This window comes from Manis javanica, chromosome 12 (genome assembly GCF_040802235.1).
Source record: "Manis javanica isolate MJ-LG chromosome 12, MJ_LKY, whole genome shotgun sequence".
Lineage (NCBI taxonomy): Eukaryota > Metazoa > Chordata > Mammalia > Pholidota > Manidae > Manis > Manis javanica.
This window is the reverse complement of record NC_133167.1, coordinates 50,051,804-51,205,236: the sequence shown is the minus strand read 5'-3', so window position 1 is coordinate 51,205,236 and position 1,153,433 is coordinate 50,051,804. Positions and strand designations below refer to the sequence as shown.

At 35.5% G+C, this 1,153,433-nt stretch overlaps 1 long non-coding RNA gene across 1 annotated transcript; it reads left to right on the top strand.

The window, feature by feature from the left end:
- Window positions 1-315,337: 315,337 nt before the first annotated feature.
- LOC140844760 (uncharacterized) lies at window positions 315,338-1,048,725 on the top strand. Its single transcript, XR_012123250.1, has 4 exons — window positions 315,338-315,668; window positions 622,077-622,124; window positions 1,046,795-1,046,898; window positions 1,048,562-1,048,725. It is a non-coding gene; the product is annotated as an uncharacterized lncRNA (long non-coding RNA).
- Window positions 1,048,726-1,153,433: the final 104,708 nt, after the last annotated feature.

Genomic DNA, 1,153,433 nt, shown 5'->3' with positions numbered 1-1,153,433 from the left:
ATAGGCAGGGCTGCCCTTTGGCTGACCTGGTGCAATTGTGTGCCCAGTGGTTTGTGAGCTGGTGCTGGTGGCAGGAATGCACGGCAGGCTGCATATAATGGTGAGGGGCCTCAGAGCTGCATAGCCAGCCAGGGGGATGCAGCACCTGAAGCTCCTGAATGTTCTCAATCTGCTGGGTAGCATGTACTTAGACAATTTTTTCCACCTTTCCTTTCTCCTGAGCACCAACCTCTGTGCAATCCTTGCCCCTTTACCAGCCCTCTTGCTGTTAGGAAGTCTCTCAGACTTCCCACCTTTCTTTTGTTCCATAAAGGCCAGTTGTGGATATGTGTTTTCCATAAGCAGCTGGAATCTCAGTCTCTCCAAGTATTCTACCTGTCTTAGCTTTCCAATCCTACTAATCTCCAGATCGCCATGTAATGTAGTTTCAGGCTCCCAGAGCAGATCTCCAGGGTTGGGTGTTCAGCAATCCTAGTCCTCCACCCTCTCCCCACTCTGTGTCTCTTCCTCCCTCCAGTGAGCTGGGGTGGGGGAATGGCTTGGGTCACTCTGGATCACGGCATTGGTACTTTACCCTTTTCCTTGAGTTGTGATGTTTTCTCCAGGTGTAGGCATTCTGCTGCAGCCTTCTTTCCTGTTGCTCTTTCAGGATTAGATGTATTTGCTATATTTTCACATTATATGTGGTTTTGGAAGCAAGTTTCTTCTCACATCTCACACTGCCATCTTTAAGCTTCTCTCCAAGTAATAAATTTTGGAACATTGGCTTTAATAATTATTTTCTGGATATGTGTCTCAAGCAAGGGAAACAGAAGCAAAAATAAACAAATGGGACTACATTAAACTGGAAAGCTTCTAAGGAAACCATTAACAAAATGAAAAGACAACCTTATATGGGAGAATATATTTGCAAATGATATATCTAATAAGGGTCTAATATCCAAAATTTGTAAAGAACTCATACAACTCAACACCCAAAACCAAATAACCCAACTAAAAAGTGGGCAGAGGAACTGAATTTTTCCAAAGAAGACATACAGGTAGCTAACAGATTCATGAAAAGATGCTCAACATCACTAACCATTTGGGAAACACAAATCAAAATGATGAAGAGATATCACCTGACACTAATCAGAATGGCTAATATCCAAAAGACAAGAAATAAGAAGTGTTGGCAAGGATGTGGAGAAAGAGGAATGGAAATTGGACAGCCACTATTGAAAGTAGTATGGAGGTTTCTCAAAAAACTTAAATAGAAATACCATACGACCCAGTAATTCCACTTCTGGGAATCTACTTGAAGAAAACAAAAATCAGTAATTGGAAAATATATATGCACTGTTTATTGCCACATTATTTATAATAGCCAAGATATAGAAGCAACCCAAATGAGTATTACAGATGAATGGTAAAAGTAGTATGTATACTCAATGGGATACTCAGTCATAAAAAGGAATGAAATCTTGCCATTTGAAGCTACATGGACAGACCTAGAGGGTGTTGTGCCAAGTGAAATAAACTAGGCAGAGAAAGACAAATACCATATGATTTCACTTACATGCGCAACTTAAAAAAAAACAAAAGAACAAACAAACAGAAATGGACTCATAACAGAACAGATTCATTGTTTCCACAAGGGAGAAGGGTCAGGGGATAGGAGAAATATCTAAGGGATAAAAAGGTACAGTCTTCCAATTATAAAATACATTTTTCACTGAGATGAAAGTACAACATAGGGAAATAGTAATATTGTAATAGCTTTGTATATTGACAGATGGTCACTGCATTTATTGTGTTGAGCATTAGTAATGTATATAATCGTTGAATCCCTATGTTGTACACCTGAAACAAATATTTTGTATCAATTATATTTCAACAAATTTTTTAAAAGTAGTGGTTAAAGTTATTGGAATCTTGAAATTTGCTTTTTATAGTGGTTAAGAGCATGAATTTTGGGGTAAGACTGTTTTTCCTAACTAACTATATTGGCTTGCACAAGTTATTTAACTTTTTTGTGTGTGCAGCTTTATCTTATATAAATAGCAATAATGATAGTATCTTTTTCATAGGATTGTTAGAATTAAATGAATGAATATGTGTGAATCATTTAGAACAGTGTCTGACATGTACTAAGCACCCATTAAACATTATTATTATTAAGTAGTTAACAAGGTTAGTTAATATGCTTTCTAATTGGTCTCATTTTAATAAATTAATGTGTGATGGATTAAAGATGGCTGCAAGTTTTTGACATGCCTTCCCAGTGGAAGGCAGAATCTAGCTCTTTTTTTTTTTTTAGACCAACATAGTACAGGGGAAGTGATACTATGCCAATTCCAGAACTAACCTGTTAGAGGGCCAGCAACTTCTACCTTGGTCTCTTAAAGTCCTGATCTTTAATGTAAGGAGATTCATTGCCTTTTTGAAGAAATATGGAAAGGGCCGGAATCTACAGAGTAGGAGACAGACTTGCCTAAACCCAACCCCCAACCTTCTAGTTGACCAAGGCACCAGGCATGTGAGTAAGGCTGTCACAGATCCATCAGCACAGCACAGCTGCCAGCTGAATGTCATCAAGAGCCTGGTCTTATCACTTGAAACAGGAGAATACTCAGCCAAAGCTTGTTTGAATTCCTGACTTACAATATTGTGAGATACAATGAAATGGTTGTATTAAGATTTAGGGAGTTATGTTATATAGTAAGTGGAACAAAAGATAAGAACACAAGATACATAAATGTCTTGCCTAAGATTACATAGATCTATGCTGATAGTAATAGGACACAAACCCAGATTCTTCAGAATGCAGTGTTGTGGAATTATAATGTATATTATTTCATATTTAGGTTATTTGATTTTTAAATCATTAAGATGCATTGGAGTTGAGAATTGTTTTAAATGAATCACCTGGGTTCCAATTGCAGCTCTAGAATTAATTACTGTGTAAAAGAATATTGAAAGGAATGTTTTAAAAACAACATAAAATGAAATAAATGAATTCTTTTTGGCCATATAAGGTTACTTAGAATTTTACAATATCCAAAGAGTTTTCTCAACATGAATCATTGCACACATTTGTTAATTGTAAATATTTAAGTATCACCAAAGTTTGTGGAATTCTTCATAAATTTTGTTAGTGCTAGCACTTATCTAGGCCTAGGCATAGGGAAATTCTTGGAACAAAGAGTTATCTCAGGCCCCAGAGACACATATTCATCCTTTGGCTCCAAGTTTCTGCAAACTGGGAGAAACCTCAGGACAATGTGTGTTGGAGTAGGGACACTGACACTGGGAAGGGACTCAGAACTTTTTCTAATGGGTGGGTCAGTGAAATGGGGATTTTCTAGAGTCTTTGGATCACATCTTAAATTACCAAGTTGTTTCTTGGTTAAACAGAAGATATTTTATAAATTTAAGCCATCAATCCCTTGTTTTTTTTCTCATAAATCTTGCAGAAGCAGTTTTGAAGTGTAATTTCAAGAGGAATTTAAATGCATTTTCTATAATTAAAAACAATATTCATGTTCCTAATACTTCAGAAACAGTAAACTCAAACTACAGATGTACCTCCATCTTGTGACTGTCAGAGGTGTCCCAAATGAAAAAGTTTTAGAGTATATTTTGAAAACAAGCTGGAAAATCAGATAAATATCATTGCTATTATTAAAATTTTGGAAAGATTGACGACTTTTTTACATCTCTGTTCCTTTCTGCCTTTTTCTAAACCTTGGTGTTAGTCTTTATTGTACATATTTACTCTTGTTGTAAAAGATAAAAAGTAGTTTTTGAAGAGAATGGACAGGTATAAATAAGTCATTAAAAATTTTTTCTTTTGAGCTGAAATTAAAGGACTATTGATCTTAATGAACTGATATATGGAAACAATGAGTTATGTCACTGAATTAAAAAGGAGATATTAGCAAGGATGGAGATATAATTCAGTCTTTCAAGAAGCTTGGTTGTGGTTTATGTGACCTACAAAAAAAATATAGAGATACCAGGAGCCAAGATGGTGGCATGAGTAGGGCAGTGGAAATCTCCCAAAACCATATATATTTTTGAAAATACAACAAATACAACTATTCTTAAAAGAGAGACCAGAAGATTCAGGACAACAGCCAGGCTACATCTATATCTGCGAGAACCCAGTGCTTCACGAAGGGGGTAATATACAAGCTGTGGCCCCGCAGGACCCAAGCACCATCCCTACCCCAACTCCCTGCTAGGAGGAGAGGAGTTGGAGCGGGGAGGAAGAGGGAGCCCAGGACTGCTAAATCCTCAGCCCTAGTCATTTGCACTGGGAGCATAGACACAGTGCGAGGTGTGCTGGATACTAGGGAAACAGAACAGTAAAACTTGCAAGCAGATTCCCATAGCTGGCGCCCCTGGGACAAAAGAAAAGAAAGTGCTTTTTGAAAGTCTTAAAGGGACAGGAACTCACAGCTGGATGGAAGCATCCCAGCACACTCAGCCCAGCAGCTGGGAATACTGGGGAACTCTGGGCGCCCTAATGACCTGGGTGGCAGCGCAGCTCTGAGGCCCCTCATGGTGATAAACAGCCTCCCACCTGTTCCCCCTCCAGCACAGCCATGCCATAGTGGAGCAGCAACCTGAGGCCAGCCACGCCCACAGCAACCATGCAGAGCTTCCTCCACAGAAGCCCGGGCAAGAATCAGAGACCCGTCTGCGTGCAGCTGCCCAGCACAAGCCGTTAGGGGTCACCATTCTCCAAGGAGAGGAAGGTGAGAAGTAAGTGGGAAGGAACTTTGTTCTCCCAGCAGACACACGTGCCAATTGCTCACAACTACCTCTATCACCATGAAAAGGCAGAAGAATTTTATACAGACCAGAATCACACAGGCATCCTCCCCTGAGAGGGAACCTGGGGAGATAGACTTCACCAATCTTCCTGAAAAAGAATTCAAAACAAAGGTCATAACCATGCTGATGGACTTGCAGAGAAATATGCAAGAGCTAAGGAGGGAGAATACAGAAATAAAACAATCTCTGGAAGGACGTAAAAGCAGAATGGACGAGGTGCAAGAGGCCATTAATGGAATAGAAATCAGAGAACAGAAATGCAGAGAAGCTGAGGCAGAGAGAGATAAAAGGATCTCCAGGAATGAAAGAATATTAAGAGAACTGTGTGACCAATCCAAACGGAACAATATTTGGATTATAGGGGTACCAGAAGAAGAAAGAGAAAAAGGGATGGAAAGTGTATTTGAAGAAATAATTGCTGAAAACATCCCCAAACTTGGGGAGGAAATAGTCGCTCAAACCATGGAAGCACACAGAACTCCCAACACAAGAGACCCAAGGAGGACAACACCAAGACACATAATAATTAAAAAATAATTAAAATGGCAAAGATCAAGGACAAGGACAGAGAATTAAAGGCAGCCAGAGAGAGAAAAAAGGTCACTTACAAAGGAAAACCCATCAGGCTATCATCAGAATTCTCAACAGAAACTTTACAGACCAGAAGAGAATAGCACAATATATTTAATGCAATGAAACAGAAGGGCCTTGAACCAAGAATACTGTATCCAGCATGATTATCATTTAAATATGAGGGAGGGATTAAACAATTCCCAGACAAGCAAAAGTTGAGGGAATTTGCCCCACACAAACCACCTCTACACGGTATTTTAGAGGGACTGCTCTAAATGGAAGCACTACAAAGGCCAAATAGATGTCACCAGAAAAAATAAAATCACAGCAAAGAAAGCAGAACAATCAAGTACTAACTAAAGGCAAAAAATAAAATCAACTACCCACAAAAGCAGTCAAAAGAATAACAAAAGAGTACCAAATAAAACACATAACATATAAAGAGTGGAGGAAGAGGAATAAGAGGGGAGAGAAATAAAGAATGATCAGACTGTGTTTATAATAGCTCCATAAGTGAGTTCAGTTAGACAGTAAGATACTAAAGAAGCTAACCTTGAACCTTTGGTTCAATGCAATGGCAATAAGTACATATCTTTCAATAATCACCCTAAATGTAAATGGACTGAATGCACCAATCAAAAGACACAGAGGAATAGAATGGATAAAAAAGCAAGACCTATCTATATGCTGCTTACAAGAGACTCACCATAAACCCAAAGATATACACAGACTAAAAGTCAAGGGATGGAAAAAGATATTTCACGCAAACAAGGAGAAAAAAGCAGGTGTTGCAGTACTAGTATTAGACAAAATAGACTTCAAAACAAAGAAAGTAACAAGAGATAAAGAAGGACATTATATAATGATAAAGGGGTCAATCCAACAAGAAGATATAACCATTATAAATATATATGCATCCAATACAGGAGCACCAACATATGTAACACAAATACTAACAGAATTAAAGGAGGAAATAGAATGCTATACATTTATATTAGGAGACTTCAACACACCACTCACTCCAAAGGACAGATCCACCAGACAGAAAATAAGTAAGCACACAGAGGCTCATTTGATGATGCCAGCATCACCCTAATACCAAAACCAGGCAAAGACCCCACCAAAAAAATTACAGACCAATATCCCTGATGAAAATAGATGCAAAAATACTCAATAAAATATTAGCAAACCAAATTCAAAAATATATAAAAAGGATCATACACCAAGACAAAGTGGGATTCATCTCAGGGATGCAACAATGGTACAACATTCGGAAATCCATCAACATCATCCATCACATCAACAAAAAGAAAGACAAAAACCACATGATCATCTCCATAGATGCTGAAAAAGCATTCAACAAAATTCAACATCCATTCATGATAAAAACTCTCAACAAAATGGGTATAGAGGGCAAGTACCTCAACATAATAAAGACTATATATGAAAACCCCACAACCAAAAATCTGAACAGCGAGAAACTGAAAGCTTTTCCTCTAAGATTGGGAACAAGACAGGGATGCCCACTTTCCCCACTGTTATTCAACATAGTACCAGAGGTCCTAGCCTTGGCAATTAGGCAAAACAAAGAAATACACGGAATCCAGATTGGTAAAGAAGAAGTCAAACTGTCACTATTTGCAGATGACACGATACTGTACATAAAAACCCTAAAGGCTCCACTCCAAAACTACTAGAACTAATATTGGAATACAGCAAAGTTTCTGGATACAAAATTAATACACAGAAATCTGAGGCTTTCCTATACACTAACAATGAACTAATAGAAAGAGAAATCAGGAAAACAATTCCATTCACAATTGTATCAAAAATAATAAAATACCTAGGAATAAACCTAACCAAGGAAGTGAAATACTTATAATCTGAAAACTACAAGACACTCTTAAGAGAAATTAAAGAGGACACTAACAAATGGAAACTCATCCCATGCTTTTGGCTAGGAAAAATTAATATTGTCAAAATGGCCATCCTGCCCAAAGCAATCTACAGATTCAATGCAATCCCTATCAAATTACCAACAGCATTCTTCAATGAACTGGAACAGATAGTTCTAAAATTCATATGGAAGCACCAAAGACCCTGAGTAGCTAAAACAATTCTGAAAAGGAATAATAATGTGGGCGGGATCTCGCTCCCCAACTTCAAGCTCTACTACAAAGCCACAGTAGTCAAGACAATTTGGTACTGGCAGAAGAACAGAGCCACAGACCACTGGAACAGAATAGGGTCTCCAGACATTAACCCAAACATATATGGTCAATTAATATATGATAAAGGAGCCATGGATATACAATGGGGAAATGACAGCCTCTTCAGCAGCTGGTGTTGGCAAAACTGGACAGCTACTTATAAGAGAATGAAACTGGATCATTGTCTAACCCCATACACAAAAGTAAATTCGAAATGGATCAAAGACCTGAATGTAAGCCAGGAAACCATAAAACTCTCAGAAAAAAACATAGGCAAAAATCTCTTGGACACAAACATGAGCGACTTCTTCATGAATATATCTCCCTGGGCAAGAGAAACAAAAGCAAAAATGAACAAGTGGGACTATATCAAGCTGAAAAGCTTCTGTATAGCAAAGGACACCATCAATAGAACAAAATGGTGTTTTACAGTATGGGAGAATATATTCATAAATGTTAGATCCGATAAAGGGTTGACATCCAAAATATATAAAGAGCTCGTGCACCTCAACAAAGAAAAAGTGAATTATCCAATTAAAAAAATGGGCAGAGGAGCTGAACAGACAGTTCTCCAAAAAAGATATTCAGATGGCCAACAGACACATGAAAAGATGCTCCACATCACTAGTCATCAGAGAAAGGCAAATTAAAACCACAATGAGATATCACCTCACACCAGTAAGGATGGCCACCATCCAAAAGACAAAAAATCAAATGTTGGCAAGGTTGTGGAGAAAGGGGAACTCTCCTACACTGCTGGTGGGAATGTAAATTAGTTCAACCATTGTGGAAAGCAGTGTGGAGGTTCCTCAAAAAACTCAAAACAGAAGTACCATTTGACCCAGGAATCCCACTTCTGGGAATTTACCCTAAGAATACAGCAGCTCAGTTTGAAAGAGACAGATGTATACCCCTATGTTTATCACAGCACTGTTTACATTAGCCGAGAAATGGAAGCAACCTAAGTGTCCATCAGTAGATGAATGGATAAAGAAGATGTGGTACATATACTCCATGGAATATTGTTCAGCCATAAGAAGAAAATAAATCCTACCATTTGCAACAACATGGATGGAGCTAGAGGGTATTGTGCTCAGTGAAATAAGCCAGGCAGAGAAAGACAAGTACCAAATGGTTTTACTCATATGTGGAATATAAGAACAAAGGAAAAACTGAAGGAACAAAACACCAGCAGAATCACAGAACCCAAGAATGGACTAACAGTTACCAAAGGGAAAGGGATTGGGGAGGATGGGTGGGAAGGGTGGGGGAAGAAGAAAGGGAGCCTTACGATTGGCATGTATAATGTGGTGGGGGGGCACGGGGAGTGCTGTGCAACACAGAGAAGACAAGTAAAAATTTTACAGCATCTTACTACACTGATGGACAGTGACTAATGGGGCATGTGGGGGGACTTGTTGAAGTGGGGAGTCTAGTAAACATAATGTTCCTCATGTAGTCGTAGATAAATGATACCAAAAAAAGTGAAAAACAAAGAACATAGAACATACATGTATAATCCCATCAATCAGTCAATATTTGGAAATCTTTATTAAACCAATCAAGCAATATTTATTGAGCTCCTTATATGTTCTAGAGCCTTGGGATTCATCAGAGGAATAAAGGCAGGTTCTCACTCTTGTGAAGCTAATATTCCAGCAGAAAAAAACATCAGCAAATAATCATAGTAAGTAAGTCATAGAGTAAGTTAAAGAGTAATAGGTGCTATGGGGGTAAAATGTTCCGAAATGTTGGAATATTAAGCAGGGCATTCATGGTAAGCCTCACTGAGAAGGTGATATTTGGGCAAAGACTTGAAGGAGATGAGGTTGTTAAAAGTGGAATCTTTGGAAGAATATTCTAGGCCGAGGGAACAGCAAGAACAAAAGCAGGAGTTTGTGTGGTATGTTCAAGGAACAGCAGGTAGGAACCTATCCTTGAGTGAGCAAGGGGAAGAGTAGGAGGAACAGAAATCAGAGGTAATGGTGCCTCAGATCACGTAGGATTTTCTAGAACTTTATAAGGATTTTGGCTTTTTGGGGTAGGCAGAAAAATGGCCTCCAAAGATGTTAGTGTCCTTTTGCCAAGAACCTGTGACTTTGTTACATTACATAGGAAGGAGGACTATGCAGATGTGTTTAAGGGTATGGACCTTAACAGCAGGTACATGAAAAGATGCTCAACATCACTAATCATCAGAGAATGAAAATGAAAACCACAATGAGATTATCATCTCACACCTGTTAAAATAAAGAAAAAGCATTGGTAAAAATGTGGAGAAAAAGGAACCCTTGTGTACTGTTGTTGTAAATGTAAATTCATGCAGCCACTATGGAAACAGTATGGAGACTCCTCAAAAAATTAAATATAGAACCTACCACATGATACAGCAATTCCACTTCTGAGCATTTATCCAAAGACAATTAAAACACTAACTTGAAAAGATATATGCACCCCCATTGTTTATCACATTATTTACAATATTCAAGATATGGAAGCAACCTAAGTGTTCACCAATGGATGACGTGTACACCCAAATACAGTGGAATACTATTCAACTAAAAAAAAGAATGAAATCTTGCCATTTGCTACAAAATGGATGGACCTTGAGGAAATTTGTATGCTAAGTGAAATAAGTCGAAGACAAATACTGTATGAGCTCACTTGTATGTGGAATCTAAAAGAAAAGTCAAGAAAACAAAACCAATCTCATAGACAGAGAGAACAGTGGTGGTGGGTAGGGATGAGGTGGTCAAAATGGGTGAAAGGAGGTCAAAAGTTAGAAAATAAATTAGACATAGGGATGTAATGTACAGCATGGTGACTATAGTTAATAATACTGTACTGAATGTCTTAAGTTGTTAAGAGATTAGATCTTTAAAGTTCTCATCATAAGAAAAAACATTTGTAACTGTGATTGATGTTAACTAGACATATTGTGATCATTTCACATTATATACAAATATCGAATCATTATATTGTATCCCTGTGTCTTGCCTAAGGGTTTTAGCCCTGGGCAAGTTCATTATGGATTCAGTGAGAATGAGAAATGACAACGAAATGTTCTTGGGGTAAAAGAATTTATACTCAGCTCTATTCCCCTGGTGATCAAGCACTAGAATTACATCTGCACCCAGCAGTCTGCAGGTCTTTAATCCACCTCCATTTCTGCCTCCACCCAGAGCCCTGGGCAGAGCTCTTTATAAAGTGACTGAGTCAATAATAGCTCATTGTCTATGGATGTGGAAGCAGTAGCCTAGCAGCAGGCCAATTACATCATTAAGTAGTTTAGAGTCAGGTGAGGATCCTGGCCATAGGAACTTCCATTTTCCCCATAGCCTGAAACTACTGTAATGTTACATTGTCAATTAAACCTCAATTAAGAAAAAAACAACCAACTGATCAAACAAAAGGGTATGGACCTTGAGATGGACTGATCAGGTGGACCCAATCTAATTACATTAGCCAAACTTGGAAGAACTCCTCCCTCCCCTAAGTCAGAGATAGAGCCTCTGGAACTTGAGAAGTCTTATAACTGCAAGAAACTGTCCTCCGCTGATAAGTCCTACAACTGCAAGAAACTGAACTCCAGCAACAGCCTGAATGAGCTCTTTCCTAGAGCCTTCACAAAGGAGCATATCACTGTTGACTTCTTGATTTTGGCCTTGTGAGACTCTAAGTGAACCCATCTGAGCTCACTGGACTTCTGACCTATGGAAACTGTAAGGTAATAAATTTGCATTTGATTTAGCAGTTTAGAAAACAGGAAGTGACTGGGTAATTTTTAGCAGAAAAGTATCAGGGTGTACTTTTTACTAATTATATGAATTTCTATGATCTCTTGACAACACTATTGATTTTTACAATTAATCGTTCACTAAAGGTAATCACTTTTCAACTCTGGAAGTTAAAAGCTGAGTAATTTATATCCTTGATATCACACACTATTTTGACAGTTTGAGAAGCCTTTTACACATTCTGAATTTCAGTATTAATATATCTCTTCCTGGAAGTTCAGATTAATATGATCTGGAAAAATTTAATGAATTTACAGTTATTTCATTCATTTAGAGAAAAAGGGATACCCATTATTGGTAGCAAAGCCAAGCCTGAATTATTTCTGAAGCCAATCTTACTCCTCTACATCCTTTTTAAAATTCTTCTTTCCATAAACCAAGTCCTCTTTAAAACCAAAGTTGCTGATGATTGAGGAATAAAAAGATACTGATTGTTTTTAAGCTCCTTTCAGTATATCTTAAAATTGGATATATTTTCCACAGCATTCCATTTTGGCTGCCTCAAGCAGAAGCAGCACATGAATTTTGTGGATCAGTTCTCATAAATAACTGTTTGTCTTCTAAATTCTTATGCAATAGTAGTAGCTCAATAAAACCTAGCACATTTGAGGCAATGCAATTCAGCTTGGGACCACAGAGCTTCTCCAATAAGCTATGGGTAATAAGTGGTAGCTGTAGGAGGCTATATCAAAGGAAATTCTGAATGTTGACCCTATTCAGTTATAGGGACACTATAATCAAGGACCTATGCCAAAGATACCTATTTATGTCAAACTATTCTGATAAATTAATGCTTTGGTTCTCCTAGCCATTTTTATTATTTTTTAATTCTTTAATTTTTAATTTTAATTTTTATTAAACTATCATTAATATACAATCTTATGTTGGTTTCAAATGTGCATCACAGTGGTTCAAAAGTCCCCATGATCAGCTTATATTGTGATAATGAATTATTGAGCCCTTTTATGCTCCTCTCCCCTCCTCCTCTACCCCCAAACCACCCAACACCTCCCCCTGTAGTAACCATTAGTCACTTTTTAGTGTTTATGAGTCAAAAGCTGTTTTGTTCCTTCTGTTTTGATTTGCTTTTATATTCCACAAATAAGTGAAATTATTTGGTATTTGTCTTTCTCCACCTGGGTTATTTGACTGAGCATAGTACCCTCTAGATCCATCCATGTTGTTGCAAATGGCAAGGTTTTTTTAATGGCTGAATAATATTCCATTGTATACATATGCTACCTCTTCATTATCCATTCATCTATGGATGGACACTTAGGGTGCTTCCATAACTGGGCTATTGCAAATAGTGCAGCGATAAACATAGGGGTGCATATATCTTTTAAAATCAGGGATCTTGTTTTCTTCAGGTAGATTCCCAGGAGTGGAACTCCTGGGTCAAATAGTATTTCTACTTTTAGTTTTTTGAGAAACCTCCATATGGCTTTCCACAGTGGTTGTACCAGTTTTCTGTCCCACCAACAGTGAAGGAGGGTTCCTATTTCTCCACATCCTCTCCAGCATTTCTTGTTTCTTGTCCCTTGGGTAGTGGTCATTCTGAGTGGTGCGAGGTCATCTCATTGTGGCTTTAATTTGCTTTTCCCTGATGATTAGTAATGTGGAGCTTCTTTTCATATGCCTGTTGGCCATTTGTATTTCTTCTTTGGAGAATTGTCTGTTCAGGTCCTCTGCCCATTTTTTAAATGGGTTATTTGTTTTTTGGGTGTTGAGGCATATGAGTCTTTATATATTTTGGATGTTAACCCCTTATCAGGTGAGTTGTTTATGAATATATTCTCCCATACTGTAGGATCCCTTTTTGTTGTGCTTACAGTGTCCTTTGCTATATAGAAGCTTTTTAGTTTGATGTAGTCCCACTTGTTCATTTTTGATATTTGCTTCCCTTTCTTGAGGAGATATGCCCAGGAAAAAGTTGCTCCTGCTCATATTCAAGAGATTTTGACCTATGTTTTCTTTGGAGTTTTATGGTTTCATAGCTTACATTCAGGTCTTTGATCCATTTAAGTTTACTTTTGTGTATGAAGTTAGACAATAATCCAGTTTCATTCTCTTACATCAGCTGTCCAGTTTAGCCAACACCAGTCATTGAAGAGGCTGTCTTTTCTTCATTGAATATTCATGGCTCTTTATCATATATTAATTGACCATATATGAATGGGTTTATATCTGAATCCTCTATTCGGGTCCATTGATCAATGGGTCTATTCTTGTGCCAGTACCAAATTGTTTTGCTTACTGCAGCTTTGTAGTACAGCTTGAAGTCAGGTAGCTTAATCTCCCCAGCTTTGTTCTTCTTATGATTGCTTTGGCTGTTCAAGGTCTTTTGTGGTTCCATATGAATTTTAGAACTAGTTCATTGAGGTGGTTCCATATGAATTTGTTCTAGTTAATTGAAGAATGAATTTGGTATTTTGATAGGGATTGCATTGAATCTGTAAATTGCTTTGGACAGGATGGCCATTTTGACAATATTAATTCTTTCTATCCATGAGCATGGGATAGACTTCCATTTATTTGTGTCTTCTTTAATTTCTCTCATGAGTGTCTTGTAGTTTTCAGGGTATAGGTCTTTCACCTCTTTAGGTTTATTCCCATTTTGTTCTTTTTGATGCAGTTGTAAATAGAGTTGTTTTCCTAATTTCTCTGCTCGTAAATAGGAATGTGACAGATGTCTCTGTATTAATTTTATATCCTGCTACTTTGCTGAATTTAGTTTTTAGTTCTAGTAATTTTGTGTGGATTCTTTAGCATTCTCTATGTACAATATCATGTTATCTGCAAATAGTTACAGTTTAACTTCTTCCTTATCAATTTGGAAGGTTTTTACCTCTTTGTGTTGTCTGATTGTTGTGACTAGGACATCCATACTATGTTGAATACAAGTCGTATGAGTGAGCATCCTTTTCCACTCTCTAAGAGAGGAGAATGGACGAGGGCATTCCTGTTCTTAGAGGAAAAGTTTTCAGCTTTTTGCTATTAAGTATGATGATGACTATGGGTTTGTTATATATGGTCCTTATTATGTTGAGTTATGTACTCTGTACACCCATTTTGTTGAGAGTTTTTATCATGAATGGATGTTGAATTTTGTCAAATGCTTTTTCAGCATATACTGAGATGATCGTGTGGTTTTTATCCTTCCTTTTGTTAATGTGGTGTGTGATAGTGACTGATTTACAAATATGGTACCATTGTTGCATCCCTGGAATAAATCCCACTTGATCATGATGGATGATCTTTTTGTTTTCTTTTTGGATTTGGTTTGCTGGTATTTTGTTGAGGATTTAAACATCTGTATTCATCAGGGATATTGGTCTGTAATTTTCTTTCTTATGTTGTCTTTGTCTGAGTTTGGTGTTAGAATGATGCTGGCTTCAGAGAATGAATTTGGAAGTATTCCCTTCTCTTCTAATTTTTGGAGTACTTTCAGAAGAGGGGTATTAGCTCTTCTCTAAATGTTTGGTAGAATAGGTGATGAAGCCATATGGACCTAATATTTTGTTTTTTGGGAGTGCTTTAATTACCAGTTCAATTTCATTACTGCTAATTGGTCTGTCTAGATTTTCTCTTTCTTCCTGGGTCAACCTTGGAAGGTGTATTTTTTCTAGGAACTTGTCCATTTCTTCTAGGTTGTCCAATTTATTGGCATGTAATTTTTCATAGTTCCTCTAGTAACTCTTTGTATTTCTATGGCATCCATTGTTGTTATTCCTTCTTTATTTCTGATTATGTTTGTCTGTCTACTCTCTTTATTTCTTGATAACTCTGGCTAGGTGTTTATCTATGTTCATTTTTCTCAAAGAGTCAGCTCCTGTTTTCTTTTTTTATTTCTAACATTTTATTCTTCTCCATTTTATTTATTTCTGCTTTTATCTTTATTATATACCTCCTACTGAATTTGAGCTTCATTTATTCTTCTTTTTGTGATTTTAGACTGTTTATTTAGGATTGTTCTTTTTTCTTGAAGGTAAGCCTGTATTCCTACGTACTTTCCTCTTAGAGCTTCCTTTGCTGCCTCCCACAGATTTTGGGCTGTTGTGGCTTTGTTTTCATTTGTCTCCATGTACTGCTTGATTTCTGTTTCAATATGGTCATTGATCCACTCATTATTTAGAAGCATTTTGTTTAGTCTCCATGTGTTTGCAGGTCTTTTTGTTTTCTTTGTGTAATTTATTTCTAGTATCATAGCATTGTGGTCTGAGATGCTGCTTGATACAATTATCGATCTTTTGAATTTATTGAGGTTCTTCATGTGGCCTAGTATGGGGTCTTTTGTGGAGATCATTCCATGTACACTTGAGAAAAATGCATATCATGCTGTTTTTGGGTGGAGTGTGTAGATATCTGTAAAGTCCATTTGATCTAATGTATTGTTCAGTGCCTCTGTTTCCTTCCTTACTTTTTTTTTTCTGGTTGATCTATTGATGTTAGTGGTGTGTTAAAATCTCCTAAAGTGAATGTGTTGCAATCTATTTTCCCCTTTAATTCTGTTAGTATTTTTTTTACATATTTAGGTGCTTCTGTGTTGGGTGCATCGATTTTATAATGGTTATATCTTCTTGTTGAATTGATCTCTTTATCATTATGTAATATCCTTTGTCTCTTGTTACTTTCTTTGTTTTGAAATCACTTTTGTTGTGATATAATTACTGCTAATCCTGTTTTCTTCTATTATTGGCATGGAATATCATTTTCCATCCCTTCACTTTTAGTCTGTGTTATGTTTGTGTCTGAAATGAGTCTCTTGTAGGCAGTATATAGATGGGTGATGTTTCCTTATCTGTTCTGCCTCTCTATGTCTTTTGATTGGTGCATTCAGTCCATTTACATTTAAGGTGATTATTGATAATATGTACTTATTGCCCTTTCATTAACTTTTTTATGGCTGTTTTTTTATAGATCCTCTCTGTTCCTTTCTTCCTCTTATATACTCTTCCCTTGTTATTGATGGTTTTCTTTAGTGTTATAATTGTATTTCTCTCTTTTTTATTAATTAATTTTTCTTGGTCTGTGTATTTATTGTAGGCTTTAGTTTTGTGTTTACCAATGGTTCAAGGATAGCTTCTTTACTATATAATAGTCTATCTCTTAAATTGCTGATTATTTCAAACACAATCTAAGGGTACTTTTTTTTCCTTCTTCCTCCTGTACATTTTTCATATTAGATAACACAATTTACACTTTTTGTGTATCCTTTGACTGATTTTATGTATAGTTGATTTGCTTTTTTTGTTTTTGTTAAAACAAAACAAAGAATCAAAATCTCCTAGCCATTATAGCAAGCACATTAACCCTGTCTTTGGCAATTAAGTGTCATGACTTGATCCCTATCACTTTGCCACTATGCCTATTGAATTCAAGGAGCCGGTTCAATGGCAGCACTTTCCTCTGTCTTACCTGGCCTACATGTAGAGAACAGCCCCCACAAAGTTTAAGGATGCTAGGACTCCGCTCATGGATATATATTGCATAGCCTTGGTGAACAGAGTGTCCTCTGGCCCCACAGTAGGTAAAGTTGGGGTTAGATGAGCAGGTTATATAGGATAAAATCACTCTTGTATTCCAATCTACCTAAGTATTTTCTGGGCACCCCTGATGTTTCTGAGAGCCTTTCTGGGTGTCCATGAGCTAAAAGAACTTTTAAAAAATAAAAATAACATATTTCCTTTTCCTTACATGACTAAACAGTGGAATTTTTCAGAGGTTACATGACCTGTGATGGTAATATCTCTATGATGGTTAATGCAATATGTAATTGTGTATTGTTGTGCTTTAAGTTTGGGGTGGCTGTAAAGGGATCCTGATACTAAAACATGTGAGAATCAATGCCCTACACTATCTCAAGGATATTATCATTTCAACTTCATTTAGAGTAAGTTGCCTTTGATTCATTTCATAGATCAGCAGAGTTGACTGCCTGACCTACAGCTGACTTCAAAAGTAACAGAGAGGCTAGCTGAGACCAACACAACTGCCTAGGTGACTGACAGGTTTATGAGAAATAATAAACGGGCGTTATTTTAATATTCTAAGTTTTGCCATAGTTTTTTTAAGCAGCATTATTGTGACAATTGATATTTGATTCATAGCTCAAGTTTAAATTTAGTTCCCAAAGCTTGTTTACATGGAAACATATATAGACACTAAAAAAAGAGTTGCAAAGACTTTCAGGTAATTAAATCTGAGGTCACACAAATTTTGTGGTGATAGGTCACATTTCTTCCCAAAGACGCATCTCTCCCTCATCCCACCTTTGATGACTTACATCCATTAGACATCCTATTTAGTAATGCTTCTAAAATAATATATGTTTCCCAAGCAGAGACAAATGAAAACAGTTTAGTTTAATGACAAAGCGTGTGGACTCTGGAAGCAGTTCTTTTGCCCACTAGCAATATAATCTTGGGAGATGATATTTGTGTATATCACATGGGACTGTTGAAAGGATTAACTGAATTATTGTAAGGTGCTTATAATATATATATATTATAATTATGTTATTATAATGTGTTTATTAAATAATTATGATATGCCATATATTATATAATATTATATATATATTAAAAGGTGCTTAGAATATATATTACATGTATTGTATATAAAATGCTTAGAATAGTGCATGGTAAGTAGTAAATATTATATAAATAAATGTTAAGCAAGTTATTCTTAGTATTTTTTAGAATAGTGCATGGTAAGCAGTAAATATTATATAAATAAATATTAAGCAAGTTATTCTTAGTATTATTAAGTGCAGACTTCCTATTAGTAAGAAATTACAGAGCTTCAAAAAAATTACTTCATCAAGAGGTTAGCCTTCAAAAACTAATTTTATTAGTGAAGTGGATAGATCTTAATGTGCTTGAAATATTTTATTCCATTTCCAATCACTGCACTCAAAATGCTACTTTGATTTACTTGTTGGTAGAGAGGTGGCAAGTAGGTAGTAGAAAAGTAACAGCACTTATGGATCAGTCCAAGGAGCAAATGTGTGTTCTGTTAAATGTTCTACAGCAAACTTCCCTGAGTGATTTTAGAGCTATCAAAGTTTGAGGTTAGCAATTCTGATACTGTACAAATAAAAAAGGGAACCCTTTTAGGTTTATAAACATCCTTGAAGTTTTAACTTTGGTTCTTTGTTGGGAATAATGCTAATAATGGTAATTACATTACTGTTCAGCTATAAAGCCCTTTGCATACTTCTAACGATAGTGATATTCAAGGCTCCTAAAAGAGTTACCTACATTTATATTAAGCCTGATAGATGCTGCTTTAACCTCTTTTTAAAAAGTCTTTTTTTAAAATCTTTACCCAACACTTTTATTTGTCTAAGCTTGGGGAAAATGACTTTAGCAGAACAACAAACACAGTCTTTTGAAAGAGAAGTTTTTCCAGAGTGGGAAAAAATATTTTTACAGGGATTAAAATATAAAGGGTCAGAAGAAAATATACTGTATAAAAAATTCTCTAAGTATGTATTTCTATATTTGTACTATGGTCCTCTCCAAAAAGCATTTAAAGTACCTTCTAAAAATATACACCATATAAAAGGACGAAAATTATTTAGAGGGAACATCAGTTGAAGAACATAAATAGGAAATTGTTTCTTCCTTTTGTCTATCCTCCATTTTTGGTTTTCCTATTTGAGAAATAGAATAGAAAATTTGCATAGAATAGAAAATCAGGTGTCATGTAAAAGACACACTATAATATTTATTGACTAATTATCTATATCATCTATCTATCTATCTACCTATCTATCTATCTATCTATCTATCTATCTATCTATCTATCTATCTATCTATCTATCTATCTATCTACCTACCTACCTACCTACCTACCTACCTATCTATCATCTGTCATCTATCATTAACTGCCAGTACATTCATTACTCTTTGGGATGAGTTTGAATCAGAGCAGAGTTGGGAAATTCTGTGGTCTCTTTTAATGTAGATTGTATAGAAGTCTTCTTTATAGGGTGAATATTTCTAGTTACAGTGCTCAGTCATGTCTTTCACAAACAAAGTCTCCTTAGGGCAATGTTGGATAGAAACTATATTTGATCTCATATTGTTGAATAATAGATGCAAAGCAAGGTATTTATTTAATTAGAGTTGAGTCAAAAGGTTTTTTTTCAATAATGACTGTGCAAATGGTTTCACAGTAAATATTTTAGAAAATTAAAAAATGAATATTTAAATTGTCTCACAGTTTAGAAATCAAAAGCAAATGACAAATCCGTAGGAAAGAAAATGTTGAAATGGCTGCTTCCTGATCTGTTTAATGTGGCTAGTCCCTGAGTCTCTCTTGGGAAACTTTTGGAGATGGTGAAATTGGGTCTAGCATTCATGGAAAGAAAACACTTAAAGTTGAAGAAAACAAACACAGAAAACCATGCGCAAGTAGACTCTAGCGATAACTACAGTGGCTCAGATACCATAGAGTATTCAGATTTAGGAACTTCCAGTCTGATTTTGGAATTGGGAGGATAAAAGTGTTATTATAGACTGGTGGAGGGCAAAAGGGCCAAGAGCATGTAAGATGGCCCTAAGACAGAGTGAAAGAGGGGGAGCAGAAGCCTTACAAACTAAATGGCACATGTGATTAATAAACCTTAATTTGGAAGTTTGAGAAGAATTTTATTTGGCAGAATTAGTAGACTGTTCTCAAGAAAAACAGTCATCCTGGGGTACAAAACCCTCATCTGAAGAGGCTAGTAAGAGAGTCATAATTTGAAAACATACAGGGACTGTGAAGAAAGTTTAATAATGGCCATGTGTGTGACATTTGGAAGGAAGGACATGTTGAGAGGAACTTTAGGCAATTTTCTGTGTCATGTGATATGCTTTGTAAAACTTACTTGCCCCTTTCAGGAAAACTATGGTAAATACATAATTTTTCAAAGCTCCTACAATACTTTTTTTTTTCTGTTCTTGTTTTTGGTTGATAAGCATAATAGGCTTCATGGAAGCCCATCTTATATTTATGTTATGTATTATCTCCTTTTATCTAGAGTTATCCTATATATTTCTTTTAAAAGGAATATTTCTTCCCTCTAAAAACTTGATGTATGCATCAAGAATTCTCTAGGAGATAGAAAATTATTTCCCCAGATTTGGAGATGAAAATATAAAATATTAATTTATTTAAAAAATGAATAACTTGTATTTTCTACAGACACGTACTGCCTAACATTGTGTGTCTAATTCCTTTTTATGGGTATACTGTTTATCTTATTGAAAGGAAATTATTTTTTACACAAGCCAATTCTTTTTGTAGTTTTCTAGACAACTGGTATCCTAACACTTCTGTCTTTAAAAATTGGTATCTATTTTGTTACTGTCCTATATTACTAGTGTAATAAAATGTTTCACTTAGTTCTCATATCCTCCACAGTCCACAACTATAGGTTGAGCAGTGTTGGAGAAAAGTCCCCTTGTAGAGGTATATGTTAGATCATAAGCTATGGTATATAACAGAGCTCTAAGCAGTCGACTAAAATACTTGAAGTATAAAAGTGGCAAGCAAAAATCTTCATCATTTTTCGTGATTGCAGTAAGGTGCATCTGTAATTTTCACAGGCTACATAAAATCAGTGCCAAAATGAAGATCAATGCTAGTCATAGACCTGAAAATCCAGGACAGTCCTAAGTCTCTAGCTCCCTTTATATAACAAATATTTTATGTCTCCTTTATTATCTTAACATGGAATTCATAGATAATTTAACCAGCCCACACTCATAAATCTGGGAAAATAAATATAGTGCTATTATTGTAATATCAAAAGGAATACAATAAAATAATATATAATAAAAATAAAATAAAATAAAATAAAATAATATGTATTCCAGTATTATGTAAATCCATAAGCACAATTACACTAGAAGACATAGTGATGTCATGAAGAGCTTGCATGTAATAGATGTACATTGAATGCAATAGTTAGTAATGCGATTATATTGTACTGATATGTTGAAGAAGCATTATTAATAATGGTATGAATTTCCAAAATGATGAGCAATTCTTGGTTAATTCTGAATAAAAATATTTTTTCCTTGATTATGTGGTCTTTGTATAAAAGAATGCAAAAAAAACCAAACAAACTTTGCGTTTACATGTAAAATTGAATTAGGTTAGGTTCTAGAGGCCCAAGTAATTATAAACAGGTTTTCGCTTACACAAATCATGTGGGTTGTCATACTTAGTTTGTGTAGACCTAGTCCTCATATTTATCCTGACATTCAAAACCCTTTCAAATATGCCCCCGCCTTGTATTCTAGTTTGTTTTCCACTAGTCCTAACATAAACTTTCTGCTCATAGGCAGTCACTCTGGATATGCCCTGATCGGTTTGCCTCTGAGACTTTGCTTGTAACCTCCTCATTCAGAACATCTATGTTTCCTCAGCATCCAGCCTTCATGTTCTCTTTTAATAGAATCTTTCAAACTATGTTTTACTGAGCACCTGCCATATGCCAGCACTTCATAAAAAACTGCCACTCTCCATAAAACAACCTAGTTATAATTGTTCCCATTTCACAGACAAAAACATTAAGAGTTAGTACAGTTAAGCAGCTTGCCTAGGCTATAGATGTAGTAAGGAGTAGAGTTTGATTCAAATCTAAGACTGTCTGACTCGGAAGGCCATGCTCCTCACAGTGGTGGTTTTCAAATTGGCTCTGCAGGAACCTCTGATGCAGCTGCTTAACCAGCGCTTACCAGATTTTATATGTTTATATACTAGGACTTTTCCGTAAGGTGCATTTTCAATACAGCTTACACATTTTTTAGACCCATTGTATGATTTACATAAGGACAGTTAGGGCACTCAAATGGAAACACATTAGATGATTATTTAACTATTAGACATGGGTTGGCTTCTTGGGAGCTAGGTTATAAGGTCTTTGAGATTGAAAGCAAAGTTAGAAAACCTATCCCTTTCATTAGTAATACTTGAATTTAGTAGGTGTTCACTAAATATCTGATCAAATTAAATAGAAATTAAGACAGAGAAAGACATGCTTTTACTGAGTAGGAACCACTGGTACCAGAAAACTAGATATTGGGAGTATCTGAGGGCAAGGACCATCAGTTATTTTAAATGTTCCTTAGAGCATTTCTAAGCAAAAGGGAACTTAATAAATATAAAGTTTTTGTCATTATATGTTTATCATCAATTGGCTAGATTGGAAAATACATTCCAAAATCCTCTGTGTTCCATACAGAATAAAATAAAGCACAAAATATTATTAGGAAAATTCCACCAATAAGATATAACATAAAAACTACAATGAAATATAAAATTTTGGGATGTTATAGACCCAATATCATTAAGTTTCACCTGCTATACAACTGAAAACTTGTTTGTTCATTAGAAAACATTTATATTACTACCTTACCATTCTACCTAACCTCCAATATATTTGTAGTTTAGCTCAAAAAAATCCATGATCTCACATTACAAAAACACATTTAGTGCAAATCTTAATCGACTTCCTCTTTCATAAAACCACTCTATATGATAATGAGTTTGTCTGTTAAATCTTGAATGAAGAGGAACAACCAATGAGTAAATATTTTTGAACCATTAGATACAATGTTAACTTTCAAGCAAACCTCTCTGGTTCAGCTATGTTTTCATATAATGTTTCAGAGTGTTATTTGACAAGAATAACAGTTCTCTGTAAGGTTGTGTTAACATAAGTTTTAATAAGCATTAAAGTCCTATCACCATTAGCTGTCAAACCTGTGTGTATTAATATGAATTAGTGAGGTTTTCTTCTCCCAAGAGAAAAATAGGTTGTCACAGGTGAAATAATGATGAGCAAAACATAGGCAATGTCAGTTTGATGCAAAGCCTTCAATTTAGTGGAGTGACCTTTCAAAGGGAATGCTTAGGTAATCTTAACATAATCAGTTGGCATAATTTTTTGGGCTTACAGTTTAGATAGCAGTAAAACATATTTATTTATTGATTTGATTTTTAAAAATTGTGCCCTTTGGGAAACCATCTCAGTGCAGAATTAAAACAAAAAGTGTTGACAGCACATCCTGAACAACTAAAATAATCACAGAATGGAAATACTGGTTTGAAAAAATCACCCTTTTATTGACATACTGTTGTGGACAATCAGGTATTTTTAATAGCTCCAAATTACACAGAACAAGTTGAAAGTAGTTGTTGGCATGAAAAGGATAATACCTTAGGGCTATTAAACCAATACATATTCAACTTTAGTAAAACCTAGTTACAAGCTGATCCAAGGTCCGTTATGTAGGATCATGCTGAGGACTCAGATCACATGTTTTATTCTATAAAATAGTAAAGATAAGCCTTCTGCCACTCAGACTGAGCAGTCAGGTTTAGTACCCAAAAGGAAGATATCATATTGGAAGACTCTGCCAGAAGGAAAATGGAAAGCCCATTTCTTCTGGTCCCAGAAAATGTGGGAAAGAGGTAGTCAGACATAGGTGTCTGGCTTTTCTTTTCTGGGCTGGTAAATTTGCAAGAAAGCCCTAAGTAGAGTAGCTTTCTTTCTATTCTCCTTTTGGAATATTGGTATGAGGCTGCCATTTAGCTTGGCTATTGTATGAACATGTGAGGCAATAGTGTGGAAATAATTGATAAAGGTGGCTAGAAAGATGAGTCTGAGGCAGCGTTCCTGGCTCCCATGGCTCAGCTGTGCTGGGAAGGGATCTTCCTGGGTACTTTCCCCAAGTGGTTTGCTGCAGTGGGTAAGGCCAGACAATAGGAGATACCACCAGACTCCCTAAGGAGTCTGTAAAGCAAGCAAGGTCTGGTTGGGGGTTCAGTCACTGAGGGCTGGACAGTGTGCAGGGTGGAGTCTCAGTAGGCCCATGACTGAACAAGGAACACAGATCGTGTAATCCTTAGTCATACAATTTGGCACCCCCCAAGGATCACACCAGCCGTTGCACAGGGGAGACCAGCACGAAGATGGCAGGCTTCAGGGAAGGGATAATCCCTTGAATTCTGTAAACTTCCTATATACCCAGATGCCAGCTTGGGAAGAGAAGGGTGAGAAGATCTCTGATAGGAGCTAAACTTTGAGTTGATTGAATAGTTTGCATTATAGAGACTGTTTAAATTGGACCTGTTAATTGGCAATGTTGAGATGTCTCTATCCTCTCACTTCCTTCAAATGGTTTGGAGTATTAAAAAGAATATGAAAAGATTTACAGAAAATAAAGAAGTCAGACTTTACTCATTTCAGGCATAGTGTAAATTTCAGAAATTTACTAGCGAATCTACTGTACCACTTCCCACTCCTCCTAGCTCTGTCCTCACTCTTCAGCTGATGTCCGGGATTCATTTTTCACTAAGAAAATGGAAGGAATCTGAAGAGAACTTCCACAGGTTTCCTTTACTACATTTTCTCACCTACAAATTTCTGTGACCGAAAACTCTATTTTCACTTTTGGAACTACAGAGGAATTGTCTGATCTTCCATCCAAGGGCAAACACTTTTATTAGGATGCTAATCCTGTCCCTTCTCGCCTACTACAACATGTCTCACTTCTTTTGGGCTATCAGTTCTTTTCTTGCTGTGAATTATTCCATCATAAAGCAAACATGGTGTTCTTTTTGTTCAGTCTCAGTTAGTTTGGGCTGTTGTAACAGATTATCAGAGACTGTGAAGTTTATAAAACATTTACTTCTCACAGTTCTGGAGGCTGGGAAGTCCAAGATCAAGGGACTGGCATGTGGGGAGGGTCTGCTTCCCGTCCTGCAGATGGCCGTCTTGCTACATCCGCATGTGATGGAGAGAAAGTGGGCAGAACAAACTCCCCATATCTCTTCTAATAAGGGCATGGATCCTACCATGAGGGCTCCATGTCCTTTTAATTCACTTACTTTCCTTCAGTCTGCTTTCTTTGTAGCAAAACTTCTCAAAGAATGCCACTTTCTCTCTTCCAGTTCTTTTTGAAACCTAAACTGCAATGTGTTTTCACCCTGCACATTCCACTGAAACTGCTCCTATGGAGGTAATGAATGACTTGCATGTTGCGATTGCCATGTAAATGCCCCGTCTTCATCTGATTTGACAGCATTTGGCACCCTTGGTCACTCTCTTCTCCCTTTCTCTTACCTCGCTGGCTGCCCTTTCTCTGCCCCGTATGTTGGCATCTCCTCTTCTTTCCAACTTCTCAATGTTGGAGGTCCTCAGTGTTTGGTCCTTGAATATTTTCTCTTTTCTATCTATACTCACTCCTTTTGTAGTCACATCCAGTCTCATTATTTTTTAATATCATTCCTATGCTGGTATTTCCTAATTTTTTTATGGAACAGGAAACTGTCTTCTGAACTTTTAACTCTGACAGAAAATTGATTATTCATCAACTCCTTTGGCATCTCTAATGTTCCTCTCAAGCCTAACATGTTCAAATTAAACCTTCTTCTTCCTAGTCGATTACTCCATTATGTGGTTTTTCAGGCCAAAGAGCTTTGAAGTTATCCTTAACTACTCCTCTCCTCTCACAATCTATATCAAACCCACCAGCAAATGCTAGAATCTAGCTCTTTCTCACTACCTTCACAACCACAACCACCACCATTCTGCACTATTTCCACCTTGTCTCCCTAGAGTCTATTCTTAACACAACCAGAGAGATGCTTTTGAGTGTGAGAGCGGTCGTTTTATTCCGTTGCTCAAAACCCTTCAGTAGTATCCTGTGCTCCTCAGAGTAAAAGCTTAAGTTCTTACCCTGGTCCGTAAGCTCCTACCTCATCTTCCTATTCCCGATCCACCACCTCTTCTCATCTTCTACCACTTTCGCCCTTGCTTATTCTGCTCAGCCACACCGGTCTTCTGTTTTGAAAACATACTAGGCAACATGTCTCAGGACCTTTTCTGTTCCTTCTGTCTGGAAATCTTTAACCTTAATATCTGCATGACTGAAACTTTTGCCCTATTTTTTTAAATTCTCAAATGTCACATTCTTAGTGTGGGTCTTTTCTGACTACCCTATTTAAAATTGTAATCTCTACCTACTAATATGGCATTCTCTGTCCTTTTTCCTGGCTTTATTTTTCTCCAAAGCTTTTATCCTATGTAGCTTATTTATTTTATTTTTAATCCGATCCTACTTTATTATTGTATGAATGTGTCTAAGAAGTAGAGGTTGACTGTTGTAATTGGTAAAGAGAGAACATTCAGTTCACAGCTCGACAAGGGCAGGCCTACGTATACTTAACAGGAACTTAGTTTTCTGGGACAGTGTGAAAAAACAGAATTTGTTTCTTGGGCAGTTTATAGAGGAAAATTTCCAGGGGGATCTAAGGGACACTGCTGGTTTATGAGGATGTACAACATAAAGTGAGAGACAATCATGTGGAGACCTCTGCTATCTTCACTCTTCCTAGGTTAATTAAATTTATATTTACTGAAAATTTAAGTTTATTGTCCAATTCTAGGAGAGAATAATCCCAAAGAAGCCTTATCTTCTATTTTATTATTGATACTAAACTCTACCTAGACCAGGATATAGGAGACAGTGAGGACCACGGCTAAGACTTACCGAACCACAGTGGTTCTTGAAAATCAGTGTGGGTAAGAATCATAGCAGATTAAGGGGTGGAGAATCTTGTTAAAAATGCACATTTCCTGGCTCTCCCATAAGGCACTCTGAACCAGAAGATTTGGAGGCCAGGTTAGTAATCTGCAGTCTTGATATGCTGCTCTGGTGACTTTGACACAGGCGATCCACCCACCTTCCTCTGAGAAACACTATCCCATTGATTGCCATTGTACAATGGCATTCCATAGTCAGAGGAAATCCGAACAGAATTGCTAGAAAATTTTATGTTTTGTTAGAACATTGAAGGATTTAGGGATCTAGATGGCATCCTTATTTCTTCTTTCTATTGATGATTGTTATTTTTATGAAAGAATATGAGAAAATTTAATAGCTGGAGATATTGGTGATGTCAGAAATCTGGCTTTCACTTACTGTATCATTGTTCATACAATCAGAATGGTGGAGTCCTAGCAAGGGACTTAGTTTATTTTACAAACACTAAAAAATGTGTTTGACTGGAAACTAACAGCTGACCAAAGTCAATATTTGAGATAAAGAAATTTCCTGAAAAGGCTGAAAAAGTGGACATTATGAGAGCATTATGTAGTGTAAAAGCTGCATAAAAGAGAGTGTGAAATAACAAACTAGGAGGCCTTTCTTTTGTTTGAATTATTTACAACAAGCATGCAATATTTTTGTAAGTAAAATATTTAAACAAATATATAGGTATTGTATATAGGCACAGGCTATGTTTCTGGGTAGCCCTGTCAGAGACATTTCAAATCTGGAGGCTTCCTATCCCATGTAACCAACTATGAGACACTTGTTATGCCAACTAACTAGCTGATTTATCTCAACAGGTTGCTCCATCTCTCTGGACTTCTAGTTGTTCATCTGTGAAATCAGAGAAGTGGATTACAAAATTTATATAAGCTTCCTAGCTTAAAAACCAATCTATGAAATTGAAAATATGCATTTCTTTAAAATTAATTTCCAGCTTAAGACACATAGTATGTTTCTGTTTTCTTGTCAGTCAACTTTTAAAAAATGTAGTGTTCATTAAAATGAGACTATTGGGTATTAAAATTCCAGTTGTATGTTTAAGGAGAATCTATATATCTTATTGAGATGATCTTTTTTTTGTCTGAGGTTGTTAGCTCGTTGATTTTGAATTTTCTATTATGCTTTTGAACACTAATCAATTCTATATATACTCTTTGTATTCCAATAAAATTAAACTAAATGTATGTCACTTCTCATGTAGGAATGAACAAGCAAATAAACAGTATATAGCCACATATTTCAGTAGATTAAACTGAGCTGAAATTACCCCTCATGCTGGCACTGTAATAGGCTATTGATCTCGGATTACAGTTTTCTGTTTCTTTATAATTGAATTTTGTTCCCAAATGAAAGAGCATGCTCATTTTCAGATTGTATTTAGTGAAATAAAAACTGCATCTGGGATCAGTTTTATCATGTGCTCAATAGAGGACTAAGTCTTCCATAGAGTTTAAGCATGGAACACTGTGACTATTCAAAAAAAAAGTGCAGCACCTTTTTGGAAGAGATTTTTTTCCCCAAAGCCAAATTTTAGATCTTAACTGTTTAAAAAATTCTGCATGTTTTAATCTACAAATCAGAATATATGCAAAACTGTAGAATTTCCCTATGAATGACTACCACTGGACATGCTATAATTAAACAAATTAACCCATCTACAGGAACTAAAATAAATTAAGACTAAAGGAAATAAGACGAAGAGTTAAAAAATAAAATTAAAAAAATCTTTAAGTAGAGAACAGTTGTCTGTCAAACTAGAGGTCATTCTTCTAAGGTTAGACCTTACTTCGATATTTTTAATAGCAATAAAATGGAAATTTTAGGATGCTAAGAAAGATCATTTAAGGACATTTGCATTCCCTTTATTCCCTATCAAAAGCAATGTTCCCAGTAATATTCAGATATTGATCACACTGCTTTCAGCCCTCTACCTGCAGGTGAGAAACTTCAATTCTCCAAAAAGTCCCAGGTCCCAACCCTCTTAATTTACTCTTTGGTGATTGCATGCAGTTTAGAAAGGGCCTGATTTTCACTCAGTGGCCTGCACAGGGTATGGGGTTACAACTGAAACAAAGTGGGGCTGTTCTGACCCTTTTTATTACTCTACCTTAGTGGGGAAAGGGAGAGATGAAGTGCTTTTGGTGAAATTCAATTATGAAACAATCTCTCCTGACTTTCATTGTCTAGGCCCCAGGGAACACTTCACTACTTCTGTTGCCCAAAGTACTGGAAACAAAATGCTGGGAAGCTCATGTGTTGTGGTGGAGTTCACATTGGAAAAGACACCGCTTCAGAGATTAAGGAGAATGTGAGCAGAAGAAACACTTATGTGAGAAGGAAGATAAACCACCTTCTCAACTCCTTCCTATCTGATAGCATGAATGCAGTAGATCCCGTGGTGCCTTGTGTCATTTTCTTGCTTCACTTTATGTTCTAATGTGTAGTTCTGGAGGTACCACACGTGAGTTAGGGAAGTATTCTCAACGGTTGCACATGGTTGCAAGAATATCTTGCAATGGTAAATAGTTTTTTTTATTTTTAAATTTGTATGTACTTACATTTAGATATCATATGCATCAAGTAAGGTACCATGTTGGGAACTAGACTGGTTGAAGGTTAGAATTGGAAATGCTTTTATTCTTCTAAAGTATTTCAAAACTACTGACTTTAAATAGTTTTGAGTTAAAAATTGATTCTACTAATAATTGTGCCTTTTAATTTTAGGAAATAGTTTTGAATATTTTAAGAGAAAAATAAACTATTTGAAAATATATGAGGAATAATTTTTCAATTTTTAAACATTTACTTTAATTCACATTTTTGATACAAGTATATGCACATTTGAACACTTTGAAAACAATTATATTTACTTTATAATTCTTTAAATTAGTGGGTATGAGTGTGTCAAGATTGTGATCAAGATGGATAGATTTCAAGTAGTAAAGAGTGGAATCTTACTTTTCAAGTACTCCCTTCGAAAGTGAAACTCAGGAAAGAGGAAAACTGGGGATAAAGGAATAGAAAATTCATGAAGAAGCATTCTGTTTATGTATTTTAAAAGCTAGAAACAAAGCAAAACATTTCTTTTGAACATGATTCACATAAAAATCATAAATAGGACCTTATGCAATTTTATTTAATGATGACCTAATTATTGATCGAAACAAGGAAAATGAGCAAGAAAATTATTCTCATGAAACCCACAATTTCAATAGCCCATGGGAACTCCCTGAAACTTCATACTCATTAGTAAATTTAATTACTGGTCAAAATGATGTGAATGTGTGTTAGGTCTCCATTTGTACTTGTACCCTGGTTACTCACATGATAAGGTTAGATCATTCTTCCTCTTTCATTCTCCCTAAGTTCACTCTTTTCAGGCTTTTGTCCCCACAACCCCCACTGAAATCACAGGGGATGAGGTCACTAATGTCCTGCACCTTCCTAATTTCATGGTGAATGCTCAGTCCTCATCCTGCTTGACTGAGCAGCGGCATATGATACGGTCTGTCAGTCACTTCTTTCCCTTTGATACACATGTGTACTTTCTCCTAGGACAGCATACTTTCTTGTTTTCATCCTGTCTTATTGGTTACTCCTTCTCAGTCTTTTGTTAGTTTCTTTTTTCTCTCAGTCTTCTCAATGCTGGAGCACCCCAGGGCTCAGTCCTAGGCCAGCTCCTCTGTATCTGAGCACATTCCTTAGGTGATCTCATCTATTCTCATGCTTTTAATTACCACTTAGGCTAGCAACTTCCAAATTTATATCTCCTCCCTAGCTTCTCTCCTGAACTTCATGTTCAAATGTTCAATTGCTTAATTGACATGTCTCCTTGGGTGTCTAATAGATACACCATACTTTAAATGTCCAGAATTGAAAGGCTGATACTAACCCCAAAAGTTGCTACCGCCTCTATAGTTCTATCTCAGTTAATGATAACTGTCCTCTGGTTAGGCAGGCCAAGCAACTTGTAGTCAGTTCTTGACATCTCTCATTACCTTATACTTCTCAACTTGTGCATCCCTCAGTAAATCCTGCTAGCTCTATTTCCGAAACATATCAAGAATCCAACTGGCTCTTAATATCTCCATTGCTACTATTCTGGTCCACCCTACTGTCATCTTTCACTGCACTAGTCTCCTAACTAGTCCCCTGTTTCAATGCTTGCTCTCTGCAGAGAGAGATCAAGGGCAATGGGGCAAGACCCCGAAGGCAAGCTAGGCCCCGTCTTCTACTGTGTCTCTTCACTAACCTCATCTCCTCCTTCCTATCACTTACAGTTCCAGCAACCGTGTTCCCTGTGATGTCAAACATCTGAGCGATATTTCCACCTTAGAGCTTTTATACTAGTGGTTCCTGTCAAATGAGAACTTCGATAACCACACAACTAACTCCCCATGCCATCAATCCTGCTTTAACTCATACTGACATATGATATAATTAACTTTTTAAATGTTTATGTTATGTAATGGTTCATGTTTTACATTTTCCTTCTCCCAAAGAGCACAAGTCTTTACCTATTTTGTTTACTGATATATCCCAACTACCTAAAATATCTGGTGAATAGTAAGTGCTCAATATATATTTGTTGATGTATTTCCTCTTTCCTAGAGTCTCACTTTTTAAATACTTCCCTAGATGGCAAGCATCCCCTCTATTCAAAGCACTGAACCTTGAGTCTTGCACAATCAATCTGAGGCTTTTGAAAAATTTATGTGAACTCCATTAACACGGACTTCATCATTCCTTCATTCATCCATTCATTCAACCAATATTTTTTCTTGACTGTTTTTAAATGAAAGGCATTTTGCTTGGTCCTGGGAATACAAGCATAAATGAACATAGCTGTAGTCTAAAAAATTATAGGGTAATAGGAGGAAAAAGTCAACAAACAGTCCATTACAGAACTGGGATAGGTGGGATTAGTTTAGATTGAGACATGTTAATTTAAAGGTGTTTTTGGGATATCCAAGTAGAGATAAATGGGTCTGGAGTTTATGAGACAATTTGGGCAAGACATGTAGATTTGGGGTCATTGTCATATAGGAAGTGAATGAAGTCACTCAGGGAGAACGTACGTGTGGAAAAAGGAGTTTAGGAATCTAATATTGTGAACCCCTGACAGTGAGAGGGAAAGGATATTGTTATAGGGGCTGTTTACAATATTCCTATTTTTTCCCTTCTGGGTATAGGTAAGTACTGCATTTCTCTGGCCTCTGTGAAGTTATGGCCAAACAGCTTGCTTTGGTCAATGGAATATGAGCAGAAGGGATGTGTGTCACTTCTTGGCAGGAGCTTTGTGAGGCAGTATGTGCTAAGTCAGCTGGTTCCCTTTGCCTTGCCTTGATGATTATGAAATGTGTTGAGATGAAGCCTCTGTCGTCCTGTTTCCCTGAGTGATTATCATTCCTGAAGCACTTCAAGACCTGTCCTAGACTTGGGGTGTGAGTCGGAACACATTATTGCTGGGGTATGCCATTGCGTTGTTTGTCACCATGCTCTAGCCTAGTCTGTCCTGGAGATCCGGCGGGGCTTTCAGGGAGATTAAGCAAGAATGGTGAGACAAGGAAGGGTTCAAGATGAAGATGTCAGATGCTATTTTGCAAGATAGAGATTGAAAAATGTTCATTTGATTTGGCATTTAAGAGGTTGTTTGTAATTTTAATAAGTTATACAGGGTGAAAAAGGCACAGTTCCTTTCAAATGGTCAATCCAAGAAAAAAAGCTAACGGTCTGGATTGTAGCAAACGTGAAGCTCTTCCTGCTGCCATTCCCTTGCCTCATGCACTTTGCAAATGTCAGCATTTGGCTTCTGATCCCACTAGCTTCTCCTTTCCCTTTCCCCTGCTCACGTTGAGCTTATGAACCTCTGTGCCTCTTACTCCTTCCTTCCTCCGGCTCCTTCTTCCTGTCTCTCTGTAGGCTCCGTTTAGATTTTATCACATATTCCTCCTTCCTTTCCCAGTACAACTTCTTAAAAGAGAAGCATATAATTTCGATTTGCACTTCTTCACCTCGTCAGCTTCTTGCAGACTGACTTTTGATCTCATCAATCTACTGAAATGGCTCATGCTAAGGAGATATTTCATAAAAACCACATACAATTAAGTTTTTATTTTTACTTTCTGTATAAATCTTTTTAATTTTATATTAGAATGTAGTACATGATTATTTGCTGAGTAGTTCATTTTGTATTATCCAAAGAGAAAGCTGAACCTGTCAGTCAAATTGCATGGAGAAAGAAATAATATACTTCTTTTTTAGCAATAAACAGAAACTTGCACAATAAAAATATTCTTGTGTCATTTGAAATATTACCATTGGTTGGAAGTTTTCCAAGTATGCAAGGTGTTTTCTGTCCTTATTTATTTTTACTAGGGATTTTGATTGCAGGCAACTTATTTTTATTTTGTTTTCCTCCTTTGGCTTACAGTCATAATACCTGAGCACAAATATGATGAAGCCTTGTTCAATTTGAGACCTCCCTATAGTAATGCAATACTATTCTAAAAGTTTCTTATGGGTATTTCCTCATTTAATCCTCAACTTTTTGAGGGGCATTTAATTTCCCCCCTATTTATGGATGAAGAAGCTGAAACTCAAAGAGGAAGATAAATTGTCACATTCACATTGCCACAGGTTATGAGTATGTGTTTGCTAATATCTAGGTTTTCTGACTCCAAATTTATAGCAATTTCTATGCCCCAGCTAGTTGGTTGCAGTACACGTACACAAGGAGCAACATGGACACAGTGATTCTTCAAAGTAAATTTGTTTTGTAAGTTGACATTTTTGTTCAAGCATTACAGGAACATACATTTCCTATAATTTTAGGCTATTTTGATGCCTTATCAAAATGTTATATATTGAATGAGTTTAGCTCTTGAACGAGTGTAGGTTGGTAATAAGGAGCCACTAAACCCTTTAGTAGTATTCTTCCACACCACTCTGTACTGAACAGATAAGGTAACATCATCTTTAACTTAGAGATGGGTATTTACTGTGGCAATGAGAAGAGGTTGAAGTTCAGGTAGAAATGTTGAGAAAAATAATTGGATATGATTTTTATCTTAAATATAGCCACTAGGCTGTTGATTTAAGTTTCAATCTGTCCTAAAATAATCATAACACAAATTCATAGGTGTCCCTGGCTAATTTTTCAGTGTCTATCAAAGTATGAAACACTCCTTTCTCTGTAAGGCTGATATGTATTTGATAAACTAAAATCTAGACTTTCTAGATACCTCTTAAAAATAAAGTAATGGGTATGTGAACACTCAGATTCAAAAATGTTGTTTTGGTTTCCAAATTCAAATTCGTATTAATGAAATCCTTCTCAAACGCAGCCTCCTTGAGAATATGCACAGACTACTGGAAATAGTCAATACAGTAAGATTAAGAAGATTAATTGGCTGACTCAGCAAGAGAAGGAATTCAGGGAATTTGGTTCTGGAAGGGAACTAGAACAAGCAGACAAGGTGAGGAACGACTTCTTGTAATAAATAGGGATTTTTTAGTTTGAGGTATATTTACATTGGGAAAGACTAAATTTTTTTCAGGAGTTAAGAGATGATAAAAAACCTGGAGCTGAAAGGATAGCACATGTGGGAGACAGTGAGGCCACCTACCTTACCCCATTAGAGCAGGTGGACAGATAAAGATTGCAGAGGCTGCTGTAGCTATTGGAATGCTTGTTGAATGCACGAAGGAACTGTTGAAGTTTCTATTCTCCCCCCAGTTTTATTTAGATAATTAACATGTACTGTTGTGTAAGTTTAAGGTGTGCAACGGAATGATATTATGATACATTGATGTATGTGTTGATACATTGATATTGGTACGTTTAAGAAATGTTTATCACAATACACTTAGTTAACATCCATCACCTCACTTAATACAACATTTATTTCTCATAGTGAGAACTTGTAGATCTGCTTCTTAGCAACTTTCAAGTAAACACTACAGTATTGTCAGTTATAGTTATCATGCTGTGCATTACATTGGTATGGCTTGATCCTGGTTTTTGGAGTTTGGAAAGCAGTAACCAGACTCAGGGAGATGGGCTCTCACTAGTTTATAGAATTTTGGATTCCATAGACCAGTAAAGTCCCTAAACAAATTCTTGAGGACTAAGATATAGTTGTCAAAAACTTATTTCACCAAGGAAGGATGTTAAGAGAAAAGCAACAAAAATAAAAAGTGAATTACCTCATACTGTCTCCGCTACTTAATAAAGGAATCAAACTTTAATATTAAATTAGTAGGAAGGCTTTACTCCCACAGTGAAGGCCAGAATGTTAAAGTGAGTAAACTTGGTGTTTTTAAAGACTTACTGAATTGTCCCTATTTCCTCATTTTCTCTTTTATCAGTAAAACTTTGTAACAGTACTTCATGTCTCCTCAGATTGATATCTGAGCTCCACTGAGCTAAAAGAATACCATAATTATTCAGGTATAAGATGATGAGAACCTGGGAAAGGAGAAGAAAGAACAGTGAAGGCAGGAAGTTCATGATGGAAGCATGACATCACATGGTGACAGGTTGAATATAGAAGATAAAGAGAGAGAATGGAAGAATGCCTACAAAAATTAAACTGTGATCTGATATAGTCTTCAATAGTCAGTGTTGCATGTGACATAGCCCTAATTCATCTCATAACACATCTTTTGGGATACCATATCAACTGATTGATGTCTTGCTATCTTCTTTATTAGGACCAGAAACCACAAGTGCAATTTGCCAAATGTATAAAGGTCGTGTTTTTATTAGAGACTGATGAGTGAAAATATTTCTCCATATAAAGCCAAATTGGTCTTGAGTAAGATTTTAAAAGAGGCAAGAAAGTTGACTTTAAAGGAGTTGAGAAAGTTTGCTTAATGAACCACTGTCATATAGTCATATAAGTTTTCATAGATATAAAAAAATAATACCAGGATTCTTAGAACTTATTATTGGTGTTTTTTCCTGACTCTTGAAAATAGCCATTTAGCAATTGTCAGGTTTTTCTATTATAGAGTTTCTGATTCTTTTTCTTTTTCAATGGAATGATGTCATGAATTAGGTAGAGGAATAAGAGTTGTTATATTTGCAGAAAACAGATGATTTGTGAGTACGGAAATTATATTTCAAGGTTACTTACAAGGGTATACTGTGTTTAAGAAAGAAGCTGAATTATTTTCTTTTAAGCAGAGGCTTTATTCAAAAAAAATTAATAGAAAATGTGTTCTTTGCTGAATGTTAACATACAACATTAAGATGTCCTTAATCTATGTTTCTGGACTTCTTTTAAATGTCAAACTCTAGAAAGGCTAACTTGACTCACTCCACAGCTAGGTAATAGCTAGTATTGTCTTTGCTGCAAGGCATTTAAAATGAAATTTTGAGGAATATTGAAAAAAGTTACCCTTTCACTTACTATACAATAACTTGGAATGTGAATATCTGAAAGAAGAAAAATTCAATAAATGACTGTGCAATTGTTCGCTGGAACTCACAACCTAATAATGAGACAAGTTTTGTAGCTTGGATCATAAAGGAAATGAATCATTTGATTTTACCCTTAGTGCTGGTACAGTTTCAGCACCCAGTAAGTCTGCATGCATTTAAATAACTTTAACAATTGTTAAAGTTGCAAGAAACAAATGGCATTTATACAAAAAGGAGCTTGGGTTTAAACTGCTAGTGCTTAAAAATTTCCATAAGAGCAGATCTGAGTTTAGGACAGAATTTAAAGTTTAGTAACAAAGTGATTTCAGTCCTTTAATGCCTTTGTGATAACTATATTCATCATTTAATCATTTTATAAGGAAAGGAATGTTGATTCCTATCAACACTGTGACTGAAAAAAATTTTCTATAAATACTTATGGTCTCAAATAGCTGTTTGATTTACAATTCAGGTATTGAAATGTGATGAAATACTTTCTACTGTATTTGTACTTTCTGGAAAAACTACAAATCATCCTTCAAATAAAATACTTCCTTTTTTGACCTTTCCCAAAGATGTTCCAAAGTAAAAGAAGGCCTTTTTCTTTTGTCTGGTGTCTCTAGACCTTTACTAGTTGTCTCAAAGGTGATTGTTTTCTAAGTTGATCCTAACCTTCCAATTGAGCTCTATCTAGAGATTTAAACATATGGTTAACTTAGAAAACAAATTTCAACTTTCACACTGCTTTACCTAGAATTACTCATTATTAAGAATAAATATCTTAAACTCGATAGGAATGAATAAATAAAATGAATAAACAAGATATCTAAAGGAGGCACCTGAGTGTATATAAAGTTACTTATAAAAATGAAGCTAATAAAATGGGGCAACTAAATCATATAAGTCAACAAAATTTATGTTGAAAAGCCATTGTAAATACCAACTTTAGTTTTCCTAGATTGCCATATGGAACTGCTATTATTTGGAGTTAAAACAAAAATAACCCCATGGGGGGTATTTGACATTTTACTTAAATTCATTGAAACAAAGTTTGTATGTGTTCTGAACCAGCTACACATTTTGAGCACTCCAGGTGCTCATATTTTTTAGCCATTAAACCCTCAGACCACCACCATTATCTGGAAACCCTAGTTTATACCCATCTAATAGATGAGGTAAATACAGTTTAGAGCTTCACATGGTCAAATACTGCTGAGCAGCTTCAGGGCCTAGGGTCTGAGTCACATCACCTTTGAGAGTCACACCTCTGGATTCCTCCTCTGTAGTCCTCCTGTCGCCAAGGGCTATCAGTTTGTTATTTCTCTGGATTGTTCTTCCTTCTCCCTTTCTGGGTTCTCACCACTATGCCTGAGTGACCGTGATAGTATGTTCTCTAAGTTTACTGAATCTCAGGCAGCAGTCTGAGGATTTAAGCTGACTTGTGATGAAATTTCCAAACCAATTAATATAGTTCTGGGTTTCAAAACATGGTTGGTATGCAACAATTCTTTGTATACTGTGGCAGATACCACTATTTGCAGTCATTTATTAGCACTTAAAGGGATAGTTTATAATCTCCAGAATGGTCTTCCTAAATCCACTCTTGTTCCCTCTGTTTTTTTCTCCATTAGACAGCAGCCAGAACTACTATTTTAGAATGTAATTTGGATCATGTCACTTCCTTTCCAACATACTTACAAGCTTTCTACTGCATTTAGAATAAAATCCCAACTCTTACTCAGGACTACAGGATCCTGAATAAACACGTCCCTGCCCACTTCTTTGATCTCTTGTGTACCTCTGTCCCCTCTCGTTACCTTTGCACAGTCATCCCTTTGTACTCTTCCTAATGTTTGACTCCTTAGCTCCTTTGCATACTTCATGGCTCACCTCTCCAGAGAGGTGAGTAACAAAGGGTTTAGTAACAAAGTGATTTCAGTCCTTTAATGCCTTTGTGACAGCTCCCCTGGCAAAATAACAACCCCTTGCCATTTTCTCTGATGGCAGTAAGTTCTTTTCCTTCAGAGTTCTCATTCTAGTTCATGATTCTATATTTATTCATAAGGAAAACATCATGTTTTCCTTATGCACCAAACTGTAAGCTCACTGAAGACAGAGAGTCTGTCTGCTTATGTACACCAATGCGTTTTTCAGCACTTAGCAGAGGCTCATGTACATATTGGGTTCTGAGTAAGTATTTTTGAATATGATTATAGTCTTATGTACTTCAGTGTGTTTTAATGATGTCAGCAGAAATATGAGCCTAAGAAAGATTTGCTGAATACAAATTTGAGATGAGTAAGAGGTGATGAAAACATCTGAAAAATGGTGGGGCTGTGATTATGTCTTTGAGAAGACTGGACTTTATATTTGTACCCAATTACATTTCTGTATAAATTTTAAGTAGGGAAGAAATTGAAAAAAGATATCATCATAGGAAACAAATTATTTTTGCTTATGCAAAGCTCAGTTATGATAGTGAAGGGGATCAGAATATGCCACTTTGTCATAAGGGTTGTTTTAAGCTGAAATTAATTAAGAAGCAGCAAATGCAGAAGAGGTCTTTACCCTCCCCCATCTGCCAAAAAGCAGGACATACATTTCCCTTTGTAAAGATCTTCCCCCTCCTTCTCCTGTACCAGAAGGGGGTAAACTGAAGACAGAAAGTCAGCACTGAGAATGTTCAGCACCCTTATAAAAATAACTATCTTTCATTAGTTTCCCCATATATTTATCTTCACACACTTAGCACTAGTAGAAGTCCTAACTCCTTTTTCTTTGTCTTGTTAAGTCTCTACAAATTAATCTTCCTTTGTTAAAAGGTATATAAGCCCCTGGGTATAAACATCTCTTTGGGTCTTTTTTTTTTTCCTATGAGAGAACTCCATGCACATAAAAAATTAAATATTAATATCAAATATAATTTGTATGACTTTTCATGTGTAATCTGTCTTTTGTCAGTTTAATTCACAGGCCTCAGTTACTAAACCTAAGAGGATAGGGGAAAAGTCTTTTTCCTCCTCGGCAATAGTAAGTCTTAGATGAGCTCCAGCTGTATGAACAATTAAAGTTGTAGCTCTTGCTTCTTGTCACCTCTGGTCTTTTGCTGAGAGCCATAACTTTGCGACTTCTATTTGCATTACACAAAGAACTGCCCAAATATATTTCTTTAATATGCTGCATGGACTCCTTTGCCAGTACCTCCCAGGCTTTCTCTTTTTGCCTCTCCCGTTACCAGACAGGCATAGGCAACTATTTACATTTAAATTAGTAGAAATTGGCTAGTGACCACCCAAGCAGATGGTGTAGGGACTGAACACAGCCATCACTGCAGAAAGTTCTATTGAAGAGTACTGTGCTAGGTTGTTCCTCAAAGACATGAGTTGTAAATAGACTTCATAGCACAGCTATTCAGACTTGAGTTCAGGTTGCTCTATTGCTTTTTTTGCATTGAAATGAAATGTACAGTGACATAGGATTAGTTAATGGAACAATAATCCACATTCACTTGTCATATACTTTTGAAAGATAGTGAAAATGGTAAAACATTAACTGTCTAACATTAAGGAATAGGAGTTATTTGGTATGGATTTAAACAGGGAGGAGATGATATTAAGGTAATATTCAGAAGAAAGGGAAATGAGTTACAGATTTGTCATGTCAGAGTTGAGCTGGTTGATCTTGGTTGGCTAGGCAGGCGTTTATTTCCTTCCATGCCATTCGAGCCTCCCTGGTGAAAGAGATCTCCTTGATGAAATGGGACAGTTGTTCTTCCTGATTTAGAAGTAGTAATGTCCAGGGTCTCCCCAGATAAGAAACATCAGAAGCACAGGCACAGCCCAGCCCCTGTCCCCATTTCACCAATCAGAACAAGCCTAGAGCTGACAGCTGTCAATCAAGGACCTCTGTGCCCTGCCAAAACCACATAAAAGAAGCCTCAGATTGAGTATCCAGGCCTGTCTTATCTAAGGCAGCTCCGCTCTGTTGCTGTGCAGAGTGCATTAAAACTTACTTTGCTTTTTTGACTTGGTTTCTTGTCTCACTATATCTGACTTCCCTTCGACACCTGTCTTGCCAATGGGTCTCAGCCCCAGGCAAGTTTGCTATGGATTCAGTGTGACCAAAGAAAATGACAGTAAAACTTTCTTGGGGTGAAAGGGTTATACCCAACTTTATTTCCAGGTGGCAGGTCAGTCACTAGAATCCCGTTCACTCAGAGTGAGTCTGCATGCAGCAAGCCGGTCTCTGCCTCTGGGCCCCTCTGTCCGCACAGCTGTCCTCTGGGCCTCTCTGCACAGTTGTCCTGCACAGCCATCCTCTGGGCCTCTCTGCACAGTCATCCCGCACAGCTGTCCTCTGGGCCTCAGCGCGGCCACCACTCCAGCCTCTGCTCTGCTCTCCTGCAGCCTTGCAGCCCTGCCACTGTGTTGCGCCCAGAGTACTGGGCGGAGCTCTTTATATAGAGTCAACAGCCATGTATTGCCCACAGGTGTGCAGTGAGCTAGTCAACCAGGGCCAGGTGAGAATCCTGGCCACAGGAACTCTCATTTTATCCACAACACTGAACCAAGTTCTTTCCTTCCTAACACTTATATACTAGGTCTGATAAAAAGTGGTAAGTTGTAAAAAATTGTGATTGGACAAAGGGTATGAGCTGAGGCTGGTAAACTGGGGGGCACTTAGCAAGGCCAAATTCTTCTCCTCATCCTTCCATTTTTGGAGATAAGGATGCTGCCTTCCTCTGGGCACAGGGAGGGTGCCTCTCCCCATCACGTAAGGGTTATGTGACCTGCTTCAGAAGAGAAAGGAGGGCCAGACTGCCCTTTTTTGCACCTGCAGTTTCTCAAATTCCTTCAGTTTAAAATATTCAAAATGCCAAGGCACCATATTTTAGGGTAGTGTGTTCTAAGCTCCATCATGTGCACACTCTAAGGAGAAAGATGAAGATTTAGTACATTTTACAAAACTTCAGTCTGTTATGTACCCCCATATTTAGCCCAAAAGATGTTCTTCTGGAATATGATTTTATTTTAAATGCAGTTTAAGTACAAAACAATCCAAGCCCCCAAATCTGAAAGATCAGTGAAGAAAATATTTCAGAAATAAGGTAAAGGGCAATTACAGTAACACTGGATTGTACAAGCTGATTTGTTTACTTTCAATTTACTGTTTATTACTAATATAAACAGGTTTTCATTGAACTGATACATTTTTCTTGCTGTGAAAATTGTCTGAGTATCTTGTGTTGAAACACATCACAATTTTCCCATTAAATTTAATGGTAACACTTTTGTTTTCCATTTAAAAGCTCTTTACTTAATGGCAGGGTTTTCAAGCACTAATGAAAATCATTAAGCAAGGGATGGTGTACTTGAAAATAACACTTTGATTGGGATACATAATGACCACAAAGTCCTGGAGAAGATCCTGCAGTTTGAGAAGCTATCACCGTAAATGAGAAGTCTTGACAATTTTGTCATTTTTTTCTTCCTAACATTTATTTAGGTTGAATTCTTTTGCCATAAAGCTGTCAAATTTTCCATTCTGCTTTTCATTATCTGCCACTTCTGGGCTCCAACAAGAAGAACAAGTTGACAATATCACCCACCTTTGCTAGCTTAACATTGTTTTGACTCTGATTCACTATTGTTTATGAAATAATTCAGATGGTTGAGCTTCTTCTATTATTCCTCCTTTTTAAATTCACCATAAATCCTTCTTTTCTATGTATTAAATCAGTAACAAATTTTGCCTTGAAGCTATTTTCTTTCTCAAAAATGTTAAAGGATAAAATACATATGAAAAATACTTAGCTATTCTTCAACTCACGTTTTTCTTAACATCTCATTTCTCAAAATAAGAGGGATAATTTAGATACTATAAAACTATGTTAAGTATATATGCATATATATATAACTACATAAATCTAGCTATAACTGTATATATATATATATTTCCTTTCTAAAATTTTCAGGACATATTTCATTATTGCATTTAAAAGAATAGTGTTTCGTGCATCTGATGCATGCAAATATGTCTCTAAATCTGGTTTCTTGATCTAGATTTTGGAGGCTAAAAAACTCAGATGAGCTTTTATTGTGAATGAAAATGAACTGTGCTCTGCTTCTCCAAATGTAACTCTTTTTTATGCAAAGAACTCTTTATTGCTCTGAACTAGTGGTCATTTTATTGTGGTCATTTATTTGTACCTCTAATACAGCATTCAAAGAGAGGAAGACAAAGGGGAAACCAAATGATATCACTCATTTACTCACTTGATGGAGAAAGAAAGTTAAATTGTGAACATCCTGTATCATATTACTATAAATACATTATTTAGGTTCCAAAAGTGTGTCTTCAAATAATTTCATATAATTTACTTCTGATACTAATTTTTATTTTATTATTGGGGCATTTAAAAATGTAAGAGCTTGGACAAGTATTTAGGCTGTGCCTATATGGGCTAACTAAGCAAGGTGCAAAATACTTTTTCTTTTATCTGGACAAATTTATAGCAAACACATTCATTATTAGGGAAAATATTTTTCAACTTTAGCTTTGAGGGAATATGTTGACTGAATTATCTGTCTAGTTTCTATGCTAATTAATTCATTGTCAGTATATGTTCAGAAAATAATATTAACTAGCTGATTAATGCTTTGAAAAGTTCTTAACGTTTCTTAACTTTGTGGGTGTGATTTTTCTAGACTAGCTCTTTTAAGAATTCAAGCTCATTCAACATTAACTGTTAAACCATCATTATTATATAATTAACTCCAGTGCCATTTCAGGCTAAGGAAATCTTTTATTTGGATAAAATATTTATTCAAATTTATGCATGATAAATTAAGTATTTACAATAAAGTATGAAATAAATTATCTAAAGAAATAGAAAATCCTTAGTTGTTTATTAAACACTTAACATGATACAGTCTGACATTTGAAAAACAGAATTATTTTACTTCCATTGCTGTTTCCTTAAAGACATTTCAACTGCCATTATGTATCAAGAAGTTTAGAGTATGAATATCTTCTTTAGGGGTCAAAAAAACCCAGGAGTCTATTGCCTGTCATCTATAGGAGAAGGTCAAAGTGGGAGAAGACATTTGACTTTGAATTAAGACTTATTATGCGTTAGTCATGTGCTTTAGAGAGTAAATCTCACTTAATCTTTTCAACAGCCCTATGTGGTAATTATTATCTCCATTTTATGCAGGAGAAAATTGAAGTTCAGTGTGGTTAATTTGCTCAAGGTCACATGGTTAGTAAATGGTGGAGGCAGCATTTGAACAGTTATGTCTGATACCATGGTTTTTGCACCTGTTATTTTCATTGCTCAATTTTTGAAAAAGGACCTTTAAATTAGCTTTTGACAAAACAATGTCATTTCAGTTTCACATAATAAAGACTTCACTTTTTAAGCACTAATCTAAAACTGCAGCTGGAGCGACTTGCCTAAATTTCCATAGCTACTTGTTTGATCCACCGTATTTCCCCATGATTTCATTAAGTCTTCAGCACAGCCCTGCGAATTAGGCATTATTTCCCTTTTAGAAACCAAGAAATAGGTGGAGAGAGAGAAAGTGGCTTGCTAAGGTATTGTTCAGACAAAAGGCAAATAATTAGGACTCTAGTTATTTTGTGCTTACCTCCAAAAGCTCTACTACATTACAGTGAAGACACTTGGGAGAATTAAACAGATCCTAAGAAATACAAAAACTGAAACAAATTCCAGATAATTTAATGCCATCTTGTTTAACTGTTGAGTAATTAATAATAATAGTAATAATAATAGAAATTAGCATTTACTGAGTTCACTCTACTAAGTACCTTCTGTTGTTCTCTCTCATTTAATCTTTACAACAAATCTAATAATTTCTCTATTTTTGGAAATAAAGAAGTTTAATCAGAGATTAAAAAATTCACCTAAGTTCACACAACTGGAAGTGCTATGTTTTAAATAAAAAACAATGTGACTAAAGTTCTTGCAAGTAACCACAAAAACAGTTCTATCTTTAACCTCTGATATTCATCCTTCTCAATTATCTCCTCGTTATCAAATCATTTCTAATGGTGCCAAGTGGACATGGCCCCTTTAAATCTATGTAATGGCTAGTTTGTATCTATCTCTTTTGAAGGCATTTTCTTTTTTTTTTAAGTTATTTGCATATTTAGTCTTTCTTCCATGCTAGACTCTAAGCTTCCCAAGATCATCCATAGACCTGAGTCAACTAAGAGCCTTTATATTCTTCCACATCAACTTGACGAGAGGCTCCATTTCTTAAGTGCAATTTTGGGACCCACAGAATTCAGCCACAGGGACTTGAAATACACTTTGCACAAGTGAGGATTTTAATAGGGTATGACTGGATTGAAGATGCATACAAAGCTTGACAGGAGGTTAGGGAGATTATTTTAAATACTGTTACTTTTCTCTTACAGTCTCATTAATCAAAAAATCTAAAATAATGAGAGAATTTGATCTTTAACTCTTTTCATTCAGGCAAAGTCAATAAGGCTACCTTTTATAAAAGCCCACTGAGAAAGTTAAACAGAGTTGGATGGCTAACAAAGGACAATCTAAAACCATATTCCACTTTGCAAAGCTGGAAGTAACATTTAATGGCTTTCTATTGTTCATAGGATTGTTAAAAAAAAATCCTTACCAGGACCTCCAAGTTAATGTATTATCTCCTCTTATTTCCTCACTATTTCTCAGTTCTTACAGTGCCCTGTGTACTCTATACCATAAAATTTTGCACATTCTTTTCCCTCTGTCTGAATGCAACATATTTTAAACAAAGTTATGAATTAAAAACTCACATTTTAATCAATTTAAACATTTCCTGAATATCTACTCTATGCAAGGCAATGAGAGAGATTGTGGCACAACAATGTAACTATTGTCTCAGATTAATTAAAATATCTACGGAAAAAATACATAAACATATTAAAAACTAATTAGAGAAAAAATCATTCAGAGAAATACCAGAAGGAATGTCACAAGGCATTTTGGGATTACCTGTCCAATGAATTGTACCATTAGGCATATCATTTAATTGGTAGTCTCAAATTTCTGAACTCTCTCAATAAAGTAAAAGGTCACAAAAGTCTACTACACGGTAATGCATTTTCGGATAAAATATAGTTGATGGAGGGAGGAGCCAAGATGGTGGCATGAGTAGGGCAGTGGAAATTACCTCCCAAAACCATATATATTTTTGAAAATACAACAAATACAACTATTCCTAAAAGAGAGACCAGAAGATACAGTACATCAGTCAGGCTACATCTACATCTTCAAGAACTCAGCATCTCACGAAAGGGTTAAGATACAAGCTGCAACCTGGTGGGATCTGAGTGCTCCCTCCACCCCAGCCCACTGGTGGGAGGAAAGGAGTCGGAGTGGGGAGGGAGTGAGAGCCCAGGACTGCTAAATACTGAGCCCTAGTTATCCACACTGGGAGCACAGACACACAGTGCATGGTGTGCTGGATATTAGTAAAATGAAACAGTAAAACCTGTGAGAGGGTCCCGGCAGCCAGTGCCCCTGGGACAAAAGAAAAGCAAGTGCTTCTTGAAAGTCTTAAAGGGACAGGGGCTTCACAGCTGGACGGAACCGTCCCAGCACACTCGGCCCAGCAGGCTGGGAATCCTGGGGAACTTTGGGTGCCCTAACCGCCTGGGTGGCAGCACAGCTCTGAAGCCCTCCACAGTGGTAAACAGCCTCCCGTCTACTACCCCTTACCCACCACAGCAGGGGAGCAGTCTGAGAGTGGCTGCGCCCACAGCAGCCACCCAGAGCTTCTTCCACACCCGCCCGGGCCAGGCTCAGAGGCCCCGCTGGCACGTGGCAGCCTGGCACAGACAGGAAGTGGGGACAGGGCACAAAGGTTGCCGTTCTCACAGGAGAGCACACCTGGCACACCTACCACTGCCCGTGGGGCTCTGGGCTGCCCCAATGGCTGCCCTGCCTGTGGTGGCTCAGGAAATAAAACCAGAAGCTGCTCCCCATGTGCAGGTAACCGGTACAGGCAGCGGAGAAGGGCAAGGTGACCAGCAAGAAGGAAGGGACATTGTTTTCCCAGCTGCCACATGTGCCAACTGCCTATGACTACCTCACCATGAAAAGGCAGAAGAATTTGATCCAGTCCAGAATTACCCAGACAACCCCTGAGAAGGAGCCTGGGGATATAGATTTAACCAATGTTCCTGAAAAAGAATTCAAAGTAGAGGTCATAACCATGCTGATGGACCTACAGAGAAATATGCAAGAACTAAAGGATCAAGTTAGGAGGGAGAATACAGAAATAAAACAATCTCTGGAAGGACTTAAGAGCAGACTGGATGAGGTGCAAGAGGCCATTAATGGAATAGAAATCAGAGAGCAGGAACACAGAGAAGCTGAAGCAGAGAGAGATAAAAGGATCTCCAGGAATGAAAGAATATTAACAGAACTGTGTGACCAATCCAAATGAAACAATATTCTCATTATAGGGGTACCAGAAGAAGAAGAGACAGAAAAAGGGATAGAAAGTATCTTTGAAGAAACAATTGCTGAAAACTTCCCCAAACAAGGGGAGGAAATAACCTCTCAGACCGCAGAAGGACACAGAACTCCCAACACAAGGGACCCAAGGAGGACAACACAAAGACACATAATAATTAAAATGGCAAAGATCAAAGACAAAGACAGAGTATTATAGGCAGCCAGAGAGAGAAAAAAGGTCACCTACAAAGGAAAACCCACCAGGCTATCATCAGACTTCTCAACAGAAACCTTACAGGCCAGAAGAGAATGGCATGATATATTTAATGCAATGAAACAGAAGGGCCTTGAACCAAGAATACTGCATCCAGCATGATTATCACTCAAATACGAAGGAGGGATTAAACAATTCTCAGACAAGCAAAAGTTGAGGGAATTTGCCTCCCACAAACCACCTCCACAGGATATTTTAAAGGGACTGGTCTAGATGGGAACACTCCTAAGACTAAATAGATGTCACCAGACATCTGGGAGCACAGACACACAGTGACTAAATAGATGTCACCAGAGAAAATAAAATCACACCAAAGAAAGCAGACCAACCAAATACTAACTAAAGGAAACAAACAAAAGGAACTACTCACAAAAGCAGTCAAAGAACACACAAAAGAGTGCAGAATAAAACACCTAACATATAAAGAATGGAGGAGGAGGAATAAGAAGGGAGAGCCATATGTAAGCTGCTTTTAATACCCTCCATTGTGCTCTTCAATGATTGGATCTCCAACTGGAATTCATTCCTGAGTTCTTGAATATTTGTCTGTACCTCCATGAGCATGTTAATGATTTTTATTTTGAAATCCCTTTCAGGAAGACTCATGTGGTCAATGTCATTTAAATCTTTCTCAGGAGTTGTATTAATAATTTTACTTTGAATCAGGTTCCTTTGGCATTTCATATTTGTATATGGTGCCCTCTAGTGCCAGAAGCTCTACTCTCTGGAGCTGCTCAGCCCCTGAAGCAATGTTGGGGGTTGTAGGGTAGTGGTATTTGTGCCTCGGGGGAGGAAAGAGCTGTTTCCTGCTTTCTGGCTGCTATGCCTTTCTCCACTGCCTGAACCACTGTGCCGAGCACATAGGTATAAGCCTCTATGCTTTGTGTTTGTAGCTGCTGTAGACAGATCTTCTCTCTGGCTCACCTAACACCAGGGTGGGGTTTGCCGGATTGTGAGCCAGGTGGGGCTGGCTGGGCAAAAGGCACAGTAGGCTGCCTATCATGGAGGGGGTCCCTGGGGAGCCAGCCAAGGAGCTGGAGCACCTGAAAATCGTGAAAGCTCCCAACCTGCTGGGCAGAGTGAACCCAGACAATTTTGTCTACCAGTCATTTCTCTTGAGCAGTAAGCTCTGTGCAATCCTTGCCCCTTTAGCAGCCCTCTTGCTAAGGGCTTCCTTGTTAGGAAGTCTCTCAGACTGCCTGCCTTTCTTTTGTCCCAGAGCAGGTGGATATGGATCCCTGCTTTCCACACGCAGCTGGAATCTCAGTCTCTGGAGAAATTCTGCCTGTCTTAGCTTTCCAACCCCCTAATCATGAGAGAACCATGCAAGCACTATGAAATGTAAGTTTGTGCTCCCAGAGCAGATCTTCAGAGTTAGGTATTCAGCAGTCCCAGGCCTCCACTCCCTCCCGGCTTCATCTCTCTTCCTCACGCAGGTGAGCTGGGGTGGGGGAAAGGCTTGGGTCCTGCCAGGCCACAGCTTTGGTACATTACACTGTTCCTTGAGGTCTGCTCTTTTCTCTAGGTGTATGCAGTGTGGTACAGTCCTCTTTCCTGTTACTCTTTCAGGATTAGTTGTATTAATTATATTTTTGTATTATATGCAGCTTTAGGAGGAAGCCTCTGTCTCACCTCTCACACCGCCATCTTTAATCCCATTTCTCTTATACTCTATTTATTCAGTCAGTAATTTATTTGTGTCAAGTCAGTACTCAAGAGATTATTATTTTATCCTATAGAGTGTAACTCATCACTATCATTATTTATGTTGTCCAAATTTTCCCATTGCCCATTAGGAGTTGGTTCCAATGTCTTGATATGTCCTCAACCTTTGTGTATGTGTGTGTGTGTGTCTGTGTGTGCGCATAGTTCCTTACTTTCTTGAACTTCATTCTATAAGACATTCCATGCCAATTTTCTGATTTCACTAAACTAGCCCTGGAATCAACCATTTCTTCAAAGAGCCCAGGTTCTTTATGCTGAGGAATAGTATTTAAAAACTAAGATCTGGGCAGTAGGTGTGTGTATTGGTATTGGGGTATCATTGCTTCCACACCCTTTAAATGGACAGAGTTAGGAAACATATGAATATATATGTACACATTTAAGTCTATCTGTCAACTATTTATCTACTTTAAAAAACATGAACTTATGTTGGATGTCTCCAATTCCAGTCTAACACTATTAGATTCATTCTCATTTTCCCTCTTTCCTTATTTTTATCTCTATTCTCTGACTTACAGGAACATGGTCTTCATTATTGATCATAGATTTATATATTTGCTTAATCCTGGAATATATAAAAGTAATTTGGAATTTGCTAACCCTTACTCCTGTTTGAACAAACCTACTAATTAGGAATGATATTTGTATATTGTTTTTGGATTATATAGTGAAATTACTGTTTTCCAAAGTTACTTAAGTTAGTTTTTATCTGTGCCTTTGCTTCCATGTAGTTCTGTTATTCATTTCTAATACAGTTAAGTTCATCTGTTTTTGTCTGTATTCAGTTTTGGGTTTCCCACATACTTGTAGCTTTAATTATTTATTAGTCGGAATATGTGAAACATTTAAAATGATACTAAAAGTCAAATTATACCAAAATATAAACTTAGAGAAATGTCAATCTCTCCATGTATTTTCCACTTCCATTTCACCCCATTTCCATTTATTCCTTGTGGGTAACCAATCCCATTAGATTATCTTTTCCATGTTTTTTTTTTTTTTTTGCACAGATGAGTAGATACATGTATATATTCTTATTTCCCTTACTTTCTTACAAGAAAGTAGCATACTATAATCTTTTGAACTTGGCAATTTTTCTCTGACAACATGTCTTGGAAATCTGTATCAGCATAAAGAAACCTTTCCCATCTTTTTTATAGCTGCATAGTACTCCACTGTGTGGATATTCCAGTTTATTATATTATTTTCCTGTCTATGCACATACAGACTTGCACGGACTGTCCTGTGGGTGGACATTTGCACTTGCATTTCTATTTTTCAATCTTTTTTTTTTTTAAAAAAAATCTAGCCTCCAGTATTTACTTACATTTTTATAATATTACATAAATACATGTAAACATAAATGTTTACCAACATAATATTAGACAGGTTCTTTCCATTCTTGTAGCTTTAACACAACTGTAAAATCCTAAGAAATTTATACATTTAAATATCAAACCATTAAAAACAAATAAAACTCAAATTAGCAGTATTAATTTAATATGCTAGAGGGTAGTGTTTTTCTGAAATGAAATAATACTATACTTAAAAATTTTGGTAATGATGGGTATGGTGTCTTATCTAGTTGATGACTCACTTCTACCACTTTTTTTCCGTGTACTGTGAAATTTTATTCATAGATTAACTCTGTTATTCTGTTTGGCTTCACTTGGCATCCTTTTGGCATTAGATTCACTAGTATCCCTTTCTTTTTGGTCTATAACAACTAAAGCTGTACATTTTCTACTTTGATATGTTTTTTTCACATCAAAATCAAGTCTTATTTTATCAAATACCTTAAATAAATTAAACTCTTATTCTATGAAATTCTCTTTCAATTGTAAATTATCATTACATGATAAAAATTTGACTTTATAACCAGTAAAATAATTCAACATACATACAAAGTGAAAATCAGGATGATTGCTCTAATGTTTGCATGAAGTTATGCCAACTTTATGGCAGCCAAACATGCTTATCAACTCATTAAAGATTAAATATTGCTATTTCTGCTTCAAGAAAGTTGGTGGAAATTTTCCCACTACAGATACCTTGAAATGCTTGAGAAAATATAGTAAAATATTTTTTTAAATGTGCATAGATAAAATTAAAAGACTGTAAAGGAAATCCTCAGGTGCCAGAGCAAATAGGATTATGAGCATTAAAGAGATAGGTATAGACATGGACACTGTGACAGCCTGGAAGACGTACTGGACCAAGTAGCAACTAGAGGATTGGGTTTGGACACTTAACCTAAGGATGTGACAGTAGGCTTTGGCCTCTTGGGAAGGATTGCTGGAGGTGGGACGCACACATAAAGCCCTAACTATTGAACAACAATAGCTATACCTAGATTAATATCTCCAGGTAAAACACAGAAGATCTCAGAATGATAAAAAATGAAATTGAGCTCTAAGTGGGTTGGAAGCAATATACAGTAAACATAAGAACACATGTTAAATGGAAAATGATAGAAAAAGGTTAAGTGCATTTTAACTAGAAGAAAACTCTTATAGGTATATTAATAGATTTAAATTGACATTAAAGGAAAAAGATTTTTTAAGAATAAAGTTGATATCATTTAATCTTAAAAGGAACAACTCACTATGATCTTTTTTATTTATTTATTTATTTATTTTTTTAGGTATCATTGATATACAATCTTATGAAGGTTTCACAAGAAAAACAATGTGGTTACTACATTCACCCTTATTATTGAGTCCCCTACCCCCACCCCATTGGAGTCACTGTCCATCAGTGCAGTAAGATGTCATAGAGTCCCTACTTGTCTTCTCTGAACTCATTATGATCTTGAGCCTGTGATACATATAACACTGTGGCCTTGGGCCTCAGTATATCTATATGCACAAATTTACATATATGCATAATGTTGTATAACATGGCCAAAGTTATAGCTAGTAAATGTTAGAGCAAACTGTAAATTAAATGAGTTTGCAGTTACACTTTCCGCTCATTTAAGCTTGTGTCTGTACACCACTGTGTACGTCTATATAATCTATTTTCACCAGAGTATCTCACTGAGTTGGCTCACTTACGTGTTTGCTAATGGTTGGACATTAGGTTATGTGCAGGTTTTGCTAACATGAGTACTTGACTATGACACACCTATTTAAAAAAAAATTCTTCGGTTTACTCTTTTGGGGATATAGGCTCAGGAGTGAGATTACTAAGTATAAATGTATGACTATTGTAATATCTTACCATTGTTATGGGCTGCAGTTTGTGTCTCCCCACAAATTCACATGTTGAAACATTAACTCCCAAAGAGATAGTATTAGAAGGTGGGGAATTTGGGAGGTAATTGGGATCAGTGGCCTTGTAAGATGAGATGCTGAGGTTTGCTTGCTCTCTCTTTCTGCTCTCCCTGCCATGTGAGGATGCTACTCATGGAAAGGCAACTCTTTGCAAACCAGGAAGAGTAACTTTGTCATACACCAGAGATGGTCCGTGCCTCGGTCTCAGCCTTCCCAGCCTCCAGAGCTGGGAGAAATAAATATTTCTCTGTGGCATTCTGTTAGAGCAGACCGAACTGGCTAAGAGCCATACACTGCCATATTACTCTAAAAAAAGACTGCAATGATTTATAATGGTGCTTTTTAAACAAGTAAAATTTCAGAGCTGTATAGAAATGTACAGATATTTGCGGAAGTCCATAAATAGTTGACTATATGATTCTCTGTAAGAAATCCTAAAATGGTAAAACTGATTTGTATGTATAGGCTATGACATGACTTTTTTCTTAAAAAGTGATATGAACTGGGGGTTCAGTTTTGAGCTCTTCTTTAATTTTCTCACATTTTATTTCTCCTATTGAGCAGGAATTGATAATACATACATATCATATATAATGAAAAATGCCATATATAAATGCAAATAGTTTTTTCTGTGGTGTATCATGGATATAGGACAGCTTGCATTTCAATAGCCACTGGTATTTAAATTGATTTTGCTAATATTATTTATCTTAGAAAATATATATTTCAAACAAATTGCCTAATGAAGCTCTGATTAATGAATGCTAGAAATCTTGAAAACTTTCAAATATGGAAAAATAGGTCAATAAATTCCCTATATCATCACTTAGATTATCAGATTTTGCCATATTTACTTCATTTATCCTTCTACTTTCCTGCTTATTTCTGTGTTAATAATTTGGTTTAAGGGAAATTCCACACAAAATATCAATTCACCTCTATAAAGTTTAGTATTCATTTCTAAAAGAAAAAAGAAAGCTCTGTTTTATTTGCCATTATCAAAATGAAAATTAAACATAATAATTTGGTATTATCTAATACACAGTTATAATTACATTTCTCCAATTTTCAAAGTCTCTTTACACATTTTTTTTTTAAGAATAAGGATTCAAACAAGTCTACACATTGGTAGTTGTTTCCCTTAACTCTCTTTTCATACAAAACAATCTCCTCATTAGCTTTTTTGACTCATTGTAAGTGCCCTGTAGATTGCTTCTATTCTGGATTTGTCTTTTTGCTTGCTTTCTTTTAATGTTACCATGTTCCTCCTTTCCACATATTTCCTGTAAATGAGTGTCCGTCATTTCTGGTGGTGCTAGTCTGATAGTAGCCATTGAAAATGTGCACCATCAACCTGCTAAACCTAATGGCTTCATTCACTGATGAATATTACTTGAACCAATGCTTTCTTTTGGGTTGTAAAATGGTGATAGTCTAATGTTATTTCTTTGACATTTATTAGTGGAATGCTACAAAGAATAGTTTTTCTCTTGTGATTGAATAGAATTTTCATAAATATTTCAATCAATGTAGAAGAAAACAATTTTTTATTTCTATGGATGTGTCTCTGTATGTATATCTTCTGATTCAAAATTTAGACATCTGATGGAATCTTGGAGACTTACTGTGAATTCAACTACACATGAATATTAGAATTCTAATATGCATTGAAAGAGAATCCACTCTTGGCACTTGGTGTAGTGTTTTCCTTTGATTCTGTTTTTAGAACTGTTCTAACTTTCTGCAGACTTATTATTTTTCCTCTCTAAGATGCAAGGTGAAAAGCAATCATCCTTAGCTTATTGTCATAATGCTCATACAAAGGGATATGAAACCTGGATTAATTGGTTAGATTAGCATCTATCATTTTTCCATTTTGCCTACCAGCTGTCTCCATGCAGAGGGAAATATCCAGCATCTTTGCACCAGTGCTCCTAGAGCAGCCCTGCTAACAGATGGTGACTTGAAGGAGTCCTGTGGTTCACCATTAAATGTGGATGTCAAAATTTCTGAGCATGTTGTGAGGAAATTGTTTAATTTTTTCCCACTCTTAGGTGCTAACTCAGTTAAAAGAAAAGAAGTGCTGTAGGTTAGTGTTGAAAGCATATTAGGGAAAGAAGTGTGAAAAATATGCCAGACCTCTGTTCAGAGACCTGATTTTTATGGTCCCAGCAAGGGCTGTTATTCATTCCTGGCAGATCTAATGATAAATTGAAGAAACTCTGCTATTCCCTGGTACACTAATGTCCTTAAAAACAAGAAAATGTTATGTGTGTTTGAAATAGTTCCAAGCTAGTCATGGATAAATGATATTTGAGATATGACAGTATTCTACAGAACTTTTTAGTGCAGCTAAAACTGCTGAAAGTCAAGTGAATGGCTTTTTAAGAAGTTAAATGCTTCCAGATAAATAAAAGGCTTTAAAATGAAAGTGCATGGATATTAATTGAGTTGCTTACTCTTGTGGCAGTTTTCTGCTCTTCCTGATTCACTGGGCTTCAGCCATACTGGCTATTTGCAGTTCCTGGAATACGTCAGGCATTTTCTTGTCTCATGGCCTTTGTACATGCTGTTTCCTTAGTTTGCAATAATTCTTCTCCAAAGCATGGTTTTGTCCCACATTTTATTTAGGTCAAATGTCACCTCTTTAGAGAAACTTTTCCTGGGCATGTCTTGTCACACTCTATTCCTTTGCCCTGTTTTATTGTGCTTCATAGCACTTAAAAGTCTTTACCTGTTTACTGCTGAATGTCTTTTCTATGACAGTGTGAATTCATGAGAAAGTGTGCTTTATTCACAGGACCTAGAAATGTGCCTGGAACCAGCCAGCATGTCCGTGAGTTACAATTGTGTTTTGGTTCTGAGTTACAGAAAATGCAGCCAAGAGGGCCTTTACCTGTAAGGACATGTAGTGATACTTTACATGAAGCATAAATGCTGGCTGTCACAGGGTTGGAATGGGGGTTCAAGAATTTTTCTTTCTCTCTGCACTGAGGTCTTCAGTGTGTTGTTCTTTGGTCCTTACTATTTTTGACTATCAGACGCAAGGTGGCTTCCTCAGTTCCAGGCATAATGTTTATAATCAAGGCTGAAAGAAGAGGAAAAGTGTGGCACTAACAACATTTGTCACCTTCATCAGCCAGCTGGGATGGTTCCACAAACTCCCCAGGTGACTTCTGCTTACATTTCATTGAACAGAACTGTGTCATATAGCCACTCCTAGCTGAAAAGGGAATCTGGAAGGTGAATAATTAAAAATATCCACATGCTATGGCAGAGGAAAGCAAAGGGAAGGGGTCTTGGGAGTGGCCACTGGGGTAGCTAGCTAATAGTATCTGTCCCAGTAGTGAACAAAAATTCATTGAATGAATGAGTGATTAAAATGGCAAGAGTTGCTTTAGCTCAGGAGTGCAGTAAATGGTTCAGATTTCTGTTCACCAATATTAACTTCTATAGGGAGCTTGGATTTTTGACAGTTTATTAGACCTAAGGAGAGTGTAAATACTCAGAATCAAATACAATGAAAAATGATAACAAATGAACTGACATGATAAAAGTGATAAAAGTACATATTATTTATGAAGGACAAAACTTCCTAGGGAAGTCATATAGTCTAGTGAACAAGCGAATGTGCAAACCTAAGTTTGGATTTTAGCTCATCCAGGTAGTTGAATTACTTAATTTCTCTAAACCTAAGTTTTTCATCTTTAAAATGAGGATAAAGAAGTTATCTATTTTATTCATGACTATAAGGCTTCCATTAGAAAATATATGCAAAATAGTATAGTCTAGCACCTAGCACTTTACTGAAAAAGGAAAAAAGTCCAAAATTTACATGTAAAAGTAAAAAAAATAGATACAATTATTCAGATTTACTTTTCAGGATCCTTACGTCTTTAGAAAAATAATACTCTGTCAGTTGTGGTACTTAGCCTTTTTAAATTCTCAACTAAGATCTGAGCATACTTCCAAATTCCTTATATACTTACTTTCCAAATGGCAAAAAATACTTGTGTAGGTTATTGGGCAGTGTTAAGGTAATTCTGCTTAAAAGAACAAATGAGGTGAATAGTTTAAATTATGAAATTTTAGGAGATTAATATAAAACTATAGTCTGTCATTAGTTTTTTGTGGTTCATTAGTTATAGTGTTTAGGAGTTGATGCCTCTTGGGTAAGGACACATTGGATTATTTTCTGCAGGCATGTCTATCTTGATATAGTGCTGACTCTGTTATTCTTGCATCTAATATATTCAAGTTGGCAGAGAAATGAAAGACATAATTCTCATTACATGTGCTAAGCCAGGCAGCAAGGGAAACAAGCCTGACTAAATGCTTGGATTTCACCCAATGGTGCAGCAAACTAATGTTGTTTTTGAAAATGAAAACTGTGTCTGTATTTGTCAGCTGGAAATGTCCAGGGCTTTAGAGAAAGTATGCAATAAATGGAGGACACTGCTCACTAAGTTAACCCCCTTTAATTCAAAGGTACTGAGATGAAGTTCTCTGTGAATAATAAAGGTGTTTGTTGTTAATAACATAGAACACTTTGGTGATTTTATGCTGAAGGACACATTGTATGACATTTTTATTTCAACCTGATTTATTCCTTGGCAGCAGCAGTTAATAAAATTAAATAGATTTTTTTTTAAGTCTCAGAAACTGTTCAAATAGCTCTTGCAGATCAACTGTGTTGTCTAGAATTTAAAAATGGCATTTTTAAGAGTTACAGTAGTCTTTCCTTATTTATTATAAACTTGAACTTGGTCTATTTTTCTGTGATTAATACAATTATTCTACTGTATTTTGGTTAAAATCACTCTTATTTTTAAGCATTAACCTGGCTTTGAAATAGTCACTTCACAATTATACATTTCATTTCTTTCTGTGCTTCAAAGCTTTCTCATCTTATTTCTCACTATCTTGCTTTCCATTCACTAAGCTTGTAAAATGTATGATTATTTATTACAGTATGTGATGGTTCAAATGCCTCTCATTAACAAGTACCTATTAGAAAAGTAGGAGATTTTATGATCTCACAAACTGAAAAATTGATTTCCATAAAAAAATCCTTACATTTCCTTAAAATATGGAACAATGTCACAAATGAATATTATGTGAGAATAATTAAATTGTGCCTACTTAGTCAATACTGTCAATAGGTTTAAGACTCTACCTATTCACTTTTAAATGTTTCTTCAGGCAATTTTCATCTCATATTAATTTAATACGTTTTTACTTCTAATAGACCTGAAACCTCTCTTTTCTAAATAACTTATGTTGGGATTTCATGCATAATTACTGACACAATGAACATTTGTATTTGGATAATGGGAAAAGACAAATATTCTTTGACATCTTTTAAGAGTCCCAAATGTTATGTTTTGTGAAATGTCATAAAGCATTCATGAATTTACCTGACTTGTTGCCCATTGACTCTGGAAGCCTCACAGTAACTACCTTGAACAGATGGTTAAAGTGGCCCGTGGCAGTGCTCTGGCATGTATGGAAAGCCAGGGGCATAATGACAGTGTGTCTGTTCTTCACTCAGGGTCTGTTCTGAGTGGTTGAAGGGATGTACGTGACTGGTTTTGTAGTAGTGTCCCTATCACACTTAGCATTTTAGTCTCCTGTCCCCCTAACTCAGGCTGATATGGAGGTCACAGAAAGGAAGAGGCAAAAGTTATTGTATATGGTAGGAATATGAGTTCTGAGACAAAATATTTTTGGCAGATTTGAAGATTTTGGAGCTGCATTTCAAATTCTCATTTAGGATTTTGAGAAGTATGTACAGGCATAAAATCTCTGGCCATTGTGTGTCCTCAAGAAAAAAGTAAAGCTTAAAAAAATCAGAATGCCAGCAGCCTTCCTGATACTTTTCTTGTTTATAGGTTGTGGCAGCGACTATAAAGCTCAGTCCCATCACTTTCCGTATCTTATTACCTTTGGGAATCTCTCTAGGCCCTGCCTCAGAGACCCAGTCACTACTTTGCCTGTCCTTTGTAGAGACTTTGGTTCAGATTCAGTTCTTTCCTGTTCAGCAACCTAGAATTGTCCTTTATTTCCTGAGCTCACATTCACATGGACTAGATTTCTATTTTTCTGGCAACTCTAGGCTGGGACAAAGACTTGGGCCTTCTCCCTGTCCTCGCAGGCCAATATTAGTAAAAAAATAAGCATACACTGATGAACATAAATTTGAAAATGTATTTATGACATACTTTTCAGGACTAAGAAAAAACTGATTAGTTCGTGTTACTTCAATAACTGGCATTGACACTCTTGAGTATTTTGGCTTTACTGGAGGTTTTGGTATTCCTTATCTTATAGGTCTGAAGAGCTTAAAAAGAAAATTCAACCTGAAAAAAATTTTATCTGCTACTTTAACATCTCTATGTCAATTCTGGATAAAGAGTCTTTTGGAAAATGGCCCACTTGTAGTTTGCCTATATGGGCCAAAGTCCATTAAAATGATACCAGGAGTAACAGGAGGGGCCAAGTTTCCAAGGGCTTGTTGTGCAGTACGAGCGAAAACACAGCCTTGTAAAATGAAACAGATTTATTTAATAATAGGGTGAGCAGGACAATAATAGGAGTCAATGCAAGAGACAAGTGGAGAAGGGGTGGCAACTGAACTAAATAATCAGAAATCAGGATGCCAAATGAAGGTCAGCGATGTTGCTAAATCACAGCTATCAATCCCTGTGGAAGCACACCACACTCCTGGAAAGGAAAAAGCCCTGTTAAGACACCTTCTATAGGGGGCCTCACCTACTTGCTGCATATATACCCTCTGGCCACAAAATAGTGACAGCAATTGTCAGTAGGGGATGATGGCTGTAAGCAGTTTTTTTGTTTTATGACAGCTTTATCAAGATATAATTTACATAACATAAGTTTTACCCTTTTAAAGTGTACAACTCAATGGTTTTTAATATATTGATAGACGTGTGCACAATTTGAGAACATTTTCAATATCCCATTTTGTTATCCCACAGCAGTAAGTCTGTACCCATTTAGCAATCACTCCCCATTTCCTCCCAGCTCCCGGGGGCTAGACAACCACTAGTCTACTTCCTATCTCTATAGATTTGCCTATTCTGGACTTTCCATATAATGAAATCGTACAGGATGCAATTTTCTGGGACTGGCTTCTTTCACTTAATATGATGTTTTCAAGGATCATGCATGTTATAGCATGAATTAGTAGTTCATTGTTTTTTATTGCCAAATAGTATCTATTGTATGGATAGATCACATTTTATTTATCTATTACCAGCAGATGAATTTGGACATAAGTGCTGGACAGAGATGTATTCTTTCTGTAATAAAATAGAAGCAAATTCTTAAAATTGTACTGCAGCTTGTTTAGAAAGTGAAATGATTGAGTAAAAGAGTGGATAATTAGAATATGAGCTGTGAAAGGTCAGTGGCTTTTTTTTTTAGAAAACGAATATCTAATACTTAATTTAAAATTTTCTACAGTGGTGGTATGTTCCCTTCACTGTTACCTCCAAATATCTGTTGAAAGACAATCACTGACAGCTGAATGATATGAGTTGTATTGAGAGCAGGTGGAGGAAGTCAAGGAGATGGGCCATGTCCCTTGTGTAGGTTGACACTAGTGAACAGACTTAAAGGAATCACAGAATACAGTGAAGAGAATGAGAATTCAGAAGCAGAAAATGACTCAGAGGCACCTTGAAGAAAACTAAGCCTCTCAGACTTTATGGAACTCTTAGGGAGGGCACTGGGAATCCCACAGGCTGTGAACAAGAGTTCAGTGATGTTTATTGACATCTTTAGGTGCAAGGAAACTCTAGTTGACATGCCATAATGAATGGATCTCTGCTATGAGACAGGACTAAAATTTAAAAGAAATTTATAAATAAATGGGGCCATTTAAAAAATTGGGGTGTTTTTTCTTTTTCTTTGAGTAAATGATCTTGGTTGGCTTTGAGCATCTGTAGGCCTGGGTTTGGTTTGCGAAGTAGAGGAATAAATGCAAGAACATAGTTAATACTTAACTGTTCATTTTAAAGAATAAGATTTTTGTAGATTTAAAAACTAGTCTATTATCCTTTCAGAATTCTCCAAATTCCTTTATCTTTCCTTTTAGCTTATCAAGGTCTAGGCTTGGTGGGTTGCTCTAGATGGTATTATGCACAAGAAGTCTATGTCTTTCGTCTATCTATCCATTCATCATCTGCCAATCAATTGTCTATCTATCTATCTATCTATCTATCTATCTATCTATCTATCTATCTATCTATCTATCTAATCTATCTATCTGTCTGTCTGTCTGTCTATCTATCTATCTATCTATCTATCTATCTATCTATCTATCTATCTATCTATCATCTATCTATCTATCTATCTATCTATCTATCTATCTATCATCTATCTATCTATCTATTATCCATCTGTCATCTCTATATAGTATCATCATCATCCTTGTACATGTGTTTTTCTTACCAACAGGTAGAAATTTAGACCAGGGTCATTACAGATGAAAATTGCATTTTTTTTGTATATTAGTCTTATAGTGAGACTTAGAGTTTGTGACTCATCTATGTATATTACAACTATTATCTGGTATTAGAATATACCATAGTTCTGGTAATAATCAAATTCTCCTCATTGGGTATTTTGAAACTTTGTGAGGTTATAGCCAAGGAAAACCTGTCCACCCTGGGTGCTTTTTTTTTTTTTTTCACCATTGTATTTTGCTGTTTCATTTACTAATTGTCCCTGGCTGCCTGGAGTCTAAAGAAACAGGTGGCTGGCAGTGCTGGTATACCGGGTATGGAACAGGTGTTCCAGATGAGATAGCTTTCCATTCTGAGACTGGGTCTGCATTTCTGTAATATCTTGAAGCACTCTGAGGATACTGATTAGACTTTTTTTTTAAGGTTGCATCTCTGCCATGTATTATTTTCTACACATCCAGGGTAAATTCTTCCGTTTCACTGTGTTAGTTTTCATTAGGTATCTGTTGTGTTTTGGGTGAATAATAATATTTTTGAAATGGTTTGTATATTGTTTCATATAAATACCTGGTATGGACTCTCCTTTGCAAAAAGTCTCTTTTGAAAGGGATGAGTGACTACACACTTTAGGATCCATTGGTGGCAACTGGAAGGCTAGCTTGGAACTCTCACAATTTTCAAAACAGGGAGATTTTACTGGCATGATATGGTGATTTTTGTATTAGTTTCTATATCTACCATAACAAAGTACCACAGCCTGAGTGACTTAAACAACAGAAATCTATTTTCTCACAGCCCTGGAGGCCAGCTGTCTGAGACAAGTATGTCAGCACAGTCGATTTCCTCTGGACCTCTCTCCATGGCTTGCAGATGACATCCTATCTCCCTTGACTTCACATGGTGTTGCCCTCTGCGTCTCTGTCTAATTACTCTTCACATAAGGAGGCCAATCATAACGCCGTAGGGCCCACCGATGTGCCCTCATTTTAACCTATTTACATCTTTAAAGACCCTATCTCCAAATACAGTCACAATTTGAAGTAGCAGGGCTAGGATTTCAACATGTGAATTTGGGGAAGGCATCATTCAGCCCGTAGCCCTGGTCTTGGCTGAGCTTTGCTTCTTGGGGAACCATCCTTCCTTCCTGTTTGACTCCTCGGACCCGCTGAATTATTTGGAGTTCTCGCGGGCTCGCTCTGGCTCTTCCCCCAGGAGTCACACTAATAATCCCTCCCAAACCAGTCTTAGGTGTTTTTAGTGGAAAGTACTTGGGTCCAGCTGGAGATGAATGCTACAGCCCTCCTCAATGTGTGTCTATTTCAACAGAAAGACATCCACCATTACTGCCTTCTCATATGTGTGATCTGATCCGTGTTGGTTCCCTAAGCCTGGGTTTATTAATATAATTCCTTTCTCTCCATCTTCCAGGATTGTATGAAAACATCAGAATATCAAAGCTGTAGAAGCCATCCTCTCTTGACTCCTTTCTTTTTGTGTGTGTGGGCCGTCTACCTTAATTGTTACTTCAAAGGGAATTTGGGAGGGAGAAGAGGAGTATGTGTGCTCTGTATGCCACACTCAAGCAGAGGTTAACTAGAACATTTTAAACTATTACATTTTTATTTGTGGCTTATATAGAAACATTGTATATGTTGTTTCTTAATCCTCAAGACAGTCTTAAGAGTTAGCTATGACCTGGCCTGATCTCCCTGAGTCTGGGGCCCTTCACTAATAATTAAAGATGGTGATGATGATAGTAATATCACACAGCTTTTAGGATACAAAGAGATCAAGTATATAATCTGAATATATTGTTTGGAACACAGCAGACTCTCTGAAAATATTCGTTAATTTGTCTGGCATTCAGCCTGGCTTTGGCTCCAGGCAACTACCCCACAACATAGTTACCCCATCACAGCAGACAGCAATGCCTAGTCCTAGCCATGCTCTTACCTGAAGTACTTGTGGGTAGAGCTCCCTATGCTTCTGGCTGATTTTCAAGTTACTAATTTGTAAAATTTATCTCCTAAGGATTTACTTGTTTTAAAAAGTTTGAAAAAGTTCTGAGATTGGTTCCTGCAAGATACAGTTAAATAGAGTATGCTCAAGTTTTCCCCTTATACAGGTATATCCTCTCAGTTGATTAAATGTATTGCTGGTGGCCGTTAAGTGTAAAGGGATAACATGCTCTATTTTAGTGTTTTTTCCCTAGGTTAATTAGATGTAATTCATATTGTTTTAATGGGGTCTTGCAAGATTGAGAGTTCTTGGCTCACAGCGCCACAAAATCCTCACAATGCTCTTGTGCCGTTTTTGTTTCATTTGCCTCTTTTGCTTCTTTGTTCCCCTGAACTTCTGATGTGTCTCTTGGGCTTGGATTACAAATCTGAACATACCGCGTGGATTTGGTGCATCAGATCTTTTTATGTGCCCACATCACTGATCTGCTGTGATATGTGATTAGTGTTTCCAGACCGATTCATAATCCTAGGTGAGGGAGAGATATTCTATGTTCCGGGTCGTTGATTTCACAAGAATGGAGAATTAGATGAAAGCACAAAGCATATTATCTGTTAGATTTTAAAACCCTGAGAATTTCAAGGGACACATAATCCATATGTAGCTCATCTGTTTACAACTTTCCTTATCAAAATGTTATGCTGTTAAACTCAGAGGTGCCCAGGATGTCAGTTAAACCTTTTCAAGGTGCCTCATTTAATTGTGTAACAAGAAATCATGTTGCAGCAAGAGTCTTTCTTCAAAGTCCTGTTTTTGTCAACATTTAGTTGTTCTTATCATCCCCAACTAAAGGACTTTAAGACACATTTTCCTATTATTATGAAAATGAGCTAATGCTATTACAGACATAAATAAGAAAAGAGAGAGACTCTCTCTCCACTGTGGTAAGCTGGAAATCTTAAGGGGAAAGGATAAGACTACAGAAAAATAATTTTATTTCTAAAATGAAGAACCTAACTCTTCAATTTGTAGGGATGTAACACTTGCTAAAGTTGGAGGATCTTATTTAATAAGTAGAAACAGTGCTTAAAAAAATTCATGGTTAAATCAACAAGAATTTGCATATTTTATAATTCAGAACTGATTTTCAGTCACATTTGAATGCCCCTCCTTTGTAGCCTCTGATGTTAAATAAGATATGAAAGATATGCTAATTGGGATTGCTTCCAAAAGGATTCTCTTATATCTGTGCATCTTACTGTCAACACAAGTAAGCAATCAGAATTAGAATTCCAGGAAACTAGTGGTTGGATTTCAAATATTATTTACTGTAAGTTTAGACCACTCTTGATACTTACGTATCAAATAATTTTAAAAATCTTTGAAGTGGCATGATAATTTGTGTGAATGAATTAAATGGAACAAAAACTGTTCTACATTGATTGAATAATGGTTAAAAAGATACATACCAACATTTTCAAAATTAAAGATAAAATTCTCAATAGTGTGGGTATCAGATAACTCTTATAAACCTTTGAATTTTGTTGTTTTATCCCCTGGAATAGTTCCTATATGTAATTGTATTCACAGTTTACAAATACGGGTGTGAGAGGTAAATGTTTTCACTTACTGTATGGTCCTACAAAACATATGCTGAAAAATTCCACCAGAAGAGGTGGTGTGATTTCTATGACTTGAGGTCCCTTTTTTAGTCTCATTTTTGGTAAACTCTTAAAGATTTCAAATGGTATAGGGTCCAACACAGAATTCATTTGTCCGACTTCCTTGGTGCATCTGGGCTTTCCAGGTATACATGAGTTTTCATTTCGGCTCTGCTATGTGACGTTGGGCATTAAGCCACCTCTCCGAGCCTGGTGCAGAGGTTCAAAAAGGGTAAAAACTATATGCTTCACATAGCATTTTGAAGATTAAGTACTATCTTCAATGTTATACTTCCTGGATCATGGAAAAGTCTCAATGAGTGGTAGTAGCTACTGCTATTTTCATTGTTGCTGCTGCTAATAATGATGATCACACATTGTCCTGTTCAGAATGATTCCAGTGACATTATTTGTTCTATCGAATGTACTTTGTTACCTTAAAGTCATAGCATTTGGTTGAGAGCAAAGTAGCTTTTTTGTCTTCCTTTACAGAGATTATTTTTTTAGTGATTGTTGATTGTTTTTATTTTTATAGGTAATTTAAAAGAATAACTTCTATGATAGAATCAAAGAGACGTGGTTTGTCATTATGACAAAAAGATTTAGATATAGATTGAAAGGCAATACCATTTTTAAGAGTATCATTTCCATGGCTCTGGGTTGTAACAAAAAGGAATGAGCCCCAGTGTTTCCTGTCAACTTGCATGTGTTCCAAGAAGTTAAGGCCCTTTCTTCCTCTCCTAACCAAAGGACAATTTAAAAGGAAGTGTTAAAGTGAAAATTTTTCTTTTTATAAAAGATAAGGGAAAGAAAAATCAAATAAAAATTGCTGCCAAGGGAGAAAGAGAATTAGAGAACTGTGACAAATCCCTCTGGGGTCTGTATTGTTGGTACAATGACAAGAGGTTACAGAGAACAGAACAATGGGAAATCAGTCATGAGCCGGAAGCTAATCATTTGACTTCTGAACAAAGGACGGAAAGAACTAATATTTTAGAAGGGAAGAAAGCCCAGGGAGCTGGTGCAGAAGTAAGTTCCTTTATCCAAGAACAAAAAGTCAAAGCGAATTAATAGATAATTTACTGGAACCTGACTGGCGTCTGCGAATGACTTACATGATATAAAGAGGTTTCCTTTTCCAGGTAGTTGAAACATTGTTATAAAATATTGCTTTTAAGAAAATATTTGATAATGTATTTTTCAGCCCTCTGAACATATTCTTTAATTTCCTTCACAATTATAAACAGAGGGGCCTCTCTAAGTTCAATGAGTATATAACTGAAGCTAAAGATGTGTTATTTTCGGTACACCCAGAGATTGCCATTTTCCCCCTCAGTTGCATTAATTTTACTAGAGCTGTGTGTGTGTTTTTATTCTCCCATTTTTTATACTGTGTGAGAGGAAATGTAATAAAATCTTTAACTCAGTGCACATAATAAATAAATGGAACTGTTGTTTGAAAAGCTGCACTGCCATTAGCCAACTTGAAATGTTTGCTTTGGTATTTGCTAAAAATCTGGATTCTATGTGTGGAAGATATTTTAGAGGAGTCCAAGCATAATATAGGAACATGTAGATTGAATGGAAAATGATGAATATCTTTAAGTGGGCCCCTAATATACTATGAAACCCCTTTCCTACACAATCATTGAGTGAATTGCTTGCTGAATTTGGAAATCAGCATTGTTTAGCTGCCAGTAGAGTGAGATATTTCAATTACATGAACATTTAAATTAAATATTGGGAAATGGTGGGTAGAGATAAGATTTAAGTATTTTACTAGGAAACTCTAGGAAAAGTCAATGCTGAAAATACCAGATTTAAAAATATCTTTGTTGTTGCTCAAGATGGAGTGCTTATTTCTTTGGTACCTAAATTTATGTTACCAGCTTATGGACTATTTTTCTTCTCTTTTTGGGCTGAAATTAGAGGGCATGCTGGAGCAAGAAGTTTAAGAGGAACCCAGTCCATTTGTGGCTACCTCATGCTATGTCAGACAATAAACATTTGGTTAACTTATTGGGCAAAAGTAACTTACGACTCTTAGTTGAGAAGTTTTCCATTCAACTTTGTAAAAATATTTCACACCAATTCCAAGTAGGCACGACTCAATGTAAATAGAAAAAACGGGGACCTAGGATCGTGGATGGACCCTGGCATCTGATCTTGATGCCACCTCTAACTTATTGTGCAAATGAGAGTATGTCACACAATTTAATGAAGCCTGTTTCTTTGTCTGCAAAGTAGGTTCAATAAAGTGTTTCTTGATATCTTTTTTTTTTTTACTTTCTGATACCATTTTTATTGAGATAAAGTGTACATACAATTTGGTGAGTTACAATAGATGAATACAGCCATGTAAGCATTAACTGAAGCAATGTATGAAACATTTTTGACCACTCCAGGGACTTACATTGTGCTCCTTCTAGTCAATCTTTACTCACCATATGCAAATGATTTTCTGATTATATTGCTATAGGGATATTTTCCCTGTTCTGAGTTTTTTTAAATAAAAGGACTCATGAAGTATATGCTCTCTGTCTCAATAACAACATGATATCTTTCATATTTACTTATGTTTTTGTGCAATACTACATTATTTTTCTATTGCTAAGTGGTAATCCATTGTATAAATGGATCATAATTAATTTGTTCACCTGTTCATGATCATTTAAGTTGTTTCTGCTATTAACATTTGTTTTCAAGTATTTGTATGGACATACGTTTTCATTTTCTTGGTATCTTTTAGTCCTAAAATTCTGTGATTCTGGTTTTCATGTTCAAAATGTTAGAAAGGGACTGTCATAAACAAGTTACAAATAAGGTGCTTTGGAAGTTCAGAAGAAATTGCTTCTAACTTTGAGTTTCATGGAAGACCTCAGAGGTATTAATTTCACATTAGTGGAGATGAAGGAACATGCCTTCAGGTCAGAAGGAACTGCAAAGATATGAAGCAGAAAATGGTTAAACAAGTGGTTAAACTTTTAAAAAGCCTGTCCTTTTTTCTTTTCAAGAGAAGCAGCCTTTAGGAAAAAAAAGAAACACAAGAAAATCTCTCTGTAAAAGGTCTTAAGTAAATGGGAATCAAAGATTGAAATAGAGATTTCTGATAGCCAGAAAATATAAGCTCATCGAAGAAAATTTGTATAACACAAAAATTGTAAGTAAAAAATAAAACTCACATGTAATTCCACTATGCAGAGATAATTATGTTAATATTTTGATAATTTGGTATACTTCCTTCTAATTTTTATTTTATGCATAAATATACATGTATTTGCATAATTATGCTCCCACTGTACACATTATTTCATTACCTGTTTTAGATCTTAACATACCATACAAGATTGCTCCTGCCTGACTCCTTTTTGAGAAAATTTAATTATGTGCCCCTCCATCTGCTTTGTCAGGATGGGCTTTGGCCTTAGTGGTACCCTCATCAGTCTCAGGAGGAAGTGGATGCTAAGGTGTGATCATAATAGACTTATTTATTAAGATACAGTGGATATTTTTTTCTCTAAAGAATTTATTAACTTGGCATCGAATTCTAGGTTCTGGAGGGCAAGGATGAGTTTTTGGTACCACCAGGGCACAGTATTGGACTTGACATGGAGTAAGTGTTCATGTTTGTCAAACTGCACTTTTAGCATAAATGATCCTTTTGGAGGAGGGTCAGATGTAGAATAGCTTTCCTGGGAGGGCTAGAGAAAACTTTGTGCGTTTGGAAATTGCTGATCAAAAGCACCATTTCCCTACTTGATGGTGTTTTCCTATTATAGTGTATGAGTGCATGTGTGTGTGTGTGTGTGTGTGTATGCATGTGCACACATACTAGAGGCATACATCGCTATTTATGCTGAGGAATGGGCAAATAAGACAAATGGACATGTATTTATTTTAATGTGTATCAGTAAAAATATAACTTGTGGTTCCAACTATATTATTGCATGGGAAAAAGCCAAATTGAACTTAAAGAAAAATATTAAGTAAATAATAGGACACAAAGCTTATGAGGATATGGCAAAAAATTGTGAAGGTGGAATCTGAATGACAAATGTTTGTAAGCACATCTCTGCCAGATTTTCTGGATCAGCCAAGGAGAGTGAGAACTTTCTCTAATCTTCTTACTTCCTTCATGTAGGAGGAGGTACTTAGAATCTGTAGATTATTCCAGATTAAAAGAATTCTTTACATTACAGGTTACTCTCTAATTACCATTCAGCAAATCTGAATTTTAAACGTTTTTTTAAAGATTGAAAGATTTTAAATATTTATAAATTACTTTTAAATCTTCTTGGAGTGAATCTCCTCTGAGGACTCAGCCAGTTATTGTCAATATCTTTTCAAGCATCATTTGCTTTTCCCTTGCTTTTATCTGTTAATTATGATACTGTAATTGCATTTGCTTTTCTGTCAGAATTGCCAGGTTTTCTATGGGGAAGCAGTGCTATTCTGGTAGTTTTCAATATTTAGTGATGTATTATAAAGCCATGGGTTCTAATTTGGGCTCTGCATTTAACTAGCTATTGCACTGGATATAGGCAGTCAAATTATTGATAAAATGAAATGGATAATCTCTCTAGGGTTACTTACAGCTATAAAAAAATGCTATGTTCCTGGATTTCTGATATCTGTGTTTAAATGTATTATGAGGTTAAAGTAGTTGTCCTTTAAGGCACTGTGATCTGTGGGACCTCAGTTTGCTCCGTTTCCCCCATTTTGTGAATGTTAGATTGAAATCTCATGAAGATAGAGCACTGGTTTTCTATGTGAGATATTAAACAAGCACACACAGTCATCCTACCCGTTCTGTGCCATGGAAGCTTCATTCTTAAACTCTGATGCAAGTAGCAATCAGCATTTATAATTAATTCAAAAGATTATCATTTCCTAGGGGGAATCTCCCTATCTACACTTTAGAGCTCCTGAATCCAAAATGCTCCTGTGACTCTCTTGGTGTTACTCAGTGAGAATTTTGTGGGCACAAAAGATTATTCAGCAGTTTACTTTTGGCTTAAAAAATTCATAATACCTAGTTCATTGTTAGGTTTCTAATTCTAGCTTACATATTCTATCATTTGGTGTATAAGCTTAGAAAATGTTAACCACATTTAAAGAGCTTTTGATTAATAGTTGCTCTAATTTAGTTAAACATATTCAAGTATTATGAAGTGCCTTTATATATTGAATATACTTTATTTTATTTATACATGTTTCTTTGACCTAATAAACCTTCCCAGACACTTTTTTTTGTAACTCTAATAAATTAAATTTAGAAATATGGTGAACCTAGATGCTTGACGGCTGAACTCAAGGTAATTGCAGTCGAAAGGAATTATAAACCATGACAAAATAATATATTTACATCATAAATAAGCAGGCAACCATACCTTCTCAAAAACAGTGACCCTGAAGCTGGAAAGAAAACGTGTTTATTTGCCACTTTGAAATCACTTTGGACTCAAATTGATGAAGCTTGCAGTCTCTGTTACAGTTCGCAGAAGTGCAAACCAGCATGACTGAGCACAGGAGAGCATGGCAGTTAAGAACACAGACTTACAGGACTGGGTTTGAAGCCAAAGTTTAGCTCTTGCTAGCTGTGTCATTCAGCAGATCATTTTACTGCTCAGATTCTCAGTTTCTTCATGTATGAAAGATGTTTGACGCTTTGTATAAACTTAGTAATATATCAACTTAGAATTATTAGCCTAAATCAATCATTCATTTATGCATTTTAAATTGGAATTATGAGGCTGTCACTGTAATAGTATTAGTATTTTTGAATATTTTATTTTCCTAAACCTTTCCATATGTACTTTTAAATCTTGGAGCTTAAAAGTGAACCTAAGTTATATGGTTACTAACAGTTAGCCATGACCGGACATTTGTGTCTGCTCACTGCTCAGATTCCTGCTGGAGATCTTGCTAGGATGCACTGAGCCACATGTGCAGTCACTAAATCAATGAGTCAGTGACTCAAACAGGATGATCATGTAGCCCATGAGTCTGGATTCAAGTTTAACAGATTGCTTAATTCTTTGGCATGTTCAGAGAGGTCTACAAGCTCTAATCAGGATAGTAACTTGATTGATTTTACATTTCTTTGTCTCCTAAGATATCTTCGTATGTTTCTCTTCTAACTCACTTTTGAACTCAGTGAGATTCTAAGGTATACAATACCTTTTCTGAATAAATTTCAAGTTATGTAAATCTGATGAAAGCTTAGAACCTTCATTTTTCCTATTTTCAGCTTCCCACAGATAATAAAATGACATCTGGTTGATGTTGGATATTTCTCCTGCTTTTGCTTGATTTTCAGTCCCAGTTTAAAAGAACTATGATTGGAAAGGAAAGTCCAGGCCTGAGTTTTGTGGACCCTCCCTGACTTAGTTAAATGGTCTTTAGTATATTCCTGCTCAGGATCAGATATGATTAATGCTGGATTCTGAAATCATTCTAAAGATGTAGAAATCTGGAGAGTTTTAATTTTTCTCTGGGTGTAGTATAGAATTCAGACCAGGTGTAGAATGAATCTTGAGAGTAAGAGAAAATGTGATTGGTTGGGAAAGACTCCAGGCTCATTATACCTCTCCTCCCACTTTAAATTGAGACTATGTAGAACCATATTGTACAATGGAGTTATTGGTCCTACACCAGGGTAGTTAGGCACTCATTAACCCCATTGTTTCTGTAGAACACATTAGTTGAAAAAAAAATAAGAATGTCAAAGTAATAGACAATTTTGTATATTTTCCAGATTCTTCTTGATGCTTAGTAAGTAATAAATAAGATTATAAAGCTGTATTTTGCTCTTAACAGTAATCAGTTGCTATTTATACACTAATATGTTGCTTTTGGGCATTGATGAGGGCCAAGTTTGATTATTTTTTGATGATGACATTGAGTTTTGCTCTTTTTTTAGCATCTTACGTGTGTTTGGAAGATGGTTGGTATGGGCTGGGATCTAGTCTGAGGATGTGGAGGGAATTGACTGACCTGAGAGAGAGAGAGAAGCACCTTTGGTCATATTAGAACCAAGCACTTCCCAGCCAGACTCTGTAAAGCAATTGTCAGTCTATCAGAACACAACTCTTTGTCTATTTTTCTTCTTTCTAACAGTTTTATATTCTTTATTTTACGGTCTTACATTACGTGATTACATTCCTTGACAAGAAGTTATTTTCAGAAGTCAATTTGAAAAATTTGTCCTCTCTAGTTTGGGACTAATTCATACCCCACATCATCATCACTACCTTTAAGAGAAAACATTTTCTGCAAAATACTCATTTCGATGTCTTTGAATTTACATTTATTTCATAAGCATAGAAAAAATAGAATGTCTAAGCTTCAACTGCAATGTACAAATTTGCAAATTTCCTCTTAATGTGGATAGCATTCTGTTCTAAAAGAAGATAAAGCTTCATTTCAAGGGCACTCTCTGGGTGATGGAAATTCTTGGATTCCTCTGTGTTTTGTTGAAACTCATTATGTGCCTGAATGAATAAAGGGACAATGGATGTTTTTATATTCCTCAATGGGTGTCAGTTGTAATCAAGTTCAAGTAGCTAACAAAGCTCAAAATGAATGAACACAAGGGTGTCATCTATCAGTGGCATCTTCATTTTTGAGCTATTGTGCCATTCACAATACAGGCAACAGACACGCTCTGTTGTAAGCAAACACTGAGTATCTCAGTTTAGTTCATTCAGATTATTGTGTATGTGTCATTAGCATAGGAGTGGCCTGGAGGGGAATAAGCTTCTCTGTTCTGTATCTAAAATCAGATCACTGTACTGCTGAGAATACTTTGAAACCAGTGTAGAAAGTCATTTATTATGCAAAGATACAGTCTAAAAGACTGAAAATTCTCAGTCTAGCTGTTAGACAGGAAATGACTGAGGACTGGTTTGCAAAGCTCCCTTGACTAAAGGACTCGTTTTCTTTCCCTGGCCTCTTTAAACAAATCAAGTTCTGCTCAATTTTTTGGTGGACATATTATTATCACTGACATTAATAAGAATCAAAACTTTATACAAATTTTTTCCTAGGAGAGACTCCTAGTTGTAAGAAAATTAACCTGTTCAAATGGATGAAGTGAAGAGGGGGATGGTGTTCACTGAAAAATACTAAGATCTTACAGAATCTGCAAAGAGTAGTAAGTAGAGTTGAGATTCTAAACCTGAGGGTCAAGAACTGAGATTTCTTCCTATGTCTTTCTCTGTGGGTGTTTTGTCCATTGTCCTCTCTCTGAGTCAGCTTCCTGATTCATCTTGCAAAAGGACCTACATGGATATCTCAACATTGACTTTACATAATCTTTTAGCTCAAATGCCTGCAATTGATGGACTCAGACTTCCAGTACCTTGATTCCCAAATCCTTACAGATAAATCTGCACTTGCTGGATTTAGCTCAGGGTTCCATTCCTGACTAATCAGACATGCTAAAGAATTGTGGAGGAAGGTCATACAGACTTGGGTGTGTTAGACTTTCCGAAAGTAGCTGGTGGTGGGAGCAAGCAATGACAAGCATGTCTATTATAGTCTCTATAGTGTGTCTAAATCAATGGTCTTAAAACCTTTTCCACCATGACTTCAAGGAAGAAATACATTTTTTTCCCATTCCATCCCTGCATTCACCTATGTGTTAATCCTTGAAGCAATACTTCCTCTTATTACTTGTGATCTACTCTATTATTTCCTTTTCTCTTTCTTCCTATCTCAAGTCATTTCATTACATAAAAGCATGCTGCTCTTGTCTCACTACACTGATTTCATGCTCAACTAATGCAACTTTAGTTTCAAAAACACTGGTCTGTACTTTTCTTTATGTTGTTTGCCTTTATAACACTTCTTATAATTATAACTGGCTTCCTTGTTATATTGTGTAGTTTCCTTTGTAGGAGAGATCTGCCTTCCTTGTTACACTGTAATTTAAAGCAGAGACTGTGTCTGTCTTGTTTTCTACTGCATGCCCAGCACCTGACAGAGTTCCTGGCACATAGTAGATGCTCAGTTGAGTAAATATTGATGAATGAGTAAATGAAGACCCAAACAGATGGCACTCTTAATGGGCTCACCTGGTTCTTTGCAAGGAGGCAATTCAGATACATATAAAACTGGCTAATCTGGTACAGCCCTGCTGATAGAAAAAGCAGATGGAAAGGCCCAGCAGGAGACTCAGTGAGGCAAGGAGGGCAGGCCAAAGAGGGAGGTTTCCATATAGTCACTGACAGCTGAAATTCTTCCCCCAGGGAAAATGTCCTGTGATGGGGAAGAGTCAGTGTCAGGTCTGAGCTCAGATCTCTGGTTATTCACCCAGCGTTATGCTACCGAACTATAATGCCTTTTTGGTTGGATTTTCAAAATTTCATTTTCATATTTAAAATTTTATCTTTATAGCTCATAATAGAGAAAGGTGGAGAGAGAAAACGGTATCTGGATGGAAGGCATCAGGGTACCTTCTTTTCAAGGAGACAAAGGCATCTGGTTGGGAGATTAAGAGCACAGAGAACTCGATTGCCTCTCTTCTTCCTGGCCTCCTCCTGGCAAATCGCCGAGGCCTGTCTCATCAAGGTTCATTCCATTCACTTCTGTAGTTTATGGTCCTAGTGTCTCTAGCAATTGTTTCAAAACTTTCTTATAAATGGCTATTTCTAATGGTATCACATACTTTCTTTTCCCATTTGCCAAGATTCTAAATCAATGCATTCTCACAATTAAAGTGGTTTTATCTATATATAGACCTACTGAATGATCTGAGGGTACAAAGCTCTATTTATATAAAAAAGTTAGAATTATCAAGATACAATTTAATGTATTATACCTGTGATCTGACATATCAAGTTATTATCCATACATCTTTATAATTCTTTTGGAAGGGAGAATTCATATCTTAGACCAGTTTTTCTAAGTCCTTTCTTATACACTATATGAACTTGTAGGGCACAGTAGAGGGAGATGGGAGTTTCCTTTAGTCATGTATGTATACAACCATTCCAGCTTTAATCAAATATGTAAAGTCAGAAGTCAAAGAGCTGAAAGATCTGTTGACTGAATTGCAGAAAAAACCTTGATGATACATATGCTGAAGTAGTCAGACAGAATACAGAGCTAAATTTGATAAGAAGCTTGTTCTCCACTGGGTATTAATTAAGCTGTGAAAACACTTGTTGACATGTGGAGAAACCACCCAACCTTTTTCCCCTGGCTCACATCTTTGGTTTGGCATTTTTCTAAGTTCAGGGTAATCTTCATATTCTGATGACTCCTAAGAAAGATGACCTTCTTTTCTTAGCTCTAACCATGGTGTGCTTGGCTTGCAACTCAGTTTCAAAAAAATCTTCTGTGTTTTATAGAACCTAATTTCTTGAACAGCATTATTTTCAGTGATTGAAGAAATGAAACAAACAGATAAAGATTGGCTGAACTGTGAAGATTCTGTTCTCAGGATTATCATAGTTAACAAGGCCTTTTATTTTCTAACCTGGAAGGAGATTATTGAATGTTAAAGAAACAGACTCTTCATTCAAAGGCAATAGTCTGATCCAGTTTCTTATTTTAATGGGTCTTTCTGTAGATTATAGGTAACAAAAAGCTGTGGTATTCTGGTATTCTTCATCCTCAACGTACCATTTAGAGCATAGTAATACTAAAACTATAAACTATAGACTTAAAGATAACTAAAATGAGCTAAAATTGTATAAAAACATGGAGTACCCTGTATTCCCATTCTTAAATTTACACTGATTGTGATGGGCTTCATTGTTAGACAAATATGGCTCACTTCTTTTATGTTTCAAACAACAATCATTATGTCTTTTGTGACTTAAAAGTGGTTATAGCACATGATTAGATTTTCTGAAGTACTTGAATAAACTCTAGGAAGATTACAATAAGTAAGTTTTCTCCTTACCCCAAGTTAACCCTGTCTAGTTTGGAATTTTTGTATTAGTATTGCTCTATGTACCAAAGAAAACTTCCTCATTCATTTGTGGTTGGTCTTCTGTTTATGGAAGTGATTGGTTTACAGAGTAGGGCTCTATGAAATGTACATGTACAGCCCTACACATGCACACACATATGCGCACATACACATACCCCTCTTCATTTTTTAAATAAAACATCTGTTTTACTTATCTTCATTTCATATTACTTGAATAAAAAAAAGCAACAACACTTAAATGAATGCAGTTCAAGGATTTTTGGGAACAGTCCTTTGCACTTCAGTTCAAGTCCATTTGGTTCCTTAAAAAGAGTGGCTCTGCACACTTTATGTCAAGTGGGGATTCTTGCTAGGGGTGGAATTCTTGACCTCTTGTATATATCCAATCTCTTCAGAAGCATCATGAAGCAACTTTCATCGGAGATCCTACCAATTTTCCTGGCACTCTGTGGAAGTAGGGTTCTGGTTTCTGCTCTATGAGTAATCCACAAAATACTGCCAATCTATCCTAAGGCCCAACTTGAAAAAATTGCATTGCTATTTGTCATTCAGGATATATTTTAGGTAAAGATATATGTGTATATATGTATACATATGTATATATTCACACATATACACTTCATTATGCTACATTCTTTCTCTCTTTAGGAATGAACTTTCTCTGTATTCAACCTTTTGTTCTTGACAGTCTGTTTAGCTAATGAGTCTCTTTTAATTCATGAAAAAAAGACAAGATGTATGTTTCTGGGAATTACTTATTAATTATACAAAACATACATTAGTTGTAGAAATCATGTAAAAGTAAATCTCTACTACTTTCAAAATATATTTTGATAATACTAGTATATTTTGATAATACTGCTTTAAAACAGCTATTTTTTTTTGAGATATAGACTGAAATGTTTAGAGAAAATGATCTGATGTATGGGATTACTAAACGGGATCATGGGTGAAACAAACTTGGCCAGAAGGTTCATAATATCTTTGTCTCTCTCTATATATGAAATTTTCTAATAAAAAGTAAGATGCATATATATATTTGAAATACATGTACTTCTGCCCTCCACCCCATATTCATAGGGAAACTGGTGGAAATGAGACTCAGATTTCATGAACCCGAAACACTGCCAACCTGTCGTGCAGTAAATGTCTGGGCCCTCGTGCCCTAATTGTCAAACCTGATCACCCAGTGGCACTACAGTGCAGGCATTTATTTCCGGGAGTGTTCAGCCCATGATTCTATTCATTTCCTCATCATTAAATCTCAGTGGTAATTCCACAGGGTGCCTCAAGCTGAGAACCAGGTGAAATTTCCTATGAAAATATATGCAGAAATTCCCAATCATGTCTATCCTAATAAAAGCAAAAGCAACACCTAATTACTTTATTTCCTAAGGAAATAAAGTCATCAACAGGGTTGTAGCCTGACTATCCAACTAGCCTACAGATTCATTGGGGTTATAAATCAAAGCTTGTTTTTAGAGGGGAGGGAGGTGAGGTTTTTCTTTTGTTGTCAGTGAACTCCAGAAGAGTTTTTGTTTTTTTTTAAATCACACTAAACTTTACTCCACCTAATTATTCTTTCTGGAACTTCCCAGACTGACCATGTATAGAAAACTGCACACATTTATAAAATGCAGTTGATGTATATAGTGTGTGCATGTGTGTGTATATATATGTGTTTTTTTGTTTATAAAAATTTTATACTTGAAGACATGTTTACTAAAAACTATTTTATTTACAAAGGTTTAAATTTAGTTTCTCAGGAAGTTTGTTTTATATTTAACATTATTAGGAAACCAGTTTTCCACATAGTACTTTTCTTCTACAATGTCACAGGAACTGGGAGTTGAAAAAAGAAAACTTTCCATAACCTTTCACATCTTGAGTTTTTCATGTGCTTTCTCTCTGTCTGAAACCCTGTTCTCATCTCTTCTTTGCCAGGGCTTGAATTACTCTTCATCCTTGAAGGGCTGGCTCAGCTCCTCACCTGCTTTCCGATGGCCTCATCTGCTTTCCAGATGCTAAAGGCTGCAATGAGGGCCTTGGCACTCAGAGAATGTTTCACTATTATTTTTACCTCATTGTGTTGTTGTGGATGTTTTAGCATTTTTCTCCTCTATTAAGTTATGAACTCCTGGAAGGCAGATATTTAGTAACATTTACAAAATTGTTGGGTGAACTGTGTGTTTAAAAAGCTGTTGAAATAATGGAGAGATTTCAAATAATGAACACAGAAACATAAGAAAATGTCAGACTTGAGGGAAATGTTAAGCAAAAAAATTTACCTTTCCCATAAAGTAATTGCTAAATATCACTTGCTTTTTGAGACAGATTAAAGTACCTTGCAAAGAATCATTGACAAGAACATTTGTCCTCCATTGTCACATCCAGGTGGAAAACTGCATGTAATAGTCTACATTCAATACAAAACTTGGACTCCTTCAAAAGATAAGTTGCTTTTCTTCTTTGCAACAAGATTCATGTTACCTTAGTACTTCATAATAGAATAGAAAGATGACTCAGGTTTACAACATGAAAATATGCTAGGAAAGAAAAAGATTTTACAGATAAACCACGATCCTGCACTAAGCCAAAGCCTCACAAGGTGCTGTTACTGGGTAAAGAGTAATATGCTCCCCGTATTGAATGTGGTACAGTTGATGAGTTCCAGTGGCATCATCAACAAAACTCAAGTTCAAATCATTCACATGAAGTTATAATTGAAATTATCAAGACACGATTTAATGTAAGAAAGGGAACAATCAGAAAATGTTTCAACTATAACATCTATTGAACACGTTAGAAAAAATTAGTAGAGAGTGTATATTATTACTGGGTAGTTTTCAAGAGCCTTCAGAGAGCAAAGCTCCTCACCCACCTAATTTAATAATGAGAAAAGTGTAATACCAGTCTCAGAAAGAGGACTAGTCGCAAGGAGGATATGGGGTAGCTTTGTACATTTTGAATGATAAAATAAGTGGTATTGCTAAAAGCTCTAAGTACGGCTCTATTTTTTTAAGGGTGCTAGAGTAAAGTTTCAGGATAAATAACTATGAAATACAGCTCAAAGGTGGAAAACTAAACAGGTCCCAGAGACCCTTCTTTTTATTAAAGTATATTTAATTTTATTTCATGTTATCCAGCATCGGGATGCCAAAAGGATTTATGAACTTGCTGACTTGAAAAATTCTTTTATCATAGCATGTGAGCCCAGCATGTCTGTCTGTGTGAGCGACCTTTGGATTTACCAATGTCAAAGTTCAGTTAGTATACACTGGAATAGACACTGATAAGAAGTTTATATTTTATCTCAATGTGTCAGTAGCAGGGCAGAGGAGCTGGGAAGATGAGCAACCTAACTCTCTTAATTCTACAATATCAAGTGCTTTCTAGCGGACCCTCAAGGCTTTGAATGGGGTGCACTGACATTTCTCACGTGTGCTGGATGTGGGGTTTTTTTTGATGTTTGGAGGTAACTTTCCATTCTTCCTTACTTTCCTTGAAACCTAGAATGTTTCCAAATACAGCCAGCAGATGGAGCAATTTGCTTTACTTATAACTCCATCCTTTATAAAAAGCCATTAAAGACTTATTGATATACATGTATGTATGCACGCAAATTTAACAGTATGTTTCAAAGCTTTTCACATATTTGGAAACAATATGTTAAACATGATTTATTTCGTTTTAGAAAGGCAACATTCCTCTGTTAGGGATCTAATCCAGACTTGTCTTTAACTAGCTTTGTAGACATTTGTAAAAGGAAGGCAAGAGAGCATTAGTGGAGGCAAGACTACTACACTTCCTTTTCATCAGTTTACTCTTGCAATTCATAATCACATATCCTGCAAGGAAAGACTGAGGTTGGCTTTGATGTGCCCATGAAATTCAGTAATTCTTGGCTATAATTTTGACAGTCCTATAATAACAAACTTTAAAATTCTGATTTGGGTAGCAGACTCCAGCAGAGTTTTCAAGTTGAAATTTAAGGAATCATTTCAACTATTAGACTATTCATCCTACCTCTTGTCAATGATGATGGTTTCCTGTAGGAGATAACTAATAACTTTATAGAATTTGGGATGTAATAGAATAATATTGTCCCATGGAGGTCACACTTACCAACCAAAGGGTAATAACTTTTATTACAAGCCTGAAATGGTCTATAAATGTTTCATTAAATCCTTAAAAATGTGCAGTTATTAATTCTCCACCCTCTTTGTGATTTCTGGCTACCATACTGAGATGGATGTAGTATTCCTCGGAACCTGGAGAAAATGCAATTGTGCACAATTTATCACCGGTTATTTCTTAGTGGGATTATCTGAATACATGTGGATTTTAGTAAGTTTCTTCCCAGAAAATTTCATTATTATTTTAAATGCTTGGCTTTGCATCTAAATTCTGCCCTAATCTTTCCCTCTCCCAACATGTTCATACTGATTTAGCCTGCTTTAGGCAGCAAGTGAAGTGGGGAGGGGAGACATTGCATTTTGTGGCTCTCTCAGTCGATTCAAAAGCATTTATGAAGCATCTGTCTGTGCAGGACACTGGCAGGGTGCTGAGCTGATTGAGTTAAAAAAGACATACACAGTGTCCTTGAGGCAGAGAGGCTGCCAATTGCTGACTCCACAGAGACGTATTTTTATTTCTTCAACATGGGCAAAGTTACTGTGGAGCAGGTTATGTGTATGTCTCAACAGGCAGGGGATGTCCCACCATCACTAGCATTGTAGAAAACAGACAAAGTTCACTTTATCAGACTGCAAGGTAACACAGTTTAAGTATCTGACAAATTAGAATTATTGAATACTTAAAAACAAAATATGGCTTGACTTTCAGGTTAACATTGTGACTAACAAAATATTGCAAAATCGAAGTTCCTTCAGGGCTCAATTAAATGGATAGACAATAGCATTTGAAAAGGTAATAAAACAGATTCTCACACAAAAGGTGCTTAGATTTTGCATCTGAATAACACTCTGCTACCTATCCCCAGGTGCTTCTTTTTCCTTCTTGAACATGTAAAAGGACCTTGGCCTTCTGCTCTGCACTGCTCTTTAGGATCATGACTATGCATAGCATGTCATCTGTATAACACTTGTGCATAAGCACGGAGTGCATGGAGTGTGAGGGTATTTTGGGTTTGACCCATTTACTTGAACAGTTCTATTTTCAGTTCTTCGTTTGCAAGAACAGCAACCCACTCAAATGGTTTAAGAAAAAAAAAAGATCATTTAAAAAGAGGAATCTCATGGACACAAAATGTGGGAATAGTAGTCAGGTCTAATAACCAGTGTCAGAATGCTTCTTATTTCTCTTTTTCTTATATAAATTACTTTTAATAAGTGGTCTGAGGTGAACTTGAAGAGGTCAGCCAAAGCCAGATCACCTAAGGCTTGGAGGATGTGGTAAGGGATAATACTGTGGCCATACATAGCAAGGACGAATCAAATCCTCAATTGAATGAAGCTGATTGGATTCTTTCTCAAAAATTTGACCTGAGACACCCATTAATTTGTGGCTGGCTCTTGAAATACAGATAATAATACTTAATACTTGTCAGGAGCTTCATGTGTGTCAGATATTTAACTAAGCTTTTTTAATATTCTAACTCACTCATCCTCACAACTGTATGACTGGATTGGTGTCGTCCCATTTTACAGATGAAGAAACTGAGGTACTGAAAAGTAAAATAACTTGCACAAACTGACAAAGGATGCAATGGAGCTGGCATTTTAACTGAGGCAGTCTGTCTCTAGAACCGGTTCTCCTAGCCACTATGTGGTTCTGCCTTTAAAGTGTTAGTGTTGGAGTTGGTTCCATGGCAAGCCAAAACTACATGCATGCCAAAGTTACAGGGGTAGGTGGGGTGCCAAAATCATGAGTGAGCAGAATGAGGAAGCATGTGGAGAGGGGCATGGAGCAGTTGCTCATGGCAGAATCCCCACTGCTTAGCCTGAACAAGGCCTAGTATACCACAGGTGCTCTCCAAATATGTGCTGAATAGTGAATGGATGTTTCCGGCAGAGGCTGTGGGTATGATATATCTCCTGAGAAATTTGTGTGTGAAGGGTGGGAATCTCCAAATAACTCACTTTAATCTATTGCTTTTTAAATAAATTAAATTATACACATACTACAGAGTATACTGTCTTTTATAAAAAGGTAAAATCCTACAGGGAAGGATAAATTTCTTTTTGGACCACCTTCCCATCCTTTTGCCCCATTTTCATGACCCAGAGATCACCCAGATTTTACTGATGTATTTACACACATGTATAGAATATATTGGAAATATAAAGCATATTAAAATTTTTACATAGTATCATAGTGTTTCATATTTTCTTTCCTTACTTAATAATGTGTGCTAAATATCTAGCCATACTATTATGATAGACATTCAGATGTTTTCTAAACTTCTGTCATAAATTATGTTGCAATGCAGATCTATGTGCGTACGTGTGTATGTGTACTTCACTCATGCATTTCTGTTGTGCACTGAGAAGTGGAAATGGCTAAGTCATTGGCAACACACATTTACTATTTTAACTGATAACATTTTAATTGATTGCTTTCCATATCCTTACCATTATTAATTAATGAATCTTAATTGTGGTGTGATACATAAGCAGTTGGATCTCAATATTGTTTTAATTTCTAATTCCATGTGAGGTTCATCCTCTTCTCAATATTTTATTAGTCAATGACACTTTTATTGGTCATATGTTTTGCCAGTTTGGTCTATTCTTTTTTTTTATTGATTTATGAAAGTTATGTGTATAGTTTCACAATAATTTTCCAAGGCATTTTTAATATGTACTCAATTTTATTACTTCTGAAACTTCTAAGCATGAAAGGAGTTGAATTGACATCTGAGCTATTACCTAGTCCAATGACTCTAAACTAGGATGGGTGTGTGGAGTAGGAGTGGATTTATCTAAATCACCTATGAGCAGGGAGGTAGGGTGAGTTAGCATCTGGGTGGTTTGATAAACTACTTTCCCACAGGATTGTGATAGGTAACCACCTCCCCGCCACTTCCCAAACACATAACTAGTTGAAGACAAGACCAGCCATCGATGCAAATGCTTCCACTAGTCTTAGTCCAGGCTTTTCCTAATTACACCAGGCTATTTTGATTGGCCCTGAAAGTTCATTTTAATGGAGTTTCCATGATGCTTATGAGATCCAGATAGAAAATATCTTCTTCAGTTCATTTAAACTCTGCTCTCAGAGCTCCCTTGCTTTCTTCTTCACTGAAAAACAAACAAGCAAATTAATGAATAAACAACAACATAAGCTAACAAAAATTAGTCAGAGATAAGAAACTGTTCATTAAAAATTCACTTTCCCCTTTAAGGGCCTTTGCTGCAGCTTCTCAGCTTCCCAGCCAGGGGTTATGCTTCTTAGACCCTCTTGCATCCAGGTGTGGCCATGTAACGAGTTCCGGCTATTGTGAGTGGAAGTGATGTGGACCATTTTTAGGAGGGGTGGATGCTTCCTCACTCTTCTATGTCTCTCCTCCAGCTGTATTCAGGGGACCTAGAAGGCCTTATGCCTGGATGATGGTAGGGCAGAGAGACAGGATACTGTATCCTTGTAGCACCACCTCATGGTGGAAAGCCGGCTGACAAGAAAACCCTGGAGTATTAGTTAAGGTGAAACCATGTTCTATTGTGTTGAGCTACTAAAATGTTGGGACTATTTGTTATAGCAGCTAGGAATACCCTAGCCAATTCACTTATCAATGAATGGGTTAGTTACCAACCACCAATCAAGCTACTATCCTCTTCTCCATGGCTAATCACATAGTCAGTTGTCTTAAGAACAAGCCAATCATCATTAAGGTGCCTCGTACAAAAAAATGCTCAAGTAGAGATGATGTTAACCAACAAAATTCTACCTTCCTGAGTGTTCAAATGTGAGGTATATACAGATTTGACATTTGGCTGCTGGGACAGGAGCAAAAAGAGACACTGAGAGAGAGACCTGAGGTAGAGACAAAGTTATGAACAAGCAGAGATTATAAATGTAGGGAGGTTGGTCAGTGGTGAGAGCAGCAGAACAAAGAGGACTGAGTCATGCAGCATGTGTTCTATTGCCTCTTGCTGCTGAAAGGCAGTGGGATAACTTATGCCTGGAAGTGTGTAGGGACATTTCAGTTTACGAGCTGCATTCCATCCTCTGTGAGGCTCAGTCAAACCCCATCAAGATTTCTGTGTGGTTATTGTTTCCTCTGCTTCCATGTTTCCTCACAATCCCTTTCCTTGAGGTAATCTGTTGGGGTTTCTGTCAACCAAGCTTGCAGTCATACTGTCCTTCTAAGTTTTCATTATTAGAATGTATTTTATTTGTAATATAATTAAACATAAAAATATTAATTAAAGAAGTAGGTATTACCTTTATGATACATTTTGGAAATATGATTGTAAAATTATGTACAGCTAATTATTTTTTGACCTTTAATTCTTTCAACAAACATATTAAGTATTTACTGTTTGCCAGATGGTGTTTGTGAACAGAATAGAACAGAGTGTGAGTCAAGATTCGATTTGAGGCAGTCCATTTCTAAATTTGATTATTCTCCCAATACACTACTTATTTATTATGCCCACACTTGATTTGGGATCATCCACATGCATGTCCATGTTTGCCTTAGGTAGGGTCCTCCGGAAGCAGCACTTCCAGGGTTCACTCCCTGGATGCCCTCCTCGATTCTCTGGGATGTATTAGCCAAGTCCTGTAGCTCATTCACTGAATAATTCCTTTCTTTCCTTAGCAGAGCCATGTGGAGCTTTGACTCTGTTCTTGGTCTTGAGGAATTGGTCTAGGACGGAGAAATGGGTCAGATCTTGAGAAGGGCATGATTGCCTTCTGAAACCCTGCCTCGGCAGAGACCGTCATCTGGGCTCATTGCAGTGGGAACTGGCATCCTCTAACAAGGAGGAATGGGTTTCTCCTGCAGGCCCAGACAGTCCTGGGGGAGACTGAGAGTTCAACGTTACCGAGTGTACCACCTAGATATCCCTATCCTTAAACTCCCTGCAAGGGTCCCACTCCTTCCCTGATCATGTAGATTTGCTGGGGCTGTGAATTCAGTCTTATCTGAAATTCTCTATTCTTAAAACTAGATTCCAGGGCTGGTCTTCAGCGTGGGCAGTCCTGTGACTGTGAAATGGAAGGTTCTCCATGAACACTGCCCTGGGAGCCACCTGGGTTGCACATTTTGCTTTAAGTGGCTAATTCCTGAACAGAGCCTGTCATTTTTTTTTTATTAAGGTATCATTGATACACATGCTTATGGAGTCTTCACATGAAAAACAATGTGGTTATTACATTCACCCTTATTATCGAGTTTCCCTCATACCCCACTGAAGTCACTGTCCATCAGTGTAGTAAGATGCCACAGAGTCGCTATTTGCTTTCTCTGTGCTACACTATCTTCCCCATGACCCCCCCCCCACACCACGTGTATTAATCATAATACCCCTCAATCCCCTTCTCCCTCCCTCCCCTCCCACCCTTCCCCACCCCTCCCCTTTGCTAACCACTAAGTCCCTTCTTGGAGTCTGTGAGTCTGCTGCTGTTTTGTTTCTTCAGTTTTGCTTCATTCTTATACTCCACAAATGAGGGAAATAATTTGGTACTCGCCTGGCTTATTTCATTGAGCATAATACCCTCTAGCTCCATCCACGTTGTTGCAAATGGTAGGATTTATTTTCTTCTTATCAGAGCCTGTCATTTTCTCTCCTCAGTGCATCAACACCACGTAGCAATAACCAAATAAATCCTCAATCCTTATAATTTCTGTTTTCCCCATATCTCACAAATGCCAATGATATCACAGAGGCCATTGCATTCCTTCAACCTGTAATCCTTTCCAAGTCACCCCAGGTGAGATCCTTGGTAACTGCCATGCTGTAGCATGCCAGAAGCCTTCAGTCCTCACTTAACCCAGAGATGGAATCCTTGCTGCCATCTGGCAGGAAAGCGATCCAACTTCAGAATCACATTCCAGCACTGCGTTCTCCTCTTTCTTTTCCCTGCCATTCATTGTGGAGGGCTGTGGAGTAAACAGGTGGTGGGAAACTACAGCCAGCATTTTGAAAGGAAGATAAGAAGTAGGGTGGTGGAAAGAGTCAGGAAGGCGTGGAAGAGAACAAATTAGCTTTGTAGAGAAAAGAAGGTGAAGGCCCAGGAACCTGAGCTGGTGGGTATGATGGGGTGCAAGACTGACTGGGATGCTTCTCCAGATATGGCGGGAGGAAAGGAAAGAAATACACGTTTGCCATGTAATAATGTAAAGAACTGAGCCCTTACTATGTGCTTGGCATGGTTTGAAATGCATGGGCAGAATTAGTTTTCATTAAATAACATCAGAAGACTATTTTTTTAAAGTTTTCTATTAGGTCTTTGACAACATGTAGTGCTATAAAATAGGGGAAAATGGTTTAGGTGTTGAAATGCATCATTTTATTGCTATTACATCTCATTTCCTTCTGTACTTTTCTTAAAAGAATTAGGACTTTTATTTTTATTTTTTTATAGCCAAATATTAGAGAAAACGACTCATTTTATAAAGTTGCTATTGTTTCAATCCTTTCTCTCTATCATTATCCCTTTGTTTTTAATTTAATGGGCAGACCTGAAGATAAAAATTGTCTAGTAGATGGCATGTCGAATATGGAATGTGAATGAAATGCTGTGAACATTTCCTTTCCATGAGATGTCTTGATTTGATGGCCTTGTAGGCAGTGATTTATTGTAGTAGTTTCAGCAGAGATCTCCAAACAGGTGAAGCCTTGCCCTGAGTGAAAGGGCCATGTTAACAAGAAACTATATAGTGTTTTCACCACTGCAAATTAAAGTGGGAAGGGGCAGGCCATAATGTAATGGGACAGGTGCAGTTTGAGAGTTTTTGGAGTGTTCTGCTGTGTTGGAGACAAAGCAGTATCTTGTCATTTCTTACATCCCTATGTAATTCCTTTTAACTAAAATCCATGAGAAACTCTCTGTTATATATTCCACTCCTTTATTTGTTGAATGAACAACTTTATGATCATTGCAATTGAATTACTGTAAGTATGAAAACTTTTCACTAGTAATAGCAAAGCTTATGAGTCAACTGCAAGGGCTTTCCCCTCAGTCTTACCCAGCAATATTATTCAGATGGTCCCGATTTGAAGATGAGGGAAGCTTATAAATTTTCACAGTTTAAGTTGTTTTTCTTTACAAGTGGCAATGGTAGCCATTTTTGGCTTATTGAGAAGAGATAGGTTATAGACAGCAATGCTTGACCATGATATAATTGAATTTCGTATTTCAAGTAACTTTAAACAATCATTTAACAAAATAGAACTAGTGGGGTATACATTCCTCATTAATATTATTAATTGTTTTCAAAATCAGCTCATTTTTCATACTAAAAACTTACCATGTACCATAGCTTAATATAAAGCTGGCCAATTTTAAACCCTGTCTGAGTAGGTTCACTTACTAAATACTTTCTTATAAGGTTGGTTTACCTGCAGCATTGACTCTGGGGATAGCTTTAGAGTAAGGTTGCAGTTTTATTTCCTTTTGTTTAATTAATGGATGAAAAACTTTTGTAAACAATTGTATAAGTGAAGTAATTTAACATGGTTTGGATTTGTGTTCCCAAATCAATTGATTAATAGAAATAGGACATGATTAAGAGAACCAGGGTCTTGTGCTAAAGAAACTTTCTAATCTGCTGCTAGTCATTTTCTTTAAAATAGAAATACCCACTAAAACTAGATACCATAAAGAGAATTTAGCTAACAAAAAAGTTTGTCATTCACTTTAAGACAATCATTTAGAATCAATCAACTGGAATGCTTCTTAAGCTAGACTTACTTAAAATGATCATTCTACTATTTTTTTTTTATTGATTTGATGTTAGAGTACTTAAGGTAGCTTTTGATGAAATAAATGATTGGGTAATGTATTAGTCAATACTCTGGCTGCAAATGGCAAAAACCCAGTTAAAATTGTTTAAGTGGTTCTGGAAATATGGCATCAAGTGAAGACATTGTTGTGAATATCTCCAAATCCTCATGTAAAAATAGACAAAGGATCTAGATAGCAAAACTAAAAACCTAGTGACAATGTTTACCACAAGTCTGGATGATAAGTTATCCCCACAAACACAAAAGACCGTAAGTGAGGACAGATCACCTGACATAAGACTTGGACAGTGTCAACATCTATGTGGGCGGGAGCAGAAGGGTGCAAGAGGGCATCTGGCAGTGAACAGAAGAACAAAAAGCTCCTGGGAATTCACTAGAATGGGCAGCAGGACAATTTGAGAAGAGCAGCTAAAACTGAGAAGGATTTTGTCCAATCCAATCTTGCATGTGAGCAGGCAGTCATGTACGTACTGAAGGATCTTGTATGTAGAACAAGGACGTAGCAGTCTTGCCCCTAGAATCTCTCTTGAAATGAACCTGCAGGATTCTCTTCCAGAATAGGGCTTCACTCTGAGGAGAAACCTCTGGGAATAGAATTAAAACAAGTCAAGCAGGATACAGACAAGTGAGACCAGGAAAGAAAAGTTTAGAAAAAAGTGGAGGAGAGGAACAGAACTGGGAAGTGTGGAAAAGCAGGCCACCATGTTTCTGAGCTCTGCAAAGAAATGTCATAAGAAGGACCTTTGGGAAGTTAGAAAAGCTATCCTGACTCTTTCATCTTTCTAAAGGTTCAGGAAAACTAATTTCACATAACACGAGTGGCCAGAAAGTATCCAGGTCAGATTTCATACAAAGTTATTAGGAGAAAAAGAAAAATGAGCAGAAAAACAGTTCTAAGTACCTTAGAATAATTCACCACAGAATGGAGTAAAACAGTAACCACCTATTTCAAAATATGACTTTGAGAAAAAGAAACAAGACATGAAAGAATAAAGGAATCAGGATTTGAACAATTGAGAAACGTGATGTGGTGATAGGACTCATGTAACAATTAGAAATGAAAGAAACTTTTTGTTTTCATTTTCAGCAATGAAGACTAAACTAGAAGGAACACAAAAGCAAATAAAGACAACAGTTTGAGCCTTAAGGGAAAGGGGGCATAAAGGAGGAAAAATTAAAAATATATAAAAGAAATAAAGACGAGACAAAAGTTCTGGATATTGAAAATGGGGAAAGAAAATCTGACATACAGAAAAAGGAGGCCCTGAAAAATAAAATCAAAGCAAGGGAACAGAATGATTACATAGAACTGTAAATCTAGAAATCTCTTTTGAAAAAAAAAAACAAAACAGATTTGAGATTCTATATTCAAAGAGTGATCCATGTACCTGAGAATATTGACTCCAAATAACCAAGACCAAGACATTGTCCGGTAAAATTAATGGACCTTAAATCAAAAACCAAAATAAAACAAAATTTTTGTGCTTTGAGGCAAAAAGAGCAAATGGCTAATAAAGGAAACAATTAGGTTTTCATAGTATTTTTCAGCAATATTTTTTTTCCCCAGACTAGTACTTGGTTTTATTTTGGGTGGTTTTCACAGGGTTTGTTTTGTAAGCAGGGGAATCCTCTCTACCCCCCAAGTGAAACTGTACAAGATACAATACAGATCAAGGTGGCCCTTTAGGGTTTGAAGTGGAGTGAGGGTCCCACCATCCCACTTGCTTTACCTATTTCAGTGCAGTTCTGGAAGCACTTCTGGGAGACCCTAAGGCTTCAGGGTACTGTCTAAAAAATCACCACACTATGCATAATGACAGGTCAGTTTCCAATACTGGGCACTCTTCTAAGGTGTATTAGCTCATTTAATCTCTAAAAAGCCCTGTGAACTCCTTCTCCAGAAGGGCTGCAGCTTCTTTGCAGAACAGCCTCTTCTACATGTGCTGTCAAACAGCCTCTCCTGGAACCTGGGCTCTTGAGATGAGATCTTACAAGTTGAGTGTAATTTCTTGCACCTGGATGATCCTGTCCTTGAACCCTAGCTCATTTCAATAACCCTTTTCATTGCACATTGTTGTCCTCTTTTCCGAATGGTGTGGCAAAGGCATGGCTCCAGGTTAGGCAGCTTTTTAGCATTGCAGAGCCAACAGATGGCTTTGCTGGTCTCACTGAGAGGCAAACTGGTGGCCTGTCAGTCACATGCAGCCTGCTGATGTATTCTGTTTGGCATGCACAACTGCAGTTACTGTCACAGCAAAGCAAACCATTTAGTCCTCTCAAACAACCATTTGATTATGCTTCTTGGTTCTACAGGTCTCAGGAATTTAGACAAAGCATCAAAAGAATGGCTCATTTCTGCTTCGTGATGTAAGGGATCTCAGGCTGGGAAGGCTGAAGACAGGTTGAGACGAGGTAGGAGTGGGTAGGGATAGGTAGTATGACTCAGTGGCTGGGGCTTGGATCATCTGGATCACCTTCTCTCATGTCTTGTCAGCTGGAATCTCAGCTGGGCTGTCAGCCAGAACACCTATGCACAGTATGGCTTCTCCATATGGGAGAGTTTGGGCTTCCTCACAAGATGGCAGCCAAGTGCCAAGGTCCAGCATCCCAGAAGAACCAGACAGAAACTACATGATCTCTCATGACAGTATTAGCTTCATAGGGCTGCCATAACAAAGGAGAACAAACAGTGTGGCTTAACAGAGATTTATTCTCTCTGTTCTGGAGGCCAGAAGCTCAAAATCAAGGCGTTTGCAGCTTGGTTCCTTCTGAGGATTGTGAGGGAGAATCTTTTTCATGCCTCTCTTAGCTTCTGGAGACCTCAGGCATTCTTTGGCTTATAGATACATCACTCTAATCCCCTGTCTTCACATGACTATCTTCTCCCTGTGTCTTCACGCCATCTTCCCTCTATGAGTATCTGTCTCTGTGTACAAATTTCCCCTTTTTATCAGGATGCCAATTGCATTGGATTAGAACCGACCCTAACAACCTCATCTTAACTTGACCATCTATAAAGACTCTTATTTATTTATTTTTTTTTGAGAGGGCATCTCTCATATTTATTGATCAAATGGTTGTTAACAGTTAACAACAATAAAATTCTGTAAAGGGGACTCAATGCACAATCATTAATCCACCCCAAGTCTAATTCTCATCAGTCTCGAATCTTCTGAAGCACAATGAACAAGTTCTTACATGGTGTACAAATTCTTACATAGTGAATAAGTTCTTACATGGTGAACAGTACAAGGGCAGTCATCACAGAAACTTTCGGTTTTGATCACGCATTATGAACTATAAACAATCAGGTCAAATATGAATATTCGTTTGATTTTTATACTTGATTTATATGTGAATTCCACATTTCTCCCTCATTATTATTATTATTATTATTATTTTTAATAAAATGCTGAAGTGGTAGGTAGATGCAAGATAAAGGTAGAAAACAGTTTAGTGCTGTAAGAAAGCAAATGTAGATGATCAGGTGTGTGCCTGTAGACTATGTGTTAATCCAAGCTAGACAAGGGCAACAAAACATCCACAGATGCAGAAGATTGCTCTCACAACAGGGGGGGTGAGGTTCTAAGCCTCACCTCTGTTGATCCCCAATTTCTCACCTGATGGCCCCCCTGCAACTGTGCCTGTCTTAGGTTGTTCCTCCCTTGAGGAATCTTACCTGTCTCTGGCTAACCAGTCATCTTCCAGGGCCATACAGGGAAATGTAAAGTTGCTAAGTGAGAGAGAAGCCATATTGTTTGAAAAGGTTAGCTTTTTACTTCTTTGCAGATTTATGCCCTGTGGCTTCTATGCCCAGCATTTGTCTTGAGGTATCTTTACCACTTGGAAGAATTATGATACTCGGTAAATTCAATATGAGGCACAAATTCTATTTAAGGGTTGTAATTAGGAAGAAAAAAAGCTATAGAGGTAGCAGACGGAAGAAAACATGGGAAGATTGGTTATTTATTTGACATATCTTCTTGTAGGGTAACTTAAGCATGTATAGGTTTTAAACTACTAATTAAATTGTGCACACACATTAACATAATAGGAATACAGTTACATAACCAAAGCAGACCTACAATTACCAGCCATCTCCAGTGAAATCAAGAAAACCAGTTAGGCACCCCAAGCATTTGTGAAAACTTATCTATGATATGATGGATATTGTCTAACTGAATTTGAATAGTTTGAGAAAAATCAGACAATTTAAAACAACCCATTCCTGGGAACTGTTCACATCCCATATGTTCTTTTAACAGTAGATAGTCTGTAGTCTCAAGATTTTGGAGCGCTGCAACTTGCACTTCTCCTAACTCTTGGTTGAGTTCTAACAGTATAGATCTAGTCAAATTTGTTATTTTACTGTATGCACAGGCCAGCTCAGATATCTCCTTCTTCATTCCAATGGCAATTCCAGGAACCAGTGGGATGAATGCAGCTACAACTGCAACAGTGCCAGGGTCTTTGTTGACGTTTTTTGATGATCATCTTCTGGAATGACCCTTCCAGAGTATGTTGATGTTGGAACTTCTTCTTCATATCGTATCTTAGTTTGTTTTCTGGGTAGCCAAATTAGGCTTTGATCCTCTGTATAAACACAAACAGACCCTTTGTCCACAGTTTGATATGCCCTGTATACCATTGTGAAGAACTTATTAGAGATCACCACACAGGAACTGCATTTTTTTTTTTATGAGAAAGGGGTATTATCAGAAAAATGTACTTTCATAGCTGATCATCTGACACCCTTTAAATGATCAAAATTAAGGATATTTAAAGCATGCATTAATCGGTGATTTGCAGTTAGTTTTATCCTATCAGGGAGTAATCCCCCTTTTCTTTCTTTTTTTTTGTTATCATTAATCTACAATTACATATTTTAATGAGTATTTTTGCATCTACGTTCATCAGGGATATTGGTCTGTAATTTTCTTTTTTGGTGGGGTCTTTGCCTGGTTTTGGTATTTGGGTGATGTTGGCTTCATAGAATGAGTTTGGGAGTATTCCCTCCTCTTCTATTTTTTGGAAAGCTTTAAGGAGAATAGGTATTATGTCTTCTCTGTATGTCTGATAAAATTCTGAAGTAAATCCGTCCGGCCCGGGGGTTTTGTTCTTGGGTAGTTTTTTGATTACTGTTTCAATTTCTTTGCTCGTAACTGGTTTGTTTATCTTTAGTGTTTCTTCTTTGTTCAGTCTTGGAAGGTTGTATTTTTATAGGAAGTTGTCCATTTCTTCTAGGTTTTCCAGCTTGTTGGCATATAGGTTTTCATAGTAGTCTTTAATAATTCTTTGTATTTCTGTGGAGTCTGTCGTGATTTTTCCATTCTCATTTCTGATTCTGTTGATTTGTGTTGATTCTCGTTTTCTCTTAATAAGTTTGGCTAGAGGCTTATCTATTTTGTTTTTTTTTCTCGAAGAACCAGCTCTTGGTTTCGTTGATTTTTGCTATTGTTTTATTCTTCTCAATTTTGTTTATTTCTTCTCTGATCTTTAGTATGTCCCTCCTTCTGCTGACTTTAGGTGTCATTTGTTCTTCTTTTTCCAATTTCGATAATTGTGATGTTAGACTATTTATTTGGGATTGTTCTTCCTTCCTCAAGTGTGCCTGGATTGCTATATACTTTCCTCTTAAGACTGCTTTCGCTGCATCCACAGAAGTTGGGGCTTTGTGTTGTTGTTGTCAGTTGTTTCTATATATTCCTTGATCTCTATTTTAATTTGTTCATTGATCCATTGATTATTTAGGAGCATGTTGTTAAGCCTCCATGTGTTTGTGAGCATTTTTGTTTTCTTTGTAGAATTTATTTCTAGTTTTATACCTTTGTGGTCTGAAAAATTGGTTGGTAGAATTTCAATATTTTAGAATTTACTGAAGCTCTTTTTGTGGGCTAGTATGTGGTCTATTCTGAAGAATGTTCCATGTGTACTTGAGAAGAATGTATATACTGTTGCTTTTGGATGTAGAGTTCTATAGATGTCTATTAGGTCCATCTGTTCTACTGTGTTGTTCAGTGCCTCCATGTCCTTACTTATTTTTGGCCCAGTGGTTCTAACCTTTGGAGTGAGTGGTGTGTTGAAGTCTCCTAAAATGAATGCATTGCAGTCTATTTCCCCCTTTAGTTTTGTTAGTATTTGTTTCACATATGCTGGTGCTCCTGTGTTGGGTGCAGATATATTTAGAATGGTTATATCCTCCTGTTGGGCTGAGCCCTTTATCATTATGTAGTGTCCTTCTTTATCTTTTGTTACTTTCTTTGTTTTGAAGTCTATTTTGTCTGATATTAGTACTGCAACCCCTGCTTTCATCTCGCTGTTGTTTGCCTGAAATATGTTTTTCCATCCCTTGACTTTTAGTCTGTGCATGTCTTTGGGTTTGAGGTGAGTTTCTTGTAAGCAGCATATAGATGGGTCTTGCTTTTTTATCCATTCTATTACTCTGTGTCATTTGATTGGTGCATTAAGTCCATTTACATTTAGGGTGACTATTGAGAGATATGTACTTATTGCCATTGCAGGCTTTAAATTGGTGGTTACCAAAGGTTCAAGGTTTTAGTATCTTACTGCCTAACTTAGCTCACTTATTGAGCTGTTATATACACTGTCTGGAGATTCTTTTCTTCTCTCCCTTCTTATTCCTCCTCCTCCATTCTTCATATGTTGGGTGTTTTGTTCTGTGCTCTTTTTAGGAGTGCTCCCATCTAGAGCAGTCCCTGTAAGATGCCCTGTAGAAGTCGTGATGGATACAGTATCATTGGTTCAAGGCCCTGCTGTTTCATTGCATTAAATATATCATGCCATTGTCTTCTGGCCTGTAGGGTTTCTGTTGAAAAGTCTGATGTTAGCCTGATGGGTTTTCCTTTATAGGTGACCTTTCTCTCTCTAGCTGCCTTTAACACTCTTTCCTTGTCCTTGATCTTTGCCATTTTAATTATTATGTGTCTTGGTGTTGTCCTCCTTGGCTCCTTTCTATTGGGGGTTCTGTGTATTTCTGTGGTCTGTTCGATTATTTCCTCCCCCAGTTTGGGGAAGTTTTCAGCAATTATTTCTTCAAAGACACTTTCTATCCCTTTTCATTTCTCTTCTTCTTCTGGTACCCCTATAATACAGATATTGTTCCTTTTGGATTAGTCACACATTTCTCTTAATATTGTTTCATTCCTGGAGATCCTTTTATCTCTCTCTATGTCAGCTTCTATGCTTTCCTGTTCTCTGTTTCTATTCCTTCAATGGCCTCTTGCATCTTATCCATTCTGCTTAGAAATCCTTCCAGAGTTTGTTTCACTTCTGTAATCTCCTTCCTGGCATCTGTGATCTCTCTCCAGACTTCATCCCATTGCTCCTGCATTTTTCTCTCCATCTCCATCAGCATATTTATTATTTCTATTTTGAATTCTTTTTCAGGGAGACTGGTTAGGTCTGTCTCCTTCTTTGGTGTTGCCTCTGTGATCTTGGTTTGCCTGTAATTTTGCCTTTTCATGGTGATAGAAATAGTTTGCAGAGCTGGATCGAACAACTTCCCTTCTTGTTGGTTTGTGGCCTTCCTCTCCTGGGAGAACAGCAACCTCTAGTGGCTTGTGCTGGGCAGCTGTGCGCAGACAAGGCTTCTGATTCCTGCCCGACTGCTATGGAGTTTATCTCCGCTGTTGCTGTGAGTGTGACCTGGCTTGGGCTGCAACTCCAAAATGGTGGAGCCCCATTGGATGGGTAGCAGCTGGGAGGCTATTTATCTCGGTAAGGGGCCTCTCTGTTCCCTGCTGCCCAGGGGGTTAGAGTGCCCAGAGATCCCCAGATTCCTTACCTCTGGACTAATTGTCCCACCCTGCCCCTTTAAGACTTCCAAAAAGCACTCGTTAAAACAAAACAACAACAACAACAAAAATTAAGTAAATAATTAAAAAAAAAACTGCTCGCTTTTCTTTGTCCTCAGGCGCCGGTCTCAGGCATCCACTCACCGGTCTTGCTGCCCTGTTTCCCTAGTATTGGGGTCCCTGTCCCTTTAAGACTTACAAAAAGCACTTGCCAAAAAAAAAAACAAAACTGGCTGCTCGCTTTTGTTTGTTCTCCGGCACTGGCCTCAGGCACCTGCTCACCGGTCTTGCTGGCCTGTTTCCCTACTATCTAGGACCCCATGCATGCACTGTGTCTGCGCTCTGGTGCGGATGGCTGGGGCTGGGTGTTCAGCAGTCCTGGGCTACCTCTCCCTCCCAGCTCCGACTCCTCTCCTCCCACCGGGAGCTGGGGGGAGGGGCGCTTGGGACCCACCAGGCTGGGGTTTGTATTTTACCCCCTTCGCGAGGTGCTGGGTTCTTGCAGGTGTGGATGTGGTATGGATGTTGTCACGTGTCCTCTGGTCTCTATTTTAGGAGTTGTCTTTGTTATATTTTGATAGATATATGTGGTTTTGGGAGGAGATTTCTGCTGCTCTACTCACGCTGCCATCTTGGCTCCACCCAAGTCAACAATATTTTATGCCAGAGAATGCACAGTAACATATTTACGATGAACAAAAAGTGACTAAGGATTTATATCCAGGGAAACTGACTTTTAAGTATAAAAGGCACCAACTGTTATGAACATATAAGACTCTGAGTTCTTTTATTCCTAGGAACCCTTCTTGAGGAATCTACTGGGTATTTCTACTTCAGAAACTAAAAAGAATAGAGAGACACTGATATAAGGTTGGTCGTGAAGATTAAATATGTGGGTACCTTACAGAACTAGCGCTAAATGGGGGTTAAAAGGAGAGAGTACAGTATGTGCTGGCTGTAAGCTTTCACAATAGAAACAATATACCTGTAAAAATGGGTGGGAGAGTGGGGAGAGCACATACAAAATTTTTTTAGTGATCTTACTGGTATTTTGAGACTGTTGTGTGTGCAATTTTGGGTAAAGTAAATGAGTAATTATAGGATATTCAAAATCTATTACATCCACTGTCTTTGAGAATCAGGAGACTGTGTGGAGGAGAGGGCATGCAGATATAATGCAGAAAAGATTAAGGAAAAACAAAATAAGATGAAACACTGTAGTCCTGACTTTGAATTACAAGTGTTAGTGTGTTCTCATGACTGTGGAGAGAGAGCAAGACAGACCTGATGAGGTCTAGAAACAACGACCAGCTTAGTAGCAATGCATATTCCTAATGCTGAAAATGTGGCCTTGAAATAGCATTTCCCAGAAAAAGAAACCAGGGAGAAACAGCTGCTTTGAATATGAGATGTGAGCTTCAGTAGCTGCTTATGTCATAATAAAAAGAGAAAACCAGGCAATATGTTAACCTGACTGAAATAACAACAATAACAAAATACTTTACATGGATAGTCTTGCTGAAGGCATTGAACTCCAGTCTGATCAGGCCTCTGGATCCAGCTGCCAATTCTGGGAGAGGGAACAGAGGACTGTGCTGAACTGCACCGTGACCGTGCAGTTGGCAAACTGCAGACTGGCAAACCAGACAGGTCAAATACCCGAGTCCTTCACAGATCAATTTTAAATCTAAAAAAAGGGGGATGCAGAGACCTCTAGATTAAAGAGATTATTGACAGTAGATTTTAATGGACAAGAATGAACTACAGTGGCTTAGGAAGAACATTTGGGTAGCAAAATTATAAAGAATCATGAGGAAGTGATTGCTGTAAAAGTCAGGAGAGTGGCTTCTTTTCTGGGGTGGGGGAAGAGGGGTCGAGGTAGGGACAGGGCACATGGAGAGGTTTCTGAGATCACTGATAAATTTTTATTTCTTGACTTGGATGGTGAATCCAAGAGTGTTGTTTTATGTGGCTTTCTGTATCTGCATTTTATTTTATAAAAAGTGGTTAAAATAAAAATACAATAAAATAGAATTTTTTTTTTTTGCCTCATATAACTAAAAATTCCAAGAGTAGACCTCAGGCACAGCTTGACCCAAGAGCTCAGTGGCGCCCCCAGGACGCTGTCTTTCTCACCTTTGCTTAGCTCTTCCCCTGCCTTATTTTTACTTGTGGTCTCTCTCTGTTAAGAATCCCCCTTAACCTGTGGGGCTTCTACTTCCAGTAAAATACTGGGTTTGATAAATTCAGCATGTTCTATATGAACTATATAATGAAAATGTTTGTTCATGATAGTATATACTTAACCAATAGGATTTCTATATATTCAGATGGTCAAAAAATTTCTGTCACAAAACACCCAAATTTTCCCTAAGAGTAAGTGGGTTCCAACATGTAAACACATACATAAACATTTTAATTGAAGGAATTTTTCAAAGTTAAATAATAAATGAGTTGATTAGTTAGTTATATAGGTTATTACACATAATATATAACACATGTGAAAATAATAATAATAATAAATAAAATACTTATTCTTATACAGCACTGTGACATACCAGGCACTGTTCTAAGTGTTTCACTAGGTGCCATTATTATTCCCACTTTATAGGTGGGCAATCTGAGGTATAAAGAGGTTATATGATTGCTCAATTACACACGGGAAGTAGGAGAACCAGGATTTGCATACAGGGAACATAATTCCAGAATCACTTATTTTTTAAACAAAGTAAATATTTCAATATTTGGTAGAGATGCAGTGATAATAGATATTAAATAAGTAAATTATCTATTATTCCAATCCTGAACATTTGCTTCTCAAAATTCCCTTTGTCTTGATTCCTGACAGGAAAGTGCATTTTGATTTGTATTTTTTAAAGCTTGGTTTTGATTTGGGTGTTGAGGTAAAGCCATGAGCAGAAGCAGAAATTCCAATTTGTAAAGATATTTCAAAAAATAATTTCACAAATCCTATCCTGTTCCTATCAACTGTGATACATTCCAAAGGTTAGCTGGTAACATTTAAATGCCAACTTGATATGCAACTATAGATACATATACATATATATGTATATGTGGATATATATATAAAACTATAACTATATATATATGCATACACACACACCCTTTTTTTTAGTAGGAATCAGTATTTGAAATATATATTAAGTACTTAAACATGTATGTCAAATATGTTCTTTGTCAATATATTCTTTTATCTCTATACACCTATAGTCATAGGCATATACAATACCCAGTGAATTAAAGTCTTCACTAGCAGTTAATTTGTTTTGCACTGTATGGACATGTGTGACATTTAAGTAAATCTTGTTAAAAAAAAAAAACCCAGAACATACTAACTTGGGGGATGTGTAATTTAGAACTCTCTTAGTTACATGTGGCAGAAACATAATTCAGCATAAAATAAAAAGATGCTTTTTTGGGGAAAGACTCTGAGGTAAAGTCAGAAAGGAATGGATGATGAAAGAAAGACTAGGATTCCACACGTCTTTAGGGAAAACATGATTTGAAATGTTGGAACTTTTTATTTCCTATCGTGCCAGTTAGCTTACCTGCATCAGTATTTTCCTCTCTGCTAACCAGATTACTTTCACTACTCTGGCTTATAGGGCTCCTGATCCCTCCAAAATTAACATATCAAAGCTTCAGGCACTGCAAAGAATGAAGCAGAATCTCTTAGAAAGGGACTCATTGACCCAGTTTGGTTTAGCTGCAAACTCCTGGATGGACCAACAGTGACAAGGCGGTTCCTGTGGGGACCCTAGGGGTGGTACGTGAGTCTACGTACTGGGAAGAAAGGACAGTTCCTACAAGAAAGTGTTTGGAATGATATTTTCAGAAGAACAGGATGGTGCCAGACAATTAAAAAATTGTGCACTGTAGAAATGGAAAATACACATCAACATTTAACATCAATGTGTACAAAAACACCAGTGACTCTCATATGATTTTACATAAAGTAAAATTCAACATTTTAAGTGTATTATTTGATGAATTTTAATAAATGGATGTGCTTGTGTAACAACCACCACAATGATGACGTAGAATATTTCCAGCACCCTGGAAAGTTCCCTGGTGGCTATTTGCATTGAATGCACTGGCTTACGTCTATAATATTACTTTACTATTCTTTTGATGTTTGAAATCTCTCTAGTGATGCTCCCTTTTTCATTCCTGATATGGGAAATTTGTATCTTCTCTCTTTTTCTTGATAAGTCTGATTTATCAATCTTGATATTTTCAAAGAATCATCTGCAAATTGTAAGTTTCAAAACAATTAAATGCCTCAAAAAACCTTTAAAAACTTTTAAGTTAAAAATATTTCAGAAATGTTAACTTTTGAAATTAAAATTATAATAGAAATATTGAAAGATCTGGATGAAAACATTCATAGTATGATGACTGAAAAGACAGCTCAGTAAGTTTGTAATTTATTATTTTTGTCCTTTGCATCTCTATAAATCAAACACAACACTGTTAGCTTCCAAGTTACTTTTGTACTTACTCAATGTATCTTTAGCCATGTATTTATGAAAAACACACAGAAATGTTCCATAGACTCATCCTATGTATCGGATCAGGTTAACTTTCTGAAATTCTCACATTTTTGCAGCTACCATCACCATAGAAGTGAAACATTTCCTCTTCTTGTTCAAAATGTTGCATTCCTCCCTCTTTAAATTTCAAGACAAGCTTGACTATTCTCTCGAGAAAGCTATGCTGCAAAGAATTCAACATTCTCTTCAAACCTTCAAAAAAATTTTTGAACTCATTTCATCTTTTGGAGATCCACATGTGCACATATGCATGTGTATAAAACTGAAGAGACAAGATTTCCCCACTAGATAGCCCCAGATACGTGGTCTTGGAGAGTTCTTGTAAGAGCCCTTACGAATAATGATATCAAGGTTTCAGGGCTTTGGATTAAGGGCAGATAGAGAGTTAGACTCTCCCTTGTAGTAATGAGGTCCTTGGCATCCAAAGCGGCATTTTAAAGGTGAGTAGAGGGGGTGGAAGGACCACATGTGATTCTGTGTAATAATGTTAATCAGTAACTTCGTTGGGAGGGGGAGCTTTTAAATGAAGAAAGTTCCCTTTCCTCCTCATTATAGGATTAGAGTGTTCTGTCTTTAAAAATTAATGTTTTCCTTTTTAAATATGTGTTTATTTATGTTGTGCTGTGTTTGTGTTATGTCTCTGTGTAACTTGCCTTGGGAGGGAACTGAATAGCAAACCGAATCTGGAGAGCCCGTACAGACGCTGGATTGCTCTAGTGGACTTGGGTTGCCAAAGGTCACCATGAATTATCCTCCTGGAGCCCCAGGATTTCTTAGTGGATTCACTGGAAAAAATGAACCGGAAAGGGAAGCCTGGATCCTAGAATAGATCACCTCCTGCGGGTGTTGGAAGCGCCCTGGAAGACAGAGAGACTATACAACAAGAGAGCAAGATTGAGAACTGAGGACTTGATGAGTGGGACATTTTGTTAGTACTGTGGTCTGCTTTCCATTCAGCCAGGGCTGGAGTCCATGCAGACTGGGTGTAGCTCCCCAGGAGGGGTGTTCAGGAACTTCCAGATGGCAGGAAAGTGAACAGTGGTTTATGGCATAGCAGCTGTCACAGGTGGGTATGTGACTTAGAGGACCACCTTCAAGGTGAACAACTCAGGAGGCCTGTAAGAACATCCTCCTCTCTGGTCAGCCCCTTTCTGGGTGTGGGTCTACGAAGAGCAGGGGGTGGGAAGCTTTACTCTTGAGACACACACACACACACATGAAATTCTTCAAGTCAGAGCCTGTATCTTTTATTTAATATGTAATAAAAATACTGCATGCAGTTCTATATATTCTCAGATACTATAATAAGTACTTGTTTATTAACTGTTCATTATTGTATTTGAGGAGCTGCCTAGGCCTTATCGCTTCAGGACTCCCCGCCTCCCTCCCCGCCTCCATCCCTGCCTCCCTCCCTCCCTTCCATCGGTCATTCCCCTCCTTCTATCTCTCTTTTCCTTCTAACTTTTCTGCTTAGAAGAGTTTTATGTTTATTTAGGGTATCTTTTATAGCATTACCTTTGTATTTCTCTTTTGAATTCTATGTTCCAGTAAAGGATACCATTTTAAAAGTCTTTTTTCAGAGGTTGCAGTTATGTTATTTTCTAATTCATCCCTTGATTCAAGTAAGTAGAACTGCCTGAAAGTAGGCTATTATTTGGCATCTGTCAAAGACATTGAAGGGTCTTAAAATTATGGCCTAGTGAACTCTCTCACTGATAGAACACAAATGTTAACCCCCCTGAAAGAGGGTTTCTACATGTAAATTTGCTTTTTTTTAAAAATTTTGGTATCATTAATCTACAATTACATGAAGAACATTATGTTTACTAGCCATCCCCTTCACCAAGTCCCCCCACAAACCCCATTATAGTCACTGTCCATCAGTGTAGTAAAATGCTGTAGAATCACTACTTGTCTTCTCTGTATTGTACGCCCCTCCCCATGCACCCACCCCCCGCATTATACCTGCTAATTGTAATGCCCCTTTCTTTTTCCCCCGCCCTTATCCCTCCCTTCCCACACATTCTCCCCAGTCCCTTTCCCTTTGGTAACTGTTAGTCCATTCTTCGGTTCTGTGATTCTGCTGCTGTTTTGTTCCTTCAGTTTTTTTCTTTGTTCTTATAGTCCACAGATGAGTGAAATCATTTGATACTTGTCTTTTTCTGCCTGGCTTATTTCACTAAGCATAATACCCTGTAGCTCCATCCATGTTGTTGCAAATGGTAGGATTTGTTTTCTTCCTATGGCTGAATAATATTCCATTGTGTATATGTACCACATCTTCTTTATCCATTCATCTACTGATGGACACTTAGGTTGCTTCCATTTCTTGGATATTGTAAATAGTGCTGTGATAAGCATAGGGGTGCATCTGTCTTTTTCAAACTGGGCTGCTGCATTCTTAGGGTAAATTCCTAGAAGTGGAATTCCTGGGTCAAATGGTATTTCTATTCTGAGCATTTTGAGGAACCTCCATACTGCTTTCCACAATGGTTGAACTAATTTACATTCCCACCAGCAGTGTAGGAGGGTTCCCCTTTCTCCACAACCTTGCCAACATTTGTTGTTTGTCTTTTGGATGGTGGCCATCCTTACTGGTGCGAGATGATATCTCATTGTGGTTTTAATTTGCATTTCTCTGATGACAAGCGGTGTGAAGCGTCTTTTCATGTGTCTATTGGCCATCTGAATTTCTTCTTTAGAGAACTGTCTATTCAGCTCCTCTGCCAATTTTTTCATTGGATTATTTGCTTTTTGTTTGTTGAGGTGTGTGAGCTCTTTATATATTTTGGATGTCAACTCTTTATCGGATCTGTCATTTATGATATATTCTCCTATACTGTAGGATACCTTTTTGTTCTATTGATGGTGTCCTTTGCTGTACAGAAGCTTTTCAGCTTGATATAGTCCCACTTGTCCATTTTTGCTTTTGTTTCCCTTGCCTGGGGAGATATGTTCATGAAGAGGTCGCTCATGTTTATGTCCAAGAGATTTTTGCCTATGTTTTTTTCTAAGAGTTTTATGGTTTCATGACTTACATTCAGGTCTTTGATCCATTTCAAATTTACTTTTGTGTATGGGGTTAGACAGTGATCCAGTTTCATTCTCTTACATGTAGCTGTCCAGTTTTGCCAGCACCATCTGTTGAAGAGACTGTCATTTCCCCATTGGTAAATTTGCTTTTGCATGAAGTTTTATTGAATCTACCCTGCTCAAAATGTCTTGACTTGTAAAACACCATATGAATCTGTTCTCTCTTGTCAAAAAACAGTGTTCTGAACTGAAATTCATTCTATTGTTCATAATCTTATTTGTACCCTGTGTATTAAGAATCATGAACTACAGTATTCATTACTTATATGGTTTGATATTTTTGTGGCGTAAAACCATTTCAAGGTAGAATGTATAAATATTTTAATATTGGACTATAAAAATTTCAGTATGATAATATTTTAATCAATAGTTTCCTTTATAGAAATATATTTATATGGTTGGTGTAGGCACAAAGAAGAGTGCAAAAAATTCTTATCTCAGTGCTGGGTCAGTAACAACAGTGGGGAAGGAGAAGGCAATGGCACAGTATCAAGTCTAGGGCTCTGCAAGTTATGGAAATATCGATCCCTGTTAAAGGGAATTTCAGTCCTGGGGGTTATTACCCAGCAGCAGCAGGTTGGGGAGCCTGCTTGGGTCAGAACCCTGTGTGTGTGATTTCAATACATGGGTGGAGAAAAAGTGTGGGAATGGCCCCTCTGTTGGCTGCAAGCAATGGGGAGTCCAGTCACCTCACTTAGAGAGGAATGAGAGAGAGGGCTCAATAGAAAGGGAATTCCTGTCCTAGAATATGTGTCTCAACTGATAACTAAGTGTTTGAAAAAAAAAATGTCTACTGTTGGAATACTCAACCATCATGCATGCACTCATTCATTCATATCATCTACCCATCCATTTATTTATCTATTTTCTTAATCATTCACTCATCCAAATCCAAGTATATTGTAACTTTTTTACTGTTAACCCAACCCTAGAATGAGTTGTCATATGAGATTCATTATGCTCTTCTGGTTTTTCCCTTTTTGCAGATCTCAGGACTTGATTTCTTTTCATTTTAACATTTAAAAATATATGCCTTTAAAATTATGAAAGAAATAAACATTTAATACCAAATGTAGAATAACTTGAAGAGTATTGAGAAAAAATAGCAAAAAATAATTTACCATAGCTCCACTAGACAAATAAAAAAAAACATTGCTAACATTTTTTTTGGTCTCTCATTTTTTAAAAAGCTGAAAGTTGTAATCATAGTAATTTTATATGGGCACAAATTATAAATAAGTGGTACATCAGCTTTTACCTTAGACTCTGTATTTTTGGAATCCCATGTAAGGGCACATAGCTGATTTAAACAGAAAAATAATTTATTAAAGATATTAGGTAGCTCACATAATATCTGGGAGAGAAAGAGGATCAGATTTGGGCACTGCACAGTTGAAAGTAATGCCCATATCATATTATAGGGCTGTTTCCTTAGAGATTCCATGCTTGCAACCAGGCACAGATGCTCCAAAGTATATTGTTGAACCTCTGTCAGTGCTTCTTCTGAGAACTGGATGTGGCCACTCTCACTCTATTGGAACAGATCCTGTGAGATGCCTATTTCTTTACACTGCATTAGAATTGAAGATTTGCAATAGTGATTCTGAGTGTCATAGACAAATTCTATGCCTTTACCTTGACTGCAGGGGAAACTGGAAAAATAAGGTCCTGGCATGGACTCAGAATATGGCAAACTCTCCAAACATACAAAGAGCTTTTGACTCCAAAAGATACTATTGACCCCAAAGCATTAAAATTGTCAACAAAAGTTTCCCCCAGGTGATATATCAATATATCCTCTTTTCTTTTTTAAAAACTTCAAAGCAAGATCAACAATACTAACAACTAAATACTCCAATCTAACATAATGCAACACACTTTTGAACAAATAAAGCCTTATGTACCCTCTCTCTAAAGGCAAGTCAACATTAAATCTCATTGGTTTTTACATCCAGTTTCATGTTCACTGTCTAGCTTAGAGCATTTCTCCTCGTCAGTCATGATCTGGTCTTGATATCCTATAACATGGATTTAGCTAAAAAGTAAAAACCAATAATATGCCTTAGATTAAAGAGTAGGAAAAAAGGGAAGAAAATGAAAAAATTAAGGCTTTAAATATAACAAAAAAAGAAATTTTGGATGTATGATATAATCCTCATTTCTGCAAATTACAAAGCAGTGGTTGATCTTTTGATGTTTTTCTTCCCCATACATATGATTTTTTAAAACTAGTCACCAGTAGTAACAATACTTATTTGTTTTTCAATATCACCATTAAAGTGTGAGACTAAGTTTTTTTCATCTTCAGAATCTAAAGATTGTTCTGAATCAGTTCTGGCATTTTGTATCCTAGTCATGCACATGAACTTTGCCTTTGAATGTTCTATGACATATTTTAGAAATGTCTCCTCCTTTTAACTGAAGTCCTAATGTGTGACTAACTTCTATATTTGAGAAATAACTTTTATCATACCACTTTATCATGTGCAATTCTTTGAGACAGCGTAGCAACAATTAGGGATCTAAATATAAGTTAAATTAAACCTGTTGTTGTGCTACTAATACAAAAAACTTAACTGAGGGTGATAATCAGAAAACATATATTACATGCATGGGTTAGGACATGTATTGGGATTTATTCCTCCATGATAATAGGTAAATTTCCTTTGAAATTAGATTAGCACATCCATGCCAAGTTTAGATAGTTAAAAAATGTGGAAAGCATGCATTATAACAGAAACTAAATAACTAAGGACTCAGAACTATGAAATTAATGATTATCAGTACATCTCATCTCATCCATCCTTACCTCTACCAAATTTTCTTTTTGGAATAAAAGGGCCAAAAACCCAAGTGTACTTTATTTTTAAAATAAAGTTCTCCCACTCTCCACCCAGGAAATAGGTAATATGACCCATAAGAAAGATTAAAAGTCAAGTGTTTGTGACATGTAGAACTCTATCACTTCACATTTGTGAATCACACCTGCAATGGTTGAACTCAATAAAGTTCAGTGGAGAAGCAGCATAGAGCAGTGGAAAGGTGGGGGCTCCAGAGAGAGAGACCTGCAGTTCCATCCTGGCCCCACTTAATAACTGTATGCCTTTGGGCAAGGTATTTGACAGCCCTAAGCCCCAGTTTCCTTATTTATAAGATGGGGTCACCACATATCACTTGTTGGTGGGTTGCAAACATTATACATTATATGAGGTAACCATGCATGTATATTTGGACTGAACAGTTGTTGAATTACTTTATCCCCTGGTTTCTTATTTCCTCACCTGATGGGTCTTAAAATCTCTATCTACCAAGGCCTGTTGTAGAGACAATAGAGAAATACTGTAGGGTATGGGAATAGTACTTGGCATTAGGAAATGGTAGGTATCATTTAGCATTGTTATATTCCAGATAGCCTTTTGGAAAACGGAAAAAAATGCCACTTTTTTTTTTTGTCTAAACTTGAAGGGTTGATGTTCATTGTATATCAGTGCTGCTACACTGACATCGTCAAAGTTAGCTGGAAAACTTAGCTTCCTGAGAAGGGGCAGAGGAAAATGGAGGTGCTGACAGAGGCAGAGTTCATATTTTACCTGTGGGGATAGAGTGGTGGAATGAGGGAGAGCGAGGCTGGAGAGAGGCATGGAGGACGCACACTGTGGAGACTGACTGGGCAGCGCCGCTTGTTGAGGACAGTAGAGGAGAACAAAGATCTCACTCGAGTGGGCCCTGATGAGATGAGTAACCATCTTAGTTTGGGAGAATAGCTATTGAGACCTTAGAAAGATAATAGGGCCAACTTAATCTAGAGGGATTCTAACCTGGCCCATGGCTTATTCTTTTTCCCAGAAAGTGACAAAGGATTGCAGGATACCTTGCTTGGCTGACTCAGAATTTTTTTCTATTTGCTAGAAGTTGATATTTCTGCTGAACAAACTATCCATGTGCTTTTTTGGGAGTGCTGAGTGTATATTGACAATTTCTGGCTTCCTCTGGGGGCATTTATTATAAAAAAGAGAACATATTCCAATCAAGCAACAATAGATGATCTTTCTAAACTCAATCCTCTCCCTCACCACACCCTTCTCCCAGCTCGAGCACATCCCCTTCGGGAGACATGGGTGGTCCATCTTCTTAGTAGGAGGGATTGCACATTTTATGTCAGGGATCTTTTGAGGGCAGATGATACAAACTCAGTTTGAATTAACTGGGCCAAGAGGTGAATTTACTGGCTCATAAAATTGGAAGAGCAGGTGTAACAGACAATGATCAGAACCTGAAATATGCCACTAACTTTCCCTCAACTTCTGTCTTTGTTTTTTTATAATTGTTGATTTCATTTTTTTTCCACTGCAAAGAAGTGAATGCCAGAAAGGTTCCTCCCCTCATTTTCAGTTTTGGGAGGTACTGTAATTTCTGTCGGCACCAAGTACTGTGTGGCCACGGAGGTGAGGTTAGTTCTCGTTTAGACTGTATGATTCAGGGTGGAAAGACAGCATTGCTCAAAAGGATCATGAAGGAATTTATCATGAAGGAATAGGTGACTGGGTAGTCATTCCCTAGAAGTGGTCCCCGTGTGGTTACTGTGAGCTGGGGAATCTGCCTGCAGAGTCCATGGGTAGTTACCACTTTGTACCTAGTACTCTTTTTTCTAACTTCTCACTCCCTGTACATTTTGCTAGAGATGAGCTTCATCTACAAGGCTCCCTATATGTACTTGCTGGAGCAAGTACTTGTTGAGTACTTATCCTGTGTCTGGCTTTGGGAAGGATCTTCGGATACAAAAACTGGCTCACCATGGTCTTTATCTACAAGAGACACATGCACTTGGGCTTATAACTGAGGAAGTACAGGCATTATACAACCATTACTGCAAGGCTCTGATTAACATTTTAAAACTTAACTATAATTAAACTACTGTAATCATAATTTTAATTTATTAGAATTTTCCTTTCAGTGTTTATCTAATATTCTACAGATCAAATTAGACTCAGCTGTGCTTAGAGCTGTGGAGGCTGAGTGGTTGAATATTCTGCTCCCCCAGAGCCTCAAAAAGCTACATGTACATGTAACAATCTGTGGGCTAGTTGCCCTGGTAACATGTGTGCATTTTTAAGACCCGCAGAAAGATGTGATCTCTAATTAACCTTAAAATTAACAGGCTAACAGCAAAGATTTCATAACAGAGAGGCAAAAAATATTCTGGAAAATGTAAATCTGAGGTGACGCTTGTAAGTTCTCTGAGATGGTAAATTATTATGGGATTTCAAAAGGCCAAGAGACTACAAAGCACCAACATCAGAGCAGTAATTGTATTTTTTCCTCAATTAGATACTCACATCTAAATGCTTTGAAGAAAATTAGAAAAAACAGTTAAAAAATGTATCTAGCCCAACCTATCTTAGAATAAATGTTAGGTACCACATTAAAACGGAATCTGCTGTCAAAGAATTACTGATCACATATTTTGATCTGTCATCTTTTCCTGTCTTAGAGGTTCATGTGATTAAGTTTCCCCAAGCTACTTTATTCCCTAAAGCCAGAATGAATACTTCTTCACTCATGACTTGCCAATCTGAGCTGTAAAATTGGAAAAAACATATTTTTTCCCCCAGCTTTATTGGGATATAATTGACATACATTATATTAACATTAAGGTGTGCAATGTAATGGTTTGATATATGCATATATTATATAGACTGATTCCCACAATAAGGTTAGTTAACATTTGTTTTTTTGTGATGATAAATTTTAAATTCTACTTTCTTAGCAACTTTCTGATATACAACATATTGTTAACTACAGTCACTCTAGAACTTAATCATCTTATAACTGGAAGTTTGTACCCTCTGACAGTCTCCACCCATTTCCTCTATTATTCCCACCCCAACCCTCAATCTGTTTTCTGTTTCTGTGAGATTAGTTTGGTTTTCTTTCAACTTTCAGGTATGAGATCATAAGCATTTGTCTTTCTCTGTCTGACTTACTTCACTTAGCATAATGCTTTCAAGTTCCATCCATGTTGCAAAGGGCAAAATTTCCTTCTTTTTAATGGCAGAATAATACTCCATGGTATGTATGTGTATACATGTGTATACTGTATTTTCTTTAATCATGTATCTATCGATGCATTCTTTAGCTGTTTTCAGATCTTGGCTATCATAAATAATGCTGTAATGAACATGTCCTATATTCATTTCCTTTATCTATTTGCCTAATAAGGAATTTCTGAATCACACAGTAGTTTTATTTTTAATTTTTTGAGGACTCCCCATACTTTTTAACAATTTACATTCCCACCAGCAGTGTACAAGTGTTCCTTTTTCTCCAAATACTTGCTGGCAGTTATTTCTTGTCTTTTTGATGATAGCTATATTACTAAATGTGAGGTGATGTATCTATCATGGTTTTGATTTATAATTCCCTAGTAATCAGTGATGTTGAGCACCTTATATACCTGTTGGCCATTTGGTGATCTTTGGGACAATACCTATTCAGGTTGTCTGCCAATTTTTAAATTAGAATGTTTCTTTGCTATTGAGTTGTATGAGTTCCTTATACATTTTGGATATTAATACCTTATGAAACATATCAGTAGTTTGCACATATTTTCTCCCATTCTGTAGGTTGCCTTCCATTTTGTTGATCATTTCTTTTCCTATGCAGAGATATTAGTTTGATGTAGACACATTTGTTTATTTTTGCTTTTGTTGCTTGTACTTTGGGTACCATATGCACCAAATCATTGCTACGACCAATGTTAAGGAGCTTTTCCCCTATGTTTTCTTTAAAAGTTTTATGATTTCAAGTCTTACATTTAAGTTTTTAATCCATTTTGAGTTAATTTCTGTGGGTAGTGTACTATATTTCATTGTTTTGCATGTAAACATTGACTTTTCCCAGTATCATTTATTAAGAAGACTATTTTTCCCCATTGAGTATTCTTGGTTCCCTCGTTACATATTAGTTGACTGTATATGCATGCATTTAGTTCTGGGTCTTGATTCTGTGCCATTGATCTGTGTCTGTTTTTATGTCAGTACATTACTATTTTGATTGCTATAGCTCTATAATGTTTTGAATTTCTATAGTTTGAAATCAGGAAATGTGATGCCTCCAGCTTTGTTTTTCTTTCTCAGAATTGGTTTGGCTCTTTGGAGTCTTTTGTAGTTCCACATGAATTTTTTTATTGTTTTTCCTATTTTTGTGAAAAATGCTGTTGGAGTTTTGATCAGGATTGCATTGAATGTGTGTATCACTTTGGGAGTAAGGACATTCTAACAATGTTAATTCTTGAAATCCATAACCACAAGATTTCATCCCATTTATTTGTATCTTGTTCTATTTCTTTCACCAATGTCTTATAATTTTCAGATCTTTCACCTTGGTCAAATTCATTTCTATGTATTTTATTGTTTTTGATTATAAATCCCTATTGTAAATAGATTGTTTTATTTCTTTTTCATATAATTCATTGTTAGTATATAGAAACACAACTAACCATTTTATGTTGATTTTTGTATGCTGCAACTTTACTGCATTCATTGATTAGTTCTAACAATTTTTGGGTGGACTCTAGGATTTTTTCTAAGATTTTCTATAAGATCATGCCTGCAGAGACAATTTTACTTTTCCCTTTCTGATTTGGATGCCTTTATATTTCTTTTGATTGACTAATTGTTCTGACTAGAGCTTCCTGTACTGTGCTGTGTAGGAGTGATGCAAGTGGGCACCCTGTCTTGTTCCTGATTTTAGAGGAAAAACTTTCAGCCTTTTACCATTGAGTATGATGTTAGCTGTGGGCTTGTCATATATAGCTTTATTATGTTGAGGTATGTTCCCTCTATATTCAATTTGTTGAGAGTGTTTATCTGAAGGAATGTTGAATTTTTCAAATGCTTGCATTGGCATCTGTGCATTTGAGCAAGCAGTCACCTCTTTCAGACCTCAAAGATTTGCTTTGGCAAGAACAGTTCTTAACCAGTCATCTTAGCTTGGTGTTCTGGATGGGTCAACTAGTAGTGTCCCTGGGAAGGCAGGGTTTGCTTATCAAGGTCTCTATTTGGCAAGGCCATTGCCCATATTCTGAGGTCAGGGGATGTCACTGGGGGGTCTCCGTGTTGAGGGAAGGTTTCTGTGTGGGCTCTCTAATTGGACAAGCTGCTGGCTGTGCTCTGCAGCCAGCTGGGGTCACCAGCTGGTCTTTGCAATTGCCTTTGGTCAGGCAGGGTTGCTAGCTTTGTTACCCGATAGAGTACTGCCACTGGCTGGGCTCAGCTGGGCAGGGCTACGACTTGGGCTCTGCGGTGGCTCTTGCTCAAGTGCAGTCTCAGGTTGTGATCACTGACTAGATGGTGCTACTGGATGGGCTCTCTGTTCAGGAGGGGCCAGACGCAGGTTTTGAGCTTAGTCAAGTCCTCAGACTGTGCTCTGGGGTCAGGCAGGCACACATACTCGGCCCTGAAGCCGGGCAGGGCTGCAGGCTGGGCTGCACTATCCGCGAGACTGCTGGCTGTGCGCTGCTGTCCTGAGAGGTTGCTGGCTGGCTCCGGAGGGGCTTCCGGGGGGTTTCCCGCAGTTGTGTGGGTCTAGGCACAGTGCTTTGTGGTCAGGCGGGGTTGTCTATGCTCCTGGGCTGTACAGGGTCACCGGCTGAGCTTCCTTCCTGGGCAAGTCTGTAGGCGGCTTTCCGCAGTGGGCAAGGACTGGGCTGGGCTCTGCTGCTGGGCTGGGCCGTGGGCTACGTCTGTCGTGGGTGGCGGGGAGGGCGGAGGGGTATGACGCTGGGTTCCCATGGTGCCCAAAGTCATTGTTTAGGCTGCTTGGTTACGTGGAATCAGGGGCTGGACTTAGCAGTTGGGCAGGACTACTGGCTGGATGTCCTGCCTAAGCAGGGCTGGAAAATGGGCTTTTGGCAGCTGGAATTATATGGCCAGGCTTCCTTTTCTCACGGGAATGGACGCCTTTAGTCAGCAGTTAGGTGCAACTTGGTTTCCTGCCTGGGCGGAGCCAGAAAGCGGCTGGACAGCGGGTACAGCTGGTGACTGGAAGCGGGCCGACTGCCCACGGAGCTGTCTGGTCAGACGGGGCCGCTGGGTCCCTGGGAGTGGGATCCCTGCCCGGTTGCACACTGCGGGAGGAATGCCGTCTGCCAACGTCTGGTGCTGGTTGTGGTAAGTTCCATCCCCCATCTGCGTTTTTGCCTGACCCTCAGTGATCCAGTCCAGCAGATTTACCCAGTGATTCCTGTGCAGCGAAGCCCAGCTGGGAAATGCCCCGCAATGCTGGGGGAGCTGTAAATCCACCTGCGGTTCTTTTTCTCCCTGGAGAAAGCATAAACCAGGAGGGCCCTCTGCCTGAGACGCTGTGCCAGCCCTGGGGTGGGCGATGCGGTCAGCAGAGGGAGATCAGCTATCCTACCCTTCTAATGTGGTCCTTCCCCACGTCTGAGGGGCAGGGATGGCCTCAGCCTCACCCCTGGTGCTAGGATTTTCACAGTGGTGGCATGTCTGTGGATAGTTGCTGGTTGGTCTTGGAGGAGGGCTGAAGTCCGAAAGAGCTGTGTCACCATCTTGATGTCACTCTGGAGGAAGCATCCCGATACTCCACCATCTATTGGGCATGTTTTGTGCAGAACAGGAGACTAATTTACAATCAAAAGGGCCATTGGTTATAATACATAGAATTGCTGCAAACAGATTTAAGTACTGTATGCTTTTGTGACCGAATGTAAGAATGAGAATCAGGCACTGAAACCCTCCAGAAAAGAGGGAAGGAAAGCTTTCCTCATAAGGAGATACAGGGGAAGTTACAGAATTGACTACGAAACAGATGCAACAGAGAATGGCTTAGTATACATAAATATTTACGAGGCAGACAAAACATATTCAGACACTTTATTAGAGCAAAGCAAACATTTAAAGTTGAAGTTAGCCACCATGGCATCTCCTTAATTCTTTCCTTGTTTTTTATTGGGCTTTCTTTTCTTCTTGTTTCCAAGTAGCTCAGCTTAAACATCCAGGAAGTAAAATCTCTGAATGGTTTATTCCTATGAAGAGACAAGATTAAGGTAGATTTTTTTATGCTCTCGAATCAGCTGGCCTGTTTAATATGTTGCTAGTACAAAAAATTTATTTAGCCTTCAACAAATTTTTCATGGCTCTCTCATTTCCCCTTCTTCCAAGATGACTTCTGTTTCATGGTGAATGACATCTTGCTTTCACCAATGTCAGAGTAACTTCACCTTATCCACATGATTTTAGGGATCAGAGAAGAGGCCAGATTAAATATTAACCTTCAGCTGTGGTGTTCATGCTGCCACTCAGGCAAATCTGACTTCTCTGGGCTGATGTTTGGCAGCTATTTCTTCCAGCTGTAGGTTTCCTAGAAATTAAGAAATTTATGCTGAGTTAAGGTCTGCTTTGTGTGAAGTTAAATGACAAAACAAACACTGGAAGGCAAGGTATTCTTGTCTGATAACCAAGTGAAGAAAACCTCTATCATAAGCTTGGAAGCTTTTGTTCTTCATTTGTTTGCTTGGTTTTTCTTCTACCTTTCTGTCACTTTGTCTTTTATTTGCTTTTTCATTTTAGGAGTGATATGGAAATGCGAGCAAGTGTTCCTAGCCATAAATCCTACATCCCTGATGGGGTGGTTGGGTTCTTTAAGATTTTCTGACATCTTTGTGGATTGTCTCATAACTATAGGACATTTGTTTTCTCCTCTGTGATACATGGGTTGTGAGGTCACTGTGTCGGCTGTATTGAATAACCTGGGGGTTATTGTGGGTCGTACAAGAGCATGTTGTGACCACTGGGTACAGTATAGCAGCACTGACTCAGATTCCACTGACAGGGAGAATTGCATATTATTATTACATAAACCAATGTAAGTAGAGCTAAGATCATGGTGAGAAGTTAATTATCTTTTAATTCTTCTACTGTAATTCACATGTACTTCCCTGTTAAAAAATAATATTTTTCTTCCTAGCTGTGAAATTGCTTTCTTCTATAGAGCTCAAAGTTTATACTGTATTTATCATCGTTTATCCTGACCTAGCAGTAGTGTTATCTTTAATCACTGGCAGAGCTGGGGATCAGAGCTTTGGCACAGTTTCTGGTTTGAACATATTACTTGGCCTTATTAAGTTAGGTTTTTGCCTAACTTTATTTTTTCCTTTTTAAGTAATATAAAATGGATTTTTTTAAAGAAAAAAGATCTATCTTTTTCTTAGAAGAATGAGATGATAAAAAAATTAAGTATATTTAGTAAGTTGGTGTACTGACAATTCTGAACTTCTGTTAGAACCATATATTCTTTTTTGTAGGCATTTTTTTTTTTTACTTTAAAAGACAGGCATTATTATGTTTCTACTTCTTAGGGATTGAGTGTTGTCACAATATTCTTCAGGCTTTTGAAAGTTTGCTAATGACTTAATCCAGTTGTCTATCCTAAAATTAAGCTAGACTTGAACAAAAGCAATTTGATAGCCTTTAACTAGATGTATTCAAATTTTGTAACAACAGATTCTTGGTTCAGGTTTTGGTTGCTTTTTATGTTCACAGAAATTTCACCTCTTGGTGAAAATCAAAGCCAATAGAATGTTTAACATTTAAAGGATTTTTATACTTCCTCCTATTTAAAGCTTCTTTTCCTATATGGGACAGTAGTTTTTGGAAGTGTTTTTTATGCCTAATATTCGAAGATTAACCAATCCCCTACACACTTCCTGTGATGTGCTGCAAAGGGGTACATGATAAACACAACTTCTAATCCCTTACTGTACTCTTGTTTCCTCTCTTGCCTTCCTTCTCACTTTTTCCTTTCCTCCTTGACCCTGGATTCTTTGCTTATCTGGCAGAAATGCTAGAATTCCTGCTGATAAATCTCAACTAGAGACTCTGTTTCCTGCAGAGGGCAGGAAATGTTGCAGCTCCTCCTTAATTGATAAGAGGTGCAGAGCCCTGCTGAGCAGCTGCAATAAGCAAATCCCTGCTTCAGCAGAAGTGGGTGTTTTTCAGACATTGATCTCCACTTAAGAGTTTGCCTTACTCGTGAGGTGTCAGAAAGGATGACTTGGTACACTGACATGGCAACTGGTCAAGCTGTGGTCATATCCACTGTGGAGTGATCATGCCAAGCTGGAAGGGGACCACTAAGTGCTGATGTTATGGTACTCAGCCATGATTTATGTTGATGATAAGTACAGCTACCTTGCCATAGTGGCCTTTATATGGAGTTGTTTTTGTTATAACTATTATTGTTCAAGAATTGCATTTTCCAATTAATGAAAGTACTTTAGGTACATTATCTATAATAATCATTTTTAATGACAACAAATATGGAAATTAGGCCAGAGCATAAAATTAAGGATATTTGAATAATTACAGTGCAATCAAGTCAAAATTAATGACGTCTATATTTGATGCTGGATTATGTGGAAAACAGCACAAGAATATACGTGCTTTGGAAGTTGAAAGTGCATCAGATTTTGACAGCACAACTGCATAAATTAACAAGTAGTTTGGATGATTTATTTTTCTCCATGTATCTTCAAATTAAAATGATCATTGCAAGGATAAGGTTTGAACTAAACTGGATGAGTAAAGCCTTATTGCAAGTAACTTGTTCTTTCAAAGCATAGTTGTATAATCTTGGTTTGACATAGTGCCTAGGTTGTAGTGAAATTTTATTCTTAATGTTTAAAGGAAGTGTGCTAACCAATAAAATTGACTGGAAGAAAATGTAATGAACTAAATCAATAACTAACAATATAAAATGTATTTGGTTGGAAGGGTTGATAGATATAACAAGTGTAATTTTATGTATCAGAAATATCCTTTTATGCCATTTTAGTGTTGGAATATAGTAATTCAGGGGATTTAGAAGCCTATGTCTTGGTCAGTAATATATATGATGATACAGATGAAATAAAGAGAAGTAGGCTGTGAATATTCTTTCTTGAGGCCACAAACATGAAGTGGGTCAAGGAGATAATTGGAATGAGACCTAGTGGAATCAAAGTCTAGGCTAAGGAAGAACTGCTTAGGTCCACTCCTAGTTTTTTCAGTAAAGTGACCTGTCTTTTCATGTTACTATTTAAAAAAATTACTGGGAATAATTGTGATTTTTCAGATAATGCCTTACCTTCCCAAAGATATCCATACATTAATCCCCAGATCCTTCTTAATATGTTACATTACATGTCATAAAGGACTTTTGTGGATGTAATTAAGGTTACGGGCCTTAAAATAAGGAGTTTATACTGGACTATCTGGGTAAACCTAATGTTATCACACAAGCCCTTTAAAGCAAAAGAGAAGGTAGAAGAGTCAGCTAGAGGGATGTGGCAGAAGAGGTAAACAGGAAATGCTGAAGAAGGTGAAGTTAGATTCCAAGCCTGAGAAAGATTTGATATACTGTCCCTGGCTTTGAGATGCAGGGGTCCCTGTGCAAAGACAGAGGTCTCAAGAGTTAAGGGGGTGTCCAGTGAGGAAATTGGGTACTTCAGTTCTAGAACAGCAAGGACCTGGATTCCGCCAACAACCTGAATGAACTTGGAAGAGGATTTTATCCAGATCCTTCTGATAGGAACTTGGCTTGCCAACATTTTGATTTTGGCTCTGTGAAACAGAGAAATCAGCTGACCCAATCTGAATTGCTTACCTGCAGAACTGTGAGATAGTAAATTTGTGTTGTTTTAAGCTGCTTAATTTGTGGTTGTTAGGGCAGTGATAGAAGCTAATACAGTAACATAAAGTAAAATGTACAAATATAAAATTTACATCTTGATGATTTTTTTTCTCAATATATAGTTCCATGTAACAATCAATCAAGACACAGAATATTTCCAAATTCTTAGCTCCCTCATGCTCCTTCCCTGTCAATATCCTCTTGCCTGCCCTAGAGGTAACCACTGTTTTGAATTTATTACCATAGATTAGTTTTGCTTGTTCTTGAACTTCATGTAAAGGAATCGTGTGTACTCTTGTGTCTGGCTTGTCTCATTCATCATATGTCTGTAAGGTTTTCTGTGTTGTTGTACATAGCAATAATTCTTATTTCAATTGCTATACAGTCATATGCATTTACTAAAATTGCTATTAGTTGTATGAATATAGCCCAGTTTATTTGCTTTTTCTACTACTGATGGATATTTGGATCTTTACTGGTTTTGGGCCATTATGAGAATAAAGTTGCAATGAACATTTTTGTGTCTAATTTTTTGATGGACATAGGTGCTCATTTCTCTTGAATGTAGAGTAAGAAGAGAGTGGAAATGCTGGGTTATATGTTAGTTTTGTCCTTAGTGGATATTGCTAAACAGATCCTGGTTATTATTTTATATCAGTTTTGGACCCTCTCTTTGTATTAATAGAATAAAAGAGAGTCTAAGAACAGATACACATAGATATGGTTACCTAATTTATGATGCACAAATCACTGAAATTCATTGAGAAAAAGGAGGTCTTTTCAGTAAATGAAGCTGAATCAATTGTACATTTATACATGAAAATAATGAAACTTTCTCCCTAGCTCACCCTGTTTACAAATTTTGGTTCAGATTGGATGATATAACTAAATTTAGAAGGAGAAAAAAGAAAAGCTTCTAGATGAGTATATAGAAGAATATATTCATGACCTAGATGTAAGCACACATTTCTTAAACAGGATATAAAAAACAGAATTCATAAAAGAAATAGTTGATAAATCTGAAGTCATTGATATCAAGAACTTCTGTTTATTGAACATAACATTAAGAGAGTGAAAAGGCAAGTTGTAGACTGAGAGAAGATATTGCATAAGACTTGTATCTAGAATATGTAAGTAACTTCTAGAAATCTGTAAGTAAAAAACAAGCAGTTCAATAAAAAGTGGGCAAAGACTTGAATGGCCATTTCACAAAATTAGATATCCACCAGACCAATAAGCACATGGAAGAAAAGTGCTCAATATCACCAGTAAGATGAAAGAGCACAATAAGATATCATTCTACAGTTACCAGAATGGCTAAAATTATGAAAACTGGCAATACTTTTTAAAAAGTATTTTAAAAATAATTTAAAATTGAAGTATGCAATGTTGTATTACTTTCAGGTGAACAATATAGTGATTTGACATTTACATATATTATGAAATGCTCACCATGGTGAGTGTAGTTACCATTTGTCACCAAAGTTATTATAATATTACTGATTATATTCTCTATGCTGTACTTTTCATTCCTGTGATTTATTTATTTTATAACTAAAAGGTTGTACCTCTTTATCCCCTTCACGTATTTTACCCATTTTCCCACCCACCCTTTCCTCTGGCAACAACCAGTTTGTTCTCTGTATTATGAGCCTGCTTCTCTTTTGTTTTGTTTGTTCATTTGTCTTGTTTTATAGATTCCACATGTAAGTGAACTCATATGATGTTTATCTTTGACTTACTTCACTTAGCATAATACCCTCTAGGTGCATTCATGTTATTGCAAGTTACAACAATTCATCTTTTTCATGGCTGAGTTATATTCCATTATATATATATATATATATATATGTATGTATATGTATACACCACATCTTCATCCATTCATCTATCAGTGAACATTTAGGTTGCTTCCATATAGTGACTATTATAAATAATGCTGCAATGAGAATAGGGGTATGTATATTGCTTCAAACTGATGTTTTGTTTTCTTTGGATAAATACTTAGAAGTGGAATTGCTGGATATTATGATATTTCTATTTAAAAATTTTTGAGGAACCACCATATGTTTTCTATAGTGACAGTGCCAACTTACATTACCACCACAAGTGCATGAGGATTTCCTTTTCTCCACATCCTCTCCAAAACTTGCTATTTCTTGTCTTTTTAATACTAGCCATTTTGCCAGGTGTCAGGTGATGTCTCATGGTGGTTTTGATTTGCTTTCCCTTATGATTAATGATGTTGAGCATTTTTTCATGTGTTTGTTGATCATCTCTATGTTTTCTTTGGAAACATGTCTGTTCAAGTCCTCTGCCCATTTTTAAATCAGACAATTTTATTTTGTTGTTGTTTTTGTTGAATTGTATGAGTTCCTTATATATTTTGGATATTAACCCATTATTGGATGTATCATATCATTTGTAAGTATATTCTCCCAGGCTGTCTTTTTATTTTGTCAGTAGTTTCCTTCACTGTGTAAAGATGACAATACTTTTAATAGGCTGTGGAGCAACTATAATTTTCATGTATTGCTGGTGGAAGTTAAATTGGTACATCTAGTTTGGGCAATTAATTGTACAGCAGTATCTATAAAATTTAATCATGTTGATATTTTAAGTAAGTAAAACTATGAGAGGAACTAAAAGTAACCAGGAGTGGAGCTGCGTGAGTTTGTGAACTCTTTCTCTCAGTACTGAAGTGGTGTTTGTGAGGTGTATAAAAAGCCCTTGAAAGGTAAGAAAAGGGATATATTGACTCTGGGTGTCTGGAGAGAAACTGGGACACTGAAAGTTTGTTTCTTCTATTATCAGGGCTACTATTATAAATAAACAAAATGTTTGTGAAGCTGTGCAGCCTCACCTGCCTGACTTTTCTCCTTTGTCCCAAAGCAGGATCCAGAACTAGGAGGTGGTCAACGAGTGCTTTTGTGGGTTGGCTTGGACTATCACCCATGTGGCAGCTTCCACCTCATTTGTTGTTCTGTTCTGCTGCTGAAACCTGGCAGGGTGAAGGGTCTGCATTCTTGTCGAGACTGCTAATACATGATGTTTTTAAATGAAAATATGTAAAGGTTTTCCGCAGCAATTTCACATTTCTCTTACTCTCTAAAATGATCAGTGTAGTTAAATTACTACACAATGAAAACGTTACTGCTTCTAGAGTTAACATTTTCCTTGCAATACCAAGGGTTAGGTGTTTTTACTTTAAAGAAGACATTTACAAAGCCAGTGTTATTTGCATAACCGGACTTTCCTCCCCTCTCTTAACAGGCAGCTCTTTTCTTCCTTAAGACTCTTCTCCATTCTATGTTCACAGAAAAGGTCCACTTTGATGACTACAAGAAAAATCCCAGAGACACGAGGAGGGCTTCTTTAGCTGCCACTGGCACATACACTGCTCTTTCCCATGGCTGTTGATAGATAGCTATATTGCCCAAATTCCTTCTTGCTCATCAGCACTTACTTTTGTCTTGTTATAGAAAACACTTTCAGGGTTTTTAATATTGAAGACCTCTCATTTTTCCATGTCCATTTCTTCTGTGATATGGATGAATATAGGCTCTAATACTTGCCTGTTGTTCTTTATTGGCCAGAGGAAAGTAAACAACTTGATTGTGCTCAGAGCCTGTCTCATGCTTCATTAGGTACCGGGGTAAGCAGACGGCAGCAGCGTTACATGGCTCTGCAGAAACATCTGATTTATTTTTATGAGCAAGTTATAGTATTTAAGACATGAGTACCAAATTCACAAGTGGTGCTGCATACATCATAAAAATGAAGGATGTTTTTAATATGTCATGAAATAACCCATGCATGTAATTCCTTTGAGGGGAAAAAATAAATAGTTGCTTAGAACAAATTGATTTTTAACCATGTTATACAGTTGTCTTTCCAAAATCAATGATTTGGTTGCATTAGAAAAAATTAAAAAGCATGGGAACATCAGCATCTACTCAGAAGAATGTAAGAGTTCAAAATTTCCAGGCTTAAAGTATAATCTTTTCATCTCATTTTTATAGAAAAGCTTCCATTTGAAAGATTATACCTGTTCTCTCAGTAGAGCAAAGTTCTTTTGTTTAGAAGTGTGTATCTTTAGATGATTTCACTGGTGATGAATGAGTACCATCAAATATCCTCTGATAGCAGAAAGGCTGGGTGGGTGAGGTTAGCATTTGTAGATCTGAGATTAAGTACAGGATGCCACTTGGATTTATTAGGCAATAATAATAACTTTGTATTTTCCAATAGTTTAGCATTTACAGATTGCTTTTTCTTAATAAACATGACAGGTAATTTTCAGTTTCTTATTTTTCAGGCAGGAAGACCATATCAGAAGTTAATTTATATAGTTTCTAAGTGGCAGAAAATCAGGGTACAATTCAGTCTTCCTACATGAGGGTCATAGAGTCTAGGTCCTAGTTCTCATCTTGATTTCAGTTATTCATAATTGCTGTTGCAAAAGAGCATGAGGAGAATTATTGCTTGATGACTTGGTATCCTTACAGCATCAAACTCCACACATGAAGGCCCTGAGTTTTCATTTGGGCTTGTTTAGTTCAGGAAGCATTCTACCTTTGACAGTGTGTGGAAGTTGGGGTTCCTATGGCCAGGATACTTATTGAACTTAAACCACCTGATGATGTAAATGGCCTGTTGCTAGGCTACCACTCCCACACCTGTAGGCCATAAGCCAATATTGTGCTATATAGAGAACTCGGCCCAGTGCTCTGTGCAGAGGAAGACATGCTAGTGCTCGACCTACCGAGAGAACAGGCCAGGTAATAAACCCTATCACCCAAAGAATGTTTTGCTGTCAATTTCTTTGCTCACACTGAATCCATAGCTAACTTGCCTGGGGCTGAAACCCATTGGCAAGACAATTGGTGAAAGTCAGAAGGGTTCACGGTTGACCAAGGAAAAAGACAGGCTGCCCTTACGGGAAGGGTGCTTCAGCGGGCTGCCCCTGTGAGTGGGGAAACAGTGGGTTGTCCCCCAATGGGCATATGGTCTGAGGCGGCTTGCCTCCTAGAGGACTGGGCCCCACCCCAGGACTGGAGGCAAATGGAGGTGACACCTGAGGCAGTAGGGGTGACCCTTGGTACAGGAAGCAGATCATTTGAGAAGCAGGGTGCCTGGAAGGCAGTGGGGACTGTGGGTTGGCTGCTTCTCACAGTATTAAAAAGGTCCACAAAAGAGACCCAAGAAATGGCAGCCCGAGAAGGCAAGCTGCAAACTTCTGTGGATGCCCTGAGGAAGGAGATGGCATTGATAGGAGAGGAGGCAGCACGAGAGCGCCGGCAGCAAGGTGCCATTGGAGGTGAGATGGTAGCACTGCCAAGTGTTCTGAAGGAGAAGAGGCCATCAAGGAAAAAGAAAAACGCTTGAGGGAAACACAGGCAGAGGTGGCATGAGAATGTCAGCTGAGAAGCATTGAGGTGAAGGTAAGAGAGCTGCTGAAGACTGAGCTGGCATTGCTGTGAGGCACAGTAAAGGTAAAGGTTGTAGCAGAGGAGGCCCTCAGGGGGGGAGGAGAGAAAGGTGCCATCAGCCCCAGAAATGGAGGAGCTGGGGAAGGGTGAAGGGGTGCTGCTGGAGGCACTGGCTACTCCGGTATCGAAAGCATGCCCAGTGATGGTAAAAAAACAAACACCCAGCAGCTGAAAGTTCCCCAAGGAGAGGAGCAGCCCCCTCCCCAGGTCGTGGAGCACTCTATGGTCCACCCCTATACTCAGGCTGAGCTGGTGGATTTGGGCTCCCAGTTTAGGCAGAAGCTCTTGGAGTCAATATGAGCTTGGCTCCTGTGTCTGTGGGACTTAGGGGTGGATGGAATTGTTCTGTCGGGATCAGAGATGGGAAAGCTGTCTTCCCTGACAGTGCAGCCTGCCTTGAGGCAGTGATTACAAAATGCACATCAGACCCCAGGGAGTCACCCCCTCCTCGATTGACTTATGGCTGCACTTTGTGCTGTGTGGCCCAATCCAGGTGATCTAGTGTCCTCTCCTGTTATATGGCAGAGATATGCTGACCTCCAACAGGTGTTGTGAGAGGTAGGCATAAGAAAGGCCATCTGTAGTCCAGAGAATTATGGCCCAGATGAAGAGATTTTCACTCCTGGACTTGTGGTTGCTTTTCCTACCCATTGTGCAAGCCAGCAGATAACCAAAAGAGGCCTGGAGCGTCTCTTCACTAACTATGGCTGAAAACAGGGAATTGAGAGAGATCAGGGCACCCATTTTATGTGACATACAGTGCAAGAATGGGTGTGACAGCTGGGAATCCAATGGAAGTTTCATGTGCCATACTATCCTACTGCAGCAGGCATGATAGAGAGGCACAATAGCTTATTCATATCCATACTAAAGTCAGATACGAATAGTCCTCGGGGATGGTCAGTCCGCTTATGGACTGTTCTATGGCGATTGAACGAGAGACCCCCAAAAGGGAGCCCTGAGCCCCATGGACAAGTTAACGCATATGGCTGCCTCCCCTATACAACTGCAAGTACAAACCAAGGAAGAATCACTGAAGCAGAAGTTTGGCCACCAGAAAAACATCTTGCAGTCAGCACCAACTGCACTGAATCCCAGAGACTCCATTGAGTGGACGTGGCCTTGGACCTTTCGACACATGGACCAATGATGGCTGGCTCTCCTGGCCCCTCGGGGACAAGGCCTGGAAGCTGGCCTCCTTTGTATCCCTGCAATAAGAGCAGAGTGGCCGCCAAAGGTCACAGTGGTATATCCTGAATGGCCAGAAGGTAAGAGCATCTTACCGGGGAGTTTTGTTTTATCATTATGGCCAGTGCATGCATCTCTAGTAGCACTATATATAGTGCATGCACCTCCAGTAACCCTATATATAGACCCTTCAGTAACCCCCACGGGGAAAGGAGTAAAAGTATGGTATACGAGACCTCTAAGGGACCCCCTTCCTGCTACAGTCCTCCCACAGGACCACTCTCTTGCATGCATCCTACCTGATGGACAAGATTTGCCTATGTTGGTGGCATCAAAACATGTGTCTCATCACCTCTAAAGTCTTTGTGGATTGGGAGCTTCCTCTGGCTTGAAGATTAGTATAATTTTTGTTGTTACATCTAAGTTGTTTTTATTCTCTGCTGCTATTGTGGAATCCGGTTACATTGCTCCAGTTTTGTCACACAGGGACCATTGCAAAAGGTTGAAAGCATGGAGATTGTAAGGCGAGAACCCTGGATGGGTGGAGTGTGGGGAAGTTGGGGTGCCTATGGCTAGGATCCTTACTGAACATAACCACCTGATGACGTAACTGGCCTGTTGCCAGGCTACTGCTTCCACATCTTTAGGCAATAAGCTGTTATTGCGCTATATAGACAGTTTGGCCCAGTGCTCTGCGTGGAGGCAGAGAGGCTAGTGCTACATCTACCACCGTGAGAACAGGCCGGGTAATAAACCCTTTCACCCCAAAGAACGTTTTGCTGTCAATTTCTTTGGTCACATTGAATCCATAGAGAACTTGCCTGGAGCTGAAACCCATTGGCAAGACAATTGACGGATGCCAGCTGGGAATAAAATGGAAGTTTCATGTGCTGTACAATCCTCCCACAGCAGGAGTGATAGAGAGGCCCAATGGCTTGTTCAAATCCAGACTAAAGTCAGATACCAATAGTCTGCAGGGATAGTCAGTCTGCTTATGGACCGTGCTACAGCGATTGAGCGAGAGACCCCTAAAGGGCATCCTGAGCCCCGTAGACATGTTAGCACATATGGCTGCCTCCCCTATACAACTGCAAGTACAAACAAGTAAGAATCACTGAAGCTGAAGTTCGGCCACCAGAATAACCTCTTGCTGCCAGCACCAACTGCATTGAACCCCAGAGGCTCCATTGAGTGGATGTGGCCTTGGACCTATCGACACATGGACCAATGATGGCTGGCTGTCCTGGCCCCTTGGGGACAAGGCCTGGAAGCTGGCCTCCTGTGTATCCCTGGAATAACTTCAGACTGGCCGCCAAAGGTCACAGTGGTATATCCTGAATGGCCAGAAGGTAGGAGCATCTTACTGGGGAGTTTTGTTTTATCATTATGGCCAGTGCATGCACCTCCAGTAGCACTATATATATAGATCGTTCAGTAACCTCCACTGGGAAAAGAGTGAAAGTATGGTATCCTAGACCTGGAAGGGACCCCCTTTCTGCTACAGTCCTAGCACAGGACTACTCTCTTGCATGCATCCTATCTAATGTACAAGATTTGGCTATGTTGGTGGTATTAAAACATATGTCTTATTGCCCCTAAAGTCTTTGTGGATTGGGAACTTTCTCTGGCTTGAGGATTATTATAATTTTTGTTATTTGGAACCTTCTCTGGCTTGAGAATTATTATGATTTTTGTTACTATGTCTAAGTTGTTGTTATCCTCTGTTGCTATTGTGGAATCCGGATACAGTGCTCCAGGTTTCTTGCACAGGGACCATTGCAGAAGATTGAAAGCATGGAGATTGAAAGGCTAGAACCCTGGAGGGGTGGAGTGTGGGTAACTTCGGGTTCCTATGGCCAGGATCCTCGCTGAACATAAACCACCTCATGATGTAAGTGGCCTATTGCCAGGCTACGGCTTCCACACCCTTAGGCAATAAGCTATTATTACACTATATAGAGAGCTCGGCCCAGTGCTCTGCGTGGAGGCAGAGAGGCTAGTGCTCCATCTACCGTGTGAGAACAGGCCGGGTAAAAAACCCTTTCACCCCAAAGAACATTTTGCTGTCAATTTCTTTGGTCACATTGAATCCATAGTGAACTTGCCTTGGGCTGAAACCCTTTGGCAAGGCAGCCCTGCAGAGGATAGTTGTGGAAATGAAGGAAAGGGTGATGTGAGATCTCTTGAAGGTAGATTGAAGCAACTATTGACTGTTTGGATTGAGGAGGTAACAGAGAAGATGTGGGCAAAGGACAATGAAATCCGAGTTTTAAGGGGGAAAAGAAATGAGAAATAAACTACCATCAGCAGAAAAAGAGAAGCTAAATGGAGAAGCCAGTTTTGAGGGGAATATGATAATTTTGTTTGGTTTCATGTGACAGGGTAACATCTAAGTAGAAAACTTCAGAAGGTAAACAAAGACAGCTGATACTCATAACTAGATCATGAGCTAAAGAGACCGATTGGGGAATTATCTGCATAAAAAGTTGTAGTAGAGTTGTAGCAATGGAATTAAACCAAGAACTGGAGCGTAGTGGGAGTGCTTTGGCAAACACCTACCTCTAGGGCGCAGGTTGTCAGTAGGGGTCTTCCAGGCCCCTGTGGATCTGGTATGGCTTGGAAGCAGGAAAATCAGGAAAGTGTGAGGCAAGAATGCAGTTTCCAAAAGAATGAGGTGGCTAATTTTAACAAGAAGGTGAAAATGTTGTATTTTCAAAGTTTTGTGTTGAAAGTATATATTAGGGAGAAATGTAATAATACCTGTAGAATGGGCCCAGGAAACCTATTAAAGCTGTTTATCAATCTTGTAGAAATGTGTGAGTAGGAGATATTTCTAGGGCTTGGTCAGGCGGTTTTTCTGTATTTCCTAAAAAATAAACAATCTCAAGAGAAAGCAACAAAACTTAGCCAAATAAATAACTGTAAATAGATGCAAAAAAATCACTTTTTATTGGTGAAAGTATCAATTTCTCTTTGTTTTGTTTCATTTTCATTTTTTTAGAAGTGTTAAATTTTCACTGTTATTTTTTAAAGTAGAATTCCTAAGAGTGTAAAGGAATTAGATGAATGTGCTTTAATTTCTCTGGGAAGTGTCACCCCAAAGTAAAAACAAATAGATTTTGACAAGCAGACAAGAGATTTATTTTTAGAGAAGGCTGACTTAGTAATTCTAATTTAGATTATTTGAAGCACAGTATCTTTATTTCCTAAGCAAGTTTGCAATAAAGAAAGAGGCTTTAAAATAAGCATAGCGTTTTGTTTTTTTAATTGGTGTAAGTAGAGAGAGGTGTGAATTGTATTACAGCTTTAGATGTGTGGAAAATTTAATAAGAAGTTTAGAGGTTTACTGTGCACTCTTGACATTCCAAGATAACATAATTTTCATTTTCTTTTTATATCTGTTATTAGAACATACTTGGAATTAATTTCTAAACCTTTGCTTGCCTTTGAGCTTCCCCACTGCTTTTTACATGTCTTCATATCTACTGCCAAATGATAGATAAGTATTTTATGCATTAATTATCTTAGACATCATACTGCAAGTCAACAGAAATGAAGTTTATTTTTCTAAATTGTAAATAACATCTTAAATTTTAATGAAGGCTTGTCAAGACTGAAAAAAATATCTTTCAGAAAGCAGTATGGAGGGTCCTCAAAAAACTAAAAATAGAAATACCATTTGACACAGTAATTCCACTTCTAGGAATTTACCAGAAGAAAATAAAATCCCTGATTCAAAAAGATATATGCACCCCTATATTTATTACTGCATTATTTATAGCCAACATATGGAGGCAATCTAAGTGTCCATCAACAGATGAATAGGTAAGGAAGAAGTGGTACATATATACAGTGGAATATTATTCAGCCATAATAAAAAAGAAATCCTTCCATTTGCAATAACATGGATGGACCTAGTGGGTATTTTGCTCAGTGAAATAAGCTAGGTGGGGAAAGACAAATCCGTATGATTTCACTTATTTGTAGAATATGAAAACAAAGCAAAACAGAAGAAACAAAACAGCAGTAGACTCATAGACACTGAGAAGTGACTAGTGGTTACCAAGGAGGAGGGGTTGGGGTGGATAAAGGGGCACAAAAATTCTCAATCATAATATAAGTTGGTCATGGAGATAGTACTACAGCATGGAGAATATAGTCAGTGATGTAACATCTTCCTATACTGACAGATAGTAACCGCACTAGTGGGGGTGAAGATTTAATAATAGGGGTAACTGTTAAACTGTGTGCTATAAATTTGAAAGCAAAATAAGGTTGTATATCAATGAACCTCAGTAAAAGAAAATATGTATCTGTCAAAAAATTTAAAATAATATCTAAAAAGTTTTTAAAGCCCAGATACACTTATCGTATGTCTTTTGAATTTTTCTCATTTATATTAGAATTATTTTTACAGTATTGATTCTTATTTTGGGTGATAAGGTTTAATGAATGTTATTAAGAAAATGAATTTTTTTGGGAATATGTCTGTATTATATATAAACAGATCTACTACAGATTCGAAATCTGGATCCCTACATCTAATGGTAACTTTTTACTTTTATACTACCACCTCCCCAACATTTTTAACATTTAGAAATTTGTGATGTGTCTTATAATTGAAAAAAAACTTAATATAATAATTTTCTTTTTAGTTGGAGAAGTTATTGAATCAATGGTGTCTTTCATAATTGAGAGTGTCTTGCAGTTTGCTTGGCATCCTTTTGGGAATGTAATTGGGCATGAATTTATTAATTACTCATTTTTTTAGGTTCTGCTTTATTTGGCATTAAGAATCTAGGAAATTTCTCCAATAAGTTAAATGATTTTGCTTATAATAACTACTGTACAATTGTTAAGGTATGGACTTTGGAGTCCAACCTGACTCTTTTCCTAAGTCATGCCAATTGAAGTAATAAGGTTTGTATATATAATTGGTATATGGCATGATATTGGCATACAGATACATATATATACACAATTGTATATAATTGACTTTTCCAATTATAAGACACATCAGAATTTTATAATGTTAAAATGGTGGGATGTGACATTTTAAAACTGAAATGAAGAATCACTTAAATAATTATACATATATATGTTTCATTCATTCATTCATTCATTCGTTCATTCCCCTGTATTCCCTTCTGTGTTCTAAACTCCAAGAGGGCTGTTTATCCCTATTCAGCAACTAGCATAGCACCCTTCATGTAGCAGGGTCCAATAGGTATGGGTCTGACTGGACCTTTGTCTTGCTTACTCTTTGTCTTGACACTCAGGTGGACAATTAGTTACCTAAGGACAAGGATAATTCATTCATTTTAAAAATATTCATTGTGTGCCCACTAATCACCATGCAAGATGGTGGCTATACATAACAATGGCAGGAGTTGCTGTCACAATTAAGTGGAACCAATAGTTGAAACATTAAGGGGCAAGTGCTTGTATAGAGGCAAGTATGAAGCAATACAGTAGCAATGAAAAGATGTGACTGACTCCCTAGAAGAGAATAGGAGAATTTCACAGAATGGATAGTTTGGAGCTGGACCTAAATGAATGAGTGATTATTTAATAAAGTCGTACCCAGTCATATTCCCAAAAGAATTGGAAGCAAATTACAAACAACATGTAATACAACAAAGTAACCAGTAAAAGATAAGCAGTATGACTAGAAAATAAAATTCGAATAATAAGATGGAGCCAGAGGGAAACCCTGAGTGCAAAACTACATGCAACAAAGTCCAACACAGTTGTCCATTCTGTTTGATATTATATATATATAAATATATATATATATATTATATACACATTAACAGGGGATTCAGAGAATGGGAGAATGGTAGGACATTTTTTTCAATAATGAGATCAGTGGTTGTATGCAGAATGGATTGAGATTGGGGATTGGGAGCAAGGCTGTTATAGAGAAGAACACCAATTAGGAAGCCCTTGGGATAATCGGTTATGGGCAGTGAGGATCTAAACCAGGGCAGAGGCAGTGGTAGTGCAGTGAGGGAGCAGATTCTGATTCCAGGAAATCAGGACTGTTTATATTTTTTATTTTTCCTCAATGGCCATACTTTCTGTTGTTGTGTTCAATAGATATTGCTATGGGAACCTCTGATCTGCTATTCTGGTAATTTATGCATTGTATTTTGGGCTATAGCTTCAGTGACAATTCACAAAAATCACACAATAGTCAACATTGATTATGGGATGCTGTGATCATCTGTTGGCACTGCTAAGGAGAGGTTAAATTTCTCAAGGGAATGTCAGCTTTGATTTCTGTCAGAAGATCATAGATCTGGTTTTGGGCTCCTTAAAACAGATAAATAGTTTTGCTTAATCTCTGACATTATGAGGGGCATACATACTTCTGGTTTGTAATTGCCGGGAGACCATGGCTTGGTGATAATTGAAATTTACACTTAGAATTTCACTTTCAATAACTTGTTCAGACCTTGGCAGACATCTTGTAAGAGAAAGGAAAGCATAGATGCTGACCATCGGGAGTATACAACAACCAACAGAAAGACTCCAGATCAGGCAATTTGCCACAAAAATTGGTTATTGCACCTCAAGGTGGGACAGGCCTAAGGAGATGCGTCTAGAGTCCAACATAGTATCTTCAGAGGGCAATTTTTCTAATCATCCTTCCCTTTCCTCAGCATTCTTTCTACCTTTGTTCTACCTTATTTTGACACTTTCCTTTATAAATATGAGTGTGCCTATACTGAATTTAACCTGTGAAAAAGTTACATGATGATTAAGTGTTAATGATTTGTTAAGTCATTATTTTGAAATAGCAAAAAAATACCATTATTAAGGAAAAATAGGGTGACACAGTAATTTCATGACAGAAGTGCCTCTGTTTAATGATTTGTAAAAGAAGTAGGAAGCATTTTCTGTGAAAACTGCTAATTATTTTGGTTTTCCATAATGAAAACCTGTGATGTTTAAATGTCTCTGTTCATTAGTTTAGTTTGAGACACTAGTACATTTGTTTGCTTTATGTATTTTCTCATTCTCTGCATCAAATAAGAGTGATATGATCGATGAGTTTAAAGATTTTTTTGGAAATTATGGTAATAATGTCTTGACCATGAGAATCAATGATTTTGTACTTTGGAATGAGAAGGAATATTCCAATCATCCTTTTGGTCTGTTACCTCATTTATCATCAGGTATCTTGGAAGATGGCTCTTTATACTGCTTTGTCAGAAACATCCACAAATCAAATAATTATTGATATACACTTGGTGACATGTCTAGAAATAAATTTAAAGGTTACTAAAGAAATTAACCTTGGTAACAATTGTTCTTGCCACGCTAATGGCTCCTAAGCAATGATGTAACTGTGCATGTCTATGGCAGGCGGCTTGATGACACTGCTGTGCAAACAGAAAAGAGACAAGGGACAAGGTTCTAAGGTCACATACCAGGAATGGTTATGTCCTATCACACTTAAACTTGACAAGTTCAAGAATATTTGGAGCCTGGAGTTTTCTTAAGTTTTCTCAGAATAGGGATTGTGACTTCAGACTCTCCCCACCTCCCTTCACTTTTCTTGCTGCTGACTTAACCTTGCGTACGTGGTGGAGGCATGCGGGAGGGCACACAGCTGGCTCATAAGTATTTTCTACCTGGGGCCCTGCTGCAGATTTACACGTGCTAATCCGTCTCCTGTCTAGAGTCCAAGGCCTCTGTACCTGCCTAGCAAGTTCCTTCTGCCCTCATGGGATGTCTTCTCGCCCCTGACACAGAGGATCAGGTGGGATTCAGCAGGCTGTGCTCCGTGTCACAGAGGGCGGACCCAGATCTGCGGGGAAGATACACTAGCGGGGAGTCCTGCCTCCCAGGGGTCTGGCCTTGTTTCTTAGCTGCTAAGCCACACTGATTTTGACATTTACTCCAGAATTGTAGGGGCAAAGAAAAGACCTCCTGCTTATCAGGTCCTTTCAGAAATGGCAATAAAATATTAGTAATCAAGGAAAAATAAATTTAGATAGTAAATGAGTGATTCCTCTGCTATTAGCTAATAAGTTGAATTAGAATGGTATCTTTTTGGGGCTGTGCTCTGTGCTTTCTCGTAAAAGGCTTGTTTCCTTTACTTCTCTGTGTTTTCCCTTTGCTCTGCTCTCTACTAGGCTGCTCACCTCTGGTGTTTGCTAGATTGCTTGCGATTTTACACATTTGGCATCATCCCAGTTTTAGACCGCCTCCAGGAAGGCCTAAGATTTTTCTAGGTACACTGACAATGTAACTGATCAGGAAGGAAAGTGAATGACTGCAAGTTGTGATTTAGCTAATGCACAGAAAAACGCTTTTAAGTAAGAATTTTATTTATTGGATGAGGCCTTTGCTCTCTCTGCCTTGGAGATGTTTATTTTCCCTCTTCTCATTACATATTTACATAGTGACTATGGATGGTTAATCCAAGTTTGAAACAACACTGTATTCTACCAAGAGGAAAAACTTCCTTTTACAGATTTCAAAATATTAGTGACATTTTTAAGGTATTTTATAAAGACCATTTTTCTCTAGTTTACACTAGCTTTCACTGACTTGCTGTTGAGCACAGCCTGTACGTCTCTCAGATCTGCATTTCTCTGTTGGCCTCATTCTCTGGCACACTCTCTGTATATTGGAAAATGAAGCCCCAGCAGCTCTGGTACATGGCCCTTCAGTATGATCTTAGAGGAACCTAGAGTGTCTTTATAGATAGCTTTTGTCTGAGTTCCGGGGGCATATTTATTGTCCTGGCTTGGCATATGTGCTCCTTCCTGGGGCCAGGTCAGCCTCACCTGAATCATACATACTAAAGAGGATTACTGTGGGAAAAGAGGTTCCCCAATGGAAGAGCATACTAGACGGACAAAGGTCTACTTCAATAAATATGATAATTTAGATAACTGGATGAAGTTATTATGAACTAAGCAAAGTAGGAAAAACTTAAATGTGACTTAGCTTCCAGGCTGAGCGTGATCTTGCCCTAGGTGGTTTTCTATCGCACTGTAATGAAAAGATTGTTGGGGGCTCACAGTTTTATAGGACTCCAAATGGGAACACTTCTTTTATCTAAGGAATATATAAATAGCATTCCTACTTATATTTACTGAGTAGTTTTTTCTTTAAGGCAATGATCTCTAGTATGGAAAAGTAATAGATCAATGTTTTCAAATTTAGATAATACAAAATTACTGTGTCTGATACCTGTTGGCTAGAAAAGCAGACAGATACAAAATGGGAAAATGTGTTTCCACAATTTCCATAGCAAATGAGTATAGCTAGCCTTAATTAGCACTCTAACAGCAGCTAATTAATTGCTAGTTAATAGTTATTTGCATTTATTAATGTTTAAATGAGAGTTTTAATAAGTTCTTATAGATTGTAACTATCCTTGTGGAGTTAAGCAACTCTTACTACACACACACCACTCAGGGTTACTATTTCCTGATTTAATAAGTGAAGGAAGAGAAAGAAACAGCTTTGTTATTCATTTCTCTGGGAGGGAGATGACTGGGACAGGAGGAAGAGTGCGCACAGTGACTGAGCTGCTCTGGGAAGGGCTTGGGGGAGAGAAGGGAGAAAAGCAGCTAAACTTCTTCACCCCTCAACAGTATCTCTGTAACTCCCAGGAGTCATAAGCATGCAATTTGAAAGACACTGAAATAAAAATCAATGATGGGATTCAAACCTCTTTATAACATTACTCACCACTAATTCTATGAAATAGATTACTCATCTGTGTTTTTTCATTTTTGTGTATAAGGGGTGATAATAGAAATATTTTATAGTTGATATGATATAGGTACCCAGTGAACCCTGAGCAGAGCAGATTCCAGCACAAATATCTGCAATTCCTTATAGGTATGTGTCAGTTAGATATACCTATATAGGCAGCTATGAAGAATTACAATTAAATACTTTTATCTGTCAAAATACATACTCAGAACTAGAGTTTATCTATTTAGGCTTATCTTCTTTATATCAAAGTTATCTCTGGTAAAATTTTTACTGAGAGTTTTATAGTTTCCTAGCTTTTGAAAGCATATATACATACATACATACATACATACATAATTTGCCATTAAATATTCTACTTAAAAATTGTGTCTTCTTAGAATGTTAATAATTTAACTAGGTAATTGATTAACATTAAGTTCACAAATATTTCTAGGTTCCTATTGTGAACCAAGCAAGGTGTTGGTCTCTGGGTACACAACAAGGGTACGGGCCCTGTGCCCCTGGACCTTGCAGCTTCATTGGGGAGATGGATAACAGACAATATGCTCAAGTAGATTGATACAGTTTGATGTGAGGAAGTTCAGGGTGCTGTGAAAGCAGTTATACACACCTAAGACATATTATACACACCTAAGACCAAGGAAGACTTCATGGGGGAGGTGATACTAAACCACCAGTGAAGGATGCTTCAAGAAGTGGAAAGTATGGAAGAGAAGGGCAATTGGAAGAGAGAGGTTGAAGCATGGGGAAAGTTTCAGAAAAAGATGAAATGAACTTCAATGACCTGAAAGTGGTTTAATGTATTGGGTGCCCTATCTAGAGACTCCTGATATGGAATAATTATTATACTTAAATTTCCTCCCAGTTACTATCCCCACTGCCTAGTATTTCTTTGTTACTTTTTCCACTTCAAGGTACATAGCTGTATAGTCTGTTCTGTAAACAGAATTCCATCAGTTTGTCCTAGATTCTTACATTATTAAATGTGTAGTAGTACATAAAAGTAAAAAGAAACATTTAGCTCAGCTGTTGGTTTGTGCCTTTCTGCTTTTGTTCACCATGTCTTTGATCTGGATTGCCCTTTCTCTTCTCTTTCACATGGAGTATCTACACATCTTCAAGGACTTGGATAAAATGTTCTGTTTCTTATCAAAATATAATGGCTCCTCCAGGGAAGCTGACTACTGTATCTGGGATATAGTTTTCTCCTATCAGCTGTGACTCTTTATTGCCTCATTTAGCCTGTACATTACTGAGAGTAGGGGCATTTTCATTCCATTTTTGGGTCTTTAAATAATATCTATCACAGCATGGATGTTAGGGGTTCGTGGTACCTCCTACCTCTTTTTTTTTGAATTTGGGTATATTCACATAGGCTTAGTATAATATCTTTTAACATTAAGCTAAACAAATACTTTATTTCAGAGGAATTTCTGGTCAGGAAATTGAAATATAGAAATTTTGAGACAATAGAATTAAACAGATTGATACATTCACTGTTAGAGAATTTTTTACCCTTGTAAAGTTTTAGGCTTTTTCCTCCTATTTTTTGAAAACCGTGTGAGAAAAATGTGTCAGAAAAATGGGAGACTCTTTGGCTTATTATCTTTTGTTGTATATTGTTCCCCATGGTCTTATCTAGTTTTTTTCTGAATGACTCTGTTGAAATTGCTTCAGCAAACTTGCCAGGTAAGAACTTTTCACATACTGATGATAATCTATGAAGAAAAGTTCTTTAGTGCACTTATTTTGTGTGCTGTTCTTCTATTTGTTTACAGAATAAAATACCTTTTTATTATGAAATATTACACTCTCACGGGACAAGTGCAAAATACAGTACAAAGAATTGTTATGAAGCAAGCACCTCTGTTACATGACCTAGGTCAAAAACTGGAATGTCAGTAGCTTTGAAGAAGCTGCTCCTCCCAGATAGTCCCTCTTTCTGAGCTAGAGGATGTCACTTGCTTATTTTTGTGATCAAAATGCCCTTGCTTTTCTTTATTGTTTAACCACCTGTGTATGTATTCATAGACAATATAGTTTTTGAAATTTATATAAAGGGAACTATACTGTATGTAATATTTTTGTGCCTTGTTCTCTATCATGCTTAAGATTCATTGATCTTTTACTTCATTTTGAGAAATATTGTCTTCCATGTGAAACAATTATTAGGATTTTTTGGGATTTTTTCTTATGTATCATGAAGAGGTATTTGTCATTCCTCTTCTCTTTTCTCTTCAAGTTTTGTTCCTCTGTTTGATTGTTTAATGCACAGTTACAGATACTCTCATTTACTTGCTGTGATTGTTTCATTTACAGAGGATTTTTGACTGCTGTTTTTCTAGCTCTTGGATTATCATACTAATTTATAGAGTGCAAAGATTTTGAGCAGAAGGTAAAGGAATAGATGTTGCCCTTTAGAGTGAGTGAATAAGCTTACTAGAGAAGCATATGGTTTGAAGTATGGCATGAAAGGAGCTGACTGATAACAACAAGATTTCAGGAAATAGGGTGTCTGTTTTCAGTTCCAAGAGGAAAATCAACAAAGGAAGAAAAACAGTTGGCATCTTCATGTTTAGTAACCTTTTGGCATTGTGGCTTGAAAAATACCACATTCTGACAAAAGAATTACAAACTTATGACAGTGCTAGAGAAATAAGTAATTTTGATTGAAAGACTTTCTATGTAGAATCCTTTCAGATAAGGAACGTGACTACATCTGGAGCCTAAATATATGTTATGGAAAATGAGGAAAGTAAGAACAGGTTTTTCTTTTCTGTTTTTAACTAGGAAAATTTCTTTTGTTGACAGAAACTTGATTCCACAAATCCATAAATCCACAGATATTTTGCCCTACATGTTTCCTGATGCTGCCTGTGGAGTCCCAGCATAAAGACTTGGCTGGCACTGTTGCTTAATGAAGTCAGTGATAAAAGCAATGTTGGAAAATTAAGGGCAAAAGGAAGCATAAGATACCACTAAAATAAATTTACTGTTAATTAAATTCCAACTCTCTCTTCTTATTGTCTGTTTTTATAAATGGAACCACCACCTACTCAGTCCCTCAAGTCAGAAATGAGCAGTCATCCTAGATTCACCTCCTTTAGTTTACACGCTACCAACTATACCAACTATCAAAATCTGTTGTTTCTTCCTTTTAAGTATTTCTTCGTTAACATACTGCCTCTTTGTTCCCATTGCCACTACCTCACTTTAGGGAGGCATCTCTTATTTATTTGATTGGAATTTTTTTTTGCCTCCTTTTAAAAAAACTTTTATTTTAGACATTTCCAGAGGGAAAATTATTTTTTTAAAAGAATAAATTATAACTGAAAGCAAATATTATATTAGTTTCAAGTTTATGAGTGATTCAATATTTTTATACATTATAAAGTGATCTGGTTACCATCTGTCACTATACAAAGTTATAATATCATTGACTGTATGACTTATATCCTGATGACTTACATATTTTATATCTGACAGTTTATACTTAATCCCCTTCACCTATTTAGCCATCCTCCTTCCCCCCTCCCTTCTGGCAACCACCAGTTTGTTCTCTGTATCTGAGTATCTGAGTCTATTTCTGTTTTGATTTGCTTGTTCATTTGTTTCATTTTTTAATTCCATATATAAGTGAAATCATATGGTATTTGTCTTTCTGTCTGATTTATTTCACTTAGCATAATGCCTTCTAGTCCATCCATGTTGTCATAAATGGTAAGATTTCATTTTTTTTGTTTATGGCTGAGTAATGTTCAATTATATATATATATATGTACCACATCTTTATCTACTCATCTGTTGATGTACACTTAGGTTGCTCCACATCCTGGCTATTGTAAATAAATTTACAGTGAACATAGGGGTGCACATATTGCTTCAAAGTGGTGTTTTGTTTTCTTTGGATAAATTCTCACAGGTGGAATTGCTGGATAGTATGGTAGTTCTTTTTTTTAATTTTTTGAGGAACCTCCATGCTGTTTTCCATAGTGGCTGCATCAATTTACATTCCTACCAATAGAGCACAAGGGTTCCCTTTTCTCCACACCTTCACCAATACTTGTTATTTCTTGCCTTTTTGATAATAGCTATTCTGCCAGGTGTAGGGTCATATTATTGCAGTTTTGATTTGCATTTCCCTGATGACTAGTGATGTTGAAATATTTTCATGCATCTATTGGTCATCTGTCTGTCTTCTTTGGAAAAATGTCTGTTTAGGTCCTCTGTCCATTTATAACTGATTTTTTTGTATGTTTTGTTACTGAGTTGTATGATGTATGTATTAATATATATATTAATCTTTTTATATTTTGGCTATTAACTCCTTTCTGGATTTATCATTGAAGTATCTTTCCCATATAATAGGTTATCTTTTCATTTTGCTGATGGTTTCTTCTGCTGTGCAAAAGCTTTTTAGTTTGATACATTCCCATGTGTTTACTTTTGCTTTAGTTGCCCTTGCCTGAGGAGATATATCCAAAATATATATTGCTTAGACTGATATCAAGGAGCTTATTGCCTATATTTTCTTTTAAGAGTTTTATGGTTTCATGACTTACATTTAAGACTTTAATCCATTTTGAATTTATTTTTGATATAGTGTAAGAAAGCAGTCCTATTTCATTCTTTGCATGTAGATTTCCAGGTTTCCCAACATCATTTATTGAAGAGACTGTCTTTTCCCAGTCTTACCTTTATATGTTCTTGCCTCCTTTGTTGTGGATTGACCATGTAAGTGTGGGTTTCTTTCTGGGTTCTGTATACTGTTCTATTGATCTTTGTGTCTGTTTTTGTGCCAGTACCATACTGTTTTGATTACTATAGGTTTATGGCATACTTTGAAACCTGGGAAGGTGATATCTCCAGTTTTGTTCTTCTTTCTCAAGATATTTTTGGCTATTCAGGGTCTTTTCTGATTCCACACAAATTTTAGGATTCATTGTTATATTCTGTGAGAAGTGCCATTGGTATTTTGATGGGGATCAAATTGACACTGTTGATTACCTTGGGAAGAATGAACATTTTAACAATATAAATTATTCCAAACCATGAGCACAGGATATCTTTCCATTTATTTGTCATCTTCAACTTCTTTCATCTGTGTTATATAGTTTCAGAATACAGGACTTTCACCTCTTTGTTTATTCCTAGGTATTTTATTCTTTTTGATATAATTGTAAATGGAATTGTTTTCTTAATTTCTCTTTGATACTTCATTATTAGTGTATAGAAATACAACATACTTCTATATTAATTTTGTATCCCACGATTTGACTGCATTCATTTATTATATCTAATAGTTTTTCAGTGGAATCTTTAGGCTTTTCCATATATAGTATCATGTCATCTGCAGATAGTGACAGTTTTACTACTTTTCCAGTTTGGATGCTTTTTTTTTCTTGTCTAATTGTTGTGGCTAGGACATCAAATACTATGTTAGCTAAAAGTAGTGAGAAGGAGAATCCTTGTCTTGTTCCTGATCTTAGAGGAAAAACTTTTAGCTTTTCACTGTTGAGTATGATGTTAGCTGTGAGGTTGTTATATATGGCCTTTATTATGTTGATGTACATTCCTTCTATACCACTCTGTTGAAAGTTTTCATGAAGGATGTGTGTTGAATTTTGTCAAATGCTTTTTCTGTATCGAGATGATCACATGATTTTCTAAAATTTTGTTATCATTAATGTACAATTACATGAGCAACATTATGGTTACTAGACTCCCCCCATTATCAAGTCCCCACCACATACTCAATTACAGTCACTGTCCATCAGCTTAGTAAGATGCTATAGAATCACTACTTGTCTTCTCTGTGTTGTACTGCCTTCCCTGTGTTCCCCCTCTACATTATGTGTGCTAATTGTAATGCCCCTTTCCCCCCTTATCGCTCTCTTCCCACCTGTTCTCCACACCTGTCCCACCTGTCCCTTTCCCTTTGATAACTGTTAGTTCATTCTTGGGTTCTGTGAGTCTGCTGCTGCTTTGTTCCTTCAGTTTTTTCTTTGTTCATATACTCCACAGATGAGTGAAATAACTTGGTACTTGTCTTTCTCCACCTGGCTTATTTCACTGAGCATAATACCCTCTAGCTTCATCCATGTTGTTGCAAATGGTAGGATTTGTCTTCTTCTTATGGCTGAATAATATTCTATTGTATATATGTAACACATCTTTTCCATTCATCTACTGATGGACACTTAGGTTGCTTCCATTTCTTGGCTATTATAAATAGTGCTGCGATAAACATAGGGGTGCATATGTCTTTTTCAAACTGGGCTCCTGCATTCTTAGGATAAATTCTTAGGAGTGGAATTCCTGGGTCAAATGGCATTTCTATTTTGAGTTTTTTGAGGAACCTCCATACTGCTTTTCACAATGGTTGAACTAATGTACATTCCCACCAGCAGTGTAGCAGGGTTCCTCTTTCTCCACATCCTCACCATTATTTATTGCTGTTTGTCTTTTGGATGGTGGCCATCCTTACTGGTATGATGTGATATCTCATTGTGGTTTTAATTTGCATTTCTCTGATGATTAGCAATGTGGAACATCTTTTCATGTGCCTGTTGACCATCTGAACTTCTTTGGAGAAGTGTCTGTTCAGCTCCTCTGCCCATCTTTTAATTGGATTATTTGCTTTTTGTTTGTTGAGGTGTGTGAGCTCTTTATATATTTTAGATGTCAATCCTTTATCAGATATGTCATTTATGAATATATTCTCCCATACTTTAGGATGTCTTTTTGTTCTACTGATGGAGTCCTTTGCTGTACAGAAGATTTTCAGCTTGATGTAGTCCCACTTGTTCATTTTTGGTTTTGTTTCTCTTGCCTGGGAGGATATGTTCATGAAGAAGTCACTCATATTTATGTCCAAGAGATTTTTGCCTATGCTTTTTCCGAAGAGTTTTATGGTTTCATGACTTACATTCAGGTCTTTGATCCATTTCAAATTTACTTTTGTATATGGGTTTAGACAATGATCCAGTTTCATTCTCTTACATGTAGCTGTCCAGTTTTGTCAATACCAGCTGTTGAAGAGGCTGTCATTTCCCCATTGTATATCCATGGCTCCTTTATCATATATTAATTGACAATATAATCTTGTGTTAATATATGGACTCTCTGTTCTGTTCCACTGGTCTGTGGGTCTGTTCTTGTGCCAGTACTAAATTGTCTTGATTACTGTGGCTTTGTAGTAGAGCTTGAAGTTGGGAAGCAAGATCCCCCCCTCCTTTATTCTTCCTTATCAGGATTGCTTTGGCTCTTCGGGGTCTTTTGTGGTTTCATATGAATTTTAGAAATATTTGTTCTTGTTCGTTGAAGAATGCTGTTGGTATTTTGATCAGGATTGCATTAAATCTGTAGATTGCTTTAGGCAGGATGGCCATTTTGACAATATTACTTCTTCCTATTACTACTTCTTCCTATTTAGTCTCAGATTTTAGTTTTCCATTTCTCTAATATCCAGTACACCATGCAATGTGTGTCTGTGATCCTGGTGCAGATTAGTAGGGCTGGTAATTTAGCAGGCCTGTGCTTCCACTCTCTCCCCACTCTGATTCTTTTCCTCACATCAGTGAACTGGGTGATGGGAATGCTCATGTTCTGCTGGGTCGTGGCTTTGTATCCTACCCTTTTTGTGAGATGCTGAGTTCTCAGAGATGTAAATGTAGCCTGGCTGTTGTACTGTATCTTCTGGTCCCTCTTTTAGGAATAGTTGTATTTGCTATATTTTCAAAATATATATGGTTTTTGGAGGAAATTTCTGCCACCCTACTCACACCGCCATCTTGAGAAATCCCCCTGATCATATGATTTTATCTTTTTTTGATGTGGTGTGTCATGTTGACTGATTTGCAGGTGTTAAACCATTCTTGTATCCCTGAAATGAATCCCACTTGATCATGGTTTATGATCCTTTTGATGCATTGTTGAATTTCATTTGCTACTATTTTGTTGAGGATTTTTGCATCTGTGCTTTTAGGGATATTGGACTGTAATTTTCTTTATTTTGTAGTGTTTGGTTTTGGTATTACCATAATATTGCCTTTGTAAAATGAGTTTGGAAGTATTCCATTTTGAGTTTTGGAAAAATTTGCAAATATGTATTAACTCTTTTTAAAATGTTTGGTAGAATCTACTGTGAAGACATCTGGACCTAGATTTTCCGGGAGTTTTTGGATTACTTGTTCAGTTTCATTACTAGTAATATGTCTATTTAGATTTTCTACTTATTAAAGCTTCAGTCTTGGAAGATTGTACCTTTCTAAGAATTTACCTGTTTCTTCTAGGTTGCCTTATTTGATTGTATTATCATTGTTTACAGTACTCTCCTATGACTTTTTGTTTACCTGTAGTATTGGTTATAATTTCTCTTTATTTCTGATTTTATTTATTTGGTCTCTGTCTGTTTTTTTTATGAGTCTGACTAAAAGTTTATTGATTTTGCTTATCTTTTCAAAGAACCAGCTGTTAGTTTCATTGATCTTTGATCTTTTCTATTATTTTATTGTCTCTATTGGCACATATTCCTGCTTTATTCTTTATTGTTTCTTTCTTGCCACTAACTTTAAGCTTTGTTCTTTTTGTAATTCCTTTAAATGTTAAGTCATATTGTTCATCTGTGATTTTTATTGTTTCTTGAGGTAGACCTGTATTGGTATGAACTTCCCTCTTTGATCTGCTTTTTGCTGAGTCACAGATTTTGTATCATTTATTTCTATTTTCATTTATCTCAAGGTATTTTTTGATTTCCTCTTTGATTTCTCCATTAATTCACTTATTGTTTAATAGCATGTTATTTAGTCTCCATGTTTTTTTTTTTTCAGTTTTCTTCTTGTAACTGAAAACTTCTTTTCTAGTTTCACTTGTTGTGGTCAGAAAAAATGCTTGATATGTTTCCAGTCTTCTTAAATTTACTGAGACTTGTTTTGTGGCCTAATATGATTTATCACAGAGAATGTTCTATCTGCACTTGAAAAGAAAGTATTCTGCTATTTTTTTGATTGAATGTTCTGCATATATCTATTAAGGCCCTCTGGTTTCATGCGTTAAGACCAATATTTCCTTATTGATTTCCTGTCTGGATGATCTATCCATTGATGTAAGTGGCATATTAAAGTCCCCTAATAATACTGTATTATTGTCTACTTCTCCCTTTATTCTATTAATATTTGCTTTATATATTTAGGTGTTCCTATGTTGGGTGCATAAATGTTTAGACGTTATATTCTTTTATTGGATTGATCGCTTTATCATTATGTAGTGTCCTTCTTTGTCTTTTGTTATACCCCTTATTTTAAAGCCTATTTTGTCTGATAGAAGTATTTGTACCCCAGCTCTCTTATTTCTATTTTCACAAAACATCTTTTCCTATCTCTTCACTTTGAGTCTGTGAATGTCTTTAGGCTTGAAATGAGTCTCTTGTAGGCAGCATATAGAAAGTTCTTTTTTTTTTAAAATTCATTCAGCCACCTGATGTGTTTTGATTGGAGAACTTAAGCCATTTATATTTAAAATAATTATTTAAAGTATGTACTTATTGCCATTTTGTTAATTTTTTCTGGCTGTTTTTGTAGTGCCTCTTTGTTCTTTTTTTCCTCTATTTCTCTCTTCCCTGTGCTTTGGTTGCTTTCTTTTTCTTTTTTTTAATAGTTTTTTCCTTTTGAGTATTTACTGTGAGTTTTTTTTTCTTTTTAGTTACTGTGAGGGTCACATGTAACATTTTATGTACAGTCTTTTAAATTGATAGTAACTTAATTTTGAACATATTCCAAAGATATATATTTTTACTCCCCAGTCTGACATTTCGTATTATTGATGACATATTTATATCTTTTTATTTTATATATCTCTTAACTATTGTATTTTTAATTAATTTTACTACTTTTGTCTACTTGCTTTATAAGTGGTTGACTCATTACCTTTATTATTTATTTACCTTTTCCAGTGAAGTTTTACTTTTTTATATTTTCTTATTATTAATTAGTGCCTTTTCTTTTTATCTTAAAAAGTACCTTTAGCAATTCTTGTAAGGCCAGTTTTGTGGGGATGAACTCCTTTATCTTTTGCTTATTTGGAAAACTTTTAATAACTCCTTCAATTTCAAATGGTGACATTGATGGGTAGAGAATTGTTGGTTGGTAGTTTATTCCTGTCAGCACTTTGACTATGTCATGGCACTTCCTCTTGGTTTACTAAGTTTCAGCAGAAATGTGCTGATAGTTTTATGGGGTTTCTCTTGAACATAATATGTTGTTTTTCTCTTGCTGCTTTTAAGATTCTCTCTTTATCCTTAACTTTTACCATTTTAATTATATTGTGTCTCAATGTGTTTTTCTTTGGGTTCATCTTTTTTGGAACTCTCTGGGCTTATTGGACTTTGATGTCTGTTTCCTTTCTCAGATCAGGGAAGTTTTCAGCCATGATTTCCTCAAGTAAATTTTCTGCTCCTTTCTCTCTTCTCCTTCTGTGACCCTATAACACGAATGTTATTCCACTTGGAATTGCCCCAAAGTTTCCTTAAGGTAGCCTCACTTCTTTCCATTCTTATTACATTTTGCTGCTTTGTCTGTGCTTTCCATTGCTTTGCTTTTCCAGCTTATTGATCTGTGCTTCTATTTCATCCATTCTGCTGTTGAACCCCTCTAGTGTATTTTAAGTTGAATTATAACTTCTTTTTGGTACTTCTTATATTTTCTATCTTTGTTGAACTTCATGCCCTGTTCATCCATTCTTCTGAGATTGGTGAGCATCTTTATGATCATTACTTTGAACTCTTTATCAGATAGGTTGCTTATCTGTTTCATTAAGGTCTTTTTCTGGCAATTTTCCTTGTTCTTTGGTTTGGAACATACTCCTCTGTCTCCTTATTTTGTTTGCCTCTCTGTGTTTGTTTACATGTATTTGGGGACGTGGCTCCCTTCCTCAGTCTGGAAGGAATGGTCTTGTATAGGAGATGTTCCATATACCCCAGAAGTGCAGTTGTTCATCACCACCAGAGCTAGGCATTTTATGAGTGTCCCTTCTGTGGGCTGCATTTGGTCACTGGCTGTGATAGGGTGGGTGGGGCTTGGGGCAGTTGCCTGATTATGGTGTGGGGTGGGCAGAACATGCACTTGGTGTTAGCAGCCTGGAGGGAGGTCATTGAAAATGGTTTTTGTCAGCTCCATCACCAGAAAGTTAGGATGAGACTTCAAAAATGGCTTCTGCAAGCACTTCTATCCCTGGATAAAATCCCTGTAGTTGCCTACCTTTCTGGCAACTGCTTTAAAATTAGTAAGTAGGTCTCCCTAGCTTATGATCTAGGTGCTTTTCTGTCTGTTGCTTTTATGCTTTGACTTAGGGTGAGTGAGTTTGGTGTGAGCCCATTAAGAGTGGGATCTCCATTTGCTATAGTTCTGTGATCCTCCTGGTCTTAATCCCTGTTGAGTCTCAAAACCAGATATTTTGGGGGCTCATCTTTCCAGTGCTGGTTCCCAGGGTCAGGGTATGTGCTATGGGGCACAATTCCTTCACTCCTTGAGGGATTAATCCATAGCTGGGAATCCCTCCTGTTGTGGAGTCACCATGATGTGTGGGATGGGGTGAGGCTGTGTCTTTGCCTCTTCTACCCTTGTTAAGGTGTTTCTTTTGTCTTTTATTGTGGAAAGTCTGTTCATCTAGTTCTCAGGTTCTTTTTAGAGGCAAATCTTCCATATGTAGCTTAGTCCAGGGGAGGAGGTGAGTCGTATCTTTGGGAGGAGGTGCATTCTGGGTTTTCTTACACTGCCATCTTAAACCCTATTTTGGAAAATTCTGGAGCTAATCTTAGCCTGTCACTTCTTTGTTTAGTATTAGTGTTTCTTGTTTAAAGTCCCTCTTCATCATCAGGATAAAGTCCAATTTTGGTCTCCTCAGCTGTACAACGAAGATTCATCTCTTGTCACTTCCTTGTATGTATCTAAGTGTCAGCAGTGTCAAAGGACATTGTGATCTTTCTTGCCTTAGTACCATTGTACATCCTCTTTAAACATCCTTATCCTTTTTTTTCACTTTGCTAACTCTCATTATTTAGGTGTGAAATGATATGACTTTGGTAACCTTCTGTTAACCATTCAAATTGTTTTGGGAGAGTCCCCTTTGCATTCTGCATTTCCTATACTTATGTTCATTAGAGGATCTTCTATCATGTTGTAATTGTGTATTTGTCATGTCTGTCTTTGCAATTTGTCTGTGAGCTTCTTGTGGTCAGTTTGTATGTCCAGTGTTAAGATTCCATATAGCATATAGTAGAAGCTCAATATGTGCATGCTGGAGTCTGGTGACTGCATGAAACAGAAACATCCACAAACATGAGAAACAGCTCTTCCCAACAAGAGAGCTGTGTGCCTTTGGGCCGCTTTAGAGATCAGCTTTGCCTTTTATTGTCTCAATTCACAGAAACTTTACTAATTGTTTTATTATTTTTTTCTTTTTCTAGCCACAGGCTCTCCCCTTCTAGTTTATTTAATTTGCTGAAGTGCATTCCCAGTTCAGATAGTTGTAACTGAAGTCGTTCAGATTCTTAAAGCACTTAGAAATGAACCGTGTTTTATACATAACATGCTTATGCATTGTAATGGGTTTACAATATGGTAATTTAACTTTATTGCAGAAAATACTTTAACGTTATCATTTAAACCACTATCACTTATAATTTCATCATTCCTTAAATAACTATCCAGAGCCATACAACATTTCAAGATTTTCTTTTCATATTTTTCAGTGTTGGGATATTACAAAGGATAAAGCTTATGCTTTGATTTACAGGGGCTAGAAAACAGTCTCTAGAAATTAGTTAAGGAATTTTTTACAAATTTCCCTTTCCTACTCACACAAATGTTTCCCTTCTACTTTATATTTTACTACAATACCACTTTTGTTACATTCTTGCATGTTATTTGTTTTGATTTAGAAAATTATTCTAATTTACTTGAATTGAATTGAAAATTAATTCAAATTAAAGATAAAATGATTGATAAAACTCTATAATATTCTAATTTTCTAAATAATAATTAAAAATTCATTTGTCTAATAATGAAAAAAAATCCTATTATAATCCAAATTTAGATGTATTTGGTTTTCCTAATTGGCTTTTTTCTCAAACTATTAGTAGCAAGCAAAAAGTACATACAGAATACCGTAGAGAGCGCAACTTAAAATTATGTTTTATATTCTATCAAAGACCATGATCTATCTTTGAAAATCTTCTGTTGTGTTGCTTAGCTCTTCTAATATGTTTTGCATCTTGCCTAAGTTAACTTGTTTTAACAACATTAGATGGCACTGCCATCTGGTTGTGAGGTTAAATTCACAGGTGTTTCAGCAAAATGTTTTCTCTTTGGCCATGTTAAGAAAATGTCAGATATATTCTCTGAAATACTTGCAGGAGTATAATTGTTACAAATACAATTGTGGCCCAAATTTGGAATAAATTCAAATTGTGTGCTATATATGGCCAATACTATACTCCTGGATTTTTGGCCCAAATTCTGGCTTCTATGCCATTTTCCTTACCAATCATTTTAGTGCAACTATCCTAGGTGTGCCCTGGACAATATTTTGAATCAGTGACTAAAATGGAAAGTCATTTATTTTCTTTATCTAAGTTGCAGTTCGCATTTCCTACATCAGCTTTAAAACTAATGAAAAATTTCAAAATTTCGACTTCAAGGATAGGGAGGGAGTAGACCACCTGGGATGTAGAATTTAGAGGGACGTATTGCTGCTAGAGAATTAAAAAATAATAAAACTATCTAAAAGTTGGTCACCATGCAATAGCAATTCTAATACTATTGATAAAATTTTTCTGAAGAAATTAGTATTTTATCTGAGTTCTAAATAATTGCTGCAGATATTATTAAGCTTTAGTAATATATATTCAAATTAGCATATTTTGTTACTTATCCTTTAGTTTACATTGTAGTGTACATGGAAACTAATTTGCAGAACTTTTAGTTGTACTGTTGGTCCCTGGCATACACATGCCTTCAGCTATGTGTGTTGAGAATAAGTTATTAATAGTTTGGAATTGTTCAAGCTGCCTCAAATTCAGTTATTTTTTTTAACCCTCCTCACCCTTTCTTATTTTACTTCCTATTTTCTTATTAAAATGTATGCTTAGAAATAATTCTGAAATTCATTCAAATTAAAGATAAAATGATTCATAAAATTTTACAATATACTCAGCAATATTGATATTCTCTCAAGTTACACCAAATGAATGAATATTACTTTGTGGAATGTTAGATGTCATTTAGCTGGGTGAGTAGAGTAAATATTTATAGAAAGGAGCAGGGCCTTCTTGAAACAACCTTGAACTATATTGTATTACATCACTAATATTTCTCTAACTTACTTTTAAGGATTTTTATGATTATGTGGTTTTCTCTAGTCATTGCATGTGTAGAAACCATTTTACCATTTATTTTAAAAAGCCATTAAGTTTTGAGCTTTAGTGCTACTGGCACATGTGCAATCCAGCGAAATCTTGGGACTCAAAGGCTGAGATTATAAGAACCTTACAATGCCCTAATGACTAAAGGTATTTTTTCTGTAGTTAAAAAGGAGGCATTTATAGAATGTTATCAAAGATATCTAAAGCTCCATGAAGAATGATGTTTAAGTACAATATTTCAGGGGAAAATCACCCACTTTCTGCAGATGAACTTTTCAAATTGTGGAAATTCCATTAAACCCCAAAGTATGGTTCATGTGGAGAAAGTCGAAAAGGCATTAAAAGATTGTCTCTATTAGATTCTTCCTCTTCATCTCTCACAGAGTTCAATATTATAGGGAGTCCTTGGAATGGAATTAGGGATCTGTTTATTTTATAATTTACAAGGAAGGAAATGGAGAATTTTAAGATATTTTTTGGTTAGGATTGACAATTATTGTATTATATCACTTTTCAATGCCATAGCCTACTAGGTGACTATGTCATTCCTGGAATTGCATAAAAATGAACAGTCAATGGGAGGATGCTTGAGATGTTAGATTTAAAATAGAGAAACACTGTTAACTAGGAATATTGTTTCCTCTTCATGATTTCCGAGAGTAGTCACAAAAGCTCATTGTATTAATTTGAAATAATGGGCCAATAATGAGAAAAATCAGCCAGAAACTGGAAGCCAAATGACAAAGATCAAGAGCAAATACTTGAGAATAATGGCATCTTTGATAAGTGCATTACATTGGTACCTTTAAATCATGGGAAATCTCCATGGAGAATTAGTGAGTGATGGGCAATAAAGTTTAAACAAAGAACCTTCAAGAAAGAACCTTTCATGGTAGTTGGCAACAGAATACAAGACACCAAAAGCTAAGTCTCTATGTCAGGTCAAAATAATAAAGGTCAAAAATAGAATCAAAAGGACAAGGAATGAAGAGCTCCTTGAAAAACTTGGGAAAAAGACAAATTCTAAAGGCAAGCTATTTGTATTGGAAACTACAGAAATATTGCAAGGTTAGGTTTGAAATGTATTGTGAAACATGTATATCTGGGGTTTTAAAAATATCCTTAGAGAAGTAACTATGAACAGTAAATATCTTTAATTTTAAGGTTAAAGGACAAATTGTTTTATAGTGTTTATCATAAACCTACAGTATTGTTCTGTCAGATTTTATATAATTTTTTACTAAAAACATGTTCTTCAATATTATTTACATATTCTAGAATATTAAGAGCCCAGAGTATTAAATTCTAAGATTGTGATGATGTATTTAAAAAAGTGTCCTAAAACATTTGATCTGCTGGCAGAGAAACATCTTTGTTACAGGAGTATGGTATTTTAGCTCTGAAGTGAATGTTTCTATAATAGAAGTGTGTGAATCTAAAAAGCAATCAGTTTTTATTGATTGGTAAGAATGTTTTATAAATTAAGAACACTAATCTTTTGGGTGTGATCGATGTTACAATATTTTTCCATCAAAAATTTTTGTAACAGTGAGGACTTACGGGTTGCGCTTCTGGGTTGAGTACTTTACTGAGTACCGGGGACTCTGGTTGGTATTGGAACTGCAGCAGTGAATGAGGATCACATTTATTAGTCTCATAGATTCCTTCACTAGCTTCTTTCTTAGAACCATACTTAGAAAGTTCTTCCCTATCTCAACATTTATTAAATATTTACCTATTTTTTCTTCTAGTTCTTGTATGATTTTAATTTTTACTTTTAAATCTTTCACATATTGAGAATTTGTTTTGGTATATGGACCATTGGATTTTTAAGCAATTTTAGTAGCCTATTTCTAAGTGAAATGTTACATATTATATATAAAATGTTTAGAAACATTTAGAATGTTTATAGTGTTTTGTCTTGATTATTTATGAGCAGTATTTATGGCAATATTTCCCACCCTCAACCCTCTTCCTCAGTTTGTGGCAATAAATTGGTGTGGGGTATTTGGGAGAATTAGTAAGTAGGAGATTGGAAAGAATGACTCTGAGCTTAAGTGTACCCCAGTTAAAAAGCCCAGTTAGAAAATATAATTCTCAATACAGAGCTAGAACATCTTTAAAAAGCAGATACTCCTGAAAGGTTTAGCTAATGTAAATGACTTTATTATACATGACACATGAAGACTTAATTGTATTTCATTCCTCATCTTGATTTAGTAATCTAATGTGCAAGTTTATGATGCCCTTTGGTGTGATTAAAGATCTAAATTAAACTTAAGTGTTTATTATTTAATGAGACCAGTGTAACAGCGAATGTAGAGCTCTTTGATGATCTTAGGATTATACAATTAATTGTTGCTTTCTTAAGCCAATTTTTCCCTTTAAAAATGAGAAGTGATAGGGCTCTTCAGGGTATATAAGCCATTGCAATTTTCTGTTTATTATGTAACATCTCACTGATCTGCTTTAATGGTGAGGAGAAAAAGAAGAAAGCACCAAGTCTAAACTAATCAAAATTCAGATTTTAATTAATAGAAAGGGGCATCATAAGACTTAAGACATATCTGATAGACCTTTGACCTTAAACAGGGCACTTAACCTCTCTCAGTTTCTACATGTGTAGGATGGTAATCATATCAGCTCCCTGGACTACCAGTCGTTTGATAAGTTAATAAGATAATGCATATGATGGACTTTGCAAACTCTAAGTTACTGTATGTACATTCTATATTGTTGTTATTAACTTAAATATAAATAATAACCAAAATGAACAGTATGCCTGCTCTATATGTGCTTTAAAGAACAGATGATTTACTTATAGTGACTAAATGCAGTTTAATACAGTGAGTTAGAGATCTGCAAAATCTGGCTTTTTAAACAGGCTAAAAATTTCTCTTTTAATTCTAATCTTTCTAACCTGTCTTTGAACTAAGTCACCAACTTCAGGAGAAGTTTTGTAGGTGACAGTTTGAAATATGAACTCAAGAAAGATTAGCACATGGTATGTCAGTCATTAAATGCACAGCAATTAACATAAAAACTCATTCCTTTCATTAAAAATATGATTTTATTTGCTATCTTTGTTTCCATTCATTTTGTTATTATTGATTTGTGTAAGTGGGATAATGAACAATCTCGAATTTTTCCATTAAGTCACTTTCCCATGAAATTCTGCTTTTATACATATGTTATTCACTAAAATCAGAAAAAAAACAGGCAACTCTCGATCAATTTGAGTAGAGATGGATCCTTTGCAGCTGGTTTCGTTACATGGGACCTGGGTAATCTTAGGCAAGAGAGTTAACTACTTTGTGCCTTAGTTTTTTCATCTTTAAAAAAGAGTCTAGTAATAAGACTTCCTGCACTGGGTTGCTGAGAGAACCAAATAATACATTTAGGACATAAACTAGGAAAGATCAAGACTTCAATAATTTTATTCTTTATTGTTTTATTTTGATTTCCGTAACTATGTTAAAAGTTTAAGGACTTTGTAAATTGCTTTGTCTTTGGTCTGTGTAATTTTGGATGCCTAACAAAAGAATGTGTTAATCTTTAGACAAAATGAATACAAAATTCCAACTTCGGTGTACATCCACGGAAGTTAAAATGGTTTTTAATGAATTATGGATTATTGTTAGTCAAGTAAGTAAATAACTACAATTTCTGCTTATTTATTCAGTTGGGGAAAAGTGGATTTATTAGTTTATTCTTATTTATCCCAGCCCCCTTTCTGCTGGTATGCATCTCAGTCAGTCAATAAGAATAATATTTGCTAATTCATATCCTGTACGTAGTCCACTCCTAGGTGTCAGTATGAGGCAAGGATGAGGCTGTTTGCAGGGATGTGTGTTTGATTCAAAAGAAGAAAAAACACTGTCCCTGAGCTACAAGTAGTGCATAACTTAATTGGAGAGACATGACTTATTTCTAAATTGTATCCTGTAATGCTTTGGTAATTCATAGAAAGCAAAGATGGGTTTGGACTGGACTCGTCAGGATTATGTCTTGGGGGAATTAGCATTTGAACTGTGTCTGCACTGAACTACAGACATGGTGTATTAATCTCCTAGGGCTGCAGTATCAAAGTACCACAAATTGGTTCAGTTCAAACAACAAAAATTAATTCTCTTATAGTTCAGGAGACCAGAAGTCCTAAATGGTGATTTTAGCAGGGTTGGTTCTTCCATGGGGACTTTGAGATAGAATTCGCTCCTTGCCCCTGTCCTAGCTGGTCCAGGCTCCCAGCAATCCTTGCATTCTTCATCTTGCCGCTGTATAACTGAAGTCTCTGCCTCTGTCTTCACATGGCTTTTACCCCTGTGACGTGTGTCACCTTCTCTTCTTACAAGTATGCCAGTCTCCTGGATTTAAGGTACACCCAAAATCAAGTATTCACACATCTTAACTTGATTACATCTACAAAGAACTTATTTCCAAATAGGTCACATTCACAACTAGTAGGGAGGTAAGAACTTGAATATATCTGTTTTTGTGGAGGCTGGGTATACAATTCAACTTACAACACTCAGAGAGAAAAGGGGAGAGCATCCTAGGCCAGAAAGATAGTGTGGGTACAGCCAACATATTTTTGAACTTTGCCTAGTTGTCTCTGTCATTTACTTGAACTTGGCCCCTTTTAGGGTGTTTGGGATAGTAGCAAATCCAAGTGCTTCGAGGGCATCTCTCATATTTATTGATCAAATGGTTGTTAACAACAATAAAATTCTGTATAGGGGGGTCAATGCTAATGTACAATCATTAATCCATCTCAAGCCTAATTCTCATCAGTCTCCAAGTGCTTCTTTTTAAAGAAAAGTACTCAAATTTCATTTTATATATAAATTTCACCATTTAGTTTTGTTTTTTGCTATTACTAGAATATGGTTTATGTGATATTTTTATTATTTTTGAATACTGTAAAATTGTTATATAATTCCTATTTAAGTAGAATAAAAGTAACAACAAAATAAACACAATCCCATTATTTTGCACAGCACTTCTAGGACCAGCCTCTCTTCATAGTTCAACACAGAGTTTTACTGAATTTTCTGGTCTGTACTTACTATTTCTCTATTAGCAGAAGTTTCATGATAAAACAAAACAAATAAACTAAACATTCAAGAAACCTCAAGAGAAAAATCTAGCCTCAGAAATTAAGTTAAGAAAATAGCTAACATTATAAAAACTGCATTGAAACTGACAACCGTATGTGGTCAAAATGAAATTAAGAATACATGAACCCCTTATACTCAGAAATGGAAAATCAATGAGGAAATAGCTTTATTTGATGGAATGTGTCAGATATCCTAGTTATTTCTCCTTATTTCCAATGAAAAATGATACTGTAGAATTGGAGTGTTCGTTTTTTTCTATCCAGATTAGAATTGTAGGATAATCTGTCCACATCCCATTAGAAGGTAGTGTTAACAGTTGGAAACACTGAACACAGAAGGAAACATTGGAGTCACTGTATTTCTTTGCTTAGCTTTTAGTGCATAACAAACACCTACCTCAGAAAATCATATATTTTATGAGTTTTGCCAATCACAGAAATTCATCTGTATTTTCTTTAAGCAGTTTTAACCCTTCTTATACCACTAAAAATTTCCAATTAATGCATTTAAGGTTATGTATGAATGATAATCTAATCAACAAGGAAAATGAAGTTAATAAAGGTTAATAGAACAGCTATTTAGTTTTGCCACTGAAGAATACGATTCTTTGTTACAGAATATGTAGCAAATCATAAAAAATATTAATTATCACATGGCTAAAAGAAAATACACCTGGTCTTCGGTATAGCAAGAGTATATCAGTATGCTAATCAGAATATCTCAACCAAAATGGAGTGTTAAGTTTAGAAAAGAATTCAAAGATAGACTTATTAAACTATATGTTTGGAAAGATAGGATTTAAAAATGAAATCCCCTTTACTTATGGGTGAAAAGATATTATAACTTTGTTTAAAGCAACAAACTAAGTTAATGGAAAATACCTGCACCCTATACTAAGACTAGACATTTTACTAGGTGTAATTGCTTCCCCAGCTTCACTTTATCTTACTCCCATATATCCATAATTTACATGGAAGGCACTTTGAAACACAATCTGCAAAGAATGAGCGTCTCATATGACTCTCGTCTCCCTGTGAAAAATGTAATCATCCATAGCAGAACCACTTCTAGCTACAAATCAGTCATCAGGGCTGGAAGGTCTGAAGCCAAGGACAAGCAGGGTTTTTTTTTAATATTAACCTTCTAAGTTATCATCACTTTTGATTAATATGATATGTGTACATGGAAAAAAATGTGTGGACATATTTAGATAAATAGTGACCTAAACCCAATTACGGTTTGTCTTTCCTACATAAAACCTGGGGGGCATACATTTGATGGCATTTGCAAACCTGGGTTACATCAGATCTCTCTAGTAATAAGAAACTCTTCAGCACAGAATCATTCATCCTTCATAGTCTTTTTAACATGGGCACAGGTTACCTAAACTTTTGTGCTGCTGTTGAATTTTTCAGTTTCAGACAGTATCAAGGTATTTGAAATGCCTACTTCCAGCTTCTTTTTTAAATGACCTTAAGAATACCCCTTCTCCCCGCTAAAAAAAGCTTAACTACTGTGAGAAATTGCTAAAGACAGATAAACAACAAAAAATATAGAGATGATATTAAAGGTGTGTGTGTGTGGGAGAGACAGAGAGAGAGGAAGGAAAGTGAGGGGAGGAAAAGTTGTGATGAAATGTTGGGATATGCACAAAATCTTGAAAATGCATTGATGCTCCACAGCCATCCCCCTGCCCCAAGCCCCTCCTGCCCAGATGCACTACAGGATAGAGGATCTTGATAGGCCTTCTACCTTTTGCCTGGGCTCTGATCATGCTATTATTCATTCTTTCTACCTTTATTTGTTCCCTAAATCACTCTTCTGTGTCCTCTCTTTTCTGTTTTCTCATGTTCAAGTTGTTTTTTACTAGTTGTCCCTATGTTTACTATTTACTCTATGGCTTCTTGAATATGTCAGAGTAAAGCATTAAATAAATCTGGCAAATATCTCTTTGGTACATGCAAAAAAATATAGTGAAACATTCTGGATTATAATTTTATTTCCAAAGTTGACCTTTCTAAATTCAGAGCATATAAAATATTAACACGAACATGTAATTGTTATTTATGTGATATACTTCTTATACTTTTTCTTTGTGCTTTTATTTGTTTTAGACAGATCTCTCACTAATCTTATAAAATGAGACTAGAGTTCTCTTAGTATTTGATAGAGTTTTTTTCCAGAAAAACTTAAATCATGACATCATACTGTGTATTGGCCTCATGGACAAGGAATCAAAAAATGACACAGAAAACAAATGTCAGAGCACTTAGAAGAAAGTCTTTCAGTGGTTTTATCATAGAACACCTGAAATCTTTTTCTTTGCCATACCATGTCTATACTATAAATGATATCTGGCTAATATGGAAACTTCATGGGTATTCAAACTCAATTTTCAATGTTTGCCTTTTTCTGGGTCCTTAGATTCGTATTTTAAATTCATATATTCAGTTGCTTGCTTCACTTCTCTGCCTGGTTATTTAGGAAGATAGCAAACTTCTGTTTAGGGCAAAACCAAACCCTTCTGATTGCCTTCTCCCCGCAATCCATCTACCAATCCTGCTTTTCTTCCAAGCTTCCCTGTGTCAGTAAGTGGCGCCACCAATTACCTACTTGCTTAGACTCCAAATCTGGGAGTTATCGTAGATTCTTCTGACCTCTTCCTTCATATCCATTCTTTAATAATATCTGCGTATTTTACCTCCAGAGTATATCTTAAGTCAGTCTCATTCTCTCCACATGTGCTACTATCCCCCATAATCCAAATTACGACCGTCTCCTGCAATACCCTTCTAAATGGTCTCCCTTCCTCCACCATGGACCCCTTACTATCCATAGTGATACAGCTTTTAAAACATCAATTGTACCATATCCCTTCTCTGTTTAAAATCCTCTAGTAGCTTCTCCTAGCTGCTAGTGTAAAGCCCTAATTCCTTACTCTGGTCTACATATTCTGGAAACTGCCTTTCTCACCAACTACAATTCATACTATTTTACCCCTTACTCACTACTTTTTAATTACAGGGGCTTTTCTGTTTCTTTTTTATGTGCTAATCTGGGTCCTTCCTTAGGACTTTTGCACTAGCTGAACAGGGCCTTCCCTGCAGAAGGCAGCACCCCTCTGTCAAACTTGAGCTTAAATATCACCTCCTCCAAAAAGTTGCCCCTGAACACTTTGAAATTGCTACTTACTCACTAACTGTGTTAACTGTTGCCACAATGCTGTGTGCAAACCACCCCAAATTTCAAGAACTTGTAGCAATCATATTTCTTGCTCATAGGCCTGTGGGTTAGCTGGGGCAGCTCTACTTCAGGTTGCAGGTTGCCTGGGCTTGGCCGCAGGCTTCTGGTCAGATTCACGGTGCTGCACACATCACATCCTCCTGCCCAATGGTTACTTGGGGCTTGCTCGTCTCATGGTGATCACAGGAGTTCAAGAGGCAATCTAAATTGTAGAAGCACATCTGCTAACATTCTGCTGGCCCAAGCAAGTCAAACGACAAAGCACATCAATGGGGCAGTAGGTACATTTCACCCAGTCCATGTGGTTGGTAGGAAGGACAAACTCAGAAACTCTTCACCTCATGTCCCACTGGCTCAGATGTCATCTACTCACACCTAGGCCAATCACTAGCAAAGACAGTAGAGTCACCATTAGACTGATCAACAGCCATTCAGGAGGTGTTGAAGCTTCCCGTGCAGCACAAAGTCCCGGAGAATCACAAACAAAACCCGGGATCTGTTAGAAAGGAGAAACGGGATAAAAAGCTGTCGGTAAATCAATTGCAAGTTAACATCAGCAAATGTATATTAATAGCAGAGCTGTACTGAATAATAGGTGTGGTGGGTAGAATATAATTATGCTTAAGTTGATGCAATTATGTGTACATATAACTCAAATTTTTTTATTAAGGTATCATTGATATACAATCTTGTGAAGCTTTCACATGAGCAACCTTGTGGTTACTACTTTCACCCATATTATTGAGTTTCCCCCACAGTCACTGTCCATATAATTCAAATTTCATTCCAGGGTAAGGGTTAGCCACTCTCACCCAATTCTATTTTGACGTTCCTGAAGTTCTGAGTTACTAGTTAGAAAGCTGAGCTGTAGAAATCCTTTATGACTATAATAGTCCAAACTCTGATTTGAGGAAGAGATAACCAACCTCTGCTCAGAAAGAATTTTTAACAAGGATTAATTCCATCGGGTATGATCACTTTATTTTTTTGTTTAAGAATGATGATCTCTAAGTTTATCAATTAAAAAAGTTATTATTTTTATTTTTAGCTCTAATGTCTCCTTAGGAGAAAACCTGTATTGTAGACCTCCTGCATTTGAATACTGCTCGTGCTAACTACTAGAATGAAGCAGATTCCTTTTCTCCAAATTCCACCTGCTGATATTGTTGATTCTCAAATAGAGCTCATAACTTCACCTATTTCCCATATGATCAGCCACAGTTATACCTTCTTGGCCTATAGTCCATTTCCCCAGGTGAGATTTTTATTTCATGCTTCAGAGACTCACTAGTGTGTAGGGGTTCTTGCCCTCTGTAACCTATCTGATAAGATCTTGCCTTCCTTCAGGTATCTGTGGTCATAATGACTTTATGACAAATACGTTGATTTATAATCATAGATATAACAAGATCACAAATTCAGTCTTCCTAGATTAACAAATTATTGCAGAGCTCTTCATTTGTACAAAGTCTCATTATATTCATTCATTCGTTCAATTAATGAGCCCTTAGAATGATTCACTTTTTATTGATTCACCTATTGGACACACTAACAAGCTAAAGTCAGGTCAAATTGAGATAATCTTTGAAAATGTGAGGTTAAAGTACTAATTAGTGGAATAAGTATTTAGTAGTAACCTTGAAGGAGGAAATTTACTTACTAAGCTTCAAGGTTCCTGAAGAATATTCTTAGAAGTAATTTCAACTACTTCTTTTCTCAAAGGAGATAAATTCAAATTTGGGAAATTATTGTGATTTCTTTGGTTATTTTAAAATCATGCTAATTTGCAGAGATGCTATATATTTAATGATCTTCTTTTTTCCTGAGAGAAAATTTGCCTCTGGTCAGTTTCTGTCACAGTTAATCAGCATTTTTTTGTGCCATTTTCTAATATGTAAACATGGTTTCCCATTAGTGTGCAGGACATAAAACATTGTTAATAAGCAGACAGGCACCAGTAGATCGCAGACCTTATAGGTAAAGTACATTAAAGAAGACTGGTAAGCTTTACAAATTCTGCTGGTATCAATTTTTAAGGAATTCCAGGCCATGCAATCAACATTGCCCCTTTAAAGCCAGTTCACCCATTAAAAAAAATACCCATTTAAAGTAAAATTGAGTTCTAGTTTCAGTCAAATAGGGGTGAGTTCAATTGCTCTTTCTATACCATAGACTTGCTAAGATGATAAAATGAAAAAATAATGTGTTAATTTCCTTACCTCAAATGTGATATACAATTTGTTTTAAAAAATTTTGATTATTGCAGTAGATATGTACTTAAGAGTTTCAATATTGATGTTCAAATGTGGAATCTTTTTCACAGTTGTTTTTCTGTCTTAGGTGTCCCCTATTCCCACTGTGTTCAGTCATTTCCAGTTTAAAGAAGTTTCAATCAATTTGAGAATATTGTTTGTGAGCATCCATTTCAAAGCCCCTTTCCCAGGATTTGGGCAGAGCTCCCACACAGCTGCAGAGTCCAGCTGACCAAAGAAAGACTGGTGTCTGAACTTGTGCCCTTCTCTCCGACCCGGTCACTGTGTCCAGACAGCTGCAGAGCAGCAGGGCTGTGTGTGTGTGTCTGTGTTATGTCTGCTTCCATGAATGACTGATTTCGTCGTGGCAGTTGTTGTTCCCTCTTCTCTTGGATGTTATTGTTCCTCTGCCTAATACCAGCTGCCCGCTGGCTCCCTCTATGCCTCTGGCTTTTAAACATTGGCTCTTTCATCATCATATTTGTTAGCTCTTCTGGGGAATCTGCATTGGCATCCTCTCCAGTATGGGCGATTCTTTCCAGCTGCAGCCATTTCTTGTCCTCTTGGTGTGATACATTGTAACGAGTCTCCTTGCTCCAGTGGGCAGCAGATATAGGGTACTGATGGCATGTTGGCTTATAGGATCTTGATGTATAACAGTCCTTATAGGATGTAAGATAGCTTAAGCCCTGCTTGCTTCATGGATTTTTTTTTTTTAAACTCAGGGAGTACTTAGGCATTTATGTAGGCTCAGCAGGGCAGACTACCTTGGCACACTTCTCTGGCTTCTTAGCTTCACATCTAGACTTTCCCTATATTTTGAGAAAATGACGTCCATTTGCAGGCTGTGGCTCTGTAGCCTGGGCCTGGGGAGGGGGCAAGAAAAACCCACCCCAAAGGGAAGGGAGGTGGGTGTTGGGTAAGTGATTATTGATGACTCACAAACTCTTTGTACAGATGGCGGAGTTGAGAAAGGGGGTAGTGTTTTGCCATAATAATTCTTTGGAATGTTACTGCTTTGAAAATTTTATAGCAGAAGTACTAATCCTGCTTTTTTTTTTTTTGAATTTAGAAGGTGAATTGTGCACTTCATTTTGTTCTCAGCTCTGAACTGTTTCCAGTGCAGTCCCTACTCCAGATGGAGGCCCTGGGGGAGCAGAAGTGTTCTTTATATCTATCTGCTATTCCATTTCATGAATACTTGATTGTTCCATGCCCCTGTACTCTGGTCCATGCCTAATGTAAAGGTCTTGGTCACACTGGACTTTTCTGTCAGCTGCTTACGTCTGATTGAAGCTTCTTTAGAGCAGAGGCTGCTCAGAGGCTGGCACATAGTAGGTGTACAGTAATATTTGTTACATTACTTAATAGAACAGAGGAATGAGTGAGTGAAAGAAACTCTGGAAATGTAAAGCTGGCACCTTCCACTTAATTGCTGCATGTCCATGAGCAACTTTCTAGATAGGATATACTTTACCATTGCTGGCAGAATTTGCTATTTTTTTTCCCCAATGATGGTTTTATGAGTTTGCATCTACATACATCCAGTTGGCATATACTGAATACAAAGCAACTGAGTAGCCAGAAAATAGTTTTCTTTTTTACATAGAAAATGTTTTAACCTCATTTCTCCTTAAAAGTGAATAGTAATGAATGGAGCATAAAGTAATGAATTAAGCTTCTCCCCTGCCAACCTCCTTACATGCCTGGATTAGGATAACTTTATGTTGTAAACAGTGAAATTCAGGAGCGGTTTCCTGATGCTAAGATCTCCTGTTTGAAGGGAGAACCCTTAAAATCCCCTCCCCTGAGGCTGTGGTAGAGCTGTGTCCCATTGAATACTCTCAGCTATGATCTTTTAGTAAGTCTCCTTTTTATAGTTTCATCCCTTGAAAGAGTCATTTATTTTATGCTTCTTCCTCTTGCTTTTGTCTATATTTGTTTTTCTTGTTGAATTTTAGAACTAGTATTAAGTTAAAAAAAATACTGAGCTTAAGACAAAACAGTTAGGTGGTCAATTAGCCCTGACATTTCAGTACTGCTGAAGTGTACACTTTTTCACGGAATTCACAGCATGTCCTCACCTCACTAGCTCAGCTGTTCATTTATGTCAATAAATTCATCGGCTCTGTTTGTTCCTTAGCAGATGCAAATGTTCAGTTATTTGCATAGTTCACAATCAAGTCTGCTTTGAGAAATCCTTGAATTCATATCCATGTTCTCTGTTACATAAAGTTTTCTATGCTATTTCCCTTAAGCTGGAAAATTTTCATGAGCTTTGCTGTTGGTATGTGATGACACACTAGTTTTCTCAAATCTTTGCTTTCAATCTAGATTATTTTTTTCACTCATCACGCAACTAATGTGGGTCAGGTAGAAAACAGAGTGTCTGCCTTCAGAGGCCTTCAACTGGGAAAGACAGAGGCTGACTAAATACCCCTAATTCACTATGAGCAGCACAGTGACAGAGGAGTGGAGAGCTACAGGTTGGATGGATGTGTGCGTGGGTGTCTGCAGGCAAGACAGGACTGGAAAGGCACAGAGGATCAGGGGTATGAGCAAGACAGCAGTTAGTTGAGTCTACACTGAAAAAGGGTTTAGGCTAAAGGGGAAATGAAGCCAGAGTAATATAGATCAGGATAAAAATGATCCAAATAATGGAGTAGAGAATGGATATGGATAATTCAAAATAATGCATATTTCATTTAGTGTATTAGTCTGTTAAGGCTGCCATAACAGAAGCAGCTTAAACAACAGAAGTTTGCTGCCTTGCAGTCCTGGAGGCTGGAAGCCCAAGATCCAGGCGTTGGCAGGTTTGGTTTCCCTGACGCCTTGCTTCCCGGCTCTGTGTGGGTGAGCATCCTGGGTGCCTCTTCCTCTTCTTGCAAGGATACCAGTCCAGTTGAATTAGGGGCCACTCTAATCTTCATCTTAACTTAATCACTTCTTTAAAGGTTCTCTCTCAATACTATCACCTTCTGAGGTACTGGGTTTTCAACATACGGGCTTTAGCACAATTCAGCTCATCATACTTAGAAGAAATATACTAAAGGTGTAACATCTATGAAGTTAGTCTATAATCCTAGAGTAGTGGTTCCCAAATATTAAAATACAAATTGCCAGGTCCTCTCCTCTCCTCACGAGTTTCCGATTCAGTAGGTCTGGGAAAGGGGCTGATAATTTGCATTTCTAACAAGTTCCCAGATATTGCTGATGTTGCTGGTCCTAGGACCACATTCTTGTGGGTAATAAGGTAGGTCAGTAACAGGTAACAGTCAGAGGGCAATAGTATTGCAGTTTAAGCATTTTCAATAGGATTTTTCCTGCTGACAGCCTGGAAGAAGGAAATGGAGATCCCAGGGCTCTGAAATTCTACCAACAACCTGAATGAGCTTGTACGTGGATTCATGACCAGAGACTCTAGAAAGGACTGAAGGCCTTGAGTTTGTCTGTGAGATTCTAAGCAGAGAACCAGTTAAGCCATACTGTACCCTGACCTCTAACCTACAGAAACTGTGAGATAATAAATGGGCATTGTTTTAAGTCTGTGTTATTTTGTTTTGGTGGCAATGGAACAAATGAAGAAAAGACCATAGTTATTCTGTAAAAACCATGTGGACAGATAACTCTCTCAAAATATGTGGTTACTATACACAATAGATTGCCTTACATTTTATCATGTCTTACAGGCAAAATAAAGGTCTAGTAAACTATTTTCCAGATTGTGTTTTGGATAAAAGATGCATAGTATATCTCTTTCTTGAGGAGTCATAATGTGCATTTTCATATAAAGGCTCTGCTAAATCCTGCTGGAATACAAAATATCTGTTGATTTATCTAACTCAATAGTTTTTTTTCAAATTTATTTGACTACTAAATCCTTTAAATACGAGATATTGTGAGCCTTTTACCTAAAAGTCATTAAGAGCACATAAACCTAGTAGTCCAGGGACCATCGATATTGGGACTATTTCATGCTAGGCATGTATGAAATAATCCCAGATTCCATTTCCCTGGGTTCAAGTCCTGGAATGTCTACTGTAAGACATATCATTTTTCTAGTGAATTTAATAAAAAACAAATCCCCACCCCCACTAGATGTTGTACATACCCACAGGCCAGGTAGATAATGTAAGTTAGTCCAGCGGGGTGGTTATAAGAGAATGGAAAGTCATGTGTCTCATGCATACATATGAGTTTTTCTAGAGTAGATATTTTGTGTATTTAAAATATTTTATTATTAACCACAAAAAATTTAAGAAAGTTAAAAAAAGGGATAAATAAAAGCATACAGAGCATTTAAGGGACTGTGGCAAGCTGGACAGCATGATTTACTTAAAGCGGGCAGGCTCTGCTTGGCCCCGACTAAACATTGCTGTGTGATACAGTTTTGTGAGATCAGGATTTTTAAGAAAAGCCTGAAATTCAAAACTTTATGTGAAAATTTCCAACACTTAAAATAAGGTGTTGTCTAAATGAAGACTCTTTTTGCGTCACAGATTTGGCTGGTGAGCTATAGTTTTGATTCTTGCTCCTGAGTCTGTGGCAGGTGCTCACTAGCCATGCGTTCCTCCTGTACCACTACGTGGCGTTTGTGGGGGGTAAGTTACCACAGCATCTGCCTTTCCTGCCCCTGGTAAAAGCCAAGTATGAAGTGCAGTTTTGAGTAAAAAGCAATAAACATTCTTGGTGTGAATGGTTTTTTGAAACCCAGAACCTACAATTAGATTTCAATGAATTCCTGTTGTCATAGAATAAAATGCAAAAATAACAAACATTTAAGCCCTGTTTGACTTTTCTTTATTTTTGATGGTTCTTTTTTTTTTTTTGTATTTAGACTGTATTTTTTTTTTTAAAGGTATCTTTGATACACACTCCTGTTTCATGAGGTCTGCTCTGTTCTCCAGGTGTGTGCAGGTTCTTTCCTGTTGCTCTTTTAGGATTAGTTATATTAACTATATTTTCATATTATATTTGGTTTTGGGAGGAGTTCTTTGTCTCACCTCTCACACCACCATCTTCAATCTTGGATTTTTTATGGTTCTTATGCCCTTCATTCAGACCAAACTGAACTTACTTTCTAGAGAAGGAGTATAACAGAAATTTAGAGCAACGGCTCTGGAATAGACTGACCTGGGTTGAAACCAGGCTTCATGATTACTTGCTGCATGACCTTGAGAAAAATATTTAATCTCTTCAGTCTTTATTTTCTTTACTGGAAAATGGAGATGGTCAATAAGCATTTGGTAAATGTTAGCTCTTATTATCATTTGTAAAATCAGGATAATAACATCACTACTGTGAGGGAAGAATTAGACTAAATGAAGTCCCAGGCACAAATTGTAACCATAGTTCTTATTCTCTGTGCTTTCTCACCTCCCTGTTCTTATGCTAGTCCCTCTGATTTAAGGTTCTTTTCCCAGTCTCTGCATGTTCACTTTCTACCCATTTTCAAATGTCATTTCAAATGCCACCTTCTCCAGAGAGTGGTCATTCACTCATTCAAAAATATTTATTGAGAACTCTCTTCTGAGCGCATATCATTTTATCCTGGCACTTTCACTTTTATTCTCATAATATATTGATTTAAAAAAAAGATGTCAGCTTTTGGAAGGCAGGATATATCTTTTATTCATCTTTTTATCTCCCACCCTGTCTAATGTAAAGTTAGATACATAGTAGGCAATAATTTCTTTTTTCCAAAAAGGAAATAAACCTTTATAGAAATTCTCTTCCTCTGACTAGGAGATCTAATTACAGTGGCACATGCTCTTCTAGCAAAAGACAGGAATTCAAAGCCTTAGAAGGTATTATGCTCATTGGGAAATGATATCTCTAAATTTTTTTCCTATCTATCCACAGAGATTGACATGTCCAGGCAACCTGAATGATTCAGAGGCTGAGAATTTGTACCATCATACTCACTGGATAACTCACTGTAGCACAGGATACTTCCCTGTAAATGTCTTCCTTGTTCAAGAAACCGTACAGTTGCCATTTAAAAAAAATGGCTTTCATATCAGCAATAGAGTAATGTGCTTAAAATTTTATAAGTTACTTAAATTGTTTGCTAAATCCTTGACAAGGTGTAACATAATTTATCTTATGGTTTAGAAAATTTCTTGGTCCTAAGCAGGTGACATTGACACCTCTGCTTCAAATTAGTTACATGAAGTTGAACAAGTCATTTTACCTCTTTAGCTATGATTTCTCATATATGTAAAGGGATAATTCACTACCTTGAGATTGTTGACCAAATTCCTCAATACTGTCTTAGCCTGTAAAGAGCAAACCCTATAACTGGCAGCTCATTTTTACCTTTTCTACTCTTTCCAGAAAAGGATTTAAAAAAAAAACAATTTGGAAAAAGGCTAAGAGTAAGGTAAAGGAAGGGAAAGAAAAGTCATGTCACCATTCAATGGGTAGGAGCCCTGGTCCTGGAGCAGCTGTGGGGTGTCCTGAAGTGGACAGGAGAACAAGAACTTGCATATGTGAGGCTGTGGGTGGTATGTTCATGGTGGAACAAGATATTGGTGCCATGTCTTCTTGCCTTGGAGTTTCAGTAGGAGCCAAAGGCTGAGAGAGCATTTTTGGGGACACTCACATTCTCAAGTGAGGGCCTTGGCAGCCCAGGTGACACTTGTAAAGGGGGTGGTCTGAAGTGGATTTCCTTAGCAGTAATTCATCATGCATCCGTATAGTGCATCCGTGTAAGAGTGTGAGGTTGAAGAGGCTGAGAGACAGGATTTATTGGAGAACGTTAGTGTGTTGGGTTATTTCCCTTCACCAGCCATGTCGCCAGTGAAGGAAATGGGCAGGGGAATGCATCCCTTTTACTTTAAACCTAGTGGGAGGTTTGTCTGCATGTTTCAGGAAGTGAGAGGATCCAAGTTTGATATTTGACTCGTGCCAAAAGGGTCTAGAGGTGAGAAGCTGGAGAGGGCCCTGGCCCTTTCTCAGTGGAGCAGAATGAGGGAGGTGACAGAAGCAAGCTGCGCTTCCACTGATAGCGGGGCAGAGGCGAGATTTCTTGGGGACAAATGTGGTGCCAGGGATGGTGATAGTCAGAGATTTCTTAGAAACTGTCCTTCCCAGGAGGACTGTTGGACAGTATGACCTAAGGAAGAGAAGGTGTAATGGAGGGCTGCAGGCAGCTAGCTGGAGGAGAGATGGGCCTGCGCCACTGGGCATGTCGGCTCGCTGTCTGAGGTCCCCACTGAGCAGGTCTCTGAGGTGCCTGCAGAAGTCTTTCCATTCCCGTCATGAGGAAAAGGGTTAGCTTTGGACATGTGCCATGTGCACGGGCCCCTGTCCCAGGTCTTGGCTGGAGCAGCCGTGTGATGCATCTTTTGCCTTCTTTCCTCTTCTTCCTCGCTGCACTCTGACCCTGGAGGGAGTGGTGTATGGGAAAAGAAGCAAAGTAGGCTTACTACACCCCTTCCTTCCTCACTTGGCCTTCCAAACTGGGGTCTGATGTGACGTTGAGGAGGCGATAAGTTTTAAATTGAGTTTTGATTTTTACACTGGCCTGGACAGACTTACTTGATTTTTATATTGGGCCACATTTTTTAAGATGTCAGACCAAGCTTCCATATATTTAATCGGTAATAGTGACTGGACAAAGTATGGGTCCTATCTGGGAATCCATCCAGAAAGGGAAAATAATGAGTCCATTAAAGCCAGTTTAGTGGGGAGCATGTTGCTCGCATCTTTGAATGAGGGCAGCTCACTCAGTGAAGCGGTTACAAGGGTTTATGAGAAAAGTAAAAATGGAATTAAGAAAAGTTTTGATTATTAACTGAGGTTTTAAAATATGCCTCTCTTCTGAGACTGATTCATATGAGACTGTGGATTTCTTGGAATTATATATATATATATATATATATATAGGATAAGGGAAATAGATTAAATGATCTTTCTTTTCTCTTCCCAAACTGTATTTCCAAGATTTAAAAAACTAATATTGTACTTTAAAGTGAATTTAGGAAAGAAACTGCTAAAAGCTAACTACCTTACCTTGGAATTCAGATATCTTTGGAGTAGTGTTTTAGTATTTATTAGGATTGAATTTAATGCTGGAATTAGATTCCAAAGTTACCATATAAGACACAAGTCTTGCACCCCAGGAATTTTCACTGAAGATTTCTTAAGCTGTTCATAAAGTATACATGGTAGATTTTTAGGAATGAATGACTGCATTTTCCTGGATAGTCCCACCCCTTTATTCATTTGGCAACTCCTATACATCTTTCAAACTGCAAGTCAGTTGCCATCTTCTCTGGAAAGCCTGTGCCATTTCCTGCTGTATTTGGGTCTTAGGCATGTGCTCCCAATACTTCCCTAGGAAGTCTGAACTTCCCTATCATGGCAGTTAGCACCCTCTGCTGTAGCCATCTGTTTACTGGATGTTTAACAACAGAGGAGTATCCCATACCACTGCAAAGAACAATATAAATATAAAATCTCAAGGCATGACTTTTAAGAATGATACCCAACTCTCTTAGCAGCAGAATACAGCTGTGGTTTGGTAGTCCTCTGGTCTGGATTTGAACTAAAGCTACTTAAGAAGATAGGGTTTAGATGGTGAAAAGGAGACTAATATATTTTTAAAAATTGGATGTTGCCAGGTTGGCAGAATTAAGTGTCTTATAGACTGATTTCTTCCTTTATTTCTTTTCTGCTAACGTTGCTTTTGATGACTTACTCTTGGCTGGAGATTTGCCATGGAAAATCAGCTAAGTGTAGTTAATTCAGCTAAAATCTTATGCTTTAATTATTTAAGTAACATTTGTGTGTAATATTGACTCACACAAAAGAATACATAACTTACCTTTAAGTTATGAAACATAATAATGTAACAAACTCTCTTGAACCACCTCCCAACTAATAGCCAACAAATTATTAATAACACTGAAGCTATTGTTCTCACTCTCCTATTTCTCTGCTATCTTTGGCTGCAATAATATCTTCCACTACAAGGCTCTCAAATTCCCCTTCTCTTCTGCCTCTTAGAGACCAATGGGAGACTTAAGATCTCCCAAACTTGCAGGGACTCTTCCTATAGAAGTAATACGAGGTGCCTAATTTAATTTGGACTTTAGATAAACAATGAATACTATTTTAGTATGAAAGTGTGTCAAATATTATTTGGAACATACTTACACTAAAAACGTTTACATACTTTCAATCTGAAATTCAAATTTAACTGGTGTCCTGTGTTTTTATTTGCTAAATTTGCCAACTCTCCCCTTCCCTTTAACCAAAATACTCAAGAAACACCTACTTAAAATGACCTGACCTAAAGGTGCGGGACAGCATACACTACTTTCTAGTTTTTTCTAGTTTTAGAGTCCCTTTACAACTCCTACAAAAGTAGCCTGACAGTATCTACCCATAAATGTAGGAATAGGAGAGAGGGACTACTTTGTTTCCATCTTCTGCCCAAACTGATTGAATCCTACTAAAGTTTAATTCCTTTACCTCTCTTTTATCTGTGTAGATTTCACTTATAGTCATTATCCTTCCCTTGTGCACTCCTCCATTATGTGTCCTCGACACTCCTGGCTTCTTAGGAACCATCTTTGGACAGAAATGTGAGAGTAAACCACGGTGTAGGATACTGGGCCTGTAGAGGACTGGGCATGAGCTGTGAGTATGGAAGCCAATGCCACAATTTTTTCCTAAAACTCTGGTTGCTGATATTGTTCTGGAGGTAGCTCAAAACTCTGTGAAGTTTAGACTTATAAAAATCCATCCTTCAGATTTTTGCAAATCTCTACCATTCCAAGTTATATTAAAATCAATAAATTAAATGTATGGCTAAATTGGAGGTGGGCTGGATTTATAGATTGCTTGCAATACAGAAAGTAGTAAATGAAGTAGCTTATAAAGCAGATCCATCTGTGAAATAAAACTGGTTAATTTGAATCTATGTCTTAAGGTAAAATCAAAAAGTATTTGGGTACTGAAAAAAGTGTCCGGTATAGTGGCTTTATACGGCTCCTTCTTCCTCAGGGGAGGGAAAATAAGTTTGGAAAGTTTGAAATACCCAACTTTAAGTAAATTACCATAATAAAGATGTACACAACACAAAAGCTTTAAAAAAAATTTAGAGGATAGGAAGAACTTGTTCTTAATAGAGTCTCATGGGAGTTGTCTTTCAATTCATAGAAGCAACCTTCTTTTTTATTTCTCAGTATATCCAAATGAAAGATTTCAATAGAATGTCAGGGGACTACATGGAAGGGCTGTTTTGATGTCATTATGCTCTGACATTATCTGGGGAAGTGATTTAAAGTATTTCATTAAATATATGCCTTGATGAGATTACAAATAGTTTAAGAGAGTGATATATTACATTAAAAAATCAATGCAAGGAAATTGAGGTGGAATTATTCTGATAATGCAAGTTATGTTTACTTGGGAAAACAAGTGTTCTTCTCAACAGTGTCATATTTCAGTTTCTAGTAATTGAAGTTATGTAATTAAAAATGATAGCAATATATTTACTTGGAATCAATCAGCCAAATCTTCAGTATTAAAGTCAAGCCAAAAATGGAAATAATTGTCAAGGGGTATTTAGACCAAAAAGCTGTCTGTATTTGAGTTAATTATTCAGATAAAATAAAAGAACCGAAGTCAGTCATCGCTAGATAGTTTTGGAGAAATGGTGTCTGCCCTTTGTAGAACTTCCACAAAAATCAATAGCTCAGTCAGTGTTTGATAAGCTTCAGATAACATCTCAACTTCAGGACCTTAACTAAAGTGTCTGCATTTTAAAAACATTTTTATCATTTGTCTACCAAGTACTAGCAATTGAACTTGGGTCAACTGAAGAGATACAAAAATAAGCCATTTAAGTGATTTCACACTCTCAGAACAAATGGAGTATGTTGTTTTATTATCTCTGGCTCTTACTTGGGCCTTAATGCAGTGGTTTTCCAATGTGAATGTGCCCAAGAATCTCTAGGGTGCCTGTAGACTTCCCCAGGAGATTTTGACTTAGTAGATGGGTGTTAGTGTTATATAATTTTAACTTTCGACAAATACCCTAGGTGATTCTGATGCTTGTGATAGAGACACCATGTTTTGAGCAGCATGACTTATGCTGTTAGTTGTTTGCCACACTTGCCATTCTTTCACAATTCTACTTAAGCCCGAAACAGCCTAAGTCAGACATGACTTGGGCTGAGGGTGTCCAGTGAACACATCACATTCTGTTTCAATCTGTCCCGTTCCATTCGATTCCATTAATTTCAACAGTTATTCATTTAGTAATGGAGTGAGGGTTGGGCTATCCTAGGGGAGAGACTCACACATGAATTAAAAAAATGCACTTGCCATTAAGGGACTTGCAAACCTTGAAATATCTGGGTAATAAGATGAAATGAAGAAAGGAAACTAATTTTATTCTCTCCTGTGTCCCAGGCACTTAGAGCAATGCCTGTCACTTTTGTGTGCTCATTAAATATTTGTTGACTGTTTAATGAATGAATTACAAAGCAAAGTGGAATTAAGTATATAAATATGTAAGCAACATTCTAGAGGTGGGTGGAACAGATCAGGAGGTTAGTTGTGGATTAATTGATGTTTCTAAAATAGTTTCATCCCTATAATTTGCTTCACTCTAAACACCACCCCTCATATCTCTTGTGTTACTAATGGAATATAATAATTGTACCACCTTGGAGAATTTTTAATGAGCATTTTCTGATCTTGGTGTCCAAAATGGAAACTGTAGAAGAATGGGTTGGCAAATTAAAAAAGCAGTGGCCTAATCTCAGATCTACCAGTGAGTAACCACATGGTTAAGTGCCCTAAATTTTCCATTTTGGTGGACTGGAAGGGGTAACATAACCTGTGAAATTCACAGAGATGGCAGATGATTATTGAGAACATAACTAGGGAAATACTTCAACACTTGAGAGAAAAAAATGAGAAAAACAAACCATGAGTTCCTGAGTTACCTTCATTATTCAGTAAGTACACTTTTCTTAAAATAGACCTTTAACAGATTTGTTGCTCAGGTGGCCCCTCAACTCATGTCTTCCAGCTACTCAAGGCTGTCACAGTATGTTACTCCCTCTTTCTGGGGAGTAACTTCTAAATTCCACACTCCCTTTTTTTTCCTCCTACGACCGATTCTGTTGAAGCAATGTTTTTATCTAGGCCAGAGTTAATAAACTAATTATAAGAAAGTTTTAACAAGTAGTTATATTTTTAGTAGGTCATTTTACTTACATGTTTACATTTTCATGAAGACTTTTTGTTCATAGAAATGATTCTAGTAGAAATTTCTGACACTATGGCAGATGAAAGGAATGTAGTTTCACAGGTAGATCTCTTTAGTGCTCTGAAATTATGTAATTTGTTCATTGATTCATTTAAAAAGTATGTGTGAGTAACTGTGTGTTAAGCTTTCCCTTAGGAGCTGGGGATGTAGCTATGAATAAGACAAGATCTGTCTCTTATGGAGCTTACATTCAATAAATAAGGAAGGAAGTAAGCAAAATACCAGCCAGCAGAAAGTACTGTGCAGAATTAATGCAGAGTGGTGTGACAGAGAATGATGGGGGCTTATTTTAGTCTGCGTGTTCACAAAAACCTCTCTGAGAGCTGAGATCTCAACGACAAGGAGAAGCCACCAAATGAACATCCAAATGAAGAGAATCTTGAGAAGAGAACGTTGGCACCACAGGGCTAAGGCAGGAATGTGCTCCATGCGCAGGTCAGGGAAAGGCGAAGTTGACGAGGACAGTGATTTGAGACCAGACTGAAAATGTATTCAGGCCCGTGCTGCACAGGGCTTTGTAAACTGGGTGAGACATTTGGATTTTCTTTTAAGTGCAACGAAAAGCCATTGGGGATTTTTTCAGCAGAGGGATGTGTTTTATTTAAAAAAGGTGACCTGCTGCTGTGGGGAAAATGGCTTGTGGGAGGCCAAGAGATGAAGCTGGGAGACATGGTGGGAGGCAACTGCATTCTCTGGGTGGCTTTAGTAGAATGGGAAGAAGTGGTTGGATTTATTATGTGATTATTTGATGATAGAGTTAACAGAGCTTATTTATGAATTAAGTGTGGGAGTTGTGGAAAAGTGGTAACATACTGTGCCTTCACGTAATACTGTTTCTATCTAGGCACAATTAAGTTAACTTTCGGAGATAATTTAAATTATCTTTGGTGAATTTGGTTGCTCTTTTGTTATTTTTCTACCTGTGCACTATGTTACTCTGTTCTGGTTTGATATAATAAAACACTATGCACTGGGAGGCTCGAACAACAGATGTTTATTTCCTACAATTCTGCGGGCTAGGAAGTCTAGGATGGAGGTGCCAGCTGATTTGGTTCTTGGTGAGAACCCTCTCTCTGGCTTGTAGATGGCTGCCTTCTCTCTTTCTCTCTTCTTATAAAGGTACTAATTCCGTCATGGGAGCCCCACCCTCATTACTTCCTCTAACCCTAATTACATCTCAAGGGCCCTGTCTCTGAATACCGTCACCCTGGGGGTTAGACTTCAACATATGAATTTTGGGAGGATACAGTTCAGTCCATAGCCAGAACCATAAAGATAATCAAAACCGGATATGTCCTAGTCAAATCAGAATTCCTGACCGATTATTCTTAGTAAATTACTAGCAAGATTATACTGGAGCACATGCACAAGATTGTTTTGTTTATTGTTTTATATTGTACATCTTATCTAATGTTATTTCAATGAGATAAATTATCTCTGAGAACTCTCCAATCTGGGAATCAGGATTTCATAACATTTCCATCATCATTAGAAATGTTATTTTTATAGACTATGAACATTCAGATTTAACACCATGAACATTTCAAATAATTGGGGAAAGGGTAGGAAATGGTCACAGGAAACTCTAAGAACTCCATTGTTTCTAAAGCCTGCCTTTGTGGTTTTGCATAACTCTCCCAGAATTCATGATATGCTGCATGAAATAACCCTCACGTCTAAAACCTTTCCTAACCCAAAGTAGTTAGGAGCAATGAAGGTCAGATAAAGACCCTGCAGCCTGATTTCCCCTTGTGGATCTGCCAAATCTTCAGCTGATAATAGATGACTGGGCAGAGGCACAGACTTCTAATGATTTCTGCTCTTCTGCCATCCGGGAGAAAGTTCAGCTGAGATGAGTTAACCAGAGCCCAAAGTCAGAGCGCAGGGATGAAAAAGATGGTCAATAAGAAGGAGCCAAATTTCAACTGGATATATGCAAAATAGTAGTGAGCTGACAAGATTTTTTTTTTAAAAGTTTTTTAGAAGTTTTAAGGAGTTTTGTAGAAACTGCTAATGATGCCATTAGTATTTTTTAAACCAGAAATCTTAACTTCAAACATACAGTATTTATTTATTTATTGAGCTTGATAGTTGAAATCAATATGTTTAGAGAGTAGTCAGAAATTCACATACTAGTCATGAATTGTGAGTGTCCTGCTGCTTCTTGCCTTCAGTAGGCAGCTGTTTTACAGCCATCCCTCTCCCTCTTGCTCCATCAGGCTTGCCATCCTGCTTCTGAGTACTGCACCAACTCTGCCTGCAGTGGCAGGAAATAGTGCAGTGAGTGCAATGCAGAAATGGTTTTTGGGCAATGGTCCAACTTTACATCTGACTTTAAATGGAAGGAGAAAATGGAATTTTCTTGTCCTGGCACCTGGAATTACAGTGTACAAATATGTCATAGAACAGGGTGTGATTGGAAGACTGGCTGGGAAGAAACTGTTCAGAGATCTGGTTGGCAAGTTAGGAGAAAGAAATTAGGTAGCTGGAAATGACTCTGTGGCCTGAAAAACACGAAGGGGAGGAATCAAGATGCAATTCAGGAAAGGAATACAGTAAGATTCTCCGGTTTCTCTTCCCATGCTTCCAGTGAGCAGGGGCTGCATGTGTGACACACTGCCAGAGCAAGGTGGCTGGGATAGGAATGCAGAATGGGTGAGGTAACAGTAGTGGCAAATGTAACTGCATCCCTTGTCTTTAGCATCTCAAGCAAAGCCAGGATTGTGGGGAGGGAGAAAAAAGGGCTTGATCAATTTGTTATGCCAAATACTGATGAATTTATATTTTTTGTGTGTTTCAGTTAATCTTATTAATATTTTTTTTCCAGTGTCAATGGTACTTAAAAATATTTCTATGGGATATGAATACTATTTGGCTTAGTGTAATGGGTACTGCTAGGTACAATTCATGTTAAATGCAGTGTTACCAAAGATTCCATTTGTCTGTGCGTATTCCCTAGGTGACAACATTTGCTTATGACTTCAATTGTTATTTTTTTTTCAGAAAAACCAGAGGCCTTTATTTTTTCAGCTTTATTGAAGTATAATCAATAAATAAATTTGTAATACAGTTCAAGTATACAATATGATGATTTGATATACATAGTGTGAGAGGATTCCCCCAGTGAATTAGCTAATACAATACCTCACATACTTACTTTTTTGTGTGAGAACATTTAAGTTCTACTCTCTTAGCAAATCAGTGATAAAATACAGTGTTATGTATCAGACCCTCAGACCTTATTCATCTTACAACTGAAGTTTGTACCAGCATTTCCCTGTAGCTCCTAACCCTCTAGCCCCTGGTAACCACCATAGTATTTTGTTTCTATGAGTTTGACTTTTCTTTTTAGATTCCACAAAGAAGTAATACAATGCAGTATTTGTCTTTTTCTGGCTTTTTTCAAATGTCCTCCAGTTTCATCCATGTTATTGCAATGAACAGAATTTCCTTCTTTTTCTTTTTTACAGCTGAATAACATTTCGTTGTCTATATATACCACATTTTCTTGATCCATTCATCCATTGCTGGATGCTGAGGTTGTTTCTGTTCCTTGGATATTGTTAAAAGGCTGCAGTGAACAGAAGAGAGATCAGATACCTCATTGAGATCCTGATTTTATTTCATGTAGATGACATACTCATAATTGGGTTTGCTGGATTTTATAGTAGCTCTATTTTTAATTTCTCGAGGAACCTCCGTGCTCTTTCCCATATTGGTTGTGCCAGTTTACATTGGTAAGAATATAAGAGTTCTCTTTTCTCCACGTTCTTGCCAGCATGTTATCTCTTATTTTTTTTTGATGATAGGCATTCTAACAGGTGTGGGATGATCATCCCATTGTAGTTTTAATTTGTATTTCCCTCATGATTAATGATGTTGAGCACCTTTTCAAATACCTGTTGGCCATCTGCATGTCTTCTTTGGAAAATGAATTTAAGGTCCTTTGTCCATTTTTTAATTGGGTTATTTTTATTTTCTTTTGCTATTGAGTTGCATAAGTTCCTTGTATGTTTTGTGTATTAACCCCTTATCAGGTACATGGTTAGCAGACAGTTTGTCTCGTTCAGTCGATTGTCTTTTTATTTCGTCGATGGTTTCCCTTGCTGTGCAGAAGCTTTTTAGTTTGATGTAATTCTGTTTATTTTTTCATCTGTTGCCTTTGCTTTTGGTGTCAAATCTGTAAAATGGCCTTCAAGACCATTGTCAAGGAGCTTATCCTCTATGTTTTATTGTAGGAGTTTAACAATTTCATGTTTTTAATCCATTTTGAGCAGATTTTTGTAAGATAGTCCAGTTTCATTCTTTTGCATGTAGCTGTTCAGTTTACAAGCACCATTTATAGAAGAGACTGTTCTTTCTCCATTGTATATTCTTGGCTCCTATGTTGAAGATTAATTACTGATATTTGTGTGGGATCATTTGTGGGCTCTCTGTTCTGTTTCACTGATCTGTATGTCTATTTTTAGTCACTACTATGCTGTTTTCAGCATACTATTGCTTTGTAAAATAGTTTGAAATCAGTAGTTTGTGATGTCTCTACCTTTGTTCTTTTAAGATTGTCTTGGTTACTTGGAGTCTTATGGTTCACACAACTTTTAAAATTGTTTTTCTGTTTATGTGAAAAGTACTATTGTAATTTTGATCAGGATTGCATCGAATACATATATCACTTTGGGTATTGTGGATATTTTTACTATATTCTTTTGATCCATGAACATGGGATATAGTTCCATTTATTTGTGTCTTCTTCAATTACTTTCATTAGTCTTACAGTTTATAGGATACAAATAAATTTGATAAATTTATTCCTAAGTATTTTATTCTTTTTGATGCTATAGTAAATGGGATTATTTTCTTAATTTCTGTTTCCAATAGTTCATTATTAGTGTATAGAAATGCAACTGATTTTTTACATTGATCTTATTTACTGCAACTTTACTATATTTGTTTATTAGTTTGAACAGTTCCGTGTGTATGTGTGTGTGTAGTCTTTAATGTTTTCTATATGTAATATCATGTCATTTGCAAACAAAGAATTTTACTTCTTCCTTTCAAACTGGGTGCCTTTTATTTGTCTTGCCTAATTGCTCTGGATAGGGCTTTTAGTACTTTATTTAACAAAAGAGGTGAGAGTGGGTACGCCTCTCTTGTTCTTGAGGAAGTTTTTAGCTTTTCACCATGGAGTATGATGTTAGATGTGGGCTTGTAATATATGGCCTTTATTATATTGAGATATGAGATATATACCCACTTTGCTGAGAGTTTTTATAATGAATGAATATTGAATTTTGTCAAATGCTTTTTCTTCATCTATTGAGATAATCATATGACTTTTATCCTTTATTTTGTTAATGTGGTGTACTATATTGATTGATTTGTGGATGTAGAACTATCCTTAAATCCCTGGAACAAATTCCACCGATCATGGGGCATGATCCTTTAAATATATTGTTGAATTCAGTTTTCTAATTTTTGTTGAGAATTTCTGCATCTATGTTCATCAGGGAGTTTGGCCTGTAATTTTGTTTCTTGTAGTGTGCTTGCCTGGCACTCATATGCGAATAATGCTCGCTTTGTAAAATGAGTTTGAAAGAGTTTGAGAAGGATTCATGTTAATTCTTTAAATGTTTGGTAGAATTCACCAGTGAAGCCATCTATTTCTGCAATTTTGTGTGTTGGAAGACTTTTGATTACTGTTTCAATCTCCTAACTAGTAATTAGTCTGTTCAGATTCTCTAATTCTTCATGATTCAGTGTTGGTAGGTTGTATATTTCTAGGAGTTTATCCATTTCTTCTAGGTTATCTAATTTGTTGGCATATTCTTGTTCATAGTAATTTCTTATAATCCTTACTATTTTTGAGTAACAAGTTGTAATGTTTGTTCTTTTTTATTATTTTATTTATTTGAGTCTTTTAAATTAGTTGGTGTAGTTCCAGGCTTGCCAAATTTGTTTACATTTTCAAAAAGCCAGCTCTTGGTACCACTGATATTTTTGCCTTTCTTAGTCTCTATTTCATTTATTTCTGCTGTGATCTTTTATTTCCTTTCTTCTATTAACTCTGGGCTTAGTTTGTCCTTTTTCTAGTTCCTTGAGATAAAAATTTAGGTTATTTGAGATCTTTTTTTTTAATGTAGATGTTTATCACTACAAATTTCCCTCTTAGAATTGCTTTTGCAGTATCATGTAAGTTTTCATACATTGTTTCTATTTTCATTTCTCTCAAGATATATTTGAGACAAATATATTATTTGTAATATATTATTTGTAAATATAATCTTATTTACCTTTGGATTTTTTTTGACCCACTGATTGTTCATGAATATGTTTAATTTGTGAATTTTCTAGTTTTCCTCTTAAATTATTACATCTAGTTTCATTCAGTTGTGGTTGGTAAAAGTGCTTGATAAGATTTCAGTAGTCTTACATTTCTAAAGATTTGTTTGTGACCTAACATATGATCTATCCTGGAGAATGTTCCATGAGCTCTTAAGGAAAGTGTGTACTCTGCTGCTGTTGGAAGGAATGTTCTGTATATGTTTGTTAGGTCCATCTGATGAGATCTATTATTTACTCTAAAGCATCTGTTAGTGATAATCCTAATTCTGGCAGTCAATGTCAGTTTTGACATGAATTTGTAGAACAGTAGCTCCCATCCATCTTATGTCTCTCTTCTGTTTGAAGTCTGGCCCAGTTTAGCAATTCACAGTGGTGACTTTATCTGCTTGGACTGAATAAATCGTTATGGGCACTATGGTGATAGCATTTCAGTTCCGTAGACCTATGTCTGTGGTTCAAACCAAGAAATTGTGGGAACCATTGGGGTCAGGGTTCATACACTGTAATTCAACCTTGTATCTGGTTATCAGTATCTAAATACTCTCTCTTCCTTAAATTCATCGTTAAGCAATAAAAGGCAATGAAAGATGAATAATATCTGAATTTACTATAAGCTGGAACCCATTTATGCAAGTACATATAGTATTTGTGCTATAATAAGTACTCTTTTGTATAATAGTAATAAATATCTTACTTAAAATATTTAAGAAATCCATCCAAGTGATCTGAATGGATAAGGAGCTGATTACATATTAATATTTGAACCTAATATTTTAGCTGCTTGGCCATAAACTAAAACAGTTGCATTTCCACTTTGATGCCCCACAGATGTTTCACAATCACAATGTGTGAAAATGACTTGATCACTGAGTAATGCAGCTTTGTGGATCATCTTAGATTAATATCTCTTACATAAACTTCAGTATCTTGTCTAATAAATCGCTGACTTAAAAAGATTTCTTCTTAATCTTTTCTTTAATGTCCTCTTACCATTTCCCACCTCAGGCACCCAAATTTTCATTTCCACTGGATTAGTTCAATTCTTTCTTGTATTACTTCATTAAGCTTCTATTTAGCCTCCTTGTCTCCAGTGAAATCTTTGTTCCAATGAGATTTGTCTGATAGAATATATTGGCATATATGTTAATTTGTATTAAATTTTGGCATGTTTGATATGAAAGTAAATAAACATGTCATTTTGCATCCTGAACAAATGCATAAGGGGTTGAATAATTTTTAGGGTAAAAGCAAAATATGACTACAATTGAATTTTACATAGTACTTGGACCTACTTTTGTAATTTTAGTTTCACTGTACATTGTTATATAAAGTAGTACACAAATCATATCTCATACTCATGCCTTTTTTTACAATATTGAAAAGATGAGATTTAATAATTAAATGTTACTGTTATTACTAACATCTATTCAAAAAATTTTCATGTAATAAAACTTAAATCTTGAAAATATTTTTGAATTGGGGATTGCCTTTGAAAAATTTTTTTTGAATGAAGTATATAACTTTAAGACAATCATTCAGTAAATATAGAATTGTAAATAGAGTGATCTTTTCACTGTATGTGACTCTCATATGAAAAGATCAGGTAGTGATTTCTGTGTGTCAGTTACCTTCTATGTACCCTTCCAGTTGTTCTATTCTTGACCCATCTCCGTTCTTTTTTTTTTTTTTGCCCTGGGAAGTTATTTGTGTAGACTATAGGCTCCTCTGTCCTCTGGCTTCCATTGGATTTGGCTACTGGGAGACCCATCAGGAGATGGGAAGCAGTGAGAGTGAGGTTAACTGTTACCTCTTTGGGAGGTTTCTTTTGATTGAAGATTACTATTCTTCTCAAAGGTGCCTCTTCTGCATCACTGTCTCTTACTGGGTTCTGATAAATGCTTCTTTCTCTCATCTCTTTGGGTCACAGGGCTGTAAAAATTCTGTGTTGCTAACCCAGTTTCCTTCACTGTATCCCTTATGGTTTCCCTATACTTATCCACATCTTTGTTAAAAAAAAAAGAAAAAGAAAAAGAAAGGTCCTTTGCAAATCATTCTTGAATTATCCTAAATTGAGTGTACTGTCTCTTTTTTGTTAAGACCGGTGGATAAAGTTGAATACTATTCCAGAACCTTCAAGACCAAAGAAATATACTAGCAAATACTTGATTATTTTAGCTCTTAGTGATTGGTTAATCAGAAATCACTTTAGATGGTTGATTAAAATCTCAATAACTTTCATGGTGTCAAAAGGAAAACAATAAACAAGAATGACTAATAGACATCTCAGAAACCACAGGCTTCTGAGACAGAAACAGAAATCTCAACAAAGAGTTAGTTTGCTCCTCTTCATTATAGACCTTTTGAAAAGTTAGACAGGGCCATGGGACTAGTTCTGGCCAGTGAAAAGCAAACCCAGGTGTTTTGCCGTAACAAGCCCATGCTTGATTCTCCAGTCTCTCTCTCTTCTTATGGCAACTGAAGTAGCTTTGTGATTCAGTTGATACAATTGATACACCTACAACACGGTGGAACCTTTATCATCCTGGGTCACTGAGGGACTGTGTGGAGTATTAATCTCTTGCTTACCTGTGCTGAACATGTAGGAAAATGAATCTTTGTTAAGTCACTGAGATTTTTGTGGTTATTATTACCATAGCATAATGTGTCCTATCCTAATATAAGGATCCTAAGAGAACCCTTTCCCCCAAACCTGCTTCTCTCCAAGCTTTTCCACATCAGTAAATGTACCATATCATGTTAATGAAGTAAGACACTTTCACTGATCTCTCTCCTGACCTCATCTCCAGAAACGCAATCCATTGGCAAGTCCTATGCACTTGTACCAAAGTACAATGTACCAAAGTACATTGTTCATCTATTTCTGATGATCTTTCTAATCCTGCACTAGATCAGGGTGCCATAATTGCTCTCCTGGGTTGCTACAGTAATTTTGTAACTGGTTATCTGTCTCTCCTTTTGCCCCATAGTGATCTAATATCCACACAGCAGCCTAAAAGACTTTAAAAAAATATCAGTGGGATATTTTTTTCCTTCTTAAAATCATCTCGTAGTCTCCTATTGTGTTTATAGGAATAACTGGCCAATCTAAAGCAGCACCCCCACTCTGACTAGTCACTGTCTTACCACAGTGCCCACTTTAGTTTGTTCATAGCACAAAGGTATAACTGAAATTGTTTCTAACGTTTACTGTTTATCTTTTGTCTTCTGGCATAATGTAAGTTTCACTAAAGCAGATAGTTTTCCTGTTTGACCCATTTCCATATTCGCAGTACCTAAAAAACAGTAGTTGGTGCAAAGTTGGGACTCAATAAATATTTGTAGAAAGACTGACAAATTATAAAGGAAAATGGTCTATGGCATGTTTATTAAACTTAATTCTCTATTTCTGTTTTCTTTTATTTTGTGTTTGTACTTTTCCTTTTAAATTTATAACTAGAAAATTTAAGTCTACCACAGTCAGACTCTAGGCCTTAGGGAAGATTTCATGCAACATCACATTAGCCAAAAAGAGAATGAATAAGGTGAAAATATTTAGTTGTATTATTTTTCAAGAACATTTGCAAGTGTATAGTTACCACATGAAGCTTTCTTGGGTCAGTTATTGCTGCAAAAATGATAAGTTCCACTACAGTCTGTGAATATCCTTAACATGGCCAGCAACTTGAAATTTATTAAGGATTTTGTTCTATCCAGTCAGCATTGAACTATCTTTGAAAAGTTTTTGAGTACCCACACTATCTTTGAAATATTTTCAGTGGTGCAGAGAGAGTTTTATAGGGTTTTTATTACCACTGTGATGGAATAGAAATCTAGGGTGTGGAAGCCTGCAGCTAGTGCTGGGGTACCATACCCTAAATACTGTGTTTTAGGTTTTCCAAGCATAGTGGCTCACTTTTATCGATGGCATGATTCAGATACTTTCACGGAATCCCACTCATTTGCTAAACAGCTTCTTCTTCTCTTTACTTAGTTAAGAATTTTTCAAGTACCTAACAGGATAGTCTGCTAAACTGTTTAGAGCCTTGTGGAAAATTTGCAGAACATTTTCTTTCATCATTGGTCTCTCAAAATGTATTCTTCCTTGTGTCATCCACACTAGATATAATTAAGGGATTATTCTCATCTTGATTTGTATAAAACTTTTAGGATAAGTTTAAATCACCTGAGAAGAAAATGTTTTCTCTCAAGGTTCTCCATTGAGATGTGAAACATGATTATTTTACTTCCTTATGCCTTAATACAGCAGGAGACGTCTGGCTTTTCTTGTTAAACTTATTTGTCATATATATTAGGTACATTTAAGGATAGATATTGTTTATTGGATCCAATTATGCATGTTCTGTTTCCAGTAAAATATGGAAACAGCTATTTATCTTGAAGAATGAGCCAGTAGGGAAACAAATGCCTTAGATGAAAAAAATGCTACTATTACCCGAAGAACCCACGTTTAGAAGCTCTCCTATAGCTCTTTCAGTTAAATGTCATGTTTTATGTTATGGATTAAAACTGAGGCATGTTCTTCCCATACCCCTAATCAAAAGATAAATAGAGTCATTAGAATTTAGTCACTCACAATAAATAATTTAGTAGCCACTAGGTATAAATGTCTATTAGCTGTTACTGGAATTAGAATGGATACAAAGGATGTAGTCCTTGCCACAGATGCTAACAAATTTAGTAAGAAAGCAGACATATTACACATATGCACATACACACACACTCATATACAATCTATATTATACTTGCATGTATACAAATGCCAAGGAAGTGGCTTAAAGAGATAATAGAGTCACCAAAACATATGTGGCATTTATAGATTATGTATTCTTGAGTCTACATATTTGTCCCTTAAAGTTTGTCCTACCACTCCAAAACGAAAGAAGTCATCCCTAACATTGGATGTAAATTTATTTTACAAATGGAACTTTCAGAAAAAATACTCAATCATTTTTAACACCTTATTTTGGTGAATAACTGTGGACTAATCTTTTTTGATCTCTTTTTTTTCCTATAAAGAAATTAATGATGAATATTTTACAAGGAAAAACAGGATAAATGCAAACATTTTCTTAAAGCCTTTTTTTTGAAAAACTAATATTAAAATTCCATTTACTTAGAACAGTTAAAAAATTTTAAAGTTGTGGAATCTTTTATTTCCATCAACAACCATCATCAAGACTGGTAATAGTTACATAGTAAAAAATTGATCTTGGTGATATTTAGAATGTGGATATTAAGATAGGATTATCATGTTTGATTAAACCATTAAGTTCAGAGTTTCTTATGAGCAATGTCTATTTTTTTATAGGGCTATGACATTATAATTTTTACCTTGGAACAAGAAGGAATGACAAAAAGTGTTTCTAAAACAATTTTTTTACAAATGTAAGTGATAAACTACTTAATCAAAGTATACATTGTAATTTGGAAGTTAAAATAATTTTTGATGAGCTATGAGTAGATCCGGCCACAATGAAGTCCTATGTCACTGAAAGGTCATTAAAATACTTTCTTGACTAGAATTTCTCTACTAAATATAGAAACACATTTTATATAACCTGCTGGTCATCTTCATTTGATTAGCACCTCAGACTCAGTATCTTCAAAATTCTATATGAACCTGCATATAGTAGGTGCTCAAAAATGTTGATTGAATGAATGAATGAATACATCACTCTCAAATCCTATTCTGAATTTCTTATGAGATTGCTTTTCAAGTCTCACAATCTTAATCACCTCCTTTTTTTTCTTGTTGTTAATCAATTTCATTGATCTGTCAGCATTACTTGTGCAGTATCTCTTAACCTCATTTCATTCACTGAACAGATATTTATTGCCACAGACAAGAGCAATATGGAGCTTGTTTTTCGGGAGGAAAACCTGCAGTCTCATATCAGTGCTCTTGGCATCCATTATGTTTCCAGTCCATCTTATTTGATTAATATTAAAAATATGTAATATTTACTACATTTTTTAATGTAATATCTTCAACAACTCCCATGTTACCAGCTAATGTGGAAGTCCTTTAGTTTGCTGTACCATATAGCCTGGCCCACCAGCTGTGCTGATTAACTTTTTTTTTGCACCCTACTTTGCAGACAAACTGGCTTTTTCTCCAGTCCGCCATCATTTTACCATGTGTGTGCCATGTACTCTCTTTTCTCCCTGGAATGATCTGCTCTCTTATGTATGCTTGTCAATATTCTAGCCATCTTTCAAGGCCAATTCTGCTACTGTTTCTTGATTCTTTCAATAGATATATTTTCTCTCTTCTTTAAACGCCCATGGAAATTTATTTGTGCCTCTTTTGTTGCATTTATCAATTTTGATATTATGCTGTAGTTTTGGTGTTTATGCCTTACCAACTTGAGGACATCCTACACATTGCTCCATTCTTCACAGCAGCTATCCTAATACCTTATATGCAACAAGTTGATAAATGATAGACTGATCTGGCTAATTAATTGGGAATGTTGCCTGTATTGTATAGAGTGACCTATGATCTAATCTGAAGTATCCAATCACATCTTGACTATGAAATTTGATTGAGTCATTAAATGTACACAAATGACATCAAAGTTATTTTATAAAAATTATATTGAAATAAGGTAGACATTCTTAGTGAGTCATTAAATTGTGGGCAAGTTACAGATTACTTTGTGGACTAAGGCAATGTATTATACTTTTCAGGCATACTAAGAATTAACTAAGCTAAAATAAACATTATAATTTAATGTCACATAAGAGAATGAAATTGTAATATTTTATTCTGATTGGGAATTCCCTCAATGCCAAATAGCTATTTATCAACCCACCTCCAAATGTACAGAACTCATAATTGCTCAGGCTGAAAGTACCTGCTGGTAGTTTGGTAATTCAAAAGTTTCTCTCAAGTCTGCCCTTTCCTCCTTTCCAGTTTCACTTAATTGTCAATTTCAATCTATTAGATACTATAAATACCTTGACAAAAGACATCTAAGGGGATTATGTTAAGGGATATTGAGTCAGATAATTTCTAAGCTTATCCAGAACTTACATGATTTTGAGGGGTGGGGATAGTGTTGTGTCAGGCTGTGGAAAGAAGATCTGGAACAAGAAAAGTGCTGCAGAAAAATGAACATCTAGGCCGGTCTATCCCTGGGAGCAGTGTAGTGCATGCCATGGGACGCGTCGGTAATTCTGATTGTTTTCTCATAAAACTCCATCAATTCCATCATTTGGTGGACTCTTCCCTGTGGAAACACACGTACAATTTTTATAAGAGATTTTTAAAATATATGATTCACTATGCCTTTATAAACGATTTGGCCTAACATAGCTATCCTGTAAAGTGAGGGAGAGATAACACACTGCATGATAAGATATATTTCTCATTACATCTTCTACGTTTAATAACAATTCATTTCATAGAATGATCCCTTAGTTCTCTTAGAAACAATGCTGAAACTAATGCTTATGTCATTGCCAGAATGCTTTCCTGCCCCTTGAGACTGAATAACTTGTTTCTGTGAATTTGCTTCCACACACTGAGGAAGGGTATGATTCAAGCTAACTCCCCAAGCAGACTTCTGCCCAGATGCACAGTACATGATGCCAAAGCCACGTGGTCATCCCGTGGGTAAGCACATTTGGATCAAAACAATCACATTGTTCTCATTTTTTATTAATTTATTCATTGCCATGTTCCCTTATAAGGCAACCAAAGGGATCATTAAAAAATGAAGCAAATGGATTGAAATCTTAAAGAAGCTGGTCTTTGTACTTATTTCAGGAACATTAAACTGAGTTGGTTAAATGAATGGTGGTTTGAAGAAAGACTTCTCATCTGGGGAAATGACTAGAAGAAGACTTCTGCCCTGGGGGAATCCTTGGGGAATATGAAAGTCTTTGGGGCCAATGTCTTGGCTTCTGCAAGGCGATGGACTGCTCCTGAATTCTCTGGGTTCCTTAGACACTCCCAGGAACTACTCTAATAGAGATGCTTCAGGTATTCAAAGGCTGCGGGTGAAAGTCCGTAATACTTCTGAATGCTGGTCCTAGATGTTTCAAATTGCTCTCTGAATGAGACTGGAGTCATAGACAGTGATTAACATTGTTTATGCTGAAAGATAAAGATAGATCTCATTAAGCTCAAAAGATCTAGGATTGGGAGAAAAATCCATGGAGGGTCACTGATAAAAGACAAGATAAATTTTCAATTCTTGTTGGTTGGCTATGCAAACATTTTAAGGACAAAATTCATAAGTAATTTTGCTTTTGGTGCTTCCTCTGTTTGTAGTGGCTGCCTTGAGTGCCATTTTGAGAAAGGTGTGAGGAGTGCATCGATTAATTAGTGATATTTCCCAAAGGCAAGGGAGAGGGCAAGTGGAATGCATCACATTTAATGACTTAGTATAGGTCTCTTACATGTCCTTCATAACGAAGGCAGAAATATGATTCACAATGGCTTTTTCATTTAATTCCATGAAATACCCAAAGTGAAGTTCTGAAAGGCTATCCAAAAATCTTTGTTCAGCCCATAGCAAATCAGTAAGTTAACAACTGGGAAGAAATAGTGGACATCCTACCTTGTTTATCATTTATACAGCCAAATTGGGGGACCTAAGAAGAGTTTAAATGCTTATTTTTCAAAGTAATGATCTATTCCAAGGCAGCATTTAAAAATCTTTCTACAACATAGAAAGTAGTAATGCATTAGGTAATTTCTAATTTTAAACTCTTAATGTGTATAATCATGAATAAATTATATAGAACATACAGAATACATTTCTCCCTTTATGCCTGTCTCAGACTTGAATTTGTGATAAATACATGTCTCCATCAAGTTGGAGCCATCAAAAGAGACAGTTTAAATGATAGTAAGAAGTTGGAGAGGAGGGGAAAGACTCACTGCGTGGATGAGCACACCAGCTTATAGATAATTACACTCTCAGTAATTTCAAATGTTGTCAAATTGTATTTCTTACATTCAGAGAAAAATGTTGAAATATGAATCTCTGCAAGTGTTTCATTACCAGGTCCAGAGATTCTATAACATTTCCCCATTATCCAGAAATTTTCAGAGAAAGGTATAAATATTTATTTTTATCCTACTTGGCCTCATTTCTTTTCCTACTAATGTACTCTGACTTTTCAAATGTAAACCACCCTACTCATCTCCCAGTCCATGTGGTCAAGGGCTGGGTACTTGACCAAGGCCTAGATATTCACAGAGATCGTTTCAGAGACAGGAACATGACTTCATCTGGACCTCAGAAGAGCAGCCATGGTGCTTCTGCTGTAACTATTGCAAAAGGAACAATCTCATTCTGTTGTGGTTTCTGTATCTAATTTGCTTGTGGTATCTGATGGGAATAGAAGGAAACTCAGGCAAAAGATGAATTGAGAGACGGAGACAGATCCTAATGACATTCTTTGAGTACCTGGCCTGCAAAGTTCTTGGGTCAGGTCTATCCTTGTAGTGATTATGTCTGTGTCAACAAATTCCTTTTTAATGTAAGCCAGCTTGAGGTGGCTTTGTCACTTACAACCAAAAAAAGACTTGGTTAGTAAGTGTCCATAGATCCATAATTCTCTGAAAAGTTGTTACAGAACTCATTTTAAATGTTAGTAATTTAAAGTCATAGGGATCCTAGATTTCCAGGTGTTTTTACTGTCATACTCAGTCATTTGGAGAATATCAAATATTTCTGTGCACATATGACATATTTGTATGTTTAAAATTAGTTCTATCACTTAATATATCTAGATAGATTTTATATATTAAAAATATGGGATTTATAGTGGTATATTTATTTATTTATCTTTTAGTTATGGGCAGCTGAAAACACTGTTGTGCTGGAAGTTGGATTTTGGCACTATAATGGTGATATGCTTAGAGATCCTTTTGTGTCCAAAATCCACCCTACTGATTATCCTCCCCTCGCGCTTTTAAAAAGTGGGAAATAAGCATAAGAAACAATACACTGGCAACCAAAATGCAAGTTTATTGTTATTTATATCACAAATGTCCAATAATCTGAAACTGCAGGGCCCTCTGGTACACTGAGTTGGAGTGCAGGGCTAGAGGCACTCTGTCCACATGTCTGATTTGGTGCATTAAAGCATGTCTGTGAAGGAAAATAAAATAAAATATATAGCTATTCAGAGATGGCCCTTCCATAACTGATGACATGGTTGGAGGAGGAGAGAGAAAAGTTGACTTACAGACGGGTGCCTACAAGGCCCCGTTACCTCAACGACCCGCAAACCATGGCTCTGTGAACGTCTGGGCTCCGACGTATCAACAGTGCTCCACTGCCCTTGGGAGGGGCTGTACTAGCAGGAAACCGGGCAGAATGGGTCTGGTGTACGAACGGGACAGGCACAGGAAGGGACATTTCCCTTTCCTATACAATATAGAGCCAAAAGCACTTTCTACCCTAGATAAAGGAAATTAATTATTTGAAGGGTAAGTTGTTTACAGATCTGTTATATTTTTTAATGGAGTTTGGCTTCTGGCTTTGCTCTAAGAGTAGTTCTTTCCTGATAGCCACTCACTGTGCTGGACTCCCTCCTGTTACTGTTTCCCAGGGAGGCTTGTCTGTCACTGTTAAACATTAATTACTCTCTATGCTTGTGACTATACCACATCAGGTCATTATTTAGCAGCTACTTGTCATTTGACCATTTAGATTTCAAATGCCACCAATACAACAGAGTTGTAGCCAGCTCAACAGAGTTACACACAGGAAGCTCTGGGTTACCACTCATGTTTCATGGTGGTTTGTGATGTCAGTCTATCAATTAACCATCAGAGTTTGCTATTGAGGGTAATCATGAAGCAAGAAAAGAAATATATATGGTATCAGTAGCTTTGGGCTCACATTTTGATGATGAAACTTATGAGTCTCTATTCTCCTTACCCCTGTATGCTACCCAACATTCTCTTGGGAGAAATGAGCATTTTGATAATCATAGTGAAGCTTCTTAAGAATTTCCATCTTAGACCTGTTGGACTGGTTAGCTCATGAAAAAAAATCTGGTACACTAGATTTATAAAGAGTACTGTGTCATATGTCTTGTCACACTTCTGAGAAGTGGAATGCCTTTCCTGAGGCTTGTTATTATAGTTTTGGTTAATTTTGTTTTTATAACCATTGCCTTATTAGGTGGCATAGACTGTGGTGAAAACTGTTCTTGATTTTAATAATAACAAAGACCATTAATTGAATACTTATTATTTATAGGACCTGTACATATATTGTTTCTTTTAATTTTTTTCCTTGATAACTTGTTAGTTATACATTCTTTGACTATCCCTTTAGTGGCCCAAAGATGAGAGATTATAGCAAGCATCCTTGACTTATTATGTCTCATATCAATTATTCATTTTACCACTTCCCTGATAATACTGAAATCTTATGAACTACATTTACCCACTCCCGCACTTATGTAATTGTTGCCATGCATTTTAATTATACATTTACTTTCAATCCAAGAAGATACTATAATTATTGACAAATTAGTTCTCATTTATGTTTATACAAATATTTATCTTTTATCCATTCATTTACACTTTACTCTTCATTTCCTCCAGCATTTTAGTGATAATTTAACTTCTGTATGAAAATAACCTTTTAAGTTTTGTTTTAGAGAATGTCTGATGGATATAAATTCTCTCAGTTTTTATTGATCTCGGTAATGCCTCTATTTCATCCTCATTTCTGGAGGACATTTTCACAGAGAATTAGAGATTGGTGGTTATTTTAGCATTTAGAAAGGTCTTCATTGTCTCTGGATTCTATAATTTCTGTTGAGAAGCTTTCTTTCAGTCTTATTTTCCTCCTTTGGATTTATACCCATTATTTGTTTAATTACTTTAATTATTCTTAAAAATCCTGACATTAGGTGAAAGATTATTCAATTAAAAAATTATATTAATTTTAATGAGTCGCTATAATGTAATCCATATCAACCAAAGATATTCAAATGATTTTAATAGAACAAAGAAATATTTATAAAGTAATAAGCCAAAATTGAAATAAATGCAATAAATGAAGGTTTACAGCACTCACTAAAAGAGAAAGAGAAGACTTGATATGAGGTAGTACTTGGTGAAGGAGTGGTGCAACAGATTCATTCTTTGGAAGGTACATTCTTTCTGCACCATTTTCATCACCGATTTTTCAGCTTTTTTGAGGCTCCTCATTGGCTAACATTCAAATTGAGTTTAATCAGAAATTTAAAGCCACTAAGATGCCTTTAGGGGAGAAACAAAAGCTAAGTATGAGAGGTTTAGAACATAAATACAACACATACGTACAACAGGTTGAAGAACAGTGGGAGAAACTTCTTGTGAAGAATTGTTGAAAATGCTACTTTGCCAACTTCTCACTTGATGTACATTTATTAAAAATTGTATTTGGGGATCATCTAAACATGGGTGAAATTCATATTTATATATGATATTATTTGACTAGAAACTGTTGTGTTGAGTAAGTCAGTGAGTGTGTCTTTGCATGAAATCATATTGAAATATCACTTATAATTATTTAGTATGAATTGTGTTTTCCAAAAAGAGACACTGAAGTTCCTCACCTGATTTGGAAGTAAGGTAATTGTAGACATAATTAATTAAGAAGAGTTCATCCTGGAGTAGGGTGGCCCCTTAATCCAATATGATTGGTATCCTCCTAAGAACAGGGGAAAGAGACACACAGGGAAGGGAGCCACGTGTTGATGGTGACCAGGACTGGAGTGAGGCTTCTTTATCAGCCAAGGAATATTAAGGATGCAGACAAATACCAGAAGCTAGAGGAAGCAAGGAAAGCTCTCGTGCTTGTCTCAGAGAGAACAGAGCCCGGCTGCTGTCTTGATTTCAGACTTACAGACCCAATTGTTTTAAGCCACCTAGTTTGTGGCAATTTACAGCATTTTTGGAAACTAATACTGTGTATTTTTGAGAAAAAAAAGTTACTATACCAATTTTTTCTCTTATTGAAAAGTGATGTAACTTTTCCAGATGTATTTTGTTGAAACTTGTTAACTGAAAAGTTGTTATATATCTTATGAGAGAAACTCTTAAAAGTAGTCAGGCACGTTATGGACTCTGTCTTTGGTTTTCAGTTTTACTATTATATTTCCAAGTACAGTTTTATTTGGATTTATCCTACTTGTGGTTAAATAGGTTTCTTAAATCTGGACTGATGTATCTTTTCATGAGTGGAGAATTCTTGGTCATTATCTTTTCAAATATTTCTTCGTCCTCATTGTTGCTATCCTTGACTTCTGGGTTCTAGCTGCACATAGTGTGAGACCTTGTCCTTATCCCTCATGTGTTTGCAACAATCTTTTCTGGATTTTTCATTTACTTTTCTCTCTCTCTTTCTGTTCAGAAATTGGTCTATTTTCCAGTTTAGCAATCATGTTTTCTGCTATTTTCTAACTTGTGTTAATCCATCTACTGAGTTCTTAGTATCAGATGTATTTTTTTAAATTACTTTTATTTTTTTGAAGAACATTATGTTTACTAGCCTCTCCCCTATACCGAGTCCCCCCAACAAACCCCATTACAGTCACTGTCCATCAGCATAGTAAGATGTTGTAGAATCACTACTTGTCTTCTCTGTTGCACAGCCCTCCCCTTTCCCCCACCCCCACATTATACATGCTAAACATAATACTCCCTTTCTTCTTCCCCGCCCTTATCCCTCCCTACCTTCCCATTCTCCCCAGTCTCTTTCCCTTTGGAAACTGTTAGTCCATTCCTGGGTTCTGAGATTCTGCTGCTGTTTTGTTCCTTCAGTTTTTCTTAGTGTTCTTATACTCCACAGATGAGTGAAATCATTTGGTATTTGTTTTTCTCCACTTGGCTTATTTCACTGAGCATAATACCCTGTAGCTCCATCCATGTGGCAAATGGTAGGATTTGTTTTCTTCTTACAGCTGAATAATATTCCATTGTGTATATGTACCACATCTTCTTTATCCATTCATCTACTGATGGACACTTAGGTTGCTTCCATTTCTTGGCTATTGTAAATAGTGCTGCGATAAACATAGGGGTGCATCTGTCTTTTTCAAACTGGAGTGCTGCATCCTTAGGGTAAATTTCTAGAAGTGGAATTCCTGGGTCAAATGGTAAGTCTATTTTGAGCATTTTGAGGAACCTCCATATTGCTTTCCACAATGGTTGAACTAATTTACATTCCCACTAGCAGTGTAGGAGGGTTCCCCTTTCTCCACAACCTTGCCAACATTTGCTGTTGTTTGTCTTTTGGATGGTGGCCATCCTTACTGGTGTGAGGTGATATCTCATTGTGGTTTTAATTTGCATTTCTCTGATAACTCACGATGTGGAGCATCTTTTCATGTGTCTGTTGGCCATCTGAATTTCTTCTTTGGAGAACTGTCTGTTCAGCTCCTCTGCCCATTTTTAAATGGATTATTTGCTTTTTGTTTGTTGAGGAATGTGAGCTCTTTATATATTTTGGATGTCAAGCCTTTATCAGATCTGTCATTTATGAAAATATTCTCCCATACTGTAGGGTACCTTTTTGTTCTATTGATGGTGTCCTTTGCTGTACAGAAGCTTTTCAGCTTGATATAATCCCACTTGTTCATTTTTGCTTTTGTTTTCCTTGCCCAGGGAGATATGTTCATGAAGAAGTCACTAATGTTCACATCCCAGAGATTTTTGCCTATGTTTTTTTCTAAGAGTTTTATGGTTTCATGACTTACATTCAGGTCTTTGATACATTTTGAATTTACTTTTGTGTATGGTGTTAGACAGTGATCCAGTTTCATTTTCTTACATGTAGCCGTCCAGTTCTGCCAGCACCATCTGTTGAAGAGACTGTCATTTCCCCATTGTATGTCCATGGCTCCTTTATTGAATATTAATTGACCATATATGTTTGGGTTAATGTCTGGAGTCTCTAATCTGTTCCACTGGTCTGTGGCTCTGTTCTTATGCCAGCACCAAATTGTCTTGATTACTATGGCTTTGTAGTAGAGCTTGAAGTTGGAGAGTGAGATCCCTGCCACTTTATTCTTCTTTCTCAGGATTGCTTTGGGTATTCAGGGTCTTTGGTGTTTCCATATGAATTTTTGAACTATTTGTTCCAGTTTGTTGAAGAATGATGTTGTTAATTTGATAGGGATTGCATCAAATCTGTATATTGCTTTGGGCAGGATGGCCATTTTGACGATGTTAATTCTTCCTAGCCAAGAGCATGGGATGAGTTCCCATTTGTTAGTGTCCTCTTTAACTTCTCTTCAGAGTGTCTTATAGTTTTCAGGGTATAGGTCTTTCACTTCTTTGGTTAGGTTTATTCCTAGGTATTTTATTCTTTTTGATGCAATTGTGAATGGAATTGTTTTCCTGATTTCTCTTTCTATTGGCTCATTCTAAGTGTATTGGAAAGCCACAGATTTATGTGTGTTAATTTTGTATCCTGCAACTTTGCTGTATTGCGATATCAGAGTGGAGTCTTTAGGGTTTTTTATGTACAATATCATGCCATCTGCAAATAGTGACAATTTAACTTCTTCTTTACCAATCTGGATTCCTTGTATTTCTTTGTTTTGCCTAATTGCTATGGCTAGGACCTCCAATACTATGTTAAATAACAGTGGGGAGAGTGGGCATCCCCCCTGTCTTCTTCCTGATGTCAGAGGAGAAGCTTTCAGCCTCTCGCTATTCAGTATGATGTTAGTTGTGAGTTTATCATATATGGCCTTTATTATGTTGAGGTATTTGCCCTCTATGCCCATTTTGCTGAGAGTTTTTATCATGAATGGATGTTGAATTTTGTTGAATGCTTTTTCAGCATCTATGGAGATGATCATGTGGTTTTTGTCTTTCTTTTTGTTGATGTGGTGGATGATGTTGATGGATTTTCGAATGTTGTACCATCCTTGCATCCCTGGGATGAATCCCACTTGGTCGTGGTGTATGATCCTTTTGATATATTTTTGAATTCGGTTTGCTCATATTTTATTGAGTATTTTTTTTTTGAGGGGATATCTCATATTTATTGATCAGATGGTTGTTAACAACAATAAAATTCTCTATAGGGGACTCAATACACAATCATTAATCAACCCCAAGCCTAATTCTCAATAGTCTCCAGTCTTCTAAAGCATAACAAACAAGTTCTTACATGGTGAACAAGTTCTTACATAGTGAATAAGTTCTTAGATGGTGAACAGTGCAAGGGCAGTCATATCACAGAAACTTTTGGTTTTGATCACGCATCATGAAATATAAACAATCAGGCCAATATGATTATTCGTTTGATTTTTATACTTGATTTATATGTGAATCCCACATTTCTCCCTTATTATTATTATTATTTTTAATAAAATGCTGAAGAGGTAGGTAGATGCAAGATAAAGGTAGAAAATGTAGTTTAGTGCTGTAAGAGGGCATATGTAGATGATTAGGTGTGTGCCTATAGACTAAGTATTAATCTGAGCTAGACAAGGGCAACAAAACATCCACAGATGCAGAAGATTTCTCTCAAAACGGGGGGGGGGGTAAGGTTCTAAGGTTCATCTCTGTTAATCCCCAATTTCTCACCTGATGGCCTCCCTGCGACTGTGCCTGTCTTAGGTTGTTCCTCCCTTGAGGAATCTTACCCGTCTCTGGCTAACCAGCCACATTCTGGGGCCATACAGGGAAATGTAAAGTTGGTAAGTGAGAGAGAAGCAATATTGTTTGAAAAGGTTAGCTTTTTACTTCTTTGCAGATTTATGCCCTGTGGCTTCTATGCCCAGCATTTGTCTTGAGGTATCTTTACCACTTGGAAGAATTATGATACTCGGTAATTTCGATATGAGGCACAAATTCTACTTAAGGGTTGTAATTAGGAAGGAAGAAGAAAAGCTATAGAAGTAGCAGATGGAAGAAAACATGGGAAGATTGATTATTTCTTTGACATATCTTCTTGTAGTGTAACATAAGCATGTACAGGTTTTAAACTACTAATTAAATTCCATGCACACATTAACATAATAGGAATATAGCTACATAACCAAAGCAGACCTACAATTACCAGCCATATCCAGTGAAATCAAGAAAACCAGTCAGGCACCCTAGGCATTTGTGAAAACTTATCAATGATATGATGGATATTGTCTAACTGAATTTGAAAATTTTGAGAAAAATCGGACAAATTAAAACAATGCATTCCTGGGAACTGTTCACATCCCATATGTTTTTTAACAGTAGATAGTCTATAGTTGCAAGATTTTGGAGCGCTGCAGCTTGCACTTCTCCTAATTCTTGGTTGGGGTCCGACAGTATAGATCCAGTCAAATTTGTTGTTTTACTGTATGGACAGGCCAGCTTAGATATCTCCTTCTTCATTCCAATGGCAAATCCAGGAAACAGTGGGATGAATGCAGCTACAACTGCAACAGCGCCAGGATCTTTGTTGAAGTTTTTTGATGATCATCTTCTGGAATGACTCCTCCAGAGAATGTTGATGTTGGAAGTTCTTCTTCATATCTTATCTTAATTCATTTTCTGGGTAGCCAAATTAGGCTTTGATCCTCTGTATAAACACAAACAAACCCTTTGCCCACACTTTGATATGCCCTTTATACCATTGTGAAGAACTTATTGGAGATCACCACACAGGAACTGCTCTGTTTTTTTTTTTAAGAGAAAGTAATATTATCAGAAAAATGTACTTCCATAGCTGATAATCTGACACCCTTTAAATGATCAAAATTAAGAATATTTAAAGCATGCATTAATTGATGATTTGCAGTTAGTTTTATCCTATCAGGGAGTAATCCCCCTTTTCTTTCTTTTTTTTTGTTATCATTAATCTACAATTACATATTTTAATGAGTATTTTTGCATCTATGTTCATCAGGGATATTGGTCTGTAATTTTCTTTTTTGGTGGGGTCTTTGCCTGGTTTTGGAATTAGGGTGATGTTGGCTTCATAGAATGAGTGTGAGAGTATTCCCTTCCCTTCTATTTTTTGGAAAACTTTAAGGAGAATGTGTATTATATCTTCTCTGTATGTCTGATAAAATTCTGAGGTAAATCCATCTGGCCCAGGGGTTTTTTCTTGGGTAGTTTTTTGATTACCACTTCAATTTCTTTGCTGGTAATTTTTTTGTTTAAATTTTGTGTGTCTTCCTTGGTAAACCTTTTGTGTGACAACAAAAGGTTGTATTTTTCTAGGAAGTTGTCCATTTCTTCTAGGTTTTCCAGCTTCTTAGCATATAGGTTTTCATAGTAGTCTCTAATAATTCTTTGTATTTCTATTGGGTCCATCGTGATGTTTCCTTTCTCATTTCTGATTCTGTTGATTCTCTTTTTCTCTTAATAAGTCTGGCTAGAGGCTTATCTATTTTGTTTATTTTCTCAAGGAACCAGCTCTTTGTCTATTGATTTTTTCTATTGTTTTATTCTTCTCAATTTTGTTTATTTCTTCTCTGATCTTTATTATGTCCCTCCTTTTGCTGACTTTAGGCATCATTTGTTCTTCTTTTTCCAATTTTGATAACTGTGACGTTAGACTATTCATTTGGGTTGTTCTTCCTTCTTTAAATATGCCTGGATTGCTGTATACTTTACTCTTAAGACTGCTTTTGCTGCGTCCCACAGAAGTTGGAGCTTTGTGTTGTTGTTGTCATTTATTTCCATATATTGCTGGATCTCCATTTTAATTTGGTCGTTGATTCATTGACTATTTAGAAGCATGTTGTTAAGCCTCCATGTGTTTGTGAGCCTTTTTTGCTTTCTTGGTACAATTTATTTCTAGTTTTATACCTTTGTGGTCTGAAAAGTTGGTTGGTAGGATTTCAATCTTTTGGAATTTACTGAGGCTCTTTTTGTGGCCTAGTATGTGGACTATTCTGGAGAATGTTCCATGTGCACTTGAGAAGAATGTGTAACCTGTTGCTTTTGGGTGTAGAGTTCTGTAGATGTCTATTAAGTCCATCTTTTCTAGTGTGTTGTTTAGTGCCTCTATGTGCTTACTTATTTTCTGTATGGTGGATCTGTCTTTTGGAGTGAATGGTGTGTTGAAGTCTCCTAAAATGAATGCATTGCAGTCTATTTCCTCCTTTAGTTCTGTTAGTATTTGTTTCACATATGCTGGTGCTCCTGTGTTGGGTGCATATATATTTAGAATGATTATATCCTCTTGTTGGACTGAGCCCTTTAGCATTATGTAATGTCATTCTTTATCTCTTGTTACTTTCTTTGTTTTGAAGTCTATTTTGTCTGATACTAGTACTGTAACTACTGCTTTTTTCTCCCTATTGTTTGCATGAAATATCTTTTTCCATCCTTTGACTTTTAGTTTGTGCATGCCTTTGGGTTTGAGGTGAGTCTCTTGTAAGCACCATATAGATGGGTTTTGTTTTTTTTTTTTATCCATTCAGTGACTCTATGTCTTTTGATTGGTGCATTCAGTCCATTTACATTTAGGGTGATTATCGATAGGTATGTCCTTATTGCCATTTCAGGCTTTAGATTTGAGGTTACGAAAGGTTCCAGGTTACTTTCCTTACTATCTAAGAGTATAACTTAACTCACTTAGTATGCTGTTACAAACACAATCTAAAGGTTCTTTTCTTTTTCTCCTCCTTTTTCTTCCTCCTTCATTCTTTATATATTAGGTATCAGATTCTATACTTTTTCTCTATCCCTTGATTGGCTTTGGGGATAGTCAATTTAATTTTGCATTTGCCTCACAATCAGCTGCTCCACCCTCCCTACCATGATTTTACTACCTCTGGTGACAGATATTCAACCCTAGGAATACTTCCATCTATAGCAATTTCTCCAAAATAGACTGCAGAGATGGTTTGTGGGAGGTAAACTCTCTCAGCTTTTGCTTATCTGGAAATTGTTCATTCCCTCCTTTAAGTTTAAATGATAATCTCACCAGATAAAGTAATCTTGGTTCCAGGCCCTTCTGCTTCATGGCATTAAATACATCATGCCACTCCCTTCTGGCCTGTAAGGTTTCTGCTGAGATGTCTGTTGTTAGTCTGATGGGCTTTCCTTTGTATGTGATCTTATTTCTGCCTCTGGCTGCTTTTAACAGTCTTTCCTTATCCTTGATCTTTCCCATTTTAATTACTATGTGTATTGGTGTTTTCTTCCTTGGGTCCCTTGTGTAGGGGGATCTGTGGATCTCCATGGCCTGAGAGACTATTTCCTTCCCCAGATTGGGGAAGTTTTCAGCAATTACCTCCTCAAAGACACTTTCTATCCCTTTCTCTCTCTCTTCTTCTTCTGGTATCCCTATAATGCGAATATTGTTCCGCTTGGATTGGTCACATAGTTCTCTCAATATTCTTTCATTTTTAGAGATCCTTTTTTCTCTCTGTGCCTCAGCTTTTTTGTATTCCTCTTCTCTAGTTTCTATTTCATTTATTGTCTCCTCCACCATATCCAACCTGCTTTTAATACCCTCCATCGTGTTCATTAATGATTGGATCTCTGACCTGAATTCATTCCTGAGTTCTTGGATGTCTTTCCGTACCTCCATTAGGATGTTGATTATTTTTATTTTGAACTCCCTGTCAGGAAGAGTCACGAGGTCAATATCATTTAAATCTTTCTCAGTAGTTGTATTAACAATTTTACTCTGGACAAGGTTCCTCTGGCGTTTCATGTTTGTATATGGCGCCCTCTAGTGTCCAGAAGCTCTATTCTGGAGCTGCTGAGCCCTTGAAACAATGTCATGGGTGGCAGGGGAGTGGTACTGGGGGTAGGAAAGAGCTATTCCCCGCCTCCTGGCTCCTGTGCCTGTCTCCACTGCCTGAGCCAGTGGGCAGGGTACACAGGTATAAGTTTTTGTCCTAGAGCAGCCGGATATGGATCCCTGCTTTCCACAAGCAGCCAGAATCCCAGTCTCCCCAGGAACTCTGCCTGTATTAACTTTCCAACCCGGTAGTCATGCGAGTATCATGAAAGCACCATGAAATGTAGTTTTGTGCTCCCAGTGCAGATATCTGGAGCTAAGTATTCAGCAGTCCCAGGCCTCCACTCCCTCCCTGCTCCATTTGTTTTCCTCCCACTGGTGAGCAGGAATGGGGGAAGGGCTCTGGTCCCATGGAGCCACAGCTCTGGTTCATTACCCCGTTTGCTGAGGTCTGCTCTTTTCTCCTGGTGTGTGCAGTCTGATGCCGTCCTCTTTGCTGTTTCTCTTTCAGGATTAGTTGTGCCAATTAAATTTTCTAATTGTATCCAGTTTTAGGAGGAAGCTTCTGTCTTTCCTCTCACACCGCCATCTTTAATCAGTTATATCAGATGTATTTTTTATTTCAGAATTTCCATTTGCCTACTTTAAAGATTTCAATTTTTTGGTGAAAGTTTTCATTTAATATAGTTTGTCCATCTTTTCCTCTCTTTCCATGATCCTGTTAAGCATAGTTCTTTGGAAGCTTTTGTCTGCTAAACAAATGTTTGGATCACTTAGTGTCTCTTGTCATTGTCTGTTTTTCTCTTGGTTTTCATTCTCACAGTAATGCCATGCCTGCTGTATTTCATTTAATATTAGACATTATTTACAAAATGTGTGGGTTATCCAGATGATGATGATGTCTTCCACTCGAGTGCCCACTTTTCTTCCTGCTGGATGATAGAGTAGTGGCGAGTGTCAGATCATGTTGATCCAAACGGCAACTGAGTTGTGCTAAGGCTGAGTTGAAGTTATTTGTTTATTTAGTTTAAAGGCTATAGTCTCCCTTTTATTTGCTCATTTCTACAAGTCTTTGAAGTAAGAGCGTGGTGATTCACTGGGCACCCTTTCCCTTGCAGGTCCTTAAATCTGTAGTGTTCAAAGGTTTGGAAGACTGTGGTTAAACACTTTTCTTTTTAGCAGTTTCTGCTTCCAGTCCTATGTGCCTTCAAAATTTGGCAAGTATCTTGAGGGGATGCAGCCCTTTCGAGACCTCTGAAGTCTCCAGTCTTGTCACCGTAACTTTGCGGCACTCTGCCCAAGTCACACCCAGATGCTCAGCCTTTTGCCTGAGCCTGGAATCAGCAAATGCCCGCAGAATAAAAGCAGCTTTAGATCTTTAGCTCCCCTTTCTGAGGCTTCTTTCCTTAGAATTTTAGCTTCTATAATTTGAGCTTTGTGTCCTCATATCTCTGATCATAGACATTGTCCTATCTGATTATTCGGTTTATTTTTTTTGTGTCAACTTGAGTTTGCCACTAACTACTCTAGCCTATCCAAGTTGGAAGTCTTCTTGTTTATGTTTTTAAATAATCTGTTTAAAGCAACATTTTATTTTTATTCATAGAACTAAATCATATATATCTATATATGTATCATAAACATATTTTGCTTTTCACATGCAGAATAGACATTTTGCAAATGAATTATAATTATGACTTGGTTATGATGTCCAGACTGGGAATCTAGAGACCAGATGAACCCACTAGTGGGTCATAAAAGTTACAAAAAGTGTCCAAATGCAAGAAGACCAGATGGGAAAACATCTCAGCATTTTGGTAGGGAAAAGAATTCAGGGTTAGCTGAAGACCTGTGGTGAAAATCAAGGCAGGCTGATGTGGCTGTAGATGGAGATGAGGGGGAACCCTGTTACAAGGCTCAGATCTAGAAGCAGAATTTTATCATCTGGGGTGCTTGAAAAGGAAGGCAGGGACCTAAGCCTTGGGAAATAGAGGTATTGGAAAGTAGGGCAGGGATTTCCATCTGGAAAAAAGTTAAGGGGTTATCCAGAGAGGAAAGACAAAATCCCAGAGCTGATCCAGCCATAGAGAGCTTGACTTGAACCAGTGATTTCCTGAAGTGGAGACCCTTGTTTCTGCTGACTCAATGCCTGATTGGTTTCAGTCTAAGGCAGTGCTGAAATTCTGTCTATAATCCCTTCTTTCCAGTAAGGATGGCCACCATCCAAAAGACAAACAACAACAAATGCTGGCAAGGATGTGGAGAAAGGGGAACCCTCCTACACTGCTGGTGGGAATGTAAATTAGTTCAACCATTGTGGAAAGCAGTATGGAGGTTCCTCAAAATACTAAAAATAGAAATACCATTTGACCCAGGGATTCCACTCCTAGGGATTTATCCTAAGAATGCAGCAGCCCAGTTTGAAAAAGACAGATGCACCCCTATGTTTATCACAGCACTATTTACAATAGCCAAGAAATGGAAGCAACCTAAGTGTCCATCAGTAGATGAATGGATAAAGAAGATGTGGTACATATACACAATGGAATATTATTCAGCCATGGGAAGAAAACAAATCCTACCATTTGCAACAACATGGATGGAGCTAGAGGGTATTATGCTCAGCGAAATAAGCCAGGCAGAAAAAGACAAGTATCAAATGATTTCACTCATCTGTGGAGTATAAGAACAAAGAAAAAAACTGAAGGAACAAAACAGCAGCAGACTCACAGAACCCAAGAATGGACTAACAGTTACCAAAGGGAAAGGGACTGGGGAGGATGGGTGGGAAGGGAGGGATAAGGGGAAAAAAGGGGCATTACTATTAGCACACATAATGTAGGGGGTCGGGGGCATGGGGAGGGCTGTACAACACAGAGAAGACAAGTAGTGACTCTATAGCATCTTACTATGCTGATGGACAGTGACTGTAATGGGGTATGTGGTAGGGACTTGATGATGGGGGGAGTCTAGTAACCATAATGTTGCTTATGTAATTGTAGATTAATGATAACAACAACAACAAAAAGAATCCCTTCCTTTTCCATCCCTGCCCTACTAACAAAGTTATATTTCAAGTTTTTCCTTTTTGGAGCTCTTATTGACCCATCTATTATCAGTTTCCCCTGATTAAATCAACTCCTCCTTTGTTTTGCCATTGAATGTACTTTTGTATAGATTCCATCACACTTTTTCTTTTTCTTTATACAAGTCCTGGTGATTTATTAATGCAGAAGGTGTAATAAAAGCAGAGAGTTAGTTAGATTATTAACAGGCTTTAAACACAAAATATGATAGCTTGATGAATTAATCTCCATGTCTGAGATAGACTTGCCAATGAGCCAGTTTTATCTGTCAGTGAGGAGAGATAAGAAAAGGACGTCGAGAAACAGAGAAGATTTGGTTCAACACAGGCTACCTAAAAGCACCCATTGCTGGGTTTGATCTCTGAGGTGAAAAGTCAAGTGCTTCAAAATGAAACACTATCCTGGCACATCCTCCTCCTTTTAAAAGGAGTATTTATTAACCACATTTGAGGGTAAACATGACGTATTGCTGGGTGCATTTGAAGGCACTGAGTATCTTTAGCCTGGAGAAGACATTGATAGAACTGAGAGCAGCCTTAAAATATCACAGCCTCTCTCCTTTGACAGTAGACTTGTAAGGAGACATGATTAGGACTGTTTGGAAGAATTTACAGAGCAAGACAGTTCATCTTATGACAAATGTAGCAGAGGAGTTATTTAATTATGCAGAACCGTCTGTGGAGATATTAACCATGGCTTTTTGATGTTTAAGCAAATGAAAGTATATTCCCCTTTCCTCTCCCAAAGGAGTCAGAACTTTCTTTGAAATCCTAATTTTCTCATTTGCAAAGAAAAATTAACAGGTCCAGGATTGGGGAAGGAAATAGAGTCAATTATGCAAGAGGGGAAGGGATAGAGACTGTGTGCTTAGGCTTGAAGGGTTGACTTAGAGACGCTTGGCTCCTGGACTACTGGGTAAGGAGAGAGTAGTGTATTTCCCAGAGAACTTGATTTCTGGAGCCTCCATGAATGTGTCGGCTCTGAGATGGCAGGACCTGGGGGATGTGGCTAGTGACAGGCCGTGAAGGACTTGGGGCTAGGTGACTGGGTCTTGGGGAGAATCTGCCATGGTCAGTTGAGCTGCAACCTCGAAAGAACTTGGAGTCCCTGTATGCACTTTACATAGAGTCCTGCTCTGGCAGGGGAGAAGGGATGGCAGCATGTTTGAGAGGTCATGTTGGATTTTCACTTCAGAATGAATGTGTGTGTGTGTATGATCTAGCTCTCTATAGGCATTTGAGCAGGGGTGTTCATGTTTTCTAATGGAATGACTGGTAGTGACTTTCATAACAATCTTGGTGAATTTGTTTTAATTTGATTTTCCTGACTTCAGAAGTGACATTCTTTGTGACCTCATTATTTTGAAACAGTTCATATCTATCTCAAAGGGAACCTTTAAACAATTTTATGGGTCCAAATGTGGAATTGGTTGCCTGAGAAATTACTAAATTTCCTGTTGCTGAATCTAGTTAAATAGAGACTTCCAGAGACATTGTAAGAAAGAATCCTACTTTGGTTGGAAGGTTCAAACATTTTTTAGAATTCTTATTTGTATCGCTAACATCTAGGAAAGTGCTGGGCACATAGCAAGCATGATGTAAATATATGTTGAATAAATGGATGAATGTACAGATGCATTTAAGTGACCCCCACTATGGATATTTGATGAATATATGGATGAACTAAACAGTTATTAGAGTATAATTTATATGGATGTTGTATCAAGCAGGTTGTATATTTCTAGAGAAGATTTAAAGAAATCAGTACTTAAACCTATCCATTTTACTTGCAATAACAGTTCTTACCAATGCTTCAAAACTTAATCTAATTGCTAGTGCACCCACACATAGGAACCTGCTTACTCAGAACTCATTTGGAAGTTGCGGCTCCTCTAGTCTTGCCCTTCATCTCAGCACTAAGTTGCTAACTGCTTGCCTCTTATGTTCATTCCCCACTGCACCATTGTCATCTGGATTAAGTGATTCTTTTTCTCATTCAAATAATTCCATGTGGGCTTTTCATCTTGGAGGATGACCATTGTGCTAGAGCTTGAGATGCAAACATTTCCTCATTTTGTTCTTTATGTGTACTTTAAAAACAAAAACAAAAATCCAGATGTACTAAAAAGATGAACATTTTTCAATCATTGTTCTTTCAGAGGCAATATTCAGGGATGGTTGATCATGCCATTAGAGCAAATTCTTTGACTTCATAGTCCTAGGTGTTCTGACTACTGACAGAGTGTGGTTTGTCTTTCTCTATGCTCTTAGCAGCCTAACTGCTTTAAGGGGTATTCAATTTAGATTGAGCAAGATACCATAGAAAAGACACTGGTCCGGAACTTTTGGCTGGAGTAAGGGAGCTTGTCATTCAGTTTTTACCCTGATGGACCCAAAATTTCACTCTATCTTACACATTCTGTGATTCCACCATATGTTTGATATATTGTGTCTGCAGTTTTAGGCAAATAATTTTAAAATGAACTTGGCACAATATATTTTGAACTAGAAGATAGTTTTTCAACACTTATGGGGAATTATTTTTTACTGAATATATTTAGATTTTGAAAATGTGGTTCAAATTTGTATGTTAGAGGTTGTACATTGCAGCATTGCAATATTGTTTCTTTTTCTAAATTCTATCATGGTTCCTGTTTTGAGTGAACAGCTGTATTTAGAAAAATATTTTCTGCTTGTTTTAACATAAGTGTGTCACCCTTTGAATGTCTCTGGGTAATGTGGAAAATGACATTTGCTCCTGCTTTTTGTTTTTTAACAACTAGTTTCTGGGCTGGTATCATGTGGGTAGAGTCTGTATATATTAATTATAATATATATTAATTATATATATTAATCTGTATATATAATAACTTACAGCCAGAGAAAAAGATAGCTCTGGGTATATTTTTTGGCAAAACATTTTAGAAAAATCCATCTTTTTATCCTATTTTAAAATTACTCCGGCAATGTTCTTGAAAGTTAGTTATGCAAGTTTGATTTAACATTTTCAGCAAAATAAAGTTTAATGTATCTTTAGGCTTTGTTTTCATGTTAGAAAGATCTAATTGTAAGAAAACCTTCCTTCTTTTACATTGAGCTGAAACCTACCTCTCTTGAACATTTTTTTATTCCATTCCGTTTTTTCCCCTCTTTTGAACTTGTATACCTTGCTAGTTTTAAAATTTGAAGCTTTCTATAAATTTAATCTCAACTTCTATGTGACAGTCCAACAATTGTAAGGTCCATAGTATTTCCTTTTCCTACTTTCTTTCTCAAAGCTAAATATCTCCACTCGGTTACCATTTTGGTTACCCTCCGAAGGTGATTTGACCAAGTCTTTTAACTTTTTATTGTGAAATAATGACAGATTCACAGAAAGTTGCAAGGAAATGTATAAGGAGGTCTTGTGCACCCTTCATCCATCCTCCCCCAATATTAATATCTTGTTTAACTGTAGTACAGTAGCAAAGCAGGAAATTGACATTGGTACAAACCATAGAGGTTATTTAGATTTCACCTGTTATATGTGCATGTATGTGTATGTGTGTTTGTATAGTGCTATGCAATTTTATCACATATGTAGCTTTTTATAATCACCACCACAATTAAGGTACCTAACTTAATCTTAATCTTGTGGTGGCATCATCACAAGACTCCTTGTACTATTCCTTTATAGCCACACCTGCCTCCTTTCCCCATCACTGACACCTGGGATAATCTAATCTAATCTCCATTTCTGTATTTTGTTGTTTTATGAATGTTATACAAATGTCCATATCTTTTAAAAACTGACAAAAAATTAAGAACTGTGTCTTAATCTTGATGCTATGTAGGCAGTTCCTAACTGAAAAATATTTGATTTATATGACCTTGTATGAATAGTGGGGAAGCCTGAATGGGGACCCCTATTTTCTTAGGAGGCAATGTATTGTTCTCAGGCTCAGAGTCTAGGAAATGACTCTTTGGCTGACTCTTTTCTCTAGACTAAACCTTTGGTTTTCAATATTTATAAAAACAAATCAAAGAAAACAATGAGGCAGACATTTCAGACTCCAAAGACAAAGACCCCAAAGACACTCTCTGCTTGTGAAATCTTTAAGCACTTCACATGTCTGAGCCTTTCTGAACACCTCTCCTCTTGGAAAGTAGACTGAGCTCTATTTATCCACAGCTGAGTGGCGTCAAATCCAGCAATGTTCTGGACCTTTGAAAACCATTTTTAGAGCAAATAGCATTCAGGTGCTGCCATCAAATTAGAACTCTGTCACTTCATTTAAGGAAAATTATCAGTAATGAATAGAAAGCTGGTAAAGTTTTGGACCAGGATTTCTCTTAGAAACTTTGTAAGTATAGAGTATTCATGATTTTGTTGGTTAAGACTGCATTAACATTCTTTTCAAATTGACTAAATTTTAGACAGGTTTCTTCATGACTATACCCTGACCTCCCTTTTCTTAGAGCATTTCCTTTAGAACACTTGTAATTGTAAATCCTTTGTCTGTCTCTTTCAGAGATAAATCTGCCACTGAGGGATGTCTTTCTCAAGGACACAGAAGCCATGGTATTTGAAATGCTATCAAGGAAGATAGTGCTCCTGTCTCCCAGTCTCTGTGGAAGGGTAGGAGCCTCACTTTGATAAGCACCAGTTAGCAGCCACAGATGGCATAATCAGACTTACCCAGCTCTTCCATAACTTCCTCTAGTGCTTTTCTAGTAGCTCACCACAGAGTTAAGTTTGGTCTTTCTCATCTATGCAGTACTCTTGAATAAAGTCTTCCTTGCCTGTTTAACTCCATCTGGTGCTATTTTTCTTTGACATTGCAATTAAATAAATATTTCTTTCTGAGAGCATCACATAATCTTTTGGCAAGACTAACCTGAGTACAATTGTTAACAGCCATAGTCTGTTATTTCTGTCTTTTTTTCTGGCAAAGAAGAAAATTATTAAATGTATGGTGATATCAGAAAGCCTTAGGCTTATCGAATGGGACAGGGAACTCTCAGAACATACATCCAGGGAGAAGAGATGTAGACACCTGCTTTCTAATATGCAGATAAAATTGATATGTTTACTGGTAGCAGGATCTCTTGATGCTGTTCACCTCTAAGTGACTGACATGGACTCTTGGCATGTCCATTTGGAATCAGGCTTGATTTTCCTGCTGAAATTCTTTATAGTTGTAGCTGATTTGGTCTTAGATGAAATAAAAATTGGATCAAGGTGTGCTTTGGCATGACTAGCACACTTGGGGATCAGACCTACTAGAGGCCTCTTTGCTTGAGGCCTGAGGGTCCTTCTGTGGGAATGTATGCTGAGGGAGGGAGTGGACCCAGTTAACTTTATTCCCTTTGATGTGGCCTCCTTCATTCATCTGATCACTTCTCATCAATCATGTTTTCTACTCCTGCCTGAGTCCAAGCTACCAGCATTTCTACATGGACTATGGAAATGGCTTCCTAACTAGTCTCCATGCTTCTTCCTTTGTGCCCTTAAAGTTTATTTTCTACCTGGCATCCACAGTGATCTTTTAGAAATATCCTTTAAAAATGTCACTCTTCTACTCTCAACTCTGCAATAACTTCTCAACATGTTGCAAATAAAATGCAAAGGAATCTTCAGGGCCTGCAAGGCTTTAGTGCCAGCCCTGAACATCATTGGAGAAATGATGACCCGCCTTGGACATCATTTTAAAACTTGGCCTCCTCCTTATCGCTCTCTAGCTACCATACCTTCTTGCGTTTCCTTGAGACTCCCAAACCCAGACCATTGAGGGCCATCACTGCTGTTCCCTCTGACTGGAATACTTCTCTCTAGGTATTCATCTTGCCTGCACCCCCACTTTTTAAAGTCTCTTTTCAGACTTCACCACCTCAGAAAGATCATCTCTAAAAGTGCATATGGTGATTTTTCTCCCCTTATCCTGCTTTGAGTCTTTCACAGAGCTTCTCCATACCTGAAGTTATAAAGTGTTTATCTGTTTATTATCTCCTTTCCCCACTAGTCTAAATAGATGTCTTTTCATCTAAAGTACCTAGAATGATGCCTGGCATTTAGCAGCAGGCAATACATATCATGTTCCTGTGCTGACCAAATGAATGATTTTAGACTTACAGGCTGATGAGGCCTATGAAAACCTGAGTTACACAAATAGAGTCTAATTGTTCACATCACTGTATCTGATATTCTACTTCAGGTAGATTATGCCATGGATTGCAGCAGTTTATGTGGAATAGACAGAAGCACTAAATCCAATGTATAACACTTTATGGGAAAATTCATTTTGAGTTTCAAATAACTGGCTTATATAAGGCTTTTTGGAACACAATATAAGTTGGCTATAGATTATTCTTCCATAAATGTAGCCTGAGATTTCAGTGGCACATTCTGCTAAATGTTATTGTTAAGATGGTGATTCTAGAGAAATTTTATGTTCCTTGGTAACCACAGAATCCAGTAGGTGAGGAATATTGGAGGTTCTTGACAAGAGGTTAACTAAAAGTTTTCAGGTAATTTGTTCATTTGGAGTAGGACTCTAGCCATCCTTTAAGGATGTGAGGGGGAGGGCTGAATTTTTCTGGCACCTTGGATAAAAAATTGGTAAGGGGTAGGGTGAGTGTCAGTCCTAAGGAATAAGCAGTGCCCTATGTTCATCTGAAAAAGCATGCTCTTTTGGAACAGAATCAGAAAGTACAGTGGAGATAACTTGAACTGGGTGAAAGCTACAACATTATGGTTTTCAGGGGCCCAGGATTTATCTAGGTGCTTTTGGTGCTAAAACTATGGCAATTGTAATTACAGTTTATGAGAGGTTGTGTCTCATAGTCTGTAGTCTTGCCCAGGTCAACAATAGTTGAGGCATTACAGAACAGGTGTGGAGGAAGGAAGTAACCTAGACTGGGTACTCACCGCAGCAGACCGTTGCTGCGCATGCATTGTCCCATTAAAGCTTCTGGCAACCTTAGGAATTGGGTGCTTGTATTATCTCCATTTGATAGATGAGGTGGCTGAGGCTTAAAGTGGATATGCAGCACCATGAAAATACTCAGCTGGAATACTAATCCAGGGCTGTCTGAGTCAGAAGTCAATCCTGTCTTCTGTGGCATTCTGTGATTATAGTTGCAAAGGACTGGGGAATAAACGATCGATGGAATGAACTCTGAGGGCAGCATTTCAGAAAGTTGTCAATATTCTTGTATTTTTCCTGACAGCTTTTAAAGTCATTGTCAGGGATTTAGGGCCAGACTGGAAGAAATAGCAAGATAACAAAAAGGTGCACATTAACTCTAAGGTTTTGCATTTCCTATATGACATTTCTTTGTTTGGCATTTATCCCTCCGTTAGAGCATATGCACTAAAAAGAACAATTGAAATTACTAGTTCTTGGGAATGTTCATATATATGAATTGACAGCCAGTCACTAAAGCATCATCTCTGCTCTGCTGGAGTTTGAAAATTCAATTTGAGATCTTTTTATTCGTTTATTAAATGATGAATAGTGATCGCAGCAAATCCAACACAGCAAAATGAGAGCAAGAAAATGAATGAATGAGTGCTCCATGTATGTCTTATAATAATTAAAAAGTTATGTGTAATCTTCAAACCACAAACTAATTTAGAGTAACTATTTCTGAGGCCAGAGAGGTTTGTGGAAAGTGGGAATGAGGAAATTCTGCTTTGGGGCATAAGGGCATATGGGGGATAGGTTCTCCTGCATTCTTATTATTTCTTTAAGAAACCTGACTTGAGGCTTTTGTCTTAAGGTATGGAGAACTCAGATTCTGAACTTTTCCCTATGCCTAGAATCTTGCATCATTTGCTCTGTTCAAGTCATTTAAGTGTAAAAATGATCTATTTAAAGAGAGGTTTGTCTTTCCGCCTGCACAGACTTCCCATTGGGGTATGCTGTGATTTGCTCACCTCCTGATTCTAGTCCCTTGCAGCAATAGCCTTCCTCAAGAACTCCTGTGTAAGCCTTCCATGAAGCCCGCTGATGATGGAAAATGGGGTGGAAATGTCCACAGTGGTCAGAAGTGCCCAGAACAGCAGAGGTGCTTAAAGAAGTATTTGATTGATTGTTAAACAGCAACAAATCTCTGAGTTCCTTTCGTAGTGCTACCCAATTTATTTCTGTTTGTTAAAGAGAACTGTAATGATGGTAACATACAAATTCATGGCTGTCATTAAATGAAAATTATTTCTAGATATATGTTGATAAGATTTTAGATTTTAAAAATGTTTATGTTTAATTTTGTATTTATAATTGGCATATATGTCCAAATATTACAAAAGGAAATTTTCATGAACTCTGATTTGTAAATGATTTATACAATAACCTAACAAATGTACCACTTACAATAAGTGCTGCAAATAGAGCAGTGACAGGTCAGTAGGATTGCCCAATAGCTTCTATAGTCTGTCTGCATGTTAAGTGTTCAGACTGGCTGGAATTGCCAGCACAGATCTGTGTGTGCACACCTCTGAGCCTGCCTGGGCCAAGTGAGGAAATAGGCAAAGATTATGGTGTTTCCCTTTCACTGTCCAATACCTCCCTACTGCTTTATTCCCTTATTAAACTTGCTCTTATGATACTAAGAGAACTGAAAATTTAAGTGATCCTCTAAGGAGTCTTAATAATACAAGTAGTATGTATGCAGTGAAGAAGGAGCTCTAATGGTGGGAGTCTGTACTCGTGGAGAGAGGGAGGGCCTCCTTTTTTCCCTTCTTCAGTGTGCTTTCCTGTATTCCTAAAAGCAACTCAATCCTTGTGTGATTTGTCAGCAACTAACTTGCCAAAAATCATCAAAATATTTTCTCCATTAATTTTTAAAGAAAGAAACCATAGTTGTTAGCTCTTACATAAATTAACAAGCATTTCCTATCTATCTGGTTGACAATCTATCTTCCTTGTTAAGGGTTAGGTCCCATAGAAATACAATTTGTGTTTATAATCACAAAGAAGGAAAAAAAAGGGTCAATTACTTTTTCTATCAAGCTTACTTTAAATGTATATTTTATATATATATATATATACACACACACACACTATATTATATGTTTGTTAAAAATGTATTTATATATTTTTGTGTATATTTATCATATATAATAAATCTATATCAATATAAATGGTATATAATTTATAATTTATATATAATAAATTAAGTAATTTATTATATTTATTTTATATATTTACATATTTAATTTAATATGTACTATATATTATAAATTTATATATACATATATATACTGTGTTTGTAATACTCTCATCAAAAATTTTATATATATATTTAGGCGCAAAATGCTATGGATACTTAAGAGAAGAAAGCAAATGGTTATCAAAATGGTGAAAAATGTGTAATAGGCAATATGAATATTCCATAAATCCAGTTTTTGAGAAAAGCATTCTTTGGCAAGCAGCTGAACAGTTTTAATGTAAAATTTAATGAAACAGAGGTGACATATTTTAATACAAATTAATTAGATTAGTGAAGTGAAATGAGCTGAGTCAGAACAAATAAAATGAGCTGCATAATATAAGGCATTTTACAGTAGTTCTTAGGCTATCAATTCTGTTACTTTGCAATTTGAATTCTATTTAGATCATCAAGAATCATATAAAACCAGTTCCTGTTTCTTTTGATTGATTATATAAAAATATAACAATGAGTTCTATTTATCTGGAAAATGAACAGACATCACTTTCTTCAATAAAAAGTTTCTCATTTGTAAAATGCCTTTAAATATTTCTTTAACTTTCCTTGCCTGTGTTTGTAAAACAAACTGTTGGCTTTCTGAGGAAGTTCTACTTATTTCATATTAATTAGTTTATTTTACTTTAATACTATACTTATACCTCAACTTATTCTGAAAGCAATTTGTGGTGACTTATAATAAAAATTAAAAATAAAAAGCTGGCATATGTGAATATGATAACCATGGTCAGAAAGAAATAGATATATAGGCAGGCAAACAGGATCTTGCTAAAATGAGACTTTAAAAATGTAGGCCACTAGGCTTATGTAATTTTTGTGGCTGAATTTCAAATTTGACTCTAGATTCCTGGTGGCAAAAAGTGAAACATGATTAGTTATACAACTGTCTTAATTATGAATGAGAACCCTGTTAATTGTATGTGTTAGAGTATTTTAAGTCCTAAGTAATAGAAAACCCAACTCAAGGTAGTGCTCAAGAAACTAAAAATATCCACAGGTGGGTGGCAGCCAGGTCTGATTTAACCAGAACGTGGTCTGATGGGCTGGGATATTCTTGGCATTTTTATCCTTTTTATGTTGATTTCATCTCAGTCTTGTCACAGGATGGTTGCAGCAGTACTAGGCCTCATAACCATACACAGCTGCTTACATAGGGTGTCTTCCCTGCTTTTCTCCAAGACAGGGAAACTTGCCATTTTGTCCAGTAAACATCGCCTTGCATGTCACTGGCATAATCAGTAATCACTAACCTGCAGCCAAAAGAATGTTGTGGGCTGATTGGGGTGTAGGTCTGGTTTCCTGGCAAGGAAACTGGATTGCCATGAACAGCTCCAGGCCTTCCCTGAAATTGTGAGTGTGATCGATTTCCCTTCACAATCATGGTCTAAGGGTGGATACTCCAAGGGTATTAGAAATGAGGAAAGGGAAAGGAGATGCAATCAGCATCATCATCTAAACAAGTTACCCAATGGAAACTGACTTTTTATTATTTAGGAATTTGCTGGATTCATTTATTGATTATGAAAGGCTAACTTAGATTTGCATTCAGAGACAGTTATGATATTTGGCAGATTTTAATGTTAAGTGAAAATAAATCTGAAAGTGATCTCGTAATAACTGTATCTTCTTTGTAGAATCTTCTGAAGATAGCTGAATTCATGAACATTTAATGATGGTAGCTGATGGGGTTGAATATTGCCAATTTAAGCTGTGCAGTTTTGCTCAGCTCTTTTCCTACTTTCCTCTATATTCTCCTATATTTGTCTAAATAGAGGTAAAAATCATTGTCAGTCAAAATAGTTGATTTGGAAAACTTTTCTTAGTACAGAAGAAACCATTATAAATTTTTTTGGGGGGAGAAACAAATTTGAACAAGAGGGTAATTATTGTTAAGACTCTAAGATTTGAATTTAAAGTATGTCCTTAGGTCAAAGTTGCTGTTAATTTGGTGGTTAAGATCTTAGATAATGTTGTGCCTGGCCCTTCTGTTCTGACACACACACACACACACACACACACACACACACACACACACACACACACACACACACACATATTTTATTTTTAAATGTTATATTTCTCTCTAGAGAAGCTATGGGATTTTAAACAATAGGAATGCTGTTGCCTAGAAATGGAGGGAAAAACCAACACTGTAAAAATATTTTAAAATAAAAACAAAGTTTAAGGATGAATTGATGATAATTATTCATTCCTGCTTCTCTGAATTTGACTGTACTATCCCAGTCTTTGAGGACAGCATTGACATTTAGACAACAACTCCTAATTTTCTGGCTCTGCTTTGCTTGGGGATGATTCTTGTCTTTATCGACAGTAAGTCTTGGCAGGTAAATCAATTCCCATAAGTACATTTCAGTCTCCTGGAATGAAGGCAGGTTCAGTGTCCTCTCTGGGACCAGCACCAGCTAGTATTTTATTATCTCTTCCAAATCATGACACTCAGTGAAGTGTGGAACTGATAAAAGATGAATTTACTTTAAGGTCCAAGAGAGAAAACATAACAGAAAATGAGAAGTTTCGTCACAAATGCATCAGTGAAGTTGCCCAGGGAGACTTGGTGATGGTGAAACTATCTCATAGCTACAGAAATTGCAACTCACCTTATTCATGACTGACACTCTAATGGAATCTCAGACTGTCTCAGCATACTCTCTGTACCACTTCATTTTCTCTTTCAGGTGCAAAGCAGTACTTCTGCTGTGACCCATTGTCCCAAACTAAGCAGAGAGTTTCTTTGGCAGAGGCCCAGAGGACAATAGGGAAGTGATCTAGCTGAAATTACATATTGATCTCCTCCTTCAACCGGCATCCTTTCCAGTTCAGTTGCCCTGCTTCTTCCTGAAGGGGATGACTGTGAGTTTTCAAAGCCCACTTACCAAGCTTCTTAGGTGATAGTTTTTCCTCAGACAGTATTCTGATTTAGATTCTGATCTATTTAAATAACTGTTATTTTTACAAAAAGAATACCAATTTTTGAGTGTTGTAAATACAGATGTTCAGTAAAAAAACAATTCCAAAAGTAGGACAAATGAAGTATTTGCTGACATTAAATCTTTAGGAAAATATTTTGCTGCTATGGAGAACTTAAATGTTCTTCCTTCTTACTCTTCTGTTAGTTTACCAAATAGCTGAAAAGTTCTCTTTCTTTACTAATTTTTATTAATTTTTAAATCTCTTGAAGTAGGAAGCAATTTTTATGCTTATTTTCTTTTTTGTTTATAACTTCAGATGCACAGACTTGAATTTACCGTACTTGTTACACTGTGGCACACTTTCATTAGTCCTTGAAAGGTCCTTTCCTGATTGATATAGTAGGTGTTTAATGAATAGTGTTCACCAATGGGCTAAGGTCTTACCACTCAGAAACTTCTCCAAAGTAGAACATGGACAAGAGGACTGAAAACTGATCAGAACTATTTACTGCGCACATTAGAGGTTATTGACAGTTCCTTAGTGGGTTAAACTGGAGTCTGACATGAGAACTATTGTACATTCTTTGTATTTTATTGTGTGTGAATATGAATCTTAAAGAGCATATCATTGAATATGATTTAATATTCATAATATTGTTCTATAGTAAATAAACTAGGTATTATAGATAAATGCATGTCTGGTGAGCTCTAAATCCCTGTTTAGGCAGGATTCAGACATTTGGAATATGTACAATCAGGAAGTGGCACTCTATAGAATTCTATCCTAATAAGGCTCAATTCTGTTTGGATTCTGAAAGTTGAATAGTCACCTACTAAATCTTACTTGGTGGTGTGCTTGAAGTTTCACCATTCACTTGACTGACCAGGCTAGGCAGTCAAAGTTAAAAGGCAGTTATGTGCCACTCTGGGAAGATTTGAGGTTGCCAAGAACAGACAACACGCATACCAGGCTCAAGTTGTGTAGTGGTTGTTTCCTGCAAGATGAGAGAAAGAGCTAGTAAGATGCAGCCCCTAACAATGTAGTATCCCCCCATAGCTAGTGGGTCTGCTCTGCAGCTGGCCAGCACAGGCAGTGTAGCTGCATATACCCCATTTCCTGCTTCAGTGGAAGCACACTGACCCCACCCTTGTGGGATCTGAAATGCACAAAGCAGAGGACCTGCCTGAGGGCATTGGCACATGCACTTAAGCAGAACACATGAGTCTGAAGTGGGGAAGATATTCCTGCAGTTGGTGATAAACCCAAATGGGCTGTGAGGACTCTTATCTCTTAGTAAGAAAGTGTTTTGGGCCTAAAGCCTGTTCTTGAGCGACTGAGCAGGGGTTGAAAGACTGCACATATGAGACTGCATTTCCAGCACTTGATGATAATAATGAAAATGTTTCTGTTGTTAACAGATTCACCATACATACTTTGACAAAATATTCCCTTGGCAGTGTAATTAACTTTTCTAGTATGCAAGTTTCTAGAAGAGTGTTTCTTTTATGTTTTTATCTTTGAAAACTAAGAAATTCATTTTCCATATTGACCCTTGATATGCATATATAACTAAAAAAAAAAGCTTCAGAAACAACACTTTCCATTATTATGTATAATGAACTTTAACAATTTTCTATTTGATCCTATTAAAAAAATTGACCCACTTAACTGATTTCATTAATGAGTCCAAAAAAATAATCTTCTAGGAAATGGACCATACAGAAACAATAAGATTTACAGGAGTATTCAATGTTTTGAAAAACAATGGGTGAGGTCAAAAAAAGCAGCAGGAACAGCAAAGCAGGGTGTAATTTCACTAGTGTGAGTGTTACATAAACCACTCCGTCTTTCCAGGCTATAATAAACATGTGGTTGAATAACTTTTGGAAGGAGCAACTAAAATCTTATGCATGAATGGATATGTAGTTTCTCAGAGTTGGTTTATATAATTTCTGGTAGAGAAAGGATTTATTATTTTAGCAATCCATAGAGGAAATGTTAAAGCTAAGTTAAAATTGTATTTTATATATGTATAATATATATGGGAATATATTTATGAATTACTTTTTATGATAATACATCCTTTTAAAGTTACATTACACATACATGAAGTTGAATATATACACATTTACATACATATTGTTACATAACATATTTTAATCACACATACATACATATAACCCATCAAATATTAGCAATTTGCATTATAATAATCAGGCATTAAACAATTGCACATTTCCTGCATTCTGGGTTCCACCCGGCTTTCCTTCTAATCATCTAAAGGATAAAATGAGAGGCTTTGGGCATGTCGTTTGCTCTGCTCAGGATGTTCCATGCCGTTCTCCTGCTTCTCTTGCTACAGTTTAGTTTTCATACTCTTAAATCTTATCACAGTTGTGATATTCCCAAGTTCATCTTGACTCTCCTAAAACTAAGTCTTGTCCACGCACACTGTGTTCTTGTGACATACCTTCCCTATGATCTTCACAGAATCATGCTCATTTTGACTCACCAATTTTTCTCGAGTGCCCTGTGTAATGCCTGATACATAGTAGGCACTTGAGTATTTGTTGCATGACTAAATGCATTCTAATAATTAAAATACCAATTCATTAAAAAAAAAGAGCTATGTGATTTAGCATTCATAACATGCTTTCTAGATCTCATAACCTTCTCTCTGGATTACAGTTGTTTTTGTACAGGAATGCATATGCTCCTCTTTCATCTTTAGCTATCAGTTTTAATACTGACTTGTATGTGGTAGGTGTTAAATAAATGTTCAATTGGCTTTCTTTAGGCTATATGTAATATTCATGTCATGGGAATATATGTATATATACATATAGTTATAAAATGGGAACTGTGGAGGGGGGATATATTTCTCTCATAACATTAGAGCAAATTTACATCATTATTATAATTGTGTTTGTTGATGTCCATCTCAGAATCAATCTAATGAGAAACAGAAAACTATGTTTCCATGTTAATGTGCTTATGTTACAAAGTGTGTTCAAGAGCACCTGGGGAAAGTCAGTGTAATGAGAAGTATGTGTTCAGTATGTTACTTATAGTTAATGGTTAACCAATACAAAAGCTAAAATTAATGTTATAAATAGTCAACACTGGGAAGAAGAGAAAGGGATAGAGGGAGCAAGTTAAGTGCACTCAGTGCTCATATTTCATAATGAAGGCAGTCAGTAGATATTATCTAAAGTTAGTAAGTCAAGATCTAAAAAGAAAAAAGCTTCCTACTAAGTTTTGAAGAGATAACCATCAAAAGCCCTAGAAACAGATAAAGTTGAGAGATACTATCCTTGTACAATGTGTCTGCAGGAGGGGAGAAATGAGATGAGTGATTACTGATTTTCATTATAGATCTTTAATTCCAACAAGGTAAAAATTAGGAGAAAAAGTTATACAGAATCCTACTTTATGATTCAACTTCCTTAAAGCTATTTTCCTTAAATGCATTTTCTTTGCCTCTGGGTGTTCCTCAATATCTTACTATGAACTGATTATAATGATTTTTTTTTAAAGCTGCTGTTGACTTGGCATGGTAGAAAGTATTCAGGCCTTCACACAAGAACAGTGTTATGGGTGCAAATGTAGATCTCTATGAAATCGACTCTTACGTATTATACTAGAGCTTAGAATTTTTATGCAAGCAGGAAACTTCCCAAACTTTCTTATAAGCAGCAGCATCATGAAACCTATTTAGTAGTTCATGATAGCCCCTCCCAAGGAAATAGCATATATTCTTCATTATTGCTGCTCTGTTTAGACACTAAAACATAGAGAGGGCTTTAAACTTTAAATTGGTTATGTTTGTGAATAGATATTTATAAGAATGCTGACTATTTATTGAAATTGAAAGTTCTGGAAGCTCAGGAGTCTGGGTTAAGAGGAAGGTAGTTCATGTTATCGGTTCCCAGACACTTCAGAGGAGTTAGTGGCCTCTAATTTTTTTTTTAATTAATAGACTCTATTTTTAGAATAGTATTAAGTTCATAGCAAAACCGAATAGAAGTGACTTCTGGTTTCTGGTTCTGCATGTAAGGAGCTTGGGATTTGCCACTCCTTCCTAACAACAAGTAAAAATCTTAATAGACTGAACAATCAACTCCTAGGATCCATTAGAGAGGGGAGAACACAGGATGAACCACTGTTCCAAGATTGGAGAGACAGGCGGGTGAATGCAGGGATCATGGATAAACACAGCAGTGACTCCTAAGGAAATCACCCTGAGGACCTATGCTGGGTAGGAAAATCTGAACTATGAGTGATGAATTGCTGGAAGCTCAGTATGGACAACTCCAAGAGGTAAAAACTCCAGGGGAACCCAGTCATGGGAATGGGGAGGCAGGGACACATTTTTGTGAGTTTTACTGCAAGAAGTTCGACCAAGTTCTCACAGCAAACATTGAAGAAAAACCTTCTCATGCTTCTGGTAGTGGAAGTGGAAAAAGAACCACTTTTTCTGAATTTATTTCCACTCACCTCATCCTCATTTAATTTAGCATTGTAATGCAAACCATTATGCTCAATGTAGGTTGAAAATGTTTAAGGCTGTGAAAACCTGTGCAAGTTTATTATCGTAATTGAATGCTAAAGTACAGTATTAGAGAAATCCATATTATTTTCAATCTTTTTGATGACACATTATACTTTCAGCTGCTAATATGTATGTAAAATTTTTTATTTGTATGAGTATTCAAGGAGAAACCACATTTTATTTGAATATGGAAGTCTAGTGAAACTGTTGACTAAAATTTGTATTTAGCAATATTGAGAAATGAACTTAGAAAACAAAGGAAATATCACACTAAAGACATGGTCCCTAGCAACAAAACTTCTCATGGTGTTGGGTTTTGATGCTTTATTGATATGGCAAATCTTTTCTTTCAATAATTGAAATGGTCTATGGAAGAGTGTAACCACCATTTGTGGGTTTAAGTAATGTTTTGTTTAGGTTATGTTTAAGTAATTATTCAGTTACTGGTTTCATTTAAGCCCCAAATCCTCTTTTCTTATAAAACATTTAGAATGTTCCATGATTGTTATAATAAATTATATAAAGAATGAATGAATTAGGAAGATCTTCTAATTAAACTAATTTCATACAATGATCATCTTTCTGCATGAGGACATTCAATGAATAAATGCTGTGGTTTTAGAGGCTCATTTGTTTTACAGATAGAAGAGAAAGACCTGAGTACAATTAAATTATATTTATTTTTTGCAGGATTCTAGGAAACCTAGAAATATACACCCTGAACTTCAATATTTATAGTATATATACACAAGAAAATCATAGGCTTCAGTTTGATTCTCATTGCTTTGCATATGGTGATAACATAAATGTGGGAAAATAAGGAATAGAAAAAGAAGACAAATGGAAGTGGGTTTATTATTATACATTTTTTCATTGCAAGAATTCTCAGCTAAGTTACCATATAGTGGCAGTGTTTACCAACATTCTCCCTATTAAGAATCCTTTTGTTTTTGCCATATGACAGGTGGTAGTAACACAATAGTTTTATAATACACTCAACAGTCATGTTTTGAAATACTATTAACATTTTGACTGTAAATATATAGATCCTTATGGGCAGGACTGTGTCTTCTTTCTCTTTATCCCCTAGTGTTGTGACATGTTGAGAGTATTCTGTACATGTTTATTGAATGAAGGAATGAGTGAATTAAAATATTTTTTTTCTTCTAGTAATGTAAAATGTTGTATTTAATCTTTCTGAGGTAGTTACCCCATTTATAAATGGACACCTGGATTAGATGGTCTTTAAGGCCCTTTCCAGTGTCAACATTCGGTGTCGCTGTGATTCTTTTATTCATTTGGTTGTGGTAGAAAATGGGGCCTTTTTTCTCCCTCAGTTGTTGTCTTTGCATTGATGGCAGAGAAGTTAGAGAGACTCCTGGGTAATAAGGTCTCTTCAGCCTGGCAGGTTACTTGCTGATCCTAATGGTTGATGACAGCGGTGGGAGGTGGATTTGATAGATGGCAAAGGCTTCTAGCAGCTTCCAGTCTGATTCCATGGTGACTGGATCGCTCAGCATAGCATTCTCAGCACTTTCCTTTTCCCTGCTGAGCTTTCTAGAGGCAGTAGAAAGCTGAATGGCTCTTCAGATAGCCAGCTGTGTCAGGGGACTCACTCTGAGCTACCCACCCAGAGCTGCTTAGAGCTACAGTGGGCTCCCTCCTGCTGTGCCCTGACGTTCAGGGTCACTGGCTTTTTTGTAGAATTGTTAGAGGTTCCAGCTGGCCTGGGACAGTTCCAGTTAATACCTGTTGCCTGGTGTAATTGCTAATGGTGCCTCTTTCATTTTCAAAAGTGACCTGGTTTGGACAGTGAATTACAGGATTAGAGCTTTTTTACTCCTGAAGGGTTTCCTCTGTATTGAGATGTGCTCACTCCTGATGGTGCTGATTAGCAAGTATTGGCCATAGACCCATATTCTGCCTCCGCCTCTTGTGAGGCCTCTCGCACAGAGGCACACTGAGTCTACTCTCTTCCCTGTGTCTTGTAAAGAAAGAGAGTCAACGGAATTCTTCTGGTTAAAAATGTGACCTTCTCCCCACAAGAGCTACTAAAAATAGAGCAAAATAATAGTGATAACAACAATCATGGAGATGCATTTTTTTTTAATTTTTGAAAAAATCTACTAGGTTCCCAATCTGAAAGAGTATCAGTGTGATGTAAGTGAGGGGCATTGTAAGATATTTCAGGTCCTTTTATCTTCCTGAACTGCCTTATTCATGCATGTGGTGCTTCCTTCAGGGCTGTGGCCTCTACAGCGCTCCTGCTCAGGCCTGTCATGCTCAGGGTGCTTCCGGGCTGCAGAGATGAGGAAGAGACTCAAATCTGTTGCAGAAAATTATAGCTGGTAAGTGTATAGTGTGTTTGTAAAGGAAGAGGGGAAGGAACGTGTCAGAAGAAGGGAACAAGCCAAGTGTTGCTGTTTCCCCAGGGATGTGGAATTGGAACTGACATTGAAGGATGGGTGGGATTTCTTCGGGTAGAGGTGGGGGAAATGCTTGGAGCAGGTGCATTGTCTTGTAGTGGCCCTGACCAGTTTTAGAGAGAAGAGAGAAAAGTGAGGGGTAAGATGCTTAGGTCAGAAAGAGGATTTGAGAATCCGAAGGCGAAATAATTAGACCTTCAGGTATACAGCTTTTCATGACATGCACCTTTATTGGACTTTGAATATTATTTCAAACCTTTATTTCTTTAGAAGAGTTTTACCCTAAAGACAGGTATGGATAGAACTGAAAGTAAAAAAGCTGTTTAATGGTTCTCCAAGTAGCTTTGTTACTATCTGTTCTCCTTTCACCCCCTTCTGTTTTAGATCATAAGGGAGCAAGGAGGGAGAGAAAGTATAGCACATGATTTGAGCTGCTGTCTTGCTTGAGTGGCTGTGAGTCTGCAAGCAAACTGTGGGCTTTATTTTGACAGGAGTGAGAGGCATCAGCCTTCGGTACACAGCTCTGGATTTCTGTTTCAGAAAATGAGCCTTCTGCTGGGCAGTCCTTGTAGGCCATGATGGGTATTGGGGTGCGGTGGAACATGTTCCTGAGTTTGCGCAATTGGAGAGGGGTCTGTCGGAGCTCTTTCTGTTCAGTTTAGTATAGCCTGGGGGCGTTAATGCCAGAAGCTTGGACCAGCAATCTTAATAGAGCTGCCCTTCATTCAAGGTAGAGATCTTGTTTTCTCTTTTCTCTGTCTCCTCTCCCAACTGCCTTTTCTGGATTCCTAGGTTATTTTCCTTTGGGCATGCTCTCAGGATGTGATTTCCTTTTGGACTAAAGAGAACTCTTTATGTCCTCTCTGCCCATTCTAGTGGTTTTTACAGACATGAATTTATATCCGCATGCATATTTGGACTGGTGTAAGTCAGCCATTGATTCATTCAGCAAATGTTTATGGAGCTTCTACTTATTTGCCTATCACTGTTCTAAATGCTAGAATGATGCCCTGAACAAAAGAGATTGCCCTCATTGAACTTAGATTCATGGGAGGGAAGGGCAACAAGCAATAAACATAACAAATAAGTAAACTTATATAGCATGTTAGAAGCAGATAAATGCTACAGTGAGAATGTAGACCAGGGTAAGGGCTTGTCTTGCCAATGGGTTTCAGCCCCAGGCAAGTTCACTCTTGATTTGGTGAAAATGAAAGATGACAATGGAACGTTCTTGGGGTGGAGGCGTTCATACCCAGCTTTATTCCCATGGTGGCAGGTAAAGCGTTAGAATCCCGTCCACTCAGAGCAAGTCTGCGTGCAGCAAGCTGGTTTCCAACTCTGGACCTCTCTGCCCCCACAGCCATCTCAGTGTCTGTCCTCAGCACCGCTACCACTCCAGTCTCTGCTCCCCTGCAGCCAGCCATGCAGTAGCCCTGCCATTGTGTCGTCCAGAGCACTGGGCATAGGTCTTTATAGTGAGTCGGTAATACCGTATCACCCACACGTGTGCAGGGGGCCAGCCGACCACGGCCAGGGGAGGATCCTGGCCACAGGAGCTTTCATTTTCTCTACAGGGGGACTAAGGGAGCAGAGGCAAGGGGACAGTTGCAGCTGTCATTAGGCTGAAAGAAGGTGAGAGTACTGGTCAAGCCATTATTTCACACAACGTTCAGGAAAGGGAAGAGCAGGAACAAAGGCTGAAAGCAGGTGCCGCCTGGTGTGTGTAAAGAGCAGCAAGGAGGCCAGGGGGTTGGAGTGAAGTAACGAAAGGGAGAGTGAGAGCAGAGCAATCAGAGAGAGATGCGGCGGGCATTCGGGGCCCTGCAGGCTGCCGCAGGGCCTCCGGCTGTTGTTCTGAGTGAAATGCGAGGCCATTTTAGGATTTGTGGCATCAGAGTGTCATCATCTAGGGCTTACAAGGATCACTTTGGCTTTGTGTTCAGTCTGGACCGTGGGTGGAAAGAAGCAGGCAAGTAAGGGCAGAGCAGGAGGACCTGAGGATGCTCTTGGTGCCACTCCAGGCTGGGGAGAGTGATGGCGTGGATTGAAGGGGTAGCAGAGGAGCCAGACTCACTGGCTATATTCCGAAGCTAAAGCTTTTCTGATGGATTGGATGTGAGATGTGAGAGACAGAGGGGAGTCAGTGATGACTCTAAGGTTTTTGACTTAAACATCTGAAGTATTGGAGTTTCCAAAGCAGTTAAATACTTTCATAATCAGAAAATCTATTAATTCACAATTGGCAAACCTTCCATTAAATCTTTTCCCTATACTACTTCTGAAATGGAGATCGGGTCAGAATAGAAACGGTGTGTGACAGGTGAGGCAAGGTGCCTGGCTTCGTGAATGTCATCCTGATAACCCCCTCCTAGTGCACCCACTAAAAAGTCACACCCCAGTGACAGGGGCCATAAGGTGTTTCTCTTTGAATTTTTGGTATCTACCATAGTGCTTGTCATATATTTTATTTCATCAAGTCTATTGTTACTGATTTTAAGATGAAATACTATTTTATGTACTTCTAAAAAATGCCCCTTATTTAAGTGATTTATTATTACTTTCATTGGAATTATAATATAATTTAACATATTTATTAGAAGTTATTTTGGACTATTTAGATGAGCATTGTTTTTATGCAGCACTGCCATCTTTAGCACTAACATCCTTAGCATGTTAAAGGAAATACTTTTCATATATATATGTAAAAAATGCAGTATGATTCATCTGTTTGTGGTGTCATCCTTTCTTACATTTCAAAAAGCACTTGGTGTTATTTTGCAAGCAAATATGGAATTATAATCATTCTCCCAATCATGATTATGTGCTTCATTAATATTAAATGAATGCCCTGTCCCACACATTCCTTTTCTACATACAAAATAACATTTCATTTCAATGGTGGACCATAGTTCAATTTTTTAAAGATATTTTAAATAACAATTGAACTCTACAAATATAGTATTAACAGTGCATATAACTCAATTTAAAAGATGAAAATATGAAGAATTATGACTGAATTCTGTGCAGACTTTGAAAACTCGATCACAACTTGTCCCCTGGCCAACAGCAATTATAGGATGTCATTCACTGTAAGAAACATTCTGATATCTGAGTTGTTAAAATATAAAAAAATAAACAGCTTAGAATCAATGAAATACAGCAGTAGATATTCAACAAAAGCTTGAAGTGTTACTCCCCACTCTCTGATATCCCACATGTCCCTCTGCCTCTAGCTACATTGCAATTGAACCAATATGTGCCCTGCACCTCCTGTTGCAGTCTTTGATGCACTATTTCTGTTTTCATTTTTTTCTACCCAGCATCCCTTCCTGTACGGACTTATCCCTCCCATCTATGCTCTGTCCCTGTGGTTGGGTGGACTTGATTTTAATTCCCATTCTCCTCAACACAGGACCAGGGGATGACATGCAACTACTCCATCAGGCTGCAGTGATTGGTTCATGGCTGGTCACATGATCTAAGCCAGGCCAGACCTTGACTTTTGTTAGAGCTATTAGGAAACAAGCTTTCTTCTTTGGGATTATGATCGTTTAGGACCTTGAAAGCCTGCAGAGTCTGGTGGCCACCTTGTTATTACAGGAAGATAATTCCTATACAGAGGAAAGAGTTGAAGTGGAGAAAAATTCTCTTGACAACCTCTGGTCACCTCTATCTAGCCATAGTTGAAGCTAGATTTATTTTTGGAGTTTTCAGTTATATGGCCAATATTTTTTTTTCCCTCAGGTAGGCTGAATTCAGTTTCTTTGGTTTAAACTGAAAATGGACTTACTAATACAAAATCATTTTCCCATCTGCTCCTCCCCACCCTCTTTACAGTAGATATTTCCTAGGAAGTGTGAGCTGATAGTCAGTTACCAATTTTATTCCATATAGCTCCAGGCTTGGAAATCTTACACTTACTGATGACTCATTTCTTTCAGAATTATTCCATTAATCTAAATTGATTTTATAGTTAATTGTTGAAACCAGGTGTAAGGATCTTCATGTCCTTTAGGCTGAGTTCTTAGCACACTCTAAGTCATTGAGTGGTCAGCGGTGGCTTCTTGCTCTCAGGTACAGAAAAGATTCCTGCTTTTGCCAGAAGCCCACTCCTCTTCTTCAAAGCCTGAATATGTTTTTGGGCCTCCGCAAAGCTCTGACCTCTTTTGGTTATAAATGCCTCAAACTTTCAGCTTACCTGCACAGCAGGGCCTATGTGCCCCTAAAATTATTTGAAGAATAAAACTTTTCCTGGTTAGATTGTCAACTCCAGTTACTTGCCAAAGTTCTCTTTGGTAACTCAGATATTCCCAGTGCAGAGACTCAAAACTTCCCAACATTTCCTCATTAGACGGTAACACTATGTAAGGCACTGTTGTTTTGTTGGGATAAGGATAAATTTTGGAGCTAGAGAGACCTGAATTTCAAATCCTTGATTTGGCATGTTTAGTTCTGTAGTGCCGGGTGAATTATTTTAACTCCCAAGCCTGAATTTGTAAAATGCAAATAGAAAAATTGTTCTTGATTCAAATAATTGTAATGAGGTTTAAATGTATCTAAATATTGATGTCTTGATAATGGGTCTCAGCCCAGGCAAGTTCACTATGGATTCAGTGTGACCAAAGAAATTGACCGCAAAATGCTTTTTGGGGTGAAAGGGTCTTACAAAACTGCCTTCAGGCCCATCTCTGTCTCTCTTGCTCTAGCAGCAACCACACCGGCCCCCTCTCTCACTTCTTCAGTACAGATAAGCCCTCTGTTGCCCAGGTAATTACCCATTGATATGGAGATGAAAGATGCAAATGCACTAAAGCCTACTTCTTTACTCCTCTGAACGCCTGTTGATATGCAGATGTACCAATGCCAGGCCAGATATTCTGGAAATATTACAATTTTACCCATAATTGATCTGTATCCTGTCTATCTGTCTGTCATATATCTTTCTGAATCTATCATATCTGGCATTTAAAGTCTCATAGATGGTAGCTGTCATTAGAAAACTGTATATCATGTTATTTCTGGTTTAATGTCTGATTTGTGTTTTATATTGAATTTTATATCATAGATATTTGTTAGTATTTCTTTTCAGTTTTTCACATATGCGCAATGACAGAATAATCATACTTAATCTATGCCAACAAACTCTAGATCCTTGAAAAACAAACTATTTTTAATATTGCAAATTCATATATCTTGCCCTAAAATAAAAATAGAGAAAACTCTGAAAGCAGAGTCAGAATAGTAGTAGAATTTATTACCTAAAAGACAGAACTTGGCCAGGTTCTGCTGTCTCTTAAAGGTTCAGTATGTCTCTGCAGAATTATTAGCTGCAGATAAAGTAACCCTGTTTGATTTATATGGCTCCAGCTTAAGAAATCTACAGAAGGAAAGGTCTATACCAGTTCTTTATCTTAGGCACTTCTTTGGCAGCTGCTCTGTGTTCAAAAAGATATGGAATAAGAGGATATAAAAGACTATCCTCTCTATGCTATTTTTATTTGTGCAGGTCCTTCCTCAATATGTAGTGTTATTTGCTGAGTTATATTAATTAGGGATTGAAAAAAACAGTTTTCTTCATACATGAGAAAAGTGCCAGATTTGATTGCCAGGAAGTTTGTGTCCTCTTAATGTACAATAATTAACTAAATTCACCCTCTTTTTTGCCTACTTCTTATACCTATCAGAATTACATAGCCTTAGGAAGAACTGCTATCAAATGTGAAAAGTAAATCCTTGCATTTCTTAATATTATGGGAGAGAAAAAAAGGTGATTAAAGATGTAGACCTATGGTAGGATTACTGAGGAGTACTTATTATAGAGCTTGGTTCTTAACTGTTATGGGTCATAGACCCCTTAGAGGAATTTATGAAAGCTGCTGATGCTCTCCCCATGAAAATGTGAAAATAGACAGCGGGAAAAAATTCTGCTCCTAATATCCAAGATATGAATCCTTTGAACCTCCTCCACATTAAGAAATTTGGTATGATTTCTTAAAATCATAGAATCTTAGACTAATACTGGATGTATGAGTCCATTTAGATCAATCTTCAGTTTAACTTGAGGTATTTCAAACTTGGCACTATGGACATTTGGACTGAATAATTCTTTGTTGTGTGGGATTGCTCCATGTATTATGGGTTGTTGAGCAGTATCGCTTTCCTCTACTCACTAGATGCTGGAATGGGGATTGGGGCAAATATGATAATAAATATTGACCCTTAGGAGACAAAATCAGTTGAGAACCACTAATGTAACTTAAAAATCTCCTCCATTTTGATAGCAAGTGATCATCTGGTCCCTAAGGGCATGTTCATTGACTCCACTCTGACACATCTATTCTGAGTCTGCAGAAAGGAGAACCGGAGATAAGTCCTTGAGGGTAGTTGGTTTATTGATGAGCCTTGGAAGTACAAATGAGAATGGAAAAAATGAGACATAGATAGGGGAAAGCCAATATAGTTTGTATTGATGAGGCAACTGGGGGTCAGTTAAAATGGGGACTCTGTAATGGACAGCACAGAATCTACCTTAGAATTGTTCTACTAAGGGGAGGAAGCTGAGGTATTTATTCTGTCTTTTAGCCCTCATTGATTGAGATAGTTACAGGCAGAATTTTACCCCCAGCAATTCCTAGGTTGCCCTGCAGGTGGGCTGTGCTAGCTCCTTTATGCGGGAGAAAGTCTTCAGGCAGAGTGGCCAAGTAGAGGGAATTTAAAATGGGCAGAATCAATTTGCAGAGGGACTGTCTATGGAGCTCAGAGGGGGCTATGGAAATATGGGACAGGTTATCAATAGCACTGGCACAGAATTCCATTTTTATTCCAATTATTTAATCAATTTTTAAAATTTGATATTTGCTTTCTTATCACTAGAACTTGGTTTTGTATTGCTATGACAACTATGTCTTAGATTGTTATCTAAGACATCTCAGTGTGTGGGCCGAATTCAGTTTACTGTCTATTTTTGTGTGGCCAGTGAGTTAAGAATGTTGTTTTACAATTTTAAATTGTGTAAAAAAATGGAAAGAGTATTTATGACATGTAGAAATTACATGAAATTTAAATTTGAGGGTCTATAAGGTTTTATTGAATATATCTATGTACATTGAATGTACATTGATTTACATACAGGAAGATACATAGTTTCTGTATGTTCTATGGCTGCTTTCCTCTTATAATGGTAAAGCCGAGAGGTTGCAACAGACTACAGGCCTAAAATATCTACTTTCTAGCTGGCATATTACAGAAAAAGTTGGTTCACTTCCGGCCCTACATACGACCAATCCTTTATCTAGAGCAACAATGAATAAATCTATTTCCTCTTGCAAATGACAGTCTGAATACATTTCAAGATATTTCCCATGCTTTTTGATTTTCCAAGATGAGTTTTCCAAATCTTTACGTGTTTATCATACAGCATTATTCAAAGACCATTCATTCTCTTGGTTACTTTCCTCTAGGAGCATTCCATTTAAATCAATGCTTCCCTTAAAAAGAAACATATATAATACGTGGTTTGAATAGTCAGATGAATAGTGGCCGTATACCCTGTGTTGGGTTTTCTATTTTCTAAACACAGTTTGATTCTATTAGGTTTTTGGAAGGCCCGTTACAATGTCAGCTCATAATGAACATTGAACCAACCAAAATACATTCTCACATGAACTGGTGTCCAGTATAGGTGCATTATTTCTTGACATTAAGTGTTCCTCCCTTTTAAATATTAGATTTATTTTCTTTGAAAACTATTAACAACTGTTTTAAGGATCTTATTTGTTGACATTAAATATTTGTTAAAATTTAATATTCAGTGTTGTAAATGAAAATATTTGTGTTTATATGCAGGTGATACTGATTTGGGATCTAATTTTTCCTGGAAAACAATCTTTCTTTTTAACTTTAGCCATTCCATTAGAATTTAGTGATATTTCAACAAGTTTTAATTTTTGTTTACCTAATGATGTTTGACAAATGATGTTGAACATCTTTTCAGGGGTTTACTTACCATCTGTGTATTTTCCTTGGTGGAATCATATGCCTATTTTTAATTTTTTTCTTAGTGAATTTCAAGAGTTCTTTATATGATCTGGATGTAAGTCCTATACTAATATATGATTTGAAATTGTCTTTTTCCAGTCCATAGCTTATCTTTTAATTTTTTTGAATATCTTTCATATAGCAGAAAATATTAATTTGATGAAGTCCAGCTTACCAATTTGCTCTTTTATGAAATGTGTTTTTATTACTATCATTAAGAAATTTTTGCCAAGCCCAGGCAAATAATGCTTTCTCCCGTGTTTCCTTCTATATGTTTTATTGTTTTTTGGTTTTACATTTAGGTCTGTGATGAATTTGAGGTAATTTCTGTAAATAGTGCAAGATATGGATGAAAGTTTATTTTTTTTTCATGTGGATATCCAGTCTTTCCAGCATCATTTATAGAAAATATTATCTTTTCCCACTGAATTGCTCTACATCTTTGTTGAAAATCATGTACAGTTAGTTGCTCATGTACTGGGGGCTCTATTTCTGGACTGTTTCACTGATCTATTTGTCTATGTTTGTGCCAAAACCACACTGTCCTGATTCTGTAGTTTTAAATAAATATTAAAATTAGCTACTATAAATTCTCCAAATTTATTGTTCTGCTGAGTTTTGGCTATTGTAGGTCCTTTGTTCTTCCATATGAATTTTAGAATCAACTTGAAAAGTTCACAAAAACTGCTATGATTTTATTTGCAAATACATTGAATCTATAGGGAGAATAGACACCTTTAAAATATTGGGTCTCTGCTATTGGTATATTGGAATATTTATCCATTTATTTTGGTCTTCTTTAATTTATTTCTCCAATTTTATTTTTCATTATACTGGCCTTGCATATTTTTTTGTCAGATTTATTTATCTCTCTTTTGTTTTTTTTGTGCAGTTATAATTGGGATTGTCTTTTATGTCAGTTTCTGATCTTTTGTTTCTAGTATATAGAAATACAATTGATATGTGCATACTGATGTTGTATCCTCCAACTTTGCTAATTTATTTATTCTATTATTGGAGATGGTGCTTCATTCCTCATACCCAGTTGTCCGGTATGATGAGGTGCTCTAGATGAGCCTGGCTCTCCATCTTTTTGAAAACTTGATTAGTTGAAAGTGGAGTGTAGCTCTGGGCTGGAGGGGGTACCCAGTGGGCAAGTTTACTCTGGATTTGCTGAGACCAAAAAATGACAATGAAATGTTGGGAAGTAAAAGGGTTTACACCAAGCTTTATTCTTGTGATGTCAGGTCATATGCTAGAATCACGTCCACCTCTGGCAAGTCTGCATGTGGCCATCAGGACTCTGTCTCTGCCTCTGCTCCAGCCTCTGCCTCCACTCCAGGCTCTGCCTCCACTCCAGGCTGCTCTGAGCACTGGGTGGAGCTCTTTATATAGCAACAGGGGCAATAATGGCTTATTGCCAACACATGTACAAGCATGTGTTGCACTGTAGGCCACGTATAACATCACTGCACATGCACAGTGGGCGAGTAAATTAGGATCAGGTGAGGATACTGGCCATAGACTTTCCATTTTCCCTACTTGGGGAAGAACTTTTATTTTTAAATCTTCCTGCAGTTAATTTTCCCTGTTGTTCTAGAGCTAAAGCTACAATTCCACACTTGGGAACAGATTGCTTCAGGGTTGTTTTTGTTTGTCTTTAGAAAGAGGAAAAAGCCCCTTTAGTGGGACTTCTGGTTAATCAAAGGTAAAGCTAAGATTCTGTTCTGGAATGGAAAGGTTTAAGACAATGAAGAAGTAAATTACTTTCTATGAATATGTAAAACTTTTCCTTTTTTGAAAAAGTGAATTTATCTTCATCAGATTATTCTAATGACTGTTGTTTGGGCAAGAGACTAGAGATAAGTAGAAACTTATTTTTCTACCCTCTAGTGGTCCCAGTTTGGCCAAGGCAAAGGGTGCTGAATTCTGGAAAGAAAGAGATACTCAAATGCCTTCTTTTGGTGGGTGAATAGGCTTGCCACTACAAGGTGGTATATTGCAAAAGGCCAAGTCTTTGAACTGCAGGGGTAACGATGATCAGATTCATTTTTAAGTTTTCCTTTCTCATTTGCTGTTCCTTTGGGTATATGCAACAATTTGTTAGTTTTCTTTTAAATACTACATTGAACTCCTGTCCGTATTTTGTTGAATTAAAGGAGTTTTCTCTTCCCAGGTATGGCTGGCAGAATTCTAAGATGTTTCCCAAGATTCCTGCTTCCTGGTGTTCATGTCCTGTATGAAGCCTTTCATTTGAGTGTGGGTGGAACCTGTTTATATCGTGGGATATCACTCCCATGATTATGTTATTTCATAAGGCAAAGAGATTCTTCAGTTGTCATGAAGATTTTTAATCAGTTGATTTTGAGTGAATCAATAGGGCGGTTACATGGGCAATGCTGACCTATGTGGGTGGGTGCTTATAAGTAAGCAGTAGACACTTTCCTGGTAGCCTTAATGATGTGAGTTTCATGTTGTGAGAGTAGGGGGCATGTGTCAAGGACCCAAGGGTGCCTCTAGGAGCTGAGAGTGGTCTCTGGACCACAGCTGGCAAGGAAACAAGTATCTCCAACATGTAGCCAAGAATCAGTGGGCTGGCAAGAGGATCTTGATCCTCAAATGAGATGACAGCCCCAGCTGGTGCCTTAGTCACAGCCCTGAGCAGCCCTGAGCAGAGGAATCAGTTGATGTGTACCTGGAATCCTAACCCACAGAAATTGTGAGATAATAAATGATGTTGCATTAAGCCATTCAGTTTGTGGCACTTTGTTAACCAGCAATAGAAAACAAATAAATAGTAGAGAGACAGATGACATGGGAGAGCGGCGGCCTCCAGAAGCAGATGTGAAGCAATAAAGGGTGAGGGGTGGTGATCTGAGGGAGGAAGACAGGCTGAGGGGAGATGCAGCACCTACTGCTGGCTTATTTTGTGTCCTTGGCAACTCATACAGATACTCATGGAGAAAACCCAAGAAGATTTTATATTTCTGGCAATTATATGAGATAGAAAATCACACAAATTTTTTCACTGAAGAAAAGTTTGGTGTCTGAATTTTGGAGAAGTGAATGGTTTCCCTGTCACATTTTATGTGCCTGGCATTATGCTAATTGGTGGAATTTCATTGATGAGCAAGACAGAAATTTCTGTGTCCTCATGGACTTAAAATGTAGTTAGAGAACAGCCCATTAACTGAGCTCTGAAATAGACCATAGGTGTTGTGATGGAGAAAGGGCAAGATGCTACAGGAGTATAGCAATGGTACAGAATCTGAATTTGGGATTCAAAACCCTTCCTGGAAGGGGTGTTACATCAGTGATTCTTATGGAGAAGCTGGGGATGCCAGTTGAACTGGGGTTGGCTGCAGTCTCCTTGACAGACAAAACAGCATGGCCAAAGGCCATGCAGCAAGAGATAGCATTACTTTTGAGGAGCTGAAGATGGTTCAGGATGGTGGGAGCAGAGAACAAGGAGAGGATGGAGTGGCTAGAGGCTGGCAAGATAAGCTGGGCTCAGAACATAGGTGGAGTGCTAAGTCTTATCAAAGCATTTAACTTTCTACTGACAGCAAAGAATTTTAATTGGAGATGGCATAAAGGATCTTGTGACTTAAATCGTTTTGACAGTAGTACAGAGAATAATTTGGAGTAGGGCATCCCTAGAAGTAGAAGGACTAAAAATACTGAGTTCAAAGTGCTTTCAAGGTAAAGATAAGATAAAACAAAATAGAGCTTATCACCATGCCAGTGATTCAGTACTGATTTTTATTTTGAGGTAACTTTTAGAGTGGACAACTCTCAGTTTTAGCTTGTTCAAGAATTTTGGGACTGACTCATACCTTCCCTCATCAGGTCGTGACTGATGCTCTTCCCAGTAGCTTCAAGCACATGTTCTCTTCCTGGTGTGATTGAACAGGTGGTTCTGTGTGTGCTCATAGGTTGCATGTAACTTCTTCAGGAGTCTGGCCCTGATTTTTCTTGTCTTGATATGGAGCTGGAAGTCCAACTACAGTATATTCTGAAATGCACTGCTTTTATTTAGGGCTACCTTATTAGAAACAGATATAAGTGGAGCAGAGTACCACCCTGCTGTGTGAGCAAAGAGCAGTATTCATCCTCTTTCTCATCAAAGACAGACACTGGTGTAGATTTATGCTTATTCTCAAACCTCTGGAACACTTGAATGATTTATATTCTTCAGAGTGGTGTAATTGGAAAACAGATACTGTCCGTTTCCAGTGAATTGTAATATGGATGAAAAATCAGGATTTGTTAGGGAAAACAAATATAATTTTGTTTAGAGAGTTACTATCATAAACATTGCATTAATAGATAAATAGTTCAACCACAAAACAGAAGTTTGGAGTAAAACAGGATTGTCAGAACAGATCTGAAGTGAAAACATGTTTTAGTCTTTAAGAGTAATTGATTGGAGTGATCTGAAAGATTTTGAAGCTGAGTTGTCTTTCTTCAGGAAAGATGGTTGTGGTCAGTTAGTGATGTCTGCCTGGGCTAGATCCCTTCTCAATCAGGCTTCGAGAACTGAATTCTATGCTGTATATTTGGATAAGAGCAGATCTATGCAACTGGGACAAAGTTGAGAGTTGCACGATTTGCATTATTCAAGGCAAAAATTCTATTATTATTCAAATTCATAGATCTTTCATATGTACAACTAAAGAATAATATCTTACTGAACCAAGAAGGTTCCAGTCAAGAGAAACTTACTGGAGTTAGTTACATCAAGATATTGGTGAATCATAACAGTTAAGTGTACAGGACTTGCCTTATACATACATTGATTATGTCATGGTGAATCTCTAATCCTTATAATTTGATCTAGTTAATGTTAAACTAGGAACTCCATATTAAACCAGAATATATATGTTTTAGCTTTACCAGAGAGTCTCAAATTGGGGAAGACAGCAAGAACCATTCTGTAGCAAAGAAATATTCTATATGCCAGTGTGTGGGCTAGGAGTGACCCGTCCTCCCTGTCAGGTCTTTAGCCGTGCTCTTTTCTCTGCTTGGAATGCCCATGAACTTACTTGGTTGTCTCCCCCGCTTCTTCCCTCTTTCCTCTCTCCCTCCTTTCTATCAGAGGAGCAAAGTGAGCTCCTCTGTGACTTTGTGAGCAAAGAGCAGTATTCATCCTCTTTCTCACTGACAGACAGATTCTTTTCCCCTTTCACATTTGTTCAAAAGTGATTTTCTCAGAGAGGCCTTCCCTCACCTTGAAGACTAGATCAGTCCTTCTGCTTACGTTCTCATAACTCTGTTTACTGTTCTTTCATAACACATGTCTAGTTTGTAATTACATAGTTTTGTGATCATTTGTTAGTAGTCCCCCACTAAACTGCAAACCTTGTATGCTCTTACACTGTATACTCAGAGCTCAGGCACATCTGTGTGGCTGGAACAGAGAAGGCCTCAAATATTTGTTGAACGAATGAATTTATAAATAGTAATGCAGTAGGATAAGGGAAAAGAAAGATTGTACCAATGAGGGAGAAGTGTTCACTATGGATTTAAGATCTGAGCTATCTTCAGGGATGAGTGTGAACTCACTGTGGGCAAAAGCAGAGGGGCACTCTGTACGGGAGGAGCTGCGCGTTGGCAGAGACACAGACAGGTCGCAGGGAAGAGGGGGAATGGCTGTGTGGCTGTGGCATAGAGGGCATGGAGAGATGAGGCTGGGGTGGCCCATGGGCCAGTTAATGAAGGCCTTGTCATTCCACTGAAAGAAGTTTTGGCACTGTCTTCCAGAAGGTTATGGGGAATGACTGAAGGATTTTAAGCAGAGCCAATATGGTCACATTTACTTTAGAAATTCATGGAAGGAATAAGACTGGAGTCTGAGACCGCAGTTAGAAAAATATTGCTGTCTTCCAGACCAGAGATGAAAACAGCATTAACTAAAGACATGAAGTGGAACTAGAGAAAGGGAGATAAAATTGAGAAATATTTCATAGGCAGTGTCTCTAGGATGTGGTGGCTGATGCAATGGAAATGGGGAGGTATGTGTGGATAGACAGGCGCCCTTGCTGGTAAAGCCTGGCCTGGCTTCAGCCCTGAGGAGAGTGATGGATGCGTAGGTGTTGGGAAAAGCTGGGCAGCGGAGGGAGAGGACACTGCATTGAGATCGTTTACATTCCATAAATACTCATCACCCCTTTTTCTTTATTTTCATATGCCTTTGAGGCATATAAGAAAGTCATGAAATTTAAGCCAGGAAGGTTTTTAACTGGGAAGAGAGCACTAAACATAAATTCTACTTAGGCCTTTGAATTTTGACCAGGGATTTTCCTTTGTCAGGGAAGAATATTCAATCAGAGAATACTGAATCAGCTGGCATCTCTGGCCGTGGTTTTCTCTGACTATAAATTCTCTGAGAAGAATGAATAAATTACAGAAAATAATTGAGATATGAAGTAAGGGCTAAGTTGCACAAAAGGCTGCGGAGCTATGGTCAGATGGACAGGAAGGATGCGTTTTTGACTTTGGCACATGTATTTATATTAGAGCAGCATGTTGTTCTAAGTGTCAAAACCTTTGGGTGTGATTTATTGTATTTTAAATATCATATGGGGCCTAAACTAGTGCTGAGAGACTCTATGAATGATTGGCTATTGTATTCCCATCCACAGAAGACTTAAATATTATGTCTCCAATTTGAAGTAACAGGTACAACAAATTGACTCAACTTGTCGTTCCGAAATCTGCAGAGAGCCCTACTCCTAGAGAATGTAAAAGTTAAGCAAATTTTGGATCCGACAGGGTAACTGCAATTTCTTTCTTGTGCTACAGGCACAGCATGTACCTTCTAATAGCCTTCCTTCATTTCTGACTCAAATCCTTCAAATTGATATACAAGCATTAATAGGCTTTTAAAGGAGTATCCCCCTTAAAACAAACTCTCTAATGAGTAACAAAGCTGGCTCACTATGTACCAGAAAGCAGATTTCCCAGATACAGGGAAGCCTGAATTTCCCCAGCTCTGCAGGGATAAGGACTATAAAACCTTGCTCTCTCTCTGGGCTTTGTTTGCCACTCCTGGTGTATAAAATCTGGATAATCGTCCTTCCACCATCATCCCTCGTGGGAAGGTTGTGCAGACAGATGTTATCATATCTGAGAAATGTTGTAAAAGAAAATCTCTTCATGAATATAAAGGAATATTGCTGCTGCCTTGGCCCCAAATATTCTAATTTCATACTGTTTGATGCAATACGATTTCAGCACATTTTTTCCCCAGTGGTTAAAAACATCCAGCTAAAGATCTCAACCAAGGGGCACTTGTTCCTGGGATGGCTTTATGAGGGTCCATGTCATGGAAGCCTTGGAGAGGAGGTGGAGGCATGCTGATGTTAGAAGCAGCCAGGAGCTTTCTAGTGAGAAGAATGAGCTGGTGCCTGCCTGAGTATCTGGCACAGAGAGGCAAGAATTTACCCATCTACTACCAGGGCAGATTTGGAGTGATTGTCCATAATGATAAATCCATATACTAGCTGTGCTCAGCTTTGAGCTAAGCCATTTGACTGTTTTAAGCATTCCTGTCTTGAATTTATATCCAAGGAATATCAAACCTTTAGGACAATGACAAATGGAAGTGGACTTTCTTAGGATTAACTGGTGCTGGCCTGCCAGGCGGCTATAAGCACTGTTGTAAAGGCTGGCAATAATTGGTCCTTCTAATGGTAAGTGAAAGCATTTAATTGGATACTGAGATGTGACTGAGATGAAATGTCAAGGGGAAAGTGAGAAATTCAAGGTTGTTGGTCTTCCCAGTCTTATTTTAAAGGAGACATATGCCGGCAAGATCTGTGGTTTAGCATTCTGGATTTGGCATTAAAAGAGGAGTTTCAGTGCTTAATAGTTTTAGCCACAGTCCCAAAACTGTATCACATTTAATTACTTCCTTCTTTTGGCTGGATGAAGAGAAAAACTTTAACAAAAGGAAACTTGCTCTGGGGAACATTAACGTCATAGTTATCTAAGTCTATTGAAATATGAATCATCCAATAAAATCAAGAAGGGAAAATTTAGCATGGTATGTGTTACTTTATAAAGCATATACTAGTAATTATTATTATTTGCATATTTGCCATATGTATAAGATATTTAAAATGTCATTTTCATCTTTAAAATGAGTGGATAAAGTGTTCTAGCATTTTGGTGGGCTGCTTATTGAATTGCTATTGCTAGTCAGTCTCACAACACTTCAAATATCATATATGTCCATTAAGGCCATCTTCACACACACTGCCATGCTTATTTCTATCTAATGGCACATTCACAGGCCCTTTCATTGCAGGGAAGCTGTTGCAGTATGAAAAAGATATGAAACCAGAGTATTTTTTTTTAACTTTAGAAGCAGTGAGAGGTTTTGTTCTTATATCTGTAATACTGCTTAAGTTGGTTGTGGTCAGAGAGAAAACCTTTCCACTTGTACCTGATTTGATAACACCGTTAGTTATATGTGACATTTAGGTATAGAGCAGTGATTCTTGGGTGCTTCAGGGGAAAAAAAGTCTCTAGGTATTCAACGATGGTGTCAGAAATTATTATGTAACTGAAAGGCAAATCATTAATTTTTCTTTCTAGAAATTCAAAGCTCAGGGAGACCACCAAATAGATAAAAACTCCTCGCAACCTTCGAGTGGGTGTTGGAGGTACAGAATGACAATATGTCATACCCTTTCCCTGTCCAGGGAACATTCCCCTAGCATAGCCTGGTGAAAAGACACAGGGCCCCGGGAGGAACAGAGCTGGATTTCTGCATCAGCTCTGTTTTTCATAGCTACTGCCTCAGGTAAATGATTTTGGTTCCTCATCTGTAAAATAAGGCTAGTCTTACCTTTCTCACAAGGTCATTGTTAACATTGATTAAGGTAGCTTTTTATGGATTAAGACAGTTTTAGTATAGACCTGACATATAGCATTTGCTAAATAAATGAGACTCCCCTTCTCCTTCATTTCCCCTGCCAGCTTTAGTATGTAGGGCCCTCCCTCAGTTCAGTTCCCTCCCCCTGCAAAAGTGTGGCTGTCAGTTGCTTGATCATGCACTTTCTTGCAGTTGTTTTTGATCCTGGGCTCAGTGACATTTCTCAGTTAGCCATTTGTTTTTCCTGAGGTTAGCCATTTTTTTCTTTTAGTTTTTCTGAAATTTTCTCTATTATAGACCCCAAATATATTATTTATGTGACTAATTATTACAGTCATTGTAATAGTTAGCATTTTTTCCCCCCTCAAATACCAGACCCAAAGTTTCAGACAGCTTTGTTTTAGGTGTGGCGGACCTCCTGTAACCAAGAGCCAATTACATGGCCGATGAGCAGCATGGAACATGATGGCATAGATCTTTCTCTAAACTAGCTTCTTAGGATGATACTGAGAGTGGTTCATTCATTCACATGAATAGGTTGTATTCCTTGGTCTGGAATAGTTCCAGCCATAACATCAATCAACATTTCAGTTAGGGTCCATTTCTGCAATAGGGGCAAGCTTAGAAGAACTTCTTCCTGTGAATTCTGATGGGTGCACTGTGGTACAAGCTGGTCTCAGCTGTTTGATAGATCAAAATGTAAGACAAAATTATTTCAGAATGATTTTTTTCTGTGAGTAAATATGAATGCAAGGTAATTAGAATATTATTTTAATGTAGTAGAGACACAATTGGTTGCAGATAAAAGCTACTCTAAGTAGTATTGGGAAGAATATTTCTGATAAGGAAAACTGAATGCTGAATCCTGATATCCTGTCTAATTGGATATTATAGCTCTGTAAGCTTCTGGAGAGTTTAAGTTACTTGCTAAATTAACTTTCAGAGGTTAGGATAGGGGATTGATATTCTTGAGATTCCATAAAAAGAAGTTTATATCAATAAGTAATGTTTTGGTCTTTTCCCTTCAACTTCAGCTACCCTTACGCATGCTGGAAGCTAGCAATTCTAAAATAACACATTTTAATGTATGCCAGCAACTATTATCTTTGCCTTGGCAATAAATACCTTCCCAAACGTCTGAACCTTATTTATTGAAAATTCAACAAATGGTATTCTAGAAAGAATTTTCAGGATGCTTTTGTGGGTCACAGCATGAGATTTTGTATTATCACGCAGTACTGTGCAAAGACTTTTTCCTGCAAAGGAAGGAGAAATAATTACTTCATTAGTTACATAAGAGAGTCATAGGTCTTCAGCATAAATTGATTCTGATTCATCAAGGATATTATTAAGCTGTCAAAATCTGTCAATATAGAGTGTGACAACAACATATAAAATTCCATTAAAGGGTCATTAACAGGGTCTTCAAGCTCATGTTTAGCATTTTTCTCTTCCTAATGGAACTTTTTCAAAAGAGAATTTAAGTCAGCTTGTCTCATCAACTTTAATGATGTTAAAAGTTTGCTATTGGAAGGAAGTATTAGTATTTTGAGTTTTCCAGTTCCTATGTCAGCCAAAATGAAGCAACAGCTAAGTACAACCATAGTCATTTTCAAGTATTGACATTTATACCTATTATTTTTTAAATCTGGTAAGCTCTGAAGATGGGTTACAGTTGACGACATACTAGTTTGTATGTAGAGACTTAAACACTCCCTGCCACCAACAGTCATTATTGAATTTTTGCCATTATTTGATAGATTTTTTCTGTTGAAGAAAAGGAAGTATAATTTGTGATGAAAACTTATTTTTTCTTTCATTACGCTGTCAGTTGCTAAGATTGGTGGTATTTGCAAATGACAGTGTCCAACAAGAAAGTCAGTGCAATATTTTTTTCTTTCTATAGAAATATCTGACAACCACAGAAAAAAGAAGTGAGTCATTACCATTTTTCTTACTGCCATAAATGTAACTCAAAATGTCAAATTGATTGAGTCTCAGCATTGTAGATGATGGCAGGTATGATCCAGATAACTTAGTTCTTCATTTAAATGGCAGACGGGCAGAGATTAGAGCTATTTTATCATTTTAATGAACACTAAGAAAAAGTTATCTTTGATGCATAGAATTACAAGTTGCATTCCTTGAAAACACTAAGAATTGGAGCTATTAAAAATCTTTAAGAAACTTTGAATAACAAGATTTCTCATATTCTTAGTGTTTTACAATAGATGATTAAGGTATAGATTAGAAAAAAGATAAATGCCTGATTGCCTGATGAGAATACATTGTGGAAATTTGAGATGGGTCAGTCTACATGGTATAGGCTCAGCCAGAACGTATGTGATAAGATTCTGGGAATTGAGGCCATATTCACCTGGTGAAAGGAAAAAATTGGAATATAATACATATCATTGCCAAATAAGGATGAATTATATGTTTGAGTGCTAAGCCAAATAAAAGAGTGGAAGTTGCACAATAACCTTGAAAATTAGAATGAGCAGAACTGGGAAGGTAAGAGTGCATAGTATAGGAGTAATGATAGGAAGTGGTTAAATCAATTTATAAAATATTATATGGTGACATGGAAAATTTAGGTGTTATTTAATTTTCAATTCAAAGGTTCTTTTTTGGAAATAAAAACAGGACATGATTCCTATTCTGAATGGTATCTAATAAGATATTGATTAACTTATTTAACAAGATTGTACTGGGCCATAGCCACTGATGTTTAATCAGAAGCTGATTGCTGATTATGCCAATTTCATACAGTGGAAGTTTTCAAGAAGGTGCTCACACTCTTTGAAACTTATTTTCACTTTGAGAGAGATAATAATTATTTGCCAGCAGACCGAAAAGAAATAGGGGTACTAAAACAAAAATGTATCTCTTCTCTCAGGAGAAATGAAAGGCCTTTAGCACTGACAGTTTATCATTTGGGGCTAAGGTACCTCATATAAAATTTAATAGGAAGAATTATCAAAACTTTTTCATATCATATTGATTGTTAAGAGAAGGACTTGCCTTGGCTAATTACATGGCTGCAGGGATGATACTAAAAATATTGAACAACTTGTGCAATATGTTCACCAGCCAATCAAAACAATGCCTGCTGTAGACAACCACTATGGTCTCACTGATGCTCCCAGGCTGCAAATCAGCTCTTCAATGGCCGGCCTACTATGTGTTAGAGTATAGTTTAGATCAAACATAGGACCCATCCTAGGCAAGTGAGTATAAATCAAGTGTTAGTTCCCATTAGCTAAAAAGGTTAACATCATGGAACAGCACACCCTTATTGAGGTAACACTATGTTGATTTGCTTATTAGTGACTGAAAACTACTTGAATATATGATAGATATAAGGTAACATGTAAGTCAGTGGCCAGCACAGAGCCTTGTTAATATCACACATTGATCTTCACACAATGAACAGAGGTGTAGGAAAAATGATTGCCTGATTTTGTCAATTAATTTTTCCAAAAATTTAAACATGTAGTAAGTCAAGTAAAAATGAAAATCTACCATGAATTTGTAGCTTCCTGCTCTTAAACTAGTAACCTTGAGAGGATATGGTTCTTTTATTTTTTATCGGTAAAGGGAGAGATAATATTTGATTTGGATAATACTATTTTAAAAAATAAAAAGGGTTTTTCATTATTCGAAATAATATTTTGAGGATTGGAAATAGGAAGCCATTTCAAGGAGAAGAGAAAGATGAAAATAACAATAGACAACATTCATGAAACTAGTGGACTTGAAAGATAATTCTGATTATGGAGAAAAAGTTTGAGTTTCTGTAGTCAGAATTTCAGGAAAATTATTTCTGCAAAGCTTCTGGAATGTATTCTTTTGAACCAATGATTTCATTTGACAAACCTTCTATCTGTTTTGAAGACCATTAATTTTCTTACAGGTTATTATGGTGATTCTTTTGGGGAGCTTTTAATTTCTTTCACTTAATTTCCAGAACTTTTCCAACTCATTACAGATTTGTGTTCATGACCTGTTGTCCAGGTGTAGGTGCACTTTAGGCTGCCTCAGACCCAGTTCCCTCTGGGGACTTGGAGGGATCAAGAGGTTGACAAGAAGTTGGAAGCCTCCTGTATCAGAGGGATGAGACGTTTCGTCTGTGCCTTGAATCACAGTTTATAAAACTTGCAGATGAGCTAGTTCAAAGGTGATCTTTTCAAGGCTTTGTTTTTTCTTCCTTTAGGTTACTCCAATAATGTATGTGTACTCTTTGTACGGTATTTATGCTGTTTTACAGTTTCTGTAAGTATTTCCTCCTCCATTGAGCTCTAATAAAAGGGCACAGGACATCTTTTATTTATTTTTGTCTCTCCGTATCTAGTTTGGTGCTTGGTACAGTGATACCTTGTCACTTTTTTGTTTGTTTGCTTTTTGACCGAAGAACATAAGCTTTGCAGTAGATAGAGTTGTTTTTGCAATTGATAGGAATACTTGTACACTCAAAATTTCACATTTCTGAGTTTTATTGTATGTAATGTTTGTTGGTTGGATAATCAAAATATAACTTTGTCATATTCTAAGGACAGTCTTTCATATTCTTAATTATATGATTTCCTTAATTTCTGTTCATTTCCAAGTTTTTGAACTGGCTTTTCTTTTTGTTTATTCTCTTTAATTTTAAGCTTTATATATATATATATATACATATATTAAGAATATAATTCAATTAACTGTTATTTATTCCCAAGTATACAGAAGTATGTGATGGCTGAATTCTAGGTTTGCTGGAAGTTTTAATTAGTTAAAATTAAATTCACATATAAAATATATGAACATGAAAAGAAATACTGCATGTGGCAGGAAAATAGCATCACACTGAGTTACTGAGAAAGATGAGATTTTTAAACATTTTAAGATTCTCATTGTGTTTGTCAGCTGTATTTAACAAGATCAGTAAGGGATCTGACAATTGGTAAAAGGTCAGAGAAAAGGTTTTGACGTTGTGTTTAAATTCAAAGCGTTGTCAGAAAAGTTGAATAAATTTCTGATAACACTAAGAACTGCCCCGGGGTATCCAGGTAAATGTACACCGAAAGATCAGTTTCAGGAGAAATCAGAGCTATGCCTTGCACTGAGCTGGGAAAATGGACTAGTGAAATCATAAACGGATACTTTGGGTAAAATGCTGTATTGGAGAGTGGAGTATCTATGCCCAAATTGAGTACAAGCCTTGGTTTTTAAGCAGAGGCACAGCAAGGGATTCACCGAAGACACAGGAAGACTTTGGGCTCTGCCACCTGGTGGAGTAGGGAGGGTGCGCTGCAGCGTGAGTGCTGCATCAGCCCAATGGCCAGACCTCTGGCTGCTGTACAGAGAAGCAAACGACAAAACTGTGACCTATAAATGCAGAGTGCCTTCTTTTCCCCATCTTCTGTGAAGAATCTTCCAAACATACATGGGGCTTGCTCTTTGCAAGGAGATATGGCCCCATGGGCTGTTGGCATGTCGTGAGCTAATTTAGGTTTGCTGAACATACTTGGAAATCTCCATAGCTAAACCCCTCATTACTGTGTCAGGGACTTTTTATTTTGTAAGATGGGTACAGTAAGCAGGAAGAATAAAACATTGCTCAGATAGGATTTCTACATGGGAGCTTTTTCAAAGAAGGCTATGAATTATAATACAAAAGGCCATTGGGCTCACTGCATGGTGATCTGGTTCTGAAAGCAAAGCCTTTCTTTAATAGCTAGAGAACAACTAATTCCAAAGATCAAAATACTTGTTATAATAATAAGAAACCCAAATATATGCCTGTGTATGTATGATTTCCCAAAATATTCAGTATATGTTATTTTCTATCATCTCTGTTTTCAAAAACTAAAATGAACTAGTGGGTCAGGGGCTCATGATACCATTACAGCCCATTCTGGGCAACCAGGTAGATTAATTTGAAGTCTTCCCAAATTTTCCTTCACTGTCCTTGCTATCTCTTTTGGGGTAATTCATCAGGTCTCTTTGTTTCTCTAGTGCTTGGAGTTTCTGGCAATATAACAAGATCAACAGCTGACTACAGCAGGGTTTGGCAAACAGGTCTGTGGGCCAGAGCTAACCCCTGGCCTGTTTTTATACTGCTTGCCAACTAAGAATGGTTTTCACACTTTGAAAGGATTATAAAAAAACAACCAAAGAATATTTCACAGAGACCATAGGTGGCTTGAAATACCTAAAACACACTATCTGACCTTTGACAGAGAAATTTGCCAACCCCTCCACTGCAGAATAGCTTGCCATCCCTGCTTTCTCTTACCCTTCCTCTGACCTTCTCTTACTGTTCCTTGTACACATCTTAACCTTTACAGCTGCATCAGACATCCTTAAGTTCCTGCAAAGGCTGCATCCTCCCTCCTTCCCCATGGTTCTGTGTCTTTGTGCATGCTCTTCCCTCTTTCTGGAATGTTCTCCACTTTTCCCTGCATCTTTTGAGGTCTCTGTTTTCAAATTTATCTACTTTATCTTCACTTCTCTGAAAACAACAATGCATATCTAATGGACATTACCTAATAATTAAATAAACCTTATCAAGTAAATAACATCTAGCTAGAGAGAAAATTATAGATACTAGATGGGAAGCCAGTGAGAATCTGTTGTTCCTGTTTTCATTGGTCACGCTGCTGTTGACAGCTGTCTTCTTAATCTGCCAGCTTGTTTACTATCAGCATAATAACACAGTGTTTATGTTTTGATCTTTCTTTTCTCATTTGTGTTTTACTGATACATTTTTTTTGAAGGCACAGAAAAAAGTTAAGTCCAGGATCTTGAAGATTATTGGTCCTATGCTCTAAGCAATGGTGGGGAAGGAATATAACATTTAAAGAGAGAAAAAGCAACTTGCAACAGCAAGTGATTTTGCTGAGAGGATATATGCATCAGATTGTGTGTTTGTAATGGAAAAAATTAGGATCATTGGCCAGTTTAGAGTACTGGGTATTATCAGGATAACATTGTCCATAAGCAGGAACCTGTCAGAATCACCCTTGTAGTATAAAGGGGATTTAGTTCAGTTAGACACAAATATGAATGATAAAAATTTGTTTTCGAATCAGAAGGAAGAAAGTGACAATGAATTTGGTAGCCTATCAGCTATGGGAATTAGAGGTTGTAATGAAACTAAGATAATTGGTATATGTATTGGGCTACAATAAAGATGTGGTAATTTAGCGCTAATCCTGAAAATGATATAATATTATTGTGAAATCCTGTCAAGAGGGGCAAAAGAGAGTATGAAATAAAGTAAACCTAATGCCATATGGTAAACAATAGAAAAAATTCTTACTTAAATGATGGTTTAGAAGTCAAAAAGTAGGCAACCTATTCTTTTCCATCCTTAATTCTTACGTTTGGAACATTCTTGTAATTTTAAGCTGTTCAGAAGCAGTTCTTGTTCATTGTCTGCTTTCCCCCTACCTTTAAGGAATCTGTGATTAAAGCCCCACCTCCATGTTCTCCCATTTCAGAGCTGCCCAGGAGCTGTTCCTCCCTCAGGTTAATGCCTTCAGCTCTTATTCTGATGGGACCTGGATTTCTTTTGTGATCCTCTTCTCCTAGAAAAACCTGTTTCAACCTTTGGCATCAAACTCACTACTCCTGTGGGCAAATAAAATGGTGACGAAGTATCAGATTCTATTTACCTTAATGTCCCTGAAAACCCAGCTGTCTCATTGACCGATTTATTATCCTCAAAGTGGGAAATAATTGGTATTGTCATAATCAGTAAGATTCCCATTTCATTATCATTTAAAGAACATCAAAAGGTATGTATCACACTGTCCTTTTGAAATGTAGGGTCAACAAGTTGTTATGTATCTGGCATGAAGGTAAGACTATATATTTTATTTTACTTAAATGACTTGGGAAACTTTTGGTCTCAGAGAATGAGAAAAAGCCATAATAAGGCTTTGTAAAACACATTTTAGTTAATAGTTTGATTCATACACTCATCAAATTGCTATTACCTGATTCAAAAGGAAAGTATGCCCAGGTTTTCATTTTAAGTCCAGTGGACCATTACTGGGTACAAATCTTATTTACTTTTGCTCTAAGTAATTTAGTGTGTTTTGAAATTTTGGACTTTGCATTTAAATGTGATTCTAAAAGTTCCTGGTGGAACATAAAGAAGGTTCTAACCATTATCAATCACATCTGTCTATCTATATACCTTATGACAGCTACTGCAGTATCAACTAGACTTAGTGAGCAGGAGATGCTGCTCTTCCTTTCACACTCCACCTTCCAGGCATGTATAGATGAAGTAGCCGGCAAGCTCGCCAGCATACAGGCCCATTGCTCTGGTCGGGTGCAGACCGCTCTCTTTAAGCCAACTGACCAAGAGTGGTCACCCTGACTGAAGGCCAGCCAGTCTGGGTGATAACCTTTGCATGGCATTGGCAGGAAGAGGTGAGTTTGGAGCATCAGAGTCTCTCCCAGTACTTTTCATTAGAAAACACGTAAGATCCTTGCAATTAAAAATGAAGGATGAGATGAAAAGGATGCAAATAGGGTAACTACATGGTAGGGTTGGGGTCTTGAAGATTTATGGAAAACTGAAGTTATAATCCAGCACATATTCCTAGAGATAGAACATGGGACAGGTGAACTCTGGGTGCAACTGAAAAGTCTGTTCCCTGAATTGCTTCCAAATCTGACTGCAGTCCCACGCTGATTTCAGTTCATACAGCTTTACAATACTCCTTTCCCACCCATTTTTTTCCCTTTGAGGTAACTTGAGTTCCTTACATTCAAAAGAATTGAGCAGGAACAAATGAAATTCTTGTCATTTAGATCTCCTCCCAGAGTGGATACCCACGCGCTCCGTCTTACTCCACTGCTCTGTGCAGGTAGGCAGTGTGCACTGTGAACAAGGATCTCACAGGTGGCCCTTATCCATTCAGGGAATGTCATGCTCTTGCTTTCTCTTGGACAGCTGGTCCCTGAAGAATTATAGCGCTGTCAAAATTTAAACATGGTCCAGCTCTCCTTAAATGTGCTTAGGTAAGGAATATGTGGTCTCTTTGCATTTAATAGGTGCTCCAACTATTTCTGAAAGTGAATTGCACTCCATGTGTATTTCATACTTGGTTTCCCTTTTGTAAGGGAAGCACTACCAGCTGAATCTGTTTTTACAGTAGTTGAGAGGCAAAGACCCTACTCTGACCCTGCCCTGACTTCTATTCTCCAGGCTTGTATCTTGCTTGCTTGAAAGGTATAAGCCCATACAGCTCAAGAAATCTGGAATGTTTGGGAGAAGGTATTTTCTGCTGAGCCAGCCTCTGAGACATGGCTTGCTGGCTCTTCTTCCCTATCTCCTGACATTCCCTGGCCTTCCCTCAGGGCTGGTGCTGTGATACTGTGACATAATAAAAAAACACATATTTGGCCTTTTTCCTGATTACTGGTGCAGAGCTCCCAAAACCCTTGTAACTTTCTAAGTGATGTGAGTGTCTTTTTATTATTTGCTAATGATCTGAGATAGCTTCATTACTGGGGCTGGTCACGAGGGTGACCAAGGAATATATTTAGAGGGTTGGAATTTTCAGCTCCATCCCATGACCTCTGGGGAAGCAAGAAGGACTAGAGATTGAGTTAATCACCAATGGCCAATGATTTAATCCATCATGGCTAAATAATGGAACCTCCTTAAAAACTCTGAGCCTTGGGTTTGGAGAGATTCTGGATTGGTGAACACATCCACATGCCAGGAAGTCAGCCCACCCCAGTTCCACAGGGATGGAGGCTCCTGTGTTCTTGCCCTACGTGGCTCTTCATCTGATTATTTGTATCCTTTATAATATTCTCCACAATAAATGGGTAAATATAAGTAAGTGTTTCCCTTGAGTTTTGCAAGCCATTCTAGCAAATTTTCAAAACTGTGTAGATGTGTGGGAACCCTTGGCTTTGTAGCTAAGTTGGACATAAGTATGGGTACCCTGGGGGCACATTACCTGCAACTGGCCTCTGAAATGAGGGCAGTCTTGTGGGACTGAGCCCTTAATCTCGTGAAGTTGGACTCTAGGTGGTTAGTGTTAGAATTGAATTAAATTATGGGACACTTACTTGGTGTATGGGAGTTGGAAAATTAGTTGGTGTACGAATCTCTTTCCCCACATTTGATGCCTGAAATGTGAGTAGAGAATCAGTTTTCCTTTAATAGTATATGTTTATAATATACCAGTGATTGTGGCCATATGGTAGACAGTACTGAACTTGAAGAGTAAATCAGGTAGTAATTATATAATGAGCACTTTTATTAAATATAGGAGCTTCATTCAACCTTGTGAACTTCATTTTTCTTACTTAGGGGTACTTCACTTTATAGTTACGTTCATTTCATGGGCAGGGGCACCTGGTAAATATGTATAAAGATATAAATAATGTCGTTAGGTAGTCATTGTACTTTATCTCATTTAATCCTTATGAGAATACTACCAAGTAGGTATTCTTACTTATTTTATGAATGTAAACATTGAGATTTAGATGCATTAAAGGACATTCCCAACATCCGCTAAGAAACAGACTTGAACCCACATCTGACTTATTCTAAGAGCCTATAATCTTTCCAGCTTGCCATAATGGTATTGGAATACAAATGAATTATACTAACATTAGTTTGAAGTGCCTTTAAAACTTCCATTTAGTTTCTTTTTCCTTTTTTTTGTAAAATTGGTAAAAAAACTTAAAAACTCATCTTTACCAACATTTCATTTCTTTAAAAAAAATAAAAAACCCCAGAACTTGGAGTACTGGCCGTGAGTACTGGGAGACTTCTGAGGCTACAACTTATTGTTCCTAATCAGGTGGATTTTGACTGAAAGTAATTGCATATCTATCTATTTAGCTAAGCAAGACCCAGGTAATCAAAACAGCAACAAGAATTCCCATGTTGGACTTCCATGTTACATGCACCAATTCTCAGCACTTTAAATGATTTCTTATCCAAGCAGCGTAAAACCACATGAATCATATGCCCAAGTACTGACTGTACTAGCAGAAGATTTACCCATCCTGGACAATGTGTTTCAGATGAGTTTGCTGGAAATATAAAGAAAAACAATTACAGTAAAGATATTTTAAAACTGAAATGCATTCAATAGTTTACATGCCTAGAATGACACTACTGGGCTTTACATTTATAGTCTAAAAAATATGTTTTACAGAAGTAATGGGTATAATCAATGAATTTAATAAAAAAGAAAGCTTCTGTGAAACAATCTTTTTTGAAAAATATGCATTTTTACATGGCTCAGAATCAACATAATGGTCAGTTTCCTTGGCTGGCTGTAAGTGGGCAGGAAAAAAATGACAGACCAATGCCTTCTACTAACCAAGATTCAGAAAACAGAATTGACCAAAATGTTGAATGACAGATTTATTTATTTTGAATGGGAACCTATTTTTTTGTAGACTCAAAATAATTAAAATTCTGGCAAGTAATTATTGTATTGAGTTTCCTAAAGCATTCACTGGGACCAAATGGACTGAGGCTCAAGGTACCTGATTTTTAGAATTCCTTTTTGGTGTCTGGATACAAGGCTTGAGAAGCTACAACAAGGCTTCCTCTCATAGGTATATTGTGTTATGCTACACAGTATTTCATAAATAATAAATCAATGGGAAGATTTCACATAAAAATCAGCATTTTGGCCTTTTCTTGATAAAAAGTCAGAAGGTGTGGAAGCACAGGGCCTACTGTCCCTTGAAGGACGTGCTTTCCCGTTCTCCTTGCTCCCTTCCTTGTAATGTGTGTGCAAAGTCTCTGCACAGCTGGCTCAACTCAAAGTTACCTGACGAGCTTTGTAGGCATTGGGATTTAAACCCTCACTCTAAGGCCTTCTTTCTGGTAGTTTCTAGAACACATGGCCACATACAACTTTTGTCTTTTGAGACACTTTCTAAATCTTGAGGAAATGGTAGTGATAATGATGATTACTTTTGCCATTGGCTCTATAATTTAGATCTTGCAGACTTTGAAATTATACAGACTTTACAAGGAAAGAGCCAGTGACATGAGGAAGATGAGAGAAAATAGTGATGCTACAGTAGTAAAATTTGGTAGCATTACTTGTGAGAGATTCATGTTTTAAGAAAAATTTGGAACATATGAGGAGATTGTAAAACAACTTCAGTTACATAGGAAATTAGTTGCTGTAAGGTTGGGAATGCAATAGGAAATTCTAATTCTGTCCTATAGCTTTGTTTTCCTTTTCCCATTTCACACCTCCCTTCCCCCACTCCACTCCTGCCAAATGAGTAAAGCCAAAGAAAAACAGAATCCATAGTAATGAGATGCTGAAGTAGAAGTACACCCTACTATATGTAGTGTATTAGAGGTAGGTAAAGAGTGGGGTAGGGTGGTCAGATTTAGCAAATAAAAATACAAGATGCCTACTTAAATTTAAATTTCAGATTAACAACCCATACTTTTATAGTGTGTTTCATACAATACTTAGGGCATATGCTCTGGTCTGACCGTGTCTCCCCCCAAATCCATACATTGAAATCCTAACATCCAATGTGATGGCACCAGGAGGTGGGGCCTTTGGGAGGTGATTAGGTCAGGAGGGCAGAGGCCTCATGAATGACATGAATGCCTTTATAAAAGAGGTAGCAGTCCTGTGAGATAGATACTATTATTATTTCCTTTTTATATAGGTAAGGAGATGAGTACAAAAAGTAATTTGCCCAAGTGGCAAAATGGCAGAGCCCTGGGTTTGGACTTCACTGCTTATTGGGCAAGTGAGGGAGTATTAGGTGCATCACGGTAGTTATTTATTGCATGCTAAGTGCTGTATAAATATGTCATGTAATTTTTACAATAAATCCATGAGGCAGATATTATTGCCATGGATTTTAAAAAAATCTGTATGTTCCTTTTTGGGGTACACATTGTTAGAAGCATGTTATTTACATGCTCCACAGGGTGCCTCTCCCCCTGGCCCCCCACCCCCAATTCTACATTATACTTTATTATTGTTAGTTTACTCATGAGAAAACTGAGGCTTAGAGGGTCCGGTGAAATTGCTTAGGGTCATATGTTTAGTTAATGACAGGACTCCTCAGATGTAACTCCAAGGCCATGTGCTCTTCCTGTACATTCTCTCCCAGGGCAAATAGCTCACCCTCTCAGTCTCAGTTTCTTCATCAGGAAAACAGTGATGCTATCACCTGCCCTGACGAGCTATGGTGGGCATTAGAGATACCTGATATAAAGTTTCCAGTGCAGGGAGTGGCCTGTGGTTATGCACAATAATTGAGAGCTTTTATATGATTAAGTAGGTAACAGGTAAGTGTCCCGACAGAACACAAGTGTCAAGAGAGCCTAGTAGGAGGCACTACACACAAGTCTAGGTAGGCAGTAGGCTTCATGGAAGTCTAGACTACAGCAGGGGCAGTTGGCTCATGGGAGGGCTAGACTGAGAATAGACAAGGGGTGTCCTTCTCTTGCAGAAAATGGAGGCAGGAATCTAGAAAGGACACGCCTGAATTTACTTAATCCAGAATGAATGTAACCTTGAGTGAACTTTCTTGGAAACAATGGAATATACCCCTACAAATCCATTGTTTAAGTGTTTGATTGCTAAATAACTGAAATGATTAAATTTATTATTAGTTAATATATTCTTAACTAATAATATAACCCAATCATTTTTTAAACCAAAAGCCTGAGAACAAAAAGGTCACAGTTTTTTGTTTTTAAAAAAATTTTTTTTATCATGGTCTGTATTTGGGATTGAAATAATTTTAAATTTGTTATTTCACATGCAGTCAGGACTAGATTTTTCTTTTTTTTCATTCAGTGTAATACAGGTTTGACATTAAAAAAATGATGATATGTGACAGCAGCAAGAGTACTTTTGTATGTGGCTATATAACCTGCCAAAGAATTTGCATCAGAGCTTTCTGAAGTACTGAAGTACATTTTCATTCACAATAAAGGCCCTCGAGCCCCTCACTGTCCCACAATAAAGGCTGTCACTCAGTCAGCACCAATTTCATCCACGTGAGCTGGCTGTGATACTGCTGATGCGTGACAAGCTCTTGTTAAATTTACTGTGGGTCAACTACCTAAATCTTTCTTCTCAATGATTCAATCATAAAAGCACAAGGCCTTAAATACCTAGAGAAGTGTGGTGACCAGCATGTTTATAATAAATGTGTTAGGAGCCTGATGAATGGGGTTAGGAGCTGAATTTACCACAGACAACAATAAAAATGAAGCTGTGAAAATTTCTATAAGTTTATTTTGTATATGGGTGTATTATTCCAAAGACATTTGATTTGGTTAGTTACTGGCCCTCTTCTAGATAAAATGGGATGGTTTTAGAGTCTTATTGAAAGGATTCAAATTGTTATTCACTCATTCATTCATTCATTGACTCATCAAACTGACCTTGAGGCAGCTGCTGTGATAAACACTGAAGATACACAAGCAATGGAGACTTAGCCTCTATCCTCCTGGGCCTCACAAGTTATCATTAGGAAAAGAAGTTTCATTGGATAACAAAAATGAGCATTTCTCAGTTTTTGAAATTTCCTTTTTGTTGATCCTAAAATCAATTTCTTTGGCCTTGCTAAAGGCATCCTGGATTGAATGCGGTGTGTTTTGGAAGGCGTGGAAGAGCAGGAAAGCAGGGGCGATACTTGTTCTCTTCTCTATGTTTAGTCTTCCCATATCACATTGTTCCTCCCGCACCCCCACTCTGTCTGAGTTCCCTGATATTTCTTAGACTCAGAAATGGAGACTGTATTTGTGTAAGGATGAGAGCTGTTGGCTCTGAGATTTTCTTCTATTTTCAATAGAAATTGTTGCTCCTCATTCTCTGCATTCTCTACTTTAATTAGGAGTCTCCCTTTATCAGTCCCTAACTATAGGGTCTGAAACAATGCATCTAAAATTAACCTCTTGCCTCCCTGGAACCACAGAATAATTTATAAAAGACATAGAACTATGATCAAGTCTTCCCAACGTGTATGTGGTTGTGCTCTATGGCCCTTACAATTTTTGTACAAGTATATTTTATTTTATATATTACAGAATTGCTATCTAGTTATTACAGAAGATTCTAAAGAAAATAGAGAAGAGAAAAACAGAAAATAAAATTTTACCTGGTACCTCAATGTCCAGATAGAATCACTGTTGGAATTTTGTAGATTGTTCTTCCAGTCATCCTTAAGGCACTTAAACACACAGCCACACACTTTTCCTTTAATCAAAATTGGGATTATGGTAGAAAAAATTTCTATAAGTAGAGTATTGTCAAAAAACCTGAACACTTTTAAACATTAGAAACTATCGCCACATTGCTCTCCTGAATCAGTATAGCAATTTGTACTTCCATCCGCCAGTGCTTTTAAGTGATTGTATAAGTGGCTGTATGTCTGAATTTTCCAAATGGGATGTTATCATTTTTTTAAAAATGTGTCAATTTGCTAGGTAGGATCTTTCAATTTTTACAACTTCTTTATATAATCTTAGGCCTCTGATTGTCCACTGGTCCTCTTTAGCTTGATATTCCTTATCTATGATGCTTATCCTCCTTCTTGCAACTCCTTTCTTTGTCCAAACTTCTTCTGGCTCCTTGAGATGTACTTGTTAGTTTGGTTGTTGGTAGTGATTTTTGTCTGTTGGCTTTGACTTATGCATGTAGTAGATTTCTGTGTCATGTCCTCCTTTTTCTACTAAGAAATAGACTTGCTCATAGGAAGGTCACTATAGCTAGGATAGATGTCTACCCTATCCTTTTATCAATCTATTAAAAAGTCATTATTTAATGCCCCAACTTGGCACAACTTCCAGGAAAGTAAAATCCTTCCCTATAGTCATTCAGTCAATTATCCATGGCTCTTCTTAAAGGAAAAATGCAGTATCATTCTTTGATCAGGAGAACAGGAACCGTTCTAAGTATTTCAGGCAGGGTAGGATTTAGTTGAGATTTACAAGCTTGCACAACCATTAGAAGGATTAGAAGACCAAAGGTCAGTGGCCATATGGAATTTACAGGAAGAACCATGTTTTCTGTGTAGATTATTTGTATTTGAGGATATACTTGATTAGATGAAGGTCATTTCCATAGTGAGTTATCATCTGTTTATCTGTTTGCATTTTAGGTAATGTTTAATTCTTGTTTATGAGTCTTAGAAGTTGTAAGCATTTCTGTAAAAAACGTAGCTGTTTCACCTCTCGTGGCATACTACGGTTGGCCTATCTGCTGCTATTGCTATTTTCTGACAAGCAACAGCTATAATACGGTTCTTGAAGTTGTCTCAGTGTGCCTTTATGCCACTACCCCTGTCCTCCTTGTTTGCTGTCACCCTGATTTAAGTTGCTGAGCCACAGCTTCTTCATATCTGGCTTGAGTCCATTCTTCTCTAATATCCACCCTCTGATGGTGAGCTGCAGTGAGCAAAGCTCAATGCCATGAACTGGCTGTGCTCCAGGCCTCAGCCGATGATAAATCTGCCTTGGCATTTGATGTTAAGTATAGCTCTCAGATGGTGACTATGTTTTTTGAAGCTGCATGCAGCATTTTGATAGGCTGTTATTATAAAACCAGCACTTAAGACTAGAAACAGGAATGAGATGGAATTTTCCATGCACAGAAGCCTGTTAGCAGTGGTTGTCCTTTTCGACACTCATTAATGTAGAGTCTGAAGATTGTTAACAGAATGTGATCCCCAAATCAAAAAAGACAGGCTAGGGCATAGCCACCCTTAGGGAGACTTAAATTTGAGGGCCTTTGCAAGTAGTATTACCTGGACCTTCAGATAGTCTTTGACCTACAATGTTCTTGAAAATAAGGACAGTTGTCTGTTCTGTGAGCCCTCAAGAGAAAATAGTGTTTGATATAGACATAGAGGAAGCAAAGATGCCAATTGACTCCAGCAGTTATCAATATCGTTCACTTCTATTAACTTAAGACCAGTGTTTCCCAAAGTGCTCTTCAAACTTCGAGCCTAAGAGGTACTTCAAAAAAGGTTTCATGGTCAAAGTAATTTGGGAAATGATGTGATTTTTAACCATGTCTTGAGAGTCATAACTGACATTTTAAAACTCATGACAAATCCTGTAGTAATAAAGTTCAATTAATTTTGTCTAACCCAGCGTGCCCCCCACTTTTGTTTGGATTACATTTTTCCTCTGCAGAATTTTTATAAAAGCATGTTAAAAACTGGGATTATTTTCCCTCTGTTTACTTCCTGTGGCCAGTTATTTTATTTTAGATGACTATACCGGAGTGTCTTCAATTTATTCTAAGTCATTGGCTCCTGTGGCTGTCTTGTGCCTGAACTTCAAAATAAATTTATCTCTTGCTGATTTCAAGATTTTCTCCTTGTCTTTGACCTTCAACATTTTTATTATAATGTATTTGTTTGTGGGTCTCTGTGTTTTCCTGCTTAGAGTTCATTGAGCTTCCTGGATGTACTGCATAGGTTATAATTTTTTAATAAATTTAGGAAGTGGTCAGCCATCATTTCTTTAAGTATTGCTTTCTTGTCTTTCTCTCTTCTCATCTGGTACTTCTACTGTGTTGGTGCACTTAGTGATGCCCACATTTCTTTGAGTCTTTGTATACTTTTCTTTGTTCTTTTTCCTGTTCTTCACTTGGTATAATCTCTACTGATCTATCTTTAAGTTCACTAATTTGTTCCTCTGCCAGTTCAAATCTACTATTTGGCCCCTGTAGTGAATTTTTTTTTTATCTCAATGATTATACTTTGCAGAATTCCTTTTTATTCTAATTTCTGTCTCTTTATTGATATTCTCTATTTAATGCAACATTGCTAGCACACCTTCCTTTACATCTTCAGCTATTCTTTCCTTCAGTTCTGTTAACGGCTACTTTGAAATCTTTTTTTTTTCTTTTAAATCTGACTTCCGATCACTCTCATAGGCACCTTCTGTTGCCTGCTTTTTTTCTGGTCTAATACTTTCCATGACATAAATTTTTTTGTTTGAAACCAGATATTTTGGTATATTGTAGCAAATCTGGATACAGCACCCTCTCCCTATCTCTGCTTGTTATTTGTTTATTTGTTTAGTGATTGCCTGGATTATTTTGATGAAGTCTATTTTCCTCCCATTCTTCCCACCACTACACACACACACACACACACAATGTGTGATGTCTCTGATAGGGCACCTCAGGGAGGTACAGCTGTCGTTATGCGAACAGTCACTGGTATGACAGTGGTCCTGGGAGGGCTCTTGTTCACTCTATCTCTAACTATGCTCAGCTAGTGTGGTTAGATTTCAAGAACTGGTGGTTGATTGCTCTATTGTTTGCAGAAATGTTCTGGAGCATAAATCTAGGAGCTCCTTCCCCCACCCCCATCTAATCAAATTATGTCTCCTTTTAAGTTCCTGAGGTCAGTGTTTAATATTTCCCAACCCACGTTTTCTACTGCAAATCAGCCAATTTACAATCTAGGTTGTACTTCATGAGATCCATATATCTCCTCCCTACTCCATCACAACTTCCCCTCTTCTTGAGAGTCCTCTGGGACTTAGGCTTCTCCATATTCTTCGGGAAGGGATAAGAACTGTTCTCTTACAGCCAGGTTCTCCCCTCTGGAAAAGTCTCTTAGTGGGTTGGGGCAAAGGCAAGCTTCTCCCTGAGTGACATCCCTGCTCCGGGAGCTGAGTGCTCAGCAGAGGAGGGTCAGCATCCTAAGGTCCACTTGGCTTGCTCTTCCTGGTGTGGAACCATCACCTCCTGAGCCGGGGAAGGGGCTAGTGGGGTTCCAGTATTGTCAGTACCCCATGCCTAAGGCAGAGCTCCATTCCGTGACTAGGGTTTGGGCAGAAAAAGGAGACCTCACCTCTCAACACCACCACCAGGGGCTGAACCTTAACAACTGGCAGCTGGGGGTTGGAGGAGACACACTGAAGTCTTGCTCCGTCTGGGAAGCCCTTGGACTGGGATCCGGGGGAGCGGGAGCTCGTGTTCTGGGTCGCATCAGTCCAGACTGGAGTCTCCACATTGCTGAACTGGAGAAGGGAGAGAAGGAGTAGTCTTGGTTCAAATACTGAAGATTCTCATCTTTCTACAGAATTTTCACTGATTTTATTGAATTGATATTTTTTATTTTTTGTTTGCACTTAGGACCATTTCCAGAGTCCTTAAATGATTATTTTTAAAAAATAATTTTCATTGATGTCATTGGGGAGCAGGTCAACAAAGCTCCTCCTGTCAACATGCTGGAAGTATATTTCTATAGAATTAAAAATTTTAAATGCATACACAAAGTACAACACATAGGGTTACAAAAGAAATCAATTATATTGAAATATAGTCATTAAAAGATTTGAAAAGTGTGGGTCTAATAACAATTACTATACTTTAAGGTAAGATGCACATAAATAAAGCATGTATTTTGGAATATCAGTAATAACTATACTGTGATATAAAATATCTATAATTGCTACTAGTGACAAAGTCACAAGGACTTGAATACCACTGTGATTTGTTGTCTACACTCATAAATGCAGGAAATGCTAAACTGCAATAACAGGTCAGTGAAAATAAATTTTTTTTCTTTTTCCAATCTGTATTCATTAAACCCCTGAATTTTATCCACAGTCCCCTTGGGAGTCTATGCACCCAGGTAAAGATTGCACATAAGATTTTAGCCCATAACAGAATCTAGAGAAAGCCCATGAATAACCCATGTGCACTGTGACCTAGGAATTGCTCTGATTCTTCTTTAAAATGGCAAAAGAAATAACCTGTAGGAATTTTGCAGTCCTCTGAAGTCTTGCATGAACTTTTCCTGGAAAGTCAGGACCTCTCTCTGTCACCAACCTTGTCACTTTTCTATACCCTCTGACCAGAGTAACCTTGGAAATGATGGCACAATCATGGGCAGGGAATTTTAATGAAAGCTAGTTGATTTCCATCCCTGTAACCAGAAAACTGTTGGTGATTTTGGAAAAATAGTACTGACTCTGGAATAAACAAATTTGGGAGCTTTAAACTGTAAATACCAGCAATACAAACTCAAAGAGATTTAAAGTTAAGAAAAAGAGTTTGAATAATTGCCTACTAAAATTTCAGTCTGTGTAAAAAAACATCTGTGAAAATACAATACTCCTTTTAGAAACTGTAATTTACTTACATAACCCCTTCAAAAAGGAAAATTGTCCAAGTCTTACATGATGGAGAGAAAATTATTCCTTAGTCATTGCTCAGTTCAATCTTTTATTTAATTTGGAGTTTGCTTCTACCCCTAAGTATAACTATTTCTAAGATACGAAGTTGTCTTTAGAATTATTTCCTCCAGGTTTTACGTAACATGCTGTGTGGAAGCTTAATTTATGCTGTTTGTATCACCTAAGCAAATGATCTGTTATTTTTAAGAGGCAGTATTAAATATTTGGAAATATAAAGCTACATAAATTATGAATTACATAAATTATACATCTGTGGTTTTTACTTCTTCCACTATAGTCATCAAATACATCATTAAAAAATTAATATGTAAAGAAATGAAACACGATTCTTAAGCTATCATTGTACCTTAAGGCACTTAGGTTAGATATGAAGGAGGGTTTCTTTTATTTTGTCTGTTTTTTTCATTCAGCATCATGTAATATTAAGGAAGATATCTCCTTCTTTAAAGGTCAAACTTCTCTCCGAGGTGATTGGAGTCTTCCTGTTGTCTGAAGGAGTGGGTTGTCCAGATCACTTCTCAGTGCCTCGCTGGGCCATTTGATCTGAGATCTGTGTTCTGATGTGCATAGGTGGTTTGGTGAGCTGATGTGCAGATGATCTGGCTTGAATCCACCACATTAAAGCATTCTCCTGTTTCAGTATTTTCCTCTCTTATAAAAAAAGGATTCTATTTTTAGAGAGTATGATGGACAATTATTAGTGTTTGCAGAATATTTCACAAAATGAAAACGAATAAGAAAAGAAAGTTTCATACTCACTGTTGAAAATTTTCTATGGTTGTACTGGCATATTATTTTGTTTTTCCCTCTGTTGTGGAGCTTTATTTCTTCAACAGCATTAAAGGTTACCGAAAGAGTAATTCTGGTGATAGGACTGGAGAAATACATCTGTTCTCCTGGGACCAGAACTGCAAGGTGATTAGTGTTCCAGGGACGTATGAAACCAGTGTCATGGTTTGCCTTTGCATGAGAAACCATCTCCTTCTTCAAAACCTGAAAATCCCTACAGAGTAGTGACTAACCTGGCCCACTGGGAGGGCTGTGGAGAGGATGGCATCATACTGAGAAGGAGGGATAATTATGAGGGCGGGCCAGCAAGGTTTTAGAAGACACACTACTTGGGTAGAAAGAGAAACATTAAAAATAAATACAATGTAAGTAGAGTCAAAATATCTCTAGATAAATTGGAGGGTAAAATAATAATGGTCTAATAGCTCAAGACTCTTCTATTGCAGGGGACAATATATTCTGATCCTGGCACCATGATTAGCTCACTGTGTATACCCGCACAGGTGAATCACTTCCCATCGCAAGTTCAGTTGCTGCTGTTGAATTCTGTTCAGAAGGTCATAGCCTACCTAATAGGCATAGGCATATTTTGCTTTCCTTTTGTGGAGTCTCACTCTTAATTGAGAAATCAGGAGAAACACATCGCTTGCTTACAGCTTTCTTTTCTTCATTGCTATCATTGCTCCCAATTAAACTAAACTAAAACCAGAAACATCTTAAAAATTATTTTGCTGTCTTTTCACCTGGATAAGTTAGAATAGAAACATTACCACCTTAAATTATTTTTACCTTACACTAAACTGCTAGACATCAAGATGGACGCCTATCTCCAGACCGTCCAAGAGACAGTCTCTTTATCTATAGCCTCTGTGCCACTTGGCCTTTTTTCTTTTTTCCCCTTTCCTGCTCATCAGAGGTTGCTTAGATTTCTTCACCTTTTCAATCCTTGAGTCCAGATTAAGTTTTCTTGATCTTCCAAGCTTATCTGTAATAAAAAAATATTAATTAAGCTCCCACAAACTCTTTTTGAATGGGTGCTTCATAGCTGAATAGAACACTAGGTGTTTCTGGCACAGTGACGTAACCCTTGGAGAACCTGCGTTCTGCTTTGGGAGGAATGTGTACTGCCTACATGGGATTAGTATTTATTTTGTGTACCAACAATATATACTGTGACTCTTTTACCTGTTCAAAAACCCCACTGGGATAATTAGATAATAAACCACTATGACTGCACAGGGTTAACCCTTTATCTTATCTGATCCTAACCCTTCGCATAGCCTCCAGGAACTTGCCACCATTTTTCCTCAAACAATCTCTAAACATTTTCTTGAAGCTTAGAGTATTTTTATCAAGTGTGTTCTGTGTTAGGCAGTAGTTTACTTGCTGGAAAAACAGTGGTGAACAAGACATGGCATCTGCCTTTAGCTGACTTACAGCCAAGTGTGGAAGAATGAGAAGTAAACAGGATTAAGACAGGGGAATGAATAGTTTGAGGGTTTGTGACATTAGCACAGAATCCTAAGTCCTCCTGCTATGTCAAAAGAATGTTCAGGGTTTTCCTATCCTAAGTAACTTCTACTCAATTCTGCTACTGTTCACCTTGAGCCACGAGACTTTTCTCCTAATTTACAGCTCTTTCTCCTAATTTACAGCTCTTTCTCCTAATTTACAGTTTAATTTAGGATATCTGCCATTCAGGCTTCTTTGTAAAGGTTAAATTTAGGTTCTTTTTCTTAACCTTATTCTTCTTGACTTAATGAAGCCCTTGTCATTGCTGACCACCCCAAATTCATTGCTTGACCAGCTGCCTAATGTGTTTTACATTTGCTTTTGTCTCTGTTCACTCCCAAGATGTGCGTCATCATCTCCAGCTCCAGCGCCTCCCTGAGTGCCATCTTTCACTGTCAACTGTGCGTTATCCCCAGTCTGCCAAACCTTCAATTTATGGAAAGAAATACTAACTCATCATATTGAAACTTTAAAAAACATACCTTTTGACACAACATAATTTCTCTTAAAAAAAGAACACCTTTAATGGTTCCTTGTTGCCTACTGAATTAGATACTTCTCCAGAACTATATTCAAGGCCCTACATGATGTATCCTCAAGCCATATTTCCAGCCTTTTATTTTTCATACTTTTCAACATACAACCTGTCCTGAAGATCAAGTAAAGAGATTATTGTATTTCAAATATTGCCATGTTTTTCTGCTTCCATTTGCTCATTCTTGTTTCTGGGACTTGAATTCTGTCTGCTCCCATATCCTGCTGTTACAGTTCTACTACTCCTTCAAGGCCTTCACATTTTAGACACCTGCTCCATGAAGTTTCACTATACTCCCCAAGGAGATAACAGCTTTCTTTTTTAGAACTCTGTAACATATTATTTTTCCCCATCATCATCTGCTATCATTTTTACATAGGTATAATGTGTTTTCTAATATACTGTGAAATACCTCTGAGGGCTGTACTAGCATATTGCTTTGCACTTATATCTTAAAAAGCATTTGTTGAATTGTACTTACCTTCTCAAATCATCTTTTCTTGCCCATTTCTGATGCTCTTTTCCCATTACTCAGATATATATTTGTCCCAGTCAGTAATTTGAATATAGATAAAGAAGTATGTGCTATAAATTTGAAGATGATGTAAGTTTGCAGTTAGTAGCAACATGTTGAATAACAAAATAAGGCGCCAAAAGTGCAAGCTGAGTTAAAAAGAAAGAAACATTAACTATAACATTGATCTAAAGGAAACCAATGGTCTGACAGATGGGAACTACATTTATTTTATAATGTATACAAATGTCAATCACTGTTGTATACCTAAAGTACTATATATCAAGTTTACTTCAAAAACTTTTTTTTTTAAATTAAGAAATAAACCATTGGCCAAGAAATGGATGGAAGGAATATGGTTGGACAGTAGCTTATGTAAAAAAGAGTATACTTAATGATTTGACTCTGTGCTGAAATATAAATAAGTCAACATTTAACAAGTGGTTGAGTTTGGTCATTTATTAGCGATCAGACATGAGGGGGTTCACTTAATTTCATAAAGTACTTACTTTTTCATTTTTTAAACATTATTGAGCACTAGAACTGTATACTAGATATTTCTGAGTGTTGGATTTACTTCTGTGAGAAAGAGTACCTAGTCTTTGTTCTCACGGACTGATACATTAGTGAAATAATGTATTTGTTGCACATTGTAGTAAAATAGTAATATTCACGTCAAAGGGTTACAATGCAGAAGATTAAATCAGAGAAGAGAATAAAGAAGAGAGGAATGACAAATCATTATGGGAGAGATTTAAAAATATAAATTATACTACAGGTAAAAATGTCTAGTGTGTTGCCTGGATATGTTTTTGATATGTTTTCACTCTTGATGCTATTTCAGTTTCATGGTGATGCATCAGGGTGTGAATTCATTTATTTTGCTTGGCACTAGGAGTGTAGTTTTGATCTGAAGATATGTGTACTTCCTCATATTTGAAAATTTCTTAGTTGTTGCTTCTTCAAAGATTTCTGCTCCTATAGTCACATCGTTTTCTTCTGGAACTCCTCGTGTATATGTTGGAGATTCTCAATCTATCTTCTGTATTTCTCGACTGTTCTCTCTTTAAAAATTCTTTTGTCCCTTTGTGCAATATTCTGAGCAATTTCTTCAGTATTTGAATCTAATACATTGTCTCTCTTCATTAGTGTCTAGACTATTTAGTCTGTTGAATTAAAAATATTGATAGCTCTTTTTCATTTACAAAGTTTCTAATGCATATATTTTTGAGTTTCTAATTTGTGATTTCTATCTGGCTACTATAGTTCCTTTTGCCATTTTTATTTCATAATTCCTTCATTTTTCATGCAGTTTTTTTCTTTAATACATCTCTTTGGAAAACCTAAACATACTTACTTGACAGTTTTTTGCTTTTGTACACCTTAAATATATACAACTAAAAAGCGTTTCCCATACTATCTCATAAAATTAATTTTACTTGAATGAATTTATCATCTGAATTTTGACTTTTTTGATACTAGCTATTTGGATTCTGGAATTTTGCTTGGTAAGATCATTTTATGTGGGAGATTTTTGCATTTGTTTTTTCCTGTCCTCCTCCTTCTGGATCATTCCTCATAGTCTGTTATTTTTTCATTGTTTCCTACCAGCCCTCTGGGGTCCCATACCACATCCAAGTCTTACTGTGGTTCTCAGTGTCACTGTCTAGAAGTAGTAGTACAGATGTAGTCATTAATCCTAGAGACGCTCGGCCTGACTTTGATCGGACTGTGCTCTCCTCTTCCTGCCTCCCTCGGTCTACAGCTTCTTACAAAGCTAGACCTGATATAAGAGCAAGTGGTGGAAATCACAACCCTCTATCTCCTGAGTCAAATAATGATTCTGACTTTGTTGCATCATTTCACTAGGGGAGCATTTAGTCCTTATTATCCTGTAGTAGCAACTCTGAGCCACCAGCACGTGCTTCTGAATCAGGAATAGAGCTGGCCTATGACAACCTGCACCTGTCTTCAGTTTGCTTTTTTGTTTTATAGTCCACAGAGATGTTAAATATTTTTCTAAAATTTTGTCTGTCTTTGAAATTGAATAATTTCTTTCATGTACATTCAGCATGCATGATCAGTTTCAGGATGCTTAGTTAATGTAAAACCAGAATTAAACCAAGGCAGCAGAAGTCCAGTTGTGATGGCAACCACCTTGTAAGCAAACATTGAAAAATATCTACGTCTTATTAGAACATCTACAGCTTGAAATTCTCATGCAACAATTACTGTAAAACTCCAACTGCAGCAAGGTCAACTAGCCTTTACTTTTTCCAACTAGCCCTTCTTCTGGCTTCCTTTTTGGAGCCCTTTGAGTTTTGTTGAGTATTCTTTAAAACAACAATTCATAAAAAAATACTGGGGGAGGGGAATGAAGCAGGAGGAAGAGCACAAGATGATTTATCTCAACTTCACAATGCCTAGAGATGGATCTAGACACTCAGTCTTACTAAAGCATAGAGTTAATCCACATCATATTAGTGATTCATTAGGTGTACTTTCAAAATCTGTCTTGTTCTCATGTAAAGTTTCCCCACCTTTCCATACAAATGGGATAAAATCTCCACTCCTTATCTATTGTCTCTATTTCTAGTTTTTCATAACTATCACAATTCAGTAAACATTTGCTGAATACAGCTTGCAAAGATAGTATATGTTTCATTGTAGGATTGCAAGAATGCAACATACGCATTTTTTTATCATTAATCTACAATTACATGAAGAACATTATATTTACTAGACTTTCCCCTACCCCAAGTCCCCCCTACAAACCCCATTACAGTCACTGTCCATCAGCATAGTAAGATGTTATAGAATCACTACTTGTCTTCTCTGTGTTGCACAGCCCTCCCCTTTCCCCCACCCCCCACATTATACATGCTAATCATAATACCCCCTTTCTTCTTCCCCGCCCTTATCCCTCACTACCTTCCCATTCTCCCCAGTCTCTATCCCTTTGGTAACTGTTAGTCCATTCTTGGGTTCTGTGATTCTGCTGCTGTTTTGTTCCTTCAGTTTTTCCTTTGTTCTTACACTCCACAGATGAGTGAAATCATTTGGTATTTGTCTTTCTCCACTTGGCTTATTTCACTGAGCATAATACCCTCTAGCTCCGTCCATGTTGTTGCAAATTATAAGATTTGTTTTCTTCTTATGGGTGAATAATATTCCATTGTGTATATGTACCACATCTTCTTTATCCATTCATCTACTGATGGACACTTAGGTTGCTTCCATTTCTTGGCTATTATAAATAGTGCTGCGATAAACATAGGGGTGCATCTGTCTTTTTCAAACTGGAGTGCTGCATCCTTAGGGTAAATTCCTAGAAGTGGAATTCCTGAGTCAAATGGTAAGTCTATTTTGAGCATTTTGAGGAACCACCATATTGCTTTCCACAATGGTTGAACTAATTTACATTCCCACCAGCAGTGTAGGAGGGTTCCCCTTTCTCTACAACCTCATCAACATTTGTTGTTGTTTATCTTTTGGATGGTAGCCATCCTTACTGGTGTGAGGTGATATCTCATTGTGGTTTTAATTTGCATTTCTCTGATAACTAGCGATGTGGAGCATCTTTTCATGTGTCTGTTGGCCATCTGAATTTCTTCTTTGGGGAACTGTCTGTTCAGATCCTCTGCCCATTTTTTAATTGGATTATTTGCTTTTTGTTTGTTGAGGTGTGTGAGCTCTTTATATATTTTGGATGTCAAGCCTTTATCGGATCTGTCATTTATGAATATATTCTCCCATACTGTAGGGTACCTTTTTGTTCTATTGATGGTGTCCTTTGCTGTACAGAAGCTTTTCAGCTTGATATAGTCCCACTTGTTCATTTTTGGTTTTGTTTTCCTTGCCTGGGCAGATATGTTCATGAAGAAGTCACTAACGTTTATGTCCAAGAGATTTTTGCCCATGTTTTTTTCTAAGAGTTTTATGGTTTCATAACTTACATTCAGGTCTTTGATCAATTTTGAATTTACCTTTGTGTATGGGGTTAGACAGTGATCCAGTTTCATTCTCTTACATGTAGCTGTCCAGTTTTGCCAGCACCATCTGTTGAATGGACTGTCATTTCCCCATTGTATGTCCATGGCTCCTTTATGGAATATTAATTGACCATATATGTTTGGGTTAATGTCTGTAGTCTCTAATCTGTTCCACTGGTCTGTGGCTCTGTTCTTGTGCCAGTACCAAATTGTCTTGATTACTATGGCTTTGTAGTAGAGCTTGAAGTTGGGGAGTGAGATCCCCCCAACTTTATTATTCTTTTTCAGGATTGCTTTGGTTATTTGGGGTCTTTGGTGTTTCCATATGAATTTTTGAACTATTCCAGTTCGTTGAAGAATGTTGTTGGTAATTTGATAGGGATTCCATCAAGTCTGTATATTGCTTTGGGCAGGATGGCCATTTTGACGATATTAATTCTTCCTAGCCAAGAGCATGGGATGAGTTTCCTCTTGTTAGTGTCCTCTTTAATTTCTCTTAAGAGTATCTTATCATTTTCAGGGTATAGGTCTTTCACTTCTTTGGTTAGATTTATTCCTAGCTATTTTATTCTTTTCCATGCAATTGTGAATGGAATTGTTTTCCTGATTTCTCTTTCTATTGGTTCATTGTTAGTGTATACGAAAGCCACAGATTTATGTATGTTAATTTTGTATCCTGCAACTTTGCTGTATTCCGATATCAGTTCTAGTAGTTTTGAAGTGGAGTCTTTAGGGTTTTTTATGGACAATATCATGTCATCTGCAAATAGTGATAGTTTAACTTCTTCTTTACCAATCTGGATTTCTTGTGTTTCTTTGTTTTGTCTAATTGCCATGGCTAGGACCTCCAGTACTATGTTAAATAACAGTGCGGAGAGTGGGCATCCCTGCCTTGTTCCCGATCTCAGAGGAAAAGCTTTCAGCCTCTCACTGTTCAGTATGATGTTGGCTGTGGGTTTATCATATATGGCCTTTATTATGTTGAGGTACTTGCCCTCTATACCCATTTTGCTGAGAGTTTTTATCATGAATGGACGTTGAATTTTTTCGAATGCTTTTTCGGCATCTATGGAGATGATCATGTGGTTTTTGTCTTTCTCTTTGTTTATGTGGTGGATGATGTTGATGGATTTTCGAATGTTGTACTATCCTTGCACCCCTAGGATGAATCCCACTTGGTTGTGGTGTATGATCCTTTTGATATATTTTTGAATTTGGTTTGCTAATATTTTGTTGAGTATTTTTGCATCTACATTCATCAGGGATATTGGTCTGTAATTTTCTTTTTTGGTGGGGTCTTTGCCTGGTTTTGGAATTAGGGTGATGTTGGCTTCATAGAATGAGTTTGAGATTATTCCCTCCTCTTCTATTTTTTGGAAAACTTTAAGGAGAATGGCTATTATATCTTCTCTGTATGTCTGATAAAATTTCATGGTAAATCCATCTGGCCCAGGGGTTTTTTTCTTGGGTAGTTTTTTGCTTACCACTTCAATTTCTTTGCTGGTAATTGGTTTGTTTAGATTTTGTGTTTCTTCCTTGGTCAGTCTTGGAAGGTTGTATTTTTCTAGGAAGTTGTCCATTTCTTCTAGGTTTTCCAGCTTCTTAGCATACAGGTTTTCATAGTAGTCTCTAATAATTCTTTGTATTTCTGTTGCGTCCGTCTTGATGCTTCCTTTCTCATTTCTGATTCTGTTGATGTGTGTTGATTCTCTTTTTCTCTTAATAAGTTTGGCTAGAGGCTTATATATTTTGTTTATTTTCTCAAAGAACCAGCTCTTGGTTTCACTGATTTTTTCTATTGTTTTATTCTTCTCAATTTTGTTTATTTCTTCTCTGATCTTTATTATGTCCCTCCTTCTGCTGACTTTAGGCCTCATTTGTTCTTCTTTTCCCAATTTTGATAATTGTGATGTTAGACTATTCATTTGGGTTTGTTCTTCCTTCTTTAAATATGCCTGGATTGCTCTATACTTTCCTCTTAAGACTGCTTTTGCTGCGTCCCACAGAAGTTGGAGCTTTGTGTTGTTATTGTCATTTATTTCCATATATTGCTGGATCTCCATTTTAATTTGGTCATTGATTCATTGACTATTTAGAAGCATGTTGTTAAGCCTCAACGTGTTTGTGAGCCTTTTTGCTTTCTTTGTACAATTCATTTCTAGTTTTATACCTTTGTGGTCTGAAAAGTTGGTTGGTATAATTTTAGTCTTTTTTACTTTACTGAGGCTCTTTTTGTGGCCTAGTATGTGGTCTATTCTGGAGAATGTTCCATGTGCACTTGAGAAGAATGTGTATCCTGTTGCTTTTGGGTGTAGAGTTCTATAGATGTCTATTAGGTCCATCTGTTCTAGTGTGTTGTTCAGTGCCTCTGTGTCCTTACTTATTTTCTGTCTGGTGGATCTGTCCTTTGGAGTGAATGGTGTGTTGAAGTCTCCTAATATGAATGCATTGCATTCAATTTCCTCCTTTAGTTCTGTTAGTATTTGTTTCACATATGCTGGTGCTCCTGTGTTGGGTGCATATATATTTAGAATGATTATATCCTCTTGTTGGACTGAGCCCTTTATCATTATGTAATGTCATTCTTTATCTCTTGTTACTTTCTTTGTTTGGAAGTCTAATTTGTCTGATACTAGTATTGCAGCACCTGCTTTTTTCTCCCTATTGTTTGCATGAAATATCTTTTTCCATCCCTTGACTTTTAGTCTGTGCATGTCTTTGGGTTTGAGGTGAATCTCTTGTAAGCAGCATATAGATGTGTCTTGTTTTTTTATCCATTCAGTGACTCTATGTCTTTTGATTGGTGCATTTAGTTCATTTACATTCAGGGTGATTATCGATAGGTATGTACTTATTGCCATTTCAGGCTTTAGATTCGTGATTACCAAAAGTTCCAGGTTACTTTCCTTACTATCTAAGAGTCTGACTTAGCTCACTTAGTATGCTGTTACAAACATAATCTAAAGATTCTTTTCTATTTCTTCTCCTTTTTCTTCCTCCTTCATTCTTTATACATTAGGTATCAAATTCTGTACTTTTTTTTCTATCCCTTGATTGACTTTGGGGATATTCAGTTTAATTTTGTATTTGCCTCACAATTAGCTGCTCCATCCTACCTACCATGGTTTCACTAACCCTGGTGACAGCTATCCAACCCTAGGAACACTTCCATCTATAGCAGTCCCTCCAAAATAGACTGCAGAGATTGTTTGTGGGAGGTAAACTCTCTCAGCTTTTGCTTATCTGGAAATTGTTTACTCCCTCCTTCAAATTCAAATGATAATCTCACCAGATAAAGTTATCTTGGTTCCAGGCCCTTCTCTTCATGGCATTAAATACATCATGCCATGCCCTTCTGGCCTGTAAGGTTTCTGCTGAGAAGTCTGATGTTAGCCTGATGGGCTTTCCTTTGTATGTGATCTTATTTCTGTCTTTGGTTGATTTTAACAGTCTGTCCTTATCCTTGATATTTCCCATTTTAATTACTATGTGTCTTACTGTTGTCTTCCTTGGGTCCCTTGTGTTGGGAGACCTGTTGATCTCCATGGCCTGAGAGACTATTTCCTTCCCCAGATTGGGGAAGTTTTCAGCAATTACCTCCTCAAAGACACTTTCTATCCCTTTCTCTCTCTCTTCTTCTTCTGGTATCCCTATAATGTGAATATTGTTCTGCTTGGATTGGTCACAAAGTTCTCTCAATATTCTTTCATTTTTAGAGATCCTTTTTTCTCTCTGTGCCTCAGCTTCTTTGTATTCCTCTTCTCTAGTTTGTATTTCATTTATTGTCTCCTCCACCGTACCCAACCTGCCTTTAATACCCTCCATCGTGTTCTTCAGTGATTGGATCTCTGACCTGAATTCATTCCTGAGTTCTTGGATGTCTTTCTGTACCTCCATTAGGATGTTGATGATTTTTGTTTTGAACTCCCTTTCAGGAAGAGTCATGAAGTCCATATCATTTAAATTTTTCTCAGGAGTTGTATTAACAATTTTACTCTGGACAAGGTTCCTTTGGCATTTCATGTTTGTATATGGCGCCCTCTAGTGTCCAGAAGCTCTATTTTGGAGCTGCTCAGCCCCTGAAGCAATGTCAGGGGTCGCAGGGGAGCGGTACTCGTGCCTGGGGATAGAAAAGAGCTGTTCCCCACCTCCCGGCTGCTGTGCGTCTCCACTGCCTGAGCCAGTGGGCCGGTCACACAGATATAAGTTTTTGTCCCAGAGCAGCTGGATATGGATCCCTGCTTTCCACAAGCGGCCAGAATCCTAGTCTCCCCATGAACTCTGCCTGTATTAACTTTCCAATGCTGTAGTCATGCAAGTCTCATGAAAGCATCATGAAATGTAGGTTTGTGCTCACAGCACAGATCTCCGGAGCTTGGTAATCAGCAGTCCCAAGCCTTCCACTCCCTCCCTGCTCAGTTTCTCTTCCTCCTGCTGGTGAGCTGCAGTGGGGGAGGGGCTCGGGTACCATGGAGCCACAGCTCTGGTACGTTACCCCGTTCGCTGAGGTCTGCTCTTTTCTCCAGGTGTGTGCCGTCTGGTGCCGTCCTCTTTCCTGTTGCTCTCTCAGGATTAGTTGCACCAATTAAATTTTCTAATTGTATCCAGTTTTAGGAGGAAGCCTTTATCTCTCCTGTCACCTTCCATCTTTAATCTTCTCTGCATTTTTAATTTGTAAACACTAGACATTTATGAAAAAAGTCAGGTAGTTGGAAAAATTACATCTCTGCCATGTCTTACTGGTACTAACCAGACACTGATATTGCATGGTACCATATATTAAATATAATACTCACCCTAATGGCTACTGGTTTTTGGTGTCAAATTCTGTGGACTTATTTATGAAATATCATTTATTGTATTAATCTTTCCCTATCTCTTGCCATTGCATTAAGTTAGTCCTTTGTAATTCTTTTTCTGTACAAATTCAATTACTTTTATCTATTTCCCTACTTTGAGTCTAATGAATCTTTAATGTTTATAAGGTCCTTGATATTTCTGGGAATCTGATGAGAACAATGGAACTTTTTTGTTGAAAATGCACTTAAGTACATACAGTCCATACTGTATACAGACTTTACTGTTGTTCATAAGTCCTGAAAACTGCCATGTGGACTCCTAGAAGTGCTTCTGTTTGTATTTATCACATCTACCTCATTCATCCATTCACTTATCCGTTAAATACTTTTGCATCTACACTAAATTCAGTGCACTTTTGCTAAGCTCTGGAAATACAAAGAAAAATAGAAAATAAGCTCCTCTCTTAAGGAATTCCTTGTCCAGACTAGAGGGAAGAAATTTGTGCAACATATGCCAGAAAGCGTTGCAGGCATTTGTCGACTATAGAGGAGCTATAAAGACAGAAAGTTCTATTTCTGATAAGGGAATATTAAGTAAAATCTTCAATAAACAGACAAACACTTCAAAAGGATGCCTTTTTAATTCTACTCTTACATTAAAATATTACAGTGATGCTCTACCAGTATAAGAAAATAAATTTCTCAACTTGAAATTTAAGATCTTGTCAACCAGACTCTAGTCTACTTTTGTTCTGTCAGTTATCCTCAAAGTCACTTGAGGTAAGTTAAATAATATCATTGGATTTTAGTTTTCTCATGTATGATAATAATGACAATAACATGAATAAGAAGAGTAGCAAAAAAGAACCATACTATGGAAATTGGAAAGTAATAATAATATCAGTAGCAGCTATGTCTGCAGGTATTATACTGAAGTCTTATGTTTATTATCTCTAGTGTCTTCAGGATGACTAAGGATGAGTACTTCATGTAATTATCACCATTTATATGTAAGGAAACTGAGGCCCAGATAGTTAAATAACTTTCTCAGTTTGTATAGGTATTGAAAAGTATAGTTGGGATTCAAATCTCTTCAATTCCAAAGGTAATGGTCAATTAAAGGCTAGGGAAAGCGTAGTACAGTTATAGGAGGAGAGAACTGAGAGGGAGAGAAAGCTTTGGTGCAGTCTTGAGTACATAACCATTAATGTCCTTCTCTTTTTGGTCATTGTCTTTCAGCTTGATTTCTTCACTTCAGCTGGTCTTATCCAGTCATTGATCCAGAACAACCTTAGCTCTGTGCTTTTGTCTATGTCATGTCCTGTCTCTTCCCTCTAGGTTCAATTTCTACTCCTTCTGAAAGGTCCTGGGGAAAGCCCCTGCCTTTTGGAGGTTGTCTACACCACATCTCTTGGGAGTCATCTTTTGCAGCCTTGAGGATCCCTAACACTTCTTTTCTTTTCTTTTCTCTTTTTTATTTTGTATTTTATTTTATTTTTAAATTTTTTATTAAGGTATAATTGATATACACTCTTATGAAGGTTTCACATGAAAAAACAATGTGGTTACTACATTTACCCATATTATCAAGTCCCCACCTATAACCCTATGCAGTCACTGTCCATCAGTGCAGCAAGATGCCACAGATTCACTATGTGCCTTCTCTGTGCTACACTGTTCTCCCCATGGTCCCCCACACCATGTGTACTAAATATAATATCCCTCAATCCCTTCTCCCTCCCTCCCCACCTGCCCTCCCACACCCCTCCCCTTTGGTAACCGCAGTTCATTCTTGGAGTCTCTGAGTCTGCTGCTATTTTGTTCCTTCAGTTTTGCTTCATTGTTATACTCCGCAAATGAGGGAAATCATTTGGCATTTGTTTATCTCCATCTGGCTTATTTCACTGAGCGTAATGTTCTCCAACTCCATCCATGTTTTTGCAAATGGTAGGATTTGTTTGTTTCTTATGGCTGAGTAGTATTCCCTTATATATTTGTACCACATCTTCTTTACCCATTCATCTACTGATGGACACTTAGTTTGCTTCCATATCTTGGCTATTGTAAAAAGTGCTATGATAAACATAGGGGTGCATATGTCTTTTTGAATCTGAGAAGTTGTATTCTTTGGGTAAATTCCAAGGAGTGGGATTCCTGGGTTAAATGGTATTTCTATTTTTAGTTTTTTGAGGAACCTGCATATTGCTTTCCACAATGGTTGAACTACTTACATTCCCACCAGCAGTGTAGGAGGGTTCCCCTTTCTCCTTATCCTCGCCAGCATTTATTGTTCTTAGTCTTTTTAATGCTGGCCATCCTTACTGGTGCGAGGTGATATCTCAATGTGGTTTTAATTTGCATTTCCCTGATGATTAGTGATGTGGAGCATCTTTTCATGTATCTGAATTTCTTTTTTGAAGAACTGTCTCTTCATATCCTCTGCCCATTTGTTAATTGGGTTATTTACTTTTTGGGTATTGAGGCATGTTAGTTCTTTATATATTTTGGATGTTAACCCCTTGTCAGATATGTCATTTACAGATATATTCTCCCATACTGTAGGATGCCTTTTTGTCCTGTTGATGGTGTCCTTTGCCATACAGAAACTTTTTAGTTTGACATAGTCCCATGAGTTCATTTTGCTTTTGTTTCCTTTGCTCGAGGAGATGTGTTCAGGAAGAAGTTGCTCATGCTTGTATTCAGGAGATGTTTGCCTATGTTGTCTTCTAAGAATTTTATGGTTTCATGACTTACATTCAGGTGTTTGATCCATTTCGAGTTCACTTTTGTGTATGGGATTCACTTATTTTTCTGTATCACTTACTTGATGCTAATCTTACCCAGTTCTCTATTGTTGACTTTTAGGCCCATATATTTTTATCACACCCTACAGGTCATACCTCCTTGTAAGCAGGAGCCACAGTTTGAACTCACGATGCCTGCAGCACTGACGTGTAATATCATTCAGTGCATATCTCTTTACTGATTGAGCAGGTTTCATTGTGAAGGATAATTTTAAAGGATGTCTTACTTCAATATGAACAGTACTCTGAAATCATAAATTCGATCATAAGGAAAATAGTTCTGTTTGCACACTGCCTCTTTAGAAATATGGATAATGGGTAGAGTGGTATCAGTTTTATTCTTGTAGCTGGAAGATGGATGACAAGATACAGGTCATGGTTTGTAGAAAATTATGGCATCAGGTAAATGTGATAGATTGATGAAAAGTTTATCATTTTGATCTCTTCTTTTTTTCCTCTTTTTTTTTTTTCCTATCCTGAGAAAAATAAGTTACTATAGCATTTTAAGAGTCCACCCTTACATCCTGATAACATAACAGTAACGTTTTTAACAGTGTGCTATTTACTTGGTGTATGTAACACAGAGGTGTCAGACAGTGGGTAACATTCTTTTTGGAGAAAATGTTATTCCTTATGCAATTTCTTCATATTGCCTTAGTGTGCTTTATGATTTGGAGTAAAAATATATTCAGAGATAAGAAATCAAGATAGTGTTTAAGGACTTTTCCAGTGGAACTTGAAAAAAATTCTTTTGGATGTTGCAGTGTTGCTCTTACAGTTTAGGGTTAACTTTTGTTGCATTATCTGGTTTTTAAAAAACTTTTCTTTCATTTAGATTTTCTGTAGATAAGGAAGACTAGGGAAAAGGAGATTTCAGACAGATGGGCCCTGGTGCCTGGGTCTGAACTTGACAACAGGCTGTGTCCTGCACTGTGGGAGACACTGTTATTGAGTTAACTAAGCTTAAGGTGGATGGTCACGCCCTGTGGATTTTGGGAATCAAAAAATAACATTTGCACTCATGTTTGACAAAAACCAGTTACTTAATCATTTTTACCTTAACCTTAAGTAGTAAAATATGGAACTAGAAAATCTGAATTTATATAATTATTAAGGGCATGATTAGTCAGTGTCTCACAGGGCCGTTTTGCACTGTGCTTGTGAAGTGGTGCACGGTTTTCTTTTGTTTTATGCCTTGTGTTTCAACGGTCAATTCTGTCTTCATATTATTTGCCCTCTCAGACCACATGACACAGTTGTTTACACCTTCTTCCTTGATTTCCTTTCTTCATAAGGTTTCTAGGACTTCACCCTTCTGTGGTTTTTCATCCTGTCACACTGGCCAGTTCTTCCCAGTCTCAGACGCTCTATTTCTCCCTGTCTTCTGATTGTTGGGATACCCCTGCACACTCACTCTCCTCATGATCTCATCCAGTCTCATAGCTCAACCCGGCTATCCAACTCTCCAGATTCCCTGTATCCTGCTCTATATACCAACTACATGCCAACAAATCCTAAATCTATGTCTCCAGCCCAGAGCTCTAGCCTAAACAACAGACACCAGTATCTAATTGCTGAGTTGACTTCACTGCTTGGATGCCTAACAGGCATCTTAAGCTGGACCTGTTAAAAACTCATCTCTTCCAAACCTGATTCAGACAGCCTTCCCTATCTCATTTGATAACATTTTCATCATTCCACTTTGTAAATGAAAATGGTGGACTCACGCTTTACCTCTGCATTTCACTCAAACCGTGCATGTACTACATTAGGAAATTCTGTTGACTGCAATTTCAAAATACATCCAATTTCAATCACTTTTTACCCCCTCTGTTCTACAAGTCTGGTCCAAATCATTATCAGCTCTTGTCTGAAAAACTGCAATAGCATCTTAACTTGTCTCTTTATTTCTACCATTGCCCTTCACATCCTGCCCTCTTCAGAGGTCTAGTCCCCATAGAGGAACCCAGGGATCTTTTTGAAAAGGTCAGATCATGGCCTCCTTGCCCCAAACCCTGCAATAGTTCCCTTTTCTCCTCAAAGAAAGTCAAAGTAATTCAGTGGCTTTAAGGTCCTATGTGATCTTACCCCCTGTGACTTCTCTGATGGTACCCCTAGCTACTCTTTTTGCTTTTATTATTCTACCTTTATTGGTCTCTGCTTTTGTTCTGCAGAATGTTCCAGTTCTTTCCTCTGTCTATAGCACTCTTTCCCTAGGTATACCTCTTCTAACTAGCTTAACTCATTCTAGTCTTTTGCAAAATGACTTTCTCCCAGTGACACCTTCGTTTCCTGACTACCTGGTTTAAAATTGTAAATCCTCTCCTCCCCTCAACCCAGCCATCCAACACTCCAGATTCCCTGTGTCCTGCTCTATTTTTCTTTTTTTTTTAAAACAGCACTTACCACCTTCTAACACACAATTTAATTTACTTTTTTATCATGTTTATTATTTTTTATTATGTCTGTCTGTTGGATTATGTGCCTCATATGTGCAGGACTTTGTCCACTTTTGTTCATTGTGCATCCCAAGAGGCTAGAAGTTTCTGGGACATGGTAGGTACTAATAAATATTTGGATAATGAGAGATGGGTTAATGACTATTGGAGCAACAGTGACCTTACAGTTTTTCTGCTTGCATTGTGGGCCTGATAGGTATTGGAGAGAGCATCCCACCATAGTCCCATTCCTGTTGATGATTTAAAGAGAAAGGCTATGGGGGCTAGTCAGAGTTTCAGTGTTTACCCAGGCCACTTTAGACATCTGACTCTTCTTATTCTTCTTCCTCTGAGCTGGGGGTGGGGAGAATCACTTTTTGTTTCAATCTTCTTTTCTTTCTATCTTCTGGCCATTGGAAAGTTTATTGGGAAAGCAGTAGCCTCATGCCTCCATTGCAAATTTGAAAAACTGCTCAAAACCAAGAATTGTTATCATAGCATCATTGTCTTTCTAACCATGCCTACAACACAAGACTTTAATTTATGGGGATGAAAACAGTGTAAGTATTAACACAGCTACCAGTGCAGTGATAGGCACTACTATCTGATCTGTGGGTTGGGGAAGGTGCTCTGACAGCATATGTTCTAATTTCTGGACTTGGGAATTTGTTGCAATAGGAAATGGCTGATTGCCATCAAAAGCAAGACAAGCTGGGAAAGGTCTCATGTAGCAGTGTAATTCTCATTAGCTACTGCAGTTAGTAATCATAGTGCTGAGTAATATTAAGAATAAAGGAAGCATGCCATGCTGTCCTGATTTCTAAGTATCATAGCATTAGATAAAAGTAGGCTTTTCTTGACATTTCTTCCTTCCATCATTTAATGGCTGTTCATATACTAGCAAAGAGTTAACAAGTAAACTTTTGTTACCCTGTTTTTGAAGGAAACCTTTTCTCTTTCTTTAGAGGAATTTCCATTCAAATTGTGCTTAGATGCTGTAGATAGTTTCCCAAGATAGCTGTTAACAATTCCTCCATTTCCTGTATGTGTGTCGTGCTCTCGCATCAAGAGGTGGAATCTGTCTCCTGCACACCCCTCCCTTGGGGCTGGGTTGGCCTTGTGACTTGCTTTGGCCAAAGAATAATGTGGACAGAAAAGTGAAGCAGTTATGGACCTGGTTTTAAGGGGAGTGGCAGCTTTTGCTTTTGCCCTCTTGGAACATAGCTACCATCATGCAGGGAAATCTAGGCCATCCTCATGGTGGTGAGATGAGCCCTGTGGAGAGGCCCTGGAAGATGAGTCACCAGATGGAGAGCGAGGCCACATGGAGAGCAAACGAGTTGTCCAGTTGGTAATAAAGTCCCAGCCATGTGAGTGGGGTCTTCCTGCCCAGTTCAGTTATCAAATAAATGCGTTTGCATGAGTGATCCTAGCCAACACCACATGAAACAGAGGAGCCATCCATTCTACCTTTAGGATTGTGAAAAATAATGCATTTCTGTTGTTTTGAGCCACTAAGGTTTGGGGTGGTTTGCTATATTGCAGTAGGTAACCCATACAATGGACTTCTGGCAACCAGAAGATTGTGTTTTAACCTTTATTTTTGGACCTTGCTTGGTTATTTGGTGGGTTTACACAAGATTAAAAAAGTAGTTTATTCTGCTTGATAAATACTCATTCTGAGTTACTAGGAGAGTAGTAAGTGATTGCTGGTAAATTGAAAAATGTCAATGCTTCTTAGGGATTTCATGGAGGTGAGGCCACAGGTTCCTACCTTTTCCATCACAACCCTGGATTGCCCTGTGCCCAAAGTTGCCTAGAGAGGGAGATGCTCATGGGTGAAAGGAGGAAGAGAGACTGGGAATATAATTCTAAGAGCAGCTGCAGCTGCTATGCCTATGCATTAAAATGACAGTGGCTCTTGGTTGATTGAAACCTAGATGTAGCAACACCTTATTCACAGTGTGTCAGTGATAGATGTGTAGAAGGGCAGATGTTCACTTGGTAGATTTGGATATAATTTATAAAGTATTTTTTTTTCTCAAAAAGAAATGGTGATATATTTAAGATTTCTGGATGTGTATTTCTGAGCTGTTTCCAAGAATTCTTACCTTTTTATAGACTGATTTCAACTCTGCATTTGAAACCAGATGGTTTATTCTTGAACTGTAAGACTGAATATATTAACCTTTAATGTAAATGCACTTACTCATTGAACAGTTGGTTATGCCTACATTTTTCTGCATGACCTTGGTGATAAAGAACCACTTTTTGATTCCTATTTTTTTAATGCTTACTAGGAATTTTTATTTGAGTTACTGAACGACCTGATTTGGATGCTTTAAAATGTGGAAGTCAGAAACAAATTGGCATTGCTAAGATACTGTGTATCAAAGGATTGCCACCACTCTATAATCTCAAGTTGTAAAGAAGCAGTTTGAGTTATATTCTATGTGGGCTGACAAGTGAGCTTTTTTTGTGAGCTAGAGTTGGTAAAACAAAGACTTATTCAAGCTGGGAAATGCATTCAAGAGTAAACAGCAGTAAATGACAAGAGGCCTGTTTTGTCAGATATATTTTTGACTGTTGTACAGGTTTCTGATTATGGAAGGAAAAAAAGACCTGTTTGAAATTTTGTAATGGTGGATCTTCCCTAATAAGGATAGGTTGGTTTGGCTGCAGAAGGGAAGAGGTAGAAAGCTTTATGTTGAACTAGAAAGCCATCAGTTTCTCCTTATCTCTTAAATGTCATATTCTTAGTTTTTAAAGCTTTTTTTTCATGGTTTTGTAAAATCCTTTAAAGCTTTTACAGAACTACTATTTTCTGGTTCTGGCCTTTTCTGAAAACTATATTTGAACCTACCCAGTTCTGTACAAGATCAGAAATTGTTACTAATGGGTTTTTTTGTTGCATTAAGATATTCAGCCCTATATAAAAATGAACTTGATGCAGTTCAGTGAAATTTAATAAAGCTGTGACCAAATTCTATTAAATGTCAAAACTTAAGTCATTGTTCCTCCCTAAATACTCTCAAAGAAAGAAAATTGAGGCAAACTGATATGCTTTTAATAGGTTAATATTATAGAAGAAAATAAATATGTTGGAATTAAAATGTTTACAGGGAGGTGGGATGAGATGCCTAGAGATTGTTAAATATTAAAGGTGAACATGGAATTAGGTGAAGGGGGAGGCATCTTTACAATTTGATTATTTTGTATTAAAGTAAGCTATAAGTCTAGCCATATAAATCCTGTAGGTTCTTTTTTTCTCATTACTACATTCAAAACCTTTTTAAGAACTCAAGGACATTTACTCCATCTGAAAGTTTTTCTTTTTTTCCATATGCATTAAAAACATTACATTGTTTCTAAAATGGTGTTGCAGTTTTAACCTCAGCAATTTTGCACAGCATAGTTTTCACATTATAGGGCCAGAGTTGAAGAGATTTTCTGACAACTTAATTGATTTGTATTTAGTATTCTTTGGCTTATGTGTTTGGGCTAAAAATAACTGTTTGAGGTGATCTCATTTTAACTACTTAGAGTTCAAGTCCATGTGTGGGTCTTCATCTTTTTTAGGTTTTAGAGAGTTTCTGCTGGTGATTACAGAATTTGGTTCTGATATTAAGTGTTATTATTTTATTGCCTGTCAAAAGCAGATGTAGTAGTTTAAGGGAAAACCATCAATAAAAGTTGCTTGCTTTTGTGATTCGGTTTCATCTATCAGCAAGAAATATTGATGTTTGTGGACAGAAAGTGCTTAGATTTTTCTTCCTGACTGAATGAATATGAGGTGGCATTCATTACTCTAATGAATAAATGACCTAGTGCCTATTGGTGTTATTCATTTGTTTGTGTGAACTTTATTTCTTTCAATATTATATCTGAGATAGTAGTAAACTTGGCATTGCACTCTCTGAAGCCTGCAAAATGTATTCAGTCATTTTGTTTTTAAGATAATATTAGTTATTTAAAATATTAATCCAGTTTTAGTAAAAATTGATTTAAGCTGTACAATAAAACCAGTATTTTCCTTCCTGTTTATGATTTAATTGGGACATTTCAAAATGCACTCTAATCATTAAGCTTTCTTTACTCTTAAATCTAGCAGTAAAGATTTCACCGCCCTCCCCCCCCTTTAAAAGCGATTAGGATTTCAAGCATTAGGTAGGTGCAAATTTTGGGTGACCTTAGAATCTTTCAAATTTCCATTTACTTCACAGATGAATAGGCATAATATGCCTGTGTGGTTTGGGATATACTGATGCATTGTAATAACATGGAAAATTAAGGCCCTCCAATCAATAGTTGCTGTATTTTGGGTAGAAGATTTGATTAAAGAGAAAAACCTATATACAATGGCAGCATAAAATGGCAATAATCTTAAGAAAATGTGAAAGAACTAGATGAGAGAAACTTTGAACAGTTGAATAAGTAAATAGCTTTCTTTGTTCCTGGATAAGGCAACTCTGCATTACTGAGATGTCAGCTCTCTTGTTTGAAGTTGAACATGATCCCTATAGCAATGGCAACAAGTGGTTTGTTTGTTTGTTTGTTATGAGTTAGACAAATTGAAAATAAAACCGATGTGGAAAAGTCATGAGAAAGGAACTGGAAAAGCCCCCAAGAAGAACAGCAGTGAGACGGATATTAAAATGTATATAAATCCTCAATAACTAAACCAGTACTAGTGAAGCATTGTACTGGTACATGATTAGTCTAATGGGAAGAAAAGAAATTCCAGGAAGAGATCCAAGTGCATGCTGACATTTAGTATCTCATAAAGATGGTATCTAAATTTTCTGTGGAAAAGATGGACTTTTAAAATAAATGGTGTTGAGAAAACTGGCCATTTCAAAAATGATAAAATTGGGTCTATGCTTTACATAAAATGCTGGAATAAACTACAAAATTTAAATGTAAGAAAAGAAGGTATTCAAGTACCAGGCAATAACATTAATGAATTCCTTTCTAACTGGTGTGGGAAAGTCTTTCTATTTATGGCTTAAAATTCAGAAGTAATAAAAGACTGATAAAGCTTTCACATGGAAAAAATAAATCATCTGTGAAGTCAAAAGACAAGTGAGCAATTGGGAGAAAAATTTTACAACATATGTATTAGACAAAGTGCTTATTTTCTTAATATAAAGAGAGGTTCATAAAAAGTGAGGGGAAAAAAGGCCAAAACCTAATAGAAAAAAATGGGTAAAAGATATAAACAGTTCACAGAAAAAGGTATCTAATGGCTCTTAAATATGTAGAAATAACAAAAGACTAGCAAAAACATAAGATCTTGACAATATACTTTGTTGATAAGGCTCTGGGCAAACAGGTATTGTCATATATTGTTGGAGTGAGGGAAAAATGTTGCAGTTCCTGTGGAGGGGAATGGTGCAATACTTAATAAAATTAAATATGCATTTACTTATTGCTCAGTTTTTAGAGATTTACTTTGAAGAGACATCTATACAAATATGAAATAAAAATGTACAGGGTTGTTGATTCTGTCACTATTAGTAATAAAATATGGGGATTCATAGAAATGCCTAATTATAAAAACACTGGTTGAATATGGCACACCTAGTGGAATATAACATGGTCATGAAAAAAGTCTATAAATTGAGAGCAAATAATTTCTGCAATTTGTTCTTATGTGAAAAAAATAGGTGCAAAAGAGGATAGACAGATAGATAGGTATGGCTTCTTACATGGTTTCCAATGATTGTTCTTTGTGGTTTTCACACCTTCCTTGAGTGTAGCTGGACTTTATGACTTGCTTTGCGTGGGTGCATTACAGCAAGAGTGATGGGCTATCATTTCTGTGACTAGAGTATGAAATAAAATAAATAATTTTTTTTTTTTTGTGAAATAAAATGAAGTCTTATGGTCGCCCTTGGTGTTACCAGAGGCAAGGTGAACTGTTGAAACTGTAGGGGCCCTATGTCAGCCTGAACAACTCATGCTGTGCTGTGAAGATGCCATACAGACATTCTCGCCCACATCAACAAGATTGCCACAGACCCTCACCCATGACCAAGAAAGAAACAGCCTGGAATGCTCAAAGGAAATAACGCTAAATGGGAGTGTGTTTCTCATGTCCTTGGTAGAAGTCTTTAGGAGAATGGTTAAATACTAATCCTTGTCTCCTCTCGTACATAGATAGTATCAGAATGTACAACATAGTAGGTTCTTTTAAGATATGAACAAGATGTATCCTTGATACATTGCTTTTATACACTGATAAATGTAATCTCTTTTCTGTACCTTGTTGTAAAGTGGTGTGTAAACTGTTCCAAGACAAAGGGCTTTGGGAGTAGTCTGATCAGAATTTTCTGATGGAGTGTCATCCCCAGTCATCCCAGGTCATGGTCCTCAATAAGATTGAAAAATTTTCATCTTTTTTAATGTGACAGTCATGTGGATTTTAGCCAACGTTACAAAAGATAGTGATTTCTGTCCTGCTGGTGTCTTCTTCCTGGACCATCTAATGTGCTTGTTCTGATAGAGAGGGCCACCTGGGCAGCCTCCTGCAGACAGCCAGCAAAGAAGTGAGGCCCTCAATCCTGTAGCTTCTGAGAAACCAAATCATGCCAGCAACTACTGAGGGAGCTAGTGGATCCTGACTCAGGTAACACTGAGATCACTATGGCCTGGCCTGCCACCTTGATGTGGCCCTGTGAGGGACCGTGGGGCTGACACATGAGAGACCCTGAAGCAGAGGACCATCTAGTGAATCTGTGCCTGAATTCCTGACCCACCAAAGCTGTGAGATATGCAATATGTATTTTGCTAAGGTTATATGGCAATAGATAACTAATACAATAGTATGGATCTTTTGTGCAATAAGGAAGAGAAAGTCAAAATATGTATTTACTTTTACAAAAAGGCTCATAGAAAAGATAAATTAGCAGCAAAAAGTCAAGGTCTGAGTATTTGAAAAATTATTGGGATGTGAATTCAAACCTCATCACCCGACTATCTCTGAGAAACTTTAGTAGTCAAGAATATAAGTGCATTTTTTTAGCATTATTACAGCCTTGTCATAATGGGTTTGCATATATATTTACTGGGAATTATTAATTCTAATTCATGATATGTTTCCATTTATGTTTCTGGTGAGATTTTGTGTTTTGACTCTGTTAAGTATTTGTTTCTGGAGATACTCTCAACTGGAAGGGTGACTTGTTTTGTTTTGTAATGACTTGATTTTGATCACTGAAAAATGCTTGAGTTAAAGGGAGTCTCTATTAATATTCAGCTTTTGCTAAAACACATTTATGGTGGAAATTTACAAGTCTTTGAGGTAATTTGGGTGTTTTAGAGAATGATGAAACTACCTCACAAGGAAAGTGAGGTAGGTTTTTCTTTTACTGAAACTCTCAATTAAAAACACATGCACTTTACAAATAAATAACTTATAAAGCTTAAAGTTGTAAGTTTCAGTATTCCTTTCACATGTTTTAACAACTTGCTGTTTCATTCCAATTTTTTGGAAAGAGTTGGCTAGACACGAAGACTGAAAAATGATAGGTCAATGAGGTCATTCTGGGGGAGTCAGAAAAGCTCCTCCCCTTCTTTTAATATCTGAGGGATTTATAGAATCTTTCATGAAGGAAGAATAGCTTTAGCATAAAGTAATAATCTTTTGAAAATCCTTAACATCCTAAAAATATTACTGGATCTATTTTTTTTAAGAAAGAACCATTGCAAGTCCAGGTGAGTTAATTACCACATGGGGAAAAACAGTTTTCTCTGGTTTTATCTTTAGATTATTCAGTCATATCACCCTTTCTATGCACATGAGGGCATCTATTACAAGTATCTTGAAGCTTATGTTCTTATCAGACATAACCTAACTTATTCAAGGTCTCAGCCAACTATAAGAGAATGGATATACATATCCATGTATTTTTAGTTATTTTTTAAAAAAGTAAGAAAGTGACTCCTTCAAAGCAAAGGTGACATGGTGTCACTGGCCCTACTTCATAAAGGTACCATTTTTCACAGCTCATTTGGATCTCTTACTCACAAGGACTTGTTGAAGGCAGTATAAGGGCAGGTTAGAGATGACTTAGAACTTCCCAGCTTCATCAAATGCCTTAGGAAAAAGCACTGTAGAGGGGATCCAAAGCTCAATTAATTTGAGCCCAGGCTATAAAGGAAGGACATTCCAGGGTACAATCGTGAGTATGAAACTTTGGATAAAATAAACTATTTGTTTTAATTCTGGCAAATTGAAATATTGCCTCACTTACCTGTTTTTCTATTGGTCAGATAAAAAATTCCTTTGATGGACTTGTTCTAGGGAAAATGTGATGGAAAAAAAAAGAAGTAGTACTTTGAAAATCACTCACTGGCTCCTCAAACGTGAGGCTGAGTGTATGCTCACTCTAGCTGAGTTAGCTTCTCCAGTGGGACCAACTGAAGCACAACACTCTTTTTTTCATAAGTAGAGGAGAGTCATACTTTGAAAACTGACATGAATTAAAGTTAGAGCTGGGACAGGCTGCTGCCTTTCTGGGGAGTTTGACATTAATGCAAGTTGTTAACTCTGGGACCCTTTTTTTTTTGTAATTGATATTAACAACTCAGACTATAAATATATCAGGGTAAAACGATTGGAAATGTGTAGGGAAATAACTTTCTCCAAACAAGAAGAAATGAAGAGAAACTTCCTAGGATAACATGGACAGTGACTGCTGTGTGTCAGAAGGCCCAAGCCAATGGTGAGCTTTGGTTGGTTGGAAGAGAGAAGGAGGTGAGAATATCATCAAGAAAGAAGGTACGAAATACATCTGAAATTTTGAACAAGCAAATTAAATCTGTGATGGTGTAGGCAGGCAGCACAGATGCAAAACTGTAGCCCTTGGAAATGAAGAAATAGAACATAAGGTTTTTTTGCTACATGTGTGATTAAATCTCATGGTTTTATGAGAGGAAAATTGAGATGCCAGAGAAACAAGTGATAATGTAAAAACTGAAGTGTACTGACTAAGGCAGGGGGTGACAATCCCTGAGGGAGATCAGGTGGTTTCAATAATTTCTACTTGAATCTAACCATGAGGAGAAGTTGGAACTTCCCAGCATTGAAGAGTGTAACTATGAACCTCTTCTTATAATCACATGTAGCCAATATTCTAGTCAATACTGTCTGCTGATTGCTGACTGAAAGAAAAAATCAAACAATTCAACCTTTAATACTTTAAATACTTCTATTCCTTTAAATACTTCTATTCTATTTGGGTACCTGCCAGACACAACAGTTAAGAATTTTGCTTTTACTTATTGATACTCTTCTTTTTATCTCAGGTTTCAACCTCTTTTTCTCTTTTTCGTCCATATGCCTATTTTAGAGCTTAGTTATGTGAAATTTTTGCCAGAAACATTATTTTAAGGGAGTTTCTATTATTGAGTAGCATATGTGTATGTGTGTGAGAATGGTGTTTGCATGTGTATGTATTTTTATATGTAAATATTAAAAATAACCATTAACCAAATCATATAGAGTGCTTGAGAAGTGAAAATTGCAATAGATAATGGAATCTGATACAAACATTAATTGTAATCTTAGGATCTTTGAGAAAATATTTAGTTCTTCCTGTATATATTTTATTAAATGTTTAGGTAAAGAATGGGATGAGAGGCTTTTTTTCCTAAAATTTCAGCTTTATTGAGATGCAACTGATATACAAAATTATAAGGTATTTAAAGTGTATGTTATGGTGATTTAATATATGTACACATTGTGAAAGAATTTCCCCCATCTAGTGAATGAACACATCCATCACCTCACGTTTATTTGGTGTGTGTGAGAACATTTAAGTCCCACTCTCTCAAGCAAATTGCAATTATACAATACCATGTTGTCACCATGTTTTCATTAGATGTGGAGAACTTACTCATCTTATAGCTGAAATCTTGTACCCTTTTACCAGTTTCTCCCTCTTTCCCCCACCTCCCAGCCCTTGGTAACCATTTTTCTACTCTCTGTTCTATAAGTTTGACTTTTTTGTAGATTCCATATATAAATGATACCACATAGTGTTCATCTTGCTCTAACATCTTCCTTAGAATAGTGCCATCAGTTTCATCCATTTTGTCGAAAATGGTAGGATTACCTTTATTCTCATGGTTGAATGATATTCTATTATACATGTACACCACATCTTCTTTATACATTTATCTCTCAAAGACACTTAGGTTGTTTCTGTATCTCGGCTCTAGTGAGTAATGCTGCATTGAACATGGAATTGTAGGACTCTTTAATATAAATCTCTGCACATATGACAGCCAGTTGTTGATTGATATTGTTTCAGTCAAAACCCTGTCTCCTCAACTACCCTCCCCACTGCCTAACACTTGACTCACCCTTGCAAACCTCTACCTTGCCTCCACTATGCTGCTTGAATGGTCCATGGTGTTGGTGGGTAACAAGCTGCAAAAAAGTTGTTAATGATGGGAATACCACACTGTCTTCCATGTTTCTGTGGAATGGACCTCAGTCAGCAGTGGCACATACCCATTTCTGTTGTTACAGGGAACAAAATAGGCAGAACTTAGATTGCATAGTGTTCAGTCCAAAAGACAAAGGTACAGTGAAAAGGTAAGTAATGGCACATAGTTTGTAGAGTACATGGAAGAAATAAACTTCATGAGAATCTGTTGGAAAGTATTAGATATTTAAAGTTCTCTGGCAAGAGCTGAGAAAGTCTGCAAATAGTGTTACTAATTTTTTTCAAGTACATGAACATTTCATCTCTATTGAATCATATAGAACAGAAGAATATGGAACATTCCAGAGCAGAAATCCAGAGCAAACCAAAGCAAGAACAATTATCTTAACCACACTTATTTAAAAGTTTCAGAATTTCCTTTGGAGTAGCATTAGAAAATAATGTTCAGAATCCCAAGGTATACTATGTACAGTGTATTATACATCCTAAACTTAATGTATATTGGAGAAAGCTGTTTTTTGTTCTCATTTCATCATGTTGGTTAGTTACTTCCAACTTTTAAAAATAGTTTTTATAAAGATCTGAGTTAAAGGACACCTTTGGGTATTTTACAGTAAAGATTCTGAAGTCCAGAGTAAACAAAATAGATATATCATTTACCAAGAGTGGCTTAAATGTGGCACGGTAAAGTGTATTCACCTAGCTCTTTCACAACACACCTTCCAGTATTAGCTATTTTGATTTAGAATGTGAGAATTTAGATGGGGTATTGGGTTTTGAAGATTGTGAGTCATCTAATTAGTATAATTAGTGGTGATTTTGTCCAGTCTCAGGCAGAGTAGTGGGGCTACAAAAAAATTAACATGACGACTATTCACTTGGTTGTTAATTAGACCAGTGTTTATTGACTATCTACTATGTGCCAGGTACTGTGCTAGGCTCTTAAATTAGTGACTGAAACACACATGGTTCTTGCCCATGTGGAGTTCTAGAATAATGATGTCCTAGTGGAACTTATTGCGATTATGGGATAGTTTTTCTATGTTGTCCAAACTACAGCCACTAACCACATGTGGCTTTTGAGCACTTGAAACATGACTAGTGTAACTGATGAACTATATTTAAATATTTGATTTTAATTAATTAAAACAGTCATACTAGCTAGTGGTTACTTTTTTGGATAGTACAGCTCTAGGATGTGAGGCAGTCTTATGCCCCCAGATACCTTGTATGTTTCTATTCTTAGGTTAGTATATTTCCAGTGGAACTTTTTTCATTTGGGTGTCCTTAGAGTAGATAGAAATCCTCCTACGGACTCTAATTCTGATTCTATTAGAGCTCTTTCTTTTATATCCTGCCTCTGAATCCATTCTTGTGGAGGAAGTATCACATTAAATGAGTTCAAGTCAATATAAACACAGCATATGTTGTTGCTGTTCTGCTAAAATAAACAGTTGAAGGGATATTTTTCGACAGGTTACTATTCTTGATTTAGCGCTTAGGTTAAGTCAGTGTTTTTAAATGGCTTTGAGAGTCACTGTTTACTTCGTGTGTGTTTTTAAAAAATAAAATACTCACTAATGGGCCATCTTAAAATGTGGGAACATCCTTTTTTGGGTTATTAAGCATATGGAGTGTTTGCATTTTCAGGAAAGAATGAATTAATGGAAAACAAGATTCTTTTATGCACTGGTGCTGCAGTTTTGCAACATAATGTATCATAGGCTGATTACAATTCAGTCTTTCAGCAGGATTAGACATGACCAAAGCTTTTGGATTCAGAATTATTTGGCTTAAATGATTTGAAAATAAGGTTATTGTTTAAGTTATTCTTTCTTCTATTTAGATAATGATGCCAATGGTGTACATCTCTGATTTTATCTAATTCATTTTGCATATATTCACTCAATACATAAAAATCTCAGTTTACCATAGGTGTAAGTTATCAGCAGGATGAACCATTTTACCTTATAAATATTAATATTTAAAGACTTGGTTCTTTTCTCTTTTAGACTTCTTTTGCTGTGGACTAAGCATAAGAGATGACATAAAATTTTTCTCTAATTTTTCTCCAATGAAATATAGTACTGTTAGATTCCTAGTCAACTTTTTTTCAAATCTTAAGAATAGGGATGTATTTTAATTCTTTCAACATAATGGCCTTTAGCCTATGACAGTGATCTTAATTAAGGTCAATAAATATTTATTAATCAAAAATGCAAATAATGATAGGGGCTGCTTATTAGAGAAGACAGAGAATGTCATACAGGTCTCTCTGTTTTCTCTGTCTAAAGCCCTTTCCATCGTCTTTCCTTGATACCCATAAAGTATGACTGATACCCAGGTGTAATGTTTCAACCAAGCAGCACTCTTTTGGAGAAGAAAAAGCTGGAGATTGCAAGGATGAAATGAGAAAGGAGAAAAGCTTTGAAGGAGAATAAGAAGAATTGGAAACAACTTTCTTCTAGTTCAAGTTTTCCTGCTTAGTCTTAATGCTAAAAAATAGTATGATATGAATGAGAGACTCCAACTGAGCTCAATAATTTTTCCCCTAGAATTAGTTACTTGAATGATGTATACTACTCATGATTTAACTGGAATTTTGTCTGCACAAACGTTTTCATAATTCTTAAGTGCACATAAAAAAACCGACACAACTTAAAAAAATTAAAGGATATTTTTCCTGAGTAGGCACATGCACATACATAAGTATATAAATGTGTAATATGTCATTTATATTCATAATGTCATTTATTTATCAACAAATAAAATATGAATCAATGCATATTTATATATTGATATGTAATTTTTCATGAAATTTAGCTGTTGAGATTAAAAAACAACTTGCTTGATTCAGAATATAAAATCCTTTTGAGGACTCAGGTACTTAGAAAAAAATTAGTCTCTCTATGTCTACTGATTTACTACCTAGTGGAATTCTGAGGTCACATTTTAATTTTTCCTTATTTACATAGTTTTATTTATTTTAAGTCACATTATGCTTACCTGATTTATGAATATATAATAATATAAAAATTATTGGGTTCCTATTTAGCCTTTATTCATTTCTGTTTTCTGTATTTTGAATATTTTTTAAGCAAGGGTTTTATGCACCTATTTTAAAATCCTGGAAAAACCAGTCCTTCCAGTAACTCAGATCACAGAACATAGTATAAAAAGTTATAAGAACTCATTTAGACATATATCAAATAACAGTGTTATGCATTTTAAAATCTTACAATTTTATTTGTCAGTTACTTCTAAATAAAACTGAAAAAAGATGTGGATGGTGCTATTTCAATGTAAGGTGGGATATTTAATTATTGTTACTTGATTTGTTTGAATATATTTTGAAAAGCTTGTTTATTGAAAATGTTACTTTGTGCCTTAAGATAAATGGCACTGCAGTGGGGAGAAGAAGACCTCTAGGAATAGAAGACTCAGGTTCATGTCCTGGCTGCCCTTCCTAATATTTCTGTGTCTAGGCAGTCATTTCAAAATTCCTAAGCTTCAGTTCTATCATGTAAATTGGAGATAAAATATCTTCCCTTTCTTCTGCATTGGAAAGATTACATATGAAAATGCATTGAAACATAAAGCATTATCAAATGGCAAGTAATACTGTAACTCAAGGACTTAAATTCTTCAAAACAGTTATTTTAAGGTCAAATATTTTATACATAGTAAGAAAAGATGCCAATTTTTAATTTTTATTTGTGAACTGTCGTGGGTTTAGGATGACCTCAGGTGGAAGAATGAAATTCTTCTTAGGTTACACAGTCTCATCACCATAACCTTCCTCTGCTTTAAAAATAAAAGCAATAATAAGTAGAATTATAACAAAAGATATGTATTAATTATTTTACTAAATGGGAAGCTGAATTATTATCTCCTTAAAGAGAATGCTGCATTATTCAGTAGTAAATTAAGAACTAGTTTACATCACAATGTTTGAGAGCATTCCATCAACCTAAAATGTTCTCTCTTGATAATTTGCAGCCAATCCCTGTTCAAATCCTCAACCCTAGGTATCCACTAATCTGCATTATATCTCTGTGGATTTGCCTTTTATAAAAATTTCATATAAATGGAATCATAGAATAGGCAGTCTTTTTTTGTGTCTGGCTTCTCTCACTAGGTATAGCATTTTCGAGGTTTATTCGCGTTTGGATAAAGTCCATGAGGTTTATACAAGAGTTTGTTCCTTTATACTGCTGGTATTTCACTGTATGGATATACCAGATTGTGTTTATCCACTCATGCATTAATCTACATTTGCATTGTTTCCAGTTTGGGGCTCTAATTAATAACACTGCTCTGAACATTTGGATATAATTTTTTTTGTGGACCTAAATTTTCATTTCTTTTTCGTAGATAGCTAGATGTAGAATTGCTGGGTTGCATGGTAACTATCTGTTTAAATTTAAGAAACTGCCAAATTGTTTTTTAAAGTTGTATTATAATTTTAAATTCTCAACAGAAATGTATGAAGGTCCAGTGTTTTCATATCCACATCCACACTTAGTATCAGTAGTCTTTTGAATTATGGGCACTCTCGTAAGACTGTAAAGGTATCTCATTATGGGTTTAATTTGCATTTCCCTATTGGCTAATAATGTAGAACATCTTTTCATGTGCTTATAAGATATTATATATATTCTTCAGGGAAATGTTTACTAAGATCTTTTGTCCACTTTAAAATGGGTGTATTTTTTTATTGTCGACTTGTGAGAGTTCTTTATATATTCTGGATACAAGTCCTTTATCAGATATATGATGATATATGATTTGCAAATAATTCATTGTAAATTGTGCCTGGCCTTTTCCATTTTCTTCTTTGCTTTCCTTTTGAAGAATTTTATTTCTTCAAAATATGTATGATGTGAGGTTGAGATAAGCTTCTAATGTCAATTCATTGTCCATGAATGTTTGTAGAAAAGACTATCCTTTTCCAATGGTATTGCCTGGCCCCTTTGTCAAATTCGAGTTAACCATAAATGTAAGGGTTTACCTCTGTTTTGTTGGTCTGTGTGCTTATCCTTATGCCAATACCATACTGTCTTGATTACTGTAACATCACAATGTGTTGAAGTCAGGTAATGTGAAGGTAATTCATTTCTTCTTTTCCAAATTATTTCTGTTATTCCAGATCCTTCATATTTTTATACAACTGTAAGGTTTAGATTGGCAAGTTCTACAAAAATGGGATTTTGATATTTATATTGAATCTGTAGATTAATTTGAGGTAAATTACCATGTTAACAATCCATAAACATGATATATCCCTTCATTTACGTAGATTTTCCTTCATTTCTCCTTGAAATGTTTCTAGTTACTTTTGTATAAGCCTTATACTTTTTGTTTTTAATTTTTTATTAAGGTATGATTGATATACACTCTTATGAAGGTTTTACATGAAAAAACAATGTGGTTACTACATTACCCATATTATCAAGTCCCCCCACCCCATACCCCAATGCAGTCACTGTCCATCAGTGCAGCAAGTTGCCACAGATACACTATGTCCCTTCTCTGTGCAACACTGTTCTCCCTGTGACCCCCCACACCATGTGTACTAAACATAATACCCCTCAATCCCCTTCTCCCTCCCCATCTGCCCTCCCACACCCCTCCCCTTTGGTAAACACTAGTTCATTCTTGGAGTCTTTGAATCTGATGCTATTTTGTTCCTTCAGTTTTGCTTCATTGTTATACCCCACAAAAGCGGGAAATCATTTGGCATTTGTCTTTCTCTGCCTGGATAAGCCTTACATTTTTGTTAAATTTATTTCTAAGTATTTAATCTTTTTGATAGTACTGTGAGTGAAATTATCTCTTAATTTCATTTTTATATTGTTTATTTTCTTCTAGTGTATAGAAATACAGTTAACACCTTAATCTTATATTTTATGATATTGCTAAACTTGTTTATTATTTCTAGTAGATTTTTTCTTCTGTAAATTCCTGAGGATATACTACATGGACTATCAGATGATTGGTGAAGAAGCCTAGTTATACTTCTTTCCTTGCAATCTAATGCCTTTTATTTCTTATTTTCTTATTGCACTGACTAGAACCTCTAGTAGAGTACAAAACCGACATGGTAAAAGTTGACATCCTTGTCTTGTCCCTGATTTGAGGAAAGAAAACATTTAGTCTTTTGCCATTAGGCATATATTAGCTGTAAGTTTTTTGTTGATGCCTTCAGAGGTTTAGAAATTTCCCTCCCTAGTTTGTTGGGAAATCTTTCTTTTATATCATAAGTTGTGATTTTTGTCTTTTAGTCTACTGATACAGCATATTGTATTAGTTGGTTTTTGGATATTAAATCAATCTCACATTCTTAGGATAAATATTACTTGGTTATGGAATATAATCCTTTTTATATATGGCCAGAGGCAGTTTACTAATATTTAGCTAAAGAATTTTTAAATCATCATCCAATAAATGAAAGATACTGATTTGTAGTTTTCTTTTGGGACTTCCATTTAGTGTCCTTTTCCTCAAAGTCTATGTTTTCAGAAATTAATGATGTCACAGTATGGAAATATTGTTTGCTTCCTTACTGACCTTATAAGTCTTAGCCCTGTCTTACATTGCTCTACACTATCAGGAAGGCCTCAGTTGTCCCTCAGACTCAAACAAAAGTCTTGGTCCATCACAAAGAAGCACTAAGGAGTGTGCAAAGAATTCAAGAAAGGAGTCGCCCCCAACATTAAACTCCCTGGGGTGCCTGAACCTGCCAGATGCTTGTTGCTAGATAGGGACCTGGGGTTATTTTGAGTTTGGAGTGCAAGGACTAATTCTGTGCCAGATGAGTTAGCAGAGGGAAGCTGCTTAGTTTGGAGATCTCTTAGCCACATCTCTAGGAATACTGTGTGGCTAAATGCCCCTCTCCAGTAGAGCTTGGGGTCATCAGTCTATAAACTCTAGCTTATTTACTTAAAAAAAAAAACCCTAGTCAGATCAGGTATATCCTGCTGGCAGGATTCCTTAGATAAAAGGTAAGTACATGGAAATTTTTAGATAAAAAGTAAGTACATAGGAAAAGTCTTATTTTTTTTCTGGCTATTAAAGTCTGTCAGTATGATAAGAAGTTCTAGCTGAGGTCAAGCCGCCTCAGGGGTCGCTGAGGAAGGGAGGGACTGAGTTACAGATGTTCTTGTAAGCAGATCTTTCCTTCCCATACCCTTTCCATATTATTTTGTTTTTGCTGTGTGTTTTTTTAAGTTATATAAAGTTTATATGTCATAGAAAAACATTTATTTTTTGTAAACTAATCTAAGAACTATTTTTTTTGCAATAAACAGAGGAGTTTAATCCACTTATATTTGCTGTTATTAATAGATACTTAGCTTTATTTATATGGTATTGTTGCACAGTTCCTTTTATGTGTTCTGGCAATTTCTTTTCTTTTTTTCAACTAACAAGTTTCACTATTATACTTTGATCTTATTTTTAATTCTTCCAGAGATTACTGTTAAGGTTATGTCAAATACATTTTAACTTTAAAGTAAATTAAGAACATTGGGTAGGAAACAATATTTTATCACTTCATCTTCTATTAAAAGAAGCTTTTAACGTCACCTTCATTAGAGTGAGGAATACTGAAAAAACATGAAGTTAATTTTCTGAAGAGAACAAGGAAATCTTTGTAGAAGAAGTGGCATACAAGTTGGGCCTTGAACAATTGGTGGAATACAAATAAGTGGAGCTAAAAGGGAAATATGCAACTACTTGGAAATTTTTATCACATATATACAATTACTCATTACATACGTTATTTTATAAGAATAGTTGTCACTGACTATTTTATTATATAAACTTTGATTCAGAACCTGAATATAATAATGAACAAAAATCCTTCCAGCAGTAGCTGGAAATGTAAGTTTTGGTAACAGGTCAAGGTGTTTCTTTCTGGCACAGAGATGTATGTGCACCTCCAGTAGACACCCGGGGACGGGCGCTCCCTCCCCTGCCTCCACAGTGCAGATACTAAAGAACTGCAGTATTTAGAATGTAAAATACAGGACAGATACCAGTTTTGAATAGATAACATTTTGTCTCAGCCAAAGATATCAGTGTTATTATATATCTTCTTTGTAATCTACATTTTTATGATTTAATAAAACATATAAATCTGCTTCTGAAAATATTGGCTTTTTCTATGCTACACAAAATGAAACTGCATTATATGAAGCAAGTCTTAATAAATGGCTGTGGAACTGAGTGAATGCATGGATAAACACAGTTGTCAGCTATGGCCCTGAAGAGGTGAAATGTTTAATTTAGTATGTATACTCACTTTCCATTTCGTTAATAAGAAACTACAGACTGGAGCCATAAGATAACCTTTACTAATGACAGTGACATTGTATACACAAACAACTGAAACCTCTTTACTAGGCTTGTAACGTGTTTTCATTTTACACCCAAATTTGATTTGTCCTGCCAAATTTGCATTGCTCTGCTCATTATTATCAATAGAAGGCTCTTTATTTTTTTACCCATTTCCACTTAGATCATGGACTAAATCATAACTTCTTCAGCCAAAGATTTCATTTTTATTTGTAGAGTAATGATGGTAGTGAAAATTGCTGCCAGTAAATGAGAATTTTGAAGGCTGTAAAGCTGGGGGCCAGACCCTGGGTCATGATAAATTTAGCAAGACCCCGACAGGCTGTTTGGGAAATATCTTATTAGCTTTCCTTGGAGTTACCTTTAGAAATTATTGCATTTGCCAGAAGCCTCTTCCCTTTCATGTTTATCCTATACTCTCCCTCAGGTTCATGGTGAATATTTTTTTAGGCAATGCATATGAAAATATACCATATAAGTGCTTTTTCCTTTTATTATAGCATCATAGCCAGAGGTGGTCTTCTTTTAGAATCAATGCCATTTCACAGATGAGGCCCAGAGCATAGAAGATATTTCACACGCTTGATGGTGGCTAAATTGGGACAGAGCCCAATTCTGCTGACTCCCAGGCCAACCCATCTCCAAATTTAAGGGAACATAGCTAGCCTTTTGCCGCAAACATTATGTTAGTCTTTCAGCCCCTGGGTTCATGATTTGTGGGGGTCATTAGCACCGCTCCACCAACAGCTGGAACAAAATGACGGAGCCCACTGCGCATGTGTCATAAAGAGGTCCGGAGCTCTGCTCCGTTGATGAAAACAGGCACAGTCATCTTCTTTCGCGGTTGGGTTTGAACTTCTACTTGAATCCAACTTTCAGACCAGAGCCAGCTCATTCGGAGCAGGAAGTACAGAAGCATTTTTCATCCTTCTTTCTTCCTATAGACCATCCTTCAATTCCACAGAATGCCTTCTTTAAGGGAAAAACCTGTGTGTGTGTGTGTGTGTGTATAAAATGTGACGAATTGTTAAGCTTAGTTTTTACCTGAGAAATATTTTGATAGACAAAAGCACATATAATGTATGCTCCTTGTTTTCCTAAAAGACAAATGGTAAGCTTTTTTCTGGGTGCACCTTCTCACCTGGAAAATGATTCAAGGGTAAGCATCAAATAGGAGACACACATTAAAAAAAGAAAAATGATGTCTCAAAATTCATTTTTCACACAATTTAAATGATAATTAAAAACACCTTCATCCAAATTGTCGGAAACTGGGGCCCCCCAAAACAAACAGTGAGAAATTGGATTGAACTTACATGTGTCCAAAACTTTCAAGCAGTGAAAATAGATGGTTAATGTGACTTGAGGAGAAAAATTGAATTTTGGACATACCATTCAACAAATTTAAAATGATTATGAGTTTTTGCATTGTTTCATTTTGCTTTCAAAAGAGAAAATGAGGAATGCAATTAATATGCTTTAACTCTGCAGGATAAATATTATTATTTAATGATGTATAAAACAACTCTAACAGCTTCATGCTGGGCATAGAAATGAAAAAAAAAACCAAATTTATGTCTATATAACTGTGCATTTAGGACAGCCAGTTCTTTATTTTGAACACAAGGACTCATTTAACTTTGTTACCTATCAAGTTAACATATTGGGAGGCATTATGCATATCACATAACTCTACATGCCATGCAGAATTAATGTACGACATAAGGACGGAAATCCAAATGTATCCATTTACTGATGGACCATTTCCTTTGCCCACCTCACTAATTCTACTAACGTGAAAGATGTGTCATAATAAATAATGGTGCGGTTGGCACTGCTGATTGAGCACCTGCTATGGCCAAAACACACTCAGAACTCAGTGTGACAGCCTCCAGAATTAAATTATAACTTCTGAGTGAGACACTCAAAGTTTTCACAAATGCAACTCTATTTCCACTCGAATTCCTGCTCTACCCTTCCTGACCCTACCAGTGAAACCATACTTCTTTGTGTTGTGCACAGGCATGTAGGCTTTCGTTCCTTTGAACTTTTCCTCATGTCTCCCTCCATCTGGAATATTCTCACTTTGCAATTGCATGTCTGATTTGTACTTCTCAGGAACATTTTCTCTGCCTTTTTTTCCCTGGTCAAAAATAATCTCTATTTATGTCTTTCTCGTGACATTTATTTTTCATTTGAATTTTAGTTATTTTTGATCATGTTCTAGCTTCTCTATTAGATTAGAAGTTTTGTGAAGACACAGATCATGTGTTAATTAATGTGTTTTCCGTATCATTTTGGAAAGTACCTATTATAGGCTCCCAGTAAATGTCTGCTAACAAATACAAAGTGCTTCACTGGCAAACATGTAAGACTGACCAGCAAACTCTTGATGAATTCCTTCCTCTTTATAATTTGACAACTTTTTGGCCTTGAATGCATCCTTAGCTTGAGTCCTTCCACATCTTGAAAGCTTTCATATCTTTAAAAAAAAAGATTTATAAGTGGAAAAAAGCAGCACTTGTTCAAATGAGCAAAAAGAAATATCTAGACACAATGGAGAGAGTACACCTTTTACAAGGAATGTAGAGTCCATTATATATACACTGGTAAAGTAGGGTTAATATTAACTTGCCACCAGGTACTTTTTGGGATATGTTGCAAGGAAAATAATGTTGGTGTTAAGAACGTTAAGGTGCATTCAAGGCATTTGTTTAGTTTTTTGTAGCAGCTGTGCTTATTATTGTTTTTACCTGATGATCCTTTAGGTCAGAAACAATGCAGTATCAATTAATGCCAGTAGACAGGTAAACTGCTTTAAATAATTAACTCTATATTTTTGAGTTTATTTTTAAACTCAGGGAGGTAAGGCAATGGAGCACTTAAGAAGAGAACTAGTTTATGTAAGTTCAAAGCTAGTTATGACTTTAAACAAGGTAATTAACCTCTCTGATTTTTGCTTCATTGTTTGTAAGATGAGTCCCTGCCTTGGGATGTTGTGTGGTTAAATAAGATAGTGTATGTAAAGTAGATAGTGTCTTTCATTGCACTTAATTTTTATACTCCTTTCTTCACTTTGGTGCCAGGTTACAACTATCATTTATTAGATTGGGTAAATAGCTTCACACTGTAATTTATTATGGAAATTTCCTTTTTCCTTTTTCATAGGTCTTAGGACAAAGAACCTCCTAAAGAACTTTTACTAATCCCAGAAATATGTTATTACATGAGAAATGTAGCAACCTAATTGCCTTGGAGTTTGTGTATTGAAATACCTGACATATATAATTTTTTATTTCTAGTAAACTGTAAGCTTCCTATTCAGGTGCTTAGATGCAGACTACAGACACTGATTAAACACCTTAATTTTTAAAAAGGCTGTTGGGAGACTCACAGTCATTACAGACTCCACCTTGCAAGCACTGCCCTCTCCCCAGGGCCTCTGCTGCCCTCTCACTAGCAGAACTAGAAAATGTATGCTGGTGAGAGGTATTAGGTCAGGACACCGTGGATAGAAAACACAAAACATCCACTGCAATCGCCAACGTTATGTATGATTAATAGGTTATGGCTTTATAATCACCAATGATAAGTTCTAGAGGCACTTATACAATTTTAGATGAGTGAAATATACACTTCCTATTCATATTCTGTGGGCATTAATATAGCCTTTCAACTTTTAGAAATGAGTCAAGATTTTAATAGTGTGAAACAACCCCTTTTAATCTAATCTCAAAGAATTAGGCATGTTCAGGCTTTTTTCCTTTTATAATCTTGACTGAAGTAATTAAAAAAAACTTCAGTCAAGTAACATTTTTGAAATTTCAAATTTCTTTGCTTTTGAGATAAATGTTTCAAAAACTATAATAGGGCATAGAGCAACAAGTAGCCTTCCCATCTCCCGTCTACCAGTAACTGAGTATCACTCCCTATGAGCAGCCCATGCCAAGAATCTCTCATAGATCCTTCCAGAGACCTTGCATATGCAAGCAGACACTGTTCTCTACAAACTGTAGTAATCTATCCATCTTGTTCTGTACTTTCTTTTGCTTTTTTCAGGTACCAGCATGTCTTGTATGTCATTTCTGTCAGTTAAAAAAAAAACACTCCTCATTCTCTTTTGGCTGTGCAGTATTCCACTCTATGGAAGCGTAACTTTTTAAAGTAGTTTACTAATAATGCTGAACATTTGGGTATTTCCAGTTACTGTTATTAAAAGCAATGCTGCAATGAAAAGCCGTGCACACGGGTCTTAGGCACACATATGAGTTGCCTACTTTCTCACAAGTTAAATTGCCAAGCCAGTATGTGTTTGGTTTGATAGCTCCTGCTAAATTGCCTTTCATAGAGGTTATAATAATTTGTACTTTCACCAGAAAGTATGAGAGGACCTTTTTATGCACATCTTTGCCAGCTAGAATATTCCTGAGCTTTGCCTGCCAAAAAGGCCAAAAAAAAAGGGAAAGGTATAATATCTTGATGAATTTTAATTTGTTTTTATCTGTAAGTAAGATTGAGCAAGTTTTTATATGTTCAAGAGTCATTTGTATTTCTTTTCTTTTAGCTTTCTGTATATATAGTTAATTTTCCTTCTGTAAGTTGACCTTTTTCTTTGATTTGTAGACTTTTTATAGTTTAGGGAAATTAAGCTTTATTTGACATATAGGTGACAAATGTTTTTTGCAGTCTGGTCAAGGTCTTCTACTTTTGTTTTAAATGGTATTTGGCAATAGTCTTCAAACTTCACTTTTGGTAAAATCAGTAAAGTGATATTTGCCAAGAAGAATTAAATTTTATTTTTATTTTTGGGTAGTCAAATTTACTAATTTGACACATTATGTCTTCTGACTTTTATACATAATATTACTAGACTTAATAGTAATAATAGACTGCCTTTTTTCCCCTGAGGATATATAAAGGAACTACTATATAAGGCAAATAAATCGAACTATGGTGTGTGCATGAGAAGATGTCTTACCAATATCTGTTCCCTTTTCTCTTTAAAACTCTTCATTCATTCTCCATTTTTTCTTAAGATACAGTATAAGCTCAGGTTTATTTCATGAGCCACATCATTCTTCATGATAATTTCCTCATCTAGCGCACACACACACACACACACACACACACACACACACACACACACACACACACATGCTGCAGTAAACATATAATCCTTTACTGGTCAACAAAATTTATTTTAGTTCTTCAAGTGTCCTGACTATCTCTTGGTCTAACCCTTGACAATGTAAATTCCCTTGCTTAAAATACTTTCTCTGCTTTAGGAATAGGAATTTCTTGTTTATGCAATAAGAATAGAGTCCCTTGGTTCAGTATTCCCACTTACTCTTCTAGTCTTGGCTGACTTGTCATTTTCTCTGGGAAATTCTTTCAGGAAATCCCACCCCCAAGTCAAGGTTAAGTAACCTCCTCATGGCACATTATTCTGCCCTGGGAGGAAATTATGAGGGTAGAATTTTTCCTGAGAGCAGGGATTAGTGATCTTGTTCACTACTTTTTGTAACAATTTTATTGAGATATAATATGGATATTACAATATTAACCAATTCAGTGGATTTAGTATATGTACAGGGTTATCCTGTACATCACCACAATCGATTTTCCTACATTTTCATCACCCCAAAAGGAAATCCAAACCCTTTTCAGTCATGCACGCATTTCCCCCAACTCCCTATGGGCAACCACTAATTTACTTTCTATCTCTATAGATTTTCCTATTCTTGACCTTTTATATGAACTGAATTGTATAAGATATGGACTTTGGTGCCTGGCTTGTTTCACTTAGCATAGTGTCTTTAAGGTCATCCATGTTGTGGCATGTGTTCATATTTCAGTCTTTTTTATGGCCAAATAATATTCCATTGCATGGACATATCACTTTCTTTATACATTTGTTAGTAATGGACCTTTGAGTTGTTTTCCCTGTTTGGCTGCTGTGAATAATGCTGCTATGAACATTCATGTACTAGTTTTGTGATGTGGACATGTTTTTACTGCTTATAGTATATACCTGTAAGTAGAATCGCATGGTCTTATTGTAACTGTTTTTGAAGAACTGCCAGATCATTTTCCAAAGTGACTGCATCATTATATATTCCCACCATTACTGTATGAGGGTTGATTTCTCACAGCTTCATCGATACTTTTTATCTTATTAAACCATCCTAGGAGATAAAAAGTGGGTTCTCTTTGTGATTTTTACTTGCATTTTCCTGATGGTCAATGATATTGACCATTTTACATGTGTTTACAAGCCATTTGTATATCTTCTTTGGAGAAATATTTTTGCTCACTTTTTATTTGGGTTATTTATCTTTTTGTTATTGATTGTAAGTATTCTTAATATATTCTAGGTAGAATCTCTTATTGATATATGATTTTCAAGTATTTTCTTCCATTTTATGGGTTCTCTTTTCACCTTTTTAATAGTATTCTTTGAAGCTCAAATGTTTTTAAATTTATAAATCCAATTTATGCATTTTTTTCTTTTGTTGTTTACAGTTTAGGTGTCTTCTGAAAATCCATTGCCTACTGCAAAGTCATGAAGATTTACCCCTATAATTTTTCTGAGTTTTATAGTCCTAACTTTTATAATCAGGATTTGATCCATATGAAGGGGCCAAGTGGGGTCCAACTTCATTGTATGTGGTTATCCAGTTGTCCTAGTAATGTAACATGCATTGCAAGACAATTCTTTCCCCATTGAACTGTCTTGGCACCCATGTGGAAAATCAATTGACTGTCAATTTGAGGATTTATTTCTAGATTCTCAATTCTATTCTGTTCATCTATATGTCTGCCTTTATGTCAGTACCATACCACTGTCCTGATTACTGTAGCTTTGCAGTATGTTTTAAAATCAGAAGTTTGTGTCCTCTAACTTTGTTCTTTTTCAAGATTTGGTTTTTCTGGGTCCCTTTAATTTCCATATGAATTTTAGAATTGGATTGCTAGTTTCTGCAAAAAAGCCATTTATAATTTTGATAGGAATTGTATAAAAGAGTTACTTGTTATTAGGTTGAGAAAGTTTTCTTGTATGTTACTCTTCCAAAGCTTTCATTATTAAGTGGTATTGGATTTTGTCAAATGCATTTTCTGAGTCTATTTAAATACTCATGTGGATTTTTTCTTTATTCTTTTGATATATTATATTACATTAATTGATTTTTGAATGTTAAATCCACCTTGAATACCAGGTCTTAGTCATAGTTGCTAATATTTTGTTGAGGATTTTTGCATTAATATTCATAAGATATTGGTCTGTAATTTTATTTTCTCATGATGTCTTTGTCAGGGTAATAGTGGCCTCTTGGAATGATTGGGAGGTATTACCTTCACTATACTTTGGAAAAGTTTGTGATTATAAGGTATCAGTTCTTCCTTAAATGTTTTGTAGAATCTACCAATGAAGCCATCTGGGACTGGACTTTTCTTTGTGTGTCACTTTTTTGATTTGTAATTAAACTTCTTTTCATTAGTTTAGTCAAAGTTTCTATTTCGTCTTGAGTCAGTTGAGGTAGTTTGCTTCTTTCTAGGAATTTTTCCATTAAATCTGTGATCTAATTTATTGGCTTCCATTTTGTTCATATGGAGTGGATATTGGTTCAAATGTCATAAACTCTTGTTGCTCTTATTGAGTTTTAGATTTTCTTAAATACATGTTTCTTCATTTTCTCTTTGCCCTTAGAAAAATTTTCAGAAACTTTAAATATTTCTAAAAATACTTTTTCAACAGTTATGCTTTTGCTAGGGAGTAGGTCTGTGAGTCTCCTTAGGCCACCATTCTGGAAGTGGAATTCCCCTTATTTATTATTTTATCCCTAAGGCCTCCCATTGAGTTTTCCAGAAAGTAGGCATCTGACAAGTATTTATTGGCTGGGTTCTCAGTAGATGTTAATTCTTGGGCATGTCATTAAGATAGTGATAACAAGATCTAACCATGTGATCACTTTGTTATTTTTCTCCTTCTTGTGAAGTACTGGGGCTAACTGCCACAGAGGAAATTCAACTTATCTGTTACTGTCTTTCCTGAGAGTTTCAGTCCCGGGCAAGTTCACTATGGATTCAGTGAGACCAAGAAATGACAACAGAACCTTCTTGGAGTAAAAGGGTTTATACCTGTCTTTATTCTCCCAGTGTAGGTTGAGCACTAGAATCATGTGTGCATCCAGCAGTGCAGATCTATAATCCACCTTCACCTCTACCTCCGCCCAGAGCACTGGGAAGAGCTCTTTATATAGTGACTTAGTCAGTAATAGCTCACTGCCTATACATGTGGAAGCATTTGTCTAGCAGTAAGCCAATTTCATAATCAAGTAGTTTAGGGGCAGGTGAGAATCCTGGCCATAGGAATTTCCATTTTTCCCACAATTACCCACTGGAGTTGGCCCTATTCCCTTACCTAGTCTGTTACTCCAATGAGCCTGACAGACCATATATGTGCTGTGACAACCTCCTTTTAAAAAGCAGGCTGAGAAATCTCCTTGTTCCCCTTCTCCTAGGCTCATATCCTCATCTTGGCCATTTAATTTTTAGGTTGTAACACTCTTGTGGAAAGAGCAACAATGGTAAAATGAATCTGAGGAAACACCATTTCTGCCCACAGACTGCAGTAGTCAGGTTATGTTACTGACTTCTTCTCAATGAACTTCCCAGCTGGGATGTAAGATACTGATCACATTATTTTCCTATAGTCTCAGAACTAGTGAAAAATAGACAAAAAGACTAAAATATCAGCTGGATCTATAACTACAGTTGGCCCAGATGCCCCCACTACACACTAGACCAATTAAATCAGAATCTCTGGGGTGAGGCTCAGCCATTCATAGTGGTTAAGCTCTTCAGCTGATTTCAGTGATCAGCCAAAGCTGAGGAAGTGAGTGGTTGAAGGATCAGTTGGTCCCTAACAATATTAGCAGTTAACAACATTCCCAGCTTATTCATTTGTGTGTTAAAATTTTGTAAGCCCTCTGGAACAGTGCTTATTCAACAAGTCACGTGTAAGGATGCCCTGGAGGACTGGTGAAAACAGATGCCTGGGCCTGCTTGCCAGGGCTGCGGATACCTTAGGCCTGTGATGAGCTCATACAATTTGCACTTCTCGCAAGCTCACAGGTGCTGCCATGGCTGCTGGTGTGCAGCCCACATTTTGTAAACTGGTGTTACAGACTCAGGTGTACATTCACTGAGTAATAGGAGTGGGAAGAGAATGCTCACCATCCACAGCTCAGAAGGGGAAGAGGGAGCCATAGGCACTGGCTCTTCTCCCTATCACGCAGTTTGATAAGACATCCTCAGCTTTCTGGGGAAGAGTGAGAGTGGGGGTGCAAAGAAGGTTTGAGGCTCCCTCCTGGATTCTTCTCAGAGAGGTCTCTTCACATGACCAGGTAGGAACCCCTCAAAGGAAGAATGGTCCTCTAATAACCATGGTCTTCCAGGCATGGGCTCTCTCCAAAGTGAGGGAGGTCTCAGGCCTATTGTATTATACCACAGATATGGGATTAAATTTAGAGAGAAAGACGGCAAAAGGCCCAGGGAGAGACAGTTCAGTAGAAATGGATTTAAGAGTGATTCTCAATTGTCTTTTAAGTAGCAGGCTTTCTGTTGCCTCTGGTCTTCACTTCTGTTGAAACTCTAGACATGGCAGTATATATAACTCCCTGTGTCCTGAGAATATCAGAACTTCTTGTCCTCAAAAATGTTCTGAAGTGTGTGTGTATGTACTGTGTGTGCAGGAACTATTAGGAGAAGTTCGGCTCCCCATAGATGTTACAATGTATAGTCAGTTTTGATTAGTAGTGACTCTAATAGAAAAACTGCTTCTGGCAATATTGATATAATGTATAGGAACTTAACTGGTGTAGCCATCTAGTAGATTTTGCTAGTTTAAAGGAAGCAGAACAATTAAGGCATCTTTTCTCAGTCTGAGTCTCCCCCCCTACCCTCACATCATGAGGCTCATTATGTTGAGCCATTGACTTTAATGGAATTTAATGTACAGTGGATAGAACAAGTCCTCTCTTTGCAAGCTGAAAGTGGTTATGAGGTAAGTGCTCATAGAACACCTTCTGGTCACTGAGGCATTTGAGAAATTTTCTAAATTCCCTAAAGATGCTGTCTTGCCAATAGGTTTCAGCCCTGGGCAAGTTTGCTATAGATTCAATGTGACCAAAGAAAATGATACCAAATGTTCTTTGGGGTGAAAGGGTTTATTACTTGGCTTGTTCTCCCAGCAGTAGGTTGAGCACTAGCGTCTTTGCCTCCGCCCAGTGGGCCGAGCTCGCTGTATAGTGCAATGATAGCTTACTGCCTAAAGGTGAGAAGGGGTAGCCCAGCAACAGGCCAGTTACATCACTAGGTGGTTTAAGTTCAGTGAGGATGCTGGCCATAGGAACCCCAACTTCCCCACAGATGCTCACTTATGTGCTTCAATTATTTCAAACCAATGATCCTGAGATTTCAAAAAACACAGGAAAAGAAAATACCTGATGTACATGATTTTCTAAAAAATGTAAAAAGTGCTTTCTGGGTTTTCATTTGAGTACCAGGTCTTAAAACAAGTGTTTCCAATAGTACAAACTCAACTATTTCCCATTAAGCTTTTAATTGTGGGTTTTAGTTAGAACTGTGACTAAAAGCTGACTGAAATAAATGTATTAGCTGTGGTACCGAAAACTGTAGGAATTTAACCCAACAAAGAGGTAAAACTTTAAGGTAGTTAATGAATATGAGGAAGAGCAAATGGAGAAACTTGGTGAGGTGAATAAGAGAATTAAAGAAATTCTCAGATAAGTACAGATGAGAGGTTGAGGCAAAAGGCTAAGAGAAGCAGCCTGGGGGAGTTTGTGACAAACATTTATCAGTAACTAATCACAGACTCTGGAAAAATAACAAGGAAAGTCAAAGAGAAATGCAGGGTGAAGGGGATTGAGAGGGGATGTGGAGTGTGACAAACATATGAGGTTCATCACAGATAACAGGCCATGTCTCAATACAGTATGTTACTGCCTTATTGACAAAAGTAAGCTACAGGGTGGTATGTAAGGTAATAGTTCTCATGATTAGAATATGCAAATGTATACATATGATGTGCTGAAAACTTGAAGCTGGGCTGGTGAACATATTTGTCTTTAATAATTTTAAGAGCTGTCAAAAGGAAGACGAATTGGGTTTGTTCAGAATGCAGTTAGTGCCAAAGGGAGTGAGTGTGAAGGTAAATTCCTTCAGAATTAAAAAGACTCCTAACCTGACATTGCTAAAGTAGCGTCTTTCAGGCAGGCTGGCTGGGGCAAATCCCAACTTTGGTACTTATCTGTTTTGCCATCGTGGTCAATTTAATGTGTTTGGTTTGAAGTTTTTGGATTTAAAAATGGAATAATAATTACCATATAGAGCTGTTGTGTGATTTGAGTGAAATAGCATATGTAAAGTGTCTGACACAGAGTTGCTTGAAAATAATTGGATTTCTCATGACTACCTTGAATGGAGTACATTGAAAATGGACCTCATTTGAATGCATTGCTCTTCCCAGCTCTTCTCATATTTTCCCTTCAGTTCTCATAGAGGTTGGGCTAGATTGAGGCCCCTTGTCCCACAGTAGCTTGAACTTCCTAACTTTAAGCAAAAACTGATTCCTTACAATCATATGTTGGTAGTAAGCTCTGGGAAGAAAGGGACAAGATTTGTCTCCCCAAGTACAGCACCCTTAGGATCTAGCACAGTGCCTGGCATTCACAAGTTCTCAAATTCTACAAAGAATGGATGAATGCTGAATTCCTGTTCATCCCAATTGGGCTTCCCCCACTGTTTCTTCATTGCCTTATGTACCTTGGGCATTCTTAGTCTTTTAGTGCTGAGATTCTTTAAGTGTCTTTGGGACTCCTACTTTCTAAATCAGTGTATCACTAACTGCCTTATAATTTATTCATGTGTATATTTCTTATTTCCCTGCCATCATTCCCACATGTCTATCTGTCTGATTTTGTATCTAGGGGACTTGACATGGCCACCTTGCCTCTTGCTTGCCTCAAGCATCAATTAATTTATCAGAACCTACCTATTCCTCCTGTACCTGCTAACCAGTTTCCTCCTAGGCAGATTTTGTCACAGATTTGCCATGTAGTTTGTAATGATATGCTAATAATATCTCTGGTCCTCTCTGGTCTTTTATGATGAACCCATCTTCTCACTGGATAGTCTTCTCAAGAGTATCGTATTATATTCCAGGAGGAAAATGTTTTAGTTATGGCAGTAGGAATAGAATGTGTTAACTCATCAAATCCAACAAAAACCTTTGGGAAAACAGAAGAAAACACTCTTAAAAACTTCCGTGGTAGCAAGAATATAGGCTCTTTCAAGTGGGGTGAGGGAAGTAAGAACAGCAGTAGGAATTCCACTGAATGGGAAGCATTCGGCTGAGTGTGGCTTTTGTTGATGCCGTTCCCAGATGTTTGGTTAGGGGTTTCTTTATGGTTATGACCGTGAGAAAAGTCACATGCAAAGCAAGGTAACAGTAGCTGAGGGCAGAACCAGTAGTGTTCTAATTAATACTTCCTACTAAGTTGTACTGGAAGTTTTGGGAGATACTAGATCTCAGTCTGATACCTCAAGGGTGTAAACCTGTGAGAGGCCTGTGCACCTGAGCTGCAGGGGCAGTGTGGACAGCTGGTCTCTCCTGATGCGATTTAGCCAGATGAGTCAGATGAGCATGTGTTCACATTGCTTCGTATGTGCTAACAGGTATATTTCTGTGGGAGCAGAAACCCCTGGGTGTAATGAAGCGACTCCACTGTTGCCCTCTAATATTTGCTTATGCCTGTGTACCTTCGCACCCGCCTCCTCAGCCTCTTCTAGTACATAAACCTTATTTCCTATGACTTGGAAGACAGACACTGCCAGGAAACCCACCCTAATTAGCTTCTGGACATTTCGTGCTCTCCCTCCGCAACATGTCATGTCATGCTATTTTGTCTTTGTGATCTGTGTTTGCTAATCTGTCTTTGGGATTCTTGCTTTATGCACGTAATGCCTTTTAATCTTAATTTGACTTATATTCCTCAAGGATGGGGACTTTTCGTTTGATTATCTCTCACGGCATTGAACACAGTGGCTGGATCACCCTTGTTTCTTCTGTAAATGTTGACTTTCTTGGGTTGTACTTGTTAAAAAAGCCACTTTCACCTTTATGGAGTGTACAACTTCTAGTAGATCATTTATGATTTTGGAAAGTAAGTCCTGAACTAATAAACTGTTTTGCTGGCAGGAGTCCTGTGCACTTCCAAGCTAAGAGCCTTGTGTTCCAGGTGAGGAAAGTCAGAACGGGAGAGCTGATGTGCTTGCTCAAGGTCATTGAGAAAAGAAACTTGACCAGGGCATCCTCACACCCGGCCAGGCTCTGTGGCCCCAGAGTACTCTCACTGATGAGGTTCAGGGGCAGCTGCACTGGCTGGCAGTTAGCCTTGCGGGGTGGAATCTGAGAACGTTCCATAGCAAGTGCTGCATGATAATAGAGGAGCTAGAATTTGGCCACTATAGGCTGAAATTAAACTAAGAGGAATATGACATGGCTATTTTAAAGTGTTTAATTTCTTAAAACCCAGTAGATCAAATCAAAGTAATTACAGAGCAATAAAAGGTGAGCTGAAGCCTCAGATGGACCCAAGAAAGAGATAAGGCTAGATTTTTTAGGGCAGACACTTTTCTTCTACAAAACATTTTCTGGTTTTGTTTCCTATTGTCTAGTTTTTATTAAACTGGCTGGGTTGCAAACAAAGCCCTGTTAATATAATGTGGATACAATTTATTCATGAGTACATCTTTCCTTACATAAAGAATACCAGCCTTTTAAGTACCACCAATATCACCTTAACATTTTTAAATCTTATAGTTACATAATAAGCATGTCAGTTATCCTATCATACTGAGAAACTAGAATTTTTTCAATTGATATTTTTTAAGTTTAAATTTTAGTAATTTAGTTTTTTCCCCTTTACACACTGTAAAAATAAAGTGAAGAAAAAAATCAATTGTTAAGAAATTTTGCTGCCAACACTAAATATAATTTTCATATTCTTGATGTAAGAATTACTTTTTCTTAAAAGTCTTTCAAAGTTGGGCTTTATTTCAAATGGAAGTTAGGTCACAGTATGAGTATTACGTTTCATTTATAGGCAGCAGGTTTGAGAAGTGGTGGGAGGATTATTCTTTATCAAGAGTTAATGTACAGAAAAAAAATCAATGTTTTTTAGAGAAGATTACAAAACTTTTCAATCTTCTACTTTTAGAGACTAAAACTATTCAATAAATACAACAAGAAATAGCAATTTCAATTCTGAAAAATGGCTTTTTAATGAAGAAAAATGAAGTGGAAGGAAGAAAAAAAATGTCTTTGGACTGGGGGGAAAAAGAGCTGAAATGCAGCAGAAGTAGAGCGATACGAAGCAGAGAGAAACTGAAAAAGACAGAAACTCAGACATACAGAGGCTGAGATGCATCTTCAGGGAATAAATACAATTCAGCCTGCATAATTTTAATTCTGTAACCTTTTTAGAGTCAAATTTAGGGAGACTACATGTAGATTTCCCATTAATGGTGACATATATTGAGCTCTTATTTTTCCTAAGGTTGCTAATAGTGCTACCTTTGCAGAGTGAACCCTCTTATGATGAAGAAAATCAGCATAGTGCTTATTTTTAATTACTTCTTTTCAGGACCATCTGCCTTCGGAAGGATTTTTAAAATAACCAAAAATACTTTTTTAGTTGTTGGTAGTGAGAGTGTGTGTAAAATATGTACACTGACTTAATGTGACCATTAGCTACATGTTTCACGGATCAGATGATAAGAAGGCAGAGTTCAGGGCTAGTTCTGAAATTTTCTCTAAAATCCGAGGCCTCTCTACCCTAGTTCAGGTCTGAGCTTTTGACTGAGCATGGCGGGTGGTCTCCTGTTTGACTTTGTGCCTTTAGTAAGTCACCTGTCTCAATTTTGATGAATGTGAATGTTTTATCTTTGCTTTTAATGAAGTTGTGGAAACTATAGTCTATTAACATAGATGGCTTTCTTAAGAGATATAAATATTTAAAAGCTATAAATAGTAATGTAGTAATACTTTAGGACTTTAACATTCTCACTGTTGTTCCTTTTTTAAAGTATAAATCTCTTCCTGTTTCCTTTCGTCCTCATTGAAAAATCCAGAAAAAGGTCACCTGCATAACCACCCCTTCCCCTCTCTCTGTATATAATTTATAATATATATATTTACAAATTTGTTAAGTTATACATGAATGTATTATAAATATATAGTATATAAGTAAATATAATCTATCTATATTTATACATATGGATTTTTTCCCACTGAAAAAGCAAATTTGCTGCCAGCAGAGTCTGAGATGATCTTGATCTCTGCTTGAAAGAATAGGAAGTGCATCAATGAGGGATCAGTGAAGAAGTGATGTATTATTTAAGCGGAAGGGATTTAATACAGAGATTTGGTGTTAACAAAGAGTGGGCACTAGATTCCAGGAATGACTCCCACCCAGAATGAAGCAGAACACACTCCCTAGGGGAGCTTCTGTCTTCAACACCCCCACTAACACTGTGATTTCAAGACCCTTTGGGCAGTTATGATTCAGGGGTAGGAAACCAAAGTAGACACTGCAGCTGCTGTAATAGCCTCTAATCCTGTAGGATTGAGAAGGGATACTAGAGAACTAGACAGAAAAACCTAATGTGTCCATGATTTTGCCTCCTAGCAGAAAGAGCTGAAGGGGAAGGTAGAGGACCCTTGTCTCATTTCCACCTTCCAAATTTTATACATTCCAACTAACATTAAGAACAAAGCTTCAAGAGAATATGAAAAGTGTAGTTTCCACATCTTCAGCCAAAGGGGAAAAGAATGGAAATGGGGAACACTAATTCACATTACCTACCACATGAGATGCCATTAAATGGCCTGATGAAGGAGGGCAGGTCAGATACCACTTTTACTCTCTGTCCTTCCCAGTGATACTCTGATGTGTGTGCAGAAACTAAGCTGGAGTTGGTGCATTTCTTTTTTGATTCTTTAAAATAAAGAGACAATTTAAAAAACCAAAAGAATAAAATAAGTTACCATATATTAACCCCGATTTTAAGCACCAAAAACTACTGGATTTCTAATAAAAATTCTGATGAAGGAAGAAAAAATGGGTATTAGATACCAAATTTATTCTTGTAAATCTGATTCATTCTTTTACAAATATTTTTTATTAAAGTATAGTTGATAAACAATATTACATTGGTTTCGAGTATACAACATAATGATTCAACAGTTATATATGTTATTAAATCCTCACTCTAACTATTGTAGTTATTGTCTGCCTACATAGAAAGATGTTATAGAACTTTTGACTATATTCTCTATGAGTCATTCATTCTTAGTGAATGACGTTGTGAATTTTGGAGTAGCCAAGTTTTCTCACAGTCAATCAAAGTCAGTAAAACTCACATGCTAACACGGCTTATTTTCTTTCACTGATAGTCTGTCCAAATGATATTTTTATTGATGGTTATCATGTATGAATACTCTTCAGACTCTTTAATGCAGATGAAATATATTTTTTTTCTCTAGCAAAGCAACTCAAGAGTTTATCTGAAAATGACTTCTTTGATCTACTAGTGAAACTTCTTAATTATTCCTGCTAGAGGAAACCCTGCCTAGAAGAATTGGTATTAACTTTGGAACAAGGGAGCCCTAATGATATTGTGATTTAAAAAACAATAATGTTGAGAGAAGACAACATTGTGGGTGGCATGGAATGAAAATGGAGCTTTGTTCTTAAATTCCAGGAGGGCTACTAATTAGAGCCACTTGTTAGAGAACTTTTTTACTTTTTTTTACTAGAGTACTAATTTTTGATGAGTGATATTATATTTCTGGAGACAGCTTGAAAATGTTTTTTCTTATGGCATAAAAATGTTGCAAGCTAAGTTATGTTAAAAGGACAGTTTTGAAAAGTATTTCGGTGCATTTTTAATCCCCACTCTTGTTTTTTCTTTGCTTCCCAGATATGAATCTCTGAAAAATAATGACTGATTACCTAACTCAGTAGACTGCTTTATGAATCAGAGCATTAAAAAGAAGATAATTCTGATATAAATATCAATCTTTAAGCCATATTTCCAAGCTTCTACCAAATGCATTCTTTAGTTAATATTAAAATAGTTTATTCCATGGCTTCATCTCAAATTACATTCTCTTCAATAATGTACCTAGCTACTGCTTGACCATCTCTTTGCATCTGTCTACTGTAATGGAGATAAGTGGACAATCACTCAAACAGTCAGTGATGTTCTTATTGAAGCATTGGCCCTGTTAGCCTAGCTCCAATGTCCCATTATTGGGGAGAAGGTTCTTATATTGCACTTACCCAAGTTGTGATTTAGTTTTCTTATAATCATTTGCAGTTGTGTTTGAAAGAAGCCATAATGCAATTTTTCTCAATTTTATGAGCTATTTTTAGCACTGCAAAAGCTCTGAGTTCAATTTTTCATTTTATCACTTAGTATAAGATGGGCATCCATGTTTAATCATACCCATAGATTACTTCAATTAATACAAATGTGTTACATTATGTTTAAATAAGTGAATGTCAATATGTTCCACGGTAACAGAAGTAATTGCATATTGATAACAGTCATTATTGTATGTCCTGGTCTCTAGGAGAAAATGCACTTGTATTTTTTAATAAGGTGCAATATTATAGTCTATTCTAAGATGATAGTTTTCTTTTTTATATATACAGACTATAATATTACTCTAATATAGCTAGAAGACCCTATGCATAGATAAGATGCAAAATAAAAACCTGAAAATAACAAGATTTTGTAGCCTTGTGAAACTGGGATGGATGTTATGAGTACCTCAGCAGAGCTAATAGGAAGTTGCCATTATCTGACAGACTTAGAACTTGTGTTCACTCTGCAGCTAAAGAAGATAACAGGAGCTAAGCCATTATCTTGCATTTTTGTAGTGAGATATTTTCAGATTTTGTATGGAGGCTTGTTGTGGTGTGCAAATGAGTCTGGAAAATGCTTCAGGGAAAAACACTGTCCTGTTTTCCAAGTACAACAAAAACATCGTGGATGGATGGGATGAGTATCAGAACACCCACTCACTGTGATCTGATTTTCTTAACAAATGGGTGGGTTGTCATTTAAACCACCATGACACATGACTCCAGGGGCTGCCACTCCAACTGTATCCTATATGATTAATGCCCCATCTCCTTGAGCTGTGTACTCCTGTGTGGCCATCCATGGTAGCTCTGGATGTCGCAGTATTATCTCAGCAACATCCTCAAGGATGAGCAAGGCTGGGAAAACACTTAGTTGAGAAGAGTTTTAGAAAATATCCCAGTATTCATTGTTCAGTGAATGAATGAGTACCCTTTTTTCTTTGCCATAATCTTTTCAGACTCAAGCATCTCATTATAATTGAGAGTACTGCATGCAAATATGATGTCCAGGTTTTAATTTTACCATTTTAATCTCATTTTATATGAAGTTACTTGGAGTGTATATTCCCAGTCATCAGAGAAAGGATTGTGAAAGAAAGGAATTCCTTTTGTATTTTTAGGACAAGAGCCACAACTATTTAGGAAGCCATATCAACATCCTTTACCCAGGTGGGGTTTTCTAGGAATGGAGCTTCCTGGGACCAGCATGGGGTCAGTTTTATCAAAGTAGCCATGTAGGAAAAAAGATGCTGTAAGGGATAAAGTGAAGAGAGATGAGAACATTTAGGCTTGATCCAAGTTCATCATTTCTTTCACCTCCCATTACATTGCTAAGTTTTATTGAGTGCTTGCTGTTTGCTAGTAGTGTTCAAGGTGCTTTACATGGATTAGTTCATCTAATTCTCAGAACAACCCTCCCAGGTAGGTAGTAATAACTCTGTTTTACAGGTGAGAAAAACAATGCACAGTAAGATTAAGTTGCCTAATGTTATATATCTAAGAAGTAGTTGAGGATGGATTAAAACTCAGGGAGTCTGACCCCAGATCCTAGGCTGTTTAATACTCTACTCTACTGCCTCTGGTAGTTGATAACTTTTTCCACCTTGGAGAAAGAATAAGAGGTGAGGTAGAAAGAAAAAAGACTCAAGGTTTTCCTTGAGCTTTGATGTATGGGGAAGCACACTAACATATCACAGGTGTTGCAGAAATGAACATATCTAGGATAGTGTGGTGAATTTGAATTACTGTCTTCAGGAGTACTATTAAATATCTTATGGGCAATATATACTTCCCTGTTTCTTGACTTTGGACTTGACCATATGATGTTCTTCGGCCAATGGAATGTTGGTGGATATGATATGAGGAAAACGTGCAAATGTGCTTGTGTTGTTGAGTTTGTTTTCTTGCACTCCCCACTCATGAGAGGGACTTGCCTTGGGTAGCTAGGGAGTGAGTGCACTTGAATATACGCTGCTACCTAGAGCCAATCCCACTGAGTCACAGTCTATGCAAGCCAAACCCTGGCTGATGAATGTTTACAAATTAAACATTGTATGCCATTGAGGTTTGGTTTGTTAGGCAGTATTATTGAGTAATTCGGTATAATTTATGGCTATTCCTGAGATCTCATTAAATAATAATATTCCTTCTCAAAATTTAACACAAATATCCAACTTTACTGCCCCAAGGTTGCACCAACAAAACATTAACTTTAAAAATATTATCTGTTTAGAAGAGAGTAATCATTAAATAATTGGAGAATGAGTAGGAAATAGGAATGATGAAATAGGCAATCCCTGAGGCTGGAGAAGGCATAACAAATGTATATATAATATTAAACTAGAAATGATTAAAGAACAAATACTGAAAACATAATGAGCTCAAATTGAATGGTCTGCAAATAAGTTGGTGGGAGTAGGTGAAGACTTATTTTCAATTGCTATTTCATTTCCTTTTTTTCTAACTTTGGCTCTACCAGAGTCTACTACCTAGGGAACCTGTGTTTGTATGTCTTTTGACTTTTTATAACCAAGTGTTTGTAAAAATTTAAGATTTGTCTTGAAATTTACTTGGAGAATTCAATGGAGGATTATCTCATTAACAGTTCCTATAATTACATTCATTCCCACAACAATTACTTACCAACTTGTTTGAAAAAGTCACTTAAAGTACAACCTCTTTTTTAACATTTGGCCTTCTTAGGGCTAGTTATATGGCTAGGTATATGCGTTGGTGCTGGTGCTATGGGTGTTGATGGTATCCTTTCTGTGTGTGTGTGTGTGTGTGTGGTGTTCTTTTATACTTAGGCTGGTGGGAAAAGAGAAAAAAAAGCTTCGAAGATTCTTTGGTATGTGAAGTTTGCCAGTGTGGAGGAGAGCTAAGTTGCTCTGTATAAAAATGTGAGTACATTTGATAGGTCAAGCTATCTTTAGTAAGAGAACAAATTAAGTAAGAGTCAGGGTAGCTAAAAACTGAGACACAAGCATATCTAATATTCAATTTAAGTTTCCTTAAATGTGCCTCTCAAAAGTAAAACTTTGTCCTAAACCTTCAGTAGAATTTGCAACTCATGGAAAATGTCACTTCAAGTGACTTTATGGTAGTGGGCTGGAGATGGGGTGGGTAAAATGAAAATTGAGGGAAGGTATGTATCTGAGTCAGTGAAGAGTAGAAAGAAGAGCATATCTGTGAGTGCTGATATGAGTTTGAGATTTAAAGGTCCATGGAAGCACTGTTTGCCTGTGGGGACAGTCCTTCTCAGCTGTGGCTGAATTTACTTGGGCAGCTTTAAAAAAGACACTGATGCCTTTATCCCACCTTCTTCAGATATTCTGATGTATTTAGTTGTGGCTGTGGGAATTAAAAAAAAGAAAAAAAACGCAGGTGATTTTAATTTGCAACAAATTTTGAGCATGACTGTCCTTGTCTGCTGCAAAGTTCTCCACCACAGCTACACAGTAGAATCACCTAGGGAGTAAGTCCTAACTTCAGTAGCCTATCCCCAGAGGTTCTGGTTTAATTACTCTTGGGATGGAGAAAGGTATCAGATACTTTCATAGCTTTCCAGTTAAAACTCAATGTACAACTGGAGTCAGATGGGAACCCCAGAACATTGTAATAGGACTCTGTATGCTAATACTTGGAAAGGGCCCCCCAGTGAGTACAGGATGGTATAGGAGGGGGAGACATTAGGCCCCTTCTGGGAATATACAACATATTCTTCACTCTAGTTAAAGTGCTGGAATTCCCATATCCCCAAACTCAGGTAGCTTAAAGTAATAGGGAAACAGCACAGTACCGGTGCTTCATCTGGATTCGCAGGTGCTGTGTGCCCAGGATTACATTTAGAGTTGAAACTGATTGTGTGAAAATGAGCCTTTAGAAATCCAATAATTTGAGATATTTGGTTGCTAGATTCAACAAATAAAAACACAAGATATTTAATTAAATTAGAATTCAGAGAAATAGCCAATACTTGCTAGTATGGGCATGTTCCATGTAATTGGGGCATACTTCCACTAAATATTTCTTGTTTGTCTGATTCAAATTTAATTCTGTGCCCTGTATTTTATTGGAAATCCTAGGGATAGGGAGCCTGATTTTGTCACTTAAATGTAAGACATAATGGGATCTTAGTCCTAAATAAGAAAAAGTTTAGAAAGCACCTACTGTGTTTTGTGCAGGAGAACATGATAGATAAATCTTGTGGAAGAGCCTAATTTCCTAAGATTTTTTTCTTGGATTTTAGGAGTTTATGATATACTAATTCAGAAACAAGTGAAGGAGCATTTGTGTATAATCACTAAACCTTTCCAAGTGCTCTGACCTGCTGTTTAGCTCAAAATCCCATTTCCAAACTGCATGGTTCCATGTCATAGTGGAAGCACCAGAGAACACCAAAAATCCAAAAAAAATGTTTTTTTTGCAAATAATTTTGGGGTAATTTAAAATTTCATATTTCAAATCCATAATTGTCTTTTCCCCTGAATACACATTTCTTGAAGTAGAAAAAGTCCTTGGTATTCTTTAGAAAGTAAAATAGAATCCTCACTCTCAGATTAGTCCAGTAACTTTCGAGTTACACATTTCTTTTTTAGGACTTTTCATCTCAACTATGTAGAAATTCATAGCATGAATAAAAACATACAATTAGTGAACATAGAGGAGATTAACATATTAAACATTTAGTCCTAGATAGAAAAAACAACCCCCCAAATCCTCTGAAACATTGCAAGATTAGTTCTGAATTCCAACAGGAATATAATTGCAAAATAAATTTAGAGACATTCTTTGATTCTCTTTAGAAAGTAAAATGAAAATAGATAAAAAATAGACTAATAGATGTCAATATTCAGTAATGGTACTCAGGACTAAATGACTATAAGAGAATATAATACTGATCCACAGAAAATCACTTACCATTTCTGATATTTACATACTGATATAACTTTTAATTAGGGCTGTTGAAAATATGAATGAAAGGAAAGAAAAAACCCTGGAATGCATGTAGGATATTTAGAAACCTGGATAGGAAATTGAAGGTCTTAGGGACACAGGTGGTGGTTTAATTTCTTCTAATTGAAGGTCATGACTTTGGAAGATAAAGAAGGAACTGAGAAGTGAACAGCTGGCTCTGTAGATGTGTCAAAGAACAGAATTTAGTTTTCTGGACCGTGATGCATGATACTAAACTAATGCTCCTGGCAAAAGAAAGAGTACATCTAATAAAGAGTGGGAAGAACATGCTTGGCAGAGGATTTGCTGACCAGAACAGGAAGGCATTGATGTATGAGCAGGGCAGAGGAAAAGGACTGTACAGGCTGTTAAATTATACTCTACGGAGGAAAACAGGCTGACTTAGGAAGAGTAAAAATAGTGGAGAGATGATTAGTAAATCAAGAGGATAACAGAAAAGAAGATAAAGGAGTAATAGTTGTGCCTTTATGTTTATAGGCATATTCGCATAGTATGGCTAATGGAACCTTCTAAATAAAATGTAAGTAACATTGGAAGTTTTTCATTAGGACTTAATGGGGATGAGAGCCCTGGCTGGGGAAAACGATTTGATCCTGAAGTTCGAAGTTGTTAACTGTTTCTAGCAAAGATACTGTTCAACATAGAGATACGCGTGGTAGGGCCTAAAGAATTGGCCAGTGAATTCCTCAGTAATAGAGACTGTCTAATTAAGGTCCTATTTTAATACTTTGAAACTTTTCTTGTCCCTTTCATCTTGATAATCTTACTTCCTTGAGGCAGTGCTAAATGGGGATACTTCAAATGTTTAAGATGTTTACATTGAAGAAATACATAATGTTTTATAAAATACCGTAACAGGTATGTTTTAATTTCAGCTAGATTTATATTTTGGTAAATTTGTGCTGAAGTCATTGCATTAAAGTCATTAAATCTTCATACGGATGCCTGACAATAACCACATATTTCTAGAAGGGCATATTTATTGGAAAAACCAACAATCTATTAAATAAACTCTCTGGAAGGCTCTTCTACCAACAGTGGAGTTGCCTTAAGACAACTAATACCTCAAATCCTCCTTTCCTAGGTCTGTGAAACAGGAATAGTAAATTGTACCTATTTATTTCATGAAGTTTTCCAATGATTACATATTCATAAAGTATTTTCCTTAGTACCTGAAGAATGCTATGTCCTCAATAAATGTTTGTCAGAAGTGATTTTTACACAATTATTGAAATCTTGGAATCTTGGATAGAAGCAGAGTGACATTACAGAGTGAAGATAGGAGAGAAACAAGTAAATAGAAAATATTTATAGACTTCTGGGACAGAGTCTTTCCCTCATATCTGCTAATCATCTAGAGAGTGTTTGACACATAGTAGGTAATCAAATGAATGCATAAATACTATTATTCATTCCATATTTACTTCATTTCTTTCATCATCTAACAAGAAAAATAACTGAGCCTTAAAGAAGTCATAGAGGAGGAACATTTTTAAGAAAGAAGTGTAACTATTTACTTGAATAGTTGTGGGCATTTGGGTTTTTTGATACAATAATCTGTGATATACTTAAAGAGGCTAAGGAAGGATGACTCTGGTGGAGAAGCTTATTATTTCATATGGATGTAGAGTAGTATTTTGGCTTACATTAAAAATGAATGAGACCTCAAGATAATCTCTAAGCACTGGCATTCCCTAGTTTGTGATGTCCCTGTGACCTGAGGTGTTGCTGAAGTAGTGGAGTTTCTGTGTGGAAGTAGTGGTAGATGCTGGTAACAAAACCCTTAAGTAGAGCAGGCTACCACCGCTAATGACTTATTTCCCTATTCTGGGCATCCTGGCCATATTGAGATAGGTGGAGAACACAGCTATAATGCTGAAATATTCCAGGAATGATTGTAAATACAATTAAAGGCATCATTGTTTTGTTGATCAGGAGCCTGTCTTTTCAGAGTCTAAGGAGGAATGAGGGGAATTAAATAATTTTTTCAAACCATTCTGGAGCTTAAGATAATCATAGCAGTTAGGGTTCTAGATGCAAGCAATAGGAACTGACCATGGCTAAAAAATGAATTTGGTAAAAGTGTCCTGGGGAGCTCATGAAAACTGTGGGGAGGTGAGAGAAGAAGGGTTGAAATAGGACTGCAGTCAGGACTGTAACTCAGACACTGTCACAGAAACTGTCCAGTGCTTGGACAGTAGTGCTGTGGCAGCCTGACTGGTTATATACACATTGCAGGCCTGGTGAATTGAAACACTAAATGAAATCATAAGACAAATTGAGATTTTCTTTATTTTAGAGCCATAGTAACATCACTAGATTATATAAAATAGCCTCATTTAGAAGTAATTGAATTAAATGGGGGTGATTTTTAAAAATGAAAGCATTATATTGTAACAATGATAACTAGTATAATATTGAAGTAGATACTAAAATAAAAATTGCTTCCCACCTATAATATCACAGTACAGAGGTATCTTCTATTAAAAGTTTGAAGTGTGTCTTCCCATCCATGTAAGATAACATAAATTAACATGTAGGACTGTGAGGTACAAGCTGCTCTATAACCTGATTCTGTACCCAATAGATTATGTACTTTGGTTCATTTCAGTTCATATAGTTCTGATTGTTTTAGACACTCCCCAGGATTTAATTGTTGAAAAAAACTGCAATTTCTTCAAAGAAACTGTAACTGATTGTTTCAATTAGGTTGTTTCTAATTACAATTCTATTTTGTTAAACACTTTCACATACACTTTGGGTACTTGTGTGCTTCTATTGGTTAAGTTTCTGGGAGTAGAACTATTGGGCCAAAGGAGGAGCATATTTAGGAATTTGTGAGTTATTACTAATTGGTTTCATTGAAATTTGGTTTACTTTGCAATCACAGCAACGGAATATTAGAGGGCCAAATTCTCCATAATTTGAATAGATTTAATATTCTTATTAAAAGAATTAAACTATGGCACTAATCATTTACAGTATCCAAGACATGGAAGCAACCAAAGTGTCCATCAATAGATGAATGGATAAAGAAGATTGACACATATACACAATGGAAGGAATATTATTCAGTCATAAAAAGAAAGAAATCCTGCCATTTGCAACAGCATGGATGGACCTAGAGGGTATTATGCTAAATGAAATAAGTCAAGTAGAGAAAGAAAAGTACCATATGAATTTACTTATTTCTGGAATATAAAAACAGAACAAAACAAAATGAACAAAATAGCAACAGACTCATAGACATTGAGAAGTGACTGGTAGTTACCATGGAGGAGAGGTTGCGGTAGGTGGGTGGGGAGTGTGAGGGGAATAAAGGGGCACAAAAATTCTCAGTCATAATGTAGGTTGGCCACATTATGGTTGTGATAGTACATGATGTAGTACATCATGGGGAATATAGCTAGTGGTTCTGTAACATCTTCCAATGTTGACAGATAGTAAGTGCATTAGTGGGGGTGAGGATTTAATAATATAGGTAACTGTTGAACTGCTGTGTTGTGTACTTGAAACCAAAGTAAGATTGTATATCAATGATACTTCAATTAAAAAAGTATGGCACTAACAGGTAGGTGGAAAAAAAGATCAACTTCTCAAAAATACCAAAGGATGAATAATTTGATAATTGTAATTAAATTAGATAAGTGTTTTGCTCTTTAATAATGAAATTTCTGGGTAGGTTTTCTTTCTTAGTGAATTTGAAAGAATACTAAAACAGAATGTTTTCTTCTCAAAAGACAAAAAATGTCTTTTAAAAAATTTAACAGTATTCTGTACAAGTCTGATTTTTTCCTTTGGAAAAAAAAAGTTGGGTTGAAACTTTTGAGTTTAATGAAAGAGTAAAATGTATAAAAGTAAATTACATAAAAAGCATTTAAGAGTTTTACAAATTGTGAGAGAGTAGTTTATGTTATATATAAATAGTTCAGCCATTTCACTGCATTAAACTTGTCAATAGTACTGGGTAAACTGGCTGCTCATGTTGTTTTCTTTGAATAAATGCAAAACTTATGCAAAAATAACTTTCTTGACATTGTGCTGCTGAAATTTAATTTTCATTGATGTACTCATTTATATGTCCCACACAGGGTTAAGCATATGTGCTAATTGCATCTGGTGTTTCATTTGTCTTTCTGTTTTAGCAACAAAAATGAGAACTTGATAAAGAAAAAAGCAACCTGTGCAAGTGGTTACATCCTTGACTTTGAGTTTCATTTTTCTTTTTATCTTAAAAATAAACATTAGAAAGATGACAGGCCATTGGTGTAAACATCTCAGGAAACTTACTTGTTATTGCAGTTTGGTACATCTTTTGGGTCTAATTCCTGAAAAGATAAAAATGACATATTGAACAGAGAGAAAGTTGTTCTTAGGGTCACATAGCTGTGAGAAAGCATGTTTAGTATTTGTTTTAAATATTGTGATGAAAGGGACGATGATCATATTTCTGTTTGGTGTAATTTAAGGCCATAAGGCCATGCTTACATTTGATTGGCTCTCATGGTGCAGTGGAACGAATGTGGATTTGGGCTTCATAGGCATCTGGATTATAATTGTACTTTTTTTGTCACCTACTATCCAAGTGATTTTGGTTAATTTACTGACTTCACTGGGTCTTGTTTCCTCACTTGTACAATGGATTTAATAATACCTGTTGCAAAGGATTGGTGTGTTTGTGTGGGAAACACATGTAACGCATTTCAGATAGTACTTGGGAGGTACTCAGATGTCTATTCCTTCCCTTTAAGTAGCCACTGTGACCCTTAAAAAACCAGTGAATCATAACATTTTCTTGAGCCAATTGGCATTTCTGATCTCTACACTGAAGTAGAGAATTATTATTTCTGAATTACTGTTACAGAAGAATTTTATTTCCTCAGTGAGCTTCAGGAAGGAAATTCAGTGAAGCTTTAGTTCTTGAGTTACTATTTGTTTCTCCACTAGTCATATTTCATGTAAATAATATTCATGTTATTAGTGTAGATGTTGTGCTTTAATATTGTTACTAAAATAAAGGATCTCTTTACCTAAAACCACATCTCATTTTTATGTTCTCGCTACACCAAGGTGTTACTTTAAGCAAAAGGTGACTCAATATTTTTCTTTTATTCATTAACATTAATGATGGCATTAAGGTAGTTTCAACTATTCCCTTGCATGTTATTACAGAATATTTATATTCTTGATTTTATGTTTACATATTGTGAATATTCAACTCTTGCTAAGCACCATCGTCATGTTTATCTGCTGTGTTCCAAGTGTTGCTTGTAAAAGTCATAATTATACGGAGAGGGTCTCCTGCAAACAAACCGGTTCTTCATCACAGACTACCCTTTCTTTATTGCTCTCTTATTGGATCTTTATAGCACCAGTTCCTAGAAGCTGTTCAAAACATTTGTTATTATCCTCTAGAACTTAGCCCCACCTGTGCCCTCCTTACTCACAGAAGGTCATCTTGCTGCTCTGACGACTTTCAAACTGCCTCCATCCTCTCAATCACTCTTGTGCCCTACTTGGTATGTCCTGTGCCTGGTGCAGTGTTCAGTGAATGCTTACCATTGTTGAGTTAATGAAAATTTTCCCAAAGTGTACCTTCAATCATGTCATAATTTCATAAAAAATCTTTGGCTTCCCCTTTCCTACTTAATTATGTCAAAGCTCTTCAGCTTTGTGTTCAAATACCTTTTCTCATGTGTCTAGTGAAATATAAAGCAGAATTTGATGATAGATTCTGAAATTGTTTCCAGACTACTCAAAGTTGTAAAATTGTATCCTGGGTCCCTTGAACAATTATAATACTGTTCCCATTTGTCCTACCCAACTTAAGCCCTGATTAGAAGAAATAATTACCAATAATATGTGTGAGATTTTGTATCTGTAGCATTGTATGTTATTAGATTTCAAGTTTTTTTCCTCTTGTGCCTTATTCTAGTATCATTTTATTAATTTTATATTATTTGTATTTATTCTAATACTGAGGCCAGAGCTCACTTTCTAAGACAGAAAAGGGACTAAGAGATTTTTCTATCAGGAATGAATTTAAAGAATGTCATGGAAGACAAGGCAGAGATCATGTACAACTATGTACCAGCTGTATTCCTTTTCACAATAACTATTTCATTTTTCCAGAAATGCAGTGACTGTTATCCCCTTTTTCTAGAATAGGTCATGAGTCCTTTGGGACTTCAAGTCATTTTCCCATGGTCACACAGCCAATAAGTGACAAAATCAGAATTTGAACTCAGATCTTGCCACCAAATACAAATTTTTCTTCTACTGATGCTGCAAAATAGCTTAGACTTTCATAAATACTACAATCTAATTTGAAGGTCAGGCCCCTCTGATTTTCCCCCTATAATTTGAAGGTGAGTGGCTATTGAGGAGTGTCTCAGAGCTGCTCCCTTCGTTGGGTTTCTCGTGACCAGGGGGATGGCCTCTCCTGACTGTCACACACCCCTCAGCAAGCACACCTGGGGCACAGGGGCCGTCACACTGCTGCACCTGCCTTTGGGGTGGTGATTTCTCAGCTACAACTTTTGAGAAGCAGATCTAGCAGGTTACTCACAGTGCCACAGGCCACCTCTTCTGTTTTCCCCACAGCAGTACTGATGCTGTACTGGAACTATTGTTTCTGGGACAGGTTGCTTTTAAATGCAGTCAGAGATTAAGCAGATGGGCTGGCTCAACCTGCTCTTCTTTGTCTTTACAGCGACCTTACCTTCCCCTCCTCTCACAGTAGCTATGCCTCCAGGGGATTATTACACTTGAACTGTACTTTTGTCTTGATCCTAATTCTTCCTGGAAATTGTTTTACTTCTCTCTTCCTTTTAATCCCTCCTCCTTATCTGTGTCTCTCTTTACATTCCTGCTGACCACGGAAACTCCTAGTTCAACTTGGATGTTTGGCTTTTTTAATGGGTTATCTTTCACATTTTTCAAAACCTTAATAACGTATTACATATAAATATAGTCTAGTATTCACATGCTCCTCTAACCCCACAGCAATCCTTTGACCAGGCCTTTGTCTTGACTTTCAGTCCTTTGATACTGTGCCTCAAACTACAGTTATCTTAGGGAAAAATGACTGCAGAAGGCTGGCTTGCTTGTTCGGTATTCCTTGGGTTACTTTAAAAGTGCAGTTTAACTTGTGGCTAAGATTGATAGAGTTAATAAATGGTAGTATAGTCTTAAGTGATTAAAGCTTAGGGCAGTAGCGTTTCCCATTTGCACATAATGCTGTAGTTAATTTCGGTTCTTCAGGTGAGAACGTGGCTCCCGGTGAAATCCCACCTGCTTGAGACTTTGTAGTTGTGCAGGTCAATGGATGGAGGAGAGGTGTCTGAAGGAGTCCTTTCTTGGTCTTCTGGGAAAGACTGAGAGAAAATCTGCTGAATAAAAATAAAAGTAGGCCACATTAGAGCTGAGAACACTTCCTGAGTGGCTGTCAAGAGATCAGCCAAGTGAAACTTGGTTTATCACTTCTGGGAGCCAGGCACCTGTGAGACAATAAAGCTCTAATTGGGGAAAGCTTCAAGTTGGGTAGCCAGAAGTCATTATATGCATCTACAGTGCATGGAGATTGAGTCATTCCTACATTCGGGCTCTCCATAAACATTGATTGAACTCCCACATGTCAGATATTCTGTTCTGCCCTGAAAATACAAATGTTAGTAAAATACAATTCTCATTCTCAGGAAAAGAGAATTAACATTTTCTGGGAACCAATAATATGGTCAGAACATGATTTCATTTCTTTATGCATATTTAATTCTCCACATAACTGTAAGAAGTGGGTATTAACTTGATTCTATAGCAAAAAAAAATAAATTCTAGATTCAAGATAGTAGAAGGTTAGGATTCTAGCCAAGATCTCTGTAATTTCTGCAATTGGAGTTCTTCCAAAGGGGTGTATGTAAATAGACATTTGAATATTTCATGACAAATAGCCCAAGTTATGAATAAAGTGTAGTGGAGCTAATAGGAAAAGGTGATTTCACAGAACTGGTGGTATTTCAGCTGGGTTTAAAAGGCTGAGAATAAACTGCTTAGGAAAAGAAAGGGGGAAGAACATTCGAAGGAGAGGCGGTGTCCTGGCCAAATGGAGTTTAGTCTTGGCATCCTTTGTAACAGTGTTAGCAGGTGGGCAACCCTGGTAGTGTCCAGGAGTGCCTTGCTTGGCTTCCTCTCACTGAAACAGACCCTATCCTGACTGAACATTTCTTCAGTCTGTGTGTTTATGCCTCGGATACCTAAGACTGGCCGCATAAATTTTGGAGAACCTTGTTCTAAGTTAAGAAATTCAGGAAGGCAACAGCAGAACATGAAAGCAAGCGCGGGAGATAACGACGAAGCCGCCCTGGGTTGCCCTGAGAGCGTCGGCAGGGCTGGGAGGACGCGTCCTGCCGTCTTTGGCGACCCTCAGGGAGCTGTATGAGTTGTAGCTCTAACTTAACTGATGTTATATGTATGGAAAGGACAGTCTATCCACACAGTCTGCTCAATACACATATGTCCAGTACTAAGTTCATGTCTCTTCTTATATATCTGAGGAAAGACTTTGCAGAGAACATAAAGGCTTTAATTTTTACTTTTAATTGTCTCTATCAGAGTGAAGCATTTCATCAATGTAAATACCTAAAAATAATTGACATCAGTTAATATACAATCTAGTTTAAGAAATAAGTCTACAGATGAAGTCCAAACCCCTTTTTAATATCTTCTCTGATCATATTTTCTACTCTAGTACAATTCCAGGGTATTACTATTAATGAATTTTATATTTTGATGTTCCTTTGTGTTTTTAGTACACTTGTATGTGTGTCTAAAAACATAATACATATTTTCGAATTCATTCAACAAGTATGTATTGAACACCTACTATATCTATGGTGTTCTCTGCTTTGGAGAACATGGATGTGAGTGAACATGCATAAATGGAAAAGATCCTCTAATAAAGTAGAAAAAAAACACTTAAAGTATCAACAGAAATTAATACTCAGTAAACTTAAGTATAGTATCTGTATGAGGAACACAAAAATAGGTTTCATAAGATAGATAAAATACATTTTTGGATATGAAGACTTGTCAACAATATTGTAAATCTCCTTAAGTTTATTATAAATTTAAGATAATCCAGATAAAAATGCCAACTCTTTTTCCCCCTGGAACTAGAGGAGATGGTTCTAAATGCATCTACACTAGGAAGAATAGCCATGAGAACACTGAAATAAAAAAGGGCAATGTGTGGTGTGGTTGAGTAGTATTAGATATTAAAACATACCATGAAGCTTTAATTAAAATAAGATCAAATTAATGAAACAGATCAAATGGAAATTTAGTATATGATACTGGTGGTATCTCAAGTCTGAGAAGTAAATATGAAACTCTTCTTAAATGATTCTGAGATACCAAGATAACCACATGGGAAAGGGTGAGTTTAGACTCATACCTAACTTCATATATCAAGCTCAGTTAAAAACTCATGAAGAGTCTGGATTTAAACAGTGAAACCAAACCTTAGAATGAAGAGCTTTCTATGTCTAAAATCTAGAATACACAAAATTAATTAATCTGATTATATTAAAAAATATTCTGTATGGCAGAAAGCATGATAAACAAAAACAGAATCAAATGACAGACTGAATATTTTTGCTAGTTATGTTACAGAAGGCTAATTGTCTATGTATATAAATCAGAAAGAAAAGAATAACCTAATTAAAAAGAATGGACAAAGGACAGGGCAAAATAAATCACAGGAAAGAAAGTACAAATAGCACATGTGCATTTGAAAAGATGTTCAACCTCATTCATAATAAAATGAATAAAAATTAACTGTAGTAATGAACAATTTAACTCTCCAAGTGGGAAAAATAAAGAAGCTCAAAAAATAATTCTAATGGACATGTAATTTCTGGGAGGAGTTTAAAATGATACACCACCTATGGGGGACGATTTGGCAGTATCTAAGAACATCACCAATATTTTAATCCCTAAATCTGACAGTCTTCTAGAAATGTATACTATAGTTATTATGCCTGAATAAGTACAAAATTTCATGTATGTCAGGATATTCATTGTACTTGATACCTGAGTCATTCAGCAAAGAGAACTGGTTGAGTAGACTATGGTACAGCTATGTAGTAGAATAAAAGTATTTTAAAGAAGAATGAGGACATTATGTATTATTTAAAAGGAAAGGATATATTACTAAGCCAAAATACACTGGGCAAAAATCAATGAACAATAGCATGTTGTATGTTAATTCTTGAGTAAAATAATAGGAGGTAAGTACTTGTTAATATGAGGGTAAGACATTTATGAGAACAGTTACCTATAAGGGATGAGAAGGAGGTGGCATAGGGAAGCAAGCCTTCTCTATGTATTTTTCCACATATTTGTAACTGAAATAATATAATGCATTACTTCTTAGATTGCATACAATTGTGAGAAATAATACAGAAAGATTCCTCCATCATCCCATTTATTCTAATGGTAATATTTTACATAACTACAGCTCAGTATCACAACCAGAAAATTGGTATTGACACAATCTATCAGCTTTGTTCAGATTTCACCAGTTTTACATGCACTCATTTGTGTGTGTGTGTTCTTTGTGATTTTATCACATGTGTAGGTTCATATGATCACCACAGTCAAGACACAGAACAGTTTTGCTGCAAAAATCAATTATGCAGCTCCTTTATAATCCCAGATACCTTCATTCCTTGTCTGGTAACTGCTAATTGTTCTCCATCTCTATGATGCTGTCCTTTCAAGAATGCTATATAAGTGGAATTACAGTATTTAATTTTTAAAACTGGCTTTTTGAAAACACAGCAAAGTTCTCTTGAAATTCATCCAAGTTGTTGCATGTATCAATAGCTTATTCTTTCTTATTACTGAGTAATATCCAAAGTATGGATGTACCAAAGTCTAACTATTCTCCTGTTGGAGGACATCTGGATTGTATTTATTTCTTGGCTATCACAAATAAAGCTAACATGAACATTCCTAAACAGATTTTTGTGTGAATTTCAGTTCCCTGGGATAAATGCCAGGAGAGCAACTACTAGGTTAAATGTTAAGTACCATATATATTTAGTTTTGTAAGAAACTCATACTCTTTTATATTTTTATAGAGTGGCTTTACCATTTTGAATTCCCAGTAACAATGTGTGACTGATACAATTTCTCAACATTCTTTCCGTCTCTTGATGTTAATAACTAATTTATTTTTTATTTTAGCTCTGCTGATAAGTATGTAGTGACATCTCATTGTGGTTTTAATTTGCATTAATTAGCCATTTCCCTAATGGCTAATGATGGTTGAAAATATTTTCATGTGCTTATTTACCATTGGTATGTCTTTTTCAGTAAATTATCTCGATGGTTTTTGCTCATTTTCTAATTGGATTTTTTTCTCTGTTGAGTTTTGAGAGTTCTTTATGTATTCTAAATACAAGTCCTATCTTGGGTATGTGGTTGAAAAGTATTCTCTCTCAGTTTGTACCTCTCCATCCTCTTTACAGGATCTTTTGAGAAGGAAAAGTCTTACATTTTGATATGATTCTGTTTATCTATTTTTTTCTTTTATGGATTATATTTCTGGTGTTAAGTCTAACACCAGCTAGCTTCAGGGACTGAAGATTTTTTTGTCCCATCTTTTCCCTTAAAAGTTTCACAGTTTTATAATTTACATTTAAGTCTTTGATCCATTTTGAATTAACTTACATATAAAGGTATGAAGTTAGGTTAAATTTCTTTCTTTTTTTTTTCTTCTAAGCCTATAGATATCCAACTGGTCCTGCACCATTGCTGAAAAGGTTGACCTTCCTCCACTGAGTTATGTCTGTACCTTTGTCAAATATCAGTTCAGTACCTTTATGTGGGTCTATATATATGAACTCTGTTCTGCTTAGTTGATTGATGTGATCATTCCTCTGCCAATACCATACTGTTTTGATTACTGTAGTCATGTAGTGAGCCTTAACTTGCGTGGAATGATGCTTCCCATTTTACTCTTTTTCAAAAAAAAATTTTTTTTAACAATGGTGATGTGGCATTTAAAAAATTTGATATCATTAATATACAATTACATGAGCAACATTGTGGTTACTGAATTCCACCCATTATCTAGTTCCCACCACATACCCCGTTATAGTTGCTGTCCATCAGTATAGTAAGATGCTATAGAGTCACTACTTGTCTTCTCTGTGCTATACTGCCTTCCCCATGTCCCCCCTACATTATGTGTGCTAATCCTAATGCCCCTCATATCCCCTTATCCCTCCCTTCCCACCCATCCTCCCCCAAACCTTTTGGTAACCACTTGTCCGTTCTTGGAGTCTGTGAGTCTGCTGTTATTTTGTTCCTTCATTTTTGCTTTGTTGTTATAGTCTAAAAATGAGGGAAATCATTTGGTATTTGTCTTTCTCCACCTGACTTATTTCACTGAGCATAATACACTCTAGCTCCATCCATGTTGAAAGTGGCAGGATTTGTTTCTTTCTTATGGCTGAATAATATTCCATTGTGTATATGTACCACATCTTCTTTATCCATTCATCTACTGATGGACACTTAGGTTGCTTCCATATCTTAGCTATTGTAAATAGCACTACGATAAACATAGGGGTGCATCTGTCATTTTGAAACTGGGATCCTGCATTCTTAGGGTAAATTCCTAGGAATGGAATTCCTGGGTCAAATGTTATTTCTATTTTTATATTTTTGAGGACCCTCCATACTGCTTTTCACTTATTTACATTCCTACCAGCAGTGTAGGTGTGTTCCCCTTTCTCCACATCCTTGCCAACATTTGTTGTTGTTTGTTTTTTGAATGGTGGCCATCCTACCTGGTGTGAGATGATATCTCATTTTGGTTTTAATTTGCATTTCTCTGATGATTAACAATGTGGAACATCTTTTCATGTCCCTGTTGGCCATCTGAATTTCTTTGGAGAAGTGTCTATTCATATCCTCTGCTCATTTTTTAATTGGATTATTTACTTTTTGTTTGTTGAGGTGCATGAGCTCTTTATATATTTTGGATGTCAACCCCTTATCAGATACGTCATTTATAAATATATTCTCCCATACTGTAGGATGCCTTTATGTTCTACTGATGGTGTCCTTTGCTGTACAGAAGACTTTTAGTTTGATATACTCCCACTTGTTCATTTTTTGCTTTTGTTTCCCTTGGCCATAGAGATATTCTTATGAAGAAGTTGCTCATGTTTATTTTCAAGAGATTTTTGCCTATGTTTTCTTCTAAGAGTTTTATGGTTTCATGAGTTATATTCAGGCCTTTCATCCATTTCAAGTTTACTTTTGTGTATGGAATTAGATAGTAATCCAGTTTAATTCTCTTACATGTATGTGTCCAGTTTTGCCAACACCAGCTGTTGAAGAGGCTGTCATTTCCTCATTGTATATCCATGGCTCCTTTATCATATATTAATTGACCACATATGCTTAGGTTAATATCTGGATTCTCTATTCTGTTCCACAGGTCTATGGGTCTGTTCTTGTGCCATCACCAAATTGTCTTGATTACTGTGACTTTGTAGTAGAGCTTGAAGTTGAGAAGTGAGATCCACCCTGCTTAATTCTTCCTTCTCAGGGTTGCTTTGGCTATTCAGGGTCTTTTGTGGTTCCATGTGAATTTTAGAACTATTTTTTCCAGTTTGTTGAAGAATGCTTTTGGTATTTTGATAGGGATTGGATTGAATCTGTAGATTGCTTTAGGCAGGGTGACCATTTTGACAATATTAATTCTTCTTACTCAAGAGCATGGGATGAATTTCCATTTATTAGTGTCCTCTTTAATATCTCTTAAGAGTGTCTTGTAGTTTTTAGGATATCGGTCTTTCACTTGCTTGGTTAGGTTTATTCCTATGTATTTTATAATTTTTGATGCAATTGTGAATGGAATTGTTTTCCTGATTTCTCTTTCTGGTAGTTAATCATTAGTAAATAGGAATGCAACAGATTTCTGCATATTAATTTTGTATCCTGCAACTTTGCTGAATTTAGATATTAGTTCTAGTAGTTTGGAGTGGATTCTTTAGGGTTTTTAATGTATAATATCATTTCATCTGCAAACAGTGACGGTTGGTATCTTCCTTACCAATCTGGATGCCTTTTATTTCTTTGTGTTGTCTGATTGCCATGGGTAGGACCTCCAATACGACATTGATTAAAAGCAGGGGGAGTGGGCATCCTTGTCTTTTTCCTGATTGTAGAGGAAAAGCTTTGAGCATCTTGCTGTTAAGTATGATGGTGACTGTGGGTTTGTCATATATGGCCTTTATTATGTTGAGGTACTTGCCCTCTATACCCATTTTGTTGAGAGTTTTTATCATGAGTGGATGTTGAATTTTGTTGAGTGCTTTTTCAACATTTGTGGAGAAGATCATGTGGTTTCTGTCCTTCCTTTTGTTTATGTGGTAGATGATGTGGATGGATTTTCAAATCTTGTACCACCCTGCATTGCTTAGATGAATCCCACTTGATCATGGTGTATGATTCTCTTGATGTATTTTTGAATTCAGTTTACTAATATTTTGTTGAGGATTTTTGCATCTATGTTCATCAGGGATATGGGTCTGTAGTTTTCTTTTTTTGTGGTGTCCTTGCCTGGTTTAGGTATTAGAGTAATGCTGGCTTCACAGAATGAGTTTGGGTGTATTCTTCTATTTTTTGGAAAACTTTAAAGAGGGTGGGTATTATGTCTTCTCTGTATGTCTGATAAAATTCAGTACTGAATCTACCTGGTCTGGAGGTTTTTTCTTGGGTAGTTTTTTGATTACCAATTCAATTTCATTGCTGGTAATTGGTCTGTTTAGATTTTCTGTTTCTTCTTGGGTCAGCCTTGGAAGGTTGTGTTTTTCTAGAAAGTTGTCCATTTCTTCTAGGTTATCCAGTTTGTTAGCATATAGTTTTTCATAGTATTCTTTAATACTTCTTTGTATTTCTGTGGTGTCCATAGTGATTTTTCCTTTCTCATTTCTGATTCTGTTTATGTGTGTAGATTCTCTTTTTTTCTTAATAAATTTGGCTACACGTTCATCTATTTTGCTTATTTTCTCAAAGAACCAGTGCTGCGTTTCAGTAATTTTTTCTATTTTTTATTCTTCTCAATTTTATTTATTTCTTCTCTGATATTTACTATATCCATTCTTTAATTGACTTTGGGCCTCATTTATTTTTCTTCTTCCAGTTTCAATAATTGTGACTTTAGACTATTCACTTGGGATTGTCCTTCCTTCTCTAAAAAGGCCTGGATTGCTATATACTTTTCTCTTAGAACTGCCTTTACTGTGTCCCACAGAATTTGGGGTGTTGTGCTGTTGTTTTCATTTGTCTCCATATATTGCTTGATCTCTCTTTTAATTTGGTCATTGATCCATTGATTATTTAGGAGCATGTTGTTAAGCCTCCATGTGTTTGTGAGCCTTTTTGCTTTCTTTATACAATTTATTTCTAGTTTTATACCTTTGTGATCTGAGAAGTTGGTTGGTACAATTTCTATCTTTCTGAATTTACTGTGGCTCTTTTTGTGGTGTAGTATGTGGTCTATTCTGGAAAATGTTCCATGTGCACTGGAGAAGAATGTGTATCCTGCTTCTTTTGGGTGGAATGTTCTATAGATGTCTATTAGGTCCATCTGTTCTAATGTGTTGTTCAGTGCCTCTGTGTCATTACTTATTTTCTGTTTGGTTGATCTGTCCTTTGGAGTGAGTGGTGTGTTGAAGTTTCCTAAAATGATTGCATTGCATTCTATTTCCTCCTTTAATCCTGTTAGTATTTGTTTCACATATGTAGGTGATCTGTGTTGGGTACACAGATACTTATAATGGTTATATCCTCTTGTTGGACTGACCCCTTTATCATTATGTAATGTCTTTGTTTGTCTCTTGTTACTTTGTTTGTTTTGAAGTCTATTTTGTCTGATACAAGTACTGTAACACCTACTTTTTTCTCCCTGTTGTTTGCATGAAATATTTTTCCATCCCTTCACTTTTAGTCTGTGTATGTCTTTGGGTTTGAAGTGAGTCTCTTGTAGGCAGCATATAGATGGTTCTTGCTTTTTTCCATTCTGTAAATCTGTGTCTTTTGATTGGTATATTCAGTCCATTTACATTTAGGGTTATTATTGATAGCTATGTACTTACTGCCATTGCAGGTTTTGGATTCATGATTACCGAAGGTTCAAGGGTAGCTTATTTACTATCTAACTGCCTAACTTAACTCACTTATTACTCTTTTATAAACACAGTCTGATGATTATTTCTCCCCCTTCTTTTTCTTCCTCCTCCACTGTTTATATGTTAGGTGTTTTATTCTGTGGTGTTTGTGTTTCCCTTGACTGACTTTGTGGATAGCTGATTTTATTTTGCATTTAGTTAGTCTTTAGTTGGTCTGCTTCATTTGCTGTGGTTTTATTTTCTCTCATGACAGCTATTTAGCCTTAGGCATACTTCCATCTAGAGGAGTCCCTTTAAAATACACTGTAGAGATGGTGTGTGGGAGATAGGTTCCCTCAACTTTTGCTTATCTGGGAATTGTTTAATCCCTCCTTCAAATTTAAATGATAATATTGCTGGATAGAGTCTTCTTTGTTCAAGGTTCTTCTGTTTTCATTGCATTGAATATGTCATGCCATTCCCTTCTGGCCTGTAATATTTCTGCTGAGATGTCTGATGATAGCCTGATGGGTTTTCCTTTGTAGGTGATCTTTTTTCTCTCTGGCTGCTTTTAATACTCTGTCCTTGTCTTTGGTGTTTACCATTTTAATTATTATATGTATCAGTATTGTCCTCCTTGGGTCCGTTGTTTTGGGACATCTGTGGACTTCCATGCCCTGAGACCTATTTCCTTCTCCAGATTGGTGAAGCATTCAGCAATTATTTCTTCAAAGACACTTTCTATCCCTTTCTCTCTCTCTTCTTCTGGTACTGCTATAATGCAAATATTGTTCCATTTGGATTGGTCACACAATTCTCTTAATATTCTTTCATGCCTAGAGATATGTTTCTCTCTGCCTCTGCTTCTCTAATTTCAATTTCATTAATAGTCTCTTCCACCTCATCTAGTCTGCTCTTAAATCCTTCCATTGGTTGTTTCATTTCTGTTATCTCCCTCCTGAATTCATCCCTTAGCTCTTGAATATTTCTCTGTAGCTCCATCAGCATGCTTATGACTTTTATTTTGAATTCTTTCCCAGGAAGATTGGTGATTTCAGTCTCACATAGCCCTCTTTCTGGTGTTTGAGGGATTTTGGCCTGAATAAGGTTCTGCCTTTTCATGGCAATCAGAGTGGTCGTCAGTGAGTGGGATGTGTGTCAGCTGGGAGAACAAAGTCTCTTCCTGCTTCCCAGTTGTCTTGCCTGTCTTCACTGTCTGTGCCAGTTAACTGCATATTCTCCTTAACTTGTTATTCCCCTGAGCTGTCATGGGTGGGGCAGCCCTCTGGATGGCCTAGGGCACTGGCAGGTATTGCAAGTGAGCAGTGCATGTTCTGCTGTGAGAACAAAGCCCCTTCTTGCCTCCTGGTCTCCACACTCATCTCCTCTGTCTGTGCAGGTCAACCACATGCAGGTTGCAGCCTCTGGATTAATCCCCTAAGCTGCCATCGGCAGGGCGGCCATTGGGATGGCCTAGGCCATTGGCAGGGGTTGCCAACAATGGCGTGTGTTTTGCCAAGAGAACAGAGTCTCTTCATGCCTCCTGGTCTCTGTTCTTCTCTCCGCTGTTTGTGCCAGTCAACTGCGTGCAGCATGCTGCCTCTGGGTCTGGGCTGCTTAGCCGTGCACAGGAAGAAGCCTCTGTGTTAAGCTGTGTGGTTGCTGTAGGTGGTGCTGTTCTCTGACTGGTCTGCAGCAATGGCAGGGACAGCCGGTTTGCTCACAGGTGCCAGCAGGGAGGAAGGATTAGCAGGCTTCTTATCACTGTGACGGGCCTCAGAGCTGCGTTGTCAACCAGGGGGATAGGGCGCCTGCTGGGCTGAGTGTACCAGGATGATATTGTCCACCTGTTAAACGCTTTTTCCTTTAAGACTTTTAAAGTGCCTGCTTTTCTTTTGTCCCAGGGCATCTGGCTGTGGGAACCTGTTTGCAGTCTTTGTCTCATATTTTGCTTTTCTGCTCCTCTAATATTCAGAGCACCATGCAATGTGTGCCTGTGCTCCTGGGGCAGATTGCTAGGGCTGGTTACTTGGCAGTCCTGTGCTTCTGCTCCCTCCCCACTCTGATTCTTTTCCTCCCACCCATGAGCTGGGGTGGGGGGAGAGCTGAGGTCCTGCCAGGTCATGGCTTTGTATCTTACCCTTTTCCATGAGATGTTAGGTTCTCACAGATGTAGCCTGACTGTTGTACTGTATCTTCTGGTCACTCTTTTAGGAATAGTTGTATTTTATGTATTTTCAAAATATATATGGTTTTGGGAGGAGATTTCCGCCACCCTACTCATGCCGCCATCTTCCCTCCTCTTTTCAAAATTTCTGTAGCTAGTTTAGGTCCTGTGGCTTTAGATTTTTTTGTTTGTGTCTACAAAAGTCATGCTGGGTAGTAGTCTAACTTTTTAAAAGCAATTTGTTATTGCTATATTGATACTCTTCTCTTTATTCTATTGCATAAAGCAATAAATGACTATGTTAACAATAACTTAGCAAGAGAGCATTTTATTGTAAATTAGAATATATACAAGAAAAAATAAAGGGAGTAAAACATTCTAATGTTGAAATTGCATTGCAGATATCAAGACAAAGTCATGATTTTTAAAGTTCTGTCCACTGAAACTTGTCCAAAGCAATTTCATCCTAGTAACAACAATCATCCATGGAACCAGGGTTATGTCCTCTAATTATTCCCTTCTTAGAGAAATTGTGGATTTGAAATGTGGGTCAAGGAAAGTACAAGGTGGTGTTGGGACATCTAATTATGCCAGAAATCAAGGGAGGCTTTAAAGACTGATCAAGTTATGTCAAAGTACACAGGAGCCATCTAAGGGGACACCCCAGTGAACAAAACTGTGACAATATGCATGACAGAGAATGATTATTATAATTGTTGGAATTACAGTGATTTTGCAAAAACCACTGAGAGTGAATGGTGAAAGGGATGGAGTGGTGGAGAGATAGAGAGCACCATAGAAATTCATTTTTCACCATTTCGGCTGTAAAACCAAGTTTTACTTTAAAAAATGGAAATAAAAAGGGAAGCTCTAAGCATATTTTTCCTTCTGTTGTGGCACCCGAATTTCAGGCTTAACCAATAGACCCTTTCTATTGTAGGAAATGATTATTTTGTAATCTTTATTAGGATCATTGGTTTACACAAGGATTAGCAATGGTATTAAAAGCACTGATTCCATGGCTGATGGGGAAATGACCATTTGTATGGTATGTGTTGCTGTCAGAATAATGCCTCTCTCAGGCTCCTAAGAAGTTCCCATTATAGTCTCCAGAGCCTGTGAATATATTATCTTACACAGTAAAAGGGACTTTGCAGTTGTGACTAACTTAAAGGGATTTTTAAGAGAAACGCAGTTAGATCAGATCAGAGTAAGAGATGACACAACAGAAGCAGAGATCAGAGCGTTTCAGGTTCATGAGCCAAGGAAGCAAATAGACTTCAGAAACTGGAACAGGCAAGAAATTGATTCTCTCCTGCAGCCTCAGCCCTGCTTGACTCATTATGACCACCTCAGCCCTGCTTGACTCATTATGACCATCTGACTCCAGCAGTAAGATAATAAACTTGTTTTAAGTCATGAAGTTGCCCATAACTTGTTACAGCAAAATGTAAACCATCCATGGAAGGGAGGAAGGTCCACATATTTAAAGTGCACAATCCAAAGTTATACCAACTGCTTTACTTTCTGCAGTTAGACAATGTAGGGATCAAGTTGTCATTATATTGATTCAGTGGTCAGCCTTTTTGTGACTTGAAATTGATCAAGTTTTTTTAATGTCAAGCTAACTAGAGATACAGGGGCTAGTGAAATAGGCTGGACAACACAGACAAATCCAAAAGTATAAAATAACTAGCCCCATCCCTTCAAGTGGGAAATGAAGAAAAGCTAGAGTTGCCATTAACTATATTTGGAAAGATTGAAGAGAGTCAATTTGCAAGAGCAGCTGGGAGATGTTTAGATATGTTAAGTTTGGAATACCAATTGGACATCCACGTGAATAATATGTCAGTAGTTGGATAATACATGAATGAATTCAGGAAAGAGACTCAGGGTACAGGTATGTATCCAGGAGTCATCAGTGTATTTGATAGAATTTAAAGCTGTGTAAAGAGATAAGATCAAGAAGAGAGTGGAAACTGTTGAGAGAAAATGTCTAAGATAGATTACTGTAAGCTCCCAGCACTAACAGGTCTTGAAATAGTCAGTAAACAGAAAAGGGTCTGAGAATTTGTTACTACTACGGGAAGACGGTGGTGTTCAGAAAACCTAATGTAGTAAGTGGCAAGGAGGGAAGTGATCAGTTGTATCAAATTCTTATCAGATGGTATTTGGTACATGTTCTTTTGCAGCAACTTTTTCATTCAACTTTGTATGATTCATTGAGGACATTAGGTTAACTAGTTCATTTTAGTGCTTTAAAATCCATCATTAACTCCATCTATCTTCTCAATTCTTTATGTTCCCAACTATTTACTATTTTAAAAATGCTCTGTGAGTGTCCTTGTGATATATCTCATTTTGGGCATATGTGAGCGTTTCTTTAGAGAGTATGTCTAGGAGTAGAATTGTGAATTTATAGGCTATGCATATTTCAACTTAACTACAATTGCCAAGTGTTTTCCAAAGTGGTAATATGAATTTACATTCCCATAAGTCATATAGGAGAGTTTCTATCCTTCATTGAATATTATCTGACTTTCAATATTTTGCCATATTAATAGATGTGTAATGGAATCTCTGTTTTTCATTTTGAGTTTTTCTTATTAGGGAGGTTGAATATTCTTTTTCAAATTTGGGGTTCCTCTATGCTATGCTGTAACTACTAATATATTTTGTTGACATTTTTATTTGGTTGATTGTCTTTTAGAAATTGATATGTGGGAAGTATTTATCTACCCTGGATATTACTCCTTTGTTGAATATAGGCAAATATTTCCTCCCTAGAATCTAGATCGTAGATACTCTTTTCACTTTTTATAGGAGAAATTTAAGTTTTTGTGTAGTTGAAATATTTAATATTTTCTTAGTTTCTACATTTATAAAATAGAACTAATAGTGTCTGCCTCACATTTTAATGTGATGTTTCAATAAAATAATGCATATAAACTACTTATCATGAGCCAAACACTTAGCACTTATATGCTATGAGCTCAGTAACTTTTATTATTATTATTATGGCATCCTTTATTATGCAAAGAGCTGTTGGGTGAAATAAAAATTAATTCGGAGAATAAAATGACTGTACTTATTTACAATTCTAGGTCTGTCATATACCCATCTCCAGATATCTATAGGCAACTTCTGGGCGCTCTATTCAGTTCAATACCACCCTGGTTTAAATAATATAACATAATCACAAATCTTGATATTTGGTAGTAGAAGTCCTCTCTCACTTTGATTAATTTTTTTTCCTTAAAATTGTCTTGGTAATTTGTGCCATTTGTATTTTCAATATGAGTTTTAAAATAGATATTCACTTCCATTTGGGAGAAAACACCTGGGAATGAAATGGTTTATGTACCAAAGATGGAAATTAATTCAGTTTGATATGCAAATAAATCAGTATCCATTACTATGATTTTGGGTGTGGATTAGGTAGAAATAATGGACATAAAAGACAATAAGGTTGGAGGAAAAACTTCTTATCTTCTCTGAAGTGATTTTAGGTTGCTGTAATGCAATCAGACTCCTCTCGTTGGTAGTCCAGGTATAAACAAACAGATAAACAGTGAAAGTCAAGGAATATACTAATCACACTATTCAAAAGATCTTCAAAACTAATATATGGCTATTATGTCAAACAAATAACTTAAAAATTTAGGCCTACTGATTTTTAGCCTAGTTCCATAGTAGTTAAATCTTAAAAAATATATGAAAGTATTTTAATGAAAGTGTAATAAATTTAATTTCATATATAAAGTGTGTATCACATTGTATGACCCCAACATTAACAATACAAACTGAAGACTCATGCTGAATTTTGATAATTCTTTCAGATTTTGAGGAAATTATCATCTATTCCATTCTTATCATTTGGAGTTTAGAGCATCACATAGGACTTGAATGTAATTAATATGAAAATTTACACCCAATCAACTGAGGTTCATCATTTTTACTTAAATTGTTTTGTGATACATTTCAAAGACTATTAAATATGTTAAAAAATCCTAAATTTCTTTAACTATATTATAGAAACAAACTGATCTTTAAATGGAAAGCAACTCACAATTTCTTTTTCAGCTTTTATAGTTCTGTATTAATCTTTATTTTAAACATAAATTCTCCATTAGGCTTTTTTTAGAAAAACAACTTGATTAAAGTATAATTTGCATACAATGAACCACATATTTAAAGTGCACAATTCAATGAGCTTTGACACATGCATGTACCTGTGTCATCACCACCACCACAGCAAGATAATGTATATTTTCATTATCCCTAAAAGGCTTTGTGTCCTTCTGCAATCTGCTGCTCCCTGCATCCTTGGGCCCAGGTAACCACTGTCTTGAGATGGGCACCAGTATCACTGAGAAGCTCAGTGGTGGCTGTCCTCTTAGGTCAGGTCTGATGGTAGGAAATGCTGTTCTAAAGTTGGGCTCCTTGATGATGACAGGGGTGATAGGATCCCAAAATAACAGCGACATGATGGCAAAACTTAGTCATCTGACTTATGATGGGACAGTTATCATAACGAGCAGTAAAATCTAAATTGCAGGAATCCTTGGGGAAAGAGATGTGCAGCCTATGAGGTAAAATTTATTGCAGAAGAGAAGGCCAAGTTGAAGCCTCCAAACCCACCCCCTCCAGCCAAGGTAGTAAATAAGAAAAAGTATCTCATTCTGTTGGGAAGGTGGGGGAAAAGGTAGAGATTAGTGCCACCACCTTAAAGACTGACAGAACGCATAGTTAATATTCCCTGTCATATCTTCCGCTCACCAGTCTTATCCCTGCAAAACCCAAATGGATCCTAAAAATGCAAGTGTACTCCCATCAACTCAACCAACCAGAAGCTCAGTGACCACTGTGCCCGGTGTGGGAGGTTTGCCATAGGCAGATGGTATGTAGTCATTGCCCTAGTGAACGTTCTCTCTCTAATTCTTCTCAAGGAAGAGGACCAGAAGCAGTTTTTATTCATGGGGGATGGACAATAATTGGCCTTTAAAGTCCTACCTAGGGTCATATTAACTCTTACTGGTCTCTCTGAGAATACAGTCTGAAGAGATTTGGATTTTCTGAACATTCTGTAGAACACCACTTTGGGTAACTATATCAATGACAATGAATTAATTGAACCGGATAATAGCAAATGACAAGTATATTGGAAGCCTTGGGACATGTCTCCCAGAGGGTAAGAAGATAAATCCTTTGGAGATGCAGATGCCTGCCACATCTGTGCAGTTGTTAGGGATCCAGAGGTCTGGATCACGCTGGGATTTCTCTTCAAAAGGAAAGAACAAATGGTTGCATCTTTCACCTCTTCATGGTAAGAAGTAAGCACAATGCCTAGTAGGTGTTTGTATCCTGAATATCTTTAGGAATACTTCATCGATTCATTTATCAAGTGACATTGAGGGCTGTCTTAGAGTTGGGTCTTGACCAGGAAAAGACTCTTACCAGATGTGGTCTGTGATACAAAGAGCCCTGCCATTTGGGCTGGACATGCAATGGACACTATTGCATTAGAGTTTTCTGTGGTGGGAAAAGGTACCATGTGGGGTTTAAGTGAATAGGAGAATCAAAGTCTATGTACCCTTAATGTTTTGAAGATGGCCTTGTCATCTATAGCAGAGAATTAGTCCATGGGCCGTAAAGCCTCTCCTACACTCCATGTGGGTGTAGATGTGGGACCAGTAAGCAGTGCTGATGAAAACCAAACATGCGTATTTTTTCCCTGATATGTTCAGTGAAGTCACAGTGGTAGGTTGAAATCAGCTATGGTGGTAGTATTTACACAAGGAAAACTGGAAAATGCTACAAATCAAGGATTATTTTCTGGAGAACCAGTTTTTAAACATTTACCCACACACCAGTGGACATGGGGGTCTGAGTCACCTGCATTTACAATTTATTTGTCCTTCTGCCCCTGCTCATGCCCAGTCCTCTATTTACCACTTCCCTTTTATGATGGCTTACTCCTGGGTCCAGCTGGCCTCATGTTGTGGTGGATCATGGTAGGCAGCCCTTGGCTGAGTGTCATCTGATGGTCTGTGGTCAAGCACTCAGTTTCCGCCAGGCGCCTTAGCTAGTGCCCATGGTATATGGAGAACTGAGCATAGATAGAGCCAGAAGGAACTTTATAGAAAAAGAGAGCAATGGGAACATAATTATGGATCCATTGGTTCTGTTATATGTCATACCACCCAGAATCTGCTATCCTGATGCAGTGATGGAATGGCTGTGTTAAGGTGCAGCTGAGATGCCAGTTTGAACTCTTGCAAGGATGAGTGCCATACTCTAGGGTGCAACTCCAGGATGCAGTATATTCCATTTTTTATGACCATATTTAGGGTCATGTCCAACAGTCATGATACATGGGCTCCGGTGGGGTGGAAGTGAAGTAGCTTTGCCCTTCCATCATTACCTGTGATGAAGTAGAGGGATTTGTGCCACCCATCATGTGGCCCTAGCCCACGTGGACCTGACAAGCCTGCTACTCAGAGGGGGGATGCTTCTACCAGAGGACACATGGTAAGAGCTTATTAACCTTTATGCTATAGCTGTTCTGTGGTAAATTTAGGCTCCTTATGCAAGAGAACAGGAGCAAGAAAAAGAGTTACCATCTTGATAAGAGCATGATTGCTGGCTAACTAGAGACTATAGGGCTGCTGTTAAACAGTGGGGGCAGGTTAGCACATGTGAAGAAAATGTTCTTTTAGGGTCTCCTCTCTTCATATCTTTAGGTCCAGTTTTGATGATACACTGACAGTTGCAGCAGCCGTGGTCTGAGACAGGCATGATGACCCAGGAGCTCATACTCAACCCAGGAGTTGAGAGTCTGGGTCATCTCACCATAAAGCCTCCTAGACCAGTGGAAGGCTAGCTGAGGGTGAAGGAAGTCTAGAGAGTATAAGAAGGAGAGATAAGTACCTTTTAGAGACCTGAAACCAGCTATAGTGGCAGGGGCTGTATAGTTTATTTAGCTAACCAGAGTATTGGAAGAAGTAACGCTCAACCAGAAACAAGCAAAGATCAGCCCAAACACTGAAGGAGCTATTTCCAGATGGGATGCAGTTACACAAAATAAGGGTTTCTGAGTGTCACCAGAGCTGGACTGTGGTGGATATTATGGATGCCTTTGAGATCCTTCTTCAGGACCGAGACACCTGTTTTCCTAACTTTATGTTAAAGTCTTATAGCTGAGAGACCCTCTGCAGTAATTGTCTTGGCCTAAGAGAGCTGCCTTACTTAAGGTTATGCCCTATCAATGGAGACAGGTGAATAAAATAACAGATTGATGGGTCCAGAGGTCTAGTCCTCTTGACTCAGTTTGGGAAAACTGAAGGCCCCATGGGGTAAACTGAGGCCTTTTTTGAAATTACATTGCAGTCAACTTCTGCCTCTTCCCATTTCTGCTTCCCTCATTTTATTAACTGTGGTGTTTCCTAGAACATTAATATCTTTGAAAATTAGATTGTATATTAATGTTGAATTCTAGATTTTTTTATCACATTTTTTTTATTAACCTATAGCAGAATGATGACTATGTGACCTTGTGTGAGTTATATTAACATTAAAAAAAAGTCTTATTGAGGTGTAAGTTATATAGTGTAAAGTGGTTTTGATGAGTCTTAACATACATCCACACTGTGTAAATACAGCGCAGTTTACGCTTCCAGAGCCCATGAAGACCACCTCATGCCCTGACTCTGTTAATATATCCCCAAAGGTAACTAAGTCTTCTGACCTTGATTGCGATTAATTAGTTTTGTCTGTTTTTGAAAGATTTTGTTTTAGACTTGTTTTGTTAAACATTTTCTGTTAGGTTAATTTATCTTGTTGAATATAGGAGAAGTTCATTATTTATGTAGAGTACTCCACTGTACAAATATACCCTGATTTATTCATCTATTCCAGTATTGATGGATTGATTTACTAATGTGGGTTGTTTCTAACTTTTGGCTGTTATGAGTAAAGCTGCTATGAACATTTTCTTTTTATAGTGTAAAAATAATTTAAAAAATTATAGTTGATATACAATTGGTTTCAGGTGTTCCACATAGTGATGCAACAACTGTAAAATGCAAAATAGTCACCATAAGTGTAGTTACCAACTCCCCCATACAAAGATATTATAATACTATTGACTATATTCCTCATGCTGTACTTTTTATTCCTGTGACTTGTTTATTTTACAACTGGAAGTTTGTACCTTTTTATCCCCTTCTATTTTGCCCATCTATCCACTCCCCTCCCCCATGGCAACCACCACTTCATTCTGTATTTGAGTCTATTCCTTTTTTGTTTGTTGATTGGTTTGTTTTAATTTTTAGGTTCTTCTTTACACACTATAAGTGAAATCATATTGTATTTGCCTTTTTCTGTCAGATGTCTTTCATCTAGCATAATGTTATTGTAAAAAGAAAAGTCTGTATTCTTTGTTTTCTGTGGCCATTAGAGTCTCTGCTTGGTTAACTTAATGGTCCACTAATGATTGGACAGAGATTTCCTTAAATGCATATGGCCAATAAGTCTCTAAGCCTTTGTTGGATATAACTTGACACTGACCTTCTATTTTTTTAAAGAATAGTTTGGCTATTCTAGGCTAGGTCCTTTTCATTTCCATATAAACACATCAGTTTATCAATTTGTTTGTTTGAGATGGTACTGATTCATTAAGTCACTTTGAGCAGAATTTTTATCATAAAAGTAATCAGTCTTCCAATTCATGAACATCTCTCCACTTTTTACATCTCTAATCTCTCTCAGCAATGTTTTCTAGGTATACCTCTTTTGTTAAATTTAAATTTATTCCTAAATAAAATTTTGAAAAATTTCAATTTCTAATTGCTTATTGCTGATGTAAAGAATTACAATAGATTTAAAAATACTGACTTTGAATCTTAAACACTAATTCTAGTAATTTTTTTTTCTAGTAGATTCTTTGGGATTTTCTACATAGACAGTCATCTGAATAGTCCTCGAATAAGGACAAATTTAATCTTTCCTATTTTTTATTTTGCTTATTGAACTAGCTACAGCTTTGAATATATTATTGAATGGAAGTGGTTTCTAATAAGTATGATACTAGTCATAATCTTTTTGTAGATGCTTTTCATCAGATTGAGGAAGTTCCTTTTCAGGCACCTAGAGTTTTTATCATGAACTGGAATCGATTTTTTTCAAGTGCTTTTTTTCTGCATCTATTATGACAAATGTTTTTTTTTCTCCTTTATTCTGTTAATGTGGTAAATTATATTATTTTTCTAATGTCTTGGTTTAACACCCCTTTATTCTTGGGATGTATTTACATGTTGTCACAATTGGTCATCCTTTTCTATGTTGTTTGATAACATTTATAAGTATGATATTAACTTTTTTCAATGTTTATGAGGAATATTCATTGTAATTTTTTGTTGGATATTATCTTAGTTTTTATTAGGATAATGATGGCTTAATAAAACAAACTGAGGAATGTGCTATCTCTATTTTCTCAAAGACTTTATATAAATTGTACTTTGTCCTCACAAGCTTTGTAGAATTCACTAGCGAAAAGTTTTGGCTTCACTGAAAGTCTTCACTGAAGAAAACTTCAACTTCTTTCTGAAGGTTTTTGTAGTGAATATGTTTACAAATTCAGTTTTAAAAAGTATTTATACAGGATTCTTGGAAGATAGTAGAATAGAAGGTCATGGTAATAACCTCCTCTCACATACACACCAAGAAAGCAACTATGTCTAATAGGACTAACTCTAAAAGTGACCTGAAGACTAGCAGAACAGTCTGTATGTAACAAAAAAGGGAAAAGAGGCAGATCCATGATTAACTGGGACCTGATCCCTTCCTCCATCCCAACCTACAAGTGGGAGGAAGTGAGGAATGGAGTGGGGAACCCAGCATACCTGGCCCTGGAGATCTGCTCTGGGAAGACAAGTCCCCATAACATTGGCCTTTGGAAATCAGTGGGGCTCAATGCCAGAGAGAACTGGAGGCCAGGTCTCTGCTCATGGAGGACCAGCATGCTGTGTCAATTACTTTATAACCCAACACAGAAGCAGCAGTTTGAATGGAGATTTATTAAACTTGGGGAGTGTGGTAGAGAGGCAGGGATTGAGAGAGCTCTCTCCAGGTTAGGAAGGGCTGGTGGATTACAACTTTCCAGCCCTTTCTCAGCCAAACTGGCCAGATGTTTGCTGCATCAAGCTCTGAAACTCTTCACCTGCACTGCTTGCTCCACCCTGGCCTTCCCTTGCAGACTTGCCACACCCAGCATGCCCAGCCCAGCATTAGTTGCATCAGCCATTGCGGGTAGTCAGGCTGAGTGCCAGCCCTGCCCACAGTGTACTGGCAACAGTATACAGTTGTTGAGTTGCACCAGTGAGTTGCATATTAAAGCACAATAGAAGCAATTGGCCTTTATTGGTAGCCAGGCTGAGGGCTGGCCTAACCCAGAGCCAACCAACCATGGCTCAGCCACAACTGGTGGGTGCACACAGCCTATATAGGAGACACACCTGGAGTATCTGGCTCCAGTGAACAGAAGGTTTTGTGCTTCTGGGTGCAACAGGATGCTCACTATGTAAAGGCACTACTTTCAAGACCAGGAGACGTAGCTGGTCTATCTAATACATAGAAATAAATATAAGGAACCAGATAAAGTGAGGAGGTAGAGGAATATGTTTCAAAGAAAAAAAAAAGTAAAAAGAAAAAACCCAGAGAAAATGGTAAATGAAATAGATAATTTACCTGATAAAGAATTCAAAGTATTGATTACAAAGATACTCACTGGCCTGGGGGAAAAAAATAGATGACTCAAGGAGGACTTCAACAGAGATAGAAAATATTAAAAAAAACAGGTAGAGCTGGAGAATACTATAACTGAAATGAAAAATGCAATTAAGGGAATGAATACCTGAGGTTGCTGAAGAATGGATCAGTGATCTGGAAAGCCTCTTTGAAGAAATAACTGCTTGAAACTTCCCCAACCTGGTAAAGGAAACAGACATCCAAGTCCTGGAAGTGCGGAGAGCCCCCAACAAGATGAATCCAACGATCCACGCTAATACACATAGTAATTAAAATGGTGAAGATTACAGATAGACAACTTTGAAAGCAGTAATAGAGAGGCAGGCAGTTACTTACAAGGGAAATCATGTAAGGCTATCAGCAAATTTTACATCAGAAACTGGACAGGACATAGGGAGTGGCATGCAATATTCAAAGTGCTGATAGGGAAAAAAATCTACCATTAAGAATACCCTACCCAGTAAGGTTATCCTTTAGAATTGAAGGAGAGGGAAAGAACTTTTCAGATAAACAAAGGCTAAAAGAATTCATCACCAGTAAACCAGTCTTATAAGATATATTGAAGCAACTTCATTAAATAGAAAAATAACTTTTTTCACAAGTGAAAACAAACCTACAGTAAAGGTAGCAGGCCAGTCACTTACAAAGACAGCTTGAAGTTCAAAAGACAAAAATAGTAAAATCAATTATACACAAAAACTAGTCAAGGCATACACAAAATGAAGATTTTGACATCATATATGTAAATGTAAATTGTAACGTACATAAATGTATGCATATATATATAAATGGAAGAGTGACTAATAATAAAGTTGAGCTTTTAGAGTTTCTTAAAACTTAAGTGATCATCAACCTAATATAGGTAGTTCTATATAGAAGATGCTTTGTATGAACCTCAAAGTAACTACAAACCAAAAGTACACAATAGATACACAAAAAATAAAGAGAAAGGAATCCAAGCACAACACTAAAGAAAGCCATAAAATCACAAGGGATGAGAACAGAGAAGAAAAAAGAACAGGGAAAGACTACAAACACAACCAGATAACAATTAAAAAATGGCAAAAGTACATATTTATCAACAGTGACTTTAAATATAAATGAGTTAATTGCTCCAATCAAAAGACATACAGTGGCTGAATGGATAACCAAGACCCATCTATGTGCTGCCTACTCACTTCAGACCTAAAGACACATACAGGCTGAAAGTGGATGGGTAAAGATAGTCCATGAAAATAGAGGTGAAAAAAAAAAAGGCAGAGGAGTAGCATTACATCAGACAAAATAGGCTTAAAAACAGAGAAAGTAACAAGATAAAGAAGGGCATTACATAGTGATGGAGGGATCAGTCAACAAGAGAATATAACAATTATACATATCTATGCACTCAACATAGGATCACCTTAAAATGTAGAGTAAATACAAACAGACCTAAAGGGAGAAATCGATAGTAATATAATTATATTAGGGGATTTTAACACTTATAGGAATGGATAGATAACCTAGATAGAAAATCAGTAAAGAAACAGTGGCGTTGAATGACACATTTCCAGATTGACTTAAGCATATATACAGAACATGCCATACAAAATCAGAATACACATTCTTAAGTGCAAGTGCACATGGAATGTATCTCTAGGATAGATTACATGTTAGGCCACAAAACAAGTCTCAATAAATTTAAGAAGATTGAAATCATATCAAGTTTCTTTTCCAACCACAATAGTATGAAATTAAAAATCAGTTACAAGAAGAAAATGAGAAAAAACAAACACATGGAGGCTAAACAACATGCTACTAAATAATGAATGGATCAATGAACAAATCGAAGGAAATCAAGTTAATACATGGAAACAAATAAAAATAGAAACAATTGTTCAAAATCTGTGGAATACAGCAAAAACAATTCTAAGAGGGAAGTTCATAGTGATAGTGGCCTACCTCAGTAAACAAGAATCTCAGATAAATAAGGTAAACTCACTATTACAGGAAATAGTAAAAGAAGAATAAGTGAAGTCCAAAGTTGCTCTGAGGAATAATATTTAATATTTATTACTATAATAAATATCAGAGCAGAAAAAGAGACAAGAAAAAAGTAGAAAATACCAATGAAACCAAGTTATTCTTTGAAAAGATTAACAAAATTGACAAGCATTCAGGCAGACTTATCTTGAGAAGAGAGGACTCAAAATTAGTAATGGAAGAGGAGATACAACTGACACCACAGAAATACAAAGTATTATAAAAGAATTCAATGAAAAACTGTATGCTAATAAATTGGACGATCTAGATGAAATGTATAAATTTCTTGAAACACAAAATCTTCCAAGACTGACCAAGGAAGAAATAGAAGATCTTAAAAGTCTGATTCTAGTAACAAAATTGAATTAGTAATCAAAAAAAAAAAACCTCCCAACAAACAAAAGTCCAGGAACAGATGGTTTCATGGGTAAGTTCTACAAGATGTTAAACAGCTAATACCCTTCCTTCTTAAAATATTCCAAAAATTAGAAGAGGAGGAAATACTTCCAAACTCATTCTATGAGGTCAACATTAGCTTAATACCAAAACCAAAGATACTACAAAAAGAGAAAATTATAGATCAATATATCTGATTAACATAGATGCAAAACTTTTCAACAAAATATCAGCAAACTGAATTTAAAAAATACATCAGAAGTATCATTCTTCATGACCAAGTGGAAATTTATTCCAGGGATGCAGGGATAGTTCAATATCAGCAAATCAATCAGTGTGATATACCACATTTACAAAAGGAATGATAAAAACCATATGGTCATCTCAACAGATGCTGAAAAAGCATTTGACAAAATCCAACATCCATTCATGATAATAACTCTCAATAAGAGGCTATGGAGGGAACATACCTCAGCATAATAAAGGCCATATGTGACAAACCCACAGCTAACATCATACTCAGTGGTGAAAAGCTGATCTTTCACTTTAAGTTCAGGAACAAGACAAGGATGCCCACTCTTACCACTATTATTCAGTATACTACTATAAGTCCTAGCCATGGAAGTCAGACAATAAAAATAAAGAGCATCCAGATTGCTAAAGAAGAAGTAAAATTGTCACCATTTTCAGATGACAAGATACTATACATAGAAAACCTAAAGACTTCACCAAAAAAACTAGTAGAAATAATAAATGAATTCAGTAAAGTTGCAAGATACAAAATTAATACACTGAAATTTGTTGCATTTCTATATGCTAATAATGAACTCGCAGAAGGAGAAATCAAGGAAATAATCCTATTTACAATTGCATCAAAAAGAATAAAATACCTAGGAATGAATCTAACCAAGGGGGAAAAGACCTGTACTCAGAAAATTGTTAAGACACTCATGAGAGAAATTAAAGAAGACACAAATAAATGGAAAGACATTCCATGCTCATGGATAGGAAGAATTAATATTGTTGAAATGGCCACACTGCCCAAAGCAGTCTACAGATTCAGTGCAATCCTTATGAAAATACCAATGACATTTTTCAGAGAACTAGAGCAAATAACCCTAAAATGTGTATAATCCAAAAATTTGGCCGAATACAAAGTTATAGTGATCAAAACAGGATGGTACTGGCACCAGTATAGTTCAATGGAACAGAATGGAGAGCCCAAAAATAAACCCATGCATTTATGGTTCATTAATGTGTGATAGGAGGCAGGCATATACGGTGGGAAAGGACAGTCACATTATGATGTTGGGAAAACTGGACAGCCATATGCCAAAGAATAAACTGGATCACTGTCTTATACTACATACACACACAAAGAAAGTAGAAATGGATTAAAGACCTTAACGTAAGACCAGAAACCATAAAACTCTCCGAAGAAAACATAGGCAATAAACTGTTGAATATCAGCATTAGTAAGTTTTTTCTGTGTATCTCCCTGTGCAAGGGAAATAAAAGCAAAAAATGTGGGATTACACCAAACTAAAAAGCTTCTGCATAGCAAAGGACACTATCAACAAAACAAAAAGACGACTTACTGTATAGTAGAATATTTTTGCAAATGATATATCTGGTAAGATGTTAATATCAAAGAATATATAAAGAACTCATACAGCTCAACACCAAAAACAGAAATAACCTAATTAAACAATGGGCAGAGGACTAAAAATAGACATTTTTCCAAAGAAGACATACAGACGGCCAGCAGGCATGTGAAAAGATGCTCCACATCACTAATCATGAGAGATCTGTGAATCAAAACCACAATGAGAGACTACCTTATACCAGTTAATGACCACTACCTAGAAGACAAGAAATAACAAGTGGTGAGGATGTGGAGAAAAGGGAGCCCTCATACACATCAGTTGGAATGTAATTGGTATACTGTGGAAAGCAGTATGGAGGTCTCTAAAAAAATGAAAAATAGTAATATATGACCCAGTAATTCCACTTCTGGGAATTTACCTGAAGAAAACAAAGTCATTAATTCAAAAAGATATATGCACTCTCATATTTATTGCTGTATTATTTACAAATTCCAAAATATGGAAGCAACCTAAGGTCCATCAATAGATGAATGGCTAAATAAGATGTACATGTACACAGGGGACTATTACTTAGCCATAAAAATGAATGAAATCTTGCCATTTGCAAGACAGAGATGGACCTAGAGAGTATTATGCTAAGTGAAACTAGTTAGGCAGAGAAAGGCACTGGTTATATGTAGAATTTCAAAAACAAGATAATTTCACTTACATATGGTATATAGAAAAGTAAATGAATAAAAGAGAGATAGACTTATTGACACAGAACAGAGTGGGGCTGGGTGAAATAGGTGAAGGAGATAAAGAGGCACAAATTTCTAATTATAAATCAGTCACCAGCATGAAATTACATCATAGGGAATAAAGTAAATGATATTGTAATGTCTTTGTTGACAGATGGTAACTACTCTTACTGAGGGTGAGCATTTAATAACTGTTTGTACACAGTACAAATTACTGTTTGTACACCTGAAACTAATATAATGTATATCAACTACACATTAATAAAAAGTACTTATAAAGATTTTTAAAAGTTTCATCATGTGTAATTTTTGGTAATTCAGATTAGGCAAGGAATTTTTCCATTTTATATTTTACCTAACTTATTGGCATACATATTACTTATAAGTCTCTTATCTATTTAATGAATTTCCTTTAGAATTTTTTTATATTTCAGGCTTTTACACAATATATTCAGCATTTGTTTATTGTGAATGTTTTTCTTATTTTTGATAATATGTTAACTGGATGTTAATTTTGTGCTGACAAATTTTTCTTCAAGACTTTAAAGATGTTCTACGGTCTTTGGCCTGTGTTTCTACTGAGAAGTGTCAGTCACCATTTGCATGTTATTCTCCTCTGTGTAAAGTGTCATTTTTAGGTGGTTCGATGTATTTGTGTGAGGAATGGTTCAATTCTAGTTTCCTCTTTTCTCTAGGGCAAAGTTGTTTGAGTTTCAGCTCATGGTGCAGAGCAGTCTACCAGAGTTTCCACCCTCAGTGGGCACTAGACAATTTATATCTTCCTAAGCCATCAAGGCTCTCAGAAGCCCTGCTCGACACTGTGTCCAGATAGAAACACCCCAAGAAAATGTAGCCCCAAAATTCAGGCTCACCTTCATGCATTCCTTCCTGTCTTTTCCTGGCTCTTGACCTATTAGTTCTTCACTTCAGTGTTTTAGCTCTTAGCTCTTGGATGCTTAGAGAATATGTATATTTTTAAACTTATAAACTTACATAATGGCCTTCAATGGAATGGTTGGTTCAAATGACATAGTCACCAGTTACTAAAAGTGGAATTCCCACTTGTACTTTGTCATATATTCTCCATTTGAAGATTCAGAAAAGAGATACATGCCCTTTATACAATGCTTTTTCCAGCCTTATATGATAAAACTGTATGCATACATATACATACACATATAAATATATCCACATATATATATATATTTTATGATGTTGAACTCCTATAAAGTATTGAAGGTTTGAAGGACAGAACATGCTGAATTCTCAAAAGCTTTAAAATATTTTTTCTTGATTTTAAAAGTAATTCATACCTATACAAATTTTAAATGGTACAGAAATGAAGTGAAAAGTTCAAGTTCTTCATAATTTGGGTACACTTAGTTATGAAGTGTTTTGTAAGTTGTCTGCTGAACATAATATGATTTTTCATTTTGACAGTGTTATTTAGACATAGTTTAAAAATGCTTGCATCAAAATGGCCAGGTCAATGTAGCTTCATTAGAATGTCCTTTTTTCCTCATGAAATACTCCCCTCTAGTTGATTCACTGTACATTTTAACATATAAAGTGCTCTGAAATATCCTGTAACTGAGAAATCTTGCTTTGCTTAACTCAGTGTGTCCCCAAATGATTTGCTGTCCAAAGTTTTTTTTTTCCACCTAGTACCTGTAATAGCCTATGGGATTAGTATTCTGTGGAAAAGTCTTTGTTTAATACTGAATTTTTACTTTGATTTTCACATGTATGCTGTTAACATCACTCTTAAATGCAATAGTTAAATTAACTTGAGATTTACTAAGAGAGTCAATGAATAAAAAGAATTACAAGCACAATGGCTGATGCTTTACAGTTCCTTCCTGTATTACTTTGCTAGGGCTGCCTTAACAAAGTACCATAAACTGAGTGGCTTAAACAACAGAAATGTGTTGTTTTGTAGTTCCAGAAGCTAGCTGGAAAGCTTGGCTTGCAGAAGCACCACCTGATCTCCCTGCCTTCATCTTTACACAGCATTTGCCCTGTGGGCATGTATCTGTGTCCCAATTCTCCCTTTTAAAAGAGTACCAGTCAAACTGGATTAGGACCCAGTCTAATGACCTTATCGTAACTGAATGATCTGTAATAACCTTTTTCCCAAGTCATATTCTGAGATACTAGAGATAAGGACCTCACTCAGTGTATGAATTTGTGTGTGAGTGTGTGTGTGGGGGGCGAATGCAATTCAATCCATGACAATACTTTTTCTGAGAGAAGAAATGTCCATTATGTAAATTCTTCTAAATCAGTCTTTTATATGTAGGCTCTGTGGGATTAATGGGATTAACACATAAATCAAGTAATATAGGAATCAGATGTACAAATGCATATGACCCGACTGTTTCTCCTACAACTCCTGATGCATGATCAATAACAGAATGAGTAAAGACAAAACAGTTTCCTAAAGCTCCTAACCGCCCTCACCTGGTTTCGGTGTCCTTGACGAGCATCAGGGCTGGACTCAAGGTCAGATAATGATTGTGTGTTGGTCATGTGTTGAACCCCCTACTCAGAATTCTTTGGATGTTTGGGTTCATTTGCTCAATAAATATGAGGATGCCTTTTCGGCATTACTCTTGCGCTGTTACACCTTGAGTCCCCTAGCTAACCCTTTCAGATCTATATCTCATGGCATCTCCTCCCTTATCTGTGGGACAGAGGCAGGGAGGGGACAGACAGACTCACCTTCAGGAAAGTGGGAAATTGAAAAAGATAAGAAGGTTGGCTGCTATTGAGGGTAGAGGCTTTGCTTATTTAGAGGTGGAAGGAAGGCTGTCTACTGGAAGTAAGATTGTGAGGAAACTATAAAAAATGGTGAGGAGGAAATGTTTTCCCAGAAAAGAATGAACACTTACTGGACAACTTTAGGCAGATACTTTATCCCTTAACAATGCTGTGGTTATATATCAAAGAATTTATCAATTCTATATCTGATATGCTATATTATATGCTATCTCAATGTTTCAAAAAATACAACTCCTTTAAACTTTATTTCCTCCAAAGTCAATATTCATTCTATCTATAAATTATTTAGGATTTGTTTGGCCTGGAATAACCTTAAAGAGCTTATGGAGAGTGTCTGTTTAGTAGAACACCTGGCACAAAATGTGTAGAATGCTGCTTTAATATTATACTCTGCAGAGCTTCTAAGTAAAACTTTTGTTACCTGATAAACCAGAAGCATCTGTTATCTTATGAAAGTAGCTCGCAATTAGACAATGCATAAGGTAAGACTCCTACGGTAAGAAGACTACAATTATTTACAGAGCACTTGAGAGCAAGGCTCTCAAACATTTTTATTTCCCTAAATTCCTGGTAGGAGAAATGTGAATGGAGTGTTCAGTATATGCTTATGAAAAGTTCTGAGTGAAGAAAAATGAATTATGATGCTAAACAAATATAGAGCTCATTTCTAGCTACATATAGTATCAGTTTTCTCATGTATTCCAAAGTTTAGGCCTTGATACCAAATAATTCTGGGGTTAAATCCCAATCCTGGCACTTACTAGCTGTGATATGTATAAGTACCTAAAATATTTTGAGCCTTGGTTTCCTTATCTGTGAAAAGGGAATGATTATACCTATATTTGAAGGTAAAAGTGAGAAATAAAACTGCTTCTACTTTAATACTGGCCATTATTATTACATTTCACCTAGATGGAAAGAAATGCTTTATAAGTGGTCTTACTTAAACTAGTCATGCCCTCCTCCCATCCATTCTCTACCCAGGAGCCAGTGCAAACTCTGAAATCCAATGAAAATCTGTTATATACCTCTGCTACTTAAAGTCCTCCAGTGTTCTTCTATTGTGTTAAGAATAAAACCCAAATTTCTTGGAACCAATTAAGATTCTCCACATTCTGGTTCTTTCTCTTCACTAACATGATGGTTAATTTGTTGTAACAACTTGACTGGGACACAGAAGGAATAGATTTAACATTGTTTCTGTGTGTGTCTGTGAGAGTGGTTCCCAATTAAATTGGCATTTGACTGGGTAGGCTGAGGAAAGCCCATTGCCCTCCCTGGTGTGCATGGTCCTCACCCAATCATGTGTGTGAAATGGAGAGAGATTTCCTATCTGTTCTGCTCCTGTGGAGAACCCTAATACAAGTAACAATCCATGCTCCCATCTTATTGAGCAATTGCTGTTCCACAGAAGCCTCATGCTGTCTTTTTATGCAAGGGTGTGTACCATTAGGTATCTACACTGTAACACTACACTGTAAATCCCACTCCTCTGACACCAGAGGAGTGGGCTTTACATATATATGTGTGTCAGTGACAATGTTATACACAGATGTAATAGTAGTATAACTTCATTTGGGTTCCTAAACCTTATTCCAATGTGTGTAAGTACGTGGGAGGAGTTCTTCCCACACATACTAACACCAAGCAATTCTAGAACATCAGCAGGGTGTCTGAGAACTCAATTCTGATGCTATCTGCCCAGACACAGCACCAGATTTCCCAGGTTAAGGGCTTTGTCCTACAGGACTGCCCTCCACCCCCCACTCCAGATGCCTGTCATAAGCCCCAGGCAGGTAATCTGTGCTTCTGACCTACCAGCTACCGATTGGTGGCTCCCACGGCCTCCCCCTTAGGTTTGATTAATTTGTTAAAAAGGCTCACAGAACTCAGGAAAACACTTAAATTGTCCAGTTTAATAAATAATACCTTAAAACAATGCAAGTTAACAGCCAGATGAAGACAGACATGGGGCAAGAACCCAAATAAAGGAGCTCTGTCCTTGTGGAGCTCGGGGCCTGGCTCTGTGGCACATAGAGGCGTTCTGGTTCCCCAGGCTTAGAAGCTCTGCCCTACTGAGAAGCAGGACCTACCTGAGCAGAGAGCAGAGAGTGACAAGCTCCTTTCAGGGGCTTTTGTGAGGGCTTCACTGCACAATCATGGTTGACTAAACTATCAGCCACTGGCTGACCCAGCCTCCAACTCTGCCCTGGTTGCGGGTCCAAAAGTCTCTCATTAACATGACAAAACACCCATTTCACCTTTAAGACCCTGCGGAGTTTTAGGAACTGTGGATAAAGACCAAATATAGCTGGGAGATATATATTTGGTCAGGTGAATGACCACGTAAGGACTTCTCATGACTCATTGTATCACGGTGACCCTTCTGCATCTCCTCTTCCTTATTCCCTCACCCACTGTTTCCTTTTCGCCTTGACTCACTTGATTAAATATTAGTTTTCTTTTAAGTTGGGATTTTTTTCTTTTATACTTGAAAATGCCACTGGGAAAATTTAAGAGCCCCTCCTGACTGGGCTGTGTGTTTCTCTTACATAGGCCCTCTGGCACCCTGGACTTCATTTTATTCTGGTTTTGACTATGTGACATTCAGCTCTCCCATCTTCTTCTCACTTACCTATAAGTCTATATGCTTACATCCCTCATATATTCCCTGATATCTGGTATGTGAAGAATACTTATTTATTGGAAAACAACAAATAAAAATAAGGTGGCATTTGTAAAAATCAGGGTATTGTTTTTGGCATGTAATAGTTGTCAAGGATAAATGTCCATTTATATTTTAGGTTTATAAATTAGAGTCACATTTATAATCACTTTAGAAGAGAGATAATAGAGAGACTGTTCAAATTACTGGATGTTATCTGAACTTTTTATAGTATATGAGTTATTGGAATCTAGCTAGAGGCAAGAAGAACAAAAATGTGACTGTATTTTTAACTTCAATATGTCTAATGATTATAAGTTAAATTTATAAACTGTAATTTCCCAAACTCATTAGATTTTATGGTGATTTTCAATTATGAAACATATTTCACAAGATTTGTGCATACCAATATTAACATTTAATTTCACATGGGTAAAGACAGGGTTTTGTAGTAAAACAGCCTGCTAGCAAGAGTCAGACTTTACTTTGAAGGGCAAGAGACCACAACAGGTACACTGGTCATTTCTAAGGAGGCACACAGAGGAGTCCAATTTAATATGTTTGACTTATTTCCTTTTGTTGATCAGGTGGTAAGCCCTTTAAAAAATTTTTTTTTCCGGATTGTTGTCTTTAGTTTCAGTTATTAGCACAGAGAAAGAAATTATAATTCAGTGTCTGAACAAATGATATTCTCCAGATCTCGGTGAGGTGCACTGCAGCCATTCCTATAGTTATAGTAGTTCCTTTCCAGTAGGGAGACTCATATTTCTGATATGATGCTTTCCTTTCTTAAACACGGGACTCCTAATATTCAATTTTCCAGCACGTAATACAAATTGGTTTCCTTTAAAAAGCATTTGGTCTGTGGAGATTAGATAACCCTATGATGCTAAATTTTCTAAAATATAACTTTTATTACCAGAAAATTATTCTATTTCTTTTGTCCAGAGGTATCATGTCTCAGACAATAGTAATTTTTAGCTCTATCTTGGAAGTATCGTTCACTTTAGAATCACTTGGAGAGCTCTGTAAAAAAAAAAAAAAAAAAAAAAAGAAAGACAAATGTTTGGGTCGCATATCAGACCCATTAAATTGAAATTCCATGGGGTGGGACCGTGGCATGAATTTTTCCTATAAGCTCCCTCAAGTCATTATAAAGTAAAGCCAAGAATGAGTCTCAGTGCCTTAGGGTCTATATGTAGTTAAGAACAGGATCATTTGTCCAAGTTGTAATTTCAAATCTAATGCCCCAGAAGGTTCTGATACTACTGAGTTTTGTTCTTTTTCCCTTTTAAAAGTATGTTTTTCCCCCTGATTTCAAAAAGAGAGCGCAATGTAGAAAAGCACAAGGAAAAAAATAAAAAGCACCTGTAATTGTATTACTTTGATAGGGTATCTGTGTGACCATTATTTAATTTTAAGTTTAAAATGTAAACATTTTCAGGTAAGCGGGATTGCTGTACGTTATATAAATGCAGTCGATGTGCATTGCTGTTTGGATTAAACTGAGCTGGAGGAATTTAGCTCAAGAGATGACCTGGTTTAAACTTCTGCCTTTATTAAAGTAAGATTTTTGTTTTTAATCCAGAATGTGTAACTGAGGCAACAGGTGAAATACTTTCTCAGAGACACATGGGTAGTAAGTACATCAAGCCATTTTCCATGACCCCACCTCTCTGTGGTTTATAGCACAGTGACCTGTGTTTTGAATTGCTGCAGACTTTTTCATCCTTAGGCAATTATCTTGGATTCATACTACCTTTTTATTGGGTAATAACACTATTACTTTAAAATGTATGCAAAACTCTGTTTCTGTCTGAACTTTAGTCGTTGATACTAGCATGCTTCTAATGCTGATTCCTGTTGATTCCTGGTGATTCTAGTCTTTTGATACCCTCCCTTATGAATTGTATTCCTTAGTCTTCAGTCCAGTTTGCAGTCTCTCTATATCCACTGACCCTGAGTAGTAAGTAGTATGGTCACTTGCATCCTCTGAACGCAGCAAACTGCTAACTTTCCTAATCTTGGGCCCTAAATCTGAGTAGTGATCACTCATCAGCCATCCTATGAATATATCATAGGAAAAACTGCCTCCAGTCCTACTGGCAAACACACTGTTTAATTAATGAGAAAGTGTGTTGTATGTCAAGGAAGTGATGGCTTGCAGTGAATGAAATGCTGTAAAGAATTTCAGGCATTCATTCAAATCCATTTTGATTATAACTGAGTAATGAGGTCATGTTCTTTCTTACAAAACAAATGATTCTCTGCTGATAGTAGAGTTCTGGAAGTTGAAATTTAAATAAAACTGGCTTCCAATGTTAGTGACCCTAAATAATGTTTAATTAAACCTAAATTTTGAGTAAATTATTTCCATACTGGTTTAAAAGTTAATGAGATAATAATCACCCAGGAGAGAGCAGCATGGTAGCAGTAGAATAAAACAGCAGCAGTCTGGCTAGCTTGTGTATTTTCTTATTCCAGATCTCATATGTGCTTAATTGACTTAAAACATTACGGTTCAAATGGACTCAAGGTCACTAAATAGGCCTATAATGCGGATAGAATTGAATTACATTTGAAATATTTTAGGCACAAACACTTGAATATAGTTGAAGTAATATGAGAAAAATGCTAATTTCATATCTACTACAGTTGGAAATGCATCTTGGTTCAGTTACTTTAACAGAAAGTCAGGAAACTTGGAAACTTTATTCAGCCAAGTTAATAGCATAATTATTGAAAAGCCAAAGTGTTGATAGTTTTTTTTTACACATATACGATTAGCCAAAAAAATTCTAGAGAAGGTTATTCTGCCATTTTAATAATCACTTTCTGATAATAAGGTGATAAAAATTCATAATGAAAAATGTAGGAAATACAAAACTCAAAAAAACAAAGTCACTTGTGTTACCACTATAATAAAGCATTGGTTATTAACGACTTTCGTCTTTTTTTCCCCAAAGTCCTTAAAATAAAACTGTTTTCATATTCGATATGCTTTTTCGTAATGTGATTTTCTGACTTATTGTAATAGGAAGGATTCAAGGTCTGTATATTTTTAACTGATCTCATGATGCTTTAGCTGGTCTTAGAGATTTATTATGCATACAAAAGCACAATCAAAAAAGAGTGAAAGCTCTAAGTGTCTAATATTAAGGTCTCTGTATAATACCACCTTACTGTGCAAGATAATATAGGAAAACAAAAAGATTTGCAGCGTATATAGCAAGAAGGCAGGATAATATTCTGAGCATATGAAAAGCTTGCAAGCAGTAGAAAAATAGAAACTCTTAAGAAAATAATTTGCAAAAGAAAAACACAAATTAATTACATATGAAAAATATTTGACTACGGTAACAACAGATAAAAATGTAAACAAAAATACGATAGATTTTTTTTTACTTAACAAATTTTCAAACAAACTAACACAATGTTGCTTGGGGAAGTAGAGTAGAATAAGCTTCCTGGAAAGTAAGTTATCTGTGTGTAGCAAGAACCTTAAAAATGTATATATTATTTTACCCAGAAATCACTTTTCTAGAAGTTTGCCTTAGTGTAATAGAGATGTGTACATAGATATTACATGTATGCTATTGCAAAGTTACTTTCAATGGCAAACGTTTGAAAATACCCTAAGTAGATAACAATTGGGAATATGCTGAGTAAACTGTACAGCCATTACATATCATATTACTAGAAGAGTATCTGAGGATTTCAAAATGCTTTTGTACCAAATATCTCCTTTTTTTGAATATATGCTTCTAACCTGAACTAAATAGCCACAAACGGTGCTGTATCGTTGATGGCCATATGAAAAAAATGTACCTCAATCTTTCCTTAATTTTTGTATTTTAACAAATAATTAACTGAGACTAGACCCAAATTTAAGAGCTAAAACATAAAATATAGAAGAAAACAAAGGAAGTCTTGGGCTTAGTAAAGATTTCTCAACTCTTATAAAAAATTAAGCACACAAAACACAAGACACAAAATCAATAAACTATACAAAAAGAACTTTTGTGATTTGAAAGAGATGAAAATGAAAAGGTGAAAGGTGAGTCAAGATTGGGAGAAATTATTTGCAAAATATACATCCAACAAAAGATTTGTGTCTAGAACATAAAGAATCCTTACAACTTAATAGGAGGGAAATTCTCAATCAAAAAATGGATAAAAATTCAAACACTTTACCAAAGAAGACATGTAGGTGGCAAATGTCACGAAAAAATATGCTCAAAATGCCACTACATACCAATAGAATGGTTATAACTAAAAAGAATGATCATACTGCTGGTGATTGGAAATGTAAAATGAAATGAACTCTCTGGAAAACAGATTGGCAGTTTCTTGTAAAAAGGTGCAGAATATCATTTTTGTGGCAACATTGCCATATGTGTATAACCTATGCCAATCATGAGAACGTTAAAGACGCCCAAATCGAGGACATTCTGCAAAGTAACTGGTCAGTGCTCTGCAGAAGTGTCAAGGTCATGAAAGTCAAGACTAAGGACATGTTTCAGACTAGAGACGTCTAAGGAGGAATGACAACTAAACGTAACTGTAGGGTTTCAGATCAGCTCCTAGAACAGGAAAGGTTATTGGTGGAAAAAACTGGTGAAATTCAAATGCAGTCTTATTTTACTTACCATATTCTGCCAATGTTATTTTTTTGTTCTTGATAATTGCACTAAGTTATGTAAGATGTTAACATTAGGGCAGTTGGGTGAGGGATATAAGGAAATTTTTTGCACCCTTTTTGCAACTTTTCCTTAAGTTGAAAATTAAAACTAAGCTTTAAAAAGTGCCATCATTTTACCTGGTTAGAATATAAAATGAAAATAATTTGAACAGACTTTCAATATCAACTTATAACAGTAAACAATAACATTCATAAATTTACTTAGTTTCATAATTTGGTACCAAACATATAAAAATTAGGATAGAAAAGTTAAATGTACACCTACTTTATGGTGGAGCCATTCCACTCACAGATATTTATGTAGGAGAAATGAATGCATCATGCACATGCAAAGAATTGGGCACTAATGTTTATAGCAGCTTTATTTGAATAGCCAAAAGCTGGAAACATGTACAAAAGGAAAAAACTGAAAATGTGTACAATTTAAAGCAGATCAGTTATATCTCAACAACTCTCTATATAAATATCAGTGGCATTTAAAAAGGTCTCTTAAACTGGAGACTCCTGGGACAAGTAGATAAACTAGATTTCCCAGGTTAGGATTTCTTTGTGATTTAAATCCAAAATCTCCAGTGCTAAATCTGAATATGCTTATATGCTATGTATTAGGAAAATCTATGTTGAAAATTTACTTCTTGATTATTTTTTCATACAGGGAGATTTATAATATTTAATCAGTTATTTGAAGGATGCAGTATGTATATTTTTAGTTATATTCAGGTCAGTGTTGAGTATAATTTAAAAGTTTTACCGTGAGGTAAATTAAAAGTTAAGAATTAACTTGAGGTAGTTTAAGAATTAAGTTCCTTTGAGTGACACATTGATACAGAGCATGGAAGCTCCATGCCCTTCCCTATACCTGCTCCTATGTTATATTCTTTTTAAAATAAACTGGTGATCTAGTGAGTGTAAAAAAAAAAAATTCTTTTTAAGAACTAACTGAATAAAAAAGAACATTAGAAAATGAATCCCAAATTTAGAAGTTTCATGCTTCATTTACTCATTTGTATCCCAAATGGTCTTACTCTCAAGTTTCTTGTACTTCTGCTCTAATGATTTAATATAATCTCAATGAACAATTTAGAGCATATTTGGTTGAGATATTCATATACCATTTACTGCTTATAAGTTTAGTAAAAGATCCTTGTCTAGAAAATGTATTTAAAGCTCATGAAGAGTATGGAAATATATTTAGAAAAAGACTGTAAGAACTGAATCTAGTCATCTGGACACTGATGTTTGAACAAATCTTTCCCCTGTGGCACTGTGCAATCCCTACAATTCCCTGGGTCCTCAGATGGCTTGTTTGAGTTCCAGTTTTAAGATCTAGTTTTCATTATACAGAGTTTTTATACTAAATTAACTAAGTGTTGGACTATACTATTATAATGTCTAAAATTTTCCCCCCAAATTTATTCCACTTTCCCATCTATATGTGACCTTCACAATTTGAACTTTTTCAGTAATTCATCACACTCTTCACTTAAGGACAATTTCTTTCTCTTGAAGTTACTCACAAATTCGTGTGGAATTGTGTTTATGAATAAATTTGTTTATTTGCCTCATTTTATATTATCCTTGCATGTCAGTGAATATTTTGTGATCATCCTTTGAGGTTTGACTTAAGCAGTATTAGATTTAAAAAACTATAATAAAATACTCAAATTAACATTGTTACTTAAAAGTAATAACTTGAAAGCTCTGCACTTATTCAGTTGTTGTTACCATTATTCCAAATACTTTCAAACTCCTGTTTTAAAATTGTCTGCAAAGTCATGGTTCACTAAAAATAACTTCTCATTAATAAATCTTGACCCTCTGATGTTTTAAGTTATTGGACTGTAATGAAACAGTTGGGGGTTACACTAATGTAGGTAATTCTGATATTTTTCATTTTATACAAGTTATTGCAAGACTGTATTCTATTACTTTAAAGAGTTTAAAGAGTATTTTAAACAGAAGTATTGTAGAATAAATAAGGTGCTTTCTAAGATAAAGGTTTTGAAGACAAATACTCATTTAGAATAAGTTCTGGAATATCTAATTTAAAAAGTCTTACTCTACAACAATCAGTCCAGATGAAATGATGCATGATGTTACAAGAAATTCAAAAAGGTCATGCATTTTTCCAAATTTGCCTGAGGAATTAGGAGTATTTAAAATAAATGTTCTTTAATGAATGCCTCTAATATTTAAATCTATTTATAGATGCATCTAAATAAGTTAAAAATATATAACACATATATATATATGTATTTATGTGTGTGATTTTATATATATATATAATATATATATATGTATATATATGTATGTATGTATATTTTTCTGTATAGAAATTTTTTCCCAAACTTTCCTCTGAATTATATTTTACATAAATCTTATTAGAACTAGAAGGATTTGGATTTGAAAATCTGGTTTTATTATCTATTGACTATGTGATATTGACCACATTAAACTGTGAGGCTTTGATCTCCATTTGTATTTTGCAAATAAAATTTTCCTTATTTGAAGATTGGATAAGAGAATGGGTGTCCCGTGCCTAGCAGTGCTGACAGGGGAGCTCACATTCTCACCTTGCCCTACTGCTGCTCTTTCCCCGTAATAAAGATGACCATCGTTTGTATTTGGATATTTGAACTCCACGGATCTCTCCTTTTAGTGAAATTGATTTTGCTTTCCAGAACATTTCCCTCCCTTCATTTGAATAGTTGTTTGGCTTGTTTTTGTTGTTTTCTAGCCATTTTCTGCTGAAAATTTTACTAGGCATGTACCTATCTTTTGTTATACAAGTTATAGAAAGAGAAAAAATAACCCCAGTGGTCATATCTTGTAAAAGGATTTATGAAAACTTTTGGAAGAGAAAAGGGGTACAAATGAGTAATAGAAAAAGTTTTCTAAAGGAGAATCATCTAAAGATGAGGATTAGTAGAAGATCAAAAAAGTAATATTAAAATTTTCTTTTACCAATGTGACTTTTTAAAAAAACCATAATCAGCATATAATTTCTACTACATAATGCAGTAGTCTAATTGATCCCTTCAGGTCTCTTATGAATCTACAAACACAGGGGAAATGTAATTTATGTAGGTATTAAAATTAATTCTGACACCAAAATCACGCTGCCTCATTAGTATAGTAACGTCTGTCATGAACCGCCCCAGACCTGCAGAACCAAGTCTGTGATATCTGCTAATGAGCGGTAATGAGTGGTAATGATGGCTGAAGCACAGATCATGTACTGTATGTTAAGGAACATATTTTCTCCCTATTGACTGTCTCAGCTCCAATCCAGTTCTTTGAGCCTCTTTAGCTCAGAAATACATTCTTTTGTATCTACTTATGAGCTAAAGTGAAGTCATGTTAACTTACATAATAAAACGAGAAGTGTTTCATAAAGCTCTTAACCCTTATTTGCACTGGCACCTTCACTGTGTAGGCTTTCCTTTGAAACACATTTTTAAATTCAGTTGCATGTTTTCTAGATATATCCTCATATCACAAATATAACAGCCTTTTGAATTTTCACTGCAATTTTATCTCCAACCTAAATGTTTTGTAACACTGCCTGGACTGCTATTGAAACACTTTTCTAAGTCTTTTTCTTATGTTATAAAGACATGGAATCATTCAGGTAGTAGAGTCATGCTGGGAATAGAACTGAACTTCTGAATTAGATAGTTCCCTTCTTAATTTGTGCATGAAGCTTACTTGAAGAGTATAGTTGATCTTATTTTAGCTCTTCAGTTTAATCACTGATACTAGTAGGTAAATTTCTCTAGAGGACTAATGAAACATTTTCTTAAATTGACAAGAAGTACAATATGTATGTATAACATGAAATGCAGAACAGAAAGTTGTGTTGTAATTTGGATTTTGGACAGTTGGCTGTGATTGATGGGCCACTTTTCCCTTGTGTATCATAACTTCAAAGGCATGATTCAAATTAGGCTTGAAAACAAAATTTATTATTTGGCATAAATAGATGAAACTGAGTTCTAAGAATCATGTAAATAACCATATTTACATGCATTGTACAAAAGTAATTTTGCATCTTGGATTTTTCACTTGATGTTATGCTGTGAGCATGTCAATGTTAAGTATTACTTGAAAAAAATTTGAATTATTATATATTGCTCTATCATACATTCTGAAATTGTTGAATATTCTTCAGGTTTGGAATTTCACATTTTGCAATTATTTTTTCTTATCATTGAATATATGCTAAGAAAATTATCAATATATGAATATTTTTAGGAGCCTATACATAAATTGCTTTCCAGAAAGGTTTATCTGATTTGTATTATTAGTAGTGTGTATTAGTTTATCACTAAACTTTCCAACAATTACTATTGCCTTTTAAAATATAGTTGTAAACTTCCTGAGTAAAAAGTAACCTCATTTTATTTTGTAACTTCTCATTATTTATGTACATCTATATAATATATACTTTATTTATAACTTAAAGTTGAGCTCATAGAAACAGAGAGTAGAATGGTAATTACCAGGGGCTGCGGACTGGGAGAATTGGGGAGGCGTTTTTAAGGGTATGAACTTGCAACTAGATGATGATTAAGTTCTGGAGATATAATGGAGAACACAGTGATTATAGTCAACAGTACTATATTATATACTTCAAAATTTCCAAGAGATAAGAGATTAAATATCACCACACAAAAAAAGGTAGCTATGTGATGTGATAGAGGTGTTAATTAAAGCTAGTGTGGCAGTCATACTGCAGTATATAAATGTATCCAACTAACACGCACCTTAAAACTTATACAGTGTTATATGACAATTATATCTCAGAAAAAGAGCCTGTGGCACATAAAAAATAATTAGCACCTTAAACTTAGATAGTGTTACATGACAATTGTATCTCAAGGAAAAGAGCCTGTGGCACATAAAACATAATTAGCTACAAACTAAAATTAATAAAGCTTTACTAATTTTTAAAATCACCTTAACTACATTCCAAAAGGAGAAATTACTAAAAATATGAGTATTTGAATGACCTAAGTATTGACTAGATCTACAAAATTCCTGCAAAGCCTTATCTTGCCAGAGAATTACTGACCAATCTGGAACTTATATTGGATTCTAGTTCCATAACTCTGCCATGAAGTATTACACGATGAAACCAATTTTATTTTATTATTCAGATCTAAAGTTTTGTAATCTATTAAATTTTATTTTATAATCAGTTTGTGTAGTTTCTCTTTCAAGGGAAAAATGATATGTGAGAAATTCTCAGACATTTTTGTCAAAATGTAGTTTCAGTCTTTCAAAGTTGCTATTTGAATAATGTCATACCATTTCATTTCACATACATGGAAGATGACTATAATCTAGAAGGATCAGAAAGTAGATTGATGACGAGCTGACTTAGAAAAATGCTCCATCTAATTTCCAAGTATTTAGAAAAGAAAGTGTTCTATTTTTTAAACAATTCTTAGATCAGAGAAACTCCTTGTCTATCATACATTGAAAAAATAACTGATTTAAATGGAACAGTGAGTTATGAATATGGATTTCTAAAGGTTATAAAATTTAAAAAATTATTTTTCTAATATAGGAAAAAATGAAATACAGTGGCTCAAATTGATAGATAATATTTTTGCCATAAAAATTTAATGTTAAGATATTGATTAGTGACAAAAATTCTGCACAACAAATCCAGCAAACATTTTATCAAAGACTCCAAACTGCTTGATCTCATCACAACTTTGTACAGTTTGTTCACAAGTTTACATGTTCTATTATGAAATTATAGTGTCAATATTCCAGCAATGTCCAGATAAGTTTTCACAAGGAATGTTATGTATGGGATAGAAGTTAAAACAGAGAGGGCCAGTTTTTAGAGAGAGGTGGGGGAAAAAACCCACGAAAGTAATGTTCGGAGCTCATTTTCTAGAGATGCCATTTGGAACTTACTAACGTTAAACACAAGGAATCATTTTTCCAGAACTAGAGGAAAGTAAATGTCCTAACACACCAGGTGTAAGGGATTTTGAATGGATGTTTTTGTGCTTATACAATACACATTTCTCTATGGGAAAAAATAAGTCATATTTATCAGAATTCACAAAGGTCAATTAATTGTTTTTTCTTTAAAAGAAGCCTTTGTTCAGAAAATGGAATACAATTTATATAGTTGGGATTAGCTTCTTGTATTAGCCAATTTGACAGGCAGTGGTTTGGAGAACCTTAGAATCATTGTTGGGAGAAAAATATCTGTGAATCTCAGCATGCCTTGCTAACAGAGGCACTGATTATATTAGTCCCAGAATATCTTTTCAAGGTTGTTTGTATAGTGAACAGGCAGATGGTATCTCTCACTGGAGCAAAGGAAAGATTTGTTTATAGGAAATAGAGATACATTTCCCTCCAAAGAAAGGTCAGCTATATTTACTGTTCATTACAATAAAGATAATGTTGACCTCTTGAACAAATGAGCAGGCATGCTTACTGCCCATTATAAAAGATTTGTGTTCCCTAAATTCAGTTGTCTTCCTGTAATGCAACTCTCAGCCTGCAGGTGTCACCTGGTGATCTTTCCATCACCCTCACCCTTGGGGCTCAGGGAAATGGCACAAGAACATGATACTCTGGCCACTGCTATTGCTGTGTTTTAATAAAGTCCTTTGCCTCTGACCCTGAAGTTTCATGTCCTCCAGCACCCATGAAACAGGCAAGCATGTTAGCATTCAAGTAAGGTAACTTTTCAGATGTTTGACAGTTTTAGTGACAAGAATCAGGTATTGATAGAGATCATGGCTTTCTGGAAGATAAAGAATGAATGGGATTTGCAGGGTATCCCTAGGTATAGGTAGTGAGCATGTTGAGCAACTTACGGTCAACGAGGTTATATAAATGATCCTTTGGTTTATTATCTGCCAATAAAGAGAAATTGAGGATATGGGTAGAGGCCAAATATCAGGAAATAGGTTCAAAGATAGTTGCTCAAATTATGGTGATGTTATCATATCATCAATATACTATATTATAACACTTGAGACCTGCATCAAATCCAATATTTTTCTAACCAAAGTATAACAGTAAGGTGGGCAGTTCAAATAGCCCTGAGGCAAACCAGTAATGTAAAAGGGACCCTTCCCATGTGACTGCACATACAGCTGACTCTTTTTCTAAAATTGGGATTAAAAGAAGGCATGAACCATAAGAACTAATCCCCTTTGGCTTGTTACACCTTTGTATATATGTAATATGACGTTCCAGAATTAGTGTGGCTATAGATGATACTACTTTGTTCAGACTGTAATAATCTGTGGTAAGTATCCATAAGCCATTTGACTTTTTCACAGGCCACATAGGGCTAAAATACAGAGAATTAATTTGTATCAATACTCCTGTATTTAACATGTCACCAGATAAATATATAATTTGATTTTTCTCACCAGGTATTCCTTATTACTTCAAGTTAGCAAAATGTGTAGGCTCAGGCAATCCCAGAGGCTCCCATTTCGCATGGCCAATTAATACTGGTATAAGGGCAATTTTATGTATCTTCTGTTTAAAATATTAGGTAGGGTAAGGGTTCCCCAATCAGACATAACATCCATTTTAAGAATAAATTCAGGTAATAGAGATACTATTACTTCATAACATTTGTTCAAACAGTCCAGTTGCATCCAAATTTTTTCTTTAATCCCATCCACAGAAATGTTCCTATGCACCCTATCAAACTATTGCTCCTTTAAAAGGTGCTGTGGTTCTTGCTAATTCTCCTCCAAGTGGAGGGACTTCCTTGCCAACCTGAAAGTCAACTTCCAGTCTGCTCCAGTGTATCAAGTGCTGAGATTTGTTCTGGGTGGGCAGAAGTTCCCACCCCCAACAGACCAGTTACAGAAACAAGCATTGACACTGAGTGTGAAAAGAGGGAAATCTGTGGCCATTATAGGCAGAAACCAGGCAAATGGTTAGAATTTCAGCTGGGACTAAACCTGAGGTATGGCATGCAAGGAATCAAGGTAACAGTTGGCTGTCTTATGGTTCAGCAGCCCCTGCTGTCTAATATGCCAGATCCATTCGGAGATAGCAGTAAAAACTGAGTTTTTCACAGTGGGTACTAGCTGCTGTAAGGGATTTTTGGTATTCTTAGATATCCCTGAAAAAGAGAAACTCCCATGGGAAACAAGAGATGTATCATTGACTAGTATTGGGTTCTTAATCATCCTAGGCTGGATTGTTATACTGAGACAAGTGAACAAATGGAAAATGAAAGCTTACCTGAAGAATTATAGATAATTTTTTTAAAGCTGGCCCACCCAATTTAGAAACCTTTCCTAGCCTTTTGGTTAAATGAGGCAAACATTAAGATGTTGTCCTGACAATAGGGCAGCAGATGCCCAATATCCAATGGACTCCTTAAAAAAATTACCACCAGGTGAATTAAACCCAAGTCAGCCTACTGGCGCTAACCTGGGGTTGGAACCTAATGTGTCTGTGGCATCTTGGTCAAAGGATATACAAGCTGAAATAAATGGTGTCAGATATGAGGATCTTGCTGTTTAATGTAGACCACTGAGTGGGTCCAAAATATGGAAGTTCATTTAGTTGAGCTGTGTTTGAGCAGCCTCTCAAAGCTGAAAGTGGGTGCAAAGCCTTGCTTACTGGCACAGAGCTACGGTCTTCCTCTCTGCACCATATTTCCTAGCTCTCTGTCTACTCTGGCCTCAGCTGCTTTAAGAATAGTGGTGATTAGGTGTGAGGCCAATGTCTTGCTGTCTCAAGGGGGAATGAGGGCCACATGCAACCTTGTGAGTGTGTTGGGGAACTTTGCTAGGGGAGGAATTGAACTTTTATCACTGTTAGATACAGGTACCCAAGTCACTAGCCTGATGGGGGAGGAGAGCTCCTGGATTCAAATACTGTGGTTTGGGTAGTTTTCTAGTCAGACAGCAATGCTAACATTACCCTGTGAGCCCTTTGGTATAATTCAGTGCACTGTTTTTGTGATGTCTGCTTCTGAATTAATAGTAGGAACGGACGTGTTATATACTTGCATTTTTTGATTCCCCTCTGAGTCAGAGGGGATCGTCACAAAATAGGAAAGCCACATTGAGGGTAGTACTGTCTTTGAGGTCCTATGACCCTAATACCCTAATGACTCCTTTGAGGTACAAGTGCCTGTGACTGATGATTTTGCCTAGTGGAGCCTATGGCAAAAGAAAGCGGCCTTAACCAGTGGTACGTATTAGGGTTTTAGACTCCTGTCTCTCTGACAGGGCTACCTGGTGAATCTCTGAAAAAAGCAGCTTTTAGATTTCTGTTGAGCTCTTGCTGAAATGTAATGCCTGTGCTGGGATACTTTCTGATTGTCTAGCCTGCTGTTTCCTTTTGGGGTAGGTCAACTTAGATTCACTGACTAACAATATGCCCAAGAAACCTTGACAAATGGAAATAGTGTATTTAAGATTGTTGCTACCCTTGCTGTTTGGTCTGGCACTTGGAAAACTGTAGCCTGGCAGGTTGAAAATGCTCCTTTTCAGGGCCACAAACTGTAGAAACAACTGCTAGTTGCTGATCAAATTGGTTACTTTGATCATACAGATCTTCATGATAAGGGACCTTTGTTTGATTAGATTGGCTAGAATCCAGCTGCTAGTCAAGCCTGTATCACCTAGATTTCCTCTGTTTCCACCTGGATCCATCATCATACTGGACAGGGCCACGCGTACATCATCACAGACTAGGCTCTAATAGAGGACTTTGTTACTGACACCACTGTCGCCAGATTTGTGACTCTTGCCAAAAGTTGACCCATTTATCTCATAGCAATGGGGCCATCATTGCATAGAGCATGGCTTCTGCTGCTTTGGCAGAGTGAGTACATCAGACCTTTGACCTCTCTTTGGGCTTTCAGTGAGGCTTTACTGCTGTAAACCCTTTTTCAGGTTATGGTGTAGCTGTTCAGTCTCCTCAGCTGACTATGTACAGTTGTGGAACTTGAAAATTATCCACATCATATTTTCAGCTTTCTGGACCATTTGCAGAAATCAGCTCTCCTTTTATTGCAAAAGCAACTCAACAGTGTGTTGATAGTCAAGATAATCTGATAGATCTTCCATGTTCTCTGCCATGTACAGGCACCTGGTATTAAGTATTGAACGGCATCAGTTTAACTTTGAGACAAAAGATGTCTCAAAATTAACTCAAAAAGATGTCTCATTCTCACTTCTCCTTGGTTCACACATCTTAGTAATGAACTTTGATTAAATGTGGCTGTTCCAAGAAAAATGTTTTTCCATTTTCACTGATTTCCGTGTTACGGCCAGAACAAAAGTGGTGGCTGTGTGTCTAGACTTACTTTGAAAATTCAGAATTCTGATCTGACTGTATCTGTGTAAGATGGGTTTTTTTTTTTCTATCATTGAAACCCATGGTTGGTACACTTCCTGAAGGTGTGCTAAAAGGGAGGCCTCCAGGATTTAAACTTAATTCTGGTTCAGCCACCTGGATTCTCGGTTGCATAGACATGGTCCTGGGTATTAAGGATGGTGACCACTTGTAGAGCAGTAGCTCACTGAGTCCCTCCACAGTAGCTTGTGCAGACAAAAATGGGTCTCTGTAAGTTTGATAAAAATGCGCTTGCCCCTTTTTGGAGTGATTCTTCTGGATGAATAGCCTAGGTGTATATAAGGGTTTGTAGGAAGGAAGATGAAGTTGTAGCTACTGGCATAGGGCACACTGATTTTGTGAGGGTGAAAGGAGCTTCATGGAGAAATAACTGACTCTTTGTTTATGAGCATCTTGCAGCAAGTATTGCTACAGTAGGAGTAATCCAATTAGAAAGGGTGGTAGAAATTTGTCCTTGACTTTAACTAAGTAATCGAAGATACCATGGTGGCCCTGAAAGATTTCCAGGTTAGCCTCACCTCATGGTCAGAGTTGTCAAGGATGATAGGATTATTCTAGAGGTATATAAGAATCTGTATGATCATTAGTACAGCCTACTGAGCCTGGATTTATACCTTAGGTCAGATGGAAAGGTCAATATAGAAACTGAAGGAGAAAGCCACTTGACTTTGTATAGTATCCCTTGCTGGTTTAGGGAATTTGTTCAGCTGGAATATTGCAGGTCTCACCCTGTTTCTTGGGTCCTATTGCTACATTTAATTAAAGGCTGTATGAGACAACCTTAGTGAATTTGGTCCCAGCATCTGTCAATCAGGTTAGTTAGAATGGCCAACAGAGTAGTGTTTTTGTTGGAAAATTCACTGAAAGCCAACTGTAGAAACCTGGGGTAGATATTTGGGAGACAATTATCCATAGATTTCTCAAACTGATGCACATATCTTTTCAAGGTTGGTTGTATTATGATAGCCTTGGAAGATAAGAGATGTTATTTACTCCGGTTCCTCTGGAGCAGAGGTCATGGTTAGTAAAATCTTCCTGAACCTGTATAGTACAATAAAGACAGTCTACCCTCCAGAGCAAAAGGCAGACATGCTCATTGCCCACCATAAAAGATTTGAATTTGCTGAGGTCAGGTTGCTTCCCAGTACATCTAACTCTTTTGCATTGCCCTAAGGAAACTGCAGCTTGCACAACTGGTGCAACAACCTCAGATACTCTGTTACTGCTCTTGCTGCATCTCTGGCCAAGGAGTTGTATCTTCTGCCAGCATCTATGAAACTGTAGCAGTAGGTTAAGCCTCAGATACTTTACATTTCTTGGCAGTGTTAAGGCAATATATTGATCCTCTTGACTTTCTCAATTTTGTGCATTTTACCACTTCTTACCCTCACTACAAGTAAACATCATCTGGGCAGCTTTTAAAAAACACTATGCTCTTTATCCACCACAGACAATTGAAAATGAGATTCTCCAGGGTAGAGCCTGAGCACTGGTAATTTTTGAAGGCTCCCTAAGTAATGATAATCTATAGTCAAAAATTCATTAAGCCCCTACCTGAGATCTGGATACATAAAGTGTTTACAATATAATTTACTGTCATCTGTACTCCATCACCCATGTTGTCTCAAGCAAAGGTAAAGAATCCATAAATCAACAGCTAAATAATTGTGCATCAGTTTTGTGACTGTGTGTTTCAGTGATGCCTATTGGTTGTCCATAAACTTAGTTCCCTAATACTACCAGCTTTTCCCCACCTGTGACTATACATTTTCTGCTGATGTCAGTTTGGACTATTGTCCCCTGAACTTTTTACAGGCTGGCCATCTTCAACTTGATTTATAACTCTTGTTAATGATAGTGCATCCCATTGCAGGCTGATCTACGGGTCTCAATTTATCAGAATCCTGAAGCTGAGGCACAGACCCAGTCAGGACTACCAATGCTTGTCTTCTACCATTTCAGATGGACTTTTACTCTGGTTCTGAATGACTAGTACTCAAGTATAAAGTGGGCTTTTTTAAACCACTGAGATGCTTATTAAGCAGTAAGAATTGAACAAACATAAATGTTACACCTGTGATTGTTCCATAATGCTTGAAGTGCAAGGAAGTTACTTTTTTTTTTTTAGTTTCAAAAACCACATCAGATAAAGGTTTGGGCTTCTGTGAGCCAAAGTCAAGTTTTTGGAGCAACCGTCTTCCTTTTTTAGATAATTCTAGGAACTCAGGTATTATAGTTCAGAAAAATTAGGGCAAGGCATATGGTCATTAGTCTACTGGGGATATGGCTTTCTTCCACATACACACGACTTGAGCACAGGACCCTTAGTGCTTCTCCTGAGTGTGCCATGCCTGGTAGCCAGACACCACAGGATTCACACAGCCTTCTCACTCATGGTCCTGCCACCTCAGAGACCAGCATATGGTGAGTACAAGTCTCTGCTACATAAGAAAGAATGTCTTACTATTTTGTTTCTTATTTTCTGGGGCATCTAATCATATTTCTCCTATCTACACCAGTCCCTAATTCCTGGAGCTGTGTTCAACCTAGACAGTCCTGCCTAATTCTGTCTCAGGCCTAATTTTTCATAGTCAATGGCCAATTTACTGGGAATGATCATTGAGATATCCTGATTCCAAACTTTTCTTTCTTCAGAGGAAGAGGGAAAATATTCTCAACTGTTGATGAGGAACTTATTACCAAGAAAATAAGCTACAGTTAACTTTTCAGTGAGACCACTGTGCGACACAAAATTTTCGGTAAACCATTCTGCTACTGAATGTGAATCTACACAGCTTTGTTGAGTTGAGTGTGATGAACAGAAGTTCAAAGGAAATCAAACTAGAGATTAACTAAAAACCAAGGGCTCCTGTAAAAACTAACCATAAGAATAGACTGTAGAATAAATATAATACTTGGGAAATAGGCTTATAGTTAACCTAAAAGTATTATCAGTGTATAAAGAACAAAGGATTCAGTACATTAAAAATAAAAGCATGCTGTGAGATGAAAATATGGTTTAAGCATTCAGTGTTAGGTATTCTGAGTAGGTTTTCATAGCAAGGATGGTATCTTGAAGAATCGATGCCCTGCCTTTGCGAAATCATTTAATCCTTCATTCAGATAGTTACATATTGAAACATAGTGGCATTGGAAGATATAGAGTTAGGTCATTATACTAAATTCTGAACAAATTTCAGTCACATTAAAATTGTATGTAGTCTCGTCAGAAACCAGCAGAGGTAGGAAAGTGGTGTTACCATTAGAAAGATACTTGGCTTGTAAAGTAAGCCCTTAGTAACTGCTCCTTGTGTAACAATAAAACTGAGTGCTTATTAAATGTAGAGTACTGTGTTAGATATTGTGGGGAATGCAGAAGTGAATAATACATGAATGCTGCAACTAGGGACTCATATTCTAATGATAAAAACCTATTTCTAAATAAGTAATGTAAGAAAGATTACATAATATAATAGAGGTCCTATAATCAATGTAAAAATTAGACTTGGCAAAGTTTAAAGAAAGAGGTGCGATTAAGAACTTAAAATATGCGTACAGTTTGTAAGTAGTGGTTGTGTGGCTCAAGCGTGGGGAAGAGTGGCCTGGTGAGACAAGGAGTGCATTGATGCATGCTCGATCAGTTAATACAGTTAGGCTTCACTGTCTGAGCTGGTGCTAAGAAGTAGTGGAGGGCCCCGGTTGAGTCATAACTGAGATTCAGACACAGTAAACATGTCCAATAAGGTGCCAGTCCAGTGGATCCCAGATGTCTTCTGGTGGGAATGGATTGCCTTTTCAGGCCTGATTTTCTAGGAAGAAGTTTGTATCCAAGTGCCTGGGGAAGAGGCAAGGGACTGACGGCAGAGCACTGTGGGGAAGGATGGCTGGTGTCTGTTTCCCCAGCTCTGACACTGAAAAAATCAGATTTCATGAGGGAATTCAGCAGAATTAGGGAGGTAAGCAGTGTAGGTACTGAAGTGGCAAACTGTTACAGACAGGGAGAGTCGGGCAGCCTGTGTACTTTTGTATGGAAATTGGAATTGTTGGAGATTGTGAGGGTGCAAGACCTTCACAAGTGGTGCCTGAAGGGGTGGCAGCAGTGGCCCTGTAAGCGCAGTGCTGGGTGGGGAGAGTAGGAGCCCCTGGGACCTGGCACTCAGGGTTTCATGCGAGGCTAGAATGGGGATGCACGGTGTACCTCTCAGAGAGTTAGAGGAGGTGCTTGGTGATCTCTGGGGGCCTAGGTCAGGTACAGTCACTGAATCAGGGAATTTGGTCTCATAAACATACAAAGACCCAAAAAGGCCTGGGGAAATTTAGGTTTTCTGTACTATTTATAGGAGAACAAGAGTGCTTACATTATTATGTTTACTGAAAATCTATCCATCCAACTTACGCTAGTCATGAAGATGGTAATTCTTGGTCCCCTTTTCCTGTCAATTTTAAGGTATGTATCCAGCTGGTAGGGGATCTCCTCTGTCCTTAATGCCTATGCCTCCAATGCCACAGGTGCTTCCTGAACAGTGTTGGCATCTCTTGGGTGCATGGAATGTGCAGAAAAGGCAAATATTCAGAGAGTTACAGAAATCTAGTTTCTTGAGCTTATTTCTGCAAACTAGATTTAGGGCAGGTATTCCAGCTGATGAACTGTTAATAAAACTGTCACTTTTACTGCTTTCTATAGTTATAACCAAGCTAAAAATAGCAAAACCAATCAATCAGGTCTTATTTAAATGGCCAGAAAGAGGTAAAGGAATGAAGAATGTGGCCACAAGATCTAGAAAGGTCAGAGGTCAGCTGCAACAGGCATGCCAGGCTTTTTTTCAGCCTGCACTGAGGGAGAGGATTTCTTTGAGTAGAGCTGTGGGAGATAACTTCTTTCCTGCCACCAGCAAATATTTCTGGGTCTAGAGATCAGACAAAGAAAATGATATTAAATTCCCTCTTTTTCTTTTGATAAGGCACAACAATGTATCACTATGTATTCTGTCACTGTGTTTTACTTTTTCTACTGCCTTATATCTGTGTGAATAATAGGAATATCTTTTATCTGTATGAATAATAGAAATATCTTTAAAAGAATTTTTTTTGACAGCCAAGAATCCCCAACTGTGTAGGAATAAAAATCATGCAAAGAGAAAATATACTTAGTAAATTAAGCAATTGGGCCCTCATATTTAACATTTCTAAAATGTCTTAACTGCCTCTAAAATGTAGAGAAAGACTGACAGGTCATTAACCTCTCACTTGAGGCCCCAATGAGACCTCCCCTCATAGGAACAAAATCTCAGTGGTCCTCTGAGGGCCCAGTATTTAATCAGGAGGAAGTTTTCAGTTGAAGGCCATTTGCTTGCTTCTGCCATGAAAATTGAGAGAGTTGAAAATGAAGAAAGAGGACTTTGTGCCATACATACTCAGGGTTTGGTTGCTTCATCCTAACTAGAGTTCTTACATATACTTCTCACCACAAACTCTCCCTTGCTCACTCACTCTGAAATTCCAAGGTAATAATACATGTGAGGAAAGTGCAACTCTCACATTTAGAAGTCATGAGCTTCTGAGGTGTATGTTAGGGTGAGAACCACTGAGTTAAAGTTACAAGCACTAGATGCAAAGAGGGAGTATGCATTTTACAAAGTGTCCTGGGTATCTGACACGGGTTATGAGCTTGGACTTTGCAGTCAGACCTGTATGAGCAAACCAGCTCTGACACTTACTAGCTATGTGACGCTGGGCAAGATACTTAAACTCTAGAAAGTGTGTTTCCTTTATGTTTAACATGGACATCATAATAGTACTAACCTTTTAAGGGTGTGCTGAGAATGCATATATGGTGCTTAGCACATTGCCTAGAACAAAGTAAGGACCCAAATATTGGTAATTCTTATTGTTACAACTACTGTTATTAATATAAATATCATTACTATAACAAGGAGGGGGAGGGAAGGGGGAGCTTAGCTGAAAGAAAGAATGGTAGAGGGCGCCAGGTTACAATTTTTCCTCTTTGCATTTCACCTCAACCATGAAATATATTTACCTTTTCTTGATCCTCGGTGCTCTCTCATTGTGACCATATTGAAATAGAAAGGTAAGCGTAAATATCATTTATCACTCTACTTTGAATAAAACTTACTTAAGGCATGGAGTTCCTTCTCCCAATCCTGCCCATTAAAAACATCTATACGTGATTATCAAATGAAGGACTTTGTCTCCTGTGCACGGAGTTTCTGACAACATGAAGCAAGCAGAAAACAAATGTTGTCTTGTATTTGAAGTCATACTATGTATAGGATTATTTCTGAAGGATCTGCAACAGTGGCTGTTCTATAATAAATGCTTGAAACATATTTGTGTAAATCTGCTCCAGTTACAGTAGGTTAACAGAAGAAGGAAACTGGTGCGGGGAGGGAGTGTGGTGTCCGGGCAGACCGTTGGCTTCATCTCTTTTTGCCTGTGTCCTTTTTTGGTTACACTTTCTAGATTTGCTGCCCAGGTCCCCCTTCTCTGACTTTTCCAGCTCACCAGGAGGAGGGCGGCTGGGAGGAGTGGGAAGGGAGTCTCCCATGGGAGTTGGTGGGTGTGAGGGGTGCAGAGGGAGCTGCAGCCTGGGGCTCTAGGCCAGGAGTGACCATCTCAAATCCCTGCTCTGAGCAGATGCCTTAGCTGGGGGCCCAAGTGCGGGGGGCCCTGGGGAATCAGGAGTTCCCATGGAAAAGGTAGGATTGTCGTTCATTCTTAGAACTCTTCCTTTTTTCTTCCCCAAGAAAAGTAAAAATCTAGCGCTTATTCTGTTGTTGTTTACCCAAGTTTTTTTTTTTAATTTAAAAATGTAGATGATGCATTCAGCTTTTTTAAATAAAAAAATCACAAAATGTGTTGTAAGTTGAGCCTTGAGTCCTCTGATTTGTAACTTTTAGGCCTTAAATTTTAGAGCAAGGATAGCAGAATGTTTTATAATAAGTTTAAATCTTTCTGTACTCATGATGAAATTGATAAAACAGCACATGGTGTGAAAGAAAACTACACAATTGATGTTAATTAGAACTAAGAAGACACTCAGTGAGTCAGAGACCAAAAATTTGTTTGGTTGCATACAACTGACATTATTCCCCAGGACTCTTTCCCAGCATGATGTTTTAGATCCCTTTCTTGGTTTTATGCAATATGAAACAACTGTTCTCCATAATGTCTATTATAATAAAATGAAGTTTATATACTGATATTACTTAATGTTAAACAACATAATGAAATGCTTATTTTAATCTCTCTGTATAATAAACAATATTTTGTTAGGTATATTTCTTAAGCCACTTCTCAATACTGTTTCTGGATCTGTTACTGATTTTCATAATTCAAATGAGTTCTAAAATTTATTGAAATTAAAGATTATTAAGTTTTTTTATCATACTCAGTAGTCATTGTTTAAAATTGCAAAAAATATCTTTTCTGATATCATTTGGAAATACAATTTATTGAATCATATTTATGTTAAATAAGAGTATCCGATTTTAAATAAACTAAATATTCGAAGTGCATATTATATTTGGGGTTCATAATGTTCAAAGCACTGAATTACAATCTACTAATTTCTCTGAATGGAATTTTTTTTTTATGAAGTAGTTTTAGAAAAGTGGAACAATGTGAGGTAATGTGGTGAGGCAATTTGCTTAACATTTTCAAAGAGAACCATTGTTTGAGCCAAGAGGTAAGCACGCTCTGGGTGCAACTTTAATAATATGACAATTTAACTACCTCTTTTCCATGGTTTCAAACAAAATGATCACATTTGAAAAAGAGTTTACATAATCAGGCTTACTTCTAAAAATGAACTAGCATTCAGGTTAGCAAGTAATATAGCATGTGTATGTTAGGATTAAATATTTTTGTGTAATTAAAATCATTGCCTGTGGAATGAGAAATATCCAGCTTCTTTCCTACTTATGTAAATTTTAGCATTTTTCCCATTAAAATATACATGTTAAAAGGACTTTATTAGGTCTTCCATTTCTAAAGCTTTGTACAAATTCTTGTACCCTGGCTCCACAGTGTTGAATGAATGAAGGAAGGAGTAAATGAGACTTAAGTTTTGTTCGGCAGAGGCAATGGTGGGGCAGTAGATGGAATTCTTTTTTGGCTGCCAGATCTTTAAACAAAGAAAATATGAGAATTGTTTGAACTAATAGGGAGTTGGAAACAATTAGAATGCATTATTTTTCCATTGACTGCTTTGTTAAATTGAAATAAGAGATATTTATAAAAATAAGTTGAAATGCCCATTTTGTTAACTTGGATGTGAGCTGCATCACTCTCTATGGTAAAGCTTTAATAAAGAGTTGTATTATATACATACTCTATCAAATAAATGACACTTGTACTCCCACAATAAGTCAGATGGGAAATGTTAGCAAATCATTTTAGACAAAATTATCTTGAATAAGGATAATTTCCAGTGGATCTTGAAATAAATCATTTTCTTTTGAGTGGGGTGTTCTATTGTTGGTGTGACAAACCTAGTGACTTAAAACAATACATGCTTATTATCTTATGATTCTGGAGGCCAGAAGCTGACAAGGTCTCCATGAGTTGGAAATCAGGGTGTGGGCAGAGCTGCATTCCTTTCTCATTCCTTCCTGGAGGCTCTAGGGGAGACTCTATTTTCTTGTGCTTCCCACCTTGTAGAGATGGCGTACATTCCTTGGCTCGTGGTCCCTTTCCATCTTCAAAGCCAGTAATGTCTGGCGGAGTCTTTCTCACACTGTGGCTGTAAATTAGTCTTTCCCATCTAAGGACCCTTGTGATTACTTTAGGCCTGATTGGATAATCTAGGAAAATGTCTTCATTTTAAGGATAATCAATTAGCAACTTTAATACCATATTCTATATGCAACTATAATTCTCCTTGCCATGTAACGTAACATTCACAGGTTCTGGTGCTGGGATGTGGACATCTTTAGGGGAGCGGTTACTTTGCCTACCACGTGTTAAGTATTCCTAAATATATATCAAATCAGGGGTTGTAAACTTGTGATGCATGGGTAAAATGACTCATAAGTGATTTTTTTGTTTTGTTTTTCTTTGTTTTTTCTCTTGGCGTTGGATTGTAGTGTGTTTTATATTTAAATTAGTTGCCAGCATTAAAAATATAGGCATGGTAAAATCTGTGTTTCTAGATTCTCCAGAAAAAAACTAAGAGAATTGGGCATTTGCAGTTTCACAACTGTCTGAATCATGTTAGCCATGGCTCAGGTTTAATGGCTTTTATACTTTTCATTTTACTCCCAATATATTCATCATCTTCGTCACTCCCAATTACATCTCTATGCCTGAGGCTGGATCTCACTAGTCATTTGCTCTCTTTTATTCAGTCCATTCCTTTTATTTGTATTACTTACCTGGTCCTTGTTAGCATTTGACATTCTGTGTTGAATGAATAAATGTATAAAGAGTACTAAGTCCATTTGTAATAATCATACATTTTACTTTATCACAACAACAGAAGGAATGAAGTACTACAGTATTTTTCTAAATTTCTGTATTTCTATAAATCAGACCTCAGGCCCCACTTATTCCAGTGGCAGGATGTTTAGTTTTATTTGTTATGAGGGCCAAACTTCCAGAGTAGTGCCTTTTGGCAAACTGTAGCCTAGGTAAAAAATATTTATAACACATAAATTCCATAGAGAATTCTTGTGCAGATTATATAAGTAATTCCTATAAATCAATAAGTGGAAGATAAAGACTCTAACTAAAAGTGGGGAAAAGTTTTGCACAGGTACAACAAAAGAAGCTATTCAAATGGCCAGTAAACATCAAATGCTCAGAATTACTATGCAAGAAGAAGACACATTTGAGACCATAAAGAAATACCACTACATACCCACCAAAGTACATAAAATTAAAAAGACTCTCAGTATCATGTTTTAGTTAAGAAATGGAGCATTTACTGTATTGTTGATAGTAGAATTAATTGCTACAACTACTTTGGAAAACTCTTTGATTATATTTACTAAAGCCATGCTTACATCTGCCTATGATCCAACAACTTACACTTTCGTGTATGTCACAGAAACTAGGGCATATGTTCATCAGAAGACACAAATGTTTATAGTGATTTTGTTTATAATAGCCCCCAACTGGAAACAACCTTACATTCCTCAACAGGAGGATGAGTAAATAAATTGTAGAATATTGTGAAATAGAATACTGCCTATTATTATAGAAGAATGATATATTGTTGCAAACAACATGGGTAAATATCACAGACATAATTATGAGTAAAATAAGCCAGACAGAAAAGAGTGCATACTGTTTAATTCATATGAGGTTTCAGAACAGTTTTGAGAACTAATCTATTATGACAAAAGTCTGAATAGTGGGAGAGGCATGAGGGAACATTGCCATGCTGGAAATTTCTGTATTTTGAGTGAGATGATGGTCACATGACTACATACATATATAAATATTTATTGGACTTTATACTTAAAATTTGCATAGGTGTATTAAATCTTGACTAGAAAACTTACCTTCATTTAACCCACTTCCAAACTTATGTGTTTTAATGTTACATGTACTTTAAATGCTAAAGGCCGTTATTATATTTTGCACACATGATGTTCATTTAGATTTGCCCTCACGCTTTTTCAAGTACACTTCCTTAATTTCCAAATTTCCATGTTTTCCTGTTGGTGTACTTTCTTCCACATGAAAAAATCCCTTTACTATATTTTTATTGTAAGTTATATAGTAATGAATATTTTCTGTTTTTATTTGCTAAAATTTATTTTTTTGTGAAGAATATTTTCTTCGGATTTAGTAGTCTTTAGCATCTAGTTTCCTTCAGTATCTCAAAGATGTTTCATTGTCTTCTGGCTTCCATACTTTTTCATAAGAAATTATATATCACTTTTATTATTGCTGATTTGAATGTCTTTTTCACTGATTTCTTTAACCCTTCATATGATTTTCAAAAGCTTTATGGTGCTTTATGTAAGTATGATTTTTGTTACATGTTTCTTGCTTGGGATTGCAGGTCTTCTTGGTTTTGTGCATTGATGATATCCATAAATTTTGGAATTTTTTCAGCTCTTATTTTAAATATTGTTCTACCCCATTCTTTCTGTTTTCTTCATCTGGAATTCCAAACCACATATACCATGCATGCATTTGAGCTGTGTTCAGTATGTGTCTTAACAATTTCTTTCTTTTGTCTATCCTTTGGTTTGAACATTTTGTATAGGCCTCCATTTCACCCATCTTTTCTTCTGCTATAGCTGATCTCTTTATAACTATCCATTGAATTTTTGGTTTCAGATATATTTTTTTAGTACTACATTATCCATTTGCATCTTTTTTAAAAGATTCAAGTTTTCTAGTAAAAATTCTCCATCTTTTCATATTTCTCCATAGTTTCTTTAATAAATTATAGCATTTTAATCTTGATAGGTATAATAAAAGTATCTCCTGTGGATTTCTTCTCTTGTCTGATATTTTTCTCTTAGCTATTTGTCATATGTTTTTCTCTGTTGGCATGGCTAATACTTCTTGGATAAAAAGGATAAAGATCTTTATAGGATGTAAGTGATGTTTTATTCTACCATGATGAGTACTTTTCACTGTTGTGAATGAATAAGGGCTGACCATCTATTGGGTGCTGAGTTAATTTGAAGTTAGGTTGTAGTTTTTAAGACTCAGCCTACCTTTAGTTTTTTACTCATTCATGGGCTTGACCCTATAGGGATTTCTCTTAAGTGCCTTACAAGGCTATGTATGTATCCTCAGTACCAAGAAACTGAGAAATTTTGCTGTTTCAGAGACTTTTGCCTTAGGCCTTCATGTTTTTAAATTGTGACAGTTTGCCAATTTTTGTTTTTAGAGCCTTTAACTGGGGCCTTGTGGTTACACGGACTCCTCCCATTTGTGAGTCTTTTTTGTCTCTATAGCACTGATAGATGGTGGTGATCTGCTTTCTAAGGGTTTTTGACTTATTTTTTTAGCTTTTTCTATTGTGTAGTCTCAGGATGTGGAAAACATGTATTTTGAGAGAAACCAGCCATATGTTTCAGGCCTTCCAATCTTGAATTTTGTCAGTTCCCTGCATAACTGCCAAAATCTTTGCTGGTATCTCTGTCCTCTGGCAGTAGCTCCCTGCTTGTGCCAAGTCCAGATTTACAGCCTCCAGCCCTCACCCAGGAGTGGCAAAAGCTTTCTTTCACAGTAAAAGTAGGTGCAGGGTTTAAGTTTACCTCTGAGAATGTTTCCCTACTCCAGAATTTAATACCTCTAGTTTTTCTTGTTTCTGCAGCTCTGTAATGCCTGTAAGAATATAACATTTATATTTAAATTGACTTTCTGGTTGTTCTCAGTGAGCTCTTTGGCTGCTACAAATGATTCTATCCCACCTTAACCAGTTTTTGAACAAAAGAGTTTGTGCATGGCTCTATGCTATGTACTGTGGTTACAGAGGACTAGAACTTAAGCTTTTCCTCAGCATTTTTAAATGTTTATAATTACAGGGCATGTGCCCCAAAAGATTAACAAAATAGTATATTATGGGATAACTTCTTGATAAATTGGGTAAATGATATAGTTAGGATGCTAAGAGAGTCAAGAAAGGCAGATTATCTTAGAGTTAACTTTAAAGAAAAGGTATCGTGAGATAAAAGCTTTTATTTTGGGAATAACATGGGTCAAAACTGTGGATGAAACAAACATATTCATAGGACTTTTTGAATAAAGCCACTAACTTGGGAGCAACCCAAATGTTTCTCACATATAAGAATTAATAAACAAATTGTTTAAAATTTTTACAATTAAGTTTAATAGAGACTGAATTAGTAACATGAAACAACATACATAATTCTAAAAAATATTGCTAACAAGAAGAGACCAGATACTAAAGAGTACATATAGTATGAATCTGTATATAAGAAGTTTGAGAATAGGCAATACTAATATATGCCTATATGCAGATTATATATAGTGATGTATACAGATATCATGATATATGCAGACATAGTGATATTGTGCCTCTGGAAGGTAGGAATTAAGTGGTTGGGGCCTGAGGGAACTCTCTATGGTAATGGGAATGTTTTCTATTTTGATCAAAGCAGTGGTATTTTGGGTATACACACACACACACATATATATATATGATAAATTGTATGTGTAAAATATGTACATTCACTATGTGCAGATTTTTTCCTAATAAGAAAACTGAATACTAAATATCAATATGGTTCTTAATAATCTATCGATTTGAGAGAAATAGTAAAAGATATGTTTAGATATGTATGATGAGGTTAAGTTGCAGAGATTCTTAAATGCTAGGCAATAAGAATCCACTAAAAATTTGTCAGAAGCAAGAGAAAATCAGAATAATGCTTTTAAAAGTTTAAATCTGCAGGGCCTAGAGAAACCATCTAAAACAAAAATGTATAGCAATAATCAATAGTTGAGATATCTTTTAATGTTATGTTTTCTGAAATTGGCTATAATACTTTAGTGAAATTGTGAAAAGTAGTATTTTAACTCTTCTTTTAGTATATATTTTCCCTAACAGTAGTAGTTAAGAATTTAATAATGTGGCCTTTACCAATAAGAATCAATCCTACTGCTCCTCTCAGGAATGAAAATCATAGAACTTGTGATAAAACTGGGTAAGAAGATTACCAAAACTCTAGGTAAGAAAGGAAACTTTCCAGTTTCCAAAATAAAGGCTTAATTTCTGTAAAGACATATTTTAAAGTGCAGAGGAATTATAATGAGGAACAACAACAAAATAAAAGGTAGGGGTGAGCTCATTGTTCTTTGTTTCTGAATGCTCTGTAGTTCAATTCTGATTGTTTTTTAAATAAGTTGTATTCACTTCAATGAAAAAATATTAGAAAAATGTAATAATATAATTTCCAAGATACTTTCAAAATATAAAGCCTATAAGGAAATTAGAAGAAAAATGGTAATGAGCAACAACAGATGTTTCTTTCTTGGAAGAGTAATGAGAGATAGAAATAGCATTTTTCAGAAAGCATCACAAACTCTTCAGGAATTCAGCACGATATTTTACAAATATGTGTACCTTTAAAACATAAAAAATGAGGGACAAATCCATAAAAACAGTTGCTAGGAGCTATGTATTGGTTCTAATCATATGCACTGATGGACCAGTCACAAGTCATGTTTCTGTATATGAAATTACATCCTTCCTTTGGATCAAAGATTCATTCCTTTGGTGTGAATATCTGTATTTCACTGTGGAAAAGTATGTTTCTCTGGGAGTGGCAACACCTATCCTTTGTAAAACTAGCTTTTCCACACTGAAAATTATAGTAAGAAAGTGCAAAGAACAATTGGTTGAAAAGGAATGGCATGTTGCATAGGATATTTTGCAGTAAAGAAGTACAGTGTGAGTTGCATCAACCTGGAAAATTATATCCTTCTCTTCATATACGATTTCATTGAACCATTCATCAGGGCACTAGATGCATCACAAATTTAGAAGACAGGAGAAAGAGTCTAGGAAAGGTGTGTAGTAAGATGAAGAATAAGATCTCTGGCTATTCTTTTTTGGTGTTAATTTGCACATGCTCAAGAATCTTCTATTTTTTCTCTTGTTATTGACTCCTAATTTCATACACTGTGGTCAGAGAAGATACTTGGTAAGATTTCAGTCTTCTTGAATTTATTAACACTTGTTCTGTGGCCTACTATGTGATCCATCCTAGAAGATTTTCTATGTGCTACTGAGAAGAATGTATAGACTGTTGTATATTCTGTATATGTCTGTTATGTCTATAGTGTTGTTCAAATTCACTGTTTGCTTATTGATTTTCTGCCTTGATGATATTTCTATTGTTGAGAGTGGGGTATTAAAGGCCCCATCTATTATATTACTGTTTGTTTCTCCTTTTAGCTCTGCTAGGTTTTGCTTTATATTTAGAGCTACAATGTTGGGTAAATATTTACAAATGTTGTATAGTCTTGATGTATTGATCCCTTTATCATTATATAATGATCTTTACCTGTTTTTACCATTTTTAGTTGAAAGTCTATTTTGTCTGATGTAAGTATAGTTATCCCTGCTTTTTTTGGTTAACATTTGCTTGAAATGTCTTTTTCCATTCCTTTACTTTTAGTCTATATGTGTTTTTAAGTATAAAGTGAGTTTCTTGTAGACAGCATATTCTTAATCTTATCTTTTTATCCATTCAGCCATTCTATGTATTTTAATTGGGGAATTTAATCCATTTACATTTAAAATAATTATTTATATGTGAGGACTTAGTGTTGCTGGTTTGTTCACTGTTATCTTACTTTGTAGATCCATTGTTCCTTGTTTCTTATCCTGCCGTTCTATGTGTGTGTGTGTCGATATCTTTTGATATCAGTCTGCTTTGACTTCTTTATCATGTTCTTTTGTCTATTACTACAGGATTTTCCACTGTGATCGCATAAACACCTTAGGTTCATAACACCCTATTTTTAAGTGATAACTCAAATACAATTCATAAATTTTGAACATTTACTTTTTCCTCTCACATTTTAGGTTATTCCTGTTATAATTTACGTGTTTTTATATTGTATAACTAACAACAGGTTATTGTATTTATGGCTATTTTTCTATGATTTTTTTTTAACTTTCATATATATTTACTATTACCAGTGAGATTCATGCTACCTTTTTGGTGGTTCTGTGTTAATTAGCACTTCTCTACATCCACTAAAAGAACTCATTTTAGTATATTTGTTAGGCAGATCTTGTAATGAACTCCCTCAGCTTTTGTTTGTTTGAGAAAGTCTTTATTCTTCCTTCATTTGTGAAGGACAACTTCACTGGCTATAGAATTCTTGGTTGACAGTTATTTTCTTTCAATTCTATTCTCTTCTAACCCAAAATATTTCTGTTGAGAAATCCACAAATTGTGGTTCCTTTGTATGTAGTTTCTCTTGCTGCTTTTAGCATTTTATTTGTCTTTGACTTTTGATAATTTAATTATAATGTGTCTTGGTGTAGCCTTATTCAGATTCAGCCTACTTGGACTGCCTTAGGCCTCATAAATCTGGATCTCCATTTCTCACCCCAGGTTCAGGAATTTTTCAGTTATTATTGCTTTAAATATCTGTTCTGTACCTTTCTCTTCTTCTGGAATTCTCATTATGTGAGTAATGTTTCTTTTCATTGTGCTCTCTACCCATAGACTTTCTTTACTCTTGTTCATTCTTTATTATTTTTGCATCTCTGATTGGGTAACTTCCAATGTCCTATCCTCCAGGTCACTGATTTTTCTTCTGCATGGTTGTGTCTGCTTTATCACCTTTAGAAACTCTCTATTGAATCCTTCAGTTATTGTATTTTCAACTCCAGGATTTGTTTCTTTTCTTTCTTTTGATGGTTGCTATGTCCTTGTTGAACTTCTCTTTTTGTTCATGCATTGTTTTCCTAATTTCATTTAGTTGTGCTTTCTTGTAGTTCAGGCCAGTGTACACTGAATTTCTCAGTCAGATGAGGCCATAGTTTTTGTTCCACAGACAGGGGAAACCAGGGTTGTGGACTCTGTTTCAGTGCTACTCTATGTAGTGATGTTGAATGGGCAATTTATTGTGTGCTCTGGTTAGGTTCATTGGTTGGGCAGGATGAAGGCTGTCTCAGTGATAAGTGGGGCTATGAATTAGATTCTGTGCTTAGGAGTAGGGAAAAACAGCTTGAAAGCTGGTAAAGCTCTTTGTTGTCTTAACTCAAGCTGACCTGCATCCCAAGTTCCCTGAACAAAAAGGGCCACTGGCTTGTTCTGAAAACTATTGGCTTTGCCTGCCTGACTCTGGGCTTAAGTATTGCTGAGCTACATGGCTTCCAGGAGTTGTGTCTGCCCTTCTAGTCAGATAGGGCTAGAAGATACCCTCCACAGAATGTGAGGCTATTTCTCCACTTGCTTGCTTTGCAGGAGGTGGGAGGAGCCATTCTGGGTTATATTAGTTTCCCAAACAGGCTCTCTGGTTGGGAGGGGCTGGGCTACCTGCATCCTTGACAATGACTTAATCCTCCTGCCTCTGTGGAATACTCCACACCCTACTGTCTTTGATCAGCTGGAGATAGCTCTGCCCACCCACCTCTCTTGAATGCTGCTGGTCCACAGAGCTTCTAGGAGTTGTCACCAGCCCTTCTGGTGAGGTGGTGCCAGAAAGACACTTTCCGTAACAGGTGGTACTCTGATTCAACTCTTTGCCTGGGTGTGGGCAAGTCAGGCTCTATGCTGGCAAAACTCCTCATTTGAGGATTCCAGTCAGTCAGATCTGAACCCTGATGAGTTCCCTGGTCAGACTGCATCCCCAGCTGGGTCTGCCACCAGTTAGGCAGCTACTAGGGCACTGTAGGTATTGACTTAGTCTACCAAGATCCATGTGGCAGTTGTTTAAAGCCCCTGTGCCCTTCTCCATCAAAGAAAGATGCCCAGTGGCTGGGTTCTGCAGATTCCCCTGAAACCCTTATGGAGCAAGATCAGAGTAGACATTCCCCCAAAGTGACCCCAAATGCTGGAGAGGGGCTGGTTGTTCTGCTACCCTGCTCTCTTTTCCATGGGAAGAACCTGAGGTTCAGGGAGAACAGTCAGCCCGGTACTGCTCTGGCCTGGCGGAGGGACAGTGCGGTCAAGGTGCAGCTGATTCTTTTACCCTTCTAATGTAGTATACCTTGGTCTCTGGTATAGGGGGTGCTTCAGCCTCACCTCCATGTTTTAGCATTCTCTCAGTGGCATCTTTTTCCTGAATAGTTGTTATTTCTTCTTACGAGGGAGAGTGAAGTCAGGAACAACCTATGTTGCCATCTTGGTGATGTTACTCCCCAGGCAGTGTTTTATGAACTTGGCATGTTTAACACTCAGGCTTTCAATTTCAAAATTGCATTATATGGGTCAATTATATGAAGCAAACTATACATTTGAAGCCTGTAAACATAGTTTCTTTCACTCCAATCCTGTGTTGAGAAATAACGTGTATAATATATCTGCATTTTTTTAAATCTAGGACAATATTATTATTTCAATTGTTGGATCCCCAACATTAGCGGATATAGTCTTAAAGTTGTTTTGCCTGTGTATATGTGTGTACTTGCAGAGCTGTGCTTGAATAACGATGCCTCACTGTTCCTTTCTGGAATTTTACTAATGGCCTAGATTTGTAGGTCTTTGCCTATTGCTAATAGTTTTGGTGGAAAACATAAAATTGCCAGCATCAGTGTCTAACCAGAAACAGTGATCCCTTTGGTGTTTTTTTCTAATTTACTGTCATAGTCAAGATTAACTGATACCTTTGTATTGTACTTTACATATTTGTTAATTTTTATTTTTTAGCTGTAAGTCATTTTTTTCTCTTGTGAGTGGGAAATGTAAGTATAAAGGAGTATTCACAAATTTTTTCTGATGACAGAACTAAGCAAAGAAAATGATTGTGTTTTATTAGGTTTTATATTGGTTTTATTAACATTTTACCTTTGCAACACTGTGTGCTCACAAAATTATAATCACAAATGTGCACATGTCTTTGATTATACTGTCTTTATATTTTTAATATATTAAAAAAGAAAAAAAATTAAATCTTAATTTTTGTGTTCTATAATGAAACTTCCAATTTAAGCTCTTCATGCTAATAATTGTAATAATCTGTTTGTAGTTTAAGTTGCTCATATTGTAATGGAAAGCCCACAGTTGTAGTAATATTCTAGGTTATGGGAAATATCTGTAACAAATCCTTTACTTCTGTTGCTTAGATTGTAATAATGGAAAAAGGGGAAGCATTGAACACACCATTTCGTAGTGGGATAGTCCTACTCTTTAACACAGGTGTTTCCATAATTTTGATCAATTAAGAAGATATAGGGTTTAATGGCTCAGAAACTTACACTTTACCTCTCTGATCTTGTGCATTTATGCAAGTAAAATTTGTAGGAGCATAGGTCAATTCCTGGGATTGCTGAGAACTGTTTTCTCAAGTATATATAATGTCTGTTTCTTTTTCTCCTTCTTACTGTTTAAAACATGCATTAAGGACAGTTACATGTTTGTTTTCTCAGGTATCTGATAAAGTAAAAATCTTAGAAATTCCCAATGAGATACATATAAGGAATGATTAACTCCCTGTTCCCATAAGTGTAATGAGTCAGAAAGTATTATTTAGGATATTCTAGTCTTATATACTCATTCTCCAGGACTCATTTTTCTCTTTTAGAAGGATAGAACCAAAATCCATGAAAGTGATATCTTTGATAGTTTGAAATTGTTTCTGATCATGTAATACTCAAATAAAAAATTTTAAGAAATTCATTCATTTATGGTGCTTACATTTTTTTTTTTGCTATATTGGTCATAGTTTATTTGCTTTATAGCTCTAATAAGTTTAAAGCTATTTATTTCTGTGTTATTGTTTTTTCTCCTCAAAGTGCTGAAATTGAATTTTAAGCTTTGTCTCTTAACTTTTGGTAGAATAAAGAATGGGGATATTTAACAGTTTCCATTTCTAGAAATAGTGGGCTACGTCATAAACCAAAGCTCAGGTTGAGAACAAGTAGAAATTGTGGACAAAACATTTTAAGAAATTGAAATTGTCTTGGAAGCATTGAGAACTACTATAGCAGCAAGGATTTGAAGGTCAAAGTTCAGGAGAGAAGGCAAACCAGCCTAACAAGATGAGGTTAGCACTAGTGGCTGCATTCAAGCCAGAGGCATGAGTAGAGTTAGGGGGAATACTTCACAATGAGAAAAGCCTCATTTCTCTGGGAATATTTAATTATTTTTAGTTATTTTTTACAACTAATAATATGGTTTCAGAAAAAGTAAAGGCAAAATTAACTGTACTAGAAGAAATGCACAAAATACATAATTATCACAGGTGATTCTAACATATCTTTCCAGTAACTAAGAGAAGATACAGACAAAAATAAGTACATTGAAGACAGGACCAGCATAGTAAATTCACAGTGCCTGTGTGGAGGCTTCCTAGGAGGTCAAACAGCTCATTGCATTTTCTTGGGAAGCTCTTACCAACTTGAGCGTGTTCTACTTTACATGTGTTTTTTCCCCTTCCTTTCATGTCTCACTACTATTTTTCACTTTTTTTTTTTGCTGCCTTGGGTTTGTGCTGTGCAAGTTTGACACATATTGGCTTTGTTTCATACAGAACTTGGATTAAGAAAACATGTTATACTTTCATAACAATGTTTATTTGAGAAATAACAGGGTTATCTTAGCAAGCAATGATACCCCAGGTACTTAAAGTCTCTCTAAAGTTGATGTAAAACCAGAATATTAACAATAGCAAAGGCAAATGCTGATTGATTGGCAAGAGAATAAAGCCACCAGTATTGTGGACAGTACAGCATTAAAAAAAGAAAATTAGTGTTCCTAACATCACTGCCACACTAAAGGCAAGAGCCACATTCTTATCCCATAAGAATGAGCACAGAAGACATATGTGAAGAGTAATCTGTGCAGTCAAGAGTAATTGAGCCATAAGGAGTATTTAGCAAAAAACTATTTTGGGAAAAATTTAGTAAATCTCCAAAGACATAAGATATCTATTAATTTCAGGGTAAATACCTTATAATGTACCATAATTAAGGGAATTCCTGAAAATTTGAGCCAGATGTTTGATATAAATTTTAAAATGCACTTTTATCCCCCAAACAAAATTCAATAAAGCATTTTCATATAAATTAATTTGAGAGAGAAGATTCTATAGCAGACAAGTGCCTGAAGAGTTAGCATATGGTCTAAAATGTAGCTCTGGGAAAACACTAAATTCTAATCTGCTCTCTTCTTTAGTTGAATATGTGTCTTCTCTAAACAATTTGATCTCTTAATTTGTCAATTTATTTATACCATTGTCTTTAATGAGTGTGTACATTTCTGATGTTCTCTTAAAATACAGATCCAAAATGATGGGTGGGGCACTTGAATAAGTGAAGCTCAAATACTTATCTTTACCCTCAGCTCAGCCTATTCGTGGGGTTACTTTTCCTGTACCACAGAGCATATCTCTCTGGAAAGTCCACTGTCACCTGAAACTCCATATATCCCCAAATACAAGTCATATCCTACTCCTAATGAGTTCCTTCTCCTACAATTTCATGTCCCAATCCTTTCTTCTGGAAAATAAGGGTTATCTTTCCCGGTTTAACTCACAGTGAGGTTCAACTCAAAGTGATTCCCTTCCATTCACCCTGTGTTTAATTCAACAGTGTTACTAAATATTCCCTAAGGATGATCAACATTTTCTCACTTTGTCTCTCTTCACATTGTACCCTTTGCTTGATGCTGCTGCTGTCTGATGACACCCTTGGTAGACACTGAAGTTCTGTTTTACCACTTCTTCCTAATACTTTTCCTGAACCTCTCAAGCAAGAAGGGCTTTTCTATATCCCTATTTTACATTGTTGTTGCTATTACTGGTGAACTAATTTTATTCCTCTGATAGATTGAAAGTTTCTGTAGGTCACTTAGAATATTTGATTTCATCTCTTTTATAGCACACAGCACAATACTTAATAATAAATTTATGAAAATAAATATCTGGATTTTCTCACAAACTAACAAGTGATATAGTAAATTGCACATTTTTATATGTATATGTATTTGAAACTATTTTGCAAATTTAGCAGATTATTCTATTTTAGGGAAGATTTTCTTAGGAAGTGTCCAAGCAATTGTAACTTAAAAATTAAAGTAAGTATTGTCTTAATGCCTAATTCCTTTACTGACCTATCATAAGTGTAATGATGGGAACTTATTTTTGCCCAACTTACAGCTGTCAACTAGAAAGGGACCATATATTACGGTGAAGAAGGATGCTCTTAGTCCTGAGAGCTTGATAATCCTTATTATTAGATAAGGAAAAAGCAGTTTTGATATTTAAAAATACAGTTATGAAAGTTGAGACTAAAAAGTGAATTTTTTTGAGGGTTATAATATATAACATTATTAACTACTCCACTAGAAATTCTCAAAATAAGTAAGAACCTGAAAGGTAAGATTTTTATTACAGTATACCCACCTATTTTATGCATGTTTCTGGGAGCTTGATAGCCATAATTTATTTGTTAATAAACTTATAACTTGCTTTGTTTCAAAACTCTTTTACCATGAAACCACTGTGTGCATCAGATAATCTCTGTGGTAGGGTGAAGTAAGGGCAATGACCTCACCTTCAGCCATATCATTTTAATTCATTTGGTTTTTTACAGCATTGTATCAGCCACTACATAGATTGGCATACAAGACTGGCAAACAAATAATAATGGTGATGATAAATGTTACACTTATAAGATTTATTTTATCATTTCAGTCCATTGTTCTAGTCAGTCTGTTGTTATCTAGACCATTTTGTTATCACAATATTGGCATGAAATATAGTTTATACCATATTCTCTGGAGTTCGACAAATCAGTAAACTTGTGGCAGTATGAGTCATTTGAGCTGCTTTTAATACTCTACTAAGAAAGGCATTATCCCATTTCATCACACTGACAAGCACTAACATTTATGGGTTTTTATTCCAATTTGTTTTTATTTGGTTGAGTTCTATGTTATGTTGAGTGGTATCTAAAGATTATTTCTCCTAAAGATGATGATTGAAACTGGAGATACATTATGATTACAAAGGAATAACAGAAAAAGAAGAGCTATAATATTGAAACTTTCTATGAATCCATTTTGGTTCTGAGAAAAATGTAGACATGCACTTCAATCATAATTCTCACCTCAAGTTTAAACAAGTTGTCATTCTTGTAGAAAAAATAACTTTTTGTGTCTTGGCTACAGTATTCACTATTCAGTATTAAATGTTCAAGAGTAGTTTCTGAAGAAACAGGTATCAATTCACAGAAACATCCGAGAGGTAATCATCGCTTAATGTGTTGATGACTAGATCATCACGCTGAAGTGGGCTTGTATTATCTCAGCTTGCAGATCCAATACTTCAACAAATTTTGGAAGACTTCAAACTACTTTCTTCTGACCACGAGAGTGGAAACTGCTGCTTTTCCTGTCATTACAGCATGAAGTATCATTATATTTTGCTTGAAAATATCCATTCATCCAGATCCATGCTGTGGTATGATGCCTCAGCTCAGGAAGACAATCACAAAACCAGTTAAATGTTGTTTTCCTTCATATCTAGCAATTTTGTGCATGATATATGGGAAATAAATTTATCAGAGCAGCAGAGATCCTTCTTTCTGGTCAGGAAAGATTGGGTTAGGACTTACACACAGTTAAAATCTAGCTTCACATGCATTTCTCATTATCATAAAACAATGTGCAACATTAAAATGTGTTTCCAAACAAATCATTGTCCATTGTTGTGGTTATCTTATAATTACTGCTGTCTTCAAAAGAGGCTTTCTAAATTTGTAATTCTAAGAAAGCTTTTTTTCTTGGTGAAATTTCAAATACAAAGTACTTAATAATGTTTAGAAGATGTTGGTTAGAGATTAAAATTAGCTGAATTACTAACAGTGTACCAGGAAACTCAAAAAGTCTTTTACATAAGATAAAAATATGATTTTTGAACAGGGTTTGGGAAGTGTATGTATGTCACCTTTAGTTCTTTCCCATGTATATTAGACTTCTAATGTCCAAATGAAATGATTCTTTAATATTCTGTATCATTTTCTCTGACCATTCATCTATGACTCTAACTGAATTAAAAAAAGTATTTCCAAGCTTATGCTACCTGGAAGAGACAATAGGCTATTTTAGTCAGTAGTTTCTTTGAAATATATTTTTCTTTACATCTCATGACACACTTTACTTTCTCACTCATCTTTTTTTCTTTGCTTCCAAAACTTAACAAAATTTACAGATTATTGTTCAACATGTTCTGCCACACCTGCTTTTTCAAAAAAATTCACCTTACTGGCTTTTTCCTATAGAGAATAGGCTTTTTCCTATTGTCACAAATAACTCCATTAGTAGTCATTATTATTTGATTTCCTGTCTGTAGATAAAACAAGTACATGAAAGATACAAGAAGAAACAGACAAGGTTTTGGTTTAATACTCTCTTTATAACTCTTCAGAATATCTGCGATTGTTCTGTCTTAGCGTCAGACTTAAAGTTGCATTACTACTAGAGTAGTAGACTGGACTGTTTATCACAGTGTTTTTCATTCTAGATTATCGTATCCAAGTTGTTTCTTGGGTCCTCAAGAAAACCCCCATATTCAGTGATTCTCTAGAATAATTCACAAGACTCACCATGTAGTTGTTTTCATGGCTTAGATTTGTCACAGTGATACATTAAAAATACACAACTGGATCAATAAGAGAAAAAGACAAAGTAAAAAATCTGGATGAATCTGTGTGGGGACTACCTATGCCTTCTTCATCAGGAATTGCCAGAGCACACCCTATCTCTAGCAATGCAAACAGCTGCCATTTGTGTTAAATGTTTCTTCCCAAGGAAGCCCATTTGAGACTCTGGGCCCAGATTTTTATTGGCGATTGGTCAAGTGCCAGCACATACCAAAATACTGGAATCCCAGGAGGAAAGTAGCTTTTCACCATCAATCATAGTTAGAAATGTCAGAAAGGCCAGGTTCCCAGATGTCAGAACAAGGGCCAGACTTGCAAACAGGACCTTGCAAAGATGGCAACCTCAGACCTGCTATGATAACTCCTCTGCACACAGGTGGATGATGTGTATATTGGTCCACAATTTTTCATGATATAAAGATCTTCCTTTATTCTGCCCTGTATGCTTGCTTTCTAGTTCTCTTTATCCCTATGTCTCTGTGTGTTGCTATATTGTTTTCTCCAGGAAAGAAGAAACTGTTTTTTATCTCCAACAATGTTAGGATTGTTAGCTGATGAAGCAAGGGAGACTGCACACCATGGTAACAATTGGATGGTGATTTGGGGGGAAAGTTCAAAGAAACTGCAGATCTTTTGGATTAGATGTTGTCAGGAAGAAGGTGCAATTCAATGGCTGATTCTATTTTACATAAATATATATTTTTCCATAGGAGGCTGAAGGAAAGGAACAGGGTTACAATTAGCACCAGAAAAAGGTAGTCACTCTTAAACAAGGAGAGAAGCGTGCTTAGTGTTTTCTGTGGTTGTACATTGTCTTTGTCTCTCTTCAGGCATAGTGGTTGGGTTGTTCTTGTTTTTGTTTTGTCCCATTGTTGTCTAGGACACTCTTCATCAGATGTTGGCATTTCATGAATTTACTTGTTAGCAGAAAACTTTTTTGGAAATTTATCCTTGTGGTCCTCTTAACAACTACTAGAGCTTTGTGTTCAATGTATTTAATAATAGTTGATTCATCAGTTGCCTGATCCTCACTGTCAAGGATAAACACTATGTCAGCCCCTGTGCCTTTGCATAACCATTCTGGTAGCGTATCTCTTTTTAACATATGAAGGGTGTGAGGTTCAGCCATATATTCTCAAAGGAATGATAAGCGATTTTACTGCTACAGTGTTTAAGGAATCTGAGTATTCATAGCTCTATGTCCATCAACATGAACAACGGAGCAATGTAGTCCACTTTGGTTAGTCAAGTTATACATAAGGAGTGTGGGTGAGTATTCCTCACTACTTTCTCAACTATTTAGAGTTCTTGGGATTGAGGGAGAAATAGATCTTTTATTTGGCTGTGGTTCATCAAATCCATTGAACTCGATCCTCTGTTCAGTATGCACAGGGTTAAGGACAGTGCCTTCTACCTAGCCAGTCCCTAGATGGCCTGCAGGACCCATTCTCCCAGATTTTCTCTTTCTCCTTTCCTCCCTTTCTTTCTATTTCTTCCTCTCCCTCTGTAGCACTACTGCATACTTTACATTTTGCCTTCTGTAGCTCTACCAAGTAACACTATTTTTCCAGGAATTCTCAGTCTTTCTCAGTTTCAGCTGATCATTTGTAATCATGCTTTTACATACTACTGTGTATATTGGTTTTTTTCATGCAACATGCTTTTTGATATTTATGCAGGTTGATTTATGCATTTAGATTTAAGTTTTTTGACACTTGTGCCATAGTAAAGGTATGTTAGCTTCAAGTATATAATCTGAATGTCTTTAATTCTCCTCACTCTAGAGTCACTCTTCTCTTTAATACTAAAATCCAAAATTTTAGTATTAAAATCCTTCTTCCTCAGTACTGCATGTAGTCCTGCCCTCCCCAAAGTTCATCTGAGGATTCCCAGTACTGCTTTCGTTCAACTAATTGTTAACTATCACAAGAACTCTCCAGTTTTCAGTGACTTCTGTAAAAGATATTTATTGATGTACTCCAAGAAAAGAAAAATTACACTTGAGTGAGCCAAATTAGCCCCAATTTTATTTTAACTTGTGTAACAGACTTTCACAAAACTGTTCACATTTTTTTTTCTGAGTTCAGCTGAAAGGAGGAGTCTGTCATTAGAATTAAAAATAACCCTGTCCCCAGAATTCCATAAAGGTTTAGAAAGTTCAAAAGAGTAAACATGTTTAAAGATAATATTGCTGCTGCAGCAAAAAGGCATTGGATAGGTACAAACTATTTTGAAGAGTTCTACTTTACCTGCTTCTATTGTGTCTAAAGAAAAAAGAATTTAGAGATGAAAAATGAAGGTATAAAATATTACACTGAAATTGTAGATCTTAAAATGTATTTATTGGAAACTGCTAGAAAGTAAATGTTCCCACTCTATGACATATTAGATGATCCCTTTTTAATTGTCTTTTACCATTAATCAGACAAGCTGAATGACATGCTTTAATTTGTGCTTTTTGTCATCTTTTCTTGCAGATATTGTGGCATGTTTTGTTGGCCAAAGATGTCATAGGTTTTGTTTTCTCTCAAGGAAGTATTTTCACTTTTGTCATGGGGTTGAGGAAATTTTTTAAAATGAATCTGATCCATGGACAGGTGGTATGCTGAGCTCTAAACAGCTTGACGAATGATTTGGCTCTGCGTAGCCATATCAAATAATGTATCTCAGTTGGCAGTCTCAATGAAACAGAATAAGGCAGTAGGTTTTCCATTATATATGAGTCCTTGTGCCTACTCAGCTTCCAGCTGTGCATGCTAGGCATAAATCCTGCTCTTCTTCCTGTGCCAGTAATTTACCCAGAGCTGCCTATTCAAGGCTGTTTACTTAATTAAATGAGTGCCTACACCACCAAGTGCCATTCCTGTCACTGGGGCCAATGTATGTTTTCTATTTGATGATATACTGTGTCATATGATGCTAAGCAATTTTCTAGGAATAATAATGGAGGAAGGAGGGAGTTATTGTTTAAAACTCTTATGAGGCGAATAGATAGGTTAGTTTTAACAAGTTAGTGAGTTTACATTCACATTTTAGGTTATGTTAACAATATCATTTCACCATGTTTTCTCCAGTAAAACTATGTTTTAGTTAGTATTCTAGATACAAAGTAGTTCTTTTCTTTCTTCCTTCCTTAAAAACAAATAGGGTAAAATCTACTTATTAAAGAAGCAGTTTTATCATTTAAGGGCATTGAGAACTTCTTCATGAGACAGTATTTGTCCTTAAATTTTATCCTGTCAACCACAGAGAGATTTTTTTAAGGAGAAAAGTTTAGTTTTTTTATTACATATTATTAGTTTTTTATTCATGGAGAGATTCCTCTGAGATAATGGAGGATGTATTAGAATGGGAACCAAATGATAGCAGGGAAGAAAAACAGAATCATTTGGAGTGGTATCATGATTTGAGGTACATTTGGAATACAGAAACTGTAGAGTATTTGAGAGGTTTTGAAGTAGAATTCTTAGAACATTATAGCTGATTAAATGAGGAAGAGGGACTGAATAGAGGGAGAGGGAGCAAGATACTAGCAATTATAGTGAGATGCAAAAATGAAGGAGGCAGATAATGAACTTAGTTTGGGACACAGTTTTGAGATAAATAGTAAAGATCAAGGCACAGCGGACAGTTGAATGTACAGTCTTGGAGTCCAGTTAGTGCTGGATATCTGGATTGGGAGTCATGGTAGTTAACATTATGTGGAGTAGATTTGGTGACTGAGAGAATGAAAAGCATTAAAATTCTGAAAAGTTCATATCATAAGGATCTACAGCAATGCTACCCAACTTGACAGTCACAGGCCCCATGTAGCTACAGAGCATTTGAAGTACTATGACCTGAGATGTGTTGTAAGTACAAAATACACATGGGATTGTGAAAATTTAGTACAGAAAAATAGCATAATATCACAATTTTTATATTGATTACATATTTGATAGCATTTTGGATTTATTGGATTAAATAAACTATATTAAAATTAATTTCACTATTTAATACAGCTACTATGCAACTTAAAATTATACATGTGGCTTCTATTTTGTTTCTGTTGGATAATACTTACCTATAGATAATGAAGTCCTAATGCATTCACACAATGGCTCATCATGATGTAGTCTGATACCTCACCGAAGTTCTGTTTCTCTCATGTCTCCTCCATCCAGCCAGGTATGAGCTAGTCCCCTTCCACATCATGTTGTTTCTATCTGTAGACTTTTGCGCATGTTGTTCCCAATTTTGGGAATGCCCAGCTCTTCCTTGAAAATTCCTATACTTTTAGGTTTGCTTTCCAAAGTGAAGAGGGTTAGATTTAGTGTGTGAAAAATACTGTCAGAGATTGTTGAGTGTTAAAGAAACAAAGGGGAGAGAATAACAAAATGAGCCCTCATGTATCCATCACTCCATTCCACTCATTTCAACTCATGCCCAATCTTTTCTCTATGTCCACAACATCCTGCTCAGATCATTTTGAAGGATACCCCAGATAGCATTTAAGTTCATTTATAATTATTTTAGTGTATATTTCTAAAACAATGAGGGCTATTTAAAAAATAATTCCAATATCATAATTCTTTACTATCATTGAATATGAATGATGAAATTTTTCTTAATTTTTTTCAAATTGATTATTCAAATCAAGATCCAAATATCCATATATTACAAATGATGATTTGGCTTTCAGTCTTATAAATGATCTCTTCATATTTTATTTTCTTCATTCAATTTATTTGTGGAAGAAACTGGGTTATTTGACTTACAGAGTTTTCAGTCTGTATTTAATTTTTTTATACCCCCATTGTTGTTCTGTGTATTCCTTTGTCTTCACTAATACCTGTTATTAGTTCTAGAAGTCTGATCAGATTCAGATTCTATTCTTCATATTTAAAGGATATTGCACTGGTGATATGGGCTTCCATTTGTAGGTACATAATATCCGGTGAGTTTTTTCTTTAGTGATGTTAGCAACCACTGATCTTTGTTCACATCCATTAGTTACTTAAGAATAAAAAAATGGAATTTTTAAAATTCTATCATTTATTCAATTTTTAGCAAGGGTGCTTCTATAAAGAAAAATATTTTCTTGTAAACTAATTGATAAACTTTAGGGTTATTTTATACAAGAAAGGAAGGGTAAATGTATGATTCCTTCCCTTTATATTTCACTTTTCAAAATAATGCTTTCTTAGCATTATCTTCTAAGTAATTTCCGAAGTTCACTAGCATTCTCTGGTAGAGACAAAAGAGTTATTATAATTATTATTATTATAACAAAATCATGATAGCAACATAAAATTGTCCCTTCTTGGCCAGTGATAGCCTCTTAAAGTTGACCAAGTCCTTTTTCCTTGTGTTTTGTTGAAGATGTCCCAGGATCATCTTGTTCATTTCATGCTTCAGGCCTGGAACCACTCATTTTTCCCATGGTGCTACGACTCTTGTGGGATGTATTATTTCAAAACTGCAATATCATGGCTAGGGATCCTCATTGTTACTGGGTTGATTGCTGTTCTCTTACCAGTAGACAAAATTAGGAAACACCAATTCAATTTTAATGAGGCGATTTATTGAGTTCTTACTGATAGTTTAAACTCAAATGCAGTGTAACAGGGTTTTAATTTAAATTCATCAATTTTACCATCTGTATCTCTTTTCTTACAGCTAAAACATGCCAGATCTCTATAATATAAAAGAAGTTCTCAGTAATATCAATATAATTGCTCATTTACTTTATTCTCCAATACACTAACAACTATTTCATAATGATAATACTAATATCACCACCAACAATATGATTTCTTAGAAGCCATTTATATATTTTTTGCAGTTGTTTTAAGGGCATATCTTTCTAGGGGTGTTCAGTCAAATTACTGTGTTTTAATGCTACTTGATATTATCTCTGTGTGGTGATACAACCAGCTGGTTTAAGTTAGACTCATTTATTTTATCTTATCATTGCTCTTTAGGAATTTTATAAAAATAAATTTTGTTTAATTTTCTTCTATGATTACATGTTTTCTTTGTTGTGTTCCAAAGTAAAATTCTATAGACTAAGACACATTCAGGGGAATCTTACTCTATGCCCACATTTCCTATTCTACTCACTGTCTTCCTTTATAGATAATCATTAAAAAATATATAGGTCCTATTTTTCTATTGCTTTTTTATGTAAACTACCTGTTCTTTCTATCTTTTCACTGTCCAAATGATCTACCTAGCCATCCATAATCATTTCCTCCTCTTAGGTAAATGGTGGCATTTTACATGCACTTTTTTCTTACTTGCTTTTTTTGGCTCTTAACAATATATCTCTATAATAGTATGTAAAGATCTCTGTCTTCACTTTTAAAAGCTGCAAAGAGCTCTATTTCTTGGTTGTAGCCTAACTTATTAAATCAGTCCCTTGCTGATGGATATTTTGTTATTTTTATTCTTCTGCTATTACAAATATTGCTACAATAAGTAACCTTGAGTATAAATATTTTCATATCTTTGTGCATCTTTGGCATAAATCTCAGGAGAGAAATTGCTGGGTCAAAGAGAAAATGCATCCCAATTTTACTATATAATGCCAAATTTGTTGCATCATCCAGGAATTGTATCATTTTGCATTCTCATTAAAATGGATGTGTGTCCATGTTTCTCCATAGCCACATCAGCAGAATGTGTCGTGCAAATGTGGATCTGTGCAAAACTGATAAGTAAAAAATTGTGTCTTGATGTAGTTTTCATTAATTGAAATATAAATATTTTCATTAAAATATACAGATTTTCAGTGTACCTTTCCATGAGTTTTGGCAAATGTATTTAGGTGTGCAACCCACATTCCTATCAGTATCTAGGATATTATCCTTATCCTACAAAGTTCTCTGTACCCTTTTCCAGTCACAGCTCTGCTCCCAAGAGACAAACATATTCTGATTTTTATCACTATTTATTTTCTAATTTTGTGAACTTCATATGAATGGATTATACAACATGTACTCCCTTGTGTCTGGCTGCTTTGGCTCATCCATGTGGTTGCATGTGAGTGTGTCAGTTTTTATTGCAGAGTAATATTTCCAGCTCTATAATAAGTGAATATATAATTTATATCCCAGTTGTTTGTTATCCTGTTGGCATTTAGTTTTAAAAGTTTTGCTGTCATTAAGAAAGCAGCTATAAATATATTTGACAAGAATTCTTGGTTATGTATTTCTTTTGTGTAAATACCCAGGACTGGAATTGTTTAATAATAATGTACATAAATCTTTAACTTCACCAGAAACTACCTGTTTTCCAAATTATTTCTACCATTTTGCATTTCTATAAGCAAGATATGTGAGAGATCCAGTTGCTTCACATTGTTTTCAATATTTGGTTTTAATCTTTTAATTTTAGCCATCTTAGAAGGTATATATTAATATTTCATTGTGATTTTAATTTGCCTTTCCTTGTTAAATAAATTTTGAGAAACATTCACTATTATATATTCAGATCTGTATGCCTGTTATTTATTTTCCTTATCTTATTGGATTGGCTAACACTTCCATCAAAATGGTGAATGGAGATGGTGATAGTGAACATCTTTGCCTTGTGCCTGTTTTTAGGAGAAATTCTCATGCTCAATATATCATTATTAAATACAATCACAAGAGAAGGATTTTTTATAGATGCCTTTTTTCAGATAGAGATGCTTCTTTTCTGTCATATGCCATGATTAAAAAAATATTTTTTAAAGAAATTTAGTTCATGGGCACTGTTATATAAGATTTTTAAAACACACATCAAGGACTAAAATTATTAAGTGAAAGACTTATGCACTGAAACCTGACCAAGGGCAGAGGAATATGGTGGTGTTGGTGGGGTGAAGGAGATGAATCAATTTGGTTGCATGTGGTCAAATGTGTACTTTAGAAATATCTCTCATTGGCAAAATGTGGAGAAGAGATTGGAGCAGAGTAAGATGGGAGGCAGTTACGAGATCATGAGAAACTGAATTCATGTAACAACAGTGAGAAAAATGAGAGAGATCATATCATATATGCATGTAGGACATTTGTGGTAATGTGATTTCAGGAGGCATAGTAGTATGCTGTGAAACAAAAGTCAGCTGATAAGTTTTCAAGTAATTGACATCACTGTCTCCCAGAATCTAGTCTAAGCTAAAGTGGTCTCACAAACTTATCCATAAGAATCAAATTTTCTAAAGAGAACAAATTAGGAAAAAGCCATATACTAAATACCCTTTTTGGAGGTTCTGATAGTCATGTGGGTCTGCTGTCTCTGTCTGCTTCTAGTTCTAATCCCTTCCATCAAACAAAAGGAGACTTAAAGAGGGATTTGAGTATTTAGATTTTAGATTCTCCTTAAGGAAATAGGGTTTTCATGCTTTATGTATTAGAGGTGAGTACTTGGATCCTCCTAAGTGATTTCAGTTTGCCTAAACTATTTCTTTAAAGATAATAGTTGTCAAAGAGACTTTTGAAGAATGGAGTTTAAGACTTTTTTTTCTTTAAACCTTAGCGTAAGTGAAAATAGGTTTTGCTGGGTACTAAAATGTATTGGCATAAGCTTAGTTCCTGGCAATATGGATGGATTGTAAAATAAGCTGGGGTGTTGAGAATAAATGAAATAATTTATGCAAATTCTCTAGCATAATGGGCACATAGTAGGCATTCCATACATAGTAGTTACAGAACATAGATTCAGAAATCATTAACTTAAAAGGCTATAGTTACAAACATGAATAGGATGAAATTGTTCAGAAAGAGTGTATGAAAAAAAGAGACAAGGATATAAATCTGGGAAAATCTTGCATGTTATAACAGGAAGTAAAGATCTGGTGAAAGAGAGGAGAAAACAATGGTCAAGAAGTTAAAAGTAGAACAAGAATAGAGCTACATCATGCATACCAGTTTTAAGAAGGGAAGAGCAGTCAAGCAGTCAAGCTGGTAATTGCTTTGGAGCAGTAAAAGGTGTGAAGACTTTATCAACAGAAGGTCATTGGTGACCTTCGGAAGCCTGGATTCACCTTGCATTAGTAGAAAAAGATGAAGAAACATTGGAAAATTAAAGTTGAGTTTCCCTAAAGTTTTTATTGAAGATAAATCATATGGAAGGAGTACAATTAGGAGAAACAAAAAATTGGTTCGAAGGGCTACATGCTATTTTGAGAGAAAGAATACCTGCGCAGCCCTTTAAACTCTCTGGCAATAGGTAAGATAATTGGCAACAGGAACTTGGCAGTTTAGTTGCCACAGTCAAACTTTAGGAGACATAAAACTTCCTAATGAAAGGATCTCCTTGCATAAGTCATCACAAATCAAGACAAAATCATAAACCTCTGAGCAGTTCAAGGGCAGAGCACTTTCTTATCTATGTATCAGGAGATTATCACAGGACCTGTCACTTAGTTGATGCTTTAAAAAAAGTCTTAAAATTGAAAATGAATACCAAATGATTTCACTCATATGTGGAGTATAAGAACAAAGAAATCCTGAAGGAACAAAACAACAGCAGAAACAAGAATAGACTGACAGTTACCAAAGGGAAAGGGACTGGGGAGGAGGGGTGGGAGGGAGAGACAAGGGGGTGGAAAAATAAAGGGGGCTTTACGATTGGCATGTATAATGTGGGCAGAGGCACGGGGAGGGCTGTGCAACACAGAGAAGACAAGTAGTGAATTCTACAGCATCTTACTCTGCTGATGGACAGTAACTGTAATGGGGTTTGTGGGGGGTACTTGGTGATGGGGAGAGTCTAGTAAACATAATGTTCCTCATGTAACAGTAGATTAATTATACCAGAAAATAAAAAATTAATTTAAAAAATTTTTAAATGATTTGGTTTGTTTTGAAACTAGAATGAGAACTGTAATTTTATGGCTTACTCAAAATAGAGTAATGTGCCAAATTTGAGTATAGGAAAATAGAAAGTGTTGAGTTCTTACTTTTTAGGAGTAGTAATAGGTGAAAAGTCTTTCTTGGTCAAGGTCATTGGCTGCATCGAGATTTGCCCTTAGGCTCTTTAGTTCTTTATTATGAACTTTGGCTTTTAATAAGTTGTAGGAAAGGAGACAAAGATATAACTATGTGAGCTCAAGCTCAGTGCCTGATAGGGGTACATGTTTAAGCAGATAATAATAAAAAACAAACAAAAAACGTATGCGTGGTCTAAGTCTAGAAGTGAGAAATAAGAGGTGAGACATAAGGATGAATTACCTCAGCAATAAGATGTTAAAAATTTTTGTCTATAGAAATGCAGATATCCTCTTCAAAAAGAGTTTTAGCATCTGATTAGTTCAAGTGTATTTCAAAATTTTAATAATTGCTGAATTTATATTCCCACTGGCAGTGTGAGAATTCCAATTGCTAAACATGCTCACCAACACTTGGTATTGTCAGCTTTTATATTTTTAATTATTCTAATAGAGTATAGTGGTATCATATTGGTGTTCTAATTTACATTTCCCTAATGACCAATGATGTTAAACATCTATTCATGTGCTTATTGACCATCTTTTGTTTACTTATCTCTTTTTTGATGAAGTATCTACTCAAAATTTTGTACATTTTTATAGAATTATTGTTTTTTATCCATTGATAGGTAAATGAATAAAGAAGATGTGGTTCATATAGACAATGGAATACTATGAATATTTAAAAAAGGGTATTATGCTAAGTGAATAAATCAGGCAGAGAAAGAAAAAAATATCATATTATTTCTCTTATGTGTGGAATCTGAAAAACAAAACAAATGAATACACCAAACAAATAAACACACCAGGACAGACTGGTGATTGCCATAGGGGAGGGAGGTAGAGGTGTGGGTGAAATAGGTGACGGGGATAAAGAGGCACAAATATTTAATTACCGACTGTCACAGGGATGAAAGTACAGCATAGGAAATAGTTGGTAATACTGTAATTGTATGTTGACAAATGGCGACTACACTTATTGTGGTGAGCATTTGGTAATGTATATAATTGTCAAATAACTATGCTGTGTATCTGAAACCAATACAATATTGTACATCAGCTACATTTCAATTAAAATATAGTTACTGATAGTGTAAAAAAATTAGAATAATTTGGTTGTGAGAGTTCTTATTTCTGATAGATGTCTTTCATCAGACAGATGGTTTGAAGATATTTTCTCCCAGTCTATGACTTCTTTTTTCATCTCTTAACTAGTTCTTCTGAAGCACTAAAATTTTAAATTTTGATGAAGTTGACTTTACCATTTTGTTATTTTTATGGATCATACTTTTAGTATCGTATCTAAGTTAAATGTATACCTATTATATGATCGAGCCATTCCAGTCCTATGAATTTATCCAAGAAATTTGAAAGTATGTAAGTCCACTTAAAGACTAGTGCATGAATTTAATAGTAACTTTATTTGGAATAACTCAAAACTGTAAGCAACCCATATGTACATTAACCAGTAAGTTGATAAAAACATTACACAATTGAATACTATTAGTCAATAAAAAGGGAATTACTATTTATAGATGCTACAATATGTATGGATCCATTTATTCAAAATTCCAGAAAATGTATGCTAATCTGTAATGGTAAAAGGCAGATCTGTGGCTGCTGGGGACAAAGGGATGGGTGGTAAAGGCATGAGGGATTTTTGAGGATGATAAATATGCTAATTTTCTTTTATTGTGGTGATAGCTTTGTAGGTATATTTTTATCCAAAACTTACAAAACTGTACACTTTAAATATGTACATTTTATTGTATGTCAGTATTTACCTAGCAGAACTCTAAAATAAAATAGTTTACAAAAAAAAAAAAAGAATTCCAATCTGTAATTATCCCTTAGAATCATCAAGGATAATGTAGCTCTTTAAAAAAAGAGTAACATATTTTCTCTGGCCATCCACTTGAAGTACTTTGTATTATCAAAGTGGATGTAATGCATCATTGATAATAAAAGATAAAAAGAGTAACCCATAGTGGGAAAATGTGTTCCTAGTAATGAAAAAACAGAGAGAGAAAGAAAGCACATGCAAGAGAATAAAGAAAGATGAATTGTAACTTAATAATACAAGGAAAAAGAAAATATAATTGCATGGTTAGTCAAAGAAGTAGATATGAATGCTTAAGAACTAATTTATTAAAAATAAGTCAGAATCATAGGTACAGATGATTAAGAAAATACAGGAAAAATACAAATATTTGTGCTATGGAATTTAGTTTTGGAAGGAGTGCACTTAGTATTAGCTTAATATGGGAAGACGTAGAAGCAGAGTGGAGTTGAATGAGAAATGGATCATTAACTATAACAAAGTACTTGTAAAGTGCAGAGACAGATTACTGATGACAACGACAATGTCGCTGGTGATAAATGTAAAAAAGCAATTACATTTCTTTCATTCATTTTTTCAAGTTCTTCCTAATTGCACTTCTTGATGCTGAATTTATAAGGTTTTCTATTTTTTAAAAAAAATTCTGGTGCCTGTCAGGCACCTCATTACTGCACGATGATGATTATTATAATTACAAAAATATCATTAAAAGTTAGAACATAGAGAAGATACTAAATGCAATGATTTTTTTTAGTGTTTATGTGATCTTTAAAAAAGTTTTCAAAGGTTTATTAATAATTTACAACACTTTTGGCTAATGAAATGTACTCATGAAACAGCTCACTTTCAGATATTGATTTAGCTGTCTTAGCAATGTAGAAATATTATAAATTATCAATAAGCTTTAAAATTCTATTGTACTGATTTTATGTAAATTAAGACCTTATAACTAAATATAAATTGAAAATATAAGAAGTTATCAAGTGAAATCTTGTATCTAATGTTGAATTATATATTTTTAACTAATATTTTTCATCTTATAAAAAATACATGATCAATTTACAGATTTTGAAAGAATACAAAAGTACATAAATAAAAAATATTACCTGAAATCCCACTACTTAAAGATAAGTATTGTTAACATATTCACATATTTCTTTTTAGTCTTTTTCCTTACTCATGATGTGTAGGAATACTATATATAAATTATAAACATGTTTATATTAGATTCATTTTATGTATATACATCTGTGCACTATCCTCTTCACTTAATACTATATCAAGTAATAACTCACTTCTCTTAGAAATATAATTGGTACACTTGTCTTGGAAGGCAGTTTCACATATACTTCAAGAGTCTCACTGTATTAGTATTTGTTTATTTATAGGAGTTTTTTCCCTCTAATATGTGATGCTCATAAGTATGCATGAGTTGTTTACCACAGTATTATATGAAACAAATAAAAGCAAAGCAAAACTTAAATAACACTAAGAAGACATTAGCTAATCAGTTGCTTTGTTCACTCAGGAAGCACCATGAGGTTGTGAAAACTCGTTTATAAAAAATAGTTAATACTCTGAGGAAATAGCATAAATAGATTAGTAGTTTGTTAATTGCTTTATACATATATATATATATATCTAATGAAACAAAATAGGACTTAAATATATGCATGGTATGATCTGTTAGCACGTGTGTCTGTATCTGTGTCATCTTGGTCTGGCTTTCAGAACTGAACTTGCATACGGTGGAGTGATGTAGTAAGAGCATGGTTTCCTGAAAGCATTATTACTGCCACACAAAACCTGCTCTACTTACCTTCAGAAACATTACGTGAGAGAGACAAAGTTATAACTGGGTCTCCCTTCTATCACAGTGATTTCTACGTATAGATATTGCATGTGATATTTATTTTCTCTGTTATTTTCTTTATCTTCCAAATGATCTGCATTAACTTTTCATAACCAGAAAAATAAGATTATAAAGCTCTATAGTAAGAATTTCCTCATGTCATTAAAATCATTGAAAAAATGATTTTTATGGTTGTATTACATCCCATTAAATTGCTGTATTGTTTATTTGATAAATTCTCCAGCATTGTTATTTAAATACCTTATTTATAATACAGGAAAAATAACAAACTAATGCTATCAAGATCATGAATGTGGATAGGAATGGTCTTGGATTATTTCATTATTCCTAAATTTTTTGTGAAGGAGCTAACTCTTGTCAGTTGGGAAATACTTATTAGAAAAATTTTAGTGAAGAAAATGCTACAAAAATATTTAGGTATATTTAGGCCCCTGACCATAATGGGTTAGTTAGCTGTACTGAGAATGTATATTATTGGTCATTTGGATAAAAGGTGGTTGAAGAAAGTGCAAATTCAGATACCCTTCGTATGAAGGGTCAGCTCTGTCATCTTTATAATGAGGCTATTTTTCATTGGGTTATTAAAATTCCAGTTTAGCCTTTGGGGAAAAAGAATTCTGATACAGTCAATCTTATGTTTTTTTGGGAGCCTATAGCTAACAGAATTGCTAGCAAGGAAATTTACACTTAAAAAGGTTATACAAATGAACAAAGATTATAGCTGTTTCAAATAGTTTAATTAAATGATTTTCTGATAGCTTTGAAGAACTCAGTGTCATTTTATTGTACTTTTGAATGTTTCACAACTCTATGGTGATGTTATATCAGAAGAAGCTACCATTAGATTACTTTTGTGAAAAGAAGAGCAAATTGCCCTTAAAAAAGTAAATTTAACTTTTTTGTGGGCTATTTTGATGGTTATTTAATAATTTTTAATGAGTTTGTTGATCTCAGTGTCAGTATTTGGAATATAATGGAAACATTTGAATTAACAAGTTTCAATTATAGAAAAAATGGACAATTTCTTTTATGGGTTCTTCTCATGTTTGTAATTGTATCATGCATATTTAGAAATATGATTAATGCTTAATTTCTATCTCCCTGAAAGTAATGATATGTAGATTATATCAGAGATTATAGTTGCTTTTCAATATCCTATTCTTCATTACTAAAGAGCTCAGATTTGGCTGATCATCTTGCCACTCATGTAAAAGATTATACTCATCATTCTCCCTGTAATTAGGTGTGGCCTTGGGGCTTAGAGTTGGCAAATGAAATTTAAGCAGAAATGTGTGTGTGTTCCAAGAAGTCTCTTTAAAGGGCAGGGGGATATCCTCTCTGTAGCTTTCCCATCATTCATCTAGTGAGGATGAAAGTGATGGCTGTAGCTCGAGCAGTCTTGGTTTTGGTGTTGAGAGTGGAATCTGTGTGCAGTAGAGCAAAAACCCAGAGCTTGAATTCGTGCTACCACATCTCACCGCCATATAAATCTTGTTCTCTCTACCTTCAGGATTATTATTTGAGAAATAAACTTTCATATTAAAACTACTAATATTCCAAATCTTTGTTATCAGAAAGAAAATAAATCCTCATTTTACAAAGATCGAAGGTTAGCCTTCCTCTTTGTATATTATGAATGTTTTAGGTATATGTCACTGAATGTCTGTAAAATAGCTTTAAGATATTCCACTATTTATTATAGGCAGAAGAATAAAGATATTATGATTCAACATAAGCCAGATATCTTGAGACACTAAAACTACTGCTTTGTGTCACACGATACGTTCTTAAATGATACGTACTGGGAGAAGCACTGTCTGTGTCTACCCTTTAATCAATAAGAAATTAAGCAGCAATTATCAAATAGCCACTTAGGTGCAGTGCCTGATAAATATATTTGATTTTGTCTCATACTCATTAGGTTGTCCTTGCTTATGAAAGATTTGAGTTCTCTTCAAGTCACTGGTATTCAGATAAATTTTAAAAAGTAACTCCTGGAACAGATGCCATACAGGAACATCACAGCTCTAGTATTTAACATAGTATTACATTATGCTGGCATGTACTTTTTAAAATCTATCCATTTATATAAAAGAGACATCTGAATATGGCCTAAAAATGATAACTTTGTTTTTAAAATATTACCAACTTGTGTATGAAACAGAATGCTTTCTTTATTCTGAGGTTTACTCATACTAAAATGGAACCTATATGAGAATAGCTTTTATCAAAATACCTAACTTAGATTAGTCTTGAGAAAATACACTTCTTTGGAATCATGTAGGTAATGTTCCCACAACTCAAACACAGTGCAACTTTCCCTTCTTTTGTGCTGGACTGTGGTAGACCATTACATCCTTTCGTTCTACTAACAGAACCTCTTTTTCCTTACAAAGCTCTGAACTTTTCGTTACATGGGAAAAGATATTTCCTTTTCACTCAAGTTGGTTTGAACTGACTTCCTGTCACTTGCAACTGGCAGAGTTCTGATTAATAAAGTTTTTTACCATAATTTCTTATTAGACAAGAAATATAAGTGGTGGAAGGTGAGTATACTTTGCTTAGCTTTGATCTCTTAGACATCTTATAGTTGAATCTTCTGAAATGCTTCTGTCGTAGTCTTCTGGGAATCAGTTAGCCTTCAACTTACTTGGCCCTCTGTGAGGTACTGTATGAATGCAAACTGTGGGGCTAAGCTTCTGATTTCATCAAATATTAGTATTCCCTCCAACTAAACCATTTGAAGAAGGTTATTCCATGATAGCTGACTGAATTAGCTGGTTTCATGACTGCCACAGAGTGGTGAGGGACCTATACTGAATGTTGGTTATTTCCATTGGACTGGAATCCCTTTACCCATTTTTTTGGTAAAATATCTAATTTGCTCCTTTTCTCACTGGTTCAGGTGGGGAGGCCAATTCAGTGCTCATTGTCCTGGCCACGGTTGGGAATCTACTTTAGACTTGGCCCATCATAGTATCTCATTGCTCTGGAAGCAACAATTTGTTCAAGGCTGGGCATATTTAACCTTAACTGAACCAATAAGTGTAGTTCTGTGATCATTTCTATGTAGATGAAGGATTAGAAAATACTCTCTTTACTTTGGAATGACTAAGACTAGTATAATTTTGAAGCTCTTTGTAGCTACACCTTGACATCTCACATTTCTTGCTCTCCCTATTAATGTACTACCAGCAAATGGTAAAAGCCTGGCTGTAAGAGAATGAAGCCAACATACATAAAATGGTAGAGAGAAGAGATGAAAAAATGTTGACTGCCTTGTCAACAGGGTCAGCATACATGTGTGCTAAAACGTGTGATTTTTTTAGTTGCTGTGGGTTTGCTTCTATATAAAATACATTTGTAGGTTCAGTACTTGAACAGTTAAATATTGGACCAAAACAAACTTAGCATCAGCATGGGAGTGCATGTGGGTGTATGCATGCGTGAACACATTTTTGCATGTGTTAGTCTAGTAAGAGCTGGATATCTCTCACAAATACATTAGATAGAAAGGAAAGAGTAATCTTTCTAAACTCTATATTCTAAACTTAGTTATGGGAGCTCTTTCCCCTTATTGTAATTTATTAAAAATATTATAGTTTCTGTAAGTAGGTACTGACTTGAATCCCAAGGGTAAAAAAGTTCGAAAATGCTGTAGGCTTGTTGACATGATGATAAGAGCTAAACAAGCCAGAACATTTGCAAAGTGCTATGAATTTGCTAATGTTTCCTTTGCTGGTTAATTTTAAGGTCAAAGGCTTTGGTTATGTTTTAATGAATATTTGAAATGATGTTGGATTTGCAGTGAAAATGGTACATGAGGGAAATAAAATGCTAATACTGATGTCGTTTTTAAACAGGATTATTTTGGAAATTGCATGTAGGAAAATCTAGGTGCAGAGAAAAATAAGTGCTGAGCCAAATCACAGGATAGAAAAGACAAATAACATTATCGTAAGATGCTGCTGATATTTACAGGCACTCAGGGCATCACGTGCTTACCTGGCAGCTTTGAAGGGTTGAATACTCAAGCACATTATATGAGTCAGGGGGAGGAAGGGTCTGTTTGCTGTCTCTTTAGTCATGTGTTAGGGAATGAGTGTGTTTCTTGTCTTCATTCACTGGCCTTCAACTCTGACCTCAGTATGCAAAATTTCCCCCTTTCCTTCCGTACTGTCATTTCTTCCTCTGCCAGGATAAATGGACTATTTTGAAGATGATCTTGATGCTAGCTGGAGGCCACCCTCAGTTCCTAGAGGCCACCAGCAACTCCCCTCCATGTGGCCCCTTCCATAAGCTCTTGGCACATGATTGTTTGCTTCTTCAAGGCAGTCTCTTCCTGCAGTCTGCTAAGATGAAACCCTAAATATTATCATCTAACCAAGAAAGTAATATCTCATCTTGTTTTCCTTGTAGTAGTGTTTGGAAGTAAGTCACAGATTTTACCAATGTTCAAGAAGAGCTTATTTAAGGGTGTTACCTATTGGAATCAGTAAGTCTGATAGAATTACTGGTGTGGTTTCTCTCTCATGATGAGGCTCTGAATGATACAGGTTCTAGCCTTTGCATGTCCCCAGCATTACCTACTAGTTTAGTAGGCACACTCAGGAAGCTAAGCTATTTCTACCACTGAGGACCCTTGGGCCTTGCCCTCCAGGGGAGAGCTGAATATTTTACTGATGGAGTTGGAATTGCAGGAAGACTTAGGATAAAAGCACACTCTGTGCTTCGCGTTTACCTGGTGTGATATAATACTGAACTAATTTCTGATATTGGGCTATGCTTGTGCAGGCCTCCATTCTCTTCTTCTGCCAGAGGACAAGCAGGACCAAGTTATTGGGGTTCTGGAGGGCATCTGCCCTTCCAGTGTGATAAATTAGTTAGCTATTAAACTAAATGTTTCTTGACATTCAAAATGAGAACATTAGGATGGTCCTTTAACATATTTATTTGCCTAGCTGTGAAGGCAGTCAAGGTCTACTGGATTTGTGATGTGTTAAATGAATGTTTAGCTGAGGTACTCAGGTGGTTTTATTGGTAAGGTTAGTAACAAAAATGAAGGTGTGAGGTTATTGGAGGACAACATGACATCCATTAAATTAAATAGCCATTAAATTTTCTGAATGGTGGAGAAGGATTTCTTAAAAGCCAAGTGGGAATGAACCATCCAAAAAGTGAAGTAGCCTGGCACTTATTTTTAAGAAAGTTTTCTTCCTATTGAAAACGTTTTTTTGACACTACTTCTGGATGTGTTTTGCAGCCATTGCAAACAGCCTGTAGATGCTGATGAAAATAAAACAAAGATGAGGGAAAGGGAAATAACTAGGCTATTTCAGATACTAAGAGCTGACATCATCATTTCTTATTTTGTCTACTTGCTTTGGTTTTGCAAAAATGGTATACACCAATCCTGCTTTGCATTTTTCTTTATGTCTACTATACAGACTTTCAAAAGCAAAGTCTTATGAGGTTAATTAAAGAATAAACCAGTGAAATGCAAGTCCTGAAAACACTACTCAGATGTGTTTTGTTTTTGAAGAAAGTGTTCTGTCTTAAGATGGTTACAAGATTATAAGCCATATTCAACAAGAGAGTTGTATTAACTCTTAAGAGAACATGGTTGAATTCTAATCATGTTGGACTATGGGCAAAGCAATGACGTGCTGTTATAAGTGTGGACCTTATCTTAATTTATGAACTCTAAGTCATTGTGAAGCAACTCAGTTTTGGCCTTGGAATATTACATTTTCCCCTACTTTAAAAATATCCCAAACCACCTGTGAATTTCAAAGGAGTATCCATATCAATGTAACTTATACATGTTTGTTCCTCTGACATGCTTTCCACTAATGAGATTATTTCTGAATTGCCAAGAAATGGTGAGTCAGCTTTAAACATACTTTTATTTAAAGAGAGTATGGCTCAGAAAGCAGAATATACATGACATTATTGGAACCAATCAAGAGAAATATAGTAGTTCTTTGGAACAGTAGACCTCCTCCATAGTCTGTGCTTAATACCCCAAGAGGAAATCTGAAGACTTAATCATTTTTGTCCAGGAACATATTATAGAGCTTATTACTGATAATCCTGTGCTGGTAACTTAAATAGGAATTTCTAGTGCTGATGAATCAGTTCAAGTTGAACATTTTAAACCTGGAACTCTTGATATATATGTTGTAGGGTGTCCCAGCTAAGGCACAATAAAGGTCCATTTCCAGACGACAGGGCTTCTATGTTGTTTTATGTTGGCTCTACAGGACCACTGAGAAGAAGAGAAAGTACTAGGATGACATTTGGAATTTGGATGTGTGCAGGCATACTGGGTGGATATGTGGGGTTGGTTAGAGAGTTGATAGAAAACAGATAACTAAGAGATGAGTGAGAAAAGTTTACCACAGAACAAGAAGGAATCTGCGTGGGCTGCAGGGCTCAAATTCATAGTTGTTTGATACTTAACATGGCTGCTGATACTGAAGCCTATACTTACTTAGACATCTTGCTGTCCGGTATGTGTTTTAGCAGGGAAAGGATGGCATGTATGACTTTGAAGAGCGGTCTCTCTAAATTCTGTATCACTTTAGGATCCATGCTACCTTTTGGGTTATCTCATTCAACCCTCCCAATGCCACCACCCAGTTTTGGATAAACAAATAATATATCCTCCTTAATCTCAGGGTCTGCAGGTATATGGAAGGATTGGCAGTTTTCTAGATAGTTCGATTTTAGGGTAGTGTTGGTAGCTCTGCCACTGGGAGAGGAGCTCTGGCTTTAGGAGCTCTCCAGTGGCAAGGGAGGCAGACCGTAGGCTTGGATGGCAAATTAGCAGTCAGTAAGAAGTACTCGCTATAGACACTCCTTTGAAATTCCCTTTGGTTATTTACATAAATACTTGGAAGAGGAAGACTCCGCAAAGAACTGGGCTTCCTATTTGAGTAGAATGGTTGAGAGCATTAGATTTAAGTCTCTGATAATTAATTTTTCTAACTCTAAAATTTAGTTTTACACAAGAAAGATTATTTTTCTTATTGCAAAGACTCAGGCATAACTGTCAGTATAACTTCACTTATATCTAAAGCTTGGTGAAATATGGAGGATCTTAGTTAAAATGCCTAAGAAGAAATCAGTTTAAAAGTCAAAGTCAAGGCAAAATATTAGGAATGTCTCAATTTTTTAATTGTAAAGGATTATCTGATATGGAAAACCTAATATAAAAATGAAAGTAAGTATCTTTGTTTAAAAGACAAAAACAAACAAAAAGTTTGTTCAATACAGTGAGAAAAGAAGAGGCTATTTAATCAATGTTATCTAAAAAAAGGCTGCCAACTAGAAGAAAATTAAAATAGACCCCATCTCCCTGTATATACAAAAATAAATACCAGGTGGAATAAAGATGGAAATGTAAGGGAAAAAAAATATTGCAAAATAAAATTCTAGAGCCCTGAAAGTATAAGGGGGCAAGGAAAATTTCTGAATCAACACTAAAACTCCAGATGCTATGAAAGTCAAGATAATCAAGTAATAATCAAGAATATTAGGAAGAATACCTTTGAATTGTACTAAACATTCCATGATTTGCAGTCTACATAGAATTATAAAAATACTGGAAAGAAAAAACAAACAAACAATGATAACTACAAATAAAAACAAAACAAAACAAAAACATTGACAGATTATACTCTAAACAAAATTAAGGGATAAGAGAAATCTAGAAAAGAGTTGTTTGTAATGTTGATGACAGATGAAGGATTTTTATTTAATATGCAGAAAGCTCTTACAAATTGATAAGAAAACCATAAAAGTTGCAAAGAATACGAATAAGCAAAACAAAGAAGAGCAAGTGTAAATGGCCAAAGAAACTATGAAGTCTCATGTTCTAATAAAATACAGATTAAAATCACCATGAGCTATCATTTGTATCCATCAAACTGATTAGAATTTTAAATATAACTATTATACAGGGATTGTGGGGAATAGGTATTCTCTTATATTGCTGATGGAAATACAAAGTGTTTCCACATATTTGGATGAAAGTTTGGTAACATATATTAAAATTTAAAAATGCGTATGTTCTTCAAACTAATTCTACAACTGGAAATCTACACATAAAAATAAATACACCAAATTTTAAGGTTATTTGCAAAGGTATGTCATTCTAAGAGTGAATTAGAAACAAAATTAGTGCCATCCAGAGGGGAAAGGCTGAACATATATTGAATAACTATACAAGAGAATATTAGGAAGAATACCTTTGAATTGTACTAGCCATTCCATGATTTGTAGTCTACATAGAATTATAAAAGAACTGGGAAGAAAATATGGAAAAATTAGATTTTTAATATGCTTCCCCTTATAGTGAGCAATCATGTGGGGTGGGGTGCTCTTGTAAGGGGAATATTAATAAAATAATGGATATGAATATCCATGTAAATGCATGTGGATATGTATCCATAAAAACATGTACAAAAGAATGAGTACTAACATTTAAGCAAAAGGGGTTGGCTCAGATTGGTGGGAGACAAAATAACTTTTATTTTTATATTTGCAGGTACTGTGAATTATTCAGCATGCTGAGCATGTATTATTTGTATAAACAACTTCATTTTCACTGTGTGAAAAAAGAGAGACATCTGTTCATTTTTGTGAGCAATGTTATCATACTTAATATGGTCATAGAAAGTTAACATATAATACATCAGGAGTAGTTTTTATTTTTTACTACTTATATTACACTTTACTATGATGGTGGTTTGATCTCTGTATTCTAGGGGTATTCCTGCATATTCTGTGGAGAAATGAAATTATAGTTTAAAGTAGAACTGTGAGAAAGTGCTTATTTTAAGTAGCTTTCATATTTATTATTTGTGAAAGTAATTGAAACTTTAACACTGTTTACAGATACTGTGGAAATCAGAAATTATGGGCTTTGAATTCTTTCCCTGGCATTAGTCATAGAAATTTAGATTACAAGTTTATTTAATAGAAAGCCATGTAAAATCCAAAACACCTGGTTTCTAACAACTTTTTTAGTAAAAATAAAAGCATAAGAAAACAAAGATTGGAAGAGATTTACATTCTGTTAACTACAAAAATATGATGTTCAAAGAGCTGGTATCATGAAGGTCTTTAAAAAATAAGCCAGATATATTTGTCTAGGTTCTCTAGAGAAAGGAAGCCAATAGAAGAAAGAGAATATATATATACATACATATGTGTGTGTGTATGCATATATATATATATATATGCATCTATTATAAGGAACTGGCTTACATGATTATGGAGGCAGAGTCCCAGTGTCTGCAGTCAGCAAGCTGGAGATCCAGGAGTGCTGATGGGTAAGTTCCAGCCTGAGTCCTAAGGCTGGAGGAGACCGATGTCCCAGATCAGAGGATCAGAGGCAGGTAGAGTGAGTGACTTCTCCCTTACTGAGTCTTTTTTTCTGTTCAGGTCTCGAACAGATTCAATAAGGCTCATCCACGCTGGGAGGTGCTCTGCTTTACTCAGTCTACTGATTCAAACATTAATTTCATCAAGAAACACCCCCACAGACATACTCAGAATATTTTTTAACCAAATATTGGGGCACACTGTGGCTCAGTCATGTTGACACATACAATTAACTGTCACACAAGGCTTACTCTGGGCTTTGGCTTTAGACTGCTTCTGTTTCAGTCTTGAACCCACTAGTTTACTGTGTGTGATCTTGCATAAATTGCTTGATCTCTTTATTACTCAGTTTACTCATCTGTAAAATGTGAAGGTTAAATGAGAGTTCATGTATTCCTTAGAAAATGGCTTGGCTTTTCTAGGTACATAATATTTTCTAGGCTGTTGTTTATTTTCATTATTGTTACTATGATTGTTATTGTCATTTATAAGATCCTAACCATATGTTTACTGACAGTTAAGCAAAAGAAACAAGGCTTGGGAATGGTAGTCTAATTAGTAAACTTAGAAACTGCATTTTTTTATTAGAAACTGTGTTTCTGTACTTAAGCTATGAAATGTGTTTATCAAACTGAATTTGCTTACAAATATTGTAAAATGAGCTAATTATTTTTGGGTCAATTTACCCCACCACCATGTATAGTGCTGAAAATTTTTCTGGTTAGAACAGTTCAGATCCACTGGGTTTGGCCTTTTCATACAAAATGAGAAAGTGCAAATAAATAAAGCAAACCTCCTTCATATAATATAGGAAAAGAAGCCTGGTTTTCCCACAGTACTAAATTGTGGAAGAGTACAGAATAGGAGATGGAGTCAGAGGAAATTCAATTATTAGGCCAAATTATTGTCACTATAATAAAATACTAAAATGCTAGTAATTTAATATGCTGTTCAATGTTGAGATTGTAAGTGTACCCATGATTTCAATGACAGCTTTAATACTGTAATCAGTAATGAAAGGAGGCTTTAAAATCAGATCATGTGGATTTAAATCTTGGTTTCTTTCAACTGCCAATTAGTGACATTAAGAAAATTATTAACTTCTCTAAACCTTCCTTTTCAAATCTATAAAATGACATTATCATATGTTGTAAGATTTAAATAAACTAATCCATGTAAGTACTTTGAATAGTGGCTGAGTTTGAACTGGAACACAAAGTTTATGGATTCAAATCTATAAAATGCCAGATATGTGCCTCTGTCTCCAAAATGCACCAATATGTTTGAACTGGCACCCAAGTTTATAGATTCAAATCTATAAAATGCCATTATCATATGTTATAAGATTTAAATAAACTAATCCATGTAAGTACTTTGAAACTTTGAATAGTGACTGTAACATGGTAAAGCAGTCAAATGTCCTCTGTTTATCTTTATTAGTAATGTCATTGTCATTATTATTAACTCTAATACCCTATCTTTCAGATATGTGCCTCTGTCTCCAAAATGTATCTACTTTCATGCCCTGTAGGCATTTCAAGTTTGGTGAGTTTGAAAGTAAACATATTCTCACCTCTCCTAATCTTTCCCTCATTTTTTCCCTCTTACCTCAAAAAATGTGCTCCTCCAAACCAGAAACTCATCGCCGAGCCAGAAACCCAGACATCGTCCTATATCCTCTTTCACAATCACCTGCCAGTTGCCAAACGGGAAGACTCTCTCTGCCTTACAGTCTCTGGAGTCTTTTGCCAATCCTTGCCAGAGCCAATGCCTTGAACCCACCTAAAGATCTGATGTTCAGACCTGACTCCAGTCTGAGCCCCGTGAATTCTTCACAATACCTCCAAGGTACTGTCACACTAAATCTAAAATGAACATGAACAGCTAACAGAGTTCAGGATGAGATCCGAACTCTGAACTGACACCTAGTTTTTCATACGGCGTCTCCTCCTGCCAGTGCCTGTAGCGCGGCCACGGGGAGGCCTGGAAGATCTTCGAACTCGCAGTGCTGGTCTCCTCCCTCCCTGCTTGACTACCATCTACTTTTCCTTAAAGCTCAGTTCAAACATTGATCCCTCTAAGAAGCCTTTTTAAATCTTCTGTATGATTTTCAATTTCTCTTCTCTGTGTGTCCATAGTGTCTTGTGTAAACTTTTATCAGAGAACTTGTGGTACAGATCTTAACAGCCAGTTTGAGGACACAGACTGTGACTTTAATGCTCTTGTGTCTGAAACATGGTAAGTAAAACATCTTGCCTAGTATGAAGATAATCAAAACAACTGTGACCTTAAGGTTTTATTCTGAAAGGGGGAGAGAATCAATATCCTGTGTCCCTTTCCCAGCTTCCAGCCTTATGGAGGCTGGTCTCCTATTATTGGTAGAAAAGGGAAGAACACACATTTTGAAAGAATACACTTTAATTTGACCTTGAGCACTACCTAAGAATTTGAGAACTTATGTAGCTTACAGATACCTTAAAAGAAAAGCTTATACAGGAAAATCTCAAAGCATTTTTTTGTGTTCATGAAGGTAGATATTCTGGGTAGCTGGTTCTTTTGTGTATGATATCCATTTACAGTTTTTTGTTTGTGAGTTATAACCTCTAGAAAAGGGACATAGATTGCTCTATTAACACAACTCAGAAATATTTATAGTATTTCCATAAAATGACCTTATTAGACTAGATTGCAGTCATGTATACTTCGTAAGGGAGGAGGAGGTGAGGTCTCTTTTGGACATTTTACTCTGCTATAGATATCGTAACTTATTTGAACTAAAGGATAAATCCAGACCTGGACTGGCACCCAAGTTTATACGTGTTCTCATTATTAATTGATTTGGGAATGTATATTATCAGACTTGACCTCCACAATTCACTTGTAGACTCCCACATCATTTTTTTTTATGCTACTTACCTTTATGAAAATAGTCTCCTAATGGATTGGTTTCTTGGCTTGGAAATAGAGTAACTGTGAGATCTTCTTAACCTAAATAATTGGGGGTCTTTTCACCAAATTATCCTGTCTTTTGCTTAGGACTCCTAGGATAAGATCCTGTAGGATCCTTTCTTTTGTGGTCAAGAGAAGGAATGATGATTAAGGCATAAAACAGCCCAAGTGCTATATTCTTCCTTGGGTTATACATCTCTCTGGCTACTTATCAAGGTCATTTGCAAAGTAATAGTCTCCTCCTCTGAAGGGGATTTTCCTACCTCCCTTCTCATGTCACTAAGTTTGAAATCTGTTCTGGGGTTAGATTAAAACTGGATTTACGTTCAGGTACAAGAACAAAATGTCTTGGTTAATTCTATCTTCCATTATTCCACAAAAGCAGAGTAATATTCATATCATTTGTCAAGTTTGCTGTAAGCTTAGGTTTTATTGGTTAGGTACAGAATATATCTGCAGTTATCCTTCTGGCAATTTTATTGGAAGATGCCTTATATCACTTCAGTGTCTAGTCAAAGTCTGACAATTAAACTGTATTCTAAGCAGAGGGTAAGAGTGTGTGGAGTCATTTGGCAGGAAAACCAAAAGAAAACTAATGAGAGCAAAAACAAAACTGACCTACAATTTATAGGTGAGAATCTGCAGTAAAAGAGAATGCAGGGGAAAAAGCCACATATCTGCAGAGGGCTTCTCAGAAGTGACTCTTAAGGACAAAACTCGGGGACATCAAACACTTTGGGCTGTTACTGCACAAAGCAGGAGCAACCTAATTGCTTTGCCACTGCAAATATTTTGCTAAAGTATTTTATGGAGATTATCAGTTATTAAAATATAATGCTTTGATTTAGTATTAAAAAGTTCTTTCTTTCCTCCTGAATAGATATTTTATCTTAAATTCATTTTCATTTGTTTTCATTGATTTTGGCTTTTTGCACTTTACGTCAACAGCTCAGCAACCTAATTTTAACTTCTCTTCACCTTCCCAAAGCAGACACTTCCTCATGATCTATGTTTATCTGTGGGTTTATTCTCACAGCTCAGTTCCTGTGTTCCTGTTTAAGGTTTTGCATGTTAGGGAATGATGCTTATGTTCACTTTGATTTCTCCTTACAGATAGAGGCAGCTCTGTTGATGGGAGATGCCTGGTTTCTCTACACATTCCTCCCCCTGTAATTCACTCCATCCTAGGAAGGGAAGGTGACTAATTTGACTAATAAAATTAGGAAGAATAAACTAAGCATGCATAGCCCAGCTGTCCTCCTTGTCTTTGGAACAAGGTTCATTTGGGAAGCAGATTTTCTTCTCCAGCAATGGCCTTGCTGCAATGACTGATGTCCAGCATACCATGAGTCTGGGGGAAATGGTATAAATCCTCCCATATCTGGCACTAACAGATCTAGTCATCCTGTGCCAATAATAAAAAAGATAAGGAGAGCAGATTGAGGCCAAGTTTCTTTTCCTCCTCAAATTTTTGAGAACCTGTGTTGCATGCTCTTAAGTGTTCTAATGGATATTAGCATTTAGTGCAGGGACCAGGAGTATGGAGAAATAAAAGTAGAATTTTTTAGTAAAATATAAATATGGTGACTCTTGGCTTGAGGTTTGAGACTTTGGGCTTTGTTGTGGGGACAGGACATTTTGACATTGCTGTTTTATAGAAGCTTCTATTAGGTCCTTGGAGAAAAAGTGTCCATTAACTTTTTTCTGCTGTGGCCTGGACAAAGGTTTTAATCCAGCTGCAGTGACGGCTTGTCCTGCGTGAGTAACTACAGCTTCTGGTTGTGTGGTCTGTGGCTGAGGGGGCTATTTCTATATGGTTGGGGAGAAGTCCACGAAGGCCATGTAGCTCTGGAAGGAGAGTTCCCTGCCCAGAACAAGTTCCCTATGAATTTGGTGAGACAAAATAAAGGCAAGGGCAAGAAGTTGGGAATTAAAGGGGTTTATTCTCACAGCTCAGACTCTCTTCAGTTGTACCAGCGGCTTTCTCAGCTCCTTCTCAGTTCTTGTGGCTCCTGCTCTGAACACCAGGTGCCTGGCTCTCTCCTATACTCCTGGGAACTCCATCCTGCAAGGCACTGTCTCCTCCCCCCTGCCCCTGACACTGGTAGGAACTCAGTGGGTGCGTCCCTGGTGACTGGTGGATGTCTGACCAATTACGTAGTAGGAACAGAGGCGAGGACAGAATGGGTGTTGCTTCTCCACCCCTACCCTGGTTCCTCAGTCCTGTAACTAACTCATCTGCCTGCTCTGCCCATAAACATTCATAAATGTACAAACAGGCTCATATATATATATATGGACAGTAGGTGCCGTTAAGGCGAGGAGGGAATCCTGGTCAGAAATATCCATTTTCCCCACAGCCGTAAGGTTGCTGAGTAACTGGTATAGTTAGAGAAAAGTAAGAGGCTGTGAAAGTAACTCAAGGGGAGACACAGAGGCCTTAGAGATGCAAAGATTAAATTGCAGCCGGCAGACAACCTCAGGGTGAGCACTGCTAAGACTTAACTACACTGCTGCGGCTTTTCTGGAGCAATGATTCAGTGAGGCATTGGTTAACTGAAAAGTATTGTCTCTTATGAAACAACAAAAAACTGAGTTGGGAGTCTGTTACAAGATATTAAAAACGCTATTGGTTAAAACAGTACCATCAGATCTGTATAGGCAACACTTGTTCTGTTGTCCATACTGTACTCAGATCCAGGGAGCTATCTGTATGGCAGCTAAACTGGGGCTAAACTTGGATTCATGTGTTTTGTACATTAAGTATAAAAGTCTCCCTACCTCTGTCCTCCAATCGGTTCTCAAACTGGTATTAGATTAATTGTATATGTGGAGAAATTTTCCTTGGGAGGCAAAATACTTATACTCAAGTCATTGTAAAGCAAGAAGTGGTATAACCAGCTGCTGGGCTCAGACTGAAGGTCAGCTCACGAGAGTGTGAGTCACGAATGTGCAAGCTGACATTCAGGATGGTATTCAAGGCCAGGGACACAGGACTCAGAGGAAAAGGGGTCACAAAATCCTAACTACAGTGCCAAAATCAAGTTCCTCCTTGAGAAACTAAATCCAGTTGAGCTGACAAATCTTAGATTATGAGATTCATATCAAAGAAAATTTTCTTTCAACAGACAAGACTGAATTTCTGTCATGGTTTGCAGTAGCATTAAGAATTCTAGAACCTGACTTCTTCTTCCTTCCTGGTCTTGGGAAAGCAGTCTTTCATTTTAAGAGTGATGTGACCTATAGGATTTGCCAATGCTCCTTAGAGGTTGAGGAATATTCCTCCGTTCAAATTTGTAGAGATTTAAAAAAAATCATGAGTGAATTAAGTGTTTAACCTACAAATTCAATTTCCTCAATAAATACGGGACTGACTATTTAGTTTATCTAATTCTTCATGAGCAAATGTTGGTAGTTTTTTGTGTTTTGTGGATTTTGTCATTTCATAAAATTTGTTAAATGTATTGATAAAAAGTTGTCAAAATATTTTCTTATTATTTTAAAGTTTGTAGAGTTCCTAGTCATGCCATTTCTCTCATTCCTAATATTGGTAGTGTGTTTATTTCTTTTTTTCTCCTGATAAGTGTGGTAAGAGGTTTATTAATTGTATTCACCTTATCAAAGAACTACATTTTGGTTTCCTTGATTCTCTCTGTTTTTCTGTTCTCAACTCAATTGCTTTCTGTTCTTTATTTCTTCCTCTTTGCATATGTTGTGTTCAGTTTGCTATTTTTTAGTTAAGGTAGAAAAAAATTCGTGATTTGAAACTTTTCCATCTTTCCCATGTAATCATTCAATGTTATACATTTTCCACTAAGGACATCTTTAACTGCATCATGCAAATATTGATATATGTCATTTTAATTCAGGTGAAAACTTTCTTATTTCCCTTGTGGTTTCCTATTTGTTCCATGGGGTATTTCAAATTGAATTGCTTAATTTTCAAATAGTTGTGCATTTTTTGAGGCATCCTTCTGTTTTGATTCCTAGTTTAATTCTATTATGACCAGATAATATATTTTATATAAATTAAATTATTTTAAATTTTACAAAACCTTTTTATGATGCAGAGTATTATATATCATGGTGAAAGTAGAGTTTTAAAAGTGTGTTTTCTGTTGGAGCAAGTGTTCTATAAATGTCAATTGGGTCAAATTAGTTAACTATATTGTTCATCTCCTACAGTCTTACTGCTTTTTTTTTTTAATAAAAAAAACACTTATTTATTATTTGTCTTATCTATTACTGACAAAGGAATGTTGAAGTGCCCAGATAGAATTGTGAGTTTGTCCATTTCTCCTTTCAGTTTTATGCATTTTGCTGAACGCATTTTGAAGCTCTGTTAGATGAATACACATTTAGGGTGGTGATGTCTCTTGGATAATCAGTCCTTTCATTGTTGTGCAATATTCCTCTTCTTCATTATATGCTTGCTTAGACATCTTCTTTTTCTGTGTTCATGTTTTCCATCTTTTCAGTTTTTACTTATTTGGATGTTTTTCACTCTTTGAATGATGTATCTATACGTTGATGTGTAAGGTAGATTTCTTTTCCTTCTGTTTTTGGTTTTCAACCATTGAAAATGATATATTTGGGTATGTTCTATCCTGCTCTTTGTTTTCTGAATTTCTTGGATCTTTGGTTTGCTATCTGTCATTTTAGAAAACTCTTGACTATCATTTACTAAAATATTTCCTTTGTTTCGCTTTCTCCTTCTGAGCCTCCAGTTACGCATATGTCAAGCCATGCAATTTTTGTCCCACAGGTTTTGAATGCTTAGTTTATTAATTTGTGCTTTCTTTTTGTTCTAACATGTTTTTCATACTTTACACTTGTAGAACTAAAGTAGAGCCTGACATAAACTCTTTCTATTACTGGAAATGATATACCTTTCTTTCTGCTTGCCTTTACTATGGAGGTTGAGTCAATCTGCTCAGAAATTGCACTGAATTTAGCTTTAATTTCTGTTATGGATATCCTTAGATCACCATTATCATTAAATTCTGCTAAGGTTAGGTTGAAATAAATGTTCTCACAGACTTCAATGACCTTTAATAATATGCCTGTATCACTTTGGGAAACAGAAGACTAGTTTAATTTCAAGAACTTGTTTATAGCTTTGTGATTCTCTGATGATAGAGCGAAAGAATGAATGGGCAGGGAGTGAAGGAGGAGTATAATGTTTTAGACATCAAAGCTCTTTTTATTAGTAAAATGTTTTTTTTCTTTGAGTCATAGAGTGGCATTTTTAGTTTGACTAGGTGAGTGATTGAATAAGAATTTAAGACTGTACTACTTATCAAATGTTGGCAACAGATCTAGAAACAAGGACTGGCAAGTAAGAAAATAATAATGTATCATGCTGTTATTAACTTTAGCAAAGTAACAGTGTCGCCAAAGCTAATGGGAGAATTGGTCAAGTAAATAGTATCAGTAGCTCTGTAAAAGTGTAATCACACAGTAATGATCTCAGGAACATTGTAAATAGCACACTTGAATGACAGTGTTATCTGGGAATATTGTTAGTCATGGTTTTGAATGGCAGTAGTCTCTATGGCATTATAAATGTTAGAGTTGAGTGAAAGGACTGTTAAGAATATTATTAACAGAAATAGATGAGCATGAAACAGTTTTGAATTCAGGTTTGTTTACACAAATTCTTGAGTAGAAGTCTTTAGAGAATTGGTTCAAACTTTTCAAAATACACCTAAAAATAAAATGGACATTTTAACCACTGTGAAAGATCACATAACTGATAGCCACTTATCCTTGTTACATAATGCTGTCTGAGACAGCTAAGATGTAGAAGCATTGTGTAAAATCTATATCCTTTGTAACTAAGCAGTCAAGATTATTCTCATACTAGCACTTGTTCATGTGTTATTGTAGGACTAGATAGAAAAGGTAGGAATGTTCTTAGGGAATATTATGAAGCAATGCTAAATTTGTTGAAAAATTTTGTCTATATATAAATGTTCTAGTAAGAAGGAAGGCTTTTAAAATCAATCTCTGGAAATGATCAATTGTTAAGAAATCCAACTTTCTGTTGCATAAAGCTTTCAAGTAATGAGCAGGTCTGATGGAGCATTTAGTCAGGACTAAAGGACCCTTCAGAGCCAGAAATGCATGGGAAAAAGGTGATGTGAGAGTGGAAAATAGAACTGGGAATGCCTAAAAACATTTTAGGAAAGACAAGGCTTTAGGAGTGAGGTGGAACATTTGTCAGAGTAAATGAACATTAGCTGTGGTGGAATAATATACAGAATCTTCAAGGAACATATATGTATACATATATATGAGATGCTTATAAGTTGCATTGATTGATGAAAAATATTCACTGATATGGATAACTGCTATCAAACAAGACTAAATTATTTCATTGTCCAAACATAATACTATTTAAATTCATTCATGTGATTTGTTAATCCAAGTGCTCAATTACAATATTTGGACTGAAGGAGGCATTTTGAATGTAGGGTATAAAGAGGCACAGTGTTTCTGTTGTTACAGTGATTGAAGAAGAGGGGTGCTATGTGCCATGTGGACCAAGGACTATATGTCTTGCCATGTGCAGAACAGTGCACATAACACATAATTGGCTTGTGTCGAATAAAAAATGCCAGGACCATAATAGCCAGTATACCCTTTAAAAATCATGGCAAACTTTAACAAATGTTCAACAATAAACACATGATTTTTCTCCGTCTTACAGTTTGCTCCTCAGGAACATGATCATCTTCAGAAAAGGATGCAATCTCTTCGCCATTTGACAAAATTGGAAAGCAAGTCAATTTTCTGTTTATAGTAAGATTGGACCCACTATACACTTCCCGTTGTATATTGTGCCATTGGATAAGTACACAACTTTGAATTCTTGGAAATAACAAGAGGAGATATAAATCTGAAGTATAAAGAATTGAAAAATAAACTATTCAGCAACCACAACAATTTGGTCCCTACATATATATGTTGAATGGGACAAATTTTCAGTCAGTCCTTCTGGGAATATAAGAAAAAGAAATTATTAAAAATTAGTTGTTGAAAATTGTACTCAACAGATATCAGACACAGAGTAGACTTGTTACAAGGCCTTGATAAAAAAAAGAGAAATATGGAGGACATTAAACTGTTGTCTAAGAACCACACTCACATTGCCTCCTAGAGTGGCGATGGAACAGGGTGTGCATATTGATGGAACAAGAACCTACAGAGGGGAGATAACCTCTTTTATAAAATCAGAAAGATTTATGCATTCAGGCAGAGCACAAATACCTGTTAATTATACCTGTTGTTTATAGCAAAGTGGTACAATTGCATAAGCACAGGTTTCCTGAATTTTGGAGTAAAGAGGTATATTAATAAGTTTCCACTGAGAAATCTTGCCTTAAAAGAAAATAAGTGTACATTCCATCTTATTGCTCATTTAAAATGTTTAACAAGACCCTTATATGGTCAGTAGTGAACATTTTTGTTTATGAGTCTGTAGAATTGCTCCAGTCCTCAGTATCCCTAATCTGTCTTCTTCCTTAGAGCTTATGTTCATTAACTTAGTGTTTTCTGCTATTGAATTTTATAGAATCTGAATTGAGTATTTTAATATTTCACTTTTTGCTTTTCACTAATTAATCATATCCATGACATGTATCTTAATAAAAATTTTAACTTTTCAGTAATTATTCATTGATATAGTATATATAACTTTCCATTTCTCATGATATTCAGTTTGAAGTGATGACTTAAAATTGTATAAATTATTTATACTAGTAATAATAACTGCCATTTATTTGGAGCATACTATATACAGGAACTTTATATGCATTATTTCTAATTCTCCTAGTAATTTCACAAAAGTGTTTTCCTAGTGTAAAGTCAATTCCTGGTTAGTTTATAAGGGAAATGTATGTTAAGAGTTGGGCTTCAGAGGCCCAAAGCTTTATTATACTCTGTTCTTTGTACAGTACTATTACTAGTCACAAAGCTAAAATTGTTGGTTTTAAAGAGAGAAGTAAATCTATCATGTATGATAAATAAAGGATTTATTGTAATTGACCTTTTACAACTGTGGGAGCCGGTCAAAAACTCCAAGTAAAGCTATCATTTCTGTATCTGGTGTTGGTTGTGAAATCAGCAGTCCTTGGGAATGGAAGATGAAATGTGGTTGAACAAAAATTAACTGGAACTCATGAGGATGAGCTGGATTCCATTATGATAAACTGGTAGCTGCATTTATCTCGTATCATCTCCAAGTCTCCAGTTTCAGTAATGGCAGTGATCTCTAGAAGAAGCTGGAACAGTTGGTTCTGAAGTTGCAGGTTCATGTGGGCAGGATTGGGAGAAGCTGAAGGAGATCTAAAAGGAGCTGGAGGAGGTTGCTGCTGGGCCAGCTGTTAAGTTCAAACCAACCAAGCAAGCGAGCAGGTCAGTGACGACTTGAGTGAGCTGCAACAAATCAAGGCTCTGCACTGGACCTCTGCAAGAAGACATGGCTGCTGTCCTTCACTTCTGCCTCCCAACCACACAGGGATGGGAAATCTGAGAAACAAGAATTCCAGCTTAGCTAAGGTGACACAATACAAAGGCATCAATGTGGTTATAGACAAGGCTGATTTTCTAGCAAGAAGATTATGTGGAAATATGTCAAAAAATGATAACTTGAATTTTCATACATTTTTCTTTACTTACCAAATATACTCAGAGTTATGTCTCAGTCTACTAAGTAAACAAGCATACACAGTAATATTTTTCAGGAGTGGAAGAGGAAGACACATTATTTATCACTTATAATGTTTATTTTATATAAGGGAAGCAAAATGATGAAATCCATTGACTAAGATTTTGAAGCATAGGAAATTCTATCTGAAACATTTTCTAACTCAAACTAGAGGTATCTATAATTCTAATGAGCTCTGCATGAATGGAGAAAATGATAATGAATATCATTAGAAAAGAAAGATCAAGCAATTGTTTTTGTTCTGCTCTGTGGCTGTGGTCTCCACATAAAAGCTGGAAGTTTCTGTAGGAGTCAGAGTGCCCTAATGAAAACATTTTAGAAGTGACATTTTAGTACAAAGAAAATGAATCTAATCAGCTCTAGAGAAAGAGATCTAATGTGTCTATAAACAGACACATTACTCTGTGGTGTAAGTAATAGAGTTAAGAAAGAGTATAACTACAAAATTTCCATATTCCAAATGTTCATATAGAAATCGAAAATGTCAGCCACAAGAATATATATAGCATTTTTATCCAGAGATGGTGGCAATCCTGGTGTGCCTCTTGAATGGTATGACAGCATCATATTACAAGGACATCATATTATAAGGAAGTACTCAGGATTCTTAGGGCATCGTAGCTATCCTAAAAGAGAAACTAATGTTGGTTTTTTAAATTATAAAGTTATTGAGGAAATTTTAGAAAACACAGACAAGCAAAAAAAAAAACAATCCCAGTAGGTATTAGTCAAAGGAGACTTCATTAGCTACCTATTTTGGGTAACAAAATACCCTAAAATTTAGCATCTTTAAACAACACACATTTTCTCAGTGTTTCAGTGGCTTAGCTGAGTTCTCTGCTTTGTTGTTCTCACATGGCTGCGGTTAAGGTATAGGTGCAGGTCTTGATTCTTACCTGAAGGCTTTCCTGGGGAAGAATCTTACTCAGTGGATGTTGGCAACATTCAGTTCCCAACAGGCTCTTGGCTGGAGGCTACCCTCATATCCTTGCCACGTGGTCCTTTCCCCAGTGGCATGCTTTCCCATGCTTCATCAACGTGTGCAAGCTAAAAGCAGTGGAGACCGCCAACAGAATGGAAGTCACAAACTTCTCTAACCTAATTACAAAAGTTCCATCCCTTCAACAGTGCTGTAGTCTAGTTACTCAAACAAATAGACTTCATAATGTATTTACTATCATAAGGCAGGCATCATTGGACCATATTGGAGGCTCTCTATCACCCTCAATCTCTCTCACTCAGCATCCAGCTGGAAACAGAAACATTGGAAAATGTAGCTTAGCCATGTCAGTACATTACAAAGCCATAACGTGCTCAGTGTTGTTATGAAAACCTGTACATCTCATTTGCTTAACATAGTAAAGGTTTATTTTTTGCCCTCTCATGAGGATACTGCTGTCATTGGAGCAGGATCCTTTGATCCAATAGCTCCACCAGTGAACATTCACAACTACCCAGTGGAAGAGATTTTTGTTGCTATCTTCTCATTTTTTTCTCTTGCCTCCCTGTCATAACTCCTTCCTTCTCAACATGTGTGAACACAACCAAGTATATTTATATATGGTATTCTATGATTTTTTTAACTTGCTCTACTTAACAGCATTAAGGTATCACTGGAATCTTTCTGTGACTATATTATATATGGAATGATCTTAAATGTTTAAATATTTTTATGGATTTCAGTAGTTTTCAATTATATTTCTATCATTGCACATTTAGGCTGCTCCTAGATTGTTAAGTAACTCTAGTACTTTATTCTTTCAGTTTAATTGCTAGAACTGAAATTACTAAATCAAGGATTTGAGTATTTTTAAACTGTCAGTAAGAATTAGCAAAAAAAATATTGTATCAATTTACATTCCATCATTAATGCATGAATGTGTTGTTTATGTATGCCATTGTTGGGAATTAATTTATTCTAAACACTTGCTAATTTGTATTAAAGAGCATTTATCTTAATTTCCTTTTTTTTTTCATTGGGGCAACTAGTTGAAGTTCATCTTTCTTACTTGCCAATTCATGTCCTTTACCACATATCTATTAGAAATGATCACATTTTATGATTTGTAAGAGTGCTTCCTATAGTAACAATAATATTTTTCATGCATGTATTTTAAAAATAACTCATAATCTCTTGATTATAAGAACTTCCAGTTGGTCCTTATAAAGATGCTGGTAAGAATATTACTTCTTTTGAACTTGTTAATCCTCCTGGAGTAATATAAATTTTTGTGTTATGTGTTAATGATTTCAGTGAAATCTGTTAGCTAAACCTATCAAATCCTTAATATGGATTCCAGTGATTTTATGTCCACAGTATGGACAATTAACTATTTAAAAGTGTTGTCACTAGCATTTACCTCTCATCTCTGTCTAGGACTGGTGCACTGTCAATAAAGGACTCTGTACTACCCCAAATTTATCTGCCCCTTCCTTTTTTAAACTTTCTATTTTGAAAAAGATTGTCTTATACGAGATTTGCAAAAAAACTGTACAGAGATTTCCTTTATATCTATCACCCAACTTCCTCTAATTTTAACATCTTATACACCATACTTCAGTTATTAAAACTAAGATATTAATATTGGTATAATGCTATTAATTAAATTACAGACTTTATTCAGTTTCTCCAGTTTTTGCATTAAAGTCCTTATTCTATTCTGGGATCCAAATCAGAATACTCACTTTGCATTTAGTTATTATCTCTTTTGTCTTCTACAGTCTGACAATTCTTTAGTATTCCTTTGTCTTTCAATGTTTTAACACAATTGAAAAGACTGATTATGTAGTTTGTAGAATGTCCATCAATTTGGGTTTGACCTGTGTTTTCTCATGATTTGTCTTAGGTTTTGGGTTTGGGGAAGAATACCACAAGGTGATGTGCCCTTCTCATTGCATAATATTAAAGTACCTGATACAAACGTAATTTACCATTGGTGATGTTAACTTCTATAACTTGATTCCTAGGGTTGAACTGTGTTCCTCCAAAATGTCATATGTTGTGATCATAAACCCCAGTACCTCAAAATGTGAGCTTACTTGGAAATTGAATTGTTACAGGTGTCATTAGTTAAGATAAAGTCATACAGGATTGGGTGGATCCTCAATCCAATATGACTGGTGTCCTCATATTAAGGGGAAATGTGATGACAGACATGTAGAGTGTCTTGTGAAGATGTAGACAGATATCAAGGTAGTCATCCTGTGAGCCAAAGAATGCCAAACCTATACAGCAAGCCACCAGAAGGTAGAAGAGAGCCATGCAACATATTCTTTATCATAGCCCTCAGAAAAACCAACCCTAGTGATGCTTTGATTTTGGACTTCCACTTTCAAAAACAATGAGGAAATAAATTTCCATTATTTAGGCTGTCTGTTTGTTACAGTAGCCCTAGAAAACTAATACACTTAGTTAAGTTTTTCTGCCATTTAAAGTTCTCTTCTCTCTCTTTCCTCATTGTTAGAACTGAGACACTAACTTGAGCTCATTCTCCAGGTGAGAAAAATTAATATCCACCTGCTGGAAGGAGAAGTATCTTTCTGTCCAAATGTCCCTCTTCCTATTAATACATCAGTCATTGGGTATAGGGACTGCTTTAATCCACTACTACATCAACGTTACTTGACTACATCTGCAAAGACCTGATTTCCTAATAATGTCACATTTATAGGTTCTAAGGATACATGAATTTTGGGCAGAAACTATTCACCGCATTGAGAAACAAAGTAATCTACGAGTGTATAGTGTTTGTGTACAGTTACCTTAGCAAATTTATCAAAACACTGTCTGGCAAAGTTACTTATATCAGTTCTTCTTTATTCCCTTCAATGCGACTATGCCTGACACTTATAATAAAGATTAATTTGTTACAGTTTTATTGTATCTAACACCTGATTTTTTATTTGATCATATTAAAGGTCACATTTTGTGGTGGACTGTTCTGTGGCCAAATGTATAGTCACATATCCAACACCACAGAACCAATCAGACCAGTTCCATGGTTCCAGTCTTTCTTTTCTGATTCTTTAAATTCAATGCCTCCCCGCAGCTTTCTGACAACCATTGATCTATTTTCTATCTTTATAATTTGTTCTTTTTCAGAATGTGGTATGTGTGGAATGATACAATATGCAGTTTTTTAGATATGATTTCTTTTAATTTGAAATTTAAGATAGATCTTATTTTATGAAACATATAGTTTGCTGATTTTTATTGCTGTTAAGTATTATATTGATAGACCAGTTTGTTGATCTGTTATCCTACTCAAGAACATCTGGGTTATTTTGACTTCAGCAATTATGAGTAGAACTGCTATAAACATTCATGTACAGATTTTTATATAAATTTGTTTTCGATTCATGGATAAATACTCGGAGTGGGATTGCTGGTCTTGTTGTATATAAAATTCCTATCTAACTGTCCTTCATTCCTGGGAATTTTCTCTGGGTTTAGATAGCACAAATCAAACATAATACTCTTTGTGGCAATGGCCACAAGTCTGGTCTGGAATATCTTTTTATCAGAATGATACAAATTGGAAAGAGTAATAATCACTGGTTATTTGAAATAACTGGAGAGGTAGATTAATAAATAGGAGTGGCCTTTCTTGAGTCATCAATATAAATCAAAGTCTTCACTACTTCATCAGATTTCACCACTAGTAAGATAAAATACAGTCAATATGAATTAATAAACATAATACAAAAGGTTAGTATGAAGGATATGGCAATTAGGGTTTAGGAAATGGGTTTAGGGAAGAATCTAGATGAGAAGTTTGTCTGAGATTTTCACATCAATTCATTTTATTCTGAAACCCACTGGCATGATCTTTATTTAAATTGTCATGTATTTGAATATCATCAGCATATGAAAATACATTATGTTTAAATAATGACAAAATTTTTTTCACTTAAAAGAAATACTGTATGAGTAGTTGAAATAACTAAGGGCATGACCACAACATTACAAATTACTGTCTAAAAAAATCTCTCTGGATGAGTAAATCTTTAAAAAGAGAAAGCTGTTTTGATCAAACCTGGATGTTTCTATTTTTAAATTCTTGGTACACTTCTTCAGTAGAATTTTCGTCTTCAAAAAGTAAAAGGCAGACATTGCCTTCAGCCCACAGTACTTGAGCCCCAGGGAAGGAACACTGGTTTGATCCAGGCATGCTTATTGCTTATGTTTTGCTTTGGGCAATGGATGTGAAAGAAACAGGGTGTGGAGAAAGCTTGGCCTCTCTTGTCATTAGTTGTTTTGAGCTGAGACTTTGTAGTTGGCATTTTGTAGCACAGATAAAGATGAATTGTATAAGGTGTTTGTGGGAATTGCAAATGAAATGATTCAGTCTTTACAGAACTCATAGTGACTTACCTTGTAATGGCTGATAAAAACAGACTAGGAAATAAAACTTACCCATTTAAGAAGGGTGATGCTTATTAGCATATGACAGTGGTTTAAGAATTGTTGAGGAATTCTTGGTAAATCAGCACTTATAAATGTTACAGATTACAGTAAACCAATTAATTTTTTTCTGTTGCTTATATTTCTGCTGAGGATATTTAATGAGGTGATAGATTTCTGACTGAGCTAATACTATCACTTAGAATAATTCTCCTGACTAGTAATATTTGTAAGAACCTTATTAAGAGAAAATAATAGGCTTTCTCTTGAATTTTCTATTATAATAATCTATTTCCAAATATTTAAGATTGAATACTTTATAAGATAATACAAATCTTGTACTAATCTCTGTGAGAATCAGCACAGTCAAGGATTCTCCTCCACTGTTATGAATCAAGTTTTTTTTAAACAATAAACCCAATCTAGAATATTTTTAGGTGGTTAATGAAAATGCAACTTGAGTAAATAAAAAATTTTTAAATTGGTTTGGTTATAAGTTATTTATATTTTTTATTTTAAAGCTTTCTTTATGTTTTTTCTTCTTGGATTCACAATTCACCAAAATAAGAGAGGGTTATCCAGCTTCTAGATGTAGAATACAGAAACTGTTGTAACTAGTTTAAGCAAAGTATATTTAATACAAGAAATTAGGTGCTTATAAAGTCAGCAGAGGACTGTAGAACAGTTTCTGTTGAGTCTTCAGGAAGAATCCTGCTATCAGTAACTCTGTTAACCTTTCAAGGAAATCTCAACTTCTCTGCTTAAGTCAAGGATCTGAATGCTATTGCTGCAATCTGGGAATAGTAAAGGCACCTCTAGAATGGATTTTGAGCAAGGCAGTCCCCTGAATCTGGCAGAAGATAGAATCTGAATATTGTCCAAGCATTAACAGCTTGTGAATATATTTTATATTATAGTAAAAATGGCCCACACATCCATGCCTCACCTGTGCTCATAGGATCCCTAGTTGTCTTCAGTTTTCTCTGACTTTATATTTCTGGTAATCTCTAGAGTATCCCAGAAATTCTTGGTGGTAAGCCCTCTTCCATAGCAGCCACCCTGGCCAGAGCAGGTGGTATCACTCTCTCCTACTGAATTAGTTTCCGATCTGCTCTGCCATTCTCTCATAATGGATGCCGCTGCTTTACCAAGCTCAGCAGTACAGCTGCCACCTTCTCCTGCTGCAGCCTGAATTTTACTCCTCAACATTATCAGGTATTGCAGTTTTTGCTTGTGCCTATCTTCAGTGAAGAGGATGCAGCAAAATGTGTGCATCCAGTGAGATGCTGGACACTGCTAGTACTAGCTCACAGTGCTGCTGATGAAATTTTTGAACGTTGTGAGCCATTTGCTAAACACAGACATTATTTAACATTAAATTATAAAAACTTTCAATTAAATAAACTACCAACCTGTTACCACTGAGTAGAGCTCGGAAAAGATGCACAATAGGACCTCATTATGCCGTTTATCTATAGATAGATGCAGTAATGTAAATAGCTTCAAAAGCATGGATAATTCTAAAATACGAAATCAATTAGAAATTGATGATTTTTTTGAATACTTAGTACCCCTTTGTCTGTGATTCCAATAAGCTGACAAGCAGCTGGTGGTTGTGTTTCTGTGCCCTAACTAGCAACCTTGCCCTCCTGTTCAAACTCCAACATCTCTTTCAGGCATGTTTTTCCCCACTCTTACCAAAACAACTACCTGCCTGTCTGTCTCTTAGCTTCTTGCTTTTCAACTAGAGTGTTTGGGGAAAGTAATTTTGAAACAGTGTTTTTTTTTTAATAAATAAGAGTATACTGGTCTGACCCTCTGTAAAGGACATTGCATATGCTAGTTTTATGCACATATGTGTTTTGGAAATTTTATTCTTCGATTACATTTTTTAAACTACACTAATAGTACTAGGTGAGTCCATTTGCTCATTTCTCTACACAGGAATGGGAATTCTGATTTCAAGGCCACCATTACCTTCTGACCTCACTTTTTCACCCACACATGATGCCATGGAAATAAACCCAGGACATGCACTCGTGTTCCCCCCTTTTCCAGAGCACTCCTCCCTGGCTGGTGGCAGGTCCCATCTCACTTCTGGGCACCGAAGTCTCTGAGTTACACACTTGACATTACATAAGCCTGTTAGTATATCAGATTTATTTAATATGGGTGGAGCAAGATAATGCATGAGTAATGATAGGGCCCCCACATTCTCAAGCTGCTTCAGGACAGCCTAGTTCTTAATATTCAAAGGAAGTGACTGGAAGCTCCATTCTTTGTGGACTAAAAAAGTCCAGGGCTGTTACCACTGTTTCTGAAGTTTCTCAACAGACTGCCTACATTCTATCAGAGGAGACATTTTATATCTTGTTCTGAATTACTGCTCCTGGCTTCCACTCATTAAACATCATCTGCTTGTCCCTTCTTTGAAGCTAGAAATTGTTTCCTACCTCCTTCTGCTCCCAGGGTGGACAAAGGCTCCTCTCGTCATTCCCCGAGGCCCACCCAGATGGTTTTATGCAGCCGACTTGCTGTGGTGGGCATAACACAGTCATCACAGCTCAGGAAAAGACTGTTCCCCCTCAGTTTCAGACATTCCTAAAGCCACTTATTGGCATTCCAAAACTCTTCTCTCCTTTGACTTTTGCCTGCTTTTTAATTTAATCTCCTCCTTCCCCAGACCCAGGGCCCCAGTCTTCTCTCTCCTGCATGCCTTTCCATGTTAAGAGAAACCACAATTGGAAAACTAAACTTACAATCAATCATTCACTGAAGACACCCTTTTATATCAGTACTTACAGTAATTGGGCACTGTTTTGTCTTTACCTCTCAATTTTAATCTAAGTTGTGTGTGTGTGTGTGTGCATGTGTGAACTAGCATGCTTATTTACCTTTCCTTATATTACCAGAGATCCTTTAATATATTTTCCTGATCAGAATGGCAATTTCCTTCCTGCTATCCAAAAGTATCATGACTGCAGTTTTTAAAAACATCTTTTTCAGAAATTTTTTAGGTTCTTCTTTGTTCTACAACTATCAAGAATCTTTTGCCTGGAAATAAAGACATATTTTAAGCATATCTTTGGCATTTTAACTGCCAAACTATTGAAAAACATAGGCAGTTTGATAGTAATTTTTTTCTATACTGATTACCTCTGTGCTTTGGGGAGGGTCATGAGACACTGTATATCAAATATTGTTGTCTCAGATTTCTTTGAGGGACAGATGCATCTCAAGCATGGATGGAAAGACTGAATATAAGGAAATAAATTTTAAAGTCAGTGGGGCTAAGGATCACCTTCAGAGACAGACTGTTTAATTACATTAAAACAGACCCCTAGAAAGTATCATCTATTTTTATTTTTCTTTTGCACCCCTATAGAAGTCTTTTAGGTGAATACTGTTTCAAAATCTCCTTTATGCAGAGAAAAATAAACAATAAGCATAATTTCAACAAGTTCTTTACTACACTTACATTTATTTGTATGAAATCATGGTCTTTAAAACTTCCTAACAGTATTACTCATCCATAAAAAAGAAGGAAATCCTGCCGTTTGCGACAACATAGAAGGACCCAGAGGGTATTGTGCTAAGTGAAGTGAGACAGAGAAAGACAAATACCATGCTATTTCACTTACATGCGGAATATAAAAAAAAAAACAAAACAAATGGATAAACAAAAACCGAGAAACAAACTCATAAATACAACAAACTGGTAGTTGCCAGAGGGGAGAGGGACGGTAGGGATGGGTATAATAAGTGAGAGACATCAAGAGGGACAAGCTTCCAGTTTTAAAATAAGTCACAGGGATGAAAAGGATGGCATAGGGTATATAGTAAATAATATTGTAATAACTTTGCATGATGACAGATGGTAACTATACTTACTGTGGTGAACATTTTGTAATGTATATAAATATCATGGCTGTGTTACACACCTGAAACTATTATATGTCAACTGTACTTCAATAAAAAAATTTAAAAACTTCCTAGGCAGTATCCAGGAATATTAAATAACCCTAATTTCAGGTTAATGATTCATTTTATGAGATAGATTTTTTAAGTTAATAAATACTTATTTTGTGATTTAAATTTCACATGTTTTAGTCTAAAGATTAATTTACTATAAAATTAAAAGATCTGGGTACATTTTTCACATGATAACAATGTGATGGATATCTGTCCGCAAGAGACAGTTTAATAACACAGCTGGTACACTATGTATTTACAATGATAAATAGAATAATATTGACCTCATACTTACAGTTAAGTAATTACAAAGATAGAATGAATCAGATAGTGGTATATTGGTCTTGAATATTGGTATATGCAGTTTGCTTAAATGAAAATAATATGACTAGATTCTGAAAGGATTTGGGTAGTTTTCAGTGCACAGGTGGTTAATGAAATAGATGACTAATTTGGGTCAAATGCATCTTCATTGGTATGCGTGTATATAGTGAGCACTGCTCTTAATCATTTTAGTTGTTTTTCTTTGTGGGGTGGTAGTGTTCCATAAGATAAAACTAAATGAATATTCCTGATATATATAGGACAGAACTGGAGCAAATAGAGAAGCAAGGAAAATACATTGTACCTATAGTGCATATAAATGTTAAAGCTAATGCATATGACAGAATTAATTTAATTTGGACAAATAGGGGAATAAAAACATCTTGTGTACTGATTTTTTTGAGAGAGCCCAGAGAGGAGGTGATTGTGACCTGTAGGTTCAGATTTTGGTCAGTAGGTGACGTCAGTAGGTGCCATTTGGTAGTTCCTTGGTGGGTAAAGGAATACATTTTAGGTCACATACATACCTGAGCTAAAAAAACTAGTGAGGTAACTTTGACCCCTCCATCTTCTTAATTCTCCAAGTACTTAAAAAACACTATCAGCTTCGCCTCCTGAATGATTTTAATATCTGTCCCTTCTTTTCTAACCCCACCATCCAACTTCAGATTTTATCAAGCTTTACTACTTCAATAGTCCCCTATTAGTTGTCAGAACTCCACTTTCTTCCTATATTAATATGTTCTTTTCTAAAAGTTCTCTTTCTCAGTGAAGAACAGTTGACATACAGTATTATATTAGGTTTAGGTGTATAACATACACATACATTATCTTACTGAGTTGACAGGTTCTCCTTCTAAAATACATGCCCCTCCTCTGATAAGCACTGTTGGTCACTCCACCCTTTAGATTTAATCACTTCTATGTATGGTCTCCAGGCCAAAGGAGGCCTGTTTGTGGGCTGTGTCCTGTTAATGATGTTTAGTAAATAGTCATTTATTTATCCAGCACACATGAATTGACAGAGTGATAGGTTATTTTCATCTTTTTGCCACAACCTCTATAAAATTGATTTTAGATGGTCCTCATTGCAGTGGACTTGAATTTATTAGAAAGTGTAACTGAAGCTAAATATAATTAATATATATTGAGCTTTAAGAATCATTGGAAATTATATCTTGGTTATTATACACTATTAGCTAAGGAAAAGCTAGATGGAATGTAATGTTCTTAAATATTTGGAGGGTCTCTGATTTAAAGTTTCTTAACCAAAACTGTATTGTCTTGATATACTATTAATAAAAACTGTGGGGGCCATATTCATAGAGATTTCTATCAAATGTATCCAAGCTAGAAAATCACATCAAACAAAATCGAATGCTTCTTCCTTAATTATATTCTATTGTCCAAAGGAAAACAGTGACATCCTTAGCAAGGCAGTTAGAGTCCTTCCTATTCTGATCTCTGACACTTCTGCCACTTCCTCCATGTGCTCTATGCCAGAACATATGGAAGCATTTATTGCATACATGGCCATAGGCACAAGGTCCTGATTATTTAGCAGGTAAAGTCCAGTTCCTTCAAGGGCCACCTCAACTTCTGCCACAGTCTCTCTGGTAGCTGTACACCACTCCCTATGCCCTCGAAGAACTGTACGCATCCTTCCTTCATAGCCCTCATCACATGTAGCTGAGGGAACATCTCCACACACAGTCTGTGCTTCCTGAGAGTAAGGATAATGCTATGTTCTATGCATCTCATGTCCCCAAGCAGAGCAGCCCATAGGAAACATTGAGCACATGTTTAATTGATTAGTGTAGGAGATGCATTATGTATTTTCAAACTCCTAAACTCAGTGATTCATTTATTAATAAATATCAAGATGCAGTGAATTATTGTACTGTTTTAAGATGGCGGTAGATTATTGATTTCTGTAAATTTTATGTATACTATCTTGTCTAGGATCAATATATTTCATTACCATACTGGTATATTTTATGCCTGGGATTATACTTTAAAAATGATCTTATTCTAGAACTGACAGAGCCAAATAATGGCTGTCTAATTATAGGAAAACTTCATCTGCATTCATGTAATATTTTCATATTAATCAAGGCTATGCTGATGATATGACTTATCCATCTTCATGGACTTACTTGTTCCCTACTCTCACAACCCACTTTCTGTATATTATATTATTCAGGGCTAATAGCTCAATTATAGTGACCTCAGTATTCTCTAATGCAGCTCTCCATAGAGTATCATCATCATCATTATTGTTTGATTACTTGTTCCATGCCATCTTTAAATACTTCCTGATTGTGTCATAATATCTCTTTGAGTCTATATTCCCATTATTATAAATATATTTTGACAACCTGTGTTATTATCCATTCAAAAACATTTCATTTGTCTGATAGTGTGTTTTATTTTGATTATATGTGGTTGATTTCTAATCATAAGAATAATAATGTCAGTAATACTTTTTTCAAGCAGAGAATTATAATTTTGATATTTGATAGTTTGAGGAGAAATTTTTCTGTTGGAAAAAGTTTCTTAGGTATGAGAAAAATAAAGGATTGATTATACTACTAAATATTTGCTTATATATAGAATGGATACCTACAGATATATGTACACAGTACCTATGTGTATGGCATATATATTTATATTTTTTTACCTCTCTCTCACATAAAACCTTTTTATTCCTGATTTCCCCTGCCACTAAAGTGAAAAGCTATTAATTGAGCAAAAATATTTCCATTAATTTTAATGGAAAAACTATATATTGTATCTGTCTTGTCTGGAGGTTTCAGCCCTGGCCAAGTTCAGTCTTGATTTGGTCAAACAGAAAAATGACAATGGAATGTTCTTGGGAGGAAAGGGTTTATACCCAACTTTGTTCTTATCAGCAACAAGTCAAGCACTAGAGTCACATCTGCATCCAGCAGTCTGCAGGCCTGTGATCCTCCTCCATCTCTGCCCCCACCCAGAACACTGGGCACAACTCTTTATATAGTTGACTCATCAATAACAGCTTATTGCCAATGGGTGTGGAAGCAGTAACCTAGCAGCAGGCCAGTTACCTCATCAAGTAGTTTATGTTCAGGTGAGGATCCTGGCCATAGGAGCTTCCATTTTCCCCACAGTATCCCAACCTAAGATATTAGTAAATTTTTCACAAATAGAAAAATATTTCAACTGAAAAAAAAAAGCAAACCAAATTTACATAAGAAAAATAAGAATCAATTTGGAAGTAAATAGTTCAGTCAGAAAGTTTGATGTAATAATTTATTCACTTTCTCCTTTATATTTGCAGTAGTTTCTTTAGCAAATTTTCAACTGTTGTGTGCTCATGGTCACATTGCAGTTAAATGCTTACTTATAAAGATAGTGCATAGGAAAACACTTCAGAGCAAAATGGGTACAAAACAGGAAACTATGTTCATATATATATGGAAACCTGCATACTACAAATAGGAAAATCATAGAAGATAACTTGGCAAACATGTACAAAATATTTGTTTTTATCCAAACAGGAGGCACAGTGCAAAAATGTTCCCATTTGATATTCTTTGACAAAACACCTGTGGTAGGCAAATCAGTATTTGTCTTTGCCTGCAGCTATAATTTGTAATATTATGTCTTATAGTATATTTGTGCTTTTTAGTAATAATATTATACTCAAAAGAGAACTTGTGGGAAAAGTCTTTAAACATGTAAATTAATTGTTATTTATTTTTATGCTCCAGCATGAAACTCTTTTATCTATTTAAACACCTTTCATTCATTTTAAACAAACACTATTCATGGGCTTGGAAGACCTTACATATGTGCAAAGAATAATTTGTGATTTGAAAATTATTCAGTTTTAACAATAATTCAGAACCCAAACCCATGTGAAACAGCAAGTAGCAGGATAAACCTCTTTATTCTCCATTTTTGAGATGAGAGTGGGCTTGGTGGGACCTTCCCTAATTTATGATAATTGCTCTCAGTAGGGTTAGGAGTAAATTTCAATCTATAATAGTGCAGCACCATTCAGTGCCAATCAAATAACTATTCAAGGAATAAAGCAGAAAAAGGGGATTTATGAGTTACTGACCACCACAGTTTCAGCTCCAAAGTAATGAAGGAATTTAACAGGCTATCTGTTGCATGAAATGCTTACCAGTGTTAAAACTGAAAACTTCTTGTGGGGAAAACTGAAGTTCCCATGGCCAGGATCCTCACCTGAATCTAAACTACTTTGTGATGTTACTGGCCTGCTGCTAGGCTATTACTTCCACACCCATAGGCAATAAGCTATTACTGACTGAGTCACTATATAAAGAGCTCTGTCCAGTGGTCTGGGCAGAGGCAGAGAGGAAGGAGGATTACAGACCTGCAGACTGCTGGATGCAGATGTGATTCTAGTGTTCGACCTTCTGCTGTGAGTATAAACCCTTTGCCTAAGAATGTTTCATTGTCCTTCCTCAGTGTCACTGAATCCATACTGAGCTTGCCCAAGGCTGAAATCCTCAGGCAAGACATTTCTCTACTAAGATCTCTCCTGTATTATTATTGAAAGTATTGGGCACTTTCCATACTTTCCTCCTTTAAGACATAATTAGGGACTTTCCTAGAAGAGATTGTAAGGTTGAAGGGCTTTCTAAAAGTTAATTTTTTTCTTGTTTTTCACACTGGAGATGTTTGTTATGTTGGTGAGGATAAAGTGCCTGAGCTACTCCAGCCAGGGTCCAAGGGCCAGCAGTATCACCAGCAGCTGTAAGCTTATAAAAATGCAGATCCTTGGACTTTTAGCAAGATTTCCACCTTGAGAAACACTGTCTAGGTTACACACCATGTTTGTTGGAAACAGGAAGTATGTTTGGAATGAGTTAATTAGAAAGGGTAGTTAGGATACAAAAAAAAGAGTGGTGGAATTTAAGGGACTGTTTGTGTGACCAGGCTGAGTTAAGAATGCAAAGTTATTGTTCAGTGTGGTGATAAAGAAAACAATATAAAATAAGCTAAAACTTACAAAAAACAGATAAAGCATATTCCTCTGTGCCATGTCATAGCCTAATTACAATTATGAACTGAGAGTATAAAGGGAGTGAAGAAATAGAAGTTATGATTGTTATTTTATTTTAATGTATATTAGCAAAATGAGGTGCTGTCCTATATAACCTTCTTAGTCCTGTGGCATTTATTTTAGGGATCTACACAAAGATAATAATACATGAATCAAATACAATGAATTTATGATGTATTGTTGAATAAATAGAAAGTCCCTGTCCAGATTATTTTATCTTCAAACCATTTTAAATTATTTTCTTTACATCAAGAATAAGGTAGTGTCAATGAGTAAATACCTGATTGTATAGATTACTGCTTTTGATAATTTCCAAATAAGTAAAGCTCATTATACTCGTCTAATCAGGAAGGTGTGTCCTGGCTCACAGAAAGCTGGAGGAGGAGCAGGGAGGGGCAAGACACCGTTCCTGAAGAGTTAGCAGGGCACACGGCCAACATTCAGGACAGAGAATCCAGAATCCACACATTAAGGTCATTCTGTACATTGATATCTGTCCCATGGACATGCTTCATTATTAAACTCAGAAGTTTCAGATATTGATGTAGCTATAATATTATAACCTGATTTCCCAGCTTTTTATAATTGTGTAATATGTTATGCATATAAACTTTACCATCATAATTTTATATTCAATTACAATTATAAAATATTCATCTTAGTGATAATTCAATTTCACAATTAAGTGAACCAATTTTGTTTACATCTAGAATCAATTTAATTCCTAGGATTTTTTTGTTTTGGCAATATTAAAAAAGTCAAATTTGACCTCATATATTTCTTTGGATGACTTATTGTGATAGTTTTCCCTTTTTTTTTTTAGAAAAAACACCCTTGAGTTTATTATTTTACTTGAAGTTTATGAGTCTATATTAAAGTCTGTAAGTCTGTCTTACTGATAAATAAGTAGTAAATCAATAATACATTTATCCCGTCCAATTGTTCAATCAGTACAGTGAATACTGAAGCAAAGGCATATAAAAATGAATTTGATGTTTTCTTGCAAAGCTACAGAGACTGTATAATATACGTAGTGCATGACTCTTGATCTTCTGTTTTAGGGAGGATGTTTGATCTTAATTTTGATAAGGTACCCATATACCTAAACAAAAATCTCTTGTACAGTGGCACCACTAGTTCATATTAAATACAAATTTTATTGTCACCTTGTTGCAACATAGGGTTGGGGTGATCAAAGAGGAAATGTGAGAGAGAGTGAAGTTATACCACTGTGGCAAGATCTACTAGCTTAAGCCCCAAGACCTTCATCCTTTCTTGAGGGTGTGGTCCTGTGACCCAATTCTCACTTATGGCGTGTGAGTGGAGTGATGTGTCTGACCTTTGGTTCAGCTAATCAAGATGCCTACTCTGGACTCACTCTCCCTTTCCCATCTTGATGATTGAAATGGCAACAACTGGAAAAATCTGGAAAGTGGCATGTTAATAATAAAACTGGCCTGGATCCTGAGATGACTGCCTATCCGGGCTCATCTATCTGACTCACACTATTATTTGAGGAAAGAAAATACATTTCTGTGTGTGGATAAAATGGAAGTTCCTGTGGCCAGTATTCTCACCTGGCTCTGATTGGCTAGCTCACTACACACGTGTGGGCAATACATCGTTATTGACTCTGCATAAAGAGCCCTGTCCGGTGCTCTGGGTGGCACTGTGGCACTGCTGCAAGGCTGCAGGAGAGCAGAGAAGAGGCTTGAGTGGTGGCAGCACCGAGGACAGAGATTGAGATGACTGTGCAGGCAGAGAGGCCCAGAGGAAGAGACCAGCTAGCTTGCATGCAGACTCGCTCTGACTGGACAGGATTGTAGTGATTTACCTGTCACCCCAAGAATGTTCCACTGTCATTTCTTTGGTCTCATTGAATCCATAGTGAACTTGTCCAGGGCTGAAACCCATTGACAAGACACTGTGGTTTTTGACTGATGCATTTTTTAGTCTCTTGGCTACAGTAGCTTAATCTTCAGTCTAACTAATACAACCATGCAGCTTTTCTAGTGGTGATAGTTAGGATGACCATATAATTGTCCAATTTGGTTACTTTTGAGGATAAAAGGGGATCAATTAATAACAAGTATAGAAAAACAGGTATAAGTTGAGAGGATTAAAATGAGGGGAGAATGCATTGGTCAAGGTCTGGTCTGATTATAATTTTTTTAACCATTTTTCTTTTCATATAATGGCAGTCATGTCATTCATCCAAGCATGTTACAAGGCTTCATAACAGATTAAGACCTTTCTCCATCTAGTTTATTATAGGTACTATTATTTTATGATCTCAACATCTCACTGATGGACACATTTTTCCACCCTAAAACATTTGAGGAGTAAAATAAATGGCTGAGAAAAATTGTCAACCCAGCATTCTTTCTTCACAGAAGATCCACATTATACTGACCCTGCTCCTGGTGGCCATGGGATTTCCATATGGTCTCAGCACAGACCAAGTCTAGGTCTCTGTTCCTAGGAGTCTTGCCTTCGCTAATTAGCCTTCTTTAATTAGCCTCTGAGTTTAGAATCCTCATTTATAAAATGAGACTAGAACTGTTTAATTCCCACTGCACCTGTGAAGATTCAAAGAAAAAGCACATAAGGCATTCATCATATAGTGTCTGGCCAGCCAGTGAAACCAATCAGTGTGTAATTGTGATAAACAAAAGTTAATCCTAATGTGCCTTAAACTAGACACATCCAAAGTAGGATTCATTAGCACTTTAAAACCTGTGGCATTTTCCGGGGTATCATTTTTGGATTAGTAATATCACTAGGCATTCTGATGCCCACAATTAAATATCTCCAGCTTTCTTTCATCCTCAATTCCAGTTGGTCACCAGATCCTGGTATTTCTCTCTCTTGGATGCTGTCTTCCTCTCTGTACATTGCAGCTGTCGTTCAGTTCAGGTTCTCTTGGAACTGGGTAATTGCAAGAGGCTTTTAGCCATTTCCGTTACCTCCTGTGTCTTTTTTCTGCAGTCCATCCTTCATATAGATACAATAATTTTTTCAAATAAAATAATATTTATATTTTTTAATTAAAAAATATCCATGTTTAAAGTTGTGAATTTGTGGGGGCAAAACAGAATACAAAGAAAAAGTTAAAATGTCCTCATGTCTCTACCTAAAGATACTGTTATCTTCTATGCATGTATTTTTTTATATGAGAATTTTTTTTTGGTGGTGGGGAAATCATATGTACTGACATACTTATATTCAAGTCCAGGGTAAGAAGGATTACAGATTCCATCAGTTGCTAGAATTTCTAATTTCATTTCTAATATGTTTGATAAAATAAATAACTCTTGACCTCATGCCTCTTAAAACAGAGGTCCATTTGGGTATCATGCCTGTCACAAAAAGGAATTCTTTGAACTCCAAATAGCCAAAGAAATCTTGAGAAAGAAAAATGTAGTCAGCTAATATTTGACAAGGGCGAAACATATACTCAGCAAGGAAAAGGGTAGTTTTTCAATAAACAGTGTTGGGGAAACTGTATATCTATATACAAAAGAATGAAATTGGACTGATTTCTTACACCATTACAAAAATTAACTCAAAGTGGATTAAAGACTTAAACCTAAGACTTGAAACTGTATAACTCCTTAAAGAAAACATAGGGAAAAAAATCTTGATGTCACTCTTGGCAATGATTTTTGTATATCACAATAAAAGCAGAAATAAATGAGTGGGACTGTATCAAACTAAAAACCTCTGCACAACAAAAGAAACAATCAACAAAATGAAAAGGCAACCTACAGAATGGGAGAGAATATTTCAAACCATGTATCTGATAAAGGGTTAATATGCAAAATATATAAATAACTTACACAACTCAATAGTAAAATATTCCCAAACAAATCTGATTTAAAAATGGGCAGAGGATTTTGATGTCTTCTTTGGAAAAATGTCTTTTCAAGTGGCCAACAGATACATGAAAATGCTCAATGTTACTAATCATGAGGGAAATGCTAATCAAAACCATGAGATATTAACTCACATCTGCTAGTATGGCCATTATATAAAAAAAATAACATATGGAGGCAAGGATGTGAGAAAAGGGAATCCTGTGCACTATTGGGGGAAATATAAATTCATAAGTCAGTATGGAAATCAGTATGGAAATTCCTCAGAAAGTTGAATACAGAACTACCATATGATCTGGCGGCCCCACTTTTGGAGATATGCCTGAAGGAGATGAAATCACTGTGCTGAAGAGAGATCGGCACCCCAGGTTCACTGTGGCTCTTCTAATGGCAGAAACGTGGAAGCAACCTAAGTGTCCATCGATGGATGAATGAGTGGGGACAATGTGAGAGATACAGACATAGACAACAGAATACCATTTCAGCCATAAGAAGGAAATCCTGTCGTTTGAGACAACATGGATGGAATTTGAAGGTGTTATGCTAATGAAATAAGACAGAGAGAGACAAATACTGTTTGATCTCACTTATATGTGGAGTCTAGGAACATTCAACTAATGGAAATAAAGAGTGGAATGGTGGTTGCCAGGGACTTAGGGGCAGAAGAAATAGGGAATGATCAAATAGTATAAGTTATAAGATGACTAAATTCTGAGATTACAGTGTATAGCAGGGTGACTATAGTTAACAATACCATGTCGAGTAGCTGGAAGTTGCTCTGAGGGTGCTGTGTTAGTGTTCTAACCATAACCAGAATAGCAGCAAAATGGTAATTATGTGAAGTATAGGGTGTGTTAACTAACCTTATTGTGGTAAACTTTTCACAATATATATTTGAGTCAAATCATCACATTGTACATCTTAAACTTAATATTGTAAGTCGATTATATCTCAGTAAATCTGGGAAAAAAATTACTTCAGGGCTCTTTCCTTTTCATTCCCTTTAACCTATCTTTTCTAGGGTGGAGAACTTCTACACACAGGGCTCCATGGTTTCCTGCATTTCTTATTTTCATCTAAATGTAACCACCAGGCCACACAGAATATCCTTGATTATTTATCTTAGGGATTCAGTGTATAGCAGAGTGCATTTGGAAAGGTTGGAAGCCCCTCTTAGCAATAGCATTGCCCACCTGACAACATTATTGCTTGGTGCTTTTGATTCTTCTTTACTTGATATCAGAAACGGGGAAGGTTCCAGGTCTCTCAGCTTGTAAACCCTCTGATTCTTTTAATTAAAAAGCATAAACAACTATCCTTGGGACCTTTCTATCCTTTAGGCTTCATTAGAAAATGTCTCATATATAGTTTAAAATACTCAAATTTTTCTGTACTGGTTTCTTTTCACACACAAAATGTGTAAATATGCAGTCATTGGTTAACAGTGACCAGCTTATGTTTATATATAAAATGTTTCACAATTTCAATTAATATTTTTTAAAAAACTAGTATAGGGTATTAATTGAAGAGGGAGCATTTATTTGAGACTTTTATCACATAATGGAGTGTGTTGTATGGTGGCTTCCAAAAAAGGCCTAGATTCCTAATTCCTAGAACCTGTGAATGTTACCTTATTTGGAAAAAAGGATCTTCGCAGAGGTAATTAATAAAGGGTTTTGAGATGATGAGATAATCCTGGATAATCTATGTAGTGTCCTAAATCCACTGAGAAGCATCCTTATGAGAACAGAAGACATGTACACACAGGAGAAGGTGATGTGACGATGGAGTTAGAGATCAGGGTTCTGCGGCCACAGGCGAGCGAGCCAAAGAATGCTGATGCCCTCCCGAAGTTGGAAGAGGCAAAGAATTCTCCCCTGAAACTTTTGTAGGGACTGCAACCCTACTGACCACTTGATTTCAGATGTTTAGCCTCCAGAATGGTGAAAGAAAAAATTCTTGTTGTTTTAAGGCATCCAATTTGTGACAATTTGTTACAGTAGTCACAAGAAACCAATACATGTGACATACTATTAATAGCGAGCTTTCCCAACTAATATTATATAAGGAACTTTTTCTTACGCCAAATATTCTTATAGACATTTGCAACAAAGTATGCAAAATGATATATTTTTTTAAGGAGTAAAATTTACTTAAACATGGAGTAACAGGGTTGGAACTTACCTTCGTTCTAGTTTTCTACAGCTGCATAAAGATTGTCACACACTTAGTTGCTTAGAGGAGCACCAATTTGTTATCTCACAGTTATGTAAGTCAGAACTATAGGCACAGCATAGCTACATAGCTGGACTCTCTAATTAATGTCTCACTAGGCCAGAATAAAAGTATTGGCTGCATCAGTGGGGTTGGGGCCCTCTTACAAGCTCACCTCTTGTTCGCAGAATTAATTTCCATGCTACTGTAGGACTGCAGTACCTGTTTTATTGCTGCCTGTGGATTGGGAACAGCTCTCAGCTCCTAAGGGCTTGCCCATATTCTTTGCAGTGTGGCACCTTCCATCTTTAAAGTCAGCAATGGTATGAATCCTTCTCATGCTTTGGATATCTATGAATTCCTCTTCTGCAACTAGCTGGAGGAAAAGGTTTTCTTTTATGTGTTCTATGTGATTATCACCCAAACAATCCTCTACCTTAACATCAACTGATTTGGGATTTTAATTGTATTAGCAAATCCCTTCACAGCAATATTTAGATTAGATTAGTGTTTGATTGCATAACTGGGAAAAGGCATGTGTACCCCTGGGCCTGGGAATCTTCTGGGGACTACAAGTTTCCTAGCAGTTTCTCTAAACTGAGGAAATGTAACAGAGAGTCTCTGAGGCCAAGGAAGAAGAGAGAGTAATAGAGAAATTTGAGTTCCCTTCTTGTCTTGAACTGAGTGCTGACAGGCAGTATGCAGGTGTGGAATTTAGCCATGGTCAGAGACAGAAACATTCAAAAGGATTGAATGAATTAAAGGAATAATCTCCAGGATTTACATAAGGCTGGAAATAATTCCTATTCCTACCAGATACTATGGGAAATGTCATAATTCATGGGCTATTGGGTAGAGTATGCTGACATATGTTGCCTCAGTAGTGGGTTAATATTAGCCCTACACTAAATTATTTCTTATAAAACTTAAAAGCATGAAAGAATCAAGCTGTTCCAAGAAAATTAATTGCAGCCCAGAAAAAAACTCAAGAATATTTGAGTTCAAAAATGCCAGCACCCATTATGGTCAAAAATCATAATCCATTAAAAATTTGATGGCATGGAAGGAATCAGAAAAATATGACTCAGAATGATAAAATAAAATCCACCAATAGAAATAAGACCTAGCAATGGTTCAGATGACAGAATTAATAGATGAGGACATGAAAGCAATTATTGTAGCTATATTCCATATGTTCAAGAATGAAGAGAAAAGGTTATGGAGAGACATGGAAAATATAAAAAAGACCAAAATCGAATTACCAGAGATGAAATTGAATTTCCAGAGATAAAAATGATAATGTCTAAGATGAAAAATACACTGAATGGGATTAATAACAAATTATACTGCAGAAGAAAAGATTAGTGAACTTGTAGGCACAGCAATAGAAACTATCCAAAAATGAAAAGCAAAGAAAAAGACTGACAGAAAAATAGCACATCAGTGAGCATAGGACAAAATTTCATTTAATTTCTATATGTTAGTAACACACAAGCAGAAATTGAAATTTCAAAAAATGCTATTGTGCAATATAAATACTAAATGCTTAGGGATAAATCTCTCAAAAGATGTGTAAAACTTGTACATTGAAAAGTTCAAAACCTTGCTGAAAGATCTAACAGAAAGACCTGAATTCAAACACCTAATATTAACATCTAATTTTCCTTATATTCTCCCTATAAAGTGGTGTATATATATTCAATGTAATCTCAATTAAAATCCTATTAAAGCTTTTCCATAGAAATTGACAAGCTACTTTTATGGAAATTCAAGGTGTCTACAGTAGCCAAACTTTGACAGAGAAAAAGAAAGTTGAAGATTTACATTACCTATTTCAAGACTTAGTTAAAGCTACAGTAATCAAGACAGATTGGTATTTGCCTGAGAATAGACAAATAGATAAGTCAAACAGAAGAGAGAGAGAAGAGAATTAGAACCATATGTTGAATTTTGACAAGCAAATACAATTTAGTGGATAAAGGATAGTCCTTTCAATGACTTGTGTCAAAACAATTAGATATTTATATGCAAAAACATGAACTTCAATCCATATCTCTCACCATATATGGAACTAAATTTAAATTGTAAAAGGGCAGATATTTCAGAAGAAAACCTAGAGAAGTCTTTCAGTTTTATTATGCAAATATATCTTAGAACACCAAAATCATTACCTATTAAAGAGCAAGTTGATAAATTATGCTTCATCAAAACTTGAAACTTCTGCTCTTTGAAAAGTATTTATACAAGAATGAAAAAACAAGCCACAGACTGCTCATCCATATTTGAGAGAGCGTGTACTCAAAATATACAAATAATTCTTCACACTTAAGAATAAAACAAATACCTCAATAAAAATGGGTAAAATGTTTGAATTTAACACTTTATAAAAGATGATATAGGAAATGTGTGGTGGGTAGAACAATGGTCCTTTAGGATGTATATGTCCTAACCCCCAGAACCTGTGAATATGTTGAATATGTCACTTATATGGCAAAGGGGAATTAAGGTAGCATATGTAATTAAGGTTGCTAGTCATCTGAAATTCAGAGAGATTAGCCTGGATTATCCAGGTGGCTCCATAGAATTACAAGATCCATAAATGTTTAACAGAGGCAGGAAAGTGGGTGTCAGCAAGTGCAATGTGGGTAAGACATCTGGCCATTACTGGCTTTGAAGGTGGAGAAAGGGGCTGTGGGTGAAGGCAGGTGTGCAGTCTCAAAAGGCTGGAAAAAACAAGAAAACAGATTTACTCCTCTCCAGAAAGGAATATAGCCCTGCTAACGTTTTGATTTTAACCCAGTCAAACCCATTTTAGGCTTCAGACCTCAAGGAATATAATCAATTTGTTGTTGTTTAAAGCCACTGATTTGTGATAATTTGTTAAAGAAGCAATAGAAAACTAATACAGCCAGAAGTAAGTGCACAGAGTTGTTCATTATCATTAATCACCAGGCAAATGCAAATTAAAAACCACAATGAGATACCATTACACTAAATTTTAGAATGGCTAAAATTAAGAATACTGGTCATACTAAGTTTTGGTAAGGAAGTGGAGGAACAAACCTCCAGCTGTGCTTGGAAAACACTGGCAGTTTTGTAAGTAATAAGTGAAATGGTAGCACGCCCGTACAAAGACTTGTACACAAATCCTCACAGCAGCTTTTTTCATATTCAAAACTGGAAACATTTCAATTGTCTATCCCCTGGTAAATGTTCAGACAAAATGTGGCATATTTATACAGTGAACTTATTTAGCCATAAAAAGAAATAGTATCATATAGTACATATAGGTGAACCACAAAAAGCATTATGGTGAGTGAAAGAAGTCAGACTGAAATGAGTAGATACTATATGATCTCACTTATATTAAATTCAAGGTAGGTGGCCCTGAAATGATGAAATTGATGAGCAGTTGCCTGGGGACAGGAGTAGTGGTTGGCAACCAAAGGGGCCCAAGGAACTGTGGGGTGTTGTGGATGTTGGTGAACTTGACTGCGGTGATGGTTCTGTGGTATGCATATATGTTAGCTCTTGTCATATATTTTATGCGCAGTTTGTTATATCTCAAAAAACCTTGTAAAATTTTTTTAAAAATGGGAATTCTCCTATTGCTTTTGTATTAGTTGAGGCTCTGTGGGTTAAAACTAAAACTTACCCCACATTTCAAAGAGAGGTGTCAAACCATTTATACTGAACTGCTTTAGGACTGACCTAAACCTGACTGGCCCCTTCCCATTGTCTACTTTGAGAGTATACTAGGGGAGGCTTGAAGTTTGATCAGGAGAGGCTGATAAATGAGGGATTTATTTAGAAAAATAGAGAGCTCTTAGCTCTGTTATGTTTTTTTCCATCCTGTATGGTAGGGGGATACTTGAAGATCACTTTAAACCAGTGATCAATAAGGGCCTTTTAGGAAAAAGCCCACTAAAGATGTGGCCTATGAGCTCTGGAGATTGGGCAGACAGAGACTACTACTTGAATCATATATTAGAAAAGCCTGAATCTGAGAGACTGGCCAGTTGTCTGACAGCAGAGCAAGGGAAGAAGGCCGTAGTGTGTGTGAGCTGCATACCAGAAATGCCAGGACATATGCCTGTTCTATTGCACAGATGTGGACAAGACAGAAAGCATCTGGCAATGAGTTGTGCTGAGAGGAATTCTGATTGCACATATCACCTGCTGGATGATGTGATCCCAATAGATATACTCTGCTGGAGGTGGATGCCACAGTTCAGAAGTGAAGGAAGGTTATTCACAGCCAACTGGAGAAGGCAACAACCATTCTAGCAAGCTAAAATCAAAGAATTTTACTGTGGGGATTACTGATCACTGTGGAACCTGCAAAAGCTCATTGAGGAGGAAAAGTCAACACTAGACATTTACTTTATTATGGCACCAAGATCAGATGACACCTGTATCAGTTGACTGTGCATTTTATGCCTCTTTCTTCTTTCTCTTTACCCACCATAACCTAGAAGAAACAGTGGCAGTGTGGTGAGTGGGGAAGGAGAAGGAAACTGATGAAAAAGCCAACTTTGTGTCCTGTGTCCACTGATGCTAGTTGGTCCTCAAATCTGTTCTTTCCTTTCTTTGTAACAAATTCCTTAATTCTCAAGTAGGCACATGGTTACCCCCCAGTATTTCATGGTCTCCCTGCAACCAAGAGTGGCATACGATCAAGTTTGGCCAATGGGATGCAAGCAGAAAACACATCTGTGGCTTCTGAGAAGTGTAAATAAGTAAAAGAGCTTACTTTTCTCCATCTCTTTCCTCATGCTAGGGAGACACAGACTGATGGTCTGAGTTCTTTCAGGCATCCAAAGTTGAGGTGTAAGTTATACGCTGAGAAAGACTGACAAGTTAGGAGAAGGAACCTGGGTCCCTGTTGACTGTGTGGTACCACCCTATGAGATGTGGATTGTTCATCTGGACTTCTTTACATAGAATGGAAAGAAACTTCTCTTTTAATACCCTGGGGATTTGCTCAAGCATATTTGAACCTAATAATATTTGATAGACATGCCTTCCCCAGTGCATGTTTCCCAACTTGTGGCAGGATGGGGAAGGAGATAAGCTGTGGATTGAATCATATCAAAGCTTTATATGAGGCTTGAATGGACTTGGTACCTAAAATGAGATTGCTTGCTAATACCTAACATTGATGAAATTAATTCGTGATCTGTCAGGTGTGCAGATGGCAATCTTATTGGAGCACAAGGAAAACAGGAAATTGAAAGAATATAGTTACATTTACTTGCTTCCTACCAGCTAGAACTAACTCAATGAGTTACACATTTGTTTTAATTGACATAGCATTACTTTGTTATATAGATGAACTCAATTTAATATATTAATGAGATATACTTGAACTGCTCAGAGAAATCTTTAATGATTGCTAAATATTGTTTAAGAGATATAATAAGGACACTAATGTTGGAGCTTTAGTAATTCAATATAACTAATACAGAGCTGTAATTATTTTCAATTTTTTCACAAAGAATCTTTATACCATATTTGTTGTTATATGATTTAGGGTGTTATATAGTAATTAATTCTAATATGATCTTAAATTATATCAGAGATACTTAAGATTCATTTCCATTGAGCCTATGTTTGATTTTTCAGCACAACCTTACTTGAACTCATATTAGAAGGCACTGGCCTCTCTCAACACAAAATACCTCCTTCTAGGTTTGGGATCTTGCACAATTACAAGACAGATATCTCTTCAGAGACATTATGGTTTTCAATTGCCCATGAAAGAGCCCACCTCTCCCCACACACAGTTGTTGGGGTCTCTCATTATACGTCAGTTTCAGCCGTCCTGGAGGATGAATGCTTCTTTCTTCTGGGGCTCAGGTGTTCACCTTGGTTGGCCTGGAGAGAATATCTCCTGTTTGTCAGTGGTTACACCATCCTGCCTTGCCTCTCAAAGGGAATTTTATGTACGCTGTATAGACTGTATGTTGTCAGATCATTCTAAATATACTTTCCAAATTTGGCAGACATTTTTGTATGTTTTGATAACAAATGGAACAAAGCAAAATTAAAAAAAATTAACTGTATCTTTCCATCTTCTTTTTTAAGTGGTGCTACCAAAAACTATTCACACACAAGGGGATTACACATAATTCTCTTTACATAATATTGACTTGGAGTAAATATTGAGAAATACAATGACAGTGTACAACAGCTAATATTTATTGGTTCTTACTATATACAAAGCTCTGTGCTGGGGCTTGAAACAGACCTGTTTTAATCCTTGTGTGGGGTAAATGGAAGTTGCCACCCAGAATTTCCTCCTGGCCTCCATAGTGGTTTGTGGATAAGGGTCCATTTACATATCAGTGAGCCACGGAGAGGCCACTGCAGTGGCAATAGGTGAAGAGAAACAGCCATTCTCTCCTTCCCTCTGTTCTTGGTATGTAATTGGTCTGGTGCCTGCCAGTCACCAGGGACCCGCCCATGGAGTTCCTTCCAGAGGAAGAGAGTAGGGGAGAGCCAGCTACCATGGTGGTGGTGGAGGGATGATGGAATGGGGGCTGGCTAGTGAACCCCAGAAAGCTGTGAGCAATAAAAGCCCTTTCTCCCAACCTGCTTTTCCCCTTGTCCTCCTTCAGTTTAAGCTCATTCAGAGGGAACTTGCACCAGGCAGGGAACCTCCTTGCTTCTGGAGCTATACTTTGAATTGAGGTAAGTACTATTTAACATTTTAGAGAACTGAGGTGCAGAGATATTAAATAAGTTACCCATGGTCATGCAGAGTGTGCCATAGTCAGAATTTGAACCTAGACTGTCCTATTTCAGTGCCCTTGAGACAATCCACTGTGAGGAGTTAACATTCTAAAATGCAAATCTAGCAATGTTATTCACCATCCATGTTTTATTGGTAAGTGATGCCAGTCTACATCTGACTTAAAATGCTGTTTACAACTTGCCATAACCTACAGTTCCAGTCCTTACCCAGCATGTTTCTGACACAAAAACACACACACCTTCATCTTATACCAGAGAGGTTCTGAGGCCAGTTTCTCAGACTGGCTCTGTCTGTTATGCATTTGTACTTTGGCATGTGGACTTCCATCCATGTTTAACTGCCTTTCTCACCTTGGCTGCCTGGACCTTTTTACTCATTCTTCAAGACTTAATTCACTAAGACTTCCAAACTCTACCCCTAGACAGAATTAATTATATCTGGAATGGGCTAAGACTGCTACTATAGAATGACCTTTTGAGGACATTGTTGCAAAGGGAGAAGTGTTAGGGTGGCATTTAGAGTAAGAAGTGGGGATAGGGAAAATTATTTTCTTTTAAGATAGGAGGTATTTTAACATTCAAATGTTATGGGAAGTTTCTGTTAAAGAGAGGCTAAAATATCAATAATCCTTAGTGAAATCAAGATGATGATGTAAGGAGAATAGTGAGAAGGATTTCTCATACAGAGAGAATCCTAGGAAGAAAGATAACTACTTTAACATCCGGAGAGGAAAAAATCCAAGTGAACATGCAGGTGGTATATCTATTGGGAACCTAGTGTTGAAAGAGTTCCTCGGTGGAGATTTCTTAGGCCAATGAGAGTCATGGAAGTCTTGTGGAGTCAGAGGGAGAGGGGGAAGGGATAAATTCAAATCTCAGCTCAGATTTTGCATTAAGAAAAACACATGTTTATATTTATAAAGGAGTATATCATTTGTAAAATATAGAGAAGTAGAAACAAAGCTGAAGTTTTTCAGGGGATGCTGAGGTCCTGTTTCTCCATCACTCAGTAACATCTCTAAAACAATCTAATGAATCTACTGTGTAGAAGAGGGGTAAGGATTCAGATTGGTTGTCTTTTCTGGAGTTATGTCTAGGTGTTGTTTGCTTTGTAGAGTCTTCTTTTTGTTCTCTTAAATATGCAGATCTTAGATCAGCCATATTTTTTTCACCTCTGTAGCTTCCACATAATAGGGAGTCAAGATAACTGTATTTTTTACATTATCAGATGTGTGATCATATTTAATCTGCATCCAGCAAGAGTCATAAAATGACCCAGACTATTTGTTCTTTCTCTTTATTCCTTACAACTCCCAGTTGTCTGTGAATGATCAAGAAATTGTAGTTGCAAAGCCTTTTTGTGAAATCAGCTGTTTTACTATTTTTTAACTATCCCTTTTCTCTCTATAGAAGACTGATTAACATTGAAACTTCAGTGACTCTTATGAGCAAATGTTTGATTTTCATTTGGTTATGGCAAGGCCACTAGGATGCCAGTTAAAGCCATTGTTTTCCCCAGGCTGCAAGTCTGGTCTGTTACTTTGGGGAGTTGCTTTGTTGTTGAAATCCATTCAAACAATGGCCAATTCTGGTATCAAAGTATTTCTTTTTGTTACTCTCTGCTTTTAAATAAGAAATTCAAAGCTCTAAAAATGTTACACACAAAGCTGCACTTTCCCAGAGAGATTAACATGGCAATAGATTCCTCAGAACTGCAATCATTACCTTTCAAATGAATGTCAAGTTATGCTGGCCAATGCGTTCTCATGCTCTAATCACCTCATCTATTCTGTTTCCTGCTTTCAGAAACTAAAATACAATTCTTGGTGTTTGTTTCATTGTTCCGCTGTCACCAAGGATACTGATGCAAAGATTCTCAGCACTGCAGGATTGCAACGAAAGGTTATAGATCTTCATTACTGACTCCGGTACAGACAATCACTATAGAACTCTAGAGCTGCGAGTGTTTTGGTGCATAAAATTTGTTAAGATGATTATCTTAGATGATATTCACCTTAGGTATATACTATATATAATAAATTATGAAGACATCCACGAATCTATAAATCAGTTCTTAAATTGTCAGGCTCCATAAAGTCATCTAGCCAAGTGGATTTATTGATTCATACTCAATATTTAGAATACACAGGTATTTTAGTTTTTAAATGTCCATTTATATTTCACCTAATATTTTTCTACCTTGATTTTCTAGCTATAGTTGGGATCAAAGAACTCAAAGTTCCACCGTTTATTCACATACTATACATTAGTGTGATACAAAGGCAAATCACAGTCTAGATTTAAGAAATGGATTATTTACTAATCTGACCAGTAGAACAGCACTGTTTGATTTGACATGTGACAGATTATGGTGTGGAGAAGTGACAAGAGTAGTTAAACTCAGCAGTTATAAAGCTCATTGAAGCCAGGAGGCAGATGTTTAGAAAGTCCAAATAATAGAAACGGAGACCGAAGTCAGAGATTACTCACTGTTCTTTTTTATGTCTTACTGGTTTCTTGGTTATTGACTGTAATTGTTAAAGAGTCTTTGTTGTGAACTGTTGTATCTTATGTTGTTATTATACATGCCTAATAATTAGCAGGATAATATTTAGTAACTATAGAGTTCTCAGGGCATCTTAAACATCTTGAAGAGCAAAAGCTCTATAATATGCTCTGAGACTAAAATTATATGAAATCTAATTCTATAACAAGTTTAAGCTAAGGATTTTTTTTCCAGATTCTCTATGGCATATATACATTTCTTTATTCTTTATATGGCCTACTGATTTTCATATTATATTACTATTTCACATTTCAAAAACATAAAAAAATAACTCATTCATTCAACAAATAAAATAGAGTGCACATTATTTAACAATACTGTGCAAGAATTAGAGGAACATAAGTATAGAAGAGAAAACTTTCAAGAAGTTAACAGCAGGGGAGACAGACATGAAATCAGGTAAGTTACAATGTGCAAAGTAAAGCAATAAGTCAAAAATATGATGAGAATGCTGTAGGTACACAAAATAAAGCAACAGATTTTGCCTTGGAAGACTGGGAAGATGGGTATAGGAGAGGTAATGAAATATAAAGCTTCCAGGTGAAAAAAAAAAAAGGCAGCATAAAAATAAGGATTCTTCTGGAAAGCAAATTGTATGTGTAAAAATAAAGATGTAAAAAATTCTCTGACTGGTCAGGAAAGAGTAATATAACCAAATGTCAGGAGATAGTATTAGCTCACTGGCAATGGCAGAGACAGGGTTGACTTCATTCCCAAAAGGCTACAAAACACCTACAAAAATTACTACTACTAGTCTTAAATCAGTTGGGGGTGGGGATGGGAATTTTCTTTAACCCTTTTTTTGAGGTTCTTGTTGCTAGTCTAAGAATCAGACTGACATGAGACAGTTTAACAAGAGAAAAATGAAATATAATTTTGTGTGTACAAGACCCTCGAATACCAACACAGAAAGGTAAAATGAGGCATGTATGCCATCCTGGACTAAGCAATAGGATAGGGGCCTGGGCTTCAAAGGGGAGGGGAGCGATTCACAGGACAGTAATGAGAAAAGCAGATGTGTGATAATTAGATGTTTGCTCTGCCTTGCAGGTGCATCAGTCAGATAAAATTGACCTCTGGTAGTAACTCTTACTCTGGGAAAGACCTCAACATAGATTCTTTAGGTAGTTAAGGGAGGAATGAAAGTTTTTCTTGAGCCCCAGGATCTCTACTGATCTCAGCTCAAATAGTCCATATGCAAGTGGCACATTTTGGGGAGATTTGTTCTGAACCCCTTCAATGCAAATAGTCTTTAATTGCAATTCCTTTCCCTTTGGAAAGAAATTTTCTTTTCTCTGCACAGGGCCATGTTTGAGGCTTGACCAGGTGTGGGTAAAATTGCAATATTTCTAGAATCTCTCGCCTGGCTTTAGTGCATGTCCATATCCACAGGTGTTTCCAAGGGGGTGGAGAGAAGTAGTCCATCTCCATATGAATGGGTAATTACATGGGCAAGCTAGGGTTTATCTGGACGTGAGAGGTTGGGGAAGAGGTTTTATGCTTGCTTCTGCCGCAGCAGGAGAGAGAGATGGGGGACCACTAGCTTGTAAGCAATCAATGGATTTTAAACTTGATTTCTCCCTTTGACTGATTTTGGTTTTAAAGGTATTGTGCCCTGGGATGTCCTCCCCCAGAGTAACACAAGGCAAGCATTTTAATACCTAAATCTTAGAGTGCTGAGCTCCAGGGATACCTTTATCAAGAATGCTCTCAGGACAGTCTGCTGGGGGTGCGATAAGTAGGAGTAGCTTCTCAAGCCTCTTTTTTGCACAGGAGATATGCTCAAGTGGTTGCATTGTTATTCTGCCTGGGCAGGCTGAGGTCCTGCCAGGTTGTGAGAAGCCCCAAATGGTAGCTTACAAAGCTCTTATCCTTCAAAAAAACCACATTCTAATGTTCCAGAATAGGTATCCTATATAACGACAAAACTGACTTTCATAAGCCATAGGTGCATATAGAACTACATCGAAGACCTGTGCTCTTAGTATAGTTTCTTACTTTGTTACCAGGAAATCAAACATGTTCTTTATATACTTGGTGATAAGATGACTGTCAGCAGTCCATATGCACATCCGGCCTGCCTAGAAATTCCCACAGAAGGAACTAGAAGAATGTCCTAGGCAGTCTCTGGCTGGGTCGGCTGGAGTCCATGTGATTAACAGGCTTTGCTCTTTCTCCTTTCTGTAGTCTGGGTGGGAAGAGCAAGCTCAGCTCATGTACACCTTATCAATAGGTGAAAATTCCCTAGAGGAAGAGGAATTTAAATAAGGTGTGTGTGTGTGTGTGTGTTTGAGAGGGTGGTAAGCTGGAGAGAGAGGCAGAAAGGCAGATGCCTACAATAGATGTCCATGCTATTTGCTTGTACTAAGGCTATTTGTGCTTCAGTGTTGACAGATTTTATTTTTCATATATTCTGAGCGCATTTAAGTTGGTTCTTAAAAGCAAAAACTATATAATGTAACAGATAAAGATGTTTTATTATGTATTTTTCCCATAAGAAAAATGAAATAATACCTGCCTGTTGTACTAAGAAAAGTTTTCCTTTTGTAAAAGTATTTGTCTTTCTTTTTTTATACAGCACTAATTGTGTGGAACAAAATAAGTTTGTTCCTGTAATCTGACAGGCATTAAGTTACTTTTCACAATTTCATGAGTAAATTTAACTAATTACCTAATGCTTTTAAAACTGTCTCTGAATTATAGAGACCTTTGCTTCGGGCTTTTTTCTTTACCTGTCTGCTGCTGTCTGCTAATGTTAATTAGATTGTAACCACTGAATTAATATACAGTAAAGGAAAATAAAATTAAACCACATGAATTAGAGGTAGAAATGACATTGTTCTTCTAGACTTTTTTAGTTTTTTTTTATTTCAGGCAATGACCAAAAATATTCTCAGGAAAATGGCTCCACAGTGGGAAAGGCTTCTACTAAAAAATTTTGAGGTTTAATGATTTTAGTAAATCTTCATTAATCTTACTAATGAAATTTCTGCACTTTAATTGGATTTGACAATTTTTTTAGCTCTGTAATATTTTCATAATTTACCTGTTTTAACCTTCCCTTCATTTTTAATGCTATGAACTAGAATGTACTATTTATACAAATTATTTTCTCAGTTTGTCTAGAGTATTAAGGTCACCTGTACTTTCTGAGTGGAATACATAAACTATGCAGTTTATTTGAGTTTTGTGTTTTAAATTTTAATAATGCTAGTTTTACAGCTTTTCCATAACTCATAAATCCTAATAAGCAAACATATGTCAAGTGGAAATTAAAACCTGATTTCTATGTGTGATTTCATAGTCAATGAATGTTGATTAATTACATTGTTATTTTTGTTTACCTATTTGTAGATTTTTCTCTTTTAGTCTATGGTGTTCCTTGTTTTCCATTTAAAATGGGAAAAGTGTATCAATGAATTTAACACAAATTTAATATAAATATAAGCAAGCAAACTAGTCTTATTCTTTCCGATACACATAGGATATTCTTTAAGGAATATTCATCTATTTTTTTCTTTTTCTTAATGCAGTTTGCACATACTATGAATGTTGGGCCTTGTAGAAAATCATAATCAAATTTTGTCATTTTTATTTTTGTTGTTAAACATTATGGGTGTTGTTTATAAATAATGCATTAAGTAATTAGGTTTTTTCTTCCACTTATAAACCACAATCAAATATTTTTAACATAAATGTTTCTAAAATAGATTTCAATGACAATTATTCTTGTTTTAAAAATAATTGAATACTAAAAGTTGAATAGCATTGATTTTCATAACTCCACTTAGACCTACTTGCTTTTAAGTTCCTATGCTTGATTGGAACATAATTGTTCTGCAAACTTAGCGAAGTCTGGCCAACTTTCATCTTAACTAAAAAGGTGGAAAAGATAGAAAAATAAATAAAAGAAATCTTGTCTTAAAAGCCATTTCCTGGTAAGGAAAAATAGTTCTTTGTCAGGCTTCAGTTACAATATGACATAAAGGAGTCTTGAGTCCCTTTTATTTGGAACTGAAGAATAACATGTTACTGGTATTTAGAGTAGCATGAATCAGATTTAGGATTTTTCCTGGTGATTATCTAAGAAATGAACATTAATGGCATTGACTATGGGTCGCATTGCCTTGACTTAGGAAGACTTGATATCCTCTCTGAGATGGCCTGAAATATTTTGTCAGTCAAGAAGTATTCTATATGATTCTTTGTAGGAGAAAATCATTTAACTACTCATACCTTCATTAAAGTAGATAAGAGGACTAAAGAAATCATGGTGGTGGTGCCTAGGCAAAGGAGTTTGAAAAGTTTACTGGGCTCCTTTGTGCATCCAGAGGAAGAATGAAATGTTTCTTTGGATTCTGATATTTTAGCTAATTAGCTGATCTGAGTGGTAAATTAAACTTATGGTATCTCTTTTGAACAGTTCCAGAATTGTTCTCTTTGATAGCCAGTTGGCCAATTTGTCACTGTGTTCACAGATCCCTTTGCTGGGTAGTCTAATGGATGACGCTTATTTTATAGGGCATTCATTTTAATAGAGGTCATTAACTTGAATGTATAGGTACACATTAGAGATTGGAAATAGCTGACATAGCATTTTCAAATATCTATTTCACAAATAATAGTTAAAACCATTATTAGATTTTACACTGTCTCTTCTGTTTTGCTATTGTTGCTCACCTGACCTCTTTCATACTTGATCCTGTCCAATCCATTCACAAATAAAACATAGTACTCTTTGAGAAAAACGTAAAACATATCATGGCATGGTATGTCACAACTTCAAAGTCCTTGAAGAACTTTCCACTACATTTAGAATAAAATTCAACCTCCTTATCATGGTTCTGTATGGTGTAGTCAAGAACAGACTAATTCTCAAGTTGGGATCTCATGGCATTCATTCATGAGGCTCCAACCGTGCCAGCCTCCTTTCAGTTCCTCTATCCCACTGGCTCTCTCCTATCTTAGGATCTGTCCACATAATGTTCTCTGACAATGTACTTTTCTTAGTATCCACATGACAGGGTTCTTCTCATCTTTGGATTTCAGTTTAACAGTACCTCCTCAGAGGCGCCTTGGGTTTGATTGTATGCCCGCCCACCCAATTAATAACAGGTTGCTTTCTCCCTCCAGTTAGCTTCCATCATGGCCCTCTGGGATTGTTCCTTCATAGCCTCTCTCACAAGTTAGAATTATGGTTGTTAATATATTTCATGACCTCACTCACTTTTAGCATCTGAAGAGCTGGGACCGTATATGTCTGGTTTGTTCACCACTATGTAACTGTACAATGAATCACAAATATGTTTTGAATACATTTTACCTAATCAGTTTTGTAAACAAATCTCTTCACACACATCCTCTTAGAGCCTTGAAGAGTTTACATGTAGGTTTCCTATGTTTATTGATCTTGGATCCTCCTTTTGATGGTTAGTGTTTCTTAGCTTGCACATTTTCTTTTCTGAAAGCATATGCTTCCCCAAACGATCATTTAGCTGTTTACATTTAGGTGTTTACTTCATGTAAGTGTTACATCAAAAGTGTACAACAATTAAAGTGTGTTTATATTGAGACTTTAAAAATTCATTAGTTTAGATAATTTTTTGTATCATTGGTGTCCCAAGAATGATACAGTTGCTATGGGTAGATACAAAAGAAGAGATTAGCATGAATTTTGTCCTTTAAAGATTTACTATCAATTAGTAATCAGAAATGCTCCCGTAAAATCACTGAAAAAGTATACACTATTACCTAGAAATATATTAATTTACTAGGGTAAATTATTAAGTAGGCAAAATTTATTCTCATATAGGATATTGAAACATGAAACAGACAATGTTGTGATCAGCAAAAATTGTTTGTACATTTAGTGTCAATATTGTTTATAGGTTCAGGGATTTTTTTTTTAGCATTGAGTTACATTTATGTGTTTATGTGCATCTGTGTGTATATATACTTGTTGTATGTCTTCTCAGTCCAGCCATCTTATGGTTAGGAAAACATGATACCACGGTACTTTCAAAATTCAGTGTGTGAAGAGCAATAGATGGTTTATAAAAACTTTAAAAATGTTATTTTGATTTACCTCATGCAGTGGTTCTCCAATATTAACTCTCACACTCTTAAAAATCACTGAAGTCAAAAAGGCTTCTGTTTAGGTGGGTTATATCTATTTATATTTACTATGTGAGAAATTAAAATTGAGATGTTTTAAAAAATACATTCATTCATTTAAACATAAACACATACATGTTAGTATAAAGTGACACATCTTTGAAAGTATCTACCACTTCTAAAAACAAAAAAAAAATCAGAAGAGTGACATGTTTTATGTTTTTGCAAACATTTTTAATGTCTGGTTTAAATGAAACAGGCAAATTTTTCTATCTGCTCCTGTTCAATCTGTTGTAATATGTTTCATTGGTTGAAATATATGAAGAATAGGAGTAGAAAAAAAATGCAAGTAACATTTTATTAAGAACATAGTTTGATTTCACAGACTGCCTGAAAATATTTCTAGATCTCCAAGGGGGGCCCCAGATCCCCAGATTCACTTTGAGAACTACTGTTTTAGGTGCCTCAGCTCAATTATTTGTTGCCACTTCTTACCCAGAGGTAATAAATGTCATGGGTTTTATATTAATAACTTTCTTAATTTCTTTGTGGTATTGCCACTGATATGGTATCCCCCCAAATCCCATACCATTTAGTTTTCCCTGAAAACTAACACACACACACAAATACTCTTCTGTCACCTGCTGCTTTCATGTAATTTAAATTTTGAGATCCATCCATGATGGAACATATAGCTATGGTTTATTCACTTTGCTAATGACTGGTTTTCTTTTGTACAATATACAATTTGTATAACCACTTTGCTACTAATTGTCTGTGAGGTAGTTGCAACGTATGTACTTATAAACAGTATTTCTACAGATGTGTATGCCCATGCCTGCTGGTACATAGTAGCCAGAGTTTCTTTGGAGTATGTATCTAGGTGTGGAATTACTAAGTTGTAGAATATGTCCTGTTTTCCAGTGTAATGCTAAATTCTTCTCCAAGTTGGTTGTATCAGTTTATGCTTAGAACAGACTGTGGATACTCCCATTGCCCTTTGTTCTAAACAATCAATAAATTTTGTTGTTTCTAGTAAAAAGTCCAATTAAATACATACTTACTCTTGTGGTGGATATAACATGTTATCTCATTGTAATAGTCACTTGCAGTCCTCTAATTATTTGCAAGGTTGTGCATTTTTTTCCATATGTTTATATGTGCTATTTATGCATCCTTTTCTTTGAGAGGCTTGTTAAATCTAAAAAAGAATTTGTTTTATATTTCAGATACTATAGTTTTATAGGCACATGTCTTGCAAATATGTCCCCCATGTTTGTGACTGTCTTTATGGTCCTTGTAGATGAACAGAGGTCTCTAATTTTATTGTAGTTAGTTATTAATAATGTGTGGTTCATACCTTTTCTTGCTTAAGACTGCTTTCTCTACCCAGTCTCAAAGATATTTTTCAAATGTTTTTCCTAAGTATATTTGGTTTAGTCTTTCATATTTAAGTTTTCAGTATACCTGGGGATGATTTTGTGGTGTGATAGGAGGAAGCGGGCTCTTATCCTAGTAGTCCATCATATGTTCTCCCCATCATATATCAGGTTCTTGTAGGTCTGGATTTGTTTCTGAGCTCACTACTCTCTCTGTCACTTAGTTCTGCAGTAGTACCAATATTACACTATTTTAAACTGCTTTAGGTTCAAAACAAATCTTGATATCTGGTTCTAAAATGTGGCCTTTCTTACATTAATTTTTTAAATTGTTAAGGCTTTCATTATAGTGTAGCATATATAGCAGATTTTTTAAAAAAATTTCTTTGACATATCTTCTTGTAGAGTAACATAAGCATGTATAGGTTTTAAACTACTAATTAAATTGTGCACACACATTAACATAATAGGAGTACAGTTACATAACCAAAGCAGACCTATAATTACCAGCCATCTCCAGTGAAACCACGAAAACCAGTTAGGCACCTTAGGCATTTGTGAAAACTTATCTATGATATGGTGGATATTGTCCAACTGAACTTGAACAGTCAGAGAAATCAGACAAATTAAAACAGCCCATTCCTGGGGACTGTTCACATCCCATATGTTCTTTTAACAGTAAATAGTCTGTAGTTGAAAGATTTTGGAGTGCTACAATTTGCACTTCTCCTAATTCTTGGTTGAGTTCCAACAGTATAGATCCAGTCAAATTTGTTGTTTTACTGTATGCACAGGCCAGCTTAGATATCTCCTTCTTCATTCCCATGGCAAGTCCAGGAACCGGTGGGATGAGTGCATCTACACCTGTAGCAGTGCGTGAATATTTGTTGGTGTTTTTTGATGATCATCTTCTGGCATGAGTCTTCCAGAGAGTTATATAGCAGATTTTTAAAAATGATTTAAAATAATGTATATATTCAAATTTTGATTAAAAAGATCTGATTTATTGAATCAGATCTTGCATTTTAGGCAATTCAGACTTCCTTAGTTTTTTCTGACTTGTGTTGAGGTCTGTCAATTATTGAGAGAGATTGCTAGACTTTTCCATTATGATGGCACATTTATCAATTTTTCTTCTTTTTTTATCATGATTTTTATATACATACAAAGTTAGAATTATAACAATAATTACTTACTGGTGTCTGTTGGTCTTCAGTCTATTTTGTCAAATATTAACATGGTGAACTAGAGTAATTTACTTCAGTTTGATTAGAATTTTTCTCATATATATGTGTGTATATATATATATATATATATATTTTTTTTTTTTTCTTCCAGTGACTTTAATCCTTCCAAAGTCCATCTGTTTTAGGTGTTTCCCTTATGCTTAGTATATCCCTGAATTTCCTCTCTTTAAAAACCAAAGAGTCTAATAATCTTTTATGAAAGTTTTTTAGCCATTTGTATTCACTTTGATTACTGATATATTTGAATTTATATTCACTACTTGATTATAGACTTTCTATTTGTCCTTTTTTTCCATCTTTTTTTTTTTCCAGTTTCAGCAACATCACTGCCACTGATAGATTTGCTAATAAAACTATGTGGAGTGATGAGGGCTGAAGCCAAACTGAAATAAGTTGAGTGGTAAGTGATAGATGAGAAAACGGACATAAGTGTAGAAAGTGTATCCTAAATTAATTGTTTTGTAAAGAAGATAAAAATAACTGGGAGAAGGTGCAGGAATCAAGGGAATGCTTTTAAAATTTAAATGTGAGAAACATAGTGTGTATAAATATCATTAGGAGTAACAAAATGAGAAACAGGAGTTGAATATGCATAAGGAAGAAAGGTTATCTGGCAGGGTAAAGCTCCTGATGGGGCAGGTGTGCGCTTCTAAGTAGGAGTGGAGTAACTGCCCATTACCAGAGCCTTTCACAGGGTTCTTCACAGGGAGAGACGTGATAGAAGATGCACGCAGATGTAATAAGGGCTGTGGATTTGAAGCAGGCTGTAAAGGGAGATGTCACCTCATGGTTTCTACTTCATTCCATGAGAGACAAGCTTGTTTGCTAGGAATGACAATTGTTGGTAGTATGTATGGTGGGCTGGAGGTTTGAGGGCATTTTACAGTTAATATCACAATAGTGTTGGCAAGCTGTGAGGTGGCAAGTGTGGATATCCAATTTAATTTTCTTTTTCAGCATGTATCTGTCAGCATATACTATGAGAGTCTCTATCTGAACATATCTACTTTAAAGAAGTATTTCAAGTAATTAACTGATATTTTGGTCTTTTCATAGATACTGGTTACGTATCTTTGGTGTTACTCTCACAGAGAACTAGGAACGAGATGGTTCAAGGTTATAAAACTGTCACTGAGAAAGGGATTATATTTTCCTTTTCTCTGGCATCTCCTCCTGGAGCTTATTTTCATGTTCAACATGACATAGAAGCCATAAGTATTGAGTAATTGGGTCATGATACTACAGTGTACACTCACTTTCTTTACTCACCCTTTTATTTCCCTTCCTATCTTTTGTAATAAAAATTCATGCACTCAGAATGCATGTATTTAGATCCAAGAAATGTGAACTGCTCTGGGATTGAAATAATACATGACTGATTGCCCTTGCATGCAAGGTAGTCACTGGAAGAGAGTAAGTGGGTGAGGCTTATGGGTGGCAGGTAATATTCATTTTCTTGACCAGAGTGCTAGCTACATGGGTGTTGTCACTTTGTGAAAATTCATCGATAGGTAAGCCTGTGCTGTGTTCACTTTTTGTATTACAATATACATATGGAAATACAGATACATGGGAGGTAACATGTAGGTGGGTATAAGATGTTAAAATAAAATTTTTGTAAATATAAGTACTGTTACAGTAGAGAGATGTATAGGATGCCATCAGATTACTCTATTGAAACAGCTATTTTAAATGTCCGTGTAATCTAATCACCAAAGGCACTGGTTTATTCTGAGTAAATATTTTCCATAAGCTTTCCGGCCACTGGTATGTTCAAATGCTGTGTTTTCTTGGATCCTGAACTCTATTCTTGTAGGTCTATACATAGCTCAGTGTGTCTTTTCAGTTTCTAAGCCGTGATGTACCTATCCTTTCCAAAGTTTTTAGCTGTCATTGCTGCCGAGATGACTCCTGGTATCATCTTTCTTATCTTGCTGTCTTCACCATGCCTCAGATCAAAATTCAAAGCTGCCAGCTGACCATATCTATTTGTAATGAAAATACATTTCATTCTCTTTTTCTTCTTTCTCCTGTATCTTCATGTAACAGCCCAATCAATCTGTCAGTTTCTGTTTTCATGTGAGTCTTGTGGATTCTTTTCCAAAGGTGATATGTCTTAGTAAACACTAGGAAAATGTTAGTTTTTCATGGAAGTCTTGCCAGCAGAGACTTGTGGCACTGTTTAGTCGCCAGTTTTAGGAGACCAAATATTAGTGGTGGTATGTAATTAAGATAGGAAGTACATATCATTATCAACTGTTATACTTGAAGACAGTGAAAAGGATGAAATCTATGAAATTTTTTTTTTATTCAAGCCTAGCATCCTTTTTCACATTTTGAGGTCTATAGGTATTTGAATACAGTTTGCTCTTTTCTCTTTATAACTTTTAAAATATAACAGACTATTCAAAGATTTTCTATTTTTCATGCTCTGAATAACATCGTGACTTTTAAGAAAATCGTAAACTGATATATGGATATTACAATTGTCTCATATTCACCTTAGCTTTCAAGGTGAGAATCAGCATTTGTTGAAAATCTGAGATAACTTCTAATGATTTTATGAAAAATATGAGCCTACAGCATTACCAGGTGCTTGCTTATTAAAGTTGCACATGCACTTGAAAGAAAATGAGAAACTATTTCATGAAGGGAACACAAGACAAAAAAAAACACTTTTCCTCTTGTTTTAGAGGACATTACAGAGAATAATATTCTTGTTGTTTTCTAGGTCTTTATCATTTTTCAAAATAATATAAATACTAAATACTGAAAAGTTATTTCTTGTTAAAGTCATAAAGAAAAAATCGTATTAAGGTTTATTTTGTATTTGATGATTATCATCATTACCTGGACTTTTATACAAAATACTACACAATTATGGAGATAAAAGCTGAAATATTTTGAGGTCAGAAATACAAATAAAACAATACTTTCTGGAAAAATACTTATATAAAATAAGAAAGCTAGGTCAGGATTATGAAATATTTTTGGTACTCAAATAATATTTGTATAAGTGGTCTCACATTACACTAAAATACCATATTTTTATATGCCATAAATAGATTAAATATACCTCAATCTTTGGAGAAGAAATAAAGCTTTAGGGAAAAAAAAGACCAGTGGTAAAGGCCTGTAAGAAAGATACATAGCATTTTACTGGTAGTAGTTCAGATAAAATATGAACATAGAGACATGTCCTCATTAGTGTGGAGTTGGTACTTGGAAGTAGGAAGTGGTGGCTAATGTTGGATGTAGGTATAGGGAGGAAGCCTAATGCTCTGGCTGAAGAATGGTTCGTGGAGTGTGAGGCCTCAGATAAGGTCTTTGTTTGGTGTCAAGGATGATACAGGAAGGCTAAGAGAGAGCTGGCATGTAGGCACATGAGGGAAGCACATCCCAGGAGTTTTCAGTATGAAGTGACACAGCCAGAAGGGTGGTTGCTGTCTACAGACCTTTCTGCTGCTAACCTGGAACTCAGGAGTTGTACTTACTTTTAAAGCTTCTGCAATAGCAAGGCAGGATCCTGTTACGGCAAGAAGTAGAATACTGGGCAGCTGTTAAGAGAGGGACTCTGGGGCAGTAAGATGGGACCTGAATTGGAGCTGAGATATATTCTTATAATGTGAGGTCAAAATAGAACTGGAAACAGTGGTTGATTTAATGATGAATCATCTACTAAACTAAATTATCTTTTTCAAGACATACTAAATCTAAAGCCTGGGGCAGGAATGGCTGAGTGGGATCAAGTATCTCCAGCTGTGGCTAGAGGAAATGTACAGGGTCAGGGTACCCAAAAGGGTTCTCATAAATCTTCTCCATGCACTTTCTGTGTTTAAACCTTACATGAAAACACTGGAAGAGAAAAACAAACCAAACCAACAGAATGGAATAAACTTAATCTCACTGTCTATATACTTTGAAAAAGATCTGAGACCATTACAAATTTCTATTTGCTAATGATTAAACAATTTGTTATATAGAAACTATTAATTTCCTTTAAAAATGATCATCTCCTTGCTAGGTAATTTTTGGTCTGTTAGAATTCCTTTTACAATTTAGTTGTGGGGACTAAAATTACACAGGGGACAATAGTAGAATAAAATAACATGATATAGCAATTTTATCCATTACACAGGACACTAGGTCCTGAACTGGCTTTGGTATTTAAATGTTTGTATTTATAAAGTAGCATGTATACATGTCATACACTCACAAACATTCTCACACATGCCTTTGAGGCAGTAGCTGCTTGAGAAACAATAGTTTATTTTGTTTTTTGTTATTTTTTCCCTTAAGAATTATAGCTCAGTTTATATTGTTTGGGTGGGGAGTTAAGTCTTTTGAGAAATGAGTTTATTAATTTGATGCTGTTTAATTACTCTATTTCTTTATGAGAAATGTTATAAAAGAAGCCTAGGAAACAAGCATAGAAAATTATATTAAATGTGACAAAAATACCAGAAAATAATTTCAAAACTTAAAAGACTTTAATAATATAATTTTCAAGAACAAATGATAAGGGCAAGTGGATAATAATAAAGATCACAGAGTCCCCCCTTCCTATATCCAGTGCTCTAAAATCAAATAGGAAGCTTCTGTGAAGAAGACAAAAGATACAGTGTTTGGTAGGGAGAGAAAACGCATTGTTCTGGGGGCCTTTCCTTTCTTTACACAGTGATAAGCTTTTCCAAGATTTTCCATCATACCGTCTCCTGAGTCAGCCTTTAGAGCCCAAATGAAGAGAAGCAGCTACATTAGCGCTGTCACCCTGGAAGGTAAATGGGCTGCCATTTCCAATATTGTTGCCACTAACTTATGTAGCTGAGTGCCAAGATCCATGGGCATTGTCATTCAGTGATAGGATTATATACTGTCATAGAGAGACTCATAATGATGGTGCAGGGTAATCTCTTCAAGATTAGGTTTCTGTCAAGACCGTAATTCTTATCAAATTGACTTGAATATTTATAGTCCACTAAGTTCTAGAAAAAGTAATAATTAATTATAGTCAGTAGATTATATAGAAAAGTGACAGCATTATTGCTGAATATACACAAAAAAAGGAACTTGTTTAATTAGATGACAGTAGAAGAAGTCATGTTTGGAATTTTAATGAGAACCACAATTGAAAACTTTTGGTCTTTGTCCAAACTAGGTAGAGACAAAACTTGAAAAATGATTTTTAGACATGAATGCAGAAGACTTTAGTAATGAGGTAGAAGAAATTGAAAGGGTGAAAATTGACTCATATTTCTAAAGGAAGTAGGCTGTGTTCTTCCTTCTTCCTTCTTCCCTTATTTTGGGTCAGTAGTAGCAAAGGCCCCTTGATAATTACATTAACTCTGTAAGTGCAAAACAAGCTAAGAATTATGCCCGGTGCTCGATTCCTTGAACATTTCACTAGACAGTATAGAGGTGTCAATAGCTTAGGTTATATTGAAGTAATAAGCAATTACTGTCTGTTCCACCCCACCCCACCCCGTATCAATGGCTTAATGAAACATATTTCCCTCTTATTGGTGCAAATCCACCATGGGATTTGGGTAACCCTCTAAGCCAGGTTTCTTCTGTACTCAGTGATGCAGGCTATTTCACTGTTTTGGATCCACCATCTGATGCAAGGCCAGGTGAGCATTTCCGCTTGCAAATGACATGCGCCACACATATGCTTATATTTCCTGGTGAGTCATATTTCCACATCTGATACCTTAGAGGAGAGGAAGGACAACCTTTGTTACATGGATATAGAGACTGAGAACTGGGTATTAGAGAATAGTTTTAAAACTCACAACAGACATTTGTAGGATAGTGTTAGCCATCTCCTTACAAAGGAGATGATGTTTGCTCACACTGGCCATTTCAATCATCTTCCTTGAAAAAAGAGCACAACCCCCAAGTTCTCCATTCATCCCCCAGATATCTATGTAGGATAAAAAGGAACTCTGAATTCCCACAGGATTTAATATAAGCTACCTGTTTTCAATTGTCTGTAATCAGAAAAAGTTCAAAGTAAGTTATAGAAAATCACCAAAGGGTTCACTATCTTGGATATAGAAAACTAAACAAAAGATGATTATAATTTAAAGAATTACTTGCAATTAATAAATCCTCCATTATTCTTCTAGATACCATATCAATATCATAGGCAAGGTTATGGTAAAGTTCTCACCCAAAAATTCTCAACAGCTTAAGACAGTAAAAGTTTAATCCTAAAATATGCAGCTTAGAAAAACCTAAAGACATTTATTTAGGAGAAGAAAAAGCTAATAGAAATTTGTGAAACAAGATTATTTGCTGTTGTAACTTTATTAATATTATTAAAGTAGACCTCCTGGTGTCCAAAGACCACAAGGGAACTGAAATAGAGAAGTTTTTACTCACAAGTCCTGGAGAAAGCACACGGTACATATTGAGGGGCCACACTAGGAGGTCAAGGCAGGGGACAGGCAGAGAGAACTGCAGGACCTGGGACACATACCTTTGTTAGTGTCTATGACTGAAGTGCTTTGGGGTTCCTGAGCTAAGGCAGGATTGCTCAACTCAAACCAAAAAGGGTTTTGGTAAACTCCATGAGGGACTTATTGAAGGGGACCATCATGGAGAGGCCTTGGGAGGTGGAGACAATGTTTATCACAAAGGCTACTGGGGAAGTCATATCAGGAACTTAGATTTACTTGTGACTCAGAGCTGTCGTTTAGGGCATGCACTTGCATGAAGGGCTAATGTTAGTCTGAGAACCTGGCAAGTCTCTTGGCCAAACTAATGTATGCGAGGCAGCAATACTGTGGAATAACTTAAACTCTTGACACATGACTAATTCTTTCCTTTTCCATTCTATTTACTGATCATAACAGTTTTTTCTTTCCATGGCAAAAATATGTATAAATCCAAATTCTTGCTATAAAAACTTAGGTATCCTAAGTTCATTTTAGGAATACTGATTTGTAGTCAACAAAGTCTAAGGCTTTTTAAATAAATTAACATGTTTTTATTCATGTGTTCTTTCCTTTTAATAAGCATTAGTTTTTAAATACCTATTCATTTCAGCATGAATAGGAGTAGTTATTTTCTGAGAAAATGGTTATAATGCAGATATTGCCTTTTGTTTCACTGAACATAGAAATTTATTGACCTGGAAGATAAGGTCAATATTTGCCTTGAGGGACAATAAATCTAGATGTCTAACAAAATACAAAGTCAATATTTCTATTAATACCTATGTTTTGATACTGGTCCAAAATTCTCTAGAAGTTTCTATAGTTGAATTTTCTCAGTTCTTGAAAAGTGTGTATTTCCAAATAGCTTAGAAAATCTATCACAAAATTTGAAACTAAGACTAAAATATCAATGAAGACTTCAGAAATTGATTGCATGAATTTTGTAGCTGTCTCCTTTGCAAAGAGTAGCATTTTCTTTGAAATGTACAAACTTTAAAAAATGTGATTCATTAAAAGTGTGTAATGTGTTTAAACACTATTGCACAAAGCACATTTTAGTAGCTTAAAGGCAGACCTAGAACTGTGAAGTGCATAAATGTTACTTCTCCTAGATTCTGATGGCTACTTTCTCTCTTGTCTTTAGACTTCTAGGTAATTTCTTTGCAAACATATCACCAACTTTTAAGTACAGTTCTCATAGAGTTGTTACATTGTTTTTTTTTTCCCCAGAGGCACAGCCATTTTATTAGTATGGCTGCATGATTGAATACAGTGCTCCCTCCATGAAGAGATACCTGTTATATATAGACTGCATTGTATTGATTGCAGAGACAAACTTTCTATAAAGGACTGGCATTAACCAAAACAGAATTAAATATCTTCCACCAAATATCACACCTATCAACTTTCTGTCAATGGCTCGTCCACCTTCCAAATCATTTGGGCTAATTGGTGCACAGTTCATTGACTTTTTTCTGTTTTTCTTTAATCTACTTCTCACTTACTATGAATCTTTCAGTCCATGCACTTAACTATATCCTTTCCCTCCGTTTTTGAAATAGCTAACCCTTATGGTAATAGAAAACAAAGGAAAACAAAAACAGTGTCAGAACTGGAAACTTAAGCAAGGAAGCTCAAAATAACAGGAACTGAAGACAAAGATAGAACACAGACAATTAATATGAGCAAATGTTGATCTTGCAAATACTTTGGAAAAGTACACTACTGCTATGCTTGGCATAAGGAATGAAATTTCTGGGAGAGTGGCACTTCTAGTTTACATTTGTCAGGGAGGATGTGCTGAGTAAAGTGAAGACAGTGCTCCGAAAGGCTTCTGAGGTAGGTGGATGTGCTGCTTCAGAAGAGTTTATCCCAGTTAACATTCAGAAAATTGTTTAGCATAGCAGTTGTGTTTTGATTCTTATTGTTACCATGGCAACTGGACCTGTTACCTTGCAGGTTAAAGTTATGAAAAACAAAAAACTTTTCTTCTTAAATCTGAGTCGACCGAGCACGAACATTTCCTAAAAGAATGATCTTGACATCCTAAGCAGGACCCTGTGCTTGTAGCAAACTGAGGAAATTTCCATACATACGAGTTTCAAAAAATGAAACCAAAGTCAGGGTTGTAATTTGTCACAACACAACAGTTATGTAAGTAATAGAAAGAATTTAAATAATCTCTAATTTATATTATAAATGATAGGTGAGAGGATACTTATTTCATCTGTGAAAGGGAAACAGCCCAATACCTGAAAATACTGCTTTTAGATGGAGTAAGATTTCTGGATTTGAACCCACATCGTTTACTACTGCTCTAAATCTGCAATTTGTGTGTGAGAGAGTGAATAAAAGCAAGTAATTCTGAATTGTTTGAGGTACAAGGATAAGCACAAATGCCAGGTTAGTCAGTGGGCAGAAATGTCAGTGGCAATATGGCCTTTCTATAAAGTGGCATTTAAGGGCAGAAGCACTAAATGAGGCAAAGATTTCTGTGATGATCAGCCTGGATCCCATATCAATCATTAGAACCCTCCATTGCTCAATCTACCCATCAGTTTTGTTGCCCCACTTTTCTTCTGTTTCTTGACATAAACCAAATTAGTCCAACCACCTGCTTATTCCAAGCTTCAAAAAACTTGTTGCTGAGTATGGCTGGAGAAAATCCCCATAATAATACTGTCTAATCTCATGTTAAATTAATGAACACAGACTTCAAATCAGCCTTTCATATTGCCAGAGAATAAAACCAATTTTATTCTAACCTGCTCCCTGTCTTTTTCTCCTAAAGGACTATTTCATACCTTTAACTTGTTCCTTATTTCTGTCACATCGTCCTTTCTCCTCAGACTTGGGTTTGATTGTATATCCACCCACCCAATCAATAATAGGTTGCTTTCTCCCTTCAGTTAGCTTCCATCATGGTGCTCTGGGATTTTGCTTCATAGCGTCTCTCACAAGTTAGAATTATGGTCGTTTATATATTTCACTATATATTATCTTTCTCACTTTTAGAATATGAAGAGCAGGGACCATGTATATCTGTTTTGTTCACCACCATGTAACTGGACAATAAATCACAAATATGTTTTGCATACATGTTTTGTTACCTAATAAGCTTTGTTAACAAGTCTCTTCACACAGTCCCTCTTAAAGCCTTGAAGAGTTTACATGTAAGTTTCCTGTATATATCTGATCTTGGATCCCCCTTTTGATGAAACACTGCAAGGGGTTAGTGGTTCTTTTCTGAAGGCAGATGTTTCCCCAAGTGATCATTTAGGAAACAGAATTGATAAGATTTAGTGGTTGACTTTGAATAGAAGGTGAAGTAAGAAGAATGTGTCAAAGGATGACTCCCTAGTTTCTGGCTTGAGAAGATGAATTTAGAAGAAATGAATGTGAATACAATTTTGAATATCTGGAGTTTGAGATTGATTTGAGATATTCCAGGGCTGTGGAAGTTTGATAGATGAGTTGGTACTCAGGAAACAGTGCCAGGCTGGGGATAAAATGTATGGGTTAGAATGACCATAAAGGAAGAATAGAGTGGAAAGAGGATGCTAAGGTCAGATTTTAAAAATGTTAAATTTGTAAAGGCTGAGTTTAAGAAGATGAGCTATTAAAAGAAATTCAAAAGAGTTGAAAAGAGGAGGAAATTTTTCCATTGAATTTAGCAGCATTGGTGAACTTGAGTGATTCATTTTGATAACAGAGAGGAAGGGGAGGCATTGAATGAGTTGGAAGAGTAAATAGAATATTAGACAGTAGAAACCATACATATGAATAATTATTTGAGAAAGTCAAGGACATTCTTCTTGGGGAGTAGGGAACATTGTGTATTGTAGATAATAAATGAGCAAATGAACAACTATGGTTTGATTACAGTTTTCTTCAAATGATTAATGTAGTGTTGGAAGAAGGAATTGACATTGAATTCCTGCAATATATTAGGCCTTTCATTTAATCCTTCTTAAACTATCCTGTAAAGTAGGTTCTGTTGTTCTAATTTTTCACATGAGAAATCTAAGATTCAAAGAAGTTCTAATTTTTCACATGAGAAATCTAAGATTCAAAGAAGTTATATAGTTGCCCAAGTTCACACAGCTAAGAGTGTGAGAGAAGAAGTATGAACCAAGTTCAGTCTATTCTCTCCTAGAAAATGGCAGCTTATTTAACCACAAAAGGTAATTTTCCCATAGCTAGAGAAAGTCCTACAAATAAACTCTTTGGATCTAGTTTTCTCTGGCCTAGTAAACTGTTTATAGAAGTCTACTTTGATCAGTGATTCTCAAGCATGGTTGAAAATTCATTTAACTGGATTGCTTTTCAGAAAGATGGATATGCCTGAGCCACACCTCAGGGATGTCTGATAGTGGGATCAGGGAATCAATATTCTTTTAAGAAGTGTCCCAAGTTATTCTAATATGTGATCAGAATTCAGAAAAATATCACTTTAGGTTTTCACAAAATCAGTAATTAATAAAAGCCTACAGGCCTAAATTATAAACAAGTTTATTCTGATGATACCTTGCCAGTTTTGACTCTGAGTAAGTCTGTTTCTTTGGGATGTACTGGGGCACACATCAGCAGGACACAAACACCGCAACTGGCCATGACTGCTGAGAGTCAGGGTGACACCAAAGGCCTCATAAATCATGGTACCGCCTCTGTGGATGGTCTTGATGCAGAAGGAGCATGTCTCTTGGTCCTCTTGGTTATGTTGCACACTCAAGTACTGCTGGTAGGGATGCTTCTCATCTGAAGTAAAGAGGAAAGACCCATCCTCACAGAAATGTAGGATATGTTGAGTTGAGCATCTTCTGCCCCCTTTTTCTCCATTAGTATGTGTGAACTCTTAGAGGTGCAAGATTGGAAGTATCCCTTCTGGACAGTGATGTTCATTTTTTTCTCCTGATTGCTTGAAGGATGATAGAAGTTGGTAGTAAAATACTTCCATGGTGTTTAAACTGAACATTGTGTATTTGTATTTTCCTCATTGTAAAGCAAAAGTAAAAGTAACCTAATATACACCTCAGTTCCAAGAAGGAAAATATTTTTAATGTTAGTTAAGAATCCATTTGCCGTGAAGGGAAAATTCTCATGGGGCTATGTAGGGGAGATTAAAGATTTTCCATTTTCAGTGGCTGTTCTTGCTCATACTGCTGTGCACCACAGTGGCTGCTTTGGGACTAGAAGCTACAAAGTTTTGTACTTTTCAATAGATGAAATATATCTGACATCATAACACAGCAACCATTGTTAAAAATGGTACTTAAATAAATTGTCATCATTCTTCCTTACAATTTCAGCAGATTTGGGTTGTATCCCATGGTGAGCTTGATAAGAAGATGGCGCATACATAATTCACTTTAAATAGCACAGATATCTTTGATTTCCTTCTTCCTTATCATTATGCTCTTAATACACTGTGCATGTACCTTTTGAAGTACATGCACAGTATTCTATTGTCAAGAGAATTGTTTCTGTTCTCAGAAACCTACCAAAAATAGTGCTCATTTCTTTCTTTCTTTCTCTTTTCAATTATATATTGGCTTCCACTTATTGTAAATAATAAGTAATGAATCTTACATTTGGGGATGGGAATGTTTAGAAAAGTCTCATTTTATGTTTATATTTAATTCTTTCCCATGCAAACTCAAATTTTAGACCATCAGTAAACTTTACAAGGGTTTAATGTATTTGAGAAAACAGTAGCATTGAACTTTAAAATTAAATACCGTAAATTAGTAAAACCACATAGAGAACAGTAATAGAGTAATCACTTATAATTGTATCAAAAGTGAAATCACACTAGCAGTTTTTCCTAAGGGTGAGACTTGTCATTGATAAAAGCAAAGAATAAAACATTAAAAAAATTCTTTGTCTTTGTGAATAGTAATATTTGGGATTAAAATAGAAGATTTAAAATTAATACTATATTAGTCCCCTCTCTACTTTTCTCAGAAGATGATAATGAATGCTTGAGAGATGATTTCCTCTCATTTATGGCAATAAATATGTCATATATTCTTTATTTTTTTGTTAAGTGGTTAGATAATATCTTTCCTATCAAAAATAGATTGGTTAACACTTCAGGAATTTGGTCAAGTAGAAATTTCCAGACTCAATTTTAGTTGCTGTGGTTCTTGAAATTACTGCTATAGCAAAATACTTGATCAGAAAAGAAAGAATGACACAGGAGCTTCTGACAAGTGTTCAGGTTTCTCTCTTGCTCTACTACTACTGCAACATTGCTCCTGGATTTTGAAGGTTAATCCCAGTGTCCTTGACTTCCGTGGCTGCCAGTCCGCTGCCGTTATGGCTGTTCTCCTGACCATAACTGCTGGTGTTGCTATAGACTTTTCACAGGCCGTCTTCCCTCTTATATCTAAAGCGGGTGGATTTTTTTCTGCTTAGCCAGGTTCAAAATCCTGATGTTTAAATAGTTAAAGTGCTTTTGATTCTCAATCTTAGGCAGATTCTTTACATTTGAATCATACTTTGAAGAAATTAAATCAAATACTAGAAGCCTTGGCCGAAGTGTTATTTGAGTCATATTGCCCAGTATAATTCTCTGAAGATTTCTCACCAGTCTTGAAGTTTGCTTAAGAGCCCCTGTCTGCTCGGTCTCCTCAATCCCAGGCAATTTCTGCATCTTTCCAGATTACCGTTTTACTCAGTTGCTAGTTCTAATAGCCTTTATCAGTTCAACTAATTTGAAAGTCTTAAACCTAGTATCTTTAGTTTTCCTTGAAAGTGTCCTTCACTATTTTTCCCATGTGCTCTACAGTACTACTGACAAATAATATTCCCTTGTCTTGTGCAACTTACTTAGAATTTCTGATGTTTGAATGTATTTTAGGTATCATTGTTAACTTGAGCTCTGTACCTCTATATAATTACTACTATATTCAAGGTTCTGAGCCTGAATGAAACATACAGAATGTATAGTTCTGTATATATTGTGTGAAGTATGAAATATACAGAATGCTCTCAAGGGACAGCTTGATGTTAAAAGAGAGAAAATGAATAATTCAAGTAACTCATAATTTACATTCACTTTCACAATTTATTTTTCAAGAGAAGTCTCAGCTAATTTCAAAGAATTATACAGACCACATTCTCTGATCATAGTGAATTTAAATCAGAAATCAACAATTAAAACGTTAATAACCAGTATATTTAGACATTTGCTAAAGTACTTTTAAGTAGCTCATGGAATGATGAGGAAGTCAGTATTTCTAAATATTTTAATAAACAGCAAATTCCTACTTAATAAAACTTGTCAGACTTAGTGTTTTTGAAAGAACATTTAGAGACAAACTCATTTATTGAAGGCAATGTTAGTGAAAAATAAACATATGAATTGAAGAAGATAGGAAAAGAAAAAGCAAGGTAAGTGTAAGTAAGGAACTAATGAGGAAAAGATTGTATTAAAATAAACTGGGAAAGCTCAGCAAAAGTGTATTCTTTGATGAAGTTCAGAAAATAGACGAAGTATAGATTAAAAAAATATGAATGATGAAGGGGACAAACCCATAGATGAAATACTAGAATAACTTTTTGTGAATAAATTAATAACATATCTATGCCTTGAAAAAAGTAACAATGCAAGAAATGAATGATTAAGTAAAGGAACTATTAAGGAAACAAATTTTAGTAAAAAATATTTTCAAAAGAAGATACTTGGCCCAGCAAATTTATAAGCAACTATTTAAAAAATTTACTTTAAAATCATCACACAGTGAAATTGGCATTTATTTGGTATAGAGTGTTAGTGATTTTACTGCATGTGTAGATTTGCATAATCAATAGCACAATCAAGATATACGGTTTCTTTACCCATTTAATTTCCTTATGTGACATTAATATATAAAATCAGTTGTAATTTTATGTATTAGCAGTAAAAATTGAAACTTGAAATAAAACAATGATACTTTTACAATATCATTCATATTCATGAAATAACCAGGAATAAGTATAATAAAATGTCAGACCTATATATGACAATCTGCCTAACAATGTGGAAAAAAATTAGACTTAGAGATACAAAGCACGTTCATTCATCACAATATTTAATATTGTTAAAAGACAACTGTTCACAGATTAGTCAATATGTTTACTATAATCCCAATCAAAATCTAATTAAAGTTTACTGTATAAATTGACAAACTTATTCTAAAATTTGTATGGAAATACAAAAGGACTCAGAACAGCCAACACAGTTCTATAGAGAGAAAACGAACTTGGAGAGTGTACTGCCTGATTTCATGTCTTACTCTTAGGCTGCGATAATAACATGGTGTTGTACTGGTCCAAGGTCAACACATGTCTCAGTGAAATAGGATAGAAAGCCAAGACAGAGAAACTGATAATCAGCAAAGGTGTCAAAATAATTCTATGAGGAAAGGATTGCTGGGTCAAGTGAATCCATAAGGGAAAACATAAAGGACCTTGCACTCCACATAACACTGTGCACACAGACAAAAAATTGGAAATGGATCATAAGCTTAACTGTAAAAGCAAAAAATGTTAAAACAACATAGTTGAAAAAATCCTGTGTGATTTTAGGCAAAGATTTCCTAGACATGACAAAATTTAACCATAAAATTTGAAAAGGCAAATCTAATCTCATTAAAAAAAAAAACACTGTTGAAAGTGAAATGGCAAATTGCGAACATGGGGCAAAGTTTTGGAATAAATATGTCTTATATTTAAAGTAGTCTTGCAATTCTAGAATAAGGAGACAAACAACCTGGTTAAAAACCTGGCAAAGGTTTTGAACTGACGAAAGATGACATAGGAATGACCAATTAGCACAGACTAACCCAAGTGTGTTACACCTCCATTTAGTCGACTGAAGGAGGTGATGCCTTAAACCTCATATTAAACACGGTTGAAATAGCAAAAGAGAGTTTTCTGAACTTGTGAAAGATAAGAATTCCTAAATTCAGGAAATACAGCAAGTCCTGAACTGAGCAAATGAAATTCAAAACAATATGTATAGATAAGTTTTAAGGGAGTCCAGATAGGTAACTGTATAGTCACCATGTAATATTCATTAATAATTTTTTCCAGTGACCATAAAATATTAAAAAGTATTAAAAACTAATTGATAATAGTTCCATATATCTCTAATCTTTCTAATGTCTCTAGCCTAAAGTATGTAAGAATAAAACCAAATTTATAAGATCTTTATGGAAAAATTACAATTACTTGTGAGAGTCATAAATAAATAATGGAGAAAGGTGTCAATATGAAGAGCTATTACTTTCACCCAAATTTATCCATTGTATCATTTCAATTCTAGTAAAATTCTTTGTAAGCTAATTTTGAAATTAATGTAAAATAGGAAACTATATGAAATAGTTAATTAGGGGAAGTTGTCACAGTAGATATTAATACTTAAAAAATTACAGTGAGTTCAATAGTGTAGTATGGTACAAGCATAAATGATTGTACTAATGGGACAGAAAGGTGAACCCAGAATATATCATTACAATGAGATGGTGAAAGGATTGATTAATCAGTGAATTTTCTGGGACAAATGGCTATCCATTTGATAAAAGAAATATAACTCCTACTTTACAATATTTATAAAAGTAGACTGCATTTCTAAGGCTTAAATATGAAAGGCATGCAAACTTTTATGGGAAAACAATGATTCAAATCTCAGATTTAAGCTGCAAACTGGAAAAAGATTACAATGTATGTTTTAGGCAAAAGGAGATGCAAATTTGTTTAATATCTAAAAACATAATGATCTCCACAAATCCATAAGAGAAAGAGGGCATTGTACTAAATAAAATAAGACAGAGAAATACCATATAAAATATGCAAGTATGTGTGTGTGTGTGTGTATATATATAAAGTTAGCTTATGGATACAGAGAACAGATTGGTGGTTGCCAGAGGCAGGGTAGGTGGGTGGGGGGGAGTGAGAGAAATGGGTGAACTGTTTAATTATTTGTTTTTTTAGTTTAAAATTTTAAGGAAAATTAAAAATCTTACATAAACCAGAGCAATAGATATAATCATGAAGCGCCCTTGTGTTAATAGAATAGTACATTAAAACTAAATGAAAACTTAAATGTCATTTCATAAACACAAAGTTGACCAATTTGAGAGTGATTGTCAAGTAAGGATGTGGAGAAATGGAAATTCTCATCATTACTGATGGTGTTACAGAAGTCACAGGCACTTTGAAGAGAAAGTCAGCAATTTCTGATGAGTTGAAGTTTGAAGTCTATGAAGTCAGAGTATTTGACCTAGAGGTTTCATTCAGAAGGAAATATCCCAGAGAAACTCTGGCTTTATCATTCCAGTAGACATTTGTCTGCAGATTAATTGCAGCCTTGGTTTTCATCATTGAAAGTTGGAAACATGCCCATCAATGGAGAATGGGTAAATTAATACATGGTGGTGTCTAGTCAATGGAATACTACACAGAAATTAAGGATATATAAATTATAGCTACATATATCAATAAGGATAAATGTCTACATGTTTTGAATTAAAATTCAAACTGCAGAGTATGTGTAGTAGTATTTATATAAACTTTAAAAACAGGAAAGTAGAACTGTATGTTTTACAGATACATGTATCTGTATAGAAAGGTAAACATATCTTGGGAAGGATAAGACCTGATGTTGCATTATGGGGGAGGTTAAGCAAACTGATCCGCAGAGGCTGAAGGGGCTGTGAGACCAAAGAAAAAGGCTGGCAAGCTCAGCTTGTGTACCACAGAGATTTACTGAGGGGACTTCCCTACAGGCACTTGTCCTGGGCAGCCATTGGATGCTTAGATCACCACCCTGCTTGGACTTTAGGGAGGCTAATTTATAAAGGCTAGGAGAAAGGGTCTACACGCAGGGGTCATCCGTGTGTTTAGTCAAAGCAGGGGTTAATATATTACCAGTGTTGTTAGTTCCAAGTGAAATCTTATCTAGGGAATGCTCCGTTTGCAGTATGTGCAGAATGTGGGAAGCGGGTAAGGTGAATCAGCTGTCATCATGGTGGATTTGTCTAGATGCTATTACTCTTGCTCACAGACACCTGACTTTAAGAATAGTTATTCTGAGCAAGAAAGATAAAGAAAAAGATTTAGGAGGGACTGGGAAGGTAGGCTTTGACTTTCTAGTAACATTTCTGAAAATAAAATGTTCTGGTAAAATATGGAGAGATGCTAAATATTTTAACTCTGGGTGATAAACAAGCATTTTCATTATGTTATTCTTTGAGACTTTCTATATGGTTAAAGTATTTCATAATACTGTTCATAAGAGAAAAAGTTAAATGGTACTATTAAAGCCTTGTGTATTACTCTAAAGGCAAATGATTTTGATTTGAGATGTTGCAGAATTTTCAGTTAAATGTGAGATTGTTACATCTTTCACTTATTTTAGTTATCTCAAGTGGAACAGTAAGCTTGAAACCAGTAAAATATCTACAAAGTAATTTTCAACAATTCAACCTGCAATAGTAGAAAGATAAGGAAAACCTCCATTAAGATGGTAGAATGATTTTTTGGAAAAGTTTCATCTGTGTTAACCTGCTTCCTCTACTGAATCTTGCATGGTAGGCAAGGTAAAAATGCAATACTCAGTACACTGAGCATTTGGTAGCGGGGGTTAAGTAGAACTGAAGTACCACCCATTTTGATAGTTATGATATATAAAGTACACTCATTATGTTATTTATCTTTCTATTTGATTCATTTTTCTTTATATTCTTTTAGTAGTCTTTCTCCATACTGCTAATATACTTTTTACTTCCTACTTTATTAGAATGTTGTAATTTTTAAAATATGCACCAACTAAATCTCTTCTACTTGCTACCTTTTCATTTTTATTTTTACAAGACTTGTTTATGACAGTACAGTTTCTGACACTAAATCAACATCATACATATCCAAACATTGTATATAATTAGTACTATTTCATGTTCATTTTAGGATATATGTTTTGTTTCCTCTTAAATGACATGCAGGATTGCACTAATATAAAACAAGAAAATATCACAGTCTGTTTTAAGATGTTTGGAAACAAAATGAGAAAGGGCATGAAAAGAATGAAAAGCACAAGCTTTATAAAAGAGAAATTTGTAGAAAGCATTAGTAAAATAGTCTAAACCTCAGTAATCATGAAATAAGTTTCAGTAACATACTTTGATTTTAGTGATAAATGACTATTTTATGTGTAAGCATTACTTTTATTTTTATATAGGGAAAAGAGTAATGGCTATGTCAAGTGTTTGTGCCATACACTGGTTTATATGTACTAAATGTTTGCCTATTTAATATTCTCCAAACCCTTTGAATTAGATATTATCATAACCAACAGGCATAGTTGATCTAATTAATTTTAACAAGGGTAGGCATTGGGGAATGCAGTATTTCCTACATCTTCTCCATTCCCACCCAATTCTCCAGGGAAAACTAGGTCAGTTAAGATCTAAATTTTAGGTAATCTTTTATACAAGCAAATGTTGAACTTTTTCTGAGATGCTCCAATTCTTGGAATACCTTTGGCAAGAGATCTCCTTGAAAGATAGTATTAGAAGCCTGCTTGACCATTTTGATATGTGGGTTGCCATGATGCTAGGAGAGTAATCCAGTTTAAAAGGAAATTGAGGGAAGACTTTCTACTATTTTGCTTCTTAAAAAAATTGAGGACAAAGTAGCATAGACCTACTTTTCCCTGCTCCTCTCCGCTAAGCACAACTGTTCAGAATTGCCCCGCTAAGATCAATCAAGGCAATTCTGAAAGGTTGTAGGAAGCTGATAAACTGGATTGGGACCCTCAGGATTAGAGGAACAACGCAGTGGCAGGGTGTCTTAACGTTATTACCCCACACAACAGATTCCATGCAGACTTGGCATTTCTTGACCTCTAAACTAGTAATAGAATAGCAAAGCAAAAATAATGAAAATAATCAATGAAATAGAAAATTACATGTAGGCTGAGAGGTATATTTACAGCTCATTTTTCTTACAAAATATTTTAACATGTACACATTGTATATTTTATAGCCCAGAACGAATTATATATATACTTTGTTGGACAACTATATTTTCACTGATTAGGAGTTGTGTATTATTTTACAGATCCAGAAACAGGGACAGTTAATCTAATTATTTTTACTAAGGTTGAAGTGCTAGAAAAGATAATAGAAATAGGAATTGGACTTGGCCATTTGTTTTGGGTCTACCACTATATTAAGGAAAAAGGAGTAAGTGGGAGAGTAAACTGATAGTATGGAAATGTATCAGTGATTCTGGTTCATGGGTGAATTCATGGAACAAAAGCAAACCTACTTGCAGTATCATCTTCAATTTGAGTGTAGGCTCTAGGGAAGCTACCATTTCCTTCCTATAGATTTTCAGACTAATCGATTTTGATGCAATAAACTTCTGTTTTATATGTTTTCAGTAATACTCCATTTTTTTATTGGAGAAAATTACTTTTAATTTCACTGTGCTTTAAGTCTTAACATTTTTTAAACTTTATTACTTTAACACTGAACTCATTACACATATTAAATTCATACTTTCATATTTCTAATCTTGCATAAATTCTAATGAGTCTTTTGAAGTTTATGTCGATTTTGTCTAGTGATAAATTTTTATAAGATACAAGGATGCTTTAAAGATTTTGAAAATTTTTTTTCATTCCTAATATTTTTTGACATAGACTATTTTCCCTAATATTTTAATATATACTTCCCAGAAGTAACTTCACTATTGAAATATATGAATCCCATTGTTTGACTAAAGAATGAAAAACACAGATTCAAAGTTCAGTTAAAATTCTTAAAGATAACAGAGAGGTAATTCTCAGAGGAAACACACACATGGGTTTTTCCCACATTTTTTAGTAATTCCTCTGGGTGTTTGAATGCCTTTATTTAAAACTCATTTTTAAATGAATCAAATTACTATACAAGAAGATGAAATGCAAAGGGGATTTTATTGTACATCATAATTGTTTAAAAAAACCAGTAGAATGTGGACATATTTGTATTGAGTTTAAAGTATGTTCTTACTCAGTCTGACCGTTTGCTTTCCTGGCCATCCACAGTCACTGAGCACGAGGCGAGGCAGTGGGTGCGGCGTGGGCACCTTTCTTTTCCTTTGCCTTGGCCTCCCAGTTCCCTGCATCTCCTCCTTGAACTGGGTTAAAGATAGGTTAAAAAGAAATGTGTTCTCTGAAACCATATAAGCTGTTACAACTGACTCACGGAGCTTTTTGTAGTCCTTAAAAGATGAAAACGCTGTTGGTTGTATCCTGTCTTGGAAAATGCTAATTTGTGTATATGGAAGAATCTCACACTAACCTTTAGATTTGTCCCTAAATCAAATTCTATCCTGAAAGAACTTGAAAAGATTGTTGAGAAGAATGAAGGAAGGCAAGTGACTTTCGGTCTTACTGTTCCCATGGTAAGATTCTCTGCTTTAAGCAGGATTTTTCCATCTTCTTTTTAGTAGGGCAGTCCTCAATAGCAGAGCATGCTGAGCATAATTTACCTTTTTCCTGATGACTCACACTCATCGTAATGAACACTGGTTAGTATACTCAACTGTATTAGAAAGATGCCCCCAAGAGCTATTAAGATATGCAGTACTGTTTGTCCTGACTAACTGCTCCCAGATGACCTAAATGTTCCAGAGTGCAGTTGCTCCTCAGTACTAAATAGAAAAAATGTTTTCATGGACTGCAGGGAGATGTCTGTGTGTAGGGCTAGAACTGAACATGATTCTGTTACTCCTGCCTCTGTTCTTTGAAGTCAAAACCTGTCCCCAAATTTTACGTGTACATGCAGCACTGCCATTACCATACCAAATTAATTTGGGGAGACAAATGACCGTTGCCATGCATAATAAGGTGATTATATTTGAATGTCAGATGTAATGTAGTCATTTATGCACGGGGCAGGATCACCAAGATGAAGGACTTTCTGTTCACAATTTAAAAGCACTCCTAAGTGCATCTCTGACCCCAAAGTCTTAATCTCAGTTGGAAATGCAGTTCTTCAGTGTGACATAGCCTCTTAAAAAATATTTGCCAAAAAATTCATCAGTATTGTTTGGTTCCAGTTTAAAAATGCAGACATCATAGGAAGCATTAAAAGTCTGTCATTTATTATTATGAGTTAGGTTGATTGAATTATTTTAATCCGGATGCCTTCTTAAATCCAACTGTATAAAGAGACTGGGATTTCATGGGGAAGACAGAGGTCATTTTGAAGGTTCAACTATTTTGGGAGGAGGGGTAGTTTAAGTAGTGGGTAGTTTAAGTAGTGGAGTCTCCATGAGAGGCTTTGTGCTATTCTAAGAAAGTACCATAAAGACATTGGACACCTGAGAAGTAAGAGGAGTAGAAACACAGCAAGGAGAAAGCAAAACGGCACATGCAAAATCTCAGTGCAGTTTTTTTCCAAGTTACTTTTGGAAATAAAGTTATTATCATACACATTTTTTTAATTTAAAATATATGCAATTGAATAAAATCGATCAGATTTGAATGCATTGAAAGAGTTTTTTCTTTAAAGAAACTACACATTAAATTTTTGTAATTAAATAAATTTTCTACTTAAAGAAGTTATCTTTATAGAGTATCAGTATAGGATTTAAAAAAAAATGTATGGCATATTTCCTATTTCACAAATGTTTTCTATACTTTGTTAAAGTAATCAAGGTGGTCTAAGTTATTTCAAATTGATTATTATCATAAGATTTCCTGCTTAATCTTACTACACTGATGGACAGTAACTGTAATGGGGTATGTGGTGGGGACTTGATGATGGGGGGAATCTAGTAACCACAGTGTTGTTCATGTAAGTGTATATTAATGATACCAAAAAATAAATAAAAATATTTCCTGCTTATTCTTTAATTTTTCTAGTACATCTCTGCCATTAATTAGAAATGGGCATCTTGGTATCATGTTGATCTTCAAAGATGTTAAGGAGAAAAAAGATAATTACAACAGGGGTTAATGTCCTAAATGATAATAACAACTACATGTTATTGAGAATACAGTTCTACAAAATCTTAAATTTGTATAACAGTTTATAGTTTGAAACTGAATTAACAAAGTATGTCCTCTGATTTTCATAAAATCCTATGATGTGAGGAAGGAAAACCTTCCTTCTTCCATTTTATAGGAAAAGGTAACTGAGGCCCAGAAAATTAGGTTTTTGTTAAAGATGACACAAGTAGTGCATTGTGAATTTAGAACTGTAATTTAATTCTTAGTTTTAGAAATCTGATCTTTTTACTGGAGATGAATGAAAAGGCTTGGTCTCCAGATACTTAAATATGTGCTATGTAGAGCATGCTATTATCCATAAGCAAGTAACATTGGTACATTATTTGTAAAGAAAAATTTAAATTAATAATACACAATATAAGAAAAGGTGAGAGGAAAATTTTCATCTGTTAAAAATACAGTTACTATCCTAAATTTGCTAATTACTCTAAATATTTGTTAGCTTTACATTTGACACATCTATTAACAGAAAATCATTGTTTTTATTTTTCATGGAAAAGTGTGATTATTAATTTGTGCATATGCTATTTGTACTGCTTCTTTTAAATCTATTTCTAGCTTAATTCTTAGAAACAATTGTAGTAACTGTCTTTATAATACTGGTAAATTGATTGGTTTATTGATATTCATTCCGGATGTCCACACTCATTCATGTTCCACATTTAAAATACGTAGTTTTCAAAGGATTATATAAATTTCTAGTGCTTTGACACAGCAAAAGGAAACCCAAAATTTGAAAATTGATTAAAAACTAAATCCAAATATATATTTTCTACAGGAGACTGTAGCAAAAAAAACAAAACAAAACAAAGTAGCTTAATAAGGCTAAAAGTAATAGGATAAATAATGACCTGGCAAACAAACATACATAGAAAACATGACCTGTAGTCCTAAAATATTTACTCTGTCACTCATTAAAGAGAAGAGCATAGAGAGGACTAAGGAATTTTTGTCATAAAAGGTTGTAACTCCAAAAACAAAATCTGGTCAAGCTCACCTTGAAAATGTATGGACCACAGTGGACATTTATCATTCATGTTCATATTTGTATTTCCTTTTTCTTTTTGTTTGTTTCTCACAAGGGTAGAGTGTAAAGTCTTTCTTTTAGCTAGTGAGTCAGTTCTACCAATCCAGTTAGACCAGTGTAGACCTGATTGTGAAAGAACTTAATATTTTGCAACTAAGGGCACTAATTGACAAAGCAATCCTATTTATGAATATAAAGGAAAAATTCTTAAGTAAATATGATTCAGCTATTATTAATGAATAATTATGACTTGATCAAGTATTGCAAAAGTCAAGTGTGGTAAGATCACGTTTCCAAAATACAAAGATATTTTAATATCCATACAAACTAGGAAGAGAAGGGTATGACTTCAGTATGAAAAAGATTATAAACTACTTTATAGAAAAACACCACAGACATCTGTACCATAATCACTAAAGACTTAAGAACTAACATTATTCTTATCCTTAAAATCCATTGAAATGATATGAGAGTAACATAACAGGTACATACTTTGGAAAGGAGGGACTGAAGTATCAAAGCTGGTAATGATATATTGCCATAGAAAATTAACTGAGAAGTTAGAACAGTAAAAAATGTTTAAGAAATTAGGAAATAAAAAGGCAAAATTAAAAAAATTATATTTCCATGTAGCCACATATCAGTGAGAATTCTGTCAGGAAATAGAGCCACTACAATTATAGGAATACAATATTTCTTTAAGGAATTAAAGTTTATATAGTCTTGGAGAAGCTGAAGAAAAGTCATTGTAGAGGAGAAGTTATAGAAGAATGTGGAGGGAGGAGGTGAGAAATAAGAGGAATAGCACCTAATCACAACCCCCTTTCAGTACTAGTGTGGATGAATGAGTATGTAGTATGTAGGGAAAATCTGAGAAGTTGTGTGTGACTGGCCACCAGAGTGGTTTGGCCATGGGGGGAGCTTTTGGACAGGTCTTGAAACTGCTGCCTGCCTTGAAGGCATGGACACACTGCTGCTTCTTCACGGAATCTCTCTTTGTGGGCTTGTGTCTCAAGGTAAACACAGGGCAGTGGGTGGTTGGCCAGGCAAGCAGTTTGAAAAATGAGTAGTGAAGAAAGCAAGGACAAGCTATACCTTGGGGAACAGTCATTACTGGATTTGTCAGCCATAATCTGTCTTTGAATAATGGCCAATGCATTGCTTCTACTTCCAAATCTCATGCATGACCTTGTTCTTGGAAAATTCTACTTAGAATAATATAAGAAAGAGGTCTGGGCAATGTATTTCCCAGTTTTATTTCAGGGCAGTAATGCCAGGTTGACAAACCAACCAGCATATTCAGTAATAACACAATGGAAAATATAATGAAACAAAGTTTCTTCCCACGAAGAAAACTGCTGGTCTAGATGACTTTAGTGGTGACTGATATCAAATATTTTAATATGGTAAAAGAGCAATATTATAAAGACTCTTTCAGATAATAAAGTAGGAATAGATACTTTCCAATTAATTATCTGAGTCATTATCCTGATGTCCAAGAAGACATAAACATTACAGGGAAAAAATTAAAAAAAACCCTACAATCCAATGTCTATCATGTACATAGGCACAAAAGTCTCCAACAACATAATAGCATATTTGATCCAGTGCCACAGAAAAAGGACAATACATAATGTCCAAGTAAGTTTATTTTCCAGGAAAGCAAGAATGGTTTAACATTCACAAATCAAATAGTGTAATTCACTATATTAACAAAGAAAGGGGAAACATTTATATAATCACCTCAATAAATGCAAAGCATTGGCCAAAATTCAATACCAATTGATGTTTAAAATAACTCTCAGCAAAATAGGAATAGTACAAGCTTTTTCAACCTGATTAAGAACATTTATAGAAAATTATTTACACTTCACCCTACATGATAATGAATACCACATGCTTCACTACTTTTATTCAGCATTGTACTAAAGGTCCTAGTTAGTGAAAAAAACACAAGAAGAAAGAAGAGACATAAATTAGAAAAGAAAAAGAATTGCTTTTATTCACAGATGACAAAAATTGCATATAGAAAAAATTCTAAGGAACCTATAAAAAATTGTTAGAACTAATAAATTAGCAAGATTTCAGGCTATGAGATCACTGTTTAAAAATCAAGTCAATTTCTCTATTTCATAAGAGTTGAAAACTAGATTAAAATAATACAATTCATATAAGCATCAAAAATACTTAGAATTAAACTTCATAATATATTTATGAACTGTACACCAAAAATTAAGAAGCATTAATTAGAGAAATATAAAAACCCCTAAGTAGGGGAGGATGGGTGGGCAGGAAGGGATAAGGGGGGGTAGAAGAAGGGGGGTATTAAGATTAGCATGCATGGGGGAGAGGGAGAAAGGGGAGGGTGGGCTGCACAACACAGAGAGGACAAGTAGTGACTCTACAACATTTTGCTAAGCTGATGGACAGTAACCGTGATGTGGTTGTTAGGGGGGACCTGATATAGGGGAGAGCATAGTAAACATAGTACTCTTAATGTAAGTATAGATTAAAAATTAAAAAAAAAAAAAAGAAAGAAAGAAAGAAAAGGGGGATTACTCCTTGATAGGATAAAACTATTGGTAAATCAAAGATCAACGCATGCTTTAAAAATCCTTAATGTTGATCACTTAAAGGGTGTCAGATGATCAGCTATGGAGGTACTCTTTTCTGATAATATTCCTTTCTCTTAATAAAAAAAAAAAAGCAGTTACTGTGTGCTGACCTCCAATGAGTTCTGCACAGTGGTATAGAGGGCATGTCAAAGTGTGGGCAAAGGGTCTGTTTGTTTCTATGCAGAAGATCAAGGCCTAGCTTGGATACCCAGAAAATGAACTAAGATACGATATGAAGAGGAGCTTCTGGCATCAGCACTCTCTGGAGGACTTGTGCCAGGGGATGATCATCAAAAAGCCTCCACAGGGATCCGGACGATGCTGCGGTTGTGGCTGCATCCAGCCCACTGTCTCCTGGACTTGCCATAGGAATGAGGAGGGAGATGTCTAGGCTGGCATGTGCATACAGTGAGACAACGAATTTGACCGAATCTGTACTGTTGGAACTCAACCAGGAGTTGGGAGGGGTGCAAGGTGTAGCACTCCAAAATCTTATGACTATAGACTCTCTATGGTTAACATATGGGATGTGAACAGATCCCAGAAATGGGCTGCTTTAATTTGTCTGATTTCTCTCAGACTGTTCAAGTACAGTTGGACAATATCCATCATATCATAGACAAATTTTCACAAATGCCTAGGGTGCCTAAATGGTTTTCTTGGCTTCACTGGAGATGGATGGTAATTATAGATTTACTTTGTTTATGTCACTGTATTCCTATTATGTTAATATGTGTGTGCAAATTAGTTAGTAGTTTAAAACCTATACATACTTAAGGTACTCTACAAGAAGACATGTCAAAGAAATAATCAATCCTCCCATGTTTCCTTCCATATGCTACATCTGTAGCTTTTCTTCTTCCTTCCTAATTACAACCCTTAAATAGAATTCGTGCCTCATATCGAATTTACCAAGTATCATAATTCCTCCAGGTGGTAAAGATACCTTGAGACAAGTGCTGGGCATAGAAGCCACAGGGCATAAATCTGCAAAGAAGTAAAAAGCTAACCTTTTCAAACAATATGGCTTCTCTCTCACTTACCAACTTTACATTTCCCTGTATGGCCCCGGAAGATGACTGGTTAGCCAGAGACGGGTAAGATTCCTCAAGGGAGGAACAACCTAAGACAGGCACAGGGGGGCCATCAGGTGAGAATTTGGGGATCAACAGAGGTGAGGCTCAGAACCTCACCCCCCCTGCTTTGAGAGAAATCTTCTGCATCCGTGGATGTTTTGCTGCCCTTGTCTAGCCTGGATTAATACTTAGTCCATAGGCACACACCTGATCATCTGATCATCTACATTTGCCCTCTTACAGCACTAAACTATGTTTTCTACCTTTATCTTGCATCTACCTACCACTTCAGCATTTTATTAAAAATAAAAATAATAATAATAATAAAGGGAGAAATGTGGGATCAACATATAAATCAAGTACAAAAATCAAAAGAATATTCATATTTGACCTGATTGTTTATAGGTCATAATGCGTGATCAAAACCGAAAGTTTCTGTGATGACTGCCCTTGTACTGTTCACCATGTAAGAATTTATTCACTATGTAAGAATTCGTTCACCATGTAAGAACTTGTTCGTTACGCTTCAGAAGATTGGAGACTGACGAGAATTAGACTTGAGATGGATTAATGATTGTACATTGAGCATTGACCCCCCTATACAGAATTTTATTGTTAACAACCATTTGATCAATAAATATGAGAGATGCCCTCTCAAAAAAAAAAAAAAAAAAAACCCTAAGTAAATGATGACACTGTTTTCATGAAGAAAGCCTCAATATTGTTCAGCTGTCACAATCTTCAAATTGATGTATAGCCTTAAAAACAATCCCATTTAAGATCTTGGCATGTTTTTTTGTGGAAATTTCCAAGCTGGTCATAAAATAGGTGGTAATGTGAAGTGCCTTAAGTAACCAAATAATTTTGGAAAAAATACTACCTGTTTGCAAATTTACTGTAAAGTTATAATAAAGAATACTGTATTCTTATAAGGATAGATTGACAAATAGTTCAAGGAAACAGAATAGGGGGTAAAAAGTAATATACATGTAATCAATCAATTTTTGATAAAAGTACTGAAGCAATTCAGTGGGAGGAAGAAAAGTCTTTTGGAAAAGCCATGCTGGAAAACCTGATTATTCATGTGAGAGAGAATAAAAGAAAGTAAGTGACCTCTTTGTCAAGCCATAAACAGTCTTCATTAAATATGGGCCATAGACCTGTATATAAAAGCTGAAACAAGACTTTATTGAAGAAAGTATGGGATTATATCTTCAGGCCTTAGAATGGTCAAAGGTTTCATGAGATATACACACACACACTCAATATTAAGCACAAAAGAAAAAAATTGATACGTTAGATTTCATGATCATTAAAAACTTACACACTTGAGAAAGTAAGTACACCACAAATTGGGAGAATTGAATAGGGCAGCCACAAACTTGTATCCAGAATGTTTAAAGAAATCTTAGAATTCAATGATTAAGGGACAACCCAAGCACAGATGGATAAAAGCCTTTGCTGTACTCCACAAGTAAAGATAAATAGTCATGAAGCATATAAGGCATCAGGAAGTGAAAATTAAAACCAAAGTGAAATTTTAATACACCTCCAGTGTTATGATTAAATTTGAAAGCACAGCAACTCCAACAATTGGTGTGATGGTGGAATAACCAGAACTCTCATAGGTTGCTTATGGGAGTGTATACTTGTGCAACTTGTTTGGGTAATTATTTTTTCAGTGAGTTTTAAAATGAAATATACACTTTCTCTGTAATGCAGCTGTATCAGTCACAGTTACAATCAGAAACAGAAACAATAGTTTGAAGAAGGAAAGCTTACTAGGAAGAGATTGAAAAACAATTTCAGGGCTACAACAATAGTAGATATAGGAAATAGTCATTTACCCTTAAAACTGAGACAAAGCACCCACCAAAGAGCCCCTGTCCCCTCCCACCTTTTGGCTGAGATCCAACTTCATTGGAGAGCACAGCCATGCCTCTCAGGATGGCGGAGAAATTTGCTGAGGTGCTGTGCCATGGGAACTCATTGGAAATACGTCCTTTGGATAGCAGGGGAAATCTTCCCCAGAGAGGTTCTGTGTTTATGAAGTTTACTGGGAATCTGTCCACAGGAATTGCTGCTAAGTGCTGCAAAAGTTATATGCTCTTCAAGAGCATGAGGACAGGTGCTCACTGGAACCAGGAAGAGAAACATTTCCTTTTTCAGTATCCTCTACGACAAACCTAACTTGGTGCCAGCTCGCAAAGGACAACATATTTACAAGGTCCTGCAACATACTGCAGACTTGGAAATGAAGGACAGATTTGGGGCTGAGTGGCAATAAATTGATAATTGGAACACTAGCCATTTCACTCCTAGATATTTGTCTAGAGAGAGAAAAACATGTCTTTATGAAGATAACTTGTAGAATGTTTATATCAACTGTATTCTGCATGCTTCCAAACTGGAAATGCAGTACAGTGCAAACTACTTAGAAAAGGGAACAAATTCTAACACTCAGCAGCATGGAAACATCTTAAAAATATTTTTATGTTGAGCCTAAGTGACCAGATACAAAGTATACAGGCTATATGATAAAAAGTTGAAATACAGTAAAGGTAAAGCTTATCTATGGTGAACAATTGGTAAAATGGACTTGTCATTTATTGAAATGGGAAAGACTGTTGAACATATTCTGGGGCAAAATCAAGCAATATGGATAAAAATGTCACAGCTGGGTAGGAAAGTATTTTCTAAGCAAGTCTGGAAGAAATTAGGGAGGAAAATACTGATTTTTACTACAATTCTGAATTATTTTAGGAAAGCACATTTTGTTAAATTTTGTGAGATCAAAAATGGTAGGTACATATTTTGAGAGCTCTTTTTCTTGGATATAGTCTTCTTTAAGGAACTGTGTTTGTGAAAAACGTGTGTTTTTTCTTAAACATTGAAAAGAGCATGTTCCACTTGACATAGTTAATAAGGAAACAAATTCTGAGAAGTCCTAAAATTGAGTGTCATGAGGGCCAGAGAATGGTTGTGAAAGACAATGGATGCAAATCAGTCAATAACCTTGAGCCACAGCCAACCAGAGACTCCACATTCTTGAATTCATTGCAGCAATTACCTATAAGGCCCCTAGAACCACTGTGAACAGTCCCTGACCTTCATCCGACAACCAATCCATGAGCTTTCTCTGTGGACTGACGACCTGCCCCTGGATTTACCGTGCTTTGCATTAGCCTATCTTCCTTGTCTATAGCCAGTGTGAATTTAAACAACTTTCTTTCCTTGAGACCCCTCATAAATGTGCCCCATTTCTTGAGTCTGGGCGAGTTCTACTTTAGCTTTGCTGCTGGTGAAGCAGAAACTTTCTCCCAGGACTCAGTCCTTTTTCTGCTCAGCATCTGTAAAGGCTCAATAACACCTTTTATTTCAGAGATGGCTTGGTCTTTAGAGTTTTGGATTTGTCATATTGAATTTTATGAATGTTTTTTTATTATTTAATGAAAACGTCTGAGTATCTTTCCAAAAGAATAATTCTGCTATGTAGTAACTTGATATTTGGTGAACAGTACAGATCATTATTACTGTAAAATGAGAGCTTTTCTTCAGCTTTTCTTGTAGAAGTAGTGAGGTATTCCTCTGAATTTACTCATCTGAAATATGCCTGCCCATATTTGCCCATAAGAGCCTTAAACAGAGATCTCTCTGACCTGGTTTCTTGTTTAATGATCTGTAAATGAAACTGTTATTGCTTCTCTGCCTCTCATTTATGAGCACCATTATTTCTCACAGCGGGTTGTCTTTGTCAGACAATAAAGGTAGAAAAGTTTTTAAGCTTGTCAGGGGATTTATTGGTATAAATGAGACAGAAGTTGGGTCAAAATTAATGACAGTGGTTTTCCATGTAGGATGAGAACAAGTTTTTTAAATGATGGCTGTTTTAAGATATATGGTTCTGCCTTGGAATAATATCTTTCTTGTATTAATGTATTCTGAATTTCAACTTTTCATACTCATTCACTGAAGTTTCATGCTAACGTGTAAGACAAGTATTGTAAATTTAAGTACATAAACAAGCAAAGGCCATCTATCTTGAAATTCAGCATGTAAAGGAGTTTTGTAGGTACTATTCTACGATCAGCAAAACATAGGATTTGGATTAAAAAAAGCTTTTGTTCATTATCAAAATGAGCCAGAGGGGGAGGCATGGATGTGATAAAATGAGTGATTATCAGAAACCAATCAGGTTTGTATTGTTCATAGTAAATATAGCAAATAAACACTTTGAAGGCTTATTGCTCCCTTGTCTCTCATCAGCAGAGAAGAAGGAAATTGAATCTGCAGAAAACATAAGTTTATTTGATACCTCAAATTTTAAAAAGCCCCTTTGGAGTAATTTGGGTAATAATAACCAAGTTTCTCTAATTGGAGAAAAATCACCACTTACATAGCTAATTAGCCTGAGAAATATTGTTAATGTTTGAGTTGAAGCAGCAACTATTGACTGGAAGATCTGTGTGTCTGCTAACATAGAAATACTATAATCCCTGGCATTTTAAATGTTTGTGACCTACATTCACATTTCTTTTCAGTGTTACTCATGATGAAATTCCAAGTTTTTTATCTATGTTCCTCATTTTCCTTGTTTATAGAAAAACCTTTTTGATCCAGACTTTAGAACTGATGGAATTAGAGCTTCTAATACGTTAATAGCTTTCAACATAAGAAAGAGAGGAGTAAAAGTAGAGTCAAAAGCATTGTAGGTTGAAATGCCACTTGAGAAAAATGGAGTTTGATTTACTTCAAGGGTAGATTTGGTGAGAGTAAGGGAAAGTAGGCTTAAGAGCAAAAACTATTTTAATGACTAGCAACTTCAGTTTCTTTAGGGTCTCAGGAAATGAGTACATGTGAGAACTTTGGTGGCTGATCTTGTCATGGGGAACTCTGAAAATTTGGGTGTCTAAAATTTAACTTTGTTCCTAGCTGCTAAAGTTTCTATCTCTCACTTAGCACTCACTCTGATGTTTATCGTTATTGACAAATGTGATTATGAGAAAAATTGTGTGTTAAGAGTACTGTTTAAATGACTCACACAAAAAATTTGAAAGCTCCAGTATATACCCTTACTTTTGTGCTGTGTGATCACTGAAATTTCAAAGATAACCAACTTCAGGTAATGGTAAATATTAATGCACATTTTGTGCTGAATTTTTGTTCAATTAATACAATTAACCAGTGAGGTGTTAAAAATATTGGAAGGCAGATTTTTAAAATGGAAATTAAACTATTTTAGAGGCAGATTTGACATCTTATAAAAACGAAAAAGAAAAGAAAAGAAAATTAATACTGTTGGAGAGGAAAATTTTTCCTCTACCCTTCAAGGTTCTTTTAGCTGCCCTAAGAATCAAATTGACATGAGATAGATTAACAGGAGAAAATCTAACAAAAGTATGATTGTGTATACACCTCCTTGTATATGGGAGAGACTCAGGAAAACTGAGTAGCTCCCTGTCGGGCTGCCTTTGGGGTTTTGGGGCAACGCGAAGAGCAAAGAAGGCAGGGGGAATCGTCATGGAGGGTGCTCAGAGGGGCCACTTTATTCTGCACAAAGCTTTACTTCTCATACTGCTATACTGCTAATTCATGGTTACAGAAGTATTTGAAGACATGCATGCATCTGGCCTTCAGGGCCCTTGTCTAGCTCTTTCTCATGGGTACAACATAGTCTGTTTTCAGGTTTCTCAAGGCCAGACATATCTGGCTCCATACAAGGCCAGACATATTTGGGGTGAAGCAGCGACAGCTTTCCTCATAGAACAGCAGGGAGATGTAGGGGGGACTTCCCTACATTCCCCAAAATGTCTGAAGCCATCACCCTAAATACCATCTTCAGCCAAAGACATAAGATGTTAGGGGTGGGGAGTCAGTTATGGAAGATTACCAGGAAAAAAATAATAAACAAGAAGATGGTCGTTATGCAGATTTAAGTCCTCGCCTTCTTCACAGAAAAAGTTTCTAGAGACTGAGTCATCTCCTTCCTGGGACAGCCAGGGACATCCCCTTACATATGGAGATTTCCCTTACAAACATAAATGTCTCTTACAAAAGGGAAGTATCTGCTTGGTTTTCAGAGACTCAATAATATGGGTGAATGTAGTAACCACATTGTTTTTCATATGAAACCTTCATAAGAGTGTATATCAATGATACTTAATTTTAAAAAAAAACCAGCTTAAAATAATCAATATGCCAAAGTGGCAGCATAGTTTGGGGTGGCAAATTCCCACCCCCCACCCCCCACCCACAATGAGATTATTATGGGAAGTACAGAAACCAAGGAGCCAATTTCTTCTTCTAGCCAGGGAGCTGTGTACATGCAGTAGCCCTACAGAACTGATCACATGTGGTCTGCATCACACCTAATGTTAGCAAATAGATTTGCACTGTCTGACCTCTGGACCTCTAACTTAAATTTGATAGCTTCATTTTACTGTGGGGAAAGAATGGTATGATTCCTTGTAAGTACAAGAATTATAACATATTTGTTACTCTTCACATGGGAACAGTGAAGAAATCAGTAGCAGTTTCTGAATTTCTGTGCTTTGTAGAAATGTGGGTTCTGAGTTGTGAGCTTGGGTAGTTTTTACAAAGTGCAATTATAAAATGGATGCTTTGGTTTTCAGACTGAAAAGCTGTGTTGATTGATGAGATGTTCCAAGTATTTTGGAGGAAATTGAACATCCTTAGATGTCTCCAACTCCAAAACCATTCCTACTCCCCCAACGCCTACTCCTTCAAACACATAGATGTTTCCACTTGGAAGAACTAGAGCCTTGTGTGGCGCTGAAGGCTGTAGATGAAGGAATCCTATAATGTTTGGGGTTTCAGCTGTTGAATTTCACATGCAGCTCTCCTCCAGGTGTTTAGGATTCCCTTCTTTTAGTTTTGATAATTGAATATATTTTTATCACTCTAGAACAACAAAATATCATTTAAACATATTGTTAAAGATCAAAAGTCAACCGAACAAATTTGAATGTCTAATTGTCTTATTTAAGCAGTTAGTAAATTGAGCAACTTCCCCTCTAACTAGAGAGGTGCTCCAAGGAATTGCACAAAATAGAAGATTTTTATAGACAGGAGGGTGAAGCAAGAAGTTATTGACAAAAGACAAGAAGAGATTGTTTCAGACAATGTCAGCCGCCCTTAGGAAGAAGAGCAAGGAGTTCTATCATGCAGATTACATCATCTTCTTTTGAGGTTAGGCATGGAGATGGTTCATGAGACAGATTACCTCTTTGGTGCAGACCAGAAAATTCCTGATTCACTCTTAAGACTACGTTTCTGGGGGAGATTGAAACTGCAGCTAGGCTTGGCATTAAGCCCCCATTTGGTGGACTGGCCGAGCCCAAGTGACTTGCTTTTGGCCTTGTGGCTTTCTTTTTAGCAGTATGTTAGTGTGTATACATTTGTGTTATTGAATGGCTGTATGTTTCTATTTATCCCTTTCCTCTTCCTGGTTTTGCATTTCTTATGTGACAGGAGTGGCTCACTTCACTATAAAACTGTGTAACCAGAGAACATCATCATTAGTTTTGAAAAAGACTGTAACAAGAATAGGAACATTTTAAACTTTATTGGCAAGTATGCAAGTGTGGAAGTAAGTTATATTTTGAAGCAATAGAGTCTACTTTAAAAGATCCATATGGAAACAAAGACATAGGTACATTATTTTCTGTGTTTTGCTCTATACCATAACCTAAACAAAGGAAAGGCATTTATCTCATTTTTTAAAAAATTAATTAATTAATTAATTTTTATTTATTTGCAGAACATTATGTTGACTAGGCTCTCCCCTACCCCAAGTCCCTCCCACAAACCCCATTACAGTCACCGTCCATCAGCATAGCAAGACGCTGTAGAATTACTACTTGTTTTCTCTGGGTTACAAAGCTCTCCCCTTTCCCCCACCCCCCACATTATACATGCTAATCATAATACCCCCTTTCTTCTTCCCCACCCTTATCCCTCCCTAACCTCCCATTCTCCCCAGTCTCTTTCCCTTTGGTAACTGTTAGTCCATTCTTGGGTTCTGTGATTCTGCTGCTGTTTTGTTCCTTCAGTTTTTCTTTTGTTCTTATACTCCACAGATGAGTGAAATCATTTGGTACTTGTCTTTCTCCGCTTGGCTTATTTCACTGAGCATAATACCCTCTAGCTCCATCCATGTTGTTGCAAATGGTAGGATTTGTTTTCTCCTTATGGCTGAATAATATTCCATTATGTATATGTACCACATCTTCTTTATCCATTCATCTACTGATGGACACTTAGGTTGCTTCCATTTCTTGGCTATTGTAAATAGTGCTGCAATAAACATAGGGGTGCATCTGTCTTTTTCAAACTGGAGTGCTGCATCCTTAGGGTAAATTCCTAGAAGTGGAATTCCTAGGTCAAATGGTAAGTCTATTTTGAGCATTCTGAGGAACATCCATACTGCTTTCCACAATGGTTGAACCAATTTACATTCCCACCAGCAGTGTAGGAGGGTTCCCCTTTCTCCACAACCCTGCCAACATTTGTTGTTGTTTGTCTTTTGGATGGTGGAGATCCTTACTGGTGTGAGGTGATATCTCATTGTGGTTTTAATTTGCATTTCTCTGATAACTAGTGATGTGGAGCATCTTTTCATGTGTCTGTTGGCCATCTGGATTTCTTCTTTGGGGAACTGTCTGTTCAGATCCTCTGCCCATTTTTTAATTGGATTATTTGCTTTTTGTTTATTGAGGAGCATGAGCTCTTTATATATTTTGGATGTCAAGCCTTTATTGGATCTGTCATTTATGAAAATATTCTCCCATACTGTAGGGTACCTTTCTGTTCTATTGATGGTGTCCTTTGCTGTACAGAAGCTTTTCAGCTTGATATAGTCCCACTTGTTCATTTTTGCTTTTGTTTTCCTTGCCTGGGGAGATATAATCATGAAGAAGTCGCTCATGTTCACATCCAAGAGATTTTTGCCTATGTTTTTTTTCTAAGAGTTTTATGGTTTCATGACTTACATTCAGGTCTTTGATCCATTTTGAATTTACTTTTGTGTATCGGGTTAGACAGTGATCCAGTTTCATTCTCTTACATGTAGCTGTCCAGTTTGGCCAGCACCATCTGTTGAAGAGACTGTCATTTCCCCATTGTATTTCCATGGCTCCTTTATAGAATATTAATTGACCATAAATGTTTGGGTTAATGTCTGGAGTCTCTAATCTGTTCCACTGGTCTGTGGCTCTGTTCTTGTGCTGGTACCAAATTATCTTGATGACTATGGTTTTGTAGTAGAGCTTGAAGTTGGGGAGTGAGATCACTGCCACTTTACTCTTCTTTCTCAGGATTGCTTTGGCTGTTCAGAGTCTTTGGTGTTTCCATATGAATTTTTGAACAATTTGTTCCAGTTCATTGAAGAATGTTGTTGGTAATTTGATAGGGATTGCATCAAGTCTGTATATTGCTTTGGGCAGGATGGCCATTTTGACAATATTAATTCTTCCTAGCCAGGAGCATGGGATGAGTTTCCATTTGTTAGTGTCCTCTTTAATTTCTCTTAAGAGTGTCTTATAGTTTTCAGGGTATAGGTCTTTCACTTCCTTGGTTAGGCTTATTCCTAGGAATTTTATTCTTTTTGATGCAATTGTAAATGGAATTGTTTTCTGATTTCTCTTTCTATTGGCTCATTGTTAGTGTATAGGAAAGCCACAGATTTCTGTGTGTTAATTTTGTATCCTTTGCTGAATTCTGATATTAGTTCTAGTAGTTTTGCACTGGAGTCTTTAGGGTTTTTTATGTACAATATCATGTCATCAGCAAATAGTGACAGTTTAACTTCTTCTTTACCAATCTGGATTCCTTGTATTTCTTTGTTTTGTCTAATTGCTGTGGCTAGGACTTCCAGTACTATGTTAAGTAACAGTGGGGAGAGTGGGCATCCCTGTCTTGTTCCTGATCTCAGAGGAAAAGCTTTCAGCTTCTTGCTGTTCAGTATGATGTTGGCTGTGGGTTTATCATATATGGCCTTTATTATGTTGAGGTACTTGCCCTCTATTCCCATTTTGCTGAGAGTTTTTATCATGAATGGATGTTGAATTTTGTCGAATGCTTTTTCATCATCTATGGAGATGATCGTGTGGTTTTTGTCTTTCTTTTTGTTGATGTGGTGGATGAAGTTGTTGGATTTTTGAATGTTGTACCATCGTTGCACCCCTGGGATGAATCCCACTTGGTCATGGTGTATGATCCTTTTAATATATTTTTGTATTCGGTTTGCTACTATTTTGTTGAGTATTTTTGTATCTATGTTCATCAGGGATATTGGTCTGTAATTTTCTTTTTTGGTGGGGTCTTTGCCTGGTTTTGTTATTAGGGTGATGTTGGCTTCATAGAATGAGTTTGGGAGTATTCCCTCCTCTTCTATTTTTTGGAAAACTTTAAGGAGAATGAGTATTATATTTTCTCTGTATGTCTGATAAAATTCTGAGGTAAATCCATCCTGCCTGGGTGTTTTTTTCTTTTCTTTGGTAGTGTTTTGATTACTGATTCAATTTCTTTGCTGGTAATTGGTTTGTTTAGATTTTGTGTTTCTTCCTTGGTCAGACTTGGAACGTTGTATTTTTCTAGGAAGTTGTCCATTTCTTCTAGGTTTTCCAGCTTCTTAGCATATAGGTTTTCATAGTAGTCTCTAATAATTCTTTGAATTTCTGTGGGATCCGTCGTGATGTTTCCTTTCTCATTTCTGATTCTGTTGATGTGTGTTGATTCTCTTTTTCTCTTAATAAGTCTGGCTAGAGGGTTGTCTATTTTGTTTATTTTCTCAAAGAACCAGCTCTTGGTTTCATTGATTTTTTCTATTGTTTTATTCTTCTCAATTTTGTTTATTTCTTCTCTGATTTTTATTATGTCCCTCCTTCGGCTGACTTTAGGCATCATTTGTTCTTCTTTTTCCAATTTTGATAACTGTGATGTTAGAGTATTCATTTGGGTTTGTTCTTCCTTCTTTAAAATGCCTGGATTGCTATATACTTTCCTCTTAAAACTGATTTCGCTGCATTCCATGGACATTGGGGCTTTGTGTTGTTGTTGTCATTTATTTCCATATATTGCTGGATCTCCATTTTAATTTGGTCATTTATCCATTGACTATTTAGAAGCATGTTGTTAAGCCTCCATGTGTTTGTGATCCTTTTTGCTTTCTTGGTACAATTTATTTCTAGTTTTATGCCTTTGTGGTCTGAAAAGTTGCGTGGTAGGATTTCAATCTTTTTGAATTTACTGAGGCTCTTTTTGTGGCCTACTATGTGGTCTATTCTGGAGAATGTTCCATGTGCACTTGAGAAGAATGTGTATCCTGTTGCTTTTGGGTGTAGAGTTCTATAGATGTCTAATAGGTCCATCTGTTCTAGTGTGTTGTTCAGTGCCTCTGTGTCCTTACTTATTTTCTGTCTGGTGGATCTGTCCTTTGGAGTGAATGGTATGTTGAAGTCTCCTAAAATGAATGCATTGCAGTCTGTTTCCTCCATTAGTTCTGTTAGTATTTGTTTCACATATGCTGGTGCTCCTGTGTTGGGTGAATATATATTTATAATGGTTATCCTCTTGTTGGACTGAGCCCTTTATCATTATGTAATGTCCTTCTTTATCTCTTGTTACATTCTTTGTTTTGAAGTCTATTTTGTCTGATACTAGTACTGCAACATCTGCTTTTTTATCCATATTATTTGCATGAAATATCTTTTTTCATCCCTTGACTTTTAGTCTGTGCATGTCTTTGGGTTTGAGGTGAGTCTCTTGTAAGCAGCATATAGATGGGTCTTGTTTTTTTTATCCATTCAGTGACTCTATGTCTTTTTATTGGTGCATTCGGTCCATTTACATTTAGGGTGATTATCGATAGGTATGTACTTGTTGCCATTTCAGTCTTTAGATTCGTGGTTACCAAAGGTTCCATGTTATTTTCCTTACTATCTAAGAGTCTAACTTAACTCACTTAGTATGCTGTTACAAACACAATCTAAAGGTTCTTTTCTATTTCTCATCCTTTTTCTTCTTCCTTCATTCTTTATATATTAAGTATCAGATTCTATACTTTTTCTCTGTCCCTTGATTGGCTTTGGGGATAGTCAATTTAATTTTGCATTTGCCTTGCAATCAGCTGCTCCACCCTCCCTACCATGATTTTACTGCCTCTGGTGACAGCTATCCAATCCTAGGAACACTTACATCTATAGCAGTCCCTCCAAAATAGACTGCAGAGATGGTTTGTGGGAGGTAAACTCTCTCAGCTTTTGTTTATCTGGAAATTGTTTAATTCCTCCTTCAAATTTAAATGATAATCTTGCCAGATAAAGTAATCTTGGTTCCAGGCCCTTCTGCTTCATGGCATTAAATACACCATGCCACTCCCTTCTGGCCTGTAAGGTTTCTGCTGAGAAGTCTGTTGTTAGTCTGATCGGCTTTCCTTTGTATGTGATCTTGTTTCTGCCTCTGCCTGCTTTTAACAGTCTGTCCTTATCCTTGATCTTTCCCATTTTAATTACTATGTGTCTTACTGTTGTCTTCCTTGGGTCCCTTGTGAAGGGGGATCTGTGGATCTCCATGGCCTGAGAGACTATCTCCTTCCCCAGATTGGGGAAGTTTTCAGCAATTACCTCCTCAAAGACACTTTCTATCCCTTTTTCTCTCCCTTCTTCTTCTAGTATCCCTATAATGCGAATATTGTTCTGCTTGGATTGGTCACACAGTTCTCTCAATATTCTTTCATTTTTTAGAGATCCTTTTTTGTCTCTGTGCCTCAGCTTCTTTATATTCCTCTTCTCTAGTTTCTATTTCATTTATTGTCTCCTCCACCATATCCAACCTGCTTTTAATACCCTCCATCGTGTTAACGATTGGATCTCTGAACTGAATTCATTCCTGAGTTCTTGCATGTCTTTCCGTACCTCCATTAGGATGTTGATTATTTTTATTTTGAATTCCCTTTAAGGAAGAGTCATGAGGTCCATATCATTTAAATCTTTCTCCGGAGTTGTATTAACAATTTTACTGTGGACAAGGTTCCTTTGGCGTTTCATGTTTGTATATGGCGCCCTCTAGTGTCCAGAAGCTCTATTCTGGAGCTGCTGAGCCCCTGAAGCAATGTCAGGGGTTGCAGGGGAGTGGTACTGAGGGTAGGGAAGTGCTTTTTCCCATCTCCTGGCTCCTGTGCCTGTCTCCACTGCCTGAGTCAGTGGGCCGGTCACACAGGTATAAGTTTTTGTCCCAGAGCAGCCAGATATGGATCCCTGCTTTCCACAAGCAGCCAGAATCCCAGTCTCCCCAGGAACTCTGCCTGTGTAATCTTTCCAACCCAGTAGTCATGTGAGTCTCATGAAAGCACCGTGAAATGTAGGTTTGTGCTCCCAGAGCAGATCTCAGGAGGTAGATATTCAGCAGTCCCAGGCCTCCACTCCCTCCCTGCTCCATTTGTTTTCCTCCCGCAGGTGAGCTGGGGTGGGGGAGGGACTCGGGTCCTGCGGAGCCACAGCTCTGGTGTTACCTCGTTCGCTGAGGTCGGCTCTTTTCTCCAGGTGTGTGCAATCTGACACGTCCTCTTTCCTGTTGCTCTCTCAGGATTAGTTGCATCAATTAAATTTTCTAATTGTATCCAGTTTTAGGAGGAAGCCTCTGTCTCTCCTCTCATGACGCCATCTTTAATCCTCTCCTATTTCTGTCATTTTTAAAAGTAATGTTTTCTCTCAAATTTTTAAAAGTTAATATTTATATTATAGACAACCTCAGAGGTATAAGTAGCAAATAACACAAAATCATCCATAAATGTAAAGAGTTTATAGTTCTAAGTGTCTTTGTGAGTCCTTGTGTATTGGTACACAGAACTGAGAATACAGCACTGGTATTATATAGTATGTGTCATGCTTTTTCATGTTATGAATGTTTACTCATTCAAAATCCCAAAGCCGTAAGTACTTTGATAACCAAGAATATACTTCACCAACTTAATCAAGAAAAAAAATGTGATCTTGTCTTTGGTGGGGACAAATTTTCACTAAAGACAGAAGAGCAACAGGACTCTGGATAAAGATATTGCTCGTTATATTAAAATAATGCATTTCTTTAATGTTCAATTTGAACTGAGGCATAAAGTAATAGACTACAATAGGTATAATCCTGAGAGAATTCATGATCAGATCTAGGTTATTAAAGTTATTAGCAAGAAAATATTTCTATCAAATTATTTGAAGTGTATTACAATCACAAAAGATACACTCAAACATCAGTGGATATAATCAAACTCTAACTATGAACACAACTGCATCATCCCTTTCATTGCATTCCTTCTGGCCTTCTGCTGCCAACTCAATGAACAATTACTTGTCCAAGGTGCCTCCTTTTTTTATCAATTACAACAAAAAGACAACTAGAAATTGATTAATTCATTCTCTACTTTTCTTTATTCATTGTTATATTAAGAATTCTAAAATCTTGGATGTTGTGAAATAAAGATTGCACATTGTCCACAATGAACATAGGAACTTTACAGATACCCACAAAGAGAACTATGCCCTGTGCTGTCTTACAGATACAGATGTGCTGGCAAAGAGCTCTTCCTGCCCCTTCATTCTTCTTCCTCTTCCACAGTTCCAGGACTGAGTATAGAAGTGTGTCTAACTCCTACAGGTTGATTGGCAAAGAGTATTGCCAAAGACAATCCTTCCTGCCAATGAACAAAAGTATATTTATATAGGGCTTATCTTACTACTTTTATTTTTGGGCACTTAGGACTTGTCTGTGCTATAAATACACAGCAATATTGACTAGACCTCACATAATGAACAATGGTTAGAATCTGATCTTGTCAAACAACTTCAGGGTAGATATTGAATGATTACCTCCACACTTCTTTATTTTCCTTTATTCCTGACACCCAGTGAATAGTCAGTATTCTGCCCTAAGAGATCAAACTGAACAGTCCCATTCCTGAAAGACAGTCATCCCTATGAATCCCTAAGGGAAAAAAGTGTTTTTTCACATCCTTTACTTTTATCATGCCATTTACTTCTAAATGTCTAGGAACACTATTGGTTCAAATAATGACTTACATTTATTTACTATAGGCCAGTACTGTTGAATAAACTACACAGATGTGATAACAGTTATATCCCAAAGTGTCTTCTAAATAGGAACATTCTAGTTTGGGAGGCTTCACTTCTCTAATTCCTTCCTTCTACCACAAATCAAGTGGTTGAGTGTAGGCACATGTATCACTTAGATGTGGTTTTACAACTTTGTCTTAAAGTCATTTTCAGAGGAAGGCTTATCTGTGAACTTTAGCATAGAAGTATAAAAAATGTGTTAGTTTTCTAATTCTACTTGGGTTGTACACTGTCTACCTCTGTAGTACCTACAGACTATATACTATAAATTTAATAGTCACTTCTCCAGTGCATACACAATATAACAAAGTTTAAAAAAAGTCAGATAATATACATGGCATTGGATAATCAGAAATTTTCCAATATATACTAGAAAAAGAGCTTTTGTAATTTCTTGCCTCCTACCTCCTTCAACTAAAAGAATGAGTGCAGATCATATGCTGCTCAAAGAGGTGGTTAACAATTACATTTCCAAGGACAGTGCTTCTCATCAATTTTAAAAAGCTAGTTACAAAGTGTTATTTTCCTGCTTCTACTTTTAAATAAATTTTGCATTTCTAAAAATCTGGAAATATTAGATGTTTCAAATAGGAACTTACCCACTTTCTAAACAGTCCTGTTGAATAAAACTTATAATAGTGGTTTTAGTCAGGAGGAAGTACTTCTAAACATCCCCTCAGTTCCTTCTCTCTCCCCCACCAACACAGTAGACAAATATATGCTTAGAGGTAATTGAACAAACTTATTTCTAAAAGTCATTTGTAGGAGACAAGGTTTCCTATACATTTCAAAACAAATTGTATAAAATGTGTTAATTTTACTTTTACTAAATCTGCTTTGGCATACATCAACTTTTTTAACATCTAGTGACTGAATATTGCAAAATTAGGACTCCTTTGTCCATTACACACATTACAAACAGCAAAACAAAGTGCACATGAAGTACAAAAGTGTTTTATCTGAAACTATGCATTTATGAACACAATATAAAATTATATTTGCAATTTTTTCCTCTCACTTCCTACAAAACTTTGAACAATATCAATAGTATATTAGTCATAAGAGTAGTTTTAGCAGTTCCATTTCTAGAAGACAGTATTTCCTACAAATTTTGGCAAAGAGGTGTTATAGTGACATTTTACTACATCTGCTTTTAATGTAGATTAGCTTTTTGAAGTAAGAACTGATTTTTTTCACTGTATATACAGTAATAGCCTTGAATAACCTGCACAAACATAACAGTTGTAATCTGAAAATGTTTTTTAAATGTGAACATTCTGGTTTAGAACCCTTCCCTTCTCTCACTCCTGTACCAATCCACCGGGTTATATGGCTCAAATTTACAGAAGACAGTCTTTCCTATGAATTCTAACACAAAGTATACTAATTTTCTAGTTATTGTGTCATATGCTGGCAAACTCTTTACCATCTACAGGCCCAGATGTTGTAAAACTGGGACTCATCTGTCCATTACATATGTTATATACATAGCAAAGTAGAACAGAATGCACAGACATATGGGACAACAATCTTTTGATTCTAGACACACTGTCACAGAGCCGTTTGCACTTCATTTCCCCCTTTCCTCCCCAGAGACCAGCTCACAAACACAATGTGTACCTTTCAAAGAAGTGGTTTGGCCGTTCAACTTACTAACAGCAGTATTTCAATGAACTTTAGTAAAAAATATTTTTTGAATGTTATTTCACTGCATAGTTTTAATACAAAGCACTTCAGAACATCTAGAAAAACTAGCTATTTCAAAAGAGTCCTTTGTACTGTTAACTATATACACAGGAGTGAGGAATAATATACATCAGAAAGGGATGATGTCATATAAATATGACTTCTAAATATGAGCAGTCTGGCATAGTACCTTTTTTTTTCTTCATAGCAGAAAAATCTCTAGAGATTTTTTTTATCATTTATGCTTTTGTGGTACTGTAATGTCTATTTCTCTTTTGTGGTAATTACAGTTTGTACATTTTTATGAACCCAGGTACTATATTAATTTCTAGCTAATACATGAATTGAATATATAAGGCATTCTTTTTCCTCAGTCAAAATACCCCAATTATAGATGAAAAATTGCTACAATTTTCTGATCAGCCTCTTCACGGCCTTCTACTCCACCTCTTCTCCCTGTAACCCATTGATCAAATATGGAAGCGTTGCTTCTAGAGGTGGTTTAACATTTCCGTAACAGTTCCATTTCCAAAAGTCGTCCCCAGAAGGCATTTATTTTCTATGACTATGTATTTTTTCTTTTCTTTTCTTTTTTTTAAAAAAGGGCATTTTCAATCCAGGTGATTTTAACTCTGCTTTATTATGGGTAGTTGTATGTCTGTAAGACTGTAAGACCTAGATGTTAAACAGTACATTGAATTTTAAAAGGTTGACAAGTAAGTTGTAGAGCAGCCTTTCTCATATTATATATACAAGCCCACTTCTATAATGAGCAGTAAATCTTCCCATGTGGTGGAGTGTGCACTTCCTGTTGGCTAAATGTGGCCCATTTTTCAGTCCTCTTTTCCAGTACCAAAGTCTAGCTGGCTATACTACCCCATCTTCCTTTCATCTTTCCGGGCTGTACCCACTTCCCAGGCTGCAAGGCCCTTGTGCATCACTGTTAGAATGGAGTGGTCTCTCCTCCAGATGGGACCCAGTGGTCACCAGATCTGTGCAGCTGTGCCCTGGGGTAGCTAAACTCTTGTCCATGCGACCTGCCTTCTTCACCTGAGACCTCGCCAGGCTTTCAGGGGCTGACAGTCTTCTCGATATGCCATGCCATTGTCATCATATCCCAGAAAGCATCACTGTGGCCTCCTGGGCATGGCCAGTGATGGCAGTGGAGGGCTCAGTTTCAGCCTCAACTCTCCCACGAGTGTGGAGGTGGGGGTCAGGGGTGGTGAAAGTTTGGGCTGCTTCTTACCTTACTCTCTGACTGAGCTTTTCTTCCTTTTTGTTGTTGCTGTTGTTGTTGAGATTTCTCCCTCCCCCAGATTTTTTGAGGTATAAGTGACAAGTAAAAACTACGTATATGGATGATGTACAACATGATGGTTAGATATGTGTATGGCAAAACGATTACTACAGTCTAGTTAATTCCACACATCCATCACTTCACAGAGTTACCTGTTTTTTGAGGAGGAGGTGGAGGATGTGCCGAGAATACTTAAGATCTGTTCTCTTAGTATATTTGAAGTTTACAGTACAGTGGTTATTTTTATTTTACTTTTTTAGCTTTATTGAGGTATAACTGATAAATACAATTATAAGATGTTTAAAGTGTCCATCATGATGATTCGTTATACGTATACATTGGGAAAGTATCCCTTGCTCCGACTTGGTTAACATATTCATTGCACCACTTATTTATTTGTGGGAATATGTAAATTCTCCTCTCTTAGCAAATTTCCATTCATAATACAGTGTTAACAGCTATAGTCCCCAGTAGAGCCTCAGATCTTATTCATCTTATCTCTAGATATTTGTACCTTTTTACCAACCGCTCCCTATTTCTCCTTTCCCCAGGTCCTGACAACCACTTTTCTCCACTTTTCTACTCTCTTGTTTCTTTGAGTTTGATCTTTTTTTTTTTTTTAAAGATTCTGCATATAAGTAATACCATGGTCTAGTAATTCTTTCCTTGTCTTATTTCATTTAGCATAAGGCCCTTCATGTTTACTCATGTTTCCACCAGTGATGGGATTACTTTCTTTTTTATGGCGATATTCCATTGTGTGTGTATGTATCTTTCTTTTTGTGTATGTGTATATTATATATATATACATCTCATATTTTCTTGATCTATTTATCCATTGATAGGTTGTTCCTGTACCTTGGCTATTGTGAATAAAGCGGCAAAGAGCATGGTAATGCAGATATCTCTACAAGACACTGATTTTGTTTCTCTTGGATATATACATATAAATATAATTGCTGGATCATATGGTAGTTCCTGTTCTTAATTTTTTGAGAAACTTCCATACTGTTTTCCATAGTAGTTATACCAATTTGCCATCCCACCAGCAGTGTACAAGGGTTCCCTTTCCTCTACATTCTTGAAAACGTTGGTTATCTCTGGTCTTTTTGTTAATTGCCATTCTCACAGTTGTAAGGTGTTATCTCACTGTGATTTTAAGTTGCATTTCCTTGATGATTAGAGATGTTGAGCACTTGTTCTGTATGTGTTGGCCATTTGTAGAAAATTTTGGGCATTTTTTAGAAAAATGTGTTTTCAGATCCTTTGTCCATTTTCTAATCAGGTTTTTTTTGTGTGTGTGTGCTTTTGACTTGGATGATATTAGATGATTAACTTTTTACTATATGGCTTGCAAATATTTTTTTCCTGTCATATAGGTTGTCTTTTCATTTGGTTGATTATTTCCTTTGCTGTGCTCTTTCTTTTCTTAATGAACATGTTAGGCATATAGACATCAATTTAGTAGAGTTCTCCAAATAATTAACACAATATTGATTTAAAACTTAAGACTGTTTAGATTTTTCTACTTACTCACAATCTTATAATAGGCTGAAGAAAGGGCTTAAAGAGAATTTCATTAGAACTACTCATTTTATAAAATTCTTTAATATTCAGCAGAAAAATATGATGAAATATTTTTAAGCCTGAACATAATAACCTTTTGAAATTTTGTAGAGTAAAACATAGTCTCCCTAAAAATGTGTGATCTACTCTTATATCCAGATGAGTTAATTTGTTTGCAGTTCCAGTTTAACTAAACCAAGTTTATATGACACATCAATTGAAAGGTATGATTAGTGTAGCTGGTAGGCTAGACATTGAAGAGTCTGCAGCACAGTGTTTCAAGTTTCATTAAGATTTTTGAAAATATGAATATACTGGTGACATTTGAGGAATCTATAAATTTGTCTTCAGTGGTGATATTGCACCAGTGGTTCTTCCAGCCAGCTCCTGCCGTTGTTCTAAAGAAGTTCATCAGCAGAAAGTACAAAATTTAGTCCTTAAATAAAACCTAAGCCACCACCTTAGTAGTGAATTCTTATTTAATAAAAGCTTTGAATATTTATTTTATTACAGTGGAATGCAGTGAGGGTATTGGCAGGGAAGCGAGAGAACATAAACAGTTCATTTTGTCCTTGGGCCAGTTTGGAGAGGGTTATGATGGAGTAAGTATTGGGCGCACAGAGGAGCTGCAGCTACAGCTCATAGGGAAACAAGGACTGCTTTGCAGAATGGGTGACTCCTGCCTTAGCTGGATTTCATGAGGGGTAGGAGATGGTTAGTTGAAAGAGGAGGTGAATTCCTGATGAAGGGGGGAGTTTGAGAAATAGTGTGTGGGAAACAATTTCAATTATAATAATATGCCTTGAGAAGCTAGAGAGAGGGGTGCATAGTTGGAGCTACCTAAAATTACATGATTTTGGTGTTAACCAAGTATAAAATAAATTCAGCTTGTTCACCACAATATCAGTAACTATCACTATAACAAGATATTACAATATTATTAACTATATCCCTATGCTGCACTTTTCATCCCCATGACTCTTTTATAATTAAAAGTTTGTTCCTTTTTATCCCATTCACCTACCCCCATCTCCTGTGGCAACCACCAATTTATTCTCCTGTTTATGAGTGCATTTCCAATTTGTTTTATTTTTTAGATTCCACAGATAAGTAAAATCATGGTGTTTGTCTTTCTCTGACTCATTTCACATAGCATAATATCCTCTAGGTCCATCCAGGTTGTCACAAATGGCAAGGTCTTTTTATGGCTGAGTAATATTCCATTATATCGATATACGTACCCACCCTCCTTTGTCTATTCATCTATCAATAAATGCTTAGGTTACTGCTCTCTCTTCACTATTGTAAACAATGCTCCAGTAAACATAGGGGTCCCTATATCATTTTGAATCAGTGATTTTGTTTTCCTTGGGTAAATACCCAGAAGTGGAATTATGGGTCATATTATATTTCTATTTTTAAGTATTGTGAGAAACCTCCATGCTGCTTTCCACAGTGACTGCACTACTTTACATTCCCATCAGCAGTGCAAGATGGTTACCTTTTCTGCACATCCTCACCAATACTTGTTATTTGAAATCATTTTGATACTAGACATGGGATGAAGTTATATCTCATTGTGGATTTGATTTGCATTCCTCTAATGATTAGTGAAGTTGAGCATCCTATGTCTGTTGGCCATCTGTTCACTTTGAAAAAATGTCTGTTCAGGTCCTCTGCCCATTATTTTTTATTGAAGTATAATTGATGTACAATCTTATATTGGTTTCAAATATACAACACAGTGGTTAAACAGTTACCCATATTATTAAATCCTCATTCCCTCTAGTGCAGTTACTATCTGTCAACATAGAAAGATACTACAGAATCATTGGCTATATTCTCCATGCTGTAGGACTATCCCCATGATCAGCTTATATTATGATTGAGAATGATTTGTGACCCTTTATTCCTTCCTCCTTCCTCACCTAACCCACAACCCCTCCCCCATGGTAACCACTAGTCATGTTTTGGTATCTGTGAGTCTACTGCTGTTTTGTTCATTCTGTTTTGCTTTGTTTTTATATTCCACAAATAAGTGAAATCATATGATGTTTCATAAATTCATTTTGTCATCTTTTTTTTGCTTTAATATTGAGTTGTATGAGTTCTTTATGTATTTTGAATATTAACTGCTTGTTGGAAATGTCATTTGCAAATGTATTCTCCCAATCAATAGGTTGTCTTTTCTTTTTGTTGAAGGTTTCTTTTGCTGTGCAGAGATTTTTAGTTTGATATAGTCTCTCCTGTTTATTTTTGCTTTTGTTTCCCCTACCTGGGGAGGCATATCCAGAAAAAAAATGTAAGAATGCTTATGTTCAAGAGTTTACTGATATATATTATTTTAGGACTTTTGTGGCTTCAGGTCTTATAGTTAGGTCTTTCCTCATTTTGAGTTTCTTTCTGTATATAGTATAAGACATGAGCCACTTGGACTCTTTTGTATGTAGCTGTCCAGTTTCTCCAACACCATTTATTGAAGAGATTTTCTTTTCTCCATTGCATATCCTTGCCTCTTTTGTCATATATTAATTGACCACATAGGTGTGGGTTTATTTCTGGGCTCTCCATTCTGTTCCATTGATCTGTGAGTCTATTTTTGTGCAAGTACCATACTGTTTTGATTACTATAGCTTTGTAGTATAGTTTGCAACCAGGGAGTGTGATGCCTTGTTCATCTTTGTCAAGATTGTTTTGTCTTCTTTTGTAATGACTTGCTTTAGTGTTATGCTTAGACTATTTGGGGTCTTTTGTTGTTCCCTACAAATTGTGTGTTATTTGCTCTCATTCTATGAAAAATGCCATTCACACTTTGTTAAAGAGTACATTGAATTTGTAAATTGCTTTGGGTAATACAGCCATTAAAAATGTATATAATTTTTCCTACTCATGAGCATGGAATATTTTTCATTTATTTGTTTTCTCTTTTTATTTTCAGTGTCTTACAGTTTTCATAGTATAGGTCTTTCACCTCCTTGGTTAGATTTATTTCTAGGTATTTTATTATTTTTGATGTTATTGTAAATGGGATTAATTTCTTAATTTCTTTTTCTGTTCATTATTTATGTATAAAAACACAACAGATTTTTGTATATTGATATTGTATCCTGTGACTTTGCTGAATCACTTAGTAGTTCTAACAAATACTTTAGTGGAGTCTGGAGTTTTATATATTTGTGTATAAAAACACACACACATAATATATATATAGTATCATGTCATCTTCAAATAGTACCAATTATATACCTTCCTTAACAATTTGCATTCCTTTAATTTCTTTTTCTTATCCAGTTGCTGTGGCTAGGACTTCCAGTACTATGTTGAATAAAAGTGGTAAGAGGGGGTATCCTTGTCATGTTCCTGATATTAGAGGAAAAGCCTTTACCTTTCACCACTGAGTATGATATTAACTGTGGGTTTGTCACATATGTACTTTATTATGTTGAGTTATGTGCCCTTTATATCCACTTTGTTGAGAGTTTTTATAATTAATGGATATTGAATGTTGTCAGAAGTTTTTTCAGCATCTACTGAGATGATCTTACAGATTTTATCCTTTTGTTAGTGTGGTGTATCACATTGATTGAGCTGCTGATATTGAACCATCCTTGTATTCTTAGACTAAATCCCACATAGTTGTGGTGAATGATCCTTTTAATGTATTTTTGCATTTGTTTGCTAACATTTTGTTGAGCATTTTTGCATATTTGTTCATCAGGGATATTAGTCTGTAATTTTCTTTTTTTTTGTAGTGCCTTTGGTTTTGGTATCAAGATGATGAAGGCCTTGTAGAACGATTCTGGAAGCTTTCTTTCCTTTTAATTTTTTTTTTTTGGAATGAAAGGAACTTTTAAAATATTCAGGAGAATTCACCTGTGCAACCATCTTGTGTTTCTGGACTTTTGTTTCTTGGGAGGTTTTGATTAACACAAGTTTTGTTACTAGTAACTGGTCTGTTCAAATTTTCTATGTCTTTCTGTTTTAGCTTTGGAAGATTGCATGTTTCTAAGAATTTTTCCATTTCTTCTAGTTTGACTAATTTGTTGCAATATATTTTTTCATAGTAATCTCTTATGCTTCTTTGTATTTCTGTGGCATTGGTTGTAACTTCTACTCTTTCATTTCTAATTTTATTAACTTGAGTCTTCTTTTTTTTGATATATCTAACTAGAGGTTTATCAATTTAGTTTCTTTTAAGAGAAACAGCTCTAAGTGTTTTAGATCTTTTCTAGTTTTTTTAGTCTCTATTTCATTTATTTCTGCTATGATCTTTATTTTTCCTACTAACTTTGACCTTTTTTGTTCTTTTTCTAGTTCCTTTAGGTGTGAGGCTAGATTGAGTTTTTCTTGGTTTTTGAGGTAGGCCTATATTGCTGAAAGTTTCCCTTTTAGAACTGCTTTGCTGCATGCCGCAGATTTTGAATCACTGTGTTTCTGTTTTCATTAAGTTACAAGTCTTTTTGATTCCTTTACTGACTCATTAGTTGTTTAATAGCATTGATTGTTTTTCCTCTTAATATTTGTGTTTTTTCCTTGAGATTGATTTCCAGTTTCACACTGTTTTAGTCCACAAGGATGCTTGATATGAATTCAGTCTTCTTAAATTCACTGAGATGTGTTTTGTGGCCTTACAAGTGATCTGTTCTGCAGATTATTCCATGTGCACTTGAAAAGAATGTGTCCTCTTTTTGGATGAAATATTTTATATATATCTGTTAAATCCATCTGGTCCAATGTCATTCAAAGCTACTGTTTTCTTAGTGATTATTTGAATGATCTAGTCATTGATGTAAGTGGGGTATTAAAGCTCCCTATCATTTTTGTATTACTGTCAATTTCTCCCTTTATGTCTGCTAATATTTATATATTTAGCTACTCCTTTGTTGGATGCATAGATATTTACGATTGTTTATCTTGTCCACTGAACCATTTACCATTATGTAATGTTCTTCTTTGTCTCTTGTTACTGTCTTTGTTTTATTAGAGTCCATTTTATCTAATAAAATGCTGCTGCCTCAGCTTTATTCTTTTTTAGTTTTTTTCATTTTCATTTGCATGGGAAGTATTTTTCTATCCATTCAGTTTCAGCCTGTTTTTTTCTGTCTGAAGTGAGTCTCTTGAAATATAGACGGGTCTTGATTTTTATCCATTTTGTTGCCCTATGTCTTTTGATTGGGGTATTTAGACCATTTTCAGTTAGAGTGACTATTGACAGGTCTGTACATATTGCCGTTTTGTTAAATGTTTTCTGGTTGATTTTATCACTTTTCTCTGACCCATTCTTCTTTTGCTTGCTTCCCTTCTATGTAATGACTTGCTTTAGTGTTATGCTTAGACTCCTTTCTGTTTATTTTTCAATATCTATTTTTCAGGTGTTTTGTTCATGGTTACCATAAATTTCAAATACAGCAAACACATATAGAGCAGTCTGTGTTAAGTTGATGGTCACTTAAATTTGAACACATTGTCAAAGAACTATGTTTTTAAAAATTTTCTCTCTTCCATGTTTTGTGATTATATTTTATTTCATAACTTTTTATTTAGTGAGTACCTTAACCAATTTTTATAATTGATTTTTACTAATTTCTGTCTTCTAACCTTCCTACTAGCATTTAAATGATTAATTTACCCTATTACCTTTAAAATATGTTTGCTTTTCACATTGTAAAACTTCCACTTCATAATTTTCTGACCTATAGTTAAATCTTTTACTTTTTCTCTTAAAGAATTCTCTACTACATTACCTGTAGGGCTGGATTAGTAGTAGTGAACTCTGTTAACCACTTTTATCTGGAAAACTTTTTATTTATTTATTTGTTTGTTTATTTTTCTTTTGGGTATCATTAATATACAATTATATGAGCAACATTTTGGTTACTAGAGTCCCCACCAAAAACCCCATTACAGTCACTGTCCATCAGCGTAGTAAGATGCTATAGAGTCACTGCTTGTCTTCTCTGTGCTATACTGCCTTCCTCGTGCCTCCTCCCCATAGATGTGTGCTAATTGTAATGCCCCTTATTCCCTGTATCCCTCCATTCACACCCTTCCACCCCAGACCCTTTCCCTTTGTTAACTGTTAGTGCATTCTGGGGGTCTGTGAGTCTGCTGCTGTTTTATTCCTTCAGTTTTGCTTTGTTCTTATGCTCCACAGATGAGTGAAATCATTGGGTACTTGTCTTTCTCTGCTTGGCTTATTTCACTGAGCATAATACCCTTTAGCTCCATCAGTGTTGTTGCAAATAGTAGGATTTGTTTTCTTTTTATTGCTGAATAATATTCCATTGTGTATATGTACCACCTCTTCTTTATCCATTCATCTACTGATGGATACTTAGGATGGATGTTGGCCATCCTAACAGGTGTGAGGTGATATCTCATTGTGGTATAAATTTACATTTCTCTGATGATAAGCGATGTGGAGCACCTTTTCATGTATCTGTTGCCCTTTGAATTTCTTCGGAGAAGTGTCTGTTCAGCTCCTCTGCCCATTTTTGTTTTCCAATTTTGTCTTTATAAAGATGTATTTTTGAGGTAGGAGCCTAGAATATATTTTATTTATTGTTGTTGGCTTACATTTTAACTCTTTTTTTTTTTGAGAGAGCATCTCTCATATTTATTGATCAAATGGTTGTTAACAACAATAAAATTCAGTATAGGGGAGTCAATGCTCAATGTACAATCATTAATCCACCCCCAGCCTAATTCTCGTCAGTCTCCAATCTTCTGAAGCATAACGAACAAGTTCTTATATGATGAACAAATTCTTACATAGTGAATAAGTTCTTACATGGTGAACAGTACAAGGGCAGTCATCACAAAAACTTTCGGTTTTGATCACTCATTATGAACTATAAAGAATCAGGTAAAATGTGAATATTTGTTTGATTTTTGTATGTGATTTATATGTGAATCACACATTTCTCCCTTTATTATTATTATTATTATTATTTTAATAAAATGCTGAAGTGGTAGGTAGATGCAAGATAAAGGTAGAAAACATAGTTTAGTGTTGTAAGAGAGCAAATGTACATGATCAGGTGTGTGCCTGTAGACTATGTGTTAATCCAAGCTAGACAAGGGCAATAAAACATTCACAGATGCAGAAGATTTCTCTCAAAATAGGGGGGGTGAGGTTCTAAGCCTCATCTCTGTTGATCCCCAATTTCTCACCTGATGGCCCCCCTGTGACTGTGCCTGTCTTAGGTTGTTCCTCCCTTGAGGAATCTTACCCATCTCTGGCTAACCAGTCATCTTCCGGGGCTATACAGGGAAATGTAAAGTTGGTAAGTGAGAGAGAAGCCATATTATTTGAAAAGGTTAGCTTTTTACTTCTTTGCAGATTTATACCCTGTGGCTTCTATGCCCAGCATTTGTCTTGAGGTATCTTTACCACTTAGAGGAATTATTATACTCGGTGAATTCGATATGAGGCACGAATTCTATTTAAGGGTTGTAATTAGGAAGGAAGAGAAAAGCTATAGTGGTAGCAGATGGAAGAAAACATGGGAAGATTGATTATTTCTTTGACATATCTTCTTGTAGGGTAACTTAAGCATGTATAGGTTTTAAACTACTAATTAAATTGTGCACAAACATTAACGTAATAGGAATACAGTTACATAACCAAAGCAGATCTATAATTACCAGCCATCTCCAGTGAAACCAAGAAAACCAGTTAGGCACCCTAGGCATTTGTGAAAATTTGTCTATGATATAATGGATATTGTCCAACTGTACTTGAACAGTCTGAGAGAAATCAGACAAATTAAAACAACCCATTCCTGGGAACTGTTCACATCCCATATGTTCTTTTAACAGTAGATAGTCTGTAGTTGTAAGATTTTGGAGTGCTACAACTTGCACTTCTCCTAATTCTTGGTTGAGTTCTGACAGTATAGATCCAGTCAAATTTGTTGTTTTACTGTATGCACAGGCCAGCTTAGATATCTCCTTCTTCATTTCAATGGCAAGTCCAGGAATCGGTGGGATGAATGCAGCTACAACTGCAGCATCACCTGGATCTTTGTTGAGGTTTTTTGATGATCATCTTCTGGTATGACTCTTCCAGACAGTGCTGATGTTGGAAGTTCTTCTTCATATTGTATCTTAGTTCATTTTCTGGGTAGCCAAATTAGGCTTTGATCCTCTGTATAAACACAAACAGACCCTTTGCCCACACTTTGCTATGCCCTTTATACCATTGTGTAGAACTCATTGGAGGTCACCACACAGGAAGTGCTTTTTTCTTAAGAGAAAGGAATATTATCAGAAAAGTGTACCTCCATAGCCGATCATCTGACACCCTTTAAGTGATAATAATTAAGGATATTTAAAGCATGTATTAATCATTGATTTACAGTTAGTTTTATCCTATCAGCGAGTAATCCCCCTTCTCTTTCATTCTTTTATTTATTTTTTGTTATATTGAATCTACACTTACATGAAGAATATTATGTTTACTAGGCTCTCCCCTATACCAGGTCCCCCCCTTAAACCCTCCTACAGTCACTGTCCATCAGCACAGCAAAATGCCATAGAATCACTACTTGTCTTCTCTGTCTTGTACAGCCCTCCCCTTTCTCCCACCCCCCATGCATGCTAATCTTAATACCCCTCTTCTTCTTCCCCCACCCCTTATCCCTCCCTACCCACCCATCCTCCCCAGTCCATTTCCCTTTGGTACCTGTTAGTCCATTCTTGGGTTCTGTGATTCCGCTGCTGTTTTGTTCCTTCAGTTTTTCCTTTGTTCTTATACTCTACAGATGAGTGAAATCATTTGGTATTTCTCTTTCTCCGCTTGGCTTATTTCACTGAGCATAATACTCTCCAGCTCCATCCACGTTGCTGCAAATGGTAGGATTTGCCCTCTTCTTATGGCTGAGTAGTAGTCCATTGTGTATATGTACCACATCTTCATTATCCATTCATCTACCGATGGACATTTAGGTTACTTCCAATTCTTGGCTATTGTAAATAGTGCTGCGATAAACATAGGGGTGCATCTGTCTTTCTCAAACTTGATTGCTGCGTTCTTAGGGTAAATTCCTAGGAGTGGAATTCCTTGGTCAAATGGTAAGTCTGTTTTGAGCATTTTGATGAACCTCCATACTGTTTTCCACAATAGTTGAACTGATTTACATTCGCACCAGCAGTGTAGGAGGGTTCCCCTTTCTCCACAGCCTCCCCAACATTTGTTGTTGTTGTCTTTTGGATGGCAGCCATCCTTACTGGTGTGAGGTGATATCTCATTGTAGTTTAATTTGCATTTCTCTGATAATTAGCGATGTGGAGCATCTTTTCATGTGTCTGTTGGCCATCTGTATTTCTTTTTTGGAGAACTGTTTGTTCAGTTCCTCTGCCCACTTTTTAATTGGATTATTTGATTTTTGTTTGTTGAGGCATGTGAGCTGTTTATATATTCTGGATGTCAAGCCTTTATCGGATCTGTCATTTTCAAATATATTCTCCCATACTGTAGGGTTCCTTTTTGTTCTATTGATGGTGTCTTTTGCTATACAGAAGCTTTTCAGCTTAATATAGTCCAACTTGTTCATTTTTGCTGTTGTTTTCCTTGCCCAGGGAAATATGTTCAAGAAGAGGTCACTCATGTTTATGTCTAAGAGGTTTTTGCCTATGTTTTTTTCCACGAGTTTAATGGTTTCATGACTTACATTCAGGTCTTTGATCCATATTGAATTTACTTTTTTTTTTTTTTTGAGAGGGCATCTCTCATATTTATTGATCAAATGGTTGTTAACAACAATAAAATTCAGTATAGGGGGGTCAATGCTCAATGTACAATCATTAATCCATCTCAAGCCTAATTCTCGTCAGTCTCCAATCTTCTGAAGCATAGCGAACAAGTTCTTACATGGTGAACGAATTCTTACATAGTGAATAAATTCTTACATGGTGAACAGTACAAGGGCATTCATCACAGAAACATTCGGTTTTGATCATGCATTATGAACTATAAACAATCAGGTAAAATATGAATATTCGTTTGATTTTTATACTTGATTTATATGTTGATCCCACATTTCTCCCTTTATTATTATTATTATTATTTTTATTTTTAATAAAATGCTAAAGTGGTAGGTAGATGCAAGATAAAGGTAAAAAACATAGTTTAGTGCTGTAAGAGGGCAAATGTAGATGATCAGGTGTGTGCCTATGGACTAAGTATTAATCCAAGCTAGACAAGGGCAGCAAAACATCCATAGATGCAGAAGATTTCTCTCAAAGCAGGGGGGATGAGGTTCTGAGCCTCACCTCTGTTGATCCCCAATTTCTCACCTGATGGCCCCCCTGCAACTGTGCCTGAATTTACTTTTGTATATGGGGTTAGACAATGGTCCAGTTTCATTCTCTTACATGTAGCTGTCCAGTTTTGCCAGCACCATCTGTTGAAGAGACTGTCATTTCGCCATTGTATGTCCATGGCTCCTTTATCAAATATTAATTGTCCATATATATTTGGATTAATGTCTGGATTCTCTAGTCTATTCCATTGGTCTGTGGCTCTGTTCTTGTGCCAGTGTCGAATTGTCTTGATTACTATGGCTTTATAGTAGAGCTTGAAGTTGGGGAGTGAGATCCCCCCTACTTTATTCTTCTTTCTCAGGATTGCTTTGGCTGTTTGGGGTCTTTGGTGTTTCCATATGAATTTTTGAATTATTTGTTCCAGTTCATTGAAGAATGTTGCTGGTAATTTGATAGGGATTGCATCAAGTCTTTATATTCTTTGGGCAGGATGGCCATTTTGACGATATTGATTCTTCCTAGCCACGAGCATGGGGATGAGTTTCCGTTTGTTAGTGTCCCCTTTAATTTCTTGTAAGAGTGACTTGTAGTTTTCAGAGTATAGGCCATTCACTTCTCTGGTTAGATCTATTCCTAGGTATTTTATTCTTTTTGATGCAATTGTGAATGGAATTGTTTTCCTGATTTCTCTTTCTATTGGTTCATTGTTAGTGTATAGGAAAGCTACAGATTTCTGTGTGTTAATTTTGTATCCTGCAACTTTGCTGTATTCTGATATCAGTTCTAGTAGTTTTGGGGTGAAGTCTTTAGGGTTTTTATGTACAATATCATGTCATCTGCAAATAGTGACAGTTTAACTTCTTCTTTACCAATCTGGATTCCTTGTATTTCTTAGTTTTGTCTAATTGCCATGGCTAGGACCTCCAGTATTATGTTAAATAAAAGTGGGGAGAGTGGGCATCCCTGTCTAGTTCCCGATCTCAGAGGAAAAACTTTCAGCTTCTCGCTGTTCAGTATAATGTTGGCTGTGGGTTTATGATATGTGGCGTTTATTATGTTGAGGTACTTGCCCTGTATTCCCATTTTTCTGAGAGTTTTTATCATGAATGGATGTTGAATTTTTTCAAATGGTTTTTCAGCATCTATGGAGATGATCATGTGGTTTTTGTCTTTCTTTTTGTTTATGTGGTAGATGATGTTGATGGATTTTCGAATGTTGTACCATCCTTGCATCCCTGGGATGAATCCCACTTGGTCGTGGTGTATGATCCTTTTGATATATTTTTGAATTCGGTTTGCTAATATTTTGTTGAGTATTTTTGCATCTATGTTCATCAGGGATATTGGTCTGTAATTTTCTTTTTTGGTGGGGTCTTTGCTTGGTTTTGTTATTAGGGTGATGTTGGCTTCATAGAATGAGTTTGGGAGTATTCCCTCCTCTTCTGTTTTTTGGAAAACTTCAAGGAGAATGGGTATTATGTCTTCTCTGTGTGTCTGATAAAATTCTGAGGTAAATCCGTCCAACCCGTGTGCTTTGTTCTTGGGTAGTTTTTTGATTACCGTTTCAATTTCTTTGCTCGTAATTGGTTTGTTTAACTTTTGTGTTTCTTCCTTGGTCAGTCTTTGGAGGTTGTATTTTTCTAGGAAGTTGTCCATTTCTTCTAGGTTTTCCAGTTTGTTGGCATATAGGTTTTCATAGTAGTCTTTAATAATTATTTGTATTTCTGTGGAGTCTGTCGTGATTTTTCCATTCTAATTTCTGATTCTGTTGATTTGTGTTGATTCTCTTTTTCTCTTAATATGTTGGCTAGAGGCTTATCTATTTTGTTTATTTCTCAAAGAACCAGATCTTGGTTTCATTGATTTTTTTCTCTTGTTTTATTCTTCTCAATTTTGTTTATTTCTTCTCTGATCTTTATTATGTCCCTCCTTCGGCTGACTTCAGGCCTCATTTGTTCTTCTTTTTTCAATTTTGATAATTGTGATGTTAGACTATTCATTTGGGATTGTTCTTCCTTCTTCAGGTGTGCCTGGATCACTATATACTTTCCTTTTAGGACTGCTTTCGCTGCGTCCCACGGAAGTTGGGGCTTTGTGTTGTTGTTGTCATTTCTTTCTATATATTCCTTGATCTCTATTTTAATTTGTTCATTGATCCATTGTTTATTTAGGAGCATGTTGTTAAGCCTCCATGTGTTTGTGAGCCTTTTTGTTTTCTTTGTAGAATTTATTTCTAGTTTTATACCTTTGTGGTCTGAAAAATTGGTTGGTAGAATTTCAGTATTTTGGATTTTGCTGAGGCTCTTTTTGTGGGCTAGTATGTGGTCTATTCTGGAGAATGTCCCATGGGCACTTGAGAAGAATGTAAATCCTGTTGCTTTTGGATGTAGAGTCCTATAGATGTCTATTAGGTCCATCTGCTCTACTGTGTTGTTCAGTGCTTCCATGTCCTTACTTATTTTCTGCCCGGTGGATCTATCCTTTGGGGTGAGTGGTGTGTTGAAGTCTCCTAAAATGAATGCATTGCAGTCTATTTCCCCCTTTAGTTGTTAGTATTTGTTTCACATATGCTGGTTCTCCTGTCTTGGGTCATATCTATTTAGAATGGTTATATCCTCTTGTTGGACTGAGCCCTTTATCATTATGTAATGTCCTTCTTTATCTCTTGTTACTTTCTTTGTTTTGAAGTCCATTTTGTCTGATATTAGTACTGCAACCCTTGCTTTCTTCTTGCTGTTGTTTGCCTGAAATATGTTTTTCCATCCCTTGACTTTTAGTCTGTACATGTGTTTGGGTTTGAGGTGAGTTTCTTGTAAGCAGCATATAGATGGGTCTTGCTTTTTCATTCATTCTGTTACTCTGTGTCTTTTGATTGGTGCATTCAGTCCATTTACATTTAGGGTGACTATTGAAAGATATGTACTTATTGCCATTGTAGGCTTTAAATTCATGGTTACCAAAGGTTCAAGGTTAACATCTTAAGTATCTTACTGCCTAACTTAGCTCACTTATTGAGCTGTTATATACACTGTGTGGAGATTCTTTTCTTCTCTCCCTTATTATTCCTCCTCCTCCATTCTTCATATGTTGTGTGTTTTGTTCTGTGCTCTTTTTAGGAGTGCTCCCATCTAGAGCAGTCCCTGTAAGATGCCCTGCAGAGGTGGTTTGTGGGAAGCAAATTCCCTCAGCTTTTGCTTGTCTGGGAATTGTTTGTTCCCACCATCATATTTAAATGATAGTCATGCTGGATACAGTATCCTTGGTTCAAGGCCCTTCTGTTTCATTGCATTAAATATATCATGCCATTCTCTTCTGGCCTGTAGGGTTTCTGTCGAGAAGTCTGATGTTAGCCTGATGGGTTTTCCTTTATAGATAACCTTTTTCTCTCTAGCTGCCTTTAAAACTCTTTCCTTGTCTTTGATCTTTGCCATTTTAATTATTATGTGTCTTTGTGTTGTCCTTCTTGGATCCTTTTTGTTGGGGGTTCTGTGTATTTCTGTGGTCTGTTCAATTATTTCCTCCCCCAGTTTGGGGAAGTTTTCAGCAATTATTTCTTCCAAGATACTTTCCTTCACTTTTCCTCTCTCTTCTTCTTCTGGTACCCCTATAATACGGATATTGTTCCTTTTGTATTGGTCACACAGTTCTCTTAATATTGTTCCATTCCTGGAGATCCTTTTATCTCTCTCCATGTCAGCTTCTATGCTTTTCTCTGGTTTCAATTCCATCAATGGCCTCTTGCATCTTATCCATTCTGATTGTAAATCCTTCCAGAGTTTGTTTCATTTCTGTAATCTCCTTTCTGGCATCCGTGATCTCCCTCCAGACTTCATTCCATTTCTCTTGCTTATTTCTCTGCATCTCTGTCAGCATGTTTATGATTTTTATTTTGAATTCTTTGTCAGGAAGACTGGTTAGGTCTGTCTCCTTCTCTGGTGTCTCTGTGATCTTGGTTTGCCTGTAATTTTGTCTTTTTATGGTGATAGGAATAGTTTGCAGAGCTGGGACTAGTGACGGCTGGAAGAACTTCCCTTCTTGTTGGTTTGTGGCCTTACTCTCCTGGGAGAATAGCGACCTCTAGTGGCTTGTGCTGGGTAGCTGTGTGCAGGCAGGGCTTCTGCTTCCTGCCCGGCTGCTATGAAGTTTATCTCTGCTTTGCTGTGGGCGTAGCCTAGCTCAGGCTGCTGCTCCAAAGTGGTGGAGTTGCAGTTGGAGGGGCAGCGGCCGGCAGGCTATTTATCTCCATAAGGGGCCTCCGTGCTCCCTGCAGCCCAGGGGATTAGAGTGCCCAAAGATCCCCGGATTCCCTACCTCTGGACTAAGTGTCCTGCCTTGCCCCTTTAAGACTTCCAAAAAGCACCCTCCAATACAAATCAATGACCACACACACACAAAAAAGGCCACTCCTTTTTCTTTATTCTCCGGCGCCAGCCTCGGGCACCTGCTCACTGGTCTTGCTGCCATGTTTCCCTAGTATTGGGGTCCCTATTCCTTTAAGACTTCCAAAAAGTGCTCGCCAAAACAAAACAACAAAACAACAAAACAACAACAACAAACAAACAAACAAAAATGGCTGCTCACTTTTCTTTTGTTCTCCGGCACCGGCCTCCAATACCCACTTGACGGTCTTGCTGCCCTGTTTCTCTAGTATTGTGGTTCCTGTCCCTTTAAGACTTCCAAAAAAGCACTTGCCACAACATAACAGCAACCAAAAAAAAAAAAATATATATGGCCGCTCACGTTTCTTTTGTTCTTTGGCACTGGTGCCTGACACCTGCTCGCCAGTCTTGCTGCCCTGTTTCCCTAGTATTGGGGTCCCTGTCCCTTTAAGACTTCCAAAAAGCACTCACCACAACAAAACAATAGAAAGAAAAAAAAAAAAAGATGGCCACTCGCTTTTCTTCTGTCTTCTGGTGCCGGCCTCCGGTACCCGCTCACTGTTCTTGTTGCCCTGTTTCCCTAGTACCCAGGGCCCCACGCATGCACTTTGCTTGCGCTCTGGTCCAGATGGCTGGGGCTAGGTGTTCAGCTGTCCTGGTCTCCTTCTCTCTCCCACTCAGACCTCTCTCCTCCTGCTGGGAGCTGGGGGGAGGGGCGTTCAGCACCCGCAGGGCCAGGGTTTGTATCTTACCCCCTTTGCAAGGCACTGGGTTCTCGCAGGTGTTGATGTGGTCTGGATGTTTTCCTGTGTCCTCTGGTTTCTATTTTAGGAAGAGTTGTCTTTGTTATGTTTTCATAGATAAATGTGGTTTTGGGAGGAGATTTCCATTGCTCTACTCATGCCGCCATCTTGGCTCCACCCTACCTCCTCTGCCCATTTTTTAATTGGATTATTTGCTTTTTGTTTGTTGAGGTGCATGAGCTCTTTTATGATTTGGATGTCAACCCCTTATTGGGTATGTCATTTATCAGTATATTCTCCCATACTGTAAGATGCCTTTTTGTTCTACTGATAGCATCCTTTGCTATACAGAAGCTTTTTAGTTTGATGCAGTGCCATTTGTTCATTTTTGCTTTTGTTTCCCTTGCCTGAGGAGATATGTTCATGAAGAAGTTACTTATATTTATATCCAAGAGAGTTTTTCCTATGTTTCCTTCTAAGAGTTTTATGGTTTCATTACTTACATTCAGGTCTTTGATCCATTTCAAGTTTACTTTTGTATATGGAGTTAGGCAGTAATCCAGTTTCATTCTTTTACATATAGATGTCTAGTTTGGCCAACACCAGCTGTTGAAGAGGCTTTCATTTCCCCATTGTATATCTATGGCTCCTTTATCAAATATTAATTGACCATATATGCTTGGGTTAATATCTCAACTGTCTATTCTGTTCCACTAGTCTATGGGTCTGTTCTGTGCCATTACCAAATTGTCTTGATTACTGTGTCTTTTTAGTAGAGCTTGAAGTTGGGAAATGAGATCCCCCTGCTTTATTCTTCCTTCTCAGGATTGCTTTGGCTATTTGGGCTCTTTTGTGGTTCCATATGAATTTTAAAACTATGTATTCCAGTTCATTGAAGAATGCTGTTGTTATTTTGATAGGGATTGCATTGAATCTGTGGATTGCTTTAGGCAGGGTGGCCATTTTGACAATATTAATTCTTCCTACCCAAGATCATGGAATGAATTTCCATTTATTAATGTCCTCTTTAATTTCTCTTAAGAGTGTCTTGTAGTTTTCAGGGTATAGGTCTTTCACTTCCTTGGTTAGGTTTATTCCTAGGTATTTTATTCTTTCTGATGAAGAGCTTGTGAATGGAATTGTTTTCCTGATTTCTCTTTCTGCTAGTTCATCATTAGTGTATAGGAATGCAACAGATTTCTGTGTATTAATTTTGTATCCCACAACTTTGCTGAATTCAGGTGTTAATTCTAGTAGTTTTGGAGTGGATTCTTTAGGGTTTTTATGTACAATATCATGTCTTCTGCAAACAGTGGCAGTTTGACTTTTTCCTTACCAACCTGGCTGCCTTTTATTCCTTTGTGCTGTCTCATTGCTGTAGCTGAGACCTCCAGTACTATGTTGAAGAAAAGCGGGGAGGATGGGCATCCTTGTCTTATTTCTGATCTTAGAGGAAAAGCTTTCAGCTTCTCACTGTTAAGAATGATGTTGGCTGTGAGTTTGTCGTATATTGCCTTTCTTATGTTGAGGTACTTGCCATCTATACCCATTTTGTTGAGAATTTTTATCATGAATGGGTGTTGAATTTTGTCATATGCTTGTTCAGCATCTATGGAGATGATCATGTGGTTTTGTCCTTCTTTTTGTTGATGTGGTGGATGATGTTGATGGATTTTCGAAAGTTGTACCATCCTTGCGTCCCTGGGATGAATCCCACTTCTTCTTGGTGTATGATCCTCTTGATTTATTTTTGAATTTGGGTTGCTAATATTTTGTTGAGTATTTCTGCATCTATGTTTTTCAGGGATATTGGTCTGTAGTTTTCTTTTTTTGTTGTGTCTTTGCCTCGTTTTAGTATTTGATGCTGGCTTCATAGAATGAGTTTGGAAGTATTCCCTCCTCATCTATTTTTTTGGAAAACTTCAGGGAGAATGGGTATTATGTCCAATCCAAATGTCCTATAAAATTCAGCAGTGAATCCTTCAGAACTGGGAGCTCTGTTATTTGGTAGTTTTTTGATTACCAGTTCAATTTCTTTGCTGGTAATTGATCTATTCAGATTTCCTATTTCTTTCTGGGTCAGCCTTGGAAGGTTGTATTTTTCTATGAAGTTTTCCACTTCTTCAAGGTTATCCAGTTTGTTAGCATACTAGTTTTACATAGTATTCTTTGTGGTGTCCATAGTGTTTTTTCCTTTCTTATTTCTGATTCTGCTCATGTGTGTAGATTCTATTTTTTTTTTAAATAAGTCTGTCTAGGTGTTTATCTATTTTGTTTATTTTCTCAAGGAATCAGCACTTGGTTTCATTAATTTTTTCTATTGTTTTATTCTTCTCAATTTTATTTATTTCTCCTCTGATCTTTATTATGTCTCTCCTTCTACTGACATTGGGCCTCATTTGCTCTTCTTTTTCCAGTTACAATAATTGTGAATTTAGACTATTCATTTGTGGTTGTTCTTCCTTCTTTAAATAGGCCTGGATTGCTATATCCTTTCCTCTTAGAACTGCCTTCGCTACATCCCACAGAACTTGGGGCTTTGTGCTATTGTTTTCATTTGTCTCCATATTTTGCTTGATCTCTGTTTTAATTTGGTCATTGATCCATTGATTATTTAGGAGCATGTTATCAAGCCTCTATGTGTTTGTGGACTTTTCATTTTCTTTGTGTAATTTATTTCTAGTTTCATATACCTTTGTGATTAGAGAAACTGGTTTGTACAATATCAATCTTTTTAAATTTACTGAGGCTCTTTCTGTGGCCTTGTATATGATCTGTTCTTGAAAATATTCCATGTGCATTTGAGAAGAATGTGTATCCTGTTGCTTTGGTATAGGGTGTTCTGTAGATGTCTGTTAGGTCCATCTGTTCTAGATGTTGTTTAGTGTCTCTGTCTCCTTACTTATTTTCTGTCTGGTTGATCTGTTCTTTGGAGTGAGTAGTGTGTTGAAGTCTAAAATGAATGCATTGCTTTCCATTTCCTCCTTTAATTGTGTTTGCATTTGTTTCAGATATGTAAGTGCTCCTGTGTTGGATAAATAGATATTTATCATGGTTATATCCTCTTGTTGTACTGACCCCTTTATCATTATGTAATGTCCTTTGTCTCTTGTGACTTTCTTTGTTTTGAAGTCTATTTTGTCTGATACAAGTACTGCAACACCTGCTTTTTTCTCACTATTGTTTGCATGAAATATTTTTTTCCATCCCTTCACTTTTAGTCTGTGTATGTCTTTGGGTTTGAATTGAGTCTATTCAAACTCTGTGTCTTGATTGGTGCATTTAGTCCATTTACATTAGGGTGATTATTAATAGATACGTAGTTATTGCCATTGCAAGCTTTAGATTCATGGTTACCAAAAGCTCAAGGGCAGCTTCTTTACTATATAATCATCTAACTTAACTCATTTATTGTGCTATTATAAACACAGTCTGATGATTCTTTATTTCTCTTCCCCCGTTTTCTTCTTCCTCCACTCTTTATATGTTAGGTATTTTATTCTGTACTCTTTGTGTGTCCCTTGACTGACTTTGTGGATAGTTGACTTTATTTTGCAGTTAGTTAGTATTTAGTTGATCTACTTCCTCTGCTGTTGTCTTATATTTTCTGAAGACAGCTATTTAGCCGAAGGCATACTTCCATCTAGAGAAGTTCCTTTAAAATATACTGTATAGATGGTTTGTGGGAGGTAAATTCCTTGAACTTTTGCTTATCTGGGAATTGTTTAAATCCTCCTTCAAATTTAAATGATAATCTTGCTGTATAGAGTATTCTTGGTTCAAGGCTCTTCTTTCTCATTGCATTGAATATATTGTGGCATTCCCTCTGGCCTGTAAGGTTTCTGCTGGGAAGTCTGATGATAGCCTGATTGGTTTTCCTTTGTAGGTGATGTTTTTTATCTCTCACACTGCTTTTAATACTCTGTCCTTGTCTTTGATCTTTGCCATTTTAATTATTATATATCTTGGTGTTGTCCTCCATGGGTCCCTTGTGTTGGGAGATCTGTGTACTTTATGGCTTGAGAGACTGTTTCCTTCCCCATCTTGGGGAAGTTTTCAGCAATTATTTCTTCAAAGACACTTACTATCCCTTTTTCTCTCTCTCTTCTTCTTCTTCCCCTATAATGCAGATATTGTGGCATTTGAATTGGTCACATGGTTCTCTTAATATTCTTTTATTCTCTCTTAATATCCTTTTTTCTCTCTGGGCCTCAGCTTCTTTGTATTACTGTTCCCTAATTTCTATTCTATAAACAGTCTCTTGCACCTCATCCAGTCTGCTCTTAAATCCTTCCATTGTTTGTTTCATTTCTGTTATCTCCCTCCTGAATTCATCCCTCAGCTCTTGAATAATTCTCTGTAGCTCCGTCAGCATGCTTTTGACTTTCATTTTGAATTGTTTTTCAGGAAGATTAATGATTTCCATCTCACCAAGCCCTCTTTCTAGTGTTTGTGGGATTTTGGATTGAACAAGTTTCTTCCGCCTTTTCATGGCAATGGGTGTGGTCACCAGCGAGTGGTTTGTGTGTCATCTGGGAGAACAAAGTCTCTTCCTATTTGCTTGTCACCTTGCCTTTCTCCGCTGCCTTTGGTGGTTAACTGCACACAGGGAGTAGCCTCTGTGTTAATCCCCTGCATGGGTGGGGTGGCCCTCAGGATAGTCTAGGACACGGGCAGTGGTTGCAGACCAGCAGTGTGTGTGTCCACCTCAAGGACAAAGCCCCTTCATGCCTCCTGGACTCTGTGCGCATCTCCTCTGTCTGTGTCAGTCAACCACACACAGAGAGCAGTGTCTGAGTTAATCCCCTAAGCTGCCATGAGCAGGACAGCCCTCAGGATTACCTATGACATTGGCAGGGGTTGCTGGTGATTGTCACAAGTTCTGTGCAAGAACAAAGCCCCTTCGTGCCTCCCGTTCTCTGCACCCATGTCCACTGTCTGTTCCAGTGAACTGCATGCAGGGATTCAATATCCCTTCTGAATTCATCCCACAGACACCTCAATACAGAATGTGACAACTTGATCTGTCATCTTTTCCCATAACCTGTTAATCCTTCTGTGTTATTTTAGATATTGGTACCACTATAATATAATTCATATTCAAATGTCTGGTTGTTTTCCTTTATTATTGTATCAGACAAGGTAATCTGACTGTAACAGTAAAGTCCAAAGTGCATAGTCATTCAAACATGATAGAGGTTTGTTTCTTATTCAATGAAAAGTCTTACATGGTGTTATAGATGCTTAAGACCACCTCTTCCAAGAAGTGATTTAAAAATCAGTCACTGTCCATCTCAGGGTTTTATTTTATCTTGTGTTTTCAGTGGGGAAAAAGAGCATGTAGGATCAGACATAGTAGGAGCGGTCTGCAGCAGATATGTCATCTCTCCTCATATCATTAATGAGAGATTATTTACATGGTTGCACCAAAGTCATGCAGTTCAGCTTAGTGCCCAGGAAAAAGAGGTAATAGGTTTAGTGAACAGCTGGCTAATAGTTTTTCCTATATTTCTCCAGAATCATCACCCTGTCCATTATAACGTTCTCTACACATCAATTTTATTTCTTAAATATGGTTAATTCTGTCTCTAGTCTAACTATTACTGCTTATCATTGTCTCTCCCCAGTATTGGAACAGTAGTTTCCTAAACCACTCCAAAGTAAATGTTCTAGTCAACAAGGTCTTCTCCAGAAAGCTTTCCCCTGGTCCTCTGGCTCAGCTAAATGTACCTCTAGACTGTGTCTCTATGTTAATCTGCAAATGATTCTATAATCCTGCTTCTAGTGGGACAGTTTCTCAATCCCTGCTTACAGCTGACTGCACTTGATGATACAGTACTATCACATTTACGTCAGGTAAACAAACCTTCCGCACAGGTAGTTTTAGAGCACATAAGGGGACAGGAAGTTGAGACATCTTGAAGATTTCAGTGCATGACATTTTTGAGTGTGTGGTACATTGCCAGTAGATGGCAATAAAATTTGGGCTGAGATTAGCTTCTGTTGTGATAGAGTAATCTATTCTCTACTATTTCTATTAGAAGCCATGAAGATTGAAGAGTGTGGCTATCTAAATTGAAGTAGACAAGTTCACTACTGTAGGCATTTGAAATTATAAACCCAAGAATTAACTCTTTTTTCTTTGTTTCTTCTTTGTCAACCTTTACTTAAGCCAATTAATGAAAATATCTAGCACCTGGAATGGGGAAAGCTAGAGAATATAGGTAAATAACAAGAACATGAATTACTGTCTAATAATTAAAAATGTAACTAATACACATTTAAGTTTTAAAATGTAAGTCTTACAAAGACAACCCCCTATATCATGTTTACCAAGTGATATTTTAAATCTTTTTTGATAAGAATAAATTAAAAGGTATAATAGCTTCTTACTCTAATTCTCAACCTCTTCCAATTCTTATTCTTTAATGCTTGGATATATAATTCTCTTTAATAAGTAACTTTGAAATCAGGAAATATATTTCTGAGGGACTCTGTAATTTATTTCCTCCACTTCATAAGAAACAGAATATGTGAATTTTCTCAGATCTGTGTTTCAGGTTATGCACTGCAGACATTGTAGCATCTGTTTTATACTTGGCCTCCTTTACACAATCACATTGCCTGCTTGATCTCTATAGACATTTGAATTAACATACTTGCTCTGGAAAGTTACCAGGTATTTCAAATATGTTGCAATAATTTTAATTGTGAATTATTCATTTTTTAATTTAAAATGTACTAAACAATTTAAGTCAAGAGTTAAGACTGGGAAGTCATGCCTTCATATCTATGTGGGGAAGTTTTAAAAATATTCTCAGAACTAAGGATATTCTTCCCACACAATGAATTTCCCAGCTAGGAATACTGTATAGCCTGCTAGGCAATACAATGTTTGTCTTTTTTGTCATTATAGTTTTAATCTTGTATGCTATATCCTGGTATATAGTATTAGCGGCTCTTTCCTAATTTAGCAGGTCATAGCTTGTGTTATTCCCTTTAAAATTTAATATATAACTGAGCAACCTCCTACTGGTATTAGCATCAATTTATAGTTTTCATGCTTACTTCTGGTATCTGTGCTGCTAATGCACAAGGGGTAGGAAAGATTCAATTTCCTCATCTGTAAAATGAGGATGATGGTATTAGGTGATCTCTAAGGTCCCTTCAAAGTCTAAAATTTTATTATTCTAATAATGTAAGTTTAAACCACATTAGTAAGAGTTACGGCTTTTCTTAGCCTAGTGTGTGGCATAGTTTTCCTAAATGGCCTACTTTGCTTAGAAACAATCCACTAAGCTGCTTTTCTTACCCAAATTAACTTAAAGTATGTTACTGCAACTCTCCAATGCTGAAATTCTACTGCTGTGTAGGATACTAAAAATATTATTTATATGTAAGTTGACCTTACCTCCTAGTAAGCCCCTTGAAATATAATTTGTCTAACCTACCTCTAGTTCTTATAGTATATTGTCTTGTTACTAGTAGATGTTTAATAAAGCCTGTTAAGTGAATCAACACATAAATTTTGTATCTTACATACAATTTACAAAGTGTTCTTACAACCCATTATCTAATATTATAGGAGTATAAAATGTTAAAGTTGAAGGGACATTAGAGTTAGCTTTAATCTATTGTTTCCCAAGTATGATGATTTTGGCCCCCAGTGGATATTTGGTGAAATTTGGAGACATTTTTGTTTGTCATAAATGAGGGTGGATATTACTGATGTCTCATGGGTAAGAGTAAACATCTTACACAATTCATGGCACAGTCCCCACAATCACCCAATATAGTAATAATGCTGAGACCGAGGACTGCCCTCATTTTATAAGTGAGATAACTGCAATCCTCAGAAGTTACACACATTTTTCAAGGTAATTCTTCAACTCCAAGGTTTTTACCTAATAAGGTGATTCTCAGTAAATCTTACAAAGGAGATAGAGCTATTTTTCTCATTTTATAATTGAGAAAATGGGACATATGGAAAAGTGATAATCACACACATAGCAGAATTGAGAATGACTACTGCATGTCAGCTATGTGTTTAAGGGTATAGTAGATTCAAAGGGATTCATGACATGCAGAAGAAGAAAATTCACATCATTTTATTCTCTCTAAAGTTTCTGGTCATGATTTGCCAAACTCAGTGAAAGTCTAGTACACTCATTATTGGGAATTTGCAATCATTGAACTATAGAAGAACTTAAGTACATGAAGAATGATACAGTGTGTGAAAGAATATAAGCGAAACTTTTGGAGTAGTGAGGAGGAATGGGCTATTTCACAAATGCTTCATTTTTCTATACATGCTGATATATTAAGAAACTCATTTTTATTGGACTGAATGAAAACGCATTGCAAGTAACCTTCCTGAAATTCCATTAATGGCATTTTCTTAAGTTCTAAATGGTCCCCTGGAGCAAATAGGTTTGTGTACACTTATTTAAGGATAACCACATTCATCCTCAAATAATGAGAAAAATGTCTTTTTTTGTAGCATGATATTCTCCTGTGGCTTTGCGGTATTAGTTTCAATATATAATTTTCATACAAGAAGCTATGTTAATGATCTATTACTTGATATTATTCAGTTTTGTAAACAAAGTGTGTAACCAATTTATTCCTCATAAATTCTCTTTAGAAAGAATATACTATTACCCTTAATATGATTTTTTAAATAAGTCCTTCTAAGTAAAGTATTTTCTTCATGCCTTTGTTTCTGTTTGTTCCTATAAATCATTTGTTTTTTTTTTCCTTCAGTCACTTTATGTAGAAAATCTTTTTAAAGTGGGCAGTACAAGAAAAAGAAAATAAAAACAAATAAAGCACATTAGAAGTGAATAATCTTCCATTCAGGCACTAATTTGTTTCTCCTAATACTTTCCTAGGGCAAAATTGGAGTATTTAATGAAGACATAATTGTATATTATTGCCAGTATGGACAAGTTGGCATTTGTCTCTTAAATTTTATGATGAATACAAGTGGAGGGATAATCAACAATAAAATAATACATTTTATTTGTGCACATGTTTCAAAGCCTCTTAACTATGCTTTGCTTGATAAATGCTTAGTATCAAGTATAAGATGGGTTTCAAGTAACTATAGATAAAATGACAGATTAAGTTTTTCTTTATTTTTCTTGGCAAATCATTGAAGTGTTGTTCAGTACTTATCGATATATCAGACACATTATCGCACAGGGAATGTGTTAGAATATTTCAAAGGCAGTAAAATTCTTTTACCAATAATATTACTTTTAATAAAATTTCCTTATTCATAAAAAAATTGTCTTTCAAATAAGACTATTTAAAATTTGTATATATATGCATTATCTTTGAAATAGCAAGGGCAGCAGAACTGTATTTCCAGTTTTCTCAGGTCCTTTTCCTGATCCCCTAAGTTGTTGAACAGTTTCATATGTTCTTCAGCTGAATTATCTACAAACTATATTTTGTGGTATCTTTTTGATAACAAATGCACAGCACTACTTTCCCTAATTGAAAATTTAATTTAACAAAACTTAAAAAAATCATTTAGAATTTGCCTTTCAAAATAATGCAGTAAGGTCATTAAGATTCTCTATCTTCCAGCTATCCCAATTTTAACTAGCAGTTGTCACAATGTCAGTGCTAAGCAGAGGCTCAAATATGCATGCGCTAGTGATTCAGTAAGGTTTTTAAATAAACATTATTGGTGTATTGCCCAGGTTTTATCTCCCTGCTCACCCTCACTTTTGTACTTACAATTTTTTTTTTTCTGGCAATCTCTCCTTCTCCACTCAGTCTAACTTTCTACTACCTGTGGGAAACCCCATTCTTCTTGACATATTTCAAGAACCCAGGCCTATGCCTATCTGAACAGGGAATTTACTTGGCTTCAAAATATTTGTTTCAAGAATGGGCACATGCTTCTACATGAATCAGTGAAGCTTCAAGGGAACTTACTGGTGGCTTCTGCCAATAATGATCCTTTACTCAAAATAAAATTACTGGGAAAGGTAGTTTCTCTTCATTGCTGGACATTGTTGCTTGCCTATACTCAAGCCTAGATTCACAAAGGCCATCGTGCTAATGGTTGGGGAACAGAGGCAATAGGCAGAGGACAAAGCTAAGAGGCATCAGAAAAATGAAATAAGAACACTTATTAAACGAAGTCCTGTCTGATATGAACCCTATCTGGATTTTTTTTTCGACCACGTGAGCCAGAAATTTTCCTTTATTTTTTCAGTTAGTTTGAATTAGGACTCCCATTACTTAAAACTAACATCCAAAGTGAAACATGTGGGAACACTTAGCTTTTCAGGATACTTCCTAACATTTAGATGGATTAATTTTCTCACTGGTTAGTAAATGTTCCATGAACATACAACAATGCTAATACCTGAGGGGCACATTGCTGCATATCAAACTAAGGAAGCTGGACTTGGGAACCCGCACCGAGGGTGGGCACAGTAGTTCTAATGATGGGGACAGGGCTGGCTTCATGGGCATAGGGGCCTGAGTTCAGAAGAACCCCAGTCTTGTTTTGAGGCTTTGCTGTCATCTTCACATCATCATGACATCCTTAAAGATTTTTGAGCAAGGGGTCCCATATTTTGATTTTGCACTGAGCCCTATGAATCATGTTGCTGATCCTGCAGGGATGGCTGCCTAAACCCTATTATCCTATGGAGAAGACAAATAGAGGTCTTGAAAATGGACTGAAACAGGAAGATACCATTCAGAGCTCATATTTGGCTCAGGGACTGAGATTGTCCAAGATTAAGATCTTCTTTGAAAGCTGGAGAACCTGAAGAAAGAATCATGTAGGTCATTAAATAATTATTTAGAATATATAATTTTGTAGTTAAAGATAATTTACTCAGCCTGTGTAAGAGAAGAACCTAAAAATTGAATCTGTTCCTTAGCTAAATTTAAAAGCTTCTCCAAAGACTCATTTTTTTCTCATTAATTGCCTATATTAAATTTATATACCTGTAGTTTTAGATGGACAAGATCTAAAACAGTACATTATATATATATTTACATTAAAAAAAAAAGTTTTGATGAGCACAGGGAGTGGGCCAAATGATAATCCCAAATATACGTTCATAACTTAATCCCCAGGATCTTTTTATATCACTCTTTCTGGCAAAAAAGTGAAATTATTTTACATGGCAAAAGATGTGTTTAAATCAAGGATCTTGAGAGGACATGCTTATTCTGGATTATCCAGATGGACCCTAAATGTTTATTTAGAAGAGAGAGCCGGAGGGAGTTTTGACACAAGCATTCAGAGGAGAAGGCAACATGAAGTTGGAGCAGGGAGAGATGTGGCCAGTAGCCCAGGAACGATGAAAACCATCAGAAGCTGGAGGTGGGCAAGGAACAGATTCTCTCTCCCCTAAAGCCTCCAGAGCACAGTCCTGCTCAACACCTGGATTTCAACTCAGTGAAACTGATTCTGGACTTAGTGCTTCCAGTCTCCAGAACTGTGAGAATAACATTGTTGATTTAAGCTCCCAAGTTTGTGGAAAGTTTATGGTAGCCACAGGAAGTTTATACAGTATGCTATTAATTAATGATACACAATGATGAAATTTAATAAGATAAAGATCAATTGTTGATAGAAGGTATGGCACGAGCATGACAAATGAACGAAAGATAGTGTTAAAGGGTCAGTACTATGGAAAGCTTTCCAGTTTCAAATCCAAGACTTATCTTTAGCTTTAGCTTTGCTAAAACTAAAAAGTACCATGTTCTCTGTTGAGGGATCCATTTCAACACCAGAAGCTAAGCATGACTCATTGGCAATGGCAAAGAGCTTATTAGACGTGCTAAATGTTTTCAGTACAGCTATACAGGAAATTGATAATTATTAATATTTAATGATTCATTTTATGCTTGGCAGGCCACCTACCTGGGTACAGACAAGTTCACCCACAGAGTAGGTTTTTGCTCTTGGAAATATTTTTATTGCTGTGTATGTGGGTAATGAAAGTATTTTTAGCTAAAACATTTGAAACTCTGACTCTGTATAGACATAGCTCATCAGAAATATTTATATCAGTATCCATTCTTATAACGTCGAAATAGATATAATTAATTAAATATTTGTGTTTCACTTTATTGCATCATGAATTTGAAATGATTAAGAGATGTAATACAATAGCTGTTTTTGAAAATGAGCATAAAAAGAAGTAACTCATAATTGGGAAAACACAGGATTTATTTTCAATGCTGTGGCAGTTTATATAACACAAATGCCCTAACCACTTATGTGATTTTTCACACTTTCTTTTACACCTTATCAAATTGTTCAATTAGTCTGTTTGCAATGAAGCTAAACTTATTCCTATGTATATTGCTGCAGTTCTATCAGTCTTTCATTTTTTTTTTAATTAGAAAAATGGAAATAGAAGATATTCCTAAGTGCCAGGCAAATCATACTGAGATAGCTAAATGGAAAATAGGACAACAGGCTCAAATACATTTCCACTTGGTAATCTTCTAATTGAAAATAAATTCAGTAAGTATTTATTGAATATCTAAAGAATGTTGGCACCAGAGATGGAGGAAGGCACGAGATGCAGTCGTGGCTGCAGAGCTCACAGAGCAGAGGGTGCTGTGGGGGAGTGCAGAGGAGCAGCCAGACCGGTGTAGATGCCTGGGTTACCTTTCTGATGTTGTTTCTTATCACACTTTTCCTCACATACTTTAGCCACACCAGCCTTCTTGCTTTTCCTCTAGCATATCAACTTTATCCTTCTTTATCACTTTGCCACTTGATCAATTTGCCATTTTCTATGCCTGAAATAGAAAATATCTTTTCCCATGTCTGAGATCAGGTTCTCCCAGAAGTAGACCCAGATCCAAGGATTCAATACTTGAATAGGAAGGCGGGCACTGGGGAAATGCTCTTCTCCAATGGAGCATGAATTGCATTTCAGCCAAAGAACTGGACTTGGTATTTTCATACCATTTGGTCACTGGCTTCATGTACTTGAGGGAGAGGAAGGGGTCAGTAAATACAATCTTTTAGGCACTTGGCTTTCTACAGCTAAAGGAAATCCTGGAAAGAAAGTGTGATATTACAATTTATAATATGAAATATAAATTTGTTCTTTGTCCCTGTCTCTGGCACTGCGTACCTAAAACCCTTGAAATTTCCTAAACAGTAAGAGTGATGAAGTAGTCTTAATATTCATAACAAACCTCTTTCAACCACATCTGAGTTTATGCTAATGAGGTGGCTTTCTGAAAATAAGGTTAAGGGCTTGTCATCAGAGGACTGGCCATGTGATCAGAGCCCCTTACCTGTGGGATCTGACTTGGCTCCAGGTACATGATTTCAGAAATGAGTTAATTGCTTGGTGGTAGGAAAAACAATTCACACACATTAGAATTGGTGTCAGAATTAGAGAAGGCCTCTTCTGCGAGCCATACGTGGTGAAGTACTGGGAAGCTGGAATCCGGGCCCTGATCCAGGACACCACACACATGTGCAGGGCCCACTCTCACGGTCTCTGGTTTCTGCCCCACATCTCAGAGAGGACTTCTTGTGCTTCCCTGATGAAGGTTCCCACTCATACCTTCTGCACATTTACCTTGCTTTATGTTTTCATCATAAACTCATTAATCTATGGCATTGTATCATATATTTTTTTGTTTATTTTCTATGTGTCCCCTCATTCTCTCAACCACTACCTCCCACTCTGTAATATAAGCTCCAGGAGGGGAAGGACTTGTTTTATTGATTGTTCTATATGCAGCACCTAGATTAGTCTGGTTAAAATTGCTCAAAAGTAATTGTTGGGTGAAAAAATGAATGGACTGGTAGCACAGAAAGGGGCATGTAACAGCTTTGGGGGTAGGTTCAGTGTTGTAAAGGGAAGACCTCCAAGCTGCTTCTGAGTTTAAGAAATCAGATAGGAATAGTCAATAACATATTTAAGTTTAGAGAGAAAAGGCCTTATAGAAGTATAAGTAGCTTGGCATGGGTGGACTGTACGATTCATTAAATCATTTTTTTTCAGACAACCATCCATCTTATCAACAAATATATATTAAATATTTATTATGGGCCAGACGCATTATATTCCTGTACTCAAAGCCAGCCATGGTCTGTCCCTGTCCTCTTAAAGATTAACCTTTAGTGGAGCAGACATTACCCACTGATTATTATGTTAATGCAATTTGCAAGGCTGCAAGCACAAGAGGAGGGCTTTTGATGAGAATGTGTAACCGAGTCTGGGTTTGCGGGTGGTCACGAAAGGCTTTCATGAAGAACTGTCATTTAAAATGAATATTTTCACAAATGCTGGAAATAAAGCAGTAGTAAATAAAAAATAAAATAAAATAAAGGCCCTCTTCTTATAGAGCTTACATGTATTGGGGAGGAAGAAATTTCTTCTACTCCTTGAGGTTGATTTAGGAATCAAATTGATATGAGACAGATTAAGAGGAGAAAAAAACAGGAAGCTTAATTATGTACAAACAGGGAAGTCAAGGACATGGATTCTGAAGAGTCAGGAAGAATGAGGCATATATGTCATCCTGAACCAAGGAGAATGTGGTAGGAGTCTGAGAGTTCAAAGGAAATGGGGCTTAATTCACAAGAATATGAGAAGAGTAAATGTCTGGTAAAGAAAAATACCTCATGGGCCACACAGAAATAATAGGGCACAGAGAGAAATATTAACAAACAGACTTTGCCACATTGCTTCCTTTATAGTTTACATTATGATACAGCTATCCATGGTGAGATCTCTCCTCCTGGGGCAGTTCCTCCACCTAAATTCTTTTTATGCAGTTGTGGGGTTGGGGTGGGAGAGGTCAAAGTATCTTCTTGAGTCTTCTGGGCCTTGACTGTTTTCAGTTCAAAATATTCTGCATGCCACAATGGCACATCTTGGGGCAGCAGCTCTTGGCCCCTGCACATTCCAGTGGGATGAAGGACACGACACATATAAAAACAAGTGTAACTAAGTAGCACGCCACTTGGTAATAATTACCTTAGAGGTGCACAAAGCAGAGGAGGTGAGATAGGGAGTGTCAGAGAGCGGGCCTTAGCTTGCTTTATCACTTAGTCTTGTAAGATAAGGCTTATTGATAAAATGACATTTGAAGAGAACACAGAAAGGACATAAATAAATACTCCAGAGTTAAAGGAACACATGGTAAAAGATGCAGAGAGGGAGGATATGCTTAATGTGTTTGAGGAAACAGCAAGAAGGCCCAGTGTGGCTGAACTGAAGGGGAGATTGAGTCAGAGAGAAAGAAGAGGTTTGTGAGCGATTGCAGGGATTTAGCTTGTAAGATGAGTCAACTGGAACATTTTGAGTGGAGGAAACGTGATCTGACTTACTAAAAACATTTCAAGCTGCTGTGTTGAGAATGTTGGGGGAAAGGTAGGAGCAGGGATCGTGTAGAAGGCTATTAGTCCAAACAAGAGCTGATGGCTGGGGCCTGCACAGTGGCAAAATAAGTGGTGAGTAGGAAAGAAATTCTAGAGTTAACAAGAGTTGCTTTGTGATAGGTTGTTGCAAAATATGAGACAGAGGAGCCCAGGTTATCTGTAAGTTTTTGGCCTGGGCAACCAGAAGGAAGAAGTGGCTATTTACTGAGTGAAGAAGATAAGAGTTTCCAGGTGGACATCAACAGTTTAGTTTTTGACATGGTTCAAGTCCAGTATTAAGTCCAAAAGTTCAAAGACAAAAATAACCCTGAGCCTTAAGTCAAAGATCAAGATCACTAATAATGACCCTGTGGGAATATATACCAGCTGGAAGCACATGTAATTTAAGGACCAATGGAAGAAAGTACCAGTACATTATGTACTTACTGATTGATTCTTGTGCCCAGAAGTTAAAGGGACAGCCTAGACCTCTAGCAGGGTTCATCTGACTGACCCAGGAGTTGTGTGTGTAAGGGATGGGTCAGCATAGGAATTGTCCTCCCTGCATTCCTCAAAGCTCCAAAATGGAGCTGGTACTGAAATTGGACTGATAATACTTCAATTTTACCAAACATAGAAAATCTGAAGCATTCCCTAAACACATGGATCCAGTCCTAAAACACAAACCAGAATTTTTGAAGAAAGTAGAGTGGGAGGATTTGGCAAAGTGTGAGTGGTGGGCATGAAGATGTTCATCATGTTTTCCTACAGATTTTACAATAAAAATTCCTTTGACATGAGATGTTTTCAGATACACACACATGCATGCACAGATATACTTTGAAAAATAGAAATAAGCAAAAGGTTCTATAATTGTGCTTTTTCAAATCATACTGTTGGGGGCTTGAGTTTGTTCTCTTTGGTTCTTATTCCCACTGCAACAAAGAATTGAAGGGAAGGGACAGAGTAGTGAAGCAGAGTTAGGTTTTATTTGAATACACTCCAAGGGAGGAGTGGGCCAGAGTCAAGGCAGACAAGGGCAGGTTTACTTGAATAGAGCCCAGAGGAAGGGGAAGCTTATTGAACTGCAGCTCAGTGCAGGGCACATCCCCACCAACTCCTAATGCCAGTGTCACCTGGTGTCCAGGTTATGCTTGAATATGCATGGCATGGGAACTAAGTCTCTACCCCAGGCTTTGGGGGAGCCACAGAGCACTGGGTGGAGTGAGATTATGTTCTGAGAACTTTCCAAAGGCAAAGAAAGGAGATTTTTTAGGCAGGCTACTAAGGAGCATGATCAATTCTGTCCAGGTCACCCCAGCGATGGGAACTTGCAAGCGCCAATCAGAGCTCTCAGCTTATCTGAAGTAGGACAAAGAGAGTGACACACTTGAAGAAAGGTGAGTGTGGGCAACCTCATAGAGGAGGCACACCTAAAAGCTGGGATTCTGTCTTTTAAGGATTTTATGAATGGGATAAAGGTAAAGGGTTAAGGAGCATAGGCTTGTCAGGCGGTCTCATGATGTCTGTCTCCAGTGGGAGACAATATGTCATTATTTATAGCCAGTCCTCTAGGTAATTCTGTAGAATAAGCTTCTTGTTCTTCTGCAAGAAAGTGGCTACATCCAGACACTGGGAACATCCAGTTAAGACTGCTTGCCTTGCCTTAAGATAGGTTGTTGCCTGATTACCAAAGAATATGTTTGAAATCAAACTTCTCAACTCCATGCTTTTAAAGTGGAATCTTAACCTTAAGATGGAGTCCTTCCTGTTATTTATTTGGCTATCCATATCTTGGCACTTGTAGGAAAATTAATCATAATGCTTGTTCCATGTCTCTGCCCTGTCTCACCTGCATTGGCTAGAGCAAGTCTCAAGGTCAGCCCAGATTCAGAGCGAGGAATGAGCTCACATTGCGAAGGGCATCAATACTGTGAGTCCTTTCTGGCTCTCTGGCTTTATCTGATAACTCCCTGAGTTCTTGGGGGGCCCCAGCCTCTTTTCATCTTACTCATATCTGTCTTTCTGCCTAAAAATACAAAAATGATGAATTGTATTCTTGTTTTCTACTTTTTTTTTCTTGTTTTAATATATCTTGGGTGGGTCACTAAAAAATGTACCATGTGTTTTCTTTCTCTAATAATATGAAAAGAATCATGTATACATCTATAAGCAACCATCTTCACCCAACTCTTACTTTCCAGTGCCAACTAGACCTAATTCTCTTAACTGTTTTCATCTTATAGTTAACCAAAATATTTACATGTGAGCATTCTGGTTTTCTTAATTTATTTGGTCCTTAGCTACATAGAATGAGAAGTTAGCCTGTTTAAATAACACTCCCACTTTCCCTCCTTCTCATTCCCAATGTATTTTTACCACTATTCCAGTTTCTCAGTTTTGTCTTTCTGTCTTCAGAAGAAATTCTGAGCTCCTCTGTTTGTGTTTTACTAACTCAAGACAGTGTCTCTTATAGCCCATTCTGCAGGAAGAGGCCATTAACTTAATTATCTTCTGTAAGGATAAGTACAGATGAAAAATAAGAGACTTAATTCTCCCATTTGAAATTAAGGAAAGAGATTTCCTCACCTCTCCTGTTTGGACCATTTACTTTAAACACTAGTAATTTTAAGTGCTTTCTCTTCTCTTTGAAATGTATATAAATTCTCTTGAATACTGGACAGCCATTTTGTAAATTTATGACCTGGGAATGTCTTTCTCAAGGACTTGGAAGCCACTTTTTTGAAATGTAATTTCCAATCTCTCTCAGTTTCTGTGGGAAGGTAGAAGTGGGTACCTTGTTCTAATTTGCAACAGTATCTCCTGCTATAAATATGTGAGAAGTTTGGTTTGCCTTTGGATAAAGCCAATCAGCTAACACAGATGGGCATCAATTAAAGTTAGGATGAAGTATGTATAGTACAAGTGGTGTTGCCATGTCCTCTCACTTGAGGACTGTTGTTTATGTTGATAACATGCTTGTAATGGGTGGTATCTCCCCAGCTATATAAAGGGGAAGTTTTTTTCCTATTTCTTCAGTCTCTTAGAGGATTGGCTGTGGTATGTATTGCATTCTGGTTTAGCACTTGAGTCAATGACAAAATGGTTTCTTTTTCTACTACTTTTATGGAAAGGTTTTGGGGTTGGGAGGTTTTGTTTTGAATTACATTTTCAAAATTTCCTATTGGATTTCCTTCCTTCTCTACTTAATTTCTGTCATGTGTTTACCTTTATATTATGAGGGTTGGTAGTATTTATATTGTCTTGATAATCATAATGAAGTCTTCTCTGCTTTGTATATTGGTTGATTATTTCAGTCAAAATTTATAAATGGTGTCTTCATTGTGATTGTGTAAATAATGTTCACAAGCAAACAAAGCTCACTGATTCTTCTTTGTGCTTAAAAATACTTATTTCGAATTTTAAATTCCATTTTTGACCTAGTTACTTTGTAGCCTCCATGTTTCCAAATTTTCCATTCAGTCATCCTTTCTTTGAAGCCTCCCTTCTCTCCTCGTCCGGGGCCTGTGTTTTCCTGCTCTGATCTGACTGTCAGCTCCAGCGCGGCCGCAGGGCCACATCCAGGACTGTGTCTTTCCAGTTTCCTTTTCCCTCTGGCTCTTGTGTTTCCTTCTCTTTGGTTTTATCCCTTATTTTTGCTGGATTTCTAAAGAAACATGTTTGGAATATCCTGAGTCCATTAAGGCTAGAAAATATCTTTATTCTAGCCTAATATTTAATTCACATTTTGGCTTCAGGTTTCTAGATTAATTATAATTTTCTCTTAGACTTTTGGAAGCGTTGCTCTATCTTCTTGTAACATCCAATATTTCTGCTATGATAGCCATTCTCCTTTGTAGGTGATATTATTATTATTTTTTATTATTATTGGGAAGATTTTAGGATCTTTTAAAATTATTTTGGGTTTTAAATCCTCCTCTTTCATTGATGAGGAATGGGCCTTTACCTGCCATTGATGAGGAGTGGGCCTCCCCCCTGTTATTTGCTAATTTCAATACAGGCTGTTATTTTTGTTTTTATTTTTTTGGAAACTGGACTCCTATGATTTTGCTTTGAGAAACTTGTAGGTGTCTACTTCTGTATGTGTTTGACAATTTTCTCCCCTTAATATACTCTTATCTGTTTTTAGAACTCATGTTGTGATGTTACTAGATCTCCTGGGTTGATCTTTTATCTTCATTGTCCTTCATATTGTTCAACATTTTTTTTTTTGTATTTTCTGGATCCTTTTTTATTTACTTCATCCTCCAATCCTCGTGAGAATTTTACTTTTGGGAAATATTGTCTTTATTTTAAGAACTGTCTTGGTCACTGCGTTTCCTCCTCTTTATAGCCTCCTTTCCTTGTTTTATGGATTTTTCTGAATCATCTCTGAGGGTACCAGTGTTTGTAGAGTTCTATCTTCTCTATTCTTTTTTTTTCTTCTGTTTGTCTCATCTCTTTTAATTTAGAGAATTTCATGAAAGTCTGAGGATTCTAATGTCTGCTCACAGTTAAGAGTAAGACATTACAAAGTTTTCAGGATCTCTGGGTACAAAGGTGAGAGTTCTCAAATGGCAGGTTGTGCTCTTGATGATAGTGAAGACAGCCTCTTAATACAGACCCACCAAAATGCTGGAGTAAAGGAGTCTTCCCTCTGTGGTCCTTCAGTTCCCCTAGAGAAGAGCTAGTGCACCCTGGGGTCAGTGTCTTGTCTGCTCAGCATTATGACTGGTTTTTGGGTGGGGAAGTAATTTTTCCAGATATAAACTCATTTAACACCATTGTTTTTCAGTTCGTCATCTGTCTTTTTATTTGTCATAACATTTATAAAGTGCAAATCTTTAAAAGCTGTTCTGGAATTGTTTCAGTCCACAGCTCGGTTGTCATCTCCGTGTACTCTAGTCTGTATTGTTCTTTGTACTACTTCTGTTACAGGTTGAGTGCATCCTCCTGGGTCCTTGTCCCTGCTACAACAAAGAAATAAAAGTCAGAGACACAGTAGTGAAGCAGAGGGAAAGTTCTATTTGAATACACTCCAAGGGAGGAACTGGCCAGAGTCGAGGAAGACGAAGGCCCCAGTATGATAGGCAAGAGGCCTATATATTGCATTCTGGTAGGAGGCGCCTCTGTGACCGACAAGGTGGGGTTATTTGACTTACAGGTCTTTCTGTATAGTCCTCCCTCTCAGTGGGCCTGTCCCTCTCCCATGCTGAGGTGTGATCCGGACAGTTCTCAGTTCCATTCTATTGTAATCTGGTTGGGGAGAAAGTTACCTCCCTGTAAAGCCTTTGCTGTCTCCACGAAGGACCCCCTCCCAGGGCAGAGTTTGAGTGGCTTCTTTGAGCCTTCTCTTCCCTTTTTCCAGCGGCTCATGTCTATCTTTCTACCTAATACTTCCACTATTACTTCTCTCCTATTTGCTTTCTATCACCTATATATCTATATCTATATATATATATATATATAGATATATATATAGATATATATATATATATAGATAGATAGATAGATAGATAGATAGATAGATAGATAGATAGATAGATAGATAGATGTTCCTAAGCTAGGAATAGCCAGTCACCAGTTTTTTTCATTGTTGTTATTTTTTTTCAGCTTTCATTGTTCTATTTTAATTTTAATAGTTTCAGAAGAATAGAATACAATGTATGTGATCGGAGATCCATTTTAAACCTGAAGTCATCCAAATTTCTTCTCTAAAGCTTTGAAAAAAGCACTAGTAACTATTACAGTCATCGGTCCCTTCAATTAGAAGATAACTTTTACTTTAAAAACAGAGGTAACAACCATAAAAAAACACTTGCAAGAAGCAAACTGCATCTAATAAAGAGTTAAGGTTCTGACTGATAACTCAGTGGATATTCAAGGACTTGACAAAGAGACCTTTCCTGTACTTACTACTATGGAATAAACATAGTTTCCTGCAGTTCACACTTATAATTATTTCTTCCCTCTTAAAAATCAGTACTACTTTGTTTCCTAGGACACTTTATCCCTTGTGCTACTTGACAGCTGAGGCCACGTTGTTTTTTTTTATATCATAAACATGTATCACAGATTTTAGTTCATAGATACATTTAACAGAATCTTGTGTTTCCATTACTGACCTCACCACCCCTTATTTAGTGTAATCAGATCATGGAAAAATAATGATCCTGGTCTGCTTTCCCATCATGGCTCCTCTCCCTCTTTTAAATGGCATATTGGCTTAGTGGATTTAATTCTAAATTTTTATAAAGAATAAAAATCCTATTTGTTTCATACACAAAATATGGCAGCACCAAGTGCCCTTCTTTTTCTCAGTATCCCTCAGAATATCTGTCATTAGATGTGACGTTAGACTCTTTTTGGGTTGAATAGATAGAATGTTTATAGAACTTGGTAGTTTTGGGCAAAGGCAAAAAATCTTGCTGGATTTCAGTGTATCATCAGAGCAAGCCGGTTATATGCCGGATAAATCCCACCAGATTTAGGAAGAAAGAGGTTAATAGATACAGTACACACAAATGAGGATGGGCACTTTTAGGAGTCATTAGAGATCCAGTTGTAGTTGTAGGAAACAGCATTGAATTAATTTACTAGGGCTACTTTAGCAAAGTACCGCAAATTGAGTGGCTTAAACAACAGAAATTTATTGTCTCACAGTTCTGGAGGCTAGAAGTGCAGGATCAAGGTGTTGGCAAGACGTGCTCCCTCTGGGGACCCTAGGGAAGGATCTGTCCCATGCCTCTCTCCTAGCCTCTGCTGATCTGCTGGCAATCTTTGCCTTGCATATGCATCATCCCGATCTCTGCCTTTGTCTTCCCAAGGTATTCTCTCTGTATGTGTCAATCTCCAAATTCTACCTTTTTGTAAACATACCAGTCAGTAGATTAGGGGCCCACTCGATTCCATATGATCTTATTCAAATTAATTACATAAGCAATAGCCTATTTCCAAATAAGGTCATATGCTGAGGTTCTGAGGTTAGGACTTAAACATGAATTTTTTTTGGAGGTGATGGAGGTCACAGTTTAACCCATAACAAGCATTTACAATGAAGAATCAGTTCTGGGAAGGTATTGGAAGGGTTACAATCATTAGAACAGTTGGAAGCTTGGACCACACGGGAAGAAGCACATCTGTTCTCAGGTCTGAAGGGCTTGAGTGAAGCTGCAATGTGAAGAAATAAAATAGTGTTGCAATGTGAAGTAGGTTTTTGAGGAAGTGAGAAATTGAGAGTTCATACCTGGAAGTCTGCAGTGTGGAGATGGGATCTGTTAGGTAGAAGACCTTGAGAATGATGGTTAGTTCAAAATCAAACTTGGGTGCTTCCCCTACGTTGAAGAGCTGGTAAATCTAAGCAGGTAAACAACAGTGCAGTGGAAGAAATGGGATGGGTTGTTTTCGTTTGCAATAGGTGAGTTTGATTTCAGATTAGGTACCCCTTTCTTCCCCATGGAGAACAGTCATCATAAGGCTATGATTTACCACTGGTTTATCAGAATAACCAGCCTGAGAATTTGGTTTGATGATTGGCAGTATTTTGTGATAAAGCTAATAGACAAATGACCAGTTTTAAATGTGGTTAAAGTGATGTACTATCTGATTTGGCAAGCAACTCCCGTATCCCACTACAGCATAACATTTCTCTAGAATAAAACAAGAGAGGCCAGAAAAACAGTATCTGTAAGCCCATGTTTGCACATGCACACACACATAGAAAAAAGGAAAAGAAGAAAAAATTCTTGAATATAAAAAAAAGTCTAAGGACCAAGGAACAAAATTTAGGGACAAAAGGTGAAAACATAATAAACTCCAATAAACTCCAATAAATTGGAGCTGCTCAGCTCACCTAGCACATCACTCACTCCTTTGCCCCTGAGCAACTGAAAGACTGAAGTGATCCTAAACCGATAACCTCCTGTCCTTCAGTTCAAATGTGAAAGACATGGTTAGGACGGTGCCCAGTCATAAAGTCAACATACTCCAGCCTCGCTTTTCATGGGAAATACAGCCATGCAAATGTAAGTAATGGAAGTATCCAAATCAACTCTATAAATAATTTTAAGAAAGTGAAGGAAATGAATATGGTAAGTTAAATGTAAGTCTCTGAAACAGCCAGTTGGAAATACATTGCTCCTGAAAAAATGACAGAATCAATAGTAACAATCTTAAGAAAATTGATAGGAAGGTGACCTTTCAGAAATAGAAACTAAATTAAGAGATGAGGGAATAAGGAAGCTGCAAGACAAAGGAGATGGAAAAAATGGCAGAAACTAAGGAAAAAAATTAGAAGAAAATAATAATTACAGGACTAAAAACCTTTTTAGAAGCTGTCAAAAGCAGGAGTGTTATCAAGGACATATTTGAAAAATAAAAGAATTTGGTGGAAAAAAACAGAGATAAATTTACTCCAGAATAGTTGCTTAAAAAGTCAGAAAATGGCTCATTAATATAAGCATGGTTGGCATTTGTGAAGATAACTATTGAGTATATGACCTTTACCTTTTCTAAGGATTAAGTACTGCTGTCCTTATATTCTTATTAAAGTTATTGTTAGGAGGTACCATGCTAATTATTTTGATGTATTTTGACTCTTCTAATTACAAGTGTTTAAGGCAAATCAGTCCCTTTTTAGAGATAAAAATCCTGTTTATATACCGAGCTCATACTTGCCTGTCACTTAACAATTTCAGTTCTTTGCTGGGACATAATGATATGTTAACATCATCATTCCATCGTGCAGAGCCTTTTAAGCACCTATTTGCAAATGGCATTATACTTGGTGCTATTCAGAGTAAGTTAAAACTTAATGGATCTTGCATTTGAGAAGTTAAAATGAAAGATGAAAAGTAAGAATTAGAAAAGTAAGACGATGGCAAACTGTTCAAATATATAAAAAGTTTGCTTTTAACAAAATAAAGGATTTCAGAACATTTAGGTTACAGGTCTAATGCTTCAAAAGTGGGGGAAAAAATTGAAAGTTGTGTTCCTTAATGTAAGCCAAACTGAACTTGTGGATGTTTTTTCCTTATGTAACTGTGTTCTAAACGGTTTCAATCAGCGATATATCTAGGCAACTATTCATTAGCTCTTCTAAAGGCTAGCGAGCTTTCTGGAGATATGATTAGTAGGTACAATATGCTTATTATGGTTGCTGAGGGTGTAGATGTAACCGGGGAGCCTCACGGCTCCAGATCTGTGTTCCCTCTGCCAGCTTCTCCTCTCTCTGTGTGATCAGCAAATTGCCACTTGTGCCTTGCTCTGTACTTTACTAAATTAGATAATAAGACTATTTCACTTCCAGCTGAGATTTTTGCCGATTACTTAAAAATACCATTTCCTGAAAAAGTCTTGCTATTTTTAACCACACCATATTTCATACTTGCATGATTAAGAATTATTCAGAGATTATCCTCTTGTATTTTTGCTACATTAAAAAATGCTCTTTGGGCAATCGAACTTTCCTAAGATTGAGTAGAAAAGACAGAGGTAGTGACTGTTAACTACTTGCCTTTGTTTTCTTTTTCCAAACTGTAACATGGTACATGGAAGATTGTTCTTTGAACAGTAATTTTAGTTAGATGTTCATTCTCCAGCAAGATTTTTGGATTATCTTGAATTTAGCCTAGTTTTTTGAAATGCTTTACAGGCTTTCAGACAACTCTGGACCACATTATCCATGATCAGCAGTTGCTGTAAAGAAAATGCTGATATATTGAAGAATGAGGTCAAGGTATCCTAAAATAGAAGTGAATAAAGTCTTACATTTTAAAATTGTGTCAGCATTAAATATTTTTTCCAAATACCCATTTTACTTTTAGACCATCTTCCAGTGACACTTCCGTTTATGTGAAAGTCAACAGAGAATTAAAACAAAATGCTATAGTGATTATTATTTTATTATATTTTCTAATTATATATAAGTTTCTGGGATTGCTTTAAAGTAAGGTTTGAATTTATGACTTATTTATTGTCACATTTATTTATTAGGTATGTTAATTAACAGTAAACAGATTATAAGTCCTGAGAAGCCAGATGTATGGGATGTCATCTCCTAGAATTTATCTGTATAGAGATTTGATCTACAGCAATAGCATTGGTCATAGGGCAGTGTTATAGTTTCTTGGACCTGGAATGATTTAAGACAGATTCTCAATGAGAAAAATGTCACCCCAAAAGGAATAAAAATTGGTTCTTGGTGGAGGAGAGCGTGAAAACTTTTTGTTGAAATGATAGGTAACCCTTCAAAGCTCAACTGTAGCCTACACATTTTATTTCTTAGTATTTCATGAGATTTTCCTTGGGTATCAGATGAATGGCATTGACATTGAGTTCTTAGCAGATATACCAAATGTTTGCAAGATAACTGTAAAATTATAGTGAAAAAAAATGGCTGCAGTTAGAGGATTTTCTGGATCATTTGCTCAATCTAGAAATCCTGTCATGCAAGGTGGCCTGCAGGTGCCTAGGGGCTTTTCCTATGGTTTATATTTGGCAGTCAGTGCATTTTTGTGTGGTTTGCTCTGAGAGTAAATGAAAGTAGTTTATATTTTATTATTTATTTCTACATTTGTCAACTCAGAATTAATTATGTAAAGTACTAGAAAGAAAAGAATTCTGTAATATCTAGATATCTACCTGAATATCTAGAAGCTAACTAAAAGTTATTTTCTCATAAAAGACACAGTTAAAAGTTAAGTTCACTCAAAGTAATCTTAAGCAATTAATTTAGTTTTTCCATTGTTTACTTTGGCTGGAAAAATAAGTTTTGAATTATTAATTTCAAAAATTTCATGACATTGCTATTATATATTTTTATAATTTGCATATTTAATTTGATACAATTCTTTAAGTGAATGAATTATATTAAATATTACTCAGCCAAAACCCCCTCATATTATTAGGCTTAACATTTTAGAATTTTTACTTGAAAATTTTTAGTCATTCTTGGTCCTGAATTGTTTTTATCTATAAAGCTCAGGTAGACATGCATTACATCAACAGATATATAATTATCTATGGAAGTAAAAAATCAGGGGAGGAAATTAGGAAAAAACATGTCCATAAAGGCTATAATAAAACACAGGTAGGGAAACACAGATGTGGCAACACAGGCATGTTAGGTATTGACTACAGGCACAGAGAAGGTCTTTGGTAATAGAGTCAGTTAGGTCAAAATCAAGTGTATCCATCCTGTGAAGAGACAAGGTTGGAATTAGGAGTTAAAACACGCACATACTGAATTCCTAGTAAAATAGAAGACAATAACCTCAGATAAACCCAGTACTGGTGAGTAAACCCAAATAAATGCTGGCAAGGATTTCTGTGTCTGGCTTTAATTACTCTATGTTGACGACTCCCAAATATATAGATCCCAGATTTCTTTTCTAACCTCCAGACTAATCTGAGCGACTTCGATGCCTTAGTGACATTTCAGATTTTGTTACATTAGAGACATGTCACACTTCAAGAATGCTCTCTTGTGATCCTTTCTTTGAACCCGCTTCCTCTTTGTTCTTCCCCCTGACTTTCCCATCTCAGAATTTTGCAGAAATATTCAACCAGTTGCTTGAGCCAGAAGCTGGGTTGTTGAATCGTCTTTGATTCTTTCTGTTACTTCATTCCCACATCAAATTTAGCAGCAAGTATTTATGTTGTCATATTTGTCTCAAACATCACCTATTTCCTGGTTCTCTAAAAGAGTCAGACTCATTTCCCTTCTATTCTCATCTCCTTGCAAACATTTCTCCATTAACAGTCAGTAATGTAAATGTGAAGTAATAAAGGTTTACTTTTTAAAACTCTCCGGAGATTTTCCATTTCAATTAAGATGAATCCTAATTCCTTACTATGTGCTGTAAGTTCCTTTATGATTTGGTCCTTGATGTCTCCAAGTTCTTAACTTGCCCCTTTTCCTTCTCACCCACAAGCTGTAGTCAAATTGTCATTCTCCAGTTCCCTGCATAAACCCGACTCTGTTGCTTTAGGGGGTTTGTTCGAGTAGTAACCACCTTCTCCTGCCACCCTTTTTGTGGAAGTATCCATTTTTGTCCTTGCAATCTCAGTCAGAAAATCACCCCTTGAATGGTAGGTACTCTTCCAGACTATTCTAGTGACAAAGTTTCCCACCTTTCACTATTTTCTTATTTTTTCTAGATTGGCATCCAGTTTGTTTTGTATATCACTAATAACAATTTGTCATTTTTAATTTATTGTTTTTAGTGTATCTCGTCCATTAAAGTGTGAGCTTCATGAGAGCAGGATTCCTTTCTTTGGTTCACGTTGCATCAACAGAGCTTAGCTTCCAGTATGTTCCATAGTAGGAAACCAATAACTAGTTACTGAAAAATGCTCTTTTCAGACAGCATCTAAAGGATTCAAATAATCATACTTCAGGAAATCTTATACATAAGAGTTTGGAGGTGTCAGACAGCACTGACTTTTCTGAGTTGCTAGAAATTGATGTATTTAAATCAAACAGTCCTTGAAATTCTACTTAAAATTTATGAGGACATCATGTATGACTGAAGCAAAGTATAAAGTGCTCTGTCTACTTTCTTTTCTGCAAGCACAACAATGTAACAAAGACTTCATTATATACAATTTAGCATAATGAATTAGATTCATTATTTAAAAAATTAAAAAATCTGTTAGTTTGCCTGTCATCAAGCTATGTGATTCATGGCTAAATGAGTTTTATAAAATTTCAAATTCTGAATTTCTAATTTCTAAAACTGGAGAGTTCTAATTGAAAATTTAATATGTATGTCATATATTATTAATTTGTTGCTTTGGGGTACCTTGGTATGTGAACTTAATTATATGAACTTGGAATAGCTGAAACCAAGGTATAAGAGAGGCCCACACAGCCGCTAGTGGGAGAGAGAGACTTGATCACAAGCAAGCTTTAACACTTGAAACACGTAGGGGGCAAAGAGGGAAGGTGGCTTCATATAAATGCTACATCAAGAATAACAAGGGCAAATGCTCCAAACAACAGGTTTTGATTTGAAATCAAGCTTCAAGCTGTTCCTCACATGGGAAGGGGTGTAGCACCAATAGGGTTATTTTCTTAATCATGATTCTGTTGAACAATGCCAGGGGCCAATTTATTCATAATACATATTGTAAAATGTTCAGTTTGATTTGTTATCTCTGCTTGTTTTTGTTATTTTGCTTTTATAATGGCTGTCATTAAATAGGAGCTTTGAGATGATTATATTTATTCCTAAGAAACGTGTTTTGCATAAACCATTGAGAGAAAATGCTTGACCATGTTTAAAGAAAATAATGTGACCATTTTTAGAATTTCCAGATTATAAGGAATCAATATTAGAAATTTTCTTTAAGCTTAAATATTTGTGTATTAATTGATTAAATAGGTGAAAATCTAAGAAAGTGTGTGACTTTTTCTAGTTACTTTTAAAGAACCTAAATTAAGACCCTTTATTTTGCAATATATCCACTAATTTGTGGTTTAAGTCATGTGAATTTGATCATTTGTTTTTTAAAAAATATATTACCTATAAGTGACAAAAGTCTAAGGATAAAATCAAACTATTTTGTTGGACTATGGCTACTTAAGTAAAAGGAAGAAAAATTGTTTTAATAGGTTTTGCAATAGAAGTTACTTTTTAAAGGTTGGAATTTAAAGCTGGGTTTTATTTGAAGATGCTTTTTCATAATATAAAATTATCAAGGTTTTAATTCTCTAAAATGAAGCAATTTAATTCTATGATGAAATATTTTATATGTGATCACTAAACAGGAGAATTCACTGTTTATAATATAGCTAAACATGTATATAGATCTGAGATTATAAAATTCCCCAAGGATATATTACAAATATCTAAACATTTCTTAAATCTCCTGGAAATTGAGGAGTCTGACAGTGAAACTGAAGAATTCCATGGTATTAGAAAATCTAGCTGATGTCTAATAATAAGATAAAATCACTGGTATGCAGTAGTGTAAAGTGGACACTATTTTAACTATTAAAATCCTTTTTATTTTCATTAATGACCTCTTTTATATTTGGCTGTAAGCTTACATCCTTGAGCTTATCTTTTCTAAGTACTTCTTACACTACTCCACTTCCTTAGTCTCCCCATTTTACATTTTAATATTTTCAAATTCATATTTGAGTTATTTGGCCTTAAGTCTGTATTTATTTTTTGGTAACTTCTTTCTAATCAATTTATTAGGAAGGAGTTCTGATCGATGATGCAGGGAAGATGAACAGGGTTAAACTATAGGCAAGCAAGTTAAGAAAGCAAGCAGGTATATTACACTCTGTAATGTCAGACAGGCCCCGGACATTTGGGGAGAGTTCCTTTTCATAGGGGTTTTTTAGGAGGGATAGTGTTAAGCAAACAAGTGTTGATTAACAGGCTAGCATTGATGTAAGTGAATTTTTATTGTGTGTTCTTTTTCTCAGAATTCTCTCTGATTGTCCACTAAGGGGGTGGCTAAATCTCAATGAAAATTTACTTTAATGACTTTGTAATGAGGAAAAGTCACTTCAGCACACCCCAGGAGCATGCCCCATTGGACTCTAGCTTGTGGAATTTCTCTGTAGTTTTACTCCTCCTGCTAGGGATTTTCTCATTGTTGGAAGCTATCAGTTGTCCCAACATCTCTAAGGTCAACCTAACCTCTCTTCCTGCTTATCTCTGGCTTTCTGCCTAACAATTTCATGAATATATTATATCTAAATCTTCTAAAAGAATACAGTTATTTTTGAATTTTTTATTCTTAATTCTTTAACATCTAATTCAGTGTCTTATGCAAAATTAAGATGCCATCAGGGCTGTAAATAACTATGTACAACCTTATCATTATAGATAATCCCACTTTCATGGATGCATTCATTTGTTCATTTTTAACTACTCAAAATATTTTGTTTTACATAGGCCTAAACATGACAACTTTTCCCATAAAACTTGTTCTAAGCATCAAATACAGACTCATCCCATCTGCCATTAGAACTGTCTTTTCCTCCTATAGAAAGGTAAAAAAAATATTTTATTCCTGTATTTATCATTTTGCATCATCAGCAAAAATGACTTCTAGAAATGCAACTGGAGTAGAAGGAAGTAAAGCAGTTTTCCTGTGATCCATTCCTGTCCCCAAGGTAAGGACCCAGTACTGAGGAAAAGAGGAAAGGTAGATGGCATGGTCTTTGATAATTGGACCTCTAGGAAACTTATTTCTAGATTTGTATTTTCATTTGCTAGAAGAAGAGTCTCTATCGAGGAATGGTCTTAACAGTGATGTTCCTGGTTTAGGGTTGCTTATGGTAAGCCAACCTACACTTCATGGAAATGTGAATAACAACTCCAAGAAAAGTATTAAATGGAGTATAAAATAGAGATGTTTTATAATGTGAACACTCACAGTTCTGTATGTTAATATGCCAAACTCTTTGAAAATATAATCTGTAAATTCTGGGTGAGATATTGAGGGATTGTTGTGGGAGGAAGGACTTGAAAATAAATAGGGGATATCATAGACTTTTCCTACTTTGCCTGAATTTATTAATTGCTTATATACTTACATTCATTAGTAAAGCTTGATATTTTATAAGATCTCTGATCTGTATGAGTCTGATTGAACAATTGAATCATTTGTGTTAACTCAGTTGGTGTGATGAGACAGGCTCTTTCAGCCTCATGAAAAAGAATGGCTAAGGCAACTTTTGGCAAGAAAAAGGAGATTAAATATGGTGAAAATATGCTTGAATAACTGTCAATCATTCTTACACAAAGTGGAGAAAAAACTGAGGCAAATTACAAGGGGAAATCTTACCAATAAAATTAGGAGGAAACAGAGCTGGAGAGACTGACTAGGTGGATTGATAGGGAGTGACATACAATGGAAAATATAGCAAACATTTTTATTCTTGGGTCTTGCTGGCAACACTGTTGAAAGTAAGACCATTGGATGAGCAGATCCTAACAGCAGGAAATTAGCATCTGTGACTAAAATACCAGGGTTAATCTATTAAAGAGCTCAGACATTATTTATACAGAAATACTACACAAGGTTTAGTGAATTATTGTTTGTAGGAATTCTTACAATTAATGGTGAAGGAGTATAGTGGGTTGAATACTGTCCCCTCAAAAATGATGTATACCCAGAACCTGTGAATGTGATCGATTTGGAAACAGGGTCTTTGCATATGTAATCGAGTTAAGATGAGGCCAGGCTTACAGGCCATAAGGGAGTGGCATGATGTATTTAATGCAATGAAAGAGAAGTGCCTTGAACCAAGAATACTCTATCCAGCAAGATTGTCATGTAAATTTGAAGGAGGGATTAAACAATTTCCAGATAAGCAAAAGTTGATAGAATTTACCTCACACAAACCACCTCTACAATGCATTTTGGAGGGACTGCTATAGATGGAAGTGTTCCTAAGGCTAAATAGCTGTCACAAGGGGAAATAAAACCATGGTAAAGAAAGTAGAACAATTAATTACTATGCAAATGCAAAATCAAAGCAAATACCCCCAATGTCAGTCAAGGGATAGATGAAGAGTACAGAATATGATACCTAATACATAAAGAATGGAAGAGGAAGAAAAAATAATGAAGAAAATAAGAACCTTTAGGTTGTGTTTGTAATAGCATATTAAGTTAATTAAATTAGACTCTTAGATAGTAAGGGAATTATCTCTGAACCTTTGGTAGCCACTGATCTAAAGCCTGCAATGGCAATAAGTATATAACCTATTGATAATCACCCTAAATGTAAATGGTCTGAATGGACCAATCAAAAAACATAGAGTAACAGAATGGATAAAAAACAAGACCCATCTATATGCCTCCCACAAGAGACTCACTTCAAACCCAAAGACATACACAGACTGAAAGTAAAGGAATGGAAAAGATATTTCATGCAACCAATAGGGAGAAAAAAGCAGACAAAATAGATATCAAAACAAAGAAAGTAATAAGAGACAAAGAAGGGCATTACATAATGACGAAGGGGTCAGTCCAACAAGAGGATATAACTATTAGAAGTATCTCTGCACCCAACACAGGATCACCTACATACGTGAAAATAATACCAAGAGAATTAAAGGGGGAAATATAATGTAATGCATTCATTTTAGGAGACTTCAACACTCCACTCACTCCAAAGGACAGATAAACCAGACAGAAAATAAGTAAGGACACAGAGGCACTGAACAATGTATTAGAACAGATGGACCTAATGGACATCTATAGAACACTTCATCCAAAAGCAACAGGATACACATTCTTCTCAAGTGTACATGGAACATTTTCAAGAATAGGTCATGCACTAGGCCACAAAAAGAGCCTCAGTAAAGTCAAAATGATTGATATTGTACCAACCAGCTTCTCAGATCACAAAGGTATAAAACTAGAAATAAATTGTGCAAAACAAAAAAATAACCCACAACACATGAAGGCTAAATAATATGCTCCTAAATAATCAATGGATCAATGAACAAATAAAAACAGAGATCAAGCAATATATAGAGACAAATGACAATGATAATTCAACACCACAGAATCTGTGGGACGCAGTGAAGGCTATGCTAAGAGGGAAGTATGCTGCAATACAGACATACCTCAGGAAAGAAGAAAAATTCCAAAGGAACAGTCTAAACTCATGATTAATGAAACTAGAAAAGCTCTACTACAAAGCCACAGTAATCAAGACAATTTCATACTGGCACAAGAACAGATCCATAGACCAATTCAAAAGACTAGAGAACCCAGATATAAACCCAAGCATACATGGTCAAATAAGGCCCAAAGTCAGTAGAAGAAGGGACATAATAAAGACTAGAGCAGAAATAAATAAATCAAGAAGAATAAAACAATAGAATCAATGAAAGTAGGAGCTGGTTCTTTGAGAAAATAAACAAAACAGATAAACCCCTATCCAGACTTATCAAGAAAAAAGACAGTCTCACACATAAACAGAATCAGAAATGAGAAAGGAAAAATCACTATGGACACCATAGTGTGCTCTCTGACTTCAAGCTCTGCTACAAAGCTGCAGTAATCAAGACAATTTGGTACTGGCATAAGAACAAACCCATAGACCAATGGAAGAATTATGAGAGAATACCATGAAAAATTATATGCTTACAAACTGGATAACCTAGAAGAAATGGACAACTTTCCAGAAAAATACAACCTTCCAGGATGAAACAGAAAATCTGAATAGACCAATTACCAGCAAGGAAATTTAATTGGTAATCAAAAAACTACCTAAGAACAAAATCCCTGGACCAGATGGTTTCACTTCTGAATTTTATCAAACATTCAGTAAAGACCTGATAGCCATCCTCCTTAAAGTTTTCCAAAAAAGTAGAAGAGAAGGGTATACTGCCAAACTCATTCTGTGAGGCCAACATCACTGTAACACCAAAACCAGGCAAAGACACCACAAAAAAAGAAAATTACAGACTGATATCCCTAATGAACATAGATGCAAAAATACTCAACAAAATATTAGCAAACCGAATTCAAAAATACATCAAAAAGATCATCCATCATGATTAAGTAGAATTTATCCCAAGGATGCAAGGATGGTACAGTATTTGAAAATCCATCAACATCATCCACCATATCAACATAAAGAGGGACAAAAGTCCCATGATCATCTCCATAGAATTTGAAAAAGCATTTGACAAAATTCAACATCCATTCATGATAAAAACTCTCAACAAAATGGGTATAGATGGCAAGTACCTCAACATAACAAAGGTCATATATGAGAAACACACAGCAAAGATTGTACTTAACAGTGAGAAGCTGAAAGCTTTTCCTTTAAGATCAGGAACAAGGTGAGGATGCCCACTCTCTTCATTTTATTCAACATAATTCTGGAAGTTCTAGCCATAGCAACCAGACAACACAAAGATATAAAAGGCATCCAGACTGGGAAGGAAGAAGTCTCTCTTTGCAGATGTCATGATATTGTACATAAAAATCCCTAAAGAATACACTCCAAAATGACTAGATCTTATATCTGAATTCAGCAAAGTTGCACAATACAAAATTAATACACAGAAATCTGTTTCATTCCTATACACTAATGAAGAAGTAGCTGAAAGAGAAATCAGAAAACCAATTCCGTTCAGAATTGCATCAAAAAGAATAAAATACCTAGGAATAAACCTAACCATGGAAGTGAAAGACCTATACTTGGAAAACTACAAGAAATTCACGAGGGAAATTAAAGAAGATATCAATAAATGGAAACACATCCCATGCTCATGGACAGGAATAATTAATAATATCAAAATGGCCATCTGCCTAAACAATCTACAGATTTAATGCAGTCCCTATCAAAATACCAATAGCGTTCTTCAACAAACTAGAGAAAATAGTTCTAAAATTCATATGGAACCACAAAAGACCCTGAATAGCCAAAGCAATTCTGAGAAGGAAGAGTGAAGTGGAGGAGATTATACTCTCCAACTTCAAGCTCTGCTACAAAGCCGCAGTAATCAAGACAATTTGGTACTGGCACAAGAACAGACCCATAGACCAATGGAACAGACTAGAGAGCCCTGATATAAACCCAAGCATATATGGTCAATTAATATACAATAAAGAAGCCATGGATATACAATGGGGAAGTGACAGCCTCTTCAACAACTGGTGTTGGCAAAACTGGACAGCTACATGCAAGAGAATGAAACTGGATTTTTATCTAACCCCATTCACAAAAGTAAACTCAAAATGGATCAAAGACATGAATGTGAGTCATGAAGCCATAAAAGTCTTAGAAGACAACATAGGCAAAAATCTCTTGAATATAAACATGAGCAACTTTTTCCTGAATGCATCTCCTCGGGCAAGGGAAACAAAAGCAAAAATGAACAAATGGGACTACATCAAGCTAAAAAGTTTCTGTACAGCAAAGGACATCATCAGCAGAATAAAAAGGCATCCTAGAGTATGGGCGAATATATTTGTAAATGACTTATCTGACAAGGGTTTAATATACAAAACATGTAAAGAACGCGCCCGCCTCAACACCCAAAAAGCAAGTAACTCTATTAAAAAATGGGCAGAGGTTATGAACAGACACTTCTCCAACGAAGAAATTCAGATGGCCAAGAAGCAGATGAAAACATGTTCCACATTGCTAATTATCAGGGAAATGCAAATTGAAACCACAGTGAGATATCACTTCACACCAGCTGGGATGGCTAACATAGAAAAGACTAGGAACAACAAATGCTGGCGAGGATGCAGAGAAAGGGGAACCGTTCTACACTGCTGGTGGGTGTGTAAACTAGTTCAACCATTATGGAAAGCTTTATGGAGGTTCCTCAAGAAACTAAAAGTAGAAATACCATTTGACCCAGGAATTCCATTCCTAGGAATTTACCCAAAGAAAACAACTTCTCAGATTCAAAAAGACATATGCATCCCTATGTTTATCGCAGCATTATTTTCAATAGCCAAGATACAAAAGCAACCTAAGTGTCCATCATTATTAGATGAATGGGTAAAGAAGTGGTACATATACACAATGGAATACTATTCAGCCATAAGAAAGAAACAAATCCTACCATTTGCAACAACATGGATGAAGCTAGAGGGTATTATGCTCAGTGAAATAAGTCAGGCAGAGAAAGACAAATACCAAATGATTTCCCTCATTTGTGGAGTATAACAATGAAGCAAAACTGAAGGAAAAAAATAGCAGCAGACTCAGACTCCAAGAAGGGACTAGTGGTTACCAATGGGGAGTAGTGGGGGAGTGAGTGATAAGGGGATTGTGGGGTATCATGATTGGTATACATGGTTTATGGAGAAAACAGTGTAGCTCAGAGAAGACAAATAGGGACTCTGTGGCATCTTACTACACTGATGGACAGTGACTGCAATGTGGTATGGGGGGACACTTGATAATAAGGGTGAATATTATCAATGTAATAACCACATTGTTTTTCTTGTGAAACTTTCATAAGAGTGTATATCATTGATACCTTAATAAAAAAAGAAAAGAAAGGATCAGATTAGGCTCTACTCCAATGACTAGTATCTCCTTAAAATGAGTGGGAGATTTGGACACACACATAGAAGGAAAGGCCATGTGAAGATCAGAGATCAGAATGATGCATCAGTAAGCCAAGGAATGCCAAGGATTGCTGAAAAATACCAAGGCTGGGAAGAGGCAAGCTAGCATTCTCCTCTAGAGCCTTCAGATAGAACTTGACCTTACCAACACCTTAATGTCAGATTCTTAGCTTCCAGAATAGTGAGGGAGTAAATTTTTGTTGTATTTATTTGTTATGGCAGTCCCAATATATTAATACAGGGGCTATGTTGATAATTTTAGATTCGTCTAAAAGAAAGGGATTTTTTTATCTTGTCAACTGATCCCCAAGTAGTTGTAAACTTCTGTAAACAGGTGTGTCTGGGTATTGTTACAGTTAATTCTTTGCAGCAGTTTATGGCATAGGGGAGACAGAACTCTCCTGAGAGGACTATCTGTCCCACCCATTCCTGAACCCATTTAATGGGACAATCCTTACAAGGCAGTTGGAACACATGACCTTACCTGCCTGTGTCATGATCAGAGAGACATGCCTAATTAAATGCCATTGATACAAATGATATTAGATGCATGAACTGGAGTGCTTTGTAATCTTGGGTACTTTATGTAATCTTGTTCTTAGGAAATCAATAGAATGTTAAGGAAGGAGTGAATGAGTATCAGACTCAGTCACCATGCCTGCGGTGCCTTTAGGATAAAAGACGCAGGTCGTGTAAAGGGTACACAAGGAGACAGAGACAGGAAAGTATGGAGAAGGAAATAACAACTGACTCAACAGAAGGAATCTGTTTAGATAACTTTTTTAAAACAGTATCTCACTTTTACAACAGCAAAACACCATGGAAGTATCATTCTTTCCTAGTCTAGAAAAACTTGTAGTTGAGAAAAATTACAATCCAATTATGGGAATCATGATTTAGAATGAAAAGTACTTAGATACTGAATTTACCCTCCGATAAACCTTTTAGAGTCTGTGGCTTAACCTAACTGGCTGAGATAAGCTTGCACAACCCACAGTGAGAGGGCTGTGGACCTTTTGCAGTGTTTTGAGAATGGTGGTCTGGGGTCTAGAATATCAGATTTCTTAGCATTGCCAGATAAGGGTGCTTCATACATAGTGATTCTCAACTGTGGGCTATTTAGCATTTCAGAGCCACTCATTTGGCCTAATCTGGACATATGTCATGACAGTGGTTGCTGCTGACAACTATTGAGCAGAGGCCAGAGATGCTGTAAACACCCTCCAATGAAAAGAACAGCCCCCCTCCAACAAACACTTCTCCAAGCCCTGACGTTAATGCAGAGGCTGAGACCCGCGCTGTGTAGTAATCCTCATGGGGGCTATGGACAGGGCTCTGAAAGGCCTGACTGTGAAGCGGGAGAATAGAAAACACCATGGTAGAGGCATTCAAGACAACAGTCACGTTATGAATTAGAAAGTTTGGCCAGACAGATCCTCCGATGGTTAGGCCACCGTTTTCTAAGTGCATAATTTGGATGGTATCACACCTGAAGGAAGCTTGTTGCCTTTTCCTTTTCCGTGGGAGTTTTTGATTAAATTCACCCTTCACCCAGTTTTACCTCAGTCTCACCTATTCATGTGGACTAGAGAGAACATGCACCATGTGGGGTGGGAAAGATCTGGGGAACCATGTGAGATATTCCAGTTTCTCTTTGCTTTGCCTGTCTCTTCCTTGCCTGTGTCTTTGAAATTACTAGTAAAGCTTAATACGGGTGAGGGTTCTGAGTTGTATGAGTCTGATTTGATATAATGCCTTGTATTAGCTCAGCAGCTCTGATCGTTTATTCTGCAGTGGCACCAGCAGTCATCAGTATGCAGTTGGTTCTTCATCACTGACGTATTAAGATAAAATTAATTTACCATTAGAGATAGGGATTAGGAATGCATGCTTATCCTTATGAGAGAAATTGTGAACATCTAAAGCCAAACATTTCAGTGTATTTTAATATGCAGGAGTCATTGGGGAAAAATATATCCTTTTTATTTATTTATTATTTATTATTTTTTTTTGAGAGGGCATCTCTCATATTTATTGATCATATGGTTGTTACCAACAATAAAATTCTGTATAGGGGACTCAATGCACAATCATAGTCAACCCCAAGCCTAATTCTCAACAGTCTCCAATCTTCTGAAGCATAACGAACAAGTTCTCACACGGTGAACAAGTTCCTACATAGTGAGTAAGTTCTTACATGGTGAACAGTGCAAGGGCAGTCATCACAGAAACTTTCGATTTTGATCACGCATCATGAACTATAAACAATCAGGTCAAACGTGATTATTCATTTGATTTTTATACTTGATTTATATGTGAATCCCACATTTCTCCCTTATTATTATTATTATTATTATTATTATTATTATTATTATTATTTTTAATAAAATGCTGAAGTGGTAGGTAGATGCAAGATAAAGGTAGAAAACATAGTTTAGTGCTGTAAGAGGGCAAATGTAGATGATCAGGTGTGTGCCTGTAGTCTAAGTATTAATCCAAGCTAGACAAGGGCAACAAAACATCCACAGATGCAGAAGATTTCTCTCAAAACAGGGGGGATGAGGTTCTGAGCCTCACCTCTCTTGATCCCCAATTTCTCACCTGATGGCCCCCCTGCAACTGTGCCTGTCTTAAGTCGTTCCTCCCTTGAGGAATCCTACCTGTCTCTGGCTAACCAGTCATCTTCTGGGGCCATACAGGGAAAATATACATCCTTTTTAATAGAAGACAGTTTGCACCTAATACTTATACAGTGCCTTCATTATTTTGGATACATGGATCTCTTTTTTTTTTAATACAAAAAAGCACATCTAAAGCCACCATTTTAAGACAGTAGATTTGCCCGGTAGTTTGTAGATGTTATTTTACGTGAGCCTTTATTGTGAGACTTTATGTTTCCATTCTTGTTACTAAATGAGGGTGGGGAAAGGGGTTAGGGATATCATTATGAATGTCCTACCACACTTTTTGTCTTTAAGGCTTTGCCTTAAACCCACCATGTGGTGGAATTGAATAGAAGGTACTTAAAATATTTTTTGCTGTTGTGTTGAGAGAAGACAATTTTATTTTGTAAAATGGCAAATCCCAAATTTACCCATTTCAAAAACACTATGTAAAGTAAAACTATGGAATCTGAAATAAAAGTTATGTTTACATTGGATTTTGCAAAATTGTCCAAAATAGAACTTTCTTCTGTAATTACTTCTGGCATATAATTTTAATGATGTTTAAATTTTCTATTATTAGTTTAGATTAAAATCTACATTAATTAATTTGATTTAAAGACAATCTAATTAGTACTGATAAGCATAATTTTGATTTGCACATTCAGAAGATAGTTTTAATTCAAAGTGTTGAATTCTCTTTATAGACATTTGATTAGAATTTAGGGTGACCACTTTTTAATCTTATTTTGCAAGTTTTTAAAAAGCCATATTTAACTAACTAGTGATAATCATTTAGATTTCTAAAACTGTACATATGACAATGATCAGATTTCAAAGACATGAAAATGATGAAAAAATTTAAAATACCCCATAGAGGTGATAAACTCTAGGCTTATATAAATATAAAGCTTTAAGTACTTATATCACTATCTAAAACAAGTCTAGGTATTTTTTTACTTATTGTACAAACATTATTATCTATTAGTTGTATATTGTGCTTTTTAGCTGATGAAAAAATGTTAATATTATATTCTTGCTTAATTGCAAAATGCTTTTCTTTTGGGGAATAAATTGCAGGTAAAGCACATATTCACCAAAGGCAGCCTAAAATATAAAGTTTTTTTTTGTATAAGACTATTTAAAAACAAAGAATAAGGTCATTGAAAATGAACCTGCTTTCTTGTTATAAAATTCTTGTCGTAAAATATTATGCTTTTTTTGCTTATTCTAACCAGTGACTAGTCTGAACTAAGTAGTTACTTATAACTTGTCCAGATAATGGGTTAAACACAAAATGCGTAAGTGGATAACTTTGGTAACACAAATTAAACAGGGAAAACTATTCTTGAAATACACAAAAATATATATTTTTGCCATGTTGAAAGTCTGCCCTCCTAACTCATATTATATTTTGATCAAAATCTAAAAAACAAAGAGATAGTCATCTTTAAAAAAATGAAATCGAAAATATAACAACAAATTCAAATGACAATTAGTCTCAGAAAGGAAGATGAAAAAAAAGTGAAGGAGATTGTGGCAAAATGGAAAAGACATGTTTTCTTTCTGAAGGAGGTAGGTGTTACTCAGTTCACAGAAACAAGTCCATGGTAAATATTTACTGTAAAGGCTCTATAACTGCTAGTTTCTCCATTTATCCCTGCAGACTCTTTGCGCTTTGCTGCTCCTCTCTATGCTTGGGAAAGCTGCCTTCTGTAAATTGCACCTCCTGAAACCCCTTTCCATCTGTACTGGTTCTGGTTGGATTAGGCAACAAGAGCTCTGACTGGAGAAGAAGGAGAGATCAAAGTAATTATTTCCTCTTCCCTTTTCCTGCCAGATTGAGGTTTTGGCGGTGACTGCTCCTTTTGAGGTGCGCATCACCTGTGACGCAGTCTTGGCTGGTGTCTGGTGACAACTTCCTTTTCCCCATTGAGGCCTATGGATGGTAAGAGCTTCCTGCTCTTTCTAGCTCCTGGGTGCATCACCATCACATATTGGTTCACTTAACTCTGCTGGATCTTTATAAATTATTTCTTCTTTAAATATTTTTCAAATAATCTTTTGAGTGTGACATCTGCTTCATGATGGAACTCTGAATGATACAGTAACTCTACTTAATGTATTTTTATGGAATAGAATCTTTACTAAGAAAGAATGAGAACTCGGTTTTGGCATTCCTCCTACATTTTTATGAAAACATGTAAATTAAAAATTTTTAACCTGCAGAAAAATGCCCATATTGTACATAAAGAGCTTTATGAATTTCCACAAACTTTATATATTCATGTAATCAGCCCCCAGATCAGGAAGCAAAGGATTACCAGATCTCACACTTTGTGCTCCTAGTTACCTCTCTCTCAAATGTAACAAACATTCTAATTTCTAAGTACATCGGTTCATCTTCCTTTTTCTGAACTTTATAAAAAATGGATTCATTCAACATGTATGCTTTAAGGTCTGTTTTCTTTGCTTAACATTGTTTCTGAGATTAATCCATATTGTTAAGTATAATTGTAATTCATTATTGCTGTGCAATATTTCATGTAAGTGATTTATTTATTTACTTTTTGTTGGACTTTTGGCTTGCTTTCAGTTTGGCATTATTATGAATGGAACAACTATGAACATTCCATTTTATATATTCCCTTATATCTTGAATATAAACCTAGGATGAAACTCCTGGAACATGGGACAGATGCATATTTAGCTTAAATAGATACAACTGAAGAGTTTTCTAAAGTGGTTATGTCAACTTTTAAAAAAAATTTTTTTATTAAGGTATGACTTATATACACTCTTATGAAGTTTTCACATGAAAAAACAATGTGGTTACTACATTTACCCATATTATCAAGTCCCCACCCATACCCCAATGCAGTCACTGTCCATCTGTGAAACAAGTTGCCAGAGATCCACTATGTCCCTTCTCTGTGCTACACTGTTCTCCCTGTGATCCCCCACACCATGTGTACTAAGCATAATACCCCTCAATCCCTTTCTCCCTCCCTCCCCACCTGCCCTCCCACACTCCTCCCCTTTGGTAACCACTAGTTCATTTTTGGAGTCTCTGAGTCTGCTGCTGTTTTGTTCCTTCAGTTTTGCTTCATTGTTATACTCCATAAATGAGGGAAATCATTTGGCATTTGTCTTTCTCCGCCTGGCTTATTCCACTGAGCATAATGTCCTCCAGCTCCATCCATGTTGTTGCAAATGGTAGGATTTGTTTCTTTCTTATGGCTGAATAGTATTCCATTGTATATATGTACCACATCTTCCTTATCCATTCATCTACAGATGGACACTTAGGTTGCTTCCGTATCTTGGGTTATGCCAACTTTTTACTCATATCAATAAACCATGAAAATGCCATTTACTCTACAGGTTACCAATATTTGGAATAGCCAGTCTTTCTAATTAAACCTTCCTGCTGTGTGTGAGTTTGATAAACCCTAAGTTCTAAACATCACCAGTAACACACCTAAAGTCAAAGTAGATTTATTAACTTGCTGTAGCAAGGGTGGCTGCACAAATGGGGAGTTGTGACTTGTCTTGGTAAAGGATAGCATGGATTTGTTACACTGTTTTGGTATATTCTAGGTGATTTTTGAGAAGGTTTAAAGAACAAGGGGCCTATTCTGGATTAGGATTTGTCATGAATGATAGCAAATTGATAATTGTGTATTTTAATAATTTTTAATGTAGAGGGTAAAATGAAAAAGTAGAATTAAAATGTTCATAGTTAAAGAAGCAGTGGTCAGTTATTTGGCCAGGAGAGAGAGATATTTAGTAATTTTTATATTCTGCTTTGTTCTGCTATGATCATGGAATAATGCCATCAGATGTTGATATTTTCTTAAATCATTTAATTCAGGAGAGAACACCACGAACTGCTATTATTTGTCAGGTCAGCTACCAGTTGTCAGCTATCAGGGTTGTTTTGTTATTTCTCAGTTCACCATTAGTCAGAGGTAGATAAAAGCAGTCTCCATGATATTTATCTGTTATGTTCAGAACTGCACTACTGCCGGGGTAAATATTGTTTATAATTGTACTAGAGTTATTCTTCCTGCCCCTTTTGTTTCTGTGTGAATTATTGATTTACTGCTATGACAATAACTACGGAAAATTATTTAAGACTCTGGACCAGAAACATTAACAAACTGCATTACAGGCAAGTATCAGAAATAAAATAATTATTCTTTATAAAAGATCATGAAAACACAGCATTAGATGACCAAATTCAGGGTAAGAAATTGTAAAGGCTAGTTCATCTGTTATAGAGATTCAATTGTATATTGTATAAGCCCTTTTCCATTTCAATTTGCAGTAAAGAACAACCTAAGAACAGGGATGAAATTCCTAAGCACATAGGAAGATTGAGGAAATTGATAGCCAGTGAAATATTGGATAAAAAAGCAAGGTTTTACAAAATTTTGAAATAATAATTCAAGGAAAATATATATCTCTCACAAGGAAAATCCTCAACCCATCTCTTTTATTCTTTTTTAATTAAGTATACGTTACTGAAGACCATTAGTTCAAGTAACTGGAAAGAGATTGTGAATTTAAATAGGTGATAGCACAGTAATTTCTAATTGCTGTTTTTAAGTGTGAACCATTAGTAGAAAATTATGAAATAAGAATTATCCAAGGTAGTCTTCAAGAGTTTTGTATGAGGCATGTATTATTTCCTAAAAAAAATTAAACAATAAGGGGATTTTCCTTTCTGGGGAAGAGGAAGAAGAGTTGTGGGTTCAGGATGTTGCAGAAATAGATAGTGATATTCAATGGGAATAAAAACAGTGAGGGCATTGACAGATCTCAGGAGTGTTTAAGTTACCCCATAGAGTCTACTAATATTGAGCCCAATAGAAAAAAAAAAGATTTAAAGCTAAAAACCTAGATAGCCTTTGTGCTTTGAGATGAGTGTGTGTGTGTGTGTGTATATGTTTCATTAATAAAAACATCATTGATATACAGTCACATGTTGGTTTCAAATATAAAACACAGTGCTTAAACAGTTACCCATATTATTAAATCCTCACCCCTTCTAATGTGGTCACTATTTTATCAACATAGTAACATGTTACAAAATCATTAACTGTATTCTCCCTGCTGAACTATCATCCCCATGACGAACCTATATTGCATTGTGAATTATTGTGCCCCTTTATCCCCTTCCCCTCCCCTCCTCCCCCTCCCCACCATCCCCAGTCCCTCCTCCTTAGTAACCGCTAGTCCCTTCTTGGTGTGTATGAGTCTACTGCTATTTTGTCCCCTCTGTTTTGCTTTGTTTTTATAGTCCACAAATAAGTGAAATCATTTGGTATTTGTTTTTCTCTGTCTGACTTATTTCACTGAGCATAACACCCGCTAAATCTATCCATGTTGTTGCAAATGGGAGGATTTCTTTTCTATTTATGGCTGAATAATATTCCATTGTATGTATGTACCACATCTTTATCCATTCATCTACTGATGAACACTTAGATTGCTTCCATATCTTGGCTGTTGCAAATAGTGCTACATTTAGTGTTACATTTAGTGATAAACATAGGGGTGGATATATCTTTTTGAATCAGGGATTTTGTTTATTTTGGGTAAATTCCTAGGAGTGGAATTACTGAGTCAAATGGTATTTCTATTTTTAGTTTTTTGAGGAACCTCTATACAGCTTTCCACAGCACTTGCACCAATTTACATTCCCACTAACAGTGTAGAAGGGTTCTATTTCTCTGTATCCTAGCCAGCATTTATTGTTTCTTGTCTTTTGGATAGTGGCCATTCTACCTGGTATGAGGTGATATCTCATTGTGGTTTTAATTTGCAACAGGCACAAGAAAAGATACTCCACATTGCTAATTATCGGGAAAATGCATATTAAAGTTAGTTGTTGACCTTGACTGGTGGCTTTATGGTTTTCATGGAACATGAAAAAAATTTTGTCAGCTATTTTCTTCAAATATTTTTTTCTGTCCCCTACTCTCTTTTCCATGTATACCAGTGGCACATAAATTTACTGCTCAATAATATCCTACAGCTTTCTTTATTTGTTTTGTAGGATCTTATATCTCCACATTTCATTTGGCTGGTGTCTCTTTTTATCTCATGTTTCATTGGAACCATTTCTCTGCATTTCACTTTGGATGTCTTTAAGTTTGTCAACCATTTCTGTAGCAACTAACTGTTGTGAATCTCATCTAGTGTATTTTTCTTCTCACACATATTTTTCATCAGTAGAAGTTTAATTTTAGTTTATTTTTTCTATCTTGTATTTCCTCATTATATCCATGTATTCACCTGTCTTCTTGTCATGTAGTTCATATTTGTAAAGCTGACTTTACTTGCCTGCTAATTCTATGATCTGTTTCATTTCTGAGTCAGACTGTTGATCTTAGTTCTCCTCTGGTTATAGGCCATATTTTCTTGTTTTCCTGGATGTTCACTAAATTATTATTTGCTTTCAGAACTATTAATTTTACCTCATTGGGTGTTTGCTCTCATTTTGTTCCTGTCGTCAGTGTGATCCATTCAAGATTTGTTTCTAATCTTTGTGGGAATGAGCCCATATTGGTCTTCAGTCTAGAGCTACTTTGGCTTCAGTACTAAGAAAAAACGTGTCCTAAGGACTTCCCCAATGGTGTCTCCTTTATTAGGTGAATTTGTCACTCTAACTGGGCGCAGTCATGCATGTTCTCAGACTTGAGTAGTTCCAGTATTTGTACTGCTCATTTTTTATGGTTCTTTTTCTTTGGGTCTTTTTTTCACATGCATGCACCAAATAGTTACTCAGCCAAAGGCTTGCAGGGACTCCTGGGCAGATCTTGGAGTGCTCACTCTCATTTGCTGTCTCTTTTTCTGTAGTTCTCTCTTCTTGGGTACTTTGTCTGTTCAATGCTAGCCAACTTGTCCTCTCAGGAATCCAAACTTTGCCTTCATGATATTCGCTTCAGGCAGAATGATGAGTTAATTGCAGGTCTCACCTCATTTGTTTCTGTTCTTTCAGGGATCACTTTGCTGCTAGTTGTTCAATGTCTTTAAAACCATTGCTTCATGTATTTTGTTTAAAGTGAAAAGGTGTAACTTGCTCAATAATGGTTCAGAGTTGAATTTTCTAATGCTGTAGATTGATGGATATTAATTTGTAATCTAAATAATTACCTTTTTTTCACATTAATGTTTTTGTGTCCTGTTTTTTTTAAACTTTGATCACAGTCACAGAGATTCACAAGCATGCCTTGAAGGTATTGTGAGTTTAGTACCAGAGTGCCAAATAAAGAAAATATCATAATAAAGCAAGTCAAATGAATTTTTTGGTTTCCTGGTGCATATAAAATTTACATTTACACTATACCATAGTCTACTAAGTGTGCAATAGCATTATGTCTAAGAAAACCATGTACATACCTTAATTTAAAAATACTTTAGTGCAAAACAGTGCTTTCCATTCTCTGAGTTGTCAGGCAGTTGAAATTACTAATCACAGATTACCATGATAAATATATAATAATAATTAAAATGTTTGAACAACTATGAGAATTACCAAAATGTGACATAGAGACAAAAGGTGAGCAAATGCTGTTGGAAAATGGCATGGATAGACTTTATCAGCCCAAGATTGCCACAAACCTTCAGTTTGTAAAAAACATAATACTGTAAAACACAATAAAGTGAAGTGCAATAAAACAAGGTATGCCTGTGCTCACAAATTTATTTCTATCAAATATATTTTTCATATTTAGACATGATCTATTTCAAATTAGTTTTTGTTATATAAGCTTCTATAGTGATTCCATTTTGTATCATTTTCTTTTAGTCTGACAAGTCATACAAGTTAGTACTTTATCACTTTCTCAATAATGAGAGAACTTTATGACAGTTTGTGTCTATTTACTACTTCATTCTGTCTAACAACAAATACCATTAGAAGTTTTCACTCTTGGCTATGATGGAGTAAAGAGGGGCTGGATTTACTCTCCCACTTTAGATATCTAGAAAATTATATAAAATAATTTGATCAACATAAACTGAAACAAAAAATGTTTATTATCCTATTTCCCATTCTCTTTGTAGGGCTAACAGTTATCTAGATTCAAGTAACTGTCTTAGCTTCACTTTAAACCAAGTCATTTTTTTTTCCTTGAGACCAGAATTTCATTTGGCAATGTGTTTTAGTGTACTACATGGGTCTTCCTAGAGCATTAAGTTTTCAACAAACTCTATTTATTTTTCTGTTTCTATTTTTGATATTTTACTTAGTGATTTGTAAAAATTCTGTATTTTAAAGCAAGTACTACCTTGATTTTGATATTAGTTGTTGATATGTTTTTTAATTGTATTTTGACTTTAGGTATATCTGAACATATGGTAAGAGAAAATGGATGTAAATAAAATGATTTGAAAGTTGTAGAGAAGTGAGTACTAGAGCATCAGAAAATGTTTTAGAATAAATTTAAGGGTTTTAGAGTCACACTTTTAAATCTGGACTCTTGCTCTTATTACCTGTTTGGTTTTGGGCAAATCACTAAACTTTTCTTGCTCCGGTTCCTTATCTATACAGTGTGAAAGTAATTACACAGCTCTCATGGGACACCACTTAGAACTGTACCTGGCTCACTAAAAGTACTGTCTTAATTATTTGTGAAACCCAGGGCAAAAGCCTTCTCGTATACAGTAGCTTCACATAGGGGAAAATGTTAGAGAAATAAAGCCTTAGTTTAAAAAATTCTCTTAAGTATCGTTCAGGATTTATTTTTCAGGAGCAGACTATTGACTTCAAATTGAGTCAAGGCTGCAAAAATACTTATTACAAAGGAGTATTTTAAAATCTCCTTCATTTGAATCATTGTATGATCTAGTTTAAATGTATGACTCTTTTATCTCAGGGTTTTATTAGCATAAAAGAGATCTGATTATTATCACTTTAATTATTATTGGAATTGGCCTTATGTGAATAGTCATTCTAGACTAGTAGAGAAATAAATATCACTGAGGATTTCATCCTAATTGTGGACCATTCATAATTAAAGAGCTGTTCTCAGCAACTTTTTCAGTGTTAACTTTTGAAATCCTATGAGATAATTACCATTAATTCAGCCATACAGTACCTTCTTTGTATTGTGAGAAATAATTGCAATTATATATTTGGCAGCCTATTATCATCTTCTTCTTGCCTGCATATTTTAGTTATTTAAAATAATTTATTATATATATTCCATATATATGTATGTGTATATATATATATATATCACTTGTATATATTGTCTCATATAAAAAATAGCTTACATGTATATTTATACACACACTATATATATACATATACACACATTATATATATATTATATATGTATATATAACATATAGAGCAAGAGGTTAAAAGGCTGTAGGCTAAATAAATATGATCTGTTTCTCCCTTTTCTGTTAAATGTAATTTTCTTAATGATACCTGTCTCACATTATTGCAGACTAGAAACCATAGTCTCTGTCCTCTTCACTGTGAACTTACAGGGAATGGCAACAAGGGATCTGGGGCAGGTGTGGTTATGTAATTGGGGATATAAATAACTTTCCTTTTGGTTCCAAGTATCACTTTATCCCACAACACTTCTACACAGAAAAATTTCTGTAGTTTAAGGAAAAAACTAAATGGAATTCTAACAAATAGATTTTAAGTTATTGACAAAATATGACTAAGAGTTGCAGTGTAAAGAAATCAAAGAGTTCAGTACTTCATAGGATTGTTCCCTCAAGGGTGTAGCCTGTTCCTGATCTTACAGGCACACTCTCCATCTAATCTCACAGTGGTTCCATTTTCTGATCTCAGCTGTGAAAGTCTCCACTCACCCTTGGGAAAGCCCTACCACCTCTCTATATGGATTGAATCCTTAAGTTTCTTAAGTCCACATCCAACAGAATATTGCCATTGGTAAGATAGCAAATAGGGCCCTAGATGTTACTGATAACACTAAAAGTGTGCTGAAATCCACCCTCCGGTGCCAGTTTTATATTAGAGGCTTGGAGCACTCTGAATATATGGCTTCCACTATCAGCAAGAAGTAAATGGAACCTGAATGAATAGGGTCTTACAAATGATAAAGATTTAGCAATCTTAAATGTTTACACATCTAATAACAGAGTTTCAAAATACATAAAGCAAAAACTGTTAGAAGTTCAAGGAAAAGACAAATCCTTAGTTAGAATCTGACATTTCACTACCCCACTCAACAATTTAAAAAACATGTTTATAGGAAATCAGTAAGGATAGGATAATTAACCAGCTTGACCTAAAAGGCATTAATAGGACATTCCACACATCAGAAAAATAGAAATTATTTTCCAGTACAAAAATAATATTTCTCATGATTTACCATAGTCTGTACCATAAGAAAGGGTTCTGTGTATTTTAGGATTCAAATCATGCAAAGTATCATTGATGACTACACTGGCTTTACATTAGAAATCAATAATAGCATAATATATGGAAATCTCCAAATATTTGCAAGCTAAAAGCCAAAACAAAAGCACACATATTTCTAAATAGCCCTTGGCTCAAAGAAGCAACTACAAAAGAAATATAAAATATATTTTTTAGTAAGTAAAAATTAAAAGCAACACATTAAAAATTGTGAAATACATCTATAGCAGTACCTAGAGGGAAATTTAAATCATCAAACACATATTAGAAATATAGACAACTCTAAAACCTATGACATAATTTTCTGCCTTCAAAATTATGTGTGAGTTAGAAAACAATAGAAATAAAGCCTTAGTTTAAAAAATTCTCTTAAGTATCATTCAGGAGTTATTTCTCAGGAGCAATAGTGAGTTAAACATAAACAGAAAAGAGTTGATAATAAAGAATAGAATTAATAAAAAAAGGAAATCAGTGTAACCAAATACTAATTCTTTGAGGGTGCTATAGACTGAACATTTGTGTGCCATCCTCTGCGTGGCAAATTCACATGTTGAAATGTAACCCAAATATGATGGTGTTTGGAGATGGGGCCTTTGGGAGATGATTGGGAATGCTCAAGAATGGGATTATAAAGAGACTCCAGAGGTTCCCTCACCCTTCCAGTGTATGAGGACACAGCCAGAGGACAGCCATCTGTGAACCAGGAGGTGGGCCCTTACTAGACACCAGCTCTGCTAATGCCTTGATTGTGGACTTCCTAACCTACAGAACTGTGAGAAAGAAATGCTTGTTGTTTAAGCCACCCAGTCTATGTTTTTGTTAGAGCGGCTCCAATGGACTAAGATGGAAGAGAACAGTAAAACTGATACAACTATAGTGAAGATTTCCTGGGAAGGAAAAAAGAAAAGACATAAATTGTTAATATTGGGAAGGAGAGCACTGTAGAGTCTTATTTTAGTTCCTACAGGCACTAAAAAGATAATGAGGGAATACTATGAACAGCTTTGTACAATCCCAATCAAAATCTCAACAGAATCAGCTTTTTTGTAGAAATTGATAAACTGATTCTAAAATTTATATGGGAATGCAAAGCACCTAGAATGGCCAAAAGTTTAAAATATAATAACAAAATTGGGGTAATTACCTAAAAGATGTAGAATAAAGCTGTAGTAATCAAAACAGCATAACATTGACATAGACAATTAGATCAATGGAACAGAATAGAGAGTCCAAATAAAGACCCCTACATATATGGCTAATTGATTTTTGACAAAGGTTTCAGGGTGATTCAATAGGGAAAGTAAAATCTGTTAAAAATGATGCTGGAACAATGATAGCCATTAAAAACAAATAGAAAAATCTATCCTCAAACCAAAAACAAAATTAACATATGTTTAGATCTAAGTTTAACCTAAAACTATAAACTTATAGGTAGAAACGTGAAAATCTTAGCGACTTTTTGTTTGACCAGGATTTCTTTAAAAAGAGAAAAACAGCAAGAAATATAAGAGAATGTACTTTATAATTTATAATTCTGATGAAATCCTCAAACTAGTCACTTTAACATAAACCCAGACAATAGGTCATTCTATATTTTCTTTGACAGCCAAGTCCAACGGAACTACACAGGGTTGGTCATGAGCTCTACTAGTCTTATCCATCCTTAAACATTTTTCCCACCCATGTGAGTGACAGATATGCCTCAGTTTTTCCCAGCATTCAGCATGTGATTGTTTTATCAGTCATATGTGCACACCACACAAACACACACATTACACACTGTCAAGGCAAAAATCCTGAAATGTCCTTAGTTAAGTGACATAAAGGCCAGAGAATGAGTGAGAGAGACAAAGAGAAGATCATCAGTCAATAGCCATGGGCCATGGTGAACCGGACACTACACATTCTTGGATGAAGTCATTTCAACAATCATCTAAAAGGTCCCCAGAACCACCACATCCCCCCCTGCATGTGACCAGTATCTGACCTTCATCCAGTGACCATCCACCAGCCTTCTCTATGGACTGAACACCTGTCACTGGACTTTCCTTGCTTCGCAGTAGCCCTCCTGCCTTATCTGTAGCCAATGTGAATTTAAACAACTTTCTTTCCTTGGGACCCCTCATCAGTGTGCCCCATTTCTTGAGTCTGGTGGACTAGCTGTTTCTGTTAACTGGCCCTGCTGCTGGTGGAGCAGAGATGGCCTGTCCCAGGACTCCATCCTTTTCTGGCTGCATCTGTAGAGGCTCAGTAAACATCTTTCTTTCAGAGATCTCTGTCTTTAGAGTTTTGGATTTGTCACCATAAACACATACACATATAAACTCTTACCCTCTGAAGCAGTATTTTTCAGCAATAGCACATTATAAGCTGAGAAGGACGAAGAAAAACACAGAATTAACTCCCTCTAATCATGAAGCACATTGTTACAATGGAATCAGAACTTTATTTATAGATGTGGAAGAATTTTAGTTCTGTTTTGCTTTTCTCTTTCCTATTCTCCAGGATATTTGGAGATGTGTCCGTTATAGCCTCTTACTACTGGGTTCACTTTGCCTTCACAGGTAGAAAACTTGGGCCTGATCTTTTAAAGGTGTTTTGAACTCAGCTCTTTCCTTGGGTGCTGCTGTACTCACAGAACCTGTTTGACTGAGTCATTGGTGTGAGGGCTGCTCTCAGTGTAGGCACATCTCTTGGTTTTGCAAATCTGGTCTGCTTTGTTCTTTTGTGTATTTTTCAGGATAATGGTAGACATTAGATCCTGTGTCCTTAAAATTCCAGGTGACACAGATCAAGTGCTTCTCTGTTCTCCTTCTTGTCCTTCCCTGGGGTTCACAAATCCAGTCTGCCAACACAGCAAGCTCTTCAGAGAGTATCTAGAGTCTGATGATAGGAAGAAAGTTAAGTGTTATTCTAAATTTACTACTCGAGAGGACAGGAAACAATTTTACATCTCATTAAGATGACAATAAAGAGCATTTTAAATTTGTAAACCGCTGAGTAATGACTTAGAAACAAGTTGTCATGTCATTAGAGCATAAACCTTTAGAATTGATTACAACATGCTGGATCACAGTAATTGAGAAAGTACACGGTTGTGAAGATTAATTTCTATATGTTACTCTTTTTTACACTTTGCCAATGCTATTAGTTTTTTCCCTTTTAATTTCACCCTGTTTTTCACTAAAGACAGTTGTACTATGTTGATTAATATGATTACAATATTCTGAAAAGATGGGAATTTGCATGTTTTCTGGGTTACTGTGACTTACGTGAATATTCCTGTAAGAGGTAGATTCTGCCTGGCAATACACTGACAAATATTAATTTAAAAAGCCATCTTCCAGCAGTCTTACTATTAATTATTATGCTCATTGTTGATGAAAACCATATTATGATTTTGCTGCATGAAAAACACTGTCTTAAGTTCTCAGAAGTTGATAGTCAAAAATGAAAATCTGGTCTAAATAAACCACACATCTTATAGAGTAAAATAAAAACGTGAGTGTAAGAACATAATAGAAAAAACAAAATGTTTTGGTTTTGGAGGGCAGAGTTGAAATCAGGTAATTTTACTCATGAAAACATCATGCTTATAGATATGAGCTTCTGTGTGTCATATATAAGGAAAAAAGACAAAGAACACTCAAATATGTTCTTTCCAATTTACTCTGCAAGGAATAGGACACAACTTTGATTCTTTGATGTTGGAGAATGATATATTGTGGATTTCTGATATGGCTTTATAAAAGTTTGAGTTTTACAAAAAATTGTTCTGAATCAAATTTCAATTTCAACATTCTTGCCTCTGATTAGGAATTTGAAGACTAAATTTGTGACAAAAACACATACCACATATACCTGTCTGTTTTCCTCAGCTGTAAAAATAGAAGTAATAACACCAACATTAATACTGTACATTATAATATAGTATTTTCTACTGCTTAATTTATGATATGGACATTGAAGGATAGTGTCAAATAGTAAAGTATTATGTTACTGTTTTTCTTTCTCATGTGTTTAGAAAATTTGCAGATAATTTTACAGGCTGATTTCCAATGACTAATTTCAATTGAAATCCCATTACCTCTACTGAATTAGGAATATACTTAATATACCATTGGGGTGTATTTTCAAATGCTATAGTTTTAAGTACTTTCTAAATACACAGCTCAGAGAAAGTTTAGCATTTTCCTTGCTTTAATTTTTATGCTGGTAAGTTCAATTGTCTATCATATTTGAACTATTTGAATGTTTCTCTGATGCTTTTCTGTAGTTGGGGTATTAATCTCTGATTCACAATACATGCTACTACTCATTAATTATTGTCAACTAACACCTTTTAAAAGAAATGGCTCATATAAGTTAAGTATTCTAAAATATTTTTAAGAATGAGTTTATGTTTTTAATTATCTTTAGAGGACATCTCTTCTTTAGTTCTATTCTACCAGCCTTCAACAGGATCAGATATGCAAGAGATTTGTTAGGGAAAATTTCTGGGAGGAGAAATGGGTGGAACTTGGGGAGGGGAAACACATCAGACTGCAATATAGGACTGATACTTGGGAAAGAAATAGGATAAGAAGAAGGGTTGCGAATAAGAGCTTTCATTTGTAATGCAGAGAGCTTTTGCCAGGCTAGTTGTTCACAGGAATGGGTTGTCTTAGTACTCCTATTATGCTCAGCCATTGCCTGGGAGCAACCCATGTTAAAGATGGCTTCAACACAGAGGTGGGGTGCATTCAGTGTGCAGCAGTCAGTCATGCTTCCTTAAATAAGAGCAGCACATTTTCCTGGCCGATGTATGCCATTTTTTGTTAGAACTTTTTAGTCTGTCAGAATATCTCTAGAATTTCTCAAGCATCTGCTTTTCCATTCCTGTGGAATAAAATTTAAAAAATAGCAAGGCTTCCTGCATTTGAGGACATAACTTGAAAGGGATAGAGTGAAAATCTGTTATCAAAATGACATGTTTACTGGAGAAAATAGCCAACTTCACAGGAGATAATCTAGTTTGGCATGGTATTCAAAGGGCATAGAAATACCTAAAGGGTGGTTGTCTTCACAAAAACTATGCCAGCAGGTCCAAGAGTCATAACACATAAATGGGAAATTAAGTAGGAAGTACATAAGGATTTAAGGGAACTATCAGGTAGTAGACTCTCTTCTGTTTGATTAGGATTCAAGGACAGGGTCCAGTCCCTGGGAAATTAACAGATTGAGTAAAGGTAATACAGGACCCCAAACCTAGTGTCTGGGAAATAAACTGTTTTTAATGAAGACATTCAGAGTTTCAGGCACAGGGAACAAAGTTAGAATTCAGTGATAAAAACTGGGGTACAAAATAGAGAAAATCTATAACAAATCAGAAGCCCAATCACCCAAACAGACTAGTTTGTAAGAATACAGCAAGAGTAAATTGATCACGTGTGCTACGATGCTGGACTAGAATATCTCAAAGTCTTTCTGCTTTAATAATCCTAAAGACTGGGCCTGAGACGAACTGTCTTAGAGTTTTTCAGTTACTATGGAGGCTAAAGCTTAGGAATGAGGCAGAAGCAGAGGCCTACTTCTTCTAGTTTAGGCTTTTGCAACTTTACCATTGTGCTCCCTGCTTCCATCTTGGAGCCTATAACATTGGTGCTGAAAAACCCAGATGGATTTAAGATAAAGAGTGTATGTTCCTAGTCTGCATATCACTCCGTGGAATTGTCTGGGTTATGTCCAGGAATGTGAATGTTCCAGTATCACAGTTTTTTATTCACAGTTTCCATGGTAGCTAGTCTGTCTTCTGAGTGTACAGAGGCTGTTTAAGTTTTACATTTCAGCAGTTCATAGGTGTCTTGTCTGGAGTTATCTTTGAAATCTTCAATAAAGAATTTCTCAGCTTTTCTTCATTAGTTACTTAATATCTAGAACTTGGGTTGTACTATGTACTCATAGAACTTTCTGGAAATATTCAGTTTACATAGCATAATTGGAAAACATTTTCTTATTAATCATTATGTTTGTGGGAGCTTAAACCAAGTAACTTATTTCTTTAATGAATATGGTAGATGGACTAAGAGGGATAATAAGACTGGAAAGTTATTAGTATGAGAACATCTAGATGGCATATGCAATTTCTTATATGTTCTCATCACTTCCATTCTTCAAAAATGCTGATTTGTTATTAGGATGAGGAACTTATTCTAGAAATCATAAACAATTTTATTACTTTTAATTTAAAATATTTGGATGTCTTTATAGTGTTAATTACTAATTACATTGTTCTAAGTTACCCATAAAGGTAACTTAATTACATTAGAATTACATTAATCCTGAAAGTCTCTTCTGATTTGTTTATTAATGTGTTCATGTAAGCACATTAAAAAATTTTAATGTCAGACACTTGCTTCTTTGGTAACTATTATAAATTACATATAGTTATGTTCTTGAATCTGCTGATAACTGATCTTAGACTTTTAAAAGTGGTGTTTTCAAATGAATAAAAAGTTGTTTTGTTTTTCAGAATTTTCCTCATTCTGTAGTTAGCATGCATAAAGCATTTTCATCCATGGAGTAACTTTCTAAGTTTAATAGATTCTTACAAGTAAGTAGAAAATGATTTATGTTTTTTCACTTCTAGTTTTACATAAAGTACTGAATTACAATGAAGAGGCCTTATTCTGAAAATTTTTTTCTACTGGAAAATTTCCAGACCAATATCTCTCTAAAAGAGGAAAGGTTTTTTAATAATGGGCCCCAATGCCATTATCATACAGTCTATGTATTTGCTATCTGAAGATCAGCCCACTGGGTACAATCGATTTAGGAGAATGTACTTGGATTGATTTCTGGGCTCTCAATATGGAAGGCTTTCTTTAATGAATATGGCAGATGGACTAAGAGAGAGCTGAAAACCAGTTTATTAAAGATGATTACTAGAGTTTGAAACTTTTTAGAAAGCGCATTTATTGTCTTTGCTAAAACCCCAGGAAATAAGAAGTTATGACAAGATCTTTTATTATAATGTACAAAAACCTACTTAAGACTTGCAAGCAGAAAATGAGAAATTAAACAGCTTAGTTGTGAATTATTTTCTTTCATAGAGCATTAAATATTAATAGGATAATATTTCTATTTAGAACCAAGAAACAATATCTAATTAATAAACTAACATATTTATTCATGTGATTCATATAAATGTATTAATAACATTTTTCTTTATAAAGAAAAGTGCTCTACTAGCCATTATTTTCTACAAAAAAAAATGAAGCATTTTGGTTTGTCTAAGCTTGTGGTATTCCCTTAAGAAATGTTTTATAACATTTTAGTATTACTACCTTAAGGTCAAGATATATACAGACCTTCCTCAACTTAAAACCAATCTATCGTAAGTTGAAAATGTTAGTCAAAAATGTGTTTACTGCACTTAACCTACCAAATAACATAGCTTAGCCTAGCCTTCCTTAGACATTCTCAGAATATTTACATCAGCCTATAGTTGGGCAAAATCATTTAACACAAAGCCTATTTTTACTAATATCTCATATTGTATAGTGTACTGAAAGTGAAAAACAGAATGGTTGTGTGAGAACAGAATGGTTGTAAATGTATTGGTTGTTCACCTTAGTGATCATGTAGCTGACTGGTAGCTGAGGCTTTGTGCCCCTGCTTAGCATCATGAAAGGGTATTATACTTATATCTGCAGCCTGGGAAAAGATTAAAATTCAAAATTTGAATTACGGTTTCTACAGAATACATGTTGTTATCACACCATTGCAAAGTCAAAAAACTGTTAAGTGGAACCATCATAAGTCAGGGACCATCTGCATTTTGTTGAGGTCCCATTGTGTCATCTCCTCCAGGGAGCTAGATTGCTAGAAACCAGCCATCCCTCAGGGCACCAAACTAGGGAGGTTGTATCTCCTTCTGGTCTTGGTTGACTCATGGGGCTCAATGCCATGGAGGAGAACAGGTGAGACAACAGAAATAAGTAACTACAGGATTTATTACCTATGCTGAATCGACCAGTGTCAGTAGCAATTAGTCCGCAGTTTGTGGATGTTCTCTAGAACAATACTTCTCAGACTTTGATGTATGTAAAAATCCCCTTGAAATCTTGTTGAATTGTAGATTCTGATTCAGTGGGTGGGGAATGGGGCTGAAATTCTGCAATTCTAGCAATCTCCTCAGTGATGCCCATCATGTTGATATACAGTCTGCTCTTGGAGTAGAATGAGCTGGAGCACTGCAGACTCAAAGTTAGCTTTCTTTTTTACCCAAGGCTCTATCACTTCCCTTAACACCTCCCCAAATTTTCCCACAAGATGAGCTAACCAGATCTATTTGAAGTATGTTTTCTTATTATAAGTTAAATATTGCAAGAGGAGTTCTTTTGCAAGGGCAAATCAGAGACATTTAACTCTAGCTGCTCAGAGAACTGTTTGTTCCTTGTCTACCCCCTGCTATTCTGTAGTTCTGTGTATTGGTTCTCTTTATGCATCTCTCCTGTACTTCCCAGAGTTGGCCAAACTATAGGAACTCCAATGCATTTTATTTCCACTTAGCTAATTCTGATGATCTTACCTTAAGCTATTCAATAGATTCTCCTGTTCGAATACTTAAAACAACTTAATACATTAAGTTTTTTGGAAAAAAATCATATTCATTTTTAATGAAACCCCATACATTTATCTGCATAGAATTTTTAAAAAACACAATAGAAGCGAATAAAAATCCCCAGACACTTCTAAGCTAACAATACAGACAAAAAGTAAGCTTGGTTGACTATAAAAAACAAGTTATTTTCTAACCCTCTGTACACCTCCAAAGGAACTTCAAGTATGTATTTCTGTCTATAAACAGAGATGACAGCTTAAATTTGTAGAATGATTTTCATATCATAGAGGGCCTTCACATAAATTATCTTTTTTTAAATTTGAAGCAATCGATGAGGAAGATGCTATACTTTAAATGGTTGAAATGTTACTTCTGCCTCCACATATGAGTCTTTTCCATTAGACTTGCAATCGTTTCTAAAATGCTACTGTTAGGTTCTTTTCTTTGACTAGGGCATGTGTAAGTCTTGATGGTTATTTTTTAAAGATAATTGCAGACTAAAATGTACATTAAGAATTTATAATTTTCATTCTAGCTACATTCTCCGGCCAGTGTATCTACATCCTTTCCTTCCAGTGATATATTCTGGTTTGTACATCCTCTGAATGCTTCAAGTCTCCAGGATTCTCTTCATGATTTTCTCTTTTTATTATATTATTTTAGCTATTATTTACACAGTCTCATTTTTTTTCAGCTGGACTTTTTCTTCAGTTATAAACACTACATCTGAGACTCTGAATTTTTACTGCAGCTTATATAGCATTCTTGAGCTCCAGAAATATATTGGTATTACCTACTTGCATATATCTTCAAATATGTAAAAAGCTAGATGAGAATTGAGACCTAAGAGTAACTACTACATTTAAGATTCCAATAATATGTAGATATTAACATGTTTAAGTTTATGTTTGTTATACTCTATGTTAAAGTAATGATAAGAAACACATAACTAACAACCCCCCCCTTTCAAGTGCCCTGATAAGCTTGCTTATTATTAATTTCTGCAGAATGTTCTTTTTGCTAAGAATGGAAAATGACTATAAAAACATCATAAAGTATATATACTTTCCAAAGAATAAGCAATTCTTTTTATGTTTATAATCCCTGAGTGTCAGAATCCATACATTTTTTCACATATATGGAACTATCCTCTTAAAGCATACAGCTGCTGCATGATTTAAAAGCTACCAGTAAATTAAATTTTGAAAGTAAATACATGAATACTCATTTAATTAATAAAACTCTCTTGTTACATTGTGACATAGCCTGCTCCCAAATAAGGATGTCTGTTGTTAAACATAAAATATATTTTCTTCATAGTCTTCAAAAATTTAGTGAAAATGTTTTTTATATTTTTAGAAATAATTGGCTTATTTTGCTTATTGTTAAATATTTACTTCATTTGCCTTGACAAGTTATTACACTTAGCATTACAAATACTTTTTTGTGGGTTTAGCGTGATATATATTTTTATCTTCACTGTTTATTCATTTTTGTTAATATAACTAAGTATCAGAGGAGGCCTCCTAGAAGAGCTGAACTCTTATCCTATAAACTTTACCATAATTTTAAAAATCAGTTTAAATAAAAGATTAAAAAGAAGTAAAAAAAAAAACCTTAAATTCCTCCACTGTTTTAACAACTTCAAAGTTTGGAGTTACTTATATCTATTGAAAAAAGAAATGCAATAGTGTATAGAATGGTGAGTTACAAATTTCTGATGTGCTATAAAGTAGTGAGGTCAGTGGCCCAAAGAATCATGAAAAACATGAAGAACAGTCATTTTACTGACCACAAAGATAAAATATTTTTATAGAAATAAAAGAGAACAGTTTTTTAAAATGGCATATATTAATTAGAAAATTTTACTAATATAATAAAAGGAAAATTAAAGTTGAGATTTTAGAAGGTTTGTAGCTACATCAAATTGGATTAAATATTATAAGATAGATTATAATATTTACTTCCAATCTGAAACTCAAGATATCATCTTAATATTTATTCCAGGAGCTAGAACATAGTTAAATTTTGGAGGTCAGCTGCAGCAGCTATTATACATTATCATTTAATAGTTGTGAAGCTGTCCTGGTACCTTTCCTAAGAAGGAAGTCAACATTCCTCAAGGGGATTCTTTTCAAAGAGCAGCCATAATGTAGCTAATTCTTGCTCATTTAATAGCCACTTACAAGCTGTATATGAATATAATAAGGATGTCTTGAAGATGCCATTGTCATAAAACCACATGTGTCTGAGTGTGAGACCTTTAATCAAATCTTCATTTTCTTGAAATAGCTTACCAGTTTTCAAATTAGCTATATTAAGAAAACTGTAATAGATTACTGAAAACTATAAATTGCATAAAAATATGAAACTTTTATGTATTAGAAGGCCTTTGTTGTATGGAACATATAGTAGCTAATTTTTATTACTTAGTGTTTGCTGTGCACCTCTTCTCTTACCTACACAAGTCTGCTACATTGTTGTTTCTTCCCTTGTCAAGCCAGAGCCTTCTCAGGGCTAGCAGGACTGTGGAAGCAAGGTGAGGACTTGACTAAGATTACATCAATTACAGTCAGGACTCTGAAGAGGGGAAATTATATGGAGAAGAAAAGAAGAAAAGAGCTAATAATTTGGGATTTGCCCAACTTATGTCCCAATCAAATATTTGGAAACAGAGTTCAGAAACAGAAAACTATAGCTGCTATTTTTTAAAATTGAAGCATAGTTGGTGTACAGTATAATATTGGTTTCAGTTGTACAACTTGGTGATTTGACAATTATCTACATTACTATATGCTCACCATCATAAGTGTAGTGACCATCTGTCAACTTACAAAGATATTTCAATAGTACTGACTATATTCCCTATGATGCACTTTTATCCCTCTAACCAATTTGTAATTGAAATTTTGTACCTCTTTACCTCCTTCACCTATTTCATCCAAATAGCTGCTATTTTAACAGATAGTAATCGTTTATGTAATTTTCACTGTATACTTTATGTGACATTTAGTATCGTTCATACATTGGAAAATAGTGACTTACATCTACCATCCTGTCTCTTTTCATTCAAGTTTTATGAAGTTAACTCTGACCCTGAACATGGCCAGCATCCTGACTAGGTTTATGCCTTTACAATTTGCCTGACATTACATTATAAATTTAGATTTGATTTTATCAAGCATATATGTCTTTACTCAGTATTCAGCTGAGAAGACAGAAAAGGAAAAATAACATTCTAAGTCATGCTAATGTGATTATAAGGGTATGCTAAAACTGTAAATGGCCTGAGATTTTGCCATATTTGTACACTAATGTGTTAGATTGCCACAGTATTCATGGATGTTGGCAGGAACCATGAGATTCCTAGGTCAGAGATGAAGGATTTTATTATTTATGGCCCAGCAAGTAGCATGAGAATCAATATACTTATGTCCATTCCCCTTGCCCCCAGTGCCACGGAGGTGATGTGAATGAACCCAGGTATCTACAAATAACAGGTGTTTGTAGAGAACCCTTAGCTTGAGAACCCAAATTTTTTATAATAGGCTGTGAGCATTCCTGCCATTTGCTTTGGAGGGAGACACCATTTCTATCTTCCAGTGTAGAGACTGTGCAGAAAAATAGGTCAATTAGTGCCTCATTTACAAGACATGTGGAAATGCAGGAGACTCATGGAAAGTTGTCTCCCAACAGGATGAAGAATATACTATCATTTGAAAGTTATTCAATCCTGTCCCTGATCATTTATATTACTTTCCTTACTACTGTTCATTTAGGAGATCAAGAGAAAATGCATTTTGCAGTATGAATGTTAAACAGATATGCTAAGATTTTGTGGGAACTTGGATAAAAGCATATAAATATATAGAAAATATAAACTTTTTAAAGAGATGCAAGGAAAATATGGCTGTTAGAATGTGAGGAAACCAAAATATTTTACCTGCTATTATGATAAAAACTGCTGGCCAGAGATTCTAGAAGATAAATAATTTCTAAGAGTTGAACACTTAAAACTAATGGTCAATTGCTAAAATTTATTTTTCAAATTATACTTAAAATAATGTTGATAGAACTAAACTTCTACATTAATGTGCATTTGAACAAATATCTTGCAGTCTTTCTTAATTTGCTCTTATATGTTTGATGCCCTAAACCTTTAAGTAGTTATATCAACATTAAAAATAATATGCTCAGCTTTTAAGGATTTCCATTTTTTTGTTGTAAAAATTAGACGAAGTCATTTGATGGATTGTGTATAAGATATAAATAAAGGAGAAAGCCATTAAGAAACAGTTAGAAGGTTGGGTGGTTCAGAACTTAATAGCCTAAGTAGTATAAAAAAGTTCTAATTCTTAATTTTTTACAAGAAAAATAGACTTTTGAATAAGCTGCACAGCTCTTAGTAATTTGACCATTATGCTATCATTTTTCTTATTCAATTTTTTTTAAGATGTGAAAGAAATAGTGTTAAAATTAAGCAATCATGGATAATCCTGATGAAAATCACAGGAAAATATCATACATAATAGTGAATAAATGTTTCAGGTTTCTGCATCTTCTGCACCAATACCAATGAAGGTAACCAGAAATTAAAGGTGTTAGTTGAAGTTCTTAATTAAGTGGCTGTGAAAACACAAGCTGTTAGGAGCTGTAAAATTTGTCAGAGTATTTTTATACCTTTGAAAGAAAGCAATTGATGTGAAAGCAAGTGCTAACATGGAATCAAGAACACTATTGATGTTAGGATGCCTCTAACATATTCATCGACATAGGAAGAAATTACAAATTTACCTCATATCAACAAATTCTTCCATGAAATACAGATATTTTCATTGTTTTGCTGTCATTGTTCTTCTATCAGTTTGAATGGTTATGTGAGAAGGTTCTATTACTGAGAAAGAATTGAAGAGTAGATACTGAAAGATAATTCTGCCTTATTTTGATCTTTTGGCTCCTGACTTGTATACACCCTTCATTCCATACAAAGCACAAACTAAATTTCTTCTTTAAGGGTGCACCCCTAAGTTCCATCAGAGTACTAAGTATAACTCAGAAACCAAGATTCCTGTGTCTGTTATCCCATTTTGGGCATGGATCTGGCTATTTTTGGTCCAACAAACTATAAACTCAAAGGCACATTTCCTCCCTAACACAGCCAGTGTATGAAGTAATAGTAAGTTCAATACTGTCAAAAAGTCTCATTTAGAAAATAACAGTGAGGAACTCCTGGATTTACTGATTCATTCCAATTATCATATTCCATTAACAGGAATAATAAAGATCATCTTCGAGCATTGAGAATGGAGCAGGTTTCTTAATTTGTCCATCTAGCAAATCTTTATTTTACTTTAATGAATGAGCCCCTTTCTCAGTGCCTTCACCACTCTTGGTTTGAACTTTAGGAGATTCAATATTGTTTATTTTTTCCATGTCCAAACTCTAGGTGACTCCCTTTTAAGATTACCTCATGATCCAAGGAAGCTACCAGAGCTGCAGCTATTCATACATTTCACACAGAAAGGAGGAACTCTGGGAAAGGCAGCAGAAGGGTTTGCTTCCTAGTTGCATTAGTCCTGTTCAAGGAGCTGTCTAGGAAGCCCAACAGAATCATGACCACGCGCATCTCCTGGCTATCCCTCGCTAACAAGGAGACTAGAAAATAAGTCTTTAGTCAAGCATATTGTTCAGCTGCCCAGATTATGGTGCTGTAAGTAACAATGAAGGGAGATGTGAAGTATTGGAAAGAAAAGTAGTGAACTGTGCAAGAAAGCACAACAATAAATTTATCCTCCTTTTCCCTTAGTGTGGTCTCTTCCACTGTTCCCTGGTGAGTGGTTGGTAGCACCATGCACCCAATGAATGACAGAAGTCCGATAATTATTCTTGACACCTGTTGTCTTCTCTCCTCATATACTAGGCTTTATTTCCTTGCATTTTCGATCTAGAACACTCAAAATATATTAAATATATCCATGACCATTTTCCCGTTAGTACCTCAATCCAGTGCAATCTGTTTTCTGCTGCTTCTCTTCACCCCAAACAACTCATAGAAAAAAAGCATTCAGTAACGCCTACTGGCTAAATCAAAAGTTTTCAGTTTTTGTTCTTGTTTTTATTCATTCTCATTGAAGCTTCAGGCTTTATGGCCTGTCTCTTGAACTTTCATTATCCTTTAATTTCTTTGAATCAATTTTTATCATCCACTCCTTTCCACCCATAACTTTATAGGAACTGCCTTTTCTCCTTTTTAATGGAAATCAAATCATCTGTATGTAGGATACTAGCAATTTTTATTGTCTTAGAAATCATAAACAATTATCTTTCTTTATTATATTTGGCCATTTTATATAAAATGGGTTATTCCTAACTATTTATGTGTCACATTAGGCAGAATGGGCCTCCATGTCATTCCTGCCCATAGAATTTGTGAATGTCACCTGACATGACAGGTGAATTTTCAGACGTAAGAAAGGTTTTGGATCTTAAAATAGACATATTTTAATGGATTATCTGATGGGTCCGATCTAATCACATGAATTCTCAAAGGCAAAGAGCTTTCAAAGAAAGAGGACAGAAGATAAGGTTGGAGAATTTAGAAGCATGAGAAAGACCTGACCTGCCTGAGCTAGAGGGGCCCCGTGAAGGCATGAGGAGGAATGTGGGCAGCTCTCAGGAGAAAGACTGGCTTCCGCAGACAATCATAAAGGAAATGAAGGTGTCAGTCCTACAACTTTTGGGAACAAAATTCAGCCAACGCCAGAATGTCCTAGAAAGCAGCTATTTTTCTAGAGCCTCCAGCAGGGAATGCAGCCCTGCCAAAATCTTAATTTCTGTTGCTCAGACTTTCAATCTACCTTTTTTGATCTACTGTGGGATAAAAAATATATATTGTTTTGATCTGCTAGGTTTGTGGTAATTTGTTTTGGCAACAGTCGAATATTAATACACATGCAAATCCTTTTTCCCATCTTAACACAAGTAAAGGGAATTCTGGGAATGTGGAGGCTGAGCATGGCTCTTGTCCCCAGCCCAGCGGCATCTAGGTGATTTGCCTCTCAGGGCCAAGGGACTGATGACACTTGCAGGCTGTTGGGAGGAGCTGAGGCCTCATGATTTGTGGATGTTCTTTTCAAGAATGATGTTGGGGACAGGAAATTGCTTAGAATATGGCCTCAAAGTCCAAAGACCTTAGTGGAAGGAAGCGGTTCCTGAAAGGAGCTTTTTGTTGGGGAATTACTGAGATCTGGGAGTAATGACTTGTCCTTTAGAGAGAGTGTTAAAATGCTGGGAAGGACCTAAGAGGGCACTCTGGGTCTTCCCAGAATAACCCTGTGTAGGGAGGCAAGTTGGGGAGGGAAGGGGAGCAGGTTGGGTCTTACCTATATAGAAATTGGGTAAGAATGGGAAGACCCACAAAGGGAAAGATTTACTGCAAGGGCATCAAATGGGGTAACATTTTTCCCTTTTTACACAGACTCACAGTATATCTAATCCCTATGCTGTTCACACTTTCGTATTTCCCTCCTTTAGACATGAGCCACAATAAAACCAGTACATAAATGCATAATAAATAATTGCTCTTCTGATAGACTCCACACATAAATAGTAGAGGATCAGAGCGCATAATCAAAACATGTACACAGATTCGTGGGAGGGTGAGTAGAGGGAATGACCACCGGCAGGTGCAGAGGCTACTCAGCTGGCAGGAAGCGGCTGACCCAGCGGGTCCCTACTGACAGAATGGCCTTGACCAGGCACTCATGGGTCTTGTCTCCCCTGTGCCGTGGGCACCAGTGGCAGTAGCCCCTGCCAGGGAGAACTGCTGGGGATTAATCAGCCAGGTGTGTGGGCAGAATTACTAATAGGAAGAATAGTAATACAGAATTACTATTGGAAAATGATGAAATCTTGAAGTACAAAAAAACCCCAAAAAGCATTATAGCACTTAAGAGTTCTAATGGCAATATTACAAAGCTCCCTTGGAGCATAGATATATGCTAGTCAAATTTAGAAAGTTCAGTGTATCAATTAAAGGAGAGCATGGTCAGGATAGAAAAGTGAATTAACATCCTAGATCAGATGAATAAATATCTCAAAATACAGACAAGGAAAATAAATAAAAGCTGAAAGACTTATGTATCTGAGAGAATGTATATAAATAATCATTCTTGAAGGAGAAAAAGGAACAGGGTGGAGAGAGGAAGCAAACCAGATAATTTCCTTTAGCTGCAGAAAGGCCTGCATTTGCAGATGTAAAAGGTTCACCTAAGTTATGGGCTGCACTGAAGAGAAAACCAGTCCCAGGCGCATCCTGGTAAACACTGCAAACTTGAATGAGCAAGAAAAGGAATCTCATAGACTTCTAGAAAATTGCCAAAAGGAAAAGCCTATATATATATGTGAGGGGGGGAAAGTCAGACTGTTATTCAACTTTGCACCCACACAATAGAAGGCAGAGACTGACTGTTTATAAACTAGTAAAATGAAGTCACTGCAACTTGAGCACCATTTAACCAGGGAAGTATTCCTTCATCAGTTAAATGAAAATAGACATATAGAAGAGATCAAAGAAGATACCACCCAAGCACCTCATAGAAATTAAGGAGAAAAAATACTTTCATGTAATTTACATAGTAAAGAAGAAAATGAAAAGAGAGAATACAAATTTTTTAGAAAACCCTGGAATGTTAATTAGTTCCTACCAACACATGTGGGACACAGCAAAATTATTCTTAGAGGACATTTTATATCGCTGTACTAATTATCTGTTGCTATATATAAAGTTATTCCAAATACCCACCTTCCTAAGAATAGTCTTTTATAGTTCTGTAGGTAAGAAATTTGAGGATGGCTTGGCTGCAGTTTGGCTGAGTGTTTTTCATGAAGTTGCTATTAGATGGCTGCCAGGGAGGAAGGCATCTGAAGGCTTGGTTGAAATTGGAGGTTCCATTTCCAAGGGGCGGTATCTCATGGTAGCAGGTTGTTACTCAGTTTTGTCTTGAGACCATCATTTCCTTTCTATTAGTCCCTTTACAACGGGCTTCTTGAGGACTTGTGTTAAAATGGTATCAAGGGACTTCAGTGTATACTGCCAAATGAAAGAAGCCAATGTGAAAAGGCTACATATGTACTATATGATTCTAACTCTATGATATTCTGAAAAAGGCAAAACTATGGAGAGAATAAAAAGACAAGTGGTTGTGAGTGGTTGGAGAAGAAAGGAAAAATGAATAGGTGGAGCATGGGGGATTTTTAGGGCAGTGAAACTATTCTGTATGGTACTGCAGTGGTGAACACGTTGTCATACATATCAAAACCCAGAGACTGTACAACACAAAGAGTGAACCTTAGTGTCAACTATGGGTTTTAGTTAAAAATGTATCAATATTGACTCAGCAATGGTAACAAATATACTGCTCTACTGCAAGATGTTCATAACAAGGGAAACCCTGGGGGAGGAGGAGACTGGCAGGAAGGGGAGAGAGGATATTTTGGGGATTCTGTGCTTTCTGCTCAATTTTTCTGTAAACCTAAAACTGTTCCAAAAAATAGTGTATTGGTTTAAAAAACTGCAAACTAGAGTGTGCAAAATTTACAGCCAAACAATCTGAGTTGATGGTCAAATAAAATGGTCAATACAAATGTCCAAAGTTGACAACAGAATAAGTAGAACATTCAAATATACCAATTACCATAGATAGCTTCATATATTAATTTTATCTCATATTTGAATTGGTACTGTAAATGCTATTTAAAATATGTAAAGGCATATAACAATATGGAAAGCCCTGTGTTTGATAAAGAATTTATAATTCTATAAAATGCTTGATATTGAGAGTATAAAAATGGAACTATAAATTAACCTTACAAATATAAATCTCATTTATCACATTAACCATTATTAAGTAGAATACAGCAATATATTCAAGGAACACCATACTATGACCAAGCAAGATTTATTTCATACCCAAAAGAATGACTTAATATGAGAAATTCTGTCAACATGTGGTAAAGATTTTTACCCCACAAGAGATACCACAAATAATTCCTAGTAATATTTGGCAAATATAATTAGTGCTTTTGCAGATGAATGTAATTTTATGGTCTACTTTCTTACTGTGTGGACATTCTTGAATGTATGCATTGAGGAGGAGTAAGCCCATCATAACTGAACTCTGTTTTACCCAATTAACTTCCTAGTTCTGCCTCTCTTCTCCTGTCCTCCTAACTTCCTATCTTCACAGTTTTCTTCACCATCTCATTTCCAAGGCATTGTAAGAAGGATTTTGTCTGCAGTTGCAGACATGTTTTGAGAGTTAAGATTGCACTTGGCCATAAGTAACAGAAACCAAGTGGATTAGACTTGTAGTGTTTATTTTTTTCACACCTGAAGAAATCTGGAGGTTTGTAATCCAGGCCAGGAATGATAAATCGGCAGGACCATGGGATTTCCCGATTCCTGGCTTTTCACTCTGTCCTTAATGTGTTGCTTTGGTCTTCATGCTCCCAAGACCCATTGCCAGGCATCAGAATTACTTACCAGCAGTCAACAGTGAATGCAAAAAGCTTTCTCCAAATGTTGTCGGTTTATACTAACAGACATTTACTTCTCATTGATATTAAATGTTGGTGGCTGTTAATTTGTTGCATGTAGCTTTTCACTCTGGGAATCAGGTGAACCTTATTTACTACATGTTGTTCTAAAGGCAAAGGGAAAACAACAAATAAGAAAATCTTTCAGTGTCTCTTAAAGTTTTTGCTCAGACTACCATACATATCACACAAGTTCACAGTCCATGGATTATGGTAAATCACATGGGCAAACCTGACGCTTAAGAGGGAAAGTAGTATATTCTGTTTGCAGGGAGCTGCTGTACATCACATGGCAATGGATAGAGCTTTCTGATCTTCTCAGAGGGAATGAAAAAGACAGTTGAGAATGATAATTGACACCATCATAGTAAGTCTGTAAGTAGGAGACAATTTATAGTGAACAATACAATTGACTTTGAAGTTGAATCTGATTCAATTCTGCTCTATTGACTGTAGGTTGTCTTTAAGGCTTAAATTTCTTATTGAAAAAATATGTTAATTTATATGATAAATGATCTGTTATAAAGCATTTATGTTTTAAATCCCTTAAAAATGCACATAGTACTGTCCAATAATTTATCATTTTTAAGACCCTATGAAAAAATGATCACATTTTTTACCAGGAATATCAACCAACTTACTGGAAAGATTGTGATAGATATATCCATAGACACTCTTAATAATTATCTGGACTTTCATTGTACTTGTTTAGACAGAGAAGAGTAAAACTTTGACATTTGTGCATGAGATTGGAAGCTAAATAAACTAGTAGCGTAAGTAAGTCATGTTAAATGCAAAAAGCTGAACATTTTATGCATTCATATTTGGCCTTAACATATATATAGCTTATGAATTTTCATAAAATGACTTTATTTCAAAAATTTAAAGATTAATTACTTTTCTTCAGATTGTGAACAATCAGTTAAATATATGTTATCATACCTAGTTTTCTGCTCAGCTTGCAGGAGATATCCAAAATATATTAAAAAGTCTAAGAAAAAAAGATACTACTGGTTATTCAGGATTTTAGCCCACTTATTAACCTCTATGATAATAATACTCATCATTTTCCAAAGTACTCTTAAACAACCATTAACAAAACATTAGATGAGATTCAGTTTTGTGGCTTCTGGTTTTGGAAAGGAACTAAACTATTGATTTATGTTTTTGTAAGTTTCTTTGTTGATGAGTCCATTTTGCCTTAGCCCATGGTTTCTTTAATGGAAAACAAGTTTTAAGAAATTATAATGAGATTGAGTTAAATCTTTAGTCAGACTTATTTTTATCATCTTTAATTTCCATTCCCTCTACAGAGTTCTTCCATTTTACAATTTTTTTGCAATTTATTAGACCTGCAAAACTTGCCCTTTCCTTTATTAGTATAATAGAAATTCTACATGTGTACAAGTTCAGTTATCTATGTAAATATGTCTAGCTCATCAGATTAGCATTGAAATGAAATGTAGAATTTTTTTAAAAAGTTATTTTCTTCCAAAAATGCAAATCTCTGGACTATCTAAAGACTGACTTGTGGGCATGTTTATAATACACATTATGGAGAATTACAAAAATGAATTGCTGTAACAAAACTTATTTCATATCCTAGTGAATACTGAAAGGACCACAAGGTAGCCATTATGTTTGTGAAGTGCACATTTCTCTCATTTTCTTTTTTCTGAAAAGAGATCCAGTCCTCTGACTATGGAATAGATATGTTTTCTAGGTTTGGCCAATTACAGTAACTGATTTTCTAGGGAATAACAACTATTCCAGAGCTAAGCCTCAGATCCAAGCAAGACCAAATTCTCTTTCTCTTAGATGGCTATGCAGACATTGTAAAAAGATGGTCTATTTGAGAGGTATGTGTCTGGAATGTTTGGCAGTTGACTAGATCTTGGTCCAAGTCTGTGAGGCCCTGGGACATGTAGTACTTCTTTAGATTTTCCAAGTCACCTTGAGATCCTTCCCAATGAAGAGAACTAATATATTTCTCTTTATTGCTTAAGTTAAGACTCTGTTATTTGCAACTAACCTATTGTGAATGATTGTCTCATAGAGCTGGTCAGGGTAACCACTCATGAGCTGATGGTACATGGTCCTGTTGTGTTTTTCATTGCAGGTGAAGAGAAGAGAATTCACATGTATAGGCTTTGAATTTCTTAAAAGATATTTTATTGTTCAACTAGAAAGAATAAAAATAATATTGTAAGGCTATCATAGATTAATTTACACTAATTTACATACACCTGTGCCTTTCCTACTTCCTTCTCCATGCACACCAACAATGAAGGAGAGAAGGAAGGAAAAAATAAAGAAGAAAGGGATGGAGAAAGAGAGAGGAACTTTGTAATGTATGTGGGTATGTCTGTGTCCAAAACAAAACCCCAGTTGTGGTTAATGCAGGCAATTTTACAGATGCTGAGCATTTTATCCTACCATTCTTCTATTTTTTCTACTCTTTCTCTTTCTCATTTATACTTTGTAAATGATAAAATATACTTAAAGTGATAAAAATATACTTTGAGTTTATTTCCATATTTAAAAATGTTACTAAGCAGGGTTGCAGTCTCTGTTCAACTGAAGATGGAATGTTGCTTCACTGAATTTAGACACATTTTTATAAAGCATTGCTAACTCTCTGTGGAGAGCCTTGGCATACGCTCTCATTCAGCATGTGCCAGAGTGGTCAGAAGATGTCTAACAATGAATTCACCGAGGAATTCTTAAGTTATGATGGTGCGATTTAAAAGTTCACTGTTGCTAAATAAGAGTTCTGAAGAGTTCTAATAAGACACTGAAGGAGAAATTGTGGCTTTTTTGCCTTATGGTCTTTTACATCCATGTGATTATTTCCTGGTCAGGGGAGAAGTGGGTAAACAAATAGAGTAGTTATGTTGTATTATTAAAACTTTCTGGATTGATAAGGTGTCCAAAAAACCTTGAAAAGTTTTTTGCAGACACAAATTTGAGTAAAGTATCTGGTAAAATATAAAGTTGAATAGTAAGTGTTTTTTAACTATTATGGAAAATTTCAACATTCCCTAGACAAGCAGTAAGACGAACCCTTACGAATTCAGGACACAGCTTCAAAAATTGTTAAGTACTGTGCCAAAGGCCAGACCTGGAGACGTGGGACACCTGGCAGCTGTTTTTTAGCAGAAAGATTAATGTCAAGCCTTGATCTCTTGATCAGTTAAAGTGGGCCTGCTGAGAGAGTCACTAGAAAAAAATTGATCCATTTTCAGAACTGTTCATGAGGGGAGATAAAGAGTTAAAATCAAGGTAAGAATAGAGACTGATTAGTTTTTATATACTGTACTCTATGTAACAGGAAAAAGTCAGTTAGGGCCATGTGGCTTAATTTATATATTATTTTTTGCCTTGGACTTTAGATACAAATCACTGTGATAGTTATCAGCAGGGAAGAGAGTAAAAGAAACCTCAGCGGGAACTCAGAGAACAGGCATTAATTACAGAATATCATATGAAATAGACAACAGTAAAAGTTATAATGTAATTTCCATACCTTTTTCCCTTCTTTAGCTTATCCCAGAGGTTATTTTTGTTTAAGCTTGAATTGCAGTTTTGAATTTTATTAGAGAATCTGGGTTATAAAAAGATTGTGTGTAAGCTCATTAAACTGTAAAACTGCTTATATGCTGATATCTCCTCTAGTTTTCAGTCAGAAGGTCTGAAAGGCAGAGCTTGCACTAAGAAAAATTACTGATTTTCTGAGTAAGATTACTGATTGAAATTTGGGCACGTGGTTCTTGGACCTAGAAAGAGTCTGCAGATGGCATCAAAATGAACACTAAATGCCAACTCTTAGCTCTTTATTATCTGTACTTTTTGAACTATGCAGTTCACTTGGTTCTCTGCTTCTCGCCCAGGACAGTTCTGCTCCATTTAGAATGTGGGAATCTTAGAGATTGCTCTGCTATGAGGAAGTAGGATTCCACAAACAGCTCCATTATGTCAGCATACAGACACAACAAGGAATTATTTATTTAAGCCTCTTGATAGTCTTTGACAAATTTAGATCTTTATGTCATCTCTACATTTTACATTATGATTTTTTTAATGTTTTACTGTTTGCTAAGACCCTACATACACATGCCAGGCAGTATTCCAAATGCTTTGTATTTAGTTATTTATTCAAGACTTGCATCAATCCTATAAGTACATAACTATTATTTTCATTCTTTGTACCAATAATGAAACATTTCTGAAGCACAGAAACGTTAAATAGTTTCTCAAGATCACAGAATTGGGAAGTGGCTGGACAGAGTTTCAAATTCAGGAAGTCTGGCAGTAGACCCATGCCTGTACCCACTCACCTACACAATCAAACACAGAGAAGTAACCCCCAAATGTAGACAATCAAAAGTTTAAGCCATTTTCAATTAGTATTTATTTTTACATATGACACCAATGGCTTTCAATTATTCTGAAATTCAAGGTAGTAAGACTGGGAACTAAAATTTGAAGATGCAAAAATTTATAGCTTTTGTTTTGCTTTGGTGAGCATAGTAGTATTTTGTTTTAGGATTTATAAAAACTGATTTAAAAAACTATGAGAATATTACTAGAAAGAAAGAAAAAGAAGAATGGATTTAAGTGAGTAAAAATTCAGAAAGTCTTTCCTTTGAGTTCTTTAAAAAATGTAAGAAGTGAATACCAAGAAATATTTTCATGGAAATAAAACACTAGAATAATGATCAGGCAAAGTAGAATTTTGTTACCAGAAAGAAGACAGAGACCCGCTAAAACACTTGCATATGTACAGGACTGTGGCAGATACTACCAGTTGCACCTGTTATCTCCCGGGATTCACCATGCCAGGATTTGCTGCTTTGCATATCACTGGTACATTCAACCAATAGTGGGTGTATAAATACCCTAGCTCTCTCGTCCTTTGAGTGGGATAACACTGGTCCTAGAATTTCCCAAAGGGACTAAACTTCATTCACTCACACTGGTAGCAGACTTCAGGATGTGTTGTTTTTGGCTATTGGTCAGAATATTTACTGCTGTCTAACAAACTACTCCACATCTTAGTGACTTAAAACAACAACCATTTTACTACATTTCTCATTTTTGTGAATCAAGAATTTGGACACAGCCCAGCTTTGTGTGTCTTATTCATATGACATCTAGTGGGGCATTTTGTGGTATTCGTCTAGTGGCTGTACTGGTGCAGGGGACCCAAAATGTTTGCACGTGTGCCCAGCACCTGGGTAAGGACGGCTGGAAGGCTGAAGTTGGCTGGGTCTCTCTTTCTCTCCATGAATTATCACTCTCCCCCACCGGTCTCTCTAGCGTGCAGCTGGACTACATATATGTCAGTTTTGCATCCTAAGACCAAGTATTTCAAAGGACAGGAAGACCGAGCATTTCAAAAGACAGGAAGTGGAAGCTGCAAGTTTCTTATGGCTTAGGCTTGAATGTTGGCACAAACCTCTTTCTACAATATACAGTTTGCCAAAGAAGTTATAACTCTTTCTCCTCCCACCACATTGAAGGAGCAGAGAGATCCCACCTTTAAATCATAGTTTAAAAATTGGTGGCAGGCTTTATCACTCTGTCTTCTCACTTTCCCTCTCTCACTACTTTCCCCTTCTAGTATTTGTTTTTGTTCTTATTTGCATCACCCAAAAATGACCATGTCTAGAATCTTTATCTTAGCATTTGTTTCTGGGGGAAACTGAACCAAGGGAAGTAATTTTATATTTGGTCCAAAGAAGGGTTTTTATAGACAGTATTTCTTTTGATTCTTGAAATAACATGGTGCAGTAGGTCTTATTATTATCTCCTTCTCATTAAAAATGTCCCATGTGAGAGATGTTAGCTTATTAGTCTAAGAAACAGTAGGAACTTCAGCAGAGTTTTTTACACTGTAACTCTAATGTTTTTGCCACTGTACCTAAGAATGAAGTAATGAGAATAAACCTGAAAAGACTGAAATGTAAAGGCTAAGCACTATTTTGTTGTTGTTGCTCAGTAGACAAAAATTCAACTCAATTTAAGAAACTCTTTCATTTCTGATCTTTGATCAAGGAACGCTGTCAGTTGGTTTGCTCATTGGCTTACTCCATGACCACCATATGCATAAAGCCTTCCTGATACTTAATTTGATCTTCACAGCAAAGGAAAGGAAGAAGAATTAACTGTTGGTGCATCTCTGCTGTTCTAGGCAGTGTGCCATGGGCTTTCACTGCTCTTTTATTTAATCCTCACATTGTAGATAAAAATCTACACTTTTTAGATGAAAAAGTAGGGCTTGGTAGCACGTAGGACTTCTAATGCAGTCTGGCCATAGCATCAGACAGAATCAACTATGCTTCACTTTTTCCAGGTAGAAAATTGTTTAGTTGTTACTTCACTGTGGGAGAAGTGAATTGCAGGCTGGTAGATACCATGAGATTCTTTGCTCTGTAACTAGTGGTTAAAGTGTCCTGCGTCCTGCTGGGGATGTGGAAGCGATTTTCTTCTGCATGATAGATCCCTACATTTTATTATTACTTTTAAACAGCTGCTATTGAGGTCAAGTTTGACCTACTCCTGATATGATTGCTTCTCTACTTCCCCATCTTTTCTGTGGCTGCATTTATTTTTGGCTGTCCAGTCTTGTGAATCACTGGTGTTTGTTTCCGAAGTACTCATAGCCCAGCTTTTCCTGCTCTTCCTCCCAAGATGAATTTCCTTCAAATGCCACTTTACAAACTTTCCATTCCAGACAGATATGGTTGATGAAAGGAAAAATCCAACTAATCATACTAACATAATTTTATCAATCTTTGAAATTTGCAAAAATTTCAGATGAAAAATAATGGTATACCACTCGCATTTACTTGATGACTGTGGAACTACACAAATTTCTTATTTATTTTCCAATATTACTCCTTTTTTGAGTATATTATTAATGTCCTAAATTTGTAGACTCTCTGCATATACTCAAAATATCTGTATTTTGTCTGAGATATGTTGTAAATCTTTTCTCATAATCTGTCATTTGTCTTTAAATATTGTTTATGGTATATTTTGTCATTATGTAATTTAAAATTTGGAGAGTCTAGCTTATTAATATTTTCCTTTATGGATTCTGTTTTTCTCTTTTAATAATAAATAACACAATGTAATTTATTATTACTATTAAATTTAGATATTTGCTTTATATGATAATAATATATTTTTCCTAATACATAGTTAATTTTGGCTGTAAATTCAAGCTATCCTTTCCCAATAAAACCAAACTATTTTGAAATCACATCCTAATTTCTCTACATCCAAGGATATATTCCCATATCCTTCACTCTATTTCTGGTTGCTAGTCTGTTGCAATTGTTTGTCTATTTTTATGCTAATAAGCTGTGTATGTGTTTGTATGTATTGGGGTGTGTGCAAAGTAATGAAGACACTGATTTTATAAGCATATTTTTTATTAAGATATCACTGATATACAATTTTATGAAGGTTTTAATTATCAAGTTCCCCCCATACCCAATTGCAGTCACTGTCCAAAAGTGTAGCAAGATGCTATAGAGTCACTTCTTGTCTTCTCTGTGCTATACTGCCTTCTGCGTGACCCCCTGCTACATTATGTGTGCTAATCATAATGCCCCTTATTCCCCTTCTCCCTCCCTTCCCACCCCCTTTCCCTCTGGTAAACTCTAGTCACTTCTTGGAGTCTGTGAGTCGGCTGATATTTTGTTCCTTCTGTTTTGCTTCTTTGTTATACTCCACAAATGAGAGAAATCATTTGGCACTTGTCTTTCTCCGCCTGGCTTATTTCACCAAGCATTATACCCTCTAGCTTCATCCATGTTGTTGCAAATGGTAGGATTTGTTTTCTTCTTATGGCTGAATAATATTCCATTGTGTATATGTACCACATCTTCTTTATCCATTCCTCTACTGATGGACACTTAGGTTACTTCCATATCTTGGCTATTGTAAATAGTGCTGTGATAAACATAGGCATGCATGTGTCTTTTTGAATCTGTGATCTTGTTTTCTTTGGGTAAATTCCTAGGAGTGGAATTCCTGGGTGAAATGGTATTTCTATTTTCAGTTTTTTGAGGAACCTCCATACTGTTTTTCACAAAGGTTGAATTATTTTACATTCCCACCAACAGTGTAGGAGTTTTCCCCTTTCTCTACATCCTTGTTGTTCCTAGACTTTTTTTTTCCCCTAGACTTTTAGATGTTGATCATCCTAATTGGCATGAGGTGATATCTTATCGTGGTTTTAATTTGCAATTCCCTGATGATTAGCGATGTGGAGCATCTTTTCTTGTGCCTGTTGACCATCTGAATTTCTTTGTTGGAGAAGTGTCTGTTCAGATCCTCTGCCCATTTTTTAATCAGGTTATTTGCTTTTTGGGTGTTGAGGCTGAGAGCTCTTAATGTATTTTAGATGTTAACCCCTTATCAGATATGTCATTTATGAATATATTCTCCCATATTGTAGGATGCCTTTTTGTTTTACTGATGGTGTCCTTTGCTATACAGAAGCTTTTTAGTTTGATGTAGTTAAATTTGCTCATTTTTGCTTTTGTTCCCCTCGCCCAAGGAGATGTGTTCAGGAAAAAGTTGCTTATGTTTATATTCAAGAGAGTTTTGCCTATATTCTCTTCTAAGAGTTTTATGGTTTCATGACTTACATTCAGGTATTTTATCCATTTCAAGTTTACTTTTGTGTATGGAGTTAGACAGTAATCTAGTTTCCTTGTCTTACATGTGGCTGTCCATTTTGGCCAACACCAGTTGTTGAAGAGGCTGTCATTTCCCCATTGTATATCTATGGCTCCTTTATCATATATTAATTGACCATATATGTGTGGGTTTTCTATCTTGACTATTTCATTCCATTAATCTATGGGTCTTTTCCTGTGGCAGTAGCAAATTGTCTTGATTACTGTGGGTTTGTATTAAAGCTTGACATTGGGGAACATAATCCCCCTGCTTTATTCTTTCTTCTCAGGATTGCTTTGGCTATTTGGGGTCTTTTGTGGTTCCATATGAATTATAGAACTATTTGTTCCAGTTTGTTGAAGAATGTCGTTGGTATTTTGATAGGGATTGCACTGAATTTGTAGATTGCTTTAGGCAGGATGGCTATTTTGACAATATTAATTCTTCCTATCCACGAGCATGGTATGTCTTTCCATTTATTGGTGTCTTTAATTTCTCTCATGAGTGTTTTGTAGTTCGCAAGGTATAGGTCTTTCGCTTCCTTGGTTAAGTTTATTCCTTGGTATTTCATCTTTGTGATGCAATTGTAAATGGAATTGTTTTCCCAATTTCTCTTTCTGCTAGTTTATCATTAATATATAAGAATGCAATAGATTTCTGTGTATTAATTTTGTGTCCCCAACTTTGCTGAATTCTGATATTCTAGTAGTTTTGGAATGGATTATTTAGGGTTTTCTTTTATGTACAATATGATGTCATCTTCACACAGTGACAGTTTAACGTCTTCCTTGCCAATCTGGATGCCTTTTATTTCTTTGTGTTGCCTGATGCTGTGACGAGGACCTCCAGTACTATGTTGTATAAAAGTGGGGAGAGTGGGCATCCTTGTCTTGTTCCTGATTTTAAAGGAAAAGCTTTCAACTTCTCAGTGTTAAGTATGATGTTGGCTGTGGATTTGTCATATATGGCCTTTAATACATTGAGGTACTTGCCCTGTACACCTATTTTGTTGATGGTTTTATCATGAATGGATGTTCAATTTTGTTGAATGCTATGCTTTTTCAGCATCTGTGGAGATGACCATGTGATTTTTGTCCTTTTTGTTGATGTGGTGGATGATGATGTTGGATTTTGAATTTTATACCATCCTTTTATCCCTGAAATAAATCCTACTTGATCATGACGGATGATCTTTTTGATGTGTTTTTTAATTTGGTTTGCTGATATTTTGTTGAGTATTTTTGCATCTATGTTCATTAGGGATATTGGTATGTAATTTTCTTTTTTGTGGTATCTTTGCCTGGTTTTGGCATTAGAGTGTTGCTGGCCTCATAGAATGAGTTTGAAAGTATTCCCTCCTCTTCTACTTTTTGGAAATCTTTAAGGAGAGTGAGTATTAGCCTTCACTTAACATTTGATAAAATTCAGTGGTGAAATCATTTTGTTCAGAGGATTTTTTGTTAGGTATGGTACTTTTTCGATTACCAATTCAATTTCATTGCTTGTAATTGGTCTGTTCAGATTTTCTGTTTCTTCTTGCATAAGCCTTGGAAGGTTGTATTTTTCTAGAAAGTTGTCCATTTCTTTTAGAATATCCAACTTCTTAGCATTTAATTTTTCGAAGTGTTCTTTAATTATTCTTTGTATTTCAGTGGTGTGTGTAGTGATTTTTCCTTTCCCATTTCTGATTCTGTTTATGTGTGTACACTCTTTTTTTCTTGAAAAGTCTGGTTAAGAGTGTATCTATGTTATTTTCTTTAAGAACCAACTCCTACTTTCTATTGTTTTATTCTTGATTTTATTTATTTCTTCTCTGATGTTTATTTTGTCCCTCCATCTACTGACTTTGGGAGTCATTTGTTCTTTTTTTTTCTAGTTTTGTTAATTGTGAGTTTAGTCTGTTCATTTGGGATTGTTCTTCTTTCTTGAGACTGACCTGTATTGCTATATACTTTCCTCTTATAACTGCCTTTGCTGTTTCCTACAGAGGTTGGGGTGTTGAGCTTTTGTTTTCATTTGTCTCCATATATTGCTTGACCTCTGTTTTTATTTGGTCATTGATCCATTGATTATTTAGTAGCATGTTGTTAAGCCTCCATGTGTTTGTGGGCTTTTTTGTTTTCTTTCTGTAATTTATTTCTATTGTCATGCCTTTGTGGTATGGAAGCTGGTTGGTACAATTTCTTTTTGTTTTTACTGACACTCTATTTGTGGCCTAATATGTGATCTGTTCTGGACAGTGTTCCATGTGCACTTGAGAAGAATGTGTATGTTGTTGCTTTTGGGTGGAGTTTTCTGTAGATGTTTGTTAAGTCTATCTGTTCTCATGTGTTCAATGCGTCTGTCTCCTTATTTTCTGACTGGTTGATCTGTCTTCTGGAGTGAGTCATGTGTTGAAGTCTCCTAATTGAGATTGTTGCATTCTATTTCCCCCTTTAATTCTGTTAGTATTTGTTTCACAGATGTCAGTGCTCCTGTGTTGGGTTCATAGATATTTATTTATTTATTTTATTTTTTAAGGATCAAAGCTCTTTGATTTGTTGTATATTTTGTTGGCACATCAAATTGTTACAGCACACTTTGTCCATTGAATTCTCTTTTTGCCTTGGTCAAAATGAATTGTTGATTTCTCAACTGTATTCTGTTGCTCTGTGTCAGATCTTTATATGTCAGGTCTTTTCCTGATGCCAAAGTGGCCTGGTTAGTGCAGCTTTTCCAAAACTCATGTACTGTAAGTCCTCCATCTTTATTCTCTTCCCTTTTCAAAATTATTCTGGCCATTCCAACATCTTTATATTTTCATACACACTTTAGAATCAACTTGTCAATATCTACAAAAACAGCCTCCTGGCACTTTGATTGGGATGTTGACTCTGTAGATCAATTTGTGGAGAACTGGTATCTTCACAATGAATCTTCTCCTTCATGTATATAATATAACTCTCTAACTCTTAAAATTTCTTACAGAAGAGTTTGGTTTTCTTTTTTTTTATGGTATTGATATGTACTCTTATGAAGGTTTCTTAAGCAAAACAATGTGGTTATTACATTCACCCTTATTATCGAGTCCCCACCCCCACAAGGTGCATAGACATTTGTAATGGTTATATCCTCCTGTTGGACTAACCCCTTTATCATTATGTGATATCCTTCTTTGTCTCTTGGTACTTTCTTTGTCTTGAAGTCTCTTTACTCTGATATGAGTACTGCAACCCCTGCCTTTTTCTCCCTATTAGTTGCATGAAATATCTTTTTCCATCCCTCCACTTTTGGTCTGTGTATGCCTTTGGGTTTGAAGTGAGTCTCCTTTAGGCAGCATATAGATGAGTCTTGCTTTTTTATCCATTCTGTAACTCTGTGTCTTTTGATTGGTACATTCAGTCCACTTACATTTAGGGTGATTATCAATAGATATGTACTTATTGCCATCGCAGGCTTTAGATTTCTGGTTACCAAAGGTTTAAGGGCAGCTTCTTTACTATCTAACAGCCTAACTTAACTCAATTATTATGCTATTACAGAAACAATCTAAAGATTCTTTTTTTTCTCCCTTCTTTTACTTCCTCCTCAATTCTTTTTATGTTAGGTGTCATATTCTGTACTCTTTGTGTGTTCCTTGACTGAATTTGTGGATAGCTGATTTAATTTTATATTTGCTTGGTAATTAATTGGTCTACTTCCTTTACTGTGGTTTTATTTTCTTTGGTGACAGTTATCTAGCTTTAGGAGTACTTCTATTTAGAGCAAGTCCTTTAAAATACACTGTAGAGAGTTGTGGGAGGTAAATTCTCCCAACTTCTACTTATCTGAGAATTGTTTAGCCCCTGCTTCAAATGTAAATTTTAATCTTTCTGGGCAGAGTATTCTTGGTTTATAGCCCTTCTGTTTCATGGCATTAAACATATCATGCCACTCCCTTCTGGCATGTAAGCCTTCTGTTGAGTAGTCTGCTATAGTGTGATGGGTTTTCCTTTGTATGTGATCTTTTTTCTTTCCCTGGCTGCATTTAATACTCTGTTATTTTCCTTGATCTTTTCCATTTCAATTATTATATGTCTTGGTGTACTCGTCCTGTGTCCCTTGTTTTGGGATATCTGCACAATTCCATGGCCTGAGAGACTGTTTGCTTTGCCTGATTGGGGAAGTTTTCAGTGATTATTTCTTCAAAGACACTTTCTATCCATTTTTTCCCTTCTTCTTCTTCTGGTACACTTACAATGCAAATATTGGTTCATTTGGAGTGGTCCTAGAATTGTCTTATTATTCTTTCATTCCTAGAGGTTCTTTTTTTTCTCTGTGCCTCAGCTTCGCTGTGTTCCTGTTCCCCAATTTGTATTTCATTTACTATCTGCTCTACCTCTTCCAGTCTGCTTTTAAATCCCTCCATTGTCTGTTTCATTTCAGCTACTGTAGTTTTCAGAGGTTCTATCTCTTTCTTGAATTCATCCCAGAGATGTTGAATATTTTTCTGTAGCTCCGTGAGCATGTTTATGATTTTTATTTTGAAATCTTTTTCAGGAAGATTGGTTATTTCAGTTTCACTGAACTTTCTTGTGTTTGAGGGATTTTGACTGAACAAGGTTCTTCTTCCTTTTCATAATCCTACTGAATAGTGTTGAATAATAGCTTTGTGTAGGTGGCACCCTCTAGTGCCCAGAAGCTCTACTGTCTGGAGGTGCCCAGCAACTAGATCAATGGTGGAGGTCTCAGGTGAGTGGTGCCATTGCCTGCTGGAAGGAAAGAGCTCTTTCCTGCCTCCCGACAGCCATGCCTGCCTCCACTGCAGGGCCCATGACCCAAACATGCAGGGAGCAGCCTCTGCCTTTTGCCTCTGTAGCTATCACAGGCTGGGCTGTCCTCCTACTGGCTTGGCATGATGGTGGGGGCAGCAGGTTTGTGAGCCATTGCTGGCCAGGAGGAAGGAGCAGCAGGCTTCATATCATGGTGGGGAGCTTGGGTCTGCATTGCCAGTCAGGGGGATGGAGCACTTGAAGCTCCTGAAAGTTCTCTACCTGCTGGGCTGAGTGTGCTGCAATGATTTTGTCCATCCACCTGTCCTTTCTCTTGAGCATCCAGCTCTGTGTAACCCTTGCCCCTTTAGCAGCCCTCTCACAGTTGGGAAATCTTTCAAAAGTACATGGCTTTCTTTTGTCCCAGAGTGGCAGGTAGTTGGTACCTGTTCTCCACAAGCAGCTGGAATCTCAGTCTCTCCAAGTATTCTGCCTGTCTTTGCTTTATAACTCCTCTAATTTCCAGAGCACCATGTAATGTGGGTTTGTGCTCCAAGAGTAGATCTCTAGGGCTGGGTATTTAGCTGTCCTGCTCTTCTACTCCCTATCTGCTCTGTTTCTCTTCTTCCTATAGGTTGGGGTGGGGTGAGGGCTTGGGTCCCATCAGTTCATGGCTTTGCTACTTCACTATTTTTCATGAGATCTCTTTTCCCCAGATGTAGGCCATCTGCTGCAGTTTTCTTTCTGGTTACTCATTCAGGATTAGTTGTATTTGCTGTGTTTTCATGTTATATGTGGTTCTGGGAGTAGATTTCTGCCTCACTTCTCACACTGCCATCTCCCCTCCACCCCCATAATCATCTTTATTAATAGGTGAATTTGCAGCTATAATTCCTCAAAGCACTGCTTTATCTGATCCCACAAATTTTGCTGTTTTTATTTTTTTTATAATTTGGTTCCAAACATTTAAAAGTTTCCATTGTAATTTTTAACTTGATCCATGGTTTATTTAGAAATTGTTTTCATTTCCAAATTGCATTTGGTCTACTTGGTCAGAGAAATTATTCTTCAAAATTTTAATCCTTTAAAATGTATTGAAACTTATTTTATGGCTCAGCATATGGTCCATCTAGATGAATGTGTTATATATATTTGTAAAAACATTTTTTTTCAGTTGCCATGTATATCTATAAATATCAATTATTTCAGAGTGATTGATAGCATTGTTCATCTTATCTATCCTGATTTTATGTATTTTTCTAACCATTCTATCAATTACTGAGAAGGGAATATTAAAATACACTATTTTTGTGGAATTATGTATTTTTCTCATTTATTCTGTCAACTTTTGTTTTAGGAATTTTGGATATTTGTCATTAGGCACATAGACATTTATAATTGTCATGTTTTCTGGATCAATTAAATTTTTATTGCAATGTCCCTCTTTGGTATATAATTTGTCTTAAAACCTATTTTATCTGATATTAATAAAATCCGTCTAGTGCTTATGTATTCTATTTGTATATATTTCCTATCAATTTATTTCTAACATATCTTTGTCTTTATATTCAAAGCCAGTCTCTTATGACAAAATAAGTTGGATCCTGCTATTTTTTCATTCTGATAATCATTGCTTTTCAATTGGTATAAGACAATGTAATATCTAACATAACTGATTTATTATCTGACTTCAGCCTGCCATTTTACTTTTTGTTGTTTGTCACTCAATTTTTTTCTCTTTTTCCTGCCTTCTTTGAGCTTGTCAAATATTGTTAAGATTTTTAAAACATCTATTGGCTTTTTAGCTATATATCTCTGAATTATTTTTTAGTGTTTGCTTTAGAGATTATAACATACATCTTTAATTTTTCCCAATCTTACCTGAAGCTAGTAGTGACACCTTATAAAATATAAGAAGCTTGAAACCATCCTTCCCCAGCTCCATCCTTACATTAGTTTTGTTATGTGAGTGCATCTATAGACCCCACCTGATGGTGTTAAAATTTTAATATATGTAAGATTTTTATATTTTATGTATTTTAAAGATATTGAGAGTAAAAATATTCATTTATATTTGTCTTCAGAGTACAATTTCTAGTTGTATTTATTTCTTCCTTCAAAATGCCTGCTCCCATTTGATAAAATTTTACTTCACCCTAAATTCATTTTCCATTTCTTGTACATTACACTTGCTGGTGAAAAATCTCTTCATTTTCTCTTATCTGTATTTTGTATTTTGTTTTAATTTCACTGTCATTCTTGAAGTAAGGTTTTGTCCAATACTTTAGACATGTCATTCCACTGCTTATAATATTTTCCTCTAGCTGCTTTCAAGATTTGTCTGTTTATATTTGGTTTTCAGCCATTTGACTATAAAATATGCTTAGGAATGGTTTCCTTTGTATTTATATTTATCATAATTAAGTTCATTGAACTTTCTGAGTCTGTATTGTGTCTTTTGCAAAATTTCAGGTTTTATCAGATATTATGTCTTCATTTTTTTTTCTTTCCCCTTCTGCTCCTTTCTCTTTTAGGGACTCTAATGATATTTTTGTTAGACCTGTTTATGTAGTCCCACAGTTCCGAAGTATCTTTTCATTTCAAAACAATATATTTTCATTCTATTTTCCCTGTTACATAGTTTCTATTGACTTATGTAGCAGTTTGCCTGCATTTAAAAACATGTCCAATCTGTTTTCATGATTATTCTGTGATTTTAAAAATTCACTTTTTTAATTATTTATCTGTTTCATGATTTCATCTGATTCCTTTTTATAATTTCTATTTCTTAGCTAAGATCTCTTATTGGTTTGTTAGCATATATTGTTCTGTATCTTTGAACATAGTTACAATGGCTGTTTCAAATTCTTGTGTTCCGATTTCAACATCTTGGTCAACTCAGAGTAGTTCTTACATTCTCTTTTTTTCTTCTTAAGCCTAGTCATTTTGGACTGTATTCTTAATTTTATGACATATTATAAGATTCAGGATTCTGTTTCAGAGGTGTACTAATATTTGTTTTATCAAGCAATTAATAAAGCTGAACCTGCACCTGGTAGCAGAAGAAATATCTGTTTATTTCAATAAACTTTAACTTGGCTGCCTGGTTTCTGTCTCATGTATGTGAAATCAGGAGTTAGTCAGAAATTTGGGTAGAGTTTACACTTAGAATTGGACGTTTCCACTCAAAATCTCTTTTCTGGGACTTCTACCCTCATTTTCTTGCTGCTGTAGTTGTCTGAACTCTATCTTCTGGTTTTAAATCATCTCACTTGGCACGGACAAGGATCTAATCCTTGAAGAAAAGCAATATAGTAACTTCATTACTGCAGTGCCTTATAGTACCTTGTAATAGCTGGTGTAGCATCTATCATCATTCTGAAAAATTTGATAATATTCCCATATTTATTATAACATTCCAATCATTTTGTCCAATTTAAATATAACATAGATTCAGATAAAAATTGTCATGAATGAATACTATTTGAAGAAAGACTGATGTATATATGGTCCATATGAGAACATGATTTCTCTATTTATTTCGCATTTGTGTCTTCAGTATAATTATGTTCATTTTTTTCTTCATACAGTTCACATCATTATTGTTAAATATATTCTTGGGTGTTTTCAAATTTTGATTTTTATGATGAATGGGTTGTTTTTCCAATGCCATTTTCAGCTGACTTTTGCTAATGTAATGACAAACAGCTTATTTTTGCATATTCATTTAGTGCACAGTTTACCAATTCAATTATTACTTCTAATATTTTTAGTAGAATCTCTTGGGTTACTAGATATACAAAAAATGATGGAATAATATCACTAAATATTAAACAATTTTCTTTTTACGTATTTTTTACTCTATTTTCTAGCTTATGAAAACTGAAATCTACATAATGAATAATACTTGAATAATAGTTAAAGACATGATATATATTATTGGGGATCAACAGAGGTGAGGCTTAGAACCTCACCCCCCTCCCCCCTGTTTTGAGAGAAATCTTCTGCATCCGTGGATGTTTTGTTGCCCTTGTCTAGCTTGGATTAATACTTAGGCTATAGGCACAGACCTAATCATCTACATTTGCCCTCTTACAGCACTAAATTATGTTTTCTACCTTTATCTTGCATCTACCTACCACTTCAGCATTTTATTAAAAAAAGAATAAGGGAGAAATGTGGGATCCACATATAAATCAAGTATAAAAATCAAATAAATAATAAAAAAAATATATATATAGATTTTTATAAACTTTTGGGGAGTATTTGACAATATTTTCCAATAATTTTTTAAAACACACATAGCCTTTAACAGGGATTTTACCTTTGAAAATCTTGAAGACGTAAATAAGTATGTACATTGGCACTTAGGGGCATAAGTTAGGTGTGTTTTTTACTACATTATTTTTAAAGCCAAAAGGACCTATGGAAGATAATCTGAATGTCTGTAAATAGGGGAACACTTGGATAAATTATGATACAGCTGTAAGGTAAAATATTATCTAGTCATTAACACTGATGAGATCTATATTTATTCACTTGCAGTGATGTGCATTTTATATTTTAAGACAGAAAGTAGTAGAGCTATATGTATAATTTTACCAGTGTTTATAGAAAAATAAAAAATATATATGCATATATTTTCATATATTTACATGTAAAGAGAGAAATACATAGTTGTGATGGTTACATTTAAGAGGATACAGAATTTGAAGGAGAGGAAAGAAAAATTATTTTTTCCTTTGTGCCACTGTATTATGTGGATCCGAGTACATTATTTTCATAGTTCAAATGTCAATGAAGCAAGTTTAAACCTAAGAACTTATTATAAACATAGAAAAATCAATAAGTAAAAGTAATCTTATAATTAAATTATGTTCCTTCTTTTAATTTTCATAGTTCCCTTTCTTTGGCTTTCATAAATATATATTTCTAAATGAATACCAGGTAATCCCCAAATTATCCAAATTATATAAAGGTTTAAGTGAATATTATAAATTGTTAAGAATAACAACAAACATGGGGAAGACCATTTACCTAATTGTAGAGTGCATTGGGAAATATTGAAATTTGCATAGTCATACTTAAAGTAAGAAGTATTATTGTTTTTGAGCTTTTGAGTGATAAGTTGCTATAGCTTCCCAGATATCATTTAATATTTGTCCATAGCATTTGTGAAAACATAATAGCTTTCATTTAATGCAAGATAGATTTTGAAACATTTCTTGCAGATGCATAAATGTTCATTACATTTGACTATTAATTTTGAATATTACTCAAACAACGCTGGCCTTCCAGCTGGTTTTTCAATTAACCTCTAACCTATTGACAACAGCACTTTTAATTATTATGCCCTCTACTTATGAAATAGACTGTGTCTTCTGACATAATAGGCTATTGATTTGAATACTCATTTTAAATGCAATTGAAAATCCAATCATTTTCATAAAGATAATGGGTATTATTCTGCTATACTTTTGTGTTCCATCAATACAGACCTGGCTTCATTCTAGAAGAGTTTGACAGTATTTTATTTAGTATCTATTAGACAATAGCATTTGGTCCTACTATTTTGTTATTTCAGCAGGAGTTGAAAGAGACTGCCTTTCTGGAATATTTTATAAGTATGGTTTATGTTCCTTTTGATAAAATTCACCAAATTACATTTGAAAGTGACATTTGATGGTGTAGTATATGTCTACTTAATGACCTAAACCCTCCATACTCAGTTTGTTTCAGTTATTAGAGGATTAGACAAGTTGGTTATTAGAATTATTCTGTGTGCTATATTGCAGATGCTATATTTAGATAATTGAAGGAGTGACTGAAAATAAGTGATTTCCTTTATATCTGGTCTAAGTTTGTTACAAAATTTTTAAAGTATGCCACTGATTACATTTCACTGAAAAAGAAATAAGCCTGAACTCAATGAATAATTTTAAAAATTAAAGTATCCAATGTATCTTTTTAGTTGATATCACTCAACTCTATTTTTGAGAGGTTATGTGCTAAAATACATAAGTATTATGCCAATTATTTAATCATACAGGCATGTCTTGTTTTATTGTGCTTTGACTGACTGTTTTGTAGTTATAGCTTTTTTTTTTTTACAAATTTGTGGCAACCCTGTGTCATGAAGTCTGTCAGCACCATTTTTCTCATAGCATTTACTCTCTTTGTGTCTCTGTCACATTTCAGTAATTTTCACTATATTTATAACTTTTCCATTATTATTATATTTTTTATGGTGATCTGCAGTCAGTGATGATAACTTGCTGAAAGCACAGATGATGCTTAGCATTTTAGTAATAAAGTGTTTATTATTTAAGGTATGTACATTTGATTTAACATAATGCTATGTATGGCACACTTAATAGAGTACAGTATAGTGTGAACATAACTTTTATATGCACTGGGAAACAAAAAAATTCATCTGATTTGCTTTAGTGTGATACTTCAGTGGTGGTCTGGAATGGAACCTGTAATATCTTTGATATATACTTATAATCTAAATACGTTAATTACAGTTATTTAAATAGACATATCCTCAATGAATTTAAGGAATATGCAGTAAAATTAGAATAAAGTTCTTGTTATTAAAGGTAAGTATTATTATTTTATTTTAAAGACTAGGAAAAAATACACATAGTTATTTGATAGTATAACAGGCACAGATTTGATTTCTTCCGGCCTATATATTGAAGTCCAGAAATTATGGCACTTCTCATCCATCTTGTCATCCATTTCTTTATTCAATAAATATTTATTGTGTACTTAGTATGGCATGTGCAGGCACTGCTTAAATGTAGATGAATCTCAGTCTATGATTGGAAGGTACTTTATACCAGTAATGTAAACAAACCATCATTACAATTCATTTTGAGAAGTGACATAAAAATAATATGTGTAATGGTTAAAATGGAAGAAATAACAATATGGAATGACCATGTGTGATTATAGCTATTTGTAATGAATGAATTCCTAGCTAAAGAAAGGGACCAAAAGGAATCTAGATATATGCAACACTCGGTGTAAAGACATTGAAATATGAGAAGGCATAATAAATAATTAAGACTGTTGAAGTACAGAAATGCTTTGTTTGCCAAACCTGGAAACTTAGACTTATCTTGTATTTGTTAAAGATGTTAAATGTTTTGCAGTAGTTGAATGGCTAAGATTTGAGTTTAAGATTATTCTGGAACCTTAATATGTATTAGAAAGAACAAAGAATGGAAACAAGGAGAAACAGAGGACAAAGTTTTAGTCACCCAACTTGAGATATAAAGAGGCCTTCTAAAGAAGTCTTAACTCAGAGAAAGAGACGGGATAAAAGAGATATCAGGAGACAGTATGAAGAGAGTTTGGTCATAAATTGGATGGGAAAAATCAAGTGTCGGTATGTGCACCAGAAGGCAAAGTGTCTAGGATGATTTCTAATTTTATACACAGGGTATAATTATGCCATATTAGAATGGCAGGTGTTAGTAACCAATAAATGGAACCCTGAGAGTTGGAAGGGTGAAATGAGTTCATATTTGGACATGTTTAGTTTGAGCAGTCTATACAAGTAAACAGATATGTAGGAAGACAGGAATTTAATCTTGTATCTGAGGATGGATATGAGAGTGGGTATCTTAATTTGAAGGTCACTGAAATACAGATGATTATTGATGGAAGTTTGTGTGATCAGTTAGTTAGGATATGTAATAGAGCAGAGAAGTGACCAACAAAATGTAACTTTTAATAGGTACAGACAGTTAAACCAGTGGTGGAGAATTTGCTTCATAAAACTATGATGAGAACCATGAGCAAGCAATGTCCTAGGAATCAGTAGAAAAGAGAGCTGCAAATGAGAGGCAGGAGAGCAGAATGGATGAGAACATGAACCCTAGTGACAGACTGCCTGGATTCAAATCTTGGCTCCAATTATAATTCACTAGGAGTATGATCTTGGGCATGGTATCATGATAAGTGATTTTTATCTTTCTGAGTCTGAGAGTTGCAGAACTAGTAAAATAAAGCACAATGCTTGATACATGATAAGCAGTCAACAAATGTTTCCCAGTATTATTATTAGGAATAGCTGGTCAATCATTCCAGTGTTTAGAGCAGGCAGCCTCCATCTGCTCTGACTTGTAAGTAGAGAAAGGTGGTTATTTTCTTACACTTTTTCTCATTGAGTAAACTCATAGTATAAAGTGATTTTCAAAATACACAACTTAGAAATCCATTTTAGTTTAGTTTTGGAGAAGTGGAGGCTAATCCAGCTCACTTTAGCTTGTCAGAGAGACAAAAAATATTCCCTGCTAACATGACGATGTACACACTTAGGGAGAAAACACTAGTGTCAGAAGAGAAAAGATCTGTCAATTTGAATAAATATCCCAAGCCATCTAAGGACCAGTATAAATATATTGGTGTGGTTTCATGTGGTAATTATTGATAGTGCATTTCATGATCCTCTGAAGAGGAGGTAAGACAATGGAGAATATTTCTCTGATAATATTCTTCTGCATTCCCTATTACTTCTCTTGCCACTTTCCTATGGGACTTAAAGTGTACAAAGCAAAAATAAGCAAATAAACTAGGCAAAGCTTATTTTACTATTTGACTGCCTTGGAAAGGTGATTGTTACTGTAAGCACTCTTCAGAGCTTATTTTCTTCTATCGAGGTTTAAAGGAAAAGAGAAATAGAGTTGCATTACTAACACCAGTCCAGATAGAAAATAGGCAAGTGAGCTTATTATCTCTAGATAGCATTTAATATCTTTGATGAATATTGCCTTCGATACACATAAATTACCCTCAAGGAGTTAAAATTTAATAAAATTCAGAAAATATAAAATGCATGTTCTATAATGGTAATGAATTGTAAGCATCTTTCTCAAACCTCAGACAACATTCTAAAACCGGTAGTACCCTTCTCTCCACTCTGTGTACTGGAATTTTGAAGGCAAGAGTAAATTGGAGTTTTTCAGGCCCAGATGACTGTATAAAGCAATACCTCTAATTCAAGATTTTACAAATTAGTAAAAGGATTAATAAAATGAATAAATCAACTGCATGGAAGGAGAATAGTATGCCACTTACATTACATGATTATTTGTTTGACAAATTGTAAATAGTATACCTGGCATTTTTATACTGATTTCCAATTTCTTCTTGGAAAAAATATGGATATAGTTAAAAAGGTGGTTTCTGTTTTTATCGTGTTGATAACCATTTCCCTCATTGTTCAGACTTTGATTATGCAATATTTTGTAGCCCAAGGTATCCTTCAGTAAACTGGTGCCTTTGTTGTTCAGTGATTTAAGAGTCCAAGCTTTGGTGTCAAGACAGATGTGGTCCCAGTACTGACTCTGCCTAACTGGTGTGGTTATCTTGGGCAAGTCACTCACCCATTGTAAGCCTAGGTTTTTGCAGAAAGGGACAACAGAATGAGCTTAAACATTTGAGGACTGACTGACACAATGTCTATAAATTGCCTACCACAATGTCTGACATGCTCTAAAGGTTTTATCATTTGTGTTATATCACCATTTTGATCATTTTTCCAGTTATGCAACATTCTTAATGTCTGTATTGCTACACAGAGTGCATATTTTTTATAACAATGTTTTAATTCTGTTAATGAGTAGGGTTACTTCCACTAACAATGCTTTCTCAAAATGCCTAATACTAATTACTAATTATTTATTAGTGAATTCTTTCCAAATTAAGGTTCAGCCCTTTAGTTTTTGTGTCTTTGATCTGATTATTCTTTGAATGTTTCCTCTTTTTTTTTTTCCTGTTTATTCAGAGCTTTGTCCCCTTTGCAGTAGTTCCCTGTATACTTTCCTTTCGCATGGAAGGAGTAACATTTTAGCTGTACCTGCTCTTAAAGTGAACTCACTCATATTGTAGAAGCATGGACGTCTTTACATCCCCCTGTGTACAGGGGGTATTTTACTATTTAATCATTTCATGTTTATAATAAAATAGTCTGCAGAGACAGATCATGTAAAATATTTTGAACTATGTTTTTCTTCATTTTAAGATTTTAATGCCTTTTATTTTTCAGAAACAAAGAAGGAGAGGGAAGATGGAGAGACAAAGAACAGATCTCACAGTGAGTAGAAAGCAGAATTTTCTCTTTGTCGTCTATAAGTGGCAATGTTGCTTATTTTTTATTCTGGATTTTTCTGGCAATGATACTATGTTAGACTCCTAAGGGGGAGAGGGCTATTTTTTGAGGATGATGCTTTAACTGTAGCAAAGGAATAACTGGAGCCTCATTCGGGACATGATTGATGATAGTCTTTCAAGGAGGGATCCAAATTATCCACAAGAAAGACAAAAGGTGTGACTTTTCCTTAGCTGCTGTAGGTGGATCAGCAAATCAGTTGACAGGATGTTTGGTCATAAGTTGTTGATTCTCATGCAGAAAAAGGCTAAGAGTTTTGGCTGTTGCAAGATGAAATGAGTAAAATGGACATGTGAAAATCTGTAGAGCTAAACAGGGTGTTTTAAAGGTGGAAAATGGAGGTTGAATTGAAGGTTGAATGGTCAACTTTTTCAATATTAATAAACATTGCTTTGCCTTGTGTGGACATAGGTTGGGTTTTACCTACTAATAGTCCGTACTTATGTCACTTCTTTAATAACATCATGACATTTCTTGTATTTCCCTTGGGCAGTACTTCATATGGAAACTGAGAAGAAATTTTAAAATTTTAGCCAAATATAATTTTTTATATATGCTTATCTTAAAAATACTTTCTTCCATGAACTTTTCTCATTTAGTGATTCTCAATTATCATGAAATTGGTTATTGTAATCAGAAAGAATATACCTCAATAATTTATACAAACAACGTACTTATTTAATAAGAATTTATCTATTTACATTGTAGTGTTATATATTAGTGATTTGAAGCCTACTAGTAATAAGTTCATTTTCATCTCTATGAAACAGTGATCACTTTGACCTGTCTTCTGTTAATTGTTAATTAGTATAAGTACACCTTCATTCTTTGCCCTTTTCAAAGTCAATGTGTAACATTTTGCAAAAGAGAGAATGGCTTGAGCAAATTGCATCATCTCAACAGAAGCTACCTGGAAAAAAATTTGTTGGGATGATTAATCAATAAAAATAATGCTATATGTAAGATTTTTATATCTAAAATATGTCTTAATTTTATATATGTCTTAATTTTATGTATAGTTTTATTTTTAACTGTAAGGATATGCTCACACACATATTGCCTTGAAACTATAATTAAAATATCAACAGGGCAGATATTTGTTAATAAACATTTTCATAATTCCCACTGTGTTCCAGATACTAGTCTTGGTTTTAAAACATTTGTTAAAATATAAATCTGAACTTTTTAAATTGAAATAGTAACCCTAAGAAGCAGCAAATATTAATTTGTAGATGAGGAAACTGAGGCACACAGAAGTGAAATAATTGCTTAAGGTCATGTACGTGGTAAGTAAAGGATTCAGGAATCAAATGCTATCAGTTTGGTTACAGACTCTTGGTTCTTAACCACTATGCTACATTGCTACTACATCAAATACAATTTTTGGAAAACAGACTAGAAAGGTGGTATGTTGATCTTGTAATCAGGTGTTTCTTTGTTGAGATACTTGCTGTCAACTCTGAATTGATGGGAAAAGCAGGGTTTAAATCTTTCAACACTATTGTCAAACATTGGAGGTTTACATTAGACAGAAAAAGAGAGACTCAATTTGTGACTTCTATATTCCTTAATTAACCAACGAGAGTACTTCATCACTTTCAATAGGGCATAATTTTGACTTTCTGAAATTAAATGATTGCCTCTCCTGTGTTCTATTAGATCATTCTGAATTCACAATAGGGCCTTGGATTGTGATAAAAACCCAAATCTGAGGCTGTGTTGATTTACCATGTGTTTGGAGTCTCCTTACCAATGATGAATGTCTTGTTATTGGTGGATTCAGTGATGTCCACTGATCATCCTCTTTGCTTCAGAAACTGCACAGCACACCTCCAGACTCCCCAGGGACCTCCTCCTTAGGACTTGTCTGGCACCAACCAAATCTTACCTTTCTAGATATCCTTGTCTGCAGATTTTTGCTGAGTGATTGAAAAATGCATTTAAATACAGATTATTAATGAAGGTAATGGCTCTTTTTTTAACCTGTATATATGATAATTCCTTAAACTAGAGAGCAAATAATGCAGCAGGGCCACCAAGGGAGATTACATGCCAATATGAAAAACAGAAATTATCAAACTTTTAATGTATCAGATTCACTAGGAGGATTTGTTAAAATACAGATGGCTGGGTCTCCCAGGTTGATTTCTAACAAGGTGCCAGGTGATGCTCATACTACTGGTTTGGGATACTACACATTGTGAGCCCCTGATCTAGAGCTTCATACATTGCCAGGACATAAAACACAGCCTGTACCCCTCTTACTGCTTTCTTGTAATTCAAGAGGATTAAGAGTTGTATACCTCTCACTTCTATTTTGTGGTAGCAAAGGTAAAATTCAGACTTCTCCAAATATAAGTTCTTGTCTGTTATCTATCTACCATTTTAGTCACAGAAGTTTATTAAAAAGAAAAGAAAATTAAGCTTTTGGGGCTAAGTTAGAGGTGAAATGCTGGATAATGGTATGTCATGGATCTATAGAAGTTCACTGAATTAAAAGGTATTCAAACTTTGAAGGTTTGTAGGTAGTGGAAAATATGACTTCTTAAGACTGCTTCATTAATATAATTTTCTATAGTAGACAGAATAGTAAAAGCTAGGAAATATATATGTGCATTTTCAAAAAGAAATTCTGAGAAAAATAAAATAGGGATAATGGTAATATTTAGAGAAAAAAAGTAAATGTTCTTTCTGCTCACAAAAGGACTTTGCCATATTTTCCAAACTGAACTGTAGCTCAGAAAGTAAAGGATTTAGTTTGCCAATTGTTGTGTTCAAGAGCTTATTGTCATCAAAGTGTTTATCAGATTTGATTTTGAATTCATACTATGTAATCAATAAATAATCTTAACATCCACTCCATTAGGAACCATGATAGAATATTACCATAATGCTATGATATGTGAATCAAACTGTTGCAAATCAAGCACCTAGAATAGCATCTGAAACATGGGAGCTACTCAATAAATATTTTCGAATGAAGTGAAGAAAAAATGAATGGAGTCAACCATTTAAAGAAATGCCTGGTCAATTTCTTAAAGGCAGAATATTAAGGAGAATTATTCCTAAAATAAATGATTCCTTTTCTTAGATGCAAACATATTGGAGCAGTATGCTGTTGTACTATACTGCCTGGCAGGATAAGTAGCCCCCATGCTGGCACATATTTCAAGGTTGGGTCATTCCAAAGAGGTGTTGCTTAGATTCTTCACTCCATGTAGTTTCAGTGAATGTCTAAATGAATTCACTTAGCTATGAGGCAGGTTCCCCAGCAGGAACTGTATTTCTGCTTCTGTGTCAAGGAGGTTGCTTAGGTACCATTTCATATTTGAAGCTAACCTTTTCAAAATGTGAAACACTTACTTTGCCATCTTTACAATCACCAGCAATTTCTATTTATTCAGTAGCTTCACAGCTTGAGTACTGTGTATAATTATTTTATTCTTTGAGAACCTGTGTTTCAAGGCAGGCCCATCTACCTCATATTTAAGGCATTATTGCCATCTTTCTTTCAACATACTTCTCAACATAGGAATAAAAGAATTCTGTCATTTTTATTTTTAAGTGAGTCTTTCAAAATGACTCTCTGCCTGTAAGTTAATCATAAGCATATGGAGAGTTAACACTGTTTGAGGCTGGTGTGTGCGTGTGCGTGTGTCTTCCTAAGTGACTATAGTTAAAATGGAGGATGCCTCACCAAAATTATTGGAATTAAGTTAGGAGACCTTGTTTCTTGAAAACTTTACAAAACATCACCATGTAATTCAATAAATATCTCATGAATTTTGGTAGCATGAACGTTTGACTTGTATAAATGTTGGAAACGTAAATGACTTCAGGTTTTGAATGCAGCAGGTCATTAAATAAGGCATTAGCAACCTAAAACCAAGTATTTCAGTTTCCCAAAGTGTTCCATTTTATAGAAGAACTTAGGAATTGTAAGTCTTTGAATCATTAAAAGTCATAAAATAAGTAGGAATATATGAGAATAATCCTTAAGGTATATCTTCAGAAATTTTAGAGTATGTTCTAAGAACAGAGTTTCAATTTTGTTCTTGTTTTTATGCCCATTGAAAGGAAACTTGGATTTTTTTTTATTACCTTGATTTGAGGATAGAGTTAATTGGGAAGTGTGGGAAGGGTCAAATGTTCTGCCTCAACTCCCTATACTATTTGATTTAATTTAGAATAGACAGACCTCATAGCCAGGTCAGCTAACTATCACACTCTATGTTTGCTCACCCCAAAATAACCTTCTTGAGTTCTGCAGGGAGTGTAAATTGTAGATGGCAAAAAAGCAATATGTCTGCCTGGGTCGGGTGTTCCCTCGTTCCTAAGGTGTGTGAGAGCACAGCCCTTGCCTTTACCAGGTTGGTTACTCCAGCTCCAGGAGAGGAAAAGGGACCATGGTACCAAAGTAACCATGCCCTGGGGGGGTCTTCCCTGTGCCCTCCCATACTGTCATGCTTTAAGGACAATAGAGACATCTATTTTACAAAAGTGACATAGCTATTTGGTAGAGATAGCTTATTTCTTATCTTCTCCTTTGGATTTTAATATGCCAGTTGGCCAAAAAAAGAAAATCAAAAATAGCTATATAGGTGATAACTATACTGATGATTCTAATAGATGATTCCTATATAGACTTTTTGTCCAATTATTACAACATTGGAAGAATATAAAATAATATCAACTCTTAGGATGACTATTTTGATTCCACAGAAAATAATCAGTTTTCCTTCCTCCCAATTCAAAGCATAGGTGTTACAGATGTTTCTAGAGCCCCTTTAGTGTTATGGATTGAGATAGAAGGAAGTGACTTTTAAAATATGCTTTTATTATTAGTCTGTGAGAGCTGTTTCAAAGGAGATTGAGAGATGCAGAGATCCACACACACACTTAGAGAAAGACTGAGAGACTGAGACTAGAAGGCTACAGGGGACAGGAAGGACCCCCTCCTCCCACTTTAGATGAAACTGTCCCTAAGCTATCTTTAAACCATGGTTGTTTCATATACTTTAAAACTGACACTAGGTCAAAACCTACTGTTAGTGTTCCATGTATTCACTTTTTAAATTGATAAATAGCATACAAGAAAAGCTATTTCAAGTTCATGGAAGAAATTGCCACATATATCAAATTTAATCTGATTTTCAAAGGTAGCTACATTCTCTCCCACTGAGTTAAGCAGAGAGGAATTTAGGAATGTTGGGTGATGGCTCTTTTCCAGTCACAACTCCTTAGAAAGATACAGAACAAGACTTTGATTTCACTCGATTTGTTTTCACTGTTTCAAAAGTGAATACATGAATAGTAATACTTCTCTGTAAAAGTAATATAAGATTGCATAAAAGGCAGTACATTTGAGTTATAGAACCCCATAGACAATTTCTTATAATATATACATCTTTATATCTATCTGTGAAATACATGGCATTTCCTAGCAATTACCAACTTCAGGATAACCCTGTTATTAGTTTGTCTTTACTATGAAAATCTAAAGCTTGAAGGAATATTCAAGGTCACATGCCATTGATCTTTACTAGAATATTTCTTTCATTTTTAATCTACATCAAGGAATATCATATGGATGATTTTAAGGTAAGAATTCCTCTTTCAGAAGAGATAAAAAGAAAAGAGTTGGAAATCTGCTGTTCTTGTAATCACCTCACTGCCGGAAGTCATGAGGTGGCACTTGAGGACATGATGTATTTCTCTTTTGTGCACTGAAAATATTCTGGTAGCCTGGCTTTCTCTTGAATAGGAACTCTGGGACCATGCCCTTTAACATTAATATACCATTAATGCTTAATGATAACAGCATCCACTGTGCTGAAAAATAATTGGAAAAATTGTTTTTATACAAAGTTGTTTTTCCAAGTGCCAAAAAAAAAATCCATACCAGTAAACATCAATATCCCACTGTTATTAGGCTTTAAGCCTATGTTATGACTAAATTCATTATTTTATAAATGATGTTATTGACTAATAGTACAATAAAATGCTAGAAAACTTTTAAGAAGGAAAAATCAACAATTATATGGTGACATCTGTTACAAGAAGAGTGACAATAAAAGAGCAGAGCCTATTTTTTAATTGGAAAATAATTCTCATATCCAGTTTGAATTTAGAGTCTAACTTTTTAAACGACTCCTCTTGGTAATCTACATATGTGAAACATCCCCACCTGAGTGTTAAATGTAAATATCCAAACAAAATGCCCTATAACACAGAGAATCATTCAGATGTAGAGCAATGAATGATTTCAGGTACATTGTGCAGCAAAACTCTATCAACTGTATTTCCTCGTACAGGGAATTAATTTTGAAAGAGGTGAGGGGTAATGCTGGAAGCTGTAGAAAGCTATGAAAAATTGTTCTTTGTTTTCAATTTCATCTTTTTCTCCACTCTTGGGCTTTGAAGTGATTTATCCATGGGTGGGAAAAAAAATCTCAGATTCACATTTACTGATGCCCAGTTGAATTTTAGGGACTGCTTTTCCAAGTTCCAATCACCAAAAGCAGATCAGAACATCAGACTTTACCAGATCAAATAAATATTTGAGAATAAAAGTGAGTTTACATATAAAATTACCTATTACATTCTTTTGTTAATTTTAGTATCTATAGATTATAAAAATACAATATTTTATTTTTAAAGCAAAACTGTGTTGTTTTCACCTGGAAACTTCTTTTTAACAACTTTCAAATATGCAATATAATATTACCTATAGTCACCGCTACAGTTAAACAGCTAAATTATGAAGGTGCTTTTAAAAGGTGTTCTGTAATCTCTGATGTATATGTTCCTCATGCTTTGCTTGTGCTGTAGTTATGCAACAAGAAATCAGAGGGGAGGATTCAGATTGCCATCACAATTTGCATTAATGCAACAGATGTGGTGAATGACATTGCTTAACATTGCTGTTTAAGTCAGTTTATCAGTAGAAGACATGAGGTGTAGCCAGGTACGGTAAACATTGATTGCTCTCAGGAGAAAAAATAACTGTCAGGGAAGTTGAAAGGAACAGTGAGAACTCAGGAAGGACAAAGATCCTATGGCAGTAATGCAGAATAAAATGAAGAATACAAAAGGGAAGCCCAAGTGAGCAGTTGTTACATATAGGTATGTACATATACATTCATGATTTTATGTATTACACCATTAGGAGAATGTTTTCATTTACATCTGTGAAATACAGCTCTAAAATGACTTTCTGATTAAAAAGCATTTTAGAAGAGAATGCCAAAGGCTTGAAATGATTCTTATCAGTTGCATTTTTTGAACAGCATTGCAAACATCAGATACCACTGTGATGCTTCAATGACGGTATATAATTATATTTAAGCCTCAAGGCACAATGAAAGTGCTGAACGGTTTAATCAAGTAACAGTATTAGAGCAAGTTTCTCAGCAATGCCTCTGTTTAAACTCTCTTATGCTTGCTCAGATCCCTACTGTGGTGTTTATCTGACTCTTCTCCATTTCTGAAAAACCCAGTGATTTTCCCAGAATGATCTTATTTAGGTTGACACTCTTTGGAGGCTGATTCTGCTCTCAGCAGGTTGTTGTCAGGAGTGTCTACACAAACGAGCCTACTGTGACCTTCTCTGGGAAGTTTATTTTACATTGCCTTTACCTGCTTAAAATAAAAAATAATTTATGTTGTCAATTTCTCAACCTCTACCACTCAGCAGCCTACCTAGCTGTAGGTGGTGGTAGCTAGACTCTTCTCTCAATGTCTTACTTAAAAAAAAAGAAGCCATTATTATTTTATGATAATCATTTTTATGTAAGTGGTATGTTTGTGATACTCTTCTCATTAAAGGAGAATTGTTTTTGGAGGTTTAAACACTTTTGGAGTCGCTATAGTAATTCAAGATATTTTAGGTGTACTGAAATATTTACAGATTTTATGAAAAACTTACATGATTGGAATTTAAAAATTGGAATTAAAACATAATTAAAATTAGTCATATATTTGCTGAAAAATAGTTCTAATTTGAGCCATAGGTAGCATTTGATTGAATATGTCTATGGAAATTATGAGATTAAAATACAATATGTACAATTCACTTAACTCTCTAAGATATTTACAAGTTTTTGCAATGTATACATGATCATTAAGAGAACAAAAACTAAAAGAACTTTTGGGGAAAAATTTGAACGATAGGTTGTTCTGACACTTTACCCCATGTAATTTCTTGGGAATCAGAATGCAGCTTGTAATTATATACCCTTAAAATCAAGAATAACAAGAAACAATTGCCACACAAGTTCATTTTTTGTTGAAAAAAAAGTTGAGCAAGAAATAAGAATGTATTACCCTCAATTTTAAAGAGAATAATAAAAAAAGGGGTCCAAAAACAAAAACAAAGAGGGCACAAAAATTCATTATAAGTTGCCAAAAAGTGGTGTGAGTTTTATTCAAATTCATTTTTCTTTGTTTCATAATGAAATATCGTCAAGTAACCAATTAAGAATCAAACTGCTTTTAGTAATTGCCACCCTGATAATTTCTGTGTAATGCAATGGGTCACCTAACTCTAGGTCATAGTAATCTTATCAGTGGACTACATCACATTATTATTATTTCATTTCCTCAAGAGTATAGATGGTTGATTTAGTGTGATAAAAAGACTGTGCACACTAAGCAAGAATCACGGTAAAGGCATTGGGTTGTGTTTTGTTAGCTGGAAGGTTCCCTGGTACCCAGGACAGTCCAAATGCCCATTTCCTGCTTGGACTTCAAAAAGAATATAACTTGTACAGAGAATTGATATTAGAAGACTAAGATAATCTCTAGAACTCAATTCCATGCTCTCTACTTTGGTCAGAATTATATTTTACTTTAAAGTTTGAAAAAGAAAGACATTGCAGGAAGGTTTGAAAATACAAATGGATTAATGTGAGAAGAGATTTGAAAACTTCTGCTTCACTTGGCTAGGCGACAGATCAGTGATGAGGTTTGATTATAATTTGAGTCTGTCTTCCAGTTTTCCTTCCCAACTTTGTTACATAAATAATATAAAAAATAAAGGCTATTTGAAAAGTTGAATAAATTGTTAAAACTTCCACTCCCCTCACACATTAACTCTGTGCAATTCCTCTGTGAATCTTAATATTTTCAAATGCTGTATTGTGATATTCTTTTCATTTTCATTTTCAGACCTCACAATCTAAAATGTGGGATTTTTTGACCTTTACAAATAACTGAGCTGATATGGCTATTGCCTTCACTTTATCACTTTGATCTAGCCATTTTCTCCTGTCTCAGAGCTACAAGTTCTATCCCGGCCCCTGCAGTTGGTTGCCACAGATATACCAAGGACATTACAGATCTTTGTTTTTGGACGTCCTACTATCTGGATTATATATTGTATCCCAGAGTTCTGTAATAACTTTCTCTGCAAATTCATTCTCTCTCTCAGGAACTGTGAGTTGATTCTTGAAACAGTTCTAATAGAACTTTGATTCTTTTTAGGTTTGCTTTTAGCCTTGGCGATATATAATATATAGGTACACATTTCCTTTAAACAGTTACTCTCATTAGAATCAGATTGAGCATGAATACTTGGCTAGGCCTAAGTGGTCTCTTGTCGTTAGGAACAAAGCATTTGCAAAATAGACATCTTCCTAATCAAAAGCCTTTCTTATCAATTGGACCCATTGTACCACGTGTAGGTCATGGCTCATTATTTTTCTAAATACAAATCCACTGCAGTTCATTCAACTTTATTTTACAACTCCATCTTTTTTCTCACGTGGAACTTTACTTACAGTCCTGCATTTGTTAAGTATCCAAACTCTTTCCCTCTTTATGCTTAATGATGCCATGTAGCCTTCCTCTCTAAATGATCTTAAATTCTCTGTTGACTACTTAAGTTATATTTTCTGGTATTCAACCACACACATCTGCATATTAATTGATACTTTAATGTGTGCCTAGAATCAGAAAGAGGAAAATGAGCCAATGAAAAGGAACTTACATATTTGTGATACTATGATTTAAATAAGAAATATGTATTTGGTCTTTGTCCCAGTTTCCAGCACAGAGCTCCTAAAACCATTGGAATTTCTGGTGATAAGAGAGATCAAGGTATCTTTAGTCATTAATGAAGTGACTTTTGAACCCTATTTAAGCAGGTTGGCCAATAGAGCCAACCATGTGATAAGAGGGTTGGAATTTTCAGTCCCACCCCCAGTCCTCCAGGGCAGATAAGAGGCTAGATACTGAGTTCAGCCAGAATGGTCGCAATTTAATCAATTACACCCATGTAATGAAATCTCCATAAAACCCCAAAAAGGACAGGGTCAGAGAGCTTGGTTGGTGAACATATGGAGATTCTGGGAGAGTGGTGTGCTTGGAGAAAGCATGGCAGCTCGGTGCTTTTTGCCTATAGTTTGCCATATGTAACTCTTCCATTTGGCTGTACTGAGTCATAGCCTTTTATAATAAACCAATAATCTAGCCCAGGTAGGAGGTCTTTGGAGCCTGAGATGTACAGATGATTGCTCAGAAGCCAGGTAACAACATAGAGTTTCAATTGGCCTGTGAAGTAGGGGACTGGGAGCTGTCTTGTGTGAATGAGCTCTTAATATGTAGAATTAGTTGCTATCTCCAGGTAGGTAGTGTTAGAATTGAGTTGAATTGTAGGACACTGAGTTGATGTTTGAGAATTGCTTGGTAATATGGGAAACACCCTCCCCATCAACACACACACACACACATACTGGAATTGGTGATCAGTGTCATTTGTTGGTGAGCAGAAGTGGAATCAAATTCAGAAGTGGTAATATTTATGTCCTAACTCCCTAGATCTAGAAGATAAGTATTTACTTTTCATTCCTACTTTCTAACAATAAGCCAACAGTTCTTAAAACTTTTATTCTGCACAAAATTCTAGTCTTCCAAATAAGGAGGCCTTATTTAAAATGTAGACTCAGTTACATCTTCAGAGAAAACTAAACTGTCTGGGAATTTACAAATTCAGTGTCACTGCAAGTACTATTGATTGAGACCACTCAGACACACTCAAGGACCTTTGGAACCTAGTGGAGGAAATGAAACTCAAAAACAAAAGAAACAATTTCACATTCAATGTACATAAAGTGTTCAAATGAACATGAACATTTTACTTATGTATATATGTATGTATACATTTTGACTGCTCAGTTTGGTGCATGATGAGTCAGTTTGCCTGCCTCATTGCCCCTTATAAATTGTATTTCCCTTAGAAGTTGGGGATATTACTTAAACTCGTAAAAAATCTATGTCCCCAAATGTATTATGTATAAAGTGGGCTTTAAATACTGTGATTATACCAGTGAATTTTGTGTTTTGCTGAATGCTTATGTGTCATACTTAATCAGCATACAACACATATTTTCCCTAACTGACATAAAATAACCTTGTAAGTATAAACTCATTCCATTTTATAGATAAAGAAATTAAAGCTCTTTAAAGTTCATGAACTTGTCTCAGATAAACATAGCTAGTAAGAGACTGAGCCAAAATTCAAACTTGGCTCCTAATTCTGTGCTATTCTCCATAATATCATATGGTTAGTTGCATTTGATTGACTCCTATGTTAGATAAATTGGGAGCTTGGCTTAAAACTTTTTGAGTGAGTGATGAAGTTAAGTATTGTAAATCACTTAATTTATTTTTTATCTTAGAAAGATATAGATTTAAAAAGAACATTGCAAATCATACCCAAGAGAATTTCAAAAACTATGAATTTTGTTCTTGTGGTGATCATGCTTTTAAGGCAGCTCCTATGGTCCCTGTCTCCTGGTATTCATGCTTTTGTCCACCAACTCCCCTTGACCATGAGTGGAACTGGTGATTGTGTATAGATGATTAGATAAGATAGTGGTACCTGTATTGCTGGAGTTTTTCTCTGTCGATGGCTCTGAAAATGCAACTTTCAATACAATTGCAAGGAAATGAATTCTACCAAAATCTGAGGGAGTTTGGAAGCAGATTTCTCCCCAGTGTAGCCTCTTCTGAGACCCCAGCCCTGGCAAGAACCTTAAGTACAGCCTTGAAAACCTTAAGTAGACGACACATTTAAGCCATGGCTGGTCTCTTGACCCACAGAAACAGTGAGATAAGAAGTGTATATTGTTTTAATCCAGTAAGTTTGTAGTAATTTGTTATGTAACAATAGGAAATTAATGAAGTTTTGGTTTGTTTTTATTCTTTGAATCTGGTGATTGATTAACCAGGTACTGACGTTTTCTGTTCTAAACATATATATGTGAGAAATCAGTTTCTTTTTCCCTCTAAGTCCTAAAACCATTATCTGAATGAATATGTCTACGTGTTATTTGGCTGCCACTGGGTATACTGATTAATTAATTTCTTTGTCCTTTTTTGCTCCTTTCAGCCTCTATAAATCTCTCATTAATTGAACAGTCTAAGCATATGCCTCAGTAAACCTATTTTACATTAGTTTTGTATTTGCTCTATGTTTCCCTACAGTGATTTCTTAGAATGGGTTTCAACATCTAGTAAAGGTGTTCATATTACCTTTTTTTTTTTTCCTGTTATTTAAGCTGACAAATATTCCCACATGTTCATTACAGCAGAGCTCAGGAGAACTCTTATTTTTATCACAGTTTTATGATTACACCTTCCAAATGACTGAGAAAGAGGAGGCTTCCACCACGATGTTCCTGACCTCTGCTGACCTTCCTCACATCATCAAACATTTCTCCAAAATCTCCCTAGTGGAACATGACGTTTAATATCCAGACACAATGTGGGTCGGACATGCATGTCTCAACTGTGTATAAACCTCACAAACTCTCACTTGGTCAAGTTTCAGGCTCAGGAGAGACTGCTAACTAAATTTATGAAAAAAATTAAACTACCCATTACAGTGAGATAAACACAATAATCCTGCAGTGTAGCTTTTCTCCCACCATCAATCTTTTCATTTATAATATGCCTCTTTATATGACCTCTAAGTCCTAGACTTCTCAATCATTAAGTAACCACATCACCATTCATCATTTACTCCAATCATGGTAAAAATGGAATACTAATGTATTAAGGATTTTATTGTAAAATTTAAAATATAAAGTAGTCAAAGAAAATTAAGGAGATTGTTTTGGTACTTGAAGAGTGGGAAGATCTCAAGAATGTCTGTATGCTCAGAAGACATAGAAAAGGTATACTTATTTCTACTTAAATAGCAAAGGCTTCACAAAACCAACAAAGGAAAGCCACATGACAAAAGGTTACTGTCTTTAATAAAGAAATTCTAAAAGCTATTGTTAAAGAGGCATATGTTTCAATATAAGTATGGGAAAGAGATGTAAATAGATAATTCACAGAGGAAAAAAAGCATGTGAACAGTAAATATATAAGAACATGATCAACATTTCAGTACTTAGGGAAATGCAACTTAAAACAAAAATGAGATAACAGCTGCAAGATTGGAAAGCTATTAAAATATTTGAGAACATAAATGCTGTGGGACATAAGAAAAAAATGGTCTCTTATTGCAGATCAGAATGAATTGCTAAAACCTTTTTGGAATAAAACCTGGTGATATTTATTACAATTTAAATTCATATTCTTTGACCCAAACTTGAGGAATTGCATCCTCAGACTTATCAGTATCTAAGAATGTATGTGCCTGACTGTGTTTCCTTTTTCCTTAATTCCTGCTGATTCACTCCAGTTAAAAATACATATTGAGATGTTGGTAGTGATGAACTGCTGGTAATGTCAGAGAAGGATTGGGTAGGGAGGGAAATGGAGATCCTGAGCACAGGTTTATTTGGCCCTAAAGCTTTACAGTTTAGTAAGACATCCCTTTCAAGTCATACAAATAGCTGTTTCATTTTGTTTTCAGAGGATGGAGATGTATTCCAGTACAACCTTTATGATACATCTAGCTCCAGAACAGCCCTCAGATCTTTAAGACTCATTGCCCAGTTTGGATTACCAATCCCAGTGAAAACTATTTCATTTGAAAAATGACTGACAGACAAACTATAGTAGTGCAGATTAGAGATTTGGTATATATTTTCTTGAAACGAATCAAGGTGTTTGTTGTCAATCATAAATATTAAACTTCCAAGGAAAAATTAAGAATTTGCATCTGTCCTGGTAAGCTTGAAAGCTTACAATACTTAGAAATTTCTGGTGAGATAGTAACAGATGTGTGTTTTTTTATATTGTGTAATAAATGCAAAAATCTGGAAGATTTGCATAAGTCAGTGAACTTACAAATGAGCAATACATGAAGTAACAAAACTTTGCAAAGGTCAAAACCCACTAAAATGAAAGATAAACCAAGATATTTTAATGCATCAGGATGCAAAAATTGCATTGATATGATTTTGGATTCCACATTGCAACAAAGTCTATGAAACAACTACTTGTTCAGTTTTGACATCTTATAAAATAATAATCAATTGTCTGAAAAGGTTTTTTCATTTTCTAATTACATATCTGTGTGAGGACAGATTCCCTTCATGTGCTTTAACAAAAATAATACATCACCACTGACTGAATGAAGAAGCAAGTATGAGAATGCACTCATCAAAAAATTTGCAAAAATATAAAACACTACACTTCACTATTCCTTAAGTTTTTACCAGACATAATTTTTATGTTATATTAACATACAATGGCATTATTAATGATATTTAAATGCATTGATAGACAGGCATTTATGTTTTTCTTCATTTTAACTTCTAAATAGTAAATGCTGATAGATATAACTCATAGCAACAAAAGCTCTTTGGAGTCCTTACTGACTTAAGATCGTAAAAGGATCCTGAGACCAAAACGTTTGCCTTAGAGTTCTAAAACTGAGAGAATCTGGCAGGTGTGCCATGAAGTCCTGAGTCAGGAGAAGCCAATAGAAAGACCTGAGTTCCGAGATGGGCAAAGACCAGGATGCTGATGGGCTTTAATCCATTTGATGTTTGAATGACATTCTATTTCCATGATTGACTGCTCACTGGGGAGAGGCCTTCTTGTGTGTCACCAACAGTGGTAAGTGAAAAAGCACTGATCGTTTATTTAAAACAACCAACAAGGGCCATAAACATGCCATCATCAACTGCGTGGATTTCTTCGGTGGCTCCCTGGTTACTGCTTAATGTTGGAACTTGTTGGCATGTCGCACGCTTCCTTTGTGATGGGCTCTTCTTTTATCTGTTCAGTTGCATCTTCTCCCACTGCTCCTTTACATATTATTTGTCATCCATATATTTCTGTTACTCAGATGTTGTTCACTTTATCACATGTCTTTTAATGTGCTTTTCCTTCTGCTTGGCATTCCTGTCACTGTCATCTGTGTTTTGAATGAAAAACCACTGTTCTTCATCCAGACTCATCTAAAGTATCTCTTCTTAAGAAGCCACAGGTGGAGTTTGACTCTCCTTTCTGTTATCTTTGCATATCACAGATTCCTCCAAAATAGCACTTACTTCAATAAATCCCATTTATCTTTATCTGTGGACTATAAGAATCTCATACACAGAAGTAGGTATTTTGATATTAGGTACTAATATCAAAATCCCTAGCATTTAGCATGTTCTCTGACACATATTTGAAATAAACATGAATGAATAAACTGATTGTGGTAGACAAATGATGTGAATGATTACATTAAGCTTTGGGGTTCACTATTGCCCAGAGAGTCTATAAAGGAAAGAGATAGAAAGAGTAGGAACAGAAATTATACACTGAATCTTATCACCTTTTTACACACACTCAACATCTAGCAGCATCAGGAATAATGAAATACTTGATTTAACAGAGAGATCCTGCTATCAAGTTAAGATAACAGAGCAAATTGAATAAAGGAGGCAAAATTGGAATGCTATTAACAAACTGTTCCTTTTGAACTGCAAGGTCAGATAAATCTGCAGAAAGTGATACTTAGGTCATCAAAGTCTCTTCTCTAGAATTTAAATTGACTTGGAATCTTTTTCTTCTGGAGAATTTTGGCTGTAAGTAATGATGAAACCAAATTACATTTTTTAAATGTTTGGATGTAGTAAATTAATATTCATCATATTTCTATAATTTATGTTTTGTTTTATGAGATTTTTTTCTTACTAAGTTCTTTCCATCCCTTTCTTGATGGTATATTTTTTTCTATTATAGGCCTGCATGCCACTTTTCTTTATTCTCTTGTGAGCCTCGGCTCTTTGCCACCTCCCTAGCTCCTTACTATTTAATGCCCTTGAAAATCTCAAGATTCCATAGTTTGAGTTGTGCATATGGGCCTGCCCATTATTATCTCTCCCCTATACCATATCTTCTAAATAATTTCCCTTCTTTTCACTTCCCATCCATTGGAGAGTTCTATTATCATTCCAAATATTTGCATGCCTTTTTTGAGGGTTCACCCCTCCCTGTGGGAGGATTATGTATTCTGGCCTTTTTGACCCCATGACTTGCTGTGGTTCATGAAATGGGATTAGGAATAATTCAGGTCACTTTTGAACTGAAGCTTTAAGAGCCAGCTCCTTATCTAGCCTGTCATTTTTTTTCCTTTTCCTTGAGACTGGCAATATCCCAGATAGCATCTGTTCTATCAGCCTGGGCCTCAGAGAAAAAGGCAACACAGAGCAGAGCCACAGCTGATCCACAGTGGCTATGTAATGTGTGAAAAAACCTCTGTTATTTCTTTGTTCTTAAGGCTCTGGCATTTTCGTGTTGCATGCTACCACAGTGTGATTTAGTCTGCTCAGGTTCATGACCCCTCCCTGCACTCAGTGTTTCTCAACACCGTAGCCAGAGTGAATTTTTTTAAATTGTCAGTCAGATGGTGCAGTTTATGCCATTTAAACTCTGAAGTGTTGCCTTAAGTCACATGAACAAAAAACAGAGTTTTCCAGTGACTGAAGAGACCCTGCCTGCCGCGCCACCTCGTTCCTGCCTTTTCTTTCCCAAACAGCATTTTCTACTCTGCTCTCAATCACTGAGCAGCAAGTACTCAGCCTTCCTGCTCTTCAGTGAGTAAGTTCCTACTTTAGGAACTTTGCATCAACTGTTCCCTCATCCCTCTGGCTAACTCCCTAACCTGCTTGCGGTTTTCTCTCACATAGTACTGTCTCAGTAAGGCCTACCATGACCACCCTGTTTAAAACTGCAGCCTGTAAACCAGCTCTTCCCCACCACCTTCACATTCCATATCCTCTTTGGCATGAATTTTTTTCCCTGTTACATCTCACAACTTTGGACATACTCTCAGTATGTAACTATTTACATTTAGTATTTATTGCTTTTTAATGACTCAAGAGAACACAAGCTTTGTGAGGTCAGGGATCTTGGTCTGTTCAAATGATAGTGAAACTAGGAGAGTGCCTGATACATAGCACACACTATGCAGTGACCAGCACATAGGGCCAGAAGAAAACAGTGCTAGCCGTTCAGACTTCTTTGATCTTTGAGGTTCTAATCTATCCATCTTTATGAAAATCAGTTTTCTGAGCAGGAGACTATATGGAAGGCCAGAATATGTGGCATGCATGTGGTATTCAGTGGTCTGAAGGCTTCTGTCATTACGAGAGCCCTAGAAAAAATGACAGATAAGTGAAATTCGCATGTGAACCTTTACCTCCTTTAATGCATTCTTTTTATTTGTGTAAAAGATGGAAAAGTTAGAATTATGCAGGTGACCAAATATAGATAACTCTTTGATTTCTTTTATTCAACATATCACAAAATGAAGGGACTAGAAGTATTAAGTGGCTTTCCTACTTCTCTTCTTTCCCTCACTGTAACCCAGAAGACAGCAAAATGAATCAGGGAGGTGGGGGAGAACAAAGCGGGGAGACAGTGAAAATCCAATCAAGGCCCTTTCTTCCAGGACTAAACATTTCCCCTCCTGAGACAGACCCAAATAGAGAGAGCAAGGCAGCTTAGAAATAAATGAAAAACTAAAGCCTTGATATTAGATCAGACTGGATTTTTACTACCAGACAAATAATTGGGTGGTGCTAGTTTAAAGGGTGGTGGTGAAAAAGGATCAAGTTGTCCTTTTATGCTGTCAGTTCCACCTCATTCATTTTTAAAAGTTATTTTTATAAGTCATTTTTAAAAGTTATTTAAAAACCTGCCCCGTTCTCTTTAATGATGACTTTCTAACTGGTCTTTCATTGGTCAATCATTAAATCTCTTGCAGGCTCTCTTGTAATACCAAATATATCCCATATTTTAATCAATACCCCGTATAATAGGGTTACTTTGCTTGTTACATGTTAATCCTACATGAAACATTAGAAAGCATCTTTTTAATATTCTTTTTTTTTCATGTTTTATTCATTTTATTGTTGCTTTTGGGGGATAATATTTCAATCAGGTGTTTTAAAATCCTGTAGCAGGTGGTAGGCTTTCCCTCAAACGTATTTTACAGTATCAGTGGCCACAGTAGTGCCCTATATCTTTAAGAGACACTATTTTAAGGTTAAAGAAAGATCTCTGGAAAAATAAAGTTGAACTCAGGAAGACAAGTGTGAAACTATAAAAACAATTATAAAGGTTTCTGACTGAATGTGGGAGAAAGTGTTGTTTAGCTAGTTCCACTACGGTCTTTCCGCATGGCACTTCCAGGCCCTTCAGGAGGATGGTTTGAAAGGTACAAAAATTCAGAAAGCTAATATTTTTGTTTAAGTGAAGCTAAGGAGTTAGTTTTCCAAGCCATTCTTTTGCACAGAATCAAGGACTCTTCACATTTACATACTTTTTATTTTATTAAAATACAGGAGTGTTTTTAGTATGGTTAATGATAACAAGTTATATTTTTCAAGTACTTTCTGATGCAAAGAACAATTTTACATTCATTGGTTGGATTTGGATTTGTTTCATTAGAGACTGGTTATTTTGAAATTTACCTCAGTTCTGAAAGGAACTCAGATGTTCTGCTTTTTTTTTAAATTTTTTTAAATTTTGGTACCATTAATCTACAATTACATGAAGAATATTATGTTTACTAGGTTCCCCCCTTCACCAAGTCCCCCCCACAAATCCCATTACAGTCACTGTCCATCAGCATAGTAAGATGCTGTAGAATCACTACTTGTCTTCTCTGTGTTGCACAGCTTTCTCCGTGCTCCCCCCACCTTACACATGCTAATCGTAATGCCCCCTTTCTTCTTCCCCGCCCTTATCCATCCCTTCCCACCCATCCTCCTCAGTCTCTTTCCCTTTGGTAACTGTTAGTCCATTCTTGGGTTCTGTGATTGTGCTGCTGTTTTGTTCCTTCAGTTTTTCTTTGTTCTCATATGCCACAGATGAGTGAAATCATTTGGTACTTGTCTCTCTCCGCCTGGCTTATTTCACTGAGTATAATACCCTCTAGCTCCATCCATGTTGTTGCAAATGGTAGGATTCGTTTTCTTCTCATGGCTGAGTAATATTCCATTGTGTATATGTACCACATCTTCTTTATCCATTCATCTACTGATGGACAATTAGGTTGCTTCCGTTTCTTGGCTATTGTAAATAGTGCTGCGATAAACATAGGGGTGCATCCATCTTTTTCAAACTGGGCTGCTGCATTCTTAGGGTAAATTTCCAGAAGTGGAATTCCTGGGTCTGCTTTTTGCTAAACTTTACTACTTTCTTACCATTGGAAAGGAAAATGGCATCCTGCGTGTAGGAAACACATACACACACACACACACACATACACACACACAAAAAAAAAATTTGCCACTCAAATTTGAAATTTGAGGGCATCTTAAAAATTAAAGTATACCCTACTGTTTTGCTTTAGAAATTCTGCATCTAATATGAGGTTGAAGGATAAAACCTGATTTAAAAATTTTATTTACCTTAGGCCCTTGACTGTCAAACTGTATTTGATTTCCAAAGTATGTTCAACAGAAAGTCTTCTGTTTAGGTTTTCCCTCCCATAAAGCTATAGTTTAGAAGTTTGTCTTTAATTTACTCAATTTTCCTTTATTCAATTTTTATTTTAGTTTAAATTGTTTTTTAAGATTGCTATTTAATTCATTTCCTTTTTCTACACGCAAACTTACTCTCATGCAGGACTTGACAAAAGTATTGAGAAGAATGTCAAAGTCTAATGAGACTTAGTGTATTAGCTCTCTCAGTGATATTAGCAATTACTTTAAGACAAAGAAATGTCAGGTATCAGCAAACAATTTAAGAGGGATTTGAGGTGATTCTTGAGTTTTTCTCAGATCCCTGAATTGGTACCACAGAGTGGTTGCCTATTCTGCTCAATAGCATGTATTCATTTTGTCACAGTGGTTTGCATGGGGAGTCAGGAAATTTGGAAACGATAAAGGAAAAGAATCAAAAGATTAAAGATCAAAGCAGGACACACACACACACACACACATACACATACATGCAGACCATATGTGGCAAACTGTATAATTTATTCAAATACTTTGTTCTCTCTTCCCTGTAAGATTGTACATCCTCATTCACTAATTTTGCTTTGTCATGTAGTGGTAAAATAAACAACAAACAAGACCAAAAAAACCCTAAGTATTAATTAAGAAAGTTGGTTGAAGAATTTTTGATAAATATATAACATGGAGTTGTATAAGCTATTTTTGATTAAAAATTAGATCTATGTATGTTCACCTAAAGGATGTCATTCATGTATTATAGGGGAAAAGAAAGCACATCTGAGATGAGAGTGTATAATGCAATTCAATGTAATGAAAAAATAGAAAATCATGATTGGTTTATAGAGATAAATATTTCAAAGAACATATGTTAACATTGGACACAGGTTAGATAACAGGACTGGAAGAAAGGAGTTAAGATTAACGTTTTCTTTTTACAACTTTTCATTGTTTAATTACTTAAAATGAAATTACATTCCTTTTTATGATAAGATACAGGAACCTACAAACAAAAAGAGAGTACCTTGAAATGTTTCTTATTAAGATGATATTTGGTACCTGACATGAACAGGAAGGCGTGGGGGTTGGGAACTGGCTCTGACCAATCACTTCTTTCCAGGCTGTTCCCAAAGAAAGCATATGGGGATGTGTGGCAGCATCCTTTTCCTGACAGTGTCAGAGAATTCTGGTTTGGCCACATATCTCTCACCTGGTTCTCCAGGTAAATCCTTGTTTGCCAAAACAGTTCTTTGCTGCCGTCAATTAAGTTAGAAAAGAAAGAGAACACAGGGTAAGCATTAAAAGCATTAGCTTAGGGAAAGGTGTGTGAGTGTGCAGGGAAGAATATTTGGTGTGAGAAGTGTGGGGCTAGCTGTGTGATCTGAGGAAAGAAAACAGAAGAGGGAGAGTATTATTAAAAATCCTGCAGTGATTAATGTATCAACCTCAAACTGTTGGAAATATGGTAATAAAGATCTTGAGTGAATTTGATCCTACTTTGGTTTTCAGATTTACTATTTTTTTCCTTTAATACCATAGCAGTGCTCTGAAAAGAGACCATGTGAGTCATCACTGTAATGTTTTGTAATAACATTTATCTTAGATTTCTCTCTGGTCATAAATTGTAAAGCAAACAAGTTGTGTGATATGTTTTTTAGTCAGTTTTGCATGACAAATCTGCCTAACAAATGGCCCTGCCATCCCAGTGACTTAAAATGAGACACGTGGTCTTGATCACAGGGCTGGGAGTTGGCTGAGATGGTTGTTCTCCAGTCTGCAAGTCAGCTTCATATCTGATCCACACATCTTTCCTTCTGAGACCCAGGCAAAATCTTTTGACGACAGATGGCAGAATCACAAATCCACAAGCCAAACCATGCAAGCTAGTTTAAAGCCTCTGATTAGATGTTGCACATGTCATACTTGCTTCCATAGCTCTGGTCAAAGTAAACAGTATAGCTCAGCTCAAAGTTGGAGGGATGGGAATATACTCCATCCCCAGAGAAAGGTACTGCAACATCACATGAAAAAGGAATGTGAGAGCATAGTTCTATTATAGGGACAGAGTTGAGAGCTAATAGCAGTAATCCAGGTTAGAGGGGGATCACATAGAGCACTCTCCTCTCTTACGTTAGTTTGACCTAAAAAGCTTCAGGCCTAACTCTGTTGTTAAGGACTGCTCTCTCTTTCCATATTCTGTCTCAACTGTACCAAAATCTTGGCTTGGATCTTACCACTGTAACTTAAGCTTTCACAGGAGAAATGAAGAGATGTCAGAGAAATCCTGAGAAATGCAGAAATTCCTTCACTTGGAAAGCAGATCTGTAGATCTGTCACTTTGCATTTTTGCTCCATGGATAGAGCAAGTTAGGGAATTGTAAGAGTACCCTGTCCATGTAAAGTCTAGTATCACATTGTGATTCTACCTATTGTTTAAATCTACTTCTGTCAGTGTAATAGAAAATAATCCATAACAACTACTTCGGGGTATAAATCAGAAGATAAAGAGGCCCCAGATTTCTCTCTGCCTGACAATTGCACTGCGGAGGACATCTGTTGTTTCTGGCATGCCCACGTTCATTTTCACATCTTTTGGCAAAATGATTCTTTGCCCATTCAAATTCTGTGTGTTCTGAGCGAGGTTGATTCACATTCTGCGTCCATGTGAACCAGGCTTGAACAATCAAAGCATCCTATCCCAATTATTAATTCTGGGGTGAGCAGGTGATCCAGCCAGAATCCTGGAGACTATATTCTAGTACATTTTTTGAGACTATTGGAAAGAAAGCATCTCCCACGTGCCCCACTTGAGTTGCTGTTAGGATATCACATAAGGTGAAATGTATAGGCAGCCACCTTTTCACAATGTAGAAAGGAGTTGAGAATTTAACTAATAGCAATATGGAGAATGTTATGGCAAAACAATCTTTGGGACACTATTTTATTCTCTGTACCCAGACATGCCTGGAAGTGTCCCTAGATTTACAAGTTAAAGAGGCAAGAAATTCATTGTTTTGGTCAATTAATTTTGGTTGTTCTCTATCATTACTATCAAATGTCTTCCTGATTACCTAATATTAATATCTGTATTTTAGGTAGCTCATATTATATAGGAAAACTTTCAAAAGCATGTGCTTACAGTAGGAAATGAAGGTGCACACGACTGGGAGGGAAAGGAGTTCCCTACAAAGTTGACTATTTCTTTGAGTGTTTTTTTCTGTAATTAATTCTCATCCTTCTCCCACCTGCTAATGTAATTTAAATTGTTGAAGTTTCCTATAAGAATGGAAAGTTCAAGAGGGCCACTAATTACGTGTGAAAAATCAATCATGTAAACCACTATCTCAAGATGGGGTAAAAATTTTCTTGTGGCTACAGGATGCTGAATATTTAGAGCAATGAATAACTTTTTTGAGAAAATATATAAATGTAATTACATAACAAATATTTTCTGTGATTAGAAGTTATTATGGAAAGTGATAAAAGCATTTTTCTCAAAGAGGGATTAATAATTTATAGATTTGGGCCATTAGTAGGCCTGTATTCTAACTTAATTCTTATGCTTTGTGACTTTGGGGAAAATTACTCAGCTTCTTGCGAAACAGCATCATTTACAAATAAGGGGGCCACATTAAATCACTTCAAAAGATGCCTCTCTCTTTAAAATGCTATAAACTCTGGCATATTGCTTATATTAGTCTCACTTTAAATATCTTGCTATCCTAAACAAATGAAATTTTACCTTTATAATTTTATGGATGCTTATAGTATTCATAGAACAAAATCTGTCCTTGATTTTACTTCTGCAGAGGTAACCACATTCTTAAGCATATAGAACCATGTAAGGTAATAAAAAAATGACAAAGTGGTTTAATTTAGAAAATCTCAACTTTGTCTCCTAAGCAGAACAGAGTGAACACACTGCTGACCAACTCACGATGCATAATGCATCATGCAACTCTGTGGCTAATGCTGACACCTTCATAATATTAATTTGAGGAAAAGAGAAAAAGTATTATGTCTGATAAGTAAATTCTCAGGCATTTCAAGTGCTTAATTATTAGTTAAGCAGTGAAACCATGGTATAGAGCTTACTCTGGGACTGACACAAACTTACAATGTTACTGAACAAACTGGAGAGGTTTGGAAGTGGATTACAAAGAAGATTCTTAAAGACTAATTTTCTGTGCTGAATTAATAAAGGATCTTATGCTTTATTAATTTGTACTCCCTTTAGAATCTTCTTATTTATCTTATTTATTACATTTGTTTAAGAAATCCTCATGAAATTTTGAGCCAAAAGAAAAATGCAAGGATTTTTAACATTTTTCTTGTTGCTTAATTCAATAGAAATTGCAGATAAGGAAAATGCTATTAAAAGTTTTAAGTGTGTCTTTATTCCGGGTCCAAATTCAATGAGTATTAAGATTCACACTGGTGCAGACACTGCAGACACACGTATGTTAAAGGATTTAGATAAAAAATAGATAAAACAGGAACAAAGCTTCCTTTAAAAATATTAAGCTTGTACAATAAACATTATTAATTTGTAATGTTTTTTCTTTTCACAAAGTTGTTGAAGGTGGTTAAAACAGTGAGTTCCATGAAAATGTTTAAAATGAACAGTTGAGAAATTAAGGATAGGGAAATAACGAAAAACAGAATTCATAGAAAACAGGCAGAGATGCACATATTAGAGCCTAAAGAGTTATTAGAGGTGGGCCACATATTTAGCTCTACTTTATTTAAATCCAGATAAAAGTGAAAATCATGATCCCATAGAAGTTCACCATATTAGCAAGATAAATTTAAACGTACTGTTAATGAGAGAACAGGCATTTCTGGAACTAAGGCCTGTAATATTTATTCTCTGAAATCTTCTGGACAGTGCATGATATAAAATGATACTCTGTGATATCAAAGACAATATCCTCTGTGATATCAAAGACAATAATAAATACAGTATTTCATTTAATATGACTTTAAAAATAATAATGTTTCTTTGGATTGATTGACATTGTGGTGGAGTCCAGAGAAAATGACCTTTTGTTAAGCTAAAATAGTACAGCCCATTTGTGTTGATACACCGTCAAGCTACTAAACACTGTGCATTAAACTATTATGGTATTTTATGGAGAATAAATTGCATTTTATATTAGAGACAATAAGGCAAAGAGCATTCTGCTTCCTTAGGTGAATATGCATAGTTTCGTTTATACCACTGAGTGAGCTGAATACTATCTTTTACAGAATTAATTTCATAAAACACAAAACTTGCCAAATCTATGTTGGGTAGTTGGTTATAAAGATGGAAATTCCTGGCTGCTTTCCTCAGGAGCTCGAACTCTTGAATTGCACAGAAAGCTCTCAGAAGTAGAGGACTCGCTGGCTGGCATCGGCTGATTGGGCGTTGGTAAACGCTTTCCATCCGCAGCCCTCTTTCAGAAACAGACAGGTGAGGGGTTGTACAAAACAAACCAAGGGAACTTCTCTCGTTAGTGCTCTCGTGGTAAGAGCTGCATTAGAAGTGTATTGACTGAATTAAATTCACACACACACATACACACACGTACATGCACACATGTGCATGCCTGTGCTCTAATAATCATCAATCTATTTGAAAGGTTTAGGTAAAAATAGAGACTTGAAGTTTCGTCTGGAAATGTAAATTAATCCAAGTATACCGTAAGAGAAATAGAGTGTTACCTATAAACTTCACATAGGTAAAAAGAAAAAATGTCAAAAGTGATGAAATGTGATAGTTGGTCTATGCATTTGTCTCAGAAATGTAAGTGCTTAAAATTAAGAAGAGCGGGCTGACAGTATTTGCAAGAACTATCTTTTGTTTTTGGGTTTGGGTCTTCAGACTTTTTGGGTGTGTTTATCTACATTTTTTCCCCCTATGTGCACTATACATTTTTTAGTTTACTATAATGAACATATGTTTTACAATTAGGAAAATTAATTATGACTGTTACTTTGAACTGATCATCCTGAAAAATTCAAAGTATAATCAGATTCAGAGAAATCACTAATAAATTTGTGGTTTTGTTTGGATCTTTTAGCTGGAATGATATAGAACCATAATACAGTTGAAACTAAAGAAGTAAAAATGCACTCCTCATTTAGTGAAAGATAAATTCAGTGCAGACCTTAATATTTGTTAATCTACTTTGGTTTCTCTTACACTATGTCAGGAAGGAAGGATCCATAGTACTTGGTGAGGAGTGTTAAGTTCATGAAAAGTAGAACTTTTTTTGGAACAGAATGGGTTAGAATTGAAAATCATTCCAGAGACCTGCCTTTGGGGGCAGAAGTCCATTTGTGCTCCAAGTGTCAAATTCTTAGTTCTATTTTGACACATTCTAGATTTCACCTGAAATAGCTTAATTAGGTAAAAACAGTGTTATTGACCCCATTAGTTCTGTGGATGATGTTTCAAGATGGTGTCAAACTGTTTCTATTGTGACATCACAAGAGGAATGCAACAAGATAAATAATTATCATTAAATATATTGGTTCCATAAATTTTTAGTATCACATTGACTATTAAATATGGAAGGTATTTTAATTTTGTGTGATTAAAACCTAGGTGAGATAAAATAATTTGTGTGGAAGTGAAACTTTGTTTTTTAAATATTTATTTTTTTGAGGCTATCTAATTGCCATCTTTGACATCTTTTTCTTTAAAGCATGAAGCAACAAGCATGTTTTCCTCAGCTCATTATCTAATTGGCCAATTTATTTATTTATAATTGATTACTATTTTGTGGGGAGAGGTCAGTGGACCAAAAATATAACATAATACGCTTTGGTGGTTTTACTTGGAAATTTGGATTGTCTGGAAGTCATTCACAGGTCTTTCGGGTTTCACTATTGATGCTTACTTGAAGTGCTGCGCTTGAATATGTACTGAGAATTATGGTAATACTAGATTTCTTTTGGCCCAAGACACTGTTTCATCATTTAAGCAACATTTATTAGAATCCTACTGCCTCTAACTTGCACAAAGTATGAGAATGTTTTTGTAAAATAAAGTGAATCAAAAGAAAAAAACCCAAGGAACTCTCCATGTTTGCAATTCAAATTTTTATGCTATTAATAAGGCACATTTCACAATTATACAACTGTAGTCCACTACTTCATGCTGTCCAAGTTAGGTAGAGTCTTTAGTTCCAGCTCTAGGATTTGATGATTGAGACAGACAAAAATGCTCTGGAGAATCTCTAATTATCCTATATAGTGTCATAGGTAAGGGATAGGTCTTCATACTGTCTGAGGTATTTTTCAAAGTTTGGCTCAATACACATGAATGAACTTTATTTCTAGCTGTGTTTAATATATTGATAATAAAAGCTTGGGGGAATTACATCTTAACCATGCTATTGGATATAAATAAGTATGAGATAGGGATGCAAACGTATCCTATCTAGATCTTACTGAGCAAACTACCCTCTCTAGCCATTGAGTTTACATAGAAATGGTAGATTTGGAAAACAAAAAATCCCTAATGTCCATCCGGATTCACATTCTGGAGACTACTTTTGACATGTTAGATTACCTTATCTTTTTCTCTCCATACTTAAGATTTATGGAAATTTTTACTTCTAAATAATTCTTATGCCTAAGAATTACTTTTGTAAATTGTTTTATGTTGTATTACTTGTAGTCATCTCTGAACCAACCTCCTACCACTACTCTTGTCTTTATGCACTTTACCTCTTAAAACAACATTTATTTTCTGCAGATTACAGATATTCAGTAAATTGACATGAATTGAATTTTTAGTGTTCAGGTTATTGCTGTATAGGGGATTGTAATAAAAAATACTTGGTTCTCTCTTGAAAAACTCATTATCTGATGCGAATAATGGGGCAAAAACAAGTAGGAAACATAAACCATTCATGAGGATGAGGGACAGAACAGTCTATGAAATTCAGGAAATGGTTCTCAAATGTCCAATATCTAAAGATGTAACATGAGATGAGTTAATAAACTTTCTGATTCTTAGTTTCCTCATCTGAAAGATGAAAGAAAAAAATACTACTTCCATGGATTCTTTTATTTCTGAAATTTGGCTTTTATTATTATTAGTTCATTTTTCTGATGAACTATAATTGTGAATACCTGTGGTTTCAATATAAGATTCTTAAAAATGTAAAAAGAAAACACACTTGAAATTTATGAATCTTAAATTATTTTTCTAAATAATATTCTAAAAATATGAGTAATACATACTCATATAGAAAACTTTGCCAACATGTTAACATATAAAGACAAAATTTAGATTCATCCATCAGGCATCCATACCTAGAGAAGCATTATTAGTCTATGGGTATAATCATGTAATATTAAATATTGCTTTTAGAATTTAGAGGCTACTCTAGTTTTTGATAGTTTATTTAAAATATTTAGTCAACAATTTGTCCTGATGTTGGATTGAGACCTTGAGAAAAACCTGTGAATTTCAAAATTCAGTGACTTCATTTTAGGAAGTGATCCTAAAGATGTTATAAAAATAAACTACTGTAAACACACACCTCAAATAGGCACGATGATTACACCATAGAAGAACAATACAGAGAGTATTAACCACTTGCATTCACTTATAAACAAAGCAGAAAGAAAGTAATGAGAGGAGAGATGATATAATATTTTTAGAATTAACAGTGTTCTTAGAATTAAAAAAACGTCTTGTCCCAGGACCCGGGCCTATTTTCTTGCAGACTTTATATATTTATCCATTTATCCATTAATTAATTAATTAATTTATTTATTCATTCATTCATTCATTTATCCATTTATTTATTTGCCTATGTATTTACTTATTTATTTATTTTTATTTTGGCATCATTGATCTACAATTACAGAAAGAACATTATGTTTACTAGGTTCCCCCCTTCACCAAGTCACCCCACATACGCCTTCACAGTCACTATCCATCTGCATAGTAAGAGGCTGTAAAATCACTACTTGTCTTTTCTGTGTTGCACAGCCCTCCCCATGCTCCCCACACACTATACATGCTAAGCGTAATGCCTTCTTTCTTTTTCCCTGCCCTTATCCCTCCATTCTCACCCATCATCCCCAGTCCTTTTCCCTTTGGTAACTATTAGTCCATTCTTGGGTTCTGTGATTCTGCTGCTGTGTTGTTCCTTCAGTTTTCCTTTGTTCTTATACTTCACATATGAGTGAAATCATCTAGTACTTGTCTTTCACTGCCTGGCTTATTTCACTGAGCATAATACCCTATAGCTTCATCCATGTTATTGTGAATGGTAGGATCTGTTTTTTTCTTATGGCTGCATAATATTCCATTGTGTATATGTATCACATCTTCTTTATCTATTCATCTACTGATGGACATTTAGGTTGCTTCCATATCTTGGCTATTGTAAATAGTGCAGCATAAACATAGGGGTGCATCTGTCTTTTTCAAACTGGAGTGCTGCATTATTAGGGCAAATTCCTAGAAGTGGAATTCCTGGGTCAAATGGTATTTCTATTTTGAGCATTCTGAGGAGCCTCCATACTACCTTCCACAATGGTTGAACTAATTTACATTCCCACCAGCAGTGTAGGAGGGTTCCCCTTTGTCCACAACCTCACCAACATTTGTTGTCTGTCTTTTCGATGATGGCGATCCTTACTGGTGTGAGGTGATATCTCATTGTGGTTTTAATTTGCATTTCTCTGATGATTAGTGATGTGGAGCATCTTTTCATGTGTCTGTTGGCCATCTGGATTTCTTCTTTAGAGAACTGTCTATTTAGCTCCTCTGCCCATTTTTTAATTGGATTATTTGCTTTTCGCTTGTTGAGGTGTGTGAGCTCTTTATATATTTTGGATGTCAAGCCTTTATCGGATCTGTCATTTATGAATATATTCTACCATACTGTAGGATACCTTTTTGTTCTATTGATGGTGTCCTTTGCTGTACAGAAGCTTTTCAGCTTGATATAGTCCCACTTGTTCATTTTTGCCTTTGTTTCCCTTGCCCTGGGATATATGTTCATGATGAAGTCACTCATATTTATGTCCATGAGATTTTTGCCTATGATTTTTTCTAAGAGTTTTATGGTTTCATGACTTACATTCAGGTCTTTGATCCATTTGGAGTTGACTTTTGTGTATGAGATTAGACTGATCCAGTTTCATTCTCTTACATGTAGCTGTCCAGTTTTGCCAGCACCATCTGTTGAAGAGACTGTCATTTCCCCATTGTATGTCCATGGCTCCTTTATCGTATATTAATTGGCCATATATGTTTGGGTTAATGTCTGGAGTCTCTATTCTGTTCCACTGGTCTGTGGATCTGTTCTTGTGCCAGTACCAAATTGTCTTGAATACTGTGGCTTTGTAGTAGAGCGTGAAGTTGGGCAGCAAGATCCCCCCCCACTTTATTCTTCCTTCTCAGGATTGCTTTGGCTATTCAGGGTCTTTGGCAGTTCCATATGAATTTTTGAACTATTTGTCCAGTTCATTGAAAAATGTTGTTGGTAATTTGATAGGAATTGCATCGAATCTGTATATTGCTTTGGGCATGATGGCCATTTTGACCATGTTAATTCTTCCCAGCCAGGAGCATGGGATGAGTTTCCATTTGTTAGTGACCTCTTTAATTTCTCTTAAGAGTGTCTTATAGTTTTCAGGGTATAGGTCTTACACTTCCTTGGTTAGGTTTATTCCTAGGTATTTTTTTCTTTTTGATGGTATTGTGAATGGAATTGTTTTCCTGATTTCTCTTTCTATTAGTTCATTGTTAGTATATAGGAAAGCCACAGATTTCTGTGTGTTAATTTTGTATCCTGCAACTTTGCTAAATTCCGGTATTAGTTCTAGTAGTTTTGCAGTGGGGTCTTTAGGGTTTTTTTATGTACAATATCATGTCAACTGCAAATAGTGACAGTTTGACTTCTTCTTTACCAATTTGTATTCCTTGTATTTCTTTGGTTAGTCTGATTGCCATGGCTAGGACCTCGAGTACTATGTTAAATAGCAGTGGGGAGAGTGGGCATCCATGTCTTGTTCCCGATATCAGAGGAAAAGCTTTCAGCCTCTCCCTGTTCAGTATGATGTTGGCTGTGGGTTTATCATATATGGCCTTTATTATGTTGAGGTACATCCCCTCTATGCCCATTTTGTTGTGAGTTTTTATCATGAACGGATGTTGAATTTTGTCGAATGCTTTTTCAGCATCTATGCAGATGATCATGTGGTTTTTATCTTTCTTTTTGTTGATGTGGTAGGTGATGTTGATGGATTTTCGAATGTTGTACCATCCTTGCATCCCTGGGATGAATCCCACTTGGTCATGGTGTATGATCCTTTTGATGTATTTTTGAATTTGGTTTGCTAATATTTTGTTGAGTATTTTTGCATCTAAGTTCATCAGGGATATTGGTGTGTAGTTTTCTTCTTTGGTGGGGTCTTTGCCTGGTTTTGGTATTAGAGTGATGTTGGCTTCATAGAATGAGTTTGGGAGTATTCCCTCCTCTTCTATTTTTTGGAAAACTTTAAGGAGAATGGGTATTATGTCTTCTCTGTATGTCTGATAAAATTCTGAGGTAAATCCATCTGGCCCAGGGGTTTTATTCTCAGGTAGTTTTTTGATTACTGCTTTAATTTCATTGCTGGTAATTGGTCTGTTTAGATTTTCTGTTTCTTTCTGGGTCAGTCTTGGAAGGTTGTATTTTTCTAGAAAGTTGTCCATTTCTCCTATGTTTCCCAGCTTGTTAGCATATAGGTTTTCATAGTACTCTCTAATAATTCTTTGTATTTCTGTGGGGTCCGTTGTGATTTTTCCTTTCTTGTTTCTGATACTGTTAATGTGTGTTGACTCTCTTTTTCTCTTAATAAGTCTGGCTATAGGCTTATCAATTTTGTTTATTTTCTCAAAGAACCAGCTCTTGGTTTCATTGATTTTTTCTATTGTTTTATTCTTCTCAATTTTATTTATTTCTTCTCTGATCTTTATTATGTCCCTCCATCTGCTGACCTTAGGCCTCATTTGTTCTTCTTTTTCCAATTTTGATAATTGTGACATTAGACTATTCATTTGGGTTTGTTCTTCCTTCTTTAAATATGCCTGGATTGCTATATACTTTCCTCTTAAGACTACTTTTGCTGCTTCCCACAGAAGTTGGGGCTTTGTGTTGTTGTTGTCATTTGTTTCCATATATTGCTGGATCTCCACTTTAATTTGTTCATTGATCCATTGATTATTTAGGATCATGTTGTTAAGCCTCCATGTGTTTGTGAGCCTTTTTGCTTTCTTTGTACAATTTATTTCTAGATTTATACCTTTGTGGTCTGAGAAGTTGATTGGTAGGATTTCAATATTTTTGAATTTACTGAGGCTCTTTTTGTGGCCTAGTATGTGGTCTGTTCTGGATAATGTTCCATGCGCACTTGAGAAGAATGTGTATCCAGTTGCTTTTGGGTGTAGAGTTCTGTAGATGTCTATTAGGTCCATCTGTTCTAGTGTGTTGTTCAGTGCCTCTGTGTCCTTACTCATTTTCTGTCTGGTAGATCTGTCCTTTGGAGTGAGTGGTGTGTTGAAGTCTCCCAAAATGAATGCATTGCATTCTATTTCCTCCTTTAATTCTGTTAGTATTTGTTTCACATATGTTGGTGCTCCTGTATTGGGTGCATATATATTTATAATGGTTATATCCTCTTGTTGAACTGAGCCCTTTATCATTATGTAATGTCGTTCTTTATCTTTTGTTACTTTTTTTATTTTGAAGTCTATTTTTTTCTGAGACTGGTATTGCAACACCTGCTTTTTTCTCCCTATTGTTTGCATGAAATATCTTTTTCCATCCCTTGACTTTAAGTCTGTGCATGTCTTTGGGTTTGAGGTGAGTCTCTTGTAAGCAGCATATGGATGGGTCTTGCTTTTTTATCCATTCTATTACTCTGTGTCTTTTGATTTGTGCATTCAGTCCATTTATATTTATGGTGATTATTGAAAGATATGTACTTATTGCCATAGCAGGCTTTAGATTCATGGTTACCAAAGGTTCAAGGTTGGCTTGTTTACTACCTTACTGTCTGACTTAACTTGCTTATTGAGCTGTTATAAACACAGTCTGATTATTATTTCTTTCCCTTCTTATTCCTCCTCCTCCATTCTTCATATGTTGGGTGTTTTGTTCTTTGTTCTTTTTAGGAGTGCTCCCATCTAGAGCAGACCCTCTAAGATACCCTGTAGAGGTGGTTTGTCGGAGGTAAATACCCTCAACTTTTGCTTGTCTGGGGATTGTTTAATCCCTCCTTCATATTTAAATGATTATCATGCTGGATACAGTATCCTTGGTTCAAGGCCCTTCCGTTTAAGTGCATTAAATATATCATGTCATTCTCTTCTGGCCTGTAAGGTTTCTGTTGAGAAGTCTGATGATAGCCTGATGGGTTTTCCTTTGTAGGTGACCATTTTCCTCTCTCTGGCTGCCTCTAATACTCTGTCCTTGTCCTTGATCTTTGCCATTTTAATTATTATATGTCTTGGTGTTGTCCTCTTTAGATCCTGTCTCCTGGGAGTTGTGTGTGCCTCCGTAGTCTGAGCAACTATTTCCTCCCCCTATTTGGGGAATTTCTCAGCAATTATTTCTTCAAAGACACTTTCTATCCGTTTTTCTCTCTCTTCTTCCTTTGGTACCCCTATAATGCGGATATTGTTCCTTTTGGATTGGTCACACAGTTCTCTTAATATTGTTTCATTCCTGGAGATCCTTTTATCTCTCTCTGCATCAGCTTCTATGTGTTCCTGTTCTCTGGTTTCTATTCCATCAATGGTCTCTTGCATCTTATACATTCTGCTTATAAATCCTTCCAGAGTTTGTTTCACTTCTGTAATCTCCCTCCAGACATCTGCATTCTCCCTCCAGACTTCATCCCTTAGCTCTTGCATATTTCTCTGCAGCTCTGTCAGCATGTTTATTATTTTTATTTTGAATTCTTTTTCAGGGAGACTGGTTAGGTCTGCCTCTGCAAATCCTTTCTCAGGTGTTGTTTGAACTATCTTGGACTGGAATAAATTTTTTTGCCTTATCATGATGAAGGCAGTGGCTGTAGGCAGGTTGCGGGTGTGTCAGCTGGGAGAAGAAAGTCCTTTCCTGCTTGCTGGATGCCTTGTCCTTCTCCGCTGCCTGTGACAGTTACCCGCACTCCTGGAGCAGCCACCGGGTTATTCCCCTAAACTGCTGTGGGCGAGGTCTCCATCAGAGCAGCACGGAGCCCTGCGGGGAGTAGCAGGCACGCCAGTTGCGCTTCTCTGTGCTAGCAGCACCCCTGCCAGGCAGCTGTGTAGCAACAGCAGCCTTTGGGTCTGGACCCTTATGGCTGTGTGTTGGGCGACTGCAGAGGGGTCTTTGCCTGGTTTTGGTACCGCTGCAGGTGCATGCAGGCTCTTCTGCGCCGACCTCTACCGGGCTCCTCTGGCTTCACTGCTGCTGGTGCATCGAGCCACACCCGGGCTGTTCAGTCGCACTGCTGCAGGCTTGCACAAGCCTCTCCTGCGGCGCATGGATCTGCTCCCAGTCTCTTCTGGCGCTGCCGTCCCCAGCACACGCTGCCACTCTTCCGCTACTGGGCCGGTGTGTCAGGGTCCATGCCAGTTGGAGGAATGACTGGCAGGCTGTTTAGTGCAGTGAGGGGCTTCAGAGCTGCACTGCCTCCCCGGGGTTTAGGGCACCTAAGTTTCCCCAGTATTCCCAGCTGAGGGACAATTTCATCCGGCTGTGGGGTCCCTGTCTCTTTAAGACTTGCAGAAAGAACTTGCTTTTTCTTTTGTCTCAGGGGCGCTGGTTGTGGGGACCTGCCCATAGGTTTTGCTTTTCTGTTTCTCTAATATCCAGCACCCCATGCACCTTGTGTCTGAGTTCCGGTTGCAGATTTCTAGAGCTGGTTGTTTTGCAGCCCTGGGCTTTCACTCCCTCCCCGTTCCAACTCCTTTCTTCCCGCTGGGTTTTGGGGGTGGGGGAGTGTTCGGGTCCTGCCTGGCCACGGCTTGTATCTTACCCCCTTCATGTGATGCTGAGTTCTCACAGATGTAGATGTATCCTGGCTGTTGTACTGCATCCACTGGTGTCTCTTTTAGGAATAGTTGTATTTATTGTATTTTCATAAATACATATGTTTTGGGGAGGAGATTTCCTCTGAACTACTCATGCTGCCATCTTCCCATGATCTCCCACTCTCTCACAGACTTTTAAAGAAAGTGTATAGTATAACCTGTACTTTTTTATGGACTCAGCAAAAGAAGTCCTTGAAAAACTCAGACTGAAAGAATAGTAGACTCCAGGAGAATTTCAAGATTGTTAATAAGCAAACTTAGCAGGATTTCTTGACCAACTTCCAAATGTATTAGTGTCAGCCCACATTTACCAAAATTATTCATCTTGCTCAGACCAAAGAATACCTTTAAGTAGCTATTATTATTAATCATGAGCAAACACTGTGGATATAAGAAAATGCATGTGACAATATAACCTTTGCTTCTATGTTATGTGTTTAAGCTTCTTGCTGTTGGGTCCAGACTTGCTGTCATGGGAAATATATTAAAGGGTAATTTTGATTTCATTGTGTCATGGAGAAAAATTTCAAAGGAGATCATTGCTATGTAGGACAAGATTCCATGGAGATGGTAATCAGTAAATCTGGATATTCTCAGAAGTGAATTATTGCCCTGGGATATGAGAAGGCAATGGAGAAGCATCTCTTTTCTTCTGCTTCGCCCAATAATAGTCCTTAGTACTTGAAAGAGAGGCCTACATGGAGAAAAGGAACTAAGTGCCCCTTGTCCCCAAGTGAGACAAAGGAACCATAAGAAGAGGGAGTTTGGTAGATCTTCAGTCACAGGTTATATCACAGATTTCTAGAGTTTGAGATAGTATTCATAGTGTCCCCATATATTGTATTTAAACATAACTAATTTCACATGGCTTTACGAATATTTGTAATTGTTCATTCTCTCATTTTTCTCTTATTGATAGTTCCTATATACTTTTAGCTATTATATAGGTTTTTTTCAGCCCCTCCAAAAAAAGACAGCTTTTATTTTTATTTTTTTTTCCTCTTCTACTTGACTGTAGACTATTTGATTATTTGACTGACTGTTATTTTTTCCTTCTATTTCCTTTGGGGTTATTATTTCTAGTTTTTTCTTTATATTTATTTAAAAACATAATTTTGTTTATTTCTTCCTTAATAAGTATGTTCAAGACTCCCAGATTATATTCTGAAGCCTTAATACATCTTCCTACATCATCTATTCAGTTCTAAATTCTTTACAATTCTGTTTTTATGTCCTTATTATCACCAGCATTATTTAGTATATATTTGATCTCTATATATAGAATTCTGATGTCAAAGGAGTTTTATGGCATTGTCGTCAGTGAATGAGGCCAATATGATATGAGTGACTTAGGATTTGTTGAGATTTCTTCTGTAGTTTAATATATGGTCAATATTAGTATGCCACACATGTTTTAAGGGAAAACGTTTAGAAAAAACAAGCATGCAATTTCATATAGTAAAGATTAAACTTGCGATATTCAACATATAATATTATTTTTTTCTACTGATATTTTAGATTTTAAGATACTCATTTAATCAGTTTGTCACCAAACATTTATTGAGCCTCTTTTATATTCTGGGGACTGTACTGTATTCCATTCCTACGTGTTTGCTTGTTTTCCTTCTTGCCTTTTGCTTTCTGCTTTCTTTCCTCAGAGTGGGTCTGCTGCTCTCAGACAGTAAATGCTCAGACAGACATTTAGCATGCTCCTCTTCCTGAGTCTTCTGAGCCCGTTATCAACACTGCCAAAGCTGTTGAGCCATTGTCACCTAATTTGCTGAGGGATTTGAGTCTGAGCTTAAAAGAGACATCTTGAAAGCATATTAAGATCAGCTCCATGTGACCTTTATCAGAACATTATATTCTGGTCAAAGGAGAGAGCCCACTTACTAACAAACTGCTAGTGAGTATTTATTCTTTCTCTCAGATCTAACCTTCACAGTGTATTCACATATGTGTTCCCCCAGCTCCTGCTGAATATATTAGTCAGTTCTTATAGTTCTTTTTTCTTTTGTAAATATTCTCTCTCTCTCTCTCTCTCTCTCTCTCTTTCTCTCTCTGTCTTATATTAGGGCTCTGCTGTGCTGAGCTACGTTAACTAATGAGCTATGCTGAGCCATCTCTAATTATTGATCTAGACCCAGGAATGTGTCAGGGAGGATGAGCATCATTTCATGATATATTTGCCTGAGTTGTGGCATTTTGTGACCCACTTTGCAGTACGGACAGAGTAATATAGAAGGGGGAGCAGGCTGCTTCTGCAAGCCTGGAGTTTTCATGGGAATCTAAAGATACAATTGTCTCAGGGATGTGTACCCAAAGAGAAAAATCCAATAAAGGATCTATTGAGGAGTAGTTCACCACTGCGTGCAACTGGTGCTCAGTCCTGCTGGAAACCCTGTAAAGAACCTCAGAGTCATCCCACAAGGGAGTGACAAGTAGGGGCTATTTATAGAACAAACCAGTCCCTCATTTCTGAAGGTTGCCCCTGGAAATATGAACTCCTCAGCTCTTTGGGGCTTCCCTGGATGCAGTCTGAGCAAGTTCCAGTGGTGCTGGAGAAACTCTTTGGGGAGAGAGAAGAATAATCCAGGCACTCGTTATGAGAAGGCATCAGTCAGTTACGGAAACTGTCCACTTCAGCTGCCAGATAACATAGGAGCAGACCAACATGAGAGAAAGTGGGAACATCAATAGCATCAGCTACAGTGTGTTATTTAATTTTCATATACTTCTAACATTAGATGGATTTTATTTAACTCATGCTTTTAAAATAAGTGAATTATGCATGTACATGTTTTCTGTTTTCCTTTCCTGTGCTTTATCAGACTGGCTTTTCATTTCCTTCTGGGCTGAAAGTTATGCATATTGCCTTTCTCTCTAGATATCTTGAAGTTACATATGCATCTAGTTTTTTATTGCTTGCACTTAAATGGTAAACATGTTTAATTAACCTTTTTCTAAACAACACTTAAAATTAACCAGTATTTATATTCATCCTCTTCTGCTCCTAAGGTCTTTGATTGTTTTGAATCATTGTTTTATCACCTGAAATTTTATTTACAGATTGATAATAAAAATTGACAAAATATGTGTTTATGCTTTTTAAAAATTTTTTTTATTAGTTTTACTTTGGTATCATTAATCTACAATTACATGAAGGACATTATGTTTACTAGGCTCCCCCCTTCACCAAGTCCCCCCCACATACCTGTTCACAGTCATTGTCCATCAACATAGTAAGATGCTGTAAAATCACTACTTGTCATCTCTGTGCTGCACAGCCCTCCCTGTGAACCCCCCAAACTATACATGTTAATCGTAATGCCTCCTTTCTTTTTTCCCACCCTTATCCCCCCCTTCCCACCCGTCCTCCACAGTCCCTTTCCCTTTGGTAACTGTTAGTCCATTCTTGGGTTCTGTGCTTCTACTGCTGTTTTGTTCCTTCAGTTTTTCTTTGTTCTTATACTTCACATATGAGTGAAATCATTTAGTACTTGTCTTTCTCTGCCTGGCTTATTTCACTGAGCATAATACACTCTAGCTCCATCCATGTTGTTGCAAATGGTAGGATCTGTTTTTTTCTTATAGCTGAGTAATATTCCATTGTGTATATGTACCACATCTTCTTTATCTAGTCATCTACTGATGGACATTTAGGTTGCTTCCATATCTTGGCTATTGTAAATAGTGCAGCGATAAACATAGGGGTGCATCTGTCTTTTTCAAACTGGAGTGCTGCATTCTTGGGGTAAATTCCTAGAAGTGGAATTCCTGGGTCAAATGGTGTTTCTATTTTGAGCATTTTGAGGAACCTCCATACTGCTTTCCACAATGGTTGAACTAATTTACATTCCCACCAGAAGTGTAGGAGGGTTCCCCTTTGTTCACACCCTCACCAACGTTTGTTGCTGTTTGTCTTTTCGATGATGGCGATCCTTACTGGTGTGAGGTGATATCTCATTGTGGTTTTAATTTGCATTTCTCTGATGATTAGTGATGTGGAGCATCTTTTCATGTGCCTGTTGGCCATCTGGATTTCTTCAGAGAACTGTCTATTCAGCTCCTCTGTCCATTTTTTAATTGGATTATTTGCTTTTTGTTTGTTGAGGTGTGTGAGCTCTTTATATATTTTGGATGTCAAGCCTTTATCGGATCTGTCATTTATGAATATATTCTACCATACTGTAGGATACCTTTTTGTTCTATTGATGGTGTCCTTTGCTGTACAGAAGCTTTTCCACTTGATAGAGTCCCATTTGTTCATTTTTGCTTTTGTTTCCCTTGCCCGGGGAGATATGTTCAAGAAGAGGTCACTCACGTTTATGTCTAAGAGATTTTTGCCTATGTTTCTTTCTAAGAGTTTTATAGTTTCATGACTTACATTTAATTCTTTGATCCATTTCGAATTTACTTTTGTGTATGGGGTTAGACAGTGATCCAGTTTCATTCTCTTACATGTAGCTGTCCAGTTTTGCCAGCACCATCTGTTGAAGAGACTGTCATTTCCCCATTGTATGTCCGTGGTGCCTTTATCGAATATTAGTTGACCATATATATTTGGATAAATGTTTGGAGTCTCTATTCTGTTCCATTGGTCTGTGGCTCTGTTCTTATGCCAGTACCAAATTGTCTTGATTACTGTGGCTTTGTAGTAGAGCTTGAAGTTGGGGAGTGAGATCCCCCCAACTTTATTCTTCCTTCTCAGGATTGCTTTAGCTATCCGGGGTCTTTGGTGTTTCCATATGAATTTTTGAACTATTTGTTCCAGTTCATTGAAGAATGCTGTTGGGAGTTTGATAGGGATTTCCTCAAATCTGTATATTGTTTTGGGCATGATGGTCATTTTGGTAATATTAATTCTTCCTAGCCAGGAGCATGGGATGAGTTTCCATTTGCTAGTGACCTCTTTAATTTCTCTTAAGAGTGTCTTAAAGTTTTCAGGGTATAGGTCTTACACTTCCTTGATTAGGTTTATTTCTAGGTATTTTATTCTTTTTGATGCTGTTTTAAATGGAATTGTCTTCCTGATTTCTCTTTCTATTAGTTTATTGTTAGTATATAGGAAAGCCACAGATTTCTGTGTGTTAATTTTGTATCCTGCAACTTTACTGAATTCCGATATTAGCTCTAGTAGTTTTGGAGTGGAGTCTTTAGGGTTTTTTATGTACAATATCATGTCATCTGCAAATAGTGACAGTTTAATTTCTTCTTTACCAATCTGGGTCTTTTGTATTTCTTTGTTTTGTCTAATTGCCATGGCTAGGACCTCCAGTACTATGTTGAATAACAGTGGGGAGAGTGGGCATCCCTGTCTTGTTCCGGATCGCAGAAGAAAAGCTTTCAGCTTCTTGCTGTTCAGGATGATGTTGGCTGTGGGTTTATCATATATGACCTTGTTTAAGTTGAGGTACTTCCCCTCTATGCCCATTTTGTTGCGAGTTTTTATCATGAACGGATGTTGAATTTTGTCAAATGCTTTTTCAGCATCTATGCAGATGATCATGTGATTTTTATCTTTCTTTTTGTTGATGTGGTAGGTGATGTTGATGGATTTTCGAATGTTGTACCATCCTTGCATCCCTGGGATGAATCCCACTTGGTCATGGTGTATGATCCTTTTGATGTATTTTTGAATTCGGTTTGCTAATATTTTGTTGAGTATTTTTGCATCTACGTTCATCAGGGATATTGGTGTGTAGTTTTCTTCTTTGGTGGGGTCTTTGCCTGGTTTTGGTATTAGGGTGATGTTGGCTTCATAGAATGAGTTTGGGAGTATTCCCACCTCTTCTATTTTTTGGAAGACTTTAAGGAGAATGGGTATTATGTCTTCTCTGTATGTCTTATAAAATTCTGAGGTAAATCCATCTCACCCGGAGGTTTTGTTCTTTGGTAGTTTTTTGATTACCGCTTCAATTTCATTGCTGGTAATTGGTCTGTTTAGATTTTCTGTTTCTTTCTGGGTCAATCTTGGAAGGTTGTATTTTTCTAGGAAGTTGTCCCTTTCTCCTAGGTTTCCCAGCTTGTTAGCATATAGGTTTTCATAGTACTCTCTAATAATTCTTTGTATTTCTGTGGGGTCCGTCGTGATTTTTCCTTTCTCGTTTCTGATTCTGTTGATGTGTGTTGACTCTCTTTTCCTCTTAATAAGTCTGGGTAGAGGCTTATCTATTTTGTTTATTTTCTTGAAGAACCAGCTCTTGGTTTCATTGATTTTTGCTATTGTTTTATTCTTCTCAATTTTATTTATTTATTCTCTGAGCTTTATTATATCCCTCCTTCTGGTGACCTTAGGCCTCATTTGTTTTTCTTTTTCCAATTTCAATAATTATGATATTAGATCATTCATTTGGGATTGTTCTTCCTTCTTTAAATATGCCTGGATTGCTATATACTTTCCTGTTAAGACTGCTTTTGCTGTATCCCACAGTAGTTGGGGCTTAGTGTTGTTGTTGTCGTTTGTTTCCATATATTGTTGGATCTCCATTTTAATTTGGTCATTGATCCACTGATTATTTAGGAGCATGTTGTTAAGCCTCCATGTGTTTGTGAGCCTTTTTGTTTCTTTGTACAATTTATTTCTAGTTTTATGCCGTTGTGGTCTGAGAAGTTCGTCGGTAGGATTTCAATCATTTTGAATTTACTGAGGCTCTTTTTGTGGCCTAGTATGTGGTCTATTCTGGAGAATGTTCCATGTGCACTTGAGAAGAATGTGTATCCTGTTGCTTTTGGGTGTAGAGTTCTGTAGATGTCTATTAGGTCCATCTGTTCTAGTGTGTTGTTCAGTGCCTCTGTGTCCTTACTTATTTTCTGTCTGGTGGATCTGTCCTTTGGAGTGGGTGGTGTGTTGAAGTCTCCCAAAATGAATGCATTGCATTCTATTTCCTCCTTTAATTCTGTTAGTATTTGTTTCACATATGTTGGTGCTCCTGTTTTGGGTGCATATATATTTATAATGGTTATATCCTCTTGTTGAACTGAGCCCTTTATCATTATGTAATGTCCTTCTTTATCTTTTGTTACTTAATTTTGAAGTGTATTTTGTCTGATACTAGTATTGCAACACCTGCTTTTTTCTCTCTGTTGTTTGCATGAAATATCTTTTTCCATCCCTTGACTTTAAGTCTGTGCATGTCTTTGGGTTTGAGGTGAGTCTCTTGTAAGCAGTATATGGATGGTTCTTGCTTTTTTATCCATTCTCTTACTCTTTGTCTTTTGATTGGTACATTTAGGGTGATTTTTGAAAGGTATGTACTTATTGCCATTGCAGGCTTTAAGTCTGTGGTTACCAAAGGTCCAGGTTTAGCTTCTTTACTATCTTACTGTCTACCTTAACTTGCTTATTGAGCTATTATAAACACGGTCTGATGATTCTTTATTTCTCTCCCTTCTTATTCCTCCTCCTCCCTTCTTCATATGTTGGGTGTTTTGTTCTGTGCTCTTTTTAGGAGTGCTCCTATCTAGAGCAGTCCCTGTAAGATGCCCTGTAGAGGTGGTTTGTGGGAGGCAAATTCCCTCAACTTTTGCTTGTCTGGGAATTTTTAATCCCTCCTTCATATTTAAATGATAATCGTGCTGGATACAGTATTCTTGGTTCTAGGCCCTTCTGTTTCATTGCTTTAAGTATATCATGCCATTCTCTTCTGGCCTGGAAGTTTTCTGTTGAGAAATATGATGATAGCCTGATGGGTTTTCCTTTGTAGGTGACCTTTTTTCTCTCTCTGGCTGCCTTTAATACTTTCTCCTTGTCTTTGATCTTTGCCATTTTAATTATTTGTTTGTCTTGGTGTTGCCCTCCTTGGATCCCTTGTCATGGGAGTTCTGTGTACCTCTGTGGTCTGAGAGACCATTTCTTCCCTTAGTTTGGGGAAGTTTTCAGCAATTATTTCTTCAAAGACACTTTCTATCCCTTTTTCTGTCTCTTCTTCTTCTGGTACCCCTATAATGTGGATATTGTTCCATTTCAATTGGTCACTCGGTTCTCTTAATATTCTTTCATTCCTGGAGTTCCTTTTATCTCTCTCTGCATCAGCTTCTCTGTGTTCCTCTTCTCTGTTTTCTAGTCCATTAATGGTCTCTTGCATCTCATTCATTCTGCTTTGAAGTCCTTCCAGAGATTGTTTTATTTCTGTATTCTCCCTCCTTAGTTCTTGCATATTTCTCTGCAAGTCCATCAGCATGGTTATGACTTTTGTTTTGAATTCTTTTTCAGGAAGACTGGTTAAATCTATCTCCCCAGGTTCCTTCTCAGGGGAATATGTAGAAGATGTCAAAGCTATCTGGGTTATTCTTGTCTGGATCAAATTTTTTTTGCCTTTTCATGTTGATAGGTGCAGTGGTATGCTATTGATGCATCTGTCAGCTAGTAGAGTCAAGACTCTTTCCACTTGGCTCTTGGCCTTTCTTTACTGGGACAACTGCGACCTCTAGTGGCTTGTGTTGGGCAATTGCATGTAGATTGGGTCTCTGTATCTTGCCCAGCCCGTATGGAGGAAGCTCCCTTTTTGTGGGCACGGCCAGCCTCAGACTGCTGCTCTGTTGTGGCGGGGCCCCGGAGGGGTAATGGACGCAGTGCTGTCTGGCTGTTTACCTCCATGAGGGGTCTCAGATCTGTTGCCCAGGTGGTTAGTGCACCCAGAGTTCCCTGGAATTTCCAGCTGCTGGACTGTGACCCGGGATGCTTCTGTCCAGCTGTAGGATCCCTGTCCCTTTAAGACTTTCAAAAAGCACTCACTTTTCTTTGTCAAAGGGGCGCCAGCTTCGGGACCCGCTCACAGGTCTTACTGTCCTGCTTCCCTAGTTTCCAGCACCCCATGCATGCACTGTGTGTCTGCGCTCTGGTGCGGATGGCTGGGGCTGGGTGTTTAGCAGTCCTGGGCTCCCTCTCCCTCCCATCTCCAACTCCTCTCCTCCTGCCGGGAGCTGGGGTGAGGGGTGCTTGGGTGCCGCTGGCCCGTGACTTGTATCTTACCCCCTTCGCAAGGTGCTGGGTTCTTGCAGGTGTGGTTGTAGTCTGGCTGTTGTTCTGTGTCTTCTGGTCTCTCTTTTAGGGCTAGTTGTATTTGTTGTATTTTTAAAAATCTGTATGTTTTTGGGAGGAGATTCCCACTGTCCTACTTGCACTGCCATCTTGGCTCCGCCTGTGCTTATACTTCACTAATTAATTTGATTAGCAATGTTTGAATGAAACATTTTACATTAATGAAAATTTATTCATTTTTTTCATTTGATGGATTATATCCTATGGTAGTTTTCCAGAAGAGATCTGTTGAATACTAAATGTTTGAATATCTAAAATGTTTTAATTTGCTCTATCCATTGAATGCTATTGGCTAAGTATAAAATTATAAGCTGAAAAGTATTTTCTGCAGTGGTGTGCATGCTCCTGCATCTGTGTGTGCACAATGGTTCTGGGAATGCACTTTGAGCACTTATGTCTTCAGATTTTGGAATTTTAAAAAAACATTATTTATTTTATTCTTTTGCCTTCATTCTCTCCCTTTTTACCTTTGGACTTTAGGAACTTTTAGATATGCCCCCCCCTCCCCCCATCATTCTTACCTCACATTTTGTATCTTTCATCTCTTTGCTCTGTTTCTCATTTTCAGAAAATTATGTGGCTTTGTTCCTCTCTTCTGCTTTGGTCAAGCTGCTGTTCAGTCCATCCTTCGAGTTTTTTCTTTTTTTAAATTTTAGTCTTAATAATGCAACTGCTAGTCAGTTCATATTTTTAAATTCAAGATTGTTTCACATCCTTCTGAGAAAAATAATGATCTACCTTTTTGTTCCGTCTTCTATGTTAAATCCATTGCCCCACAGGTGCCAGTTCTGTCTAATGCACTCTTTTCTTTTCCCAAGGGCCCTAAGTTTCTGCAATATTTGCTGATTCTTGATTTGGGGCTAGATCTGTATGTAATATTTCTTATTAGACTGTTCACCCTGTGTCTTTGCCACTGTTTGTGGGATAAAAAATGAAATGGAATTCAGTGACTTGTAGGGTTCATTTCTTAAATGAGAAGGGAAGGTATGCAGAAGTTTTGCATAATTTTGCCTGTTACCCAAACTCTCATCTCCACATTTGTCTTAATGCAGACCATCAACTTACTGGCAAAGTCTCAGGGGCAAGAGGCTGTGCCACAAGCCAGCTATCTGTGTAGTCTTGTTGCTGTATCTCAACAGTCCTCCTGTGCATTATGTTCCTGTCCCTGCTGTTTGCCATCTCTGAAGTAGAAGACAACATGGCAGTATAGATTTTATATGAGTCTACCTCCCTGTCCCTGTTTTGTAAGCAGTTTCCTTCTTTAATCCAATCTTATTTTCCTTTTCTTTGAAAAATCCTTCATTTTGATTACCAGATTTAACACAAATACTCTAAAGATTAATAACACACTAAATTACTGAATATACTAAATAGTAAATGCTAAAAATAATTTTCTGTACAGGTATGTTCTAAATATTCCATGGAGCCTGCTTATACTAAAAAGACATTTGTTAGTGTATGAAATTCAAATTTAATTGTGCATCCTGTCTTTTACCTGGCAACTCTACTCACATATTTTTGGTTAGTTGTGCATATTCTCACTTTCAGCTTTTTAAGTATCTATTTTGCTGTACTGTTTTTCCAGCCGTTTTTAGGCACTTAGAATATGTTTGTGGCAGGGAGGGTGTTGTGTGTATGTGTGTGTGTGTGTGTGTGTGTGATATGATTACTCCAAAATTTTAAATTGCCTATACATTTTTAGTGTTATTTACATGAAAGTCATATGTGTGTGTAATATGAGATAGGAATTTACTACTGTTTCAGAAGAGATAACCAATTAATCTAATACCAGTGGTTGAATAATCTCTCATGTCTTCTTTGATTTGCATCTGTTCAGTAAAAAATATTGACATTGTCCTTAAGATTCCTCTTTTCCTCACACCTTCATCCATTTGATCAAAAAGTCTTATATAATTTAACCATTGATTTGAAAATGTAATGAAACTTTCCTTTTCTTCACCCCCCCGACAGCCCTCAGAGATTTCTTACACTTCCGTGAATGAGTTATGATCAAAGACAAGTACAAATTGAGTTTTATTGTTTAGGCAACAGAGCCTTCAAAAGGGATAAGGATGAATGTGCATTTGGGCACAGTCTCTCATCTCTGCCTTCCATCCAAGCAGAAAGAGAGGAATATTGATTTTACATCTTTTTTGGGCCAGGCTGGACTCTTACTTTTTCATGTGTCACAGAATGAGTGTTAGGGTAGATGCACTCTCTCCTGCTCATCATTCTGCCCTTTGGCACTCTGAATATTGTTTTCAAACTGTGTACTTGTTTATTTTCAATTGCCAGGTTGAAATTGGTGCTCAGGAGACTACTTTGGTGAGGTTAGTGCTATTAGTGTCCTTTTGTGTGGACCCTGTGGTGGACTGCCCATATCCTCCTTGAGGAATCAAGGAATGTTGCTGGTAGACCACCTTCAGCTATCTGTCCTCATGGGTAATTGCTTTAGTTGACGACAGCTGCCTTGCTCAGTATCATGTTCACTTCCTTGGGTGACCCATTCCTGGTGACTAATAAGTGGTTATAGTGACTTGGCTGTCTCCACTCAAGTCAGGACAGCTCTGAGCAGTTTCTCCATCTTTAGAATTCACCATATGGTTGATTTTCTTTCCCTGAGAATGAGTCACAGTCAACTTCTGCTCAGCCCTACTTCTTTTCTCTTCCTTTTTCCTCTCCTCCCCTCCCCACTCTTTCCCTTTGTGTTATTTCTCCTGGTTTTAATACTGACAGGACTCCCTGATAGGATCTCTTCAATGTGATCTCTGTGTCAGAGGCTGTGTCTTAGGGATTCCAACCTTAATTGTATACTAGAGTTTTGGTTTGGGGTTATTAACACAGAGCCACTGATCATAAAAGTGATACAACACTACTGATTGCTTACCTGGGGACAGATCTCCCTTTGGTACCTATGGAAGTATTGATGTAGAGTTGACTTAGCATAATTGGCCCTGAGCCCACATGTTGTCTTTTAAAAATATAGTTCTACTTTCCATTATTTTTATTTATTTTTAGTTTTTTAAGATAAAAAAAATTTGATATGTTATGGAAACAAAATACAGATTAAATAGTAAAATAAAAAGAAAATATATCAGCCGTAACCCAAAGATGACCGTTAACACATGAAATTATATTCTTCTACATATTTATCTGTGTAGCTATATAAACTCTAAATATATATTTTTCTCTAAAGGTCACATTGTATCTGCTCTTTTGTAGCCTTCCCTTGTCAGATAGTGACACCCACTGTTAAAACATCAATAAGTTTTCTTAGAAAACCATCTATATTCACATCTTCTGTTGCAAAAATGTCCTTTAGTGCTAGGATTAAATCAAGAGCCATACCTTACTTGCAGTTGTTTTATTTCTAAATATTTTTAAATCAAATTTGATAAGACTCTTCTTCCCCCATTCAATTCTAGTCCTAATTTAGCCATCTTAAAACACTGTGTAACACACTGTAATTGTTCTACAGTTATTAACTACTAGTACTTTTATGTAATCATTCTTTTAACTCCATCAGAACTCAGTACTACCTCCTAAATAGCTCTATAGCCCATCCATTGTCTAATCTCACTATTGATCTTGCCTCTCTAGTGGATTCATGCAATAGCTTCAAATGTAGACCCCATGTATGCAATGGTTTCCTTTTCCAAATAATTCACCACTTTGCAACAGCCAGAATAATTCTATTAGCACAAAGTGTTGATGGTGACATTTATGTGACTTAAAACTCTTTATTGGGTTATACTGTAATCTTTACTGTAAAGTCCAGATTTTGTCCCATGTTTTGTAAGACCACTTCTAATCTAATCCTTCCATATTTCTAGCGTCTTTTCTCCCCTCTCAACACTTCTCAAGTTCCTTAGGTATTTCTATGCTGTCTCTTACTTTTACAGATGCTTCCTTTCTTTCTTGCTGTCCTTGCCTGGCTAATATCTTTAAACTCAGGTAGGATGTTAGTTCTACTGTAAAATCTCCCCTATTCCCTAGACTCATTTGGGTGTGTCTACTATGCTCTGCATTGAGTTTCTTCTATGTTGCCTTCTACTATTTGTCACAATTGATTACAATTGCTTATTAGTCTATTGTGTCTAACTAGTTTTTTAAGAGTAGACAAAATACATCTGGTTTACCCTTCATTGTTTTTCCAGTGCCTATAATAGTGCCAAGACATACTACTTACTTAATGCTTGCTATATAAAAGAATGACTAAAAGAACAAAGGTAAAGATGGAGGCTGTTTGAGGAAATAAGATTGTTGTGACCTTAGTAATCTAACTGATAGTAAAAAGGATAACTTCAAAATATAAACATTTTTGTTATGGATGTTGTAGATTGCCTGAATGGGATAATTAAAATTTTTTGTGGACAGAGTTTCTCAGGCACGGCATAGTAAAATAAAAAAAGCAGAGGCAAATAACTGAACATATAGAAATAGTTATCTGTTAGACTAAGAAAAAGAAATAAAAGTAAATGAGTAGGCCTTACTTGATGGTTTTTCCACTTAATAACAAGAAACAAAAGTTGGGTTTTATTGAGGTAACTCATTTTTCATTAGGAATGGGGTGATTAAATAATATAAAAAAACAGGACACTTGAGACAAAATGAGTCTCCTTTTTGTTCATCGTTGAGCAGTACTAACTGAAAGTATCAACCATTAAATGGTGCTGACCAAGTACATGATTTCAAAGCCTTGACAAGTAATTTGTCATCAGGAAGAAACAAAGTAAAGCTGCAGATTCATCCTAACTGTTGGGTCAAGTGGCAAGAATGTACTGGGCTTTTCCAATTCCTTTTTGCATGGTAGTGGACAGCTGTTTGTTTGTGGCCTCCAGTTCTTGTTTACTTTTGTTGAAAATAAAAATAAAATTTTCTTTTTTCAAAAAATGCTTATAGTAGAAAAGATGAAATACAGATAAACTACACAAATATTTTTAAAATCTCTATTAGCTATGTGCATCAATGTGACATATTAGAGATGGCTACAAATTTCTTTGGCACTCTCCATATGAGAGAAGGTCCTGTATCTCATCTCCTTGCATGTGAGCAGGCTCATGAGTACTTTGGCCAAAAGAATATAATAGACATGGTGGTATGTAGATGGTACCTGACATGTTCAAACTCTCTGCTACTATCAGAAAAGTATGACTATTCTAAATTCACTGTGCTGGGAAAGCTACATGTAGCCTCTCTGTGGACAGTTCAAAGTGAGCTCAGCCTTCCAGCCATTCTTGAAGGTGCTAGATATGTATGGGAACTTTCTTGGATAGTCTAGATTGGTCCATCTGCAGTTAAATTCTTCTGAGGGACCCTAGTCAATGACACAAAGAGTAAAATAATTGCTCTTTCCAAATTGTTGAACCAAAAAATCATTAGATATGATAAAATAGCTGTTTTATTCCTCTGAACATTTGGGTATTCTGTATGCAATAACAGAAAGTCAGAATGGAATTTGGTACCTAAAGGTGGGGGTTCTATCAAAAACTTGTGGCTTTGTCTTTGGGACTGAATGGTTAATAGAATCTGGAAGGACCTCAGGGAAACTTAGGTATATGAAAGGGTGAGAAAAATGCTAGTAGAAGCTGGAAAAGGGTACTTGATTTATGTACTGGCAAAACATTCAAAGCTGTCTTCATCAGTAACATGTGAAATAAAAATGTGATCTGGTGAGGGCAAGAATCTGACTTCTTTTCACCTAGGGTATAATGTAAGAAGGATGGAATGAACCACAGAAGGAGCTGTTCAGTTTTCAAGCAGAAATTAGACAACATATATAACAGGGCTTGCTGGGTTTGAAAATAAAACTATTTCTTATCTTTGGTATCTCTCAGCAAAGGACTCGTAGTTATAACTGGCCTCTGGGCAAAGAGCAGTTGCTAGTAAACATAGCCTAAGATTGAGGATCACAAGACTGTAACTATGGGAATTTCTGCTGAGATCCAGAAAAATTTGAGGGCCTACGTGGTGGGGCTTCCAAAAATCTCAGAACCTACCTCTTAGATGCTCTGTGAGATGAGGGGGTGTCTAGGGATCTTAGGACATGGCTCCTAGAATCCTTCCAACAGCCAGTGACTTCCAAGGATCTTACGGGCATTTTCCCGTAGCATTTTATTAGTTCAGCGTAGAGAAGGGGTCTGTGTCAGAAAGAAAAGTGTGTGTTATTTTTATTTAATTGAGTGAATTATAATTTGATACCCAAGGAACTCTCATGGTATTAAAGGAATTCTATCAGTTTAGGCTGAAAGAGACAGAGACAGTACAAACTGAAAGGGAGCTTTCGAATTCCAAATTTCTCCAATGAGAAAATGGGCAGAGATGCCTACACAGTTGCAAACTTAGCTTTTCTAATGGAAAAGACAGATGAGTCAGAGGGAGAACCAAGAGCTCAGAGGTGTCAAGAATCATTCCAGAAGAGATGCTGAAACTGAGGAAGCAAACCTGAGGAGGCTCATTTCCACCTGGATGTCATTTCATTGACAAGAGTTTGAACATATGCTGTTATAATGGGAAGGGACCTTCAGGGACATGGGTGGTGGGGAGCACATATTTGTCAGGGAGGGAGAAAAATGTAAATAATTTGTGGAAAAATGGCGGATGATATGACTGATTAAAGATGGTGGCAATGTTATTTTAATACTTTCACTGAATGGTGAGGTCTCCATTTCCTCTCCTTCAGTTTAGGCAGGCTTAGTGACTGCTTTGATCAAGAGCATATGAGGTAGACATGGTGATGTGCCATACAGGAGGAGCAGTTTCTACTTCCTGTCTTCTGAGATCTGTAAACTACTGCATAAGAAGTATGACTACTTTGAGGCCACCTGGTCAGAGAGGCTTTGCCTAGTTGCTCAGGTCAACAGTCACAGCTGAACTTAATAATTGTGAACATAATGACAATATTTCAGAAAATTTTTCTAAGATTTTAGATTTTTATCAGTCCTACTGTTATGGGGTGTGTTCATCAAGCCGTAAAAGTAAGTTTTAATACTGATGGTAATCAATTGAATCTATATTTAAACAAAAGAAAAATATGAGATGCTTTAGCTCATTAATATGAAGTATTATAAAAGTACTTTGACAGAGTCATGGAATAGAATTTTCAGTTTTTTGTGTGTACATCTTTATACTTTATTGTACAAAACAGAAAGGTCTTCTGTCAGAGACAAAAAGGGAGAAAGCAGGAAGAATATATATTTGTAAACTCAAATTTGAGTTTTAATAGAAGGGTCTACCCTGCCTTGTTAACTTTGATTCAAATAACTGTAAAGATTCTGGTAAGTCATCAGCCACATGCAATGATGATTTTGCTCTATGAATGTTTAAAAAGGCTACATACAATAATATGTGGTGGTCTAGTGACAGTGTACCAGTATTTCTCTCCTTCTGTATGGTTAATTACTACCATCAGATGAACTGATCAGATTTGTTCCAATTTTAAACCATTCCTTTCAGGGAGGCAGAAATCTGCAGATATATGGACTTATGTCTTCACCTTGGGATATATATATTAATAAGTAAAAGACTCTGAACTATTAAAAAATGTATTTAACCAATTATTTTAAGTGCTGCTCTAAGAAACCTTGTCACTTTTTAAAGGTCTGATTTTCCATTTTTCTCCACAAAATCTTAATGAAATTGGTATATTCACTCTCATCTTCAGCTTTCTTGAGGAAATTCAGTTCTGCTTTATATACTATACTTGCTAGTATTTGGATTTTATGTCAGAATTAACAAGCAAGTGTCTGTCTTTCCTGAAATATTAGAATCGAATGACTTATTTAATTTAAAGAGAAATGAAGAAGACAGTCATGAGTCTGGCAAGAGAAATAAGTTTTCATTAAAAAATTACAATAATAAAATATCATCTTTGAAAGGAAGCTTAAAAACTAGCCATCTATCTGGTATTTCATTGCTTTGTCTCCGTCCTGTGAAATGGTTGTCCAGTCTCTGCAGGGAACTCTCTACTAATTAAGTAATAAGTTTTTATAGCTGTGAGTCATAAGCTTTTCCAACTTAAGCCAAAACCCTTAGTATGTGGCCTTTATACACTTGCCAAAACTCTAACCCAAGGACTATACTGATAATCTGCTCTGGCCCTCGGCAATATAAGGCATAATGGAAGAGGCAGATGAGTATGTACCAATAAAGCCTATCTTATGTGAAAAGGGGAAGATACGCAGAGTGCCATGTGGGAATTGTATTTACTAGAGGCCCCTTCCTCGCTCCAGCATCTAGTAGGATGAATGTTTTTCAGTAGACTTTTACAGGTGCACTTATAGCTTGAGACTGACCCTTCATCACTGAGCATTTAGGGAATCAATAAATAGCATCTGTCTCCCCTACTGAATTCAGAACCAGATGAGAATCACCCTGATGGTAATCAACACATCAGCTTCATTGCTAATAAAGCTTATTTCTTGGGTTGGGGGAGTGCATGATTTTAAGTATATAGTGAACAGTCTCCTCCTGTCAGTTTAGGTCTTATGACAGGTCACCTACAGTGAAAGTCTGAGCCCAGGACTACTGCATCATATTAATCCAACATACAGGAATCAGAAGCAAAGACAGCAGATCTCTAAATGCCTTAAGACAGAGAAATGTGGTTAGTACACAACTGAGCATGGTGTATAGAATAGTCTGTCAGAAGAAAGCATAAGAAAGTGGTTGGGCAAGAGGCCATGGAGGTACAAATACAGGCATACATTTATTATGCTTCACTTTATTGCACTTGGCAGTTAACTGTGAATTTTGCAGGTTGAAGGTTTATGACAATCCTTCATTGAGCAAGTCTACAGGCACCATTTTCTAATGGCATTTGTGTATTTTGTGTCTCTTTGTCACATTTTGGTAATTCTTGTAGTATTTCAAAATTTTTATTATTAAATTTATATTTATGATCTATGATATCACTGATATTACTACTGTAGTTGTTTTTGGGTGCCACATACCATGCCCATGTAAGACAGGAAAATTAAACCATAAATGCTATGTGTGTTCTGACTCTCTCACCAAGCAGCCATTCCCCCCATCCCTTTCCTCTCTTTAGCCTCACTGTTCCCTAAGACACAGCAATATTGAAATTTCATCAGTTAATAACCCTACAATGGCCTCTAAGTGTTCAAATGAAAGGAAGAGTCACATATATCTCACTCTAAATCAAAAGCTAGAAGTGATTAAGCTTAGTGAGTAAGGCACGTAGAAAGCCAAGACAGGCCAAAAACTAGGTGTCTTGTGCCAAACAGATAGCCAAGTTGTGAAAACAAAGGAAAAGTTCTTCAAGGAAATTAAAAGTGTTACTCCAGTGGAGACACAAATGATAAGAAAGCAAAACAACCTTATTGCTAATATGGAGGAAGTTTGAGTGGTGTGGATAGAAGATCAAACCAACCATAATGTTCCCTTAAACCAAACCCTTCTCCAGAGCAAGGCCAACTCTTTTTAATTCTGTGAAGGCTGAGCAAGGTGAAGATGCTGCAGAAGAAGAGTTTGAAGCTAGCAGAGGTTGGTTCATGAGGTTTAAGGAGAGATGCTCCCTGTATAACATCAAAGTGCAAGGGGAAGCAGCAAGTGCTGATGGAGAAGCTGCAGTGAGTTATCCAGAAGATCTAGCTGAGACAATCAGTAAAGGTGGCTACACTAAATAACAGATTTTCAGTGTAAACAAAATAGCCTTATATTGAAGAGGATGCCATCTAAGACTTTAAAGCTAGAAAGGAGAGGTCAATGCCTGGCTTCAAAGCTTCAAAGGATACTCTCTCTCTAGTTAGGGGCTAGAGCAGCTGGTGACTTTAAGTTGAAGCCAGTGCTTATTGACCATTCTAAAAATTTTAGGATCTTTAAGAATTATGCTACATCTACTCTGCCATGCTTTATAAATAGAACAACAAATCCTCGATGGCAGCACATCTGTTTGCATCATGGTTTATGAATATTTTAAGCCCACTATTGAGACCTACTGCTAAGCAAAAAGGATTCCTTTCAATATATTTCCACTCATTTACAGTGTACCGGGCCACCCAATAGCTCTGATGGAGATGTACAATGAGATTAATGTTTTCATACCTACTAACACAACACCCATTTTGTAGCCCATGGATGAAGGAGTAATTTTGACTTTCTAGCCTTACTATTGAAGAAATACATTTTGTAAGGCTACATCTGCCATAGCCCATGATTCCTCTGATGTATCTGGGCAAAGTAAGTTGAAAACCTTCTGGAAGGCTTGACCATTCTGGATGCCATTAAGAATATTTGTGATTCATTGGAAGAGGTCAAAATATCATCACTAACAGGAGTTGGGAAGAAGTTGATTCCAGCCGTCATGGATGACTTTGAGGGTTCAAGACTTCAGTGTAGGAGAACGGCAGATATGGTGGAAATAGCCAGAGAGCTAGAATTAGAATTGGAGCCTGAGGATCGGACTGAATTGCTGCAATCTCATGAAAAACTTGACAGAAGAGGAGTTTCTTCTCTGTATTAGTAAAGAAAGTGGTTTCTTGGGATGGAATCTACTACTGGTGAATATGCTGTGAAAATTGTTGAAATGACAGTAAATGACTTAGAATATTATATACATTTAGTTTATAAACCAGTGGAAGATTTTGAGAAGATCGACTCTAATTTTGAAAAAATTCTATAATGGGTAAAATGCTATCAAACAGCACTGCACACTACAGAGAAATCATTTGTGAAAGGTAGTCAATAGATGCAGAAATGCAGAAATTGCTACAGCCACTGCAACCTTCACTCTGATTGGTCAGTAGCCATCAATATCAAGGCAAGACCCATGGAGGCAAAAAGTTTATGACTGTCTGAAAGCTCAGAAAATGGTTAGCATTTTTTAGCAATAAAGCTAAAAAAATTAATGTTTTAAATTAAGGTATATACATTTTTAAGATATAGTACTATTGCACACTTAATGGACTACAGTAGTGTAAGCATGACATTCATATTCATTGGGAGACCAAAAAGTCACTTGACTCACCTTAATGTGATGATTCATGTTTTTGTGGGGAATTGGAATGAACCTGCACTCTCTGAGGCATGCCTGTGGTGAATATAGTATTGGGCATTTTATTTTAATATGAATTTCCTTATTCTTGTGAGTATTCATCAATAGTTCTTTTATTTAAAACTTTGAAAGTTTGTTATGATCACTTGTAAAAAGGAAACTTCCTACCCACCGATGTTCTGTTAAGAGTATGTGACGAGTACAAGATAAATGTGCCAAGAAGATTCAGCCACTGTCTGTTAATTGTCATCTGGGTGCCATGCGCCATGCATATTGCTTTCATATTTAATTCAACTATCATAGTTTGGAGATGTAAGTATGATTTAACAACCTCAGATATGAGTTGACTTATTTTTTTTCCAAGGTCACACAGATATTAAAACAGGATTTGAACAGATATCTGCCATGCTTTCTCATATTCAATCCTCTCTTTTCGTTTCCTTTTTATAAAAGTCTACCAAGTAATAAGCAGCTGTCTCCAAGAACTGAAGTAATTGTTCCTATTTGCATTTTTGTGCAGATTTTCACTGTTGGTCAACAAAAAGGCCAAGTTTAACTGAGTATCCAAATCCACTCCTTAAATTATTTCTGAAATACCACCAAGACAACTTTTTGTCATTTCAGCTACAGTAATTTAGTGCTCTTAAATGTATAAAACAAGGTCACTCACTATTTGATTTAGGGTTTATTAACAGCTCTGTATTTTTAGATGGTGCATGCAGATTTAGATGCTTCCAGAAATTCACTACAACAGTGCTTTAGGCTAAATTCTAATGTGTTGTATGCATATATATTGAGTCCTTTTCTGGAATGTATTTAAGATGAAGTTCTCATATAAAGCTCTATAATTTAAGTGAAAAGATGCGGCAGATATTTTACAAATTCTAGCCAGTACAATCCTCTAAAACATTCAATTGCTTTTAAAGAAAATCAGTCTTTCTGTCAGGCTTTGGCAGTTAAGCTATAGTCTGCTGAGCTGGCAGTATTCAGCATCCTGCATCCTGCTTCTCAACAGACATTAAGCTTTGGCTGTGACCATGCAGTCCCATTTTAAACTCTTGTCTCTCTCTGTGTCAGTTATGAGTTGGCAGCTGACTGGAACATTTAAATCTTTAGATCTGTGGATTTAATTAAAGTACTCTATAAGGAAATAAAACCCTGGATTCCATGGTTTGTAAATACCCACTTAAAGATAAATAATTGCAAACATCTAAGATGTTGGTTGTTTCCTTTGCTGTTCAAAATTTAAAATTAAGAGTGTGTTTTTATACTGTCCAAACCTAACAGGAGTTTGTATGGGATTTAAAACGTATTCTAAATCTGAGCTCTTAAGTGGCCTTCAGCTCTCTTCAGTGAGGTCATGCAGTGGAGGACAAATGCAGAGCTCAGGAGAACTAATTCACAGCTCTCTCTCCTCTCACCTGGACACAGTTACAGCTCAGTCATTTGCTGCTGACTGGTGCCACTTTGGCCCTTCACACTGTTCCAGTCTCTTAGAGGTAACGCACATGAGAACAGACTAAAAATTTCATTGTTTAGCAGTTTAAGGAACTAGGTGCCCTGTGACCTCATGCCTTCAGGAACTTACTTTTCTAAAGGTGCTATAGACTTAGTAGCTCACAAAAGGCTTTTGGGGGGACATTCTAGATAAATGTGCTGCAAATGGTTCTACTGTGGTGGCAGCTTATGGAGAACGTGGCTCTTCTTGCAAAATTATGGAACTGTGGAATGCAGTAGGGACAAACCTAAGAGCTCATCCTCATTTGAGGAGCAAGAAAAAGAAGAGAATCAACCCGTCACACAGTGACAAAAATCACTTTATGAGCTCTGACTTAATCCTTGCTTCAGTTCCTCAGCAGCTCACAACACACTGCAACTCCAAACGAACCACAATTCTTTTAAAAACAACTTTGTTGTTTGTTTGTTTTAGCTGACTGGTGACAATGGTATTTCCATGTCCATGTGTCTCATCATGACTTCAGTGTTTGTATGAAATTTATCGGATACCAAGGAAGGTAATTTTTCATTGTTCACATTTTAGTATTTAAATAAAGCATGCTGCAGAGGAAAAGACTGGGGGCTAGTGGTAGAAGGGCCTAGATAATAGCAAAGTGGTTAACAATATGGACTGTAGAGCCAGGTTCCCAAGATTTGAATCCTTCCTTTTGCCACTTTTCCAGTTTGGCACCTGGGGTCTATCATTTAACTTTACTATGCTTCTGTTTCCTTTATGTGAAACAGGAGAAGTGTTAGCAGCTACCTCATAGGGTTGTTTGAGGATTAAATTGACATATTATACATTACCCATTATATTCTTAGGACCATCCATCTAATTGTGAGGTACCAACTTATTTCCTACCAAGGATGTAGGAGAAATAAAAAGGAGCAGATTGGATGCTAATGGATATGTTGGCTTCCCAATACCTTTAAAAGAGCAAAGAAGGCCAAATTAAAGTTATAAACTCTCCAAAGAGAATTTTCTCGTAGTTGATTTGGGTCCATGCTTGAGGCTTCTTTTATTTTTATTTAAATGCCAGTTTTTGTGAAGGAGAAAAAGAAAATCATTTAACTTCAGGGATAAAACACAAAAAAGTGGACAGAATAACTTCAGAACTTTGTTCATTGTAAGGACTTAGAACAGTTTTAAAAAATCATTGTAAGTAAATTCCTTCATGACATTTCTGATCATTGGTATCCAGTCTGAAGGACCAAAACTATCACACTTATTAAAAATACTTTTGTTTCCTTGAGTCCCAATAATTATTCAGATATTGAAATACAGTAACTTATAAGTGACTGGAGAAAAGTAGGAAGTGCTATTCTTAGGGCTGCTAAATTTCAAATCATCCTCAACCTGAGCTGATAAAGATCTTTTGCCTGGGTTTCAGAGCAAAGAGTTTTATCTGGGTTATACTTTTTCACACAGATTAAACATGTTTAGGAGTTCTAGGAAAAGGTCCTTCCTAAATTGTTTTTACCTCACATAGTGATAAGTGCTTATATTACTTGCTATTGATTAAATGTTTGTTTAAATAACTGAGGAGAAAAAGGGAGAAAGATTGATTTTGTGTAGTGGTGGTAAACCCTCTAAATTATTTACCATGAGAAAATAACACAGTATTTTTTAGGAAAACTGTCACTAAAGTTTATCTCTGGGAAACACACACACACACACACACACGCACACACACACACACTCGCATGCCCAAGATGTTTATTTACCTCTTATTTACAGGAGCTCTGAGGAATCTATGTAAACTCATTACCTTATAGAGCTATAAAAGTTCTCTTTCCTGATGTTTTCATTGTTATTAGAAGCAGTGTTGATAGTAAGACAAGATAGTAAGTTGGAAGTATGTGAATATTCCATTGACATTTTAAAGAGGGTAAACCTTGGTATAGTATAATTTATTATAATAAACATCTATTTTTTACATAGAATTATGTATATTTATCATAGTATCTGTTTCATTTTATTGTAAACAATAGTTTCCAAGGAAATGTTCAGGGAATCTTGGACATACTGATATTCAGAACATAAATTCAGATAATTACATTTAAAGTGTTCAAATTTTAAATTCATAATAATTAGAAATCCTTGAACTGTCAGATTTCTGATTAATATATGCATTTCTGTATATTAAATATGCAACTTGCTGATCTAATAGAATAACACTTTGATCTTAGTCTATGAAAAAGAATGAGAAGCAAATTAAAGATTGGGTTATGTTTAAGTGACAAAACTCTGCTTCAGTGAAATACAGTGCTCTTTGAAAAAATCAGTAGCCCCTCACAGCTTAGAAAAGTAAATATTTTTGTAGGTAGCAATGTCTTCTAAATGGGTCTTTCAATTCATTTTAAATGCCACAATATACTATGCTTGGACTGAACTTTAAATTTTCTTTTACTTTTTATAATCACAGTAAAATAGCTCCTAACCAACTCAACCTAGTGGACTTTCTGGATTATGTGAATTTCTTTATTTTCTTCATATATAGGGGAAAATTAGCTGTGGTGTTTCATAACAGATTAACTGTTGTCCATTCCTACTATATAGACACTGCGATATGCCACCCAGATTCCCCCTCCAGCAGTGAAAGACTTTTCTCTTGACTGCTGTGTGTGCTACCAGCTCATGGCTGTCTATGGGCAGTGCCTTGACTGGAGAAGGCCGCCTTCCTGGCTCAACTCCCAACCAATGACAGGTTGATATGGGGATATAGACAATCTCAATCATCTCAGTATTGTTTTTTCTTTGTTCTACTCTGAGTTTGTACCTTGCTTCTCACAATAGAACTTCTGTTTGTTCCTTGTTTGTTATGCACCATTTTTTACTGCCCCCAATTCAGAACAATCCTGACCAGTTAGTTCAGTCCAGAATTCCCTGGGGGGCTGGCTGAGGCTTTTCTAGAGACAGCTTCATAGCACCAACTCTTCAACCACGTAACCCTGCATCAGCCTTCCTTCTCTGTTCCTTCCATAACAGGATGGTCCCAGAACAGCTCCTAAAAACTCCTCCGCATGCTAACTTCCAGCTCAGTTTGTTTCCCAGGGCACACAGCCTGCACGTGTACTGAAGCCTCAGGGCTACCAGGCTACTCTCAAGTGTGCCCATTCACTTTGTTACTACCAGTTAACTGTGTTTCTGCCCATTGACAGGTGTTTTTTCTCTATTTATTGCAATTATTTTTGTATTTACATAATTTGAAGAGTATATAAATGAATGAAGTATGTGTGAAAAATGAACCTTTCTGAATATTGTTTTCCATCAGAAAGTTTACAGTGATATCAGGTATGGGAGAAATAACTGAACAATAATTTTTTTAATTATGAAAGAATCTTTAAAATATTTACAAACCTGATTGATTCACTTAAACTCTATGTTCTCTCCCCTCTTAAAACAAAAGAAACCCAAAAATTAAAGCAATGTATTGTGTGTGTATTTCAAATAAGAAAAATGATGAAAAGCTCTCATCACCAGGCTCATACTCAGAGAAAAGGTCTTGACTACACATTGTTAGATTGTTAAAGATTGTTAAAATGCATGTATGTATTTATAATTTTACATTACTTGAGTTATGAGTATGGACCCTTTTTGCATTTGTTTTTTCACTTGGCTAATAACCTATTGGTCTTAAATACATTGATGACAAAACGTAACTGTATTGCATAATAAAAATAAGTGCAATGTTATGCTGCTATTGGTTTTTATCCATCTTTAAAAATGAGGCTGAATATGTAATTAGAGTTTTTATCTTAGGGGTATTAAAGCTGCTTTCAGCTAGAGGACCCTATAGAAAAGGAGCACATTAGAAATTTCAGGGCCAGCCAAGTACCTCTCACACTGTACTATAAATACAAGGAACTTGGGGGGATTTGGTGAAATGCAGATTGGATTCATCATGTCTGTGGAGGGCCTGGGAGCTCTGCACCTCTAACAACTCTCTAGGTAATATGCATGCTGCTGTTTTAGAATCGGCAAGACCTAGACAACTATCTCCGTGATCTCAATATCGTTAATTTTTTTCTTTGTTCTACTCTGAATTTGTACCTTACTTCTAATGGAACTTCTGTTTGTTTCTTGTTTGTTATGTACCATTTTTTACTTTCGTTCTACTCTACTTTTCCTGCCATTAATCCATGTAAAAAGCCACTAATAAATTTATATTATTTGTATTAGGTCTACTATTAAGTCTCCATATGAGGTGCTTGGGGTGTAATTCTGAAGTGATTTTGATAACACCTGATGGGATAAATCTCCCACCATTCCTACAGTTTCTGTCTCTGGCAATAAGTCCTATTGCAGAAATGAATAGCTAATAGTGCTGAAAAGTGTAATAGAGGTATTTGATAGAATTGAAAGAGTAGACGTGTGAGAAGCAAGACCTGGCTGCAGTGGGAAAACATATGTTTCAGCCTATTGCAGGCAATCACAGATAAAGTGGTCTTTTTCAGAGAAGATTGGATTGGATGTATGTCTGACAGAAAATGATTATAGAGCTAATAGTGCATCTTGGTTGAAAAGGAATCTAGTCTTGTTTGTGACATATTTTCACATGTTGCAAAGCTGGAAGTTACAGGTATGATGGAAAGGCTGTCCTATTTGGGGGACATTTAAGATTTTCCTATTTCTGGACATATATATTGGTTTATAGCATAGCATGTTATAAAGTTTGCATATGCTCATTCAACAGACCTTTTCTTTTAGTCTGTTGGGGATTTTCTTTCAAAAATTTAGTTTTTGTTCAGTTGAAACAGTTTAAATAATACATTTGTTCTATTATTGGCATTTATTAATAATAAGGTTTTTCTTTTTTTGGCTTGTGAAAAACAAAGTCCAATTGCTTTTGTATTTTTCTTAAACTTCTCCCACATTTTTGACTTTTTAAAAAACTGCAAATTACATCTGTAATTGAACAGCATAATAAAATAATTGAGAAGTATTTAAAATATATTTTAAATAAAAATTAAACATAAATAGAACTTGTATGAAATAAAGCACAGAAAGGGAAGAACAGGACTTCCAGATCCTAAGATGAACTAAAAATACGTAACATCCTCTCTAGCAGTAGCCTCCAAATAAATGTAGATTTGAGCCTTTTCCTGTGAATTGCTAACTTCCTAACATAAAGATATTGGCATGTAGAGATATGTGGCTATTCTTACAGATAAGCTTCAGATATGATGACATGAGGAACTTTTTACTTTCTACACTGTAAATGGAATGACAGTAATCATGGTTTCATTTTTTAAATATCTGTTGTCATTAAGGAGTCAGTTCTTCTGATGTCTGGACTCCTTCAAACCATTTGTAGGTAAAAATAAAATTTTTATTTTCTTAATGTTTTTATCTATGGGTTTTCCTTTCAAAGATGGAGGAACCATAAACCTTCTTTAATAACTTCAACCACTGGTGCTGAGTGGACAAATATTGACCAAGATGTCTAACTGTGGACTGCTTATACCCAGATCAGCCTTTTACAACTCCAGGAGTAAATCTCATCATTCAGAGATGGAAGTTGATGACTGTGTTATTATTTCAGAGTCTGTTTCTGTTTCTGGAATGTCTCTGTTTCTTGGTGAGGCCTGGGTCTTTTTTATACCTGGCTGTGAATTTATGACTTCAGTTAGTGGTAAAACACTGGGAGTTTAGTTCTGATTATAGGTTCTGGTTAACTGGTCTTTGTCAGGTAATAGACGACAGAAAGGGTGGGCTCGTCTTAGTATTGCAATTTACATTAGTCTCTTGTCTTGGTGATTCTATGACCTTTCTTTTGGAATATGCATATCTTTGCCACCAGATTATGAGACTTTGCCGGACACAGGTTTAATAGGACCACTAACCTGTAATAATTGTGAAGTTGAAAAGGTGCTTGGGTTACTTTTTGTTTTCAATAGAGAGCCTGTTTCATCTTCTGACTTTTGATCACATGACTCCTTGTTGCTTGACTTGTTAGTGCAACATTAAAAGTTTAAATTGTTTAAAGAAAACAAAAAACAAACTGAAAAACCAAAGCTTTGTGCTGACTGAAGTGAAGAGCAATCACTTGGCCAAGGCAATCATAAAAAATACCTCTTAGATACCCTTTGTGCTTCACTGAAGTTGAAGCACACAGTTGAAGCTACCAAGAGGTGACTTTTGTTGAAGAAGTTCAGTTTGCTGTGTCTATCCATAGTAAAATTTGCAAAACAATCTGAGTTTTTGATGTGTATCAATGAAAACAAAAATATTTTTTCTTCTCACAAAATAATATTTTTATATTCTTTACAACTAAATTTTTTTTTTGCCTGAAATATCACTGATGACTCGTTGAAGATGTTGGCTTAAACATAAGATATTTTTCCTCTTCTTCCTATGTAAAAAAGTAGAAAAGTCCATTAAAAAATGAGACAAAAATGTGAATAAATTATTTCTTTGCTGACAATAAAATGTATTAATATTGTCTAAAAACATTAATTAGCATTAATTCACATTAATTTTAGTAAAAAGATATTTAATAAATATTTAACATTAGTTAAACCCACATCTTGATCTACAGCCTGTTTGGACAAAACCTAGAGAAAATAATGGAGCAACAGCCACTGAATATAAGATATTTATCCTGGGATATCCTGGTATGAAACCTATGTACCCTACATAGGTTGATCCCTACTTTCGGTTCAAACTGATGATAAATGACTTACATCCTATGGAAAGCAGTGATCTCAAGATTCCCATAACTCTGAAAGTTTGCTAAGAGACTTCTATTGTGTGTATAAAATGCTTCATGAACATATGGATTGATACCCTGTGCTTAACAGTGGGGAAATTAACAAACTATATTATAAAGTCTCCTGGAGCTCTTGTTCTAATTGACTTACAGAGATTGATATGCACTCACCATTAATCAAAACTAAATAAAAACTTTAAAAAACTCAATAACCCAAAAAATAGAAAAAATGTTCCAGTAATTTAAAAGTACTGATTCTTAAAGTTAAAAAAAAAATAGCTCAGAGAAATGATGAAGTGGTGGGTAAGACTGGTTGCCAGGGTAAAGCATAAGAAGCAAAGAAATTAAAACTGACAAAAAAAATTGAGAACTTTGGTAATATTCAACAAAATTTAGGTTTAAAATATTATCTGTAATATTTCTAATCAGAGTGAATACTTGAACAAATTAATCTGGTTAGCTAATTTTTATGTCATCTTGATTTTATCACAGTGCAAAAGTGTAACACAATTTATGCAAAGTCTGGATTGTTTTTCATAAAAATCCCAATTAGTTTAAACTTCCCAATTTCCTACACTATTTTTATGATTCTATTAAGTAATAATCATTTCCAAAAAATACTTACAGTGACAATTATATGAAAACATATATATTCAACAAAATTTTTATTCTTTTAGAATAAAAAACCCCATTCATATGGCTATAACCCAAGGTTTGACAGTGGACTATATGTCTACCAGAGCACTGTAGTTGTCTCGTATTCCATGTTAGTAAGATTCATTCCAAACATCATTATCTTCAATGTGAGCACCATTCTGGTGTTCAGTCATGCTTATCACTGTGAAGGAAATACTCTACTGTCCTGCAGGGGAGATAATATTATTTTTGTATACTATTAATTGCCCACTATCTAAGACATTTTTTAAGCGTTCTCACCACATACAATAAAATAGCTACGACATGATGGATGTGCTAACTTTACTGTGGAAATCCTTTCACAGTGTATAAGCATATCAAGTCATCATATATACACTTTAAATATATTCAATTTTATTAATTATACCTCAATAAGGCTGGAAAAAATATGTACACACGTGCTGTGATACTCTGCCCCTCAAAAAGTAGATCTTTATTCTCTTTCCCTTGAGTATAAGCTGCATTTAATGACTAACTTTTAAAGAACAGAATATGGCAAAAGTGATGGGATGCCACTTCCAAGGTTAAGATGTATGAAAGCAGTGGCTCTTCCTAGAGCATCTCACTTTTCTAGGACTGGGGGGAAACCAATTGCCGTATTATGTGAACAGCCCTGTGGAGGGGCCACATGGTGACGGCTTGACTGTATTTTCTTTAGATACCTTGAGTCAGAACCAATCAGCTAAGTCATTCCTAGTTTTCTGACCCTTAGAAACTGTGTGAGATAATAAATGTTTGTTGTTTGAAGTTGTAAGTTTTCGGGTAATTTGCTACAAAGAAATAGGTAACTAATATGTTCACACAGAAATTACTATTTTTTCACTTTGAGAAACATAAAGGTGATGTGTAAAGTTTGCTCATACAGTCACTGCTAGGAGGTGTGGAACCTGGGAATATATCTTTTTAAAGGTTCCTAACTCTACAAACAATTTAATTAGAAAATTAATTACAAAAATCATGAGCCCCTGTGAGGTATAATATATTGTGATTTATCAACAAACACTTAGAGTGATAGAGATAATATATGTAAGTATTTGCTGATTGTCAGTTCACTGGATACAAAAGATTCTTTATATTATTCAGGCACCATCTCTTTCTCTTCAGATCCAAGAGTCATTCTTTGCATGTGCTTTATTATCAGTGGTGCATCACAGCTAACTCCCCATCTCCCACCACATGAAAAATGTAGCTGTGCTGATACTACTCAAAGTGGCTCTTGGGAAACTTTGTGCTGAAATAACATGTATCTTGCCTGTGCCGGTCTCCAGTGCCATTCATCTGAAGCTGGTTACAGCATTACTCATGATGCTGCATCATCCATTGTCCGTTGCTCCTCCCATTAATGCTGGATTCTCTCTCCAATTGTTATTGTGCTTCATTAATAATGACCACAAATGCAACACTTGCCCAGAGTATGTAGTAAAATGTGAATGTATTTTGCATTCGGGTCATGTTAAATTTATCGTTCAGAGTCTAATAGTTTAAATTTACAGCAGCACATCGTCCATTCCCGACTTCTCTGAACTCTTCAGGCTGTGATCACTGCATTACCAGAAATGTGGTCTTTGTCAGTGTTGACTGCACACACAGTCCACCTTCTGCATATCACCCCTGGTGAGAGAGTTATGCAAAGAGACTAGGGTGGAGCAAGAAGTTGGTACCATCCATGCAGGGAATGATTATTCCTCCTCAAGTTTGGCTTAAGATGACCTCGGAAAGCACAACATCAACATTTGAATAAAGGCAAGAGTGGACATCAATGGAAAGAGCCCATGGCATTGCAGGCCAACAGTCTCAAAAGTTCTTAAGTCCTCACTGGAAACAAGTGCAGCCACCCTGGAGGGATTCCTGACATGCTGAGAAGCATGTGCAAGAGAAGGAATGCCTGATCTGAGTGCCAATAACATGACGGGGAGGAGTAGATACACAGGGTAAAAGACACGTCCTGTACCCCTGCTGCCCTCGGGTGCTATGGACAAGAGGTGCTAGCACAGTGGGAACACTGACAAGTAAACCCATGAACCCAAGGCTTGACAGCAGACTGTACGTCTCCCAGAGTAATGTATGTGACCCATGTTCCATGTTAGTGAGATTTATTGCAAACATCATCTTCAATGTGAGCACTATTCTGGCGGTCTAGTCAGACTTATCACTGTGAATGAAATACTGCACTGGTCTGCAGTGGGGAGTCTACTGCCAGGGCTGAGCCACAGGATAACACCATAAAATCATGTTCTAGAGATCTAGAATACATGCATGAAATAGAGGGTATTTCATGAAGTAGAAGATACAGGAGTGCTCTGAAAGGGAAAGTCTGAGACTGGATCCCAAGGAGGAGCAGATCTGTCCTTGAGGTGTCTGCCTGAACAACACAGCCAACCTCTCCTGGGCCCAGGTAGAGGGAGGTGAGTGCTTCAAAATGAGGGGTGAGTGGGTATTTTGAGTCCTAGGGCACAGGGCAGGGGTCTGAGCATAATTACATACTAGGGCTGAAATTATACTAGGTTCAGCAATAGTCAAATAATGGATATGTTTTTGTCTGTTATTAAGTAAAATGTTAGAAAGTTCATATGATTAATTCCCTGTAGTATAGGCATTGTGTTGTATACAAAGGTTAATATATTTTAAACACTTAAATTATTCAGATATCTAAATATGCATATATTAAATATTTAAGCTATAAATCAGGAAAACTTAAACATTTTAAAGATGAAAATAGTTCAGAAAAAATTGATCTTTGAATGTACAGTGTTCTTAACAGAACCAAGTAAAACACTATTGAGGCCCAGCTGTACCCAGCTTCATAATATGGATATGGAATTCTGCTTCTCAGGCTCTACGTTTTAGGAGAAGCTAGACTAAGGCAAATATACAAAGCACCTTTGCTGAGTCATTGTACTTTTCATGGAAATGTAGTTATTTACATATATTCAGTAAGTATCTGTCCTCTTTTCCAACGAGCTACAACTGAACAAATCAAATGTATAACCATGGTGATGACAGAAATGTCACACTTCAGTACACATATCATTCAGTTAGATATAATAAGCCTGTTATTATGGAAGAAGCATTACACAATCTCTCCCAGGAAAATGTCCTCATACTTGTTATGTGGTTGATGAAATGAAAGCCTCATAGGCTCTGTGGGGCAAAACAGTTACTCTCATACATAGTGATCTTTTGGAAGACAATTTCAAATCATGAAACAGAAAAGTAAAAAACACAATTAGTAATTTGTATCATTAAGCAATTTTCTAGTATGGTACTTTTCATATATTTTTGTAAGTACAAAACAATTATTTATAAAAATATTTTGAAGGATATTTCAATATTGTTTGTTATAGTAATGATCTGGATACAACCTAGAAACAAACCATTTAATAAAACCTGGATTATGTGCATATGTCTTATGTACATTTCACATATGCATATATACACATAGGTATGAAATGTATATGATATATATATGAAATATATATAAAACAGGGTACACACATACATACCCACAACTTAGATAAATTTCACTGTTATTAAATTTAATCTAAAAAAATACATGATTATAAAGATATTATTACCTCTAAGAAGAAAAAGCCCAAAATAATATATATATAGTTTCTATTAAAATAACTGAAATTACATAAATGTATAGAAAGTTCTTGAAGAAAACAGACAATACTGTTACATTTTACACATTAAGTATATGCATTTTTACTTCTACTTTTCTTTATATTTTTATTTTGTATAAATTGCAATAACCATGTACAAATCCCTATTCTTAAAAAGACCTGATAAAAATTAAGTTCAATAAAAAATATTATAAAAATAACATTTTGGAGATGTGTTTATAGCAAAACAATTCCTTGTCTCTCTATCATGTGAACATAGAATGTTGTCTATCCCAAGCACATATACATAGTTTAAGGAAAAAATAAAGACACCAAGAAAGCTTATTTTCTGGGTGCTATCATTTTAATCCATTCTATATTTGTTTTCCAGTAGTAATAAAGAGGAATGCTATAATCAAACATTGTTTTCTATCTCTTTTATAGATACTTATACTGCTCTTGTATGATATCAAGGACTCTTTACCAAAATTATAAAATCTTTGATTGATTTTGCAGTTTTGACTCTCCATTCTTGGTGTACGTTTTACTTTATTGCATGGGTAAATTAGAAGTGGTAGATAGACATACATTTTATATTTGTTGATGTCCTAGAGCTGGCTCATGTATGCATGGGAGTACACACACACTTAACTGTGTACACATGAATACAAACACACAAACATGATTTTAGATGCCTTGATGGTGATATAAAATGAAATAAGATTTGCAGCAGAGAAGAATCAAGTTCTTTAGTTTCCAAAGGATCGGCTTTTATTCTCCTTTTATATGGGATTACTGATGTTCTTGTTACTACATACATTTTATCTAGTTGATGCCTACCTATGTGAACCTTTTAAATTGTTTCAATTTATAAACATCTACTCAATTCAGGCATGCTTTGCTCAGTTGCTAAAGCTCAGTGGCTGAGAAAGCAGAATTAAGACCATAGGTTAATTAGGATGGAGTTTGTTGCACAGCCATGGAATATGCCCTAACAGCAGTCAGTGAAAACACTCTAAATATAAAGTACTTCCAGTCAAATTGAACATTAAGGACAGATGCTTATAATATGGTAATAGGCACATTTGCTCATTTGTGAGAGGAGGGCTCTACAGATTGGGCTGATATTTATGAAGAAATCTAAATTTATGCTTTGAATATTATCTACAAATAATATCACAGAAACTTAAAAATTACACTGCTCTGGGCCTCTCCTAACCTGTTGGATACTTCTTACTATTTTTTGCTTCTATTTTATATATATATATTTTATATGTATTTTACTATTTTTTACTACAATTTTATATATATATATATATATATATATATATATATATATATATATATATATATGACAGCTGTAGTCATTTTGAGGATCCAGAAATGAAAACATGCAATTTCGACATGAATGAGAAATTAAAAATAACAATTGGCTATCTGTAGGCAGATGGGATTTAGTATAATTTTTTCTCCATTTTCCTTTTTTTTCTGAAAATATACCCTTATCTTCATAAGAAAGTACAGTATACTAAAAATACTTTTAAAATCAAAAACATTCATCTCAATAAGTAAATATGGCTCTGAAATATTACAGTTAAATAACTGAAAAATATCACATTATATTTAAATTGCAAAGAGACCTACTACATAATGGGACCCAGTTTACAACTTTCTGCAAAGCAAATGATGTTTTTTATAAAATAGCCATTTCATAATTTTTGTATAGGCTTTCATATATTAGAGATAAAAGGGTGTACTGTATATATATCCATATGTATATGTGTGTAATGATCTATAAGAGACATTGCTTTTGATAAATACATTAATGTTCAACCAAGGTAATAAATTCCTGAATTAATATAAAAATCAGGAAAGATAAATTAATGACAAGGAGTGCACTGAAATTTAGAACTCCATTAGATTTATTTTATGTTTATGGTGATATGTATTTATTTATAAAGCAGAATAAAGCCCTTACCAAAAATTAAGCTCATGCTTTTGATAGAAGAAAACTGTGACCCTTAACTATCTATAATTTAATGATATTTCATAAAAGTTTTAGAAAACTGCTGAGCATAGAAGTGTGACTTAGAACACCTAAAAAAAGACAAACCAAACCAAAAAAATGAATTGAAGCTGGTCATGGACAATTCAGAGCTAGATTTTTTAAATGTGTGTTTACTTCATTCTATTTTTTGATATTTTTTAATTGAAAAGTGTTGATATACAATATATTGGTTTCAAGTATACAACATAAGGATTCAACAGTTAGTTACATTATTAAATGCTCACCACAACTGGTGTAATTATCAACACAGGTATTACAGAACTATTGACTGTACTCTCTTTGCTGTACTTTCATCTACATGACTAATTTATATTATGATTGAGATTTTGTACCTCTTTATGCCCTTCATCTATTTTTGCCACCCACACCAACCCCTCCCCCATGGTAACCACCAGTCACTTCTCAGTGTCTATGAGCTTATTGCTATTTTGTTCACTTTGTTTTTTGTTTTGTTTTTAGATTCTATATTCAAGTGAAATCATATGATGTTTGTCTTTCTCCACTTGGCTTGTTTCACTTAGCATAATATCCTCTACATCCATCCATGTTGTTGCAAATGACAGGATTTCTTTCTTTTTTAATGGCTGAATAATATTCCATTGTGTATATATGCTCCATCTTCTTTATCCATTCATCTATTAATGAACACTTTGGTTGCTTCCATATCTTGGCTATTGTAATTATGCAGCAATAAACATAGGGGTGCATATATGTTTTCAAATCAGGTTTTCTTTTCTTCAGATAAATTCTTAGGTGTAATAGTCGGTCATATGGTATTTCTATTTTAAATTTTTGATGAACCTCTGTACTGCTTTCCATAGTGTCTGTACCAATTTACATTCCTACATTCCTTTCAGCTGTGTAGGAGGGTTCCCTTTTCTTCACATCCTCACCAACATGTTATTTCTAGTCTTTTGGGTAGTGGCCATTCTTTGATGTGAGGTGATATCTCGCTGTGATTTTGATTGGCATTTCCCTGATGATTAGTGATATGGATCATCTTTTCATGTGCCTGTTGACCATCTGTATGTATTCTTTGGAAAAATGTCTATTTGGTTCCTCTGCCCACTTTTAATTGGGTTATTTATTTTTTTGGTGTTGAGTTATATGAGTTCTTCATATATTTTGGATTTAATCCCTTATCAGATATATCATTTACAAATATATTCTCTCATACCATAGGCTACCTTTTTGTTTTTTTGATGGTATCCTTTCATCTACAGAAGCTTTTTAGTTTGATATAGTCCAACCTGTTTATTTTTGCTTTTGTTTACCTGGGGAGATGGACCCAGACAAGAATTGCTTATGCCTATGTTCAAAAGATTTTTGTCTATGTTTCCTTCTAAGCATTTTATAGCTTTATATCTTACATTTAAGCCTTTCATCCATTTAAAGTTTACTTTTGTGCATGTAGTTAGACAGTAATTCACTTTCATTTTCTTGCATGTAGCTGTCCAGTTTTCCCAATACCATTTTTTGAAGAGGCTATCTTTTTCTCAGTGTATATTCATGGCTTCTTTATCATAATAATCACCCATTTATGCATGGGTGTATATTTAGGCTTCCTGTTCTGTTTCATTGATCTATGGGTCTGTTCTTGTGCCATTACCATACTGTATTGATTACTGTAGCTTTGTAGTATAGCTTGAAGTCAGGGAGTGTAATATCCCCAGCTTTGTTCTTTGTTCTTCCTTCTCAGGATTGCTTTGGCTATTCGGGGTCTTTTGTGGTTCTCTATGAATTTTAGGATTATTTGCTCTAGTTCATTGAAAAATGCTATTGGTATTTCAATAGGAATTACACTGAATCTATAAATTGCTTTAGGCAGGATGGCCATTTTGACAATGTTAATTCTTCTTATCCATTAGCATAGGATAAATTTCCAATGATTTGTGCTTTCTTCATTTTCTTTTATCAGTGTCTTATAGTATTTAGAGTGCAGGTCTTTTATACCTCCTTGGTTAGGTTTATTTCTAGATATTTCATTTTGTTTGATGCAGTTGCAACTGGAATTGTTTTCTTTATTTATTTTTCTGCTAATTTGTTGTTAATAAATAGGAATACAACAGATTTCTGTAAAATAATTTTGTATCCTACAACTTTGCTGAGTCCAGTTATTCTTACAGTTTTTTGGTGGGGTCCTTAAGATTTTCTATATGTAATATCATGTTATCTATAAATAGTGACAATTTTACTTCTTCCTTACCAATTTGGATGCATTTTACCTCTTTTTCTTGTCTGATTGACATGGCTAGGACTTCCAGTCTATGTTGAATAAAAGCAGTGAGAGTGGGTATCCTTGTCTTTTTCCTGATCTTAGAGTAAAAACATTTAGGTTTTTGCTATTGCACATAATGTTAGTTCTGGGTTTGTCATATTTGGTCTTTATTATGTTGAGGTATATTAACTCTATGACCATTTTGTTGAGAGTTTATATCTTGAATAGATATTCAATCTGTTGAGATGATCATATGGTTTTTATCCTTCCTTTTATTAATATATATCACATTGGTTGAATTAGGAATATTGTACCATCCTTGTATCTCTGGAATTAATTTCACTTTGTCATGATGGATGATCCTTTTGATGTATTTTTGAATTCAGTTTGCTAATATTTTGTTGAGGCATCGGTGTTCATCAGGGATTTAGTCTAAAATATTCTTTTTTTGTAGTGTCTTTGTTTCTTGTATTAGAGGAATGCTGGCCACATAGAATGAGTTTGGAAGTATTCCCTCCTTTTCTGTTTATTGGACCACTTTAAGAGGAAAGCATATTAGGTCTTCTTTGCATGTTCGGTGGAGCCATCTGGTCTTGGACTTTTATTTGTTGGTAGTTTTTTGCCAGTTAAATTTCATTACTGGCAATTGGTCTTTTCAAATTTTCTGTTTCTTTGTTAGTCTTGGAAGACTGTGTGTTTCTATTATCCATTTCTTCTAGGTTGTCCAATTTATTGGCATACAGTTTTTCATTGAATTCTATTGTAATTCTTTGAACTTCCGTTGTGTCAGTTGTCGCTTTTCATTTTTCATTTCTGATTTTGTTTATCTGTGTCATCTTTATTTCTTCATAATTCTGACTAGGGTTTTGTCTATATTGTTTTTCTTTTCAAAGAACCAGCTATAATTTTATTGATTTTTTTCTATTTTCTTATTCTCTGTTTTATTTATTTCTGCTCTGATCTTTATTATGTCCCTCCTACAAACTTTAGGCTTTTTTTGTTGTTGTTCTTCTTTTTCTTGTTCCTTTAGTTGTGAGTTTAGATTGTTTATTTGGGAATGTTCTTGTTTCTTTGAGGCAGGCCTGTATTGCTATGCACTTACCTTGTAGAACTACTTTTGCTGCATCGAACATATTTTGAACCTTGTTTTTCTCTTTTCATTTGTCTCCATCTATCGTTTGATTTCTTCTTTGATTTAGTCATTGATTCATTGATTAATTAGAAGCAAATTGTTTAGGTTTCATGTGTTTGTGGGATATTTTTATTTGTTTTCTTCATATAATTAGTGTCAAGTTTCATATCATTGTTGTCTGAAATTATGCTTGATATACTTTTAATCTTTTTGAATTGATTGAGGCTCTGTTAATGTCCTAATATGTGATTTGTTCTGGAGAACATTCCATGTTCACTTGAGAAAAGCGTATCCTGCTGCTTTTGGGTGGAATGTTCTGTATATATCTGTTAAGTCCATCTGGTCTGATGTCTTTCAATGCCAATGTTTCCTTATTCATTTTCTGTCTGGATGGTCTATCCATTGATGTAAGTTGGCTGTTAAGAATCCCCTAACATATTTGTGTTGCCGTCTATTTTTCCCTTTAGTTCTGTCAGTATTTGCTTTATGTATTTAGGTATTTTTTTTGTTGGGTGCATAGATATTTACAATTATTATATCTTCCTGTTGCACTGATCCAATTATATGTAGTATCCTTCTTTGTCTCTTGTTACTTTCTTTGTTTTGAAGAATATTTTATCTAAGTATTATACCTATTCTTTTCTCCATTTTATTTGCATGAAATATCTTTTCCATCCCTTCACTTTCAGTCTATATATATTTTTAGGTTTGAAATGTGTGTCTTGTACGCAGGATATATATAGGTCTTATTTCTTTATCCATGCTGCCACCCTATGTCTTTTGACTGGTGCATTTAATCCATTTACATTTACTGTAATTAATAGATATCACCTTATTGCCATTTTATTAATTGTTATATGGTTGTTTTTGTAGTTCCTCTCTTATAAACCTCTCTTGTGATTTGATGATTTTCTTTAGTATTGTGTGTAGATTCCTTTAAAAATTTCTTTTTGTGTATCCATTATATTCTTTAGGTTTGTGATTACCCTAAGGTTTATATTTTGGTTTCTAAATATGTAGCAGTCTATATTAAGTTGATGTTTGCTTAATTGCAAACACATTCTAAAAGTACTATTTTTTTATTTTTCCTCTTCCTCTATACTTTATGTATAAGATGTCATAATCTGTATTTTTGTATATTCCATGACTAATCTTGTGTATAGTTGATTTTACTACTTTTGTTTGCTGAACTTTCTACTTGCTGTGTAAGTAATTGGTCTACCACATTTACTATAGGTTTATTTTTACTGATGAAAAATATTTACACTTAAGGGATATTCATCTATGGAAGTCCCTTTAACATATCCTGTAAAACTGGTTTAGTAGTGGTGAATTCTTTTAACCTTTGTTAATCTAGGAAACTTAATCATTCCTTCAATTATGAATGATACCCTTGGTGGGTAGAGAATTCTTGGTTATAGTTACTTCCCTTTCAATACTTTGAATATTTTGTGCCTCTCTCTTTTGGCCTGTAAAGTTTCTGCTCAAAAATCTGCTGATAGCCATATGGAGTTCCCTTTATAAGTAACTATCTTCCTCATTTTTGCAACTTTTAAGATTCTCTCTTTATATTTAATCTTTTCATTTTAATTATTGTGTTTATTGCTGCTTTCCTGGGGTTCCTTTTGTTAGGGGCTCTATGTACTTCCAGGACCTGAGTGTCTTATTTTCATCCCCAGATTGGGGATGTTTTCAGGTATTATCTCTTTAAGTAGACCTTCAACCTCTTTGTTTCTCTCTTCTCCTTCTGGGACCCCTATTATGTGAATACTTTTTCATTTGGACTGGTAACACAGCTCTCTTAGCATCTTATTATTTTTAGAAATCCCTTTTTTCTTTCTGTTCCTCACCTCGGGTACTTTGCAGCTCTCCATCTTCCATCATAGTTATTATTTCCTCTGCTTCTTTCAGTCTGCTATTCATTCCCTCTATTGTATTTTTCCTTTCAGTTATTGCTTCAGCTCTGAATGGCCCTTTGTCATATTTTCTCTTTTTGAAAATCTCTCTGAGCTGCTGACCTGATTTCCCCATTTCAGTGAGCATCTTTATGACTGTTACTTTGAATTCTTTATTAGGAAGATTACTAATCTCCGTTTCATTTAGTCCTCTTTCTGGTGTCTTGTTCTTTTTGTTTGGAACATATTCCTCTGCATCCCCATATTTTCTGGGTTTCTGTGTTTCTTCCTTTCTGTTAGATTTCTCAGCTATGTCTCCTGGTCTTGAAAGTAATGGCTTTATGAAGTGGACATCCTGTGGTGACCAGAAGCTCAAGACTTCTCATCAATGCCTGGTCCACTTTTGTAGCTGAATCACAGTTGCTATTGGTAGGCTGTGGGTGAGGCTCACTTATTTGTTTGTCTGCCAGCAATGGCTGATCACCACAGCTAACCTCTGCATGCCCTTTGTGTGCCATGAAGCACTTCTGCTGAGATTTGTTATTGGTGGAGCCATCCTCTGCCTTCGGTTTAACAATAGTAGAATGCTTGCTGGGCCAGGTGGGGTGGTTATAATGTGGATTGCTGGGGTTGAGCCAGTGGAGCAGGTGGAGACTTTAGAGTTTCCTGAAAGCTTCTGGCCAGTTGAGCTGAGTAAGGGCCAGGATGCCTGGAAAGTATAGTCACCCTCCACTTGCAAGTCAGTAAATTTGGACCACTGCTGGGCTAAGTGGGCCAGATGGGTAGGTATGCAGGGAAGATCTGTGATAAGGGTGAGCCACTAGCAAGGGAGATGGGGAGTTTTAGAGCTGATTCTCACAGATTCCTGACCAGTTGGACTGAAGTAGGGCTGGGGAAGCATCATCCACCTATTCTTTCTCAAGAGAGAGTTCCCTCTGAACCCCACCCCTCTGGTATACTTGCCACTGCTGATAAATCTTTCAACTATCACGTTGGATCTCAGTGGGACCAACAGAACGTGCTTGTCCTACACAAGTGATAGGAGTGTCCACCTCACAGTGTTTCAACTCTCCCTGGTGTCCAGCCACCATTAATAATCAAAGCCCAATGCAATGTAGACTTGTATTCCACAAGCAGATCTCCTGGGCCAGGTGTGTTAGATTCCTCAGCATCTATCTCCCCCCCACTCCATTCCTCTCCCTTCTGCTTGTGGGCTGGGACTGGAGAAGGGCTTAGGTCTCAGTTTATCATGGCTCTGCTCCTTTACCCTTCTCAATGTGGGCTTCTCTTTTTCACCAGGTGTATATGATCTACAGTCTTCAGGCCATTTTCATGATTAGTTATATTGGTTGTAGTTGCTTCCTTGGTGTGTAGTTGAAGGAGGTTTTCTCCTTGTCATCCTACTCTGCCACTTTTTTTTGCTATGACCCACAAATGTGTGTTTAAAGCTTAAATGTTATGGTAGTCAAAAAGTGCAAATGGAGAAGTTGGGGTCTAGTTTTATTGCACCATCTGGTGGAAATTTTATGTAATTGTAATAGGAAAAATATGGTAAAAGTAAAGGAAATCAGTGCCTTTTTATTTCTGTTTCTGGGCTCTGCATGTAACATTTATTTTCTTGTATAGTTACTTCCCTGCCTCCTAATTTGGATTTATGATTGTTTAGTTACTGGAATTTTTGTACAAGAGGAATACATTTAAAAATATCTTACCCATTCTTAGAGATTTACTCTACTCTGAGATCAATGAGAGTGAATTCCAGTTTCCTTGTAAGAGTCCTCTAATACATCTAAAAACTAGATACAGAACATTTGTATTGATTCATGTTATCGAATCAAAACTGACATTTTCATTTCAAAGAAAATTTGCAACAAAAATGTTGGTTTGCCAGGCAATGCTATTTTTATGTTCCCTTTTATTATCTATGAATATGCAATTTTGTTGTATTTTTCCATACAATCATTTGTTCTTCCCAAATGCAAAATGTTACATATCTCAGTAAAATTTAAAGAATACATGTTATTATTATAGTGTGTCATAATTTCAATGATTATTAAGACACATTACTCTTTTTTTACTCATTTTCTTCAGTGGAAAAAATCAGTCATTATTCAAGAAAGGAAAATCATAAATTTACAAAGGTGTAGCCTGAAGTTTTATTTCATAACTATAATAGAGAGTTGGCTTAAATCAGTATTTCATAGTCATTAAAATCATGGATCCTGGAATTAATAAGTTGACACCAACGGTAGCTCTGCCACTTATTGTTTGGTATTGGACAACTTTCTTAACCTTTCTGTCCCTCAGTTTTTTCATCTGTGATTTGTATATCTTTATGGTATTTATTTCATAAGATTGGTATGGGAATTACATCATTGTATGTCAACACTTAGGAAAATATAGTATGTAACTGGTGCTTGTGACTCATTACAGAACTACTAGCTTTTTCATAATCATCATGATCATTTGTATTCTTATTATAATCATCTGATTATATCAAACTATTTTACAAATGAGCCAGAAGTGTGACCTGTCAGTGGTTAAACATCTACATCAGGAAACTAGATTTCTGTTGAAGAAAAATAGGAGGAGGAAGAGGAGAAACTAGCCTCTTTAGGGGTTAGATTCAAACTTTTTTTTTTTTGATGTTAGACATCTAAAGTATTCTTCATTTTCTCTATTTTTGGCTTTTAAAAGGACAAAACACAATCACATATGCTCACCTAGAGTTCTGAACAAGTCATGGTCTTTAGATTTTCTAAAAAAACCTAAATCTACTGGAAAAAGTAGTATATCAGAGTCTGAAAATGAAAAGTCAGAAAGCAGTTTCCATCAAGAAAAAATGATGTCTCCAAGCAGAGAATGTGTGGGAAGACAGGTATTGATCTAAATAGGATCCAAATAGGTGACCTTGATTTCATCAAATCATAGCTACTTATTCTGCTTCAATGTAATCAAATTAGTAAAGCATGGTAGTTAAAGTCATAAACTTTTTAGCCTTGTCATTTATTACCCTAAGGAAACAAGGCAGGTTACTTCTGAATTTCTTATTCCTCATCTATAAAATAGGGATTACCCAAGGACCACCCTCATAATGTGTTATGAGAATCGAATAAACTAATCCATATAAAAGATGTAGTGAACTAACATATGATAATTTCTTAATACCTAATGTTATTACTACACATCAGTATCAAATGATTATATATTTAGATATTTCTTGGAGGAAAGCATAGCCTTTTTAAAAGGCCAGTTTCATTCCTATGAATAGTTCAGCTTCAGAAATTTAAGGGAAATTTTGGTACATGCAACTGTGTAAAATCTGTGTCACTATGTTTTTAGAAAAATTTCCCTTGGTAATTAGTTTGAAGGAATATTGCTGAGTTTGCATATCACTGTCCTTTACAGCACTTTTGAGAATAATTAAATACTGCTCAGAGACAGGTTCTCTCACTACAGATTTATATTAATACATTAATTACCATAAAATATCATTAATTTAGTGCTTGCCAAATGACACTAAGAACTCTCCACATATTGCGAAGTTTCTCATCTCTTAGGGGTCTCTCTATTCCTTTTCAGTGACTAAATATAGTGCAAATCTCTTCTGCCTTTCTGGAATGAATCTTCTACTTCAACATAGCTTCATTTAACCACTTGGAAATTCAATATGCAGGCGGATAAATTTTGTCAATTTCCCCAAGAAAAGGAGTGATTATTTTTATGTAATGTATTGGTCATATTTTCTTGTTTATTCCTTGGTGTCCTGGTCTCTGTTTCTTTACACCTTAAGAGCTTTACACCTATCATGTCAGGCTTCTTTTCCTGTGGACCCTCTAACAAAACTTGCTCTGTGAGTTTTACATTTTTTCCAACATACACAATTTAATTGGACCAAAGACTCATCTAGAGCAGTTTGACATTTAGCTGTTGATCCTGTGATGAATGGATACTCTATCACAAATAAAAATGATACTCGTGATAATAAGTATTGGCAGGGTGTAGGTGGTAAATGGAATTAACTCTAGCCCTGGAATCAAGAGATTTGTGTTTAATTATGTATCCATCATTTAATTCTTTTGTCATATTTGGCAAGTCATTTAATCTTATTTATGTTCAGTTTCCTCTCAGGTTAAGTGTGATAACATCTCAAAAGGTTATTCTAGGGCAAAGATTCTCAAAGCATGATTTGGGAACTTCCGCAGATGTCACAGACATTTTCAAAGGTCTATGAGATCAAAACTCACTACATTATTTGTTCTTTTCACTACCATTTTCTCAGTGGAATTCTCTAGGGGCTCTGTGACATGTGATATCACAACAGATTGAAAGTGGAAGTAGGTATGAGAACCCAGATAGATGTCTTCTAGTTACCAGAAAGAAATTAAAGATGTTGTAAAAATGTAAATTAATGTCATTGTTATTACAATTTTTTAAAAGTCTTTTCCATTATGTTTTGTGATAATAACTACTAATGAGCTTATTATGGTGATTTTAAATGAATTAATAAACATTTTAAGCATTTACCAATTTTAATTTGTATTATGACAAATACTGATAGATAAAATCCCCATAAACAAAATTTCTTTGGGGTTCTCAGTATTTACTAAGAGTATAAAGGCATTTGAGACCCTGCCTGAGGGGTTTTGAGAATTGTTGTTCTAGGGATTAAATGAGATGAGATTCTAGGAAATGAGGAGTTATCTCCTAGAAGAGTGCCTACTCAGAATAGGTGTTCAATAATTTTTTTTTAATGACATTGGCTGTGATGTGACAAGATGTGATAATTTTATTATATTTCCTGTCCTTATAATTTGTTAAGTGAACAATGTAAATGGTTATAAGCAAGGATAAGCTAAAGTATAATTTCTTACATGTTGAGTATGAGATTGGCCTGTATGATGACATTTTGACTAAATTAAAAAATAAAGTTCAGACACTGCAGATTTTGCTATTTCCTGGGAATCCTAAAGCATAACAAGATGCAAATTCCTTTTAGGGGAGAGTCACAGTTTTTATACAGCAATAAAGTGATACTCAGATGGTTTAAAGCATGGGAAATGTTGAAAGTAGTATAGATTATCCTCTTCCATTATTTTCATTTTTCATTATTTTCAGGTTTATTTATCTGATTATGTTCAATTCATTCATATGGCTGTTTGTTTATTTGTCCTTCCAACCAGCATACATGCATTGATAACTACTGTAGCCCAGGCACTGGGATAATTTATGGCATGCAGTAATGCATAAAACCTAATTCCTGTCCTCATTAAGATTACACTTAAGTTAAAAATAACAACAAAAGAAAATGAATCTGACCAATAGTAAGCTATAGATTCTCTAACTTGCTGCTGAATTTAAAAGTAGAAGACATAGTTTATTCCAATTAAAATCCTCTGGAAACCATGAATATTATGAAGGAACTATTATGGAGTAGGGAGAATGGAATTAGATGAGGAAAATCAGGATGATGGCAGGCCAGCAAATGATATGCTCTTGAAAAGCATGAACACATGAAATGAAATGATGACTGCAAAGATCCTGTGTGTTTGCACTAATTAGCCAGGTGTGGCCCTGCTGATAGTGCTTGGCAGAATTATCTATCGAACAGAAAGGGAAAGTTTGCAGAGGATTCTAATTTAAGTAGAACAGCTACTATGTGAAGGGAAAAGTGTAAATAGGGAACAGTGTAAATAACAGCTGGCAGCAGTTATGTGTCTCAAAAATTCAAATATTGTTCTGCTTTTGAATATAGGTTAAAGTAGATCTGATATGCCAGTGCTTTTTTTAGGTTCTGGAGTCCTAGAATTATGTAGAAAAAGAGATGGGTGTGATTATGTGCTCTGCAGAATGTAGGTGTTCTTGGTTTATTGATTTGATGAAATAATCGTAAATTACTAGGAAAATGTTATTTCAGAAGCATTTTATAGATTCAGCCTATTCCTGTTCCCATACCAGTTTTTAAGTCTATCCCTTTTTGGTTAATAGGAAAAGCAAGTCTATCATGTCTCTAAGCAAGTCTATCCTTAGAGATACTATCACACCTCCTCTTTCAATACAGAATGATGATGCCACTTGAAAATTACATGTATATTCTCCTTCCACTTACAGTGATCAGTATTTCTGGAATAACAAGTTTGAATCTATAAAAGAATGAGAATCAACATCCAGGCCACTTATAATTTAGAAGGAATATGCAGCTTCACACTCTCTACCTCCTATCTTTCCAGGGATATTTATGTTTTGTAGTTTCTGTTATTCCTGTAACTAAAGTGGTTCTTAGGGCTCAATACCTATTTTCCTTGCCAATGTTTAGTAAGTGAGGCTTTAAGAATATCAAATTACTCAAAGGAACAGCTTTGATCTTTATAATTTCCCAATTTAAGAAAGAACAGTTGGAATTATGTTTGCTTACCTGTGGAGTTTGGAAACCATATTCCTTTTTGCAGATTATAACACTCCTATTGTTTCATAAAACCATGTCAACAATTATGCTAGGGTCAAAGATTCTTAACATTGGAAGGAAATCCAAAATCCCTCTAGTTTAACAATTCACCTTTTATTTAATACTATTACTGAACACTTTGATGACAGCAGATTCACTAATCTCTAAAACCCCCAGTTCCTCTTTGAGATGCCTCTGCTTGTCATTTACAACTCAGCCATTGGTTCTTTCTCTCTTACTGTAGTAAGAAATGGTGAGTCTTCTTGGCCTCTTTATAGTCTATTCATCAGTTCCCAAAAAGAAGTCAGAACATTCTTTTGCTTTTTTTGGATATTCACACAATAAATAAAAATAAATTTTTTGCTTTGACATTTTATGTTGTTATTTTGTTGGGAAATATAACTTTAGTGTTTCGCTTTCTTGATATTTGTCACTTTATTACTAGTCATTGATCACAGGCATGCATTTTCAGAATTTATCATTTAAAAAAAAATCAATGTCCCCCAGAAATCTCTCTGAGCAGCTCTACTATATATTTTTTAAAGTTACCTCTCATCTTTATTCTCCTTGGTATAAAGACTGATTTTGTATCTAGGATATTGGCATTTTTTTTTTCACCTAGTCTTGTGTGATAGAAGCAGATCTAGGAACTTTTTAAAAGAATGTGCTCATAATAGTTAAAGCTTATAACTTTATCTGCTTATATGCCTCCTTCTCCTGCCTTCTCTATAAAGGAGTTTTCTTCTGTATTATAACAGAATTCATTAGCTTAAACAATAATTTCTTATGAAAATATGTTTCCCACATGTAGGCAAATAAAAATATTATAACATATATTTCATAATTATGGCTCAATTTAGCTGAGATTCTCCAACATACTAACTTAATTTATTTTCCTGCTGTTTAAGAACCACTGGAATTATATCTCATGCCTAGTTACTCAGGAATGCTGCATTGGAGCATACAATATAACTTTTGCTAATCGGCTTTAAATATAATTAGATTCTACATGGGTATCATGGCAAAAAATATAAAGTGAGTAAGGAAATTTTTTAAAGTGAAATATGCAGTATATTATTTCCATGGTGCAACTGAGTTTTCTGTTGTTCTTTTTTCAAATCAAATACTATTTTTCAGGCGACAAAAAATGCAAAAGAATAGTAATTGACCTTTGCTTGGATAATTTGGCTCCCATTTTCTCTTCCACCACTTTCTCCTGACATGTGATACAGCAAATCAAAAGATTAGAAATCTCATTTTACAATGTAGTCACTTCTGAGATGATATTCAGTATATCATCGATGTATCATTTTCTGTAGGTGTCATCCCTAATACTTTAAAATATACAAAGTAACTCTTTGCCTTAAACTAAGAAAATTAATGCAAAATTATAGTCTCTTTTCATAATGCAACATGGACATACTAAAATATAAAATGTAGGTCCAAAAGTCTTAGTAATTTTTTTGTTATTTAATGACTTACTGAGATCTAATCATTCACTGTAGAAAGTATGTTAACAAGCTTATAGCAATATGTTAATGTCTCTGTTCTTTTATGTGATTACTGAGAGTCAGTTTTTATTTGTAACTCCAATTTTGTTGCATTATTAGAGAGCAGCAGTTGAAAATGACTGTGTACTCCATTTTCCTATAGCCACATGAAATAACTGCTTTTGATATACTTTCCAAAGGCAGTGTAGTGTGCTTTTTGTTTATCATTTGAAAATCCAAACACAAAACTGCTACTTCCTCTTGACCCTTTACTCAATTTCTACTTCACACAATATTACAGTTCCACCTCAAAGCATCTTTAAACCTAGAGAAGTGTCGCTTGGCTTTGTGTATGCATCAGACACCTACAATAGCCTCTGTTCCTCAAGTTCAAAGAAAAGAACAGTGTTAGTTCCTTATCAGCCAATGAACATCCATTCATTTGCCTCCCCATCCCCAACATTTTTCAACCAACTGTGGGAGTTCAATTTCCTTTCTTTCCTTTTGTGGTTTAGGCACAAGTCTGTGTCATAATTTACTGAAAGGCTCAGGGCAAGGATTTCTATTGGAGAGGGTAAGTGGGGGAGAGAGAGAGAAAACGGCTGACTGGGAGGAAAGGGTTCTTTGTTCTCACAGGACGTGATCATTTCTGGAGGTAATGCTCTGAGCTGCAGTGCCATCTTCCAGTTCTGAAATAACTTATGGCAGAATGCTGAGAGAAAGGGAGAAAGAAAGAACCTGCATCTTTTTTTTTTTAATTGAAGTATGGTTGATATTTAACCTGCATCTTGATGACATCATTGTCACATTAACCATCCACAGAGCTCTACTGTATTATTTACTGTTTGGTGAAATAATAAATCACTGCATTGTTTTAAGATATTTTGATTCAGATCTTCGGATACTGAAGGTGAAATACTCAACTCTTCATCTTACGGATATAGTCCTTAATGTCTCTAGCCCTAGTCATTCACCCGTGCTTGGAGCTTTCATTTCATTTAAATTTATTTCCCTAAAACTTCTTTTAAACTTTAAGAATTTCATTCTCATTTCCATTTATCCCTACTGCAAATGGAGAAGATGAGAGGCACTAAAAAGGAAAGGGTGGTAAGTTGAAAGGAGGGCTGTGGAGTGATGGTGACACTCTACTGCAATTATGTTTAATGGTGTTGACTCTGTGGAGAGCATTATAGAAATCAAGAATAAAAAGCAATGAATTTTTATTATTTTTCATATCAATGGACAATAAAATAAGTGCATATCACATTAAATACATATTATCTTCTAGAAATGTGTGTATAACTTCCCAGAACTTTGTTAAATAAAAAATACAATATTACAAAAAAAGCATTTGAACATTTGTACATCCCATAAACTCTGTAATGAAAAAAATATTATTCTTTAAATTTTTCTGAATACCAAGCTTAATCTTTATCTCGGGCCCTACTCCACTTAATAGGAAAAAGCTTTCTAATCTATTCAAAGAAATTTCACTTCTAAGGAAATTCATTTGAGAATTTCCTTAGAAGTGAAAGTTAAGTTTAGTCAAATTCAGGCTTTTTCCTCTTCGTCTTTTTTTCCTGTTGTAGTGGTTTTGTTCCTGTGGCTTTTATGGCATTGTGTATTTCATGAATATCCATGCTCATTCTGTGGTGGCATCTCATGAGAAATAAAATTACCCCACCTTGGACTTTAGTCACTGTCATCTCTTCACACCGGCCTTGTCAATAGATCCATCATCTATCTTGGTGATCATCAGCTACATTTTCTTAACATGATTTCCCAATCCACTTGAGTTGTTGGCTTGCCGTCAATGCCTCCTATACTCTTCTTATGGCCCAAAGGGACAGTTTACTGCCTTTCCTTCATGCAGGATATTTGAGGATATCAATAAGTCTTCTCTGTTTCTAATCTCTTACACAATGGTCTTATTCCAGACCAGAAATAAGGGAGGCTATCTCCTGTCCTTTTTGAGATCCAGATGTCTAAGAAAGGAAGAAATATCTCAGATGCTACTAAAAATTTAGAAAACTTCAATATAAAGAAATTATGAATATCCTTATTTATTATGGACATTTACTATTAAAATACAGCTGAGTTGAAACTTCCAGTGCATTAACATTGCCACTACTAGACACATTCACTTGAAATGAAATGCATGTTTCCAAAGAATTAGAATTGCCAATGATAGTTCAAACCGGAATTTATCCTCCCTCTCTTCCTACTGCCATATCCCAATCTTCACGATCAGCACACATTTTGAAGATGCTTTCTACCACCACTAGATCTCCATGACTAAGCCCTGCCTATAAAGAAAGGAGAACATGACTGTATCATGGTTATTCTCACTTGGACATCTCAGAGAGATCCAAATTTGCAGTTATTTCATGGTAAATAGATCACATAAGTACATAGTCCTCTATTTGGTATTTCTTACTAGTAAAATATGATTCCTATGAAGTTTATTCTAACCTATTTTAAAGTATAAATTTAGAATTTTAGGTATGGTTTAAGTCCTACCTGTTACTTGAATGAAGAATCATATTTTAAATTTTCCTAACAGATTATTAGTCATGATTCTAGGATACCTCTGGTTAAATTACCTCCTATAGTCTATTAAAATGCATATTTCTTTTACCTCAGGGAAAAATATAAAAGAAGATATGACTGTTAATTCCAGTAATCCAGTGCATAGCATCATCATCTGTGTGTACTTTTCTCAGAAAGGTGTATTTTCTATTATTATAACAAATAGAACTTTGCAAGTATTACAAATTCCTGGAAAAATATTTGTTCAAAAATCATACTAGCTAGGTCTTTATTTTTGCAGTTAATTGCCTTTGAATCTACCTTGAAAGAAATAAAGGAACTGGAATTAGATGTCACTACTGCCAATCATTTTTGTCCCAGGAGAGAAAACTTTAAAGAACAAAACAGCTTTCTCCTCTTTGAAGCAAATGTTTGATTTGAGGCAAAACCTGAGTCTTTCTGGTCATCTATAACTGATACTAGTGTGGCAATATTTGAATTTTGCATAGTTATATTTTGAGTATAGCTTTTGTCTTCTCTCTTAGTCTCTCTGTATCCTGAGAGTTCTACTTCATTGCTTATCATTTAAAAAAGAAATGGGCCTATGTTACCAAGGCTGTTCTTGATTTTGGCAAGCACCTTATAAGATTAATACCTAAGAACATTTTATTGTTAGGGCTCAAAATATTTAGTACTTCTATTGTCAGATATCTATCTCCCTATGACATACCCCTATGATATATTGCATGGGTTTGCCCATATTCTGCTCTTTGAAGCAACAGAGGAAAGACACACATTCTTTTCTACGTCAGTCTACTTCTGGAAAATTACACACCTCCTGGCTACTCTCCAAGTTTTTTCTTCTTTAGCTAGATTGCCATTCCTTTGTTCTTCCCTCAGTCCAATCTGAAGCATTTGCAGTTTCTTCACTATTTTCAATATTATTTTGTTGACACCCCAGGAAATACTCTAATGCAGATTAGTATATAGACATCAAGTTAGATCTATCTTTTAAATGAAAATAAGCCTTTCAAAATATGGATGTATTTTATAATTTTTATCAGAAAGTCTCTCACTTTTTTCTCTCCAATCAGAAGAAAAAAATACACCTGAATATTGTCATGCCTGTATGAGTAATCGATTACCACAGTAACGCTGAGCAACAAGCCACAGCGAAACCTCATTAGCATAGAAAAATAAGCATTGATTACTTGCACATTTGGAGTTAGCTGGGGGATTGGTAAGATGCTTGGGCCCATCAAAATTTTAGATGTTAGCTGTCTTGGCTGATCTAGGTTGCCTTTGTCCCAAGTGACTAAAACGGTCACCTTTACTCCCTAATTTATTTCCTTTTGAGATAAGTCCTGACCTGTTTTGGCTATTTCTGACATATTCACAAAAGTGTAACAACACACAAGAGCATCAGAAGGCAAGCACAAATCTGTAGGCATCTTTCAAGCCTCTGCATGTACATTTGCTAACATCCTACTGTTTAAAGGAGTTTGTATAAATAGGCCTATGATCAGAATGGCAGGACACTATGAAGTCACAGAGCAATGTGAGAGGATGCAGAATGGGGTGAAAATTTGCAGCCAGTTTTGAAATCTATATATAAACGCTCAAGTCAGGAAACATTAAAAGAGAATCTCTAAATTCTACTCTATATCTGAAGCTCTACAGTTTAAGAGAATAAAACATGGCTCCTACAACAAATGCACTCATATTTATTGTTTATAGTGATGATGAAATTGACAAAAAATTGGTTGTTGACTATTTGCCTAAACCACTGACATATTACTTAGCTATTAATATTTGACCTAAATTTCAGTTTGATTGCCATTTTGCAATAAGGCATTAATGAGGGAAAAAAAGAACTCAAAACCTGGTAATCTGTTAACCCCAAAGATGAAAAACCAATCATAGGCCTAGAAAACTTTGCCATAAAGAGTTAATAACCCTATAATTATGGTAAATGTATCTTTAACATGGTTCTGAATCTGTTCCTGGTTCTAGCTTTTTAAGCTAGCAGTGTAAGAATCTTTCTGAGGTAAATCGAGAAGCATGATTATTTTCTTTCAACTCTCCCTTCCTTCTTTCCTCCTCATCTTTCTCTGGATCAGAGAGGAAGAGTTATTCCCCATTTTGTAAAGCACAGGGCAAGCTGGCCTCTACATCAAAAGACAGGTTATATCTCAGGGTTCCATAAATCTCCAAATATTGAGGTAGGCATCTAGCTCTCATTGCTAATCTCAAATTAAAAGTAAATAATATTTCACCTTTTGATCTCACGTTGAGCAATACATAACATACCAAATGTTTAATCCCAATGGGAAATATATTTATGTCAAATTAGCACCCATTTTAGTTGTCTTTCCAGAAGAATGCTATATCCTAAAGAATGTGAGGGCATACACATGCTTAGAGGACAATCTAAAATACAGGAAATACATAATTCTGCTCTGAACATGGTACTTGAAAGAGAATGGATCTAAGAAAAGTGATGATAGGTGTCCAACAGTCAAATATAGATTAAAATAAAAGTCCCTGGAAATAATGCATTTGGTGATTTTTTTGATATGCCATTTCTGTTTTGTTTGAATTTTATATCATAGATGATTTGAAAATAACCTTCTATTGATATTTATGTGTAATACATGGCAGAGAATAGTTTAAAAAATACTATTTCCATTCTTTTAAAATGCCATATTAGTTCTTCAGGATGTTTTGAAGATTAAAATTACTTAAAAGCCATATATCTAATAAAAATCAACAATAATAGTGACCATTACAGCAACTCCAAATTTATAGTGAAAACTTTGCAGCTAAATATTTTTAATCAACTCTATGAGGTGTAACTTAGATAAAGTAATGTGCTCAAGTGTTAAGTATATAGTTGAGAAATTTTGATAAATATAGACATTCATGTAACTATCACCCAAATCAATATATGGAATATTGACATCATCCAGAAAGTTCCTTCATAAGTACTCACAGTGAATTCTACAGCCTAGGAAGCCATTGATTTCTATTATTATTGTTTAGAAACTTCATATATATATGTACTCTTGTGTTGTGCTTATGCCAATAGTTTATTTGTATTGTAATGTTCCCATGTATAAATGTATTTGTATTTGTTAGCATTCACGTATTGATGAGTTCATAGTTTCCATTTTTTTTCTATTCTGAGTAAAGCTGATATTATAGGCTTATACAAATCTTCTGAGGACTTAAGTTTTCATTTCTCTCAGCTAAATAAATAACAGTGAATTATAACTCATCTGAGTTATAAGAAACTGACAAATAATTTTCTAAATTGGCTATGTCAATAAGCCTCAAGTAGGAAAATGTGTGTTTTCCAGTTATTCCACATCCTCCCTAAACCTTGGCATTATCAATTTAAGAAATTACTGGGTATGAATAATACATAATTATGATTTTAATTTGATATCCTATGATTTTTCTGCTATTTTCATTTTCTTAATAGTGTCTTTTGAAGAACAAATATTCTTATTTTTTAAAAAGTTCAATTTGTCAATTTTTTAATTTCATAATTTCCTTCCTTTTGAGTATTAAGATAACTTTGCTTACCCCATGGACACAGATATTACTTCTATTGGTTATTTTTTCTGAGAAGTTTTATATTTTTTCATGTCTGGTCTATAACAGCTTTTGAGATAATTTTTTTTGCTTGTTTTTGTGGTCAGTGTAAAATAATGGTTGAAGATCAATTTTTTTTCTACATGGATATCTAGTTATTTTAACTGAATTTGATGAAAACACAGCCTTTCTGATTCAGTTACCTTTACACTTTCGTCAAAAATCAATTGACCACATAGGTATGAGTCTGTATCCAGACACTCTGTTCTGTCCCATCATTTATTTGTATTTCCTTACACAAGTGATAAATGGCCTTAACTCAAGTAGCTTTAAAGAAAAACTCAGAAAAGGGTAATATAAATCCTCCTACCATACATTTCTTTTCCTTTGGTTATCTTAGTCCCTTTGAATTTCTCTATATTCAAAAGTCAGTTTATCAATTTATATAATAGATTGCAGGGATTTCCATTTCCAGGGAAGTGTAAGGAATAACAGTACAGTTTTATTCTGCCATGTGAAACAACCAAACAAATGAACAAAACAAAGCATATGAAACAACAATGTGAAAAATATTGGCAATCAGGCAATAAAACACAGTGATCCTGAAGATCAGCAGACAGAGAAGGGGAGCCCTAAGTCACCCCAGATTAGAGCCCTGAAAGGTTTTCCAGGCAGTGGGTCAGGGGCTGGAATGTAGGTGGAGACACGGAGGACTCCCTGTGTTGAGGGCAAGGAGCTGTCAGCTGGGGAAGAATAAGGTGATTAGAGTCCACAGGACAGAATATCAGAGAGGAGGGAGATACACTGAGAGAGAATTCTGGAAATCTGCAGATAATCCCCTTTGAGTACTAGGCTCAGTACTGATTACCATGTTTGTGTGAGAAAAAAACTACTAACCTGGGGCAGAAAGCCACCTAAACGTATAAGAGGTAACAGTGTTTGGCACTCAGGACTGAGGATCATGTATCTTCATACCAGCTAGACTGAAAAACTTCAAGTTTGATGAGGATTTGGGTAGAACATACAAAAGTGTCTTCCCTCAGTAGTGGTAATAATTAGCTCTTGAATGAGCACTGCTTCACTCCACCTAACAAAGTTAAAAGCAAGACACACAGTAAATTTCTACATAACTGCATCCCACAGTAACTCTCAAGAATATTTTTTGGAAAATAAAACTATCCAGTATACAGTAAGATAAAATTGACAATGTTTAACTTCTGATTAAAATTGCAAGGCACATAAAGAAACAGGAAGAATGTGCTCTACAATGGAGAGAGGAGTCTATCAATCCAAATAGGTACACTGAAATTAATAAGACATAAAGATAAAATCTAAAAGAACGTAAAGAAAAATACCCTGGATGGGATTAAAATCAGATTAGATATTGAAGAAAGAAAATACTCAATTAGAAGTCATAGCAATAGAAATTACCTACAATGAAACAAGGGGAAAAAGAACATAACAAAGAATGATGAAACACTAGTAATAGATGAATCTCAGGCAGCTTAATACGTGTATAAATGGAGTATCTGAAAGAAAGTAGAGGGGGGGACAGAAGAAATATTTAAATAAACAATGGATGATGACTTCCAAATTTGATGAAACAATAAAGAAAATTATACCAGGGCATATCTTAGTTAAATTGCTTCACACTAGTGATAAAAGGGAAGTCTTAAAAGCATCCAAAGAAAGACACACAAGGACGAGGATGACAACTGATTTCAGACACACAATGCAAGTTGAAAGACTGAAGATTAAGATATTTAAAGTACTAAGACATACTATCTATAAAGAATTCTATACCAAGAACAAATGTCTTTTACAAAACAGTAAAACACTCTTTTGGACCTACAAAAGCTGAAAACATTGTCACCAGCATACCCACATTAAAATAAATATATAATGAAGTTCATAAGGAAGATGGAAAATTGTGCCACATGGAAGTATGAATCTGTGCAAAAAATGAAGATCATTAGAAATAGTAATTATATGGATATACTCTTTTTTTCTTTTCATTTAAATCTCATTAATAAGATCATTGGCAACTTAAACAAAATAGTGATAATGATTTTGGGGTTTCTAACATGTAAAATAAAATATGTGACAAGAATATGACACAGTATAAAAGGGGGAAATTATATAATGGAGAAATAGTACAAATTATACTATTTTAATGTTTTTATACATGATGTAGCATAATATCACTTGAAGATTATAATACATTAAAGATATATAATATTGACTCTAAAATAACCAATAAAATAACACACACACACACACACACACACACACACACACACACACACACACAAAGTTTTAGTTAGTAAGCCAACACTAAAGGTAAGTAAAAACAACAAAGAAAGACAATTAATTCAAGAAAGACCAGAAAACAAGGAAAAGTAGATGGAACAAAGAAACCCAGATGAGAAAAATACATAGAAAACATATAGAAAAATATTAGATACATGTCTTGCCATTCCAATGATCAAAAGAAATGTAAATGGTCTAAGTGTAAAAATGAAAAGGCAGAGTTTATGTGATTGGAGAAGCAAGTACTGTACAAGTATATGCTGCCTGCAGAAAAATGAACTTCAAATATAAATATACAAATCAGTTAATAGAAAATTTGAAAACAGTATAGCATGCTAAAACAAATATATATTCGGTTGCTGTGTTAGTATATATCTAATGATACTGTCTTTAAGGGGCTGGTAGGATGAAGAGTGTATTAAATGTAAAAACACTACATTGAGGATTAAGGGGGTTGAGATGAAAAATAGATTAGAGAAGGAATATTTTTTACTTTTAATGACACTGATACATGACTACATAATATTTAATTTTATCTAAAATTTAGTCATGTAAAACAGTCCATTTGAAATTTAAATAACTGCCTTTGAAGAAAACTGAGTTTTCATTTCTGTCCTCTTCAGATCCTCTAAAGAAAAAAAGGTTGAAAGTATACATGTTTTACTCTCTTTGCTCATTAATTTTTAAAGTCCTGTCTTTGAAACACCTGCCTTACAATGATGTTTCGCCTGATTGGTTATGGCAGACACATTACTGTCATGTCACTAAACATGATGCTTCAGAGAGCTGATTAATCCTGAAAACTTGGTTAGAGATGAGAAAACATTGGTAGGTTAATTTTAACATGAAGAATCTATATGGAATTATAAGTTCAGGCAAAAATTGCCTGTGTGCAGCATTTATGTTAATCAAAGAATCACTTGGGTTAATTGCCCAAAAGGCACATTGATAAAGTAGCTAAATTGTTTCAGGCATCAGGGACATAATAATTAATGTTTTATTTATTTTCACCAAGCTGAAACAAATTTACTTATAAGCCAATATTTGGACAGCATAAAAAACATGACTTTTTATATAAGTAATAGGTATTCATAGTTTTTAGTTTTAACTATTATCTTTCTTTTAAAAAAAAAATACAAAAAACCCCAATAATATTTCATAGCTTCCTATAGTCTTTCTAAATATATAGTTTGCCTATATAATCACAAGTATCATATCATAGTTTTTATTCCATTTATGACTTAAAATATGGAGCTTTCCTTTGGATACATATTAAATATACATCATGATAGAAGAACAGATTTTATTTGCAAGAACTAGGAAGTTCCTTTGGATAAAAATATTGAATGCTCATATTGTTTGAAAAAGAAAGTGTGAAAGAAAAAGGGAATGGAAATAAGAGAAGGAAATGGAAGCACACAATTTAAACAGGTGACACTAAAAAAAGTGTGCTTTGGTGTGTTAGTTCCTGTCCTACTCTAAGATCTTCTTTCCTTTTATTCATTCGCAGCTATCCTTTATTTTGTCCTTCATTCTTCAGTTTGTAGTCTAGCAATCAGAGCTGAATATCCTTAATCTGTATTCCAAACTGAGGAATATAGTGACTAAAACTCTTATTGTTAAACCCACTCCTACTGAATCAACTTCCCCTGAACCTCAGACAGAGAGAGAGGTTTAGCTCTCTTCACTGGGATGTTTGTCTTGATTGACAATACATAGCACTACATAGAAAAGTCACTTTTTAATTGTTGCAATTTAATTAAAAAGTTAGGTGTTCACTGAGATTCTAATACTAACATTGTCTATAAAGTCTTAAACCACTAAGACGTAGTACCAAATATCAAGATGGACATACCTTAAAATATGTCACACATGTTCTTAAATGACCTGATATAACATAGCTAGCCTGGACAGCTTATTCTACCCAAAAGCTTCACTAAGCTGAAGCATGTTTATCACATGCCCCCAATATCATTTGCTATTTGTTACCAATGCTTTCCAACCAGAGATTACCAGGAACACACCTATAGTTTAACAAGTTGGTTTTATTATTCACTGCAGTTAGTGAGCATGCACCCAAGTGGCTAACAGGGGGCATTTCAATAAAGGCATGTTAGACAGGATTTACAGGATCCAGGCCTCCGTAACGTGATTTTGGGGACAATCCAATGAAGCTGGAATTTACTCTGAAATGGGACCTTTCAGAAAGCAGGAAAAAATTTATGATGGGATATCAAAGTAAATCTTAACTATAAATTGTTCAAACTAGAGCAAAACTAAAACCTTAATTGATGAATAGGCAACAGTCAATCATATTAGCCTGGAGTTGGGGATGTTTGGGATTTTGTGACTTGGACAGTGTTCATGTTTTGTCTTTGCTCAGGGATGATTAACAGAGTGGTCTTGATTTTGTCTTGACCCACTGGCGCCACAGACTGACCTTGTTCCATGTTGATGCTCTGCTATAGAATATGAACACTTGGGTTGTGGTGAAAACTTATACATAGCTCCTATGTCAGGTAACTAAATTTCAGCCTCTTGATGGCAGCCATTGTATATATTATATCCAGTACTAGCCCATGGCAGAGAGTTAAGTCTTGTTGAGTGACTGCTAAATAAACAGATCTGCAATTGTTTGGTTGCTAAAGTATAGCAGCTATCACATATTTATTTCTTAATTTGAAAACAAAATGATGGAATACTATACAAAAATATTATTTTTCCTATATGTAAATTATGTGAATCATCTGCTTCCTTTTCTCTAACATTTCATTTTTTCCACCAATCTAAGAATAAAATTTGTGTAAAATTAAGGAGATAGTAATGCCCTAAGAATTTCTAGAATCACTCTTTCTTATTAGTTTAAAATGTCAAGTTATCCCACTGTTTCTTAGTATATGAATTTTCTTGAGAAATACTGTGAAATTCATTAAAAAAATACACAAGAAATCTGTAGTTGCCATGTCAAAATTGCTTTAAAACATCCATGAGTAGATAGACAACCAGTTATGTTCTTATAGTTTTCATCTACTGACCAGTGTACCTTATTAGGGGGTAGAGAGGATTATCCATGACATAGAAATATCACTCTTTTCAGTAACTCCTCTCAAAGCCTCAGACATTTTTTAGACCCTAATCACCTGGAAAGTGGAAAACCAATTTTTCTCTAAGTTGGCAGGAAAATAACTTCTTTAGCAGGTTCAGGAATCAATACAGAAGTTATTATATAGTATAAAAAGTTTATCTCTCTACTCATGACAGAAATTTCATCTTTGCTTGTATGACACGGGGCAGTAAATAAACAAACAAAACAAAACAATCCAGGAAGTTGAAAGAACAAAATTTCTATAGAAGAATCCTAAATGACTGTAAAGATTCAAAATCAGAGGTTCTAAAATCTGGCTTCTACCAAATCACCCAGGAAGATTTAAAAATACATATTCTGGGTCTTCTTCCTATGCCTAATGGAACATAGTCATCAAAGAGGGCATCCAAGAGTTATATATAATTTTCTCCATCTCAGTATTTCAAGATGTTAGGCATAAATGTCCTTTGAGTACCACTGCTCTACTGTTACTCATTTAGGACAGAAAACAAATAAGAAATTAAAAGATCCATTACACTAGTAATCAACTACATTATACTTCCTAGTATGGAGAATATTTTGAAAAGTAGAAAGAAATAAGTATTAAACTTATATAATGCTTTTAAATTCTTAGCCATAAGGAAGATAAATGTCCTTATTCTCTGCATGTGTCTAGAACGTCTGAATTTATACTAAGCCTGTTTCATCATCTCCCACTTACCCCAGGGTAAGTGGGAAATTGGGTACTCTAACTTCACTCTGTTGTAAGGATATGGAGAAAATTGATCAGATTCTTCTTAGAATATAACAGTTCTAGGGATGCTTGGAAGTGATATTTTGATCAATTTCTTGCTGGTTTTGTCAGGGGTGAGGAGGAATGGACTGATGGCACAGTGTCCCTACAAGTAAAGGGACAACTTTTCTTACTCTTGTTTGATAACCATCCCTCTGACATATTTCAAAACAGCCATTATTCATCATGGCTTCTTACTAAATAATTTATGTGAAAATCTCATTAATCAAAGTTTCCCAAATTGGAATACAGGATAATTAAGGTAAAGTGTGTGGAAAATTGGTTTGCACTATTCAGAATGTAAATATTTCAAATATCTAAAATATTTACTTTTTTACCATAAGTTGTTTATGAATGATGTATACTTATTTTCTTTAATAACATTTCTACGTTATTTATAATGTGTCTAATTTTGTTGGAGGACTTAAAATTGTTCCAGAAGGCAAATATTCCAAGAATTTATTAATTTACAACTAATCATTAAAATTAGTAGAATAAACTATTTGCCAATAACTCCTATCCATTCATTAGCCCACCCTTTAAGAACATATTCTGGACAGCATTTCTGTACTCCACATTTTAGCCAATCTTTATATTAGGAAGTTAAAACTCTTAAATAATGTGTGAAGAATTCCCCAAATTATTCTTTGTTCAGTTAGCTATTTTTTCATTTCCAGCCATCAAGTTTTTAAGATTCATATTTACTAATATCAAATAATGCTTACTTTCATTTTTAATATGAGTATCCCTTAGATAATATTATATTTATATTCTGAGGTTATATTCTGAGATTTAATATTTTTAAAAATCTTCACTGGTCTACTGGAGTTGAGCAGATTCATGCAAGATGAGAAATATGCCCAGCTCCTTCTGGGTGTCACCTCAGAGGGGATGGGAGGGGATTATTCAGTACCGTGATCTGGGCTTGAGAGATTTCATTGCCTACTCCTGTAATATAGAAGACATTATCTTGATGTCAGTAAACTATGATTCTGCGAGCCAGATCAGTACTCTGTTATTCTAGGATCCCAAGTAAACATCTTTTTTATTGTCTGTATTAGGGTTGAAGTTTTCAAAATTTTATAGCTTATTCTCCTTCTTTGTGGTTGCTTTGGTAAAATTGTATCCAAAGTTAGCTGAGAGAAATATTGAATGGAATAACATTCTTCTTAAATATTTTTTAAACATTATTTCTCTAATCAGAATTTCTCTATTGGGGAAGGAAAAAGATAATTAATATTCTTTCTTGTTAAACATCTCTTTTCTGTGTGTAATTGGTGAATTGTTTCCTCAGGAATACAGTTCTAAAGCCTGTACTGTTACATAGCTATCCAGATAATGAACCAATGACACTTTTAAGTTCATGCTCATTTAATGTATTGCTGTCTTATAAGACAAAGCAAATGACATATATTTTTTTACTGACATCTATTTTTTTATTTGCTTACTTTTTAACCTATTTTATCAGACAATTAAATTTGTGGTCTTCTTTTCTTTTTCACTTTATTAAATGTAAACAAAATTTGTGGTCTTCTTGACATGAAATTTTATATTCATAAATACTTATTTTCCAGTGTCATCTGTGGTTACTGTACATATTTTGCTTCACTGTTTAACTGATCCACTTTCAGTGAGATTTTATCTACCTTCTCTTGAACTTGATTGTATCACTTTTAAGTTTCAGATATTAACTAAGAATACAAAAATCATTTTATGTAATAGGATGGCACAACTACTCCAAAACAAGGTCATGGCTCAGAAAATATTTTTACTAAAGGTTTGAAAACAGAGTAATTGAAGGAAAGAAAAAGGAACAATTGCCAACTAAATGTCAGAGTGTTAGAAAAGACAGCTGGTCTCGGTAGAGAACCTTGTACGAGCTACCACCTTCCAAAGGCATGACCGTGATCCTACTCCTTAGTCCAGTTTGCTGCTTCTAAGCTTTCCTCTCATATCTTCCCTTATTTAAGCTGTGGGTTCTTCTCTTGGCTCCAAGGTTAACAGGAGAAAAATGGAAACTACCATCCTCTTATGGTAGAATGGTGGTTTCTTTTTTCCCCCAGTATAAATCTCCTTCCATACTATCTCAAAGGAGCTATTTGTTTTATCACCCAAACCATACGTTTTCAAGTCTTGCAAACCAAAGAGACATCTACCACGGCTATCAATGTTTAAAACTTAAAAAATACTTGCTAATTTATTGGATATAGAAATTAGAGAGAGGTGGAGTCAAGAATGCTGTTTATGTTTCTGGAACTGGACACTTGGTGCTCTTTAGAGACTTAGTAGAGCCAAAATGCCATCAGTTTTTGAATATATCAAATGAGCATATCAGTTTTTGAAGCATTAATGAATGGATTGCCTCAGTGCAGGAATTTTACCCAGACGACCTACAGATAAGAATGGGACCAAGAATTTAAGAGTATTGATAAAAGAACAGTTGGTTGAAACAATGGGCAATGAGGTCTGAGATGTTTAGGTTAAGAGGTGAAAACTAGATGTAATTAATGGGGAAAATGCAAAAAGATGGAAGGACTAAAATTTCAGTACAGTTAAACAGCAAATGGATAATGGGAGAGCTGGAAGAATGGATGTTAATACTGAGATTTTATTAGTACTTTTGGGAGATGGCAGAATGGGAGTGGCTAGCAGATGTTAATGGTGTTAGAAAGGTGAAGGGAGTGAGTAGTTAGTAAATTGGGTATGCATTCTGCATTACCAGAGACCACTGTAATGATGGCAAAATTTGTTAGAAAAGAAGTATATCAAGGATGAGGAGTCAAGAAATTGACAGATTCAAATGATATGAGAGTGTCTTATTTATTGGACTGACCTAAGTTTCAAAGGAGGATATTTTATCCATGTTGAAGGAGTGTCAGTGATCTGGAAGTAGTATGGAGGAGTCAGGGGCACACTGAGCCCACCTGAGGTGGAAAGTCCCTGGGTATAGAAGTGGGTTGGAGTCCAGTTCAGAAGAGGCAGGATTCGTTTATGGGAAAAATAGAACAAACACTACATAGATTAATGGTTTACAGAATGTGTTTTCCTAGATGGCCCAAATAAAAGACTGGAAAGTGGCCGGCAGTGGGAGGTTGGGTTAGAGACAATGATTCAAAGGTAATGTAAGGATGGTTGTGACGGGAGATGAACACATCAGAGATCTGGGGAATTTACTTTTGGGCAGTAAATGCCAAATAAGGGCATTTATTGGGTGGTGAATTGAAGTCTGCTGCAGCTATCTGACCTTATATGGCAGTACTCCTTCGTCATTACTCTGTCATGATCATTACTCCTTTAGCATGTCTCAAACAGACAGGAAAAACCCAGTCCTTGTTGAAAAAATGACTGTAATACCTAGGAAATCTAGATTAAACTCACTAATTCAAGGATATGGAGAACTTCCTCCCTGCCAGACACCTTTCTACCCTAGAGACTAGGATCACAACAGTGAAGCAGGAAACAAGGCCTTTGCTCCCATGGAACCCGTCCCTTGAGCTCATATTGATCTGAAGATGGGCCCTCTGTCTGGCAGGGAGTTGGAAATGGGCCATTGGTAAAAATCCTTGAGTAACAAGAGCCTTACTTAAAAAAAAAAAAAAAAAAAAAAAAAACTCCCTAGGCCCCTTAAGAAGAAATAGCTAGCTAAACGCTTTCCATTTTAAAATGAAGGTAACCAGTTTTTGTTTTGTTTTTTAAGATTTGTTTATATTTACCTATGCTTCCTATTCTTACAAAAGTGTTTACAATGCAATTATCCCATAGATAAAAGGCTAATTACTCATTTTTTTTTTCTCCCAGCAGTTTGGAATTTACTAAATGGTAGGAAAATAATTGTTTTCTTGTTCTCTTTTTGGAAGGTCTCAGAACTTGACTAGATTTTGGAGACAATGATAGGACTAAATGGTGGGAAAATGAAGGGTCCACATTCTCCCTACTGTTACTTGGCCAAGTATGCTGAGTCATGTGTGTGCTAGATACCTCCAATGAGTCCTAAATATGAAGTGGAATATATGCTAACTCCTTATTATGTAGTTATTCAGAAATTTGCTTATGACTTAGTAAAACTGTTTTCTTCCATATTTGTTTTCTTCCATGGATCTTAAAATAATTTTTGAATAGAAAAGCAAGAAATAATTTTTTCCTCTTGTCCTTTCCATATGATTTTTTTTTTCTGATATGAAATAGCTGATTTATTGCTACCAGGAACTTTCTGAGTGGAAATTATTGATTCATTTAATGGAGAACAAAAGTTTGTATTGAAAGGGTTCCTGGATATTTAAGTCGTTGTTTTGGAGATAGCCAGATTGGCTTCAACCTTCCATTCCAGCACCACTGTCTCTCTTACTTCTCACTAATCATTTTAATAACTGTTAACATGTATATTTGAAAAGTAGGCGGACAAGGGGCATAAACTGCCCCACTCTCTACACCTTGTGATGGAGCATTGGATCTTTTGAATCATTCCTCCAACATTGAGCTGCATTAGAGTTCCACTTTAAAATCTAGGTGCAACTTGAAACAGTTATAATATGAATATGAACTTTAATCCACAGATGTTTCTCTTTCTAAAGATGGAAGTATATTCCTGTATTTTGCTATAGTTGGCATTTTTCAGTGATTTAAATAATTTTCAAGGGAAGAAAATATTTTCATCTAAGAGACTCAGAGCCCAATTAATTCAGCCATGTATTATATTTTTGCATAATTCCTTATTAACTGAAGAATGAAATTCTCAAATATCAGGGTACATGGGTATACACATATATATGAAAAAAAGGAAAATCATGTAACTAATCCTAAATTATATAATATTTCTAATACTACTTCTATTTAGTTTTGCTTTATTAGTGAAACTTGGTTTTATAATGTGTTCATTTATTTTCTCCCTTGTAAGTACTTGTGTTTACAGAAATAGTTCCATGCTCTTAAAAAGGGTATGTGCTTATCAGCAACAAAATAACATTGACTTTCAACAGCTAAATTAATTCCTATATTTTATGCTTGTAATTCTGATTAGACAAAAGTTTCAGAACTTTAGCAACCATTTAGGAAAGCCACAAGGATAGCTTTAAATACTGTAATTTTCAAGGTTATTATTTAGGGGAATTAGGTGGAAGTACTTACTCTAACTTTAAAAGGCTAAATTATCTTCATTCCTTACCTAATCATGAATGTGAAATGCTATTATGTTTGTGTCTATTATCTCTATTCTCTATAGAGTGAAAGGCGTTTGAAAAAAGAAATCTATATTTGAATTTAAATCTTTCTCAAGTAGAAGCTTCATGGTATCTGACTTGTTCAACTTTCATATGATAGACATAATAAACTATATCAGTGATGTGTAACAAATAATTTTTTTCTTATTATTTCTAAATAATTATTTAACTTATTCTCAGGTACCTATATGGCAAGAAATATTACATGAATGTATAAGGTAGCCAGGTAAAAATAATGGGGAGGGATGGTTACTATGCTGAAGTGATGAGCACATGCCCCCTTCTAAATGTATTAGAATTAAAATTTTAAAAGAACATGTTGCTAGTCATTCATAACTTCCAATCCATCACTGTGCTAATTCTATATCATCTTTTACTACTAATTGAAAATAGTTTATTTTTGAAGTGATCCTGATTTTGCGATTAAACATTTCTAGTTGAAAATTTTTCTTAGTTTTTTCTGAACTGAAATACAAAGGAAGACATTTGTACGTGATTCTTGAGAATGTACAGTCTTCTCTCTCAACTCTATGTGACTTTTCTAAAGGAAGGACTTTGAGCTATGGATATAAATCAGGCCATTTTTGCCTCCTGGTGTCCTTCCTTCCACCTTAATCAGAATACATCATCATCACCATGTTTGAGTCTACTTTAAAAATGGAAGATATTCTTATATTTAATATCCTTAATAAGAATGTTAAAAAAACATAATTACCAAACTCCAGCCTTTTATATTTGAACTTTTCTCCTATGTAGAAATTTAGTTCATAATATATTGTATGTGCCTTTGCATTTTGAATGTCCTTTTTATAAACTGTAAAGCACTTCAGTGTCCATGATTTTGAATAATTTATCTTTATTTTCAAGCACTACTACAATTCCTGGCACACAGTAATTCTACCTATGATTTATTGAGTCTTTTGTCTAGGTTAGGTACATTGGTAGTCATTGTATGTTAACTAATAAATTAATTAATGAATGCAAATTGAGTTAAGGTTTGATGTTTGGTGACTAGAAGAAAAAGGAAAAAATGGTTTCTTCCTTTCTGAATATGAAAAGATTGCTGTAATTGGAAAGGGGGCAGATATTACCAGAATCACAGTGGCTCACATGACGTAGTAGATCCATCAGTCTGCTGCAAATAAAGGAGGAAAGAGGATGCAAGAGAGGAAACTATTGGAAGAAAATATGACTTGTGAGAAAATAAATTACTACAATTTTGAAATAAGATTAATGGACTTACATTAATATTAATTTATCATACTAAATTAATATATTAATATTAATGAGTTATACTGGTTAGTTAATGGAGTAATATTACATATTACTATAGAATAGTATATTTTAAAAATTGAAAGAAAATATAATAGCTTTAGATTATTGGGAGGCAATTTTTCATTTATAACTCTTATTTTGGCACGTTTTACCAGTAAGGCACTGATTACCCTTTGTTTTGGACTGTCTTTTCAAGGATATTTGTAGACTGCATGGCCTTGGGAGATAGAGATACTGTCTAACTCTGGGGCAAAGTGACAGTTTGTCTATCGTCCTGGAAGACAGAGATAGTGTTTACTTCCAACACAAAGAGCAAGGGAGCTTAGAGTTCAGTATAATGAGGTCTCACTACAGAGAAAAGTTCAGGTGTTATGAAACATGTTTATATAAAACACTTGTTTTATATAAAACTGACATTCTAAGGAAGCTTTTTTGTAATTCAACCCATGGTGTGTGTCATTTGGTCCTGTTCATGTTACACTGTGAGAAGGGGACCAGTGCTAGGAAATACTGGTATGCTGGCTATTGATATTGCTTGGAGTGAAAAACAAAACAAAACAAAACAGCTGTTGTTTGTCTCTGACCCAGGAATTTTGTGTCTCTACCAGCCTCCATGAAACTCTGGAAGGCTAACATAATAATTTGCAAATACAGTAAAATTTCAGGCCCTTCACTGTCTTGATAGAGACCTGCCTAGAGTTGGATGTTTATTAACATTAGCCATTTTATTTATTTGTTTGTTTATATTAAGGTATCATTGATAAACAATCACATGAGCTACATGTGGTTACTAGATTTCCCCCATTATCAAGTCCCACCGCATACCCCACTACGGTAGTAATATGTTACAGAGTCACCACTTGTCTTCTCTGTGCTCTTCTTCTTTCCCTGTGCCCCCACTACATCATGTGTGCTAATCACAATGCCCCTTAGTCCCCTTAGCCCTCCCTCCCCACCCACCCTCCTCAGTCCCTTTCCCTTTGGTAACTGTTAGTCCAACATTAGCCATTTTTGACAATCTGTAATTATCCTTTATTATTACTTCTTTCCAGTTTTGAGAATGTTTAGGGGTAGGTAAATGTAATAATTGCTAACTTACCTGACTTAATAAAGGCATAATAATCTATAGAAACACTCACTTTGAAATCAATATATAATCTTTATAAATAAAATTAGGGCTGTGAAAAGACACTAATTTAGACATTTTGCCATGGATTTAGATACTGAGCCTACATTTAAATTTTCAGTGGCATAAATAAGGCAAACAGTAACTGCAATGATCTATTTTCAGTAAATAATTGAAAGACTGTTTTGATACTTAAGTGCTTAAGAGATACTAATAATACATTTGTTAAAATAAACAGAAAATTTTAAAACCATATATATATATCTAGTACTTCAAAAAAATCTATATATGTATATATATATATATATATATGTGATAGGCTTAATGATTTCATTTAATTTTCCTTACTAAATTAAAGAATATTCTAAGAATATGTATTCCTCTGTAATGAGAAAAAACAAATTCATAGAATGTCTATGTTGAGAATCTTAAGTCTCCACATTTACTGCTGTGGTCTGTAGACCACAAATCATGGCAATTTCTCACATTGGAACTGTGAAACTAAACATTGTTGTGAATTGCTGCAACCTAGCATATTTTTGTGACCTAGTCTCCCACCTCTAATAATAATGTTGTTATAATTGCACCACAAAGGTGTTAATTTTAAAACATAAGATTATTAAGGAAAATTGTAATTTGAAATTCTAAAGTGTTTTTAATACTTACAGACATTTAAAAACCACAAGGTAGGTCTTAAAGCAATTTAACTTACTTTAATTTTATTTAAAAATTTCCTTTTTAAAAACTTCTCTGCTTTCTCAGTGGAATACTTAATATTTGGAAGCAGCACCTTGAAGAAAGTTCTTTTCGGATCACTCTGCTTAAAGATCAATGATAATACTATATTGTGCACGCATTACATTTCTTTCAAAGAGCTCAGTGCATATAATTTGTACATAATGAACATATAACCTATGTGAAGTCAATCATATAATGATGAATTAAACCAATCTTCGGGCTCCCTTGCTTGCCTCCAGATTTCTTTTTTTTTCCATTAGAATATAAAAAGTGGGGGCAGTGTCTAATGCATATGGAACCCTGTGTTCCAAGCACTCTATAATCATTTTCCATATATTACCTTATCACATGGTGTCTTGAGGGTCCCCAAGACCACACTTAGGCTTGATGATTTACTAGAAGGACACACAAGTCTCAGAAGCTGCTATACTCATAAATGATGGTTTGTCACAATGAAAGGATACAGATCAACACAGGAAAGGGAAAAGGTGCATGAGGCCAAGTCCAGGAAGAACCAGGAACAGGATTCCAGGTACCCTTCCAATGGATCATAGATGGGTGTGATTAATTCTCCTAGCAATAATACACAGCAACCTCTGTGAGGTCTTGCTAAACTGGGAAGCTTACACAAGCATTAGTGCCCAGAGTTTTTATTGGGGCATCAATCACATAGACATGCAATGCTGCATGACTAACTCAGCTATTCGGACTCTAGCATTTCACCTTCTGCCCATCCCCACCCTGATTCACTGAGCGAAAAACAGGCATTCACCATAAATGGGATATATCACCATTGCTGGGATAAACACTAACATTGAGAGAGTGCAGATATGCTGCCAGAGGTACTTAATGAAATAAACTTATTGATGTAAATTGTTATGACAAAAATAATTAGGATATCCCAGAGTAAGTGTTGATGCCAAAAATACTGTACATTAAAGGAACTCTTAGATATTTGCTGACATTGAAAATATAAAGGATAAAATGTTTAAAATGATCCATACTTAGAAAGGACTATGACAACTGCCATGGCATAAAAAAGATTCTTGCTCTGTACTCTAAGTTGAATTATGAGTAGGAGGTAAACACTATTTGAATTACTTTTTATAGTTCTTTTTAATTTTACTGTGAAGCAAACTAATTCTTAAGATACCTAATTTTAAACTACAGTGTACTAAGTAACATTAGTTTTATTAGAATTTTCATTTTTCTATACATATATAACAAACAGATTTTAATGACTTTACAAAAAATTTTAAAGGTCATAGAATAATTATGATTTTCCACACAATTTTTTTTTGCTTTTAATATTGATAAAAATACATAAAAATTTTTAAGTGTATAGTTCAGTAGTGCTGAGTATATTTACATTGTTGTGCAACAGATCTCCTGAATTTTTCATCTTGCAAAACTGATACTCTGTGCTCATTAAGCAAGTCCTCATATTTCCCTCTCCTCAGCCCATGATAACCAAAATTCAACTTTCTGTTTCTGTGAATTTGACTACTTTAGATGCATTATATACATTAACAATATAGTATTTGCTTTTTGTGACTGGCTTATTTCACCTAGCAGAATGTCCTGAAGGTACATCCACGTTGTAACATGTAACAGGATTTCCTTCCTTTTTAAGATTGAATTATATTGCCTTGTATACATATTACCACATTTTGTTTATCTATTCATCTGTAGATGGACATTGGGTTTCTTCTACTTTTTGGCTACTGTGAATAATGCTGTAATAATGCTCCGATATTGAAAACATTGGAGTGCTAATATATCTTTGAGATCTGATTTCAAATCTTTTGGATAAATAACCAGAAACAGATGGGTGGAGCATATGGTAGCTCTATTTTTAATTTTTTGGAGGAACAACCATACTGTTTTCCATAGTGGTTGCACTGTTTCCTGTTATTAAGATCACTTGTAAAAAAAAAATATAAATAAATAAATAAAAATAATAATAAAAAAGATCACTGTATGATTTCAAGTTGCATGAATTTTATTAATGGTCCCATAGTGCTATGATAGTGATAACTATGTGTGCAAAGAACATACACACAGACACGCATAAACACATACACACATACTTATTCAGAGGTATGCTGAAACCAGCTTCATTGCCTGAATCTCTCCCCAGCTCCAAGTGCAGTGACACTATGTTGGTAGATTTAACTTAGCCAGGGTGAGAGTACTTACATCACAAAAATCAGCAAATGTTTCCTATAAGTAAAGATTTAAAAAATTGTTTACAACACACATTCTTGAGGAATATACCTGGAAAATCAGTTCTACTGAATGTTCATGTGACTGTCTGAGAAACTTCACATTCAGACACATGTGTGTATATGTAGATATATACACCAGGATAATCATATACTTATATGTGTCTTATAGATATCCCCTTTACTATTTACTATTGCTTAATGTTAATTTCAAAATTATCTTGCAGTTATCACAATATGAATTTCTAGCCATTCATGTTTTGAGGATTAATAATTTTAATCTGCTATTTTGAATATTCATTCATCCCACAAATGTTTGCTTGATTTCCAGTGTTCCAGGTGATGTTCTGGGCATTTGGAATACATTCGTAGACAAAGAAATGCAGGTCTGTCTCCTTAGAAATTACATTCTAACACGGGGAGACAGTAAACAAGTAAATATAATTTGAAGCAAATCAGATGGTATGTTAGATGATAGATACCCTGAAAAGTGTAAAAATACAGAGCAAGATGAAACAGATCCGAAGTGCAGAGGAGAGGGTAGGCAAGTTGCAGTACATAATAGGATGTCTAGGAGAGATTTCATTGAGCAAAACTTGAAGGTGGTGAGGCTTTGTCTTTGTGGGTATAGGGTGAAGGCAAACCAGTACAAAGTCCCTGTGGCAGGAACAAACCTCATGTTCAAAGAAGTCATAAGTTCAGTGCAGCCAGAGCAGAGGAAACAAAGTCTTGAACTATAGTAAATAAGGTCAGAGAGCAGGGCCAGGTCATTGAGGAGACTCTGGCTTTTACTGTGAGGAAAATGGCCAGAAAGACAGCAGAGTTTTATATAAAGGACTGACTTGAACAGACTCCTTTTACTTGTTTACTTTATCTACGTGGTTTAGAAAAGTCTATGGAGGTGATGGATAAAAGTGTGGGTGAAGAGACTGCACTGGACCTATTGTAGCTATCCAGACTAAAGAGTAAGCTGGTTGCAATAGCAATGGTGAGGATTCACCAGATTGTAGATGTATCTGGAAAGTAGAAAAAAATTGGACTTCCTGATGAAATAGACTTGCCAAGTGAGAGAATAATAAATGATGTTAATAACTTTTGGCCTGATTATTTGGATGCATGGAATTGCTATCACCTAAGATGTAGAAAGCTGCTGGAGGATCAAGTCTCTGGAGAAAGACCAATCTCATTTTGAGAATTTTATTTTGAGTATTTTATATTATACTACCAAATGGAAATGCTGAAGAGTCAGTTAGCTAAGAAATTCTTGATTAGGAAGATAAGCCTTAGATGTAGATCATCTTTGGGAGTTAGAGGAATGGAGACATCTTGGAAGGCAGGACTGGCTAGATCATTTGTGGGGACGAGGGCAAAAAATAGTGTGGGGTATCATGTTTGAAAAGCAGGAAAAAGTTTTCCTTTTTCTTCTTCAGTCTCTCTTCTAACCTATCACAGTGTTTTAAATTTTCCTTTTACTGTTGTACTTCCTTGAGCATGAGGTGCTCACGGAGCGAGTGCAGATCCTCATAGATGCCCGAGGCCCTACTTCTCAACTTGGCACCCAGGACAAAGACACCCAACTTCAGCCCTCCTCAACCTGTACCCAGGTCCCTCTCCATGTGCAGAAAGGTCGCTGTGTGGGGCAGTAAGGCCGAAGGCAAAAGACCCATCCTGGGAAGGAGAGTGGGGTAGTGGGAGAATGGAACCCAAGTGAGCTGTGGCTTCAAGTGTTTGGCATGTGCTCCATTTTTCATCAGACTTTACTGACAAAACACAAATTCAAAGATAAATTTACAAGAATTTCGATATAGACACAGCATTAAACTCTCAACAGGAACCTGTGTGTCTGTAGTGGCTGTGCACTAAAAGTCATCTGAATAAGATGACTACAATTAGTGCAGGAGGAGAAGGGAAGAATCAGCTCTGGGGCATGAGGAAGTGAGCAAGAGAGGGAACCTGCAGAGCAGGCCGAAGAAAGGAGTTAGGGGGTCTCAGCTGAACTATAAAGTATGTTATCTTGGAAGCCAAGACTAGGAGCATGAACCATAAAAAATGCTGCCATGAGGCTGTGTAAAAATGAAAATGAGAATGGGCCTTTGGCTTTTGTAGCCAGATGTCATCAATGCCCTTGACAAGGGTAGTGTGAGGGGAGCACTGAGGGTTGAAAGCCTAAATGGCAAGGATTTGAGAGCGAATGAGCGGAGAGACATTGAAAACCGAGCATGGGCTTCTGTTTCAAGTGTTTTTTCTGGAAAAATAGAGTGAAGAGATGGTCTATAAGGTTAATAAACGTGTGAACACCCGCACATCTACAAGTGGGAAGTGAGGTACTGAAGGATTTACAAGTTGTAATTGTGTCTCTCTTAAACTTAGTTTTGAATGTGGTAATGAAGTCAAGACAGCCAACTCAAACCTTTAGATTTAAACTCTTAGCACCTACCTTGAAATGTATGCACCGTGCTTTAAAGGACCCGGAATTCCTTTGTGAAATTTAGTAGAAAAGTTTTAGATTTTACTCGGTGATATAAACACATGAATGTTCTATCTTAACATTTGGGCATCCTCTTTTTAAGTGAAATCCTTGGGCATAAGAAAAGTGGCCAAATTATTAATTACTGAATTTTCTTTTTAAATACTCTTTCTCCATCATTAAATAGAGTCTTTATAAGCTTATGATAAAATTTAATAGATGATACAGTAGAATTATGTGATTGATATTTATATAAAAATTTTCTTATGTTAATACAGTTAAATATTAATATAAATATGTAACACTTTGGATAGGTAATATACATTATAAAAACCTCAGTCCACTATTTCAAAGTAAATATCTTAATTCCTGATGTTTCCTGTAAAATCTTATTATAATGTTAGCAGCCTTTCTAATCTTGTTTACCATCTACATAACAGTTTATTAAAGTAAAAACATAGGTTAAAATAAACCTAACACAAAACACATTTATTCAATGATAATTATACTAAGAATGCAGTAAAAGTTCTCATTTCTAACTTTATTTTATCATTGACTTTAAAATGAAGATACACCTTTTTCTAAAATCTATGTAAAGAGATACAAGATTAAAAGCACAAAATAGCAAAATCTGCATGTTAGAATAAACTAAATGTAAAATAAAGAAAAGTGGTGGTGTTGTAGAAATAAGCACAGTTGTAAGGATAAATAATACTTTTTCAGGAAGTATATTGCTTAGTGAAGCAATTCCAAAATTAAGTGTAATTGTTTTTAACTATGTTAGAACTAATTTTTCTGAGACAGCAACACAGTTCTTCATTTTAAATATTTGCCATAGTCTTCTAAGATGGAAGTGACTTGAAATGGACATGAAATTGATGCAAAGTCAATTGTCCTATACATTTATTAGGTTTTATGTAATAATGATTCATATCTTACTCTTCTAAGATGGAAGTGACTTGAAATGGACATGAAATTGATACAAAGTCAGTTGTCCTATATATTTATTAGGTTTTATGTAATAATGATTCATATCTTAAATATAAGATCGTTGATATGCTAAGTAATGCTTTAATAGAAATAGAGATATAGTAATTATGATATGGTATCAGCAAATTTCTTGCATTATTATTCTAGTGTCAAAATAATATATGGAAAAATCTAGTTCTGACTTAAAGAAGCTAACTTTAAATTGCTTTAGCTTGCTTCAGCCATTTTAAAGTTTGAAATATATTTTGGAGCTTGATTAAAAACAGTCATTTTAATTAAAAATAAGAAAATAACCAGAACCACTTGCCATTTGCTTCCTTCCCAACCAACTTACTTATTTCTCCCTTCCTCCTTTCTTTCCTTTTCTCACTTTTCTTCCTTTCTTTTCTTCTTTCCTTTGTTCCTTTTTCCCCTTTCCCCCAGTATTTTTTGGGAATATCAAATTTATCTGGGTGATGTCTCTGAATGGTCTTTTTATGTATTTGTATTTCTTTTGTTGGCCTATACAGTATCACATTGTGTTCATTTTTGTATTATTTCAAATTAAAGTTTTAACTTTTCTTCAATTATAATTTAAGGTAGTCTATAAGAGGGAAAAATACATTATTGCTATTTTCTCTTAACTTCCAAAAATTATTGAATACAAAATCTGAATGGTTATGCCATGGATTGTCTTGATCCAATAGAGAAAAGAAAACTATTAGCAAAGATAAAAGTTTTGATTATACTCATTCTTTTTTATACTCTAAATAGTTATACTCTAAATATTTACACCCCAAATATGCCTCACTTTTAGAAAAGAAATATGCTGTATAATAGAAATAATTAATAATGGGATGAAGTTATTTCTTTTGAAAACTGAAATTCTTGAGATAATTTATTTACTGGTGAATTGTTTGTGAGTCAATATGGGTCCTTAATTGCATTATCTATGTGCACCTTTCTTCAGCTTTCATAGAAATCTCCAGATGTGTTCTACTTGTTCCCATGAAGAGAAGTGCTAAAAAAATTCTATTTTGAATAAAAGCTCACATTTTTATACATGGAACTACTAAGTTATATATCTTCATAAATATTTTACATCTTTTCAATTTCAGGGAAAAAAGAGAATATGTATAATCAATGAGTGAATATGTTTTAATTCTCTTTAACATCTCCATGTTAAGTTAGAATTTAAAATTTCTCTCACAAAGCAAGCTTGACACTTCTATATGTAACTAAAATATCTCAAAATCCTAAGACTTATAATTTAGGCTCATTTCCTTCATTTTCTTTTAAATTGAAAGCACTCAACTCTGTATATAAAACTCTCTTCCTTCCTAAGAAATAAAATCAAAATGATGCCTGTCTAAAAGCAGAAAATTTAGTTTTATTGTGAGTGTGACCCATTTAAAGCAGCCCTATTTAATGCCTTGGAGTTTTAAATGGACCAACTTATTTAAGTAACTGAACACAGAGAGCCTTAGAAGACAAACCTAACAACTGGAACCATGTGATGAGACCTTGTAAATTTCCTTTCTCTGTGATCCATTTTTATTTTTATTTTTATTTTTTATTTTTTTCTCCTCTATGGAGGTTATTTCCTGTAGTGACAGTAGGAAAAAGTGAGGATTGTTTTTATGCTCTTGCTGTTAAAAAAAAATTCTGTTTCACTTGCAGTGTTTTGTTCTGCTCTAAGTAATTTAGGTAGTGTGCATATCTACTTTACAGGTATTGCCCAAAGCAAAATTCATGGCATAGGTGAAAAATAATTTTCCATAATTTTTTTTTTGAAGAATATGTCAATGTTTATAAAAATACCAATTGACTGCAGTAGCTAGACCAGGTCAAGTGGTATTTTTCTAACAGAATTGCTGCTTGACTAAAATTCTGATCAGAAACATCCTCACTTGCGGTCTTTCCAAGGACAGCCTGTAAGTGATGCCAAAATAAGAAGTGCAGGCTAATGTTCTGGACCTTCTGGATACTAGAGCCAGCAAAACAAGCCACTGTAAAATGCTGTTCTTGCTGATGTTAGATGGGCTGTATAAGCTTTGCTGGCTAGTTTGTAATATTATCTTTCCAAAAGAGACAAGAAGAGTGGATATGTTATTTAAATAAGCATCATGTTATTTAAATAACTGCTTAGTTATTCAGAGCCAAAAACATGAGCATAAAATTTCTAATGCTGTAAAAAAAAATGTACATTTCCTCAAATGGCATTAGGTGACCCAAAAGCTTTAGACAAGCAGCTGGCACATTTATCCTGACATGAAAAATGAACCTCAACCAGACAGTCAAAGCACATACCAGCTCTAATGCTTGCCTTCTCATCATGGATCACAGCCTTGGCCTCGAGTCTCCTATTCCTCTTTGTCAACAATGAAAAGTGCCAGTATCTTCTGGCTTTCCATTGTGTTCAGGGTTTAGTCATGGCCCTAGGTAGGCAAAAATGTGTCAGAGTAGTTGGCAGTATAATGACCCAGAACTGTTAGGCCTGTTGGCAAAATGTAAACCGGCATAAGGTGGCTCCATATGTGCTTCCAACCAAACACTGATTGTCAAGAAGCCACACATGTATTTGAGGGCCTATCTGTGAGTCACACTGGCATTGGAAATTTATAATGATGGTAAATGGTAAAATAACTTTTTCCCTCCATATATGAACTTAGGACAAAATTCTAGGTCATTCAAATGTCTTATTTCAAAAACCAATAAAAATCACTTATAATGATTGATATTTAGGTCAGAAGGAAGCATTGGACATAAATTCATTTTAAGTTCCTTACTTTTCGGTGAGAAAACTGAAATCTAGAGAAATAAAATATAACACCCATAAAAACAGAATTTAAAATATAATCCATGTTCCCTAAATCCTGGGTCATAAATTTTCCCAAGTGCACAACATCACTTTAACACTGTTGTGAGTTGAACCAATAGTTCATTTATTCAACAAATGTTTATTGGGACTAACCATATATTAGGTACTGAACTAGGAACTGAGAATTCGAAGGTAAATATGACGGGATATCATGGAGTGTACATTCTAGAGTGGGGAAACAGACAATAACGTTCTTCATTCCTTGAAGATTTTAGGACACAATTTACTTTTTCTCTTTCCAATATTACTCTTCTCAAAATTGTTGTAATTCTGTACTCATTTGTCCTCTTTACCTTACATTTTCCTTACATGGTGAACTCTAAACTCAACTTAATCCAATGCTTTTCTTACTCTCTGCCTGCATCTGGAGAACTGAATATGACTAGAAACTAATAACCATGCTTCCAAGTCTCATTTTCAATTCATAGTCATTCAGTTCAGATGACATTAAGTAGCCTGATGAATTTCTATTGCCAAGTACTCTTCCATAGTCTGAACAATTTTTAGCAGTCTATGTTTTCTACCTTTCATCACATCTACCTTTCCTTCATTCTTAGCTGATGACCTTGATTTCTGTCTCAATGGAGAAAAAAAGGCCAGCAGAAAGGAATTTGGACCTCTCCACCTACAAATCTACCAGTTTCCCAAATCTAGCATTCCTATACTCTACCACCTTTCCCGTCATTACGGAAAATTCTACGTGCTCATGAGAAAGCCCAACCCATCCATTTGTGCACTGAATCCCATCCTGCCAGGCCTATTCAAAGATGCTGACTCAGGAATTATCATCTTCTTTTTTTTTGTTTTTTGCATTGCTTTTCCTTCACACAAAATCATCCTCATATTAACCTGCTGTAGCCTATAAAAGCATACAAAGTTGCTTTTATGTCTGCCAATCATAATGAAATTCCTTGTCTTTGAGGCTACATTCTCCTTCAGGTATCACCCCATATTTCTGGTGACCTATTTCACAAGATTCCTTAAAACAGCTCTCTGTACTCCTCATTGTCACTTTTACTCCTCCATTTTCTCTTTCTCTCTTTTTTTGTCCAACTTCATTAAGATGTAATCAACGTATAGCCCTGTATAAGGTATACAATGTGATGATAATTGCTAAATGTTTACCACAAGAAAATATACATTATTGTTACTATGGTTATCATGCTATTCATTAGATCTCCAGAACTTACTCATCTAAAAACCAAATGCTTGTATCCTTTGACCAACATCTTCCCACTCCCCGCACCCCTTAGACCTTGACATCCACCATTCTACTCTGTTTCTCTAAGTTTGGCTTTTTTTCAATTCCACGTAAAAGTGAAATCATACAGTATTTTGTCTTTCTTTGTCTGACTTATTTTACTTAGCATAATGACCTCAAGGTCCATTCATGTTGTTATAAATGGTAAGATTTCCTTTTTGTTTTTTAATGTCTGAATAGTATTCAATTTTATGTGTATTACATTTTCTTTATCCATTCATTTGTTGATAGGCACTAGGTTGTTTCCATGTCTTAGCTTCTGTAAATAATGCTACAGTGAACATGGGGATGCAGAAATCTCTTTGATAGGTACCCAGAAGTGGGATTGCTGGAATGTATGGTGGTTCTGTTTTTATAAGGGGGATCCATACTGTTTCCTGTAGTGGCCATATCAGTAGTGCACACCAGTAGTGCACAAGGGTTCCCATGCCAACATATATTATCTTACCAACATATATGTTATTCAAATTCTCTATCCATTTTTTAAATGATTATTTGTTCTTTTCCTATTAAGCTGTATGATTTTCATACACATTTTGGATCTTAACCCTTTATCTGATATATAATTTACAAATATTTTATCTCATTCCTAGGTTGTCTGCTCATTTTTCTGAATGTTTCTTTTGTTATATAGCTTTTTACTTTGACATAATCCCACTTGTTTGTTTTTGCTTTTTTATTTTGGTTTCATATCCAAAAGAACATTACTGAGACCAAAAGCTTTTTCTTTACATTCTCTTCTAGGAATATTACAGTTTTAGGTCTTACATTTAAGTCTTTAATTCATTTGAATTAATTTTTTGTGAGTGGTGTAAGATAAAGGTTCAATTTCATTCTTTTGCATGTGAATATCATTTTCCCAACACCATTTATTGAAAACACTAACCGTTCTTATTGAGTATTCTTGGCTCCATTGTTAAATACTAGTTAACTGTATGTGAATGAGTTATTTCTGGATTTTTTATTATATTCTACTGATTTATATGTCATGTCAAATTGTTTTTGATTAGTACTAAAACTTTGTAGTATAGATTGAAATCAGAAAATTTGATGCCATCAACTTTGTTCTTCTCTCTCAAGATTGCTGTAGCTACTTTGGGTCTTTTGTATTTCCATACAAATTTTAGAATTCTTTCTTCTATTTCTGTGAAAAATGCATTTGGAATTTTGATAAAGATTATACTGTGTCTATAGATAGCTTTGGATGGGATGGCCATTTTAATGATATTAATACTTCTGATCCATTAACATAAGATATCTTTCCATTTGTTTGCTTTTTAAATTTCTTTCATCAATAGCTTATAGTTTTCAGTGTATAGATCTTCTACCTCCTTGGTTAAATTTATCCCAAAGTATTTTATTACTTTTGATGCTGTGGTAAATGGGATTATTTTATTTCTCTTTCAGCTCTTTTATTAATGTACAAATATACAACTAATTTTTGTATATTGATATTGTTTCCTGTAACTTTACTGAATTTGTTTATTAGTTCTAAAAGTTTTTGGGTGGAGTCTTAATGGTTTTCTATATATATCATGTCATTTGCAAAGAGAAAATGTTACTTCTTTCCAATTTATGTGTTTTTTATTTCTTTTTCTTGCCTAATTGCTTTGGCTAGGACTTCCAGTGCTATGTTGAATAGAAGTGGTAACAGTGGGAATCTCTGTTATTCCTAATTTTAGAGATAAAGCTTTCAGTTTTTCACTGTTGAATATGACCTGAGCTGTGAGCTTGGCCTTTGTTTCCTTGAGATATATTTTTTCCAAGTCCACATCTTTGAGAGGTTTTATTGTGAAAGGGTATTGATTTTTTTTCAAATGCTTTTTCTGCATCTATTGAGAGGATCATATGACTTGTATCCTTCATTCAATTAATGTGATGAATTTTGTTTATTGATTTGTATACATTGTACTGTCTGAGCAATGCAGAGTAAAACCCACTTGATCATGATATATGATCCTTTTAATGAGTTGTTGACTTTGGTTTGCTAAAATATTGTAGAGAATTTTCACATCGATATTCATCAGAGGTATCGTCCTTTATCTTTTTTTTATTGTAGTGTCCTTACCTGGCTTTGGTATTAGAGTAATGCTGGTCTCATAAAATAAGATTGGAATTGTATCCTCCTCTTTTATTATTTGGAAGAGTTTGAGAAGAATTGGTATTGGTTTTTCTTCAAATGTTTGGTTGAATTCCCCAGTCAGGTCACTTGGTCCTGGAGTTTTATTTGTTGAGGATTTTTTTTTTTTTTTCTGATTCAGTCTCCTTACTCATTAGTGGTCTGTTCAGATTTTTTATTTCTTCATGATTCAGTCAGTTTTATGCTTCTAGGAATTTACCCATTTCTTTTAAGTTATCCCACTTGTTAGCATATGATTATTCATTTTAATCCCTTGAGAGCCTTTGTATATCTTTTTTTATCAGCTATAATAACTTTTTCATTTATAATTTTATTGATTTGGGTCCTGTTTTTTATCAGTCTAGTGAAAGTTTTGTCAATCTTGTTTAACTTTCAAAAAAGCCAACTCTTAATTTCATTGATTTTGTTCTAAGGTCTTTCTAGTTTCTAATTTCATTTATTTCTCTGCTCTAATCTTTATTATGTCCTTCTTTATTAACTTTGGGCTCATTTTGTTCTTTTTTTTCCCCCCTAATTCCTTGGAGTGTAATATTAGGTTGTTCTAGATCTTTCCTTTTTTATTAATGTAGACATTAATGTTATAAATTTCCTTCTTAGAGCTGTTTTCTGTCTACTGTAAGTTTTGGTGTGTTATGTTTTTGTTTTCTTTTTTTTTCTGTTTTCAGATTTTTGTAAATTAAACAAAACATTCCTGAACAAACAATGGATCAAAGAAATTTTCCTCCTATTATTAATTCCTAGTTTAATGCCATTGTGGCTGGAAAAGATACTAAATATAATTACAGTCTTCTTAAATTTGTTAAAACTTGTTTTGTGTCCTTTGGTGGTGTCATATTTGCTTGATTCTTAGTGATCCATGTAGCCTTGTGTTGTTTTATGTCATTTGAAATAGCAAATACCTCCTTCAATCTTTATAGACTGTTTTTGGCAGGTAAAGAACTTCTCCTGTCAGTTTCCTGGGGCTGAAGGGATTACCTCCAGAACTACAGTTATGTAGATTTGCACCCAGTTGTTAGAGTGTTGCTGAGTCTGTGATGGTATCTGTAGTTTGCAGACTTGTTACCTGGAATTCAGGCAGTCATGGAGTTTATCTGATCTCAGGGTAGATGAGACTGCCTCTATTACCTTGTTTAGTAGGGTGGCTTTGTATCAAGTATCTGCTTCAGGGTCCACCACTGGGTCTACAGACAGAAGTTCTATTACCAGTGCACAGGCAAGTGTGTCTCCTGTCAGGTCCTTGGTAAGTCTCTTGTCTGGTCATTGGATAGGTCCCTGGACCATGGCTGAATGGGCCTGGAACCAAGCCCTAGGGCTGTTTCCAATTTCAGAGCCCAAACTAAGGTCTGTAAACTTGGCTCAGGAAGCACTTATGGGTGTGTCTCTTGTCTCTTGCTGGGTTCCTAGGTGGGCTAGACTGCTTCCTGTCTATGGCAAGAGGGGCTGGAGTCAAATATAGGGCCTGTTCAGGATGTGTGGAAGTACAGATAGGAGTGTTTCTTGCTGAATCCCTGTTCCAGCCGCACTGTTCCTGGACTGCAGCTGGGATATATGGGAGCTCAATTGCAGGGCCATTTCCAGAAACTTCAATCTCACAGAGTTTGGTGAACTTATTTCCAAGTGCTCCTAGATCATGCCTGAGAGGACCTGAAGGTGGTTCATAGGCCAGTTCAGGATCCACAGCAGGGACCAATTTTATATATCTATCACTTAACACACAGGTGGTGGACTCCTCATGGGTCCTTGGCCGTGGTGATGGTAATAAACTGAAAACCAGACAGGGTTGAAGTTGAGTTCTTGGGGATATGGAGCTATTTCCAGATCTACAGCTGAGACCATAGTTTGTGAATCAGCCAAGAGGGTGCAAACCTGCTTCCCCAAATGGATTTCCTCAGACTGCCCCAGGGTTTCACAGTTTCCTACCTGGAGCCCCAAGCTCCCATACAGGCACTTTTGTCTGTGGATGGATACCAAATTTTGTTGAGGGGGGGATACAAGTGAAAATATTTTATTCAGTCATTTTGCAGATGTTACTCTTTGTTCTCTCTTGCATCAATTTTTATCAGGCTTCTTTTACCACCCATCTCATTCACAGCTCTTATTGAGTCATCAGAGACCTCCATGTTTTAAAAATCATCTGGTAACTGATCATTTTCTTTTCACTGGAACTTGGATTTTGGGACATCACTTTCTTTAGCATCTGTGGAGCAACTGAAGATTACTATGGCCAGGATTCTCACCTGGCCCTGGTCAGCTTGATCACTACACATATGTGGGCAATACATTGTGATTGACTCTATATAAAAAGCTCCACCCAGTGCTCTGGTCTGCTGCACAGTTACAGGACTGCAAGGCTTCAGGAGAGCAGAGACTGGAGTGGTGGCAGTGCCAAGGACAGAGACTGAGATAGCTGCAGGGATAGAGAGGCCCAGAGGCAGAGACTGGCTTGCTGCATGCAGACTTGATATGAGTGAATGGGATTCTAATGCTTGATCTGCCACCATGGAAATAAAAGTTCTGTACAAACCCTTTCACCCCAGGAATGTTCCATTGTCATTTTTCAGTCTCACTGAATCCATAGTGACTTTTCCAGGGCTGAAACCCATTAGTAAGGCAGCATCCCCTAAATTATCAGTGCTTTTTCTCTGTTTCCTATGCTAGTTCCTCCTAATTTACACTTCTCAATTTGTAGTATGTGGGGGCTGAGTTCTTATCTTAGACGGCTTCTCTTGTTTATCTACACTGCTCTCTTGTCTTCAAATACCCTCTGTATACTTCAAATCACAAATTTATATCTCAAATCTGTATGTAGATTTCTTGAACTACAGATGTGTACATACTGTTAGATACTCAACATCTTTATTTTGACTGATAAAGGAACTTAAACCTAATATATTAAAAGTCAATGATTTTATTGTAAATTTGGTCCATTCATTCTATTCTCCACCTCAGAAAATGACACCACTATTCCTTCAAAAGTTCTAACCAAAGACCTGAGTTATTATAACTGCTCTCTTTCTCTCACATCCCATCCCAAATCTAAATCACCTTTAAATCCTGTCTTTCATTTTTGCCAATAATCTTACCAATTCTCATTCTAATACTACACTTGTTTAAACTATTATATATTTTGTCTGTAATATTTTTCAAGTCTCCTAAATAGTTTCCCTGATTTTTACCCTTGCCATTCTATCATCACCCTTGTCTATTCTTAAAATAAGTAGCTAGGTTATCCCTCTTTTAAGACTCAAAGAAGTGTCTTCTCTTCACATAATCACACAATAAAACCAAATTCCTTAGAAAGGTGCACCAATTCTCCATACAGTTTCTCTGCTCCCTCTTAAGGGTCGTTGTCCAATGTGGAGCCTCTCTGTTCAGTCTGCTCCCAGCATTTGACCTCCTTGCTCTTCCTTGTTTAGGCAAATTATGCTTGTATCACATTGCTTTTGCAATCTTTCTGGTCGCTCTTCTTCAAATTCCAAAGTGAAGTTTCACTTCTTCACTTCTCTCTCATCTTCTTATCAGAAAGCTCCCCCTTAAGCATCTTGTATAAAATGACCAATCTGCACAATCCTTGTCCAAGAATTCCCTTTGCTCCTTAGTACACTTTAGTCATATCTATAGCTCTTATTACATAGAATATCACATCTATTTTTTAAAACTTTTTACCACTGTTTACCTCCAAGCTAAAATATTAGTCTTATGAGGGAAGAAATTTAATCTATTTTGTTCACTGTCATATTCCTAGTGCCTAGCACTTAGTGGGAATTCCATTAATCTCTGTTGAAAGAATGAATATAGAAGGGTTTAAAGCTTTAATATTAAGGCAGTGTTTCCCAACCTTCCTGGGTTTTAAAAATTAAATGAGGCTATTTCTTAGACATTCTTATTAATTCTTTAAAGCAGGCATAAATCTTTATGTGTGATTCTAGGGTTTTCTAACATGAATAACTGAACAGAGAAGGAGGATCTAGTTGTAGAAATGATAATTTGTTCCATTTTGTGACATCATGCAATAGCTAATACCATTTTTTTATATTCCCTGTCACTTTGAAAATTTGTATAACTTGTTAACAAACTTGACATTTAGTTTCTGATATAATGGTTATAGCATTTGTTCTTCATACATGAGATAATTGTGATTTTACTTTTGTCACTGTACCAATTAAGCAATTAAAACAAGCATATAATACTTAAACATTTATACAAATGTTTAAATTAGTAACTGAATTCTAATGAAGCATTAGAAATTTTATATCTTATGAATCAGATTCTAAATGCAAATATAATAGTGATATTTGCCTTTCATATTTTTAATATCTTTTTTATAGTTTGAAAAGTTGGTTTTACTTTGAGTATTATGTAGGTTTCAAAATAATACCAGCACTCCAAATGATTGAGTTTTATGAACTTTTTTCTTTAATATAAAATAAGAAACTATTATACTTAGAGAAAGGAAGAGTGATTTACTTAATGTGACAGAGAACCATGTAGGTAGAAATAGAATAATTATTCCTCTGAAATATTTGTACCAACTGAAACTCACTATCTGGATTTCTTGACTATGAGGTAGATAGGTACATAGATGTCGCTAAACATACATACATATATACATGTATTCCTCTGTCTATCTTTGTGGGTAAAATTGCAGTATTTCCAGAATCTCTTGCCTGGCTTTAGTGCATCTCCCTATCAACAGGTGTTTCAAAGGGGTGGAGAGAAGTAGACCATCTCCATATCAATGGGTAATTGCATGGGTGAGCGAGAGGTTGAGGGGAGGATTTGCTGGGTTCTGACACAGCAGAACAAAGAGAAAGGGATGCAGGACGACTGCTTGTAAGAAATAAATGGGTTTTAAACTTTATTTCTCCCTTAGACTGATTTCGGTTTCAAAGGTATTTTGCCCCAGGACTTCCCCTCCCCGGAGTTGCACCATCTATCTGATCTATCTCATTTTTTTGTATTTGTTTCTAATCATTCAGTTTATAGATTATGAGAAAATGGTTATTACTGTCTGATAGCTGAATCCCCATAGCACTGTCTGATCTGTCTAGCTATATGTACATATATACATACATATACATAGAACATGTCTGCCATCTATCTATCCATCCAAGATTTTACTTGTTGTGGATTATTCAGTTTATAGATTATGAGAAGATGGTTATAATGGCCTGACAGAAGAATCACCCTGGCACTGTGATGGGGCAACAGTGTGGTGGCAGCAAGGACGTCATTGTAATTGCAGACATTCTATGTTTCCCTTTTCCTATAAACTAAAACTTAAGCAGTTCTCTCTTTCTCACCAAAGCCCAACTGCTGATTCAATGTCAACTCAGAAAATATATTCCAGACAATCTGAAAGTAGTTCACTCACAGCTGCTGATCTTTTGTGATATGCAGGTGATTCAAAAATCTAAACTTTGCAAAAGACTTGCAAGTATCTTCTAAAAGAATGATGATGCATTAGTATTTGCCAGGCTTTCATTCTTTTTATTATTATTTTAAAAATTAGTAGTCCTATCATTCTATTTTATTTAGATTTGTATCCTTTAAATTTATTTTTAAAATACTAAGTTCTCATACCTGGATCCCCTCGAAATAACTTACGGCAGCTCTATTTGTTTTAAAGTTCCTTGTATAGAACTTGATTATATTATTCATTTGGCTCAATTTATATTAAGCTAGAAGGTCTATAAAATAATATCTATCTAGCTGGCTATCACTAATAATAATTGATTTAGGGGGATCTTTACATATTAAATTCAATTTTAAATGCATTTGTTGAAATTTTACTTTAACTTACTATTTATGGATTATTAGCTTCATATGATTTCATACAATGCATCAATACTGATTAAATTATTGACATTATGGAGAATCAGCTTGCAGTTCCTTATATTCATTATGTAATATTTTTCTATTTATGTCATATACAGATATTAGTCACTCTAGGGTGTACTTAAGTACAGTATTATTCATTTAATTTATAAATATGGTATTATTTTCTTATGGCCAATCTTTTTCATTATACAGAGTATCTTTTTAAAAATATTCATACTTATAAATATTCATTCAGATAAAACTACCTATAATTGTAAACACTGCAAACCATATTTGAAATATATCATTCAACATATAATTCAGAGCCTTAAATAGTAGTCAATTAAATGAAATATTTTCAAATCATGGAATATTTCTCTACAAGAAAATTCTTGTTTATCCCTGATAGTATTTTAACTTTACATATGAGTACAAGCACATCAAAATTGATTGGACAAAATATTTGAGTCAATAGTGTTATGAAGCCCCTAGATATTTACAGAGATTGATAGCTTCTTTTTTTTTATTAAGATATCATTGATATATACTCTTATGAAGGTCTCACAAGAAAAACAATGTGGTTACTAGATTCTCCCATATTATCAAGTCCCCCCACATGCCCCATTGCAGTCATTGTCCATCAGTGTAGTAAAATGCCACAGCATCACTACTTGTCTTATCTGTGCTACACTGTCTTTCCCATGATCTCCCTCACACCAGGTGAACTAATCATAATATCCCTTAATCCTCTATTCTCTCCCTCCCCACCCACGCTCTCTCACACCTCCCCTTTGGTAACCACTAGTCCCTTCTTGGAGTCTATAAGTCTGCTGCTGTTTTGTTCAATCAGTTTTGCTTCATTGTGATATTCCAAAAATGAGGGAAATCATTTGGTATTTGTCTTTCCCTGCCTGACTTATTTCACTGAGCATAATATGCTCCAGCTCCATCCATGTTGTTGCAAATGGTAGGATTTGTTTCTTTCTTATGGCTGAATAGTATTCCATTGAGTATATGTACCACCTCTTCTTTATCCATTCATCTACTGATGGAGACTTAGGTTGCTTCCATATCTTGGCTATTATAAATAGTGGTGCAATAAACATACAGGTGCATATGTCTTTTTGAATCTGAGATCTTGCTTTCTTTGGGTAAATTTCTAGGAGCGGACATTCTTGGGTCAAATGGTATTTCTATTTTTAGTTTTTGGAGGAACCTCCACAATGTTGCTTTCCACAATTTTGAACTAGTTTACATACCCACCAGCAGTGTAGGAGGGTTTCCCTTTCTCCACATCCTCACCAGCATTTGTTGTTCCTAGGTTTTTCTATGTTGGCCATCCTAACTGGTGTGAAGTGATAACTCATTGTGGTTTTAATTTGCATTTCCCTGATAAATCTTTTCATGTGCCTGTTAGTCATCTGAATTTCTTCTTTGGAGAATTGTCTTTCATATCCTTGGCTCATTTTTTAATAGAGTTATTTGCTTTTTGGGTGTTGAGATGTGTGAGCTCTTTATATATTTTGGATAGTAACCCCTTGTCAGATAAGTCATTTACAAATATATTCTCCCATACTGCATGACGTCTTTTCATTCTGCTGATGGTGTCCTTTGCTGTACAGAAGCTTTTTAGCTTGGTGTAGCCCCATTTGTTCATTTTTTATTTTGTTTCCTTTGCCCAAGGGCATGCAATCAGGAAAAAGTTGCTCATGGTTATATTCAAGAGATTTTTGCCTTTATTTTCTGCTAGGAGTTTTATGGTTTCATGACTTATATTCAGGTCTTTTATCCATTTCAAGTTTACTTTTGTGTATGGGGTTAGACATTAATCCAGTTACATTCTCTTGCATGTAGCTGTCCACTTTGGCCAACACTATTTGTTGAAGAGGCTGTCATTTCCCAATTGTATATACGTGGCTCCTTTATCATATATTAATTGACCATATATGCATGGGTTTATATCTGGGCTCACTAGTCTGTTCCATTGATCTGTGAGTCTGTTCTTGTATCCATACCAAATTGTCTTGATTACTGTGGCTTTGTAGTAGAGCTTGAAGTCAGGGAGCATAATCCTCCCAGCTTTATTCTTCCTTCTCAGGATAGTTTTGGCTATTTGGGGTCTTTTGTGGTTCTATATATATTTTAGAATTATTTGTTCTAATTCATTGAAGAATGCTATTGGTATTTTGATAGGGATTGCATTGAATCTGTAGATTGCTTTAGGCAGGATGGCCATTTTGACAATATAATTCTTCCTAGCCATGAGCATGGGATGTTTCCATTTATTGGTATCTTCTTTAATTTTTCTCATGAGTGCCTTGTAGTTTTCAGGGTATAGGTCTTTCACTTTCTTGGTTATATTTATTCCTAGGTATTTTATTCTTCTTGATGGAATAGTGAATTGAATTGCTTTTCTGATTTCTCTTTCTGCTAGTTCATCATTAGTGTATAGGAGTGCAACATATTTCTGTGTATTAATTTTGTATTCTATAATTTTGCTGAATTCAGATATTAGATCTAGTAGTTTGGGAGTGGATTCTTTAGGGTTTTTTATGTACAATATCATGTCATCTGCAAACAGTGACAGTTTAACTTCTTCCTTACCATTTTGATGCCTTTTATTTCTTTGTGTTATCTGATTGCTGTGGCTAGGACCTCCAGAACTATTTTGAATGAAAGTGGGGAGAGTGGGCATTCTTGTCTTCTTCCCAATCTTAGAGGAAAAGCTTTCAGCTTCTCATTGTTAAGTATGAAGTTGGCTGTGGGTTTGTCATATATGGCCTTTATTATGTTGAGTTACTTGCCCTCTACACCCATTTTGTTGAGAGTTTTTACCATGAATGAACGTTAAATTTTGTCAAATGCTTTTTCGGCATCTGTGGATATGACCATGTGGTTTCTCTGCTTCTTTTTGTTGATAAGTTGGATGATGTTGATTAATTTTCAAATATTGTACATCCTTGCATCCCTGGGATAAATCCTACTTAATCATGATGAATGATCTTTTTGATGTATTTTTGAATTCAGTTCGCTAATATTTTGTTGACTATTTTGGCATCTATGTTCATCAGGGATATTGGTCTATAGTTTTCTTTTTTCTGGTTTGGTCTTTATCTGGTTTTCGTGTTTGTGTGATGCTGGCCTCATAGTATGAGTTTGGAAGTACTCCCTCCTACTTTTTGGAAAACTTTTAAGAGGATGGGTTTTAGACCTGCACTAAATGTTTGATAAAATTCAGCGTTGAAGCCATCTGGTCCAAAAGGTTTGTTCTTAGGTAGTTTTTTGATTACTGATTCAATTTTCTTGCTGGTAATTGGTCTATTCAGATTTTCTGTTTCTTCCTGTGATAGCCTTGGAAAGTTATATTTTTCTAGAAAAAAGTCCATTTCTTCTAGTTTATCCAGTTTGTTAGCATATAACTTTTCATAGTATTCTCTAATAATTATTTGTATTTCTGTGGTGTCTGTAGTGATTTTTCCTTTCTCATTTCTGATTCTGTGTGTAGACTCTCTTTTTTTCTTGATAAGTCTGGCTAGGGGTTTACTTACTTTGTTTATTTTCTCAAACAACCAGCTCCTGTTTTCATTGATTCTTTCTATTGTTTTATTCTTCTCAATTTTTTTTACTTATGTTGCAATCTTTAATTTGTCCCTCCCTCTACTGACTTTGGGCCTCATTTGTTCTTCCTTTTCTATTTTCATTAATTGTGAGTTTAAACTGTTCCTTTGGGATTGTTCTTCTTTTCTGAGGTAGGTCTGTATTACAATATACTTTCCTGTTAGCACAGCATTTGCTGCATCCCACAGATTTTTCAGTGTTGAATTTTTATTGTCAGTTTTCTCCATATATTTCTTGGTCTCTGTTTTTATTTGTTCATTGATCCATTGATTATTTAGGAGCATGTCGTTAAGCCTCCCTGTTTTGTGGCCTTTTTTATTTTCTTTGCATAAATTTATTTCTAGTTTCATACCTTTGTGGTCGGAGAAGCTGGTTGGTACAATTTCAATCTTTTTAAATTTACTGAGACTCTTTTTGTGGCCTAGTATATGATCTGTTCTTGAAAATTTTCTATGTGCTCTTGAGAATAATGTGTATCCTGTTGTTTTTTGGTGGAGTGCTTTGTAGGTTTCTGTTAGGTCCAACTATTGTAATGTGTTGCCCAGTGCCTTTGTCTCTTTATTTATTTTCTGTCTGGTTAATCTGTCCTTTGGAGTGAGTGGTGTGTTGAAGTCTCTTAAAATGAAAGCGTTACATTCTATTTCCTCCTTTAATTCTGTTAGTGTTTGTTTCACTTATATAGGTGCTCCTGTGTTGGGTGAATAGATACTTATAATGATCATATCCTTTTGTTGGATTGACCCCTTTATCATTATGTAATGTCCTTCTTTGTCTCTTCTTACTTTCTTTGTTTTGAAGTCTATTTTGTCTGATACAAGCATTGCAACTCCTGCTTTTTTCTCCCAATTGTTTGCATGAAATATCTTTTCCCATCCCTTCACTTTAAGTCTGTATGTCTTTGGATTTGAAGTGAGTCTCTTGTAGGCATTATATAGACAGGTCTTGTTTTTTTGTCCATTCAGTGACTCTATGTCTTTTGATTCATGCATTCAGACCATTTACATTCAGGGTGATTATCAATAGCTGTGTACTTATTGCCATTGCAGGCTTTGGATTTGTGGTTATGAAATGTTCAAGGGTAACTTCCTTACTATCTAACAGTCTAATTTATTTCACTTAGTATGCTATTACAAACACAGTCTAAAGGTTCTTTATTTTTTTCCTCCTTTTTCTTCCTCCTCCATTCTTTATATGTTATGTGTAATATTCTGTATTCTGTCTATCCCTTAACTGACTTTTGTGTTAGTTGATTTGATTTTGCATTTGCTTAGTAATTATTTGTTCTGCTTTCTTTACTGTGGTTTTATTTCCTCTGGTGACAACTATTTAGCCTTAGGAACATTTCCTTCTAGAGCAGTCCCTCCAAAATACACTGTAGAAATGGCTTATCTCAGCTTTTGCTTATCTGGAAATTGTCTAATCCCTCCTTCAAATTTAAATGATAATCTTGCCAGGTAGAGTATTCTTGGTTCGAGCCCATCTGTTTCATTGCATTAAATATATCATGCAGTCCTTTCTGGCCTGTAAAGTTTCTGTTGAGAAGTCTCATGATAGCCTGATGGGTTTTCCTTTGTATGTGATCTTATTTCTCTCTCTGTCCTTATCCTTTGCCATTTTATTATTATATGTCTTGGTGTTATCTTCCTTGGGTCCCTTGTGTTGGGAGATCTGTGCACCTCTATGGCCTGAGAGACTATCTCTTTCTCCAGTTTGTGGAACTTTTCAGCAATTACCTCCTGAAAGATACTTTCTATCCCTTTTTCTCTCTTCTTCTTCTTCTTCTTCTGGTACCTCTGTAATGTGAATATTGTTCCATTTGGATTGGTCACACAGTTCCTTCAATATTCTTTCATTCCTAGAGATCCTTTTTTCTCTCTGTATCTCAGCTTCTTTGTATTCTTCTTCTTTAATTTCTATTCCATTTACTGTCTCCTCTACTACATCTAATTGGCTTTTAAGTCCCTGCATTGTATGTTTCATTTTAGATATTTTATTCCTTAATGATTGAATCTCAGTCTTGATTCCTACCCTGAATTCTTGAGTATTTTTCTGTACCTCCATGAGCATGTTTATGGTTTTTATTTTGAAATATCATTCAGGAATATTGATGATTTCAGTTTCACTTGGCCCTTTTTCTGGTGTTTGTGGGATTTTGTTTGAACCAGGTTCCTTTGATGTTTCATATTTGTATTTGGCACCCTCTAGTGCCCAGAAGCTCTACTCTCTGGAGCTGCTCAGCCCCTGGAGCAATGGTAGGGGTACAGAGTAGCAGCACTTCTGCCTGGGGGGAGGAAAGAGCTGTTTCCTGCTTCCCAGTTGCTGTGCCTGTCTCCACTGGCAGAACTAATGGGCCGAGCACACAGATGTAAGCCTCTATTCTTTGTGTTTGTAGCTGCTATAGGAGGGGCCTCCCTCTGGCTGGCATGATGCAGGGCAGGGGCTGCTGGTTTGGGAGCCATTGCTGGCCAGAAAGAAGGTGTATCATGGTGGGGAGACTTGGAGCTGCATAGGCAGCTGGACGATGGAGCATATGAACCTCCTAAAAGTTCCCAACCTGCTGGGCAGAATGCACCCAAACAGTTTTGTCCAGTTGTCCTTTCTCCTGAGCAGCAAGCTCTGTGCAATCCTTGCCCCTTTAGCAGCCCTCTCACTGGTATGAAGTCTCTCAGACTGCCCACCTTTTTTTTTTCCCAGAGCAGCCTGATGTGGATCCCTGTTTTCCACAAGTGCCTGGAATCTCAGTTGCTCCAAGTTTTCTGCCTGTTTTAGCTTTCCAACCCCACTAATCTCCAGAGCACCATGCAATGTAGGTTCATGCTCCCAGAGCAGATCTCTTTGGCTGTGTGTACAGCTTCCACCCCCTCCCCACTCCATTTCTCTTCCTCCTGCCTGTGAGCTGGGGTGGGGGAAGAGCGTGGGTCTCTCTGGATCACAGCTTTGATATGTTACCTTATTCTTTGAGGTCTGTTCTTTTCTCCAGGTTTATGCAGTCTGGTGCAGCCTTTTTTCCTGTTGCTCTTTTAGGATTTGTTGTATTAACTATATTTTCATATTCTATGTGGCTTTGGGAGGAGGCCTCTCTCTCAGCTCTCATGCTGTCATCTTTAATCTCAGTGAGATTGATAGTTTTTTATGCCTTTTGTTTCTAAAATACGATTATCTAGACCATCTTTCTTGAATGTATACTTACTACAAAGAAGGGAAAAAAATTGGTCTTGGATTCCCTCCTATAGATAAGGACTTATTTGAAAGTTGAAATTATTATAAATGATAATATTGGGATATAACAAATATATATAAACAGAGAAAACAAAAATGTGAAACTATGCAAGAAATAAATGGCATATATAAGGCTATATACTTATTGAAAAGGCAACTGAAAAAATATATATTTACATATAAATTGTGGCATAGAAAACACTATCACATGCCCACACAAAGCCCCTCAGAACCGTTTACTATTTTGATGTACCTGCTGTAATGTGTTTGCCCTCCCAGATGCTAACATCTGAATTTCTTTGTCAGCAGGCTGTCAAAACCTGTTCTGCCTACATGCACATCGACCTGCCCACTGACAGCTGGAAGTATTTTGGAATTTACAGCCTGCATAGTGGCTGTTAACCAGTGACTAACTGGTGCAGGCATATAAATACTAGCTGTGCTTTGTGTCCAATGTTGTGTCCCACACTTTCTTTAGAGTTGCTCTCTACCCACATTCTTCCAGCCATATTTGAGTGAGTTCCATTTTTTCCTCACTGCAATTAACCTCTTTCTTCTTTTGCTTTGCTCCTTATGACACTTTGGCTTTTCATATTACTTTTATTCTAGTCTCTTACTATTCATAATTTTCTTCCCCATTGCAAATTACCTAAGGTTAGAATCAAGTTGTATTATCTGGGAGAGCCCATAGCGCTTAGTCAAGTAATTTGCATAGAGTAGACACTCAATTATGATACTTAAATAAATGAGTGTGGTATGCTTAAAGTAATTTGGACCTTTGCCTGATATCTTGCAAGTCTTTGGTAATAAATGGATTTTGCTAAAAATAATACCGTATAATATTATATGTAATACTTTTAAGAAACATTATCATATTAAAGAAATCAAGTAACTAATAACTTTATGAGAAAAGCACACATATCGTATTTTCATATAATATATCTAATATCTTCACTTTTTTATGGGTAGAAACTACATCCCTCAAACCCATTTCTCTAGAAGTTTTATTTTTTCTCTCAAAATAGAATGAATATTTTCATACTCTCTAAATTTATATACAGCCAACTATATTTTATTGTTTTTAGGCTGTGGTATTGAGAACTGTTTCCTTTGTAGGTATGTACCTTTAAATGGACTGTTTTTATCACTAAAATGGGGATATAGGGATTTCAGGGTTGCACTTTTCTCTCAGCCAGCTGTTCATTCTAAAATCATCCACTAACACTGAATAAACTTAGTGCTTTTTCCTTTCTGTGTGTGTATATATATTAATGTAGTGGAGATTTTGAATTAGATATCCAAACCATTAAATAAAAACATGTGCAAAACTATACACTTTAGTGAGGTTTAAATTTAAATTGTCTACATTACAATGAAGAATTTACTATTGTGTGAAAAGGAAAATCTTACAAAAATCTCAAAGTATGAAAGTTGATATATAAATGAACAGAATTATTTCCGCCAAACACTCCCTGTATAGATCTTTTTTCCTGTTTTCCTTGAATTTATTTTGTCTCATTACATTCCTTACAATGATTATGAAGAGAGAGTAAATTCTTCTGTATTGACAGAAAATGTTATTTATTCTCTTCACTTAGACTTGCAGATTTTTTTTTCACTCAAAAGTTTAAGGCTGCCTAATAATATAATCCATATGCTATTTCAGCTTAGTGGCTTTAAAAACCATGTATTTGAAGTGGCTGCAAATATGTGACTAAAATTAGGTTCAACTATTCACTGTGTATTTTGTAAGACATTTAGTAATAAAGTAGTTCTTTTAAATACTATGTAAAAATTCCAAATATGCTTTTATGGTATATACATTACTTTGGACTGATGGAATATTCCTTTAGAACTGACGTCTATTGTTGAGATTAATAAAGTTCTCTGTGCTTTTAGTGTTGAAATTGCAGATCTTAAATGTTGAACCAAAATGGTATATCTTTCAAAGACTGTGAAAAATGGAATCCCTTAAAATTGTGTGTGTCCTTAAAGCTCCATAAATCATTATTTTTTAATAAATAATTCAGTTAATAATTTTATTCACTTGCTAGAGAGAATAACCCCAAACCATTAATAGAGTAATTACTTTTTTAATGAACTGAGTCCAGAATATCTATAAAGCAGTCCTTTTTCTAGAGAAATTTCAAGGTATGCTTAACTAATATTACCTGAATAGATACTTTATTTATTATGTGTTACTTTAGTAATGGGATTGTGCTCTTGAAATGTCAAATTTATATGACCAGAATGGAGATAGGTACTGCCAACCTCTAACTTGGTGATTTTCGATAAAAGCAAATAAAAGGCATTAAATATTCAAACCTGAAATGAGAAAATTGAGGAGAAATTGTAAGTGAAAATGTTTTTTTTCCTAGTTCAATATTGGTAACTCAATAATTTCTTCCTCTTCCTATTAAAGGTTACCAGTTCATTCATCCACCCTTTTCAGTACTTGATTGTTTACCTCATCCTTTGTTTTCTCTGATTTCACATCTATCCAGTTAAACTACTACATTAAATTCTAGCCAAGTGCCTAGTCTCTTACTTGAGAGGAAATCACAGTGAATCATGATAAGACTTGAGTTTAATGTGGAAAATTGGAATAAAAAGTACAATTAGGACCTCATGGGAATTATAGTAAGTTATTTAGGGCAATTTATAACTCCTTTGCACTATCTAAACAAGTGTGTCAAACCAATTCATGTTTAAGGGGTTCCTATAGGTGGGAAAGACAAGGATTCTGGTAACAAATTAAGTGTAGGGCCTAAGAAATAAATTCACAGTCATGTTCCAGCTAGAGGCTGGAGTGTCTACAGAGCAGAAGCTAGGCTCCAATGAAATGATATAAAAGGAACAAATGAGAATGGAATGTTTCCATGTCCCTGGACTGGTGTTCAATGTAATGCTTAGGCTCTAGAGAAATTAAAATGCTAGAAATGGGAAAATTAGATGAATTGACAGTTAAAAAAAATAAATTCAACATACAAAATATGGGCAGGCTTGGTTAGGACACAGGTGGCAAGTACTAAAATGAAATATGGGCAGGCTTGATTAGGACACAGGTGGCAGACAATATAATAGATTTACAAATCAATACACTACAAATCCTAATATACTTTCTGGAAAAGACTGAATGTTAGTTCTGTGCTGTCTAATATGATAACCACTAGTCCCATTTAGCTGTGCATATTAAGCCTAAATTGATTAAAATTTAAATCCTGTTCCTCAGCTGCTCTAGGTGTTCTCATGTTCTCAGTACCCTCTGATGGCTTTGGCTACCATATTTTTCAGTATGGGTATAGACATTTCCATCACTAAAGAAATTTTTGTTGTTACTGTTATAGGTAAATTACATTACTGATACAATTTTTAGATAGTCTAGGGCTGTTAGATGTAGGTTTTATGATTGAAAAATAGTTTATACTAATAGAGGTTATAATACATTGAGGACTAAAAACCAAATACAAAGGAAGCAATAAAAGAAAGTTATAAAAAACAAATACAGCTGTCCTTATTTCCAGGAAAGCTATTAGAGTATAAACAATTTTTTTTCTCAAAACCCACTAAAAAGAACAAATGGTAAAAAAAACAGTAAACTTTCATCTATGTTGAAACCACATATTTAAAAAATCTTAAAATTTGAACCAATCATGAAGGGATGCTGAGAGTTGATACATACAACCCAGAAATCACATAGACACCAATGGTGTTTAGAACTTTGTAACTTGAAGTTTCCCTTTTTTTAGGATGTAGAAGCTTTTTTTTTAGGATGTGTACAGACCACTGCTCTTTTGGTAACACCTAGAAAAGGACTGGTGAAGTAAAACATTACTTATATATTTTAAAACAAAATTTGTATATGAAAAGATGTTTGAAGGAAATAAATACCAGTTAAGATTGAGCCCTTCCTAGGTAAGTACTGGATGCATTTGCTGGGTCATGGGATAGATAGGTGGCTAGAGGATGGGATCTGCCATAGAAAAGTGAACAACTCTACTAGGGTCAAGAGAATCCAGCAGATGTTTGAAAACCATTTGGGCTGGCATGATGGACTGGAGTCTTGTTTTTCCAAAGTGGAGCTGTTTATTTTCCTGCCAAGACTTTCCATCTGGCTTCTGCTGAACACAGTGGTGGTAGTATGGGAGCCTGGGGACCTGTTCTGCAAAGGAAAATAAATAACAAATGACAGAATTAATCTGAACTGTTTCAGTAGTTACATTAACTATAAATAGACTATTCAGTCCAAGTAAAGAACAGAGATTGTTGTTTGGAGTAAAACAAAACAAAATCCACCTCTGAGCTTCCTAGGACAGTCGTACTTTAAATAGGCACACATGGATTAACAATAAAAGCATTTGGCTGACCTAGAGTTAGTAATCCTTTTTATGACTCAGTTTCATTTTATGCGGTGGATGAATTCATCAAAACATGTCTGTGATTTGAATCACATTTTAAATGTATTAGAACAGGGTACTTAAAGATTTGTGAAAACTTATGACTGTCAAATTAATATCTGTCCTTGAAATTTGCATATCTTTTAAAAAACTATCTTTTGTTTTTGCTGTGTTTTTACTAATTGTCTACAATTAAAAAGGAAAATTATTTAAAAAGAGACACTGTAAAAGAAGATACAACGATGAAATACTAACCACGGTTTGGTGGTGTAGGCATGTTCATAAGCAAACAAATTGATCTACATCAAAAATATTATTAAAGATACCAAAAAGTATTTCATAATGGTAGAGTCTGGTTCTTCTCCCTGGGAGTGATTTCTTAATCATTCATCTCCTCTGCTTCTTGCTGTTCCATCTAGGCACTTGGCTATGCCCTCTGCAAGGCACTTACCAGGAAACATTTTGCCACAAGAGCAGGGAAACTAAGGAGAGGTACTTGGTCAAATTTCAGAATAATTATATACCTGCCACTGTTATGTATGTTTTTTTCCACTTTCTTAATAGGGATATTTACTGTCATCATCATGTTTATTGTCTTAATCCTGTCCTTATATAACCATCTTATATTGGGTATGTGGGGAGGTGGGTGACTTGCCTTTTTAACTTCTAGGTCTGTAGTGAAAATGATCTTCCATCTTTACCCAGAATTCCCTGCTTATAATAGTTTTACCCATCAGAAACTGAATATGGAGTTAAAACTTCTCAAAAGAAAGCTTATTGTTCTCCAGTTATGAAATAAAATGAAAACTGTGGTAAAACTATATTAAGGTAGACATTTAAGTAAATAATCTACTCATTCATTCCACAAATATTTATTATGTCCCTTTTCTGCACCAGGTATGGTGCTCATTACAAATGACATGATTTGGTTCTAGTCTCCTGAAATCATAGTGATCACTGTCTAGTGGATAGCATCACTGATGATGAAAACATGTAGCAAGGGCAATAAAAAAGACTTATAAGCAGTTCTAGTGAAGCAAAAAGCAGGGACATCTAATAACCAGGGTGTGAGAGAGCGCTATCAGGAAATGCAAATCTTATTTTGACCTAAATATACCCTGTGCAGTCCTTTAGACATAAAATAAGTTATTTAACACATTTTTAAAGTAATAAACAATAGCTTAGTGGTTAAAAAACAGCTATAAAAGCAAACTGATTTGGTTTAAAACTCAGCCTCAACAATTAACCAGCTTTGTGAGCATGGATAAGCTAATTAACTTCTTTATGCTTCAGCTTCTATATCAGTAAAATGGTGATAATGACAGAATATTATAAGGTTGTTAGGATAGCACCTGGAAAAAAGTAAGTTCTATTTAAGTGATCACTGTTGCTCTTAAATAACTCAAATATTTAGATGAAGAAAAAGAATAAGAAAGTGGTGGGAGCAAAGCTTTAATTTAAGATTAATGAATTCAGAGCTCCTCTAAATGATCTTTTCTTATCATGTATACTTTTCATACCCTTGTAACCAGCTTTATATGTTTGGAATGGTCTCTAGACAGATGTGTATAAGTATATTCATGCAAAAGAGACAAAGAGGGACATGACATCATTTTATCACCTTCTTAATATTCTAAAGGAACTCAGTAACGTATACACTCTATGAGTTTACCATGAATTGTTTTCTTTTAGTTAAGTGGTGTTATTTTAGGATTTCACTTTACTTCCTTGCCATCAGTAATATGAGCGGATTTTATTTAATCATACAAGGTGATTTATAATATACTGGTGTCTGTATGGCTCATTAAAAGTTTTTATAATGATTTAATTTAAAGTTTCTATTTTCAACAGTGTAGGGCAGCAAATTAACACTTCTCTGGCACAAATTTTCTGAAATTGTTCTAAGCCGACATGCCTCCTTTAGTCCAGTTGTCTGACTTGATAGCACATGACTGTAGCTGGTGAGCTCAGCTCATTAGTGCGCTGTACTGAGTCGAGGCTGACTTCCCACACGGGAGCTCTTGGCTTCGCTCTGATTCACATCCGCAGGCTTCAATCTGCCCCACCAGAAGACTGACAAATAACATTACTAGTCAAAAGAGGGGCCTGGCTAGGTAGTGGGAATGTATTAGTACAAATACTCTCCTTAGTCATCATTACTAAAGGGGATAAAAGCCCCTCCCCCTGACTGCTGTTGGTGTATTTGTACTATTGTTTTTTATTTATGAGAGGCAGCACATTTGGGCCCACATTTAACAATTAAGGCTCTTTGTGGACTATAGTTCTTGCTCTGGTATCTTTAATGGCTGGTTTCATTTGAAATCACTGACTCAAGAGCAAAATAAACTTTATGTCCTCATTGTTCTGAAAAAGAGAAAAATTAGTCTATACACACAGTACTCTATTCAATTCTGAACCTGGAGGGAGTAGCAGATACTGAAAATACACTGGAAAAAGACATTTCCCTTAATACTTTGATCTTTTTTGCAAACACCACATCTTTGAAGACTATTAAGCTAGCTAAAACTGACTTCCAAGTGCCCTAGGCCTGTAGAATCTGCTCTCCAAGGAAATGTGCTACTGTCCTGTGATGGGATATTGGAAATCACCACATTCTTCCCCCATTATTATTTTATTCACACACACTCTACATAGAATAAATATAAATGTTATGGAAAAGAATGATAGAAACTGTCTTTAATTAGCTGTATGGGGACTGTAGAGACTAACAATACCTCTTTGTGTATTTTTTAAAGTTTTGAAATCTAAAAATTAGAGTCTTATGGTCAGCAGTATACAGAAATAATCTATACAGAAATAATCTATACAGAAATAACCTACAGCAGCTTAAGCTTAACTATTACAGTCTTTTAAAAAATGTAACATTATAAAGTTTCATTCAAATTATTTTTTTTCAGCACAGTTAACAATGATGTTTTAATATAGCTATGAGTGCCCCAGCTGACAGTAATTTCATTGAACAAGCAGACAGAGGCTTGTGAATGTACCCAATTTAAGTTGAAAAGCAGCAACTAATCATAACTTAGAACTACCACTTTAAATTAGCATTCTTTAGAGGTGCATACTTCCCTTTAAGATAAGTTCTTCAAGTACAGTATTAAAACAAAGCAAAAGCAACTCTCATTTATTATATCAATAAGTGGGTTGTCTGTATCTTGATCCTCAAGGATTAAATATAATGCCAGAATGTTCACCTAAAGAAAGTGCCTGCTTTACACTATGGCCGGACTGTGAATAGAGTGTTCAGCCCAGTTACATTATCACCAGAAACGCAGAGAATCTGGTAATAAATAATTGGCTTCAACAATCATGACCAGTGACCTGCCAATTGTGACTCCACTAGTAACTAAAATCCTAAAGCATTTACTTTTCTCTTCACTGAATATGATGCAATGCCTGGAGCATGGTCATTACTCAATAATATTTGTGAATCAATTAAATATTATACTCTTGCTTTCCCTGTGGCTGTTAATACATAGAATTAGAATTCCCTCATTTCATTATGGTGTATGCTAATATTAATAATAGCAGTCAACATTTATTGAGCCCCAACTCTGAGCAGGGAACTGCTTTATATTAATCATCTTCCCTCTTTGTATTCATCGACTCCAACACACCCAATAACTCTGCAAGATAGGAGCTATTAACACTGCTTTTTAGATAAAGAAACTGGGATTTAACTATTTGGACTAATATTCTCTCTCTCTCTTTTAGAACAGTGAGGACATAAAATCTATATACATTATTCTTTATCCTTAAGTGTAGATGTGAAAGAAAATAGTATAATGCTCAACTTACAAATAATTATGTTTAGGAAAATATATATGTGTTGGGTGACAGCTTCAATAACAGATCAACAAAAAAATCATATGTTCTCTTAGTTGATAAGGTAAATAACCAAGATAGGCAAAGGGATTCACACTGACTGAACATGCCTGTCCTTTCCTTGTGCCACCAATTATAGACCATCAGCCTCTTCAGAGCAAAACAGCTGAGACCTTCTCACAGCTGGGAGCCAGTGAAAATTCGGGATCCCTTTTCTAGGTTACATTGCTTCCTTGTAACTAGTGTTGCAAACGCAAGCAAAGGGAACAGAATTCTGCAGGTATCTATTGAAACTAAGAGAGAAAGTTAATATCACCCTAAATAACTGGTCTTTCTGGCTACTTATCTCCCAAGAAGAGGCTCAGGGTGCTGGTAGGGAGATGAGTGTGTGGGCTGATTTATCTTTTCCCCTGAACTTGAGAGAGAATGATGAGGAGGTACAAGTCACGTTGGCTTCAACTCTGTGATGGACGCAGTGACCCTAGACTCAGCAGTAGGGCCTGCTTCAGCACCTGTTCTCAGTAGGATCCCAGGGTAGTTTAGAGATACAGTGAAACAACACTATTCTTAATGCAGAATTTCTTTCTCCCTGTGCTCCAGGCCTAGATGTTTTACAGTGTCACAACCATGGCTTTCAAAAATTAAAGAAATTTTCCATGGGGTAAGTGTGGGCACAGCCTACCACATGGCATGAAAGACCCTTGATAATATGACTGTTCCTCTCCCCCATTCTCACCTCTGACACTTCAGGCCAAGGCTCCTCAGTTCAGCCATACCAACCTTGTATTTCCCCAAATATCATGTGCTGACATGACCTGTAACATTGCATAAGAGATTCGTCTGCACAGTATACCCTTTCATCTCCACTCTTCACCTCTGTCTTCTTCTAACATAGGATAAAAAAATCATCTTCTCCCAGTTGTCTTGCCACAAAGATGTTTCAACATCTGATAGCATCTGATGTCTGTCTGTAGCATGACCTAATTGTTGACGTGTTTAGTTCTCAGTCTAGAATATTTTGAGCTGCTAGACTTTCTGTCCTTTATATCTATCAATCCAGGCTTATTTTAGTATAAAGTCCTCAATGAGAAAAGCTAGAATGTCTCTTAGGGAATCTTAGCTCTGATAGTGATTAGCTGTATCACTTTAGCAAGTCCTCTAAGCTCTGTTAGCCTCAGTTTTCATGTATGTAAAATTCGGATAATGATAGTATGAGTTCATATATATAAAGGACTTAGAATATGGTGTGTAACTTTGTACACACTATATAAAAGTTTACTGTTATTACTAATAGTAAACAGTTATTCTTGTAAGGATGAAGACCACTTAAATATACAAAAATGTAGAACCGTTGTAGTTGGAAGAAAGATCTTGGGGCTGGATAAAGTAAAGTATTTGCTTATAAGAAGTGTAGTCAGTATACAGTGTTTTGTGACAGTAAACTGAAAATATAAATCAAAATTTAAAATTTAGTTTAATTTATGACAACCAGAAATATAATGGACTATGAAGTGTAACTTTCAATTGTCAAAAATTCATGTTCATCTTCACCATCTCTGGCAGAAAAAATAAATAGTATATTAGGCTGAATTATCCACTAGTATGATTTAACATAACATTTCTCCTATTTTATTGTGTCATTGCTCTGGTGTAGCTGCTATGACACTTTGGATTTAGATCATTTCTTGAGTATCCAGAGGGTAGAATGTCACTTAATGAATCATTAATACTGATGTAGCAGCATGATTTTCCATTTTACTTTCTTCCTGAAAGCAACCTAACTTGAGCTTAATGAATTCTGGGAACTAATAGAATCAAACTCATCTGACTGTACATAAGATGATAGGGATAGATGTACATAGACCATTGCTTCCGTTGCATCAGCAATGGGATGGATTCATTTGGTGAAAGCTGTTGAGTAGATATATGCTATTTCCAATCACTCACAGGGCTCTGCAACTTCCTCATTGCCTCTGCATGAAATAGGTGGTTCCTGCACAACAAAATACTCAAGGTAGTTTTTCATGTTACCTTGTATAAAAAACTTCAAAAAATATGCTATGAGGAAGAAAAATGTAAGCTAGGTACTTTCTAAAAATGTTCTTTAAAATCACAGACCATTCTAGGTGGAATTCACCAGGGAACACACCCTAAGATGTGCTTAAAGGAATTTATTGGGGTGTGTTATCTGCAACAAAACCTGTAAAGGAGCAGAAGCACCAGAATAGGTAGAAAAAAAAGCCAACTACAGTCCAGTTGTGCAAAGGCCTTACCTGGTTCAAAGGTACTACAACTGCATGGGTGTGCTTGAGCTGGCTGGCATTTTAAAGAATCCTTAATTGAAGAAAAGGAAACAGTATTCATACCCTTGTATCACTAGTCATAATGACAAGGTGCCCATGGAGGGAACATAAAATTTAATGAGCTCAGTGGAACTCAAAATTGAGCTATCAGCAGCTAACATTTTGGTATCTGAAGAAATAGGAGATATGAGTAGTGGCATACCACAATATCTAAACATACACAAATCTCCAAAGATCAACCATAATACACACACACACACACACACACACACACACACACACACACACACACATATATATATATATATATAAAATGCACTAAAGCTTCTGAGTTCAACTGCAAAGTCTTCCTTAATGTTCCAAATTAAACCACAGAAAGCATGTCTGACTGTGTGTGTGTGTGTGTGTGTGTGAGAGAGAGAGAGAGAGAGAGAAGGGAAGGAGGGAGGAAGGGACCAAAGCGTGGGCATTTGGAATGCAAAGTTGCTGTTTAATTACAGAGAGAATTTAAGAGTATAAGAAATGTATAAGCTTTATTTAAATAACCAAATGAATATTTGCATTAGCTTTGGAGATTGTCTGCCAGGACTCTCTCAAACAATACTGTATTTTCAAAAGTAATAAAAATTATAAGTGGTGCAATTATTTATAGCACTGTAAAGAATGTTAAAACCCTCTTTTAAATAAAAAAAGTCCTACACATAGAAAGTACTATAGTGATTCATTTATCTAAAAGAGTGATTGTGATAATTTTCAAATGTAATTTTTATAAAATATCAATATTATTATTACTGTAATTCACTTTCTTAATTTGATAGAATACCCATTTCATTTGTCTTATAGTATTAGAGGATATTAGCAAAGCTAAAATCATCATTTTGTCAATTATGTTTTTCAGTTAGTGAGGGATCTGGCCCCTTGAAGGCAATTTTAATATGGATGACTACTACAAAAAAGTTAAGCAAGATAATTGAGTGTATCAAATAAAGTATACCAAATAAGGAAAAAATGATAGAATAAAATGTGCCTATTGATTATAACATCCACACTTTATAAAACCCAGTTTTATATCATATTACCCAAATTATATCTGACTATTCAATTAAATTGAGAAAAAAAATAGGAAATTTAGTAATTTTATATAATCCAGAGTCACCGACTTATATCTATGGATGAGTGAGGGGTCAGATATAAATAGTTTAACCTGATGAAATAAAAAACAAAAAATATTAGAAACATTTGTAGTAAGAAGATGGGATGGAAGGTGTAAGTCTACTTCAGCCTAAAACAGAAAAACAACTTTCATGCTGTGTCCTTTGTGTACATTCTTCATTTTTTTTCTAATTTTCTAATTATGAAGAAATAATTTTCTTACTTTGAAATGTAAAAAATGACTTTCTTCCAATTTTCAAATATGAATTATCCAGTTGGAGAATTATAAGATTAATATATTTGGTTATAGTATCAAAATCCAAATATGAAGTGAAATATAAAGACAACATAATATGATATCTGATCTGATTCCAAGAGGTGACCATCAATAATATTTTGATTTATAAATATGTACATCATTTTCTATGTACATATACACATAGATACACACAACTGTGTGTATATGACTTCTACATCAATGTAATCATACTTCAGTAGCACACTCTTCAGTTTAATACATCACATGGTTTGTCAATAAATGGGAAAAGATCTTTCATTGGTTCACTATTTATGCCTATGTATATGCATCTATTCCTAATTGTTTGTAATCTTAGTTATTTGTAACATTAGTTTCCATTAACTTTATTATCAATGCTATAAAAAAGATCCTTGTATTTATGTCTTGATTCCAAATAGTTTTGTTCAGAATGGATTTCTAAAGATGGCCATATGTATTTATGGTTTTTTTAATTTTGTTATCATTAATCTGCAATTACGTGAAGAACATTATGTTTACTAGGGTCTCCCCTTCACCAAGTCCCCCCCACACACCCCATTACAGTCACTGTCCATCAGAGTAAGATGATGTAGAATGACTACTTGTCTTCACTGTTGCACAGCCCTCCCCATGTCCCCCCACATGCTAGTTATACATGCTAATCATAATACACTCTTCTTTTTCCCCTGCCCTTATCCCTCTCTTCCCACCCATCCTCCCTAGTCCCTTTCCCTTTTTTAACTGTTAGTCTATTCTTGGATTCTGTGATTCTGCTGCTGCTTTGTTCCTTCAGTTTTTCTTTATTCTTATACTCCACATATGAGTGAAATCATTTGGTACTTGTCTTTCTCTGACTGGCTTATTTCACTGAGCATAATCCCCTCTAGACCCACCCATATTGTTGCAAATGGTATGATTTGTTTTCTTCTTATGGCTGAATAATATTCCATTGTGTATATGTACCACACCTTCTTTATCCATTCATCTACTGATGGACTCTTAGGGTGCTTCCATTTCTTGGCTATTGTAAATAGTGCTGCAATAAACATAGGGGTGCATATATCTTTTTCAAACTGGGCTGCTGCATTCTTAGACTAAATTCCTAGAAGTGGAATTCTTGGATCAAATGGTATGTCTATTTTGAGCTTTTAGAGGAACCTCCAGACTGCTTTCTACAATGGTGGAACTAATTTACATTCCCAAGAGCAGTGTAGGAGGGTTCCCCTTTCTCCACAACCTCACCAGCATTTGTTGTTTGTCTTTTGGATGGTGGCAATCCTTACTGGTGTGAGGTGATATCTCACTGTGGTTTTAATTTGCATTTCTCTGATGACTAGCAATGTGGAGCATCTTGTCATGTGTCTGTTGGCCATCTGAATTTCTTCTTTGGAGAACTATCTGTTCAGCTCCTCTGCCCATTTTTTAATTAGATTATTTGCTTTTTGTTTGTTGAGGTGCATGAGCTCTCTATATATATTGGGTGTCAACCATTTATCAGATCTGTCATTTATGAATATATTCTCCCATACTGTAGGGTACCTTTTTGTTCTATTGATGGTGACCTTTGCTGTACAGAAGCTTTTCAGCTTGATAGAGTCCCACTTGTTCATTTTTGCTTTTGTTTCCCTTGCCCGGGGAGATATGTTCATGAAGAAGTCACTCATGTTTATGTCCAAGAGATTATTGCCTATGTTTTTTTCTAGGAGTTTTATGGTTTCATGACTTACATTCAGGTCTTTGATCCATTTTGAATTTACTTTTGTTTATGGGGTTAGACAGTGATCCAGTTTCATTCTCTTACATGTAGGTGTCCAGTTTTGCCAGCACCATCTATTGAAGAGGCTGTCATTTCCCCATTGTATGTCCATGGCTCCTTTATTGTATATTAATTGACCGTATATATTTGGGTTAATGTCTGGAGTCTCTATTCTGTTCCACTGGTGGGTTTGTTCTTGTGCCAGTACCAAATTGTCTTGATTACTGTGGCTTTGTAGTAGAGCTTGAAGTTGGGGAGCAAGATCCACCCCAACTTTATTCTTCTTTCTCAAGATTGCTTTGTCTATTCGGAGTCTTTGGTGTTTCCATGTGAATTTTTGAACTATTTGTTCCAGTTCATTGAAGAATGTTATTGGTAATTTGATAGGGATTGCATGAAATCTGTATATTGCTTTGGGCAGGATGGCCATTTTGATGATATTAATTCTTCCTAGCCAGGAGCATGGGATGAGTTTCCATTTGTTAGTGTCCTCTTTAATTTCTCTTAAGAGTGTCTTGTAGTTTTCAGGGTATAGGTCTTTCACTTCCTTGGTTAGGCTTATTCCTAGGAATTTTATTCTTTTTGATGCAATTGTGAATGGAATTGTTTTCCTGATTTCTCTTTCCATTGGCTCATTGTTAGTGTATAGGAAAGCCACATATTTCTGTGTGTTAATTTTGTATCCTGCAACTTTGCTGAATTCCGATATTAGTTCTAGTAGTTTTGCAGTGGGGTCTTTAGGGTTTTTTATGTACAATATCATGTCAACTGCAAATAGTGACAGTTTGACTTCTTCTTTAACAATTTGTATTCCTTGTATTTCTTTGGTTAGTCTGATTGCCATGGCTAGGACCTCCACTACTATGTTGAATAACAGTGGGGAGAGTGGGCATCTCTGTCTTGTTCCCGATCTCAGAGGAAAAGCTTTCAGCCTCTCCCTGTTCAGTATGATGTTGGCTGTGGGTTTATCATATATGGCCTTTATTATGTTGAGGTACTTGCCCTCTATACCCATTTTGTTGAGAGTTTTTCTCAGGAATGGATGTTGAATTTTGTCAAATGTTTTTTCAGCATCTATGGAGATGATCATGTGGTTTTTATCTTTCTTTTTGTTGATGTGGTGGATGATATTGATGGATTTTCAAATGTTGTACCATCCTTGCATCTGTGGGATGAATCCCACTTGGTCATGGTGTTTGATCCTTTTGATGTATTTTTATATTCAGTTTGCTAATATTTTGTTGAGTATTTTTGCATCTACGTTCATCAAGGATATTGGTCTGTAGTTTTCTTTTTCGGTGGGGTCTTTGCCTGGTTTTGGTACTAGGGTGATGTTGGCTTCATAGAATGAATTTGGGAGTATTCCCTCCTCTTCTATTTTTTGAAAAATTTTAAGGAGAATGGGTATTATGTCTTCTCTGTATGTCTGATAAAATTCCGAGGTAAATCCATCTGGCCCACGGGTCTTGTTCTTGGATAGTTTTTTGATTACCACTTCAATTTCTTTGCTGGTAATTGGTTTGTTTAGATTTTGTGTTTCTTCCTTGGTCAGTCTTGGAAGGTTGTATTTTTCAAGGAAGTTGTCCATTTCTTCTAGGTTTTCCAGCTTCTTAGCATATAGGTTTTCATAGTACTCTCTAATAATTCTTTGTATTTCTGTGGGGTCCGTCGTGATTTTTCCTTTCTCATTTCTGATTCTGTTGATGCGTGTTGACTCTCTTTTCCTCTTAATAAGTCTGGCTAGAGGCTTATCTATTTTCTGTATTTGTCTTGAAGAACCAGATCTTGGTTTCATTGATTTTTTCTATTGTTTTATTCTTCTCAATTTTATTTATTTCTTCTCTGATCTTTATTATGTCCCTCCTTCTGCTAACTTTAGGCCTCATTTGTTCTTCTTTTTCCAATTTCACTAATTATGACATTAGACTATTCATTTGGGATTGTTCTTCCTTCTTTAAATATGCCTGGATTGCTATATACTTTCCTCTTAAGAGTGCTTTTGCTGCATCCCACGGAAGTTGGGGCTTTGTGTTGTCATTTGTTTCCATATATTGCTGGATCTCCATTTTAATTTGGTTGTTGATCCATTGATTATTTAGGAGCATGTTGTTAGGCCTCCATGTGTTTGTGAGCCTTTTTGCTTCTTTGTACAATTTATTTCTAGATTTATACCTTTGTGGTCAATCTTTTTGAATTTACTGTGGGTCTTTTTGTGGCCTAGTGTGTGGTCTATTCTAGAGAATGTTCCATGTGCACTTGAGAAGAATGTGTATCCTGTTGCTTTTGGATGTAGAGTTCTATAGATGTCTAGTAGGTCCATCTGTTCTACTGTGTTGGTCAGTGCCTCTGTGTCCTTACTTATTTTCTGTCTGGTGGATCTATCCTTTGGAGTGAGTGGTGTGTTGAAGTCTCCTAAATTGAATGCATTGCAGTCTATTTCCTCCTTTAGTTCTGTTAGTATTTTTTTCACATATGCTGGTGCTCCTGTTTGGGTACATATATATTTACAATGGTTATATCCTCTTGTTGGACTGAGCCCTTTATCATTATGTAATGTCCTTTTTATCTCTTGTTACTTTCTTTGTTTTGAAGTCTGTTTTGTCTGATACTAGCACTGCAACACCTGCTCTTTTCTCCCTGTTATTTGCATGGAATATCTTTTTCCATCCCTTGACTTTTAGTCTGTGCATGTCTTTGAGTTTCAGGAGGGTCTCTTGTAAGCAGCATATAGATGGGTCTTGCTTTTTTATCCATTCTATTTCTCTGTGTCTTTTGATTGATACATTTTGTCCATTTACATTTAGGGTGTCTATTGAAAGATATGTACTTCTTGCCATTGCAGGCTTTAGATTGGTGGTTACCAAAGGTTCAAGGTTAGCTTCTTTAGTATCTTACTGTCTAACTTAACTCACTTAGACACTGGTGATTCTTTATTTCTCTCCCTTCTTATTCCTCCTTCTCCATTCTTTATATGTTGGGTGTTTTATTCTGTGCTCTTTTGTGTTTCCTTTAACTCCTCTTGTGGGTAGTTGATTTTATTTTTTACCTTTAGTTAGTATTTGGTTTTTCTGCTGTCTTTGCTGTGATTTTATTTTCTCTGGTGACATCTGTTTAGCCTTAGGAGTGCTCCCATCTAGAGCAGTCCCTCTAAAATACCCTGTTAGAGGTGGTTTGTGGGAGGCAAATTCCCTCAACATTTGCTTGTCTGTGAATTGTTTAATCCCTCCTTCATACTTAAATCATAATCATGCTGGATATAGTATCCTTGGTTCATGGCCCTTCTGCTTCATTGCATTAAATATATCATGCTGTTCTCTTCTGGCCTGTAAGGTTTCTGTTGAGAAGTCTGATGATAACCTGATGGGTTTTCCTTTATAGGTGACCTTTTTCCTCTCTCTAACTGCCTTTAAAACTCTTTCCTTGTCCTTGATCTTTGCCATTTTAATTATTATGTATCTTGGTGTTGTCCTCCTTGGGTCCCTTCTGTTGGGAGTTCTGTGTACTTCTATGGTCTGAATGATTATTTTCTCCCCCAATTTGGGGATGTTTTCAGCAATTATTTCTTCAAATACACTCTCTATTCCTCTCTCTCTCTCTTCTTCTTCTGGTACCCCTATAATGCAGATATTGTTCCTTTCGGATTGGTCACACAGTTCTCTTAATATTGATTCATTCCTGGAGATCCTTTTATATCTCTCTCTGTCAGCTTCTATGTGTTCCTCTTCTCTGGTTTCTATTCCATCAATGGCCTCTTGCATCTTATCCATTCTACTTATAAATCCTTCCAGAGATTGTTTCATTTCTGTAATCTCCTTCCTGACATCATCCCTTAGCTCCTGCATATTTCTCTGCAGCTCCATCAGCATAGTTATCACCTTTGTTTTGAATTATTTTTCAGGGAGATTGGTTAGGTCTGTCTCCCCAGATTCCTTCTCAGGTGAGGCTGTCTGGGTTAATCTGGTCTGTATCAAATTCTTCTGCCTTTTCATGGTGATAGAGGTAGTTGTGGGGAGCTGGTGCCTGTGTCTGCTGGGAGAACGTCCCCTCTTGCTAGTTGTGGCCTTCCTCTCCTGGGAGAACAGTGACCCCTACTGGCTTGTGCTGGGCAGCTGTGCACAGATGGGGTTTCTAATTCTTGCCTGGCAGCTGTGAAAGAAGCTCTGCCCTGCTGCTGTGGGCGTGGCCAGCCTCAGGCTGCTTCTCCACTATGGCAGAGCTGCATCAAAGGGGAAACAGGCAGGAAGCTGTTTATCTTCATGAGATGCCTCTGAACTGCACTGCCACCCAGGGGGGTAGGGCGCCCGGAGTTCCCGGGATTCCCACCTGCTGGGCTAAGTGTCCCGGGACATTTCTGTCCAGCTGTGGGGTCCCTGTCCCTTTAAGTCTTTCAAAAAGCACTCGCTTTTCTTTGTCCCAGGGGCGCTGGCTATGGGGACCCGCTCGCAGGTTTTACTATCCCATTTCCCTAGTATCCAGCACACCACATACAGTGTGTCTGCACTCCCAGTGCAGATGACTAGGGCTGGGTGTTTAGCAGTCCTGGGCTCCCTCTCGGGAGCTGGGGTGAGGGGTGCTTGGGTCCCACCATGCCGTGACTTGTATCTTACCCCCTTCACAAGGTGCTGGTTTCTCGCAGATGTGGATGTAGTCTGGCTGTTCTCCTGTATCTTCTGGTCTCTCTTTAAGGATAGTTGTATTTGTTGAATTTTCAAAAATATATATAGTTTTGGGAGGAGATTTCTGCTGCTCTACTCATGCCATCATCTTGGCTCCACCTTCGTTCGTATGATCTTTATGTGTTTTTAACAATTACTTCAATACACATTTTAAACAGACCTTAATAAAGTTCCCACCATTTTTGCTGTCACTGCTAGTAGGAGAGAATATCAATTTCCCTCTATCTTTCTTGTTTCAGAGTATTCATATTACTTTTAAAATCTGCTTTTTTTCACAGGCTTTAAGGCAATCAGTCAATTAATCAATCATTAGAAGGGGAAGGGAAACCCCCCATTATCACAAATCACATTGCTTTCGTTTTGACTTATGTAGAACATCTTCCATATATTTATAGGCCACTGAATTTCATCATTAGTAAATATATGACTTGCCCAGTTTTCAATTGTTGATTGTTTTTGAATTATTTTTTAATTTCATTTAGATATTATGGGTCTTTAATCATTGATCTGTTGCTTCTCTATAGTTTTTATTTTCAAATAATTTGTGTTAACTTTGTTTAAGGCATCATAACGTTTTTATCATTTGTTTTTCATAAAGAAATTATTAATTTCTATGTGGCCAAGTGTCTGTGAGATTTTAGAATAATTTCTGGCTTTGCTGTAATGTTTAGAAAATCTCTGCTTTCTGTTTTCTGTTCAAGATTGATGTTGGAATATGTATCTGCTATCTAACCTTTAAAATGCCAGAAGAATATAAAAATGAGAGCAAATATATTACAATACTCAAAAATCAAGAAAAGCATCAAGCATCAACTACATTCTAGAATATTGAAAAGATTCTTGAAAATATCTAACTAATGAGATCAGATTAATATGAAATTTAACGGAGATGGCACTGGGGCTAGAGAGAGAAATGTGTGATCTCTATGTGAGTTCTGTCCTTCAAGATGGTCCTGAACTGATGATGGAAAGCCCTTTGGAATAGGAGAGATTTAGCAAGGACATCTAGCTGGGGTTTACAACAGACAAGATCCTTAGAATCAGCATCTGCATTTAAAGCTTCCAGCACAGTAAATTTCACATGTTGAGGAAGCTTATCCAAATTACCAGTGCTTCTGGATCTATGCCCTCATGTATATCAAGTAAGAATTATCAGTGTTTGAAGAAAACTAACACTATGAAATAGTAAAACTAGGCTGTGGAAATAGTGGAACTCAAGTACAAACATTTTTGAAATATTATTTGGCATCAAAGAAATGTTAGAAAATATCAAATCCCCAATCAGGCAATACAGAAGGAATCAAGGACTTCAGGAATTAGTAAGAATCTCCACTCTAAGATTATTAGTTAAAAATAAGTGTATTTCCTTTTTGTTTTTAATTTTTTAATATGCTAATCTTTAATAACCGATATTTGAGTTCAAGATAGGAGATAGACATCCAATTGTATTTTTTAAACTTGTTAGATAGTTTGTGTAATGGTATCTACATCTGTATTCTGCTGCATTTATTGGCCATCTATTTGTACATTAGTACCACATTTTTACATATTGTAGTGTATGTTTTACTATCTGCTCTAAGAAATTCCTTGTAATTGCTGTTTTATTTAAATATATCTCCTCCTAATTGCATTTTATATAGATATATCTATAGCTGTTATATCATTTGGTTCTAACAAATAAAAATAAAATTCACTTTTCAGAGGTTGTATAAGACTATACTAAATTTTTTGGTGTCAACTGAACAAATATTTTAATATCTGATATTCTAAATTAGTAATATAGCTTTTCTGTATTCATTCAGTATGCATGTGTGCTCCTCAATAAAATGTTTTCTTTTTTAAGGTTTGTAATAATTATAGTTTAAAAATTACTGCTGTTAATTGAATATTTTTGCTATTTGAATTGCATATTTTTCCAATATATCCAAATGCTGGGTGTATAAAGGTGCATGCATCTTAGAAACAATGACTATATTTAATAAAATAATATATTAGAGAAGTTCTTTATATTATTTTTTGATTTAATTATATTATCTATAAATAATAATTTTTCTGCTTGTCCAATATGTATCTCTCCTTTTTTCTCTTAGTAAAATTTGTAGTTGGTGTTATTGCTAGGCATTATGTTGATGATGCAAAGATTTTTTTCTGGTTCAATGAACTGTTTGATAACTATAGACTTTCTCCCTAAAAAAAATGCACATAAATGTTGGAGTTCATGTTCTCCATTAAACCAATATTAAGAAGTCTACTTTTATGTTTCATTGTAAAGATAAAATTTGCTAAATTCAGATTGGTACCCTTTGTTCCATTAAATAGATATTTTGTAATCCTTGTTTATGAATGAACAAACTTTAGAACAGAAATAGACATTTGTAAAATGACTTTTTAAAATGTAAATATTAATAATGTGGCTGTTTCCTCTGACCAGTAATTGAGTTAGTACAATCGATTGCATTAGTAGCAAATCCAATATGGACTGATTATTACATTAAAAATATTATAATATTGCATATCACGTGGACCTCTTTTTTTTGTTTGTTTTCTTTTGTTCTTAAAGAATGTCCAACTAGGTCCAGACCATCTTAGTGAGGAGGATCAGGTAATTTTTGAAATGTTTACATGCTTAAGAGTAATTTCAAACTGTCTGTGTCCTCTTGAGTCAATATTGTTAATGTATAACCCCAAGTACTCATCTCAAGGATAGTCCCAAGTCTGAGGCCTGCAGACTAAGGGCTAAGCACTATCAGCTCTTTCTGTGCGGCTGTCCCCATCTGCAGTCCTTGCACAGGCAAGATGTTAGCGGCATCAAAGGAAAGAAACTCTCTGTCAGTCTAATGTCCTCTTATTTGTCAGTTCACTTTCATTTATAACAATTCCTCAGGAAATGGCTGGATGTCCCATTTTCAGCAAGAATGTGACCCTATATAGTTTCCAGTGAGATACAGAATTTTCGCTATTATAATGTTTGATTTCTTACAGGGAGGTGTTGAGAGAAAGCTGATGAAAATCAGACTTGGAGAACCATCTTGATTAGTTTGTACTCTTTAAATATGTTTTTTTCAAATAAAAGCAATTAGATCCCAACTGTATATACTTCTCCCTAATTGTACCATGGAGGGTCTGATATTTCTTGAAGGAAAAATTAATTCATTGATTAACTACTTTCAAAAGCAAAACAAAGCATTTGAACTGGCTTACAATTTGTACCTGGCTTATAATAAAACAATATAAGTGATAAAACTGCTCAGGATATCAAAAAGATAGAAAGCAGAAACTGACTGTAAATCATCACATAGCTCTGGATTTTATCTAAGGAATTGTTGCTTCTGGTTCATAGGAGGGAGATGGTCTATTCCAGCTCTGCCATTGTATGCTTCTAGGAATCATTTCCATTCTTAGTAACTTCTGGAAAAGCTTTAATCTTTTGTAATGTAAAAGCATTAATTTAATGATAAAATAAATAGTATCTTTGTGGTTAATCCAATTTTTTTTAAGTGCTCAGTTGTAGATGTAGGGGACATAATTTCATTTCGCAGCTTCAACACATCTTTTCGAAATGATTAAATTGTCATTAGCTGTAAAAATTACTCTTAGGCAAATCACTAAATCCACTTAATGCTGCATATTTATCTCCAGATATGTCTTTTTCTTGAATAAAAGATCATTTTCCACTATTTTTCAATTTGTTACTATGTCCATTTGTCATCCTTTTTCATTTCTTTTTCTTATTTGATCATGGACTGATATGACCTTGCTATGCTCATGGTGAGCTTTTCTTTTAATCATATTTATTATCATGTGAGTGTGTGTTTGAGAAAGAACAATCTGGAGACTTTTTTCTCTTAATATTCTAAGAAATGTGAATATCAATGGAGATGATAGTTTATACTCTGGCCCTTCAGTTTACCAGCGGTATGTTGTTATACACATCCCTTTAGCTAAAATGTTAATGTGTAAGTGGGATTTTATTAGGATGAGGTTTCAGAGTTTCTAATTCAGATGTCAGAGGTTGGCAGAAATATCAATAAGAAGCCATCAGCATGGCCCTTATTCCTAATTCTCATCCTGACATCTTACAAAAATAAGCACGATAATTTTATGGCTTCTTTTTCCGTCTAAAATGTAACTACATTAATCTGAAAGACAGATGATTTTTCAAGGTCAAAAGTGCTTAGTTATAAATTGATGAGCTATTATGCGTGTCTGCGGTTTTCTTGATGGCACTGTATTAATAATACGCATGCAGAACAGGCCATAAAAATTCCATTTAAAGGTATTAAGGCATACTGGGACATTTAATCAGGTTAAAATTCCTGTCAGTTGGCTCCAGGCACGATGTTGTTCAGTCAATGATTAACAAAGTGTGTGGAATATAAATATGCATGTCTATTACATGAGTTCAGATTTCACTGAAATGACCTTTTTTGTTTTCAACATTTAGCAAGTGATTCAACTAAAATCCATTACAGTGATATTCATTGTTTTAAGTAGCTTCTAACTATCTCCCAGCCTGGATTGTTTTGATTAGAAAATCGGGAGATAATATATTTGTAAAGCTGCTGACATTCTTTCCAGGGAGGAAAAAAGCACTCAATGATGAAATGTTTTTTTAAAATATGAATCACCCTGCAAGGTTTCTTTTATCTCGCCAGGTGCAGTATGTTCTTATAAAATCAAGAAAGATTAAAAAAGAGAATGCCATGGAAAGGATCCTTCTGATAGTTTCTTACATTATGCAAGTTCAAGGGGGATGTTATTTAAGGCATAGAATATAATGTAATAGAAATGACAATTGGTGTGCAGGAGTATTTGCATATTATCAAACAGTCACATTTTTCAGGTAAATAAAAGAATGAATATTCCTAGCCTATGAAAATCTCTCACTCTATTTTTCTGGTAGTTGTTAGGAAAATTACAGAAATACAGGTTTCTAAGAACATCTTTATTTAGCAAGCAAATGGCTGACCAAGTAGCCACTATGAAACTTTATAAAATTACTTTTCTTTCTATTTCCTAATTGTGTAAAGTTAGCTAGCATTCATACTTGTCTTTCAGACAGGTGTTTGTATATCTGTATGAATGTAAAAATATTTTGATAAATAACTAAATTAAGTTGACTCTTTTTGAAAGCAACTTGGTCAATAACCTGAATTACCTTGTCCTTCAACTTGAGGAAGATGCAGATTTATTTCAAAGAAACAAATAGCAGTGCTTCCCAACCCTTAAAAGTTCTAGTTCTCTAACACAACCTCATACATCGATTTTTGTTTTTAAATTAATAGTATTTCTTATAGCAGTTTTGGGCTCACAAAAAAAATTGAATAGAAAGTAGAAAAAAATGCCATATTCTCCTTTTTTCTACACTTCCTATACTAGCATCTTGTGTTGTGGCTTGCTTGTTGTGCTTAGTAAAGTACTACTGATACATTATTGACTAAAGTCTATAGTTACAACTAAGGTTCACTTTTTGTGTTGTGCATGTCTATGGGTTTTACTAAATGCATAATATTATGTACCTACCGTGACAGTATCATATAAAATGGCTTAGTTTTACTGCTCTAAAAATAGCCTGTGTTCCACCTGTCTATACAGTCCCCTCTTCACTCCCCAAACCCTGGCAACCACTGTTCTTCTTACCTTCCTATTGCTTTTTCTGCAATGTCATGTAGTTGAAATTATACAGTATTATAGCCCTTTCAGTCTGGCTTCTTTCACTAAGCAACATGCATTCTTCCACGTCTTTTCATTTCATTTTATGGCTAAATAATACTCTCTTGTATAGGTATCTATCACAGTTTGTTTATGCCCTGACCTATTGAAAGACATTTTAGAAGCTTACAAGTTTTTGGCAATTATGAGTAAAGCTGCTATAAATATCCATGTGCAGGTTTTTGTGTACACTTAAGTTGTCAGCTCATTTGGGTAAATACCTACAGCATGATTGCTGGATCATTTTTGGATTTTTTTTTAGATCCCAGATTAGCAACACATTTTTATTTGAAGAATGTTCATTGCTAAATAGTAGAAGCAGATTGGAAAGAAAACATGATTTTCAGATTGAATGATTTTTGTCTTTTAAACGATTTCCAAATATCAGGAGTAAAATAGCTTTTAAAAAATACATAATTTGTATTAAAAATGTGTATCTTTTCAATAATAACTAAAGGATATGATCTACTCTGGGGTTACTTCTTCCTGTAAAAATCTATGCTTTGTTATTTGGTTGTTTAAAACAATGAGAAATATTTAGAGCCTCTTAATGTATTTTAAAAGCATTCATTAAACTATCAGATTTTCATCTGGAGGTGATACTATTGTAATATAACTAGTTTGGGTCTGAACATTAAAGCTTCCATAAGTGATGCTTTTAAATTATTTAATTCCATAAAAAACTTAATGTAATTTTCTCTTTTTTGTTGTTATATTTGGTGTACTACCAATTTTCAAATCACATGTATATATCATTATGGTGCAAGTGGTAATTTCATTTGGCTTCCTTGAAACTCAAAGCTCAGGATTTCTTTTTTTGGTCTGTGTCCTGCCTTAGAAATGCTGGATAAGTGAATGTGTCCCATGAAAAGGTAGATAAAGGCAACTTAGCAGAACTTTTAAACTTTTAGCATGAATTAGATTTATAGCAGGAGAATTAGAAATGTTTAGTGAAAAATTAGAGAATTTACAGGGAATTTTATAATATGAACAATTTAACTTCTCTTTGAATGCAGAAATTCCCTCAACAATATCTCAGAAGTTTGAAGTGCTAAAATCTTCCCTGATAATTTTGTTACAATCTAAATTCCAATAAAAATTCTTCTCTTTATCAAAATTGCATCACCTTTAATTAATAAAGTATTTTTAAATGTTTTATTATCTTCAGTAACATTTTATAAGGTTGATAGCTTTTATTGACAATTTAAAGTTCTGGATTAACTCTTTTATTCTAATGTATTAAGCAATCTAAAATCTAAAGGACAACTGTAACACCTGGTTATAATTTTAGTAGCACATTTATATTGAGCTGAGAATTGACCACAATGTTACAAATTTAAATGATTTAAGGACTTTATAAGAATAAAACAATTGTATAAGTTTATAGAAAATCTCAAAGAAATGCAGTTGTAGTGGGTTATTTCCAGGAACTTTAAACATAATAATTCATATAGGTTACATATACCTTATATGAACATGGTTTCAGCTACTTTATTTACCTAATTGTCCCAACATTCATCATGGACTAAACATTATAAATGTTTCAAAATACTTACAAATGATAAATTTGAAGAAAAAAAACTTTTAGGCAACTAATTGAGTTAATGTAATGAACATAGTAAAATGCAATTCATAAGAAATGTCAAACTCAGATTTTCAAGGTAAATAAGAAAGACAACAGAAATATGAGGATATTTACATCCTTCTTTTCCAAACACTGATGTTAAGTTTCTTCATTTTTATTTCTCCCAGTTGATATGAGCACATAAGAATAAATTCATAAGCCCTATATTTCTGTGTGGTCATTATCTGAATTAAATTAGCTGCCTAATGTCAGCACTTTGTCCAGTTTAACACAGAGAGTATTTACAAGATACTAAAATATTTGAATAAAGAGTGAAAACAACTAATTATTATATGGGTTTCACTGTGCTTTTACATCTGCTCTTCAAAATCGGCTCTAAAAGTCTAAAAACAAAGGTTAGATGATAAAGTATAGGATGGGATACCAAAAAATAGAAAAGTACAATGTGAGAATATATGGCAAGATTACCAAAGTCAAAATTTAGACATTCCCTACATAAGAAAAAATAGTGGCTAATATTTGATGAAAACTTACTCTGTGCTTGCCATTGTTCTCAGTGCTTTGCATGAATTATTATTATTTTTTTAACATCACAGAAATCCCCTGTGGTAGTGAATCATACTATCACCATTTATAAAGGAAACCGAAACTGAGAGATTAAGTAACTTGCCAAGGCCACTAAGCTAGTAAATGGTGAAGCCATAATGTAACCCAAGAAGGCTCATTCCAAGGACTCTCAACCACTCTGTAACACATTACTCTGTGTTCAAAATTATATTCTGCTCTCTATATGTTAGACTCTGTAATATTAGATGATAAGACGCCACAAGTAGGTGGGAGGAAGAGTGAGAGGAGCAGACAATAATTAGTGTGACTCTGACCAGTGTCTTGTGTCTATGCTTATAACCTATCCTGAAAGGTCCAACTTCCAATTTGATGATGCAGTGTACAGCTAGAAAGCAGGTATGGTTGGGGATTAAAACAATTTTACCAGAATTACAAAGACTTGATATTGATTATACCAATGAGAATGCAGAAGTGTGGATAGTAAATAGTATTACAAATATAAAGTAGGCATAATGGACTAACACCTCTTTCTCTTTTTGTCCTCCCTCCCTCCCTAGTTCCACAAGACTTTATCAAATGTCTCTGACATATTCTAGACAAAATGTCTTAAAATACATTTGTTAATCAAAATTATAATAAAGATGAAGAAGATTAAAGCAAAGGCATTATTTGTGATCTTAGACCTTTGTCTTTAGTTTTTTTGTACATAGAATTTACCAGTAGAGAAAGCCATTACCAGAAAGCATGTAATAGAGTTAAGAGTATAAAATTAATTCATCTTTAAAACATTGCATGGAGTTTTTAAAAATCAGAGACAAGTGTCACCCTGCATCAACAGTTAAACAGTGCTACTTCTTTCCAGTTGTCTTATAATTTAGAATAAATTTGGAAGTCCCCTAATAATTAAGTAAAAAGTCAATAAAAGGAAATCTCTATGGAAGAGAAACATGGACAAATAAATCTGTTCTGTGCATTAAGAAATAATAGCATTTTGAACACAGTTGTGTAGTAGTACAGAGGAAGGGTATCTGCTTTCCTATGGAGAAATTGGAGAAGATTTGAGAAAACATAAATTTTGAACTTTATTTTTAAAAAGAGTTTAGGTAAAGATGTGGGAGAATGTATTCCAAGCAGATGAAAAAGATATGCAAAGCACCTTAAGGTGGTGGCCAGTGAGGAAATGTTGGGTATTTATTGATGGCTGAATTTGAGGGATTCTGGCATGGATGTTTATGGTTGGAAGTGTAATTGGGACTAGACTTTGAGGAGCTCACGTTTCAATTTACAACTAGAGTTTAAGAAGAAACACGTTTGTTACAAAATAGGGGACTGTGATAGATGATGCTAATTATTTTAGCAACATGATTTGCAAGATGGCTTGTAGTGGAAGGGAGCTGATTCTAGGGAAGGCAATTAGAAGACAGATGTGGTAGTCCAGGAAAGAAATAAGGAAGACTTAAATTAAATGAGTGAATGTGCAGAATGTAGAATAACATCTAAAAACAAAGGTTAGATGATAAAGTATAGGATGGGATACCAAAAAATAGAAAAGTACAATGTGAGAATATATGGCAAGATTACCAAAGTCAAAATTTAGACATTCCCTACATAAGAAAAAATAGTCTAGCAAAATGAGTAAGAATTTTTTAAGTGATTGGATAGAATGAACTTTGGTTTTATCCTGAACTGTTTAACCTAGAAATACAAAGGATTAACATATTATTACTCAAGGGTGTTAATATTCCCTATTAACCTGAAATTAATGTTTTTATTACATTTAGAGACTCAAATTATTAAGTTAAAAATTCAGTTTAATATTCAGATATTATGCTATTTTATGAGATTTATGACTGCTTGCATTAAGTATTGTTATCCAAACATGAAAATAAAATCATCTTTTACTTTCTCAATAATAATGATAATGTTATTGGCCATTTATTGATTGCTTTTTCTGTTTGAAAGATCTTTCCAATAATTATCATACCTCCTTGAAGTAAAGAACACAAGGTTCAGAGAATCTATTTAAATTCATTAAGGTTACACAGTGAATTATCTGTCAGAACTGATTTACAAATACATCTCTTCCTGCTTTTGAGCTTAGGCTCTTTAAAACTAGATGATATGGTTTCCTTGAATGTTCTTTTGGATTGAAAAATGCTTTTTATAATAATAACTTTGTTTTTAAAGATACAATTGTGCATTTAAGTTCATTTTATATTTTTTGTTAGGCATACCTTGTCTTCATGGACCTAAAATGTAATCTTAAAAAGATATTTAATGTCTCATTAGTAATGTCTGAAATATCTATGTTGCATTAACATTCAAATTCATTTTCCCTTATGCAAAAGTAAAATTCATCTTTTGCTTACTTTCACCCATGCTGTTAACAAGGAAACCTCTCTCACTTCTAAAGGCTGCCTCTGGACTTTGTCTAGTTTGACTGATTTCAGAAACGTTCCTCCTATAATTTTTTTCTCAAGCTCTGGGAGAAAATGGAATAGTAAGCTATACCAATTGCATGTTTTCAATAATGTTAGATTTTTTAAAAGAAAAAAAATCTCTTTTATACATTCTGTTCGGCATTTTTGTATACTCAATCAAATGCCTTTGTTCTTTCACTTAATAAGGTATTTCACCTAATGCCTTTTCTTTCCCAAACTATTTCATATGCTTTTGTTCCACTGACAAATATTGTATGTGTTGTCAAAGTTCAGCCACTTGTTTGTTGACATTTTCACTTTAGGCTACCCCTGTTTTCAGTATCTGAGAGAATTTTAAGAAATATTTTTTTTTAGTCTAATAGGTCAACAGTTTATGAAAACAACAAAAGAAGTACTTTGTGTAATTTATTTGAAAGCTCTGAAGGAAATGTCACGGGTAAAGTTTAGACAGTAGTTTTGTTCAACAAAATACAACTTTCATTGACAGGAAAAATCTCCCTCACCAACAGTTCATGGTAAATATCATTAATTCTTAAATAATTTGTAGATGGCTTTATGTCTTTTATTGATAGGGTCAGTTGGGATAAATAATTGCAGCATTTATTTGTGATAAGTACAGTAATTTAAAAACTATAAGCAGTACAGTAAGGGGGGAGCAGTGTAACTGATTATTGTAGAATATCATTTTATATTAATGTATGTTTCAAGCAATTTTGGTGAGAAGCTTTGGACTTCTGATCACATTCCTCTTACTTTACTTGCTACATTAATGTTTAACATTTTCTTGGTAACATCATCTTTTAGAGTACAATTTCTGAAACAGGCTCTATGATGCATCTGAGTGGGTAATGAAGATCAAGGTCATGTAGTTTCCAAATATTCTGCTGAAAGTAACAGCAAATTGCAGAGGAACAGATAAACTGACTTCATGGAACATTCTCCTTTTATCATTTTTAACCAACATGTAAAAGTGCATTAAAAAGACCACATGCATGTGTAGAAGATAGCAGGATGGAAATATTCTGTTTCAGTTTTGACTATCCCATAGGTTAAAATAATTTTTATTATCTTTATTACACATCTTACAATATCTTATAATTTGTTAAACATTTATTATAGACAGACATTAATAATTTTGATCATTCAATAAATTATTCCTTGTAACCTGAAGAAATTTCTCAAGTTACACTGTGATCTTACTAAAAATCTACTTTCTTGGTTCCTATGTATGGTTATTAGATTCCTTTGAAATAAATCTTTATTTTTAGCACTACTGAAGTCACTGTTGAGCAACAGCCCCTTGTGAGAACTGGTCCCATGTGAGGTCAAGAAAGGATGGAATGGGAGATAGAGACTTATTATCTACCAAAACTGATGAACAAAGGCTGAAATCTTTTTTTTAAAAGGCCAGAAATCTGGTGAAGAACCACAATGCAGGCTTCAAAGTGGGTTGACTATGTAGCATTTGGCAAAGCTGCAGCTTTTGCCCTCCTGAACGGAGCAGCTGTGAATGGGTTTGGCAGGGTTTTTAAATGAATTAAAGGCAGTCTTACTGGTAAGGACATTTTAGTCCGATCTCCAAAACAGCATTACTTTGCAACAGTATTAAAGATCGAAATCCATCATTACTTTCCCTCAGGTTGCTTAAGATCTTTTTGTTTTCCTGTGGCCAGCTTTCAAAGGCACGTCCCATGTTACATTTTGGAAATTATTGTGTTTCCAGTTCCTGGAAAAGCCCAAGTTTTAAAAGGTTTTTGAAATGCTCTGCTCCCTGGAGTATCCTTAGGTTAAGGTAAATGGAAGTTGATATGGCCAACTAATAGATGGCCAAGAATAGAATAAGTATTATTAAACAAATCTGCTAGCACCTGAGAACATAAACCCTTAGGACAAACCTTGAAGAATTTAAACAGCAGGTATGCCAACACTGGCCAGTTTTTACCCTCTGGCCTTTTTCACCACTTGGTCCCCCTTGTGACTGGGGAGGGAATACTAATGGGGATGGAGATCTATATGTAACTGAGTTTAGGACTATAAAAATTTGGATCTGAACAGACTTTTTTAATGGTCAAAATTTACCTCTGGCTCAGGGAATGGGGCTTAGAGAGGTGAAGCAATGGGTGAGCAGAGCTCAAAAAGAATTCTTAATGAACTTAAATTAAGCAGTACCTAGAAATTTATACTCCTGTAGAGAACATTTTCTCTGTAAAACTCATATGCTCACCAAATTTAGGGTACACAGAAATTCTTATTAGTGGTGATAATAATTTGGATAAATAAAACTTCAGTTACCGTACCCCTTACTATGAGAGCCTCCTATTTCTCTTGTTTTGTTTTTCACAATTTCCACACCATGTTTGTATTTGAGTTAACATACATGTTTGCTTATTTGTTATTTGCCTGTTTCAGGATACTCTGCTACTTTAAAATTATACATGGTAGCATGACATTTACCCCTTTTTGTATTTTTTAAACAAGAGACTTTAAACACCTCAGAAGGTCATGTATCTTACATGTCTTTACAACATAACACATGCATTTCCTCACTGTATTTTGTTGTGTATGGAAGAGAGAGCATCTCAAGATGCAAAAATAGCAAATTGCTATGAATGAACATGCACCTCATGGAATATCAATCTTTTGTTTTTCTTCATGAAACTACAGAAGGCATTTATTGTTAATTATTTATTAAGGACTTACAAACTATATAAGTATACATACATGCAATCACAAGAAAACAATGGCCCTTATTATAATATTTGTTGTAATGGCTATTACAGTTGGGGAGAATATCTACATTCATACACATGACAGTTATTATGTCACATATACACATATATACACACATATGCTGAATGTTTTATTATTAAGAATAATGAATGGTTAGGACAGAGCAATTGCCTTTTTAAATAGTATACTTTGTGATGGGATGTGATCATGAATATCAGAGAAGAAACATTTTGGACATAATTATTGATTCTCTAATACATTTTGAACTCCAAATTCATATTCTTTCTTAAATTTTAACCTTCAGTTTAGTTTGATTAGTTTTTTGTTTTGTAGTTAATATTGTATAGGTTTAGAGGAGGAATATTACTGTTTATTATGATTTTTAGAAAATGCTTTCAAACCTTACATTACTTCTTAAACTATAAATTGTTTCAGCAACATAATTTCATTTAGATATAGATTAATTTAAAATACATGAATAGTTTTTATTCATACTCTCATAATTATACTAAGAAAGGATAAAAATAAAATATTTCAATTATTGCTATATAGTTGAAAAATATCTCTTTATAATGTTAGTAAAAAAGCCATGTTCAAAATTATAGAAAATCAGAAAAGATAGAACTTTGTGATATAAATGACAATATTAAGGACCAAAAAAAGTTAATAAGAAATTCATGTTTTTCAATCAACTTCATATAGGCTACTTAAAACAAAACAAATTTTTTCGTAAATGAGCATATCCTATTTCAAAGTGAAAGATCAGACTTGTATCAATACACTCCAGTTTTCCAGGGCACTTGAGCACATAATCTAGTTTATAAAATCCAAATCACATGCTGCATGACTTTAAATATCATGTTAAAAAAGCTGACACAAGGTAGACATATAAATATGGGTATCTCCCACAGAGGGAAGATAATGTCTCTCTATTGATCTTCTCAAATATACATTTAATTTTAATTTTTCTTGTTCTGTTATAAAGGCTTAAGAACTCAATTTTGAGGAAAAAAATATTAAGGATGTGATAATCCTCTCTGATGCTAAAACTGTAGCAAATAGACAAAGATAGAATCTTAGGCTTGATAATTTAAATATGATTGAACTTCTAGAAGTTCTTGGTGAATTGTACTTCAAGCTGTCTCATCTTAAAGATAATTTCTTGAAATATTACTTAATTGTAGCACTATTGCTTAGAAACATCTACTGAATTCTTCCTTCTTTATTTAGTCTTAATCTTCTGTATGTAAGTAAAATTTTTTTCTCTCAACATAACATTTGTGCAAATGCTTATGAAAACTGGCCCTAAAATTATAAAATGTCTCTGATGCTTCTAGTAATGCAGAGCAATACAGGGAAACACATTTGATAATAAATCAATTATGATAAACAACTCTATGGAGTTAAAATACATAAATTTGTGATTTTAAGCTTTTGTCTTTATCTACTAGGTACATAATATTTACCAGTAGAGAAAACCATTACCAGACAGTAGAGTTGAGATTACAATTAACCTATAAAATTAATTTTTAGTGCATTGCATGTATTTTTTTATATTAGAGAAAATGTGTCATATTGCATCAACAGTTACAACACTACGTCTTTTCACTGTCTTACAAAACAAAGAAAGTTTAGAAATCATATAACAATTGGGGAAAAGTCAATAAAAGGAGATCTAGTTGAAGAAGCCATGGTTAATTTGAGTTAGCACTCACAATGAATAAGACTCAGGATAAGTGAATTTCCTTAAAGAATTTATAAGAACATAACTTTTAAATAAACTAGATGGTTATAATGATTATATTAATAATATTTTAATTGAACATTTAATGCCTATTAGATATTTGTAGTAACTTTAAAAAAAATCACTTGAGGCATTTAATGTTCTATATACTTAGAGAATGAGTAAAGGATCAAGAGAGGAAATAGAAATAATACACAAAAATGAAACTACATGAAACATGTTACTTATAAATATTAAATATTATACTTTTATTAGAAAAAAACTAATTAAATGAAACTAAAGTAATTATTGAATTTAAAATTATATTCCTTCACAAGAGAGATTATCTTCTAATAGAATTCTTCTGAACTTAAAAGATTATGAATATGGAGAAAGGGGAACCCTCCTACACTGTTGGTGGGAATGTAAACTAGTTCAACCGTTGTGGGAAGCAATATGGAGGATGTTCCTCAAAAAACTAAAACTAAAAATACCATTTGACCCAGGAATTCCACTGCTAGTAATTTACCCAAAGAAAACAAGTTCTCATATTCAAAAAGACATATGCACCCCTATGTTTATTGCAGCACTATTTACAATAGCCAAGATATGGAAGCAACCTAAGTGCCCATCAGTAGATGAATGGATAAAGAAGAGGTGGTACATACACACAATAGAATACTATTCAGTCATAAGAAAGAAATAAATCCTGCCATTTGCAACAATATGGTTGGAACTAGAGGGTATTAAGCTCAGTGAAATAAGCCAGGCAGGGCAAGACAAGTATCAAATGATTTGTCTCATTTGTGGAGTACAACAACAAAGCAAAACTGAAGGAACAAAACATCAGCAGACTCACAGATTCCAAGAAGGGACTAGCGGTTACCAAAGGGGAGGGTGTGTGGGGGAAGGGAGAAGGAGATTGAGGGGTATTATGATTAGTGCACATGATGTGTGGGAGGGTCTTGGGGAAGATAGTGTAGCACAGAGAAGACAAGCAGTGATTATGGCATCTTACTACACTGATGAACAGTGACTTCAGTGGGGTGTGGAGGGGACTTGATAATATGGGTGAATGTAGTCACCACTGTGTTTTACATGTGAAACCTTCATAAGAATGTATATCAGTGATACTTTAATAAAAAATGATTATGAAAACATTATTTGGGAGTTAAATTTTTGTTTTTAACTAAATATTTTCAAATATTATACTACCTACTGTTTTTCTGCTATAAAAATGAGCAAATTAACAACAGACTTTTGCTTTGCTTCCATCTCCCTGTTTTGCCAAATTCTGTTATTCATATTTTTAATTTTACATTTTAAATATTTATAATTATGGTATACATTAGTGCTGCTCATAAATATTTCTGGCTCTCAGTTTTTCAAGCATATGGTAGAATTGTACTTTCTATCCCTGTCTTAGTCTGCTCAGGCTCCCATAACAAAATATCATAGCCTCATGGCTTAAACAAGAGAAATTTATTTCCTAACTCTTCTGTAGGATAGAAGTCTGAGGTCGGAGTGTTAGCATTGCCAGGTTCTGGTGAGGACTCACTTCCTGGCTCACCAACAGCTGCCTTCTTGCTGTGTCCTCACATGGCCTCTCCTTTGTGTGTGCATGTGGAGAGAGAGAGAGATCTTTCTTTTTCTTCTGATAAAGCCAGAAATCTCCATCCTTGTGACCTTACTTCACCTTAATTATTACCTGAAAGCCGTAGCTCCAAATACATGATTTGGGGAGTTAAAACTTCACCATACAAATTTGGAAGGATGCAATTTGGACCATAGAGTTCCCTGTTGAAATTTACTGTAGCCTTATTACTTCTGTGGTCAAAAATATGTGGCTGGAAATTAAAAAAATAAAATAAAACACCAGTATGATTTTTTGTTTCCCTCTCCACTGCTACAGTGAGAGTAGAAGCATTCTTTGAGATGAAAACCCTTTCCTCAGTCTGGTTCTCTGAGGGCCTAACTACCCATAGGCAGAGCCCCATTGCTGACCCATATCTGGATATGCCATCGGGTAGATTTAAACAATATCTGTTGTGCTAAGACATTGAGATACTGTGTTGTGTATTGCTAACTCTTCGGGTGATTTAATGAAGTAGACAATTTGGGCTGTATTAGTAGTTTTCTCAAGTTTTAGTTTTCAATTGTGTTTATTCAATTTTGTCATCACTCTTTTTCAGTTAGTTTGATCTTGTATTATTTAATTCATTATCAAATCATATTTTTAAAATGGTAGTATACAGTGTTGTGTTATTTCTTTCTTAGGTATACATATTTTATTTATAAGGGTAGGAAATATAATTATTAAGTTTATTTTATTCTTCTGAACTCTGAAAGTATCTCCACTCTCTTTTTCGTGTTGAGCTCTGCTCTAGAGAAGTCTGAGGACAGTCCGATATTTTGCTTTTTATATTTGATGTCCTTTTCTGCTGGAAAGAATGTGAGAGTGTTTAAATTATTTTTGTTGACAAATATTACACACACTTTAAAGAAGTGCACAAAAATAAATGATGGCATAATGAGTAATTACACAACAGACTTCTGGGTTGAAAAAAATTAAACACTGCCAGAATCATAGCCTGCCCTTCAAGTGGCCTATTTTGATGATAACTTTCTTGCTTTTTCTTTATATTTTATCTCTTCTCTGTATATATTATAAATGTGTATTTTAAAGTTTTCAAAACTGAACTACATACAGATCTGTCCCTCCACGTGCATGCACTGAGGGTGGGCCATGCAAGCACACAGTGAGAAGGTGGCCTCTGCATTTTCAACCACTAAACCATCTTTCTTCCCTCCTTCCTTTCTTCCCACTTTCCTTCCTTATTTTCTTTCTCTCATTCTGTTGTTCCTTCATTCTTCCATTTTTCTTCTTTCATTAAACTTCACATTTTGAGTGCCAACCATTTTGTTATTTATTGCTATATTTCTGTTATTGTTCATATAATATTTCATTAGATTGATATAGCTAACTTATTTGTGTAATTAGTAGCTCTCAATTTAGGCTATTGTCTATCATAATGTGATTAGCAGTCCCATACATGGATCCTGATGTAGAAATGCGCACATTTCTTGGCATTATACTGAGGAGTGGAATGGCTGAGTTGTAGGCTATGCATTAGCTGACATTCCTGGATAAAGAATGACAAATCATGCCAAAATGTACTATTTGAAACCCTCATCAGTGGGGCATGAAGAATCCACATTGCTATATATCTTCATCAGTATTTGTTGCTTTCAGACTTTTAAATTTAGCCAATATGGTGAATTTGTATCTTATATCTCATTATGATTAACTGGGATTGTCCTGGTGACTAATGATACTGAGCACCATTTGGTACCTGGTCAGTTAAATGTGTTACAAAAGCATTTTATGATACAATATATATCTTTGTGATAGAATGTTTTTATATGTGCATCTCTCCATATCAATAGATGATTACAAGGGCATATCTGGACTGAAGAGATCGGGTGGGGCCTCTTTTTCTGCAGCTGAGTCGTGAGAGACATGGGCGAGCAGAAGTGGACTGCTTGTAAGCAATAAATGGGTTTCGACCACTTTATTTTCCCTTTGACTAATTTCGGTTTCAAAGGTATTTTGCCCTGAGAGTGTCCCCCTAGAGTTACAGATGCCATCAGGAGTTTTATAACCTGGGGGAGTTGAGGGGGGAGGGAGGGGGAGAGAATAATGTAAGTCATATTGTAGTAAGATTAACTTGGCAGGTATATACTGGAGAAGTTATGTGGAGTAGATAGGTAGAGGGAGGAAAGCAGAAAAGGGAGGTGAGTTTATTAATGATCATCGAAAAGAAAAAAAACACTTGTTAGAAACTTTACGTTAGGAAAACAAGGCACACTTCATGAAAGATCTGCATAAGTGGTAAGATTTAGAGGAAACACAAAAATCACAACATAGTTTGATATCAATGATATTGGGAAAATAATGTACTCACAACCCTGCTATCGTTCTAAAAGAATTCCATTCTAAGTCTATTGAAAGTTGTGTTTGTATATGCATTTGGAGACTGAGGATAGAAAGAAAGAGATTTGTCGTAAAACATGAGACTTGCTTATATCATGAAAAAATATGGAGCCTTCCAATGTGTGTATGTTTCATCTGGACAAATGTTTTTGTGATAGTTGAAATCATACAGACCAATGTCACAGTTATATGAATTTTATTTCTTATTAGAAGTATAATATAATAATCTTGCTTTTTGCAAGAAAGAAATATTTAATATAGTTTATCTAAGAGGCATGTTTTAGGGGAAAAAAAAGAGTGTGACTACTTAATAGAGTTTTCCCCTGAAGGACCTACACCATATGCTCACAAACAATCTGAAAATAGTTTTCTTTTTTTCTCAGTGGTTGATTTGATTTTTTTTTTTTGAGGCTTAAAATAGATTGTAATTACTAAGAGAAAATGTTTTGGAAAAAACTAGTAAAAGTTGTCTGGCATATCGGCTTTTCCTTCACTGTGAGCAAGGACCAGATTAATAGTGGAAAATACATTAAAAACTTCAGATGGATTTGGGGATTGACACTGTGATCCCAGAAATGGCAATACAGGCTTTCAAGAGATGCCTCATGTTCTCTTTGTAATTAACATTTTGATTGTAGATTTATATGTCACATAGATTCCTTATGGATCAACTGTTCTTGAAAGGCATTTTTATTATGATGTTAACAAATCGCGTATATTCTTAATGGTTTAAATCTTCTAGAAAATATTAGATTTCATTTAAGAGTCATTCAGCAAATCACAAAGTTTTCCCCCACATTTACTATACTTAGTGGCTGGAAAATTTTCTTTCCTCTCTGACCTTTATGAGAGCACACACTTAAAGCATTAAATAGTGAATGTCAGAGTGCTTTCCTAGAGGCATAAAAAGCTCACTCACGGTATAATTATTACACAACTCACATACCTTTATATAGTTTCTGCTCTAGGAAATAAAAGGTTAAACATGCTTTTCATAATGCAAAAGCCAAGCAGTGACAAATTCAAGGGCATGTTTTTTAATCTTTTTTTATTATCTATATAATGTTTAAGAAATGCTACAGTGAATAAACTATTTTAAATAGAAAATTATGTTCAAAGGATTGTGACAGACTGTTCTGACAGTTTTAATCATACATCCCAGTAGCACAGAAACAAATTTGGAAATCACTCTAGCAGCTAAGACCAGCACAATGGAATTTTAATTACAGGACAATATTTTGATGTGAAGGATAAATGGGGAATTTCAGCCAGTCAAATTCAAAATTGACAAATGGGATCACTATTGCTAAACATGTATAATATATACTTACTGTATATATTGCATATGTTTCAATGTTCAGATTCTGTTATCCATTTGTAGCCCATAGTAGCTGAGTTCTTCTTCCAACATTGTCTTTCAATTCCAAATAATTTTCAGAGTCAAACACTCAATTTTTCTACTCAAATATTATAGTCTATTTTTTTGCTTTCATCTTAAGGAAATAATCCCTTTGGAAGTAGCATTTTTAGACAGAAAAGTGTTTACTGTGACGTATTTCTGATGTTTGGAGACTTCTGCAATGTATCTTAGGTTTTAGGGTATCATTCTGAAAAATAGTTTCTAGAAGTCTTGTGAAGACTATGCAAAATCAAATGCAGATCAATAAGGAAATTAAACTAGATCTGAGTTATTGACGGTTCCCCTGGGCTGTCTGAAACTGTGAAGGACAAAAATTGGCTTGTTTGTTGGAAAGAGAGACATTCAAAAAACATGATACAAAAGTATTAAAACACACATACAAATCAGCAGGTCAGTCAAAACGACAGAGACTCTCCATTCTCTAGATGAGAGAATTTCAGATGCATATGCTGTTTAACTTTCTGGTACTGAAGTTGCTCTGATGCATCAACTTGTTTATTATATGTTAACATGAAATTTCAAATATCAAAATTAATTACACCTCTTTCTTTTTACCTTTATAAACATGCTACTAAAAAATTTAGAATTACATATGTGGCTCACATTGCTGTTTGTCAAAATAACCCTATGCTCTTGAAGAATCATCTTTATTTTCTATAAAAATTTGTGAACCCTGATTTGATTAAGGAGCTTGATCAGGTCACATTGGCAATAACTGTAACTTCAGAGGATTCAGAAGGCTGATTTATGAAGATCACATTCTCCTGTAAATACTTCACTTTCCTTCAGGAGGCTCCTGCTTAAGTTTTTTTAGGGATCTTTGTGTGAACATTGTAACATTTATGTCATTTGAGGTTCTTTATGTTATTTATTTATCTTAGGAACTAAGATTATTTATAAAGAAACTTCAGAATTGGCTAGTTTTAAACATTTAAAATTTCAATGTAATTATAGACTTATCTTTAAATAAATGTTTCCTTATAAGAAAAAAATATATGGAAACTCTCAAGCATCAGCTTGACAAGTATATGAATGAGATTTTAAAACCAGTTTGGTTACAGTTCTAGGTTTTCTGAAAATGTGCTATAATCAAAATCTGTGTTTATTCTGAAAATTCTGTTTCATGTGTTTCACATTTAGAAGGTATGAAAACATGTTTCATATCTTCTAAAAACTCCTTTATGTTGGTGGTCTGTATTATCAATTGGACTACAAAAATAGAAGAAAATGTGAAAAAAATGCCAACAACTTTGGTGAAACAATCCTCTTTTAGCACTACAGATCTTTTGCCTTGAATCAGGTTTATGAAAACTACATGTAATTTCATAAATACACTAATGCCTTTTCATATATTTTTTTCTGCCTATAAATTACTTTGAAATGCAAGAAAATATCCAGCCATTAGTGTTTTTCTTGATAGGACTCTTCTTTCTATAGGGTCACTTTCAAGTTTTTCATTAGCAAAGGGTTCTACATGGTTTTCTTATGTTCAGTAACTGTTAAATACACTTAAATAAATTCATTTTACTAAATTTAGTGTACTAGACATGAATGTTAAATCCAAAAATACTAAATACAAGCAAAATATATTTAATACTGCTCACCAATCTCTTGCAATTGCCAGATAATTTGAGAATTATATACTACAATTTGTATTTACAAGTCATAGAAGCATGTTTGTATCATTTACATGTGTTTTAAATCATTTGACCCAAAATTTTCTTTGTTTTTTGATGTAATGGCCAAATAAAATAAGGGTAATGAAAATTTGAACATAAAGACTGAGTAATCACATGAATATGTAATAAATTAGGCAATTTAAAGATTAAGATCTCTACTCACATCATTCACACAAAATAGTAGAATTTATATCCACTAAACGTTTTGGAAGAAAGAGAGTTCCAGAGAAACTATTTGTTTTTATTACTGTTTAACTTCTCTGTTAAGTAAGGAAATAGGGTTAGATAACTGGACAGGATAAACACTACATTTGGTAATTCAATAAAGTTTTAATTATTTTTATTATGCTAAGTTCATTTCAGGATCCTATATATTGTTACTCCTTTTCTCATCTTATGCTTCTAAAAGAATGTATATACTATATGGATATAAAATCACACTACACTTTTTATAGCAACTACTTTAAATAAAAAATTTCAACATTTACAATGATTAACACTTGCAAATTAAATAAAGCTATATGTAGAAGGAAAGAAAGGTTAGATTTTTCTTTCATGTTTTGGAGCAGATGAGATGAATGAAAAATAGAGTTTGTATAAAATTTAATGAAAACAAAATGGTTGTTTTATCAAGTGAAGCTTGTTCATGTATGTTTTACTTTATAATATTGCATTTACATGTTAGTACAACATTGTATGTGCACACGTAGAGACATTTGTGTAAGTATACATGGGCATATTTATGTATCTACCATTTACTAAAGGAAGGCACGTCATGAATTAAGTCATTACTTAAAGGAGAATAATATAAATTAGATATGAAACATTTTAAACATTTTAATTAAGCCATTAAAATAAATAACATTAGCATTATTGGAAATGAGTATATTCTTAAGAATGAAGATCAAATAATTTAATTGTCCATAGCAATAAGTACTTAACCAAACCACAGAGGCTAGTTCAAAAACCATGATGCCTTTTTTCATAGACAAATTATTTCTCTTGGAAAAACCTAAACATATTCATTTGTTGTTTACAATGTCACAGTGGCATGATATATAAAATTAGTGAAATTCAGGCATGCTTATGAAATATGCACATTTATTTGCTAATAGGTGGTAATTACTAGAATCTAGAAAGGTCATAGTTGCTAAGAGAAAAGGAATTTTTCCTTTTAATATGCTTTTCTGTTAGACATGGCATTTACTTTATAGGTTATATGTAGATATGGATATATGCTATTTACGTGACATTAAGTTAAGTATATAGAGCACACACACATTATGAAAATCTGTTGTGCATTATAAATTTTTAAAAATTTTTAATTTTTTTATTAAGTTATCATTGATACACACTCTTATGAGGGTTTCACAAGAAGAACAATGTAGTTACCCTCATACCCCATTGAGGTCACTGTTCATCGTGCATTATACATTTTAAATCTAAAATTCACTTCAAGCCCCAAATCTAGTTTTATCATATACAGAGTTTTGCCCTGATACTAGTCTTAGTGTTATTTTTAAATGTCATGTGGCTTTAACAAACATATTCGGATGTTTCTGTTTGCTTCTTTTTGAGATAAAGTACTTCTCTTTCCTGAGTGTCAGGAGCAGGTTAGAACAGAAGCTGTACATGCTGGGTTTGTACGTTGGCTTGTGCTGTGGTCGACCACGCACTGAATACAGCTAGTCAATGGCTGAGAGAGGAATTTCTGACTATAGACAGAGCCTGTGGAATTGGAGATGGACAGGAAAAGGAGTCCTGCAAGTTACCGCAATATCAGTCTAAAACTGAAAAGATTTAAAAATGTTCTGCCTTCTGGTTTTGTTTTGAAAGGAAATTCTTCTGTATATATAGTTATACTCACCTAGAATAATTTTATTCTCATGTTCACAAATCTAAAAAAAATTAAGGGATTGTAGAAAATAATCTCTACACAAGCTTCCCTTTGCCAATTGTTCTTGACATTTTTCCCCAGGGTCCAATATTTGGGCTTAAAATCCTCAGTAATTACAACAGTTCCCAGTGAATTGATTCATGATTAGTTGTATGTTAAAGACTGTTTCCTATCCAAGTTAATAATGGAAAGGGGTAAAAGTTAAAAGGCTTCTATGATTCTACTTTAAAATGAAAATACAAGATACCACTTTTTTAAAGTTATAGTCATTAAATGAGTCAACTTGCTTAGATCATTGGATTATTCTATGTAAAATACAACTGTAACATTCTTTATAAGCCATCTATACAATGAGTTACAACTAAAATAAAAACGAGGAAAAAATTATCTCTATTTTATGATCAAAATAAAATATATCTCATTGTTTTGGTTTCAGATAGATATGAAAATTTCCTGTGGAGAAAGGCCTGATAAAAAGCCCTTTCTCTTCTTTTTCTGGCATGTATAATAACTCATTTATTAAATAATCATTGTTTTATTGATATATTAAGTTAATAGGGCTTACATTTACAGCTTTGGCATGCTTATTATGAGGTTATAAGGAAAAGAAGCACTATGTACTTTTCTTTCTTGAAAACGTTGAACTTGATTATGTGAACCTTGTGTTTTGTAAACATTCACAAATACAATATAAATAACCAAACTACCTACAGTCTTTGCAGATTAAACAGATGTTCTCTGCCATAACATAAACTTGCTTTGAAAACCATTGTAAAGGGGATTTCTGATGTTAAAAAAATGCATTATGAGCTTTATAGCTTTTTTAGTTCTTCAGGGTATTAGTTGAGGAGAGAATTCAATCTCTACTAGAATATTTTTGCACTTCTTCAAAACATAATTGTAAAGTCTGTCTTGGATTTGACCTATTCCCATTACTCTTCATGTTGAAAGGTATCCCCACCCTACCCCTCCAAATAAAAACAAAAAGGAAAACATATGTGGGTTCAGTTCCTCTCAGGAACAGGCCATCATAGATTGAGCAGGTACATTTGATTTGTGTTTACTTTGCTGTATGTAACTATGCACAGGTGTAGCTGCAGAGGGACGCTATGTTCCCAGCCTAGAGGAATAAACCAGTGACACCAATGAAGAAGCCATAACCAGTCAAGTTGAAAGCTAGATGGGAGAAGCTCTTTACTGCTTACAAATGGCCTGGCTCCATTACTCTCTTTCTTGCAGCTACTCTCACATGCGGTTCTCTCTCGCCCCAACGCAAGGACTGATAGGTGCCAGACCAATTGCACAGCAGAGGGGAGGGGAGAACAGCTTCTCTCCACCCCCTTGTCCCCAGAGGCTGCAAAAGGCTGCAAGAGGCTGCAGCAGTAAATACCTATTGTTACGTAGAATGACTAAAGCTAGGTGAGAGGTTCTGGAAATATTGCAATTTTTACCCACAGCAGGTTAATAGTAATGGGCACAATTAGAAATATAAAGCTACCCTTGCCTACATTCCTAACCATGGTATCATGAAAGTGAAACATTCAGAGTAGTTTTATTGATAGATAGGGGTTTACTCCTGCAACAGAAATTTAAAATCTATCAGGAATTTGAGAGCGTATCTTTCCATAAGAGATGATAAATCATTTGCAGGAGGACCAGATTCAGAGCCAAGAAGAAGGCAAGATAAAGCTGCATGCCCCGTGGATACTCATTAAAACTTCCTGCTTGCTTGATTGACCTGAAAAATATCTGAGAATCTTGATCAAAGTATTGAGTTTCTATAGGAGTTGCCGGTACTGGGCTTAGCCAGTTCCTATGTTAATAGATAAATACAATCCAGAATTCAGTAAATTCTGTTTTTGTGTGTGTTATGACCTTTGAAAAGGTTACACATTCTGAGATAAACTCTTTGAAAAAGCAATGTCAGGCTTACATGGCAATAAGAATAGCAGGCCTTTTAACACCATTAACAACCATTCCTGTGAAGTTCTTGGACACCCCAAAAGGAAAACCAGTATTTAAGACTACAGCTCCTTCAAAGATCAGGGGTAGTTCTCTCCTAGTGAGTAATTGACTAAATTCTGTAATTTGTGGTACCTAAGTACTCTTTAATCAATTTTGACAATTTATATTCTAAAAAGTTTTTAATTCCTTAATACTTTAAAATTCATTGTCTATTTGGTACTTATTTTTGGTGCTTATATTCAATTTCTTATTCTCAGTGGTGTATTTTTTATTTCTGTTTTTCCTACCTAAATTAGGATTGCAAAAGGTTTATGCATATAATTTTTTCTTGGGTCAAATTTCACATTTTTTTCCCCTATTCGCTTTTTAATGAAGTAATTCGAGCAAGTATACAGAATGTAACTTTCACAGGTAGTTCTGACCACTGCAGGTTTGTAAACGAGTCCCACAATTTCCCCCCTCCCTCTCCAGAGGTAGCCAATTATAAGTTGACTACGTAGCCCTTTCTGTCCATCATAATTGTAGATTAATGCAAAAAAAAAAATCTCATGTCACACAGACAAAAAAAATTCACATTTTTATTCTTCTACGATTTTTCCTTCTATTTCATTAATTTCAACTTTAAAAATTTCATCCTTCTATTTTTGATTTATTTTACTGTTCCTTTTTCAAGTTGTTTAATAGGTCAATTATTTTCATTCTTTCTGTTGTATATATTTAAAGCAACTATATAAAGTATGACCCAGATGCAATTTCACTCTTTTAACATTTAGGTTTGGACATTAGTCAGTCTCTCATTTTTTGTGTTAATATCTTTATGCTTTGAAATTTCAGTTTTTTTATTTCCCCCTCACTTTAACATATGGATTGTCTTTAAATGTTCTCTCAATTTTCAGGTTTTATTTATTTTTATCATTTTTGTCTTGCTTATTTTTGTTTTATTGGAAAACTGGCTTAATTATCAATCAAGTAATTATTGTAAAATATAGCAAGCAGTAAAGTATTAACTGCTATGTGTATATTTGTATGTGTAATGTAATAGATCTTTAATTTTACTTAATCCTCACTTTAAGAAAAACCTGTGAGGGAAATTTTTAAGATACTACATTTTCATTAGAAATAAAGCAGTGCTTATCAGTGTGAGAAACACACTCACTGGTCCAAATTCAATAAGTGGACACGAAGACAAAAAGAACAGCGGAGTGAGGCTTTAATGACGTTCTTGCAAGGTTGGGTGTCTGGTGGGCAGGCACACCCGGAGAGTTTGGCGCCAATAATTTATCTCCTAGTAAGTGAGTCCCTCCCCTGGTTCCTCATTGGCTGAGTACTACAGGGTTCACATTCTTTCCCGGACATCGCCTAAGCCAGTTGTATCTTTCCTTTACATTTGTCTTAATTTTATTGGTAGGTTTAAAAAACTCAAACAGGTATTACCAGGCCCTTATCAATTCCCCCACCCCCACTCTCAGCCTGAGCAGCTTCCACCACTTGGCCCTTTGTTAATACGTTACTGTTAAAATGTTTAAACATCCTAGTGGGAATAAATCACATTTAGGTTTTATATTCTTTCCTAACAATCAGCAATACTTTCATTGCTGAACAGGAATACATTTTCATTAAGAATACTAAAGGGAATGACTGGTTTAGATATAGCCTCATGCAGTATGAGACAAACATAACGTATCACCACCCTTTTTCTTGTAACAACAATTTTCTTTGCCTAATGCTTATGTCCAACTTTAAAAACTAGTTTTTTTTTTCCCCAGAAACGGTAAAACAAGTAAAAGGGAAGAATGCAACAGTAGAGATTTGAATAGTAATTGTTCCTAAAAAGAACCAAATAGAAAAAACAAGTAAATAAATAAGAAATGCAATGAAACAACAAATCTGAAGCCATGATAGGGAAAAGACAGGAAAAGAGATTGGAATGTTGCCTTGTGGGAGACTGTTCTCAAGGGATTTCCTTTCTCTAGTCCCCAGATTGTCATGTGGATTTGGGCCTCTCCCTCAGCCTTCCTCAGCCCCCTTCTATTCAGGTCAGAGCCATGTGCCATGGTTATTATCTTCTGTTTTCAATACTACAACTGGTTAAAGTATCTATAGCTCTTCACTAGGATTTTAAATTCTCTGACCTAACTCTCATTAGTGGGTTATTTTTATCACTAGTTTAAATGAAGGCAGTGTTGCCAGTTATCACAATTACCACTCTTTTCATCAGTATTTAAAAATTGTTTTCATATATGACAAATTATCACATGAAATATGTTAATGGATATTTTATAATAACCATGAAAGTTAGAAAAGCAATAGTTTTAGAATCGGGTATGAAAGGATCAAGGCAAGATAGAAAAATTATTTGCTGATAATGAAACTTGCTTAACACCAAGGGAGGAAAGTTAAGTCCTTTTCCTGAATGCTTCTAAAAAAATACGTTTTAATTTTTCTAGGATGTTTTATATAGAGTCAAGCCTAGAGGTAGAGAAATGGATGAAGACTTTCTAGAGCTGTAATTTTATGAGATTAAAAAAGAATTTGAACTAGAAATACCACTTTTTCAGAGTTCTCTTTCCAGGTTTACATAATATAGTCAACTTGTCATAATGATGCCGGGGGTCTTGTTTGCGGAGCCAAAGAATGAGCTTCACAAACAGTCAAGGTAGGAGAGCAAGGAACAGGCTTTTATTTAGAGATACAGTGAAAGGACAGAGCTTCCGGCTTACGCCAGGAAGGGACAAGAGAGTCCGTAGTGGTGTGTTGTCTAGGGGGTTTTATAGGCAGCTGAGGATTTTTCAAGAACATGAAAAACACTTAGGGGTGTGGACTTGTTAAGTGGTCCCTGAATATTTAGAATTAACACAAGCAACTTCCTCTGATGATTTCTCTCTGAGATACCAGCATCTTGGTCTGGGGGCATATGAAACAAGGCCATCTGCTCAGCCCCCAAGGTGGGCTGAGGCATTGTTTGCTAAAGAGTAACTGAAGAATTTCTAACGTCTTAACTTCTTGGGTATTAAAATGCAATCTTATCTTTAAGGTGGAATCCTTTCTGTCTTTTACTGTGTTGTTTATGCCTGGGCTTACCTGCTAAATTAGTTGCCCAGCTTGCAAAATCACTTCATCAGATCTGAAGGAGGAAAGACAGCACAGAGGCCTGGGCCTTTTAGTATGCTAAAGTGAACCTTACACATGATTATAAATGGTTAGCATAATAAAACATGTGCTACTCTTCTTTGTCTGGGGAACATTAACTAATTTCACTGAAGAATGATTCTAGAGCTCAATGTTTAACATAGAGCTTTAGCAGGGGGGTTTCCTTGCATGTAGTTACATTGCTCTTACTGCAAATATCCCACCCTGCACCCTCCAGAGGCCCTCACCCTACTCTGACTACATCCATGGTCCCTGTCTCAATAATATAGTCAACTTTTTAGGGTTCTTCAGAGGATTAAATAAAACTGACCTTGGTTCATGTAGCTATCACATAGTAAACACTCAGTAAATTTTATTTAACATTAGATTACATTTCAATCTTGGAAAAAATTCAGTTACAGTAGAGAAGTTGAAGAGGAATTTCTTTTTGCTATAGAAAATTTTAAAAATCAAAACTGGGGAAATCATTTTTCTATATACTTATTATAAACTTATTTTATTAAATGTAAAGTAAGGCACAGAATAGTTTAATGACTCATCAAAGGTCAAGTAGGAAGTTCTGAAAACTCTGAATAAAGAGTTCAGATCTCTACTTCCCAATCTAAAATGTATCCTTTATGATGCACTGCACAAAAAAGTATTATTAAACACATATTAACAGATTCAAAGATAGATCCTATTATCTCATTGTGCCAGAGGAATAAAACACAACTTTAGCAAATCATGCTACTCACACACATATACCTCATACACAAAAACACATAATATGTCCAAGTGTATTTATATGGTTCTAGTGACATTAAACATGTAACATATCTTACACACATATTTGGACTGTATGTTCAGAACTGTTAAGATAATATGCAACAATCTATGATTCAATGAAAAACATTTTGCTAAATGTCCAAAAACATAGTTTTCTAAAAGGCTGATTGGCTTTTGATAATATAAAAGGTTGTTTCCTTCAACTTAAACATAAAAAATATCCAATATCCTGTATTTCCACACAAGTAAATTTGCAAGAAGTCACATCCGGGAATAAAACAACATTATTTCAACTCTATTCCAGTAATCCATAATTTCATGCTGCATAGTAAGCCATAACATCAATTAATAACAGGTTGTCCAACTGTAAAATGAGCATATATCATTTAACTTTGATTTTACTACTACCTACTACATTCATTAAGACAGGAAATTCAGGGTTTCAGGGAAGAAGCAAACAAAACATAAAACCTTACTGGCATAACATAAAATCTATTTCATTATGATGAGAATGTGTATATGAGTGTATTAGTTTGTTAAATTAAGTGAATACAGCATAACTTTCCCATATATGTAAATTTTTACTAAAAGCTTTTCCTCTTAAGTGTATTGTTTAATGGAAAATAATCCCTACATGGTAAATTGACTGTCCAGTTGTTACCATCAGGTTTTATTTAGTTAATGTTTTGTCTCCCACAATATAATTTTATCTACTGTGCTGATTGCAATCCTATAAGTGATGTAAGTAATCATTTTAATAAACATACTTTCTTCTATACAATGAAAGTTGTAATAAAAAGAAAGTGCTCTTAATAACTCTTTAATAGAATCATGTGACTATCAATTCTAATCACCCTTGTCAAAATAATGAGAGAAGAAAATGACACAAGGCAACATTTCCAAATTACAATAAATTGTCTGGGTTTGCAAGACAGTAAACACTCAGTAAGTTGAAGAATAAAGGTACAAAAGTTTGAAAGAAGATATAGGCTAGTTAAAGGAAATAAGACAAGAGACAGTCACATGGAAGAAGGGCTGAGCCCATTAAAACAGTGATGAGGAGGTAGGTTCTCTTCAAAAGGCAGCAACCAAGTAGACTCAGTCATATTCCATTGAAAGTCTTTTACTTTTGGGGGAAAAAAAGTTTTTGAATGTTTAATAAACAGAAAATAAAGTACAGATTATTTAACCCTCTTATTTTATAGATACTATCACAAGATGACACTGGCAGTTGGCATCTGGAGTATCATTAAGCACTACTTTATTAAACAGAAGTGTGGCCATTAATATATGTCTAGCTACCTCAAGAACAAACCAGAAGTGAAAAGTAAATGACCCTTTTGTATAAAAGTCTTATACATAAGCTGTAAATAGTTAACATGTACTCAACCTCAAAGTTGAAGTGGTATATTCTGTACTTTAAAAATTGCTAGCTTGTACAATGAATTTTAAATTGTAAAAGTTATAGTCCTTTACAAATAATCTATTCTGTTACTCACCTGTACATCTTCTCAATTCAGTTCTAATACCAAAAATATTTTCAAATTATCCACTAAATATTATTTGACTATATTTTCCATGAGTGCTATAATTACACGATAATATAATCTAGCCAGTCATAATTACTCTAAATCCTCCCTTTTCTTTCACTGTTGTCTTTTTTAGTTATTTACATTCTGTCTCATAAAACATTAGACTCAAAATTATCTACTTTTATGGCCTTAATTTCAAAATGTATTGCCTTAAAATATTGCTATTGTTACCACAACTGGAATTATTTCATTGATTAGTATCATAGATTGTTGCATATTAACAGTTCTGAACATACAGTCCAAATATGTGTGTAGAAAGGATTTCTACAGTTGTGGTAACAATAGCAGTATTTTAAGGCAATACATTTTATGCATTACACAAAAATGTATTGTTAAACACATATTAACAGATTGAAAGATAAATCCTTTTATCTCATCCTTTTATCTCAAAGAAGCTTAACTTCTCTTGTGAAGAACTGCAATCAAAGATATTGTCCCTTCAGGCATTCAATCAATTTCATCTTGGTTTGTTTACATTTTGATTGTATTTTTCTTAAAAAACTTGAAAAATCTAAATCTAAGAAACCCCATAATACTCATAAAATAAGTTTGTTTTCATTAATGACACCTCCTTTGATATATAAATATTTTTCATATAAAATTATAAAAATTTGCTTGAAAAACACTTCCTTCCTTTGCACCGTAATTGAGATGTGTAGGGATTTATCTATCTGCCTCTCAAACTTCCAGAGGTAAAGAAATAAATTCTAGAGATCTGAACATAGCTGAGAGATTGCAGAAGATTCTAAATTGGCACAGAAAACATGTCCTATTTAGAGGGGAAACTGACCTGATGACCTCAAAATGCAGAGTAGAGAAGTGGTAAATGAGTGATAATTTGAGAAACATCATATCCATTTCTCCTGATGGGCGCATAAAATTAAACATGGCTTATTCAGCCTATCCCTAGTTCAAGTGAGAATTACTAGGGTTCAGGTGGCATTGCTGTATGTGAGTGAAGGACCGAAAGCAGAAATCCTGTCCTGATGTGATCATAGCTTCAACTGACCACTCACTGAAGGTTTCCCAAGATAGTGCTGATTTATGCTACTTCTTCAGTTTAATACTAGTGCTCTGTTTCGCTCTTTAAAATGTCCTTGTTTGAATAATAAATTATATGTGTACCCTGTCAAATAGTCAAACTGAGCCATCAGTAAAGTGGGTTAGGTAAAAAAATAGAAAGTAAGTTATATAATCAAAGCAACATGATCTGAAGAACTAGGTGTGCATACACACACACAAGACAAAGCTTGTTGTGCTTATTTCGGGCTTTAGGAATTGTAATTTGGGACAATAGGTTCAAAAGGAAACTCAAATGTATGCTCTGAAGAAGGGAAAGGACTGTGAGTTATAAAGATGAAACAAGAACTCCAAGGGAGCTTGTATGAGCTATTTTCAAAGAATTAAAATTGGCTAATGTTGTTGTAACCTACATTTATCTATACATCATTGGTTGCTAGGGCTGCTCACAAGGCAAAAAGTCCACTTGTGGGCAGATGTTTGTCGAGGGTGTATATTGTTTGGTAGCAAGTAAAGTTCAATATTCTTCCAAGAACAGTCATTTTCAGAGAAGAGGATGTGCATAGACCCTATTTTCTTCATGGCCTCCGAGCTCTATTTTAATTTAATCTTATTGTCAATGTTAGCTCCATTTTGTCTATATTGACACAGGAAATCTCAGAAGCATAGGCTAAGAGCAGGTGATTCACAACCTTTCTATTACTAGAGAGCAGGTATTTCAAGCAATGTTTTGTGCAATTGTATTCCAAGCTATTTTTGTTCGGCTAAAATATCTGTGTGTGAATTAAGAGGCAAATCAAAAGGAAAGAAGAAAAGAATGCACTTATCACTGCAAAAGAAAATGATTCTGCCTCAAGAGACAAAAATATATATATAAATTGTTGTCAAGTACCATATTGAGTATAAAACAAATTACTATCCTACTTATACACTGAGGGGTGTTGTATCTCAAAATGGAATAGTTCAAATAGTTGTGGTCTCGGTGACTCAATAAAAGCTATCAGAACTAGTTATGATAAATAAAAGAACTATGGCTATCTGATTTTAAATATGTCTCCTGATCAGGGGCTAATATAAAATATCCACAGCAAGTATTCAATATTAATTGTAAGATGCTTTTAACAAAAGTGCATTGTTGAAATACATCAAACAACACAATGAATTTGAAAAAATAATTTTTCTTTATCATCAGGTTTGTTTACTCAGTAAAACCCAGTGAATACATTTATGGCATAGAGAATATTAAGGAACAATTTTTCTGCACTAGGAGACACGAAGACTTATTATAAAAGTTAAATAAATGAAGCAACAATTATTATGCTACTTAGCCAGGTAGCATAATAATTCATAAGCAAGGATATGTACTTTCCAATCAATGAATTATTCTCTATGTGAAAAATATATGGGTATATACTAACTTTAAAATATATTATGTTATCCAAGCATTTAGATATGATAAAAATTTTATTGTATACATTCTTAAGTATTTTATTTTTCTTTGACTTAGAACAGTCACTGTGTTGTTTAATTTTATTTTTTAGTATTTGACAAACACGCAAATTTATTGCATTCCAGGAAATCATGCAAGAATTTTCCCTGTTTAAAGTAGACTGCTTTTACTGTTAAAGATAAAAATAATAAATTTTTATTTGTATTCCATTAAATTATCTTATAGCCAATATGCAGGGTACTGATGCAATGTAGTTTGAAAGGTGAACAGATGGGGTTTTATTTTTAGCTCACATTATACACCCCATCAAATACTCATTTGCCTGATAGACCAGCATAATATAGCTTACAACTTTAAAGTACAGCTTTGCCAGTCATATAAAATTCAAATAATAGACAAATATGGAATACTCAGTTATAACTCTGAGGACCACTGAGTTGCTAGAGCTATTTATTGTAAATAAATGGTTAAAAAAAACCTCTTCATCTGTATTGCCGGAGTATATCCACCTCTAAGAAATGTAAAAGTAGCAAGTACTTTTTTCATTTAGAATTTTTTACAAGCAAGATTTATAATCACAAAAAGGGGGGTAAAATAAGGGTATATAGATACCTAGTGAAGCAAATTAGTGAAACACTTTTCTGTGTTTCAAGATGGCAAAGTTCTGCTCCATTTTGCTTGAAGTATGTTTCTGATGCAGAATAACTATCAGTTAAAAAATTCAAAGTGTTTAAAACAGATGGCTACTCATGAATAAAATCAATTATCTTTTTAGTCTACAAAAATTTTATGCATTACTTTGTATTTAGTATTTGTCCTAAAATTTTAAATGGTACTTTAAATATATACTGTTTCCTTACCTCAACTTTTCAAGGAAATCAATTTTATTCCTAAGTATTTTAGTTATTGGGCCAATTTCTTATTTGGGTACCTGGAGTAGGGGAGTTACGATTAATTCCTAATTAACACTTTGGTGGTTTCACTGTGAAACCCACTTAAATCTAGTTCATGCTTTCTCAATGGGGCAATATTGCCCCCAAGCAATTAAAAATGACTTTTGGGGAGGAAGTAAAATGTCTTACTCCTATTATGTATAAAGCAAAGATTTATATCTATCTATTGTACTAAAATTTTAGACATCAGGAAAAAACTGTCTAAAAATGCTACTTATGGAGCAGAAATTAAAAAAGGTTAAGAAATGCTGCTCTGATCTTCTTCCCCTTTCCCCTTTTAAACTAAGGTGAATTTTACATATAATACAATATATTGATCTTAATCATGAAGTTAAATGGGTTTGGCAAATGCACGCAGCCAAATCAAGAAGAAAAATTTTCCCCATCAGTCCAACCATTTCTGTCAGCCCCTTCCCAGGCTTTATCACCACAGAGGCAACATATTTATTTGTGTTTGTCTAATTTCTATCACTATAGATTGATTTGCCTTTCCTTGAGCTTTGTCTAAGTGGAATCATGATTCTGTTACTTTTTCTCTATGTAGTTTCTGTGAAAATCATAACCATATCTGTGATATGATTTGGTTATCCTTTCTTCTGCTGATGAACATGCAAGTTGTTTCCAGTCTCTAACTTACTAACAAAGCTACTATGAGCATCTTGTATAAGTCTTTTGGTAGAAATATGTTTTCATTTTATTTAGAATGTACCAGTTTATTTAGGACACACACCATTTAGGACACCATTTCATTTAGGACACTGAGTCTGGGACTGCTGGATCATAAGGCAAGTGTATATTTGACTTCACTGAAACTATTAAAAAGTTTTCCAAAATGGCTCTAAATTATAGCATCCCCCTCAGCAACTCAAGAGACTTCTAGTTGTTCCACATCCTTGACAACACTTGGTATTGCCAGTCTTTTAAAATTGTGTACATTCTAATAGGTATTTCAGTACCATCCAACAATCAGATCTTATTGTTTTTGAGACATTGATATAAATTGTTCATCTTGGATTTTTTCATTGATTTTGATTTTCTTTAATGTTGCATTACAATATCATTTATTCTGATGACTGACTTTTTTGTAACCCTCTTAAATTTTGTTTTGGAGGAGGGTCTCACCTCATCCTGGCCCTGTCTCTTTAATTTGCATTTTCTGGATGACTAATGAAAGCACACATGCTCACATCTTACCATTAAAACATTTATTTGAATGACAGGAGTTTTATTATTAACCTCTGCTTATAGACTGTGGTTTAGCAATCTTCTGAATAATGTCTTATGTCAAAGATTTCCTGCTTGTTTATATTTCCCATTGTTAAAGTGGGAGATCTAAGAGATTTTTCTCCCACTTTAACAAAGGGACATTTGATGTTTCCTTCAAAGTGAAATTAGTTCATTAATGTATCAATTCTGATATCTCTCCTGTCTCTCTTTCAGTCCTCCTAGGGGAGGAGGACACACTTATTCTAACAATAAGAGTAAGAAAGAAAAACAAAAAAGAAAAACCTGTCCATGTTGTTCCCAGCCCCTTCCTAGTGGGATAAAGCCAGTCTTGTCAGAAGTTTTAAAGCAATTTGCCTAGTCAGAGAGGCAATATATTTTGTTAGTGCCTATGTGGTTAAGGATGCCTAAATCATGGGTTTGGTACAAAAAAATTCAAATGTCTACATAAATAGGTAAAACTGCCAATCTGGGGGATGTAATAGGGTGGTGTTTTGGATTTATTTGCTGACTCAGTTATTTTACTTTCCATTTGGTTGTGAAGTAGAGAAGGAAAGGTGTGTGTGTATGTGTGTGTGCATGTGTGTGCATGTACTACATTGCATTACAACACTAAAGAGAAAAGAGTGAAATGTTTGATTTCAAAGGAAAAAGAAAAAATATGCCATTAAATTAAGAAAAGTCATAAGCCTTGTGCAAGTTATACAATGGTTCATATTTATATAAAAATGAAATTGGGAATTTTAAATAGAAGCATATTAAACATATCAAATATATAAAAATCTGGAGAAAAGTGATTTCAAAGGAAAAAACATCAAAAGAATCAAACAAATGCAACATATTATAGTTTTTATCTTTCTCCTTTAGGCATATACTTCTAATATTAAAAAATGTCTAGAGTTACAATAGGCAAATAGTACACAATTATTTTTTCTCCCATGTTGCACATGGTTGATTAGGAAATAAATCATGTAAGTTACAAAGAATCAGGAAAGTTTTTATTCAGATATTTCATCCCTGACATACTTGCAGATCTGAGAAATAAACATTATTTTTCCTCACCAGCTTTCAGTTAGTGCATGATTAGGTGTTGATACAAAAGCAGTCATTAGGGATATTCTATTGTAATACAAAGATGTTGATTACATTTGTAATTTAAGTTAATTTAGCAAAGTAAAATGTAAACAGACTTGTTCATTATATAAGACAATACACTAATCCAACTGACAAAACAAACTGCACAGGTAGTAGTATTATTTCCTAAAGATTAACTCTGTTCTTTTCAATAAATTATCTTCAAGTTGCTTCTATTAAATCTATTTGAGAATGTGTCATAGTGGGGGATATGGAAAAAAATCTTAAAATATCACGGTTATTGCTATGATACAATATTTACCTCTCAGAATCATCATATTTTTTTCTAATTCATCATTTGCAGTTTTAGATTCAATACTTACATTTTGTACTAAAAAAGCAAAAGTGTTAGATGATTGACCATTCCTTCTATAATACACAGCTCTTTTAAAATAAGAAAGTAGTCCTAGTTATTAACTACGTGTCTCTGAAGAAAGGTTTTCCATATACCAGTGCAAGAAGTAAGGTGGATCTATACTTCATGCCACTGTACAGTCGTCAATCACTTATAAGTCTTCTATAGTCAACTATCACTGTCCACTGAAATTTTACAAGTGACAGTACATGAGGCAATTATATTCACAGTTTTATCAAAGTATTAATGTTTTACATTGCATTGTACAAACTTTAAAAAATGGATCATAGAAAAAATGTATCTAAAACCTTAAAACTTCTAGAAGAAAACATAGGAGGAGAATCTTCTGTGATTTTAGGTAGAAAGATATTTCTTAAATACAGCACCAAAATCATGGCCAATTAAAAATTATAAATTGTGCTTCATCAAAATAAAGAACTTCTACTCTTCAAAAGACACTTAAAAGAAAGAAAAGTAAAGCTGCAAGTTGGGAGAAATGTTTTAAAATCTTATTTCTGGTAAAGGATTTGTGTCTTGAATACATAAAGAACTCTAAAAGTTGGTACATAGCAAACAAAAAAATTAAATAAAGGCAAAATCTGCACATGGATAAGTGACCAAATAATATATACAGATGACATACAAACACATGAGAAAATGCCCAACATATTAGTCATTTTTAAAATTTAACTTAGTAGCATAATAAAATATGACTAAAATCTACTAGAATGATTAAACTTTTAAAAGAAAACAAATTTAAAAAACATATAATTCAAAATCTTGGCAAGGATGTGAAGCAATTGAAAGTCTATACATTTTGGTGGAAAGGAAAAAACAACTTTTAAATAGGAAACAAAAGAGGTAATGCTCCAGTATGCTGCGTTACATAGCTCATAAAACTTTAGATGGTGTGCACATGCTAAATAAACATCCTCAATTTTGAGTGTAACAGTTATATTTTGTCATCAGAAAACCAGTTTTTCCTCAACTTCTCTCAGTGAGCATGGAACCAATTTATAAGAGATATCTAATTCTGAGTCTGTTAGCCACCCACCTTGACACCATGACACCTGCTGAGGTGGCAGACATGTGGGAGCACCTCTTTAGACAATGGAAAATGAAGGTTCTGCATGAAGGCACCGAGATCCTCAGTGACCAATCCAGAGAAATTCCTTTAGAGAATTCTAACACATGAAAATGTGTGTGTGTGTGTGTGTGTGTGTGTGTGTGTGTGTGTGTGTGTGTGTGTGTCACAGACTTTAGCTGACTCAAATATTGCCTTCAGTCTGGGACAAATTGTCTTTTTTTCTTTGATTTGCAGTTATTTCCATCTATCACTTGTCTTCAGCTGTCCTCTTCCTCCTCATCTCTATTCATTCTCCATACTTGCTGCTAAACAGTAGAACTCATAAATATAGGCTTCAAGTTCCTAAGACATTCTCTAATGATTCCTGTGTCTTTGTTTATGTGCACCAGTGTCTAGGAGAATTCCTTAGTGAGGGCCTTGGGCTCACTGATTTTACCTAAGAAATGAATTCTCCATCATTATCTGTCCATCTTTTTTTTTCTTCTAAAATTTGATGATTCTATTTTTAATTTCCAAAACCTTTGATTATTTCCTTTTTGTAAAACAGCACTTTGGGGGAAATGCAATCTATGTAGATACATCTCCATTATTGTTTTAAATGTTCATCACTGTTGTCTATTCTTCAGTATTTAATTGTCTTCAGGTGGATTTGGTGCTCTTCATCAGCAGCAGTATTCTCTTTAATACAGTCTGTCTTTGATTTTTCTGGTAGTGTTTCCTTTTGAAGACCTGTAACTGTGGTGTAGCTCCTCAGGCAAAGTAAGCATCCCTTGACTTTTGCAGTGAATGCCAGTTTTTGTTTAGAGGGGCTCTGCCTCTGAAAATTGTGCAGGGGTGTGGGAGTGTGGCCAATGATAGCGTTGATTCTTGGCAGAGATTAGTAGTGAGTGAGCTGCATGCTATCAGGATGCACAGTGTCCTAACCAGCCAGTTTATTTTCTGTGTGCAGAGACAGGCTCCACATTCCTCAGGTAAGCTATAAGTTATCAGGGACACTGCCCTTGATTTTGATCCAATGAACATTCGGAGGGTTTTTGTTTTTGTATTCCTGACATACATATACATAAATTTGGTGCTTGTTTTGGGGTACAAATATCAGTTAGCTGCTATAAATGTGGAGAAATAACCCAGTAGACTTACTTTTCTTTTTATTAATGATTTTCCAAACAAAAATAATCTTCATTAATCGTCTACTACCTCTGCTCTTGATATTCCTTTTATCTGCTGGGAAAACTCGCTGTGGAGTTCCTATCTCTCAAAGGAATGAATGAGAGAATTAAATGTAATAATGTATATAGGGCTTAGACCATAAGTACTGAATATATATTTTTGTTATTGTGTATGTAGTTTTTGTGGCTGTTATATCATTTGCTAAATATAAGCACCAAAAAAATACTACTTTTACATATTAAGGTGAATCCCTATTTTTTTTTTTTTGGTTAATTAGAGAACAAGGATTCAGAACATAACTGCAGATGGTACAGTAGTGTTAAGATGGTGAAACATAAATGATCTAACTTTGTCAAACAGGATTATATTAAGCTGAATTTAAACACATTCACTTCTCTGTAGAGAAACTAGCCAGAAAGTTATATACTCATAGTGCATGGATATATACCTCAAACTTGCTTTTGTAGCAAGTGTAAAGAAGCAATTTTGGATGAGACCTTTGATGTAGTAGTCATTCCTTCCTCTTATTAAGAATAACTTCCATTTTGGGTGGTTCAACTTTTGGGTTATTTCTTTTCCTACAAACAGTATTTAAGTCCTCACTTTTAAAAAAGACATAGATTCTAGGAAAAGGTGTTTACTTTTCTTTCAGGCACTCCAAAATGTTTGATCTTGGTATATGATTCACATTACTTTTTACTGGAGATAAATGCAATAACCAAAGAAGGTGTTAGAAAAAAAATGCAGCTCAATCTCTATTTTTAGTTTTAACTGAAGCTCTAATGGAGAAAAAGAAACACAGAAATGTAACTTAGAAACATTAATGACTAAACCTCTACATCTATTTTATATGTAAAGTACTCCTAGTTAATTGAGCTGATCTTTTCTGTCAACTTAAGTGCACATATGAAGTAAGAGAGAATCTAAATTAACTCATCCAAATATCGCTTTTACTAATTTTATTTCTACTTATGTGAAAGATTCGTAAAATCAAATGATTATTCCAAATAATGTATATAAAAAAGCCCAACAACTGTTCTATTATCCCTTTAGCTTTTTTACACAGTAATTGAAGTATTGTTTACTTTCAACTAAAAACCCATTTTAAATTTACAATCTAATGAGTTTCAGTAAATTCATAACTTTGTGCAACTGTAATCACAAGTTTTAGAATTATTAAATAACCACAAAAGTGTCATTCGAACAACCCCTTACAATGCCCTACCACTAACTCCAGATAAACACATCTCTGTGGTTGCTTTAGTGTTACTTTTTCTAAAATTTCTTATATAAGGGATCATAAATAAGTAATTATTTTCTCTTAAATTTTTGTAGCATAAATTTTTATGAGTCATTTATGTTGGTAAATGTATCAATGATTTGTTTCTTCATTAGACTAAGTAGTATCCTACTGCAGGAATATGTCCTAGTTTTGTTTATTCAGCATTGGATAAATATTTGGGTTATGTCCAGTTTGGAGCTATTAGAGATCCTGCTTCTGTGAATATTTGTGTAAAAGTATTTGTGAATATATGAACTCATGTCCATTTGGTACCTATCTAGGACTGAGATTTTGGGGGTCTATGGTAGGTGTATGTTTAACTTCTTAAAATATTCCAAGGTGTTTTACAGAATGGCTGTACCACTTAAAATTCACATCAGACATTTATGAAGATTCCCTGTGTACTAGATCCTTGCCAATACTCCAAATTGTCAATCCGTTTTATATTATTTCTTCCAGGTAATATATAGCGTTATTTCATTGTGGTTCTAATTTGCATTACCCTACTAACTAGTGATATTAAGTATTTTTTCATGTGTTCATTTTTCATTTGCTATCCATGCATCTTTTTTTATAAAGTATCAACTACTTTACCCATTGTTGGCCAGTGTCCACTTTTTTTTTGTTAAGCTGTTTGTATCTTTTTCAATTGTAAGAATTTTTTATACCTTTTTGATAAAAGTCTATATATCTATACCTGTGCATTTCTGACTGTCATTCTTCGTTTCTTCCTTTCATATTTTCTCGTACTTGTAGCTTTACTTCATTCTATTAAAGAGGTATTTGAGGAGCAGAAGTTTTAATTTAGTTGAAGTTTATTTTAAAATACTTTTTTTTGTTGTTATTCATGTTTTTGTGTCATATTGAAGAAATCACTACATAATCTCACACAGATTTTCTCCTACATTTTGTTCTGTATGTTTTGAAGATACAGGTACTACTTTTAGATTTGTTCTATTTTAGTTAATTGTTATTTATAGTGGAAAGAAGGTAAAATATGTTTGCCTATAGATATGTAACTGTTCCCATTCTTTTGAAGAAAGACTATCCTTTCCCCAAGGAATTATCATTTTTCTTAGAAAGTCAATTGACCTTATATATGAGAGTCTATTTCTGAACTCACTATTTTATGTTATTGATCTATGTCTATATTTACAATACTATATTGTCCTGATTTATGAAGATGTACTTTTGAAATCAAGTAATGTAAGTCTTCTAACTTTGTCCTTCTTTAATAAATTTTTTTGTTTCCTTATTATAGATCCTTTGTCTATATAAATCTTAGGGAAATCTTTCCAATATGCAGCAAAAAGCTGCTAGAACAGTGATAGAAATTGCTTTGAATCTACAGATCAATTTATGGTTGCCATCTTAGCATTCTTCCAACTCATGAACATAGCCTACCTCTGTATTTAGGTCTTTATTTTCTCTGACAGTATTTTGTTGTCTAAGTGTTTAGGTCTTATGCATATTTGTAAAATATACTGCGAATTACGTCTTTTTTAATACTAATATGAATAAAAGGGTTTTAAAAAATTCATTTTCACATTGTTCTAATATACAGAAATAAAATTTATTAGAGTTGTTGCTTCCGTATCCATAAATATTGCTGAATTTGCTTTGTAGTTGTAGTAGCATTTTTGGATCCCTTAGGATTTTCCACACAAAAGGTCTTGCCGTCTCCTAATAATGATTGTTTTAATTCTTCCTTTTCAATTTTTTGTTCCTTTATTAATTGTTTTTCCTGTTGATGTAAGAAGTCGATAGCATAATGATGATAAAAGTGGTTAGAACAGATAACTTCACCTTATTGCAAGCTTTAAACATTACATCTTTTATCCCTACATGATATTAGCTATTCATTTCTTATTGAGACCCTTTATACAAAAGAGAAAGTTGCTCTTATTTCTTAGTGCTGAGAGTTTTTATCATGAATGAAAAATGGATTTGTAAAGTGTTTTTTCTGTATCTATCAGTATTATATGGTTTTTGTCTTTATCTTTTGATGTGATGTATTATATTCATCTGCTGAGTGGGATAAATCTTGCTTAGTTGTGATTCCTTGTATATATGGCTGGATTTTGTTGTCTAGTATATTGTTTATGGTTTTTGCATCTATGTTTATAAGGAAATTTGTTCTTCAGTTTGCTTCTCTTGTAATAGTTTATCAGGCTTTGGTATCAGGGTAGTAGTGCCCCAATAGAAGGTATTGGGAAGTTTCCTCCCCTTCTCTATTTTCTGAAAAAATTATGTATATAAATGGTATTATTTCTTCCTTAAGCATTTGATAGATTTCACCAGATAAGTCTTATGTTCCAGAACTGTATTTTGTGGTAAGATTTTGAAAAATTCACTTAATTCAGCTAGATGATAGATGTGTATTGACATTTGGCTTTTATCTTGAGTCAGTTTTGGTTTGTTTGTTTTTAACTATCTAAGAGTTCATTCATTTCATGTAGTTCTATATTTTTGGCATAAATCTGTTCATAATTTTCCCTTATGGTTTTTAAATTCCTGTAAAATCAGAAGTGACATCCCCTGTTTGATTTATGATTTCAGTAATTTATGTTTTCAATCTTCTTTCTTCTTTGACTAAATGTTTTTTATTAGTATGTAAACATACCAGTTTTGGTGGTTTATTTCTTCCATTGATTTTATTTCTGATCTATATTATTTTACACTTTCAACATTTTATGTTTGATTATCCCTTTTATAACTTAAGTTTAGTCTTGAATAATAGTTATAGTATTTTCTTTTTCACTATAAACATTAAGTTATAAGTTTTCCTATAAATGTTGCTATAACTGTATCCCATATTTTTATAATTGCATTTAAATTTTTTCCAAGCATCCTTTAAAATTCCTCTTATGATTTTTTTTGACATATGGATATTTAAAAATGTGCTGCTTCATTTGCACATTTTTGATTTCCATTTTTTGTTATTGATTTCTAACTTAATTCCACTGTGCTCATTGAACATTCTTTTTTTTTAATTTTTACTTTTAAAAACACTGAAAGTTTTTGTGAAGGCTTATCATCTTGGAGAATGTTCTAGGTCCACTTGAAAATAATGTGTATTCTATTGTTATTTGGAGTTTACAATATTGATTAATTCAGTCACTGAGTTAATGTTTATGCTCCTCATATTTTAACTCGTTTTCTTAAAATTCTGTCATATTTACTGCATTACTCAGGGGCTTTTTTATTTTGTTATTATGAAATATTTCACTTTGTATGTAGAAATATTCCTTGCCTTAAAGTCTATATTATCTGATATTAATTCTCCCATCCCAGTTCTTATGGTTACTGATTGATTGCATCTTATATCTGTTCTTTACCACTACTTTCAACCTATTCGTGACTCTGAGGTTAAATTGCTTCTCTGTTGAATAACCTTTTGTTATATCTTGACATTTTGTTCAGTCTGACAATCTCTGTCTTTTATCTGGAATATAGTACATTTATGTTCAAGATAATTATGAAAATTTATATGTCTCATTCCTTTTTATTATTATTCCTTTTACTGTTCCAGTATATCATTTTACTTCCTCTGCTGAATTTATAGCTATATCTTTGAGTGTATTTTAGTGATTGATCTGCTCGATGCAATTGTAATATGTGTCTGATTTAAATATAGTTTATTTTAGGTTAATATTCTCTTAATTCTCATAAATTATAGCAGCTATGTCCACCATAGCTCTATTTTATCCCTATTTCTTTATTCTATTATGGTTACATATATATATATATATATATATATATATATATGTGTGTGTGTGTGTGTGTGTCACATATACGTATATGCTGAAAACCCAATAATGTGTTACAATTTTTGCTTTAAGCAATCATGTATTTTTTAAAGAAATTAAGAGATAAGAGAAAGTATGCATATACTTTTGGGATTTTTTGCATGTTTAATAATTTTGGGTTGAAAATTGATCATTTTAGATAATATATCACAGTAGCTTTGGATTCTGTTTTATTTTTCTAAGAGTATTTGTTTCCTTGCCTTTATTTAAACCAGAAAATCTATCAACTTCAAAACATTCTGTCACTGACATCTTTGTTCAGTTCTTTTCATGGTTTTATTCCTCGTTTTAGTCATAGTTCCTAAAGGTGACACCTGTGCCTGTATGTTCAGTGCTGAACCAGTGGTTTGGGAAAATTTTGATATGACATCTTATGTGTCTTAGATTGGGCTGGTATAACAAATACCATAGACTGGTGGCTTAAACAACAGAAATGTATTTCTTACAGTTCTTGCGGCTGGAATCTTCTTGCTGTACCCTCACATGGTGGTGAGAGAGAGATCACTCTTGTCTCCATTCTTCTTCTTATGATGATAATCCTATTATTGGAGCTTTGCCCTCATGACCTCATCTAAACCTAATTATATCCCAAAGGTTCCACCTCCCAGTGCTATCACTTTGGAGATTATAGCCCCACCAGATGATATGTGGAAGGACACACTCTATAGCATCATCCTCTAGGACTTTTATTCTCAGTCAGTTCACCTCTATGTACATGAAGGAATTCATTCAAAGTTGAAGTTAGTTGTCAAGTCTCTATTGGCTCTTTTTTTGCCAGAATTTCTCAAATCTCCCTCATACATGTGTAATTTATTCAGCTGTGGTTATATAGAGAATTCATTTCAGAACTTCTATGGTTCTCTACATTAATTCCAGGATCTCTACATTAATTTCTGGTTGTTTTGCTGCTCATCTTCACCTGGCACACCGATACATGGGTTCTGAGCCATTCTTCACTTGAGCCACCAACACCATGGGTTGCCCCATGTGGGTAAAATTGTAATATTTCCAGAATATCTTGCCTGGCTTTAGTGCATCTGTGTTATCAACAGGTGTTCTGCAGGGGTGGAGAGAGGTTCATCTCCATATCAGTGGGTAATTACCTGGACAACAGAGGACTTATCTGAACCTGAGAGGTTAGAGGAAGGGCTGGTTTTGTTTCTGCCAGAGCAGGAAAGAGAGATGGGCCCAGACTGCAGTTTGTAAGCAATAAATGAGTTTTAAATTTTATTTCTCCCTTTGACTGATTTTGGTTTTAGAGGTATTTTGTCCCAGAATTTCCTCTCCCTTGACTTATACCCCACCTCTTCTCAAGTCAGTTCCTCTACCTCTGGTGACAAAGCTGCTGGTTTTTGTGACTAGCCATAAATCAGTAAAGCTACAATATTCACAGAGAGATCTGGAAGTAGGGAAAATGGGAGCAGTCTCCAAAAAGAAGTAGATAGTATTCATTTTTATTCAATGCTGTAGTAGTTTTTAAAGAGAGAATCATCTTCAGTTAGTTAATTTCCATAGAAATAGTTGTTTTTAAAACAGCTGAAGTTTGTATCCACATGAGCCATCCAATAATGGACACATACCATTGTCAACTCAGCAATGAACCTATGGGTTGAATTATAAGAGAAGTGACTTTTGACCATATTAGAGGTACCTTGGAAGGAAATTTAAACCTTAGGTTTTACAGGAGTTTTTCAAGAGCTATAGATCTTTTGAGGAACCACAGCAAAGAATAATTTTGTAGTTAGGTTCAAAGAGTGAGTTATTTGAAGTGACTTCAAAATCACTAATGCATTCAGTCAATTAGACAACTGCAGGAAGTGTATGTCAATAGAAAGAAATGTAATTTGAAAAAAACAATGAAAACTAGACTTAGATCTTAGTATTCAAAAGTGTCCTCTGTATTAATTCATTCATCCATCTTTAAGAAAGAACACTGAAGATCTCCACTATCTAATTAATGTAGAAATGAATGCAATGACCTTTATGTATAGAAGTGACTTTTATGCTACCATTTATCAATATAAGGAAATATTTTGACTGGTGACTCAATAAATATTGGTTCACTTCTCTTTTTTCCTTCACTAAGAATACAGAACTATGATATGGCTTGTCAAATATTTAATGAGGTTACTTATTTTCAGCAATTAGAAAAGCTCAAATAAGACAGATCTATTGACAGACTCTGCAAAAGATGACTGGAATTATTGAAAATCTACTTGTACAAAACTGTTTAGAATTGGAATGGAGTTAAGGTGACTGGAGTTATATAATATGTTGAAGAACTTCTTGTGAACTTCAACTAAAAATACAAAGACTATAAAAATCATGGCATTTTAGAGTAGGTGTGGCCCAGAAGATGGATTTAAATGATTTTGAAACAACAACAAAATAAGGTATTTCAGTATTGGTTTCAGATTTGCTCTGAGTTAGTACAACACTGGAGGAAAGTGAAAGGGATGTGTGCCTGATGATTGAAGGAAAAGTGAATATACATCAGAGGAATATCAGTTCTTAGATAAATAATGTAAAAGTGAGCTAACTAAAAATATTCAATTTGTCCAATGATCAAAACTTGTCTAAAATAAGGAGGCTTAGCCAGCTTTTTTGAATTCTATTGAGAGTAGGCTCCTGGTGGTGGTTTGTCTGATGTTTTAAAGTACTTTGTGAAACTGTAAAAGTTGTGTAGCCAGTTTTTTTTTTTACAGTTCAGATTGACATAAAATTGTTTTGTTGATAATTACAATTTTAGGTTAAATTGGACTAATCTTCTTATTCTTTTATGACATCATATAAATATAAACTTCTCAAAGGAGAAAATTCATGTTTCTTGAGATGCTGGTTTGGGCTAATCATGTGAACTATAAAAGGAATAAAAAGAGCTGGCTCTCATTTGTCTGGTTAAATGGGATCCATCTTTGCAGTGCAAGTGAAAAAAATTAATACAATTAACTTCAAAGTATTTTCAAATGGTGTAGTATGGGATACACTGAAACAAGAGAGACCTGGAAATAAACAATAGTTCAGATCCTTACTGGCTATATGTTTTGCAGGTTTTTTAACCCTCATTACATCTTACTTTCCCAATCTATAAAATGTGAATAGTAGTACTGGAATTTTTATAGCAATTCTTGAGAGAATTTATTTGATTTGCTAAATATGTATTAAGGGCTCAATAAATATTGGTTCACTTCTCTTTTTCCCTTCACTAAGAATACAGAACTATGATATGGCTTATCAAATATTTAATGAATTACTTATTTTCAGCAATTAGAAATGCTCAAATAAGACAGATCTATTGACAGACTACAAAAGATGACTGGAATTATTGAAAATCTACTTGTACAAAACTGCTTAGAATTGGAATGGAGTTAAGGTGACTGGAGTTATATAAGAAGCTGTGTGAGCTTTATATAGGCAGGGACATATCAATCACGTTGCTGGCTATCTCAGCAGGGGCTACTTCATGAAGCTTTTAATTTGAAATTTAATTTTTTATTGATTGAATGGTATTGTCCTTCCTTTACTCCTGAATAATTTAGGATATAATGTAAAAAAACATATTAGATTTTTTAATAATAAATCACATGGGGTGATTGAAACAGAAAATGATTGTAAATATATTGGTATTCATACCTAAGGGTTTTTAAAGAGGAATCTATTTATAGCATATAAGGAAGGTGTTTAGCACAAAAGAACTTCAAATTCAGTGCATTTTAGTTCTTTCGGATTCCTCAGGGAACTTTAAGAGATGCCTACCACCATTTTTCTCTCATGAAAATGTGAACTGTGATGAGAAACAGCTCAGTCTCTCAGAGGTAACACAGACAATTCCAGTTACCAATTTACTGTGACATGATGTTTTCCTTTCTATAGTCTCAGTCTAAAATAAACTTAGTGCCCCACTGTGAGTTTCAAGTTATATATACACACACACATACACACAGATGTAGAAAATGCTATTTTTCTCCTCTCTTCTGGTGGAAAAATGTTTGGCTATATGTAGACAACATTAAATTTATCTATAAAATGGAGTAGAGAGTTGTTGACTCTACAGTTAATCAGATAAATACAGAAAAACACACCTAATAACCTAATGATTTAGGAAAATAAAATGTCTGAGAGAGATGAAGTTGAAATATCTATTTTTCCATATGGCAGTATGAAATAGTGTTATACATGTTTGTCTAACCGGAGTGAAAAATAGTCACTGAATGTAATTTTCTCCCAACAGTGTTTGATTGTTCATCAATAGAGATGAGTGTGCAAAGATGTTTGCAATGAGATTCCAATGTATTTTCAAACAAACATTTTTCAACAAACATAAGTTTTATGGCTGTAAGGATTTTTGAAATATAATGTCAAGTAAGCAGACATACTTATGTTTCAGAACTGATGGATAAAACATATTATTCTGTAGCCACTTTAAGCACTATCAATCACAGTGGCAAAATATATTTTAGAAGAGAAGGCATCACGTAAAAGAAGAAAGCTATGAATGGCGATACATATATATTTTGAAACAAAATCATCTCTTTATCCCTTATTCTTCCATACAGTAACTTAGCTATGCAACTACAAATAATACTAATCTAAACCTTGAACAGTTTTAATTAATAAAGCTTCACAACTCTTTGTAAAGAAAATTATTTGTAATAAAAGATGAAGAAATAAACATCAATATTGGACTCAATATCTTAAACAGGTTATTTAAATTAATTACGATTTACTTGGCATTTAAGTAATCTTTTTTCTTATGTACTCTCCCATTTATTTTTTATCTTATATCTGAACAAATTATATCACCTGTAATACCCATTTCCCAAAAGAAGTCTCATAAGCAGTTCAGTCACCTGAAAAAAAATTTTAGTCTATAAGTGCTCTGTGTTGTAAAAAGATAAGGATTTGGGCTCTGTCTTAGTCAATTACTATCTATGTACTGGCAAAATTACTAAACTTTCAATCTGCAGTTTCCTCATGTTGAAAATGAGGATAAGAACATTTTACACCTTATGAAGTTTCTGTAGGGATTATAAAATATAATTTACAGAAAGAAACTATCAAGAGGTTGTATATGATAAGAATTACAGAAATAATTGCTATAGTTACTATGATGATTGTATCATTATAAATTTAAACTCAAGATATTTCAAAGATTTTTTGTTTTTGACATTATCATTCTAAGACAGAATACTGACTTTATTTCTGGTGTTATTTGTAAATGTGGACTTGTTTTTTTAACAACATAAACAATAGACATTAATAGCTCCAGATGTAAGATTGAGATACCAATAAAAGGTGGGTATGCCACATATGAAATATAATTTATAGATTTACCAGTTCAGATTTTTGTAGTATTTATTTCTGATCACCTATCAATACATTGTGTTCAGAATATATTTTATAAAGATTTATAAATCTTTTGGAATATTGAATACCTTTCCTAAATAAAGCCGTGATGCATTATATGAGACTGAGTGATAAGCATAAAGATTGAGTTATCTTATAAAATTAAATGGTTTAATATTACAAAAGTTTTGTGTTATTAAAAAACAAAACAAAAAACTCCTGAAAAACAGTTTGTGACATTTTGTCACATTTAAGCTGTTAGGATTTCTCCATTCCTGTGGAGAATTGTCATTAAGGTCTTAGTATTCTCTATTATTAATGGAAGATTGATTGGCTGTGTGTGGCAGAAATGAATTATTCCTAAAAGTTATCCATTTGCTTATGTAGGTATGCATTTAAAAAATAAATATATACATGTTCATACATATATAAGAAGGTCTGTATGAAGATTAGCTGAAACCACCTAAGTCCAGTGAAAACCAACTATAATCTGTTTTTATAATATTTTTGAATTGCAAATGTTCAATCTACTATAATTTATGCTAGGCAGAAACACAAGGAAGCAAAAATATATTTTTTGTTGTCTTTTTCATCTTCTCAGACCTAAGAATTTTAGAGAGATTGGGTTTTTAAAAAATTTTGCTCTTCTCTTTAAAATTTATTAATCAAAGATACAGAATTTTCAATTAAAAAACACAAAGGTGGGTGCAGTCCAAGATGGCAACATGGGAAAATCCTGCAATCACTTCCTCCCACAGACATGCCAAATCTACAGCAACAGGAAGAACATTTCCCTCTGAAAAAAGACCAGAAGCTAGCTGAACATCTTCATCACAACAAAAGGTAAAAGGGCCACATTGAGATAAACAGGAAAGGCAGAAACATGATCTCACCAATCCCACTCCCAGCATTAACCCACAGCTAGAAGGGATCTCACAAATCTGGAGCTTATCCCTGAGGATTGATGTACATCCTTGGGACCTACACTGGACAGATGAGCTCCCAAAACATCTGGCTTTGAAAAACTACAGGGGTTTACACTCTGGAGACCCAAAGAACTATAGAGAAGTAAGATACTGCTCTTAAAAAGGGTGTGCTTTTCAACTCCCTTCCCCGGGGGCTTAGCTCAAAAGCCAGCTCACTTGCCCTGTGGCTCAGTTCAAAAGCAGCTGTTTGAAAATCACTTAGTTTATATGCAAAAGAGATTTATTTAACCTTAAAGTATCTGCCTGAGGGGAAGGGACCTATCTGGACTCTGCTAATAGAGTGCTTGTGCTCACCATTTTTGTACTCTCCCTTTACATCACAAGTGTCAGTGGGCACACATAGCCCTTGCACTGCCCCCTGCCCCACCATCTCCCTAAAGCCGGTAGACATATGCAGTCCCTACAGGTGATACTCCTTGATCACCTGGGTCTGGTGGGTCCCATTGGACCATAACATTTGGAGAGACAGTTCTTGTGGGGCACCTGCCCTCAGGGAATTGCACAGATAGCAGAATGAAACACCCACAGTCTTTCTGTATAGACTTGTCCTGGAGCTTCACCTTGAGGGGCGGGCCTTAGGTTTGCCACATGTCCAGAAGCTATAGAAATGTTCCCATGTAACCTAGGCCAGGGACACCATCTTTGTGCTTTCCCTTGGCCTCACTACAGATCAATGGTCCCTTGCAGAAAGGAGCTTAGACATTTGCCTGGAGCCCTAGTTTTTACAATTGTGGGTAAAATTGTAGCATTTCCAGAATATCTCGCCTGGCTTTAGTATATCTGCATATCAATAGGTGTTAAGAGGTGGAAAGACAAAAACGTATGGCTTTAGAACATTTGCATCTTTCCTCAGGGGTGGAGAAGTTCATCTCCATACCAATGGGTAATTACCTGGGCAACAGAGGGTTTATCTGTACCTGAGAGGTGAGGGGGAAGGCCAGCGTGTTGTTGTGTAAAGGAGTGCAGAGAGCATCAATAGTCAGGAAAAAGAACTAATAAAACTTAACCTGACCCTAGAGCAAGAGCCACCCAGTTTTTGTATGAACTACCCGAGGCTAAGTTAAGAAATGCGCCTGCCCTAAATTAGATAACTAGAAGTGGGCAAACAGCCTGGGGACATAATCCGTGATAAGTCATGCTTGTGTAAATGAGATAACATTTGAAGCGGTCAGGCAACTGACGCGTTCCCTAAAAAAGTTATAATGTTTTCCATTGGTTAAAATATAGAATGTGTTTTAAAATTATTGGTTGTAGAAATGCGCGGGCTTCGGTGTAACGGCTGTGAAAACCCTATATAATCCCTACCTAAAGTTGCTTGGGGGTCGGCTGCTCTGACCCGGCCTGTGTGTCAGGGGAGGTGCTGTCGGCCCCAGCTAGCTGGCTGAATAAAGACTTTGCTTGGACTTACATCTCCATGCCTGTGTGCTTTGTTCTCTCGGGAAATCCACGGATTTCTGGACCCTAACAGTTGCTGCTGGCACAGAGAAGAAAGATGACCTGGGACTGCAGTTTGTGAGCAATAAACGGGTTTTAAACTTTATTTCTCCCTTTGACTGATTTTGGTTTTTGGAGGTGTTTTGCTCTGGGATTTCTTTTCCCTGGACCGACAATTGGCGTAGTTGGCAGGATTCCTCTGAACCCAAAATCTGTTATAATGGGTGTGACCTCTGGGAGGGCCACCCCTAGAAATGATGTGGAGAAGTGGCACTCACGCCGAGGAACGTGTGTCTACACTCGTGTGGTCATGGAGGTGCCACCACCGCTGCTGGCCACGCCTACCCCACCCCATGGCCTGAGCCTAAGGCTACTGCTTCTGCCACTGCTGCTGCTCTTGCTGCTGGTCGGAGCCTGGCCACAACCATGGAAAGGAACAGAGGTCCGGGTCACCTTGATAGAGAAGCAACTGGCTGCTGTGTACCACGCCTTGCTGGTTACAGAGCCAATCGCTGGTTACAGCTCCAACCAGAACATAACCTCCTATCCCATTGCGGGGTGGGTGTGAGACTGGAATCAAAGGCCGTGGAGTGACATGGCACAGACATCTCAAAAGACAATGTGGGCCCATCCGTGTGGCTTATCTTTCACCCCCGAAGAAGTCAGATGAGCCTGGAAAGAGTTCCCTGCATGTTGTGATCAGTAAACCACCAAGAGGGGCCTAGAGCATCTCTCTGCAGCCTATGGTTGGTCACCAGTTACTGAGAGCGATTGAGGTGCCCACTTTATTGGAAATGTGTTGCAAGGATGGGTGCAGCAATTAGAAGTAAAATGGACATGGCCCTGGACGTTTCAACAAACGCATCGGTGATGGCTGGCTTTTCTGGCACCTTGGGGTAAGACCTGGAAACTGGCCTTCTGTGTATTCCTCTAATACCAGCAAATTGGCCCCTGACAATCAGTTATTTGCTTCTACAGTCTTTGTGTCCTGGATGCGCCCCCTGGCTGCAGCTGCCCCTGGCCACGCCTACCCCACCCCATGGCCTGAGCCTAAGGCTACTGCTTCTTGCCACTGCTGCTGCTCTTGCTGCCGGTCAGAGCCTGGCCACAACCATGGAAAGGAGCGGAGGTTCAGCAGATGGCTGGAAAGGATGAGTTTTGGACTTAATCTGCATGGGACTTTGAACCTAGCTGAATCCTCTGGCTTGAGAATTTGATTGTGTTGCTGTTGTCAAGAAAATAATGTTTAAAGAGAGGCTTGACTTTGTCTCGTGTTTGGTACAAGTTTTGTGAGCAATCTGGCATGATCGTTAGGAATGAGTAAACAAGTGTAGAAACATATTTTGTGCTTAGTGAGAGATTGTGCTGTAAAGTACATTTACTTAATCTGCATAGGCTGAATCCTTTGGCTTGAGGATTATCAAGATTTTATTGCTGTTGCTATTGCTTGTTACTAGATTGGTTGGAAGAGGGGGATCGAATAAATTATTAAGGCGAGATTTCTGGAAGGGTGGATTGTGGGTAAAATTGTAGCATTTCCAGAATATCTTGCCTGGCTTTAGTATATCTGCATATCAATAGGCATTCAGAGGTGGAAAGAAGTATGGCTTTAGTGCATTTGCATCTTTCCTCATGGGTGGAGAAGTTCATCTCCATATCAATGGGTGATTACCTGAGAGGGGAGGTGGAGGGCCAGTGTGGTTGCTGCTGGAGCAGAGAAGAAAGACGGACTGGGACTGCAGTTTGTGAGAAATAAACGGGTTTTAAACTTTATTTCTCCCTTTGACTGATTTTGGTTTTTGGAGGTGTTTTACCCCCGGGATTTCTTTTCCCCAGACTGACAACAACCCTCACTCAGGGGACACCTCCTGATAGCCTTTTCTGAATACCAGCACAGTTTATGATTATAGTTCCACAGGACTATATGTATTTGCAGAGTTTAAAAGCTGTTGCCTGAGAGTCTGGCTCCCAATCAGCTGAAAGTAGATGCCAACTGAGATCCCCTTCATTCAGAATCCTGACAAGTCTTGGCACACTGTCAGTACCTGGGACCCATCAAGAATACAACTGGCTACTTAGACAATCACAAAAGTTTGAGAGAGAACCAAGAGCTAGGGCTAAGTTGAACAGTTAAGTTTCATTTTATAACCATTATAAAATCTCTGAAAGAAAACCTTAGTAAAATGAAGGTAAGAACCTGATAAAGGTTTTAAAGTAATGGTCATAAAAATGCTCAATGAACTGAGAAGAATGGACAGTGAGAACTTCAGTGAAGAGATAGAAAATACAAGAATGTACCAAACAGCAGTCACAGAGATGAGGAATACAATAATCAAACTGAAAAATACACTGGAGGGGTTCAGTAGCAGATTAGATGAAACAAAGAGGGAATTTACATATGTAAATTTTTGCCAAGCAAAATAACATATTCATATATTCTGGGGATAAGGATGTGAACATCTTTAGTTGTTCATTATTCTCTGGATACAATATTGTATATAAATACAATTTTTCTCCTTTCTTTCCAAACTACATCCTTTCTTTTATTTCCCCTCATAGTTTTCTTAATGAATAACTGATGTGCAATAAATACACATGTCTACAATATATAATTTGATGAGATTTGGCATATTAGCATTTCCCAAATGACTAATACACTTGATAAAAAAAAGAGTGAGCTTCCTTTTTTGTGTGTTATTTTGCCATTCATTGTCTTCTTTGGAGAAATAACCATTCAAATATTTTCCCCTTTTATCTTATACAATTTTTAATTTTGCAGCTTTATTGATACATAATTCACATTACTATAAAATTCATCCATTTATAATGTAGAAAAGATGTTCATTTTCCCCAAATTGATACACAGAGTCAGTGCAACTCCAATTAAAATCTAGGCAGCTATTTTTGTAGACATTAACAAGCTGATTCAAAATTTATATGGAAATGCAAGCTACCAAAACTACCCAACATTTTTTAAAAAGAAGAGCAAAGTTGAGTAACTAATTACTTAATTTTCAGCCTTAATATGAAGGTTCTTTTATCATAAAAGTGCAGTAGTTATATATGCATATTCATATATATCATTGGAACTTTCATATATATGACTGATTGACTTTTAATAAAGCACCAGAATAATTAAATTGGGGGAAATTATAATCTTTTAAACATTTTGCTGTAATTTATGGATATCCATGGTAATAACAATAAACTATATCCTTTTATCACATCATATAAAAATAACTGAAAATGAATCTTAGGCTTAAATCTATGTGCTAAATCTATAAAACTTGTTTAAAAAAAGGACCATAAAAATCTTTGATTCCTAGGGTTAGTCAAAGATTTATTAGGAGAAACAAAAGACAAGAAACAAAAAAACAAAGACTACTAAGAACTGTAGAAGAAAAGAATGATTAACCTCATAAATATATTAAGCATATTCTTTTCAAAAGAACCTGCTAAAAAAGTAAAACTCAAGCCATAGATGGTAACAACTAATTAATTAAAATGCACAAAATATTCAAACCAACATGTTACCAAAGAAAATATGCAAATGTACATAAATATATGAAAAAATGCTCAACTTCATTAATTATTGGGGAAATTCAAATTAAAACTGTAGTGAGATACCACTATATACACAGTGGCATAGCTAACATGGAAACAACAGTATCAAGTATTGGCAAGAAAATGGACCAGCTGGAACTTTCATGCAGTACTGTAGGGAATTCAAAATTTATAGAGCTACTCTGGGAAACAATTTTTAAATTTATATTATATTATCTGTATATACATACCCTATGACCCCAAATTTCCACATCCCCAGTTATTTACTCAAGAGAAATGTGCATATATCCAGTCAAATACTTGTACTTGAATTGTGGCAACTTTATTCATAATAACCATAACTATTAACACCACAAATGTCCATTAATTGGTAATGTCCATTAATAAAATTCTAGATAAGGCAAAATTATAGTGACAGAAATCAGGACAATGGTTACCAGGGATCATGTTGGGGAAAGTTAGTTGACTGCAGAGATGCCTTGGGAAACATTTCAGGTTGATGCAGATATTCTGGATCTTGATTGTTGTGGTGGTTACTCAAATATATATATACACACACATATATATTTTATGTGAGTCAAAACTCATTGAACTTTTAAAATTAATGAACTTTATTTTATGTAAATTTTATCCCAAGAAGCTAACTTGGATAAAGACTATCTAGGTAACTATTTGAAACATAAAGTATTGCCAGGCAGCTACATCTGGGGTGGTCTCTCCCTGCACAGCAAGTGAAACGACCTGGACGGGAGGGTTCTTGACTCTGAATGAGAAAGAATTCTTGAGCAGGTCAGACAAGTGTAGCTATGGGTGAAATTGTAATATTTCCAGAATCTCTAGCCTGGCTCTAGTGTATCTGCATATCAGTAGGTGTTTCCAAGGGGTAGAGAAGAAGTGGTCCATCTACATATCAATAGGTAATCACAAGGGCGTGGGAGGGTTTATCTGGACTGGAGAAGTTGGGTGGAGCTCTCTTCTGCTGTAACCTGGTCAAGAGAGAGACAGGATGACAGCTTGTAAGAAATAAATGGGTTTCTTAAACTTTATTTCTCCCTTTGACTGATTTCTGTTTCAAAGGTATTCTGCCCTGGGATTTTCTCCTGCAATTACAGTAGGTAAGGAGGGAATTCATTAAAGCAAGAGCATCAGGGAATGGCAGCTGCCTTGCAGGAAGAAGAGAGCAGGAAAGTGCAGAGGGAAGGAGGGAAAGTCTTGGCCAGGGTAGATTCCCTTGCCATCTCTTAGAGCAGGGGTCACCTGGTGTTCTGTGTCTACTTGGATCTCCATGGCATGGGGACTAGCTCCTACCACCCCAGGATTTGGGGGAGCAATGGAGTGCGGGATGGAGTGAGATTATGTTCTGAGAACTACCCAGAGAAGGGAGATTTTCAGGCAGTCTCCAGCAGCTGCAGTTCTGTTCAGGTCACACAGGTGTCAGGAACTTGTGGGCCCAAATATGAGCTCTCAGCAGCCCCTGCCTACTTATCAGGTGTAAAATGGAGACTTGGAAATGGAATGAAACAGCAAAAAAGACAAACACAGTAAGTTGAGCAGTGATAAAACTTTATTTAAAAGTATGCATTTAAAGAAAGGAAAGTGCAGGTGTCCTCAGAGAGAAGGTGTGCAGAAAGGCTGGAGATTCTGTCTTTTTTAAGGCTTTCAAGGATGGGCAAAGGGCAGGGGTGGGGGTATTGTTGGGTGTAGGCTTGACGTGTGGTCTCATGGTGTCTCTCTCTAGTGAAGGACACTATGTGATCATCCACAGTCAATCCTCTACATAATTCTGTAAGATAAATTTAACACAAGGTATTTATTGATCCTGTTCTTCTCTAAATTAGTGGTTACCCTCAAGCAGTGGGGACATACCAGTTAAGACTGCTTGCCCTGCCTTAAGATAGGTTGTTGGCTCATTACCAAAGAATATGTTAGGAATCTTACTTCTTAACTCTCTGGTTTTTAAAATGGAATCTTAGCCTTAGGGTGGAGTCCCTCCTGTTCTTATTATACTGTTTATATCTTAGCATTTTTCATCATAGGCACGAAAAGTTAATGCTTGCCCCATGTTCCTGCCTTGCCTCAGAAGCAGTAAAACCTTGATCTCTGGGAGTTCAATTTCTTTAGAATTTTCATAAGATAATGTAATTTCCAATTTAGCAATAATAATAGATGGATAAGCTATAATTCATAGTTATCTTGAACCCATTAGGGAGTTGGAGATTCCCTGGAAACCTAAATGAATTAATTCTGTAAAGTGACTATACTTTTTAGGAAATAAAAAATACATACTTTTAATGTTTAATCTTTGGCAGAGCTATGAGAGAAGCAGCAAATAAACCCAGTGTAGTTATATAGCAAAATCAGCCATTCATGCAGTTCTCCAGGGATCAGTTTTATTATCTAATTCATTGTTCCTGATAATCCAACACAGAGCTTTCATTACTTACTTTAACATGTTGGTTGGTAACCACCTCATCAGTGTCACCACCTGGACCCTATATACTCTCTTTGTTATCACAAAATGATTTTGCCACGTTACGTAAAGGATCCGAAACCAATCCCATTTCTAATACCACTCAACAGTGTACAACATTCTCAACCAGCAGCAATGATTTGGGGTTCAATTTGAAAATCAATTTTAATTAAAAAACCAAGTTTCCCAGCACAAAGTATATTTGGAAAGAAACAACGTAGGTAATAGTAAAGATTGCATGTCAACACCACAGCAGTGGTCTCATAATTCCTTGGTACAGCATTGATGACTGCAGTCAGGGTGTGCATGATCATGTGTGAAGAGATTGGGTGAGAAGAGACCATCCGACATAAGATAAATCCATAGCTGCTGTAGTCCTCTGTCTTTCAGTCTTTGCTAGTCCTCTCTGGGCTGGTTCCCATCCTCTAGAGCAGTTGCATTTGAACAATGATAGTTATTTGTTGTTCAATAAATGATCTTGACAGTTAAGTATGGATGCTTGGTCTTTGCATAGTAATAGCAGAATTCATATTTATCTTGGATCTAAATCAGGGATACTTATAATTTTTTGAGTTAATATTTAAGGAAACACTAAAGAGCAAATTTGTAAATATCCCTGGAGTTAGGGAAAATATCCCATAACCATTTGTTAACCCTGTCTTTTCAGATAGCAACATTCTAAACAATATATAGTTGTCTATTTGTCAAGTAATTATTAAACCTCTACTTCATGAGATTCAACAATTTCCATTTCTCTCTATCACTTTCTCTATGCACATCACAGTAAACAATATTAAAACTATTTTGCAGCAAGTTCAATGCACTACATAATTAAAGAACCATTGTTTCAAATGTTTGTCTATTTTATAAAAGAAACAGTACTTCACATTTCTAATATAAATGTTCTCTCTAATATCATATGCTTTGTGACAATTTTAAATGTGTGTATGTAAGAGGAGATTTAGAAGAAAATCCGATATACTGCAATAAGTTGGTATTAGCAGAATCAAATTTAAATTCATATCAATCAAAATTAAATGGGAAGTAGCTGTGAAAATGTAAATATCAAGAAAATAGGAGAACCAGGGTCAGTAACCCAAGTCTTAAATATGATCCAAGTACTGAAAGACTGTGTGCTTTTGCTAAAGCATCAAGCCCCTTCAAATTTCCAGATAGGTCTTTTGAATTAAGAGATAAGATTATTAAACTAAATCTTCACTGAGTTCCTGTTTAAATCTGAGATCCTACAGTTTGTGTAGTACCTTTTGTACTACTCAAGTTGAAATCTTATACATTTCAACATTCATTATTGAATTGTTTCATTTTTATGCAGGTTCAAAGCACATAGACTTAGAATTACTTTAATTTTTTGGAATACATCTGTTTAACAACCCACGATAGTTTATTCATTATTTCTCCATCATTATTAACTTCATTACAAGTCATATAATGATACTAGTAAATATTTACTTATCTTTGCAGAAAATACAATTTGAACAAATAACAAAGCAGCTTCCAGATGGTTCCCAACATTACACATGGATGTCCAGATGAAGATACTAAAACTTTTGTATTTCATGAATATTAGTGAGATGAAGCAATGGATATAATGTTTTGTGTGTGTGTGTGTGTGTAGCGAACAGATTTTCACTATTTTTTGTACTAACCAGAACATTACTTTATTATTCTATATTTAAGTATCATTAATACTTTTATAGATCTGATTTTGTAGTCATGATTAAAAAAAATTATAGTTCTATATTAGTCTTGAAACAGTGTAACTCCAAAGACTGTTAGCAGGCAACAGGATAGCATCTAAATAAATGGGGAGACGTTCCATGTTCATACATAGGAAGACTCAGTATTGTCAATATGTCGGTTCTTCCTAATTCATCTATAGATTCAGTGTAATCCCAATCAAAATCCTAGCAACTTATTTTTATGGATATTAACTGATTCTAAATGAAATCTAATAAAACTGATTCTAAAGTTTATATGGAGGGGCAAAAGACCCAGAATAGCCAACACTATTGTGTTGTCAGAAGAACAAAGTTGGAGGGCTGACACTACCGAACTTTAAGACTTTCTATAAAGATACATTAATCAAGTCAGTGACATATTGGTAAAGGACTAAACAAATAGATAAATGGAAAAGAATAAAGAGCCCAGCAAGAGATCCCCATAAGCATAGTCAACTGATGTTTGAAAAAGTAGTCAAGACAGTAGAGTGGAATAAAGACGATCACTTTAACAAATGTTTCTGGAGCAACTGGATATCCCCAAGCAAAAAACAATCTAGACACAGACTTTACACCTTTCATGAAAATTCAAATGGGTCATAGACAAAAATGTAAAATATAAAACTTTAAAACTCCTAGAAGGAAACATAGGAAAAACCTAGCTGATCTTAAATATGGAGATTCCTTTTAAGATACAATACCAATGACACAATCCATTAAAGAAATAAATGAGTAATCTATACTTCATTAAAATTAAGAACTTCTGCCCTGTTGAAAAGTAACAATAAGAGAACTAGAAGACAAACCACAGAAGGGAAAAAATATTTGCAAACAACATATCTGATAAAGGACTATTATTTAAAATTATGAAAAATAACAAAGAACTCTTACAATGCAACAAGAAAAAACAAAGATTAAAAAATGGGCCAAAGATCTAAACAAACACTTCTCCAAAGAAGATATGCAGATGGAATATAAGAATATGAAAAGATGCTCCACATCATATATCATCAGAGAAATGCAAATGAAAACAGTGAGATTCTACAAGATGCCTAATAGAATGGCCAAAATCCAGAACATAGACAACATCAAATGCTGATGAAAATGCTGAGTAACAGGAATTCTCCTACACAGCTGGTGGGAAAGAAAAATGGTTCAACCACTTTGGAAAACAGTTTGGCAGTTTCTTGTAAAACTAAACATGATCTTACTATACCATTTAGCAATCATGCCACTCAATATTTATCCAGAGGAGTTGAAAAGTTATGTCTACACAAAACCCTGTACACAGCTGTGTATAGCAGCTTTATTCCTTTTATGTTTTTTTCAGTAAAACTCATCTTTATTTCATAGGAGCTAGTCCAGAATTGCAATGCTGAATGCAAACTACAATGCAGTAGATAACATTTTATTGAAAAATAGTTTCATTATTAAAATCTCATGATTTAGACAGCTATTCCTTTATTTTTATTTTTATTTATTTTCTTTTTTTAAGGTATCAATAATATACACTCTTATGAAGGTTTCACATGAAAAACAATGTGGTCACTACATTCACCCATATTACCGAGCACCCCCCCATATTATGATTAGTATACATGGTGTGGGGGGATAATGGGGACGACAGTGTAGCACAGAGAAGACAAGTAGTGACTCTGTGGAATCTTACTACACTGATGGGCAGCTTTATTGCTAATTGCCAAAACTTGGAAGCAACCAAGATATCCTTCATTAAGTGATTGGATAAATAAGCTGTGCTACATCCAGATAATTAATATTATTCAGTGCTATAAAGAAATGAGCTATCAAGCCATGGAAAAATATGGAAGAAATTTAAATGCGTATTACTAAATGAGAAAGCCAATCAGAAATTTTACTGTATGATTCCAACTATAAGACATTTTGGAAAAGGCAAAACTCTGAAGCAATAAAAATATTAGTGGTTTCTATGGGTTAGAATGGGGGGACAGAAGAGTAAGCAGAGCACAGAGGATTTTTAGGATTAAAAATATAGTGAAAATATTCTGTGATATTATAATGATGGACATATATCATTATACTTTTATCTAAACCCCTAGAAAGTAAAACATCAAGAATGAGACATTAGGCAAACTTTGGACTGTAGGTAATTGTGATATGTAAATTTAGGTTCTGACTTGGTTTAATAAAGAAAAGAAAAAAAGAAGGTACCGTTCTGGTAAGGGATGTCAATAACCAGAGAGACAAGTTTGGGAGGTGTACATGGGAATCTCTGTAGCTTCCACTTAATTTTGTTGTAGACCTAGAATTGCTATAAAAAATAAAATATTTTTAAAAAATAGCCTTGTAAGTGCCCATAGAACTAAAGTGATGGCAGGAATCTTCAGGTGACCAAATTTCATTGTAGTGCTAGACCTGGTTCTCAGTGCTGACAGACACCTTTCATCCTTAAATGACCATTTGCACACTCAAATACATTGTAGCCTATGTACATTTTTGTTCTAAGTTAAGATGATTTCAAGTAAATACTTTGTAGCATGCTATTAAGTCCACAAAATTAATGGACACTTTTCATTATTTAATGATTAGATGACCTTGGGATCACATTGCTGCCTTTTACTTTGGTTTTAATAATCAAACCACTTTCTTATTCACTATTATCTTACCATAATTGATACATTGTTGCTCTTTTTGATGCAAACTTGCCTTTTTTTTTCAATTTAGAGATCACTTGAAGTTCAACCAAGCTTCCTACTCCAATAAGACATATTTCACTATAGTTCTCTCATGCTTAGAACTTGCTATTCTATATCTATGACTATATTGGGCTCAAAAATTCTATTATACTACATTTATTTGCTACGGTTCCCTCCTGTAATGTGTCTGTAAGGGAAGATTCCCTACTAGCTTTCTATGACATCATGGTCTTCTCATCTCTAGCTCTTCCTTAATTTTCCTATTTTGTGTTCAGCAAATGCCTAGTTCTAAATCTGTTGAGGAGAGAGGAAAGAGGAAGTAGTATCTACTTTTTTCCTTCTATGAATTCTTTCCTACTTAAATTGTAACTGACAATTCTCCAGCTATTTGTGAGTGAACATGAAAGAGATAATCCAAGACTCAACTCTGGCTCTTCAATCTATAGTCTTCCAGATGTAATGTGATTATATATCCTTTTTGGCTGAAACAGATGTGGTTCAATTCAGCTATTCTTATATAATTATTAATAGTATCTTTCTTCACTCACAAGTGTCCCAATTTGACAGATAAAATATATGGTCACCTTAGCCAAAAGTATGAACATCACTGAACAAAAAGAATTTAATTGCTTAGACTATGACTAGAAAGAGAACAGATTAAAGATAAATCGCAGAAGTAAGAAGTGTGACAGAAAATAACTGATGATAGAGAAAATGCTTCATATGTATTCATGATCTACTACTTTCACTGAATTTAAAAATACAAATGAAGTAAAAGAAGGTCTAATAAGGGTAGTAAAATTAAGAAAGTACAACTATTACAGAAAACAATCATTAGGAGGAATGTAGAGGAATATGATCCTTAATATTGAGAGATTAGGGATACAACTAATGAGAAAAGTGAAGTAAAAGTATAGAGGAGATTGTTCAGGGAGAAGACAGATGGGTTCTTGAAAACTTGCAGAAATTATTCAAAATGCAGTGAAAGGAGCATGAAGGTAATAACCAGCAAAGGTGTTGAAAAAGTTGGAGAAAGTTTATCAGCAAATAAAATTTAGTGGAAAGAAGAGTGCATTTAAGGAAAATATAAATCAGTAAGATTATACTCATCTGAAATCTTACTTTTTACAGTAAGACTGTGATGCTTCATTTCAACTTAAATACTTCCCCAATACAAAATATTTGGATTTCATTTTCAATAGTGGCATTCATGTGTGTAAACATTTTCATTTTTTCTAGATAGTTATAAGAAATATGACCAAAAGTAAGAAATCCATAAGATATGAAACATTAACTTAAAGAATTCCATTTAATGGTCAGTTGCTCCAGAGAGGTAACTCTTCTGCAAAGCCCAATCTGTAATGATTAGGTTCCAGGAAAAACCTTATCTTATTTGGGATAAAAACATATACTGGTAGACTTAATTTACTTTTGAGGAAAAAAAGAAAGAGATCTTTAAATGTTTTGATATAGAGAGGAAAGGGTAGGTTTGGGCCTTCTAACTATATTAAAATTTCACTGTGATAGCCTTAATGGAAAATATAATTAGGAAGGAATAAAGGAATTGTGAAACAAAAGTAAAGAAGAGGAATATTATAGCATAACTTTTACATGACTTTATAAGAAATTTTTAAAAACTTTTATAATAAAAATACTATATATATATACTTTTACATATTTACATATATTTAATATATGTTATACATTAAATAATATATATGTATATATTTGTATATATAAACAAGCCAACATATGAAACAATTTATTATGTGGAAATAACTAAAAATTATTTGGTGTCAAGTTCTACAGTATCAAATTTATCACTTGATTATCCAGAAGGACCTCTTCTAAGAAAGAAACTATAAATCAGGCTTTATTAAACTTGGGTACAAAGTACCTCCCATGGTGTTTTACAAAAATTACTGAACCCATAAAGAGAGAGCACTTAGGAACTAATAGAGTTTGTGGAATTTATTTTTCTGAGGAAACTTAAGGAAAAATCATTCAAATTGATTAGTTTATAATGAGGCAGAATGCTAATGGTAAGTGGGTTCATGGAAAAATAATTTAATAAAGACTGAGACATGACTGTGTGTAATCATAATGGCATGTGGAAAATAATTAAAATGATTATAAGGACTAGGCTAATGCTGAAGTCAGCAAGACTTGCTCTAAGGCTGAAGTACAGAGGAAGAAGCTCTTAAGACAATGTCCGTAATGAATGCTGTTTACCTGGATGCTAGTACACATTTGAGAAGTGCTGCCTCCTGGCTCCTGTGCTGGATGCTGAAGCATCACTGTTGTTACTAAAGTAACAGTCCCTCAAAAAAATTATGTAAGTGGCTACATCTGTTGGAATGAAATCTATTTAAAAAGAACAACTCAATGCAGAAGATAAATATTTATTAGTTAACATTATTTTAAGTAGAAAGCCTCTGACCAATGTTTTCTTATGAATTTGTGAGTACTTGTCTCAATGCCTTATGAAAAAATGCAATTAATTGATTCAAAGCCTGTCGGGAAGAGAGTGACTCCTGCTCTTTGGTCGTGAACTCCATAAAAATCTGCTTTATAACAGATTCTACTATATTTATAGTAATATTAATATGTCATGTAGTTTTTGTCAATTTTATGTACTTATAGTAATTTTTGAAAGGATTCTTAATATTTTGTAATATCACAAAATGAAGTTTGAGAATGATTAAAACTACATGTCAAAATAATAATAAATATATTATAGATAACAGTTGTATACCAGGTATACATATCATATAAATACATACATGTATAATATTATAGATAAGGTTGTATAAAATGACCTATAAAGTGAATTCATGGCTTATCATGGCAGTCTTCTTCCTCACTAAGGACCAGTGAGACATCCTTACCACGCACAGGATCTGGAAAGCTTTGTTGATGCTGGATCATTTAAAGTAGCCCAGTGCTTCTTCGGGCAAACACAAAGGGCCTTAGTTTGCTCTAGTTTCATTATCTTTAGTTCTTTCTTCTTCTTCTTTTTTTTTTTTTAATGGGAGTACTGTGTATATGTGGCTTCTGCCTGATCACTGAATATTTGTTTATTTCCTTTCTGAAAGCATTCTCTTTGAGGGTCTCGAGTCAGGTCCGGGAAGCAATGAACAAGAAAGATGAGCCACATGACACCAGGTCCTTGCCTTTCATTTCCTTCCACTGTGTCCTGCCCCAGCCAGGGCACGCATCCTCACTTACGCAGGAGAATGGAAGTGTTAATTTCAAATTCAAATTTCATTTTAAATTTTGGCATGTGTGAGGGGCTCCAGTTTTACCTTGGTGAAAAAAAGCAGTCTAAATGGGTGGGAGATAAGAAAACGTTCTTGAAAACACTAATTCTTTTGAGTAGGATTTCAAAGGAGAGAAGTTTAAATAATTCTATTTGAAAATCTATTTTTCAACATATAATCCTCAATTAAGACAGTATCTGCACTTAGACAGGAGCTTGACACTTGCTTTTGCCTTTTTATTCTCAGGCAAAGAGTAAAACTCAGACCTTATATACTTTCATCAGTTCAAGCTCCATATCATCTGTGAATTATATATTGTTGAGGTTAAAAAGACATGGTTAAAATTGTAAAGATGGCACAGGTCAAATGTATGTGTTCATGGACGATCACACAATTTTTAAAAAGGAAGAGAAGAAAGCTCAAAGGCAATGCTTTTTATTTGAGGAGAATAAATATTATTGCACCACTTAGAAACTGTGATGACTGCTGAAGAAATGTTTTTTGGGAACACCTCATAGATACCAAATAACAGTTTATTTTTTCCCCAAGGAAACAAAATTTCTATGTTTATAAACAGGAGAAATGGCATCTATGTTTTATATGTAATAAATAGAGAATTTTATATAGAAGATGGTATATATTTTTGTTGGTTCAGTTTTATTTTTACTAGGTAAACTTTCTTTTTAACAAATCTATATGTCTTTATTTCATTCAGATCCAAAATCTCTATGAATGTGATGGAACTGTAGCTTTTTGCTTATGTATATAAATTGTATTCTATACTTTGGATCAATATAGTCAGTTAAAAAAAAGAAAACTGAAAATTAAAAATGTTGAAATAAAAGCCATAAAAATAATAAAGATAATTTAGTGATGATAAAGAGTAAAAACATAAAATGTGATTATCAGAAAAAATCAACAGAATTTGTTTTTCAAATTATAGGCTGTATTTTTTATATTATTCATTGGCAAAATACTGTAAGATGTTAAAAAGCAATAGTGGAAAAGTAAAAATGTAACTCATTCTCGCCAAACAGGGTTAATTTCCTTATCATATGTCCTTCATAACAGCTGCACCTCTGACTCTTCCATTGTTTATATACTTTTTGCTTATATTCTTACAGGTCTCTTTTTCTAGAAGGCTTGATAAAGGCAGAAACCTTATATATCCTATACCATGATCTACTTACTCCAAACAGTTCGTGAAGTATTAGTAATAGAGAAGACCTTTAGTACTTATTTACTGAGTAAATTATAATGTCTAATAGTTGTCTCAATCATAATTTATCCAAAAAATAATTTGTGATTTTTCTTTTCAGTCTGCTCCCAAATCATTCTTTCTGTTTCTGAAGATAAAAGTCTTGGTGTCACTCTCAGATTTCTTTCACACTCACATCTAGACTTTCTGCAGATTTTGTGAATTGTATCTTCAGACTATATCTAGAGTATAACCACTTCTCACTACCATTATTTCTCCCTGCTTCTTTCTGGGCTGTAGCAATTTCTAAAATGACATCATCCCCCCAGTATTCTTCCTACCACAGTCTGTTGTCCAAACAACAGCCATACAAATGCATACAGACCTGCCAATGGCTGACCATCTCATTTAGAATGTGAAGTTTGCCCCTTGGCTGCACTTCCATGGCCTTGCCTGTTCTGGCCACTTCTCCCTTTCTTATCTTACCCCTTCCTACTTCCCGTAAGCACACTGTGCCTAGCCATACCAGCCACGTGTGCTGTCTTCACAAACACACCAAATATAACTTCCTGAAGTCCCTGATGTTCCCAAGTTGCCTGGGATACACTGCCCCTAGCATGACTGCTAGAACTCTCGCTTAGTCCTCCACACAGACACGCCACCTTATCAAAGGGCTTTCCCAGGTACCTGACCTAAAAGACCAGCTCTTCTCCCAGCTCACTGTCTGTTTCCTCATCCTGCTTTGTTGTTCTTCTTGACAGTTTGGCAAACAGATACATATTTATTTCATTATCCTTTTATTTTGGATTGCTATCTCCTGTCTGAGATTTTAATTTTTGCAAATCTGTAGATCATTGAACAGCATCTCTTACATAATAAGCATTCAAATGACTATTTGTTAAATGATGAAATAAATGGCTGAATGAATTATCAGGGAATTCAGAGACCCCCTAATATTTCTGAGAGTTCTCCAGCTGTTGTCTCAGGAAAAATTCTATACTGTATAACTATTGCTTCTGAACATTAGAGTCCTAGTCTGTTAGAATTTATTCTACTTCTGAGGGCAGTCTTACCACACTGATGCGAGAGGGGATGCCTTATTGCTACTTCACTCTTACCTCTTTTTTAAGCCTGACAACAGAACAGAGACCAGACTATGACATTTAACGTTAGTTTATTGGAAGTTGGATGATAATCAAGAAGACATCTGATAACAGAGAACACTATTAAATTAGACTATGCTCAGAGTTACAATTAATCAAAAATTGTTTTTCTTATTAGTTACACATTATTTTAATATTATTGCTGAAGTTACTTCTAATATTTATTATTTCTTACAGTCTGTAAATAAGTACTTTTACTACTCCCAGATTAATGCTAGGATCTCACAATATAGTTTAGGTCCATCCTATTAACTTTTGAGCTATTTTTTTTCATCAAGTATTTTAATTCTACATATATTTGATAGGCCACAATAATTTACTGTTAATGCTTTAAACAGACATGTTCATGTACATTTACCCTAATACTTAACTTTTGATTGTTTCTTTCTTGCAACTGGGATTATTCTTCTTTAGTCTATAAAGTTTATTTAATATTATTTTTTTTATGGGCTTACTGCAATGTATTTTCTCTTCTTTCTGAAAACCTATTTTGTTTCTTATTTTCTCTGAGGCTATGATTGTGGGTGGGTCATTAATTTTAGTAATTCAAGATTGTCTTTTGCCTTCCATAATTTTATTACAAAGTCAAGTTTTATTCTTATTTCTCCTCTTTTAAATATAAGTTCCATTTCAAGTCTGGCTATTTTAATATTTTCTTTTGTCTTTTGTTTTTAATAGTTTTACTAGGTGATATCTTAAATGCTTATTTCTTTGAATTTACACATAAAATTTGTAATGTTTCTTAATGTGTGATCAAAACCAAATGTTTCTGTGATGACTGCCCTTGCACTGTTCACCATGTAAGAACTTACTCACTATGTAAGAATTTGTTCACCATGTAAGAACTTGTTCATTATGTTTCAGAAGATTGGAGACTGTTGAGAATTAGGCTTGGGGTTGATTAAATAATGATTGTGCATTGAGTCCCCTATACAGAATTTTATTGTTTTTAACAACCATTTGATCATAAATATGAGAGATGCCCTCTCAAAAAAAAAAAAATTCATAATGTTTCTTAGCTATTTGGCTTAATGTCTATTTTAAATAGCATCTAATCTAATCTAAATCAGCATCTAATCTAATATTTCCACAAATTTGGTGCATCCTCCTTTCATTTTCATCCTGGGACTTGAGTTTAAATATATATTACACCATTTAACCTTATTTCATATGTAATTTATGCCCTTTTTAAATTTTCCATCTTTGTAATTTGTTTCTTTACTTCAACCATGTTATTTTTTCTGATCTCTTCCAATTCCTTAATTCTTTCTTCTCTTGTGTCTAGTCTATCATTTACATTGTTTTATATTACATGTATCATACTTTTCAGTTTAAGACTATCCATTTGATTCACTTTTTAGATTCCAGTTACCTGTTTAAATTTTCTCTCTTTTTTGCTTTTTTGAACATGGTTATTTTAAACTTTTGGAGTCTGATATCTCCAATATCTGTAATTTTATTCCTTTTGTCTATGTATTGTTAGATATTGGTCATTTAATCTTGTTTTCTACATGTGTTGAAGTTTTTTTATTTCAAACATTCTGTGTGAAAAACTGTTAAGACTCTAAATGATGACATGTTCTTCTAGAAAAAATTTAATTCTAACGTGAAGCTAGAATACTAACAGGTCACCTTTATCCAATCAAAGTCAGTTTCAGACTCTATGAGGGATGTTATTCCTCTGGGTGTGCTTACTGCCCTAAAGAGTCTCAAATGAAAGACTGAACTGCTTCTGAGGACTCTAATTATTCAAGTTCTGGACTTCAGTCTCTAGCTCTTCAACATCGGTAGATTGTTGTAATTTCTGCTCAGATCCTGAACACCTTGTCAACTCCTTTCTTATTTTTATCCAAGGTCACAGAATGCTTAAAAATTAATGGTCATCTTGACATATTATTGCAAGCAGAATATTGGGTTGAGTTCCTGTGATTTTGTCCTGTAGAGTATGTTGGCTATTTAAGACACATCTGTGTGCTTTTGCACACAGAACTTAAAAGTCTGTCTCTCAAGCTCAGCAGATACTAAACCACTATTTGTAACCGACCTGCATCCACAGCAGTGCATGAAATATGTCCTGAGGGGACATGTCAGAGGTAAATGTTCACCTTAATGTATTTCTCACCAGGATTTTAGCCTATCTATTTCTGGCTGTATTGTTTTACCTCGATACTTTCAAACAGCTTTTTGTTTGTTTGTTTGGCTGATATTGTATTTTATTGGAACTTTATTGTTCTCTCTAGGAGGGTTGGTCTGATAGATAGTTTGGCTTTAAATAGCATTATATAGGTCATCAATCTCCATGCCACATTTTTCTAGAGAAATAACTAGTGTGGTATGATACAGCTCTGCAAAAACAGACCCCTTGGCAATTTAGACTAAATATCTCTATTCTTTTGAAATTTGATTCACTTTTTTTTCCCCAAAGAACACACATTGATAAATGTTTATATTTGCATTATTAAATAATCCAAATAGTGGTTTTGTCAGGTATATAAAGTAGACACATTTTGTAGAAAAACAATACTGTACACAATTTAAATTGGTAGTTTTCTTATGTTTATCAAGGCTTTACAATTTTGAGGGCCAACTTTTATCTGAAGAACCCTGCTACATATATGTTTATCTATATTTGTGATCTATATTTTACTATGTTTTCTTTTTCATTGATACAGTTTCTGCATAGAATTTAGTGGAGGTGCTTCGCAACTTACAGAATCTGTTCCATTCTATTTTTTTCTTAACCCAAGTCCATCTCTTATTTTGGAACGAAGGTCAGGCTTGGGAATGTAACTCTAATCGTTAGTATGACTTTCTCTCTGTATGATGACCAAGCTGCTAGCGAGGAAAAAAGCACAGCAACAAAGCGGGTCAGAGGTATTAGATATGAAGAGAAAAATCCTCTTTGCAGACTCCCTAGAAAATCAGACACCATGTCAGGATTAACTTGATACCTGATAAAGGAGAAAGTTATTGAAATGAGCTCTCCACATAATGTTTTTCTCATCTTCTGATTTCACATTTTCCCCTAAAATAAGAGACTAGAATAGAATTTCAGCTAAACAAGATTTTTTGACTCACTGAGGAAATATAAATCAAAATAAATAAATATCAGTTAAGAATAATGGCAGGAGTACTGATTCTGCTTAAAATACAGCTTTAGAGTCATATTGCTTAAATTAAAATCCTCAGAGTGCAACCTACTGCCTTTAGTCAATTTATTTAATCTTTCCTTCTAAACCTTAATTCTCTTCTTTCTAAAATAGGCATAAAATAACATTCACATATAAGGTTTTACATTATTTAAATAAGCAAAGTTCTGAACAGAATAGCTGGTACATACTAAACTCTCAATAAATGTTAGATACCATTTTCAGTACTAGATATTGCAAGGGATATAAGTGGTATAAAGAAATTTCCAATTCTCAAACAATTAAGATGCCTCTTTTTACATTCCATTTCCCAATTAAGAGTGCTGCATTAGATTTAATTTACATTTTCCCTTAATCTATTTTTTTGGAAATCAAGTCAATAGAAGTAACATTTGATTTTTGATTAAGGATGCAGTCTATTTAAACTTTGTTTTCTCTTTGCCAATGCACTGATCATAATTATCTTGTCAGATGTCACTAAAGGCAGTGACAAGATGGTAATAAAGCTTTGCAAGTTTAAAAATCAACTCAGTTTTTTTATTTTTAAGACTTTGAATTTTGAGATTTTAGTCAGGTATGAAAAATACTTTAAAAAATAGCTGAAATAAATAAAACCAGTGCTAAAAAAACTGAAAAAACAAAGTACCTTACTTTCAAAGTCATAGTGTTATTTAGGTAGGTATTAATAATGCGTTGCCATACCCAGTACAAGGCTCAGCATGTCGTACTCACTAAATGCTTAACTGTGAAATCCAAATTAAACTAGATTTCAGGCAGATGAAGTTGGGACATGGGTGGCAATGGAAAAGATATGTAAAGAAGAGGTTCCAGAATGATGTATAAATTTTAACGGTTTGATTTAAGTTAAACATAGGTGTAAATTGCAGTGCGCTCCATCAGAATAAACTGGAGCAGAAAAGATAAACAGCCATGTAAGGAGGAAAGTTCAGGGGGTAGCAAGAGCAGCCCTTGTTTTAAAAGTCAGATTATTTACTGTCTGCCCTTTTTAAAAATATCACTGGTGGATATGAGAGGCCCTATGTCCAAAGTTACTGAATTAAGATGAGAAAACACATGTCTAAAGATTCATGCTGGTTCTGATTGAGGCAAAAAACAGAGAGGCTAATATTACCTCATATAATGAAGCATTTTGCCTTAACTGGAAGGGAAAAGTCTATTTCTGTCCAGCAGAGCAAACTGACTCTTCCTGGTTAGAGATCTTAGAAAATCCCTCTTGTTTGATTTCTTTTGATACATGACTTAATGATGCCTTTGGTCATATGGAGTATTATTATTTTTTCTGAAAAACAGGAATAAGAATAGGCTTACAAGGGAGAATTCAGTGAGCTATGAGGTAGAAACAATGTATAATGTGTATGTTTGAGAACTTTAAAGTTATAATCAATAAGTGTATATAGAGGAGATAAGGTATCAAATGAGATCACTTCTGGATCCTTCTGGATCCTTACAACTAGTTCATCAAGAAAAAGGAAATTTAATAAAATGTAAAAAATGTAATTTCTTCAGAAGGTTAAGAACAGGTTAATACTAAATAAGCAGAATTAATTAAACTTCTGAATCTATTTATTACATCAAATACCCCTTTTCACTATTTAAGATATTTTAATGATATTTATACAAGTAACTCTATTTTAATAAATATAAAATTGAATAGAAAGCAGCTGTACAATATAATAAAAGGGCTATTTTCCCCAAAAATGTTAGAACTATAAAAAGCTTTAGCATAAAACATTTGTTGCTTTATTTCTCATGTGTTATAGATCCTGTGAAAGAAAAAAAAAAGTGAGATAAATGGTATCAGAGGATTTCAAATTCAAGCTACAAGTTTTAGAAAATGACTTCTTACATTTATATTGTGTCTTTTTAGTTAATAAAAAGAAAAGCCTTTGAAACATTTAATTAATTTTCAAAATATTTATCCTTGTAGATTATCCTCAATCAATTATCATCATCATGGATTCAATTAATCACTGTCTAGTGACAGGAGGAAAAAGGAAGTCCTATAGTAAATTTGAATCTTGAACAAATCCAGTATTTTTAAGCCTACTTTTGTGTCACTTAATCCTTTTATAAAATGCAAAGTGAGGCAACAATTTGAGATCAGTGACTTCCACAAGTAACTTGTGCATTTTTTAAATAATAATTTTAAAAATTACTCTATTTAAAGTGAGAAAGTTACATGAATAAATGCTGTACAACTAGATATATTGTGTGAACTAGATATATTGATGGAGAAGAAAGTGATTCATTGTTTATCTAAGAATGCAGGGCTTTCAAAATTCTCATCTCCAAAATCCTGTTATGCAATTTTTATTATCATTTTAAATATAAGGAGAACTTAAGTGGTCTCCCCAAGTTTACATAGCTAAAAAGTAGTGAAGCTGATGAATCCAAATCTGACTTTTTTTGTTAAAGAGGCATTTATTTTTAATAAACTTTGTCTTTCGTAGCAATTTTAGGGTCACAGCAAGAGTGAAGAGTCCCCATTTTACCCCCTACCCCCATGTATGCATAGGTTTGCCATTACCAATATCTCCATGAGTGGTAGATTTGTTAATACCAATAAACCTATATTATATTACCCAAAGTCTATAGTTTATCTTAGGGTTTATTCTTGTGTTGTACATTGCATGGGTTGGGCAAATGTATAATGACATGTATCCACCATTATAGTATCATACAGAGTATTTCACAGCCCTAAATATCCTCTGCACGCTACCTATTCATCTCCCTCTACCCCTTAACTTGCGGCAACCACTGATCTTTATACTGTCTTTACAGTTTCACTTTTTCCAGAATACATATAGTTGGAACCATACAGGTGATAGCCTTTATGGGTTGTATTTTTCACTTAGTAATATGCATTTAAGTTTCCTCCATGTCTTTTCATGGATTAATAGTTCATTTCTTCTTAGCTCTGAGTAATATTACATTGTCTGGGTGTAGCACAATTTATTTGTCCATTCACCTACTGAAGGACATCTGGGTTGCTTCCAAGCTTTGGCAATTAGGAAAAAAATGACTATACACTTCTGTGGGCAGATTTTTATGTAGACATAACTTTTCAGCTCCTTTGGATAGATATTATCAAGTGGCATGATTCCTAGATAGTATAGTAAGAGTACATTGTTTTGTAAGAAACTGTCAAACTCTTTTCCAGTGTGTCTGAACCATTTTTCGTTCCTACCAGCAACATATGAGAATTTCTGTTGCTCCACATTCTCATCAGGTTTGGTATTGTCAATGTTCTGAATTTTGGTCATTAGTTTAGGTGTATAATGACATTTTGTTATTGTTTTAATTACATTTCCCTGATGACATATGCTGTGGCGCACCTTTTCACAGGCTCCCATGTCCTCTGTATATCGTCTTTGGTGAAGTGTCTTTTAAGGTCGTTGGCCCATTTTTTGGGGGGGAGATTTTTACTATTGTTGAGTTTTAAGTATTTTTAGTATATTTTAGATAATTGTCCCTTATCAGATAAGTCTTCTGCAAATATTTTCTCCTATGACTCCTTTCGAAGTAATTATAGAATTTATGTTTTTTTTTTTTTGCATCACATGTTTTGGGAAAAAACAAGCAAACAAACAACTCCGAAGTAAAAAAATAAAATAAAATTACCTGCTGATTTTGATTACCTTGAAAATTTCACTTGTTGGGTCTCTGTGTGAGTTTCCTGTTGCTGCTGTAACAAATTGCCACAAATTATATGCTGTAACATTGCAAAAATTTATTAAGTTTCTGGAGATTAGAAGTCTAGAATGAATCTTATGGGGCATATGTCAAGCGATCAGCAGGGCTGGTTTCTTCTGGATGTTCTAGGGGAGAATCCATTTACATGGTTTTTCTGCTTCTAAATGCTGCTTGTATTCCCTAGCTCTTGGATCCATATTACTTAAACCTTTTCTGTAATCAAATTTCTTACTACTCACTGTGATCTCCTGCCTCCCTTTTATAAGGACCTTTATACTTAGTTATGTTCAGTCCACTGGATAATTCAGAGAAGCTCTCCATCTCAAGATCTTTGACGTAATCATAGCTGCAAAATGTCTTTGTCATATAAAGTAACACAGGATTAGGATGTGGAATGGACATCTTTCAGGATATATTTTATAGCCCACCAAATTCTCCTTTATGATGACAGAGACTTACTGAGATTATCCTCACAAATAGGGGAATATTTTAAAGATAGGTCAATTGAAAAGACAGAAGAAAAGCATGACTCTTAGTAACAGACATTACCTATTGAAAAAGCAGAAACCATAGTATAATTTAGCTTCAAGATACTGGAAATGGACATCTGCTTTTATATATATATATATATTCCTTCTTTGTCCACCAACTTCTTTATACTAATCTTTTATCCATTTTATGGTTCCTTCTTATCCAGAGTTTTAGGTTACTTACTATTTTATCTGATGGGCCAATGGTGACTTCTTTTGCACAGTGATTCTCACTTATTATTGACTGTTTTGCTCATGTTATCAGCTACTCAATTCACTCTACGTTTCTTTGGAGCATTGTTTTTCAAAGAGAAATTAATGAAAATTCTGACAATTTCTGAGGATGACTGTTGAAGATACAGATTTTTTGGATCTATAACTGAAACAGACACCAGGGGTGGGAATATAATCTGAATTTTTTTTCCCTTTCTTTCTTTCATTTTGGTATCATTAATATACAATTACATGAGTAACATTGTGGTTACTAGATTCCCCCCATTATCAAGTCCCCACCAAATACCCTATTACAGTCACTGTCCATTGGCATAGTAAGACGCTACAGAGTCACTGCTGGTCTTCCCTTGCTATACTGCCTTCCTGTGCCACCCCCTACGTGATGTGTGCTAATCGTAATGCCCCTTACCCCTTTTCCCTCCCTTCCCACCCCTTCCTCAGTCCCTTTCCCTTTGGTAACTGCTAGTCCATTCTTGGGTTCTGTGAGTCTGCTGCTGTTTTGTTCCTTCAGTTTTTGCTTTATTTGGTACTTGTCATTTGGTACTTGTCTTTCTCCACCTGGCTTATTTCACTGAGCATAATACTCTCTACCTTCATCCATTTTGTTGCAAATGGCAAGATTTGTTTTCTTCTTATGGCTGAATAATATTCAGATGTGTGTATATGTACCACATCTTCTTTATCCATTCATCTACTGATGGACACTTAGGTTGCTTCCATTTCTTGGCTATTGTAATAGTGCAGCGATAAACATAGGGGTGCATATGTCTTTTTGAGACTAGGAAACTGCATTCTTAGGGTAAATTCCTAGGAGTGGAATTACTGGGTCAAACAGTATATCTATTTTGAGTTTTTTGAGGAACCTGCATACTGCTTTCCATAATGGTTGAACTAGTTTACATTCCCACCAGCAGAGTAAGAGAGTTTCCCTTTATCTGCATCCTTGCCAGCATTTGTTGTTCCTAGTCTTTTCTATGTTGGCCATCCTATTGGCCATACCAATTCAATTTCCTTGCTAGTAATTGGTCTATTCAGATTTTCTGTTTCTTTCTGGGTCAGCCTTAGAAGGTTCTTTTTTTCTAGAAAGTTGTCCATTTCTTTAGGTTATCCAGTTTGTTACCATATCATTTTTCATAATATTCTCTAATAATTCTTTGTATTTTGGTGTTGTCTGTAGTGATTTTTGCTTTCTCATTTGGGTTCTGTTTATGTGTGTCGACTCTCTTTTTTTCTTGATAAGTCTGACTAGGGGTTTATCTGTTTTGTTTATTTTCTCAAAGAACCAGCTCCTGCTTTCACTGACTCTTTCTATTGTTTTATTCTTCTCTATTTTATTTATTTATGCTCTAATCTTTATTATGTCCCTTCTTCTGCTGACTTTGGGCCTCATTTGTTTTTCTATTTCTAGTTTCATTACTTGTGAGTTTAGACTGTTCATACAGGATTGTTCTTTCCTGAGGTTTTTCCTGTATTGCAATATACTTTCTTCTTAGCATGGCCTTTGCTGTATCACACAGATTTTGTGGTGTTGAATTATTGTTGTCATTTGTCTCCATATATTGCTTGATCTCTGTTTTTATTTTTTCATTGATTCATTGATTATTTAGGAGTATCTTATTAAGCCTCCATGTGTTTGTGGGCTTTTTCATTTTCTTTTTGTAATTTAATTCTGGTTTCATACCTTCGTGGTCTGAGAAGCTGGTTGATACAATTTCAATCTTTTTGAATTTACTGAGGCTCTTTTTGTGTCCTAGTATATGATCTATTCTTGAAAATGTTCCATGTGCCATTGAAAAGAATTTGTATTCTGCTACTTCTGTATGGAGTGTTCTGTAGATGTCTCTTAGGTCCATCTGTTCTAATACATTGTTCAGTGCCTCTTTGTCCTTATTTATTTTCTGTCTGGTTGATCTGCCCTTTGGAGTGAGTGGTCTGTTGAAGTCTCCTAAAATGAATGTATTGCATTCTATTTCCCTCTTCAATTCTGTTAGTATTTGTTTCACATATGTAGGTGATCCTGTATTGGGTACATAGATATTTAAAATAGTTATATCCTCTTTCTGGACTGACCCCTTTATCATTATGTAATGTCCTTCTTTGTCTCTTGTGACTTTCTTTGTTGTGAAGTCTATTTTGTCTGATACAAGTACTGTAACTCTTGCTTTTTTTCTCCCTATTAGTTGCATGAAGTATGTTTTTCCATCCCTTTACTTTCAGTCTGTGTATGTATTTGGGTTTGAAGTGAGTCTCTTGTAGACAGCTTATAGATGGGTCTTGTTTTTTTATCCATTCAGTGACTCTATGTCTTTTGATTGGTGCATTCAGTCCATTTACATTTAGGGTGATTATCGATAGGTACATACTTATTTCCATTGCAAGCTTTAAATTCATGGTTACCAAAGGTTCAAGGGTAATTCCCTTACTATCTAACAGTCTAATTTAACTCATTTAGTATGCTATTATAAATACAACCTAAAGGTTCTTGTTTTGTTTTGTTTTGTCCTTTTTATTCCTCTTCCATTCTTTATATATTAGGTATCATATTCTGTACTCTTTGTCTATCCCTTGATTGACCTTGGGGGTAGTTGATTTAATTTTACATCTGCTTAGTAATTAATTGTTCTACTTTGCTGTGGTTTTATTTCCCCTGGTGACCACTATTTAACCTTAGGAACACATCCATCTCTAGCAGTTCCTCCAGAATACATTGTAGAGGTAGTTTGTGGGAGTTAAATTCTCTCAGCTTTTGCTTATCTGAAAATCGTTTAATCCCTCCTTCAAATATAAATAACCTTACCATTTTCTTGGTTGAGTCCCTTCTGTTGAGTCCCTTCTGTTTCATTGCATTTAATATATCATGCCACTCCCTTCTGGCCTGTTAGGTTTCTGCTGAGAAGTCTGATGATAGCCTGATGGGCTTTCCTTTGTATGTCATCTTATTACTCTTTCTAGTTGCTTTTAAAAGTCTGTCCTTATCCTTGATCTTTGCCATTTAAATTATTATATATCTTGGTGTTATCTTCCTTGGGTCCCTTTTTTTGGGAAATCTGTCCACCTCCATGGCCTGAGAGACTATCTCCTTCCCCATATTGGGGATATTTTCAGCAATTACCTCCTCACAGACACTCTCTATCCCTTTTTCTCTCTCTTCTTCTTCTGGTATCCCTATAATATGACTATTGTTCTATTTGGATTGGTCACACAGTTCTCTCAATATTCTTTCATTCTTAGAGATCCTGTTTTCTTTCTGTGCCTCAGCTTCTTTGTTTTCCTCTTCTCTAATTTCTATTCCATATACCATCTCCTCTACTACATCTAATCTGCCTTTAAATCCCTCCATTGTATATTACATTTCAGATATGGAATTTCTTCATGATTGAATGTCCATCTTAAATTTGCCCCTGAGCTCTTAAATATTTTTCTGTAGCTCCATTAGCATGTTTATGATTTTTATTTTGAACTCTGCTTCAGGAAGATTGGTCAGTTCAGTTTCATTTGGCCCTTTTCCTGGGGTTTGTGGGGTTTTGGTCTGAACCAGTTTCCTTTAACATTTCATATTTTTATGTGGCGTCCTCTAGTGCCCAGAAGCTCTAGTTTCTGGAGCTGCCTAGCCCCTGGAGTGAGGTCAGGCATCACCAGTGAGCTCTGCTTGTGCCTGTGGGCAGGAAAGAGCTGTTTCATGCTTCCCAGCTGCAGTGCCTGTCTCAAGTGTCAGAGCCAGTGGGCCAAGCACACAGGTGTAAGCCTTTGTGCTTTCTGTCTGTAGTTGTTGTAAGAAGGGCCTCTCTCTGGCTAGCTTGATGACAGTGCAGTGACTGCCTGTTTGTGAACTGGTGCCGGCAGGCCAGTGGGAAGGCTCAACAGCCTGCATATCACAATGTTGGGCCTCGGAGCTGAGTAGCCAGCCAGGGGATGGAGCTCCTGAAGCTCCTGAACATTCCCAACCTGCTGAGCAGAGCACACCTAGAGAACCTTGTCCACCTATCCTTTCTCCCATGCAGCAAGCTCTGTGCAAACCCCCCTCTTCGGAAGCCCTCTCACTGCTAGGAAGCCTCTCAGACCCCCACCTTTCCTTTGTCCCAGAGTGACTGGATATGAATGCCTGCCCTCCACTAACAGCTGGAATCTCAGTACCTCACAGTGTTCCACCTGTCTTAGCTTTCCAACCCCAGTAATCTCCAGAGCACCATGCAATGTAGGTTCATGCTCCAAGCAGATCTCCAGAGCTGGGTGTTCAACAGTCCTAGGCTTCCATTCCCTTTCTTCTCCATTTCTCTTCCTCCTGATGGTGAGCTAGAGTGGGGGAAGGTCTTGGTTCCCACCAGATTCAGGCTTCGGTACATTACCCTGTTTCATGAGGTCTGCTCTGTTCTCCAGGTGTATGCAGTCTGGTGTAGCCTTCTTTCCTGTTGCTCTTTTAGGATTAGTTGTATTAACTATATTTTCATGCTATATGTGGTTTTGGGAGGAGACTTCTGTCTCACCTCTCATGCTGCCATCTTGAGTCTTGATCTGAATTTTTAACAAGCCCCCCCCCAATAATTCTTACAATTCAACAAAATTGAGAGAATCTGTGTTTGAGAGATAAATTGATCTACCCAGCTATTCCTATTTTTCTTTCTTAAGCAAAATTGTGTTTTGAATAACTGGCCAAAACTTGAGGGTCTGCCTAACTTCTGCATTGACTGTCCTTAAGTCAGTAGACAGGATCTGGAAATGCATAAGGTTGATATGCATAAGGATTGTAGAATAATTTTTAGAAGCAAAATTAATGAAAATTTTCATCATTTGGTCTATATATCAATAATATCAATACCTGTCTTATCTAGTTAGCTAGCTAATATATATATTATATATGTGATATAAGTGAAATCACATCACATCACATCAGTCTAAGCAAGGTCCAACTACAGGTAAGAGCTATGTTATTTTTGAGGAAAAATTGCCATGGCAGTAGAAAGACGCTATACCAATGGGCTGGTCCTTTAATCAAGGAGGAAGGTCAACAGAAAGTAGTACTTATGGGTCCACATTATGGTTTCCAGATCCTGTCCAACTCAACCATCTTGGTATTAGTTCATAGGGACATTACTCTTATGAAATCCAGAGAGCTGTAATATGGGTACACTTGGCCAATTTTGTCATGGGACATGCACATTATTCTGAGGAAGAGGTTATTCTTCCTCAAACAAGCAGCAATGATAGCACTCGGAGCAGGAGTCATGGCCTTAGTTGTATAGTGTCAGGGATGTCAGACAGAGAGGTGTGCCCTGACACCAGTGCAACAAGTGACAGAGACCAACTTAGGGATGTATGTAAGCACATATCCTACTAAAATTGTGGAGCCAGTGAGTCCAGCATATTTGAGTTCCAACTATAGCAAATAGGAGTAGGTGAAATTGGCTCGTATTTTGAACAAACATAGGCATGTTGTTTATTCCTTGGGCATACCAGAAGAAAGAAACTGAGTATGTCTACCCTTGCTATCCACTCATTTAAGACTCTGTAGTTCCCCATAGTAGCTCTTAACAGTTTTTGTAGTCAGTTGTGAGGGAAGAATCTTGCCAGTTTTGCACATCCTGGTTTCCTGTGCCTTATCTATCATTAACTAGTGACTGGAGAATAAGGAATAGAGAAGTATTCATTCAACCTGATATTATTTATTTTTTCCTGAAGTTTTAAAAATTTGATTGACTTTTTATACTTAGTTTTATACATACAACTTGAGGCTATATGTCCATATAATCAGAATATGCTTTAAAGAAGTTTATTCAGCAATTATATGTATTATAAAATGCTCATCACAGTAAGTGTAGTTACCATGTGTCAACATACAAAGTTACCATAATATTGTTCACTATATTTCTTATGCTGTATTTTTCATCCCCATAGCTTATTTATTTCATAATTGGATGTTGGTGCCTCTGTATACCCTTGGCCAGTTTTACCCTTCCCCCCTGCCCCATGGCAACTACCAGCTTGTCTGTCATTTTTATGAGTCAATTTCTGTTTTGTTTGTACATTTGTTGTTTTAGGTTCCACAGATAAGTGAAATCATATGCTATTTGTCTTTCTCTGCCTGACTTACATCACTTAGTATAATACCCTCTAGACACATCCATGCTGTTGCAAAAGGCAAGATTTCATTTTTTTGTTATGACTGACTAATATTCCATTCTATATATGTACCACAGCTTCTTTATCCATTAATCTATGAGTGGACACTTAGGTTCTATCCATATCTTGGCCATTGTAAATAATGCTACAGAAAACATAGATAGTACATTTCTTTTCAAATTAATGTTTTTGTATTCTTTGGGTAAATACCAGGAAGTGGAATTACTGTGTTGTATGGTATTTCTATTTTTAATTTTTTGAGGAACTTTCATACTGTTTTCCATAGCGGCTATACCAACATACATTCCCACCAACAGTACTTAAGTTTTCTTTTCTCCACATCCTCACCAACACTTGCTATGCTTTGTCTTTTTGATACTAATCATTTGAATCAGAGCCTACTTGATGTATGATTATTAATTCCCATGTTAAAGTTAAATTACATTTTTAAAAGTAATGCAAGACTTTGAATAAACCAACCCTATAACATAGAGTTCAGTGATTCAGACAATCCTCCAATCCAATATGTGTATATACAGTCGAATATATTATATATGTATATATATGCAGTAAATTCAAAACTTGTTTTACTTTCCATATACCTAGTTTTTAGGCATATATAATAAACTGAATATCATCTTTACTATTTGTTTCATCAATTATCTTATTACTCTCATTATCTCATTACTTATGAAAGAAATAACAAGGATGTTGAGAATGCCAAAGTAGTAGTAATGAATATGCTGTTAAAATTAGATTTTTTGGAGCTGTATAGCTCAGTTTTGTCTAAGCTATCAAATTCTGAGAGAAGTGAAAAAAATAGGTAACAGATTTTAAGGTCTGGAGATGTGATTACTTTTCCTATCATGGAAATACATTCAATAAATCTTCAGAATATTCCAACATTTCAAAGCATAGACTTGATTATAAATTAAAATTACTATATTTAAAATTACATGTTAACTTAAATTAAAAAAAAATTAATGGCCCCTTATTAACAAATAAATTGAAATTAAAACAATTGCTTTAATGACAGATGTTCCAGCTCTATCACTTTAAGATATTTTTATGTTCAATTTAATATTAAAGATCCATACAAAATGTAAAATGTCAAATTTAGTATAACAAAAAGTATTTTATAATTTTGAGAAAAAATCCTGATTATTAGTACACATTCATGAACTATTCATCAAGAACTGTGAAAGAAAAAAAGTAATCAATACTTTAGTGCTCACATACTTATAGATGGAAAACATTGACTTGTAAGTTCTAACTTTCCTCCATGAACTATAAAGTCACATAACTATCTGTAATTCTAAAACTCAAAAACTCTGAAAACTGAAAGCTTTGTGTAAATATGCAACAAACTCTTTTGGCATCCAAATCTTACTGCACTGATGTGAAATACTTGTAATCCATATTGATACTGTTTAGTGTAATTTTTCATATGTTTTACTATAGAATATCAATGCACTGATTATACAATGCTACTTCAGACCCACTGTGATAATTGTTTATATGTAATATACCACATTAATTTAAAGTAAGGATGAGTTTACATGGTAGAAAAGAGCACACTTAAGAGGCTTATTGAGAAAGAAATAATGGCCAGTATTTTTTTTAATCTCATGATAATAGATCTTAGCATTCCACCCCAATTTTTTGCATCATTAGAATTTAATGTATTGTTAAAGTATCAACAGGGATTTTTAAAAATTCTTTAAATATTCAATGACCACTAAATTATAGGAAAACTAAGTGTTTAAAAATATCAACAAATTATAATTTTACTTGTCTGTCAAAAATGTTAGTTCCTTTCTTAGAAATTATTAGTTTTATAACTGAACCTTCTAAACATACTCTGATTTTATTACAGCAAGAAACATTTTAAGTTGTTATGGAAGTTCTGACATTTAGTCACAACTTTGGTGTTCTTTATGACAAATGTGTTGATTTTGTCCATTCTACTATTGCTTTTTGAATTAAAACATTTATAAGAGCTCAGAAATGATCATTTTTTTAGAAGTATAATCCAAATCCTAATGCATTTTTATTTCTCTAATGACTTTTAAACTCTTACTTCAAACTAAATAAGACCACCATAATAACACACCTTTATTTAATAAATCTTTTACATTGCCAGCTGTTTCTGAGCAATAAGTAAGTCACCTTTGGTTTCATCTTGTGGTTAAATGCTTTTATCACTTATATGGTTTTATATGTATTGGTGAGGACAGGTCCCAGATAGGCAAGTAAAATATAAGGAACATATTAGACTTAGGGTGTGAGAAGATAATTCATGTTTAAAATATAGAGCTTAGGTGTTGTGAAAGTAACCAATGGGATACAAGTAAGCTCAATTTTCTGGCAAGCATCCCTGAATATTAGTCAATGTCAACTTTTTAAGTTTAGATGAAATCCCTTATAATCTGATGATGTATTTTTGTACTAGAAGTGTTTGACCTTTTGTGATATCTGAAATATCCTTTAAATATATGCATTCCTACCAAGTTGACTAGAGCACTGAGCAATACAAACTTGAAAAACTAAGGCCTTCAGTCAGTTGCTATCCTGGAGCATTCTGATTGCTCCATTGAAATTTTTGGATAAGGTTGGTATAAGGGGCTTGAGTCTGGATAGGTGCTCTCTGCCTTTTAATGTGCATATGAATCACTTGGGGACCATGTTAAAGAGTAGATTCTAGTGTAGTAACCTTGAAGTGAACCCTAACTGTATTTCCTACAAGCTCTCAGGTGATCCCTGCACTGCTGGCCTGTGGCCTATATGTGGGTCACAAGTTTCTACAGCATCTCATCTCAGGCTTTGATAGGTTGGCTCATGCATGCCAATGTTGCACCTCTAAAAATTCTACAATTGGTCTGTGGCAAGCCCTGAACACAGATTTCTTAAACATTTCAGGTGATCTGATGGACAAAAACACTGCTCAAGAACAAAGCAACGACTTAAAATATTTTTAAAAACTTTAAGTTTGATGACTAAAATTATAGAAGTCTATCTACTTCAGGGTTTCAGAGGCCTGGAATTTATATACCTTTAACAGTTGCCATGAGAACAAGAATACTTCTAAAGCCAAAGTACTGTCCTGAAATAAAAGTACACTTTGGGCAAATCATACTTTTAACTGAGACAAATTAGTCCTAGGATCAAGTTATTAATGCTCATTGTCCCTTTTCTATTATTAGAAGACATCAGTGGGTGGATCAGTATAAGAGTAGCAGATGAATACTTTGTGTGGCAATAACTGTACTAAATCCGAATATTTCCTGAAACTATTTGCACAACTTTAATGTACCTGTGATTTAGTTGTGTCCTTGGAGTGCAATTTAAACTGTTGCTCCCTTGGTTTGAAACCTGTATGTGGTTTATGAACCAGTTAGTTTAAATTGATTCTTTCCCTATGTACCCAATTAGCAATTATGATTTTCAGAGCCCAAAGGGGAAAGATGTGTGTTCATGGTAAAGAATCAAAGACATTAAATACTAAAAACACAAAGGTAGACAAAACTAAAATGAAAACCACACCAGCTTATCATTAGTCACCCTAGAAAACCTTCGGCCAACATTGTTGGTTAAATTATTCTAAGTTTTTGTTGTTTGCATATAGCAAGTTCATCTATGTTTACAGCTTCTATACTGACAATGAAAATCAACAATGAAATGCTTAATTCTGCTCTTAGCATAACTTCATTTCCCTTTCCCTTCTCTTAGTCTTTACATTTCCTTCCTCCTGGAAATTGGAACTTTATCATGTTTCTCATGCTCCAAATCCTATTTTCAGGTTAATTATAAAATATGTACATATAAAGTATGCAATCTAGAGATGGTTATACCTTCTCATATTATTAGAACCATTACCTTACAAACTTAAGCCTAACAAATTCATTTCAATAAGTATAAACTGAGGTGTCATTAAGGGCTATGGAAACTATCTGACATAGAGTGAACTTTTAGCATATTGTTATCATGCTTAATCCATACACTTAGCTGGACCCAGCTGTAGCCCATAGTTAATACAATTGTTATTTGGAGAGTAACTTACATACTACCATTTTCTGAACTCTCCTTTTTGCAGTCCCAGGTTTTTCCCTTTCTCCCAACATAAAAACGTACACTTGTGCAGCCTCTGTCTCAGGGTGGTTAGAGCAGAGTCTAGAAAATGACCACTAAGGGAAATGGGGAAACAAGGTGTATTGATTTGCTCTGCCTGCCTTAGCAAAGTACCACAAATGGTGTGGCTTAAATAACAGAAATGCATATTGTCTCACAGTTCTGCTGACTGGATGTCTGCGATCAAGGTCTTTTCAGGGACAGTTCCTCTGGAGCATGGGGAGTGGTGTGCCAATAGGTATTAGCCCTGGGCAAGTTCACTATGGATTCAGTGTAACCAAAGAAATGACAGTAGAACATTCTTGGGGTGAAAGGGTTATACCCAACTTTATTTCCATGGTGGCAGGTCAGTTACTAGAATCCTGTTCACTCAGAGCGAGTCTGCATGCAGCAAGCTGGTCTCCGCCTCTGGGCTTCTCTGACCACAGCCATCCTCTGGCCCTCTGTTCTTGGTGCTGCTACCACTCCAGTCTCTGCTCTGCTCTCCTTGCAGCCTTGCAACCGTGTCACCCTGTTGCCCAGAGCACTGGGCAGAGCTCTTTATATAGAGTCAATAACAACATATTGCCCACATGTGTGCAGTGAGCTAGCCAACCAGGGCCAGGTGAGAATCCTGGCCACAGGAACCTTCACTTTATCCACACTCCACCCCTCCAGGATTCTCTCCTCTCAATCTGTGTGCCCTCAATCCTCTGCAATAGTCCCTGTGTGAGAAAGCTGGAGTATTGTAACCAAATTCCATAATAACAAGAGAGGCTATGACAATACACAAATAACAAAAATTACAATAAATTATAATGACCCTCAAACCTGAGGGCTGGCTGTATTCAAACTATATATAACAAATGATAATAACCCTCAAGCCTGAGGAGATCCCTTGCCATCAAGTGGTCATCCTGGCTGCATTCAAATCAGTTCTTCAAAAGAGTTAACCAAAAAAAAGGACCACGGGTGGGCCTTACAACACATAGCCTCTCCAGCTTCTCCAGCAAAAAGTACTGCAAACACACAGACCGATCCTGTCACTTTATCTCTGCCTTCTGCTTCATTCATCCTCAGCAGCCAGACCGCTGCTCCAGTCTCAGTTGCCACAGCTCCAGTCCAATTTCTTTCCATCTGCTCCTGCCTTTTCAAACCAACCCACATCTGGGTCCTCGCAACCTTCACGGGGCCTTTTAAATTCTTCCTTTGAGAAGCAGATTGTATTTCCTTTTGTGTTTGAGCCTGAGGATAGAAGCAGAGCATGGAGGGCTCCACAGCCTGAGGAGGGGGCTGCACCTCTCCTGAAAGAGCCTGTGGTTGCCGAGAGTCCTTCTGGCTTTCCACCAGCTTTCAATCAGGTGGGGTCTCACCCAAGGAGGGACCACTGCCTCTGGCACCAGCAGGGCCTCTACTCCCACCTGTTCATCAAGCCTCCACTCCTCCATTTCTGGGGTTGACAACTCCACTACATTCATCTCTTGCCCCACGGCCCCTGGCAGCCTGCGTGCTGCTGCTTCTCCTGCCACTCTTTCTTGTGCCACTTCCTTCACCTGCCCCATGGCACCTAGCGGCCTGCACTCCTATACTGCTTCTCAGGCCACTGCTCCTTGTCTTGCTGCTTCCTTTCAGACCACAGCACTTCGCAGTGACACCATTTCAGTCAGCTTTCTCTTGGGGTGGACCCCTTTCCTTGATGCCTTCACAGTACCACATGTCCACAGGGGACACTCAAATGTCTCCCTGTCCATAGGGGCAGCCCGCTGAAACACTCCTTCCATGAGGGCAACCTGTTCTTTTCCTTGGTCACCAGTGAATCCTGCCAACTATGCCAATTGTCTTGCCAATGGGTTTCAGCCCCTGGCAAGTTCACTATGGATTCAGTGTGACCAAAGAAATGACAGTAGAATGTTCTTGGGGTGAAAGGGCTATACCCAACTTTATTTCCACAGTGGCTGGTCAGTTACTAGAATCCTGTTCACTCAGAGCGAGTCTGCATGCAGCAAGCTGTCTCTGCTTCTGGCCTCTCTGCCCACAAAGCCATCCTCTGGCCCTCTGTCCTCGGCACTGCCACCACTCCAGCCTCTGGTCTGCTTTCTTGTAGCCTTTCAGTCATGTCACCACGTCACCCAGAGCACTAGGAAAGGCTCTTTATATAGAGTCAATAACAACATATCCCACACATGTGCAGTGAGCTAGCCAACCAGGGCCAGGTGAGAATCCTGGCCACAGGAACCTTCATTTTATACACAGGGAGGAAGTATCTATTTTGTGCTTGTCTCCTAGTTTCTGGTGGCTTCCCAGCGATCACTGGTGCTGTAGATTCACCACCAACATCTCAGCCATGTTCATGTTGAGTTCTCCCTGTGTGTGTGTGTGTGTCTCCCAACTTTTCTTTTTGTAAGGACACCATTCATTTTGGTTTAGGGCCCACCCTAATGACTTTATTTTAACTTGAATACCTCTATAAATACTCTGTTTCCATATGAGGCTACATTCTGAGCTTCTAGGGATTAGAATTTCAAGATACAAATTTTGGAGAGACACATTTTAACTCATTACACAAAGAGAACTATTGGGGATTATCTGCTCCTAAGGGTCAGATAGGTGAAAATTCAGTTATAACAGCAAAAGGAGATGGAGAATCACTAACTTTATTAGAACTGTAGATCCCTGACTAGTACCTCAGTCACGAAGATTTACCAGCAACTGATAATCATCAAAAATTTATTGCATGGTAGGCATTCTTCTAACTGTGCTACATTATCTATTTCATAATGCCAGACTAGGAGCTTATTGTAAAGAGAAAGAAACTAAGACACAGAGAAATTAAGTAATTGCCCATGGTCACAGAGGAGGAGAACAGGCAAAATTCAAATCCAGAGAATCTAATCCTAGGGGCTCACTTCTTAACAGGGGGTAACTGCAATAAACATACCTTCTTCTACAGAGAGGAGAGTCAGTTTTGATTGAGCAATTAGTGGTTTCAAATGTTTTGGTAGAGGTCATGGCCCATTACTTTTGTCATGTTTAAAGGAGATTTTCTACTATTTAACAGAGACTAAATATTGAACACTAATGAAAGCCTCTTTTTAATATATATGGTATAGATTTTATCTGATTTGTTTGAATTCCTTAATTATTTCAATTGATTAAAGTAAATGTAAACTGAATAACCTGAAGAACTCTACAGAAACAACTACATAACATAAGTGCTTATAAAAGGTCTGTTTTGAATTAGAAAATGCATTAAAGTCGAGAAGGAGAAAACAAAGACATTTTATCTTTTTAGAAAGTACAGGTAATTGTGAAATTAGTTAAAGGGGGATTTTAAACCACTTTCTTTTGCAGTGAGGGCAGCCAACTGAAGGTAAGAACACAATATCCAAGAGGATCTTTGCTGGTTGTGAGAATTATCTCCTTTCAGCACTGACACTATTTTCATCCCTACTGCCAGTAGTTCAGTTGGAGTCAGTCATGTAGAGATCAGTTAAAGGGGCCACTGTGGATATAATAAAGAAAGATTCGAAGACATTTCTTCAGAGGCAGGAAAGCTTAAGACAGAATAACAGATGAGTTTCTAATGAAAAGGAGTTGAGAATTACCTAATTAGTGACTTTCCTCAGAGGTGGCAAATGTGATACTGGAGCCTTTGGGAGTCCAGGACTGCAAAGAAGGCAGAATGTGCAGCTTCGGTAGCAAGCCTGATAAGAAACATGAAAAAACAAAGTAACACAAGTAGCAAAATAATATCGGTAAATGTGGGTAAAATTAAAGTTTTTCCAGAATCTCTCACCTGGTTTTAGTTCATTTGCATATCAATAGGTGTTTCAAGGGGTGAAGAGAGTGATCCATCTACTTATCAATAGGTAATCACAAGGACGCTAGAGGGTTTATCTGGGCCTGAGAGGGTGGGTGGAGCTCTTCTGCTGCAGCCTGGTCAAGAGAGAGACCCGTCAACTGCTTGTAAGAAATAAATGGGTTTCTTAATTTTATTTCTCCCTTTGACTGATTTCGGTTGTAGAGGTATTTTGCCCTGGCATTTTCTCCCTGGAGCTACAGTAAACTTTGAGTAATCATAGGGATTTCTTTATCTTGTCCCAAGTGGTTCATTCTTGTCTGATGCTCTTAAACAATATCACTATAAACATTTATGTCAATTCCTACATGGTAGTGGTGGTTTTGTATTTTTCACTTACTCAGATCAAAGAACCTGCATTAGAACCTGGCCTCATAGTATTCACATTGGTGGGAAAAGGTCAGAAACATTCTAGGAAAGAAAAAAAAATTTTAATGGATGAATTTAGGGGTCAGAGGAGGAAACAGGTCAGTCTTAGGTAGATAAACTGGCAACAGCTACACAGAGGAGGTTCAGGTTAGGTAGATCACCAGTCACGCAAGTGCATAAAAACCATGTGTTTGGAAACCCTGAAGGCAAAGAAAACAACTTCGTCAAGTATTTAGGCAAACAGAATATTGAAGATCTGTCAATAAAGGAGCAAGGCAAATCAGCAGGAAAAAAACAAGGACTTACTGTAAACAGAAAGGTTTTTAATAAGTGAAGCAAAGGCCTGTTTTAACCCAGAATGTACGTTTGTTTCCTGTGGATGAGGAAGTAATCTACAAGAGACCTGGCCCAAGTCTTGTAGGTGGAGAAAATTAAAAGCATTACATTAGTAAAACACTTGGGGAAAAAAAACACCTGTTTGCAAACATTTTAAAAAAAAGTAAATAGAACACATTCCTTCTCATATATTATGCTTTTTACTTTTATCCAAAGAGATGATATAAGTAGGAAAAAAAATACATAGTTTCAAAAGGCCATGTAATGAAGAGACTATATATAATGTAGACATTTGTTTTATGGGAAATATTCTAAAAAAAAAAAAAAGGAAATATGAGGTAAGGCTGCATTCTTTCCATTGTGGCTGTTTCCTCTGGTGGACCCTGGAGGCGGCATGCTATCTTAGGTTGTTCTCAACTTGAATCTTACCGTGAGACACCACACAGGGCTCACTGGAGCTACATTCATATTTGTATGTTATCCTCAGTCACCAAGATGTCTCACTGCAGTGAGAAACAAATTCATTGCAATCAGCTAATGTAAGGGGGAATAGACATCTGATGGTAATCTTGTAAAGGCAAAATGTCTATGGACACTGATTCTAATGAAAGAAAACTGTAAAGGATGCAGAGAGTGGGAATCTGGAGTTAAAGACTTCCACAAACCTGGTATGAACATACCTCTCTTAGTCTGATCTTTAGCTCCTTATTTTATTAATTCAACAATAGCCAATGCTCTTGAAGAAACAAATATGACACCCTTCTCTGTTGCCATTGAGGGTGAGCATATAAATCACATCACACAGTTAGGAAAAAATGGTGTTTTGTAACCCAAATTAACAATAACCCAAGTGACAACAGAAATCAGAGTCATCCTGTCTTATTCTCCCTTAAAAGAAATGACACTTCGACATTTCTGATGGGTTGCTGTCTCCCTGACCAAAACAAATTTATCCCTGACTTTTCAATCATTAATATCTAGAGACAATGATCTTTGTGTATATAATAATCATGTGAGAAAATTCTTGTCTGTCAAACATTAACTGACAAGTAAGAGACTACAATATTAATGATACTGTGTTTCCCATCCTTTAAAAAACTACTTATTAAAAAATGTATATTTGGCAAGTCAATTTCCTACTGTTCGGTTCTCTTGAATATTTCCTTTATGAGTGCTTTGCTGTTGAACATTATTCTGCTTCTCTCGGGTTCCCTGCCTCTGATCCTTCCTTGCTTATCTCTGTGTCTGGTTTACACTGTTAGCTTTTCTTGTATTTTTTTTCTCTTGCTTTTCCATCTACCAAATTCCTATCTTTTCTTCATGGCCTAGATTAAATCTTGCTACTTCTCTGCAAGTTTCAGACTGTGCCTCATCCTAATTCCTCCTTTCACTATGTTCCAATACCATTTTGTTAAACTTACATTACCTTAAGACTACTCAGATATTATTTTTAAATCTCTACCTCCTAGGATTGTACTCAGAGTATAGCAGATATTCATAAATGCTGAAAAATGCAACAGCCATATGAGAGAGATTTTGGAACACTCCATCAAATTTAACATTTTGATAATGATCTATTCTGCCCATATATTAGTATGCTCTTTCTCAAATCTATGTAATTCATATAAAGTAAAATACATGGTTGTATATAGTTGTATTATAAAAAATAGTTATGAATATCTTAAATATATTAATATTGCATCTGTTTAGCCTAAAAATATCAACTTTTAAAAATATTGTAATAACCATCAATATTTTATTATCTTTTACTCAATTAGAGAGATTCCTACTATTAGCTGTAAGCTTCAGTAATAAGAATTAAATTAGGTATAATCATTCTTTTGCTTCACTGTATTGTATGTGTAAGAGAGAGATGGACCACTTTATAGAACACTAAGGGCCTGTTAATAAATTCATTTCTAGTAAGAGAGAAATTTGAAATGCATGCTTAATATTTATATAAAACATAACCATTCATTCATATAGAATGAGCATTTGCCTAAAACAAATTTCATAACGTACTTGGTGGTAGACACTGCATTTTGTTTTTACAGATAAAGAAATAACACTACCTAACTCAGAATAAGAACTCAGAACTTGGATAATACTTAATTTTGGCTCAAGGAAGCACTGAGTGCCTAAGCACATACGTGCTAGTGTCAGATTGCCTGTGTCCATATACCAGTGTTTTTTCTTTAAGTTGCATGACCTTAGCCAGTGATTGAAACTTTTTTTGCTTTACTTTCACCATATGTTTTTGGAAAAAGCTAGGAGAAGTGACACAAAGAAAGCCCTCAATGTTAGCTATTGTTTTTTAAATCAAAGTGTAACAGAATGTTTACACCATAATGTTCACAGAGAGGTTTCTCAGCTTTACTGATTATGTCATTATTCAGATATTCTCCACATTTTGAATCAAAAGCCAGTTAGGATATCTTCTGACCTGGTGCAGTTTGCGGCAAGATATTTATTCCTGTTTCTGAGTATTTGAATTTTTTTACCTTTTATTTTTTTTATTTTTTAAATTTTTTATTAAGGTATTAGTAATATATACTTTATGAAGGTTTCACATGAAAAAACAATGCAGTTATTACATTTACCCATATTATAAAGTCCCCACCCATACCCCATTGCAGTCACTGTCTACCAGTGTAGTAAGATGCCACAGATTCACTGTTTGCCTTCTCTGTGCTACACTGTTTCCCCGTTACCCCTCACACCATGTGACCTAACATAATACCCCTCAATCCCCTTCTCCCTCCCTCCCCACCCTCCCTCCCATACCCCTCCCTTTTGGTAAGCACTAGTCCCTTCTTGGAGTCTGTGAGTGTGTGCTGCTGTTTTGTTCCTTCATTGTTGCTTCATTGTTATACTCCACAAATGAAGGAAATCATTTGGCACTTGTCTTTCTCTGCCTGGCTTATTTCACTAAGCATAATGTCCTCCAGCTCCATCCACGTTGTTGCAAATGGTAGGATTTGTTTCCTTCTTATGGCTGAATAGTATTCTATTGTGTATATGTACCACCTCTTCTTTATCCATTCATCTACTGATGGACACTTAGGTTGCTTCCATTTCTTGGTTATTGTAAAAAGTGCTGTGATAAACATAGGGGTGCATATGTCCTCTTCAAACTGGGCTGCTGCATTCTTAGGGTAAATTCCTAGAAGTGGAATTCCTGGGTCAAATGGTATTTCTATTTTGAGCTTTTTGAGGAGCCTCCAAACTGCTTTCCACAATGGTTGAACTAATTTACATTCCCACCAGTAGTGTAGGAGGGCTCCCCTTTCTCCTCATCCTTGCCAGCATTTGTTGTTCTTAGTCTTTTCGATGCTTACTGGTGTGAGGTGATTATCTTATTGTGATTTTAATTTGCATTTCCCTGATGATTACTGATGTGGAGTCTTTTCTTGTGTCTGTTGGCCATCTGAATTTCTTCTTTGAAGAATTCTCTGTTCATATCCTCTGCCCATTTATTAATCGGGTTATTTGCTTCTTAGGTGTTGAGGTGTGTGAGTTGTTTATATATTTTGGATGTTAACCACTTGTCGGATATGTCATTTACAAACATATTCTCCCATATTCTACAGTGCCTTTTTGTTCTGCTGATGGTGTCCTTTGCTATACAGTAGCTTTTTAGTTTGATGTGGTCCCATGTGTTCATTTTTGCTTCTGTTTCCCTTGCTTGAGGAGATGCGTTCAGGAAGAAGTTGCTCATGATTATATTCAGAATTTTGCCTATGTTGTCTTCTAAGAGTTTTATGGTTTCATGACTTACATTCAGGTCTTTGATCCATTTTGGGTTTACTTTTGTATGGTGTTAAACAATAATCCAGTTTCATTCTCTTGAATGTGGTTGTCCAGTTTTGCCAACACCAATTGTTGAAGAGGCTGTCATTTCCCCATTGTATATCCATGGCTCCTTTATCATATATTAGTTGACCATATATGCTTGGGTTTATATCAAGGCTCTCTAGTCTGTTCCATTGGTGTATGGGTCTGTTCTTGTGCCAGTAACAAATTGTCTTGATTATTGTGGCTTTGTAGTAGAGCTTGAAGTTGGGGAGTGTAACTCCCCCAGCATTATTCTGCCTTCTCAGGATTGCTTTGACTATTCGGGGTCTTTTGTGGTTCCATATGAATTTTAGAATTATTTACTCTAGTTCATTGAAGAATGCTGTTGGTATTTTGATAGGAATTACATTGAATCTGTAGATTGCTTTAGGCAGGATGGCCATTTTGACAATATTAATTCTTCCTATCCATGAGCACAGGATGTGTTTCCATTTATTGCTATCTTTCTTAATTTCTCTCATGAGTGTCTTGTAGTTTTCAAAGTGTAGGTCTTTCATTTCTTTGGTTATGCTTATTCCTAGGTATTTGATTCTTTTTGATGCAACTGTGAATGGAATTATTTTTCTGATTTCTCTTTCTGCTAGTTCATTATTAGTGTATAGGAATGCCACAGATTTCTGTGTATTAATTTTCTGTCCTGCAACTTTGCTAAATTCAGATATTACACCTAGTAGTTTTGGAGTAGAGTCTTTAGGGTTTTGTATGTACAATATCATGTCATCTACAAACAGTGACAGTTTAACTTCTTCCTTACCAATCTGGATGCCTTTTATTTCTTTGTGTTGTCTAATTGCTGTGGCAAGGACCTCCATAACTATGTTAAATAAAAGTGGAGAGAGTGAGCATCCTTGTCTTGTTCCCAATCTTAAAAGAAAGGCTTTCTGCTTCTCGCTGTTAAGTATGATGTTGACTGTGGGTTTGTCATATATATAGCCTTTATTGTGTTGAGTGACGTGCCCTGTATACCCATTTTGCTGAGAGTTTTTATCATGAGTGGATGTTGAATTTTGTCAAATGCTTTTACAGCATTTATGGAGATCATCATGTGATTTTTGTCTTTCTTTTTGTTGATTTGGTGGATGATGTTGATAAATTTTCTAATATTGTAACATCCCTGTCTCCCTGGAATAAATCCTACTTGATCATGGTGGATGATATTTTTTTATATGTTTTTGAATTCGGTTAGCTAATATTTTGTTGAGTATTTTTGCATCTGTGTTCATTAGGGATATTGGTCTGTAATTTTCTTTCTTTGTAGTGTCTTTGCCTGGTTTTGGTATTAGAGTGATGCTGGCCTCATAGAATGAGTTTGGAAGTATTCCATCTTCTACTTTTTGGAAAACTTTAAGGAGGATGGGTATTAGATCTTCACTAAATGTTTGATAAAATTCAGCGGTGAAGCCATCTGGTCCAGGAATTTTGTTCTGAGGTAGTTTTTAGATTACCTACTCAATTTCATTGCAGGTAATTTGTTCAGATGTTCTGTTTCTTTCTGGGTCAGCCTTGGAAGGTTGTATTTTTCTAGAAAGTTGTCCATTTCTTCTAGGTTATCCAGTTTGTTATCATATAGTTTTTCATAGTATTCTCTAATAATTCTTTGTATTTCTGTGCTGTCCATAGTGATTTTCCTTTTTCATTGCAGATTCGGTTTATATGTATAGACTCTCTTTTTTTCTTGATAAGTCTGGCTAGGGGTTTATCTATTTTGTTTATTTTCTCAAAGAGCCATCTCTTGGTTTCATTGATTCTTTCTATTGTTTTACTCTTCTCAATTTTATTTATTTATGCTCTAATCTTAATTATGTCCCACCTTCTACTGACTTTGGGCCTCATTTGTTCTTCTTTTTCTAGTTTCATTACTTGTAAGTTTAGACTGTTCATATGGGATTGTTCTTCTTTCCGGAGGTTTTTCCTGTATTGCAATATACTTTCCTCTTAGCACAGCCTTCACTGCATCCCACAGATTTTGCACTGTTGGATTATTATTGTTGTTTATCTCCATATATTGCTTGATCTCTATTTTTATTTGGTCATTGATCCATTGGTTATTTAGGAGCATGTTGTGAAGCCTCCATTTATTTGTGGGATTTTTCATATTCTTGTGTATTTTATTTCTAGTTTCATAGCTTTGTGGTCTGAGAAACTGGTTGGTACAATTTCAGTCTTTTTGAATTTACCAGGATTCTTTTTGTGGCCTAGTATATGATCTATTCTTGAAAATGTTCCATGTGCCCTTGAGAAGAATGTGTATTCTGCTGCTTTTGGGTGTAGAGTTCTTTAGATGTCTGTTAGGCCCATCTGTTCTAATGTGTTGTTCAGTGCCTCTGTGTCCTTACTTATTTTCTGTCTGGTTGATGTGTCCTTCAGAGTGAGTGGAGTGTTGAAGTCTCCTAGAATGAATGCATTGCATTCTATTTCCCTCTTTAATTCTGTTAGTCTGGGTATATCTTTGGGTTTAAAGTGAGTCTCTTCTAGGCAGCATATAGATGGGTCTTGTTTTTTTTATTCATTCAGTGACTCTGTGTCTTTTGATTGGTGCATTCAAACCATTTACATTTAGGGTGATAACAATAGGTATGTACTTAATGCTGTTGCAGGCTTTAGATTCATGGTTACCAAAGATTCATGGTTAACTTCCTTACTATCTAAGAGTCTAACTTAACTCATTTAGTATGCTGTTACAAACACAATCTAAAGGTTCTTTTTTTCTCCTCCTTTTTCTTCCTCCTCCATTCTTTATATATTACATATTGTGTTCTGTACCCTTTGTCTATCCCTTGAGTGATTTTGGGGGTATTTGATTTAATTTTGCATTTGCTTATTAATTAACTGTTCTTTGTTTACTCTGGTTGTATTACATCTGGTGACAGCTATTAAACCTTAGTAACATTTCCCTCTTTAACAGTCCCTCCATAATACACAGTTTGTGGCAGGTAAATTCTCTCATCTTTTGCTTATCTGGAAATTGTTTAACCCGTCCTTCAAATTTAAATGATAATCTTGCCAGATAAAGTATTCTTGGTTTGAGGCCTTTTCGTTCACTGCATGAAATAGACCATGCCACTCCCTTCTGGCCTGTAAGGTTTCTGCTGAGAAGTTTGATGATATTCTGATGGGTTTTCCTTTGTGTATGATCTTATTTCTCTCTCTGGGTGCTTTAAAAGTCTGTTCTTATCCTTGAACTTTGCTGTTTTAATTATATGTCTTGGTGTTGTCTTCCTTGGGTCCCTTTTATTGGGAGATCTGTCCAACTCCATGGCCTGAGAGAGTATGTCCTTCCCCAGATAGGGGAATTTTTCAGCAATTATGTCCTCAAAGACACTTTCTGTCCCTTTTTCTCTCTCTTTTCTTCTGGTATCCCTATAATACAAATACTGTTCCATTTGGATTGGTTACACAGTTCTTTTAATATTCTTTCATTCTTAGATATCATTTTTTCTCTCTGTGCCTCAGCTTCTTTGAATTCCTCTTCTCTAATTTCTATTTCATTTATCATTTCCTCCACTGTATCTAATCTGCTTTTAAAACCTTCCATTGTATGTTTCCTTTCTGATACTTTGTTCCATAATGATTGGATCTCTGACCAGAATTCATTCCTGTGTTCTTGAATATTTTTCTGTAGCTCCATGAGCCTGTTTATGATTTTTATTTTGAACTCCCTTTCAGGAAGAGGGAGTTCAATTTCATTTGACTCTTTCTATGGTGTATTTATAATTTTGCTTTGAACCAGGTTCCTTTGACATTTCATATTTGTATGTGGCACCCTCTAGTGCCCAGAAGTTCTACTCTTTGGAGCTGCTCAGCTCCTGGAGAAATGTGGGGGGTCGCAGGGGAGTGGTTTGGTGCCTGGGGGTAGGAAAGAGCCATTTCCTGCTTCCCCACTGCTATGCCTGTCTCCACTGCTAGAACCAGTGTCCTGAGCACATAGGTATATGTCTCTATGCTTTGTGTTTGTAGTTGCTGTAGGCGGGGCTTCCCTCTGGCTGGCCTAATGCCAGGGTAAGGTTTACTGGTTTGTGAGCTAGGTGGGGGCTGGCCAGGAGGAACGTGGACCAGGCTGTGTATCACAGAGAGGGGCCTTGGAGCTATGTAGCCAGCCCTGGGGCTGGAGTGCCTGAAGATCATGAAAGTTCCCAACCTGCTGGGCAGAGTGTACCCAGACAATTTTGTCTACCTGTCCTTTCTCCTGAGCAGTAAACTCTGTGCAATCCTTGCCCCATTAGCAGCCCTCTTGGTGTTAGGGAGTCTCTCAGAATGCCCACCTTTCTTTTGTCCCTGAGAAGCCAGATATGGATTCCTGTTTTCCACAAGTGGCTGGAATCTCAGTCTCTCCTGGTATTCTGCCTGTCTTAGCTTTGTGATTTAGGTTTGTGCTCCCTGAGCAGATCTCCAGGGCTAGGTGTTCAGCAGTCCCAGGACTCCACTCCCTCTGTGCTCCATTTCTCTTCTTCCCACAGGTGAGCTGGAGTAGGGAAAGGGCTTGGGTCCCACCAGGCCATGGCTTTGGTACGTTACCCTGTTCCATGAGGTTTATTCTTTCCTCCAGGTGTATGAAGTCTGGCACAGCCCTCTTTCCTGTTGCTCTTTCAGGATTAGTTGTATTAATTTTATTTTTGTATTATATGTGGTTTTAGGAGGAAACCTCTATCTCATCTCTCATGCTATCATCTTTAATCTGAGAAAACTCTGAGTGTTTGATTTTACTATAATAATTTCACTAAGTTTCCTTTTAGCTACTGACCTTACAAGACTCATGACTAAACTTCTAATTTTGTTTCTTATGGATACTTTTGTTAGTTTTAATTAAGAATTTTCAATAACATTAATAGGAAGCTGTGTGATTTAGTGTCTGGATTCCACTCAGCAATGATTAAGTCCAGAGAACATTACTGATTACATCTGTAACAGTACAGAGAATATTAGATTCAGTCTCCAGATCAATTGATGACATGTGCTTAATTTTAATCTTGCATTAAAATAATTATCCAATATTAGTTCACAAGAAGCTAATAAGTATAACCACTTACAATTTTCAAACTTGATCAAGTAGAAAATAAATATAATGGCAACACAATTATCTTCATTTATATGTATCACAATACCACAATACCACACAGTCATCTAGGAAGCCATCTATGTTAATATTTTATGTTAACCCATTTACACTAATATCATTATTTTTTCCTTTAAAGCACAAATAAAAAAAAATAGTACTAGTGAAGCTGGTAAGAGTTTATAACAGTAAAATGCAAGGTCATTTGTTATACAGGCAGAACTACTATGAAAACAAACAATGGGCAGTTCATGATTCTACTGAGTCCAAGTAGTATACTAAAAACACAACTTTGGTCATATGGCTTACTGTTTTAATTATGAGTTGCGTGTGACAATATCTGTTGTCATAATATTTCAACTACAAAACAAACACACTCCATTGATGATATCCATGGCTTCAGCTATTCTTCACATAATAGCCAAATCATTGAACATTTTATTTCTGCTGATGGACTGTGATGCCTCTTTACAAGGAAAGGCACTATTTCTAATTTATTTTGGTTTAATGAAGTACTATTCATGTTACCTTTGCAATAGAACAGATATGACATCTTGGAATTTCCACTAATCTGAGAAATTTGATTTACTAAATTTAGCCTGAGATCATGGTCATCACTGTCATGCCAAAAAGGTTTGACTATAATAATATAAATATTGCTTTCAAATGGGGAGCTACTCTAAGTCCAAGTACCATCAGGAAATTTGTCTCTACACTGGGACCCAGAAAAACAAAAGGCCTTATAAAAATTTAACAACTTGGTCAGAGATACAAAACATCAAAGAAAAATTTTTAGAGAAAAGATAAAAGCTAAGTCCATATTAGTGCCATATGAACTGGAATGGAACATTTATTGGAGGATGATATGGGTTGTGCAGGTATTAAATTCTGGGAAAATAATGGTGACTACACAGCATCTCCTCAAGAAGCAAAACTAGACTAGAAGACTCTATTAACTCCAACTTCCATATAATCTAAGATAATTATTATGTGTGATAAGATAGGAGTACATGCGGATTCACTGTATCCTACCTTTTAATCTGTTTTCAAAAGAAAAAGTACCTATTTTTTTTCTGAGAGTTTTTCTTGTTTTATTTATGTCTAAATGAACTGCCCATGTATTTATCTCTGGAAGCAATGCTAGCTTAACATAAAACTAGTATGTAGTCTCAACCTTGTTTTTGAAAATGCCCAAACTGTGTGCGTTTTTACTGAAATATAACCCCACCCCATTCCAGATTCCCAATCTAGTCAGGGCTTTTCTAGAAAAAAAAAATTGAATGAAACATTTCATATCATCATATTGGAATTTTAATAGTTTATTTACCCATTAAGATGATAAAAATCTAGAATAGAAAATGTAAAAAAAGCAAGGAAACAAACAACATCAACATAAGATATATACAAGGAAGGTATGTCCCCCAAATTTAGCAAACTATAATACACTATGATTGGTAGCAACTGATAGAATATTGAAAAGGAAAGTAATATGGAAATTAGGATATTAGAGCCACAGAAAAAGACATGAGGTCCTCTGAAGTGGTATTTTTCAGAAATCTTGTTTTATGAAAATAGCATGGTGCATTTATTTTCTTTTCACATGAAAATAAACGCATATTTAGATTGTTACAATATGGTAGTAAAGAAGAAAAAAATTAACCTTAAGTTTCACATCTTAATGATAATCAGTGCATTTTTCTTATCATTTCATTTATAAACATGTATGTACATGTGTATGCCTCTTTCTGTGTTTCTCTCTCATGTGCACACATACACACACCCCTACACCCACAGCTGGAACCAACAATACACATTGTTTCTTACTGTGGCATTTTTCATCAGTTCTTTCTTACGCTCTGATTCCCTGACCAACAGGTCATCTATGATGTAGATTTGTTGTGGATCCCTTTACCGTATTTTCAACCATGATGTGATTATATACAAATTATGCATATGTACAATTTTTATTATTTGTTTTACAAATATAGATTGGTATAATGTGTATTCTCTGTTATGATTTATCATTCCCTTTTGGTGGGGGAGGGGTTTAAAATGAATGGTAGAATTACTCCCTTTCAATTGGCATAAAATTTTTTTTGGTTGTAAAATATTCTATTGTATAAATTCATTAATATTTATTCAAGTAATCTGTGTAGAAGAACATTCTGATTTTCTCTCTTTTTTCTTCACATATGAATGTTTTTATAAGCTACTTAATAGGAAGATTGCCCCATTTACTTCTAATTCTAATAGCTACTGCTAGACTGGCTTTCAAAAAATTGTAAAATAAACCTCACATTTTTATCAGCAATGTAACAAGAATGTCCTTTTCCTTGAATATCATCCAACGGTGCCTGCTTTTTTTTTCTTTGTAAGAAATAATACCTCATTTTTACTTCAAATTAACTAATGTGAAATTAAGCATATTTTATTATGCTTTGAGCTGTTAGATTTCTGTTTCTTTAAATTGCATAATAATAGGCTTTTTCACTTTTCCTAATATGTTGTCTTTTACCCTTTGAAGATTTTTAATATTACAGATTGCACTTTGATCTGTTATTTGTGCTAAAAATATTTTCTCAACCTTTCATTTCAGAATTTCTTTTTGTCTTTGCTTGCTTTCTCAATTTTTTAAAAAATGTTTATTTTTGCCTCTATAGTTTTGGGTTTCCTGACTTGCTTTAAAATTCTCCCCATACCTAAGATGCATTATTTTATTGTTCTTCCAAAGTGTATCATTGCACACATTTTATTGTGCACATTGTTTACATGTATATACATTGTATTATTTATACATTCTTCTAACATGTTTAAATATATTATTGTTTTATTTAAATATACTCACAAGTTAAGGTTCAACTTTATGAGTTTTAACAAAATGCGGTTGTTGTCATAGATTATATATTATAAGTATGAAGATATATTGCTAGATTATATTTTAATCTGTGTGCCTACATGTCTGTTCCTGAACCAGTATCATCTACAGGGTAACGTGCACACACACACACTTATGCACACCAGTAATCCTTCTTGGCACAGCATATGATTAAGGAAGCTGACAAAGATTAAAATCTTGGCTTCGTAAATTCCTACATGTGTGACATTTAATAAATCATAACCAATCTGTGCTTCTAATTCCTTATTAAGTGTATTGCTAACATACAGCACTCTATAGTGTTAAACATACAATTGATTATAACAAAACACATAGGCATGTATGGGGGTTACATGAGGTAATATACCTACTTTATTTATGTATTTAATTTTTTAATTGAAGTACAGCTGAAAAATATTATACTTTCAGGTGTATAGCATAGTGATTTGTTTTTATATGCATTATAAATGGTTCCTCACATTCAGTGTAGTTATCATTTGTCACCATACCAAATTATTACAATATTACTGACTGTATTTTCCATGTTGTATCTTTCATCCCTGTGACTTATTTACAGCTTATAAATTTATACCTCGTAATCCCATTCACCTATTTAGCCCATCCATCCCTATTATCCTCCCCTCTGGCAACCACTAGCTTGTTTTCTGTATTTATGAGTCTGCTTCTGGGTTTCTTTATTTGTTTTGTTTTTCTAGATTCCGCATATAAGTGAAATCATATGGCATTTGTCTTCATTTGACTTGTTTCACTTGATATAATACCTTCCAGGTCCATCCGTGTTGTTGCACATGGCAAGATTTCATTACTTTTTATAGCTGAGCAATATTCCATTGTGTATATGTACCACATCTTCTTTGTCCATTCATCTATTGATAGACATTTAGGTTGCTTCCAAATCTTCACTATTGTAAATAATGCTGTCATAAACATAGGGGTGCATATACTTTATACATGTAATTTTTGTTCATCTATATTTTTTTCATCTTTCACTGTTATCTTGGCCTGCCTCATAGGTCACTGTTCTGAGTTCTTTTTCGTTTGTAGGTAGTGTACTGGGTGATGCTGTGCTCTTTCACCAGATGTCCTTGTTAGGACAGAAGCACTCCTTTCCCTCACTGTTGGGCATGTTGACATGAATCTTTCTCAGCTAAGCCCTCTCTGGGACTTGCCCTTAGCTGAAGAGTTACCTCACTCAAGGCCATGCTTCCTTCAAGAGGCAACCATCTTCCAATGACTGATGAGCGCACCTAAAAACAGGGCCCCTTTCCCACCTCAGAACACATATTAAAGGTCCTTCCAGCAACACAGCTCCCTCTAGGACTCAGTGAGGCTTTTGTTACAACAGCATTGAGTTCAGCTTCTTCCTTTGCCTAATCCTGCTTCTTTTCCCTACAAGTGTTGGCCCTCAGTATACATTCACCAATACACATTCTGCAGGTAAATCTCCATCTCAAAATCTGTTACTCAAGTATCTCATCCTAGGATAGGTAATTTCTCCATCACTTGACTCAGATGATTCATGTTAGTGATGGATGTCCTAAATCCTACAATCTAAAAATACCTTTATTTTGCCCTGACAGAAGAATGCTGTCTCCACTGCATGTAATATTTTTAATTTGTAATTGTTTCCCTTTTTACATTCTATAGATAGCATGCCTTAGAGCTCTCAATGTAGTTGATGAGAATTGATAATATGTTTTATTATATTTCTCCATTGGTTAGTGTTTCATTCTTCTGGATATGTATTGCGTACCTTACAATCATCACTAGAATCAGAAATATATAGTAGGTTAGGTATAGGAGTGTGTGTCTTTATGAAATCAACTTTGTAAGGAATTTTTTAGTGTTTTTATTCTTTAGATTTATAAATTTCCTCAAATGGAGGTAATTTTCTTATATGAAAATTATAATTTAATTAATAAATCTTCTGTTATATCCTATGCCTGCTCCTTGAGAAGACCAACTGCTTTTATAAATATGATATACTGTGTCTACTTAACAAGTTTTCATGACCTTCCATTTTCACTTTGTTTGGTTTTTGAGATATTTCTTCCACTTTATTTCCAGGTTATCATTCTCTTTCTAGGTTCATATATCAAATACTTAATTACAAATCTGTTTTTCCAGAATATTACATTCTATAGAACTGCTACCATATGCTCTCATTTTAAAAATTTGTCTTCTGTTCACTCCAAAAATTTTAATTTCATTTTGAGCTGCCTGTTTTCCTGGATCCCCCTAGGTAAATTTTATTTTCTTCTTGTGCTCATGTTTCATGTCACTCTGGCAATCTGAGTAAGTACAAAACCAGCATGGGAGTGGTGGGGAGCACAGGAGTCCATTCCCCAAAGTTTAGTGCTGTTCTGCAGTCACTGTTGAGGAGCTGGAAGAAGTCTCACTGTTCCCAGGATTTTCCGTCTGTAGCCCGGGGACAGGGAGAAGCCTGAGGAACCTGTGCAGCTAGCTTCCCTAACATCTCTTAGCACCTAGTTACCGAAAGTGACCTTTTCGGATCACACATGAGAATGTGGTGTAACAGTGAATCCTGGACACCAGGCGTTGCCTGAGAAACGTGAAACTCATCTTTACACAGGTAATCCCTGAGGTTCATCCCTACTGTTGTCAGGAGAAGAACTTGCCGACCTCTGGTCCTGGTATCCTCGCAGAGCAGGTTCACCGACTGCATTCTCTTCCACTGGGCATCATCATGATCGTGGCTAAATCTCCCAGTAGAAGTCTTCTCAGCAGAGTTAAGTTTAGATAGAACTTCAGAAATGCTTTTCCAGGCTGTTACGTGAAACCAGAAAATAAATAGAAAAATAGTTATATGGTCATGGAATGTGAATCCTCATTTTTTATTTCCAGCACTTAGGTCCAGTATACAGACAATATTTTGAAGAATGACTAATGACTGTAATGTTGTCTACCTTAACAGTAATCAAAGTGAGTGGAGCTTTCTTTTATAGTATTATGTAGTACAGAAGTAGAGGAAATTCAGGCATGTCAATTTTCTAATAGCATAAAGCAGAGCATTTAAAGATACAGGAATATTGGCTGATACACAAGAGAGATACTTTTTTATTTAATTCATGTTGCAAGAAACATATAAGGAGAAATTAACAATAGAGCTGTTATCATCAAGAATTATAAGTTGAGAGTAAGAGCAAGTGAACTATATTCTCATTTTTTATAGTAAGAATTCTAAAAAGAACATCAAAACATTCAAACATGGAAATATTATGATAAGATTATGACAGAGTGGTAGAGGGTGCCCATAAAAATTTTAAATTGAAAATTTTTACAAAGCAGTGGCCTCTGTGCAGCAGTACAGGGGTATAGATTTGGGAACAGTTTTTTCTCTTCCTTGGGCGAGCCCTTCTATATTTATTCATGTGTCAATTTGATAAAAAAGAATGAAAAAATCCTGTAAAGTTTAATGACAATTTTATAATCAAAGAAATAAATCTTCATGGAGGAATTTTAGAAAATGTGGCATTTAGGTGGTGGTGGATGATAGGGCTGTAGTATAATTAGGTGCCTTATCTCAAATTTAATTTCATAGTAGAAAATTCATTTATAGAAATATAAAAGTGACCTCTCCTGAGATATTTAGCCACGATCAATCATGATGATGCCCACTGGAAGAGCACACAGTCGATGTACCTGCTCTGTGAGGATACCAGGAGCAGAGGCTGCAAGTTCTTCTCTTGACAACAGTAGGGACAAACCTCAGGGATTACCTGTGTAAAGATGAATTTCATGTTTCTCAGGGAACACTTGGCATCTAGTAGTCACTGTTCTGATCTTATATGTAATGTACAAGTATAAAAGTTCACTAGGTGAACCTTATGCTGAACCCCTTAAAATATACCATGCATTATGGGAATATTCCCATATAATGGAGTTGAATTCCCCAGAAATCAGACTCTGATATGGAGAGTAATATGCAGAGCATTAAGTAGGGTGTGGAAGAAAGCAAGCTCAGAGGGAGAATGTGTCCTGTGATGTAGTCTTAAAGGTCCCAGTCTACCTACCAAGGGTCTCTGGAACTTGGGTGTCCCTTTAGTGTTGTGTTAAGTTAGGGTAAAGGAATCAGAACTTTCTCCCCATTTGTTGATTATTAATTAGATGTGGATTGTTCCTGTAAGGAGATGTAACATTAGGCAAAGCAGGTATCTTCAGCTACTGCACATCCTGGAGAGGAATGACAGCTGAATGCAATTTTCTGGAGGACTTCCAGCACCTGAGGCAGTGTCACTATTCTTGAAGGAGGATCTGAGTGGCATGTCACCACAGTCCATGCCTTGTGTGGCCCACGTCCATTTCTTCATATAGGTTATGCAAGCAGCAACTTCAGCCTTCTGGTGAACATCATTTCCAGGGATGAACATCAAAGAGGAAGGCCCACGGGTGCAACGACAGCCCATGCCCCTAAAGCTGGTCTCAGGGAGGCAAATAAAACTCTGTGTCCACTTCTCCCCTTTCTAGGTCTTCGTCATCCTCAGCTAGTACTCTTCTCATCTCAGTGTTATCTGGAGACGTAATCCAGATCCTCTTGCCTGAAGTGTCTGAGCCATGACTGAGCCTGGGTGGCTGCCATGTGTATATACTACAGTTAAAATTGGGAAAAGGAGTACCAGGATGTTCCTAAGATCAACTGGGTGCTAAACCTACTCCTCGCCTCTGACTTTGTAATAATAGTCTTATCTCTTACTAATGATAGGGGTGTTAACCTCTACCCAGATGGCTCTTTCTCTACTTGCCTACTGGTCTCTTGATATGAAGAGGCTAAAGTATTCTAGTAAGTATTGTATTTTCAGTTCAATAGAACTCATACTAGTTTTCCTAGTGGAAATATTTCTGCTGTAGGAGCCAGGATCTCTAAATCTGCACAGTCTCAAGTTGCAAAATGATAAACAGAAATTCTCCAAGTTGGTCACTACTTGTGATGTTAAGCAGAATCACTCTTGCTTCCACTATTGAACTCATGTTTTCTACCTACTGGGGATGTAGCACTATATAAAATTCTTTAAAGTGTATAATACTGTGTCCCAGAGAACAGCACTGCATGGTAATGACTCTTCAGCAATCTGTTCTGTAACTTTATCAGGTCACTTTATGTGTGCTGCCCTATGCATTTCATGTCTTGCTCAGTGTTATGTGGCTCCCTATGGGAACCATTGCATTAAACCCTCAGAGGTGGATGCTCTCTGTGATGCAAAGATTTTCACTCCTATATCCAACCACATGTAATTATTCCATATTTTACCTCTAATCTTGCAATATTTCTCTTTCCAGATTCCTGACCAAGCCAATTGCCCCTGTCTGTAATTGCGTGTATATTCACTCCTGTTTCTATTTAGTGTGAGTCACCTAGTAAAATGCCTCAAGTTCTGTTCATTAGGAGAATTTTCCCCCACTGTCCTTTTTCAGGGCACCCCTGAGTAGAACCACGGGGCAGCTATTGTTGAGTTTTGGCTATACCCACATAGAGAGTCAGCCCTTCTGGGAACAAGCCTGGGAGTTTTCCTCTTCTCTCATCTGGTAGCATGTATATTCCACTGTGGCCATAGCTGTGAGAGGAGAGAGAGCTTCTCATGCAAAGGTGGTAGAGAACACGAGGGTCTGGGCTACGTGCTTAAGGAATTTGTTTGCTCTCTCTGAGCCTCAATCTCTACAAAGACAAAAGGGCATTATTTTTTCAGAATTGGCACCAGTTGACTGAAAAGAGCTTCAGTCCCTAGTAAGAAAGGCCTTGTATATTCCCCCATACTGGTCCGGTGATATTGCATGAAACGCATATGAAATATAAAAGAACAAACATCTTAGCTAGCATGGAGTAGAAAATGGAGAACAGCTGGGTCTCAAAACTGGAGCTGAGAAGCACATAGGAAGGGAGCTAATACCCTAGTAGTTTTTCTGAGGAGTCATGTGGTCATTTCTGCCTCATTGGAAATCTTGTCTACTCTCATCTTTCCTATTCACTTATATATATATATATATATATATATATATATATATATATATTTTCCTTTTAAGCTTCCTGATTAAATAACCATGGATGGTATCTGAGACCAGTAGACTTGAGTTTATATTTTCCAAGAACTCCTGGGCCCTTTGAAGTAATGGAAAGGTCATGCACAAACATGTCACACAGAACTTTGCTCTTCTCAGATCACTAAAGACCAAAAAAACAGGAGTTCTTTTAAAATTCCTGAGAGACTAAATACTTTTTATCTTATCTCAGAAAAGCAGTAGAATAATATAAATTAGCTTCCAGATTCTTTTATCATGTTAGATGTTCAGGACTGGGTGGGAAGTTGGATGTGAGTGGAGGAGAAAAGTGTTGCAATCAGATGAGAAAATTAATACAAATAATTCTTACATTTATAACCCAGGATGGGACATGTTATCTGTAATATAAAAAACAAATGAAATTTGCACTAAGGATTTTTTCTTGTATTAAAAGAACCACTTAGAAAACATTTGACCTGTGAAGAGATTAAGAGGCACAAACTTCCAGTTATAAAATAAATAAGTCATGGGATGTAATGGACAGCATAGAGAATATAGTCAGTAATATTATAATAATTTTGTTTAGTGACAGTCACTACACCTATTGTGATGATTTCATAATGTATGAAAATATTGAATCATTATTTTGTACACCTGAAACCAATATTGTATGTCAATCATAATTCAATAAAAAATTAAAATTGAGTTTTAATAATTGATATTATTCATATTAAAATCCATTATTATTATTGTTATTACTATTATTATTATTATTATTATACAAACTTTTGAGGGCCTGAATCTTTTTTTTACGGACTTTTATGTTTTTCCTCCCTGGAATACATCCTAACACACATTAATTGTTAAAATTATTGGTTCGATAAGTAAATACTAATTATTGATAAGCTCATAAAGAAAACTACCACTAAATAAGATTACAAATCTTTGAGTTAAACAAGATTAAGTTGGTGTCATGGCTCATTTCCACAGAGCCTCTATAATGCCAATGTACATTACAAAATATTTGATCATACAACCTGTGTCTTGCAGAGCATTAAAAGAAAGAAAACATTTAACGTTCATATTCATCAAGCTGTGTGCTATTATTTGATCATGTAAACAGTTATTTCTAATAATATTTTATAGTTTTATAAGTATAAATATTATGCTTGTTTGCTAATTCCAGCAGATGTAGGGAATTTTTGAGTATATATGCATCACTATTTATCTCAGAATTGTTTACTAGTTAGACAAAGTTACAATAATCCTCAGATGCAAGGCTATCAGAGAGCTTTGCACTCACCAAGAGATTTACAAAATATTTTTAGGATTATCTGTGTCTTGCAGATGTTCTTAAGCCATAGAGAAAATTATTTACAAGAAACCTTTATCCCATAAAAGATTGTGGAGCTGAGAGACTGGATTGCATGACTGACCATTGATGGAGGTAAAATTCAAGCAAATCCACATCTGTGTGAGATTATCTGCCAGTCCCTGGGAACAAGTGCACATCACTCAATTCCCCGTTCTTGTCCACTGGGGTATTCCATCTGATGGACATATGCAGGTCCCATGGGGCCTGATCCTAGAGGCCTGGCTTGGAGAAAAGATAAAGAAAATATTAATTAACTTCTGGAAGAAGTCCAACTTCTAGTGTCTTGAATTAAGTGGTTTAATTATTGATAGAATAAAGTAGTTCTTAGAAAAGTAATCCTTACACTTTTTAAGAGATTGCTGAAGTTATAGAAAACAATGTAACTACTATCATCAGAGTACACAGAGAGGGAACAGAAAACCTTTTCTAAAACTCTGCTAGATTAGTGTTTTCCCAAATGTGGTCTGTAGGTATAATTAGGGACTATAGAGTTTTCCACATAATTTGAAGATACAGTTTCATTAAAACAGGTACATATGTAGTTCAGAAATCAAAAACATATAAATAAGCAAAACAAATCTTTGGTGTATGTAGGTTAAGAAAATCTTGCGACTATTTTAATTATGTGAAATACAAAAACTAGGAACTACACTGATTTATTTTATGGTGCTGGGAATCAAAACTACATAATGGGGAGGGAGGATGAAATAAAACAACCCCGTGTGTTTACTGTAAAATAATTTTTAAGTTCTTGACATGTTATAGTCTATGAACCATCACTTATTCTTTAATTTCCACTCTAGACATTGTTTTATGATTTTATGTGATTATCTGAAGTACTGTTTTACCAGCCTTAAAACTAACTCAAGCATAGATAAAAAGACGCTACCCAGCACACATTCAATTTCTCTTATCTTCAGGTGTCAGAAACTTGGTATGGGAAGAAGGGAGCAGGAGAGGTGAGGAACAGCACAGAGCAAATATGTGCTGGTCCTTAATTGTAGACTAATAAATCACATAAGCCAGGCGATTGATGAAAGCGAAAAGCAGGGTGAACATGTGTTGCTTCTTAAGCAGGTTTTGTTCCCATTCACCCCTTATTTCCTTTGTCAGCATTATCTTTATCTCAAACATAAATATTTTTATTTCAACATATTTTTCTATTCTATTTTCAACTTGACTAACTTATTTTCACTATTATGAATGGTACAAATTAACATTTTTGTCATCATTTCTGCTACTATTCGGCATGTTATTATTGCCACACAACTATGTAATATTTCTTCCTAGTCCTCTCAGGAAGACCGATCCCTGCATCCAAGTCCCAACAGAAAACCGCACACTCAGAATAGACTTAGTAGACGAGAGCTTATCAACAAAGGGTCATTTAAAAGGTGTAACTTCAAGAGACCTAAAGGAGAGTAAAATATTCAAGAGCTAGTACTCCTGGCCTGCCACCACCCCTATGCCTGATAGGATAGGGAAGGAGAAGTTTCCAGAAACTGGAAAGGCAAAGACATTTAGAGAAGACCACTTCTGATGAACCAGATCATTTCACTGAAGATAAAGTCAGCTCATGGTGCATCAGAGAAGGGATAAGATAAATACCCTGATATCACTCTCTCTTTCAGTCTTTCTTCTGTCTTCTTTCATTTGTTTGAATTTCCTTCCACATTTTCCTCTTAACTTCTTAAGGTAAATTATCCAAACCTTAGAAATAAAGCCAGAAGAAGACTGCAGGTCCTTTTACTATGATTTTGGAACATTATTTAACAAGCTGTCTAAGGAATTATTTATTTCTCAAGGGGCATAGAACAGTGTTCACCCTTGTTATTTATTATTAACTTCAGGATGAGACTTTGTGAACTTGCATGTTAAATTGAAAATTTTTGTCTGTATAGATCAAATTATTTCTGTCTGATAGAAGAAATAACCTATATTGTCACCCTGTAGGCAATTATTGGTTTTCACTTTAATTAATGAGTTGAAAATATTATTGATGCCTTTTCATTCTATTTTGTGTGAGTCTCATTTTTAATTCTGCCTGGTTAGAAACCAGAGGGTACAGGACCCCTGGTAATGTAATCCATAGGTCAGCCTTGTGACAGAAAGCAAAGTAGCGAAGATGGGTCATAAATCTCAAGGAGCAAACAGAAGGTATTATGCCCATTTACAATCTTTGATCTCATATTATATCTTATTTCTTTCCTAATATGACTAGCCAAATTATGAATACACTTTAAATTACTATGAGTACATGTACTTTATTTTTTGACACTTGCTCAAAAAAGCCATAGATACAAACCGCTAAAGCCATGCAGGACAGATAAGAAATAAGATTTCTTGGAGGAAAAGTGTGATAGAGAGATAGTAGAATTTCAATAGAGATTATAATATATATCTTATATGATATAATAATATATATTATTAGAGATATATAATTCCTTGAACTGACATTTATCTTTCTATTCAGACTGGAAATAGGCAAATGTATGCAACATGGCCAATATTTCAGCAAAGAGAAGCCCTCAGTCCATAATACTGTATATTTATAGGTTTAATGGAAGGAGTGAGCAGGAAACATCTTTGTTATTATACAACTATAGAGATTCCCTGATTGGAAAAGTAACCTTATTAGTAATAGAAATTTTCACGAAACTTTGATGAACTAACTTGGACCTCCTGAGCTATGTCCTTGTTTAGCCCCTGAAAAGAGGGTTGGTGATGGTAGTGAATGAACTTCCACAGCCTCCACATTTCTCTTTCATTAAACTGAAATATCTCCATTACCTTTGACTGACTCAAGGTCTGGAAATGTAGCATCAATTAGATCCCACTCAAATCGGTCAGTTGGAAAGACACATGTCCAATTGTGAGGAATGTACATTATGAATCCCTTCCTAGGACAGGTGTAAAAGTCTCCTTGTAGGATGTCTGACCCCATTCATATCCTTGCTTTGGACCTAGAATCCAAATGTGTGTCATATTGGACATAATCAGGGTACCTGACCTTTGTCCAGAGCGATGAGTTCTGCACGGACCCTAGGATCACTATTCTGTAATCACAAGCAACATCTAAGACAGAAAAGGGTGGACCTGGTGCCATCTGACATAGTGTCCAAGTTAATTTCTCTCCAGGTGTTTCCTTCCCAATAGTATGTTCATCCATCTGCTGAATTGTAGGAACCATCCATTAATAAACTGCAGTCAAAGTTGGCATTGTGTAAATTACTTATTCATTCATGAGACCAAAGCAAACAAGAAAAATAGCAGATAAGTGTACTGCTGTCACTCTGAAAAAAAAAAAAGGACAGGAAAACTAGTTTCTTCTAAAATTTGCCAGTTCCATGACTCCTGGGTATCTAGAAGCTCAGCCAAGACAGAAGTCAGTATGACTAAGTATTTTTTTTCTAATTTTAATTTTCAGCTAATAATGGCTTCTATATGCATATAAAATAAGATTTTCATTGGGCAGCTCAATCCTTTATTGTGATTCCATCACCACAGAGACATTGAACATGGAAACAGTGGCCTATAATAGAAATGATATCTGTATGGACTTGACTGGAACCAGATGTTTTCTTTTAGATGTGCTTGCTTCATAAAATTTAAAATATTGAGCCAGTTTTTGAGTCTTTCCATAGAAAGGTACCCCACATGGATGCATATTTATAATTGAAAGGCCTAACAGTTAGTGCTGATTCATGAGTCTATGTAAAAGTATATTTCATGTTATGTCTGTGCTTCAAGAAGCACCCCTCACTTGAGTGTCCAAATATTGTGATTTATTAGTAAATTACTATCATCCTGATGAGTGAATGTAGCATTCTATTGGATTTGTCTATTTTGGAGGCAAGCTAATTTATCAGTAGACCATTGGGCCATTAGTTTGGTTAAAGAAATGGAAAAGACTATCACTGTGTCTAATAGGTGGATACCTGAGAGTGGCCAAAGTATTGTATAAGGGGCCTGGGTTGAGATCTTAATTGGAGTTTCCATCTTCATTTTTTCAGTGAGTTTGAGTTGTTCCCTGTCATAAGATTCTTTTTCCAATTTTTAAAATTGTGGTAATATACACAGAAATAAAATTACTCATTTAACCATTTATAAGTACATGGTTCAGTGGCATGGAATATATTCATAGTGTGTTCCCATCACCATCATCCATCTCCAGGTCTCTCTCAATCCTCTGGTCCTGCAGCTGTACATCCATTAGGAACCCACACTTCCCATTTCACTCCAGCCCCAGCAACCACTGTTCTCTTTGTCTATATAGTCTTGACTATTCTACCTCAGGAAATTGGAATCATACAGTATTTTTCTTTGTGTGATTGGCTTATTTCACTTAGCATAATATCCTCATGGTTCAGGTATGTTGTGGCATATGTCAGAATTTCCTTCCTTTTTAAGAATGAAAAATATTCCATTGTATGTATATACCACATTTTACTTGTCTATGCACCCATTAATAAATACATTGGTTCCTTACACATTTTAATTATTATGAATAATGCTGCTATAAACATGGGTATGCAAATATCCCTTTGAGATCCTGCTTTCACTTTCTTTGGTATATATCCAAAAGTAAAATTACTGAATCAGATGGTAGTGCTATTTTTAATATTTGGAGAAATCACAATGCTCTTCTCCATGGCTTCTGTACCATTTTACATTGTAAACACTATTGAGCACAAGGGTTCCACTTTGTTCACTTTCATTTTTTTATTTTTTATTTTGCAGAAATCATCTTAATAGGTGTGAGGTAGTATCTCATTGTAGTTTTGATTTGCATTTCCCTGGTGATTGGTGATGGTCAGCATCTTTGCATGTGTTTATTTGACATTTGTAGATCTTTGGAGAAATGTTTATTCAACCCCTATGCCCATTTTTGAATTAGGTTGTTTGTGTTTTTGTTGTTGAATTTTAGGAGTTTTCTATATATTCTGGATATTAGTCTCTTATTAGATATATGACTTACAGATATATTCCCCCAATCTGTGAATTGTTTTATTACTATGTAGATAGTATCTTTTGATGCACAAAATTTAAAAATTTTCCCAGAGTCAATATGTCTATTTTTTGGTTTGTTGCTTCTGCTTTTGGTGTCATATCCAAGAAATCATTACCAAATCCAGTGCTGTGACGGCTTTGCTTGTTTTCTTCTAACAGTTTCATCGTCTTAGGTCTTATATTTAGGTCTTTGATCTACTTTGAGTTAATTTTTGTATAAGGTGTTAAGGTAGTAGTAAAATTCTTTTGTATATGGATATCCAGTTTTCCAGCACCATTTGTTGAAGGAATGTCCTTTCCCATTGAATAGTCTTGGCACCCTTATCAAAAATCATTTGGCTATATATATATATATATATATATATGGGTTTATTCCAGAGTTCTCTATTCTGGTTTATTCCATTAGAGTATATTTCTATCTTTATGCAAAAACCACAGTTTTTATTATAGTAGCTTTGTAGTAAGTTTTGAAATCAGGGAGTGTTGGTTTTCCAGCTGTGTTCTTTTTTTTTTCAAGATTATTTTGGGTGTTTGGGGTCCCTTGAGGTTACATATTAATTTTAGAAAATGGTTTTCTATTTCTTTAAAAGCCATTGGAATATTGATAGGTATTTCACTGAACCCTGTGGATCACTTTTACTTCATCATTAAATTCCAGCACAAGTGTTCAAGTCCAAAAGTCCAGAGACCAATGAATTCCTATGAAGTCTATATCCAGTGCCCCTGATCACCTGGGATTTTTGCTATACAGATCTGTATTTTCTTGCGGTATCAATGAGAAAGAGTACTGTAGAGCAAAGCTTGATTTATAATAAGTGTACTACTTTTTATTCTTTTTGGTACAGGGACTCTCCTGTCAACCTTGGCCATCTCCAAGGACAACTAATTACAATGGTTATTGCAAAATCATCAATGTACATTTTGTTTAAATATTGAGATTCTTTTTGTGAATACTTTGCCTATAGTACCATCAGCTTATTTCTGAAATCTCTTTGACTTATAGCCTGATTTGCCATAAAATTTTTACTTAAATGTCAAGAAATATGTTTTTGTTCCTTTTTCTCTCAATGTTCCTCTATTCTTAGATGTGCTTGGTGGCATGCAGTCAATATAAGCCATTGTTAAAAAGTGATCATTGTAACAAAATGCCTGCCTATTTACCACTCCTTCACCACATGATAGTGCTGGCCCAAACAATCGATAATACACTGGTGTCATGACTTGCCAGGTGAAGGCAGAGTGATTATCTGTTTCTTCTCAGAATTATTACAGAATTAAAAACATTAGTAATATCCAGTCTGTAAGCCAAATGCCACTATTGACAGCACGTTCAGTCATTGTTACAAAATCATGTACTCAAGGGAAAGGCTGTTCTCACACTTTTTGCCCAACCTTTTATTATCCACTATATGATTTCAAATAGCAGTGTCTTCTGCTGGGCTGTTAAATTTAACACAAGCTGTTAAATTTGTTCTAATTCTTGTATGAGAAAACTCATTACTTTTTATCTTCCTAGTGGAGAAAATGTGTCACTTACATAGTTGTGAGAAAGTTTGCATAGAATATAGAGCATTTCTGGTCATTCATTATGCTGAATACTGACTTCACTCTAAGCCACAGATAGTGGAGACAGTGCTTGAATTCAGTAAAAATACAATAAAAATATCAACAACATAGTGCTTATCTCTGTTTCTGGCATCTGCACATTTTTCTGAAGTCCACTCTGAGCTTCATTAGCTTTTTCATCATCTTGGCTACCATTTTGAGCAGCTACTCTAGGCCACAAATTGGTTAGCTCATTTTACCCTTTTTATTTTATTAGATCACCAATTTTGTGTATTTTCCAGGGCTCCCAGGAGCATTACTTATTATTATTATTTTTTGTCTATGAGCAGTCTCATCTTTCAGGGTTCTTACAATCTACTCATATCTAACTTGTTTTAGTGAATTGGAGGCTGGCAGATTCACATGCATGGGCTTGAAAGAGAGACCTCAAGAATCCCTCTGTAGGGCCTTGATCTAGGAGACACTATAATCACATTGCCACTGTTTTTGGTAGTGGGGCTTGATCACGGTCTTACTCATGCTCTGCTATTAGCAGTGAAGTTCTTTAGTCCCACAGTTGACTGAAACATTGTCAATAGAATTAAAAAATAAAAGATGGCATCTAGATGAGTGAAGTACTTAGCTTTATTGAAACTAATTGTCATGCAATATGTTAAGACTAATAGTGCATGTGGTGAAGTATAAATTAGGAATTATTAAGAAGAAAACCTATGAAAAATGTAATAAACCACCCTCAACCCTCAGCCTTAAAAGCCCACAACCTCGGCCGTGCATGGGTATGTCCAGTGGCCAGTGTTCCAGCAAACAGAGGTCTTAGCTGTGATCATTTTGACTGTTTAGCATTGGTTGTATATACCTACTTACTGGCTAAAATAAGATTTAAGCCATCTCTGGTTAAATAAAAATTAATAAAGTCACCATTGGTACTGTAGTTAGCTTGAGGGATGTAGCCATGCTTCTTCTAACTTGTTTGAAATAATTAGCCAATATTAAATCAAATAGTATTATTAATGCTTTTTTTAAAGATGTTTATTTCCACAAAGGTTGTAAATATATATATATGAATTTCCAACATTCCATTTTAAAATATAGGGAACTTTGGAAGCAGAAAGGGCGAATGAGCTAATATTCTTGAAAGAAATGAGCACTTCAGTTTTTGATTCCAGAAGCTCAAGCAAGATAACCCAAGCAAGACTGATAAAAAGAAAACCACACCTAGTTCATGAGAGGCAACTTTCTGAAAATCAAAGACAAAAACATCTGAGAAACAGCTTCAAAAGGGTAAACTTAAGATGGGCAGCTGAATTTTCAATGGTTTCTATAGAAAACAGGAGTGAATTGCATGACATTTTAAAATTATGAAACAATAATTTGAAAACTGCTCTGCTTAATATTCTCAACCCAGCAGAAGTCACCATGAACAATGAAGGTGAGATAAAGAAGGCTTCAAAAAAGTAGAAGCTGAGACAATTAATTTCCAATAAACAGGTACTGCAAGAAATGCTAAATACGAGTTTTTTCAGGCTGTATCAAAATGATTCCAGGTAGAAGTGTGTAGCTGCAGGAAGGCAAGAACATTGGAATGGGTAGCATGTGGGAAAATGCAAAAGATTATTCATTGTTTAAAGCAACCATATCAAAAACATCTTGAAGGATTTATAATCCAGGTAGAAGTTCCATATGTTTTCTCTTTGTCCCTCTGTTTCCTGTTCCCTTATTCCCCTTTTCTACCATCTATTAATTATCTGAATATTTTTAGTATTCCAATTCCTCTGTTTTCTTTTTATATATATTGATTTGCATTATTTTGAAATTCTTACATTAAAACTTCCTATATATATCTTTAGAAGTGCCTTGCAACATTTCATGTAAAACATAGAAACCTTGCATTTATTGTCTCATTTTTATACTCGTATCTCATCATTTCTGTTTTATGTAGTCATGTGGATTTTAGAGAAATTGAGAAAGAAATTCTGTTTTTTAAAACTTTACCTAGATATTTACCATTTCTCTTCATTCCTCTGAACATCTGAGCTTGAATCTGCTACTTTGCTTCATCATGAAGAAATTCCTTTAGCATCTCTCTAATGCAGATTTGCTAACAACTAACTCTCTTAGATCATTTACCTGAAAATGCTTTTTTAACCTTTACTTTTGAAGGATACTTTCATAGGGTAAAGGATTCTTTTTTTTCTCTTTCAGCACTTTAAAGATGTCATCCCACTCTTCTAGCCTTCATAGTTTCTGATGAGACTTCTCTAGTGATTTTAATTATTGTTCACCTGGATGTAAAATGTCATTTTTTTCTGCTTATTTTCAAGAGTTTTTCTTTATCTCTGTTTGCATCCATTTAACTTTGATGTATCTTGATGCTGTTCTCCTCACAGATATCCTGTTTGGACCACTGTGGCTTTCTTGAATTTTTAATACCTTTTAAAAATTATTTTTACATCTTAGTATATTACATGTAAATAAAAATATTTTATACATTTATATAGCTTCAATGTAACAGCATTTTATATGTTATATATAATAGTTTTTATATCTTTCACCTAATTTGGGGAATTATCTATCATTATTTTTTCTGTTGTTTTTATCTGCTTCATTGTTCCCTTTCTGGAACTTTAAACATAGGCCTTTGTTATTGGCCCACATGTCACTGAATCCTGTACGTATTTTTTAAAATTTCTTCTCTAATTCCAATTGGATAGTAGAAATCTACCTTCTATTTGACTCTTTTCTCTGTTATTTACATTTTGCTATCAAACCCATCCAATAATTTGTTTTATTTCAGGAATTTTATTTTTGATTTTCTATTTTCTCCACTAAAATTTCTTTAAAAATATTTATTCATGATGAGAACCTCATTCTTTATCTTACTGAGAATAATTATAACAACAACTTAACATTTTTGCCTGATAATCCAACATTTAGGTCGTCTTTCTATTGATCTTGGGTTGATTGTCATGTCCCATTATTTGAATGTTGGGTTATTTGAATGTCAAGTGTCCTGAATATTCTGAATGTTGTACTGGGAAACAAAACTCTACATTCTGTTTTGTTGTTTGGCGGAGATCTCATATTTTTGGGGGCATATATTTAACTTTGTTGGAATAAAATTTCAGACTCCATTCTTTTATGGTAGGCGGCAGTTCAAATCACATTTCAGTTCTTTTAACCTGAAACAGGTCTTTTGAATCTGCTCCGCAGAAGCACAGTTGATGAGTCAACCAGAGACTTGGATAGACTTTATGCACAGAATTGAAGGCATTGTTATCTGGGAATAACAACTAACATCTACCTGAGTTTTATCCATAAATATATTTTACTTGTGCTTATTTTCTTCAATTATTTTCTCATTATTTAATAATACTTAACAATATACTGGTTGAACAAAACATTCATGTGACAGGCACACCACCAGTACGTTAGCAGTATTACATCCCCCTCGTTTCCCTTGGAGCCCGGCTCCCCCGCCTCTCCAGCCACCATCTCCCCTCCCAACCCTTACCAAGTGTACTTCGGCCTTGTATTTGTGTAGAGATTTTTTTTCTCTTGTGATGTGTCCCTTTTCTTTCCTTTTTTATGGGAAGGGTGTGGCTATTGCTTTTTTTAGACTACCATAAATTTTTTATGAGTTATTAACTTATGTGTCCTTATTATAAATTATTATAGCCATTATGTGCCACTGAATTACCCTGTATTACTTTCTTCTTTTATAAGAGTATTTCCTCGCAGAACTATTATTCAAAAAAATATTTATTTGGTAAACATTTTTAGTACATATGTTCCTTGGCATACATTTATTATAAACTCTGTTTTCTGTGATAATTTAGGTAGACATCAAATTCTAACTCCAAAGCTGTTCTACTTGAGATTTTGTCATTTTTTTCTTTATTTTTGTGTCATGACTGTGAAACCAGATCTGTATGATTTTGTTTGTACATAGCATGCACTAATATTTTTAAAATTTCTTTATCTTTTATCCTTTATGTAAACATGCACTGTAAACTCTATAGAACTAGGACTTTATTTTTCTATAATGTTTGTAATTCTATTACTCTTTTAACCTAAAGTCATTCATTATTCTATTAAATATGTCCTACTACCACTTATCTTTTAAATTTTACTATTAATTAATTATAACATGACTTGTTATTTTTACTTGTTCTTTCTATCTCTTAACTTATCTCTTGTATTTTCTGTCACCTTATTAATACATTGTGTCTTATACTCACCTACTGATGGAGATAGGCTAAGCATTTATTTTAGTTAGTCCTGTCTTCTGACCCTCCTTTCTGTTTCAGAATGGAAATGACTATTCCTGACATATATGATCCCTCCATGCTATGTTGTCGAACTCATGATATAATTATGAATAAATTCTACTCTGATTCCTTTCTCTAAGATCCAGGTGAACCACATTTTTCTTCTGATCGCTTAAGTGAATTAAACTCTAGTTTACCATTATTTAGTAGTTCTTTCAGGTCGTTTTGCATGTGATTTGATATGTATGGATATAATTCCCTGTAATAAAAATTATAATATTTTCAAGATATTATCTAGCACACTTATGGCTTAAAAGTAGGTGGACTGTGTTGTTCATAGAGACTGAGATACCTTCACAGTAATATAACTGAGGAGGGGACTCCCATTTTTCTATATATTATAATTTTTGTTCCTTGTAAAAGCAAGTTAAGAAAGGCACAACTGCTTTGTTCTAATGGTTATTTTTAATTCCCTTTGATCATTTAAACTACTTGCAAATGGCGACAATGTGTGGAATCTGTTACGTCTTCCAGACTTGTGGCACAATTCAGCCAATAAAGTGAATACTCCTTTTACTCTTGATGGATACCAGGGTCTCAAAGCTCTGAAGAGCATTCATTCTATCATTTTGGTATAGCCTTTGTGTGGAGAGACACTTACCCATTCTGAACAAATGAATAAATGTAGTAATATGAGTAATATATTTGAGTAAAGCTAACCTCATAGTTCCTGATATTCGCAAATTATTTAAAAATACAGATTTTAATTTTGCTCTTTTTTCAGAACAAACTAGTTTTATTAGAAATCACTTCAAATTTTTCAGCAATCTTTATTTTGTTACAATAAAATGTGAATTGTTATTGACCTAGACATGAAATTGACCATTGTCTGTGGTGCCCTGGTAACATTTTTTTAAATTGAGCCCTGTTAGAAAGCAATATGTGAGCTTTAGGCTTATATAGCAGAATACACTTTAATCTTTTCCAATGCACATGCTCTGTGATCCAGAATATTTTTTAATGTAATTTACTTTTAAAGTAGTTTATGCATTTTTACGAAATGCTTTGCATAAATTATATTCTCTAATCAATACATTGTAACTAATACTAAACATAGGCCACAACTCTAAGATAGTTCACATGTAGGCACTTTATTTCTAATGTCCTTCTGTTATGTCATATAGGCTATTTAATGAGTATAATATAATGCTCAACCACATTGTCACAGAAATATTTCTTTAACATTCCAAGAGTAGTTAACATTTTGTAATTTATCTTATGTCCAAAATATACCTGCATTTATGAAACCCACTACTCTTAACATGCTCAACCTTGCTTACCCAGATTTTACATGTGAGTTTTAGGTTGTCAAGAACCTGTCATAGGATGTTTCCAAATAGTTTGTACTGTGGGCCCATACATGTCTAAACATTTGGAAAGTTGAAATGAAGACAAAACCAATAAGTGGTCACAAGTCTTGAGTAATTAGATTTTTAAATGGTTTACAATAGCACATATTAATTATTGAAGGATATTGTAGGTAAGTTTCATAGGTGACATACAATGAGAAGAATATTTCCAGTTTTTAATACTGCATATTGACATGGAAGTAATATGTAGTCTATACAAGAAAGTCTTTCAAATAATGCCAAAAAGAGAGCAATTAGAGTATTAGGCAAAGGATATAAAAATGTAATTTAAAGAAGAAGGAATAAAAACATAAGATAATGAATAGATATTTATAATAACAGTTACTGAAGAAATACTAAATAAATTGTTGATATCACTTTACTGGTGTTAAATTTCAAAATAGACTGTGACTAATTTCAAGTCCTGGAAGAGAAGAGGAAAGACCTTAAAATTTCATACTTTTCTTGCACCATTGTAATATGGGTACAATCGTGAGCCTCTTGCATTAACTAAGGATATACTATCTTGTGCTACAGCAATCTCATGCCTAGGGAGAGAGATTAAGAAAAAATATTATTTGGGTTTTTAAACATATATATGTATATATATATGAGAATATTTATTAAAATACTATTAAAAGTGGTTTGGTTTTGGGGACAACCTTATTAAACTGGGATAATGGTCTTTATTTGCCACTGGGAAATATAAATTATGGCAAAAATGACAAAGAGTATCAAATATTGTTGATATTTAGAGTAACTGAGACACTCATATTGTCTATTAAGATGAGATTGGCACAACTATTTTGGAAAACTCTCTCCAAATATCTATAAAACAACATCTGTCTGCCCTATGAACCAGCAATTTTACTACTATATATGTAAAAAACAGATATTCATATATGTGTGTATGTATACATATATTTACCAAAGAAGGGATATTCATAACTGTCTCAAAGTGAAAATAACCCAAGTATCTATATGTATTAGAATGAGTAAACATATATTTATATATTCATAAAATTTGTGGTATATACATAAAATGCATATATGTAATATGCATAGTTTTGTATATTGTATACATATACATATATGTATCTGCTTAACAGTGAAAATGAACAAGCTATTACTATATTCAACAAAATAAATGAATACACAAACAAAATTTTTATCGAAAGAGTTCAGTACAAAAGATTATATAACATAAAAATCCCCAAAACAAGAATAAATAAGCTCTGCAGTTAGTTGTTATGATCATGGTCATATTTGATAGGGGCTCATAACTGTGAGGAGATAGGAAGAGTGAACTTCTGGGGAGTTGCAATATCCTCTTTCTTCATCTGCATGCTGGCTATTGCAGTATGTTCATTTGGAGAAAATTCATCAAGTTGTCTCCTTTGTTATGTGCACTTTGGAAAGGTATACTGCATTTCAATTAGGAAATGTTTATTTAAAGCAGTGCTTAGAAAATTAGAACCCTTGTGCAGTGCTGATGTGAATGTGAAATAATGCCTTTACTATGAAGAAATGTGTGGTGGTGTTTCAAAAAATTACACATAGAATTCCTATATGATACAGAAATTCCATTTCTGAGTGTATACCCAAAAAGAATGGGAACCAAGGACTGAAACAGATATTTGGACACCCATGTTCACAGAAGCATTATTCACAACAGGCAAAAGGTAGAAGCAATGTAAGTGTCCACCAACAAAGGAATGGATGAACAGTATGTTTCATATATATGCACAGTGGAATATGATCTAGTCTTTAAAAGGAAGGATGTTTGACACATTGCAACATGGATGAAATCTGAGGATATTTTGCTAACTGAAATGCACAAGTCACAAAAGGACAAATATTAATTCCACTTATATGAGGTAATAGAAGAGTCAGATTCATAGAAACAGGAACTAGAATGGTGGTTGCCACAGGCTGGGGAAGGGGGGATATGGAGTTAGTGTTTAATGAGGATGGAGTTTCAGTCAGAAAGATAAAAAATTTCTGGAGAAGAATGAGGATGATTGCTGTACAACAGTGTAAATATAGTTAATGTCACAGACCTGTACACTTAAAAATGGTTAGAGTGTATGTTTCATGTTATGTATGTTTTATCATAATGAAAAAACCAAGAAGCTTCAACTATTAGGTTGGAAAGACCAAAACAGTGATTAGAGATGAAAGAAACAAGAGCTATGAAGTACAATGTAATTATTATATGCATGAAAACAGAACTCCAAATTTGCAAGAATACATACAAACTGACACATATAATACCCAATTAGAATAATTGTGTATGGAAAGGACAAAGAGAAATGGGACTGGATGTGGGGTTACAGAAAAAGATATAATAACTGTAATTCAAACAACAGGGGCCTTTTGTGTGTGATAATATAAGCCATGAACTGAAGAGGCTGATTAATTAAACCTTCTTTTGAAGACAAAAGAAGAAAAGGTGGTGTTAATAATAACCCTTCCAAGTATAAAGGGACCTTGGAAGAAGAAAAAATATATATATATATAAAAAACATTATAATCTTGACTAACAAACCCTTTCTATGTGTAAAGGTACAGAGCCATTAAATTGTCCTTGTCTTAGAGGTCCTCTGAAACACTTGCACCAAAGTAAATGGAACAAAAGAATAGCTGACTTATTTAATGAGTTGATTTAAAATAGCTGAATAATTTAGTGATTTATTCTTAAAGATGTAAGACTATTTCAGTTCTGACAACTTCAGTTTGGGTATTTACAAAGTAGTATTTATAGAAAAGCTTCATTTGAATTAAGAATAAACTAATAAATATCAAAACCAAATTCCCAGAGTTTTTTTCATATATTTATTCAGTTTTCCAGCTAACATTTATTGAACTTTGACTATAAAAACTGAGTTGTGTCTCTTTTATAAATGTTATACATTTTTTTTATTGAAGTATAGTTGATTTACAATATAAAATTGTGTATCAACTATAAACATTATACATTTTCAAATTTAAATAAAGTACATCTGGAAATGCATGTTTAACATATACTGTGTAACCAGAAGTTTGGTTGCAGACAAAAAATGTTGAAGGAGTTTATCATATTTTTGAGAAGATTATGGGTTAATGAGAAAATGAGATGTCGTGTATGGGAAAAATTTGACAAATATAAATTTCTCTTTAACTGTGAGTTTCTAGAATGTTTTTTTCTTTTTGGGTGAGGAGAGGTGTAATGATATAAAATAAGATTTTATGGTGTCACTTTATTTTTCTCTATGGACAGTATGTGGTGAGACATTTCTTTAAAGATTCTTTTATAAACGTTCAGAATTTTGCCTTTAAAAAACAGTAAAAAAAACTTGCATTGAGAAAGAACATCGTATAGATACCTTGCACAGTGTGAAATGAGTATCTGGCACTTCACTGGCATGTAATGGAGAGCTGCTTCTCAGAGCAATTTAATTTCAAAGGGGAAAAAAGCAAGCAAGCATGGGAAAGAAGAGAAGCACCCAATCTGTTTACCTGACTAGAGTTAGGGGGTTTGACTGTCTAAACAGAAATACAGTAAATGTGTGTAGGAGGGAATGGGTTGAACTTTAATACTGTGTTATTTCAAAAATAAAACTTCATGGATCTGTTAATTTATTTCCTTTATGCACATCAAAGTAAGTAGATACTCATGATGATCAATAACTGTGTTTCATTTGTGAGGTCCATACACACACTCAAACACTCATATCTGAGTTTAAATATTTGGTGAAATGAAATAAAGTAGATGGATTCTGCCCCTTTAAATAATGGTAAAAACTCAAATATGTTCCTACCTAATCAACAGTAAAATTAGTTTCCACCCAGAAGGTATTAAGCAAAGATGAGCAAGCTGTTTGCCTGCGATTAAAATTCTGGTGAGCCAAATTCAGCAAATGTGGATGTAAAGAATACAGTCTTCCTGGCTAGTCTTTAAATCTCTATCTGGTTGCTTGCCATGACTTGAAGGAAACTTGGTTAGTTGCTTATAGTCCACATGTTCCCAACAATGGCAGTCCCATATTGTGCTTTTTCTTTGATTATTTAGTTATAGCAGGGGTGGGGTTTATAAAATGTATGCTGTACACTGTACTTCAGAAGTAGAGTCTGTTATTACCCTATGTCCTGTAAGAAACAGTTTCAAAGAAGTACCAAATCCTCATCCTTTTACAGTAAATTATCTCTACTTCAAGGTGAAGACTGGGGAATGTAAGTGGGCATAACTTGGTTTAAGATTTTCTTTTTCATTTTCAAAAGAAACAGGTATTGGATGGTTGACTGGAACTTCTACTTTGAGGTTTGCCAGTTGTTTACAATCAATAGGCAGGCTACTTTCCCTTCTCTTCTGCAAGTGTTCTTACGAGAAATGTCACATAGCAAATAACAGTTACTTTTAAAAATCACTGTCCAGCATGATGTGAAAGGAAGTATATTTCATTAAGGATGATTGCCTTTTAAAATTCTTAACTTCTTTTCTGACCATTTTTCTCCTCTTTTTCTGTGACTGTTTCTCTGGTTTCTTTTTTAAGAAATTTTTACTTTATACTAAATTATAGGAAGCATTCAGTTGCTGACACACTCTAAACTTAAATCTCTTGTTTTCTGTGATACTTATTTTTTGGTCTGCTTTTTCATCAGCCTAGAGGTTATTTCTGCTTACATGACTTGCTCTCAGACCAAGATGATCATATTCCAAAATGAAATAAATGTATTTCCTGCCCAAATTGGTTTTATCCTCAGTTATCCCCACTTAATATGTTGGTGCAGATATCTTTCTTCTTCATGATTAAAAATTAGAGACCTTGGTATCATTTCTTCCTTTCTTTTCTTTCATCCTTTTCATATAACCATTGAGGAAAAGTGAAATAATGTTTTTACTTTTGGAAATTCTTGAAATTGTACCTTACTCTCCATTCTCTTTCTTCACCACCCTAGTTTGTATTTTCCTAACTACATCCTGTAGTTTTTCTACAAGCCCCCTGACAGAATACTCTTAGGCCAATTTACCTGAACCACTTTTTTTTAAGTTAGCTTTACCCCATTGCTTCATTGTTGAAGGTGCATGAATCCTGTTGCATGGCATTTAAGACTCTCCATAAATGTATTCCTTGGTATTTATTTGCCTTGACTCTGTCCTATATTGGAACTTCCTTATTTGGAGAGATTACTCAGCAACAACCCTTTTTTTCTCAGCATATGCATTCTTCCTATTCACAGGGTATTTGCATTTTTAAAAATTTGTAAGTCTTTAGATGTTTTGTACCTTTGCTTGAAACATTATACATTCTGTAAGTCACAGGATGATCTTTAACCTCTTCATAGAACAGTCTTGTGCTCACTGTTCTTTTACCTTTTCACAGGGCTCATTGAAGTTATAATCAGCACCAGATTCTATTACTTCATTGTTTCTCATTTCAGAATATCTCATCAAATTGATGGCTATATCAAAATGGAGACTACATAATTTCTTCTTTTGGTTCCCTTCTAGCATATGTCATGTGATATACTGAAGGACTCCTAAAATACTTTTTTGCAGACTGATGATTTGGTTATTTATGTAGACCTCATATATATATACCAGCAATCCACACTCTATAATGGCATCTTGGAAAATTCAGTGCAGAAGGCAGTCAGTGGGTATGTCAGAGAATCTTTGGTAGATTACAAATGACATTCTTGTTTATAAAATACACTCTATAGCAAATATGTCCTCACAATGAGAAAAATTATGGTGATTATGATTTATCAAAATGAAGACCAATTGTTAATATGTCTGTCCACCTCCTTTCAACATAATACATCTTTAAATTATTGTAGCATTTTTGGTAAGGAGAGGAACTCCAGTGAAAAAATGAACATGCTTAATAGTAGCCCTCTAGTGACTGTTGGGCTCGAGAAGGTCAAGGATAGTGTATTTATCAGTAGTTTTTGGAGGATTATGAAGAATATTAATGAATTATTGCTATAGAAATAATGAACTTAATGTAAACATTTCTCCAAATCTTCAGTCTAGTTAGTGAAAGTGGAAGGGAACAGTTAATGGAACTTATAAGGAAGGGAGATTTCCACCTTAAGTTTCCAGACACACATGTAATTTTGGAATTAATTATGCTTGTTAATCTTACTCTACTCAGATAACTTTCATAAATTAGTACATGGATATGAGCAAGGCTTGGCTCACTTTAGTGGACATTCCCAGGTTAATAGAAATAATGGACAACAGTGAATACGTATAAAAGTTTCTATTTGGCTATTGGTATATGCCAAAACTGACATAGTTTTTATACCACCATTTGAATTTATGATCAATTGTGGCAAATTATTCTCAAATACTCTTAATTGCTCATCAACAAGTCTTCCATTTTACAGACACTATCAAAAAGACATTTTGAGAAGGGAATTGTCTGTTACATCTTATCAAATGTAGAGTGGAATTAGAGATTTTTAAAAAATGAATTCTAAGGAATGCTTCTGCTTGTTAAGGTAAAAACTGAAATTCTAACAATTTAAGCAAAATCATTCAAGCAGTCTTTTCAACAGAGTGATCCTAAATATCATTGCCATCCTCCCTGCACACTGCAGGCCTTTACAAGCTCCTGCATATTGTTGGGCTTACATGAGAAGTAGCTCTGTGCCCTGTGGACAGAGCCAACAAAAGTGCTCAAGATGAGATCACACAGTGTCCCTCACCTGTGTGCTTCAGTGTTATGTATCTGGTACATAAATGTGTATAAACAGAGCTACAGAACAACAAAAAAATACACATATTTTCCTGTATTTTTATTTGCAAAACATTGGGGAATAGGAAGACACAGCTAGAGAAATCATTAAATACAGTATTTACAACTCACTAGAAAGGGAACCAGTTCTATTTCCTGGAAAGAATCTTTCCATCACCAGAAGTCAACAGCCTTCCTAGGTGGCAACATATACAAGCAGAGATGCCTATGTTTGATAGTTTTATCAAATATAAAGCAAAAATTTCACTGACCAGATCAGATAGCACAATACCATAATATCCTCTCAGCTCACCTTTTTACTCTAGTAATGGCTATGGAAACCAGCTGTATGCAAACATAACCTAATCACAATTTGCTTAGCCAAAGCATAAATCTCTAGCTTTCTGCTGGGCTGTTCTTGTCCACTTCTATGTAAGATGTGCACAGGAGCTGCAAGGAATTCTGGCATATGTACAAATCTAGGATGGTTTAAATGTTAGTTTTGCATGGACAGCCCTAGACTAATAGGCATCAAGATTTGAAGGATCTTCATATCTTTTGTCTCTGGGGCAGACAATTATGAATTATTTGTATGAAGATCTTCAGAGTTTCCCTAGTGGGGACAAGCTCAGTTTTCCTACTGTGGTGGTCAGCTTGAAAACGTTATCCTTGGGTAGTCTTGTACTTCTTTTCTATTTCAGTCTTCCCAGTCACCGGCTACAGTTCCTCAGAATCACTTCCCAAATCAGGATAGCTGTATCTAGCCCTTGTCTCAATGCTTAGTTTTTAGAAGGAAGCAATAATACACATTACTAATGCAGTGGCCCTATTGAGAAGCACCAAATGGATTTAAAATTTCATTTTAGAGAAATAAGAAAAATCTTCTGACTGTTCCTGGATCTTATTTTTTATGATTGATAATGGAAACATTTTTTTAAGTGATCAAAACTAACCCTCTATGTAGCTATCACTGGAGGAGTGAATGTCTAGAATAAATTATTGATTTCAAAAGTATATTGACCGTTTCAAAATTAAACCCCAGTGGCACTGCTGCCATATCATTATGGTGTAATTTAATGATGCAAATTATCACCGAGCTATCATTCTTGTTCCAAAGTTGACAGTTCATTCAGGACAAAATTGTATGTTACTAATTTGATCTCTTGGGCTCTACCTCAGGAAATAACATGTGACAAACACTTGTTGAATCAGTCAGTTACTATCAATAAATTCCAAATTATAAATCAATTCTAGTTAAATAAGTCCTAATACCAGCAGTGCCAACTGGTGCCTTTGGTCATCCATCCTCTGAACCTGGTAGCTGAGTATTCACAAGGAAAACAGTAGTACTGCATTGTCTACAAAGGAAATTTGTCATTTACTTAAACAGGTTTTTCAGGATTGTGGGGGGAACTCCAGGACTTCCTTTAATGTCTTAAAGATATAATTGGTATTTGGGTTTTCAACTATCAACTTTACAAGACTGAAGTTTAAACTCAGGGACACACAGTGATTTGTGATTTCCAGGATGCAAAAGAGACCTTAAAAGTGCTATTTCACTCACATAAACATCATAAATATAGCTAGGAAAGGTATTTTTAAAATTAATTTTGCCATACTTTAAGGTCTCATGTTGCAAATCACACGTTTGTGAGAGAAATGCATACTGATCTTTTTGAAAGTAGTGTCTTCCATTTATTCAGCAATATTTGGTGCCTAATTGTATACTGTCATGGTTCCAGAAACTTGTGACATAGAAATAAATAAATTGTAGTGCTTGCCCTCCAGAAGTTTGTCATCTAGGGAAGGACACTGTAAGCATGATTACACTGAAAGTGGTGGGTGCATTAATAATTGTATAAAATGCATTGTGAGAGCATAGAAAAGGGAGTAACATCTTGCAAAGGATTCGTTTTACTTATTTTCTTCGTCAACTTTTATATTTAATTGAAATTTATTTTGTTGTAACTATTTGGTACAGGTCTAAAACATAACCCATGAATCATGAAATGTCAAAGCAAAATGGAGATACGTTATTAGTCTGTTTCTTAATTTATTTGCCCTGCTTGTTTCATTAATGTTTATTCTAGTTCGCTTATTATTACTGTCATCACTATTATTATATTTAGAATCCAGAAGTTTTGCCGCATATGGTAAGCACACTCGGTTTTGTAATCCCCCAAATATAAGCATATTATGGTAGAAAGGGCAGGATTAGAGCTCAGGAATCTCAGTTTCTATTAATGATTGTGAAGCTAATTATCAAGTCACAATCTCTATGGGTCTAAATTTTCTCCCTCTTGAAATAAATTTTTAAAAAGTATTAGATTCCAATAGGTTTAAAGATTAAAGTGCAGTGGTTATAGAGAAATTTGACAGAGCTTAACAAACAGAATTTTGGCCAATTTTAATTACAATATTGATAGAAATAAAAAAACTTCGTTAAAACATTCATCTGAGTCTAAGAACATCTTATGAATTGTGCATTTTTATACTTGTAGCATGGTAGAGATTAAATGCTCATTGGTTCATTTGGAACTCAAATTCAAGCCTTGAATAGCTTCTATTTTCACCTTTAATTTCTTTCTGATTCTATCATTTGTTTTATTTTTCTTTTGCCTTTCCTTTCAGAATATCTAAATCTCTAAATAGAATATGAACACAAAGAATCAGCTGTGATGTCCTTTTCAACTTAAATGTTTAAATGGAACTATTTAATAAAATGGCATCACCTAATAATTGTGCTATATATATCAACTTATAAAGTATGTTCACCTACATCTTATTTGATTGTTAGAACAAAATAAATCCTGTATGGCAGATATGAGTACATTTGTTTTTTTTAGAATTACATGGACAGGAGTTCCTATGGGATAAAATGTGAAAACTAATTTATAAATAAATATATTCCAGAGGATAGAGTTCATTACATTTTAGCAGAGAATGAGTGAAAACATTGTTCTCTGAATGGCAAGCTGTGAGGTGGAATTGGCCAGACCTATTTTTAATTCTTGACTTATATTTTATTGAATGACATGAGTGATCTCATCAAATTCTTTATCTCTAAAATAGGAATAAATACATTCAAGATTTAGATTAGGATTAAATTCTATAACAGATGAGATATAAAGTGTACGGCACATAGTAAGTGCTCCACAAATAATAGCTGAACCAATACCAAAGTAGTTCCAACTAGTAGAGATCTTGGGCAGAACTGGGGAAAAACTCCTCTAAGGCATCACAAGACTTATATGTGAAATATATTTAGTATGTATATGGGTATACATTTATTTTCAACAGAATGTTTATTACACTATAAAACAATGTTGGAAATCTAACTTATGTGTCCTCCATACCATAATTATTCCCAAATTTTGTTGATCATCTCACTGAAAGTGATGCTTAATGTGAGGTGTCTTTCTGATCCTTTCTGCCTCCTACACTTGCCCTTTGCTAATCTTGTGAGATGCGTTAAGTGTATCGTAAGGTCCCTTTGTACATTCTCTTAAAACAAGGATCTAACATAAGAATGAGAGTTTTCATTTATTTGTCTAATTCCTCAATTTCAACTCCATGTTTTTGTAGAGAAAATAACATTTTAAATATAAAAAGTCTTTTCCATAATTTTATTCATTCAGAATGTATTTAATTTTGAGATTCTGTTTAAAAAGCTCAGAAGGACCTTGATACTGAGTTAATAACCGAACATTTCTCTGAGCCCAAAAATGTTTATGATCTTCTTCATATAGTTCCATGTTCATTGAGTAGAATGTTTACTTCCTATTTATAGTAGTAATATAAACTTGTCTCAGCCAGCCTTTTAGAAAAAAATAAAGATGAAACATAAAATTATTTTAAATAATTTTATGTTCTCGCATACAAGTTTCTTAATGTGACACCAACTTTCACTTTTTTCTGAGAACAAATATTTCATTGGCTTAGCCAAAAAGTTTACTTCTTACTATAATTATTACTTCCCTAGATTTCTCTTCCTCAGCCCACATAATTATAGACAAAATACAATAGAATTTTAATCTAAATTATAGCATTGTATGAAAGTTAGAATCTCAGTCTGGTAGTCCTGCAATAGAATCCTGCACATGGCACTTAATTACTCTTTGATATTGTCACATGTTTTAGATCCTTTGAATGATCAATTTCCTCAGCCTTAAAATGGGAGAGATAAGAATATTTCTACAAAAAACTTATAGGTATTAAAAGAAAAAATGCATATAACATTTTTTACATGATTATTTACTTAAAATAATCACACATTAATTATATCAATATATAATATAATGACATTTGGGGAACTAAAAACCTGGAGTTTAATTTTGGAGTACTATAATTATTAGAAATGTCAAATCTAAGACATCTTGTAAACTGCCTCCAGGGAGGAGGTGTAAAAGTGAGGCTCCAACATATTACACTTATGTGTGAATAAAGTTTGACATTTTGCCATACATTCTGACCAGTTCTGCATGATTCCTTTGATTTATCCTGCACACTCCTACACTATGTAGCTGGCAAATCTAAAAATGAACCTCTAACATTTTTCTTGTGCTTACTCATGAAACTACTTGCGTGAACCTCTTTTATACTGTTCATCCCCACATTCTGAGCTTTTGTATTCTTGATTTTTATTTTTATTTTAAATATCAGTTTTGCCAACCTCACAGTCCTTCCATTTAGGTTCATTTTGCCACTCATGACCTACTTGCCTCATCATCTACAGTTTAACATTCTCTTTCAGTTCCCCTGACTTCAACCACCCTGGGGTAATTTTCACAGTCTTTGGGATGATAGATTTTACCCCATAATAGGTGATGCTTTTGCTGAGCAGACAGCAATTATGAACAGACCTTAGATATATTCCAATTACTACTATTTTGTCAAAATGGCATTCACAAATCTAAAAATTAGTTTGACCTCTAAGCAGGAATTAATAAACTACTAAGAACAGCCAATTCATTAGTAAATACCCAGCTTCCATTCTGTACTACTTTACCTGGAAGACATGCCCATCTGTTCATAATTATTATGTCCACCCATTCTCTAACCATGATTTTGAAATCCTTGAAGAGATTATATAATTATCTCTTATTTTTAGAAATGCTGACCCACTTTCAAAAATCGTTCTTGCTACTGCTTCCTATGTCCGGTATCTGGATCTGTGGGATGAGTTTCTCATTGCACTGCCTCTCCTCTTTTCTTGATTTCTTTATTCACATAGTTCAGTCTTCCTGCCTTATTCTCCTCCTTCTTTCCCTCTGGATACATCAAATCCAGAGATACAATAGACATTCATATAATACATACACAATAATGAGAAAGGTGCTATTTACTCATGACTTTCTGTACTTCCACCTGGCATGCTTACATGAAAAGCCACTATCTGCCTGACCTTTCAAGCTTATGCTGCTGTTATAGATATTAGTCTGAGTACTTAGAATCGGTCTGTTTGTGTGATTCCATCTAACTCTACTAAGTCCTTGACTTTGGATTTGTGTCATTTCAGCACATTTTTCATCTGATAGAGTATCACATACTGCCTGTATCATCAATAAACTATAGGTATGCTTGCTTTATCGGATTATTAGGCTTGCTTCTTCCTATATTGCCTAATCGTGTTAATATTCATTGCCTATACCTGATTCATGATTTCAAATAGTAATTTGCAATATAAAAAAGATGGTTGAAATATTTGCAAGCAGAGCATATCATTTTTTCCTACTGACTAAAAAGAGTATATTTCCATATAGAGACAGATATACTATGTTAAGAAAATAGTATTTAAAAATATTATTCAATTAGTAATGTTGATAATTTTGTATTCCATAATTAATTTGTTTTACTTTCTTTGGCACTGAGGCTAAGTGAAATTTTATTTCTTGATACATAATTGTTAAATAAGCTTTAGCTCTGGCATGATAGAATTAGTATTGTTTTACAAAGCAGGAAGGTATTAAAGGCCTTTTAACTGCCTTTTTGTTTTTCCTCCATCAAAAAATAATGCCATCTTTATATTAACTATTAAGTATACATTAAAATTGAGAATCAAAATTTTCAATCCTATCTAAATTGTTTGAATGTCTCTTTAAAGTCTCCTTAGCTGAAAGGTAACTGATATATTCCCCTATAAAACTACTGAATGACTTTAAAATTGAATTTGCACATTTTTCTGATTTAGTTGAAGCCATTTTCTGCTGCAGCTTATAATCAAATTGTAGAATACTTATACAGAGAGCTATAGCTCCTTTATTTCTCCTAGAGCAAGCTTGATTATTGTAAAGAAAAATCTGGCCTGTAGAATTTACATGGAGAGACTTTGCATTGATTATACATTGGTAAAAAAATGAAATCATCCTCCTACAACTACTGACTTCAAAAAAAAGGTAAATTGCCAAGTAGGTTTTATACAATATGACAATTCTGAAAAAATAAGATGACAATTTAAAATATATATTATTAAATCATTTAGCTTTTCACTGTTGGCTCTTATAGCATTTTCTTATTGCCAAAAATGAAATGAAGGAAAGCTGGATTCTTGCAGATGCATTTCCCTTGAAATTTAGAGATGAGTATCTTATATATAATATTTGTGAAAAAAGTGGAGTCTTAGTCAATTGACAAAGAATTTTTTTGTAAGTTTATTCAATTCTTTTCGAAACCTCATAATTATATAACATAAGTTTAACAGAAAGAAAAGCACATTTCTCAGTGTATCCATTTATTTATTTTATATAAGATGACAAATAATCTTTTGACACACCTGCGTAGTAATCCATCATCTCTTTCACACTGTTGAAGTTGCAGTTCACATCTACAACAATGTGGATTTGCATATAACATGCTGGGAATGATTCAGATAAATTTAATTCCATTTGGCAATATTTTCAGCAATTAAAAACATGGATGCTAACCATTTTGGTGAAACAATACAAAAAACCTAAAAGAGTAAAAAAAAAAAAACCAACAGTGGTTTTGAAGGTTACTAGAAATGTAAATATCTGGAAGTAACCATTACATAGTGTTAATCCCAAAACTCTGTCTGTCTCTCTCTCTCTCTCTCACACACACACACACACACACACACATGCACACACAATATAATAACCTGATGACTCAAACAGAACCAAGTTTATTACCTCCTACGTAAAGGAAGAGAACCAACTTGATGGAGTTTTTGTAGTGCCTCGATAGGAGAAGGTTAAGGTGAAAGATTTATGGAGATTTGTGATTTAGGCTTGAGTGGTTTAAGGTGGGTGTTTTACTGTGAGACGAACTTCATTGGACACATTGTATAAATTTCACGTTGGAGAATGTTGAAGCTAATTTGAATAAGTAAAGAGTTATTCAATAAGCAAACTCTGCTCATTTGAGGGAACTGGTGCTCTGACAGGTAGGCTAATACAAGCAGTCTATTTTGGAAAAACTCAATTTTAGAAAATTGATGACAGATACAATAAAATTATTAACCAGTATAGAGAAGTATTTGAATAAAATTTTTCTGGAGTAAATAGTAATCATGTTGATGTAGGTTCCTAGTCCTGATTATTAAACCCAGAAGTTCAATACAGCCTGATGCAGGAAGTTTTATTCATAGTCATCCCTTCTGGGCACTATTCAGGCTGACCTGGGAGACAGACCATTATATCAGGACTGTCAAGAACTATGCAAGGCCTGGTGTTTTACCACATTGACAAATAACAAGTTAGCCTACTCTTGTTTCACAGATAGTGGTAGAAGACACAGGATTCCTGGATCAGAGGCAAAGGACTTAATTATTCATGAGAAAAATAATAACTAGAAATTCACAATCCCTGTGAATTTCCAACGTCTACAGAGAGCAGGCTGAGGGCAAGGGGGACAGAGGTTTGATGAGACGCTTTCCGTGCAGCCAACTGAGAGAGGAACACTGAGCTTGGAGAATTTTACTGCTTTCATAGCAAGTGAAAGAAAGCTTGTCTCTTGTCTAATATTAATCTATCACTCAGCCTGAAATGTTTTGGCAAAGCTCAAATTTTCATTTGAGTACATAACTGTGGATCATGCTGATGAATGTAAATTAACGAGGGCTAGTACCAAAAACCATTTACTTTTTCTCATAAAGCATTTCATGAAGACAATACCAGCAGACTTATAAACAGCACCATGAGGCTAAACTCCAGCATTCACCCAAACATACCCACCCCAGGGTGCAAGACTCAGCTAACTGTTAAGAAGTTCCAGAGGAAAATAGTAGAAAATACAAAAAATCAAGATGAAGTCTAAAGTGAGACTGTCACCCATAACATCCTTATTCAATCTTCTTTAATTCAATAGACTAAGAAAAAGTCATTTGGATTTTTATGTCCAATCGTAAGTGTAACTTCATTTTTCAGTTTAAATGGATATCATAATATGTGTTTTCTGGGCTTCAATAGAAAAGCACTAAGAAAAAATATGGACTATATTTTGTGAGATATGTCACAAAGATGAGTCAAGTTTAGACATGAATTAATCTGATATAATTAATTTATTCATATTATAGGTTATGAAAACTAAAGTAATGCTACTTCTCATAATTTAGAATAACAAATGCAGTGAGTAGCTAAAACTATTATTTCCAAAATTCAGAGTGTGATAGAAGACAGAGTATTCTTTAATAATCCTGTGTGCAGACTAAGGTGTTTGATTTTTACTGATAATAAGAGTGATTAAAAATGTAAATAGCATACATAATGAATTTCATCAAACATCATAACTAAAATATTCTTAATTTAATAAAAATGCATATAATACAAATTAATTGGTCCAGAACTAACATATAATTAAACATTTTAAAAGATGAACTAATATGATAATTGGCTATTGTTAGAATAACTATTTTATAATACAGTTGGATTAATTAGATTTATCTGCAGTGTTTTATTCAGTATATCTTGAAAAATATGATTTCCAAAAATGATTCCATTTACATTTTAAAATACTATTAACAAAATACTGTCTTAGGGAGTTTTAAAAAAGGTCAGTTTTAGGATTATTTTTCTCTCTATTCCTCTAAAATAACCATCTTACATGAACAATACATTATTTGAATACTAGAAGTATGGGAAAGCAGAGAGACTGCACTTCCACCTCTTATCATGCAATCTGAAATCAGAACATTCCAACAGAGGCCACACTATGTTGTCAAGTTCATACTCCCTCTCTAGCTGATGTAGTTATAAGACAGAACAAGATAAGTCTCATGCTGTTTTATGGAATTTTGAATAATACTATTAATAATGCAACAAACCTAATACATGGATTTACCTATGATATATGCAATGTTGATTATGTTTTTCATTTAATTATTTCTCCTGATAACCTGAACATACTTGAGAGACTCAGATGCATAATAAGATGGTTAAATGCCATATGCTACATCTGTTGGGATAGGTATCAAATAGATTGTTGAAAATTAACCCTCGCTCTGAAGATTTCTCAAAAGAACTTTTTGTGTGGTGAGTTGTAACAAATCACATAATAACTCAGGAGTAGCCCAACACTAACAGTTGTGCATGCTCCAAAGTCCTTGTCAAATGATTAATCCAAAATTATGTTATAGAAATTATTTTCTTCCTGTTTATACTCATATTCTATAGAGTAGATAAAATGTTTCCTGTGTACGTATTTCAGTAATGTTTTCAATTATGTGCTACTAATAGTAATGCATTTTCAGGTAGTAAAAAGTAAAGTGGGCAATTTCATACTCTTACACTTGCATTTAATTTTAAATTTCAGATTACACTTTATAAATTTAAAAAGTAAGATCGAAATAATGATCCAAACAAGATGGAATCAATGTTATTTTCTACGCATGTCTTTATCACAGTACCTGTGTTTCTTTTCATTAGCATAATTTCAATTTCTTGTAAATATTTCCTCTGAAATTGCTGCTTTTGAGCTTCATGTTCTGCAAATGATCTAATCATGAAAAGACATGTAATCATTTCCTTCATAAAGATATGATCTTTTAAAGAACCCCTGGTGCAGTACAGCAAAAGTTAGTCTTTAACAATTTTAGTAACCCAGGAAATGAATTTATAAGTTGGCAGGATGCTCAAAATGGGCTATATACATTTTGTTCCAATATGAAATCTCTAACTGTATTGCAGTGTTTTGAGTCAGATGACATTTTTTTTATGCTTTACATAGGACTGTAAGCATTTTCCATCAATCATTATTTTTGCTTCACATACTATAAGAATTGATATTGCTTCTGGCTCTGATTGCCTTTCTTCTTTTTTATCTTTAATCTATAAAATGTTTAATAATAGGCAGGAAATATTTTTTTCTCTCATGTAAAAGGGAAAACAGTGTGGTGACCTTCATCCATTCAATGCCCAACTATCTGTCCACTTAGCTGCAGATAGCCCCACCGGTGCCAGAGAGCTCACCCAAACACACTCATTTAAATTGTCCTAAACAGACATCACTACCTCTTGATTCTACAACTACATTACTGCTTATTTCCTCGCAGTATCCTTTTCTGAATTGGACTGAAATCTGCTTACAGTTTCTTAGTGTTTATCAGTGTTATGGACAAAACCATCATCATTTTTTAAAAAACACTCCATTTCTTAATGTATTTGATTGTTTTTTGTTTGTCTTGTTTGTTTCAGTACTATAGCTTCTGTTTTCTTTATAAAGCTTTTAAGGAACTCAGTACTGAACTTTGTACCTTTTTGTAAAAAGAATCATAGCCATAGATAATTTTATGTTAAATGTTCAAATGTGCTTTTAATTGCCCTTACTCTTTTTTTAAGGCATTTTTCAGGCATTAATTTAGTTGGTTTAATTACAAATTTTTTGCATCAGGAATTAACAATTGGCTCATCTACCTATCTTTAGACCTCTAACTGAATCTTCTTATTCATTTACCTTTTCATTCACTTATCCATCAGTTATTCATTTACTGTTTTATCAATTTATATTCTGCGTCATGCAATGGTAATAGAAATTACTAGAAAAAAAGAAACCTATGAATATATCAAATACAGAAAGAGTGAGAAATAATGGTGATAAAATGACATTTCTAGTTTCAAATTAGTTTAGCTTCATTTTTATGATAAAAACCAGATATGGGAACAAGAAAATTGTGGGATTTATATGAACTTCAAAGAGTTGGATGGCCGAGAAAAGGAATTAGTCTGTTTTTAGAAAATATATGAATGATTAATAATTTAGAATTTCATCAACACCATAATTAATATTTCTCAGAGTAATTTATAATTTAAAAAAATCACCAAGTGATATGATAAAAGATGGAATATTAGGAAGTTCCAAGCATAAATTCCTGAAACAACTAATGAACTAGTAAGAACTGCTAGATTTGACTATTTCAGAACTCTGGAGTCTGGTTGAACAAATGCAGTGTCCAGGGGAGAGCTTGATGGATAAAAGAGGCAAGTAAATTTCTGTGAATTTTGACATTTCACATAGCATCTGTAAGGTCGTATCCCTGCCCTATGACAGGTAGCTAGCTGTAGAGGTGGTGGCCACATTCCTAGTGTAGATTGTTGATGCCAGGTGGGCAAAAAGAACCTGGTCCTTCAAAAATTGGGTTGTGTGTTTTGATCTGACTTGCATTTTGCTGAGAGAGTCTGTCTATTATTTCAGCCTTACCAAGTTGAAAGAGCTGCTGGGGAAGATCCCGGAAATAAATTTAAAGAGATAGAATATTTTTTCTTTCTTTTCTTTCCTCAGAGATTTCTTTGAGGATCCAAGTGCTGAAATAAATCTCTGTCGAGTCACTGACTGAATGCAGAGATAATGGGCCATGTGGCAGTCTTTGCAAAATAGTTTGGCAAAATCACTCAAGAATGGACTGACTACAGCCCTCAATAAGCAGCAACAGGATTCTCTGGGAAGGAGGGAAAATCTTATTTCCAGAATTACCAGATTTCAACATTAAACATATAGAGAAACAGGAAAATACAGCCCATTCATAGGAAAAAAAGAAATCAAATAATTCCTGACAAAGCCCAGCAATTGGATTTACTAGACAAAGACTTTAAATTATCTGCTTTAAATATACTCAAAGCACTGAAGGACAAGAACTAAAGGCAATCCAGAGAATGATGCTAAACACATACGGAATATCAGTAAAGAGGTCCATAATTATAAGATTTTGTTGAAATAGACATACTTCTCCTGAGACATGAAGTATCAGAGCTCTCTGTAAAAGAAGTATTTCACCTGAATACCTGAATAGCTCTTTATTTATTAAAGAAAATGAATCTGTTTTAAATTATTTCCTATGAAAAACATTAGGCAAAGATGATTTTCCCAATGAATACTGCAAATGCTTAAGGAGTAAAATAATTAGAAATTATTCAGTGCTCTTCCAAAAATGTGAGGATGGGAGAATATTTCACAACAAATGTAAGGTTGGCAAATATTTGAAAATTAATCATAATATAGCACCATGGTTCCATTTTTAAAATAGTGTATAATCATCTCAAAAGATTCAGATAAAATATTTCAAAAATGTCAACAATTATGAATGATAAAAACAGCATTCTAAGAAGGGTAGAGAATTTCCTTGTGATTCACATTTACACATTTACAAGAGCCTTATAGCTGAGTTATATTTGTATAGTGAAATATTATTTTATTTCCACCTAAAGTTACAAAAAAAGCAAGGAGACTATTCTCATTACTCCTACTCAATAAAACAATTCAGTGATTATGTATAACGGTGTGAGTTTGTTTTATCTAGAAATTTGGAATATGAAAACAAGGTTCTATTTGATATTGATTAAGAGGTCTGATGTGGTATTATAGATTGAGGAGTTTAAAATTTTTTGTAGTTGTCCAGTGTTTTGGTTTTATCATGCTGAGCCATAGTAATAAACTGGTCTAGGTAATTATGGCATTATACTGTGAAAGTTATTATTTGGAAATTTCACAGCCAAGCTCTCAGATGCCAGACATTCTTCATTTCTGTTTTGGATAATGATAAGAATATGTAAATATCCTCGTAGCATTCTTATTTTTTTAGAGAAACAACAATATGTATTGTTCTAATTAAATGACTAATTTCACAGAAACTTTATTTATATTTCTAATATTTAGAATATACAATTTCCTTTGCTAGTAATTCATTAAAAGTAGTTCACATAAAACCACAGATTATTAATATCTTTCTGGCCAGTCTCTTGTGAAAACAGTGAAGATTTATTTAAAATAACATTTAAGAAGCATAACTTGTGGCTAGCACATCATCTTCTCATGCAGAATTTTACTGTGTCTTTCTTGGTTTCCTTCCACAATAGACATGAATGGCATTTTCTTATATATCAAATGGCATATTCTGAAATAATTATGCTGCTTTTTAAAAGAGTCAAGAATAATCATGACATAATGGGACATTTTTTGTCTCTTTTTAAGTGTTCATAAATTAATAATATTTATATGAAAAGGATGATAAATTTGAGTTTCTCCTCTGTAGTGTGATGAAAATTGTGGAACACAGTAATTTTCACAATGTAATGAAGCATGAAGTCCATACTTCTTATAATCAAAAATTATTTTATGCATATCAAGAAATAGAACTCAAGAGACTATATACATACAATTGTTAATTTAAAAAATTAGTGTCCAAATTTGAATACCAGATACTCAGTCTTTCAAAGAAATTTAGACAATCAGGAGACAGTAAAATATCTCAGGTAAGGAGTAATTTCATTAGATTTGTAATCTGAAAAATAATAATAATAATAACAACGATAATAAAAATGACCTAATTTTGACAGTAGTGAATGATGGTTTAGCCATGCTCGCACATTAAAGGAAATTATCAGGAGGCTATTTCACTGAGTCAGTAAAAAAGAATCATACAGAGAATTTAACCAAAGCATAAGTTGAGGGAATGAAGAAAAGAAAAGAAATCTGATAAATATGTAGTCAGTGGAATAGAGAACTTTACCAAAGGAATGAATAGCTTGAACCTTGAGGGCATCATGCTAAGTGAAATAATCCAGTCACAAACAGACAAATACTGTTTACTTCCACTTCTATTAGGTCCCTAAAGTACTCAAATTCATAGAAACAGAAAGTAAAACAATGCTTACCAGGGGTTAGAAGAAGAGGGGTATGGACAGTAGTGGTTAAGGGTATAGAGTTTCAGTTTTACAATTTGAAAATATTTCTGGATATGAAATGGGCAGATAGCTGCACAATAATGTGAATGTATTTACTATCAATGAACTGTACATTTAAAAGTTGTGAGAATGGTAAGTTTTGTTGTGTGTATTTTACCACAATTAAAATGTTTTATTTAAGAGAATGAAATAGAAGTATTTCATAAGAGATAGTATATATTTTTAAAAATAAAAAATATCCATTTATCCAATCAACAAATATTTGCTGACTACCAAGCAGTTAGTGTCAGAGGACAGCAGTGACATTTTCCTTGAGACCATACATAAGAATGAGAGCACACATATTGAGATAAAGAGACGGAGATAGAAAAGCTATCTCATGTTGATGGCCTGATCTCTGAAGTACAGGGTGAAATTATTTTTTAGGCTTAGGCCAGGAGAGATGTAGGTTCCAGAATAGTTAATAATTTAGTACAGCCATGAGAAAAGTTAAATATAGAAAGGTCTATAAATTAAATGGGACTGATTCTTATAGTAAGAAATAATACATTTTATATTGTGCTTTTATTTTGTAATACTAATAAGGTTTCTCTTAAGGGTTCCTTCACTGAGCTATCTGTCCTCGTATTTTATTATCACTTCCATGCATGGATTCCATTACAGCACAGCCCTCAGGGACACCTCTTCCTGACATGGGGATTTATTAACTATGATCAACATACAATTTGGGTTTACTGACTGATGTGTCTCCTAACAAATCTGACATCCTAAAAGTGGGCATTAAACAGTCCAATATAAAGAATAATGGAGTGACCAACTAAAAAATTAAGGTCACCAATGAGCAAATTGCATTATATCTCATTTTTGGAGGAATGCAGGGGTGGACAAATTAAAATGGGAGGCTCTGGAATTCTATCAAAAGAGAGAAGATATAGATCAGAAAAGTGTGAGAGCTGTGAGAACCAGAAAGAAAGAATTTAAAGAACAATAGTTACAGAAAAGGACAGTGAGAGAAACACAGATTCATAAAATGTTAGCGGAACACAGCATGAGCTATGTGACCCTCAGTGTACTTCAGCATCGGCACCCTGAGCGGACTGTAAGCAGGGGGAGGAGCAGCGGTTCCCTCCTCCAGCTGCACTTGCCGACGGGCCGCAAGGAAACCCCCGGCAGCTGTGCAGAGCTTTTTAATGCGGTTTAAGCAGCTCCACCAAGATATATATGATGTCACTCAAATATCAGGGAAGGGACGGAAATGTAAACCTGAGGACTGTGATTTTTACAAGGGATAAAATATTAAAGCAAATCAAAGGACAGGTGTTTTGGGGCCTGTGATGGTTAGTTTTGTGTGTCAGCTTGGCTGGACCTTGGCACCCAGTTTCTAGTCAAACAGCAGTCTAGGTGTTGCTGTGTAGATACTTTTGTAGATGTGATTAATATTTTAACTGATTGACTTTCAATATAGCAGATTACCTCCCATAATGTGGTTGACCTTATCCAGTCAGTTGAAGGCTTTAAGATAAAAGACTGAATACGAAGGAATTAGCCTCTAGACAACCTCCAGACACACACAAACACACACACACACATTCTTTCTCTCTCCACATATGTGTGTGTGTGTGTGTGTGTTCTCTTAGGAAAACTCTGACAACTACAAGGACTTGACTAAATATTTTTTGGAACAATAAAAAGAATAAACACTGATTATTACAATGAAATGTTGTAAGTTAATTTAAATTACATGGAGCCGTATTGCCAATAGCATTCCCATAATATATTCCTCAAACAAATTTTTAAAAAAGACAATTAAAAATATGAAAAAGTAAAAGAAAACCGCATCAGGATCTAGTAAATTGGAAAACATTGCATTGAATAGCTCTCACTTCAGATTTATAATACATATTAGCATATGACAGGTGTGGGAATCTTGTAGTTAAGATGGTTGTTTGAACCTATTTAATCTAGGGTTTCACAAACTGATTTGATTATGAAATCCTTTGTAGTGTGTGTGTGTGTTCAGTAAACCTGGTATGAAACATTCAGTGGGACTAAAAAAGGTGTGACTAAGTGTATTAGTCATCTAGAGCTGCTGTACCAAAATGCCACAGGCTGGTGGCTTATACCACAGAAATCTGTGTTTTCACACTTCTGGAGGCTGGATGTCCAAGACCAAGGTGCCAGCAGAGTTGGCTTCTTCCAAGGCCTCTCTCATTTTCTTGTAGATGCTTCCTCCTCTTTGTGTCCCTACATTACCATAAAAATAAAATCTATTATCACTTCCAAATTAGCAAATACTAAAATACTCAACTGAATGAATCAAAATTAGAAGAGTATTTTCTATGGTAAAATAGATACCCAGATATTATTGGTCTCCTGTTCTTTCTGGGCCTGATTGTTAAGCTTCTCTTTTGGTTTATGGACATTGCAATATTCTTTCAAGTGATTTCCTTTAAAAGGTCTTGCTAACTAGCACATACTTTGGTTACTTGGGCTCAAGGAATCTTATTGATAGAAGAGTACAGCATAATGAGTTTAGGCCACAGGTCCTTAGGAAACTAAATAAGCCTCAGTGTGTGATAAGATGGAGTTGAAGTTAAGGTACTCTTGTTTTCTTCCTATGGTGAAATATTACCAGCACATGGTATATAGAAGCAAACTGGCTAGTGAATTTTTGGCCTACAGTCAGCTGAAACTGTATAACATTGATGGTAGTGCCCAGGATGGTAGCTTGACTCTTGATCCAACATAATTAATTCAGTGTTTACTTCTGAAGGGGAAAGAATGAAAAGTTAAAATCTCAAAATTCTTATCTGATGTCCAAACTGAATCTACAGTTTTAAAAAAAGATTCCTTAAAAATATCTTACTATCTGTAAACCATTATCAGATAAGGGGTTAATATCAAAATATATAAAGAACTCCTACAACTCAATAGCAAAAGAATAAATAACCCATTTAAAAATTAGTCTAAAGACATGCATAGGCATTTCCAAAGAAGTCATACAATGTAGATGTGGAAATGTTAGAATCCTTCTACACTATTGGTGAGAATGCAAAATAGTGCGGCTATTATGAAGACTAGTATGGTGGTTACTCAAGAAATTAATGATAGAACTACTATATGATGCAGCAATCCCACGTCTGGGCATTTATCCAAAATAATTAAAATCTGTATATCAAAGAGATAATTGCACTCTCTTTTTCACTGTAGCATTACTCATAATGCTAGGATGTGGAGACAATCTAAATGTTCATCAGCAGATAAATGGATTTTTAAAATGTGGTATATTCATACAGTGGAATATTATTCAGCCATAAAAAGAGAAGGAAGTCCTATCATATGTTACAACATGTATGAACCTTGAAGACATTATGCTAGCTATTCACAGAAAGAGAAACACTTATATGTTTCTGGAGTTATCAAACTCATAAAATAGAGAGTAGAATGGTGGTTGCCAGGAGCTAGGAGGAGGGGGATATATAGTGTTGCTTATCAATAGGTATTGACTTTCAGTCTCACAAGACGAAAAAGCTCCAGTGATCTTCTGTACAACATTGTACTTATAGTAGACCATACTGTACTATACACTTAAATTTTTCTTGAGAAAGTAGATTTCATGTTTTTTTCCACAATAAAAAAAAAGTTTCCATGCACATAGTAAAAATTATAAAACTGCTTATAGATTTATTATTTTGCTTTTTAATTTATTATTTTTTTAATTTTGTGCTGAAAGAATTTGTTATGAGCAAACCTGCATTGTAAGAAATATTAACAAGTGTTCTTTAGTCAGAAGGAAATTGACAACATATGGAAAATTGTAGACACCTATAGAAATAAAAAGAACAGAAATGGTAAATATTTGGATAAATCTAAAATACACATTTCTCATTTTTCAAGATGCACATTTGTCTTAAAGATAATGAGTTAAAACAAATATAGTACCAATGAATTGGAATGCTGATAACATTTGTAGAAGTAAAATTTATGACATTGCACATTGTACAAGTATCCCAATTAACTCTGCACACATTGGTTTGAAATTATTTTTGCAGAGGCCTCTAATAGTTCTCTCCAGAAGAGAGTGACGTACTTGGGGGAAAGAAGTATGCTTTTAAGCAAGTAACTCCAATACCCAAAACTAGCAAATTTTTCGTATATTATTAAATATTTCTTGAGTGAAAGATTAAAATTAAACGCCTCAGGGAAATATAATTTTATTTTTTTCTTTCCTTAAAGTATCTTTATTTTCATATTGTCCAAGCCAATGCTCTGAGCAAAATAAGAGAATATCTACTAAGTATATTTTTTCAGAAGTATAAGACTCTGAACTGCAGTGGTAACTTGAAATTAAAAGTAATAAATTTCATTTTAAAACATTTCAACAACTAAATGTATTCTGATATTTCTGAGTTTGGTCATCTGTTTAAAGTTGTTTTAGGTTAAATTGCCTTCAAAATGTCAGGTAAACTTAAAAATGCAAACTATATAAATCCATCCTTTCAAATATTTGCAAGACAGGGAATGAGTCAACATTGGAATCAGGTGACAATGTGTCTATATTCACAAGTAAGTTGAAATGATGACCAAATTAAATTTCTTCTTGTGCATCTTTTTGTAGGTAAAATAAAATACATGTAAAGTTTATAGGTGTTTGGAGTTATCCTAGGGCAGTGGTATTGCAATTAAATTTATGCTGGATTACTGTGTAAACACCTCTAGGAAACTACAATTTCTAACTAGTGGTTGGCTTAACTATTAGGAATTTTAGAATAGCCACCCACTCGCCAGGTTTACTGGCTGATGAACACCATGGCCACTTAAGTAATTTGTAGTTCTCTTTACTGAAAAATGACTCTCTGTATAGTAATTAAAATGATTATGGCATCTTCAGCAGCAAAACTAGACCATGCTATCAGCAGTTATATTTTGAATCACTTCTTTTTGTTCTTATTTGTACAAGCTCTCATAATAAATTTGTGTAAAAATTGAGCCCAAAGTGTGTGTACATTGAGGAGTCAATCTACTTACTTTCAGCACAGAAGTAGTATTTTAGAGTTGTAGGTTCAGTAAATTACTATTTAAACAAGGTATGATTATCATAGGCATCTTTGGCAAATTTCATTATCCCAGTAGGCATCCATTCAATATACATTACTTAAAAAGACTCTCTTCTCACTTCAAAGAGTTTTCAATTAGTCTAATAGGTAAGATATACATTTTCACAGTAACTAGAATGCAATGTAGTAAGATTTCTGAAACAGCATAAACAGGGAGCTCTGGGAACACAAAGAAATTAATACCTGGGAGCATCAAGGAAGGTTTCCAAAATAATAGTGATTATGATGCATCTTGAAGGTTGTATAGATATTACCTGGGTAAAGAACTGGGAAAAAATAGCAAGTGGGATTTTTCTGTTTATGTAATAGTTCTGTGCCTTGATTATGGTGGTGGTTACACAAACATATGTATGTCATGAATTGTACAGAATGCACTTACAAACACACACAAAGGAATACACGTGTACATGGTGAAAGCTGAAAAAGATCTGCGAATTATATTAATTTCCTGATTTTGGTATTGCATTATAGTTATGTAAGATGTTATCACTGAGGGAAACTGGGAACAGATATGTGGGGCTTCTCTGAGCTATTTTTGTAATTTCCTGTGAATCTATGATTATTTTAAAAAAAATGTTTTTAAGCATCATAGAGCAAGCAGGTAGCCAAGTTCTTCAATGCTATCAACGTGTATATTAGTCTGATGAAGCAAAGTTTATATTGATTCAAATCATTAAACACTTATTCAGCACTTGTATTCTAGGCACTGTAATGATTTTCACATATATTACTTCTCTTAATTTGCACAGCAAACATATCACTTAACATGTATTGAAGTTATAGAAACTTATCATTAAAAGAGAATGGATTAAATCTGCAGGCAATCAGGAAGATTTTAGAATTCTCTTACTTCTCAGCCACTTCATATCACTCCCCCCAAGACACATATATACACACACATTTGCCACTTAGATTTTGACAGTTCTTTAAAAGCAGAATATTTTGAATGTCTGGACACACACTATTATGGACTGAATTATGTCCTCCCAGAATTCAGATATTGAAGTCCTAATTCCCCATACCTCACAATGGGACTGTATCTGGAGATAGGGTCTTTAAAGAAGTAATTAAGCTAAATGAGTCTGTTAGAGTGGGCCCTACTTAGCTCTGACTGGTGATCTAGGAGAAGAGGAAATTTGAACATAGAGAGATGTCAAAGTTGTGAGCACACAGAGAAAAGACCAAATAAAGACACAAGGAAGAAGTCCTCTAGAGAGAAGCCAAAGAAGTGAAACCTTCCACCACTTTCATTTTGAACTTCTAGCCACCAAACCTAGCAAACTAATACACTTGTACATTGACTTTTCCTTTGTTACTTCTTACTGTTGTTCATTGGCCCTCAAATCTTAATGTGCAAAAGAATTACTTTATAAGGCTTTACACTTAAACCTATGAACATTTTACTTTATATTTAAGACAATTGTAATATTAAATTTGAATATATAAAATACTTCTGTCTGGCTTCACCAACTAACTGCATTAAGAGCATTCTGCTGTACCTCAAGCTATGTAACTATCTTATGGTGTAATATAGCTAATGAGACATAGTCCTATTTTTTAAAATGTGTTACTTGTTTTTACAGTGAATAGCATATATGGAAAACATATATTTAAGACTCACTGAAAAAAAACTGTTAGCCTTGTCTAGAAGTTTGTCAGCTTACATATTTCCTTTACCTAATGAAATATTTGATTAATTATTTTGATTTAAAAGATATTTTATGGACAGGTATCAAAGCTATTCTTTATAATCAAAGACCTACTTAAGCACACCACTCTTTTCCAAGAACAAAAGTGGGGTTGAAGATCATGGTTACATGGCTGACCACCATTACTGTATTTCACTTATAATCTGATAATACCTTGTCACTTGTTCTCTTATATTTCTCTCAGTAGCCATCAAAACTTATGACAGAGCTTGGTAATATAAGTTTGCTTGAGATGAGTCCAGAAAGGAAGACTTGATTTCCCATGATAAAATAAAAATAATGATTTACTAATATGTTTTTCATATCTCCATCTCCTTTTTCAAGTGCCTACAGTTTAATTGCTTTAGCATACTTGCCACTGTTAAAAAATAAAATAAAATAAAGACCAGGCTTGAAAATTCTCCAAGCAAACCATTTAAACATGTAAGCAAAACTGATTATAGCTTATTTCATAAGACCAAGTGAAACTTAGATTTCTTTTTTTCCTGTAAATGCCTCTGATAATCATAAACGAAGTCATCTTCTTAAAAATGGCATAAGATAATTTTTAACCAACCCATGCCTTCTGGAAACCTCCACTGTAATAAACAATCATTGTAAAGATTAAACTACTTCCTGAATTTCACTTTATAAGCCCATCATATGGTATCATATTATATATTAGTTCAGGTCAGTTTTGGATTTGAACGCTCCCAGTTTGAGAACTGTTTTTATGTGTACAATAAACTCTTACTAATTACTATTTTATTGACCTGATGATTTTATTTTTACTGTTTCTGGACCTTTGATACTACCTTAAAAAATTAACTTTTGCCTTAACGTAAGTAATGATACCAAATGGAGTGCTTAGTGTATAAAGAGATTCATCTATATATATATAGTAGACAATTACATAAGCCAAAGCACATTTGTATTTTATCACAGTCTTATACATTAAAATACAATTTAGAACTGCATCTTAAAATTTTCTACTCTTGAAAATATATGACTTTCAAAAATATTTTCACTTCTATTTGGTTTTTTTCTTTTCAAGTTTCCTTCTCCCACAATTCATTTTGCTGTGGTTCTGTTTCTTTTACCATTTTTAGGAGAGTAGCACAATCAAAAGGAAAATGTATAAATTTCAAAAGCAGGTATCTTATATTTTAGAGGCAGTGTGCCACTAACCATTTCAAGTGTCCCCTTAAATAAACTGTACCCTCAGGAACCCTGTTATTTTGTCCATTTAATTTCTCAGTCTGATATCATCAGTTATAGACTAAATTTTGTTCCCCCAAAATGTGTAGGCTGTAGTCCTAACCTCCAGTCTGACTGTATGTAGACATTGGACATAGGGCCTTCAGGGAGGTAATTAAGGATAATTGAAGACAGAAGATACAGAAGGGGTTCTAATCCGATCAGACCCGTGTCCTTACAGGAAGAGGAAGAGACACCAGCAGTTTGTGTGCATAGAGGAAAGTCCATCTGCAGGCCAAGTAGGGAAGCCCAAGCCCCTTCTAAACAAGCTGGCACCTTGATCATGGACTTCCAGCCTCCAGAACTGTGAGAAAAAAAGTTTCTATTGTTCAGGCCACTCAGTATATGGTATTTTGTTCTGGCAGCCCTGGCAGACTAATGAAGATCCTTGATGTGTCTCTACTTGTAAAAGTATTCCTCTGGTACGGATGTCCTAAATCAGAGACCATCTAGAGAGAGAGATGAACAGATAAGCAGTGTAATACAAGTGGTAAGAGAAAGAAATATTTAAAAAAATACTATAGCATCTATTTTTTACATTAAAAATGTCTTCATCAGAAAATTCACATAAAATTTTATATGAGCTGTTTTTATTTTAACATTTCAAACTATAATCAGATTTTATATCAAAAGTTTTTTCCTAGACCTTTGGAACCTTTTCATTGGATCTAGGTGCATCAGATGGTGATGACATTAGAAACTGGCTTAGTGGAAATTTTAATTTGGAGCAAGATGGTTTCAAGTTAGTACAAGATAGTTATCGATTCTAAGTTAAAAAGCATATACGGCACACACATTAAAAGCAGACAAAGAAACAAGAACCAATACTGGTGACTCCACATAGAATGAAATAATTAGAGATGAAGTTACAAAAGGAATAAATACTAAAGACATGATCATTTATCTCTGTTTGGAGAATAAGGTATTGTGGGAACCTTATCAGCATGATCAACTACCTCCTTTTCTTAAGATTTTCATTTAGTGTAACGAAAACCTGCAGAGAGTCAAATCTGAAACCTGCTGTTTCAGCTTGCCTGTGCTTAGGCAGTGACGACCTAAGTAGAAAAATTAAAATGATTCAGGCCAATAGCCAGTAACAGGTTCATACTCTCACTTAGTTTAGATGCATCTTGATGCCAATGGGAAGCAAGTTCAGGCAAGAGGTAGATTTAAATGGTCTCAAGCATCAGAAGTTTGAATGAGCACACTTTAAGTTAGAAGTAGCACAGAACGTTAAGTAAAACCGTATGATAAGAATTTTAATAACAAATTTTAAGAATGTGAAGTAAAACCTAAGATATTTGTAATTATAAAGTAGAAAGTATGTATTTATTGGCAGAAATATAATTAGTAAGTGTATGCGTATTACCACAAAAGTAAAATTATTCTAAACTCTTTAACTCACATGAAAGGAAATGTTTTCTATCCTGTGAAATAAAATCATGTAGACTACTCTAAAGAGATAATTATTAAAATACATAGGCAGCTTCCCTCCTATTCACTTTGATACAAAGGGATATTGACATTATATGTAAAATAATGGGAAATAAAATATTCTTTAAGAATATTAATTTCTTGTTTTATTTAAAATTAAATGTCAGGTTGGAAAAATATGTATATTAAATTCAGAGTCAGCATCTCTGCACCAGTCATGATTAATGACAAATCCACTCACTTGATAGTCTCCCCGCTGAGATTGTGAAGCATGGAAGCAAAATACTGATTACACACCTGCAAAGGCTTTTTACTCAACCTATGGGGTCCTGCTAGGATGGTTCAGGATCATGGCTGCTGCAGTCATTACCTCCTATGAGAGGAAAAGTGGAGCAGCTAATGTTGGTAACCTACTAGTTCCTTCATCTCCATCACCAGGAAGATCCTGTTTATAAAACTCTTTGATTAAATGTGGCATAATTTCATTTTTATTAAAGGCAGCAAGATTTAGATGGGTAATGTTCTTTACAGTGCTACAAATATATAAGAGCAAAGGGAGGGAGGACATCAGGATGGGTTCACATTTAAATTAACCTTAAAAAAACTCAAGAAACCGATTGTGTGTTTGAACACTGGAATATATAGGTTTTAACTGTAAGATAATTCTATTAGGTGATTTAAACTTAACACAGTGACATGCTTTATACTTACACTGTGTACTAACATCGGCGCTCAGGAAGAGACAGGACTTCAGGGCTGGGGAGGGGTGGGTTAGAGAAGTGAGGTGACGGAGGCCTGGGAAGCAAAGGGAAACCCGGAGTAAACTGAAGTTGGAGGAGTAGGAAGAAATGTACAAAATGAAAAAAAAACACCTGGTAATTCACAATAGATTTCTCACATGCAACGCTTCTTTTTTTGTGTGTGCTTTTTTTTTGCTGCTTTTTTTGTGTCATGTTCTTGAAGAGTAATTGGGAAGATTGGACTATTTTAAAAGAGTTCAGTGAAATTAACAGACATATTTACAGGAAGGGGTTAATAGCTATGATGTTTAGTAGTTACCACCTAGTAGGTGATGACAGTATGCCAAGTCGTGCTCTCTGTTCGCTACACGTACTAATTCATTTACTCATCTCAACAAACTGAGGAAAAAGGTAAAATTACTTCCATTGCTGTTAGGTGATGACCTTGCTTCCTTATTGCACCAGAGTAATGAAACGGACTTTGTACATCAGCCCATCCACCAGCTTTCAGATATACTTACCTTTCCTGTCTGTTTCCATGGATTAATGCCCCTATAAAAATCAAATCCTTCCCTGTGCAGGTAGGATTTTGCAGTAGGACCCCTGTCTCGTCTCTTTTGCAGCCTCAGTTTCTCCTGCTCTGATGGGCCCTTCTCATGAGCATGCAACCAAGCTATGTCTTTTTTTCTTCTTCATTTGACCACTATCACTTGGCAAGCTACTGTCCTATTTATTTACTGTCCTTTGAATGAAAATTCAAACAAATTCAAAGTATCTAGTCTTTTATATCCACTCTCTCTTATGCCCACGCTATCAGCCTCTAACCCCGACTGTCAAAACAGTCCTATTAAGTGTCAATAATAATTTCCACGTTGCTAGATTTAATGGCCATCTTGTTTGGGCTTTGGGTATCATGGGTCATGGGCGATCAATCTCCTTGATAAACTCTCTTCCTTGACTTGATCACAACCAGAAACTATCCTCAGAAAGGCAATATTTAAAAGATGGTCTTCCCATCTTTTAAAGGACAATCCAGGATAGAACATATAGTTTTCATATGATTAGAATTATGTAAAAATGTAGCTATTCAGGGTTGCCCTTAACATGTATAGTACCTAGGACAAAAGTATCAAGGGGGCCCATTTACCATTTGTCTGAATATTTAAAACTCATGAATCAAGTCTAAAAAAAATACATTCTGTATTTTTATTTTGTCTTATATGCCTCCCCCCTACTTTACTGAGGTACAATTGACAAGTTAAAATAGCATATTTTTAGGGTATACAAAGTGGTGTTTTGATACACATATGCATTATCAAATGATTACCACAAGCAAGCTGATTAACATCCATCATCTCACCTAGTTATTATTTGTGTGTGTATGTGTGTGTGTGTGTGTGTGTGTTGTGAATACTTAAGATCTACTTCCAGCAAATTTCAAGTACACAATACAATATTATTAACGATAGTCATCATGCTATATATTAGATCCAAAACTTATTCGTCTTATAACTGATTATTTGTATTCTTTGATGTTGGTTTATATGCTTTTATGGCAATAAAATTTCTTTTGTTGCTTTCTCTTTTCTTTCCTAAACTGTGCTTTTGTGTTTCTGTTTCTATAATAACCTTGACTTTTACTCATTCTTAATTATCAAAGATATCAGCAGAAAATTTAATTGTATTTAAAGTATGTAAAATATGAATATATTTTCATCAAAAACAAACTGAAGACAATAGAAAGTACAGGAAAAATAAAATGATATGTATATCAAATACTATTTTTATTGTATTTTAAAATACCCATTACTTATATGTTGATATTACATACTAAAATTAAAAAGGAAAACAAAAATTTTAAGTAATGTTAAATTTAAATCAGACGTTTAAATAAAGTTGGATTTTAATTTGGGGAGAAATTAAATAAATGTTAGTGAATGCATAAAAATATCCAGTATCCAATATTGTTCATTAACTTGTCAGTATAGTACATATTATAAATTATTGTATATATATATATATGCATGCATATTTATATATAAATATAGTGAACTCTTCGCACATATTATGTTTAGACCTCCATTAATACAAATATGAGTGATTCAAATTGGATTATATTACAGAATCTTCCTCAGACACCGTATGTAGCTCCTGCAAGTGCCATGTTAATTTGTGACTATATCCAGAACTATGAATTTAGTCATGAACAGAAGCAAACAAAAAGATTATGTTTACTATTGAGAAATAATGCTTTTTTATACAAGAAATTCTTATATTCTTGCTGAGGATTTGACAAGTTAATTAATTTGTCTCCTCATTATTTTATTTCACTGCTCAAATTATCTCTCCCTAAACTTGTATTGTCTGTTTCAATATCAGCAAAGACATAATCCACAAATCATCCCTGAAGGGTATTAAAGAGAGAATGTTTAGGATTACAGGCAGTGTTATGCCAGTTCTGAGTACCAGATCAGAAGCAAGGAATTTCTGTACGGTCTTTAATACATTAATTTTTTTGTATGTTTGCAATACTCAAGATCCTCTAAAGATGCCAAAATTAGGGGCCATTGTGTATGGATTTACAGTATATTATGAATTGTTATAGAATAATTGTGAATAATCACATAATACTGTGACTTATTATCATTTATTAGGGTTATTATTATAACACTATTATGCGAACAGTGCTTCAAACACTACTATGATATGCATCACTGATTTACCAACCGAATGCTTCTGAAGGCTTCCATGGATGAGACTGTTACAGAGGAAAACAGAATAAATTGGAATGTGAACATCCATTCCCAGTTAATAGCATAGCTCTAGCTTTATCTGATTTAGAGAAGGGACTTTTTACAGAGTTTTTCTTTTTTCTTTAATAATGCTGATCAAAAATTTTGGAGAATGGTTGGAATACATCATAGAACACAACTTGAAATAAAGTAAATTGAGCTTTGTAGACTGAAAAGCATCACAGAAACTGTCAACTATATATTCATATTGTTCATATGATCAGTTTTTTTAAGAATTAATTTTTACTTTAAGTTTTTGGTAATATTTCATCATGTTGCAGGATTTAGACTTAAACATTTTTAAATTTTAATGATAGTTTTAATAGATAGCATATGTTATCATTTAATTCCTTATCTCTCAAAGCAGTTGCATCTTTCTGAGCTCTTTGAAATTGAATTCACATTTGAATTTGAATACAAACCTTTAATTTCTCAGCTTTTCTGTTATTCTTTGCTAAGAACCAAAGTTATCACATAGGAAAAGGAACAAGGTGTTTATCTATAGAAATTTGTTTAAAGCAAGAAAAAAATTAAATAATGTATTGCCTATTCATATGAGAATCTGTCAGAAACCAAAGTAAATGTGTAGCTTTTATTGTTAAGTAAAGATTCTCAAAGGACATTCAAATTTGAAATAAACTTAGCATCTAAATAAATGTTTAGAAAACTTGAGGAAAACATTGTGAATAACATGCCTGGAGACCATACCAACATGACTTAATTAGAAGGAGCACAAACTCTTGAAAAGACATTTAGCTAATGATCGTTTAAGTAATTTGGAAACATAATTTTATTGATTAACCAAGAAATAAAATATTTCACATATATTATTGTAGCAGATATTTTTTCCAGAGTGAAACTTGGGACTCTGGCAGGTAAGACGTAAAGGGAAAAAGAAAGGGTCTTCTCATAGAAAAGGATAATCATTAAGAATATAACCTCAATCAATTTTATAATCAGGGTGTTTTTTGTTATTGTTGTTATTGAGTTAGATAAGTTCTTTATATATTTGGGATAGTAACTTCTCATCTGATCTATAGTTTACAAATATTTTCTCCCATTCCATATGTTGCCTTTTCATTTTTTTTGCTGTGCAGAAGTTTTTAGTTCGATGTCAACCCCCTTGTTGATTTTTGGTCTTGTTTGTGCTTTTGGTGTCATACATAAAAAATTCTTTACAAGACCAATGTCAAGGAGCTTCTTTCCTTTGTTGTCTTCTAGCTGTTTTATGGTATCATAAAGTCTTAAGACTTTAATCCATATCAAGTTAACTTTTGTGAGTGGTGTAAATGGTGGGGGGATACAATTTCATTTTGCTGCATGTGGTTATTTAGTTTTCTCAGCACCATTTTGTGAAAAGACTATCCTTTCCCCCAATGAGTGTTCTTGGTTCCCTTGTCAAATATTAGTTAGCCATAAATGTGAGGATTTATTTCTGAGCTCTCTATTCTGTTCTATTGGTCTGTTTCTGTTTTTAATGCCAATATCATTCTATTTTAACTACTTTAGCTTTGTAGTGTAGTTTGAAATCAGGAAATGGGAGATTTCCAGCTTTGTTCTTCTTTTCTCAGAATTACTTTGGCTATTCAGGGTCTTTTTTGGTTTTATGCAAATCTTAGGAATTTTTCTATTTCTGTGAAAAATGACATTGGACTTTTGAAAGGCATTGCATTGCATCTTTAGATGACTTTGGGTAGTATGGATTTTGACAATAGTAAATCTTCAAGTAAATGAACATTAAATAGACATTTTTCCAAAAAGACATCCAGATGGTCAATAAGAACATGAGAAGATACTTACCATCACCAATTACCCAGGAAATGCAAATCAAAAACACAGTAAGATATCACCTCACACCTGTTAGAAGAGCTATCATCAAGAAAACAAGAAATACATGATGGTGAGGATGTTGATACAGAGGAGGCCTGTACAGTATTGGTAGGAAGGTGAATTAGTATAGCCAATATGGAAAACAGTATGGAGTTTCTCAAAATATATAAAATAGAACAACTATATGACCCAGCAACTCTACTTCTGGTTGTATTTTCAAAGGAAAAAACAGGATATCAAAGAGATTTATGCACTCCCATGTTTATTGCTTCATCATTCATTATAACCAAGATATAGAAACAACCTAAGTGTCTGTCAGTGAATGGATGGACAAAGAAAATATGGAATATATACACAAAAGAATATTACTCAGCCATGAGAAGGAAGGAGATCCTGCCATTTGTGACAACATGGATAAACTTTGAATGTGTTATGCTAAGTGAGATATGGTCAGAGGGAGAAAGACACATATTGTATGATATCACTTTTACATGGAATCTAAAAGAGCAAAACTCCTAAAAACAGAGAGTAGATTGGTGCAGGCGGCTGGGGGAATCAAGGAGATGCTGTTTAAGGGCACAAACTTGCAAGTGGTAGATAAGTACTAGAGATCCAATTCAGGCATATGATTGTAGTCAACAATACTGTATTATAAACTTCAATGTTGCTAAGAGACTAGATCTTAATTCTCACCCCAAAAAAGAAATGGTAATTATGTGATGTGATAGAAGTATTAACTAATGCTATGGTAGTAATCATATTGCAATCCATAAATATATCAAATCAAGATGTTGAAGGCCTTAAACTTACACAGTGTTATATGTCAATTATAGCTCAATAATGAAAAAAAGAATACAATCAACTTGTCTCCATGTATTCACCTTTATTCTCATACAAAAATAATGTTTCTTTGGACTTAGGTGGGTAACAATACTGTTGTTAAATTTAAATAATTGATTATTTTTTACTATTTTAATTCTGTTTTTATATTTTTCTCTTTTGAGCTTTGCTTTTACTAAACTGAGCAATCAGTGATAACTCATTCGTTCCCTACCATTCACTTTCATCTTTATCTAAGAGAATATAAACTGATCTTAAAACAATCAGGCTGTAGAATGGTACCATTGGAATGGAATTGAGAGGTAATTTTGTCTAACACCCTCATTTTGTATTAAGATTAAAATCCATAAGTAGTGATTTTCACATAAAACAATTTTTCCAGAACTGTATCAGCAGCTCTATTTAGCATGAGTCAATGAAGAAGGCTGAAATGTTTCCCCTAGCTTGACCCAATTTTAAACAGGCTTCTTCCTGCTTCTAGGCTTCAGACATCTTAGAGTATTTAGTACAGAGATCTTGTAATTATAAATTATTTCTTTGCCCCTTAAGATGTAAATTTTTTAAAAGATTCTGTTTAAGAGTCATTTAACCCAAAAAGGTCTTCCTCAAGGACCCGGGAGTATTGTTTTGAAATGTAATCATCAGGGATGATAGCACCTCTATTTCCCAGTAAAATATGGAAATATACTATATTTTGTTTATATGATTTTGTTTTTTTTAAATATGAGTAAGTAATTAAAGTTAGATGAATATTAACTGAGCACTTTGATCTCAACCATGTTTTTCTAAGAAAAACTCAATTATTTTAAATTATAGCAAAAAGAAAATAACTTTAGTTTTATTTAAAATAAGGCTGTGATAATAACCATCATTTTTATATCACTAATTAGAATATTACCTTGGAGAATATCATTTAATTGCATTTAAGTTTTTAAACAAGTTTTTATTATAGTTATAAAACATCATTATACTGTTACTTTTATTTTTTAAAAAACTGTAAAGAAGATAAAGTTCTAAAGGAAAATTAACTTTCTACAATGCTTTATGTTCTATAACACTTTTATAATTTGATCAATTTCTAGGTATTGATATCTTCAAAAGAATTCTTTCATAAGAGAATTATGAAACCTTTGTTTTCTGATCAGTTGAAATTGTATCGAAATTTAGTTTTAGTGACTTTTAAGCCCAAATAGATCAAAGTATATCTTTTATAATACATTGCTGAGAACTATCAGCATGCTGAGCAGTATTATTACCTCAAAGTAGCTATGTATTTCTCTTTGAATACCTACCTGAAGCAGCCATATATGTTGTGGATACCCATACATTTTTATTAGTGGGAAATACATAAAAGGGAAACTTAATTACATCTGCCTTTGCCTACATGTTATAATGTTCTGATTGAGGTAGATATGCTAATAAACCACTTCATGATAAACATGGAAGAGCTTTGACAAAACTGCATTCTAATCATTGCATCTAGTCTTGTGCACCTATTGCCCCAGCTTATTGTTCACTCTATTCTACATGAAGAAATGGGCTGATATTTTAGCCTTTTTAAAGGGCATTAAACAAATTGTTGTAGATTGACAAAAATTACAAGAAGAGTATGTAGAGCTCTATGAACTCTTTACCCCGTTCCCTCCAATAACTGTATTTTACATTAGTCTAATATAATTGGAGAGAAGGAAATTGACATTGGTATGTGTGTGTATAGTTCTGTGCCATTTTATCATGTGTGTAAATTCTTATAACACCACAACAATGAAAATAAAGAAGCATTCTTCACAAAGATCCTCTTCAGGCTGCCGATCTGTAGTCACATCTGACCTTTTCCTTATTACCATCACTGGCAACAATTGTGTATTTTCATCTCTATCATTTTGTCATAATGAGAATATCAAATAAGTGGAGTCATACAGTATGTGAAACATCTTGTTTTTAATTAATGTTTAAGCTACAATAATTGTTTACAAATGTTATGTTTTGATTCATTTGTACTGTTCCACTGCAAAATTTTATGTGTAAAAATAGCAAACTAGACACTAAGTGCAGAATTTCAAGAGTTAAAAATAAAACAGGATGCAGTTTATCAGCTATACGTGTACACAGAGAAACAGTCTTACCTACTTTACCTAGGTGATGATGGGTAAGTGTTTTTAAGTAAATATGCTAACCCTGAATCACTATTTTTCAGCAAAAGGCTATGCGACCTCTCTTCCTTTCTTCAAAATTTCTCTGTAACTAGATGTTATTATAGCATGCAGTCCCTCACTGAATAGTTAAGACTGTTAATTAAAACATTTTCGTCTTCACAATAGTGTTAAATGTACATATTAGGATCTGAGTTTTAAATTTTACATGAAAGAGAAAAATCATCATTTTTATACCTAGAACAGTCAACAGCATTAGTTAAAATGAAAACATGTAATTAGCTGGATTATTTGGACTTCCATACTTTCAGTTTTTCACTAGATTCACTTTTCTAGATGCTTTCAGGATCTCAGCCAGCAAGTAAGACCAAGAATCTCTGCCCTCACACAGCCTGCATTCCAGTGGGGTAGGGCAGACAGAATAATGAGACTGAAAAGTTTATTAACAGGTGCTAACTTACAGGTGGGTCAGGGTAAGAGGACTCTGAGTGCAGGGTTATGGTATTTAACAGTGTGGTCAGAGTAGATCTCATTTAAAGGGCACATTTGAAAAAATACCAGAGGGAGTGGTAAGATAGTGGCAGTGGACTAAATGTTTGTGTCCCCCAAAAATTCACACATTGAAATCCTAACCTAATGATGATATTAGGAGGTTGAGCCTTTGAGTGGTATTAGCACCCTTATAAAGGAGCCCCCAGAGAGTGAACTTGTTCCTTTCCACCATTGGAAGACACATTGAGAAGATGGCCATCTATCAACTAGACAGCTGGTTCTTACCAGATACCAAATCTGCTGGGACCTTGATCTCAGACTTCCTAGCCTCTAGAACTGTGAAAAATACATTTTTATTATTTATAACCCATCCAATCTATAGTATTTTTGTTACAGCAGCACAAAATGATTTAGACAAGCAGGTGTCTAAAGGAAGAACACTCTAGAAGAGGGAATAATTACAGCAAATGTCAGAAAGTGGGAATGTGCCTTATTTATTTGAATACAACAAGGAAGCTGGTGTGCCTGGAGCAGGGTTAGCAGAGGCTAATGTAGACATGATAGTAAATTAATGGGAAACCAGATTACACAGGGTCTTAAGAGCATTTTAAGGGCATTTGCTGATTACTGTGAAAGAAACAGGGAGTCACTGCTGGGTTGTATGCAGAGGGGTGGCAAGATCAATTTAGATTTAAAAGGATTACTCTGCCTATTGAAACTAGACTCCGTGTGGATGGGGGTGGGTTGCAGTAAGAGTAAACTCAAGAGACTTGTTTGTCTATGCTTAAATTAATCCACATGAGAAATATTAGAGGCTAAACCTCTGGAATGGATTAGACATGGTTAGAAATTTGATCTATTTTGAAGGCAGTCCAGCAGGATTGCTTGGTAGATTGGATGTGTGGCATGAAAGGAAGAGATCAGTCAGTATGGTTCTGAGTTTTTTGGGGAGATAAGTGACAAAAGTATGTGAAGAAGGAGCAAGTGAACTGTCCAATGGTTAAGATTAGAAGATAGAATGAGAACAGCTAACTCATCATAGTCATATGTTTCTTGTATTAATTCTCATTGTTTTAAACTTTTCAGTATTTTGAAAAAAAAATGATTTTAAGGACAGATAGTCATTTTAGAGAAGATTTATCATGACAAAAACACACTTGAAAGAAATTATTTTTAATCAGATTCAGATATTCCTCACAATTTTTTTTTAGGAGTCATGCCCTCTAAAATCCAAAACATTTAATAAAGACTATTAATTTTATAACATGAAAATGGTATCTAGAATCAGAGATTTCCATGTGAGGTTGAAAGTATAAATAATAAAGACATTGCTAACAACTCCTCCTTAGGTATGGCAACTTACAGTATTTATTTTTATATTAAATAAAATTTGTTGTATATTATTTTATTTTTATCATATACACAGGCTTCTTCTATTAAGTTTTATGGCCATAATATAGTATCTCTGTCCCTATTTTAATACAGTAAAAAAAAAAAAATTCCCCAGCAAAATGAAAAATTGGAATCAAGTATAGGGAAATATATTTTTTATTAAAATATTCTTTTTTTTTAAACTTTTAATAAAGGTTAACTAGAGACTGAGGCAAATGTAACTAGAGTGGAGCCATTAAATCAAAAATATTTTGATGCCAAAAGTAATAATTAGAAGAAATTTTAATGGAAGACTTGTCAGTAGAAAGATTTCTTATTTTGGGAACTGCAATACACATTTAAGATTTAAAAACATCAAATGACTGATGGAGTAATTATGAAAAAAGTAGTTATATTTGAATGCATACATTATGCTGCAGGTGTGAAATTATGACTACAGTGGGATCATTAAAATGACATTTCTTTTTTTGAAGATAATAACAAAAGACTGTTGAATTTGACAATCATGTTTGTTAATATACAAAGACTAGTACAAAACTTTGAAGTACAATCACATCTTTTCAAACAACTGTGGTCTCAGTATGTGTTGCATATTCAACAAGTTTTATATTTCATTCTTCTCATGCACAGTATAAATCACTCCAAGGTTTCCTTTGAAACTGTATTTACGTGTCAAGAGAAACCAGTTAGTATCCATGTAATTATACCAACCTCTCTCCCTTTAGCCATACAAAGCTTATGATTTTAATAGAGAAAAGGAAAACAGAAGAGCTTGTTAATCAACCAATGGTGCATATTCTCAAGTAAAACATTTTCACTATAAAATATTGTATGCTTATTATGTTTATCTTGAACTTTTGGAAAGAAGTGCTTGTTTTAATGCTCTCTCTTAACAGGGCCTGCCCTCATTTTTTTTCCTGGTCAAAAATTGTGTGTGTGTGTGTGTGTGTGTGTGTGTGTGTGTGTGTGTGTGTGTGTGTGTTTAGGTGGTCTTTCTGCCTTCTCCGAATTCATGTTTCTCCCCTGAAGTATTTAATTGATATCATACTTTAGAATAAATTAATTTCATGGGTCAGCATAACATATTTATAATCCATCCACATGCATTATGTGTCAAAGGTATATGTTTTTTCTTAAATTGGATTTAAAAATTGGGTTAAAATTTTACTCAAGTTGAAGAGACAGACACTAGTAAATGCTTATTTTACCTTCACATCTGCATTTCCCCAAGACAAAAAATACTAAAAATTTTAGTTTTCTCCTTGTAAAAAACTTATAAGTTGCCTGTGTAAAGTGATAGGGACAGACACAGTGGAATCACCAGTCTAGTGTCTGCTTCCTGAGTTCAACTCTTTGAGATTCTGCACGTAGTGAAATGATAGAGCAATTTTCTTTCTGTGTATGGCTAATTTCACTTAGTATAATGTCCTCCAGATTCATCCATGTTGTCACAAATGGCAAGATTTCCTTCTTTTTTATGCCTGAATATATTTCATTATGTTAATAACATATGACTATATAATAATGAATATATTATACATAATGTAATAATATGTATATAATATATACATTATACATGTTACATATAATATAATAGTGTATGTAAATATAATAATATTACATTGTGTGACTGTTGAATGAGTGGATAAAGTATATACCTCATTTTCCTTATCCACTCTTTGTTGATGGACACTCAGGTTGTTTCCACATCTTGGCTTTGTGAATAATGCTGCAGTGAACACGGGGGTGCAGGTATCTCTTTGAGACACTGATTTCATTCCCTTCAATGGTATACCCAGAGGTGGGACTGCTGTATCATATGGGAGTTCTTTTTAATTATTTTAGGAGCCTCTATATTGTTTTCCATAGTAGCTATACCAGTTTGCCAGTTTCCCACTAACAGTGTACAAGGATTCCTTTTTCTCCCTGCCCTCACCAAAACTGGCTGTCTTTTTTTGATAATAGCCATTCTACCAGGTCCAAGGTGATATCTCAATGTGGTTTTGAATTGGATTTTCCTGATTAGTGATATTGAGCTGTTTTTATTTCTTGTTTGGAAAAAATCTATTTGTGACCTTTGCCCATGTTTTATTTGTGTGTGTGTGTGTTTGCTTTTGAGTTCCATTATTGGCACTTATGCATTTTAAATATTAACCTGTTATTAGACCTATGGTTCCAAATATTTTCTCCCATTTTGTAAGTTTTTTTTTCATTTTGTTGATTATTACCTTTGCTGAACAAAAGCCTTTTAGTTTGATAAAATCCCACTTGGCTTTTTTGCTCTTTTGTCTCTGCTTTTGTTGTCTTATTAAAAAAATCATTGCCACAACCAATGTCAAGGCACTTTTTCCTTACACTTTCTTCTCTGAGTTTTATGGTTTCAGTTCTTATATTTGCCTTTAATGCATTTCAAGTTAATTATTATATTTGGTGTTAGATGGGTTCCAGTTTTATTCTTCTGCATGTGGTTGTCCAGTATTCCCAACATCATTAAGATATCACTATTCTCTGTAAGAGCTATTTTAAGAGAGGAATCAGGATCGAGATGAATTGGAGTCATGTATGGAGATAATGCAAAGAGAAAAGGTGGTGGCAGCCAGACAGAGCTGTGTCTCTGATAGGTAAGGTTCTTGTTCTAATACAACTTTCATTGTACTGGAGGAAGAAAGGACTTCAGTGAATAAACAAACTGTTTTTCGAGTTGTGGAAAATACTTTTAAGAAAAGAAACCATATTGGAGAAGCAAGGGAGAATTAGCATTTTGAGATAGGAGAAAGGATCAATGAATGTGACATTTGACCTAATGACAGATGGGGCAAAAAGGAGCTGACCTGGGCCATATGTTTTTTGATTACACTCTCTACCATTTTCTGTATGGTCCCTGCTGCTGGGAATGATTTTAAGCATGCCCAGAGGAAGTATAATTGGGAATGAACAATCCACATACTTGCTTTAATCAGCCTTTCCTCAACTTAAGAAGGAGATCTTCAATTTTTTTCACATACTATTAATATCCAATGGAACTAATCACCTCAGAACACGTGCTGCCTCAGAATTCATGTAAGGGTATGTACAATGTATGATACATGAAGAGATTATTTTATGTAGAATGCTTACTAGCATGTTATGATTACAGTTTTTAACAGCAGATAAAACAGTCATTCTCATTCTAGCACTTGGCAGGGAATACTCATCAAAGGGCAGCACAATATATATGTTTTTCTATGATATAATATTTTTCATGTCAGGGAAATGGGATAACTAATGCCACCAATGGTCTGGCGCTGTGTATTTGTCAAATTAAGACTTGAGTGTAGCACAGGATGCCAGATGCTAAGCTTTATTTTAACAGCAGACCATGAGAGAAACTGAAATAGAGAAATGTATTCATCATGGTCCTAGCAGAAGTACTTGGCATATCTAGAGGTGCTGCATGGGAAGGTCAAAGCAGAGTACAGATAGAGAGACAGCAGGAGGACCTGAGACATATGCCTTTATTAGAGTCAGTGGGTGAAGTGCTTTGGAGTTCCTGGTCTAGAGCCAGACTGATCAATTCATACTAAAAGAGCAGGGTTTTAGTACACTCCAGGGTGGTCTAATCTAAGGGGCACATATGAAGAAGGCCCTGGAGGCAAAGGAGACTATTGATCACAAAGGCAGTTGGGGAAGTTGTCTCAGAAACTTACATTTACTGCAGCTCTTCAGGCTGCTACTAGGGCTTGTGCTTGAATGAGGGACTAATATCAGTTTCAGGCTACTGCAGTCCACTTGGCCAAACAACATGGATGCCGAGGCAGCAATACTGTAATGTAGCTTAGCTTAATTCTCAACATATGACAAACCTAAAAGACCCCTACCTCAACTTTCCAAGAAATACCACCAGAAGTTACCTTGTAAATATACATAAAGTTGTAACAAGGCCTTTCAGATAACACTACTTTAATTTAGCTATCTTATGCTAGTCATTTTGATGTTTCCTTTGTGATGACACATATAAAAAGCAACCATTAAAAAAAAAAGTCAAACCATTCATTTTACTTTTATTTATTTTTAGATTACTGATCAGTGTGTGAAAGTCATATCCACAGCCTATCTGTGAGATATACTCAATCATCAATTCCACCCTTGGGGTAAGGAACTGAAACAGAATCAGAGTGTATTAGAATAATACTAGTTGCTATAATGAACAAACCTAAGCATATAATGTCTCAGACATGATACAAGTTTATTTCTCATTCATGGGAACTGCAGATTGGCAATTCATCTCCCCTAAGGGGTGATTTAGGAACTAATTTTCATTGCATATTATTATCCTACCATATTTAGAGTATCTTCTAATATCATATAGTTCATCTGCATCAAGATATGGTAGTCAGGAAGAAAGAGTGTAGAAAAGCAGATTTGCTTCAAATCATGTCACTTATCACTTCTGTTCATGAGCTAAGGCTGGCTCATGGGCTAACTCCTGTGAACACACACAAAAAATAATTCATGATAAGGCATGAACATAAATCTGAGGTAAAATGATAAAATACTTAAGGGATAATATAAGAGAGCATTTTGTGACTTGGCATAAGAAAATTTTAAATGGGCCGCAGAAAGTAATAACCATAAAAAACTGATAAACTAGATTCCATGAAAACTAATAATTCTGCTAATTGAAGTATATCATGAAGAAAATGAACATCTAAGGTATAGACTGGGAGAAAATATTTGCAAAATAGCTGTATGAACAAGTACTGGTATCCAGGATATATAGAGAACTGTCATAGCTTAATTTTCAAAAGTTGTGAAAAAAAATAGGGAAAATATGTGAATAGACACTTCAGAAATACATGGCCAATAAGAATTTGAAAAAAATTTTCAACATGAACACTCGTCAGGGAATTGCAATTTAAAACCACAGAAAGATACAACTACATGCCCACAAAAATGACTAAGATTTGAAAAAGACCTACAATACCTAGTGTTGCCAAGGATGTGGAGCAGTATCAACTTTCAGACACATTTTATGGGAATATAAAATGGTTCACACATTTTGTGGAAAAAATTGTTGACAGTTTTTTATAAAATTAATCATGCATCTAGCCCATAACCCAGTGTGATATTATAATTTATAATAAGAAACATATATTTGGCTTTTCTCCCCATTCCTGGCACAAAGCTCCTAAATTCCTGGGAATTTCCTGAATTATAGGAATGATTACCTTTAAGAAACCCCTGTTAACCACACCTGAGTTTATGTTGAAGACCTAGGTGACCTTTGGAAAGCCCTAAGGGTAAGGGCTGGTTCAGGGGAACAAACCCTATTATTAGAGGGGTGAAATTTTCAGCTCCGTCCCCAGGCCCCTGGGGAGGAGGGAGAGGTTGGAAGTTTTAATTACCAATACCAATGATTTACCTAATCATGCTTACTTAATGAAAACTCAATAAAAATCCTAACTGAATGGGCTCAGAGAGCTTCCAGGTTGGTGAACACACGAAGGTAGAGTGGTTGCCCGGAGAGAACATGGAAGTCCTTGACCCTCCCCACATGGCTCTGCACTATGTTCATCTCTCCCATATAGCTGTCCCTGAGTTGTATCCTTTTATAACAAAGGTAATTTAGTGAGTAAACTGCTTTCCTGAACACTGTGAGCTGTTTTAGCAAATTGTTGAACTTGAAGAAGGAGTCATGGGAACCTTTGATTATTGCTGGTCAGTCAGCAGCACAGGTGACAATCTGGACTTGTGATTGGCATCTGAGGTTACAGAGAGGGACAGGTCTAGTGGGACTGAGCCTTTAACTTATGGGATTTGGTGGTGACTCCAGGAAGATAGTATCAGAAGCAAATGGAATTGTAGGATACCCAATTTGTATCCAGAGAGTTGGAGAACTGCTTAATGTGAGGGAAAAATACCCACAAAGCTGGTGTCAGAAGTGTTGCTGTGAGTAGGAGTAGAGAGATAAACAGAGCTTTTTTCCTTTAGTTCATGTAGAGAAGAAAACACTCTTTTCCTTTCACCCAGAAATTCTACTTCTAGGTATTTACCCTAGATACATGAAAATATGTATGCAGAAAAAGCCTTGTGCATAAATGCCCATAGAAGTTTTACTTATGATAGCCAAAACTAGAGAGAGCCAAAAACTTGCCATGAATAGGAAAGTAGATATACAGACTGTGGTTTATTCATGAAGCTAAATACTACCAGGAATACAAAGAAATTAAATACTGATATGTGGAAAAACATGATTAAATCTTTGAAACAATGCTGCATGACTCTATACGTAATGAGTATACACTATATGAGTCTAAAGACACGACTTTCTAAAATCAGCAAAATCAGCCAATGGTGAAAAATATCAGACTAGTACTTGCTTCTGGGGAATAGGAGAAGGACTGGCTAGGAAGAAGTGGGAAATGCCTTTCTAAATGACAGTAATATTTTATATCTTACTAGGAATTTGGGGTTACACAGGTGGGTACGTTTGCTAAAATTCAGTGAATTTGTGCATCTCATTGTAGGTAAATTTTACACCAGAGGGAAAAACATCTCAAACTTCCATGATTTCCAGTTACTGACATCCATGCTGAGATATTTAGAGGGGTGGAGATAACTGATACACTAGTATTTACAAATTGTGAGATAAATTGATGGATGGATGGATAGGGAGATAGAACAATATATAAAAAGACAAATACTAAGCGAAGTAAGATATTAATGGTCATGAATATATACACAATGTTCACTGTAAAGCTCTTAAACTAGATTGCATGTTTGAAAATTTTCATAATTAAATTTTAAGAATGATTTGGATCATTTGGATTGACAAATAGCCATATACTTGCTTGTCTAAACAAGTATTCTTAGTTGAAACTACAGGTTCACACAGATTTGAAATCTTGAAACTAGTTAGATCTACAACTCATTCTAATGAAGTATTATAATTAGAAAAATGACTTGTAAAAATAAAGATTTTAATAGGTGTTCTATGGTTGAAATTTTTTTTTTTTGAGAGGACATCTCTCATATTTATTGATGAAATGGTTGTTAACAACAATAAAATTCTGTATAGGGGAGTCAATGCTCAATGCACAATCATTAATCCATCTCAAACATGATTCTCATCAGTCTCCAATCTTCTGAAGCATAACGAACAAGTTCTTACATGGTGAACGAATTCTTACATAGTGAATAAGTTCTTACGTGGTGAACAGTACAAGGGCATTCATCACAGAAACTTTCAGTTTTGATCACGCATTATGAACTATAACAATCAGGTCAAATATGAATATTCGTTTTATTTTTATACTTGATTTATATGTGGATCCCACATTTCTCCCTTTATTATTATTATTTTTTTTATTTTTAATAAAATGCTGAAGTGGTAGGTAGATGCAAGATAAAGGTAGAAAACATAGTTTAGTGTTGTAAGAGAGCAAATGTAGATGATCAGGTGTGTGCCTGTAGACATTGTGTTAACCCGAGCTAGACAAGGGCAATAAAACATCCACGGGTGCAGAAGATTTCTCTCAAAACAGGGGGGGTGAGGTTCTAAGCTTCACCACTGTTGGTCCCCAATTTCTCACCTGATGGCCCCCCTGCTACTATGGCTATCTTAGGTTGTTCCTCCCTTGAGGGATCTTACCCGTCTCTGGATAACCAGTCATCTTCCGGGGCCATACAGGGAGATGTAAAGTTGGTAAGTGAGAGAGAAGCCATATTGTTTGAAAAGGTTAGCTTTTTACTTCTTTGCAGATTTATGCCCTGTGGTTTCTATGCCCAGCATTTGTCTTGAGGTATCTTTACCACTTGGAGGAATTATGATACTCGGTAAATTCGATATAAGGCACGAATTCTATTTAAGGGTTATAATTAGGAAGGAAGAAGAAAAGCTATAGAGGTAGCAGATGGAAGAAAACATGGGAGGGTTGATTATTTCTTTGACATATCATCTTGTAGAGTAACTTAAGCATGTATAGGTTTTAAACTACTAACTAAATTGTGTACACATATTAACATAATAGGAATACAGTTACATAAACAAAGCAGATCTATAATTACCAGCCATCTCCAGTGAAGCCAAGAAAACCAGTTAGGCACCCTAGGCATTTGTGAAAATTTGTCTACGATATGATGGATATTGTCCAACTGTACTTGAACAGTCTGAGAGAAATCAGACAAATTAAAGCAACCCATTTCTGGGAACTGTTCACATCCCATATGTTCTTTTAACAGTAGAGAGTCTCTAGTTGTAAGATTTTGGAGTGCTACAACTTGCACTTCTCCTTATTCTTGGTTGAGTTCCAACAGTATAGATCCAGTCAAATTTGATGTTTTACTGTATGCACAGGCCAGCTTAGATATCTCCTTCTTCATTACAATGGCAAGTCCACGAAACGGTGGGTTTAATGCAGCCACAACTGCAGCATTGCCTGGATCTTTGTGGAGGTTTTTAAATGATCATCTTCTGGTATGAGTCTTCCAGAGAGTGCTGATGTTGGAAGTTCTTCTTCATATCGTATCTTAGTTCATTTTCTGGGTAGCCAAATTAGGCTTTGATCCTTTGTATAAACACAAACAGACCCTTTGCCCACACTTTGATATGCCCTTTATACCATTGTGTAGAACTCATTGAAGGTCACCACACAGGAACTGCTTTTGTTTTTTTATTAAGAGAAAGGAATATTATCAGAAAAGTGTACCTCCATAGCTGATCATCTGACACCCTTTAAGTGATAAAAATTAAGGATATTTAAAGCATGTGTTAATCTTTGATTTACCATTACTTTTATCCTATCAAGGAGTAATCCCCCTTTTCATTCTTTCTTTCTTTTTTTTTTTAATCTTTAATTTACACTTACATGAAGAATATTATGTTTACTAGGCTCTCCACTATACCAGGTCCCCCCTAAAAACCACATTACAGTCACTGTCCATCACCATAGCAAAATGTTGTAGAATCACTACTTGTCTTCTCTGTGTTGTACAGCCCTCCCCTTTCTCCCTCCACCCCCATGCATGCTAATCTTAATACCCCATTTCTTCTTCCCCCCCCCTTATCCCTCACTGCCCACCCATCCTCCCCAGTCCCTTTCCCTTTGGTACCTGTTAGTCCATTTTAGGGTTCTGTAATTCTGCTGCTGTTTTGTTCCTTCAGTTTTTCCTTTGTTCTTATACTCCTCAGATGAGTGAAATCATTTGGTATTTCTCTTTCTCCACTTGGCTTATTTCACTGAGCATAATACTCTCCAGCTCCATCCATGTGGCTGCAAATGGTAAGATTTGCCCTCTTCTTATGGCTGAGTAGTATTCCATTGTGTATATGTACCACATCTTCTTTACCCATTCATCTACCGATGGACATTTAGGTTGCTTCCAATTCTTGGCTATTGTAAATAGTGCTGCGATAAACATAGGGGTGCATCTGTCTTTCTCAAACTTGATTGCTGCATTCTTAGGGTAAATTCCTAGGAGTGGAATTCCTGGGTCAAATGGTAGGTCTGTTTTGAGCATTTTGATGAACCTCCATACTGCTTTCCACAATGGTTGAACTAATTTACATTCCCACCAGCAGTGTAGGAGGGTTCCCCTTTCTCCACAGCCTCGCCAACATTTGTTGTTGTTTGTCTTTTGGATGGCAGCCAACCTTACTGGTGTGAGGTGATATCTCATTGTAGTTTTAATTTGCATTTCTCTGATAATTAGCAATGTGGAGCATCTTTTCATGTGTCTGTTGGCCATCTGTATTTCTTTTTTGGAGAACTGTCTGTTCATATCCTCTGCCTATTTTTCAATTGGATTATTTGTTTTTTGTTTGTTGAGGTGTGTGAGCTCTTTATATATTTTGTACTTCAAGCCTTTATTGGATCTGTCATTTACAAATATATTCTCCCATACTGTAGGGTTCCTTTTTGTTCTATTGATGGTGTCTTTTGCTGTACAGAAGCTTTTCAGCTTCATATAGTCCCACTTGTTCATTTTTGCTGTTGTTTTCCTTGCCTAGGGAGATATGTTCAAGAAGAGGTCACTCATGTTTATGTCTAAAAGGTTTTTGCCTATGTTTTTTTCTAAGAGTTTTATGGTTTTATGACTTACATTCAGGTCTTTGACCCATTTTGAATTTGCTTTTGTGTATGGGGTTTGACAATGGCTCAGTTTCATTCTCCTACATGTAGCTGCCCAGTTTTGCCAGCACCATCTGTTGAAGAGACTGTCATTTCATCATTGTATGTCCATGGCTCCTTTATCAAATATTAATTGACCATATATATTTGGGTTAATTTCTGGAGTCTCTAATCTGTTCCACTGGTCTGTGGCTCTGTTCTTGTGCCAGTACTAAATTGTCTTGATTACTATGGCTTTGTAGTAGAGCTTGAAGTTGGGGAGTGAGATTACTCCTACTTTATTCTTCTTTTTCAGGATTGCTTTGGCTATTCAGGGTCTTTGGTGTTCCCATATGAATTTTTGAATTATTTGGTCCAGTTCATTGAAGAATGTTGCTGGTAATTTGATAGGGATTGCATCAAATCTGTATATTGCTTTGGGCAGGATGGCCATTTTGACGATATTAATTCTTCCTAGCCATGAGCATGGGATGAGTTTCCATTTGTTCGTGTCCCCTTTAATTTCTCTTAAGAGTGACTTGTAGTTTCAGGGTATAGGTCTTTCACTTCTTTGGTTAGGTTTTTTCCTCGGTATTTTATTCTTTTTGATGCAATTGTGAATGGAATTGTTTTCCTGATTTCTCTTTCCATTAGTTCATTGTTAGTGTATAGGAAAGCTACCGATTTCTGTGTGTTAGTTTTGTATCCTGCAACTTTGCTGTATTCCGATATCAGTTCTCATAGTTTTGGAGTGGAGTCTTTAGGGTTTTTTATGTACAATATCATATCATCTGCAAATAGTGACAGTTTAATTTCTTCTTTACCAATCTGGATTCATTGTATTTCTTTGTTTTGTCTGATTGCCATGGCTAGGACCTCCAGTACTACGTTGAATAACAGTGGGGAGAATGGGCATCCCTGTCTAGTTCCCGATCTCAGAGGAAATGCTTTCAGCTTCTCGCTGTTCAGTATAATGTTGGCTGTGGGTTTATCATATATGGCCTTTATTATGTTGAGGTACTTGCCCTCTATTCCCATTTTGCTGAGAGTTTTTATCATGAATGGATGTTGAATATTGTCAAATGCTTTTTCAGCATCTATGGAGATGATCATGTGGTTTTTGTCTTTCTTTTTGTTGATGTGGTGGATGATGTTGATGGATTTTCAAATGTTGTACCATCCTTGCATCCCTGGGATGAATCCCACTTGGTCATGGTGTATGATCCTTTTGATATACTGTTGAATTCTGTTTGCTAATATTTTGTTGAGTATTTTTGCATCTATATTCATCAGGGATATTAGTCTGTAATTTCCTTTTTTTGGTGGGGTCTTTGCCTGGTTTTGGTATTAGGGTGATGTTGGCTTCATAGAATGAGTTTGGGAGTATTCCCACCTCTTCTATTTTTTGGAACACTTTAAGGAGAATGGGTATTATGTCTTCTCTGTGTGTCTGATAAAATTCCGAGGTAAATCCGTCTGGCCCCGGGGTTTTGTTCTTGGGTAGATTTTTGATTACCATTTCAATTTCTTTGCTCGTAATTGGTTTGTTTAACTTTTGTGTTTCTTCCTTGGTCAGTCTGTGGAGGTTGTATTTTTCTAGGAAGTTGTCCATTTCTTCTAGGTTTGCCAGGTTGTTGGCATATAGGTTTCATAGTAGTCTTTAATAATTCTTTGTATTTCTGTGGAGTCTGTCATGATTATTCCATTCTCATTTCTGATGCTGTTGATTTGTGTTGATTCTCTTTTTCTCTTAATTAGTTTGGCTAGAGGCTTATCTATTTTCTTTATTTTCTCAAAGAACCAGCTCTTGGTTTCATTGATTTTTGCTACTGTTTTATTCTTCTCAATTTTGTTTATTTCTTCTCTGATCTTTATTATGTCCCTCCTTCTGCTGATTTTAGGCCTCATTTGTTCTTCTTTTTCCAGTTTCGATAATTGTGATGTTAGACTATTCATTTGTGATTGTTCTTCCTTCTTCAAGTGTGCCTGGATCACTATATACTTTCCTACTAAGACTGCTTTTGCTGCATCCCACAGAAGTTGGGGCTTTGTGTTGTTGTTGTCATTTGTTTCTATATATTCCTTGATCTCTGTTTTGATTTGTTCATTGATCCATTGATTATTTAGAAGCATGTTGTTAAGCCTCCATGTGCTTGTGAGCCTTTTTGTTTTCTTTGTAGAATTTATTTCTAGTTTTATACCTTTGTGGTCTGAAAAGTTGGTTGGTAGAATTTCAATATTTTGGAATTTACTGAGGCTCTTTTTGTGAGCTAGTATGTGGTCTATTCTGGAGAATGTTCCATGTGTACTTGAGAAGAATGTATATCCTGTTGCTTTATGGATGTAGAGTTCTATAGATGTCTATTAGGTCCATCTGTTCTAGTGTGTTGTTCAGTGCCTGTGTGTCCTTACTTATTTTCTGCCCAGTAGATCTATCCTTTAGGGTGAGTGGTGTGTTGAAGTCTCCTAAAATGAATGCATTGCAGTCTATTTCCCTCTTTAGTTCTGTTAGTATTTGTTTCACATATGCTGGTGCTCCTGTATTGGGAGCATATATATTTAGAATGGTTATATCCTCTTGTTTTTCCATCCCTTGACTTTTAGTCTATGCTTATCTTTGGGTTTGAGGTGAGTTTCTTGTAAGGAGCATATAGATGGGTCTTGCTTTTTTATCCATTCTATTACTCTGTGTCTTTTGATTGATTGGTGTATTAAGTCTATTTACATTTAGGGTGACTATTGAGAGATATGTACTTATTGCCATTGCAGGCTTTAGATTCGTGGTTACCAAAGGTTCATGGTTAGCCTCTTTAGTATCTTACTGCTTAACTTAGCTCACTTATTGAGCTGTTATATACACTGTCTGGAGATTCTTTTCTTCTCTCCCTTCTTATTCCTCCTCCTCCATTCTTCATATGTTGTGTGTTTTGTTCTGTGCTCTTTTTAGGAGTGCTCCCATCTAGAGCTGTCCCTGTAAGATGCCCTGTAGAGGTGGTTTGTGGGAAGCAAATTCCCTCAGCTTTTGCTTGTCTGGGAATTGTTTGATCCTGCCATCATATTTAAATGATTGTCGTGCTGGATACAGTATCCTTGGTTCAAGGCCCTTCTGTTTCATTGCATTAAATATATTCTGGCCTGTAGGGTTTCTGTCGAGAAGTCTGATGTTAGCCTGATGGGTTTTCCTTTATAGGTGACCTTTTTCTCTCTAGCTGCCTTTAAAACTCTTTCCTTGTCCTTGATCCTTGCCATTTTAATTACTATGTGTCTTGGTGTTGTCCTCCTTGGATCCTTTCTGTTGGGGGTTCTGTGTAATTCCATGGTCTGTTCGATTATTTCCTCCCCCAATTTGGGGAAGTTTTCAGCAATTATTTCTTCAAAGAGACTTTCTATCCCTTTTCTTCTTTCTTCTTCTTCTGGTACCCCTATAATACAAGTATTATTCCTTTTGGTTTGGTCACATAGTTCTCTTAGTGTTGTTTCATTCCTGGAGATCCTTTTATCTCTCTCTATGTCAGCTTTTGTATGTTCCTGTTCTCTGGCTTCTATTCCTTCAATGGCCTCTTGCATCTTATCCATTCTGCTTATAAATCCTTCCAGGGATTTTTTCACTTCTGTGATCTCCTTCCTGATGTCTGTGATCTCCCTCCGGACTTCATCCCATTGCTCTTGCATTTTTCTCTGCATCTCCGACAGCATGTTCACGATTTTTATTTTGAATTCTTTTTCAGGAAGACTGGTTAAGTCTGTCTCCTTCTCAGGTGTTGTCTCTGTGATCTTTGTCTGCCTGTAGTTTTGCCTTTTCATAGTGATAGAGATAGTTTGCAGAGCTGGTACGAGTGACCGCTGGAAGAGCTTTCCTTCTCATTGTTTTGTGGCCTTCCTTTCCTGGGAGAATAGCGACCTCTAGTGGCTTGTGCTTGGCAGCTGTGCACAGACAGGGCTTCTGCTTCCTGCCCGGTTGCTATGGAGTTTATCTCCACTTGCTCTGGGCGTGGCCTGGCTCGGGCTTCTCCTCCAAAATGGTGGAGCCCCGTTAGAGGGGGAGCGGCTGGGAGACTATTTATCTCTGTAAGGGGCCTCTGTGCTCCCTGCCTCCCAGGGGGTTTGAGTGCCCAGAGATCCCCAGATTCCCTGCCTCTGGGCTAAGTGCCCTGTCCTGCCCCTTTAAGACTTCCAAAAAGCACTCTCCAATCCAAAACAATAACAGCAACAACAAAAGAAAAAGAAAAAAAAATTAAATAAATTATTTAAAAAAAAACGGAAAAACGCACGATTTTCTTTGTCCTCAGGTGCCGGTCTCAGGCACCCGCTCACCAGTCTTGCTGCCCTGTTTCCCTAGTATCCAGGACCCCACGCATGCACTGTGTCTGCGCTCTGGTCCGGATGGCTGGGGCTGGATATTCAGCGGTCCTGGGCTCCTTCTCCCTCCCTGCTGACTCCTCTCCACCCACCGGGAGCTGGGGGGAGGGGCGCTCGGGTCCTGCCAGGCCGGGACTTGTATCTTACCCCCTTCGTGAGGCGCTGGGTTCTTGCAGGTGTGGATGTGGTCTGGATGTTGTCCTGTGTCCTCTGGTCTCTATTTTAGGAAGAGTTGTTTTTGTTATATTTTCATAGATAAATGTGGTTTTGGGAGGAGATTTCTGCTGCTCTCCTCATGCCGCCATCTTGGCTCTGCCTCCTATGGTTGAAATATTTTTAAATAGTTATTACTCTAATGCTTTCTCTTATTTTTTTAAAAGGAAAGATTTTTATTCTTATGTCATTTTCTATACCTAATTCTTTAAGGCAGTTAATACATATTTAGTATCTTAGGATTTAAGATCTTTAGTTTGCCTCTCTATGGTGATATGTAATTATTTCAGAAATTTATCTATTTTTATCTATTTCATTCTATATTGTAATGTGTACAATACAATAGCTGATTATATCAGAGATTACTGATACATTGGTCTTTACAAATTGTAAGATATGTAATTGCATTATATTTATGTATATTTGCCTTATGTATTATGACATAATTATTTCATATAATCAGCTATTGCACTATATATTGGGATATATAATTATTTCAGAAATTCATCTATATTTAGCTATTGCACATTTGTGAGTAAAATTTCAGTATTTCTAAAATCTCTCTCCTGGCTTTAGTGCATCACCATATCAACAGGCATTCCTAATGGGTGGAGCAAAGTAGTTCATCTCCATATCAATGGGTAATTACCTGGGTGACAGAGGGCTTATCTGAACCTGAGAGGTTGGTGGGGGGAATTCGCTTGCTTCTGCCAGAGCAGGAGAGAGATGGTCCCCAGACCACTATTTGTAAGCAATAAATGGGTTTTAAACTTTATTTCTCCCTTTGACTGATTTTTGGTTTCAGCTAAGTATTTTGCCCCGGGATTTCCTCTCCCTGGAGTTACAACATTTTACAGATTTTCTATTATAATCGCACAGATTTGGGAAAACATTATTATGAGTTATTTTCCTCTTAAATATCCAAATATTTGAAAGAAAAACAACTTTACCATGAAAGCTGAGATTCAAAGATAACAAGGACTTTCTTCAGCTCAAATGATAAAGAAGTTTTGATGGTTGCAATGGTACATCATAGAACTGTCAGGACTGTACTTAAAAAAGTACTAATCGGCAGAATGAATTGTTACTTGAAATCACACATAAAAAAACAGATCATTGTAATTAATTCCCTTTTCAGATTTAATTTGATTCACTCTCAGGGGTACTGTTACAGGCTTAGCAAATTTTAGGCTATTTTAACTTGAAAGAAATGTAAGTACAATGATAAATCCATACACTTAGAATTTTAGTGTGCTCATTCATGCTTGATTCTAGAAATCCTGAAATGAATTTCTGTATACTTAGTATAATTACAGTAAATTTCAATAACAGATGCTTGTTTGCACAAAAGTATGTGTTTTATTAAATAAGTTCTATCATCTATTTTTCTAGTGAAAGAAATGTAATGAAAGATCAAGTTTCAAAAAAAAAGTTTCCATGAGAAATATACTTAAAAGTTCAGAAATGTGAGTTGGCTAGTGAAATACTTCTGTAGTAGAGTGACCTATTGAGGGACATCCCATTGTTTTGGCACTATCAAGAAAGGGATTTGCAATAAGAGAAAATAACCATAGCTATTAAGCCTAAGAAAGTGACAAAATAAGCTTAAGCCTAAAAAAGTGACAAAATAAGCTGTGTAACCGAAAACAAGACTCCTGAGGATTGTTACCTTACACAGAACTTTGTGTTCCTACCCTTGGCTGGAAGAGAGCAGTGTGGCTGATTGTTTCACCAAGAGCATACACAGCGGGGAAGACACAGTGCCTTCACAGGGAATGATTGTGTGCAGAAATTGAGGCAGATCCTGGGTAATCGAGTGGAGAGAAGAATGTATACATTTCATTTGCAAGCTAAAATCATTCTGTAATGGAACAAACTCTTAAAAGATGACTTCACAACATCATTAATATCTGTGATTAGTTTTAACACTGAGTCATATGTTTTTCTCTTTGGTCAAGAACAAAGTAAGTTAAATGGAACATATTTGTAATACACAGAAAGATGAGATATTAGAGAATTAATAAATAACAATTATTGTGTCAGAGGACTGTGAATTGATTTCTCTGGTGGTAATTTAAGGTAGACTAAATTCTTCTATGGCAAGAGTTGTTTTATGCAGTACAGGGATAGAGAATAAAGAACCTCTCAAAGGTCTCAAAGTTCTCTGTTCAAAATTCTCCCCAAAGGTATAATTTTTATATTATTAAAAGTTTTAAAATAACCAGTTCTAAAATTATTCTTAATGGAAGGATTTGATGCTTTATATAAGTCCCTTTGATGTAAACAAAGGTAAGAATCCCCCAGATGTTATTTATAGTCCATGCCTTTAAAAATATTAGTTTATATCCAATATTTTCTCATGGGACCATAGCATTAGGATAAATGTCGTAATTCAAATTTCCATTACAAAGTGTGTTTTAGGGATATATCATCACTTACATGTCAATGTGAAGCAATATAGACACACACACACACACACACACACATTTACCATTTAGTAAAGCATTGCTGGTCATTTGATCATTTTTTATTTGGTTTTATGAATATGAGATATTTAGAAAAATCTACATGTTAATCCCAAGACAACACATTTTCAAAGAGACTTTGGCTTTTACTAATATCTTTTAAATTAAAAAACTGACTATGGACATTTTGTGAATAAGTAAAATTAACAAAACATTTTATAGCAATAAACATAAGTCTGATTCATCACTTATGAATCAAAATTTAGAAAGTTGGCATTTGTGTATGTGTATCTGTTTACAAAATAGGGCTGGGTTTTACACTGACAACTATTGGTTTGGCAGAAGAGTTTTATGTCCACTGGTTTCTTTTTAGTCTTACCCAAAAGCAGTTGGAGGTTTTCCCTTCTTTAATTCCTTATTCCAATGTTTTTACCCAAACTAATTATTAGAAATCAACAGGGAGTTTTAAAAAATATTGCTGTCTTGTTTTCATCTCATACCCATTAAAACAAAATCTCTTTTGCATGGGGTTGTTGAGGCCTGGACAATAGATTTTGATTTGTTACCGTGTGAGTCTGATACATGTGAGTATTCAGGGTTGAGACTTAGACTACCTTCCCCCTGAAAGTATGTCCTTCAGACTGATACACTGCCATCATCTGACAGCTTGTGAGAAAGACAGAATCTCAGACTGCATTCTAGGTCTAGCAAATCAAAATTTGTGTTTTAACAAGATTCCCAGGTGTTACATTTAAACAGTTGAAAAACAATCAGTGAGGTATGAGAGTTGGCCAGAGGAAGGTTTGTCCATTTCGTGTAATTAGGTAAAGGTGAACAAAGTGTATGAATTATTTAAATAATATGGAGGAACATAAGGTCCTGGTTGAGGAGAAGCCTTCTGCATATGATAATGAGGAATGCTATTCTATTTTCTTCTCATGGGTTGTGTGTGCGAACTTTGGGAACTTGTCATGCAGTCTTACTGGGACACTAAAAACTTGGAGCAGGCTTTAGCAGAGGCTTTGACCAGCCACTGGATGCCGGCTCTGCACACCTCAACTACGCACCGTTATTTGGTGAGGTAAGCCCTACTCAGCCCTTCTGTGGGAAACCCTTTTCCCTAACAGCTCTAGCAACTGAATGGTGACTGCTGGGTGAGATTGTCCTGTTCTTCCCATCTATTGTTTCTTGACTAAATTCTGTCTTGTTTTCTTTAAGACTTAAGCTTTTTTAATCTTAAAATCACTTTATTTCCTCAAAATGTCCAAAAGATTTGGCTTTCAAACTGTTGTTTCTAGGATGACTTTGAAAAATATAATTTAGAATCTGAAAAGCAGAATATCTTAATTTCTCTCTTCATGTTATCTTTCTATAATATTCTAATTATGAGAAAATGAGTGTCTCAGACAATATACAGGAAGGGAGCACCAAAGACAACCTTGAGGGCAACAGTGGTGGGTTCATATATTTAGCAGTGAATGATGTGGATAGCTCTGGGTAGTTAGGATTAGAATATTGGTTCTTATATCTATTTTTTCTTCACTTGGTGCTTTGATATAATTGAAGAATCTTTGTATTTCTTTTTCACTCTAGGGGCCCACATTTTTAGTGATATTTATTGCTTCAGTACCTCCTGTGAGGGAAGTCAAATGCAATATAATTTAGATTACATTGTTAGTAGGGTACACAAACATTACTTACGAGTCCTCGTACACTCACCACTTAAAAACTGTGTCCCTAGCATGACAGCCTTCATCTCCAAGAAGTACTTCATAATAGGCTGCTTTCATGATCTGAATTCATTACGGAACATCAGCATGATGTCCATTCTTTTGGTAGGATGACTGGTGTAGGCAAACACATACTGTAGTACAAGGCTGTCTGGCCATGTCATGAATTCTCAGGATACATATAGCATGAATCAAATGAGACACTGAGGTACTGGTACTAGTTCAGAGTACACAGATACTCAGTTCCAATATTATTGTATTATATTATTTGAAAGGAAAATTAATGTTAAGCTGTGTCTTCATAAAGAAGTATTATTAAAAATGATGTTTTATTCTAAACACAGACATATGATCATGTTCAATTTGGTTTACATTAATAAAACAGAATAAGTCATGGAACATTCACAAAACAATATCCTTGAGTATAGTAATCAAATAGTGTGCTAGGACCCCTCGCCTTGGCCCCTGAATCTGCTAATGTGGGTTGATTACTATTTTATACCCAGTTTCCTTGATCTTCAGGTGCGGCCAAACATCTCAGTACTTGACATCCAGCTTTACCAAAGTAGAAGAATCAATTTTATCAACCTTTTAAAATAGGGAGAGAAATGAATGCTCATGTTCTTATGTGAAGGCAGTAAGTAGTATACAGGTTTCTATCAAAGATATCAGAGTATAAATCACATGATTTTATTTATATTCTATGCTTGAGATGTGTGTACATACACATGCATGAATATACATGTATATATAATGTACACATGTACTTATGTATATTTATATATGTGTATATACACAGTTACATGTATAATATACTTAGTCAGTGCTTAGGTTCCACTTTTTATTAACTATGTACCTTCATTCCTTTAATTAGCAATATGTACTAATATCTACTGTGGGCTGGGACCTAGTTGTTAAATGTATATTTGTTACACAGGTGATTTGCTAATTGAGGGGTCATTTAACCATTTCTTATTATTGCAGCTGTAGGCTTATAGTATTAGATATATTTCTATTCCTATTTGTGTTACAATAATTTATCTATAAGAACATGTTGTATGAATGGACCACTAGATCCTTGCTTCTACCATTCTATTTCTTTTCTCCTAAGTGTTTCAAAGCGAAATATTAGAAACATATATAAATAGACACTAAAGAATTACTGGAGTAATTCAGCACACTCTTGCTTTAGCAACTTTGTTTGAATCTTTTTTATATTTGTTGTTTACAACAACTCTGGATAAAATGTAAATTTTCCCACAGGTTCTTAAAATAGATGTGTTTAAAAAAATTCTCAGGAGGAACATATGAATTGAATAACAAGAAGTTTTCCTTTTATAAAGCCTCTTTAGCATATTTTTTCTTAGGGCAATTCAGGCAGACTAAACAATTTTGACACAAATAAGAGCTGCTTCAATTGTAATTTTAAAAGAAATCTTGAAATAGGTATGTTTCCTCTTGAGAAGAATTGACGTGCATGTAGTATGAAAACTCATTCCCAGAAGATAATTGGGGCATTTTTCTTTTATCTATGAGGTAATTCTTAATAATCAGAAAATGTTCTAATTTTAAAGATGAGGAGAAATACAATGGAAAAAAAAATCCAAGTTAACTCAAAAAGTTGACAGTAGAATGAACTGCAAATAGAACTCTCTAAAAATGTTTTGTTCTTTTAAAATATATTTTCTATAGCTTCTGAAATTAGCATTTATATTCTCTAACAGATATAAAGTAGTTCCTAAAAGATATCATCAAGTTCTCAGATGTGTTAAGAAACTTTAAACAATACAACATTTGTGGTTTAAGGGTAAAGAGAATAAAAATACATGTTTCAGCTAGCTGCCATAACAAACTATTATAGACTTTGTGGCTTAACAATACAAATTCATTTCTCACAGTTATGGAAGTTAGAAGTCCAAGAACAAAATGCCAGCATGATTGGTGTCTAGTGAGAACTCTCATACTGGCTTATAGGCGGTGGCCTTCCTGTGGGAGAGAGAGAGAGAGCAAGTACTCTGGTATCTCTTCTTTAAGAGGCAATAATCCCATTATGAGGACCGCACCCTCATGAATTTATCTAAACCTAATTATTACCCAAAGGCCACATCTATAAATACTATAACTTTGAGGGTTACCATTCACAACATGTGAGTTTTGTCGGGGACACAATTGAGTGCATGGTAGTCTAGTCACAAAAGTCAAAAATTTTGGAAAAGAATATTTACCAAAATATGTTTAAATCTATTTAAGTAAATCTCATAGTGGAATTTTGGGAAAATAACAAAAAAGGCAAAATAAATGATCCATAATTTCATCACTTAAAGAGAACTAATGTTAATATCAATATATACAAAATATACAATTTTAAAAAATGCAAAACTACAGCACATTGCCAATACTGATTGGATAATTTCTAAGTGATGCACCACTGGTTAGCCAAATAAGTGTGTATGTATGTGTGTCCATGAAACTCTGTGTGTGCACACATTTGGTATTCCCCTTCCTCCATCATTCAAGAGGAATCCTAGTTCTTACATCTCTATTTCTCCCAAGATGACTTAACTGGAGATTTCAATAATTTTGTAATTTCACGAATGTTATATAAATGGAATCACACAGTATATAATAATAGCTTTTCCACTATGAACAAGACAAGGATGTCCTCTCTCACCACTCAATTCAACATCATACTGGAAGTCTTTGTTAATGCTAAGACAAGACAAGAGAAAAGGTATACAGATTGAGAAAGAAATAAAATTGTCTTTCATTGCATATGACATGATTTTCTTTGTAGAAATTCCTAAAGAAAGAACAACAACAAAATCTGGAACTAATAAGCTGTGATAGTAAAGTTGCAGGACACTTTATGCAGTAAAGTTAATATACATAAGACAATTTCTTTCCTATATACTAGCAATGAAAATTGATATTTGAAATTAAAAACACAACATTTACATTAGCACCAAAAAATGAAAACTGAGGTATAGATGTAACAAAATATGAGAAGATCCATATATGAAGAAAATTTTAAAACTCTGGTGAGAGAAATCAAATATCTAAATAAATGGAATTAAATTCCTTGTTAAGACGTAAGGTTTTTCCAATTTGATCTCTAGACCAGTACCATCTCAGTCAACATCTTAGCAAGTTATTTTGTGGATGGTGACAAGTAGACTGTGAAATTTATATTGAAAAGAAAAATAACAAAGTCTGAGGACTTATAGTACATGACTTCAAGAATTACTATAAAGATACAGTAATCAAGACAGTATGTCACTGGCAAAACAACAGGCAGGTAGATCTATGGAACAGAATAGAAGGCCCAAAATAAACCCACACAAAAATAGTCAACTGATGTTTGGGAAAGAAGTAAAGGCAATTCAATAGAAAAAAATTAATTTAACAAATTAAAAAACAAACAAATTTAACCAATGGCACTAGAACAACTAAACACAGACCTTACACATTTTTCACAAAGTTAACTCTATATGGATCATATAGCTAAGTGTAAAATGCAAAACTCTGAAACCTCTAGAATTCAACATAGTAGAAAATCTAGGTAATCATGGGTTTGTCAGTGATCTTTTAGCTACAATACTAAAAGCATGACCTATGAAAGAAAACATTGATAAATATACTTAATTAAAATTAGAAGCTTCTGCTGTACAAATGACACTGTTAAGAGAATAAAAAGACAAGCCACAGAGAAAATATTTGCAAACCACAACTGAAAATAGTTTTGCATCCAAAATATACAAAGAAATTATAAAACTCAGCAATCTGATCAAAAAATGGATCAAAGATCTGAACAAACATCTCACAAAAGAAGATATACAGATATCAAAAACATATGAAAAGATGCTTGGCATCATGTGTCATTAGGGCATTGCAAATTAAAACAGATACAACTACATACCTGTTAGAATGAGCAAAATAGAAAACAGTGACAAACCCGTTTTTGAGAATATGGAATACAAAATCTCATTCTTTGCTGATAGGAATGCAAAATGTTATAGCCACTTTGGAAGAGAGGTTGGCAGTCTATGTAATGCTAAACACAGTCTTAACATATAATCCACCAGTCCAGTCATGCTCCTTGTTATTTATCCAAATCAGTTGAAATCTAATGTCCAGAAAGTAAGGAAGTGTTATATACACAAATACACATGCACACAGTATTTTAATTGGAATTTTTTTAAATTAAATTTCTTTGCATTTTTTTTTTTGCTTTAGTAAAGTATCAATTAGAAACAAATAAATGTCTTCCAGACGTAAAATAACTTATCATAGGCTCAAATTCCATAGGGGAGTTGGAGTAGAAATACAAGGTAGTGGAGAATAATAAATGTTGTAAAATATCTTGCTTAATATTAAAGAAGATATTATTCATCTATTTTAAATAAATGCTGATGCTGTGGTATGATATTTAGAGTTTATTAATCACTTTAAAAAGGGGAAACAACTAGATGTTAATATTTATAAAAACCTGCATTATTTGGAACATCATAAACTTATGATGAAAAATTTTAGATTTCAACTTAGATGTGAGGGGGAGGGATAGATACATTTCCAATATGTTTTCTAGAATAGTAAGGAAAATTGTTTGAGGCCACCAATCTAAAGAATCCAAAACAAACATTTTTCTCACATAAATCCATATGGTGCCCCAAATTCATGCAAGAATATAATATATCCTCTGATCTTATTCTACTCAATTAGTGTATTCTGCTCCTTTGCTCAGAATAATGTTACAGAGCATTTTATATTGTCAATGAACTCTGCATGACCAATCCTTTATCTGTCAGAGTAGGATGTGAGTGGGTGGAAGGCAGGTGGGGTGTTAGCATGGGAAAATGACCAAATGGAATAAAGCTTTTGTTTATATAATATTTTTGGTATTAGGATTGAAAAGAAAGGAGCGACACACAGCAGCAATTCACCGGAGAATTCCGCTTTATTAGGGAAAGGTGCTGGGTTATGTAGGAAGGGGCATGAATTGATTGAGGTGTCACTTCTACGGGGCTGGTGGCTGTTGGCTAGGTGCTGGGATTGGGAGGGGGGAGAGAGGTGATTGGGTTTCAGGTGGCGCCGGTGGGAACTGAGGACCCCGAAGAGAAGCTGGAAGTTTGCCATCTTACTGGTGGGGGCCCTTCATTCCCCCCTTTCTCTTCTATGGGGTTGTGGACGTTGCTTTCTCTCTGGCTGCTTCCTGCTGAACAGGGGCGTAGAAGGGAGTGAGGGTTTGAGGACGGGAGGAAAGGGTTGATAGGACTCCTTACAGTAAGGATGAGTAGATGTGGACTTCTTCAGGTTGGAAATCAATGAAGGTTCCCTGTAACCATAGGTCGAGGACCTGTTGATTCCAATGGTGCCAAGAGGATATGGGTGTCAGGAGCCAGGCGTCTGCAGCCATTGTTTCCAGAAACAGTTTCCAGTGGAGAGAGGGGTCCATCTCAGCGTGTGGTGAGGAGGTCACGTGAGGGTGAGGGATCTTCTGTGGCCAGAAGCTGGTAGTTCCTGAGTAAAAGCTGGTTGAAAGCTTGATTAGAGATTTTTCCGACTTGGCATTTGATGAACTTTATTATACAGGGTAAGAAGAGACAGGCGAGAAGAATGATTATTATGGGGCCTGCGATGGGCCAGAGCCAGATGTGGAGGGGGTTAGTTAGTATTGACGAGAATGGGTTGGAATTGGAAGCAGAGTGGAGACTGGAGGCAAGGTCGGTGAGTTTGGTGATGTCAGTTTCTACAATGCCAGATTCGTTGATCTAATAGCAGCACTCTTCCCGGAGGAAGATGCAGGTGCCGCCCTTCTAGGCTATAAGCAAATCTAGGGCCCGCCGGTTTTGAAGGGTGACTTTAGCTAGCGAAGTGACCTGTCTTTGGAGAGAGGCTAGGGAATCGGCAGTGGATGTCAGGGCTCCCTCAAGTTTGGCATTGAGATCTCTAACTGCCCATAGAGAGTGACCCAAGGCTTCTCCCGAAAACCGTGCCCCAATGGCTGAGGTGATCAAAGAGCTACTGACCATGATGGGAAGGAAAGCAGCTCTTTTTGTGCATGAGGGCAAGGGAGGTTGGAGCTCAAGAAATTCTGCCATGCTGTAAGTGTAAGCTGTGGGATTAGGGTGATGAGAATGCAGGGTGTATCGGAGCTGAGAGGCAGTGAGTTGAAAAGACTGCCATTACACCAAAAGAAGTGTCCCAGTTGCATAAAAGTCTTAGAGCCGGAGGTAGGGTTGTAGATAGAGAGGCAGTGAAGTGTGCTGGAGGGGGGTGGAGTTGGGCCTACACAGTGGTGGATGGTGAGATTATCTGCGTATTCTGGTTCCCATAGGGGTATGTCTGCCAGGGGGCAGAGGGGTTGTCTTTCTGCATGGAAGGAGTAGTTGGAAATATTAAGGGGCATGGTGGCCAGCAGTGGGCACTGTAGTGATGCACACAAGAAACAACTGGCGGTGTTAAGGGTGTGGTTGAGAAAGATGGTGGTGTCTTGAATGAGCTGTAATGAAGAGTAGGAGAAATGGGAAGAGGGGCGGGGATAAGAAGATGAAGAGGCGCCATCAAGAGTTTGGATAATGACTTTTTTGGAAAGTCTGATATCTGATGCAACTTGAGAGATCTGGGAATGAGAGGGAACATACTTTCGAGATATATGAAGGGTATCGTGGGGGGGTCGAAGACCCCCCGTAGTAAACTGAGGCTGTGACTCCAGCGGCCCATCGAGAGTCCCAGGGATCTGGGATTGATAATGAGAATGAGCCGTTGGGATATTTCATGAAATGGTTGGAGGAGTAATACTGTGGGTACTGGAAGTTACCCATGTAGTGAATGGCGTAAGACTAGTAGGGACATCTCCTGTAGGTGTCTGGCCATCGCCTGCAATAGGCTTGTTTTTGGTCATAGAGGAAGCAGAGGTAGGGAGAATAAGGGGAGCTGCTAGTGAACACTTCAGTGGAGGGAGGAAAGTGGAGGTATAAAGGCTCAGAGCAGCTTTTCAGAGGGCAGTCTGATGTGGCAATGAGGGCAGTAACTTTTGTTTGATGCTGTGTGTAAGTCTGTCTGACTTTGAATCGCCATACAAAGGAGGCTGGGGTGGTGGGGAAGACAATAAGAATGAAGAAAAAATAAAGGCGAGAGCACAGTAAAGGAGGAAAAAGGCATGATTCGGGTATGGATGGCAAAGGGGGTGAACGGGATTTTGGAGGAAAGAGGACAGTAAGGTCAGGAGTCTGGAGGGAGGGAGAGTCTGTAAACTTTTGTAGGTTAAGAGATCTTTTAGGTAATGTGGGGACAGAATGGTAAGGGGCGCCCTGAATGTCAGTTTATGAGCTGCCTTCTGCAAGAGCTGTCTATCGGCTAATGCTCTAGGCAGGGGGCCCATCTCCAAACAGCGGGGTCTAATTGCTTGGAGAGATAAGCTACTGGGGCAAAGGATGGGCCATAATATTGGCCTAGGACTCCTAGAGATTGACTGGGGCTCTCATGAATGTATACTGAGAAGGGCTTCAACAAATCAGGAAGATGGAGAGCTGGGGCTTCCACAAGGGCTTGATGGAGCTTAATGAAGGAGTGTTGGGGTGAGGAGGATAATGGTTTTTTAGGGGGGCTCTTGCTGAGGTCGTATAGGGGTCTTGCCAACAGGAAGAAGTTAGGGATCTACACTCTAAAATATCTAGCCAGGCCTAGAAAGGAAAGGATTTCTGTCTTGGTTTTGGGAATGGGCAGGTCAGAGAGGAGCTATTTTCTGTCTAAGGTAATGGACTTTCTTTGTTGAGATAGAAGAAATCTGAGGTAAGTGACAGGAGGGTAAGAGATTTGAGCTTTGACGGGGGATACTCGGTAACTTCTGGAAGCTAGAAGGTTAAGTAGGGAGGCAGTGTCAAGTTGAGACTGTTCCCATGAGGGACTGCAGAGTAGAAGATTGTCCATGTATTGTAATAAGGTGGACTTGGAGTGATCATGATGAAACTGTTTGAGGTCCTGAGCTAGGACCTGTCTAAAAATATGGGGACTATCTTGGAAGCTTTGTGGCAAAACTGTCCAAGTGAGTTGTTCAGAATGTCTTGTGTATGGGTCCGTCCAGGTGAAGATGAGAAAATCTTGGGAGCAGGGGTCTAGAGGGATAGAAAAATGGGCCCTTGAGATCTAGGACTGAGAAGTGGGATGCCGAGGCAGGGATCTGTGATAAAAGGCTGTATGGATTTGGAACTAAGGGATGGATAGGGACAACGGCTATGTTGATGAGGCAAAGGTCTTGGACAAGGCGGAAAGATCCGTTGGTTTTTTTAACAGCTAATATGGGGGTATTAAATGGGGAGTGAGAGGGTCTGAGGTAGTTTTTGTTTAAGAGATCTTGAATGATGGGTTGGAGGCCTATGAGAGCTGAAGTGGTTAGGGGGTATTGGGCCTGACAGATATACTGAGAGGGGTCACGTAATTTGATAGAGGCAGGGGGACATAGGGCCATGGAGGGGCTTGTAATGTCCCAAACTTTGGGATTTACAGGGTGTATGAGGGCGGAACCGGAGCTTTCATTGGGTAGAGGGGGGTTGTCGGCTATGAGGGCCATCAGAAAGGGAGTACTGGGGGCTGTGGGAGTGGATATAGTTATGGAAATGTGGAGGAGGGAAAGGATGTCTCGTCCTAGTAAAGGGATGGGACATTGGGGCATAACAAGGAAGGAGTGGGAGAAAGGTATGGGATTGTCTAGGATTGTGCATAAAAGGGAGGGGGTTTTAATGGGAAAATCTGTTTACCTCCTACCCCAACTATAGGAGTAATGGCTGGCATGATAGGGCCCCGGTATTCTAGCAAGACTGAGAAGGTGGCTCCTGTGTCTAGGAGGAAGGAGATCGGGTGACCGTCTACTGTTAAAGTAACTCTGGGCTCCTGTTTGGTGATGGAAATGGTCGGGCGAGAAGCCCCCGGCCCTGTCAATCTTCTGCCAGCCCCACTATGGCGGGCTTAGGATGGGGGTTGTTCGTCCAGCCTCCCCTTCGGGTGGTTGGGCAATCAGACCCCCAGTGGCCCCTTTTTGTGGCATCTGGGGCATGGGGTGGTAGGAGATCTTGGGGAGGGGCACGCCCTTGACTGATGTCCCTCTTTTCTGCACTTGAAACAAGCTTCTGGGGGGGTGGCTTGTTTGTGTAGGGGCGCCCAGGTTGTGGTTTTATCAGCTGGGCCAACATTTGGAAATTGGCCTGATCAGCCTTTTGTTTATGGCGTTCTTTCTCCTCCTCCCGGTTATGGAAGACTTTAAAGGCCACTGTTAGGATCTCAGTCTGTGGGGTAGCGGGGCCCTGTTCTAACTTTTTGAGTTTAGCTTTAATGTCGGGGTAGCTTTGAGCTAGGAAGTATGTCATAAGGACATGTCTTCCTTCAGGTGTTTTGGGTCCAGGCTGATATACTGTAACAGGGCTTGAGTGAGTCTGTCTAAGAACTCGGAGGGAGTTTTGTCTCTCTTTTGAATTATGTCTTGGAGCTTTTGAAAATTGACTACTTTACGAGCTGCCTTTTTCAGACCTGTTCTTATGCAGGAGGCAAAAATATCTTGAGAGCAGAGACCCATGGTGGTGTTATAATCTCAGTGTGGGTCTTGTTCGGGGAGAGCAGTGGGGCCAGGGGGATAGGTGGGGTCAGTCCTGTGGGTTTCGGTAGCGTGCGTTTGGGCGAAGTCCCAACCTCATCTAAGCTCTTCAGGGAGGAGAGTATTGTCCAGGAGCATGAAAATGTCATGATGTGTGAGGCTGTAAGACTGGAGGGTCCATTGAAACTCCCTGATGTATGTCATGGGATCAGTGGAAAAGGAACCTAGGCGTTTCTCTAGTTGGGCTAAATCTCCTAAGGAGAAAGGGACGTGAATGCGCATGATGCCTTCGGATCTTGCTACTTCCCAGAGGGGGGCAATAATTTTGGGAGGCTCTCGGGACCGAGTCTGAGGGGGACTGAAGGGTTCTGGCTCAGTCTGTGGGGGAGTGACGCGGTCTAGCCGTGCCTAGTCGAGCAGGTCCTGAAGTGCAGAAGGGGGGCAAAGAAAATAAAGAAAGATAGAATCGGACCCACATGTCGCCAGCTAGCAGCCCAGCTGCTTGCTTCTGCTGCTCTAGTTGGGCTTGAACTCATGACTCTGAGGTTAAGAGTCCCATGCTCTACTAACTGAGCTACAGCAGGGCTCCAGTTAGTTGCTTATGGAATATGTAAACAGAATGTTCTTTGTTCTCCATTCCTGCCACATCGGCAAGTGGGGGAAGGGCATAGCTAGAAGCAGGGGTGGTGTTTCTACACATCTTCAAGGTCTCCCTATTTTCAGAGTGAGGAGTCTTGGCAAGATATGTTTTTGTGGACAGATAACTTCTAAGGACTGCACCAGTTGTTCTCTAGCTTGTGCTTTCCCATGCTGCGTTCAGACATGGGGGGAGGTGCTTTCCCATTCTCTCTACAAACATGTGAGAAGACAAAGGCGGTCCCCAACAGGGGAGAAACAGGTGATGAGGGCAAAGATGGAGGAGGCCCCTGGGACCTAGTTAAAGGGGGCTGAAAGGCTCAGGCTTAATCTGCAGGGGAGGAAGGTGGAGGAGGTGAGATGGGGGAGGAGATGGTGGGGGAGGAAGGGAGAAGGGCTGTTGTAGGAGAAGAAGAGGAAGGGAGTGAACGGGAGGCTTCTGCAGAGGCAGCGGCTTGCAGGCTAGGAGAACTTGGGAGGGGGCGGGGGGTGGGAGGAGGAGGCAGAAAGCTTCCATATAGGGAATCTCCTTCCATTTTTTCAGGTGCTTGCAGTAGTTAAAGAGATTGCGAGTGATGTTAGGATCAAGAGTTCCCCCTGCGGGCCATTGGTTGTTATTGTCTAGGGGGTATGTCGGCCAATCTTGGGAGCAATATTTACAGAGAAGTTTTGGTTTTATATCAGGTGTCAGGGAGAGGGTAGCCAGATGCGTAAGCAGGCATTCAAGAGGTGAACTTTCAGGGAGGGATGAGGAGGCTCCCATGGCTGAAGGACAGAGAAGGAGACAAACAGGGGAAGATGAACGGAGATCCTCGGACTGGAAGCAGACCGCAAGGAGACAAAGGGTGTCCCCGATGATCCTTGGTGGTCTGCGGAAACTCTTACACGAGTCGGAATTTCTTAGGAAGTGTGGGTCATCACCCAGACTTCCCTAAGAAGGCAGTTTGCTGGAGTCACGAGGTACCTAGCGCTAGGAGTTTTCGGCAGGCAGAACAGATTTTGGCAGATGGAATAGAAGGAGGTGGGGGGGAAAAGGGAGCGTTCTCATCCGCAAAGGCGTCACCTCGTTTATGGCTGTTGGAGGGGGGCCTGAGGGTCTGCCGCAGCCATGAAGGCTTGAGGTGGGGATTTATGACTGTTGGAGGAGGGGCCTGATAGTCCGCCGCAGCTGTGAAGGCTTGAGGTAGGGATTTATGGCTGTCGGAGGAGGGGCCTGAGGGTCCACCGCAGCCGTGAAGGCTTGAGGCGGGGAGAGTTCCCTCCTCGTCCCCGAGCGTCAGGGCCTTGCTGATCCATCACGGTCAATGGCGCTGCAATAGCTCGGAGAAGAGTGGCCCACTCCAGGGAAATTTTGCTTAAAAAGTTTCAGCACTGATGGAAGGGACGGTGAGTGCATTTATGACTATCAGAGGAGGGGCCTGAGGGTCTGCCGCAGCCGTGAAGGCCTGAGGTCAGGATTTATGGCTGTTGTGGGAGGTGCCTGAGGGTCCGCTGCAGCCGTGAAGGCCTGAGGCAGGGAGCGTTCCCTCCTCGTCCCCGAGCGTCAGGGCCTTGCCGGATGATCACGGTCAATGGCACTGCAATAGCTCGGGGAAGAGTGGCCCACTCCGGGGGAAAAACTTACCTAAAGGCCAGAGAGGAGTGGTGAGTGTGATGAGCCAGTGCCGGAAAAAGAGGACGAGGGCAAACTGCTGCTGGTGTTGGGGGGAAGACGGGGCCCAGTTGGTGTGTCCCGTCTCCCGGGTTTCGGCACCAATGAAAGGAAAGGAGTGACACACAGCAGCAATTCCCCGGAGAATTCCGCTTTATTAGGGAAAGGTGCTGGGTTATATAGGAAGGGGCATAGGGTGATTGTGGTGTTACTTCTACAGGGCTGGTGGCTGTTGGCTAGGTGCTGGGATTGGGAGGGGGGTGAGAGGTGATTGGGCTTCAGGTGGCGCCGGCGGGAACTGAGGACCCCGAAGAGAAGCCGGAAGTTTGCCATCTTACTGGTGGGGGCCCTTCAAGGATCATAAGTAATTTAGTGTAAATTTCATCCTTATACTATAAAATGGGCTAAGATAGGAAAAGGAAGACGTACACACACATACAGGGGTCATTTGAATTATGAAGGGAGGAGTGTCTGTAACTCAGAAATGATGGTGCTTCTGAAGTAAAACACATTAATTCCAAAGCAAGAGACATGGATTGCTGATGTGTGAATCTATGAATTAATTCGAGATAGCAACAGAATCAATCTATACATTATCTGAAAGGTTCAGAGTATTATGTCAGGCTATTTTATTATGAGTACAATGATTATTCTGCTCAAGTATGTATAAGAGGCTAGATAGGTTCGGTAGTATTACATTAGAAGCAGGAGTATATTACATTTCATGGCTTCTGAGATATTGAAGTGTCTGTGTGGTTCACACAATCTGTGGCTTTGAGTAAGCAGGACCAAGCACCAAATAAGATCAGCAGTAACTCTAATATATTTCATTTTATAAGAGGGCTGGGAAATGAGCCTGATATTTTTTAAATTATTATTTTAAAAACTGGAAAAACAATAATTTTTTCCTGTGGATCAAATTTTCAGCGAATAAAATAAGAGGGCACACTGGTTTAATTCCCTAAAACAATGAAAGAATGATATAGATGGAAAATATGTTCTTATCATGCAACTCAGACTATGCGCCTAAAAATAGGGAAATGCAAGTATTTAAAAAAATTAACATAGAAATGCAGATTAAATAGCTTTGAGATTAGTCACCAAAACCACCACTATTTAAAGCTACTTGATCTATTTCCATATCCAGTGGAGAGTTTATCCAAACACATTTAACACAAGAATTAGAGTTGGTGAAATTTATGTAAGTAGCTGGAAATCTATGCTTGCTCTCACATTACAAATTAATTATGAAAGAAAAAGATAATTAAAGCAAATGAATGCACAATAGTTCAAATGATAAGATTATTTGTAGAAAGGATTTCAAAAAGAAAAATTTGGAAAAATATTATGTCCAAGGACTCTTTCATGTCTTATCAGTCTCTTATCAAATGCACCATCGAAAAGAAAATCATTACACTAATGCTATTTTCATATATTTTGAAAAAGAAAAAATATTTGAGTGCAATAAAAATAATATATATACTACTGTGAATACTGTATTCAGTAAACAAGGAATTTTCAAGATGAATTTATAGGATACCACTGACTACATTCTAAATTTTAAATGTAGAAGATGGTAGTGATTCCTTCTAACAGATATTTACGAAGCAATCAAATAACTTTTTACAAGTCGATCATTTTCTAGTTAAAATTTTAAAAGGTGAAATCTAAAGAAGTTAGGGTACTTGCCCAAGAGTCATGACTACCAAGGGAAATGATGGCACAAGAAACTATCACAATTTTCAAATGCCATAAAGAAACTTAAAAATCTTGAGTCCAACAAGGGAATACTGTGTGAGAAAAATGGAATCAATTAAAAAAGTGTATCATAATTTACAAAAATACGATGTGGAAATGCCTTTTTAGGCGTTTTAAAATTATTTGGCCTATATTATTTATTTCATTGAATAGTGATGGTGCAATTAAATACTAGCTTTTAGAAATAGAATACTGCCCCAAATTGCCTTTTGCTGCATGCTGGCAATAATATAATAAAATAATACAGTGAAACTCCTTGTCACTTATCACAAAAGGCCTAAAGCTAATTGATGATGAAAGACATTCAGTTCTGCATAAGCAAATATGAAGAATGACTGGACTTTAAGCACAAATCAAATACCTAAAGTTCATTATTTTTCTCATTTTATCTCCTTATTGCTTTAGATATTAGAATAGGATGAGATGCCTCTTGAGATCCCAAAACAGAACAGTAATGGAAGATCAATACCTGGATGTTACTAATGCTTTTGCAAGGCAGAGAGCTGTATTTCACCCTTGTAAGCAACATGCTGATCCCTGGTACAGATTAGAAATTAAATAAATACTCCTTCAACACATCAAAGAAGAATAAATGTTGAATACAAGACAGGTAGAGGGGACCTAAAACTCTGGTTTTACCACATTGAGATTATGTCTAATAATAATGAATAGATCACATTATTGTTTATAATGTATTATGCTACTCATAATATTATATCATGTTCTTCAGTATATGACATTCATATCATATTAGTTTTCACTTTCTGGTTTTCTATCTACTTCAGCAAAATGAAAAAAGAAAACTCTCTAAAACTGCTCTACTTTTAAACAAAGACCATTTAGATCTGACATCACTCATGATGTGTGATTGCTGGTTTTGTTGTCTGTCAATATTATCTTTTAGAACAGTAAGAACAAAAGTTAGAAAGTCTGTGAATTAAGCAAACATAAATGTCCACGGTGATGCTAGTTTTATACTATGTGTGTTAGTTTTCCTACAGCTGCAATAACAAGTTATCATAAACTTAGAAGTTTAGCACAAATTCATTATCTTACAGTTTTCTGGGTCAGTAAAGCCCACACAGGTCTTGTGCACACAGGTCTCACCTGGCTATATTCACAGTGTCTGCAGGCTGTGTTATTTTTGTTAGAGGTTCTAGGGGAAGAGTTTCCTGGCTTGTTTGTGTTGTCGGTGGATTTCAGTTCCTTTCGCTTGTAGGAATGAAGGTCCTTGTTTTCTTGCTGGCTATCAACTGAGGGCCAATCCCAGTTTCTATGGCTGCTACATTCCTTGACTCATGGCTCTGCTCCTCCATCTTCAAAGTCAACCCCTAAAGGTTGAGTCCTGCTCAGGTGCATGTCTTTGACCCTACTCCTTCATCTGTCCTCACAACTGTCACTCACCACAGTCAGAGAAGATTCTCTACTTTTAGGGATGTGTGATTAGATTGAAACCAGCTGGATAATCTCCCCATCTCAATGTTCTTACCTTTAATCACATCGCAAAGTCTCTTTTGCCCTGTATGGTGATATTTTCACAAGTTCCAGAGATAAGGTTGTGGACGTCTTTGGTGGGACATTGTTCTGCCTGTCATACTCTGGATTGGTTTAAGATAGTGGGAAGAAATATTCCTTGAAAGGCTAGAAAGTATACTGAATGGCATAGTGATAATTATGTACAGTTAAATATCTTATTTGACTATTAAAATTATAAACATGAAACTCAGGATAAGGAACATAATTACACTGTATTCTTTGTTACCAAAATATCTGCAATGGTAAGACCAAAGGAGATCCTCCTGTTTAAAAAATAAAAGTCACTTCCTTTTGACTGTGTATGAATGATGTGCAAAGTTTTCATTTTAAGTCAGACTTTTTACAGGTAAAGTGCTATGATGTAAGCTCCATGAAGGCAATGAGTCTCAATTCCTTGTTTATTGAAATGTCTCCAGTGCCTAAAACAGTATCCAAAACAGAGTAGGTGCTCAGAAACATCTGTGGATGAATAAAATAGTGGATTAATGAGTAGAGTATAATTGATAATGATTTAATAAAGAATATTTGAATTTGATATTAAATAATGAAATTAATGTTACTAAGATCACTAACAACTATAAGTAAATATTGGAATAAAAAGGAACAGTATACAACATTGCAAAATTCCTACTATATGTTTTAACACAGATGGACCAGTATTTGACACAGATTTTTGCTATTACTCTATGTTTAGTAATGTGTTTTGATGTTCCCACTTTTCAAGTCCAGCTAACTTTGCTTTTTACTTTTAGATTATTTTAAGTACAGTGCAATCTTCATCCACTTAGTTTAGTTTAGGCTTTTTATGTGTTTGTTTTGGTTACTTTGCAGTGTGTAGTAATAAATATTTGATCCATAGTGTTTAGCCTGTGGTTTTCCATATCCTGGCCTTTAAAGTAAACATGTATTGCAGTTGAAATAGGAATCATTATACACTTCCTTATAAAGCTCTTATATGCATAATTTCCTAAAATTTGTTTTTACAGTGTCTTGATTACCATGGTGAATTTCATTCTGTAATGTAAAAATAGAATAATTAGGGAAGGAAAGTGCTTAGTACTTCTTAATTGAGTCTGGTAAAGAAATTACTATAGAACACTAGTTCATGTTCAATATCATATTTCATATTTTAAGGAAAAATATTAACACATTTTAAATAAGACCTTAGTTCAATTTTGCAAAGGACAATAAAAAATAAGGAGAAGATACCTGATAAAGACCATATCATGAGAAACAAAGAGAAGATATTCAATCTGGAAAAGATATTCAGCCTTTGAAGGGGTAGGACACTTCAAATAGTTGAGAGGCTTCCTTATGTTAGAGGAAATGGACTTTTGCTATGTGCTCCACTGATAGATCTGCATTCAAACCAATGGGTCAACATTAACCAAGAACATTCTTTGATCAAGGAAAGCAAAACTTTTTAACAACTTACAAAATTCAGAAGTCAAATCAAATATAATAGGCAATGTAGTGAGTGTACTCCTATTGAAGAATTCAAGCAGAGCTATCTTCTAAGCCATGAGGTGAAAAGAAGTGATGACTGCACAGAACATAAAAGCATTTTATTCCAATAGTGCTTTAAAGCAAAGCAAAGCAAAAACTCCATCATCCATTGCTCATAATACATACTCATTATAAAAGCTCCTTAAATAATGAAAATAAAATCATGTATTTTATTCAATTGAATTATTTTCACATCTAAAACACAAATTTATTTGCAACATGGCAGCATAAGTTATGGATACATTATTTCTATCTTGTTCTGTGTACTCCTTCAATTGTAAAAAGATATCCATGAAGTTTATGATTCTTTGCCCCACGAAATGTGTAAGACCAAAAGCAATAAGTAATTGAATATCATTCTTTCTGTCTTTTAATATGCATGAAAAAAAAGCCCAGGTTTATGGTCTCTTATAAAATGTGCTGCTGTTAGCCAGCAGCGAGTTGTATTTAGTTATTTTTATTTTAAAAATATGAACACTTACGGAGCATGCACTTACGAATTCATCAGTCTCTACTCCAGCAGTTCTTGTGCTCTGCTGCCTCTCACAATGAAGTTATTTGTTTTCATCATGAAGATATTTAAGTGTAGACCCCTGACGTTGAGGTAGGGGTTGGGACAAATGGAGAGAGAAAGAGGAAGTTCAAGTTAAGTGCCTGAGCCTTAAACGGGACTGCTGATCTGCAGATTGCATGGGTTGTTATCTGTGGTCTGTGCTATGTGCTGGCTTGCAGTAGTGCAGGGAAGTGATAGAAACGTTTGTGTAGTAGGATAGACAGGGAAAAGAGGGCTGAGGAATGGAGGGGAGATGCAGGCTAGGAAACTGAGCCTCAGGCATTGAAGTTCCCAGCAAGTAAAGGCTTCTGTGAAACATTGGTATTGAATCCTAAAAGCATTAGACACTGAAGGATCATGTTGACTTGAGCAAGATAAGTATATCAAACAGTGACCATAATAGTGGCCATATAGAATTTAAGATTAGAGGCTCTTTCCATTTTCTGTCTATCCTGTAAGCCTCCTGGAATAATGGAAAAATGAAAGTAAGAATTATTACAAAGAAGGATTGAGATGGGTTGTTCTACCAATGTAGAGAATCAGAAATACTTTTACTTAGAAAACAGAATTTGCTCACTTCTTATACATCCAGATTTCTATAGTAAATTCATATATTATGATTATGTATTTGTACATATATATAGAGGGAGAGAAAAAGAAGAAAAAAGCTATAAATACATAGATCTATTATACATACATTCATGTGTATGAATATAAATATTCTTTGGAGACAATATGATTCATATATTTATAAAATATGCATATAATATATAACTTAATGATGAGTCTCAGCAATGGGATTTTGCAGAGAATTAGAAGGGGAAAACTTAACTTTCACTACAGTCTTCTGTATTATTTTAAAATTTGTAATAAGCATATATTACCTTGTTATAAATATTAAATTAGATATTTTAAAAATTTCATTAAGTAAAATCATGACCTTCTCTGTTCTTCTCCCCTCTACCTGGACTGCTCCATGAGCACATATGTTGTTTTGTGTGTAATTTCTTCTATGATGCATCTTCAGAGCCTGTAATAATGCTTGGCATATGACAGGCACTGAATACATTTTAATGCCTGAATTACTCCTGGATAGATAGGATCATATTCTAAAGAGACAGAATTATTGCATGTTTAATGAGATATGGTAATGTTCTATCATTAAAAATGGTAAATAGTAATGCTTCATTTTCTTTTGATGTTTTATAACATTAAGTCAAATAGTCTTTTAAAAAGGAAAGAAATATATAATGTCTCAAAAGTTCCTATCAGAACAATTAAAATGAAAGAAAATACCAGTTTGGTCATTCACGCAGTAATCTCCATCATCATAAACAATGTGGAACAGGGCCTTTCTGCCATAGGAAGGGCCTTGGGTTTCCTTGTCATGAAGAACCTACAACTGAGACTTTCGGTATTAATCTACAACTAAGGTTATTCCTAAAGTGAGTGTATTTTTAAAGGCTTAAATCGTCAGTTGACTAACTGGAGTAATTTAAAGGCTAATTCAATTTTGGCAAACTTGCTGTGCTATTTCATCATTTGTAATATATTGCGAATCTCAAAAATCGCAATGTCCTGGGCCTCTTTCAACCTCTGAGAAACTGATGGGAAACATCTGAAAATGCCAGATGCCCTGATAATTTTTCTTTTTTTAAAACCCTTGTTTTAAGATGTTATTTATAAACTGTGACAGAATGGGACACTTAGATTCTAAGTGTTAATTCCTGATGTGTGTTATCATTTTCTCTATTTATCATATTTTATGTAAGGAGCATTAAATTTAGCCTTTCAACTCTAAACTTAATTCTGTCTCTCTGTCTCTGTCTCTGTCTCTGTCTCTTTTCTTGTTTTAGATTTCACTGGGGATACTGACTAGGAAGAAAATATATGAAAAGTCTAATCAAATTTAGCTGGTTAGTTCCCTGATTAAGCCAGGTGTTTTCATGTATGTGATTCCTTTAATGTCTCACTAAATATTGTAGTGTATATGGACTAGAAAACTATTGAATTAAATGTGGAGGAAGTTAAGAGAGAAATGCTGAATATTTTGTTAATTTCCATATTTGTGCTTATGTCAGGTTACCAAAAGGAAGGTTGTCACTCCTCCCTGGAGTAGGTTTTATTTAGGGGTTTTTTTTTTTTATCCACAGGCAACAGAAAATTTGGCAAGCAGAGACAAATTGAATTGTTCAATATGTTTTTATTTCCTTATTATGGCCATGCTGAACAATATCCATGTATTATCACCCCTCTTGTTAGTCTTTAATGGAAGTTGGGAATTTTTACCCATATGAACATTTCTGAACTCTAAATGCTAAAATTTATTTATAACTTATTTTTGCCTTATTAGAAAGTGGTTGCACAGTCATGGTTTTCAGATGTAGTTACGCTGCTCCAGATACTGTATCATATATATCATCAAACATTAATGTTCCTTACTTTAAGGCAATTTTTTGCTTCCATAAAATCCTTTGAAAAGAAAACATTATTTATGTTAGTGTCTTTAAGGTGCCTTTTAGGAACAGGACCTCCAATAATAATACTATGAATGAATAACTTCATTTGATTGAACAACAGGTAAAATCAATTTGTTCAATACTACTGCTACTGTGATCTTGCTCATCAAAAGACTAGATCTGATCATTTTATTAAAATTACCAAATTGGTTCAATTCATAGATTTTATTCAAAAAATTTCTCTAAATCATTAGAAGAAAAGTGTCACAGATTCTGTGATCTAAAAATCTTTGTCTAACAAAGAATGAGATAAAGCTGGTTGCATTTTAGTGCCATGTAGACATGATTTGGAAGTGGAATCAAAGCTTTGTGACACAAACAGAAGTTAGCAAAGAATTCTTTTATTTCTGTTATCTTGTGAACTAGAAGTTGTTTATTCAATGAAAGAAAAAATATTTATTTTTAAAAATTTAAATAGTTAATTTTTAGTTCCTATAGACAATGCAGTAGTGTTAGCCATTACCTGAGGTACCATGTTGGCCCACTGAGTCTACTGGTATTTACATTTGTAACTAGGTACCTTTGTTTACTAGTATTAATTGCTTTATACATTTTAAAATTCTACTTGGTGGGATAGATTATAGTACATTGAGTACATATATGATTTTTACCCCTTTCAGTATGCTAGGAAAAGAAGAGGAGGGAAAATATGGCATAAGTCCACTAAAAATATAAGGATAATACTGAGAAAGCTTCAAAGAGAGAAGGTGAAGTTTCTTCATGTTTTTAACAAAGGGGATAAAATTGGCTAGAATATTAAAAACATGGCAGATTCTCTTGGACACTCTCTTCCCTCATGGGATAATATATATTAATATAATATATAGGTGTGCTCGACAGAAGGAAATTACATCACTACATGTAAGAAGTGAAACAACCCAAAGTCAAGCCATGTTACACTGAAATAAGGTTAAAACCATGTGAGTGCCAGGGGCTGAGGAGGGGTGGAAGGATCAGACATACTGTCTGTGTGGACTGAGACATAGAATTTAAGTCCCTATCATGGACATGTTAAAAATGGGCTTTGGACTACATGAAATATACGGAAGTCCCAGTCCTCTGCATACAACCAGTTCCTTGGAATGTCTGGGTTCCCCATTTGAAAAAAAAAGAAACTCATCCACTGGCTCAGGGAAACAGGCTGTTTTAGTAATTTAAAACCAGAATAGAATAGAATCTCTAAAATATAATACCTAGTTGATAAAAAAGAATGAATTAAAACCAAAATTTTGTAAATGATATAATGCAAGTATTAATAACTGTACATGCCTACATACACATTTACACATTTTTTGGATATATAAATTTTTGATAGAAAAATGAAAGTGAAAACAATGTATATGTGAAAAATACATTGTGTATTAGTGTCTAAGGGAATGTGCATCGTGAAGCAGTCAACTTGGCTTAGTGGTTCACATAGCATGGCCCGGTTTTAGAGATTGAAGTGACAAGTTACAGCGTTCAAATGTATCAAAGGGATCATAAAATGAGGATATGAGAAATGGAAACAAACTTAAAGGTCAGTTAATTATATCTTCCTTCAAATAAGGGAATATATTCCACAATCACCATGAGCAGTGTTCATCCAAGAACATTTCCCGTGATAGGAGCTCACCAGGCACTGCCCATTATTTTGGAGCTCTAATTGTTATGGACTCATACCACTTTGATTGGAACTGAAATCTGCCTCTAGATAATAATCAACCATGCAAATTGCTTTTGTCATCTGAAGCATCACTATTGACTCCAGTCCCTATTTCCCTATTTGCTCTACATAAAATATTTGAATGTACTTTTGAAGTCCTTATATAATTGAAACATCTCATCTTTTCTCAATTTTCCTTCATATCATACAGCTCCAAGGCCTTTCGCTCTGTGGGACAATCTTATGCTTTATAGACTATAGCTTATAAATATCGTTGCTTAAAATGATGGCAAGGAGATATAAATGAGACATTTCACATTTAATTGGTCCATAACAGAGTACTGTGAAGCTAATGACTATTTAGATCTGAACATTATTTATTGTTAATCTTGCTTTTTATTACATTAGATTTGTTTTCCTATAAGTATATTACATTTTCAAAATCATATAGAGCTCATCATTTCCTTTTTTAGTTTTGTTTCCTACTAGCAGTTGTTAAGTCTTTCATACCCTTTTACTTTGTAGTTGTTTCTTTGAGTATAACAAAAGAAGTTTACATTTATTATTATTAATCTTAAATACCAGATTTACTATGTGGCTATAGCTTTAACAACAATAGTATTAGTAGGGATTTGTCCTTTAAAATCCTGATTTTGCTAATTCATACAATAGCTTTCTAGTTCTCATACAGTTGTACAGGATTCATCATTTAAGTAAGGATGCCTTCTAAAGAATGTGTTTTTTGAGCTCATATTTAGTTGGTATGATCTAACACAATCCTCTGTGGTTTTTAAATCCCATCTGCTCTGATTGATCAGTGTTTGTGTCATGCTTATTATTAAATAATTTTTAGTATTACTTCTGTTCCATCTAGACAATCGATTCAAAATGATCATTTTAATTGGATGAGACAGCCCATTAACACTTCTAGCAAAAATATACAGGACCATTTTTTGACAGTCATATTTTCCTAATTATATCAGCATCTGTGTAAAGTTTTGAATGCATACCAGTCAATAATGAAATATTCTCCAAGGCCTTAGTAAAGGAAAGAGCATGCTTATATCCATTTTTCAGACCTAAATTCATCTAAACTAGATATCTAATAAATTTTAACACGACAAATTCTTGGTATAAATTATACTTAATTCACTCATGCAAAAAACATATAATCCTACCATGCTTTCTTATGTTCCCAGAAACCATCTGTTTAATGTAATCTGGAATTATGCTAAAATATATACTTGTGTACATAAATATTTGTATACACAGAAGATGAACATCCAAAAAGTCACAAATAAAAAGTAGAAATTGCTCAGTTGAGCTACTATTAACAACCCATCTTTAATTACCAACCTGTTGATGGTTCTAGCCAAAAGTAGCTTTGCTAGAGTATTTAACTCCATTCTTGCTTTTTTTATGTTATCTTGGTTGTAGGTCCTTAAACAATAACATATCTTTCTACTTTATTTTTAATTCATGTAGATAAACCAGTGTCATGCCGCTTATTTCAAAGAAGTTATTCAGAGCATTTTATGTCAGTTTAACATCCCTGATATTTACCTTCACAGCAGTTAAGCAGAGCAAACACATTCTGTTAGATGCGCTGCCTTACCAAACAGAAAAAGAAGTAAATCCTCTCAGAACACAGTCTTATAGAAATGCTTGTCAACATTAATTATCACAGATATTTACCTGTATGCTATAGAGTCTATGGGATGAGTTGAAATTAAGTTTGTACTGCAATTTTGCCTACATGGGTACTGCATTCACAATTCAGTTCCTAGCCTCTAGAATCTGTCAAATAATGGATCAATTTTATGACCTCCAGAGATTTTAAATTGCCTAAGAAAATGTTCTTGCTATTTTAAATCATTTATAACTTACTTAAGAGAGACCTAAATGGTCTCTCTGCCATGCTAAAATGTGATAAAATACTCCCATTTTTTTAATCTATATACATATGGTATTTTGATATTTTCACATGAGTGTATGCATTTATTTTATATAGAAGATTTTATTCTTTGAAGTAGTCATGAAACTCTGAGGTTTAAAAACCAAGAAGCAAGGGGAGTGTATATCAGGTGAAGTGCACTTCTCTCAGAGCCTCAGATTTCCTTTATTAGTTGTTATACATCACATCATATACAAAACTGAACTCAGCATGGATAAGAGACCTGACTCTAAGAGACCGTAAGAGCTAAAACTATAAAATCCTTAGAAAAACATGGCCATTGGTTTGGAAACAACTTCTTAGATATGATGTCAAAAGTAAAAGTGGTAAAAGAAAAATAGATAAACTGGATTTCCTAAAAATTGGAAAGATTTATGCTTCAAAAATGACTATGAAGAACTATGAAAAGACCACCCTCAAAGGGGGAAAGACTAAATACATATATCATATTTCTGGTATAGGGCTTAGAATGAGAATGTATAAAGAATAAAAAAAGACAAGCCAATTAAAAATGGGCAAAAACCTTTGAACAGATATTTCTCTAAAGGAGATTTATTTTAGAAATGGCCAGTAAGCACCTGGGAAGATACCCAACATCATTGGTTATTAGAGAAATTCAAGTTAGATCCACACTAAGATACTACTTCAGACTTACTACCATATCTATAATAATAATAATAAAAATAGACAATAACAAGGGTTATGTCAAAAACTAAAACTTTTGTGTGTTGCTGGTGGGAATGTAAAATAGTGTCACAATTCTTGACATAATTTGGCAACTTTTAAATAAGTTACACAAAAATGTATATGACTCAGCAATTCTAATTCCAGTGATCTACCCAAGAAAACCGTAGACATGTCTCTGTTTAAAGATTTGTACACAAATGGCTGTAACAGCATTTAGTCAAAATGCCCAAAAAGTGGAAACAATCCAAATGTCCATACACTTGGACAAACAAAATGTTACACTGAAGACCCCATATTGTATTATTTAATTATAGAAAAGGCAAATACTTAGTGACAGAAAATAGATTGATAAGAGCATTTGCCTAGGGCTGGGATTGTAAGTAGGGATTGGTTGCAATGGCCATTTAGGATCTTTTTGAAGTGTTGACATGATCTAAAACTTGATTTTGTTCATGGTTATATAACTGTATAAATTTACTAAAAACACTGAATTATACTCTTGAAACAGGAATTTAATGGTGTATAAATTATATCTTAAATTGTTTTAAAAATTCTTTCTTCAGTATGTTGAGGGCTTTCTAAAACTGATAAGAAAAAATGAATATCCCACTGGAAAATATGGCAGTCAGATTGGAAGAAATATACAGCCAATATACATATGAAAATAACATTCAATTTCAGTTAAAATAGACACACCTTATTCTATTTTATTTTACTTTATATTTGCTTTTGTCAATAAATATGGAATCAGATATTTGTAAGACTCTGAAGAAAAAGCTATAGCATAGGAGTTGCCAAACTTTTTCTATTTAAGAAAATAGTGAACAATTTAGACTATCTTAAACATAATACGTATAATATACAGTCTCTGTTATAAGTACCTGTGAAAGGACCCAGAGACACTATGTAAATAAATGAGTCTTGCTGTATTCCAAAATAAATTTATTTATAACAAATTGTTGTTATAGGCCAGATATGGCCCAGAGACCATAGTTTGCTGACACTTATATTCAGCAAGAAATTTATGGACATTTAAATTGTTATGTCCTTTCTGCATACTTTCTGAAGTTCTTTCTGGAACCAAATATCCAGAAAGTGCTTCTTTTTCACACTTAAATTACATTTTTGGATTTTTGTCCCAAGAGAAAAAAAATCAGAGCAATCATATATATGAGTAGTACAAAATCATATATATCTCTCTCTTTGTTACATAAATACATATAATAAAACTATATAGCTAAATGTAAATTTATGCAAATCAACATTGGCTTGAAAATATATTCAGTATATATCAAAAGAAAAAATATAGTTGCATGGATTGTGATTCCATTTTATGAAATTACATGTGTGTTTATATGTGCATTAGTTATATACCTGTAGTTTAATAGAGGTAAATCTAGAAATGTATGCTTCCAGTGTTTAACAGTATTCTTACTTGTTGGTATAATTTCTGATAGTTAAATGTTTTAAAGATCTTATTTCCTGTATTATTTTTCTACAGTGAAAATATAGAACAATGCTTAAAATGAAATATGAAAAAATCTGTATTGACACATTCTCTTTAATAATTAAAAACAAACATCTGTTCTTAATAGATTTATCTGAAGTTTCTAGTTAATTAAACTTTTACAAATACTATATCTCTACAAGAAAGTACTTAATAACTACATAAAATGAAGTGCATAGCACATTAGTTCAAAATCAGTTAATTAAATATTCAAATCCATAACTGAAGTTGAAATATGACTGATTAGAGACAATCGATTTTTAAAGCCATTTGAAAAGCTCTACTGATTGATCCTCTGTAAAAACTGACCTGGATCACTAAGTTACACATTTTTCATTATAGCAACAAACATGTTTCTGCTACATATTATTTTGTACAATCATTCATTAATTTCCCCCACTCTCTTTAAAATGTCATTTGAACTGCTACATAAGCTGCAGAGTCTAAATCATTTTAATTGCTAAATTTCCTTCTCAGGACTACTTAAAAATAAAAAGGCAATTCAAGCAATTAATCTGTCAGTGAGAAAACAACACAGATAAAAGCCTTGATTAGTAGAAACTACCTTATTAGATACTTCAGTTAACTATAATTTGGGGAACACATGAACTTTAGGAGGGAAGAAAAGGGAAAATTTTAGATTTACAAATAAAGCAAACAAATAAAATCCCCCAAAACAAGACTTTGGGAAACAGTCTGCTTCTTTGTCCTTAATAGCAAAGCCTATCATTTTAATCCTTTTTACACCCATTTCCCAAGAGTCAGAGGAAGACTTGACCCTTGACCTTAAATTCTCCTTTAACTGCTACTGTTAAAGGTTAGTGCCTCCACTTCTTGGCTTTGATCCTTTGTCATCCCATGACTAAGCTTCTAAACTATACCAGGTCCAGCATGGATTGTTCCTTTCATTATTTTATTCATTTCACTTGCCGACCTAAATAAAGAAGCAAGCTCAAATTACAAGAAATTGATTTTATTTGGGTATAGCAGAAGAATTGCAATTTGAGAAATACATTCTATAGCAAGCAGCAGGCAAATCCGCAGAAGGTTGGGGGCAGGCTCTATTTATGGGCAGGATTGCATTTAAGGGCAAAGAAGGGGAAATCTAGCCAGAGTCTAAGCAGTCAGTTAATTGCTTAGGGGTGGGGAGAGATTCTTAGTGGATGTTCATTGGTCAGGAGATAAGTCTGTCTTCTGTACATCAGGCATTTATAAGAAATCATTCCCTGGGTTCTTAAGTTCCATTCTTCTGAGGGCTCATTCTTGAGATTCTCCATCTCATATTCTCCAGTTTGAATTTAGATTGAAACGTTTTCACACAGTGAAGTCCTTTGCCCATAAACATGTTAATAACTATTAACATGTTCTCAAACTGTTCAACTACATATGTCTTCTCCACTTTATTATCCTTTTTATTGCTATCCTTTTTTCCTGAAATCTGTCTTGTCTCCAACCGTTATTCTAAAATCTTTCTCAGGTCATAAGTAAATTCTCAACCACCATAGTCAATGTAAAAACATGGGCTCCTTAATAAAAAAAAAAAACTAGTTTCTCCCATGATATTTACCTAAGCTCAAGCAAGCCATTTAACCTCTCTCAATCTTACTTTCACATCTTTAAAGTAAGAATTATTATAGCTCCCATACTTCATTGTAGATAAATTTGGAAAATTAAGTGAGGAAAATGAATGTAAAGTAGCTACTCAACAATTTGACATTTTTAGAGCAGGTATGGAATAAATAGTAAATATTATTTTAAACATGTTAGGTTTATTAACATCTGTGGATGACTACTAAACACCCACACCATTTTTTATGCATTCTTCTCACTATTCAAGATTAATGCCTCCACTTCTCAGCTTTGATGCTTTGTCATCCCACAACTAAACTTCCAAACTATACCAGGTTCAGCACACAATTGTTCCTTTCATTATTTCCTTCATTTCACTTGTCAACCTAAATAAAGAAGCAAACTCAAATTTTGCTGTTTAGTTTCAAATTATGCCAAGTCAATCTTGCAGGAAATCATTGAATTCATTGAGACCCATATCATATTTGAGGGGTCCCCCTCAAAATAAGCAAAACCATCATATTTTTGAAAAAACTTCCTATTGACTATGTATCACACCTTAGAATCTTCACCACCGTACATGTATCACATGTTTCCAAACTAATCCCTCATCTTCACTTCAAAAACTGCTCCACTGAAATGGGGGAACTCTTGGTTTCTTGATCATGGCATCCATTCTTTGCCATTCTCTGTCTATTCTGCCTGGAATCTGTTCTCTCCCTCTCTCCTTCCCACTTTATTTCACGATTGGCTGTAAGTACCATCACAGCAGTAAAGCTTTTTTGGACCTCAAAATGGAATTACCTCTCTATATTGACCATTATAACCTCAATATACCTGGGTTTGTGTTACCATATTGCACAATATTTAAATCTTTACTTCCCCCTGATCTTTTAAACTATAAATACACTGATGTATTGTCACAGGTCATTCATGGATGAGTCCACACAAGGAGCTACTCAACAAGCATTCTTCAAGAGAATTAATGAATCATTTGATATTCCAGTCATTTGTAATGTGCTGTGTGAATTTAAGTTCAGGAATTATGACACTAAAATAATATAAGATTCTAAAAAAGCTTGTTTTTGTGGTTCATATGATGAGAGGTTGTCTTAACCCCAATTATTCATAGTAATCAGAAGACTGCACTTTCAGACCTAGTGAAAAACTGCAAACAGACATTGCTGGAACTGGCACTGTAAGAATAATAAGGTGCTGTGTAAAAACTCAATGAAATGTATCACTTTCAATTTAGGTGCCTTAAAAAATAGCCCAACCTGATGATTTCATAGTTTTAATACAGATTTGAGTAAGTGGCCTGAATTCTTTGGATCAGGTTTTTTTCCCATCTTTCCACAATTTCCTAAGTTTAAAAAGCTTAACAAGTTGCTTTAGCAACGTAAGTGTATGTGATGAGATTCTGTGCTCAAAGAAATACAGGAATGAGAAGAACATCCCCCTCATAATTGAGTTCAGTGTTATCCTGAAACAATTCTGATTCTGTGTCCTCTAAAGTTTGCATAAAAATTATACCCACCAGAAAAATTCCATGAAACTATTATAATCTTAGGTGCTTGTAGCCTATAGTTCTGCTGTAATGGATGGGCCTTTGTGAAATGCAAAATAAATCAAACACTTAAGGGCCAGAGGAGAAATTCAATCACACTGTCTAGAACATTAAAATTAATCTATTATTCGTGGGGAGACCAAAAGTGATTTTTTAAATAGAGAAATAATATGATCAGATTAAGGAGATAATTCTGACTGTATGATACAAAATTTTTTGGAATTGGGAGAGGGAAAGAGTGAGGGGAGAAGAGGTGTAAAGTTATTGGCTTAAGGCATTTGCTCTGGAATCTCTCCAGTCATTTTACGTAGCACCAGTCTACTGTCCTCACTCACTTTGCTGAAAACTCTCAGGGTTGCATTTTCATTCTTAAGGGGAAGACAGATCTTAATATGATACAAACAGCCTCTCCATCTAATTGCCACTAACTCATTTGAGCTTCCCTGCATTCTCTTTCCCTATCTGTAATATCTCCATGTACAAAATCTTTCTGTCTTGTAATCATTAGAACATTCTTCTTTGACCCCCCCCCACCACCGCCACCCATATCCCCACCACCCCATTCAGTCTGGTCAATACCTCTTGTTCCTTCAGGTGGCAGAAAAAGACACTCCAAACCCTAATCAGGTCAAAACGACCATCATGGAGTCACAGCACTTTCTTATCTGTCTCTCTCCTTCACAGTACTTTCTACAGGAACAATTTACATTTGTTTGTGTTATTTGATCAACATTTTTATCTCCCAAGATCATTGCTTCCATTACTAAAATGAGGGTTTTGCCTATTTTTGCTCAGTTGTCCCATATATCTAGAAATTAGAGTTGCCAGATTTAACAAAATTACAAGATGCCAGGTAATTTGGATTTAAGATATATAATGAGTGGTGTTTTGTTTTTATTTTAGTAAAAATATGCCTTCAGTGCTGCATGGGATACACTTATACCTAAGATATTGTTAAAATCATTTATCTGAAATTCAATTTACCTGAATGTCTTGCATTGTATCTGGCAAACCTACTGGAAATGGACCATGTATTAGGTATCAAAGAATATATTTTGAGTGTATAAATGTGTCCTGGATAAATTTATAGGGCAATTGACATGCCAGTGTTTGTAGACACTTGTAGTTTCTGTTTTCTTCCTCATGTGGTTTGTGAGATGTGACCGTCACTGAGAGCCTTCATTTCCTCACAGTCTTTCGCTTTATATAAGAGGAATTTCACCAGCTTGGATATAGGGAGATTTGTTTGTCTTTCAGGGACTGCCCTCTTTAGAGAGGTCATAGGTTCTCCATATACTTCCTACCATTGTCAGCTGTCTTACGCCTGTCTGCCTTCATCCATTTACATTACATCCCTAGAAAGGGCTGTCTTGTGCAATGGGCACCTTATGCTCAAAACTTATGGCCTGCACCCATTTCAAAGGACACTTTAATATTTATGACTTGAGAAAATATGAAAGTAGTAAAGGAAATTTGTAAAGCCGAAAGTAGCAAAAATATAATGAAATGAATAAAAATGTGTCTTATTTTCATTATTAAATTTAGAATAGACACCATTACTTCTGAAAACACTGTATGAAACGTAGTTGCAGAGAAATCATAGCCCATCATAAATTACAAAACACATGCAAAAAGTAAAGATATCATTTCACTTTTTAAGTAAAATTTAAATTTAGTGTGGGATCTGTATGTATTTGATTTTTTATGCTGTGGAGTACTGTCTTTAAAAGCCAGAGTGTCTTTGAAGATCTTAAAAAAGGTAGACTTGCATCCATAGGTCTAAGCTTGAGAACTTTCAGGAGACTTATATAAAATAAAGTTCAAAGAAAATATTTAGGAGTGAAGGCTATGAGCTCTAGCTACTAGGGCAGCCTTTAATTGATGATGCCTAAGACAACTGGACTTTTACATTGCTCCTGATATAAAATCTTCCACTGAATTCTAGTTTCTTTAAGTAGATCTCTATTGTCTCTTGCTTCTGACTAAACTTATTAATGGATGGCCTGATATTCCAGTTTTATAAAACAGGCCATTTGTTTAATTGTTTGTTTTTTGCTTATTTTTCCTTACTCAGGTATATCAGTATTATTCCTGAAACTTGTCCAATACAGAAAGATTTATGTCATACTGAATATCTACGTAAGAATTCTGCTTTTTAAAATGTTTTATTCACTGACATATGGTAGACAATAAGTATTTAGTCTATGAATAATGTATTTTAATATTAAATTCAGTCAGCATTGATTTATATGATCTATTATTTTACACTGGTTATTGGAACCCAACAACACGGCTATAATTACTACCTCTTTTCGACTGTGTACCCCGCCTGCCATAGATTTCCTGGAAGAAAACAGCTGTAGATGGGTCAGCCACCTTGGTGTTCACTCCATACTGCTGAGTAGATTAGGTTCCAGATCCCTTCCATCTATGCTGAATGGATCATGCCTGGCTGTGTCTCAAAATATGCCATATTCCATGGAACTACTCTCCTGAAGACATTTTTAAGTTATCTTTTCAAAGTCGACATAAGATAGCAGATGGATAATCTGCTTGAAGGCAGATGAAGTCGTAAATCATTAGGCATCAGGGAAATTCCTATATGTAACCAGACATCTGCATTTGCAAAATAGAGCTGAAAATTTTCCAAAAAAGAAAAATAAACACCTCAAAGCCTAATTTCTTGCCAATTTGACATCTGAAAAATGTAGAAAAGGTAATCATGAGAACAGAGTCAGTGAATTTTTTAGCTGAAAGTCCCCTTAGAGATAAGGTTTTCCAACTCAATTACTTCACAGATGGAAAAACAGAACCAAGCGAAGTTAAACATTTCACCTAAGTTCACATAACTAGTCACTGACAAACATGGGACTGAGATGCAAGTCTTTTGCTAATGCTTTATTACCACACTGCTACCTCAGCCTATATGTCTGTGAAATGCAGGTATTAAAAATTGTGGACATTACATGTTGTGGACATAATGGTTGCACTCTAAATATAATGCCAAAGTTCCCAATCATTTTTAACAAAGTTTCTGAAATCATATTGGAAAAATGACAGTCAAAATTATCTTTCATAGAAGCCCAGAGAATGCTTTTTCCTGAAGGAAGTCATATCAAATTAGGATAACAAGATCTTTATAAAACAAATGTTTCCATTTGCAGAATTAAATCTTTAGAGCTTCCCAGAAATGTTTTGGCATGAGTTCACATATTTAAATATTTCCTTTCCAGTTTAGAATAAATATCCTAAGTAATGAGGAACTGTGGAAAAGGGTTCACTGCCATCATTTCTGGAAACTAGGATAGATCATTCTATAACTGCCAGAAATTATAGAGAATTTTTCACAGACACAGGCTAGATGAGACTGTGGACAGATTGATGTATCATCTTCCTGTAACAGTAGGGCTTAATGGGAAAGCAGTGGAGATGATGGACCACTGGGGATTAGGTCAAATGGGGCAAGGACTGACAAGTGGATTGGTAAATTTGATTAAAGTCCTTTTGTTACAGTGACTTGTAACATGGGTGTTCCACAGTGGGGGCATTATTGATTGAAAGGTACAATTGACATTTGTGACCGAGATGCAGGAAATCTGATAATACTGAGAGTAGTCCTCTCTAACAGAGATCTGCCCATGCCCAGCATCCCTCACACTTTGAATGTCCCATTGATTATTCATGTAGGTAAAATTAGTTTATTAACAGCTGAGACTAGAATGTTAACTCCATTTTACACAGAAATATAAAGTATTTTTGAGTAGTTTTAATATTTAATGAATTTTCCAATAATGCCCTTACTGTATAGATCAAGAAAAGATCATACCTTTCAGAGGAAGGGGTCTTTCCTGATTTTGGAAAACTGTTTCTGGTGATGTTTGATTGGCCTGTTCCATGTAATTGTTTAAGTCTACAGCTGTAGGCATTGTATTTATTGTATTTGCTGTGATTCAGATACAAGCCTCTGACACCAATATTTATACTGGTATAGTCATCTTCAAGGTTTTATGTGTTAAAAATGTTATTTTATTATAAATGATCTTCCTTCTATTTCACCTTTATGTTATATTTGAGTATAGCATTGGTTTTTGAAATGTATATAGTCACAATTCTGATTTTAATTCAGGATAGTTAAGGGGAATCATAAAATATTTGCTTAAAATGGAACATTGTGTGTGACCAACTATTTTCATCACAGTCCTGCAGGACTAATGCCTTTAGAGTTGGCAAAGCTCAGAAACCCAGAAGAGGCTAAGGGATAAAATGGGTCCTCTGTAGTGGTAACAGCAATAGCAGCAGCTACTGCTCTCCAGGAGAGGTCACTGGCTCAAATGCATACAGAGGCCAAGCTGGTAAAGAATGGTGTGACTCAGGCAAGTAGAAGACACTGGGAATGCTGCCGCATCACATAGAGGCAGTGACCCAGTTCCAGCTGATTATTGCTTTGGAGGGCAATAATTCATTTTGGTGAACTTGTTGATGTATCACCAAAACACCACTTCAAGAAAGGTCTCGGTGACCCAGATCTGTACATAGTTTTCAGTTGTTAGCCCCTTCATGATTTGCTTCAATTGCAGACAGCTGCCTCCCCTATATGATCCTAGGCAGTACATATCCATTATCTGTTTGAGGCAGAATATAAATATGGAACTATCCTGGGCCATTTTAGCTCTGAAGTGCCCCATGGGGTCTGTTGAGGCTGCTATTGGGCCTGTCTCTTTCTGACTGACTAGGTTTGGTCACTTCCCTTCCGCAGGCATTGATTCGAAGGGCATTCCCTAATTAACATTCTGCCCACTAACCTCAGTCTCAGAGTCTGCTTCCCAGAGAATCAAACTTACGATATTCAGTGTTCGTATTTCATGACAATTTTCAAGAGAAGCTGGCATTATGAATCCTTACAGGAACTCGGCTGATTTTTAACTCTTGCCAGCTAATTTAAATACTCTACCCATCAGCACATCTATAGGCTACATCTAGATCACAGTTACGGAGATCATAATTCAGGATTTGCCAAGACGTTTGTCCCAGACTAAGCATTAATGGATCCCCTTTCACTGTTGAATGTGTCCCAGTTTGATCAAGAAATGAATTTTATGATCACCTTTCTCTTAGACCACCATTTTGCAACTTCTGCTTGAGAGAAAAGCTTACCAAGGCAGCAGATTTCTGCCAGTCTCAGTTAGGTAAAACTTGTTAGTCAAAGAATGGACCACCAATTGGCATAAGGCGTCTAGAGATTATTTGCTCTTACAGTGTGGTTGGTAGTCAGTGAAGTTAAATGTGAAAGGAAAAGCCATTTGTATGTTAGAAATGATGACCAACCACAGGCTGGCACAATGCTTTGCCAGAACCACCGTCCAACAAGAGTAAAATCCAGATTTCCCTTCTGAGTTTATTCATGCTTTTGGCCTCTTCTCGAGTCTATTCAGTTAACTGTAAATCCTTTAACTAAACTGGTAACAAGTCATCCACTTTGCCATCTAAAATGAAGTGTCCAGTAGTGTTTTAGTGTCTGGAAAATACATACAAAAATGATTAGTTAGTAGACCTCAAAATATATATTAATAAATGAAAAATGAAAAAAATCAAGGAAAACACATCACTGATGAAAACATAAACATTAAATTTTCATAAAACTATACACAAACATAAACATGTTGCTTGATAATTAGTCAATTAATCAGTTAATTAACACAATTTGAAAAATAGACTACTCCACAATTAATTCTTGAATCAGAATGCTGTGACATTCTGTATTAATAATATAGAAATGTGGTATAGAAACATTCTATATACCATGAAGTATGGATGCAGCCAAAGTAGAAATCAAAGCTAAATCCATAACATGAAGGGCATTTATTTTACCTAATTTTTTAATTAAAATACATGAAAATCTAGAAAAAAAGAATGAGAAGACAATAAGACATTAATTTTAAAGTATATAATTTGTAAGCCCAAGAGTTGCTTCTTTGAATAAATAAAAAATAAAAAAGCTCATATAATACCCTGAATAAGAACTACATATAATATATATATAATTATATGTATATATGTAATATATGTATAACTATATTATATATATGTTTGTGTGTGAACTTGTTTTATATATATGTGTATACATATGTTTGTACACATGCACACATATACATTAAGAAAACTTGTAGGAAATCAAACTTAATCTAAGGCATGTTGAAGGATGTGACATATGACCAATAATATGTGCTGATTACAGTGTGAAGGACAATTGAGGCACTAATAAAGATTTCTGAAGAACAGAACATGAGAATAAGCCTCATACAGAATTATGAAAAACAGGATATCAGAGTAAGCTCAGTGTAACTACTTGACACAAATTATATATGTGCCATTTTACTAAAACTAGGATGATGTATGATAATTGCAGCTTTCATATAAATAGAGTTAAAAAAATTCCAAACAGGTTTTTAGCTCCTTGTTGGCTATCTGCATTCATTCAGGGTAATTTTTAAAATTTTTTAAAATTTTGGTATCATTAATCTACAATTACATGAGCAACATTATGGTTATTAGACTCCCCCCATCATCAAGTCCCCACCACATACCCCATTACAGACACTGTCCATCAGAGTAGCAAGATGCTATAGAATCACTACGTGTCTTCTCTGTGTTGTACAGCCCTCCCTGTGCCCCCCCCACCACATTATGTGTGCTGGTAGTAATACCCTTTTACGCCCTTCTCCCTCCCTTCCCACCCATCCTCCCCAGTCCCTTTCCCTTGGGAAAGGACTGTTAGTCCATTCTTGGGTTCTGTGAGTCTGCTGCTATTATGTTCCTTCAGTTTTTTCTTTTTTCTTATACTCCACAGATGAGTGAAATCATTTGATACTTGTGTTTTTCCACCTGGTAATTTCACTGAGCATAATACGCTCTAGCTCCATCCAAGTTGTTGCAAATGGTAGGATTTGTTTTCTTCTTATGGCTGAATAATATTCCATTGTGTATATGTACCACATCTTCTTTATCCATTCATCTACTGATGGATACTTAGGTTGCTTCCATTTCTTGGCTATTGTAAACAGTGCTGTGATCAACATAGGGGTGCATCTGTCTTTTTCAAACTGGGCTGCTGTATTCTTAGGGTAAATTCTTAGGAGTGGAATTCCTGGGTCAAATGGCATTTCTATTTTGAGTTTTTTAAGGAACCTGCATACTGCTTTCCACAATGATTGAACTCATTTACATTCCCACCAGCAGTGTAGGAGGGTTGCCCTTTCTCCACATCCTTACCAACATGTGTTGTTGTTTGTCTTTTGGATGGTGGCCACCCTAACTGGTGTGAGGTGATATCTCATTGTGGTTTTAATTTTCATTTCTCTGATGATTAGTAATGTGAAGCATCTTTTCATATGCCTGTTGGACATCTGAATTTCTTCTTGGAGAAGTATCTGTTCAGCTCCTGTGCCCATTTTTTTAATTGGATTATTTGCTTTTTGTTTGTTAAAGTACATGAGCTCTTTATATATTTTGGATGTCAACCCTTTATCAGATATGTAATTTATAAATATATTCTCCCATACTGTACAATGCCTTTTTGTTCTATTGATGGTGTCCGTTGCTGTACAGAAGCTTTTCAGCTTGATATAGTCTGACTTCTTCATTTTTGCTTTTGTTTCCCTTGCGTGGGGAGATATGTTCATGAAGAACTTTCTCATGTTTATGTCCAAGATATTTTTGCCTATGTTTTTTTCTAAGAGTTTTATGGTTTCATGATTTACATTCAGGTCTTTGATCCATTCAAATTTACTTTTGTGTGTGGGGTTAGAGAATGATCCAGTTTCATTCTCTTACATGTCGCTGTCCAGTTTTGCCAACTAGCTATTGAAGAGGCGGTCATTTACCCATTGTATATCCATGGCTCCTTTATCATCTATTAATTGACCATATATTTTTTGAGTTAATATCTGGAGTCTCTATTCTGTTCCACTGGTCTTTGGGTCTGTTCTTGTGTCAGTACCAGATTGTGTTGATGACTATAGCTTTGTAGTAGAGCTTGAAGTTGGGAGGTGAGATCCCCCCTGCTTTATTCTTCCTTCTCAGGATTGCTTTGGCTATTCAGGGTCTTTGGTGGTTCCATGTGAATTTTAGAACAATTTTTTCCAGTTTGTTGAAGAATGATATTGGTATTTTGATAGGGATTGCATTGAATCTGTAGATTGCTTTATGTAGGATGGCCATTTTGACAATATTTATACTTCCTAGCCAAGAGCATGGGATGAGTTTACATTTGTTAGTGTCCTCTTTAATTTCTCTTTAGAGTGTCTTATAGTTTTCAGGGTATAGGTCTTTCACTTCCTTGGTTAGGTTTATTCCTAGGTATTTTATTCTTTTTGGTACGATTGTGAATGGAATTGTTTTCCTGATTTCTCTTTCTGCTAGTTCATTGTTAGTGTATAGGAAAACAACAGATTTCTGTGTATTAATTTTGTATCCTGCAACTTTGCTGAGTTCAGATATTAGACCTAGTAGTTTTGGAGTGGAGTCTTTAGGACTTTTTATGTACAATATCATGTCATCTGCAAATAGTGACAGTTTGACTTCTTCTTTACCAATCTGGATTCCTTGTATTTCTTTGTTTTGTCTGATTGCCATGGCTAGGACCTCCAGTACTATGTTAAATAACAGTGGGAAGAGTGGGCATCCCTGTCTTGTTCCCAATCTTAGAGGAAAAGTTTTCAGCTTCTCACTGTTAAGTATGATGTTGGCTGTGGGTTTGTCACATATGGCCTTTATTATGTTGAGGTACTTACCCTCTATACCCATTTTGTTGAGAGTTTTTATCATGAATAGATGTTGAATTTTTTTGAATGCTTTCAGCATCTATGGAGATGATCATGTGTTTTTGTCCTTTTTGTTGATGGGGTGGATGATGTTGATGGATTTTCAAATGTTGTACCATCCTTGCATCCCTGGGATGAATCCCACTTGATCATGGTGTATGATCCTCTTGATGTACTTTTGAATTTGTTTTGCTTATATTTTTTCAGTATTTTTGCATCTATGTTCATCAGGGGTATTGATCTATAATTTTCTTTTTTTGTGGTGTTTTTGTCTGGTTTTGGTATTAGAGTGATGCTGGCTTCATAGAATGAGTTTGGAAGCATTCCCTACTCTTCTATTTTTTGGAAAACTTTAAGGAGCCTGGGTATTATGTCTTCTCTATATGTCAGATAAAATTCAGCAGTGAATCCATCTGGACCAGGAGTTTTGTTCTTGGGTAGTTTTTTGATTACCAATTCAATTTTGTTGCTGGTAATTAGTCTGTTTAGATTTTCTGTTTCTTACTTGGTCAGTCTTGGAAGGTTGTATTTGTCTAGGAAGTTGTCCATTTCTTCTAGGTTTTCCAGCTTATTAGCATATAGATTTTTGTAGTATTCTCTGATAATTTTTTGTAATTCTGTGGGGTCCATCATGATTTTCCTTTCTCATTTCTGATTCTGTTTATGTGTGTAGATTCTCTTTTTCTCTTAATAAGTCTGGCTGTTGGTTGATCCAGTTTGTTTATTTTCTCAAAGAATCATCTCTTGGTTTCATTGATTTTTTTCTGTTTTTTTGTTCTCAATTTTATTTATTTATTCTCTGATCTTTATTATGTCCCTCCTTTTGCTGACTTTGGGCATCATTTGTTCTTTTTTTTTCAGTTTCAATAACTGTGAATTTAGACTATTCATTTGGGATTATTCTTCCTTCTTTAAATAGGCCTGGATCCATTGATTATTTAGGAGCATGTTGTTAAGCCTCCATGTGTTTGTGGGCCTTTTTGTTTTCTTTGTACAATTTATTTCTAGTTTTACACTTTTGTGGTCTGATAAGTTGTTGGTACAATTTCAATATTTTTGAATTTATTGAGGTTCCTTTTGTGGCCTAATATGTGGTCTATTCTGGAAAATGTTCCATGTGCACTCAAGAAGAATATGTATCCTTCTGCTTTTGGGTGTAGAGTTCTGTAGCTGTCTGTTAGGTCCATCTGTTCTAGTGTGTTGTTCAGTCCCTCTGTGTCCTTACTTATTTTCTGTCTGGTGGATCTGTCCTTTGGAGTGAGTGGTGTGTTGAAGTCTCCTAAAATGAATGCATTGCATTCTATTTCCTCCTTTAATTTTTTTAGTGTTTGTTTCACATATGTAGGTGCTACTGTGTTGGGTACACATATATTTATAGTGGTTATATCCTCTTTTTGGAGTGCCCCCTTTATCATTATATAATGTTCTTCTTTATCTCCTGTTATTTTCTTTTTTTTGAAGAAGTCTATTTTGTCTGATACAAGTACTGCAACACCTGCTTTTTTCCCCTATTGTTTGCATGAAATATCTTTTTCCATCCCTTCACTTTTAGTCTGTTTATGTCTTTGGGTTTGAGGTGAGTCTCTTGTAAGCAGCATATAGATGGGTCTTGCTTTTTTTATCCATTCTATTACTCTGTGTTATTTGATTGGTGCATTCAGTCCACTTACATTTAGGGTGATTATTGATAGATATGTACTTATTGCCATTGCAGGCTTTGGATTTGTGGTTACCAAAGGTTCAAGGGTAGCTTCTTTACTATCTAACAGTCTAACTTAACTCTCTTATTATGCTATTATAAACACAGTCTGATGATTCTTTATTTCTCTTCCTTCTTATTCTTCATCCTCCATTCTTTATGTTAGGTGTTTTATTCTGTACTCTTTTGTCTTTCCTTTGACTGCTTTTGTGGATGGTTGATTTTATTTTGCCTTTAGTTAGTATTTGTTTGTTCTACTTTCTTTGCTGTGATTTTATTTTCTCTGTTGTCATCTATTTAGCCTTAGGAGTGCTTCCATCTAGAACGCTCCCTTTAAAATATCCTGTAGAGGTGGTTTGTGGGAGGCAAATTTCCTCATCTTTTGCTTATCTAGAAATTATTTAATCTTTTCTTAAAATTTATATGATAATCATGCTGGATGCAGTATTCTTGGTTCAAGGCCCTTCTGTTTCATTGCATTAAATATATCATGCCATTCTCTTCTGGCCTGTAAGGTTTCTGCTGAGAAGTCTGATGATAGCCTGATGGATTTTCCTTTGTAGGTGACCTTTTTTCTCTCACTAGCTCCCTTTAATACTCTGTCCTTTTCTTTGATCTATGCCATTTTAATTATTATAAATCTTGGTGTTGTCCTCCTTGGGTCCCTTGTGTTGGGAGATCTGTGGACTTCCATGGTCTGAGAGACTATTTCCTTTCCCATCTTAGGGACATTTTAATCAATTATTTCTTCAAAGACACTTTCTATCCCCTTTTCTCTCTTCTTCTTTTTCTGGTACCCCTATAATGCGAATACTGTTCCACTTGGATTGGTCATACAGTTCTCTTAATATTTTTTCATTCCTGGAGATCTTTTTATCTCCCTGTGCCTCAGCTTCTCTGTATTCCTATTCCCTGATTTCTATTCCATTAACAGTCTCTTGCACCTCATCCAGTCTGTTCTTAAGTCCTCTATTGATTGTTTCATTTCTGTTATCTACCTCCTGACTTCATCCCTTAGCTCTTGCATATTTCTCTGCATGTCCATCAGCTTGGTTATGACTTCTATTTTGAATTCTTTACAGGAAGATTGATTATATCTATCAATCTTTATTGTAAAGATTGTATCTAAAATTTTACAATATTGTAATCTAAAATCCAAAATATTGTATCTAAAATCCAAAGTAAAAGTATTTAAATAAAAATATCTAATATCCAAATTTATTGTTTTTATATAAACTATAACATTTATCTATGTTCTTTAATATGTAGTTATTGCAACCTTATATACTGATTTGGAAACCATTAAAGTACAGGGTTCATTGAAATTATAACTTATATAACTAGATGTCAGCTCTGCTTATATTTTCTTTTAGCATTCAAAGATAATCAGCTCAAACTGTATCGCATGTCTGGCTGGAAGCCTTGGATCCTTTCAAATACCTTCCAGGAATTTTAAGGAACTTTTATTTGAACTGATTACTATGAGGAAGATTTGTAGCTTCTCCTTCCTTCTTGAACTTTCTCATATCCATCTTCCTATAGTCATTTCCTTATTTGCAACTCAAATATTCAACAGAAATGGTCCTATTTTCTTTAGCTCCCCAAGGTATCACTTATGCAATGACCTTGATTTTAAAAAAGAGATACTGGAAACTACTTCATCACAGCCCAGCAAAATTAAATTTAGGCATATTTAGACTTTTTTTTTCTTTAAAGTAAATTGCCCATCTTGTCTTTTCCATCAGGGAAATCCAAGCCATCATCTCTTTCTATCTGATTTAACCCTCTTGTTACATGGTTGAGCTCCCTCTACTTTCTTCAAACTCCTCTCTTCTAGGTTATATATATATATATATACATACCTAGCCCCTCAGTTCTAATTCATTTTTTAATCAGAGAAGTTTATTCTTTTATTTATTTGAATGCTACTCTAAGAACAGTTTTTCCAATTAAAATGACTCACAAAGTGTTTGTTAACCAAAGACATCCTCTGTATCAATAGGAAATATGAGGCCACCTCTTAGATTTTTCTTTCCACATTTACATGAAAATAGTCTAATAAATAAATAGCTATTTCTGACAACCACATTCTTGTTTCATAACATTTATATTATGTGGTCATTTCAGGTTCTCAGAAGTATGGCTTTAAGATGACATGTTTATCTTTTCTGCAGTTACTCACATTCCACACTCAGGAAGGCCTTTCCCACCAGACTTGTTAACTAGCATCAAGATATGATGTCTAATTATGTTTCAGTTTGTAAGAGTATTAAATGAGACAGCTGGACTATAGCCTTCTAAATATATTTTAAATTTAATAACAGATGTGTGTTTTTACACATATCTAGTAAGCAAGGGAAAAAGAAAAATAATTGACCTAAATAGTACATTTTTTTCATTTGTTAATAAAACATTCTCTATGATTTAAAATACAAATTCCCATGTGCATAAAACTGTAGTGCTGGTTATATTTTAAGAAGTATCCATTTTCATATTTCCTCCCTGGGTTTTAATAATTCAAGCTTTTAATTTTCAGTAACATCTTTATAAGACACCTTTATTTTTGAAAGTAAGAAAACCTCAAAAAAAAATTTGCACTAATTCTGTGAACATAAAATCTAAGCTTCAGCTCTAAGTTGAGACTTCTCTAGGGGGAGCTTGGATGGTGGTGTTATTTCACTTAACTGTGTGTCTTAGAATTCCTCCACTCTACAATATCATATTTTAGGTACTCAACTCTGATCACATTCTATCTTTTTAAAACAGAATTTCCATGCCATCTTCCAAAACCATATTGCTTAAATAGGTTATACATGCACCTCAAATCTCTTAGACACATAGTTTTCTTGCTATGCCATATTCTCATCCTTATCTCTTTCAGAGGAAATTCTTCTCAAACACAATTCACTTTCACCTTATAGTGAAGACCCCGACTGTGTTTTTATGTCTGACTGCTGACAGCTTTGAAGTCCCACCGCTCCCTCTTCCTCTTCTGCCCGACATTTGGGCAAGAGGACACGAAAGCCCAGGTGCTCCTTCTCCTGGGAGCCAGAAGTTCAAATCAATCAAGTCCATGTGTGGGAATCTGAATCCCAACCTACACCCTGCCCACAAAAAAATCTAAGCCGGTCAACTTCTGTGCTCTCTAATGTCGTTTTTTTGAACCTGGTTGTGGCTTGGCCAGCGCTCCCAGGAAAGATTGGTTATGTGTATGATAAACGATTTCATTGTTGCTTGCATGTGGGGATGGCATTTTCTGTCTTGAAATCCAAACTAAATTTTGGGAAGGGGGTCTGTCCCGTTCCTGTGTGAAGATCAAAGAATATTTCCACTACTTCGATAAGACCTCACTCCTTCCAATAAGTGAAGTAAGTAGTCTCTTGCTTAGTAATTTTTCCAGATGTGTAGCCATGTCAGAAAGGAGTCTTATTTTACAATCAGGAACACAGGGAGTAAGAGGGATTTGTACATTCCATATAACCCCCTCTATTCTGTTTTCTTAACCAGTGAGCAGAATTAAAAAGTCAATGACTCTCAGTATAGTGGCCATATCCTTCAGGGAAGGTGAATAACAGTTCAGCAGAGTAGTTTAATTCCCATTTTCTGATACAATTCCTGGAGAAGTGTTTAGTTGTTTACTTTTTCTCCCCAGATATACTCAAAATGGATTAGACAGATATATTAGTTACACAAATCCAAAGCCATATTCTTTTCTAGATCCAAAGTGTCCATTTTCCCCCATTCTTTATTTTTCCCAGTTTTGGGGTTGATTATGACTTTCTGGGGGTTATATAATGATTCAAATAACACTATAAAATATCATAATAACACAGTGTTAAATATAGTATGCCTCATATTTACTCACTATAAAATCCTCCTATTATTAAATCCCTAGAAAGAAAGAAAAGTAAAAATTAAGTAAAACTCCCTTAGAAGTTAAAAAGTACAACAGAATCATGCTTGTTTTATATTAGAGACATCAACTTAACAAGATCACATCATAGCCCAAAATAAAGCTGTCTTTTCTTATGTTCATTTCAGACACAAAACCACAAGTTCAAGCACTAAAAAACATATGCAAGAGAAAACTAGAGGTTAAGAGTATGACAAGCCAGTATTTGGATAAAGTAATTTGACCAAACTAAGAACACAGGGCTCATCCCCTAGGGGAGCATTATGTCAGTGTGTCATCCTGTTAATCCGACGGGGCAACCGCAGGGAGGCTGAGCAATGTCTGTGTCTTAGGTAATGTCTTGGTTCAGAGCTCTCAGGGCCCTGTGCCCGATCAGGTTCATCTGAACACTCAATCTTTAGAATAAAGAGCCTTGTTTCATTATAAACCCAGTGATCCCTAAAACATTAGACTAAAATAAATCCCAGCTTCCTAAATTCACCTTTCACTGTGATCCCTATGAATGCAAAATATAAGAAGCATCTGACTTCAAAGGCTCCCAGACTTCCTGTAAAAATGTCCCCATCCAAGGTGCTTCCAGTTTTTCTGGAATCATACTGATGCAGCTTTATAGTTACTAGGACCATTTTAACCCTGCTCAGGCAATGAGCCTGGAGCGCTAAGACGGGGAGAACTGTTAACACATACCAGTCAGTTTCATCGTCAGATTATGCTATTAAACTATCTGCTTTTTCCACAATTAAGTGCTATGTATTCCAGTACGCAAGCAAATGGGCAGTTTGGTCAACTTGAATTTCTCTTCAGAGTCCTTTCATAACCTTGATTATAATAAACCTTGCTCTTCCTGTTATTTCCAGAAGCCAGCAATCCACACAGTCAACACAATTTACTAGGCCACTTCAGTCATTTTCACTGCTTAGTTCATCAATACTACATGTTGACATACTTAGTGTTTTCTTATCATCTTCCTTTTCTGATTCCAGTGCTTCTCTAGATCCTTTGGGGTGGTCCATGAACCACAGTTAGCTTGGGTTACACCAATACCAGCCTTAACTTGACAGTCTTTATTTTATTTCTAGTCAGGGTGTACATGCCTACAGTCCTTTTTTCTAATTTTTTTTTTCAATCATGAAGTGGGTCACTGCCTAGATGCCAGTATTTCAGTGTTTCCAATGTTGCTGTAGATTGTCTACCTCCATTATTGCCTGACAGCTGTGGCCGTGGATAGACTGTATCTATGAAAACAGAATGTGATGCCAAAAATCAGCATGCATTTTGTTGTGCAATTCTAACATAAAAAACCTATAATTTTGCTGATGAAAATACCTTTTACTACTACCCTTCAAACAAAATTAGATAGGCTTCTTATCAAGAAAGCATCAATGATAAGGCGTGTCACACTTGAATTCTGCCTTCTCTTTTGATAGAATTAATTTGCACCTATTTGACTAGTCAGGTTCATAGTTTACAACAAGCCTTTCGAAATCAGACTAGAGTAAAACTGGCATAGATTTCAAAAATAAGTATGCCTTTATCATGAGCTAGTTTGACTTATTGGATATTTATGGCAGCCAGGTTTAAGATCTCACTAAGATAAGACCTTAGAAAATCCAAACCATTCCAAAGGTATGCTGACTCCCCAGGATATGGGGACACCTTGGTGTCACTTATATTTCATTCTAAGAATGGCCACAAAACCTTTTCAGAGGTAACATGGGTCACTAGTATGTAGTTATAGGCAGTTTTCTTATACTTTCTCAGGCTCATGAACTTTAGACATCTTAACATTTTCAAGCTAGTCAAAAATTCTACTTCTAAAAGGCTAGCATATGACATATTTAGAAGTTAAATATTAAAAATTTCCGGTTTACTTAAAAATAGTTTTTATTTTAATAATTGAATTTACTTTAAATGATACCAGATGATTTAATGGTAAAATAAAGTAGAATCATTCTATCAATACATTTTTAAAAATCGCTTTTTTAAATAATTACAGTACATATTGCTTTATAAAGAGTGAAATATAAACCTCACAACTTATAATTTTAATGATGCTTTGAACGTTGACTTTTTCACTCATCTCATTTTATTTTCAAAACAATATTAAATGTAGATGCTTCTATTACTTAATTTTTGTAGCTTCAGCTAATTTATATTTTAATAAACATTCAACTTTTGGATATGTTTTTCATATTATGAGATTGTAATTTATGAGTCTTCTTTATTTTTGAAAAAGTAAATCATTCAATTTTGGGAAAAAGTTCCTAAGGAAACAGGAATCTGTAAAAAGTAAGAATGCCATCATAATATGTCAAATATCTAACATATGTTATATTGTCACCATTGGCCAAAATGAAACTCACCGTATTTAGACCTATGTTACTTTTTCCAAGAATAATCAGGTGTATAGTTACCTTATTGAGCTGTGGTTATAGAGTCTGTGATTCTAAAAACACATCATATGGCACATAAAATACTCCAGGATGAAGACTAAAAAAGTCTGTCAGCCAACATAATGAATACTTGAGCCCTACTATGCAAAGCCTACACCTCATATTGAGAACATGGTGTAACTTTTCTAGAAAGGATATGATTTATCTATTGCTTCCATAGACTGTATCAATATTCAAGTGTTAAGAATTCCATTATTTATCATCATCATAATTATCATTATTATCATTATTATTACTATTTTAATCTTGACTTCTGCCATGAAATAAAGGCTAGAAATTGAACTGACTTCAAGACTGAGACAGCCAATACAAAGTATGTGATGATTTTTTAAATATCTGTCTTACTTAATCTACATCTTTGGAATTTCTCTTTTCATGTAAGATAAAGGAAACTTAAGTAGAAGCATTTTTTAATGTAAAAGACTATATATATGTGTATGTATGTATATATATATATTTATTTATTCCAACACATAAAATTCTGTTGCATGAAACATCTGCTGTTTCTCAAATATATTCATTATGACATGACTATTATTAAAAGCTAACAGTAAATTGTAATCATATTCCTCATGGAAAATTTAAAAGAGATTAAAAATATTTTTAGTGAAATAAAAAAGAAAGTCATGTAAATAAAAATAATTCAACACATCTCATTGAAGGTTTTCTTTTCTGAAGGATTTCATGTATGACCTTTAGCAAAAACAATGCTATACCTTATTTATACGTTGACTTTACTTCACAGCTTTTTAAAATTTCCATAATATTAAAATTACTTGTTAGATATGACAAATCCATAAATATATATATATATATATATACATATATTCTTATGTGTAGTGTGATATTGCATATCTTAAAATTTATATTTTAGTGACAGTGACAGGTACAGCATTTTCAAAGAATAAAGGAAGTCATGACCATTTACTATGAGGATAAAAATTAGTTGTGTGTGATTACTTTAGTTTTCAAAGGTTCACTTATGCTTTTTTTATTGAAATATATTGATATACAATCTTATATTTGTTTCAAATATACAACACAGTGGTTCATCAGTTATGCATATTATTAAGTCCTCAACACCACTTGTGCAGTTACTGTCAACATAGAAAGATGTTACAGAATCTTTGGCTATATTCTCCATCCTATACAACCATCCCTGTGACCAACTTATATTATGATTGAGAATTTCTGTGCCCTTTTATGCCCCTTACCCTCCCCACCCACCTGCCGAACCCCTCCCACAAGGTTACCAACAGTCACTTCTTAGTTTTTGTGAATCTACTGTTATTTTGTTTATTTCTTTTTGTTTTGTTTTTTATATTCCACAGATAGGTGAAATCATATGCTATTTGTCTTTCTCTGCCTGGCTTATTTCATTTAGCATAATACCCTCTAGGTCCATCCATGTTGTCATAAATGGCAGGGTTTCTTTCTTTTTTATGGTCCCTTATGTTTTCAAATAAAGGCATTTCCAGAAAGCTCTATGAATTTAAACTGTTTAATGAAACAAACAAATCAGATACCAAAGTATGAAGTGCTATTCTCCTTGCTTTAGTTGAGTCACTTAAAAAAGGTTATAACTTTGTGTCTCAAATTGATACAGACAATATTTCTATTATCTTGTTGATTGATTTTATAAGTAAATAATATATGGGTCAATGAGCTCATTCAAAATAAATCCAGGTGGCTTTGTAAGATCCTATTAATAACTATTGCCCAAAAAAGTGTTACAAGATAGAACTTACTATACATATGAAATGAACACATTGTAAATGATGATCATATCTGTCCCATGAAATACCATGAACAGTTATTTTTAAATATAGATACTAAAGTTACTGATTAAGGCTGGTTTTTTTGTATGTAATTCACTTAAGGAATTAAGCTTTTCTCTTCATCTTGCTATCTGGTTATTAAAAGTGCTCACAAATGGAAATATGCAAAGAAACACAGAATACAAACTATTTGGAGATAGTAAGCTCAGTGGTACATGATTTATTGACAGGAATGTTTGATTTGTTTTACCCTGTTTTTTCTTGTTTTTTGGCCTAATGTACTTTTTAAAAATAGCATCAGAACCTTTGACACTTTCCCCATTGAGAAGTGGAATCTGTGTCCCCTTTTCTTAATTCTAGCAGGCGCATGGTGCTCCTGGGTAATAAATGTTGAGAAAATAACCCTGAATGACGTTCTAGGCTTGATCACAGTGGACCAGGCAGCTTCCTCCTGGGTATCTTGGAATCCTCTTTTGCCAGAAGCTCTGCCTGGGAGGCTCAGTAGATAGGAAGTACAACTACTTTAAGCCTGCCATGCTCCAAGCACCAGTGTAGGCATGCCAGTTGTCAGTGTCAGTAGAGCTCCCAGCTGACAAGTGGCACCAGTTGGCAGCAATATGATTAAGTCTCTGGGATGGCAGCATCAGGAGAGACCGCAAGCAAGAACTGTCCAGCTAAATCCTTCCTGAATTCCTGTCCCACAGAACTGTGGGCAAATAAAATGAGTGAGTAAGCCACAAAGCTTTGAAGGTTTGTATTACATAGCAGTGATAATCAAATCACCTGGGTACCAACTCTGCCTACTTTACCCAGATGAAGAGGTGTCATGTTTAAATTGAATCTGATTCAGGAATCAATGTAAATATTTCAGAAATAGAAATGCACACATTGTATGCATGTAAATTCTCCCTAGACTGAGAAAAATACCTAGATTACGAGAAGGATATATTACAGCAAGAATTCAGCTTTTTAGGTCTTTTGTCCTTTGCTTGCACCTCTGGTCATAAGAGAGGTCTTACATCACCAGCTGAAAGTGCAGGAAAGAGCTTTTAATTGCTTTAGAAGCGGGTTCACTCAGGATGTGAGTGCAAGCTGAAAAAGCAGTAATGGCTGCATTATATCCACATTTGAGGTGGCCCTGAAATACAGTGAATGTATCATAGAGAACAGCAGTTGCAGCCCTGAGAAGAGCTGCAGCAAGGGGACCATACTTCATCCATGTACTTCCTTCCCTCTTCTAAGTTTCTCTTCAGGAACCCATGGGAACCATTGGGGATTTGCCTCCTAAGTCTATGTGGATCAATAGATCATTCTGACCCAAGAGGTGGACTTTTGTGGCCATGAGAATGTGCCTCTCATATCTGTGGCTGCTAGAACTACAATTGATCAAGACCTCCAGTTGATGTGCTCTGAAATCCACTGTTTTACTTCCCACAGGCTCCCAGCTAACAACAACTGAGTGTGGCCAGGTACTAAGGCAAGCCTGTCCCTGGGTGATGAGGGACTCTCCTGACAGGCATTTTGGATCAAGAACTCACTAATAGCCATACCAAACCATCCTTATAACTACCCTGCAGCCTAGTCCTCTTCACAAATTATCTTATGAATCTCATCAACACTTCATGTAGTAGATAATATTTTTATTATTTACCTTTAAGTACAACAGAAACTTAATGATGTTGACATCATCTTCTAAGGTCACATAGTTGGAAGTGTGCTAGCTGGAATTTCCAATCAGGAAGTTTGATAATAGAGTTTGTTTAATACAAATTAGCTAAAATAGCATTTCCTAATATGATTTTATTGAATCATGTATCACTTTCTTGAAAGTACTGTCAAAGAATCTGGGCTCTCAGTGAAAGTTTAAACTTTTAATGGCAATGTTTAATGCAAAGAGGATGTATATTAAAAGTAAATTACTTACGTGTTTTGTCATTACCTCACTAGATGAATTCTGGTACATGCCATGTCCAAATAGGCTACACTCTCTTGGAGCAAACAACAATAGATGTTTCAGAAAGAAAATGTTTAGAAGATATGTGTCAAGAATTTTAATTTTGAGTTTGCATATTTTAATATGCATAGGAAAGTTTGACCTCAATCAATTTCAGTGATTCAACACTTAGCAAGTTCAGAGTACTCTTTTTGTTATGAAAACAAGTTGGCATGGCCACAAGCAGTTAATTAGCCACATCTAACAGACATTCTCAATAATATGACCCCATGTCTTTCTATGTATGTGGCTGTAGTGCATATGCAAGTAACTATATAGAGTTTTTCTGAAGTGGTATGTCTCAATATTAGCATTGTCTAGAATAAATAATAATTTAAGCAAATCATTTTTGAGGGTCACTTGTAGATTTTAGTAAAGTAACAAATATTCTTCATTCCTCTATATGTATGCGTTTTATGTAACTTTCCAAATTCCTAGACTCAGATTTGCCTCCTAAGCCTATGTGGATCAATAGATCATTCTGACCCAAGGGATGGACTTTTGTGGCAATGAGAATGTGCCTCTCATATCTGTGACTGCTACAACTACAATTGATCAAGAGCTCCAGTTGATGTGCTCTGAAATCCACTGTTTTACTTCCCACAGAGTATACTATCAACAAATGTTTCTAGGGATATAAAAAAATGTGTACTTTGGGAAGAAAAAAAAGACATATTTATGCAAGTTTGGCATGTCAGCCAGTAGCTAAGAGACTCAAGGCTCTAAGTGGAATTATTTAAAATTAAAGTAATTGGAGGCTTTATTTTAATTAGCACTCTGAGAAGATTGTTGCAAGAAGTTAAAATTCAGGGTTTTTTTAATGAGAAATGGCTTAAGCAAATAGTTTTCATTTTTAACCATTAAACCATAAGTGAATCATAGGAAGTATAATACATTTTTTTCTGTGAGTGACCTACCATTAAATACAAGTTTCTTCAATATGCTTTCAAAATGTATACTTTTCCCTGTGCATTTATATTTGTACTAATTTTTTTACCTTTCTTAAATACCTAATATATTTGTCAATTAAAGGCAATCCAAGATGTATTTTTTTTCTAAGTCTAAGATAATTTTTAACCAATGGGAAACATACTGATAAGCCAATAAAGCATACAGATATAGATGTGCTGTGGCAATTCTACAAAAATACTAGAGATAAATGTCCATAACAAAATCTTTAAAAAATCTGCAATAGTTCAGCAAATAATTATGAACTGTGATCTAAATAAAAATAAAAATAGAATCATTAGTCATATGTTGTTTGAAACTCATGGGATATCTTTGGTAATTTTAATAATTAAATATTAAAAATAGTATTATAAGTTCAAACAGAATTCCATAAAAATACATTTAAAAATATACATGATTATATGTTTATATGCTTGTAAAAATATACAAAATTAGATGGTTAAAATTATTAAACTTAAGCATATATGAATAGTATTACTATCATGATTCCCACATTATTGCTGTAAATTTGGCTCTGAGCTTCTTGAAAACAGATGGAATAAAACATAATGATCAGACATTTGTTTCATATTGCCTGATAGGGGGAAACATCAGATCATGAAGGAACAGAAACCTGTATCTTAATGTTTAAAAAAACATTGTCAGGGACTTGATTCTGGTGTTCTGAAACATAGAAAAATATCTCCAAATATCTGTTCAATGGCAGACTTTGGAAGAAGCCTAAATATAAGTTGGGATATGACACCAAAATAATTTAAGTGTCTACACTTTCATGAAGGGAATCACAAAATCTAGAACAGAATTGGATTGCATATCCGTTCAACTGCCCAGTAAAAATATTTATGTCTTAACCATAACTTAAGTAAAAGAAAATTAAATTTTTAAAGTTACATTGTATTTTGAAGGCCTAACATTAAATCATTAAAAATTATCCCTATGCGTTAAATGTAAATGTGCATATGAAATTTAGGAATCAAACTGACATCTGTGGAAAATCTCCTAGAAATAGTTCTAAGTAATTTTATCATCAAATCATCAAGTAAATTCTTAAATACTGCAAAGGACATTTACTTTAAGGCTTCTGAAATATCATTATTTGCCTTTGACATTTTAGTCTATACAAAATTGAAGACATTAATTTGAGTTAGATTTCTTAAGAATTCGAACACACTAACCTTTTCTAAAGAGACTAGGTAAACAGGTTTACCCATTAAAAATCAGTATGATAGAGCAGCAAATAACTGTGATTCTAGCTCAGCATGATATATATGTATGTTCTATTATCTTGAATGAAAAGCATGCTCCTCAGTTCTGGGAAATGTGTTAGGATTTGAAGGTTTGGTGGAGCATAAGGGAGAGAGATGCAAATCTAAGTGACCACCAAGGTTTGGATGCTAAATATATCCACGTACACACTCATCAAAGTTCGGTGTATAATATTAATTCAATTTGTTGTTTTGCTGTTACTATCTTTTCTTGGACACCAAGAATATCACAAGAGGTCTCACACACAATATTTCTCAATACCATCTCTGTTACTTATCCTTTCTCTTATATATAATACTTGCTCCACAAAATTCTGTTAAAAAAATGGTACTAATTTTTGAGGAAACTTTTATTCTGTGAGGCCTAAAGCAGATTATTTCTCAGCATGCTATCTTTACTTGACTCTCAGAATTATTTTGTGATTGGGCATTTTTATATTAGAAATCAAAGACCTGTATATGACAAAGGGTACCATAAACAAACTGAAAGGCAAATGATAACCAGGATAAAATACTTGTCACAAAGAGGGAAAAATCTCTTAAATCCAAAGGAATCATAAAGATAATTTTAAAAATGTACTCAGGTAATTCACAGAAGAAAAAAAGCAAATAAACATTCATTCATTTATTCAGTTAACCAGCATTCTCTTGTGCATACTCTGTAGTAGGTGTTATTCTAGGTGTGGTAAAAGCAGTCATTAAAAAAAAAGTGGGGTGTGGGAGAGAAAGCTCTTGGATTCACAGAGTACTTATAGTTTAGCAGGGAGGGGTTGGAGAACAGACAAATAAATAATAAATAGAAAACTGAATGTATAGTGCTTTAGATGCTGACAAGTAAAGTACAATTAAGCAGAGTTACAGAATGAGAGAGGGCAGAGATGGAAAACATTGCAGTTTTACACAGAGTGCCCAGATAAGGCGTAAGGTGATACTAATCAGGGACCTGAAATAAGTGTGCAGGTGCACCATGCAGAAAGCAGAAGGGACAAAATGTGCAAAGGCCATGAGGTGTGACCATGATTGTCCAGGGTGGCAGGAGAAGAATGACAGATGGAATAGAAATTGTAGGTGACATTAGGTTAGCTGGGTGAAGAATCATGGTATTTTGCACAACATGGAAATGGAAAGCTCTGTTCTTGACTGTGGGTGAGGTAAAAAACCACTGGAGGGTTTTGAGCAGAGTTGTTGCACAGGTGACATTAAAATATATGAAATTATTTGAATAATCTGAAATTTTGAGAATAATAAACAGATCTAAATTAGGGGGCATTCCAAATGTTCAGAAGTCAGTACTACCAAAGGAGTTTATGAGAGAGTAGGAGAAATGTGTGAAAAACAGAAGATGCAGTTAACCTCAAAATGCCAAGTGAGAAAAGTGTTTTAGGAGGAAACAATTAAATCATTTAAAAGTATTTTGATGATTTAAGTACAATGAAGTCTGCGAAAGGAGTATGTGATTTGGCAATGTGAAAACCATTGGTGGCTTTCCCAAGAGCTGTTTGAATGGAGTGTGAAAGTTAAGACCCTTGTGGGGTCAGGAGGGTGTACAGAGCATACATAAGAGGATCAGAGTAAATGGAGAGAGATTGTTTCAGGGGTTTTGCTGTAAAGGGAAGCAAAGGAATGAGAAGAAAGCTAAAAGATGAGTGACATCAAGAGAAGGACTTTTTTAAGGAAAGGAACAATTACTATTCTTTATATAAAGATATTCCTATAGTTCCAACAGATATCAAATAGAAAGGCAAAAAATGATAGTGCGACAGATAGAGGGGTAATTGTCAGATTAATATACTTATGAAGGCACCTGAGGGCTAATGTACAAGTAGGAGGTTGGCCTTGTACAGGAGCAAAGGCAATTTATGCATAGTGTATGTCTCTACAGGAAACAGATGACACACTCAAAATACAGTAATTCAAGGAGAGCTTATTCATATTCACACATGTGTGACTATAGGGGAACAATAAAAAAATAGGCAAGCTGTTACCAACCTTGAACCCAAAATGACAAAAGAGGCAAAGGAAAGGCTGAGAATGTTGCCAAGTCAGAGGCTTAATGGGGAGGTGATCTAGTCACTACTGGGTAAATCATGGTGAGTCTACACATATATAAAGCCTCTCTAGCTGCTTTTAAAACACATGCATTTGCTCTATATCAAATTTGCTCAACTTTGTCTATACATTGGAATCATCTGGAAAAAAACTTAAAAACATCAGCTTGAGTACCACTACCAGAGATTCTGATTTAATTTACCTGGGTCTGGCCAGGATGTAGGGAGTTTTAAAAGTCCCCATGCAGCCAAGTTTGTGAACATCTAAAAAGTGTTTTGACCTACAAGAGCATCTATAATATTTTAGATTCAAAAAGCAAGTTGCATACTTAACTAATGAATGTGGTCTAATTTAATATTTGTACATTATAGAAATACAAATATCTATCTGTGTCACATTTACATGTGATGAATAGGTTTACATGGGTGGAATGGTGATGAAAAAGGCAGAAAAATTTTAGATTTTGCTTTATCTTTGTCATTGAAATTAATATGTAATATGTAGTTTGGAGGACAATCTATAATACTATATAAATAATGATATCAAATTGAAAAGTAAAGAAAAAATTGACCTATAAAACCATCATCTGCTGTCTTTTATTGGCTGTTTCTTTGAAAACATAAAATAGTTTATTCAATAGTTATTGATCTCTTCAGGAAGGTACCCCATCATTTCATAGTCTTTGACTCTTCTTACTTCATCCTAAACAAGGGGAAAATTGTCTTCTTTTTTTTCTTCTCGTTTATGTTTATAACTTTAACAGTGTTCACTTTACTCTGAATTATTTCAAAGCAAAATTACTTTGGCTCCACAACCTATATTCCATTAGGCTTCCCATTTTATTTCTGCTTGGTATTTCAGTTTCATTTTTTATCTCTCATTTTCAAAATGCATGTCTTTAGGTTTTATTGAATCTCAATAAAATAGGAAGAGATGTATCCATAAAAAGGTTTTTGTGTATTTCTGTTATAAGTATTTCACTTTTTCTTCTGCACTGAGTCTTATTTCCCTGTTTTTAATATTGCAGCTTTGTACAGCTACATGTGTGCACGGGTATGCCTATGTGATTGTGCATGTTTTGTTTACTCATATTTGATCAAGTCCTAGTTGTTTTCTCAACATTGTGTAAGTTCTTCGTGAATATTCTCACTACCCAACTTCTTGGTTTTCTTGTTTCTCTTCTTAGAAATGAAGCTCAAGCTCATTTTGCAGTACATTTATCCCTTTAGCTCAGTAACTACTAACCTAGGAATTCTGTACTATGGAAACCCTAGCACACAGATTTCCTTACTGTACCATTGTTTGTTGAATGGTGATTGCATAGCTTCTATGTCAAAGTCAGCTTTTGGAGATGACTTTCTATCTGGTCTGCTGTTCATGCCAGTATCACAGAAGGTGCTGGTGTCTTGTTTGACACTAATCTCTTTGAGCTGTCCTTATTTTAAACCATGGTCTGTATCCTGGCACATCACCAGTGCTAATGCATCCACATGCTCCTGTCTAACTGTGGTAAAATTCAATCACTGTCATGTCGGGTACAGGGTATCATTCAGGGTTTCTTGTTCATATTTTCTGTCATTTTAAAGGTTTTTTTTTTCTGTTTTGTTGTTGTAATCTTAATTTGGCTATTTGGGTCTTCCACTGACATTGATTGTGATTGCCAGCATCCCAGAACTGTTCCTTCAAAAAAGTCAAGTTCTTCAATATCTGTTCTACTTAGTTTCCATCAAAGGCAAGCCCTTAACACCTGATAACTATTTGTTTGTTTAGTTCTGTAAACCTCGTCTAATGCACAAGAATGTCACAGCTTTAAAATTCTACCCATCAATGATATAAAACATATTCCAAGTGGGGGACTTAATGCTTACTTCCACCTCTAGTCTTCACTCCTGAAGTCCTCTGGGGTTCTCTAAACATCTTTTCAGATCTCATGGTTTTATAGAGGAATGAAAGTTCTAACTTGGCCTTTATTATCTCTTCCACTCTGGTTCATTGGCAAAATACATCCCATAATTTCCTTGAGAGTTCTTTCATTTCTAGTACAATTCCCTTTTTTCCAATACTTTTCCTGCATTCCTCTCTTCTGTATTGCCTTGGATATTTCGACAAAATTCCAAAGGAAGGGACCGATACAAGCAGTATACATATTTCATCATGTAACTTGAAAGTCTGGAATTATCTTCACAAAATTAGGTTGTTATTTTAAAATCCTAAATATAGATTGTATTTTGAGACATCATTGAAGCTTAAATCCTTGCTATATTCTTAGTTGAACATCTGCATTAAGTTGTTTATAACCCATTTGCTCTTTTCATAATTTGATTGCATATGAATTAACAACTCTATTCAGGTCACAACCAGAAGTAAATAGTTTTATTTTGATTTAATCAGACTTTTTAAAATTCTGAAAGTGATTTGGACTTCCCTTTAACATTCAATGAAAGTTCCTACTAAGGTTGACATCAGCTGAGAAATCTTGTCTATTTTAATACAATACAAGATACCTATACATTGACTGACTGATTATATAGGTGGGGTAATCCTGCCACCACCATTTCACTGGCTTCATATAATAAATCACTTGACCATCTGAGTAATGGACCAATACAGTTATAATGTGTGGCTTTCACTCACATGAAAGTTACAAGGACAGGGTCCCATCTAACATGATTTTGTCATCCCTTGGGTCCTCATTATTATCTGTTTCTAACTGTGGAAGGCTAAAGAGAATATGGAGTGGGCACACTTACTTCTTGAAAGCCTTAGCTTGCAAATCAAATACCACATCTTCAGATTCTACTGGTGAGAACAATTTCATGAGCCTGTGAAATGTCTTCTCATTGCAAAGTAGTGTGTTCACTACAAAGCAAAGTGAAAATGAAAGCAAAATGACAACATATTTGTATAAGTTATTGTATCATTGATGACAGTAGTAGACTTCATTGTTTCTTTCTGGGAGGGTGAAATTTAACATCAAAGAAACCTGCATACTAGTTCTAGTACTCTTAGTAGAAATAAGACTCACCACAAAGAGTAGGGAGAAGTGCTCTGATAACAGTGGGTCATGATAGGACACTATATATCTCTTTGGATCTTTTCATCATGTACTTTCTTTGTGCTAACTATGATTCATGAAGAGAGATTATCCCCATCAGTAAAGAAGTATCTTTAATGGCAACATGCATGGGATTCAAAGGGCCACTTAAGTTTAAAAAGAAATAGCTTGAGTCCATTCATTTCTCTCCTCTACTTCACATTCTAAATGACTGAGAAATTCACCCTCTTGCTCAATATGACCCAGTGGAATTAAGTCACAAATAGTAATTGAGTGAATTAATCTGGAAAAGTGGTCCTCAATTTGTTTCTATAATATCAACTGTCACAATATTTGCATGATATTTCAAACAATTCTGCAGAGTGTAAAAGTCAATAGCCTCTAATTATCGGTACTAGAATGGACTGCATGGTTAACACAGACTTGACAAAATGGGTCAAATATGAAGTTCAGTACTGTCACATCTACATTTCAGATTCAAACAGAAATGTATCTTCACAGTGTCAAAATATTCCCTTGATTTCAGAAGGTTGTTGAGTAATTTAAAATGTTTGCCATATGTAACTTCTTTTTAACTGTTGGCATAGCTAGAAGAGTAAAAGGATCAACAAGAGCTATTAAAAAGAGGAAAATAAATTAAGCTATAGAAATTGTTAAATATACTGCATTTTAATTAGATACAATAATAATCCCAATTTTCATTTGCAAGTATTTTCTAGTTTGTAGACAATTTAACAATATTTTACTTTTAACAGATTTCCTTAGGGTATCTATTTTTAAGAATTCCGAGTTTTAAAAATGATCTTTAAGCTATTTCATGTAACTAAAGATACAAATGAAGTTAAATTGAAATACACAACTTCTTCCCATCTATTTTCCTTATCTAGAGACAACTTTAAAAAAACTTATTCCAGAGGTAATTTATATATATATAAATGTGTATATATTAATTGTGCCTTTTAAAAGAATGAGCTCATTCTTTCAAATGCCTTCATAATATTCCTCTCTATATAGATTCTGTTAAATGTTGCATCAGTTCCTTATTGATATTTTTATTGCTATTTTAATTTTATATGCAGATTAATGCATTTTACAAAAAGAATCATTTTGCATATATGCATGGATACCTGTACAATAAATTTGTCACAGGACAATTTCTGAGGCTTTTATGTATGTAGTGTTTATGAATTCAAAAATGTTATAAATATTGTCAATTTTTTTGTCCATCAATGTTGTAAGTCTCACAAATATAATGTTAAATGAAATATGTTGTACACATAAGGTTACATACTATTCCATTTAATTTATATGATTTTCAAAAGCAGAAAAACTTGTTACATTGTCAGAGGACAGCACACTGATTACCTTGGGGAAGGGTTGAAGCGGTTAGTTTGGGAGAAGGCATATGGGGACTATCAGGGGCTGGTTAATGTTCTGTCTCTTGATTCAGGTGATAGTTAAATGCTGCTGTTACCTTAAGCATCAAAGTCACCCTCATAATTATTTTACTTTTCCTTATATATGCTATACTTCAAAAGCATTTATTAACATGAAAATCATATAATACAATGAATTCCATTAACTTAGTGAAACAAAATTCTTTTTATATAACTCAGAGCCATATTGTTTGTTTTATCGAGAATTGTCTGTCCATCTCCTTGGCTGATTTTTCTGTTATTTCTAATTTGTAAACTTATGTTTTGTGTTATTTATATTTTTAAAGTTTATTGAGGTATAATTTATATATAATGCTATAATATTTAGAGTATAAAATGTGATAAGCCCTAACAAATGTATATGCCCATGAAAATTAATTCTATACCTTTTATGTAGGTTGCTTTAAATTTTCTAAGTGGAAAGTCATACCATCTACAGAAAGAGTTGTATTTCTAATGTTCTAATCTTGAGCTTTTCATCTTTTTCTTATACATTTCACCGGGTAGGACTTAGACTACCATGTTGAAAGAGTTGGCAGGAGTAGACATCATTTCATTTTATTGTTCCCAATCTTAAAAAGAAAAACATCCAGTCAGTCAACATGAAATATGATGTAATATTGGCAGCTGTTTTATTTGGTTTAGATGTCCTTTGTCAGGTTAAGACACTTCTCTCCCTCCTTTGCAAAGGGATTATTTTCCTTTTCATTCTTTTTTTTTTTTTGACTCATAATAGATGTTGGATTTTGTCCATGGATTTTTATATATCTATTAAAATAATCATAGAGCTTTTTTTCTCTAGTTTGTTAATATCGTGAATCACATTGGTTGGTTTTTGAATGTTGAATACTCCTTCCATCCCTAAAATGCACCCCACTTGTCATGATGTGTTATCCTTTTAACATATTTTAAAGTTTTATAATAGTAGTTTTCTGGAATTTTTACATAGCATTTGTTTTCAGTGAAACATGGACCTGGAGGTTGCTTTCTTGCCATTTTTTTTATTTAAAAAAAATCAACTTTTTAAATAGTTATACAACTAATCTGATTACCTACTTCTTGAGGGAACTTTGGCTCAAGAAATTATTGGTCCATCATTTCTAAGTTGTAGACTTTATGGGCAAGAGTTCTTTGCACTCTTGCCTTTTTATGGCACTTATACCTTTGCACTTATACCTTTTTAATGTCCCTGAGATCAGTAGTGATATTTCTTAGTATTGGTAAATTTGACTTATCTTTTTTATATTTTTTTAAATATCAGATTTTGGTTTGAGTTTCTCTACTTTTTATTTTCAAATTCATTAATTTCTGCTTTAATTACTATTTATTTTTATGTGCTTTGTGTCTATTCTTCTTTCTCAATTTTTTTCTTTGTAATATAGAATCTTAGGTTACAATATTGAGACTTTTCATATTTTCTAATATAAACATTCAGTGCTAGATATTTCCCTTTAAGTTGTGTTTCAGTGGCATCCCATAAATTTTGCTGTATTTTAAATTACATTAATTTTAAAATACTGTTTTTTAATTTTCCTTAAAACCTCATCTTTAACCTATGTGTTATTTTGATATATTTTTATGGGTTATTTGGGTTTTCAGGTTTTCATGTATTGTCAGTTATTGATTTCCAATTTAATTCTTTTTTGGCCCAAGAACATATGTTTCTTCATACAGATTGCTGTATGGACTGGATTATGGTCTGTCTTCATGTTAACTTGAAAGGAATGTGTATTTTATGTTCTTTTGTGGAGAGTTCTATAAATGTCAATTAGGTATATACCCTAATTCCATTTATATGAGGACTAAGACAGATTGAATATGTTATGAAAAGTATCATTATGGGCATTGCCTTTGGGAAATGGGGATTTGCTGGCAGGCCCCCTGACAAAACTGTCTAGGGTGATGCAACATTCTGTACTATGAACTAAGTGTTTTTTATATGGGTCTATACATTTTCAAACTTATCAAATTTTATACTTTGGGTCTGTGTATTTTACTGCTATTCAACATTTGCCTGAAATTTAAAAAAAATGTTAAAGCAAGCAAGAGTAGGAATTTTCTCAGACCTTCTAAGGAGAATATATAGCCTACATAATTTTAAAAACAATAGTGAGGATTTAACATCTGTGTACTTATTAAGCTTTAATCTGTAGTAGCAGAAATCTGCAACCAAATAAACATCAACGTCATGTCTCTTAGCTTTGAACCCAGAAGTACAATTACCTTTTCAGTTTCAAGTTGAAAACTCTCTTCTCTAAAAATTTGATGACACTAATTTAAACATAAAAAGTATTGTAGTGTTGTCAAAACTCTCTGTTATGTCAGTATTAGCACTTCTGTTGCCAATCTCAGGTTATCAAGAATCTAACTTAACCACATTAGATTGAAAGAAGAGTGTTTCAATAATTATTTTTACCCTCAAGAGTTATCTATTTGTTTTCTACCTGACTTTGCCTTATAAATTCTTTTGGTATGATGATCTGGCAGGACAAATTAGATTTATACAGACTATCTATGCCTTCTTTTAGGAAGAGTTGTATTTGTTGTATTTTCAAAAATATATGTGGTTTTGGGAGGAGATTTCCGCTACTCTACTCATGCCGCCATCTTGGCTCCTCTCCTCTATGCCTTCTTTTATCTCTTAATCTATCATAAAATATCATCTAGTTTATTCTTAATAATATCCAACATTAAAAATAAAATGCTACTTGAATATTGTTAAATAATTTAGGAACTAACATTTATTAAGCATCTGATATTTTGCCAATACTGTGGTAAGCAGTTTTTAATTTTATCTTTTATCTACACAACTTTATGAGAAGGTTCTCTTACTTCATATTATAGATCACAACATTGTGATTCAGAAAGGTTTAACTTCTTCACAGTTCATAATTTGAGGAGCTTATATTCACAGCTAACTTAGTGAGACTATATTGTCTGTGTTTCAATTACATTAGGGTGCTACATAATATTCCCATTTTCATCTTTTTACCAGTATATGTTAATGATATTTTTAATATCTTATTTAGCTAATAAACAAAAATGATTCCTTAATAGCCATTAAAGTCTCTTTTTTATCAACAATCTTCTTCACTTTTATACACATTTACATATATTCAATTTTAAATAGTTTATTAGTATATAAAATACTCATCTGACCACTTGGCTAGATTTTATACTGCATAAAGTCATGGTTTATTGTGTGCATAATGAATTTCAAATGATGACTAAGGAATATTATAGATTCAACTTTGCATTTTAAAATTGCTTCCCTTCAGAGTACATAGTCCCAGATCTTCAAATAATTTCATTTTGAATTCTGTATCTAATTTATAACAAAGATACTCTTAAAAATACTTCAACTATCTTATTAATATCTCAAAATTTTTGTGAATTCACAAAATATTGGATTGCCCAAAGCCAAAACATACAAGTTGATCAAAGCAAACACACAAATTCTACAAAAATCTATCTGTTCCATCTTCATTCTTACTATAAATTAATCTAATTAATTTCAACTTATTTATCTGACATGAGATTCAATTTTTCAGTATAGAGCTATCTAACACACTAATACTTATTGAACAAAGTTCTTATATAGACTAAATTATTACTAAAATCAAAAAATTTTTTTCACCATTTTGTTTGATTTGGTTGAAGCAGGTGAATATTGATTTAATCTAGCAAGACATGATCTTTAAACTAAATGAATTAATTATCCCAATGTGTGACATCAAGTTTGCTGTTATTGTAAAATTAATTACAGTGTTCCATAAATTGGCTTTAAATCATATAAAATAGTATGAATTTTAAGAATAGCTGTCAATTTTACTTAGTGTGTCTACTGAGCCAAGTACCTAGGAGGTACTTATAAGTTCTTGAGTTTATGAATTTGTTATATTTGAAATATTGCTTTTAAAGACATGTTTCTCCATTTGGCAATTTTGTTTTTTATAGTATTATTCAGTTTACAGTTATTTTAAAAGTATTTCATTCACCAAAATTCTATTTCATATAAAAATATGTTTAAAGGTTCACTATATTTATCCTTGCTGATGTTTCTCCAGTATTTAGCCTTAAAAATATTATAACTTGAAGATTCCTGAGTTAATGGAGATAGGTGGCTGGCAGATATTTCTGTAGCATGTTCAATGAGCTGGTTTTACATCCTGGTTTATCTTAAATAAAAAACATTTCATATAGTTGACGGAATCATGGAATTTAATTTAAGACTTTGTATGCAAGAGACAAAAGCACTCCATGTATAGGTCAGACAACTGCCAAACACAGATGGATAAAGTAAATTTCCCAACTGAAGGAAAAAATTGTTCATAGTTTTTGCACAAACAGTATATACTTTGATGGTCCAACAATATGTGGTGGCTCAAGACTGATTCTTGTGACTCGCTTTGTTTTTAAGTACTTAAAATATTAGGCAAAGAATATTGTTAAGCCAAATTACTTAATAAACCGAATTACTGAAAGTACAATAGGAAGAAATAAAATTTCATTGACGTCTTTGTCTATGTGGTTTCTATAGTACAGTAGCTTCTAACCGTATTTTCGCTCTTCAACTGTATAATTAAACATAGTCACAGTAAATGGGAAATACATTCTATACTTTTCTAACCTATATATAATCTATACTTTAATCTAGTGATCACAGAATATTAGGTAAGTTTAATTTTGGAAGCTACGTCCTTTAAAAATGTACATTACCTCAATAAAATAAGTATAAATCAATTTATGAAAAGTAATGGTAAGTCTGTGGTTTTGATGTTTAATATAAGATCCTTTGCACTATTTGTAAGAATTTTTTTTCTTTAAAAATACTTTCAAGCAGTAATTTCTATTTTTATCTGTAAATTTTTTGTCCTGATATAATTTTAGTTTTCAATCCATAGCCTAAGATTGAAATGTTTATGATGCTTTATAGATTATATGTGGAGACATAAAACTCATACTTGAGTAAAATAATGTAATGAAAAAATTTTAAATCTTTACTTAAGTTAATTCTCTGTCAGTAAATAGTAATAATATATAGTAAACAAATATGTTAAGTGTAGGTTAACCATACAACAAATAGCCTCTGAAAATATATGAAGTACTGGGAAATCATGCTCATCTTTCAGAATACAATAGCTTGAAATTGTAAGGTTAAATAAATCTGGTATTATTAAGACAGGACTTAAGGCCTAAAAGTAGTGGTGGTGGTGTGTGTTGGTGGGAGAGAGGGTAGGCAAATACAGAGGATGTGAGAAAGGATCGTCTTTATTATACATAAGTTAGTGAATTAAGATAAATAAGGTTTTGCCTTATATGTTAACAGTTAGTTTTCCCTTGAATCCAATCCAATTTTTATTGGAAATTTTATTTTCATTTAATTGGAAAGTTTCTTTCCAACACAGAGATTTTATTTCTTTTGGTATATTCCTGTATCTTCCCTATGAATCTTCAGGATGTAGATTATACTTAGACCATTTATAAATAGATTTAATCAACAAGGTAAACATTCATATAGCAATTATTGCAAATTAGCCATGCTGATGTTAATCATTCCTATTTGTGTTTTCAGACTTCATTTCTTATGTATTTAACAGATGTGTATTTACTATCTTCATAAGATGCCAACTTTCTGAGTCATGAACATCCATTAAAAATAAAAGGGGATCACCTTGAACTCCAAAAATGCAAATCAACTGGAAAAACACCAGCTGGCCTTAATCTTTCAACATTGCAGTTTAGTCTACCTCATGTCAGCAGGCTAGCAGGTATTCTTTTTATAGGAATAGAACTTAGCAAATATAGCTGTTGTTTCCTTCTTGTCAAAAGTAAATTTCTCCCTTCCCCAGCTTTATCCAAATACACAACACACACACACACACACACACACACACACATCAACTACACACAAATATACACCGGGAGAGCAGCAGCATGTTAGTCAAAGTCACTAGCAAGCATAGGAACATTAGATTGAAGACCTACCTCAATTTTGCATTAAAATAGTTTAAAAGCCAAAATGTGTTTTGCTCTCTTTTCAATAAACTATCAGCAATAAAATAAAATATGGAAAGACAGAGAAATATTAATTACATGTTTTTTAAGAAAAACAAATGCCAGGTAATGGTTTTGAAGGTTAATCTGAGGTTGTTATCCAGATTAAAAATATTAAACTGTGATTCAATCTGGTAAAACCCCAATATGTTCTGTCTCCCTATTCATTTTTTGTATCCTTATTTTTAAGCATATAATAAGTCACTGTCTCCTTTTCTATGTTACTGTGTCCCAAAAAAGATAAAGAGGTAATATATGCAACCCAAAATAACCATTTCTTAAAATAAGTAAAGGTTAAAACCATTTATATGGTGACTCATATAGACATCAAGTGCTGCAAATCTATCAGGCATATGATGGCATCATTAGGGAAATAAACCCACTCTAATTTTTTTTCCCCATGAGAAGGGACATCATATGAAACTAAATATTGCAGAAACATGAAACATATCCTGTCAGCCCTGAGTAACTATTTCTATTTAATCTTTATCCTGTTATCTCTCTTTTGTTTATACCTTATATTAAATCACCACATGCCATAAACTGGGTAAATCAGATTGCTACACAGTTTCTTCCTCTCCACCACGAATCTGCTGCAGTTGCCCTTTTACACTCTGTAATTACTTGCAGGAAATCTTTTTGGCTGTTGATCTCTGAAACTTTTCTTTATAAAGGAACAGGGATAGTTACTCTTTGGCAGTGAAGATCTCTAAGTACATGATTTGTACCAGCTCTGAGATGATGTTAAATATTAGTTTATGTATGTAAACCTCCATTGTATGATGGGCACTGTTCTAAATACAGTGGAAATTACTGAAAACCCACGCCAACTTGTACGTAGTTTACTAGTTTTGCAACACGAAGCCCAATTAATGTAACTACTCAATATGAAAAAGTAAAATGAATTCCCAACTATTTACATGCAAGGAAAAGTAGAACCTGCAATAATACCTGAGTCATTGTATACATCTTACATTTGTTCATATGTAAGGTGTAGCTTTATATCAAAATGAGGAAAATATGAAATAAAAGTTACTTATAAACTTCGTTAAAATAGAAATAGATCACAAAGTTAAAGAGGCTGAAGTATGAAAATTAGATATCCCTATTTGTTTCTTCTTCACTATATTTTTAAGTATGTGATATTTTTACATTACTTTGTTTATCAAGTTTAATTGTGAAATATACCAAGATGAAACTTAATTTTCAAAAGAGACAACCATATTGCTTCCATGATTGATGTAAATTAGCCTTTTTCACATATGTTTCAGATATCTTTTTTTATGAACTAAAACGTACATATGTAACTGCAATTCCTTGATCCTTTCCTCAATTTTTTTTCCCCAGAGTTTAGTTATCTGTTTAATTATGCATTACATTTTTAAAACGGCTCTTTGGCTTTGTGTTCATAGTTATCCATAAAAATCATTGCATAATTTTTCTACAGTTTCATAAATACAACAGTAAACAAGTCTTTTTACAGCTCAAATATTTTGGTATTTATTTATAATGTTACATGTATCCCCATATTAATAATATAAAGTAATTTTTATTTGTATTTGAATATGTGGAAAAAAGTTTATTCATTTCCTAATTAATAATTAATCTATTTATGCCTTTTTTACTTATAAACAGTACTACAAGGAATATTTCTATGTCTTCTTGTCTACTTGTACAAGAACTCGAGGAAATGTGTTTAGTGGTAAACTGTCTCATAAACCTTTAAATTTACTAGTTATTGCCCAGTTTTCACCAAATGTATGTGCCAAAGCACATTCTCGATGGAAATATATGAGTAAAATTTTCCCAAGCACTCAATCCTTAATATTATATAATTTTATAAATGTTAATTTTGCTGTCTAATTGATGAGAATCTGTGACTTATTTTACTTTAATTGCATTTATCTGATTTCTAGTGATTTTTAGTACCTTTTCATGTTTATTAGCCTTTCAAATGTCTTCTTGCATAAATTGTCTATTTATATCATTTGCCTATTTCCCTATTTGCCTATTTTTTTCATTATTATCTCATAGTAGTTATTTAATACTCAAAATTATATGATTAGAAGTTGCATCATTTAAAAGTGGCTTATAACCATCTGTGGGTTTTCTTCCCACTTTATAGCTTTTAGCATAAAGAAGCTTTTTAAATTTTCATATCATTAAATCTATCAGTCTCTTTATGGTATGACATTTTGAGACATGAGTAAGTCCCCTTTCTTATCTTAGCATCATAAATAGATTGGTTATTCTTCTAAAAGGTCTTTTTCTTATTTAGATCTTCAATTCATGTGTATTCTGTTTATGTGCATGCATGACATGAAGTAGGTATCTAAATTCTATCTTTCAATAAGGACAGCAAATATCCCAGCCGCATACTTTGAGTGGGTCATTTTTCCCCACTAATCACAGAGCAATTGTATTAAATACCTAGTTTTCCATACACTTATCTGCTTCCGGATTCTCTACTTTGTTCCATTAGTGTTTGTATGTGTGTTTGTTCTAGTACTTACTCTTTTAATAATTTTAAATATTGGCACTTCTGATACTATGTCCATCCCTACTCACTTCAGGCTTTTTGGCCACTTCTGTGGATCACATATACTTTGAAGAAATGATAAATTTGGTGCCACATCCTAAATTTATATGTGTAGTTTACATATTTATTTAATATTCAGTGTGATTGTTTTACAAATTGATTTTATGTAAAAATTTTGTTTCTTATATACTATTCAATGGGTGTGCTAAGTTTAACTATTTTATTATTGGAAATATATGGAGCATTTCTGTTTTATATTTTAATTATTTTTAAATTTTTGTATGGATATCATTTTTGTTCATGTCTACATATATATATACTGTATGCAAAATATATAATTTTTGTATATATATATTATATATACAGAAATCAAGACACTTTATTATAATTATAAATGTATATATACATACACATATAATATGTTATATTATTTACCTGGTACAGAATCTCCCAGTGGGAGTATTAAGACAAATGGTACATATATTTTGATATATCCTGAAATTATTTTCTAATGGTTCTTTGTATTTATAATGCTACACACAATGTATGTCGATTTTAGATCAAATATGTCTGCATTAGTAATGAAAACATTAAAATATTCCAAACTTCACTCCGTAATAAGCAAGATATTGTGTATATGCCCACATCCTCTCCCTTCAAGGGGACATTTAAAAGTCTCACCCACTAACTATATTCTGCTCATAGCCAGGGTTGCCTGGGTAAGGTTGGATGTGGTTTCCCAAGGTTGAGAGACAAAATGAAAAAGGTGAAGATTCTGCTCTCCTGCTTCCCGTTGCTCTTGCCAACACTCACACAAAACCAGTAGAAAGAGAAACACAGAGAATGCCCTTCGTGTTCCAGAAATTTTATAAGTATTCAAGCTTACTTTTCCCTATGTTCTCTGTTACTTTTTAAAAAATAGTATTGAAAAAGAAGTCTTTCTTTATGTGTCAAATTTAACTGGTTTCATCTTATTAGATCATATGATATCTTGAAGATCTTAACTATTCCTTGAAACTCTCATTTCCCAGCATGGAGGAAACCCTTCCATCCCAATTCTTCTACTTCTGTGAGCGACTATGGCTCAGTCATCGAGGTGCATTCCTCTAATGTCCGTCAGTGGATTTTCCAGGATTTTGCTCTCATTTCTTTTTTCTTCACATTCAAAGATTTTTCTGGCTTCAGCTACAATCTATATGCTAATGATTCTCAAATCTGTAGCTTCAGGTCTCCTGTGTACAATGGATTACTGGACACAGCTACTTGAAATGATTGTAGTGGCTCAAAATCTAACACAATTAAAATTTAAAAACTACATCTGTCTCTTTTATATTACTTCTTACCCTGTAATCCATTCCCTATGCCCATCCCCGTCCCTAGTCACCATCTGCTCCACTGTTTATTCTTCTGCATTTCCAGCTTGGTGAACAACTTAACAATTCATCTTGTCTCTCAAGTCAGAAACTTGGAAGTGAGCCTCGATGATCATTTTTCCCTTGATAGCTCTATCTAATTAGATATCTTTTCTGTCATTTCTATATTTAAACATTTCTTGCTTTGCCCTGACCAGCACCAGTAGCTAAAATTTAGGTCTTAATTTTACTCTTGCATAATTGTCATAATATCCCAAACTGTCTTTTGTCAGCATTTTTATGCTTTTTCCTATTCATTATAATTCTACAATGGGTGATTCTCAGAATTTCCAACTCAATCATGCTACATATTCTCCACCTAAAATCCTTCAATAAGTGCAAGCACACAAGTTATTTATTACTTACTTTCCTTTGACCCCTTATCCTTTTTGCTAAACACATCTTTACTCTAGATACATCCTACAAAATGCTCAACTCCCTGATGATTCAAAATCTTTGTTCTGGATTTTTGCACATAGTTTACTTCATTTAAAATGTCTAATCTTATCCCATCTGCTCATTAATTCCTATTCTTCAAGACACAATTAAGGCATTACTATCCTGTAAACATTATTCTGAAACCTGTACCCAATTTGTTTTAGCTTCTGTATTAATCACTGTTTTCTAGAGAAATGGAACCAACAGAATACGTGTGTATATGTGTTGAGGGGGGTTGTATTGGGGGGGAGAGAAAGAGATTGTGTTTAAAGAATTGGATCATGTGATTGTGAAGGTACAAATCCAAAATTTGCAGGGTAGGCTTGAGACCCGTGGAAGAGCTGCAGTCTGAGTCCAACGCAGTCAGCCAGCAGAATTCCTTCTTGCTCAGGGGAGGTCATTCTGTTCTATTAAGGCCTTCAATTTATTGAATGTGGCCCATCCACATTATGGAGGGTAATCTGCTTTACTCAAAGTCCATTGATTTAAATGTTGATCTCCAAAAAATACCTTTAAAGAAACATCCAAAATAATGTTTGCCCAGACATCTGGCACCCTGGCTCAGCCGTGTCAGTACATAAAATTAACCATCACAGGTCCCCATTTATGTGCTATTATTTTGTAATTCTATAGCAATCTGGAAAAAATATTTAAGGAATCATTTTACTTTTTAGTAAAAGAAATCCATAAGTATAGTATAATAATCAAATCATTCCTAAATGCTTTTAATGAAAATGTCTTCTATCCTTTCCTTTATTTCTTTCTGGTCCAGCTCTTTGGAGAAAACCACACTCTTTTCAGCTTTCAGTACTTCTGGTAGCTAATTTCATATTACAAATAATATTTTATGTAACTCTTGTTTGATCAGCTTTAGATATGATCTCTTTGTTTTCACACTTGGACCACCCCCAGTAAAAATTGGCCTTTCTCCAAAAATAATTTTAGATCCTCTTCATTTTTACTTGTAATTAAAACAATTTAGTTAGACTTTTATGTATGGATTTTTGTGATTACCCACTTTATAAGATGAGGATATGTGTGCCCTTTTCCTTCTCTGTACTTTTTCGCTTCTTTGTATGTATCTCCCTACATTCATCAAATATAATATTATTGTTGCACTGTCAATTTTTTTATACAATCTTCATTTTTTTCTTTAAACAAATAAAAAAAAGAAAGTGTATGTACTTTCTATATGAGTATATCATATAACCACATAGAGAGCCAAGCAGAAGTCATATTCTATTTGTGACTTAGCTTTAGACATCACACAGCATTGCTTCTGCCAAGTTCTATTCACAAATAGTGGGTATTAAGCCTAACATCCACCACCTTTTGAAAGGAGATTATCAAAATATCACAGGCATATTTTTAAATTATTCCATCTTACCATATTATAAGAGTTTTATTCTATTATAGTATTTTATTTATATCATAGTAGTGAATCTTGATTATTTTCTAAGTGCATTTAATCATTTCCTTTAGAGTAGACATAATAGATGAGGAAGAAAGATCCATTACTATTGGAATTCACATGCTCCTTTCCTAGACTTTCTCTCCTGAATTCCAAGGTTGGTCCTTCCAGTCTCCTGACTACCAGTAGAGCCTTTTGACACTGTCTTTGAATCTATGTAAATCCTTACTTTGAGTCATTCTATCTCCAGAAAAGGGTAGATAACCTAGTGTACCTCCTACATCTATAATCATTGGACAAATATTTCCTCTCACCACTACCTTTTAGGGTCACCATTGAGTGTGTCTCTAATGCAAGAATAGCCCATTTACAACTTGCACTTTTATACCAAGTCACAATGTGTTTCACTCCCCATTAGCTAGTTATACAAAATCACCCATAAGGCCTTTTGTGTGACTTGGTGTAGAGATATCAGTGTAACAATGGTAGTGGCATGTGGTTTGTGTTGATAATTACTACAGTTTCCTTATGCCCTCTTGATAAGTTTGGGCCTGATTCTGACAGTGAAACCTTCTTTTCAGGATGGATTGCTGTAGGGTCATTTTATCTTATGATTTGATCGGTCTGACAGTACCCAGGTCATTATGCTCCTTGGACAGAAGCACACCATTTTATTGGGACCCTTCATTTGCTAAGGGCTGCTTTGTGAATGGTGTAAAGTGCTTTGCTGCAGGGATCATGGCTTTGCTACTAAACTTTATGGGTCTGCACTTCAACTTTCTTATTGGAGCTTTCTAGAGATTCCACATAGCCTCTTTCTCTCTCAAATATATCTCCCAAATATATCTGGGACCTGTTGAGTCATATGCCATAAGCATCAGAGTTTTTTTTAACTCAAGTATGATGTTCTGCATGATGTCCTCTGCTCTCCGTGAATCTATCATCTGCATTGTTACTGGAAGTTTAAGTGCCATAACTGAATCTCCTATGTTCAAGCTGAGCCTATAAATGATAGCCATTACTGAACTTCTCAGTGATAATTATGTACCATTCTCTCTTAGTCCCCTAACCTCAGTAGACTATCCTTTTACCTTGCTAAACAAAGTTTCTTACAGTCTGCTCCAAGAGGTAGTTGGTGTGTCCCCTTGCCTTACCTATTAAATTAATTTTATCATGCTCAATTCACTTAGCTTGTTTAACATGGGCTTCTCTGCCTAATTTATTATGGCGAGCGTGTCCCAAAAAGTATACCAGGACTGACTCAGGGCTCTTACATTATGTCATAGGAGAGTAGCCCCATATCAACAAACCCTCCTATATCCAGTTTTGTTATAGTTTAAGGTGAATGCAGAAAATGCTGTGAGATAAAACACACGTTGAGTAAATAAGGGATAAAAATCTCTAGGGTCTTGAATGTAAAAAATGTTGTGTTAGAACATATTAGGATAGAAATAAATTAGACGGTGGTTTGGAGATCACTTAAAATTCAAAATGCATACATTTTTAGTTCTCTTGATTAAGTTTTTAGCTTATGACACATAGGCTTTTTATTCTAGTTTTTAAGCTACTTTTTATTTTGTAGTATCAATTTAGCATCTATAATTAAATAAATTGTTATTTTTCTCTCTCATCTCACACTCAGTTAAGATTGTTGTGCATTTATTAGAAAAAGAAATTCTGATATCCAAAAAAAGGAGTCTTTATTGAATTGGTCAATATCCCCTAATTATAGGTATTATGTGTAGTTAGGATGTATCCTTTCCTGATAGTATAATTTAAGTCATATATTCATAATAAAGACTCCAAGGTAGATTGTTTTTGTTCAGTTTGATAAGGGCTCTTAATGTTGTCTCTTGTTTAATTATCAAAAACCCATAAACTAATGCATGGCTGGGTAATGGCTCAGGTAATAGAGTCTCAGATGTATCTGTAACCAAGATTATGCTTGTTCTCCTGATGCTTAATTATGGCAGGATACCAATTTCTTTAATTATATTGTCATATTAACAACTAGGTACTTAGGTAGCCATCACTAACCATTTAATAGTTTACTGCTACCCCATAGGAACTTAGGAAATAAACAGTGGGTGGCTGGAGGCCAACTACAGAAAAGGAAATAAATTAGAATGGGGGTGAAATTGCTAGAGTCAAGCTCATGGATGTAAGTACTAAGTAATGAAGATTTATTGCTCTCACTCTTAATATTTTCCTTTATCTTCATGTAATATCTAAAAGTGCCACATTCCTCAGAAGCCTCACATATAAAATTTTATTTTGTTAAACTCCACTCAATAATCTGTATGCAAGTAATATTCCAATCCTATTTGAAATGTGAGGTTTATATACATATATATGTATATTTTTTCTTTTTTTCAGTTTAATGGACTTTAGAGCAGTTTTAAGTTTACAGTAAAACCTAGCACATGCATATTTTGCCCCATGAGTAGAATCCTTCAGATTATCAAATTATCAAAAGGGTCAAAGACCTCTAAAAAAAAGATGCACATTTTCAGCTCTGAAATGTAAACAGTTTAGAAATCATTACTTCCATACTAACAGGCAAAAAATGATGAAAATTGACAGATTATCTTGGGCCAATCAGAGAAATGAGGTTATAGGGCAAATTGCCAATGACCTGAAATCCAGAAACCAGAACATCCATAATTAGAGCTAAGATCTGCTTGCCTAGAGCAGAAACCACTGGGGCCATGAACTGCTAGGAACTTAAAAGGTAACTTTTATAAATATCTGGAGTCTGAGTGTGGACTAGCACATGAGAGAAAATCTCCCAGGGACTGCAATCTTAGTGAGACCCCCAACACTTTCGTGGGCCTTTCTCCCATCAACCCTACTAGGTTCTTGCAGTGACGACTGAGAAAAATTCCCTGTGGCTCTGGCATAAGGAGAGGAAGAGTAATTATAGTGACATATGCCAGAGCCTTCTCCATAAAAGAGGCTTATGTTTCAGGGAAAAGGACTTTGCCAAAGCTGAATTATGAATCTTTGTTCCAACTATAGAAAGAGAATCCTCTCCAGTACATCCCCATCTTTTCTTTCTATCTTAGAGAAGATGAGTGTAAAACAGTCAACAGGAGTCAGACATTCCTGGAAATATATAGGAACTCCAGAACCAGGAGCAGGCATCAGGGAAAATGAGTTATGCAACTAGAGAAACACTGGGGAAGGTCACAGCCCTGTGATGTAGACCCATTAGAAGACTAACAATTAATCAGAAGATTATAGAATTTGCACCCTCCCCTACACTTTTCCACCATGCCAACATTAGTTGTGCATTATAGGTGACAGAGCTGCAAGATAGGGAATCTCTCTAAGGAGTGGCCCTCGGGGAGTCCAAAGTCAAGAGTAGAGGGAAAAGCAAGGCCAGCAAAGGAAGCAGAAACCTTTGGAACCTGTAGCTACAGCCAACATTACACACAACCTGACTCCTGGCCTGATTAATACCATTCTTTACAATAGGTCCTATTTAACTCTGTATCTATTACCCAATATACATCTGGATTTCAACAAAAATTTATAAGACATGTCAAAAGGCAAGAAAAAACATATTCTGAAGAGACAAAACAATCATCAGAATCAGAATTTAATATGACACAAATGCTAGAATTATCAGACAGGTCATTTAAAATAACTATGATTAATATGGTAAGGGCTCTAATGTAAAAAAAAATAGACAACACACAAGAACAGATGGGTAATGTAAGCAGCAACACAGAAACTCTAAGAAAATATCAAAAAGAAGAGCTAGAAATGAAATATACAGTAACAAAGAATGGCTTTGATAATCTCTTCTGTAGATTCAACACAGCTAAGGAATAAATGAGATAGGCTAATAAAACCTTTCCAAAATAAAAGGCAAATATTAGAAATAATGAAAAAATAGCAGAGTGAAATATTTAAGAAATGTGGGACAAAACAGAAATATTTTAGACATGTAATTGGAATACTAGCAGGTAAAGAAACACTGAGTGGAGCAGAAAAAAAAATTGAGATAATAATGGCTGAGGACTTTCTGTAATTAATGACAGACACCAAATCACAGATTTGCAAGCTCAGAGAATACCAAGCAGGATAAAGGTTAAAACATGCAGGCATACGCATGCACATACACACACGCAATCCCTAGGCATATGATATATAATGTGCTGAAAACCGAAGAAGTAAAGAGAGAATCTTTAAAAGAGACCCAGGTTCCTAAATTTAATACTGAGGAACATTTTTCACATTATCAAAATGTTTTGTTAATTTATATTTAAACATCATAGAATACAGATATAAATATATTTCTGCTAATGTAAAAGGCAAATATGTACACACATATACTTAGGGAGCTAAATTGAGAAAAAATAAAACCTGAGATTTTAGTTTATAAATTTTCCTGCAGAAGCTACAGTTCTGGCAAATAAGTGCCTGAGAGATACACGGATATGTGGCAGTAATGAATAACTATGCATATTAATCAAATGAAGTTTTTCTGTATGAAAAATGTATCATAATTATTTTAAAAATAATACACATACATATATAATATATATATTATATATATCCTTAGGATAAGAAGTATCTAGTTTTAAAACTTAAAAGAAAAAAGTTTATTTGTGCTGTCAGCTCTTTACTATCTACCAATTTGACTGTTTAGAAATTGAAGAAGTTACATGATTAATAAATATTTCCCTTCATGAAGAGGGCATCTATTCTCATTAAATAAATCAGTGATTCTTAGCAGTATTCACATTTCCAAATACACAAATGCCAGATGGCAGGGTACTAAGCATGCAAATTCTGAATTTATTATTTCATACCCTATCATCATTTTGTAATTTCTTGATTTGTGATAATTAAATTTCAGTACTACTATCCTCTTTCTCCGAGCTATTCAGTAATTTTATAAATTCTGAAAATTTTGTCTCTAAAACTCTACCTCCAAAATTACATTTAAAACCAGAGTCCTTTTCTTTTTTTCCTTTTCTTGGTTTATCTGGGTACTTTACCCCTGGCAGATAACATTCTTGTTTCTGATCATTCACCGAGGACATAGGACTTCTGCCTAACCTCATTAGCTCACAATTACAGAATCCATTAAGTTTTCACCTCATATATAGACTGATTATGAGCCCTGGATACTTTTAGTTCCGCAGAGTACTTTAAGTTCTAGTATATCTTTAAAGGGTTTAGTGTGAGGAAAATATATTAACGTCCTTCTGCTTTTGTTACCTTTTATCAGACTGCTTTATTAAAGGGTATTATTCTCTTTCTTGTATGCACAGCAAAATAACATACTATTTAGACTCTTGAAATTTGGCAAATATCTCTCTCTAGCAGTATATAAGATCTTCCCAATACCAACATAAAACATAATCAAACCTGTACATCTCCACATATATGGAAACAAAAATAACCATCTTTCCTGTATGGGAATGAGGGTTAAACCAACATAATATGATTAGAATAAATCAACATCCAGTAAGCAGAAACCTCTGAATAGATAATAAAATATAGTGAAGTAATAATAAAGTGTTGAATTTGTAATAATTAAAATGATTCAGAAGTTATGACAAAATAAGCAATTTAATGAATGGGAGTATGTCATTAAAATACAGTTCTTAATATATAGAATATGATTAAATTTCCATTTTCATTAAATAATTGAGCATAACACTCTTTAATAAATGGTATTGGTTCAACTAACTAGATATTTGGTGTGTTAAGTCCATCAAGATTTTTAAATCTTGTCCTTACCAAGAAGAAATAATCCAAATATGACAATGCTAATGAAACAAAGAAAAACATTAAATATTATAAAGTATGAGTTAAATTTTTATAGTTTTGAACTAATTATCTGTGTGTGTATGTGTATTTTAAAAGATAGTACTAGAAAGGAAAAAAATATGATACAAGTTACTAAACACAAGTTTAAACTATGTGTATGTTCTATCTGTAAATTACAACAAAGAATTATATAACCTAAAATGTCAATAGTGCCAAGACTGAGAAACCTCAGCCTTTAGAGAAGCCTTTAGAATTAACTATAACAAATACTGTTGAGAATAAGGTGAAATGGGAACTCCTTGTACCCTTTTCTGATGATTAAACTTGTAAAACTTTTTGTAAACTAGTTTAATAACACGCTATCAATATTTAATCATATATATGTGGATTAGCTAATTTTATGTCTAGAAATTATCTAAGCATGTAACTGAATAAGAAGTAAAAAATGTGTTCGTCACACCATTGCATGTGATACTGCTAAAATCTGCAAACTCTCTAGATATGGGAATACTTATTTAAATCATTATAAATACATACAATACAACATTGTACAGTCATCAGAAAATAATCTCTATCTTTTAACAGGTATGAAAAGAAAGTCATGGCATAAAACAGAATGAAAAATATCTTGAAAATCACATGTATGATGGGAGTTCATTTATCATAGACACAAAATATAAATATAAATATCATAATACGTACACAATTTTTGTATTTAGGAATGTATAGCAATGTTTGCCAAGGTGAAAGCAGTGTTTAGTTCAGGGTTGAGAAACAGGAAATATTTTAAATCTTTATTTTAACATACCATCATGGTTAATTTTATGTAAAAGGTGTTATCTTTATATTCATAAAATAGGTAACTTTGATGAACATGTAATATTGTATAATAGAAGTGATTAAAGCGGTTCTTTTCAATCAACAACTTCTGTTCAAACAGACTAATAGTTTAAACTGAACTATACTAAAATAGGTTTAAAAAGAGGCCAAGTTAAAATATTTAGATTGTTAAGGAAACCTTTTTAGGCTGTGATTCCTTTTATTCTTTACATTTTCTAAAGATGGAATCCTGAAAAAAGTGCATTTGATTAGTTTCACCATGTATTTCATATATGGAATACATGTATTTCAAATTAAGATAATTTATATTTTAATCATAAAAACATGAACATATAAACAGAATGTGTGATTAATTTCTTTTGGAACATTAATATGTTTCTATCCTTCCTTACATTTTCAAAATGTTAAATATTTGGAAATAATTTGGCTTCTATGAGTCATACAAAATGAGAATACATACTCCTGTTGGTATAGTGGATGAAACTCCATATTCTCTGATGTTTCTCCTGAATTTCCTAAAATGAGTACAGGTAGCTTTCAAGCCTTTCTGTACTCTAAGAAACTACAAGAAGTAAATATTTTTGTGGTATCCACTCTGTGACATTAGAAGAATGCTTGCCTGTTAACCTTTATACCCTTTACAGTCCTTGCAGCCACTGCCTAGTATTATTATCACTTTATTGTCTCTTAATCCCAGGCTTATTTTTCTATACCTGCTTAAAGTACTAAGGCTGGAAAAGTTCAAACCGTAGACTCCCTTGCCAGCTTTCTTTAAGATGTGTTCAACTAATGTAAGGCACTAATGAGACATTAGAAGTTTGAAGAAGAGGAGAGTAACTTCTGATTTCCACATATATCTGATTCCACATTAGAAGCAGACATCTAAGGATTTAGTACCATCTAGCTCCCTGTGAACTAGCTCTAAGAAACCCCTACTCACCCATTCCATGGCAGTTCCATCTCCAAAGTCGCCACTCTGAACTATTTCACTGTCTTTTGGGTCTTTCAGCCTTCTATAACCAGTGAATAACTTCTGTGTATTGAATCTCTTATTTTGAAATAGATAGCATGAACTGTATTTTACTGACTGTGTCCTCAGTGATATATAGACTTTGAAGCATCTGCAGTGGAGAAGTTGGAGTTTTCTCCAGATGCTTAGATGGGGAATCATTCTCAACATCCAGAACATGACTGACCTATGCAGACAAAGACACTGGGTTTCCCAAACTGCTCAGACCAGAATCTAGCCTGAGTGGTGACACATTAAGGAAAGTAAAATTCATCTACGGGACTCAGCAACTGCATAAAGAAAGATCAAGTGGACCACACAGAATTGGTGGTTAGTATGAAAGGAACTGCCAGAAGAGGTAATGATAGTTTTGTTAAATATAAGAATTTAGGAAACTATAGTGAAAAGACTTTCTCGATCTCAAACTCATGATTTATTATCTATAAAAATTTAGTATTTAGCATTTTTAGCTGATGGGGAAGAAGCTTATAGTGAATTTGAATTAGCGAACTAGAAGACAAAGTGAAATTACTCCAAACACATTTCAAGGGGAAACATACATGCATTTAGAAACAGATCTAGGACAACTAATATTGAACTAACAGTAGTTTCAAAAAAAGAGGAAGTAGCAAGTTGAGATAAATAACACTAATTAAGTTGCTAGCTGAATAAGGAATAAAATATATTACTAAACTTACTAGGGGAAGTTTTCCTGTACTTAAAAAAAGATTTCAATCTGTAGAAAGCAAGTTTTCACCAATTAATAAACAAAATATATTCACTTATTCCCAGATACAATATATGTATATACCAGTGTAATTCATAAATTCTAAGAACAAAAAGAGTGTTTTTACAACCATTTAGGACTCGGTAACAAGTTAATTAAATAAAAGAATCAGACTAGTATTAAATGTTTTATTTCTAAATTGAAAGCTAAATGATGATAGGGAAAAAATATCTATAGATTAAAGAGAATAGTATAGCAATGCAAGAATCTCATGCCCAGCCAAGACATTATTCGTCCATCCAGGTAAAAGAAAGTTCTGTGAGTAAATATGAGGATTCTAAAAATACATTTCTTTTATATCCTTTCTGAGAAAAAAACATGAGAAAGAAATCTGACTAAATTGACACAAAGGGGAGCAAAGTTTATAACAATTTATAGTTAACTTTAAATAGATTATGTTAGCATGAAAAAGAATGTGTATTTGAAGAGAGAAAGATGACTTATAAAAAAAATGAAAGTCTGCTATTTGTTAGTTTGCAGTGAGAACTGGGAAGGAAAAGTGCTTAAAAGTTTCCATCATTTAAGATGGTAGCAATGAAGGGATGGAAGAAAAAGAAAGCAATATGTGATGAATTTAACGTTGACCAAATAAGTGAATAGAAAGAAAAGGAAAAATACATAAAACAACTAAACATAAAAGAGAATAATATGAATAAAATCAGGTTTATTACTTGTTGCACCAAACGTGAATGGGCTGAATTCTCCCATTAAAAAAATAAAATAAGATTATTGGAGATTAAAAAAAATACAACATTCTAATGTCTAATCTTAGAAGTCTTTGCTGCTTTTGATGAATCTTAGGGATTATTATGAAATTATTGAATATGCTACTAATTACTTTAAACCTTCTTAGCAATGAAGCAGGATTTGACAAAAATGATAAAAGAGGAAAAATCACTTTTGTTAGAGTATGGTGAAGGAAAATTTTCTCATTTTTGGCAGAATATTTTAAAGATATTCATGTAGAAGGTGAATTTCAAGATCCTTTTCTCTATGATTTCCAAAAGAACTAAATTATTTTCTCGAGTGGAAAGGACACTAGTCTGGAGCTTGAGGTTCATGATGGGTGGGTCTGAACCATTCAGAGCAGGCTTTGGCAAGCTCTGCTTTGAGCTTAACTTAAAAAAGCACAATTCAGGTAGGCTTTTCTGTGACTAAATAAAGAAAGGAATGAAGTTGGGTTGATTTCTTAGCTCCACGAACAAGGAGAACTAGGCATAGATGGAGGTGTGGCGCCAGAACTGGCTGGGGTAGAGAGAGATTTCTTTCAGCAATTAGAAGCCCTGACCAGCCCGATGTGTTTGAGGAAGCCAGTGGCTTCAAGAATCATATGTTAAGGTGAAAGAACTCCAGTATGCCAACCAGGGAGCACTCACTCTCTTAGTATGTCCCCATTATGCCATCCTTGGACCCATACAAAGCAGCTGACTGTTGGAAAAGGAAACCCATGTTTATAACTAGAAAGTGGATTGCCCAACATCAGAATGAAAAATTTCTTCCCCACGAGGGATTTTCAGAGTTACATGTTCTCGTTTTGTCATGTTGCTATGAACAAAGACGTCATGACAGACTGTACCCACTGTGAAATAATCTACAGATTTGAGCCTCATTTTCCACATGAGGAAGTCGAACAGAGAAGTTCACAATTTCCTAAGAAATGGTAGAATAGAAGCTCATCTGGCTTCAAAGCCAATGCTCATCCCTTGGCGTCCCACACAATGCAGGGGCTGAGAGAAAGACATTGACTGAAGGCTCACAGGTTATAATGGTGCCCTAGACAAAACGTAGCTGTGAACTGGAAAGTTACTTGATGAGCTGGTGGCCCCAGCATCTACTGGCAGTGCCTTGCCAGTGTGAGTTGGGTGAAGAGAAAGTACCGGAGCTGAGTCATCCACATGGCAGTGGGGTCCAGTGGTCGCAATGTGTGGCCACACTGCCAGGGCCAGACCCCCAGCCAGCACACAGCAGACACCAGAAGAGTTCTCTTTGTGCCTCAAGACTTGACAGAACACAGAGAAGGGGCAGCAGCCAGGAAGGCAGTGTAGAGCCATTTGAGGGTAGGTGCTGGGGCCTGTCTTAGCTTAATTTTTAGTCAAACAGGAGCTTCTCAGAGGCCTAAAACAATGTGATGTGACAACTTTTCACTTTCAATTCTAAGATGTTTACTCAAATATATAGGAAAATAACAACAAAATAAATTTAAGGATATTTGAGGAAATGTATTGATTTTTAAAAAGCAAAACATAACATAATAGAAAACCAATACACTGTAGTCATGGAAATGTGCCTTAGTGCTCTTTGACTCCCTGCCAGAATGTAATTGCCAATTGCCCAGTTGTTGCTCTTTGAAATCCTTAACTGCTTTCCTAGCTGCAGCCAGCTTTGCAGGGGCTGCTCCTAACCAATAGCTGAGTGTGACCATGGATACTAAAGCCTGTTCCTGGGGGAGGTGGTCCTCCTCTGAGGGGTGACTTTGGCTCAAGAACTTTCTGAGAGCCTTGCCATACATTCTTTCAAATCGCAGTGCAGCCTACCTTCCTTTTTAGAATCGTACCACCAAGCCTTCCTCCTGTTACTTTCTCCTTCACTTGGTATTAAAACTGCCTGGTGGTCTGATGACTCCCAGACTCCCCACTTCTTCCCACTGGCCTTCGAGGCTTTGTTCCTAATAAACATCTCAAACTGCTAACCTAGTTTTGGTGTCTGCTTCTCAGAGGACTAGAACTAATATAAGCATCAACAAGCTTCCAGTTGGCTACAGCTGTAATACAAAAACAAACAAGAAAATGTTTCAAAGGACCAATAAAATAAACACATATTTGGCAATTCTAGTCTGGGGGGAAAAAGAAAACAGAAAAAAGATGTGTGAAACAAAAAAATAACTACAGGCACTAAGAGAATTAAAAATAATAGTAGGAGCAATTATATAACAATGCATTTGAAAGTTCATTTACTTATTCACTGTTTAATGCATTCTTCATTCATTCATTCATTCATTCATTCATTTATATAATCACAGCTACTGTGTGCCAGAGGTTATCTTAAGTTTAGGTTTGGCAGAGTAAACAAAATAGAGAAAAATCCCTGGCCTTGTGGATTTTATATTCTAGAGGGAAAACAGTCAATAAATATGATAAATATGTATTTACGTGGTACATCATGCAAAGGAGTAAAATGAGGCATAGGAGTGACAGGAAGTGTTGGTGTGTGGGTAAGAGGCTGTTGAATCTTCACATAAAGTAGCCTGAAAGGAGTCACTGAAAAGGTGTTATTTAAGTGTTGACCTCAAGGAAATGGGGTAATGGGACTTGTGAATATATGAATTTATCACAGAACATTCATTCAAGGCAGAAAGAGCAGCACAATGCCAGAAGCGGGGGGCAGAAGTATGCCTAATGTGGAGCAGCTAGGAAGTAAGTGTCTGCTGGCAGGAAGAACTGGGGAAGAGTGAGGGCTCAAGGAGCTCTTAGGTCAGAAGGTTAATTGGATGTCAGATCATTTAGGCCTTATGTGTCTTAGGAAAATCTTGAAAAAAATTAAGTGATATGCAGTGATCTCTAATTAATAAGATTTCTCTGGCCTCTGTGTTGATACTAGACTGCCTAGAACCAGAAGCTAAGCAGGGAAACCAGTTAGGAAGCTATTCCAATATTATAAAAGAGATTAGGGTGTATTGCAGCATGTTCATAGCAGTGCAGGTTTGATAAGTGGTCATATCCTTAATATATCTTGGATTTAAAACTGATAGAATCTGTGTGGGTAAAACTATAATATTTCCAGAATATCTTGCCTGGCTTTAGTGCATCCTCAGGGGTGTAAAGAAGTATGGCTTTAGTTCATCTGCATATCAATAGGTGTGACTCAGGAGTGGAGGGAGGTTCATCTCCAGATCAATGGGTCATTACCTGGGCAAGGAGGGCTTACCTGAACCTGAGAGGCTAAGGGGAGGGCTGGTTGACTTCTGCTGGAGTAGGAGAGAGAAATGCCCTGGACTGCAGTTTGTAAGCAATAAATGGGTTTTAAACTTTATTTCTCCCTTTGACTGATTTTGGTTTTAAGAGGTATTTTGCCCTGGGGTTTAGTCTCCCTGGAGTTACGATCTGCCAACACTGTAGAAGTGAGGTATTAGGAAATGAGAAGAATCAAAATTAATTCCATTTTTTCCCCCTAAGTAGATGCCTAGAATTCTTAATGATTTGAAGAGTGAGAGAGAGAGAAAGAGGATGGGTGGCAGGGGGATCTTTAGGAATTTAATTTTGTCTAGCTGAAATGTGATATTCGTTTTAGATATGCAAGTGAAGTTGTCAGTTAAGCATTTAAATACCGTGTCTGGAGTTTAGAAGAGAGTTCTGGCTGATTATTTGTTTGAGAGTCATTTTTATTTTGATGTCATAATAATAAAAGAGATCATTAAGAAAAGAGTGTGTATTTAAGAATAGAGAGTATGAGATGCACAATGACTGATAAAAACTGGTCTGGGAATTTGGGGGAAGAGGCAAAGGAAAGTAAAAAGGAGCAGGCTGTGCAGATGGAGAACAAGGCAAATGTGGGGTCCAGGGAAACAAATGGTTTTGTGAATGATAGAAATCATGTGTATTAAATACTGTCCTTGAGTCAAGTAAGGGGAGCACAGAGAACTGACACTGGAGGCAAATGAAGATTTAGAGCATTTTCAGTGAAATGGTAGGAGCAAAAGCCTGGTCAGAAATTGGGAGGAAAGAAACTGAAGACAGCAAACAATGTAAAATAGCTTTGCAGAGTTTTCCTCAAAAGGAGGGAGAGGAATGGGACAGTAGCTGGAGGGGGAAGTAAGGACAAGAAAAAAAGACTTAAGGGGGATCAATAACTTATTTTAAATTATCTTTCTAGTAATCAACATGGAAAATGGCTATCTTAAAGAAGTCTCCTTAACAACTGAAGGTCACAGAATTTCTCTTTTATAGAAGTATAGAGGAACTTCAGTGATAAAGCAAAACCATGCAATTTAGAAAAGGCCACCAGTCTGAAACGTTTAGAAGGGAGGGGACCTTTGTCAATAGATACACCTCCTACTGATAAGGCCACCCCTCTAGAGAGAGGGAGTCACCTGCTGTGTTATCCTAAACACATTCAGTTTATCTAACAGATGCCCAGTGTTCTGATTTCTTAGACCTCAATTTATGTTTAGATTATGAATTGACTTCTCATGGAAGATTGCTTCCCATAGGAAGAAACTATATTCATCACTTACGTACAAGTATCCTGGTTCTGTGAGCAGTTAAATTTATTAATTTAACCATACATATTGTTACTTGTATTATAATGTTTTCCACACAACTCCATTAAGTTAGAACATGTTTTAGCCATGTTCTTACAAGTATTACTGACCATATTTTTTGTTATTTGTAAAATGTGATTCTACTCTTCCACATCTTTATCTTGGATTGGTTTTCAAGTCTGTCTCTGAAAATTGTATATCAACTATCAAACATCTGAAACAGTAAACTTCTGAAATTTTAATGCTAATGTCCAAACTCTGGGCAACACAAAATTCTCCCCAGAAAGAGATGTCACCATTTTGAGAGATAGTCAATTTAGACTTCTAAGGAGTTATTTAAAAATCAATGCTTTATTCATATACTCTGTGTATATATATATATACAGTCTATCATGTGTATTCTAATATGGAGTTAGGGGGAAGAAATTTTTTTTATTAAGGTATGATTGATATACACTCTTATGAAGGTTTCACATGAAAAAACAGTGTGGTTACTACATTTATCCATATTATCAAGTCCCCACCCATACCCCAATGCAGTCACTGTTCATCAGGGCAGCAAGATGCCACAGATCCACTATGTCCCTTCTCTGTGCTACACTGTTCTCCCCGTGATCCCCCACACCATGTGTACTAAACATAATACCCCTCAGTCCCCTTCTCCCTCCCTCCCCACCCACCTTCCCACAACCCTCCCCTTTGGTAACCACTACTTCATTCTTGGAGTCTTTGAGTCTGCTGCTATTTTGTTCCTTCAGTTTTGCTTCCTTGTTATACTCCACAAATGAGGGAAATCATTTGGCATTTGTCTTTCTCCACCTGGCTTATTTCACTGAGCATAATGTCCTCCAGCTCCATCCATATTGTTGCAAATGGTAGGATCTGTTTTCTTCTTATGGCTGAATAGTATTCCATTGTATATATGTACCACTTCTTCTTTATCCATTCATCTACTGATGGACACTTAGGTTGCTTCCATATCTTGGCGATTGTAAATAGTGCTGCAATAAACACAGGGGTGCATATGTCTTTTTGAATCTGAGAAGTTGTATTCTTTGGAATACAATTCCAAGGAGTGGGATTCCCAGGTCAAATGGTATTTCTATTTTTAGTTTTTTGAGGAACCTCCATATTGCTTTTCACATGGTTGAACTAGCTTACATTCCTATCAGCAGTGTAGGAGGGTAGGGGAAAGTAATTTTAAAATGCAAAAATATTAGTGTATGCAGGTTTTTTAATGGATTTGTTCTCTACTTTTAAAATGCATAAAAGATCCTTTGACATTAATTGAGTTGCTAAATTTCCCAGAGGCATTTCTGCCAAAGCTGTAATAATTTCACAGGTACATAATTATATTAAGCTCTCTCTCAATCTAGTGTCTACCAGGGACTTGTTCTTTTCGTGAAAATAAAAATAAAATAGTGATGACTCTAATAAGTTTTATTTCCTGTTATTGACCAATTGCTCTTTAATCTTACCATCAGCTAGTGGAAAAGTCTGTCAACCTAATTTGTCAGTAAATGATTTTGTGGTATCGAATAGGAAAAAGGTAAGCATATAAATGTCCAGGCAATTTCAAGTGTGGATACCACGTACATACAGGATAATGTGAGAAGGAATTTGTAATAATGCTCTGGAAGCAGCTAGATCAACAAGCACTTTTTCTACCTAATATGTAAGGACCATGAAAATCAACATTGCTAAATATTCAGTAGTTATTTGAAGTTATTTTCCTAGCATTCATTTTCAAAGCAAAATTCCAAAGCTGCTAAAAGCTGAATCAACCATACAACAGCAATAGTTTCCTTATGGCATTTAGATGAATGATGGAAATACACATATAAAAGTCATTCTAAGTATGTGAAGGCCAAGGCTTTTTCAGTTTCACTCACAAATTAAAGTTTTGTGAGATCTCTGCTGTTTAAAATGATATTTTAAAGAGCATATTATAACATGGGCTGCTTATTTTTGTTTTTTGTTTCCAACATCAGCTGGACAGGTAAAGAAAAAAAGACAAATATCTGTGCAGCAACTTCTTGTGGATCAGATCCTAAAGATCAAGTAGGAGCAAGTAGAACACAGCCCTGGAAATCTGCCATTAGCACAATGCTAAACACCAGGCAAGCAGGTATGGCATGGCAGGTGGACTTCAGTCCAAGTAGTAGACAGAGGTTACAGCAAGGGAGGATGTCAGCAACACCGAGACAGCAGCTTCCTCCCAGCACCGTGGAATAGCCCCTCTTCTCTGGTCACACCGTCAGGGGAAGTTGGAGGGACTGCTCAGTATTGCTGAAATACCATCTTGTGCAGAGCGGCATGTAGATGCCCAGAAATCTATACACTTATAAAACATTCCAGGCCATAGTTGTATGGACCATATTTTTGTATAGTAATAATTCCATTGCTTCTCCCTATTTATCTCAGTTACCATGTAAGTCATCATCTATCATTCTGCTCATTTTATATCATCTGAACTTAAACCTCATAGTTTTCCATAAATTCATTTATGGTCTCTCCTTGTCCTCCATCCCTTTCTCTCTTTCCAATATTTTTGCATTATGGACTCACTGACTTCTGCTCTTTTAGCATAATCACTTCATCTTCAACCCTGTCACAGTGTATCCCTGCATAGCCCTGTTAACTAAACCTCATTATCCTCTACAAAAACCCCTTCCCTGGCCTTCTCAGCATTGTTTTGTTTTGTCAGACATATCAGGAGAGAGAGGATTCCTTCTTCACTTTCATTGCCAGTTCCTGACAGTCATACCTTCTTTTTCCCTACAAAATTTTTGGTCCTTAAGGAACTGCTAACTTCACTCCTGGTCTCACACCTCATTCACCTAAGATAACCAACTGTTGTTCCAGTTTGCCCAGGACGGTGGGGATCTGGAGACAGAGACTTTAAGTTATCAAACTGCAAGTCAGTCATCCTATCCCTGATCCCTGTTGTTGTTCCAGTGTTACTTTTCTCTTATATTCCAGAGCATCACATTCCTAAACATCTTAAGCTTGCTATTTATGACTGACTCATTTCTCAATTACTTGATTACCACTTTTTCTTAGCTACCCTCCCCCATTGCCACACCCTGAAAATTCCTACTGCTAGAACTTGCTGTATGGCCTCTGAAATCCCATTCTCCCAACCACATTTTCCTCTCTCTTTCCCTGAGCTCACTCTCCTTAATATCTTTAACAATATTTAGACCTTTTAGAAATAGCTAATATATTGATTCTATTGAGATGTCATTTTTAACTCTGGCCCTTCTAGTTTATATCCTTCCTTGTCCACCTTAAGTTCCATGATCCATCATCATATGCTGCTATTTACAGAGCATTTCTCTCAGTAAGCCCGAATCTGCACTGAGTAGGAGTCAGCAGGGTATTTTTAGTCAAAAATAACATCGGCCTGATGGACACAGCAAGAGCTCTCATACACTGACTGGGTAACTAGGATTCCCCAGCAGCTAAAACCTAAGAAAAGTATGGTTGTGACAATGGAGGGGAAACAAACTGTGCCAAACAGTATGGTGAAGAGAGAGAATCCTGGGAGAGCATGGTGTTTCCTCACGGTGTGCACTACGGAACAGTTTCACCCGACCTAGTGGAGTTAGAAGGGAACTAGAAAATGACTGAAGAAAAGCTCCTGGCAAAAGTTTCATTCTCTTAATCTGTAGGGTAGAATATAAAATGCATATAAACATATTTGAATTTGAATACTTAATTCTATAAGGATGCAGTGAATTTTTAATTATACCAACAACTAACATCTGTTTATAAATTAAAACAAAACAAAAAAACATAAAACTAAACACATGGAACGAAGGTGATATAAAGTATCTTTGATTTATGTTAGGAGAAGTTATACTTGTATAATTTCAAAACGAATTATCAGTTGCATTCTAAAGAGATTAGGATTAGTTAATTAATATTTAAATTTGTACAGGGTAAAATAACCAAGGAAGAGTAATCAGTCACAGTTAACACAGAGTATATTAATATTTATTGTACACATAGCCACAAGAGGATATGAGCCTATTTTGAGCCATGTAGGGTAGTATGTAATACTTATAAATTTAATTTTTTAATAGCTCTGCTATTATATAATTACCTCTGGTACTTACTGTATTGACTGATTTTCATTTTTTCCTTTTTTTTTTTTTAGTTCTGTAGTTTCCTAAGGATTTCTTTAAAAAATTTTTCTAAAAGTCTCTTATATTTTTTGTTATACTAACTTGTGTAGAAAACCCTCCAATTATATACTAAAGTACAAAGTACTGAACGTGTGACTCACATTCCATTTCATGACTGGCAATGCTTATAGAAATATTCAGAACTATAGAAGAAAAAAAATTAATGAATTAGATATTTTCCTCAATATGTTAAAAAATGTTCTAAATCTTTTTGTTAAAGTTCAGAAATGACTTTTTTTGCAGATTCTCTGCAAAGAATCATCAGTGATCATTAGGTCCCAACAAATAGAGAGATAAAGCTAAGTAGAAAATAATACACCCCATTATTAGTGGAAGAAGAAAGTCTAATGACAAATGTAACCTTATTTAAGTTGATCTTAAATTACTTTTCTAAAGCCTTGCAACGTTGGACTGTGAATGATTAATAACAAAAGTCCTTCTGTCAGTAAATGCTGGATCAATTAGTAGGCAGTGATTTCTTCTTTCTTTCATTTTTTAATTTGTCACCTACTCCAAATATTTTATTTTCTGAGTTTGTTAAACTTCTTTTTATAATCTCCCTGTATTTCCAATATTGTTCAATTAAAACACATAAAATTTAAATAAGTTCTCTGGTCAATAGAATTATAAAAAATATTAAAGGAATTAATGATTAGCTGTCTTTGAAGATTGTTACTTCTTTAAAGAAAATAACAAAAACAGCAGCAACAACCAAGATCACTTCTGGGATGCCCAATACCACAGGACATGTCATTCCAAGTAGCAATCACACTTCTGCAAAATATTGACTTTAAATATTTTCCTTTGTATTTTTAGTTGATTGTACTAGTAGAATATTCAGTTTCAGGGTTATGAAAAATTGTAAGAGTAATACAAGACTTCCTGTATAGTCTTTACCTAAGTTAATGAAATGTTAATATTTTCCCATATTTACCCTCAAGATAGATTTTTTTAATAATTTGAAAGGAAGTTACAGCAAGGTGCTATTTATCCCTAAATGCTTTATTGTCTTATTTCCCAAAATCAAGACACTCATTAACATAAATTGAGTCCAGTTATCCTAATCAGAAAATTAACATTGTAAGATAGTATGTAATCTTTAGCATTTAATCAGATTTCATTTAATCAGATTGCCCAATATACTGTATAGCAAAAAGCAAAAAATAAAAAAACACAACAATACCAGGTTATAAAAGAGTTTCTCTGTTTTTCTTCAGGTGTCATAAGATTGATTTTTCGGAGTAGGTCAGTTATTTTGTAGAATATCTCTTAGGCATAGTTTATACGCTATTTCCTAATGATTTTATATATATGTGTGTGTATATATATTTGAAGTACCACATTTCTGATGCTGGATCCTTTTCTGTGCATTGTATCAGGAGGAACATGATTATGTCTTGTCCTTTACTGGTGATGGTCCAGCTTTGGTCCCTTAAGATGGTGTCTGCTAGTTTTCTTGATTGTAAAATTACAATTTTCCCATTGTAACTGAAAGCACCTTGTGGCAGGATGCTTATGGGGGGAGCTTTGAGGCAGTGTAAATATCCAGTTAATGTTCAAACTTTCACCACTAGTTTTAGCATCCATTAATGACTATTGCCTTAACCAATTGTTATTCTGAGAAACAGATGATTTTGGCTGAACACAGGAAAAGTAAAAGATATGCCTAGAATCTCTTTGTAGTGACAGAAAGCAAGGCAGCATGCAGAAATTAATAAGGGCATGTCAAAGAACACAGATGCCATTTAAAGGGAGCCCACTGGCCAAACCTGGGACAATTTGAGTATCAAAATAAATAATACTAGTAAAGAATTATAACTCATTGATTAATTAAGAATCAACAAGACCATTCTGAAACAAACTTGGAGCAAGCTTTTCCTTATAGAAGATATTCAATCAGTAAATGGGGATAAAAAAGGTTGAAATTCGGGAATTGCCCAGCTGGGTGGCTCTGCTTTGCTCTACAGGGGTTTGAATTTTCTGATCTGACTTCATTAGCTTTTCATATCTTTGAGAAAAGGCTTATGGTGTGCTTCACATGAAAGCCCAAACTATACTACAAAAATTCACTTTGAGTCCTTATATCATTCCTGTATTCCCTTCTTCATTCATTCACTCACTGATCAATTATCGAGCACCTACTATATGCACTAGGCATTGAGAATACACACGGAGACCCAGTTGTTGAGTTGCTCAAGGAGTCAATGTAGCAATCACAAAAATAAACCTTGGATTATACTAAAAAACAAAAATAAAAAAATAAGTTTGAAATTCAAAAATAATATATAAAGAGTGCTGATAAGGAACAGCATCAGTGCTCAGGCTTAAAAGCAAGGGAGAAAATATCATTAAAAATCTAAATTCTGCAGATAATGTATGACAGGATCACTGAAGAAGAATTTTGTGTACTTCACAATTTTAAGAGAAATTCTGTACTCAGTAAAGATCTAACTTGGAGCGCTGTTCTCGCCATGGTTTGAAGTTAAATGATGTAACCTTAGAAGCATGCAGAGTGTAACCAGGAAAGCAGAGAATGGACTTCAGTGAGAAGTCATCAAAGATGATGCAGTTGGCTGTTTTCCAATTAGTAAAGTCTCACAAACCTAGTAGAACTCTTAGAATCTTTGTTATACTCCTCCAGCTGGTGAAGCTACTCAGAAAGCATGCAAGTTTAGAACTAGCCATCTCGAATTTTCTCTCATGAAAAGAACACTATTTCCATGGATAACAGAGATCATTGAAGATGAGCTGGTTTCAAGGGTAATTAAGTTCACTAAAAACAGCAGTACATATGACACAAGAGAGTTTCCAGTGGGTGTATAGACTCTGTGTTAAGTCATATTCTTTGATCACCTGCTGCAGGTATAAGCAAAAGTGTGCATTCTTTCCTCACAGACACAAGTTTGCCATCTTTTGCCATCTGCTCTTCAGAGACAGGCAGATAAAACATATTGCATTTTAATAAATGAGTTTTGTACAGCAATAATGTACTCCTACTAGCATGATGTAAAGTTAAGGAAGTCCTAAATAAAGTATATGTGCACTGGTATGGGTTGAGGGGTGGCGAGCGTGGAGAAGAGACTGAATAGGTCTTTGCTTCCCTTCTTGATACAAAAGCTATATTGAGAAGTCACTCAATGTAGAAGATTTAATATTGGTCTGTAACCACAGTGTCCAAGAAATGAAGCCAAGTAATTAATGTAAAGTGAATGACTGGCAGGAATTAGTTCCTAAGATTGAGAGGTGTAATTGAGTTAGAATAATATGGAACACTGTAATAGAGTAAAACAGTCTCCCTGGGTAGTGTTCTTTCCCTGGCTTGTCACGCTCTGGCCACAATCATTCAGTCCCTCAAACGCAGTACAGCTTTCCCTGGCTCAGGAAGCCTGCTCATGCTGTTCTACTTGGAATACTCATCTCTTTACCTTCCACTCATTTTTACCTATGTAATTGCTAGAAATCAAGTAAATCTCAGCTCTAATATTCTGTCCTCTGGTATCCTTCTCTAATCTTCCTAGCCAGGTCAGATTCCATGAGAAATAATATTTTATTTAATAGTTACAGACATATATTGATTATAGTTGCTGTTTAACAACTATTTGTGTGATTCCTTAATTAATTGTTGTCTCCCTCACTGTTCTATAAATTCTAAGTGGTCAGGCATGTTTTGTTTTGTTTCATCTCTACTTCTCAATATTCTCTATGACCTAGGATATTTTATGGCAAACAATATGTCCTAATTAATTAAACAAAACTTGGTGGGGGGATGCTGAATGTGGATATAGAAATAAAAGATGATGATGCATAACAAAGCAGCCAAGAAAATAACTGCTAAAGCAATTCCATTCATTTCTCCAGACATTTCCTCTTAAAACAGACTATCTTTTACAAAGTCGAGTATATCATCATTTTAAAAGCATTAACTAGAAACACACACAAAGTTAAAACAATTTTTAATAACAAGCAATCTTTCATAACTACAACATATCCTAAGCTAATTGTGTTTGTGTTTTAAATGATCTTTTAGGGTGTATATTCTACCTTTCTTTAGATGAGAAATTTCTGGTTCAGAAACATCAAAGTTTTTACCCATAATTGCAATTAATATTGGTTCAGAAGAAACTCAAGCCCAGGTCTTCTAAATATATGTAGTAGGTACTGGACAGATAACAAACATAGTGCACCAACACTTTAGTTCTTATAATTTGTTGATGGTACATTGGTCTGTGGAATTTGTAATGATTATTTGATCTTGAATTGCATTTCATTTCACCCCCTCACCCTGCCAAAGGCAAACATAACTAATCTTTTCACTTTGATTTTAAAAGGGAATTGCAAAAGTGCTATAATTATTTCTAGATAGCAAGTTATGCTTATGCTCAACTATTGTCAGCTAGATGTCATGTTAAAAGGTACTTCCATAAAAGCTATCACCAATGATTCTTGATTCACATATTATCACTAAAACAAGATCATATATTTAACTAATTTGTGTTCTGACTTCAAAAATGTTCTAAACAGCATTTTTAAATAATCAGATTCTAGAGATTAAACAGTAAATAAAGATAAAGTTTTGATGTCTGTGAGCTGAACTTTAGTGCCATGCTTACTTATAACTTGTGCATATTCTACTATGTTCTTAATTCTTTTATATATTTATCTACTTAATATAGTCCTAAATTATCAACTCTGTTTCAGTGAAGGTGTTTATTAGATGTTTATGTATAATTTACAATGACTAAATATTGAAAAATAAGCATTTGTGGAAGTTCATTTTTCATTGGCAAAATTATTTTCTATTGAAGCAACCTGATATTTTGAAGAATTCAAGTGACTTTTAACAAATGAGCACATTACAGCTTTGGAAGGCCTATGTTTCCCACTAGCTGATGAGAACTGGATATTGGGAGAGAATTTTCTGGTCTTTAAAATACTTTATATAGAGAGAAATACTTTTCTAATATTTATACAAAGCAAGAATTTCACAAAATGACATAAAATATTCATTGTATTTCCAAATTTAATCCTTAGGAAAATTCCATTTTATCACTATGTAGTTGAAATGCATCATTCTTCCCTATCTTCATGCATGCAGCTTGTATTTTCTACATTTTTTTCCTTAAGAAATCTGAGACACCAGGCCATTTCTTTGTTTGATATATTCATACTGTATTAAATTTCCATCTTCATAATTTATTAACACTCTACATTTGTATAATTCTTTTTACTTGCCCAGTGACTTCACTGTATTTATCTCTTTTTATTATAATAATCCTATTGTTAAGTAGGGAAGAAATCTATCCCTTTTTACCATTTAGGAAATGAATACTTAGAGAAATTAAAAGATTGTCTAAAGATCAGACAGGGAGCAATACAGGAATCTTAACACTGAATCCAGTTCTTCTTTTGAGTCCAGGGATTTTGTCTGTTAACATAAGCTCCTGCTTATTAGATTTTGAGAGGTAAAATCTACCTCAAATCTCAAACTTGCAGAAATCTCTTTATCTGAAAAGTATTCAATTTTAATTCTATGATTAATTTAGAATCTAGTAGAGGTTATTTATTAGAAATGTAGGTCTTTATACAATTAAGTTACCTTATTTTTAAATTCTCATTAAGTGCTAGATTATGTAAAGGATGAACACTTTTCAACCTATATTCAAATCATCATTCAGGCACAGAAACTGTGTAAGGGAAGGATATGCGAAGTGCAGCAGGAACCTGTAAAGCAGTTAAGGCTATATAGGAGGCAAAGACAGTCTGCTGCAGAGACTTTGATTGGATGGGGAGCTACTCAGTAGGTGGTTGTGCTAGAGGATGTGGTTATAATAAACAGAATAAGCTATTCTGCAAAAGCATGGATGAATGGAAGGCCAAGGGAAAGAATTTAGTTTCACTATGACTTAAATGAAGAGAAGTTGACATAGTTTGTTGTATTTATTTTATATCATATATATATGTATATGCCCACACACACATACACATATATATTTACTTATTTTTATTTTTCTCTCTAATTAGAAAACATATTAAGGCCAAGGGTATATATTATTACCTTGTAATTTAATGACACCTAATGCAGCAAGTGCTTAATGAGTAAATAATGTTAAAGAAAGTGGTTGTAGATTCATGCCAATATAGTAATGGATTTCCATTTTCTGAACAGCTCTTCACTTATTTGAATTAACACACAGATTGCTTTTTAATTTTTATGTTTGTATTGTCCTAGTCAAAGTCAATTATTTAAAATACACATGCCATGGGTGTGTAGATTATTTTATTTTTTTAATTTAAAGTAATCTATTATATCGTGATTGAATACCTACCAGAAGGAAACCAAAATGTTGGTTTCCAGATGAATATGGAAATAAATATATATTAGCATTCTTGAAGAACTCTTCTATCTAAAAATTCTCAAAATTGCCCATTATTTTCAGTTTGAACATGTTTGGCAACTCAGTCAATACAAAGTTAGATATGTAATTTATCAATGTAGTAAGTTATCCTGTTACAGTATAGTTAAGTTTGAAAATTGTGTCAGAGACTAGGAAATCACCATATTTTTAAGTAAATTGTCAAAGTGGAAAAAAAGAGAAAAACATCTCATTGAATTCCTGCATTTTTTAGTGGTGACTGTGCATGAAAGACATGGGACCCGTAGGAAATCTTACTGTATTAGAATTTTTATAAACGTTTGTTTTTCCAAGAACTTTATATCCTCTAAATCACTTACTGAAGTAAAAATTGTACATTAAAAAAGGGAGTATGGGTGTAACTGGTTTCATAAACTAACTTACCTTCAATTTTAAATGCTAACCTGTTCATTCAAAGCTACAATTAACCACTTGTAAGAGAAGTTCTATTAGGAGAAATTCTTTAAAATGTCACCATAAAATTTTATTTTGCAAGATAATTGCCTACCTGGATTGCCAAAAATAATGTATTTTTCATGGAAGTTTTATAAAACTCTGTATTTGCAATATGTTTATTTCTGTCATTGATATTCAAAAGTTACACCTATGTTCAAATTCATTTTTGCTAATGTTGCTTTTATCTGTAAGATTTCATCAGAAATTTTCCAGACTGGAAACATGAGAGCCAGAATGGAGACAGCAGTCTTTCTCTAGGAAAAACTGCATCACCAGTACTCTACAAGAGCGAAATGTGTTTATATACTGTATTAAGAATAGAAATCGGAATTGGGGAAATATACTATCAAGGCCAGGAAGATACCCACTAGGAAAGGATTCTAAGTCATAATTCTCTTCCTAGAGTTCATACTGTAAACATAATGTTAACTTTCTTGAGGACAGAATCTGAAACACACTTTTCTATCAACACCCTATCTGATTTTTCAGTCTTTTAATTGATCATTTTTTTATATATTTATTAATCTTCATAAAATGTTTATTGAGATTTTAATATATTGAATTTATTAAAGATACAAAAAACATAAATATATGTGTTAAAGAATAATAAAATGAACAGATTTTTATTCAACATTCTACATGAGAAAATTAACATTATAAATTATATATCAGTTTAGGATATTTACCAGGTACCTGTCCCCATTTTCACCTCCTTCCTACCTTCTCTCCAGAAGTAACCAGTAAAAACTTTGTGCTTATTTCTACTCTTTTATTCAAAATTCCATCACACTTTCACACGTACAGTGTTTATTTTTTAATTTTAACATACATGGAAAAATTTGCTCTTCTTTCACAATTTGCTTTTAGATTAATAATTAAATTTGTTCTCCTTCAAGGTGATGTCTGTATCTCATGTTTCACTTGTTTTCACTGCTGTAATATATTCCATAGAACTAGTAGAGAAAAGTCACAGTATATATACCTAGTCTCTTGTCAATGGGCATTTGGGAATTTGGGTGCTTAACAGCTGTTGCTATTATGAGAACATAGGGTATGGTCTTTACATGTTTAGTATTACTTGAGTGAAGTGCAAGAATTTCTCTAGAATAAATAGAATATAATTGATGAGAGATGGAATATGATCACTTTCTACTCTATTGGACAATTCCCAATTGTTTTCCACAATGGGGGTATCAATCTACTTTCTTACCACAACTCTGATGTTCTGCCTCCTCACACATAAGTGGTATTAGCAGACTTACTACTTTGCTAGCATAATGGGCAGTGAGGGAAGGGGTGTTAAGCACAGATTTCACTGTGCTTTTAACAATTTCCCTTATTATTACTAAGACTTAAAGATTGCTAAGGTATTTTCATACGTTGATTGATTTTTCATATTTAGTTTTTTTCCTAAAGTCTATTTCATCTGATATTGTTGCAGCTACTAGATTCTCTTTAATATTAGCTTTGCATATCTTTTTCCTTAATTTTATATTTAATATTTTTGTCCTTAATGTTGTAAATGTGCCTCATAAGCAATAGGTATGTAAAATTCTTTCTACCCATAAAATTTCTGTCATCTATCAATCATCTATTTATCTATCTCTCATCTATCAAGAGATTCCCAAGAATCCTACCCACAAGTCTCAGAATCAGGTATCAGCAGTCTTCGCAGAGCTTCACAGCTTTTCTACTACATTGTATCCTGAAACTTCACAGAAGGTATTGTTTTGTTTGTTTTTTAGTACATTACCTAATTAGAAGGTATCTCTTAAAAGACTGCAGAGCTATATTTGAAACAAAATAGTGCTCATAATCATTTTTCAGAGAAAAATGGAGCAGAGTTCCACACAAACCCTACAGTTGTATGAGTTTAACATGAGTGTGGTGAACATGCTTCCTGAATGAATGAGAAAATCTGTATCAAGTAAGTCTTATTTTATGACTTACGTTGGATAGCCCTTGATGGGAGTCACTGCCCTGTGAAAATGCTCTTGTGTGAAGAGGGTGGTGAATAAGAGTCCAATCCTCAACTGGTCACATTTCTTAATGGGCTATGCATTTCATGAGGATATTTTTAAAAACAGGCATGAAGCTTTAAAAAATTAAATTTTATCCTCAATTTTTTATAAAATTTTGCCCAAAATTGTGTCTAAGAGTAGCTTAACTTAAAAAATTGAAATTAGTCAAATGTAGCATTATTTCATTTTAAAAATAGCAATCTCAGAAGTACAGCTTTATATATTAATATGAATATAAGTAGATATTTCTGCAACTACTGATACATTTTCCCTTCTGCTCCTTTAACAACCTTCATGCTTTCTTCTCACAATCACTTTTATTTCTTAATTTTCTGGTTTTGAATTATAAATTGTCTGTAAATTAGATTCAAGCAAGGGAATTCAAATACTTCTCTTCATTAATTCTTTTATTCATCACTTGAAGAAGGGAGATGGGAAGTTAAATGTTTATTAAAATTCTAGTACATTATTTAAGTCTGTTAGAGTTGAATAACTTTATTTCTGATTTTATTTGAATGATTTTATTTTGAATTGGTTCTCTTTAAGGAATCACCACTATGTATCAGTTCCTGTTTTCCTTCTTAAATTTTAAATAAAATTAAGACTCATCTAGAGGTATTAAGTATTCTTAAAATGGCAGATAGTCAGCATTGAGTTTACCCCAGATCTCCTAAACTGTTGAATGATGTTAACCGTGAACCTCAGGTTCTGTAACCATATCTCAAATGCCATTTTTGAAAAATTACTTTTATCTTACAAAACAATTAAGTAGACTGAATTAATATACCATACTCTTACAATCTTGAGATAAAATCTCAATCTAGAGATAGAATGATGGCAAATCATTTCATCTCTATTCCTTCCTAGGTTTCTATTTCTCTACTGTCTTTTGAAACTTGAATCCCTAGTATTTCATTCTAAATGCCTTAGTTTCATTTTTCCTTTCAACACATATTCATTAAATATCTTATACACTAGGTAAATTCTATATATAATAGGTGAAGGATTAGATTGAGAACAGAACAGACATGGTAACTGCTCACAAGGAGTTTACATTTGTTGGGTCCATGCAATAGACCTCCAAATAACCGGGAGATGCATGGATGCAAAAGCAAGAGCGTTTATTGGTTAGCCAGCATTCTGGGCTCTCATACTTGCAGGTGGAGACCCCAAAGTACAAGTTCGTTCTTCTTTTATACACAGGAATGGGGTCCTGCGCAGAGCGGGCCATGCACAGAATGGGCCGTGCGCAGAGCAGGCTGTGTGCAGAGCGGGCCTTGCACAGAGCAGGCCTATATATGACCTGACCTTCAATGCAATTGGTCTCAACTTGTTGACCAACCATTTGGACTGGTTCCTTCTAGGTGGAGTGACACTCCTGACCGCCGGGTGGGTGAGCCATCCACCTTCCACTGGCTGGGAGCATCTGGCCAGCCCTGGCAACTGTGTTGGTTAAATTTTTGTAACTCTTGTAACTTTTTCTTGATGTGACCTGTCTCTTACAAAATAAAGTCACTTATAAAATGGAGTAGCTTATGTCAAGACTCTTTAGTCAGGACTCCTCAACATTGAATTAGAGACTCACATATTAATCCAGGAATCATGCATGTTGTAAGTTCCAAAATGTAAAAGTACATATAAGCATGCAACAGATGGCCCTATCTACTGTAGGGGGCTGGGAAACACAAGAAATTATATAGGAAGAGTATAAAGAGTGGAAAGGATACTCCCAAAAATGTGAACTATGTCAAGTAGGAATGAGTGGAGTGTTATTCAATGGACTAGGGGAACAAAAGCCCGTGGACCAGAAGAGGAAGAAATCTTTTCATCATAGACAAAGTCCAAATGACTCCAGGCACACTCTAAATACAGAGCACACCTCCATCTGCCGCTTCTGCTACTCCTGCTCCTTACCTTGGGATGAGTAGCTGCTCTCCAACACAGCCTTCCCTGAAAAAGACCAAGAATCAGGTCCCTGCAAAATGACTTTTTTTTCATATCCTCTGCCCATTTTTTTTTTTTTTTGAGTGTTGAGGCGTGTGAGTTCTTTATACATTTTGGATGTTAACCCTTGTTGAATATGTCATTTACAAATATATTCTCCCATACCGTAGTATTCCTTTTTGTTCTGCTGATGGTGTCCTTTGCTGTACAGAAGCTTTTTGGCATGATGTAGTCCCATTTGTTCACTTTTAATTTTGTTTCCCTTGCCTGAGGAGATGCATTCAGGAAAAAGTTGCTCATGTTTATATTTAAGAGATTTTTGCCAATGTTTCCTTCTAAGAGTTTTATGGTTTCATGACTTACATTCAGGTCTTTGATCCATTTTGAGTTTACTTTTGTGTATGGGGTTAGACAATAATCCAGTTTCATTCTCTTGCATGTAGCTGTCCAGTTTTGCCAACAGATGTGATACATATATATACAATGGAATACTGTTCAGCCATAAAAAAGAAACATATCCTACCATTTGCAACAACATGGATAGAGCTAGAGGGTATTATGCTCAGTGAAATAAGTCAAGAAGAGAAACACAAATACCAAATGAATTCTCTCATTTGTGGAGTAGAACAACGAAGCAAACTGAAGGAACAAAATAGCAGCAGACTCACAGACTCCAAGAAGGGGCTAGCAATCTCCAAAGGGGAGGGGTGGGGAAGGGCAGGTAGGGAGGGAGGAAGAAGGGGATTTGGGGGTATCATGATTGGTGCACATGGTGTGTGTGGGGTCACAGGGAAGACAGTGTAGCTCAGAGAAGACAAATATGGACTCTGTGGCATCTTACTACACTGATGGACAGTGACTGCAATGGGGTATGGGGGGTGACTCAATGATAAGGGTGAATGTAATAACCACATTGTTTTTCTTGTGAAACCTTCATAAGAGTGTATATCAATATCTTAATTTTAAAAAAAGGAAAGAAAAAGAAAAAAACAAATATGACTAAGTTCAAAACTACACACCAAAGTTTAAGTCCCCTCCTTGCACTGAAAAACTACCTGATAAAATTTCTGACATAAAGAAATAAAGAGATGCAAATTGAATACTTCATACAAGGTTGAAATAGAAATCTTAATCTCATTATTACCCATTTTAAAAACACATAGGTACAGAAACTTAGAGCACATGTCTTTTCCCAGTCTAGTCTTTTTATTTCTCTTATTCTTCATAATTTTATTGTTTTTCAAAGTGCCGTCAGTAAATTTTTAACTGAGTCATTGTAGAAACTTGATTTACAAGACATGCCTTATGAATAATTAAATTATATTTGTACTATTTTGAACTTATTGTATTCCTATAGTTTTATTTTTTCTAACATGCTCACTTTGCTGCAATGTTCTGTAAAATGATTTAACCTACTTATCAAGGATAGTGATGAGAATAATTATGCTTATGTATATTTTCCATATTAATGGAAGCTTAAATATGTCTTGACAAGAAAGAGCCTATCTATATATCTCTGAACCATATTAGTTTTATAAATATAATGCTAAGATCTACTCATTAATTTTTTTAAATTAAGGTATCATTGATTTAAAATCTTATGAAGGTTTCACATGAGTAACATGTGGTTGCTACATTCGCCCATATTATCAAGTCCCCCTCCACATCCCATTGCACTCACAGTCCATCAACATAGTAAAATGCATAGTAGTGCTGTAGTCACTACTTGTCTTCTCTGGGCTGTACTGTCTACCTGTGACACCCCTATATTATATGTGTTAATCATAATGCCCCTTAATCCCCTTCTCCCTTTCTCCCCAGCTACCCTCCCCTGCCCATCCCCTTTGGTAACCGCTAGTCCCTATTTGGAATCTGTGAGTCTGTTGCTGTTTTGTTCCTTCAGTTTTGCTTTGTTTTCATAACCCACAAATGAGTGAAATCATTTGGCACTTGTCTTTCTTCACCTGGCTTATTTCACTGAGTATAATACCCTTTAGCTCCATCCATGTTATTGCAAATGGTAGGATTTGTTTTCTTCTTATGACTGAATAATATTCCATTGTGTATATGTAGCACTTCTTTATCCATTCATCTACTGATGGACACAGGTTGCTTCCATATCTTGGCTATTGTAAATAGTGCATAGGGGTGCATATGTCTTTTTTGAATCTGGGATCTTTTTTCTTCGTGTAAATTCCTAGGAGAGGAATTCCTGAGTCAAATGGTATTTCTATTTTTAGTTTTTTTGAGGAACTTCCATATTGCTTTCCACAATGGTTGAACTAGTTTAGATTTCCACCAGCAGTGCAGGAGGGTTCCCTTTTCTCTGCATCCTTGCCAGCATTTGTTGTTCCTTGTCTTTTAGATATTGGCCATCCTAACTGATGTGAGGTGATGACTCATTGTGGTTTTAATTTGCATTTCCTTGATGATTAGTTAGCGATATGGAGCATCTTTTCATGTGCCTGTTGGCCATCTGAATTTCTTCTTTAGAGAAGTGTCTGTTCAGATACTCTGTCCATTTTTTAAATGGGTTATTTGCTTTTTGGGTGCTGAGGCATGTGAGTTCTTTATATATTTTGGATGTTAACCCCTTGTCAGATATGTCATTTGTGAATATATTCTTTCATACTTTAGGATGCTTTTTTGTTCTGCTGATGGTGTCCTTTGCTGTACAGAAGCTTTTTGGTTTGATGTAGTCCCATTTGTTCATTTTTGCTTTTGTTTCCCTTGCCCAAGGCAATGTGCTCAGGAAAAAGGTACTAATGGTTATTATATTCAAGAGATTTTTGCCTGTGTTTTCTTCTGTGAGTTTTATGGTTTCATGTCTGACATTCAGGTCTTGGTTCCAATTTGAACTTACTTTTGTGTATGGAGTTAGATAGTAATCCAGTTTCATTCTCTTGCATGTGGCTGTCCAGTTTTGCCAACACCAGTTTTTTAAGAGGCTGTCATTTGAACACCCCACTGTATAACCATTGTGTATCCTTTATCATATATTAATTGACCACATGTGCTTGGGTTTGTATTTGTGCTCACTATTCTGTTCCATTCATCTATGGGTCTGTTCTTGTGCCAGTACCAAGTTGTCTTGATTACTGTGGCTTTGTAGTAGAGCTTGAAGTGAGGAAGCATAATCACCCCATTTTATTATTCCTTCTTAGGTTTGCTTTGCTTTTCGTGATCCTTTATTGTTCCATATGAATTTTAGAACTATTTGTTCTAGTTCATTGAAGAATGCTATTGATATTTTAATAGGGATTACATTGAATCTGTAGATTGCTTTAGGCAGGATGGCAATTTTGACAATATTAATTCTTTCTATCCATGAGGATGGTATGTATTTCCATTTATTGGTGTGTTCTTTAGTTTCTCTCAAGAGTGTCTTGTAGTTTTCAGGGTATAGGTCTTTCACCTCCTTGGTTAGGTTTATTCCTAGATATTTCATTCTTTTTGATGCAATTGCAAATTGAATTATTTTCCTAATTTCTCTTTCTGCTAGTTCATCATTATTGTATAGTAAAGTAACAGATTTCTGTGTATTAATTTTGTATTCTGTATATGGCCTTTATTATGTTGAGGTACTTGACCTCTATACCCATTTTGTTGTGAGTTTTTATCATGAATGGATGTTGAATGCTTTTCAGCATCTATTGAGATGATTTTTTTGTTGATTTTGTGTATGATGTTCATGGATTTTTAATATTGTACCATCCTTGCATCCCTGGAATAAAAGTTGTCATTTCTTCCAGGTTACTCAATTTGTTGGCAGATAAGTTTTCGTAGTATTTTCTAAAAATTCTTTGCATATCTGTGATATCCTTAGTGATTTTTATTTTCTTATTTCTGATTCTTATTTCTCTCTTTTTTCTTGATAAGGCTGGCTAGGGGTTTATCTATTTTGTTTATTTTCTCAAAGAAGCACTCCTGGTTTCATTGATTCTTTCTATTGTTTTATTCTTCTCAATTTTATTTATTTCTGCTCTAATCTTTATTATGTCCCTCGTTCTACTGACTTTATGCCTCATTTGTTCTTCTTTTTCTAGTTTTATTGATAGTGTGTTTAAACTGCTCATTTCGTATTGTTCTTTCCTGAGGTAAGCCTGTATTGCAATGTACTTCTCTCTTAGCATGGCCATTGCTGCATCCCACAGATTTTGTGGAGTTGAGTTACTCTTTACATTTTTCTCCATATATTGCTTGATCTCTGTTTTTATTTGGTCATTGATCCATTGATAATTTAGGAACATGTTGTTAAGCCTCCATGTGTTTGTGAGCTTTTTTATTTTCTTTGCATAATTTATTTCTAGTTTCATACTCTTGTGATCTGAAAAACTGGTAGGGAGTTTCAATCCTTTTTAATTTACTAAGGCTCTTTTTGTGGCCTAGTATATGATCTATTCTTGAAAATGTTACAGGTGCACTTGAGAAGAATGTGTATCCTTCTGCTTTTGGGTGGTGAGTTCTGTAGATGTCTATTAGGTACATCTGTTCTAATGTATTGTTCAATGCCTCTGTCTCCTTATTTACTGTCTGGTTTATCTGTCCTTTGGAGTGAGTGGAGTGTTGAAGTCTCCTAGAATGAATGCATCGCATTCTATTTCCCCTTTTAATTATGTTAGTATTTGTTTCACATATGCAGGTGCTCCTGTGTTGGGTGCATAGATGTTTATAATGGCTATATCCTCTTGTTGGATTGATTCCATTATCATTATGTACTGTCCTTCTCTGTCTCTTGTGATTTTCTTTTATTTAATGTCTATTTTGCCTGATACAAGTACTGCAACATCTGCTTTTTTCTTCCTATTATTTGCATGAAATATTTTTTTCTATCCCTTATTTTTATTTGTGTATGTATGTCTTTGGGTTTGAAGTGAGTCTCTTGTAGGCAGCATATAGATTGGTCTGGTTTTATTATCCATTCTGTAACTCTGAGTTTTTTTGATTGGTGCATTCAGTCCATTTACGTTAGGGTGAATGTCAATAGATATGTGCTTATTGCCATTGCAGGCTTTAGATTTGTGGTTATCAAAGGTTCAAGGGAAGCTTCTTTTTTAACAGTCTAACTTATCTTGCTTATTACACTATATCAAACACAGTCTAAAGGTTCTTTTTTCCCCCTCCTTTCTTTGTCTTTCTTCTCCACTCTTTATTTATTAGGTGTCATATTCTGTGTGTCCTCTTTGTGTATTCCTTGACTGATTTTGTGGGTAGTTGATTTCATTTTGCATTTGCTTAGTAATTAATTGGTTCTTCCTTGATTGTGATTTTATTTTCTTTGGTGACAGCTCTAGCCTTAGGAACACTTCAGTCTATAGCAATCCCTCCAAAATACCCTGTAGACACAGTTTTTGGGAGGTAAATTCTCTCAACTTTTGCCCTGCTTCAAATTTAAATGATAATCTTTCCTGATAGAGTATTCTTGGTTCAAAGCCCTTCTGTTTCATTGTATTAAATATATCATGCCTGTATGGCGTCTGCTTGTAAGTCTGATGATAGCTGGATGGATTTTCCTTTGTGATCTTTTTCTCTCTCTGGCTGCTTTTAATACTCTGTCCTTGTCCTTGAACTTTGCCATTTTAATAATTACATGTCTTGGTGTTGTCTTCCTTGGGTCTCTTTTGTTGGGAGATCTGTGCACTTCCATGGCCTGAGAGACTATCTCCTTCCTCAGATTGGGGAAGTTTTCATCAGTTATTTCCTCAAAGAGACTGTCTATCCTTTTCTATCCCCATTTCTCTCTTCTTCTTTTTCTGGTACCCCTGTAATGCTAATATTGTTTCATTTGGGTTGGTTGCATACTTTATTATTCTTTCATTCCTAGAGATTCTTTTTACTCTCTGTGCCTGTTTCTTTGTATTCCTTTTCCCTAATTTCTATTTCACTTTCCGTCTCCTCTAGCTCATCTGATCTGCTTTAAAATTCCTCCATTTTATGTTTCCTTTCAGTGACTGCATTTTTCATAGTTTCTATCTCTTTCTTGAAGTTCTCCCTGAGATAGTGAATATTTTTCTGTAGCTCCATGAGCATGTTTATTATATTTATTTGGAAATCTTTATCAAGAAGATTGATGATTTCAATTTTACTTAGCTCTCTTTCTGGTGTTTGAGCGTTTTTCGTTTGTACCAGATTATTTTTCCATTTCATATTTCTAATTAATACTATAGAATAATAACTTTGTGTAGGTGGCACTCTCTAGTGCCCAGAAGCTCTACTCTCTGTGGAGCTGCCTACCACCTGGAATGATGGCTGGGGTCCCAGGTGGGTGGCATGGTCCTGCTGGGAAGAAAGAGTTCTTTCCTGCTTCCTGGCTGTAGTGCCTGACTCCAGTGCCAGGGCCAGTAGGCCATGCATGCATGGATGAGCCTCTGATTTATGCTCCTGTAGCTTCTGTAGGCAAAGCCACCTTCTGGTTGGCCTGGCACAATGGCAGTGGCAACAGGTTTGCAAACTGGTGCTGGCCAGGCAGAAGGAGCAGCAAGCTACATATCACAGTTGGGTGCCTAGGCTTGCATCAGCAACCAGGGGGATGGAGCACCTGAAGCTCCTGAAAGTTCCCAACTTGGTGGGCTGTGTGTGCTGGGATGATTTTGTTCACCTGTCCATTCTGAGCAGCAAGCTCTGTGTAATTCTTGCCCCTTTAGTACCCCTGTTTCTTTTGGAAAGTCTTTCAAAGTTTCCACATTTCTTTTTTCCTGGAGAGACCAGTTGTGAGTACCTGTTCTCCACAAGCAGCTGGAATCTCAGTCTCTCTGAGTATTCTGCCTGTCTTTGCTTTCTGACTCCAGTAGTCTCCAGAGCACTATGTAATAAGGGTTCATGCTCCAAGAGCACATCCCCAGGGATGGGTACTCATCAGTTCTGGGCTTCTACTCCCTCCCCACTCCATTTCTCTTGCTCCCGCCAGTGAGCTGGGGTGGAGGGAGGGCTTGTGTCCTGCTGATCATAGCTTTGCTATTTTTATTTTACCCTTTTCCATGAGGTCTTCTCTTTTCCCTAGATGTAGACAGTCACTTGCAGTCTTCTTTCTGGTCACCCTTCAGGATTAGTTGTATTTGCTATATTTTTGTATTATATGTGGTTTGGGGAGAAGGTTTCTGTCTTTAAGACTGCTCGTACTGTTTTTCATTAACTTTTGACAAATTCCAAACCTGGGTGATAACCCAGCTATACATACTTAGGTGTTTGCAGTTTTAGGTATTAATTAATGTTTAATCATGTAATAAGATATCATCATTGAGCCAGCATGCAAATCTACAAAGTTTATTATATGGTGAAAATACATGTTTTTCATAATAGTGGTAGATATACCAGGGCTTGGGACCCTGAACTTGACTGAAAAAGGATTGAAAAAGTAGACTTGTAACTATGGAGAAAATGTTTTCCCAAACCATGGTGGAAGACTGATTTCTAGGAAAAGAGACATAGAATCAGGAAATTCCTGCAAATAGTACTTGTGATGTGATGATCATTAATAGCCATAAAATCTCCTATTTGTAAATTATGTTAAACTTGAGGTGTAAACTTTGGAGAATAAATGAAATCAGTGCTCATGCTCTGAGAAGCAAAGCAGTCAACAGATAGATTCAGAGATAATTTTTCTTTGTATATTGAAAAAAAAAGAAACAAAGAATCTGGAATTTGGAGAAGTTCAGTGAAAAATTGCACTATTTTATTATTCTGTGATCATTTTCTCTCCTCTTTCTACCTTATCACTTATTTTTATTCAGCCTCTAGTATCCCAAACTTTCCTGCTCTTGCCTTGATCTATGGGGAATTAAAAAAAATGGATAACTGCTATGGGATTTCTTATTTCATTAAAATACAAATCAAGTTTCTAATTGAAATGTGCAATCCACACCATTATAGGTCTTTTTTTCATAAAACCACAGCTAAATTTCAATTTTAATCAATTATAAAATTTCAAGTGTTTCCTAATGGGCCATGCTGCTTTTAATATGAATTAACTTGTCAAAGGCAATATTTAATACTAATACATCTTCCTACTCACTTTGGCTCCCTAGGAGTAGGCCAAATCCAATCGCAGGCTCTACCTGAGTCTGGCATTAATTCCTTCTCTAGTGGTGTGTGCAAGTTTCTCAGGAAAAAAAGCATCTCTTATTTGGCTTCATATTTCTATACTGTCTTTTCCTATTCTGTTAATGAGAAAAGGAGAAAGGAAGAAAGAAAAAAACTCTTATTAAGAGAAAGTAACAACAGCATATATGTTTCATTGAGGAATGTATTTTAAAAGATCTTTGAAATTTAAGACATGAAAAAATGGCACTACCATCCTGTATACTTACCATGCAGTCGATACCATTCCCTACCTTCTGGAGTCTACAGTGCTTCCCTTTTATGACTTGACCAGCTAATTGTATAAGAATATAGCAATTAAGTTGCCCCAATGGGAGATTATGTAATATAAATAGTAATTACATATAATCTTAAAATTAAATCTATCTGTTTTACAAATTTTAGAAATGCATTATCAAATCCTAGGATTTTATTTTACTTAAGCTTCTGATTAGCCTTGGGTCAAGGACTTGTTATTCTTAATAACAGCAGCCATTGTGAATCCAAATCCAATCAAATCCTATAGTACTCTATTTGTTATGATACAGTGTTTCATAAAGGGAAGATTTTCCCCTTTTCTTTTCCTGGCAGTACAAACTTAAAATTGCTGGTGTTGAATTTTCTCTGCTGAAGTTAGGGAGGAGAGGGGGGAGAAGCTTTACTAGGTAGAAAACTGACATGATGAAGCATGTTTTCTTATGAATTCTGCCAAAGGAAAGGAATAGAAATAATTAGTTTAGAATAAATATATGTCCAAAAAAGCAATTAATTCTCCTGCAAAATTGTGATAGCAAGAATCTCTACTTTTTACATTACACAGAAAGGGTAGAAAAATGACTAGATATAGTTTACCCATGTTTTCACATAATAAGGATAAAAAAAATAAAATATATTACATTTACTATGCTTGAATTTTAAAAAATGATTTAAAATAGAAAGCTGCACACTGCTTGTTTGGTGTAAATATAAAAAAAATACCTAAAAGAAGGAAAAGTCATATAAAGAGCTCTCCTTTAATTCAAGAAATTTGATTTGGGTACCTAATTTATCCACTAAAGAGCCATATGCTCTTCTGCAAAGCATATTACCTCCTCTCTGTTAGTTTTCATGTGTTAGAATGACAAATGTTGGATTAAATGATACTTGAAGTCCTATTCAACTATAACATTTTTTAATTTGTGGCAACTTCTGTATGTTTTGTATTTTGAAATTATAATATTTTTAAATGATTGTAAAAAGTACACAACATAAAATTTACTATCTTAACCATTTTTAAATGAGTGGTCAGTAGCACCAAATTTATTTGCATTGCTGTGTGACAGATCTCCAGAACTTTCATGTCTTGCAAAATTGTTCTGTACCCCTATAGCACCATCTCATTTCCTCCTTCTCTTAAGCCCCTAGTAATCACCATTCTACTTTCAATTTCTATGAATTTTATTATGTTAGATATCACATATAAGTGGAATCATACAGAATATGTCTTTTTGCAATTGATTTAATTCATCATAACATCCTCCAGGTTCATCCACATGATAACATGCAACAGGATTCACTTCTGTTTTAAAGCTGAATAATATCTCATTGTATGCATATACCATTTTGTTTATCTTTTCATCTGGTGGTAGACATTTGGTTTTCTCCTGGCTCCTGGCTATTATGATTAATGCTACTGTCTACATGGTGTGCAAATATCTCTTTAAGACCCTGCTTTCAGTTCTTTTGGGTATATATCTAGAAGTGGATTGCTAGATCATATAGTAGTTCTACTTTTAATTTTTTGAGGAACTGCCATACTTTTTTCCATAGTTGCATTATTACAGGTACATTATACATTTTCAATTTATATTTAATATATTGTAGTTGTCAGTATTGTGGTTTTATTCCTTAACCCTTAAAAATTTAGTAGAAATTCCGTAAGCATTCTGGACAGTCATATCCAGAAATCACTCATGTTCCTGGTAATATATCAAACCCTGTTATGAGGTATCTGTCTAAGAAAGTTAACTGGGAAAATTATGAGAACTAATAAAGTTACTTAGCTTTGCAGCCACTGATATAATCAGTGGAAATTACCTATGTCCTTCATTTTTATATAACTTATTTATATCTGGCTAAATAACTATGGATGTACAAAGTAAAGGGGATTAGGTATTCTTTATATGAATGAGGGAAGAGGGAAGCATATGGGGTTGTGTGATCTTTTGCCTTTCAAAATATTCACTTAGAATTCTGCAAGACATTGTGGCTTTAAAGGATGAAGGGAGAGCTCTGCCTGTATATTCTAGGCTAAACAATTCAGAGCTGTTGTGTTCCTTAATTGTTTGGAAGTTGTGGTGTTGTGGATAGAAAGATCTGAAGAAACACCTTTAGTGCCTTTTCCTGTTTTTGGAGCTGCTATTACAGTACCAAGCTTCTCTACAGGGACCGTGGGGGCATATACAGTCCTTTGGGAGATCCCAGCTAAATTAATCCACTGACTAGAATCTGGATAAGAATGCGCATCTTTATACCTCAAGACAAATGCTGGGCATAGAAGCCACAGGGCATAAATATGCAAAGAAGTAAAAAACTAACCTTTTCAAACAATAAGGCTTCTCTCTCACTTACCAACTTTACATTTCCCTGTATGGCCCCGGAAGATGACTGGTTAGCCAGAGACAGGTAAGATTCCTCAAGGGAGGAACAACCTAAGACAGGCACAGTCGCAGGGGGGCCATCAGGTGAGAAATTGGGGATCAACAGAGGTGAGGCTTAGAACCTCCCCCCCCCGCCCCGTTCTGAGAGAAATCTGCTGCATCCAGGGATGTTTTATTGCCCTTGTCTAGCTTGGATTAACACATAGTCTACAGGCACACACCTGATCATCTACATTTGCTCTCTTACAACACTAAACTATGTTTTCTACCTTTATCTTGCATCTACCTACCACTTCAGCATTTTATTAAAAAAAATAATAATAAAGAGAGAAATGTGGTATCCACATATAAATCAAGTATAAAAATCAAACAAATATTCATATTTGAACTGACTGTTTATAGTTCATAATGCATGATCAAAACTGAAAGTTTCTGTGATGACTGCCCTTGTACTGTTCACCATGTAACTTATTCACTATGTAAGAGTTTGTTCTCCATGTAAGAACTTGTTATGCTTCAGAAGATTGGAGACTGACGAAAATTAGGCTTGGGGTGGATTAATGATTATACATTGAGCATTGAGTCCCCTATACAGAATTTTATTGTTGTTAACAACCATTTGAACAATAAATAGGAGAGATGCCCTCACAAAAAAAAAAAAGAAAAAAGAAAAAAGAAAAAAAGTATACACTTCCAATTGTAAAATAAATAAGTAACCGGGATGTAATGTATAGCATAAGGAATATAGTCAAAATATTGTAACAACTTGGTATGGTGATAGCTGGTACCTAGAATTATCATGTATATAAATGTTCAATCACTGTGTTGTACACCTAAAACTAATGTAATACTGTGTGTCAACTACCCTTCAATAAAAAATAATTTTCTAAAAAAAAAAAAAATGTGCATCTTTAAAGCCCATGTTCTAGGATGAAGATGGCTTAAAAGGGATAATGCCTTTCTTTTTTGCCCTCTTCTGCTGCAAATATTGGATAAAGAATAAGTAAGGCATATGTGTATAATTCAAAATTGTATGGAAGGATATAGGCTATGAAAAAGTATATACAATGGGAAGTTTATAAGACATATGACTGTTGCAGAGTTCATTCAATTAATTTTATAATTTTATTTAAATAATGTATTGCCAAGCAGACAAAACTAAACATTTCCACAGGTTTTTCTGTATCTATATATTCAATCCATCAAAATTATGCATTGTTATATATTCCAGGCATTGTTTTAAACTATAAGGAGACAGAACTGAAAGACATCTAACGCTCTAAGGAAATTATAAAACACAAAGCTGTACAGAAATTAGGAGTGTGCAACAAGTGTTATGATAGAAAGCTGCTCAGATTTCCATGATTCTATGGAGCAAGAGCAGATAATTAAGTGCTTTGTGTGTTAGGGTAGTTAGTTCGAGGTCTATGGTGACCCAGTGAAGGGTTTTAATTAAGGGTTTTAATTTAAATATAATAACTATACAGGTTTATTTTAGAAAAATAATTCTGGCAGTTCTTTGAGATTAGATTACAATGTGGTATAATTGAAATAGAGATACTGGTGTGGAGGCCAGTGTAGCAAAACAGGTAAGAAGTGATGACAGATTCAATGTGGAAATGAGAGGACAAATACCAAATATATTTACATGACCAAAATGGATATAAATGGTGATCATTATGGTGAAGAGCATAATAGAAAGGACAAATCATGTATGCTTATAAGTCTTTCTAAAAGTGAGAAATAAACTCCTTATTTTCTATGTCTGAGGTTTCACATTTCCTTGTCTGTATTATTAAATTGCCTTATCACAAAAGTGATTTCTGTTTATAGGCCCAACTTCCCAACAAGAGCAAGATGGCAGGATATAAAACAACATCTAGTGTAAGCATTGGTAGATAATATTGTTATTACAAATAACTGTCTTTGAAATATCAAAGCAAAGAGGTCCTTTCATTTCTCTTTATAGTAGATTTCTCAATGATATTTAACATTATTGGTAATCCCCTTGCTGAATTTTCTTTTCCTTATCACAGTTTCTGGCACATAATAGTTATTCAGTTTTATTAACTCTCCATCCCACCTCTTACTTCTTTTCTTTCCAAATACCAGTATTCCCTCCCTCTTTGAGAGGTCTCACAATTTCACCCAGTCTCCACCATAGTATTTATTTCCTTTATCTTCTATTTAAAATTGGTAGATTCTAAGTTTCTATTCCTCTTTTTCTATGATAGTCCTTTGTTTACCCCTGTGTGATTTCATGTCTACTCTCATCATTTCATATTCTACTGTTGTCCACAAACCATGTTCTCAATTTAATAGTCTCATAACTTTTCAAATTATTTTGCCTTTATAAATGAAGTTTTGAAGTCAGTATTGCAAGCACTACTTATATAGATTGCATGTGACCGTCAGCAAATGTCTCTTTCTCTGCTGGGCCCTAAGGAATGTAGTACAGAAAATTATTTTATTTTTCCTCAGATGGGATGATTGCTACCATAGAATTAACCTTCTCAGTGCACACACTGAAACTGCCTCATTTACCAATCAAAAACTGAACCACTAAATCCTGAATTCATGGTGTGTTGCTCTTCAGCAACAAGAAGGCGGGGGGACAAGCAGGACCAGCCTGTTATCCCTGGGGCTGAGAGAGAGGGCAAGTGTTGGCGGCTTGGACACCCTCCCGAGATCAGGGGAAAAACAAAACCACACCAAGCCAGGAGATGTGTCAGCCTCAAGGGCACAGCAAAACTCAGCTTTATTCCATCAGAGGCTTAGTTATATAGGGGAAGATAAGGAAGTAACAGAAACCAATGGGAATTGATTATCTCATCTGTCACTAGGGTCTTTAGGCAGGTTTCGGGTCAGGTGGGGAGGCGGAGTTAGAGCCAAGAGCACGGCGTGCGGGAAGCTAGTTAGGCCACGAACACGCGGACGTAAGGAGGGAGGATGGAAAGCTCCAGTCTGCAGCCGTCACAGGCCTAAAAGAGGCAAAAGGTCCCAACAATGGTGTAGATAGAAACAATTATGCATTTTGGGAGAGATCCTAACTTTGTCACATGGCATATTCAGGGAAATAATTTATGCAAAGAGAAACTTGCTACAGATTATATAAAACTGGGGTCACAGCTCTGAAAAATTCATGTGTCTGGTGAGAATAAAATGCTCAGGAATTTTCAATAAGGTCTATACTCCAGGTTCCAGAAAAGAACCCGGTTTATGCAGACATGAGATGGGAGAAGTGATGTAAATAAGGTATTGCTGTCCTCATACAAATAGTTTCTCTTAGATACCAAACACAAGCAAAGGGCTCTTCTAAGACCTAGAATTTCAGCATATACTAATGTGTCCCATACTTCAACCACAGAGAGTGCCCCTGTAACTCAGGGCATCCCTAGGGGCAGTCTGCCCAAGGTTTGTACCCCATGAAGATAGTTTCGGATTCGGAGGTCCTGCTGAATACCCCCAGATGTAACTCCAGATGGAAAATATTTTCCAAACCCAGGGCAAAACACCTTTGAACCAGAATCAGTCAAGGAGAAAAATTAGTGAGAGAAACCCATTTATTGCTTACAAGCAGTTGTCCACTTCTGCTCTCCCATGTCTCTCATGACCCAGGGGCAGAAAAGGGCCCCACCCAACCACTCAGGTTCAGATAAGCACTCACTCCCCTGTATAATTACCTATTGATATGGAGAAAGGCTACTTCTTTTCACCCCTTGGAAGCAAATATTGATATGGCGATGTAATAAAGCTAGGCAAGAAATTTTGGAAATGTTGCAATTTTACCTACAGCCCACCCCTCCAGAAATCTCTCCTCAGAATCTACTCATTCCCCATCTTCCACAACAGCCCCATGTGAGAAAAGTGGAGTATTGTAACCAGACTAATAACATACAATAGCAAGAGAAATAAAACCAAATGCTCACTTATTCAATATAATCTTTTACTTTGTAAAGACTGCAGTTAAAGCAAATATTTTCTTCTGAACATCTCTTTGACTACATCCAACATGATTTGGTATAGAGTTCCCAGTGTCCTTATTTATTACTTGCCTCTTTGTCTCAGAGCAGTTATGAAAGTTTTATTTTTAATTTTGCACTGTTTTTAATGTAATATTTTTGGTTTTCTTTTTTTAATAGCTTATTTCTAGAAGTTTAAGATCACAGCAAAATTTGGGAGAATGTGCAGAGATTTCTCATATAAACCTGCCCCCAAATATTCACAGCCTTCCCCATTATCAACATTCCCCATGAGAATGGTACATTTACTACTGTTGATCAATGTACATTGACACATCATTATCACCCAAAAGCCATAATTTACCTGAGATGTTGCACATTATGTGGGTCTGGACAAACTATAAAGACATGTGCCTGTCATTAGAATATCACACAGATGTCACACAGATTTCACTGCTCTAAAAATCCTTTGTGCTTTTCCCACCACTCCAGCCCCTGGCAACCACTGATTTTTTTACTGTCTCCATATTTTTGCTTTTTCCAGAATGTCCCATATTTAGAATCATATAGCATATAGACTTTTCATGTTGACTTCTTTCAGAGTTATGTACATTTTAAGGTTACTCCATATCTTTCCATGGCATAATAGCTCATTTCTTTTTAGCAATAAATAAATTTCTATTGTCTGGATGTATAACAGTTTATCTATTCACCTACTGAAAGGCTTGGTTACTTTCAAGATTTTGGATTATGAATAAGCAATTAAGAATAAATCTGCTATAAACATCCCTATGCAGTTTTTTATGTAGGTATGTATTTAATTTTTAATATAATTTTAATTTGAAATATATCAAAGATAGAGAACAGAGCAATTTTAAACATGCATTTCGACACCACACATATTTAATGAATGTTAATATTTGACACATTTTTTTCAGAAAAGAATTTTAAGGAAACAAAGGTCATAGAAATAGTTAAAGTACTCTTCTTATCCTTTCCTAATCCTATTGCCTTCCTTTTCCCAGAAAGCACCATCATTCCTACTCAAGCGTTCATACTTTTCCATATACAGTACTCACCCCTTATCCATGGTTTCATTTTCTACTGTTTCAGCTACCCAAGGTCAAACACATGTGGAAGCAGATGATCCCTTTTTTGAGTCAATGTAGCCCAATGCTACATCACAATGCACACATTATTCACCACCTCACTTCATCTAATTGCACAGCCATTTTATCATCTCACACCATCACAAAATGGAAAGGATGAGTACAGTACAATAAGTAATTTTGAGAGAAAGACCATATTCACATGACTTTTATTACAATATATTGTTTTAATTATGCTATTGTATTATTGTTGTTAATCTCTCACTGTGCCTAATTTACAAACTAAACTTTATTATAGGTGTGTACATGTAGAAAAAACAGTATACATAGGGTTTGGTGCTCTCCGCAGTTTCTGACATCCACTGAGGGTTTTGGAATGTATCTCTTGCAGGTAAAGAGGACTACTTTCTTTAATATTGTATATCTTTGTGTGTTTTAAAAAGTTATTTTATAGAGCCAGGTGTAACTTGCTGTTTCAACCCATTACTGTGTTTTCAGTGTTTGTATGTTGACAGTTAATGCTTATAGTTAAAATTAAAGGTTGTTCCCAGTAGTTTTGCTATGAAAAACAATGCTACAGAAGATATATTGATACTTGTATTCATTTTCACAGATACAGGAGTTTCTCTAGGGTATGTTCATAGCAGAATTGCTATATTGTACAGTATGTACATCTATTAGTTTACTAGGTTTTACATAGCTCTCGAGTGATTGTAACAATTTACTTCCTCATTTCTGCATCAAATGCCTCTTTTCTCCAAATTTGTTCCTATGCTTAGGACTGCCAAACTTTTACATTTTCTTCAACTTACAAATTATAGATGTGATACTTTTTTTGACATTGTATTTTTCTCTGATTGCCAATAATGTGGAACACCTTAAATATTTTTATGGCCATTCTGGCTCTTTTTGTTTTTGAAACACCTTTTTTAAACTCTTGCCTATATTTATTGCTTCCTTTTTCCTTTCTTTTAGCTTTCTAAAAGATTCATCAAAGTTATGAAAGATTCTAAATCTTCACAGTGCTCTGTTGGTTGTTTAGTGTTTGGTTAGAATATATTTAGAATGGAATTCATATTATAGAATACGTGTCCCAAAATTGTGGGAGAGGGACAGGATGTGTTGCCAGGCACGTAGTCTCAGCTATTTGTTTCCTAAGGTTGAGGGGAGGCAGGATTTTATTATTCCTAGTTGTCCTAAAGCCAGTCAGGATTTTATATGATTCAGCTGCTCAGTGCAGCAAAGGGAGATGACCTGTCCATCTCCTGTTGATCATTACTTTTGGCTTTCAGAACTCACTCCCATAAATAATTTGCTCCCCACTCTCTAACTCAATGGGAATTAGCTTCTGGGATATGTTTGTGCTCTAGCTTCCTCCAACTCTTTGACTTAATATTTTTAAAATATTTTGGAAATTTCCCAAATGGATGGCCTTCTAATGGCATGTCTTCTTGATATCTAATAGTGTTATGGATTTAATTTTTCATTCCATATCCTTTATGTTATTTTTAGAGGCATAAGCAGAAATAGATCTAGGGATGTATATTAATTTACAGTTTTTATTCCTTGTCCACACATTAAACATCCACAACAAAAATTCTTTTTTCAGAACAGTTTTAGGTTCAGAGAAAAATTTAGGGGAAAGGACAGAGTGTTGCCATATATCCTCTACCACCACACATGTGTAGTGCCCCCTATTGTCAACATCTCCCACCAGAGTGGTACATTTGTTACAATTGATAAACCTGCACTGATACATCATAATCACCTAAAAACCATAGATTACCTTAGGGTTCACTTTTGGTGTTGTTCATTCTACATGTTTAGACAAATGTATAACTTGACAAATAATATAATCCATCATTATAATATCATACAGAAAATATTCACTGCCCTAAAAATCCTCTGTGCTCTGGCTATTCACCCTTCCAATCTCACCCTAACTCTTAGAGACCACTATTTTTTTTTACTGTCTCCATAGTTTTGCCTGGTCCATGTATTTTAAAAATAGATCTTAGCATTATGAAGACATGCTTTCCTTAAATCTATTAATCTAAATGGACTTGTTAACAACTGTGGAATACCATATTGGTTGCTCCTCATTCTAAGCATTCTCCCAGATTTTTCCTTTTAATCTCCATTATTAAACGCTCACTCCAACTATTTCAGTATTATCTGTCAACATAGACAGATGTTACAAAACTATCGACTATATTCTCTATGCTGTACTTTCATCCCCATGACTAATTTATATTACGATTGAGATTTTGTGCCTCTTTAGCTCCTTCACCTATTTCACCCCAACCCCTCCCCATGGTAACCACCAGTCATTTCTTAGCATCTTTGCATTGCTGCATTGTTCATTTTTTTTTGTTTTTGCTTTTGGATTCTACATTTAAATGAAATAATATGATATTTGCCTTTCTCCACCTGGCTTATTTCACTTAGCATAATACCCTCTAGTCCATCCATGTTGTTGGAAATGACAAGATCTCTCTCCTTTTCTGGACTGAATAGTATCCCATTGCATATATGTACCATGTCTTCTTTATCCATTCATCTGTTGATGGACTCTTTTGTTGCTTCCATATCTTGGCTACTGTAAATGATTTGGCAATAAACATAGGGTGCACTTATCTTTTCAAATCAGAGATTTTGTTTTCTTCAGGACAGTTTCCAGAAGTGGGATTACTGGGTCATATGGTATTTCTATTTTTAGTTTTTTGAGTAATCTCCACACTGTTTTCCATAGTGGCTGCCCCAATTTACCTTCCTACTAGCAGTATCAGAGGGTTCCCTTTTCTCCACATCCTCACCAACACTTGTTATTTCTTGTCTTTTTTTGGATCATGTCCATTCTGACTGCTGTAAGGTGATTTCTCATTGTGATTTTGATTTGCATACCCTGATGATTAGTGATGTGGAGCATCTTTCCATGTGCCTGTTGGCCATATGCATGTCTTGTTTGGAAAAATGTCTGTTCAGGTACTCTGCCCATTTTTTAATTAGGTTATTAATTTTTTTTTTTGGTGTTGAGTCATATGAGCTCTTTATATATCTTGGATGTTAACCCTTTATTGGATATACCATTTGAGAATATATTCTCCCATACTTTTGAGTCATATCAGCTCTTTATATATCTTGGATGTTAGCCCTTTATTGGATATATCATTTGAGAATATATTCTCCCATACTGTAGGTTACCTTTTGTTCAGCTGATGGTGTCCTTTGCTGTACAGAAGCTTTTTAGTTTGATGTAGTCCCACTTGTTTACTTTTGCTTTAGTTTCCCTTGTCCATGGACATGTATCCGATAAAAATTGCTCATGCTTATTTTGAAGAGATTTTTGCCTATGTTTTCATCTAAGAGTATACTGGTTTCTAAATATAAAGACCTTATATTTAAGCCTTTATCCATTTTATTTTACTTTTGTATATGATGTTAGAGAGTAATCCAGTTTCATTCTTTTCCATGTAACTATCCAATTTTCCCAACACTATTTATTGAAGAGACTGTCTTTTTTCCCCATTGTATAGTCTTGCCTCTTTTGTTATATTTTAATTGACCACATATGTATGGGTTTATTTCTGGGCTCTCTATTATGTTCCATTGATCTATGGGTCTGTTCTTCTGCCATTACCATACTGTTTTGATTACAGTAGCTTTGTAGTATAGCTTGAAGTCAGGGAGTGTAATACCCTGAGCTTTGTTATTCTTTCTCAAGATTGCTTTGGCTATTCAGGGCATTCTTTGGTTCTATGTAAATTTTTGGATTATTTGCTCTGGTTCATTGAAAAATGCCATTGGTATTTTGATAGGGACTGCATTGAATCTGTGAATTATTTTGGGCAAGATGGCCATTTTGACGATATTTATTATTCCTATCCGTGAGCATTCTTTTTGATGCAATTATAAATGGAGTTGTTTTCTTGATTTCTCTTTCTGTTAGTTTATTGTATGAATATAGGAATGCAACAGATTCCTATATATATATGTATATATAAAATCAATATATATTGATTTTATAACCTGCAACTTTGCTGAATCCATTTATTAGTTCTAATAGTTTTTCCTAGATTATTTTACATTTAAATAAAATAAATCATACACATTTAAATTAAATTACTGGAAATACAGTTGGAAACCTGATATTAAAATTGAAATTTAAATGTTAATTAACAGGCAATCGCACCATGCAGATTCATTAAATCATGTATAAAAGATTATATTTCATAACAAAAGATGACATAATTTTCAACGTACAATGAAAGTTCTACAGAATCACATATAACTTCTGGTTACACAGAACTGAAAGTACACATTTCTCTCCATTCCTCATAAAATGCTGCATAATTATTGTAAAGGATCAAGAATGGTATCAATTCATCACACCAAAACAAATAAGTTGTTTATTGAAATTTTGTAATCCAGAAAGCACACAGACAAGCAGTAATGAATTTATCTGATCTAAGGAGAGAAAGCAACCAAGAGTGGGCAGATTGGCTCAAGAATAGTAAGTGCCACGGGCCCATAGGAAGGGATGGAGACTCAAGCTCTCAACAAACAGATCATTTGAAAGTCTTTAGAGAAGTTAGACAACCAGAAGTCCTTTCCCAGCCCATGACGTCAGCCACTCTTCCCTTCCCATCAGATTATGGAGTGTTTACACTCTGGAGAGATAAACAGACTCTGTTTTAAACCAGGTCCTTCTGTGGAGAAAGGTGAGTCAGTATACTGAGCACTGGTAGGATTAAGTAAAAATCTTTATAATGATGATTACAACCCATACAAACACACTACTTTCCCTCTCTGGACTTCAAGAATACTGACTTACATCTACCAAATAGAAAATTGGAGGTTTTGGTGGAAATGACCAGCTTAAGAGAAAATACTTATAAATATGCACATTTGAGTTCTCCCCAAGGAAATGGTCCCTTAATACTAACTGAGGTCTAGCTGTCAATGAGCCTCTATAATGAACATAGTGCTTCTAATTAGTCCTTCAGCATCTTCCTCTTTTTAGATAGCCACAATGTACCATATGTTGAAGAAAGGCCTTACCTTGACAGAACAGCAAAACCAAAAACAATGAATGGACAAAGAAACAAACCAAGGCACACTATTGTATTTTAGACTGACGAGGATAAGAGAAGAGCCTAAATACTTACAGAAAGGGGGTGAGGTACATGAAGGAAAGGAAGCAGAACTGGAAAGTGGGAAATAGTAGAGCAATGTTTTCAAATTTTGAGGATTTCAAATAACTCTCACTGAAATGTGAGACCATAATAAAAATTTTTTCAGATAGGAAAATCACCCCAAACTTACTTAGAGTGTATCCTTTTTCAGAATGGTGTAAGGGGTATTGAAAGCTCTCAATCAAAATGAGACTAAAATAGAAAGAGAAAATATGTTCCCGAAAACAGAATCTCTAACTCAAAAGAGAATTGAAAGAAATTCAGCAGATGTAAGTGAGGGACGTACAGAATGTCAGCCATGTGCAGGACTAGAAAGCAAGTAATCCACAGTAGAGTAGAGATAGAAAGTTCCCCATAGGTGATTAATATAAGAAAACCCATATTGATAAATTATTTGGTGTGTTTGAAGAAACAGAAATTTGAAGATGTTAACAAGAATATTAGAAATCAAACATGTAAATCAAAACGATTTATTTCCAATGAAAATAACCAAAGAAAGTATTTTTAAAAAAAAGAAATGCACTACAATAAGAAAGCACTATTCATCTATCAGAATAACTAAAATATAAAATAGTGATATTGCACAATGGTGGTGAGGATGCAGAGAAACCAGGTCACTCTACATCACTGACAAGAATATAAATAGGTACAGCCATTCTGGAAAACATTTTGACAGTTTCTTGAAACACTAAACATACCACTATATATATACCACTATTCTATACAACTGGCGAGTGTACTCCTGAGCATTTTCCCCAGATGAATGAAAACATATTCATATGAAAACCTGTTCCTGAATATTTAAACCAGCTTTATTTGTTATAGTCAAGATGTGGAATCAGTCCTGATGTCATTTAACAGGTAAATGATTAAATAAGCTATGGTACGTATGTACCATGGAATACCACTCAACAATTGAAGAGGACAAATTGTTGATGTATACACATACAACTTGGGGAATCTACACCAAATTCAGCTGGGTGAACAAAAACAATCTAAAAGGGTAACATACTGTATAAGTCAACTTATATAACATTTTGAAATGGAAAAAATTATATAGGAATCGGGGAAAGATTAGTAGTTAGTTCCCAGGGATTTGAGCAGGGGGCAGTATAGGAGGGGATAAAGGGAGTTAAATGGGTATGGTTAAATGGCAACAAAGGATTCTTGTATTGTTGGAACTGTTAATCATCTTCCAAATGATTAACTATGGTACTGGACCATGAACCTACACATGTGATAGAAGTCTATAGAAATTAATACACACATATGAATACCAGTGTAACTGGGGAAATCTAAATCAGATGGGTGGATTATAATGAGGTCAATATGCTGTTTTTATACTAGAATATACTATATTATACTAGCTAGATATTATACTAGAATTTTGCAAAATGTTACCATTGGGGAAAACTGGGCAAAGTGTACATGGGTCTCTCCATATTATTTCTTACAGCTGCATGTGATCTACAGTTTTCTCAATAAAAGTTTCAATTTAAAAATTAAAAAAAAAAATGAAGGCTGACTTCACTGTCTGGCTTAACTTCTTAAATATATTTATATTTTCACAATTGGGAAGAGAATGAAGGACTGTATATTGTGTGTGCATGTGTGTGTGTGTGTATGTGTGTGTATTTGTATGTATAGGAGAATTACAAGAGTTATATAGCTTTATGTACTTCACTATATTTAGTACTTTATATATGTATGTATATATGTATACTATATATGTATATATTAGTACATTCAACTTTATATTGCTGAACAATAATGTCTAAAACTGAAATGTAATTAGGGGATATGTAAGCATGTTACATAGAAATATGAAAGTAAATACTACCAATAGTAATTAACGGCATTAGAAGTGCTTGTCCCTGGTAAGAGCAAATCTGGGGTACTGTTAGGAAAGGTAGAAGATACCATATTCAATCTTAGCCTTATTTTGTAATTTTCATTTTAAAATTATATATACAAATCATTGTATTTTATTAGCATGAAATATTAATAAACTAAGAAAATATAATGTAAATACTAAGTGAAAAAGTGAGTGTACAAATTTAGTGTTTTATAGTGAACATCTGGTTAGTACATTTTTACAGACATGTAAACATGGACTTACTAACTACTCATCTTTGAATAACTGCATTCTAAGTAATCAGTAAGCAATCCATTTTATAATAAAAAATAATAATACTTAAAATATATTTTTAGAAGTTATGTCTGTGTGTTTTTGAATTCCCAGGTATGTGCTGGTTCATAGACAATTTTAAAAAAATTCTTATATATATCTTTTTTGTTTTTACAAAAACAATATGTCTGTACTACCAATAAAGGTAGACACACACAGTTGCAAATAATGTATTCTTAAAATGTTTGAAAATAAAGTTACCTTAAGAATAAACAATAGACTTCAGCAAGTTCCAAAATACTATCCCATTACTATCTCTAATTACTCCCTCTCCACATTCCTCATGAACAGGAAACTCAGTGTATGTAATGAGTCGAAACAGAGTTATGTCTGTTTTGCTTACAATAATCATTGCCTGAAACATATTAGGTCCCTAATAAATACGTATTGAAGACTTGAAATGTTTCTCTGGATACAAATGCCATTCCTACCTTTACTGTCATTTTAGGAAAACCGTCCCTATTCCAACTTTATAAGAATATTCATGTGTATTTTATTTTGCAAATAATATTACTTACCTATTCATTTTACATTAATGCCTTAACAAATCGAATATTTTTGGGGGTATGGTATTTCAGCAATAGCCAACTACTTTTTTTTACAAATACATAGCTAGTATGTCTAGCATTACCTTTTTTTTTATTGAAGTATCATTGATATACAACCTTATGTTGGTTTCAGATATACAACACAGTGATTCAATAGTTACCCGTATTATTAAATGCTCACTCCCTCTAGTGTGGTTACTGTCTATCAACGTAGTAAGATGTTACAGAATCATCAACTATATTTTCCATGTTCTTCTATTGTCGCCATGACCAAATTATATTGTGACTGCAAATTATCGTGCCCCTTTATCCCCTTCCCCTTCCCCCCACCCTCCACAAGCCCTCCCCCTTGGTAACCACTGGTTGCTTCTCTGTGTCTATAAGTCTACTGCTATTTTGTTCCTTCTGTTTCCAGCACTACCTTTTGAATAACCGTATCTCTACTGATTAAAATGACACTCTTATGGTATATTAAAATGTAATGTTTCATTATTTGCAATTTTGTAACAATCTGCTTGCCTTTTCTAGGCAAGTCAGTATCATATGGAATTAATCACTGTAATTTTATGAAATGTTTTAAGTTGAATTGTACTTTTTATACCACTTTTAAGCATGGAATTCCTATGGAATCATTTCTGACTTATATTCTATTTTATCAAAAAATTATATTGGCACACCAGCATGTATTATTTTTACTAGCTTTCTCATGGTGCATTTTTTACTATCTCTTTTCTTTACTCTTTGCGTTATTTTACATTTAGTGTGCCAATTAATTATGAAGAGTATGTAGTTATGTTTATTTTCTTTTACTAATGCAAAGCTTTGTCTTTTGAAGAAACATAGTTTTCTAAGTGATAAAATAAATCAAAATGGTTAATGCTTTAGTGTATTACTTTAACCTATATTACATTCTATAATTTAGGAAAAATCACCTTATTTCCGTTATGAAAATTGTGTCATCATTTCATCCTGTCTCCCAGCCCTTCTCTTTATCTTCTTAAAACTTCCAAGGAAACTGACAGCTTTTCAGAAATTTCATTTTCGGTTTCTTTCTCAGCATTCTTGAATGGATGTCATCCAGGCCAAGAGATTCTGATCTTTATAGAGCACCTAAGTGTTCTCTAAAAATATCCTCTCTTAAAACCCCTCCTATCTTAGGTTTCATGTCACTTTTACCAATGTAAGAAATTAAGAAAATATATTAAGAAATTAGTAAAATTTTACCAATGTCAAATCATATATTTTTGTCTGTGACCATCTACCTGGCATGAAAAGCTGAAAACTTGAGTAATTTTTTGCTCATGTCAGCAATAAACTATAATCTTAAACTAAACAGGGATTTGTTTTCAGTATTCTTTGTTTTATACTAAATATAAGTTAAAAGATCAATTTATGGTCACTTGATATTTTTTCACAAGGATCATGTCATATTAATTTTTCCATAGTTTTACAAGTTTATGCCAATTTCTTATAATTATTTTTGATTGTCATGCTCTCTATTCTTTGTATATCCCTCTTATAATTAAAAAAAACCTTTCCTTTTAAAAGGTGTATATTTGACTAGATTTATGTAACCAAACTTGACAATAATAAACTCAGAGTTTAAATTCAATCTCCTCCAGATTTCCTGTCATTTCAGCTTTCCTATCAGTCACTTACTTCTTATTGGTTGGAAATACGTATCGATTAGCAATTCCTCTCATTATTCTCTCTAGCTTCTAAGAGATTAAATTGACAGTAAGGCCAGCCAAGTATTTAGTAGACACAGCTTTTAACAGAATGAGTTTTACAGAAGGTCTGGGAGATTAAATTTTACCTTTTTTTATATTGGCAATTCTTTAAATTCTGTGAGTTTCTGTTTCCTTATCTATTATATGAAATGGTAATACACTATCTTGCTTGCCATTTAAATTTCTTCAAAGACTGAATAAACCAAAGAAAGTTTAAATATTTTGAAAATATTTAAAAAATGCTCTACAAAATGTACTATAAATTTTATGTATGCATTTTGAAAATGGATTTATTTGGTCCACAAATCCTACAAGAAAGTAACTGAAAGGAAAGGAGCGACACATAGCAGCAATTACCAGAGAGTTCCACTTTATTAGGGAAAGGTGCTGGGTTATATAGGAAGGGGCATGAATTGATTGAGGTGTCACTTCTACGGGGCTGGTGGCTGTTGGCTAGGTGCTGGGATTGGGAGGGGGGCGAGAGGTAATTGGGCTTCAGGTGGCGCCGGCGGGAACGGAGGACCCCGAAGAGAAGCTGGAAGTTTGCCATCTTACTGGTGGGGACCCTTCATTCCCCCCTTTCTCCTCTATGGGTTTGTGAACGTTGCTTTCTCTCTGGCTGCTTCCTGCTGAACAGGGGCGGAGAAGGGAGTAAGGGCTTGAGGATTAGGAGGAAAGGGTTGATAGGACTCCCCGCAGTAAGGACGAGTAGATGTGGACTTCTTCACGTTTGGAAATCAATGAAGGTTCCCTGTAACTATAGGTTGAGGACCTGTTGATTTTAATGGTGCAAAGAGGATATGGGTGTCAGGAGCCAGGCGTCTGCGGCCATTGTTTCCAGGAACAGTTTCCAGTGGAGAGAGGGGTCCATCTCAGCGTGTGGTGAGGAGGTCACCTGAGGGTGAGGGATCTTCTGTGGCCAGAAGCTGGTAGTTCCTGAGTAAAAGCTGGTTGAAAGCTTGATTAGAGATTTTTCTGACTTGGGATTTGATGAACTTTATTATACAGGGTAAGAAGTGACAGGCGAGAAGAATGATTATTATGGGGCCTGCAATGGGCTAGATCTAGGTGAGGAGGGGGTTTGTTAGTATTGAAGAGAATGGGTTGGAATTGGAAGCAGAGTGGAGGCTGGAAGCAAGGTCAGTGAGTTTGGTAATGTCAGTTTCTACAATGCTGGATTCGTTGATGTAATAGCAGCACTCTTCCCAGAGGAAGATGCAGGTGCCGCCCTTCTTGGCTGTAAGCAGATCTAGGGCCCGCCGGTTTTGAAGGAAGACTTTAGCTAGCGAAGTGACCTGTCTTTGGAGAGAGGCTAGAGAATCGGCAGTGGATGTCAGGGCTCCCTCAAATTTGGCGTTGAGATCTCTAACTGCCTATAGAGAGTGACCTAAGGCTTCTCCCGAAAACCCTGCCCCAATGGCTGAGGTGATCAAAGAGCTACTGACCATGATGGGAAGGAAAGCAGCTCTTTTTGTGCGCGAGGGCAAGGGAGGTTGGAGCTCAAGGAATTCTGCCATGCTGTAAAGTGTTAACCGTGGGATTAGGGTGACGAGAATGCAGGGTGTATCGGAGTTGAGAGGCAGTGAGTTGAAAAGACTGCCATTACACCAAAAGAAGTGTCCCGGGTGCGTAAAAGTCTTAGAGCCGGAGGTAGGGGTGTAGATAGAGAGGCAGTGAAGTGCGCTGGAGGGGGGTGGAGTTGGGCCTACACAGTGGTGGATGGTGAGATTATCTGCGTATTCTGGTTCCCATAGGGGTATGTCTGCCAGGGGGCAGAGGGGTTGTCTTTCTGCATGGAAGGAGTAGTTGGAAATATTAAGGGGCATGGCGGCCAGCAGTGGGCGCTGTAGTGATGCACACAAGAAACAATTGACTGTGTTAAGCGTGTGGTTGAGAAAGATGGTGGTGTCCTGAATGAGCTGTAATGAAGAGTAGGAGAAATGGGAAGAGGGGTGGGGATAAGAAGATGAAGAGGCGTTATCAAGAGTTTGGATAATGACTTTTTCAGAATGTCTGCTATCTGATGCAACTTGAGAGATCTGGGAATGAGAGGGAACATACTTTTGAGAGATATGAAGGGTACCGTGGGGGGTCGAGGACCCCCCATAGTAAACTGAGGCTGTGACTCTGGCAGCTCATCGAGAGTCCCAGGGATCTGGGATTGATAAGGAGAATGAGCCGTTGGGATATTTCATGAAACGGTTGGAGGAGTAATACTGTGGGTACCGGGAGTTACTCATGTAGTGAATGGCACAAGACCAGTAGGGACATCTCCTGTAGGTGTCTGGCTATCACTTGCAATAGGGTTGTTTTTGGTCATAGAGGAAGCAGAGGTAGGGAGAATAAGGGTAGCTGCTAGTGAACACTTCGGTGGAGGGAGGAAAGTGGAGGTATAAAGGCTCAGAGCAGCTTTTCAGAGGGCAGTCTGGTGTGGCTATGAGGGCAGTAACTTTTGTTTGATGCTGTGTGTAAGTCTGTCTGACTTTGAATCGCCATACAAAGGAGGCTGGGGTGGTGGGGAAGACAATAGGAATGAGGAAAAAAAGCAAGAGAGCAGTAAAGGAGGAAAAAGTCATGATTTGGGTATGGATGGTAAAGGGGGTGAACAGGATTTTGGAGGAAAGAGGACAGTAAGGTCAGGAGTCTGGTGGGAGGGAGAGTCTGTAAACTTTTGTAGGTTAAGAGATCTTTTAGGTGATGTGGGGACGGAATGGTAAGGAGCGCTCTGAATGTCAGTTTATGAGCTTCTTTCTGCAAGAGCTGTCTAGCGGCTAATGCTCGTAGGCAGGGAGCTCATCCCCAAACTGTGGGCTCTAATTGCTTGGAGAGATAAGCTACTGGGGCAAAGGATGGGCCATAATATTGGCCTAGGACTCCTAGAGCTTGACTGGACCTCTCATGAATGTATAATGAGAAGGGCTTCGACAAATCAGGAAGATGGAGAGCTGGGGCTTCCACAAGGGCTTGACAGAGCTTAATGAAGGAGTGTTGGGGTGAGGAGGATAATGGTTTTTTAGGGGGGCTCTTGCTGAGGTCGTATAGGGGTTTTGCCAACAGGGAGCAGGGAGAAGTTAGGGATTTATGGTCTAAAATATCTAGCCAGGCTTAGAAAGGAAAGGATTTCTGTCTTGGTTTTGGGAATGGGCAGGTCAGAGAGGAGCTATTTTCTGTCTAAGGTAATGGACTTTCTTTGTTGAGATAGAAGAAATCTGAGGTAAGTGACAGGAGGGTAAGAGATTTGAGCTTTGACGGGGGATACTCGGTAACTTCTGGAAGCTAGAAGGTTAAGTAGGGAGGCAGTGTCAAGTTGAGACTGTTCCCACGAGAGACTGCAGAGTAGAAGATTGTCTATGTATTATAAGGTGGACTTGGAGTGATCATGATGAAACTGTTTGAGGTCCTGAGCTAGGACCTGTCTAAAAATACGGGGACTATCTCGGAAGCTTTGTGGCAAAACTGTCTAAGTGAGTTGTTCAGAATGTCTTGTGTATGGGTCCGTCCAGGTGAAGATGAAAAAATCTTGGGAGCAGTGGTCTAGAGGAATAGAAAAATGGGTCCTTGAGATCTAGGACTGAGAAGTGGGATGCTGAGGCTGTATGGATTTGGAACTAAGGGATGGATAGGGACAATGGCTATGTTGATGAGGCGAAGGTCTTGGACAAGGCAAAAAGATCCGTTGGTTTTTTTAACAGCTAATATGGGGGTATTAAATGGGGAGTGAGTGGGTCTGCTTGAATGATGGGTTGGAGGCCTATGAGGGCTGAAGTGGTTAGGGGGTATTGGGCCTGACAGATATACTGAGAGGGGTCATGTAATTTGATAGAGGCAGGGGGACATAGGGCCACGGAGGGGCTTGTAATGTCCTAAACTTTGGAATTTACAGGGTGTATGAGGGCGGAACCGGAGCTTTCATTGGGTAGAGGGGGGTTGTTGGCTATGAGGGCCATCAGAAAGGGAGTACTGGGGGCTGTGGGAGTGGATATAGTTATGGAAACGTGGAGGAGGGAAAGGATGTCCCATCTTAGTAAAGGGATGGGACACTGGGGCATAACCAGGAAGGAGTGGGAGAAAGGTATGGGATTGTCTTGGATTGTGCATAAAGGGGGGGGGTTTAATGGGAAAATCTGTTTACCTCTTACCCTGACTATAAGAGTAATGGCAGGCATGGTAGGGCCCCGGTATTCTCACAAGACTGAGAAGGTGGCTCCTGTGTCTAGGAGGAAGGAGATGGGGCGACCGCCTACTGTTAAAGTAACCCTGGGCTCCTGTTTGGTGATGGAAATGGTCGGGCGAGAAGCCCCTGGGCCCCATCAATCTTCTTCTGCCAGCCCCACTACGGCGGGCTTAGGATGGGGGTTGTTCGTCCAGCCTTCCCTTCGGGTGGTTGGGCCATCAGACCCCCAGTGGCCCTATTTGTTGCATCTGGGGCATGGGGTGGTAGGAGATCTGGGGGAGGGCATGCCCTTGACCAATGTCCCTCTTTTCCACACTTGAAACAAGCTCTTGGGGGGGCTTGTTTGTAGAGGGGCGCCCAGGTTGTGGTTTTATCAGCTGGGCCAACATCTGGAAATTGGCCTGATCAGCCTTTTGTTTACAGTGTTCTTTCTCCTCCTCCCACTTATGGAAGACTTTAAAGGCCACTGTTAGAATCTCAGTCTGTGGGGTAGCGGGGCCCTGTTCTAACTTTTTGAGTTTAGCTTTAATGTCGGGGTAGCCTTGAGCTAGGAAGTATGTCATAAGGACATGTCTTCCTTCAGGTGTTTCTGGGTCCAGGCTGGTATACTGTAATAGGGCTTGAGTGAGTCTGTCTAAGAACTTGGAGGGGGTTTCGTCTCTCTTTTGAATTATGTCTTGGAGCTTCTGAAATCTGACTACTTTGCAAGCTGCCTTTTTCAGACCTGCTATTAAGCAGGAGGCAAAAATATCTCGAGAGTGGAAACCTACGGAGGTGTTATAATCTCACTGTGGGTCTTGTTCGGGGACAGCAGTGGGGCCAGGGGGATAGGTGGGGTCAGTCTTGTGAGTTTCAGTAGCGTGTATTTGGGCGAAGTCCCAAACTCGTCTACGCTCTTCAGGGAGGAGAGTATTGGCCAGGAGCATGAAAATGTCATGATGTGTGAGGCTGTAAGACTGGAGGGTCCATTGAAACTCCCTGATGTATGTCATGGGATCAGTGGAAAAGGAACTTAGGCGTTTCTCTAGTTGGGCTAAATCTCTTAAGGAGAAAGGGATGCGAATGCGCACGATGCCTTCGGATCTTGCTACTTCCCAGAGGGGGGCGATAATTTTGGGAGGCCCTCGGGACCGAGTCTGAGGGGGACTGAAGGGTTCTGGCTCAGTCTGTGGGGGAGTGACGTGGTCTAGCCATGCCTAGTCGAGCAGGTCCTGAAGTGCAGAAGGGGGGGCAAAGAAAATAAAGAAGATAGAATCGGACCCATGTGTCGCCAGCTAGCAGCCCAGCTGCTTGCCTCTGCCACTCTAGTTGGGCTTGAACTCATGACTCTGAGGTTAAGAGTCCCATGCTCTACTGAGCTACAGCAGGGCTCCAGTTAATTGCTTATGGAATGCGTTGTTTTCTATTCTTGCCACATCGGCAAGTGGGGGAAGGGCATAGCTAGAAGCAGGGGCGGTGTTTCTACACATCTTTAAGGTCTCCCCATTTTCAGAGTGAGGAGTCTTGGCAAGATATGTTTTTGTGGACAGATAACTTCTAAGGACTGCACATGTTTTTGTAAACAGATAACTTCTAAGGACTGCACCGGTTTTTGTTTAGCTTGTGCTTTCCCATGCTGCGTTCAGACATGGGGGGAGGTGCTTTCCCATTCTCCCTACAAACATGTGAGAAGACAAAGGCAGTCCCTAACAGGGGAGAAACAGGTGATGAGGGCAAAGACGGAGGAGGTCCTTGGGACTTAGTTAAAGGGGGGGCTGAAAGGCTCAGGCTTAATCTGCGGGGGACGAAGGCGGAGGAGGTGAGATGGGGGAGGATATGGTGGGGGAGGAAGGGAGAAGGGCTGTTGTAGGAGAAGAAGGGGAGAAGGGGAAGGGAGTGAACAGGAGGCTTCTGCGGGGGCGGTGGCTTGCAGGCTAGGAGAACTTGGGAGGGGGCGGGGAGAGGAGGAGGCGGAAAGCTTCAATATAGGGAATCTCCTTCCATTTTTTCAGGCGCTGGCAGTAGTTAAAAAGATCGCGAGTGATGTTAGGATCAAGAGTTCCCCCTGCAGGCCATTGGTTGTTATTGTCTAGGGGGTATGTCTGCCAATCTTGGGAGCAATATTTACAGAGAAGTTTTGGTTTTATATCAGGCGTCAGGGAGAGGGTAGCCAGATGCTTAAGCAGGCATTCAAGAGGTGAACTTTCAGGGAGGGATGAGGAGGCTCCCATGGCTAAAGGACAGAGAAGGAGACAAACAGGGGAAGACGAACAGAGATCCTCGGACTGGAAGCAGACCACAAGGAGACAAAGCGTGTCCCCGATGTTCCTTGGTGGTCTGCGGAAACTCGTATACGAGTCGGAATTTCTTAGGAAGTGTGGGTCGTCACCCAGACTTCCCTAAGAAGGCAGAGTGCCGGAGTCACGAGGTACCTAGCACTAGGCGTTTTCGGCAGACGGAGCAGAAGGAGGAGGGGGGGAAAAGGGAGCATTCTCATCTACAAAGGAGTCACCTCGTTTATGGCTGTTGGAGGGGGGTGCCTGAGAGTTGGCCGCAGCCGTGAAGGCCTGAGGCGGGGAGAGTTCCCTCCTCATCCCAGAGCGTCAGGGCCTTGCCGGACGATCACGGTCAATGGCACTGCGATAGCTTGGGGAAGAGTGGCCCACTCCGGGGGGAAAACTTACCTAAAGGCCAGAGAGGAGTGGTGATTGTGATGAGCCAGCGCCGGAAAAAGAGGACGAGGGTAAGCTGCTGCTGGTGTCGGGGGGAAGACGGGTCCCATTTGGGGTGTCCCGTCTCCCGGGTTTCGGCACCAATGAAAGGAAAGGAGTGACACATAGCAGCAATTCACCGGAAAGTTCCACTTTATTAGGGAAAGTTGCTGGGTTATATAGGAAGGGGCATGAATTGATTGAGGTGTCACTTCTACGGGGCTGTTGGCTGTTGGCTAGGTGCTGGGATTGGGAGGGGGGCGAGAGGTGATTGGGCTTCAGGTGGCGCCGGCGGGAACTGAGGACCCCGAAGAGAAGCCGGAAGTTTGCCATCTTACTGGTGGGGACCCTTCAGTAACTCCCTTAATTTCTTTCACCATGTAGAACACACCTAAAAAAGTATTTTATCACACAAATAATTTGCTTTAGCATGTAATTAGTCACACACATAGACCAATAATAAATAGTTAATTGATTGATATGCTGAATTAATGAGTGATTCATTCAGAATTTAATGGTTACTCTATTTAATTGGAACAATAAGTGCCCCCAAAGATGACCACTTCATAACCCCTGGAACCTGCACATGTGTTAGTTTACACAGCAAAGGGGAATTAAGGTTGCACGAGGAATTCTTATCATCAGAGTTTAAAATAGGGAAGTTATCCTGTGTTATCCTAGCAGAATAACATAGTCACCATAGTCACAAGGGTCCTTAAAAGTGGCAGAGGGAGTTAGGTGGAGGAATCCGATTCCGAGTGATGGGATGTGATAGCAGCTACACGCACTGCCGCTGGCTGGAGAAAGCGGGTTGGCAGACAGCCACAGCCAGGTAAGGTGGGTGGACTCTCGAAGCAGAAAGAGTCCAGGAATTGGAGTCTCTCTTAGAACCTCCAGAATGAATGCAGCCCTGGTTTTAGCCCAGTGAATCCCACTTCGGACTTCTAACCTCCGGAGCTGTAAGATAATACATTTGTGTCGTTTTAAGTCACTACACTTGAGGTATTGTACTGCAGCAATCATGGAATACAGATACAACCTGTACTAGTTTGTATTATTAGCATCACTAAGAAATAAACATATTTTGGGATAAAAGAATTGTTGACAACGACTCGGATTGAGCAACTATGATTATGGGACTGTGGAAACAGACATCTTCACTGCTGTATCCTAAGAGCATTCACTAGAGTAAAATGACCAAATGGGAGTGAGGCAAAACAATGTCTTTATGTCTTTCCCAATACAGTTACTTAAGATGATTTCCTTCTTGGCAGTTCCCTTACTAATTGATATGAAGCACTCCAATTCTTATGGAAATTACTAACCATTCAAAAGCTGAATATTCAAAGTAAGAAAATTCAAGACTTCTCTGTTTTCATAAGATGAATCTCTCTGAAGCACGTTTTTCATGAATATCACTACTAGAAAACCTATAAAAATAGGTGAAACCATAAATTTAAAATAATTAACATAAAAAAGAAATATTGCCACCAAGAAATTATGTGCATAAATGCAATGCACAGGCACACACACACCAAAGATTAGTTGAGGTGGTTTCATGAAAGAAAATTGACTGTACACTACACTGATAAAAATTTGCCTAGAAGTCTGAGCTTAAAAATCAGATACCCTTTCTTCAGGATCAGAAAATACATAGTTTTAGAAGAAATATTTTCATAACTTAATCACAGTATAGTTTGTTGTTTCTTTTATGTTCTTAAGACAATCTAGTTACACTACATCATGTTTTTTAAAGTTATTAAATCTTTTCAGAGCACTTAAGTTTTTTTTTTGTTAATTGATTATTATTTATTTTCCTCAGTATACCATAGACCCAATTGGAACAGGGTGTTATAAGTGTTTATCTTCATTATTTTATTTCTACATCCCAGGATTTGGGGTAGAGTAGATATTAATGAATAGTTATTTAATGAAAAGGTTTTTTTTATCCAAAGAAGTCTTAATATCTAGGTCCTTTATTTTCTGAATGTTCTGGATAGAAAAATTTCTATCTTACAAAAAACACCAGGCTAAATTAGTTCTATGCCAAATGATAAAGAAGCTAGAGACTAATATTCTGTAGCTTCTTCTGGATGGTATCCAAGAAATGCATGTCAATCGTCAGAAGAAAAAAAAATCCATATTTAAGCTCCAAATTAGAGACTTCAAAAATGAATCACTGTCTATTGTAGATTGTTATCTAACATACAGATATCCAAGACTCTTAGAAACCAGTTCAGCTTCTGTGTTTTCTCTTAAAAAAAAATTAGAAGAAAATAGCTATTTTAGATAACTAGGATTTCTATCTCTAGACTAAAATAGTGTTTCAAAATGTAAAGAATGCTTTGGGAAGTTAAAATTTTAATGTGTTTTCACAGGTATCATAAATAAATTTGAAGTAGAAAATTATGAATCAATATATATTTTCAAATGTATTTTTAAAGTATGCTGCTTATTTATACCCTAGAGACATTAAATAAATTCTTCAAAATACCTATATTCAAGGACGTTTACCCTACATGTAGGAAATGCAAATGGCAAAAAGGCATGCCCACGTGGCTTGATTATGCTAAAGATTTTCATTGGAAGTGTCATTAGCAAAGCAAAATTTTTCCTAAATTGAAGGCTACTTACCGAGAAGCAGAAGAAACCAGAGAACAAAATAATCTAAATATTTAAAAATGGAAGAAATTTTTAATAAAAAGTAACTCCCCAAATATGTTCTCATCTGTCACACCTTTCAAGAATCTTGGTAATGTTTAATAATGTCAGGCAGCTAGGGAAATAGTTCAAGAGAAAGAAAATCCTAATTCTGCTTAGCAGTACATCCTGTTTATTGCATTTCACACAACACATCTTTTTGACTGTTCTATTAATAAACGTGAAAATTCTTTTTTTTACTGAATTTATACTCAATTATAGTCGATAAGCGTACATAAAAATACATGGGTATATGTAGTAAAATAATAGGGAATACATATGAAAATTAAAAGGTGGTCTGCACTTACCCTTGTGTTTATCAGATCAGAATCAGAGGTAGGAAATTCAAAACAGAAAAAAATACAATAAAATCAAATTGTACATGTAGATTTGTAGTAGTTGATGATATATTTTTAAAATTACTACTTTAAAAGAAATTCTTTAATTTTAAAGAAATTGTGGAGGTCTTATTATATTGATCATACTGATAAATATTCAACTAAAATGTGAGATAATGTGATATTAATGTTCACTAACTTGTGATAATCACTCAGGATATATATATGTATAATGATATATATATATACACACATATATATATATATATATATAATGTGTAATATTAATGCATAATGATAAGCGCCCAGAATAATATATATATATACGTGTGTGTGTGTGTGTATATGTATGTATGTGTATATATATATATATATATATATATATATATATATATATAAAGTTAACCTTAAAATTAAAACAGTCAGTTATTTTACCAGCAAAAATGGGTTTCTGGAATAGCAGAGAATTGCAGTCAGAGCATGCAAGCTGCAGCAGAACCACAGGCATGTCCAGAGAACAAAGGAAAGAAAGGAATACTCTTCTATAAAGGAGCCAAGTTAGGAGGGCTGTTTCTAAGCAAAAGTCCATTGGAGTGAAATGGAAGTCCTACATATCATGGCTTCTCATTGGCCACATATGACAGACTCTCACTGTCTGAGCTGTAGCAGGATGACTATGGAAGCCTTCTTCTTCCCTGCTAGGGGAGCAAAGTAGCTAAAGCACTATGGCTTCCATCTCTTCTGATGGGGTCTCAGATTTATGAGGAGTGGTGGGTGTGAGAGTTTCTTCTGCAGGTCCCCTAGTGCCATGTCAATGAAGTCTCCCTTAATTAATTTTTATAATACAGCTCTACTGCTAAATAGGTTTGCAGCCTGTGTATAGTATATTAACCCAGTGGCCTTACATGTGAAATTAGGATAATTCTTACCCTATACATTTTTGGTGAAGATTTGACATATTTATAAACAACCTCAAATGGTATATGGTATATAGCAGAAGCATATGTGAAATAGAAATATACTTTATTGATTAGATGTGACTCACTCAAAATTGAAGAATATCAATTTATAACCAATAAAAATTTTATAGTTAAATAATAGATTTCTTTATTGAACAGAAAAAATCTTATATACATGCCCACACATATGCATACTTTAACACTCTAAGCATGGTTTCATTTCAGTGGGTATCAGGCTTACTTGCACTGGAATGAAATTTATCAAGATACAATATACCCTTACAGTCACTGTCCATAAAAGTTCAAAGTTGATTTTTGGTGATCCACTTAATAAACATAAAATGGGCCATTGTTTTTGTTGATCTTTTCAGGAAAAAGATACAAATAAATAAGATCTCCAACTGTAACAGTCATGGCAAGTATTTCAAAGGAAACAACCTTTCTCTGAAAGTGGAATAAAATAATAATATTCTCTTTGTATCCCTAGAGAAATAAACTTTACTCAGATGCCCTGGACATAAACTCCTTCTGAGAAGTATTTCATTGTTCTAGAGCAAAATTTTGCTTCTTAACTGTCATGATTACTGAGGGTTTTACTATTCAAATGCGAAATACATTTTTTTTAATATAAGAGCTTTAGTGGTTGGTTCATAATTTCACATTGTTTCATGCCAAGCCCATTTTATTATGGGAAAATTGTTACTCTTCTCTGTAGGTCTCTGGGGATTTTAGAGTGAACTTGCTACATCATATTGCAGTCCCTTTTAAAAAATATTCCTTCCTTTTATTTTATGGCCCATTGCAGTTCAGAGGGAAATAAAATAAAACTAGAGGTTACAGGCAACATGCAGTAAAAAGATTCACTTTTGTTTGTGTTTTTCTTTAAAGCCTGGGTCATTCTCTAATGTATCAGATTCAAACAACCAAAGTTATTAAATACTAGTACTTAGGAATATTTTTAGAACAGTTTAGTGATTTTTCATAGTGTTTTAGATATGTTATTGTCATTCATATTGCCTTTACATATGTAGTTAGAGAAATGTGAACACACCTAATAAATATATATACACATTTATACAATAATATATATATAATAAGTATACATTTATTTATTTTCTAAAAAAATATATATTTTTTATGGTGTCCTTAACCTCATACATTAAGAATAATATGATTCCTAAGGGAAAGAGATATATAATTTGTTGATGATTGTTAGATAGTCTGCCAGGGTTGTCATAACAGGATATCAAAGACTGGATGGCTTGAAAAATAGGTATTTATTTATTTTCTCAGAGTTCTGGACACTAGTCATCCAAGATCAAGATCAGGGTTGGTGAGACCTCTCTTCCTGGTTTGTAGACGGCCACCTTCTTACTGTGTTGTCACATGGCCTCTTCTCTGTGCATTTATGCAGAATGAGAGAGAGAAATGAGAAAAATCTGGTATCTCTCTTCCTCTTCTTGTAAGTGCATTAGGGCCCTACCCTTATGATCTCGTTTAACCTTAATTACCCACATGAAGGCCCTATTTCTAAACATTTGTCACATCAGGTGTTACAGTTGCAATGTATAAATATGAGGGGAGCATAATGCACTCCATAACAGTGGCATGTTTTCATTTGTACATTTACCCACCACATTTATGAAGGATCTCCTGTGACTCAGGTACTCTGCTCAGTGCGGGGATGCCATGTTAAATAGCACTGACATACTTCCTCCCACATGGAACATACAATGTAACCAGGAAGACTCATTTTGAATGTGATGAGTGTTAAAGGGGGGCCAATAATAAAATGAAAATATAAATGAGATCTAATTTAAAGTAACTTACTGCTGCTTATAATCCCTGCTTTCATAAAATATTAATCTAGAGGAGATAAGAATGCTTCTTTTACATAAATGTGATATATTTAATAATTTTTCAGTTTGCATATTATATGTACATGTTTTTTTGATTATAATTATCACAATAACTGAATGGTGAAGCATGCAAATATACATCAGCTCTTTAGTCTGTATGAGACTTAACATTTGCTGTAAGTGTGCAAGGCATATTAAATCACATTTTATTATTTGATTTGCACAGAATATTATAGGTAGCTAATGTAGGTGGTGTGTTAAAGAGGTAGGTTCACTTGAATACAACTTCAGCTTAGGATAATTAAATGTCTTGCTGAAGATAAGTGGTAATGTAATGATTTAACTGTTGATTGATTAAAATTTTAGTTTTATATTTGTTACATGATACTGATTCTCAGTCTAATTTATTCTTTTCAGTAAACTGAAAGAAAAATTGTTAATTTTGATGTTTTATAAATAGATTGTTGCATACTTTCTGTAAAATTTTTGTATTATTTCTCACTTGACTGAATTTCTTCAGGAAAACACATATGTAAATAAACAAATGTATATCTAGACAACATTAATACTAACTTCTTAATAGGGAAATAATATCACCATGAGCCCATTTGTTATTTGAAAAAGAATTAATCATCAAATTCCATTCTCATTATATGTCTGAAATGTATTCAGCATGACTTAACAAGCACAGGGAGTTACTGCTACCTGTGTTAAAGGGAAACTTACCACTCATATGGAATTCAAACAGTTAAACAAAATATTCAAATAAACTGCGATAAGTATTATTATAAAGTATATGAGCCTGAATTGATATGTAACAGAATTGTCTCATATGTTCTTTCAGTGGGTTTAGGAGTTTCATATCCTAGAACATTTACCAGGAAATATTAAAATTTACCTAAGTAAAGAGGAAGTTCAAGATGGGATGATGTTTGCAGAGATCCACAGATAAGGGAAAGCATAAATAATACTAAAGCAACTGCAGTAAGTGCTGAATGGCTTAAGTACAGAAGGTAAGGTGAGAATGGTTAGATACGGCACAAGAGAGATAATAACTAACATTTCCTGAGCACTATGTGCCAGACCTTTCTTCTAGGTCTTTTATACAGATTATTTCAGGTATTCCTTGGAATACCTTAGAGGTTGTTCAGTAATATAATATGCTCAACAACCTGTTACAGTTGGTAAGACCATGGCACTGCATCCAGATTGCCTACCAACTATCAGCTATGCAACTTTAAGGAAGTTCGTTAACCTCTCTGTGCCTTATTTTTCTCATCTGTAAAATGGGAATGATAGCCCATCTCCTTGATAGCTGTATTGTGAGGATTACATGAACTAACAGACAGAAAGCACTTTGATAGCACCTGGGATATAATGAGCACATGTTTTAGTTATTAATTGTATTACTTTACATACTTCATATTTGCAGAAACTATCAGAGCATTCCTTTTAAAATACAAGTCAGAACACATTAGTACTCTGTTCAAAGTCCTGGATTGGGATCCCAGCTCATACAGAGTAAGAACCAAATTGGAGGCCTTCAAAATATGTCTCAACTTTTACCTCCTTGTCTTCTCTACTTTGAGCCCTCCACAACAGTTTCACTGGCCACCTTGCTGCTCACCAGACATTCCACTTCAGAACATTTGCTCTCTTTATTCCCTGGAACCAAAAAACTCTTCTTACAGATATACTCATAATTTATACCCTCATTTCTTTCAGGTTTCCTATAAAAAAGTTCCATGACCACTTTATATAAAACAATAAAGCTTCATCAAGTGGAGGGAATTCAACTAGACACACACACAACTTTATGACATACACCAGTGATTTTCCTTTAAAGCCCTAGATCTCCAGGGAGCTTTGCCTTTCCAACTTAAGCAACTGGAAAGCAGGACAATATATAAGAAATAAGTGTTTTCAGAAAATAGACGACAGGCAGCACAGGACTAGGATCCCTAAAAGAATGGTCATAAGTGATATGAGGACGAAGATTATCATCACTCGCAGCCCAGAGGCATTTTCCAAACTGTAGGGCAGGGAGGGAGAATCCGATCAGAATTGAGCAGATTTTGTAAGTTAAGGAGATTCTCTCAGTTTTGGGAGCCTGATGCAGTTGGAAAATGAGAGGAAGAATAACATAGAGGAGTAAGCTATACAGAGAAAGAAATACCAAAGATTTGCACAGAGGTTTCCTTGAGTTTTTGCAGTTTATGCCAAGGGTAAAACTCCTCATTTTGGCATAAAACAGACCTGAGAATGGTAAGCTTGAATGTTCTCAAAACTAATACAGGATAGGAGGAGATATTTGAATTCCAACAAGCCAGTGATCATGGGAAATAGTAATATCCCCAGAAGGAACATACCTTAGTAATAAGACTGCCATTCAGGAAGGATATCAGTTTTATTGGAATGCATTTAACAAAATATTGTAAACACAAAATTATAACATAGCAAATTGGATGCTTATTTTTAATGCATTTATTTATAAATAAAATCCAAAAACTACCATGTGTTATCAGTGATGAAAATTAATGATATTTGTGATATCTGGAACAATTCTAGTGTGATGTGAAATTACCTATCATTTCAAAATTACTTTGGTGAACACATAGTTCTAATACTACTGTGGCATATTGTCTATATATGTACATGATTGTAAGAAGTGCTGCGTCCAGATAAAGTTGCTGAACACACTAACGTAGTGCTCATTTATTTCAAGATTTTCTAAGAAGTGCAAGGATCAGTTTGTTTTCTGAAAATATTTGTTTTAATATATATTTTCTCTCATGGATAAATCCTATCTCATATCACCTAATCTATGTTTCAAATATGTTAAGTCTACCAAGATACTGTGTTTTTTTGGAAGAAGAAACTATGGAAGTCTAGTAAAAATAGGAGGGAAAAATTTACAGGCATTATTTCTGGGGGGAAAAAAAGAAAAAAAAATGCAAACTTCCAAAGAAGGACCAAGATGTAGATGTCTGAACACTTCTGCATCTTGGTATCAGAGTTACCCAAGAAAACACAACATAGTCAGGCACTGATGCAGCAACACTTTCCTCACACAGAGAAGAGAGCACGGTCAGCCTCAGTAGCAGGCCTTAGTTTTCCATGGCTGGTGGGTCCTTCTCTCTTGTGTCAAAGACAAATGGATCCTGTTCCCTCCCCACAAGGGGCAGAGAGAGTAGTGGGGATGTCCAGTTGTCATATGACCCACAGACTTGAGCAGAACAAAGAAAGACATATTGATCTTAAACAGGAAAAGATATTCCCATACAACATGGTAAACCCCCCACAGTCTGTTGGGCCTCTTTCTCTCTTGGTGGCTCTTTGGATACTTTCCCTTGTATTTGTATTCAAGAGGCCTGAGTTCTCACTCAATCTGACTACAAATTGACTTGTATATCAGTGTATTTTAGAATTAACAAATATGTTTTTATGCCCAATATTCAAACTTTGACGGAACCTTGCCAAAGTACCTGAAAGATTCCTAGGAATAAAATGAATGGATGGCATTTTCCTACCTTTGATTCTATCCCCGCTTTTTTTTTTTTTCTAAGCAGTGTTTTTTTTTAATACACTCTTTGAAGTGTGCCTCTCCCTTATCTCTGCAAAGACCCTTTTCACTGGCAGGTTGCAGAAGGGTTCCCAGAACTCCATTTGCTTCTAGTAAGTTCTTCATAGCTCTTCTTTCCCACTGACATTCCCTGACTGTCTGCTATCTCCTGAAACCAAGATTGAGATCCTTGTTTGCACCAGTCACTATATACCCATGTTACTGGAGACAGTCCTTACCCCCTCTACTTTCATCCTCATATGTCTCCTTCTCTGACTGTTTCTGGTAGCATTTCTCAACCCTCATAAACTACAGCAACATTTCTGCTGTGTCTCTGGAACTGATATCTCTTACCATCAAAATCCTTTATATACCCTATCCCTCCTCTGAATATCGTTTTGTTTGTAGTTTGTTTATCTTTTCTTCTAAGTGAAATTGACTCTTTTTAGAGGACAATGTTCTCCTCCAATGACCTCCAATGCAGGTTTTACTTTCATTTCACTGAACCATTGAGTTACGAGCAAAGGAATCTAAATCTTTATTCTTACTGCTACCCTTGTTCTTGAATTTCTGTCTTAATCTGCTTTATGTACAAGTCCTGGGTAACACGCTATTAGAAAAAAGTGGATGTGTGCAGGGGGGCTCTACTGCTTAAAATAATTAGAAAACAATATATTTATTTAATGAAAAGCAAGTGAACGTAAAGTCAAATTGGCTTAGGCAAAACAAGAAATGTATTTGTTCTTTTAACTGAGAATAACCAATATAGAAAAAATTCATCCAAATACTTAGAAATTATCACCAAGTCTGTCTATCCACCTGTTATCTCATCACTTGCTTCATTTGTTTGTTGGCCTTATTATCCCATACTGCACATAGACTTTTTCTATATTATAGGAAAAAGGACCCATGACTATAAACATTTTTAACATTTTACAATACCAGGAAGTTATCATTAGCTTATATGACCCAAAGGGTTTCTCTGTCACTGAATAATATATATATATATATATATATATATATATATATATTTCCAATATTATATATAATCTATTATATTCCAGTATAATATATATTATGCATTGTAATATATGTTTAATTGGCCAAGGGATATGAGCAATATGGTTACTCAGAACTGATTCATAATCTTTCACCTTATGAAGGGAAGTGAAAAGGGGTGGCCATATGTTTGATTAGAATCCCAGAAAAGTAGGAATAGTTTCATAACAGGATGGTATGAGAGTAGATGGCTGCTTGTAGAGGGGAGAAGGGATATTGGATGACCAAAACTGGCATGTGCATTACAACTGAACTAGATGATTAATAAGATCTATTCCAATTTTAAAATCATAAACATAAAGCCCTGTGTCCTTGGATATTCCTATTGACTTAAAGGCAGCCTGGAACATACTTCAGTACATTTATGGAATATTTCACTGAATTCTATCTTTAGAATTTTTTGAATCTCAAAATTCCATGATATTTCTCTGTAACAGATACAATGTCATACAATTTTGGTTTATAGTTCTGTGGTAAGAAAATCTGATATTAAGCATTTCTATTTACATTGTTAGCTTACTATTAATAAGTATAAATGCATCAGATATTTTGGTCCCTGTGGACAAAAAATAGAAAATTTTAATTCAACCTATATAACAACTAGTAACTTAGTTAACTTTTACTTTGATTCTTAAGCCAGAATAGTTATACTCTGTTCACTTTATTTTTTTTTTTAGTGTGATGTTTCTTTGGAAGGTATTAGAAACTTATCCATATACCCTAATATAGAATGAAAGAGTATAGCAGATGATACCACTTTTAGAAGCAAAAATGAATTCAGAGATTATTTCAGAAACTTATTTTTAACCATAAGCAGATTCCTGACCCTCAACTATACTTCTCCTAATCATTTCACTTTGTCCAAGCCTTTCAAATACTCAAATTGGTATCCTAGATGTACAGAACTAGTAATAATTTTATGAACATCATTTATTCTAATACTCATCCATATTTTTCAAACTTTGTTTGAAGTCTTTGTTCTCTTCAAATACTAAGCAATAGCACAAAGGGAAAAACATATGCCCCAAACAATTTAAAAAGAAATAAATATGAAGAAGAAACTACTCCCATGATTATACTGTCAGAAAATGTAGTATGTTTCTGATGCTACATATGGTAGTTTTTAAAAAAGTTAAATGATAAGAAATGAAATAGAGTCTAGTTCATGGGTAGCAGGAAATCTATCTGCCTGTCAACTCTGCAAAACCACCACCACCAAAGATATGTTCCATTAATGTATGTATTGCTAGAAAGCTGCATATTTATTTAGAGGAGTTATTTCTATGCAAACATGTATTTCAGCAAAGCATGGATACCAGAATACCCCATATGTTTTTGAGAAGTTAACGTGTGGAAGGTAAATAAAATTAGGATTAAAATAACTGTGATAGTAAGTCATAAAATTCTTTGGAGAAAAAAATGATCTTGAAATAATGAGTAATATAATGAGGTTAACTTACTTGTATAATATAATATAAAACACTAATGATACTGAAATAAAATATCAATGACTAAACTGCCTTTATTCTAAAACTATTCAATATAGTTAATAACATACTACACTTTAACTCATTATGTTTAATTTAGATAAGAAAGGCATTACATGATGACAAAAGGGTATTATCTAAAAGAAAATATTTTGAAAAATGAAGTATTTGTATACCTCACAACAAAGAGTCAAAATACATGAAGTAAAACTAATAAACTTAAGTGGTCAAAGAGACAAATCCAGTGTTATAAGTGGAGACTTCAACATCTGTCTACCAGTAATTGAATGATGTAGAAAGAAGAAAATTAGTAGGGATATAGTTTACATGAATAGCATACGCCTTGATCTAATCGACATATATAGAGCACTCCATCCAACAACAGAATGCTCATTCTTCTCAAGCTCATAAGGAACATTCACCAAAATAGACTATATATAATGGGCTAAAACACACTTTAACGAATTAAAAAAATAGAAATAATACAATGTATGTTCTCAAACTATAAGGGAATTAAACTGAAACCAAAACCAGGACTACAAGTAGAAAATCTGTACAAATCTGCAGGTTAAAGAACACTTCAAAATAATATGTGGACCAAAGAAAAAGTCTCAGGAGAAATTCAAAAATATTTTGAGCTAAATAAAATTGGAAATGCAGCTCATCAAAATTTATGAGATACAGTGAGAGCAATGCTTAGAGGGAAATTTATAACATCAAAAACATAGAATAGAAGGAAACTATTAAATTCATGTTCTAAGCTTCTATCTTAGGAAATTAGAGGAAAAAAAATTTAAGCCTGCAGCAAGCAGAAGAAAATACTTTCAACAGAAATCAATAAATTTAAAATTGGGAAACAGAATATTAATGAAACCAAAACTGGTATTTTGAAAAGATTACTAGAATTGATAGACCTCTAGCCAGGCTAACCAAGAAATAAAGAGAGAAGACACACATTGAGAATATTTCCTTTCTCTGAAATGAAAAGAAGGGCATCACTACTGATCCCATGAACATCAGAAGGATAATAAAGGATTGCTCTGAAAGCTATATGCCCACATATTTGATCACTTAGATGAAATGCATAAATTCCTTCAAAGACAAAACTACCAAAACTCATACAAGGTAACCTGAATAGCTAATATCAGAGTACTTGTGTAAATAGTTATTTCAAAAACATATCACATAGTCTAGTGATTTCATAGGTGAATTTTTCCAAATATGTAGGCAAGAAGTGATGCTAATTATCTACAATCTCTTCCGGAAATTAAAAGCAGAGAGAATAATATTTCCTAAATAACACCAGAATTTTCTTACTATTAAAACCAGAAAAAGATATTATAAGAAAGGAAAGCTACCAATATATCTTATTACTATCAATGGACTATCCCCAACAAAGTATTAACAAATTGAATCCAACAATGTGAAAAGAGTTATACATCACAACCAAGGAAAATTAATACATTTAAAAATCAACCAATGTGTACTGCATCAACAGTAATAAGAAAAAAAATCACATCAAATGATGCAGAAAAATATTTGAAAAGAATCCACCAACTACTTATTGTAAAAACTCATAGCAAACTAGGAATTAAGGGAAATTTCCTCAACTTTGTAAAGAATATTTACAAAAACCTACAACTATCGTCATCTTTAATGTGAGGAACTCAATGCTTCTCCCCTGAGACTGGGAAGAATGTAAGAATGTTCTCTTTTACTACTCCTCTTCCTTATCATATTGGAAGTCCTAGATATAACACAAGAAAGGGAAATAGAAGGCCTTTTATGGGAAAACATAGATAAAATTTTTTGTTTATGGATAACATGATTTCTGATGTAGAAAATACTCCCCAAAATCTGACTATAAAAACCTCCTGGAACTAATAAGCACACTTACAGCAAGATCTTAGGATATAATTTAGTAAAGAAAAGTCAGTTGGTTTCTTATATGCCAGCAAAGAACAAATTGAATTTGAAATTTTAAAATTTATACATTTTATGTTATATATATAATTTGTAATATAACAAAAAAATGAAATACTTAGGTGTAACACCAACAGAAAATGTGTAGAATTCATATGTATAAAACTACAAAACTCTAATAAGCAAACTCTAAAATCTAAAAAAGGAGATCTTCCTTATCTATGAATTGTAAGACTCAATATTAAGATGTCAAATTCTTGCCAACTTGATCCATAGAATTGACACAGCATCAATAAAAAATTTCATTCAAATTATTTTGTCAGTACAGCCGAACTGATTCTAAAGAGTCTACATACAGCCAAAAGACATAGAATAGCCAAAAATACTGAACATGGGAGGACTGATACTACTGACTTTAAGCCTTGGTAAAAGCTTACTATAAAGCCCCAGTAATCAACTCAACATAGTATTGGGAAAGAGTAGACACACAGATCAAGAGGACAGAGCAGAGAACATGAAATAGACCCACACAAATAGTCACCTGATACCTGACAACGAATCAAAGACCTGACAACGAATCAAAGGATTTCCGTGCCCAGTCTCAGCTGAAGCTCAGTAAATTTGAAATACCCATTATTATTAAGTGTGGTAGAGTTATGTTATCAAACTCCCAGTAGTTCAAGGATGACTTTACCACTCCCACTCCAGGCACATGTTGAGTAGTCTCACTGCATTGGGGAATATATTTCTCAGCAAAAGCATAGAAAGTGGTATTCCCCTCCTGCACTTAATTTCAAGAGTATATTCCTTTGGAGTACTGAGGGCTGGGAGGAACTAATGGCTCAGGGTAAATACCTGGGATATTTCCCATAGAGGAAGAACAGCCTCCTGTCACCTCCCATCATCCCCCATCATACATACTTGCAATATGAAAAGATCCGTGGGCTGCATGGATGGAGAGATTCAAAAAAGTATCATACAAAGGCTGGTGGATTTCATTTTTCACATAAGCCTAAACATGAGTAGAATGCAGCACACAGTCAAGAGAGATCACTGAAGTCTGAAGATCAGATGTAAAATATGATAACTGTAGTTGATAACACTATATTATGTAATTGAAGTCAGCTAAGAATAAAACTTAAATGTTCTCACCAAAAAAAAAAAGATAAATATGTGAGGTGATGTGTTAATTAGACAAAGAGAATCCTTTCACAAGTATATCAAGTAACCACAATAATACTTTAAATATTTTATAACTTTATATATTAATTATACCTCAATAAAGCTGAAATTGAAAAAAAAATAGTCTATGAGCTCCCAGAACAAAAACTCTTTCACCATTTCACAAATCAAAATCAATCAAACTCTAAGGTCCCAAAAGAAAACTGGCTACATCAGGTGTATATACAACTGAAGTGCTTGTAAAGTCTTTTCTGTGCATGGTGTGGGAACCAAAAAGGTCAGTTTTCCAAGAACGAAAAAAAAAAGTCACAGATAGAACCATGGGGACTGAAGAAATTTTGTCAATAGGATTAAGAACAGTCCAACAATTTTGGAACCCATCAATAAAATGTTGGAAGTCTCTGCAGCTGTCTTCATGGTCACTGAGATTGAGGACAAGTAGCAGTTCAGCACTCCTGTCCATATGCATCTTGTCACTAGACAAGTCCCACAAATCTCAGTTAAATTAAATTTATAGCACTCAGGCTAAATAGGCTTCCAAGTAAATTGAGTTGTGAAAAAAAAAAGAAAGAAAATTATACATCTGCACTGAGCTTTTGGACTGAGATACATGGCTACTCTATAAGTAAAATGCATTATTTCAGGTTCTGCTATGCTGATTACTCAAAAGAAATGAGTCTTATTAATTATAAGTAAAAATTACACTCTGAAAAAACAGAATATACCTCTACCCTGCTGTCCTGGGAGCTAGGTTCCTCTGAAAATAAATTGATGTAGTAGATGTGTAACACCATTGTAAAAGTTGCAATGCAACTTTAATGTTTTTTAGTCTGTAAATTGTAGTTTTTCTTTCAATCATTTGCAGTGTATTAGAGACTGTTTATAGTGTAATGCTGAAATAAGTAATATGAGTCTGCCCTTAAGAAGCTTTCAATCTATGTGGAGATATGACAGACTCTCAGTAGCGTTTAGTTGACAGAATGAGTTATTATAGGTCTAATTTCCAATGTACTTTCTTCTGAGTGATGGCAAGTGAATTCCAATGGAAGAAGTAGGATAGGAACTGAAGAACCTGAATACAGAAGACGAAGGGAGCTTAGGTAACTGGAATTTTACATTACTGTTGGAGATAAGCATGGTTTCTTCTAGGGCGATAGTGCACTTGGTGGATTTAGGTGATACAGGTGAAATAAGATCATTGAAAGGAAAACTGTATATTAACACACATGTAAACCAAAAGGTGAATTTAAAGAATTAATAAACAAATTTAGTCATGAAAAAGAATGAACTGTTGATACATGCTACAGTGAGGATGAACCTCAAAAACTAAGTGAGAGAAGACAGAAAAGGTCACATATTGTGGTTATTATAGTATTCCATTCATATGAAATAACCAGAACAGATAAATCCATAGAGATAGAATAAGATTGGTGCTTGCTAGGGTGAGGGAAAAAGGGGAAATTGGGGGTGACTGCTTAATAAACACTGGGTTTTATTTTGCAGTATTTGAAATGTGTTGGAACTAGATAGGAGTAGTTGTTACACAACACTTGAATGTACTAAATGCCACTGAATTGCTCATTTTAAAATTATTAGCTTCATGTTATGTGAATGTCCGAAAAATAAAAATAAAGTAAAATAAAATTTTAATGAAGAAACAATTTTCAGAGTAGACTTCTGAGCACTGTTAAAGCAGGGCATTTATAGGGACTAAGTTCTCTCTAAATGCCCAGTCAAAATGTTTGGGATATGTTTTCATAAACTGGTATGTCATATTCACTGAGTTCTAGCATTCCAACTGTACACATTAAATACCTTTACTTGTCATCCCACCATTAGCTTAATTTCAAAATATCTTTTAAATCTTCATATTTACACAAAAGCTCACATTCTCAGAAGTTTCTATTATTGTAATCATTCTCCTAGAAAAGAGTACAATGAATATGCCCATTTTGTCAAATGCAATCACAATTAATTATTTATCATTTCATCATGATGGCTGTTAGAGTTAACACATCCTTCTTCACTCACATCTAGAATCATTATTGTAACTAATGGACTATTCAAATAATGCCTCACAGGTTACTCTTCAATTTTACCCTGTTATAAAATATCTATTCATTGCAACTAGAATCATTTTACCAGGTGATGTAAATTTGTTTCTCAGGTAACAAAATCAGAAAAGTAGACTGACTAGTGGAACCACAGCTAATCTTTCTAATGCTTAGGTTTAACCCATGGCTCTTACTCTTGAGGTCACTTCACAACCGAAGACATCCCAAAACATCATGTTCAAATTTTAAGCAGCTCCAAAGAAGCATGTAGAGTAAGACAGAAAAATAGGGGCACTACCCAGTTGAGTCAGCTCTCTCGAAAAAAGTCCCAGATAATACTTCTGCTTATATCTTATTAGTCACAACTAACTGCAAGGGAGTCAAGGCAATAAAATATTTTAATCAGAAAATCTTTGTCCTGAATAAAATTGGAATTTTGTCATTAAATTGAATTATAAACTCTCAGGAGGGTGGTCGGCAGTCTTTTCCTTTTGTATATTAAATAATATATGCATACTAAGTAATTAAATATTTTGTTATATGTTTTATGTTATATATTATGTATTACATGTGTGAACTATAAAAAGGTACTCCATCAGAAACTATAATTTACTCAACAAACAAACATTTGTTAACTACCTACTATGTTTTTGGTACTAGACTAAGAACTGAAGAGCAGCGTCAGGTTGGTTCCTATTCTCAGGGAGTTTATGATCTAATGAGGGAAACATTCTTTAAACCAATAAGTAGTCAAGTATTAATTAAGAAACAACCTTCTATGTGGGAGCATGTAACAAAGTAATCTGATTTACACTGGTGAAAGAGACATCTTAGTCTTCACTGGGAAACTGGCACTTATGCTGACACCTGAAGGATAATACTTATTAGGTGGTAGGAATCTTTCTAGATAGAGAGGACACAATGGCAAAAACCTAGTGAAGGGGGGGAGAAACTGAATATAACCACAGATCAGACTGAACCAGCTATGGGCAGCAAAGTAAAGGAGGCTGGATGCTAGACTATAACAGACCACCAGAACAGGCCTTTTCAACAATATTAAGGGCTTACACAATTACCTTGTAGGCACTGAGGACCACCATTCCCTGCTTCATACTTCATCATTATCTGCTTCTTCCAGTAGACTGAGCCTTTGAAGGCAGGAATACAATTTACTCAAGTGTACTTAGTACCCAGCAAAAAGCTTGACACAGATCATAACTCAATAAGTAGTTGCTGAATGAATAAATGAATGAACCATTGGTCATATTAATTTATTTTACTTTATAAATCTAGTTTTAACACATTACATTATTGTCAATCTGTTAGGGCCTCCAAAATAAGGAGATAAATAGAAAAAATATACTTCTAAATTTTTAAATGTAGTATTCTGTCTTAAACACCATTTGGATAGTTTGATGGAACTGTTCTGACACACTGAATCTCTTTATCATTAATGAAGCAAAATTGTTTTTATTTTGGAAGTTGAATTGTTAGGAATTCCTGCTGAAGATGGTTTCTATTGCTTAAAAACACTTTATTTATTAAGCCTCTTACTTATTAAAAGCTATGTGCCCATCAGACTATCTCAAGTGAAGGAATTGTTATTATCTGCAGTGTGTGTGTGCTGAAAAATATGTTCAATTTTTTGAGAATTGAGAGGATGAGAAACAAAACACCATTATTTTGAGTTATGGTCAATATGTTCTTTTAGAAGGAATTCAAATATATGTATTTTGTTACAATTTCTACTTATTTGTGATAGTATCTAAAAGGGTTCTGGACTCTCAATGCTTAGGAAATTCCAAGGGTTTTGGAAATTGTGAATCAGGAGCTGAGATGAAGACTGAATATACATGAGAATATATACTTTGGTCATCTGAATGACCAAATGTGTATTTTTTTATAAATCACAATATCCCATGTTAAAGTTTCATCCTAAAAGACTTCTTACCATCACTATCAAGGATGGGTGTCTGAGAAGAGTGGCACTAGTATATACCCCTGATCTCTTCACTCTTCAAACCTGGAGTATTGTCCTTCTTCTAGAATGTTCAAGCTATTCTTTCCTTCAGTCTTTCACTTTTTCTCAAGTACCTGGATTGTTTTGTAAAACTGTGCTGTTGAGATACTTTGATTCTGTGATTCTCTCTGAAACTGAAGTCATTTCACAGGTTAAGCAGATAAATATATGTATCAAAAAATTCATAAACAAGGCACGTAGTCTAGAGCAGAGAAGGGAGGCAGAAGGGGAAAAAACAGTAACTTTTATCATGTGGTACTTCTTGGTCCTGAAGAGACATCTTCATTTACATTAACTAAACTTATTTTCTCTCAGAGAATTTTAAATTGGTTAGGATATTTCCTAGAAGACAGTAAATTCCTAATATATGTTAGCTATTGTTGTATTCCCTATTCCAAGGTAATATCTTAAGGCTAATATGACCAAATTAAAAGAGTTTAAAGCCAGGATTCAAATTAATAATGCCTTCTGGCTCCAAAGCAGGCATTGTCTGCACTGTGTTTCTCAAAAGAGATTGCTTGTGGAGGCACCTGCTTTTAAAATCAAATTCACTCATGATTTTAATGAGCAGAACTGCCCATGAGTTGGGGTGGGTGGTTGGCAACATATGTATCTGATCAAGGCAATACAGAGGAGACTGAATCTAAGAGGATTTCGGCCATCAAGGTTAATTGGAATGGAAATAATTTGGTTTGGACAACATTTCAATACTTAAATATCAAAATTTGACTTTAAAGCATCAGCTCAACTATAAACTATGATATTATGTTTCCCCCAAAAAAGACAGTCTTCTTGGCAAAATATGGATAGCTCATAATTCATTAAATTTCAGTGATAGAATAAAATTCAGTTATCTGTGTTAGAGAGGCAGAAATGAAGCATGATGTTAACAGGGTATAATAAAGAGTAGATAAAGGCTTATAAAGCTCTGTCAGAATTAGAACTTATTTTAGCTCATCAACCATGACTGCATTGTTATATGGGGGAAAAAAGAAAATTGTGTGCTTATATATATATATATATATATATATTTTAATTATCCCAATATACCTGTACATTGTAATGTACTTGACGGCAAAGCATTCATTTAAAAGCAAAAATTGGTAATCCTATCATTTCTACAGCAGAAATATAAAAATAAGAAAAGAGTGAGTTTTGGTAACAACTACATGGGAAATTGCTCAGTTAGTTCTTATTATCATGTCTTAAACATTGAATATCAGGAAATATGCAGTTCTTAGACAAGAGATGACAGTGTGTGGTGGGACTAAACAATGAAAGCCTCCAATTCTGATGAGGAATATACTGATCGACATTACTAAAGGAAATGAAGTTTCTTTCAGTGCAACATTTAAAAGTGGGCTTTAGAGAAATTCTTACTGTGATATTAATATTATAATAATCAATTCAAATATAAATTAGTTGCTAATAATATGAATATAGGAGAATTTATAAAGAGATAAAAGAGAATGTTTTTGTTCTTTTTAATAAGTAAATCTATAAGAAATTATATACATGGAGAAAATCCCTAACTCTATTTAATGCATTCTAGTGTACAATTTATTAAGTGTATATTTATTAAAAGAACTAAAATTCAAAAATTAATTTTTTACAAATATGCACTTTAACACTTAGGTCATTTATCATGTAATTTGATAGTATATATGACTGATTATTTTGAACATGTTTATAAAGATCCTTAGGTTTATAAAAATATTTATTTTGATACCTTCCTTGGTTTGCTGCAATCTTACAAGAACAACAAAAAGGTGATTACCTTAGAGCAGCCGGCTTTACAAGACACGGTTTATCAAGCCATTGATTTTTGGTCAGGATCTCTGACTTCATTGCTTCTCCAAAGAGAATTTAACTTTATTCAAAACAATGTTTGTAATTAGCATGAGACTTTGCTTAATTATTCAAAGTTATACTTGCTAAATCAGAAATCCTTTTTAAATAATCCATGACTTCCATATATGTTTTATTATAAGGAAACACTTTTTATCTCCTCCTTAAATCATAGATGATTTTAGACCTTGTCTCCTCTTTAAATCATGAATTCTTACGACCAGGTAGGTCAGCATTACATAACCCACAGTGCTGTCATAATAATCCCTTCATTTTGTTTTGTTAGCACTATTAAAAGTTGTGTATGTACAATTTGTATTTTATTATAGTTTGAAGAGTCATATAGAGAATCATCTTCCAGATGATAAGAATTTTTTTCCTTGTGGTCAGTTTTCCATTTAGGGTATTTGGATTAATTTTTGTTTAAAATGTACCATTGAATATGCCTTCTGTCTGTGGTTTTATTAACATTGTTAATTAGCTATTTGACTTCTTACTAGGTTATAAAGTATGATAATTGACTGTGATTGGTGCTCTCTATTCTTAGTATTAATTTCTATTTTTTTAATTTGTTTCTTGAGGCAATTTTGTTAATTATGTGTTCCCTATGTTCATTACTTTTCTTGCTTCCAAAAAATGATTCATTTGGGTTAAGAATAATAAGAAGTTGAAAATAAATGTGTTAGTGCATTTGAGATTGGAGATGGAATTTTGCAACTGGATTATGGAACTCTGAGGTAGAGATTTGAGTTCAGGAATTCACTGAGGAGTGATCTCAATATGAATGTATGTGAGGAGGAGTTACAAATAGGGCTGGATAAAAAGAAGTTGGTGTGCAGAGTTGCCACAACAAAGTCCTCGGCCAATGCCATAGGGAATTTTGAAGCTTTGATGTTCTGCCCTGTTGTCCCAAATTGGGGCAGTGGGGCCCCACATCAACTAGCCATTGGAAGTAAACTGACCTTAGGAAGTGCACATGAGTATACGCAGAGGGACCTTCAACAGCAAAAGTTAATTACAAGAAAAAGACTCAGACATACATCTATGATAATCTGACAAAAATATCTGACATAGTACAAAATATATCAGGTTGTCTTATAATACTGATTATTGAGTCATTGAATTTATTCTATATTATGGTATATTAGGTTATTGGTAAGCATATTGTGGTACCCTGTTTGACAAAAGAGACTTAATTTCCTATCATTTGAAACAACCAGTCACTGAAAAAGTATAGGTAAAATTTTCTGAAAGTGTTATATTTATTATTAAAATGTATATCAAAAGATCTTTTTTATTACCAACCTAAAATTAGTCACCCATATTAAAGTCAATAGAAAAATTTTATAAATTTTTTTTAGTATCAGTAGATGTTTTATTAAGTATGGATTATTTATCAATTTCTCTCATATTTATACAGTGAGCCATTGAGCACAAAAATTTTGTTCAGAATTTGAAGTTCTATTTTTAATTTTTGTTGAGACTACTGATGTTGTCAAGGTTGTTCATTTTCCAAAAATGGATAAGTTGTAGCAGTACTTAATAGTAATACAAGTCAAGAACACAGGTTTTTATCACATTTAGAATATTTAATTTCCCCCCATCTGATAATAATTTTGCATGTAAAAAATAACACAAAATTATGTCAATTTGAAATAGCCACCCACACACCTTATGGAACTAAAATATTGTGTGGGATTGAAATCATGAGTGTGTTGTAAGCATGATTTCCAAAAGTATATTTTTCTAAAAAAAAATTATAATAATGACAGTTGTTTGAACCAGATGATTTGATATTTTAACGTCAGAAACTTGCTCAATAGTTTCTGGATCTTGATTTATGGTGTTAACTAGAACATTTGGATTTCAAGGACACAAAGTCTCATAGTAGTAAAATATAGTAAGACAAAATTTTAGAATGAAGAGGAACAGAAAGTACATTAAAAGCTCTTTTTTTTTGCATTGCATCGAGAAAGGTTTTTTTAGGTGTATATTTTTGTTCTAGAGAAAAAGGTTATTTTCTCTACCAATTTGCACAGTACTTTATGGGCATATTGACACAATCTAAGACATAAGGTAAACATTTTTAGGATGCCTCTGAGAGCTAGCTTTAATATCTGAACCGACTTGGCAACATACACATGGAATATAAAGCATGATTTACAGTTTTACGTAACTGATTGACACTTAAGACATGATAAAGATGGATTTGGGAATTTCCTCCTTGCCACCCATTAAATGTGTAAAATTGTTTGCTGCACCAGCATGAGCCACTTGGAGCAATTTTCAGAATAATTTTTCTATTCCAAAGCCCTTGAGTACTAAATGTTCCTTTTCCGTATAGTTTAAAAGTAAAGACAAGGGAATAGTATTCTTACAAACATGTCCCATATTTTTCTCATCAGGATAATTTTCACACAGAAAACACTATTTTGAGAAATAGAAAAAAAGAAAGGATTTCATTAACTGAAAATGAAATCTGCAAAACTAAAACTAAAATGTTATATAGTCATTTAAACTTATTCATCAGCGCCATGTTTCTAGTGTCCTTATTAAAACTTAATGCACCAGGTTTACACTTTAACAACTAAAAAGGATTTATATTTTTTTAACTATGTTAATTATGATCTTCAAACATTCTGGAAATTTGTAATTTAAATCATTTCTTGGGGAAACTTAACATTGTTTTTGTCTTATAAAAAGTTAAATGATTAAAACAGGAATCTGTTTTTCATTTTAATATTCTTAAACTACAAGAAAAAATTCTTTTTTTTTCAAGAAGAAATTCTTTAATTTATTCTTCAGTCAATGACTACTGTTTCATTGACATAAAAATGCTGAGCATTAAAGTGTCTTTTAAAGCAGTTACTGACTTATTAAAGGACACATTTTTTTAGTTGGTATTTTTGGGGTCCCTAGTACCAGATATGTTATATGACCACCCACATTCAGATTCTCAGATACATCATTGATGAATACATGGCATATAGAAGAGCAATACTGAAATAAGGGAGAGAAAAACAATAGAAGATAATTTCACAATAATTAAAATGAATGATTACTAAAAAAGTGCTAAAAAGAGTACTAAAAAAGATATCCATTCTACTTATAAAGAGTTGGTTAAATTGCAATATCCATCATCTATATTCATGGTTAATAAGTTTTGTGAGGTCATGTTAGAGCCAGTGCTATCAATTACTGGTAACTTTAAAAAGGTGTTTTTGTTGTTTGTTTTTCTTACTAAAAAGTTGGTATTTTGCTATTTAGTTGATCTATTTAAAAGTCATTAAATTGACTTCAGTTTCTTTGTATTACTAAGGCTTAGTTCTTGAGTTGAAAAAAATTGGTTATGCCATCTGTAAAATATCACCAAATTGGCCTGTTAACATAGAAAAAAATGTATCTATATATTTATGCAATTGCTTGTTACTGTTGTGGAATCATTTTGTCAGAGTAAATGTCAAAGGAAAGCACCAAATAGATGTTTGATGAATGTTTGCCTTGGAAGAAGAGGTATAGGTAGCTTCGAATTATGGATTGTCTGCTGAATAATTTGAGACACAAATTAAATGTTCAGCTGCCATGAATTAAGCATTCATTATATGGCAGACATTACATGCAGATTATATTGGAAACTTAAGGAAGATGTAGGTGCTGTTTTTTCGTATAGTTCACAAACTTTGTAGGCCACGTGGATACATAAACAATTAAAATACTTTCCTGTAAGTGGAGTCTATGTGGGGTCTCTGCACAGTGTGATTAAGAGCCCAGTCTCCCAGAGGTCAGATTCAAACTAGCATTTACTGGCTGTGTGGCATTAGAAAAAGCACTTACATTCTAGAAACCTCAATCTTCTTTTGTGTAAAATAAGATAACAAAATTTTCCTTTATGTTGTGAGAACTGAGGTTGTAAACTGAATGATTGGTATATTCTGGGATACTGGGCTGCTTAACTTCTAAACATTTCAAGATTATGTAATCATCTTTGCATTATTGATTTCTAGTTTTATGTTATAATTTGTTTAAATCCACTGAGTGAATTAAGTCTGTATTATGCAAATTCTGTGAAATGAAAACTATGTATTCTGCAGTTGTTTTTGCAACACTCACTATATACATACGCACAACTATATACACGCACTCACAAACATACATATATCTTTAATTTACTCATTAGTTAATTGTGTTCTTCAGATCTCTATTCTTTTTTAATTTTTTGCCCTTACAAACATAACAATTTGTATTATTAAGCATCAACAATGATTGTGTGATTGCGCAACTGTCCATTTTTTTTTTTTAGTCTTTGTATTTTGAAGCTATTTAGCAGGTACATCAGATTTGGTATTGTATTGAATTGATCTATTTAGACTTTGATATCAGAGATGTATTTATTTTTGCTACTAACAAAGTGGGAATAAAAGATAATTTTAACATGTTTTGTCACTTCCATGCTTTTCAAAATTTTAAATGTAGTGCTTATTCTTTGTCATTCCCTGAGAGACATTGCACTGTTTATTGGTATATTATTTGGAAAAGAGGAGAAATTCAATCTTCTTCTTCTTTGCTCTTTTTATGGTAATAGCTCCATGTGTCAAAGAGTCAATGTAAAGATTCAGTTTTTTAATGTAGCTATTATACATTCAGAAATTGGGGAAATACCTTGCTCCCATTGTCTCTCTAGGTCATGCTGAAACACATCCTAATTAAAGGATGGAAACTGTGAGGCACAGGAATGTGGAGTACAAGGTAAAACTAGCTTTCCCTGTTAAAGTAACTATTTAAATGAATGGGATGAGCCATGACCTTGTCATTTAATGGAAAGGAGCTACTTTCATAGAAAAGAGGAGGGGCTGTACCTACTGTCAAGTATACATCTGAATCCTATACTTTCTGATAAATATACCAAATTACATACAACTGTGAATTTAATTGCTGTAGTATCTTTGAATGGAGAAAAATTAGATTTTCAAAATGGGATACTTTGTTCTTACTCAAGCATGAGATTCTTTAATGCAGACATGATATTGTTCACTTTTTCAGTGCTTAAAATAGAATAAGACATAACAGCAAACATTTATGAAAAGAATGAATGAATGTTATGATGGGTCAATGTATTTGCCAGACACCATTTTATTTATTTTTTAACAAATATAACACTGTTTCCAAGGGAAAGTGAATTTCAAAATTTAAAGAGAAGATGTTAAGATGGACATTTAAACACAAGCAATGAAAACAGTTGGGATGATATTCATAATTAAGATCTTGAGAGTTTTAATTAAAAAATAACTAAAAACTTACTGATGAACATTATGGATTTCCAATCCAGAAAATGTATTTTAATTTTCTCTATATATTTATTAAAAATATATTAAACATGATTTTTCACTTCTAATAACTTTCAGTTTAAAATTTATTATATCCAGAAATTACACTATACTTAATTTTAAATTTTGCACGAGGGATTTTTTAATGGAATTGAGGTATATTAGTGAAGTCTATTAGATGATTTCCATATAACCTTCTAGACACATTAGAATGTAAGTGGTGGCTAGGAGTTTCTTTCATTCCTACCTAAAATTTTCCCTTGAGGCTTAGCTTCCAAAGAATGTGTCTGAAGCTATTGGCAAACTGTTTTTATCAAAAAGATATCAGGAAAATAATTTTTCTACCAGGATGAAAATCACTAGACAAGAAATAATTGCTCCTGAAAAAAAAATGTTTTCATTTATTTGGCTCATTTATAATCTGAAGGCCATACCAGAACTGTTTGGAATAGAATGCTTCCATACTTTACCTTATGGCAGACAGTATTTGACAATGTGATTTTCCATAAAGATAAAGCAGCTATTATCTCTATTCTCTACAGTCAGAGCCTCAGTACTTAATTTACTTCAGACTTTGGTTCAGAGTGCAGAATTAAGCATTTAAGGTTCTACTAATATTTCTTTCTTTGGGAAGAAATTTTTAAAAGTCTAGAAAAGCAATTATCCCTAAATAGTTGTATGTATGCAGTCAGTGGACCAACTCAAAAGGCAGGAATTTAAAAGTTGAACTTGGTTCAAAGATCTGTAAGAACACACCAAAATTTGATTTTCTTATGTTTCTAAAACTTTATTAGCATACTTTTCAGGTTTCTACAGAATTTATACATTTTTTTCCTGGTTGATAAAACTGTTTGAATTCTCATTTAATTTATTATCTTCATAATAGATTTATAAAATGTTATAAAAATGCAAAGGAACTAGAGAATTAATGTTCTCCTTTTACAGAGGAGAAATATAAGAGCCAGTAAGTTTTCAGAACATGACAAAATATTATCTGGTGGGGCCAAGGATTAAGCTATGGTGTCTTGATTTTAGGAATCCCTTCTGTAGTCTTCAGTGACCAACTTAAAGGTCACACAGTTTAGATATTATTCCCTGATTCTACAGATATACTAAGTGCTACAGCTGTGTGATCTTCATGTATCTATGCATTTCTCAAAGTCATTGCTTAATTATCCATCCTTACCACAAGTTTATAAACCTGTAGAGTAGAACTTTGACTAACTTATACATCGTCTTATCTCCAGTGCTATAAGCCCACTTACAAAACAGGAGTTTGGCAAATATTTTAACAATAAGTACATTCAAGAAGCAAGGAAAAATTTTCATTTACAAGAAAGACTGGTTTCTTCTTTTTTTCTTATTGACAGTATTCTCTGTACTGTCAATAAATAACACTGTACCTTCTTCACTGTTATGTATTTATTTTATAACCAGAAGTCTATACCTCTTTATCCCCTTCATCTTTTTAGCCCATCCTTCCCTATCACAACCCTCCTGATGGCAACCACCAATTTGTTTTCTTTATTTATGATTCTATTTCTGTTTTGTTTGTTTGTTTTGTTTTTCTACATAAGTAAAATTGCATGGGATTTGTCTTTTCCTTACTTCACTTGCCATAATATCCTCTGGTCTGTCCATATTGCCACAAATGGCAAGATTCCAAAATCCAGAAAGCAGACCATCAGGAAGGGCAGGCTAGAACTCTCATTAAAGGGCTGAGGTTGCTTTACATAGCCAGATTTCATTCTTCATTCAACAAACCTCAGTTCTGTCCCTAAAGCTTTTCAAATGAAAAAAAATCAGGCCTACCTAACCTAAAATATTTCCCGTAAAGTCGTGGATTATGGACTCTAATCACGTTAACAAAATACCTTCACATCAGCACCTAGGTTAGTGTTTGAATAACAGAACTATAGACTAGTCAAATGACGCATTAGAAGACTACCACAGCTTTAGAACTCCTTTGAAATCAATATACGAATTAAAATAACAGCCTGTCTCCAGGAAAACAAAAAAAGCACCTCATTTCTTTTATACAATTATTTTCTCATTTTATGAAAGAATTCCAGAATTGTAGTTTTTTCCCAGTTCTAATCCTCTTATGTTTAGATTTGGTTATACTTTCTTGATATGTTAATGCAAGGTTTCTCCCCAAAACCACTTAACCCATAAATAATGACCATTTATCTTAGCCAATATATCCATTGCTAAACACTGGCCTAATTTGTTACAAATTTTTTTAGCATCAAGTCTATTATAGCCTTTGAAAAAGCTCACAGTATCTATAAAATGCAGAATAAACAGAATTTAGCAATTTTTTATTGGTGTCCTTGAGATTCACATGTAAAATTCAGTAGTGAAATTTTGTTATTATGAGACAATACCAGTAGTTATGACCTCTAAACAAATGCAAGACAGCTTCAATCTCTTTATACCAAGGTTTTGTCCTAGAAACTTGCTTCTTCTAAAACTCCATTTCAAAGATGCTTATGCAATTCTAGGACTGCCAGGCCGGTAATTTATGAAAAACTACATCTCCTAAATGTAAAAAAATATAGAGAAAATGGGTTGCTCTGCAAGAGAAATGTATCTTTTGTACAAATAGTTCAGTAGATTTTTTATATCATGCCTTTAAATATTCTAGAATGTTTAGAGGAACCATTTTTTAGAAATAAAAATGGTTTTATTGTACTTTTTACAAGTTAAATGAAAAAGTGATAAGAAAATTAAATGAACTATAAAACACATATAGCTTTATAAAAGCCAATATAATCCTAGCTTATTTGAAGGCTTAGATATGAGGATACTGATAGAGTCCTCCCTAGCTTCTGTCAATAATAAGGAACAAAAAAAATAACTAAAAGAAAAATGAGAGGGGCGGAGCCAAGATGGCGGCGTGAGTAGAGCAGTGGAAATCTCCTCCCAAAAACACATAGAGCTATGAAAATATAACAAAGAAAAATCTTCCTAAAATAGAGACCACAGGACACAGGACAACATCCAGACCACATCCACACCTGCAAGAACCCAGCGCCTTGTGAAGGGGGTAAGATACAAGCCCCAGCCCGGCGGGACCCGAGCGCCCCTCCCCCCGGCTCCCGGCGGGTGGAGAGAAACCGGAGCGGTTTTTTTTTTTTTTTTTTTGGCGAGCGCTTTTTGGAAGCCTTAGAGGGACGGGCCCCCGTTGCTGGGGAGGCAGGGTGGCGGGACCGGTGAGGAGGTGCCTGGGAATGGCGCCGGAGGACAAAGAATATCCCGCGTTTCTCCCTGCGAGACCTGGGGGCGGCTGCCTGAGACCGGTGCCTGAGGACGGAGGAGGTCGCGCGTTTTTCCCCTTTTTTTTTTTTTTTCTCTTTTTGGCGAGCGCTTTTTGGAAGCCTTGAAGGGAAGGGGACCCCAGTGCTAGGGAGGCACGGTGGCGGGACTGGTGAGCGGGTGGCTGGGACCGGCGCCTGAGGACAAAGAATATCCCCCGTTTTTCCCTGCGGGACCGGTGGGCGGGTGCCTGAGACCGGCACTTGAGGACAGAGGAAATCGCGCGTTTTTCCCCTTTTTTTTCTCTCTTTTCTGCGAGTGCTTTTTGGAAGCCTAAAAGGGACAGGGACCCCGGTGCTAGGGAGGCAGGGCGGCGGGACTGGTGAGCGGGTGCCTGGGACCGGCACCTGAGGACAAAGAATATCCCGCATTTTTCCCTGTGGGACCGGTGGGTGGGTGCCTGAGACCAGCACCTGAGGACGGAAGAAATTGCGCGTTTTTCCCCTTTTTTTCTCTCTTTTTGGCGAGTGCTTTTTGGAAGCCTTGAAGGGACAGGGACCCCGGTGCTAGGGAGGCAGGGCGGCGGGACTGGTGAGCGGGTGCCTGGGACCAGTGCCTGAGGACAAAGAATATCGAGCGTTCCTTCCCTGCAGGACCGGTGGGTGGGTGCTTTTTGGAAGCCTTGAAAGGACAGGGACCCTGGTGCTAGGGAGACAGGGCAGCAGGACCAGTGAGCGGGTGCCTGGGACCGGCACCTGAGGACAAAAAAAAAAAAAAAATCACTTGTTTTTCCTTTTTGTTGCTGTTGTTCTTTTGGTTTGGAGAGTGCTTTTTGGAAGTCTTAAAGGGGCAGGACAGGTCACTTAGACCAGAGGCAGGGAATCTGGGGATCTCTGGGCACTCTAACCCCCTGGGCAGCAGGGAGCACAGAGGCCCCTTACAGAGATAAATAGTCTCCTGGCTGCTCCCCCTCCAACGGGGCTCCACCATTTTGGAGGAACAGCCCCAGCCAGGCCAAGCCCACAGCAACAGCGGAGATAAACCCCAAAGCAACTGGGCAGGAAGCAGAAGCCCTGTCTGTGCACAGCTGCCCAGCACAAGCCACTAGAGGTCGCTATTCTCCCAGGAAAAGGCTACAAACCAACAAGAAGGGAAGCTCTTCCAGCGGTCACTTGTACCAGCTCTGCAAACTATCTCTATCACCATGAAAAGGCAAAACTACAGGCAGACAAAGATCACAGAGACAACACCTGAGAAGGAGACAGACCTAACTAGTCTTCCTGAAAAAGAATTCAAAATAAAAATCATGAACATGCTGACAGAGATGCAGAAAAAAATGCAAGAGCAATGGGATGAGATGCAGAGAAAAATGCAAGAGCAGTGGGATGAAGTCCGGAAGGAGATCACAGATGTCAGGAAAGAGATCACAGAAGTGAAACAATCCCTGGAAGGATTTATAAGCAGAATGGATAAGATGCAAGAGGCCATTGAAGGAATAGAAGCCAGAGAACAGGAACGTATAGAAGCTGACATAGAGAGAGATAAAAGGATCTCCAGGAATGAAACAACACTAAGAGAAATATGTGACCAATACAAAAGGAAAAACATTCGTATTATAGGGATACCAGAAGAGGAAGAAAGAGGAAAAGGGATAGAAAGTGTCTTTGAAGAAATAATTGCTGAAAACTTCCCCAAACTGGGGGAGGAAATAATCGAACAGACCATGGAATTATACAGAACCCCCAACAGAAAGGATCCAAGGAGGACAACACCAAGACACATAATAATTAAAATGGCAAGGATCAAGGACAAGGAAAGAGTTTTAAAGGCAGCTAGAGAGAAAAAGGTCACCTATAAAGGAAAACCAATCAGGCTAACATCAGACTTCTCAACAGAAACCCTTCAGGCCAGAAGAGAATGGCATGATATACTTAATGCAATGAAACAGAAGGGCCTTGAACCAAGGATACTGTATCCAGCACGACTATCATTTAAATATGATGGTGGGATCAAACAATTCCCAGACAAGCAAAAGCTGAGGGAATTTGCTTCCCACAAACCACCTCTACAGGGCATCCTACAGGGACTGCTCTAGATGGGAGCACCCCTAAAAAGAGCACAGAACAAAACACACAACATATGAAGAATGGAGGAGGAGGAATAAGAAGGGAGAGAAGAAAAGACTCTCCAGACAGTGTATATAACAGCTCAATAAGCGAGCTAAGTTAGGCAGTAAGATACTAAAGAAGCTAACCTTGAACCTTTGGTAACCACGAATCTAAAGCCTGCAATGGCAATAAGTACATATCTTTCAATAGTCACCCTAAATGTAAATGGACTTAATGCACCAATCAAAAGACATAGAGTAATAGAATGGATAAAAAAGCAAGACCCATCTATATGCTGCTTACAAGAAACTCACCTTAAACCCAAAGATAAGCATAGACTAAAAGTCAAGGGATGGAAAAACATATTTCAGGCAAACAACAGTGAGAAGAAAGCAGGGGTTGCAGTACTAATATCAGACAAAATAGACTTCAAAACAAAGAAAGTAACAAGAGATAAAGAAGGCCACTACATAATGATAAAGGGCTTAGTCCAACAAGAGGATATAACCATTCTAAATATATATGCACCCAATACAGGAGCACCAGCATATGTGAAGCAAATATTAACAGAACTAAAGAGGGAAATAGACTGCAATGCATTCATTGTAGGAGACTTCAACACACCACTCACCCCAAAGGATAGATCCACCGGGCAGAAAATAAGTAAAGACACACAGGCACTGAACAACACACTAGAACAGATGGACCTAATAGACATCTATAGAACTCTACATCCAAAAGCAACAGGATATACATTCTTCTCAAGTGCACATGGAACATTCTCCAGAATAGACCACGTACTAGCTCACAAAAAGAGCCTCAGTAAATTCCAAAATATTGAAATTCTACCAACCAATTTTTCAGACCACAAAGGTATGAAAGTAGAAATAAATTCTACAAAGAAAACAAAAAGGCTCACAAACACATGGAGGCTTAACAACATGCTACTAAATAATCAATGGATCAATGAACAAATCAAAATAGAGATCAAGGAATATATAGAAACAAATGACAACAACAACACTAAGCCCCAACTTCTGTGGGATGCAGCGAAAGCAGTCTTAAGAGGAAAGTATATAGCAATCCAGGCACACTTGAAGAAGGAAGAACAATCCCAAATGAATAGTCTAACATCACAACTATTAAAACTGGAAAAAGAAGAACAAATGAGGCCTAAAGTCAGCAGAAGGAGGGACATAATAAAGATCAGAGAAGAAATAAACAAAATTGAGAAGAATAAAACAAGAGCAAAAATCAATGAAACCAAGAGCTGGTTCTTTGAGAAAATAAACAAAATAGATAAGCCTCTAGCCCAACTTATTAAGAGAAAAAGAGAGTCAACACAAATCAACATAATCAGAAATGAGAATGGAAAAATCACGACAGACTCCACAGAAATACAAAGAATTATTAAAGACTACTATGAAAACCTATATGCCAACAAGCTGGAAAACCTAGAAGAAATGGACAACTTCCTAGAAAAATACAACCTCCCAAGACTGACCAAGGAAGAAACACAAAAGTTAAACAAACCAATTACAAGCAAAGAAATTGAAACAGTAATCAAAAAACTACCCAAGAACAAAACCCCGGGGCCGGACGGATTTACCTCGAAATTTTATCAGACACACAGAGAAGACATAATACCCATTCTCCTTAAAGTGTTCCACAAAATAGAAGAAGAGGGAATACTCCCAAACTCATTCTATGAAGCCAACATCACCCTAATACCAAAACCAGGAAAAGACCCCACCAAAAAAGAAAATTACAGACCAATATCCCTGATGAATGTAGATGCAAAAATACTCAATAAAATATTAGCAAACAGAATTCAACAGTATATCAAAAGGATCATACACCATGACCAAGTGGGGTTCATCCCAGGGATGCAAGGATGGTACAACATTCGAAAATCCATCAACATCATCCACCACATCAACAAAAAGAAAGACAAAAACCACATGATCATCTCCATAGATGCTGAAAAAGCATTTGACAAAATTCAACATCCATTCATGATAAAAACTCTCAGCAAAATGGGAATAGAGGGCAAGTACCTCAACATAATAAAGGCCATATATGATAAACCCACAGCCAGCATTGTACTGAACAGCGAGAAGCTGAAAGCATTTCCACTGAGATCGGGAACCAGACAGGGATGCCCACTCTCCCCACTGTTATTTAACATAGTACTGGAGGTCCTAGCCACGGCAATCAGACAAAACAAAGAAATACAAGGAATCCAGATTGGTAAAGAAGAAGTTAAACTGTCACTATTTGCAGATGATATGATACTGTACATAAAAAACCCTAAAGACTCCACTCCAAAACTACTAGAACTGATATCGGAATACAGCAAAGTTGCAGGATACAAAATCAACACACAGAAATCTGTAGCTTTCCTATACACTAACAACGAATCAATAGAAAGAGAAATCAGGAAAACAATTCCATTCACCATTGCATCAAAAAGAATAAAATACCTAGGAATAAACCTAACCAAGGAAGTGAAAGACTTATACTCTGAAAACTACAAGTCACTCTTAAGAGAAATTAAAGGGGACACTAATAAATGGAAACTCATCCCATGCTCATGGCTAGGAAGAATTAATATCGTCAAAATGGCCATACTGCCGAAAGCAATATACAAATTTGATGCAATCCCTCTCAAATTACCAGCAACATTCTTCAATGAACTGGAACAAATAATTCAAAAATTCATATGGAAACACCAAAGACCCCGAATAGCCAAAGCAATCCTGAAAAAGAAGAATAAAGTAGGGGGGATCTCACTCCCCAACTTCAAGCTCTACTACAAAGCCATAGTAATCAAGACAATTTGGTACTGGCAGAAGAACAGAGCCACAGACCAGTGGAACAGATTAGAGACCCCAGAAATTAACCCAAACATATATGGTCAATTAATATTTGATAAAGGAGCCATGGACATACAATGGCAAAATGACAGTCTCTTCAACAGATGGTGCTGGCAAAACTGGACAGCTACATGTAGGAGAATGAAACTGGACCATTGTCTAACCCCATATACAAAGGTAAACTCAAAATGGATCAAAGACCTGAATGTAAGTCACGAAACCATTAAACTCTTGGAAAAAAACATAGGCAAAAACCTCTTAGATATAAACATGAGTGATCTCTTCTTGAACATATCTCCCCGGGCAAGGAAAACAACAGCAAAAATGAGCAAGTGGGACTACATTAAGCTGAAAAGCTTCTGTACAGCGAAAGACACCATCAATAGAACAAAAAGGAACCCTACAGTATGGGAGAATATATTTGAAAATGACAGATCTGATAAAGGCTTGACGTCCAGAATATATAAAGAGCTCACACGCCTCAACAAACAAAAAACAAATAACCCAATTAAAAAATGGGCAGAGGAACTGAACAGACAGTTCTCCAAAAAAGAAATACAGATGGCCAAGAGACACATGAAAAGATGCTCCACATCGCTAATTATCAGAGAAATGCAAATTAAAACTACAATGAGGTATCACCTCACACCAGTAAGGATAGCTGCCATCCAAAAGACAAACAACAACAAATGTTGGCGAGGCTGTGGAGAAAGGGGAACCCTCCTACACTGCTGGTGGGAATGTAAATTAGTTCAACCATTGTGGAAAGCAGTATGGAGGTGCATCAAAATGCTCAAAACAGACCTACCATTTGACCCAGGAATTCCACTCCTAGGAATTTACCCTAAGAACGCAGCAATCAAGTTTGAGAAAGACAGATGCACTCCTATGTTTATCGCAGCACTATTTACAATAGCCAAGAATTGGAAGCAACCTAAATGTCCATCTGTAGATGAATGGATAAAGAAGATGTGGTACATATACACAATGGAATACTACTCAGCCATAAGAAGTGGAAAAATCCAACCATTTGCAGCAACATGGATGGAGCTGGAGAGTATTATGCTCAGTGAAATAAGCCAAGCGGAGAAAGAGAAATACCAAATGATTTCACTCATCTGAGGAGTATAGGAACAAAGGAAAAACTGAAGGAACAAAACAGCAGCGGAATTACAGAACCCAAAAATGGACTAACAGGTACCAAAGGGAAAGGAACTGGGGAGGATGGGTGGGCAGGGAGGGATAAGGGGGGGGAAGAAGAAGGGGGGTATTAAGATTAGCATGCATGGGGGGGAGGGAGAAAGGGGAGGGTGGGCTGCACAACACAGAGAGGACAAGTAGTGACTCTACCACATTTTGCTAAGCTGATGGACAGTAACCGTAATGTGGTTGTTAGGGGGTACCTGATATAGGGGAGAGCATAGTAAACATAGTATTCTTCAGGTAAGTGTAGATTAAAAATTTAAAAAAAAAAAGAAAGAAAGAAAGAAAAGGGGGATTACTCCTTAACAGGATAAAACTATTGGTAAATCAAAGATCAACGCATGCTTTAAATATCCTTATTGTTGATCACTTAAAGGGTGTCAGATGATCAGCTATGGAGGTACTCTTTTCTGATAATATTCCTTTCTCTTAATTAAAAAAAAAAAAAAAAAAAAGCAGTTACTGTGTGCTGACCTCCAATGAGTTCTGCACAGTGGTATAGAGGGCATGTCAAAGTGTGGGCAAAGGGTCTGTTTATTTCTACGCAGAAGATCAAGGCCTAGCTTGGATACCCAGAAAATGAACTAAGATACGATATGAGGAGGAGCTTCCGGCATCAGCACTCTCTGGAGGACTCGTGCCGGGGGATGATCATCAAAAAGCCTCCACAGGGATCCGGACGATGCTGCGGTTGTGGCTGCATCCAGCCCACCGTCTCCTGGACTTGCCATAAGAAGGAGGAGGGAGATGTCTAGGCTGGCATGTGCATACAGTGAGACAACGAATTTGACTGGATCTGTACTGTTGGAACTCAACCAGGAGTTGGGAGGGGTGCAAGTTGTAGCACCCCAAAATCTCATGACTATAGACTATCTATGGTTAAAAGAACATATGGGATGTGAACAGATCCCAGAAATGGGCTGCTTTAATTTGTCTGATGGTTCAAGTACAGTTGGACAATATCCATCATATCATAGATAAATTTTCACAAATGCCTAGGGTGCCTAAATGGTTTTCTTGGCTTCACTGGAGATGGCTGGTAATTATAGATTTGCTTTGTTTATGTCACCGTATTCCTATTATGTTAATATGTGTGTGCAAATTAGTTAGTAGTTTAAAACCTATACATACTTAAGGTACTATACAAGAAGATATGTCAAAGAAATAATCAATCCTCCCAAGTTTCCTTCATATGCTACATCTATAGCTTTTCTTCTTCCTTCCTAATTACAACCCTTAAATAGAATTCGTGCCTCATATCGAATTTACCGAGTATCATAATTCCTCCAGGTGGTAAAGATACCTCGAGACAAGTGCTGGGCATAGAAGCCACAGGGCATAAATCTGCAAAGAAGTAGAAAGCTAACCTTTGCAAACAATATGGCTTCTCTCTCACTTACCAACTTTACATTTCCCTGTATGGCCCCGGAAGATGACTGGTTAGCCAGAGACGGGTAAGATTCCTCAAGGGAGGAACAACCTAAGACAGGCACAGTCGCAGGGGGGCCATCAGGTGAGAATTTGGGGATCAACAGAGGTGAGGCTCAGAACCTCACCCCCCCTGCTTTGAGAGAAATCTTCTGCATCCGTGGATGTCTTGCTGCCCTTGTCTAGCCTGGATTAATACTTAGTCCATAGGCACACACCTGATCATCTGATCATCTATATTTGCCTTCTTACAGCACTAAACTATGTTTTCTACCTTTATCTTGCATCTACCTACCACTTCAGCATTTTATTAAAAATAAAAATAATAATAATAATAGGAGAAATGTGGGATCAACATATAAATCAAGTACAAAAATCAAATGAATATTCATATTTGACCTGATGGTTTATAGGTCATATTGCATGATCAAAACCGAAAGTTTCTGTGATGACTGCCCTTGTACTGTTCACCATGTAAGAATTTATTCACTCTGTAAGAATTCGTTCACCATGTAAGAACTTGTTCGTTATGCTTCAGAAGATTGGAGACTGACGAGAATTAGGCTTGAGATGGATTAATGATTGTACATTGAGCATTGACCCCCCTATACTGAATTTTATTGTTGTTAACAACCATTTGATCAATAAATATGAGAGATGCCCTCTCAAAAAAAAAAAAAATAAAAAAAATAAAAAAATAAAAATAAAAATAATAATAATAATAGGAGAAATGTGGGATCAACATATAAATCAAGTACAAAAATCAAATGAATATTCATATTTGACCTGATGGTTTATAGGTCATATTGCATGATCAAAACCGAAAGTTTCTGTGATGAATGCCCTTGTACTGTTCACCATGTAAGAATTTATTCACTCTGTAAGAATTCGTTCACCATGTAAGAACTTGTTCGTTATGCTTCAGAAGATTGGAGACTGACGAGAATTAGGCTTGAGATGGATTAATGATTCTACATTGAGCATTGACCCCCCTATACTGAATTTTATTGTTGTTAACAACCATTTGATCAATAAATATGAGAGATGCCCTCTCAAAAAAAAAAAAAAAAAAAGAAAAAAGAAAAATGAATCACATGCCTCTTTTTACCAGATAGAAAAAGTTCAATAATTCAGTCTTTTGAAAAGTACCAAAAAAACAGTAAAAGAATGTCCTGTTCTTGTTCCTGTCATTAAACTCTTTGCTTTCATTCCTCAGTAGGTAAAATTTAAGGTTTCTACTACATTTAGAACTACATTTTTGTACAATTCAAAAAGTTCAAGGACTGTATTAGTGATCTCAAACAAGGTGTGAAAATGTTTTCATAATAGGGTAAAATGAGCATCTCAGTCAATCATGGTATCACCAGTTATATCTTATGCTTCTATTGTGTCATATTAGGATGAAAAATAAATAAATTCAAAACTGAGGAGTAAAAAAATTGCCATTTTACCTGTTTGAGTTTCTGTAATGAATTAAATCATGAAACAACATGTGTGATCAAAAGCATTCAAGTGGAATAACTGGCAAGAAGCAAAGGGTGATGTAGATTCATATTTTTGCTATTCAAAATCATAATTTTAAAATAATTTAATAAATTTCTTCGAGAGTAAAAATGTTAATACAGGGTTGGGACAGGGAATTAGAAGCTAGATGGAAACATTTAAGCAATTTCATCTGAAAAATGTTCTCCTATGAAGAACTTTTCTATTTTAGATTCTTAGAGTCTAATACTCCACAGAATTTCCATTAAAGTGCACTCAATATCAGAAGAGAATAAAGGCTACACTGAAGATCTGGGAGCATGTATCAAAGCAAAGGGTTTACTTACTTTTGGTGTTTACATTAATTTTTGCCTTACATTTAATGTTTACATTAATTTTTGCATTCCATTAGTATGTAATATTCATCCTGTTTTACTGTAAAGATTTCATCAAAACTTTCAACAAAACTGATTCTTAAGGAAGATGGGCCAACTTCATCCAGTGGCTTTTCATAACCCTGGAGGTATTCATAGCCTTCTTAGAAAGAATAAAGAAAAACCTTTATGAATTTTTGTTTTATTTTTTACTGTGGTTTGCTTGTAGGTAAAACTTTTTATGTAAAATTATGTTACAGCATATGCTGCTGTTTATAGTATATATATTGATTATAGTATATGCTTTTGATGACTACTACACTTTGGAAATCTTCATTGTTCCAGAATGGCTATGATTAAAAATGCAGTTAAAAGACTTTAAAACTCAATAAAAATAAGAACTGTATCACCTTTTCTTATTCCTCTAAACATTGCTGCAAGGCCCCAACTCAATATCAACCACACAATACACATACACTAGCCACTCAAGTAAAATGATATTGAATCTTAAAAAAAAAAAAAAATAACAGATTTCTTTCTTCAGTTCCAACATGTAAAGGGTGTGGAACTTGACACATCCATTTTTACAATAAGGCTAAACTAAGAAAACTAAAAAATGTCTGACTTTTCTTGGACCCATCAGAGAAATGAACTTGCAAGACAAATTATCTCCCTGAAAATTGGAGAGAGAGATGCACTGAATCACAGATAAAATCTGTTCACCTATAGAAAAAGCCACTGAAGCCCTAAACTGGCAGGAACACCTTAAGTGGTAATTGTCAGAAATCATTGGAGTTTTTAACCACTAGCTTAAGAATGAGGACCTCCCGGGAACCTGTAGCTTTAGATTGGCCCCTCATATTTTTGGGTCTTATACTCATTAACCTCCCCCCCCTTCCTAGTTTCTCATTATGAAGATCTGAGAAATATTTTCTTGTGAAATCTGCATGGGAAAAAAATAAGTAATAATTGGGAAAAACACTCAGAGTCCTCTATAATAAAAGCCCTCTCTCGAAGGGGAAATCATTTAATAGAGTCTTATGCCAGCTGGGGAAAAGCATGTCTTCTGCTCTAGCCCCATCTACCCTTCTAATATCAATAAGGGGGCAGCGAATAGTCAACAAGGTTAGTGTTTCAAGGAAATAGATTGGGAATACTGTAGCCTAGCAAGGGAATAGAGGGAAAGATAATATAAACATATATTACTAGAGAAACATTTGTGAAGGTCATATCTCTGAAACACAGGTCCACTAAAACATGAACATTTAATTAAAAATTATAGAAGTCTTGAGGGCAGAGCCAAGATGGCGGCATGAGTAGGACACTGAAATCTCCTCCCAAAAACATATGTATTTTTGAAAATACAACAAATACAACTAAGCCTAAAGGACAGACCAGAAGACACAGGACAATATCCAGACTGCATCCACACATGCGAGAGCCCAGCGCCTGGTGAAAGGGGTAAGATACAAGCCCCGGCTCATTGGGACCCGAGTGCCCCTCACCCCAGCTCCTGGCGGGAGGAGAGGAGTCGGAGTGGGAAGGGAGAGGGAGCCCAGGACTGCTAAACACCCAGCCCTAGCCATCTGCAAGAGAGTGCAGACACAGTGCATGCGTGGAGGGCTGGAAACTAGGGAAACAGGGCAGCAAGAACTCTGAGTGGGTCCCAAAGCTGATGCCCCTGTGACAAAGAAAAGCTAGTGCTTTTTGAAAGTCTCAAAGGGACAGGGATGCAACAGCTGGACGGAAACAACCCAGATCACAGTGCAGAAGCTGGAAATTCCAGGGAAACCCGGGCGCACTAACCCCCTGGGCAACAGCTCTGAGACGCCTCATGGAGGAGAACAGCCAAACAGCCCCCATCCATTACCCCTCCGGGGTGCGGACATAGCAGTGAAGCAGCCAGTGGGTGGCCACGCCCTCAGCAAGGGAGCTTCCTCCATACAAGCCCGACAAGACACAAAGACCCATTCTACATGCAATTGCCCAACACAAGCCACTAGGGGTCGCAGTTGTCCCAGCAAAGAAATCCCAGTAGCAAGTGGAAATTTGGCTCTCCCAGCTGACAGTCAATAGCACCTATCAACATGAAAAGCCAAAAAAATATGACCCAGACAAGACTAACCCAGACAGCTTTGGCATCTGCTACATCTTCCCCTGAGAAGGAACCTGGAGAGATAGATTTAACCAGTCTTCCTGAAAAAGAATTCAAAACAACAGTCATAACCATACTGATGAACTTGCAGATAAATATGCAAGAACTAAGGAAGGAGAATACAGAAATAAAACAAGCTCTGGAAGGATTTCAAAACAGAATGGATGAGATGCAAGAGACCATTAATGGACTAGAAAACAGAGAACAGGAACGCAGATAAGCTGATGCAGAGAGAGATGAAAGGATCTCCAGGAATGAAAGAATTTTAAGAGAGTTGAGTGACCAATTGAAATGGAACAATGTCTGCATTATAGGGGTACCAGAAAAAGGAGAGAGAGAAAAAGGGATAGAAAGTGTCTTTGAAGAAATAATTGCTGAAAACTTCCCCAAACTATGGGAGGACATGGCCTCTCAGACCACAGAGGTACACAGAACTCCCATGACAAGGGATCCAAAGAGGGCAACACCAAGACACATAATAATTAAAATGGCAAAGATCAAAGATAAGGACAAAGTATTAAAGGCAGCCAGACAGAAAAAAAAAGATCACCTACAAAGGAAAACCCATCAGGCTATCATCAGACTTCTCAACAGAAACCCTACAGGCCAGAAGAGAATGGCATGATATACTTAATGCAATGAAACAGAAGGGCCTCTAACCAAGACTACCGTATCCAGCATGATTATCATTTAAATATGAAGGAGGGATTAAACAATTCCCAGAGAAGCAAAAGTTGAGGAATTTGCCTCCCACATACCACCTCTACAGGGCACCTTACAGGGACTGCTCTAGATGGGAGCATTCCTAAAAAGAGCACTGAAAAAAACACCCAACATATGAAGAAGGGAGGAGGAGGAATAAGAAGGGAGAGAAAAAAGAATCATCAGACCGTGTTTATAATAGCTCAACAAGCGAGTTAAGTTAGACAGTAAGATAGTAAAGAAGCTAACCCTGAACCTTTGGTAACCACAAACTTAAAGCCTGCAATGGCAATAAGTACATACCTTTCAATAATCACCCTAAATGTAAATGGACTGAATACAGCAATCAAAAGACACGGAGTAATAGAATGGATAAAAAAGCAAGATCCATCCGTATGCTCCTTACAAGAGACTCACCTCAAACCCAAAGTCATGCACAGACTTAAAGTCAAGGGATGGAAAAAGATATTTCATGCAAACAACAGAGAGAAAAATGCAAGTGTTGCAATACTAGTATCAGACAAAACAGACTTTAAAATAAAGAAAGTAACAAAAGATAAAGAAGGACATTACATAATGATAAAGGGCTCAGTCCAACAAGAGGATATAACCATTATAAATATATATGCACCCAATACAGGAGCACCAACATATCTGAAACAAATACTAACAGAACTAAAGGAGGAAATAGAATGCAATGCATTCATTCTGGGAGACTTCACACACCACTCACTCCAAAGGACAGATCCACCAGACAGAAAATAAGTAAGGACACAGAGGCACTGAACAACACACTAGAACAGATGGACCTAATAGATATCTACAGAACTCTACTTACAAAAGCAACAGGATACATATTCTTCTCAAGTGCACATGGAACATTCTCCAGAATTGACCACATACTAGGCCACAAAAAGAGCTTCAGTAAATTCCAAAAGATTGAAACCAACCAACTTTTCAGACCACAAAGGCATAAAACTAGAAATAAACTGTACAAAGAAAGCAAAAAGGCTCACAAACACATGGAGGATTAACAACATGCTCCTAAATAATCAATGGATCAATGACCAAATCAAAATTGAGATCCAGCAATATATGGAAACAAATGACAACAACAACACAAAGACCCAACTACTGTGGGATTCAGCAAAAGCAGTGTTAAGAGGAAAGTATATAGCAATCCAGGCATATTTAAAGAAGGAAGAACAATCCCAAATGAATAGTCTAATGTCACAATTATTGAAATTGGAAAAAAGAAGAACAAATGAGGCATAAGGTCAGCAGAAGGAGGGACATAATAAAGATCAGAGAAGAAATAAATAAAATTGAGAAGAATAAAACAATAGCAAAAATCAATGAAACCAAGAGCTGGTTCTTTGAGAAAATAAACAAAATAGATAAGCCTCTAGCCAGACTTATTAAGAGGAAAAGAGAGTCAACACACATCAACAGTATCAGAAATGAGAAAGGAAAAATCACGATGGACCCCACAGAAATACAAAGAATTATTAGATAGTACTATGAAAACCTATATGCTAACAAGCTGGGAAACCTAGGAGAAATAGACAACTTCCTAGAAAAATACAACCTTCCAAGACTGACCAAGGAAGAAACAGAAAATCTAAACAGACCAATTACCAGCAATGAAATTGAAGCAGTAATCAAAAAACTACCAAAGAACAAAACCCCCGGGCCAGATGGATTCACCTGGGAATTTTATCAGACATACAGAGAAGACATAATACCCATTCTCCTTAAAGTGTTCCAAAAAATAGAAGAGCAGGGAATACTCCCAAACTCATTCTATGAAGCCAATATCACCCTAATACCAAAACCAGGCAAAGACCCCACGAAAAAAGAAAACTACAGAGCAATATCCCTGATGAATGAAGATGCAAAAATACTCAACAAAATATTAGCAAACCAAATTCAAAAATACATCAAAAGGATTGTACAGCATGAACAAGTGGGATTCATCCCAGGGATGCAAGGATGGTACAACATTCGAAAATCCATCAACATCATCCCCCACATCAGCAAAAAGAAAGACAAAACCACCTGATCATCTCCATAGATGCTGAAAAAGCATTTGACAAAATTCAACATCCATTCATGATAAAAACTCTCAGCAAAATGGGAATAGAGGGCAAGTACCTCAATATAATAAAGGCCATTTATGATAAACCCACAGCCAACATTATACTGAACAGCAAGAAGCTGAAAGCTTTTCCTCTGAGATCGGGAACTAGACAGGGATGCCCACTCTCCCCACTGTTATTTAACACAGTACTAGAGGTCCTAGCCATGGCAATCAGACAAAACAAAGAAATACAAGGAACCCAGATTGGTAAAGAAGAAGTTAAACTGTCACTATTTGCAGATGACATGATATTGTACATAAAAAACCCTAAAGACCCCACCCCAAAACTACTAGAACTTATATCAGAATACAGCAAAGTTGCAGGATACAAAATTAACACACAGAAATCGGTAGCTTTCCTATACACTAACAATGAACCAATAGAAAGAGAAATCAGGAAAACAACTCCATTCACAACTGCATCAAAAAGAATAAAATAACTAAGAATAAACCTAACCAAAGAAGTGAAAGAACTTTACCCTGAAAACTACAAGTTACTCCTAAGAGAAATTAAAGGGGACACTAATAAATGGAAACACATCCCATGCTCTTGGCTAGGAAGAATTAATATCGTCAAAATGGCCATCCTGCCCAAAGCAATATACAGATTTGATGCAATCCTTATGAAACTACCAGCAACATTCTTCAATGAACTGGAACAAATAATTCAAAAATTCACATGGAAACACCAAAGACCCCGAATAGACAAAGCAATCCTGAGAAAGAAGAATAAAGTAGGGGGGATCTCACTCCCCAACTTCAAGCTCTATTATAAAGCCATAGTAATCAAGACAATTTGGTACTGGCACAAGAACAGAGCCACAGACCAGTGGAACAGATTAGAAACTCCAGACATTAACCCAAACATATATGGTCATTTAATATTTGATAAAGGAGCCATGGACATACAATGGTGAAATGACAGTCTCTTCAAGAGATGGTGCTGGCAAAACTGGATGGCTACATGTAGGAGAATGAAACTGGACCATTGTCTAACCCCATATACAAAAGTAAACTCAAAATGGATCAAAGACCTGAATGTAAGTCATGAAACCATTAAACTCGTGAAAAGAAACATAGGCAAAAACCTCTTAGACATAAACATGAGTGACCTCTTCTTGAACATATGTCCCCAGGCAAGGAAAAAAACAGCAAAAATGAACAAGTGGGACTATTTCAAGCTGAAAGGCTTCTGTACAGCAAAAGACACCATCAATAGAACAAAAAGGAACCCTACAGTATTGGAGAATATATTTGAAAATGACAGATCCAATAAAGGTTTGAAGTACAAAATATATAAAGAGCTCACAGGCCTCAACAAACAAAAATAAGTAATCCAATTAAAAAATGGGCAGAGGAACAGAACAGATAGTTCTCCAAAAAAGAAATACAGACGGCCAACAGCCACATGAAAAGATGTTCCACATCGCTAATTATCAGAGAAATGCAAATTAAAAGCACAATGAGGTATCACCTCACACCTGTAAGGATGCCTACCATCCAAAAGACAAACAACAAATGTTGGCGAGGCTGTGGAGAAAGGGGAACCCTCTACACTGCTGGTGGGAATGTAAATAAGTTCAACCATAGTGGAAAGCAGTATGGAGGTTCCTCAAAATGCTCAAAACAGACTTACCATTTGACCCAGCAATTCCACTCCTAGGAATTTACCCTAAGAACGGAGTAATCAAATTTGAGAAAGACAGATGCACCCCTATGTTTATAGCAGCACTATTTACAATATCCAAGAATTGGAAGCAACCTAAATGTCCATCAGTAGATGAATGTATAAAGAAGATGTGGTACATATACACAATGGAATACTACTCAGCCATAAGAAGAGGGCAAATCCTACCATTTGCAGCGACATTGATGGAGCTGGAACGTATTATGCTGAGTGAAATAAGCCAAGCGGAGAAAGAGAAATACCAAATGATCTCACTCATCTGTGGAGTATAAGAACAAAGGAAAAACTGAAGGAACAAAACAGCAGTGGAATCACAGAACCCAAGAATGGACTAACAGGTACCAAAGGGAAAGGGACTGGGGAGGATGGGTGGGTAGGGAGGGATAAGGGGGGAGAGGTAGAACGGGGGTATTAAGTTCAGCATGCATAATGGGGGGGGTGAGAAAGGGGAGGGCTGTTTAACACAGAGAAGACAAGTAGTGATTCTATAACATTTTGCTATGCTGATGGACAGTGAGTGTAAAGAGGTTTATAGGGGAGACCTGGTATAGGGGAGAGCCTAGTAAACATAATATTCTTCATGTAGTTGTAGATTAATGATAACAAAAACAAAAAAAAAAAGAAAGAGAAGGGGGATTACTCCCTGATAGGATAAAACTAACTGTAAATCAACGATTAATGCATGCTTGAAATATCCTTAATTTTGATCACTTAAAGGGTGGCAGATGATTGGCTATGTAGGTACATTTTTCTGATAATATTCCTTGTTCTTAAAAAAAAAAAAAAGCAGTTCCTGTGTGGTGACCTCCAATGAGTTCTGCACAATGGTATAAATGGCATATCAAAGAGTGGGCAAAGGGTTTGTTTATGTTTGTACAGAGGATCAAAGCCTAATTGGGCTACCCAGAAAATGAACTAAGATACGATATGAAGAAGAACTCCAACATCAGCACTCTCTGGAAGAGTCATACCAGAAGATGATCATCAAAAAACCTCAACAACGATCCAGGCAATGCTGCAGTTGTAGCTGAATTCATCCCACCGGTTCCTGGACTTGCCATTGGAATGAAGAAGGAGATATCTAAGCTGGCCTGTGCATACAGTAAAACAACAAATTTGACTGAATCTATACTGTCGGAACTCAACCAAGAATTAGGAGAAGTGCAAGTTGTAGCGCTCCAAAATCTTACAACTACAGACTGTCTACTGTTAAAAGAACATATGGGATGTGAATAGTTCCCAGGAATAGGTTGTTTTAACTTGTCTGATTTCTCTCAGACTGTTCAAATTCAGTTGGACAATATCCATCATATCATAGGTAAATTTTCACAAATGCCTAGGATGCCTAACTGGTTTTCTTGTTTTCACTGGAGATGGCTGGTAATTATAGGTCTGCTTTGGTTATGTAATGGTATTCCTATTATGTTAATGTGTGTGCAAAATTTAATTAGTAGTTTAAAAGCTATACATGCTTAAGTTACTCTACAAGAAGATATGTCAAAGAAATAATCAATCTTCCCATGTTTTCTTCTGTCTGCTACTTCTATAGCTTTTCTTCTTCCTTCCTAATTACAACCCTTAAATAGAATTCATGCCTCATATTGAATTTACTGAGTATCATAATTCTTCCAAGTGGTAAAGATACCTCAAGACAAATGCTGGGCATAGAAGCCACAGGGCATAAATCTACAAAGAAGTAAAAAGCTAACCTTTTCAAACAATATTGCTTCTCTCTCACTTACCAACTTTACATTTCCCTGTATGGTCCCAGAAGATGACTGGTTAGCCAGAGATGGGTAAGATTCCTCAAGGGAGGAACAACCTAAGACAGGCACAGTCGCAGGGGGGCCATCAGGTGAGAAATTGGGGATCAACAGAGGTGAGGCTTAGAACCTTTCCCCCCCTGTTCTGAGAGAAATCTGCTGCATCCGTGGATGTTTTATTGCCCTTGTCTAGCTTGGATTACCACATAGTCTACAGGCACACACCTGATCATCTACATTTGTTCTCTTACAACATTAAACTGTTTTCTTCCTTTATCTTGCATCTACCTACCACTTCAGCATTTTATTAAAAAAATAATAATAATAAAAATAATAATAAGGGAGAAATGTGGAATTCACATAAAAATCAAATAAATATTCATATTTGACCTGATGATTTATAGTTCATAATGTGTGATCAAAACCAAAAGTTTCTGTTATGACTGCCCTTGTACTGTTCACCATGTAAGAACTTATTCACTATGTAAGAATTTTTTCACCATGTAAAAACTTGTTTGTTATGCTTCAGAAGATTGGAGATTGGCGAGAATTAGGCTTGGGGTGGATTAATGATTGTGCATTGAGCATTGAGTCCCCTATACAGAATTTTCTTGTTGTTAACAACCATTTGGTCAATAAATATGAGAGATGCCCTCTCAAAAAAAAAATTATGTTTATTGGCTTCTGTAACTTACAAAAGTAATACATGCTCAATGAAGAAAATTAAAACAATACAGAAGTGGCTAAAATAGAGTTAATAAAATAAAAAAAAAATTCTAGAGGTCTTTTCTTTCTACATGCTTTTCCACAATGCTTACAGTGAGAACAAGAGATTATATCTGAAAGAGCTTCAAGAAACAGACACTCTTGAAGGAGGAGTACTCAGGGGAGCCTAAAATGAAGAACATGGATATATATAGAGAAAGCTTTACCACTGGACTTGTAATTACTGGGAAAACAATTTAGAAATATACCTGTTACAATGAGAGAAGATAAAATGCAATCATATAAAATACTAGTTAAAATCAGGGAAGGTATAAGACACTCATGAGAGAAATTAAAGAAGATACCAATAAATGGAAACACATCCTGTGCTCATGGATAGGAAGAATTAATATTGTCAAAATGGCCATCCTGCCTAAAGCAATCTTTAGATTCAATGCAATTCCTATCAAAATACCAATAACATTCTTCAACGAACTAGACAAAATCATCCTAAAATTCATGTGGAACCACAAAAGACCTCGAATAGCCAAAGCAATCCTGAGAAGGAAGAATAAAGCAGGAGGAATTATGCTCCCCAACTTCAAGCTCTACTGCAAAGCCACATTAATCAAGACAATTTGGTACTGGCACAAGAAAAGACCCATAGACGAATGGAACAGACTAGAGAGCCCTGATATAAACCCAACCATATATGGTCAATTAATATATGATAAGGGAGTCATGGACATACAATGGGGAAATGACAGCCTCTTCAACAGCTGTTGTTGGTAAAACTGGACAGCTACATGCAAGAGAATGAAACTGGATTATTGTTTAACCCCATACACAAAAGTAAAATCAAAATGGATTAAAGACTTGACTCTAAGTCATGAAACCATAAAACTCTTAGAAGACAACATAGGCAAAAATCTCCTGAATATAAGCATGAGCAGCTTCCTCCTGAACCCATCTCCTCGAGAAAGGAAACAAAAAGCAAAAATTAACTCTTGGGACTATATCAAACTAAAAAGGTTTTGTACGGCAAAGGACATCATCAACAAAACAAAAAGGCATCCTACATTATGAGAGAATACATTTGTAAATGACATATCCAACAAGGGATTAACATCCAAAATATATAAAGAACTTACACACCTCAACATCCAAAAAGCAAAGAACCCAATTAAAAAATGGGCAGAGGATATGAAGAGACAGTTCTCCAAAGAAAAGATTCAGATGGCCAACAGACACATGAAAAGATGCTTCACATCACTAATCATCAGGGAAATGCAAATTAAGTCCATAATAAGATATCACCTCACACCAGTTAGGATGGCCAGTATCAAAAAGACTAAGAACAACAAATGCTGGCGAGGATGTGGAGAAAGGGGAACCCTCCTACACTGCTGGTGTAATGTAAGCTAGTTCAGCCATTGTGGAAAGCAGTATGGAGGTTCCTCAAAAAACTAAAAATAGAAATACATTTGACCCAGGAATCCCACTCCTTGGAATATACCCAAAGAATACAACTTCTCATATTCAAAAAGACATATGCACCCCAATGTTTATCACAGCACTTTTTACAGTAGCCAAGATATGGAAGCAACCTAAGTGTCCATCAGTAAATGAATGGATAAAGAAGATGTGGTACAGATATACAATGGAATACTATTCAGCCATAAGAAAGAAACAAATCCTACCATTTGCAACAACATGGACGGAGCTGGAGGACATTATGCTCAGTGAAATAAACAGTCAGAGAAAGGCAAATGACAAATGATTTCCCTCATTTGTGGAGTATAACAATGAAACAAAACTGAACGAACAAAATAGCAGCAGATTCAGAGACTTCAAGAAGGAACTAGTGGTTACCAAAGGGGAGGGGTCTGGGAGGGTGGATGGGGAGGGAGGGAGAAGGGGATTGAGGGGTATTATGCTTAGTACACATGGTGTGGGGGACCATAGGGAGAACAGTGTATCACAGAGAAGGGACATAGTGGATCTCTGGCATCTTGCTGCACTGATGGACAGTGACTGCATTGGGGTATGGGTGGGGAGTTCATAATATGGGTAAATGTAGTAACCACATTGTTTTTTCATGTGAAACCTTCATAAGACTGTATATCAATCATACCTTAATAAAAAACTTTTTTTAAAAAATCAGGGAAGGCAGAAAAAGAGAAAAATAATAAACATGGAATAAGTGCAACAAAAGGAAAACACAAGGATTTGGGATATTAACCCTAATAAATGAAAAATAACTTTAAATACAGATGATCTAATATGCCAATTGAAAAATAAACTGTCAGTGTATCTAAAGAAGTAAGAGTGTATTACATATCATCTAGAAGACACCTACTTTAAGTATATAGTCTTTAGGTTGAAAGTAAAAGGATATATCATCTCTCTATCCTTTACTTTCACACAAATGATAACACAAATGAAAAGAAAGCTGGTGTAGCCATATTAATTTCAGACAAAGTGGACTTCAGAACAAAAAAGTTATGTAATGATAACTTTATGTTATGTACATACATTACCTTATGTAATGATAAAGGAATCTTTTATCCAAGAAGACAAATCAATCCCTAAACATATATGCAACTAACATCAGAGGGTCAAATGTGAGACAAACTGATAGAACTGAACAGAGAAATAAACAGATCCACACTTTTAGTTAAAGACTTCAGTACCACCTCCTTCAGAAATTGATAGTTAGAGCAGACAGAAAATCAGTAAGCATATAGGAGACTACTGGAACAACACTATCAGTCAACTTGAATGAATTGACACTTATGGATTAATCTTAGCTATTTGTCCAGATGACTTGAAAATGTATGTCCACATAAAAACCTGCGTAAGAGTGTTTATAACAGCTTTATTCATAATTGCCAAAAACTGGAAAGCACCAAGATGTCTTTCAGTGGGTAGATGGATAAACAAACTGTGATACATCCATACAATAAATATTCAATGATAATAGAGAAGGAGCTATCAAGACATGCAAAGACATGGATGAATTTTAAATGTGTATTGCTAAGAAAAGCCAGTCTGAAAAAGGTATGTACTCTAGCATTCAGTTTATCTGACATTCTGTAAAAAGTAAAGCTATACAGACAATACATAGATCAGTAGTTTCCAGGGGATTAGGTGAGAGGAGAGTTGATGAGGTTAAGTACAGGGGATTTTTTTTTTTTGCATGGTGAAATCATTCTGCATGATACTCTAATGTTGGATACATGACAGTATTTGTCTTAAAGAATTTTATAGCACAAAGAGTCAACCTTAACTTATTATGTTAATAAATCATTTAGTGGGTTGAAGATCCCATGATGGAATATCTAATGTGACAAAGGAATATATTTGCATTAAATGTGTGAAATATTCTCATTAAATCATCTGGGGAAATAGGTGCTTACCTAAATAATTTTGGAACTAAATTTATTCTCCAAGGCTAAAGGTAAAATTAACTGTACATAAACAATGTATTCTTGTTGTTAAAGCTGTTTCCATTGAAAAGGGTTAATTATTCTGAAACAATTATATATGTATACTGGAATTGAACAACTAAGTAAATGGGTTGCAAATTGTGGGGACTAGGTTACTTATTGTTGGAGTCAGAGGTTACAAATAAATAAGCAGTTTCATGTAGCAATGGATTAGAATTGGAGACATCAGTGTGAACTCATCTTACTAGTTTAATATAGCTACTGATGATGTATAGAATTATTCATAGTATTTTTATACATGGTTTAGTATACACACCTATATTTCTTAACTCTATTAACTGACAGACTATAGTAGCAATATCATCCCAGTAGCAATGAACATATCTAGTGTCCAGATCGTGCTTTCTAATACCATCCTCAAATAAAAGAAACCAGGACTCTTGGAGTAATGGCTGTTTTGGTGGATTGCAGGAAGAAATATACAAGATAAGCTTGGAACACTTTTGAAGTGCTAGAAAGCAAGGAGGCACTCAGAAAAAAAAAATAGAAACAAACCCACAATGTTGGAGGTCTATCAAACAGACACAGGAGGCAACTGAAAGAACTCTCAAGAGACTTTCAGGATATAATTTGCACAACAATATATATAACAGTATTGGATTATAACCAAAGAATTCATGAGTCTATATTTATATAAATAAGTGATTGAAAAGAATAAGTAAATGGGAGAGGGTAAGTTTCCCATGCCAAGAATTTCCAAATAATTTATGTAGATATATCCCATTCAAGGAGGTAACACATAAATCCCCAGTCTTTTAAGTGTGGCCCCTTCATAGTGATTTCCTGCCAAAGAGCACAATATGGAATGGGACAAGAAAATAATAATTTTACAGTGGAGACACTTAAACACTACTTCAGCCAGGAGATCAAAGTCAACTTTAACAGTGATAATTCATGTTGATATCATATACCATTGATAAAATATGAGAATGACAAAACACTGTTTAACAGAGGACGTTAAACCCATAACTGCAGTCAAACCATTAGAAACAAATCAGACAGACCAATCATGATGGAGAACATTCTACCAAATACCTTCCCAGAATGAGAAACTGATACCATCAAGAGTAGGGTAAAGAGACATGATAACTAAATGTAATTTGGTATCCCCTATAGGATCCTGGAATAGTGAAAGGACATGGGATAAAAACTAAGGAAATCTAATAAAGTAAGGGTTTTATTTAATAATAATGTATCAATATTTTTTGTTACTATGACATAAAGTCCATATAATATAAGATCTTAATTATAAAAGAAACTGGATGTGTGCTGTATGGACACTATAGCATTTTCACAATTAAAATCTATTCTAAAATTAGAAAGTTTTCCTAAAAATTTTAAGTTTTCTGTTTTTCTGTGAAAGTCATTGTTTTTTTTCTCTTAAAATTAGAGATCAGCAGTTTTTGAGGAGAACGAGGACACAACATAAACATATCCATTTTGAATTGACAGCAGATTCAAGAGAGCAACATAACAAAAAAGGATACTTATATTTAGCATCAAATATACACTTCTCATCCTTCTGCCAAATTGTGTATATCTTACAGAGAAGCTCAGTTAGGTCTTGAACAAATAGCCCCAAGTTGTCATTGTAATAGAATATAGTAATTGATATTCACAATGACAATTCTAAATTTATTAATATACCAAATTTTATTAGAATACTCTGTTTACTAAGTCAGTGAAGTATGTCATATGTTTAAAATTAATGGCTTTTTAAAATTTTAAAGGTATTGAAAATTCACTTAACTAGAACACTTAAATCCCTAATGATGGCAGGTAAATTATTTCTTAATTCTATAGTAAATTATATGTCCTGAATCCCATAACAGCAATTAAATTATATATAAATGATGTTTCCATTAGCAAATCTCCTAGGGATGAAGTTGCATTGTATGAAAAGTATGTTCTCATTCGACCTTTTGATGCAATATATTGTTGGATTCCTAATATTAAACTGCTTTGTATTTCTGGATTAACAAATGAACTATTGTGCTTTTGTGTAAATAAAAATGGTTTACTATTGCCATTTTGCATATACTTTGTTTTGACATGGAAATATTTTGTCAAAATTTTTATACTTTAAGAAAACAGTAATTCCTGAAAAGCTTATGAAAGTAATATTAGCTAAAAGATATTTGAGACACTTTCTTTCTCACCCTCGAATTTTAAAATGCCACTCACCATTGTTTAATTGTAGGTTAATTAATTAATTTAGCATGTATCACAGGCAATCTAACTACATTTTATAACCCAAATCAAGGTTGTAAAGGAGACATAGATCAATACTCTTTTATAACCTCATGGTCAGCCTTTTGATTCAATATTTGGTGTATTTGCTAGTTTATATCGGTTTGTTCTTTCTTACTGATATATTGCATGTTTTACTGCTAAATGCTAACAAGGATTAATTTTGTACTGCTTTGAATATCCACATTCATCTACTGCTTTCTTTGCTTTTCTAGAATAGAATTTTGTAGGAAACTGGTTGACTCTTCAAAGCTCTATCTCTGTATCTTGTGTCCTTCATTATCAGTTCCTTTCAGGACCTAGAAGCCTCCAAAGCTGGCATAGATCTGCTGGCTTATGCATGATTTTTCTGCACAGCTTTTGCCTCTATTATATTAGCATAGAAAATGCAAGCTGAATTTATCTAGCTATCTCTCCTGTCCTAGTTTGAGCCTCCAGCTCTTTATTCTGCATATTTCTGTGTTTTATTCTATGTGTTTATCTGACAAATTACTTTAATTAGTTCTAATTTTTATTTAAATTATCCTAGTTAATATCCTAGAATGCTTCTGTATGCTTCCTCATCTTTTCAATAAACAGTATGACAACTCAGATATGTGCTGTTCTAGCATTCTTCCTCACTAATAACAGCACCTTGTACTGCATAATGGCATCAGTATAAGCCACTGTCACTAGGGTGTCATTACAAGTGGTTTTTTAATTGTTGAATAACTAAATTTATAAATTTTGATTATATAACGTATCTTAATTCCAGTATGTCCTTTGATCATTTAGATCCTTTTGCAGTCCTTTTCTTATAATTTTTAACTTTTTCCAAGGTTCAACATTTCTTTTTAAAAACCTGGTTCCCATTTCAGTATAATGCCCCCTCAGTTCAGAAAAAGTCTAGCTACAAAATTTAAAAGACAACTTAAAAACAAACAAAATGATACAAACAAAAATAATTAGGCATTGAGATCAATACTTTTTTGACTAAATATTTTAACTCATGGTGAATATCCAAGAACTTTTCAGAGGTCTGGATCAAGCCTGATTGCATGGGCTTTTTTAGTTCAGCAACTACTTCTTTATGATCCTTCTCTGTTTCTTAGACCAGTGGACTTTAAAATGGGCTTCTTAGGATGCTGAACCTTTTCTTTGAGGAAATCTGGGTCCTAACTCCAAGTTTCAACTGAATCAGCTTATACAGGATAAGGCTTCATTTGAACAAAGTGTTTTGCAACTAAAAATAATGTCAATCCTATCATCAACAAGTTGGCAAATAGACAATGTAAAGCAGATAATTGAAAAATACCTCAAGAATTTATTGGAAATATGACAGATCAGTCATTTAAACCTTTCAATGGTAAGAGAGTTTACTTACAAATAACATTCCTATGCTTCAATATACCACAGTCACAAATGGGAAGAGAAATAACACCCATCACTCTCTATTCCACATGCATTCATTCCATTAGAGTGAACACACTAGTTATTTTTACGTCAAATGAGGAAGTCTTATGTTATGTAGTTCATCACATTTACTTGCAACTTTGAAAATTTAAACAAGCTTGAAAGAATCTAGCACTTTTATTTACCTTTGATTGTAAACCTGTGAGGCCTTTATTATCTTTGCATTTTTGATAACACAAGTATAACTACTAGGAAAGAACCTCAGCTCTATGTAACAGAGCCAAATTCCTTGGTCTTTCCCTGATGTTGAGATACTTGTCCCTCTTCCTTCCTTCCCTTCTCCCTCTCCCCAGTTATCATTTCAGATGTTTGTCTAAAGTCACCTAACTGGATATTCCAGACCTATATGTTGGTCTGTACTGATGGATTTCTAGTCTTTGGATTCAAACTGCAACTACCATGCCTTCCTAATTTTATGGCTGATCAAATTTCCTGCATTTCCTGTATCTAGGACTTCGACCTCAAATCTGCTGACTACTTATACTTGTGAAACCTCATTGAATTCATTGTCTAAATGGTCTCCCAGACTTTGTATCTTATGACCTGTCTAATCTTATTATTACTTATGACTTGCTGTGAACATGATATTTTATTTTTGTATTCTGATACCACAATTAAGCACCCTATTTCTAATAATACAGTCATTAAGATGTCCTCTATTAGGAGCAGCTGGATAGAATTGGAAACTTAGAAAATTAGAAATTGAGACAATGTATTTGTCTTTTCATTCTAAGGCATGTAAAAATCTTATAACACTGGAAATACCCAAATTAATGCTTACAGTGTAAAGTATTTTGGCTTTATGTGGGTCTGTTGATTTGTATAACTAGTATAAGTTGCTTTTCTTTCTGTCAATCTCTATTTTAGTCACATTTCAGCTTTTCAACAAATAAAATATACAGTCGTAAGTAAAATTAATTTTGGTAGGTTGTAAATTAAGGCCACACTATTGTGAATTAATAGAATACCTTTAAAATCATATGGGTTTTCTCAATTTTTATGTGATCAAAAAAAGTGACTATAGGAATCATTTGAAATTAACCATTTGATTTAAAATATAATCAAATATTGTGGATTCATGTAGTACATTTTTCTTAAGTACGATTGTATATTAGTGAATTAAACTAATTCAAGCTAATACACGTGCTAGTTTGGAATAATGTGTTTGTGTGTCTGTGCTCTTCTATCATGATGATTCATTATGATCCCATACAGCTACATGTACTAGGAAAAGTTTGCTATTGACATGAAGAGGGGAAAAATCCTTTAACAGTTGCTAAACTAAAAACTATCAAGCTAATTGAGAATATTCTGTGATGTTCAATATCATTTCTAAGATGTGATTGTAGGATGTGTGTGTATGGACTTTAGGCTATCAATCTTAACTATACCAATTATCTGAATAGCAGTTTTTCTCCCTGTAAAATACAAAGAGAAATATTGTCTAATTCCTAGTGTGATTGTGAATTTTAATTGAGATAATGCATATGAACATTTAAATACAGTGTATATTGTATAGTAAGCTTACAAATGTAGCATAATTACCATCATTATTTTTGCTATCAACACTGTCAGCTCGTTCAAAGAATTCCCAAGAGGCCAGAGACTTCAGAATAATATATAAACCTTAGGGAGGGGAGTTGCTATTTGATACAATGGTTGGGCCTCCTCTAGTATATAGTTCATATATTTCCCCCCATGCTTCACTGGTTCAATGGCAGGAGAAGGTTACACATTTCTGTTCAGTAATAGTACAAGCAACTTCCCATTTCTTAATAAGCATTCTAATATTTTGCAGGTGTCACAGTTCTATTTCTGTGAATTCCCAGGTTTGTTCATGTATTTTTATGAATAATAATTTATTTTACATTCAAATGCCATTGCTTATAGTAGCAAGAGTAACACCAATTCACCCTTTCAGACTACAACTGCTGACCAATGGACAGCACATCCCTTTTATGTCAACTGCTGCTCCATTGCTTGTTTATCTCAATTGCCACTGATACTCCTTCTGCTGCAGGAGCCAGAACTGAAGGAGCTAGATACTTGAATAGAGTGTCATAATAAAAGCTGAGGAAAGAAGTGGTCTCAAGGAACTTCCAGCTCTCTCTGGTCCCATTCCTTTGCTTTTACAACTCTCCCTGTCCACTGCCCCTGGTATGAATGTGTCTTCTGCCACTTGGCAATCATTCTTCTTGAGTCACATTTCATGAAGAGGGATTTGTGGGAGTATTTCCTAGGTTCAGAGTTATAAAGGTGTTTGCATTCATCCTGATGTACCTATTTACTTAAAGGACACCCATGGACCCAGAATACCAAATTGGGTTCTGGAACTAGTTTCACTGTATTTGGTGTTGGTATTAAGTCTGAACTTTCTGATCTAGATTTGTTGAAAGTGAGTTTCTATGAGAGTCAAGACTGACTTTATTATTTTTTTCAATATGGATATTTGAAAGGGTGTATGTTTTCTCATATTTTAGTTTCAACTTGGGATAGGAGTGTAATAACAATATTCCAGACTTCTTTTTATAAGACACCTGGACAGCAACTATATATAGATATGAATACATCCAAAGTATGTTAGCCAAGTCCATTATGCAGCATCAACATCTTTTTTTATGTTTTGTAAATTGATGTATCATTGATATACAAGATTACAATTGATATACAAAATATACAACACGGTGGTTAATAGTTACCCCTATTGTTAAATCCTCACCCCCATTAGTGCAGTTACTGTCAACATAAGAAGATGTTACAGAATGATTGGCTATATTCTCCATGCTGCACTACCATACCCAGTACCAACTTATATTATGATGAGCATCAGAAGCTTTGAGGGAGGGATATTGCTTCATAATACTTGCCAAATGTGTCCATGCCCAGGTAATTACCCAATAAAATTTTCCTAATAAAATAGAGAGGGTTAATACTTCATGGGATTTCCATGACTTCACTTTAAGCTAATCATTTTTATCAATGAAGCAAATGTTAATATAATAAATCTCTTAAATGCCTTCAAACATTATATAGGGATAAATTATTTGCAGAGACCTAGAAGGTGCTATATGAATAAATGGTTATCTGTTTTACCTGGTTTATAAAATGCAAAGCATTCTATATGAACAAAATTTTCAATCATCCACAAAAAGTATATTGTAAAATTTGCCTTCTAGCCATTTTCTGAAATAAACTTTAATTTTATTAGCAAAACAAATGCCAGTGGTCGCATATAGGTACATCAGTAAAAATGGTGTAATTTCATTAAATGTATTTTTCTATTAGGAGATGACTGAATTGCTCTTATGATGAGAGAGAGTAAGTAGTTATTTTTTCTATACAATTATAGAATCATATTCAGGGCAGTTCGTAAAAATATATTACATTTATCACTACTTTGAATGTACATATTACAAATTTAAAAATTCTTGTTAAAACATAAGCAAGATTATGATATTTGAACTTAACCTCTCAACAAATTTTATTTCAGTTTTGGCATGAGGATTTCAGAAAGTCACTGTAAAGTAATTGATTGTTACAGAGTAGTTTTGAAAGCAAAACATTTTCCATTTTCACTTGAATTTTAAGTAGATGATTTTGCAACTATTTTTAGGTGGTCTTTAGAACAAATAATCTTATGAAATAGATGCAAGGACACTCTGAATTTGAAAGTTTCCATTGAGACCACAGGAAAAGAAAACAGCACCTTAAAGACAAGAATCTGAGTTTTGTCTCAGTCTATTCTTTTCATTTGTACATTGAACTAAGAGTTCAGAAATAATAAAATCTGGACACCTCCCCAAAGAATATGTGTGTAACTAAGTATATGAAAAGACACTCAATAATACATGAAATTAGGAAATGGCTAATTTAAAAAATGAGATGCTCCTACACACCTATCAGCATGGCTAAAATTCAAGACATTGACAACAATAAACGCTAACAAGGAAGAAGTTTGTCAGTATCTTACAAAAGTGAGCATAGTCTTACCATAAGGTCCAGCAATTGTGCTCCTAGTCATTTACCAAAAAAACTTGGAAACTTATGTCCATACAAAAACCAGGAATGTTCATAGCAGCTTTATTCAAAATGGCCAAAACTTGGAAGCAATCAAGATACCTTTCAATAGATGAATAGATAAACAAGCTATAGTATATTAGTGCAATGGAATATTATTCAGTAATGAAAGAAATGAGCCATCAAGCTATAAAAAGACATGGGGGAACCTTAAATGCATAATGTTAAATGAAAGATGCCAGTGTGAAAGGTTATGTACTGTTTGATTCCAACTATGTGATGTTCTGGAAAAGTTGAAATGGTAAAAGCAGTAAAGAAAGATAGTGTCTCCAGAGATTTGAGGGTAAGGAGGGAATGATGAATAGGTGGAGCAGATGGAATGTTTTGGGCAATGAAACTATGTTGCCTGATAGTGTAAGTGTGGTTATATGACATTATATATTTCTCAAAACCCATAAACTGTAAAACACAGAGTGAACCTTAATATAAATGTAGACTTTATTTAATAATAATGCATCAAGAGGATTAATCTCCATTACTTCAAGTTCTACTACAAAGCCACAGTAATTAAGACAATTTGGTACTAGCACAAAAACAGACCCATAGAGCAATGCTACAGACTAGAGAGCCCAGATATAAACCCAAGCATATATAGTCAATTAATATATGATAAAGGAGCCGTGGACATACAATGGGGAAATGACAGCCTCTTCAACAACTGGTGTTGGCAAAACTGGACAGCTACATGTCAGAGAATGAAACTGGATTATTGTCTAACCCCATATACAAAAGTAAACTCGAAATGAATCAAAGACCTGAATATTAGTCATAAAGCCATAAAATTCTTAGAAGAAAACATAGGCAAAAATCTCTTAAAAATAAACATGAGCACCTTTTTCCTGAACACATCTCCTCCGGCAAGGGAAACAAAAGCAAAAATGAACAAATGAGACTATATCATGCTCAGAAAGCTTCTGTATAGGAAAGGACACCATCAACAGAACAAAAAGGCATCCCACAGTATGGGAGAATATATTTGCAAATGACATATCTAACAAGGGGTTAACATCCAAAACATAACGAACTCACATGCCTCAACACCCAAAAAGCAAATAACCCAATTAAAAAATGGGCAGAGGATGTGAACAGACAATTCTCCAAAGAAAAAATTCAAATGGTCAACAGGCACATGAAAAGATGCTCCACATCACTAATTATCAGGAAATGCAAATTAAAATCGCATTTGAGATATTACCTCACACCAGTTAGGATAGCCAGCATTGAAAAGACTAGGAACAACAAATGTTGGCGAGGATGCAGTGAAAGGGGAACCCTCCTACACTGCTGGTGGGAATGTATGTATACTAGTTCAACCTTTGTGGAAAGCAATATGGAGGTTCCTCAAAAAACTAAAAATAGAAATACCATTTGACCCAGGAATTCCACTCCTAGGAATTTACCCAAAGAATACAACTTCTCAGATTCAACAAGACATATACACCCCTATGTTTATCACAGCACTGTTTACAATAGCCAAGATATGGAAGCAACCTAAGAGTCCATCAGTAGATGAATGGATAAAGAAGAGGTGGTACATATACACAATAGAATACTATTCAGCCATAAGAAAGAAACAAATCCTACCTTTTGCAACAACATGGATGTTGGAGGACATTTGCTTTTTGGGTGTTGAGGCATGTGAGTTCGTTATGTTTTGGATGTTAACCCCTTGTTAGATATGTCATTTGCAAATATATTCTCCCATACTGTGGGATGCCTTTTTGTTCTGTTGATGGTGTCCTTTCCTATACAACAACATGGAGCTGGAGGGTATTATGCTCAGTGAAATAAGCCAGGCAGAGAAAGACAAGTACCAAATGATTTCCCTCATTTGTGGAATATAATTATGAAGCAAAACTGAAGGAACAAAACAGCAGCAGACTCACAGACTCCAAGGAGGGACTAGTGGTTACCAAAGGGAAGGGAAGACAGTGTAGCACAGAGAAGACAAATAGTGACTCTGTGGCATCTTACTACACTGATGGATAGTGACTGCAATGGGGAATGTGGGGGAACTCAATAATGTGGGTGAATGTAATAAACACGTTGTTTTTCATGTGAAACATACATAAGAGTGTATATCAATAATACCTTAATTAAAAAAATTGTATGAAAATAATAATAAGACATCATTATTGGTTCATCATTTGTAACAGGGTACCACGCTAATGCAAGGTATTAGTAATAGGGAAATTGCAGAGGGGGAAAGGTTTATACGAACTCTGTACTTTTTCCTCAAATTTTCTGCAAATTTAGAAGTCCTCTAAAAATTAGAGAAAGATATTAATTAAAATAAACAGTGATTTAGTTTCAAATTCATTCATTCAAATGTCACATGATTGTCCTATCATTATCATGTAGGGTTTGTCCCCAACTTAATTTATGTACTGTTATAGATTTGCATATAAAATTTAATGTAAAAATATTTTTTTCCCACAACTGGTCAGAAAAATTGAATGCTGCAAAGAATAGCTGAATGAAATTTGTAACTATACTTCTTTCCATTAATAATGGACACAATGAAAACACGCAAAGAAAAAGAGTATACAAAACACCTTGATTTCTTTCATGCTTTTTCCTCTATTTTCTTCATTTATTACTGGCAGTTACAAGTGTACCTTTTTTTAACTTTTTATTTGATCATTTAAATGCTTTCTCCAAAAATTCTGAACTTGGCCTTGATGTTTATTTATATACCTATCAAATTCTTCTGTATTATTGCTGTGATCATATTTTTGTATTTTACTAAGATAAAGGTTTGACTAATTATACTTACGTGTGAGATATTTTGATATTGAAGATAGCTTTATATTATAGTATTTTGATTTGACACTATACTGTTTATCAGTGTCCATGTAATGAGTCTTCTCATAATTTTCTACTGAAGGTGTTGTATTTTTTGGATTAATTTTGTATAATTTAAGATAAAATTTGAAGTAGCATATTAAAATTGCCTAGTGATCAATTATTTGAACAAAAGTTCAGAAGAAAAGTTAAGTGATCAGAGGATAGTTGTGCCGTATGTGTATGATGAGCGGTTGGCATCAGTCAAAATCTCCTCTCAACTCTTGAAGAGAAGACTATGGCTATCACTTCAGCTACCGAACTTAGACATTGTAGCTCTGTTCAGAGACAGATTTTGCAGCAGTCTCTGCAAAATCTTTGCAGCAGTCAGAGTTCTGGATGTGCAAGTATAATGTTTTCAAGATGTGTTCCCATCAGCAGTCTTACTACCACCTGGGAACTTGCTGGAAATGCAAATTATTGGGACTTATCCAGAACCAACTGTATCAGAAATTCTGCGGATGGAGTGTAGAAATCTGTGTTTTCATAACTCTGCCAGGTGCTTCTGATGCAGGTTAAAGTTTGAGGACCACGACTCTAGAGCTCTGAGTATAGCCTTTAGCCTCAGCTATGTGGTTATGAGTAAAAAAGTAAAACAAATTATTGCAAGTAACAGCCCTTATTTAATGCTAAAATGTTGATAATTAAAATTAAGACAAAGGTTCCTTATAGCATCGTATACTTCAGATGCAAAGTCTCGTTTTCAAAGTTAGCAATAGTTGTGGGAACTCTTCCCAAAGAGGGCTTGCAACCAAAGTAGCTGGAGCTAAAAAATATGTCACAAAATAGATCCCAGTCAGAATAGTACCCTTAAAAGGTTGTTTTCCTAAAATCAAGTCAGTGATATTAGGATATGAATTTTCAAGGCTCAAGGCCATTTGCTATATGACACTGAACTCCTCTGGAAGGGGGGAGATGAAATGGGTAAGTTGTTTACTATTAGTCAATCATTATCCCACACATTAGCATGACCATGATTTTGTTTTCTTTTCTAATGAAAGCAAAGAGAAATTTTCCCTGAGAAATGGTTAGAAAATGTTTTCAAAATTATGCAATAGTAAATATTACTATCTTCCAATGAGTTAACTTGTTGGGAGAGAAATTAATTTTTTTCCATGAGACCAACAATTTAAACCCAGACTAGTAATATATTAAGTACAGGCTAATAACAGAAATGCTAAGTTTATGTGGAAGACTTAAGTCATGATTGAAAAATATAGTTGAATGCCAATTTGAAATAGTTTTATTGGGATTTTCTGGCCTATTGTCCTGACATTCAACATTTGAAGGTTAAATGTTAGGGATTTATAAGATTTATAAGACCAATATGGAAAGTAATAGCTCATATAAATTGAATGTATTCCCCTGTATCTCCAGATTTCCCTTTACATTTCTTTTCCTCAAATATCCCATTTCAATGTTATTTTTTCTTGTCTGGGATATGTGGCTTAGTTGAAATGTTCATGACTGCATGTATGAAATTATTTTCACAGAAGACATTTTTTTTAAATTAGTTTTTCACAGTAACATATCCCTAAAATAAATTGCCCCATCAGTTTAGGAACTTGATTTGGTGTTGCAGTATCAATTCTCTTTTCTTTAATAATACAGCTTGTGTATTTCAGTTAGGTACATAGCCACACACTGCATCTTCAATTCTTTTGGTTCAGCTTTGTGTAACTATATGACAAAGTTATAACCACTTAAATATGAGCAAAGAAGTCTTATATGCAATTTCAGAGCTATTCTTTTACAGGGAAGGGAAATGTCCTCTGTTTGTCCTTCTCACTTTTGAATTTGCTGAAACATGTATGCAACGATGGAAGCAAGAGCTGTCAGCCTAGATAACAAGATGGAAGCCACCTGTTTAGCAAGACAGAACCCCAAGGTAGAAGATTCTGGGACACAACACTGTTTGTGCTGGAGAGCTTACATAGTGACTATCATGGATGAGAGAAACAAACTACCTTGTTCAAGCTTTTGTTATTTGGGAGTCTTTATAGAGAATATGATGTTTATTCTCATTGATACATTGGGAAACCTAACTTCATGTTCTATTGTTTATAAATAGAGAGGCAACATATTTATTGATATAAAACAGAAATGAAGAGATTTATGGGCAAAAATATTGTTATGATGTGTTTGTTTTTTCATATATTTGCCCTAATTCCTTTGCTCCTGAAACTCAGTCAATCAACAATAATTACTAAGCACATTCTAAGCTCAAGTTACTCCTCAAGGCCCTAGGGATGCAATGGTGAACAAATCAGCCAAAGTTGCTGCTCCTGAGGTATCTTAATGTTGTTGGGGAACTGAAAAAATAAGCAAATATATAGATAAGTTTATGTATAATGATAAGGTCAATTTAAATAATCACAAAAGTTTCTTAATTTCTTTGAAAATTCTAAAAAAAATTACCAAACAAGTATTATAATATCTCCACTTGAAATCATTAAACAATATCATTTAAGAAATTAAGTCCCCCTTCACTCAGTCTCTCTGACTCTTGCCCCTTAAACTATCAAACTTAACCTTGAAAGTGTTAAACACTGTCAAATGTCTATTGCATATCCACTCTTTCTGCATTTCATTTATGCTTATCAATTTCCACCTGTTTATCTGTCTGTAAAAATATATACACTAATTTATTTATACTAAAATGAGACCCCCTTCTTCCCCCTGTAGTTGCTGGTGTTTATGCTCTTAGATGAAAATCCCAGTTAATAAATAAACCTATTTTTTAAGAATTGGTATCTTAAGTACCATTGCATACATTTTATTGATTTCTGTTAGTTATTCTCCTTTAATCAATGGATTGGTTATTTTCAATTTTTAGACATGAATATTCTGCCATAAACACTGTTATGCTTATATTTTTATCTCTACATACTTTTATTTCTTTGTAATAGTTTGCAAGAAGTGAAATGGATGGATGAATCATGGGATATGCACTTTTTAAATCTTAATGAACAAACCAATTTGCCCTTCAAACAGTTGGATCAATTTGCATTACTACTAACCTTAAACAACTAGTATTATCAGTCTATTTTTATTTTGAGTGATAGAAAAAAGCCAACAATCGCTCATTTATTGAATATTCATATTTCTTTTATGAATTATGCCTTTATATATTTTTCCTGTTTTCCTAAGACTAACCTTTATGTATTTTGCTCTTATGTTATTTGGGGAATACATGTTTGTAGATGTTATAATTTCTTCATCAATTCTACTCTTCAATGTTTTTGGCCTTAAATTCTACTTCACAGGGTAGAATGGTAAATACTATGGTTTTCTTTCTTTTTCTATTTGGTTATTCTCTTTGTCCATCTCCTTACATTCAACTTCTCTATCACTTCAGATTTAGGTATACTGCTTGTTAGGTTTGATAATCTGAAAAGCTTTCCCTTTTATAGGATAATTTAATTTGTTCTAATTCAAAAGTGAAAACAGGTGCTTGTCAGATGCCCAATTTTTTTCTTTTTTACTATTTGTTATATTTTTATAATTTGTCATTTCTCATCTTTTTCTAGATCAAAATATTTTATTTTAATAGAATTTAATAATGAGTAAAAATGTCTTTTTTTCCTTCATGTAAGGGGAAATGATTCCTTAAAACATGAGCATATGCAAAACATATTTAAAGAAAAATAATCAATCATTGTTGTACTATTAAGAGGTTTACTTAAGAGTTTGTTGTAATATCATAAAGTCTTTTTTTTATGTATTGTGCAGAGAGGTGTTCTTCTGTACATACAGATGCAACTTTATACCTGCCATTTTATTTGTTTTCTGTTTTTTAAATTTATTTTTAATTTTTTTTACTTTTTATTTTTTAAATTTCTTTTTTCTTTTATATCTGTCATTTTATAATGTTGTCTTCATGACATTAAAATTATCATAATATTATTTACAATAATATATCATTTGTATTACCTTTATTGTTTAACCATTTTTCCATTGTTTAAATGTTATATTGTTTATGGTATTTTCTGTCATACTTACTGGAAAAACAAATATCTTATTTCTCCCTTAAGATTTTTAACTAGAATTCAGAATTGTCTTGAATATTTAAAAATTAAATATTACAATTTCAATCAGTTACAAAAATTCAATTCATAATACCTTAAATGAGTAGTTTTATTATAAGGGTTGTGAGTTGTCACATAGAAACATATGAAAGCATGTAGATTTTCAGAATATGTCTCTGGGAACATTATTCTTAATCTACATAAAAGAAAAGTACATTGTAGTAAAATGTCCATTAATTCTTCTTGAGCTGCTTAGGGTCCAGGCACACAAAATATTATCGAACCCTCATGAAACTTTGTATAAGACTCTTGGATTTGCTTGGTTCAGTGGATGACCATGGAACAATCTATTTTGATAAGCACCTGGATCATATGACAGTCTTATTAAAGCTTTTTGGACAGTGAATAGGGGTGAGATATATGATATGTATTTTCAAATTTGTCTTCATATATATCATACTACTAAATAGTCCTATCTAAATTTTTTTGAAGTGTCCATTTCATTTCATATGACCTTGTTAGCACTGTGAAATATTTATTTATAAGCCAATTTGATAAATTAATAAAATATATATAGTTTAAATTTATATTGATTTAGCTCTAAGTCAAAATGACCATACTTAAATTTGAAACCACAGTGAAAATGTTCACATCGTCTTCCTCTTATCAGCAAAGGGTGTACTACAGAAGGGGGAACTCAAGTATACACAGGTTGTGTTGGGAGAAAGTATTGAATCTTGGCCTCCTATTCTTTTCTTAAATGTATGGTCACATCTGTTCTATATATAGCAGTATTTCCAAAAATCTCTCTCATATGAGTAGCACACATGTCTGGTGTTTTAGCTCTATTGCAAAACTTCCTTCTGGTAAATACATCCAGTCTTTAGATATATTGCAGAGACTACTTTGTTAGGGTTATTAGTGACTTCAACATGGACAATCTTACCTGAGCTATCATAACATTCCTTGCAGTTGATCAACCTCTCCTTAAATTCAATCCTTTGTCTGTGGAGAAGAACTTTCAAGGCACCACACTCTCTTGGTATTAAACCTTCTTTAACAGGTAGTTATCTGTCTCCCTTTTTTAACTGCTGTGCTAGAGTCAACCCTGATCTGTCCTGAAACCCTCTATCTGTATACATGAATTTTCATGTGATCTCATACAGCCCAGTGTTTGTAAATGGCACCAAATGCCCATGGCTCCCCAAAGGGTATCTGATCTTTACTCCAGACTCTCTATACCTGGCCATCTCTGCTCTCTCTGCTTGCACATCTTCAAAGTTATTAGAAATTAATCAAAATTTTACCATTTTCCCCAACCTACTCTCTAGACTTCTCCTCCTCTCAATAATGTGTATCAGTAAACCCCTTATTTGCTAAGGTCAAATTCTGTTATTCTGTATTAGTCTTTTCATCACTCCACATCTAAGCTATCAGTAAATCTCGTCAATTCTATTTCAAAAGCATTTCCCCAGTTCATTCTCTCATCCCCATCTCTACTCATCATTGTAGACAAATTGCTTTCATTTTAATATCTTCCCCCTCATTCTTCCTGCTTTCCTATCTCCTATAGTTCTTCACACACTATGGTGATATTTATATCTCCCTCGCTTCCTTTTATCCTCTTTTGTTTTTGTTTTTAACTCAATATGTTCCTGTATGTGTATGTATGTCACTCATATTTTTTCTTCCACCTCCTTGAATGTTTCCTTTTCTTTTAAGTTATTTTTTCTCCCTCATACCTGATACTAGGTATGTTAAAAAACTATCTATACCCTTACCTATATTCATGCCTGCTTATTCTTTTATGAATACATATAGAATTTTTATACAAAATCATATTGTTTTATGCTCTTCCTTTGTTTGTATGTTACATTTCTTATACAATAAAACACTTAGGTAATCCTACCAAATCATTGGGTACAGATACATTTTATTATGTTAACAGATGCAAAGTCTGTGATATATATATATAATAATTTATATAGCTATTCCCATACTGATAATAATTTTGTTTCCAGTTTTTATAACTATTAACAATTAAATATTTCCCTAAGTATTTTTGTGAATATCCTTTTATTCTATGTAGAGAGTCCCAGGAACGCAATGGCTAGGTCAAAAGTTATACACAATTTTAATCTTAATAGATGTCACAAGATTGCTTTCCAAAAAGACTGTAAAACATACAAATGTAATAATTGTTCAGCTTTTTCTAAACTTATAATAATATATCTGAATGGTATTCCTCTTGGTAAATTAATTACATAGTATCCAATTACATTAATTTCTTTGGCAACATATTAGAAATGTAGCTTGTCTCTTAAATTAGTGTTCTGGCATCTAACCAAATGCTACTTATTAGAATTGAAAAGCAAGTGGATAGAAAAGATAAAAACCCATTATCAGTATCAGATAAAAATATTATCTTGGTCAATAGGTGATCTACCATTCTTTTAAGATGTGAAATAACTAGATAATATAAATTACTTCTTGGGGTTGAACCTAAGCAAAATTGTGAAATTTCTCTCTGACCCTTTTTTACATTTGCATTAATTTCCACATTTCCACAATTTCTACATTTCCACCATCTATTAAAGACGTACATCCTCAAAAAGGAAACTAAATGCTGGTGTTCTGATCTGCCAGGCCTGACCAGTATCAGCTCTAGGAAAATTGACAGAGAATCAAAGAAAGTTGTAAATATATGAAATAATATCCAGCTTATTTCCTTTCTTTTAAAGGTGAAAGAAATTGAAGTTAGGAAATTGAGTCATTATTTGTCCAATATTCCATGACTGTTCTATTTGGACATAGTAAGGTATTAATTGTGGTAGCGTTTACCCAAATTTAGGTTCCATATTTCATTGATTCTAAGATGAATTTTTAACATCTCCGTAATTCAAATGTCTCATGATCAGTGGCATCTCACAGTTAATTGGTGCATTTTCATTCATCATGGAGATAAAAAAGGTATATATTTTACAAATGATGGGGTATTAGTTGTTAAAATATAATGTTTGTTCTTAACAGGCCCTACATTTAAACCTAGCAGAATTAAAATACAGAAAGAGGAATATGGGGGAATGAACTTACATTTAGGTAATAATTAACTAATAATTACTCGAAAAAGTCACCATCTCCTTTCAAATCATACAATGACCGTATCAGTTGCAGATAAAATCAGTAATCATTTAATGCCTTGCTGAAGTCTAGTATGTACCAGTGTTTCCCATACTTGAACAGATCATTTAAAAAAATTTCCTAGCATAGATTAAGTTCACTGGTGGCATAATTTTACTTAAATATGTTAGCATTAAACTAATTATAAAACCCCATATGCTTATAGCTCTTATGTAAATACAAAATGGAAAAAAATAAAATAAAAATACAACAAAATATCCAAATTTGCAAGCTTAATTTAATATAACAGATGATGTTGCTTTACTGAACAGAATACAATCTCAAAACATGAATTTGTTTATGAGTATTTGTGTGTGAATACTAATATAAGCATGTGTAATAGTTTTGGTGAATACGGGTGCTCAGTGGAGCTACAGATCTTGCACTACTTTTCTCCCATTTAACTACATCACACTTTCACTCAGGCAGCATGTCATGATATCATTTGGTGTCATCTTAGAATAAACAGAACATTTATGCTTTAAGTTCCTATATTTTTCCTCATTAGTCCAAAACAGTAAAAGCAGTAATGCTTGACACCAATGTGATTGCAATCATGAATGCAAAGAAAAGAGATATATAGACAGAACTTAATTACAAAGTATAGTTATATTGTATGGTTTTACAAATGATTAAGAATACATTTATGTTAAGATTAGTATAGCAATGAAAAGGAAGGTTTGAATACCAATAATATTCTCTGTAACCACTAACAAAACATCCCAGACACATGTGTAAGTTACTGGAATATGCTTCCCCCCCACCCCACCCCAGAATATTTCAAGGACAGGAATTTAATTCGCAGAAGCTCAGGTTAAGGCTGAGCTGCTGGAATCCAGAAATGGATCTAATTTGTGAATCATTCATTTTAGTGATGGGAAGTTATCCAGACAAGTAGAGTGAAAGCACCCAGAGATTATAATGACAAGAAGTAGGAAGTCCAGGCATGCGGTGGTAGCAACATATGACCTCAAATAGAAATAGGCAAACTCATTGAAATTTTAATTCTCTCTGGAAGAACTAGACAAAGTGAATCAGAGCAGAGACTGAGGATTCAGGGCCAGCCACTGATCTAGGAAAGGAGGCAGGACCTTGGTTTTGCATTTCATGGCAACGACACTGTCCTGAAATCTTGTGTGAGTTAGGGGCAGTCAGGAACAATGCTGCGTTGATGAGCAGACACCTGGTGCCCAAATTTGGGTTAAGCACAGCAAGATGAGGAACAGGGAGTGAGGTTAATCAGTACAAGCAAAGAGCATAAGGGACTTGATTTGAATTGCAATTGCTGAAAGGATGAATTGAAGGGGGAACTGCACTTGTACAGAGGGCAAAATTGAAGTGGTGGCAACTGAAGCGGTGGAAAATTGTGGCAAAAAATAAAAGGCAATTTTTTTTAGGCTAACATTACTCATTTAACTCTTTTACATTTAAATTATTAATTGTAATATTTTTCAACTAGGAAGTTGTCAGTTAAACCCATACAATCTATAATTATCCCATAAAATATTTTAAAATATTTTTCTGATTAAGAAATATTGATTCCACATGTTGACAATAGCAGTTAGATATTTAACCTAATATAATTTCTTCAAGTCACTGAGAAGAAAATCTTTTACTTTTTAAAATTAGAATACATGGTTCCATAGGAATAATCCATGTCAAAATCGATACAGATTTCAGAATTGTTTTAAATAATGCGAATAGACCATGGATAGCATATTGTAACACAGCAGGGAATTTAAAGATGCTTGCTTATATACCTTTCTTTCTTTCCACCATGACCAAAGGGAAGAAGTGGTAACAGCAAGATGGAAGGGCACAATAATTTATCATTGTTTGCTGATTTTACTTAATTGTCACAGAAAGGTATGCCTCCTCTTTGATGAAATCATGGGGAAGTTCTGATTTCCTACTTGACTTCTTTCTTCACTTTTAGCAAAATTCAAATGAAAAGGTATTTTTTTGTGTGTTGATAGAAGGATTCTATTATGTCTAGTAGTTGTTAATTTTAGTTAGAAACTAGATTGCAGATGGTGGTGGCTCATTGTTCTCCTGAGCACTAAGGTTGATGTGATAGGGTCTACAGGCAACACAGCTCTTTGCTGATGGTATAATGAGTATCATCTAGTGTGATTAATAGGTTTAGTTGAATGACTGACTGTTGCAGGTGTGGCTACTCAACTGAGATAAGGGTAAGCAAAAGGATCCCATACTTTCTTCTGAAATATGCCCACCCAAGTTCAAGGTGTGTAGGTTCACAATATTGCTGGTCACACTCAGTATTAGGTCATTGTGAAACAGATTGCCTCATGTGTAGAGAAATAATTAGGATAAATTTTATGCAAAATTTATATTCCTCTATAACTGTAAGCATCCTTCATGCAGTAGCAGCAAATCTATGGTGCATTTACTATCATTATATATAGGTTTAGACATGACAGTCAA